The 948,043-nt window shown below is 48.0% G+C and overlaps 1 protein-coding gene across 1 annotated transcript; it reads left to right on the top strand.

Moving 5' to 3' along the window:
* The first annotated feature begins 41,709 nt into the window (after window positions 1-41,709).
* On the top strand, window positions 41,710-516,403 carry AGBL1 (ATP/GTP binding protein like 1). Its single transcript, XM_036278149.1, has 23 exons — window positions 41,710-41,842; window positions 43,726-43,872; window positions 45,179-45,310; window positions 48,827-48,920; window positions 87,511-87,548; window positions 107,807-108,015; window positions 113,495-113,660; window positions 114,791-114,858; window positions 120,484-120,600; window positions 121,987-122,567; window positions 124,539-124,622; window positions 124,848-124,928; window positions 127,982-128,130; window positions 130,235-130,322; window positions 136,393-136,537; window positions 148,373-148,526; window positions 214,532-214,712; window positions 284,715-284,844; window positions 299,112-299,243; window positions 306,373-306,549; window positions 369,379-369,542; window positions 418,086-418,100; window positions 516,126-516,403. The coding sequence occupies exons 1-23, from the start codon at window positions 41,710-41,712 to the stop codon at window positions 516,325-516,327; spliced, it is 3,387 nt and encodes a 1,128-aa protein (XP_036134042.1). The 3' UTR covers window positions 516,328-516,403.
* The last annotated feature ends 431,640 nt before the right edge of the window (window positions 516,404-948,043 follow it).

Raw genomic sequence — 948,043 nt, 5'->3', positions numbered from 1 at the left:
AGGGGGACGTCCAACATGACTGAATCACTGTGTTTTTGTGGTCAAGTAATGTGATCTGTTCCCCCCACCTCCCCATCCCAGACCTGCCTTTTGTCTCTGGTCTTCCTCTCATCCCTGCCCCTACCCTCGTCCTTGCTGTCACTTAACCCTGACTCTCACCCATGCGGAGCCTCTCCACATCTCTTGTCCCACCCCAGCGGGAAGGGCTGGGATCAATTGGGCTCAGGGATTGGGGGAGAAAAACTGGTGTAACCTCCCAGCATTATCTTAGAGATAGCATTTAAGTGACCTTGTGTCAAAGCAGCTCTGAGAACATGACTAGAGTCAAAAAGTCCCATCCTCTCTTGGGAATTGAGAGCAGTTGGCATTTCCATCCTTGAACCCTATTCTGGATCTGACTCTCTCCTTGAACACCCACCTCCTCAGGGCAGGGGGTGAGGGTCAAAGGGCCACCATTGCTTTGAGGGCTAATTAGAAATTCGGCATTGCTGGTGACATGTTGAGGCAAATGGCCAACAGAAAGACCCATGCCCACAGTGGAAACCTGTAACCTGGCAACATTTACTCCACAATTGACTCAGCGACTAAAACTAGAACCACTCTTATGAAAGCCAAACAGTCTCAGTTTGAGCCCTGGGAGCTGAGAAGAGTACAACCAAGAAGAGAAGTTGTTCTAGGTTATCCAATTATGGTGCCTGTAAGTGTGGGACAGGCAGCTGTGAAGCAAACAGACTGGGTGCCCCTTCATATTTCGGAAATGGGTGCATGGAAATGCATCCTCGTGGGCGTGAGCTCCACATCCTTTTGCCACACCGGAAGTGAAGGAAGTTGAGGGTTTGTGGGCTCTGTGCTTTTTCACTGAGTGAATACTGTACAGTCCCTTCATAGCATAGATTCACAAGCCATAACTCATCAGAGGAAAGGGTGTGTAGGATGAGGAAGAGGTCAATAGCAGAGATGTTAGGAATCAAAGAATGGGCAGAAGCCTGGCCAGTGTGGCTCAGTGGTTGAGCATTGACCCATGCACCAAGAGGTCGCTGGTTCAATTCCTGGTCAGGGCACATGCCCAGGTTGTGGGCCCAATCCCCAGTGGGGGGCATGCAGGAGGTGGCCCATCAATGTTCTCTCTCATCAATGTTTCTATTTGTCTCTCCCTCTTCCAGAACTCTCTCTCTAAAAAAAAAATCAATAAATTAAATAAAAAAAATTAAAAAACAACAACAAAACAATGAACAGAACAAGGATGTGGAAGAGTATGTACTCAACGAATAGTTTTTCTTTGTTCCCTCCCTCTTTTTTTTTTTTTTTTTGACACATTTTCGCAACCCAAATGCCCCCATGCAATCAGCACACAGATGAGATGCTCTCAGCATTCCAGAAGACCGTCACCTCCACTTCTAGTCACTGTCCTTCCAGTGTTACCACTGCCCTGACTCCTACACCACAGACAGGTCTTGCATACTTTGTACTTCATGTATGTAGAACCCCACAGCCAGTCCTCCTTAGCATCTGGCTTCTTGGGCTCAGCATGGCGTGATTCTGCCATGTTGTTGCATGTGGTTGTAGATGGTTCACCTTCTGGTGAATATTTCATTGTATGAATATACTGGTATTTACTTATTCTAGACTTCACGGTATTTGGGGTAGTTTTTGTTGTTGTTGTTGTTGTTGATGTTGTTGTTGTTGTTGTTGGCTATAACAAATGGTGCTACTGTGGATAGTCTAGAACATAACGTATGTATGCATTTCTATTGGGTATGCACTATGGGTAGTCTAGAACATGTTCCTGTGGACATACATATACAAGTCTATTGGGTATGCATTGTGGGTAGTCTAGAACATGTTCTTGTGGACATATGTATGCATGTCTATTGGGTATGCACTGTGGGTAGTCTAGAACATGTTCCTGTGGACATACATATACAAGTCTATTGGGTATGCACTGTGGGTAGTCTAGAACATGTTCTTGTGGACATATGTACGCACATCTATTGGGTGTGTCTGGGAGTGAAGTTGAGTGGCCACAGGTCCACCTGTGGTCAGCTTTAGTAGATAATGACACCTTTCAAAAATGGTTGCTCCGAAATAAACTTCCTAGCCATGTAAACACCATTAATTTGTGAAAGTTCTGGCTTGTCCCACACCTTCGCCCAAACTTACTCAATCCTTGTGTATCAGCTCGAGGTGGTTCAAGGTGCACCTCTTGGAGGCACTTTGTCAGATTCATGTTTCTGTGCTTAGAAAATGCTTAAAATAATAATAACAATTATCGAACAGTTTCTGCACGTCGGGCTTCATCTCATTTAATTTTCATGACAACCTGCGAGGCAGGTACTACTGTTCTCCTCATTTCAAAGCTCTAAACAGAAGACTGGGGAGGTTAACTGATTCCCCAAGGTCACAAAGGGGGGTAGCAGAGCTGGGACTTGGGCAGAGAGAATCTGATACCCGTGGACGTGTGCTCGCCAGGTGTGCTAACTCTCTGAGGAAAAGGACAGGCACTGAGAATATTCTGGACAGATTTTGCCAGGTGGCAGGTGTCTGCTGGGGACAGGGTGGTGGCTGGGAGGCCTGGCCAAGAGGGCAGAGAGCTGGTGTGTAAAGCAGGGTCTGTTAAGGGGCAGATAGCATATTTTTTAGGCTTTTCGGCCTCAGGATCTCTGTCACAACCCCTCAACCCTGCCATTGTAGACAATATGCAAATGAGTAGTTGTAGATAATATGCAAATGAGTGGGCGAAACTCCACCCAAACTTTATGTACAAACACAAACAGTGGTCTGGATTTGGCCAGTGGGAGGTAGTTCGTTGATCTCTGGCCTGGAGGCCTCTGGGCACAAGCCTGGCGTAAGTGAGGGATATGGGATGGAGAGAGACTTACAGACCCTGAAATACACGTTAGGATGTCACCTCCCGAGTCATTTCTGCTGCTTCTGCCTCCAGTGTTATAGGGACTGGTGGAGACTGTGTCTATGTCCTTCAGGCCTCTGGGGTGGGCTTTCAAATCATTTTAGCAGCTTTAATCAGTGTGATAGGTGACTGTTCTGCAGATAATGTTGGCATTCGACAGCAGTACCAGCACAGCGCATGTTCAAACCAGTGCTTCTCCAACTGGGTTCTCTGGGGCGCCGGTAGGTGTTCCACTCACAAAGGTCTTCGGGACATATGGGTTGAAACGTCAGGATTAATACATTTACTGAGATTTCCTTACTGAAAGATCATCAATCTTTTAAAATGTTTTCAAACATTTATGTCTTTCAGCTCTCAGGTTAAATGGGTTTTACTCAGAGGAGGCGTCTCTGACAGCCCAGTTGGCTACGACACGGTCACTCTGGTTCTCTGCATAAAATTTATTCCCTGTTTCTTGTTTATGTCCTTTGTCCCTTCTTCCACAGGGTAGGAACCTCATCTGTCTTGTTCACTTTTTCTCCTGAGCACTGTCTAGGACATAGTAGGTGCTCAATAAATATTTGTCAATTGCATAACTAAAGGAACATGCATGTTATGTTAAATTGAGAATATAATATATAACATTTCCAAGCCCTGTTGAAGATGGGATACTTTTTATGGCAAAACCTCACTAGTATTAATAGGATGTTAGAGAGCCATCGAATACATTTGGGAAACAATGGTTATAAGCCATCATTGTTGGCCGCTCATGAGTTAACTCGTGTTTTCATGCCCAAACGGTGTTGACCGATCACGAGGTAACTCATGTTTGCACTTGCATTAACTATTTCAATTTTTGAAACTCAGGGTCATATAGGATTATTGTATTTGTGACTCTTTGCCCCGGGGGTGAAAAAGTAGCCAGAGAGATGAGATCACTTCTGCATAAAATTGTCGGTCAGCAATGTGTTCAATCCCTGCTGTACATGAGGGTTGACTTTCTCCTGGTCTAGAAACTGACCGGTGGCATATTGAAAATATCCTCATCTGAATGGATGCAAAGTTAGTTGTATTGGAGACCAAGGTTATTCTTCTGCTTGGTGGATTCCATTGGTTGGTGACTCTCCAACCTTCCTGTCAGCCAAACGCTGACAAGGATTCTAGTTCTTACTTGATGGGGAGAAAGAATATAAGGACTGATGTGGAGGGTTTGAAAAAGGTTCTTCTTGAGGCTTAAGGGAGCCATTCTGATTCTGAGTAGGAGGCCAGATGGCAATAAAAACAGCTTTATCTCGAGTTTCAGATGGAAAGCAGGGTCTGATTTCATACTTGGGGTATCTGATGAAACTTTCCCTGAGGGACTTGGGGCAAAGGCAAAGTCTCCAATAAATGTCAGCAATGAATTATCTCTCCATCCTTCCCCCACCAAAAAAGAAAACCCCAGTGGGTGTTAACATCTCTTTTCTCTGGATCCCACCAATCAGTATAGCCCAATGCCCTGTACTTCAAACCCAGAGGCATCTGTATCTCCTCCCTCTTTAAATTTTTTTTTTAATCCTCACCCGAGGACATTTTTTTTTGCATTTATCTTCAGATAGAGTGAGAGGGGGAGAGGGGGGAAGAGAGAGAGAGAAACATCGATGTGAGATAGACACATCAACTGGTTGCCACCTACACAACCCCAATCGGGGTCAGGGACAAACGCAACCGAGGTACATGCCCTTAGTGGGAACCGAACCTGGGACTCTCTGGTCCACGGGCCGATGCTCTAACCGCTGAGCCAAATAAACCAGGGCTAATCCCTCCCTCTTAAGACTCAAATTAATCCAAGCAGCTCCCAGGACAATGCAAGTATAAGTTAGTTTTCACAATACTAAAATAAAAAGAGGCTATAAGCAAATCCCATTTTCTCCTTGACTTTTATTATTTAATCATAAAACATATACCATACATCCTCATATATTGGTATGTATCAGAACATATATATTATAGTCCTGAAGGAAAAAAAAATACTCTCCAAAGGACAGCTAAAAGTTGGGACCGAGCAAGAGGCTAAGAGGATGATAATAGCTGAAGGAAAATGAGTGTTAAAATTCAAGGAGTGTTTTTGCTGTGAGCAAAATTTGTTGAGCCCTTCCTGTGTGCCAGGGAATAGTCTAAGCATTTTACATGCATTAATCTCATGCAGTCCCCACAAGAGTCCTGTGAATTACACCTGTTATCTCCATTTCACAGATGAGGAAACACGGCACTCCATCAAGGTCACACACCCTTTAAGTAGCAGAATCTGTGTTGGAACCTGGCACAGTCTCATTCATACTAGATTGATATTACTCATCAAGCTACAGATCCTGTTTGCCTTTTCCTTGTCCTTCTGACCACTCAACATTTTGTTTCCGATTCAAATGATAATAATAATACAAGCTTCTTATTATAAAAAGCTAATAAAAGAATTATAATGTGAACTCACTATTACACAAAGCAAACGGATATATAGATATAAATTATAGGGAGTGAAATTCCCCCCCTCAAATCCTACCCCCTCATACAACCACACATGGTCGGCTGTGTATTTTTTTTAGAGGTTTATATGCACACGGCAATATGTATGTATATTTCTATTACTATATAACTATGTCTGTATCTGTATCATTTCTACACAGTCTTATTCAGTTTGCTTTTCCAACATATCAGTATAATTAAACAGCTTTCAAGTCCCAGCTCAATTTTCTGCGGTAATTACATAGCAGTTTGGTGTATGGATATACCATCATTTAAATAGAAAGAAGTACATTTTCTTCTAGTGTTTCCTTTGAATTTGGCTTTGTTTTTATCGTTATTTTTTGATGTTACATTTTAATAGTCCACCCTATCACACCTTTTTTTCATGAATTATTTTTGACCACAAGGTATTTTTATTCCCCAGGATCTAATTCTTATACTGAATGATATTTAAATTTAAGTTTATACTATTCTCTCTCTCTCTCTTTTTTTTTTATCCTCTTCTGAAGATATTTTCCTGTTTATCTTCAGATAGAGTGGGAGGGAGGGGGAGAAAGAAACATCGATGTGTCTCACATTGATTGTTTGCTTTCTGAGTGACCCCAACCAGGGCTGGGAATGAACCACAACTGAGGTACGTGCCCTTGACCGGAATTGAACCGGTGACTCATTGGTCCATGGCCTGACGCTCTAACCACTTAGCAAACAGGCCAGGGCCATACTATTCTCTTTTTAAGTCTTATTGCTTCATAGAATTTTTCTGCCATATCACACTTCATTAGTATATGACAACAGCTTGACCATACATCTGTAAAAAGTAACCTAGACCCTTTGAAAAGAAACAAAATGGAACTTTTTAAATTCCAAAAACAAACAAACAAACAAAAATTAACTCAGCAGATAGGTTTAACTGCAGATTTGACTTGGCTAGAGAACAAATGGAAAATCCAGTCTTATCCCAGAAGGAAGCACAGAAGGTCAAAAGCATTAAATACGTCGAAGGACAGGTTAGGCATAGAGGATAGAGCGAGAAGGTCTAACACACATTTAATTGGGGGCCGAGAAGGCCAGGAGAGAAGGAGGCAGAAACAATATTTAAAGAGATACTGACGGACTGCTTGATCTTGGCAAGTCATATGACCCTCTGGGTCACAGTTTCTGTCTTTAAAATGAGTAGAAATGAGGTCAGTTTTTCCTCAACTTTAGTCATGCGGATGCTACTTTCATGATTTTTTTTTTTTCATGTTTTAGGATCAACAATACTGTTGTTTACTGAACATGATTATTCTTCCAGCAAATCGATTCATTCTAACTTTCCTTAGGGTGGCACTTTAAATACAGCTGTAAATACAGCAACAGCACTTAGCACAAATAGGAAGTAGCCTTAAAAATAAACGTATCTATTTAATTAATTATTTAGTTATTTATATTGATTTTAGAGGGAGGAAGGGAGAGAGAGAGATTGGTTGCTTCCTGCACATGCCCTGACCAGAGATCGAATATGCAACCTGGATATGTGCCCTGACTAGGAATTGAACCTGTCACCTTTTGGTGTACAAGACAACACTCCAACCAACTGGCCAGGGCTAAAAAGAAATTTAACATAGCCATTCCAGTGTGGCTCAGTGGTTGAGCATCGACCCATGCCCCAAGAGGTCACCGGTTCAATTCCCGGTCAGGGCACATGCCCAGGTTGTGGGCCAGATCCCCAGTAGCAGGCATGCAGGAGGCAGCCAATCGATGTTCTCCTCTCCTTTCTGTCTCTCTAAAATCAATAAAGAAATAGAAAAAGAAATTTAATATAAATAACACAATGCCATTGAAGTCCGGCTAGACATAGTTGCCTGTGCAGTCCCTGAACCTGAAGCCTGCTCTCTGTTTTTAAAAAATATCAACCAATAGAAAGAAACTGGAAATATAATAATAACTAAGACCTTAACAGACATGTCCCAAAAGCAGAATAAACACTTTAATGAGAATAAACATTTTTACGCACGTGGTTCAGCGATATTTAATGCTCTCTCTCTCGTGGCCCCTAAATCCAGGTCATACATTCTCAGTAAGACATTTCTGACCTTTCAAGAAAAGAGTGGATTTGGTACTCTTTAGGGTAAAATGATATTATTGCAGGATTCTTTGTGTGAGGAGCTCTGGGATAGAGATATGTATGAGTTTCATTTTTTTTTTTTTAAGGTCATACATCTGTGAGATTGAGTACCAGCCAGACACTTGAGGAATTAAATGTATCGAATAAGGTTCCTCGTCTTAGGAGTACACCGCATCCGAAATGTCGCCATGGTGACGAGCAAGGAGTGGCTAGTGCTTCAGGTTCTTTCTATCTCGGGGAAGAAGAAGCCTCTTGTGGAAGGCAATCTTCTTTCCTTGAGGCCTGGAACAACTCTGCCCTGGGCCCTAGCTTCTGTCCTCAGGACAGCTGATCCCAAGTAGCGTGTCATGCTCTCCTCTCGTCCCGAGAACAGCAGCTTCTTCTTCAGATGCGTTTTCCCTGCTGCTCAAGGGTTAGGCCTGAATGGGAGGGGCCTGGAAAATTCTCCTTCCCGCGGTCCTTCTGGAAGATGTCAGATCCTGCACCGGGCTGTGCACCTGCTGGCCCGAGTTCTATCCCTTGTCCACATGGTGTTCACAGCCAGGACTAGAGCTTTGAGTCGTCTCTCCAACATCAGCTGTATTCTAAGCATTCCTGGGATTACTATTTCTGATCCTTTTTTGGGGGGTATTCTTAGTCTTTTCTTTTTTACAGTTTTTATGAATTTATTTTTGTTACAGATGTTTCTCCGTTTCTCCCCCTAGACACCCTCCTCCCCATCCTCCCTCCCGCTCCCAGCATTGTTGTCTGTGTCCATTGGTTACGCATACATGCATGTAAGTTCTTTGGTTTATCTCATCCCTCCCCTCATCCCCCTCCTCTGAGGTCTGTCAGTCTGAACCGCACTTCTTTCTATGTCTCTGTCTTGTTCATCAGCTTATTTTGTTCTTTATAGTCTGCAAATAAGTGAGATCCTGTGGTATTTGTCTTTCTCTGATTGGCTTATTTTGCTCAGCATAATGCTCCCCAGCTCCTATGTTGTCTCAAAGGATAAGAGATCTTTCTTTCTTACAGCTGCATAGTACTCCATTGTGTACATGTACCACAGGTTTTTTATCCATTCATCTACTGATGGACACTTGGGCTGTGTCCAGATCTTAGCGATTGTAAATAGTGCTGCTATGAACATGGGGGTACATATATTCTTTCTGATGGGTGTTTCAGGCTTCTTAGGGTATATTCCTAGAAGTGGGATCACTGGGTCAAGTGGCAGATCCATTTTTAATTTTTTGAGAAAACACCATATTGTTTTCCACAGTGACTATTCCTGATTCCTTATTCAGCTCTGGTAACAGATGCGTTGTCCGAGTCTTGACACTGTTTAATGCCCCAATATTAGGAGCGGCTACCTCATACTGAATTCACCTAAACTAGCCAACCAGGGTATGACTACAGTTTTATTTCAATACCAATTTAATTCCATAGTTAGGAAAATTAAGGCGTTCACCTTAGTGGGGGCCACCACCCCTCATTCTGTTAGATCTACATTGTCCTAAAGCCAACATATAAATAATGACGATCATGACCATTTTCATCCTAACAGAGGAAGAAGAAGGAGAGGAGAAGTAGAAGGTGCAAGAAGAGAGGGGAAGGGGAGAGTACTATGTACTACGTGCTATGTTATAGACCTAGGCTCTGCCTTCCATAGATGGTCTCTGCCTAGAAACCCTTTATGAATGAATTGACCCCTCATGTATTAGAACTCAGGTGTGATTGAACAAACTAGTGTCTCTTATTCTCTTCTAGACTGACCCAATCTCGGTTCTTCTCATGGCTCTTTCTATCCTTCTGGGCGTGCACAGCGTCCACTGGCTTAATTCAACAAGGCTTGTGGAGATGAGTTAGTTTTATACGGACAGTTTTATTCGGTGCGACTTACAAGTCACACGGAGTGTCTGACACAGTCCGCCCTCTGTTCGGATCTTACGTGAGAATCCCTTTTCCTCTATACCTCCAGGGGCTGGCTTCCCACGCTGTGATTTAATTCGGAAATTGGCGCAGGGACAAAATTTGTCTGAACAATAATGCGCCAATAGACATGCGTTCAGTCTGCTGTACAGGTGACGTTCCTGGTGTATCGTAACCTAGTGTCGTGTTGCATTGGCCAAGTGCTCGGGCACGCAGAGATAACTGGGTGCTTCCACGTGGATTCAGGGACGGTGAGGCTTACATTACGTCCATGGGTCTTTGCAAGATTGTCTTCAGGCAAGCGAGGTCCTCGTGACTTAGGACATAAATGCACTTGGATGTTCCCAAGGTTCCCATGCGCAAAGCATCTTTCATGCACAGTGTGCTGGGGGTGCATGAAGACGGGGGGCTGATATGATGCAGATCTTTGGGGCTGCCTTGAGCCCTCATCGGAGCCAGGAAACCTCTATTTGATTTTGGGATACTCTGTGTCTTCTCACTCGATTCCAGGGCTTGTCAACCAGGGACACATTTGCAGCTGGCAATGAGAACCCACGGTGGCATTTCCTCCACCTCCCCGGAAGGGGGAGCTTCTCTTAAAGTAGATAGACACCCCATCCTTGAGTAGCCTGGTACAGCTCTAACCCAGTGGGCTTCTGGCAATGTCTGGAGACAATTTTGGTGGTCATAACTGTGGGGAATGCTGCTGGCTAAACATCCTATAATGCTCAGCACCCTAATGCTGCTAAATGCTAAATGTCCTGCAAGATACAGCCTGTCCCCTCCCCCGCCGCAGTGAAGTTACCCAGCCCCGCAATCAGTAGTGTCCAGACAAGAGCTCTGCTCTCTCCCACCAGCCCTTCGCCCATCATACTGATCTAGAACGAAATGGAAGATGGTACAATGCCAGGCAGTGTAGGTGATTCCGTCCAAACAACACTTTCCCTGAGAAAGGTCGCGATGCTGTTCTTGCCAGTTGTTGCTCATAAAAGAATCAGGCTAGTGGCCCGGCTGGTGTGGCTCAGTGCTTGAGCGTTGACCCATGCACCAAGAGGTTGCCGGTTCGATTCCCAGTCAGGGCACATGCCCAGGTTGTGGGCCAAATCCCCAGTAGGGGGCGTGCAGGAGGCGGCCAGTCGATGTTCTCTCTCATCAATGTTTCTCTCTCTCTCTCTCCTTCTCCCTTTTTCTTTCTCTAGAATCAATTAAAATATATATATAAAGAATCAGGCTAGTGGATCCCAGGACAAACATGTTCCCTCCAGAGCCACCGCCTCCTCACTGCCTGTGGTGGGGGTGGGGGGTGCTGTTGAGCCGGAGAACCAACTGGCAGCATCACTGATGTGTTTCTGAGGCCGGGGGGTTGCTGGGCTACGGGAATGACAACGCCTGGAGGGGAAGAGTGTTATAATTCACCAAGAAGAGGAGACCAGTTAGAGTTGATTAAAAACAGAACAGCCCTGGCCGGTTTGGCTCAGCGGTTAGAGCATCGGCTCGCGGACCAATGAGTCTCGGGTTCGATTCCAGCCAAGGGCACGTACTTCAGTTGCGGTTCGTCCCAGGCCCTAGTCAGGGTCGTGCAAGAGGCAGCCAGTCGGTGTGTCTCTCTCACATCAATGTTTCTTCCCCATCCCCCCACTCTATCTGAAGATAAATAGAAAAATATCTTTGGGTGAGGATTAAAAAAATAAAAAACAAAAACCAGAACACACGTGGGGAGTCCTCTGGGCTCCAAACCATTCAGCGGGTGATGTGTACATGCGAGATCCAGGCACCCCAAAAACCCAGGGTGGACACGGGCCCTGTGGTCCCCAAGTGCGTAAGAGAACACAGGCCAAGGTGAAGTGGGAGAATTTGACGAACAGTGGTGGTCCTCCATGATGTCTAGCCTGTTCCCATTTCTTCTGCATCCTGGTTGAAGACTATAGCACTTAACTTTGATCTGTAGTGACCACACATTGGGTTTAGTCCAGAGAGAGCTGAAATTTCAATCTAGTTTTATCACATACAAACTATGTGCTCCCAAGCAAGTTGTCTCGCTTATTTATTAAAAATATATTTTTTTCTTGATTGATTTTAGGGAGAGGGGGAGAGAGATAGAAACATCAATGAGAGAGAACAATAACTGGTTGCCTCCTGCATGCCCCCCACTGGGGATCGGGCCCACAACCTGGGCATGTGCCCTCTTGGTGCATGGGTCAATGCTCAACCACTGAGCCACACCGTCCGGGCTACACCTCACTTTTATAACTCAGTCTGCCTCTGATAATAATAAATATCTCTGAGAAGAGAATTCATAGACTCGGGCCACCGGTTGGCTCGGGAGTTAGCTGCCCAACCCCCGAGAAGTCATTTCGTTTTGACGCATCTCGCTCTCCCATTTTCAAAGAGACAAGTTTGAACATGATGATGTGTGAGGTTCCTGATGCCCACAGCGGTGGGTGACTCAGAACTGGTCCTGGGCAAGCCCAGCAGGACCAGGGGCGTCGGGGAGAGTAAGAAGAAATCATTTCTGCTCTGAGGCTCACCCCAGGCCTCTCTCCTCCGGCAGAGGTGTGCGTGGCAAACAGACCCTGACTTCCCCCAGCCCAGCAGAGCTAGAGAACCTCCGCGCCTCTGAGTATCGCTACAGTTACTGGCTTTGACAGGTCTATCTTTTATTTTCCGGGGGGCCAGACAGAAGGAGGCCTTACCCCAGCATTCCTCTGCTGAAAGTCATCAGGGTCGGAGCAGAACTGTCGGGGAGGCAGCAGGGTGGGGGTCAGTTCCACGTCTGGTCCTGGGCACCCCTTGTTTTTGAGGGAGCCGAGGTACACTTCGATATACTTTGGATATTAAAACTCATTTACAAAACTTAACGAATAAATCCATTCCAATCGTAGCCCGCTTGATTGCACATAAAATTTCTTTTGCAAGATTCCTTTTCCACAAACCGTTGACAGCTTTTCGGTATCCATTCGGTTTTTTTTGTTCCTGGTCTTTTTTTTTTTTTCTCCTTTTGGACCAACCAGCTGTCTGTTTTCCTCACCTACGTTGTTTATACAGTTGTTTCCTTTCGCTCTTATTATTTCTGAGTAATTTTAGTTACAGATATTGATGAAAAGCCTCCACTTTTCCTAGTGAAAACGAAAAAGCTGTGGTCTGCTCACCGCACTGGCTTTGGCAAATTTATACCTTTCATCATTTCTAAAGTATATTATCCCTCATGGTAAATTTTTCAATGTGGCACAAAATATATTTACGAGTAAACCCAACTATCTTTAGTTCCTTTGTAAAAAGGAAGCCACAAGGAGATAAACCTATCTTCAGCAATTCATGTTTCAGTATTTTATCTTATTTGGAAATGATCTAGATACCCAGTGAATATCTATTATTTAACTTCCCTTAGTATATCTTTAAGGCTGCAAGTTACCGAAAGGATTTTGGAAGCTTAAAAAAATAATATTTTGTTTTATTGATTTTTTTTTTTTTTTTTTACAGAGAGAGGAAGGGAGAGAGAGATAGAAACATGGATGTGAGAGAGAAACATCCATCGGCTGCCTCCTGCACGCCCCCTGCTGGGGACCAAGCCCACAACCCGGGCATGTGCCCTGACCAGGATTCAAAACCAGGACTTCTCAGACCATGGACGGCGCTCAATCCCCTGAGCCACACCAGCTGGCTGGACACTTTTTAAAAAGTAGACATGCTGTAAAATACCACTATTGTTGGAAAGCTCATTTATAAACTTTTATCTTACATCTATTTAATTTATTTGCTCTTAACAATTGTTTTGATTACTTATGAACGTTTTATGAGACATTAAACAGCTGTCAGCTTAAGGTATCTTTCTTGCTCACAATTTCTGTAACAGAGGAAACATACACTGATTCGACTTCTAGTAAACCCGCGTAGAACAAAAGAATTATATTTACGCTATAACTCCAGAGACACACCTGTTTTAATTAAACCAACAAACTTAAACTCACTTTCATGTACCAAAGGTTCTTCTGTATCACAGGAAAGGGAAAAACATTTGGGTTAGTTTTTATATTTGAGAGTATGCTTGATCTATATGATGCTTGTCTTGAAGCCAATGAAATAGACTTTTTTACAAATTAATTTTAGCAATACCATCCGGAGATAGGAAAAAAAAAAATCACACATCTCTGGTATACATACACAGACACACATAAACATACAGAGAAAGGTAAATAGAGATCTTACAGCTTTTGTTTTATTATTTTAGTCATGCCCAGCCAGTTTGGCTCAGTGGTTGAGCATCGACCCATGCACCAAGAGGTCGCCAGTTCGATTTCCAGTCAGGGCACATGCCCGGGTTGTGGGCCAAATCCCCAGTGGGGGGCATGTAGGAGGCGGCCAATCAATGTTCTCTCTCATTGATGTTTCTATCTCTCTCTTCCTCTTCCTTCCTCTCTCTCTAAAATCAATAAAAAAAAAAAATTAAGCCCTGGCCAGTTTGGCTTAGCGGTTGAGCGTCAGCCTGCGGACCAGAGAGTCCTGGGTTCGGTTCCTACTAGGGGCATGTACCACACACACACACACACAAGAATTAAAATAACTATCCCAGGCAAATAGAGACTGACCATGGATAGAGAGGCCGAGAACAACCCACGGGTGTTCCTATTACTTCAGATCTTGTTCTATGCATGTATCTGTATATCTGTATGTTTAAGCAAAACCCTCAACAGGCCATAATGTATTTTGTACATTTAATAACACAACACAAACATCTTGTGCATTAATAAAGGTTGTGCAACGACATTATTATCAATGATTTAATATTATTCCATTGTATTATGACAGTTAATTTAATGTTAGACATCTAATTTAGAGTGTTTTCAGTTTTTTTATGATTAGCAACATGAAGATCCTTCCAAACAGATGTTTATGTCCATCCCCTGGGAGTAACTGCAATACAATTATTAGTTACAACAGTGATTTTCAAGCTTTTTCATCTCATGGCACACATAAACTGATTACTAAAATTCTGCAGCACACCAAAAATAAATATATTTTTTTCCGATCTGACCAAAAATAAAAGGTCTAATTTTTATTCATTCACATCGAATGGCTATTGTTGTGTTGGCTGTTGCAATTTTTTTTTTATCCTCACCTGAGGACATTTTTCCATTGTTTTGTTCAGACAGAGTGGGAGGGGGAGAGAGAGAGAGAGAAACATCAACATGAAAGGGACACATCGAGTGACTGCCACCTGCATGACCAAACAGGGCTGGGGACAAACTGCAACTGAGGTACGCGCCCTTAGCGGGAACCGAACCCGGGTCTCTCTGGACCGCAGGCCGACGCTCTAACCGGTGAGCAATACTGGCCAGGGTGCAATTTTTTTTTTAAAATTTGACAATGTTAGGTAAAGGAAGTCAGTGTCCCTGAATAAATAGTCGGATACTAAGTGTTTTTTGTTTTTAATTTTTAAAAATTTATTCTAGAGAGGAAGGGAGAGGGAGAGAGAGAGAGAAACATTGATGAGAGAGAACATTGATCGGTTGCCTCCTGCACGCCCCCTACTGGGGATCAGGCCCACAACCTGGGCATGTGCCCTGACTGGGAATCGAACCGGCGACCTCTTGGTGCGTGGGTCGATGCTCAACCACTGAGCCCCACCAGCCTGAAGGGTCTTACATTTTAAAGGCTTTTGATTATTTCGAAATTGCCCATTTGGAAAAGCTGTAGAAATCTAAGCTGTCTGCAGCGGTGCAGAAGAAGACCCGTTTCCTCTCATCCTCACCAGGGCTAGATTTCTATTATGCTTTTAAGTCTTTGCCCATTTGAGAGGGGAAAGACTGTAATTTGCTTTATTTTGCTTTTTTTTTGATTACTAATGGGATTGAGCATTTGTTTTATAAGCCTATTAACCATTTGCATTTCTGCTTTTGTCAATTGCCAGTTCATTTCTTTGTGGCAAGAGACTTTTTTTACTTCGGGGAACTCCTCCAAGATACTAGGAGCAGATTTATAACATTGTCTTTTGTTCTCATATTTCAAAAACGTGCCTCCCTTTGCCCTGACTGGTTTGCCTCAGTGTTAGAGCGTTGGCCTGCAGACCAATGAGTTGCGGGTTTGAGGCAGGCACCTCGGTTGTGGTTTGTCCTTGGCCCTGCAGGAGACAACCAGTCAATGTGTCTCTCTCACATGGATGTTTTTCTCTCTCTCCCTCTCTCTCCCTTCCCCTTTATCAGAATAGAAATAGAAAAATATCCTCAGGTGAGGATAAAAAAAAACGCCTCCTATTGGAAAAATGAAGAAACTGTCTAAAAGGAGCACATGGTGTCCCTTTAGCAAGTGGAGAGTTCATCAGTAAAAGTGCAGGGGCAGAATTTAGGCTTCATGACTAACGCTTACTTTAGACTTGCCTCTCAGGTTCCTGGCCCTACAGTACCTTGTATCTCTTTTAGAGGAATAAGCAAAGGCTTCCTCATAGTGCGGATATTTGAGAATCGATGTCAAATGGAGGTAGTATGTATTCCATAGGGTAGTTTATATTACACGGCATAGCTTCTATTATGTAGTGTTGTATTAAGAACTTTATATTATCTACTTGATGAGAGATGGGACATGACTCTGTCCTATGCTAGGTTTTAAGCTCCTAAAAGTCAAGGAACGTTTCTTCCTCACTTTTTGTTTTTTTATTTTTATTTATATATTTATTTTTGTATCCTCACCCGAGGCCCTTTTTGCATTTATCTTCAGACAGAGTTGGAGGGAGAGAGGGAGGAAGAGAGAGAGAGAGAAACATTGATGAGACAGAGAGACAACAATTGGCTGCCACCCACACAACCCCAACCGGGGCCGGGGATAAACTGCAACCGAGGTGCATGCCCTTAGTGGAACCGAACCCGGGTCTTTCTGGTCCATAGGCTGACACTCAAACTGCTGAGCCAAACCGGCCAGGACTCTTCACCTTTTAATGTCCTGCCACACCTGACACAGTGACTTGTTCATCATTGGCACTCTCTGACGTGGATGAATGAATAGATAATGCCACTTCCAAACAGGGCCATTCAATTCTAGCAGATTTTGAGTTTTCTGGTCCTTCTTCAAATTGCTGAATAGTCAGAAAAATGACCCAACTTTATCATAGGAAAGACTGGTAATATGTATATATAAGGTACTGTCTGTTATACTGGTTCTTGGAAAAGGCTGAGAATTATCGTTGTGCTAAAAAAAAAAAAAATTAAGAACATTCTACCCATAAGTCATTACACTTGAAATGTCAGTTACCTCTGACATTTCAAGGACTATCTTGGCTAATAATTGAGGCTTGGCAAATTAAAATTAGTGGCAAACTTGCCTGCAATGGGAATCCAATACTCTTTCTAGTCTTGTTGAACAAACCAATTAAGGAATTATTTGTGTATAACATGCATGCCATTTATGACAGTGTTATATGTGAAACCTGAAATGTGTTATTTGATGATGGTGCTGTCTGTTCAGTCCGGGACCTGGTGGGGGAGGGGTGGAGAGAAGGGAGTGATAAGTTCACCATCTGCCGCCACAGGGGGTCCAGAAGAAAGCCCTCAGAGGTGCCCTTTCTAACGGCACGTGTGAGAAGTGCCTGAGTCCTCTCCGTTGCTCAGTCTGCAGGGACCCTGGTGATGATCCAGTGACCCTTGGAGCTCTGCTTTTGTGAAAAGCAGCGGAAACAGCCAATTATGGCTCAAATGTTGACTTGAACCCAGTATTGCGTATTCTAACTTCCGCGACGAGAGTTCCTTTTCATGACCTTGACTTCTAAAACCCAGAGGAGGTGGAAAGATACCAGGAAGGGTCTTGTCTTTTCATTGACGTCACGGTCAACCCCACGCCTCTGAATCTTATGGAAGCTGCCAATCTTGCTGGCTTAGAGATTTCACATACTGGAATAAGGCCAATAAGATAACCGTGTACTAGCCCAGCTTGGGCACACGACAGCTTATATCTTGCCTGCCCACTTCAGAACTCTTCAAGCGGGTGCCAATGTCTTCTGTCACCCATCTGAGCAATGCCGAGGCCCTTCAATTACTCCCTTCCTCAGTGAATTCTCTTGGAACCTTGTTCTGATGGAAGCCACAGTCAGGATGGCCTTTGCCTGTACTGAATCTGGCTTGTCTATTGACCTCCCTGATGCTCTCTGACGTGAAAAGGCTTTTTTGCTTACTGTTCACCATTGGATAATGGGGGAATACTTGCCTGGCATGTGGAATGAGGGGAATAAGGAAGACCTGGGGTAATGTCTTTTAAAAATATTTAATGTATTGATTTAAGAGAGAGAGAGAGCGAGAGTGAGAGAGATTAATTTGTTGTTCCACTTATTTATGCATTCATTGGTTGATTCTTGTACATGCCCAGACCTGGGATTGAACCCGCAACCTTGGTGTGCTGGGACAATGCTCTAATCAACTGAGCTACCTAGCCAGGGCCCGGGGTAATGTCTTGGCTACTAAAAAGTAGCTGCTGTTATCTCCAAATGACAGGAGGCTACTTTTGTGTTCCTGCAAATATCTTTCTTGAAAGATGCTCAATCCATCGAGGTGACGTTGTGACCTCCATCTTTTTTTTTTTTTGCTCTTGTTTTAAATTATTTTTATTCATTTATTTCTAAATTAGAGTTGACTGTGGCATCCATCTTCCTGGTAATCTCATGTTCCAGAGGAGCCCCGGCAGGTCACAAGTGGTGGATTGAAACTGTGAAGACGGAATTTTTACAGGGGATGTCCCCACCGCCCTGGTCTCCACCTGCCTTTAAGTCCTTGGCCACTAGGTTGTGCTAGAGTACAGACCGAGCACTCAGATGCCTGTCCTGGTGAATCTTCACTCTGTTGGCTGTTTCTTCCATTCTTCCTTTTGAAAAACAAATGAATTCTTCTGCTCTCCCCGGCTTCGAAGATCATATCAGAAAAACCCTTGCGATCACTGTCCTTTAAAATGAAGACCCGTGGAGGGACTCTATTGTGATTTTGTTAAGGCCTGAAGCAGTGTTAGGCTCAGAGTTATTTACTCTCATGCCTAGATAAGACCTAGTCACCCCCAACATCTGGTACCCTGGGGTGAGGACTGTTGCTTCTCCTCAGTTTTCTTACCAGCTCATTTTCTGCCTGACTTATCAACACTGGAAAGCTCAAGGCTCCGTCTTGGGTTCCTCTCTCTCTCGGTCTCAGTATACTCTTCCCAGATTCTCTTACTCAGTCATGTACCATCCGTCTTTCAATGATGCCCCCACCTATAGCTCTAGTCCGGACCTTCCCATAAAACTCCAGACACTTCTATCCAGATGGACAAACATTGCAGCTTTCTGGGACAGCCCCATTTATACCCGAATCCTGTTATAACCATGTGGAACCGCATTTCTCTCTCACGTCTCAGAAAATTTGACATCGCCCCTTGAATATCTTATAGGCATTCCAATTACTATGTGTGAAACTAGGCTCCTAATTAAAAAAAAAAATCCAGTTCCCAGCCCAGCTGGTGTGACTCACTGATTGAGTGTCGACCCCTGCACCAGGAGGTCACCAGTTCGATTCCCAGTCAGGGCACATGCGCAGGTTGTGGACCTGATCCCCAGTGGGGGGCATGCAGGAGGCGGCCAATCGATGTTCTCTCTCATTGATGTTTCTCTCTCTCTCTCCCTCTCCTTTCCTCTCTCTCTAAAGTCAATAAAGAAAAATAATATTTAAAAACAATAAATCCAGTTCCCTTATTTCTTGCCAGTCAGTGGCATCAACATCTACTAGTTGCTGTAGTACTTTTCCTTGATTATTTGATTTCTCTGACATCATCCGTCAATCAAGTCTCTAGGCTTTACATTCAAAATACATCCTATATATACCCAATTCTAGTTCAGCCACAATCACCTCTTTTTGAAAAATGTATCTTTAGTGTTGAAAATATGACAGATGTTTCTCCTTGTTTCCCTCACCGACAGCCCCTCCCCCCCAAATCATCTCTGACTTGGACACGTCTTAAAATCCATTCTCTGTATGGTGATCAGGTTGACATTTAAATCAGTTCATGATACCTTTTTTTTTTCCTGACTAAAATCCTCATACAAGGAGGGAAGTAAATAACTGGGAACAATAATAGAATTGTCTATGCCACTAAAATAAGTAGGGAAACCAGAATTTATTGAGTGTCATCGCGCGAGGTTATTTGCATTCGTTCTGTTATTTAATTTGAGTCTCATCTCAGCTCTGTGTCTGTGGGCGTCCCTCCCGTTCGTTCCAGCCCAAACAGAGCAAAACAAGAGACACAAACCCATAAACAAGAAAAACGAGGCTCGGAAGGATGAAAACAGCTTTGCTCAATATCACGTAGCTGGTAAATGTTAACGCCGGGTTTGAACCTTGGCCCTGTCTAGTGTTAGCTGTTTTTCCCAATCACTTTGTTGGAACCAGCTCTTTTTCTTCACCGGGCCTCAGGAATCCTTCCTCAGGGGTTTTATGGAGGCCATTTGCCTAATGATTTATCAATTGTCATCATCACAACCTTATTGAAGACTGTCCCCGAGTCACTGTATACTGAGAGTAGATTTGGCTATGGATAACGAAAAACTGAAAATCGTCCTTTTATTCTTTCTCATGCAGAGAAGCCTGGAGGTATGTCGTTCTGAGCTGTCAGGGGGCCACGTGCTCAAGGCACTGGCTTGCTTTGTGCTCTAACGTTGAAATCCGTGGTTGGTTTCCTTAGGATCACCCTAAGCCCTGGCCGGGTAGCTCAGTTGATTAGAGCGTCATCCCAATACACCAAGGTTGTGGTTTTGATCCCTGGTCAGGGCACATATACAAATCAACCAATGAATGCATGAATAAGTAGAACAATAAATCTTTCTCTCTCTCCAGTCAATCAATCAGTCAATGAAAGAACAAAGATCACCCTATGTTCCAAGATGGCCGCGGGGAAGCCCTCCAAAAATTGGGTCCGTTATTAAGGGAAAAGGGGAGAAATCAGCAATGTCTGCTGAGGTGACTGACTGTTTTCCTTTACTTGTCATTATTTGAGTCTCCCCACCCCCTATGGCAGTCTGACTATGTAAAGAATAAATCCTGGCCTGGCCAGTGTGGCTCAGGGGTTGAGCATTGACCCAGGCAACAAGAGGGCGCCAGTTCAATTCCTGGTCAGGGCACATGCCCAGGTTGTGGGCCTGATCCCCAGTGGGGGGCATGCAGGAGGCGGCCAGTCGATATTCTCTCTCATCGATGTTTCCATCTCTCTCTCCCTCTCCCTTCCTCTCTCTGTAAAATCAATGAAGAAGAAGAAAAAATAAAGCCTAGAATAAGGTAGGTTTGGGTTTGGCATCAGATTGAATTGGCTGTAATTCCCACCTTTCTGTGTGACTAACATCGTTTGTTGGGCAAATTGTGTAACTTCTAGGTGCTGGGTACTTTATGCAATCATCTCATTTAATTTTTCTTAAAGCTCCAAACACAGACGCTCTTTCTGTGCTACAGATGAGCAAACCAAGGCTGGGGATGTGTTAGTGCCCATCAAATGATGCACCCCGAGCATGATGGACGCTTTCTGTGGCATGAAATGTCTTATTCACCCCGTGAATCCAAAGTTCCTCCTGACTAGCAAATGAGGGCCCTCATCCTTCACTCTTTCCTTTATCAAAGTTTTTACAGGAAAAAAAAAAAAAGAAAGAAAGGAGAACGTCATAGGACTTAAAAAAAAACCATGCATCTGCCCTGGCTGGTGTGACTCAGCGGTTAGAGCATCTGCTGGTGGACCAATGAGTTGTGGTTTCGATTCTGGTCAAGGGCATGCACCTCAGTGGTGGTTTGTCCCCAGCCCTGGTTGGGGTCGTGCGGGTGGCAGCCAGTCATTGTGTCTCACATCGATGTTTCTCTCTCCCTCCCTACCTCTCACTCTATGTGAACAAAAATGGAAATATATCCTTGGGTGAGGATTAAAAAAAAAAATCATACATCTGAAATCCGTCCCTAGGGGCTTCTGATTTGGTAGGTCTGAATGGGTTTGAGAAATCTGGAGCTTAAAACGTTGGTGAATGTCTCGGTGGTGTGACATTCTGGCACAAGAATAACTTCTAGAAAGGCTCTGATGGCCTTAATTGGTATCATCTTGGATGAAAACGTTCTCATCTGTTGCAGTGTGCCGTCATATTAAGTACCCGTCTCTCACTTTCTGTCTCACTGACGTTGTTACCACCCTTCTAGGATGTATCAATATAATCTTAAAAAAAATTTTTTTTCTTTATTGATTTTTGGAGAGGGATGGAGAGGGAGAGAGACATAGAAACATTGATGAGCGAGAATATCCTGCAAGCCCCCCACTGGGGATCAGGCCCACAACCTGGGCATGTGCCCTGACCAGGAATCGAACCGGTAACCTCTTGGTGCATGGGTTGACGCTCAACCACTGAGCCACACCAGCCGGGCAATATAGTCTTTCTTCAGACTCGCTCTCAGGAATTCTCTTCTGGAGACGGCTCTCACCTTCCCCTGGGCTCAGTCCCATTCTGACAGGTGCTGCCCAGGCCCTGTGAGTGGCTCTCACGGGACGGATGTGATGGGACTTTCAATTCACCTTGCCCCTCCCCCTTCGCTTCTCTGGGCTTCAGGCTGCTAGGGGCGAACGTGAACACAAGTATAAAGGCTCCATATCAGCAGCTTGGATTTCAGAGAACGAAAGTAATATTGCAGGCGTATCTCCGCTGTGTTTGTGCGGACAGAGGCTGTCTTTGCGAGAACCCTGCAGCACCATGGACACTGCTGGCCCCTCTGCAAGTCATCGCCGACGACAACATTATCATTACGCTTCCGGAACCAGGGCGGCGAGAAGCTGCATTTAAATAGCCTTCATTGGTTGCTCTGGGGGTGCCCATGTAAGACAGGGCTGGAGAGCAGGTGCAGAGGGGAAAAATATACTCGACAAAATCAGGGAGCGGGGGCCCGCTTTCTGTCCTCTGTTGTCCATGTGAGTCCTTTCCTGGACGCCTGGACGGTAGGGGAGGTGCTGGGTTTGGACATGGGAGTTCATCTCCTGGATTCTGTTCACGGTGCAGCAGAACACGGATGCAGAGGACGAACGCATGGCTCTTATCTTTCGGGTGAAGCCAGAAAGCTAATTTGTACTTATAACCAACCATGAGTGTCTCAGTCTGTCCTGAATTCAGAGAGTTAAGAAAAACAACTGTGGCCCTGGTTTGGCTCAGCGGTTAGAGCATCGGCCTGTGGTCCAGAGAGACCCGGGTTCGGCTCCTGCTAAGGGCACAGACCTCGGTTGCAGTTTGTCCCCGGCCCTGGTTGGTCGTGCGGGTGGCAGCCACTCAATGTGTCTCTCTCACGTCGATGTGTCTCTCTCTTCTCTTCCTCCCTCTCTCCTTCCTGCTCTATCCGAAGATAAATGCAAAAATGTCCTCAAGTGAGGATAAAAAGAAAAGAAAAACAACAGTGGGAAAAGGGTCTCCTAGTGTAGGATAATAATAGCAACTCCCATTTCTTCAGCGTCCACTGCTGGCTAAGCAGGAAACCAAGTACGTTGTCCCCATGATTTCCGGTCCCACAACCAGATTAGGGGTGAGTACTGAGGGGTGCTCTGAGGGTCCCGGAAGGGCACACAAAGGCGCATGGTCAGTAAGTGACAGAACCAAGATCCGGACCCATTGGGTCCAAGTCTGCTGTTTTCTGTAGGTGGCCACCTCTGAGAGGTGGCTTGATTATAACTCATTTGGTTGCAAGGAACTAAAGTCCACTTTCGGATTCTGTCAAACACGACTTAATCCCGACCTTTAAAGGGTGAAATAAAATTAAGTTATACTCAGCTCCAGCCGACAGTTCCAGTATCCTCTCCCTAATTTCTTCTCTGTAACACCCTCCCATACCCCCAAATCACATCTAAGTGATGTTCTTATAATACTCAGTTGGCCTGTCTTTAGGACTGCCACTAGCCCGTGGGCCAGTGAGGAAAAGGTGTCCCTCCTGGAGACACTGTATGGTCACATGTCGGAAGACTGGTAGGTAGGCGAACCTACTGACTGTGATGATAGACAAGGCCCTGAGGCCTAAAGCCATTGAGCAGAGCACAGTGCTTCTTGACAGGAGTCAGTGGCTAATGAAACACCTTTTACTATGTAAACAACCTGAACCCATCTGTTTGCATGTCTGTCTCCAGAATTGTGACAAATTGTATCTCCCTAATTGTGTAACCCTAGTGTCTAGCAGATTTCTTATTGTAGACTCAATAGATGTCTGTTCAATCAATGCAACAATGAGTGAAATAAAGACCTGAATGACCCCAAGCCAAGAATACGAAATGCAGTAGATACCTCTTCAGTGAACCCTGCCCCAGGATAATAGAAGGTTTGGGCTCATGTATTTTTCCCTAGCCACTTCCGTCTCTTTTGTTCTCACTTTGGGCAATTTTCATTATAGAAGCAATCTATGGTCCTTTAAGAAAAAAGAGAAAATTAGATAAGCAGAGATAATTTGCAAGCCCTGTACTCCGGAATAACAATCATTAACATCTGCTTTCTCAGATACTTTTTCAGGCAAAAAAAAATCTACATCAGTGTGAGTTACTTTTTTCTAGAGCAGGCAGACAGGTAAGTGTGTAAATCACAAAGAAATAGCCAAGGAATGACGTGACCTTCTTTAAAAGTTGAGTTTCGCCCTGGCCAGTTTGGCTCAGCGGTTAGAGCGTCGGCCTGTGGTCCGGAGAGACCCGGGTTCGGTTCCCGCTAAGGGCACGTACTTCGGTTGCAGTTTGTCCCCGGCCCTGGTTGGTCGTGCGGGTGGCAGCCACTCGATGTGTCCCTTCACGTCGATGTTTCTCTCTCTCTCTCCTTCCTCTCTCTCCCTCCCACTCTATCTGTACAAAAAATGGAAAAATATCCTCGGGTGAGGATAAAAAATAAAATAAAATAAAATTAAAAAAAAAAAAAAAGTTGAGTTTCAAACAATGGTGCACCTCTTTGGGAGATGCTGAGTTTCCTGTCTTGGAGGCATTGAAAAATATTATTAGAAACTTCCTTGTTTGCATGCATTTAATAGCAGGATTAGGGAACTTCTCAAGTCTGAGATTCTGAGCTATTTGGAGAATTCTCGTGGGAAACTTGTGTTTCTAAAAGTGGTTCCTGTATTGAGAGCTAAGGTACCCCGTGTTCTGCAGCCTGTCTTAACCAGCCTTGAGCTCAAAGGCAGGTTAATCTGTGAACACTGCACTAGGCTTACTTGCACTTTCAGGTTGACAGATGAGTTTTTGTTCTACAATGTATCCAGTGATGCTTCAAGCAGTCATTGTGCAATTAACCTGAAAATAATTATAGGATAAAGTGAAACAAATCGGGTTTTTGGGAAAGGGGGTGGTGGTGGCTTTCAACAAGGCCAGACTTGAGGGAAAGAAAGACAGAGAACATTTCAACTCTGAAAGCAACGTTCTTTGCAAAAGGAAGTCTGGCAATGACAACCCCATCATTGCACGAACTTGCGCTTGAATGTGAGCTCTCTCCCTCCAAGGATCTGTCTCCATGCTCCTTCCACATCACCTCCCAGCAGCCGGAGTCCACCGCAGATGCCGATGGTCAGAGCAACATGATAGTGTCCATTTCCTGCCACGGTCGCAGGAGGTACTGGCAGACTGAGTGTTGTAGAAAGTCCTGTTCCAAGCAAAGTAATGGGCATGTAATTATGAAACACCGGATGGAAGAGAATGTAGATACTGCCCCATGACAGATGAATGAACTGCATGTATTTCTCCCTCAAGTGTCAAGGATTTAAAGATGATTTGTAGATACTTTTCCCCAACCCCCAAGAGCTGGTGCTTAATTCCACCCCTTCTGCTCCAGGGTAGGCCAGACATAATGACTTGCTTCCAGAAAAATGAGTATGCCCTGGCCGGTTTGGCTCAGCAGTTAGAGCATCGACCTGTGGACCAGAGAGTCCTGAGTTCGGTTCGCACTAAGGGCACCTACCTCGGTTGTAGTTTGGCCCTGGCCCTGGCTGGGGTTGTGTGGGTGGCAACCAGTCGATGTCTCTCTCTCACATCGATGTTTCTCTCTCTCTCTTCCTTGAGGCCTCTCTCCCTCCCACTCTATCTGAAGATAAATACAAAAATGTCCTTGGGACATTCAGTTGTCACATGAGACAACTGAACACCTTGTGATACACTAGGTGAGAATTTGGAACAACACCGGGACATTAGTGAGAAAACCCGGTGAAATCCAAGGTAGTCTAGAGTTTAGTTAATAATAATGTCCCAGTGCAGTGCTGGTGTCTCTGGGAAGATGTGCCACACTCTTATAAGATGGGAACAGTGGAGAAACAGGTGATAGGCACCTTTGCCACTTCCCTGTCAGTCGAGAATTATACTGAATTAAAAGTTTATTAAAATTTTTCCAGGATTTGTTTTCCTTTTCCTCTATGAAAATCCCTTTTCTATTTCATTAGGGAACTTGATTCATGCGCCTGGAAGTGACCCATCAGGTTAAGGAAATGAGAATGTTCCTTACAAAGGGTTCCTTACATTCCCAACCTTAGGGCTCCAACACCAGACTTTCGAATTGTATTTCTTAAGAGTAAAAGGTTAGAGGGGTCATTCATCATCAATTGTTTAGTGATTGACCATAGAGACTCTGATAGAAGAGGTTCATAATGCTAACCTAATTATGGATGAAGTCACTCACAATAGTCCGTATAATGGCATGACCCAATTATAATTATGCTTGATAAATGGACATAAAATGGGTTAATGTTTAAATGGTGGACTTTATTTTTGTGGAGGAGTGAATTAAAGAGGCTTTACAATACATCTGATCAGCCATCTCTCCGAAGTGGAAGGATGCTTTTGCAGTATCTCTGATTGATTGAAGGCTCCTCTCCAGCTAGTTCACGTCTGCCTGGGAAGAATGGGCTTTTTAGTCCTGGTGACTCTGCTCTTGTATTGACATGGTTGGTTGACCTCCTTCAAGAAGATGAGAGCGAAAACTTAAGACAGAGTCAGAAATAATTCATAAGTTTTTAAAATTGTGATAGCCATGGCTAACCCAAATAACTTCGTCATTGTCCATCTCTCTCTCTCTCTTTTGAAAAAATATGTTTTTATTGACTTTTTAGAGAAGAGGGAGAGAAGACACATTGATGTGAGAGAGAACATCGATCGGCTGCCTCCTGCACGCCCCCTACTGAGGATCAAGCCTGAAACCCCAGCATGTGCCCTGACTGGGAATCGAACCAGCGATCTCTTGGTGCATGAGTCGATGCTCAACCACTGAGCCACACCGGCCGGGCCTCATTGTTAATCTCTATTAACTCTATTTTCTTTCTTTCTTTTTTAAAATCCTCACCTGAGGATATTTTTGCATTTATCTGCAGGTAGAGCAGGAGGGAGAGAGGGAGGAAGAGAGAGAAACATTGATGTGAGAGAGACACATCAACTGGCTGCCACCTGGATGACCCCAACCGGGGCCGGGAATGAACACCAGAATTTAACCTTCCAGTCACTGGTCAGGGGGCCAGTGCTCTAACCACTGGGCAAACCAGCCAGGGCCAGATTTGTATTTCTTAAGTAGGAGCATTGAACTAAGAGCTGATTGAGCATCTCCTTAGTTCTTGGACTTGAACCCTGGCAATTAGAGAGAGTTGCCTGATGTCCTCTTTATGGGTTATGTGATCCTATACAGCTGTAGACACTTTTCTGGACTATTGAAATTATAGCTTACCTGGCGACTTGCCAAACATTCAGGGCTAGGTTGCTGAATCTGGTAGTAGGCTATTTTTCACCCCCATTTTAACCTCTGACCCTTGAAGCCTTGATCCATTCCTGGCAACTGCTACCTCCACCCTTTGAAGCTCTTTTTTTTTTTTCTATTTTCTTTCTCATTTATTTAACCTCTCAGCTCTCGTCAATTTTATAACTCAGCCTGCTAACATTGATTTTTCTGGAATCTTCTGGTTTCTTGAACGTGAACTATAAAAAAGATGAAATATCAGCCATTCGTATTCAAAATGATCTTCATTGGACTCTCTCTTACTTGCTCTCTCTACTTCATGAAATGTAGGCTGGGAGCTTGAAGAGCCTGGTGTGAAATTCTCAATAACCAAGAGGAATTTACTTCAAGAAGGCCCAGTGTCCCTGGTAGAGGTCTACCGTGACATCTGTGAATCTTTTTTTTGTTTTCCTTTTTACACTTATCTTTATTGTTGAATGTATTTTACATGTCCCTCCTTTCCCCCTCCCCCTTTGATTCTCTCCTCCCCACGCCCAGCCCCCTGCAGCCTTACACACAATTGTGTATGTCCATTGGTTATGCATATAAGTTCTTTGTTTCTCTCTTCCCGCTCCTGTTTCCTTTGAGATTCATCAGTCTAACAACCAATTTGTACTTCTTAATCCCTTCATCTTTTTCACCCAACCCCCCCCCCTCCCATTTGGCAACCAACAAAAAGTTCTCTGTACCTATGAATCTATTTCTGTTCTGCTTGTTCATTTTGTTTGTAGATTCGATTGTTGATAGATATGTATTTATTGCCATTTTATTGTTCATATTTTTCTCCTCCTCCTCCTCTTCTTCTCCTCCTCCTCCTTCTCCTCCTCCTCCTTCTCCTCCTCCTCCACGTCCTCCTCCTCCTCCTTCTTCTTTCTCCTTTCTCCTTCTTTCTTTTTTCTTCCTTCTTCCTTCTTCTTTCTTCTTTCTTCTTCTTCTAGACCCATCAACATTTCATATAATACTGGTTTGGTGATGATGAACTCCTTTAGCTTTTTCTTGTCTGAGAAACTATATGTCCATTGATTCTAAATAACAACTTTGCAGGATAGAGTATTCTTGGTTGTAGGTCCTTGCTTTTCATCACTTTAAACATTTCTTGCCACTCCCTTCTGGCCTGCAAAGTTTCTTTGGAGAAATCGGCTGACAGCCTTATGGGAATTCCCTTGTAGGTAACTGACTGCTACATCTGTGAATCTTTATGGCTCTAGTATGGGGTGTTCACATTTCCAAAGAGATATCCAGTATATACACAAATAGATGGTAGAGTCTGTGTAAATTGAACAATACATTAAATAGAAGTTCCCATTGGTGAAGAATGAACCTTCTCTGGGAGAATGTTTTACAAATCTTCACACCTGTACCTGTTCCCTAGTGATGACTCCATTTTGAACACCTTTACTAAGATGGTTATATAGTTGAAAAATATGTTATTAACTAAGTCTTTGTTCTTTGAACGACCTGGAAACGAAGCTGTAGAGTTTTAAGACAGATGAGCAGGATGACTAATTCTTTTCCAAACTGCTCCCTGTTTATCAGTGGCATTGTCATTGTAAGTCATACAATACAGCATGGAATACATCCCATTGCGGCTGGCCACCTCTCCCTGAGATTCCTGGATGTATTTGGTTGGAAACATTTTGCTCTGAAGACGAGAATTACCAGGATAGAAATCACAGTTGAGGTTCCTCAGAGGTGGATGGTATGGGCCACATGGTCTAACAGGTTCACAATATGGCTTGAAATATTTCTGAGATGTGCCTCCCAAGAGGAAGAGGGCATGTCATCCAGACAGGTTGAGGCATCTCTTCTTATAGAAACTTTAAGCTGAGTATTGACCAGTGTTTTTCTGAGATGCTCACCAGCACACTGGCCTTTGAACCAAGAAAGAACTATAGGAATTTTAATGTCGGCCCTTGCTAACTTCGCTCCCAGCTGTTAGTGACTACGTGCATACAAAGTAATTCACCCTGAAGTAAGATGGCTCAGTGCTTTCAACCTTGGTCTTAGGTTGTGTGAAATACTGACTCCTCCTTGTTACTGTTTGAGTTTTTCCATAGGTATAATATTATGCTCGTGATCGAGGGAAGCTTTGCTTTCTCCTGAAAGGTGTACTCAGTTCCAGAGTGAATCTCTCATGAATGAGGTGCGTCCTCATATAGGAAGGCAGAACTTGGAAAACTGCCTTAGATGTGAAAATGGTAAATCCATTGTCTTCTGATCTTGTTTACTTTGGCCTATCGTTTGGCGAGTCTAGACATAACGACCCCCGCCCCTAACCCAACCGGATAGAGTTTGGGCGTTTTATTAGTGAAAGCCAGTGTTTGTAGATAGATTATATCAAGTCATCCATATGCCATTTTCGTATCTCTCTCTCTTTTTTATATGTAAGTGAAAAGAGCTAATTTACTAGAGCTGGGGGGAAGCGATGAATAATTATGTAGCAAAATAAAGAAAACTGGGGGAACTTACAATGATCTCTGCTAATCTTACCACTACCAAACTCTTCCAGATCTGTGAGACTGAGACTTTACCAACCCACATATTTCTCCATGATATTAACTCAGCGCTTCCGATAACTGAAGCCTCATAGCACACGATTGGGATCCAAACAGAAACGGAATCTTAGTCTTTACCTTCTAGGATGTGCTGGATGCTTTGCTTCATTATCACAAAAGCGATTGCCGTAAAGGGAAGATGAATGACTCATCATTCAAAAAAAAAATAGATGTAATGTCTCCTGTTAGATCAAAGCCACACTCTTAGTTTAATTCTTGGTTGCTGATTTATTGTCAAGCAACGGAGTGAATGGTGAACATAACTAGGGAACCAAGTCTGCTCAATTCATCCAGTTTGTTACTTAACTCTGTGTGTGTATGTGTATGTGTAGAGAGAGAGAGAGAGAGGGAGAGAAAAATCTGATTGATCATACATCTGTTCCAGAAATCTAGTCCCGGCTTTGAGTGAAAGTGGAAAGTAGGCATTTGTCTGGGAGAAGTAATTCGGGAGACCATCAGAAGGATTCAGGCCCCCAAATACCTCTCTGACTTGGATTTTACTGATCCCTGAACAAGAAGCCTTTATTTTGTTTTATTTATATCATTATCCTCCTTAGATACACCAGGTGGGACGCCATGTCACTTAGGTATTAGTCATTAACGCATTAGCGCAGTTTCTTGACCAGGATCAGTTTTGCATTTGGCAATGTCTGTAGACATTTTTGGTTGTCACAACGGGGGACGGGGTGGGTTATATTCTGGCGTCCACTGGGCAGAAACCAGGGATATTGCTAAACCTCCTACAATGCACAGGACAGTGCCCCCATCCCACCTCAACAAATAATTTTCTGGTCCAAAATATCAACAGCACCGAAGTGGAGAACGCAACCTTAGTGTTAACTAATTCCCTGATAGATAGAAGAGAGCAGAATGGTCTTGAGAGACAGTGGGTAGGAGGGACACTAAAAGACATTTTAAATTTGAAGACGAATGCTTAGGATATCTTCATGACCTAGAGGCTACTGGACAACATCTGTGAATGGAAAGGGGAGGAATTGGAGGAATTACTCCTTCCTGGGAAATACGTTGAATGCAGAGCTACTTTTTTAAATGGCAGAACAGCTGTCTTTTTATTGATTGATTTGAGAGAGAGAGAGAGAGAGAGAGAGAGAGAGAGAGAGATCGATCAATTTGTCGTTCCACTTATGTATGCATTCATTGGTTGCTTCTTGTGTGTGCCCTGACCAGTGATCAAACCCACAACTTTGGCACACCAGGATGACTCTCTAACCGACTGAGAAACCGGGTCAGGGGAGCAGAACAGTTGTCCTAAGTGAGCAAAGGTCAGGAGAGATCACGTGGTAGGAGGAGGGCAGGAATTATCTACCAGAAGTCAACACTGACCTCTCCCCCATCTCTCTCTGTCTTCTGGATCCAGGGTAACTTTGAAGTGCTTCGTGCCCTACTTGAGACCTCTTAGGGCACACCTGTCCTCAGAGACACTTGGGCATGTTTCCAGAAGGTGCCGTGATACCTCTGCTTTCTCTCTCATCCCTCATGTTCAGAGTCTGACCCACTAAAGCAGCTGCCTCTGGCCCATGAAAGCAAAATTAGAAAGTCGACCTCTTAGCAGGAGGATCTTCTATTGACCCCAGACTGACACCATCAGAGACCACAGGGTAATGAATCTAGAAGTAGCCTGACAAGTCATTGCTCTTTATTTCTTTAGTTGAAGCATGAAGAAAAGAAGTAAGGGCCAATGAAGTTCCATGATTTATCTAAAGTCGTAATGAAAATATTGGGTTAGAACGAGGCTGACTGCCTCCAAGTCTGATGTTTTGTCGACTTGATAATATCGCTCTCTGCAAAATCAGTAAGAGAGAAACACAGTTCAGTCTTTGTTTGGCAGAGCAAATGGTTGGTCTAGGTCCTTGGTGGTTTATTTATTTATTCCTATCATCGTGCATTTCAAATTCAGTTTGTAGAAATGCAAGTTTCGATGCTTTTTATGGATCTGCTTCTGGGATCGGTTTGCGTTTTAGTTACTATGGCTGTGTCATGAATGATGTCTATCTCAGTGGCTTAAAGCAATTGTTTCATTTTTCTCATAATTCGGAAAGGATGTGGCAGGGTGTCACTTGCTTGGCAACTCTTGTGTGACTGCATTGGAAGTTGGCTGGGCCACGGTTATCTGAAGGGTCAACTGCTTTGGACAGTCAAGATCGCTCATGCTAGCCCGGCTGGTGTGGCTCAGTGGCTGAGCATCAACCCATGCACCAAGATCGCTCATGCTCACTGTTTCCTGCTCATGCCGAGGGATCCCAGCGGAGTCGAGAGCTTAGTTGGGGCTCTCTACCAGGGCACTGTGTAGTCTTTCCACATGGCCTGGGCTTCCTTACAGCATGGCTGCCGTAGGCAATCAGTACATCTGGCGGCCCAGGGTTGGGCAGAAACTGCACAGTTTTTATGGCCTGACCTTGGGAGTTAACAAGTGTGACTTCTGCCTGGCTGGTGTGGCTCAGTGGTTGAGCATTGACCCAGGCACCAAGAGGTCGCTGGTTCAATTCCCGGTCAGGGCACCTGCCCAGGTTGTGGGCCTGATCCCCAGTGGTGGGAGGGTATGCAGGAGGTGGCCCATCAATGTTCTTTCTCATCGATGTTTCTATCCCTCTCTCCCTCTTTCTGTAAAATCAATAAGGAAAAAAAAATTAAAAAAGAAAGTGTGACTTCTACATTCTGCTTAGTAACATGAGTCACTTGGCCAAGGTTAAAGGGTGCAGCAGGTCATCAGTCTCACCTCTCGGTCATAGGGCATGACAAGCACTTCCAGCCGTGTCCCCAAGTGGCCACAGTTTGGAAGGTAGCATCGAAGAGCGTTTCACTGAAGACACATTAATGGTGTTATTTTAGAATGCCCTGAGATGTGTTTTCAAACTCGCTGGCTTTCAGAACTGAATTCAGAAAATGCGGAAAAAGCCGACCCTCGGTTTGAGCAAACGATACAGCGTCTTGGGGCCTCGGTCTCCTCCTCAGCACAGCGGGAACAATGATGCCTGCATTGCAGGGTGGGTTGGAGAGGTCGGCCGTACGTGCTGGCTGAAACCAAGGGGCCTGTCGGTGGTAACAGTCACAGTACTGCTGGCTCGATGGGAAGCCAGTTCGTAGCCTGATGCCTCTTTCTTCACCCTCAAGTTGCACAGAATATCTCTGAAAAGCAGCTGTTCAGAGTTCAGAGTGGGGCAGGCCCTTGCTTGCCAGTCTAGCGAGTCCCCAAGTGGGAGAACAAAGCCGGGAGACAGCGGGGACCTGTGAAATGGGACACAGGACACGAGACAAACGTCCCTTCTTCATAATTCGGTGTTAGACCAGCTCGCTAAGCATTCGCTGGGCAGAGAACCCGAGAAAGGGCTTCTTAGTGTGTTTGAAAACTGCTTGGCCCAGTGACCTCACAGAGGTCGGACTGAGCCTCCCTGTCCTGGGTACTCTTATTTATTTTTAAATATTTTTTTTATTATTGATTTTAGAGAGGAGGGGGGAGAGAGAAAGAAACATTGATGAGAAAAAACACTGATTGGCTGCCTCCTGCATGCCCCCCACTGGGGATCAGGCCCACAACCTGGGCATGTGCCCTGACTGGGAATTGAACCAGCGACCTCTTGGTGCAGGGTCAACGCTCAACCACTGAGCCACACCGGCCGGGCTATCCCAGGTTCTTTTAACCTTTCCTGTGTGTTTCAGGGGTTGATGGGTTCCGGGAGGATCAAAGCGGTGACGCAGCTGCCGGTTGAACCAGGGGGCAGCATCACTTCCGAAACACTGGCGCCCAGAGCCTTGGGTGGGGGCACCTGGGCGGGCTCTTTAGCGGCTGTGCTTAGACTCCACTCAGAAAAGCTGAAAACCGTTTGGCACCTCCCAGTCCTTCATTCTCGCCGGCAACCACGACCCTGCCATTCGTCAACTGTGCTTCGGAGAGTCGTCACATCCCTCTTAGAAACAGAGACGGATTCCGCTTCCCAGGGACGTCATTTAAAAGAAATCAGAGAGCCTCCCAAGGATGTGATGCTGTTGATTGCTGTCATTATTATTGTGACTCAAATTCTTGACTCTTTCCTGAGTGACAACCAGTGTGCTAGGGGCATTGACTAAGCACAGGCTTCCGCGTCATTTCTGCCCAGAGGACATCACCTCACTCTTTCCAGGGTTTTGTTTTATTTATGTATTTCTTTTATTATTATTTTTAATCCTCACCTGAGGACATTGTTTGCATTTATCTTCAGATAGAGGGGGAGGGAGAGAGGGAGGAAGAGAGAGAAGCATCAATGTGAGAGGGACACATTGAGTGGCTGCCACCCACATGACCCCAACTGGGGCCGGGGACAAACTGCAACAGAGGTAGGTGCCCTTAGGGGGAACCAAACCCGGGACTCTCTGGTCCGCAGGCTCATGCTCTAAGTGCTGAACCAAATCAGCCAGGGCATTCTTGATTGATTTTAGAGAGAGGAAGGGAGAGGGGGAGACAGATAGAAACATCGATGAGAGAGAACATCGATTGGCCGCCTCCTGCATGTCCCCCACTGGGGATCAGGCCCACAACCCGGGCATGTGCCCTGACCGGGAATCGAACCGACGACCTCTTGGTTCACGGGTCAGTGCTCAACCACTGAGCCACACCGACCAGGCAAATTACCTCTTTCTTTTAAAATCACTTCAACCTTGGCAGGAAGTTGCTCCTGCTACCTGCACTAAATTTGTGACGACGAAGCTTCTGCCTATATCCTCTGTGGGAGTAGAGAGGGCTGCTGGCCATCATGCCTGGCATTGTAACCACGTTCAGTCACCGTGGTTTTTCATCAGTGCTCTCTCTCGTCGTCAGTTACCGACTCCAAATTCAATCATGTCTCGTATTTAACCGATGGACCATTTCTAGTGAGTGTTCAAGCGACGTGGCTGAGAAACAGCTTTCTTTTTGGCAATATGGTTTTCTTGGGCTATGAGCTGTGTCCTGTGCTCTTGGCGCAGGAGTTTGGGAGCGATTCGGACTTATTCTTTAGACACCGAGAGAATTTCACGGACTTATTCATTCCATCCGTGGGAACAGAGCAGCAGAGTGGAAATGGTCTATTTCATGATATCAGGGGTGTTCCACAGAATAGGATGTGGATGGATTCTTTATTCCTTGTTTTGTTCGACTGGCCCGCCTTCCTCCACTTCAAGTCCGTGATGATACTGATGTCCCCTGTTTATCAACACGGCACTTGGCTATCACTGGAATATACTTTGAGGGAAATCTTGTCATCAAAGGGAAGAGGACCGGCCCTGGCTGGTTTGGCTCAGCGGTTAGAGCATCAGCCCATGGACCAGTGAGTCGCAGGTTTGATTCCGGTCAAGGGCACGTGCCTTGGTTGTGATTTGTCCCCGGCCCTGGTTGGGGTCGTGCAGGAGGCGGCCACTCGATATGTCCCTTTGATGTTGATGTTTCTCTCTCTCTCTCTTCCTCTCCCTCCCTCCCCCTCTATCTGAACAAAAAAAATGGAAAATATGTTCTCGGGTGAAGACTAAAAAAAAGAGGAGCATTAGTCTTTGGCAAATTGCATATTAAGTTCCATCTCGCCCCATCTCATCTCATCCTGTAGTTTACTGAGGGCCTGTGCCATGTGAGATGCCAGGCTGATCTGGGCACACAAAGGGATGAGGCAAATCCTCACTCCCGAGGGGCTCACCGTCTGCAGGGGGTGAGCTCTGGATTCGTTTCCAGTCCTCCCCTGGGAGATGGAGCCCAGCTCCCTCCATGTGACCCTTGTCTGTCACCATCGAAGACGGTTGGGCTTCAGAAGCTGAGTCAGAGGCGGCCTTGTGGGTGCTGCCCAGTTCCCCTGGAAAGCTTGTTCTGGGCAGCCGGCGGCCACGTCACCACGTCCATGCACCTCCTGATTGTCATGCTGGGAGGACCACATGTGGGCACCCTGGTCCCAGCGCAGGGTGAGCCCAGCCCTCCAGCGTGCCGAGATAACCCCGTCCATGCCAAGGTGCCAGACATGCTCGTGAAATCATCCAAGACCCTCCAGACCAGCCAGCCCATCTGCCGGCTGAATGCCACCCAGTGACCCCAGTTGACACTATGGAAATTGGAAGGGTCTCCCGGCCAAGCCCTGCGCAGAGTCCTACCCAACAAATCAAGAGCTACAATAAAAAGGCTGTTGTTTCAGCCTGGCTGGTGTGGCTCAGTGGTTGAGCATCGACCATTGTACCAAGAGGTTGCCAGTTTGATTCCCGGTCAGGGCACATGCCCAGGTTGTGGCCCGATCCCCAGTGGGGGGCATGCAGGAGGCAGCCAATCCATGTTCTCGCTCATCGATGTTTCTCTCTCTCTCTCCCTCTCCCTTCCTCTATCTCTAACATCAATAAAGAAAAATTATTTAAAAAAGAAAAAAAAGTTGTTTTAGCCTGGCTGGTGTGGCTCAGTGGTTGAGCATCAACCTATGCACCAAGAGGTTGCCAGTTCGATTCCCAGGTTGTGGGCCCGATCCCCAGTGGGGGGCATGCAGGAGAGAGCCAATCAATGTTCTCTCTTATCGATGTTTCTCTCTCTCTCTCCCTCTCCCTTCTTCTCTCTCTAAAATCATAAAGAAAAATTATTAAAAAAAAAAAAAAAAAAAGGCTGTTGTCTGAGGCCATCCAGTGTGGGTGTGGTTTGTCCCTGTGCGATGGCCAACCAGAAAGGGAAGTAAGACAATGACCAGGGTCTAGTACGGATTCAGATTAAGGTGTGTACAAAGTGGGCTGTGGGAAATGAAAGGTAGACCAGATAGTCCTGTTCTCAGAGAGGTCAGGCCATAGCATCGCGGCACCTCAGGGGGACCACTCAGGTTTTCGCCTTTGTGAATGGTGCCCCTTGCAATGGGGCAGTGCCCAGTTTGTGTGGACATGTGGCAGGGTCGCTGGGAAAGGGAGTCTGGGCTTGGAATGAAAACCAGAGCAGGCTCGGGAAGGAAGAGGGAGGTGGTCGTACTCCAGCTGTGTTAGCAGCATGAGCAACGTGTTGAAAGCACAGGTTCCCGTGGTGGGACTGGGGCACCGTAACTCGTCCTGCGTGGTCGCTGTGCCCCGTCCTGGGGGGCGGGAGCCACTGGAGATGAACCTCCAAAGGCTGAGTGACGAGAAGTCTTATCGACACAGCATCTTGGCGAATCAGGAGGGAGGGACATAACGGAGGGAGAAAATGTCAGAGCGAGGGAGCAACACATCCGAAAGAGTATTTGTGGAAATTTCAGTGCAAAACCCCCAGAGACAGTTTGTGCTTCCAGCTGCCTACCTCTCCCCGAAAACTCGGCAGATCCATCTTTTATAGGAACGTCTTAAACAACAGGGGGTTACTCCACGATTCGTTTACAAGGATCGTTGAAGGAAAATCAAGGCCCGCGGCATCCTGCCTCTTTAATTGCTCATTTATTATTACTGTGGGGGGAGGCAACGGCTTTGTTAGTCTTCTACATCGTGTAAAATATTTATTGGTAAATAGAGCAGTACGTAAATTCATGCCGGGCGAGATTTTGTGGAGCCTTTTTTCTTCCCCCTCCACTGATAGCTATAATTTCCACTTGAAAAACAACAACAATATTGTGTAGATCGTTCAGGCCCAGAGCTGAGAGCATTAGAACTCAACATCTATGTGACGACACTGTCTCTTGGTTTCCGTGGGAGGGCAGGGTTCTCTTGGTGGGCTGGCCCTGTAGTTTGTGAAATGAACTGATTTCCTGCTTATTAAGCCCATAGTGCTCGGGAAGAGGGTGCATGGAGGTGTGGAATTTCTTCTTTCTCCATCACATCGAAATTCCAAATAAAAGCAGCTTTTATTTATTTAATTTTTATCCTCACCCGAGGACACTTTTGCATTTATCTTCAGATAGGCCAGGAGGAAGAGAGAGAGAGAAACATCGATGTGAGAGAGACACATTGAGTGGCTGCCACCCACAAGACCCCAACTGGGGCCGGGGACAAACTGCAACCGAGGTATGTGCCCTTAGCAGGAATGAACCCAGGTCTCTCTGGTCCACGGGCTGACACTCTAACTGCTGAGCCAAACCAGCCAGGGCAAAAGCACCTTTTGTAAGTGAGGATATTGATCATTTTTTCACTCATCTGAAAATTCACTGGGAGGTGGTTCCACAGAGTTGGTTCAGTGGCTGCAGAATGTTCCCAATGAGCCAGGGTCATGTCCAAATACAGGAAAGAGAGTTTTTGAAATTTTATTAAATGTATTGGGGTGACATTGGTTAAAGAATGATAGTTTCAGGTGTACAATTCCATAACGCATCATCTGTATATCACATTGTGTGTTCACCACCCAAAGTCAACTCTTTTTCCGTCACCAATGATTTGACCCCCCCCGACCCATTATTCCCTCTCTCCCACCTCCCTTCCCCCCAGGTTAACTACCATGTTGTCTGTGCCTATGAGTTTTTGTCTGCTTGCAGCTTTTAGTTGTATATGCCACCTAGGACTCAAGTCATATGGTTGTTGGCATTTTTCCATCTGACTTTTTTCACTTAGCCTATTTAAAGAGAATTTTTTTTTTTCTTTAAATTCTGGAGAAAATTTTTTTCTGGAATCTCTCAGCAGACTTCTACTCAGGCCTCCTTATCCAGATCTGAGCTCCAGCTCACCTTGAAACCAAGCACACGAGCAGGAGAAAGGCTTAGAAGAGATGAACTGTGGCCCATTCCCTGGGCAGGGGAGAGGGGGATGAGAATACTTCGTCAGCCTACTTTGGCCCCATCCTTGAAAACAATGACAGAGGAATGGCTCACGTGTGTGCAGACAACTGGGGGGGGGGTGCCCCCTTCTCACACACTATGGTGTCAACCGATCTAGGGGTGGTGATTCACAACATTCCACACGCCAGGCTCCGTATCCCTGCGGCAGGTGTAGTAGACGTGTATGAGACAGTGGTTCTCAGGGACTTTCAGTGGACACTGTCAAAAAGCAGAGAGTTTCTTAACTTGAGAAATTAATATAATAAAATATCTGGATGACCTCTTCCACCCCAGGAGACTGGACTATAGAGATGAATAACATCGAGTTCTTGCCCGCAGAAGAAATTCACAATTCCCTTTATTCATATGCTTCCTTGGACCTGCTCATGCTGGGAGCACTTTCGCCCCCTGGGGTGTCCAAGCTTTGTCATGTTTTCCTCTGGGCACACAGGCTAGGGTACAGCTGAGCCCTGGCCCATTCTGTTTCTGCTTAGTTTCTCCGAGTCACCACTCACGGACCTGGGTGGGTTCCAAGGCTCCTTCCCGGGATTCTCCCAGCATCCTTTGCTTACCTTTGTCACATCCCTTACCATCCTGCGTCCTCACTCAGCCGGGCCGGAGCTGGCGAAGGCAGATTGGGGTTCAGTCAGTTTGCATCTTGACTGCCTAGCCTGGTGACTGAAACATAGTTTCCAATGCTTGTTTGTGGGACGACTGCATGAATAATTTAATCCAAGAAAATTAAATCTGGATCTTTTCCTCCTCTTTAATCAGTTTCCAGTTTATTCGTTTCTCCCTTTTTTCTCCTCTTTCTATTTCTTCTGTACCTGTTCTTTGCTCATAACTCATAATTAACTAGTATATTATATTCATTAGCTAACAGTGTGGCATTTTGCAAGTTACAAAATGTCGCACAGCCTGGCTTTTATCTTTTAACCCCTTTCCTCTTCTCAGAAGAAAGGGTAATTTTGGGGGTGCTGGAGGGGACCCAGAAACATCAGTGTTGATCAGGGACACCATTCCGGGGACTTTGTTTTCTACTTGAGCCAACTTTGGGTCCCCTGTCAAAGGGCTGGGGTCCTGCTGGGTGTTATGATTTATGATAAAACATATATATTTCCTCATCCCAGCTTCCCAAACCTTCGGAACTTCCTAAATGATGAGATCTACGACGGTGCCTTTTGTTATGTCTGTGGGGGGACTTTTGGACATCACCTAGGGATGGGGCTGGTGTCCAGGACAACCAAGGATGTGGTGAGAGGGTTGGAACTTTCATTCCATCCCCTCCCCATGGGGAAGTTAAGAACCTGGAGTCTGCCCGGCTGGTGTGGTGGTTGAGCCTTGACTCATGCACCAAGAGGTCGCTAGTTCGATTCCCGGTCAGGGCACATGCCCAGGTTGGGGGCCCGATCCCTAGTGGGGGGCATGCAGGAAGCGGCCAATCGATGTTCTCTGTCATCAGTGTTTCTATCGCTCTCTCCCTCTCCCTTCCTCTCTCTGTAAAAAAAAAAACTTAAGAAAAATATCAGAGATAAACAATTCATAAGTTTTAACCTGGGAGCCATTCTGAGTAGCCTGATGAAATCTTGCAAGATCTGCCCAGGGTGTGACACTCCCTCTATCATGTCTCCACGCTGCCCACATGTCCACGCAGCCACATGTCCACGCTGCCCACGTCACTTCCGGCTCGTGGTCTCGCTGCCTGGATATCAGGTGGCTGTTGAGGTAACTCAGGGTGTGTGTTCACTATTTCACTTAATAACGGCATCCAGGCACCAAAGTGGTGATGATGGCCCTTCGGATACACGGACGACAAGCCCGAAAGTGCTGCCTTTAAGTGAAAATGAGAAACTGCTCCCCTCAGCAGGGACAGAAAAAAATCTTTGCTGAGGTTGCTGACATCTCCGGTAAGATCCAGTCTTTGGGTGAAACCAGATGAGATACATTGAGAGAGCACATTAGCTTAAATTATCACAATATATTGTTAGAATTGTTTCATTTTATCAGTCATTGTTGTCCAGTCTCTTACTGTGCCTAATTTGTAAATTAAACTTTATGGTAAGTGTGCAGGAAAAATTAGTATACATAGTTTCAGTTTTAGCCACAGTTTTATGCATCCACTAGGAGTCTTGAAACATAGTCCCCCGTGGATAAGTGGGAGCAGCTATGATGAAACCTCCTTAAAAACCCTGAAGGGTTCAGAGAGCTGCTGGGTGGGTGACCACCTGGAGGTCTGGGGACCCCTCCCACCACCCTCCCCCCGGCCCTGTGCATCTCTTCAGTCTGCCTGTTCCTGAGTTACATCTTTTTATAAGATACAGCTGATCTCGTAAGTCACCTGTCTCTCTGAGCTTTGTGAGTTGCCCTAGCAAATGAATTGAACCTGATGAGGACATTGGGCTGGCCTTAAATGTGTAGCCCACTGGTCAGAAGTCTAGGTTACAGGAGTCGGGATTGGAGCCTGCAGCTGGGGGGCAGGGGGACCAGTCTTCTATGACTGATCCCTGTACCTGTGGACTCTGATGCTAGCTCTAGGCAGGTGGTGTTGGAATTGACCTGAATTGTAGGACGCCCAGCTGGTGTCTGGAGCACTGTCTGTTGGTGTGGGGGACCCTCCCCGCGTTGGCATCGGTACCAGAACCAAAGGCTTCAAACTCACCACAGTGATACATCAGTTGCCTTCCTGCTCCAGATTTTTGAGAGGCCAGAAGCATAAACATTTTGCACATGTACGGGTGGCATTTCCTGGGGGGCAGTGCGGATTCACAGAGTGGTGTCCTGGATTAACACGCAGTGCCACCGGGGTAGGAGGCATCACACGGTGCCTACCGGGACCCCCTTAGGGCAAAGCTCCCAGTGGAGATGTCGGAGCAAACCCAAGTCGTTTCCTTGGGGGAGAGCAGATACCAATGCTTAGGGATCCCCGGAGAGCTCATCACACCTGCAATGGGAGTTCCAGAGTTCAATTTTAGTATTTTGTTTTTCAAGGATTTGGGGGTATTAATTTTGACTTGTGAAAATACAGCCCTGCAATGTTATTTATCTTGATGACTACATTTTAAGTTTAATAGTTTTTTTCTTGATTGATTTTAGAGAAGAACAGAGAGGGAGAGAGAGGTAGAAACGTCGATGAGAGAGAACATCGATTGGCTGCCTCCTGCATGCCCCCCACTGGGGATCAGGCCCACAACCTGGGCACGTGCCCTGACCGGGAATCGAACCAGTGACCGGTTGGTGCTGGTTCGACGCTCAACCACTGAGCCACACCGGCCGGGCATCTTCAGGCACTTTTGTTGCAGGGAGTCTTACTGAAAGGAAGCACACCACCCAGCGTTCCCATGCGCGTCCTGAGCACACCACCTCCCCCCACTGCACTGAGAATAAAGATGCTTATACTTCCATTGCAGAGCTCCTCGGACAGGGCGTCCATCCTGACCATCCTCCAGGTCCTCGGAGACCTGCTCTCTGTTGGTGAGTCGGCCATGCTGTTATCCCTCGCAGAGTGCACGTGGGGGCCTGGGGCTGTGGAATCTGGGGGGGCCTGGGGTTCGGCTCCAGCTCCAGTTTTCTGTGAGACAGAATCGCGAGCCCGTCTTCCCCTACTGAGGTGAATAAGTCCCGGTATAAATTGGGCTGGTTGCGCTTTGCGTTCTTCAGTCTTGTCCCTCACCCTACGGTGACCCAGACTTGGGAGGAGATTAGAGTCCGGGCAGGGGATCTGTGGCCTCTCAGCTCGAGGCCCAGCACCCCTGGGGCTCTGTAGCTCTTCTCGGAGTTGCCCTCCATGGTTTGACCTTGCTCCCCCCGCAACTTTCCTCCTGTGGCCCATGTTAGAGCCAGGGATAGGAGGCCGGGCTGAACCGAGAGGGCGGGAAGCCGTCAGGTTGTCAGATAAGACGACAGAGTCGACGACATTGGACTCGACAGAACCTCAGTGAGCTCATTTCTACATCAAGAGTCCTGGAAAACACAGCTTTTTCTACCTTCCAGCTTTCCTGGTTTTCATTTCGAGGTGTGCCAGCCACGGGGCATTAGGGAAAAATACCAACACCCCACAGACCAGACCAGAATGAACGACACTCCAAACCACAGACCTCAGGCCGGGGTGCAAGAGGGAGGAGCCATGCACACGGAGGGGTCCCGGCGGCTCTGCTGCTCCCGGAGGCTGGGTGGCCCCCTTGTGGCCCTCGGCGTGAGGTTCCCTGTGTAGGTGAACACGTGTCCTTTGCCGCCTTTGATTCGTCCGGTAGTTTCTGGAGCTGTTGGAATGAAACCTTGCAGTTCTCGTCTGATAAGGGCGGATACTTCTCCTTTAGTACAGAGACTGCTTTTCGTTCGGATAGAAACCAGAGGTCTCCTTTGCTGCTAAGGTCCCACCCTGCTGGCCACCGTGGTGAGGTCAACCATGCCCAGGGCCTAGAGAATCACCCAGGACCCTTTTAAATTGGAACGTAATTTGCTTTTGAGCTTCTCCTGGGACATGGTGTGTGAGTGTGTAGTGGGGGAGGGGGTCCCTGTTTAAAACTCTTCATAGGTAGAAAGATCAATATACTTCATTCTAGCCCAGATCCACTTCGATCTTAGATAATTAGGATTTTGTTTCTCAAAGGACCACTCCGGTTGTCTCCACGCTTCCCTTCCATCAGTTACTGAGAAAAATGGTCACATCATCAATAATATTATTCTAGATAAGCTATTATCTCGGTCCCTATTACAGATCAGTCAAACCTATGGCAGAGGTACTATATTCCCTCTGTCGAAGTGTATGATTGTACGGCCCTGGCCCGGTTGGCTCAGCAGTTGGAGCATCAGCCCGCGGACCAATGAGTTGTGAGTTCGATTCCGGCCAAAGACACGTGCCTTGGTTGCGGTTTGTCCCCGGTCCCGGTCGGGTCGTGCGGGAGGCAACCAGTCGATGTGTCTCTCTCACGTCGATGCTTCTCTCTCTCTCTCTCCCTCCCTCCCGTTCTACCTGAAGATAACTAGAAAAAAAAATATCCTCATGTGAGGATTAAAAAATATATGATTATACGTAAGCCCGTGTGCATATTTATACACTTGTAGACACAAGTACATATGTACTTTGAAGTCTCAAGAGATCCTTAGGAAAGTGGATTGTAGGCTGTTTTACAGCTGCTACCAGTGAATAGACCTGGGTCCTTACATATTCTATTGTCTCTACATTTCATCCCCCCACTCCGGCCCTTCGCCTCATAGTGTAACCTGAACACAAGCCGATGGAAGGACTGCAAATTCTGGCTTCTGGGGTGAAATGAGCCGACGCCTGCTCTGTCCGTAGACCGAGGGGACGAGAGTTATTTCCACGGCTCAGGTCTCGTCTGCTTCCTCCGCAGGCACAGACAGGCGGATCTGCTACCTGATCAGCAAGGGCGGCAGCGAGGCCCTCTTGCAGACCCTGGTGGACACGGCGAGGACAGCGTCTCCAGACTATGACATCCTCCTGCCCCTCTTCCGACTGCTGGCCAAAGTTGGCCTTCGAGGTACCCACCCCCCCAGACTTGAAGATGATGCAGGGCACTTACGAGGTTGTTATTATGAGAGCAATTTGGGGAGCTCTTGAGGGGAAGTGTAGGGGGAAAGGCGGCAGGGAGCTGCCAGACACCTGGGTGGTGATGGCAGGACCAGCCCCTAGAAGAGGCACCTGTTGTCCTAGATGTCACCGAATCCAAGGTACAGTGCTTAGCACAGGATGCTAGGGGCAAAGGGCATGTTGGGGACGGAAGGGGGGATACTCCAAGGCAGTTTGCAATCACTTTACTTTTTCAAATAAATTTTTTTTTCTTTATTGATTTTAGAGAGAGAGGAAGGGAGAGGGAGAGTGATAGAAACATTGATGAGAGAGATCATCAATTGGCCGCTTCCTGCATGCCCCCCACTGGAGGTCTTGCTCACCACCTAGGCATGTGCCCTGACCGGGAATCGAACCGGTGACCTCTGGGTGCCTGGGTCGACGCTCAACCACTGAGCCACACTGGCCGGGCTCCATCACTTTAAAAATACTTGGAACATTGCTGCAAATAGGGTCTTAGGTGGATATTGCTTGTATAAGCTCATTCATTTCTGCAGCTGCCGTCATGGGTCACCACCAGGTGGGTGGCTCGAAACCACAGGGGTGTATTTCTCACAGATCTGGAGTCAGAGTCCAACTTCAAGGTGTTGGCAGGGCTGGTTCCTCTGCGGGAGACTCCATGCCTGTCTCCTAGATTCTGGGGCTTTCTGGCAACCTTGACTGTTTCTTGCTTATAGACACATCACCTTAATTCCTGCCTCTGTCTTCACGTGGCAGTCTTCTCCGGTGACTTTCTGTGTGTCTCTCCTTTTCTTTCTTTTTTTAAAATGATTTTTTATTTATTGATTTTAGAGAGAGAGGAAGGGAGAGGGAGAGAGAGATAGAAACATCAATGAGAGAGAACATCGATTGGCTGCCTCCTGCACGCCCCCCACTGGGGATTGGGCTCACAACCTGGGCATGTGCCCTGACTGGGAATCGAACCCGCGACCTCTGGGTGCATGGGTCGATGCTCAACCACTGAGCCACACCGGCCAGGCTCATGTAAATATTAATGGAAGACTAGAGGACCATATGTGTACCCTGAATTAGCTTTTCTGAGCCATCTGGTTCCAACGGGGACATACTCAGTAGCATTTTGTACTCGATCCGAGAAGTCTCGCTGGCTATGATTATCTTCTTACCTCCATGATCGTTGCCTTCCTCTCCCGCATACGTCGTATGAGCTTCAGGATTCATGTGCAACACAACTAAGATGGACTAATCTATGTTCGCAGATAAAAAGTTTGGACAGAAGGCGTTGGACTTGGAAGCACTTGATGTCACCTTGATTCTGACCAGGAAAAACCTGGCCCACAGCCAGAACCTCCTGCACTGTCTCTGGGCCCTGCGTGTGTTTGCCTCCAGTGGTGAGCGACCCGGTTATGGCTTTGTGGGGTGGCTTCCAGATCTGGGCTGGGACACCTGGAAAACATGTGGGGGTGTGGTTGGAAGGAGCGTACGGGTAAAGAACATACGTGGTCCCCAGAAGATAAACCGTGAGTAGCCTCATGTTCTGGTGGCGAGAAGTTTTCTCTTCATCTCATGCACATCTAAGTAGAACTGTTGAGTCTACTCCTGCAGTTAGAGGTCAGTATTGTTTTTCCATGTCCACCACACATATAAGCACCCCGCAAGGCGAAAGACCTGATTCAGTCCTTAGAGTGCTCAAGGCAAATGCCATGTGTCGCCCCTCTCAAGAGTGACCCTCCCATCGCAAGTCTCCCCTCCACAAACCTGAGGTTGCTCATTGATCACAACACCCTCTACCGAATTTCATCTTACAGCGCTTCTCAACATAGTCCTTAAGGCAACTAGACATCATGGCCACGTGGGACACCCCTATTTGCCATCTCCTGATTTGAATCCTTTCTGTTTATCCTACGAGTCCTATATCTAAACTTACCATTTTTTTTGGCCAACATAAAAGAAAATGAAGCTTAGAAGAAAGAGTCATGGCTTGAGTTCATACAGATAAGTCATGGGGCCGGTTATTCTGCTCCATGTGTGGGGACAGATCGTACTAATAGGGTTGATTTTGTGTCTCCTCTCTCACGGATAATGAGCACAGACTTTTATCCCCGTGTCTCTGAGCCACCTTTCCTGCTGAATGAAAGGGACAATTATTTAGATGTGATGCTCTCCAGAGGAAGGACGCGGGCTTAGATCCAGGAAGACCTGGGTTGATTCTGATCAATGATATTTCCTTGATGAATTCTAAGAATAAGCACGGAGGACCCATAATGAGAACATATTTCTAGGGAATAACGAGATAGATTCTTGACTCTGTTCACAGACAGAATGTCCACTTGCACTCATATTTATTTATTTTTTTTATTTTTTCTCCTCACCCGAGGACATTTTTTGTTCAGGTAGAGTGGGAGGGAGGGAGAGGAAAAGAGAGAGAGAGAGAGAGAGAAACATCGATGTGAAAGGGACACATCGAGTGGCTGCCACCTGCACGACCAACCAGGGCCGGGGACAAACTGCAACCGAGGTACACGCCCTTAGCGGGAACTGAACCTGGGTCTCTCAGGACCGTAGGCCGATGCTTTAACCGCTGAGCCAAACCGGCCAGGGCTTCACTCATATTTATTGACCAGAAAAGCAGGGACAGTCTGGGATGGGCTGAAGGATCTGCATGAACCCATCTCCAATACGGCTTTGTGAAAAGGACCACTCTCATTCCCGAGTGGCCTGGAGGTGCGTCACTCCACTCCTGTGCGGAGCTTGCCAGCGACAATTTGAAGGATCTCATTTTGTCTCCCCGAAGAATAATTCTTGTTATATAAGAATTTCTTCAGCAGGGAGCTCTGCAAATGACTCTTGTCTGCCTGAGGGTGTGAGGAGGTGGCCACTTGTGTCCTATTCTAAGCCTGCATGTTCCGTACCGACAAACTGTTTCATAAACGATTTTAAAAATCACACTATCAGTCTCTATACATTGACTTGACTGATGACAGGCACGCAGAGTTCATAAAGTCTATGGATTGCTGGCTCTTTGGTGAACTGTTAGCCACTGTTGAATGTCCCAGCAAGCTTTCTAAACAGCTCTTCTCGGCAGAAGGAATGGTCCGGAACCGGCATGGGGCTGGCTATCTGGCATCTCTCAGATAGCCAATGGGGATATTTCGAGAGCCGCCAGAGGTCTAACCTTGGGCAAGCACCCAGCCTGGAAGAACTCGGATGATTTCTTATTGCTACCCTTTCCCAATGCCAAGTCTAAAGTCTTCCATGTTGAGAATGTGTGTTCTTAACACTCTCTCCTCCTAACCCTGCTTAACGCTAGCATGTTGCCGAACTACTTGCCAAGAGATTGCTGTAGCATGTTTTCCCAGTTTGGAAGTCGTAGCCATGAGAGTGGGAGATTGATGGGCAGGACGAGGATGTCAGAGCCCTGAATTCTGCCTGTGCTCACGTCAGGAGCGACACGGGCACCCAGCCTGTGCCAGGAACATGCTCTCCTCGTAACAGCTAAGACGTCAGCCTCAGTCTCTCTCTGAGATGACCCACATTAGAGCCTCCAGATTTCTATTTCTCTGCCTTTCCCAAGGCTTGGAGAAAGCCAGTATAAGCCTCCCTTTTCTCTCTGCATCTCCACGACTGCCTTGCTCCTCCTCATATTTCTTGGAACAAGTCTGGCTCAGTTTACCAGACCAATGCAGTGGAGGAAAGAGAAAACAGTCACATCTTGGAAGATACTCTTCTTTCCTTCTCCCATAAAACTTTTGCCTCTTTTCAAACCGATTCCATTTTGTATCCTGTGGATTCCTTTTTTTCTTTTTGGAAATGTGACCAGAGCTCTTCCTGAAGGGAGCTCTGTGGTATGGGGGATATTGCAGAGAAGCCAGGGGATCATTCGAGATGCGACACCCAGAGATGTTGTGTCCAAGCCACTGGAATGACAAGAAACCTGTTTGAGTGTCTTTCTATTATTCAGGTCTGTAGTTATATTTTTGTAACCATCTGATTGAGCAAAAACGCAAGACTTTGCCAGGCTAGCTACTCTGAGCAGGAAGAACCAATTCTTCCTTTGACATCATGATGGATAACGACATAGTCAAACCTTAGCCGCAGTCATAGGAGATCCAAGTACAAAAGTCGTAGGGGAATTCGAAACCTGGGGTGGGAGAAAGAAAGGGTGTTAACTTCCGTATTAGGTTGCCCTTGAACATTTTAAAGGAGTCGACCCAAGTTATGCTGAACCTTAACCCATCCACCTGTGACTTTTCTTCATGTATCATATGGGAAGGTGGTGGTTGGCAAAACAGCTTAAATTGACATCATTGCCAGAAACCCATAGGTCTACTTACAGAGAAATCTGTTCATCAATTTCCTGGACTATTCTGATTAAGAATACAGCGGAGAGCCCTGGCCAGTTTGGCTCAGCGGTTAGAGCGTCGGCCTGCAGTCCGGAGAGACCCGGGTTCGGTTCCCGCTAAGGGCACGTACTTCGGTTGCAGTTTGTCCCCGGCCCTGGTTGGTCGTGCGGGTGGCAGCCACTCGATGTGTCCCTTTCACATCGATGTTTCTCTCTCTCTCTCCCTCCCACTCTATCTGTACAAAAAATGGGAAATATCCTCGGGTGTGGATTAAAAAAAAAAAAGAGAGAGAGAGAGAATACAGCGGAGAAATACAGTGGGCCATCAGAGAATGAAAAATATAATTTCATGGCTTGGACCCTCTTTGGGAAGACGATAATGTGGGCTTGTTAGGTGATCTTTCCTCCCAACCAGGGAGGAAAGACCACTGAGTTTCTCTGCTTTCAAGTTGCCATTGGTAAGGAAGGTGATGGACCTCCCCTGTCTTTTTGGTTCACTCGGTCATGCCGAACACAGTGCTTAGCTCCGACAGTTCAATACCACCTGTGCGCTTGTCTTTCTCAGTCACCTCGGGAGCCATGCTGGGAATTAATGGAGCAATGGAACTGCTTTTCAAAGTCATCACCCCTTACACCAGGAAGCGGACCCGAATAATCAGGTATGGAGTGTGTCTGTGTGTAACAGGTGCAGAGGCGGCCGCAGGTGTGTGGCCGTGGGGCTTCAGCTCTGTGGAGTGATGGCTCCCCCTGGTGGCTACGGTACAATGACTTCATTTTGTCACATGCTACCCTCCTCCCCACCCATGTGTCATTCCTCCAGTCCTCTCGGTAACCTTGAAGGAACCTGAAATGTATCCAAAGGCACCCAGGTCTTCTCTTTTTCCTCACTCTTTCGTAGTGAGCACGTCCTTAAAAGTCCAGAAATGACAGGGAGAAGGGACACTCTGCAGGGCCCGTAAAGAGTCAGCTGGTGAAATTCCCCGTACGAAATCACGGCGGTGGGCTGGTGCGCAGAAGGTTTTTTATGACCGGAAAATGAGACTCTGCCATGCTCCCTGGCGCGCGTGCTGGACTTGAGTGAATCACCGGCTTAAAAAGGGAGACGGGCGGACATGAAGGCATGAGAGATACCTGGGACCATTAAGATCCATCATTGCCGGCAGTGACTCAGCAAGGACGTTGAGAGAAGATTAGAAAAGATTCAGCCAATTTCCGAGAGAGATGGGGTTGTCCGGCAAGGTAGCATTTCATGCCCAGCCATGATATGTCCCACATCTCAGCATCCATCTCAAGTCCGTGTGCCCCCTGAGTATTTTTCTCGGGGGGTCACCACTGTCATGTCGTTATCATCCATTCTCACCTGCAGCTGTCTGCACCAGCATTTCCTAGAGTGAAATCCATTGTATCTCAGTAAGAAAAAGATTCCTCATCAAATGTAGCGAGAAGTACCGGGTTAAGCAAAGGTGGGCAGATTTATTTTTCACCATAGGGCTTCTCAGAACCTTCGTCACGGCAACACAGGTTCAGAATATGCAAGACAGGTCTGTCGTACACCCCGTTCTGAAGCTGATTTGGCCAGGGAACTATTTTTGTTTGGAACCTGTCTTCTCCCGGGAGTCATTGTTCTATGGACCGCATTTTGGGAAACTTCCATCTAAAGTCAAGTGTCTTGCAAAATGGGTTTCAGCTCAATTCTGCCGAGTCATCCTCATTGGGGAGGAACTCCGTGGAAACAACAGTAAGAAAAAATTAACGTCCGTGACGTTCCTGTAATTATGTTTGAGTTCCATCTTGCGCTTCCGTTTATGTCCGTTTATGTCTGTGTGGATATGTATGATTCGGGTATGTCTGGTTTCTATCATTGTGTGTAGGCCTTTACCGCAGTCTTATTTTTTTTTTCAGTTTTTATTGATTTATTTTTGTTACAAATGTTTCTGCTTTCCCCCCACCCAGACACCCTCCTTACCATCTTGCCTCCCCCTACCCAACACTATTGTCTATGTCCATTGGTTACACATACATGCATATAAGTTCTTTGGTTTATTTCATCCCTCCCCCCTCGCCCCTCCTCTGAGGTTCTCAGTCTGAACCATACTCTTTTCTATGTCTCTGGGTCTATTTTGTTCATCAGCTTATTTTGTTCATTATATTCCACAAATCAGTGAGATCCTGTGGTATTTGTTTTTCTCTGCTTGGCTTGTTTCACTTAGCGTAATGCTCTCCAGGTCCCTCCATGTCATCTCAAAGGATAAGAACTCTCTCTTTCTTACAGCTGCATAGTGTTCCATTGCGTACATGTACCACAGTTTTGTTATCGACATCTGCAGTCCAATTTACATGTCCCTGGGTCACCAAGCCATGAACTTTGCCTTTTAACCCTCTTTATGTGACCTCTTCTGACCTGTGGCTGTTTTCATTCATCCGTTTGGCTGCTCAGGAATATGTGGTTGCTCCCCCTACATGATGGGGTGTCAGCTGGGCCCATCCATGTACGTGTCCTATTCAGTCATCTCTTCTCTGCCAACTTGGGGGCCATGCCGCCTGGAGGGCTTCTCTAGGGAGCCCTTCCCGGCTAACCCTGACACTAAACCCCTTCCTTCTGGGCTTCTGATACCTTTTGCTGTCATCTACATAAGAAATGTCCAGACCTGTTGAGAATGTTCATGAGTTTATTTGGCCGATCTGACCATTGCCAGGAAGCAAAATCTCAATGAATTGAGGACATTCTCCCGAGAAGGGCAGCTTTGCAGCTTACTTTGTGCAGTAGAATCACCGCAGGAGACACAGGGAGGGCTACACGAAATCCCCTGAGGGTAGATTAAGGGGGTGGGAGAAAGCAAAGCAGAGAGATCTCTGGGGCTGGATACAAAGTAAAACAGAGAGACACTTCTTCACGTGGATGGGCACAGGGTGGTTAACAGTGAACCTTCACGGCCCGCAGAGGTGGTACACCGGGAACAAGGTGACAGTGGGGGTCTGTGGTCTGGTGGCCTGAGCGTCTGGAGTATAGGATCGCTCTGACTTCCGAAGGAATAGACTCAGTCGAGTAAACCTTGACGTTTGTCAAGGAAGCTACAGGCTTAGAGACTGTACCCACTGCAGATGACTTGCCTTGTCAGGGATTCTAATGTTCAGACCCTCCTATGTGGTTATTTCGGTCTCAGTTCCTAAGGCCTGCCATGCTGGCCTCCCCGAGCTCGTCAGGGTTAGCAGGGGGCCCTTCTCCGTCCACGTTGTCTGCCCCAGTCAGGCAGGAGAGGGGGAGGCAGCAACCAAGCACAGAGCCCCCTTGTCAGAGACTCAAGGGTGTCACTTTCCCTGCTGCAGGGGGCGCTGTATTCACGCACAGGTAAGAGCAACAGGACACCAGGGATTCGCAGGAACAGATGTTTGTAACGACAAAAAGAAACTTCAAGAACCTTAGGCATATTTTTGCATTTCTGTTTTTTTTTTTTCCTGTAAAATTTGGGTGACATGACCCTCCTCCTCTTTTAAATGTCCATAGAAGCTTTATTTCTAATAGTTAAAAAAACTAGAAACAGCCCAGCTGGTGTGGCTTAGTGGTTGAGCATCGACCCATGTACCCAGAGGTCGCCGGTTCGATTCCCGGTCAGGGCACATGCCCAGGTTGTGGGCCCGATCCCCAGTGGGGGGCATGCAGGAGGCGGCCAATCGATGTTCTCTCTCATCAATGTTTCTACCTCTCTCTCCCTGTCCCTTCCTCTCTCTCTAAAATCGATAAAGAAAAAAAATGAAAAGCAGCAACTGAAAACAACGTCAATGTCCATCATCAAATGAGTGGATGAACAAATCAGGGTATATCTATATAATAAAAAACTGGTCAGCGATAAAGAGGATAAGCTATTGAGACAAGCAACAATATGGATGAATCCCCAAAATGCTATGCTGAGTGGATGGAGGCAAGGTATAAGAGAATGCATATGTCATGTGAAATTCATGTGAAATTCTTGACGAGGCAAAGTTAGTGGACAGTCCCAGAGAACAGATCAGCCGTTGCCTAGAGCTGAGGTGGGGGTAGACTTCCCTTCTGGAGCCAAACCACCAAAGAAAACCACGGAAGAGACTTTTCACCACCCTTCACCTCGTAGCCCTCATTGCTCCGCCGTTGATGAAGCGCCCTGCCCCGCGCCAAGCTCTCAGCAGGCATGATCTCATTGATGCTCTGCTCTGCGAGGCAGGTGCTGTTACTGTCCCCAGTTTTACAGGGAAAAAAAAATTGAAGCTGAAAGAAGTTCAGTAAAAGCTCTGAGACTTAACTCCTGTCCATCCATGAGCCTTACACCACCACCGGGCATCTTACAGTCTGCCTCCGGCGTTCAGTTCTAAACCACCATATAGAAGGCAGCGGAGGCTGTTCAAGTTTGTTTAAACTTCTGTTACCGTCTAAACGGCTCCTGCTCATGGGCCAATTTGCTTAATGGTAGGGGAGTGTTTCTGCTCAGTCGGATGGCTGTTTCCTCTCCAAGGCTAAATTAAATGCGTGTTTCCTCGGCCTGTGAATTCTTTCCCAAAGCTGCCTTGTCTTGTACCTTATCTCCAGCCCCTGACAGAAAGATAAGAACAAACGTTTGAAATCAGAAGACCCGTATGGTAGCCCCTCTCTCCAGATGATTCTCGGAAAGTGTACATTGCAAGTCCTAACTCCTGGGTCGGTTGTGGGCATTAAGAAATAAGGTGTAGCCCTGGCGAGTTTGGTTCAGTGGTTGAGCGTCAGTCTGTGGACCCGAGAGTCCTGGGTTCGGTTCCTGCTAGGGGCACCTACCACAAAAAAAAAAAAAAAAAAGAAAGAAATAAGGTGTAGCTCTAGTTGGTTTGGCTCAGCAGGTAGAATGCACCGAAGAGTTGGGGGTTCGATTCTGGTCAAGGCCACATACCTGGGTTGCAGGTTTGATCCCCAGCCCTGGTTGGGGTCTTGCAGGAGGCAGCCAATCGATGTCTCCCTCCTCCCTTCCTCTCTCTAAAAATCAAGGGGAAAATATCCTCCAGTGAGGATAAAAAAAATAAAATAATAAGGTGTGAGAATGCTGTAAGCTTTGATGTGCCAACTATTGTCAATTGTTATGAGTACAAATACCGTTGGATCCTTGGCTGACTGCTTCAGATCAAGCCGCAGAGCTAGAGAATGTGAAGGTGGGACATTTTGGCCAGTGCTCACCTTCTTCCATGAACCCCATCCCCTGAGGGGTAATTAAGACGCCCCCGATGAGTTCTCCTGAGCTCCACTTGGGTTTGAAGGGGTCTTCAGGCCAGGGGATGAAGTACCGTGTCAGGGGACGTGAACAGCCCCCGAGGACCCTCCTCCAAGCGCCCCGGGAGAGTTATTCCGGGACGCCTGTGTCGGGACAGATGCCCAGCGCTCTGTCACTATTTCCTCCCTGCCCTGGAGATGCGACCTGCCCCACTTCCCCAGCTCAGACCTAAAATTAGTGGTGCAGCTGTCCTGCAACGCAGCCCTGTGCCCAGACAGTACTCAGGGCAAGATTTATGACCGAAGTCCACACCGCACGCCTCCTAGCGAGAAGGGGCCTGCAGACAATGTCACTGACCCTCCGTGGCCTGGTGCCAGGCCTCGCTCCCTGGAGGCGGCTAGCCCAGGCCTTCCTCACGCCCCGATGGGACTGCGCTGCAGTTCACTTGCACGCATTTGTGTTGGCTCGCACCTGTTTCCTCATGACCAGCGCCTTCGAGTGATCAAGAATGTGTCCCCGTCTCCATTTCCATGTCTTTTATTCTTCCTTTCGTCTCCCTTTCTAGCCCGTGGTCCCCGCATGAGGCATGCATGCCCTGTGCGGCCCCAGGTGCCCCTCATCAGCTCCCGTCCCGGGGAGTGGCTTCACTGCCGGACTGAATGGTAGACAATGTCCCCACACGTCAGGCCCCACCTGTGGTACCGTCTCCACCTCATCAGACAGGAGGAATCTTCCATCCCCAGCGCCACTCCGGTCCTTTGTTCAAATTTCCCATGAACGTGGATCAGAATGAACCGCGTTGGCCTGAGGGCCATCTCTCCCCTCTAAATTCTCGACTTCCTCAAGGTTGAACTCCGGTTGTATTGATCTTGCTGTTCTCCACAGAGCCCACCCCAGGCCCTGTATGGTGCGCTTGGAATTCAATGCAAAAGAAAATCTTCAATTCAGACATGTTTGTGTGTGAATGCCCTGTCTCGTGATGACGACAAGCCAGTGTTTGATCAGCTATCGCAGGCACTTCATTTTTATTATCTTGTTCTTTTTGATCCCACACGGACTCCACAGGTGGGCTTCTATAATGTCTGAAAAATGATATGATAGGGCCGGCGGAGAACTCAACCGCAGAGGGACTGGGGTACCTCCTGGGAGAGAGCTCATTCTAAGGGCATGAGCAACGGCAGCCCCCAGTGGGAAGGACAACAGTCTCACCCGCTGGAGGGAAGGGAACACTTGGACTCTTCCATCTCTTACTCAGCGTTGTCCGGGGAACTGACAAGATGGACAGACGGGAAAGGTCTGTGTTTGATGGGACACCGGGGGCGGTATTCATATGCAAACTCTGCTATTGGAGATGGGCTTCCGGTATTTGGTTCGCTAATCAATTCAGCGGGGGCTTTGGATTTAGGGGGGAGCTTTTTATAGAACGAGGGAAGGAGAAATGATACGGGGCCGCGGCGAGGGAGCTCTTGCTAGCTTGTGCTGTAGACAAGTGTGTCGGTTGCCACTACAGCTGTCTTTGAAGCTGTCCCAATTCACTGAGTGGGAAAATTTATCGAGCCAGAGATGGATGGCTTGGCTGTGACCGACTCATCTTGCAACCCAAGAAAGGCTGGTGTGTGTTTTGCGTCTCAACACCTTCTGTTGGAGCCCAACCCTTGCTGCCTCATTTCCAGGACGGGCCCAAGGACTTTGGTAATGATAATGGCCATTTCGTCGGTCCGCTGGACTATTTCCACATCCCTGCTGATTCTGTCGGGTCCTCACACCGTAATACTTAGCCCAACCTTGGACACTGGGTTCCTATTACTGTTATTAGTGTATCTCCCGGGACTTACAGCTCTACTGGATGACCTTCCTTCACACACATCAGACTCAATCAGAAATGGGTTGTTCCGTAAGCTCCATTATATCCCCGGACCACGGCACCACTCACTGGAATCCAGGACCTCAGACTACTCAGGAGCTGAGATGTTACCTGATTCCTCACCTTCATCCACTCTGGAGCTTTTCCCAAGGACACAGGAGGTCGGGAAGTGTGTCCTCCAGGACCTTGAAGATGAGAGAATCTCTAGTATTCTCACCCCCTCGATGTCCTCTCGGGTTTTCGGCCGAGTCCTCATGCTGTGACTTACACTGTTTCGGCTCAGGGGCCCTCGGGGGCCTGGTTGCTATGCAGCCGTGGGGTGTAGAGTCTCCGTGCTCCCCTGGGCTTAAACACCTAGGCAACAGGAGGAGATGGATGTGTTGGGTCTCAAGTAAGCCTCATGAGCAGATTCTTCAGCTTAGTCTCCTGTCACCTGTCCCCGTGCCTCCCTGTGCTCAGGACCGTGTTATATGATCGTCCCCTTTCAAAGTCCCGGCCTCAGGGCAGCTGTGGCGTTAGTGTCTCGCCCAAGTGCAGGATTTCTGGGCATCGCTCCACTGACAACTCATTATGGCGATTTCATCTCCAGTTCATGGGTTGTGGGCCACGTCCCTCATCTCCTTTCCCTCCCCTCCGAAGCACTGTGTTTGCCCAAAGCCAGGCCGTCTGGGCTTCCTCCAACCATCACACCGTCTCCCTTCTCTGATCCTCGCTGTCGGCGGAGTGCAGCCTCAACCAAAGCTAATGGCTTCCCTGAGCTCGTGGACGATGGGATGACTCAGCGGCCTTGTCGCGGAGACAAAGCGGCACATGTCCCCCCCTTTCTCAAAATAGCTGCTGAATTTCTCCCCGGGGCGTTCATTTTCCTGTGCTCACCCCCATGAATGGCTCTGTGTTTCGGCTGCTCTCGGTTCAACGTAATTAGACTCTGGGCTCCGGGGCGCGGGCTCCCGTTGGGGATTGAGATTCTGTGTGCTCCAGATCACTCGGTCTCAAATCCCTTGGAGCAAGAACAAAAAGATTCAGGCCCAGCCCCCCCGAGTGCTGATATTGGACGTGCCATACGCGGGCTCAACTTACTGACAGTGATTAGTGCCTTTGCCACCTGGCTCCACGCTCGTAGCCGACGGTGGAATGAATAGTTTCCTACGTGTATTAAAACCTTGGCAACGAGGTTTGTTGGTTTAAATCCCTTTCATCTTCTTGGGAAGTCAGCGATCTCTCCCGGATTAGAGCCAGTCACAGCTTTTCGAGTCACGGGGTCTAAAGTTGGAAGTTCTTCAGGGATCTGCTGGTCCAACTTCTTCATCGTAAGACGAGGGAGGTCACTGAAACCCAGAGAGGTTAAACCAGGCCGTCGACCCTCACTTCAAGGCTCTGAGGTGCTCTACTCCGTCATACAAAACGAACACGCCCTGAACTAGGACTCTCCACATTTTACCTGACCGCCTTCTGTGTGCCTGTGGGGGTGCCAGGTGTGGGGATTTGAAGATAGCAGAAGGTAGACCTTGTCCTCCTGTTGCTGACAGTTTTGGGCAACAGCAGCAGGGCAGAAGGGTAGGAAGGCTTATTCCGACCCAGTGTTGGGCTTGTGGACTGGGCCGGCTTCCTGTTCTCTGCGAATGTTCTCCTTTCTCCAAAAACGCCCCTAAAGCTGAGTTTCAGGGGCCCCTGCTCTGGGCCTCCAGAGGCCCCGCGCTTAGGAGAGATGTCCTTGAAATGCACGAAGTTCTCGGTGGCCTGAGATGGGCCAGGGCTGGAGGATGGGCCATCTAGACAGGGCTTTGAGTCCCCGTGTCTCCTGTCACTTGTGGGTGCTCTGTGACCCCCGGCTGCCAGAGCGAGGTGGGCCAGGTGCCCAGAGGAGGGAGAGGAGCTCCGGAACACGCCATGCCTGTGAGGTTGTCCTGAGATGCCGTGGCCGGTCCCTGATTCAAGGAAGATGGCCTGGCAATCAGACAGTTTCCGCTGCCTGGGGAGTGGTTTCTGCCTCAGCAGAACATGAGGCGGGACGGGCGGAATGTTGCTGGTTTCTGAGGCAAATTGTGTGCTGTACGGACAGAGCCTCCCCAAACAGCCCCCCTCCCCAAACGTCCTGGGCCCTGTGTATCCTGGGGTGGCCCTCTAGGTACCACTACTTGGTGAGGGTTCTTTAGAGAGACTTCATTTCCATCTTGATCTGCGGACACCTGCAGCGCCCAGACTTGTCTGTGCATTTGCGCCTGGTTTTCCTCTGAAGACCGGACGTGAGGGGTCCTAGAAAATTGCACTTGGGGAGAAATTCATCGTCCTGCCCAGCCTGATGCAGAAGGAGCATTTGCAAAGCTGTTGACGGCTTCCCACGAGTCACACCCACCTCACAGTGCTACCTGCTCACCGATACCTGAAAGAGGGGTCTTGAAGAGCTGGGAAGGGGTACAGAAAGACCCTTATCAGGAGATTCTCTTGGGACCTTCCCCACTTCCTTTGAGGGGGGTGATCTTTCTCAGAGGGCTTTATAGATTGATTCTACACTCAGACGTCACAAATCATACAGCGTGTGGGGGAAGGGAGCACGCCGCTTTTCCCACAGGGTGTGCAGGGGTGCGGTGTCTGGGGGCGTGTTTATCTGGCCGAGAAAGGCCAAATCAATTAGCTGAAAGGAACAAGTCAAAAGGAAGCCATTAGGGCGATGCGTAGCCAACTAACGCGCGTTGCTTTTAGGAATTTAGACAGAGATGGCAGGATGGGAGCAGATCGGAGGCTGTCTGCCTAAGTTCAATTACAGTGCTGTTTTAATATTAATCTCATGTGATCATTACTTACATTCAACAGAGCCAATGAGCAAAATGGCTTGAAACAATAGATTGCCTTTTAAAAGAGTGAATCCTCATGAGTTAGGTTTGAATGTCTTTCAGGCGGTACAGAGTAGATGTTCAATAAGTGCTCGTTGAATGAATGAACAGTCATTTGGGCTCGTCTGAGTTGCATTCCTTTTTTTAAAAAAAAATGTTTTTATTGGTTTTTCAGAGAGGGGGGAAGGGAGAGATGGAAACGTTGATCAGCTGCCTCCTGCGCGCCCCCTACTGGGGAATCGAGCTAGCAACCTGGGCATGTGCCCTGACGGGGAATCGAACCGGAACCTCTCAGTTCGTGGGATGAAATTCCATCCACTGAGCCACACTGCCGGGCTGAGTTTCATTCTTTTAAGCATTTATTCATTTAGTAAGTGTTTTGAGGCACTTACTATCAGCAGAGACGTGTGGGCTTTGAGATGGAAATACATTGCCGTTGCCCTCAAGGAGTTTGTAGATATATTTGCACAGCAGCATGTAAGCCCATAGGATGAATAATGCTGCAATGTCAGGGCCTTCAGAGAAGGTGGTTCCCAGTCGCTCCAGTAACCGGCAGGCAGGAATTCCGTGGGGAGGCCCCCTTTGGTTTGGCCTAGGACAGCAGCGTCCCAGTTAAGGCTGTAAAGGGACAACCTCCCAGGCGGAGGCGAAAACAAATGTAAAGTCAAGAGAGCATGAAAAATGGTGGGGTTCTCTCTGGCTGGCGTCCATGGCAAAGGAGGAAGGGCAGGGCGCGCCCACAGATTGATCGGGAGCGTTCTAGCACCTTCCTAGACAACAAAGGATGGGGAGGTACGATTCAGAACCGGGAAACAGGGGAAGCGAGATGCTCCTAAAAGATTCAATTTGCCAACAGTCAGACAAATGCAACTTAGATCAAGCCACCAGTTGTACAAATCAGAGTAGCACAGATTTTGAAAAATGATAATGTTTATTGTTGGTGAGGATTCAATCAGATGGGCCCTCAGATACACTGTTAAGTCTGTGGATGGATAAAATCTCCATGGAAACAACGAGGTGATGTATATCAACAATTTTTTTTTTTTATCCTCACCCAAGGACTTTTTTTTTCTTCCATTTTTTGTTCAGATAGAGTGGGAGGGAGGGAGAGAGAAACATCGACATGAAAGGGACACATCGAGTGGCTGCCACCCACATGACCCAACCAGAGCCGGGTACAAACTGCAACCGAGGTACATGCCCTTAGCGGGAACTGAACCCGGGCCTCTCTGGACCGCAGGCTGACATTCTAACTGCTGAGCCAAGCTGGCCAGGGCTCAACAGTTTTTTTTTTAAAAAACTTCTTATTCCCTAACCCAATTTTGCCACTTCTTGAAATCTGTCTGAAAGAATCGCTCAGAAAGGTGGATGAAGATGTATGCAGAAAAATATTCCAACCATAATTTTATTTATAATTGTCAGTGTTCTAACCAGAAAAAGTTCAATAACAGGGAATGTATAGTAAAAGTGATATATTCACACAGTGTAATAGTATGTAGAAACACACACAAAAATAGATTATGGAGGATGCTTGCCAGGGGTAATAGCTTATGATAAAATATCGAATAGAAAAAGTACAGTTCAAAATTCAGTATGATCCCAACTATACAAAAATATGCACACAGCTTCTGCTTCAGGCCAAGATGGAAGAACTGAGGTCATATTTATCTTCCCACCTGAAAAAAAAGACAGTACTACAGATAGATAAATCATACAAAACAATGTTTTAAAAGATACTCAGCATCAGGCAAAGAAGGATGGTGAACCCCGAGAGGTGACCCTTTAATTTTCACAGTTACAGTTTTTTTTTTTTTTTTTTTTTTTACCCTCACCCGAGGACATTTTTCCTTTTTTTTTGTTCTGGTAGAGTGGGAGGGAGAGACAGGAACAGAGAGAGAGAGAGAGAGAGAGAGAGAGACATCGATGTGAAAGGGACACATCGAGTGGCTGCCACCCGCACGACCAACCAGGGCCGGGAACAAACTGCAACCGAGGTACGTGCCCTTAGCGGGAACCGAACCCGGGCCTCTCGGGACCGCAGGTCGACGCTCTAACCGCTGAGCCAAACTGGCCAGGGCCACAGTTACAGTTTTAAGAGAGTGTCCAGGTGATAGTGCAGGGAGGGGGACCCCAGGTGCAGCCTAGAAGGTGGCCTGAGTTGAGGGGACAGAGGTAGGGAGATAGGGCTGGGAGTCTGGAGGCACTGGGGTGCTTAGCATCGATAGGACAGGGTGCTGGTATAAGGAGGAGAGCTGCACAATGAGAGAAACCTCGGACCCTCAGAGGCTGTCCTTCAGGTATTCAGCTTGCTATTGGTCCGTGCATACTCGGGGGGAGGTACCCAAAGCCAGGGAAAGGCCACCTTAAAGCTGGGAGGGAACAATGCCTGGTGCCCACCCAGAACTGGGAACAGTGCTTGGATCTACAAGGTGGACTGGAAAGCTTCATGATTTGGGGGGCAGACAACACTGAAGGGGATGCAGAGGAATCTTGCCTGAGTCATGGGGAGCAGGGAGCTCTAGACATAATGCCACCCTGGTCCTGCCTGGCAGATAGGAAAAGTAAGACCTGAAAGAATAAAACTGTTTCCAGGTGCCCCATTGGTGTGGCTCAGTGGTTGAGCATTGACCCATGCACCAAGAGGTCAACCAGTTCGATTCCCCGTCAGGGCACATGCCCAGGTTGTAGGCTCGATCCCCAGTGGGGGGCAGGCAGGAGGCAGCCAATCAATGTTCTCTCTCATCAATGTTTCTATCTCTCCTTCTCCCTTCCTCCCTCTCTCTAAAAAATCAATAAAGGAAAAAAAAAAACCCACCCGTTTCAGGAAACTTAATTGCATCTCAGAATAGAGCTTCAGAATATTTCTAGGAATACAAAAATATTTAGCACTCAACAAGGTGAGAGTCGCAACACCTAGAATCCAATAAAAAATGACTAGACATGCAAAGACATGGGAGGAGATGGATCGTTAAATCAGAAACAACCCAGAACTGAGACGGATGTTAGAATGATCGGGCACGAACGGGCAAAAGTTATCCTGACTGTATTTTGCATGTTCAAAGTTTAAGTAAAGGAAGAGAAATGGAAAAGGACCCAAACTGGACTTGAAAACTCCAGTGTGCAAGAGGTAAATACAATGGCCTGAACTAAGGCCAATTAGACAGGGCAGCGGCGTCAACTCAGAGAGACAGCAACAGAAAGTTTCCAAAATGAAGCACAGAGGAAAAAAGAAAGTTAAAGGAAGAAAAGAAGAAGAGGAAGAGAGTATCAGTGAACCACAGGATGAGTTCCAGCCTCATATGTGTGCAGGGTCCCCGGGTCAAGGAGAGAGGTGGGGACAGAAAACATGTATAAAGAAATCACGGCTTTAATTTTAAGTATGATGGAAACTCTGAAGTCAGGGATCCAAGAAGCTCGACAAACCGCAAGAAGCATGAAGGAAATTAAGACAAATTATAATCAAAACCAGTAATAAAGAAAAAACATCTTAAAAGCAGGGTGTTTCAGTGGGTTGGAGTTTTGTCCCCACCCCAAAAGGTTTTGGGTTTGATCCCCGATTGGGTGGGGTACCCACGAGAGGTAGCTAACGATGTCTCTCTTGTATTGATGCTTCTCTCTCTAAAAATCACTAAAAACATGTCCTCAGGTGGAGATTAAAAAAAAAAAAAAAAATGGAGCCAGGAAAAAACAAAAACAAGAAAGACACATTTTGGACACAGGAACAAAGATTATAATACAATTGATTTCCCTTTGGAAACAATACAAATGGAAAATCATTGGAGCATCATCTTAACAGGATGGGATTCTATGTTATACATCTGGAGCTTAGCTTCAAAATAAAAACGGATATAACCGCAGGGAACAGTAGGTATATCCATGATTGTCGTTGAAGATTTTAATAATCCTCTCTCAATAATTTATAGAATAAGTAGAGAGGAACAGCAGAATATACGTCCTTTTCAGGTGCACATGAATTATTCACAAAGCTAGGCAATATTATAGGCCATAAAACAGTTACAACAAATGTATAAGCATTAAGGCTATATAAAGTATGTTCTGCCCTGGCCAGTTTGGCTCAGTGGTTGGAGCGTTGGCCTGTGGACCAGAGAGTCCTGGGTTCGGTTCCTGCTAGGTGCAGGTACCAAAAAAATATAAAATAAAATAAAGGATGTTCTCTGACCACAGGAAAATTAAATTAGAAGTCAATAAGGGAAAGGTCTCTTGAAGGGCTCCCCATACTTAGGAAATTAAATAACACACTTCCAAAGAAACAATGGGTTGAAGAAGAAATCAAAAAAGAAAAGAGGAAATATTTTGAGCCAAATGAAAATGAAACACAGCCTATTAAAATCTCAGAGATGCCACATTCTTGGGGGAAATTTATAAATGACATACCATCAACTATATGTTAGAATAGAAGAAAGGTGGAAAGATATCAAATTGATGATCTCAAATTTCACCTTTAAAAAAAACCATCAAAATCCAAAGTAAGTCAAAGGAGGAGAATAAGGAAGATCAGAATAGAAGTATCAGCAAAACAGCAAAAGAAAAACAAGGGAGAAAAATTAGTTTAATCAAAAGATGATTCTTTGAGAAGATCGATAAAATTGATAAAATCCCTCTCCAGACTGATCAGGAAAAAGAGAGAGAAGACACAAATCACCTTGATCAGAAATGAGACAGAAATTGCAACAAGCTCTATAGATATGAAAAAGATAAGAACAGAATATTAGGAACAATGTTATGCCAATAAATTTGACAACTTGGATGAAGTGGAAAAAAATTCCTTGACAGCCATAAACTACCAAAGCTCATTCAAGAAAAAACTGATAGCCAAAATAGCCCTATATTTATTAAATTAATTGAATGCATAATTAAAATCATCCTCTCAAAGAAAAGTCCAGGCTCAGATGGCTTCACTAGTGACTTGTACCAAAAATTTAAAGAATAAATATTAGCAATTCCATACCAAGTGTTTTAGAAAATTGAAGAAGATGCAATACGTCCTAACTTTTTATGAGCCCAGCATTACCCTGATAAAAAAATTTTACAAAGGAAAAAAAAAAAAAAGAGAAAACTACCAGCTAACATATTTTTTTTCTTCCTTTTTCCCTCCCCAACCCCCACCAGCTAACATCTTTTACAGATAGAGATGCTAACATCATTAACCCAATTTTAGAAAATTTGTATAAATTAATCAAGACCGATTGAGATTTACCCCTGGAAAACAAGATTAGTTTAACACCCAGAAATCATTGCATATATTGTATACAAAACAACATATGATTATCTTGATAGACACAGAAAAAGCATCTGATAAAATTCAAATTATTTTCTGATAAAAATTCAATAAACGAGACTTCCTTAATAAATCATATCCATGGAAACCACTAGGCAACAATCATACTTAATGATGAAACAATGCTTTCCCCAGGATCAGAAGCAAGACTAGAATGTCTGCTCTCCCCTCTTCTATTCAAGATTGTATTGCAGATTCTAGTTGGCCAAGAGGTAAGAAGAAAGAGACATTCAGGTGGGTAAGGAAGAAAATAAACTTTTCATAGGAAGAGGATATGATTGTCAGCATAGAAGTTCTGAGGGAGTCTCTGCACACACACCAGCTACTATTAATTAAATTTACCGAAGTTCCAGGATGCACAATCAATATTTAAAAATAAAATTTATTTCTATGTGGTGTCATAAAACACTCAAAAATACACTTTTCAAAATACAATTTACAGTGACATCAAAAATATGAAATAGGGATAAATCTGACACAAGATGCAAAAGATCTGTATACCACAAACCGCAAAACGTCACTGAAACAAATTTATGAAGACCTGAGTAAGGAGAGAGATTGTGTTCATGGCTCAGAAGACTCGATATTGTTAAGATGTCAATTTTATTTAGATATATTTATAGATTGAATGCATTCCCAGTCAAAGTTGTGAGGATTTGTTTTTTTGGTAGAAATCGACAAATTGATTCTAAAATTCATATGGAAATGCCAAAGACCTAGAATAGCAAATGCAGTTTTGAAAAAAAAAAAAAGTTGGAGGACTAATGATACTGTATTTCAAGATTTATTATAAAGCCTCAGTAATCAAGACAGTGTGATATTGATGTCAAGGCTGACAAATAGATGGATAAAACAGAAGAGACAGTTGAGAAATAAACTCACACATGTAGGGACAATTGATTTTGGCAAATTCCATGCAGAAACAATGTCTAGTCATTGAAAAACTTGATATCTAAATATTAATTTCAGCGTATACCTCACACCATTAACAAAGATGACCATAAAATGGATGATAGATTTAAACATGCAATCTACAGCTATAAAATTTCTGGAAGAAAATGTATGGGAAAACTTTCGTCACCTTCGACTGGGCAAAAATTCTTTAGATGCAACATAAAAGCACAATTCATCAAGTATCGAATGAGTACATTGGATTTCATCAATATTAAAAACTTCTGCTAAAGGCGCTATGAAGAGAATTGAGATACAGGTTGGAAGACAATATTTTTCATTTCTATACCTCATCAAGGATTTTTATCCTGCATATATAAAGGAAACTTAAAATTCAATAGTAAGAACATGAACAATTCAATTAAAAAATGGGCAAAATATTTGAATGGATATGTTACCATATAAGATGTACAGGAAAATATGCATATAAAATATGATCAACATTAAGATTTAGGGAAATGCATATTAAAACTACAAGGTGATACCACTATACACCTGTTATACTAGTTAAAATGAAAAAGACTGATCATCAGAAGGGTTGGCGAAGATGTAGATTAATAGAAACTCATACACTGTACTGGTAGAAATTTAAAAATGGTGCAGTCACTTTGGAAAACAGTCGGGCAGTTTCTTAAAAGTGGAAACTATACCTAAAATGTGATTTTTTTTTCTTGGTATTTGCCCAATAGAAATGATAGTATGTATCTTTCCAAAGATGTGTACAAGTGTTTATAGCAGCTTTATTTGTAACAGCCCAAACTGGAAGCAACCCTAATGTTTACTAGCTGGTGAATAGATGAATTGTAGTACTTGCATACAATGTAATATTACTCAGCAATAAAAAGACAGAATTACTGATGTAGGTCACAATTATGAATACATCTCAAAATAATTATACTTTGAGGGAAAGAAGCCAGACCAAAAAGTGCATGTTGTGTGATTTCATTTGTATAAAATTCTAGAAAATAAGCTATTGTGACAGAAAGCTTATGAGTGGCTATTTGGAGACTAAGGTTGGGGGGATAGAAGAATTGGGGGGAAAGTTTATAAAGAAGCATCAGCAACTTCCAGGAGGTTATGGATATGATATGTTCACTATCTTGATTGTGGTGTTGTTTCAAGGTGTATGCATATGTCAAATCTTACCAAAATGTGAACTTTAAATGTGTATAGTTTATTGGATGCCAATTATATGTCAATATATCAATTTCACTTTTTTTTTTATCCTCATCCGAGGACATTTTTTCATTTTTTTGTTCAGGTAGAGTGGGAAGGAGAAAGAGGAAGAGAGAGAGAGAGAGAAACATGGACATGAAAGGGACACATCGAGTGGCTGCCACCCGCACGACCCAACCAGGGCCGGGGACAAACTGCAACCGAGGTACGTGCCCTTAGCGGGAACCAAACCCGGGTCTCTCTGGACCGCAGGCCGATGCTCTAACCGCTGAGCCAAACTGGCCAGGGCTCGATATATCAGTTTTAAAAAAATGTTCCCTTTGCCTAAAAAGTACACACAGTAAAACATTTAAAGAAGGATACCAATAACTCTAGTGATTTCTGAGTGGTGGGACTATCAATGAACTTTAAACTGATTAGTTACTAGGCTTTAATAATGAAGACAATTAAAAAACTAACTGAAAATAGTTCATGTCTAGTCTACAAAACATTGTATTAGATTGCCTGGCTACAGATACATTCATGGAAACCGAGAGCACTATCATTGATCATTAGATTGTTCATTTATCCATTCATTCATAAAGGAGTTGAGGTGTTTTGACTGATGACAGCCCATCAGGGTGGGGATGGGGCATGGACAAAGCAAAGCAGAGGTGGTGTTCTGGGCAGAAAGAAATGAATGAGAAAATGCACGGAAGCAAGAACCAGACTGGTTTGGGTGGGGCAGACAATTAGTGGGATATTATTACAGGTAAATTTTGAGATAGATGGTAATAATGGGATATCCTCATTCCCGTTTCTCAACATCGCTGATATTTTTGCAAGGTAAACACTTCTACGATACCTCTTACAGGGTAAGACAGTTTTACACTCCGTACCATAGCAGTACGTTTAAACTGCCACAGAATCTTTAACTGTCGTATGCAGAAGAGGAAGCGGAAAGCATTTCTTTCAATACATTCGCTTGATAGAGACTTAGAGATCGGAGAAGGTGATTTCCTGATATGGATACAGGTAGCAGGTAGAAGAGGTGAGAAAAGATTCCAGTTCTGGTAGGAATATCCAAGTCTATTTCCACCACCCCACGCAGCACTATGATGACCTTTTTTTCTCAGTATTTAAAACCAGAAATGATTCAATGACTGGAATAAATAAATAAAGCATGTGCAGGGGACAGTTTTACTGGAGCCAGAGGGGCTCGGAAATGGAAAGAGACAGCCTCGGGCTGCTGTTTCCTGGAGGCTGAAGTCGTTTGTCTTTGAAAATGGCCCACCCTAATCATAGTAATCATCATCACACATAATACAATCCCATTTTATGTGGCAGGCTTCGGGCCAAATGCATCCCCCCAAACGCTTTTCAGAGTTAATACGAAGGTCCCCCAATTACATGATGCTGTTAGGAAGTTAAATAATGCAGTGGCTGAGTTATAATAATAAAGGGTAAAGGGAATATGGGACATGGTCAGGCAATAGCAACGGAGGAGAGCAGTGTTTTGGAAACAAGATCAATACTTTCAACAATAAAGATAAATTAAAAAAAAAAAAAAAAAAAAGTCAGGGAGCAGGGAAACAGGAAAGGGCAGGCCAGACCTCAGGAACCCACAAATCCCGAACACTGCGTAGCCCACCGCCATCTGTTGGTAGCTGTGGGTATTACAGCGTCAGTGTGCCTCACCCGCAAAGTGACATACATTTCTGAGCATCGTAGTAGAGGGTTATAATAAAATGACTATATTGACAGAGGTGTTATTTCCCAGGCACTCAAGGGAAACCGCTCTTTAAGATGCCAATTTATTTATTTATTCTTTCTCTTTTGGAGAACCCAGATGTTGCCTTCCTAAATTTTGTCCGTCATGGGGATAAGTGCTGGGATTATTAGTATTCTTTTCTGATGAGAGTTGCTGGCAAAGGCTGAAATGAGGTCCATTGAACAGTTCAGTTTTGGGTCAGTCTGATTTTGTTTCTCGAGGAAGAAATAGGAGTGCATTTTGGAAACCAATTGATGAATGGCTTCTGATTTTCCATAGAATTTTGTGCGTATTCTATCTTTGTATTTTGTGTGTGTGTGTGTGTGTGTGTGTCAAAAGGGCAAACAGCTTCAAAAAGAGTTCTAGTATAATTTCTGGTTTCTTAAAGGGGAATTTGTAACATACAATATTTTCTCTCTCTCAGGGTCAGGCCTAAACATGACCCTTTAAGCAGGTGCTGTGGGGCGGGGCTTCATGGCTAGAATGTGCTCATGGGCATGCAGGTCTGGAAAAATTGAACCGACTCAGATCTTTAGAAGAGGGTCAAGACAAACAGGTCCTCTACAGCTTTTGGGAGGCCAATCCAGAGCCATCTACCAAAGCAATATCCAGAGACCGTCTAAATTTGATCAGTCAGTAAGTTAGCAGTATCAGCGTGTTATTTACAAACTTGGTGGTACGTAGTAGCACAAACAGAAAAAAATATATATTTGACATGTCTGCTCATAGGGGACAAGACTTAGATATAGGACGAAGGGCGGCACAGCATCATCTATATATACAGATATAAAATTTTCTGCTCTAAGAGCAGAAATGACATTGGTTTTCAAACATACATAGAAACTTCCTTTACATAAGTTTCATCTGTTCCCACCAGTGTTGTGCACTGAAGATGAAATTCGAGCCCATATACTGTCGTAAGTTAAAGTGATTGGAAACTGAGACAAATACTCATTTGCCAACGACATTATTATGTACGTGGGTGTTGTGAGTGATAAGACGCATACAGGAGTAATAATTGCTTTTCCATTTACCCAACCTAACGATTAGAAAATAGGTTTGGAAAAAGGGATCGAATTCCAAATTGTAACAAAGCAGTAAAACATCAGACCTGATGTTGCCTTCTGTGCATAGAGATGTATCTATCTTGGAACGAATGGGCCTCATGTTTGGCTCAGGAAAGGGTTACAGTTGTTACAGTGTCTCTAGAGGCGTTTCCCCAGTGTTCCTTCCTGCAGTTCTTTTTCTTTGACTACAGTGTGACCAGTCCTTTTTCTAGATTTGTTAGGATGTCAAACCATTTACACTCAAATCTTACTGGGTTAAAAGCTGTTCTCTCTCTCTTTTTAAAAAAAATCCTCACCCGAGGGGATATTTTTCCCATTTATCTTCAGATAGAGTGGGAGGGAGGAAGAGAGAGAGAGAGGGAGAGAAACATTGATGTGAGAGAGACACATTGATCAGTTGCCTCCCGCATGACCAAACCGAGCTGCCTGCCCTTGACTGGAACCGAACCCAAGACTCTTTGGTCTGCAGGCCGATGCTCTAACTGCTGAACCAAACCGGCCAGGGCTCAACATTTTCTCTTTCAACCACTTTGTCTGTCTCTGCTCTAAACTGTTCTGTGTTACTTTCAAAATTTATATATATCGGGAAATCTTACCTGTATATTACCTAATGATGAGAGGTTATCTTTTAAATTTAAAATTAAATGCAAATAGATTTTTGCAGTTCATTAGAGCTTAGAATGATTATGTGGACAACAGAGACATTTAACAATATTTTTTCAAACTTAAGGTAGCGAACTGAACATGTCTGTCTCTCTGGCCTCTCGTGGCTTTTTATTTTTTTTCTTTATTGATTTTAGAGAGAGAGGAAGGGAGAGGGAGAGAGAGATAGAAATATGGATGAGCGAGAACATTGATTGGCCGCCTCCTGCACGCCCCCCACTGGAGATCAGGCCCACAACCTGGGCATGTGCCCTGACAGGGAATCGAACCGGCGACCTCTTGGTGCAGGGTCGACGCTCAACCACTGAGCCACACTGGTCAGGCCCTCACGGCTTTTAAAAAAATCTTGACCTTACTGCTCACCAGACCACCTTTCCATTCAGAGTAGATTTGCTCAATGGCAAAGTTGAGGTGCTTAAGACTTGCCTGCGGAAGCAGAGGAGTGACGGGCTATGGGAGCCTCCCATTCCGGGTGCTGGGACCCACGAGAACGTGGTGCAGCAGATGGATGTTAGAATAAAGGGAAAGCCCAGCCGGTGTGGCTCAGTGATTGAGCATCGACCCTGCACCAAGAGGTCGCTGGTTCGATTCCCGGTCAGGGCACATGCCCAGGTTGTGGGCCCGACCCCCAGTGGGGGGCATGCAGGAGGCGGCCAATCGATGTTCTTGCTCATCGATGTTTCTCTCTCTCTCCCCCTCTCCTTTCCCCTCTCTCTAAAATCAATAAAGAAAAGAAGCAAGGGCTGTGTCTCTGGCGTAGTGGAGACGTCAGCGTGTGGAGAGCACTCCCCCAATCACTCGCTGGCGTGTGACCACCCTCCTAGGTCTGGAAGGTTGTTCAAAACCGATTCTTTTTGGAATACGTTCTGTTTATCCTGACCACAGCCTTGTCACGAACACAAAAGCTGTTTACATGGAACAATCACACACACTCGTGGGAAAGAACAGGGCCCTCCGGCCAGTCTGCCAGGCCATGGGAGGGGCACAGGAGCGGGGCCTGGGGGTCTGGGGATGAGGCCGCTGGGCGTGGGGGGTATCTTGACAGAGTTTCGTCCTGACACTGGGTTTAGTTTTCAGTGTTTACTGTTTTCCTTTTACTTCTCACGCCGAGGTGCAACGATTCATTTTGTTCCTGAGCTGCTCCGGGGTTAGTGTCTCTGCAGAGGAGACGCACCTCTGTGCCTTCTTAGCCAACTCATCACCTGGCCAGGTCGCTCCAGAATAAAATGGTCCAGAAGCCTCTGTCCTCATCTGCCAATCATCCCACGCCCTCAGCCCTCTTCCCCAGGCTCCTCCACGATGCTACTCGCTTGCCACGCGGTCTGGGTCTGTGCTCTGGCATCCGCAGAACCAGACAGAGGCGCACAGACAGAGAGGGCGCAGTGTCTGCTTGGCTGTTGTCCTGAGATCTTCCTCCAACGTCTCTTTGCCCTGCCAGGTTAGAGCATCACTCGCAGGATCAAAGAAAGAAGGCTGTCTGGTTTAACGTGCGTTTGGGTTTCCGTGATGCTGGTTTTAGAAGGAGAGCATTCTAGAAATCTGTGGGTAGGTCCCCTGGCCCCAGGACGACTCATTTCCTGAAGCAGTTTTACAGCTCATTAACCTACGGCCACCTGAGCGATGACCCGAGAGACGAGATGAGTGACAGAACGAATTTCTGATCTCATGTTGGACTGGTAGCATGAAGGGGAGATGGGGGTACTGGGGCACAGTCAAGCAGCCCTCTGGGATGACCAGGGTCCAGAAAGTCACTCCATGGCTATTTATGTATTTTTATCCTCACCCGAGGACATTTTTTTTTCATTTATCTTCAGATAGAGTGGGAGGGAGAGAGAGAGAGAAACATCGATGTGAGAGGGACACATCACGTGGTTGCCAGCCACACGACCCCAACCGGTGCGGGGGACAAACTGCAACCGAGGTACGTGCTCTTAGCGGGAACCGAACCCAGGAGTCTCTGGTCCATGGGCCGATGCTCTAACCACTGAGCAAAACCGGCCAGGGCACCCCATAGCAGTTTAATCACGGTCCCAACCCAGTCAACATGGGCACGAGAGAAAAAAGCCAGCAAGGCCTTCGGCAATAGACATATGTAAGGAAAGCTGTCTCCATTTCTATAATTTGTCATTTAGGTCTTTCTGCAGAAACTGATACAAATATACCATCTTTGACATATTCTCTCCCACTTGCAGACATTATTTTACGAGGAGAACAAATTTATTCTTTATTATAGTTCACTAAGCATGAGTAATTTACTTCTCCCGTTGATCGATGAGTGTTTTTAAATGTCTCCTTCGCCGACGGATTCATTCTTTCATCATACATACCTCAGGCTGGGTGCTGAGCAGGCACTGGAGATGGGGTGGTGACTGGAGGTCGACACGGTTCCTGTCCTAATGTGTCTCATAAATTAACAGAAAAAGACTGATTGTTACCACAGTGTCCCACAAATACTTACAAAACCGCAGAAACAACAAGGGGTAGTTGAAGGGTGCCTCCGTGAAGGGCGTGTGGATAGGGTCTTCTGTTCGTGTAACTGGATGAATGTGTCTCGGTCATCAGGGACCAGACACGACGCATGTGCCCAGACGTGACCTTCTCTGTGACCGCTCTGAAGGTGGGGCCGTGTTGCAGTGTCGGTCATTTTTATTTGTCCTTACTGTGCATCTAGCATCATTTAGTTCATCAGATTCAGCAGTTGAAACGTCCCCTGATGGAAATCCCCCGCCAAGAGGATGCTTAGACAATTTTCAAAATGTTGTATTCTGTGGACAGCTTCTTGAAGACCTGAAGCATCGTCCGGCTTGTTGGGATGGTGCATTCTTCAGGTGACGGTGACATCCGACTGTCCATCCGGCGGGAAAACCATAACCCTTTCCTCCCAGAAGATGCCAGTGATGCTCACAGGGCGAGTCTGACTGAGGACTCTGTGACGGGGATTATCCCACAGGGCAGCCCAGCAGGAAAGGTCAGCTTTGGATGCCCCAGATTTGAAGAGTCCCTTAAGCATTTCCTCCCCTGGGGGATGTGGTTGCTGTTCCCTTCCGTCTAGGCTGTGTCATCCCCCTGGTCCTGAGTCTGTCCCAGGGGCGCCCTTGAGGTGCCCTCAACAGCTGTCTCCTATTGTTGAGAATAATAGGGTTCACTGAAGAGAAAGAGAAAGGACCCCGTTAGTGAATACAGTTGGGGCACTCAGATTCAGATACGGTAGGGTCGGCGTTGTCATGGTCTTCAGCACACGAGTCCCAGTTGTAAATTTCTAAGACTGAGTTTTTAAAAGATCTGAAATATTATTCAGGAATTGGATTATTTATAAAGACTTCAGCTCTACGCAGCACACACCCTGGCTTATAATGACTCGAGCAAGAGGACATTCTGTCACGTGCCTGGCCGTTCAGGTGTAGGATGGTCGGTTCCGTGGGTCACGGGCAGCGCAAAGGCTCAGGCGTTCTCCTCCTTTGCCTCGGCCACATCCCGCTTCACGCTCAGACCACCAGCAGGATGACTGTGGCAGGTGCAGAGCTCAGGTCTAGAATAGCAGCGTCCTCAAGAAGAGGAGTAACCATTTCTTTCTAGGGCTTTTGTCTTAGAGAAAAGAGACGTATCCCAGGACCCCCCAATGGACTCTCTCCCCCATGCCTTTGGCTGGCGTTGGGTCTTAGCTTGGTTTCAGAACTCATCCCTAGCAAGGAGGATGGTTGAGCCCTCTCTCAAGCATGTAGCAACACATTGGCTATACAGATACCTGCGCAAGATTGAGATTCTGCTTGGCATGAGTTAGGTCGAAGTGATGCTGGGCAGGCCACGGATAATGTCCGTTGAAGAAGCGTGTTGCTACGGACTGAACTGTGCCCCTCCCCCAATCAATATGGTGAACCCCTAACCCTCAATGTGACTGATTGTATTAAGGGATAGGGTCTTTAGGAAGTCATTAAGGTTGATAAGATCAGAAGGATAGGGCTCTGAGCTGATAAAACTAGTTGCCTTATAAGAGGGAGAGAGGGAGGGAGGGAGGGAGGGAGAGAGAGAGAAAGAGAGAGAACACCAAGGGGAAGCCAGATGGGAACCTTGCAAGAGGGCAACTGTGTGTAAGTTAGAAACAGAATTTTCACTGGAAGCCAACCCTGCCGGACCTTGGTCTGGGACTTCCTGTCCCCAGAATGGCAAGAACATGCATTTCTGCCGTTAAGCCACCCAATCTGTGATATTTTGTCATGGCGGCCTGAGCCAACTAATACACACCTCAATGTGATATGAAATTAAAATAATACAGACGTTTCGCCCTGGCCAGTTTGGCTCAGCGGTTAGAGCATCAGCCTGCGGTCCGGAGAGACCCGGGTTCGGTTCCCGCTAAGGGCACGTACTTCGGTTGCAGTTTGTCCCCGGCCCTGGTTGGTCGTGCGGGTGGCAGCCACTCGATGTGTCTCTTCACGTCGATGTTTCTCTCTCTCTCCCCCTTCCTCTCTCTCCCTCCCACTCTATCTGTACAAAAAATGGAAAAATATCCTCGGGAGAGGATAAAAAAAAATTAATAATAATAATACAGACGTTTCTAGAACAATGATGCAATGTCCCTCCTCCATGCCAACGTCATCCCTGGAAATGGCTGCTGAACACAGGTGGTGGTATACTTCTCTAGTCTCTTTCATGGGTATCCAGTGTGTGTGCCTGAGCGTATGCCAATCTCTAGCACTGTACACATATATTTCTTTGCTATTTACTTTTTATTTTATTTCTTTATTTTTATCCTCACCTGAGGACATTTTTGCACTTCAGATAGAGTGGGAGGGAGGGAGAGAGAGAGAGAAACATTGATGTGAGAGAGACACATCAACTGGTTGCCACCCACACGACCCCAACCGGGGCCAGGGACGGACTGCAACCGAGGTACGTGCCCTAGTGGGAACCGAACCCGGGTCTCTCTGGACCGCGGGCCGATGCTCTAACTGCTGAGCCAAACTGGCCAGGGCTACTTTTTATTTTTGTAACATTGACATATTACCTACTGTGATGCAATTTGTTTATTTTCACTCAGCAAAATACGTAGCCCAACCTCACTCCTTATAAGGGCTGCATAGATACATCGTGCAGGTGTGTCATCATTTCTTCAACCATCTCCATATGGTTGGATGTGTGTGGCGTGGTCTGCACACTTACCTGAACATGCAGTGCCTCCTGGGATTTGTGTTTAGCACAACACACGTCGGGACCTGCTGATCTGGAATTTCGGTTCTCTCTGTCTGCTGTGTTAGAAGAAAACTTAGTTTCTTGAGGCTCCTGACCATGGCGTGTAGTTGGCGGATGGTACCCAAAGGATATGATAACACAGGGCTCTAACTAATGACCGTGTGCTGAATAGTCATCATCTAACCCTCATGCATCAAAAATCCCGACTTCTAATTCTTTTTAAAACTATTTTTTTCTTTACTGATTTTAGAGAGAGAGAAAGGGAGAGGGAGAGAGAGAGATAGGAACATCGATGAGAAAGAACATCAACTGGCCGCCTCCTGCATGCCCCCCACTGGAGATCAGGCCCACAACCTGGGCATGTGCCCTGACCGGGAATTGAACCTCCGACCTCTTGGTGCAGGGGTCGATGCTCAACCACTGAGCCACACTGGCTGGGCCCAGCTTCTCATTCTTTAGGAGACCAAGCACTTGGTTCTTCCGTGCATGATGTGGTGTGTTGTGGAAACTGACATTACTGAGCAGCTGACTTGTCTCACGTTGGACAAACTCTCCTTCATGTTACGGATACAGCAAATCTGACTAATGAATTTATAGGCAGGATCTGGGCCATGTAAGATTCTGACCTCCCTAGAAGAGTTTAAAAAATGTGTCTAACGTTGACCAGGAAAACGATTTCTTATACTTTGTATTGTTTGATTCTAATTTTATTTATCAATCAATGTAGGAAACCCACCCCAATAAAGTCATTTAGTCTTTAAATGCATCGAACCCTGTCAGTGGGGTTGTGCAAGTAACCATGGGGACTCGAACAGACCTGGGGGTTTACATAACTGCCTTGTTTGCAAAGAGCCAAGATATGGTTGTTTGTCACAGACAAAAGATGGCCTCCCCTTGGGGATTGGACGGGTTTCCAACAGAAGGATTATTCTGTAAATTCTCTTCCCGTCCGAATGCCGTTAATCGTCAGGCACATATCTGTTTGTTGACTCAGTTGCTTGAAGGCCCACATGCTGTGTTTTGGAAGGCTTGTCAAACAATTTTAGTTTTCCATGTCTTTATTTTTAAAAGCCTCCTTTGGGTTTGGATTTATTTTAGGTGACAGCCCATATAAGCAGAGGAAGAGAGAGAGGGAACGGCAGTAATTAAATTGATGGATCAGAGACTTAAAATTTTTTAATGAATGTTTCTCTTGATTTCAAAATACTGTAAGCAAAGAGATCTTTCCCAAGTCCACTTAATCTTTAGCACCTCATTTATGTCATCTGTGGTGTCTTTCTCGACAAGAGTGATTTTTAAGTTACCCATATTTCAGACCCTGGAGGCTGAGATAGTTTTCATGCTTTGATGTTTAAAGGTGTTTTTGTTATAGCACTTTTTAGTTTCATTATATTATTTTCCCAGAATAATAGCGATCCATTTTCTCATTAACTCCCGTACAGTGTTACCTCAAAGAATCATGGATTCTTTAAATTAGAAAAAAAAAAAAATAATTGTCTTCTTAATCAAACTCCCATCCAAACACTTTTATATGAAAAGTGCATGGCATGTAATACTGGTATAATAAGTATGATTATACTATTACAAATAATCAAAGGCATATTAAAGTATATTTTCAATTATATATAGCCTCTATGAGTATTTACACATGATTAAAAAAATACGTATGTATAATTACCTTCACAAGCTACTTGGTTAACATTTTTTTTTTCTTTATTGATTTTTTTAGAGAGAGAAGGTGAGAGAGGGAGAGAGAGATAGAAACATCAATGAGAGAGAACATTGATTGGCTGCCTCCTGCATGCTCCCCACTGGGGATCAGGCCCACAACCTGGGCATGTGCCCTGACCGGGAATCGAACCGGTGACCTCTTGATGCACGGGTCAACACTCAACCACTGAGCCACACCAGCCGGGCGGTTAACATAATTTTAATAAGACATAGACATACTCGGGTCTACAGGTGTCTTGGAACCACTGTGGAAGTGTCTATGGGTCAACAAAGACAAGGTAAGATATTGGGGAATTCTGTGCAGGATATTATGACATTTTCCAAATCATCTCTCTCCTTCATCTCTGCATCTCTAAGTGGAGGAAAGGTTTCTTACGCTGTCATATCCAGGAAGGCTACCTTGGGTAGGGTGTTGACTAAAGATGCCATTTGACTATCATCATTTCGGTCTTTTAATCGGAATGTAACTAACGTCAGCCATGTCCGGAATGTTTGACCACAGAGTAGGAGCTGCCTTAACACAGACCGTGCTTTTGAGAATCGTCCACTCCACAGAGGACGTGACCACATAACACTGTGACTCAGAGCATTGACAGGTGTGATCCCTCTCAGCATGTAGCCTGTGATGCCCATCTTCATGGAGAAAACTTTGTCTCTACCCCCATGGACACCACCACAGAAACCTCATGGCTGGAGGGAGGCGAGGGAGGAGCCGTGGAGGGGTGCAGCCTTAGACGGCGTCAGAGAATATCAAGGTTCCCGTCAGCCATGCAGCGTGTATGAGGGAACCTTGGCCATTCTTCTCACTGTCGAAACTGTTCATGGGGAGCTTTAGTAGCCTCGAATCTGCCCTTCACAAGCTGCCTGGCCCCCAAGGGTTAGAAGCTCCTCCTCCTCTTGGAGTCTTGATGGGCAGCTCCCACAAAGATATGCCCGGGCACATGTAGGGGGAAGGGAAGGCCACTTGGAGTCCATCAACTGGACTCAATTACAGAAGCTCAACAGAGACTAAGCCCCGTGTTAGACACAGGAGGAAGCGGGACTATCACACGACCTGCTTACTCTCCTCTTCCTTTTCTCTGTTTTTCTTTAATTGATGTCTTAGAGGAAAGGTGTTGTGCTGTAGAACCAGCACCATCCTTGGAATCAGACCTGGGTTTTCATATCGACTCCGAGGACGTTGATCTCCCCGATCTGGTATCTTCAGAACGAAAGAGGACCAGAGCTGGTGTAGAACCTGGGAAATGAGGACCCAAGGGCTAGGCACCAAGGCTGCAGACTACCCATCCACGTTCAAAGCACAGGCTTCTGTGATGTTGGAGCAACATTCTGTGGTTTTTTTTTTTTCTGTTTTTTTTTTTAATCCTCACCTGAGGACATTTTTCCATTTTTTGTTCAGATAGAGAGGGAGGGAGGGAGAGAGAGAGAAACATCGACGTGAAAGGGACACATCAAGTGGCTGCCACCTGCACGACCCAACCAGGACTGGGGACAAATTGCAACCGAGGTACATGCCCTTAGTGGGAACCGAACCTGGGTCTCTCGGGACTGCAGGCAGATGCTCTAAATGCTGAGCCAAGCCAGCCAGGGCCATTCTATGGTTTTTAAAATGGCAGAGGCTCAAAGTCTGCATTTCCTACCGGGTCTCTGAGAAGCCAAGAGGCTGGCCCATCATATTGGAACCATTGCACTCTGTCCACAGTTGTGGGACAGTTTGAATAAAACCACGCGCAGAGAAAGACCACAGTGCAGCTTTGGTGTTATGCGTTGTAAGGGTTACCGGGGTACAACCCTTCCCTAAAAACGATTAATTACATCAGGGGTCTGAGGCAAGTGCAAAAATTACTACTTGATAATCACTCCAGCCCTGGCCAGTTTGGCTCAGCGGTTACAGTGTTGGCCCGTGGACCAGAGAGTCCCGGGTTCGGTTCCCACTAAGGGCACGTGACTCGGTTGCAGTTTGTCCCCGGCTCCAGTTGGGGTTGTGTAGGAGGCAACCAATCGATGTGTCTCTCTCTTCCTCCCTGTCTCCTTCCTGCTCTATCTGAAGATAAATGATATATATATATATATATATATATATATATATATATATCCATCCATCCATCCATCCATCCATCCATCCATCAATCCTTGGGTGAGGATAAAAAAAAAATCACTCCGAAGGTACCAAGATGCTGAGGCAATAATAGTGAGGAGCTCACACCTGGATACGAGGGTCAGGAAATGCTTCATGGTATAGATCTGTGGGTGTCCATCTAGACTCAACCTATTTTCTAGAGCCTGAGAGCCTGGCACTTGAGATGTACTGTCTTCCCCAAGTGGTAACGTGATTGAACATATTTTCATAGTCCCTTAGTCACTGTTTCCCAAACTGGCAAATCTAAATATTGTTTATCTTCATCGGGTATTTCTACATTACTCATGAATGAGGAGCGGTCGAGTTTCAGATGAGGGTGGATGGGTGGGTAGAATTTTGACCCAGTCTTTCTGAGTTTCTGATGGACAGGTTGCCCCTATGTGTACTCCTGCACCCCTTGCTCCCCGCCCCTCATTCCTCCATTTCTTGTCTTCCAAACATTTGTCAAAGCCTTTGATTGGCTCCCCCCTCCTGTGACCTCGGCTGTGATAAAATTATTTGTTTTTATGTTTCCACGATGAAATTAGGTTTGGGGAGGAAGGGAAGTGAATTCATGTTATCAGTTTACCTTGAACCAGACACCTGTCTCTCTGTCATGCTTCTTTCCATCCATCCATCCATCCATCCATCCATCCATCCATCCATCCAAGAATCATACAGTATTTGTCTTTTTGTGAATGACAACCTTCGGAAGCACCGATTGTTTTAGTGCTCGGGGCTCTAAGCCTTGGTACCAAATACAGGGTCTTGTTACATCTGGGAGAAACAGGCCAGATGATGCTCAGGCGTACCTCGGCCTTGCCCTTTAGTGAGAGCAAAGTCGGGTTTATTGTATTCACTCCCTGAATCAGCAGTTGTCCCCCTTCTCTGTGCTGTGCAGTGACACAGGGTATCTTTCCTTTTGTGCCTCCGGGTATTTCAAGAGTGGATTGTATCACGCATGCATTCAACTCATAAGAATGTAACCAAATGTGTGATGTAGCAGCTATTCTATCACGGTAATAATAGCAAGCGTTCTGTAACATTTTGTTTTGCCAATGTGTATAATTATATACTGCACTCATTACGCATCTGTATATACTTATTGAAGTATAGGTTTACGGTCATACATCCACGTGCGTTGAGTTTTATGAACCATTGAAGGACATTCAAGGGTAATGTTTGTCTTAATTGCTCACTCGAGAGTTGCACCCCTGTGTGGAAAGAGGCTCCCCTGTTTGTTGGAGCTCATTGGCATCCTGCTCACCTCCCCCAGCTTCGCCTTTTCTGTTCTAGTTCTGGGGAGTCTCAGAAGCTTCTCCCTGACTCCTTGGTCCTGATGCTGCTGGCCAAGGGCAGGGTGCAGAACCATTTCTCCTCTGTAGAGCTGGTCCTCCCAGCCTGGTCACAGTGCCCCGCTCCTGCTTCCCTGACCCCAGCAGCCACCACCCCTGGGCGACACCCCTGCTGAGTGTTACCGACACCCCAGTCTGTGGTCTGGGTTTCAGTGCCTCTTAGAAACTGTGATGATGATGGCTCCCCCAAGCTGCCTTTGACAGGATCTGGAGAGAGTTGAGGGGTGCAGCGGGGAGGTTCTATTTTTTTCTTCCCGGAGAAAAACAAACAAGTTCCATGCTGGGCACAGGCTCCGGCTCAACCTTTGTACCATATGTTCACGGCTTGGCTTTGCTTGCACATCTCGCCTTCCGTTTTGTTTGGTCCCCTCTCCCTCGAAACTGGTGATGAGTGAGATCCATTTGCCATCCGTCTTCCTTTGGTAAAGCAGCCTTGCGTGTGCGTGTGCGTGTGCGCTTTTGCCCATTCTGCTGTTCCCTCTCATGCCAGGCAGGAGGCCGGGACGGTACCAGATGGTGTTTTGGGTGCCCGGGCTCGGCTGGCAGTGTGCTGCGCCCCTTGTAAAGGTCCTTCTGCTTCATCCACCTGTCATTTACATAACTCCCTTTTTTAAAAATGTATTTCCACTCTCTCTTTCTGCTTCTACATCCCCGAATCCCACGGCCAGCTCTAGAGTTACGTCTAAGGCTGCTTCCTTGCTTCGTTCTGTAAACTCCCCCAAAGAGCTCACTGATCCCAGGACTCCCCATCCTGCTGGGTGGGGTGGGGGGACATGTCCAGACAGCGGAGTCACACACACACCAGGCCAAGTCCCAGAACTGCTGCTTTTCTGATGCTCCCTCAGGTGAGTTCATTTGCCTTGATTCGTCCCTTCGTCTCGAAAGTGAGGATCTTCTAGAGACATCACTGAGCCAATGCTACTTCTCGTAGCAGATTGGCAAGAAATCCTGTTGGCTTTAAATTCAAAACATATCCCTGTCCTTCCCGAGCTATACCCCAAAGAACAGTTTGAAGGGGACCTAGAGTGGATTTGGTTCCATCTGTTCTGAGGTGACAGCAGTCATTGACAGCTGACATTTAGGTAATTTTCAGTTATGCAGATCATAAGAAAAAAAATTTTTTTTCAACAGTGTTTTCTAGTTTTCGGTGTAAAACCCTTGGGTTTCTTCTGTTAAATTCATTACTGCCATTATAAATGAGATTGTTTTTTAAAATGTCCTTTTCTGAACTACTCATTGCTACCGTGCAGGGATACAATTGATTTTTTTATGCTGATCTTTTATTGTGGCTGCATTGCAGAACTTGTTTATTAGTTCTGATTTTTTAAAGTGGATTCCTTAAAACTTGCTCTGTGCAAGGCCAAGCCATCTGTAAATAGAAGCAGTTTTACTTCCTCTTTTCCATGTCATGCCATCCATCCATCCATCCCCTCCGTCCCTCCGTCCCTCCCTCCCTCCCTCCCTCCCTCCCTCCCTCCCTCCCTCCCTGCCTGCCTCCTAAACGCTCTGGCTGGACCCTCCAGTACAATGTTGAATGGAGATGCTGTAAATGAACATTTTTACCTTATTCCTGATCATAAAGAGAAGCATTCAGTCTTTCTCCGTTTAGTATCATGTTGCCCGTGTGTTTTACATAAGTCCCTTTACCAGGTCAGGGAAGTAGTCTATTCCTAGTATGTTAAGTGTTTTTATCCTGAAAGTGTAATGGATTTTACCAAATGCTTTCCTGTGTCTGTTGAGATGGTAGTGTGGTTTTTGTCCTTTAGTTGGTAATTACGGTAGATTGTTACATTGGTTGATGTTAAACCAACCCTGCATTCCTGGGATGAATCCCACTGGCCTGTTGTATAGAGTCCGTTTTATTTTTCACTGCCTTTGGTTTGCTTTGCACTGTAGCTGTCTACTGATTTCTACTCTGGGCCGTCTTTGTTTTCTACTCTTAGTTTCCTAGAGTCCTTTAAAAAAAAAATAGTGTAGGCAGAGAAATCTGAAAACATGTGAGATCTGCCCTGGCTGGTGTGGCTCAGTTGCTTGAGCATTGTCCCACGCACCAAAAGGTCACCCATTTGATCCCCAGTCAGGGCACATGCCCAGGTGGTGGGTTCAATCCCCAGTGGGGGCCGTGCAGGAGGCGCTGACCGATGTTTCTCTCTCACATCCATGTTTCTCTCTCTGTCTCCTTCCCTCTCTCTCTAAATTCAATAAAAACATATATTTAAAAACACGGCAGCTCCACTGCTCAAAAAGCCTATAGTGAGTCCTTCCCTTTGAGTGACGTGAAAGGCTTTGCAGAGCTCACCGGGCACTCCACGAGGGGCATCCTGTTCCTCCTCACCTCAGCTCCTGCCCCTCTGCCCTGTCCGTTTTGGGCCTCGGCAGCCCAGTGCAACCTGCTGTTCCTTAAACAGGTCAGACCTGTCACGTCTTAGAGAGACTGCCCAAGCTTCCTTCTGGTATGGCAACTTCCTTCTCTCCTTTACATCTTTGCTCAGATACTCCCTTCTCCTGTAACCAGCCTTCTGGGATTTGCAACCCTTCCCTGGGCATCTGATCTCTTTTCCCTGCTCTGACTTGTTCCCTTTTCCCATAGCATTTATACATTTAGCATACGAATTTAATACATCATTCAAAAATACTGATTGTCTAATCACTGTGTCCTTTACCCTAACAATTTTGGGTGCAAGTATCTTTGGCTTATCAGCTCATCCCAGCACCTAGTAGAGGCTCACGAAATATCGGTTGACTTGATGAATAACATAGGCGAAGCTGCTCACTTGGAGCCCGAGTTTTGGGAAATAGTTCAAAAGTTCCCGGTGGTGTTCTGTATTTAAAAAACGATTACGCAGTAGGGTTAGAGGAATGCAAAACACCACCTTTCTCGTTTTCTGTAGTTTGCAGACTGGATTAATAACATCATCCCTCAGCGGAGTGAATAATTGCAAATTGAACTGTGCAATGAGAACAGAGACAAAGAAGGATGGCACACCAATCAAAGACCTGAATCTAGACTAGGGGCTGAGGAAGTGGTACCTGAGTTAAGATACGAAGGATCAGGTATGATCTACAGGTGGAGGAGGAAAAGACAGCCTAGCGCAAGACAATATTTATAAATTTGCTGATGATTTAGATGGAGCTTTCTCAAGAAGAAGATAGTAGAAGTGACCTATAACCTCTAGAATCTTGGCTGAGTTATCCCACCACATTGAGAAACTGTGTACAGCGGAGGCCATTCAACTTTGCCTTTGGATGCGATTGTAATTCTCTTAGAGCTGGATGTTCTATAATAATCTAACCCATTCAGTGATGTGAACTTGGGGAAAGTTGACGGAGGGGGACAGTTTGATATTTCTACTTTTCCCCCCCTCCCTTTATTGATTTTTTGAGAGAGAGGGAGAGGGAGAGAGAGAGAGAGACATCGATGAGAGAGAACATGGATGGGCCACCTCCTGCATGCCCCCCACTGGGGATCGGGCCCACAACCTGGGCATGTGTCCTGACCGGGAACTGAACCTGCGACCTCTTGGTGCATGGGTCGATGCTCAACCACTGAGCCACACTAGCCGGACGGCATTACTACTTTTAGTCTCCCATGGACATCCCACTGGGAAGCTCAAACAGTATGGGATAATGTTATGGGTTTAAGCTCGAACAAAATAGTACCTTCTCAGAAAGCTCCTGTTCTGTAGCATCAGTAGAACAAGAATCATGGATGCTAGCTGCCCATGTCCAGTAGGGGGCAGTCTAGCACCCAGAGGTAGTAATACTGGGACCCCAGTTCACTCATTCAACACAGTGGGCGTGGTTTCCCAGAGTGGACATAATTGAATATTTTCTAACTTGTTTACATTTTAGATGCTTAAAATTTTGCATTTTATAGGCTTAGCCACTAGGATGGGCAATCTTAGTGTTATGCTGGTAAGCAGGAGAGAAGCAGAGCTCAATGTTCAGAGAGTGGACCCAAACTCAAGACATGTGTCCACCAAACAGACCAAAAATAGTGGCCCGGAGCCTGGACCCCAGCACCATGTGTGAGATCAAATGTGTTTGTTGTCTTGTTAGTTCATTACTTGTTTCCAGATGTTTGTTCTTGTTCAGTTCTTCCATGGACGACGCTATCTTTGAAACAACAGCTTTATAGGTTTTTTTTAATATCCTCACCCGAGGACATTTTTATATTTATCTTCAGACAGAGCAGGAGGGAGAGAGGGAGGAAGAGAGAAAGAGAAACATTGACGTGAGAGAGACACATCGAGTGGCTGCCACCCGCACGACCCCAACTGCGACGGGGGACAAACTGCAACCGAGGTACGTGCCCTTAGCGGGAACCGAACCCGGGACTCTCTGGTTGCGGGCCGATGCTCTAAGCGCTGAGTCAAACCGACCAGGGCTACAGGCTCTTTTTTTAAAGGAAAAAAATTCACGTCACTTTTCCAATAGGCACACATATGTATGTACGTGCATAAAAATATGTTTCTTAGATCACTGCTAACCTCTGCTAACTGAAATGGCTCTAATATATTCTGTTTCATCCCAATTTATTCTGTTTCATTAATAGGGCTAGTCAATATCTAGTAAATTTATTTGACAACCCACCATTGGATCACAGCCCGCAGTGTGAAAAATAACCGTGCCTAGGAAATCTCGCAACGTCCGTTTCCAAACCGATCCTCCACGGTCCCTAGGTCTTCTCCTGTTTACTTCTCCTGTTTACTCCCCCAACTGCATAGTTTCAGAGTCCCTTAGGGGTTTACCGCCTCCAGCAGAAGCTTGTCTGGGCCGCCCCTCTGTGCCCTCTTGACTGAATTTCCCCACAGATTCCCGTTCCCAGGGCTACAACTGTGTGCTCTTGTACTGATTTGTAAATACATAGACCCAGCTGTGGAGTTCCTCCAGAATTCTTGTTCTCCAGTGGCCTTCGAGATAGTTCCATGTAGTTTTAGCCCCATCATCTCGAGCTCAACATGCCCCAGATCGAAATTAGCATCTTCCCTGAACACCTCGGTTCCCCTCCTTAGTCTTTCTTGTCCCGTGCACCCTGGCCCGCTGTGTCCGGCCACCGCTGACTCTGTTTTCTTGTCTCTCATAAGTAGTCTGTCTTCTGATCTTGTTAACTCTTTGCTTCATCTCATGTTCCATCCTTGCCCATGTACACCCTTGATTAAAAAAAAAAAAAAAAAAGCCCTGGCCAGTCTGGCTCAGTGGTTAGAGTGTCGGCCTGTGGAGCAGAGTGTCCCGGGTTCGGTTCCCGCTAAGGGCGTGTACCTCGGTTGCAGTTTGTCCCCGGCCCATTTGGGGTCGTGTGGGTGGCGACCAGTGGATGTGTCTCTCTCACATTGATGTTTCTCTCTCTCTCCCTCTCTCTCTCTCCCTCCGGCTCTATCTGAAGATAAATGCAAAAATGTCCTCAGGTGCGGATAAAAAAAAAGCGGTTTTCTATTACCTACGGAATTGAATCTGAACTCTTTCAAGCACTGAGCAAAGGGGTCAAGTGCACCCTGAGTTGAATTAGAAGTCGAGCTCCAAGGTAGGAGCTGGAAAGAACGAAGTCGTGTCTGGTCACTCAGGTGTCAGCCTCCCTTCTTTGACTAATACGACGCTTACCATGTCCTTCCGGCCAAATCCGGACGTCGCTGTGCGGGTTTATGTTCATGACTGTGTCATCATGCTGTTAGACACTTTCCGGAGGGCTGGGATCTGGGCGTCACCTTGACTCAGCATCAGCATAGCCGTAGGGATGCTGCCTGCACACCTCCAGTTTCTCTCAAACCTTCACGTGCGCAGGAATGATCTGTTAGGACAGAGGTCCCGATGCCGCAGGGACAGGCGGGGAGTCTGCAGTTCTGTTCCGTTCCCAGGCAACGCGAAGCTGTTGTTGGGAGACCCGTGCTCTGAGCAGCGTCACTCAAATTCCCCTTCAACCCATCTCCGTGTCACTCTTCTGGGTGGAGCCACTGTCCCCTCAGACCCTCCTAACTGCTGTGCCTGCTGCCCGTCCGTCCCCACGGCTGGTCTCCCCTAAACAAGCGTGTCATGCACATCAGCAAGGCAGGGTCGCAGTTCAGACCTGGCCCGGAACCTGGGACGGGGCTACCCCCGGGAATCTGGAATGTCCCCGTTCTTTCTTGTCTTGCTTCTACAGTTTCCTTGTCTGCCGATCCCTTTGGTGAACTTCATTCTGCTTTCTGCCAGACTACTGATTTTCTTTTTTTAAAATTGGTTTTCTTTTATTGGTATTAGAGAGAGAGGAAGGAAGAGGGAGAGAGAGATGGAAACATCGATGAGAGAGAACATCAGCTGCCTGCCTCCTGCATGCCCCCCACTGGGGATCGGGCCCACAGCCTGGGCATGTGCCCTGACTGGGAATCGAACCAGTGGCCTCTTGGTGCATGGTCGACGCTCAGCCACTGAGCCACACCGGCCGGGCCAGACTACTGATTTTCATTGTGCCCAGCACAAGTCAGGCCCTGTGCCCTGCAGCGCTCACATTTTCTGCAGGGGCGTGGGGCCCGCCACACCGTGGATGTGTTCCTTCTAAGCCCACGGCCGCCCAGCTGTGTGTCGTTCCAGGAGGAGAGCTGATGAGAGGAAGACGTGGCTGGGAAGGATACATAGAGTGTCCGCCGATGACGAGTGGCCTCTCCTTGGCTCCGTCCTGCAGCCTAGCTGGCCTCACCGAGCTGGGGTCATCCAGCGGTGGGTTTGCCCCGCACCCAGTTTCTGGCCATTGCTGTTGCCGGGCTCCTTGGAGGTCGTGGGAAGCAAGGCTGCCTCTGTTTTGTTTTAGTTTATTCTGATCCATTCGTCATTATTATTATTTTCCTGCTGGCTCTATTGCTCCGTCTTTGATAATATATTGCAAAGAGAACTGCCCTTCATCAGCGGGGCAGGACAGCCCAGTGCAAGGGGCATTCTGGAGGCCAGCAGGTGGGGAGGAAGCAGAGGTGGGAAGTGAGGTCCTGGTCTGGGGTCCCGCTTGCTCAGGTGTCTTTAACCTTGGGAGGGTGATCCAGCCCCCCCGAGCCGCTCAAATCCTCAGAGGGGCAGGAACGGATCTGACTAACTGGTCTCAAGGATAAGTCACTAGAGCCATGCAAAATACTTTTCTTAAAACAACAACAACAACAACCCCAAACTCTCCCTCCCAGAACCACACTGTAGTGCCCTCAATGCCTTGAAGCTTCTTCTGCCCGGGGAGGCAAATGGGTGCGTGGGCCTTCGTGTGACCTTCCTAGGCCAGGGGAACTGACTGCGAGGTCACTAAGACATGGGCCAAAGGCATTTTCATGCTCCATGCCTGTCACTGCTGCCAAGACCGTGCACGTCCCCCATGGACGAAAACAGTCCAGAAGGAGAAACACGATGTAATCATTTGCCACCCTGAGGACCCAGCCTGTGTATATCTTCCAGTGTGCGCCCCGGGTGGGTGTGTCCCGCAGGTGTCCCTCAGGTGTCCCGCAGGTGTCCCGCAGGTGTTCAGCAGGTGTCCCGCAGGTGTCCCGCAGGTGTCCCGCAGGTGTCCAGCAGGTGTCCCGCAGGTGTCCCGCAGGTGTCCCGCAGGTGTCCCGCAGGTGTTCAGCAGGTGTCCCGCAGGTGTCCCGCAGGTGTCCCGCAGGTGTTCAGCAGGTGTCCCGCAGGTGTCCCGCAGGTGTTCTGCAGGTGTTCGCTGCTCTGCTGCACGCCCTCATCCTCCAGGTCCTCCTGCCCCCCGCCCTTCAGAGTCCCGGGTTCCTAGGGATAAGTGGGAGAAAGCTGGTGGGTAGGAGGCTCAGTAAAAGGAGGAGCCCAGTGGGAGGCAAGAGGGGCAGAGGAAGAGATTTCCCGCAGCAGAGGGACCCCTGAGACCCATTTGCAAGACGGACACTCCGCTCAGTGCGATTTCTGCATTTTCCTCTCCCGTGGCCAGCGGTGGAATCAATAGATTGCCCGCGGCCTGGTTAGCAATGGGGCTGGGCGGTGGCAGCCACGCGTGCGGGTGGTGGGACCCACGGTCTGGCGGACAGGACGTGGAGCACTGACTGTCTCATTTCCTTTCTCTCTCTGCAGGGCGGCTGCGGAGGTCCTTGTAGCGCTGCTGAAATCCAGTAAGCACCTCTCTGGAAAAGGGGTCCTGTCTCCCCCCTCCCAGTGCAGACAGATGCCCGTCCGGCTCCATGGCTCCACCCTGGGGGGCAGCAGAGCCTTTCTGGGATCTTGGGGTGGAGATGGAGAATGTTATGTCTGTTCCAAGCTCAGGGCTACAAAGAGAGAGCTAGTATCCCTCCCCGTGGGCATGCCATTAGACAACTGATTCGAAAAGGAGAGTGTTGAGCCCTGGCCGGTTTGGCTCAGCGGTTAGAGCATCAGCCTGTGGACCAGAGAGACCCGGGTTCGGTTCCCGCTAAGGGCACGTACCTCGGTTGCAGTTTGTCTCTGGCCCCAGGTGGCGACCAGTGGATGTGTCTCTCTCACATCGATGTTTCTCTCTCTTCCTCCCTCTCTGCCTTCCACTCTCTCTGAAGATAGCAAGAATGTCCTTGGGTGAGGACTGTGGGAATAAGCTCAGGTCCCATGGGGCTGTCCTGGGGAAGAAAAGGTGTTGGATGAGACGCAGCATCTTATGCTTGGTTGCCAACCCAGGTCCTGACTGTACCGTTGGGCAGGTGGGGTGTTAGGGATTGCTAGAATAGTGTAGATACTGATACCAAAAGTATATTAAGCCCTGGCCAGTTTGGCTCAGTGGTTAGAGCGTCGACCTGCGGTCCAGAGAGACCCAGATTTGGTTCCCGCTAGGGGCATGTACCTCGGTTGCAGTTTGTCCCCGGCCCTGGTTGGCCGTGCGGGTGGCAGCCACTCGATGTGTCCCTTTCACGTCGATGTTTCTCTCTCTCTCTCTCCCTCCCACTCTGTCTGAACAAAAAGTGAAAAAATGTCCTCGGGTGAGGATAAAAAAAAACCAAAAAAGTATATTAAGAGGTTGGTTCTTTTCTGAGTTCCTTGAGTAAATGCAAAAAAGAATAGCTCTGGGGGGTTTGGATAATTTGAGGATTTTTTTTCTTGCCTGGTAGCCCCGGTCTAATTATTCTGGGCATCAACGTCACATGGGCGATGCAACAGGAGGCACTAGGCACCTGGGAGCGGAGAAGCCTTAGCTTCATGTTTCCATCCCCCCTCCTTACCGCTTCATCTATTTTAATTTGGCAGTTTGGAAACCAGCGGCTTCCATTGTGATATTTGTTTCTCTATAGGGAGCCCAAGGCCTGTAGGTAAGAGGTGAACTTTAATAAAACTTATAAATAAAGATAAAAACACCTCCTTCCCCCGACCGTACCTCCCTGACAACTCTGAGCCCAGAGAAAGATCCGTACCGCGCAGACTTCCCTCTGTGGACTGAAGGGGAGAAAATGAAGCTTGAGTTAGTTTCGTTTCATTGGAACCTGATACAATACCCAGGTCTTCCCACGGCGGTTGGAGGAGGTGGGGGCAGGCGGGAGTAAAGAGGTAAGTCCCTGAGACAGGAGGGGCTCAGTGTGATCTGAGGGTTGTGGGGAGAGGACTGCTCATCCTTAAGACTGGACCTGCCTCAGGTTTGGCGTCCGGGTTCTCGCTATTTATCTGCTCCCCGTTTTGCCCCCGATGGACCCCGGTGTTGGATGCAGCAGGTGAGGGAGCCCTTGGACCACAGCTGCTTCTTCATGTGCAGTCAGTCACCTACACCTTTCTCAGCCCACGAGCTTCGAGCTGAGGACCCTGATTTACAGTGTACCCGCCGCGTGGGAAAATCCGAAAGGAGTCACATGCCAATCGTGAACTGTTTCCGTTGAAACACGATGCAGGGGGCGGGAGGAACTAGCAGCTGTGTGAATCCCCACTGATGCGGGCTGAGAGCCAGGTCCCAGCACAGTGGGGCTCAGCCGCCTGCGGGGTGAGGGGCGCCGTTGTGAGGGTTCCGACTTCTCTTCCTGCAAAGCCCGGGCTGCTCTCCTGATCAGACATTCCCTGGCTCCCATGGCCAGGTTAGATGCCCCTCGGGGCTCCCACAGGCCCTCCCTCCTGGGCGGTGACCACGCTGTGTTGACATCCCTGTCCCTCTCTCCCAGATGACTGCACACTTTTGCGGGGGAGGCTCCTTCTTGCTGATCGTTGTGTGACTCGCGTCGGCACCATAAGAAGGCCGATGTAAATATTTGCGGATTAAGCTTTGATATGAATGAGATTTCTCCTATTTACCTGGATGAACGTGACAACATCACCCCGTTATTCCCCGCATCCGACCACCCGTGCCTAGACTCAGCCATCGTGATGTTCAGAGTCCCAACCGCTGTTTACTCTGTCAATAGACGGTTAGCGAACGGAGGGCCTGCGGTCCTCTGTGCATGAAACAGGTCTGTGGTCCCAGTAAAAGCGGCAGAGGGTTATTTTTGAATTCTGCTGAGCTGTTGGGACAGCCCCTAGTCTACGTGTTACATTTGTTTTCCAATTTTTTATTAATTTATTTTTGTGACAGATATTTCTCCTTTTTCCCCCCTAGACACCCTCCTCCCCACCCTGCCCTCCCCCAGCATAGTTGTCCAGGTCCATTGGTTACACATACATGCATATAAGTTCTTTGGTTCATCTCATCCGTCTCCCCTGCCCCCCTCCTCTGAGGTTTGTCAGTCTGAACCATACTCCTTTCTACGTCTCTGGGTCTGTTCCGTTCACCAGCCCACCTTGTTCATTATATTCCACAAATAAGTGAGATCACGTGGTAATTGTCTTTCTCTGATGGGCGTATTTCGCTTAGCATAATGCTCCCCAGGTCCCTCCGTGTGGTCTCAAAGGATAAGAGACCTTTCTTCCTTGAGTTTTACATTCTTTATGACACGAGAGAGCCGAAGGACAGGTCCTCTGAGACTCTTTCTACCGCTAAATACAGACTCGGCCTCAATGTGTGTTAGGGATCCTCCCCCTTGGCACTGCTGCGTTTTGGACTGGATCATGCCCAGGGGTTGAGGTCTGGACTGTGCCTTTCAGGGGGGTTAGCAGCGTCCTTGGCCTCGGCTCACCAGGTGGCCAGCCGGAAAGAACGCAGGTGTCCGGAGCCGCTGCTCAGTGTGCCCTGGGAGGTCAGGTCACCTCCCGCTGGGGGTACCGGTGTGCATTGGAGCCCATACATGAGCGGATGCTCGTTCAAGCTTTCAGAGGACCCCTCCCCAAACGCCTTTAGAGGTGTGCCGCAGACATGCATGCCCTTCTCGCACAACTGGCCTCACATTCCCCCGCGTCGGTGTTGCTCCTACGGGCTGAAGAAAGTCGTTGTGAAATGCGGAGACTACATGGGAGGACCGCAGGCTGGGAGGCTGGACGATCCTAGCGCAGGGAGAGGAAATGGGTTTCACACCAGTGCCCGTCTCACGTGTGGGTAGAAGGATCTGAGAAGCAAGCTGAGCTCAGCAGGCGAGGGCTGTGTCCCAACAGCAGAGTCTGCCCTGGATGTGGGGAGGAGCCGTCTCTGTCCGCTCTGCCCAACCACAGGGTTGCACGGCGTGGGGGCTGAAGCTGGATGGTGTGCGGCACACCCCGCTAGGCCGGGGGTGCTGCAGGGGAGACGATGGCGTGGACTTCTCCAGCTGCTCCTGTTGTCTTCGTGCGCAGGATGTCACTTGGCATCCCAGGTGACTTCCTGTCGGCTGAGCCAGACCGCAGGACTCCCCATCTGGCGCTGCTGTCTAGGGACACTTTGGGGACCCGCAGCTCCTACACAGCCCCTTTAGCTGGTGATGCCCACGCGTCCTGATGTTTGCTCGTCAGTATAAAACTTGGCCGCTCGAGTCAGTCTCTGTAATTGCATCACTAAAGGAGAGCATGCCCAGGTCCAAGTGAAGACGGAAGGACACATCTGGGACCTTGGGGACCGTCAGTGTTCCTGTGGCGATAAGCATGGCTGGGCTTGGGAATCTGAGGTCGCTAGGACCCTATGGAGTAGTGGGCAGCTGGAAGCAATCCCAAGCAGGCAGTAGAAAAGCAGACAGAGGGGTGTGGGAGACTTGGAGCCCGCCCTCTGCAATAACAAAACGGGCTGCACTGGGCTGGTTTTATGTTACTTCAGCTCTCTCTTCCCTCACGTAGCTAGTGCAGGAGACGCCAGTGGATGGTAGCGGAGAAAACGAATCAGAAGACAGCTCTCGCCCTGGCTGGTGTGGCTCAGTGGGTTGAGCATCGCCCTGTGCACTGATAGGTTGCTGGTTCGATTCCTGGTCAGGGCACACGCCTGGGTTGCAGGCTCCGTCCTGAGTGGGGGTGTTCAGGAGGCAGCCGATCCCCATCTCTTTCTGCTCTCACATCGATGTTTCTCTCTCTCTCCCTCTCCTTTCCTCTCTCTCCAAAATCAATATAGAAAAAAAACCGTCGCTCCGTCAAGGATCCTTTTTGTATGCATGTGGGTTGAATGATTTAATCCAAACCCTGTGCCTTTGGGTTGTAATAGCTCCTCCTCTCGACTCCCCCATACGCAGATTCTACTCCAGCCTCCTGTATCAGAAGTTCCGCCTGTTCGTGTCTGATCCTCTGCAAAGACACGTAGCTGTTTATTAGCAGAACGTAAAGCGCTGATGAAGAAATAACGCAAGCCACACTTGTCTCTGATAAAATCAACACGACACCCTCTCCCCCTGCGTTTGTTCTCTGCCTCCACTGGGCTTCCTCTTTCGTCTGTGTCTCCACCTCTCTCTCCTTCTTTCTCCCCCTCCTCTTCTTTTATCATTCTGCACTCCACCTCTCCCCGTGAGCATCAGGGAGCAACACAGTTCTGGAAAGTTTTGGCCCTGGAAATGGCCTTGAATGAGATTATGCCTGATTCCTATGGGCTCCCATGATGCATCTTTAAATAATGCCTTGTTTGTTTGTTTTTTAATGTTTCATTGTTGATTTTAGAGAGGAAGGGAGAGGGAGAGAGATAGAAACATTGATGAAAGAGAATATCGATTGGCCGCCTCCTGCATGCCTCGCACTGGGGATTTGACCCACAACCTGGGCATGTGCCCTGACCGGGAATCCAACCGGTGACCTCTTGGTGCAGGGTCGACGCTCAACCCCTGAGCCACACCAGCCGGGCAATTGTGCCTTGGTCTTCACCTTGTTGCCCAGATTTAAATGTCACAACCTTGCAATAAGGAAACACCCGAAACCTCCTCCAGTTCATGCCCTAGATCATGCTAAGGAGATGACGGATTTATTTCAGACTGTTCTCCAGTGTAAGAATCAGCATTGAGAGGAGTCTGGGAGTTTGCAGGAGTCGGGGCCTGGAGAGTGTGGGAACAGGAAAGTGAGTCAGTAAAGGAGGCAGCCTGAAGGAAGGAGGGAGACAGAGATGCAAGAGAGCTAATGGGAAGTTTGGCAGGAAGAGGAGACTCCTCACTGATCTGAGTTAATGCTCTGTCTGGCTGGCTCGCGGGGACAGCTGTCGGCCTATTGCTGCAGAAGTCTAGTGCCCAGAGCTGGGATCACAGACAGACACCCGCATGCTCTCTGGGTTGTCCGCTGTCGCCTGGCAGTTAGCAATGCCATGAGGGGAGGACTTGACGGCCAGTACTCGCTCTGCTGCAAAGTCAAAAGAAGGGGCTGATTCTGAAACGCCCCATTGGAGACTTCTGTAGGAATGAATCCTTGGAGCTCTGAGGAGTTCCCAGAATGGCAGGCTAGGCGTCAGGATGGTTGGCATCATGACTCCTGAGATCTTATGACCATACACAAGTAGCGTGGGTCAGTGCAGGGTTCACGGTCCATGCATGTGCAACCTGTGTGCCCATGGGGCCCCAGGGCGGTGCCCACACAGCCTGTTCCCTCCCCCTCCAGTGTCCAGATGAGGGCCACGGACTCAGGCTCTTAGAACTGGACAAGACCTTCGCGGTCGCTGAGCGCAGTGATATTCAAACTTCTTTTTTTCTTTTAATAGAGAGCTCAGCACTGTCTGTCCACCTCCCATTGATTTTCTTGCAAGGTGGCCTCTGAGACATTCGCAGAAATATAGGGCTCCCGAGAACCTGGCAAACAATCGACCTTTTAAATATGGAAGCACATTGGACAGACAGCATTGTGTCGGTTTGACACGTTGATGGGGTGCTGTTAGATGCAGTTGCAGTGTAGTGATCGCCAGCATCCCTATCACATCACATAGTTGTCACTTCTTCTTAGTGGTTGGAGTAGTTAAGATGGAGTCTCTTAGCAGGTTGGATGGTTATAAAGTGATATTGTGGTCTAGCTCCCAGGAAACTTGTTCTTACCCACCTGCTCATTGTCACATGGGGAAACTGAGGATCAGAGAGAGGGAATGACCCACTCACATCCCTGACGGCCTCCTGTCCGGCTGACACTGGCTCGGTCTTTGAGTCTCGGCGTCAATGTCTCTGACCAGGGTTCCTCTGAACTCCACCCAGCCCCCCACCTGTGCTCAGCTGCAGGCTCCCCGTCAAACAAACCTTCCCACAGAGCCTACATTTATACCTCTAGGAGCTAACCATACTGAAATCTGTGATTCTTGTATTTTTGCATTAAGTGCATGTAAGTATGCATTTTGGTGTATGTACACATGCGTTTTTCCTACTGGGTATAGCTCCCAAGGGCCGGGGTCCCTCCCATAGCCCCAGACCTCGCTCTGGGCTGTGCCCACAGGGACTGCCAAGCTTCATGCGTTTGCTTTTGACACGCCTTAGCAAAGACACCAGCCCGATGCATGTCCCTGGAAGGAATCACGAGTCCTCTTCCACTACAGCTTCGGGAGAAACATGCAATCTGTTTCTGGGGTGAACCCAAAACCTACTACATAGAACACGGCTCACCGAGAGGATGCCTGTGATGGGCTTTGACACAACAGCCAGCTACAGCCCCCACGCTGGGGGTTGATTGACAACACAGTGTCTACTGTTGATTGAGCTCTTAGTATGTCAGCCACCGCCTATGCATTCAGTCTGTCAAGGAGGCAGTCTAATCCCACTTTACAGGTGTGGGAACTGAGGTTTGGAAAGTCTAAAAAATGCACACAGCTTATGGACCGCAGAGTGTCCCTGCCGATCTCCACGTCCCTGGGACCTGAGCCCTGTGTGTACCAAGATGAGATTAACGAGGGTAGGTTATTTCTTTTTTCCCCCTAAAGACTGTAAGACCAAAAGCTGAAAGGAAGCGAAATAAGCACTTCGTAAGTATTAGAAGGATTTGGGGGCAGCACATCTGTCATTTATTTCTTTAGAAAGAGCATCGTGAGGTCCACATCACAGGAGCATCTGAATGGGACCCAGCAGGAGGTGCCCACGTACCCAGGTGGCTGAGCCAGGGCCGGAGTCTCTGCTGTGAGGCTCAGCACCAGATGAGGCTGAGGACTGATGGGCGAAGGAGAGGAAGGGAATGGGGTGGGGGTAGGGGTGAGGTGGGGGGAATCAAAGACTCTGGTTATGCCAGCCACGCCCCTCTTGAAATATGACCTCCTCACCTTGGCTTAATACGCTGACCTCTCTACCAAATATTTTTGCCTTTTAAAAGGGTAAGCTTGCTTCCCTTCCCTGCCAAGGTGATCACACCCCATATTTGGGACTGGCCAGACAGCAGCCCATGTAGTTCCTCTTCCCGCCATGTGGTGGTGCTGTTCTTTTAGTTATCTTAGCCGCGCAAGTCCAATATTTATTTTAGGTGAGTAATTTGTTTATCAGGAGGTTATTTTAATCTAATTTTGGCCATATTTGCGATTCCACACTATCTGTGCTTCCCAGCGTTAGCAGCTTGCATGTCTTGAAGGAAATTAGCAGAAGATGGTCTCAGAGGTATTTGCTGAGCCATTATTTAAGGGAGCTGGGAGGAGGCTGGGGGAGAGGAGCCTGGTGTTGGAAAAACCTCTGGAATGTGCTGCATTCCCAGGGATGTTCGCTTGGTTCAGAAGGACTCACGGAGGGCGGGAGCTTCCCCGGCGACTTCTGTGAACGCTGCCTCTGGTAAGCCGCAGCAAATGTGGTGGCCGGTCCCCAGGTCCCTCTCCCCTTTCTGATAGCTTGCGGCTTCAAGTTCACTGCCAAGGTCAAAGGCAGAACTCAGATGCTCTCTGCCTTCCCACAGTCCACTTTCCGTAATGTTTCCTGCGAGCCCTCACGAGGGTCAGGAGTGGGAAGAAATGACTGTTTACTAGGAGACTTCCAGTGAATATGGATCATGGCTATTAATTATAGACCACTGGCACTTACCAATCAAGATGCGGGGAAACGATACTTAAGGGAGGTTAATGATTTTTTCCCAAAGTCTCACAAATAGCAAGTGGACAGCTAACATTTGGATTCGGTTGTGACTGTCTCCAAAGCAGAACATCTTCCTATTTTAACGTGGATTCCCACCCTCTGCAGAGAGTTGGGGAACAGGACTCTGCTGGTGGGCTGTGTGACCTTAAATTAGTTCTTTTTATTTTTTAAATTTTTATTTTTTAAATTTATTTTAGAGAGGGAGGGAGAGGGAGAGGGAGATAGAAACATTGATGAGAGAGAACATCGATTGGCTGCCTCCTGCATGCCCCCCGCTGGGGATCGGGCCCACAACCTGGGCACGTGCCCTGACCGGGAATTGAACCAGTGACCGGTTGGTGCATGGGTCGATGCTCAACCACTGAGCCATACCAGCCGGGCCTTAAATTAGTTCTTTGTCATTGCATTTGACAAGGTTGCTTTTTCAAAAATGAGAGGATTACATAAGATGAGTAGTCTGAGAAATCTTTATTAGAAGAAACTTAAAAAGACAATGCAGTCTTATGAGGGAAGGACATAGTCAAACCAGCTAGAATGGGAACAGAAGTGGGGGACCCCAGTGAATGACAGCCCACCTTTTCCTGCTACCCCTTATCTCCCTGGCTCTTGACTGACACGGAAACTTCCACGAAGTTCTTTAGGGCTCGGAGGAATCCAGTTTGAAAACCTCTGAAATATTCTCACGGGACACTTTCAGAACTCAGTCTGTTGTTTGGACTTACATTTTAAAGATGGGCAGACACATCTTCTAGGAGGTTTGGAAAGGGTTCATTTTTACTCTGTGGTGGTCCTGAGGAAGAGCTTGTGGAGTTTGACTTGGAACGAAAGATGCAAAATGTTGTTTTCATCCTCGAGCCCTCGTCCAATAACTTTGGAGTCTCCTGGGACTAAGATGCCTGGTGAAACAGGACCTACTTAGACGAGGAGGGTCAGCTTCCAATGGGGGTTAGAATGGTTGGCAGGGTGGAGGCTCCACACAGAGCCATGGATGGTGGTGTTGAGTTTTTCCTGCTCGACACAAAACTTAGCCACATAAAATACTGCAATAAGCCCTGGCCAGTGTGGCTCAGTTGGTTGGACATTCGTGCACCTAAAGGTTGTTGGTTCGATTCCCAGTCAGGGCACATGTGGGGGTTGTGGACTTGATCCCTGGTATGGGGCATGCAGGAGGCAGCTGATGGATATTTCACTCTTACATCGATGTTTCTGTTTCTCTCCCTCTCTCTCTAAAAATCAATGAAAAAATCTGTAAAAAAAAATCTGTAACAAGATTGTAAGTAATCTTGGTTCTTACACCCAAAACAGCAGTCTGTCTTTTAACGAGGTGCCCTGTTCTCTGGCACCAGTTTAACCAGTTCTAGCCGCAGGTCTGGGCCATGACCCAGGATCATGTATGAAGAGGGTGCGTTTGCTAAAAGCTCGACTTCTTACTCTCTGAACGGATAAGACACGGTGGACAGTGGTGTTTGCACAGTGGTCACAATGCTGGCTCTCCTGAGACTGGATTCCAATTGTTGCCACTCTGGGCATATTCCTTCATATTTTGTTACAGTTTCTCATCAGTAAAGCAAGGAAAATGTATCTTCCAAGGATCATTAGTGAGATTGAAACAAGGCGAGGGGCATGTAAGGGGGTTCAGTGCTAGATTTTAGTAAATCTATGTAAAGATCAATTCTCATTGTCTTATCTCAGCACTTAGAAAACTCTGGGAGTTTCAGGAATTGGCCACACAAAGGGCAGGGAGCCTCTTGCAATCCCTGAGGGCTGAATGGATACATAGTTATTTTGAATAGATACATAGTTGTTTTCAATGTCCGGCTTCCTCCTAAAAGCTTTTTCCTTAAGAGGAGTAAGTAAATATCGACACACAGCAGATTCAGTGGGTGGAGGCGACACCCATGTACTTGGTTTTCATCCTGGGTTATTGAGAGTTAACATCCTGGGTTGCTGAGCTCAGAGCTGTATCATCCTGGCATAATGAATGACTGGCTATGGATTGACAAAGATAAAGTATCACCAAGATTTAAAGAGATAGACAAAAAGATAAACAACTCATGGCTTCGAAGGTGCAGTAGCTTCCTCATCACATTTAAGATCGACTGTGCAATTATTTGTGCATGTCAAGATGTAAGCCGGGTGTTCTAATAATAGCAGTTTAGAGTGGACCTTTTTCTACATTATCTCATTTAATCTTCCCTGTAGTTTTGCAAGGTGGGTAAATATTTAACTGTTTAACTATTCTGTAGCAGTGGTTCTCAGCACGAGTGATTTCGCTCCTGATTTTGGGCGTTTATTTAGCAAGGTCTGGTTGCCACATCGGGGTCTGTGTGTGTAGGGGTGCTCCTGGCATTGAGTGGGTAGAATCCAGGATGCTGCTAAATACACTACAATGCACGGGACAGCCCTCTCCCTCCACCTGCCCGGGGATGTCAACAGTGTAAGGCTGGGAAACTGTTCTATATAGAAATACTGAGGCTCCAAGAGACTGGCTTGCAGGAGACGGGGTGAAATGTACTTGGCACACTGGGACTGAAATCCACCCCTTCATTTCATAAATGGGGCGTTTTCAAACTTTTACTCTTTTAAAAAAGAAACAAAACACCTGGCTGGTATGGCTCAGTGGTTGAGCATCAACCTATGCACTAAGAGGTTGTTGGTTCGATTCCCAGTCAGGGCCTGATCCCCAGTGGGGGGCCTGCAGGAGGCGGCCAGTCAATGTTCTCTTATCAATGTTTCTCTCTCTCTCCCCCTGTCTCTCCCTCTATCTCTGAAATCAATAAAGAAACAAATATTTTTAAAAAAGAAAACAGGTGTAACTCTGAAATCCTTTGCGGTGCCAGTGCATGTAAATAGAAGTCAGCTGCACTGCGGCAGTGGGGGTGGGTGAGGGGACCCGCTCGGCCTCTTCCTAACCCCACCCCCAAATGAGACCCACTGCCCTCTTGACACCCTCAGACCTTCAGGATTTCCTGGAGCCATTATATATCCCGAGGGGATGATGGCATCCGCGTTGTGTTTTATACAACGTGTTGGCACTGGAGGGGCAGGAGGTGTGGGGCTGAGCAGAGACCTTGCTGGCATCGTCCAGGTGGCGGGACAGGGCTGCGAGGGTCACGAGGGAGAGGAATTGAGTTCCGTCGAGGACGCACTCGGCTCAGGCGCTGATTGGACACCTGCTGGACGGCGTGGGCAGTGGGCCAGGGGCGCAGGGGCGGTGCTCCTTGCCTTCCTCCGCGCACCCCACGGTCTGCAGGCGTCATGCAGCGCGATCCGAGTGGCGGGTGACGTCTGCAACCCCGCCGATGTGTGTCCCCGGGGTGCCCATTGCTTGTCTGCACTCTGGCCGGAAGCAGGCAACGCCCCGACAGACGGGTGTCTCCCGTGTCGGTGACAGAGAAAGGCAGGCGGGGACGGGCTCTGTTCTCCTCCCTGGCGTGAAGCCTGGCTTTCTTCTTACCGTGTCATCGTCTGACGAGTCCACAGTGGCAATGGGAGTGCAACCAGGTGGAGGTTTTCTGCGTGGCCTTAGAGGGGAGATGGCTCATGTTGGGACTTAGCAAGTGTGTCTTTCCCTACCCAGAGCCTAGACTCCAAAGACAACTCTGGATGGATAGGAAAACTCCTGGGACATTTTAGGTCTAGGGAAAGATGCTCATTTCTCAGGGCTTTCTTGCAGAGACGTGGAGAGCATACAACAAAGAAGAGGGAGAGTTTCAGCCTACCACATTATACCCTGCCGTACTATACCCTGCCGTATTATACCCTGCCGTACTATACCCTGCCGCATTATACCCAGCCGTACTATACCCTGCCGTACTATACCCTGCCGCATTATACCCTGCCGCATTATACCCTGACGTACTATACCCTGCCGTACTATACTCTGCCGTGATGGAGGGCACCGCAGTGGGGTCATTGGTCCTGATCCCTGCTCCCCCCTCACTTTCTCTTTCAAAACAGTTTGATTAATGGATTGATGTTGAAAGAGAGACACACCGAGAGAGGTTTGTTGTTCCACTTATTTATGTATTCATTCATTGATCCTTATAGGTGCCCTGACTGGGGATCCAACCTGCAACCTTGGCAAATCAGGATGATGCTCTCACTGACTGAGCTGTCTGGCCAGGGCCCCCCTCACTTTCTCTACCCAGCTTCAGCTCCCAGACTTTTTGTCATTTGTGCTTTCCAAGGCTGGGCTTTTCCACGCGTGCTCTTGAGATTTCTAGAATGTTCTGTCCCCGGGTCGCAGCTCAAAGGGTCTTCCCTGCCCACCCGATCTGCAGCAGCCTCCCCCTTCGGCACTCAGGCATCACTGTCTCTGTCCCTCATGCCCTTGTCCCTACCTGAAACCATCTCTGTGTGCGCCTGTTTATGTCTGCACCTGCCCTGGTTCCCTGTGTAGCAGCCCCCGGTAGCAGAGACGTCTGTGCTCCTGGCACCGTGGTCGTCCCTGGCACATACTAGCACATGGTAGTTGCTAAGTAAGTGCTTGTCGAGTGAGTTAATGGTGGTGCCCTGGGTCTCCAGTGGACGAGCTGGTTGGCGCTGCCGATTCGCTGCATCTCTCTCCCCAGCAGGCTCCAGCCCTCAGGACAGCGTGTCTGCTTCTTTGCACACCCAGCGCCACCTCTTAAGTGATTGCTTCTTGCTGGGAAACAACTCATTTCAGAGCATTTTCAGACTAACAATATTTTAGAGATTCATATTCCCTCACATCTAACACGCCACTGACTATCAGGTGCACCATTTTTTATGTGCCATTAAGAGTGGGGGAAAAAAAACCAACCCACCGCCAGTCGTGATTGAAACCCTGTTGTTGGTAAGAAACACTTTAATTTTGGAGATGCTAAGATGTGGAAAAAATACATGCCTTAGAGCTGATAAGGAACCAGAGGAGATTGATTCATTACAGGGGGTGCAGGGTACTGCGTCGAAGGAGGCTGGAGCAGGTGGTGGTTCAGCCTAATTTCTGTCCTTACATACGGGGCATTCTGAGGACCAGAGGAATGACGGGGGTGAGCAAGGAAGAGACATGGATTCTGAGGCTTTGGAAATGTATCAGTGGGAACATTACAAGGGGTTGGTGATTTTTTAAAAACATGGTAGATGAGTCTAGTTTTATTATTGTTTTTCTGTATTGATTTTAGAGAGAGAAGAAGGGAGAGGGAAAGAGAGAGAAACATCAATGAGAGAGAACATTGATTGGCCGCCTCCTGCATGCCCCCCTGGGCATGTGCCTTGACCGGGAATCGAACCAGCGACCTCTTGGTGCATGGGTCGATGCTCAACCACTGAGCCACACCAGCCGGGCAATGAACCTAGTTTTAAAACAGTGCTCTGAAGGACAGATCCGTCCCTTAGCCTCCTCGGCCCCTATTTCTGGAACTCAGGAAAAGCGTTCACAATCATGAAGGAAGTCAATGGGGAAGCAAGATTTGCTCGAAACTCGCATTTACTTTATAACCACGTTCGCGGAGATGTATCTATTCTACAAAGAGAGAGAATACCTGCAGGCTAATTCCGTATCGTTATTGGTATTTGAGCTCATAATAATCGAGTATAATTTCCATTACCAGTGACACTAAGATTAGTCATATTTCAGGACAAAGCTCGCTGCTTCTCCTCGGTGAGCGAGCCGCCCCGGCAGCTGCTGGCAAGAAACCGGGGCAAGCGGAACCGGTGTCCCCTTCTCAGTGACACTACACGCATGTCCTGGGCCCTCTTCTGGGCTGACCTCTTGCAGCCGCTGGCTGGGGGTCTGGGAGGCTCCATCCATGTCCAGTGACCCGAAGAACCATAGGGTATAGACACTTTCAAGCCTTTTTGAGTTTCCTATTAAAAACCAACCCTCCCCGCAATTCTAGGGGCCTGGAGGGGAGAGAAAATGGATGCGGGAGGTTCAATTTGGCTGAAAGGGTTTCCCTCAAGCCCCCAAGGTTTCCTGCTTCCACTGGTTTTATCTCCATTACCTTTCGGAAACATTCCTCAGGAAGCTGGTTCTCCTGCTAACAGGTCAAGGTCTTTATCCGGGTACAGAAAGGGTCCATTGTACCCACTAGCATCCAGAGCTCTGGGGTAATTCCTGGCTGTCAGCTGGGGCGCAGACGGGGATTCCACTGGCATCCTAGACGTGTTATTTCTGAGCTCTGTGGACGTCCGTTGTTTACCTTGTCTCTCAGCCTGTGTTTCTTCCTTTGTAGAAGGAGGAAAAGGATGCCTGTCTCAAAGCATTTCCGTGAGATAAACGAGATGATCGTGTACAATGATTAGCACAGTAAACAATCGGCAAATAAATCCTGTCTAATTGTAACTGCTGTTATGATGGCAACAAAGTTGGCAGCTCCTTGTTCAGTGTCATATGATCTCGAAGGCTTGATACAAAGTCTGCTTTGTCCAGAAGTATCTTCTGTATTGACCCCTGGAGAGAGCGCAGAAATAATCTGTTGCAAAGGATAACAAGTATGTTGCTTCAAGAAGTTCAAGTCACCCTGATCTTGACATTTAGTAAGGTCTCCCAAGGGGGTTGTTCTAGGGTGGAATATTATAGCGTGTGGGTGCTGCGGTTCACAGAGGGTCTTTAATGGGGGGTGGGTGGGTTCTGATTGTGGTATAATTGCTACAGTGTCTGTGGTAGAATTGCTACAGTTGGGGGACACAGTGCGGGGAGGGTTTGGAAGCAAACCTTGGAGAGTAAATGGCAGTTTGATGAGCCCAGGTGCATGGTCTTCTGTTCTGGGCAGAGGATACCATCTTGAAAAGAATTCACTGAATTGTCAGTAGTTCATATGAGTGGATTTTCATGAAGTTGCTAAAATAAATGACAGGGCTCTTCACCTCCCAAGCAAGAGTTTCTTGAGATAATGATGCAGTCCTCTGGGGCTGCAGGTGATTTTTGTTCTCAAGAATGATGGGGGCTGAAGTCCTTGTATTTCTTCTCACTCGTATGTGCCTTATCAGAAGCGAGGGCGGACTGTTAAACACTGAACTGTTATCCTATGAACTGTCTAAGAGGGTCTTAGAGCCCTAACCAGTCTTGTAAAAATGCTTTACTGGAATGAGACCCAACCACAGTACATTTTGCCAGAGAGGGAGCCGTAAAGATCTCCATTATGGACATTGTAAGAGCAGCTGAGATAAAGTGGGGTGTAATCCTCATTGTGTATGTATTGGGGTATCTCAGGACAGATCGACAGCAACATACAACTGGGGACCGTTCGGGGTGAAATGTCGGTTCTATTCCACGGGAGTGAGGAACGCTGATTATAAGTTTTACTGATTTTGAAACTTTTCCTCGGGCTGTTCTCACCGGTGAAAGGGATGGGGATTTTGGATGTTATCCCTGTGGAGAAGGCGGCTACCGTTTATTGAACACATACTTAGTGCCAGGTGCCATGCTATGCATTCATTCCTTACCACGGACCTTCAGTTTCTTTACCTTGCTTTCCTATTTGCAGATGGAGGAAATGTAGCTCAGAATGGCCAAGTAACAGTGAAGTGTGCACAGCTAGTAAGTGACAACGTTCAAAGCAGCAGCTACGGACCCCGGGCTTCCTGTCCTTTCATGAGTCTATCAAAGGCACATTCATATCCCGGGCATTCGGCACTGCTGTCCCCAGTAGCAGAGGGGGGTGGGATAATAACTAGATGGCGACAGGTATTAAGTGCTTGTTACTGCCAGGCACTTATATGTATCATCTCATTTAATTTTCTTCCCACCGGGAGGAAGGATTTTCTCAGTTGTGTTTCAGTGAAGACTGAGGCTAGGGCCATGAAGTAAGACGCTCACAGCTCTGCAGCTGGAAGGTGGTGGGGCTCAGGGCCCTGGAAAGGACCCCAGAAGGGGAGTTGACAGCTGTGTGGCCGGCGAGGGGCACTGGGTCTGGCAAAGGGGGGTCAGAGGTCTGCACCGATGTGCATGTCTCACGCCTACTGCTGTGGCTGTAAGAGACCAGCTCCCTGCTCTGCTGCAGGTTCCCACGCGTCCCCTGCTGTGAGGTCAGGTCCCTTGCAGAACGTGTGAAGAAGAAAAGGTTCGGAAAAGGCCAAACCAGACCTGCAAACGCCAAGGCAAATCGAACCCCCCACAAGGACTACTGAGAGCGTGCGCGGTTCCCTCCCAGTGTTCGTGTCCCTGTCCCCTGGCGTGTCGGTGTGCAATGCCAGGGGCTCTGCAGGAAAGACACGTGCAACCTCGGAGGGGGCACCGAGGTGTGGAAATACAGCTCCGAAGGGGTCCCACTGCTGACAGAATGAGCTGCAGATGGGAGGCTGAGGGGTGTGCTCTGGAGAGGACATTAGAAATAGACTCAGAGGGTCACCTGGAGGCGAGGACAGCAATGAGTCCCTGGCCGAGACCTTCGGCCGGATGCCCTGAGCGGCGGATGGAGACAGGTCTCCGAGAACCCCTTTCAGATGAGGTGGGGTCGGGGTTGGGGACTTGAAGACCCTCAGAAGTGCTCCTGTCCACGCTACCCACATTCTCCCAGGCGTGTAAGATAAACCGATCTGCTTAAGAAAACGATTTTTTAAACATTTAAATTAAATCAATATTTTGAATTAAGGAACAGGATCCCCCCGCCCCCCCAAGAAAATCTTAGGAGAAAGCCATTTATGCAAGCAAAGTGCAGCTGGTCTTTTTGTAGAGGGTTGGGGGGACCTGGAGCCCTCTCCCACCCCTGAACCCTGAGCTCACTCCAAGCAGTGTATGAAACCTCACCTTTTATGTTTCATCCTCACCCAAGGACATTTTTGCATTTATCTTCAGATAGAGCGGGAGGGGGAGAGAGAGGAAGAGAGAGAGAGAAACATCGATGTGAGAGAGACGCATAAAGTGGCTGCCACCCACACGATCCCAACCGGGGCCGGGGACAAACTGCAACCGACTTACGTGCCCTTAGCGGGAACCGAACCCAGGACTCTCTGGTCCGCAGGCCGACGCTCCAACCACTGAGCCAAACCGGCCTGGGCAAACCTCACCATTTTTTCTTTGCTATTTAGGCTCCCTTGGCAAAGCCCTGTTCGCCCCAAATTTTCTAGAACTGCTCCAAGTCGCTGATCCCAGAGTCCCTCATTTCGCCCTATGGCTTCTCTCTCTCTCTCTCTCTTTAAATCTTCACCTGAGGACATTTTTTCCATTTTTTGTTCAGACACTCTAACCACTGAGCCAAACCGGCCAGGGCTGCTTTTCTCTTTGTTCTTCCCGATGAGTCTCTTCTTATCGGGTTTTCCATAAGCAAGAATTTTTGCAAAACTGCCCAAGTCCTTCTCAGAGGAAGATGGACTTGTGTAAGTTCGGGGGGACGGAGGGGAAGCTATTTCAGGTGTTAGTAAACATGACCGTTTATTGTGGATTAACAGAAAATCAAATAAAGTCGTTGGGATGTGATAAGGGTTTTTTTCCCCCATTATTTTCCTCACCCTCCAAAAAAAAAATGAAGGTCATTAGATACCACGTCCCCTTCAATAGGTAAAAGACTAAAGCCTTTAGGGTCCCACTGTCCACAGGCCCCTGGGCACTGTTTTTGCCAGTTTGGCATCATTTCAGTAGGTGATTCATTCTTTCCATATCTGCTACTTAATCCTCTGCTTTGTCTCCAACATCAGACATTGGGTAGGCTGCAACCTTGACTGGGCAGTACAGGGCTCTAGGGCTTCTGGCCGGGACTAGGCAGAGAGAAAGGTTTCTGGTACGGAAGAATAATTCATTAAAGCAGCTCATGGAGGCGGGAGGACCTTCCACAAACACACCACCCAGTGAATAAAGCTCACCACTTGCAAGTCAGGGTCGGGGCTGAATGATATGTTGAAAAATGTGGAGAGAGAGAGAGAGAGAGAGAGAGAGAGAGAGAGAGAGAAAGAAAGGAAGGAAGGAAGGAAGGAAGGAAGGAAGGAAGGAAAGAAGAAAGAAAGAAAGAAAGAAAGAAAGAAGAAAGAAAGAAAGAGAGAAAGAAAGAAAGAAAGAGGAAAAGGGTCAGAAATCTCAGTGGGGCTCAGTGAAGCCTGACCATTTAGAATTTGACAAACAAGCAGGAAAACGGAAGAAGAGTTTTATTAATATAATGAGCAAGCCCTTCTGGAATGAAGCACTGGTGTTCGTGTTGTTTTGTCATGAGGGAAGGAGCTGACCTGGGGCTGGAATTCATGGTTATCCCCTGACGGCTCCGGGCGTCTCTTCCACCCACTCAGCTAGAAGCATGTATTGTCTCGTCAGCCATGCACACCTTTGGGTGGTGGAGACTACAGTCACGAGGGGACAGAGGTGCAAGTCTGGAACATTTGTGCCCGAGACTCAGCTGCTGGGAGCCCAGCACACCGGCAGGCACCTACCCGGACAGTCTGACCGAGTCCACGTTTGCCCACCGGCTCCTTAGTCTGAAGGGCTTCCCATGGAAATGGCAGATGTCAACAAGAGGGGTGTCAGACTCTCTCCACCTGCATTCTCCGAAGAGAATTGAAACGGTATCTTTGGAAAATTAGGAAATCATCATCGTTCCGTAAGATGGGTCTCATGAGAGGTCTCGGCCAAGATCATTCAACGAACAAAGAAAGAACTCATGGTGCTGAAGGGGGGAAGGGAACCATGAGGGCGCCCCCTCTAGGACGTTAGGTGCCAGACAGCCTGCAGCTCGTCCTGCTGGGTGAGTCTCCCCTCTACCTGAACACGTGGACTCCGCCGTCTTGCTGAGTAGGCTTCCTACGAAGGGCTCCTTTCTTTTATTTATTTATTTATTTATTTATTTATTTATTTATTTATTTATCCTCACCCGAGGACATTTTTTTTTTATTTTATTTTTTATTTTGTTCAGATAGAATGGGAGGGAGAGAGAGAGAGAAAGAAACATCGATGTGAAAGGGGCACATTGAGTGGTCGCCACCCACACAACCCAACCAGGGCCGGGGACAAACTGCAACCGAGGTACGTGCCCTCAGCGGGAACCAAACCTGGGTCCCTCCAGACCGCAAGCCAATGCTCTAACCGCTGAGCCAAACCGGCCAGGGCAAGGGCTCCTTTCTTGAACTTCATCAGACCCTTGGCTGTCCATAAATTGACTTCCATTCTCTTTAGGAAAAACACCCAGTGTGTCTCTTACACATGACAAGTTTTCAGATATGATCTCACTGAGTGTCCTTTTCCTTCCCAATCTACATCTTATCATTTGCTCAACCCAGTGACAATAGCCTAAATCCGCTGAGATGCAGGAAAGAATGGGAATCTCTCTCTCAGGCTCTCTCCCCCATACATACGGTTAGGATTGTTTTCGAAAGTATTTCAGAGTAAGCTACAGACATTTCATACTCCAGTTCTGAATTCCCTAAACACAGTGATATTCCCTTGCATAAGCACCATTTATCAACATCTCATGTACATTGACACAATACTATGAGTTCATCTACAGGCCTTGTTGCAATGTTACCAGTTGCCTTGTGTTGCAAGAGAAAAACAAAATGCTTTCTGTCCCAGGATAGAAGGGATAATTATGTATTGTTTTCTAAGGGTCGTGTCATTTTGGTCTCCTTTAGCTCAATTCCTCAGTCTTTTTTTGCGGGGTGGGGGGAGTGATGGTGGTGCCTTTCATGACCTTGACATTTTTGAGGAGTATAGATCAGATATTTTGCAGCACACCCCTCATTTGGAGCTTGTTGATTTTTCTCACGGTTCAATTCAGTTTATGCATTTTTGGCAGGAACTCCGCTGAAGTGATACTGTTTCTTTTTCAGGGCATGATATCTGATGATGCACTTAAAACAATTTAAACAAAAAATTATTGATTTAGAAAGAGGGAAGAAGTGGGGGAGAAAGAGAGTGAGAGAGAGAGAGAGAGACTGATTGATTAATTGTTCCACTTACTGATGCATTCATTGGTTGATTCTTGTGTGTACCCTGACCAGGGATTGAACCCGCAACCCTAATGTATTGGGATGATGCTCTAACCAACTGAGTTACCTGACCAGGGCTTAGTGATACACTTTGATCACTTGATCAAGGTGACCCCCACCCATTTTATCCATTGGGAAGTTATTATCATTCCCTTTATAATGAACAGGTGTCTTCGGCGCCCACAGGAGAGTCTGTGATTGATGCTGCTCGTTCCCATTGGTTTCAGAGTCCAATAGGCGCAGGGCGGTGAACAGAGGCTATGTCGCCAGCTTGCTCAGTCTGCACCAGGATTGGCACTGCCACGACACAGCCAACAGCTACGTCCTGATCCGCCGGGCGCTCCTGCTCTGCCTCAAGCACGTTGCCACCCTCCAGTCAGGCAGGGAGGCCTTCCTGGCAGCCCAGGGCATGGAGATCCTCTTCAGCACCACACAGGTAACTCCATTGGGATCACCTCTGCCTCGGCTGACATCTGGGTGACTCCCGAAGGGCGTCATTTAGGCAACACCCCGAACAGTGCTGGGCAAACCTCCCTCCGGTTCTCGCCGCCTGCTCTGGGCAGATGTTCTGGATTCAAATCCTCGTGCATTCATTCGCTCATGCATCTGTTCATGTATTCAGCACGTATTTATTGGGTCCACCCTATGGTGCAATGGTTCCGAGTGTGGACTTTAAAGCTGGAGAACCTGGGTTCAAATTCCAGCCAGTGTATCTGTAGCTGTGAAGTTTGAAGCCACCCAAATCCTCTGGGCCTCAAGTTTCCTCCTCCTCCTCCTCTTCCTCATCCTCCTCCTCCTTTTAAAAATAGAAGTAATACAATCTGGTTGTTTTGTGGCCTGAGTGAGTTAATGTGGAAACGTCCCTGTGCTTAGCAAAGAGCTTGCGGGGACATTGCTGCTCTCTGAGGTTGAGGAGAAGCACTGGAATAATTAGTGCTGCGGAAGCTACTGTGGACTATGACAGGCAGGACCCCTTGTGGGGCGAATGTTCTAGCAGGGCCGTCAGTCACAAAGGAAGCACAGAATTTCACGAGGAAGGTAATTTCGTATTGCTCAGTGAAATCAATCAAGTGAGGTCAAAGGTCTGCGGTGACCATCATAGGTGGAGGGAGAAGGTCTTCTATTAGGCAGGTCAAGGCGTCTTCTTGGAGCAGGTGACAATGAGGCTGAGCTCTGAAGTACTGAAGGAGCTGAGGGAAAGCTTCCCAGGCTGAAGGAGTCGCTCTTGGAAGGTCTCTTCCTTACCTGCACCCCAGTGGGGGTATGTGTTTAGGGTTTCCTGGATTTCAACCCCCTCCACCCCAATTTCTTAATTTCCCTTGATGAGGGCTAATTTAAACCCCACTGTGTGAGTGGTAACCGGTCCCCAGATGATGTGACCATCTCCCCAGTATCCACCATCGGCTCACCCACCTCTTCCTGGAGTCAGGGTGGCCCATGTTTCACAGGCATTCTGTTCCCTGCTGTGTGTCCTCATGTGAGCCTGTGTCCTCTCTCCATCAGTCCTTGCTTTTGCCCGGCACCTCCAGTTTGACCCTACCTGAGTACACCCGAGTCAATGACGCTGTCGACGAGACTGTTGTTTCCAACCATGGTGTCGGTACACTTTTCCCATTTTATTTATTTATTTTCCTTGATTGATTTGAGAGAGAGAGGAAGGGAGATGGAGAGAAAGATAGAAACATCAATGAGAGAGAACATGGATTGGCCGCCTCCTGCATGCCCCCCACTGGGGATTGGGCCAACAACCTGGGCATGAACCCTGACCGGGAATCGAACCGGCGACCTCTTGGTGCAGGGTCGACGCTTAAGCACTGAGCCACACCAGCTGGACAGACTTTTCCCAGCTTAAAATACAGCTTTCCCTGACCTTCCTCCAAGCAATAACATAATACCGTGCTGCAAACCGATATCTAATTTTCTGTCTGCTATCACCTCCGGGTTTTTCTCCATCATCGCAGCTTTCAGAGCATCTCAGTCATGAAATAGCTACATTTGACATTCGGTGCCTCTGGACGAGGAAGTGCTTTGAATTTCCCCAGCCTCACCCTCCTCTGTCAGCCTGCGTCCCCTACGTCTCCAGTCTCCCCCGGTCCGAGCGAAGCGCTCCCTGCCTTGCTGACGCCTCATGGCCCCACTCTGGCTCCTATGCCCTCTGTGTGATTGGCTCTTTCTCTGTCTGGTGATAAAACACCATTAAAAGGGCAATGAAGGACGATGGTGATCCCAGAGGTACATGTCTATGATAAGAGGGTGGGAAAAATGCCAAGGGAAGGGCAGGCATGGAAAGGCTGTGAGCTTAGAAGCAGGATCTTGAAAGCAGTTCCTCAGCCGGTCAGTGAAGACCGCAACTGCCTGACTAAACAAAGTGACACGTGCTCAGCCTGGGATAACTGCGTGGGATGGAAGCAGGCTGTGTGGGAGGCAGAAGCCGCACTTTGTGGCTGGGTTTCCCTGGCTGCAGGACAGCCCAGCCCCTGGCGTTGAGCACCGGTCACTGCAGCTGTGCTGAAGTTCGAGCTGCCCATCCGTCAGGGAAGGCTGTGGGTCACAGGCTGGCCAGCTGGGGACCTGGCTTTAGTCATGTCCTGCAAATTCTGCTGGGCTGATGCTGCAGCAACTGAAGATGAAGATGATGATGGTGGTGGTGGTGATGGTGGTAGCGGTGATGATGATGATGGTGATGGTGGTGGTGGTGGTGGTGATGGTGGTGGTGGTGGTGGTGATGATGGTGGTGCTGATGGTGGTGGTGGTGGTGGTGGTGGTGATGATGGTGGTGGTGGTGGTGGTGATGGTGGTGGTGGTGATGGTGGTGGTGGTGGTGGTGGTGGTGGTGGTGATGATGGTGGTGCTGATGGTGGTGGTGGTGGTGGTGGTGATGGTGGTGGTGGTGATGATGGTGGTGGTGGTGGTGGTGGTGGTGATGGTGGTGGTGCTGATGATGGTGGTGGTGGTGGTGATGGTGGTGGTGGTGATGATGGTGGTGGTGGTGGTGGTGGTGGTGGTGGTGGTGATGGTGGTGGTGGTGGTGATGGTGGTGGTGGTGGTGATGGTGGTGGTGGTGATGATGGTGGTGCTGATGATGGTGGTGGTGGTGGTGGTGATGGTGGTGGTGATGATGGTGGTGGTGGTGGTGGTGGTGGTGGTGATGGTGGTGGTGGTGATGATGGTGGTGGTGGTGGTGGTGGTGATGGTGGTGGTGGTGATGATGATGATGGTGGTGATGGTGGTGGTGGTGGTGGTGGTAATGGTGGTAATGGTGGTGGTAGTGGTGGTGTTGATGATGGTAATGGTGGTGGTGGTGGTGGTGATGGTGATGGTGGTGGTAATGGTGGTGTTGATGATGGTAATGGTGGTGGTGGTGATGGTGATGGTGGTAGCAGTGATGGTGGTGGTGTTGATGGTGTTGATGGTGCTGATGATGGTGGTGGTGGTGGTGGTGGTGATGATGGTGGTGGTGGTGGCGCAATGGTAATGGTGGTGGTGACAATGACAATAAAGGAAGAGGAGGAGTAAGAGATTTGTACTGAGTGCTTACTGTGGCCTATGACTGCCTTAACAGTTTACCCAGACTCTCTGATTTCAACGTTTTCAAGGACTTGAACTCAGCGGTCTTACTCGAGGTCCATGCTCTGCCCACGGCACCATCGTCTCTCTCAGTCCAGTGTTCATCAGAGCCACCTGAGGCTGCGAGGGCCCAGCCTCGGCTTCTGATTCCACGGGGCTGGGTGGGGATCACACCTTGGAAAACATCATCCTGACCTGTTTTCTACTGGTGTTTATGATATAACTGCAAACCTGCTGGGCATGAGAGAGACTGAGAAAGAACTATTTCTGAGTCCTTCTCACTAAGTCCTTTGTTTATCGTATTGTTCTTTGCTTTCCCACTAAGACCACTGAGTGGCTCTCTCTCTCTCAAGGATCCCATCTCTTTGTTTCCTGTGTCACATTATTTACTAATTTAATTCATTGATTTGAGAGAGAGTGGAAGAGAGAAAGACCAAAAGAAAAAAACATGGATTTATTGTTCCACCTATTTATGCATTCATTGGTTGCTTCTTGTACGCACCCTGACGGGGGATCAAACCCCAGCTTGATGTATCAGGTTGACAATCTAACCAACTAAGTGACCTGGCCAGCGCCTCCTGGGTCACCTTCTTGTACAGATCCTCTAAGGATCCCTTAAACACTGAGAAGATTAGATAACCCACCGTGCAGTGAGGGCGCCGTTTAATGTAATCGGACCTTGGAGCTTCGCAGGAGGAGGGAGAAAGATAACAATTTGAATGAAAGGTTAAAAAAGGACCCCTACAAGGATGCCCTGAAACAGTGGGAGGTAGCTATTAATTTGGAGAAAGGGATAATTGCAGACTGACTCTATACTTCAAAGATGGGAGCTCAGCCCATTACCTGTAATCAGCCACCGACCTCCCTCCTCGTCCTCCTCTGCATTCAGTACCGTCTCCTTCCAAATACTCAGACGTTTCACTAAGCCCTTGGAATCATCTGCCAACGCCCGGCGGTAAAATAGCCTCCACTAATTAATTTTCTGCGGAGGCTGCTTCCCGCCGGTCGGTCAGGACACCTGATTGGTACCATCTGAGCACATGGAAGGGGAAACAGCCTTCTTGATGATGTCAGGACCTTTCCGTTTTCAAAGTTGGCTTCCTTCTTATTATATTTTGGAGTCATCCGTGGAGATTGAATGTGTGGCTGGGTTTTTAGTAAATGTTTTTTTTCTCTGATGTGGGGCTGACTGTAATGTAGGGCTGAAGGTAGCAGGGCGTGACCTCTTCTAGCTCGTGGCTCTGCTCTGTGGTGAGTTTTCAGCACCCCCCAATGTCTGCTACTATGACTCCTTGGCCTCAGAGTTTTCCAGGGACCCCTTAGGAAGATCAGCTTGGAGGCTCACACTGGTCAAGTCCGTAGATAAAACATTAACTGAGAGACTGAAGAAAATGGCTCCCTGCCTTTTTGTGTGTTTGTTTGTTTGGCCAAAGAGATACCCAGCCTCCTCCCAACCCTCTCTCAATTTATTAACCCTATTCTCACATTTTTCAGCGTCTGAAAAGAAGGGTCTTGTCGTGTCCCGTCAATGTCCAAATGTTACGTCTGCAAAACCCAATTTTTCTTTGTCGTGTGCGGGTCCCAGGTGCGTGAGATGTGCTCCGTCTTTGCTTCCGGTGTCACGTTTTGTCCTTTGTCTTTTTCTCGTCGGGGAGCAGCTGATAGGGGCAAGTAAGGCTTCCGTCGGGTCAGCTACACATGCTCCCATTTAGGCCATCAGTCACAGTGACAGTGGGTGGCTGAAGATGGCATGTCCTCCCCTCCCCCCGGCCGTCCCGGACAACGCGTCCGCGTAGGTGCAGCTTCCCTGGGGAGACTTTTCAGTCTATATTCAGGCTAAATCCATGGCAGTGTCCTGTGAGCCATGAAAAAGAAAAAATTCGGCCCTGGCCAGTTTGGCTCAGCGGTTAGAGCATCAGCCTGCGGTCCGGAGAGACCCGGGTTCAGTTCCCGCTAAGGGCACGTACCTCGGTTGCAGTTTGTCCCTGGCCCTGGTTGGTCGTGCGGGTGGCAGCCGTTCGATGTGTCCCTTCACATCGATGTTTCTCTCTCTCTCTCCTTCCTCTCTCTCCCTCCCACTCTGTCTGTACAAAAAATGGAAAAATATCCTCGGGTGAGGATAAAAAAACAAACAAACAAAAACAAAAAAGAAAAAATTCGGCTTCTACACGAATCCCAAGCCGATGCTGTGTGAGACAAAACTTTGCGGTAGAGTTCAGCCTGGACATTCTGCATTAAGGGTGTTGACTCCCCAGGTAGCCGGCGTGTAATTCGTGACCAGAAACACTGTCACAGCGAAGGGACTCGACACGAGATGCAGTGTCTGATGCAATCTTCCCTTTGCCCAGAACTCCCTGGATGACGAAAGCTTGGAACCCGTCGTGGCCACTGCGCTTCAGGTCCTGCGGCAGTGCTACCCAAAGAGTCCCCTTCCTCTGGTCACGGCCAGCAGCGCCTACGCCTTCCCGGGCCCCGGGCACATCCCTTCTGAACCCCGACATGTTCTCGCTGAAGGTAAAGTAAGTGGGCACCTGTGAGCTTTAGGAAGCATCCCTGTTGGCAGCATTTCAGAGGACCGTGGATGAAAATGAAATCGATGCTCCTGCAGGCCAACCATCATTATCCAATAAGCCGATTAGAAATGTGTGCGGAAAAGCCACATTTTCGAGTACCGGGTGAACCGATACTAAGCTCAGTGATTTTGCCTGTCATTATCGACTATTGCCGCTTCGCCTGTTGCTATTGAATGACTGTACAGAGATCTCAGCTAATTAAAAAAAAAAATCTAGCCCTGGCCGGTTTGGCTCAGCGGTTAGAGCGTCGGCCTGCGGTCCGGAGAGACCCGGGTTCGGTTCCCGCTAAGGGCATGTACTTCGGTTGCAGTTTGTCCCCGGCCCTGGTTGGTCGTGCGGGTGGCAGCCACTCGATGTGTCCCTTTCATGTCGATGTTTCTCTCTCTCTCTCTCTCTGTTCCTCTTTCTCCCTCCCACTCTACCTGAACAAAAAATGGAAAAATGTCCTCGGGTGAGGGAAAAAAAAAAAAAATCTATTCACAACCCCTTGATGGAGTCCCTGCACGGTACTGACTGGTTGTGGAATGAATTTGCCCTAAGGAGAAACTTGAAATACGACTTTTGCTGTTTAAACCCTTACGCTCAGTCGTAGTAGAATGTTTGGAAGCATGAGGGTGTCATCTACGAGATGGTTGTAAAAGGATTCTCGTGATTTCCAGTCCTGTCCTCCTTCCACGGAATCGCTTTTCGCAGAGGTGTCTTGCCATGGTGGCGCTGAGTGGGGGACTTTATTTCAAACAAGTCCCTTCAGATCAAGATGAGGGGGTTGATCCAAGGGCACGCACATTCTGCATGTGACCTCTGCCCTTTGGCAATGTTCGCTGCAGAAGTTCTGAGCTGGGCGGGGAGGCCAGAAGGGTGTGGGTTGGTCATTTTATTCTGCACTTGTCTGCGTTCAGCGTGGACTTGAGGATGCTCTCATGGGCCCGTGTGTGCTGGGGTTCATGGGCCTTCAGTTAGCACTGGGATGGGTCGGGGCATTGAACGCTTCGTCCTGAGAGGCAGAAGGACTAGTCCAAGTCCAAGACAAAAGGGAAGCCTCACCCATTTCCCCTCTTTTTCCCCACCCAGAGGATGTTGAAGACGATGAGGATGAAGAAGAGGACAAAGACTCTGACGCGGAAGATGCGAAAGAGGAAGTAGGTACACCGGCCCGTGCCTCTGACCATCTCCGCCTTTACACTGGACACGGAAAATATCACTCTGCATTTAGCTAAGATCAGTGACATTTTAAGAACGTTTTTTTTTGTGTGTGTATTTCCATCCCAGGGCCTGGCAGACAGTTATACTCAATAATGACAGCTATTGTTCTGTTTTCAAAAATTTTATTTATTGGTTGATTTTAAGGGGGGAGAGAGAAAGACAGACGGACCGAGAGAAGGAGACACCGATTTGTTGTTTCATGTACTGATGTATTCATTGGTTGGTTCTTGTCTATGCCCTGACCGGGAATCAAACCCATAACCTTGGCGTGTTGGAACAATGCTCTAACCAACTGAGCTACCCGGCCAGGGCGACAGCTGGTGCTCTTGATTCCCAGGTGGATTCATCTTGGTAGGCCCAGCGTAATATCTCATAAAGTCAGACACCGTATGAAGACGCTAATACTTGACCACAGTGAGCCTTAGATGAACACGTGATGCGTAGGGTGGGTGAGTTTATTTATTTATTTTTATCCTCACCCGAGGACATTTTTCCATTTTTTGTTCAGATAGAGCGGGAGGGAGAGAGAGAGAGAGAAACATCGATGTGAAGGGACACATCGAGTGGCTGCCACCCGCACGACCAACCAGGGCCGGGGACAAACTGCAACCGAGATACATGCCCTTAGCGGGAACCGAACCCGGGTCTCTCTGTACCGCAGGCTGACGCTCCAACCGCTGAGCCAAACCGGCCAGGGCTGGGTGGGTGAGTTTAATGTGTGGATGCCATTCAGACAAAGAGGTCATGGAGGAATGTCTTCCGGTAGATCTCGGCAGCCTCTGTGAGCCACCCTTCTTACTCTTTGTCACTCCTGTGCTTTGGCTTACCAGGGTGTCTCTGCGGCATGTGTTGCCTCCAGTCGCATGGTGCACGCCCTCCGGCCCCAGGGCAGCGGTGCCCTTGGGTGTCTATCCCGTAATGACCTGCGCCAGAGAACAAAGGTCAGCAGACTTTCCGCAGAAGGTCAGAGAGTCATTATTCAGGCTTTGTGGACCCGGTGGTCTCTGTCATAACCCCTGACCTTTGCCATTAGAGCATGAAAGCTGCCCCAGGCCATGCACAGAGCACGGGGCATGGCTATGTTCCAGGAAACCAACTTACCCAGACAGGCAGGGGCCAGGGTGCACGGACTGTGTTTCTAGAAAAGGGTTTCTAAACCTCGGCACTGTTGGCATTTTGACTGGGTAACCCTCTGTTGTGGGGGCTTTTGTAAGAGGTTGAGCGGCATCCCTGGCCTCGACCCACCAGAGGCTGGTAGCACCCACGCCTTTGCCCCAGTCACGAACCAGAACTGTCTCCAGGAAGTGCCTGGGGTGGGGGGCCCAGTCACCCCTGACTGAGAACCACGGCTCTGGAATAACGGTAGCTTTATCTATGAGTTATAATTCTGTCTTCACTTGCGTTGGTAGACATGACCTTGGACAAGTCCCTTCAAGTTCAAGCTATAGTTCCTTAATTTTTTCATCTATAAAATAAGACTGAGAAGTAAGTGCTACCTTTTATGACATTCCTGGATATTAAACCTGGATTTAAAAATTATCTGTCTATCTGTCTATCTATCTATCTATCTATCTATCTATCTATCTATCTATTATCTATCTATCTATCATCTGTCTATTATCCTTCCTTCCTTCCTTCCTTCCTTCCTTCCTTCCTTCCTTCCTTCCTTCCTTCCTTCCTTCCTTCTATACACACATGCATCTATCCATCCCCCTCTCTCCCTCCCTTTCTTTTTTTGTAACTATTTGCCTACCGACATGTCTATCTAGACAGATGGAGACTTTCTGAGTTCTCTATCATGATGATCTCTCACCTTGCTGATGACAGTAGCAGACATACAGGGACTCCCCCTTAGCCGGGTCTCCAGGTTAAGACTGCTGTTGACACTCTGGTGGTCTCAGGGTTTTGTTGATAAATAGAATCATTTCTGAAGCCATCAGGGGAAAATTGGTTCTCGGCTGTAGCTTGGCAGCGCAGGACTTGGAGTCCTTGCTGAATTATTTGAATAATACTGTGTGGTACAGTCATTCATCAATGCCACTTTCTTCCACTCTTAATGCTCTTTGATAACTGAACATCTAATACGGAGTGTCAGTCACCTCTTGTATCTGATGAGGAAGGACAAGCCGTTGCCAGTGCTTGGCTGCACATGGCGCGGGGAGGGGGTGGTTCCGATAGTCTCCCTCGTCCCCGCTCTTCAGATGATGTTGGGGTGGCACCAGACAAATGGGCGAGGGCCCGGAAACCACGCATTAAAGCCACCCAGCCACGGAGAAGCTGAGGAGTCCATTGCGTGAGCACGCGTTGTGGGGAAACAGGAGGATCGCGGTCAGGGCTGGATTCTGGGGTATGGCAAGAGCAAGGGAACCCCCACCCCAACAAACCCGTTTGTCCTCGGTGGACCCAGTGGCATTTGCTGCAAGAAATGGGGACGAGAAGCCAGGAGGATTTGTTTCTGGTCACAGAACCGACCCGGGACTTGAACCAGTGGCCTTTTCATTTGAAAGGTGTAGTTAATTGTTGCGACCCGTATCTTAGGAGGAGTGATGAAAAGGAGCCTTTTATTTGTCAGGGGTCTGCAGAGGGGACAGCTGGGTGCTCTCCTGCATTGAAAACTGTCAGTGTTACCATAAGAAAAGAGAAGGTTAACAGATGCAGACCAGGTGGTGTTGGCCATGTGAACAGCACCATTAGATTTGGACCAACTCGGAAGAGGAGGAGCATACCAGAGTGAATTAAACTCTCCCTTCCTTCCCTCCCTTCTCATTTTTGATGTCTTCCAGGTACCTTCATGGATGTAACCCATGAGGGAGGCAGCATATCATGTTCTTAGGGACACTAATGTCATACGAAAGCAGATAAGACGCACTACGTATCTTCAAAGAGTTCACAGTCTAGTGCACTTGGGGGTTGTTGGTACCAGAGTTCAAATCACCACCTTCAGAAGGGTGGTGAGCTCAAGTCTGAGGCTTGGCAGAGTCAGTGTCCGAGGGCCCGGTGAGAGGAGGAAGGGTCAGAAGGCACTCTCTGAGCGAGGGGGATTCCAGAATCCTAGGTGGTGAAGGACTGTCTGGGTGGGGGGCTGAGTGGACACAGAGGCAGATCCACCTCTAAAGAAACATAAATGGTGTTGATAAGAAATACAGAAAGGCCCTGGCCAGTTTGGCTCAGTGGTTAGAGCGTTGGCCCGCGGTCTGGAGAGACCCGGGTTCGGTTCCTGCTAAGGGCATGTACCTCGGTTGCAGTTTGTCCCCGGCCCCGGTTGGGTCGTGTGGGTGGCAGCCACTCGATGTGTCCCTTTCATGTCGATGTTTCTTTCTCTCTTCCTCTCTCTCCCTCCCGCTCTATCTAAACAAAGAATGGAGAAATGTCCTCCAGTGAGGATAAAAAAAATAAAAAATAAAGAAGTATGAACCCTCTGGAATGTCTGGAGATTCAGAGACCAAGATTCAAAGCTTTGAGGACCAGAGAGGGTCTGTTACAACTATTTCACTGTGCTGCAGCCACAGAGCAAACGTAAACGAACGGGTGTGGCTGTGTTCCAATAAAACTTTATTTACAAAGACAGGCAGTGGGCTGTAGTTTGCCAACCTCTGCTGTACAGCTCAGTGGGTCACCTCGCCACCTGCAGAATGACTGAGGCAGAAGCTCACGGGCTACGCAGCACCCCTCGCTCCAGACACACCAACCTTATTCCCAAAGCTTTTCAGATTGTTTCGATTGGTACCAGCCTGGGGCGTACCTGACGCTGCCCAGAGAGGGTGGAGGCCAGGAGGGACCCAGGGATAAAGCTGGGACCTCCAATACCAGGCGAAAGGGTTTGGGCCGGGTGTGCACTGTGCCTGAAAATATCATTAAGCCAACCTCATGGCATCTATTTTTCTTTTAATTTGAAGTTTGGAGGAAAATTGCAGAAGATGGATGGAATATTGCATTTTCTCCCCCCCCCCCCCCGGATCAGGAATATAAACAATTGTTTTCCACATTTATTTGATTTAGGGAAGAATAATCCAGTCTTCAGGACAAATATACTCCTGAAACAGAGGGTGGAGTTTTCTCCTCTCATCCGTTAGGGAAACTAGACCTAAGAGAGAGGTGGAAATATGAGGAACCTGGATGGTTTGATTCCTGGTGTCCTTTCTCTAACCTTCGGAAAACATAGCAGTGTTTGGAAAAGAGTCTCCATGAAACGATTAGACAACGATGATCTAGAAGGAGAAAGTGAAGCCTGGGATTATTCCACCATACGAAGAAAATATTGGTGGCGACGTGGTAAACGTTTGCAGGTGCCAAGGGATAAAGGCGTAGATGGAGGTTACAACTCATCTCGGACGCTGTAAAGGTCAGCGTGGTACTTGCTTCTCAGGCCTGGGCGGGTGGCTCAGTTGGTTAGAGCATCGTCCCGATGCGCCAAGGTTGTGGGTTCCATCCCCGGCCAGGGAGCATACAAGAATCCACCAATGAACGCATCAATGAGTGGAACAACAAATCGATGTTTCTCTCTCTCTCAAGTCAATCAATCACAAAATAATTTTTAAACACCTGCTTCTCCAATCTTCCTCTTACGGTCTGCCCTTCAGCCGTCTTCTTTCTGTAAGTGGATTTACCCCGTGCCTCCTCCTGGCCACTCCTTTCTCCAAGTCTTCGCATAGCCGGAGATGATTGTCATTTCGGTCTACCTAAAGAGTCACCTCCTCGCCAAAGCTTTCTCGTGTCCCCCAATCTGAGCAGCTTCTCATACCCCAGTCGCAGTCAGAGCGCCCCTGTCATGATTTCTGTGGCGCTTATCACTGTTTGAAATGACCTTTATTTACTGACTGCCTCCCTTCACTCGCTAAGGGGCAAATCCCATGGGATCATGGACCATTCTCTGTCGTCACCCAATCTTCAGTTCCTACGAGACCAGCTGCTCATAGCAGGTGCTCATCAAACATTGATAAAATGAGCGAAGGACCCACATGTCAAAGGTAGATAGATACCTGAATAGGTACAATCATTATGGTTATGTGGACGATGGTGGTGATGAGATTAAAAAACTCCTTTTATAATGTGCTTTATGTGTTTCCATTGTTCATTTCAGATAAATTGCTATTTATTTATGATGAGGGCTGATAAATACTGACACCAGTCTCTCTTTTTTTAAAGTTTTGTGTCCTTATTTATTTATTTTATTGATTTTAGAGAGAGAGGAAAGGAGAGAGAGATAGAAACATTGATGAGAGAGAACATTGACTGGCTGCCTCCTGCACGCCCCCCACTGGGGATCGGGCCCACAGCCTGGGCATGTGTCCTGACCGGGAATCAAACTGGTGACCTCTTGGTGCATGGATTGATGCTCAACCACTGAGCTACACCTGCCAGGCGGACATCAATCTCTTTTTAAAAATAATAATAATAAAAATACAACCTGACCTGTTACACCGTCCTTTGCACAGGCTGACACTGAATTTGGCAAGGAAACCGTAGCCTGGGGTTGCAGAGGGTCCTGTATGAAGCTCGGCTCGGTGCCCCTCAGGGTGGCTTTCTTGGCTAGGACACGTGTTTTGAATGTTCCGTTGCAGGATGATGACTTGGAAACGGATGTGAACAAGCTGATTTCCAAACCCGGACTTGACCGACCCGCAGAGGAGCTGGCCCAGTACGAGGCCATGTGTCTCGAGCTGTCTTGCAGCTTTGAGGTAGGACATACGCCGTGGTCCTCGGGATTCTCTCCTCTGCAGAGCCCTGGGCTAGACAGAGGTCTCCACATGGAAAGATTTACTCAGTTCCAGCCACCTGCTTCTGGGATCTTCCTGAGAGAGAAGCAGAAGGAGAAGCAAAGATGTCAGAAAGGTGGCCGAGCGAGGGTGCTGGCGGGGGTCCTACCGTCTGACCCCTGACACCTCGGATGGGAGGAGGCTGAAGGTACACATGGCTGCCTTTTTGTCATTGAGCGAGCAAGATGCCCTTCCACCAGGTGCTGAAAAAGCGTAGGGACATTCTTGGTGATTTAACTGTCCCCTTGTCAAAGTGGCAACGCTATTACCAGACGTCTGCCTGAATGAGGGTGGCCAGCTGGTTCCAAGGTGGCTTTTGTCAGGAGAAGCACATTGAGAACCTCACACCTGGTGATGTTCATCCAGGGGCGAAGACCTCAGCCACTGCTGTTGCTAACCCCAGCATTTCAGGCCTGCCCCAACTATTTGTTTATTATTGATTGAACCCATTGGGGTGATGTTGGTTCACAAGATCATACAGGTGTCAACTGTACAACTCAGCAAAGCATCACCTGCACACCTCACCGTGTGACCATCTCCACCTGTCTTTTGATCTTGGCTATTTGCCGATGACTCTTAACAAATCATGAATTCGGCCATATCTAATGGTACAAGCGAAGCCACATGTCGAAGGGAATGAGTGTCATTGAGTTCACTCCCAAAAGCAGAAAGGGATCAGCAGGGAAAGATGTCAGGGAGGAAACTGCAGTTCGGTGTAAAGAATGCTCCCCCCCACCCTTGTTGATTTTAGAGAGAGAGGAAGGGAGAGCGAGAGAGACAGAAACATTGATGAGAGAGAACATCGACTGTCCACCTCCTGCACGCCCCCCACTGGGGATCCGCCCCCCACTGGGTGTGTGCCCTGACCGGGAATCGAACTGGTGACCTCTTGGTGCACGGGTCAACGTTCAACCACTGAGCCACACTAGCCGGGCAAGAATGCTTTTTGTAAGCAGTCAGAATGATCCTGAAATAAAGGCATCGCCTTGGGGTACTGTGAAGACCCTATACGTTAGGTTCTTCAACCAGACTAACTTATTGGGGGTGTCACAGAAGACATCTGTGTACTTTATAGGATTATGCTAGACCCCCAAAAGACCCTTACAAGTGTGAGTTTCTACGATTCTGCCATTGTTTGGACTCTTGAAGCTTACTTAGTCTTTCTGTGGCTGGCCGTGGAGAACGCCCCTCAGTTTCCAGGATTCAGGCCTAGCTCTGTGCGCAGAGATTGAGGGTGGGGTGGGGTTGGGGGTGCACTCTGTGCTGGGAAGGGAACACTGACGTGTTCTTTCTGCTTCCAACCTGAAGGACCTGGAGCCCAGACCTGGAGAGGATCCGACCTCTGCAGAGACCGAGTATGCCAACCACCAGCACATTCCGACCGCCGCCTCCCCGGAGCGGCATCGCTTAAATGAGGACCAAGGCTCCCGGGGGCCAGAAAGAGAAGACACAGTCCAGACGCCCCTTCTGAGCATGGTGAAGAGGGGCAGGTCGTCCGTGCCTCTAGCCTCCCAAAAAAGACCTGGAACGAACCCGGACCAAAATGCCCAGTCCAACGGGCTTGGGATGGATTCTTCTGGGAATCGAGTCCTTGACATTGAGGCTTTTCTCAAAGACGCTGCTTGGGACATCGATACGATTTCTTGCCCAAGGACAAGCGCCTCCCTTTCCTGCTCCACGAGGTCTCAAGACACTGTTGAAGTGATCGAGAAGCTTCTGCAGATGCACCCCCAGCACATCCCCTTCCATGACCCCTATATTTATAGGGCCAAGGTCAGAAGAACCAAATCCGTGGCCGACTTCAAGATAATGGCATTTCCTGACCTCTGGGGGCATTGCCCGTCAACCTCTCCAGAGCCCATGCTGGAGCGCAAGCGTGGGATCCAAAGGTGGCGGCTTCTTCTCTTCTTCAATGTTGTTACAGTAGGAGCCGCCTGCGTGGTTGTCCTGCTCTGGGTAGAACAGGGAGCGTGCGTCAGGAGCGGGTTCAACGCCCCTGGGAAATTTTTGCCGTAACACGCGAGCTTGCCTGTCAGCTGGTGCGTTTCAGAACCAGCGGAGGTGGCGCGGGGCATTGCGTCCTGAGAAAGACTCCCTTGAATGATTCTCATGCACCCCCTCGCCCCATACCCACCACAGGCCACTACAGCAGGAGCAGATAGGCCGGTTCCTGCCCATACGGCAGCACTCCGTAGGATGCTCACAGAGCACAAGTGGGGGTTATTTGGGAACCTCCTTTCTTGTTCATCGCGAATTGGCATCTGGTCTTTTGTTACTTAGAGGAGGTGTAGTCCCCCCGCAGTCCCCACGGTGTAGAACCCGGCTTGGTGTGGAGAAGAGTTTTCTGGGCCACTAAGGGCTTTATGAAAAGCAAAACGCCTTCTCCAGGGAAGAAACTCTGAGTGAGAGATGAGTTTCAGAACTCAGGACCGGGTGTTTTGCCTTCGGTTCAGCAAAGGGAGGGGAAAATAAAATAGCTAACACCAGGGGGAACATGATTTTCCTTGAAAAAATAAAGCACAGAGGACGCATGCACAAAGTCAATGGAGCGAGGGGTGCACAGTGGAAAGTTTCATTCACGTAGTTTTCGTTTCGTTAGCAAATTGGTGGTGGAGCCCACGAGCTGGTCTCGCTTGGGCTTCTGGTCGACGCCTCTGGTCTCAGCCCTGAGTGTCATTTGTCGTGTTCAGGTTCCTGAGAGACACACCACGGGGGCCGGCCCGGAAACAGCTTCCTCCAGAGAGAACATCTCCCCCTTGCATCTGGGCCTCATGTGTGCCTCCCCCGCCCAGAGACCTGGGCTGGAAATGCTAATTTTTTTTTATCCTCACCCAAGGACATTTTTGCATTTATCTTTAGATAGAGCGGGAGGGGGAGAGGGAGGAAGAGAGAGAGAGAGAAACATCGATGTGAGAGAGAGACATTGGTTGCCACGCACATGACCCCAACTGGGCTGGGGCCAAACTGCAACCGACGAGGTGCGTGCCCGTAGTGGGAACCGAACCCGGGACTCTCTGGTTCGTGGGCTGACGCTCTAACTGCTGAGCCAAACTGGCCAGGGCTGGACTGGAAATTCTAAAAGAACATCAGAAGAATCCCTCAGGCTTCTTTTCTCCATCTTAAATCTCTGGGTTTTGGTGTTTCTCAGACAGAAGCTTGACCTTGGAGCAGACAGAATCTGAGGAATGTTCATGAAACAGGAGTCCAGAGGCTTGTTGGAGCCTCCCAGGCCTTAGGGTGCTGACAGCCAATAACCCCAATATCTCAAACTATCTCAGTGACGAGGACCCTCTTATTCACACAACCAGTGACCTTTTTCTTTGTTTTGTTTTTTTTAAATGTTTTTCTTTATTGATTTTAGAGAGAGAGGAAGGGAGAGGGGGAGAGAGATAGAAACATCGATGAGAGAGAACATCGATTGGCCGCCTCCTGCATGCCCCCCACTGGGGATCAGGCCCACAACCTGGGCATGTGCCCTGCCCAGGAATCGAACCGGCGACCTCTTGGTGCAGGGTCAATGCTCAACCACTGAGCCACACCAGCCGGGCCAACCAGAGACCTTAAGAGTCCCTTAGCCCAAATACTCCGGGCAGAACTCTCCTTCAAGTCAGAATCCTCTCGCTAAAATCTAGCATGGCCGCTTCCTCCGTTCCCGCCACTCAGTGTGGCTATTTATTGACCAAGGAGAGAAGGAAGGAGGAGGAATGGTTTTTATGCTATTTCAGCTCAAGGTCGGGGCATCATTCACCTTCTCTTCCCTGTCTCTCTGGTGACTTCGAGGCCCCGCCCAGACAGCCGTAGGACGCGTCGGGCAAGGCGTGAAGGTCCACCTTCACAATGTTTCTGATGTTCGTTTTCAGGATCAAGATATTTGAGGATATCCGGAGGTTCCTTCAGCCCAGGGAAGTCATCAATAAAGTCGTCTTCAGTTTAGACGAGCCTTGGTAGGTGGTCTGGGACATCAGTGGGAGGGAGGTGGGTGCGGCGGGGAGAATTCCGTCAGGCCACGAGAATGCGTGTTCCGTGGCGGGGACCCATTCCTGCTCCTGCAGTCAGCCTGGTGCGCATTTGGGTCAGAATCCATACGAGACAGCTTCTCTCTTAGAAGCGTCACCCCGGACTCACGAGCAGCAATGACATGCATTAGTATCTTCTCTCTTCCATCACAGGCAAGACACTGCTTCCGACTGCTTGTGTTTCTCCTCCAAGTTTGAGTCGGGAAATCTTCGCAAAGCCATCCAAGTGCGCGAGTAAGTACGGGGTGCTGCAGCGGGGCCGCTCGGGGCAGCTCCGGGGAGCAGGTGCGCCCACCTCTTCCCTGCTCTCTGCAGGGACCTCACATCGATGGGCAGCTTTGCATCAGCCATGGTGGCTGTGCGTACCCCGTGGTGCAAACTGGAGCACGCTACGGTGACGGCCGAACGTCACTTGTGAAACACGGACCAGCATGTCACTAGGGGTCTCACTAGCTGATGTCATAGCAAGGTGGAGACTAGAGGGGATGGGTTATGAATACACCTGCGTTCCAAATAACGGGTCTATATTTGGGTGTGAGAGCACTTGGCTGGGATGTTTGTATTTTCACTGATGTCAGGGTTGGCTCTGTGGACATGGAAGGGGACCCCTGTCCCCTTCCTGTAGCTTCTCATGTCTCATGCTTCCCTGTGTATTGAGGTGGCAAAACCATGGGCTCCCCATGAAGGGGAGAGCCTTCCTTCCTTCAAGAGACCTCTCAGGGGCACGCCTCCCTGCCAGGACCTTCCAATGAGCTCTTATTCATAGAGAAGGATCTCAGCCCTGGCTGGTTTGGCTCAGTGGTTAGAATGTTGGCCCATGGACCAATGAGTTGCGGGTTCGATTCCGGTCAAGGGCACGTACCTCGGTTGCGGTTCGTCCCCGACCCTGGTTGGGTGGTTCAGGAGGCAACCAGTTGATGTGGCTCTAGCACATCGATGTTTCTCTCTGTCTCTGTCTCTCCCCTCCCTCCCACTCTATCTGATAATAAGTAGAAAAATACCCTCAGATGAGGGATAATAAAAAGAAGGATTTTGCAGGCAAGGTTATCGAGAGCTACACAAACTAAAAGGAAGGAAATAAAATAAAGACTTCTAGTGGCAGAGAGATCGCTGTTCTTGCTATAATTCTTTCTACGATAACAGTGTAGGCAACCTGTGTCATTTACCAAAAGGCAAGAAATATCATCCACCTTCCATGGGTGAACTATTGAAAGCAACAGTCCAGAACAGGTAAGAGTGTGGTGTGCTCAGATTTGGGGCTCAGACTTTCAGGACAACCTCATCCCTTTCCAACCATGAGACTTTGAGGGAGTCAGCTAACTCATCCGTGGCTTCATTTCCTCTCCCACGGGAGGCCACTAGGAGCAACCACGGCATAGACAGAGGAGAGTTAGCTCAAGTAAGGCTCTCAGAGTCGTGACCATCACCCGGTGGGCACTGAATCAACACTAGCTCTTAGCCAGCTCAGAAGTTGGTATCGCTCAGATTGTCTTGTATCCACCTGAGGAGTCAATTGTGAAGTCTTTATTTTTTTGGAGTGGTGATTTTTTAAATTTATTTTTTACATGAGTTATTTCAAGGAAGCTCAGCATATAAAAGCACCACAAATGGAGAGCTAGTTTGGCTGAGAAGGGGAAGACCCTCACGTTGAGAATTCTCAGCGTTTCTCTCTTCCGTGTTCGCCAGCTCAGCTTCTACTACTTCTTAGGGGTCCTGCCTTTGTTAGTCCTTCCCTCCATATATCCTGTTCCAAGGACCCAGGAGAGAAGACCTACTGAGGAATGTCCTGGTGGGACAACGATCCGTCCTGGATGTGGCCGAGCTGCTGGCCTTGCTCAGGTCTCTCTCTCCATGTACCTGCCTTTGGCCAGAGTGTAGAATCCAAAATGAATCAGTTGCAGTCAGGATAATGGTCAAATGACAGAAGACAAATCTATTGGCAGGCAAGGAATTTTTATGATGTCCCCTTTTTTAAAAAAAGAATTTTTTTCTTTATTGATGTGAGAAAGTTTGAGAGAGGAAGAGAGAGACAGAAACATCGATGAGCGAGAACATTGATCGGCCACCTGCTGCATGCCCCCCACTGGGGACTTGGCCCACCACCTGGGCATGTGCCCTGACCGGGAATCGAACCGGCGACCTCTTGGTGCATGGGTCGATGCTCAACCACTGAGCCACACTGGCCAGGCTTATGATCCTTTTTTGGATACAGGCTTGTGGGCATAGCAGACCATTTAGGGGGCATAGGCTCTCCAGAATGGTCCCTGTGAGTGCTGCTCAGAGTCATACTTTTCCTTGTATGATGACCCCAGTTGTTAAAGTGAGGAGTGGGAACCCATCAGTTAGCTCTACTCTGCTCTTATGAGTCTTATCCAATGCTCTTTCCTTCTGCAAACCTCATGATAGAATGGCCGTGGCCAGGGGTCCAGGGTAGGACAGGATGGATGGATCAGAGCGAAAACCTTACCCTTTCTAGAAGAGCAACTCAAGGGACATGCCTTGGGGATGTCACAGTCATATTTTTGAAAATGAAATGCCCTGATAATAGTTAAGTCACATCTGCCAATTCTGTTGCTAAAACTCAAAAAGAAAAAAAAAATTAATGACCCTTGGAGACACAGTGACTGGGAGGGGACACAGAAGAACCCCTTGGGGTCCTATATCTCGATCTGGGTCATTGCGAAATGGGCGTAGACAGATGACTTCATTTAAATTGATTGCGTTGTATACTTAAGATGTGTGCACTGTATTTGGTGCATGTAAGTTGTATCACGTGAAAAGGGGAAAAGGACTAAACAGTGGCTGCATGGCTAGGCTACCTCATGTCTGTAGCTTTGCCTGGGTTTCACGCACACTATTTAATTCATCTTTGCAAAGAGCACCGCATGTTGAGATGCTGTTTTCATTGTGCCTATGAGGAGACGGGGGCTCAAAGGGAATGGATAGCTTTAAATAGTAACAGTACACCTACCCAGATGTGATTGGATTTTCTCTGGGTAGCAGCACACTTGCATTTTTCTAGGCAGATAGAGAATCAATTGCAATTTCGTAAGACTATGTGCTACAGTGGTGTCACTGGCTCTTCTGATACCAAGAACCTGCTCCCCTCCAGCCCTGAGTGTCCACCGCCTGGTCCAATATTGTGGATCTAGGTAACAGTGTTACCCACCAGCCATCCGAGACCCCGGCTCTTAGACCTGTCATTGAGAACATGAGATATGTCAACTGCCATGCTGGTTGTCACCTTAAAGACGGTTAACTCTCCCATCTCCCTTCTGCCTTTGCAGGTTTGAGTACGACTTGTTGGTCAACACAGACGTGAACAGCACCCAGTACCAGCAGTGGTTCAACTTCAAGGTGAGCCGCATGAGGGCGGCCGTCCCCTACCGCTTCAACATCATCAACTTCGAGAAGCCCAACAGCCAGTTTAACTATGGTACGAGCTCTCGGGGAGCAGCGGCTTTCTGGGTGACACCAGGGATGATGTCCCTGTGAGAGTGTTTGGAGTATTACCGGAAGCCCTGCTGGGCTTCCAAAGGACTTGAAGGGGGGCTGACACGTTTTGGTTGTCAGGTGTGGCAAAACAGTGGCCAAGGCGTAGAAATTGCTACCGTGGAAGGGGAAGCTGGAAGTCCCCTCTGCCACAGCATGTTAATAGCGCCCGTGACACTGCTCCTGAGTCTGCTGCCGTGCCCTGAACTTTCTGAGGCTGGTGAGCTCTCTCATCTATTTCTTCTGTCTCCCAAATTCCACAGTAGCAAATGCACAGACCTGTTTGTCACAGACAGACCAACAGTACAATCAAACACTGATTCACACTCAAAGAAAACTCTGGAGCACGTTTGCCTGGCCAGTGTGGCTCGGTGCATTGAGCGGTGTCCCAGGGACTGAGAGGTCCCGGTTTGATTCCCGGTCAGGGCACATGCCCAGGTCGCAGGCTCGATTCCCAGTAGGGGGCGTGCAGGAGGCAGCCAATCGATGCTTCTATCTCTCTCTCCCTTTCTCTCTCTCTAAAAAAACAAACAAAAAACAAACAGCCCTGGCCAGTTTGGCTCAGCAGTTAGAGCGTCAGCCTGCAGACCAATGAGTTGCGGGTTTGATTCTGGTCAAGGGCATGAACCTCAATTGCAGTTCATCCCTGGTCCCAGGTCGTGCAGGAGGCAGCCAGTCAATGTGACTCTGTCACATCGACGTTCCTCTCTGTCTCTATCTCTCCCTCCCTCCCACTCTATCTGATAATAAGTAGAAAAATATCCTCAGACGAGGAATAAAAATAAATAAATAAGTAAACATAAAAAAAAATATTTTAAAGAAAGAAAATTTAAATTCTCCTGAATACCTGTGTCAGTTTTAGCAGAGACATGCTAGGGACTGTTGACTAGTAGCCCAGCCGTATTTTGAACGTTTGTAGGAACGGGAAACCCTGAGTGTAACTGCTGGCTCACACACGACTCTATTGAGTGGCTTTGCCTGAGGAATGATACTCCCGTATCTCCCGGTCCGAGCACAGGATAGTGACTCTATTTCATACCGACCCAAATTCGACTGTCGTTGGTGTGGAAACAGGACACGTGAACCTGGACTGTCGCATTCACTGTGCGTGGTTATTCTCACAAGTCGTCGCAAACTTGGTGGATTAAAACAAGACAGATGTGCTCTCCTGCGGTTCTAGAGTTTCACTGGACACCAGTCAAGGTGCCGGAAAGGCCATGCTCTCTCTCTGGACACTCTGGTGGCCTTTCTGCTTCCTTTTCTGGCTCTTAGAGCTTCGTTCCTGGCATTTCTTGGGTCACGGCCAACAGCGTAGCCTCTTCAAATTTCTCTGCTTCAGCCACATTACTTCTCAGTCGCTGAACCTTGTTAAGCCTCCCTCTTAGGAAGACATCGGTGATCGCCCTGAGCAGGTAGCTCAGTTGGTTAGAATGTCATCCTGACCCGCCGAGGTTGTGGGTGCCATCCCCGGTCAGGGCACATGCCAGAAACAACCAATGAATACATGAATAAGCGGAACAACAAATCCGCGTTTCTCTCTCTCTGTCTCTCTCTTTTTCTATCTCAAATCAAAGACATTTATGATATGATGGCCCTGGCCGGTTTGGCTCAGCAGTTAGAGCATCGGCCTGTGGACTGGAGAGTCCCGGGTTCGGTTCCCACTAAGGGCACGCGCCTTGGTTGTAGTCTGTCCCCGACCCCTGTTGGGGTCGTGTGGGTGGCAGCCAGTCGATGTGTCTCTCTCATGTCGATGCTTCTCTCTCTCTCTTCCCACCTCTCTCCCTCCCGCTCTCTCTGAGGAATAAATGCAAAAATGTCCTTGGGTGAGGATTAAAAAAAAAAAAAGACATTTGTGATTGCATTTAGGGCCCACGAGGATAATCTCCCCATCTCAAGAGCCTTTCATCATGTCTGCAAAGGCTCCCTCGCCGTGTGAGGTGACAGTCACAGGTCCAGCGTGAAGACCTGGGTGTGGTGGAGAGACACTGCAGCCATCTCCGACTCCCTCCCCTCCCCCCAGCAGCTTCACCCTCCTCTGTTTGGTGCAGGGATGCAGCCCACTATGTATTCCGTGAAGGAGGCGCTCCTTGGCAGACCCACGTGGATACGGACAGGCTATGAGATCTGCTACTACAAGTGAGTGACAGTATCGTTTGCCTCTTTCCTCTGCTCTTTCACTCTGTCTCCATTTCCTGCTTTGCCACGTTGCTCCTCCAACCCTCAGCAGTCGGTGCTTGTCTGCTACACTCGGCACGGCCCTGCAGCAGATGACCTGCCCTTCAGACGCAGCGCCTGATGAATGGAGCCCACGGTAGACTGAGATGTAGTGTTTTTATTTAATTTTTTTTTCTTTGTTCATTTTAGAGAGAGAGGAAGGGGGAGAGAGAGAGAGATGGAAACATCGATGAGAGACATTGATCGGCCGCCTCCTGCATGCCCCCCACTCAATATCGGGCCCACAACCTGGGCATGTGCCCTGACCGGGAATCGAACTGGCGACCTCTTGGTGCATGGGCCGATGCTCAACCACTGAGCCACACCGCCAGGCATTTTTTTTTTTTTTAGATAAAAAATGATAGGCTAGTACTTATCTTCCTGGAAAAAATAAGTCTTATCCTTTTCTCAGATTACAAGAGGACGCTGAAAAACTATAACCAGACATTCTAGTGTTTAGTATTAAAAAGAAAGAATATATATGCTTTTGACTCTTGGCCTTTGAGGTTGTGAGGACCGGAGCGTAGACAGACAGGAGAGGTCAAGGTTTTGTCCCTCCATCCCACACAAAGGCCCAGATGGCCACAGAGACATCATGAGTCTACAAAGAAAGAGCTGGGCTTACTGACAGCCTGTAATGAAAGGGTAGACAGTCTCCGGTCCCTGAAGTATTGCGATATAGACCTGGGTAGTACTTTCATTACGTTTTTAGAACAATACCAAAATATTATAATTAGGTTGGGTTTCCATTCACTGGTGTAGCAACTCCTCTGTGGCCCATCTATCCAGAGACACTCGGGGTCTTTCTATGGTCCAGAGAGATTTAGACTAAAATTCGCTTCATGATCCTAGAGGCCACAGCTGCAAGGAAAAATAACAAAAGCCTAAATCTGGACTTGGGTGGGTCAAGAATAACTTTAAGTGTCCTCTGAAAATAGTAACCCTACATAAACATGAAAGACCCAGTCTGCAGCCTTCTTGGATCTGGAGGTCGGTTCCAGTAGGAGACTGGACAGATATCACACTGCTCATCCTTTCTCAGTGGGGCAGAGCACTCCCTGGGGGTTCCCCTTGGCAGGTGGAGAGTAAGGAGCAGGTTTCAGGGGACCAAGCATCTGCCAACAGGCAAAGGAAGAAGCCACACATCCAATAGTAGCCTTGGCCTAAGGAAAGCCAACATTAATGTCAATAGCTTTTAGATTCATTAACAAGACAATTGTTATGTGATTACAGAGGAACAGAGGGGTAACTTGGAAACCATGCACGTAGAATGTAATTCATTTTTCATTTCCCAGCCGTAAATACAACAGAGATGAATGGATAAGATTGCTACATTGTAGCATAGTGTGTTTTACAATTATTCACCGTGTTCTGTTAACATGTTTCCAATAATGTGATCCGAAAGCAGGGTAGATGTGTCTATCTCTATACAACCACAAAGCAGGACACCTCTCCCTGGTAGAGAGTGTTTTGGAGTATACAATCGATCTCTCTCTTTTTACACATCATAATCTTGGGGTTGATCTGTTTTGGGAAATTTCCTTGCTTCATTTCTGCCTTTATTCTACCTAGTGTCTTCACTGGGAGAACTTGACCTCCTTATTTCTCTGTCTTCCGTATGTCCTCAGGAACTGAGAAGTTCTGTGTCTATCCTGCTTGTTAATTCAGAGGTGATGCTGTGTTCTAAAGGGGTGGCCTGGGTGCTCCTTGTGGAGAGAACAAGGAGCCAAGAGTACCCGAGTCTATAACACAAGAGCGTGAAAGGGAAGAAGATACGCAGACGTGATATGATATTTACTTCAAAAAGAGACAGCCGTGATGACCCATTAAGCAAGTGGCTGACTGCTTAGTGGACCCTGTGGTCATCAGTTAGAATGTGGTACCAAACTACATTCATAAGACTTATTTAAGTCCGGCCGGTGTGGTTCAGTGGTTGAATATCGACCCATGCACTAAGAGGTCGCTGGTTCGATTCCTGGTCAGGGCACATGCCCAGGTTGTGGGCCTGATCCCCAGTGGGAGCATGCAGGAGGCGGCCAGTCGATGTTCTCTCTCATTGCTGTTTCTAGCTCTCTCAAGTCAATAAAAAAATTTTTTTTAAGAAAAAAATATATTTATGCATATACTTATGCATATAGATTTGTTCATACATTATTTTTAATCAGTTAGATACACTTTACTGTGCTAATACATTATGTACATTAGAAAACATGCAAAAGTTTAGAATTTTAAGTGAAGAGAAAAAGATGAAACAAATCATTTTAACTGTCTACTTAATTGTCATTTGGTTTACTCTTGGGCATGGGGGTGAGGGGTACTGATTTCCCTACATCCTGCATAGTCAAAAATCCATGTGTAACTTTTGACTCCCCCAAAACTTAACTACTAATAATAGCCTACTGTTGACTGGATGCTTTACTGATAACATAAACAGTCAATTAATACATATTTTATATGTCGTATGTATTATATGCTGTGCACTAACAATAAAGTAAGTTAGAGAATTAAGAAAACAATACGGAAGAGAAAATACACTTAAAGTATTTATTGAAAAAAAAAAAAACATGTATAAATGGACCCACACAGTTCAAACCCGTGTTGTTCAAGGATAAACTGTGTTTTTATACTATTGATAACTCAGCCTATACAATATACTTAGGATTTAACATGAAAAACACGACATGCGTGGTCTTTTGGATAATTGAGAAAAACTTGGGTTAACTTTCCAGATCTAATTAGATTATTTAACACACACAATAATTCTTTAAAAAAATTTTTTTTTTCTTTGTTGATTTTAAAGGGAGAGGGAGAGAGAGAGAAACATTGATGAGAGAGAACATCGATTGGCCGCCTCCTGCATGCCCCCCACTGGGGATCTGACCCACAACCTGGGCATGTGCCCTGACCGGGAATGGAACCGGCAATCTCTCCGTGCATGGGTCCATGCTCAACCACTGAGCCACACTGGCCGAACCACACACAATAATTCTTAAGAAAGAACTAATATTAAGAGGAGGAAGCAAGCCATCTCCATTCTTCCGTTTTCTTGGTCATTTCTGCTTGAAATTTAATATTGTCGTCAAGCTCTGGCTTCTGAACAGAACGAAAACAACAACAACGGATTGTCTGTATTGTGAGGTTTGATGTAACTGAGACGATATAATCTGTAAACCAGCGAGCCCAGGTCTCTGCGAACTGCAGTGTCTCGGAAGCTAAGAGCAATGGTTCCGCCCCTCCTTCCCGCAGCCTCCTGTCCAGCCGTCGCCGTTAACTCTCTGACCTGTAAACCCTGTGGATGTAAAACTCGGTCCCTTTCCTCTCCCAGCCCCGGAAAAGAGCAGGGAAGAGGGGATAAGACTGCTGAATCGTAATCTGGTTTTATTATTATTTTATTATTATTATTCTTGTTTTTAATCCTCCCACGAGGACATTTTTCCATCTTTGTTCGGATAGAGTGGGAGGGAGAGAGAGAGAGAGAGAGAAACATCGATGTGAGAGAGACACATCGACCGGTTGCCTCTCGCACGACCCCAACCAGGGCCGGGGATGAACCGCAACCCAGGTAAGTGCCCTTGACCGGGAATCGAACCTGCGGCTCACCGGTCTGTGGGCCGACGCTGTAACCGCTGAGCCAAACCGGCCAGGGCCGTGATCTGGTTTTATAATTATTCGTCACCTTAGCCCGGCTGGGACCGCATCATGGCCGCGCTGTCAGCCCCCAGATTAAAGCCCGGACAACTTAGTTTCTTTCTCATTACTGAGATCACCATAAATTTAGAGAGACAGGTTAATACTCTCCCTGCGCTCGATGGGTCCTCTCGCCCCTCCCTGGAGTACTTCCTCCTCAGCTCCCACCAACCTCGCCAACCACTGGGCCAGAAAATAAAAAGTGAGCCTCCAGGGGGAAGAACACTAACGGGCACAATGAGTTCTTCACGCCTCTCGTAGAATCGAGGACAGTCTCCGTGTCTGCTTCAGTGACTTCCCCGCGGTCTGCTTGTCCGCTGCTGGGCACAGTCTCGTGCCTTCTCAGACCCTCTCCCAGCTCCGCTGTGAAGTCACCTTGGCGCTGAAGGGCCCTGGGACCCAGAAAGGCTGATCTCTTCTGACACTTGTCTCCCGTGTGAGAGGGGACGGAGCAGCGCGCTCCTGACGGTGCATGTCATCCAAGAGCCCTGCTCCTGTGCCTCCTTCCGAGGGACCTCCGGAGACAGACTGGGTGTCACAGAGGATATTAGAACCTCCGCAGACCAGGGAAGCCTGGTGCCCAGCTGCTCTGCCTGATCAGAATGTGTCCGGGGAAATGCTGCCCCTTGTGAAAGGGAGTCATCGGCATGATGATCACCGAACTCTCTCTCTCTCTCAGCCCTCGCTGATTCATGCGCGCACAGAAAGTAAATGACTCCCCGGCATATTTTTTAAGTACAAATGGAAGTAGACTGAGTGCATAACTATGCATTTGTGCACTTGGCTCCTTGCTTCATTGAGGGCTTGATGTTTATAAAAGTGCAGATCCTTCCAGAGATAAATGTTCAGGGAATAGAAAAGCCAAGGGGGAGCTTTGACTTGGCCAGTGGCTGGATGTATCCAACCTCATGTTTGACCCAAGGGGACCTCTCTGGGATCCGGCACGTCCCAGGTTCCCTTGACCTCTCTCGGCTTTTCTTGTCCACCTAGGGGAGCGGACAGAGGGGAGGGAGTTCTGGGAACCAGGCTGCTGCCGGTCCCTGAGGGTGTGGCCCTCATGATTCTCGCCTCTCTCAACCTCAGACTCCTCATCTGTGAAACAGGGATAATCATGGCATCTGCCTGATAGAGTGATTTTGAAAATTGAATGAGACGAGGTAACGCAGGTGGGAAGGTTGGCGCAGTACCTGGTGCCTAGCAGGTGGTCACAGCTCTTAGCAGTTGTTACGAATTGTTAGTACACACCTAGCACTGGCATCCGATGCCAAGGACATGAAGAATTGTAGGGACTTGCAGCTTTTTCTCTGGCTGATTCACTGGGCCCCCCAAAACCTCTTGTCCTTTTATCCATTCCTAAGAGAGAAGCGATATAATCATAATAATTATAATAATAATGATAATAACAACATCTTGATTTTGAAGTAGACCCGTGCTTGAGGCTGAATCCTACTTACTATGCCTGTTGTAGAGAGTTGCTCAAGACACTTCACATCTGTGAGCCTCAATTTCCCCATCTGTAGAGTGTGTACGACAATACTTACTTTTTTTCCCCCTCACCTGAGGACACTTTTTTGTATTTATCTTCAGATAGAGCGGGAGGGAGAGAGAGAGAAACATTGATGCGTGAGAGACACATCGCCTGGTTGCCACCCGCACAACCCCAACCATGACTGGGGATGAATCACAACCGAGGTACGTGCCCTTAGTGGGAACCAAACCCGGGGCTCTGGTCCATGGGCCGATGCGCTAACCAGTGAGCCAAAATGACCAGGGTGACAAGTTAATTTTTCTAAGCCTTTGCTTCTTCACCTACCCACGGGCTGTTGCAGTGATCACATCAGACGACGGATTACGTTTCGAGTTGGAACCCAACATACAGTCATGATGGCGAAACCCATTTGGCAGGTGGCAAGAAAGGAAGAGCTGTCTTCTGTATGATCTGAGGAGAAGCTGAGGTTGGGGAACCCAATTTGGGTAAAGGATATGTCTGCAGTGGAATCCCCAGCAAACAGAATTATTTACATTTTCCATCTCAGGGACTCGATAGACTGACGCTCAGACAGCCGGGAAAGGCTCGTGGTATATGCGCCACAGTTAGGGGACACAGGGCCCCCCTGGACGTGGCTGGTGTGGCTCATGACCCAGCAGGAAGCTCGCTTGGACTCTGTTTTCTCAGTGTCACCCACCGAGTGTTTCGAGTGACCGTTTTGCCACTGTGTAAGATAAGGGGTTCAGAGCACCTGCACCCCTAAATGCCTTTCCCACGCATCTCCCTCATTCTCCTCTCTTCTCCTTTCCCTTTTAGAAATCATTATCGCGAGAGGGCCGCTGTCACAGGGGGAGAGGTTCGGAGGTGCTACTACACCCTCACCTTTGCCATCACCTTTCCGCACCATGACGACGCCTGCTACCTGGCCTATCACTACCCCTACACCTACACCGCCCTCATGGTAACGTCCCCTCCACAGCCCGGCGGGACTAGGGGGCGTCTGAGCTTGTCCTGGAAACAGGGGGCCCCAGTCCTCGGGAGCTGGGGGCGGTTGTCACTGACAGAGTGGCTTTATATTCGTCCCATCTCTTGGACAGACCACGAGGCCGAGGGCGTGGCCGGTGACGTTCTAAAGGCCCACGTGTCATGCTGGGCTCCTCACTGGAAGGTTGTGTGTAGGGGGCAGGGCATCTCTTAGGGCTCTGTCTTTCCGAAGCCCTCGTGTTAAAACATAAACTAGTGCCCTGGGGGGTTGGCTTAGCGGTTAGAGCGCCGGCCTGCGGACCAGAGAGTCCCGGGTTCGGTTCCCACTAAGGGCACGTACCTCGGTTGCAGTTTGTCCCCGGCCCTGGTTGGGGTCGTGTGGGTGGCAACCACGTGATGTGTCTCTCTCACGTCGATGTTTCTCTCTCTCTCTTCCTCCTCCTCTCCCTCCCACTCTGTCTGAAGATCAACGCAAAAATGTCCTTGCGTGAGGATACAAAAAATAAATAAATAAAAACAACAAAAATAATGCATGAACTAGGGAGGCTGGAGGGAGGTTATGAGGTTGGAGTGGGGGAGAGCAGGAGGAAGCTGAGGTGCCATGTTCAAGGTCGTGGGTTCAGGGAGGGGAGTATAGAGCAGGAGACTCCAGCCAGGAGAACCTCCCCGAGTCCGTGAGCAGCCGGCTGGCTCTTGGGGGGGCTTCCCAGAGCGGGGGCTGCCGGTGTTGGGAGGATCCAGGCTGGACAAGAAGAGCGGAATAACAAAACGCAATGACCGCAACGAGGTCTGGGTTCGAGCAAGACTCCGCAGACGGTTTGTAAGACGCATCCGAGCCAGCTGCTTCCGCCACGCCCGTGCTTCTGTGTCACTGGGAAACCCTGGCAGACGGTCCCTCCCCCGAGCTATTTCATGGGTACCCCGAGGCGTAAGGAGCTAAAGCATCTTTGTAAAGCACTCTCGTCCTCTGGGTTAGTGCAAAATGTTATTAGCGCGTTAGCAACAATACGTGTATGTACGAGGGCGTCTATGGCTTCGCCTGAATGACGAGCGCTGGTATTGCGCGTCTGTGACAGGAGTTGGAAGAGACAGTAACCACGGACCTCTCTCCCTTCCACCAGCATGTTCAAGTGGAAGCGTAGAATTTCCCTCCACCGACAGGGCCTGTCTTACACCGCTTGGCGAACGGCTTCAGAAAAGTGCGTCTGCCCTTCTCGCCATATGTTATCGTGCCCGAGGAGAGATTTTTCCTGCTCCCCAGATTGCCAAAGACGTGCCGCCCGTATTATTTGTGGATCGCACTTCGAGATCGCAAGAAGCGAATCCAAGAAATGTGTGTCACGGGCGAGGCTGTAACATGCCGTGTTTGTTATAAAACACGCGTGTTGTTGCCGTGGGGGCCCGAAAAGAGGCATCGTCCCGAAGGCCCTTCAACAGTTTTCCTGCCCAGTTCACCGGGGAAGGACGTTCCTTCACTGTGTGTTTGCCTTTGCCGTTGGGGACATGATCCATGGGTTCAGGGCTCTGTTCTCTCCTCTGGTTAGAATGTCTTAGCCCCTCCTGGGATTCTCTGTGGCAGCTAGTACGGAACCTAAAAGGGGTTTGGGAAGTTGTCTAATTCATGCCTGTCATTTATAGATGCAAAAATGGAGGCCTAGCCCTGTCCAGTTTGGCTCAGTGGTTAGGACGTTGGCCCATGGACCAAAGAGTCATGGGTTCGATTCCGGTCAAGGCGTGTACCTCGGTTGTGGCTCAGTCCCTGGCCCTGGTCGGGGGTGTGTGGGAAGCAACCAGTCAATGTGTCTCTCTCACATGAATTTTTTTCTTCTTTCTCTCTCTCTCTCTTCCTCCCTCCCTTCCACTCTATCTGAAGATAGATGGAAAAATGTCCTCGGGTGAGGATTAAAAAAAAAACAAAAAAACTGAGGCCTAGAAATGCCACATCTAGCCAGTGACCCGGCAGGGAACACAGCACTGGCCTTCAAGGTCTGTCCATGTGTCCTTTGTACGTTACTGTTACTGTAGGACGATGAGAAGACACTGAGCGGTTGTGCTCTGGGATCAGACGGTGCCCCACCCTCGCTTTCTGTGCCAGACAGTGGCTAGTGCAGGGCACCCCACTTCGATCGGGCTTGTAGTCATCGAGTCATCTTGGGTGGTCGAGTGCATCCGCCCGTGGCTGTTTGGCTGTGACACTGAGCACCATGGGTGTGGTTCAGCTGGATACAGCTGTGCCTCAGACACGGTCCATTCTCATGTCCGGGGGCTCCGGTTCTTGCTCGGTGCCTACAGGCTCCTTGCACATGTGGACCTCCTCCGGCCAGGCCTTCACTGTTTCCTAGTTGCAGTTTCAGATTTTGAATCAGTTCTAGGCACTTAGTAAGAGCCCCTGCTGGAGTAAGGATGGGCCCCTGTTTGGGGGGAACACTGTCTAGCTCAGTGGTTCTCAACCTCCCCAATGCCGCGACCCTTTAATACAGGTCCTCATGTTGTGCTGACCCCCAGCCATAAAATCATTTTCGGTGCTACTTCAGAACTGTAATTTTGCTACTGTTATTATGTCTTAGGCGACCCCTGCGCAAGGTCGTTCGACCCCCAAAGGGGTCGTGACCCACAGGTTGAGAACCACTAGCTAAACGACACTGGGAACACTGGGCATGGCAGGTGAAATTCATGAGCTGGTCACTTGAGCTCAACTATCAGAGATGATAGAGCCACGTACCTCAATGAGGATATGTACCTCGATGAGGACAGTGACCTATGAAAGTGGACGCAAGCTGTAGTAGCTACTGTCTGTCGTAGCTTGTCCCCCGGGGATCCACTTACCTTTGCTGTCTCATCAGACCACACAGAGCACCCCTGTAAACCTTACAAATAGATTGGGAGCCATGGGGTCAGTGAGGGATGATTTCATCTCCATGGGGGACAACAAAACAAAACAAAACAAAACAAGAGACCCTGCCCCAGTCAGTTGGTCTCCATGAGAAGGAGAGAAAGATATTAATTGATGCTTATTGGTTTGTTACTTAGCCTATTGACTGAGAATCTCTTCCCACTAGGAAAGGGTGAGGACAGTTAATGAGAAAGAGACAGGAAAAGGGATACCTTTCACTTTTTCCTAAATGAGTGGAACAGAAGAAGACGGACAACTTATGACTTGCAAGTGAAAAACGCATAAATTCAGTTTAAGGTTTTACATTTCCAACTACGCATGGACCTGCCCCCTCTCTCTCTAGGTTTAAGACAATAATTGACTCTGTGACTACTCTGAAATAAAACTGTTCCTCCCCATGGATAGAATGAGTACATTCTGTAATGCACACTAGTCATTTTTATTTTTGGACATGCCCTAAGGAGAAATAGTTTTCTTCCAACAGATCAGTGATAAATTAAATGTGAGTAATACCCCCAGGGAAGAATTAACTGTATGATACTTGGGGGTTATTCAGAGGGGTAGAAAACACATTTCTATGTGCAAGTCACCATTTGTAAATCTCATAACATAGGTTATATTTAATAATTACAGACATTTATCGCAAAGAGGACCACGTATGTTGGATGTTTTTCAACATGAATATAATTTTGCAACTTTAAACATTTTATTATTCTCTTAGAATAAGAGAATGAGTATTTGGTTTTCACAATTGATATCTTCCAGATGCTTGCCAGGAACGCTGTCAGATAATTATCCAAATTAGCGTATTGAAGTGCAAAGAAAGAAATACAGTATTGTTGTAATTCCGAGTGAGCAAAGGGAGTTCTATTGTAGTCATCCATAGCAAGCTATCAATAATTGCAATAATTGTTCAAGTGTTGTTAGCAATACTGGCTAAAGTATTTGGACTATGTATTGGATGAAAATAGGCCCCCTAAAAAATTTCTGATGCACATTTTAGAGCACAGGAAAAGTGGGGTCTTGTGGAAAACTTACAACTGTCTGAGTTCGCAAGAGACCAAGAAAAGGGATCACAAGTAGAATCCAAAGCTGGACGAGCCTGAGGCTCTTTAAGGGTAGAGTATGGTTTTTCACTGGACACCCCTACTGTGGTAGAGGCTACCACCATTAAGTATCTTTAGAGATGAACCGGAGAGTAGGCAGAGGAGAGAGGGAGGCGGGAAAGGAGAGAAAAGACAGTCAGATGGCCAGATGCACAGTCTCTAACAAAGAGCTCGGACATGTGTCAACTGGGAAATGTTGACGTAGAGGCGATGAGCAAGACAAATCAGTGCTGTCAGGTGATCAACAGACAGAGACCTGTCCCCGGATGGCCCAATATAAAGGACAGGCACCAAGAAAGGGTCCCGGTGTTGAGGAGGTGAGTGGGAAAGGAACTGAAGAAGCCAAGATATACATGACCACGAGGACCTGGAATTCTAGGGTCTTGAACACGTGTAGGTTTTGGAGCCAAACAGGCCTGGATTTGAGTCAGCTCTGTGTTTTCTTGCTTTGTAGCCATGGGCAACTATTTAACTTCTCAGTTTTCTTTACTGATTTTTAGAGAGAAAGAGAGGAAGGAGAGGGGGAGAGAGATAGAAACATTGATGAGCGAGAACATCAATTGGCCGCCTCCTGCACGCCCCCCACTGGGGATCGGGCCCACAACCTGGGCATGTGCCCTGACCGGGAATCGAACCGGCGACCTCTTGGTGCATGGGTTGATGCTCAACCATTGAGCCACACCAGCTGGGCAGCTTCTTAGTTTTCTCATCTGTAACATCAGAAATATAAAAGCAGTTACTACATGGGTTGTTACACAGATTAAATAACTTGATACATGGAAAGTATTAGCAAAGCCGTACTAGATGGTAACCATTAGACCATTTATTCTCATTTCTTATGATAATGTGTCATTATTTTCTACATTGGACTGAATGCAAGATACCCATTCCTTAATCTATAATAAAATTAAAATCATGCAAAAAATCAAAATAACGCACCCCAAAGAAATAAATACGTCTAGTAATGGTTGTCTTAGGGTAGGTGCTCATCATTTTTTTTTCTTTACTCTCTTTTCTAAACATCAGCAATATAACTTCATTTATTTTTCATGGGAAAAGCATATTAAAATCATCTTTCCTTTGTAATCGGCAAATCTGTGGGTAGACACCTAGAGACTAATTATCTCTCTCACTTTTTCAAGGAAGTCTGTTCAACGTTGGGAGCAGTGTTGGCAGACCGACAGTTGGAGGAAGCTCATTAGAACCCACTGACTGCATGTTCTGTTGCTTTTGTTTAATTTAAAGGTGCCATTGTTCTTCTGTGATGAGGAGCCTTTGATTCTCTGAGGGGTGTATTTAAGTGACAGCTGAGAATCAGGCAGTCAGTACACAAATAAAATAGGCCGTCTCCCTAGGGGCGGGCTCTCTTCTGAATGAGGGGGTCAGAGAATAGAGCAGATTGGGGGATCACAATAAGGAATGATTTCCGAGTGTGGACTGCTTCTCACTTTGTCAGTAGCCCTCAGCGGGGTAACCCGCGGAGGTCAAGTCAAGTCTTTTATGGAAGTTTTAAGGAAGTGGTGATAAAGGAGAGGGGTAGAAAACTCCTGTGGAGAGGCACCTACCAGGCTGCAGGGGAGGTAATCAGCCAGATACCGTTCATGGATAGGTAGAATTTTCTTTTAAGAAGATAACCTCTCTGGGGGGTTTCCATAATTGCCTTCATGAACTCATTCCCGTTTTTATAAAGAGACGCACCCCTGTGGCTTCCGCAGGGCTGTGATTAGAGTTGGTTGGTGGTGCGTGCATTTGGGCACCCCACTTCGCTCATCGACGATCCCCACAATGTGCAATTAGACATGGCCTTGCTGGACCTGAGATGGAGCATTCACCCAACAATCATTTCCAGGAGAACAACACAAAGCCATTTTGGCGAACGGGTATCCGACCAAAGGTCATCATCTGTTTCCTATGGGAAGTCTTCTGTATACTGAGCCAGACTGAGGTCCTCAGAGTAAAAGTACATATTTGGTGGCAGGAGGAAGGGGACCGAGTTCATTGAGGGGTGCAGAGAAAAGGCCGCGTGAATGATTCCAGTTTACAGAAAATGAGCTTACACTAAAAGAGGCATTTATTGAGTTGTAATATCATTAATCATTAAAATGGCCCGGCCGGTGTGGCTCAGTGGTTGAGCATCAACCCAGGCACCAAGAGGTCGCCGGTTCGATTCCCGGTCAGGGCACATGCCCAGGTTGTGGGCCTGATCCCCAGTGGGGGGGCGTGCAGGAGGCAGCCAATCGATGTTCTCTCTCATCGATGTTTCTATCTCTTTCTCCCTCTCCCTTCCTCTCTCTTAAAAAACAACAACACCACAACAATAAAGTCATTAAAATGTAATGATAATTAACAGAGAATGTACAGGAGAAGAAAACGTTCAAACTTTGCTTCCTCCGCCGTTAGCTGCTAGGGAGCACCTTAAGGCTTTGAAGGACACTGGGCGCAAGGATGCTTTTCTTTGACTTTTTTCTCTCCTAGCTAATTGGGCTCCATGACTCCTGCAGACAAACTTGCTTAAACCCGCTTCCTCGATCTGATTCATAGAATTTAGACTGTATTTATTTTTTTAAGATCTGGTGTCAGACATGGCACTGGATAGTGGTTGGCACTTTCTCGGAGCAGGATCTCGTAGCCATGATAAAATGAGCAACGGGTAGCTTTGATGTAAACAAACAAAACAAACCACATAAAAACAACTCAGCAAAGACAATGCTTCCTGAAGCCCATTCTGTATTACTCTAATGTCCTGAGATCTTTAGAGGAAAAGGGCTTAATGGGCACCCACGTTCATGAAGTAGGTGTGCTGTTTTTCTTCTAAAACATGCATATTCAAGAATTGGCGTCTTAAAGGATCTGAAGATGTCTGCAGCCATGAAAACGCTTTTATTTTCTCTAACTCACCCTGGGCCAAATCCTCCCTGTCTCCTCCCGGAACAGAGTCACATCCTGCAGAATACATTTTGGGAAAGGCTGCAACAGTATTGCTTTCCTAGTGTGGGGGGGCTGTAATCTTGATAGTCACTGTGAGGCAGAGTTTTAATAGTGGTATCAGCAGCAGTTGTCACCAAGAATTTTATGAAAGCAGTTAAAATAATGTGTTTATGATCACAGAGAGTGTCATTTACATCCAGGACTAGCATCCTTCTCTCAATTTAGGTGCTAACATTTTTCTTTTTTCCATTTTTTTCTTTATTAATTTGAGAGAAAGAGGAAGAGAGAGATAGAAACATCGATGAGAGAGAACATCGATGGGCTGCCTCCTGCATGCCCCCACCGGGGATCGGGCCCAAAACCTGGGCATGTGCTCTGACTTGGAATCGAACCGGTGACCTCTTAGTGCATGGGTCAACACTCAACCACTGAGCCACACTGGCCAGGCTAAAATTTTTCTTTATGAAGATGGCTGATATTCTGATGAGGACCTTTCCATTCTCTTCCAGTGTTTTCTCTCCTGGGATACCAGATGTCCACTACTTCTACCAGAGCTTTAATTACACTGATTTAATATTGATTTTTGCTTCAATATATGAATTTGTTCAGTGAGGTCCTTTTAGGAGGATGTTTTTTATTTTCTAATGGTTTTATTTTTGCTGATTTTAAGACCATTTTTACTTAGCTCTAACTTCATTTAATTGTTATCAGAAAATATGGTTTGTATAATTTCTGGGTGTTTTCTTTTCTAATTAATTGAATTTCTGTAGCCCTGTATATGGTTAATTTTTGTTACAGTTCCATGGAAGCTTGAGGAAAAAAAGGATGTTTTCTATAAAGAAAAAGTTTGACATATATCTATAAAAACAATATTGTTCAAATACACTAAATCATTATTTGTGTGCAATTGGTTTATTCAAGACTGAGGTGCTGTCTTAAAGTCTCCCACGCCAAGTACGATTTCTCCCCTTCTGCCATTTCATATTGTGTATTTCCATCCTGTGTTATTTGATTCCTAAGATTTATGGGTTTTATATGTTCATTGTGAATTGTGCCCTTTGTCAAAATAAGGTTTTTAAATTCCATTTAATGCACTTGTTCTTGGATATGACTTTGCCACATATTTCTACTGCCTGCGTCACTCTGTGTTTGCTTGTCCTTTAAATTTCAACATCTCTCTTTTAGAATATCTTAGTAGGGGTAATTTGGGCCTGTTTTTATATATATCATGTTTTTTTTCCCTCCTCTCTTCAAAAGCACCTCTTACATACAACATATTTATAAACAGTCATCTGAAAAATGTTGTCATTTAATCAGACTGTTTAACCTATTTATAGTTCTAACAATTGTCTGCGTGACTTCTGTCCTTTTGGTTTGATGCTGGTTCTCATGCTTCACCGCTTTTTCCTCTCCTTCCTTCTTTCCTTCAGTTCTCTCTCTTTCTCTTTCCCGTTCTTTTTCTCTTATGCAAAGTGGACCAAGCATATTTTCTTTGATTTTTATTCCTCCTCTAACTTATTACATTTCTAGTGCTCTCCTTTTAGTTTATTCAAAAATGTATTTTATTGTTGACAGTATTACTGATGTCTCCCATTTCCTCCACTTTTGTCCCCCTCCACCCCCCCCTGCCCCCCCAGGCCTTCCCCATGCTATTGTCTGTGCCCATGGGCTATTCATATATATGCATTTATGTTCTTCGGTTGATCTCTTTCTGTGTCCTCCCCACCCCCCGAGATCTGTCAGTCTGTTCCATCTGTTCTATGCATTCATACTTCTGGACCTATTTTGTTTGTCAGTTTATTTTATTTATTAGATTCCACATGTAAGTGAGATCATGTGATACTTGTCTTTCTCTGACTGGCTTATTTCGCTTAGCATTACAGTCTCCAGGTCCATTCATGCTTTCTCAAAGGGTAAGAGCTCCTTCTTTTTCATAGCTGCATAGTACTCCATTGTGTATATGTACCACAACCTTTTTATCCACATACGTACTGATGGGCACTTGGGCTGTTCCCAGATCTTAGCTATTATAAATAGTACTGCTATGGACATAGAGTGCATCTGTTTCTTCTGACTGGTGTTTTGGCATTCTTAGGATATATTCCCAAAGCTGGGATCACTGGGTCAAACGGCAGATCCATTCTTAATTTTTTGAGGAAACTTCATACTGTTTTCCACACTGGCTGTATCAGTCTACATTCCCACCAGCACTGTACTAGGGTTTCCTTTTCTATACATCCTGGCCAGCACTTGTTGTTTGATGGTTTATTGATGGTAACCATTCTGCAGGTGTGAGGGGTTACCTCATTTTAATATTTTAATGTTCATCTCTCTGATGATACTGACGTTGAACATTTTTTCATATGTTTGTTGGCCACCTGTATGTCCTCTTTGGAGAAGTGTCTATTCAGATCCTTTGCCCACTTTTAAATTGGATAGTTTGTCTTCCTCTTGTTGAGCTGTGTGAGTTCCTTGCATATTTTGGAAATTTAACCCTTATCAGATGTATCATGGGCAAGTATGTGTTCCCATACAGCGGGTTCCCTTTTCATTTTGTTGATGGTTTCTTTTGCTGTGCAGAAGCTTTTTAGTTTGATGTAGTCCCATTTATTACTTTTTTTCCTTTGTGATATATCGGTGAAAATACTTTTTTTGCCCTAGGTGATATATCGGTGAAAATACTGCTGCCTTAAGATGTCTAAGACTTTACTGCCTATGTTTTCTTCTAGGATTTTCATGGCTTTATGACTTACATTTAAATCTTTTGTTCATTTTGAGTTTATTCTTGTGTATGGCATAAGCTGATTGTCTACTTTTATTTTTTTGCATGTCTCTGTCCAATTTTCCCAGCACCATTTATTGAAGAGACTGGCCTTACTCCACTGTATGTTCTCATTTCCTTTATCAAATATTAATTGAGCATATTGGTGTGGGCCGATTTCTGGCATCTCTGTTCTGCTCCATTGGTCTGCAAGCCTGTTTTGATTATAGTAGCTTTGGAGTATAGTTTGATAATCCCGTATTGTGATTCCTTGAATTTTGTTCTTTCTCAAGATTGCTGTGGCTATTCGGGATATTTGAACCTCTATATTTTCCATCAATAATAACAGTTAAAATTGAGGGTTTTCTACGTAACAGGCACTTTTCATATATATATATGGTGATATATATATATATATATATATATAAATTAGAGCAGCCACTGAGTGAAGTAGGTAATGGTGTTTTTATATACCATTTCAAGGATGAGAAAATTGAGTCACAGAGAGGTTAAGGATAGAATTTACAAAACTATTCCAGAACCCAGAGCCGAAATGAGAACCCAGGCAGTCTAACTTGGGAAAATGCTGTTAGTCATTTGCCTTATGCATTCTGCTTTCCATTTCCAAGAATTAAATGATATTCCTCTGTCCATGTACGTTGAACATGTTAACATTTTGCTTTACTTTATTTCTTTTCCACACATCTCTCTTTAATTTCATTTTAGAACCAGATAATGACATTTAAGTTTGATAATACGTGTTTTCTCCCTAAAAAGTAATTTTTAATGTTGGTCTAATGCAGCGATCATCTTTTCAATAGGCGTTTGGACTTGAACCTGTTTGACTATTACATTGTTCTTGACTTTGATTTGTGAGAAGCTGAACTATGTCTTCAAGTTGTTGTTTTCAATAATAATAAGGCGATACATTCTCTAAGTTGCTGTATCCGAGCATGTATGTTACATTTGCTTGTCAGCAAACACTTGGCTGATTATAGGTTTACTGGATTATAATTCTTCCTACTTTCAAGTTCTGAGCAGTATTTCATCTTCTCTGGCATCTCATGCTGCTGAACGTTATGACCCAAGAATGATTTTTTGTGTCTACATACGTGTAAGTTTATCTATACACATGCACACAGACACATACGGCCACTTTTTGTTGTTGTTATTGTTAATTCTCACCGGAGGATAGTTTTCCATTGATTTTTAGATAGCGTGGAAGGGAGGGAAGGAAAAAGAGAGAAACATTTATGTTAGAGAGACACATTGGTTGATTGTCCCCCCTGTGAAACCCCAGCAGGGGCTGGGGATTGAACCTGCAACCCAGGTACACGCCCTTGACTGGGAATTGAACCCATGACCCTTCAATCCGCCGGTGACGCTCTGGCTGACCCAAACCCACCGGGGCTGCCATCACTATTTAAAAATAACCTCAGTTGTAGGGCGTGACCCACATTCTGCTTACCAATGAGCAGTGCTATTGGTTTAGATGGCAAATCAAACACGCAGGACCAGGCTTTACCGAATTCACTCGTCTTGAGAAAGGGCCCAGGACAGGCAACAACCCAGCGAGCATGGAAGGGGCTCGGTCAAGGTCTCTCGACTCCCTGCACAGTTTCCTTTGTCCCTCCCCGGGCACCTGTGTAGTCTCGGGAGCGGACGCTCGGCCTGGGAACCCATCAGCTCGGGTTTCCACGGCGGGAAGGAAGGGTAGGGAAAGGAGTTGTCCCCAGTTGGTTCTTGTCTTTGCTGGGCATTCCCCCTGGGTGAACGGTTTTCTGGGCCACCTCAGTATGCTCACATCTGTCCTTCAGTTGTCTGCGAGCTGTGGTTCTCGGTCTCCGGTTCCCCTGAGCTCTCGTGCTGGGTCTACAGGGACAGGAAGCTGCCGTGCCCTGTCCTCTGCTTCCCGTGCCAGTGGAAGGCAGACACGGGTGGGCATGTTGCTTCCCGCTGTCTCCTCGAACTTCTCCTGGGAGGTGGGAATAGCCCCCCTTAAAGGGCAGATGAGGTTCACACAATTACTTCTAATCTCTAAGGCGTGGTGCAGAGGTAAGCTTCGTTGCTGTTCCGTATCATTGTCAAAAATAGTAACCACTTCTGTTTCCTTTTTTGCTCCAGACTCACCTGGATATTCTAGAAAGAAGTGTCAACCGCAAAAAGGTCTACTTCCGGCAGGAGGCTCTGTGCCAGACGCTAGGGGGGAATCTGTGCCCATTGGTGACCATCACGGCTATGCCCGAGTCGGCCAGCGCTGACCACCTGGAGCAGTTCCGTGAGTGAACAAGGGCCCTCTTCTTAGAAGGCTGGGTGGCGAGGCGTGTCTCGGAGTCTCAGAAGCATTGAGAGCAGAAGCTCCGTAAAGGGTTGGGGACTGATCCCATCTTTACAGAAATATCTCCAGCTCTTCTTGGCGTGACGCAAGGGATACATACCGATGTCCCCTTGTTGTTAGAGGGAGGACAAATAAACTGCAGACTGCCAGGGAGCTGGGATGGCTGGTGGGCACGGAGAGGAGTTTGCAGGTGGCGTCACCTCCTCTCCTAAGACAGTCAGGATGCTGGGTCACATTTTCCCACCTCTAATCCAAGGACTCGCTTCACGGCGCTGACTGGGACTCAGTCCGCCAGGTCTTGGAGAGGAAAGGAGTGGAGCTTTGGCGACCTGGCCAAGGAACCCCCTTGATAACCTGAATACCATTTGGATCTGAAAGGCTGACAGTGTGGAGGGGGCCCCAGCCAAGAACCCTAAGACCCAAGCAAAGCACACACAGACACAGGTGCACACACACACACACAGCATACAGTGTGACGTCCCTGTAACCAGCTAGCTCTTCAAGTTGGCTCCTGACATAGTTTGAAGCCTTAGGTAGGCACAGAAAACCAAACAGGAGTGTTTTGCAATACAGAGAAGTCTGGGAGATGAAAGACTTGGGAAAAAAATTCCAGTGAATTTATCCCTTGATACGGTCGTACCTGATGAAGTGCCAACTCTGCTCAGGTGACTCTTGGGTGGCTGGGAGGGGTGATTTCTCATGGCCCAGCAGCATCTGACAATGGATGCTTAACAACCTGCCTAATCAATAACTGATTATTCCACCTGAATCAATGAGGCCCCCACATGCTTCAAGGAATAATAATAAGGGATTTCCCAAAACTTCTCTTCTGTGTTGTGTGCATGTAAGAGCAATAGCAGGTACGGACTCCTCCTGCACCGAGCGGCACCTGGAAGTTAGCGACAGGCATACTGCAGTAGCCCCTCCTCTGAACGCTGTCTTGTTTAAGGAGAGTCAGTTTTGCGGGCACGGTCTCTACGTAGGAGCTGAGCCGAACCCCGATGTGTCGTATAACAGGGACCTCCGCCTGTGCATCTCTGGTGCTTGTTGAAGCTCTCACCAGAGAGAACGTTCTTGCTTTACGGAGAGGTGTTGAGGCATGGAAAAGCCCCCGAAATAATTCGGCATGCCAGGAAATGATTCGGTTCCGAAAAGAACGAAACAGAGGTCTCTCAGTACACCTTCCTGTGAATCTGAGGTACTGCTTTCCGCTTGCTCTGCAAGATGAGTTATCACAAGTGTGGACCCTTGCGACTCAGTCTTGTTGTCCTCGTGGATCTGAAATATGCTAATGCCTCAGCGGGGGCTCCCTCAGGAGGCGTCCTGGGCAGAGCAGAGAGGGCCGGTCCATGGTCAGGCGAATGCTGCTCACTTTCTTTAAAAGAATTTTTTTTTTTTTATTGATTTGAGAAAGAGGGGGGAGCGTGCCCACCTCTTCAAGGCTCAGCCGTTCCCGGAGCCGTGCGTGATTCTTGCCTTTTGCTGTCTTGGTCTTCGTATACGGCTCACGATCCCAGCTCACAGATGCAATGTGAGGGCTCCCTGAAGCGCAGCGACCAGCGAGGCCACAGGGGTAGTAAGTGGGTGCTCAGGAGGAGCCCAGGGCAGTTTCAGGATGTCCCCCCTCTCCTAGGCTCAGCCGTCACTGGGAAATGCCCCAGAAACGCATGGGATCCAGACACGTTGCTCATTGAACACGACGGCCGTTCGTTGACTTTCCCGTGTCTTTGTATTTCCCCCTAACCTCACCTTCTAAATGACAACGCAGCCCCGAGAAAGAGGGTCCCTTTTTATTTGGGGGAAGATACATCACTACGGGGGGTGCTACATTTTCCTCGGGAGTGGTATTGCTGTTTTTTTTTTTTCCTTTTTCCTTTTGGGGGGGTCTCTGTATCCTCAGACCCTGTAGCAATGTTGTCTGGGCTGTCCTCGAGGGCCGAGGGACAGAGGACCTGACTGGGGAACGTCTGAGGGAGAATGTCATTCTCTTATTAGAAACTCTCATTGTACAGTAATCCCGTGAGAGGGTGTGGGGGAGGGGCTCTCCTCCTTTTGCGATGGAAGACATGTCCTCCACCTGCAGAGATCATCACCTGAAAGAGGAGGGTGTGACCTTTCCCTGTCTGGAGGTGAGACGCCCCTCCCCTCCCCCCACCCCACTCTCCTGGGGACCACACACTGCTCCTCTCTCCAGGGGGCCTGAGCTGGGGGAAGCTAGAGGCTGCATTTACAGTTGTTAAAGAATACCTTGCTCCTTTCCTTTCTCTTAAAAATATTCTTACAAAAGCCATGTTCTGTTCAGCCTGCCATTATGCTAAAAGCTTTTCCTTGGAAGACAATAGCTGTTCTCAGAAAAAAGACTTCCGCGTCCCGAGGGGATAATGAGCCCCCCGCCTGCACCTGCCTGGGCTGGGGAGTTGTAACTGGTAAGTGGTTTTCAAGGAGAACAGAGTGGAAAAACTACACAGCGACAGAAACCCCCTTTTGGCTTCCTTGCAAATCCTTTTGCATCCTCCCTGGTCTTGGTCTCTTTCTGAGACACCTGATCAAGCAGGTGAACAGAACTTTTTATGTGAGATCCGGAATGAGAACAGCGCTCAGAGGAAGACAGACTCAAGATTGGACATTTCTGGTTGTCCCCCCCCCCTTTTCTCTCCAGAAACGTGGGGCCAAGTATTAGTAAGCGATCACTGCATTTTAGAGCCTTAACATCCGTAAAGACTATCAAGTCCAGGTTTCTCAGTTGTCGGTGAGTCACCCTGTCTGTCACTGGGCGGGTTCATGGCGGATGACTCTGGACCTGATGTCTCATCTCTTGGTTAAATCTTTTTTTCTGTAAAGCACGGCTCCTGGCAAATATTGTAATGGAAAAAAAACCAAACAAACAACAAATGCATCAAGACTTCTCTCGATGGAAATATTTAATGAAAGGAGTAATAGTTGCAGAAACTGAACCATGCCCCCTTTGTGTCTTGGGATTTCCATCTCTTCAGGCAAGAAGGGGTAGGAACTGCTGTAGGTATTAGGAATACAAAGATAAATGGGTAATCCTTGTCATTGACGCACCTACAGTCTACAGGGAGTGTGTGTGAGTGTGAAATCCACGTTAACAGGACATTATCCTACAGCACGTTACACAGAACGGGGGACAGACGGTCTGCGGGAACCCAGAAACCCGAGCATTTGCCCGTGTGGGAGAATCTCGGGGTGTCGACCCTTCTGGGTGAGTTGTCCAAATCCCGAGTGCTCGGTGGTCTGTAGTGTGAGCCTGCCTCACTCTCAAAGAAACCCCAGCCCCAAATCCAAAAGCTATTCGGAGAATAATTTGAATCTTTCTTGAGAAGACATAAAAGTCGGGGTGAGGGTGGTATTTAAGACTATAAAACACACCCCCAGCTGCCTTAGATTTGGTGTCTTTCATCTTTCTTACTGTTATCAGCCTTCACACACGTGAGGACCGTTCTCAATAATCCCGCCTTTTTCAGTGCAAACCCTCGAAAGTCTATGATGTTTCGATTGGTTGAATCTCCTTCCTGCTCCCCCTGTTGGCCCGGTCCCTCTAGTGAAAGAAAGACCAATAATCCTTCCTTCTCCAAGGCCGGTTGGAGCGAGTCGGAAAGATGTCGAACCTTGTAGTTGAGTAGCTCTTCTTATACCCTATCATGCATTTTGCTCTTACAGAGTTTTTACAGAATATCCTTTGGTCCTCATAGTTCCCTTGTGAGTTGAGGACGAAAACAAGGACCATTTTATAATGATGAAACTGAGATTCAGTGCCAGTGCATTTCATCTGCATTGTGTAAAGAAATGTTTTTAAAAAATTGATTTTACAGAGAGAGGGAGAGAGAGAAACATCGATGAGAGAGAGCATCAATGGGCCACCTCCCATATGCCCCCCACTGGGGTTTGGCTCACAACCTGGGCATGTGCCCTGACCAGGAATCGAACCGGCGACCTCTTGGTGCCTGGGTTGACGCTCAACCACTGAGCCACACTGGCCGGGCTCATCTGTATTTTGAAGTCAGACTGCTACAGGCAGATATGGGGAGGGTTTTTGTCAAGCAGAAGCACCCCCTTGGCAGATGCAGGAGGCCTGGCCCCCACCTGTGAAGGTCTCAGGTGCCAGGGGTACAGGGTGGAGGATGGCTGATGGGTCAGATGAGAAGGTGGGACAGGTACTTGGGGCTCAGTGGTCAAGGACCTTGTTTTCCATGTTAGGAAGTTTCTCCTAAAGGCAACGACGAACGAATAGGATGTTGTTCAAAGCAGAGGAAGGACAGGCTCAGGTCGGATTTGGAGGGAGGTTCTGTGGCAGGACTGTGACGGGAAGGCCGGGGTGAGGACAATCGGGGCCGCGGGGGGGCCCAGCACAGAGAAGTTCTGAAGTACTTAGACCCTAGGTTCAGACTCTCTGTGGCTCGAACCTTGACTCGGCCATGTATCCGTTTCATGACCTTGGAAAAGATTCCTGCACACCTGGAGCTTTGATTCCCCCACGGGGGCAATCAGGAGATTGGAAAGGGCTCATAAGAGTGCCTGGCACACTGTCCGTGAGAGTCCGAGAAGTAACAGCAGCCCTGGCCAGTGTGGCTTCGGAGTTAGAGCATCAGCCCGTGGACCGAAGAGTCTCAGGTTTGATTCCGGTCAAGGGCACGTACCTCTGTTGTTGGTTCGATCCTCAGCCCTGGTCGGGGTTGCGTAGGAGGCAACCAGTCGATGTGTCTCTCTCACATCGATGGTTCTCGCTTTCTCTCTCTCTGTCTCTCTCTTCCTCCCACTCTTATCTAAAAAGAAAGAAAGAACAATCAATGAAAAATATCCTCAGGTGAAGATTAAAAAAAGAGAGAGAGAGAGAGAATAGCAATTATTAGTCACCTGTATGGATGATGAGGTTCCCAGGAAGATAAGTCCATGGACAAGGGAGGGAAAGGTTCACACTTAGCAGACATGTCTCAGTTAGCCGAGAGAGGGCCGGGTGGAGTTGGGAGGAGGCGAGAGGGGCAAGGAGTTGAACCAGTCATACCCTGGGTGATGGGCACGCATTTCTATTCCACCAAAGGCGAATATGAGAGAATAAGACCGGTGTGGAGGAAAAATGAGAAATGCTCATTTTCAGAGGCCTGCAAATTATATAAGAACTCAGGCTAAACATAATTATAAAGCCAATATGCTATAAAATATAATCCATTTCAGAGGGAAATAAAACAAATTCTGCATTGCCTGAATAATTTTCTCAATTAGCAAGGATACTAAAAGTCGACTATGTGTGGTTACTGTAGCAGAAACATGTAATGTATTTCATCAGAATCAATTCTGGGATGTTTTATCCTATAAATATGTTCATGAGATATAATAATTTATATCTTTTAAGGTAATTAACTGTTTATGGAGTGTTTACGAATGATTAATTGCTCCACACAGCAGCTCTGGGAGGTAAAAAAGGAAAGAATCGCATTTATTATCTCCCTTCGTAGGGGTAAAATCGGAACCTTGAGAAAGTCTTATAATTAGGAAGAGATGGAGCTCAGAGTTATTCCAAAACTGTGTAAATCCTAACCTACCCATGACCCCAACCCCCACACTCCGTGCAATAGTGGGAGAACACTCTTTACCTTTAAGAGCCAATGTCCTATATGTAAAAATAATAGTTTGTACTGTAAGGAGCATGTTCTAGGTGTCTCCAACCTGTGAGTACATCAGGTCCTGCTCACCTGAAAGACCCTTGTGCCTTCAGTAGAATCTCTTTTACTCCTCTACAAGGCCGGCATGCTTTTCCCACTGAATCGGACCCGTGATGCTCAATACCCTCAACCTCCTCTCCGCTCCTTGAATATGGCAGCCTGACTCCTTCCCCTGGGCCTCTGCATGTTCTGCACATCTGAGCAGGGTGCTGTCCCTCCGTAGCTTGGCGTGGTTGATTGGTCCCCTTGGCTCAGATTGAGGAAGCCTCATCCAATGTCTCCCCACTCAGAACCTCTTGGTCACGCGCCTTGACTGTATCTTCTTTTTGAAAGAATGTATCCATCAGCGAGAGAAGGAACCATCGCTTTGTTGTTCCACGTATCGATACATTCATTGGGTGCTGCTTGTAAGTGCCCTGATCAGAGATCGAACCCACAACCTTGGCGTATTGGGATGGTGCTCTAAGCAGCAGAGCTGCCCAGTGAGGGCCTTCATTCTGTCTTCTTCGTGGCCCCCGTCACTGAGCCCCCATGAGACCACAGCCTGCATGCTGTATTTTTTCACCTTTGTATCTCTAGGAATCGACAATTTTTGCACAAAACAGGTGTACGCTAAATATTTACTGAACACCCAGAATGCAGGGCCTTTAACTGCTCTTGAAAAGTTACTTCTTTCCCAGGTGTTCCTAGGGGTACAGAAAGAGTAGCCCTAAATGTGCTCATACAGCAGCCGTTGGCTACAGTTACCACTTGTGGGTCAATCCATTCTTCCCTGGTACTTGGGCCTCTCTTGGTGTCTGTCTGCTGTCCTTGGAGCTGCTAAAAGGATGCTTACACGGTCCTTCTGGGTTCCCGAGCACTGCTGGATTCCATGCACAGGGGGGCTAGCGCACCCCTCAACACTGCTGGGCACCCAAGTCTCCCCAGGTTCCCGTGAAAATAGCTCCTTCTTCACAGGTGGGGCAGAGACCACATGGCAGCCCCTGCCTTGGTTCATCCAGATGTTTCTCTTGGTGTGGATCCTGGCACCTGAAATACAAAATCCGAACCCAAGCTACGCATTTGCCTTGTAGCTCCGACGGCCAGGTTGCCATACCTTCCAATGCTCCGAGGGGTAGGTCACCCCAACCTGCCAGGTCCCCAACAGTCCACCTCAGACTCCCAGGCGGGCTAGCCTTGCATTCAAACGTCGGTGAGGATTTGCCTGTAGTTCCGCCTTCTCGGGGAAGAGCTGAGATAAAAGCGATTTTGCTCATCCTTCCTGTGCACTGGGCGTGAAGACCTGTGGGGTCGCAGCTTTGTGGGAGAGTCTCCTATTGGACGCCCACGATGGGCGAATCCATACTCCACGTCCCGGTGTCTCCTGCAGCCTCATAGCAGCACCTCTGGGTCTCCTTGGTTGAAACCACAGGGACAAGTATGTCATGAGGCTTGCTTCCCTTCCAAGCTCTCCTTGGTTTCACTTCGTTTTCGGCACCCACAGAGTTCTTCTTTTCAGACCAGAGGAGCGATGCATTGAAAACGATTTTTCAAAGAATGCTCCATTTTCGCCTGTTGGCCGTTTCGTTGGGAGGATTGCTCCGAATATTCGTGTTTTATTCTGCTAGAAACGGATGTCCTGACCCTTGATCTTCCCACGTTACGTGCCCCCTTTTTTCCCCACTAGGAAGGCGAAGGAGAGTCTATTTTTTTTGTTTGTTTGTTTATCATAATGGAGAACAGGACCTTGAAAGGCTGCGAACCTACAACAGCGTACTTGCTATTCTGTGTTTACAATGAACACGAGTACTGCCGAAAGACCCCGCTCCCCTTTCTGATCCTTGGAATACTTTGTTTCCCCCGCCCTTGCAAAAAGTTAGAATGTTAATGGAGAGGTATTTTGGAATTTTCGAATGAAGACTCCAACTAAGGAAGGACTAGATTTTCTCCAGAGCATCTTGCGTGTTTCCTGTGACATCATGGATGTCTGCAGAAGAGTGGGTTTTAATTATTATTATTATTATTATTATTATTATTATTATTTTGCCTTGAAGAGGACAGATTCACTAGGAGGCACCTTTTCTGGCTCATATGAACACCAGAAACCCCCTCAAGATTGCTATTTAATGCAGCCCAATTCTGCTCTGTGAGGCTTGGAGTGTCTGCAGCTGCAGGAGGAACTCTTGCAGCCGATGAGGAGCCCCTAGCTCCTCATAGCGGAGCTGTTACATTGTAATTTGCAGAGCAGGTGCACTTAGTGTATTTGGGACGGTGAGCGATTCTCAGCATAGCCGATCGCTGTTCCCCAAGCTGGCGAAGCCAGGGTAGAGTGATGTAGTCGAACCGGGAGATAAATCCTAGCTGTTCTTCCGTAATGACAGTTCATGGACCTACTGGGACCTTTCATTCCACTCCGTGAGAGGTGAATGATGAGTGATTACGACAAGCGGGACACCCTCCCCCTCCAAAGCAAAACACGGTCGTGGCGCAAGCTTGGCTCACAAAGGCTGAGATAGCGTTCTCATACTCCCCTTCTTCCCGAAAGCAGGGATTGGGTTTATTGAGGAAAACTGACGTGAACAACAGGGCGTTTTCCGATCTGTCTGAGGCAGGTTCTACCCTCGTCCTCTCAGACTTAAGGAAGCCACTCGGACCAACAGGTTTTCTCAATAGGATCCTCCAGAGGCCAGAGCCGAGAGGTCACTGATTCAAGTCTCAGGAGAGATTCAAGGTCAAGGACTGAGTCACTGGGCATATTAACAACAGCCTGAGCCCTGGCCGGTTTGGCTCAGCAGTTAGACCGTCGGCCTGCGGTCTGGAGAGACCCGGGTTCGGTTCCCGCTAAGGGCACGTACCTCGGTTGCAGTTTGTCCCCGGCCCTGGTTGGTCGTGCGGGTGGCAGCCACTCGATGTGTCCCTTTCACGTCGATGCTTCTCTCTCTCTCTCTCTCTCCCTCCCACTCTGTCTGAACAAAAAATGGAAAAATGTCCTCGAGTGAGGATTAAAAACAAAAAACAAACAAAAAAACAACAGCCTGAAATGCCATAATGAACAACTATGTCCATAGCCACCTTGATAACGATCGAGTGACGGAGCCCCCCTCGAGTTGGGGTGCGGCGTGGCCTTTCCCCAGATCAGACAGGCACATCGGAGCCGGCATGCCTCAGCAGAGAAAGAACAGGGGGTGCCCGCGAGCTGTGCGCCCCATCTCCGAAGTGGGTTTTCTGTAGCTAATGGGGTGTCGAGTTCCAGTGGCAGCCGTGGATTTGACACCCCAGAACTTTGTAGGTAAGGCGCTCCCCAGCACACAGCCACGCACATCCAGGTTGGAAGCGGGTCGTCAGGGAACTGAGGGCAGAGCCCTAATTAGGACGACCAGCAGGGCTCCTGGGACCCAGGTCGCCTGGACAGGGCTGTCACCATGCTCCTCCGGCAGGATCATTCGCTGGAACAGTGAGCAAAAACCATTTTGTTCAATGTTCACCATGAACAGCTCCCATCATTAGTGCCGTGACGGGGGGAAGGAGGACCTGCGTGTCCAAACACAAGGGTTTATGCATCGGTTGTGATGAATGGGTCTGCAAACTTTCAGCTGCTGGGTAAGACATCTCTCGTTTTCCGTAGATGGAAGCTTAGCTCGAGGCTTTGGAAACATTTTATGTTGGGGAAGAAGCGCATTCGAGTCACAATTCATGCAATATTTTGCAAGGCTTTTTCCTTTCTGAGGCTCAGTTTTTTGGTCTTTACAATGGCGGGTTGTAAGCGATTCTCTTCTGTTTCTGTATATAATGTAGCCCCGTTCATTAAGATTCTGAACTCTGGAAAAAGGAAACCACAGACAATCCCCACGTACCAAATGGCAGCTGGAGTAACATTATGCAGATTGCATTGACTCTTAGGATCGGAAGCAAGTGTAGCCAGATTGTCTGGTTGTTTTCTATGTTGTTATGAAAAGCCAGGATCCTTATCATCTTAATTTCTTTTCAATCGATAACAACTCCTAAGTCACAGGGAAGAGAGGCGGAATAGAAACCTTCCTCCTCCGCAGGAAGCTGGGGTGTAATGATTGGTGGGCAACTTCCATAGTTTAATTAAGCGCTCTGATTAAATCAATGTGTATCCAACAGTTTAGTGTGGCAATCAGCTTAATCTCATTAGCTGTTGCTCAGGCCCCGATAATTGATTAATAATACATTATTGTTTATGAACTATCGACTTCGAGTTGGTATAATTGTGCCCACTCTGTCCGCAGACACCTGCTGCTACATGTTAATTATGAAATGCTCAAACGCTGTTCTCGGAATAACTTTGGAGAGAGCGTTGATGAGGTTGTTTTAATGAAGGATGATTCTCTCGAGTTCAGGGCTGGTCAGAATGAGCTAGGCTTTCTCAACCCTGTGTGGTTGAATAAAGGGGGTAGGAATGAAAAGGCAGAGCTGAAAGTATCCTGTTGAGCGTCAGTGATGTGGGTGAGGTCAGCCTCATAAGCTGGTGGATTCGTTAGTGAGTGAGACCGCGGCTTAACCAGCAGGGAGAGGCCTCACTCCAAAGAGACGGGGGTGCCCATTGTCACATGTCTGGAGGGAGGGATAGGTCCTCAGAGAGGAAAACCGAATGGCCAAGTGAAAGGTGACCCTTAAACCTTGGGAGGAAATGTGTCAATCACTAATTGACACGGGTCAATTCTTTCAGCTGATACCATACCGAGAAGTTATTCCAAGAAAAGACACCTATCATGTGGCACTAACGGAACCAGGATCTATAAACATCATCCCTACCTTTCTGGAGTATAGTTCGTTTGTCTTTGAGGTTTGGGTATGCCCAGGGTATTGGGGGATTCTAGTGGAAAGATAGGACTAGAGAGAGGAAGGGAGGGAGCTATTCAGGTCGGTGTCCTTTAGACAGAGGGGCCTTGGGCTGAAGAAGAGGTGTTATCACCCCCCCCCAAACCAGGCTAGTTTTCTACATATTAATTCTCTCATCTCGTTCCATTTGGTGGCTCTTTGCTGGTTGGTAAAATCTCATATCGAGGCCTCAGCCTGGTCTCAGCCGTACCAGAGGAGTCAAGAAAGGAGCAGCGGATGAGTCCGCACTTGAGGTCCCGCTGGAGAGGAGGGGACCGTGTTCATTGGCCAGTCTGCTTATGGCAGCACAATGAACTCGTGTTGCACGTTGAAAGGGGGGTGGAATTTGGGAGGCAAGACCCGATTGAAGACACAGTGTGAGACCTCACCATCTCCACTAAGATTGTGTGGAGACTTTCTGAGTTCAAATGGATCCCAATTCACTTGGGAGTGAAGGGTCCCTTTAGAGACACCCAGTAATTCCCTAGAACTTTACTTCTTTTTTTCATCCTCACCCAAGGATATTTTTTCATTTATCTTCAGGTAGAGCAGGAGGGAGGGAAAGGGGGGAGGGAGGGAAGGGGAGAGAAAGAGAGAGAGAGAAACATCGATGTGAGAGAGACACATCGACTGGTTGCCTCCTGCACGACCTTGACCAGGGCTGGGGACGAACTGCAACCGAAGTACGTGCCCTTGACTGGAATCGAACCCATGACTCACTGGTCCGCGGGCTGATGCTCTAACCGCTGAGCCAAACGGACCAGGGCTGGAACTTGACTTCTTGGAGTCCTGCCTGGTTCACCTGTGTCGAGGTGCTCCCTCGCACACAGGTTTTACTTAGCGACCACATTCATGTGTGCTGTGGGTGCAGCCAGCTCCCCACTGTGCAATTCGAGTGCCTCCCCCCTGAGACATGCAGGAGTCGGTCTCGCTGAAGGTGATCCCCCTTCGGAGTGTTTGAGAATCGGTGGATCCCCTGACTTGCTGCCGGCTAGTCAGATCTGGGAGGCTGGGAGCACGTTCCTGGAAAGAGGACAGTGGTCAGAGGACGTAGGGCTGACCGTGCCACAGTTTCCTTCTGGCCCGATTCCCGTCTTCCTGGGGGTGCTCACAGCACCAGCCTGAGCTCTACTTCGTGCCTCTCAATTGGATGGAGTCACTCTGACCTCCTCCCCGGTCTCATTCGGGTGCTGGGTCCTGATCTCCGACTTCCCATCCTTCACTTGGAGAAACCACACCCGCCAGGATGGTGCAGTTGTCCTACTGGACACACGAAGCCTCCAAGACCGCTAGTGTCCTGTCGGCCCTCCTTCACTGGTGGCGTCATCACACCATTCACAAACACGCCGTGTGGTACCTCCTGCCTCCTCCATTTCCTGCTTCTCCTTCCTCTCCACTTTCAAAAAAAATCTTTTTTCTTCTTCATTGGTTTTAGAGAGAGAGGAAGGGAGAGGGAGAGAGAGAAACGTGGATGGGAGAGAACATTGATTGGCTGCCTCCTGCATACCCCTCACTGGAGATCGAGCCCATAACCTGGGCATGTGCCCTGACCGGGAATCGAACCGGCGACCTCTTGGTGCAGGGGTCGATGCTCAACCACTGAGCCACACCGGCCGGGCATCCACTTTTTCTTTCTAAGGAGATGTGCAGGAATTCGGGCTCTCAGTACTTTTCTGAAAGGAAGTGTCCACAAACCACTGTAAGTCAACTGAGTTTCTCACTCATCTGTTTCCATGGCAACTCATAATGATGTCACAAACAGAAGGTGATGAGTGCAGGTGGGAATTTGGTGGCAAGATGGCCTTTGGGGGAAAAAAAGAAAGGAAAACAATATCTTGTCCACCCAGAGATTTTCTTGGTGAAAAAGGACGAGGGAGAGAGAAATAGAGAAGCAATGAGCCTGGCCCGTGTGGGTCAGTGGATTGAGCATCGTCCCATGGACTGAGAGGTCCCGGTTCGATTCCTGGTCAGGGCACATGCCCGGGTTGTGGGCTTGATCCCCAGTAGGGGGCGTGCGGGAGGCAGCTAGTAGATGTTTCTCACATCGTCGTTTTTAATTTCTCTCTAAAAAGTGAATAAAAACTTTTTTTTTTTTAAGAAGCAATGAGAGAGAGGAATTTTTTCCAAACAGCATCAGAGAAACTAGGGGTGGACAGGAGCAACTTCAGGAACTGTGAAATCCGAATCTGCCCAACTCTCTCAGATGATGAGCTACCTGCAAGATGAGAGAATTAAAACGCAAGAGGTTCAGAGAGTTTCCAGGAGCTATGACGCTCATCAGCAGGCAGCTTTGGGAGGAAGGTTGAGTTGTATGCTTTCTGACATAGAGCTGGCATCAGCACACTTTTTTTTGTAAAGACACAGTCAATGTTTTAGACTTTGTGGGACAGCAGGTTTCTATGTCAACTACTCCACTCTGGCTTGGTAACACAGAAACAGCTATAGCCAATGCATAAACAAATGGCCATGGTTGTGTTCCAATAAAACTTTATTTATAAAAATAAGAGCTGGGCCAGGTTTAGCCCTAGACATTCTCGAAATAGAGGATCATAGGATATAAGCACCCAATTTCATTGGAGAGGTCCGGGTGACATTATTGACACCAGCCTTCTGTCTGGAACTTGCTGGTTCATGCATTATGACGTCATGAGAGGAGAAAAGTGAGTGGTGTTAAATAGGTGGGTTCCAATGTCTCCATTTATTCCATAAACACTTGTTGTGGGTCCCCTTCATGACATATTTCATTCTGGGCATTGGGAATGCAGCAGTGTACAATTTCTGTCATCAGAAACTTTATGTTCTAATTAATTTTGTTCGCTTGGGCAAACCATTTAACCAGCATCAGCCCTGGTTTCCTCCTTTGAAAAATCTAATTTTGTTAAAAAAAAAACCCATGAGCCATAATCTATGTACAATACAACCTATAATAGTCATAAGTCGAGTAAAAAAAGAATACAACCACCACCTGTTTGCCAACCACCCACTAAAAACATTGCCAATACCTGCAAAGTCCGGAGTGTTTTTTCCAAGTCTCATTTCTCCTCTTTCTTTTAGAATATTGTGTTCATTATTTCCCTGCTGTTCTTTATAGTTTAATCACATATGTATGTTTCATAAAAATATAGATAGCTTATTTGCCTCTTTGATTGTTTAATGACTGGAATCAGTCTGTAGTACTCACCTCTGCCGTGCATCTTTTAAGAGTGATTGATAAATGTATCAATTTATCCAAGCTATTGATAAAACACTGGGGACCAAAGACCACTAAAGGAGATCTGTAGTCAAACACGGTCAGATTTATAAACTTGCAGTGGATTCATCAATGGAGAGCTCTGGGCATTTCAAAAGGGGAGTCACGGGAGGGCATGTATTGGTTTGGAGGCTGGAGTTGGTCCTAGATAATGTTGGCAGGGATTGGCCAGCACCAAAAACCATGCTGCTGGAATGACGAGTCAGTGATTGTGTCCAAATAGTATATGAGTTCCTGTAGAGAATCTGTGAGATCATTTTGCCGGGGGTGGTTTATCTTGGAATCTGTGGGTCTAGATAAACTAGTATTGAAGGAGTTTGAGCTTATATAGTATGTAATGCACAGCATGGCTCAGTTGGACACAGTGTGTCTGTCTTGGGCGTCAGAGTTCATTCTGTAGGTTGCGGTTCCTAAATGATCAGTTTCCCCCTTACAGCTTTGTTGCCAGAAAGGACATCAAAAAACAAACTTTCTCACCGTGGTTTATTTTTATCGCTACATAGTATTACATTGTGTGATCATACTTACAGTTACCCTTCCATTCCACTGTTGTTATATCTGGATTGTTCTGGTTAACAACTAGGCTCATTGAACATTCTTGATGTGTGTACCAGTTTCTCCAGCCTGGGTATATCCCTGGAAGAAGAATCCCTGGATGCAGCGCTGTGCATCTCAACATAGATATTTAGCTTTAGCAGAAAATACAACAGAGGTTTCTGAAGTGGTTATTTACACAAAGTTACCTTCCAACTTTCTGTCTGATGAGTACATCCTTATCTCTCATAGTTCTTCTTCTTTTTTTTCTTTTGGCTTGTTTGTTTTTATTGAATTGCAGTAAAAGGAGAAATTTGTTCAGGGGAACAGTTTTCAAACCAGAGAAATGCAATCGCAGGTGGAAACCAACAGTGTGTTGATTTCTCATCATTTTAATTGGTTTTTCTTGGATTAAAAAAAAAAAAAGCTGAACCTTTTTTTTCAAAAGTTTCCCTAGGCCCTTTGGATTGCCTCTTTGGTGAAATTTCCCTGCATTTTGCTTTTGCTTTGTCTTCCCCCGCATTCTACACGGGTCCTTCCCTCCACCCAGAGCAGGGCCAGTACTGTTGTCACCTTCTCTTTCTGGGTGTGTGGCTCTATTTCTGGTCTCTTATTTCTGATTGTTCTATTTTCCCATCTCTGCACCCAGATCATATCGCTGTCGTTTCTATAATTTAAAATAAATTTTGACAGCTAGCAGAGAAGCTTTGCTTTGCATCTTCAAGAGCATTTAAATTATTTTTGGCCTTTTTCATGTCGAACTAAATTTTAGGACAGGTGTTCTCCAGGATCTGAAACCTTCTGTAGGCTATGATGTTGTGAAGGAAGCAGTAGTTAGTTAAGGACACGCTGAGTAGATGGGGATATGGTTCAGGGGCTCACGGACAGCCCAGAGCTCCGGGGCTGATGCTGAGAGACCCAATGTGGCTCCAAGGGGAGAAGCTGGTTCCCAGGGGAGAAGCTGGTTCCAGGGGAGAAGCTGGTCCCAGGGGAGAAGCTGGTTCCCAGGGGAGAAGCTGGTGGGGCCACCCTCACAGTTCTAGGTGTAAGGTGCTCACTGACTCTCTAATGGTTCATTGCAAAATCAACTCCCAAAGCTAATTTTGCTTTTAGCCATTTTTTTTTTTTTTTTCTTTTTGCAAAAGGAAAAATCCTCTTCAGATTTCTTTTGGTTGACAAAACATGTACTCATGCAGGTCTTTCTTAAAAGCAAAGTGGCGTAACGTGAACCTTCAGGAAGTGGGGGAAACCTGTATTCATGTGCGCAATTTGAAAACAGTAATAGAAAAACACTTAATGGGATTTAATGGGATTTTATCGCAATTTTATAACTATAGGAAAAAATGGACATTTCTGTGATATCAAATGCATCTGTCCAGGATGTCTCCAACAGTATGTTATATTTCTCCATTTAGAGAAGGTTCTTCAGTAGTTTTCATAAAGTTTCATGATTTTTGTATGAAGTACTAGCTTTTATGTCATAATTTTATTCTTGAACACTTTATATATTTATGGGCTATTGTAAATAATATATTTGGAAAAAAACTTCTCTTAGAAATGATTGCTACTGGTAGAAGTAAGATTTATCCTTTTATATCAATTTTGTATTTAAAAATGAATACTTTTTAAATTTTAATAATTTTTTGTACATAGGGATTTCTGTGTGGATAATCATATCATTTGCAAATGATAGGGCTCTTTTTCATTTCTAAGTGTTTTATCTTTTGTCCATTTATTTTTCTTGTTTTTAATACATTGGCTTGGACTTTTAGATGAATGGCTAGTAGGAATGGTAATAGTAATAGTATCTTAGTATTGTTCTTAATCTTAAAAGAAAGTTTTTTAAATTTTGCCATTAAGAATGACACTTACTGAAGGTATGTATGTATATATTTCATTTATAAGGTTAAAGTGCTTCCTTTTCTATTCCCCACATGCTAAACAATTTTAATATGAATTGATGTTGAATTATATTAGATGCTTCTTTCCACATCTATTATGATTATCAGATAGTTTTCCCCCTTCAATATGTTATTGAGATAAATCACATTAATTGGTTTTCTAATATTAAACTAAACTTGCAATCCTGGTATAAACCCATCTGTCATAATATATTATCTTTTTTATACATTGCTTGATTAAATTTGATCTTATTTTATGTATGATTTGCATATATGTCCATGGTTATGAGAGGCTTGTAATTTTCTTCTCTTTTGTTGTCTTTGCTTTTGATACGGGAGTTGTTTGACCCTTCAAATAAATTGAGGACATGTTTCTTTTTGTTTGTTTCTGTCCTCTGGATGAGTTTGTATAATATTACAACAACCTCTTTCTTAGGTATTTGGGAGAATTTGCCTCTAGGTAGCTCTGCTCCTGTTCCTTCCTTGTGAGAAGCTTTAACCTATTGAGTAATTCCTTTATTGGTTCAATAATGTAGTTTTGGTTTTCTGATTTCTTTCCTTTTTTAATGCAATATTTTTATTTATTCATTTATTTTTAATTGAATTTATTGGGTGTGAACTTGGTTAATAAAAGTGTACAGGTTCCAGGCTTCCAATCCTATAACACATCATCTGTATGTTGAAGTGTGTGTTCACCACCCCAAGTCAAGTCTCGCTGTTTATGCCCCCACACCCTCTTCTACTTCCCTCCACCAATTTCTTTCTTTCTTTTTTTTTTTAATCCTCACCCGAGGATATTTTTCCATTTTTTGTACAGATAGAGTGGGAGGGAGAGAGAGGAAGGGAGAGAGAGAGAGAAACATCGATGTGAAAGGGACACATTGAGTGGCTGCCACCCGCACGACCAACTAGGGCCGGGGACAACCGAAGTACGTGCCCTTAGCGGGAACCGAACCCGGGTCTCTCCGGACCGCAGGCCGACGCTCTAACTGCTGAGCCAAACTGGCCAGGGCTCCACCAATTTCTTTTTAACACAAGTTTGATAGGGTCTCTCACCTCTGGTAATGTGTCTATTTAATCTCAGTTTTTTAAAAAATCAATTCATTCATTATTTTTATTACAGATATCCTCCATTTCCCCCCACTGACACACTCATTTCCACTCCTGCCCACCTTCCCCCACGCCCGCCTTCGCTGCTCGGTTGTCTGTGTCCACTGGTTGTGCATATACATTCTTTGGCTTACCTCTTCCTGCCCCGCCCCTTCCCTCTGAGGTTTGCTGGTCTGTTCCTTACTTCCATGTCTCTGGGTCTATTTTGTTCATCAGCTTAATTTGTTCACTAGATTCCACATATAAGCGAGATCATGTGATACTTGTCTTTCTCTGACCGGCTTATTTCGCTTAGCATAACAGTCTCCAGGTCCATTCATGCGTTCTCAAAGGGTAAGAGCTCCTTCTTTTTTATAGCTGCATAGTGTTCCATTGTGTACATGTACCACAATCTTTTTATCCACTCACCTACTGATGGACACTTGGGCTGTTTCCAGATCTTAGCTATTGTAAATAGTGCTGCTATGAACATGGGGGTACATATATTCTTTCTGATTGGTGTTTCGGGCTTCTTAGGATATATTCCTAGAAGTGGGATCACTGGGTCAAATGGCAGTTCCATTTACAAATTTTCGAGGTGACACCATATTGTTTTCCATAGTGGCTGCACCAGTCTGCATTCCCACCAGCAGTGCACTAGAGTCCCCTTTGCTCCACACCCTCGCCAACACTTGTTGTTTGATGATTTGTTGATGGCGGCCATTCTGACAGGTGTGAGGTGACACCTGATAGTCATTTTAATTTGCCTCTATCTTGATGATTAGTGACATTGAACATTTTTTAATATGTCTCTTGATCATTTGTGTGTCCTGTTCGGAGAAATCTATTCTAGTCCTTGGCCCATTTTTTAAATTAGATTGTTTATCGTCCTTTTGTTGAGTTGTATGAGTACTTTATATATTTTGGAAATTAACCCCTTAACTGATATATCTCTGGCAAATATGTTCTCTCATAGAGTGGGTTCCCTTTTCATTTTGATACTGGTTTCTTTTGCCTTGCAGAAACATTTTCTTAAAATATGTATTTTCATTAATTTTTTAAGGAGAGAGAGATAGAAGCATCAATGTGAGAAATATTGATTGGCTGCCTCCTGCACATCCCCTCTAGGGATCGAGCCCACAACCTGGGCATGTGCCCTGACTGGGAATCAAACTGGAACCTCTCAGTCCCTGGGTCAACACTCAATCCACTGAGCCCCACTGGCTGTGCGGAAGCTTTTTAGTTTGATGCAGTCCCATTTGTTAATTTTTCCTTTTGTTTTTGTTGCCCTCAACGATGTTATCAGTGAAAATTCTGCTGCATGTGATGTCTGAGACTTTGCTTCCTACATTTTCTTCTAGGATTTTTATGGTTTCACAAGTTACATTTACGTCTTTTATCCAATTTGAGGTTATTCTTATGTATGGTAGTCTAGTTTCATTTTTTTTTTGCCTGTCGCTGTCCAATTTTCCCCACACCGTTTATTGAAGAGATTGTCTTGACTCCATTGTATTCTCTTGCCTCCTTTGTCAAATATTAATTGATCATACTGTCATGGTTCGATTTCTGTGTTCTCTCTTCCATTCCATTGATCTATATGCCTGTTCTTCTGCCAGAGCCAGGCTGTTTGATTACACTGGCTTGTAGTGTAACCTGATTCTTGGTACTGTGATCCCTCCAACTTTCTTCTTCTTTTTCAAGAGTGCTGTGGCTATTTGGTGTCTTTTTTGGTTCCATATAAACTTTTTTGGGGTATTTGTTTTAGATCTTTGAAATATACCATTGGTATTTTAATAGGAATTGCATTGACTCTATAGATTGCTCTGAGTAGTATGTGCATTTATTTCTTCCAATCCATGAACATGGTATATACATCCTCTTTTTTTCTTTTTATATCTTCCTCTGTTCATTTTTTCAATGTCCTATAGTTTTCTGAGAACAGGTCTTTTATCTCCTTGGTTAAATTTATTCCTAAGTATCTTAATTTTTTTGTTGCAATGGTGAACGGGATTTTTTTGGGGGGAGGGGACTCTTTCTATGTGTTCATTATTGGTCTATAAAAATGCCAATGATTTCTGGATGTTGATTTTTGTACCCTGCTATTTTGCCAAATTTATTTATTAAATCTAGTAGTTTTTTGAGGGAGTCTTTAGGGTTTTCTATGTACAGTATCATGTCATCTGTGAATAATGACAGTTTTACTTCCTCCTTTCCAATTTGGATGCCTTTTGTTTTTTCTTCTTGTCTGTTCTGTGGCTAAAACTTCCAGTACTATGTTGACTAAGAGTGGTGAGAGTGGACATCCCTATCTTGTTCCTGTTAAGGGAAATGCTTTTAGTTTTTGCTCGTTGGGTATGATGTTGGCTGTAGGTTAGTCACATGTGACCTTTATTATGTTGAGGTATGATCCTTCTATTCCCACTTTGTTGAGTGTTTTTATCAGAAATGGGTGGTGGATTTTGTCAAATGTTCTTTCAGCATCTATTGATATGATCGTATGATTTTTACCTTTCATTTTGTTTATGTGTGTCACATTTATTGATCGGCAAATATCGTACCAGCCTTGTGTCCCTAGGATAAATCCCACTTGGTCATGCTGTATGATTTTTTGGATATATTGCTGGATCTGATTTTGCTAAAATTTTGTCTATATTCATCAAGGATATTGGCCTGTAATTTTCTTTCTTTGTAGTGTCTTTGTCTGGTTTTTGGATTAGGATCATGCTGGCCTCATCAAAAGAGCTTGGAAAGCTTCCTTCCTCTTGAATATTTTTGTAGTAGTTTGAAGAGAATAAGCGTTCGTTTTTCTTTGAATGTTTGGTAAACCTCGCCCGGTCCTCTTGGGCAGTTCTCAGGTGCAGGCCAATGTGAATCGCTGTCCCTGCCTGGCCCTGAGCCTCCCGGCGGAAGCCCTGTAGGGCTGGATCCCAGGTCGTCCTACGGGTGAGACTTCCCTCACGCTGAGGCTGGTTACCTTCCGGGCTTGCCATTTGTATGTACTGGTTCTGGGCTGCTTTCCCTTCCTGCATGCACTTGGCTCTGTAGGGTATCAGGTCCAGTCAGGGTGGTTTAAAAAATTTTGTTTTGATGGTGGTACCTGTAGCTTATGGGAGGGGCAGGCTGTCTCTTCCTCTGTTTCCTGTCAATCAGCTCTGCCTGGGTTGCTGACACCCTCTGGTTGTCACCCTCTACTTTCCCTTCAATTTTTTTTTTAACATACGTTCGGTAAGATCCCCACCCCCCATACCCCCCGTGCCCCAGTAATGTGTCTCTTTAATCTCAGTTTTAAAAATTGCCGGTGTAACCTTGATCATATTTCCTTTCATTGTGTAGTTGTGGCTTTATTTTTATTGTTAACATTGCTTATACCTTTTCTGATAAAAGGATGTAAGGCAATCCATTTTCCTTTGAATATCACTTTGGTTCTATACTGCTGGCATTTCTGTGTGCTATTTTAGTTTTCTGTCAGTGCTGAAATTTTTCTAATATCCATTATGACTCATTTTTGACTCAGGAATTAATGAAGAGTTTCTTTTAAATATTCTAATAGATGAAGTTTGTCTAGATACCTATTTAATTTTATTATGAACAGAAAATGTCATCTGCTTCTCCCTCAGCCATTGATAATATTGGGGCCATCTTTATGGCCTGATTTATGGGTGTGTTTTATAAATATCTCATGCATGCATGAAAGAAACAGTTTTTAAACTGTTGGGTACACTGTCCTTTATATATGCTTTAAATCAAACATATTATTTGTGTCATTTGAATCTCCTGTAGCTTTAATAACTTCTTTGACTACTTGACATATCATTTTTGAGGGAATTGTGCAAACATTTCCCATTACAGTGGTGGGGTTGTTTATGTTTCTTTGTTTAGTGAACAAATGTTGCTTTATCTATTTTGAGGCTATGTTGTTAGTTGTGTATAAGTTTAGAAGTATATTGTATCTTCTTAATCAATTGAACATTGGTCATTATGTAGCAATCTCTTGATTTCAAGTGCCTTAAAGAGAATTTTGTCTGATCTTAATAGTTCTACTTTTAAACTTCTTTGTGTTTGTATTTGACTGGTATAACTATTTCCAACAGTGTGTGTATTTGGAGTCTTTTTAAAAAATTTTTATGCTAGTTACTTCTGCTGGTTTTCATTTGTAGTATCTTGTTTCTTGTTTGCCTTGAAAATATTGATTGTAAGATGTCCAATTACTTGAATCTGCATCGGGGGGAACTTCGTAATCTGGGTTGGACTTCCTCCTCAGAGAATTGCTTCTGCCAATCCTCCAGCAGACTTTCAACTTATGCCCACTTGAAGTTAAATTCTTCGCTTACTGACTTTTAAACTATACAGATCATGTGAATTTGGACTGACAACCAGCTATCCATGCATACGTCCCGAGGGTAGCACCAGAATTAAATCAGGCAGTTTTTCTTGTTATCCCCTTTGCGAAAGGATTTTGCTTCTGGCTCAGTTTTGTACCATGAATAGAGCCCTACTTAGTACCAGCTTTTTGCAGTGTTCTCCTATTTAATTCCCCACCTCGACCAGACCCTGGGCTTCTTCTCTTCCTTGAATCCTGTGCAGTTAGCAAAGAAGACACTCAGGTTATTTAGGGATTGGCGGGAAGCTCTCAGGGTCAAAGCAGGTCTCCATCCTCACTCATTTTCCAGGTCTCCTGGTTTTGCTTTGCTTTGGAGCATAGCACAACTCCTTGCTAGACCACATGCGGATACTTTGTATCTTATCCACCTATTCAGTTGCTTGGTGCAGAGGTTGAATTGAAGGTATCACACCTACTCTAGTTCCAGAATTAGAAGTTCGTTTTACACATATTATGTCTTCTTGTCAATGGGGTAGTGGGGACCCAGAAAGTAATACGTGCCAAATAGCTTTAGAAACAACAAAGTATTTGGCTTTTCCATAGTTATGTAAACACCTGAATGACCTTAGCAATCGATGTAAAACGTATCAAGTAGACTTCATACCCAGAAAACAAAAAGTCACATAAACACATTTCACTGGGTGGCCGTGTGAACCTCCGTATTGCCAGTGGTTACGTTAACAAACCCTGTGATGGAGTTTCGTCCATCGTCAGAAGAGAGAGCCCTCTGACTGGCACACAGAGCTAAGGGTAATCTGGCTGGAGGGAAGGGCTTTGCAAGTTGGATAACTGCCCGCGTGAAAGTCTGCTTGGACCTTCGTGCTAAATGTGTTTGGGTCTCTGAGTTTAATAGTGATACTTCTCATCCAGGTGTAAAATTAATTTCTGAAAAGCTGATGGCTCCAACTCCGTCTTCGTGTGACCTCTGAAACTATTCCTTTTCCTCCACCGAGGTCATGGACCATTGATGCTCAGTTTTGCGCAGTGTTTTGCAAATTTAATGGACTTATCCTGACCTCTCTTCGTGATGTTTCTGCTTTTCTCTGTGCAGTCTGTCACGTGTTGCTTTTTTGGAGGGATGCAATTTGCTAGGTATTAACCTATAGGTTGCACCGTTGTAGATTTTAGCACCCCAGCTAACGCACAGTGATGTTCACAGGGAAGATCGTCTCACCATCTCTCCACTAGGGGGTATGTGTCATGAGAAAAAACCAGAATCTCAGCATGTCTCATTTGCTAATTGAGAAACAATAAGAGTGCCTGTCTGGGTTTAGTTGCTCTCTTGTGTCAAGACGGGAGTACCTTCAGTCTTTGAAAGGGTGGTGCCTCAGAAATGATTCCTGTCTTTAAATATCACTTATTAATTCCTTCTAGTTTCCTCCTGGATCCGCTCCACTCGAGTCTCCAAAGGCAGTACCCCCCTCATTTCTTGAGAAAATGCCAACCCTTCCCGCATGAGTAGGACGTTCTGCCCCTTTGGCCCGGCCTGTATTTGCCAACCTTGGTGTCGCAGACTTCAGATGGATGCCGGAGAACTTTTCTTAGGTCCAGATGAGAGCTGTGCATGGTTCACTCTGGTACCACGAGCCAATGCCTCTGGTGCTGCATTTCTGTCTCCCCAAAAGAGCTGGAGTTGAGCTCCCTGTTAGCCCAGCCAGCGCACGTTAACTAAATGAACACGTTTCCTTCCTTTTTTTCTCTGTGGTCAGGGCAGCCCGGTTCCGTTTCCTATGGGCCATGGGCACCGATTCCGCCAAGCAGGTAGTTTCTTGGGAAGCAAGAAACAGAGTTGTTGGGCTGCAGTCGCAATGAGAGTCTTTCTCTTAGCCACATGAAGTGGCTGAAAAGGATTTCTGTTCCATTATTTTTAGTTGCTTATTTCTTCCACAGAGAAGGGAGAAGAACACAAAGGATGATTTTCAGTGTATTCTGCATTGTAAGTAAGGTGGTCAAGTATTGCAGCGAAGCCAAGTAAGTTGAGGATGCAAAAAAAAAAAAAAAAAAAGAGAGAGGAAATTCATTTCCTTGGCTGGGAAGTTTGGCTGATGGGAAACAAGACCATTTGCGAAAGTTCATTGTTAGGGGAAAGAGACCATTAGGGCGATAATCAGAGAGGAGTTAGGGTTGAAGTAGGTATACACTGGTTTTCTGTTATTTATTTATTTTTTCTTTTGCTTATTTTATCTGAAGACTGAAACATTTGAGTAAGCTTCTAAAAACGCATGGCTAGAATGGGAGCTAGTTTTGAGATGAAACAAAAAAACAACACAAAAGATCAAAGGCACAGCGCTAACTGGGAATAACTGATGACAAGACAAAACGTCCGGAAGAATCTAGAGGACAGTGGCACTAGTCCCGAATGGTTGGAAAGGAACCTCGGCCTCGAGACAGAAGGGACGAAGGTGGGATTTAGAAGCCAAGGAAAACATGCCTATTGATACAGGAAGCAGGGGAGAGACGTCGCGCCCTGTCGTCTTGATTTCCTGCGTGGACAGAACGGGAGCATTTGCAGTCAGGCGGGAGGAGAATGATCAAGGTGAAAATGATCGTTCGAGGGACTGGGAGAAAAAACTGAGCAGTGACTCTGAGCTGGGCAACAGAAAGTGGTTTAAAGGTCAGTGCGAGGGGAGCCCACGGCCTTGTGTGGCTCCGTTCTCCAGGGACGCGTCCTCCCCAGCAGGACACGGCAGGTCTGTGGGCGTGGAGAAAGCTAATGGGTGCACTGACCCCGTGGTGGGGTTGGGGCAGACAAGCAGGTGGAAAGACAAGGCAACGAAAGGCGTCATAGGCATTCACCTATATAGGTTTTGCATTAACCTAAACTCATTGCTCCACGGACTTAGAGCTAAGGACGTTCTTATCTGATAGGTTCGTGCCATTCCCAACACCAGCAAATGGTTTCGCTCATAATGCATGATCACCAGACACGTTGTCCTTGACTTAGAAGCTGAAGGTGACGACGCCTCCGCCTCCTTCTCTGATAGTGAATTTCATTCTGTGGACGCAGACGTTCCGGCCTGAATGCAGATGTCACCAGGAATTCGCTTATTGGGGCTTGCTTGTTTCAGGAAGTGATGGGAAGCCACAGAAAGGAAGACGAATCTTAGGCACACGTACGCGACAGAAAGGTCACGTGCTTAGTGTTTGCTTATGTCTCCCCGAGGCGTCAGCTGCTGCTTCTGTACAAGTCCCCTTTGTGACATATGGCATTTTGAGGTAAGTCATAGACAATTCCGTGGAGTCTGTCAATTGCCAACTGAGAGAGGTATAAAACTCATAACGGAGCCAGAACGTATCTGCAATCAACCTCTGGCAGGTGTGAGTGGCCTAATTACTTGCTGATGGGAAAAAAAAAAAACACACCTACTGTAATTTATTTACACACTGGTCCTGTGATATGAGGAGGGTCAGCAACTCTCAGACAGATGTGCTGTGGCCTGTGTCCCCGAGTGGCGTCTGGCTGTCTGTTGTAAAGGACAGAGAGGGACGTGGTTTCGAATCCCAGCTGCGCGGTGACATGGACTTCAGTAAGTCTTTGTTTTTATAAGCCTCCGTTTTTTTGTCTTTCTTAAAAATGAAGCTCGTAATACCTAATTTTTTGTTATATGGTGGGGAGAAAGGGTGGGGACATCCAGAGGTCAAGAAAGGCCAGCCGGGCCGGCGTGGCTCAGCGGCTGAGCGTCGACCCAGGCACCAAGAGGTCGCCGGTTTGTACAGAGCACAGGTGTCACCTGGTCTCTCCAATCTCAGACTCTTGATCCGTTGGCTCCGGAATCCTTCCTCAGCTGCCTGTTGCCCCGTGGGGTGGGTTTCTGCTTCGGGAAGTTTTGAATATGCCTCTGTTTCAAGTTGCTAACCCTCCCTCTCTGTAACTTACAAGAGTCACCCCAGAGGTTTCGCCGGTTCAAGCGGAACAGAATCTAAACCTGTTGCGGAGCGCGGGACATGGGAGAATCAGACTGAAACAAGTTCGAAGAATAAATTGCATTTAGAGCTAAAGGAATAATCTTCGCCCCCTCCTTGGGCCGACTGGAATGAGGCTTCCCCTGGAAGAACCCTTGCGTGTGACCTGGCGTCCGGTGTGCCTTTTGCTTGCCGGGGTCTGGCTGGAGCGTGGAAGGAAGTTCGGGGGTTGCTGGATTCTCGGACACTCTCCAGCTCCAATTCACGCTTTATACCAGAAACAGCAGGTGACACTCTGCCCCTTCTTGGGGCCCTTGCAGGGGGAGGAAAACCTATCTCCAGAAACCCTGGGGGCAGAGATTCAGGGGGGCTTCTTACACTTCTGAAAGTGAACATCAGATTGGCCTCTGCCTTAAGAAGAGAGATGATAGCCCTGGCTGGTTCGGCTCAGTGGTTAGAGCGTCGGCCCGCGGACCAGAGAGACCCGGGTTCGGTTCCCACTAAGGGCACGTGCCTCGGTTGCAGTTTGTCCCCGGCCCTGGTTGGGGTCATGAGGGTGACAACCAGTTGATGTGTCTCTCTTGCATCGATGTTTCTCTCTCTCTCTCCCCTCTTCCCTCTCTTCCTCCCGCGCAAGATAAAATGCAAAATTGTCCTCGGGTGAGGATAAACAAAAAGAGAGAGAGATGATAAAAGGGGACTCAGTCAGGTAGGCTCCTATGTTGACACGTGATCTTGGCAAATCCTGAATCGAAACAAGAATTACCCTGCCACTCACCTCTCCGTGTATGACTCGTGTCCCAGCACAGAGAACACGTCTAAGACACTGTCTGCGGGGTGGGGGCGTAGCCTCTGTGTAGGACGTTGGGAGGCACTCCCTTGGGCTCTGGCTGTCGGAAGGGGACAGGCATGAACACACTCTCAAAGCGAAGCATCACATGGACACACAAAAGAATTCATTTAGAAATCCTGGGAGTTTTTTTTTAGAGAAAGAGGAAGTAAGAAGGAGAGAGACATGGAAACATCAAAGAGAAAGAACGTCAACTGGCCGCCTCCTGCATGCCCCCCACTGGGGATCAGCCCACAGCCTGGGCATGTGCCCTGACCGGGAATCAAACCGGCGACCTCTTGGTGACTGGGTCGACGCTCAACCACTGAGCCACACCGGCCGGACAGAAATGCCGAGACTGTTTGTGTCCCCGATGCGTCTGTGTTCCCTTCCTCTGCTTGTTTCTCTAGTACTGTAGATTTACACCAGGGAAACTTTGGTCAACTGAGCTGCCGTCTGCGGCTCCTGTGTTCTGTCCCCATGCCTGGATGTTTGCAGAAAAAAGACCCATCCAGGGGTGTTCTGCACGACCCCGGAATGCTCCCCCATGCCTTGCAGGCCCCCCCGGCGCACAGGGGCGTGCCTCCTGGAGCAAGCAAACGGGAAAGGCAGGGGTAAAATAAAGCGACGAGGTAGAAAGAGAAAGGGGGGCTATTCTTTTCATTTATTCTTCCATTTAGCAAATATTCCCGGATGTGCCAGACACTCCTTTAAGCAAAATAGATCAGGTCCTGCGCTCCAAGAGCTCACATCCTGGAGAGGAGACATGGACAGTATTCACGTGACCTGACAGATAAGGTGTCACCTGGTGCTCAGGGTGGGGGATGGGGGCGGCAGGGGGGACAAGGGCTCAGTGTTGTGAGAGCTGGTCAGCAGCAGCTCTAGCTGCAGGAGGAAGGCTGGCAGGCCATTCCTGGCAGAGGGCACAGCGGATGCCATAGGGCATCAGAAGAAAACACGCTTTAAAGCCCCGAGGCAGGAGGGCTCCTTGGGGAGGCCAGTGCGGCTGAACGAAGTCAGGGAGGGGAGCCGGAGGGAGGGTCTGGGAGGTGCCCGGCCAGGCTCTGCAGGCCCTTAGCTCAGTCTCACGCGGATGCTGGCGTGTCGGGGGCCCGGCGGGTGAGTTGGAGCAGAGGGATGGTCGGGTTTCACTGACACAGCAGCAGCATCACTGGCCACCATGAGGGCACTGTGCAGGCATGAGGGGGACGCCGCAGGTCACCGCGGAGGGCAAGACATCGCGTGACTTTGAGCAGAGGAGGCAGAGCAACAGATTTTGCTGCTGGATTGGAAGAAGGAGGTGCAAGAAGGAATCACCGAGGATTAATCGAGAACCAGCGCAGGTGGGCTTGGAGACAGCAACTAGGGAGACGGGTACTGAGATGCTTCTGTCACCCCGGGGTCTCGAGGCGAAGAAGAGCCTGAGAGCGGGCACCCCGCCTTCCACCCCGTCTCAGGAGGAAGGCCTTCTGTCTCCAAGCATTTTTGATATGGTAGCTGTAGGTTCTTTTGTAAATTGACACTCTATTCCTCATTTTAAAAAAACTTTTATTTATTGAGAGAGAGAGAGGAAGGGATAGAGAGAGAGAAAGATCGCGTTGTTGTTCCACTTATTGATGCATTTACTGGTTGACTCTTGTATGTGTCCTGACCAGGGATCGAACCCACAACCTCGGTCTCTCGAGATGACACGCCAACCAACCGAGCTACCCGGCCAGAGACCCCTCTATTCGTATTTTCCTGAGAGTTTATTTATTTATTTATTTTTAAAATCATGAACGGATGTTGAATTTTATCAAATGCTTGCTTTACACGAATTGACAGGATGGTGTGATTTGTCTTCTCTGAGCTGTTAACGTGGTGGATTACCTGGCTTACTGGGTCCTTCATTTTGGGACGATGTTTTCATTTTGGGGCTTAGGATTCTGGTTGACTACTCTTTTCTTTTAGCTCTTGGGAAAATATTGTCCTGCTCCCTGTGGCCTCTGTGGTTCGGGATGAGACATCCGCTGTTATTCGAAAAGTCCTGACTCTCATTAGGTCTCTGCCGACACCACCCCAGTGGAAGGACTGGGTGCCCCCTGCCTGCTGGGGGGGGGTAGAAGTCCCTGCTGCCCACGTGGTCTCCCCAACATGCAGCTTCCTCCCTGGCCTTGCCTGGCACACCACTGCCGAGGGGAGGGGGGAGGGGCCTCAGGGTGTCTGTTGGGGTCTGTCCAGGCTGGAGGCCCAGGCTCCATGCTCCGCATCCACTATGCAAACGGGGCCTCTGTTTTCCCAGTGCTTTTAGGCTGGAGCAGAGTGGTTATTATGTCGATATTTTCTACCTTGCTGGGCTGCCCTTTCCTTGATCCGTGTGCTAGACAGAGCCGGCTCTAGTTGGGGCTTTTCTGTCTGTGCCTACTGAGATTTGGGGGTGCTCCCCTGTTGGCCTCGGAGTCTGGGAAGCAGGGGGCAAGAAGCACCCAGGGAACTCCCCCAGGTCATTCCTTGGTCCGGAGGTCCCTGGCTGGCCCACCGCGTTCTCTGTCTTTTCCGGTCTCACGTTCGATTTATGCACCACGAGCAGAGATGTCAGCGGTTGGTTCTTCGTGGCAGGAACAGGGAGCGCTCATCTTCAAGGGGAAATTCTCGTGTCTTAGGACTCCTCATCCCTTTGCTCTGGCCTGCTGCCAGTGTCTGTGCCTTTTCCTGGCATCAGACCCGACAGAGATCCTGTGAGCTCAGAACTTTAATTATGGGCCCGTCGACCGGTTACATCCCCCCAACGTAGGAGCACTGTGAGCCCGAAGGAAACTTGGGTCAGAAATTGCCTTTGCTTACGAGTGGGCTGCTTGGTTATTGCTTTAAGGGGAGAGGGACGTTCAATGCATGATTTTTGTAAAGAGAACCTTCATTTCAGAATGTTCTTGGTTAAAATTTCTCAGAAAAAGCTAATCCTCCCAGTGTGAATAAAACACTACTCTGCTTAGATGAATGTTTTCTTGAACACAGATGGTAAAATCAGTGATTACTTATTGAAATCCCGCTTTGTAAAAGGCCATGGACCTCCCTCCTTCCTCCCCCGATTTTTTCTTATACTGACAAAGGCGACTCCCTTAAATGGGTCCCTTTTCCTATTTCGTCCTCACCTGGTCATCTAATAGCTTTTCTTTCCTGTCATTTCCTTGTCATCTCGCCCTCACGGTGTCCTCCCGCATTGTTTAAGCTTTTCTCGGGATGAGCATTTGAGAAATAGCTGAATTCTGGTCATTCTTTAGGCACTGTACATAGTTATTTGATTATTCACTCAGTTGTGTTCCTTGACTTGTTTGTGATGCTTTTCTTGGAAATACTGTGTACCACATGAGACCCAGGGCTAGGTGTCCTCTGTTCTATCTTGTGGGGCGATTGAGAAAGTAATAAATGAGTGAAGGGAGGAAGTCAAGACACTCTGGCCTGGGGTAGAGTAATAGAGACTGAGAATGATATTTTCATTCAATCAAATGATGTCCATCCAGCCCCTGGACGCCTTAGTAAGCACCGTGGCGATTTCAAACATGGATAGGAGACAGAGCGACAGGGTGGATGAAAACTGGAACTTCAGAGTCGGAAAGCACGGATTTTAAATCTCCGATCTGTCCCGTACGGAGCTGTTACTCAAAAAGTCTTGACTCTCGGTCGGTCTCTCCCGACACCAGCCCAGGGGGACGGACGACTGGGTGCCTCCTGCCTGCCCCTTTGTGAAAGGTGCTTTCTCTGACCTTGGGTGTCCTCATCTCTCCATTTGCTCTGAGGATGAAATGAAACCACAGGGCAAACAGCCTGGCTGGTGGGAGGAGGGCCTTGGACTCTGTTGGTTTGGAAGAAACCATGCCTTTCTGCCTCAGAGGACTTTATGTTATAGTGGAGAGGAAAGGGTACAGTCCAAGTAATCAGAACCGTGTTAGAATTGGCCATGAGAGCATCATCTGTGAATTCGAAGAAGAAAACTCACTGCAACCCGGCATGTACCGACTTCAGAGTTGTGTGCGCTGCTCCCCCGTTAGCCTGGGGCTCACAGGCACTGCTTAGAGGGGGCACGGCTGGGCAGGGGCACAGGTGGGTGTTCAGAATGTTGTTGGTGTGCCCGACAGGTTCAGGTTAACCCCTCCTGCACCCCACAGCTACTCTCTAGCCCTGGAGAGTGCCCGGACAACTTGGAAGGCTGCTCCTTGTGGTCTCCACCAATGGGGTCCTTTTTCTGCAATGACTTAGGCTTGGCTGGGCCAATGGAAGACAATACAAAAGACTGGAAAATGGGAGGTGGGTGAAACACAAATATTCTCCCAGCATCCTCCTGGGCAGTGGGCTGGCTGCATCCCTTCTCTGAAGGTCAGAGCTCAGCATGGTCCTTTCAAGGGTAACTGCCCTGCACCCTCAGGCCTCCATAGGGTCACAGGTAGCTCCAGGGTCCTGTACCACCCCTCTCGCATCCCTGTTTTTTTGTTTTGTTTTTTTTGTTTGTTTTTTTGGTGCTGTCTCCTGCCAATGCTCTTACGAATATCCTGGTCTTTGCAGAAATTATCCTTCTGGCCCTGGCCGGTTTGGCTCAGCGGTTAGAGCATCAGCCTGCGGTCCAGAGAGACCCGGGTTCGGTTCCCGCTAAGGGCACGTACCTCGGTTGCAGTTTGTCCCCGGCCCTGGTTGGGTCGTGCGGGTGGCAGCCACTCGATGTGTCCCTTTCACGTCGATGTTTCCCTCTCTCTCTCTTCCCCTCTCTCCTTCCCACTCTGTCTGTACAAAAAATGGAAAAATGTCCTCGGATGAGGATTAAAAAAAAAGAAAGAAATTATCCTTCTGCATCTCCTCACAGTGTAGATGCCTCATGGGGGACAAATCCAGACACCCTGCAAGTCACGCCCGAGCTCAGAAAAGCATCCACGGAATCCCTGATGGATTTTCACAGAGGAACCGAACGTTACAAGAGGGAGGGAGCCTTGGAGAACTTTCTCCTTCCCAGAAGAATTCACTGGGGAAATTTGTACCAGCTTTTGCAGTGCCGGTGGGTTCTGAAGTTTCTTCCCGCTCGGAGAGAAATCCATCTCTCTCCCTAGAATGTGACCAGCAGACCTTACAGTGGCCGCTGCTCATGAAGCTTTTCATCACCACCGTGGACGTGTGATGGGGCCGTGAAATACGGCCCCCGGGGGCCCCCGGCCTGCCTGTTCCCGTCCTCCGCTGGTGACGAATCAGCGACCTGCTCCGCGCTGTCTGATATGGAGTTCCAATAGAGCCATGAAAAAACCCATATTTCACGAGGTAGCATATTTTCGGTTCCTGGCAGTAAATTTCCCTCGCTCGCGCCGTGCCGCGGGAGCCATTTGGAAAGGTCAGTTTGGCACTGTGTAAATTAACCGGAGGGCCGTCGGAGCTGAGTGAAATCTAGTTGAATGTGTATTGATGGGCAGAGTGTGGAGGCGGGCACAGCCCCGGGGCCAGCGGGATGTGGCCGAAAACGCGGAATGGTACCACGGGCCTCGGCGTCTCCGTGACCGTCGTCACCTAGAGCAGTCGGTTGAGCGGTGTGACCGGGCAGTGGCAGGGACACGCCTTTCAAAGCTTTATAAGAGGTGAGTTGAACCTCTGCACGGGATCAAGCTGATAGCTCTGTGACAGGTGGCCGTCCCGCCTCAGGTGTGACCACTGCTACCATGTGGCACAAATAAGGACACATCAGGGCCTGTGCGCCTGGAGCCCTCCAATGTTGTGTAGCAGGCGGGCTGGGCATCGGATGCGGTGGCCAAGGGTCCCGATCCCCGCGTCCAGAGGGGGCGGTCTAGTCCAGACCAGCGCCCTGGGGCAGACTGACCCGGGTTGAAGCACTGATCTCTCCCTTGCTGCCTGCTGCCTGGTCTGGGACACGTCGTTTACGTTTCGTGAGCCTCGGGCCTCCACTTCAAAAGCGGTAATAGTGACACCTCTGTGTGTGGCTTTGATCACGACGCCAGATAACACAAGTCAGACGCTTGCTCAGCCTGACAGGTGGTTCCTAAACTTCAGCTGTCGATGCTCCTACGATTTCAAATGTGGGCTTTGCCCCGGCCGGTGTGGCTCAGTTGGTTGGAGTGTTGTCCCGTGCACCAAAAGGTGGCAGGTTCGATGCCCGGTCAGGACGCATGCCCAGGTTGTGGGTTCGATTCCTGATCAGGGTGACTGCAGGAGGCAGCCGATCAATGTTTCTCTCTCACGTCGATGTTTCTCGCTCCCTCCCGTTCTCTCTCTAAGATCATTGTTTTAAAAGTGTGGGCCTTCGGGGGACCCTGGGCCCCATTGTGGCTGGAAATAGTAGTGACGAGGGGGAGCACACGAAGGAAAGGCAGTCTGCCATGCCCCGTTGAGTCCTTGGTTTGTCCTGACTCCCGTTCTTCCCTCAGTCATATGATGTCTGAGAGCACAGGACACCGTCATTTTCCACAGTCAATTCCTACTCAACCCGGGCCCGCGTTCTCCGTATATTAATTGTCCCCTCTTCTCAGGCATTGTTTTAGGCTCTGGGGAGCGGATATGAACAGAGAAAACATTAGTGGAGAGAGAGACAGATGGGCATAGAGATGCAGAGGGAGAGACAGTGTCAGAGACAGAGAAGGCGGAGGAGAGACGTTTTGTGGATAGCAAAGCTGGACTTACTTACAACGGCCTTGACTCTTTGCCTCCTTTCCTGAAATTCTGAGCTGACATCGGGTTGCCTCCGTTGGTTTGTGGCACTGACGGTTATCGGCACACCTACTAGGTACCAGGCCCTGTGGCGACCACATCCGGAAGTTACAGTTTCATAAGAAATACAGACATGAAGGAACGTCTGCACGGAATAACTTTCCTAGTAGCGAATGTGCAAAGTGCAGAACGCTGTGACCTTCGCATGGGCGGGAGCAGTCAAGGGAGGCTCCCTGGAGGAAGTGCCGTTTAAACGGAGGTGCAAAGGATGCCTTGGAGGAGCAGGCAGAGAGCAGGTACAAGGAGAGCAGCTTCCGCAAGGTAGTCATTCCTGAAAGAGTGGAGATGCAGGGCTATTTGTCAAAGCAGTCTTTTTCCATCCAAGGGTCTGGCACGGAGCCTGATGATTGGTTGGCTTAATACATATTCATCAGACGGAATGCGTGGAAGAATAAATCGTTGAATGGATGCGCGCATGAATGAGTAAAATCCTATAGTCGTAGAGAAACGCTACACGATTCTCTGGATGAGGGCAGTTGGGATTCTCATGGGCTGAGGACAGGAAATTACTCCCTGTCCTTACTCCTTTGTTCGATTCTGGCTGCTGTAATTAATTTCTCTCTTCAACCCTCCCTTTCTCGTGTGTGTGTGTGTGTGTGTGTGTGTGTGTGTGTGTGTGTGTGTTTGCTGGACATGAATAGCTTCTCTTGTAAAGAGCACTTAATTGATAAAGGATGTGATCTCATTCTCTGAACAACAAGCCCTCTGACCTGGCAATACACACGGACGAGGAGGAAGCAGAGTCTTCTGAGCTATGGACCTGTTTCAGTTAGGTGCACCTCACCCGTCCACAGGGGCGTGTGCAGACGGCACTGCTATTGGGGGCTTTGAGAATCGATGCTAATGATACAATGAGACTCTGCCTTTGGGTCCGAGCGCGGGCTGCTTTGCGTTGATCTATTGCCGGGCCAAGTTGGAAGGCGATGAAAAATGACCCCATTTGGTGTCTCGTTTACACAGTGCGAATCCTGGTGTGGCTTTGAGGGCTTTATTAATAACCGCATCTGATGGCTTATCGGCCATGTGGTGCCCAATTACGGGATTTGACAGTACAAGGTATATATTAATGACTTATTAGGGTGGACCTGGCTGGTAATTGATCACTAATGAGGCGGACTTGCTTGCACCGAGGCAAACTAAGACGTTTGAAACTCTCTTAACCAGCCTTGCATGAATGCCTTAGGAGATGTGATCTACTAAATGGGGGATAAATATTTCATGGCGAACATGTTAAAGTACCCATTTCACTAAACTGTTTAAAGGATAACGATGGTGATGGGAAAGTCTCCATTGGCTGGCCTTTAGTGTATGGGATTGGCACAGAGTAACCATTCTTGGCTTCATCTTGCTACCCATGTCAGGGGTATATGTCCAACAAACTGAGTATGTTTTCCTGGCATGAGTGGGTTTCTGACAAGCTTTGTATTGGTTCACAGAGACAGAGCATCATTTATGCATGTTTCTCAAATGTCGCAAGAAATGGACTCTTTCAAGCTGCCGCTCTGATTGCTCAGAATGCGAAATATTTTCCTTCCTTTTAGACCCAGCATTAAATAAACACACACTATGCCATAGATGTTGCCCATATGAAAATGCCCTGTGTCGGTTTTACACATTTCAGTTTTCAATCGGACCCATCTCCTCTGAAATTAATGAATTTCGCCTCATTTGAAACAGATGGCCAACGGACGGGGGGTTCATCCTGCCTTCCGAGACTGACGACCCCAACAAGGCCTTGCCTCAGTGACGCTTTGCCAAACGCTATCTGTCAAATCGCCGGAGCAATGAGAAGGGCGTTTACTCCGTGAGCTGACATCGTCATGCTCCTTCACCTTTAAAAAAAAGATTTGCCTCAAGACTTCATGATTTCTTTTACATTTATTCTTTTTCTCAGTGAATGAATTTAATCAACTCTTGAAAGGGAAAAGCCTGCGGAAGAGCCATCACCACAAGGCGATGGAGTGAGCTTGTGTGTCTCTGTCTAACTCCCCTCTCCCACCTTTCACCGGCCACTGGGATTGATGCCTCCCGGGCACCTTTCCTCCTGACACCAGCCTGCGGGGTCCCTTTAAGGAGGGGGATGGAAAAGTACTGGCAGGGAGCAGGAGCAAGGAGGGGAGAAGCTGCTGTCCAGCAGGAGGGGCCTGACATGGACGGGAGGCGGAGCAAGCCTGCAGTCTTGGAAGGCGGGGAAGGCTTGCATTTCCAACTCTGGGCATCTCTCTGAGCTTCTTAACATTTCCCTTCTGCAAAATGAGGTCAGTGGCACGGACCTCAGTGCGTAGAGCTGTTGTGAGCACTGAGCAGGCCACACGGTAGAGCCCCTGACAAGGGTCGGTACCAGGGAGATGTTTGAGCTCTTATCCATGTCAATCTGGGACAGGCATCTCTTCCTGATGCAGCAAAGTGGCCCAGTCCAGAGACAGAACTGTGTGCGCCGTGGGGCTGTGTTTCGGAAGCAGAAAATGTGGCAAAGGAGTAATGCTTGATGTGAAAGGTCCTAAGTGGTGGTGTGATGCGTCGAGGAAGGGGACGAGCCCGAGTGTGTTGGAACAGAAGGTAGCACGTGGTAGTGGCCTGCAGGGAGCACGTGCTCAGAGGTGTCCTCTCTGTGCGAAGGCGGTGTTCCCGGCTCCCTCTCGCTGTGCCTGGCTTCTGGGAGGGTTTTCTCTGATGCTACCAGCAAGTTCGTGCTGACCCCTGCTTGGTCTGCAGCCTTCCCCTGCAGTCTGTTAGGTGACAGTAATAGTGGTGTCTACCGCCATGGGATAGAGAGAAGGTGACGGTCCCGGGCCTCGGGCGTCCTATGGAGCAGTTTGTTGAACTGGTTGGTGTCAGAGTATGACTGTCACAGCTGGGGCACGACAAGGTCAAAGGTGTGGGAAAAGATGTGGGTAATAAGTGGCAACCCAGGAGGAGATTCCAAACCTCCTAGTTATAATATCTCATAATATGATGTGTCATGCTAGGAAGTTTTTTAAAAATATTTTTATTGATTTTACATCAATGAGAGAGAACATCAATTGGCTGCCTCCTGCATGGCCCCCACTGGGGATCGGCCTGCAACCTGGGCATGTGCCCTGACCGGGAATCGAACCGGTGACCTCTCAGTGCATGGGTTGATGCTCAACCACTGAGCCACATCGGCCGGATGCATGCTAGAAATTTATGCCCTGACAGCTTCTCTGTGAAACCATCTGTGTCCTGATGGAAAAAAAATACGTGCATCCATAGGAAAGTTTTCAACAGAACGGTTCAAGGAAAAAACAAATCAGTGAATTTACGTGCTATCCAAATGAAGGATTGTTGTGTATATGAGACCAGGACCAAGGCAAGGTCGTCTTATATTCCCCTGACCTGACTTAAGCACATTCTGCATAGTTATGCTAGACCTGCTAACCAGGAATGTATGCCGAAGCCAACAGATCCAGCAGACATGGTCCTTCTCCACGGTGGTACCATTGAAGGTTGAAGTCCACTCCCGACACGAGATGCCTTTGCAAGGCCCAGCTTCATCACGGAGTTCGTGTGTCACCTGTGAGTCTGATCACGTGTGGATATTGAGATTTACAGTTGCGCCCTGGCTGGTTTGGCTCAGCGGTTAGAGCATTAGCCTGCGGTCTGGAGAGACCCGGGTTCGGTTCCCGCTAAGGGCATGTACCTCGGTTGCAGTTTGTCCCCGGCCCTGGTTGGGTTGTGCGGGTGGCAGCCACTCGATGTGTCCCTTTCACGTCGATGTTTCTCTCTCCCTCCCTCCTGCTCCATCTGAACAAAAAATGGAAAAATGTCCTCGGGTGAGAATAAAAAAAAAACACAAAAAACAGAGATTTACAGTTACACACTTCTCAAAGGTCTCACGAGGGATGGGCTCATCTTATGGTGATATCATTGTGTCTCTCTTTTGCCGACAGGCTGCAAGAGAAAATATTTGATCGTTAGGGGGGAAAAGTCTAACTTTCTACTATCCTTTTGTCAAATGAATTCAGCCATTGCTGAAACTTCAGCCAAAAGTTTCATTTTCCTGGATTTTTATTTATAAGTGTACGCCCCAAAGGGTCAACTTTGAGTCCATCTCTAAATGTACTTCCACTGGAGACAAGTGGCTTTGGGATTCTTTCTACTTCTTTGTTTCCTCCTGCCTTCTCTCTGGGTGGGAGCCATTTATGTCTGTATGAGTGGTGCCATCAGAAATATTTCCATACTTTCTTCCTTTCTGGTTCATTTAGTTCTGACACAAGACACATGAAGGGTGGTCCTTGATCCTTTAACTCATATTAGAAGTCAGTTCCGCTGTATCAGACACATGACTTACAGAGCTCCTCAGACATGCTGCCTTCCTCCTGCAGGAGGTGCTGCTGGCCCCCTGGACAGTGTCGCAGCCCTAGGGGCTACTTGCTCTGGGAGGGCCAAGCTCTCATCTCGGACTGTCCTGAGCAGATAGTCCAGTCAGAAGCAAGCCTGGATTTTCTGGATTTTCTGCTGCTTCCAGACATTTCTGGTCTTGGATGAAACCCCCCAAGAAAGGTGTTGGATGTGGCATCTCAAGCCACTGAGAATGTAATACCCTGTGAGGCGAACTCTTACCAATGGGAAACAAAAGACTAGAGGGAAATGGTCCTCATCATGAAAAGGAAATGATCTCTATTCCCCCCTTTCATTGACTACTGGGATATTCAGCTTGTCTGTTGACAGACAACCCAACATACCAAGTAACCTGTTCTATTTATGAACGTCAACATGGTTGTAATGGACTGAATCATGCCCCGCCCCCAATCGTATGTTGAAACCCTGTCAGTGTGACTGTATTCGGAGATAGGGCCTTTAGGGAGGTAGCTGAGGTTGAATGAGGTCCTTAGGGTGAGGTGTAATCTGATAGGGTAAGGAGAGGAAGAGACAACAGAGATGCGTCCCTCTGCATGAGCACAGAGCACGTGTGTAGACACAGCAGGAGGGTGGTTGTCTACAAGTCAGGAACAGAGCCCTCAACTGAAAGAAAATTTGCGGGCACCTTGATTAGGGACTTCTAGCCTGCAGGATAGTGAGAATATCAAAGCCTTGTGTTTAAGCCACCGAATCTTTGGCGTAGCGTCATGGTAGCCAAGCTCACTAACACGATGGTGATGCGGCATTCTCCTTGCCTGGCCTCTGTCCTTCTGGGAAGGACTGGAGCTCTTACCCAGGGCTCTGTTTTCTGGAACCTCAGGCTAAGGTAAACCTCTTATGTTGGAAAGAAAGTGACTCAGTGGTCATAAGAACATCATGCGTTGTACCCTGTTTTATAACTATGTCAGGAAAAAATGCAAAGGTTTTGTTTGAATGATTAAAAAAAGAGGTGTTGATTTTTTCCCCCTTGGGGATTATGTTATTCTTTGTTGTTGTTGTTCTTATTTATTTTTGTTATCCTCACCCGAGGACATTTTTCCATTTTTTTGTTCAGGTAGAGTGGGAGGGGGAGAGAGGAAGAGAGAGAGAGAGAGAAACATCGATGTGAAAGGGACACATCGAGTGGCTGCCACCCGCATGACCAACCAGGGCCGGGGACAAACTGCAACCGAGGTACGTGCCCTTAGTGGGAACCGAACACGGGTCTCTCGGGACCGCAGGCCGATGCTCCAACTGCTGAGCCAAACCAGCCAGGACTGTTGTTCTTATTGATCCTCACCCGAGGACATTCTTCCATTGGTTTTTAGATAGAGTGGAAGAGAGAAGGGAGGCAGTGAGGGAGGTAGACAGGAGAGAGAGAGAGACAGAGAGAGAGACAGAGACAGAGAGAGAGACAGAGAGAGAGACAGAGAGAGAGAGAAGAGAAGAGAAGAGAAGAGAAGAGAAGAGAAGAGAAGAGAAGAGAAGAGAATAGGAGAGAAGAAGAGAGAAGAAGAGAGAAACAGAAATATCAACATGAGAGAGACACACGAATTGGCTGCCTCCTGCATGACCCCCACCAGGGTCAGGGATTGAACCTACAACCCAGGCACATGCCCCTGACCAGGAATTAAACCCATGACCCTCTTGAACCCGTGACCCTCTGGTCTGAGGGCTGATGCTCTAACCACTGAGCAAAACTGGCCGGGGCTTATGGCGTTCTTTTTACAAAGCATTTGTTGCAGTATACACCAGACAAAAGAAACTCAGGGATACGGAGAGCTGATTGACCAGAAAGGTTCAGATGTGATTTTCAGTTATTGCCCCCGGGTCCAATCATATGTTACCCATTGTAGCTTTCCCACCATGCTTTGCAGAAGAGCTGAGTGGGGGAAATTAGTTTGGCAGTGGGCTCTTTGAAAATATGCAGGCTGCTGCCAGGAAAAAGACTAAGGCAGAGTTTCACAAAACTCTATTTGCGAAATTAAACCGGCCAGGATCAGGACAGTTTTGCAGCCTTTGTCTGGTTGCATGCTTGCAAACAAAGACCATCAACACAAAGCCATGTTCTCCACTCCAAGGACGCATCTCATGGGCTGCCCCTGAGGTCAGCCATGGGTCAGGCTTCATTTGCTAATGAACGGAGACGCCCGGACTGTGCAGAACATTAATGAAACCCATCCTGATCCCCAAATGGAAGGCCTTCGCTTGCCAAGAGAAAGAAATAAATGTCATTCTCATTTCTTCACATTTAGAGAGCTCTGCCAATTATTTCGCAGTGCATGTGATTTAATGATAAAATCATTTGAAGGATAAGAGAAATACAGGTAGAAGAGAGGTTTGTCTTGGAAAGTGCGAGACATTTGGATGAGAGCCATTGGAATTTGATTCTGAGTGCGAGGGAGAAATATAGAAGCGGTCACAGAGGAGAGATTTGATAGAGAGACTGTCCAACAACAGAGGCCAGGTTTTTAGGGCAGCGTGGAAATAAAATTAGAAAAAAAAAAAAAAGGCATCAGATGTCTTGAAAAACATGAGAACTGGACCCGGAGTTGTGTTGGGCAATGAGACATGGCAGTAGTTGTGGTGGTTACAGTAAACTTGATATAACCTTGACAAAGCAGCTGCATTTTTCTTTTTTTCTCCTTTCATTCATGGCTCAAGACAGAGCATATTGATGGCTAGAATGATCCTTTCATTCCAGAGAGTGTAGGTCTGTGGAGGACACTCACGAAGCATATGATCTGCGCTTAACGTCCCCAGGGAGGCAGACACTCAGGGGAGGGCCAGTTACAAGGTAGAATCATCATATTGGCGGAGGCATTAGCTCGTTCATGGTTGGATTCTTGATGGGATGGTGGGTGAAAGTGAGTTTTTAACTTCCTGAAGGAGAGGTGGACAGTGGTTAGAGTGTAGCACAGGTCTTTGGTCTTTGTCATTGTCAGAAGTGGTTCAGGTGGCCCTCACTGGGTTGCTCAGTTGGTTAGAGTGTCGTCCAGATACACAAACATTGTGGGTTTGATCCCCGTCAGGGCACATACAAGAATCAACCAAGGAATGCATAAATAAATGGAACAACAAATCAATGTCTGTCTGTCTCTCTCTCTCTCAAAACTCAATCAATAAAAAAATAAGGAAATGGATCAGGAGCTGAGGAGAAGTCATCAGTAGGATAATGAAAGGCTGAATAAGGTTAAGTGGATTTACAAACATGAGACATAGTCACGAAGAAGAGAGCCATCTTCAAGTGACCGTCATCATTCTGGAGAATCAGCTAATATTCCTGAAATTTTAGTTGACATTTAATATAAAAAAAAATAATGTAGAGGGTAGATTCTCTGTAGTAGGCCAGAGAGTGGCCCCTCAAAGATGTCTTTGCCCTAGTCCCTTGATCCTGGGACTTGGTTACTTTACCCGATGACGGAACCCTGCAGGTATGGAGGTGACAAGCCTTAAAATAGGGAGATCTTCTTGGGTAACAAAGGTGGGCTCAATCTAGTCACATGAGCCCTTGAAACGGAGACCTTCCTGTGGCTGAAATCAGACATGGAAAAGGAGGCAGAAGATATATGACAGATGAGATCTCAAAAAGATCGGCAATGAAAGAACTAGATGTACTGTGGCTACCTTTGGAGACAGAGGATGAAGCCCGAGAGGTTCCTGGACATCAGCCAGCACAGGGATGGGACCTTCTCCCCCAAACAACAGGAAATTGAATTTTGCTGAATAAGCTTGGAAGCAGATTCTCTTTCTGAGCCTCCAAATAAGAGCCCCTGGGCAGGTGACACATTGATTTTGGCCTGGCGAGACTCGTGTTGAGTTTCTGACTATGGAACCGCGAGATAAATCGCATTTGTTTTAAGCCTCATAGGTTGTGGTAATTTGTTACAGTAGCAGTAGAAAAGTAATACATTCTCATCTGTACAATTACAGAGATATATGTATCGTTTTGAATGCATGTACACAACACATATCTCAGGAAAAGTGCGGTACACTCTGCAACGGACTGGAATAAATACCAGTCAAGGGAATATGCAGCCTTGTGAACGGATGCTCTGGCACAACCCCAGAGGGCTGGCCTTGGGAGCGTGATGCACTTGGACCATTTTTAATGTCTTTACTGATCAGTGAAGGAAAGCGACTCCGTGTGGGAGATGATCCTACTATCTCCTTTTGAGAGCTGCTGGCTCACAAACTGCTGGCAGAAATTCAAACACAGCTTCTGTTTCATCCACACCTTTGCCAAATTGGATAACTTCTGCAGCCCATACACATACATACGTTTATGTGTGTGTCTGTGTGTGTGTAGTGCGTGTGTGGTATATACGTATATTCTTCTAGGTGTGCATATCTATATACATACATGCAGATATATAACTCTGGGTTCCGAAACAGTTTTCTATTGCATTAGGAACAGAACTGGCATTTAGCCCTGCAGACGCACTGGGGTCTTTGCTTCCTGTGCACGAGCCATGGCAGGTGGAGGATGTGAGTATTTGTTTTCATCAACACTGAGTATGTCCTTTTCCCACAGTGACATGTCATGCAGGGCTCTCTTACTGTGGATGCCCTGTGTTATGAGTTTATTCAGATAAAACCTCTCCTGTGTCTTTCTTCTCAAACATCCTGATCATGAGAATTTAATCAGCTGCTCTTGGGAGCCCACTCAGAGTCCCTCCTCCTGTCAGCACCAGCCTCGGCGGACAGCTCCCCAGGTGGCCGGGCGGCTTGTATGGGAGCCCTCCTTAGGCAGTGTACAGAGAAGCCTTCTGAGTTTTAAATCCAAGTGTGGATGCTGGGAAATGCTCATGTATGCTCAGCAAGGGCCTCAGCGACAGGGAGCCCCACAGAGAGGGAGAGGCTGTTTGGCAAGGCCCGGCAGGGGAGGGGAACGGAAGAGAGAAATACAGAGACTGGGAATAAAACCAGAGGTTAGAGCCCTGGCTGGTTTGGCTCAGTGGTAGAGCGTTGGCCCGAGGACTGAAGGGTCTTGGGTTCAATTCCTGGTCAATGGCATGTACCTGGGTTGCAGGTTCAATCCCCGGCCCTGGTCAGGGTGTGTGCGGAGGCAACCAATCAATGTGTCTCTCTTATAATGATGTTCCCCTCTCTCTCTTCCTCCCTCCCTCCCCCCCTCTCTAAAAATTTATGGAAAAATATACTTGGGTGAGGATTAACAAAATAATAATAATAAGAAGAAGAAGTTGAAGAAGAAAAGACAAAGACGAAGAAGAAGAGAAGGAAGAAGAAGACAACCAGTCAGATGCCTTCTGCAAGATCAGTTAGCATCCGAACCTTGGGTTTATGTCTTCAGAAATGATAAGGGTACCCTTTGTTTTTCTCAAGGTGAGGGACAAAGAGAAGCCAGCTCACCGGCTCCAGTTAGGATCTAGATGGTACTTAGAAGCTGACCCCAAGGTATGTCTTAAGGTTAATCAGATGGACACAGCTCAGACCCTATGCCATGTCCCATGACTTTGATGAGCTCAGAGGCTTTGTACCCTGGGGTTGCACTGGAAGGATGTGAGAAGCAGGTCTAAGGTTCTCATGACCAGGGTTTCAGGTTGGAGCAAGTGTTAGGGCTGACTTCATTCAGGACAACGTGGTTCCTTTGGGCGAGATGTGTTTTGCAGGGATTTGCATTCTCTTCTGTGGAGCATGATGGAGAAGTAAGGTGATATCAGTTCTCACTGCACATGGAGGCAGCTTAGTCCTAGATGGATACCCTGATTGTCTGATATCACATCATTGGCAGCCTCCAAACCAATGGAGTCAAATAACCCTACTTTTTCTTGAGTCCTAAAACCTATTTTCCTTCCCATATTCCCTGAGGGTTACATTGTTTCCTGTTTTTCTGTGAACAAACATTGAGAATATCAGTGTGGAGCTGCTTTGTGGGTGAGAGAACATTTGAGGACTCTGGGATTATTTTAGTTTAGAGCCAAACAACTCTCACTTGGGGCTTGGTTACTGTCTTCAGATATGTGTAAGAGAGTCATGGAGAATAAGGATTTACCTAAATTTCTGTGGTCCCAGAGAGCAGGTGCAGGGCTGATGTGTAGTAGCTACAGGAAAGATTGCAACCCAGGAGAAAGAAGAACCCTCATCCAGTTAGAAGAGTCCAAAATCAATGGAATGAACTGATCTGTGTGATAATGAGTTCTCTGTCTCCGGAGGTAACTAAGTCAAGGCTGAAGGTTTGCTAGGGATGTTGCTGTACAGAGAATTATAGAACTGGCATGAAACGGGAATGGGTTTCTGCGCCATAACTGACATTTTGAAATTCATTTGTTTCCTTCAAATTTATAACAACTCCACCTGAATTTCTCACTTCCCTATGTTTCAAGTTTATTTCTGATTTCCACTCTCCATCTGAGCTTTGGTACCCTCACAGGGTGAAAGAAGACCTTTTGGTTACTGCAGGGTAACTTACCTTTCTGGGCTGCATCCTCTCTTCTCCCATTTCTTTCCAACATAGTGATCAGTTTATCTCTTTTTCTCCTTCGCTCATCCATCTTCGTCTCCGGGGGCACATTCTTACCTGAATATTCCATGGCCTGTTTACCCTGAAATGATACCCCCTTAACAGTGCTGTTCTGCACACTTGGCGCGTCTACTTCCCAATTCATGCTCATTCCATGAAGTCTTGTTTCATCATCCTACTCAGTGATGGGCACATGGACTTTGTCTTTAAAATTATAGAGATATTAAAACATTGCCTCCAGGACCTCCTAGTTGCCAAATACAGCAGCATGTCCTTAGTCTTCATCCTCCATGAGTTAATTCTTCACGACCTTTGGCACAGGTGATGCATTCTCTCCCCCTCGGAAGCCCTGTCTTCTCATGCTCCCTCCTTGATTACTCTTTGTGGTCCCACCATATCCCAGCTCTTCAGTCCCCGTGGACTGTAGTCAGCGTGGGTCTTTCTTCCTCTCATTCCCTTCTTAGTGTCCAGCCTGTATGTCCTACTGATAAATTTCTTCAAGGGAGTGTCCTCCTGTTCTGTTCCCACCACCTCCACTTTATGTAGGTAGGAGCTAATCACCTGTCGTCTTAAACTTTGCACTATATTCACCCATAATGTCCACACCGGCAGTCTCCATTCTCTCAGATCAGAACCTGTGCACTCTGATCTTTTTAAACACCATCACTGACAAAATTAAAAACAGTCTGCAATTCAAGGTTCTCCACGACAAAGGACCCCACACTACGTGTCTTCACCACCGCTCATAATAGCTCTTAAAGCTAGTTAACATGTCTGAGTGCTTACTTTGGGTTAGGTATCATGTTCGTGATTTTAAAACCCTGTGACACAGGTACTGTTGTTATAACGAGAGGACTTTGCCCTTGGTCACAGAGTAGGTGGATGATTGCAGAACCATTCTGATGTCCTGTTGCCTTCTCTTCCGCTTGTGCCACCTATAGCTTTAATCTAGAAATCTAATGCATCCACCACCTCCTTCTGACTGGACTGGGGTTTGTTTGTTGTGTGTTTGTGTTTACAAATTTTGTATCAGAAAGTATTTTAGTATTTTTTCTCCCAAGGACTACTGATTCCTGCACTTTATTGGAAATCCCACATTATTTACTGTGTACTTTTATAAACAATGCCTTCAAACATTTTTATAGTAATGTGTATCCTCAGCTTCTCAGCTCTGAGATTCATCATCTCGTTAAAGACAGGGGCTGGTTGTCAGTCACTTTAAAAATAAATTCTTTAAGCTACTTAGAGTGCCTCCCCTACAACATAGTAGGGTCTTTATTTAAACTGAATCGACTAGTAGCACAGTAACTAGATATCAGATCTTGTCCTAATTGATGCTGTTATGATTAGGACCTCTAGCACTAGTATTTAGATAACCTTGAAGTAGCCTTTTCAATTTATATGTCACAGATATCTGTATATAATTGATAAATTTATATGGCAAGAACTAGCCTTCTAAGTTAAGGGGGAACAAACTCCCTTTCTATAAGAGACAAGTGACAATACCTGAAACGAGGACCACACCAATGTCCAAACGGATGAAGACTTAAAAAAAAATAGATTAGTTAGAATTTGCAGCCTAATTCTGAGCTCCTGCATTAGACAGAAGAGATTTATCTAAGCTATTCAAGTCGACATGTCACGGTCTGAACTTTTTGATAGAGGAGTTCATTTTGAGCTCTCTGAATCCTTCTGATCCCCAATTCTTGAGTGGGGAAAGCTAGTGTTAGGGATGTGGGGAGCTCCTGGCTACTCGCTGTAGATTTGTGTGTCTCAGGTACCCCCACGTGATGGATGCGGTTGTCCCGGCAACTGTCTGCAGGAAGAAATTGAAAGTGACCACAAGGTAGTCCTGTTGCTGACAGAGGGGAGGGGGTGATGGAATCTTTGCCTCTCATACATGAAAATTGTGTCTGCAGTCTCCCTACACCCATTTCTCTCTTTGCAGAGCTGCCTGCGATTCTGTATATTTCTGATTTTTTTTTTCTTTATCACTCTTTCTCAAGCCTTTGATTTTTCTCTCAGTACCACCTGTTCTTTGTCGGTTCTGGTTTCCGAGAGTCTTTAAGTTTGTTTGGTGTGTTGTGAATACATTTTTTCATGTTTTGTGACAGAACATTTCTGGGGTAAAGGAGTGATAAATATCAAATCAAGTGGAGGCCAGGAATTTAATTTCCCCTATCAGGGCCTATCGGTGCTTCGTTTTATCCTGACAAAAACTGATATTTTATCCCTGTGATAATGGAAAACTCAGATTGTAGTGCCTTTTCATAATTTTCAAAAAAAAATAAAACCTTTTTCTTCTCCCGGAGAAGCTCGAATCAAAGCAGAATGGGTTCCATGCACATTTTAAAGAACGTCTCTTGGCATTTTCTCAGCCCTTTGAGTACCCCAGCCTGGCAGTGAGTATTTCCATGAAGTCCCTCAGATTTTTGATTTAATGTGTTGTTTTCAGATGTTACCTCTGGGTCTCTTCAGAAGGTATCTGACCATGGCAGGGGCACGTGCCTTACTCACTTTTCCCATCCAGCTCATGTAATAACTTCAGGAGGACTTGAGAAGCTTCACATTATGTCTGAGAACTGGCCTTTTCAGTGATCTCGTTCAAATTTGGTTAAGACTAGAGTGGGACAAATCGGCTCTTATTTAACAAACGCTCATATGGTATTTAAAACAATTTTTTTTTCTTTATTGATTTTTAGAGAAAGAGGAAGGGAGAGGGAGAGACAGAAATATCGATGAGAGAGAACATCGATTGGCTGTCCCCTGCATGCCCCCCTCTGGGGATCGGGCCACAACCTGGGCATGTGTCCTGCCCGGGAATCGAACCGGTGACCTCTTGGTGCATGGGGCGACACTCAACCACTGAGCCACACGAGCCGGGCTGATCATATGATTTTTAACAAACATATTTCTAATAGGACTTCCAGGAGAGGATGAAGTGGATTGTGAGAGACAATATTTGAAGAGATAATAGCTGAGAACTTTTGCAGAAGAGAAGAAAGACTCGAATCTTTAAAAAAAAAATGGGTTCCATACAAATCTGATGATTCTTTGGGTTCAATTTCTTTTTCAAATGCCATTGGAATTTTGATGTGGATTGCATGAAATCTGTATATTGCTTTGGGTAAAAAAAATAAAAATAAAATAGTACATTCTGAATACCAAACAGGAGAAATAAAGGTAAACCCACACCTAGAAACACCAATTTACTGTTTAATAAGATAAAGTTTGGACAACAATAACAGAACAGGGGACAGCGTTTAATGGGTCCTTAAAATATGCCAGAATTCCGGTCATGTTTGGGAGGAGGGAATACATTGTGAATAACTTTAAAGGTTGCTCAGAAGACTTTTAGTATAAAGATAGCCACTAAAAACACAGACATAAAAATCTATAATTTTGAAACTAATAGGAAAAGAACAGACTAGATTAAACTCCATCAATTTAAGGCGTCGTCTGGAAAGTACGGGGGGAAAGCATCCACTCCGAAGACAGCTTGGTCAGTGCAGAATCAGAGCCCAGAGAGCTGGGCATTGAAGATAACGGAGTTCTCACAGGCTGATGGACTGGTCTTCTCTCCGGTAGCATTTTTAGTTGAAATAACTGTACCAAACTCCTAAAACGAGAGTCCAGTTTCATCTGGTCCATGCTGACGAGTCCTGAATTTCCAACCTTGCATTTTCATTCTTTCTTATCAGGTCCCAAAGGCTTCTCTCATTATGCTCTTTTCTATTACAATGTACAAGCTTTTAAAAATTTTTTTTATTTAGGTGACATTTCTGAGTTGTTGGTTCTCCGCATGCTAATCACAGATGAGCCCATGGAGTGGGTTAGTACCGCTTCCGTCCAGCAGGGGGCTGTCATGCTTGCTGGTTCCAGAGAGCCAGACTCCCCCAGCTCCCCTCCCTAGATTCCAGGATTTGGTGATTCAGAGCCCACCGTTGTGCCCACGGTGCACATTGGTGAATACTTTGTATAACCTTTGTAAGGACAAAAAATAGATTGTTATTTCTGGGTAGAAATTTCCAACTTTCATGTAATACAGGCATTGCACTCCTTATGCTAATGCTTGACTCTGCTTAGCGGTGGCTTTGCATCTAAATGGGGCTCACACCACGGTGTATACATATATGCCTGTGCAATATAAATACACAGCACTGCAAAGTACAGCCAAGGAACGGGGGGGGGGGGGGCAAATTTCAGAGTTTAAAATACAGTATCACCATCTTTTTTAGAGTTGAAGTCACCCTAATGTGCTGTCTGCCTTACTCAAACTTTAAAATAATATCGTATTTCACCAAACCCTATTAAACTGTCACATAAATTCCCCTTATTTCCTTTTCCCGTCAGTGTTGATTACCATGGAAGCTATTTCTGTGTCAGTGAAAATTGTTTCCCTTCCCATCAGCCTCCTCCTCCTGCCTCGTCCTTTGGGGTTCTGTCTCCTGGGGACTGTCTTACCTCTTTAGAACAGGGGAAGAGGCAACCATCCTGCCAACCACGTCAGCCTAGTGCTGAGTTTTGCATATGTTCTGAGCAGCTCACGCTTCCAACTGGCTCTCGGAGGGCTACTGGCTTCGCACGAAGCTCACAGATAGTTATTGGCCGAGCACTTACTATGTGTCTGGTTAGACCAACCTCTTCATGTCCATCGCCTTGAATTCTCGCAACACAATGAGGTGGATCATTATTATTTCTCTGCTTGACAATGAAAGACATAGAAATGAGCTATAAATAACCGACACCAGGTCAAGATGTGAGTGAAATGGCCGGGCTAGGATGTCGGGTGACCAGTTGTCCTGGTTTGCTGGGATTGATGGGTTCCATAGGAAATGTGACTGTTAGTGTTGAAGTTTGGGCAGCGTTGGGCAAATCAGGAGGCCTGGTCACCCTGGTTTAGATCCCAGTCACTTGACTGGCCGAGAGCCCTTAGTCTTAATCACGATGGACATCACCTCTCCTGCCCAGGGCAGAATAGAATAGAATATCACATGAATTCTGCAACAATGCTCCCTCTTCTCTGTCCCCATTTTCTATGTTTATTTATTTATTTTTAGCTAATGGCTTTTGAAGTCAAATTTGAATGGTTCCCATTCAAGCTAGAGGTGGTCACACCAATAATTTATTTATCCACTCATACAGTTTACCATGACCTGAATGATAATAGAATTCTCCTTAATTAAAAGTTATATGACTTAATTAATTACATTTATTGAGCAGGTAATGTGTGCCTTTTACTTTGCAAAATGCTTTACATTCATTTTTTTTTTTAATCCTCACCCAAGGATATTTTTTCATCTATTTCCAGATAGACTGGTGGGGGGAGGGGGGCAGGAAGAGAAACATCGATGTGAGAGAGACACATCAATTGGCTGCCCTGCACAGGACCCCGACCAAGGTGGGGGACGAACTGCAACCTAGGTACGTGTCCTTGACCGGAATCAAACCTGCGTGTGACTCTTTGGTCCACGGGCCGACGCTCTAACCATTGAGCCAAACCGGCCTGGGTTACATTCATTTTAAAGTTTACTTTGGACAGTAACCCAATAAGATCAGTACTATTTTTTTCCACCTTTCTTGAAATATAATTGACATATAACATTGTGTGAGTTTAAGGTGTACACGCTGATTCGATACATGTATATGTTGCAAAATGATAAGCACAATTAAGTTAGTTAAGGTCTAGTTTTTCACATAAGGCCCTGAGGCTCAGAGAATGTCAGTGGCTGACTGCAAAGCATGCAGGCCTGGGCTTCTAACCCAGGTCTGAGACCAGAGAGCTGACGGACACGACACAACACAGCGTCCCTTCACAGCGCCAGAGTGTCTTCCAGGGCTTTGGAGCCATATCTTGTCTCGAAAGATAACTGTGAGAACTCCAACTTCCAAAGAGATTCATAGCAGGTGGCTTTCAAATTGAGAGCTCTCAAAGTAAATTTGTCAGTGCTGGCTTGATTTTTAAAATACCCTTTTCCATGCAGTCTGTGAGCCACACCTCTGACACCGTCCCTTGGCGTGGCTGCAGGATTGTTCTAAAGCAGGCACTAGTGGGATGTCATCTGGCTTGTATTAAATAGCTTTCTGAGACCTTTAAATCTGTATACTGCCCAGGAAAACGGACGACCCGAGATTCTCACGTGATAGACTCTATACTTTGGGCACAAATGCCTATGCATCTATTGCATCTATCTATGTCTTTCTCTCTGTTTCTTTGATGTTTGTCTCTTACTCTGTCTCTAAACCTTGAAGGAGAAAAAGTATTTCATTAATTTCCTTTTTTTAATCCTCATCCGAGTATATGCATATGGATTTTAGAGAGAGAGAGAAAGAGAGAGACAGTGATGTGAGAGGAAATATTGATTGGTTGCCTTCTCTATGTGCCCTGACCACGAATTGAACCCGCAACCTAGGTATTTGCCCTGACCTGGAATCAAACCTGCAACCTTGAGTAGGTGGGGTGATGCTCCAACTAACTGAGCCACACTGGCCCGGGTTCATTAATTTCCTCTTAATTTGCAAGGCTAACCCTGAGCACGCATGGTTTGGAAATCTATTTTATTAAGCCCCGATTTCAAACTGTGTTTTTTTAAGGCTTCTCATTCCCATAAAAGTCTACTTCGGGGTCCTGTCTCAGTGGCTGCACAGCACAGCTTTTGAAATTCTTGCTTTTAGTGCCTGTCTGCTTCTTATTCGCTTTGTTCCTCCAATCCATGTTTGTAGAAAGTGTGTGGGTGTGAGTGTGTGCATTCACACGCGTGAACACGCATGCTTGTACATACCACTGTGCTGATTCCCTAGTTCCTGGGGAAACCAAATCGAATCAAATATACATACTCAGGGTCATTTAAAAATCTTGTTAGACCAGAGCCACTGTAGGAGTTGGAGGCCCCATTACATAGGATATTAAACATAATAAAATAATTCATGTCCCACATGAAGTATCATTTTTTACAACTGAATTGGAAATAAGTTCATTTGCTTTTGCAATTACTTGGCCATGGGTGATGCCTAATTTATGGTTAACTGTGACTCCCCAGCTGTCATTGTCTGTAATTGGGTAACCCTGCAAAGTGCACAAAACTCTAACCTACAGATTACTTTCAACGAGAATACATTTTTTATGAATACTACATTTAACAATTAATGAAGTGGACATGATGCTCCATTTTGGGGATGACATTTGTTTCCATTTAATGCATTCTGTGCATAGTTTGGGGCCAACGTAGACATGCTTTGGGGGGGTCTCCGATACTTTTTTGCGTTTTACGAAGTGTCTTGGCTCCAGGCACGGTGGAGGGCAGGACCCCGCATAGCTGTCCCCCCTCGAAGTGTGTCTCAGCTGGAGACAGGAAACAAGGGGAACAGGTGGGGTGAGCTCCGAAGGTTCCTGCCACGGGAGAAATGTGTGTCCGTGGCGTGGGAACAGGGCTCGGGAGTGTAATTCAGACAGCAGGAGGGTCCTGAATGACTGACATGTGGGCTGAACTTGGAGTCCAGCGGAGCTGAAGGAGAGAGGGCGTGAGGGGCACCGGGCAGGAGGAAGCGCCCGGCGAACATGTGGGCAGACAGAGCGCACAGACCCGGGGGTTGCCAGGGGTGCACACCTCCCCGTTGGGAAAACAGATCATGAAGGACCTTGCGCCCTGATAAGTCTTTTTTTTTTTTTTGCTTTATTTTTATCCTCACCCAAAAACATTTTTCCATTTTTTGTTCAGACAGAGTGGGAGGGAGAGAGAGGAAGAGAGAGAGAGAGAGAAACATCGATGTGAAAGGGACACATCGAGTGGCTGCCACCCACACGACCCAACCAGGGCCGGGGACACACTGTAACCGAGGTACATGCCCTTAGTGGGAACCGAACCCGGGTCTGTCTGTACCGCAGGCCGACGCTCTAACCGCTGAGCCAAACCAGCCAGGGCTGCCCCAAAAAGTCTTAATTGTACCCCAAGAGCACTGGGGCGGGGCACTGAGCATTCTGAATGAGCACAGCTGGGGAGCATGGAAACTTCGCGGAGAGGTAACCTGGACTCAGTAGCCCTCTGCAGACAGGGTAGCTCTGCCATACGGGTGTCTGGGGAGACTGTCCTGTTTCCAGCTCAGATGACTGAAGGGACGCACGGTCACCACCTCAAGGCACACAGGGCGGCAGAGGGACCCAGGGACAGCTGAGTACGAAGGCCCAGATGCAGGGCACTCTCTCTGGGCAGGTGTCCTGGTGGCTGCTACCCAGGCCACAGATACCTGCGGGAGGGTGTCAGGGGGCAGAAGGACACTTGGAAGAGAGAGGGCCAGACGTCAGTCTGCCATCCTGACAGCAGCCTGGTCTGGAAGGCAGCGAGGACTTGGTGTGCTGGTCTTACGTCCTCACTTGTAGGCTTATGAATGTGTCACACAGCGTCTCTGTCAGGCTCTGGGCCCAGCCCCACCCCCCACGTGCTGCTCGCTTCACGTCCGGGGGCTCTGGGCCTGCCAGGGGCTCTTTCTTGTTGCCCAGTCATCTGTGAATCTCCCTAATTCCGATGGTGAATACATCGAAATGCTTTAAACATAAAAGGCAGGTTGCCAAGCAACAGGGCATCCGAAATACCCTTGTCAGGTTCTGCAAGAGAAACACGGGCAGGTCACCACTGTAGTCATTCTGATGGGAACTGTAGCAATAATCATCTTTCCTTTTTCCTTTCTTCCCTCGCTCCCTCTTCTCCTCTCTCCCCGACAACGAGCAGCTCGGCCTTACGTTTGGAAGATGATGGCTCTTTCCAGCCTCAGGTGCCTGGAGCAGCTCTTGGTTGTGTTCCCCAATAACTTAGCCACGAGGTCCCTCTCCTCCTGCTGCCGTCCCGTTCCGGAGGCTCCTCCAGGCCCCCACACAGCCGGTTCCACGCCAGTCCTCCCCAGAGGACACACTTCCCCAACTCAAGCAGGGCGCTCACGGAGCTGTTCACATTTCCTGGTGGAGCTTCGACCGTGGACTGCTTTGCTCCGTGTCACGGGTGACACATGTTTTGGGCTCAAGACCGTTCCATTTTCTCCCCCTTTCTTCCCGGTCCCTGTAACTCAGGCTCGTCATGTATTCATTGTGCGGTTTGGGGTGGTCTCTCTGTCATGTTTCGTGGAGGTTCCCCCCGCCGCTGTGTGTTCCTGAGAAAGGTGTTCCTGAGCGAAAAGGTGTGTCCAGGAGGAAGCAGTCACCGTAGGACGCGTCTTGCCAAGGACACACTGAATAATTAAAGCTGAGGCACAGGGCTCTGGGGCTGGGACCAGTTGCCCAGTGTGATTCCCAGGGAAGGAGCTTGGTGGGCCGCCCCCCAGCTCGGGCTTTGAGCTGCCTGTGTAAGGATTTGCTGCAAAACAAATGCAAATCGCTATTTTCACCTTTTTTTTTTTTCCATGAAAGCAAAACTCTCTTCAGATTTTCTTTGGTTAACGAAAACAGATACTAACATAAGTCTTTCATAAAAGCCAAGGGGCATGAAGCAAGCTTTTGAAAAGTGGGGGGTACCTGGAAAGGGGTGGTTGGAACGGCAAGGGGTTTGGGGGAAGGCGTGTTTTTATTTTAAAAAGAACTGTCAACATCAGAAACATCCTAGCCTGGGAGGAGGGTTTGTGAGTTTCCTTGCGCCCCAACTGTTGACAATTTCTGGGAAGCAAAGTCTCAGCGGGTTGAGATGATGCTCTAGAGAATGGTAGTTGTCACCTTATTTTATACATTACAATCAAAAGAGAAGCCCGGCCGGTGTGGGTCAGTGGTTGAGCGTCGACCATGCACCAAGAGGTCGCCGGTTCGATTCCCGGTCAGGGCACATGCCCAGGTTGTGGGCCCGATTTCTAGTGGGGGGCATGCAGGAGGTGGCCAATCAATGTTCTCTCTCATCGATGTTTCTATCTCTCTCTCCCTTCCTCTTTCTCTAAAATCAATAAAGAAAACAAAATTAACAAAAAAGAGAAGATGCCAGTGAATCACATGAAATCCACTTGGAGATTGTTGGGGGGGGGGCGGGGAAGCAAAACTGGGAAACCCCTGCAGTTGGTTAAAAAAATAAAAAAAGGAAGTTACCCTGACATTCCAAAGGTCTGTTGTCATAGACAATGCCCTCAGGTAGGTGCAAGTTGACCCTTTTCAGGGAATTTACCAGCCTGGGACAGCACTACCCACTATAAACTGCTTTTAGTTAAACCGTTTTAATTTCAGACCATCCTTTGTGGTTACTTTGGTCTCTGAGACTGTAAGGCCACCCCGCAGGCCTCCCTGGGCTTGTCAGTTTAGTATGTGACCCCTTTGCACCCCCGGAAATACCCTCGTTGCCTATTGCAAACAGTCATTGCAGCGGAGACCCCGCTCAATGTTCTCAGCTCCTGGCATGTCCCCCCGTCCCTTCTTCATGGCTGTGCAGTGATGTCCTCAGCAGGGCTGGCCAGCAGCCCAAGGTAACACTGAGGGGCAGTGTCTGGAGAAACCGTGTCCTCAGAACCCAGGCTCCCTCAAGGAATCTGGGGTCTTTTTGTGCCCAAAGACGTTCAGGCAGGTGAGGTGAGAGAGCAAAGGCAGAACCTGCTGTGTGATCTGATTCCCTGGGATAGTTCACAGTTTTCTGAGCAAAGCCCAAAGCTCTTTCATCTCTTCCTCCAAGAATATATTTCTGTGCCTTAGAAATGACTAAATGTGGTCAAATGGAATGTAGCGTAACAAGGCAGGGGGTGTTGGATGAGCCTTTCTAAAAATTTCTTTTAGAGTTTCAGTCAGAGTTGATATTCCACATTGTATCAGTTTCAGGTGGGCAGCCTAGTGGTTGGACATTTATATTCCTTATGAAGTGATCCCCTTGGTGAGTCTGGTACCCACCTGACACCATAGCGAGTCTTCACGGAGCACGCGGAAGAGGTCGCGTGTCATTCCGGCTACTTGTGTTTCTGGAGGTCACCGTCTTGCTCTGGAGGTAGCCCCGGGTCTGGAGCTCTGCCAGGGCATAGCTTGGGCCTTGGTTGTGTCTTTAGAAGACTCCCTTTCAGAAACAGCAGGAGGGGGTCTGGGGGTGCAGCAGCATCTGTTGGCCATTTTCCTGATGCGATTACCCACGGCTCCCAAGTGACCGTCATTTCTGTGTCGGAAAATTTTCAAGCCGAATCCGAATACGACATTGTCATCCTGGAGACATTATGTGTCATCATCGCACAGATGTGTTATTTTTTTATTCCCCCCCGTATCATCCTCTAACAAACTCTGCAGAAGTATCTGTACCGGGCGACGCAGATGAGGGGATGCAGATGGGTTTGCTCGTGTTTACGCCGAGTCTAAAATTATCGTCTCGGCCTCAACCGCACCGCTTCCTCTCGGTGATCTGAAAATTGCCCGGGCATAGATTTCCTGATTTTCTTTTCATTGGTGCCTATTATCCAAACCCGGCTTCTCCTAGTGGAGAGTTAGAGGGTGCAGAATAAGGAGGCGAGATTGCCCTTTGCAAAGAAATCGGAGTTCGTAATTTTTTTTCAAAATTGGATTGCTTCAGGAGAAAGAAGGCAATAAAACCGAATGTTTTGGGGGTTGTGTTTTAGGGGGTGGGGTGGGGAGGGAGCTTTATTCTTCTATTCATTTCCTCAATGTCTCAAGTAGATTCCATTGAGGGATAACGCACTTTTACCATGAAGTGCGGTGCAGGGTCTCAGAGATCCGATAGTCTGGGACCAGAGTGTTCTGTTTAGTAACCAGGACCCTCAAGAGGCTGCTGAGCAGACAAAAGTGATGAGTCCAAATTGAGATGCTTTGCAAGCGTAAAATACACACCAAGCTTCCGATGGCTTCCTACGAAAACCATAAAAGACCCCCTTAGTCGTTTGTGCTATTGTTTATAAACCGTGTGGGGTTAAGGATCATGCATCAAAATGAATCACTTGATTTATTAAAACGGTAGCTAGTAGCAGAAATAAAATTTTGCACAGTGTTTCTGCCGCTCACGTTATATTTCTGTTGGACGGGGCCTCTGCTGTCCCCGGGGTGATGCTGGACCAGTGCGCCCAGCACCACAGCCTCAGATGAGGGAAGCGTCTTTCACTGCCGTTCTATCCTGCCTTCCCGGGGGGAAACGGGGGGGTCTTTGGGGACAGGGGCGCTGCCTCAAACTCCTTGGGCTCCTCAGTGTTTGATGCAGTCCCTGGCAAATGGAAGGTACTCAACAGATGCTAAATGAATGGGCCCATTGTCCTGCCAAGACTGCGTGGATGGAGACCTTCTTCGTTGACCCGGCCCGCAGGTCGATCAACGAGGACTCTAGAGGGGGAGTGAGGATGAGGTGGGACAAGAGACACGAGAAATGGAGACAAGACAGGATTCTGATCAAGTCTCGTTTATTCAGGGGGAGTTCACATTATGTATAGGGGGAAAACAGGTGAAACAGTTAATGAGTATCCCACCTGAAGCCAATTCCAGTAAATACCCCAGGTGGAACAAGTGATAAGCAAAGAATGGAGTAAACAATTATCTAGAGGAATGCAGACACTGCACGCAGAGAGACCCCGCCCTGGGGCCGGAGACAGCAGAGCAGACTTTAACCAGATGGATACCATGCAAATGGTCTCCCACACTTCGTGGTCCCATGACAGGAGAGAATCTGGTGAGTGCTCACATTGTAAGAAATGATTCAAACGGGTCTGTCTTTTTATTATTACTTTTTTCCACCTATTATCAGATAGAGGTAGAGGGAAGGAGAGAGGGAGGGAGGGAGGGAGAGAGAAACATTGATGTGATAGAGCCCCATCAACTGGCTCCCTCCCGCACGACCCCGACCAGGGCCGGGGATGAACCGCAACCAAGGTACGTGCCCTTGACCGGAATCGAACCCGCCACTCATTGGTCCGCAGGCCGACGCTCTAACCACTGAGCTGAACCAGCCAGCGCTAGACTGGTCTGTCTCCGATGGCCTTATTTTGGTACTGGAAACTCCATTGTCTCATGGGAGGAACCTCCTTGGCCTCCCTGTCTGGACTTTGAAAACATCATTCTGACTGTGCTGTGGGCAATGATCTTACATGGAGCAAAAGCACAAATTGGGTCATGGGACCGCCCTGTTCAGAACCGCCCTGATTTCCCACCACAACCGTAATGTTTCTCTGCAAAACACATGCAGCCCGGCTCGTGGGGACTTCCCACCCTCGATTCCAGTCCCACTGGACTTTGTTTTCTTGACCTGGCTTCGTTCCCTCAATCCAAGAGGGCTCTGCTTAGACATGGACTCCTCAGAGAGCCCTTTCTTGACCATCTCTTCCAGCATGACGACCGGACGCCTTTTCTGAATTCTCTTTTGCCTTCCTCTGCTTTGTGTTCTTCGTAGTACAAACAGTGAAAGAATAAATAAGTTACTCGGTATTACCGTTTGCCTTCTCCACCAGAAGGTAAGCACCTGATCGTTGTGACTTGGACTCTTTCATTATTAAAGCTCCATTCTCTGTTTCAGTGCCTGGCACATCTTAGGAGCTCAATAAATACTTGAATGAATGAATGAATGAATGATGAATGAATTGGAAAATATCAGTGAATTAATATGTTGTGACCCAACTGGGCATGGAGGGGTTAATTGTACGAGCTAATTACACCTGTCTACTTAGCAAAATGTTTTCTGTGAAGCACCAATGCTCACAGGCTTGGGAACCGAGGCAGGAGGCAGGCAGGGTAGCTGGAGAGACCCAGCAAGGAGATGGGTTGTCAGGACACTCCGATGCCTGGGTACTGTACACAGGACCTGGGGGAAGGGGGCTGTTCTGTTGCCTGGGAGAGTCAGGAAGAGCTTCAGGTTGGGGCGACTTCTAAACACCGGCGGGAGCATGGATAGCAGCACAGAGCCATGGACCGGGCAGGACATGCTGGGTTTGGGGAGCAGTAACAAGGAGAGGAGCAATGAGAGGGGCTAGGGCATCAGAGGGGACACATGTCACTTTAAAATGCCCCTCCCTGCTACGTGTACATCTCAGACGCTGTGAAGACGTTGAAACGATGTGTGTAAAGGATTCACAGTCTGCCACGGGGCACCATGGACTTGCCACCAGTCTCTGTAGTTGTTTAGCTTTGTTGGGATGATGGGGGCCTTGGCTCGTCTCCCCTGCCGCCCCGAGAATCCACACCGAGCATCTTCCCCCACCACCCCGCCAGGGCACAGAGCCCACAGCTCTCTGGCTACACTAAGACATCTCTTCACAGACACAGTCACAGCGTCTCGGGGGACATGAAAGTCATCTGGGGGTCTGGAGGTCGCACCTCAGGCTTTGAGGGGAATATGGCAGAATTCAGGGACGGACACTTTTCACCCCTGGAGAAGGGTAGGGGCCAAGGTGAGCCCTTTGGGGAAAGCAGAATTTTACTTCCACTTTGGGAATAACCACAGGTTAGAACAGTTTGGAAACAGCAGGTGGTCAGTTTCTTATTTTGGCCCTGGCTCGGTAGCTCGGTTGGTTGTCCTGATACACCAAGGTTGGGGGTTCGATCCCTGGGCAGGACACGTACAAGAAGCAACCAAGGAATGTGTAAATAAGGGGAACAACAAATCGATATTTATTTCTCACTTTCTCTCTCTAAAAAAATTCAATGAAAAGATTTAATGGAATGGAACATAACGAACAAAATAAGCTGTTAACTGAAAAAGATCCAGAATCATGGAAGGAGGGATTAGACTGACAGACCTCAGAGCTGGGGGTGGGCAGAGAGAAACCAAAGAACTTATATGTATATATGCACAACTAATCGACACGGGCACTAGGCTGGGGAAGGCAGGAGGGGGATGGGAGCCGGAAGGAAGGGGTCAGTGGGGAAAAAGGGGACATCTGTAATACTTTCAACAATTAGCCCAGCCTGTGTGGCTCAGTGGTTGAGCATCGACCCAGGCACCAAGAGGTCACTGGTTCGATTCCCGGTCAGGGCACATGCCCAGGTTGTGGGCCCGATCCCTGGGGCGGTGGTGGGGGGCATGCAGGAGGAGGCCAATCAGTGTTCTCTCTCAACAATGTTTCTCTCTCTGTCTCTCTCTCTCAAGTCAATAAAGGAAAAAAATAAAATGAAATAAAAAATAAGAAGAAAGTGTAGCCCTGGCCGGTTTGGCTCAGCGGTTAGAGCGTCGGCCTGCGGTCCAGAGCGACCCGGGTTCAGTTCCCGCTAAGGGCATGTGCCTCGGTTGCAGTTTGTCCCTGGCCCTGGCTGGTCGTGCGGGTGGTAGCCACTCGATGTGTCCCTTTCACGTCGATGTTTCTCTCTCTCTCCCTCCCACTCTATCTGAGCAAAAAACGGAAAAATGTCCTTGGGTGAGGATTAAAAAAATAAATAAAAAGCGAGTGTAAAAGAGGATGTGTGAGCAGACAGACCCACTCTCCTGGGAGGGGCCATGGTCCTGTCGCGGGAACACACAAAGTTCCACACCGTTCGTTCCAAACCGATGACGGGCAGTGATCCCCTGCCCAGTGTTCTCCTGCTGCCGCCTGACGTTTGACCACTTTACTTCTTATTAACACTTATATCCGAATATTGAACAAAAGAGAAAAATAGACGAAGCTCCCTGTAATTTTGCTTCCTGTCAGCAGCTCTATTAAAAGAAGACAGACGCGTATAATGGGATCAAGGGGGATTAAAACCACTGGCTAAAAAGTCTCCCTTTTATCTCCCCGAGTGCACACTGCCATTGATAATCACCGAATTTATGGCTGCGAAGGCCTCAGAGAGCCTTACTTTATGGGCCAGGAACGGGGATTTCAAAAGAGTCTAATTTTCCCAAATCCATTCAGTTCGTGAGAGGCAGAGCCGGGACTCACAGCCAATGTGCCCGAATCGTAATTCACACGGTGCTGCTTCTCCTCGGTCCATCATCATGTTTTGTCTTAATAGTGTCCGCTCCGGCCGTCCCCTCGGCACACGCACAGAATCACGCGTGATCTAATGAAGATAGGCTGGGCTGTGATTTAGAAGATTTAAAGTGCTCGCTGCCTTCTCTCCGTGCTTCCCCTTCTGGACAAGAAGAGAGAAATACCTGTCTGACTAGTTCAGACGGAAAACAGTAGGTGCACCTGCCTTGACCGCTGACAGGTTCTAGGAATGTCGTCCTTGTGCTTACCTGTCATCACCCCCCCCCCCAGAGCTGGCCTAGAGGACCTGTTGACCGGTCAGGGGCCCCCCCAGCGGTGACAACCCTGAATGCATTTATATGCTCTTTATTTCATCTTATGGAGGAAACTCGAAGACGTCTTACATGTATCAGGAATAAGCGAATATCATCTTTGAAGAGAAAGACATGGTTCCTTATTTGCAGGTGTTAGGATCGTCTACCTGGGAATTTCAACATAACCAACAGAAAAGTTAAAAAAACATAGAGTATCAGAAGGTTTATCCGGTGGGTGTGGCTCAGGGGTTGAACATTGACCCGTGCACCAAGAGGTTGCTGGTTCGATTCCCGGTCAGGGCACATGCCCAGGTTGTGGGCCCGATCCCCAGTGGGGGGCATGCGGGAGGCGGTCAATGAATGTTCTCTTTCATCGATGTTTCTGTCTCTCTCCCTCTCCCTTCCTCTCTCTTTAAAATCAATAAAGAAAAAAAATGAAAAGAAAAACCCCAATCCGTGCAAATAAAGATAAGAAAGAAAATAGATTATACCGTCTACTCTTTCGGCCATTTTTACCCCCCACGCCCTCACCCCCTGCTTGACCCCACAATCTGAGTCTTCAGCTCCCACGAGGGCTCCCCCCTTGCGCAGTGACTTTCCACGGTGCTCCCACAGTTCACCGTGTCCCGTTTCCTCCGCGGGGGCTGCCAAGGGGGGCAGCGGCGTGGGCGGTTAGCTTCGCCGCTTCCCTTCCATCCTTCCCTTCCACGCAGCCCGGGCTTCAGCCGCATGGGATCACTTTGCGTGATGACCTCGTTGTTTTCCGAATACGTCTAGCCCTTTCTATCACCACCCTCCTTTCTTCTCGTCCCCTGGCAAACTCTTCCTCCGACTGGACCAACCAGAGCAAAGCCTTCTCTTCCGTGGAAATGCATTTTCTCCTTCTCTTTCCCTTCTGTGGTTTACCACTGCTTGACCACGCGCCTGTCTGAAAACTGACTTAGGGTTACTCTGTTCGGAGCCGGCAAACGTGCTAGATGAGGATAAAGACGACATTCATGTTACCCAGACGACCTCCAGGCTCAGACGCGTCTCTGTGTCCGGGTGTCTCGGAGGAAGTGTTCCAACTGCACACAAATGACATCCCTCTAGGGTGCGCCCCTCTTGCCTGTCTTGTTTCTCAGTCATCTTCACGTCCCAGCGGTCACGAATGCCAACAGAAAGAGGTCCGCGTGCCACTTTTAACGACTGCATAGTATTCTGTGTCATGTCCTCAACCAGCTTCCCGCAGATGCATGTGGAAGGTGTCCCAGGGACTGGCGTGGGTGTCGGTAGTGTCCTCACGCGCGCACCGCTGTGCTTTGAGAGTGTGTAGGCAGATGCCTCTGATCACATTGGATGCGATTATCTGTGTGTCCATCTTTGCCATCACACTGTTAGTGGCTCCCTGAGGGCAAAAGCCGTTATTTCTCTCGGAATCCTCAGACCCTTGCCAAGTGCCACTAGGAACTTCGTAATGCATAGCGTTGAAAGAAAGAAGGAGCCAAGGCATGGATGGTTATATCGACGGGTTGTCACACAGGTCTTCAGTTCATAGCCAGTTTTTCACTGGCCTTCAGCCCGAGCCTCTCCTGGGCATCCTACACCGCCCCCTTGCCCCTAACCTCTTCGTACAGACCTCACTTCCATACATTCAATACAAAGCTTTAAGGGTCTGACCATTAAACAAAAAAAAAAGACTTTGACGATTGCCAAACCGTGACTTTTCCAGAGATTTTGGTGGCCGTCGGAGTGTATTTTGTAAATTGCGGAGGAAAAAAAACGCAGATGCCTGACATGTTGTGTCTGATCCTACTCAGAGATGATTTATTAAAACTGAAACTTGCAGTGACAAGAAAGAAAGAAAGAAAGAAAGAAAGAAAGAAAGAAAGAAAGAAAGAAAAAGAAACACATGGTTTTGTGCTGTTGTCTGTTAGAGGTTCTCTGGGGCACTGTTTGCTGCTACAACCGAATGGTCCCCTAAGTTTAACTCACCCCTACGACCCCCAAATCATCTTAAATCACAGAAGGAGAGAGGAAAATCGACTAGACATGGCTCAAATGCTGCTTATCTCTTCATGAGAATCTGTGCTGATGTCCATTTGCTTCTTCGGGGTGCTTAGAGCAGCCTGTGAGGGCTTGTGGTGTCTTGTGATACAGTCGATGAGCAACCCCACTCTGCGCAGCAAAGACACTGTTGACATCTATTTGCAAGGCCAGCATTTGGCTTGCTGACTAATCCCCTGGGAGGCAAATGACCCAAATCATGAGAGCGGTTCGTTTGGTTGAAAATTTACAAGAGCTTAAACTATTTTATTTTTGTTTTTGTTTTTTTTAATTTCTCCTCGTGGGGCGGGGAGTGTTCACTGGTGGTGCTCAATGTGCTGCAAATGAGCATAGTTTAAAAACCAGCCAGCGGGTGGTGCGGAATTAGGGAGCTGAAAATAGGCTACTGATTGGGTCCAGATTCATCAAGCCTCTTTATTCTCACTGGGTTTCTGTTGGAGTGTCAAGCAGCTTGCCTTGGAAGGCGTGAACAGGACTGGGAGGAAATGGTTTAGTGGGAAAGCTGACCTTCAGCTAACTTCAGCTGTCTCAGCTGGCTAACTGGGTACCTCTTCCCCACCCCGCCCCGACATGCTCCTTTAGTAAGTTCAGTTAGCAAATCAGGAGTCTTATGTGAAGAACGCTCAATCCAATACTCAGTTTCTTCGGAAAGGTGTGTGGCTCATCTCAGGGAGGAGACGGTGGGAGGGGCTGGAATGCAATTCTGGAAATCTACCTCGGGACTTGCTTTCTCTCCAATGGACCACCCTGTCTCTGGTTAAACAGGTGTATGGCAAACGGCGATGTCAGAATGATTTCTCAGAAGCAGTCTTTGGCAGGTGTTTTTTATGCTGAAACACTGTCATTGATTTTTTTTTTTTCTTTACTCTTTTTCTTATAGATTGAATTTTTTTCCCTTTATTGGTTTCAGAGAGAGAGGAAGTAAGAAGGGGAGAGAGAAACATCGATTGGCCGCCTCCTGCATGTCCCCCGCTGGGGATCAGGCCCACAACCTGGGCATGTGCCCTGACCAGGAATCGAACCGGCGACCTCTTGGTGCAGGGTCGACGCTCAACCACTGAGCCACACCAGCTGGACTGTACTTGTCTTTTTGCTTAAAGGAAGCACTTTCCGGATTCCTTTTGATGTACCTGAATTCAGCATCACTGCTGTTGAGCTTTGGGGCCACTACTAAGTAAAATAAGGGTGACTTGAACACAGACACTGCAATACGATTGATCTGACGACCCAGACGGTTACTAAGTGACGAGTGAGCAGGCAGTGTTACTGGTGGAGATGCCAGACTAAGAGACGATGCACGCCCAGGGAAGGATGGCCCTCCCGAGATGTCATCGTGCTCCTCAGAAGGGCATGCAACTACAAACGGAAGAGTCGTTTCTTTCTGGAACTTCCCTTTTAATGTTTCTGGACCATGGTCGACAGCTAGCATCGGAGCTGTGGAAATTGGCATTGCAAATAAGGGGCGCAACTGTTGTATGTATATAAACTATATGTATGCATATATATGACGAGCAGACATTTATGTTTTATTCGTAGCTGATCATTCTTCAGCAGAGCTTGTTACTAATCACAGCAGACCAGTGAGATGCTGACTCCTTGGTTGAAAAGCTCCTCATCTATGGAATAAAGTCCAAGTCCCTAAAAATATGTCGAAGGAGGGATCTTACTGCTTTGACAGCAGCCTACCTTTGTAAAGTCATGTCCCACCCTCTGCGGTCCTTGGCCTCGGCCACACATGGCTCTTCCTTATTCTTGAACGCACCAGTGATTACTCCCCCGTGGTCTTTGCGGGCGTATCTCTTTCTTGGCGTACCAGACTCCTTCTCACTTTCTGTCTCTGGTTAGATGACCCTTATTCTGCATGACCCGGTCCGAATGGCGTCGTATCTCTGGCAAGATCCTTACTGCTCCCACTCAGACCTATTTCTGGTGCTCTCTATCCACTTCCACGAGCTCACTTGTCATTATTTGAGTGCGTGCTTGTCATTCTTGACAACCGCTTTGGCCTCTTATAGAACAAGAACTACAATTTCTATTCAACTGTATCCACTCAGCACTTCCTGCTGTTTCTGGAATGTGCCCAAAATACCTGCTTAAGGAAAAACACAACCAAATTGTATCCCTGGTACATAAATAACCCACAAGGAGCTCAAGTGACTTGCTCTTAGCATAGCTGGTAAAAGTGCGCTGATCTGTACAAATGCCCCTTAAACTCAGATCTCAGTGGTTGTTGACAGGTGGTTGTCTCAATTGATAATAGTAATGTCATCTAATAATATGATTGAGAAGTTTATTTCTTGCCCAGCCGGTGTGGCTCAGTGGTTGAGCGTCGACCCTGCACCAAGAGGTCGCCAGTTCTATTCCCGGTCAGGGCACATGCCCAGGTTGTGGGTCCGATCCCCAGTGGGGGGTGTGCAGGAGGCGGCCAGTCGATGTTCTCTCATTGATATTTCTCTCTCTCTCTCTCCGTCTCCCTTCTTCTCTCTCCAAAATCACTAAAGAAAAAATTTAAAAGTTTATTTCTTTGTATCTTTGATTACTTGTTCTTTAGATCTTTTATTGGGAGTTACTCAGTTCCATCTTCTTCAAACAGAACTAGAGACACAGTTTGTTTCCACAAAAGGCTACTGTCCAAGGGGAAAAGCCACGTTTGATTCATCATGATTCAAATGACATGAAAAGAAAAGACTAGTTTAACTGGTTTAACTTTGGGGCTGGTTCAGTAGCTGGGGTATTTGCACAGCAGACTCTTAGTTCTTGTCTTCGGCGTGGGCGTAGGAGGGATAAGGAATTGGGTGAGAATACAAAAGAAAACGAGTCAGAACACAAACACCGCACACACAAAATCGGACAGTGGGTTGGAGCAGACACGGGGAATGGCTGATGTAATGCTGTAGCTCCCTGCCGCTCCCCCACTGCCCCCAGTGTATGGTGACAGAAATCAGACATCAATCAAAACATGTTTTCCACCCAGGGGCGGTCTCAGCGTATGTCTCAAGACTGAGATGCTGTAGCTGTCTTCTGTCACACAGGAAGAAAGACTGTTTTTCTCTGACCAGTGCGTTCTCTGTATAGTCCATTCAGGTTAATACTCCCTGTGACTAGGCACAGTTTTCCTGAGTCCCTTTGCAAGTTGCAGAAAGTATGACGACCCTAAGGTTGAGATTCCAGATGCTTCCCTCTTTTATCAGATGTCTCTCCAGGATTGGGTTCAGGGTCCTACAGTCATACATTCCCAGTGTACATGTACCTGACTCATTTCTACTGAAAAATGAGAGGGACCATCTGACCCCTAGACTTTGTGATTGACAAAAAAGGAAATCAACATGTACCCAACCACAAGCAGTATGTCCAGTGCTTCCTAGTTACATCCTTGTTTGTATAATAACCACGTGAGGTCCATAGGATTGTCCCCGTTTTACAGATGATAAAATAGCCTCAGACACATCAAGTCATTTGTCCACATGTCACAACTGTCAGTGATGAAGATAGGAATCGATCTCGTATCGGTGACAGCATCTTGCTATTAGCCTCTGGAGAATCCTTCTTTTTGTGCCTCTAAGTATTTTATGTTTTTCATAACAGCCTTAGCGTTGACTTCATACTCTCTCGAGTCCTGCAGACCATAGAAGCAGGTGGAAAATGGATAAGTGCCGATCAGGCGTGTGTCTGAAACAATGGACCTGTTTCAGACTTCATGACAGTCCAGTATATTCCTGGGGACCTGCTTGGGCACTGTGTGAAGGAAATGGAAAGTATATTTAGGTTTAATTTCTCTTTGTCTTTCTTCCCGCAGGGCGGCGTCCATACCAGGTGATCACTGCCCGAGTTCACCCAGGAGAAAGCAATTCGAGCTGGGTGGTGAAAGGGGCACTGGAGTTCCTGGTCAGCAGTGACCCTGTGGCCAGGCTCCTGAGGGAAAACTTCATCTTCAAGATCATCCCCATGCTCAATCCAGATGGTGTCATCAATGGCAAGTATGTCGGGCGCTGGCCCAAACTCACTGGCATTGACGTTACCATGGCAACGCAGGGTTGTGTCACCCAGTGGGGGGGTGTGACTGGAGAGGCCAGAGGGCACAAATAAATTCTCTTGGGCTTTTGTTAACTGGTACAAAAAACAAGGTGCCGTAGGTACATTGCGGTCTCTTAGGTTTTTAAATAGAAAGGTGTCGATTCATAGGCAGTTAATACCGGAGGGGTCCTTAGAAATAATCTAGTTCAACACTCTCCTATTCAAAAGGGGAAAATTGGTCCAGGGTAATTAAGTGACTTGCCCAGGTTATATGGTGAGTGAGTGTCAACGTCAGGACTCAAGCTGTCATGTCCTCACCGCCAAGACCGGGTCTTTCGTTTACCTCTTACCGCTGACTGCGGAGAAATCTTTATTCTCAGTTGCATTTTATGGGGTTTTGGATACGGCGATAAAAAGGGTGTCACCTTATCTAAACGGAATGGCCGAAGAGGTTGAAAATGGCTCTGGTATGGTTGGAAGTGAAATAACTGGAGAGTGGTTGGCTGGACGGGAGAAGGTCAGGATAGTACGTCTCCTCACCAGCCCCACCTGCTGGGCATGGGTGGTGGGGACGGCGAATCCCAGGGTCCAACGAGGTCTGGGGGAAGGGTCAGCATTTTCAACGTGTGGGAGCTGAGGTCCAGATGTCAGGGCAGGTCCCCAAGGTCATACAGCCCACAGGTGGGGGCAGCAGAATTAACCTTCACACATACCTGTCTCAGACTTTGGGGAAAGAGACGAAAGCTCCTTCCTAGAGTAAATAGATGATTTTTTTTCCACTCTAGGAATGGACATTGGTGTCCAATGGAAAAAACAAAACACAAGATAAAAATGGAAAAAAAAATAATTTTAAAGGTTAAAAAATGAAAAAGAACCTATAATTTATAAAACCCGTAGTAAAGAAGCTAAAACACAAGTTTAGAAAATGGAGAAAATTGAACTATTTTGAAAAGGTTAGTCAGAAGAGATAAGACATAAAGAAATACAGAGGTAGAGAAAGAGTAGCTTTAGAGTTGGAATGCAAATAATATAATAATAAATAATAATAATACAAGAATAAACTGTTTCCCATGCTCACAACTATAAACCTGTTGTCTGCCCCTGTACAGGTGCGCGCGCACACACACACACACACACACACACACACACAACTACATTTCAAAAAGATAAGATTAAAATGACTTCAAATAATTAAGAGATTATTTCAATAAAGATAAAAGTAATTTTTAAAGAAAAAAATGAAATACATGTTAAACAGCAGAGGTTAGACTACCTTAAAAAATAGGAACTAAATAGACACCTCTCCAAACAGGACATACAAATGGTAAGAGACATATGAAGAAATGCCCAACATCACTAATCATCAGAGAGATGCAAATTAAAACAACAACGAGGTATCACCTCACACCTGTCAGAATGGCCGCCATCAACAAATCATCAAACAACAAGTGCTGGCGAGGGTGTGGAGAAAAGGGGACTCTAGTGCACTGCTGGTGGGAATGCAGACTGGTGCAGCCACTATGGAAAACAATATGATGTTACCTCAAAAAATTAAAAATTGAACTTCCATTTGACCCAGTGATCCCACTTCTAGGAATATACCCTAAGAAACCTGAAACACCCATCAGAAAGAATATATGTACCCCCATGTTTGTAGCAGCACTATTTACAATAGCTAAGATCTGGAAAAAGCCCAAATTTCCATCAATAGACAAATGGATAAAAAAGCAGTGGTACATATACACAATGGAGTACTATGTAGCTATAAGAAAGAAAGATCTCTTATCCTTTGAGATGACCTGGAGGGACCTGGAGAGTATTATCCGAAGCGAAACAAGCCAAGCAGAGAAAGACAAATATCACATGATCTAACTTATTTGTGGAATATAGTGAACGTAACAGTCTGAGGAATGGGGTAGTCCCAGAGACATGGAAGTGGGGTACAGACTGACAATCCCCAGAAAGGGGTGGGGGGGAGATAAACCACAGAACTTATATGCATGTATGCATGAACAATGGACATGGACAACAAAGCTGAGGATAGGGTGGGGAGGGTGGGGGAGAGGGGTATCAGTGGGGGGAAAAGGAGAAACATCTGTAACAAAAATTAATTAATTAAATAATAAAAAAGCACACAAAAAGAATACTGATACATTGAAAAGGTTAAACATAGAAAGATGCTCATATATAAAATGAGAATTGGAATCAACTCCAAGTGGCAGGATATGTCGAACCCACAATGCAAGCATAGAATGTAAAGTGAATAATGATTTCAATAACTTCAAAAAGAAAAAGAGAAGAGAAGTAAGATACTTATGTATTCCTAACAAGGTTCCTGGTTTTGTAGCTCCCACACTCGGCTTGTTTTAGTGCCGTATTTTTGTGGACGGAGAGGGGGGTCCTTCCCCTTTGCCTGTGGTGACTGGTCTTGGAGCCCCTGTGAACGGAAGGGAACATGGTCCAGGCCTCTGCCAGCAACCAGGCTTCTGAGATCTGAAGCTGGACAGAGCCCCACACAGTGGTCTCTGCTGGTCCAACAGAACTCAGCCCTCTCTCTGCCCCTTTAGCTCCCAAGAGCTGCCCTGGGACCATCACTGAATGGCTCCTCCCTGCTCCAGGGGCCAAGAATTTCCCTGTCAAGCCTTCTCAGCCTGAGTGGATGGAAAACAGCTAAGTAAGGCATCTTGGGAGACATGATTCGTTTCAACATTTTCTCATCCGAGTTGGCTCTTTTCTCAAGTTTTTCCTTCCCTGAAATTGTCTGGGGGCCGGCAGAGCATGGAAAGACAGCCGGGGTTCGAGACGGAGCTCTCATTTGGAATTCTGGAGCTTTCCCTGACCTACAGTTTTCTCTCCTGTTGAGAGAGGAAGATGACATGCTCCCTGTCGACCTGTCTGTGGAATAATAAGCCCAGACAGCCTTCAAGCTAGGGATACACACGGGGCCCCCTCCCTTTACAGATGCTCACACCTCCAGGCCAGGGCTCCTCCAGGTGCTTGGTTGAAAGGTTAATGTGGTCTCAGCCACTGAGCTCCCCCCGGCTTGGACATGCATTATTGTGAGCTCACAGCTGGTTGCTTAGGACAACCTAATAGTGGTCCAGCTTCTTCTTTGTGACACAGACATCTGTCATCATTACCGCTGTTTATTATGACCACAATTACCCTTTTATTTATGTAGCATCTTTCATCATCCAGGGTCAAGTGCTTTGCAGAACCCTCGGATCACCCAAACAATTTTGGCTGCAAGGGACGTGGGAATCCTAGTGAGAGTCTCCTGACAAGACAGTCTGCAGGTCACACGTAGCACTTCATTCCCAAAGACTGAGATCTCCATGGGCTCAGAGCATCTCCCAATAAAAGGGCTGAAGAGTCTCAGTTCATGAACTCTTCTCATAACCCACCGGACGTCGGGTTTGGTCTCTCGGTGATTGACGTTCTGTTTCAGAGCAAGCCAGTCTATTGGGCATGATTAGGGAGATTTGTGGGTTGTATTTTTTTTTTCCACGTTTTGATCTTTGCCCTGTGAACTGTACACATTTTAGGCCATCTCCCCATGGGGGACCCCATGGATAAAATCTAATCCATCCTTAACATGCCTTAACTTCCCCATGCGAAGTCCTCTTCAGGTTGGATGCAGGTCACTAAACGTCGCTATGTGATGCTGTTTCTGATGTTCTGGCCTTCATTCATTGTTTTCCTCTGGACTCATTCCTATTACTAAGCTTCTTAAAGGCAACAAAACTGCCATGTGTGTGTTCTGACCAGCAAAGAGGCATTTCTCTTTTTTTGCGTCAAGATTACGGAGCCAAAACTTTGAATGGTCCCTTCACTGTTCTTTCCGAAGGAATCGTGGGCCATCATGGAATTTGCGAGAATGCGTAACAGCGGAGTGGTTTCCTTCCGTGGCGGCGGTAAAGGAACCTCTAAGGAGGCTGGGAGGTTTTGATCATTGTGGTCAGGGAGACAAGGCCAGGGTTTTCCAGCAAAAACACAGTGGGTCTTGCCAAGGTAAAGATCTCTTAGCAACGCAGGTCTGCAACAGGAAAACAAAATACAAAGATGGTTTCCAAAAGAAACAACCAACCGTCTCGCTAGCCTGGTAGTTTGTGTTGAACGGGGCTGAGCTGTAAAAAGGCCAGGAGAGCCCTGGCCGGTTTGGCTCAGCGGTTAGAGCATCGGCCTGCGGTCTGGAGAGACCCGGGTTTGGTTCCCGCTAGGGGCGCGTACCTCGGTTGCAGTTTGTCCCCGGCCCTGGTTGGGGTGGCAGTCACTCGGTGTGTCCCTTTCACGTTGATGTTTCTCTCTCTCTCTTTTCCTCTCTCTCCCTCCCACTCTATCTGAACAAAAAATGGAAAAATGTCCTCGGGTGAGGATTAAAAAAAAAAAGGCCAGGAGAAACAGTGCAGAGGTCCTTTGCCCCCGTTCTTTCTGATGTTGGGTAAAATTGGGTCAGAGCAGAATGAGGATGGTGGGTGGGAGGAGGGCAGGGTGGGGAGCTGGCGGTGAGCATAGATCTGGGGGGGCCTGGCCTGCAGAGGAGGGACAGGAAGCAACCCAGCACCTTCCGGCTGTCAGACCTCGACGGTTGGGTACATGGTCGCGACAAAGCAATTTTTGCCAAGGCAATGCACAGCCTCACACTTTATTCACAGGAGAATCGAGCCTATTAACTCTTAGTCTATGTGCGATTTGACAAACCTGATCATCTTTTCCAAGGCCACTGTGGAGCAGAAATCAGGGGCGATGAAGAGCAGAGGGCATGATGTAGGTCAACACACCAAGGTATTACAGAGTCATGGCTGAAGGCTGTAGCGGAAACAAACAAAACAATTCAAAAATCTTGCAGTTCTAACTATCGGAGACCATTTAAAGTCCGTGCCAATGGTCTTTGGCTGTGCTGTGGGTTGTGACGGCTTTATTGGGTTCTGAAAGACCACAGACTTTTTCTAAAAAAAAAAAAAAAATGCATTCAGCACCTATTATAAGACACAAAGGAACCTAGTCCTTCTATGTATATTTTCTTATCTACTCCTAACTATGACTCAGCAAATGTAGGGCCTCCTCTATCCAATCTCTAAATAAGAAGACACTTGAGGACACGGGGTGGGGGTGGGGGGGAGTCTCGGATGCTGTTTTAGTAGCTGGTGATGCAGCCCCAGGTCTGGACCCTCAGTCTGGCCTGTGTCGTTTTTCTGTAGAGACGCAAAGGTACCACAGCAGGAGAATCTCAGTGTTCTAGCTGGGGGAGTTCTTGTGTATTACTTAGTTCCAATCCTTCAGATGATAAGGAAACTGAGACTAAACAGGCGAAACGAATGATGGAAGGTCACATAGCTAGGTCAAGGCAGAAATTGGGTGAGAAATTATCTAGAAAAGTTCAACACACACGCACAAGGCTACCTGGCTAATGTGTGACAGAGCTGGGATTTGAACCCAGTCTGTTTAGCTGCACAGCTCCTGTTCATTTTGGTGTGTCAGCTCCTCCCAGCCTTGGATGGACGTACAAGGAGAGCTTCAGCCCATCAGCAGGTGATCTCTGCAATTAGTCTCCTCTTCCTGGACCTTCCCATCTCGTGTGCCTGGGATGAACCAGGACACAGCTCTCCCTCCTGTCTGCGGACTTGGCCCAGGATGGATGAAAGGGTCCATCCTCAGTCCTCCTTGGAATTTGAAGTCCCAGCGTGGCATGGGTCTTGCTACCGTACCCCATCCTGCTATCTTTCTTGGTTCTGCCAGCTTTGAGCTGTAAACAACACCCAGCTGACTTTGAATACTTTTGCCCTGGGGTTCCCATTCCGCTGCCCTTTCTAGAGTATATTTTCATTCAGCCAACGTTCCAGATTACAAAGAGTCTAAAACATTCCCAATGGGCTGGGCCACACCGCATCCCTCCTGTTTTGTTTGCTCTGTTCAGGACTTCCTTCGGAGGTGACCTCAGCCCTAACTTGTTGACTGTATTTCAAATCTCATCGCTGTACCAACATGTAGCGATGGTTCTCAGACTTTCGGACAGATCAATTAAATTGTTAAGACTTTTTCAAAGATCAGTTACATTGTTAAGAATTGCCCCTAATAAGTATGTAACTTAACTTAAAAAAAAAAATAGCACAAATAAGAATGGGAACTACTCTCTGAGCTCCAAACAGCTGCTGATAAATAATTCCCTATTGATGTTGCTTGTCCTTCCTACATACCGGTAACCCAGGGGTTTGTGCTGCTGCTCATTAGACCACGACAGACAGCATACCTGCTGGTGGTGACCCTGAGCTTCCCTGTGGGCAGGGGGCGGTGTAACCACTAAATGGATTGGTTTATTCTCATGCCAATCATTCTGCAAGAGAGCAGATCTGGAATAAGAACAGATGCCTAAAAAATAGGCCCCTGGGGGGAAGAGGAAAGTCTCTTGAATTGGAATTAGAGACATTCTGGTGTAACCAGAGAGTCCCCTGGGTCATGGAGAAGGATGGCATCTGCCATATGGAGCAGGTCAGAAGAGGCCATCCCTGCAGTCAGCAGTTTTTATCAGGTGTGCCCAAAGAGTTTTTAAAACATGCAACACCTGACTACTCAGGCAGGGGCTCTAACCTCTATTCCCTTAGCTTGGCACATAGAAAAATGACAAGGGCCAACACAACAATAGCTGTCCAGTGTGAATGAATCAAAATTATACTTTTTTTTTTTTTTTTGTCAAGATCGGCAGAAGATATATTTTCGGGTGTGCCGCAGAGTTTTAGTCATTAGTTTATGTGTGCCATGAGATGGAAAAGGTTGAAAGTCGCTACCTTAAGTGACCTGTTGACAATGAGAACAACTATATCAGTAATCAGTTAGAATTTTTCTTTGAGGAGCTATCTTCTTTGATATCACGTATTCTTATTTTTTTTAATTGACTCAGGAAGTAAGAGGGAGAGAGAGAGAAACATTGATGAGCAAGAACATCAATTGGCTGCCTCCTGCATGTCCCCCACTGGGGATAGGCCCACAACCTGGGCGTGTGCCCTGACCAGGAATCGAACCGGCGACCTCTTGGTGCATGGGTCGATGCTCAATCACTGAGCCACACTGGCCAGGCAATATCACTTGTTCCTAAGCCCTCTGCCTTGCTTCAGCTGTGCTATTGAGATTAAAAACTGTCTGTGCCCAAGACTGGTGAAAGGGATGAGCGGTGATCATACTCGGACAAAGTTCTAGGAGGTTAGTGAGTAATAAGTACCACAGCTCATATGTGTTAAGAGTCGTGCTCAGTAAAATTAGGACATTTAAAAAAGTACAGTAGCTTTCCTGTTTTCTAATTATAAAAAATGACCGATGATACAGCCACAATAACGTGTTTTAAAGGATGAGATTTGGGTTGTAAGGGGGCAGAAGTCTGACAGTTCCAAAGGGGGTATGAAAGGAGCTGGGAGATTTATAACTGTAGAGGTGGGTACCCCTACAAGGATGGGGGAGCAAAGAAAACAGGTGGAGTTCTCAGGACCTGGGGGCTGAGGGCTCCGTGAGGCTGGTGATTGTTGCTCTGACAGGGGACACTGACAGGGCAGGGGCCCAGGGGACAGGGGCGCAGGTGAGAAAGTGAAGGATGGAGAGTGGCCTGCATCCAGAAGGCAAGGGGGCTCATCCACCTGCTGTGGCACCACGAGAGGGATGACAGTACAGGTGCTGTGGGTCTTATGACCATGTGTTGGAACCATTGCCACACTGAGCTTGTCCCACTCACTGGAACTGGGAAGCAGGAAGGTGTCCTTTTCTTCCTCCTCCTGCCTGCCCATCTCCCTCCAGTGCCTCTGGTTGGCGGAACCTGCCAGGAAGCCAGCTGGCCAGGGACTCTGAGGTTGTGGTTTGCAGAGCTTTAGCTGCAGGGTGAGAGTACAGGACCTCGGGCTGCAAGCTCAGGGCCTGCTGGTGACAAACGGGCACAAGCCTCCCTATCCTGAGTGCTTGATACACGGGAGCATCGAGATTGTTACTATGTATCTGTGATGTCTCTGCTTTCAGGATCCAAAATGGTTTTATTGTTTCCAATGGGGGAAACGATACATCATTATTGTAGAGAAAAAACTTCAAGAGGAAATGAAAAAGTAGCCAAATTCAGGGCTACTTGCACTTCTCCAAGGGCCATGTAGTGGGTGATAATTGCCCAGTGCTTCTGGAATTTTGTCACGTGGAGACCTTCGCTGAATCAGGCTGCCCAGCCTCAGTTAGCAAGTTGAAAAAGATCCATTAGCCATGTGTTTGTGAATTGACAGCATCAGGCATACCAGCTATTTCTTTAAATATATTTCTATATGCATACCTATTTTAACTTTCATAAGATAATATATTTTGTAGTATAGTTTATAAACAACATCTTTCTATGGCAAGGCATATAAATAGCATTATTAGGTTTTAAAATAGCAATGTCATGGTCTTGATGGGTCATAAATAATTTAAATCATTCTCCATTATGAACAACAGGCAGGTGAATATTCTTGTTATTCCCTGGGTGACTCTCTCTGATTATTTCATTAAGATACATTTTCAAAAGTAATCTGTTGAGTCAAATGTTATACATATTTTATGTCTGAAACCTAGTATTGCCAGATTTTTTAGAAAATATGTAGATGTATATTTCTACCACTGATGGATGACAGTGCCTGGTCCCCATACCTTTGCTAACACAGTACATTATTAATCTTTTAATTTTTTGTCAGTTTGATAGAATATATATATATATATATATATATATATATATATATTTATCATCACCCAAGGACATGTTGTTTATTGATTTCTAGAGAGAGAGGAAGGGAGAGAAAGAGAAACTTTGGTGTGAGAGAGAAACATTGATTGTTTGCCTCCTATATATGCCCTGACCAGGAATTAAACCCGCAACCTTTTTGCATATAGGATGATGCTCCAACCAACTGAGCCTGGCCAGGGAAATTTTAATTTTTTATACCTACAAAAAGTAAATATTTTAATCCCATTTTGCAGATGGAAAGAAAAGACTGAGAAAAAAGATTGGGAGACATGTGTAAGGTCAACCACATTTCTGATGTTTCAGAGGCAGGAATAAAAATCGGGTTTGGCCCGACCGGTGTTGCTCAGTGGTTGAGTGTTGACCCATGCACCAAGAGGTCACCAGTTTGATTCCCAGTCAGGACACATGCCCAGGTTGTGGGCCCGATCTCGAGTGGGGGGCGTGCAGGAGGCGGCCAATCAATGTTCTCTCTCAGCAATGTTTCTATCTCTCTTTTCCTCTTCCTTCCTCTCTCTCTCTGAAATCAATAAGGAAGAAAAATCAGGTTTGCCTGGCTGAAAATCTGATTCTTTTTACACCTGGCTATGCAGCCCCCCCCCCCCCCCCCCGCCACCACGTCAAAGCTTCCAGATGAATGCTTTTAACGTAGAACTTAGGAAATTGTAAGTGACTAATACACATTTATTCAGTCTAATCTGGGTCTACCTGACTTTTCTAAAGTATTGTAGCTTATGGCTCTCAGTAAAATATTAGTACTTATGTCACCATAATGTTTCACCACAGGGTAGATTGGAAGGAAAATTTGTATACTATTCATTTGAGGTATGATTTTTGATGGACCTGTGAGCATCAACATTACTTAGCACTCTCCATTTTCTTCTCCTTTTAGTCATCATTTCCTCTCTTACAAGAATGGCTGGAGAGGCATCTGGTTTTACACCTGGGCAGTCCCCACAGGAGGGTGAGAGAAGTAGGAGCCTCCGGGTCCCCCTGGGGGATTTCTGCCCTTAGCGCTCCTGCTGGGCCGTGTGTGGGAGTCACCCACTCTTTCCTGGACTCGCTGTTCATGTTTGGCTTCTGAGCACAGATTTTCTGAATGCCTGTGGGTGTGAGTTCAGCAGTGTGCCTGCTAAGCAGGGGACGTAGACGGGGGCTCCTTTGTGGGAGGAGAAGGAGGGGCAGGAAAATGTACGGAGACTAGTCAAGGCAGAGGGAGACTCGCTGTCAAAAGGCCAGCCTCCCAGTAGGTTTTGGTCTCTCTCTCCCCACCCCACCCCCTCTCTGAAGGCACCTGTGTTCTCTCCGAAGGCTTAGCTGATCCTAGATGAACTGCCCATCAGGAGAATGTCCTACATGCGCTGTGGCTTCTGGGAAGCTGAGTGATTGAGATCTCATTGTCTGCAGAAATACTGCTGATGGTCACCATGACATGACATGACATGACAGAGTAATACTCCTTTAAACTCTCCTTCCGAAGTTTCAGCTCCAAATTCTTCTTTCAATAAGCCCAGGGGAATCCAAAGCCCCCGCTGTCGGATGCCCCCTGTGGCATGCCAGCGAACCAAAGGTGGCATTTCTTAGCAGTAAAAGCTTAGCCTGTGCCAGTCCTCTGTCCCTCCAGCCTGGGGCTCAGCGGCTCCCCCTGGAGGCCGCAACGGAATTGACATTTGCAATCCTATGCTTCGAAAGTGTACATGGTTTGGCTATTTTGTAGTGTTGGGAACAGATCAGAGTGATTAGTGCATGTTTTTGCTTCATTTATTATTAGGGCGATTTAAATTATTGGGGGGACGTGGAGCAAGGGTCGGCTATTTGAATAAAAATGTCGGTCTGGGTCTGCATCTCTCTGGGGAGAGGTGAGCAAAAGGTATTTCCTCTCTGTCTCATTCCTTCGCTTTCCCAGTATTTGAAAATGGGGGGAAATTTGTTTCGTTGCAGAAAGGATAATTTGGTCCGAGGAACTGTACTTTTCTCCATTTACCTCCGTTGCTCCCTGGAACAAAACCTAAGGGTCAGTGCATTGTGAGTGCTAAGATATTCTCCAAGACACAGAAAGGGAACATTTGTAAGACTATTTGAACCTCACCGATTTTTTTTGTTGTTGTTGCAATTTTGTGAAATGAAAGACAGACACAGATTTAATTTTGGGAAAAGATGCAGAAGTAACTGTTTCCTGCCTCGAATTCTTTCCTTGCAAATGCCTGTCAGTGAGCCTCCGTCACACCCGTATTTCTCCTTCGAAGATGGGAGAGGATGGAGAGAGAGAGCCACAAAGAATGCGGCACCTGAAATTAATACAAAATAACGGTGAATGTAAACTGTGAAAACCCAAATCGCCCTGGCTGGGGTGCTCAGGGGTTAGCGTCGCCCCGTGCATTGGAAGGTGGCAGGTTCGATCCCTGGTCACGTTTTCCTTTTGAGTTCATGTCTCTCTGTCTCCTCTATCTCTGTTTCTCTCCTCTGTCTCTTGTCTGTCTTTCATATCAATAAAAAACATATCCTTGGGTGAGGATAAAAAAATAAAAATAAAATAAAATAGAATAAAAAAAGAACGTGGCATCTGTCTAGAGAGCAGTCCTCTGTCACCTGGGGCTTTGCTGTGATGAATCTTGCATGCCTGGGGCAGGGATCCTCCCTCTGTCTGGGTGTCCACACTGCACAGGCTCCTGCCTTTGTCACATGGTAGCCACTTTGGTTGTCACTGTGCTGGGGTCACAGGGCTTGTGTTCGAATAACCCTTATTTCAATTAATGGTGTCCCCAAAGCAAGAGAATGGTGATACTGGCAATTTGGGTGTGCCAGAGGGGGTACGCGCTTGGTCGTGTCGCCAGGTCAGTAGTAGCCTAGGTCAGAGTGCCCGTGTCCTCTGCCTCCCTTCATGTCATCCTGTAGGTGTGTCACCGTCGCAGCGGCACAGAAGGGTGAGTGGAGTAAGTTAAGATATTTTGAGCCCTGGCTGGTTTGGCTCAGCGGTTAGGGCGTCAGACTGCAGACCAGTGAGTCCTGGGTTCGATTCTGGTCAAGGGCACGTAGCTCGGTTGTGGTTTGTCCCCGGCCCTGGTTGAGGTTGTACGGGTGGCAACCAGTCCATGTCTCCCTCACATCGATGTTTCTCTCTCTCTCCCTCTCCCTTCTGCTCTATCTGAAGATAAATAAAAAAATACCCTCGGGTGGAGATTTAAAAAAAACAAAGATATTTTGAGAGACAGAGAGCACCTTCAGACGACTTTTATTATAGTATCTTGTTATAATTGTTCTATTTTATTTTTAGTTATTGCTCTTAATCTCTCACTGTGCATAATTTACAAACTAAACTTCACCATAGGAATGTATGTATAGGAAAAAACATAATGGAGACATAGGGTTATAGGGTTTGGTACTACCCGCCGGTTCAGCCATGCACTGAGGGTCTCGGAAGGTACTCTCCGTGGATAAGGGGGCGACTGTACATCATAGGAACAGTTTGGGTTCCGAGAACATTGAAGGTCCTGGTTTCAGAGTGGAATGTGACACACTCAGTCTGGCCAACGAACTTGTGCACAGCGATCGAGATGGAAATGCTTTGCTCTGGGAACTCCGAAGGCCCCACTACTCAGCCCTTTGCAGAGTTAAAGGGCGCAGCGGGCTGGGCGGGAGTCTGGGAGCCGGTTCCCACCGCAGCAGCTCCCGCACCGCGGAGTCGGGAGCCCGGGTGCTGTATTTGCCTTCCTCAGACACCGCAGTTCCGAATAAACACTACTATTTATTATTCCTAAATTTAGGGTTATTAATTATATCAGCATAAACCTAATTTATGCCATCATAAACAGCAATGATAATAAATGCTACCAAATGCTAATCCCCAGCTCTTGCCAACTGTGCCCGCCGTTGATGGGTTCCCCCTCCCCTCACTTCCCAGAAGCATTAAATTAAAAATGATTCAACGTTGCAGAATCATTGATCAAGCTGAGGCCGAGGCTCTGGGGAAACACGCTTGTTTCGTGGAAGGCTTTGTCCCCTCATTGGCTGGGTGACTTCTGAAATGCGTGTGCTCTCTGGTACTTCTCAGTCCTTCCCCTGAAGGAGGAGGGATGGGATGCGGACAGGAAGGGCACAGACAGTGTCTATTCTCTCTGTTTCTTCTTTAGACAGCTCTGTCCTCAGTGTTGTTACTCCTGACACCTCCTTTCAACAGACCCTCAGATGTCTTTATGGAGCAAACCCTGGGGTACAATATAAATGCATCCCTGCTCAATTCCCAGTGCACCTGCGTGCAGCCAGTGATGTGAGTGACAGGCCTCCCATGTGACATGAAAGTCTCCACCTAGAAAACAGGAGGCACAGCCTTGTCAACCCTGCCAGCACGGAGGTCCTGTTGTCACGTACTCTCAGGAGCACTCAGAAGAGAGGGTGCCTGTCCCATTATTGGAGCGGCAAGAAGGTCTTACTGCCGTCTCTGAAGACGGCCGTCTTGCTCCCCCAAGTCTCTTGTTTTCCACCTTGAATTCCCACTAGACCATCGGCAGATCCGAGCTTCGGTCGGAAGGAGCCTCTTTCCAGCCACGTGGCTTTGGAAAGTCCCTTAACCGCTCTCTCCTGTTTTTCCAACGTGTGAAGGGGCCAGTGAGCTCTAACCGCTGCACTCACCCGCCCGGTGTCATGAGCGACTACCAGTGAACTTGGAAACTGCTGAGCATTGTGAGAAGGTGCAAGAGTTAGGGCTCCTCGGGACGTGTTCCGGCGGGTTTCGGGATGGGCCACGCCCAGGTCTCCCTGGTGGCCAAGCCAAGGTTTACTGAGTTCTCCCTGCATGTCTTTCGGTTTTGCAGAGACTCAGGGTGGGTGTGGCTGCAGGGTAGGAATTCTACAGGGGGAGGGGCAAGCTCAAAGGGAGGAGGCTCCTTTATTATATCTATATGTATATAATTATATTTGTTATATATGATATTTATAATGATATTTGTTATATATGATCTATATAATTATATTTGTTATATATGATCTATATAATTATATTTGTTATATATATTTATAATTATATTTGTTATATATGATATTTATAATTATATTTGTTATGTGTGATATTTATAATTATATTTGTTATGTGTGATATATAATTATATTTGTTATATATAATATATATAATTAAATTTTGTTATATATGATATATATAATTATATTACATGAGATATATGTAATTATATTTGTTATATATGATATATAATTATATTTCTTACATGAGATATATAACTCTATTTGTTACATGAGATATATATAATTATATTTGTTATATATGATATATATATCTGTATATAATATAAAGAACTAAAATGTATCTTGCCTTATATATTCCATTATATTGTTTGTATTTATCTTACTAAAGCTTTGGTTGACCTTGTGATTAGGATTTAAAAATTAGCGAGTGGGTATAGGATTGAAAAAAAATTATATAATATATACAGCCTTAGAGAAAACTTGAAATTGGAGAACATCAGCTAATGCCTTTTTCCTTCCTCATGCTCACTCTTTAAATAGATTTAGTGGTGCCCTGGCTGGTTTGCTCTGGTCGACCTGCAGACCAGAGAGTCCCGGGTTCGGTTCCCGCTAAGGGCACGTACCTCGGTTGCAGTTTGTCCCCGGCCCTGGTTGGTCGTGCGGGTGGCAGCCAGTCGATATGTCTCTCTCACGTTGATGTTTCTCTCTCTCTCTTCCTCCCTCTCTCCCTCCCGTTTTATCTGAAGATAAATGCAAAAATGTCCTCGGGTAAGGATTAAAAAAAAAATAGATTTAGTTGTCCCATGGAATGAATAAAAACCTCACTTCTTGGTCTTTTAGAAGCTTCCGTTTCTGTCAGGGTGTCTCCAAGAGCGTTTTGGGGAGTCTGTAACAAGCGGTGCCTGTGGTTGGTGGGGGCGGCCTCCCCGGTGTCCCCAGCCTCAGCATCCCGGCCTCCCTGTCCCCTGGCCCACAGAGCCAGGGCTCCCGGGAAAGCACGCCCCAACAGGAAGCAGGCGGAACTGCGCCTCCAGGGCTGGCCCGAGGTGGGGGGGGGGGGCATTGCCTGGGAGTCCTCTGCTGTCTAGTCCTGGAGTCTCCTGTCCAACAGGCCGAGTTTATACATAGGAAAAGCCACAGGCTGCAGCGACCTCCGTCATGCAGATCGCCCTCCCGCCTGACTGCAGCTCACCTTTTTCTTGGTTATTTATCTCTCTGAGTCACCTCGCTCTTTTGAATTAGTAGCCGTCTTCCTTCCCTGCTCCAATTCCTTTTTGCTCCTATACATCTTCGCTCTGCACGGAACACTTTCTCTTCTATTTACAGCTTCTCCCTGCTCTCCACCCCTCCCCGTGGCCCAATAACAGCCAAGGAGATAAATAAGAAACATAACTCTTTTTGGCTGTTTTTTTTTTTTTTTTCTTTTCTTTTTTTCGGTTCCTCTGCATAGCAACATATATAATAACGAGAAAACAAATCTTATTACCAGAGTAATTGCAATAAATAAAAAAATAACCGAGAGGGGAGCTTAAGGAAGGGGGCATGTCAGGGGAGAGATTGCAGCAGGATTTAAAAAATTTTAATTTACTAGCAGCAGGCTCGGTGCTCCGTAGATGCCTCACTCAGGAGATGCTGTCTAATTAGAGAGTGTTCTTATTGCTCCTTGCACACACCCATCCCAAGCTGACTTATACTGTGGGTCTTTAAAGGGGAAATTTGGCCCAAGGAATCCCTTGAGGATTTGCCTTGTCAACAGCCCTCTGCTGGGAACAGTAGCACTTAGCATGGTGACCTGTGCAGTCATTCAAGCTTGGGAACCACAGAGTTACTTGGCGTCCTTCCCTCGGAATGCAGATCATTCCCCCCTTAACCATCTGACAGACGGGTGTTCACCCATCGCTCTGAACCTCCAAGGAGAGGTCCTCAGGGGACATGCTGGTAATGACCGAGTCTTAGCGCTCAAGTGTTTTTCCTTCTCTTCATTGATGTCTTTGTGCTCCTGTGTGGTCTACAGTGGGAATGGGGAGCAGTTATTTTCTTCGTTAATGATGACCGTCATTGTATTTATCATGTCGCCTCTTTCCAAGCCCTTCTGGTCTTTGAGTCTCTTCTTTAACTGGAATCACGTGTGGTCTGTGGTGAGTCCCACCAAGCGGTCTCTTTGGATTATAGTAAAATTGTCCCCGGGCGGTCTCCTTCATGGTCTTCCTGTTTCTCTTGGGTGTGGAAGGCAGGTGCCACATGGCAAAGCTTTGCCCTGCCTCTCGGCATCGTTTGCCAACACCATCATCCCAACCCAAGTGCAGGGATTAATTCATTATGTGAGCCTGGCTCTTCCAACTTGATTCTGGCTGACAGGTCTTAGTCATCCGCACATCTGAGCGGTAGGACAGGTGCGGAGGTGAAGCTGAGAGACACCGCCTCCTCTCCTGACAATCACCGTCAGCACCGGTGACGAGCAAACGACACTGTTAATCATCCAGCACATGCCTGGACGTGGCTGAACGTTTTCTGTGCATCATGTCATTGAGCCCTCACAACACCCCTCCGTGGTAAGAACTAATGGCTTCACTCGGGGGGAAACTCATATTTTAAGGGCAAAATAAGTGTCTGAGGGCATACAGAACATAGGTAGTAATTGAATGGAGGGGGATTGAATCCAGATGTGCATGAGTGTGTGTGTGTGTGTGTTTCTAGACCCTCTCCACTTACGACGACATTATGCATGAAATCAGAAGTTGATGGAATCCTATAACGTTAGTGTTAGAAGGACTTTTGCATTTCAACAAATCCAGTCCCCACCCTCTCTTTGTAGAAGAGAAAAAAAAAGATGCTGATCAGCGTTAACAGGTATTTAAATCCTCACAATGTTAGAGCTGAATGTAGAGGCCAGGCCCCCCAACGTCTCCCATCCCAGAGAGGAGAACAGATTTGTAAAGTAGGTCGGGCATTGCTCATCTCACACACGATCAAAGGACACTCAGGCATGGGAAACGAAGGTAAATATATCCTTACAACAGGGAAGGCAGCGTTTCACACAGAAAAGAATACAGATGTTAGACACCCTTCAGCCTGTCTAAGGGGGCGTCCCAGAAGTGACCTGGCATCATAGGGAATTAGAAAACTCGAGGCAGAGGGTTCTTAGAGGAAAAGGAAGGTTTCTTCACGCTGTCACCTCCCAAACAGGGTGAAGAGCACCCGCAGATCGGGGCTACCAGATGGTTTTCTTTCCTTTATTTATTTTAGAGAGAGAAAAAGGGAGAAGGAGAGAGAGAGAGAAACATCCATAAGAGAGAACATCGACTGGCCGCCTCCTGCATGCCCCACACTGGGAATGGGGCCCACAACCTGGGCATGTGCCCTGACCAGGAATCGAACCTGTGACCTCTTGGTGCATGGGTCAACGCTCAACCACAGAGCCACACCACCAGGGCTTACCAGATATTTTATAAGAGAGGGTACTATGGTTGGAAAACATATTCCAGATTTCATGTAAATAAATTTCTTAATTGGATAACTTACCAGTTCCCTTGAAATATTGACATGCGTGGAGACTCTCCAATAGGGGATTAAACTATGTGGCATTTACTGCACTTATCTGAACAGAGTCACAATTTTTTGATGTATGTGCCCTGGTAATCTAGAGGAAGACTAGTGATTCTTCATTGTGAGAATGTCACTCCGGGCTTGTCACTGAGATGCACACATAAAAGGAAGCTGACTAGGTTCCCGGCTGGTGTGGCTCAATGGTTGGGCGTCAACCCAGGCACCAAGAGGTCACCAGTTTGATTCCCAGTCAGGGCACATGCCCAGGTTGTGGGCCCGATCCCCAGTGGGGGGCATGCAGGAGACAACCAATCGATGTTCTCTCTCATCCATGTTTCCATCTCTCTCTCCCTCTCCCTTTCTCTTTCTCTAAAATCAATCAAGAAAATAAAAATAAAAAAGGAAGCTGACTTGGGACCAAGCACATCAGCCCAGGGACTGAGAACACGGATTCTGGAGCCGGGCTGCTTGGGTTCACCACATTTCAGCTGAGTGACCTTGAACAAGGACCTCGGGAAACAGACTCTGCGAGGCCAGTTTGCTGCAGAGGTGTCCTTGCGGCATGGTCTCGGGAATGACCCCCGTGAGGAAGTGCAGAGGCTGGACTGGGCACCAGGCACTGGGCACAGTTAACTGGTAGTAGACGCCTCACCGGGGAACTCGGCACCTGCGGTGGCCTTTGAAGTCCTCCTCCAAGCAAGAGGAATGAGTGTCTCGTACACCCCGCCCGTGATCTATCGCTTACTGTGTGCTGCCTCAGGGGGGCGCTGCAGCTTTGAGCAGATGTCCTTGGCGGATGGCAGTTCCGATGGGAGGTTCTCAGCCATGAGCCTCAGCGGCCGACCGGTTGCAGCTGAGGGATGAGTTTTTCGGTCCCAAAGGGCTATTCTGAAGGACACACCTCAGCATCCCTGGTGCTTTACCTTTCTCACCTGTAAACTAAGAACAGCAGCGATATTTTCTCAATGAAGTCCTTTTGAATTAAACGACTCACTGTGCAGCGGGCCTGCTAGTTACTGATGCTGCACATGTTACAATGCGCTAAAAATACATAACATACATACCAGTTGTTAAGCCGAATTCACAGTTGCACGTCAGCCAATGAAAACCAAAAGAACGAAGAGACTTTGTGTTTCCCTCCCAGCGAATTAAAAACAATCCCGGGGCCCATACGTTACCATGCAGTCGCGCCAAAGCTGTCGCGGGCTGGGACAAAGAGGCTGTTACTACATCTTCGGATGTGTTCTTTCCCTAATAACATAAATCTCGGTGACTGCCGCAGCCCATGCCTTCAGAAGGCATCCCCCAGACGATCCGTGCACTTGAAGAAAACGAGATTACCGTATTATCTCACTTATATGGACACCAATGAACAGAATACACCGATAAACAGAATAGAGGCAGAGGTGTGGACACATGGGACCAACTGACCACTGCAGAGGGGATGGGGCAGGATAGACTGGCTGAAAGAAGCTGGGGGGATCAGCCAAAGAACATATATGCATAACCCATAGACACAGACAACAGTGTGGTGATGGCCAGAGGGAAGGGGGTAGGGGCTGGGTGGAGCCAAGGGGTGGGGGGAACGGAGACATCTGTAATAGTGTCAACAATAAGAGTCAAGAAAACAAACTGAATCAGGCCGGTGTGCAAGTTGAATAGAGATGACTGGGTGGATGACAACAGACTAAGACCTTGATCGGGATATTGGCCTGATCCACAAAGAACTGCACCCATGGAAAACGTGGCCAGTCCTAAGATGATGTCAGGAGAGCTGATGCCGGGTGAGCTGATGCCGGATGAGCTGATAGCCAAAGCTTGGGCCGCTCTCCCCAATGTCGGGACAAGGGATTCTGACGTTTGGGAGTCCTGATGGGGTGGGCCTCGCTCTAGAGGGAGACCACAGCTCATTAATGCCCGTCATTTGTAGCCGTAACTCTGGAAATTGAGACAGCGAGACTCTCTTCAACTATAATCAAAGCCGTTGAAATCCCTCTGATCTAATGTGGGGAAGACTTTTTTTTTTTGAAAATGTAATTCAGCAGCTAGCTATTAATCTGGCCATCTTGACACTGAGTTATTGGCTGCTCTAACTCAGTGGCTGTGGTCACTGAGAGGCTTAGCATATAATGCATGTAATATAATAAATATCCTCTGAAAAACAACTTATTTTCCTCGGGCAGATCATTTAAACGCATTGCATAGCATTACATAGATTATATATCAGGAAGAGTATTTATAATTACTTCTTTCAGGCCAGTATTTCGTTGTACAGGTAAAGAAGTAAACTTGGAGACCGGCTGGCGTGGCTCAGTGGATTGAGTGTCGGCCCACGGACTGAGAGGTTCTGGTTCGATTCCTGGTCAGGGCACATGCCCGGGTTGTGGGCTCAATCCCCAGTAGGGGGCGTGCAGGAGGCGGCTAATCGATGTGTGTCACTTACATTGATGTTTCTATCTCTCTCTCTAAAAAATAAATGAAAACATATTAAAAAAGAAAGAAAGAAGCTTAGAGAGTTGATGCTACTTATGAGTGTTTGTCCAGTTGCCTCTCAGGGATGAGATGAAAAGACAATGAACTCTTCCATGCTACTGGTGTTCCCATGGATGTAATTTCTCTAGGACAAACCTTTTATCCCTGATGGATTATTCCACAGGGAAAGATCGTGTGAGCTGTAGACACATGCATTTCTGTGACTTGATGATAGAACCATGGACTCTTAGGGAACTTAGCATTTAGTCCAGTTTCCCATCCTGGGCTTGAAGTTTCTTGATGGCATCCCAGCCACAGAGCCAAACAGCCTTTGTGTTGTAGTTTCCATGGTGAGTTCAATTCTTTTGTTCTCATGGGAAATTTGTCCATTGCTGATAATCCTACTAGGAAGTCATCTCTTGAACTCCTGCTAAAATATCTCTTCTTGAAAGTTCTACCGTTGATGCCACACAGAATAGGTCAAATCACTGTTCTTTGGACCTTTGTATAAGCGAAGACTGTTCTCATTCCATGGCCAAGAGTCTACCTTCCTCGGGATTGGCATCTCTGTCTCCTTCAACCATTTCTCTTGTGATGTGTTTTTGGATTCTTCCCCTGTCCTGATTACTGTCTGAATGATCTCACTTAGTAGATAAAGGTTGATTGAACGTGTGATAAGAGACCTTGGGAAGCCTGTGGATGTAAATGATGAACAGAGCAAGCTGCTCATAACACTGAGGTAGAGACAGGCATGAAAAATGGTATAATGCAGGGTTAGAAGGGATGCCCAGAGAAAGGGTGTCTAACTGAATTCTGGGGTCAAGGACAACTCCCTGTGTGTCCACACTGAGACCTGAAAGAGTTATCCAGGAGCAGAGGACGTTGTGGGCCAGTAGAGGCCAGGAGATGTGACAGTGATCTACAGAGGAAACATCTCAGGAGTCCAGGGATATCTAGGTTTCTATGACGGCGGGACTCCCAGGGGACCACGCTTATCATTCTGCACACCCAGCTGCTCTTCACGGAGCCTGAAGCATGACGTTTCACGGTCTTCTGTTGGCCTGATCATCTTGCTGACTCATGTCCGGCTTAGTGTCCATTCAAATCCTCAGGTTCATTTTGCTCCTCGTTGCTGTTACACGCATGCTTCCCGCTGTGTCTGGTGCGGTTCATCTGGACGGACCAAGTTCTTGAGCTCACACTTGTCCCAGTTCCGTCTGATTGGATCTCCATTCTCGGGAGACCACCTTGGATTTCGGATCCGCTGTCCATGTCACAGGGCTCTCTCCAAGTCACACACGGAGACTTCAGCGTTGACGAGAATTTCTTTTCTCTTTTTACCATGTCATTGACACGTTTGTTGAGCTTGACGGAACCAAGGACACTACACCCACCACCAAGGGAACATCCATCACCAACGTCACGTGTTCATTTCGCTATGATTATCCGACCCCTTTCTGAGGCTATCTTGGGAGACTCGCAAATTCCACACGGAGGGCCTGTTAAACTCTGTCTCCTTATCGAATAACCTGTCAGAGTGTGGCACGAGATTGGGCTGACACTCGTGCCCCTGTCAAGATGTTCCGGAATCTTGCTGGAGATCAGGGTTAAGCTCACGGATCTCATGTGCCATTTTCTCCTTTTCAGAAACGGAGGGACATTGGTCCCCCTGCAGTCTGCTTCAGAATTCTCTGTAGATCGCGGACATTGTGACCGACAAAGGGTGGGTGCAGTCAGACTGAAGAGAGAGGAGGGGACCTTAGCTCCTGACTTGGGGGGACTCAGACTTCTGGAGACAGCTGCCCTACCGGGGAGCTGGAAGGTCCAAGTCCTCCCCGTCACTCACTGTGCTTGTCAGGGAGATTCGGTCTCGGGCTGTGAGAACCGCAATTCTCTTAACCTTAGTTCACTGAACTGGCCAGTTACACGTGGGTCAGGAATCACTGTAGCTGCAGGCATTTCAATCTAGAAGATTCTCTGTGACACAAATCCAAATGATTTTTACTTCTGTTGACGTCCTGCTCTGGGGGTCCCACAGATTTCGCTCTTGGATTTGATGGGATCATAGACTGGACAGCTTGTCTGAGCAGTTTCTGATAGCGGGACATGTGGCCCAGCTAGGTCCTGCCTGGCCTCGGCACTTTCTAATGTGAAAATGGCCTCGTGTGCCGACCGTGGAGGCCTAAAGAACAGGATTTCAAACTGCGGGGGTTACTGGGGAAGCCACTGGAAGTCAACAATTCCTGCATAATGGGAGAAATGTTTTCTGCTCTGAGCGTCTCCTTCTCCAATTAAAATTCTGGTAACTTGTATCAGTGACGTTCAGATATGGGTGATCATCAGAAAGCCCGGAAGACCTTCTGAAAGTGCAGAATCCAGGCTCACCCCCCTGCCAAGAATCTAATTTCTGATTTGGAGGGGAGGGGAGGAGGGAGATGGGGGCCTAAGAGTCTGTTTTTGTTGTAAATGGAATGTATTGGGGTGATATTGGTTAGGAGTCTGTATTTTTAATATACTAGATCGTTCTGAAAAGAGGCCAGCCGTATGCTCCTTGTGATATGACCATTATTAATGTCGCACTGTTAGAGGATGTGGGGAGAGGTTGTAAGTGTGGATATATGTGTGGGAGGGAGAGAGAAATAGGGAGACGGAGAGAGAGGAAGCAAACATAAAAATAAAGCATATGGAAAGAGCTTCACCGAAAGAAACGAGAAGAAGCCCTCTCCAGGTGAGAAGGGGAAGCATCTTTCCCAAAGCCTCCGGGAGAGATGGGTTCTGCCGTAGACCCTGTATGGGAACGAGCCGGTGGAGACGCGGCCGGCTGACACTTTGTCCTCAAAGCTTCAGCACAGGAGATCGGTGACCAGAAAGGCTGGGAATCCTCTGCGGGTGCGGGACGGGTCAGCGTGGCATATGGAGATGGTTGGTGGACAACCTAGAGCCCACTCCACCTTCACCAGAGGAGATGCTGACAGATCCAGGACACCAAGGCGCCTTAGCCAGGGCTGTTCCAGGGATCTACCTGTTCCTCTGTGAGGCGGGGCCAAAGGTCGTCCCAGTGGAGAATTCTATCGTCGTATATAAGTATCCATTATATATAATGCATAACATATATAGCTTACATTATATAACATATATAATATGTAACATATATAATATGTAACACATACTTGTATAGTTTATATGATATATAACATTATATTATATATAGCATATACAACATTGTATATAGTATATAACGTATATATACTATGTAATATTTTATTATATATTATAATGCATATGTAATATATACATTCTATATAAATATATTATGCCTTATATAATATATATGTTATATATAATACATGTATGGGGCAAAAGTAGATGTATAAGTGTGAGTACGCAGAACAGTTTATTCTTGTATTATTTATTAATTATTGAATTATTTCTATATGGACGACTGGAAACCTACTTTTGCCCCACCCTGTATATTATAGTTATATATATATATGTATATGTGTATATATATACATATACACGCACATATATACATGTATGTATATATGTGTATGTATATAATCAGCCATTTGCTTAAGTGAACTCAAAGTGAATCGCATGGAATTCCACGTGAGGGTTTATTCACACAGAAACACCTTTGTCAACATCCCTTTGGTCCAGGGACATGGGCTGGGTTCCTGCGGCACGCAGCCCGAAGGGGGCCTGTTCTGCTCTGGGAATAGACTACACTGAACATGCCCACGTCCGTGCAAATCCTCTGTGGAGCCCATAGCAGAGCCGCCCAAACAGGGCCACTTACTTATTTATTTTGTCTGTTTTATTATGTGCTCTGTATTTATTTTATTTGCTTTGAGCCAAATGGTGATCATTCAATGAATAAAATGTGCTCCATGTTTTCTTTGTCACTGAATTACTTTGTGACCGATACATCATTATTGGAGCAGACACTGCGTAGAACTATTTTTCATCGGAAGAGGAAAAAGAGCAACAGCAGCTCACAGATTGAAATTATGAAAGTTTCATTTGATAAGGGTGATGACAAATGCGCTAGACCTTTTGGTAATATCCAGAATCCAGAATCAGAAGTTGCCCAGGGAGGAATATTAGCGTCTTTCAGAAGATCTTCGGGTACATGCTGGGTGTCATTAATTAGGCGATATTTCTGTGAGTTTGAAGCTGGGGCATCTCCAGAGTCTTGAATGACATTTCCCAGCTCTATGCTGCCATTTCGTGTCTTTTATGTTGTTTTATTTCTTTCAGTCTGTATTAAGCATTTAGTCCCGTAATTAATCATGAGAAATACTCTGCGACTTGTGTGCGTGGGTTTAAGAAAACACCTGGAGTTTCGCAGGAGGGATCATTTGTATGCTTTTGACAGTTTCTACCGGCTTTCATGGAACAACCCCAGTGTATACATTATTCAGTCGTACACCCTTTTCTCTTCAAAAGTGTGAACGATACACAATGTGACCCCAAAACGGGATCCACGGGGTCACAGCCTCAGACGGGACTTTCACTTTGGCATCAGCAGTTTCTGCAAACGACCAGATTTATTCCCAACTGCACTTTTCCTGCGACTCCAAACTCATGTCCCCCAACTTTTCTCCGGACCCACACGTGCTGAACGTAATCACAGAAGTGGGCAAGGCACGGAGACAGAGACCTCGTCGCTTTTCCTTTCTCGTGCCTGACCTTGTAGAGAGAAGTGCTGTACAAAAGAGAAGGTTCCTTAAATACTCCAGGGGACCCTGCTCTCTGTCTTGGAGACGATGCAATGGATTCAGAAAGACTGCGTTGCCTGTCGCCAATGAATGGTTGTTCCCTCTTGACCAGCGCGCACACACAAAGTCTTGGATAAGCTCATTGAAAGGGCGGGATCTGAGAAACGGAGCCAACACGAAGGTAGAATTTTATACAAATCCACGTGAAATTCAGGACCTTTGGGACTTCAGTCAAGGGCAGCTTTAGGCGGAAAGCCTATAACATGAAGGGCAGGACGAAGGAGCGACGCCCAGCATCCTTAGGCGCCAGCAATAGCATCTTGGCTTGAGGACCCATGTCTGTCGCAACACCTTTAAGTACATAAAATAAGGGGAAATACATTGTAGAGAAACACTCTAGAGAAGGTCAGACTCAAAGCTACCTTTTGACATGCTCTGTTTTTCTTCTTATCTGTTTTCTAGATACACTAAATTCTTTTCGTTGCTGTCGTTAGACATAACCTACTTCTCAGTGTCGTTTCTGTCCGGGGACAGTGTCCAGTGGCATTACACTTGTGTTTTTAGTATGCGTGTAGTTATTATCTCGTGAGTTGATTTGGGTTCTGCCTTTCTTCTGGGAAAGCCAAGGAAGAGACAGTGTGTGACAGGGAGGGTCGCAGCAAGAACCAAGGACTTGTGTTCATTCCAGGTATTGTCAGTCACGAGGGGGGATTAACAGCAGGGTCTCAGGACAACAGCTCAGGGTCATTAACGGCACCTTGAATTTCTAACTGCCTGAACGGAGTGAGGGGTGAACAGAGTCTTTCAAACAGCAAAGGGCTACATGAAGCCCTTCCTTGCCTTGAGAGGGAATAACTCGGCCCCTTTTGGAGACTCATGTTCTCAGCTATCACTGAAAGAAAAAAAAAATAATCGGAAGATTCCTCTTCGAGGAGTTTCTGATTACTCAGAGTTTTATAGAGGAGGGAGTTAGTCTCCTTGAGGACAGTTCTGTAGACAAGTGACGGTTGAGGAATCTGGCTGATGACTTCGGAGAGGGTTACGGTAACCCATAGACAGTGTCCTCACACGTCACAAAGGCATTGCAAAGGGGACCTGGTCCCTGGGTCACTAGGTCACGAGAACCTTAGGTCTGGAAGAGAATGCAAGGTGCTCTGTTGGTTGGGAGGTTTCTCTCGTACTTCAAGACCATGGGGACACAGATATGCGTGTGTATCTGTCAGTCATGGCTTAAAACACATCAGACACAGAGCCTGTCTCCAGGGCCACCCTTGTGGCCAAGCTTAGGGGGTGGGTCTATTCTACCACGTTGAACTTGGGGGGAAAAAAAACCAAAAAACTCTAAAACTGCACCTTTGCAACACATGTATGATGAATGGGAAAGAATCCGAAAGCTATGTATTTTTTCTTTGAAAGTAAAAGTTGTTTTTAAAAAAAAATGTGTTGAACATGCCCTGCCAGTGTGGCTCAGTGGATTGAGCATCGTCCCGTGGACTGAGGGGTTCCGGTTCGATTCCTGGTCAGGGCACATGCCTGGGTTGTAGGCTCAATCTCTAGTAGGAGGTGTGTAAGAGGTAGCTGATCTATGTATCTCTCTCACATCAATGTTTCTCTCTCTCTCTCTCTCTCTCTCTCTCTCTGTAAAAAACAAAAACAATATTGGAAAAAAATAAGAAATAAAAATGCATTGCACATACTAGAATGCCAACTGCACGACCAAGCTTCAAGTTATAGGTGGGCCCAGCAGACCCTCAGTGTGAACATCATAGGGCCACAGCCAAGCACCAAGAAGATGCTGCCCAGAGTCATAACTTCAGCTCCTCTCCAAGGGAACCACCTGAAAGGTCTCCTTCCGGGTCCCTGGGCGCTCATGGCCCAATGATTTCAGGCTCTGTTCTCACCATGTGTGTGCATACAACCTTGACCCCTGTCTACATTGTCACTTAATTTCAGGCACATCAGTTCCTCCCAGCGCACGTTTGTGTAGTCAGACATCCGTGGTGCCTTTGGGCTTTGCTACGTAGAATGAATACCCAGGCAGCTGGACACGCACAGCGAGAGGGAAACGAGAAAAGTCCGCGTTCCAGCAAGAAGCCCCGACATATTGCCTGGGATGAATATTCCGTACCCTTGCCCACGCTGGCCTGGTGTTCGGTCCACGCTTTGGCCTTCAATAATTGAGGTCAAGGCTGCCCTGCTGGGACATCCAGCCCATGCAGTCTACCTGGTACAACCCAGCATCGCATTCTTAGAAACGGTGCCTGCTTTGACTTCCCCCATCTTTGAATTTCCAAGACACTGCAAAACCAAGGCATAGTGTTCATGCTATTGTGCGTTGGGAGAATACTTTCAGAAGGCAAGCCACTGTCTCAGGGCACACACTGGGGTTGTAATACGTAGGATTTTCTTTTTTTTTTTTTTATCCTCACCCGAGGACATTTTTCCATTTTTTGTTCAGGTAGAGTGGGAGGGAGAGAGAGGAACAGAGAGAGAGAGAAACATCGATGTGAAAGGGACACATCGAGTGGCTGCCACCCGCACAACCGACCAGGGCCGGGGACAAACTGCAACCGAGGTACGTGCCCTTAGCGGGAACCGAACCCGGGTCTCTCGGGACCGCAGGCCGACGCTCTAACTGCTGAGCCAAACCGGCCAGGACCATAGGATTTTCTTAACACAGAATTTGCTCAGCACCCAAGGCAGGATTCAGTGATGGAAGAAATGTATAAGTATATTTTTTTGTTTTGTTTTTTTGTGTTTTTTTGCCAAATGCTATTCTAATCCTTAGGGAAGCAGAGACATAATCTTGTCCTAAAAAAAAAAAAAATAATACACAGTCAAGCTTGAGAGACAGACCCAGGGGAACTCATTGCCACACATGATAATATACATTTTAGTGGCTGCGTCGTGAGTGGTTGTGGAAGCGAAGAGGCACAGAGAAGGGAGAGTGTTCCAGGGAGCAGCGTAGGTGTCCCGACATGCAGGTGGCCATGAGGACTCTAGGCTGGACTTCAGACAAAGCCTTCGTAGGGCTGGTGAGGAAGCAAGGTTCGCTTATTGTTCAGCTTCGTGTTATACATTTTCCAAAAAGGATTCTTAACATGAGGGGTTTCTTTGTGAAAGGGGCTTTGCACTTAACATTCCAAGATCCTCTTCAATCCTTGTGGCAACCCTGTGGGAGCAATAATATTAAAATCCCAAATGCAGGTAAGGAAACTGAGACTCAGAGAGGTGGAGTAACTTACTCAAGGTCACACAGCTCCCAAGTGGCAGAGCTGGGATTCGAACTTGGTCTGTCTGTCTCCAGAGCCGCATAATGACAACTCTGCCATGGACCTATTTCCATGGGACCCATTTGCTTATAAATAATGATCTTATTGATTATGGAATCTGGGAGTCACGGTCTCCTGAGAGCCCTGTTTCATCCCCTGTAAAGGGAATATAGTGATTTTTCCATGAGCATTTAGCAGGATTAAGGGAAGCGACGCGTGTGGATGGCTTAGCCCAGTGCCCAGCACGCGGTGAGGGATTCGGGAAGGGATCGGTCACTGTGTGCACTTCTGATGAATTTACAAGTTGACAATGCAGACGACCTCCGCCTTTGCCTTCCTTCATGTGTGTTTGCACGCCAAACCTCCGGGAACTCAGACTGCCCTTCATCCTAATCAGTCTCGCTTAACATGATTGTGGTTTACTTGATTACGAATCCCGGGTGCGGAGCCCGTGTCTGACAAGCCGGGGGGCCTCGGTGTAATTCCCGGTGTAAACAGACTGTGTCATCTCGTGGACTGAGTGGTGGGGCTCAGATGAGAGCCCAGCATGGTGCTGACGGCCGTGACTGCCATCTGTCTTGATGCCCTCAGTGGGGGATCCTTGTCACCCCGACAAGGGTCCTCGGTTTCCCCTCCTTCCACCTGATCTGCAGGCCCTGGGGCTCCAGGGCTGAGCATTGCATCTCCTTGCAAACCAGCCAGACCCAGGGACCTGCCTCTTAGCCTCACCTCCTCCCCCCAGCTCCCAGAGCTGAACTGCAGCTGGTGGCTCAGGATTTTGTTGGTCCGGGACTCAACTCAGCCACCTGAGAGCTGCTTGTCCTGCATCCGGCCCCCCAACAAACAACTGGGTACCCCCCAAAGCAATTAAGATAAGCCAATATTAATACGCCACTATTCACTAAAGTTCATGCTTTGCCCGGGCGTCCTGAGCTTTTATCTAAGGTGCTTCATTTTTGTTTGTCCCAGGACCCCCTCCATGCCTCTATGTAACCTTGAGGGGTCACAGCTCCTTAGATTCCACTGGCTTGAGTTTCTCGGATGTTCTTTGCTCTCGATGACCTTGATACTTTTGAGGAGTACTGGGCAAGTGTTTTGCAGAACATCCTTCACTGCGATTTGTCTGATGCTTTTCTCCCAATTATCCTGGGGTGTAGGGAAGAGGACCAGCGATGTAAGAAGCTGTTCTCATCACCTCAGGTTAAAGGTACGGGCTGGAAACATGACAGCTCTGTGGATGGTGACCTGGTGACCCCGTGACCTGGTGACCTGGCTGAGCTGAGGTCTGTCAGGTTCTCCACTGGAGTCACCCCCTTCCCCTCGTTTCTGTGCTGTGCTCTTTCTAACCAACCCTTGTCCCTTAAATAATACCAGGTCACCACCAAGGAGACAGAGAGGAGCTTAGAGAAAAGCCCGGAGGAGGTCAGGAGAGCGAAAGCCAGAGGCTGTTCTGCGTTGGCTTTCATTTTCTTCCTGGGTCCAGTGGCAAACAAATAGAAAAAAAAATTGACAGAATTTTTCTTTGGGGACTGAGGACATAAGCCAGTAGGTGGGCACAGGGGCAGGTCCCATGACTGGAGTGCCCCCCACCCCCACACTCACTCGGGTTGCAGGTGGGGCCAGGCTGCAGGGCCGCTGGCGGCCACGCTGGAGGTCAGGCCTGGTGATGACATCAGGGCTGGATTTCTCCTTGATTAGCTGCTTGGAGCACAGTGGCCAAGGGCGGCTCAGCTGTGGCCCAGGCCAGGGTAAGTCTGGTGGGAGTCAGGGAAGCTGACGGTCAGCAGCTCAGTAGAGGGGGTGCAACACAGCGGAGTGAATCCCTTGAAAGAAGCAGCAGCTTCTTCAACTTTCCCTTTTGCCATCGGCTGCATGTTTAAAGGATGGATAGACTCAGGGTGGAGGGCGTCATTCTGACTGAGCTCGTTTGGTTCCTGTTCAGAGCTGTTCCTGGAAATTAAGTCCGTGTTTGCAGGCGGAGGGGATCCCTGAGAAACAGTAAATGGAATATGGCCACTGGGGGGACATTTGTCACTCCCAAATCCTCCCCTTGACACACAGATCAACAATGTCGCGTGTGACTCGCGTCCTTGGAGAGAGGTTGCACTGTGAGAGCTTCTACATTTAAGGTTGGGTCGGGGTGTCTCCTCTGGGAACTCTTGCCTATGATGTATGGTCATTGGCACCTCCAGGGAGAGCACCCCTCCACCGAAACTTCCAGTGACAACACCCACTCAATCTGCAAGCTTCAACCTTTCTGTTAGATTTGATGAGTTCACTAATGCATCTACTAAGAAAATCCCCAAAGCAATATTGAGTGGAGGAGGGGGTGAGGACCTACAGAGCATCTTTCTTGGGAAATCTTCGTCCTTCCCGTCTGTTTAGAATGGTCTAGAATGGCTCTCTGCTGTCCTCTCTCCTAAGAGACAGGGGTTTACTGAAATGTAAACAATGGGACCCACCACCCAAAGTGGGGCAAGCGTGAGGGATTCTGCTGGCCGGTGTCTTAACACCTGTCTCCATAATCAACCCATCTTTCTACTGCAGCCGGAGTATTTGCTCATTCACTTACTTAGTCATTCTAACATTTCACCAGAATGGAACCTCGGTACTTCCTTGACCAAATTAACCTTTACTGATGACGGCACTAATCCTCTTGCTTAATCACCACCCCGAAACCGGTCGTCCACAGAAGCAGAATGTCACAAGTTCTTATTTCCTTTGACCTTTCTTCTAAGCACCCAGTGATCTGACCACAGGCATTTAAAAAGTGGAAAAAGATCCTTCTCCCGTACGTGGAGTTCGATAATATCTGACCTTGCTCCTCCGCCACGGTACAGTATATTGTTTAGATCATGAAACTGATGAGGTGAGGAGGAGAGATGCTGAGGCAATCACTGAAATGCAGCAGGAGTCCCAGATAGGCCCCGGCACGCAGTTTGCTTACATTTAAATTAACAGATGCTAATTTATTTACTTATTATATTTATGGGATGCACCCATTGCTGATGAGCCCCTGGATACGCTTTAAAGGGATCATAAAAGGAGACACTCCTTGTCATTATGGCTCATTAACATTCAAATCGACTAACATGGAAGCACTAAGAATAAAATCGGTCATGGGCCAGACAACATTTTCATCAAACGTTCTTAAATAGAATCCATTAGTGGGTCCCCTCTCCTCCACTTTTCTACCCTCTGCCAAAGTATCTGGCACCAGACAAAGTCAGAATTGGTCAGGGGGAGGAGCTATATTATCTCCATGGTGACAAGTAACGTCCGATGTGTTACTGGGCTCACACGAGGTAGTATGAAAAGCTTGATGGAATGGACATGCCTTCCTCCCAGAAGAGGTTTCTAGTTCAGCTATAATTGATGCAGAAGAAAGGAACATAGAACATCCAGGGTTGCTATGTTTTGGATTCGTTTTGCTCGCAACTACTTATAAATTAAAGCGTGCATCCAATAGCAAGTTTCCTTTTTTTAAAAAATTATGTTTCTTCAGTTTTTAAAGAGAGAGACGGGAGAGGGAGGGAGAGAGCAAAACATCCATCAGCTGCCTCTCGCACGCCCCCTTCTGGTGACCAAGCCCCCAGCCCAGGCAGGTGTCCTCACTGGGAGTCGAACCGGCAACCTTTGGGTGCACAGATGATGCCCAAGCGAGTGAGCCACACCAGCCAGGGTCAATAGTAAGTTTTCTTGGTGGAATATACATGCTGAAAGGTTTTCAGATGAAATATATGCAGGACAGAGAGAAATACTGATTGCCCAACTCAGGTGGTTCTTCTCCTGACTTCTAGGAGGGGATGAGAAAGGAACAGAAATTCACTTTTCACTCGTTTACCTACCTAGGGCATCTGTCCATAAACCCCTGTGAGTCCCACATCCAAACAAATAGGTCCATGTTGAGTGTTTTCTCCCTTCTCCCAGTTATGTTCTTGATATTCCTCGTCTATTTCAGCTGAGTTGATGTTACTCAGAATGTGCTCAAGGCAATTGGAGAATACTGAGACCAGGCAGGGAAGGGCAGACTCTGAATTATGGCGGCTTTTTGACTAAGTAGGGTGATCTAACTGACTTGGAACCTCGGTTTCCCCACCGAGGAAAAGGAGATTTGGCTCAGCTGACTCTGAGGACCCCCCCGACTGGACCGCAGCGAACTTTGGGTTAGTGAACGTGACGGCGTCCGGATGCGGCCATTCCTGGATCTGGGCTGTCCAAGCCAGCAGCTGGCTCTGGAGATCGGGGGCCACTTTGACGGAAGTCATTTTAATCAGACGGGATAAATTCACATTTGTAAAGAATCTTAAGTTTTAAGCCATGAACAGGGCTTCATTTAGGCTAACATGTAAAGAATTGTTTGTATGTGGATCAGTTCAAACCAAACTATAGATTTGTGGCCCTGTGTCATTTCATTAAGACTCAGTGGGACCCTGGCTGGTTTGTTCAGTGGTTAGTGTTGGCCCACAGACCAAAGTGTCTCGGTTTCAATTCCCAGTCAAGGGCACGTGCCTGGGTTGCAGGTTTGATCCCCGGCCCTGGTTGGGGTCATACAGGAGGCAACCAATTGATGTGTCTCTCTCACATCGATGTTTCTCTCTCTCCCTCCCTTCCACTCTGTCTAGAAATCAATGGAAAAATATTCTTGGGTGAGGATTAACAAACAAAAAAGGACTCACTGGGCTTCTTTAGAATTTGGAACATGAGAAGTTATCATGTCAGTCACTAACCTAGTATGGACAGGGGGTGAAGCAAAATGGGGGTTGTGGCCAGAATTCTACACCCCTAAACTTCAGGTAACCGTGGGCATATCAGTTAACTTCTCTGAGGCTCAGATTTACTTCCAGGGGAGCAGGTAATAGAATCTATAAATTAAATGCGATCATCAGTGAAATGCTAACCCTCTGCCCGGCATACAAGAAGTGCTCGATACATTTTAACTATTGTTACTATTATTAATATCAACAACAATGCATTAATAACCATTAACAACAACTACATTGGCTTCTTTTTTTTTTAAATTACTTTTTCTTTATTAATTTTTAGAGCTAGAGGAAGGGAGAGGGAGGGAGAGAGAGAAGCATCGATGAGAGAGAACATCGATTGGCCGCCTTTTGCATGCCCTCCCTGGGGATTTGGCCCACAACCTGGGCATGTGGTCTGACTGGGAATTCAACTGGGAACCTCTTGGTGCATGGGTCGACGCTCAACTGCTGAGCCACACCGGCCGGCTATGTTGGCTTGTTATTTTCACTAAAGTTTAGTCTCACCAGGGTTCATCAGGGTTGAAGGAAACATTTCAATTCAGTTCCTTCCCCTCAGATGGTACTTTGAGTATCTTCCTGGGGTTACCTTGATGAAAGCACCTTCACTTTTTCTTCTAGTCCTTCCCTCTCACCCTTTCGCTGGTCCATTTCTTACTGACCTCCTTAATTCTGAGCCTTGTATACCTATGGACAGTTGTTGAGTTACCCCTCTTTGTGGTGGTAGGAGGAGTTGGTAAGGGGGAGGGATCTAGTGACCATTGGGACCAAACTTGGGGGCTCTGGACCCTGGAGCTCTGCACCCCTAGAGTGAATGACAGACCGAAGCAGAGATTCCAAATGAGTAACTAAAATGGGTACATAGGGAGAACCATAAAATTCAGTTTCAGGGGGGAAAAAAAGAACATCAAATGGGAGAAGTGTGGGGACAGGTCTCCTGTTGAGAAGGAAGGTCTTGTCCAGGGTGAGCTCTCTGTGCGGGAAGAGTGTGAAGGTCAGGAAATTTTGGCCAGTTTCCATCCATTCGAAGGCTATTTAATGTGTCCCCACTAAGTGACACGCACTGTGCTCAGCATTGTGGGTGGAGAGAGACAGATCCCAGAGGCACAGATTCTGCTGCAGTGGAAATCACGCTGAGTTTATGGAAATAATTGTAGCGGTGATAATGAAGATTAGTTGACAACCGTGACCTCAAAGTTGTTATTTACAAGTAAAGTGGAACTGCAGCTGGTAAGAGGGAGTGGGCCCCCAAGTTAATTGAGTCAGCTTGGGCGAGACTGGGGAAGGCATGTGTGAAGAGTTTCCAGAGACAGTACCTGAGGTCGTCCTGCTTGTGGTTCTGGGGAAAATAAAGAATAAAAATAATCACTGAGCCCTGGCTGGTTTGGCTCAGCGGTTAGAGCGTCGGCCTGCGGACCAGAGAGACCCGGGTTCGGTTCCTGCTAAGGGCACGTACTTCGGTTGCAGTTTGTCCCCGGCTCCGGTTGGTCGTGTGGGTGGCAGCCACTCGATGTGTCTCTCTCACATCGATGTTTCTCTCTCTCTCTTCCTTCCTCTCTCCCTCCCGCTCTATCTGAAGATAAATGCACTTTTCGGGTGAGGAAAAAATAAATAAATAAATAAATAATCACCGAAGTTAGGCCTTCTGATTTTGCCAAAACTCTGTAACGCCACCCAAAGAAAATAGACCCGTTTTGATACATCTTGAAATAGCAGAGGGCTCTTAACACGTTTGTTGGTTTTCGTATTTTTTTTACGTCGAATGGCGTCAAACTTCGTAGTGATTTTTCATCAAAACCATTGTGAAAACTGCCTCTCCCTTCCTTACTGTCTGCAGAAAGGGAAACGGAGTGGGTGATGGTTTCTGTTGCTTTATAAACTAGCGCGATTTGCAGACACTACACGTGTGTGTTAAAGTCTGCTCAGAGAGGTTAAGCAGGAGCCATGGATCATAAACATTGCCATCATGTGTGGAATTTTAAGAGTCTTGGTGCTTTGACCTGTGCTATAATAGCTCAGTCGTGGGGATCAATGTGAGCTTCTCTAGGTCAACTGTCTCCCCGAGGATCTGGCACAAAATGCTCAGTCAAGTTCTTATTTTTATCTTATCTCCGAATATTCCCCAGTCACGCGCTTTGAACAGACTAGAACATTCTCTGCTCAGGAACTTGCTTGACCCATTCCCTACCTTTTTATAACATTCCTTCGGTCAAGAGGGACCTTCTCATCCCTCCCACCACTGTGCCCCTGAATCATCCAGGTGACCAGATGTAAAGTGAAAATACAGGGCACCTGATTAAATTGGAATTTCAGATAAACAGCAGATGATTTTCCAAAACATGTCCCGTGCAATTTAATGAGATACTTTTTCTAAAATTGTATCCCTTGCCCTGGTTGGTTTGGCTCAGCAGATAGAGTGTCGGCCTGCGGACCAGAGAGACCTGGGTTCGGTTCCCGCTAAGGGCACGTACCTCAGTTGCAGTTTGTCCCCGGCCCCGGTTGGGGTCACGTGGGTGGCGACCAGTCGATGTGTCTTTCTCACATCGATGTTTCGCTCGCTCTCTCTTCCTCCCTCTCTCCCTCCTGCTCTATCTGAAGATAAATGCAAAAATGTCCTGGGGTGAGGATAAAAAAAAAAATTGTATCTCTTTATCTGAAGTGCATATTTAATGCAGAGTCTGTGTTTTATCTGGAAACGCTCTCTTTCCTGCACGCCCGTCTGTCTTACCAGACCCCGTCTGTGATTTCAAGTCTTGTTGGGAGTGGCCAACTCAAATGCCTGGGGTGGCCAAGCTCGCGACACTGACAGGTGAACGGGGCCTGGTGAGGGGATTGTACCTGGGAAAAGCGTCTCATCTCCACCCGGTTGTTTCCATGGGGAACGTGAACTCCCGCTGCTACATGTGACTCCTTTCAGGAGTAGCTGGAGACCCTGGCCAGGTAGCTGTTAGGTAGAGGGTCATCCCGATGCACCAAGGCTTGGGGTTCGAGCTCCACTCAGGGCACATACGAGAGGTAGCTATTGAATGCATAGGTAAGTGAAACAACACATTAATGTTTCTATGTCTCTTTCTCTCAAATCAATCAATCAATCAAAATTTTAAAAAGGTAGTTGGAAATTTAAGAAATGAAGTATGTGTTATCTGCCAATATTTAATTGTTGGAACTACTTAAGTATTTTATTTTTAATTTTCTTTATTGATTTGAGAGAGAGAGAGAAACATCGATGAGCGAGGATATTGATTGGCCGCGTCCTGCATGCCCCTCACTGGGGATCAGGCCCACAACCTGGGCATGTGTCCTGACCGGGAATCGAACTGGTGACCTCTTGATGCAGGGGTTGACGCCCAACCCCTGAGGCACAACAGCCGGGCTAGTTAAGTCTTTTAATCATTATCCATGGGTCACAGGTATGAAAACCCTGGCCACAGTAATTCCGTGTGTTCCCATGTAGACTCTCTGATAGCCCGCGGCATTTTTTTCAGCTGAACTCTGTGGGTGGCCCCATTCAAATGGCTCAATATTTATCACCCTTTATGGTAGATTTTGATTTTTCCAAGAAGACTATGAACTCTGAGATAGCAGGGACAATTTTCATCGCAGTATTTAGTGCGTTATCAGCTGAAAGGATGAATAAATGGATGAGTGCACAAATGAATAAATACATTTCAGTGTAGCCTGATTTCACGACAGTTATCTGTAGGTCCATAAATCAGAGTGAGAAAAAAAAATAGCAATACTGAGTAAAGCCCAGGAATCTATAGCTTTTAAAGCCATGAGTAGGCCCTGGCCGGTTTGGCTCAGCGGTTGGAGCGTAGGCCTGTGGTCTGGAGAGACCCGGGTTCGGTTCCCGCTAAGGGCACGTACCTTGGTTGCAGTTTGTCCCCGGCCCTGGTTGGGTTGTGCGGGTGGCAGCCACTCGATGTGTCCCTTTCACATCGATGTCTCTCTCTCTCTCTCTTTCTCTCTCTCTCTCTCTCCCTCCCTCCTCCCTCCCACTCTATCTGAACAAAATATCAAAAAATGTCCTCGGGTGAGGATAAAAAAAATAAAAAAAATAAAAAAAAAATAAAGCCATGAGTAGTCCAGCCGGTGTGGCTCAGCGGTTGAGCATCAACCCATGCACCAAGAGGTCGCCGGTTCGATTCCCGGTCAGGGCACATGCCCTGGTTGTGGGGGGCATGCAAGAGGTGGCCCATTGATGTTCTCTCTCATCGATGTTTCTATCTCTCTCTCTCACTCACTTCCCCTCTCTCTAAAATCAATAAAGAAAAAACAAAAAACAAAAAACAAAAAACAAAACGATGATGAGGCAGTGCTAAGTTGACGCTGTTATGAAATGCGTATTTCACACACATTGTCTTCCGGCATCACAAAATGAATGAATTCCTTCTCTCTGCAGCAACTGCGTTCTTCGGGCCTTATTCACTCCAGCAGCTCATGGTGCAGAGGTTGTATAAACAGAAGCATACTGAGTTTACTGAGGGAGGATCTCTATTCAGAGTTCAGTTGAGAAGAGCCAGTAAGATACAGAAGAGGTTTCTGGTAGGGGTGCTAACCAGCTTTATCGGTGGAGTTTCAGCAGTAAACCTTGCTCTGGAAAGAAATTAATTTTAAGTTTCTCCGTATTAATAAAAACATTAAGTACGAGTATCATAAAATTTTATCGCCTAATTTTCCGCCGTAACTTGTCTGTGATTCCTCTGCAGCCGTATTACATTTTCATGAAATGGAAACACGGCAGGCTGCATCGTAATGACTAAAAGAGCAAATAATGTTTTGAAAACCATTTGTGGGGTCCTGAGGCATTTGGGGTTAGGAGAGTTAATGCGCTTTTCATAAGGGAGGCATAGAGTAATTTAAAAAAAAAATAAGACGGAAATCTGCCCATCTGGGGAAATGCAAAAGAGTACACATTACACCCATGATTGGCTCATATATATTTGGTTATACTCGAAAGTGCATATCTTTGTAAAAGTCTTCTAGGTCACCACAAAAAGAGGCATTGAGTTTATGATCAAGAATCTGTCATCAAGGGCTACATTGACATGGGTGATTGTCCCACCCCTGCCTTGGGACGGAGAAGAATAATGATACTGGACTCTTACTAGTGAATTCCAGTTCACAGTCTAGTTTATTTCAGGCCCCGTGCAAAGCATTTCACAGACAAGATTTCATTTATTCCTCCTGATCCCTCTATCAGGTCAGTTTCCTTATTAGGCGAAGAAATACTAGCCTAGTATTTTTGCATACTTAGTAAATGACGTCATGGAGACCGGAGTCCAGATCGGAGCAAACCCATCATGCATTTCACACAGACTCTTGTTCCAACACCACAGCATTGGACGGGATGCAGCTAGCAGGGTGCAAAGGCCAGAACCCTCACCCGCGTAGGAGCAGGACCGAGGGGCAGAGTCAGAGTGAAGTCCTTTCATCAGCACGCGAGATGCAGAGACGTAAGGGGAACAAACATCCAAATCAGAACCAGGTGCAGGGAGACCAGCTCAGCAAACGCCACCATCAAACCCGGCGGCAGGAATGGACGATAGAGTCGGATTCAAACATCGAGTGAGGGAGGGTCCGTCCGGATGGAGTAAAGCCCTGACCTTCAGAATGAGAGATGAACTGCACGGAGCTGACGAGCAAGGTCACCGTCCGACAACAAGGACCCATGAGATGCAGTCCTGACACAGAGCTGGTCCATAAAGGGCCGTCGGCGTGGTCGCTGTGACGTGTGGCTGCTGCCATTACGCAGCTCTGTGAATGATGCGTGTCCCTGTAGCACACCGTGGTCTTTAGACATGATTGCCGTGGATTATTGAAGAATCCTTTCCATGAGCATCAAATCCACATCTGACTCTGGTTTTTATTTTTTTGCCCGTACTGCCCTAATCTTTTGCCCTCGGAATGAAAATCTTCAGCATCTCAGGCTATGGAAAAGGAAAAAAGAAATTATTTTCTAGCAGCGTTCTCTGGTCTTCTGCGCAGAGATGAGCACACAGAGAGTGGACTGCTTCTATCGGCTAATTCTGCGTGGTCGGTGACCCCGAGAACATAGACGTAGACATGACCTACAGTGGGTGTGCTCTAACAGCTGTGTTCCTAGAACACTCTCCACACTTTCCAGGTACCTGTGCTAACAGGTGCATACCGTGGCCCCACCTTCTCCGGACCACCTCTTCGCAGAGGCTGGGTTGACTGATAACGAGAACCCATTGCCTCCTTTTCCCGAGAGCCAGCCACCGACTGGCCATGCAAGCTGTGTGGGTCTCTGGCTGGGACTCGTGACCGTTAGCCGCACAGCGTGTGGCTTCCAGCGTCCCTGTGTGCTTACAGGGCTGCAAATCTCCTGATGATACCACGTTCTTCTGTCCACCCTCCCCTGGGGATTACTTTTCCATTGAATTTTTTAGATAGCGTGAAAGGGAGGGAGGGAGAGAGGGAAACATCGATGCGCGAGAGACACATGAATTGGCTGCCTCCTGCACACCTGGAGCTGGGGATTGAACCTGGGTGACCTGCGACCCAGATATGTGCCCTTGACCAGGAATCAAACCTGAGACCCTTCAGTCGGTGGGCGGATGCGCTAACCACTGAGCACACCGGCCGGGGCAACCACAGTCCTGTTAGCTCGGGCCTTTGCTCTCTCTTGCTTCCCGCCCTCCTCTTCCCTCCAAAGAATCCCCGCCCCGGCCAGTCCATTGGAGAAGAAGCCTGGCCTCCAGCCTGCTTTGGGGAACCCCTAGCAAAGATGAGCAGTAGCGAGAGATGGAGAAGGTTCCCTCCGCTTCCCTGTGCTGGGAAAGGTTCTAGAAATTTCGACGCGCCTCTTAGGGAATGGAAAACTCCTAAGAATCTAGTTAGAGAGTTAGCCAGAAAGGGTCACCCCAGTAGAGTAAAGTGAACCTGGGACAGAGGCTCCCGGGGGGCAGGCCGCTGGGCCCCCACCCAAGAGGAGCCCTAGGCACTGAGGAGCAAGGCAGCCAGGGTCCCCGGGATCATGGTCTACGCAGCGGGGGGCCTCCAAGCAGCCCACCCTATGGGGCAGCGCGCCCTCCGTGGCCCAAGGACTGGGACCGGACCAGAGGCCCCTGCTCCCTAAGCCTTTATGGTTCCCTACAGCCAGGGGTCATGCTGGGAAAAGGGAGGGAAATAGAAAAGAACAGCGAGATTGAGTTAACTTCGGAATTGACAGGAGTTTTGTTGTATGTTTTCCCTGACAGAGTTATTTTAACCCCCCCAAAGACCATCGAAAGCTGGAAAAATGGAGGTACCCCCAAATTGAAGATTTATGATACTCCTTAGCCAATAAAATGAGTGTTGGGGGGGTGTCTCTTTAGGGGAAACGGAAGAGAAACCTTGGCCTTTGGCCGCGTGAGCTGGAACGACAGTAGACGTGTGACTGTCCCGTGACTGGGTCTCACCTGCCTGCTTCCCATGGGAGTGGGTGTGGGTGGAATCTGAAGCCTGGTGGGGGAGGGGTGGGGTGTCCAGAACAGTCGCACTGGTTCTCCCTGAGTTGGAGTCCATCACGGGGTGACTCGACCCCTGGCGAGCCAACGGGAGCATCACGTCCACCATGGGGACCTGGACAGGCTGCGACCCATAAAGCGTGTGAACCTGTAAAGCGGACACACACGTGACTGGTTGCTATGGAAACACTCCTGGGATGCAAGGGTTCTCACAGGACGCACCTCGAAACCCTGTGGCGTCAGCCAGAGCAGGAGGGGCTGTTATAACTGAGGCTTGGTCAAAGCAACCCGTGCTGAGGGGATGCACCCTCTTCCCTTTGGGGACACAGCAGGTCACCCCGAAGTCCGTTTGGATTCTCACCTCTGGATGCTCACATTGGCAGATGCCGGACTCCGAGTAAACAGGCAAGAGCCTGGCAGGGAGCGCGACCGTCCAGGACGGGCCGCACTTGCTGCCGCCACTCCGGACCTTCCTTCTCTTTTTCTCCCAACCGGAGCGCAGTTCTGTGGTCCATTCCCCCCTCCGCCTGGCCTCAGACGAGTTCCTTCATTTATTTATCCGGAACAGGAGCCAGTTGAAGCAAATAATTAAGGCGAAAAGGAAGGGGGACATGCTGTCCCAGACCCCTCCGCCAAGCTGTGACTTGGGCATCGCAGCCTAGGGTGTTAAACCATTCAACCATTTCTTTCTTTCTTTTTTTTTTTTTTGGTACGTGCCCCTAGCGGGAACTGAACCCAGGACTCTCTGGTCTCCAGGCGGATGCTCCCACTGCTGAGCCAAACCGGCCAGGGCTAAACCATTTCTTGTGATGCTCGGGGGCTGCAGAAGATGCGACGGTGACACACGGGAGGGCCCGTCAGCGGGCTCGGGGCTGCTGCGTGAAGAACACCACCATATGTCAAAGCACATCTGTTAGCCAGCTTCCTGGGGACCCTCGAAGTAAAGGGAGAGGGAGAAAGAGACAGGCATGGAGAGCAGCCTGAGAGGTGGGAGAATTAAGAGGAAGCAAGACAATTCACGCCTGGAAGAAGACAGGAACTAACCTACTAACCTTAGGGGTGCAAAATGATCCAGGGAGATGCACTGCCAGGGTCCCTCCAGCGCCCCCCCCTCCCCATCCCATCCATCTCCCTTCCCCTTCGTTAAAAAAAAAAAAATTGTTCTTTAAATCCTCACCCTGAGGACATTTTCCCATGTATCTTCAGATCGAGCGGGAGGGAGGGAGAGGGAGAGAGAGAGAAACATCGATGTGAGAGAGACACATTGATTGGTTGCCTCCCATATGACCCCGACCAGGGACAGGGACCAAACTGCAACTGCGGTACATGCCCTTGACCGGAATCGAACCTGCAACTCTTTGGTCTGCAGGCTGATGCTCTAACTGCTGAACCAAACTGGCCAGAGCAATTTTTAAAAATTGCTTGAGAATGAACCAATTTTATTGGTTGAGCCCTAGCTGGGTTGGCTCAGCGGTTAGCGTGTGGCCCCGCAACCAAAGAGTGGCAGGTTGGATCCCCGGCCCCGGTTGGGGTCATGTGGGATACAGCCAGCCGATGTGTCTCTCTCACATCGATGTTTCTCTCTCTCTCCCTCCCACTGTAGCTAAAAGAATCAATGGAAAAATATCCTCGGGCGAGCATAAAAAACTATTTTTAAATCACTTGGAGGTTGAGTGTACAAAACCATCACACGGGCAGGTGCAGGGTTGGAGCTGCCTGTGCAGATTCTTTTCATTCTCCAGACACACCACTCTGGGGGTACACAGGACCTCTCCAGGGCCAGACAGGCTCGGTCGAGTGTCCTGCGGTTCCTGGGCAAGCCAGCTGCGTCAGAAATGTCCAAGTGAATGCCCAGAAGCCCGTGTCTGCCGGCAGGAGGGCGCCAGGAGAGAATGTTCCTTTTGGATTTTTTAGCATTTCATTCTCAAGTTTCTTCCTATCATAGTCACACGAACGCCTGCCTTCCCTCTTCGGTGGCAAAGCGTCTGATATTTTGTGTCATCAGAGGAACTGCTGGTGTGTTTGGGAGTTCTCATTTTCGTATTATGTATGCAACTTTCCCAGGATGGGGCCAGAGGCGCCCAGGAGAATAAATGGATTCCTTACTGTCTTCAAAGATGCAACTGCTCATCTTGTTATCTAAGAGAATAAATCTGTATTAGTGAGTCCGATAGATCCGAACCAGGCTTCCCTGGAGCTCATAGGCTTTTATTTTAGATGAGATCGGAGGCAGGAAAGCTTATTGCAAATAACTACACTTTCGTATTTGCAGAATCACTCTGCGCGGTGCTCATTTTTCTTTCTAAGTATTCTTTTATATCTTTTTAATATATGTCTGGATTACTTGGCTGTGTTCTCACAGTCAAGAAAGGCACACACAGGAGTGAGATGCTTTGATCCCCTCACCTGGGCTCACCTGGGTGGGGGGAGGGTTTCATAAAACGCAGATCCCAGACACCGGAACCCGATTCTGATTGGGAAGTCTGAGGTAAGGGCCATACATCTGAACTTTTCAAAGTGTATCCAGTGGGTGCTAATGATCAGTAGTGTGAACACATTGATTGCAACCTAAACGTTGGTTTTTCTGCTGCTTTGGCTGCCGCTGGTCTGTGTACACTTGTCTCCGCTATCCATCTACCATGCGGGTGTGTTGTGAGACAGCCCTGCCATTATGCCATTCAGGCCAACGGGGGAGTGATACCAAGACCTAAAGCACCCTTTTCCTTTAAAGGCAAATGCATTCCCTGGAAATGCCCAGGACGTGTTCGCTCTGGCCAGGGGAAGCCTCCAGCTACAGAGGGGCTGCCGTGTGTAGCCCGAGAATGCAGCTGACACCGTGGAAATCGGAATGGAGATGGAGAGAAACCTGCTGAATTGATGGAGCTGCTTGATCAGGCTTGAAAGTTATGTCTACATCTTTCAGTTCCATCCGCCGAAGTGTTTAAGCCAATATGAGTTGGCTTTTAAATCACTCAGCCCCAAAGCAGCGCTACCTGATACAGACGGCCAGATTTAGGCAACCCTGCTCCAAATTCCTCCCAGGTGGGGAGAGGATCCGATGTTAGCATCGACCACACACTAGATGCTAGTGACACCGAGTACCTGCTGGGGCTGAGCACTGTTTAAGGACCAGCATGGCATAGCAAGACTTGTGAAGTCTAGTTCTTATCTTCAAGGAGCTGACCAAGGGAGGAGAGGGACATATACCTTTAAAAAAAAAAAAAAAAAGCTAATAATATAAGATAACATAGAAGTGTAAAGAAGAAAAGTACAGTCGATGAATGAAAGGGTATCAAGGGGAAGGGCTCTCTATGAGCTGCAGAGATCAAAGCTACGTACAGGAGGTAACATTTGAGCTTATTTCTCTTGACTCCCAAGAACTACCCAGCAATCGGTGTCTACGGAAAAGGGGTTTCAGTCTCCTTTCCTGGACTACTCTTGGGTAACTTCTGTGGCCAATGAGACGACAAGGCGGAAACAACCTCTGTTGAAGCAGGTTGATACCAGTGACGGCAGAGCCATGGGTAGGTAACTGGTCCAAGGAGGAGGATCCGTTAGTTATTCCCATGAGTCTTTGAATTTAAACACCCAGCATCCCACCCTTTAGCAGGTAACGGGCAGCACGGTGGATTTTTAATGGTGGAGCGATGTCCGGGCTCTCTGGGAATATAAATGTAACAGTTGTATTTGTGGTGTGGCAGAGAAAGGTGATTCCAAAGAAAGGAGGATCTATCTAGGCTGAAATCTCTCCAGTCTCTGATTAAATGTGGGAGCAATAAAAAATCAGATGGAGGAGGCCAAGCCGACAAGGCTACAGTTGACCCTTGAATCACATGGATTTGAACTGCCCAGGTCCACTTACATGCAGATTATTATTATTTTTCTTTCTTTTTTTAATAATCATGTGATTTTTATTCTTCATTGTGTTTAGGTGGTGATCATGTGTACTGATTAGCGGATATTGTACCAACCTTGCATTCCGGTAATAAATCCTACTGGATCATGGTGTATAATCTTTTCCATATATTGTTGGATCCGGTCTGCTAATATTTTGTGGAGGATTTTAGCATCTATGTTCATCAGGGATATTAGTCTGTAATTTTATTTCTTCGTAGTGTCTTTATCTGGTTTGGGAATTGGGATAATACCAGCCTCGTAGAGTTTGGGAGTCTTCCCTCCTCTTGAATTTTTGGGGATAGCTTGGGAAGGAAAGGTGTTGGCTCTTCTTTGAATGTTTAGTAAAATTCGCCTGTGAAGCCATCCAGTCCAGAACTTTGGGTTGGGAGTTTTTTGTTTGTTTGTTTGTTTGTTTTATTACTGCTTCAATTTCACTAGTCGTAATCTATAGAAATTCTCTGATTCTTCCCGATTCAGTTTTGGAAGATTGTATGTTTCTAGGAATTTATTCAATTCGTTGGCGTGTCGTTGTTCATAATAGTGTCTTACCATCCTTTGTATTTCTTTGGTGTGATTTCTGACCTCTCCTCTTTCATTTCTGATTTTGTTTGTTTGGGTCCCCTCTCTTTTTTCTTGATGAATCTGGTCAAAGCAGCGTTTTTCAGCCTGGGATACACTGAGTCATTGTAGCAGCTCAAGGATGGCGTGAACCTGTCCGTCTTGTTTGAAAAGTCTTGTCTTGACCCTTTGCCACATCCCAGGTCAGGCAGGAATAGACACTCAGCAGATAAATCCTTCAATGGTTCCATCGATCTCACAGTACACACTGACGTCCTCACCGAACGAAACAAAACATTCCACAAACTGCAACCCCCCCCCCCCCTTTCTGTCGTCACCTCCCCATGCTTTTCTTGACCCTCTCGCACTGAGTCTGCCACGCTGGCCTTGCTCTCTTAGGGACACAGCACGCCTGTCCCAGACTCATCCCCTTCGCCCCGGCGGCTTCCTCCGCTCAGATGCTCTGCCGGTGTTATCGGGGCTCTGCTCACATGCGTGCTCACCTGTCACCTTCTGAGAGAGGCCTTCCTAGGGCTCCTTTATGACAGAGCCCCCCCCCCCCCCCGTGCTCCCCTTCTGCTTGCTCTTCTCCATGGTCTCTACGGCGCTGGGCACCTTCTGACATGACTTGTCAGGTATGACTTGTCGTGTATGGTCTTCTCTGCCGCTCCATCCCCAGCTCCCGGAACAGCGCCAGGTGCTCCGTTGCACTGTGTTAAATGAGCGATTGTGCGCTCCAGAGACGTGAAGCTGCAAGAGAGCCCACACCACATCCTACGGCCGAGTGCGGCATTGTCGAAGGCAGGGAGCGATGCTTCCAGCCAGCCGTATTCCCCTCCTCACATAAAGAGACAGACACCTAAATTAAATATAGACGCGTGTTCCCGAGTCTTCACATCCGGTGCAGGCACAAAGGCATTAATAATATAACACGCAACCTGTCTGGCCTGGTTCTGGGAAGGAGGTGGAGAGGGGAGACAAGACCTGAGCTCCCCCCTGCCTCCAGCAACCCCTTACCTCTTTTAATAATGTTTGGGGAGCTTGATAGAGGCATTTGCTCCCAGAAAGCAGCCTGCCGTTTTTCCAGAATTGCCTGAATTTACTGCTGCAATTACTAGCAAAGAGCCGTCAGGTTTAATAGTTTTCTCATCTGGAGGAAGCTGGTCAATTTATTTTATTAGACTCTTTTCCAGTGTCTGACCCTAAAATAACTGATTTCAGTGTTTACATTAGTGGCAAGCTACTGGAGGGTCCTTGGCAGCTCCCGCCAGGACCCAGATGTCTGAGCAAAACCGGGTAACGACCGGATGAATCCCTCCCTGGGCAACACTGGAATGAGGCTTATGTCTAGTATGTTTTTTTTTTTAAAACATCGTATTGATTTTGTGAATAGACAATTAATTTACATTTTTTTCTGAAGCTGCTTCTTCCATCCAAGCTGGTGGCTGATAGATGCAACTTGCCCTTTTGAAAATAGTCGGCTGCTTTGGCTCAGCGGTTAGAGCGTCGGCCTACGGTCTGGAGAGACCTGGGTTCGCTTCCCGCGAGGGGCACGTACCTCGGTTGCAGTTTGTCCCCAGTCCTGGTTGGGTCCTGTGGGTGGCAGCTGCTCCATGTGTTTCTTTTGTGTCGATGTTTCTCTCTCTCTCTTTCTCTTTCTCCCTCCTGCTCTATCTAAATAAAAAATGGAAAATGTCCTCGGGTGAGGATAAAAAAAAAAAAAGTAGCCGGCTATGCCCAGCTGTGTGCTCACCCAGTGGTTGAACATCAAACCACGCACCAAGAGGTCGCCGGTTTGATTCCCGGTCAGGACGCATGCCCAGGTTGTGGGCCAGATCCCCAGTGGGGGGCATGCAGGAGGCGGCCAATCGATGTTCTCTCTCATCGATATTTCCATCTTCCTCTCCCTCTCCCTTCCTCTTTCTCTGTAATATCAATAAAGGAAAAAAAAAAATTAAAACTGGCCAGGTGGATCAGTTGGTTGGAGCATCACAGATACACCAAGGTTGTAGGTTTGATCCCTGATCAGGGCACATACAAGAATCAACCAATGAATATCCAAGTAAGTGGAACAACAGATTGATCTTTCTCTCTCTTTCTCTCCTTCTTCTCTTTCTCCCTTCCCTCTCTCTCTCTCAAATCAATAAGTAAATAACAAGAGGGAAATTCTAGAGTTAGAATAAGCTCTAACCAGCTGAGCCACCCGATCAGAGCCTATAGCAAACTGTACTTTAACAAGACAGACCTCTGAGCGATCTTTGAAGGGATCCACCCCAGTAGCATGTTGCTGCCCATACCCTTCTCTAAAAGAGAAGAATTTGCAGTTTGCCACTCTCATGCCCAGCCGCCATCCCTCCCAAACCCCATCTGAGAACATGCTAGAATACCTGGTATTTATATAGTGCCTGTCTCCCTGCAGCACACGCACCACGCCAATTTGTTTTAAGATCTCATTAATTAACACAGATTTATAAAAATATATGTTTTCATTGATTTTTTTTTTAGAGAGAGGGAGGAAGGGAGAGAGAGATGGAAACATGGATGTGAGAGAGAAATATCCATCGGTTGCCTCCTGCATGCCACCTTTTCTACCTGGGCTTAACTGGGACCTGTGCACAATTCTTGCAAGGCCTGGCTTTCGGAAGGGACACCTAGAAGCTCTGTGTTCTGCAAAAAATATGTGTCAAGTTGAAGCTCAGATGATTGAGTCCCTCTGGAGAGTGAGCAGCATATGGAAGCCGAGGACGTTGTTTCTCAGACACCCCCGGCAGGACTGCATGGCGGGCTCCTGGCTGCCTGCCTTGGGTTCGAGTTCATTCCCGGGGCCACGCTCGCCGCGAAGGGCCTGAGCACACCTGTCACGGGTATAATCACGGCTTTGCTTGTCATTTCTCTGCTAAGGAGTCAATCCTTTCCGGGGCCTGGTAGAGAGTCCTAAGTGACCTCATTATCAGCAGAGGAGCTTTCATTCCGCGGGGCTCTGAATCGGGCTGAAACACTCACTAATCAGGCTGCTACGCTCATTTCTCCAAATCGCCGTGTTCATGGTTATAGCAGTTCCCTTCACGGCCAAGGAATAACGAGCAGGACTTGTAAACCCCTCCACACGATAGATCTGGGGGGGCATGGAGGAATTAGGGGATCACAGTGAACACGGGAGCAGACACCTTTTCGGATCCGTGTTTTGAATTTCTCCATATAAATGCCCAGATGTGGACTTGCTGGGTAGTTCTAGTTCTGATTTTTTTTTTTCTTAATATATTTTTTTTTCCTTTACTGATTTTAGAGATAGAAACATCGATGAGAGAGAACATCGATTGGCCGCCTCCTGCACGCCCCCCACTGGGGATCGGGCCCACAACCTGGGCCTGTGCCCTGACCGGCAATCGAACTGGCGACCTCTTGGTGTATGGGTTGACGCTCAACCACTAAGCCACACCGGCGGGACAATTTCTGATTTTTTTGAGGAACCTCCATACTGTTTTCCATGGTGACTGCACCATCCTACATTGTCCCCAGCAGTTGTTGTGTGTTGATTTATTGTTAATAGCTGTTCTGACAGTTGTGAAGTGATTTTTCATGGTGGTTTCCATTTGCGTTTCTCTGGGGGGCCACTATGTAGGGCTGGGAATAAAAGCTACACCAGTTGCTTCCAGATTCCGTCTTCTTCCATGTGCCCCACACAGAATATCTGCTACTGCATGAACAGGACTTCCCTTGGTTTTCTTGTTAACTCATGCCTGAGACCCAGGTGTGATGGGCTTGGCTTGACATCCACAACGCATGGCCAGCACAGGTACTGCTCAGCACGTTCTTTTCTGCAGATTCTGCCAAGCCATCTTTTCAGAACTAGATGTGACTTCAGTGGTCACCGTGGGCATCGTCCACCCCACTGAAGTCCCCACCCAGCATCTCAGATGCTTTCTGCTTCCAAACATGTATGCGTCAAACAGGGTTGCTCATTTCACATCCGCGAGGGGTAAAAGGAAAGCAGGGATTCCTGTGGGCTCCTAGAAAGGTGAAGTATTTAATAGGAAAAAGTAATGTATAGAGCCCGGCCGGTGTGGCTCAGAGGTTGAGCGTCGACCCATGCACCAAGAGGTCGCCGGTTCGATTCCCGGTCAGGACACATGCCCAGGTTGTGGGCCCGATGCCCAGTGGGGGACATGCAGGAGGCGGCCAATTGATGTTCTCTCTCATCCATGTTTCTCTCTCTCTCTCTCCCCTTCCAAATCTCTCTCTCCAAATCAATAAAGAAAAACAAGTTGGTTCTAGAACCAAGCCCGAGGGTCTGCGGGATGGTACTCAGCGTTACCTGCATCTCCCAGCTTAGCAATGCCTGTGCTTAGGAGAAAGCAGAGATGCATTCCTGACCCATTACTGCGACGAGTTAACCTGCTTTGGTAATGTATTTATCATCCTTCTGAGCTCCTCAGCGCCAAGATGCAACATGAACGTGAAACAATAACAGGGCTAACCTTCAGGCACTTCCGGAATGCCCAGGTGTGGTTGGAGGCTTAATGAATTTGTGTTGGTAAAATATTCTGAGATCCCAGTTGAAGGGAGCAGAGGAACACAAGCGGTGATTAATTATTACTATTATTATCGACTCCCGCCCAGAGTCGGGGAAGCACGTGGTCTCTGCTGTGTTCTGTCCATGCAGAACGTGGCTGCAGGTTCCAATCCGGAGCACCGTACGTGCCTGATCCCTCAGACGGATTAACTCCACGTTGGATAAAAGAGTAATGATTTCCCATAGTGTGTTCTGAATGAACTGCGTCTGCAGCCCCTCGTGTCCATCTGGTAACTCTTGGTGTGTATCATAAAAACACACTGTGCCGAGAGCCCGGCTGGACAGACAGACACTTGGGGTTTTACAGTGGGCAGGAGGGCGAGGAAGCTGTGGATTTGTGCCACCTGTGGAACACGAGGGGCACAGCCAGGGGCTGGGGCGTTGTTCTGCTCTGTCTGTGGCATATATTTTCCTACCTGGTGGCAGGTGGCCAGCTCCGCCACCTAGAACATTTGCACTAGGTCCATATACAGTCAGCCTCGGCCACCTTTATTTGGTCCGGTTATCATATTGCCAGTGGTCTTCCCCACGCCTCGGGAGGCCTTAGCAGCCAAGCCGAAATACCCCTTGTTTGTTGTGTTCCCGCGTGCGCCAGGAGGCGCAGGGAGCGTCGGTGACAACTCGGCCCTGTCCCGGTCTCTTGTCCTTGGCTGAGAAATATAATGGAAAGACGTGGGCAGAGGGAATGGATGCTTTAAGTGCATCTCAGAAGTGATTCCAGAAAAGTGTCGTTGGGTTTTCAAGATCAGACATTCAGCTGTCAGAATAAATAAGCTTCTGCGCCCCGACGTGCTGGTGATCACTGGCTGAGGCAGATGCACTCCCAGGACCCCCGGCTCGTCCGGAAGGCTGGGCTGATGTCTCCAGACAATGCTTCTTGCTCCTTCCCCCCGAGAGGAAGCCGTGGGGGTTCCACGGAATGATCTCACGACTGCGTCCTCCCTGTCTTCCACGAGAAGGTGGAAGGACACATCCCCTCAGGGGGCCTGCTGATGCAGCGCCGGGAGAGGTCTGTCTCTTTGCTCGCCATCCGCGAAGAGCCGGGTCTCTTCTCTCTGCTCACAGCTCACCCGTTGCAACATCTGGCTTGAGCAGCTGCCGGAAGAGGAAACACACTTCCTGTACCCCCTGAGCAAGGAGCCAGTGTGTGATCGAGAACCCGTCATTGCAAGAGACTTGGGCAGCACCCGGGAGGGGAGGCTGAGAGAGGAGACGAGGAAGCGGGGCAGCCTCGGGGAGACTGGCCGGTGACGGGAGGGACTGTCTGTGACTCTGAGAGGCATGGCTTTGATTCTGACCAAATGTCCCCTGGGCCCAGATGTATCTGTCAGGGGGCAGGTGGCACATGAAAATAGAAGTGGGTTCCCTGCTCCTGTATCTTCGTGCGGACGTGCCCCTTGGCGCGCTGGGCTGCTGCTGCCTGTGCAGGAGACGCATCAAAAAGAAAGCTTATTGTCAGCTTCTTCCATATCTTCTGGAGACATCCCAAGTGCTTTTCTCTCCTCTGGCGGGGTCTGTTTCCCCCAAGCTCTGTGACTCTGTGGCCCCACCAATGGGGATGCCATAGAGTTGCTCTCAGAACGTTTTCAAAGCTCTGGGTGAGCCCGGCCGCTGTGGCTCACTGGTGGAGCATCAACACATGCACCAAAAGGTCACCGGTTCGATTCCCGGTCAGGGCACATGCCCAGGTTGTGAGCCCGATCCCCAGTGGGGGGCATACAGGAGCCGGCCAATCGATGTTCTCTCTCATTGATATTTCTCTCTCTCTCCCTCTCACTTCCCCTCTCTCTCTAAACATCAATAAAGGAAAAAAATATATTAAAGAAAAAATAAGCTTTGGGGGAGGCCAGGTAGGTGGAGGTGCCCGAAAAAGTCTGAACGCTTTTTTAGACGGTTCCCGTCTGCCCCGCCTTCTCCATACCCCCCGCCTCTGTCTTAGTGAGGTTCCACTTTCTATTGGCTGGAGACGCTGTAGGGCGATTAACATTGAACCTCGGTGATCTCTGAGCAACAGGCACGGACTATGCCGACTATTACAGCCTCCTCAGCAGGCGTCCGCTAATGTATCGCATGTCCCGTCCACTCCTGATTGCACCTGGCGACAGCAGGTGAAGGGCAGGCACAAGGGTAACGTTCTGGGAGGCTGAGATTGTAGCCCCCGTTCCTGACACACTGGTTTTCGTGCAGTGATTCGAGGGGGTGTTGGATCCAGTGACCCCACCACTGTTTGCTCAGTGCCAGGGACTTGGCTAGGAACCGAGGACGTAATGCGAACCAGGCAGACAAAACCTTCGTGCCAAATAAAACCGGCGTTTTGAGGTTCATAGCAATGGTGTGACGGATACTCACTTCTCTCCATAAGACCTTCTCACTGACTGTGAAGGCTGAGAAGGAGCCCCAGGGAGGGGGCAGGGGCAGCTAGTCGGATAGAAGAGCACATTCAAAGGTCCCGAGCTGGGAAGAGAATGTGTCCATTGAAGAACTAGAGTAGCTCCCAACTACCAGGTGCTTTAGGTGGGGTCCCCCGGGAAGCAGCCTCTGAGACAGAGGTTTGCGGGCAGGACATTTCCGGCGAATGTTCTGGAATCAGCACCTGGAGGCAGCGGCCAAGGCAGAAGGAGGGGCAGAGGGAGGAGGGGAAGAAGCCACGGGGCTGTAGCGATGGGGCCTCCACCACTTCCTTGGGGTGTTCTGCAGCTGAGATGCTCTTCAGAGCCCTGAGGGTCAGGATCAAACCTTTAAGTCTCTACACAGAGGATCATGTAGGATGCTCCCAGGGGGGAGTGATAACCCAAGGGAGAGCAGGTTTGGGGGCTGAACCTAATTCTCAGAGAAGAACTCAACCAAGAACTTTGTCGGCAATTTGGGAAAAGATTTATTTATCCATTCATGCTGGATAAAGGGAATCTCTCTGCAATTCTCAGTGTATGCCCGTGTAGGCTTTTGTGCTCTCATAAAACTACCTGGAGGGGTTATTGAATTCTCTACCATAAAGGCAGGCTAAGAATTAATTTCGAATGATTGCATCTGCACGCGGGATGGAAATTAAACACAGTTTAAATATGTATCACCAGTTGGCAAACCGTAGCCCACGGGCTGAAGCTGACCCCTCATCTGTTGCAGCGTAGCTCTCACAAGCTGAGAGTAGTTTTTTACATCTTGACTTGGTTGAAACGAAATTGGAAAAGGACGAATATTTTGTGATAAAGGAAAATGATGTGAAATTCAAATGTCAGTGTCAGTAAAAACAGTGTCACCGGAACATAGCCACACCCATTAGGTTAGATATTGTCCGTGGCTCCTTTTTACACGGCAGTAGTGGGGTTGAATAGTTGTAACTGAGACAGTAAGGGCTGTAGTATTTATTGTGTGTGTGCGCGTGTGTGTGCGCACGCATATACATATATTTTTAAATCCTCACCTGAGGATATTTTTACATTCATCTTCAGACAGAGTGGGAGAGGGAGAGAGAGAGAGAAACATCGATGTGAAAGAGACACATCAATCAGTTGCATGACTCCAACCGGGGCTGGGGATGAACCGCAACAGAGATAATATGCCCTTGGCCGGAATCAAACACAGGACTCCTTGGTCCGTGGGCCGATGCTCTAACCGCTGAGCCAAACTGGCCTGGGCTGTATTTACTATATTTAAAGTATTGACAGGCACTGTCCATGTAGCTCAGTGGGTTCGAGCATCATCCTGATACACCAAGGTTGCTAGTTTGATCCTGGGCATATGAAAGAATCAACCAATAAATGCATAAATAAGAGGAAAAACAAATTGATGATTCTCTCTCTTGGAAAAAAAAAAAAAAATCAATGAAATCTTAGCTCTGTGGTCCTTGATGGAAAGGTTGCTTCACTCCTGACACACGTAAAAAATAAGCCTCATTTTTATAGGTGAACAGCAACCACCATCTAGTTCTGGTGTTGGCTGTGAGTGTCTCGCCTTCTGAGCTCCACCCCTCCAGCTTTGCCCAAAGGCGAACGGGGAGCTGGGTAAATGCAGGTTTGGATTCCGCCGATCTGGGGTGAGGCCTGAGGGTGCATGTTTAGGACAGGCTGCAGGGTGGCCAGGCTACAGGCCAGCAGCCCGTGCTGGGCAACAGTGGTTCAGAGGACACCCTCTTGGCTCCGGTCCTGCTAGCAGCCATGCGGTTCATGGACCCAGGCTGCCCGGGCTGGTGCTGTTCTGCCGTAGGTCTTGCAGTAATGTGATGTGGTGGCAAATCTAGGCGCCGGGGTCAGAGTGCTGGGTACAAACTCTACCTTGTAACTGGGTACCCCTGGGCATGTGCGTTACACCTCTGTCTTCCAGAATATTAAGAAAATTTAGTTCTACTCTCAAAGTATCAGTGTGGTAATGGAAAAGGAACTCCTATGGTAGCCTGGCCAGTTTGGCTCTTTTGGTCCTGTACACCGAGAAAGGTTACAGGTTCGATTCCTGGTCCAGACACATACCTAGGTTGTGGGTTTGGTCCCCAGTTTGGGCCCACACAGAAGGCAACTGATCAACGTTTTTCTCTCACATCAATGTTTCTCTCTCTCTCTCTCACTCTCTCTCTCCCCCCCTAGCCCTTCCTCTCCCTCTAAAACCAATAAGCATATCCTTGAGTGAGGATTAAAAAAAAAATGAAATCCATATAAATTGCTAACAATAGTGCCTGGCACATAAGAAGTACTCAGTTACTCTATGTGTAACTATCACAGTATTTGAACAATTGATACTCAAAAAATAAGAATAATTCTTATTTCCTTCATCTACAGTGGCTGAAAAAATCCTTGTATTTAAGCTTGAAGTCTTAATTTTATATCTAAGAGATTTTTCTCTCTCTCCTTTAATATGGTCAAATTTCCATTATATTCTTTACAGAATCATCTATTTTCATGTCTTTTCTGTGCAGCTCTGTCTTGCTTCTCTGTTTCATTTGCCTCTTCTGTATCGCCTTGCTAAGGAAGGGTTATAATTTGCTATTTTGTGTGAAACTGTAACTTCCAAGTTAAGTCAAAACTGTAAGAGCATGTCTTTGGGCAACAATTAAAATGATATGTTACTCCTTCGGTAACTATGCTGAAGTCGGAGTTTTCGCTTTTTAATAATTGACCTTCCTTTTCACTCAGGACTACACCCACAACCCACAAACATGCGTGTCATTTTCCAAAATCTATTCTAATATAAAGTTAAGAAACATTTATTATTTCCTTACCCGGCCAGGTTTTAAACCTGAGGTCCTTCATTGCTTCTGGATCACGGATCTCTTCTAGCATCTCATGAAATCGCTGATTTCACCCTAGAGAAATGCATACGCAGACACATTTTCGTACACAAAGCTTCTGCAGGCCATTAACCAACACGGAGGGTCCATGAACCTCCTGTTAGAAACTCATAACTTGTCACTTTCACGGCAGTAGACACCCAGCTGAACTGAACTTCTATGATGACGATACCAAAAGCTCTGTCCTCAGCCATGAGCTTTATCTCAAGTCCCAGCTACGTACTACACCAGAGCAGTCTGTCCAGCTCAGGTCCCTTGTCCATCACCCATTCAGTGAGCAGACTGATGGTGAGAAAGGCGATGGATGCACGAGGAACATTTTGCTGTGGGCTGCATCCGTGTAAATGCGTGTCTCATAAAGACACTTCTTAGCACCTAGATGCCCTTGGTAATGAAATGAGCTAAAGATTTGAAGAGAAAAGGCCTCCCGGTTATTTTTAAGGGAAATGGCTTCAATCTAAAGGGAGAAGAAGGCTCAGCTGGATAGGAGGCCCAGACCCGTGCCAGATGCCAGGCTAATCATCCGTAAGGGACCCAACTGAATGATGAATACTTGTTCCCTGCAGTTGTCCAGGGACTCATCCAGCAACACCACCCCAATGGCCCCATATTGCATTGATCTTTTCTCTAAACTGCCAGGCTTCTTTATTTGGAATTAAGTCTCTGAATTGGTGACCCCCCAGAAAGCGAGGAAAACCAGGAGGCTACCTAATGCAATGGCTTGTGTCGGATCTGAATACTCTTTGAGAGGCCAGGGGGTCTGCAGAGCGCGTCTATTGCACGTTCGGGGTTCTTGACAGTGTCTGGAACGGGTCTCAAGTTCCCCTCTGCTTTCTTCTACATGAGCCGATGTCAGCTGGTCGGAGCAAGGAACGCGAGCACCAAACATCTTTAACTAATCCTGAACTTCTTCATTCAGCCCTCAATTTGGTTTCCGGTCCTATTGGCCCACAATTTTAGCTGTGATGTTTCAGCTAAACAACAGCTGGGACTTGACGGCCAGCCAGCTGCAGGCTGCGAGAACAAACACGAGCTCCGAGATGTATCCGAATGGAGAGATGACGAGACATCGAGGCTTCTAATTGCAGACAGGATCCTGCAGCTGGGGAGTCACCCGAAGAAATACACTCTGTGCTGTCACCCGGCAATCAGACACTCCGCCCCCACCGAAGAGCACTTCCCTTTGTCCTCGCCCCCCAAGGCTGTTGCCAAAAATGGGAAGCCTATTTCCAACCTGCAAACGGAGGTTCACTTCTTACTAAGGAGCTGACCGGGCTCCAGACTTGTAAATCCAGCCAAGGATTAGGCCAGGGAGTCAGGTCAGCTGAAGTTTGAGGAGGACACGCTGATAAGCTAACAGCAGGAAATAAGACTCAGATGCAGCCCTGAGATGAGATCCAGGGGGGTCACAAAGGCAGCCCCCCGCCCCCCGATTCAGCACCACCTGCAATGCAAAATGCAGAATTCAGAGCACAGCCTGGTTTCAATGTTCTGACACTCCCCCCTCCTCTCCTCCTTCCCCTTTCTCTCCCCATTTTTTCTCCTTTCTACATCCATGCTCCCCTTTGTTCCAACAAGTGCTATAACTCATCACCCTTCTCTCTCGGGCCTCTTCCCGTGGCGGCGGGACACACATCCTGCTTGAACTTCTCTCCTGAGCGTTGGGAGGCTTTTCATCCTTTGTAGCAGAAACATCCCACTGTCTGATATCCATCCTTCTGTCTCCACGCAGAACCGTCCAAGCATTTGTTCTTGATCTGGGGCAAAAACAACCCCACGTTTATAGCTGATGTTCCTCTGCTTGACATTTGGCTTTCGAGCGGACGATGTCTTTTTGCTCTGGCCCCCTCGGTAGCTCGGCCACTCTGTGCTCTGGACTTGTGCTCACCAGGGCTGCGGGACCACGGCCAAGGGCAGAGGCTGTGTGACGGGGAAGGCTGGTCCATCTGGCCTGAAGCGTTCGCTGGCTATGTTTGGGGGCCCGTGGCAGAACACAGCCAGGGCTTGTTTGATTTTTTTGGACTAGACCGGAAGCTCCTTAAAAGAAGGGGCCTTCTACTTACATCTGTGTCTTCGGGGCTCCCCAGAGTACCTGGCTGGCATCTGACACCCACTCAAAGACAGAACCTGTTCGATGAACAGAACGCATGCGCCCCAGCCAACTCCTGCACCGGCACATTCCCAGAGTGTCACATTGCCCATGATTTTGCTTGAAGTGACTCTGAGTGAGCTGTCTTTTTTTTTTTTTTTTCCTGCGCGCTCATGAATGAAGCAGACAGCATAAACATGTACCATCCGTATGGAGCAGAGAATAGAACCAGGAGAAATGGCATCAATGATTGGCTATGTCGATTGGCTATATCACCTCCCTGACCTGTTGGGGTCAAGATCAGAGGTCAGCAAACCACATCCTCATGGAGCCAAATATAGCCTGTGAGCCAGTGTTTATAAATGATGTATTTTTTTTTTATCCTCACCGGAGGACATTTTTCCATTTTTGTTCAGATAGCGTGTGAGGGAGAAAGAGAGAGAGAGAGAGAGAGAGAGAGAGAGAGAGAGATGAAAGGGACACATTGACTGGTTGCCTCCTGCACGACCCCAACCAGGGTGGAGGATGAATTGCAACTGAGGTACGTGACCTTGGTCGGAATCGAACCCTCGACTCATTGGTCTTTGGGCCAATGCTCTACCGCTGAGCCAAACCAGCCAGGGCTATAAATGATGTTTTTGTTGAGTTTTTTTTTATTTTTTTTTTTTATCCTCACCCGAGGATATTTTTCCATTTTTTTTACAGATAGAGTGGGAGGGAGAGAGAGAGAGAAACATCGATGTGAAAGGGACACATCGAGTGGCTGCCACCCGCACGACCAACCAGGGCCGGGGACAAACTGCAACCGAGGTACATGCCCTTAGCGGGAACCGAACCCGGGTCTCTCCGGACCGCAGGCTGACGCTCTAACCGCTGAGCCAAACTGGCCCGGGCTATAAATGATGTTTTTATCGAGCGCAGCTTTGCTCACATATTACTTGCTGTCTCTGGCTGCTCTCTCGGGAAGAGTTAGGTGGTCGTGAGATGGGCTTAGGCCTGCGAAGGCTGAGATGTTGACTCTTTGGTTCTTGACAGAGACAGCGTGTTGCCCTCTGGTCTAGATTTGAGTAACAGGGTGCACCCGGCACTTTTAGGATGTTAGGGAAAGTCGGGCGGGTCTACCTGCCTTTGGGGCCCCTCTTGATGGGTAGTATTTCCTGATGGATGACTGGGGAAGGACATAAAGAGCAGCCTGGCCTCGTTCTCTTCCAACAACATGGGGACAGGCACGCGGGAGGACCGGGGGGCTTTCACTCAGGTTTGCTGTGATCGCTCGAAAACAACGTGAGAAACGGTAAGGAATGGATTTGAGGAGCAAAGAGCTTGAGGGGAGGACCTTGAGGGACATGAAGGAGGCACATGGAATGAGATAGACCGGCCGAATGATCAGGGAGAAAGAGACATTGGGGGGGCCTTGGGCATCATTTATAGAGCAAGATAACATGTTGTGAGGCGAGGTCTCCTGGATCCTTGAGGGCGTTGAGCCCACATTTGTCACTTGTGAAAGTTTAAAGTCCCCACCCATATCATTCCAAGATTTCATAAGATGTAAATTATCATGATCTCTGGGGTCTACACACTTTCTTCTATGATGTTGTGGGTTTTCACACAGTAGTTATCCACACGTGAAACTACGTCCTTGCCTTGTTCCTGAAAAACATTCCCAGTTGTTGCAGACTCGACCCAAGAGCTGTGGTCACAGACAGTGGTCACCGTGGGTACTGTGAAAGAACGTTCCCGAAATGACTTCCTTTGCACCCCCGGGCTCAGAAATCCCCGTGGCCTTCTCTCGCCGTGTCTGTTGGCTTCACGTCAACCCTTGGTTCTTCCTTGTGTTGTTTTGTTTGCTCTTCTTCGTTCCTCCTTTTCTGGAGCCACAACCCACTCCCCAACCTTGACAGAGAAAGCGTGTTGCCCTCTGGTCTAGATCTGAGTAACAGCAGGGTGCACAAGGCAGGCAGAGTGGTGGTTCTTATTCTTTGAATTCTTGTTGCTCCATGACACCCAGTCCTTGTGACCTGGAGATGGGGAGGGGGGGGGGCTCACCTTTACTGGGTGAGTGTGTGTTTCGTTAATCCTCACCTGAGGATATTTTTTCCACTGATTTTTTTTTTTTAAAGAGAGCAGGAGGGAGGGAGGAGGAGGAGAGAGAGAAACATTGATGTGTGAGAGACACATCGATTGGTTGCCTCCCCCCACCACACACACATGCCCTTGAGTGGAATTGAACCCATAACCCTTCAGTCTACAGGCTGATGCTCTAACCACTGAGAACTCTGGCCAGGGCTAGGAAACCTGATCTTTTATTCTAAGTGTTCATCAGCTGTTTCCTTCCAAAGAGAGTTTGGGTACTGGCTGGAAAAGGATTATAGGCTGCCCAAGGCACTACGGGGCGGGGAGGATCCCATTTGGAACAGAGGATGACCGATTTTATTGTCGACAAGTTCCATTGACCTGCCTCTGGGACATGCAGGTTCTTTTTAATTTGCAGCTCATCAAATCCTCCAAGAAGGTGCTTCCTATGACGATGTGAGTTTTGTGGTCATTCTGGCCCTGCCCTGTGTTCACACCTAAAGAAAGCTGACTGCTGAGTGTGGTCATTGTCTCTCCTTCCCCGGCTGTTCCCAGGCTGGGTTTGGAGGCTCTGTAGGTCAGTGACACCTGTAGAGGGTCCGTATCTTGGTTCTGGGCTGAGGATCTCAGTTCTGGGCTGAGGGTCTCAGTTTGTCTTATGGGTTGTTATTGAGAATGAAACTATGGGTCTAATATGCAGGGCGGGTATTTCACAGAATTAAAATGTTCAGTTTCATTGCCTCAGGCTCAACCTTCATCTTGCTAGTTGTCCCAAAGTTCTACACCGCTAATCACAAAGTCGAGCAGGTGTGACCCTGGAAAATCTGTCACCGCCATGGGAATGCCAGCCTGCTTCTGCATCAGACATTCATCAACCATGGGAATTCTTCAGCTAGCACTAGAACTCTTTTTTAAAAAATTGATTTAGAGAGAGAGGAAGGGAGAGGGAGAGAGAGATAGAAACATCGACGAGAGAGAACATTGACTGGCCGCCTCCTGCACGCCCCCCACTGGGGATCTGGTCCACAACCTGGGCATGTGCCCTGACCAGGAATCGAACCGGGACCTCTCAGTCCATGGGATGATGATGCTCAGTCCACTGAGCCACCACACCAGCTGGGCCCTTTGCTTCCTTTTTAAAACTTCACCTTTACTATCTCTGCTGGATTATACATTTTTTAAACTTCCTTTGTTTTTCCCGTTCACCTGTTTGGAAGCAACTAATTCTGTTTTTATAATGTTTCCTTAATTAAAAAATACTGAACTGTAATATACATGCAGACAATTGCACACAACAAATATGAATTCATCACAAAATGCAGTCATGTATCTGCCATACAAGAAATAATATTTCAGAGGCACAAAACATGAATGCACTTCTTAAATCTTTGAAGTTGATTAAGTTTCTCAAATTAGCCAAAATTATGCACTGTCTCTACATTTCCCCAGATGAGTTGAGGACATCAGCAAACTTAACGAGCTATTAACACTTTTTTTGATTTCTTTCTTTTGGGGGGTGGGGTGGTTGTTAATCCTTAGATGAGGATATTTTTCCAAGAGAGACATCAATCAGTTGCCTCCCACATGGCCCCGGCTAGGGCTGGGGATCCAACCTGCAACCTAGGTATGTGCCCTTGACTGTGAATAGAACTCATGACCCTTTGGTCCGAGGGCCCACGCTCTAACTGATGAGCCACACTGGCCAGGGCATTTCTTACCTATCTTGACGTCTTTTAACTTTACTTTTAGTTATTTGAAGCCGAGAAAGTCAGCTATTTTAAATTTGACAGGGATAAACATTTACCTTCTTTATGCGCCTCTCTTTCTCTCCTTGTGCTTTTATTTTGTTTTGTACTAAAGTACATCCTTTAGTAGTTCTTTCAGTACTGATTTATGAGACGTGAACTCTTTTATCTTCAGTTTATGTCTAAAATGATCTGTCTTCATTTGAGTGCTATTTTATCTAGATATAAAATTTTAATTTGACAGTTGTTTTGCCTCAGCACTTTCTCCTCTGTTGTCTTCTGATTTTTAAATATATAATGTTAAATCTACTGACAATAGCCCTGACCGGTTTGGCTCAGTGGTTGGAGCACTAGCCTGCAGTCCAGAGAGCCCCGGGTTCGGTTCCCGCTAAGGGCATGTACCTTGGTTGCAGTTTGTCCCCGGCCCTCGTCGGTTATGCGGGTGGCAGCCACTCGATGTGTCCCTTTCACATTGATGTTTCTCTCTCTCTCTCTCTCTCTCTCTCTCTCTCTCTCTCTCTCTCTCTCTCCCACTCTACCTGAACAAAAAATGTCCTCGGGTGAGGATAAAAAAAAAACAAACAACAAAAAAAAAGAAATATCTGGGGTACCTGATTTCTGATCTCTTCCTCTTGTAAACTGTACATTTTTTGAAGGGTCCCTGGTGTGCTAAGTCCCATACCTAGACCCACCATCTGCTTCTGGTCTCTCAGCATTTTGATATTTTCCATCTGTTGTCATCTCTTTTCTCTGTATTTGAAGATTTTTAAAAGACTTTACAGACATTTTGGAGGGGGTTCCGAGAGCTATAATGGATGAGTGCATGTATTCAGTCTTCTGTGTTTAAACAAAAATCCTTCCCATTACCATTTTACAGACGCTGGAAATTCTATTAACAGACGATAGCGCCCTTCATTTCATAATTAGAAAAAATCCCAGGGAGACATAGCACATTAACTTATAATTATAAATGGCTGTTATGCTTTCCTCTTCCTAATTGACCCCCAATTCAGAATTAATGACTTCCATATCCCTGTTATTATCTGCATCGTGTGTTGATGGTTTTTGGTTGGCATGCCTCGGGAACTGGACTGTGAAGTCAGGGTCAGGGTTAAGGCACGTCTGCGTTTGGGCATTAAGAGAATCCATCACGCCCTGGCTGGTTTGGCTCAGCAGTTAGAGCATCAGCCTGTGGTCCAGAGAGACCCGGGTTCGGTTCCCGCAAAGGGTGCGTACCTCGGTTGCAGTTTGTCCCCAGCCCTGGATGGGTCACGTGAGTGGCAACCACTCAATGTGTCCCTTTCACATCGATGTTTCTCTCTCTCTCTCCCCCCCCCCCCACACTCTATCTGAACAAAAAAAAGAATGGAAAAATGTCCTCGGATGAGGATTACAAAAAAAGAACCCAATCACAGTGCTCGGAGCAAGGAATTTGCCTCGTGTTTTCTTCTTCAATAAAACAGAATGATTTAAACTCAGAATTAGCACAAAAACTTTCAGTTATGACAAGGATATTTCTCACCCATTGGCGAGAAATTTGAACCAGATGTTCCCAGACTTTCCTCCCAGGTCTCTTAGAGGATTTGATTGATTATTGGGTTTCGAAACTGGCATTGTGAGCAGATTAAAACTTCAAGTGATGATGCAATAACAATATTAATTTATGTGTGTATTGGTCTTTCATTGTTTAAGGTGTTTCTGGCCAATTTATACATTTTAATCCTCATCCATCCCTTCAGTGTTGGAGAATTGCAGGGTGTGTTTTATTTTGTTCTTGTTTATTCCTTCAAAGAATACAAGGTACTAGTGGGGATAATCATCAATTTTGTAAAATAAAAGATGTCCCTATTTAATGTTATTTTTCTATAAAACTGTGGAAAGCAAAGGCAGGGACCTGGGAAGGGTTGGTTTGTTTGTTTTATCCTCACCTGAGGATATATTTTTGCATTTATCTTCAGATAGCCTGCGGTCCTGAGAGACCCGGGTTCAGTTCCCGCTAAGGGCATGTACCTCAGTTGCAGTGTGTCCCCGGCCCTGGTTGGGTTGTGTGGGTGGCAACTACTCGATGTGTCCCTTTCACGTCGATTTTTTTCTCTCTCTCTCTCTCCCACTCTATCTGAACAAAATATCAAAAAATGTCCTCGGGTGAGGATACAAAAAAATAATAATAAAAAAATAAAATAAAATGAACGTCATTCTTAAAAGAAATGTATTTTATATGTCATTTAGATGCATCATTGCTGTGACTTGGGTGCACATGAGAAAAACTGGGCACCATGCTGTGTGGCTTAAGCATTTCTAACATTACTCACACGGCTCCTCTACGTTTTGTTTCCCAAAGTTTATTAATAAATAGGAACGTAAGCGATGAAACATGCCGAGGACAGGTTACTGCAAACTTCGATGTGCAAATAGGTGGACATATGTTGATAGAGTGAAGCCTTGGTAATTAATGGCGTTCTCTGGAATGTGTCATCTATTTCTTCCAGAATTTTTTCATTAAAAACGTAGCTTCTGATGAGAAATTTGTTGTTAACCTCATTGTGGATTTCTTGTATAGAATTAATTACTTCTTTCTCGCTGCTTTCCAAACTTCCTTTGCCTTTTAACACGTTACGATGTGTCTAGGTGTGGACTTGGAGGTCTCTGCCCTGGAGTTTAATGTTCACTGAATATTTCTCCGTTCATATCAGTGGAGTACCTCTAGTGGATTTTTCATGTCTTTTTGTATTTTCCAACTCTCAAGTTCCTATTTGGTTCCCTTATGTACTTTTTATCTCTTTACTGATATTTCTTTGTTGGGAGATGGTTGTCATTTTTTCCTTTTGTTCCTTAGACCTAGATTTCTTTCGTTTTTAAACATGTTTAAAATGGCTAACTTCAATCTTTGCCAGTAAGCTCAACATCTGGGCTACCACAGGGATGGTTTTAATTAACTGCTTTATTTCCAATATAAGGGCCACGCTTTCTTGTTTTTATTTTTTTATTTTTGCACGGCTCACACTTTTTTTTTGCTAAAAACTAGAGACTTTAAGTGACACGATGCTGCACTTATGGAAATCAAGCTCTTCCCTGCTGCTAGAATTTGCTGCTGTTTGTTTAGTACCTGGTTTGAAGTAATTCTGAAATGTCTATAGATTTGTCGTGTGTAGCCACTGAAGTCCTGGTTGGCTAGCTTGTGGTCATCTGATTATCAGATGGAGATTTCCTTTGTTGCCCGGAGGTAGTAGGTCCTCAAGGTGAGTCACAGGTGGAAAGCAGGACCTTCTCATGTCTTTCCTGAGCATGAACACACATGCACGTCACCTTGGGAACACACATTCCCAGGACGAGACTGACGCTTTTAGTTTTAAATTCTGTGGTCAGTCCATGGTTTGCCCATCTGCCCCCCACCATCTCAGATAGCCGTGCTGTTCAGCAATGCCTGCAATTGTTTTGCTCACATTTCCCTGAGGGAAGAAAAGGGTTGTTTCCGCTTGTCAGGTTCTGAGTTAGGTAAGAGAGAAACCAGGGCCGCCATTCCTATGGCTGGTGGTCAGGGGACAGAGTGAACACCCCAAGTGGCTTTTCCACAACATGGCCTTAGAGAACAGCCTGGATGCAAGGCGTCATTAATTCGATTTCAGTTGCTGCACTGTCCCTGTTGGGGCCGGGAAAATGTAAAGTCAGAATAGATGGCCGAGCCCGGCTGGTGTGGCTCAGTGGTTGAGCATCAACCCAGGCACCAAGAGGTCGTCGGTTCCATTCCCGGTCAGGGCACATGCCCAGGTTGTGAGCCCGATCCCCAGTGGGGGGCATGCAGGAGGCGGCCAGTCGATGTCCTCTCTCATCGATGTTTCTATCTCTCTCTCCCTCTCCCTTCCTCTGTCTCTCAAATCAATAAAGAAAAAAATATTTAAAAAAAGAAGAGAATAGATAGCCGAGTGAAAGGGAAAAACACCTTCCTCATAATTGTGGTTCCCCAATCTGGATTCTGGGGAAGGGGGCCACAGGCTCTAACACCCTGCTTTCTGTCTTGGCATTGAATAAGGAACAGAAAACCTTTTATTTCCTCAAGTTTTACTTGAGATTTTCTCACCTTTGAGGAAGACAGAAAACAGATATTATAGAGGAGATTTTTTTCCTAGGCAACATTATGTTGACAATGGTTTTCTTCGATAGACATCTAAGAGTCACATTAACTGTGTTTTTAAAGTGTGTATTTTAACTTAAAATGTGCAGTATAGCAAAGATAACTATGTTTTTCCTGACTCATGAGACCAGGGTGTAAGGATGTTTGGATTTTTCATATTGCTAAAGTAACTCTCCGAATACAAGGATACGCCAAGTTACTAATGATAAACCCAAGCGATATTTTTCTGGGTCCTAGTGGAAATAAGCTAAAAGTATATTAATTTTAAACATTTCATGACATATCTCGGAGAGAGCAAGAACACAGAAAATGACTGAACTTCTCCATTAGTAAAGAGATGGGGATCTGACCATTTCAGGGAGGAATCATCGGCACCATATCCATCCTCAGCCACACCTATTCTGGAAGGAAAATAGACTTTAACCATAAAAACAGGCTTCCCGGGAGCTGGAGATCGGAGAATTCATTTATTGATAAAGTGCCCGCTATCTGTTAGCAGTTGTTCCTGGTGCGGAGGGTACAGGAATTGAGCACCACAGGTAGGGTCCCTGTTCCATTGAGTCTACACTCTAGTGGAAAAACCCAACATACACTAGGCTAAAAATGGGTATGCGGTAGAATGCCAGATCGCTCGAAGTGCAATGAAGAAAACAAACGAATCCAGAGAATAGAGGACAACCACGTTGGGTGGTGCGAGGGGAGAAGATTCTCTCGGATAAGATGAAATAGAAGCGCAGCCCTGGCCGGTTTGGCTCAGCGGTTAGAGCGTCGGCCTGCGGTCCGGAGAGACCCGGGTTCGGTTCCCGCTAAGGGCATGTACCTCGGTTGCAGTTTGTCCCCGGCCCTGGTTGGTCGTGCGGGTGGCGGCCACTCGATGTGTCCCTTTCACGTCGATGTTTCTCTCTCTCTCTCTTCCTCTCTCTCCCTCCCACTCTGTCTGTACAAAAAATGGAAAAATGTCCTCGGGTGAGGATAAAAAAAAAAAAAAAAAGAAATAGAAGCGCAAACCTGAGAGACAAACCATTGGCGAGCTGGGGCGCAGCCTGTCTGGGAGATGGAACAGTCAAGGCAAATCCCCTGAGGGTGGAGTGTGCCTGGAACTCAAAGAAACTCCGGTGACTGAGTGAAGAGAGTTGGGAAAGAGGGACCATAGCAGATGAGAGGAAAACCCTCCAGGATGGTTATAATCAGGAAGAGGTCGGAAGTCACTGAAGAATTTTGAGCAGCAAACTGACAAGCGTCCCAGGCAGTTGTGAGCAGAACAGACTGAGAAAGGTGGTCAGGTGGGTCAAGAATAGCAGCAGCACCGAGGTTCTTGCAGTGGTTCGGGTAGACGAGATGGCTGGGGCAGCGGTGATGGTGAGGACGGTGAGTTGTCGTTGGTGTCTATGGATATTTTCAAGGCGGTGTCCGTAAGGTTTGCTGGTGAATGAGATTAGGGGTTAGGAATTAAAGAAGCGTCAAAGATGACTAGACAATATTTGGTCTGAGCAACCAGTGACATGAGGGAGCCATTTATGAGATTAGAGAGAAGTAGTAGGTGCTCCCTCCTTTAAAATAGTCCCTTTGGCCCAGCCAGTGTGGCTGAGTGGTTGAGCATCGACCCCTGCACCAAGAGGTCGCTGGTTTGATTCCTGGTCAGGGCACATGCCCTGGTTGTGGGCTGGATCCCCAGTGGAGGGCATGCAGGAGGTGGCCAGTCGATGTTCTCTCTCATCAATGTTTCTCTCTCTCTCTCTCCTCCCTCTCTCTCTAACATCAATAAAGAAAAAGAAATTTAAATAAATAGTCCCTTTGCCTTTTTAACTTCCTGCAATTATGTGTGTGTGTGTGTGTGTGTGTGTGTGTGATTCAAACAATGCCGATGGTACAGAGAAGTGTGATAAGATTCAAGCCTACACAAAACCTTTTCTATAAGAAAATGGTATGGAGTATGTCAAGAGAGAATGAGGACCCATACTAAGGGAAAAAGGCGATATTGGAAGACTGTTTTAGGTAGAGAAATTTTCAGACTACCTCCAGGCCACCTGTTTTCCATTTGGTGAAAAACCAGAGTTCTAGTTCTTGCTTGGAATATATGACTATTGATAATTACATAAACTTCGAAAATGCAGCCTCTTCAGATAATGAGATGGAGACGGGTTTGAGAATTAAATAAGTATCTTATTTTACTATCTTATTTTAATTTCCTTCTTATGCTTGACTGACAGTCTCAAAAAAAAGGAAGATAACCAGATATTGATAGTTTGATTTGTCTCGAAGCTTTTGTACAACAAGTGGCTATTGAGGACCATTACATGTAGGCCATGATAATAAGGATTGAAGTGGATTGAATTAAACATACAAAATCAGTTTATCCTTGAGTGATTTGTAATCTGAACATGTTGTTTAGTTAAACGAAAGCTCAGGATCATATCGGGTGGTGATGCCACTGGGGATGCTGGGAAGAATTGCTTTCAAGAATCCAGACCTTTATCCAGCACCGATTATGCACGAAGCATTTTGCTGAGTGAGTTATACCACTTAACTCTGAGACACAACAAAACAACGTTCTGTGAGTTGGACGCAGTATCACCTTTAGGAAGAGACTGAGAGGCGGAAGGATTCCTCGTGCGATATTAAATTTGGCCAAGTGAAGTCACTTGGCCAGACCGCAGAGCCGGGGCGGAAACAGACCTGAACGCACACAGTGTGGCTTTTGGTGACTCTCCGTGTGCACTTCCACTATTTTGTTTTCCTAAGGGACTTCCGAGCTTGGAGAGGTTGCTATGGAGTGGAGTCGTCAAACACAGTCTCATGAAAAGGGCAGGGCTTGGGAAGTTTCCTAAAAGGTGGACAGACTAAGAAAGGGAAGAGGATGGAATGTCCAAGGTGGTTCCATCAGCGGCTGAGAGAATGTTGCTGGGAAGGCACCCACTGTCCTGGGACCGAGGACAGGGTCTGGCTTGGGTGTAGCAATGGCTTTGTGTTGCATGGTAGCAAAAGGTTAAGTTAGATCGGGGAGCTGAGACCCGTTTGCAAAAGCTCCTGAACACCGGCCACGGTCGTTTTCACATCCTCCTTTAGGGAATGAGAAGCCAGGGGAAGAATTTTAATGTCGTTTTGGTATTATGTCAGCCTGGGAGAGAAACGTTGGGAGAAACGGGAGACGAAGGGGAGACGGGAAATTCAGTGAGAAGGCAATTACTGCAGTTCGGGAGGGAGGCGGTAAATCTTGGATCATTTCTCTCCTCTGAATCTGTGTTTCCAAGAATAAAAGCATTTAGCCCAGCCTCCCTGCCTTCCTGTCCCCGTGTGTGTCACTCTTGCTCTTTATCTAGAATTAGTGCATCTTTAAAGGATAAGGTCACCTTGGGTAGAGATCATGTGTTCTGATTTAAAAACCAAACCAAAGCAAGTGACAAGTCTGAGCCCAACACAATTGAAGACTTTGGTGGCAAGTGTAAAAACCAACGTGAAAACGCAATGTGTTTTCTGATTTTCTCTCAACACCGCGTTATCATTCTTGTCTTCCCACGTTCTCCTCCATGGACTCCGAGGAAAAGGCCCCTCAGAGTTCCCAGGGATCCTGTCCACTCCTTTTCTTAGCAGGGCACTGACAGTCGGTATTGCTTGCAGGAGAGTGGATGGTTCCTAGTACCGAAAGCCCCCAATCAGCAGAAATATCTTTCTGCATCTGCATCCTGTGCCCCAAGAGACTCAGCTAGATTAGATTATACACCAGAGGAAAACACTCTGACGTCCGAGCACCGAGAATCACTGTCTTTGCTCCCTTTTCTAGTTAGCAGGGAAGGGGGTAGTCGTTACTCTCTAGAGATGCCTTTCGGCTTAAACTCATCAGAGGGATGCGAATATCTAACCTGCTTTCTGGGCTATAAGGAAAGATTACCTTCCTATGAAGGAAGCCTCTGAGGCATGGAAAAGGGGAACAGATAAAGAGCGATATTTGCCCGGCTGGTGTGGCTCAGTGGTTGAGCGTTGACCCACGCACCAAGAGGTCACTGGTTCGATTCCCGTTCAGGACACATGCCCAGGTTGTGGGCCTGATACCCAACGGGGGGCGTGCAGGAGAGAGAACTGACATTCTCTCTCATTGATGTTTCTATCTCTCCTTCTCTCTTCCTCTCTCTCTCATATTAATAAAGAAAAAAAAAATTTTAAAAAGAAAATGATATATTTTTTTTACAGAAAAAATTCAACAATTTTTGAGAGAGGAAATAATAAGCACATACACACATGTACACACATATATATATTTACATGTATATATTTGTCAAATTACATAAATATCTATCATTTCATTATATTGCTATTTTTATTTATTTTTTATTGTTGACACTATTAAAGATGCCCCTCATTAAAAAAAAAACAAAAAAACGAAACGACAGAAAATGTATCTGCTTTTGTATTTAAATACAAATGCAGTTGTTTATTCCACATTATTTACTGGATACTAACCCTGGCACAGTTACTATGTATGGGATTTTATGGTGACAAAGAAACAATTCCTGTCCCCAGGAAGCTCACAGTTGAACAGGGAAGACAAGAAATGCAAAAATGGGTGGATAGATGGATGGGTGGGTGGGTGGGTGGGTGGATGGATGGATGGATGGATGAATGGATGGATAGATAGATAAAGAAGATAGGTAGATAGGCAGGCAGGCAGGCAGATAGATAGATAGATAGATAGATAGATAGATAGATAGATAGATAGATAGATAGATAGATAGATGATAGATAGATGATAGATGATAGATAGATAGATAGATGATAGATAGATAGATAGATAGATGATAGATGATAGATAGATAGATAGATGATAGATAGATAGATAGATAGATAGATAGATAGATAGATAGATGATAGATAGATAGATAGATGATAGATAGATAGACCCATTCAAAAGGGTTTTATAAGAACTCTGGTTAAGAGAGCCTCTGGGTACTGTTGGAACAAACAGGAGCAGTATGGAACGGCCCGGGGACAGGGAAGGTTTCTCGGTGCAGCTAATGTCCTGCAGCGCGGTTGGTGGGACGGGATGGGGCGGAGGGGAGCCCGACGACAGGGCAGCAGGCACAGTTGCTCAGGTGGGACTGTGAGCAGTGTGAGGGGGCAGGAGGCCAGGGAGGCCGGGGGCGGGGCTTTGGCAGGACTGGAAGAGGCAGGTGCTCCGCGCTCCTCCCGCCCTGCCATGTCCTGGCCACCCTGCTGAGTAGATGACATTTTGGCAGGGCTGGCAGGAGCCTCCCCTGGGCGAGGGCTGTGCTTGCTAGCCCCTGGTGGACGTGGGCTTTAGGACATCTCCCTGCTGCTCAGCAGCTCAGGACCCTTCCCTCCGAGCGCAGTCAGCGCTACCGCTCACCAGCTGCCTTTGTAAAACAGCCTGGCCCTGTCAGCGGGGAACATCTCCACTCCCCAAACGTCATCTCCCAGCTGTGATATCCCCATACCCCGTGCAATGCGGATGCCCCTTCCTTGGGGGGCTGTGAGAACCGCCACGTCATTTGGGGATTTGGGAGAACACCTCGATGGATGCCACCCGGGCAGAATTCCGAGGGAAGTCGTCTTCCTGGGTTCCGCTGCGCCTCTCGTTGCTGATAGTTGTCCCGAGTTACTTTCGTCTAGATGTCTACTCATCGCGTGCTGTGTCCCTGCAGTCACAGGTGCTCCCTGCGCGGCGAGGATTTGAACAGACAGTGGCTCACGCCCAGCGCCCAGCTGCAGCCGACCATCTACCACGCCAAGGGCCTGCTCTACTACCTGAACAGCGCCGGCCGCAGCCCCGTGGTGAGTCTCTCTTCTGCCTCCGCATCCTTGGCTGCTTCCCTCCGCCTTCCAGAGACTATGTTAGGGCAAGAAAACCAGACCCAGGCCAAGATCTGCGAGTGACCAGCTCTAAAGGGGCCGGAGTCACCCCCTAGGCCCCCCCCTAACACAGCGCCTGGAACTAAGTGGCTTAGAACAACAGAAACACATTCTCTCCATTTCTGAAGGTCAGACGTCTGAAATCAAGGTGTCAGGAGGCTAGGATCTCTCCGAAGGCGCTAGGAAAGAGCACTTTATTGCCTCTCCCCGCTGTGTGTCTGTACACATGTTCCTTTTTTTCTTATTTTTTAGCTTTTGAAAATGTATTGATTGATTTTTAGAGGCAGCGATGTCAATTGGTTGTTCCACTTATTTCTGCATTCATCGGTTGATTCTTGTATGGCAAAGAGAACAAAGCACATCTTTTCCCCTTACGAATCCTTTTCCTACGCTGGTCAAATTGTGCAATATTCTCTTTTCTCTTTTAAATATGTTTTTATTGATATTTTAGAGAGAGAAGAAGGGAGAGAGAAACATTGATGTGAGAGATAAACATTGATCAGCTGCCTCCTGCACGCCCCCTACTGGGGACTGAGCCTGAAACCCGGGCATGTGCCCTGACCAGGAATCAAACTGGGACCTCTCAGTCCCTGGGACGATGCTCAGTTCACTGAGCCACACTGGCCGGGCACATTGTGCAGTATTTTTATGTCAACCCTCACCCTCCCATCCAACGGGACACTGGTCTACGCCACCTGTCCTGTAGAAGCAGGAGAAGAACACCAATTTCATAGTCAAGGCCTGAGAAAAGTGTGTTCTGTGAGTAGGAAGCCTTAGGCTCTGGAGGAGAGTGATTTATAGGGAAAGAGGTCCCTACCCATCATACATTTAAACACACACACACACACACACAACTACATTCAGCTTGTAAAGCTTTCTTCTCTGCTCTGACAACCTCTAATTGAAGAGCAGAACATTTGTTTTAAAGTGTGACAGGTGAAAGTCTTGTTTAAAAATATAAATAAACATTAATTAACTGTAAACATGACAGCCACAGACGTGTTTCCTGCTGGGACCATCTGAGAGGTGGGTAGAAACAGCTGAGTACTAAATGCTCTTCACAGTGTTACAAAGTCCTCAGCATCACCTTGCGGTTACCTCGGAGGCTATATTTAACCAGCTTCCCGCTGACTGCAGAACACTGCCACTCACTCCGTTCTCAGGAAGATTCCCACTGTGTCAAGACTGGCTACATCGTTGCAGATTAACTGTCACTCTGCCCAGACTCTGACTCTTATTAAAATATTCCCTGAAGCACGGGAAAGCCACTTCTGGGAGCTTGGCGGTTCCACTGGTTCTAGATGGTACTTAGACATTTGCCTGTGGGTGGGTAGAATAATATGAACTCCCAGGACCAATGAGAATGTGAGACAGTGAGAGAAAGCAGTACCCTGATATGGAAGGGGGGCTGCTAAGGACGAGACAGGACAGCATTCAGTTTATGAGTAATATGGCAATATTCACTTATTCTTTCATCCATCCATCCACTTATCCATCCACCCATCCATCCACCCATCCATCCACCCATCCATCCATTTATCCATCCATCTAATCATCCATCCATCCATCCATCCATCCATCCATCCATCCATCCATCCATCCATCCAATCATTCATCCATTCATCCATCCATCCATCCATCCATCCATCCATCCATCCATCCATTTATCCATCCATCTAATCATCCATCCATCCATCCATCCATCCATCCATCCATCCATCCATCCATCCAATCATTCATCCATTCATCCATCCATCCATCCATTTATACATCCATCTAATCATTCATCCATTCATCTATCCATCCATCCATCCATCCATCCATCCATCCATCCATCCATCCATCCAATCATCCATCCATCCATCCAATCATTCATCCATTCATCTATCCATTCATTTATACATCCATTCACCCCTCCACTCACCAACTGGACCATCATCCACTTGTCTACTCACACCATGTGTGCAGGTTCCAGGGGCACAATGCCAGTTGCAGTTTTAATGAGCGTGTCCTCTTCTTCGAGGGGGCCATAATGTACTTTGGTGAGAAAGGGGAATCATGTCTGCAAAGAAACCAATGAGAGCAAATGGTATACAATGTATCAAAGGCTCCTATGAGGTGTTGTAGGAATACAACTGAGAGGTGGAGTCATTTTCCCTGAGAATGATGGAAAATCTGGAGACTGGAGGTACTGTTTGAGCTGGACTTGGAGGAGGAATAAGAGTTTTGGAGAATGAATGAGACGGAGAATTATACTTTGCTCAGAGGGTCTCTAAAGAGGGCCTGATTAGACTCTCTCGATCTTCTCCCCTGAGAAACTGGGGTTCCGGCAAGTTTCCTACGCTTGGGGTCACTGGTAGGATAAAGGAAAGGAAGCTTTTCATAAGCTGGTGGCAAAGACTTACCTGCTTTCACACTGACCTTCTGGTCCCTTTTCTGTTTTCTTGAACCCCAATTTTCTATCTCTCTCGTTTGTTAGAGGGTTAGGAAACCTGTTCCAGATGTTGGATCCGAAAGCCCAGAAACATAACAAATCTTGATGTATTTGTACAGTGGAGTACTATTGAACAGTTACAAATAAAATGACTCCGACAACGGTCGAGTCCTGATATAGTCAACAACGTGGATGAATTTCAGAAACATGTTGAATGAAACGTGTTCCGTGCTAAAGAGGACATCTCCCATTTCTATTTCTGTAAAGTTCAAGATCAGTCATCTGTGGAGACAGAAATGCAGAACAGTGTTTGCCTCTGGAAGGGAGTAAAGAATAGGGCCCGGAAGGGAACTTTCTAGGTGAGTGGAGATGTTCTGCATTTTGATCGAAGAGTCAGTTACGCCAAAACCCTTGACCTGTCCGTGCAAGGTCTGTGCATTTCGCCCAAAGTACACACTTACCTAAATGTAGAGAATTAAAGATAAAGGAGTGGAAGCAAAGTCCCTGAGCTTTGAAATGAAACCAGCAGACAAAGGGGGCTGCCCCACAGAAGGGCGACCTCATAGCGACGTGCACTTCAAGCCAAAGAAGATGTCGTGGCCAGGTGTGTTTGGGTCCAGGTGTGTTTGGATCCAGCCGGAGACAAGCCATGCAAGTAGAGAAGCCCAGAGAAGCAGCCAGGCTCAGCAGTGAGCTCGGAGGAGGCATGAAATAGGTTGCTCTCTGTACCTCCCCACAAGGGCCAGGAGGCATGTGGCCCAGAGGTCAGCCCCTGGGGTGGTGCAGGAAAGCTCTCAGGGTCCCCAGAAACCAGGCTGACAGTCACTCTGAGCTGCTGTGTTGCAGCTGGCCTGGGCCCTGTACCACTGCAGAGTCTGGGCTTCCGACTAGGACAGGGGTGGACCCCCATCCTTTCGGCCCTCACTGCGTGAGTGCGTGTTGGGAAAGGAAGTCAGTGCTCTCTGAAGCGCTCGCTGGTTTCCGTTTCCAGCTCACCCAACCGAGGCCGCCTTCCGCCAAGGGACAGGGTGGGCATATTTCCGTTTTGTCTTTCTCTGGGGCCAAATGGAACAGCATTTTTAGCTGCTTAAATGATGTCCCTGGTCTTAGTCTATCCCTCCGGCATATGTTTTTAGTTAATCGGCATCTTTTAAAAGAGACACCAATGGAGAGTGCCAAAAAGATGGCATGTCCCTTCTTAAAACCTTGTCTCCAAGGCCTGAAGATACTCATTATTTATCTTATCTGCACTTTACTCCTCAAAGGAACAAGTATTCTTGCTGGTTTTCAATGGCTCATGCTAGGTCCTAATTCTAGAGTTTCCCTTTTATAAATTGATTTTATATATAGAGAGAAAGGGATACACACACACACAGAGATAAATAAATAGATATAGAGAGACAGAGATACACAGAGAGAAACGGTGATTTGTTGTTCCACTTATTTGTACATTCATTGGTTGACTCTTGTATGTGCCCTGACTGGGGATCAAACCCACAACCTTGGCACATCAGGACGACGCTCTAACCAACTGAGCTACCCAGCCCGGGCCTCCTTCTTTTTGTATTTGAAGATAAGGTGGAGAAAAAAAAAATCTGTCACCGTTAAAGAAGGGGGACAGAATACCCACGGAGGTCCTGAGTGAAACAAATTTAAATTGATTCCATATTCTTTTATGTAAAATGATCCCCATGCCACCGGAATAAAGATGAAAAACAATGTTTCGCTAACATCCCAGAAACCATATTTTTAATGTATTTTACAGATACAAAAACGTCACATTTATGCGGATTGCTAAAGTTTCTTGGATAAACTTACGTTGAAAAGCAGAGGGAAATTGTCCTCTGTCTCCCTCACATGTTACCCTGTTGTACCTCCTGGGTATGTAGATGCTGGAAATCTTGGGTTTCCCATGTGTCACAGGCCAGTCATTTTTTTTTTTCCCAAGAAGTCTGAGCACATTCTTTTTTTTTTTTTTGCATGTGGGTGGATACGTCTCTTCTAAATCACATGAAAGAGCCTCCATCCAGGGCTAGCAAACACAGAGGACAGACAGCAAGGAGTGTGTGCAGACAGGGCCACGCCACATGGACTGGCCTAGCTTTGTGGTCGCTCTCTGTGAGGCGGGGCCACGCGTCCCATCAGGCACTGCAAATGCAGACGGGGGACCTGGGCTGCACCCGCTCACTGCGCAGGACTCAAGCCCAGGAGCGCCGCTCTGGCCGGCGGAGCAAGGCCGCAGTGACCGTGGCCAACAGCACACTGGACATGCGGCTGAAAGTTCTAGTTGCAGAATGTGGGGGTCGCTAAATGCAAAGCACCGTCCAGCCTAGGGGACCGAGACCATGGGAATGTGTAGCAGGACACTGAAGAAGCTCTTTCCATGGGCCTGGTTCACCACCTGCTCCCTGGGTTCACCCAGACAAATGGGGAACCTGGCAGGGATCCAAGAGACCAGTCTGGACCCTGCCTCCTGGTGAGGACAGGGGTCCCAGAAAATGGGTGGGTGACTGCTTTGTCCCTGAGAGCCCAGGACCTGCCGCAGAGTGAGACAGCCGGCTCAGGCCCCGCCCAGGCTAACAGGTCGCAGGGAGTGTGTCCAGAGGTGACGGCCAGGCCTTGTCTCCCTCCCTCTGACGTCTGAAACCAGAGCAAGGGAACCGCTCCGTCTCCCGCGGAGCCCACCAAGCGCTGGGCCGGGTCTCGGGCAGCCTGGCAGTTCCTCCAGACGTTGCTCGGACACTCGTCACGTTGGTCTTCATCACTGGCCGGCCCAACATATTTACACGTCTTGCTTTGGCGATCATTTAGAATCGATGGCCATAGAAAGTGTTTCCCAGACAAGAAAAAGCTAAAGGAGTTCATCACCACCCAACCTGTAGTCTATGAAATGTTGACGGGTCTTCTTGAAGAAGAAGAAGATATAAGGCTATGAACAATAAAACGGCAATAAATATATATCTATCCGCAATTGAATCTGCGAACAAAATGAGCAAGCAGAATAGAAACAGATGCACAGATGCAGAGGACTTTTTGTTGGTTGCCATTTGGGAGGGGGGATGGGGGGGAAAGGTGAAGGGATTAAGCAGTACAAATTGGTTGTTAGATTGGAGAACCTCAAAGGGAAGGGGGGAGGTTGGGAGGAGAGAAGCCAAAGAACTTCTATGCATCTATGCATAACCAATAGACACAGACAATAGTGTGGGGAAGGCAGGAGGGGGGCGGGAGCGGGGAGGCAGGGGTGAAGTGGGGGTACAAAGGGACATCTATAACACATTCAACAGTAAAGAACATTTAAGAAGAAAAAAACAAAGAGAAAAAAAAATCTTGCTTAGGAAAACCTTTGGAGCCAGACTGATAAAACACATTGATTTTTTTTTTTTTTTTATCCTCACCCAAGGACATTTTTCCATTTTTTGCACAGATAGAGTGGGAGGGAGAGAGAGGGAGAGAGAGAGAGAGAGAGAGAGAGAGAGAGAGAGAGAGAGAAACATCGACGTGAAAGAGACACATCGAGTGGCTGCCACCCGCACGACCAACCAGGGCCGGGGACAAACTGCAACCGAAGTACATGCCCTTAGCGGGAACCGAACCCGGGTCTCTCAGGACCACAGGCCGATGCTCTAACTGCTGAGCCAAACCGGCCAGGGCAAAACACATTGATTTTTAATAGGAAGCCATGGGCCCCTCCCTTAATCACCTCTAACTTAGAGGGTGACCCTCGTTGGTAAATTTGAGTGACACCTTCCTTTCAGAGGGTTTATACTGAGGATAGTGTCTGGAGAATCTTAGCAGTGTGACTGGCACACTATCATCAACCGGCTACAATTATTATTATTATTATTATTATTCACCAGAAGGGGGCTATGTCCCAAATGAAACCACATATCGGACTAGGTTTTTGCATTGATTTGCAGGGGGACTTTCAATGTAATTGACATATTTTGGGAAGAAGGTCATCATAATACACAACACCAGGAAGGCAGAAAACCTCCTCCAGTATTTTATGACGTAATCAAAGTTCCCACTGCGGAGTCTCAGACCTGGTTATCCATGCGCCCCATTGGGCTTAATGTGAAAAATGTCACCCCAAGTGAGCCGCAGGAGGGGCCAGAATGTATTTGTAAGTAAAGGCCACTGCTCCAAGACCACGTGGGAACGTTGGCCCATGGTGGCCCAATTTATGTGAAGGTCTCTCACTTTAGGGAAGGGAACCCCCTTTCAGGGAATGAATTCTGTACCTGCCCCCTGGGGGCAACCTGTTGAGGACTCAGGCACACGCTCACCAAGGAGGGAGCCGACTGTCGATGCGAAATTCGGTCTTGTACACAGGCTCTTAGATATAATTGAATACGCCACTAATATCATTCCCTCCATGGAGATGTTTACCTCACTCCGGAGCTCGGGCTGAACACCGCCTGCAAAACATTCTGCACAAGCCGGGCTCTCCAGGGCTTTCGTGAGCCTGGGTTGGTTTAATTGGAGGCCTTGCTGCTCTGGATTTTCTAGCACATTCTGCCGAACCTGCCTCTGCCGGGCTCCCGCCTCGCTTCATTTTCCTGTGGCAGGAGCATCAATAATGCAGAGGTCTCGCTGCAGAGAAGCAGGAACAGACCCAGATGTCAGGGATGGAGAAACAGCAGCTTAAAGCTGGAGTGTTGAGCGGTAAACACGGCCGGGGGTGGGCCAGCCGTGGGGAGTGGGAACGGCCAGGGGAGGTGTGTTCGAGGTGGAGGGGTAACCTCTTGAACAAGGGGCCCCATTAGCGTACAGAGGAACCCGAGTGAGACCCAGGAACGGGGGGAGGGGACGGGAAGGCATGTGAGAAGCATAGCAATGCGGCTGTGAGCAGCCTCTTTGCTGAGCAAGAAGGGGCGGAACTCACATCTGCATGAATTAAATTAACCTTGAATTTGGCTCAGACAAGAATTCACTGGAAAGGGGACTAAGGAGATGCCTAAGAGCCTGATTTCAGATGGCAGCCCCGTCCACACCAGGCACTATTCAAGAACAGACACGGGGGCGTCCGTGTAGCCCAGGGTGAACGAGGTCCAGTCGAACCACTCCAGGTCCAAGGAAACGAAACTGAAGTGAAAGTGATCAGTCTGCGTCTCTTCTTGGGCTCCTCGCCTTGGGAAAGATGCTCATTGCCTGTTCACCGAACCCAGAAATCCCGGGGTTACACGCCCTCTTCCTCCTTGCGCCCCCAAATCTATTCACTCTCCAGCTCCCAGCTTTCATCTGCTACACCCTCACCAACCGTCCTTTCTTTTTGTGCTTACGTCTGCTGCCTCCAGCAAGGCCCTGTCATCTCTCGTGCCTGGTCTCCATCCCTGGGGTCCGTTCCCCTGGTCCCACCCTGTCGTCTCCTTGCGCAAACGGTTAAATGGCTCCTTCACCACCCGCAGGAACACGTCCAAGCATCCTGACGCGCAGTGATCGCCCGCGGCCGCTTCTGCAGAGGCGAGTCAGAGTCACGTTCCTTGCACACGATTGGGAATGATCCCAGGTCCTCAGAGCCTTTTCTGCCTCATTCTCCACGTGCTTGGATAGCTGTCACTCAGGAGCACGCCCCTGCGGATAACCCCGCTGCGGAGTGGCGGGGCCACCCCACTGCACACCTTCAAGCTGCCATTCATTTGCAGTGCAGCGCGGATGAGTTCCTAGACGTGTGCACCTGCTCAGATTCGGTGCCCGGAGAACCCTGTGCTTATCTCTACCTCCACTGCCTCTCGCTGCAACACGATTTCTTCTTGACCCTGGGAGCAATCCCAACCAAACAGCTGCAGGCAGAGGCTGCATAGAAATGACAGGCGTCTTAAAACGTGGCTTCGGGATTGGCGCACACTGGTGCCCTGGTATTCACGTCCAAACTTAATAAATTCCCAGTAAATTGCGCGAACTGAGCGAGCGGTTTATTTGATCCGAAATCCCATTTTCTCAGCTACAAAAACGGGGATCAGTGCAGCAGCCACTTGGTGATGAGATCGTCTGTGTTAAGTGGTTCGCGCAGCATCCGAAGTAGCACGAGCCTTCAATAAAGCAGCTATTGTTGCCATTGTTGTTAAGGGTGGTGGTGTGTTATGTTCGCATTTTAATTCTTCCTGCCACCCAGCAGGGACACAAGAAATATGTGTTGATGAGGAAGCAACATACGATCATGGGTTAACCTGTGGATATTGGGGTGCTCCCATGTCTACTTACCTGGCAGAGGATTTTACAGAAAGGGGATGTGTTGCATCTTTCAGGAGGAAAGAAAAAAGCTCAACTGAAATAACGTGGCCATTTGTCTTGTAATAGCTGCTACAGTTTGGAGGAACGCGTGTTCCCTATAATTAACGGGCATGTATTTTGACGGACTGGCATTTGAGTCCCAAGCAAAACAATGTCTCCATGTCCTTGATGTCGAAACTCCAGAGACCGCTACAACTGCCCCGGCAAAGCGGCGACCATTTGCACGGGTGGACAGATCACATTTTACCTCGGCTCTCAGAGTCTGTAAGGATCAGGAAAAAAAATTATAATAAAACTCGTTTTCTTCCGCTTGAGTTCAGCGTCAAAGCGGCACCTGTGAGCACGTTGGCATAGTTTCTGGCTTTATTGAGAAATCTGTTGCTAAGACACAGCCTTCATTTGTTTGCACACTTTTCATATGAATGGTAGGTGTTCAACTCACGGAGAGAAACTTCAGGGGAAGAGAGGAGGGTTGGTGGAAAATTGATGAAGGTGGAGGATTAACCCGCAGTTATTTTTTGGCTTCTCTAGACTGGCGGCTTGCGGAACAGGGCTCTGGGAACAGGGTTCTGGTACCACTGGGCACTATTGGACGTTCCCATTCCTGGGCTTCGCCCAGACTTACGTGAAGCACAGAATCCGAGGCAGTAGCTCACAACCTGTACCCGAACATCCCTCCAGTTTATTCTGATGCTTTATAGCATGTGAGACCCACTGATCTAGACTCCAGATGAGAATGGTGTTTCTCAAGCCCGGTTGTAAATTAGAATCACCCGGAAAACTTTTCGAAGTCCCATAGTCCTGATATCACTGCCGGCCAATAAAATCAAAACCTCTGCACGTAGGCCCCAGGCACTGATATTTTTCCAGGCTCCTCGGGCAGTTCTAACGTGCAGACAGAATGGAGAGGCAGTGGCCGAGGGGGTGTATTTGTTGGAAATAAAGGATCCTCCTCGAGTAACCCAAGTAGTAAGCTATAGCGTTTCGAAGGCAATACGTCCGAAAGGTTGTACAGAAACTGGGAAGTACCAAAATCCCAGATGGCTCTTTCCATCTCTTATTGTTCTCCTTTTGTGGTGATGTTTTCTGCTTTTCTCTGGGCCTTGCTTAATAATCCTTACACAAAACAACATACTCTGCCCATTCACTGTTCACACTTCCATGACTGATCTTCTCTATGGTTTGACTCATCATTGGACCAACTCCCTCCTCCTACCTTTACGTAACATCTCAGCTCTGATACCCACAGCTCAGTGGCATTGGGAAGCCAGGGACACTTATTTTCTCCTAAGATTTTGACCTGCAACTATGAATTAAGAATAGTGCCCCCCAAAAAAAATTATTTTCTTTTTTAAATTTAATTAACTTATTTTTGTTACAGATGCTTCTCTTTTTTCCCCTCACTGATACCCCTTCTCCCTCCCCGCCCTGTCCCCAGCTTTGTTGTCCATGTCCATTGTTCATGCGTACATGCATATAAGTTCTGTGGTTTATCTCTCTCCACCCCCTCTTCTGCGGATTGTCAGTCTGTACCCCACTTCCACATCTCTGGGACCATCCCGTTCCTCAGACTGATATGTTCATTATATTCCACAAATAAGTGAGATCATGTGATATTTGTCTTTCTCTGCTTATTTTCTTTTTTACCGAAGGGAAAATACACTTAAAAAATACTTTCCTGCTCGCAGGCAATTTATAGTGTAATTTAAACCACCCCCCACCCCCCCGAATACAATAGTAGCTCTCCAGTACTGACAATTAAGAGAAAGGGGAAGAGGGAGGTAAGCAAAGAGAACCCTAATCCCCCAGATGTTGGGGGTGTCCACAAACTGGCTGCTCCCTCTAATCGAGTCAGTGTTTCTGTGGGCAACAACTTATATTCCAGAAATCAGTCCTGAGGTCACTGGATTCTCCCTACTCACGTTGGTCCATGAACCAAGCGACATAGCTCATCAGCTCCAATTTGCCATCAAAGAGCTTGTCTTTACCTTCTCCTGCTTTGCCTGAGCAGACCATCCACCCATGCCCTTTTATTTCCCCTTCATGTGTTTTTTTATATTTATTTATTTATTTATTTATTTTATTTATTTATGATTCTATGCATGCACCCTAGGTGTCCTGGGTTCCATGCCTGCTGAGCATGGCTTCCTATTTATTTATTTATTTATATTTTTTAGAGAGAGAGAAACATCGATCGGCTGCCTCCTGCACGTCTCCTACTGGGGATCAAGCCCGAAACCCGGGCATGTGCCCTGACCGAGTCTCGAACCAGGACCTCTCAGTCCATGGGACGATGCTCAATCCACGGAGCCACACCAGCCAGGGCCACAACTCCCTGTTTAATCAAGGAGCTAACTTCTCAACCAACAGCATGCCTGAGGACAATTCATCGGCTCCTGCTGAAAGACTTCCAGAAATGGAACTATCTTGAAGTGTGACACAGTATTGCAAGACAGCCATAACCACAGGAAGTTCCTTCTTGCCAGAAGTAGATAGTCAGGAACTATTGCATTTAATATGGAGCTGGAATCTCTGTCCTTGTCATGCTTTTTCGTTGTCTCCCTCTGCTCTTTGAAATGACGGCAAATACATTTTCTTCACGTTCAAAATGGCCGAATTTGGAAATTTGGAGGGAATGTTACCAAGCTCCTTTGAGTTTTTATTTGTTCTAGGATCAATGTTTTCAGTATATGAGCTGTTTTTTGTTTAAAACATGCTTATTTCTCTTGGCTTTCTGTTACCTCTTTACTGAGGTGTCCTCGTTCTAAAATGCCACACTCCAAAATAGAAAACACGATATTAGCTATAAATTGACCTGTATGAGGTACATTGGACTGATTGCTTTCTCAATCTATGGCCGATTGACTTCTTTAGATGCAACTTATGATGGATCATTTAGAGTGATTTTGACATCTATGGTCACTGGTTCATTCTGAACAAATTGCCTGATTCCTTCAGCCCTCATTCTAAATCTCCTTCTTCGCTAAATGTCTCTGTCCTGCATCTGTCTGCTCTTTGAACCTCACTGTGGGATGTTACGTTGATTCCGATTCAAGGGTTTGCGTTCCTGCTCATTCTGTTCTTGTTGCTACCTCTAATTTCCACTCTTATTGCTTTAGTCTGCTATTGCTTGCCATCGATTCTGTATAATCAGTGAATCTGACAGACACTTTTAGTTGCCTACTCTTTGTCCTCAATACACAAAGGCCATGTTTGTGGAGACTACAGGACCAATGTGAGGAAATAGCTCATTAAAATAGTAGGACCTCTGTCTCTCTGAAACACACAAATGTGTTGTAGCATATGTTCATTTCAAATGCACACATCACAACTGTACAGCTTAACACATTCTTGCCGAATGAACACGCCATGTAATCAACCAAATTAAGAAGAACACTGCCGGCAGCCCAAAGATACCAGACAACACTACCCCCCAACATTAATGCTACCCTAATATCACCATATTCTTTTTGCCACGTATTGAACATCACACAGAGGAAATCCTATCAGTGTACTCTTTTCTGTCTAGCTTGCTTCTTTCTCTTCAGTGTTGAACAGTGTTCTGTTGAATGATTACTCTGCAGTGAATTAACCCATCCAACAGTTTGCAGCTTTAGGCTGATAAAAATAGTGTTGCTACGTACATGCCTGATATCTTCTAGGACCCAATGTATACATTTCTTTTGGGAGGGTTCTAGAACATGTATATGCTTGGCTTTAAAAGACACTCTCAAATTGTTCTCCAAAGTAGTAGTATCCATTTCTAGTCCCACAGGCTGGTTTCAAGAGTTCCAATGGCTTCGTATCCTGGTCAACATTTGGCATTTGGTACTGTCTGTCTGCATGGGTTATCAGCCCATCAGATGAAGGGGTATCAATCTGTGGTGCTTAAAATACACTTCCTTGATGTGAGTGAGGTTGAGCACATTTTTATTTGCTTGGCAGCCATTTGGACATTCTCTTTTGTGAAATGTCAATTCAAGGGTTTTTTTTTTTTTTTTTGCCTATTTAAAAATTGGGTCACATCTTTTTTCTATATGGATGGATAGAAAGATGAGATTTGGTCATTAGTTTGATCATCTTCTTAGGATGAGCACTGGTCAAAGGGAAATGGGATGTTAGTCATCCATGTCATGCAGTGACATCACAATTAATTAAGCAGCCATCTGTGGTGGACTTTAGTGAAGTATCAACTCAGCAAATGCCTTGGAAGCCACTTGGCTATAACAATTGCTCATTATGGCAACGATGAAGACTTACGCACTTAGACTCTTTGATTTGTTTGAGTGGCTACAGAAAGAAAGAAAATGATGAGATTAGATTCCTTAACTTTCAACTCAATTTATTGTTTGAGAACCAAAGAACTTCTATATAGCCATAAAATAATTTCCTATTATCTTTTTTTAAATGTTTTTTTTTCTTTATTGATTCTAGAGAGAGAAGAAGGGAGAGGGAGAGAGAGAGAGAGAGAAACATTGATGAGAGAGAACATCGATTGGCAGTCTCCTCCATGCCTCCTATTGGGGATTTGGCCCACAACCTAGGCATGTGCCCTGACCGGGAATCGAACTGGCGACCTCCTGGTGCTTGGGTTGATGTTGAACCACTGAGCCTATCATCACAGGGCCTGATATCACTGAGAATTCAACAAAATGTTATCTGTGTAGGTTTCGAAATGAAAATGACAGTCGCAAAGTTTCACACAAGAAAGTTAGGAATCAATTTGCAAATAACGAGATCTGGAACTTGGAATGGGGGCACGTGATTGTATCTAAATGAAACTGATGATCTTGAACCCCAAGTCATTTGAGCCTCACTTATCAGTGATGCACGCTCTGAGGAGAGTCGACTTCCTCTGCATCAACACCCTATGATAACAGGACTTGAAAGAAAGAAGATGCTCATTTTTCTTTTTCCACATAGAACACAACTACCCTGTGTTGCCCCCAGATCTTGTAAGTGGATTCGAAGATAGGTGTGATCCTAGAATTAAGTACAGGCTGTGACTCAGGAGGAAAGAGCTCGCTCCCCGAAGTCACTGCGAGACTTTGCTGATATACATCATCAGAAACATGAGCCAAGTGGCAAAGTGGATCCGAATGGATTTTATGAGGGTTACACTAATGAGGGAAAAATTTAACACTAGGTTGGCTGACTTCATTAATATGAGTGTATATTCCAGAGACTTTAAATGGATTTCCAGTGGACTTAAAATTATTTAAAACCCTCCTGTATATTTTTTAAAAGCCTTTGTTCCCATTTCCTCTTCTAGTTTTAATCCTCTCTCTTCTCCTGCCTCAAGCGTATTTTCTCTTATCCTCTCCAGTGCTAAACCCCTTCCAATCTAACTTGTTGCCTGATAACTTGACCAACACAACTCTGACCGAAGTCACCAGTGATCCCCATAGGTCTGGTTCTGTGAAATAAACAATAATCCCCCTGAGAACGTTGCCATTTTAAACTTTTAAGAAATCTATGGATGTGATCTGGATTTAGTTTGTTCTCTTCTTGGCCACCGTAGGTCTTCTGTGATTTCCACGGCCACTCCCAGAAGAAGAATGTGTTCGTCTATGGTTGTAGCATCAAGGAGACCTTGTGGCAAGCAGAGGCCCCTGTGGGCGCATCCACTGTCTTGGAAGATGTCAGCTACAGGGTAAGTTTCAAGTGCTTGTCTTGATAGGAAGCAATAAAAAGGTGAAAAAAATTTCATAAAATAGAAAATGTGCAAACAATAAAGGATCCATGACTCCAAGCTTGGCTTCTTGAAATGGTTAACAAAGGTGACAACGCTTTAGTAAGATGAAGAAAAGAAAGAAGCCCTGGCTGGTTTGGCTCAGCGGTTAGAGCATCGGCCTGCAGACCAGGGAGTCCTGGGTTTGGTTCCCGCTAAGGACACGTACCTTGGTTGTGGTTCATCCCCGGCCCCGGTTGGGGTCGTGCGGGGGGCAACCACTGGATGTGTCTCTCTCACATTGATGTTTCTCTCTCCCCCTTCCACTTTGTCTGAAGATAAATGTAAAAATATCCTCAGGTGAGATTAAAAAAGAAAAAAGAAGAAGAAAAGAAAGAAGACACAAGTTACCAGAATCAGGAATGAAAGAATAATTTCCAAATTTTAAAATAATATCATTAACAACTTACAGGCCAACACATTAATAAATTCCAAAGACGACACAAATGTCCAAAATAGACTCAAGAAGACCTAGTATCCAATAAAACCCAGTTTTAGTAAATAAAGAATACCAGTAATTAAAATCTTCTCACAAATAAAATGTGGACAAATGGCCCAGCTAGTGTGACTCAGTGGATTGAGTGTGGTCCCATGAACTGAAAAGTCCCAGTTGGATTCCCAGTCAGAACACATGCCCAGGAGTCTGGGCTCGACCCAGTAGGGGGTGTGCAGGAGGCAGCCGATTCATGTTTCTCTCTCACATCAATGTTTCTCTCTCTCTCCCTAAAAAATCATTAAAAACATATTTAAAACATAAATAAAATAAAATGTGCCAAATGGCTTGTTGGTGAATTCTATCGAAATCTTAAAGAGATAATTAATACTAATTGTAAATACATTCTTTCAAAAAAGAGTAGAAATACTTCCCAACTCATTTTCTGAGATCTGTTATCACTCTGATATCAAAGCCAGGAAAGGTATCACAAGAAAATAAAGCTAATATCTCTCAGAAACAGCTACCCAAAGATCTTTTACAAAGAATTAGCAAATTGAATCCAAGAGCATATAAAAATGATTATCCACTGTGATAAACAGGGTGTGTCTCATAAATAAAAGGTTAATGTAAAAAGAAAACAAAAAACAAATACTGTTCTATTTCTTGTGAATAAACAAATGGCAAAAACAACATCATTATCTCAATAGATAAAAAGGAGGCATTTGGCAAAGTTAAATGTCCATTCAAAATAAAATCTTACAACAAACTAGAAATAGAGAGGGGATTCTTCAACAGGAACTTGAGCGTCTGAAAAATGTCTTATAGCTACCATCATAGTTAATGGGAAAGATTACATGCTTTCCCTGTAAAATCAGGAATGACGCAAGAATGCTTTTACCATTTCTGTCCATTTTCCTGGGTATTCTAGCTAGTTCAATAAGACCCAAAAAATATTAAAGAGAGGAAGATTGGGGGGAAAAAAAGCAGAACTATCTTTATTCACAGGTGATATCATATTTTATGTGGAAAATTCTTAGCAGTCTAAAAAAATAAACTGCTGGAACTAATTTATTTCTGTGTACTAGCACTAAACAATCCCGAAATGAAATGAAGAAAAAAAAATCCATTTGCAATAGTATCAAAAAGATCGTCAGTGAGAAATAAACAGAAAAATACACTTAAAACTACACAACAGTGTTGCATGGAATTTAAGAAGTGCTAAATAAATAGGAAGATATACCAAGTTCTTGAGTTGGAAGACTCGATGTTTTAAAGGTGGTCATTCTTCACAGATTTTTCTACAGATTGAATACAATTTCTATAAAAAAATCTCAGCAGGCGTCTTTGTGGATATTGAGACGTTAATCTTAAAATCTGTGTGAAAAGGCGAAAGAGTTAGAATAGGCAAAGAGATTTTACAAGGGAAGACTCAAGTTGGAAGATTTACTTTACATGATTTTAAAACGTACATGATTTCAAAACTGTGAAGCCACGGTGGTCATGACAAGTTGCCATCGGCATAGGGACCGTCATATAGATCAACTGGACAGAACAGGGAGAGAAGAAATACACTCACACATTTGTGGTCGGCTGATTTCTGACAAAGATGCCAAGGCAGTTTAGTGTGGGAAAGGAGTTTGTCTGACCAATAAATAGTGCTAATCAACTGGATAGCCCCATGGCCAACTATGAATGTTGACCTTTACTTAACACCACACACAAAGTTTAATTTAAAATGGACCATAAACCTAAATGTAAAAACTAGGTCATAGCCCTGGCTGGTTTGGCTCAATGGTTAGAGTGTCCGCCCAAGGACCAGAGAGTCTCGGGTTTGATTCTGGTCAGGGGCACGTACCTCGGTTTCAGTTCTATCCCCAGCCCTGGTTGGGGACATTCAGGAGGCAACCAATCGATGTGTGTCTCTCACATTGATGTTTCTCACCCCCCCGCCCCACTCTATCTGAAAATCAATGGAAAAGTGTCCTTGGGTGAGGATTAAAAATAAAATAAAACAACTATAAAATTTATAGAATACAACCTACTAGAAGATATTTGTATTTTGTCGTCTCTCAGTCAAAGCTGTCTTAGCTAGCACCCTAGAAGCACAAACTATAAAAGAAAAAGTTGGTAGATTGGACTTTATCAGACTTAGAAGGTTTTTCTCTTTATAAGTCACTATTTAGAAAGTGGAAAGACAAGCCATAGACTGGGGAAAATATTGGCAAATCATGTATCTGAGGAAGGACTTATGTGCAGAATATGTGAATTTTTACAAGTCAATAATTAGGGGAAAAAAAACCAAAAACAAACACCCGGTTTTTAAACATGGGCAAAAGATGTGATTGAACACCTCGAACATAATGTATAAATGGCTAATATTAAAAATATCATTCGTTAGGTAACTGCAAATGAAAACCATAATCGGTTAGCACTACACAATCACTAGAATGGGTAGAGTCAGAAATACTGGAAACACGTGTTTGGGAAGGATGTTCAGAACCTAGGATGCTCATTTATCATTGGTGGTTATGTAAAAAGGTACAAACCATTGATAGTTGCCACAACCTAGATAAACTTCAAAGAAGTCAGAAACAAACAAAACATTGTGAGGTTTAATTCATTGGGTAAGTGCTCTGAAGGCTACTTTTAGAAAATGAAGACCAACCACAAGAAGTGCGTTTTTCTTGGGGTAGGTATATAATAATAAGTAATAATATATTGGATGCTTATTGCACATTGAATATATCGCATCTTATTTAAACCTCTTTATAATCCTGTGGAATAGTAAGACCTCATTTGAGAAGCAGTGTTTGCTGTCGTTAAGCTCATGTGATCTGAATTGGACCACCTGGGTTGGAATCCTGGCTTTGTCTTGAGACTATTGAAAGAAAGAAAGAAAGAAAGAGAGAGAGAGAGAGAGAGAGAGAGAGAGAGAGAGAGAGAGAGAGAGAGAAAGAAAGAAAGAAAGAAAGAAAGAAAGAAAGAAAGAAAGAAAGAAAGAAAGAAAGAAAGAAAGAAGAAAAGAAAACATACTTAACTTGTCTGGCCTCTGTAATATAAAATGATAACAGACTTTACCTCAAAGACTTGTGATGATTAAATGAGTGAATGTATGTAAAGTTCATATTAAGCAGTCGGGGAAAAGGATTTACTAGACATTTCAAGTTTTGGAAACTGAGATTAAGTTTAAGGGCAGACAACAAGCAGTGAATGTCCCAAGCCCGTTTTTCTCACCCAAGCTGAGCGCTCAGGGGGGCATTGACGTAAAGCTCTGTTCCTATGGAAAATTCATCCATTTCCTATTCATTTACCAAACTAAACCAACCAGACAAACACCCTCCAGTTCTCCTAGCTGACATCATCTTCATTTCTCTCTGGCATAGGTCAGTTTGTGGGAAATCCACAGGGAAGGGGAATGAGGACTTGGGTGTAAATGCCCTAGGTCTAGTTCCTTATTTAATGAATGAATACATTGTTGCTATAGAGATGTGAGAGGTCCTTCAGTTGCACCTTGTAAATCTCACATCCTCCGGACCCCAGGGCAGGGATCCTTGCCTGTAAAGCTCCCCAAGATACACACCAGTTAACTTGAACATGTGGCCATTGGAACAGGGGCTGTTCCAGCTAAGAAAACCGGGTTCCCTTGACTAAGAGGGGAGAGGTCATTTAAATGGCGTCAGATTAAACTCTTTGCAGCAAAGTCAAACATTGATGAATGCAAACTATGTTCAACTACTCTCAATCACTTTAGAAGCAGTCTGTAGGAATTGTTTATTTTCATTGTTTCTTTTTTTCCCCCTTTATTGATTTTAGAGACAGAGTGGAAGGGAGAGGGAGAGAGAGACAGAAACATCGATGAGAGAGGGAACATCGATTGGATTGGACGCATCCTTCATGCCCCCTGCTGGGGATCAGGCCCACAACCTGGGCATGTGTCCTGACCAGAAATTGAACTGGTGACCTCTTGGTGCATAGTTCAACCACTGAGCTACACCAGCCAGGCTATTTTTATTTTATTTTTAAAAAATTTATCTTGCCCTGGCTGGTTTTCTCAGTGGTTACAGCATCAGCCTGCGGACCAGAGAGTCCCAGGTTCAGTTCCCGCTAAGGGCATGTACCTCGGTTGCAGTTTGCCCCCGTCCCCAGTTGGGGTTGTGTGGGTGGCAGCCACTCAATGTGTCTCTCTCTCACATAGATGTTTCTCTCTCTCTCTCTTCCTCCCTCTCTCCCTCCTGCTGTATGTGACAATGGGTGCAAAAGTGTCCTCAGGTGAGGACACAAGAAAAAAAGATCTTTATTATTGGAAGTATTACAGATGTCCTTCCTGTTTTCTTCCATGGACACCCCCCCCCCACACACACTGTTATCTGTGTCCATTGGTTTATGCATTTATGCATATAAGTTCTTTGGTTTATCTCGTAATCTTTTATTTATGTCTGTTAAGCCGTCCCCTCAGGGTCTGGACTTGGCAGATTTTATTATGTCCGCAAATAATTATGGAATACCCTCTATGAGCAGCGGGGCGTCTCGTGCAGAGATTTCATAGAAACAGCACAGACCTGCACTCATGGACTTACTGGGCTGCAGAGGAGACAGAGAATAGACAACTAATTACATAAACAATAACATAATGGTAATTGTGATGAGCATTTTGAAGGGGAAAAGGGACGGGGGAATCACAGGAGAGGGAGACAAGAGACAAAATCAATTAGGAGGCAATTGTAGAAACTCAGTGAGGACATTAGCATCTCATTTTTCCTGTTCAAATGATGCCATAGGTCTGGAGAATGTGGGAACTTAGAGATCACAGCAAATTATGTTCATAATTACGTTAATATATACTTATCTGTCGTATTTAATTTATAACATAATTAACAATTGTAGTAATCTCTGTATTAATATAATTAACAGTTCTGTTAAGCATGGGGACAGGAAGAACCAGAGATACTAAAAGCTTCGCTCGATGTTCCAGAAATGAATAAAACTCCATTTCCTTAAAATTCATTCCTTAATTTATACCATCGCCAGTAGGTTCGCTTCTCCGCTTTCTTCCTACAGTTTGTCCAAAGCCTGATGTTGTGCTGTGTGTTATCTAATACATATCATTTTATATCGCGTGTGAGTTTGGGAAGGTTCTATCAACACTAAAGTGAGAGAACCCTTCTTTTTAAAATTTTTTTAATTAATTTTAGAGCGAGAGGAAGAGAGAGAATCATTGATGAGAGAGAACATCGATTGGCCGCCTCCTGCATGCCCCCCACTGGGAATTGGGTCCACAACCTGGGCATGTGCCCTGACCAGGAATCGAACCCATGACTTCTTGGTGCATGGGTTGATGCTCAATCACTGAACCATACTGGCTGGACTAGAGTCCTTTTTGTTAATGTTACAGAAACTGTGGGCTGCATGTAGTACTTCTGCTCACCCCTAGTCTGGGTGTGCTGACTCAAAGTCATCGTCCTTGGGAGAATGTGAGGTCTGGTGACTGGAAGCTCCTCTCTGTCATTCAGGGAGTGACCAGGGTGCGCAGATGCCTTTTAAATGGAGATCACGTGGTGTTACCTAAACCTTTCTACCCTAGGGGAAAAATGGCATAGATGAACCCACAGAGAATGAATTTTTCTTTTTTACATCCTTACTCGAAGCTATATTTTTTCATTTTTTTTCCCAGACAGAATGAGAAGGAGGGAGAGAGATAAAGAGAGAGAAACATCAATGTGAGAGAGACACATCGATTGGTTGCCCCCCGGCATGACCCTGACCAGGTCTGGGGTCCGAACCACAACCAATATACGTGCCCTTGACCAGAATGGCACCCACGACTCTCTGGTCCACAGGCCAACACTCTAACCCCTGACCCAAGCTGCCCAGGGCAAGAATGCATTTTTAGATGTTTTATAATTGGCTCAGCTTCAGATTTATGGATCAGAGAATGAGACTAAAAAGGAGACTTCAAACTGGAAGTCACACTCTCTCGAAACAGGTATCTCTACTCGAGAGTCATCAAGAGCCTTGTGATTGCACTAAGTGTACAACCCTTAGTTTGACTCCTAGAGCTAGAAAACACTGAAGTCGTAAACTTCAGGTCCCTGTGAAGTCTGTGGCTTTCCCTGGGGCCCGACTCTGCAAGGTATGAGGCTGAACGTCCATGTGTAGCATTTGTCCACAGCGATGGAAAGACCATAGTCTTTGAAGTTGACTAGTCTTGGCATTTGGATCTCATTCCAGCTACCATGTAGCTATTTTCTTCTAACCCTTCTATTTCAAATTTCTTTTTATTCAGAGAGAGAGAGAGAGAGAGAGAGAGAAACATCAATCGGTTGCCTTCAAGACATGCCCCGACCAGGAATTGAACCTGCAACCTTCAACCTTTCAATGCACACAACAATGTTCAACCAGCTGGGCCACTCTAGCTGGCTCTAACCCTTCTAAGCCTCACCTTTAAAATGATTTAAAAACCGGTGTCCATTTCTTAGGGTTGATGCAAGATTTGTAGCAGCACGTAGTAAGTCTTTGATATTTTAGATGCTTCCTTAATGTTGAGAAGTTAGCTTTTATGATGCCTGTCCCCAGACACCTGCAGCTCACTGTAATTTTTTAAATTTTTTATTGCAGACTCTTCCCAAAATCCTCGATAAGTTAGCACCGGCCTTCACAATGAGCAGCTGCAGCTTCCTGGTGGAAAAATCTCGTGCTTCCACTGCCCGGGTGGTGGTGTGGAGAGAGATGGGGGTGTCCAGAAGCTACACCATGGAGAGCAGCTACTGTGGCTGCAGCCAGGGCCCCTACCAGGTACGTGAGGCCGCGGGGACACATGCTTTCTGCCAGCAGCAACGCGCTCTCACGGGGACTGTCTGGCCCGCTCCCCGATCGCGCGGAAGATCGAGTCTGGTGACTGCCTTCGCGGGCAACAGAGTCTGTGTTGATCCTGGAGGCAGCGTGAGGTCACCTGCTGATTTTGTTTGTCAGGGACTTGCCAGCCCCCCTCACACACGCAGCCCCAGCATTTACGGAGCCTCCGCCCGGTCCTGTTATGTGCTGGGGACATTTTACAACGAGGAGACTGACGGGTCCCCAGTGCGTCGTCCCGGGTGCAGGTCGGTGCACAGACGCTGCCGATGAGTGTGCGTGCTGTGTTCCTCTGTCTTCCGAGCCTATCTGAGTCAGCTGCTCTGTTATCTTGCTGTAAGCAGGGGACACAGCCGTGTGGGCATGACGTGCGTGTCCCAGGGTGAGGGGCTCTCAGACTCATGCACCCCAGCCCGCGAAAGGGCTCCCATGAATCACGCTCCTTCTGCAGCTCTGGTAACAGCAGGAGCAGCTGTTCCAACAGCTCGGGCAGGCTGGTCCAGCCGCCTTCCCACCCCCGCACGAGGGGAGCATAAATAAGGGACAGCGTGACAGTGTCAGCAGGCGAGACCTCTTTCAAATCTGTTAGGCACACCAACAGACTACTCCTTGCTGGCTTCCCTTCAACCCCGAGAAGACCGGAAATTCACCAGCGGGAAAGCTCACTGCGTTGGCCTTGGTTTTCTGTGGCCGTGCCAAGCCCGGAGACGCTTGGCATGGCCACAGCTCCGCGCTGGTGGAAGTCTGTTCTCCATCAAAGGGCCTACAGGGAGTGACAGGTGATGAAAATGATCTAACTTTTCACCTGGCCAGAGAGTGTTTTCGACACACAGCTACCAGACTGCCCGTTCTGAGCCATTCATTCTGTTTAATAGCTCGTTAGTCTAACCAGTTGCTGGAAAGATTTGTGTTATTAATTAATTATGCGACTGGACGGTTCAGTCGAATGAAGCCTTACTTACCCACATTAGTGTTGATGCAGAATAAGGAGAGAGAGGTCGGTGGGGTGGGACTAGGTGTTGGAAGACCTCGCTCTCCAACTTCCCAGCGGGGCTGCACCTGGTTGGCCCATGCATCTAGATGGTTCACAGAGCAAATGCAGACATTAATAAGGATTTCTCTCCTCCCCTCTCTACAAGACTTTAAAAATTTTTTTTTTCTGTATTGATTTTAGAGAGAGAGGAAGGGAGAGTGAGAGGGAGATAGAAACATTGATGAGAAAGAACATCGATTGGCCGCCTCCTGCACGCCCCGCACTGGGGATCGGGCCCACAACCTGGGCATGTGTCCTGACTGGGAATCGAACCGGTGACCTCTTGGTGCATGGGTCGATGCTCAAGATTTTTTGTACAAGATTTTTGTAAAGGTCAAAAGAGATGCATAGATGAATATTTTTGGAGGTTATATGGTCATAAATCTGTTCACTCTCTTGATGCGCAAAACATAGGATTAGAAAAAATAAGCCCAGAATATTACGTCTCTAAGACCTCTGGGATACAGACGTATGCCTCTCGAGCTCTATGCCTCTTGTTGAAAAGAGAACTCCGTGTATTCATCACAGATTTATTGGATTGGAGACTTTCCCAGACTTTGTTTCTCCAAGCGCCAGTTCAGGGTCTCAGCTTCCAGTCACATAAGTATCAATGCCATTCACGGTAAGTCAACGGGAAACCGCAAGTCCTTTGTAGTTGTTTGAAAACGAAGTGACCCATAGGTTTAGGCTCTCCCCAGCTCTTCATCTCCCAGCCACCGTGCATAGTGACCGCTGGAAATGACAAAGAACGAGAAATGACAAATGCCCTGAGAATTTGCAGCGTGGAGAAAGAACTGGTTAAGGAAGCCACCCAGTGCAGGGCCTGGCTTTGCTCTACAGTCCCGTTCTCCACAGTCAACACCTCTGCAAACAGATTGTCTTCCTCCTTCTCTTGGTGTTCCCATCCTTTTCAACGTGGTGGGGTAACTGAGCAGAACTGCAGACAGGAGAGAGACAATGCTGAGCAATTTTACACTTGGTGGGGGCACCCCCACCCGGGAAGGAAGCCAGCCCAGAGTTGGGTGTTGGGGTGATTTTGTTGGAGGGAGATCGTGAAGTCTGTGAGCTATAAAGCGTTGTAGAAATTTCCATCCTCTACATATTGCAAATGACTTTCGTACCTTGAGAATCTGGGTCCCAGTTGGATCCTGAGGTTATTATTTCAAGGTCCTCTTTCCTTTCTTTGTTTAGCATTGCCATTTATCCAAAAAAGTGGGGGATACTCAAATACACCCACGAGGGGCATTCCTCCCTTCCTTCACGAGAATATAAATATTTTTGCAGTTTCTTGGTTAACGCGGCTTTGAAGTCATTCCAGTCCTTTCTGCCCCAGCACACTAAGTACCTGATTTGTTAGTATTGAAATGAGATATCATTTCTTACAGTGACATTTATGTTGGAACTGCATTAAAGAACATAAGCTATTACCTTCCAATAATTACTCTTAATATGATATTTTCTCTTCTATTTCCAGTCTATAGTTGGCTAATTTAAAAAAAAAAAAATTTTTTTTTTTTTTTTTTTTTTGGCCCAGCTTTTATTTCTTTGGGATCTGATCTCTTCGGCTAGGTTATGTACTGAGATCCATCATTTGTATTTAATGTGAGAGTCCCACCCCCTGAGAGATTTACTTGAGCTGTTAGGGACTGGCCCAGAGCTATTGAGGGAAAAGCCCAAATGGAATGATGTGTCCTTTGGGGACTTATTTTTAAGAGTCGTCCAGTCTATGTGGACAGCCGTATGCTTCCCACCGAACACGCATGTTCTGGGGTCATGCACACAGTGTGTTTGTACTTAGAAAGGCATGTGTCTGGCCCCGGGGGCGTCCTGTGGCTTGGAAGGATACCTGAGTGACTCCCACCCAAGGAGGCTGTCAACAGGCTTCTTGGGGACACTGCTCAGCAGTGGGCTAGCAGAGGGGGGTGACTCGCTGAGACATAGGAGCAGCTTAGCTGGTCACTCTGCTGCCTGCAGCCCCTCCCTGCGTGTTGGTCTGGCAGCTGTCCATTCCGTCCGCCACCAACAGAGGGCTCCTTAGCACAGCTGGCATGGCTTTGCACAATCTCCTCATTCATTTTTTAATTTCAATACCTAATTTAATATGAAGCAGGGCTCTGGCCGGTTTGGCTCAGGGGTTAGAGCATTGGCCCGCGGACCAGAGAGTCCAGGGTTCGGTTCCCGCTAAGGGCATGTGCCTCAGTTGCAGTGTGTCCCCGGCCCCGGTTGGGGGCATGTGGGTGGCAACCACTCGATGTGCCTCTCTCACGTCGATGTTTCTCCCTCTCTCTTCCCCCCTCTCTCCCTCCCACTCTATCTGAAGATAAATGCCAAAATGTCCTCGGGTGAGGATTCAAAAAACAAAACAACAACAACAACAACATCCATTGATGCTCTCACACTTCTGGAGGCTAGACGTTCAAGAATGAAGGTGTTTGCGATGCTGTGTTCTCCCCAGAAGCCCCACAGGGGAATCTGAGTTATGTCTGTGTCTTAGCTTTGCTATTCCCAGGAATCCTTGGCGTTTCTTGGCTTATGGATTCATCCCTCCAGTCTCTTCCTTGGTCGGCAATGGCCTCTCCACTCTGCGCCTCTGCTTCTGTGTCTCCCTCCCTCTCGTCTCCTCACAAGGACCCCATCCATGTTGGGTTCGGGGCGCAGCCTCCCCCAGTGTTGTCTCTTTTTGCAGTGGAGTGGGCCCCATGCACAGTGCTCTCCTCGACTAGAAGGAGCAGGTGACGGTGCCGTTCCCCAGCCGATACTTTAACATTCTCCACCATGTCTTCACACCCATGGAGCAGCCTCCAAGATTTCTATTTTTAAAACGAAGCAGTAATTCTCTGTCCGTGCTCGAGCGCCCTGAATGTAAATGAGAAGAGCCTCTTATAGAACACTTCGAACCCCGTTGTTCGGAGGGAAGCGTTCGGGACCTTTGTAGAAATCTGTAATTGTTTTATTAATTAGTTAACGCATTTGTTCGAGGATTGATTTGTTTGACGCTGATGTTTGTGGCTGGGGATATAGATAGACAATGAAAAACACTTAGCAGTCCAGATACGGGGTCATCTTCATTCTTCATCCATTCTTTCCTTCATTCATCATTCAATAAACATTAAAAAAAATATATCCAGGCCATGTTAGGTGCCAGGAATCTGACAGAATGGAGCTGAACGTTTCTCCCCAGGGTTGATGGTTGGGCCGGGAAGGCAGTCAATCAATGAAGGGGCAGGAACAGCAGAGTCCTGTGGACACTAGGGGGCGCTAAAGGGCACATACGCCGAGGTACCTACAGATCTTCACTAAATGTTGGCTGAGTTGAATATGAATTTTTTAAAAATTATTTTTATTAATTTGTTCTTGTTACAAATGTTTCTCCTTTTCCCCCCATTGACCCCTCCTCCCAACCCTCCCTTGCCCCATTCCCAGCTTTGTTGACCATGTCCATTGGTTACACATACATGCATGTAAGTTCTGTGGTTTATCTCTTCCCTCCCCCGACCCTCTTCTGAGGTTTGTCAGTCTGTACCCTACTTCTGTGTCTCTGGGTCTATTTTGTTCATCAGCTTGTTTTATTCATTATATTCCACAAATAAGGGAGATCATGTGATATTTGTCTTTCTCTGATTGGCTTTTTTCACGTAGGATAATACTCTCCAGGTCCCTCTATGTTGGCTCAAAGGGTAAGAGATCTTTCTTTCTTACAGCTGCATAGTATTCCATTGTGTACATATACCACAGCTTTTTTATCCACTCATCTACCGATGGACACGGGCTGTTTCCAGATCTTAGCTATTGTACACAGTGCTGCTATGAACATAGGGGTGCACGTATTCTTTCTGATGGGTGTTTCAGGCTACTTAGGGTATATTCCTAGAAGTGGGATCACTGGGTCAAGTGGAAGTTCAATTTTTAACTTTACCCAGGTGCTCATTTTGGTGAAATTGGGAAAGTTCGCTTACCCGGTCAAATAGAAAGTATTTCTTTTAATGGAGGGTAGGGTTAGGGAGTTCTTGATTTTTCTTTCTATTTAGTTTCCTCTCATGCTACCTGTGTCTCTTTCATATTTCTCGGTCTGGCCGTAGAATTGCACATGCGGCTGGGTGTGGGGCTGCGTGGGGGTGCGCCGGGTATCCCCACAGCCAGCCAGTATGCCCTGTTGGGGGCACACTGAAACGCCCCCCAGGGGTTTACCTCCAAGCTTATAGTTAATGACGCTTCCCTGAAGGCAAACATAGTCAGAAAGATCATAGTTCATAATTCTTCTTAGACGGATGAAGACTCATGCAGTTGTATGAGGGTAATTCAGACTATTTTATGAAATGACATGCTGGCTATAGCCCACCCCCAAGTATTCCCGAACACCACAGAACTGTAGGCATAAGAATACCTTCCCTTTGTTGCACAGTGTTTTTTTTTTTTTTTTTTCCCTTTATTGATTTTAGAGAGAGAAAGGGAGAGACAGAAACATTGATGAGAGAGGACATCAGTTGGCCGCCTCCTGCATGCCCCCCACTGGGGATCGGGCACACAACCTGGGCATGTGCCCTGACTGGGAATCGAACCAGTGACCTCTTGGTGCAGGGTCGACGCTCAACCACTGAGCCACACCGGCCGGGCTGCACAGTGGTTTCTAATTCACAAAGCGCTGTCATAAACTTGACGGTCTCAGGTGAGTCGGAAGATCCCCCGAGGCCCAGTGTGAGCGAGAAGCACAGCAGCCCGGGGTGACGTGAACAGAGGGCAGAGTGCAGTCAGGTGGGTCCACTCAGCCTCGTGAGACGGGTGTGGACGGGCCGCCTGCAGAACAGCGGGTGGGGGTGGGTGAGGAGGAGGAGCACAGCCCTGCCTGCTGCACCCAGCACCCTCCTGATTTCCCTTAGGCACGGTGCGTCCAGGCGGCACCATCTGTAGGCTCCTCCAAGTCCAGAAATGGTGGGAGGAGCCAGCAGCTCCGGGTGCGAGGCTGCTGGGCTGAGCAGAGTAACAGCAGCAATGAAGCAGTCTCCGGGGAGTGCACTGGGCAGCCCCAGGCCGTGGCACTGTGGGTGCTCTAGCAGAACAGTGGGACCTAAGGACAAAGCATGGTGTGTGGGGGGACTTCAGGAGCTGATGTCACTGGAGGTGCCTAAGGTACGTCCTATACAGTTTCCAAGACAGTCCTTTAATATTTTTACTTATAAAGGTGATGGCGCAGATCCATGACATCCTACACAGATATTCGTGACTATTGATCCGAGTGTCGCACTTCTAGAAATTGAATTCCAGAAATGCACAAGGATGTCATTGCTCATTAATGCTGAGAGAATAGAAACGGCCGTAAATCCCACCAGGAGGGACATGGGAAGTGAACCTTTGTCTGTCTGAACATGGGATGGTGCAGAGAGAAGCAACTTATTACACTCACGTGGCCTTGGGCATCTCTGTAAGCGACTCCGTCACTGATCGCCTGTGTCTCGGGTGCATTGTTTATTCTTTTTAACTGTTAATGCAGTCGTCAGAAAAGTCGGGGCAACGACTGGACCTTTCTCAGTGTATCTGGATGTAAAGCATTTAGTCTAGTGTCTACCACAAAGCACTGGCTATTCCTCATCTTCACTGTCCTCCCCCTGAGATGTGGTGCACCCCGACCACTCATGTGCAAACCAAGAAGGAAAAACATTTCAGTGGCATTCAAATGCTTGGGAACTGGCCCGTGGTGGGATTAGAATATAAGCCGTGTTCTAATTAGAATCAGAGCACACTAAATCTCGTGTTCCTTAACGACACCGCGTTGCCCCCTGTGGATGAAATTTTCAGGTGTCGCAAAGCCAGGACAAGCCGTGATCGTATTACATGGCCAATTTGGGTCTAAAAAGATCTTAATGAAATGTAATCCTGGGGGGGAAAAATAGACTTAATATGAATAATTGGGGCGCGCTGCGTTTGGTTCAAAGAAAAAGAAATCACTCAACGGCAAGGTTTATCAAAACATATTTAGGGGTTTTACTTCCTGGCAATGTGCTAGGATTAAAATGTGACCTGTGACTGTTAGAATGTGAATGTAGTAGTCAATTATATTAAAATTATCATAATGCTTAGAATAAGAAAGTGGATATTTCTGCCTTATTTTTTTTCCCCAACTCAGTCTAATTGTGCGGGGGTGGGGGGTGGGGGTGGGAAAGTGTGTTATACAGTAATATGACTTGATTTTTCAGGTACTTCAAGGAGAATTGTAGAAGAAGTATGTACTGGTCAGGAGAAAAGAGTCTTTTGAGCCATCCTAAGCAGGATAGAGTTTATTTTCCTTTTGTTTATTTATTTACTCCTCACCCACGGACATGCTTTTTCACTGATTTTAGAGAGAGAGGAAGGGAGATGGAGAGAGAGAGAGAGAGAGAGAGGAACATTGATGTGTGATAGAAACATTAATTGGTTGCCTCTCTCAAGCACCCCGACCTAGATAAGTGCCCTGGCTAGGAATCGAACCCGCAACCCTTTGGTACATGGGGCGACACTCCAACCCACTAAGCCACACCGGCCAGGGCAAGATAGAGTTTATTTCCAGAGACAATTCATATGATTCGAAGAGAGAAGCCATGAAGTCATGGGATCATTTTCTGTCTTTTAACAGCGGTGATGGGCCTGGTGACAGAAGGTCAGTCAGAAGGTCACTGCAATGGTCTTTGGCTGCCAGGAAGGCAGAGGTGTTGGTAGCAAACAGGAAGGACAATTCAAGACGTATTCAGGGGGCGGGATTAGCCAGAGCTGGTGATGGGCTGGGTGCGGCAGGGAGAGAGGAAAAAGTGTGGAGCGTCTAGGAATAGTCCTCGCCTTCTGGACTGGATTCAGGATTGGAAACGTAAGAGGAGAAATCACGCTCTAGGAATGTGTTGGAGAGAGAGGATGAACACGGGCAGGGTTTTGACTTCCTTGGATGTGGAAGGAAGGAAGTTTCTTCCACATCCAAGGAGGAAGAAACTCCAGAAGCGGAGGGGGGCTTGATAGATCAAGTCTGTGGCCAATTCCCTCTGTGAGATGCTTGATTCTGTGATCAGAAGGGGTGTGGACTTGCTGCATTAACCTTATAAGGGGCCCTCTAACCATCCAGTCATGCTGCTATGAGACACCTGACCTTATCCTCCCTCTAGCCTGTTCTGAAAGATAATGCTTGTTCTTCTAGGCACGCTAAAACTCTTACGACAGGTTTCCTTATTGCTACTAACTTCCTACTGCAAATCTATGTATTTGTTATTTTGACGGAAGGAAGGGGAGCTGAGTCACACTGGACTCCCTCACACATGTCTGCAGGGCAATTTTATTCTGGCTGAAGGCTGCAGGGTTCTTATATAAATCGGAGTTTTCCTCTTGTATATGGTCCGCCTGTGTGTTCGGTCTCTCGTCCTCTTGCTTGAGAGAGGATGACCCATTCAGAGAAGGCTGGAGTTCCAGATCTCGACTTCTCAGGGATTCGTCATCACAGTCCACCGTCTTATGAGATCTTCTTCTTGTTGTTGTTGTCTTATTGCGGTGATCATCTAATGAGAGCACATTTGTGCAGAAGCATTTGCAACTCCGAATGGAGTGCCATGGACCAATGTTATTACCGGTGTGACAAACCAACAATGACTAATTCCTGTAAGATGCTTGGACCCAAGAACCCCAGTTGCCAAGAATACAAATCCCAGAGGCTATGGAGATCAACCTTGTCGATCTCAGGAGCCTAATGCCAAATGCAGCTTCTTCTATCTTGCCCGTTCGAGCCAAGTACAAAAAAAAAAAAAGAAGTGTTAGCAATGATGTAGGTGCCATCCTGAATAGCTCCCAAGAATAGAGGTAACATCCTTAATGACTTCTGCCAGAGTCAGCGATACATTTTTTTACAGTTTTTATTTCTCCGGGTCTGCCGCCCACTCTTGGGAAGACTGCTCTCATAAACAATGGGTCGATTTAAAACATGGCAGCATCTGTACTAGGAATATTCGTCTGAGATGACTTATGTAGACATGTTCATTGTATATAAATACAAAAATTCAACTTGGGTTCTGTTGCTCATAAGGCAGTAAAACCATGGCTCGTTGTTGAATGTCAGTGTAGTAGGATGAATTTGGTATTAACCAGAACTATGCAAATGGAGTTTACTGCCTTGAAAATGGAGTGAGCTTTTTGCTCTTGAATGCATTCAAGCAGTGGTTAGCATTGCGGGAACATCTTTGGGATGGTGTATAATATTCTAGCTTTGAATGGGAGGTTGAAATAGATTAACTTTAATGTCTCTTTCAATGCTAAGAGTCTATGACTCAGAATGATTCTTGAGAGATGCTGATTAATGACTAATGGCCACAAGAAAAAGAAAATGACTTATTTCAGAGTAATCATTTAAAGGAAATGGAGATTGGTTTAATACTGACGTTCTGCTTGGTCTCCGAGCCAGAGTTATAAAGGAAATTTACTAGCCTTATGTTGTTCATCTGCCTTATAGAATATTTTACAGTTGTATGTTCTCCCCTAATAATTTGGTGTATTTTCTCTTTAAAGACTACGTGAATCATGTAGCCGAAGATGTTTTTATTTCAGCTGGCATAAAACCCAGGGGCAAGTGTTCAGTGAAATTTTAACTGTGTAGGTTCAGCCTGCCTCCGTATTTATGCCTTCTCATCCTGGTCTCGGGCTCCTGTTCTAAATGACACTGTCTTGGCTGTTTATTTTTATTTGCAATTTGCTTATATTATGCATTCTGCTAAGTACCTCAAATTCTTCGTGAAATGAGATGGGAAATGGATGAATGGTTGGGGAACGGGGTGTCCGTACAATGACTTGGCAAACCGGGGTTCCGCTTGGTAAGTGCAAGTAAGTAGTGAGTGACCATGTTCCCTGATGACCTAGGGGGTTGTCATTCTCCATCACGGCAAGTGATTTCCTCCTTTACCAGGTCTCTTTCTGTCCCCCGACAGGTTCCCATCTGATGATCCGCAGTCCTAATCCAATACTTCTTCTGAATAATAGTGATAAGCAATACGTTCCAGTTGGTTAATGGCAAATTGGTTGACGGTGTGCTAGGATTTGTTTTGCATATTGTCATTAGGGTTCAGTGGATGCTGGATAGATATAAGAAGGTACTTCTCACAGTATCAGTCACAGGTTGAAAGGAAGACTTATAAAAATACCAGCTATTTTTATTTTTATTATTTATTTATTTTTAATCCTCATCTGAGGACATTTCTCCATTTCTCTTCAGATAGAGCAGGAGGGAGGGGGAGAGAGAGAGAAACATCAATGTGAGAGAGACACATCGACTGGTGGCCTTCCGCACCACCCCAACCAGGGTTGGGGATGAACTGCAACCGAGGTACATGCCCTTGACCAGAATCGAACCCACAACTCTTAAGTCTGCAGGCCGACGCTCTAACTGCTGAGTCATACCAGCCAGAGCAGTGGCTATTTTTAAATGGCTCTACTTTGGGTCCCCAAATGGTTGTGCACTTGATCTGACGTCTTTGTTTTACTTTTTTTTTTCATCTTTGAAATACTTCTTTGTTTTTTAATTTTTTAAAAAAAGTTTTCTTTGTTTATTTTTAGAGAGAGAGGAGGGAGAATGAGAGAGAGATAGAAACATTGATGAGAGAGAACATTGATTAGCCGCCTCCGGCATGCCCCCCACTGGGGATCGGCCCCACAACCTGGGCATGTGTCCTGACTGGGAATCAAACCAGCGACCTCTTGGTGCATGGGTTGATGCTCAACCACTGAGCCACACCGGCTGGGCAATTATTTCTATGATAGAAAAAAGTGATTGCTTATCTCCAGCGATTACTGGTCTGAGCATGTTTGTAATGCCATGTTCAGTTTTGAGTCACGTCCTTGGGGAAGGACACCTAAACACTGAAATGGGACCAGAGGAGGTTCACAAATTGATGAGGGTGAGAAAGCATTCACGCATCTGTCTCAGGAACTGGGCGTGCTGAACCTGAAAAGTGATTACTCTGAGCTGATGGGGTTACTTCTTTCAAATATCAGACGCGGATTCTTCCACCGTCCACTAAGCTTTGTACCCGAATAAAAGCTTCGCAAAACAGGAGTACACCACCCATACATGTGGTATGTGTTCATTGTGCCAAAATGTATTTCATGAAGGGGTCCAAAAGGTTGTGAAAGATTTTATGAAAGGTCAGTGTGACGTGCTCTGTGCATACTGACGGCCATGTGACAACCCACCTGTCAAGACCCCTCTGCCCACACCCTCCTAGACTGTGTTCTTGGAAAAGTCCTCCCCTGGCAAACCGGGGTGGATTTCATCCATCAGTCAGTCCGATGTTTCATTTCCTGCTGACGGCACCTTAGCTGGATAGATTGGGAGAGATATCTGCAGCCTGGGAGCTGGTCCACAGGGTAGGAAGCTGACTCGGAGCACATGGGGAGTCTGTTTCTAATACTCTTGCCTTCACCCCCAAAACAACTCCCGAATCTACAGTTGCCACCAAGCCGTCTCATAACGAGAGAGTGTAGAAGGGGCGGCTTGAGCTGATGGGCCCTCTCAGTAGTATTGGCCCGAGGATTCGCACCTGTTAAACAGATGGATGTGCCTGCGGTGGACCAGGGAGAGTGGACGCTCATTGGATGAAGACAGAGGACATCTCTGACCGGGTTCCCTCTAAGTGTGCGCCTTCTCCAGCCATGCGCAGCCCGTGTGACTTCATTTGTATTTCTTCCGACTTCTTTTGTGAAACTCTGCTGGGTGTTAAAATACTCTAGGCTTGGTGGTCGCTGAATCCACTTCTTCCCATCTGCTTATTTACGTGAACTTTCTGCCAAACCCCCGGGAATAGACAGCCTGGCAGGAAGTTCCGTTGCCAAAGGAGGAGCTGGGGACAGTAAGGTACTGAGTCTGCTCGGTGACAGTCATTTGGTTAAGTAAGGGGTACCTGGATTTGATAAGAACAAGCGTATTCTCTGCAGAGAGCCAGCACTCAATGAAGGACGATCAAATCCTGTTCACCAGGTGTCATGAAACAGCTGGGCAACACATTATTTGATTTAAAATTGTTTTTTCCTTTACTGATTTTAGAGAGAGAGGAAGGGAGAGGGAGGAAGAGATAGAAACATCGATGAGAGAGAACATCGTCTCTGGCCGTCTCCTGCATGCCCCCCACTGGGGATCGGGCCCACAACCTGGGCATGTGTCCTGACCGGGAATCTAACCGGTGACCTCTTGGTGCATGGGTCGATGCTCAACCACTGAGCCACCCTGGCCAGACACATTACTTGATCTTTTTTTTTTAAATATATTAACCTTTCCAACATGCTATCATAATACAATTAATTTGCATTTCTTGAAATTTGCATGTCTTGAATTAGAATTGAAGGCTTGAAAACATGAAGTGTGTTGGACAAAAATCTGTCAGTGTAAGCATCGATCATGCTTTAGTTGAGCGCAAGTGGGAAATTAATGCAATGAACGAATGAATGAATGATCAGATCCATTCTTTTTGGAAAAAAACGTGATGCAGGTTCCTTGTGTCTGTGGAAGGATGGACCCATTTCTGCCTGGCTAATTAGGAAGAAGGTGTGAATGGCATCCTTTTGTCACAAAAGGAAAGAAAGGGACATATTTTCATTGGCATTTTAAGCAGAATCACCCGTAATAACATATTTCACTGAATAACAGTTTTAATTTCCCAAAGCCCTCTACAGTTACCATATCATTTTATTGGGAGGCGATTTTAGCCAATTATCATTAGTACTGCATTCCGTAGATAAAGAAATGGAGACAGGCCGGGGATAAACTGTGCTTTAAATCAGTTCACGTGGATTGAAGCCAGAGCCTGGGCCTCTGGGCTCAGCCACGTGGACTCGGGGCACTAGGTCATCTTGCCACTCAGGGTTCAAGAATGATCTCAGTTCCATTTAAGCCACCAATTGCCAACTGAACCTGGGTCCCTTCCTCCCTTTCTCGCTTTTTTCCTTTTCCTTTTTTTCTCTCTCCTCCCTTCCCTTTCTTGATCTCTGTTTTTCTTTCCTTATGATACCATATCACTAGTAAACATTCATAATCATTGTCCGAGGAGCACTTAGAGCTCGTAAAAGCTTCCCCGCCCTCCTTCCTCATTCTGAATGGCAGCATGGCTACTTTGCATGAGCTTTAAATTCTAAATTACATATCTATCTATCTATCTATATAGAGATAGATATATACAATTTTATATATGTTATATATATTTTTAATTATATATATATAAAAAAATTGACTTTGGTAATCAGTTCCCAAGCTCACACTTAAAAACAGTAACCTTGAACTCTGCATTCTTTTGTTGTTGTTTTTTATCCTCACCCAAGGACTTTTTTACATTTATCTTCAGGTAGAGCAGGAGGGAGAGAGGGGGGACGAGAGAGAGAGACACATCGACTGGGTGCCACCCACACGACCCCAACCAGGGCCGGGGACAAACTGCAACCAAGGTACATGCCCTTAGCGGGAATTGAACCCAGGTCTCTCTGGTCCACAAGCCGACGCTCTAACCGCTGAGCCAAACCAGCCAGGGTGAACTCTGAATTCTTAATTCATCCCGCGAGTTGGGTGGGAATAACTCTGTCAGAGAATTATTCTGGGGGTTGGACTTGACACTGGCACCCTGGTACCTGGCCTGGCACATAGCCTGGTACACGGCCTGGTACACGCCTGGCACACGGCCTGTACACGGCCTGGCACACACCTAGTACACGGCCTCGTACACGTCTGGCGCACGGCCTGGTACACAGCCTGGTACACGCCTGGTGCCCTGGGAACTGCAAGGACTCAGTGAGCAGCAGCCATGGCTGTCCTGCTGGCAGGCTGACCCAGCAACAGTGCAATTGAAATAAAAAGAAAGATGAGCCCTGGCCAGTTTGGTTCAGCAGTTAGAGCATTGGCCCATGGACCAGAGAGTCGCAGGTTCAATTCCGGTCAAGGGCACGTACCTCTGTTGCAGTTCATTCCCGACCCTGGTGGGGGTCGTGGATGTGTCCCTCTCACATCGATGTTTCTCTCTCTCTCCCTCTCCATCTGAAGATCAATGGAAAATTATTCTCGTGTGAGGATTTAAAACAAAAGATGAAAGTCCATCCTCATTTCAAAGGATGGAAATGGCCGCAGACTGGATCGCAGTGAGTGGAGACCAAACCCAATTGTGTCGGTCGGTTTAGAGTCCTTTCTGGCCCAATCGCAGTCAATGTTACCATGGTCCTTGCGCGAGACAAGGTCTGTAAGGTTGAACAGCACACAGCTGTCGGGAATGCGTGGATCATCTGGTGACCTGTTTGTGGAGTCAGAATCCGGGCGTCTTGGACTAGGCAACCTCAGGTTCATCGACAAGGTGGGAAATTATTGAACGAGCAGGTGTTGCCTGAAGAATCGCCTTGAGAATTTGGAAGTGAGGATGCTGAGGTTACAGAAGAGCGTCGGAAAACGAAATAGGGTCCGGAGGGGAAGGGGGACATCAGTCGTGATATTCGTCTCTTGGAGTCAGCATCCAAACTGTTCCATCGAAGTGGGGTCCGCGCTCCTGCTGCAGGGACCCTGCGGCCCTCGTCACAGCACTGACACGTCTTCAATCAGGCCCCCCACCCCAGCTGCTGACACATGGCTGGGTGTGGCCGGCCTTGTAATTGGATACTAAGCACCTTGCCAAATGGCTCAGTGAAAATCCATGACAGGAGGGAAGGCTGTCTAGGGCGACACCCGTTTGGAATGTGTGGTGGTTCCTGGCATCCTGCAACCAGAACCTGTTATTCTCCGAGCTGGGAGGTCTCTGCTACCCTCCCTGGCTGCCCTTTCTCCGCATGGCTTTGTCGACTGTCCTGACAGTTTCTTTCCAAACACAGGCTTCCCGAGTTACAGCCTAAAGCTTCCCCCGCTGGAAGACCCAGTCCCGGAGGCGTGTCTTAACATCCCCTCGTCTATTATTTCAGACGCGTTGGAAGCTGATTTTGGAGTAGGGTTAGCAAATCCATTTACGATGTCTCTTGCCATTGCCTTCCCCTCAGGCCCCTACCTCCAGGACCTGGGCCATGGCTATAGCCTTCGTATCATCTTTCCCCCGAGCTCCTGCTTCCTCACACCTCTCCGTATTCCTTCCCAGATGGCCATTCTGCCTCAGAAGGGGCTGGAGCTGGCACAAAACCCACCCGAACAGAAACCGATCGCAGAGGGGACCGTGGAACCAAATCTCTCAGAAGGGGAGCCTGACCCCTTCCCTCTCTTCCCCCCACTCTCCATCTGGAAGGAAAGAGAAACAGAGAGATTTGGAAGGTGCCAAAGTTTAATTACTTCTCTTGAAAGTGCCAAAAATATGCGAAAGCTTATCCTTTCGTGGAAGGAAACCGCAGGGCCCTACGGACATTACAGCTGTCTGTGTGCGCTCTCTCTCTCTCTCTCTGTCTTCTTTAGCCTCCAAGTAATACATTCCCATTTTTCCTTTCCAAGAAGAATCAAGGACAGATTGTCCCTCAGAGACTTCGAGAGGGTGTTTCGGATTCTGCCACCAGAGACAAGACTGTTGAGCTATTCTCAAATACTTCTACACTGAGGTCCCTACTCCCTGAGACTTCAGGTGTGCCATTAGCTGACGCCATCAGCTCACCACGCCAACGGGGGACCCGTGCACATTGTGTTAAAATGGCATACGTCTTTAACCAAAGCCTCGGGTCCACCTCAGCAGATATTAACATAGATGGGTTTTAATTTTTGTGGGGGAGGGAGGTAACAAACTCTTAAGCAAAGAAACAAAATGAGAAAAATTATAATGCAGAAGTGGAGGCAATCAGATGGCAATTAACATGATCATTAAAAAACAGTTATCAAGTACATACCATATGTCATGTCTACACACTTTGTTTGTTTTTTAAATCCTTACCCGAGGATAGTTTTCCATTGATTTAAAGAGAGAAGGGAGGGAGGGAGAGAGAGAGAAACAAACATTGATGTGAGAGACACTGATTGGTTGCCTCCCACATGGCTGGGGATGGAGATCAAACCTGCAACCCAGGTACGTGCCCTTGGCTGGGAATTCAACCCGAGACCCTTTGGTCCGAGGGCCAATGCTCTAACCACTGAGCCAAACTGGCCAGGGCACATCTGCACACTTTTATGTATTTATAGTCATTTCTCATGACCACCCTGTGAAAAAAGATAATATCCCATTGAATAGGATCAAAGAACGCTAGGTTTTTCAATGACATTAAGCATCCTGGCCAGTGTTACCCAGCTAATAAAGGAGGCTGAAATTTCAAACTGTGTCTTCTGCCCGGCCGGTGTGGCTCAGTGGTTGTGTGTCAGCCCATGCACCTAGAGGTCGCTGGTGCGATTCCGGGTCAGGGCACGTGCCCAGGTTGTGGGCCTGATCCCCAGTGGGGGACATGCAGGAGGTGGCCAGTTGATGTTCTCTCTCATTGATGTTTCTACATCTCTCTCCCTCCCTCTCTCTCTCTAAAATCAATAAAGAAAAAAAACAAACCAGTTTGTTGTCTGATCCCAAGATCAGGTGATATCCACTGCCCAGAGGCTGATAACCATGCTCTATTTACATGCCTTTCCGCTCCCTGTGGCTTATTTTCTGTGTGTTTTCACCTTTTAGCAACACCTGTATTCTTGGCTTGACATCTACAAACCCAAAGAAAGAGGAAACAATGATCTCTGCTACTCGGTCGTAGGTGGAGTGGGTAGGTGATTGAACCCGATAATTAAAACTATGAATAAATAATCAGTGAATTGTAGTGACGGCTCTTTTCTGCTTTTGATATCAAGCAGTCAAAACTGGTAACGACTGGATACTATGTTTATTTCAAATAACACATTTGGAGGTTGAAGACGGTAAACAGCATTGCTTGGAAGAAATAAAGCTAATGTTCTTTAAGTTTTTAGCAGTAAGCCTTTTTTTAAAACAATTTTTTTTGTTCTTTATTCCTTTTAGAGAGAGAGGAAGGGAGAGAGAGAGAGAGAGAGAGAGAGAACATCAATGAGAGAGAACATCAATGAGAGAGAACATCGACTGGCCGCCTCCCTCATGCTCCCCACTGAGGATCGGACCCACACCCTGGGCATGTGCCTTGACCTGGAATCGAATCAACGACCTCTTGGTGCAGGGTCAACACTCAACCACTGAGCCACACCAGCCGGGCAGTAAGCCTTTTCTTACAAAGGAAATACTGTCTCATGACAAATGGCACATGGTAGGATTTGTGTCTTTTTTTTTTTTTTTTTTATCCTCACCCGAGGACACTTTTCCCATTTTTTGCACAGATAGAGTGGGAGGGAGAGAGAGGAAGAGAGAGAGAGGGAAACATCGATGTGAAAGGGACACATCGAGTGGCTGCCACCCGCACGACCAACCAGGGCCGGGGACAAACTGCAACCGAGGTACGTGCCCTTAGCGGGAACCGAACCCGGGTCTCTCCGGACCGTAGGCCGATGCTCTAACCGCTGAGCCAAACCGGCCAGGGCAGGATTTGTGTCTTGTTGGTGACCCTTCTAATAAGCCAAAAAAGAATCTCACGTTTTTCTTTAAGTTTTCTGTGAAATCAGCATGCTGTGCTTTTTGATTTCTTATGCCTCGTTCGTATGAAATCTTGCTTTGGGGCGTGGATTTATTGCGCAAATGTGTGTCGCAGCTAAAACTCGAACTTTGAAACGGTGTGGACACAGAGCGTTAGGCTAGGCGTCTTTCTGTTTCAAGTCCTTTTCCCCTTTCAAGTTTTTGTTGTACCTTATCTCTTCCTAACGTCAGATGTCATACGGAGATTGCCGTTAGAAGTTAAGATATTGTTTTTGCTTTAGTCCTGAATTACTCTCTAGTTGAAGTTCAGGTTTTAATTTTGCAGAATGTATTAAAAAATTCATATCGTACTGGATGGGTCTCAGTGCATGTGTGTGTGTGTGTGTGTGTGTGTGTGTGTGTGTCTTTAGCAACAGCACTCGACAATCCTGGGTTTTCTTTGTGAATTAGTGAATGTGTTTGGGTAAGTATTCATCAAAGACAGAGAGATGGCTAAAGTCATCTTCCTCTAATTGAGACCTGGGGGGAAGGGGTAAGACGAGGCTGTGTTTTGGCATCTGACACAAATTAGACGCTAATAATTGCTGAATGACTTACTTTTAAATAGCATTTATCTGGTTTTATCCTTAAATCTTGCTGAGTATAAAGTGAGATTAAATGGTATTTAGTGACAAAACTTTATTAAAAAAAAATGTATCTTTATTGTTGAAAGTGTTACAGAGATCTCCCCCCTTTTTTCTTTATTGATCCCCTCCACCCCACTTCCACCCCCCACCCCAGGCATTCACTGTGTCCATGGGTTATGTATAGATGCATGTAAGTTCTTTGGTTAATCTCTTCCCCTCCTCCCTCCCCTCCCCCCTTCCCTCTGAGGTTCCTAACGTCAGATGTAATAGACGTTAGGATCCTACTTCTGTGTCTCTAGATCTGTTTTGTTCATCAGCTTATTTTGTTCATTAGATTCCACATAGAAGTGAGATCGTGTGATACTTGTCTTTCTCTGACTGGCTTATTTTCTTCACATCATACTCTCCAGGTTGGGGACAGGACTTTGAACCAGCCCTCGAGTCTTCCTCTCTAACCGACTTGAAATGAGCATGCTTTGTATTTTTTTAAAAAATTAATACACTTTTGCGCAGTCGAAGTTTACAAACAAAATTGAGCAGCATATAGATAGTTCTCACACGCTTGCTCGTCTCCTAGTTTCCTTTGTTTTGAACATCTTCCATTCTGTGGTGCATTTGTGAGAAGTGATGAGCCGATGCTGATACATTATCATTCACCGAAATCCGTGGTTTACATTAGAGTTCATTCTCTGTGTCGTACGTTCTGTGGGCTTGGAGAACTGTGTGTTACTTGACAGTATCGTACAGAATAGTTTCGTTGCTCTAAAAACACTCTGTGCTTTGCCGATTCCTCCCTCTCTTCCCTGGCAACCACAATCGTTTGACTGTTTCCATAGTTTTGCCTTTTCCAGAACGCTAGGTAGTTGCAATCACTCAGTATGTATTCTTTTCAGGTTGGCTTCTTCCACTTAGAAATACGCACTTAAGGATCTTCCATGTGTTTACATGGCTTGTTAGATCATTTCTTTTTAGCACTGATTTATGTTCCAGGGTCTGGATGAACCAGAGCTTATGTATCCGATTACTTACTAAAGAGCATCTTGGTGGCTTCCAAGTTTGGGCAATTATGAATAAAACTGCCCTACACATTTACGTGCGGGTTTCTGTGTGGACGTAAGTGTTTTAGTACTTTGAGTAAATACCAAAGAGCATGATTCCTGTATTGTGTGCTAAGAGCATGTTAAGTTTTGTAAGAAGCTTCCCAACTGTTTTTTCCTGGCTCTCTGATTTCCACTCCCAGCCGCAGCAAATGGGCGTTCCTGTTGCTCCAACTCTTTGTCAGCACTTGGTATTGTCAGTGCTTTGGATTTAGACCGTTTTTTATTTTTATTTTTTTGCAATTTTTATTAATTTATTTTTGTTACAGATGTTTTTTCTCCCCCCCCCCCCCCGCCCCAGACATCTTCCTTCCCATCTTGCTTAATTTTTGTTTTATTTTAGCCATATTTATAGATGAGGAGTACTATCTCATCATCCTTTTAATTGCAACTCCTTGGTGGAACATCTCTTCAGGGGGTTATTTGCCATTTGCATATCTTCTTTGGTGAGGTGTCTGTTCAGATATTTTGCCCTTTTTCAAGTAGGGTTGTTTGTCTTTTTATTGTTCAGCATCAAGATGTGCTTTGCTTTTGATTTCTGATGTCTCCAAAGAAGGGTCCCAGATAGAGACATCATTGCTGCACAAGTCTCGTGTTTCTGCAGCCAAGCAGTTTACAGACAATGCCCTTTGAGATTTTGTCTGTAAACCACGAGAGATGCAAGCAGTGGATAAGCTGAGGGACCCACTCAGAGCCCCGTGGTGGGAGGCCAGCTCAGGGTCCTTTCCTTCTAGTCACACCTCAATCCCAGATCATTATTTATTTATTTAAAATTTTTTTCTTTATGGATTATTTTTTAGAGAGAAATAGAAGCTTCGATGAGAGAGAACATTTATTGGCCGCCTCCTGCATGCCCCCCACTGGGGATTGGGCCCACAACCTGTGCATGTGTCCTGACCGGGAATCAAACTGGCGACCTCTTGGTGCATGATGCTCAACCACTGAGCCACACCAACCAGGCCAGTTTTGATTTTTTTAAAACTTTTACCTCTCAGAGTAGAATGTTAGACTCCCCCCCCCCCCCATTCCCCATCAGTCAGTGTTTAAAATGGGAAATGTTTGACTCTGGTCCCCAAATTGTTTCCAGCAAATGTGAGAGGGAGAAAAAAAGACCTCTGGTTTAGACTGTGAATATCAGCCTCTGCTTCACACTCTCCTGAGAGCTTGCGAGAGGCCTCCAATATCAGCACATGTGTGTCTCCCTGCACTCCATTCTCTCGGGGTTTTTGTTGTTGTTGTTGTAGTTCATTGAATATTTGTGGAGGTCCTTATATGGAATAGACAGTGTACGACACTGTCACCCAGTGGTTCTCCGAGCGGGGTCCCTGCACCAGCAGCACCACCTGCGAGCTTGTTAGAAATGCAGACTATCGGGTCCGCTCCTGACCCATGGAATCAGCCACTTGGGGTAGGGCTGCTGTGTGCTTTTAACCAGCCCCGGGAGCGGCTCATACCGCTCACATTTGAGAACACCTGGTCTACCCTGCAGACTTGATTGGGACTGCCGTCTCCCCGTGGTAGCTTACCATCGGTGACAGAACCAGCATGGACATCATTAGAGAGTGATAAATGATACCATCTGAGTATGCACGGAGTGTCGGGGAGGAACACAATCCACGTCACGTTTCAACTTCCATGGCAGGTTGGCGTCACTCTCTTTGACTCTTCCAAAGACGGTCATCTGGGCCCGCCCACAGGTGTGTTACGTGGTCCTTCCTAAATGAGCAGACACTCTGGCCGCTGCTTCTGTGGAACACCAGGCAGGAGAAAACCCTCACTCCTTTTGAGGGATTTTTCTGTCTAAAAGGTACAAAACAGCCCGGCCGGTGTGGCTCAGTGGTTGAGCGTAGACCCATGCACCGAGAGGTCACCGGTTTGATTCCCCGGTCAGGGCACATGCCCAGGTTGTGGGTTCAATCCCCAGTGGGGGGCGTGCAGGAGGCGGCCAGTCAATGTTCTCTCTCGTCGATGTTTCTGTCTCTCTCCCTCTCCCTTCCTCTCTCTCTCAGATCAATAAAGAAAAAACAAATTAAAAATAAATAAAAGGTACGAAACATACCTTCAGTACTTTTATCCATTTGGAAAGCCAGTTCATTCATTCTAGGGCGCAGAATTTGAACCCAACCAAAAACCAACAGAGAGGAAAACCACCCACGTGGGGGAAAGAGTTCATCTCCGATGCTCCCCGATACCGGCCCCATCACTGTGCAGCGGGGTGTGGAAACCTTTGATGATTTATCGCAGCCTTTTCTGCCAAGGTGCTCCTTGGCAATCTGATCAGAAAGACAATTTGCATTTCTGTGGCACTTTGATTATTATATTATTTTCAAAGCAGGGCATTCAGCAGGCGACCAAGGCCAGAGAAGGGGCTTTTATGAAGAGAGCAAGCCGGTTTATGAGGTGCCGAGAACGCAGGGCTGTGCAGAGGCTCGGAGGGGCGGGAGTTTACTGTAAACTCGGCCTGTGTCCGCGGAATGACAAGCCTGCCGAGAAAGTGCATTGTGTCTGGAGCATTGAGAAGCGGCTGGTATTGAGCTGGCATGAGGGCCGGGCTGGCGTGCCCTCTGCGGGGTCAGGACACACCTGGAGGATCGCGCTCTGGGTTGCGTCTCGTTCTTCAAAGGAATTGACCCATTTCCCCCAATGTAAAGCCCACATCGGACTCTTGAGAGAAAATAGTCACCATCACCATCACACTCTCTTGGGAAGTTGTAATGGGATTAAAAGGGAGGGCGAGACTCTGAAAAGGGATTAAAAAGGGAGGTTGTGCCTTTGACCAGAAGACCACATCACCCACAAAAGTCTTTAAAGGTGCAAAGGAAGCCCCTAGAGTCGTGGTTCTCAACCTTCCTAACACCGCGACCCTTTAATACGGTTCCTCGTGTTGTGGTGACCCCCAACCATGCAATTATTTTCGTTGCTACTTCATAGCTGTAACTTTGCTACTGTTATGAATCGCCATGGGAAGTATGTGTTTTCCGATGGTCTTAGGCGACCCCTGTGATAGGGTCGTTTGACCCCCAAAGGGGTCGCGACCCACAGGTTGAGAGCCAATGCCCTAGACAGCGTGTGTGAGGAGTGGAAATCGTCTTTTCTCCAGGCTCAGCTTGAACATCCCTCCCGGGAGCTCCTCCTGAGCTTTTGATTTTAAAGAACACCTCCTCCCCCACCTCACCCTTCTTCCCCATACTCAACAGTGGTTGACAACGTGGTGTGTATTTTTTTCAAAATACATTTTTATCGATTTTTTTAGAGAGGGAGGAAGGGAGAGAGAGAGAAACATCCATCAGCTGCCTCCTGCACGCCCCCTACTGGGGATCGAGCCTGCAACCCGGGCATGTGCCCTGACCGGGAATCGAACTGGGACCTCTCAGTCCATGGGAGGGCGCTCAATCCTCTGAGCCACACCGGCCGGGCTGTGATGTGTATTTATTTGTTTCCTGTTTGTCTCCCCCACTGGGCAGGGACTTGCCTGTTGAGTTCATGGCTGTATTTTCCCCCAGAGCCGCGTTTGACTCCGAGTTGGTTCTCAGAATTGACTGGAGGAAAAAAAAAACAGAATGAAGAATAAAATAGGAAGGATGCTCCTCCTCCTCCTCAAACAGGAGAACGGCGCGGACAGAGAGGGCGCGTCTGGTAATGAGGGAAGGAGCTGAGTGAGTCTTTTTCTCTAAGTGAAGGAGTGTGAGAGGACCACACGCGGGCAGTTTTCAGGAGGAAGATCAAGGAGCAACCTGAATAGGCTGAATAGAACAAGGAGAACCAGAGGCGGCCCAGAGGTCAAGGAGCCCATGCCCAGCAGAGTGAGGAGTGCTGTCCGAGCTCCCTGCACTTGGAGGCAGCTGAGCTGGGCCAGGCTGGGCAGTGGTGTCCAGACACTGACTCGTACATTCAGAGGACTCAAACCAGAGTTAAAAATGTGGGCCGGTGTCATTGCATAGGACTGATGTTCCCTCGATCCTCACAGCTGTTTGGATGTCAGAGCTGACGGGAATCGAACCGGGACCACTCCTTTGACCTTTGACAATGTTCCTTTGACCTTTCAGAGTTACTGTTTTATTGCACTTGAAGGACCAGAGAGGAGAGATTTTTTTTTTCTTAATGTATTGATTTTATAGAGAGAAGAAGGGAGAAAGAGAGAAACATTGATGTGTTGTTCCACTCATGTATGCGTTCATTGGTTGCTTCTTGTATGTACCCTGACCAGAGGTAAAACCTGCAACCTTAGAGTATTGGGACGATGCTCTAACCAACTGAGCTGCCCGGCCAGGGCAGACGAGAGATTTGAAAGGAGGCACAGACTGGCTTTGACAATGAGGAAAAGGAGGTCTCTGACTAACGGAAGAAGGGCGTCCTAGGAAAAATATAAAACTCTCTAGAAGAGCATCTAGGAAGACACATTGCAGAAATTCTCCCCGTCTGCTAATTGTGCAGATGTTGATATCCTGAAATTCACAAGTAGTGTTGTTAAATTTCAGTCCCACGGATGAGACTATGGTGTCATCAGAACCATGGCCATAGAATTACATTGTTTTTTTTTTGGGGGGGGGGGGGTTGGAACGTGGTTGTTGACTCCAGTTGCATAGGGTTCAAATGTACATGAAGAGAAAGAGAATGGAAAAGAGAGTTATTGTCTCAAATGCAGGCACTGAGCCATGGAACTTAGATAGCAAAATGTGGATCCGCATTTAAAAAATAAAACCTGTCCTTGTCACTGGATGGATGGTTAGATAATATTAGTGAAGCTAATATTTATGGAGGACTTCCTATTGGGTCAGTAATTTTAAATACGTGATTGAATCATACTGTTTCTTCAAGGTAAGCTTTTTAACCCTCATTTTGTAGATATGGCTCAAAAAGAGGAATGAGCCTCATAAAGCTAAAAACTGATTACCACTACAGTATGCTTCACCCTAAGACAGAGCATCTCTTATGCGTATCTGCAAACTGAATTTTGACAGAATATTTAATAAAGGGGACAAGTTAGGCATCACAGGCTTATTCTTTCATTCCAAACTACGCATGTGGCTAAGTTTGACGTTAGAGAAGATCATTTTCATTTTTTTTCTTTATTGATTTTTTTAGAGAGGAAGGGAGAAGGAGAGATAGTTAGAAATATCAATGAGAGAGAAACATCAATTGGCCGCCTCCTGCATGCCCCCCACTGGGAATTGGGCCCACAAACTGGGCATGTGCCCTGACCGGGAATCGAATCTCTTAGTGCATGGGTTGACGCTCAACCACTGAGCCACACTGGCCAGGTGAGAAGATAATTTTAATAAAGCAACAGAGGTAAAAAAACAACAACAACAAAACCACCAAACTGTGTTTGCATAGTCTTGCCTTTAACTGCAGTTTTGGTTCAGATTACAAACTGCTCTGTACGATGTTTTCTCATTTGTAAACTGTTAGGATCAGGCGGAGGTGATTTAAAAGACCCTCACTCCTGACATGGCTCATTACATTTATGATGATACAGGCAAGTCTATTAAAGGTTATGAAGCAAATGGAGCCAAAACATCTTTCTTCACATTTGCTCCCAGGACTGCTCTCCTCTGACTCATGTGGGGCTTTTATTAAAAAATATACATTCTGGCCCTGGCTGGTGGGCTCAGTTGGTTGGGCTTTGTCCCGCGCATGGAAAGGTTGCTGGTTTGATTCCCAATCAGGGCACATGCCCGAGTTTTCGGGCCCACCCCCAGTGGGGTGTGTACAGGAGGCAGCTGATTGCTGTTTCTCTCTCGCATTGATGTTTCTCTCTCTCTCTCTCTCCCCCTCCCATCTCTCTCTGTAAAAATCAATAAAAAATATTTCAAAATATATATATATATATATATTTCTGGGCTCCAGCTTCAGACCTGTTGAATGAGAACGCTTTGGATGGAGCCCGGGAACCTGTATTTTAACTACCTTTCCCAAACGCATTTATTTATTTATTTATTTATTTAAATATTTAAAATTTATTTTAGATAGAGAGGAAGGGAGAGGTAGGTAGAGATAGAAACATCGATGAGAGAGAACATCGATTGGCCGCCTCCTGCATGCCCCCCACTGGGGATCGGGCCCACAACCTGGGCATGTGCCCTGACCAGGAATCGAACCAGCGACCTCTTGGTACATGAGTCGACGCTCAAGCACTGAGCCACACCGGCCGGACAAGCATGGCATTTAGTAAGTGCTGAATAAATGAATATTAGTGCTGTACTATGAACATTAGCACTAATTTGTAATCGCCTCCCATTACGGAACCACTAAACCAGAGGGTGCAGCGTACGGAAGCCAGGCGGGTCTACCTGATACAGAGCCCAGTCCTGCATCAAACATGGGGATGGGGTCACGCCTGGGCCTACTGCGGCCTTGAGTGGACAGCCTGGAGTCTATTCTCAAGGCCCTTACGTTGCTCTCCATGGATCCTGCTGCCTCCTGGGGACCCTACTGCCATCAGTACATTCCCATTTCCCTGGACCTCTGACATTAACCCTTTCCCTGAGGCTGCCCTTGGTTTAGAATTATGCCTCCCTCTAGAACTGAGGACAAATGCATGCAGTAAATGTCACTACAGACTAATTAGGTCCTAACAGGTTAAGAAATATGACTTCCCAGTGTCAGAAGATTTTGTGAATCCTTCGGTAATTAGGGCCCCTGGGGAACGGTGGCCAGGGGAAGCACTAATCTCGTACAAACCTCTTTGTTGATTTCTTTACTCATGCCAAAGCTAATGTAGCCGGCCAGCGTGGCTCAGTGGTTGAGCATCGACCCAAGCACCAAAAGGTCGCCGGTTCAATTCCTGGTCATGGCACATGCACAGGTTGTGGGCCCGATCCCCAGTGGGGGGCATGCAGGAGGCGGCCAATTGATGTTCTCTCTCATCTCTCTCTCTCTCTCTCTGTCTCTCTCTGTCTCTCTCTCTCTCTCTCTGTCTCTCTCTCTCTCTCTCTCTCTCTCTCTCTCTCTCTCTGTTTCTCTAAAATCACTAAAGGGGTGGGGGGGAGAAGCTAGTATGTATTGACTGCTCCCTATGAGCGGGGCACCATGCTAGGTCTAGCAGATACTCATTATCAGTTGTAGTGCCAAACACATAATAGGTATTCAACACATCTTTTAAAGGGTATGAGAGCCCTGGCCAGTTTGGCTCAGCGGTTAGAGCGTCGGCCTGCGGTCTGGAGAGACCCGGGTTCGGTTCCCGCTAAGGGCATGTACTTCGGTTGCAGTTTGTCCCCGGCCCTGGTTGGTCATGCGGGTGGCAGCCCCTCGATGTGTTCCTTTCACATCGATGTTTCTCTCTCTCTGTTCCCCTCTCTCCCTCCCACTCTACCTGCACAAAAAATGGAAAAATGTCCTCGGGTGAGGATAAAAAAAAAAAAAAAAAAAAAAAAAAAGGGTATGAGACATCGCGCATCACCAAACCTACAGTGTCTTCAATTTATAGACCACACAGTGGGCACTTGGTATCTGGCCTCATATCAAAGACCACCTCCGCATGGAGGAGCCTCTTATGATCTCACTACTGACCCCCATTTGTTTTCCTACCTCCATGTGTCTCTCTCTCTCTCCTCTCTCTTTCTCTCTCTCTCCCTCAATATCCTAAAACAAAATAAAAAGTTCCGTGGAAAGGGATAAAGTTCAGATTTCATTAGCTTTTGATATTGCTGTTCTTTGGGGAGAAAAGTGACATTTTGGGGTGACCTTTTTAGTTCATTCACCGCCGGGAGAAAATCACCCTTAGTGTCTGTTTTATTTATAGGTGATTAGACTCTGCTGGTGAGCATGGTTTTAGGGGTGAACGGAGGCAGAATAGGGCTCTCATCATGCTTCTGATCTTGATCCCCAGACTCTGGCCTTCAGAGCCAGTAGAAAAAAGAGATCAAACTACGACAAGCCCTAAAATAGAGATCCAGCCCCGTCCAGGGGGCTCAGTTGGTTGGAGCATCGTCCTCTCCACCAGAAGGTGGTGGCTCAGTCCCTGGTTGGGGCACATAAGGGAGCAACTGATGGATGTTTTCTTCTCTCTCTTTCTCCCTTCCTCTGTCTCTGAAATCAATAAAAACATATCCTTGCCCGGCTGGTGTGGCTCAGTGGAATGCACATTGGCCCATGGACTGAGAGGTCCTGGTTCGATTCCCAGTCAGGGCACATGGCTGGGTTGCAGGCTCGATCCCCAGTAGGAGGTGTGCAGGAGGCGGCCGATCAATATGTCTTTCTCACATCTATGTTTCTATCTCTCTCTCCCTAAAAATAAATAAATAAATAAATAAAAACATATCCTCAGTTGAGGATTGACAAAAAAAAAAATGAAAATGGAAGTAGGGTACAGACTGACAACCCTTAGAAGAGGGGGTGGGGGGGAAGGAAGGGATAAACCACAGAACTTATATGCATGTACGCATAACCAATGGACACGGACAACAAAGCCGGGGAGGGGTGGGGGGGGATGGGGAAGAGGGTGTCAATGGGGTAAAAAAGGAGAAACATCTGTAACAAAAATAAATTTAAAAAAAACAACAAAAAATAATTAAAAAATACAATAAAAAACATTAAAACAAATAAACAAAAAAAGAAAGAAAAATAGCTTCTAGAGGAGAGAGGGATCATACTGACCTGAGAATTGGAGAAGCCCCTCAGGGGAGGGGACCGTGGACTAAGCCTTACAGAGTGCATGACCAGGCTCTGACAAACAATACCAAGGAGGCCATGCCTACACCAGACATGGCCTGTGCCGAGGAACAGAGAGAAATCTGCACATGCAGAGAAAATGGGCAAACTCTTGCTTTCTGCTGGAGTCTGTCCCTGAACGTGTCTGGACAGACTCAAGTCCCATTTCTTGTGTCAGAACTCAATCTTTCCTGCGCACGGATCCTCCGGACGCACCAGGACGCGCCACGTAATTTGCCCCAGACGAGCTGGGTCACGGCTCACCTCAGCGTTTTCTATGGAAACACCGGAGTCTGCGATGACTTCCCTTATTTGTGAGCTTCCCAGACGCGCGGGGTGCACCAAATTGGTGGTGGCAGATACAATTCCCATAAGCGGAGGATGAAAAGAGAGGTCTGTGAGGTCACATCCACTCTGTCACTGGAGGATCCGGGCGGGAGGACTCCAGGCTGTGTTTATTTTCTAACACTGCGTCCCGCACACACTTACGTGTTTACATTTGTGGTGCATCTTTCCTCAAAGGAAATGACTTCACTTGCGACACCGCGGAAGGTCACGTGTGTTGTGAGTTGCACGGAGATGCAATAAGCGTCAGGCTGTCAGGAGGCTCGTGCTGACCCCTCCTGTATGGGCTTCTTCCTGCTACGGTCACCTGCCTGCTTGTCCTTTAGCTAGTCCACACGTACCTTGCTGTCCCCTTCTTCCCCCCCAGACAGCTCCCAGGGCTGCCCCAGTGACCTCAATTATCACCTGGTCAAGTATACATATTTAGTACTTAATCTGTCCCCAGAGATCAATCCATCCCCTACAAGCCTCACTGTCTTTTAACCCTTTTCCCCAGTTTTGTCCCGTAATCTGACGCATTTCCACCTTCTGGTTTGAAGTGACTGGGAAATCATCTAGCTTCTCATTAGAGCCTCGTAAAAGGGACATCGCGACCTGCCACCTGCCGGCTGCGTGATTTTCCCACCTCTGAAAGTGACCTTCGAAAAAGAGGAGCTCTTTTCTTTCTTTCTTTTTTTTTTTCCCCATCCCCCGCTGAAGTGTCCCATGACCGGTCTGAATCCGACACGGCCTGCACAGCTCTGTTCATGACTCCTTTTCAAGTTGGCTCTGTGCTTTGAATATTGCTCTTCAAAGGGAGCCGCTGTTCTTTGCCTCTGGTGAAATCTTTCTTTATTATTTCCTGCTCTCATGGCTACGGAGTATCTCTGCATGTGTTGTTTTTCTTCTTCTTTTTCTTTTCTGACTTTTGCAACTCTTTCAATTTGGAATCACCTGAGAGTTTCCTCAGTGTGAGGTCCTCTTTGGCACGTTGGGCATGAATACAGAGGACAGTATGACCAAAGATAACAACCGGGCTTGCGGATTTCATTTGGTTATGGGGCGCTGCTTTTAAATCTTTCTATACTGTTATACGTGTCAAGCAAGGCTGGCCTTCCAACTGTCTTATTTTGGGAAGTCAATTGGGAGAGTAGAATGAGTCAGGTTTTGGAGTCAACCGACCCAGGTTCGATTCCCTGCTCTGCCACTTACCATTCAAGATTTTGTAATCAGCTGAATGGGTTATAAGTAACCACAAAGTAGGTGGCTGAAGACAACAGAAAATTATTCTCTCACAGTTCTTAAAGCAGCCAAAATCAAGGGTCGGTTCCGTCTAGAGTCTCAGAGGGAGAATCGGTCCCGTGCCCCTTCTATCCCCTGGGGATCACCAGCCATCCTCGGCTTGTAGACATATCATTCCAGTCTCTACCTTCATATTTACACGGCTGTCTCCTCTGTGTGTCTTTGTGTTCTCATCTTATACTGATACTAGTCATTGGATTTACGTCCTACCCTAAATCCAGTATGACATCATATTGAGATCCTTAATTATATCTGAAAAACTTCTATTTCCAATTAAGGTCACATCCACAGATGCTACAACCTTAGCCAAATGATGTGTTTTTTGTTTTCCCTCTGAGCCTCGGTTTTCTCATCTATAAAATAGGGATAGTATTGCCAACCTGAATAGTTGTGAAGGGAAATAAATCACAAAGTGTTTGGAAAGCCCCTGGCATTATGGTGGGCATATAGTAAATGATCAGTAAATACCTCCCCCCCAAAAAATTCCAGTTACTCCTTTGGTGTAACCCTTTAGAAAACCAATGTGATCTCATTTTACAGACTAGAAAATAATTTTCACAGATGTATTTCTCTATTATTATATAAAATTGAGAAATAAGTTTTCCTTTAATTGTTTATCTGCAAGATGAATTGGAAATTTTAGAGAGAAAGGGGTTCACTCCGAAACAAGGCAGGGCAGTATTTTTTTGGTCAATATTCACTGAACAGCTACTAAGTACTAAACATTGACTAAAGGAGGCAAAGCTCAGGCTGCATGGAAAGTTAGATTATAAATAATAACAGGATAAATATGCAATATAATTCCAGGTAGCTAGAAATAAAATAGAGAAAATATAAAACAGAAAAAAAGAGACAGAATGATGTAGGGCAAGGGGATGAGTAAGCTTTGAAAAGGTAACATTTCAGGCAGGTTCTGAATGAAATGAGGGGTCATTCCATGCAAGGGGCTGAGAGATTCACATTCTTCGCAGAGGGATCAGCAAGTGCAAAGGCCCTGAGGCAGATGGAAGGAAACCAGATCAGAATGCCATCTAAAGCAGCGGAATGTAGGGTCGACTTCGGAGGAGACAGGAAGCAAATCACGTAGTGCCAGGTAGGCCAGGGAAGAGATTGGACCTGTCACAAGTGCTCGGCAAGAACCAGAGTGACAGTAGACATGTCAAAGGTGACAGCAACCATTGGCTGCAGTTGGGAAAGGCAGTCGGCAGTGTGGACAGAGGCCACCACAGCTGGTTCTCCCAACACTGGGGAAATTGTCTCCATCACACAGAGCTTCCCCCCCTCTTTTTTCCAACTCCAGTCTGTCTTTAGGGTACACACTGCTCTCCCGGCGTGGGAATGTCACTATCTCTGGATGTTTATTCTTGTTTTCTTTACCCTTTTAAAAATTTTATATCCATCAGCTGATAGAAATAGATGGTTATATTCCAAGACACTTCCAGAAATCAGCGTTTGACAGAAGATGCATTCAGTCTGTCAGTTCCTCCAGGACGAGGGACATAGAGTGCTTTTCTCAATTATGTCATAAATGACAAGTCTCGGCGCGTCTACTACGCCCTCGGCGGATGCGGTCCGTTGTCTGACGCTGTGCCGTGCGCTTCGCCCCGAAGAGGCCGTGGTTGCATCGAATCTCACCCCGGTCTCCTGCCCCGCGGTGCTCAGTTATGTAATAAAAAGCACGATCTTGCTCAAAGGGGAAGAGCAAGCATGGAAAAACAAGAGTGAAACTAGGGGTCTTTGCAAACAAGAAAGGGACGAGATCGTGAGACCTGTTGGAAGCAGACAGAGCAAAGGCGAGGCGGGTCCAGGGCGGCGCGTCCCTAGGCGGAGAGTGTTTTTTATCGCGGTGTGGTGACTTCCCACGACAGCACACACGTGTCAAGTCCTCTCTTCTGAACCTCTCTAGGTAGGCGTGGAGGCGTAACACTTCTGCTGTTTGAAACTCACGATATTGTATGTTAGAAGTGTGAGATTAATTTACATTGATCGATCAAATTTAATGCAACAGATTATGGCAATTATCAGCTCTTCTTTACTTTTTTTTTTATAAAAAACTGCTTTTTTCTTTATTGATTTCAGAGAGAGAGGAAGAGAGAGGGAGTGAGAGATAGAAACATTATGAGAGAGAACATTGACTGGCCGCCTCCTGCATGCCCCCCACTGGGGATCGGGCCCACAACCTGGGCATGTGCCCTGACCCGGAATCGAATCAGTGACTTCTTGGTGCCCGGGTCAGTGCTCAGCCACTGAGCCACACCGGCTGGGCTGTCAGCTCTTCTTGATCAAGCCGCTGGGCATGAGCCATGTCTAACATTCAGTAACATTTATTAAGCGCCTATGGTAGACAGTGTGTTTGATGGGTTGGGTAGGGTACCATGGAGAGGAATCATGGCCCCAGCCTTCTGGAGGCATCTGGTTTGATTCTGAATCATTTTCTGTCATCTTGACCTGTAACAGTCTTTTTGCCTCCCCTCTCTTGGTGGTTGGTGTTCTAGATCAACCAAGGTCAAAACAGTCACCGATAAATCCAGCTAAGGTGGAAGTGGGGCCGGGCAGTGTGGAGTGTGAACCGAAGTTGACAGGCTGAATATTCTACAAACTCAGGAAACAGCTCTCACTGTCCCCGCACCTGTCCCATGCACTGTTTCGACCAAGGGATGTTCTGCTGTGATGAGCCAACCTGGCCACAGGGTGTCACAACTGCCCCAGACTCCCCCAGACACTCTGGAGAGATGGTCTGACAGGTCAGGGATCTGTGGCGTGGAGCCCATCACTGCCCTGGGCCAGCCCAGCAGCTGCAGAAGCCATCAGAATGTCACTGGTACCGGGACCCTGCCAGAATGCCTCCAACATTGCTCCCAGGACTTGGGAGGCTCGCTGTATAACAGGATATCTAAATGCTGGCTGCTCCCGTGAGTGGGTGAGGAGCTGGGCAGCCCCCCACCTGCTCAGGACTGGCTCCCTCATAGTCTTCAGGTGATCAGACCCGCTTTGCCCCTGAAGAGATTTGCATCATTACCTGGAGAAGGATCTGGTAGGGAGTCAAGAGACAATGATTTGGGTGTCAGCTCTGCTTTCTTCAAGCCGGTGACCACAGTGCTGGGCTTCCGTTTCTTCATCTGTAAAATGAAATCGAATCATTTCCACCCCAGAACCTAAGGGAATGATCTGGCTTGTGTTATTTTGCCAGACATCTAAATTTCACCATCTTACTTGACCTTGCCAACCTCCAAGGAAGGAAGAATTAGCCCCTTTTTACAGAAACTGAGTATCCGAGAGACCAGCAAAGAGTAACAGGAAGGTCCTCCAGGATAGGCATTTTAATCCAAATTAAGATGTTAATTTGCAAGGGCATGCACACACCTCTTTCTTGTGAGTCCTGGGAACTGGATTTAAGACAGAATGAGATAAAAGGCCCAGACAATATATTTGAATTAGACTCTGTGAAAGTTATAGTCTGGATCTTTGGGATAGAAGCTCAATTTGATTTGTGATTCAAATGTGAACAAAATAGGATCATGCGTCGCTGGTATAGAAAGGAGAAAAGGAAGAAGGAAAACAAATTTTAATTACATTCAACCCATTTTTAATGAGTTTCGCCCCTGAGATAGTTATTGGTTAGGGCAGAAAAAGGCGTGTAACCTGAGGGCAGTAATAACCAGGCCATCCCAGTAACCACATGCAAAGGAGAGTCAGGAAGGACAGGGAAGCACAGGCCACGTACTACTGGAATTCAGTGGAGAAGGAGGCATGTCACTGGCATGAGCCTAGGACAGCATCACGGACAAGGTGTTACTGTGCTTGGCTCTAAAGAATGGTAGAATGTCAACATGTAACAATGCAAAGAAAATAACACAAGAACAAGTGGAAGTAACAGTGTTGCATTGGGAAGAGTTTTATTGGTGGTCTGTTTTCACTGAAGTTGCAAAGCCCATCGAGGCGATAGATGTGGGAAAGTCCACCCAGAACCACCACTTTTCAGAGAACCTTCTTAAAAGACAACTTTGGGCTTGAGGGGCAAGGAGGAAGTAGTAAGGGTTTTGAAACAAACCAGGGATGTAACTGTTAGGCAGGTTTCTCTGTCTATTGAATTGTGTGGGGTGGACTCTGGAGACGGGGGATGGGAAGCCCAGAGAAGTGGTGAGTGAAATCGTCTTTGTTAGAGATCAGGAGGGCTTGACTACCCCGGTTGCGGTGGGGATGAGAATGGAGAGATGTGACAGACACCGAGGTATGAACTTAAGGACTTGCCTCTGGTTACATACAGATTCTGGGGGGTTTCGAGATGGGGCCAAGAGATGGCTGAGGTTTTTGAGCCTAGTTGGGAAATGAAGGGGCTGGTTGGAGAGGCATGGGAATCAGGCAGAGTGGGAGCTTTGGGAAAGGAGCAGGAGCAGGAGCAGGAGCAGGAGCAAAGAGGAAGAAGATGGATACAAATGTAACGCTGGGAGGGCTCTTGGGAAGAGTGAACAGTGAGAATGGGGTTCGGGAACACCAGCGAGGTAAAGTCCCACCCCCACTCCGTCTCCTGGTGCTAATGAGAAAACCACCAGACAGCCTTTGAGGAGAGCTGTTTCCATCGCTGTCATTTCCTCTGAACATAGAAAAGCTCTGTTATCTGCCCCTTTGTACTGAGCCTCCAGCACAGCGCCCCGCCCATCAAATGTAGTCAGTGAATGTTTGCAGAAAGGAAATCCACAAACACAGCTGCTTAGGAAAGCTGTGGTCATGGAGACGAACTTGTTCCAGGGGGCATAGCGTCTGAGTAAGAGCAGGGCATGGGCATCCTCTCTCTGTCTGTCCGTGCAAAGGGTTCTGAAGGGAGAGACAGGAGAGCCAGAGGCAGCTGGACTAGTGCAGTCCTTCTCAAACTTGATGACCAGCCACCTGTGGGCTTGTTATGTGGACCGCTGGGCCCCACCCCCAGGGCTTCTGATTCAGTAGGTCTGCGGGGTGCTGCTGCTGTTCCAGCTGCCATGCTTTGGGAACCGCTGAGCTAGTGAAAAGGTCCCTCGATATTCTGTTAGAAGACCTACATGGAAACCCAACACTGTCTTTTTTTTAGAAGTTTTTAAAAATTAATTTATTTTTGTTACAGATGTTTCTCTTTTTTCCCCACCGACCCCCTCTTCCCTGCTCCCCCCGCCTTTGTAGTATTGTTGTCTATGTCCATTGGTTATGTATATATGCATGTAAGTTCTTTGGTTTATCTCCACCCCCGCCACCTCCTCTGAGGTTTGTCAGTCTGTTCCCTACTTCTATGTCTCTGGGTATATTTTGTTCATCAGCTTATTTTGTTCATTACATTCCACACATAAGTGAGATTATGTGATACTTGTTTTTCTCTGATTGGCGTATTTTACTTACCATAATACTCTCCAGGTCCCTCCATGTTGTCTCAAAGGATAAGAGATCTTTCTTTCTTACAGCTGCATAGTACTCCATTGTGTACATGTACCACAGCTTTTTTATCCACTCGTCTACTGATGGACACTTGGGCTGTTTCCAGATCTTAGCTATTGTAAAAGTGCTGCTATGAACATGGGGGTACATATATTCTTCCTGATTGGTGTTTCAGGCTTCTTTTTTCTTTTCTTTCTTTCCTTCTTTCTTTATTTTTTGTGGTACATGCCCCTAGCGGGAACTGAACCCAGGACTCTCTGGTCCACAGGCCAACACTCAACTGCTGAGCCAAACTAGCCAGGGCTTTTTTTATTTTATTTTATTTTATTTTTATTTGTTTCAGGCTTCTTAGGATATATTCCTAGAAGTGGAATCACTGGATCAAATGGCAGTTCCATTTTTAATTTTTGAGGAAACACCATATTGTTTTCCACAGTGGCTGCACCAGTCTGCATTCCCACCAGCCGTGTACTAGAGTCCCCTTTTCTCCACACATTTTCCAGCTCTTGTTTGAGGATTAGTTGATGGCAGCCATTCTGGCAGGTGCGAGATATACCTCACAGTTGTTTTAATTTGAATCTCTCTGATGATTAGTAACGTTAACCATTTTTTCATGTCTCTTGGCCATTTGTATGTCCTGTTTGGAGAGGTGTCTATTCAGCTCCTCTGCTCATTTTTTAATTGGGTTCTTTGTCTTCCTTTTGTTGAGCTGTATGACTATTTATTTTGGAAATTAACCCCTTATCTGATGTATCATTGGCAATGATGCTCTCCTGTACAGTGGGTTCCCTTTCTATTTTGACGCTTGTTTCTTTTGCTGTGCAGAAGCTTTTTAGTTTGATGTAGTCCCATGTGTTCATTTTCTCCTTTGTTTCTCTTGCCCTAAGTGTTCTATCGTGAAAATTCTGCTGCATGAGATGTTTGAGATTTCGCTGCCTACATTTTCTTCTAGGATTTTTATGGATTCACAAGTCACTCTTAAGTCCCTTTTGCATTTTCAGTCTATTCTTGTGTATGGTGTAAGTTGATGGTCTAGTTTCTTTCTTTCTTTCTTTTTTTTTTTTGCATGTAGCTGTCCAGTTTTCCCAACACCATTTATTAAAGAAGCTGTCTTTGCTCTTGCCACCTTTGTCAAATATTTGTTGAGCATAATGTCTTGGGTCAATTTCTGGGTTCTCTGTTCTGTTCCATTGATCTATATGCCTGTTTTTGTGCCAGTACCAAGCTGTTTTGATTACAGTGGCTTTGTAATATAACCTGATATTCAGTATTATGATCCCTCCTACTTTGTTCTTCTTTTTCAAGATTGCTGTGGCTATTCGGGGTCTTTTTTGGTTCCATACAAACTTTTGGAGTATTTGTTTTAGTTCTGTGAAATATGTCATTGGTATTTTAATGGGGATTGCATTGAATCTATAGATTTCTTTGGGTAGTATGGACATTTTAATGATGTTAATACTCCCAACCCATGAACAAGGTATATGCTTCCACTTTTTTATATCTTCCTCAATTTCCGTTTTCAGTGTCCTGTAGTTTGCTGCAAATAGGTACTTTACTTCTTTGATTATGTTTATACCTAGGTATCTTAATTTTTTTGTTGAAATGATAAATGGGTTTTTTTGTTTGTTTGTTTGTTTTTTAGTTTCTCTTTTGGTGTATACATTATTGGTGTATAAACATACCAGTAATCTCTGGATGTTGATTTTGTATCCTGCTACATTTGCCAAAGTAGCAGGATACAAAATTTTTGATGGAGTCTTTAGGATTTTCTGGGTACAATATCATGTCATCTGCAAATACTCACAGTTTCACTTCTTCCTTTCCAATTTGGATCCTTTTGTTTTTCCTTCTTGTCTAATTGCTGTGGCCAAGACTTCCAGTTCTATGTTAAATAAGAGTGGCGAAAGTGGGCATCCCTGTCTTGTTCCTGTTCTTAAGGGAAATGCTTCTAGTTTTTGCCCACTGAGTATGATGTTGGCTGTAGGTTTGTCATATATGGCCTTTATTATGTTGAGATATGATCTTTCTATTCCCACTTGGCTGAGATGTTTTTATCAGGAATGGGTGCTGGATTTTGTCAAATGCTATTTGCTGTTTGACTTCTGACATTTTCCTGTGCCTGCTTCGCTATAGATAAGATGGGGATCTTACCTACAATCAGGGATGATAGAAACAGCAAGTGACATCTGCCTCACATGTGTACCTCAAACATATTTGCTGAGCCCTGGCCGGGCAGCTCAGTTGGTCATAGCATTGTCCCTATATGCCACTGTTCAGGTTTGATCCCAGGTCACGGCATATAGCACCAATAAGTGGAACAACAAATCGATGTTTTCCTGTCTCCCTCTGCCTAAAAAAAAAGAAATGAATAAAAAGTTTTTTAGAAAACATATTTGCTGAACTCAACATTGTTGAGTAAGACAGAGACTGATTGGAGCTTGCAAAGGTAGCATAGAGGAGAAGCATATTTCTATTTTGCTTATTTAAGTAATGGAGAGATCTGTGCATGTTTGTGGGCAAAAGATTTGGTCTGAATCAATTGATCTCTGTGAAGTAGCTGATGACCTCAGGGCTGGCCCTAATCTCGCATGTCTGTTGGTCTGTACGAGCAGGACGTGACATGTGAGCCCGAAAGCAAGCGTTATCATCTTTCTTGCGCAAAGTTAGCTGCAGCGTCCAACCACACGCACTCCAGGGGTGGGGGGTGGGGACACGCAGTACCGTTTGAGCCATGCATACATAGATCCATGATTTGCTTCCAATAAAAATGGAGATGAGTCTGCAGCGGGATAACCATCCGATTCATCCAAGGTACAAAGGTTTGATTTTTTATGTTTGTATTTAGTCATTTTTATAGTCCTGGCTTCCCAGCTCATTTTTAAATAAATCCACACAGCATTGCAACAAATGGCAGAGAAACAGAGGGGCGGGGGGCACCCTCTCAGAATTTCCCGTCTGTATTTATAGTGAGTTGACAGATACTGCATTTTCTTCATTTCACCCCCTAATCAATTCATTGCTAAAAGGGGAAAAAAAGAAAGAAAGCGAGAGCAAAAACAGATGAAGAGGAACCATTAGTATAGGGCTTCTGGCCATTCCCCTTCTGTGATAACTCTCATTAGGAGAACGGATTGGAATCACACTAATAAAATACAGAAATTCAGGGTGTCGGGACCACGGCAGTGCTTGGTGCAGACGTGTCGCTGTCATTTGCTTATTGGATCTAGCATCTTTCATTTTTCATTCCGGTGCTTGGAAGAGACCAAAAGGTTCTCCTCGTATGGATTCTCCTTCAGCGTGGTCAGGATGTCACAGGTAAGAGCGAGTGGCTGTATGTCTGTCCAGCTGTCTCCGTGTGTAGGGAACATGGCCCTTACTTGCGTCATTTCCCAGGATGTAGGGATAACAGCGGACCACCGGGACCTCCTGGGAGTGTGAGTGCATGTCCCTCACGGATGGTGGGGGCTTCTGGTCTCACGAGAGCCCCCAGTGGATGCACACAGGCTGTCAAAGGGTCCAGTGTCCTCTCCCACCTGCCCCCACGTCCTGGGTCTCTTCCTCCCTGGACTGCTGCCCCCCCAAAGAGCCAGATCATATCCACCCTTCCGTGTTCTCCTCCTGGATGTTGGCGAGTCTGGGGGCCAAGCGCTGACCAAGAGAACCAGCCTGTTCCATCACTGCGTGGACCTGAGCTCTGATGGGTCGTGTCCCTGAGCTGCCAGGGACAACTGAGTGGCTCCGCCACCCCCAGAGGATCAAAATGGAGACTTGGAGGGCCGAGCAGAGATTCTCGGGAGTCCACCCAGATGCAGAGGGAGGAAATAGGAGCAATAGTGCCAGGGTGGGGGGGGGGAGTTTCTCCAGCATGACCTTGACTGGGACTCACCCAGGACGCTGGTAAAAAGCAGACCATCATCCACAAGCTCCCGTGGGTACAGGTGCTGTTGATCCATGAAGCACACGTGCTTTGTGTCGCCCTGGAACTCTCTTCTCTTCAGTGAACCCCCTGCCTTCTGTGACGTAAACAACCCAGCTGTGCTCAGATAGTGCCCGAGGACCATGCGGCTGGGCTTTCAAAGTGAAAGAAACGTCATCAGCAGGGTTGGAAGCCTGGGAAAACATCTTGATCTTCCCTCCCTCCCTCCCTCCCTCCCTCCCTCCCTCCCTCCCTCCCTTCCTTCCTTCTTCCCTTCCCTTCCCTTCCCTTCCCTTCCCTTCCCTTCCCTTCCCTTCCCTTCCCTTCCCTTCCTTCTTTCCTTCCTCCCTTCCCTTCCCTTCCCTTCCCTTCCCTTCCCTTCCCTTCCCTTCCCTTCCCTTCCCTTCCCTTCCCTTCCCTTCCCTTTCCTTCCTTCCTTCCTTCCTTCCTTCCTTCCTTCCTTCCTTCCTTCCTTCCTCCCTCCCTCCCTCCCTCCCTCCCTCCCTTCCTCCCTTCCCTTCCCTTCCCTTCCCTTCCCTTCCCTTCCCTTCCCTTCCCTTCCCTTCCCTTCCTTTCCCTTCCCTTCCCTTCCCATCCTTTCTCCCTCCCTCCCTCCCTCCCTCCCTCCCTCCCTCCCTCCCTCCCTCCCTCCTTCTCTCTTCTTCTTTCTTTTCTTTCTTTCTTTCTTCTTTCTTTCTTTCTTTCTTTCTTTCTCTCTTTCTCTCTTTCTCTCTTTCTCTCTTTCTCTCTTTCTCTCTTTCTCTCTTTCTCTCTTTCTCTCTTTCTCTCTTTCATTCTTGCTTTCTCCTCACCCAAGGATACTTTTTCATTTATCTTCAGAGTGGGAGGGAGGGGGAGAGAGAGAGAGACAGAAACATTGATGTGAGAGAGACATGGACCGGTTGACTCCCGAACCACCCCGAATAGGGCTGGGAACCGAACCGCAGCCGAGGTACGTGCCCTTGACCAGAATTGAACCTGTGACTCTTTGGTCCGCAGGCTGATGCTCTAACCGCTGAGCCGAACTGGCCAGGGCCGATTTTTCTGTTTTATCAACACGGAGAAGCCAGCGAGAGGCTGAGTAGTCAGAACCGTGTAGCAGCAGCAAAGCAGTTTCCCTCGTTGCTTGTTCTACCCGGAGTTACTTATTTTGGGGAATGGTTTCCTCATGTTACAGGTTCCCAGGGGGAAGGAGGGGCAGACCGGGGTGTGGGAAGGAGAAATCGAGTTCCATTTCTTGGCCACTCTCTTTGTGCTAAGCTGAACAAATATTTCAGGTTTTATTCTTAGCAACAGCCTTAACAGGGTGGTAATAACATAGATCAAGAATAAAGGAGTTCAGCGGGGCGTGGAGAGACGCAGCGACATTGAGTGACTCGCCCAGAGCCAGGTTTACGAGGAAGGCCTACAACACATGCTCCTTGATAAATGACACTATTCCTGACTTTCTCACTGTTTGAGACCCGTGGTTTGACCTGAGGTGTGCTAGTATCTTGGACCTATCTCTCGCGTCATTTCCAGGGATGTATGTGTAACCGCCGACCACCGGGACCTCCTGGGAGCGTGGGCGCATGTCCCTCATGGGATGGTGGAGGCTGCTGGTCTCACAAGAGCCCCAGGCAGATGCACACCAGGCTTTCAAAGGGTCCAGTGTCCTCTCCCACCTGCCCCCAGGTCCTGGGTCTCTTCCTCTCTGGACTGTTGTCCCCCCAAAGAACTGATGTCTTTTTCCATCACCTCTGCCTCCACCCTCTCCCTCCTTTCTTGGCTGAGGATTCCAGACCCTACAGCTCCCCCCTGTTCCCATGGGGTTCCCTGATTCCCCAGTTGTTTTAAAAGTTAACTTGTTCCCTTTGATGGGCAGAGTTGCCCTTCTGACCAAGGGAAGAAGCTCTGTGGACCAAGCCAACCATTCAGATTGCTCACACCTGTGTCTTGGAGGTCAGGCGCGCCCACTCCCGTCGTCACGCGTGTAGCGGTAATTCCGTCTCATCGTATCTGTCTGCACAAGGACCGCCAACCCTGTGAGCTCAGCTAGCCCGTGGTATTCTTTAGGTGCCAATTGTCCAGAGGAAAGGGATCAGAATAAACACAGGAAGTGTCACTGCTCTTGAGATGCACACAGGACACTGGGTGTGGTCAACAGTATTGTTAGTTGTCACAGTCCATTTGCAAAAGAGACTTGACTAATATTATTGCTAATTTCTTTTTTCTTGCTTTGCTTCTTTAAACTAATCATTCTTGGCTCACTTGCATTATTCAATTATCAATGAAAAAGCCTACTCCAGCCCCCCAAAACCTCCATCAAAAATAATATTTGAAGACAAAATGGATAAGAACTTTCTAGATTTGATGAACATTGTGGAACTTAACATTAGGTAGACCTACTCAATTTTTTATATGATAAGTAAAGATAAATCTATACGTAGACTCATTATAGTAAAAAAATCAGAAGAATAAAGATAAAGGACATATTTTGAATGCAACTAGAGAGAAAAGATAGATCTTTAAAAAAAATTTTTTCTTTATTGATTTTTAGAGAGAGAGGAAGGGAGAAGGAGAGAGAGAGATAGAAACATTGATGAGAGAGAACATCGATTAGCCACTTCCTGCACACCCCCCACTGGGGATCGGCCCACAACCTGGGCATGTGCCCTGACCGGGAATCGAACCAGTGACCTCTTGGTGCATGGGTCAATACTCAACCACTGAGCCACACTGGCCAGGCGAGAAAAGATAGATCTTGAGCGGAACTCTTATTTAAAGTTTCCTGGGTCTTTTAGATAGAAAGTATCCAAGTTGGAAGAGTTAACCTCAAGAGAGAGTACAAAGGATCATTCTGTGACATGTTGGAAGATCTTAGAACTTCCTTCTCATATTTAAAACATATTTGTAACAGATGCTCGACACAATGTATGCTTCAGTTGTGCTATACTGTTAACATCTGAGTTTATAAATCACCCGGCGCACATAAAACAGTGAAGGCGCACATGCTAATAGGTATGGATGCAAATTCAACCGTATTTGGAATGCAAATCAGTACCACTCCCAGACACCACTCACACCCATTGCAATGACTAACATGAACAAGAGACAGTAGCAATGTTGACAAGGATGTGGAGAAACTGCAGCCCTCACATACTGGTAGTGAGGATGTAAAATGGGGCAGCCACTTTGGAAAACAGTCTGACAATCCTTTAAGCTGTTAAACATAGAGTTCCCACGTGGCCCAACCTTTCCACCCCTGGGTATACGAGCAAAGGAAATGAAAACATGTGTCGACACCAAAACTTGCACACGGATATTCACAGAAGCATTTTTCATAAGAGCCAAAAAAAATCAAAAGAACCCCAAAGCCCAATAACCGATGAAAGAATCAAGTGTGTGCCTAGCCACCTTCTGTGGAAAAGGAAAAAAGTACTGCAGCATGCTACGACATGAGTGAAGCTTGGGACTGTGACACCAAGTGAAAGAAGCCAGACTCAAATGACACATCGTTTCTGATTCCAATGAATTGTGTCCACATGGTCACATTCATAGAGACAGAGAGTAGATTCGTGTTTGCCTGCAGCTGGGGATATGGAAAAAGGGAACATGGAGTTTCTTTTTTTTTTTCTTTTAATTTTTTTTAATTGTTTTTTTTTTAGAGAGAGAGGTGAATTGTTTTTTTTTAGAGAGAGAGGTGAATTGAGAGGGAGAGAAACATCAATGAAAGAGAACATCGATTGGCCACCTCCCACATGCCCCCCTCCCCACGAGGGATCGGGCCCACAACCCAGGCTTGTGCCCTGACTGGGAATCGAACCGGCGGCCTCCTGGTGCACGGGTCGATGCTCAACCACTGAGCCACACCAGCCGGACGAAAAATATATATTTCTAATGGAGTCATAGGTGCTAGCTGTACTTTTACTCTAATTTTTGTCATTATAAGTATTGCAAATACCTTCTTCCGTTTTATGGCTGGGCTTCCCCCTCTCTTAATGATGCATTTTGATTGATAAAATGAGCTCTTAATTTGGCATAGCCAGGTTTATCAATCTTTGCCTTTCTGATCCGTCCTTTTTGTGTATCGTCTTTAAAAACACTTTATTACCTTTCTGAAAAGAAAAAAAAAATTCCGGTGCACACTGAATGGTTCACTTCTGCCACCTGGGGTGTGGCTTTTCCCCACGCGGACCAATGATCTGACACCAGCTGCGTGTTCTCTAACTCAGTCCAACTGAAAACACTGTTTACCTGGAGTTAGCATCCGAGCCCACAGGGTAAGGGTCGCACTGTCCGTTCCTGCTTCAGGTGACAGACACAATTATTTCTATGTATTACAGATACGAAGGAAACGACTTAATACTTCTTTAAAAATGGGTTCGTGTGCTTATATACCAGGATGGTAGAGAGATTGGCTTGATTCTGTGATCCTCTGACATCAGTGTTCAGGCTTCTTCTCATACCTCCATGTGTCAGGGGTACAAACTTTTCAGGCTAGCTCCTTGCACCTGGGGGCAACATGGCACAGTCATTTTAGGAAAGAGGATTGGCTTCTGTAAGCTCTCATAAGATAGAGGTATCTTCTTCGAGAACTGCATAGAAAACCTCCTCCTATGTTTTATTGTCTTGTATTGAGTCTTCTGTACTCTCTAGCTGTACAGAAGCCTCAAATTGATTGTGTTGTGTATGTGTTGCCTACTCTGATCATGACAGTAAAGAAACTCTTGCCTTGATCAATTAAAACGGGGGTGGGGAATGTCTAGCCTGTGGACCACATAGACCCTCAAAATCATTTGGTGTGGCCCGGCCAAGGCAACCGCATGTGGCACTCGAAACTCAATAAATCCAGGAGCTTTTTTCATAACAACATACATTTATACTAAGTGAATCATAATAAGGTAAATTTTGAGAGATGAGCAAGGAACATCCAGTACAGGACAGGACACACTAGTACATGACAGGACAGACACGGAGGCTTCTCATTGGCTACCCGCAGCTCTTGTGCCTGTGTTGCGGTGACTCAGAGGACAGTCAGTACCAGGCCGGCGGGGAGTGTACACGTTGTGAAAGTGTTAACACACTGTGGGAACTACGGCGCCCCGGTGATGACGAAATAAGATGCGATGAGATGGTTCCTCGAGACATTGATGACCTTGCTTCCGATGACTGACAATGATGTTGTGGACCGCTTTATCAACACAGACAATAACCCTGACCCAACCTTTAGCCACACGTCCACAAGCAACAGCCGTGCAAAAACTGAATCTCAGGTGAAGATTGAGGAAATTGCAGGACACACAAAAGACGTCAAGAGTCGATGATACAAATATTGAATATGTTCCAAATCCAAGATGCAGGATGGGAACAGCGATCAAAGTAAAATAATTGCATCGCTGGTGACACACACATTGGATAGTTATTAAAATGTAAGTGGTGTGATGTCCTACAAATGGTGAGTACAAAGAAAAATTGATGCAGAGTGTCGATCTCTCCAAGACGAATGGACAAATGATTATTTTTTGTTGAAGCCAAGGCAACCCTGTGTGCCTGGTGTGTGGCGGTGCCTTAGCAGTAATGAGAACAGTCAACCTGGAGCATCAGTACAGCTCAGAACATGCTAAACTCCGTGGACTGGGAGGCCAGGTGCTTCTGGAGTAAATCAATGCTCTTCAGGGGAGTTTGGAATCACAACAAGCTGCTTTCACTGGGCCTCGCTGTGACGGGGACAATGCCATTCAGACGAGTTGTGTAGTGAGCGACCTAATGGCAGAGAAGCTGAGGCCCCTGCAGAGGGCGAGGTGGTGAGATGCGTGGTGGCTGCTGCGGAGCTGTTAGCACCAGACAGAGCAAACTGTCTCCGAGTGCTGGTCTGCCTCAGAGAACCACCTCAGATCAGGTTGCTGACTTAGCACAAGACACTGAAAAAGCACTGAAGGTTCTGCAGGAGATTTCCGGTTTTTCTCTCTGGCTTGTGACAAGACAACGAACATAACAAACACTGTCCAACTGGTCGTTTTCATTCCTGGGGTAACTGCAGAGTTTGACACGCGAGAGGAACTGTTGTCCCTGGGACCGTGCGTGGCCCTACAAGGGGTGAGGACTTGCTGGAGAGACTTGTTTTATCAATTAAAAAACTTGAGCTAACATTTGAAGTTAAGGGCCTTACTACCGATGGAGCTCCAGCCATGGTTGACTCGCAGAAAGGGATAATTGCATCTGTCAAGACATAACTGAATCGTCTCAGTCTTGACCCAAGTGACTGAATTAGATGCTACTGCATCCTACACCAGGAAAGTCTCTGTGCACAGTCGTGCGGCTCAGCAATGTGATGTCAACAGTAGTGTCATGCACACATTTTGTCAAAAGCAGAGGGTTTAACAGCTGCCAGTTTAAGGAGTTACTGAATGACCTTGACTCTGAGTGCGGTGATCTCGTTTATCACTGTGACGCAGGAACGTGCTCATGAGGTTTCACAAACTGCAGGATGAAGTCAAGCAGTTCATGGAGAGGAAGGCAAACCCTGTCGGGGAACTCAATGACAGCAAGCGGCTGTGTGATGTAGCGCTCATGGTGGACATCACCAAGTACCTCTCAGAGCTGAACGTCAAGCTGCAGGGCCTCAACCAGCTTCTCAGCTCCCTGCTTTCAAACGTGAAATCACTTGCAGCTAAATCGAGGCCGTGGAAAGTGCAACTCGAAAGGAGTAACACAGTGCATGTCCCCACTCTGGAAGGACAAAGGCCTCCTACGACACTTGAATATGCCGGTGAGTGTGCGAAACTCATTGAGGCATTTAATGAAGATTTAAGGACGTGAAAAGTAAACAAATGGGACTGAGCGTCTCCGCTACACCGTTCACTGTGGAGCCAGCTGATGTGCCTGATAACCTCCAACACGAAATCACCCAGCTGAACGCAATGATGAGCTGACCGCCAGGTACAGCCCCGCCCCCTGCTTGCGTTCTGTGAACGTTACCTAAGCGATGACGGCTTCCCCACTTTGAGGGGACAGGCACTGAAATATGCATCTGTGTTCGGAACGACTCACTGCTGCGAGCAGTTCTTTCCAAAACTGACCATCACAGGAGTCGACCGCGCTCCAGACTGACCACTGCAAACCTGGAAGAGCATTTGCGAGTAGCAGCATCATCAATACCAGCTCACGGCACAGCCTCGCCACAGAGAAGCAGTTCCAGCCACCACACTGGGGGTGAGTTAATTAAATGTTTGACCACAGACAGCAGGCTAATTTTTAAGTTGATAATTTTGTATGGCCCACGAATGACGTTATAAATATCCAAATGGCCCTTGGCAGAAAAAAGATTCCCCAACCCTGAGTTAAAACAGCCTGAGCCGGTTTGGCTCAGCGGTTAGAGTGTTGGCCTGCGGTCCTGAGAGACCGGGGTTCGGTTCCCGCTAAGGGCATGTACCTCAGTTGCAGTTTGTCCCTGGCTCTGGTCAGTCGTGCGGGTGGCGGCCACTCGACGTGTTTCTTTCACATCTATGTCTCTCTCTCTCTCTCTCTCTGTTTCTCTCTCTCCCTCCCACTCTACATGAACAAAAAATGGAAAAATGTCCTCGGGTGAGGATAAAAAAAAACAAAAAACAGCTGGAGCTGCACCCGGGAAATGGTGAGACCAATTTCTGGGTTGCTGGCAGTAAGGGTGGGGTAGATAGGGTGTTGGAAAGACAACTTCAATATTCACTGAAAAGTAGTACTTTAATAATTGAAAGCATCTACCTTTTAAAACATTTAGGCTTCCTGTATGTTTGGGGCATATTTTTCCTGTTTTTCTGTGTGTATTGATCTCTTGAAGTTTCGTTATGTCTTACTGAGCCATTTTATAATTTATATCTTTTCCAAGGTTATTGTTTATTTTGTCCTGATTTTAAAATACATTAGCCAACATTTTATATGACGATCTTACACTTTTAATCTGCGATGAACCCCTCTATTACCATGGTCTCGATGTTCCTTTTGAATAATAATAACAATAATAATAATATTGAGAATTTAATTTTGTATAGGTACTATGAAAGAAATTTTACATATATTATTTCTAATTGCTGTCTTTTTCTTTTCTTCTTTGTATTTATCTTCACCCGAGGACATGTTTTTTTGCATTTATCTTCAGATAGAGCGGGAGGAAGAGAGAGAGAGAAACATTGATGTGAGAGAGACACATCGAGTGGCTGCCGCCCACACGACCCCAACCGGGGTCGGGGACAAACTGCAACTGAGATCTGTGCCCTTAGCAGGAACCGAACCCGGGTCTCTCTGGTCTGCTCTAACCTCTGAGCCACACAGGCCAGGGTGCTCTCTTTTTCTTAATTAGATTTATAAGACGTTATAATTCTTGGGCTTTATTAATTTTTTGAGGAACTAATTCTTAGATTTACTCATGTCTCCTGTTTCACACATTTTTTAATAATTAATTTTTGCTGCATTTTATCATTTTCTCCTGTTCTTCTTGAGACTGCTTTTATATTCATGTTCTAAATTCTTGATAATTAAAAAAATATTATTTAATAAAAAAAAGTACTAAGAATCTGAATTTACATGTGCTTATATTTATTACATGAATTTGTAATCTCATTTAAGATAGTTTCTAAATAGTCTGCTATTATGCATTTATTCTTTGGCTCAATAGGCTCTTAATAGCAGCTTTTAATTTCTATGGTTAGGGCTTTTAAAGCAATTTTTGAAATTTCTGCTCTCACTGAATCTTGAACAAATAATGTAATATAATTATACAATGTCTAATTTGGGAAACTTATTGCTAGTTTGTGTCCCATAAACTCCGTTTAGTACTATAGCGTCCCTCACTACCAATGGCCTTGGTAATTGGACTTACCTGTGTTTCCAGGGTGGGGCTCTGGTCATTTTAATTAATCAAGGCAAGAGTTTCTTTATTATCATGATTTGATTAGGTGACCCATCCATAATCCAATCAATTCAAGGCTTCTGTGTGTTCCTTGCAGAAGCAATCACTAACCCCCGGAGGTCACTGCTACTCTTACTTCCAATAGCAGAGGTATGTTTTGTCTATTTTTGTAATGGGTCGTGTCTAATATCTGTCATTAAACACCGTATTTGTGAAATTTGTTCTTTTTTGTTTTATTTTTTTGGTAGAATGGTCTATAAAACCATTGGCCTGGTTGCTAACAACAGCAACAAAAAAATCAATGTCATGAGACACCAGAAAAGCAAACCAACAAAAAAACTGAAGGATGATTCTAGATTAAAGGATAATAAGAAGCTATGGCAACCAAATGGATGGAGAAATTGGAGTATCTGAATATGAACTGTGTATTAGTTATCAGTAGTATTTTATCATGCTAAATGTTTTGAGTCTTGTGCATAGAAAAATGTCTCCTTGTTCTTTTAAAAATATTTTATTTTGTTCTTAGGAGATGATGTATTTAGGAGTCAAATATTATAGGGTCTGGAAATTACTTTAAAGTAATGCAGTAAGAGTAACATACATACACACATGTTTGTGTGTATGTGTGCGCGCAGGTATGTGCAGAAAGATAGCAAGAAAATGTGGTAGCATGTTAAACATTGGCAAAGGATATATTGGCTTCCATTGTATACTTTTATCAACTTTTCTGTGGAGTTGAGTTTTTTAAAACTGGAAAATTGAAAATAATAAGCATGCATTGTGATTTAATTCTAACTTTTCAAATCTGAGCATCAGATAGTGTAATTGCATTCAGCATATAAGGAGACTGAGGCTGAGGAGAGTTTGGTAAATTCCCTCGAGTATGACAGCGTTATTGTCGTCCAGGTCCTCTGACCATCTCTTAGTCTCCTTCCCAAAAACCACAAGGATGCTGCTGATGGATAGTTCAGAAAGAGAAAAGCTACAAGACATTCTGGAATTGTACAGTAGGTAAAATAGTAATCAGCCAATCAGATACTCTAGTCTTAGAAATAATGTCAAGACGGGTCAAGTGTTTGGTCCAGGTTCACACAGTGGATAAGGGATGTCAGAGCCCGATTTCTTAGGTCCACATTATTCTCACTGTGCCACCAAAAACCTGTGTTCTTCCAGGGAGAATTCTGGATTCTAAAACATTAGGACAACAACGTTTAAAAAAAAAAAAAAGAAAGAAAGTAACCTCAAACCCTCAAAACTCAAAAATCTTCCACTGGGTTTTCAGATTTGTATGTTACTTCTGACTGCAGATGAGTCGGGCATTGTTTACTATTGGAGCTGAGAACGCGTTGTATAATCCTGAATACCCTTGCTTTCTCTTCCTGGCCCAGCTGGGAGTGCATCTTGGCATGTAGCAGAATCTCCGAATGTTTATGTGTCTGTTTATTTGTCTGTCGTGCATCAACAGTTTGCTGAGTCATTCACGTTTCCCTTTGACGGAGATACAATGTTGTCAGTAGGATACATATCAGGGCAGAAGGTGGTTATCATGGTGTCAGAAACATTCAGGGCAATTTCTTGTAAGTCTTCTGCAGAGAGCCCTGCTGGGGTGCCTGGTTGCAGTAAAAACTCCGGATAGAAGGCCTCCTTGTTCATTTCACTTTAGTGGCTATTATTAGGCTTCTTGGTAACAGGTATGTTGGAGCCCAGACAGTCCTCTGGAAGCTGAGAGTATTATCCAGGCTCATGTGTCCTCCTCTCATAGAAGAGATTTTGTTTCCAGTGTCCTTGTCCACGTCTTTCTGTTGACTTTTCCTTGACTCCCAGCCTTTCCTGAGAGAAGGAGTCTGTTCCCTTCCCACGCTCAGACTCTGGCCTGAGTTTCGGTTCGTCTTTTTAAGTTGTTGACAGCCCTTCTACCCCAGTCCATTGCCCCACGGAGGGGAGATGTCCTCCGTGGGATCCTGTGGGTGTTCCGGGGACAGCTCTGGACTTGGAAACGGGGGCTTGTGATCACACGTTTGCCTTCAGTCAGCGCTATGACCTTGAGCACATAGATCATTTTTAAATAATAAATAAGGGATGCTGAGAAAATGGAAAGATGATGCTTTGATGTGTACTTGGTAGGTGGTGGAAATCAGGTTTTACTTGTTTGTTCTTAAAATATAAAAGTACACTCTGAAGGGTATTTTTTTTTTTTAATCCTCACCCGAGGATATTTTTCCATTGATTTTTAGATAGAGTAGAAGGGAGGGAGAGGGGAGAGAGAGAGAAAAAAACATCAATGTGGAAGAGACATATTGATGAGTTTCCTCCTCTACGGCCCCAGGGGCTGGGGATTGAACCTACAACCCAGGTACATGCCCTTGATCAGGAATTGAAACTGTGACCCTCTAAACCAGCCAGAGCTGAAAAATGTATTTTAAACATCAACCATTACTTATCCAGAAGTAGGTGGATTTTTGTCATTTCATTTAAAACTTGTTTTTTCTTTATTGCTTTTAGAGAGAGAGGAAGGGAGAGGGAGAGAGATAGAAACATCGATGAGAGAGAACATCGATTGGCCCCCTCCTGCATGTCCCCCACTGGGGATCGGGCCCACAACCTGGGCATGTGCCCTGACCGGGAATCGAACCAGTGACCTCCTGGTGCAGGGTCGTCGCTCAACCACTGAGCCACACCAGCTGGGCACAGTAAGCTTTTTAATGAAGTAGAAATGTCAAGTAGTAAGGTCAACTAGAAGAAGAATCAACAAGCAGTGGATTTCATAAAATGTAGATTATTGATGATTTGGGCATGAGAAGTTTTGGTAGAATGATGGTGTGAAAGAATGAAGAGGAATGGACATTTTGTTACAAATGGGAGCAGAGAAATATGGCCATGGTTGTAGCAAAGAGTAACATCAGCACATTTTTAAAAATCTTAAGAGGCAGTAATGATATTATTTTTATATGCTGATAAGAATGATGTAGTAAAGAGTAAAACAACCTGATAATGGAGAAGAAAGAGGCAAGAATTGCGGGATGGATGTCCCTGAGTGGACATGCACCCACGGGGGTGCTAGCCTAAAAGAGGGTCACGCATAGTTTATTCATAGTAGCACAGGGAAGGCGGAATGTATGAAAATAGATTCCGGAAGATGGGTAGCAGGATCTTGAGCGTTTGGGGAGGCTCTCCTGGGATTGCTCTAATTTATCTGTGAAATTGGTAGAAAGAGCATCAACTGAGAATGAGGGAATTGTTCAAGGTTTCAGAATAAAGGTTAAAGGTGCAAAAAGGTTCCACGAGGGTCTGGGAGAATAAATGAGCCAGAGAAACATGCAATGAACGCCTGGCAGCATTCAGGGTTCACTAGAAATTTTTGGTTATGAATTTAAAGTAATAACAGTGTGCCTGGCTGGTGTGGCCACTCGTTGAGCATCGACCCATGCACCAAGAGGTCGCCGGTTCGATTCCCGGTCAGGGCACATGCCCAGGTTGTGGGCCTGATCCCCAATGACGGGGCATGCAGGAGGTGAAAATCTATGTTCTCTTTCATCGATGTTTCCATCTCTCTTCCTCTCGCTCTAAAAATCAATGAAGAAAAAATAAATAAATAAAATATACTATTTACATGTATTTTTATTTTATTTTATATATTTTATTTTATTTTTTTATTCTCACCGGAGGACATTTTTCCATATTTTGTTCAGATAGAGTGGGAGGGAGGGAGAGGGGGGGAGAGAGAGAGAGAGAGAGAGAGAGAGAGAGAAACATCGACGTGAAAGGGACACATCGAGTGGCTGCCACCCGCACGACCAACCAGGGCCGGGGACAAACTGCAACCGAGGTACGTGCCCTTAGCGGGAACCGAACCCGGGTCTCTCCGGACCGCAGGCGGGCGCTCTAACCGCTGAGCCAAACTGGCCAGGGCGAATTATCAGCTTTTTAAAAAAGGGACTCAGCCCTTTATAATATGCGATAAAGAGAGTAGGAAAAAAAGAGAGAGTTTAAGAAACTTCATCTATAAGCACCTTCTTGGACTGTGTTCTATCAGCACCTAAGTCCAGTTATCCTGAAAATCAGAATCTTGCTCCCATTTGATCAGAAACGATGGCACTCCATATGATAAGTTGCTACATTTTTTCAGAAATAAGTTTGTCTAGCCCTGGCCGGTTTGGCTCAGCGGTTAGAGCGCCCGCCTGCGGTCCGGAGAGACCCGGGTTCGGTTCCCGCTAAGGGCATGTACCTCGGTTGCAGTTTGTCCCCGGCCCTGGTTGGTCGTGTGGGTGGCAGCCACTCGATGTGTCCCTTTCACATCGATGTTTCTCTCTCTCTCTCTTCCTCTCTCTCCCTCCCACTCTGTTTGTACAAAAAATGGAAAAATGTCCTCAGGTGAGGATAAAATAATAATAATAATAATAATAATAATAATAAGTTTGTCTAAGGGATGGGGAAATGCACTGCAAAGCCCTTAACGCTTATACCGAAAATCCCAATGTTCGCATGTCATTGGGTGTTAAAATGACCACTGAGCTTCCCAGGTATATGAGCTGCCAAACCCTAAAAAGTGTTGCAGGAAAAAAAAAAAAATGTTTTTAAAGGCAATGTTTACCATTAAATAGCATGCCTTTTGACTGTTTAGCCAGATCCAGAATGCAAACCGAGACCAGTGTGGAAAGATGGGTGGTAAGGATAAGAAGTTGTGATTTCCCATTTCCCCTCCCCCGCCTTCAAACTGGAGGGGAAGCCTCGGGGGGACCCCCGGAATAGCCCGATGGAACCCCTGGAGTCTGGGAGCCATGGTGGATGGGAGTTGGGGTCCCACCCAGATCTGGGAGAGAAGCTGAATAATTTTGTTGATGATGGGTTGTAGGCATGGTTAGCTTGGAGTCATTTCCCTGGGCAAAGGCTAGATGCTGTTCCCCGTGACCCAGAGAACTGTGGCTTGTGTAACGGGAGACAGCAAAGGGGCATCTCAGGCTTCATGAACTCGAGCATGGACAGGGGTAAAGAAGTCCCGGCCGCAGTCCGGGGGAGGAAGGACTGCAGGACTGTGTTGCAATGTGCAGAGGTCTCTCTCCCATGTCATGAAAGTGAGAAGTAAGAGGACCCCTCGATAGTAAACTCCCAAGAATAGCCATTGTACATTCGCCCCCAGATGGGGCCCCGCACCAGAGGTAGCTGCACCGACCACATGAGACTGGGCCTCTCCTCCTCACGACCTCGTAGGGGGTCTAGCACCGAAGGCATCGGACATACCCTACATGAGTTAGACGAAAGTACCACCTCAGCCCTCCCTCTCCAAGTCCCAGTCTCATCCAAGTGGCCGGGCCGCTGCCAGCCTCCACTAAGAGACGCCCTGCCTTTGAACAGAGATTAAAGTGTCTATTTACATATCACAGGATATTTCCAGTCTGCGCGTGTATCACAGAGGAGCTCGGAGTCGTGAGGTCTGCCTGCGGGTTCGTTCCAGAGTAAGAGGAGAATGATGTTCGGTGGATAAGTGTGGGGAGAATGGTTGGGGATGTCACCCCAGAGCATGCAGGGTCAGTGAATGAGTTGTTGGCAAACGGGACAGGCGTACGCAGAACGCAAGCAGGGGTGTTCCTCAGGACAGAAGGACCCCGGGGTTGTTCAGTTAATCCCCTGCCTCACTCATTCCCAATCTCCTGCCCGCTTCTGCTCTCAAGACGGGTCACAGATGTGAAGGGTTCCAGATTCCTGGTCCTTTTTCTAGAATTTACCTTTTCTGCCTCATTGCTTCTAGCCCCAATCTCCCCTGAATGGTCAGGTAGCATTCCTGTGTTTATATGCAATGTAAGATTTGCTGTTAGTTGTGTCTTTTTAAAAAAAAAAAAAAAATTTTTTCTTTATTGATTTTAGAGAGAGCAGAAAGGAGAGAGAGAGAGACATTGATGAGAGAAAACATCGATTAGCCGCCTCCTGCATGTCCCCCACTGGGGATCGGGCCCACAACCTGGGCATGTGCCCTGACCGGGAATCGAACTGGCGACCTCTTGGTGCGTGGGTCAGTGCTCAACCACTGAGCCACACTGGCCGGGCCAACTTGTGTCTTTTTTTTTTTTTTTAATCCTCACCTGAGGACATTTTTGCATTTTTTGTTCAGACAGAGTGGGAGGGAGAGAGAGGAAGAGAGAGAGAGAGAAACATCGATGTGAAGGGACACATCGAGTGGCTGCCACCCGCACGACCAACCAGGGCCGGGGACAAACTGCAACCAAGGTACATGCCCTTAGCGGGAACTGAACCCGGGTCTCTCTGTACCGCAGGCCGACGCTCTAACTGCTGAGCCAAACCGGCCAGGGCCCAACTTGTGTCTTAATGGACATTATTTCAATGAGGCTGGAGGTGTGGGGGAAGAAGACTAGTCTGGTTGGAGAGAATTCCAGTAAAGAGTGAGACATCTGTCCTCGTTGGAAGTGCACAGAGTGTGGCAGCCCGTGCCCTTCTCGCTGGCTCTCCAGCTGCTCCCTCCGGAGCCTCCCACTCGGGCATCAAAGGCACGTGCGCTCCGACGGGGCTCCTCACTCACTGCATTTATTCTTAGTAGTATTCTGTGCGGGCGGGATTGAGGGACTTTCCGCACAGACGCAGACCCTGGGAAATCGGAAGCCACAGACATGCCGTTTGAGACAGCACTCGGCGGCACTTGGGTGCGTATGGTTTTAGCATGCTCCCTGTATTTGGTAAACAGCACCGGAGATGTTTAAACATAGGCCCAGATAGAGGATTCCACACAGAACATGGCAGCTCCCAGACCTAGAGACTGAGCAGGAGAGAAGACTGGGTGTGTCCCTGACGCTCTGCTGGGCGAACTTTCTGGTTTCTTGGTGAGAAAGGGAGAGGGAGATTTGGACAGGTAGGACTTATGGGGGTATCTAACCTATAAAAAAAGATGACCCCCCCCCAGCCCTGGCCAGTGTGGCTCAGTTGATAGAGCATCATCCTCTGGACTAGGAGGTTGCTGGTTCGATTCCCAGTCAGGTTGAGCTCGATCCCCAGCAGGGGGCGTACAGGAGGCAGCTGATCAATGTTTTGCTCTCACATCATTGTTTCTCTCTCTCCCCCTCTGCCTTTCTCTCTCAAAATCAATAAACTATTCCTAAAAAAGAAAAGAGAAGATGACCTCCGAAAGCTTTTATTAAACAAGTATGTGAAGTTTAAAGCGTGTGTATCGACACGAACCTTTGATTTCTGTCGGGAACATTGGTTGTATCCCTGGTTCTAGTAATACTTAGCTTCATGATCTTGACTTAGGCATTGCCAGGTTATGCGTCGGTAAAATGAAGAATTAAGCTTGCTGAGATCCCTCTCGGTGTTCAAAGTCTGGACGAAAATACAGTCTCTGATTCATGCCCATGGTCCTGAAAGACAGGGAAAGGAATCACAGAGGATTTGGCTGTCTGCCGTGTCATTCATGGCCCAAGTACAAATGAACCAATAAAAGACCCAGGGAAGGTCCAGCCAAGGAATAAAGGCCACATTTGAAAGCCAGCCCACACCTTCAGCCCTGCTGTTCCCGTGAATATGGGGCCTTTCTGCAGTTACTAAGGAAACGAGCGTCAGTAATGGATTAGGGAAGCTTAGGCTAGAAGGGTAGACACAGAGGAGCTTTGTACTGAGAAGCCCATCAGATGGAGTCTGGCAGAGACGCCAGTGTGCTTGGTGACCGGCCTGTCGTCAGCGTGAGAGCATCAGGGTCCATTTGATGGAGTCGATAAGTGGGGGGAGCCTAGAAGCCCAGTCCCCCCTCTCTCTCTGCCACCGATGAAAAGCTCACAGGTGCACATGGCTGGGTTGGCTTAGATGAACACCCCTGCTGGGTTCAAAGTGGAGGAAATACAAACTGGATTCAGTTTGCAGCCTCTCCAAGTGTGTTTAAAACTCTAAAACCCACTGTCTCTAAGCTCATGCGGGCTCTTTGTAAAGAGTCTGAGACTGTTTTCTCGGGGCAATACCAAAGGAATAGATTTCCTGTTGCTAGATCTTTATTAGACCTTGAGAAGTAGGGTGCTTATCTCAAGAGGATAACAGACACTGGCCCAGTGACCAGAAGAAATTAAGAGGACACTGGAGGGTGCCAGGTAGTTCGTGCGAAGGAGGAAGCAGATCCTCAAGAAGCTACATAGGTCTAACCAGCTTTTTACCTGGTCTTTTGTTGTTTTTCAATATTTAAGGTAAAATCTTTCCTTTTAATTTAATTTAACTAGCAATTTATAAAAAAATAAATTTGAAATTTAATGTTACGTAGGAATTTAAAAATCACATTCTATATACAATAGCATATTAATTCAGATATACTACTCTTTCCAGGCTTACATGCATTGCTTAAGTAAATATGAGTGGCAAAAAGCAATTACTTATTTTTCATGATTAAACATAAAATAAGGAACCTAGCCAGTGCGGCTCAGTGGATTGAGCATCGTCCCATGAACTGAGAGGTCTCTGTTTGATTCCCGGTCAGGGCACATGCCAGGTTGTGGGCTTGATCCCCAGTAGGGGGCGTGCAGGAGGCTGCTGATTGAGGTTTCTCTCTCTACCTCTCTCTCCTTTCCTCTCTCTAAAAACATAAAATAAAATAAAAAATAAAATGAAATAAGGAAAACAAATTTAAAGGATGTACCCTCACTATGTATTAACAGTTAACATTTTAGTGCATATAAACCATTCACATGTTTAAGTAAAATTGGGATCACAGTGGATATACTACACCTTAGTCAACTAACTGCGCTTTGACATGATGTCATGAATCTTTTCCCTTGCTGGTGCCTGTGGAGATTATTAATATTGATATTAATAATTCATTATATCAATATTCCTTGATGTGAATATAATCGAGTTGATTTGACTAGTAATATACTACTGTGCAGTTAGGATTTTCTCTGTTATTCATCTTATGATTACTTATCTTAAGACTAGTTTCTAAAATTTGAATTAACTCCAAGCATTTAAACATCTAATTTAATTTATTTTTTAATCCTCACCCAAGGATATATTTCCATTGCTTTTTAGATAGAGTGGGCGAGAGAGAGAAAGAGAGAACCATCGATGTGAGAGAGAACCATCGATGTGAGAGAGAACCATCGATGTGAGAGAGACACATTGATTGGTTGCCTCTCGCACGACCCCAGCAAGAGCTGGGGATCGAACCTGCAACTGAGGTGCATGCCCTTGACCAGGAATCAAACCCGAGACTCTCTCATTTGCAGGCCGATGCTCTAACCATTGAGCAAACCGGCCAGGGCCGCTTAAACATTTTAAAGACTTTTGAACTACATTAGGCAGTTGTCCTTTGGAAATACTTCCGTAATATGTACTTGCACTTATAACAACTGTGATGTGTCTGTTTCTAGTCACTCATGAGCAGACCCTTATAGTTTGGGGAGTGAGGGTGCAAATGAATTGAGAAGCAAATGATGCTGCTTCAGTGTTACATTAATTTGCATTTTATAGCAAATGGAGTTATTTTCCCTTTATTGCAATTAAATTTGTCTCCACTTTTTAGTTTAGTTCGCGATATTTCAGGCTATTTAGATAGATTTACATTTTATTTATGCCATCACTAACATTTTTCTTTATGGTTTCTTCTTGGAGGGTCATTGCCTTGATGGGCCTTCTTCTGGCTTGGAGGTGATAAAATGACTGTATATTTTATTATTTCTCTTATCATTCCTTTTGAGAAAAAACAAAACAAAACACACATTTAATCCTCTAACCAAAATGGAGTAATTTTGTTATTTATGGATAGATTTTTTCCCCCCTGAAACAGTAGTCAATATTTGGTTGCTGTTTGATTTCCATCACAGTCTGTTTCCTGGGGACCCAAAAGGCACGTGTATTCTATGCAAAGCTTTATAGATCCCGTGGTATTTGTTGCTTTCTGTCTTCTTCCCTTCATCTGTCTGCCACAGTTTGTAGAAGTACCATAACACCTGATTACTGTAAGTGTGTAAGATCTGTCTGTCTGTAAGAGAAGACCCCTTTATCATTTCTTACTCTTTATTCTGAGACCATTCCTGGCTATTTTATTTTTCTTTACTGATTTTAGAGGGGAAGGGAGAGGGAGAGAGAGATATAAACATCGATGAGAGAGAACATCAATTGGCTGCCTCCTGCATGCCCCCCACTGGGGATCGGGCCCACAGCCTGGGCATGTGCCCTGACTGGGAATTGAACTGGCGACTTCTTGGTGCATGGGTCGATGCTCAGCCACTGAGCCACACTGGCCGGGCTATAACTGGATATTTTTGCCATGTAGTCTTCTAAAGTGGAATTAGTTTGCCAAGTCTGAAATTACCCCTAGGTGTTTTGGTTTCCTCGGCTCTTATAGACTAACGTGGGGAGAACAGATATTGATGGTATGGAGCCTTGTTTTCTCAGAATTTAGCCTATTCACTTGTTTAAATTTTCCTTGTTATCTCTTGGTAAACTCCTGGGGTTCATCATGAAGCCTTCGGGGTATTTATTATTAATTCCATTCCTGGATACTTTATAACTATGTTGCTCTTGTGAATGGGATTTTTATTATACTTAATATTTTATTTTGCTGGTTTATAGGAAGAAAATTGATTTTTTGGATATTTAATTTGTAACCTGTCTACTTACTGCGTTCTTGCCTTATATCCAATAGATTTTCTGTTTCACTCTATTCCTTTGGTTTTAGTACATAATCAGTCTTCAAATAATGATAATGTGAGTTTTCCTAATATTTGTGACACATTTTTCTTGTCTTATTGAATTGTTTGAAATGTGTCAAATAATGATAAATGACGTAGTAAGAGTAGGCTATAGTTTGGGCCACAGTTTTAAGAAAGACTGTGTGTATATCAAGTGTGATTTTGGATATTGGTTTCATATACGTATCTGCTATTATTAGTGATAGTCATAAACATTTGGCTGACGTGATCATAAAAACTTAGATAATGTGCAATCGGCCAAGTACTAATCTAAATTATATATAATATATATTATAAACTCAATGATCTCAGCAGTTCCATGAGATAGGTAATATTATTATATTTTTTTATTATTCCCATTGTACAGATGGGGAAATGGAGGTGATGGTAAGTCAAGTAATTTTCTGCCAAGACAAGGCAGCAGGTGGCAGCCCAGGGGTTGAGACCACAGCAGTCTGGTCAGGTATAGGAAGCCTTCTGGTCAGTTCATACACCACGACTTGTGTCAGACATGGCCACATCAGCCAGACACTCCTGGCTTGTCCTCCTCTGCCTCTTGATATCTTTATGTATTAAACACATACGTCAGTAGATTTCCCAGTGACATCACCTCCCTGCCATTCTTGGAAAAATACTCTCAAGATCATACTGTCTAATTGTTTCGATATATTCCTGTTTCTGAACATAAATAATTTGGTTTTTATTTGAGATATATAGATATAGATATAGATATAGATATAGATATAGATATAGATATAGATATAGATATAGATATAGATATATAGATATAGATATAGATATAGATATATGAATGAGGTTGCTGGCTGCCTTATGTGCTGTAATGATTAGTTGTTGGTGTTTTTTTTTTTTGCATTAGGGTTATGCTAATAGTCCCCCCCCCCATTATTTTATTGAGTTATAATGGACATACAACATTATATTAGTTTCAGGTATACGATGTAATGATTCAGTGGAGGTATAGATGTATAGATTGCGAAGTGATCGCCACAATAAGTCTAGTTAACATCCATCACCCCAGAGTTACACAGTTTTTATTCTTGTGATGAGAACTTTGAAGATCTCTCTTAGCAACATTCCCATATATGATACAGTATTATTAACTCCGGTTGCCATGGTGTGCATTAGATCCCCAGGACTTACTTATTTTATAACTGGAAGTGTGTACCTTTTGACACATTTTACCCACCACCCACCCTCGCCTCCGGTAACCACCAATCTGTTCTCTATATGTATGAATTTGTATCTTTTTCTAGATGCCGCATATAATGCTCAGTAAAGTGGTTTCATAATTTGTCTTTATCTGATGTATTTCACTTAGTATAATGCCCTCAGGGTCCATCCACCTCGTTGCAAATGGCAGGGTTTCTTTTTTATGACTAAATATTATTTATATATACACATATATATACATATATATATACACACACACACACACGTATATTTTATTTATTTATTTTTATTCTTCACCAGAGGACATTTTCCCACTTATTATCAGATAGAGTGGAAGGGAGGGAGGAAAGTAGAGAGAGAGACATCGACATGATAGAGCACATTGACGGGTTGCTTCCCACGTGACCCAACCAGGGCTGGGGACGAACCACAACTGAGGTCCGTGCCCTTGACCAGAATCAAACCTGGGACTCATTGGTCCACGGGCTGACGCTCTAACCGCTGAGCCACACCGGCCAGGGCTACACACACACATCTATAAATAATACACATACCACATTTTCTTTATTTCTTCATCTGCTGATGGATACTCAGGCTGTTCCTATGTCTTGGCTGTTACAGATACCAGAGTTATGCTGACATTTGCAAAGCAAGTATGAAGCTCCCTGTATCTACGTGGGTGTGCATCCGGTGTGTCCTCCTTCTGAGACTCTCACACAGTAACGACTTGCTGAGACACACTCTTTTCTCCTCGGTCTGTGCTTGTTGCTTCCCTGTCTCTGGTCTTGAACCATGTGCGCTGGATCCTTAGCTCTGTTTCCTTTGTCTCCTCTCCTGGGAGGTGGGTGACCGAGGAGGGTGGGACCTTCACCTCCTTTCTCTCAACCAGCCAGTGATTCAGGAAGGATGAAAAGCAGCCAGGAACGCAGGGTGGAGGGAAGGAGGCAGACCAGGAGCTGCTGCATTTGCAGCAAGACTGAGATTTTTCTGTCTCTTTAAAAAGGGATCTTTTCCGTTGACTTAAGTCAACTCTCTTGTGAAACATCGGTTTCCCCTCCCACCGCCGTTGTTTACAGAGGAACAGACTTCCCGTCACTGCAGTGACGTCTCCTTCCTTACGGAAAACAGGTGTGAAAAGGGGCCCAAATGGGGTTTTCAAAGCGCTGAAAGGAACCTGGAAACTGGCCCCTCTTCCGATGTCCTTCTGCTTAGACGTTGTTCTGCGAGGCTTGACGATTTTCCAGCTTGGATCTTTGTTTTGCCTTGTGACTGCCATGGCCAGTCTTTTAGAATTGTGACTGTTGGCCCTGGCTGGTTTGGCTCAGTGGTTAGAGCGTCTGCCCACGGACCAGAGAGTCCCGGGTTCGGATCCCGCTAAGGGCATGCACCTCCGTTACAGTTTGTCCCTGGCCCCGTTGGGGTTGTGTGGGTGGCAACCACTCGATGTGTCTCACATTGATGTTTCTCTCTCTCTCTTCTTCCCTCTCTCCCTCCTGTTCTATCTGAAGATAAATGCAAAGATGTTCTCGGGTGAGGATTAAAATTAAATTAAATTAAAATTTAAAAATAAAATAAAAAAATAAGTAAAATAAATAAATAAAATAAAATAATAAAAGAAAAAATTAAGAAAGTGAAATGAAATGAATAAAAAAGTAAAATAAATAAATAAAATTAAAAAATAAAAGAAAATGAAATGAACAAAAAGTAAAATAAATAAATAAAATACCAAAAGAAAAAAATAAAAGAAAATGAAATGAAATGAATACAAAAGTAAAATAAATAAATAAAATAAAATAATAGAAGAAAATGAAATGAAATAATAAAATTTTGACTGCCCTCATCCTCTCTTATACATCACTATTATTTGGATGGGAAATTCCATTTAAAGAATAATATTCAACTATTGAGTCTCACTTAAATGTGCTTTAGAAGCACGAAGACCACAACTGCACTGAGTTCTGTCCTAAGGAACATGTTGAGCCGGAAGAAGAAAAGAGAAATGAGCTCATTGTAATACTATGAGGACTTTGCAATATTCCTTAGAACTACACTCCTCAGTCTCCGGAGGGAAGAATTAGCATCCCTCTTTACAGACGGGAAGTCAAAGCTCTCAGAGTTCATCAAGTCCAGGGTTCCACGGTCGGAAAGAGGGATGTCAACATCCAAACCCAGGTCCTTTCGAATTTCAGGAGGCGTACGGTGTCTACCTTACCCAGTAGAGTCCCATCTCGTCTGAGTAGACACCGTGTTGAGCGGTTAGGTCAGAATCCACTTACTCGTCTCTTACTGTGAGGCAGTGGACAACATATACGTTCTGTGGGTCTAAATGCCCTTCTCTGTGGGATGGAGAAAGTAACAATACCCACCTCCCAGGGCTTGGCCAGGCATCACTGAGGGAATGCATGTCAGGAACTCAGAACAGTATCTCTGAACAGGGCACAGAGTCAATGCTCAGCAAAGTGGTTTATTCATTGGGATTATCTGTTACTTCATAGCATAGAACTGCTTTGCCTTCATGCATTATTGCAGTACAACTACATAGATGGTTCTAGCTAAATAGCTTTTTATTTCTTAAGTTTCAGTTGTTCTATTTTAATCCTTACCCGAGGATATTTTTCCATTTAAATTCAGGTAGAGTATGAGGGAGAGAGAGAAACATTGATTTCACATCCACTGGGTGCCTCCTGCAGGACCCCGACCAGGGCCAGGGACTGTATGGCAACTGGAGCACATGCCCTTGACTGGAATCAAACCCAAGACTCTTTGGTCTGTGGTACGATGCTCTAACCACTGAACCGGCCGGGGCTTAAGTTTCAGTGTTTATATGTGAAGGATCCGCCCTCATTTTCCTCCATGGGTGGATAGCTGTGTGGGGGAAAGAGGGTATTTCCCAGGAAGGTTGTTTTCAGACGTTGGATTCAGCAGTGAACTCTGCTGCTTGGGCTGAAGTGGGGAGATGGGTTTTACATCTGCACGCACCCTTCTGCCTTCGGGGTCTTCTGGGAAGCCCCAGATGTCTAGGCATTGACGCCTGAGTGCTGTCCGCCCACCACGCACCAAGCACAAGCACGTGGACTGAGAAACTTCGTTCCCAGCGTCGGTGACAGCTGTGTCCCGGAGACTCCCTCCCCTTCTCAGGCTGTCTGCACTCAGCGGTCACTGATGACGCTTTGTCTCCCTGCAGGGCCTGCAGTTTGGTACCCGTGAGCTGGAGGAGATGGGGGCCATGTTCTGCCTGGGTCTCCTCATCCTGGAACTCAAATCCGTCAGCTGCAGCCGGCAGCTCCTGACCCGTGCAGCCACCCTACTGAACGCGGAGGATGAGCCTCTGGACCACCACCTCCGGAGGTAGGATGCGCCCGCCCGGGGCGCGAGAGGGGCGTGAGTGAGCCTTTGTGTCTCCCTGGGAGGATATCTCAGAAAGCAGACTCAGGTGGACCTCGGGGGTCTTAGCCAGAGACAAAAGCTGGAGGAGCCTCCAGATAAAGGTAAGGGCACCATCCTTTCACAGAGCCAGACCCCGGCCATCCTGACTTCCTGCGGAAAACGAGGAGCTGGGTCTGTGTGCACCTCGATGCAAATGGGAAGCTGTCTGTATTTATGAGCACGTGTTATTGATGCATGTCCCTGTGGCAAGGAAGACATAGGTTGGCGTCGCCCATGCCCAAGGCTTCTGGTCGCCGGTTTGCCGGTGATGTGTTTCCTATACGTACAGAGATCATTTGGAGACATTACTAAGCCAAAGACGGAAAGAGAGAGGAAGGGGGTCAGTGTGATTGCCAGGATCTAGGCACTTGGGGACAAGAAAGGTGTGAGCCTTCCTGTTCGTACATAGCACGGAAAGCTGATGAGAACTGTTGCTGGAGAGGCTGTGGCAGGGAGGGCTGGATCTCTGAGCCCTGCAGAGATCATTAACGGGGCGGGAGGGGGAGAACCATTATCCAAATGAGCCCTCTGATGCTCTTGCCTGGAGACAGATACTTTAGTCTTGGCCAGAACAGATCCAGGGGCCAAGAAGGGATGATATAAAAGCCCTGTGAGGAAAGAACGGATCGGGAAGACTCAGCGAAGCGAGGGCTAAGCCGTTGACCACGGTCTGCGCGAGCAGGTGGGCAGAGTCGTTGAGCTGTTGGGGGAGAACGGAGCCCCTGATCAACGAGGGGGAAATCTTGGCAGGTCCTTCAGTCCAAAGGCAGAGAGAAAGCGGTGGATCCTGAGGGCCAGCTTCTCTCATTCGTGTTCCTCCTGCCCCCCTTGGGGTGCTTTCCCAGTAAGACTTCTCACAGAATCGCTGCTCAAGCCTAGAATGGTGTAGCAGCTTCAGTGAGTCCTGCTTTCTCTGGGGGCGCTGGTCTCTACGGGACTTAATTACCCAAGTGCAGTCATGAACTTGCTCCGTCACACTGTGTATAGCTCACAGACCCTGGGGATTTGAGTACACGAAGACCTTCCTCCCTGGAGCTGCTGCGCCCATTTCTTCTGTTTTGACACAACCACTCCCTCGCCTGCCCCTCCAGTACCCTGTGCCCGAGGGCTTGGGCGTGTTTGGCTTCCTCCTGTGTTTCAGCCTCTCCCTCGGACCCTGGGAACTTCCGCCCGCCAGGATCTGTATTTCACCTCGTCTTCTTGGCCTTTGCTAAGCCATCCTGGGTGCAAGCGTCTAAATTTTCTCTCTCTCTTCCCCTGTCCCCCCCCCTCCACGGCTGCTCATTGAGAGGAAAGACAGAACGGCCCTGGCATTGCTTACTTTTCCAGAATTGATGGTGCTTGTCCTTTTGATCCAATGCAGTGAGGATTAGTTGCCTGCAAACCGGAACGAGGAGAAATCTATCAAAGAAGTGCCTTTTCTAATTCGGGGCTAAGGAATTCGGTGTCAGGTTCCAAACACCAAGGCTGCTGTGTGGGTTCTGGTAAAACGTAGCATTACCTGCTGCTCATGCCGCCCCACGCGGCTGACTGTTACAGGTTCGGTTGGAACCAGACCGGGGATACTGAGGCTCGGGGCCCTCCAGGTCCTCTTAGGCTGGGGCAGCTTCTGAGGGGCGGGATACCCACACTTAGGCTGTGATTAATTTGTGTGTTGGGATAGATCTGAATTAAACCTGAGAGGCAGCCTTCGACACTGTGTATTTCACCCAAACACTTGCATCATCCTGTCTCTTCCTATTCATTAAGGCATTTGACCAAAACAGACTGTTTCCTGCCCACGGGACCTGAAAACCACGTGGACGAGAGGGAAATCACCCCGAACATGTTTTGACCCAGAAAATATTTTAACCACTAAGTACACGGGGTGAGGCAAACGTGGGTTAACCGTTGTATGTGCAACAGAGTTTATCCGTGCGTTATCATCTATGAATTATCGTATTATTTTCCATACGAATGACTGTACACCTACTTTTTGCCCCGCCACCCTCCAGTCTATCATTCAGGGGTGGCGGAGGGGAACGTAATGAAGTGAAATCTGTTGGTTCGAAGCCAGCAACAGGCTGTGTGAGTACCTTTGAGTGGTTTTTGAATAGGGCTAAATCCGGGGAGCAAATCCTGGGAATAGTGAGGGATAGTATTGTTAGGATAATACGAAGGGTGTAACTGATGTTTGTCAACAAACCCTGCCAATGCTTAAAAGACAGACCGAATTCCCTCTCACCTCTTCCTTGGGAGTGTTGTATCATTCTGTAGCAGAGTTAAATACTTCAGAAAGACTCTTTAGTTGCACAGAAGAAAGACAGCCTCTTACCTACAAATCTGCCTTGAAGGAATGGGAGGCCCTGATGAGTTGAGTCTCTCGGGCTCCGCAGACAGTGTTAACCCCCGGAGTGGTCTGCTGGGAAGACCAAGTGTGGCTGGACTCTTTGGATAACATGTTTTTGACTGTAAGTTGAATGCCTCACTTACCATAAAAACAATTAGAGTGTGGTCAGCATCCACAGAGCAACCCGGGGATTTCTCATGAGCCGCAGAAAGCAGAGCTAGGGGATGTTTGCCCAGGGGCTGGAGCTTAGCAGGAGGCTCGCACACACTTCATTCTGGTTTTTCTCTGCAGTTCTCTCCTTCCCAGTGGCTTGGTGAAGAAACGTTCTTCAGATCCATGAAGGTGCCTTTGATGTTCTTTCCTTTCCTCTCTTGTTCTCTTCCTCCCTCTCAGTCTTCTCCCTGGACAGAATTGTGTGTGCGCTGCAGGGACTCTAAGCTGTTTCTGCAGGAGGCTCTGGTTATCCACTGTGACAGGTGTTTTGCAAAGTCATTTAACCGTTTTGCTGAGTCAGCCTCTGCTCATCTCAATGTGTACCCCTTCATTGCCTCTTGGTCTTCTCAGCTGAGCTCCCCCATCTCCGTGTGTCCCTCCCTTGAGAACAAGAGAAACCTCAGAGTTTCTAGGTGTCTCTTTGCAGTAGCTCAATATTTTGCTTATTCTCCCAAATTTTCATCTCAAATTAACCAGGGCTTTCCTTAGCATCAGGATAAGTTAATTTAGTCATCTCTTTCGTTTGGCTACACACACACACACACACACACACACACACACACACACACAATCTTTCATAGACTTTAGGAAACATAATTATTATTATTATTTTGTGTGTGTGTGTGGTATGTGCCCCTAGTGGGAACTGAACCCGGGACTCTCTGGTCTGCAGGCTGACGCTCAACCGCTGAGCCAAACTGGCTGGGACCATAATTATATTTTTAATAATTAAAAAAGATACACATTTTTTATTTTTTAAAAATATGGTTTTGCCCCGGCTGATGTGGCTCCATTGTCTGGGCATCATGCTGGGCACCAACAGGTTGAGTCCCAGTCAGGGTGCTTGCCTGGGTTCTGGGCTTGATCACCAGTAGGGGGTGTGCAGGAGGCAGCCAAGTGCTATTCGCTCTCACATGGATGTTTCTCTCTCCCTCTCCCTTCTTCTCTCTAAAAAACAAAAAAACATAGTTTTATCTTCCTGGATGAGAAAATGTAACATGAGAAAAAAGATTCACCCCCTGTCCCTGTCTTTAACCACCCATAATCCTCACCACCCACCGAGAACCATTGTCAACATTTTGGCGAAATTAGAGTATTTTTTTGACCGATGAATAAATAGACGTTATAATCCCTTTAACCACAATTATGGGAGTTCTTCGTAAATTCTTTATAAACGCTTCCTCGCCCCCCTCTTAATAGACTGTGTTTTTTACAGCAATTTTAGGTTCACAGAAAAATTGTGAAGAAGGTACAGAGGTTTCCCATATGCACCCCATTGAATTAGCAGTAGTTGCAGAAAGGCATATTTGAATATTTTGGGTCTGATTCTTATGCTAATTCTCTACAATAACTGAATAAAAGGAATGAAAAACCATAGTTAGTGTGTCTATGAGGAAAGAGATTTAATAATGTCATACCGCTATCTGTGAGTTGGTTTACTTTTCTCTGGACAGGAATTTGACAACGTGTAAGAATGTCCATAAAAACCTCTCACTTCATCCTGTGCGTCCAGCTTGAATATCCTTCAAGAAAATAAACTTAGCAGAAAACAATATTTAACATGTAGATATTTATAGCAACGAGGCATGTGTCCCCAAATAGATTTAAACAACCCAAATCCAGAGCAGTAATAAAAAGAGCATTGTTGATTAATATTTTAGAATACGATGAAACCCTAAAAAGAAAGAGTATTTTAATGTACATATAAGATAATAATAGAAACATTCATTAGGACTTCACCATGAGCCAGATGCTGTGCTAAGGGTTTTGTGAATATTATCTCACTTAATCATATAAATAATTCTGCTAAATAGATGCTATTTTTAGCCTCGCCTTTTACAAACAAGGAACTGAAGTTTTATGGAGGGCAAGACTTTTGACATCATAATTCTTTTATTAATTAATTTAGTTTTGTTACAGCTGGTTCTTTTCCCCATTGACACCCTCCTCCCGACCCCCTACCCTCCCCAGAGTATTATGCTAAGTGAAATAAGCCAATCAGAGAAAGACAAACATCGTAATTCTTGTAAGAGACTGCTGGCTTTTGAGTCCAGTAGTCTCAACCCCAAGACTCAAGTTCTTATCTTTTATAATATTCAGCCTTTCAATTAATAAATGCACAAAATCAGAATAATTCATGGGAAACACACGCTGACAGTGACTTTAGCAATATGCACTCATATGGATAGAGGTGGGGCCATTAAATGTATGATCTAAAACTAATCTTACTCATTTCTTTCTTTGTACAGTTCCTTAAAGTACGTGTTGGGTGAATATATGTCTGAGTGCGTTTGTGTGTAAGTTTTGAAATATGGATAGCTTGGGCTCCTTTTGGCCTGGAAATATCCCTTGATTGTTTTAGTACTGTTCAGGGAAAATCAATGCACAGTGTCGTAGCTGGACTGCATGTCACCGTAGGTTGAATGCATCCCAAGCCATGGAGATAAGAATTCAAGAGAGAAAGATGAAACTCATTGCATGCAGACCCAGAGGAGTTCATGTGTATTTTCTTCAAATTGCATTTGCTGTTTGCAAAATGTTACCACCTAATAACAACCTTGAAAGTTAACCTACAAGAATTTCTGTTTCACAAGTGATTCCATGGGAGCCCAGGGAGTCTAAGTGACTTGCTAGGTGGAGCTAAGTGATTTACCCATTGCCAGCCAACACTGGGGATCTTTTACCTCTGTCTCAGGCTCAACCACATCAACGGCTGATCTCTTGCCAGTGAATCTATGAATACCGAGAGCAGAATAGGTGGTCAGCCCCTGGAAGAGGACTTCTGTCAGGAAACACTCTTCCTTCTCTCTAGCTCCACTGCAGCCTTGTGCAGCCTGGGTGTGTGTTTCAGCCTGTTGCAGCCCGTGATCCCACTTCTAGGAATATACCCTAAGAAGCCTGAAACACCAATCAGAAAGCATATATGTACCCCCATGTTCATAGCAGCACTATTTACAATCGCTAAGATCTGGAAACAGCCCAAGTGTCCATCAGTAGACGAATGGATAAAAAAGCTGTGGTACATATACACAATGGAGTACTATGCAGCTATAAGAAAGAAAGATCTCTTGTCCTTTGAGATGACATGGAGGAAAGTATTATCCTAAGTGAAACAAGCCAAGTAGGAAAAGAGAAATACCACATGATCTCACTTATTTATGGAATATAATGAACATAATAGTCTGAGGAATAGGGTAGACCCAGAAACATGGAAGTAGGGTACAGACTGACAACCCTTAGAAGAGGGGGTGGTGGGAGAAGGAAAGAGATAAACCACAGAACTTACATGCATGTACGCATAACCAATGGACATGGACAACAAAGCCGGGGACGGGGCAGGAAGCGATGGGGAGGAGGGTGTCAATGGGGTAGAAAAGGAGAAACATCTGTAACAAAAATAAAATTATAAATAAACAAACAAACAAACAAATTGCACCTGATCTCATCATCCCCCCAATATCCTTGAATCCCATTGTAATCCATCCCTCACCTAGACAACCACTAATTTGCTTTCTTTCCCTAGATATTAGATATTTGTCTCTATTTTTAGACTTTTATATAAATGGAATCTTATAGAATGTGCTCTTTTTTTTTTGATTCAGCATATGGTTTTGAGAGTTGTCTGTGATGTGATCTGATTTGATCTTATTTTTGTGTGCGGCCAGTAGCCAGTAGCTCAAAGAAACCTCGAAGACGTTGTTGACTTGTTCTTCGAGCAGAACTTCTGTTTCCCGAGCAGCCTTCAGGAACCAGGCCTCGGGTCCATGGTTTTCAGTAGTTACTCCTTCTGCCTGGTGTACATTTCCTGGGATTGCAGCCGGCTCCCCCTTGACATTCAAGTCTCCGCTTCAGTGTCACAATCTCAGCTTCAATTTCACCAGTTCAGCAAGATTGTTATGACCACCTTGTCCAAAGTAGCATTCCTAGTCACTCCAACTCTGACACTTTCAGTTTAGTATCATCTGTCTCTCCCGGCTAGAAAGTACAATCAGTGAGAGAAGGAACTTTATCTGTCTTGCTTAGAGCTGTATTCCTAGCACCGAGAACAATGCCTGATGCATGGGAGGTAAGCAATAAATAAATGAACAAATACATCTTTGCCATGCCTTTCATCTTCTGTTCAGGGGAACATGTGGAGACCCAGGAGCTGAATAATAGTATAATTCAATGCAATTGTTATCAGTTGAAGGGATATATTTGAAGTGTGTTGATTAATGGCTCGTTTTCAACCTGAGGGGGGATTTATATTAGGGCTTTACCTTAAGTCCTGTCCTGCTCCACAGTTTTTATACCTTCAGAAAATAAAGCATTTGGTGTAACTAAGATTTTTTTTTTTCTGTATGATGTGACACCATCATATATAATGATAACTGATATTCTAAAATATATTTACAAATTGAAATAGTGGGTGGCACTAAAAAATGAAACTCGATAAGGATACATTCTGTTCCAAGAGCCCCCAACCAAGGACACACCCCCTTGGAAGAGTGCACAGGTGTTTATGTAGAAGTTGTAACTGAGAGTGAATTAATAGCGCTTGATGTGCTGAATCTTCCAATGACAGCTCAGTGACTTTGGCAGAAGTATAAAATCCAAAGCTAGACAGGGAAAGGTCTCCTTCTTCTTGGCTCTTGTCAACACCAAAGCTAGAGCATTATGGTTCATTCCAAAGTTGTTTAAAAATGGGTTCAGTCAATTGCACACAGAATGGTGAGAAGAAGAATCTAAAGAGTATGGCCTATAATGAATGGTAGAAGGAACAGGCAATGTTTATTCTGGTAGCCGACTTCAAATAGTCCCTAAATGAAAGGAAATGTAGGCTAGTTCTCATTTGACTTGAAGTAGGGGTCAGAGATTCTCAAAGATAGAATGAGCTCATACTGACTTCAGGCACAGATAGCATCTGGAAAAGGTTTTATAGGACAGACGTAAGAATGTGAATTGTTGCCTGGCTGGTGTGGCTCAGTGGTTGAGCATTGACCCTGCACCGAGGGGTTGCCAATTCGATTCCCGGTCAGGGCACATGCCCAGGTTGTGGGCCCGATCCCCAGTGGGGAGGATGCAGGAGGCGGCAAGTTGATGTTCTCCCTCATCGATGTTTCTGTCTTTCTCTCTCTCTCCATCTTCCTTTCTCTCTATAAAGTAAATAAAGAAAAATTTTTTTAAAAAAATGTGGATTGTTACTTGGATGAGTGTGTTTAGAATCCATGCCAACACTGAGATACAAATTAAAATGTGTCATAATATTAATAAGGAAAATCATTCATTTCATTTAATTAGGGTGGGAGTGAGTCCATTCACCTTTTCAAAAAGATGAAACCCTGAATTCTTTCCTAAATCCTTTAGTGATAATGTGTAACCCATGGAAGGCATGGGTTAGTTTGAAGAGTAGTTGCTTAGCAAGGATTTGGGATTTGTTTGAAATTCTATCTTGTACCATTAGTAGGGTGTACAGAGTCTTTAGTTTATAGAGGGCTGTGTCCCCACAAAAAAATCATTCTTTGAGATTCCTCAATTTCCATTCAGCTGGGTGGTTTTGTGTGGATGCTGCTGAGAGGGTGCTGTCCAGGGGCCTGGGTGCTGAATTGTTGGCTCGTGTAGGGAAGTTTTCTCAGCAACCTTATTAGTACAATGTAACTGCTGGCGATAAGCTAAGCTTGCCCAATTTATTTCCTTAGGCATTCTGTTTTTCGAAGTTACCCAGGGAAAATAATGTAATAGTGTTGCGTCTTTCTTTTTTATAGACATTTATTTCAAATGGCAAGAAGTACATGGCATCGTAATCTATACTCAGTTGCAGCCTGGATGCTTTTTTTTTTTTTTTTCTAGACAGTTTTCTTTATTAACCAGAAGTGGAGACAAAGGAAGAATAGAGATATAATGTGATCTGGAAGCAAAACCATTTCTAAATAATACTGTTGTGTGGTGTATTCCTGGAGGTGCTGACAGCCTTTTAAAAGGCAAATTAATATTTCAGCTAAAGTTTGCAAGCGAAACACAAGGCTCATTACAAACTGTCCTTTGGTCCCTCAACAAACGGCAGGGGGCAACAGTGAGCTTGTGTAAGTACCGAGAGCCTAGATTTCCCTGGATGCTCTCTCTTCACGTGTGTTTTTAAATCTTCCGACTTGTGATTATTATTTTTCAGCACTGAATTAGTGAATCATTTTACATAGTGCCATCATGTAAAATAAAATGCTACTTTGTTTCTCTGCATTGGCCAATTACTTGCCACAGAAAATTGGACTCCTGACAGACACATGTGTGCACGGTTTGGCAGATTATAGGAAAAGCCTTGTAAAATGCTCCCAGATGTTTGATGCAAGAGTAGGGGAAATGCCAAGAACCAGGAGCAAATGAAGGTGGTTTTCAGACATTATACAATCTATGGAAGTAAAAACGAAGAAAGTAAATTAGATCACAGACATGAAATCTCTCTGGAAGGGCCATAATCATAGAGGTTTACTATATGAAACCCATTTGCTCCTTTTCTTCCCCCCTTTGCTTGAGGCTGTTTTAGAAAATATTAAGGAACATTTATTGCTAATCCTTAATACAGTAGTTCCCCCTTCTCAGCAGGGGTATGTTCCAAGACCCCCTAGTGAATGCCTGAAACCACAGATAGTACAAAATCCTATATACACCGTTTTTTTTTCATGCACGTACATAACTATGATAAAATTTAATTTGTACATTTGGCACAATAAGAAATTAACAACAGTCACTAATAATACAGAACAATTATAACAGTGTACTGTGATAAAAGTTATATGGATGTGGTCTCTCTCTCTCGGCAAACTAGCACAAATTTACTTTTTCTTCTTCACCATTTCATGGACAGAAAATTTGTTCTTACCGTAGATCTTAGCAACCTTAGCGTGCAGTTTTATTTTTCATTTTCACTTCTTTGTTAAATTGAGAACTCTTTCTTTTTAACCTAAAGGAAGCACTTTATGGCTTCTCTCTGGCGTATCTGAATCACCAGTTTCACAGCATTTAGTAAAATTAGGGAGACTTGAACACAAGCACTGAGATCCCAGGACAGTTGATCTGATCACCAGGAGGGCTACTGAGTGGCTAGTGGGTGGGGAGCATCTCTGGGTGGAGATACCGGACAAAGGGATGGTTCACATCCCAAGCAGGATGGAGCAGGACAGCATGAGATTTTGTCTTGCCCCATCAGAATAGCCCACAGTTTAAAACTTGTGAATTGCTATTTCCAGAATTTACCATTTAATAATTTTGGATGGCAGTGGACCAAGAGTAATTGAAACCATGGAAGAGAAACTGCAGACGAGAGAGGACTACTCTAAACAGCACATCAGATAGGAACCTTGTCATCTGTTCAGCCCAAGGGCCACAGAAATGCCAAAGGACAAAATCCAGAAATGCCCGACCCCCTATCTAATCATCAGGATTGCCTCTCATGTAAAGTTGGTAAAGTGGTTCCCAACATGAATTTTGTTATTTAAATTTTTCCCCCTTTATTGATTTTACAGAGAGAGAAAGGAAGAGAGAGAGAGAAACATCGATGAGAGAGAACATCAATTGGCCACCTCCTGCATGGCCCCTGCTGGGGATCGGACCCACAACCTGGGCATGTGTCCTGACTGGGAATCGAACTGGCGACCTCTTGGTGCGTGGGTCAATGCTCAACCGCTGAGCCACACCGGTCAGACATGAATTGTTATTTAAAAATTGAAGCATCATAACTAGAGTCTCCTTAAAACTTCACACAGCAGCCTTGACTAGTTTGGCTCAGCGGTTAGAGTGTCGGCCTGCGGTCTAGAGAGACCCGGGTTCGGTTCCCGCTAAGGGCACGTACCTCGGTTGCAGTTTGTCCCCGGCCCCAGTTGGGGTCATGTGGGTGGTGACCAATCGATGTGTCTCTCTCACGTCGACGTTTCTCTCTCTCTCTTTCTTCCCCCTTCTCTCCTTCCTGCTCTCTCTGAGGATGAATGCAAAAATGTCCTCGGGTGAGGATAAACAAATAAAATTAAGATTAAAAGAAAAAAAAACACCACCTCCTTCTCTGATAAACTCGTCATCTGATTGAGCCACAGTTGGTCCTGACCCAACCAGTGGCCCAGGATGAGGAAGCTCAGCTGAAGCAGTTCTTGAGGGTAGTCTCACAACTGGATGAGGAGGAGACCCAGAGGGAACGTGGGGATTCTATAGCACATTCCACACTTTAGATTATTGTGTTCTTTGAATACACCCCCCAAGTGATCTGTTTTTATTTTTTTACAGATAAGTATACTGAGGTTAAGAGTGGTTAAATGATCGCCCCGATTTAAATAAGGATCTGTCTGACTTTAGTGTTCAAACTCTTTTCCTTATTTCACGATGCTCCCCCATCCCACTCAGTGATCTGTATGGAAGATAATCTACAGAAAAATATACTGTTATATTGCCTCTCCTCCTTGGTATCATCAACTGCATACACAGTGCTGACTTTTGGTTGTAAAAAAAAGAGGTCAGCGGACCTTTACGGAAGTAACTCAGCAGAACTTGTCGGGCAGGGATGCGCCATCCTGCTGTCCGCGGTCCTGCCCTCTATCCGTCGCGGTCGTTTCTCGGATGGCTCAAGGAAGCAGGAGGAATCCGAGCCCAGGGTCTGAGCAGGCCCCGAAATGCCATGCTGGGAGCGTGTGCCCTCAGTACACGAGACAATGAAGGCACATTGTGAAGGCTGCGGACAGACCACTGCTGACAGATGATAGATTCATTTGATAGGTTTGTTTGGTTGTAAAAGCCATTTACAACTTCTTGTGGACTGCTTTCTCAGTTTCTAAGACTACCCAATGTCTGTACAGGTTTCTTTAAAATGATAAAGTTGGGCCTGGCTGGTGTGGCTCAGTGATTGAGCGACAATCCATGCACCAAGAGGTCGCCGGTTCGATTCCCGGTCAGGGCACATGCCCAGGTTGTGGGCCCGAACCCCAGTGGGGGGCATGCAGGAGGCGGCCAATTGATGTTCTCTCTCATCGATGTTTCTATCTGTCTCTCCCTCTCCCTTCCTCTCTCTCTAAAATCAATAAAGAAAAAAATGTTTTTAAATGATAATGCTGGGAGGTCAAGGGATTGGATTTTTAAAAACAGAAAGATAAAATATTTTCCATCTCAGGTGACGTACCTCTCATATAGTTTTCCTTTTTTTTTTTTTTTTTAACCTTTAATCTTTAAGTAATTTCAGACCTTGAAAAATATTGTAAAAAAACATACACTTTCACAGCGACTCCTCCAATAGGAATACTTCGCCCCATTTGCCCTCTCGCCCCTCATGCACACAGGAGCACCCCCATAGTTCCACTTTCCCTGGGTTACTGGAGAATAACTTGCGAACATAATGCATTCTTACCCCTAACGATCTCGGTTTTCATTTCCAAAATAAGCCTATTCCGGTATATAACCACAGTGTCATTATAAACATCAGTGGTAATTGATACTGTAAAAATAATCTATCAGATCTTGTTCAAAAATGTTTAATGGGTTTAGTCATGCCCTGTATAGCAAAAGGGAAAAAATGTTGCGTAAAGGATGCAATTCAGAATAATAAGGTTTATTTGGCTGTCAGATGCCTTGAGTGTCCTTAAGTCTAGAATAGTTCATTGATCTTAGTTTATTTTTTACAAGCTTTAGATTGTTTTGAAGAGGTCAAGACAGCTATTTTGGAGAATGTCTCTCAGTCTGGGTTTGCCCGATGTCTTCTCGTGATTAAATTTGGGGCGTGTGCTTTTGGCAAGAATAACACGGAACTGATTCGTCTTTCTCTGTGTTTCATATCAGGAGATACGTGATACGTAGTCGTCACGTTACTGACCGTGTTGCACTTCAATCACTTGTTTAAAGGAGTGTTAGACAGCCTGGTTGGTGTGGCTCAGTAGCTGAGCGTTGACCCATGCACCAAGAGGTCACCGGTTCGATTCCCAGTCAGGGCACATGCCCAGGTTGTGGGCCCGATGCCCAGTGGGGGGCATGCAGGAGGCGGCCCATTGATGTTCTCTCTCATCGATGTTTCTATTTCTCCCTTCCTCTCTTTCTAACATCAAAGAAGAAAATATATTTTTTTAAATAAATAAATCAGACAAATTTCTCCACTACAGAGTTACTACTTTCCCTTTTTAATTAATAACTATCCCGTGTGAAGATATCCTGAGACTATATATGTTTTCTTTTCTCCCATCAGCTTTAGCATCCACTGATAATTTTTGCCTGAAATAATCATTACTGTGGTGGAAGCCAAATGATCATTTTCCAATTCCACTATTTCTTCTGCAGTCATGAGTTGGCATTCCATTCTAAGGAAAAAGTGTTCCTTTCTAATTAATTACTTAATTTACATTTCTGTGGATTCATTGATTATTATTTTTTTCAGTGAGTTATAATACATTGGTATCATTATTTATTGTGATGCTCAAATTGTCCTGACTTCGGATGGTGGAAATTCCTTCATACTTGTTCTCATATCCCTTTGAAATGCCTCATCATCCCGAGAGCAGGTCTTTATTTTTGGCACAGCAGCCAGTATATTCTAACTTTGTTTTATACTTTCCCTGATTCATCTCTGGAATCACCGTTTCTCCAAGGATCTCTGATCTCATTTGTCAAGATGGTGTGTAGATGTTAAGATCTAAGTAGGTTAGGTAGGCAGGTATGCATAGTATACTTTTAGCAGACCAGACTTACACACACACACACACGCACGCACACACACCCCTTAAAGTGATCTGTCAGCAAAGGGTGGTTTAAACAACAATATAGAGTCTTTCTTTAGAAAATACATAAACATTTGGCAATAACAACCTTTAAGTTACAATCACAAACTGCAATTTTCAGCTGGAGGAAATTTGGATTAGAACAACACCCCCCCCCCAGGAGAAAGCCCCCCCAAAACACGCAAATGGCATACCGGAGGTGTAGACAAGGCGTTTTGCTGCCTCGACATTCGACTCTTGATTCCAGTCTTCCTCACGTCCCCTCTGTCCTACGTCCTTGTTTTCAAAGGAATTTCTACGTGAAATCTAGTTCGTCACCGGAGAAAACGTGATGTCACTGGGTGGCACCGCACTTTATATTTACGTTGAGGTTACATGGAGTTATCCAAGCGAGAACATTTATGTGGAGATGCTGTTCATCTGCCTCCAAACACAGTCCCCAGAGGCATTGTGAGTCAGCAGGCTGAGGGGTCGCGTGGGATGTGGCGAGGCTGTGAGCCCGGACGCCCCATCGCGTACGGGAAGAACTGCTCTCTAACCGGGTCCCATGCTCGTCCCCCAGGTGAAGGCCACGGGCCTGTTAGCACGTTCACTTGGCTAAGCAGGTGTCAGCCTCACGTCATTTGCATCCCGTTACCCACAATGCCTGTCAGCGCTGTGTCTCCTTTGAAAAGCCCACGATGACTTTCTGCTGGGAGGATTTTAGCCTGTTTTCTCTTCATAAAGTAACAAAGTGGAGCAGTGATCACTGAGAAGGAGAAAAGAGAAGCTATGTGTTCCACATTTGGTGTTTTTAGAAAATGTGTGTGGGGAGGTGTATTTAAGTAGAGAGCTGGATGGTTGGGAATAGTTATTCTGGCTTCATTTACTCATAATGCACCAAGAGTTGTTAATCATTCTGAAAAATCCTTCTAACCAGGAGGAAAGGACCGTTGTGGTGTTAAAAATGAGCGAGCAGAATCGTGCCGAGCGTGTGCTAAGACGCATGTCGTCAGAATCCTGGGTCGACCGAGATTAGATGACGGAACAAGAAGCTGGGACTCGGGGGCTGAAACTCACCTCGTCTCATGAAGGGTCCACGGAACAGATGGGGGAGGGCGCAGGCTGAGAGAACCAGATAGAAAGATGAAATACAAGCCGCTTCTCCCCTCCTTTGCTTTCCTTCTCACCCCCGTGAAGAATAAAATCGACCGCAACACATCGTTCTCAGTGAGGAGCTGTCTTCATCCCCACCGGCTGCTGGTGGGAGTGGGCTTCCTGAGATGTCCCGAGAAAAGGAGTTTTCTGAGACTCGCACGGGGGGATGGGATATTGTAGAAAGCATTATTTCTGTGGAATTACACCCCTGAGTTTCCAAGGTGCCATCTCCCTCTGTCCCGCCATGGGAGAAGTATTGCTGTGACTTGGCTGGGGCTAGAGTTAAAGCCACTGCCCACAGTTTTTGCTCCATGTTAAGGCATAGTCCCATCCAGCATCTGGTTAGCCTAGTTTGTGTTCCCATTGTGTGTGGGGTCCTCGGGGCGACACGGCTGTGGAGGGGACATGGGTGAATGCAAGAGAACCGAGACAGCATCAAGAGCGCAGAGAGCCCAGCCAGTGTGGCTCAGTGGTTGAGCGTCGACCCCACGCACCAAGAGGTTGCCGGTTCGATTCCCGGTCATGGCACATGCCCAGGTTGTGGGCCAGATCCCCAGTAGGGGGCGTGCAGGAGGCGGCCCGTCAATGTTCTCTCTCATTGATGCTTTTATGTCTCTCTCCCTCTCCCTTCCTCTCTCTCTAATATCAATTTTAAAAAAAAGTAGTCCTGGCCGGTTTGGCTCAGTGGTTGGATGGAGCGTCGACCTGCGGTCCTGAGAGACCCGGGTTCGGTTCCCGCTAAGGGCATATTCCTCGATTGCAGTTTGTCCCCGGCCCTGGTTGGTCGTGCGGGTGGCAGCCACTCGATGTGTCCCTTTCACATCGATGTTCCTCTCTCTCCCTCCCACTCTACCTGAACAAAAATATGGGAAAATGTCCTCAGGTGAGGATAAAAATAAAAAATAAAAAAAAAAGCAGAGAGCAAGGTCCTTTGTCTTGGGATTATGTATCCCCAAATTTGTGTGGGTTTGTAACGACCCCACCCCCTCTGGCCAGTAATTTCTGTTTCCAGGTTTGACTGACATTAAGCACCATTGCTGTGTCACCCTGACTTTACCGTGCATGCCTTCATGTTCATCTTCCCTTTGTTGGACCCCTTCCCCCAGTGATCTGCAGGGAATGGCCCATGGTTCCCTGGGGAGGGTGAAGTTGCAGCTTCCTGGTGAAACTGCCTAAATGACGTGCCTATAATGCCTGGCCTTTCCTTGCTCCTTTCCTGTTGATGACTAGCTAATTACAATGGTATCAAAACGGCCAACAAATCCCGTTATCCCTCCTCCAGTCGTAGTTCATAAAAAACAAATTCACGTATAAAAAGGTATTAAAGAGAGAAATATGCAAATGAAAAAAGTGAGTTGTGTTTCTTTCTAATTTTGGAAACTTCAGTGATAGTCAATAAACTAGGACAGATACAAAACGAGGATAATAAAACAAAGGAACAGGCCATATGTCTGACAATTATCCCTCAGGGTAATAAAAATATTTACTTTTATCAAATCCATTGGAATGCCGCTCTAGGAAGATTGGCTTATTTTTTGTTTGGTTTGGGGTCTTCTACCCCATCCCTTGAATAGATCTAGACATAGATGCCCAATAAACACTCAGTGGATGGATGAATAGAAGCGTTTATACCTTTTATCATCATTTATTTTCCTCTCCTCCCCTTTGCAAAATTATAGTGAACTTCACTTTCCCCTAACCATAAACTCTTTAACTTACTCTCCCATCCCTCCATGGGAACTCCTTTCTCTTTTTTTAATGTTTTAAAAATTTATTTTGCAATTACAGTTGCTATACAATATTATATTAGTTTTATGTGTACAGCATAGTGCTTAGACATTTATATACCTTATGATGCAATCACCCTGATAACTCTAGTACCCACCTGGCACTGTACATAGTTATTACCATATTATTGACTGTATTCCCGGTGCTGCACTTCACATTCCCGGGACTGTTTTTATAACTGGCAATTTGTACTTCTTAATCTCTTCCCCTTTTTCACCCATCCCCCCACCCCCCTCCCATCGGGTGACCATCATTTGGTCTCTCTCCGAGTCTATTTCTGTTCTGTAACAGAGAGAACACACTGCAGCCAAATCCCCTTTCTCCTTTTTAGTCCTCATGGTATTTTCCTCTCTGCATCAAGTGCAGCCGCCCATCACCCCTCGACATTTAAAGTCTCTTCTCCCTTTATTTTCACTCATACTTGACTTTTCTTGTATTTCCTCTGGCTGCCCTCCCAACAGCCTGTCTTATTTGATCTTATTTTCAAAATAAACGTTGTATATATTTAAGATGTGCGACACGATTTGATATATACCTATACATAGCAGCATGATCACTATAGTCCAGCTCATTAATATAGCATCTCCTCACACAGATTTCAAGTCCTCTCATCACTCATCCTCATCCGGTCTTTTCATCTGCTGGAATTTCCAGGAGTTCCTTACCTGTGCTTTCTTTTATTTATTTTTCTCTGCTGGTTCTCCTGGGGTGATCATCTGGAATTCCAATACTTGGGCTATGATATCCGTGTTTAAAAACAAAACAAAACCCTGCGAGGTAGTGAGTGTCGATGAAATGGAACCCAAAGGCCAAGTCCTGGGCACTTCGAGTTATAAAGGGCTGGGAGGTGAGGAGGAATTACCAAGAAGGGTGAGGATTTGTGGTCAGAGGTTCTGATCATAGTGTCCTGGAAGACACGATCGGTAAGTATTCCAGGGACAACCCTGGAAGCCTCGAATCCATTGGGTGGATGACCAGCCATGACTATAGCATTCCTGCAAGTTCGTACTGTTACAAGTGGGAGTTGAATTTTTTATTTGTTAATTTTTTTAATGCATAGATAAGTAGGTAGATTGATATCAAGTAAATAGGGCTAGATACACTTGGTCTGAATACTGGTTCTGTCTGCTGTGAGCATAGCCTGGTGGTAAGAACTTGGACTCTGAAGTTAGGTGGCTTGACTACTTCTGGCTCTTTTTTTCAGCAGATGGTGTGAATTTAGGTGTTTAAGTCTCTATTTTCTCATCTCTAATAAGGGCATGATAACAGTATCTCTTTCCTAAGGTTGTTCTCAAGAGTCAAGGAGAAATATATATGTAAAGAGCTTAGAACAGTAAGAACTCAATGGTTATTATGGTTCCTCGCTGGTTGAATGGGCATAATAAATAGTTCCAAACTCCTAGAGTTATTATGAAAATCAAATGACCCATGTAAAGTGTCCTGTGCCTGGTAAGCTTGCCATACATGTTGACTGAATTACTATTAAACATGTCTATCATTAGGCATCAATGAAATGACCCAGCCACGCAGCTGAATAATGCTAGTGGTTATGGGGATGGAAGCATTGCGTAGCTTTCAATTGTTTTATCCTAAGTCAAGTATTGTTTGATTTATGCTCAGGACACGCTGCTGGTTAAGGACAGGAAGTGTGAGGAATCTTGGTGCACCTGCATTTTCTCCACATCTTTGCCAGTCACTCATCTGACCACTGTTCTCATAAAGTGTCTCTGGTGCTTCAAAATCCAGTGTGGGAAAGAGGGAATTGAGTGCTGAGTGTATCCAATTTGGTTTTCGCTTGAGGAGAAGAAACGCCGTACTCAAAAGTAGCGGATTACGTGTGCAGAGACGCTGACGGGTGGAACCCGAAACCACCTCTTTCTCATCGGTGGGAGACAAATTAAAACCTAAACAAACAAATCGTTCTCTAAGTAGGAACTGCCATCATTCCACACGGTAAATCTGCAAAAGCTACGTTTCATTTCAGGGTTTAATTTCAGTCTGAAATTAAATGGTAAGTAACTCATGCCAGTTATTAAATGGAAAACGTACGCTGGGTCTGTGTGGTTTATGGATATTCTTGAAAGCTCTGATAAATTAACTTTGCGTTAGACTATAGCATTCATCACTGACTAAATGCAAAATACTATTTTTACCTTAGCCCACTTTTTACAGTCATGCTAAAATATTGAAAACGGTTTTGAAAAATATGAAGACTTTTTTTTTTTCTATGAAGACATTTTTGCAAAAATGTACATGCTTATGAAATGAGTGCATATGAAATGGAGGAAAAAATGGCTGGAAAAGAAACTTTATTTAACCAATAATCATAGAGGCAGAACTCAAATTCATAGACCTGGGCTGCTTATTTGGGGGTGGAAGTTAGAACATATACACTTTGAGTTGAATTATAGTACTTAATTATGATCATCACTGCTAACCCTTCCTCCACCCCTTGCTCATCTCCTAGACAACATCCTGTTGAGGAAATCCTTAAGTTTGTTCTGTGAAACTTACTATAACATGCTATTCATCACAGTCACTTAAAGCTCACAATTTGTTCTACAATAAAGGCTCTTGAAACTTTATCACGTGGTTCATCTAGGCAGTGGGCATGCTTACTGTGTTCCAATATCACGCCTTTCTTTTGGTGAGACCATCACATCTCATGAGTTTATTCCAATTTTTTTCTGGTATACTTGATCCTCATCTGTCTTCAAGGATTCCACAACATAAGCACATTCTATGGAATATGCATTTCAACGAGCCCTGATTGGAATCCAGGCATTTGGCACGAATTTGTTGTGAAACATGAGAAATGCCTACTTAACCGACTTTTCTTAATCTTAATATAGTATGAAGTAGATAGTAAAATTGTGTATTTTACTATGAAGAGAAAAAAGGAATATGAGTGAAAAATGTAGACACATAAGAGAGGGACCTCCGTGCATCATGATAATGGCCACACACAAAGGAAGATGATTAACTTCATTCTCTGTCCCTGAGATTCCAATATCTCCACCTGTCCGTCTCTCTAGCCTCGCTAGCTGTCTACTGGGCAGTTCACAGGGTTGGTCTCTGACATGTGAGGGTTTATTTTCCCCTTTTCCCAGCTCACTCATCCATCCACACCACCATGCCCCCTTCACACCTGTGTACAACACCATACGAGGGTACACACGAATGGAAAAATGAAATACAGATACACAGTAAGTTTTTCTCTCTCAGTGGTGTTAGGGAAATGACTTTCACTTTATCAGGTGGCGATATCTCTAGAAGCATTTCTTCCCAGTGAAGGAAAAGGGAAGGCTGTGTTTTCATGAAACCACATACATCTCTGCTGTCTGTTTTTTAATTTTTTTTTTTTATCCTCACCCGAGGACATTTTTCCATTTTTTGTTTAGGTAGAATGGGAGGGAGAGAGAGGAACAGATAGAGCGGGAGGGAGAGAGAAAGAGAAACATTGATGTGAAAGGGACACATTGAGTGGCTGCCACCCGCATGACCGACCGGGGCCGGGGACACACTGCAACCGATGTACATGCCCTTCGCGGGAACCGAACCCGGGTCTCTCTGGACTGCAGGCCGATGCTCTAACTGCTGAGCCAAACCAGCCAAGGCTGTTTTTTTAATTTTTTTAAATCTTCACTTAAGGATACATTCTTTTTAAATTGATTTTAGAGAGAGAGGAAGGGAGAGGGGGAGAGAAGGAGAGAGGAATATCAACGTAAGAGAGACATCCATTTGTTGCTTCTCGTACGTGCCCCGACTGGGAATTGAACCTGCACCCTGGGGATGTGCCCTGATCAGTAATCGAACCCATGACCCTTCGGTGCATGGGACAATGCCCCAACCAACTGAGCCACACTGGCCAGGGCTCTCTGTTTTCTCTTTCTACCTGCTATGGATAGACGAATCACTAAACACGAACACACCAACACGTAAACACACACACATCACACTCCTCATGGGCTGTAAACATAATTCATTGTAGAAATGAAACAGGAGAAAAATTGACCGCGAAGAGAGGAAATGGAGTGAATGGAAGCTCCACAGACCGTCTCCCAGGACCAGGTTGGAATTACAACTACAATAAAGACAAGTCATCGGGAAAACCCAACTGAAGAGCAGCTGAGGAGAACCCTAATAACCTGAGATGTAAAGGGGACCCCACATCGAGGCTGGTAGGGGCTGCAGAGGCGGAGAGGGCTGGCTGGGTGGCCACGGGCAGCAGCTGAGGGCTGTCTTCGCTGTGAGCAGCGCCCTCTGAGAAGTCAGGGTTAAATCCAAGCTGGCCCCCCAGCACAGAGAGGCAGAACAGGGAAAGATGCCCACATACCACCTGGCTGAGAAAATCCCCAGAGCAGAGGTTTGTCCAGCAGGGAGAGGCGCAGGGAACACCGGCACGTCCCTGAACGGCCAGTGAACTAAATTACAGCTCCAGCCACTCGCCTGGGGCTCCAGCAGAGGGAGGGGGGCTGGGCTGCAACTGGGTGAGAAGCGTCGGGTTTGTAGTACCGGGGAGAGACCTGGGAAGGAGGCCATCCGGAGCTCCTCGCCGAATTACTCCCGCATCGGACAGACCTGGAGATTATGATGCTGAGGGAAGAAGCCAGCCAGAGAAAGACGAGTATCACCTGATCTCACTTGTTTGGGGAACATGATGAACAGAGCAAGCTGTCGACCAAAGGAGATCCAGAACCTCGAAAGTAGGGAACAGACCGACAAGCCTCAGAGGGCTGGGGGGTGAAAGGGCTGGGAAGAGAGAAGCCAAAGAACTTATCTGCATATATGCACAACCAATGGACATGGACACTAGGCTGGGGAAGGCAGGAGGCGGTGGGAGGGGGCCAATTGGCAAAAAAGGGGGACATCAACAATAAAAACAATAATAGCCCTGGCCAGTTTGGCTCAGTGGTTGAGTGTTGTCCTGTGCACCAAGCTGGTTTCATTCCTGGTCCGGGCGCATGCCCCGTTGGGGACACGCAGGAGGCAGCTGTTTGACGTCTTGCTCTCACATCAATGTTTCTCTCTCTCTCACCCTCTCCCCTCCTCTTGCTAAAAATAAATTTCAAAAATCTTAAAAACAAACAAACAAGATGAGCAATATCAGAATTGGTTCTAAAACATAGCCAGGTTCCCAGCCTGGCTTTGAACAGGGGCAAAGAGAAAAAAATTGGGGGAAATGTACTATAACAAAGGTACGAGTGAAGAGAAATGTGTACAGTCACTTCCCATCAAACTCATCTTCTCTACAGGAAGCAACATATTTGCACAACTTAAAGAGAAAGCAGGGGACAGCCAACCCTGCGGGTGCAATACAATGCTTTGGAAAGGATACAGTAAGATAACACACCTGGTATTGATGGATTATGTCTTGGTGTGATGCTCCTAATAAAAGAATCCATCGATTCACTTAGTAACACCTCTTACACCTATTTTTACGAGTGAATCAAAAAATACAGTGAGTGATTATAAAACAGAAAATAACATCCCCTTATTATTATTTTTTTAAATAAAGAATGAATGACTGTGAGCCACGGTAGTTCTGTTATTACCAGTGGGGGGATCATTTGAGCTGATACTTGAAACTCCGCTCAGCATTACAGTTGGAAGAGTGGAATTTAATTGGTGTGAGACAGCATTGATTTGCGAAAGTAAATCATGCCAAACACATTTGATTACTTTTTAAAATGAAATCGCCATTGGACTAAATAGGAAAGGAAGCAAGTAAATTCAGTCCAACTGGCTGGCATTATTCCTTATCAGTGTTAAGCATGTGTATTAGTTTCTGATCGGTTTATGAGTCGACAGTCCAGTGGCAGTAGACAGTGGGCACCAGGGTGAGGATCTGGAAAGAAACAGCAGTTCTCCAGACTAGCCGGGGAAGCACCAGACGTCAGAAGTGGAGGGCTGCAGAGGTGGGTAGGTTGAGGTCAAATCCGGGCACGACCCGTTCCAGGCTTTACGACAAGTCACAACCTTTCTGATCTTCAGTGTTCTTACCTATAAAATAAAGATCATAAAAAATCCTTTCCAGGACTGTGGAAAAGAGCAAACTAGATTAAAAAAAAAAAATAGTGCAGCTCAGGGTTTGATATATAGCAGTTTCCATGAGTATATTTCCTACCTGATTCTTAACCCCGTGTAACAGCATGACTTCGCCTGACCGCACAGGACCTCCAGGACGTCTGGGAGGGGACTGCTTTTGTTATCCGGTTGAGACTGGGTCATATTAAGGTCCGGGCTCTGCTCTGCCCTTCAGCCCCTGGTACCTCATATACGTTTCGAGTGTTTCCCTCTCTGGAAACACACCTGTTCAAGAGATCACCACAGAAAAGCCCAGCTTAGTTCTTTGGAAACAAGAAACTTGCAAATCTTTGCAAAAATCCTTAGGTAAAAGCTCCAAACAGATCAAGGGAAACCTTTTAGGAGGTGACTTCCGTAGTACTCCGAAGTCCTTGGCAGTGCGATGAGGCCAGAAGCCCCGTGTGTCCACCTGCCACGCTCCTTTGTTGATAATTCTCTGCATAGTCTTTGCACTATTTAGAGGTCTTTCTTACTCTCCTGATGTGCTTGATTATCACCTCCTCTCCCAGGAACGCAGCGTAGGTCCTTGGAGAATACGATTCACTTCTGTCTTGTTCATTGCTCTGTTGCAAGCCCTTAGAATTGCTAGTCCAGTGCCAGTTGCCAGTTCGTTGTAGGCACTCACGTGAATACATTTTGAATGAATGAATCGCTGATGGTATAGAGTGGGAATCAACAACCTGTGGTCCACCAGGCCAGGCCCGCCCGCAGCCTGCGTCAAACTGCCTACGCAATGCCAGGCTACACTCATTCATGTATGTATCGTCCTGGTCTGGTTTCCTTCTCTGGTAGCAGAATAGGTGGCCTGGTGATCCACAAAGTCTAAATATGTACTCTCCGGAACTTTAGAGACACAGGTTGTCCACACCCGGTTGAGAAGATAGGCATCCATAATGTGATATCACTACCATCAACATCATAGCAACTCTCGAAAATGCCTTATTTTTGGTCTGTTAGCAGGTTTTCACAGTGGATATTTCTTCCTCTGTCTTGTAAATGAGGAAATGACACTCAGGGAATTCACTGCTTTAAGGATGTAGACACAACAGTGTCTAAACTCAGATTCATTTCTTCTCCACCACCACCTGTCTGACTCCAAGGCCATTGATCTTTTTTTTTTTTTTTGAATTTTTTTCCCTTTATTGATTTTAGAGAGAGAGGAAGGGAGAGGGAGAGAGAGATAGAAACATCGATGAGAGAGAACACTGATTGGCCGCCTCCTGCATGCCCCCCACTGGGGATCGGGCCCACAACCTGGGCATGTGCCCTGACCGGGAATCAAGCCAGTGACCTCTTGGTGCCTGGGTCGACGCTCCACCACTGAGCCACACCAGCTGGACAAGGCCTTTGATCTTTATGCTATCCTAAGCTACTCACATTTTTACCACGGGCATTTTCAGTGACCACAAGCAAGTCACTTAAATTCTCAATGTCTCCATTTTCTTTTCTTTAACAGGCTTAGGGTGGAAATGATTAAAACACCCAGAACAAAACAAAAAATGAACCAGTTTCGGTTGAAGTGTGGTTGCCATGAATTGTCACTTTCTCTTTATCATTGGACTTCTTGTTCTACTTGTTTTTAATAGGCGGGATTATAGAACGTGATGTGCACATTTTTTATACTCACCACGGACGTGAAAATAGAGGGAACGTTGAGAGACCGAGATAGAACCATTGCGCAGGATGAACTCTGAGAAATCGGGCAAATAAATGGTCTTCCAAGTAGAATAAGATACAATGCGGCAAAAGTGATGCACTTGGGTAGAAATAATGCCCAGGCGAAGTACAATGAAAATGGTGCTTGATTCATTTATATGGCGAGCAAAAGGTCCGTGGGTACTCAGAGAAGGAATAGTTGCACTTGGGTCCGTGTGCAGGGATGATGGAGGGAGCTGATGAGCTGCCCACGTGTGTGAGTCCTGGGTACCGCACCTTTGGTACGGCGTTGATTAGGACACACCAAGGCATCTGGTCCGATTCTGGACTTATTAGGTAACAGAAGAGATGGGAAGTCTATTTCCAGGAACTGGAAATGATGGCCAAGAATGAAGAATGGGAATCAAGATTGCAGCAAAGGCTGGAACTTTATCAAGCAGATCCCCTTGAACGAAAGCCCAAAGGACCCGGTGGGATGGGGCTCTCTGCCCTCTCCAGCCTCATTTTAGGCGGTAGCCCTGAACTCATCAGATGAGCTGAGTCCCATCTGCATGACCGGATTCTAACCGATACTACCCTGCAGTGTAACTCGGTCTGAATTGCAGCCCTTCATACACAAGGTGCTGCGATGCTGGTCTGTCTCTGCATTGGAAAGTCACCTCGTTGAGGTGTAGGGGGTCTTTCTCTTATTTACACGTATGGTATCGGACCCTACACTTCCCTCCTTTCTATGCAGAATCCTGTCTTTGCCCTTTGCTTTCTCCTTTTCTTCCTGTTGCCGAGGGAGGGAGACTAAGTATAGCTACATTATTAATTATGAAAGAGTTTGGGGAAGGACAAACATAGAAAATTCTGGCGGCATGTTTATAGAGAGCTTCTGTTGAGGAATGTCGGGGGGTGGTGGTGGAAGGGACCGTCGGAATAGAGGAAAGTGTGTTACACAGGGTTGCAGCGGCTTATGAATGAGGCCTTCATGATTTCTAAAATATATGCACCCATCGGTTAAGTTCCTTTTTACTTAATTATGTGAATTGAAGTGCATTTCTTTAAACATAATCCCACTGTGGGTCTGGACGGCTGCATGGGTTATTAGAATTATAAGCATCACAGCCCTGGCTGGTTTGGCTCAGCACTAGAGCGTCGGCCTGTGGACCAATGAGTTGCGGGTTCGATTCCGGTCAAGGGCACGGACCTCGGTTGTGGTTTGTCCCCCACCCTGGTAGAGTCATGCTGGAGGCAACCAGTCGATGTGGCTCTATTACACCAATGTTTCTTTCTGTCTTTCTCTCTCTCTCTCCCTCCTTCCCACTCTAATAATAAATAGAAAAGTATCCTTGGGTGAGGAATTTAGAAAAAAAAAATTATAAGCCTTACATCAGTGCCCAATGTAGTGGTACAGTTGTGGAGATTAAAGAATCTTTCAAATAAATGAAGGAATAAGGAGAACAGGGTGATGCTGACCTCGGGGCAGAGTAAGCTGACAGAAGGCAGGACTCTTCAGAGTGCCCAGCTCAGCATTCATGCATGAAGTGTGGATGCCGAGGGCTTTGCTCCTTCGAGATGCCTGACTCCCCAGGAGACAGAAGCTAAGGGGAACAGGATAGAAAATGAATGTGTCTTCTTTCCTTTGTTACCATGCAATGACTCAAAGAAACCCACTCGTTAAATTAATCATGAAAGAGCTGTGAAGTAGACCCGGATTAGTGGAGAGTTGACTAAGTAGTCAGCATCTGCCCCACTTTCTTTAAATTTCTTTTTCTTTATTGATTTTTTTTAGAGAGAGAGAGGAAGGGAGAGGGAGAGACAGAAACATCGATGAGAGAGAACATCAATTGGCTGCCTCCTGCACACCCCCCACTCAGATTGGGCCCACAAGCTGGGCATGTGTCCTGACCGGGAATCGAACCAGTGACCGTTTGGTGCCTGGGTCGATGCTCAACCACCGAGCCACACCAGCCGGGCACCTATGCACGTTTTATTGTTGTTGTTCAGAATTCCTGTTATGGCCACACGGAATTGCTGCTGTGATGAATGGCTGTTTGGTGTTTCAGCTTGTGCTCCATGCGTAGCTATGACCCGTGGTCTCTTCAGCGAAGGAGAATTGACACCTGGGTGCCTCATAGCAACGAATGAGAATTTCCATGCTCTCACGCGTAATGGAACAGATTTTGTTTTAGTGATTTGTTTTCGCTTAGTCCTTCTTCTAGTCTCTAGCGATCAGAACAGTCACTGGTTGATATGGACCTGGTGACAGGTGTGACAATGTCATTCCTGTCATTCTCTGAAGTCTTTGGCGGAGAGCATGGCTTGGTGGGTCCGTGGCCTTAATTGCAAGGTTGTGTTACCAAGAATAAGTGGCTGTAAGAATTCAAGCGAACACGAGGCAGAGGAAAGGACAGCACCGGAAAAAGTATATTTGCAAAGTGTTATAGGAGTAGGTGGTGGTTCTTTGAATCGGAAAGAAATCAATTATTCTCTCTCGAGCATCCTAGTTGGCTAGCCTGTTGGTGGTAATACTAATCTAGGCTTCGAAGCATCTACTACCTAACATTTTTGTAGTAATTTCTATTTTTCCTTTAGTCTTCTGAAATACAGTCTTGTTAAACGTTTTGTCCAGTGGGGATGTCTCTACTCATATTGCCCATGAGAGCTATTCTCTAACCACTGTGATATTGATGAGGCAAATGGTAGTATTTCCTTTCAATAAATGTGCAAAGGGTTCCCCTTCCATCCTTGAAGCTCTCTACCTTTCCATGTCCAGGTCTTTCTCAACAGGTTTGCATTGAAGTTGCTGCTAGGATTGCCAAGCGCACAACCTAACCCAATTTTCTACTTAGCATTGCTGCACAGTGCACACCTGCAGGACTGCTTACGTGAAGTGGGGTCCCCCGGAGGGTTTCGGTTTATGCTGTGTAGGTCAGCGTGTCTCCCAGAACTAGGTAGAGTCCGTGTCACCCCCACTTCATGTGATGTTCTGCCCAGGTTCATTTATATTTGAGCTGAATATATCATTTAAAAAATCACTCTGTATGTCTTTTATAGGTTGGGTGATCCCGGAGAGAGATTAAAAATAAATACATAACCCCTGGCTGGTGTGGCTCAGTGGTTGAGCATCGACCCATACACCAAGAGGTCACTGGTTCAATTCCCAGTCAGGGCACATGCCCAGGTTGTGGCCCGATCCCCACTGGAGGGCATGAAGGAGGCGGCCAGTTGATGTTCTCTCTCATTGATGTTTCTATCTCTCTCTCTCCCCCTTCCTCTCTCTCAAGTCAATAAATAAATTTAAAAAGACTTGGAAAGGGGAAGAAGATGGGAACATTGGCAGAAATAAAGGTCCTTGGATATCTCCAGAAAATCTATCTACAGCTTTCTGATAGGAGCAAAAAAGACCCCTAGACCTAAAACAATCAAGAAATCGGATTCCAGAGTTTATAAGTTGCATCTCAACCATTCCAAGGCCGCTGTGGCTGATACTTGGAATAGATGCATAAACTGAATTGATTTTTGTCTCCAGATTGTTAAATTTTAGATAAAACATCAAGACGTTCATGGCCAGAATGGGAATAGAATTGAATTAGGTAGGTTATAAGCTCTGACTCTGAGGTCAGCGGGCTCGGGTTGGAATCGATTGACTGGGTGTGGGGTTTGGGACACACTGTCTTCATCACCCTGTGCTTTAAGGTGTTTCTGGGGGTTTTTTTGTTTGTTTGTTTTTCCCTGTAAGACAGTGATAAGAATATAACCTGACTCAAAGAATATTTTGGGAAGAATATTCATGTGAAGTAGTTTAGCCATCTGCCCTGTATATGGCAAATGCTCCAACAGTAATACCAGTGTTAAGGCAAGGTGGCACGGTGTCCGAGGTGACAGCAAGCTCTGGAGGGGAAGAGCGAAGACATTGCAAATGAATGGAAGAGCAGGGTGAGGAGAATCTGAGAAGAAATACGAGGAGAGCAGAGGATAGCATTTCATAATGAGAAGTATTCGTTTCTATTCCGTGACTTTCGTTTATGCAAATGAACTTAATATATCAGGCCAAAGCTAGGGGTGACTGGGGGCCACGGGAAACCTAACACATTCTCTGACTTCAGTTATTAACATCAAAGGAGAATGTACCGTAAATGGGATTTGTAGGGTAAATGAAAGTCAGCCTGTGTTTTGGCCCAGTAGCTCCGTTGGTTAGAGCATCATCCCAATATGCTAAGGTTTTGGGATTGGTCCCTGGTCAGTTAAAAAACAAATAAAGAGCCCGGCTGGTGTGGCTCAGTGGTTGAGCATTGACCCATGCACCAAGAGGTCGATGGTTTGATTCCTGGTCAGGTCATATGCCCAAGTTGTGGGCCAGATCTCCGGTGGGGGGCATGCAGGAGGCAGCCAATTGATATTCTCTCTCATCGATATTTCTCTCTCTCTAAAAAAAATCAATAAAGAAAAAAATTATAAAAACAATAAAATAAAGAGCACCCTGTGATCCAACAAGGAAGGACACTCCAACGAAACCAGAAACTGAGACTCTGTGGTCATTGTCAACGTAACTTGCACAGTAGTTCCTCAGTCATGATCATTATCTACCCCCTTCATTTGAGGTTCTCAACCCCTTTTTTAAGATTTGTACCAGAACCTTCCCCTGAGGGTCAGAGGTGGCCTCAGCCACTTGGAGCACAAAGGTGTGCTCCATGGAGAGCTTGTCTGAACTTCCTGGGGTCCATCAGGGCCCCTTTTCTGCTTCAAGGATGAGACCCACGGTAGCATCACCACCTCCTCTGGGACAGTGGATTGGAGAGAATTCAAGACCCTCCCTGCTCGCTGTAGGAACAGGAGAGGAAATACTCAGTTGTCAGTGTGTGACCGACATGGACAGGGACCCCTGTCACTGAAGCCAGGCGGGTCATAGTTCAGCTAGACACCAGCCCGTGGTCACGCACCGGCAGACACACAGTGCAGCTTAATGAAGGGCAGTCAGGAGGACGGACTGTCGCCAAACCAAGAGAAGATGAGTAAAAAGATAAGAAAGGGTTCGGCTAGTTAGAACTGTGAGGGTAAACAATACTCGGACGTGGAGTTAATGGTGGGACAAGGGGTGGGACCCATGGAACATGAGCTTTTTTTTTTTTCTCGATTTTGTTTTTTTTTCTCGGTAAAATCTATTTTGTAAATCCGTCTTTTGAACAGAAAAACAAATGGAACAAGTCTTCGAGGGGAATAAGCAAGAAAATGATGATGATTCCACCAAAATAATTATTAGCCCGACTCTCTAAGCATTTCTGAATAAACAAAACCAGAGTCCCTGTGTCTGAGACTCTTAAAAGACTTGGCTTCTAGGCTAAATGCCTAATGAAAAAGACAATAAACAATAATAAAAATAGACAATAGTTTCCCTGTTGTCTCCAAAGAACGGGGGAAAAAAAAAAAAAGTTAATGGGAATGAGTTGCCGGAAAAGCTAACATCAATATTTAGTACGTGATGGAACAAATATAATGAGAAAAATATCTGTAAGCATTTGAGAATAGAAGAATAATAACCAGCAAGCCAAATAGCAAGGCTATGAGGGAGAAATTATGCCCCATTTACATCATACAGACTTTTCTTCCCCAATCAAATAAAAGAACAGTGGTGTGGAGAAGTCAGCAGGGGTTAGATCGGAAGCAACCCTATTTTTAGATCTATTTGTCCTCCAAATGGTTTACATACATCAGGATAATTAATATCAGCTCCGAGAAGGTGTGTGTAGTCAAGACGGGCTGGGAAAAACCCACCAATCTTGGGAAAAATGCAAAGCATCTTTATAAGGGTGGTTGAAATTTCTCATGGGTGAAACCTTCTTTGCATCCCTTTCTTTGCTTATGGAGCTTGGTAAATTTTCCAGTAAAGACAGAGTCCATCTTGAACCCTTTTTCTCTGAAGACTAGGATTCATCCATTCAGTCCTCTCTTCTTCCCTCCTCTCCCCTCCCCTCCCCACCTCTCTCTTCCCTCCTCCCTCCCTCTCTCCCTCCCTTCCTTTATTATTCTCGGTGAAGATAATAAGGTACTGTGGAAGGCACAGGAATTTCTAAGTTAGCCAACTTCTGTTAGATTACCGACGCAACCCCGAAATGTATTATGTGAACTTGGAGGTGGTCGTCAGACTTTCTAGTGCTTGGTATAGTCCCCCTTCAGATGGAAATACGAAAACATGTCCAGCAAGGTGTGAGGGTTAAGATAATGTTTGTTGCCCAGTCGGTGTGGCTCAGTGGTTGAGCGTCGACCCATGCACCAAGAGGTCACCAGTTCGATTCCCGGTCAGGGCACATGCCCAGGTTGTGGGCCCGATCCCTGGTGGGGGGCATGCAGGGGGCGGCCAATTGATGCTCTCTCTCATCAATGTTTCCATCTCTCTCTCAAACCAATAAAGAAAAATTATAAATAAAATTAAATTAAATAAAAAAATACAAATGCCCAGAGAGTGAATAGATGGAATCAAGGACCAAGGCCATTGGAGGTTAAAAAAGAAAAAGACCAAGGAACAAGTTGACCATGATGTTGGAGGGGGTCCCATGGACCTTCAGGTCCTCAAGAACTACAGCTGCTTTGGGATTGATTCAGCCCTAAAATATCCAAGGAGGAGGAAGGACCTGCAGTGTGTAGGTGAAACCACCATGGAAAGGTACCCACCGCCCATGCCCAGTCTCGCACACACATCCCAGCATCGGGGGTGGGGTGGGCTTTAGGGCGGAAGAAGGAACCGGGAGGGTATTGACCCCACTTCTGGGGTTAGTGGTGTCCCGGGCGTGAGAGAGAAGAACAGCTATTATCCGAGCGCTGCTATGTGGCCACGTCCTTGAAGGGTGGTCAATAGAGCTAAAAGTTAAATGTGAGCTGAATCGATGAATTAGTGAACAGGAACTATTATTATGTCTCTTTTTAACTGCACCGGGGGAGCGGATCAAGGAGAAACAGAACAAACGATTCCATTCCGGGAGCTTCACGGAGCAGAGACAGGGTTGAGGTGTGGCAGGGACCCGGGAAAGACGGAGTCACGTCTGCAGGATGCTGGAGGGCCCTGAGATCTGAAGGAAGGGGGTAAGGATGGGGAGGGAAGGGCTGGGAGGTCAGGTTAGCAGAGGAGACGGCCGGGTCAGGTTTCAGAGGCAGGAGGCACCCGTCATGCAGAACCCAGGCGGTGGCCGTGTCTGAGCAGGGAGGGAGGAAGCGCAGTATTCAGATGTTTGCGGAGGGGGAGCCTGGGGAGGGGTGAGGCCTCCTGCCATGCCCGGGGCCTTCCACACTGCAGAGGTGAGGCTGAGAGGAAGCAGCATCTCCCTGCCCCAGGCTGACTCGGAGCGTGAACTCACGTGGCAGCCGAGCGGCAAGCAGAGACCATTTGGGTCTGCAGTAGGTTCCTATGGAAGGAGACGCCATGAGGGACATTAAACGTCTGCGTCGTTCCATGTCGTAGGACCCCGAAAAGACGCTATCAAGGAAGGGGGGAAAGGTCTCGACGAGATAAGAGGGAAGCATGGGATGGTGCGTCCCCCAGACCTTGTTTCCATGTCCCATGACACATGAACTAATTATTTTTAGATTCATTGTCTCAGAAAACGAAAATGTAAAGGAAGCTCATCAGGGCCCTGGGCAACCGAAATTGGAAAATAAAACACAGTTTGTCCAATGATAATGGGATTTATTTGTCACTGAGGCAGAGCATGACTCGTGTTTCCCGGTTTAAGGACACTGGGGAGCAGTGTTGACGGACTCTGAGAGTCAGTGACAGATCATCACGCCCGTCCTCATGTCTGTCAGTGACACCGTGTGGTCCATCGAGGTTCCGGACTTGCCTGGGGTTATCGGTGCGCTTCCTGGTTGAGTGCACTTAGGATGAGGACACCCGGCTAACATACTTCATTTCCACACACTTACTCGGTGTCCACAGGCAAACCTCTTACAACAGGCAAGTTCCTCAGTTTCCCTGCATAAAATTTAAATACAGGGAGACTTCATCTCAAAAATATGCATTGAAACTGGACAAAATTGACTGTGTTCTAGGTTCTTTGCTTTAATCATTCATTCATTCATTCATTCGTTCGTTCATTTATTCATTCATTCATTAATCCTTACTGGAGGATATTTTCCCATTGATTTTGAGATAGAGTGGAAGGGAGGGAAGGGGAGAGCAGGGATCAAACCTGCGACCCTCTGATGCTCTAAATGCTAAGCCAAACCTGCCAGGGCTGTGTTCTTGGTCCATAAAGGCAAGTAGGTACCCCTCTCGTTTCTGGAAAACCTCAGCTGGGCAAGTTTCTCAGGGTCTGACAGAATCACTGAGCTGACAAAGATGTGCCCATTTTACAGATGTGGTAAGTGAGGCCCAGAATAACCAAGTAGCGATGCCACAGTTACACAGGAAATACACAGTGGTGGGGGAGAAGGGCCTTCGGCTACCTGCTGGTGAGGTCATTTTGTTCTGTCACGTGACAGCATTTAACTGTATGGAAATGAGTTGACAGAATTAGGGTTGGAGTTCGAAGGCACATTCTGGGGCCTCGGCCAGACAGGTGGCCCCAGAAGCATTGCGGAGCCTGCCTTCCCGCCTCTAGACTCTTTTTGGCTGCCTTGTCTCTTTCTTAGCCCTGTGGAGTCACAGTGAAGCCTGAGGCTAAAGGGAAACCTTGTCTTTATTTATTTTTATTTTTAAAATATATATTTTTTTTATTGATCTTAGCGAGCAAGAGAACAGGAGAGAGAGAGAAACATTGATGAGAGAGAACATCAACTGGCTGCCTCCTGCATGCCCCAAACTGGGGATTGGGCCCACAGCCTGGGCATGTGCCCTGACCGGGAATCAAACTGGTGACCTCTCGGTGCATGGGTCGACGCTCAACTACCGAGTCACACCGGCCAGTTGACAGTGTGATTTTTAAAACAATCCACTAAGACGCTAGGTTTGACCTGCAGAGCAGCCCACGTGCTGCTGAGTCAGCGGCTTTTGTCATGTGGTCCCCCCATGCATCTGGACACAAAATTTTTCCTTGGTCATCCGGCAGTAAAAAGTTACCACAGTTTGGTGAGGATGAGATACAGTGACATGAGAGTGAACTTTATACGTTTGAGAGTGTATAATGCCGAATTCTCCGCAAAAGCAAAACTCTTCGGATTTGTGATTGTATACAAGCAAAACGAGGGTCACAAAGAGAAGAGACCAGTTTGTGTGCCTCAAATTGTAGAATCATGTTGGTGACCTTTCCGGACTGATACTGGACTTTTTTTTTTTTATCCTCACCCGAGGACATTTTTCCATTTTTTATTCAGACAGAACGAGAGGGAGAGAGAGAGAGAGAAACATTGATGTGAAAGGGACACATCGAGTGGCTGCCACCCGCAAAACCCAACCAGGTCTGGGGACAAACTGCAACCGAGGTACGTGCCCTTAGCAGGAACCGAACCCTGTCTCTCTGGACCGCAGGCCAACACTCTAACTGCTGAGCCAAACCGACCAGAGCTCTTTTTTTTTTTTTAATTTTATTTTTTCTTTATTGATTTTAGAGACAGGAAGGGGGAGAGAGAGAGAGAAATATCGATGAAAGAGAATGTCAATCAGCTGCTTCCTGCATGCCCCCCACTGGGGATCAGGCTCACAACCTGGGCATGTGCCCTGACTGGGAATTGAACCGGCGACCTCTTGGTTCATGGGTCAATGCTCAACCACTGAGCTGCACTGGCCGGGCGGCTTTTTCTTTACTATACGACTGACCTAGAAATAAGGCCTCCCCTGGAGAAACTTCATGGGTGCAGAGACTGGGGCACTGTTCGATTCCCTTCTCCCATGGCATCCGTCCACACCAGCTCTGCCACGTCCGAAGCTGAACATCTTCCCTCCATCACTGAAAGCATGAAATGCCACCAGGGATCCCCAAATCACGCTGTGCTCTTTCTGCGGCTTCTGTCATCACCAGCAGTGCATACTCTGCACTGAGACTGTAACTGGTGCCCCGATGATGCTTTGCAAAGCAGCCAGTCTCTCGCCCTGTCTTCTGGGATCCTGTCGGATCCTGCAGGGCAAACAGAATGGAAAGGGTACTGGCTTCCTTTCCTGCTCTCATGCTGGCAGACAAAACAGGAAAGCTGGCAGGAAGCAAAAGATGTAGAGGAGGAAGCTGTTGTTTTCACCTAAGAATGTCCCCCAGCCAGATGGATTTCCAGTTGCAGGGGAAGTCATTGGCCTGAGGCAGCCTGGAGTAGCCTGCGTTTTTCCGGAGGCCTTTGAAGTCAAGGTTGCTGATGGAAGCCAGGGATCTGAGACTCTTCAGGGGTAGTTGGCTCTAGAAATGTGCCCCAGGGCACTGGCATAGCCAGGGGCCAGAAGAAGGCAAAATCCCAGCCCATTGCCATCTTATTTCCCTCTCATTTTTCTTTCTTACATTTACTCAAGTGACACTCCTCAGGGTTTTCCTTTGCACCCACTCTGCTTCCCTGGGTATCCCATGAAAGTGGAGAGGACCTTTCGTGTAACGATCTTATTAGGAAGGTCTCATTATTGCTCCATTTTACAGATGCAACTACTGAGGCACAGCAGGGTTAATTGCCTTTCTTCAAGTTCTATCTGAAATAAGGACATTGTTTCTTAGTTTATAATCATATTAAAGCTAAGGAACACAAAACTTACAAGGAAAAAAAAGAAAAGAAAAAGTCCAGCCGGTGTAGCTCAGTGGATTGAGCATCATTCCATGGATTGAGAGGTCCCGGTTCGATTCCTGATCAGGGCACATGCCTGGGTTTGGGGCTCAATCCCCAGTAGGGGGCATGCAGGAGGCATCTGATCGATGGTTCTCTCTCACATCGATGTATCTATCTCTCTCTAAAAAATCAATAAAAACATATTTTAAAAAATCCATATTAATGGCGAGTGGTCAGATTTAAAAGGAAGTGCACACACATATTGACATCATTAGGGAAATATATGTCCTGCATCTAATACCCTTCTTCTACTTCCACTATATCTTTTATGGCTACTAATATCTTGTCTTGTAGGTGTGTATGTACATACACATATTTATACAAAAGTATGTATTTCTTCTTGCAAAGCACTTCATATATACTTCCTGTCTACATCCTCGCCTCTTTGTATCTCTTTCGGGTCTCCTATTTTGTCTGACGAGAGTAAATGTTTAAAAATGTGTAAGAACACTTGGCATAAATATGTTACATTTAAAAAACGGTGGCTGTCTTGGGCTGTTGCCCAGCTCCATGAACAATAGCCGAGGTGCCCTATTTCCCAGGCATGGCTGCTGGGATTTTAATAAAGTCGGGGCGATGGGCGATCAGGGGCATTTCACGCTCCATTTTGCTGTTGGTTCTCATCATGTGTTCCTTTAACTCCGCGGCAGGTACTTATGGGGTCGCTGGTGTGTGCTTGGTGCAGTGTTTGGCAATGAGGAAGCAGATTCCGTGTGGTGAGGCCTCAGACCTCACAGAGCTCCGTGTACTTGGAGAGAGAGCTATTAATTATTAATAGATCACATATAGCCAATGCCTGTACGATGCTGGACTCTCTGCTCAGAGCATTGCTGTATTTGCTCCTATTTAATCCCACGGACACGTTTTCAACTCCGCTAGGAATTTTTAACAGAGAGGAAAACTTAGGCTTCGAGAGCTTAACTAGCTCTCCCCAAGCCACCAAGATGATGAAGGATTTCACTGAGATTCAAGGCTGTGTCCCTGTAGAGCCACAAAGAACGCCCTCCCTCTGATTGGTACACTGAGGACGCCCTCCCTCTGATTGGTGCACTGAGGACGCCCTCCCTCTGATTGGTACACTGAGGACGCCCTTCCTCTGATTGGTGCACTGAGGACGCCCTTCCTCTGATTGGTGCACTGAGAATGCCCTCCCTCTGATTGGTACACTGAGGACGCCCTTCCTCTGATTGGTGCACTGAGGACGCCCTTCCTCTGATTGGTAAACAGTGAGGCTCTTCGAATGCCCACAGACTACACTAATCCACCTGTTATTTCTTCCTGATGTTCACATAAAATTGGGCGCCGTCTCCATGTGGAATAAGGGCATAAGTGTGCAAGTGGTAAGTGTGAGCAAGTCTATACTCTTTATGTGGTACTACACATGTTTCTGAGTATCCTCTGAGCATTGTTTTTCTTCGTTGGACCATTTTTCAATTTTTTATTATTTAAACAATTTTTTTTCTTTGTTGACTTTTACAGAAAGAGGAAGGGAGAGGGCGAGAGAGATAGAAACATGGATGAGAGAGAACATTGACTGGCCGCCTCCTGCATGACCCCACTGGGGATCAGGCCCACAACCTGGGCATGTGTCCTGACCGGGAATCGAACAGATGACCTCTTGGTGCATGGGTCGACGCTCAACCACTGAGCCACACCGGCCAGGCCCTTTGGGCGTTTTTTGTTTTGTTTTGTTTTGTTTTTTATCCTCACCCGAAGACATTTTCGCATTTATTTTCAGATAGAGCAGGAGGAAGAGAAGGAGGAAGAGAGAGAGAAACATCTATGTGAGAGAGACAGATCAACTGGCTGCCACCCACACGACCAACCAGGGCTGGGGACAAACTGCAACTGAGGTACGTGCCCTTAGCGGGAACCGAACCCAGGACTCTCTGGGCTGTGGGCCAACACTCTAACCACTGACCCACACCGGCCGGGCCCTTTGAGTGTTTTTAACTGGACAGTGTCACCCGTTTGATGTCATCACTTATTGGGTTTGATCACGGGTCACTTCTGGTAAATTTGCTTCTCAGTTAGGAGGCTTGAGCTCTGCAGGCAAGAATCATAGTTTATCACACTTCCCCTAATGCCTCCTTTTCCACAATATGTATTGGGCACTCCACCGTCCTGTGTTGTGCTGGGCACTGTGCGTGGAAGGTGCTGGGTTTATGACACAGGCCTCATCCTCAAAGGTCATTTCTTGGCGAAGACAGACACATACAGGAGCAAACTGCAGCCACGTGGCCAGTGGGGCGGGAACAGGAAACAGCAATTCTGCTTGGGGCTGGGGAAACACATTGCTTCTAGTGATCACCACACTCCCTCCAAGCAAAGTTTCTTTTAAACCCTGTAACAGATGAGAAAACCCAGCTTTCAAAGGTGCAACGGAGCGCCTGTGATATCTGTTTGTGAGACTGTGAGCCAGACACAGGGGCCAGGCTGCCCCCACTATAACCACACCGCACTGCGGGAACCCAGCTTCGAACCCCTCGTACATGGAGCTGCAGTGGTCGATGCTTCAGAATGAACCTGGGAGACAGCACAGCGGAGCTGAAGTGGGGGTTCAGAGGGCGAGGGGCCCAGCAGCTACTGCTCTGCCCCTTTTATATTTCTCCATAGGTAATGTGATTTCATCTTCAAATACATGGGCTCTTCTGGCCCTGCCTACCAAAGCTGTATTTGGCATGCATGCGACCTGTGTCGTTGGCAACAAAATCTTGTCTCGTGTGATATGAAAGGGTTTTAAAAGTCAGGTGAATTTGGGAAACTTGCATTACGTATGAAAAGCAAACATTTCCCCCCGCCAGTGTGGCTCAGTGGTTGAACATCGACCCAGGAACCAAGAGGTCGCAGGTTCAATTCCCGGTCAGGGCACATGCCCAGGTTGTGGGCCTGATCCCCAGTGGGGGGCATGCAGGAGGCGGCCAGTCGATGTTCTCTCTCATCCATGTTTCTATCTCTCTCCCCCTCTCCCTTCCTCTCTCTCTCAAATCAATAAAGAAAAAAAATTAGGAGAAGAAAAGCAAACATTTCTATTATAGACTTTCTCAGTACCTTAGATATTCTAGAGTTCATTGTAAAGCTCCAAAAGGTAGAAGTGATGGGCAGATAATCTGACCATGAAATCCCTCTTTTTTCTTTTTTTATGGTACATACCCCTAGCGGGAACTGAACCCGGGTCTCTCTGGTCTGCAGGCCGACGCTCCAACCGCTGAGCCAAACCAGCCAGGACTCTTTTCTTTTCTAAAATGAAATTTATTGGGGTGATATTGATTTATACCTCTCCCTTATTTTGTTTTACAAACATTTTCCCACAAGACCAATTGAGAGCAGTGTAACTTGGGCAGGAGAGATGAGAAGTATCAGGGAATCATCTTAAAATCATGGTTCGCAGTTTCCAAAACAGCCGGGCTCACTCCCCAGCTCTGTCACCAACCTGCTCTGCCACTTCCCACAAGGGACGTGTCCACTCTTCAGGCAAACGGGCTCGCCCTTGCCCTCAGCCAGCGGCAGGAATAGTTTTACTCCTTAAACTGTTCATCTATACGGCAGGATGGCAGAGAGGGCTGGGCATTTCCAAGGCTGTGTGACATGAAGTTCCTGAAGGCCTCCCCGCCCCCCGCAGCAGGTGGCCTGTTGAATAGATGAGCCCGCCTCTCCTGTGAAGGGAGAGGTTTATGGTTTTCTGATACCACCTGTTTGCAGCAGCCTACGTCTGGTAACACTCTTAAATAACCCCTGTCACCTTTAAGCCTTGCACATTCACCTCCTGTCTACTGGTCCAGGAGTTTTATAGCTGTAAAAATAACCTGGCTTTCAAAAGGCATTACTGTGGGGTTCTAGTGGAGCAAGGAGACAAAGGGAAGAACCCCAGAACAGCTCCCTGATGTTTTTATGGAAAGGGACTCCCCTTCCAAACAATAGCATCTCTCCCTCCCTCCTCCCCCTAATCAGTCATCAGTAGCTCTCAACATAAGAATATATTAAAAGAATATTAAAGTATGCCCTCTGACAGCAGCAGCAGCCACTCAGGGAGCTGAACCCCGCCCCCAGAAGTAGCAGCAGCCACTCAGGGAGCTGAGCCCCGCCCCCAGCAGTAGCAGCAGCCACTCAAGGAGCCAAGCCCCGCCCCCAGCAGCAGCTCAGGGAGCCGAGCCATACCCCCAGTAGTAGCAGCAGCCACTCAGGGGGCCAAGCCCCGCCCCCAGCAGTAGCAGCAGCCACTCAGGGAGCTGAGCCCCGCCCCTAGCAGTAGCAGCAGCCACTCAGGGAGCCAAGCCCCGCCCCCAGTAGTAGCAGCAGCCACTCAGGGAGCTGAGCCCCGCCCCCAGCAGTAGCAGCAGCCACTCAGGGAGCCAAGCCCCGCCCCCAGCAGTAGCAGCAGTGTCTGGGGAGCTGGGAGCCAAGCCACACGTGGCTGTAGTGGCACTTTGGGAACCACGCAGCCCAGCAGTGCCTACGATGACATACTAACACGAGACACCTGCCTTTAATTGTCCCGGACCCACAGCAGAAGAGAGGCACTGGCCCCAATGGCCACACACCAGCCCAGAGCTGCTGACACCATAGAACCCACCCCAGCCAAAAGCCTCCTGCCCCATGACTGCAGCTGCCACCAAGAGCTGCCAGCACCCCCAGATGACCAAACTGGATCTGAGATCTGGCCCCAGCATGACCAGATGCCCTGGATGCACCAACTGGCCAGCACAACCCAGGGCGTCCCAAACTACCAGACTGTGAAAATGGTGAGACAAAGAAACAACCCCTAAATGAAAGCAAAGGAGACATTACCAAAATAGGAACTAAATGGAGGCAAACAGTTTGTCAGATGAAGAATGCAGAGTAATGGTAATAAGGGTGCTCAAACACTTAATGAGAATTACAAGCAACTTAATGACAACAATAAAGAACTCAGCGGGAGCTTGAAAAAAGAGGTAGAAGCTATTAATAAGAATCAAGAGGAAATGAAGAATGACATAGCTGAAATAAAGAACACTTTGGAAAGATTCAATAGTAGATTAGAAGAAGCTGAGGATTGAATCATTGAGATGGAAGAGAAGATAGAAAAAAACTCCCAATTAGAGCAGCAAATGGAAAAAAAGTTTAAAAGCAGGAGGAAAGTTTAAGGGATCTTTGGGACAATATGCAACGTAACAACATTCACACCATAAGGTTACCAGAAGGAAAAGAATCAGAGAAAGATAGAGAGAATCTATTTGAGGAAACAATGACAGAAAACTTCTCTAACCTGGTGAAGGAAAAAAGTCATGCAAGTACAGGAAACACAGAGAGCCCCACTCAAGATGAACCCGAAAAGACTGACAGCTAGACACATCATAATTAAAATGGCAAACAATAAAGACAAAGAACCTAGGTGAAATGGACCAATTCCTAGAATTATGCAAGCTTCCAAATCTCAACAGGGAAGAATCAGAAAACCTGAACAGTCCAAAAACAACTAAGGAAATTGAAGCAGTGATCAATAAACTCCCAGCAAACAAAAGCCCTGGTTCAGACAGCTTCACAGGGAGTTTTACTAAACATTCAAAGAAGAACTAACACCTGTTCTCCTGAAACTATTTCAAAAAATTTAAGAGGAAGTAAGACACCCAAGCTCTTTTTATGAGGCCAGCATAATTCTAATTCCCAAACCAGATAAAGACACTACAAAGAAAACAAAAACAAAAACCACTATAGGTCAATATCCTTGATGAACATAGATGCCAAAATTCTCAACAAAGTATTAGCAAATCAGATCCACCAACATATTAAAAAATTATTCACTATGACCAAGAGGGACGTATCCCAGGGACGCAAGGCTGGTCTAATATTTGCAAATCAATATAAACAATAAAACTGTCTGAATTTTCCATACTTGGATTACCCCAGACCTTCTGCGTGTGAGAGCCCAGAACTAATCTTATTAGCTGAGTAACCATTGACTACTCTGAGCTTCCGTAATGTAGATTGCACCAGTTAATATGTTCATTAGCACAGCCTCCCTACCGAGCAAGTTCTGTAATTCTGTGTGAAAGTGCGCGGGGGTGTAATTCACACTATTATGTTTGTTTTATTTTGAGGATCCGATGGTGCAAATAGGACTGGGGATTCTGCTACCATTCAAGTAGATTCAAATTGATCCAAAATTGTCTCAGATTTTCAGGAGACTTCTCTCTAACTGGGAGCATAAGACTGAACTAGAAAGTAGTGTGCAGCTGAATGGTAGTTAATGGCCCGGTGTACACGTGCTTATAGGAAATTAGTACACAGAGAGATCACATTAGGTCCGAAGTGACTCCTTGGGGAGATGGGTAGACGTTTGGATGAGGGTTGGATGGGTCAAGAAAACAGTATTTTTATCAGGTTCCTGGTATGAAAAAAGAATTGACTTCAGGTATCCCAAGTAAAAATAAAGTTTTGTTGTAAGGGTAAGGTAATTTTGCAAATGTTAGATAGGAAAGGAAATTCTGCCAAATTTTACGTGGATAGAGATTGATCAATGAAATCTTTTAGCGTCCAGAGGTAACTCTCACTACAGTGCTCAGACGCCCCTCAGAGCCCCATTTATATCCTGACGCATCCCTGCCCTTTCTTTTTTCCCTTGAGGGAACATGCTGCTAATTCTTGATATTGCCCGGGACCCCACCCAGAGGGAGGCTGAGACTTCCTTTGACAAAGCTCCTGTCTGTGTGGGCAGAACCCTCTACCTCAGTTGTTTCTAACCTGCCTACCGATCGTTTCTTCGCGAGTCAGGGGCCCGTGGTGGTCTCCTCAGCTGTGCCCAGGTGAGGAGAGTCCAGAGAACGTTTTATTCCAGGGACTGGAGGCAGGCTATTTATATGAGCAGGAGAAGGTTCCCTAACAAGGAAGATGAGGGACACCTGTCATGCCAGGTTAGGGACAGTGAGAGGCCGAAACAGGGAGACTTTGAATAGAGACCCTTCCTGTGGTGGGCAGTGGTCTAGGGCATAGCGGAAAAGAAAGAATTTGGCCACTTGAGGTATGACTTTGAAAGCCAAGGAAATGATGAATGATTAGAAATAGAACAGCACTGTAAATGTAAAAAACAAAACAACCCCCCCAAAACATGAAATAATGAGCCCTGGCCGGTTTGGATCAGTAGTTAGAGCATCGGCCTGTAGACCAATGAGTCCCGGGTTTGATTACAGCCAAGGGCATGTACCTTGGTTGCAGCGTGTCCCCTGCCCTGGTTGGGGTCATGCAAGAGGCAACCAGTTGATGCGTCTCTCTCACATCGATGTTTCTCTCTCTCTTTCTCTCTCCTCCTCCTCCTCTTCCTCCTCTCCCTCTGTCTTAATCCACCATAAGGTAAATGGAAAAACATCCTCAGGTGAGGATTAAAAAAAATTAAAACAAAACATGGGATAATGGCCCTGGCCGGTTTGGCTCAGCGGTTAGAGCGTCGGCCTGCGGTCCGGAGAGACCCGGGTTCGGTTCCCACTAAGGGCACGTACTTCGGTTGCAGTTTGTCCCCGGCCCTGGTAGGTCGTGCGGGTGGCAGCCACTTGATGTGTCCCTTCACGTCGATGTTTCTCTCTCTCTCTCCCTTCCTCTCTCTCCCTCCCACTCTATCTGTACAAAAAATGGAAAAATATCCTCGGGTGAGGATAAAAAAAAAAAACAAAAAACATGGGATAATGAATTGTTAACCATAGCGATGGGGATGGTGTTTAATTCTTCAAGTGCAGTAAGACCTCTCCACTCTGCTTGCTCACGGAGCCCTGTGAGTTTTAGATCTTCCAGCCTCAGCGTAGAAATGTAAAGAAACTTCATGCCCTGTGCTAACTGACCTTCAAGAAAAGAACTTGGTTTCTTACTAAATGTTGAAACACCACAGCTTGATGGCAAAGGGGTCGGGTTCAAGTTTCGAGTCTGGCTTTCGTGTTGGCTAGAAGGCGTTTTGCTGAGCTGCTCCGGGCTTTAGTTATTGAATCTATGAAGAAGAGGGGCAATGCTGACGTCTAAGAGTTATTGGGACGGCTCGTGCAATGTGCCTAGAGTAATGGTCTGCATATGGTCCATGTTTCATAAATGTTAATGTCCCCCTTCATCTCCTTTAGATCTTCTGGAATTAAAAAATAATAAAACTGTGGGGACTTTAAGAGTCATGTCAGGCTGAACACAAGGGCTAAGGCTATGAATGGGCAGGGGCTGGGAAGCTGGTAGGCAGACCAGCCACGAGGCGCGGAACAGTCTGTGCTCAGGGTGACAAGGACGTGCTTTTGACCGGGTGGCAATAGAAGTGACTCAGCCCGGAGGGCAGGGACGGTGTCAGCTCCTGTCCTTGAGAATTTCCATTTTGCACCTCGGTGAGCCTCTGTGACTGCTAGACTCAGAGTGCACAGCTTCTCCAGACCACCCTCCCTTCTCACTCGTGCAAAAAAGCCAAAGGTGATTACTTGGGTCCTCTGACCTTGTAGTTATCGGCCAGTGATGTTTTCTTAGGTGGCAGTTTCCGTGGGCTTGGGGTATCAGGAGAACCAGTAATGGGATTCGGGGAAGAGAGAGGAAGCTCCTGCCCCTTCTGTTCTGCTTGTCCTGCCGATGGCCCTGCCTGTCCAGTCCTGTCCCTGCAGGCCACTCTTTCTGTTGTGGCTTTCCTAGGGATTTGCCCAGGTTGCCACAGAAAGGGAGCTGGACCTCGGCTCTGCTGCTCTGGGCAATGCATGTCGTAGAGAAGGCCTCCTCGGCAGCCCCCTCGGTGCCCCGGATTGATAGGATCGCGGCGGATACCAGGATCCGTATGCAGATTAAACGGTCCCCGCGGTTCTTGCTGCTTTGGTCTGTTAGTTCCCAACTTCAGTTCTGCCTTGGAGAGAGCCAGAGGCCTAGAGGTTGCTTTGTTCAGCAAGTAATGAGGAAACCAAAGTAAAAATCAACGTACTTTGATGCTTGGTATATAGACATACTCCATGGACTCTGTGGGGTGATAACATATACAATGTACTCAAAGATTTTTATTATAATTTTTTGTCTTTATTGATTTTAGAGAGAGGAGAGAGAGATAGAAACACTGATGAGAGAGAACATCGACTGGCTGCCTCCTGCATGCCCCCCACTGGGGATCGGGCCCACAACCTGGGCACGTGCCCTGACTGGGAATTGAACCAGCGACCGCTCAGTGCATGGGCCGATGCTCAACCTCTGAGCTACACCGGCCGGGCTACTCAAAGATTTTTAAATTTTATTTTGTATCACCTAGTCCCAAATTGTGCCTAGAGAAGGACTTGGTCATTATTAATTGGATGGACGGATGCGTTTTGAAGAGCCCCAAAGAATTGTGGTATGGAGATATTAGACTTGAACCCATTAGCTCCCGAAGACATTCACACTCAAGTTACATTCAATTCTTTAATTCTTTTTAAAATTTTTATTTATTTTAGCAGATTTATGGAGGTATAATTTACCTATCATGACATTTACACATTTAAGTGCTCTATCATTGACGTTGCATTTATTCTTTAAAAAAGTTTTTTTTTCTTTATTGATTTTAGAGAGAGAAGAAGGGAGAGGGAGAGAGAGAGAAAAAAACATCGATGAGAGAGAACATTGATTGGCTGCCTCCTGCATGCTCCCTACTGGGGATCGGGCCCACAACCTGGGCATATGCCCTGACCAGGAATCGAACCAGCGACCTTTTGGTGCCTGGGTCGACGCTCAGCCACTGAGCCACACCAGCCGGGCTGCATTTATTCTTGACCCAACTTTTGTTATAATGAAAGGAAGAGTGCTTCTATGATGGAATCTGTAGGAGAACCCAAGGAGGTTAAAGGTTATCATCAAAACTTTACCTCCCCTGGGGTCCCAGAGACCAGTACTTTTTGCAAATTCACTTGGTCTCTGAATCCCCTGGGCTATTATTTTTTCCTCTTGGAAGGCTGGGCTGCTGGCAGGAGAGCTCCCCCTACTGTCAGGTTGTGGGATGAAGGAATGGCCCTGCACCTACACATACACTGGAGAATTTTTATTTGAACAGCCCCGTGGATCTTGATCATGAGTGTGTTTACGGTGCAGACTCCTGGGGTCCACCTCCACAATGCCCAGGTCGGGAGGACTCGAGTGGGCCCGAGAAACTGCATTGTAAAGAAGGGCCCACAGACGACCCGGATGTAGACAATCCCAGAGACTGTCCTGAGAGATTCTGGATGAACTTACAGCAACATCAGAACGTTTCTGGGTTGGAAATGTTGGCTTCATCGGTCTAAGCAGTTCTAGTTGTATTTGTGTAACATGGCCCGTCTATGCATCCATTGGAAGGCGTGCACACACACACACACATACACACAGATACACAGGCGCACACACAGATACACAGGCACACACACACACACACAGAGATATACACACACACACTCTTTATTTTTGACCAAAAGAAAAGGCAAGCTAATATAAAGAAGTAAGGAAAAGTGATTTAGAAGTTAAATACATAGAACTTTCTTGAAAAAATAAATTTTTACTACAATGCCGTATCTTGTTTAAATAGATATATTTAAATAAGATATGGATAGATATCTATCTCCACTCTTGAAAATGTGAGCTGATTCTAGGTCCCTGGTGGGAAATGAACAGACTGGGGAACTGAAGCCCCGGCTAAAACCCAGAAACATTCCCGATGACTAATGGCCTCTGGCCACCTTAGTTGAGGCGGGACTTCCTGTTGACGGGAATAATTAGCTTTGGAAATAAAAGTTGAAACAGAAACCGAGGACACTAGCCGATGAGCCTGCTTTGCATATTTATACATTCTGCCAGGTCCTTGCATTACGATTTCTGCTCAGGAATAAATTTGCCTTTATTGTTTCCCTGGCCTCCCCCAAACTCACACGGCTCCTGCCCATGAAGATATGAGAAAAAACCAGCGGATCTGTTACTGAAGCCGGAAGAAATATCTCGCTTCCAGTGACCTTCCTAGATAATGAGCAGATAGGATTTTCTAATATAAAGGGGATCAATCAAAGGACCTTTCAGGGAGCCGGGGCAATAACACTGGAGTCCAAGACCATCAATTCCGAAAGCAAAGGGCAGAGGACCCTTCTCTATGAGACGAAGTCAAGATGGGAGACATTCGCCCCCCAAGGGGGTGGGGTTAAATAGACCCCCCCCCCTTCCACCTTTCCCTGAGTCCAGAACTTATCTGGGATGAAGTCACGCCTTCCCGGGATGTTCCACCAGCTGTGATTTTCTGATGATGGAGCGAAGACGTGGTTTTGAGAGATGGACTGTGGGTTGTCTTCAGATCACTGTGACGCTGTGAGTCATCACTGGACTCGGGTCCTCGGTGTCATTTCAGAGTCCCCGCTGGCCTGCAGAGCACCTCTGTTCTGTCCCCATCGGTGTCTGCAGACGTCGCTCCACAGTGGCCGGTGGTGCTGGGAACAGGCTACACCTGGGGCCGCCTGGTGTCGAAGGCCAGGAACACTATGGCTGCAGACATGTTCCTGGGGCACCTCAGCGCCACACCTGTCGCGGCCCACTTGATCCATTTGTCAGTTACGTGGCATCATACTCTACTGAGGAGAACCACGATGGGAACTATGATTAACTCAGGAAATGGTGTCCGGGTCTCTTACAAATAATCATAGAATTTTGATAAGTGCTGTTTACTGAGATCTGTGTGTCAGGCATTGTACCCTATCTTTCTAAATATCCCAGGCCTTGAAGAAGCGTGTTATTAGACCTCCTTTACTGATGGGGGTGTAGAGTCTCTAAGTGTCAGTCAGTGACCTGCTCTGGGCCCCATGTGTGGAAACTATTAAGTGAGGCTTATTTTACTTAGGGCTCTCTGACCCATAGTTTATTCTTATTTTTTTCTTTTTTGTATGCTCACCCGAGGATATTTTTACATTTATCTTCAGATAGAGCAAGAGGGAGAGAGGGAGGAAGAGAGAGAGAGCAACATTGATGTGAGAGAGACACATCCATTGGTTGCCTCCCGCATGACTCTAACTGGGGCCAGGGACGAACCGCAACCGAGGTACATGCCCCTGACTGGAATCGAACCCATGACTCTTTGGTCCTTGGGCCAACGCTCTAACCACTGAGCAAAACCAGCCAGGGCCATAGTTCTTTCTTTTAACCATACATCTGTGCCCTGGTCTGCAGAGGGGCTGTGGACAATTGGAACCTACCCTTATAGGAAGCTCAGTGTTTTCCTGACCCTGCGTGGGAACCAGTCATCGGGACTAAAGCCTTAGTCCAGGTGAGATGGCCCAGAGAGCTTAGTATTTTAAAATCCTAACTCACGCCTGTTAGATTTTAGAAATCACGCTGGAATCCCCCACCCTCCCCACTTAACCTGCGGGTAACCTGAGCCATAGAGATGACCAGCGCCGTCACTCGGGTCTGTCGTCTTGCTAAGCCTGCTCCTTGAATCGGTAGCTACTCATCATTCACACGAGGCAGTTAAGTCGTCGCGTAAGACCTGGAGAAGCCCAGGCTCCTGGTGTCACCTTGCCAGGAGTCAGCGGTAGATTTGGGACCGGAGCCCAGGGTCCATGCTCGGCACCGGAGCGCACCTCGCTGCTTCCTCCCGAGGCTCTGGTGCTTCTCGAGGGAGGGGCTGCGGTTCTTCGATGCTGTGCCAGCATGAGGGTAGCACCGTGACCAATGTCCCTGCCAGGGAGGAATATGGTTCCTCCTCTCCTCAGTTCTTCATCCCAGGGAAGGCCTCCCCTCTGCCTCTTCTCTCTCTTCCCTAACGTTTTATCGCTATGCTCTGGACAGAGAGTTTTCTAACACGCCTCTGCATCCGCCCCCACTCAAAAGATGAAGTTCGATCCTTGCCCTTCCGAACCACCTCACGCAGGACCCTGGGGATACGGTCCTCCCCTCTTCTGTAACCTCGCGTGTATGGAAATGGTTTTATTTTCCCGGACAGGCCATCACTTCTCTGGTCTCTGAGCCTCTGAGCGTGCAGCGGCCGCTCCCTACGCCTTCTTTGTAAGTCTGGCTAAGCCCTACTCGCTCTTGGATCTCAGGGATCTCACCCTCGGTCCCTCACTGTGTGCTCAGAACATACCTTGCTCACCCCTGTCCTGGCACGTATCACCTGCGCTGTAAATCCCTGAGTGTGCACAACAGTCTCCACCTGTGCACCATGAGCCCCGTGAGGTGGGACCATGCTCTCCGATTCTCCATGATGACCTCGCTGCTTTGCACCAGCCCCAACAGGAAGCAAGTACCAAAGAAATACTTGTAAAAGGAGGGAGTTCTTGGTCAGTGTTTTGTGAACACACCTTCCCGTTTCTTCAGGGCTCTGTAGACCAGCCACGGTGCCTAGGGCTGGAGACAAACAGGGAAACTCCCAGGAGGCTGTCCTCATGGAGCCTTGGTCTGCTGGCAGAAACATCACTGCACCACCACGTACACACACCCCGTAGAATCATACGTGCTGATACGTTCTGCATGAAAACTTTCCAAGAGACCTGTGTCCTGAGGACCTGAACCTTTTCAATCACAGATGGACATGGTTTGGCTGTCTTTTTAAAATAATATTTTTTCCTTATTGAATTTTAGAGAGGGGGAAGGGAGAGGGAGATAGAAACATCGATGAGAGAGAATATTGATCGGCCGCCTCCTGCATGCCCCCCACTGGGGATCGGGCCCACAACCTGGGCATGTGCCCTGACTGGGAATTGAACCGGTGACCTCTTGGTGCAGGGGTTGATGCTCAACCACTGAGCCACACCGGCCGGGCTTGTTTGGCTATCTTGAAGTAGATGAGGTCACATGAAAATTCAATAGTCAGTGTCTCAACAATTAAGTGGCATGTTCACAAGCCCATTGGACCTTGGACACGGATAGATGTAGCACCGCCCAGTGCCTCAGCTAGGGGGCGCACTTTCTCCTTCCTCTTCCACGGGGAGAGGCTCTCCTGGGGCTGCAATATCTTGCTTTCACTTTGGGACCCACAGCCACGCCAGAGGAATGCGGAAGCATTTTCCTACTTAAAACAGTGTTTATTCCATACTTTCTAAAAAGTATTTTAAAGAAAACAGTAATGCCATGGCCCCATTTTCTGGAGAGCTGCTGACAGCATCTGATAGATTAAAGTATTACATGCTCACAGTTAGCAAATGGAAATGGCAGATAAGAAAAGAAGTAGATACAATTATAAAATGTATAAAAATTACAAAATGCGTGGATGGTATAAAAGGAGGAACATCGTACTTCTGGCTGAAAGTAATAATATTCCTTGCAGAAAATTTTTCTAGTCCACTGTGTGTAATTATAATTCATACAACAAAAAATCATACCATACACATTATTTTGTATGGATGTTGTTATTGAACAATTTAACACGGTCGTCATTTCTCTATGTCGGCACACACAGACCAACCTTGTTCTTTTTATCAGCTGCGTAATATTCCATTCTGTGGCTAAAACATCATTCTTTTAGCCTCCCCTTTCTCCCCTCACCTATTCACCTTTGGATTATTTGGCAGTTGTGTTTGTTGTTTTCTCTTTTTAAAACAATGGTGGCAGGAATATTCATTAACATTTTTCTAATGGAAGCCCTGGCCAGGTAGTTCAGTTGGCTGAGCATTATCCCGATATGCCAAGGTTGAAGGTTTGATCCCTGGTCAGGGCACATACAGGAATCAACCAATGAATGCATAAATAAGTGGAATAACAAATCCACGTTTCTCTCTCTCTCTTTCCTTTCCTTAAGTCAGTAAATTGAAAAAAAAAAAATGTTTAAAATATATTCTTCTAGTGGAACTCCAAAATAAATATGATGCGGTGGGATTTGAGTGAAGGCTTATGAGAATTTTATATTTTGTAAGACTTTGTTAAATTATCTCCCACGTCACACTGATCTGTGGAGGAGTATATCCATTCCCGGCAGCCACCCCAGCAAGGTTGAATATTTGTTAATCTGATGGGTGAAACATTGTATCTCATGTTTTATTTAAATATCATTCTATTGTTGCCCATCCTGTTTTGTTTATTGGTATGCATATATTTGGGGATGCTGCCTTAGAATCAGCTGGGCACAATAGCTTTTTTAAGCAAATCATAATACAGACCGGATTGCACTGTCAATGAAAACACCTTTTCAAATCATAAGTCCTGGAAGTTTAGAATCATTCGTTCGACATTAAAAGACGGATACCCTATTTACAAAACACCCTCACGTATTTATCTAAGTTGTTCTGTAATGATCCTTTGTAGGCAGCACTTTATTACTCCGGTTCAATTTGGGGTATGTATGGAATAAATTAACTTTCACCTTACGCTGTCCTGTGTATCCCAGTCGTGTCCCAGTAGCCCCCCTCGGTGAGGAGTTAATGTACCCTAGGCAGACGTTCTGGGAGCTCTGGTGATCTGCGTGCACAGTGTGGCCGGGATGAGGGGCACAAGGCGAAACGGAGCCTTCAGACTGCATAGCGGTTGCTCCCTGAGCTCGGAACTCTGCCCCCACTACCTTATCTGTTCCAGTTTTCCTGCCTCTCCGTCTTCTCCGTCTCCTTGGAACTGATGTTTGTAGCCTGTGGGTTTGTGGTGTGCTGGGTGCTGATACAAAACAGATCTGTTTCTGAAATCTGTCTTCGTCCATCCAGGTGCTTAGAGCACGGCCGTTCATCTTTTATGTGGTGTGAGAGGGATTTCCCAGCACCTCCCCAGGTAATGAGTTTGATTCAAATGATGTGGTGACAGGGGAGGGAGGGGGTCATTCATTTCCTTGTCACCACTTTGCAGTGTCCCACGCTCTCGGAACCCGCCCAGGCCTCCTCCCAGGGAGCAGAGACCAGGCCGACAGGCTCAAATGCCCCCTTTACTGTTATGTATATTTTTCAAGACTGACATGAAGGGGGACATCTTTACCCCACCTTCCAAGGAACAGATATACTGGCAACTGCATTTGGGGAGAAAGGAAACAGATTAAACCACCACGTCTGTGGCCCGACTTTTTTTGTGTCTTGTGAGGAGTGGTGATATTTTGCTTCTGTTTTCAGCGAGCGCGTTTTCTGGACCCAACATATGATTAGATAAGGGCCAGCAAATTGGCAAAGTTAATGGACCGGAATATTGCAACATTGATATACAAAACTTTGTAATACTCTGTAAAATCCCCTAAGCACAGGATAACTATGTAACATTTTTTCTCCCTCCTTTCCCCTCCCCCTTTCCTGTGATCTTTCCAAAACCAAACCGCTGTGTATGAGAGACTATTATATCTGCCACCCCCACCCCCAGCAGGTCCTTCAGATTAACACATCGCTCATGAGCTTCTTTGCCCTTTTACAGGAATCTGTTAAGAGCAGAGACTAAATGCATTTAGAGAATGTGTCTCTATGTTATATAGACAATATATTATTGTATCATATGGCCGCGGCGTGGCCCTCGGTAGCCCCAGAACAGGAATCTTCCTACTCCATCTCCCTCCTAGCTATGCTTGCCAAGGACTCTGGCAATGATGAGGCACCAGATAAATGTCTAGGTCACCTCCAAGGAGTTGCATTGGCCACTAACTTGCTAGGGACACAGAAGAGGAATCGGATGCAGACAGCCAGGCTGTCTGTCTCCTTGTAGATTCTGTCCAGTGAGCCTGTGCTAAACAGAGGGGGAGGCACCGCTCTGTTCCTCCAAGAACACTTGTTCCTGTTACACTGAGTGTCCAGGATGCTGAGTGTCCAGCACAGGCAGACCCTATATTCTGGTGTCTGACCAGGGGATGCGCCTGCTCTCCCTCCAGGCTTGCTAAGCATCAGGCTCGTAGTCAAGTCTGGTTGAGAATCTCGCTCATCACACATGCTATGCAACGGCCGCTCACCTCCACCAGGGAACCCTAACTCGGGCAAACGACATTCCCGGCTTAGTGTCAGCGATGTGGCCCCGTCCATCACGCTGAATGACAGTGATGTGCTCCGATGCTGTTAGCTTCGTCGTGGGTGAGCTCTAAATGTCAGCCTTCATATTTGCACAGACGGAAACATTGTTATTTTAGAAATGAAACCCTCAGCTTGAAGGAAAGATTGATCTTTAAGAGGGATTTGTGCCGCCCGGCTGGTGTGGCTCAGTGGCCACGCACCAAAGGGCCGCCGGTTCGATTCCCGCTCAGGGCACATGCCCAGGTTGTGGGCCCGATCCCCAGTGGGAGGCATGCAGGAGGCAGCCAATCGATGTTCTCTCTCATCGATGTTTCTCTCTCTCTCTCTTTCCCTCTCCCTACCTCTCTCTCTAAACACCAATCAATAAAAATAAATAAATACATACAAGGGATTGTGCTCACTCCGAGTCTGAGAAGCACGGCCTGAATTCGCGTTGACATCCGTTTTGTCACCCGTGGTGTCTTGCTCGCCCAACTAGACTACGCGGTCCTTGGAGGCAGATCCCAGCCTCCTGTGGCTTTGGCGTCCAGTGCACAGAGGTACTGAGGGCTGCTCCCTGCTGCTGACTGGCTAACGCTGCTGGGTCCGGGGTGTGCTGAGTCCAGGGGTGAGGTAGTGTGCCCTTGCAGGGGGTTGTTGGCAGGAAGAGGGCACACATTTGGACTCTCCTGTGCGTCCTCTCGGGTCCAAAGGACTCCTGACCGCATGGGCCCTTGGCTGGCTTTCCTGCAGGGCTGGGACGTGACCCCCTCCCAACGGGACAGGCCAGGGTTCTGGATCACAGAGGCAGCACCCAGGCCCCTCCACTCTGGTGTTCCATTGCGACTGTCATTTTCTAGCTGCTGGGAGCACCAATACCTCTGCGGAAAGCGCTTTCTTTGCCCCCGTCCTCCTGTCCCTTTCTGGTCCCCGTCCAGCGGTGCTGACCTTTTAGCTCCCATGTCTTGCCACGCTGGAGAGAAGACAGCTGTCCTCCCCCGTACCTGTGGCTGCGGCTGGGCCCATTGCTCTCTGCTCCTCTTCCAGACTTTTCCCCGTAGCACATTGGGAGCCTCGCGAGCCAAAGAGAACCAGGGATGGTGAGACACGACGTCTGAGACCGATCAGAAACCTCTCCTTGGACGACGGCGACATGGGAAATGACATCATCCGTGTATTGGTCAGACGCAGGAAACATGATGTATTGGACTTGTATGCCGGCGTCTGCTCTGTGGAGCAGACAGAAGTGGAAAAGGAAGGGCGGGAGGAAGATCAAAGGAGGTAAATACAAGTGGAGATGGATGACTGAAGGCTTCTGGCCACCTCGCTAGGAAAGAGAGAAGAGGCCCGTCCATCCTGTCCCCGCTCAGAATTACGATAAAACACTCCGTGCACTGGCGAAGGAACGTGCAGAAAATTCGATCCTGTGTTTCATTCCAAGCCTGGATTATCATGAAAACTGAGGAGCAGAGAAACTAGTAGCACTGAAAGGCCACGAGAGAGCGAGCCTCTTCTTTTGGGGTGTCAAGTGAGCAGAAATACACCAACATGGCACAGAAAAGGTCATAGTCCCAGAACAAATCTTGTGGCCTGTCTTCTCCAAGGAGCAATGGGCACCAGTACCATTTCTTAAAGACCGTCTATGGTTTTCAGAGCTCAAACCCTTTGTTTTATTTTTTTTTTTCCATTCACTATATTTATTTTTTTTTTTATTAATTTTTGTTACAGATGTTTCTCCTTTTTCCCCCACTGATTCCCCCCTCCCCCTCCCTCCCTGCCCTGTCCCCAGCTTTGTTGTCCATGTCCACTGTTCATGCACACATGCATATAAGTTCTGTGGTTTATCTCTCCCCCACCACGCCCTCTCCTGGGGATTGTCAGTCTGTACCCCACTTCCACGTCTCTGGGACTACCCCATTCCTCAGACCGTTATGTTCATTATATTCCACAAATAAGTGAGATCATATGATGCTTGTCTTTCTCTGTTTGGCTTGTTTCACTTAGGATGATACTTTCCAGGTCCCTCCATGTAGTCTCAAAGGATAAGAGGTCTTTCTTTCTTACAGCTGCATAGTACTCCGTTGTGTATATATACCACTGCTTTTTTATCCATTCGTCTACTGATGGACACTTGGGCTGTTTCCAGATCTTAGCTATTGTAAATAGTGCTGCTACAAACATGGGGGTACATATATTCTTTCTGATGGGTGTTTCAGGCTTCTTAGGGTATATTCTTAGAAGTGGGATCACTGGGTCAAATGGAAGTTCAATTTTTAATTTTTTGAGGTAACACCATATTGTTTTCCATAGTGGCTGCACCAGTCTGCATTCCCACCAGCAGTGCACTAGAGTCCCCTTTTCTCCACACCCTCGCCAGCACTTATTGTTTGATGATTTGTTGATGGCGGCCATTCTGACAGGTGTGAGGTGATACCTCATTGTTGTTTTAATTTGCATCTATCTGATGATTAGTGATGTTGAGGATTTTGAGGTCGATCTAAAACAAAGGGTTTGGAAATTTTATTGGACATATGAAGAAATGCTCAATAAAAATTTCAAACCCTTTGTTTTTGATCGACCTCAAAATCCTCTTCTTCCAGGGAGTCTTCCCGGATTGCCTGCCCTTTTCTCTGGACGCCTCCATACTTACTTGCCTCTTTATCTTACATGTGTGTGCATGACAACTTCTCTGTGCCTCTGTTTCTTTTTTGTTTGTTTTAGTTTTCTTTTTCTTTTATTAATTTTTTTTCTTTATTGATTTCAGAGAGAGAGAAAGGGAGAGGGAGAGAGATAGAAACATCGATGAGAGAGAACATCAATTGCCCATCTCCTGCATGCCCCTCACTGGGGATCGGGCCCACAACCTGGGCATGTGCCCTGACCAGAAATCGAACCGGCGACCTCTTGGTGCAGGGTCGACGCTCAGCCACTGAGCCACACCGGCCGGGCTAAAGGAGTTTTGGGTGTGGAACTGCACTCATGTCCACATCAGTTCAGAACTTCCTCCAGAAGGTTACAGAAGTCGTGTTGGTCCTGAACTCCTAACCACTGTAGCGGTGGCTGGTGCTCACTGGAGTTGGTTGGCCCGCGGAAGGGAAATGCCAAAGGGAAAGTTTGGAAGGAACTGGTGAGCTGTCATGGCTGAGGGCCCAGTTTCCAGCGTCAGACTTGGAGATCACACGCTGCCTAGCGGAATGTGACCTTGTGTGAATTATTTACGTTCCCTCTCCGTTTGTACCCTCACTTGTAAAACAGAAATAATAATAGCAGCTTCCACGTCGGCGTGATGAGGCTAAAACAATAAAATCTTTGCGGAGGGCACAGCCTAGCACTTGGGCATCGAGTAAGTGTCCAATAAATGTAAGCTCTTACATAATTAAAGGGTTAATATGTATCATTGAATTATTAAGGAGGCAATAAATATTAATTGACTTGCTCAGTCATTCCTCTGAAAATCACAGACCCGGTCTCCTTTAGCAACAACCCTACTACAAAGTCGTGATTCCAGATGACATTTATTTTTTCTTTAATATGTTTTTTATGTTTTCAATTACCATTGATGCACAATGTTATACAAGTGTCAGGTGTACTGCATAGTGATTAGACATATAACTTACCAAGCTATCACCCCAATAAATATAGCACCCATCTGACACCACCCATGGTTATTACAACATTATTGACCATATGACAATATTATTGACCATATTGCAATATTATTGAACCATATTACAGTATTATTGACTACATTCCCTATGCTGTCCTTGACATCCTCTTGATGATGTTGTAATTACCAATTTGTATGTCTTAATCCCTTCACCTTTTTCACCCAGCCTCTCAATCGCTCTTTCATCTGGCGACTGTCCAAAGGTTCTTTGTTCTACATGACATTATAGACATTCGTTGAAAATGCAGATACAAAACCTTGAAAGGCATTCCAATATTCCACAGAAAACAAGCCAGTGGGCTCTTTTTGGGAGAGAACAAATCCTGACCACTCCCCTGATGCTAGTTCCCCAGTGCCTACAGTGACAACACCTCCTGTCACCACTTTTTAAAACCACAGACACCCCTACTTTGTGTCTGGGTACTTAGGGCGACCTTGTAACCTTTCCTGAAGGAGTTAGTGCCGTGCGGTGGCATTTGGAGAAATGAGGTGTGTGGCTATTTTTAGACCGACTAAAATAGCGGCCGCGGGTCCCCATTTATAGGAACCGCAGGCACGCCTGTGCCTGGGACAGGAAAATGACTTCAGTGGAGTAATGACTTTGCCATCATCCGCCTCACCCTGCCGATGATTACCCACCCCTTTCGTGATCCTTGTATTGGGCCATTTTGTCTTGTTCGTCCACAGAGAACGTGGCCCAGGTGGTTCTTCACATTTTGTCATTTCTTTGTTCCTAGACCAGAAGCAAATGAGAAGCAGGGCCAGATGACTCTCGTGGCTAAATTGTTCCCGGCTAATGAAACTGCGGGAACTGGACGTTAGGGTGTCTTCCATAAATCAGCCGTGGGGAACACGAGGTGCCGAGACGGGGAGGGACCATGTTTAATCATCACTTGTAGGAAATCATTAGCTTGCTGCACCCCTCCCTCTGCTCCTGTCCCATCCGTCATCCCCCAACTGCTGGATTTCCCCCGGACCGTTAACATTTCTCAGTGACGTTCTCAACGCCGAGGTAAAAGCACAGAAGGGGGTGAAGGATGAGGGGACATTATGGAAACATACAACTGAGAGATGCCTCCGCCGCTTGCTTCCTGCTGTCGTGAATGTAAATGCACCCACCTAAGAACAAAGTGATCAATAACTCTGCCAGCCGGATGCTGGCCAGAAGCCTTTGCCTCTTATTCTCTTCTTCCCTCTGCAAAATAAATAATCGGGGATCCTCACAGATATGTTTCCTTGGGCGATGAACGTGTAAGACAGGGCTGTCTTTTCTTCCTTATCATAACCTCACGATGGACGTGGAGCCTGAGGAGGTGGAGGACTCAGCAGGGGATGGCTAGCTTTGGGGAATGAATTGGGTCTCCCCAAATTTGTTCCCCCCATCCCAGAGAAGAAGCCACCCCTGAACATTCTGCAGGGTCTATAGATGGGTCAAGGGAAAGTTCAGTAAAGCTGACCGGACTCATTGAGCGAACAGACTGGTGATCACCCGAACAAAGAAAAGTGGATTTAATTGTGATGGGTAGGCACCTTTGTCGGGTAATTTTCAGGAGGAAAAACGATCTAGCCTTGTCTTCCACTTTTGCAATATACTCTTTTTTTTAGTCTTCACCCAAGGAAACGTTTTTATTGATTTTTAGAGAGAGGGGAAGAGAGATTGAGAAAGAGGAACATTGATGTGAGAGAGGAACATCGATCACTTGCCTCCCCTACACACACGGTTAAGGATCAAACCTGCAACCTAGGCATGTGCCCTGACCGGGAACCCAAAAGCTTTTGATGGACAGGACGATGCTCCAACCAGCTGAGCCATCCGGCCCGGCTGCGACGTACTTTTTGATTCTCATGCATATCTACAATGTAATTTCAGGGTTTTTTCCTTAGCCAGGTACCCCCAGATCTTTACCTCTGATTCCCTAATTAATTACAATCATGGATCTCAGAAGCCCTCACCTCCCATGTACAGAGACTGGGAGGCCGGCAAGTCCAGTTCATGAGGACTCGCTGTAGGTCAAGTACTGAAATGAGAGCCCGGACCCGCTGAAAGGGTTATTTGCACACTGACTGCAAAGTAAGGGTCAGTATCCCGATTTAATGGTAAAACACAAGAAACAAAAACACAACCTGGTGTTAGGAATAATGACTTTCCTAAATTCATGCTACTTAGGGAAGATCCGAGTTGTTCGGGGCCTGAATGTTATACCATTTGAAAAGCCCTTGGGGAAAGAAATTAACACAGACGTAGGTAAAGATCTGTCCTGCATGGGCCACCGTAGCTGGGACGTCATTGGCTCTGGGGTGACTCTGCTCCCACTGATCTAGTGGGAGGGAGGCTGATCCGGTCAGCTCCACCCGAGATCATCACTGCAGTGGACAAGGGGCTGGGCGGGGACAGGGATTTGAATGTCCCCATAGTCTCTGAGGGGGTGTGTGTGAAAAATGAACCCCGGAGAGGTCCTGCTGTTGGCTGTGGCAGGGGTCTGAGGGAGGGAGCCAGGACTGGCAGGCCCTGGACCCCCTCCTCAGAGCCCAGGCCCTGGGCAGGGGCAGAACCCAGAGTCTGGGGCCTGGGTGCGGGGCCTGGGCCTAACGTTACTGAGCCTGGCGACTTTGCAGAAGTTAAATTGGTCTCTCCAGCTGTGAAGTCAGAGTTTTCCTGGAGCCGTGGAATCCTGCGATTCTGACTCAGGGGATGTATTCACTCCCGAGGATGGGGGTCCGCCTCAGGTCGGGGTACATAACCTCTGGCTGCATGCTTGTGGCCGAGCCGAGCGTGTTTTAAAGAGCATGCATCAGCCCTGGCCGGTTTGGCTCAGCGGTTAGAGCGTCGGCCTGGGGACCAGAGAGACCCGGGTTCGGTTCCCACTCAGGGCACGAACCTCGGTTGCATTTTGTCTCCAGCCCCGGTTGGGGTCGTGCGGGTGGCAGCCACTTTGTGTCTCTCTGACATCGATGTTTCTCTCTCTCTCTTCCTCCCTCTCTCCCTCCTGCTCTAGCTGAAGATAAATGCAATAATAATAATAATAATAATAATAATAAAGAGAATGCATCATGCGGAGCGCAGAGTGGAGGGGAGGGTAAAGGTTGTGTGGCCAGGAAGGGTGGACCAGAAACAGAGAGCAATAGAAAATCCCACAGCGCTAAATACAACATCCGCTGTCTAATCATATGCAAGCCAGGGGCACCTGATGGCATGTACACGAAGAGCCAGCTGGGGATCAGAAGTGGCAGAGGCAACAGATCCCACCGTGCTTGAATCTGCGGGACTGTGGGTGCATTCCTGTCTGCCTCGCCCTCCCTCCCCTGCATTTCGTCGATCACAACAGCGACAACGGCAATTACACTAACTCTGCGGATATTTATTGCCTGAGATGTTTCTGCTTTATGTTGGTGGACACTTCGGATGTGGTTCAGCCAGGCAGCCTCCCAGGTATTTTTCCGAAGGCAAAGCGTTCCGGGTCATTGGCAGAGTCTCCGCTTACGTCACTAACAGAGCGAGTTGACTCACGGAGGGGCTGAGGATTTCTGGGTCTCAGTAAACGGCCAACATGTGGCTGATGATGCTCACTTGTGCTCAGCAAATGAGAAAACGAGCCTGTAAATTATGCTCATTTTAATGAAAAGAACACATTTAAAGGACTGGAAAATAGATGAAGTGACGGGAATGCAGAGATCATGTCTAGGAGGTGTGGGAGGTGGTGGTGCGTGGTTCTTCATTGTTCTCTGACGTCTAAGCCTGTGATGTCCCTCATTTGTCAATGGAGGTGAATGCCTAACATGACTCTTCACCTTTCTGGGCCAGGATTATTGTCACTTGGCGGGAAGTGGGTCAAAAAGAAATGAAGTGAGCCGGCCGGTGTGGCTCAGTGGTTGAGCATCGACCCCCATGCACCAAGAGGTCGCCGGTTCGATTCCCGGTCAGGGCACATGCCCAGGTTGTGGGCCCGATCCCCAGTGGGGGGCATGCAGGAGGCGGCCAGTCAGTGTTCTCTCTCATCGATGTTTCTATCTCTCTCTCCCTCTCTAAAATCAATAAAGAAAAAATACTTTAGAAAAAGAAATAAGAAATAAAAACGATCTGAGACAAACATATAAAATGTGATCATGAGTTAAATCTACAAAATGGGAGCCTGTTGTAAATCCTCCAAACTCTTTATTACATTTGTTACTTTTAAAATTTTTATTTAAAAAATAAATAACTAGCCCTGGCCGGTTTGGCTCAGTGGTTAGAGCATCCACCTGCGGTCCAGAGAGACCCGGGTTCGGTTCCTGCTAAGGGCATGTACCTCGGTTGCAGTGTGTCCCCGGCCCTGGTTGGTCATGCGGGTGGCGGCCACTCGATGTGTCCCTTTCACATCGATGTTTACCTCTCTCTCTCTCTCTCTCTCTCCCTCCCACTCTATCTGTACAAAAAATGAAAAAATGTCCTTGGGTGAGGATAAAAAATAAAAATAAAAATAAATAAATACATAACTAGCCCTGGCCGGTTTGGCTCAGCGGTAAGAGCGTCAGCCCACAGACCAATGAGTCGCAGGTTCGATTCCGGTCAAGGGCACATACCTAGGCTGTGATTTGACCCAGCCCTGGTCGGGCCATGCAGAAGGCAACCAGTCGATGTGGCTCTATCACATCGATGTTTCTGTCTGTCTCTCTCTCTCTCCCTCCCTCCCTCCCACTCTAGCTAATGATAAATAGAAAAATATCCCTGGGTGAGGAATAAAAATAAATGAATGAATGAATGAATATAAATAAATGCTTTATTTATACTCTACAAGAAGGAGTTGCTCAGGTCATCAGGAGGTGACACATCTAGACCACCTATGGCCACGAAGAGGTTTCAGATTTGCAGGTGAGCATGAGGCTGACGTCGTCGTGTTAATCGGGGCCCCCGTTGAGCGGCATCCATGCAGATCACGCGGGACACATCCGATCCGTCCCGCTCTGATGAGCCTCTTTGCAGACAGTGATGAAGGCTCCGCACCTCCGCAATCAGCTGCTTCAGGGAGCCTTTGACTCCCCAGAGAGGTGTTTCCCTTGCAGGTGGGAAGACGGGAAGGTGGCGGGCAGGCTGGTGTTCTTGGGAGAAACTGGAGGGGTCCGGAGCTTGGCAAGACCCTCAGGCTGCTCTTCTGGCTGGAAGGATCCTGAGCAGGTCCCGTTAGGACCCTCTGTGTGGTTTCCACATTTGAAGACCACTTTGATTCAGGAGCAGGAGAGCATCTGATTTGTAACTGTCTGACGGCTGGGATACTTTGTATCCGGTTCCCCTGCCCTGTTCCCCTGTGATGTTTCTTCCCCAAATCATCACAGTGTTTCTAATAAGTCCCCTGCCCTGTAACAGACACTTGAGCACACACAGACACACTCAGCTCGGGTGTTTTCTTCATGACCCTCACCTCTGGGGACAAAGGGAAGCAGGTCTCACAACTGCATTCCCCACTGGCAAGCTCTGTGTTAAAGACAGTCAGTGCCCTGGGGGCAGGGGGGACACCATGTTACACTTGGGGGGTCCCTCCCTCGGCGCTGCGCCACCTCTCACAGAGAAACCATTTCCTCTTTCCGTTCACAGAGACATTGTACTCTTTCTGCTTGGCTTACATGGTACTTAGAAATTGTTTCCTTTAGACCTGACCCTGGTTGGTTGGTTGGTTTGTTTTGTAAAACTGTTGACGTATAACCTGAGGATTTTATAGTTCTAACTCGGTGTCTCAGACGCATTAATAATTGATGTTATCATTAAGCTCATTGATACCGAAATCATTTCATTCAACATTTTTAGTTCATCTTAGACCCATCAATTACAAGAGATGCAAAATTTATATGAAGAGATGGATGGTCATGTAAAAATGTTTCTAATATAGTAAGACAAGTCATCGTGATCTATGTTTCAGTGAAGACATTCCCTTATCCATCCATCCATCCATCTGTCCATTCCTTTGTCAAATATTTATTGAGTATTAACTCTGCTGGATAATGCTCGGGTACTAGGGATACAGAGTCCAAAAGACCCAGTTCTGACCCTCAAAGATTTCTCAGTCCATGGGGCATCAACAAATCCCCATTTCTGTGCCATCTACAACGGGGTAGCGAGGATCAGAACGTGTAGGGAGTAGAGATTCTCTTTTACCCTTAAGCCACGACTCTGAAATCAAAAGACCAGAGACGGTCAGAAAAACTTGTTAAAGAAATCTTCTCTTTTTCTCTCAAGAAAAATCTTGGCCAAAAAAATGTCAACACACAAAATACTCTGCTCTGAGAACCTACCCTTTTATGGAGTAGAAAAATGAACTATAGCTCTGACATGAGGAATTAAGGGTGAATAGGATTCTATTAAAATTTAAATAGGAAACGGATGTTGTATTAAATATCAAACCTGTTTGAGAACTAGGGACAAAGTATCCAGTCGTGTCTAATGTTTACTTCCCTTGAACTATTTGTTAGAGTATCAATCTTAAACATAATTAACAATATAAGTGAAGTTCAGATACATATATGTATATATTTATATATATATGTGCATATATATTTATTAATTTTTAAAGAATGAAGTACTATACAGAGATGAGTCTTGGAAACCTAGGGAAGTAGATACCCCGGAACTAACCTTTGCTCATCAAGTGTAGGACGAACACAGGCTGGTGATGCATGTGAAGAATAGAGGTTTTAAGACCACACTTCCTATGCCAGGACCAGTGATATTTATTTCCTCTTGATGTTCCTACTAGTAGTTATGTGTAAAATATGCAGGGTTGAGAGTCAGGCTATATTCTGTCCAAATAGAAGAATTTGCAGAACTCAATCCAAAAAGTAGTAAAGATAAAGATATATCTCTCTTCTCCCTCCCCAGAGAATATTTGCTTATATTTTAGAGTAAAAATGGGATTTATTTCTCCCTCTTGCCCAGTTTCTCCCTTTTTTCTTCTCTCGTTTCTCCTTCCTTCCCCTCCCTTCCTCCTCCTCCTCTTCCTCCTCCTCCTCCTCATCTTCTTCTTCTTCTTCATCCCCCCCTCTCTTGGAGGACGGGCAGCCCCTGGCAGCTTACTCTCTGGCTCCTGTAAAGGGCCCACTGTGTGCACAGGTGTGCTCACTGCACCTGGGGACTGGCCACCAGGAGCCGGTGTGAATGTTTCCCTGGCAGCTTACCTGAGCTGTGAGTCATACACTCTCCACCTCTGACCCGAGGCTCCGGTGCTCTCTGGCAAGCAGATTACAATCCCATAGCCTTCACAGTGTCCTGACTTAACACGAGGTTTAAATGCTGACTCTCTCCAGCTATCCCCTCATCTGACAACTTTCTTATTTGTTTTTTAATTTCCTTTTTCACTGAAGTGACACTGGTCGATCACATTACGTTAAGTTTCAGAAATGCAACATCATAAATCGACGTCTATGTGGACTGTACCGTGCTCACCACCAAAGTCCAGGTTCCATCCGGAACAGCTTCTTTGAAGAGCGCCTGTTGTATACGCGAGGACCCTCTAAGCCATGGGGTGTGCAGCCCATTGCACAGAAGAGGCCCCTGGCTGACGGGGTTGACCTCCCAGGGGAGAGGGAGACAGTAGTAAACCAGCGAACACATGAAAAAGCTGTCCTGCCTCTGGTGGTGACCTCTGCAAAGGAAACCAAGCAGAGTGACCTGGTGCTGGGCAGAGGTGACTGAGGACAGGTGGTTGAACATGTCTCCGGATGAGTAAGACAGCGGTTCTCATGTGGGGTTGATCCCCGCCCCCTGCACGTGTGTGATTGTCATGATTGGGGGAAGGTGGGGTGACTGGCCAGGGATGCTGCTAAATTTACATCCTACAACTCCGAAGACACTCTCCCACAAAAAAAGACGTATCCAATCCGAAATGTCAGAGGTGCTGAGATTAGAACCCGCGGAGGGTAGCAAGACAGCCTCGGAAGTAAGGACACTGTGGTGGCACCGATCGAGGGCGTAATCACTCTTGGGGGGCAGCAGGACTGTTGGGGAAGCCTGAACGGCAGAAGTGAGCTCTGAGCATCATCTCAGAGGATGAAGAGGCGTTTCCATGGGATGTGATGGGCGTGGCCGGAGTCGGCCTCTCAGAGGCGGGACCGAAGGATGCTGTTCAGGCCAGAGGAGTTCCAGCTCCCCAAGGACATGGGTGCACAGTGAGGCAGGACATATGATGCAGTCAGCGTGAGGCTAGGGTCTGTTCTCTCTGGAAGCTTCTGAAGGCACTGACATGGGCTGTGGGAGTTTGCATGGAGCAGTAACTTATTTACCATGTTCTAACTTCTCTGTGCCACCAAGGGGGGAGGGCTGGCCGGCTCTGCTCAGACCTGTTCTCTGTTCCTCTGACCACACTGCTGGTGACCTGTGTCACGTACCTGCACTCCCCGGTAGGTGTGGCCATGTGACCGAGTGCCGCCGTGGACTAGGCAGAAGCGAGGTGTCCATCCCAGACCCCGCTCATAGACCCTCTCACTCTGACCCCACCCACTGGCCGGAAGCAGGGGACTCGGGTGCCCCGGGGGTGGAGGAGTTGGGGGATGGATGGAGGCTGGTCTCTGAGTCCCTATTTGAAAGACGGTCCTTTGAATTGTACGTGAACAAGACCTAAGCTTTTATGCTATTAAGCCACTGGGGTTTCAGGGTCTCGCTAATATAATAAGTGCTCTCGTAATCATTCTAGATAGTGCCAGGTCCTTTAGGCACATTATCCCCAGTCCTTCCCGTGACCTTGCAGGACGGGTGTGATTACCCATATTTTAGACCTACGGAGACGGGGCGCCGGGCGGGGAAGTAACATAAGCTGGGAACGCGTGCTCCTTCTAGCCTGCTAAATGACGGCGCATTTCCTCTACCAAGCTCCTTTTGAGTGACTCGAGGTGACGTTTGCGAGGGAGAGTTTCTCTGTAGAGATTTGTGCCTTCTCTGTCCCCTTCTGTTTGGAGGAGAACAGTAGCTTTCGTCCGTGTTTCCATGCCTGGGGAGTGTTCCAAAGGATCCCGCCCGTCCCTTCGGATATCTACCCGGTCCAAGAAGTCCCCTGGTCAGTGAGCAGAAACCGCACCTGCAGACGTGGTCCTTGCTTGTCTACCTCTCGCAGACGGAGGGATACAAATCCCCCATGGTGCAGGCTGCTGCTATTTTTTCTTTTCTTTTCTCCTTTAATGAACTGAGAGTCTACATGAAGCAAAGGCCCTCTGCCTCTCTCAGCTGCTGGAGGCCACATTTCATTTCTTAGACAGAGTTCATTGGTCCCCAAGGCTGCTCCGAGGGAAAGTTACCAGTAGCCAAACAGAGTCATTAAAGAAATGTGTGATTACGTGTGTCTGCCCTGGGGGACCCCAGCAGCTCTTGAATGCACAGGGGTGAGCCCAGAGGCTGAGGGGGCATCAGGTCTGCCTTTGGCACATTTGAAAGGCAAAAGGTCTCACAGTGAGGGGAAGGAGGCTGCAGAGGCCCCACGGTGGCCTTGGGTTTTTATTTTATTTTTCTTTATTGATTTTTGAGAGAGAGAGGAAGAGAGAAGGAGAGAGAGAGAGAAACATCGATGAGAGAGACCACCGATTGGTCGCGTCCTGCATGCCCCTCACTAAGGATCTGGCCCACAACCTGAGCATGTGCCCTGACCGGGAATCGAGCTGGTGACCTCTTGGTGCCTGGGTTCACGCTCAACCACTGAGCCACACCGCCAGGCCAGTGGCCTTGAATTTTCAGTCTGTTCACATCTCTGGGAATCCACCTGTCCTGCGTTCTCTGTCCTTGAAATCAATTTGTGGCTCAGCAGCACCTTCTACTTCTCAGATTAAGCATCTGACCCAGACTTGACCGATCACTGCTCTCTGTCCCATCGCCTGCCGCTGTCCCCAGTGACTGCTGCAGGAATGAGCAGTCACTAAGAAGCACCAGCAGGAGCTATTCCTGAGATGTTTCTGGGGCTGTGTGGGAACCAGCTCTGTTGACAGACATCCCTCCGGCCAGTGGGTCGTTAGGGAAATTCCTCAAGAAGAACCTGTCTGTGAGCACAGATGCACAGAGGAAAGCAATATTTAAGGGTTAAAAAGCAACGTAAGTCTAGCCGGTGTGGCTCCGTGGTTGAGCGTTGGCCCATGCACCAAGAGGTCACCGGTTCGATTCCCGGTCAGGGCACATGCCCAGGTTGTGGACCTGCTCCCCAGTGGGGGGCATGCAGGAGGCAGCCAATTGATGTTTCTCCCTCTCTCCCTCTCCTTTCCTCTTTCTCTAAAATCAATAAAGGAAAAAAAAATTTAAAGAAGGAAAAGTAAAACACACCTAGGTAATGGTGCTGAGTCCTAGATATCACCATACCCGAGTCAACCAAATGCATTCAGGTTTCCGTTTGGGGAACCATTCCATTTCCTTGTGCGTCTAAGTTAGTTTCAGTTGGGCTGTTCCCATGTGTGTCCAGAGGGAAACCTCAGTCACATGTTCTTCCAGGCCAGGGTGAGGGTTGGTCCTTGCCCCTCAGCAGCCCAGGAGTTACTGAAGGAAGGAAGGAAGGCGAAGACATACTCAAATGTGTTTCAGAGTCCCAGTGACCACACTGAGGAGGCCGCAGTCAGAGGCCAGAGCTGCTGGGAGCGGTAGTCAGGAACTGGCCGTGGTCATCTGGCTGAGAGCTTGGGTTCGAGTTGTGAAGCTCAGAATGGAGACAGTGACACAGGCCAAAGAGATATGTAGAGTATAAAATGTAATGAGTGTATTAATCAAGTGTGGAAAATAAGAAAGAGAGAGTTGTCAAGAATCACTCCTAAGTTCTGGCTTGGAAAGTGGTTGAATGGGAGACTTGTTCAAAGAACACTGGAGAACCCTAGGGGAATACCACACCCATTTGGAGGGGCTGAAGGTCAGGGTTCACTTTGTAGGAGAGCATGTTTGTGGCTCCTTTGTCACATTCACAGGGAAATTTCAATCAGACGGCAGGAAATTAGGGCCCGCCTTTCAGAGAAGGGTTCTGGACAGGGACAAGACGTTGGCAAGCACCTGTTTTATTGGTGGTGATGTAATTCGTAGGCACGCAGAGATTACTGGGTCAAAGGTGAAGAGTGAGCAGAGAAGCAGACCTGGGCTTAGGTCTGGGATGTCTGCTGGGTCCATCACTGAATGGCTGAGCAGAAAAGAATGAGTCTGTCAACGCAGGCAGAGAGAAGAAGGGACATCAAGGAGGCCCTTGCGTCAACAGAGGCAGAGCAGTGTTGAGGATGCTGTAGTCAGCATGGTCGATGGCTGCTGACAAGTCTAATGAGCTGAGGACCGGGAAGTACTCATCCCTTTTAGCAACTGTTGGTTGCTCAATTTTGCATGCCATCGATGACCTTGGGAGCCAATTCAATAGAGTGATCGAAAGTCCGGAGAAGGTGAGGAGGCAGGAAGTGGAGACGGGCCATAGTGAGCAATGCTTTGAAGCCGGTAAGCCCCCCACGTGCAAAAATAAACCAGCATCAGCTAGGTGCACGCTTGGCACATTGAAATTGGGGTTCTATTGGCCTGGGTATCTTATAATCAAGAGCACGTGTATACTTGGGTCTCTGTCCATGGTTCAGTTATGTTCAACCCAAATGAAGTATATTCCCGGCGTTAGGGTCTGGATTATAGCGCTGGGCAAGACTTGATTCTTGGCTGTGAGGAGCTGGTGATCGAGATGGGGAGACAGACTTGCAAAAACACAATTGCAGTTCAACGTGGAGATCCAGAGATCAAAGACAGAAAGTTCCTGAGGGGAGGAACTGAGGTTCCCGGAAGAGGCTACTGCTGAACCGAGCCTTGAAGGATACACAGGATTTAAGTTTATCTCTTTGGAAATAGAACATACATCAAGCCAGTTCATTAAAACGGATGTCAATACAATTAGCCTTTGTGCACCTACTGGAATAAAATACAAAAAATTAGAGGTCAGCTGACTTCCACGGGTGACAGTCTGACCACTAGGGGCTCTGCCTTCGCTGAGAAAGGAGAAGGCAGAGCCAGCAGGTGTACACTGCAAAGACTCTCTCCTCCACTGCTCATCCCTGTCGGGGTCTCAGAATGAAATATACCAGCTCCACAGGGACGCCTCTGACAGGTGGGACCCTGTTTAACAAGCCACAAAAATGAATAGGTTGGCTCTGAGAAGAACCCAGAAATCTATGCTCAGAGGTGCGGGCGTTGGAGGGACCCAGTGACCCACATTCAGAAATATTTGTCTGTTAATTAGGGCAGGTGGTTCCATCCTAGAAGGCTTTGCCTAGCAACAGTAACCAAGGGCATCTGCAAACTTGAGTCCCAAGGAAGAACTTGGAGTGTGGGATATCTCAGTGGTGTGCGCGGTAGCCTGAGGAGGTGCCGATGGAGCCTGAGCCCTATCCTGTCTGTGCCTCTGTTTCCCCTCACCTAGAGGAGTAGATTCTGACAGTCCTGCAGGTCCCCCAAACAGAATCACTCTCCTCCCACAAACTTAAACACTGTCTGGCTGTTTCATCCATCATGTGAATACCAGCGAGGGCCGGTTTCAGTAAGGGTATTCAAAGAACATTTGTGGGTCACTACAGGATGCTGGGGACCAGAACAGCTACAGCTGAGCTTTTCACACACTCTTGGTTTGCCTTTTATTTTATTCATTCATTGAACAAATATTTATTTAGCTTTTTTTTTTTTTATAGACAGGGAGATCAATCTTGAACAAAACAGAGTATCTTGGGTCAGCAACTTAAAATCTGTTCAAGAGCAACAAAGTCATTTCAGTGTAGTGAGACCATGGCTACCATGGGGTCCTTTTTTTTAAAATAGACTTTATTTTTTTGAGAGAGGAAGAGAGAGGGAGAGAGATAAACATCAATGAGAGAGAACATCAATTGGCCGCCTCTTGCGTGCCCCCCACTGGGGATTGGGCCCACAACCTGGGCATGTGCCCTGACTGGGAATCGAACCAGCAGCCTCTTGGTGCATGGGTCGATGCTCACCCACTGAGCCACACTGGCTGGGCCTATGGGGATCCTTAAGTGAGAGAGTTCGAAGTGCAGGGAACTCTGAGACAGGTAGGTAACCCAGCCTTTGGAGTGTCATGGAAGTGTCAGAGCAGGAGGTACAGTGTAAGGAAAATTAAGACTCGTGTTGAAGACAAAGGGGCCCTATGAAGGGCTAGCAATAGGTATCAAGGCCAGGAGACCTGAGCAAGGGGGACTTGAGTGTCTGATAGCTTGGGGTGCAGAGGGCTAAGGCGGACGTGTGGGAAGTCAGATGAAGAAGTGGGCAGGTGCTACATCGTGAAGGGTTCCAGATGTCCCCCTAAGAGTCCTGAGGTTAGCCTTAGGCAACTGAAAAGGAGGTGTGCTCACATTTGTACTTTAGCAAATATTCAGCAAGTATTCAAATATTCGTATTAAGAGAATACTTACACCTCTGCCACATGTGAGACTCTGCTGAGCACTGGGAATACCCCTGCCCTTGCAGAGCTTATAAGACAGACATTACACATGATTTAGAGGTTCATTGGGGTCTCAGTGTGGAAGACGAAGAGAGGGAGGCTCCGGGCCGCGGGGCCATGTAGAGTCTTGTGATGGTGAGGCAGACAAGGGATGGTCGTGGCTTCCACCAAGGCTGAGCACAGTCAGGAGCAATGAATTGATTCCAGAGATGGTAGAGAGGTAGAGGTCACAGGACTAGGTGATCCAGTACAGGACAAAGGATGCAAGAAGCAACTGGGATCTGGTGACCATCAACTTCCCCTGATGAAGTGACATGATAGGGCTCAGAGAACCTGCTCAAGCTTTGCCGATCAGTTAATGCATCTCAGATTTAAATCTTGTGGTGTTGAGAGGGCACAGCAAACCCAGGTTGCCCTGCTGTTTGGAGAGAGCTGTTGATACCTCATACCGTCAACAGACTATCAGCCATAGCTGATTTCTGGGGAGTACACGTGAAAAACACTTAGTACAGGATAAGATGCCAAAGTCCATTCAAAATTGTATATTTGGGCCTTTTCATGGGACAAAGCTTCATTTGCAGATTCTTCTTATATTTTTAACTCATACCAGCAGATTTTCCCCAAGCTACTACTAGATTTTATATTAAAATTTTAATTATGAATATTTCATACACATAAAGCATGCAGAAAATAATGTAACAGATACCTGATATGTAGCCATCACTAATATTTTGGAAAGTTAACTTTGTATCCTATTTGCTTCAGGTATCTTTCTTAAGCAGTTGGAGACAATGAAATCAGTGTGCATCATCCTGAATGTCATTTATTTATTCATCATCATGAATGTCATTCTAAGTCAGCGACTGTCATCCCATATATTTTGCATCCACTAGACATATATGTATCCGCAAACAACACATGGTTTATTTAAAAATCTCACATTGTATCGTACTTGATTATTTCTATCTTGACTTCATTCACAATGTTACTCTTGAGAGATCGCTATGTTGATAAAAGTGAATCCATTTCCTTTATTCTAATAACTGTATCTATTCCTTTGTGTGAATAATTAGGACTTACAGCTCTATTGCCTTTATTCAGAGGCAGTAACTTTCTCTCTGTTCTTATCCTGTATAGAAGTTTCTCTGTTAAGTGACATACCCTTATCAAAACCTGCTGCTATTCATGTAGTTACTTTCTGACAGTCTTGAAGTTAAATTTCATCTCATTATTCTTTTAACATCCATTTTTTTCCCCCAAGTATTATGTTGAGGATTTTTACTTTCATATTTTATTAGCTATTTGAGTTTTTTCTGGAAGGAGTCACCTATTAATAAGCGTTATCCATTTTTCTATTTGTTATTTTTCTTTCTGTTCCTTTTCTTACTGAGTATAGAAATTTGTTGTATCATGAGTACTAGGTTCTTAGTTCAGTCCAGGGGTCTCAGGGGTTATCTTTATGTAGCCTGAAACTTGCTTTTCACTTTTCTAGCATTTTTTTTCCCCTTGAAGACAATAAATTAGTTTTCTTCTCTTTATTTAATATGTGTTGAGATTACAGTTTTCTCGTTTGGGATTTATGTTTCTTTTGTACTGTGTAAGAAATCCTTAACCAACCCAACACAATAAAGTGAGTCTTTTCTCTGTATTTTCTTCTGTAAGTTTGGGAGGACTGGCTCTCCCAGTTTGGTCTTTTATCCACCTGGAATTTATTTTTACTTCTAGGAAGGGATAGGTCTAGTTTTGTCATTTTCCATAGGGACAGCCAACTGATGGTCTCAGCATCCATACCAAAGTCTGTGTGTAATGCCACCTCTTTACTTGGCCTGTTTTCCTGCCCAAGTACCACCCAGGAAAAATACTAACAATACTAAAAATACTAACAATACTATTGTTAATGCTATTTATAATTGTTTATAGATTACGTGTGTATCATAGATTTATATTAAAGTAAAATGTTCCGAATCATATACTACACGGCCTCCTTCACCATCCTTCTCGTCACCCTCACCTCCTCCACCTACAATTTTTTTCCTTTTTCAAGATTGGCTTAGCCGTCATTTGGTTTTCAACTTTCATCAGAATTTGAGCGTCTGTTTGGCAAGGTTCATAAAAAATCCTTTTGGAATCTGGACTGGAAATACACTGAATTTGCAGATGAAAGGGTCCTCGTGATATTGGTAACTGCCATCCCTGTAGATCAGCGGTTCTCAACCTGTGGGTTGCGACCCCTTTGGGGGACGAACGGCCCTTTCAAAGGAGTCACCTAAGACCATTGGAAAACAAAATTACAGTTATGAAGTAGCAATGAAAATACTTTTATGGCTGGGGGTCACCACAACATGAGGAACTGTATTAAAGGGTCATGGCATTAGGAAGGTTGAGAACCACCGATGTGGTTCTGTTTGCATTTATTGGATTTCTTTTTAGTGTTCCATAAAATTTTTGCAATCTGGCCATAAAGGTTTTAGACATTAAGATATTTACTTGCAGTGTGTTTTGTCTTGGAAATAACTCCCCATTTGCATTTAACAACAGTCTCATTTCCTCTTCTCTGCTTCTTTTCTTTTGATTTTTATTGACATACCGCATAGATACAGATAAGTGAACAAATCATAACTGCGAGGCTTGATTACAAAGTGATCATAATTTTAAAAAAAACTACACAGCCAGTGTGGCCCAGTGGTTGAGCGTCGACCCATGCACCAAGAGGTCTCCGGTTCAATTCCCGGTCAGGACATATGCCCAGGTTGTGGGCCCGATCCCCAGTGGGGGGCGTGCAGGAGGCAGCCAATCAATGTTCACTCTCTCTCTAATATCAATAATAGAATAATAATAATAGTAAAATTTTTAAAATGTTATGTAAATAGTATCATACACTAGGTATTATTTTGGGTTTGATTTTTTTCCTCAACCAGGGGTTTGTAAAATTGATCCATATTGTTGCATAAAGTTGTAGATTGCTCATTTTCATTGCTTCCTAGTGTCCCACTGTGTGACTACTATTCATCTATTTGTCTATTCATTGAATTTATTTATCCGCTGAATTCTCAGTGGGCATTTGGGTAATTTCTAGTTGGGAGCCATTATGAATACTGTGGCTATGGACATTATTGTGTCTGTTTCGTAAACACACACATGCAATTATTTGAGTATAATTTAGGTGTAGAAGTGACAAGTCTAGGGTACACACAGACAGCTCGCACATCCTTCTGAAGAGCTTCTCCAACTGCACAGCGGATACTGATGCTCCGTAACACCAATCATGTGTTTTGTCTTCCTTCTTCATCGGGTCAGTTAACTGAGAGAACAGTGCTCTCTCATTGCAATTTAATGTGCACGGTTTTCAGATGATTCATGAAATAGGACGTTTCATTATTATATTTTATTAGACATTTTAGCATCCTCATCTGTGAAGAGGCTATTCAAACTTTTGTTTATTGTTCTATTGAGTAGGTGGTGCTTTTCTGATTGATTTGGAGGAGTGTGTTTTTGGAGAGTCAGTCTCTCTCTCTCTCTCTCTCTCTCTCTCTCTCTCTCTCTCCTCCCTCCACTTTTCACTGCCTCACCAGTATATATTAATGAAGAGTCACTATTCTTAATCCAATGGAATATGCCTCATCATTTTTTTTCTTTATGACTAGTGCTACTTGTGTCCTTTTAAAGAAATCTTTACCCACCCCAAGGTCACGGAGATATTATGTCCTGTATTCTTCAGAAAACTTTATTATTTTGCCTTTCACAGGGAGTTCCATGATCCATGTCTAGTTATTTGTTGTATATAGTATGATTGGGGGTCCAGGTACATCTTCGTCCCATTTGGATATTTAATTGACGCAGTATCGTTCATTGAAAAGATTGTCCTTGCCCTTAGAACCCTGGAGTGTCACCTTCGTCATAAATAATATGACCATATATGTTCAGAAGCATTTCTGGGTGCTTTTTTTATCCCCTCTGACCTCTTTTTCTATCCTTAGGCCTTGAGATCTCCCTGGATATGGCCTTCACTTTCATTTCTCTCTTTCAAGTGAACCTTGCCTGTTCTTGGCCTTTTGCATTTTCATACAAACATCTGGAGTGAACTTACAAAGTGACACAGAAAGTACATTCTGGGAGAACATTTCCAACCTCACAGGATGAACTGGTCCATTCTATGAACAGGGAACATCCTTCCAATTGTTTCTTTCAAACTCCTCTCACTAATTTAGAAAATCCCTCATTTCAGAAGTCTGGCACACCCGCCCTGGCTGGTTTGGCTCAGCGGTTAGAGCGTCGGCCTGCGGTCCAGAGACCCGGGTTCGGTTCCCGCTAAGGGCATGTACCTTGGTTACAGTTTGTCCCCGGCCCTGGTTGGGTCGTGTGGGTGGCAGCCACTCGATGTGTCCCTTTCACGTCGATGCTTCTCTCTCTCTCTCTCTCCCTCCCACTCTATCTGAACAAAATATCGAAAAATGTCCTCGAGTGAGGATAAAAAAAAAAAAAAGAAGTCTGGCACACCTTTAATTTAACTTATTCTTCGGTATTTGACATTTTATGATACATAGTATCTTTTTCTAAAAGTATCTGTCTTTGTTAATGCTGCATTATGTTTCATATCTGTTTCAAATGACAGGGAGCTCAGTTTTTTCAAGATGACAGTTCTATCTACTGGCAAGTTTAATATATTTACATTACTGACATGTGCTAACTTATTTTCTCTCATCTGTTTCGATTTTTCTTCGTATCATGTTTAGTATTTCCTTGTATCTCTATGTGAGAGCTGATTTGAGAATTTGGTAGCAATAATGAGGCTGGGTGGTCTCAGTACCTAGCCCATGATATGTATGCAAAAAGCTGATAATTATCCTTATGACTATTACTCTGATTCTTTAGGCATATTATGAAAATACAAAAGCCATTCTCTTTCATTGTACACCTCTGTGTAGTACCCCCGACGTGCCTTTCTAGGACCGGACATCCACTCTACATAGCTAAAGGACTTTGCTCTCTGAGTTATTTCATCACAAGGACAAAATGAGGTCTCACGAAAAGAACCAGGAAGAACAACACAGAATGGCTTCCGCTGTGCAACTTGAGCTCGAGTCTCAACCTGAGGCTTCTGAGCCGGAAGCTGACTCTTTTTTTTTTTTTTTATCCTCACCCGAGGATATTTTTTCCATTTTTTGTACAGATAGAGTGGGAAGGAGAGAGAGGAAGGGAGAGAGAGTGAGAAACATCGACGTGAAGGGACACATCGAGTGGCTGCCACCAGCACGACCAACCAGGGCCGGGGACAAATTGCAACCGAAGTACGTGCCCTTAGCAGGAACCGAACCCCGGTCTCTCCGGACCGCAGGCCGACGCTTTAACCGCTGAGCCAAACTGGCCAGGGCCGGAAGCTGACTCTTGTGCGTCCACTGGCCCTCAGTGTGACTTGCTATGAGTCAGAAGAGCGACACATGGATCAGATACTGGAAAGAACCAGCTTGGCCCCGAAAGGAAGTTTTTAATTGACATGTTGTTTAATTAACAGAATCGTGCCTTTTCCTGTCCACTACCAAGTCTCTCGGGACTCTCCACGGTCCCTCTTGGTCACAACTCACGGGCCCCGTAATGGATCCTGGATATCACGGTGGTTTTAATCTGTAAAAATTACCTTCTCACAACCCCATTCATTCAGATGTCAGTCCTGACATAATCCAGGGATACATCTATCAAAGGGCCGTGACTCATTGAAAAATCTTTATTATTTTTTTATTTGAGGATTACTTGTCAATAAGACTTATTGGCGTTTGGATGTAATATCTGACTCATTTGACTCAGGGCTAACTGGTAGATACAGTCTCTCATGCCAAGAAATACATACACACACACACACATACACACACACACATTATATATAATTTTTTTCTGCAGAGCAGACAGGATGATTCAGGGGTCAACTCTGTAGGGAGGACAGTAAGATTGTACTGCTTCCCATTTTAAAAAATGCGTTACAAATATGACCGAGTCCATTTTGATACTGTTTGGGGAATTGAAAGCAAATCCCACAAACAGCCAGTATTTTCTTCTTCGGCACGGGCGCCAGCCTTCGGCCTTGGAGAACATTTGATTAAATGTTGAGATGCTGGGAACTGGGCCTCATGGTGGCCAAGCAGACATTGCATCCTCTTGGAAGTCGGCAGTGACATCTTTTAAGATGTAACGATAGTGGAGATAACTTTGCAAAATTTGCTAAAAGCCCCAAAGCAACTACTTTCTATGTCAGCTTTTTTTTAAAAAAACATGTTTTTATTGAGGTTTTTTTTTTTTTTTTAGAGAGAGAGAGAGAAACATCGATTGGCTGCCTCCTGCACGCCCCCTACTGGGGATGGAGCCCACAACCTGGGCATGTGCCCTGACCCCTGACCGGGAATAGAACTGGGACCCCTCAGTCCATGGGACAATGTTCAACCCACTGAGCCACACCGGCCGGGCTCCATGTCAGCCTTTGATTGAAGGGAACTTAGTATCAGCTCGCTGTAACCACACCCTCTGGCCATTCTTTGCTTGCTTGTTGTTTTTAAGGGATGCTCTTTTTCTCTGATAGCATGCATAATTAGTTAAAAGGCTGAGAAAAACAGTTGGGTCTCTGGGGAACCCATATCCATGAAATTACTTCATTCTTTCCAAATTGCTATGCTTTCCAGTTTTTTAAGGAAGTTCTTCCACTCAATGAAATTGTTCTTTTCATTGTTCTCTTAGTATCCTCTTCATGTCCCCACCACCACCTTCCTTCTTGTTAATCCATTCATTCGGGGGCCCGGGGGTTCAGGACAGGTTCTAAGACAGAGTCCTGGTCTCTTTCCTGTTTTCTTCTCGACTCCTTCCAAGCCTGCCCCTGCCCTGCACACAGGTTGGTCAGCTGCTGTGAACTTTTCTAATTTCCGAAGCTCTCTAGAAAGAAATCTCGTCATTGAAAACCAACGTTTCTATGTATTTTACCTTTTCTTTCCTGTTTGTCGCAGAAACCGTCTTCCCTTACTCTGCCGCACTGCAGACAGGGAAAAAAAAAGTGACAAGTGCCCTCTGTCCACGACAGCCCGGCGCTGTCTTCACGGTACCGGACTCTCTGCTGTCAGCTTCTTAGAATCTCTGAAAATTTTATTAGAGGGAAATGGCGGGGGAGGGTTGTTGGTCAAAGAAAGGATACAAAGTTTCCGTTCCCCGGGCTGATGACATTCTGGGGCTCTAACCTCCAGCGTGGTGACTGTAATGAACAATGCTCCACTGTGTACGAAAAGTTTACCCAGAGAGGAGATTTGAAGGGTTCTCACCACTTGCAAACATAATTAGTAACTATGTGAGATGACACATATGCTGATTAGCTAGAATGTTGTAATCACAATGTATCCGTACGTCAAAACATGTATACTTTTAATGCCTACAATTTTTATTTGTTAATGACACCTCAATAAAGCTGGTATTTTTCTTTAACTAAAAATTACTTAGGAGGAACCCACTGTGAGGTTCGGTGGGGCTCTGTCCCATTCACTACAAAAAGCACATTCCTGCCCTGGCCAGTTTGGTTCAGTGGTTAGAGTGTTGGCCCATGGACCGGAGAGTCTGGGGTTCGGTTCCCGCTAAGGGCCCATACCTCGGTTGCAGTTTGTCCCTGGCCCCAATTGGAGTCATGTGGGTGGCAACCACTCAATGTGTCTCTCATGTTGATGTTTCTCTCTCTCTCTCTTTCTTTCTCTCTCCCTCCCACTCTAACTGAAGATAAATGCAAAAATGTCCTCGGGTGAGAATAATAATAATAAAAAAGGATCACACTCCTGCTTCTGGACAGGGATAGTGTTACAGTAGTGATGAGAACATACATGTTGAAGTCTGAGGACATGAGGGAATCTCTGACCCAATATTTGCCTGGGGGCCCTTTTGCACAACCTCCAAGCTCTGCTCCCCATCTGTAACCCCTAAATAATATTACCTGCCGTAAAGGGGTGTTGTTCATTTTATTTTTTAAAATATTTTTCTTTATTGATTTTTTTAGAGAGAGGAAGGGAGGGAGAGGGAGAGAGAGAAACATCGATGAGAGAGAACATCGATTGGCCGCCTCCTGCATGCCCCCACTGGGGATCAGGCTCACAACCTGGGCATGTGCCCTGACCGGGAATCGAACCAGCGACCTCTTGGCGCACGGGTTAATTATGCTATTAATAACATTGGAGCATAGATTGTGCTGTTCCCAGAGAGGCAGCCTACTGATGGCATTTAGGAAAAATACAGCCAGAAAGTTAATTTGCACCGTGGGCTAGCCGACTGCAAACATGAGATGTGGTTAGGCAAAGTCCAGAAATAACAGCGAACATGTATTTCATCTGGGCAGAATAGATCCCCTGCCCCAGTGGTTTTCTGATCTCACTGTGAATGAAACGCCCGGGAAGTTTGTTCCAAATGCAGAAGCCCAGGTTCCGGCCTTAGAGGTTTGACGTAGGTTGCCTCGGATGTGAGGATTCTACTTTTTACAAGGAACTCGATGTTTCCATTGACTCTACATGAAAGACTATTATCCGGGGCCTGATTTAACCGAATTACAGTGCTTAATGGAGTTGACTTTTCTTGCTTCTGGAAGCTCCTGACTGCCGGGGGCTCTGAGTTGTAGGAAGAGAATGTGACCAGACAGGGCGCGCGCCAAGCTGTCCCCAGACGTGTCTTCCTCCTTTCCCGAAGGGGCCGTGTGTCCATGTGCCGCCACCTGCACAGCTCGTCGAACCGGACCTGAGGAGGGGCGGAGGGACACTAAGAAAGACACGGAGACATTCTAGAGAGAAAAGCGGGAGCAGGGGGACACTGCTCTCGGGTGGAGAAACAGTGACCCCCGAGGTAGCTCAGCCGAGTGAAGGGGGGAGGTCAAAAGCTTCATTGTTCTCAAACACCAATGTTTCCCTCGGCCTCTGAGCTCAAGGTTTAGACTGTCGCTACGTCCTTGCCCGCGGCCCAGGACGCTCCTGCGTGAGCCTGGCAGGAACAGCAAGAGATCGTGGGCGGAATGTTCTTGCGTGGGTCCTGCCAGCCCGCAGACTCAACAAGTGGCTTTGGGACGAACGGCTCCTGGGTGAGTCGGTGCAAACACCGCAGGAACAAGAGACCCTGGTCAGCCGTCCTCCACTCCCACGTTGGTGGGGAAAAGGGCAGAGCCAGGCAGATGACAGAGTCCCTTTGTTCCTGCCCAGAGCGACTGTACCAGGATGACAGGTACACAGGACAGCAGGCACAATGATTTTTTTTTTTTGGTATGTGTCCCTAGCGGGAACCGAACCCAGGACTCTCTGGTCCGCAGGCCGATGCTCCAACCACTGAGCCAAACCAGCCAGGGCCAGTGATTTTTAATGTACTTAATTTCTAGTTGAAAATGATAGTTGACATACAGTCGTATACTAGTTTTAGGGTTAGATCATAGCAATTCAGCATTTATTTACTTTATGTGGTGATCACCACAGTAAGTCTAGTACCCATCTGTCTCCGTATATCGTTATGACAATATTATTGGCTATATTCCCCATGCTGCCCAGTACAGCCTTGTGACTGTTTATAATTGGGAGTTTGTACTTTTTTTTTTTTTTAATCCTCACCCGAGGATACTTTTCCATTTATCTTCATTTCGAGCGGGAGAGACAAAGAGAGAAACATCGACGGGAGAGAGACACCTGTAGGTTGCCTCCTGCACGACCCCGACTGGGTTGGGAATTGAACCTGCATCCAAGGTACATGCCCTTGACAGGGAATTGAACCTGAGACCCTTTGGTGTGTGGGCCGATGCTCTAACCACTGAACGACACTGGCCAGGGCTCAAGTACAGAGATTTTTTTTTAATATTTTGTTTGTTGATTTTTTTTTTTCATCCTCACCCGAGGACAATTTTCCATTTTTTGTACAGATAGAGTGGGAGGGAGAGAGAGGAAGAGAGAGAGAGGGAAACATCGATGTGAAAGGGACACATCGAGTGGCTGCCACCCGCACGACCAACCAGGGCCGGGGACAAACTGCAACCCAGGTACGCGCCCTTAGCGGGAACCGAACCTGGGTCTCTCTGGACCGCAGGTGGACGCTCCAACCGCTGAGCCAAACCGGCCAGGGCTTATTGATTTTTTTTAGAGAGAGAGAAAGGGAGAGAGAAAGAGATAGAAACATCGATCGGCTGCCCCCTGTACACCCCCTACTGGGGATGGAGCCTGCAACCCTGGCATGTGCCCTGACTGGGAATCGAACCGGGACCTCTCAGTCCCTGAGATGACACTCAATCCACTGAGCCACATTGGCTGGGCCAGAGATTTTTTAATAAAACATGTGGGGCATATTAAATATATATACAAAAATATAACAGACACATGAACTCACTGTCAAGCTTAAACAACAAAACGTCACAAATAAAATGGACGTGCTCCCTACTCCTGTTGACACCCGAAGGTGACCACTACGCTGAATTTAGCTTTTACCATCCCAAAGCCGGTCTTACACTTTTACGACTTCTGTGTGTGTCCCTAAACTATGGTTACATCATTTCCCCTCCACATTTTACCTCATCTAATTGTTGCCACATTTTATGTCTCTCTCTGCTCCTTTCATGTTCATGGAGTGTGTATTTCTGAGGCACATACATATTAATATATGTAGATCTAGCTCTTTAATTTTCTTGTAGCATAAATACATCATAGTGTCTCCCCTTGCTGTTAAAGCTGTTAAACGCCAGGCTGCATCAAACACTGGTTCATGGCCCTCCCATTCCGAATACGATTGTTTATCCAAGAAAGGAGAAGGTTGGGCCGATACATTGTGTCTCCCAGACACACTGTGTCTCAGTAAAGCAGTCTCCAAGGATTGCCCAGTTTGCACTCGGCAGACAGTGTGAGTTCTCAGTGTTCCGCCTCTTTGCCAATTCTGGTATCGATTGCCTTTTCCTTGTCTACCAATCGAATATTTGATAGGTGTTACCTGATTGTGGTTTTAATCTGCATTTTCTTGATTGTGACTGAGGTTGTGCCGTGTAGGTTTCTCTCTTCCAAGAATGTCCTGCCAACACCTTATGCCTACTTCTCTGTTGATTTTCTTTCCTTATCTTTAAATGTTGATTTCAAAGAGTCCTTTACATATTACGGACACTAATCCTCGCTGCTTAATTACATAGGAAATATCCCTTAGACTGTGGGGTGTCTTTTGGGGGCAGAGGTCACCTCCTTGACAGTAAAAGGTCAGTAAGGGAACAGAAAAGTTGAGGTCTGATTGCGGCTGCTGGGTCGTTTACATTTTCCTGGCTAATTTTTTCATGCCAGTCTATAGATGATTCCATTTTGGGGGCCAAGCAGCTGGATACAAACAGGCCTGACTCCATCCTCTCCGAAAGCTGAGGGGTCCAAGCAATGAGTCTTTAAACTTGACCTCCTGGCCAGTGACCGAGGCCTGTGCAGAACTGTGGCCAGCCTCCCAGCTGAATCCCCATGGGTGGTGGCTGTCAGCCTCGCCCGGGGTCGACTTGAACACCTGCGAGTGTTAGCCGTCTGTATAGGACTTAGAGACACCCCCCCCCCCTCTGTTTTTCAAAGGAATAGAAATGCACTTGACCAGGGAAATGATGTTCGATGATGGGGGCGGAGGATATTTTATCCTTCCCTGGCGATCGCTCCGGAAAGTTCTCCGATCTATCACCGTGGCTCTTAGTTCTGCTTAAGTGACTCCAATCGTTTGAATAGTCTCTGGTGATGAAATAGTCACTGGGGGACTCCGAGACACCGAGCCTCTCTGTCAGAAGCACCCCGTCATTCCTGAGGTTCATGATCATCGCTCCCTTTTGCACCTGATTCCTTCGGGTCAGGTGTGATTTAAACACAAGTGTGTGTGTTCTTGTTTTCGGTGCGTCCGGATGCATCCTCATGCCTTAATTCCCACCCAAGGGAAGGCAAAACCTTCTACAGAAGGTGTACGGGGCTGCATTTTGCACTTGGCAATCATTTTCTTGCTTTTTTTGTTCCTGCCTCCCTGCACAGATACCCTCCTCCCCATCCTGCCCCCCACCAAGCATTGTTGTCTGTGTCCGTTGGTTACACACACATGCACGCAAGTTCTTTGGTTTATCTCATCTCTGCCCTCGCCCCCTCCCCTGAGGTCTGTCAGTCTGAACCATACTCCTTTCTATGTCTCTGGGTCTGTTTTGTTCACCAGCTTTTTTGTTGTTGTTAATCCTCATCCGAGGGTATTTTTTGCATTGATTTTTTTGAGGGGACAGTGGAAGGGAGAGAGGGCGAGAGGCAGAGAGACAGAAAGACCAATGTGAAAGAGACACATCGCTAGGTGGCCTCCAGCACATGCCCCGCTGGGACCAGGGATCGAACCTATAACCCCAGCACGTGCCCTTGACCCGGAATCGAGCCCGTGACCTGCTGGTGCTGACACTGAAACCATGGAGCCACACCGGCCAGGGCGGCAATCACGTCTAACCACAGAGCTCACAGAAGTTTCATGGGGGGGGGGGACACTCTTTCTGTTCCAGACGGAAGATCCCATAGATGTTACGCCGTCGAGGCATTTGGGTGACGGTCAGCCTCAGGGAAGATGTTCACATGGCGTAGTAATTCCACCAGCGGAGGAGAGAGAGAAAGAAAGAAACATCGATGCGAGAGAACACTGATTGGCTGCCTCCTGCATGCCCCCCACTGGGCATCGGGCCCACAACCTGGGCATGTGCCCTGACCGGGAATCGAACCAGCAACCTCTTGGTGCATGAGTCGATGCTCAACCACTGAGCCACACTGGCCGGGCACTGGGGTCTCTTTTAGGGTTAATACTCTGGAATTAGATAGTGGTGATGTTCGCACAACATTACGAATGGGCTAAAGCCACTTAAATGTATACTTTAAAATGGTTGAGATGGTCAGTTTTATGTTATGTGGATTTCACCTCAATGACCAACAACAAAAAAGCATGAGGGGTGTCAAGTTGCTACCCCCACATCGGTGCCCCTTCCCCGACCCAATATTCAGTGATTTTCCGAAACGGCACAGCCCCTAGATATGTACCGGTCATCTTCCGTAGAGTGGAAATACTTCGTGTACCTGTTTAGCAGCTGAATGGAAACAGCACCAGTCTGTCCGTCTGAACACAGGGCCGGACACGAGCAGCTGAATGGGTGGTTTCGTGGTTTTACTCGTTTGGTAGAGTTTCCCCCAGAGGATGAGCTGAGTCATCCCATCTCAGAAGGTTCCTAATTCGAGGGCCACCTGCAGACCAGCAACTGCCCCCAAAGAAGAAAATTGCCACCGGAGGAAACAGGGTGGACTCCACACCCGGGGGACATCAGTCAACCAGCTTCGGGACCTGGGCTGAGGGCCATCTGCGGAGGACGCCCATCAGAACTTGACATTGAGTCTCCATCGCTCTGAGGGCTGCCGGGTCCAACTGGGAATCTTGTTGCAATTATTTCTGTCAGCTTCCGTTGTCAGACCATCTATTCCCATCGACCACCTGCTCTTGCCCGGATCCCTGGCTGGTGGAGAGGAGACATCGGGGAGATAAATCACTGCATGGGAGAAGGTTGATTGGCGGAGCCCCGTGGTGATAGCTGATGGCCAATCTTTTACGAAGTCTTCTGGGCTTTAGGAAAGGCACTTGGATTTTGTGGAACACTGTCCTCAAGACAAAGGGTTCCTGAACATTCCCCGGGGCTCCCGTCATCCCTGTGAGGCACTACTGGTTTTTCTATGTCTTCATTCAGATGCCTGAGCTCTTACCCCAAGGTCACACACACAAAAGGACCTGTTAAAACCAGCGTTCTCTCCTTTGTCATCCAAAAGGCCACATTTAAATGGTCCGCCTCACGTTGGGGAAGTAAGGGGACACCTTGGCTGACTGGACTCTGGTCTGCCAGAAAGTTAAATGCCATCCGACTTTGAACAGGGCGTCATTTGTCCTTTCGATTCTGTCGTAAAGAATTGCCCCAGAGATCTCAAAGCACGGACGCGGCCGCTCTGAAACCCTGCGGGTGGGTGTCCATCAGTCCTTTGGCGTCAAACACGTGCAAGGTTCAAAGACGGAAACTGTATTGTTGTCTCTCCTGTGCCACCACCCAAATGCCTCTGAGCCCAGCTGGTGTGGCTCAGTGGCTGAGCATCGACCCCTGCTCCAAGAGGTCGCCGGTTCGATTCCTGGTCAGGGCACATGCCCAGGTTGTGGGCTCGATCCCCAGGGGGGGGCATGCAGGAGGCGGCCAATCAATGTTCTCTCTCATCGATGTTTCTATTTCTCTCTCCCTCTCCCTTCCTCTCTAAAATAAATAAAGAAATTTTTTTTAAAAAAAATGCCTCTGAGTACACGCAACTTCTACGCAGGACGTGACGGCCGGAGGTTCAGCTGCAGTGTCAGAGCTGGGCGGTCGTTCTGGTTCCTGCCCCTAGAAGCTGACCCAGCACCGGGCGGCTTTGCCTGTACAGGAATAGTCCGCAAACCCTGGCTCAAGGGCAACATGCAGTGCGCCACCTGTTTCTTGTGGATAAAGTTTTATTGGAACAGCGCCCGTTCATTTGCAAGTTGTCCATGGCGACGGGGCTGAGTGGAGGAGCGGCATCAGAAACTATGATCCACAAGCCTGACATGTTTACTACCTGGCCCTTTACAGAAAGAATTTATCAAGGCCAGTGTTTTATTTTATTTTATTTATTTTTTTATCCTCACCCAAGGACATTGTTGCATTTATCTTCAGATAGAGCAAGAGGGAGAGAGGGGGGAAGAGAGAGAGTAACATCGACATGAAAGGGACACATCGAGTGGCTGCCACCCACATAAACCCAACCAGGGCTGGGGACAAACTGCAACCAAGTTACATGCCCTTAGCAGGAACCGAACCCGGGACTCTTCGGTCCACCGGCCGACGCTCTAACCACTGAACCAAACCGGCCAGGGCTCCAGGCCAGTTTTATGGGTCAGGAGGGAAGGGCCCTCTGGTGTCTTCTCACTCCAAGGTATAAGCAACTCCCAGGAGCAATACAAGTGAGTTGTGCAGGGTAACCAGAAAACTCAATCCACACCGAGACATCTCCCCTACCTGTGCGTGCTGGGGAAGTCCCTCTGCTGCTCTGAATGTCCTCCTCCGTGAGGTGCGTGTGATCATTCTTACCTTGAAGGCTGCTAAAGATTAAGGTACAACGGGATGTTTCCAGCCCCAAGCGGAGTGCTGGGCACACAACAGGTCTCATTCGATGATCGTTTCTATATGACCCTCCAAAGGCTGTGTTTCTGGATCACGAAGGCCTCCGTTAAACTGCCACTTTGGAGGTACACACGCCAGCTGTCACTGTCCCCGGGGTGTTTGCTCCGGGACGTCAGGATGCTTTTCCCGTCCCAGGAGTGCACGTCCTGCCAGGCTGTGGGCCTTGAAACTCTGAGACGGGAATGGAAAAGCAGAGTCATCCCAAGAAAAGTAGCAGAATTGCCTCTTTTTCCCTTTTCTACCTTTGTCTTTCTCATGCCAGAGACCTGTTATCCTGCAGGCATCTCAATGTGCCCACTCCGATGAATAAAAAATGCACCAAGCAGTTGGTGTTTACTGATCGCTCCCTGCTTATTGATCGCTCCCTGTGGCTCACCCATCTCAGATTACTGAGTGATTCTTCCAGCTCAACAGAACAGAGATGGGTCACGACAAAGAGGCCCCTTCAAATATTTCTATGGCAGAATGTCTGCACACACACACACACACACACACACATGCATGCACGCATGTGCACACACACACACTGCATTTTTATTTTATTTTTTAAGTATGTTTTCATTGATTTTTTTTTTTAGGGAGAAAGAGAGAGAGAGAAACATCAATATGAGAGAGAAACATCGATCAGCTGCCTCCTGCGCGCCCCCTCCTGGGGACCGAGCCTGCAACCCGGGCGTGTGCCCTGGCTGGGAATTGAACCAGGACCTCTCAGTTTATGGGATGACACTCAATCCACTGAGTCACACCAGCCGGGTGACATGATACATTTCTAGAGACAAGGACCTGCAAGTGAGAGTTTCACATCATAGGTAAGCAGAGTGATGGAAAATATCCACCAGTAAGATGGACGGGGATGAAGCCTGTCATGGGAGGAAGGCAGCGCCTAGAGGTGGGGACTCAGGAGAAAGTCACAAGTTAGACATAAGACAAAGCTTCTTTTGCTGTGACTTCGTTGTCAAAGGATGCTCTGCTAATGTATCAGTCGGGGTTTCCATTTAAGCAGAAAGAGATTTCTTAGGGGCAAACACGTATCCAGAATTCCTTGGAGGGTCACATGACTCAGCTTGGATGCTGCCCAGCCATGAACAATGCAGCCAGGAGACACACCCAACCTCTCTGTGAGACTGTCTATTCCAATTGAAATCCTGAGGCTGTCCCTGTGACCAGCCATGGCATTGAACTTCCATTGTTTCTACAGAAAAAACAACAGTCTCAGTCACTTGAGGGCCAGAAGATCCAGGCAGCAACCACCTCACTCTGTGTCCTACAAAGTCGGAATGATGGTGCAGTCTTAGCTGCAAGGGAGTCTGGGAAATACAGCCTTTAGCTTTCTGCCTTTAAGTCACCTGGAGTGCAGGCTACAGGAGTGTCGGAGTAGACTTCCCTGAGTGACTCTGAATGTCTGTAAAAGCTGAATTGCACTTTAAAAATTGCATACACACATTACATGGGATGCTCAGGCAGACTTTTGCTTTTATCCCTGGAGAATTCTCCATCCCTGGACATTCTCGGAAACTTGAATGAAGAGGACCCTGCTGTGCTTTGTTGCTAAGATTAGTTACTATGCACTGAGTGGGCTCCTACTTCGTAGCAGCCTAGGTTAGATCTTACATACTCTTCTTCAGTCCTGTAGCAACCACGTGAGATAAATACCATCTATTGCAGCTTAGCCTGGGAAAGCTGAAGGGTAAACAATTTAAGGAACTGGTCCTGTTTATACCGCTCATAGGAGTAGGTCTAGTATCCAAGGGGTGCACTTAGATCCCTGTGTTGAGAAGCCCAGAGTCTCGTATTTATTGGAGAGTTGGAAAAAGCAGCTGGGCGATCAGATGCTCAGTTGGTGGTGGTGGTGGTCTTTTGTTGTTGTTTTGGGTTTTTATCATTGTTTTAAGGAATTCTTCTGAATGAGGCGATGAGGAGTTGCCCGGCAGTCTCCATTTAGGACCTCGAGTGAAAGGAAAATAAATGCATTTATCTGAGGCGAGTTCTCCTTTTGGGAACATCTGTTCTCTCCACCAGGACATTTAACCAGCACTCGGGGTCTGGACAGGAGCCGGTAGCCAGAGTCTGGATTCCCAGTCTTGTCTCGTTTGAATGTCACCTCTGGTTTCTTTTGTGTATATCTGACGGCAATTCTGACTTTCCAGGGCCTCTTGTTACGGGCAGAGGTTCTGAGTCTGTTTTTTTCCTCCCCAAATTGAAAATTCTGTCTCTGATTGCTTCAGAAATGCAGGACCCTGTAGGAATGGCTGGTCCAAAGGGTGGGCGAAGGAGCTGAGGGTGGAGACTAACCCGGACTAAGCCACTGCACCAAAGGTGACATTCTCTTTATATTGGGATCATTCGCACATCCCCTCTCTTTCCATGAACGCTGCATTTTAACACCCTCCGTCGGTTTGGAATAGCTCATCAATTTCTTTCTAAAAGGCCTCTGCTGTGGTGATTGAATGAGCTGAGTTCTGGGGTTCTTGCAACCAGGGGACTCTGGCAGGTTTCCAGGAAGACAGGGAAATGGAATAAGGACTTGGACCTTCACGTCTATTTTTTGTAGATGTGGACTTTGGACAAATAAATAAGCAAATAAAGCCCCAACAACTTCATCTTGAATCTGTAAGCCCTTTTGAAATTCTTAGCTGAAGGGGGCCAGAGATTGCCTAGAAAATTAACTATTACTTTGGAATGAAATGGTTCTGCAAATTACTGCTTAATAATACTTGAAGGCGCCCTGGCTGGTTTGGCTCAGTGGTTAGAGCATCGGCCCACAGACCAGGGAGACCCGGGTTCGGTTCCTGCTAAGGGCACGAACCTTGGTTGCAGTTTGTCCCCAGCTCTGGTTGGGGTTGTGTGGGTGGCAACAAGTTGATGTGACTCTCTCACATCGATGTTTCTCTCTCTCGCGCACGCACTCGCTCTCTCTCTCTCTCTCTCCTTCTCCCTCTCTCAGTCCCACTCTATCTGAAGCTAAGTGCAAAAATGTCCTTGGGTAAGGATTAAAAAAAAAAATACTTGAAGTCATCAAAAAGTTCAAAAATGCATTACCATGTCATTGACGGTGTTTGGATCAAGAAGCTGAGTCCCCAGCGAAGAACAGAAAAATATCCGTATCATTACCCAGGTAGCTGAATACGTTCAACATGGGCTTCTCAAAATACCAGGGTCCTTTGGAGAACGTTGAGTCATGTTTCATTGTTTGTGTCTTGGCACATGGTAGCCAATGTCATGCTTGTTTACTAATCTTCATGGGACACTTTCCCTTTAGCAAACACCAGCACCGTCATGGAATAATTAGAATGATATAATTTGACAGGATATTTCATCAGGGCAATTGGTATGTTTGATTTTCTTTTTTTCTTTTTTTTTTTTTTTTGAGAGAGAGAGGAAGGGAGAGAGATAGAAACATCAATGTGAGAGAGCAACATTGATCGACTGCCTCCTGCACGCCCCCTACTGGAGATCAAGCCCAAAACCCAGGCATGTGTCCTGACCGGGAATCGAACCAGGACCTCTCAGTTCACTGAGCCACACTGGTAATACTACTTTTGCCCTACCCTGTATTATTTTGGGACATTTTTATGGACCTCAGGTGGCAAAAAAGGTGTATCAGAGAACCACATGTTTGGAACCATGTAAACATACTTTTGAGTTTATTGATGTACCATTAGACTCAAGGCTTTTAAAACATTTTTTATTATATTTTTTGTCTCTTCTATATCCTTGCAAATAGTATACCCTGGGGACAGTGATTAGATGGGGTCAGCGTTCCCTTTAAGAGCTTCTCAGCCAGTGAGACCCGAGACCTGGAACTGGGCTGCGTTTTCCCCATAATCGTATTTGGTATTTAACCCTTTCCCTCGCGTAGTTCCTACCATGCCTTCTTATTCCACACACCTCGCTTACGAGTTTGGCTCAGAAAACTGGCCTCTTATGTTTTTAGGGGATTTAAAAAAAAAATGAGACATAATTTTAAGAATTGAATTTGGCAAGTGTTGTCAGCCAGGTTTAAGCAGGAGACATATGTTAGCAACCACCCCCTGGCACGTTTGTTTCAAAGCATTTTGGGACTCTAGCCAGAGTTGTTCAGTGGTTAGAGCGTTGGCCCATGCACTGAAGGGTCACGGGTTTGATTCCTGGTCCAAGGCACATGCCTGAGTTGTAGGTTCAATCATGGCCCAGATTGGGGTGCATGCGGGAGGCAACCAATCAGTCCAATCGATGCTCTCTCTCCTCCTCCCTATCCTTCTTCCCTCTCTTGCCTCCCTCCTTCCGTCCCTTCAATTTGCTCTGAAAATCAATGGAGCCCAGCCAGTGTTGTTCAGTGGTGAGTGTCAACCCAGGCACCAAGAGGTCACCGGTTCGGTTCCCGGTCAGGGCACATGCCCAGGTTGTGAGCCCGATCCCCAGTGAGGGGCCTGCAGGAGGCGGCCAATCGATGGTCTCTCTCATCGATGTCTCTCTCTCTCTCCCTCTCCCTTCCTCTCTCTCTCAAATCAATAAAGAAAATTAAAAAAAAAAAAAATCGATGGAAAAACCTATCCTCGGGTGAGGATTAACAACAACAAAACATTTTAGCAGCTGTCCACCCGCTGATGGAGCTGGTGCTGCAGCCGCCTGGAGGAGTGGGGACAGGTCACGTCCAGAGGCAGCAGTGCGACGGGAGGGAAGGGACAAAAAGACCGGCGAGAGACAGGGGACCGAGTTATCTGATCGAAAACAGTCACTTCTCCCCAGGAGCGGCACTTCCTGAGTTAGGTTATGGAAGGTGCTATTGGAAGGGGTGAGATAGCGAAATGCCAACGGAAGATTAGGCTGGAAACTCTGTAAAGTGGATTTCTTCTGCTGTGAAGCAGATGTCTCACCTTGGCACATACTCGTCTTCAGACACAAACAAAACCAAAACCACAAAGCGCCTAGAACTTGCACATAATGTCTCTTAGAAGCCCGCCCTGAAAGGGACCCTCATGTTTCTCAACCCCCGGCTTCAAAGATTGCTTCTTCCCGGGGGAACAGTCGTGTGACTCACTTATTTCTATGAAGTGCCTTTTCCAAATTCTATGTGGGAACAGAACTCTTTCTTGCAAAAAGTGTTGGGGAGACGCAGGGAAGAAGAGAAATAAGCATGTGTTTTCCTAGCTTAAAGCCATTAATGACTTCCTCTGAGGTCCGTGCTCAGCTACAAAAGCCCGTGCCAGCCCCCCAAGTTAGCCCATGCCCTGCTTGTCTGCATCTGTGACCCTGTCACCTCCTGGCGGGTCCTTTCTAGTTTCCTTGGTCTCCACAGACATCGGCCCTCATGCACAGTCCATTACACTTTATTTTTTTCCCCTTGGCTAGGTATTTCCTTCTTCTAACCACTCTCACAATGGAAGATGCTGTATTCCCGAGAACGTCTCCTGGTATATCTCTGCGTCTATATCTATCTCTCCATTTTATGTAGCCTTCAGTGGAGGTCTCTCCATCACAGCCGAGGTTTAGAGTCTCTACCAATACATGTCACGTGACAATTTGATGATGTCATGATTTAAGTAATTGGAGCGCTCTGGGTGAAAAGGCAAACTCCAGTCCAGAGAAGGATCACTGTTGTCATTGCACAGAGCAGCCTGTGGTCCTGGAGGCTCAAAACCTGGTCCGTCGATGCTAAAGATGAGGAATGGTTAAGTCCTGCCAACAGCCCATGGATGCTGTTAAGCTTCGGGAGAATTAAACTTTATTTCCTTTGGAGATTAAACAGCTCCCTAGATGGGGGGACATACATCCTGAGACCATTTGTGATGATAGGGAGGGATTTAAAATGTCCAAGCTCTCTCTCGTGGCTGGGGAGGAATACCTAATGCGTGTGTCTCCTTGGATTGCTCCATTTATAGAACCACACCAGGGGTCAGCACCTGGGGTTTTTTTGTTTAATTTGGTTTTCAGGTTTAACTCATTAGCCCTCAACTATATTGCTTTAGACTTGAGAGTCCTGTGTCCATTCTCAAATGAGCCAGATGCTTTTCCGATTACTTTTTCAAACCTTTCATGCATTATTATTGTTATAGACTATACATACTATAATCAAGAATTGTTATATTTAAACGTAGATTATGTTCTAGTATATTATATGTTATGTATTTTGTTATATGTTATGTATTTTGTTATATGTTATATATCATATAGCACATATTACTTTTTCTTCTTTTTAACCCTCACCCAAGGATATTTTCCCATTTATCTTTAGATAGAGTGGGAGGGAGGGCGACAGAGAGAGAGAGAGAAAGAAACTTTGATGTGAGAGAGATACATAGATTGGTTGCCTCCCTCCCGCACGACCCTGACCAGGGCTTGGAATGAACTGCAAATCAAGGTACGTGCCCGTGACTAGACTCGAACCCGCCACCCTTTGGTCCGCAGGCCAATGCTCTAACTGCTGAGCCAAACGGGCCAGGGCCGCATATTACTCTTTATCAGTGACTGCATCTACATTGCAGCTCAGAGGATACATTTACATCAATTCCCCCCCACCCCCCTCAAAATTTGTAATTGTTTTCTAGATTCTCTGAGAAAAATTCCACCTCCTTGAGCTCAAATCTAGTTCTGATGTGTACCAGCTGCGAAACCTTGACAACACTTTCGAAGTCCCAGTCTCTTGCATTTCCGAATAGGGTCGGATGAGCGGGGCCGGGTGGGTCAGTGGTCAGAGCACCGTCCCAGGGCGCCAAGGTTGCAGGTCTGACCACTGGTCAGGGCGCGCGCAAGACTCAAGCGATCAGTGCATGAATAAGTATGACAACAGTCTGTTTTTTCTTTCCCTCTCTCTCAAAACCAATCACTTAAACAATTAGGGCTGGACGAGGCTTTAAATCAGACGGAGCAGAGGGGCCCAGCCAGTTACCTCTGCACCAGTTACATCTGGGCCTTGCAGACGGGCGGCAGGGTCTGGGAAAAGCGAGCTCTCGGCCGGCGAGAAATCCCTTTATCTCGGCGTGCCCTGCAAACATTACCACTTTCTCTGCGTTCGCGGGAGGAAGCCTGTTGGGGACCCAGAAGGACACTACCAAGGAAGCACCGCGTTCCAGGCCTGGGACAGAGCAGGTGCACGGGAAATGCGCGCTGGCGGCTGTCCTGCTGGGCATGGTGGCCGCAGAGGGCGGAGAGAGCGAGCGGCTGTTTCCCTGTAGTTCTGGATTCTTGTGAAAGTGGACTCGGAGCCCCCCTTCCTTTTACGACTTCAGGCTGAGAGCCCGCACAGTCAGCTGGTGGTGTATACGCACCTCGGGGGCCTCTTATTGTGGAAAGTATGTTGATCTCAGAGCCATGGGCGGTAGGGTGACCAGTTGTCCCAGTCTGTTCCTCCTGCTCTGTTCCACCTGCTCTGTTCCTCCTGCTCTGTTCCTCCTGCTCTGTTCCTCCTGCTCGGTTCCTCCTGCTCTGTTCCACCTGCTCTGTTCCACCCTCCCAACCCCCCAGCTACAGGCATCCCAGTGTGACTATAGATAGGAGCCACACCTTAGTGGTCATGTGTAACACTACGCAAACCATGGAAAGTTTCAGAGCTCCAATATTATCATCTATGAGATGGTAGTAATAATACTAACTTTGCTAGGTTAGAAAGGGATTAAATGAAAACAGAAAATCACTTCCAGGCAGCAAGGACTAGATGCCATCTCTCTTTTCTCCCTCCCTTCTTTGCTTTCTTCCAGGGGACTTGAACGTCAATCACACACAGAATGATCACCCTGAGAAATTATCCTTCCACAAAACACTCTGCATTTCTTGGTTCCCCAAGACACTCTGCATTTCTCAGTCGAGACAATCCCAGTAGTGCTTCCCCGTGCCCACCATGCCCTGCCCATGGCGAGGTCCTCTGTAAAGCACCCGCAGGTGGTCGTACAAAACAGCTTTCAGAATAAAGGAGCTGGCCAAGGTTTTCCTAGCCTGGCCCTGATCTGACGGAGCAAGTTCTTGTTTCTGTATCCCCTTGGTCTCCCCTCATCCTTGTCGATGCCCCAAAGGCACCGAGCAAGGCTGTGAAACTCTTCCATAACTGTTCTGACGATGAAAACCTACCGTTTAGACTGAGCTTGATGATTTTCCCCTCCCTTTTCTCCATTGTTGATTTAGTCGATCCCATTAGCATCTGAATTACAGGGTCTTTACTCCCCTTAATTCTTCTTGACTTCAATTTTAGTTGCCTCTCTCCTTTATCATCAGTCATCACAGATGAAATTGTCTCTCTTTCTTTGGGTAATTCATTCAATAACATACTCGGCGAATATTGATCACCTCTAATGGGGCCACACACTGTGCAAGAGGCTGATGGGGAGAACCAAGGGGGATCTTTTGGTTTCTTGAATGAATCACTCTTCTCTATTCAAGAAAATGATGTATACATACTCAGAGAAAGAGAGGCTAGTTACATGCATTGTCTCCTTTCATCCTCATACATGTGAGGATTCGGAAAAATAACTTGTCGGAGGTCACTAGCTAGGAAGTGAGAGCATTGTGATTCAATTTCAGATCCGTTTCACAAGAGCACAGGGGCTCCTTGTCATGTGGGTACCCAGTGAAATAATTCACGTTCTCATTTTTCTTCTTTTACAACCGGTGACTTGGAAGTTTTTGCTCCTAAGGTCTTCCCTCGGCAAACGATGAGGTTTTGAGAGTTTGACTTTGGTGATTCCTTCTACCTAGAACCATCCTTGTCTTCAACATGTCAAAGGCTAAAACCTTTATTTATTTTTTTTTAAATATTTTTTCTTCATTTTTAGAGAGAGAGAGGGAGAGAGAGAGAGAGAGAAACATCGATGAGAGAGAACATCGATTGGCCGCCTCCTGCATGTCCCCCACTGGGGATCAGGCCCACAACCTGGGCATGTGCCCTGCCTGGGAATCGAACCCGTGACCTCTTGGTGCATGGGTCGATGCTCAACCACTGAGCCACACCGGCCAGGCAAAGGCTAACACCTTCCAAAGCCACCCCTCTGCCATATGCATCACATAACTGGGATTTCCTTCCCCTATCAAACTGTGTCTGATATTTGTCCCATTCTTTTATTTTTAAATTTTAAAATGTTTTTATTGATTTTTTTTTTTAAGGGAGAGGGAGAGATAGAAACATCCATGAGAGATAAAGGTGGATCAGCTGCCTCCTGCATGCCCCCTACTGGGGATCAAGCCTGCAACCCAGGCAGGTGCCCCGACCAGGAATCGAACTGACGACCTCCTGGTGCATGGGACAATGCTCAACCCCGGAGCCATGCAGGCTGGGCTGTCCTACTTTTGTATATCTTTTCTCTGAAACTAGCTAATTTGTCACACTAATCACAGACTGTTCCGACCCCACTACTTCATTGAGCTGGAACATTCTGGAGGCATCGCCTTCACCCACAAAGGCTGTGTCTGAGAGTCAGGCAGTGCCTGGGATGATGAAAAGAACATGCGGATTTGAGGAACATCCAGTCATACCAGACCACTTTTAAAAAAACAGACATTCAAGTCTATTTGACTTAAATGAGCAGTATTTAACAGACCCAGTCATTTATAACCGTTTGGCCGAGCACAAAGGTTCAGTGCAATTATTACAGTTCAGACCACCCAGGACATTTGGGGAATTTTCTGAAAGGACAAACAACTAGGATTCTGGCTCTGTGTTTCCTTGGTAGGAGTTTTGCGTGTTGTTTGACTGGTCGAGGCTCTGTTGGATCAGGAGATATTTTTATTTTCCAAAATAAATTTTTATTTCATTTGATTGATTTCAGAGAGAGAGAGATGGAGAGAGAGAGAGACACACACACACACACGTATAGATTTGTTGTTTTACTTATTCATACATTCATTGGTTGTTTCCTGTATGTGCCCTGACTGGGGATCGAACCCACAACCTTGGAGTACTGGGACGATGCTCTAACCAACTGAGCAACCTGGCCAAGGCGGATCAGTAGATTTTTTTTTTAATTCTCACCCGACGATATTTTTCTGTTTATCTTCAGATAGAGTGGGAAGGAGAGAGAGGGAGAGAAAGAGAGAGAGAGAGAGAGAGAGAGAGAGAGAGAGAGAGAGAGAGAGAGAAAGAGAGAGAAACATTGATGTGAAAGGGGCACATTGACTGGTTGCCTCCTGCACGACCCCAACCAGGGCCGGGGACGAACCACAACCGAGGTATGTGCCCTTAACCGGGATCGAACCTGCGACTCATTGGTCCATGGGCCAACGCTCTGCCACCCAGCCAAACCGGCCAGGGCCAGTAGATTTTTTTAAACAACATAAATAATTACCTCTAGAGTGCGTACACACACGCACACACACACCGAATGGAAACATTGAGTTCCACGGCTTTGAGTCTGCTTTTTGTTTTTGTTGTTGCTTTTCAAGCCCATCAAAACACCACATTAATTCAGCCCTGGGTGTTCTCCACCTCGAAACCAGCCATCTGGCCAGCCCTGCTGTGTATGTCTCCAGTGAGTTCAAAAGTGGAAGGTTTTGTGAAAACCACCGGATGTCTGTCCCTTACGACGAAGTGGGTTTGGAGTTTTGCTGCAGTGAGGGAACACGAGAGAGAAGCACACCCCCTGCAATGCCATCTTCTCGGGCCCTTGATTCTTAGGTGTTCCTTTTTGAGCCAGGAGGGGTTGTCTTGTCTGCCATTCAGCTCCAACACAGTCTGAGGCTTTCTTGCCTGTCTCCACACACCCAGCCGATTGGCAATGACTGGTTCGTCTAGACCCAAGGACACGCGATGGCCCGTCTCTCTCCCTTGCTCCTTGCGTGTGGCTCTTCTTTTGCACTTTTTCTTTAAACCCGATTCATCACCACCTCTGAAAGGCCCCATTACTGAGAATATTTAAAGAGTGACAGGATAATACACTGTGCAGAATATTATAGTGCTGGCAGGGCTAAATGACCGGGAGTCATCTCCCCTTGCAGTGTCGCTGTGATTAATTAGCCCCATTTCTCAGAATCTCTGCCAGTCCAGAGCCTTCTCTGTCCCGACGCTTGTGAGGGGCCAGCTCAGAGGGGAAGGTTGGCTTTCCCTGGTGTTCTTTCTTAGGGTGTCCTTCCTCTGAAACTGCAGCTCCTGCCTCTAAAATGCTCATTTGAGTCCGGCCGGTGTGGCTCAGTGGTTGAGTGTCGACCCATGCACCAAGAGGTCGCCAGTTTGATTCCCAATCAGGACACATGCCCAGGTTGTGCCTGATCCCCAGTGGGGGGCATGCAGGAGGCGGCCAGTCGATGTTCTCTCTCATCCATGTTTCTGTCTCTCTCTCCCTCTCCCTTCCTCTTTCTCTAAAGAATCAATAAAGAGAAAAATTAAAAATTAATAAAATGCTCATTTGATCAAGAAATGCACGACTGATTGGCACTGGACACTGGGCACGGGGCTGGTGAGGGCCACGTTGAGCGACACCTGAAAGTCCCCCCCCAGCTCTTCCTCTCGAAGGGGAATGCGTGGGAGGGAAATGTCTGGACACACAGAGGAGAAAGTGCTTACCTTTGCCTACGGGACCAGAGGAGGCAGCTCGTGAATCCGACCTCAAGGGGCTGGCTGTTGTCGGCCCAGCCGATGGACCCAGGGAGCTCACTGTGAGCAGAGGGGACACATCTCCGAGCGAGTATATGAGTGGTTCAGGAGCACCAGTGGGGGCTGAAGTGCCTCAGGATCGATATGAGGGTCGGGGGGTGGTGGGAAGGAATGAGGATCGGGACCAGCTAAGGGGAGAAAGGCCCCCCGCGCTGCCCCAGGGACCTTGCTCGAGGTGGTGGGATGCCCCTGGACGTGTTGTAGCGGAGGTGAGCTTTCCAAACATCGGTCTGGAGGAGCGAAGCCTGGAACCGCAGGGCCACAAAAGATGGGACAACAGGCAGGAGGCTACTGGCAAAGTTTAGATCTGAAACGCTGAGGGTATGGCGCTGTGGTGGCGACTGTGTCCTTCCTGTAAGTACATTCTTCCTCGTGGCTCTGCAACGTCTTTTTTTATTGAGGGTGAAGCCACCTGTCTATGGACACATAGTCCCTGGGTTCTGACAAGCTTTCTGTGCCCTTTTAGGCCCTGCATAAAAAAACTCGCCACATTTTCCTGTTTCATTTCAATATAGTTGCATTTATTTTAATCCTCACCTGAGCGTATTTTTTCCATTGATTTTTTTTTTTTCCCAGATAGAGTGGGAGGGAGGGAGATAGAGAGAGAGACATTGATGTGAGAAAGACACACCGATTGGTTGCCTCTCACATGACCCCAGCCGGGGCCAGGGATCAAACCTGAAACCAAGGTATGTGCCCTTGACGGGAAATCGAACCCACATCTCTTTGACCCTTAGACTGATGCTCTAACCACTGAGCCAAACTAGCCAGGGCTGGTTGTATATTCAAATTCATGGACTATGTTAGTGATCATGGGCTATTCTTAGTCCCCTGTGATTTAATAGGGTCAGTTCCAAATTCCTTGTTGGAAACTCCTATTGGAAGTGTTCTAGCAAAAAGAAAGTTACCGGTCAGTATAAGATGTGAGGACTATATTGAGTGAGTCTTCTTACATTTACACCGTAAGACCTGCCTTATGTTTGGAAGGCGTCACAGAAAACATTTATTCATTTAAAATATGTTTATATTGCCCTGGCCGGTCTGGCTAAGCAGTTAGAGTGTCGGCCTGAGGACCAGAGAGTCCTGGGTTCGGTTCCTGCTAAGGGCACATACCTCGGTTGCAGTTTGTCCCCGGCCCTGGTTAGGGTCGTGTGGGTGGCAGCCACTCGATGTGTCTCTCTCACATCGATGTTTCTCTCTCTCCCTCTCTCTCCCCCTCCTGCTCTATCTATAATAAATGCAAAAATGTCCTCGGGTGAGGATAAAAATATATATATATTTTTTACTGATTTTTTTAGAGAGGGAGGAAAGGAGAGAGAGAAAGAAACATTGATGTGAGAAACCTTAATTGGCTGCCTCCTGCACGCCTCCTACTAAGGATCAAGCCAGCAACCTGGGCATGTGCCCTGACCGGGAATTGAACCGGGACCTCTCAGTCCATGGGGCGACACTGAATCCACTGAGTCCCACCGGCCGGGCCAGAAAACATTTATTTAAGCGTCTGATTTCGAGTCGATTCTCTCTCTCCCATGCCTGCTCACTCCTGTTAACTGGCTCTACCCTTGTTCACACCACTCACCACTCCAAGGCTCTGTGTTTTCCAACCCTGAAGAAACAGGGAAAATCAGTGTTGGGCTTGCTTCTCAGGTAGAGCACCATATGGGAAAAGTCCTTGCACACTGCGGCGCCTCTCAGAATAAATGCTTTCATTACCGTGTCCCCCAGCAGGGCGCTGGTTCACGACAGAGCCTCCGTAAAAACTTAAGCCTCCCGACTTCTGGCCTCGCCGCGAGATAAAGTGTTCACATTTATACTTAATTATTTTCTCGACGTCCCTCATTCGATGAAAAAACAATATTGAGCCCAGATTCTCTTTTTCCCAAAGCAAACGAACATTATCATATGAAAGAGTCCCCTCCCCTCCCTCACTCCCCCCGACACCCCATTATCTTCTGTTCCTGATTCTGATCACTCTGTTTGGTACTTCAAACGATGTAGTCAGGCAGTGGGCTGACATTTACCTTAGGAAAATCTATGGAGGGGAAAGGGGTCTGTTAAGCCGTTTCTTTAAAATGACTAATGGAATTCTCACCTTTGCTTTCACGTGAGAATCATCTGTGGAGTTGTTTAAAAAAATAAGGTTTGGGTGTCCAGGCCCCAGCAAGGGCCTCGGGCGTCAGGGTGCCCGGAAGCTCCCTGGTGATTGAATCCAGGCACCCCATGTAGCTGAGCAGCCAGCAGTGATTCTGATTCGGGCTCCTTCACACAGCGGCTCCCACGGTCTCGGGCTTGTAAAATCACGCATCCCGACTGATCGCGCCGCTGGGGACATCGCCCCGGCTCGCCGCCGCCGCCCGGCCGCTCCTCACGGTGCTGAGGGCCGGGCTCAGCACGCACGCTTGTCCGGACCCACAGGGAAGGCGCAGGTGCTAGACGCACGGGAGCGTGAGCAGTCTTTGCTGGGGGCACACATGGCACGCGGAGAAGTGAGCTGATAGAGGGTGATGCCTGGCCCAGGCAGTGTGGCTCAGTGGATTGAGCATCATCCTATGAACAGAGGTCCTGGTTCGATTCCCAGTAGGGCACAAGCCCAGGTTGCAGGCTCGGTCCCCAGTAGGGGGCGTGTGGGAGGCAGCCGATGGATGTATCTCTCTCACATCCATGTTTCTCTCTCTTTCCCTTTCTTTCTCTCTAAAACAGCGGTTCTCAACCTGTGAGTCGCGACCCCTTTGGGGGTCGAATGACCCTTTCACAGGGGTCGCCTGAGACATAACAGCAGCAAAACTACGGTTCTGAAGTAGCAACGAAAATAATTTTGTGGCTGGGGGTCACCACAACATGAGGACCTGTATTAAAGGGTCGCGACATTAGGAGGGTTGAGAACCACTGCACTACAAGATCGAGAAAAATATTAAAAAAATAAATAACTCTGGTTAGAATGACACACATGTAAATGATTGTAAAAATGTTGAAATGTGTAGAAACTCAACAAGATCGTCCTGCAAACATTTCTGAACCAGAAGAGACGTTCGGATGAAAGCGGCACACAGAGTCACAGAGGTTTTCTGCAGGCCAGGTCTTTGCTGTCTTCCAAAGCAAGAACACCGAAGACCCAAGTCCTCATGCCCGCTGCGCCCCCCGTGCCAACGCGTAGAGCAGCCCCTGCCAGCTGCAGCTTCTTGTGGGTGTCAGCATGCTCGTTCCGAGGGGAGCTGTTGAGATGGAAATAGCTCTCCAGTCAGTGGGCAAAGAGGGAGCTTGGAATGAATAGGCAGAAGCTTCCGTGCTCTGCAAAGCCCGTGACGCTCAGGACTGAGTGCCAGTTCCTGAGCACGCTGGTGATCAGAGCTGGGAGCTGAGCCTCATCAGCGCCACCCTGAGCCATGAATCTGCTCTGAGTGATGGGGAACGGCCCCCTCTTTCTGCACCGTGATTGCCCCCAGGCCCGACTGTGGATGAGTGGAGACCAGCCTTAGGACAGTGGACCTGAGTCTAGATCCGTGTCTCACGTGACAGCAGCTGTAACCTGCCCTGGCTCAAGGGCTGGGGAGACTGACAAGGCTGATGGGAGGGGATGGCGTCACCAGGCGGGGCCTGAACCCACGTCGGAAGGTCAAGGTGACTGAATATCAGCTATTGATGAGCTATAGATACACACAACTGCTCACTGACGGAAGTTTCTCTGGAGCTTGGAGGACACAATTCCTGATATTTCAGGGGTTCACATGGGAGCAGAGGAGGAGAAAGTGTTGCTCAGAATAGGATTCAGGACTGTTGGATCCAAATGAGCTGATTCAAATCTAATTCTATCACCACTGTTCATATCTATAGGTGTGTCTGTTTTGATCACCTTGATGAGCCGATACCCACCATGGAAAACAACCAATTTTTGTGGACTTATTTTTTTTTTAAGTGGGGAGAATTTTTTTCTTTATTGATTTTTAGAGAGAGAGGAAAGGAGAGGGAGAAAGAAATAGAAACATCGATGAGAGAGAAACATTGATTGACCACCTCCTGCATGCCCCCCACTGGGGATCAGTCCCCCAACATGGGCATGTGCCCTGACTGGGAATCGAACCGGTGACCTCTTGGTGCATGGGTCGATGCTCAACCACTGAGCCACACCTCCCGGGCTTGTGGTCTTATTATCAAGTTCATTCCCAGGGGATATTTAATGCCTTTGAACTTTGATTTTTCTCCTCTATGAAATGGACATGAACATAGACCAACCCTGTTCTTGTGATGGTGACGTGATGAATTCATTGACGTCCTCAGCCGGGAACCACCTCTGAGCAGCCGCAACTTGCAAACGAACGTTGGTTGACTTTTCTCCGTCACCTTCTTGTGTCCTTGTGTAATTAACGCGGGACCTCAGAGCACCCAGCTGTGCATTAGGGAGCAGCTGACCACCAGTGTATCTCCTGGGAAAGAATTATGGACGGTACCATATAGTATTTCGTGTGCCGGTAAATAACCGACATTTATTTGGGAGGGTAATTGACTCAGAAACTGCCTGTTACTTTAATCTCCCCCAAGTAATGGCCTAAGTACCTTGCACTCAGCGGAGACTCCAGCAACGTTTATTGATTGGATGATTTAGGAGACATTTGCAACTTTTACTCTTTTAAATTTCGAATTGGGACTAGTGTGGTAAATGAGGCGAGCTGGCTAGTTCGGTGATCGGTGATGAATAGGGTGCGCTCCTAATTCCTAGCGTGGTGTGGGCCTTCTTTGCAAAACATTCTAAGAAATTCTGTCTGACCGTAAGGCTTTGTTGGGGGATGGGGGCAGATCTGTGTAAGAGAGACTAAAGAGGTCAGTCATGCCCGGCTGGTGTGGCTCAGTGGTTGAGTGTCGCCCCATGTACCAAGAGGTTGGGGGTTCGATTCCTGGTCAGGGCACATGCCCAGGTTGTGGGCCTGATCCCCAGTGGGGGGCATGCAGGAGGCAGCCAATCGATGTTCTCTCTCATCGATGTTTCTATCTCTCTCTCCCTCTCGTTCCCCTCTCTCTCTCTAAAAATCAATAAAGAAAAAAAGTTCTTAAGAAAAGAATAAACCCTGTGTTGCATTCAACTCTAAACCTTCTAGTTGCTCACCTCTGCATAACAAGGAGGCAGAGAGCAGACCCAGGACATCTGCCAAGCCAGCCCCTCCCTGAGATACACGAGCAGAGTAAGTGGGTGTAATGACTATAATTGTGCGTTTCATTGTCCTTAGATTATGACATGACGGTGAGCAAAAATTACAGCAGGAAATGGCAAACATCTGTGATGTCCGTGCAGCGGGCCGTCTCAGTAGAGGTTTCGGGGGATGAAGCTTCCGGGAAGTTTGGGGAGTACATGCTGAGAGAGCCGAGTCTAGGGTCACGGGGAAGGTATTGGACTGAGCACAGTCTACCGCTAAGGAAAAGGCGCACCACTGAATTTGGGAGCAGCATTTTGGGAGGAGACTGCTCTGCCTTGGGAGCTGCGTGGCGTCCTGGCAAAGGAAATCCTCCTCCCCGGCTCCCCGTCCACGGTCCACTGTGTCCTGTGACCACGCCAGCCGCGTGGGGTCAGGTTTCCGGCAGAGGATGAGGCTGTGCGGTTTCCTGGTCCGCCCCGTGGGACAGTCACCTTCACACCCGGGGCTCTGAGGCTCAGAAGTGTTTCCCATCGGAAGGCAGGGTCTCCCCACGGGACCGAGTGGAGACTGAGCACCTGGGGACAGGGTGGCAGGTGAGGTGTGGCTGGGTCTGTTGGTTGGGACCTGGGGACAGTCAGATCCAGCAGACCACGCCGTCGGTGGGAATCATTCGCCTGGGGAAATGGCACATTGGGGCTGGGGTTACTGGTGCAGAGGCATGACTACAGGGCATGTGTGTCTGGCTTGGGGTCCCGGGTCACCTGCTCTGTCACATTAACCCCTCTGCCTGCCTCAGACCCATGCTGTCATGGGGAGACCCCTCCCAGCTAACAGAAGAGAGGGGACTCAGGCTTCCTGCAGAGGGGTCAGCACAGCATGTTGGCAGCAGCTGGAGAGGGACCACGGCCCCAGGACAGCCCCCCTGTACGTGATCTGGAGATGACGATACCTTCTGTGGCGGGGCGGGGGGCAGACCAGCGTAATATTCCGCACTACGGAAATGACGCAGGAAAAGCTTCTACAAGAGAAGTACCAAGTGTCTTTGGGAAGTAGTTTTGTGCTTTTTAAAGTGAAGACCGAGCCCTGGCCGGTTTGGCTCAGCGGTTGGAGCATCGGCCTGTGGTCCGGAGAGACCCGGGTTCGGTTCCCGCTAAGGACATGTACCTCGGTTGCAGTTTGTCCCCGGCCCTGGTCGGTTGTGCGGGTGGCAGCCACTCGATGTGTCCCTTTCACATCGATGTTTCTCTCTCTCTGTTCCTCTCTCTCCCTCCCACTCTACCTGAACAAAAAAGGAAGAATGTCCTCGGGTGAGGATAAAAATAAATAAAAATAAAAATAAAATAAAATAAAGTGAAGACCGAGAAGAGAGGGAGGAAGGAAGAAATGGACATGTTGGTGGGTGAAATAAACTTTGAGAGTAGGAGTTGTGAATAAGCAGGGTGTGGACTCAGTCTGGAAGAATTGGGGTGCAGCCCGGCCGGTGTGGCTCAGTGGCTGAGCGTCGACCCATGCAGCAGGAGGTCACCAGTTCAATTCCCAGTCAGGGCACATGCCCAGGTTGTGGGCCGATCCCCAGTGGGGGGCGTGCAGGAGGCGGCCAGTCGATGTTCTCTCTCTCATCGATGTTTCCATCTCTCTCTCCCTCTCCCTTCCTCTCTCTCTCTAAAAAATCAATAAAGAAAAAAAAAAAAGAATTGGGGTATAAAGGACCGAGGCGAGACGGGGGGGAGCAGAGTGTGGGGTGTTGGCCTGCAGTGACATAGGCGCAGAGCAGAGTGCAGAGCTGGGTCCGACCCCCCACACAGCCATGGATATCGACCGGTTGCTGCCTAGACCATATCAAGAAGAATCCACATTCTCTTCCATGGGCTTCTGGGCCAGTTGCCACCCACGGAGCAGGGGGAAAACATTTGCTTCTTTTGGAGTCTGCCGTTGAGCAGAAACATGCTTCTTCTAGCTTGTGTCTTGGCGAAACTATATTTTATTCTCCTGTCTTGCAGAGGGGGCCACTCATTACCTTAACACTTGACAGATCAAAAACACTTGACCGCTAAACAGAAAATGCCCATGGGTTTGTTTTTAACTCTGGAAATCGGAACCAGATTAAAAGTCTATCCACTGACGAAGATACTGAAGTCCAGGAGCTAATTTTCCCAACAGGCCACAAGGTTGACCCTTAAAGTAGAAACTGATAAAGTCAAGGGGGTTCGTACAGAACATGGGTGACCTAAGAGTTAAGATAACAGAAGGACCAGCTCTCAGTAGACCCAGGGCTTGGCCTTTTTGGTAGAAGTAACTTCTTCAAATGAAATGGGCCATTCCAAGGTCTCAATTCTAAAAAAAAATTAGCACGATAGAAATGGATGAAAAAGAAACTCTGTACCAAGCCACCCTATGCAGCTTGTCTTCCTGTTACCACACGCCCCCAAGTGCTATGGTAGTACGTCATCACGCCCCAACCACAGCTGTCCTTTAGAAAATCTAGCTCGATTATGTCCTCCCCTCCTTCAAACATGCACTGCTCTCCTCGCATTAGAAATAGCATTCAGCCCGGCCAGTGTGGCTCAGTGGTTGAGCATCGACCCATGCACCCAGAGGTTGCCGGTTCGATTCCCAGTCAGGGCACATGCCCAGGTTGTGGGCCTGATCCCCAGTGGGGGGCGTGCAGGAGGTGGCCAATTGATGTTCTCTCTCATCGATGTTTCTATCTCTCTCTCCCTCTCCCTTCCTCTTTCTCTAAAATCAATTAAGAAACAAAAAAGAAATAACTTTCAAACTCTTAAACCTGGTCCCAAGATGTGACCTGGCCCCAGCCTTACTCTGTAACCTCATATTGGGTGCTGTATTCACCCCAACCACATGCTCCAATCATACCGATGTTTCTTACTTCTTTCCCCAAATCCTTTTGGGGGAGATTAATCATCATTAGATCTCAGCTGAAAGAATTATCTTGGAGGGGGTTCTCCAGGTTCTCAACTATATAGTAGGCATTCCACCAACGTCTGGTCCACGTAACATCATTGTGTTCTGTTGTTTATAGCAGTGTTCAATCTGAAACTATGTTCTGTGCATTTATCTATATCTTTTGTTTGTTTGTTTGTTTTATCCTCATCCCGGGACATTGTTGCATTCATCTTCAGATAGAGCAGGAGAGAGAAAGGGAGGAAGAGAGAGAGAGAAACATCGATGTGAGAGAGACACATCAACTGGTTGCCACCCACACGACCCAACCGGGGCCGGGGACAAACTGCAACTGAGGTACGTGCTCTTAGTGGGAACCGAACCCCGGTCTCTCTGGTCTTCAGGCCGATGCTCTAACTGCTGAGCAAAACCGGCCAGGGCTTCATCTATATCTTCTGTGCCTCCTCAAATCAGAACATGATCAGTGAAAGAGAAAGAATCATCTTTACCTTGTTGACGGTCACATCCCCAGAACCTAGGAAGGTGCTTGGGACAGATAACCACGGGTTCCCTCTTGCCCACACAAACGTCATTGAGCCGGTGAGTGGGTGAAACAATGAAACAATGTATCCTTGATACATCCCGCGGTCTATTTACTCCCAGGATTCCTGCCTTGACTACGGCTTTTCTATAGGCTCATCCAGAAGTCTGCTTTGGCTATCAGCGGAAAAGATCCCTTAGAACAAAACAAAATAAAATAACCCCGTGTCTTTCAAGAAATTAAGGGAGTGATGGCATACTGGCCACTTATTTCATTTACTGGCTCGCTTTACATATTATTATCTTAATTACCATTGTGTATGCAAACCCAGGGACAGCAGAGAACAGCCCCTTCGGCCAAATGTGAGTCGCCACCTGTTTTTGTGAGGGACGCTGCATTGGAACACCCACCCTCGTTTCTGTGACTGCTCTGGGGACAGAAGAGCAGAGTTGAGGAAGCACAACAGAGACAGTGTGACCCCCGCCTCCCCCAAGCCAAACATTTTTACTATCTGTTCCTTTAAAGAGAGAGAGAAAAAAAAAAAGCGACCCTTGATACAAAGCAATATGTGTTCAAAGATAGAAACCGTATGAGAAAGGGACCTGCAAAACATCACGGGAAAACGCAGAGCATGGACTCCTATTTGCTTTGGGTACGATCCAGGAAGCTTGCTAGTCATCAAATGAGAAGTGAAGCTTCAAAATGTTCTTGGATTAGAGCATGAGACAGAAACCCACATTTTGGTGATTGGGCCAGAAATCCGAAGTTTGCTGGAGGGAGCCCAAGCCCCACTTCCAGGCACGTCTTGTAGTCTCTTATTAGGAGATGTGTCTTCTCCAAGTCACACCAGCCCCGACGCCTACCTTTGTGCATGTCCTCCACGCCATCAGCAATGTGGAGAAGGCTGCCATCTCCATGACAAACGTCTTCCTCCGTCCAACTGCAATGACAGGTTTTAATCAGTTCATCATTTCACCTCGTTTTGGGGGTCCTGACAGTTCCGCTACAGAAACTAATTGAGTTGGCTTTATCTCAAGACATTCCCACAAGATCATCCCCTGCCCTGTGGGAATGTTTTGGCTGATTGACCAGCAGAGCCCTAATTTCCCTGTTCCACCCTAAAAAAATAATCTTACTTCTATATCCCCCCACTTTGGGAACATTTTACATTCTCTTCTGACTTTGAACAAGGGACTCTTCATATAAAGAGAGAGAGCGCAGTGGAGTGTAAGGCGAGAGAGTGGTTGCAAAGCCAACCCTTTATTCTTTTCCATGGCTTCTCTTTAGATCAGTCTCTTAAAAGAGCTGAATATTACACCAGTTCTTTTAAACCTGTTCATCCTCCTCGTGCTGCAGTTCTTAGGCTAACAAAGAGGCATTGCCCAGGGGTAGTGTTTGGCCGGCTGTCCGTGGCTGTATTGGCCTAGAGAGCTCACTGTGGGGGCACCAGTCCCCAAGGTTGTATCTGATAAAAGAATCAGGGTGTCATCCATCACATCCGTGTGAGAGCCGGAACAGCCCAGGAGACCAGAACACATGTATCTCTGGTCAGCACATCATCTTCCTGTAGGGGGAGCTACATGAAGATTCCAACTAGGATGAGAAGATTGGTGAGCGTAGAATTAAAGCAGAGAGAGGAGATGTTGATTAGAAGATAACGTAGTTGGTGATGGATGCCCAGGTCTACCCGTCTTCCATTGAGGATCTGTGCCCATCAAAGGACAAAGCAAACACGCAGAAAACACGAAAACAAACATTCACACAGAAGAATGACACCGCCTTGTGGGTCAAAACACCTTATCCTCTGAAACGTCCCGGATGAACACCTACCGTACTGGCCTGTACAAAGCTGATATTCTACGTGTATTTTATTGAAATATCCTTGCTTTAGATATGGCCAGAAAATCAATTGCCGCATTAGATCCCACTCTTTCTGCTTTCTGTCTTAGGGCTGCTGGTCCCCTTAAAGCATATTTCTCATTTGATCCATTGCGTGTTAAAAGCATCAGCTGGCCCGGCCGGTGTGGCTCAGCGGTTGAGCGGTGGCCTACGCACCCGGTTACTGGTTCGATTCCTGGTCAGGGCACATGCCCGGGTTGTGGGCTCGATCCCCAGTGGGGCGCGTGCAGGAGGCGGCCAATTGATGTTCTCTCATCGATGTTTCTATCTCTCTCTCCCTTCCTCTCTCTCTCTCAAATCCATAAAGAAAAATAAATAAATAAATAAGCAAATCTTAGTGCAGACACCTTTCCATGAAGTTCCTCTGTGTATCTGTCCAGGCCAACCACCCTCTTCTCATCTCTCACTGGGCAAACATTTATCGTGTCTAAGTAGAAGAGGGACGTAATTCAGAACGGGAACTGTGTCCAGGGTTTCGGGCAGACAGGAAAAGAAACGCCGTAGGTGGAGAGTTCGATGCGGAGAAATGCAAGCCCTGTAGGTCCCTACAGAATGAGGGCGAGAATATTCCAGCGCATGTTTCTGCTCTCTGCTGTTAGTGTCTTCAAGGGCCTATAAATGTTTTCTGAAGGTTATTTATTATTTATTATTTAAAGTTTATCTTCATCCACCTGCCCCGGAGACGTGGCATTTTCCACACGCATCTCAGGATGCGGGCCCTCGGGGGAGACGGATGGGATTTAAATACCAGCTCTGCTGCTTATTCGAGAGGGGACTTGAACAGTCCTTGAATTATTGAGAGGATCCATTTCCTCGTCTGGAAAGTAGAAGTTAATGAACAGAGAGCCCAGCTCAGGTTAGACACCCAGTGAAGACAAGGAGGAGGATGGATGGACGTCAGGCGGGCACGTGGAAGATTCTGAAAGTCTGGATGTATCCGAAGAATAAATATAACCTGGCTTGTTGTATAAAGGAAAGAGCTTTGTGTCGCTGGCTCTGGTCGGCAGTGCGGAAGTACTAAGTGTTCTCCAAGAAGGGCAGGCAACCTCAGCCATCGGCATTGAAGAAAGTGGGGTTTCACCTGCCTTGAACATTGGGCTCTGAGGATGTGGAAGGCGTTTCTGGAAGCGGTGGTGCAGGGATCACCTACGAGCTTCGTTCTGGGCTCTGACCTCTGCAGCAGTGTTGATTCCTGTAATGAATCCGCCTGAGACCTGCGCTGTGACACTGATGACCCCGCTGCCGGAGCTCTGTGGCGGGAAGTGGGCTGGCCTTCCAAGGCCCTGGCCCTGTAATCAGAGGGCTTTCTTTTTTGGGATCAGAAACTGGTACTGAACACCCCGCAGGGTCGTGGGAGGAGCAGGTAGTCACACTGCTGGCGGCTACGGGGCTCATTGCGCAGGGAAATGCTCCCTCTGCAGCTCAGCGCTAAGGACTCTGCTTCATGCCCGGGAGCTGGTTCCTGGCCTCTTTCCCGTTAATGCTGGATCCCGATGAAACCACGTGTTCTTTCCTCGATTCTCCCGATTCCCCCGTGTCTTCGGGAGAAGCACAGCATTGCTCCCTGGGATGAGGCCTGGGATGGGGCCCCAGCGTTTCTGCGGAGGGGCAGCCCCCTGGCCGGCATGCAACTGCCCCTCGGGGTCTCTGATTAAAGACGGAGGGCCTGGCCCATGTGGCTCAGTGGTTGAGCATCGACCCTGCACCCAGAGGTCGCCAGTTCGATTCCCGGTCAGGGCACCTGCCCAGGTTGTGGGCCTGATCCCCAGTGGGGGGCGTGCAGGAGGCGGCCAGTCAATGTTCTCATTCTATGATGTTTCTCTCTCTCTCTTTCTCCTTTCCTCTCTCTCTAAAAGCAATAAAGGAAAAAAGAATTTAAAAAGACGGAGGCACACCCTCTCCCATGCTTCTGAATGATCCCAGCCTCTGCAAAATGCCTGCAGGTCCCCCAGCTTGTTTAACTGCCCCCAAGACAGGCTTTGGGGCTAAGTGAAGGGGTCGCATGTCACATCTTGGGCCCAGAGGGCACCGTGATTGATCGGAAGGGAGTTCGGGAGAGTGAATCTGGGGGCAGTTTTTCAAGCAAAGAGTAACAAGTATTATTGACGGTGTTTGAGCCTCGGACTCAGATGCTATTGAAGAGTAAGAGTAACAGTCTCCTTGATGGGCAGCAGCCAACACAGGCAGGATGCCCGAGGGGCAGACACTGTATCCACACGGCCCAGGCTTCTGACGGGTCTCCAAGGGGGCCCGGGGGTCAGCAAGTCTTCGCCCAGCCTGACCACCTGATGGCCCAGGCTTCTGACAGGTCTCCAAGGGGGCCCAGGGGTCAGCAAGTCTTCGCCCAGCCTGACCGCCTGATGGCCCTGCCAGGAGTAGGGCACAGGTGCCACCTTCAGGGCTGCAGAGTTTGAATGCGGGCTCTTCCTCCTCCTTCCTCCCTGCCTCCTCCCTCCTCCCTCCTCCTCCCTCCCTGCCTCCCTCCTCCCTCCTCCTTCCTCCCTGCCTCCCTCCTCCCTCCCGCCTCCCTCCTCCCTCCTCCCTGCCTCCTCCCTCCTCCTCCCTCCCTGCCTCCCTCCTCCCTCCCGCCTCCCTCCTCCCTGCCTCCTCCCTCCTCCCTCCTCCCTGCCTCCCTCCTCCCTCCTCCTCCCTCCCTGCCTCCCTCCTTCCTTCCTTCCTTCCTTCCTTCCTTCCTTCCTCTTTTCTTCCTCCCCCTCCTCTTTTCTCTCTCTCTCTCTCTCTCTCTCTCTCTCTCTCTCTCTCTATCTATCTCTGGCAATGATTTGGCAAAAGGGGTTAAAGCATTCATTGGTCACATACAGAATTAATTTTTGCATATTGTACCCTGTGACCTTGACGTAACTCATTTATTCTAGTAGATTTACAGTGTGTGTGTGTGTTCCTTTCCAATCTGGATGCCTTTTTAAATTCCTTGTATTGAGCTACTTCTGTTGACTGGAGGGGCAAAGTGCAGGTTGCCTTGTTCTTGATCGTTAAGGGGAAGCATTCAGGCCTCAACAGTTCAATACGGTGTTGGCTTTGGGATTTTCATAAATGCCCTTATCAGGTTGAGGGAGTTTCTTTTCCCAGTTTGTTGAGAGTTTTATATTAATGGATGTTGGGTCTCTTTTCATTCTTTTCATATGAAGCAACTGAGATGATTGTACTGTCTCTTCCTACTGTACACTGTACACGGTACCTTGTATACTATACAGTGTACACGGTACCTTGTATACTATACACTGTACACGGTACCTTGTATACTATACAGTGTACATGGTACCTTGTATACTATACACTGTACACGGTGCCTTGTATACTATACACTGTACATGGTACCTTGTATACTATACACTGTACACGGTACCTTGTATACTATACACTGTACATGGTACCTTGTATACTATACACAGTACGCTGCATTGTTTGTATCACTTAGTTCTGAGTGTGAAATCAATCTCATATTCTTCAGGCAAATCTGTCATGGAGTAAACTTTTTAATATTTTTCTGGATTTAGTTTGCTGGTATTGTATTAAGAATTTAGTGTTTATATTTATGAAAACTATTAATCTGTAGTTTGGTTTTTATTTTTCTTGTGATTTCTTGGTGTCATAGTAATACTGGCTCATATAATGTATTGGAAAATATATCACCTTTCTATGTTCTCTGAAAGATTTTGTGAAAGATCAGTATTATTTTGTCAGTTTTTTCCCTTTATTGATTTGAGAGAGAGAGGAATGAAGAAGGAGAGAGAGATAGAAACATTGATGAGAGAGAACATCAATTGGTCGCCTCCTGCATGCCCCCCACTGGGGATCGGGCCCACAACCTGGGCATGTGCCCTGACCGGGAATCGAACCGGCGACCTGGGTCGATGCTCAACCACTGAGCCACACCGGCCGGATTATTTTGTCTTTTTTGTTACAACACCAGCAAAGCCATCTGGGCCTAGGCTCTTCTTAGAACTAATTTTAAATGACCAATTCATTTCTTTTTCTTTTACTTTTATAGGTCTAGTCAGATTTCATATATTTTCTTGAGTCAGTTTTAGGAAAGTGTGTCTTTCTGGGAATATGTTTGTTTCAGCTACATTGTTGGCGTATCTTTTGTTCTTTTACATAATACCTTCCAATTTTTAAAGATCTTGTTTGTTCATGATTTTGGTCATTTGATCCCTCTCTCAACAGTATAATTATTTGCCAGTTTTGTGAATCTTTACAAATAACACATTTTTGGCATAGTTGATTTTCTCCATTGTTTTTCTATTTCCTGTTTTGTTAATTTCCTCCAGAATACTTATTATTTGCTCTCTTTATTAGGGTTTAGTCTATTTGTAGTTTTCTAGTTTTGAAGGTGGGAGATTGAAGTATTGTTTCTGTGACTCCCTCCCCTGATTCTCTGAGATTGTCATTTAAAGCTATTCATTCCCTTTAATCCTTGCTTTAACCGAACCCTATAAATTTGGACATACTGTTTGCCTTTCCAAGCAGTTCAAAATATTTTCTAATTTGGGGGAGGGATTTCTTTGTTCACCCCAGAGTTATGTAGATGTGAGTTTCTTAAATTTCCCAACATTTGAGGAATCCCTCTCTCTTTATTTTCAAATTTCTGATTTCATTCTCTCTTAAATGTATTGAATGATTTAAACTCTTAAATATATTAAAACCTGTTCTGTGATCTAGCAGGGATCTTTCCTGAAGAATGTTTCTTGCACTCTTGAAATGCATGTGTACTTTTAGTCTTTAAGTGGAGAGTGCTGTGTATTTCAATCATAACTTGATTCAAGTCCTGTTCAAGTCTTCTGAATTCTTGCTTATTTTCTGTTCAGTTTTCCTGTCCACTATGGAGACTGAAGTATTTGTGTCTTCAAATATTACTGTTGAGTAATCCATTTGACCTTCACCTCTGTCAGCTTTTCTTCATTTGTTTTGGGGCTTTGGATTAAGGGTGTATGCATTTGTAATTATTATATCTTCCCAGGGAATTGATCATTTTATTATTATTTAATAGCCCTCGTTGTTTCTAGTAATATATCTTTTCTTAAACAGCGTTTTTGATATTAATTCAATCCAGCTCCCTATGGACATGTTTGCATAGTACATCTTTTTCTGTCTTTTGAATTTCATCTCACATGTCTCTTTGAATCTACCCTGTGATTTCTGTAGACAGAATATAGTTGGGTTGTGGTTTTTTTTTAATTATTATTATTGATTTTAGAGAGAGAGGAAGGGAGAGGGAGAGAGATAAAAACATTGAAGAGAGAGACCATCAGTTGGCTGTTTCCTGCATGCCCCCCACTGGGGATCAGGCATGTGCCCTGACCAGGAATCGAACTGGTGACCTCCTGGTGCGTGGGTTGATGCTCAACCACTGAGCCACACTGGCTGGACAGTTTGTTTGTTTTTTATTTTTCTAGCAAAGTTCTGAAAAGGCCGCCATGTGTCTCCAACTCATCGCTGGCACAGTGCCTACTACTCCATGAGCAACTCCATGCACATTTGTGGAATGGATGATGCGTGGTCCACCTTTTCCTGGGCATCTCCTGGAGTAGCTCGTGCCTTCTCCCACTTCCTGGAAACTGTTCTGACCCCCCTCCCCCTCCCTGCCCCACGCAGACTAAGGGAACCGAACAGAACCAGCTGCTGTGCCCATGCGCACCCCCAATGTTAATCCGTCATCCTCCCCAGTCATACCCTTCCGGGGCCCCTGAGACCTCTGACCCCCAGGGCTTCCTTCACCCGGCAGGCCGGCTCTGAGGCCAGGGTCTAAGGGCAGGTTGGCAGTGCCCATCACACCATCCTGGGAACTCTTTTCCTGGAAGCAGGGGCGAGGGGCGTGGTGGGTACCATGGAGCAGACCCACCGCCTAGGAGGCACCTTGCTTATGGAGAAGGTCTGGAGCAGGGCTTGGTTCTCAGCCTGAGCTGCACGTCAGATGCCCACGCGGAACTTTGAACACACACAGATGCCCACACCTCCCCGGGACCATGCGATCAGAGGCTCTGGGGCTTGGTCTTCCTCAAGCTCCCCAGGTGGGTTGAAAGCCAATCAGCTGAGGTTCTCTCGCTGCTGCTGTTAGAGGGGTTTCAGAAACCCCAGCGTGCAGGCCACACTCTGGACCACATGAATCAGGGTCTCCAAGGCGTGACCCAGCTTCAGCACCCGGACAACACCCGGACGATCTCAATAACAGTCAGTTTGAGAATCAGTAGTTTAAGAGAAGGTGTGGCCGAGCCGGTGTGGCTCAGTGGTTGAGCATCGACCCTGCACCAAGAGGTCGCCAGTTCGATTCCCAGTCAGGGCACATGCCCAGGTTGTGGGCCCGATCCCCAGTGGGGGGCATGCAGGAGGCAGCCAATCAATCTTCTCTCTCATCAAGGTTTCTCTCTCTCTCTCTCCCTCTCCCTTCCTCTCTCTCTAAAAATCAATAAAGAAATTGTTTCAAAAAGAGAAGGTGTGAATGTATATGTGCTTGGTGTGCCTAGCACTGTCATTTGCTAGTTGGATGCCAATTAAAAGCACTGATTTGGGTCTTTGACCGAAACAATAACATGTGCCTGATGTCCCAACGAGGTTCAGCCCGAACACAAATGCGCATCCGTGGTTAAACAGGCAGTGGGGAGCTCCTTCCCTTCTTGGTTATATTATGCTCCCCAGGCATGAGGAATAACAGAAATAAAATTACCGAGTCTACACACCATAAGGTCCATGCGCCTTAAGCGTACAATGATTTGTGGAAAATTTACAGAGTTGTGCAACCGTCGCCACATCCAGTTTGCAAACATTTCTTTTAACCCTGAAACATCCCTCGTGCCCGATGATTTGGCTGATTTTTTAAAGACCATCAGACCGGACATGTGAAAACCTGGGTTTTATTCCCACCCCTGCCGTTGGCGTAGTTCCCTGACCTTGAAGAATTTGTCAACCTCTCTGGGTCTCAGTGTGTGTGTGTGTGTGGGTGTGGGTGTGTGTGTGTGTAATTTGGAGCTAATAATGTCACATAAAGAATTGCAGAGAGACATCTTGGTAATGGAGAACTGAGGGAATGGAACTCGCGTCACAGGCTCCCTAATAAGCTAAAAGCCTTTTTCTCCGTCCTCGTGCCTTAGATCTGAAACTGCTCTGAGAGTCGCCAAGGCACAGGACTGGCTGTGTGTCCCTTCCCCCCAGTTTTCTGCTGTCCCTGCAGCGGGTGTCACTCGGGCAGGTGTGAAAGCCACACCGGTCGCCTTTCCTCCTGACGGGGTGCGTCCCTGCAAACACCGGTGCGGCTCAGAGCTCTGCTTTGGGTTCTTTTATATTTAATCCTCCCCCGAGAATATTTTTCCATTTATCTTCAGATAGAGTGGGAGGGAGGGAGAGAGAGAGCGAGAGAAAGAGAGAGAGAGAGAGAACATTGATGTGAGAGGGACACATCGAGTGGCTGCCTCCTGCACGACCCCAACCAGAGCCGGGGACCAAACCGCAACCGAGGTACGTGCCCTTGATGGAATCGAACCCATGACTCTTTGGTCCATTGGCCATTGCTCTAACTGCTTGGGTCCTTAAGGGGGCTCAGCTGTCCCTGGCAGAAGCCGGGGTGCTCATATGCTCAGGGAGATGCGTGGTGTTCTCTTAGCAGGAGAACAAAATCAGAGGAGGTGGACGGTGGTGTATCTCTGGCACCTTAATTAGCTCTTTGGTGGGGCAGAGAGGCCCAGATGGGGCGAGCGTCATCCCAGCCGCTGGGAACAAGGCCCGAGGTGTGTGATACTCACCAAGGTCCCGTAGAAACAGTCAACCTCGAGCTCAGCCTCTGTGCACCCGTCTTCTTCTGTTCCTATTGTTGGGACGTTTTGCCCGAGCTGGTGGTCTGCCCCCTTGTAGCTTAGTCTTGACCATCCTGAGAGCATGTCTTCTTTACCCTCGTGATTTATTCGAGCCACTAGCTCCGATAGCTGTTCACTGTAATATAAATAGGGGTACATCTCCACGGAAGTTCTCCCTGTCCCTCTCTGTCCTGCGGTGCTCAGGGCTTGCCTTCCCCGTGTTGACACAGTGACAGATCCTCAGACTGGCCACCCGGCATCTCAAAGCGCATCGCTGCTGCCTTTGGATGACACCCATGGTCTCTTCCTCACTTGCCATTTGCCTCCTTCTCCCAACTGTGTCCATGCTTAATGTCCCCGCCGAGACGGGAAATGTGTCTTCCACCCAGAGGTCGGGGACACACAGGAGCAGGGAGACATGGGGCAGACCGGGGGGGGAGGGGCGTCTGTTCTCGTCACAGCGTCATCTTCACCCGCTTGCCCAGTAGGTCAAGATCTGAATCTCAAATTCAGCAACAAAGTCAGACGCTTCCCCTTGTGACAGCGGTCTGTATGTTTAGGAAGAATAATACATTGTATCAAGTCAGTGGGCGAGTTCATTGTAGCGATTCAAGTTATTAGCTCTCTGGTTACTATGTATGAGATACAGGGCCGGGTGCTGAGGCCTAAACAGAGCTGATGTAAATGCTTGAATCTGCTCAAGACTCCAGCCGAGGAGACCCCGAAGACGCGTTCATGAATGTTGTGGCATTTCTCAGTCCGCCCCTTGGAGTCCCAGGGTCTTCTCAGCCGACCTTTCCAAAATAGGGACTAAGCACCTCAACTGTGTCCCTTGTGTCCCCAGAGCTCCTGCTGCACCCCTGTGAGAAAAGAGAGGCTCCCTCCCCCGGCGCCGCAGTGGGATGTGAGTGTCCCCAGCCACAGTGAGGGGCGGGAACAGACAGCTGCAGGGGGGAGGCAGCGAGGATATAAATGCATGTTTAATTGCACAGCATTCACCTACCAGGCTGGATTTACTTAAATGCGGTATAATTAGAGCAAAATCTTGATTTAATCATAACCTTATCAAACACAGACCGCGTCGTCTTCCTGCGCTCGTGATGTCTGATTCCTTCTGTGCCGACTGCCAAGGGCAGGGTGACAGCACCCATCTGGGGCAGGAGGCCCCTGCCAAGGAGTCCCCCCTCATCTGGGACCCCCGCTCAGAAGCTGCAGGCTGATCCGTCCCGTCCCCTCCTCAGCAGCTCATGACAAGAGGTCTGATTAGCTGGAGTGACTTACCGAGGAGAAAGTCATCCCTCGTGGCAGGATTCATAACCCAGGAGCCCAGGGTGAGCACGGACATGACAAAGGTCCAGCCTCCAGCGATAAGTGACTCCTAGGAATGGACCCTCGTACTGTCCCTGCCTCTGATTTCTCATCCACAGTGATGGGTCCTGACTTGACATCGCTGCGGCGGAGTGGGTGACGGGCAGACGGGCTCCCATCATCAGCTGGGGGCCATGTCTTTGTCCCCCTCTGTCTCTCTGGCCTCTTCTGCCCCTGGCTCCCCACAGGCTGAGATGCTGTCTCGGAGCTTCCTGAGGGGGGGCCCCTGCTGTGTGTTCAGAAGCTCTGACCTCTTGGATCCTTCGCATCCACCCCAGGTGCCTGGGTCTCTTCTCCAGCGACCTCCTCAACCGCTGGGAGATGACGCAGAGGCGGACTTTATGTCCGTTTGATGGATTGGAAAGTGGAGGATGTCATTCCAAGAGACGACCGCAGCGAAGACAGATGCCGAGAAAAACGGACACGTGACCTACCTTGCTCTTTGCTCCTGGCTGACGTGCTATTTCACGCTGTCCTTACCTCTTCCTTCAGCTCAATGGAACATGGGCCCATGGCTGGCACTTCAGTGTTAACAAATATGTATGTTGAGCATCCACGCTGTGGCAGGTTCTGTTCCTGCCCGGCCCTTCCCAGCAAAGTGCACCGTTAGTATTATTAATATAATCGCGTTATTATTCAGGCTGCACAGGTGAGAAGGAAGGTTCATTGCCAGGCTTGAGGTCATGTCTGTGGAGCACAAGCCCAGAGCTAGCTCTGCATCGCCCGCTTTGTGTGTTTTGATGCTTTTTTTCCTTTATTGATTTGAGAGAGAGAGAGGAAGGGAGAGAGAGATAGAAACATCGATGAGAGAGAACATCGATTGGCCGCCTCCTGCATGCCCCCCACTGGGGATCGAGCCCACAACCTGGGCATGTGCCCTGACTGGGAATCGAACCAGTGACCTCTTGGTGCAGGGTCGACGCTCAACCACTGAGCCACACCAGCAGAACCACTTTGTGTATGTTTTTTCACGTTATTCTTGCAACTTCATGGATGAGGCATATTAACTTCACTCGGCCAAGGAGAAAAATGAGCTCCGAGAGGTGAGGCTAATGGCAGAGTTTTTCATGACTCCAAGGTGATGAAGCCGTTTTAGACCCAAACCCCCATGTGCCACCAGGTCCTCACCCAGCGACCCTGCGTCCCAGCCAGCAGCACCCCCAGAGACCCCCAGCCAGCTGCACAATCTGGAAGCCCAGGCGCCATGCTGGAAATGCCCCTCACCTTTTGGTTCTCAGGATGATGCTCCAACCAACTGAGCAACTCCAGCCAGGGCCTCTTGCTGCTGCTTTTTGTTGTTTGTTTTATCCTCACCCAAGGACATTTTTGCATTTATCTTCAGACAGAGCGGAGGGAGAGGGGGAAGTATCAATGTGAGAGAGAAACATCGATGGCTGCTGCCCACACGACCCCACCTGGGGCTGGGGACAAACTGCAACCAAGGTGCGTACCCTTAGCGGGAACCGAACCCAGGACTCTCTGGTCCATGGGCTGATGCTCTAACCGTGGAGCCAAACTGGCCAGGGCTTGCTGCTTCTTGGTGATTGGTTGGGGCTGAGTGTCCCAAAGCCCTGCAGGCCTAGCTTTGTCACCAACTGCAAAACTTGGGCCGGTGACTAAGCCTCTCTGAACCTCGGTTTTGCATCCTTAACAGAAGGATGAAGCCCCCACCCCCACCCCCACCCCGTGCCCTGTTCTAGAACTACAGAGATGGCACCTGTACAGCTCTGACCTCGTCCCCAGCACGAAGTGGGTTCTCAGAGCATTGCAGACGTTCCTGTCATCATCACAGCTGTGCCGACACAGCCTCTCTCCCTCCGTTCCCTTTTTGCAAGCAGATTGTTGGGAATAAGGTTTTCCTCTCTCGCCCCCAGGGTATTTTTATTTCTGCCCGTTTCCTGTCAGCGGAGAAGGAGACGGAGTTCAGTGCAGTCCGAAAGCGCAGAGGCTGTTCTCTGAGGCTGACGTGCAAAGGTTTGGCCACCCAAGCGTGTTGGCGCTCTGTGGCTGCCAAGGAGGCCCGGGTGCCTGGTGCTGCAGCAGGGGGCGCTGTTCAGCAGCCAAGCCCAGTGGTCGTCTCTGCCACGCCTGGTATGTCTTGTGACCTGTGTGTGTGCGTGTGTGTGTGTGTGTCCGGGAATGTAGACATATACTCTTCTGTGCACCTGTGCTCTGCTTCTGTCTGTTTGGGGCAGAGTCAATGAGGAAGGAGAATAGGTTGATTAAGAGAGACTGCGAAGGCTTTGGGGCTGCTCCTGTCCCGCTAAGCGGTTCATTCAGGTGACAGTGGGCGGTAGGAAGCTGTGTCTGTCTTGCTCCTGATCTTAGGGGAGTCAGTGAGACACCAAAGGGTGGGGCCTCTGAGGAGCAGAGGTTGTGGGGGTTCATTGATTTCATTGCACGAAGGGAAAAGACTCGCACCTCCCCCCTTCCCCCCAGCTTCCAGGCACCCCTGAAGGTTGCTGCTCCTTATTCCTCTGGGGGAATTCTGCACCTCATTGATCGATCCCCAGTCCATTCAGCTTTACTCAAAGGTGTTTTATATGCACCAACCGAAGGCAAAAACACACTGTCTGGGTGCTCATGGGAAATGAAAGTGAACCAGATACAATATCTGTCCTCAGGGAGGTTGAAATCTAGCAGCTGCTAAGGATAATCATTGAGCTGTATTGAGAGCAGTCTCAAGAACATATTTAATTCTGATACCCCTTTGAGTATCATCCTCATTATATCAATACCAGAAATGATGCATGAGCAGTTTAATAACTAACTCAGCTCTGGGAGGCTTTGGAGATAGAATGGCAGAGTTTAAACCCTGGATTTAACAGTTTCTGTCAGTGAAATCTGGGACAAGTTACTTAAACATTTCTGTTACTTAGTTTCCTCACTTACACAATTGAAGTAACGATATTATCTACCTCATAGTGTTGTTGGGAGGATCAAAGAAGATAATATGTGTCTATATTAAGTATTTGGTATTGTGTGCTAGCAAGCATGTAGCAAGCAAATCAAAATGCTAGTTCTTTTTTTTTTTACTAGAGCTTCATCAATGTCCTCAATAGGTCATCAATATTCCTGAGAAGAGATGCATGTGTCTGAAATGGCCGACTCTAAAGCATCTATTTTGCACTGCTGACTTAAGTGTCAGGTTTATCCACATGGTCAAACCAAGGGTATGTCAATAAGTATCACAAAACACCTGCGAGGTAACTTCATCGATAGCAGTAGCTCCTAGATGTCAAGTGAAATCTGCAGAGCTGGGTACTGTCCTAGGTGCTGAGCATACAGCACACTAGTCTGGCACGTTGGATGTAGAGAAAGGAGGGTTGGAATCTTGCTTATTTCATGTCCTTGTGCAAGTCACCAGCATTACTTTTTCATTTTATGAAATTAATAACCCATTATCTACCTCTTAGGTCCCTGCACAGAGTAGGTGCTTCCTTAGCAAATATTATTTGTGGCAGTCAGTCCTCAGGAAGGTTATTACACAAAGAACCGGCATGTGTGGGCAGAACATACGACTTATAACTTACCTTTCAAAAAAAATGCACGTGATTAGTATTACTAATCAGGTCCTACATATGAGGAGACATAAGTCATTTGTAATATTAGCCATAAGGTTGGGTACTTGGTCCAAGCTCACATCTCCTTAGTCTAAAGCAAATATTCTTTTCACCATTTTCTGCCACAATATTAAGTGACAATGTCCAGCTGTGCTGTGTACATTCATGCAGATGTTCACGGAAGGGTCCTAGGACAAAGGAGGTGAACTAGACTGAGCATGTCACAAGCATAGGCACTTGGCATAATCAGACCAGAGAAGTGACTACGGCAAATCCTAGAAGAACACTGTTTATTGCAAGGTTGACCAGATGCCCTAGGAACTCCACTCTTGTTTATATCTGCCCATGATAAAATTTGTTTTGCAACCTGTTCTGCTTAAAGTCACAGGCCTATTGATGACATCAAGTAGGGACTCACTGTATAGGCAAATGCAATTTATGTCTACGCTCTCCGTCCCATCATGGTCCTAAAGAACATATAGAAAGCAAATAGTTGAGGTAGACAACCAAGTTGAGATAAACCAAATTTCCTCAGCTATAGCTAAGAAAAAAATCCTAGGTACCTAGAGCTAATCATTACGTTTCCTTCTCAAAGAGAAACCTTAGCTCCATCCATAAAAACCTCATGTCACAGCATGTCATACTCATCAGGGGGTGATGGTCTTCTTCCCATCAGCACCTCCCTGTCCCTCAGCCCCCTCCCTGAAGTCCCTGGAGTCTGCAATTAGCCTGCTTAGGTTCCAACTACAGCTCTGGCTCTCTGTAGCTTTGGAATAAGTTCCTTAGCCTCCCTGTGTTCAAACCTTTCCTAAAAGTTAAGAGAAGAGTATACAAGTTGATGTATATGAAGTGCTCAGTCTAGGGCTGGCATGTAACCGAGTGTTTGGTGACTCAGTGGTTATCATCATCATTTTCATTGTTCTTGTGGCTCTAACCTCCAGACGACCTTGTCCCAGCCATCTGTCCCTCTGCAGGGTTGCGCCGTGGGAAACATCTCCCTGCTCTGCCGCTCTCTTTCCCTTCTAAATTCTCAAACCACAGTTTCCTTTCATTATAGCTCTAAATAGAAGGATAGAACCATTTACCTTCTCGTCACCGGCATCGGCTGAAAATAAACTCTCCATTGAAAGAATTACAGAGGTCATCTTGTCAGATAAAGGACGATAGATTTTTTTTTTTTTTTTGATTGAGCAGGATCACTACCTGTCTGTCACTTGCTCAGGTACTGTTCCTGAATGGTTTCTTGGACCTCCCAAATGTCATCCCTGGTGGCCCCTGCCATGCTTATTTCGTATGAACATGGCATTGATCATACACTCAAGGAGGCACGTACTCTGGGCTCTTGCTGTACACAGAACCAGGCAGGGCAGTGTCATTAATTCAGAAGTCACCATTTCTTCCCAGCCCTGAAGTTCACAATTACTGAGCACATAGTACTTGCCCTAGAGGCACTAAGTTAAACACCAGCGAATGGCCAATAAATAGCGCGCTGTCTCTGATCTCTGGGAGTTCATTGGAGAAAAAAAGTTTATTGTAGACAAAAGATACAAAGGGCATTCCAAAGACTGGAGCTCTGGAACAGAACTAGAGTTTCTCTACGGCGTTCCCATGAACATGAACTGTGGAGTCAGGAGCGGTTCCGAGAGGAGGGGATGTCAGGAGAGAATTTGGAAGGATGGTAAATATCAGGGAAGGAGGAGAGCCGAGCTCTCCATTTGATGAAATGATGTCTGCAAAGACCTGAGATTCAAGAGTGCCCTCGGAGACACTGACCGTCTCAGTGTCCTGTGAGGTGCACTTTGGGGACGGAGGAGTGACTGGGAGGGAGGGGTCCTGTCATACAACTTGTCTCCTGCTGTTAGGGTCCAGGTTTCATTCATTACTCAGGGGTGAGCACATTCTACTTCCGCATCATAGATGGACACCACACTGGCACGCTTGCTGGAGTTTTACCCGGCATTCACTTTGCCCATGTTGGCCATACTCTGGGTGATACCGGCGTAATAGGACATTCACAGCTATGCAGAATGGGCTGGCGTACGCCAACTCCGTATTTCACAAATCACCTTTCCTGCTGGGTAGGTGGGGATCCCGTTCTGAATCTTATGATCTGTATTTTAACTTACCAACACCCTAGGGATGAGGTATTCTGTACGTGGCAAGAGAAGAAAAATAGTTACAAAAATAAATCCAAATGCCACATGTTGTTGGATTCTGTGAATTTTATTTGCAGTCATGGCCTTTGATACCACGTTGAAGAGATACAGTGATTTACTTGAGATGGGACCATCTGGTGTGGGCAAAGCTGTGGAATGGGCAGTTTCTGAAAAACAGGAGAATGATAAGAGGGCAGAATGAAAGTGGACAGGTGGGACTTTGTTACTAAGTATTTTAGGCTCAATTCTATTCTTTTTTGTTGTTGTTGTTGTTGTTAATCCTCACCAGAGAATATTTTTTCATTGATTTTCAGAGGTGGGGGTGGGGGGAGAGAAACATCAATGTGAGAGAGACACATCAACTGGCTGCCTCTTGCACGACCCCAACTGAGGCTGGGGATCGAACCTGCAACCCAGGTACATGCCCTTGACCTGAAATCGAACCAGCGACCCTTTGGTCCATGGGCAGATGCTCTAATTGCTGAGTCAAACCAGCCAGGGCTCAATTCCATTCTTTATGGCACCATACACAAATAAGCAGGCATTCAAAAGAAACAGGGTAGGCATTCACGTGGAAACAGAGGAAAATAAATTAGCAGATGTAATTTAAAGCCAAGGAAATGGATAAGATTGAGTTTAAAGATCGGAGGAACTAATTTATCTCCTCTGAGCTTTCCTGTGAATGGTCACCACGCAGATCCCAGGGAGTTTTTCCCAACAGGAAGGAGAGGAAGCCACAGCTGTCACGGGAGGTGAGCACCTGTCTTGGTGTCTCGTTAATGTCTAGATCTGGGTCGTGCTGTTGGGACACCACCGAAGGGAGGTCAGATTGTGTCCATCTTAAATTTGTCAAAACGATGAATGGTAATGGGACTAGCCAAGTCCATGATCAAAGAGAGAAGTTAGGATATAGCATGAGGTGAGATAGAGAAAGTGAATACACACACACACACACACACACGGACAAGAAAAGTGGAATACAGATGGTTTTGTCCAGCAGTCACCAGAGGGCAGTTAGATGGGCACCAACTTCAGTATGCAAGACGGTCACCTGTCTAACCAGGGCACACAGGACGGCAACCTCTTGGGTCTTTTCAGATGAGAAGTTTGGCTTGTAAAGAGATTAGCAAACCTTTTATGACTGTTCTTTTTCTTTTTTTTATCTTCATCTGAGGGCATTTTTGGATTTATCTTCAGATAGAGTGGGAGGGAGAGAGGGAGGAAGAGAGAGAGAGAAACATCCATGTGAGAGACACATCGACTGGTTGTCACCCCCATGACCCCAATCAGGGCCGGGGACAAACTGCAACCGAGGTACGTGCCCTTAGCAGGAACCGAACCCAGGACTCTCTGGTCCATGGGCCAACGCTCCAACTGCTGAGCCAAACCGGCCAGGGCATGATTTTTCTTAATTGCACTTAGCCAAAGGAGTTCTTCCAGGTTTGAAAGAAGAGTCTAGTTCCCCCAAAGGGTATGCCACACGGTACCCATTCCACTATCACAGAAGTCCAAGAACTTTAAATTCAGCGGGCATCCATGCTTGAGAAATACAGACATGTAAAGGCACCATGAAGTGGATGTTGGAAGGACACATGACAATCTACAACCATAGTACATCAATTCCCGCTCACCATGGGAGTTCATTAAACAGAGAAGAATGCCTTTTTTTTTTATTATTCTTTTTTTTTGCTCTGTTGGTTTTTTAGAGAGAGGAAGAGAGAGGGAGATAGAGATCGAAACATCGATGAGAAAGAACATGGATTGGCCGCCTCCTGCATGCCCCCTACTGGGGATCGGGCCCACAACCCAGGCATGTGCCCTGACCGGGAATCCAATTGACAACCTCTTGGTGCTTGGGTTAATGCTCAACCACTGAGCCACACTGGCTGGACCAATGGTTTTTTTTTACTGCACACTGCCTGGGTTGTCTCTGGGCTGATGTCCAACAAAACTACTCAGAAGCAGGGCTTGTACCATTAGTACACACGGGTGTGGCAACATAAATTAATGGACTGGAAAGAGGAAACAGATGTTGAAAAACAAAGGCACTCTTAAGTAGGAAGAAGAATAGGAAAAAATACTTGTTAATTAAGCGACCTGTGCTTTGAGCAGAAAGAAAGTTGGCGTGGCCACCTTGGCCAGTGCTTTAGGATGTTCCGAATGTGACGCTTTGAACTCACACAGCTTCAGGGACCAAGCGAAGGCGTAATTTGGGAGAAATTTTTAGAGCATCTGTATCCTCGCTGTCACCTGTCTTGGTGTCAGGTGCTCAATTCTTCTGCATTTGCGTTTAGCAGACCAAGCTCAATGAAACTATACTTGGATTTTCTAATCGTCTGTCCCCCAAGCTCCCCGCTGGAGAAGTCAGGGCTGCCAGGAGAAACACTTAGGGATCAGGGCAAAGTGACCCCAAAACCACCCACTGCATCTCCCCAGTGGTCAGTGTGGTGACCTCCCCTGACATCATGGCCATGTGGCCGCACCTGCCTGTCACGGAGACTCCCACACCGGGTCTCTCCTCCCGCGTCAGAGCCTCTAAACGCCCTCGGATCAGTGATCATGGCCATTTGCTGGCCTTCACTGAAGAGGTGACGAAGCTGAATGAGACGGTATGTAGCACAGTGGTCAATGATCTGGAGAACAGGGAGCCTAGTCCAAAACTCCTGAGAGGCTCACTCCACAGGGTGTTGCTTCAGACCTTGCAGACCTGATGGGGACACAGAGCCAGGAGAGAGAAGACAAGATGCCACCACACCTGGCTTTCATTTATTTCATTTTAATTGAATTGAATTTATTAGGGTAGCACCGGTTAATAAAATTATATAGGTTTGGGCTGCACAATGATACAATACATTGTATCTGTGTTGTGTGTTCACCACGCCAAGTACTTGGCCTTCCATTGATTCCAGACACATCCTTCTAACAGCAACACCAGTAACAACGTAACAGCCGTGCGAAGCCAGCTGTCATGCGCGCTGGCTGGGCTGCTGTGTGCTATGCCCGGGAACACCTCTCCCCAGCTGGCCGACGTCTGAGCTCCGTGGTCTCCTGAGTCCTTCTCATTAAATTGACTCCTTACGGTTCTCAGGTAGTTCATGGAGAGACCAGCATCCTTTTTGATTTGGCCCTTTCTGGCTGCTTACCTGGGCTTGTATTCAAAAGAGCTGGAGCCCTGGCCGGTTTGGCTCAGCGGTTGGAGCGTCGGCCTGCGGACCAGAGAGTCCTGGGTTCGGTTCCTCCTAGGGGCACGTACAAAAACAAAAACAAAAGAGCCAGAAAACAGACCATCCCACTGCCCACCACCGCCCTCCAGTCCAATACACAGATGACTTGGACTTTTAAGAGATTCATGTTTATAATACAACACCCTGACCTTAACTTGTCTTAAGATCGTCTCCTCCGAAGAGGCAGGGAGAGGAAATCGATTTATAGCCATTTATAGCCGGCGCTGTTGGCGGTCTAAGTGCCATACTCTTCCTCGGGCTTGTTTCTCGTCCTCCGTTTGCGAGGAAGACCTCCGAGGCTTGTAGAACTGACGTCACACGTTGAAGGTCGAATGGGGAGCGAGGGGCAGAGCCGGGCTGGCCGCTTTCCCGCGACCTCTGTCTACTCAGAGCCTCACCTGCCCCCCAGAGAAAACGAAACCTGACGAGGGTCCCCTTTCCCTTCGGCACTTAAACATCGACTGTGGGAAGATATGAGAATGGCAGTTGTACACATTCTCACAGGAGAGGACATTTTTGGGGAGCCTTGGGACTTATTTCAGATGGATATTTGGAAAGCAAACAGGAAGAGGAGGGGAAAAGCATCTGATGAATAAGTGAGTGGAGGGAGTGAGAGAAATGCAGATGCAGGGTCATCACAGGCCCGTCCCTCCCGGGACAGGCCAGCGTGCTGATGCCGAAGGGAATACATCACATGCTCTGAGATCACCGTCTCATCTTTGATGATGCTGGATCTGATCTGTCGATTCAGCCTTTTGGCTGCAGGAACTGGAATTGGAAGTTTTCAAAGTTGTTTTTTTTTTTTGTTTTTTTTTTTATCAAAAGCGAAATCTAAGGTATGCATTCCCTTAGCTGAGAGACTGCAGACATGGCCTTTGGGAGCCGGCCGCTAATTGGCCAGGTGTGCTGATGCATAGCCCTGACTCCTAGCCACTCGTGGGATGCTCTGCTGTGGAAACTGGTCCGTTAAATTGAACCAACTTCCTCAACTGTTTCACCAGGAAACCAGCTCAAGAAATCAAAGACAGGAAGGTCATTGTCATCTTACTTTTTTCAAAAATTTTTTCTTTCTTTATTGATTTGAGAGAGAGGAAGGGAGAGGGAGAGAGACAGAGCAACATCGATGAGAGAGAACATCGATGGGCCGCCTCCTGCATGCCCCTCACTGGGCATCAGGCCCACAACCTGGGCATGTGCCCTGACCAGGAATCGAACCGGCGACCTCTTGGTGCCTGGGTCGATGCTCAACCACTGAGCCACACCGGCTGGGCTCATCTTGCTTTAAAACAAAAAAAAAATGACGTGAAGTAGGGATTGGGACAGGGAAGAACGCACCTCCAGTTTCCACGGTTCCGAGAGCAGCTGTCTCTCAGATAGAGGGCCGGTGCCTTAGAGGGAATATCCGCTCACTAGGCGCTCAGAGGGCTGGGCTCACCCTCACCTGCGCTGGAACACTGTGCACTCATAGAGCAAGCCCACAGGACCCCGCGGCTTGCCAGTCCAGAGGCATTACGGAGTCTCCGGGGCTGGACAAACCGAGCCCACGTGCTTCTCCCCACAGGCTCCTCGGGGGAGGCTGCCCTGCCTGTGGTCTGAGTCCCCCGGGCTCTGATGTGTCTTCCTATTCTCCTCCTCCTCCCCTGTTCGCTGCACATCAGGTTCCCTGCTGCCTCACTGGCTTCTGGGGTTCAGCTGCAGGTTCTCTCTCTGCCTTCAAGTCTGCACTGTCCGATGCTCTTTACTGTCTTGCTCCTTCAAGGCAACACCCAGCTCTGAACTCCACCCCACCTGAGACCCTGGCTTCCCCAACTCACTCCCCCTCTCAGCTCTCAGACCTCCATGGGTGCCCAGGGACAGTCCAAATGCCTCTGCCTGCGGAGAAAGGCATTCTCTTTCCGTGGAAACCTGATCAGTCAGATTGTTCGTTTCAACGATTGCCGCGTGATGCGTTTAGTTCTGAAATGCAACCGCGGTTCTGGCCAGTCGCTGTTCTCTCCCATCGATGTTTCTCTCTCTCTCTCTTTCTTCCTCTCGCTCTAAAATCAATAAAGAAAAAAGAAAATAGAAGCCCCATCCTGAATGGGGCTGCAGAAATCACCGGGCCAGTTTTCCTCGTTCATGCAGGAACGTCTTGGAACCCACCACTGGTGGTACTGTGAGCCTGTTCGCTACCATTGCGGAGAAAATGGAAGAATGCATAGAAATGAATCGTCTGCCCTCCACGAGCCCACACCCAGCCGATCAGCAAGCCTTGTGTATTTAACTTCCAGTTCTCACGTTGCAGCCGGAGAGACAGACCTCACCGTAGATACGCCACCGCCGTGAACATGCTTCTTCCCAAACACGCACACGCCCTGCATCTCATCTCCTCCCCCGCCCCACCTGCTGTCGGGGTTCAGCCGCGGTGTCTACCAGCCGGCCCGCTGCCTAATTAGGAAGGGATCTGGGAGTGGTCTTTGTGCCGGTACTTTGTAAGCTCCGCTCGCTGCCAAGCCCTAGGTCTCCGCATGTGGGAGCAGGAGGAAAAAAGCATTTTGCACTGGTGTTTTTTTTTTATTCAAACATCAAATTCTCGTCTCCACAGGAGCAATTAATTTTCCCTGTTTAAAATGACAGAGAAAACCCTTATCTTGAGCTTTTTTGTTCCAAAGAGCTCAGCACAGGCAGCCTGGGAGCAAAGGCCCATCGGTCTCCCGTGTCCTCCCTCAGCCGGAGGGGTTGATTTCCGACCAAAATTCTCATCATATCTATAAAGGAGCCAGTAATCTGGTTAGTGAGCACTGAGTGTCAGTAGATATTCCTCAGGAGAAGAAAAGTTTGCAGAATCTACTTTTATTCAGTCCGGGCTTTCAAAGATGTTGAAAAAGCTCCAATCGTTTTAATCACATCCAGTGTTTTTTTGTTTTGTGTTGTTTTTGTTTTGTTCTTTCTTAGGCATGTTATTTTTTTTATTTTTGCCTTGAGCATCATAAAAAATGTAGAATGTAACTCAGAACACAGGGTTCTTTATGGGCTCACAACAGTATAGTTAATGTAGGACTTGGAAGTAAGACCTGGGTTCAAGGTTTGGCTCTGGCCCTGGCCGGTTTGGCTCAGCAGTTCGAGTGTCGGCCCACAGACCAGAGAGTCTCAGGTTCGGTTCCCACCAAGGGCATGCACCTCGGTTGCAGTTTGTCCCCGGCCCCAGTTGGGGTCGTGTGGGTGGCAGCCACTCAATGTGTCTCTCTCACATCGATGTTTCTCTCCCTCTCTTCCTCCCTCTCTCCCTCCGCCTCTATCTGAAGATAAGTGAAAAAATGTCCTCAGATATGGATGAAAAAAAAATGCCAGGGGCCCTCAGACACACAGCATGTTCTTTGCTGTAAATCGATGTTCCATAGAGGAGCAGGGAGTGGGTTGGTGGTTGGAATTAGCGCGGAGCATGCAGCTCCCTGCGCGGCTCGAACCTGCTGGGTCGTTCCACTGATGCTCACCGGCCCAGAGCTCCGGCCTCAGTGTTACAGATGCAGCCTCGGCACAGAGCTCACATGTCGTCGGTTTTCTGTGCGAAAGAAGTGAACCATCGCGTGGAATATTGAGCCCCCGGCGTTCCTTCCCTTTCCTGGCTTCTGTGTTCATGGGAACGCCGTAGAGACATTATAGTTCTGTTCCAGAGCTCCAGTCTTTGGAATACCCCTTGTATCCTTTCTCTACAATAAACTTTTTTTCTCCAATGAACTCCCGGAGATCAGAGACAGCGCGCTATTTATTGGCCAGTCGCCATGGAGAGTGGGGGGGTTGATTGGGGAAATCTGGGCTGCAGGGTTGAGGCTGAGATACCATTTTCCCTCAACACGAGCGCCGATTTCCCTCTCTCGCCTCATCCTCCACCATCAGGCTGTTCGCGGGGACCATGGCGCAGTTGGTAGGAAAGAGAAAAAGGGACCCTCGGCTCCTGAAACTCCCTGGCGGCTTGGTCCGACAGAACACAGGGTTTTATTTGCCGTCAGTAGTGGGGGTCCTTAAGCACGTAGCCAACTCCGGTTGGATCCAGGCGAGCGGTTGTGCTCAGGACACATCACTCTGTAGACTTGCAGGAGGAATGGACAGGTGCTCTTTGTACAGAGTATGCTCCTGTGATTTGTTTCTTGTTCTAGAGCAGGGCTTGGGAACCTTCAGTGAGGAGTCTGTAAATATCTCCGGCCCTTCACAACTATTGCACTTAGCTGTTGCAGGACAACAGCGATCACGGACAATATGTTCATGAATGGGCATGGCTGTGTCCCAATAAAACTTTATTTATAATAATAAGCAGGGGGCCAGATTTGACCTGTGCACCATAGCATGCAGACTTGTTATAGAGAGAAGCTCTCTTGCTCCCCTCCCCCCAAGGCCATCCCTCTTTTCTACTGGGCCTCTTGCTCATGGCCCATGGCTGGGGTTCCTACTACCTCTCTCCTTCCTTCCTTTCTCTTGTGATCTTCATTCTCGACTGCCTTTGATGTCCTTCGGTATCCTCGACCTCTTTTATCTGTGTCTGTTATAAAGCAAGTGTTTCAGGGATAAAGCCCGTGTGCCCAGTGCTTCCAAAGAAAGGTCACTATTTGCCACGTAAGAGTGTGTGCGGAGTAAGGAGAGGTCTATTGATCAAGAAAGCCTAGCTGGAGAAGGTGGGGGGGCCTTTGGGGTCTCATCTCCTGGTATAAAAGAGTTTACACCGAGGGCACTGATAAAAGCAAAGGCTGATTTTGAGTTTGTCTCTGGGGTCTGTTGCTTGGCTTTTGATCTGAGAAACAAACTTATAAAGAAGTCAGGTTAGGTCCTGGACCACTGTTTTGTAGCTACCTATCGATGCCTGCCGTTGTTCTGGTGGGCTTGACTCGAAGGAACAGTTTGGGGAACATTTTATGCTCTCTTGGTCAGTGGTACTTAGCATCTAAAAGGAGCTCAAAGTGTAGGCTGCTTCTGTATCACGGGAAGGGAGGCTGGGTGAGGAGGAGGTGGCTGGGCTGTGGACAGCCAGGTCCTTGGAGGGGGTCCCAGGAAAAGCAAGGAATTAACTCCCTTTGTTCCTGGTCTGTCCATTGATCCCTGAAGCTGAGTCCCATCTGATGCAGTTTCCCTACCTCTTGCTGACAAAGTGGCTGCCCGCCGGAACCTTACGCAGAGTTCCTCTGGTTAATTAGCATATCGACAGCAGGGGCTTTTAGCCTGAAGGGCCTCAGAGGGAGCCAGCATCTCACTGTCATGCAGGGCTCACCAGACTGGACTCTGATCATCCTCCCCCCGGTCTGCCCGCTGCCCTTCCCCGAGACTGTCCTTGCACACGGGCAAGCTCCCCTCCAGTCCTCAGCCATAGTTGCTGCTCCATCAGTGTCAGCTGAGGAACCGTTCAGCTGGGGTCCGTGATGCATCCTTTTCCTGATTCTGCAAGCCTGGTCTTCCGCCCACAACCGCTGTCATTCAGACCTCTTGATCACCTCTGTGTTTGGACATCTCAGCACGGGTGGGTAGCTCTGAGATGGGACTTCCGAGTCCCGGGACCTTCAGCAGCCAGCCCCTGCCTGAGAGCCAAGGTGCAGATCCGACTCACAGCGGCACCCCAGACTGTGGCAGGGGAGAGAGGAAGACAGAGAGGGAGCCGGTGAAGACAGGGCGGGAGGCCGTCCGCAGGGCTCAGGAGCGAGTCTGTCTGGCAGGAGACAGCTTCCTGTCTGCATCCTCCCCCCACTCCTCTGGTCTCCGCCCTGCATCCCTTCCAGGAGAAAGACTCCAGACCCCTGTGCTGCAAACTGATGGATAGTCAGTTATGCTGATGTTGGTGCCAGGCCAGGAGGTGGAGGGCTGACTGCACCAGCCTCTTGGGAGCTCTCTTCCAACTGCAAAAACGCAGCTTGGGAGACATTTGGCCAGGCACCCTAGATGGTCTTCGGGGTGGGGGAGCGCGCACCTGCTCAGTGCAGCCGTCCATGCCTGCTGTCCCGGGGGCCCCATGGAAGGTACCTCTGTGGCCTGGCCAGATCCCAGCTCGCTACTCCTCTCCCAGGTGAGACACGCCCCTGCCCCTTCTCCCCGGCCTCTTGCTGATTTCACCGATGCTCCCAGGCATCCGTTTTGAATCTGGCCAAATCCGTTACAAATGTCACAGGTTGTAACTACCTGAGGAACTCCGGAAAGCTCATTAATACGCCCTCCCCACAGTAAATCCCCCCTTCCCTTTGGTTCTATGTTTCAGAAAACTCTTGGGAGGAGGCAGAGAAAGGGTGTTGCTGGACCTGCGAGGGATGAGCTTGGAGCCACTGCTTTGCTTTAGCCTGTACCCCGACTTTCCTGTGACAGCACGCTCGTTCTTAGTGTGACTGCCCACTGAACAGCAGACAGGGCGGAGGAGGGAGAGTGTGTGTCACCCCAGACCCGGCATCTGGCCCTGGCGGTCTGAGTCTTACCTCCTCTTACCAAGAGGGCGGAATCCAGTTCTGCAATTTGGGGAGTCGGGGTTTGCCCACGTTTTCCTTGCGCGCTTGTGTTTAAAACAGAAATGTGATTCTGAAACGAGCATAGCATCAAACAGGAACTGTGGAATCAGCTCTGGGGAAATGGGAAGAAACTCTTTTGAGAGGAATCCTTTGTCGGGAGAGACCTGACCTAGAGCGAGCGTTCTCCGCGTCCCTCACTGAGAAGCCTGGAGTCTTCGTGACGGTCCTGGCTCCCCCGCCTCCTGTCCCCGGGGAGACCGGCTAGTTTCGTTTGCAGACGACTCAGCTCTTCCTGAGTCACTGCTCTTACAAAATGCCATCCTTTCTCGGGTGTCACTGCAAGGGTACTCACTTGTCTTCCCGTTCCGCCCCCACCCCATTCCCCACACCTCCCAAGGTGACCTGGCGATGGATCCAAGACTGTGTCAAGTTCAAACATAGGACAGTGCCCAGAGTGGACCTCTGCTGACCTGCAAGAAATGGCCATTTAATGCAGCCTTCCCTGGTGCCACCACAGGCTCCCTGGGCTGTGCTGGCTTCCGGTGACACAGTCTCATGAAGAGAGCGGGCTGTTCGTTTTCTCTGCAGCTTTCCAGAGTGCAGGGAGCCTGGGGGTGTTCCTGAACCTCGTTTCCATGAATGCTATTTGCTAAATAACAGCCAGCCAGGAGCAGACATACACCATTAAAATGCAGTGCCCAGCCTGGCCGGTGTGGCTCAGTGCTGGAGCGTCGACCCGTGCACCAAGAGGTCACCGGTTCGATTCCCGGTCAGGGCATAGGTTATGGGCCCGATCCCCAGTAGGGGGCGTGCAGGAGGCAGCCAATCGATGTTCCTTCTCATCAATGTTTCTATCTCTCTCTCCCTCTCCCATCCTCTCCCTCTAAAATCAATATAGAAAAAAAATTTTTTTTTTAAATGCAATGTGCAAATGAAACAATGAACTGAGTCTATGCCCACATAGCCCTCCTCCCTGTAAGATCAGCTGAACTGGATTGTGTCTGAAGTGGGCACACGATTTGTCCCAGTTAAAATCGTCACTCAAACCTCAGTGCCTTTCCTGACGCTACCAATTCCCTGCTGAATGACCTTGGACAAGTCACCTGCACCGTACACTTTTCTGATGTAACAATGAGGCATATTAATAGCACTGAACTCAGGGGGTCAATGAATGACCAGCTTGTTTAGGGCCTGGCTACTCTTTGTCCCTTGGGTCACTCTGCGAGTAAATGACAACTCTCTGGGGGCATTTTCTCTGCATCCGAAGTCTGGGAGGAAGGAGAGGCCTTTTTAAAAATTACATGTACCACCCTGGCCGGTTTGGCTCAGCTGTTAGAGCGTCGGCCTGCGGTCCAGAGAGACCCGGATTTGGTTCCCACTAAGGGCATGTACCTCGGTTGCAGTTTGTCCCCAGCCCTGGTTGGGGTCATGTGGGTGGCAGCCACTCGATGTCTCTCTCTCATGTCGATGTTTCTCTCTCTCTTTCTCCCTCCCTCCCTCTATCTGAAGGTAAATGCAAAAATGTCCTCGGGTGAGGATAAAAAAAAAATTACATGTACCCATTCTTTAATAACCACACAAACAAAAACAATCCCCTATGAAGATATTACTGCATTTTTCTTTCCCTTATGTGAGCAAACCTTAAACGGATGTTGACCAGTTTGAGCGATTCTCCCCCGGATGGAAACTCCAGAATGGGTTTCGTCAAGTTACTTTGTGGTTAATAATCTTCGCTTTATTTTGTGAGAAAATATTGACATTGCACTAATTTTTTTTAAATAGCATGGATAATTATACCCTCATTAATGATGTCAAATATTATTACCTAATACATTGCTCCAATTATGTTTTTTTTTTAATTAAACAGCTAATCTCGAACAAGTTAATTTTAAATAATTATGTCTAATGCTAATGGGAGAGAGTGCGCTCCAGCTTCTTCCTTATGAACACAAAGGAAAATGACCTGTAAAAATGAAGTCTGAGTTCCTGTCCCTGGCCCCTCAGTTTCTGCCCCCCCCCCCGGCCCCTCAGTTTCTGCCCAGCCCCCCCCCGCCCCCCCCCGTGTCTACATCGCCCTCTGCCTTGAAGCTGGGATTTTGCAAGTACTCTTCATCCTGGGGTGTTCTTTCCTCCCACCTTTGCCTGGATAAAGACTCACATGTTCCCCTCCTAGGGACACCTTCCCTGCCTCCCTTCGACAGTTACTTCTTCCATCTGCCGAGCTCCCAGGTTGCACTGCCTGCTCCTGTTCTAGAATGTTCTGTGGCCAAGCTGTAATTGCTCTCTGAGAAGTGTGTCTCCCACTCCTCTCCCAGGTTCCTCTCTGTCCCTTCCCCAGCAATAGCCCGCACCCAGAGGAGGTGGATAAAAGGCCATTCCCCCCCCCCCTTTTTGTTCTAAATTGATAAATGAGCAAAAGGTAATCCATAGACAGTCAAGAAATGCTTATTGAATGAATGAATGAATGCAATGAATTCATCGTTCTGAGAATTATAGTGAGTTTGGGAGTCATACAGCCTAGGTGAATGGGAAAGCAAAGCAGAAATAGAATAGTTATGTTCTAAAATCAGAAGTTAAAAACAAAGTGTGAAGTGACATCATTGAGTTAAGTGAGGAATTTATTTAAGTTATCTAGCAAAATGCCTCTCAGTAAGCTTTCAGATCCAGTAGATACATTTTATCGTGATCGCTAGAGGTTACTCAGTAATTAATAAGTGGAAAAAACTTCCTAATAGATGCTACCCAATGACGCTAACACATCTATTTAGAAATGCTATTTTCCTTTATGTTAAAGCAGCTTTTAAAAGACATTCTAATAATGACACACATAATTTAATTTATATAATTTGTAAATTAACTTAGATTATCTGCCCCTAATTATAATCCTTCTAATACAGGATCCGGGTTTTATTGTTGATATTTATTTATTCTTGCCTTTGGCCAAATTATGTGATGTATTATACATCATATTAAATTTTATTATAACATATTACATAATATGTTTTCTTATGATGTTATAACATATTATCACAGCCGCTCCTCGGGTGATATTTATTTTTTGACTCCTTGTGACAAACTTTCTCTGACTTGCTTCTGACAGATTATTCCTGATCTCTTATGTCCTGTCACGGTCGGTCATGACCCTCAAAGGCTATCTTCTGTTGACTTCGTATTTTTATATTTAACAGAAAACATAATTGTCACTTAAAATTATAACTTGTTTCCATTCATTCAAGCTGTGCTCAGCTAACAGCTCAAATCCGCATACTTCCTTGAAGGTCATTAGTCATGTTTATAGTGAAATTGCTTCTGTCAATTAATCCCCTATTAATTAAGTTCCCTTAGGATCTAATGGGGGATAAATCAAAATGGGCATCTTTGGAGTTAGGCTGACCTCCCTCCGAAGGTACCCACTGACAGCTTCCTCTCACACACCTTGTGAAAAAACTTGATTTCTCAGTTAGTCCGCTTGTCTGACCTGGGGGGCTATTCGGAATAGCTTTTATCCCTTCAAATGCCATATATTGATCATTTATCTACTTGGCAAAAAGGATTACCACTCTCTACATCATATCGTATTTGAGAAACACATCTTCTTCATCCTTCGTCCACTCACCCAGTGATTTACCCCAGTGATGTGTGTGGTACTTGCATCCAGTGACCACTCTGCCCGACTCTCCTGTAATTTGACTGTCAGAAAGAAGATGTGTGATCACAGTGATACCCTGTATAGATCCGTAAATGCGTGACTTCTAACCGACACAGAATATCACATCTACAAAATGGTGTTTTCACCCCCGACCTGGGTGGGTGCCATTGAATCGGGGTCTGTGTTCCGAGACAGAGCGCCGCCTGGTTTTCTCCCGACGGCTGAGATGAGAATGTGTCGTTCTGTGAACTGCTTGGGTGTTTTTGAAGGCAAGGAGATTTGATGTTGTTCTTCCAGTGAAAAGGCCCGTGTAAAGGATTCTTTTAGTCTGTAACAATAGCAGCGCAAAATCCTTTTATCTGAAACCTGAGAGCATGGTGGAAACATAGAATTTGGAAGACAGCTCCCGAGATAACAAAACAGAGTCTTTAAATAGCAATGCTGATGGCGTGTTTCACAGAGACTCCTCAACTTCTCCCGCCGTCTGCAAATTATGGACCTCAATCCTTTTCTGCTGTTTTCATTCTGACTATAAACATCTTATTCTAGCACTTCATCCCTAGGACGGAGAACACAGATATCCGCCCATGCAAGTGAGCTGGAGTCTCACATCAAAACACCGATTAACTTCGAGTTTTAGCAAATGATCTTGTGAAAAAAAAAAAAAAAATGGCTCGTTCCAGCACGTGAATGTCTGCAGTTTCAAAATGTAAAGTCTGAATTCTCTTCAGCATCTCTACTCTTCAGTTTCTGTGTGTGGCCAGTGGAAATCGGGGAAGACCTAGGGTTTTCCCTAATCTGGGCCCAGAAGGCATTTTTCTTGTGTCAATAAAGGGGGTTTTCTGCTATTTCCTTCTTGAGGATTTGTTTTGAGCATTTTCTGTGCATAAGGCCAGAGCTGAGTGCTGAGAGTTATAGGTAAATCTGACTTGCAAGGGAAAACACAATGCTCAGACCAAATGAATAGGTATTTCTAGTTCTCAGCATTGTGGACGTTTTTTTCCAAAGCGAATTACATATGGGCTTGATCTGAAGACATCAGGCGGTTTAAGTTATCGGTGGCGAGAGGAACCATCTTGAAGGAAGAGTGGGCATCATCCAAGGCAGAGACACCATAGCCCCTGTGTGCGGCCAAGTTCATGTTAGTGGAGGGATTAGGTAGGAGAAGGAGAATGTTGTTAGAAAACCTGGGTGAAGAAATAAGTAGAGATCAGACTGTGAAAGTTCCTTTTTTCCCCCCAGGGATGTAGTATCAAGTCTCTAAAATAGACAGTATGAACTCAAACTCTATTGTGTTTTTTTAAATACGTTTTTATTGATTTTTTAGAGAGAGAGAGGAAGGGGGAGAGAGATAGAAACATCAATGTGAGAGGGAAACATCGATCGGCTGCCTCCTGCATGCCCCCCACTGGGGATCGGGCCCACAACCTGGGCATGTGCCCTGACCGGGAATCGAACCGGGACCTCTCAGTCCATGGGATGACACTCAGTCCACTGAGCCACACCGTCTGAGACAAACTCTATTATTAAGGGCTGGGGAGGGCAACTGAAGTTTGCTGAGAGCTGACAAAGTGGTCGCTATGAAAGGGCTTTGCTTACGTGAGTTTAAGATAATGCTACTAAGTAATTTTCAATTTAACTGTTTGTATAAAGATTCGGCTTCACATGAGCAGCCAGTGTGGCTCAGTGGTTGAGCGTTGACCCATGCACCAAGAGATCACCTGTTCGATTCCCAGTCAGGGCACATGCCCAGGTTGTGGGCCCGATCCCCAGTGGGGGGCGTGCAGGAGGCGGCCAATCAGTGTTCTCTCTCATCGATGTTTCTATCTCTCTCCCCCTTTCACTTTCTCTCTCTCTAAAATCAACAAAGAAAAAAAATATTAAAAAAGAAAAAGGAAAAGGACCAACTCAGTAAACATGACTTGGCTCAGTAGAGTTCCATCGACTGTGCTAGATAAATAATTCAAAGTGTGTGTCTGGAACACCGTAGACCACTCAAAGTTCTTCTCTCGTACAACTGCCAAGTTTTTAGCTGTTGACTCTTGTCCATGATGAACCAGCTTCTTATATATCTTTTTTTCATCAGACTACTTAGGTCAACTAATTTATCAAATAAGTTATTAGAACTTAAGAAAAAAGGTCTTGGTGATAAATTTTTTGGTTGAGGAAATTTCATCAAACTAACTCTCTACCTCTCTCTCTCCCTCCCTCTCTCCTTCCCTCCTCCCCCCCCAAAAAAACTTTTGCCCTTATTCTTTCTCACTAATGCACTGGCTCCCATTCTCATTGTCTTTTATGCCATATTTCTGTTTCCATATCCCCACACCATGGTGAATTCACTCATTCAGTAAGAAGAGGGCATGTGTGTCTGAAGTTTCTGGGCAGTGACAATGACATTGGACATTTTCCTCACCTCTGGACCACATGACAGAGCCTGTGACTTTGATTTTGGTTGAATATCCATCCCAGGGTTTCCTTAGACAAGGTTGATTTTTTTTTTTTTTAAATCCTCACTGGAGGATACTTTTCCATTTATCTTCAGATAGAGTAGAGAGAGAGAGAGAGAGAGAGAGAAACATCAATGTGAGAGAGAAACATCAATGTGAGAGAGAAACATCAATGTGAGAGAGAAACATCAATGTGAGAGAAAAAGAGAGAGAGAAACATCAACATGAGAGAGACACATCAACTGGCTGCCTCCCACACAACCCTGACCATGGTGGGGACTGAACTGCAACCGAGGCATGTGCCCTTGACCAGAATTGAACCCATGACTCTTTGGTCTGAAGAATGATGCTCTAACCACTGAGCAAAACCGGCCAGGGCAACAAGGTCGATTTTTATACATCAGCGTGTATTCATCGAATTAAGGGAAACCGAACCCCTCAGTCATATCTGATTATCACACACGTGTCCCACATGTAGCTTCTAGATATTGAGAAAATGATCTAGCTACCCAAGGTCTCTCTTTTCCCAACTGTTAAGTAGCAATAATACTACCACCCCACTGATTCGTTTGTTTATATTTTAAATGAAAGAAGAGCAGTCTGGCTGGTGTGGCTTAGTGGTTGAGTGTTGACCCATGCGCCAAGAAGTCGCCGGTTCGATTCCTGGTCAGGGCACATGCCCAGGTTGTGGGCCCGATCCCCGGTGGGGGGCATGCAGGAGGCAGCCAGTTGATGTTCTTTCTCATCAATGTTTCCATCTCTCTCTTCCTCTCCCTTCCTCTCTCTCTACAATCAATAAAGAGAGAGAAAAAGAAGAGCGAGTTCAAAGCCCCTGGCACACAGTAGGGCATCAGCAATGTCCATTCTCTGCCTTTGCCAAGAGCACCTGATGCTTGTCTTCGTATCCAGGAAACGGTCTGGAACTGGAGGTAACACAGAAGGGGAGAAAATAAATGATGTCCTCTCTCTCATACGCATTGAGTCAGAGACAGACTCTGACGGCATGAAGACACTGGTGACGAGGGAACACTGGGACCTGTGCTCATTGTTCTGGTGATGGAGGTGACATGGTCATGGGTACAGGCCATGTGGCTTTAGGGGGGTCTGCGTTATCCAATGGGCTGCTGGAGCCTCTTCCGAGGGGCAAAGCATCCACCCAGCTCTGCTCCTGAATAACGTGAGCAGGGGTCCGGGAGGAATAGTACACAACGTGGGCAACTTGTCCAAATACCCCTGGGAGGCGACCACCCAGGGACTTTACATCTGCTCTTTCTCCTCTGCAGAAGCCAAGATGACGCGGGGACGCATTTCTTTGGGGCTCAGCTTTCTCAGGAGGGAGATGGGTGCTAGGCCAGCTGGGAGGAGCCCGTGGGGTGTGGTTGCGTGTCTGGCGTTGCGAGTGCTCTCCGTGGGAGGCCCCCTCAGTGGGAGGTCTCGCAGGCACCCATGACTTGAGCATTGCCTCAGCAAGGGGTTGCAGAACCCGCAAGGCTGCATCGCCACCGGCGTCACCCCCAGGTGCGCCGCGGGTTGGGTGTCGTTCCGCCTGTTAGCATGCAGAATTATTTTGCACTGTGGAACTCCGTCTTTCCCCAGCCAAGAAAACAAACAGAACAAGAAAAGCAGAACTAATTAAGATGGTCACGTCTCCATAAATATGCAAAGGAGAAATCAAAACAAAGAAATTCCATTTATCACATCATAAAGTTGCAAATTGCTCAGCTGGCCGGCTTGGAGGCACTGCAAGGGAGAGACCTCGGAAGGGCTGTGCGGAGACTCCGTTCCCAAGCCGTGCTTTATGGGTTTACATTTGAGGATGACGGAGATGAACCAGCCAGGATGAAAGTATTTTCAAGGCTTGTTTCCCGATGCTGTGGGGAGGACAGGGGCATAGAAATGCATTTGCGTTAATGGGCCATGGTTTTTTGCTGTGAAATTTGCCGCCCTTCCTGTCGTTTCAAGAAGAAAGCAAGTAACATGCCCATTTCACAGAGGAAATTCAGAGGAGGTGCATTCCCGGTTCGCGCTTGGACTTTGGAGTCAGGGTGCAAAACCTCAGTTACTTGTCTGACTCCGCGTTTCTGTTTTATTTCTGATTTACAGTTTCCCTCCGCACACGGGCTTCTCCACCCCCCAGAGTCACTTTCGAAGGTGTGTCTGCAGGGCATCAAAGCAATCAGATGAAAAAGATGATGCGAGATCAATTTCAATGTTTTCTCCATACATTTCTCACAGCTGGGGATTAGGGGCCATCCTAGCAATAGGAGCGCAGTTTGATTTCTGCATAATACTCGTTGTATTTGTATTTACCTTGCGCATGGCGATTTCTCCTTATGGAAGTCATCATGTTTGAAAAATAAGAGAGAAAGACCAGGAGGGAAAACGGCAGCTGCTCTGATACTGTTGCAGTGACGGGTAGTCACCTCTGTGTGTCATCTCGAGGGAACTGCATTTAGAAGCTGCAGAGAGCTAACTCCTCGTGACCTTGGCCATTCGTGTTAGACACTTGAGCCTCCTCTCTGCCCGGTGCTACCCTTGGAAGAAGGTCCTTTCTGGGCACCAGGACTGTCTTTGGTGTTCTGGTCCTCTGAACTATCATCAGGGTAAGGTTATTTTTTTTTTTATTTTTTTTTGTTACAGATGTTTCTCCTTTTCCCCCAGACACCCTCCTCCCTATCCCCACCCCACCAAGCATTGTTGTCTGGGTCCATTGGCTACACATACATGCATATAAGTTCTTTGGTTTATCTCATCCTCTCCCCAGCCCCCTCCTCTGACATTTGTCAGTCTGAACCATACTTCTTTCTATGTCTCTGGGTCTGTTTTATCCATCAGCTTTTTCTGTTCATTATATTCTACATGTAAGTGAGATCGTGTGGTATTTGTCTTTCTCTGCTTGGCTTTTTTCACTCAGCATAATGCTCTCCGGGTCCCTCCATGTCGTCTCAAAGGATAAGAGATCTTTCTTTCTTACAGCTGCATAGTACTCCATTGTGTATATGTACCACTGCTTTTTATCCATTCGTCTACTGATGGACACTTGGGCTGTTTCCAGATCTTAGCGATTGTACCCAGTGCTGCTATGAACGTAGGGGTGCATTTATTCTTTCTGATGGGTGTTTCAGGCTTCTTAGGGTATATTCCTAGAAGTGGGACCACTGGGTCAAATGGCAGTAGGGTGAGGTTCTTTATGATGATGGGGAATTGCTTGGAATGAGCAAACAGCGCATGGATGGGGCCAGAAGAGGACCTGTTAGCTATTCCTCGCTGCCCTGGGCATGAGGGCAGGGGAACGAACAGTCTCTAACGGGCAGAGGGCAGCTCACGGGGCATTGCCTGCTACCACTGGCAATGACATGAGCCCACAGTAAAGTAACACGTCAGAAAGGGAGGGCGGAGGCTCCCTGCTGTTCCCGGAGGATTTCGAGGAGGTGCCATGCTCGCTTCACCCTCGAGACGGGAAGGACTGGTCACAGTGCCCGGGACAGTGGGATTGCATTTTGCTAGACTCGAGCAATTTTGTTCTAGGAAAATAAGATAATGGACTGAGTGGTGGCAGGATCTGTAGGAACCCTGACCCCTCGCCAGGGACACTTGCTACAGACAGTTTATTTTTTGTATCTGTCCATCCCTTTTCTCCTCCCTCCCCCCCCCTCGTAGTTTCCATCCTAATTCTTGTTGCTTAAATGCGATTATGGTTTCTGTAATTTTTAATCAACTTTGATTTATTGGTTAAGCTATAAAAATGTAAGGTGCTGACTATATAGTTGATAACTAAATAATTGAATGAATGAATGAATGAGGATGGGCAGAATACCAAGGAAAAAAGCCTTGGAAATATAAGATATAGTATTTCTCTTCTCCACTCTGCTATGTGAACTAATAAGTATTATTATTAGTTCACATAGCTGCAGCCCGGCCGGTGTGGCTCAGTGGTTGAGCATCGACCCCTGCACCAAGAGGTCGCCGGTTCGATTCCCGGTCAGGGCACATGCCCAGGTTGTGGGCCCGATCCCCAGTGGGGGGCGTGCAGGAGGCGGCCAGTTGATGATCTCTCTCGTCGATTTCTATCTCTCTCTCCCTCTCCCTTCCTCTCTCTCTAAAATCAATAAAGAAAAAAATAATAAAAATAAAATAAGTAGCTGCAAATCTTAATTTGTTCTCTTTCTTCTCTCCCTCCTCATGCAAAGACAATTTCTCTGATTAGTTGTGTGTGTCACGGGAAAGTAATCATGCCTGCCCTCCCTGTGGTCCTACTGTGCTGAAGTGATTCCTTGTGCCCTGATGAGAATATTCCTCCCTTCTCTCCGCTCCCCCACAACTTCCCTGGTGGTTGAGTTGCTTTTGTACTGTTGTCAAAATTCAGTTGTTTTTCCTTGTGTGGATATATGTCTGGATTCTCTGTTTTGTCCTAGTGATCTACATACATAATCATACAGTTTCGTTTATTGCAGCTACATACTAAGTCTTGAAGTTGGGTAGAGTGGTTCCTCCCACTCTGCTCTTGTTTTCAAAATTATTTGAGCCATTTTTATTCCCTGTGCCTTTCCATATAAATTTTAGGATCATCTTGTCTGGATCTACTAAAATCCTTTGGGAATTTCAATATGAATTGTGTTAAATTTGTATGTCAGTTTGGGGGAATTGACACCTTCACGATGTTGAGTCCTCTACGCTAGATATGTTTCTCCATTTATTTACACTTTCTTTGACTTTTATCATCAGCTTTTAATATATCTTTTTAGCATACAAGTATGGTATATGTTTAATTCAGTTAACACCCAAGTATTTCATTTTTGTTGAGTGAGTATAAATGTTTAGTGAGCCCGGCCAGCGTGGCTCAGTGGTTGAGCGTCGACCCCTGCACCAAGAGGTCATCAGTTTGATTCCCGGTCAGGGCACATGCCCAGGTTGTGGGCCCGATCCCCAGTGGGGGGCGTGCAGGAGGCGGCCATTGATGTTTTCTCTCATTGATGTTTCTATCTCTCTCCCTCTCTCTTCCTCTTGCTCTAAAAAAAATCAATAAATTTTAAACCTTTAAAAAATTTTAAGCCTTTAAAAAATATATGTGTATGTATATTTATAGATATATATATAAAATATGTGTATTTATATACATATATAATAAATAAATAAAATTAATGTTTAGTGATGTTACATGGTCACTGTTAGCACCGACTTTTTATGTTAATCTTGTAACCTGTGACCTCACTGAGCTCACTTTGAGTTCTAGGCGTTATTTTTTAACCTTTTATTGTTGTTCTTGCGCATTCTCAAATAGAGATAGTTTTACCTTTTGCTTTCAGTCCTGTGCTGGTGACAGCAACGTGAAAGCAGACATTTATAGGGAAAAGCATCCGTTTTTTTTTGTTTGTTTGTTTTTTACCATTAATTATACTATCAGCTGTAGGATTTTTTAGATGTTCTTTATCAAGCAGCGATAGCTTCCCTTGCTTATTATCTTTTCTGAGAGTTTTTATTATTCACGGGTGTCTCATTTCTTCAAATCACTTCTGCGCAAAAGCATTTGATCACGTGATACGTCTGTATTAGTAGGCTGCATTGATTGATTTTTGAATCTTGAACAAGTCTTGTATCCCTGGAATTAACTCCACTTGGTCAGGGTGCGTGATTGTTTTTATATAACCCTGAGTTCAATTTGCTAATAGTTTGATATGGATGTTACATTTATATTCGCGAGGGATATGGGTCTGTAGTCGGTGTCTTTGCTTGGTTTTAGGATCAAGATTTTACTTGACTCATAAAATGAATGAAACGTTTTCCTGCCTTTGTTTTCCGGAGGAGATAGTATAGAATTGGTGTTAATTCTTCTTTAATCATGTGGAATTCTCCAGTGAAAACATCTGGACCTAGATATCTTTTTAGAGAGTTTCTTTGAAATCTTTACCCGAGGATATTTTTCCATTGATTTTTTTTCAGATAGAGTGGGAGGGAGGGACAGAGAGAGAGAGAAACCAATGTGAGAGTGTCCATCCAGAGTTCTATCCGGTCCCTTGAATTTTGACATTTTGTTTTTATTTCCACTCAGTTCAACCAGTTTTTTCTTTTTCTTTTACTTTTTGGTAAGATATCCTCTTGAACCCCCTGAATAATTTAGAAGTGTTTTTATTAATTTTGCAAGTGTTTGGACCTTTTTTTTTCTTTTTTGTGTGTTTGTTTGTTTTTCTAATCCTCACCCATGGATATTTTTCCATTTTTGTTCAGATAGAGTGGGAGGGAGGGAGAGAAACATCAATGTGATAGAGACACACTGACCAGCTGCCCGCTGCATGACCCCAACCAGGGCCGGGATGAACCACCATTGAGGTACGTGCCCTTGATCGGAATCGAACCCGCGACTCTTTGGTCTGTGGGGCGACCCTCTAACCACTGAGCTCACCAGCCAGGGCTCATCTTTTTCTTATTTTATTTTTAGCTTGATTCCGTTGTGGAATCGACACACCACACAGTTTCACTTCTAAATGCGGCTCATTTACGACTCAGAAAATGGTCTGTCCTGGTCTCTGTCCCATGCACATGGGGGAAAAAAATCTGCCTTCTGCTGTTACTGGGTGAGGTAGCCGCTACATGTCAATTCCATCTTGTTGGTTGACGGTGTTGTTGCTGATGTTCTGTCGAGTTGCTTAGTCATCTGTTGAGAAAGGAGAGTTGACGTCTTGAGCTCTAATGACAGATTTGTTTAATTCTCTGCTCTCTTGGTCTCCGCTCTCATATTCTGCAGTTCTGTCTGAGCATCTGCATACAGGGGTGCTGTACCCCCTTGTCGTGTTGACATTTAAAATTTTTTAAATTTAAGTTATTTATTTTGGAGAGAGTGGAAGGCAGAGGGGGAGAGAGAGAGAGAGAGAGAGAGAAAAAACATCGACGCGAGAGACACATCATCAGTTGCCTCCCGCATGACCCCAACCGGGGCCAGGGATCGAACCTTCAAGCCAGGTACGTGCCTTTGACCAGGAATCAAATCTACGACCCTTCAGTTCACTGACCACTCTAACCATGGAGCCAAACTGGCCAGGACGTGTGTTGACATTTTCATCATCATATACCCTTCTGTGTCCCTGCTCACGTCCTTTGTCCTGGTGATGACTTCAAGGGTTATTCCCACCAGCGTCACCACAGACGTGTGAGCAATGCATTTTCCGGGGTGCTGCCTTGGCTAGAATGTCACTAGGCAACAGCAAGTGTTCAGCTCCCATTACAATGTTATAGGACCACTGTCATACATGCCGGGCCACTGCCTTGCACAAAACTTGTTCTGTGACTCATGGCCACATGGTTCTCTATAAAGATATGAATATATATACTGAGATGCATACATATATACATATATATTACCATACATATATACATATATGCACATATGTATACATACATAGTGCATACACAACATAAATATGTACACTATATGATTTATCACACATTATGACTGTTTATTATATTTTATGTATTTATTACTTATCACATTTATATTATATATTACATGTATTTGTATATTTTAATGCTAGAGGACAACATATTTGAGAAAAACCCCAAAAATGCACTAATATAAAACCTTTAAAAAGGATATAAAAAAATGCAATTCCCCCAAAAGTTGGCCCAAGATATAGATTTATCTGCATACATTCCTGTTACGGGTTCAGTCTGGCACGTGTGGGTGGTACGTCTGCACGCGTTCCCGTGCTCCATAAGGTCACGTGCACCAGAAGCCGACAGAGGCATGGGCCTCGTTCTCAATCAGACTGTACACACTAAGGATCCAAGCGAGTTAAGGGAATATGTAAAGATTGACAAGTGCGGGAGGAACATTGCAATTGGAGATGAAGTTATCAAAGTAGACATTTGGTAGAAATTAAGATACGCTTCATTTATTGATTGATTTTAGAAAGAGAGGAAGGGAGAGGGAGAGAGAGAAGAAAACATCGATGAGAGAGAACATTGACTGGCCGCCTCCTGCATGCCCCCCACTGGGGATCAGGCCCACAACCTGGGCATGTGCCCTGACCGGGAATCGAACCGGCGACCTCCTGGTGCATGAGTCGATGCTCAGCCACTGAGCCACACCGGCCGGGCTAAGAGAGACTTTAAAAAAGTGTCTCATTTAGTTGGATGTGGAAGAGTTGGAATTGTTTCAGGTGTGAGAAACCAGTGACGTGACTAAAGCCTCGGGAAACGTTTAGTCCGCTGTGTTTGGAGGAGGACCGCGTCGCTGTGGCGGGACCCCAGCATGTCCCTGGTGACGGCACGAGCCCGCAGCGGAGGAGGGGCCGGGCCCCGTGGGGGGAAGACCACCTCTTGTTTGCTTCTGGGCTCCTGCCAACTGGACCCTGTAGGGAAGCCCGTCCGGTGATGCCCACGGGGCACTGACCAGCAGTGGGACCCGTTGCCAGCTTCTGACTCTGTACCTGGCACGGCAGAAGCTGTGGCTTAGAGAAGCTGTTGGCAGTGCCCATCTGGATGGTTCTTTAGCTCTTGCGATAGCCCAGGTGAGGAGCAGCAGACCGCGACGCGTGTTCTCCTTTTACCGTCTCTCGTCCCCACGGTGGAACGGCGGGATTAAAATGTGTCAGCCGCCTTTATTTGGGGACCCGCTGCTAGACAGCCCTCTGTGTTGTGTTTTGTTTTTGTTTTTCGGTATGCCCCCCTCTTGAGATAGGACTGTGAGGTCAGGGGGCTTTTCCAGGGTCCTGCAGCCAGGCTTTACCCCCAGGTCTGTCACATGACACGGCACTGTCAGCTCGCGTCACCCAGCATGGTGACAGTTAAGTCTCAGGCACTCCGTGTCCTTGCTGACGGGGGCTCAGGCTGCAGCCGAAGCAGCGCTCGCGTCCCTTGACTCGGTTTCCTTATCGCCCACAGTTCAGCCTGGAGAGTGTGATAATGCAATGCCCCGGTGCCATGGAAACAGCTTCACAGGGCTCCCCCTTCTCGCTCAGCCAGCGCCCCCTCCCCCCGCCAGACCGATCGGGGTACGGGGCCCCGGAGAGCCTGGGCGCAGCTCCCCTCCATCAGTGGGCAATTAGGAGACCGGCCCCTGGTCCGTTTCCCGAGCTGACGTGTACCCACACCATTGATGACCCATTTTCCCTGTTGATGGCAGGCAGGTGGGTGGACGGCTCCGTCTGATTTCTGAGCTGCTTGCCTTCAATAAGTCACCGAGCAGGGCCCCAGCACGCTGTTGATCCTGAGGGGTTCAGTCCTAAGTGGGGGTGATGAGAATGTCTTCAGGAAAGGAGGGACCGCCTGCATTGCGGGAGATACAGTTCCTTGGAGGGTACCCCCTTGTTCACATCCCACAGTCAAGGTTTGTTCTCTACTCCTGCCGCCCCCTCGATCTCTCCCCGGTCCCCCCAGCTCCTGCTCCATTTCTGAGTGACTGAAGGGAGGTGGGGGAGGCTGGGGGAGCGCACAGGGGAGAACGCTGTCTCCCCACTTGCTCTCTCATCTCTGAGTTTCGACCTGGATTCATTTTCTAATTCCAATAAACCATCCATCGTGATGGAGGAGAGCTAGGCCACAGGACTCATGCTGTTAGCGTGGGGGGCAGGAGGGATTCCGAGTCCTACCTACCCCAACCCCAATCCCGTCGTTTCCTGGAGTGGACGCACCGCCACCTCGGACCTCCAGGCGGTGGCCGCCTCTGAGCGTCCACTTTGAGCCCAAAGAACCCCGAAGGTCTCGTCCACGTCTGTGGCCGGAAGCCGCCTGGTCGGACTGAGGCTGCACACTGTGCGCAGAGGAACAGGGAGCCTGGGTGTGAGATTTCCTTCCTCTGTGTCGGGGAGGGGTTGAGGGCAGGGGCTGTGTCCCCCGCTAGGGCCGGATGGGCGCTCCGGAGCGGCCCCCTCAAAGCTGAGGCTCGCTCTTCCTTCTGACTTCTTTGTACACGTTCCTTCCTGTGGGTAACTTTTCTTTCCTCTTCCTCTCTCCATTTCCCCTCTGTCTGTGTCCCCCTCCCCTCTGTATGTCTCCTCCCGGTCCCCCTCCCTTCCTTCTTCTCCTTTCTTTCTTGTCCACGTGGCACGGGGACCCACGGCAGACGCAGCAGCGGCGGCGTCACCCCCGAGCTGGACGATGAGCCCCCCTGCATGGAGGAGATCGATTACAGTACAGACGGCGGTTCCGACCAGGAAGAGAGGTGCTCTGAGCTGGACCGGCAGATCCGGGAGTGGGCCTCCCACCCCGACGAGGGCGAGGAGGAAGAGGAGGGGCCGGGACAGGGACGAGGAGCCGGCCCGTAGCCCCAGGTTCATGGCGACTTCCGTGCCCGCAGCCACTGGACTAGGACCGTGTCCTCCGCCATCAGACACGCACGCGTGTAGGGACAAAAAGCCAGCCCCTGTGAGCTCAGCGACCCCATTTCCAGCTTTTGTTGTAGTTTCACTACTTGTGGAGACTGGCTACTGTATCGTTATATTCCTTCACATACCTAGTTCGCAGAGCAACATTGTGTCACAGTTTAGACCCAGGACCTAGGAGCAAGGCATGTGTGCTGTGGTGTGAGGAGTTGTTATTGCACCTTTTTTCCCCCCAATTTTTTATCCTCACCCGAGGACATTTTTGCATTTATCTTCAGATAGAGCGGGAGGAGGAGAGGGAGGAGGAGAAGGAGAGAGAGAAACATCGATGTGAGAGAGATACATCAAGGGGTTGCCACCCACATGACCCCAACCGGGGCCGGGGACAAACTGCAACCGAGGTACGTGCCCTTAGTGGGAACCGAACCCAGGACTCTCTGGACCGCAGGCCAATGCTCTAACCGCTGAGCCAAACCAGCCAGAGCTGGAGGCACCTTTTCAGCCCAAATTCCCTTGCTCTAGTCCGGAATCACACATCCATCCTTGGTACTGGGGCCTTCAGATTCCCGTAACATGCATACGAGGTCTAAGGAAAAGAACGAGACACAGTTCCAATCCGAGCCTACAGCTCCCTTCCCGTATGGTTGCTATTTCTGCTCTTACACAGAGGATAGTTTAACACTGTTGCTCTCTCATGGGCTCCGAAAGTCAAGAAGATAACATTGTTGCAGAGATCAATTCTGGGAGGGGCAGCAATGATACTAATTCACGCTCCCCCATTTACACCTGCGCCCCAATGATCTGTGCTACTACCTTCTAGTCTTCTAGTATGTTTCTGAGAGGAAGTGACCGGGACAGGTGAATTTCTAGGTGGCATGTCCAGGAAAAGCCAACAACTGGGACTGTGTATCAATTCGTCGATGTAACAAATACATACTCTGCACCTGCCACAGGTCGTGCGCTTTAATCAGCTCCAAAGATGTAAAGCGAAAAGACACTTTGTGTCCTTGTCTCACAGTTCGGTGGGAGAGATGAACAGAAAACATTTTATTTTAATGCAGCAGCTACTGGATGAGAATGTGGAGCGGGACAGAGCATCACGCGGGGGGACAGAGCATCACGCGGGGTCACCGAATCCAAGGCGGGGAAGGCCTCCCCAGGAACATGATGACTTCGGTGCTTCTTGACGGCTGAGCTAGAGTTTCCTCCTAAAAAGAAAGGCACAGACATACTAGGAACTGGGAAGAGTGTGTGAAGACCCTGTGCCGGGGTCAGTGAGGAATAAAATGTTTGCTGTGACGTGTTTATATGGGAGGAGAGGAGGAGAGGGGCAGACGTTGAAACGGGAAAGACGGACATCGATGGGATGGAGCAGCTTGTGACGTGCCGGGATGCAGAGGCTGAACTTGATTCCGTCTGTGCCGAGGTCACGGGGTTCCCAGAAGAGGCCTGTCCAGGACCGATGGCAGCAGGCGGGCATCAGTATCAGCAGTACCAGCGCACGGTGGTTTCTGACTGCTGGACGCCCCTGCTATGCTGGTTGTTAAATAGTCTGAGTCGGCACCCTGGGTGTGGTATGATCATATTTTTATTTAGAGAGGAAGGGAGAGAGAGAGAGAAACATGGATGAGAGAGAACATCGATTGGCCGCCTTCTACATGCCCCCCACTGGGGATCGGCCCACAACCTGGGCATGTGCCCTGACCGGGAATCGAACTGGCGACCTCCTGGTGCATGGGGTCGACGCTCAACCACTGAGCCACACCGGCTGGGTGCACTATCACAGTTGAAGAGCAGCAGGTTTGCGGTGAAATGAGGGACAATGAGGGCAGTGTGGGGCTATGCTGACAACTGGGGGCCTGTTGGATGTCCAGATGGAGGGGACTCCCAGAAGCTGGGGACACATCCAGGAAAGAAGCAGAGAAAGGAGAGTTGTGCCACGTGACTGGGGACCTGGTCCCAGACAGCTGAGAAGGCGTTTGCTTGGAGGGAGCAGGGGGATAGGAGAGCGAGCACACTGCCATCCCGTCCCACCGGGCCGGAAGGACATTCTGTGTCACCCCTCATCGGTCAGTCTTCAGTCTGGGCGTGGGGCGAGCCGACTTGCAGACGCACACTAGGTCGTCCCAGGAGTGGCTCTTCAGCCCGGCCAGGTGTGTCCGCTGGGGGCCAAACCACTGCGGTGAACTGTTCTGAGAAATGGGTTCAACCAAATTGGAAGCCAAATGAGGTCGCACAAGAAGTGCGGCAGCTGTCCGCGGTAGTGGGAAGCAGGTCGGTGCAAGCCGCCCAGAGCGGATGAGAGTCTAAGACGTGAGTTGGGGCCAGGCCGTGTGCACAGGTGCCCCCTCCCCGCTGTCTGGCGCTCTGCATAGCAGGAGGGCCTGCAGGTTCCTGAGTAGCCTGTGCACCTTCTTTGATAAGCAAAAAAGTGGGGAGCTCACCTCTTTCACCCCGAGGATGGTCCTGAGGTGGGTAGAGAAGCATAAGTCTTCTTGTGATCTGCTGAGGATCATGCGTCCACCATCCCCAGGGAGGCATCTGCGGACTATTCATGGCTCTTCCCCGTGGCAAGACCCTCCAGGCTCTGTGGTTCCCGCAGGAGTAAGTCTGGACCCGTCCCCGATCCCTTCACAGTGTGGCCCCAATCTCCTCTGCAGACTCAAGTTCTGGTCTTCGGTGGTGTCATCAGCTTCCCGTGGGCCATAGCTTCCTTTTATCTCATTACACTGATGACCATGCGTGAGCATGCACACATGCACGTGTCCACACACACACACACACACACACACCCCTCATTCTTGAGCCCCACAGCTTCCTAAATGGCCTCTTTGCTTTTCCAAGTGTTTGCACATTTCCATCCGTCTCTGAGAGGCATCTCTCATGAAATCGCCTGGGGGTATCAAGACCCCATTCGAATGTCACCTTTCTTCTGTGAGACCTTTCCTAATCACCCAGCAAGGGACCTAGTCTCTCCCCTGTGCCCGTTGCACGGTTTATCCCTCCCCCTTTATGCTGCCCTTGCTGTACACAGCGAACAGAGCCTCCAAGGCCTGGCCTGGCCGGCTGCTGTCTCCCTCTCTCCCTGCACCTTGACGCATGGAAGGTGCTCTAAAGTGCATCTTCTCCCCGGCCTCAAACCTGGGCATGCAGTGTTTTACAGAAAGCCCCTACATTTCCCCTGAGTCCCCCCGTTGCCCATCTCGCGCCCGTCTGTGCTGCAGAAGGGGAAACTGGATTTCTCCAGGGTGCAGCCAGCCTCAGGACAGCTCGGCCTCTCCAGCTGGTGGTTGTCGTGGAAGAACGTTCCCCGAGCAGGGTTTGCTTGTCGAGGAGCAGGGGGGCCTGGCCGGGCCTGCGTTGTGCTTATGTTTAGACAAAGCGGTGAGACTAGAGGACAGGGTGTGGAAGAGTCTCTCGTGGGTGCAGGAGCTGCCCGGGAAGGGGCGCATCTCCGTGGGCATCGGGCCAGCCTGGCGACCAGGCCGGTGCGTGCAGTCCCGTCAGCGAGAACCCAAGAAGTCCATCCATTGGCTGCCGGCTCTTCCGGGCCTCTTGTAAAACATCCGCTGGGACAAAGGACATCGGAAAGGAACCTGATGCTTGAGTCTCAAGCTCACCATGAGCGTGGCCAACGCAAGCGAGGTGACATCACCCTCCCACGTGGAGACCATCGGGAACGCGCCCTCTATTCCCCAGCCTGGGTAGTTGAGCTGCAGAGTGGATTTCGGACCCAAGGGGAGCCTCTGCCCAAAGAAGGTGCTCCCATGAAGTGGCTGGGCGTGAGTCACCCTTCTGGGGGACTCGGGATGGTGGCAAGAATCAACCCATGGATGCCTAAATAAGCAAACCCATGTCTCTCTCTCTCTCTCTCTGAAATCAGTAGATGAAATTAAAAAGGTACAGTTCTATGTAAGTTAAAATCATGTTACATACTGTCCAACATGATGGGTCGGAACCGGGCTGGAGTTCCCTAGCCCACGCACAGCAGGCCAAGTCCGTCAGCAGGAGCAGAAAGCAGGGAGCCCTGGCCAGTGTTGCTCAACGGTTAGAGCATCAGCCTGCAGACCAGAGAGACCCGGGTTCGGTTCCCGCTAAGGGCACGTACCTGGGTTGCACTTTGGCCCTGGCCCCGGTTGGGATTGTGTGGGTGGCAGCCACTCGATGTGTCCCTTTCACATCAATGAGTCTCTCTCACATCCATGTTTCTCTCTCTCTTCCTCCCTCGCTCCCTCCCACTCTATCTGAAGATAAATGCAAAATTGTCCTCTGGTGAGGATTAAAAGAAAGAAAGAAATAAAGGCAGGGGTAGCTCGGTGGTGTTTCATGCTGTACCGTCACACAGACATCGAATGGGGGCCTTTGGGGTAGAAGGGGGTGCCCTTGCATCAGCCTGTGATGTGAACAAGGAGGTGCTCCCGCACATGTATATTTTAAGCCTGCTCCGGTCATGAAGAAACTTATCATGTGTGAATGTGAACACGTACGGTGTACAAGAGTCTCAGACCCTTGCATGTGTCATCATCTTGAGGCCTCACACCAAACCCTGTGAGGAAAGCTTCCTGTGTGTTTCTTGCATAGCTGGAGAAGCTGAGACATGAGAAGGTAGGACTTACCTAAGACTGGACAGCTAGTGAGTAGTAGCATCATGATTTTTTATTTTTAGTTTTTATCCTCACCTGAGGATATTTTTACATTTATCTGCAGATAGAGCAAGAGGGAAAAAGAAAGAGAGAGAGAAACATCAATGTGAGAGGGACACATCAATTGGTTGCCACCCGCATGACCCCAACCGGGGCTGGTGACGGACTACAACCGAGGTACATGCCCTTAGCGGGAACCAAACCCGCGACTGTCTGGTCCGCAGGCCGACACTCTAACCGCTGAACCAACCAGGCCAGGGCAGCGTCATGATTTTAACACAGACAGTCTGGCAGCTGAACCTGCTCTCCAAGGAAAAGTGTCTCTTCAAAGACCTGTAAGGGCATTTAGAGGTCACGTGGCAATGCCCTGTGTCTAGGGAAGCAGAATGTGGTTTTCACGCCTTCAGTCACATAGAAGCATCTCATCCTGGACACCCTGCTCCACTGCCCCTTGGCCTTCACCCCCTTTTCCAACTCTGCATGTTCAAAGTCAGGGCCTCATTATATCCTCACCCCAAAGTCGCTGCCTCCAAATTCTTTTTTTTAATATATTTTTTTCCTTTATTCATTTTAGATAGAGAGGAAGGGAGAGGGAGAGAGATGAAAACATCAATGAGAGAGAACACTGATTGGCTGCCTCCTGCACGCTCCCCACTGGGGATCAGGCCCACAACCTGGGCATGTGCCCTGACCGGGAATCGAACCAGTGACCTCTTGATGCATGGGCCGACGCTCAACCACTGAGCCACACCAGCCGGACTCTGCCTCCAAATTCTTAAACTTGATCATCAAATGGGACTCTGTGCAGTTTTGTTTCTCTGTGGGCCTACCCACAGCCAGTGAGTGACCCACTGAGGCAGGCAATGAAATATTCACCGAACGGGGGGCTCACCGGTCTCGCCAAACCTTATTCTTAGCTTTGCTTCGGATTTATCCACTACTTCCTTCGGGTTTGCTTCTCCCCTGCTTTTCAGCCATGGTTCCCCACCGCTTTCCTCGCCTTTGTTCTGGCTTTTCCCCAACCTTTCTTCCCAGTACTTCCAGATGATGTTTGGAATCTGTTTCTGTAGCTGCTGCTCAGTGACCTGCCAGGGTCCTAAAGATAAAATGCGAATGGAACCCGAGACTTGGGCCCTTCCTGTTCCAGCCCCTCTTTGCCACCCTTGCTCCCACTTCTGTAACCTAATTCCATTCGTGGTGTGAGTACATGTGTCCTCCTCCAGGTAGTCTTCCGGGATTGGACCCTGAGTTTCTTACCGTAGGTTTTGTTGCATGGCATTGCCTGTGGACTTTTCTGTACCCCGCCCCCCGGCTCCTGCCACCAGACTGTCAATTCTTGGAGAACAAAGATGCTTTTGTTCCCGGCTCTATCCTGAGGGCCTAGCACTGTGCCCAGGTCACGGAGGGCGTTGATTCAATGTGTACTGAATGCCGATCTTAATTTCCGCTCCAAGGGCCTCCTGAGAGTGAGCTCCTGCCGGTTGCCTCAGTAACCTATTCAGCGTAGAGGGCAGAACCGCCGGAAGCCTGTGTCTAGCTCACTGAGAACATCAGCAGGAGACTCTCCCTCAGCCTCTGCTCTGTAATGTTCCCGGAGCGGTTTCTGTTGTCCTCCTCATGGCCTGTAGGGGTCAGAAGAGGGCCTTGGTTTCCGCTCCTGGACTGTCCTTGGGTCCCATTAGCATTCACCCTGGGCGTCTATAATTAAGCAAACCTCAGCGCCCCACATAGGACCGGAAATGCATTGACTTTAATAAAACAGAGTGTAAAACAACTTTCGATGGACTCCCAGCCTTGCTTCTCCTCGCTCACTTGTCATTCTGGTTCGGCAGAGCCCCAGTCAAAGAGGCCATTGTCCTGGGAGCTGAAGCATGTCCCTTCTCCATTGCTGCTGTCGCGCGGCCAATCGGAGGAGGCGGGCAGCACCAGCTCGCCCAGCCTGGCTTCTGCTTTGTGCGTTTCTTCCAGAAAACACAGGGTGCGCGGCTGCAATCAGAGACGCTCCCACCCAGGCTCTGGACTTTTCTGTGTTTCTTTATCTTGTCTGTCAGTGCATCCAAAATCCAGAAGAAGGAAGAAAAAAAAAAAATGTACTGCAGACGATGGAGCCGGTGCTCATCTTGAAATGTGGGGAGTTGTAGTTCTGTTTCCTAAACCAGCCCCCTCGTAAACGGGGAAGGGGCTTAGCTGAGGGATGAAGGGTCTGTCTCGTTCTGGGACTTCATGTATGACTCTGGGGACAAGCCTCCATTTCTCTGGATCTCGGAATCTCTTCGCCAGAGTGAGGGGCTGGGCCAGCTCAAATCCAAGGTCATTTCTATTTCTCATATTGGTCCACGCGGTGCTGGCCAGCCCGTCGGGAATGCCACCAGGCCCGGGCTGGCCCGCGGGAGGTGGCTCACACTGGCGCTCTGTCCCCGGAGGGCCCGAGGCCAGGCCCGCACAATGATCTTTTCAGAGCCCAGACGGATCCCGTTGATGCGGTGCCAGCGCCCAGCAGAATAAAAGCTTCCGAAATCAGGGCTAAAAATAAATAATAAGGCAAAACAGCCACATGAATGGGACGATGCAAAGGTAGGGGGATGGATTGAGTCAGCAAACTTGGGGACGGGGCGAGGAAGGATCTCACTGGCTTTTACCTGCAGTGGTGAGCTGGTGGGGGGCTGGACTCTTGCATTAAAAGTGCTCCTGAAATCGGGGCGCATGCGGCCACCCTGGGGGGTCAAAGCAGCCGCACCCACAGCAGAGGTGGGTCCCTTTCTCAGGCTCCTTGCCTCTCTGCGGCGCTGTTGCCCCGCCCACTCGTCCCTGAGTCTTTGTTGCTTGTTCCAAGGGAGAGGGCTCTTTAACAGCCTCTCTGCTGTCACTGGGCCTCTGCGTGGGCCACTGGCCAGCTGCCCTCAACGACCTTGTCTCTCAGCACCGGGGGCCTGGCTTCCTCTTCCCACACGCTCAGGGTTTCAATCGAAATGACTTTCAGATCTGGTGATTTGGGGCGCGACGGGCAGGGGCCTGAGAGTTACGCAGCGGGTTTCACGCCCTGGTCTGGGCGACTGTGCCGGGGATGAGCCATTGCTGGACAGGGTGGCACAGGGCCATCACCTCTGCCTACCTGGCTGACCACTGCCGTTCTCACCGTGCCTTAGGGTTTATTGAAATTGGGGCTGTGCAATGTGGGCATTGTTGGGGTGACACCCTGAGAGCTACTCTCTGTGCATGAAGTAGAAACAATTTGGGGTGTATGCATGGGCGGGAAAGGGGAGAGAAGGAGATGGGGGGATTTCTCAACATGGCCAGAGGCCCAAATCCAGGGAGAAAAGAGGGCTTGTGGGAAACCCCCCCAAGTAAGAAAAGGGGTGTCTAATGCTTATGTCGTTTTCTGTTCTGCGGGGTCTGACTTCACCCCATCCTTGTGCCCTGGAATCTTCAGTGAAAGTCCACTACCCCAAAGAGCCAGGTTCTAGTGGTATTAATGTGAACGGAAGATGGGGTGTTCATTTGGGATCAAACACCTATGGGCAGAGGCTGTCCAAGGAATTCGGCAGAAGCATGAAGTCCCCCAAGTTGGACTGGGGGGTCCCCAGGCTCGAGCTAGGAAGTGTCAGCCATTTGGATATGGAGATGATGACAATACAGTAATAATCATGGTGAGCTTATCCATCAAGTTACCGTGGGCACGTACCACGTACCAGTTTTGGGGGCTGAGTGTTTATTAATCGCCAAGATCCCTGTGAAGTCAGCAACTACGATTATCCCCAATTTGCAGATGGAAAGACCAAGTCTTAGCGACAGTCCGTAGTGTGTACAAAGCAAGCAGCTAGGAGGGAGGTCAAGTTAGGGTCTGAACTGAGGGTGTTACCAAGTTCTTCAGCAGGTGGTGCTCCTGAGGGAAAATAATCCTCGTTTACCACGGTGGCTTCTTTCTTTATCATTTTTCTTTTCTTTCCTTGGGGCAAACTTGCCTTCATACTTTCTCCCCCAAATTCATTTAGAGAAGGATCCGGGCCCTGGCCGGGTAGCTCAGTTGGTTAAAGCACTGTCCCAATACGCTAAGGTTGTGAGTTCGATCTCTGGTCAGGGCACATACAAGAAGCAACCAGTGAATGCATCAATAAGTGGAGCAACAAATCTATGCCCCCTTCCCATCCTTTCCGTCCTCCCTCCCTCCACCCCTCCCTTCCTCTCTCCCTCTAAAAATCAATAAAAAAAGAAATGAATCTGTACTTTCCAGCATCTTATTTTCAAACTTCATCAAGACCTAGTCATTCCCCCATGTACCTGTTAATCTTAATTTTGTCTAGCCTCGCCCCCCCCGCCCTTATTTTTAAAGGAAGATACTGTGTAACATTTTGAAGGGATCTCCCAGGGGGTGGACGGTGCAGGTGGCTATGTGTGTGAATTACGGGACACAGACCCTGAAGCAGATGTCAAGAGCAGTGTTTTTAAAGACAATGTGGATTTTGTCTGGCTGGTGTGCTCAGTGGTTGAGCATCAACCCATGCACCAAGAGGTCGCAGGTTCGATTCCCGGTCAGGGCACATGCCCAGGTTGTGGGCCCGATCCCCAGGGGGGGGGCATGCAGGAGGCAGCCAATCGATGTTCTCTGTCATCGATGTTTGTATCTCTTTCTCCCTCTCCCTTCCTCTCTAAAATCAATTAAAGGGAAAAAAAAAAGAACAGTGACATCATGAAACAGACTTACACCTTTATGTCCTGGGGCTCTTCCTCCCCCCTGAATTATAGGCTGTGCGGTGCAGGTGCTCAGGTCCATGCAGGAAAGCGACTTAATAAGCCAGTGGTTGCTGCATCTGAGCGTATTCAAAAGTGCTAGTCACAAATGGGGCACTGACATCATTTTTCAGTCTCCCGTTGGCTGGGTTACATCCTTCTGGTGTAGATCAGTGATGAAAATAACTCCATAAACAGGTGGCTAGTTCCGAATCAGAAATTCTCAAGAAAAAAAAAAGGCTAACAAACATGGAACAAAGTTGATTTTAATTCTAATATTTTATTTTGAAACCCCTTAATAGGTCATAGACGGGACATGGGAAATTCACCAGTAAAATCAGAGTGGAAGAATACAGTTCATATAACAAAAGGCATAACAAGGAAACAAATCCCAGAAATTTTTTTTATAAAAAGTAAAAACGAGCCTGGTCAGTGTGGCTCAGTGGTTGAGCATCGGCCCATGCACCAAGAGGTCACTGGTTCGATTCCCAGTCAGGGCACATGCCCAGATTGTGGGCCTGATCCCCAGTGGGGGGTGTGCAGGAGGCAGCCAATCAATATTTTCTCTCATCGATGTTTTTATCTCCCTCTCTCTCCCTTCCTCTCTCTCTAAAATCAATAAAGAAAAAAAAGTAATACATAAACTGAAGGAGGAAGACAGACAACATTGAATTACTGCCCTTATATATGGCCTGCTCTGAATTATACCTCTGAGTGACACAGAATATCCGCGGTGATCAAACAGGGAATCGAAAACGATTTTTTCATTTATTATGTACACACAACTAAATAAAAAGGTTCATAGTGGAACACTCTAGACCAGCGGTTCTCAACCTGTGGGTCGCGAGCCCTTTGGGGGCCGGACGCCCCTTGCACAGGGGTCGCCTAAGACATAGCAGCAGCAAAATTACAGTTATGAAGTAGCAACGCAACTGATTTCATGGTTGGGGGTCAGCACAACACGAGGAGCTGTATTAAGGGCCGTGGCATGAGGAGGGTTGGCAACCACTGCTCTCGAGAAACAGAGGCGCGGAGTGAGCATTTCTAGAAGGCCGTGATCAGTGAGATGCAGTTCGGAGACGTGCCCAGAGATGGAGAGTTCGGGGTTTAGGGAACCGTGAGGAACATGCATCTGTGTATTATCCGAGCTCTAAGAGAAGACCTCAATGACAAGGAAGAGCCTTTTTCAACCTCAAAGCATGTGACAAGTAGAAAGCAGAAAATGGAAAGGTGTCCCAGCCAGGGCACCGCGGCAGGGCGGGGCCAGAGGCTGCTCACCTGAGGGACCGAGCCAAGGCTATGAGGGCTGAGCGCCCGTGAGGGGCGACATGGCCATCTCTCACCCCTGAGTCCTTGTCTCTGCCTTGCAGCAGGTAACGGAGCCCACGATGAATGAGGACAGGGGATAACTAGGGCTGTTGAATGATGTGGGTTCGGGACAGATGAAAGGGAATTGGAAAGACGTCTCCTTCAGGTGTCTGTGTGATGCATTAGCCTGACATTCAGAGGCCCCCGTAATTGAGCCCTACCCCAGCCTGCTTTTCCAGGCTTATCTTCCAATACCCGTGGTCCTACGGCCAGCTGTTCAGGCGACGGGGACGGTCTGCCATCTCCGAAGGCTGTCCAGCACGGTGTCATCTGCTCGTCTCTTCTTCTCTCTCTCCCTCCCTTCAGAGCCCAGTTCAAACTGCCCCAGATCTGAGTGTCTTCTCCCGAAACTCCTGCTGTCCCCGTTCTGTCACCTGTGACCCTCAAATTAAGTGGGGTTTGCTGCCTCACCCGTGGGTGTCATTTCTCAGCAAGGAGGCTTTGCTCCACGAGAGCGTGGCCGTGTCTTTTTATAATACCTTTCATGATTGAGCACCTTCTGATTTCAGTTTATCGATACCATCGTCTCGTAAAAGGCTCACTGTAAAGCTTCAGGGTCAATATTTTTGCTCCCATTGTATGGACTGGCTCATTGAGGCTTAGAGGCTCAAACACTGACCCTGAGCCATAGAGCTAAACGCAGCAGAACCGGATCATGTGAGTTGGGCAGAACATCCTTTCTTTTCCCCGTCGAGTCTGTGGTCTCATTACACCTTCCTGGATCCACCGCTCAGATGATACGCCAAGATGCAACATAGCATTTACAAATACAATACAGGTCCTCTCTTCCTTTGTCTATGTCAATGATTGCACTTAATTTCCATGCAATTAAAATTTTGTGTAGCGATTTTGAGAGCGAGATTGATTTGTTGTTCCACTTATTGGTGCAGTCATTGGTTGGTCCTTGTATGTGCCCTTGACTGGGGATCGAACCCCCAACCTTGGCCCATCAGGACAATGATCTAACCAACTGAGCACCCAGCCAGGAGTCCATGCAATTTTTATGATTGTAGCAGGGGTGTAGATGCCCCATGTTAAATCTAAGGCTCAGACAGAATGTCTGTTCATATTGCACACACGCATGCACACACGTACACACACGTGCACACACATACAGGGACGCACACACATCTATATGCACCGTGACGGCTGCTGCACACAGGTCGGCCCGATGGCACAGGGAGCAGCCTGCATTGGCAAGGACTTGAAGAACTTCGAATGCCACTTAGGGTAGAAAGGTGTGTCCTCTCAGTGGGCCTCTTCAAGGCTCAATTTTATTGCAAGAGTGCCCGGACCCTCTTCATTAGGTCTACGGCCAGCGTATCAGTGGGAGGCAGAGCCCTGTTACTGTGAAATTAGCTTGGAAGGGATCCTTGATTGAAAAGCTAGGTGTCAATGCATCTGTTGAGCACGGTGCCGGAGAGGATAATGAACCCAGGTGAGTGCTCCTCAGGCCTGTTATTTATTTATTTTTTTCAGGCTTTTTGTTTGTTCCTTACTCAGGAGAGAGAGGCAGGGCATCGCCGAAGCCCATTAGCTCGCAGAAGTGGGAAGGAGGCTGGCGGGTGGGGGAGGACCGTGGAGAAGAAACCAGCTCTGACTGTTTGTAGGTTCCCGGCACCACTTGGTTTCACCTCTCGGGAGAAGATGCTCAGCATGTACGGGCGGGACCACAGCACATCCTGTCCTGGAGCTGCCACATGAAAAGCCACCTGGATGGCTTGTTAGGACAGAGAGTCCTGGGCGCCACTCCTGGGGACTTTTACTCAGTAGGACTGTGCTGCGGTCTCGCAATTGACATTTTTGCCAAGTTCCTGGGTGATGCTGTTACTGCTGGGGGAGTCTAGGCATGTAGAGAACATTTCTGTTGTACAGATGCCCAGGTGGTCTCGTGCCCCGTCCGCTTGTGGCTCAGGTCCTGTCCGCCGAGCAGGTACTGCCAGGCTGTCCCTGCGGGGACCTTGCTCCTTTCTCCAGGCCTTGCACCAGGGACAGCAGAACTCGGCCCTAGGAGGAAGCAGCCCTTAGCTCTGCTTCTCCCCTTCTTCCTCCCATTTCCTTCTCTTACCTTCGCCTTTGCTTTCCACCCTCACCCGCTCCTCTGCGGTCGCTTGGTTCCCTTTTCCTGTCTCCTCTGGAGAAGACATGCAGGTCGCTCCCCCGCCTCCCTTCCCTCCCGCAGAAGTGACGTGGGTGAGTCCGGCCCACTACCTCTCCAACTTCCATCGTTATGAGCTGATTACCTCTTGCTTTATCCCCAGCACATATTTTATTGTCATTGTTGTTGTTCTCTGGACACAGTGAATGCTGTTCGTGGTGATCCTCTAAGTGCGTCCAGTCTATGAGCCTTTCGGGCCAAGCACCCAGTTTTCTGAAGAGCTTGGTACACCTGCTGTATATACAACCTCTTTCTAAGAGACTCAGTGTGCGCAGGTCGCTGTATTTGTGCCCAGTGGCGGCATGACCCTGAACCCGATCGACTGGACTCCTGACCCAAGAGGAGCTTGAGTGTTCATAGGCATTCCTTAGACTTAAATAACTTTGCCCTGGCCGGTGTGGTTCAGTGGTTAGAGCGTCCGCCTGCAAACTGAAGGGTGGTGGGTTTGATTCTCAGTCAAGGACATATACCTGGGTTGCAGGTTTGATCCCCGGCCCTGGTCAGGGTACTTGGAGGAGGCAACCAATTAAGGTGTCTCTCCCACATTGATGTTTCTCTCTCTCTCTCTCCCCCACCTCCTGCCTTCCCTCCCTTCCACTCACTCTGAAAAAATCAATGGAAAGAATATTCTCAAGTGAGGATTAACAAAAAAGAAAAAGAAAAGTTAAAAGACCAAATTGGCCCTGGCCGGTTTGGCTCAGTGGTAGACTGTTGGCTCTTGAACCAATGAGTCGCAGGTTCGATTCTGGTCAAAGGCACATGCCTCGGTTGCGGTTCATCCCAGACCCTGGTTGGGTCACGCAGGAGGTAGCCAGTTGATGTGTCCCTCTGACATCAATGTTTCCCTCTCTTTCCCTCTCTCCCACTCTATCTGAAGATACATAGAATTTCTAAAAGAGGCCAAACTGAAGGCATGATGACATGCAGACCAGAGGTATAAAGATGGTGAGCCCCTGTGTTGGCAGACTCTACGGGCAGAGGGAAGAAAGGTGGATCAGGGCACCAAGAGACGCAGGACCGAGCACACCGCTCACATCGGGACAGCCTGGTCCCAGAGACGCCTTGTCTGTAGAAAGAGTTTTCTGCACCAGCTTCAGTTCATATCAGCCTTGACAATAAACCTGGATTTTCTGAGGCTCAGAGATGCCAGTCTGCTTGCCTGAGGTTCTTCAGTGAACACGGAGGGAACAGTTTGGCTGGCTTCATGGTTCTCTTATTTTTATGCTGTGTCTTCTGGTACCTCTGCAAAAGGGGACTGAGATATGGGTTGAATGATGACCATGCTGTCCCCCAGTCTTCCTTTGTGTTCATGTTCCCTGCATGGTGTGTGTGTGACCTGGAGCCTTCTTTGGACTTAAAATGTGCCCCTCTGTCTCCTGGCTGGTGTGGCTCAGCGGCTGAGCGTCGACCCTACACCAGGAGGTCGCCGGTTCATTCCCGGTCAGGGCACACGCCCAGGTTGTGGGCCCGATCCCCATGCAGGAGGCGGCCAATGGATGTTCTCTCTCATCGATGTTTCTCTCTCTCTCCCTCTCCCTTCCTCTCTTTCTAAAAATCAATAAAGAAAACAATTTTTCCAAAGAAGTTCTCCTCTGTCTCTTCTATCCCAGCTCCTTCTAATCACAGAATTTCTGGCAATAAAGTATTCCTTGGGAATGAAGGAACATAATCAAGTGTTCGCGTCTATTTCCCCTGGTCCTGCTTATTCTAGAAGTTCCTGTATGTAATGTAACCTGTGCTTATGAGTTATTCACAATTTTCCCACTGTCTGGTGTTCCTCCTACTCAGTCCACCGCTCACTTATATTCTTTCCTGCTTCCTTTTCTTTCATCACTACCCTCAGACACAGTGTCCTTGACCCACTTTCTTTCATAAGAAAATATCCGATTTAGACGCATGCGTAGGGAAACACGATCTAGCATTTTTCTGAGCGGGGAAAACTCTGTGGTGAGATGCCTTTCAGGAGCATCTGGACAAAAGACGTGTCAACATTGACGATTAAGATGAAGGAGGGAGTTTTTACTGCCCTTTTCCTAGGCCTCTGGACAACAGGCAAAATGGAGTAGCTCAGTGCCAGAATCCTGCCAACTGATCACGCCTCTAACGTCCACTCAGAGAAGTCTGACTCCATCTCTGAATCTCCACCGCTATGGTCTGCGTGGTCCTTGTCTTGGGGAGAAGCGTCCAAGTCACAACACTGATGCCCAGACGTGAAGACGGTCCCCAGTCTAAAACGTCATAATGACATGAGAGACGTGGCCGGAGATTCCGTTCCGGTGACCAGGGCCACAACCAGGCGTTTCGGGAATCTCAGAACCGCTGGGTATTCCCAGCGAGGCCGGTGCTGTCCAGAGAGGTGGTGGTTTAATGCAGCCTAGCACTGGCCACCTCCCAGGATGGCCCTTTGTGTGGTCATTGGCATTCCTCTGTGGTGTCGGAGTCCCAGATACGGTATTCACAGATAAACAGAGCATGACCTGATGATAAACCAGAAGGTGCCTCTCCCTTTATATCCCCTACTGGCCTTTCCCCAATTTTATCAACGCCCCTCAGTGGCTAATGCTCCCTGGTCATCAGATAAGAGAGGTGTTGGTAATTTGTCTGTCTCAGCAATCTGGGCTCTGCCTTCTGTTGCCTTTTAAGGAACCATACCACGAACCGTGTATTTGTCTCGCCCCAAATTCTGATGAAAAGGGCACAAAGCCCTGGCTGGTTAGACTCAATGGTTAGAGCGTCGGCCCGCAGACGGGAGAGTCCCGGGTTCGGTTCCCGCTAAGGGCGTGTACCTCAGTTGCAGTTTGTCCCTGGCCCCGGTTGGGGTCATGTGCGTGGCAGCCAGTCAATGTGTCTCTCTCGCATCGATGTTTCTCTCTCTCTCTTCCTCCCTCTCTCCCTTCTGCTCTATCTGAAGATAAATGCAAAAAAATGTCCTTGGGAGAGGATTAAAAAAATAATAATAAGGGGTCAGTCTGAGAAGGGTGACCGAAAGGGACAGAAAGAAGTCCACTCTTTTTAGATGTGTTTATTTTACAATGACCAAAAAGCCAAGGAGACCTCCACATAAAAAAGTGTTACATTCTTGCATTGAAAAAAATATAGCGACACAGTGAAGAGCGGTTTTTTGGGGTGCCGTTGTTTCGATGTACCCTCTCCATGCCGACATGACTTCTTCATTTTACACATTACAAACTTCCAAGTGTGTGTGCGTGGTCCGGCGGTGGGGAGAGACTTCGGGTGGAAACACTTCGAATTCCATTAGGATGCATTTCCCTGGCGTTATCTGCTTCTTGATAGAAGCCAGGGTCGTCATTTATAACCATCACCCCAAAGGCATCCCGGTCGCCGAAATACATAAACAGAATGCGATGTACAGTTTGCAGGATCTTTATCTGAGCACTTTACAAATCTGGAGTGGTTCGGGGGAAGACACCCAAGCAGTAAAACATTCATACGTAATGCCATCTTAACGATGTTTATTAAATGCCTAGTTATGGTTGTGTTTGGTGTTCTAAAGGCAAAATAAAAGTAACTGTGGAATTATAGAATGATAAAGCTGGAAGGAATTTAACACATCTTCTCTCCAGCTTGCGCACTTTGCTGGTGAGGCTGAAAGAGGTTAGGTTCTGAGGTCCCTCAGCTGACAGAGAACCGAGACTCACCCAGGTTTCCCAAGACCTTTGAACACACGTCCCCTAAGAGCCGTTTTATATCAGCCATCACTGACATGTCATGGCAAAGCCCATAACATGCATGTCAACAACGAAGTAATTTTCTATCTTTTTATTTTTGGTGGTTTACTTACTGATTGATTCTTAAAGGCAACATTTTCTGTCATTTAGTTATTATTTATTTTTATTTTCCCATCACTGTTTATGCCCCCATCCCCTCCTCCACCTCCTCTATCCCCATAGTTGTCGGTGTCCATGAGTTCTTTGTCTTTTTTGTTGTTGTTGTTCAATCCCTGCCTGTCTCCCAATCCTGACAGATATCAATCTGCTCTCTATCTATGAGTCTGTCTCTGTTTTGCTTGTTAGCTCATTCAGCAGATGAGTGGATAAAAAGAGCAGTGGTATATCCACGCAATGGAATACTACTCAGCCATAAAAAAGAGAGAAAGTTTACCCTCTGCGACAGCATGGATGGACCTGGAGAACATTATGCTCAGTGAAATAAGCCAGTCATATACCATACAATTTCACTCAAAGGTGGAATCTAACGAACAAAATGAACTAAGTAATTTTCTAAACCTGGTGTTACACCAAGAATAGACCTGACCATTAACGTGAGTCTCTGTCCACACATTTAAAAGTGGAGAGGGGACATTGAGGCATCACTCGAGTCATTGAATTGACAATACCAACCATCTAGATCTTCCAGGTTCCATTTATTTATTTTTTTAAAACATTTTTTCTTTATTGATTTCAGAGACAGAGGAAGAAGAGGGAGAGAGCGATAGAAACATCGATGAGAGAGAACATCAATTGGCCGCCTCCTGCGTGCCCCCCACTGGGGATCAGGCCCACAACCTGGGCATGTGCCCTGATTGGGAATTGAACCAGCGACCTCTTGGCGCCTGGGTCGATGCTCAACCACTGAGCCACACTGGCCGGGCTATGTTTATGTATTTATTTTAAACATTGTTTCTTTATTGATCCTAGGGAGAGAGAGAGAAACATTGATGAGAGAGAAGATCGATCAGATCTTTCAGGCTCTAAAATGGGCCACGGCGTGGGCTGGCCAGGAGCTGACTCGCGAGTCCAGACCTCCCATGAAAGGGTGTCGGAACTCTCCCCCCTGACTGCAGAGATTTGCATGAGAGAGGACACCAGAACACTGCAGGAAAGAGAGTTGCTGAGAATAAATCAAACCACCAGCCTTAGAGGGAAACAGTCCATTAGGTCACGTGGAGTGAACCCCACGAGGCAAAGGCAGGGTTGCTGTTCGTGGGCTGGCCCCGAGTGTTGTCTTTTATTCCACAATTGCTTTGCAGTGACATCTCAGGCACACACCCCATTCCCCTGTTCCACTGTTTACCATATAATGGCCCATTATGAAGGTTTAGCTGAAGGCAGAAATTAACCTTTTGAAGAAATTTCATTCCATTAAGTCTCGTTACATGAATCCAGACTGATTTTCTTTCTGATGGGAAGAATTTTATTTTATTTTTTTTCAGCCAGCATTTACATGCTCAGAAGAATGTGGGCTAGACTGTAGGAGCCTTCCTGGTGGAAATAGAATTGTTAGTCAGCTGTGGTCTCCATGGTGATCATTTTAAGGCCAAGTTTGAATCAATCTTCGAAATATTGAGGCATAATTTGTGACTGCAATTGAATGAATAATAAGAGAATAATCAACAATACTGTATTACCTTTAATTCTGGTCTTTGAGGCTCTCCCCAGACTACTTGTTAACTGGCGTTCAAATTGGTCTTTAAACATGACCTTGAGGGTGTCCTTTGTATGGTTATACGTTCCAGCTGCCTGTGTTTTCTTTCCCTCTGTGCACTTTCTGTGTATCTGGTTCTGGCCCGGCCAGTGTGGCTCAGTGGTGGAGCGTCGACCCTGCACCAAGAGGTCGCCGGTTCGATCCCCGATCAGGGCACGTGCCCAGGTTGTGGGCCCGTCCCCAGTGGGGGGCATGCAGGAGGCGGCCAGTCAATGTTCTCTCTCATCGATGTTTCTATTTCTCTCTCCTTCTTTCTCCCTCTCTCTCTAAAATCAATAAAGAAAAAAAAAAATTTAAGAAGTCCCTTCCTCAACACCATCATCTGTAATTCCTAGTATCTTATGCAGTGCAGATGCCCAGGTTCCCTGACCTAGCTGGCAAAAACTCCGGTCCTCCAACTGCCGGAGCAGGCTCTACAGGTTTGCCTCAGTTTTTCAAACTCTCAGGTTTCCCATCTAAACCTCAAGCCAGTTGGCATGTCCAGTATCCTTCATCTGCAGAATCTATGGTGCATCTCGGTAACACAAACAAAATAAGATCATCGGACAGCATTGTTGTCCTGCTGTGTGTGTGTGTGTGTGTGTTTTAATTATTTTTCTTTATTGATTTTAGAGAGAGAGGAAGGGAGAGGGAGGGAGAGAGAGAAACATCGATGAGAGAGAACATCGACTGGCCGCCTCCTGCATGCCCCCCATTGGGGATCAGGCCCACAACCTGGGCATGTGCCCTGAGCAGGAATCGATCCGACGACTTCTTGGTGCATGGGTCGATGCTCAACCACTGAGCCACACCGGTGGGCCTAGCTGTCTATTTTTAATAACCTGTTTTGCATCCATTATCTTTGCAAATGTGTGTGCAAAGGTCAGAGTCACGAAACGCAGCTCAGAGCTGCTAGGAGCTGGTGAGGGGAAGAACGGACTCACCTCCCAAGGAGCCTTGTGTGCTGATGAACCTTCCGAACGCGTCTGCAGCTGGTAGGGCTGCTCCAAATGTCTCCAGTGACAACACAGAGGCAGCAAATGATTTATCCTTTATGATCCCCCTCTAATGGCCCAGAAAGCTGTTAAAACAAGACAGAGTTCTAACGGCTCCTCATTGACTAAGAACAAGTAAGTCTTAGGGGGTCATCCATTTAGGGCGCTAGACCAGAGTCTGGGAACCCTCACACAAGTGGACCCAGGGGGGTAGGACGGAGCGGCTACTGTTCTCTGTGGGGAACTACCCCCAAAGCTCTTGGAAGTCACTCTAACTCAGGCACGGCTAAAATAAACATTTGTTGTGTGGCTACAGTGTTACATGTGTAAGTTGGGAGGCTCCGTATAGGGTAGTGGCTAAGTCTGCAGCCTGGGAACCAGTTAATACGGTGCCCAGAGCACCCTGTCCCCTGGGGAGCACATTTTCAGTGCTAACTTTTTTTTTTTAATATTCACCCAAGGACATTTTTGCATTTATCTTTAGACAGAGCAGGAGGGAGAGAGGGAGGAAGAGAGAGAGAGAAACATCAACGTGAGAGAGACACATCAAGTGGCCACCACACACATGACCCCAACTGAGGCCGGGGACAAACTGCAACTGAGGTACGTGCCCTTAGCGGGAACCGAACCTCAGTCTCTCTGGTCCACGGGCTGACACTCTAACCGCTGAGCCAAACCGGCCAGGGCCTCAGTGCTAGCTTTCAGAGCATTCATTCTTAGCAGGTGTTGGTACATGTTGGGTACCAGACACAAGGTAAGGGAAGTAATGTTTCTGCCTTTATGGACAACCAGAATGAACTCTACATGCATGAATCAGTATGTTTAAAGTACTGGGTTGGAGCCCGGCTGGTGTGGCTCAGTGGTTGAGCATCAACCCATGCACCAAGAGGTCGCCAGTTCGATTCCCGGTCAGGGCACAAGCCCAGGTTGTGGGCCCGATCCCCAGTGGGGGGCATGCAGGAGGCGGCCAATTGATGTTCTCTCTCATCGATGTTTCTGTCTCTCTCTCTCTCTCTCTCTCCTTCCTCTCTCTCTAAAATCAATAAAGGAAAAAAAAAAAAGTAGAATACTGGATTGGAGACAATTGTGGCTAGGAGAACAAAATGAACTCCGATATTCTGGACTGTTCTCTTGGATACACCCTTCCCCATCCCCAAGCTTGTGTTATAATATTCAACAAACATGGGATTTCAGTTAAAAGGTAGAGGGCTCAGAATAAATCCGCACTGCAGCCTGAGTCTCACTGGCCTTGCCCTAGTTTCCGATCCTCCGGGCTGCTAGAGATGTCTTTCTATTACGGGCATGAAAACAAACCCGGCGGGTTTTCTTGCAGCCTCTCCAGACCCTCTGTCCAATGCTTTTGTCCACGGAGCCCCTTCCCCCGTCACGTGTGATGCCTGAGATGGCTCAGAGGGTCCTTCAGTGTTTCACAAGTCACTCGGCCAAGACAGCACCGTGGGCGCGTTGGTTACCTCGGGGGAGAACGTGGTTCTGTGTGCGATGTTGAAATTAATTGTAGGCTCGAATCCGCTGGCTGGGCTGTGTGACAGCTGATCCCCTTGGAGAAAGGGGTGGCCTGGGAGAAGCCAGAGGGGCTCCCAGGCCCGGAGGCAGGCTAGCTACTGGGAGACATTTCCCGGTGCCACCAGAGGGTGATGGCAAAGAAGCAACACCTCCAGGGCTGATCCGGGGCCCTGGGGTGCCTCTGCACAACTGTCTCTTCTCCAAAATCTGGGCGCTCACAGTGCCCAGGAGGGCAGCACCCTGGTCTGTAACCCGAGCCCGTCGTCCGGCATCCCAGGCCCACCCACAGCTCTGTGAGGAGACACTTGATGGGGCATCAGGGGTCCGTGTCCGCGTTTAGCTGTCAGGTCTCACAAGGAATGCCACCTCAGCGCTGTCATGAGGGTCACGGAGCCACCCCAAAGGCGGAGGTTTTATGCGGGTGTTCAAGGGCAAACGCTTCCCAAAGAGCAAAAAAGTCTTTTTTAATGAGAAGAAAATAAATTAAAAAAAAAAAAAGAAAGGGGAAGTGTATCATGGTATCGGGCTGTGGAAATTCTAGACGTGCACATTGTTGGGCCGCACGGGCCATTATTGGGGGCCTCCCCGTGGGAGCCGAGCCCAGGCAGCAGCTCTGGGGAGAGTTGTCCTCTGACCCAGGAAGGAGCACACACCAGCTCCTACCGGCTGCACGAGCCCATTCCCTCCCGCCTGGTCCCTGCCACACAGCCAAAACACGCCGGGACCTCAGAGACACACTGTGAGATGCCCAGGAGGGTCCCGTGTATTCAATTAACCGGGAGGTGTGGCCCATGGAGGCAAATGCCCACCCAGTATTTAGTTTCACACTATTCCTTGCTCTGAGAAACCCAATTTTGGGGGGAGGGTGCACCAACATGCCCAACACAAGGCATGGTGTTCAGAGACAATCCCGGTAAACGCGATGCCCAATTTTCTGGCATTTATGGGAAGACTTGCAATGCCGTTCTGGCCAATAAAATCTAAGTGAAAGTCCACTGGGAAGGAGGTGGGAAGAGGTGAGCTATGAAAACATTTGCTTTCCCGATTCAAGAAATTAGATGGATCTGCCAACACCTCTTCCTTCTTCCAGAGTCTCCCTGTTTTGTACACAGACGTGATAGCCGGAGCTGCAGCAGCCTTTTTGTGACCAAGAGGGAAAGGCCACAAGAATGGCAGACACACTAGACCTCCTCTGGCTGAGTCACTAAAATGACAGCAGTCATTGCCTCCCTCTACTGTTGTTGTGGGAGAAAAACAAAACCGTGTTCTTTGAGACCTCTGTAATCAGATTTTCTATTGCAGACAAGCAACCATGTTGTCACACATGGGGTGGAAAGGGATGGGGCTGTTGCACCTCTCTGGAGGGAGACACCTGGTCTAAACCAGTGGCATCCCTCATGCTCCTGTCTTTCCATCCTGGTCTTGCTTCTGAAGTTTTGGCCGCTGCATGGACTTACCTGTCCCTTCAAGCCTGACATGGAGTCTCCCTGCCAATGCCCTGCCTTGGCGTTTTAGGTAAGCATCCATCCCTACGTTCACTGGCCACCTGGATGGGGAACAACTCGACCCCCAGAATAAGGGGCCCCTCAGGCTGAGTCCTTCTGGCCATGGGGAGACAGTCAAGTCCAGTGTTTCTAACAGAGAGCTTTGAATGTGGTCTTTCTTGCTTGGAAATGCATTTTCTTTTGGAGAAATTTACTGAACCAGTCCGCTCCTTGGCTTGTTGATCTGTAAAGTGGGGATACTCATAACATGGACCTCATAGGGTTATTGTTTTAGCTGAGATGATTTATCAAAGCATTTAGACTAGTGCCTGCTACATAGAAAGTCCCCAAGCCCTGGCCGGTTTGGCTCAGCGGTTAGAGCGTAGGCCTGCGGTCCGGAGAGACCCGGGTTCGGTTCCCGCTAAGGGCGCGTACCTCGGTTGCAGTTTGTCCCCGGCCCTGGTCGGTTGTGCGGGTGGCAGCCACTCAATGTGTTCCTTTCACATGGATGTTTCTCTCTCTCTCTCTGTTCCTCTTTCTCCCTCCCACTCTACCTGAACAAAAAATGGAAAAATGTCCTCGGGTGAGGATAAAAAAAAAAAAAAAAAAAAAAAAAAAAAAAAGAAAGTCCCCAAGAAGCCTAACCTGTCTGAGTGCTGAGATCCCTCTTTCTCATTTAATCCAAGTCTGATAGACATTGAACAGCCTTCTTCTATACACTTCTAAAACACAGCCTTCAAGATCAATATGGGAGGGTGAAGAAAAATTGGGTCGAAAAGGGCTTCTCTAGGTAAAAAGTGAGGGCAAGAATGTCCTAGGATGAACAATCAAGCATGTGCAGAGAAATCATGGGAAAACGCAGGGCTGAGAGTCAAAGGTCTCACTCAAAACCATTCTTGATGATGGAGAGAGATGTCCCAAGGTATCTTTCGACTGGTCTTCATTTTGCTCAGGGGTCTATATTGAGGTCAAACAGAATTGACGAACTAGGAGGGGGCAGACATACAGTGTTTGAAATCTTCCCAAAATATGTAACCATGCCTGTATATGTGATCAGAATATTTGCGGTGCCTTTTTTAGAGAGATGGATCTATGTTTCCTAGTACCTAGAAAGCAGGTGTAATTAATCATTACCTTTCACTCAGCGACTCTTCCAGAGACGCTTCTGAGAGCCGTGATTACGGATCACTGAGACAGTGACATCGCAATTTATTGACCAACCCGGGACGGCAGTTTTGCGAGCGAAAGCATATGCTATAAATAATCAGAGTGGGACAGCAGAGTAAACTGGTTCTATCCTGGGCCAGCAGGGATGTCTGGGCTCATGAAATGTCTCTGAGAATATCATGAAATGTGTCCCATCACTCTTTACAATGGAAAAGTAAATAAACGAATAGGAGCCGTAAACAGACAGACAGGTGTCATACCTCTCGTGTAAAATGATGCCTAGTAAGCAGCTGGTAACATAATGTTCTAAAGATTTAATGCAGTGGAGAGAATCCACCATGTAGCAAGATGTGAGAAAGAAATTAAAAATGTGGTTCTAGTCACAGTGTGTGGGAGGGAAAGATTGTGAAAAATGGCTACAGCTTATTAGAATTGTTTCACTGAATGCTGGGGTGTGTGTGTGTGTGTGTGTGTGTGTGTGTGTATTTTATATCATCCAGCTTGCTTCATTCTTACTAGTCAGCAGTCTAGGGCGTCTGTAGTTTAAAAAGTTACTCTCGTACCTCACAAAAGGGCAGCTCAGAGTCAAAGAAGAGTAATTCTCCCCAAATGCGTGTCACTTTTCCTATTAAAGTGCTGTCCTGTGCGTTATCTGACTGCAGCCGCTCCACAGTAGACAGGTATTGTAATTCTCCCTTTACAGTTCCAGGATCAGAATTCTCGAATAATTAACTTAATTGCCCAAAGCTGAGCAGATATGTTGAAGTGATGTTTCTCAGAAGTATAACTCCTATCTCCCAACTCCAAGTTCAAATGTATTTTTTTTAAGTAGCTTCTAGCCTGGCCGGTGTGGCTCAGTGGCTGAGCGTTGGCCCATGCACCAAGAGGTCGCTGGTTTGATTCCCAGTCAGGGCACATGCCCAGGTTGTGGGCCTGATCCCCAGTGGGGGGCATGCAGGAGGCGGCCAATCAATGTTCTCTCTCATCGATGTTTCTATCTCTCTCTCCCTCTCCCTTCCTCTCTCTCTCAAGTCAATAAAGGAAAAAAATTTTAAGTAGCTTCTAATAGGGTCATCTGGGGTCACTAGTTGTGAACCAAAATTTCATGATAGACAGTGCTAAGAGTCTGCTATTTGGTTGAAGGGGGTGGAGGGTGTCTCTGAAAAATCTGTCTTAAAACTTCATATACGTAAGTGTTGTGCTTAGCAGCCTAGGTTTTGCCTGATCACCAGACAGTTAAAACACTGACATTAACACAGATTCAAACTCCATTCCCATAGTCGAAAGCTTCACTGACTTTTAAGGATGTAACATTTTGGGTTTTCTTTTTCTCCAGAGTGGAATTTATTTCAAGACTAGTTTGAGGCATTAACTGAGTTTCTTCTCTCCGTAAATTAAGACATGAGACCACAAGCCTTCTCTTCATTTATTAATAGGTTTGCTATGATTACTGTTGATGTATCTTGGGGTATGCTAATAAAGATTATGCGGGGGGGGGGGGGGTTAAGCTTTAATTTAACATCTGGTACGCCCTCTGCTTGCGTCTCGGAAATGTACTCATTTCAGCCTCAGATCCCTTCAGGGACTCATTCTCCACCAGGGCTCCCATCGACCCAGGGAATTCCCAATTAATCAAAGCTGGAAACACCCAGATCCAACATTGCCGTTCCTTTGGAAATTAACTGCTAAGTTTGGAGAAGGTGATGGCAAAGACTGATGGAGTCAACACCTGAGTTCCCTTTGCTTATTCTAATGACTAAGCCACCAGGCTCCTGCTTACTACGCGTATTCTCGGGTGTGGGCCACCACCTAATTTTATAGTTTAATAGTTGCTTTGAATGATCACAGAATTGAGGGGCAGTCACTCACACCTGCCTGACACCCCTCTTTTTTTCTTTATCCTCACCCGAGGATATTTTTGTTGCACTTATCTTCAGATACAGTGGGAGAGAGAAGGAGGAAGAGAGAGAGAGAAACATCGATGTGAGAGAGACACATCGAGTGGCTGCCACCCACACGACCCCAACCAGGGCCGGGGACAAACTGCAACTGAGATACGTGCCCTTAGCGGGAACTGAACCCGGGACACTCTGGTCTGTGGGCCGACGCTCTAACCGCTGAGCCAAACCGACCAGGGCCTGACACCCCTCTTAAAGGCTTGGTCCTGCCTGGGGGACTGGGCACTCATTGGCTTTCCCAGCAAAGTTTCCACCTGGACCGGACGTATGGATTTCTCTCTCTTGGTTTGAGATTTGCTTATCACATCATCATTACAACCTATGCATCCCCAGCCTCCTTTATTTTATTTTTTCACTTTGTGACTGTCCACCAAGAGATCCATTAAAATTTACGTTCTGTGTTACAGATACCTGCTAAGGCAACACAATTTTTCTTCTTTGTGAATTGATGGGCTCACACTCTGTTCTCCTCCCTCTCCCACCTTGCTACTTTTCCTCACCTCGGCATATTCATCTCTGTTCTCGTTGGCGTCAGTGTCCGTTAACCCTCCTTATCGTCTTCTTCCAAAGGCAAAATAATGATGTACATTATTCTTATCTGGGTCTCTCCTCACTTCGGCGTCTCCACAACACCCGGAGCCTCGCCAGTGGTCATTGATTAGATGTTTACACAGCCATGCCGACTCTTCAGTGATCCGGTTATTTTTCTTAGTCCGGGGACGTGGAATTAATTCTGCTTTCACTAAAGACACACAAGAATGCTTCTGAAGTTTCAGACGCATGTGTCATGAACGATCCATCAGAAATGTTTTAAATAATTCAGTAGGAGGCCTCCCACTTCTTTGATCTTTCTCTGTTGAATTAAGAACACAAAACAAGGAAAACACAATTAAAGAGACAGGGCACTGTTTTGTCTTGATTCAGAAATCTCGTCTGAGTCGATAACTTCTTAGACATTAAATGGATGTAGACATAGGACTCAAGTGGGTGTCTCTTGCTTGAGTTTTTTTTTCTTCTTCTTTCTATTCAGGTGCTGCCTCTAAATCTCTCACCCACAAGTCTTTGTCACTCTGAACCTCAAAGTTTCTCTGTCCTTGTATGACCCACTCAGATCTGCCCACTGTAGGTAGTCGCATATTCAAATATGAATCATCTTAATGAAATGAGCCAAGGTCACCGCTCTCTTAGGGAACGAGAGAAGCTGAGTTTGTAGAGGACACCGTTAGGTTCACCTTGAGTCAACTCAGATCGTCATGGTCATGACCTCTGTGAGGGTCGTCATAGATCCGCCTGAAGTGTGAGCTCCTCTCTCCCTGAGAAGCACAGTGGGACCCAGGTCATATCCACACTGCAGCTATAACATCGGTCATTAAAAATAAAGTGTGCCCAGCTGGTGTTGCTCAGTGGTTAGCATCGACCCCACGCACCAAGAGGTCGTCGGTTCGATTCCCGGTCAGGGCACATGCCCAGGTTGTGGGTCAAATCCCAAGTAGGGGGCATGCAGGAGGCAGCCAGTCAATGTTCTTTCTCATCAATGTTTCTATCTCTCTCTTCCTTCCTCTCTCTCTCTAAAATCAATAAAGAAAAAAAATGTCTCAAAAAAAAAAAAAAAAAAAGACAGCTCTATCGCCCTGGCTGGTTTTGCTCAGCAGTTAGAGCACTGGCCCCTAAACCAAAGAGTCGTGGGTTTGATTCCAGCCAAGGACATGTACCTGGCTTGTGGTTCAGTCCTTGTCCTGGTCGCGGTCGTGTAGGAGGCAACCAATCGATGCGTGTCTCGCACATCGATGTTTCTCTTTCTCTCTTCTTCCCTCCCTCCCACTCGATCAAAAAAAAAAAATCAATGGAAAAATATCCTCGGGTGAGGATTTAGAAGAAGACAGGTCTAGCGCCACAGAGACCAAGGCAGAGGTCATGGAACAACCACGACTATGTGACGGGCCCGGTGCCAGCCCCACAGGGGAACGCCCAGCAAGTCCGAGTGTGAGGATGAGCCATCGTTTGCTTCATTTCTCCCCAGCAAGCACTGACGAGACCTCTCCCGCCCTGTTGCTGAGCCCTTATTGGCAGTCCTACCATGTTACCGTTTTCTATTACAAGTTGCAAATTCAATTCTCGAATTCAATTATCCTGGACACAGTCAACCAATAAGCTTAGCGGTTTTCGAAACGAAGGGCACGTCTCATTCAAGTTCATAAACACACGTAGATACAAAACCGTTCAACAAAGGCCTCAGCGAGATTGGAAATGGAGAGTTTCCAGTCTGGACCAGGGGAGGAGGGGAGAGCATTCTTGGTGGCCAGACGTAAGCCAGACTTCTGGGTCTGTCTGTTCCCTGAAATGGTGTTCCACAATGAGCCTCCACAGGGACACATTTTTTTAAAAATGTTCAATTAAACTTGGAAAACACTGCATAATCCATCTCCTTCCCAGAGATATTCATAAGGCCCATGAAAACGACGAAGATGCCAAAAATCCTTCAGGGTGCTTTCCACTAGCTTGCTCAACATTCTTCACGTTTGTTTGACCGCGAAAGTACTTTTCCTAAGAATCCTTATTCTCCGAATTTCTGTGTCACCCAGCTCTTGGGACACGGTGACGCAGAACAGATAGATTTCAAATGTTGGAGGGCAGGAGATTGAAGATAAGACTCCCATCTCAAGATAATCTCTTTCTGTGCAAAAGCCACAGGCATTTAGGGAGACATTTAGGCCCGTGTGAGACCTTGTCTTTAAAGTGTAGTTGTTGGAAGAGCTACATTGGCATCGCCAGGGTGCTTGGGAGACACGTAGACCTCTGGTCCGGCGCAGAGCTATTGAGTCAGTCTGGCATCATTTGTAAGATCCCCGAGTTGTTCTTGTGCTCAAAACAGTCTGATGAAGACTGTATTAGGGGACTCATATTACTCAAGTATATAGATTTCATGAATTTCTGCATGCAAACTAGAAAAAAAGCAGTAAGTTATACCATTAAGGTGGATGATATTTATGTTTTAAAATACAAGCATTGAATAGTTTTATAAGAAAGTGAAAAATTATACTACTATGTAAGCCTCACTCTGGCCAGTGTGGCTCAGTTGGTGGGGTGTCGTCCGATGCACCTATAGGTTGCTGGTTCAATTCTAGGTCAGGGCACATGCCTGGGGTACGTGCTTGATCCCAGGTAGGGGGTGTACAGGAGGCAGCCAATCTATGTTTCTCTCTCACTTCGATGTTTCTGTCTCTCTCTAAAAATCAATAAACTATTTAAAAATATACGTAAGTCGTGAATAGATGACCAGTTTGAATTAGCCCATATCAATATTGGATCTCGATCAGAATAACGGGATCAGCATGTTTGATGAGTGGATGGCAGAAGACATGGACAAAACCAGGGCCAAGATACATCCCTCCCTGATTAGGACTTAGGACCATCTACTTGTGAGAAGAGAAAGGCACTGAACACAGAGCACGGCAGGTATACTGACATGTTATCCGTAGAATTCTCATTTAATTCACACTCTTCTAACAGAGCCAAATGTCAAGTTTAGAAAGATCCTAATTACTTGGAAATATCTATCTTAACGTGTATTCATTCACTCGGTTCACTGGGTCACTGATCCATTTTACAGGTGCGTTTTTTGGATCTAGCGTATACTTAGATCAATCACACACGAAATTCCCCTTGGAGGAACACATAATCCAGTCTATTAGATGGGTTATAAACAAACCACATGCGGAAAACATGTATATGACAAAGTTACAGGACGGAGTTCAGTAAATAGGGAACATGCATGACACATGTCCCAGGGAGAAGAATAGGACAAGGATCTGGAAAAGTCCCTATATAGCCATCTACCTGTACATCTTCAATCACTTGAGGTTGGTGGAGATCAGTGTAGCATGTAGGTTAAAGGGTGACAGAAGATTCTCTTTCTCCCAAGTCTCTGTGTTAGTCCTTTTTTTGAATCTTTATTGTTGAAAATATTATAGATATTCCCCTCCTCCCCCACTCACCTTCCCCACACTATTGTCTGTGTCCATTGGTTATGCATATATGCATATAAATTCTATGGTTTATCTCTTCCAGACTCCCCTCCCCCTTTCCCTTTGAGGTTTGTCAGTCTAACAACCAATTTGTACTTCTTAACTTTTTCACTTTTTTCACCCATCCCCCCAACCCACCTTCCATCTGGCAACCAACAAAATGTTCTCTGTATCTATGAGTCTGTTTCTGTTCTGCTTGTTCGTTTTGTTTGTAGATTCAATTGTTGATATTTAGGTGTTTATTGCCATTTTATTGTTCATATTTTTGTTCTTCTTTTTCAAGAAGACCCTTCAACATTTCCTATAATACTGGTTTAGTGGTGATGAACTCCTTTAGCTTTTTCTTGTTTGGAAAACTCTTGATACGTCCATTGATTCTAAATGATAGCTTTGCAGGATAAAGCAATCTTGGTTGTAGGTCCTTGCTTTTCATCACTTTGACTACTTCTTGCCACTCCCTTCTGGCCTGCAAAATTTCTTTTGAGAAATCGGCTGACAGTCTTATGGGAGCCCCTCTTGTAGGTAACTAACTGCTTTTCTCTTGCTGCTTCTAATATTCTCTCTTTGAATGGAACCTTTTGCATTTTGATCATGATGTGTCTTGGTGTGAAACTCTTGAGGTTCATCTTGTTTGGGACTCTCTGTGCTCCCTGGAACTGTATGTCTGATTCCTTCTCCATGTTAGGGAAGTTGTCTGTCATTATTTTTTTAAATAAGTTTTCAATTTCTTGCTCTCTCTATTTTCCTTCTGGCACCCACATGATATGAATGTTGGTACGCTTGAAGTTGTCCCAGAGGCTCCTTACACTATCCTCATTTTTTTGTATTATTTTTTCTGATTGGGTGTTTTTTGCTTCCTTATATTCCTAATTGATGGTTTGCTTCTTGGCTTTACCTTCTCCATTACTGATTCCCTGTAAATTACTCTTTTTTTTTTTTTTTAATCCCACCTCGGGATATTTTTTTATTGATTTTCAGATAGAGTAGGAGGGAGGAAGGTAGAGAGAGAGAAAAACATCAATGTGAGAGAGACACATCGATTGGTTGCCTCCTGCATGACCCCATCCAGAGCTGGGGCTTGAACTGAAACCAGGTTATGTGCCCTTGACCAGAATTCAACCTGCAACCCTTTGGTCCGTGAGCTGATGGTCTAACCACTTAGCTAACTGGGTAGGGCATGTAAATTATTCTTTATTTCAGTTAGTGTATCCTTCATTTCTGACCGGTCCTTTTTTATGCTCTTGAAGTCCTCACTCAGTTCCTTGAGCATCCTTATAACCAGTGTTTTGAACTCTGCATCTATTAGATTGCTTATGTCTGATTCATTTAGTTCTTTTCTGGAGTTGGTTCTGTCCTTTTCATTTGGGAAATGTTTGTCTCCTCATTTTGGCTGCCTCTGTGTGTTTGTTTCTATGTATTAGGTAGAGTTGCTATGTCTCCTGGGCTTCCTAGGGTGGCCTATTGTTGTAGGTGTCCTGTAGGGTCCAGAGGCACACCTCCCTGATCACCCCAGCTGTGCCCTCGAGGTGCACCCCTAGTGTGGACCGTACACCCTTCTGTTGTAATTGAGTCTTGATTGCTGTTGGCACATCAGTGGGAGGGATTTACTCAGGCTGATCAGCTGCAAGGACTGGCTGTGCCCACTGACCACTGCCCTCTGACCACCTTGGAGGATCAGCTGTGCAGGGCCCACCACACAGAGCGAGACTGACTTCATCAGGGCTCTGGTACCCACTGAGTCCATTCCTTGACTGTGTCACTTGTGGAGGTGGTTGGGTGGTGGTGATTCAACATGTACTGAAGCTGTCCCCTGGGTGTGCCGGCTCTGGGGCCAGGTCAGCCTCAGCCTGTGTTCTCCCCGGGGCCACCAGGCATAAGCTACAAAGTGATCTGCAGATGGCTGCTTCTTGTGCTGGGCTTGGAGGTGCCCAGGCAAAGCCAAGCTGTGAACCAAGGCTGGCTGCTTCTAGTGCCTGGCCTGGGGCCACTTAACAAGAGGTTTAGAGCTCACTGAGACCAGATGCTGCTTGTTTGAGGGAATTTAGGAAACTCTGAAGGAGGAGCCAGGATTGGCCAATCCTAGAGTAAAGCCACTGGAATCAGCGTGGGTGGGCCCGGAAGTTGGGTGGGGCAGGATCTCAGGGAATCGCCAGGTTGCCGGAGTCTCAGATACGGCACTGAAAAGAAACCAGGGCCTTAGTCAGACTGTCTGTCCGGGAGAAAGCTGCCTCTCCAGCTCTCGCCCTGATGCCAGACAACTCAGTTCTTCCCCGTGTGTCTCTGGTGTCTTTCAAGCTGCCTCCCCCATGCTGGAGCCCCGAGGGAGCGAGTCCAGGTAAGTCCATGTGCGCGGGCCCTTTAAGAGGAGCTGCCTGGGGCTCGAGCAGCCTCAGCCTCCCTGAGCCTCAGTTCCTGCTGGTTTTTTAGCCAGAAGTGATGGGGATTCTCTTCCTGCAAGCGGAACCCTGAGCTGGCGACCTGGTGTGCAGTGGGGGGACCCCTCACTCCTCAGGGAGGACCTTCCCATCTGAGGTCTCCCTCCTGGTTTTTACTGTCCCATGTGGGTGTGGGGCCAGCCCATCCGCCTCCGCCCTCCTACCAGTCTCCATGTGGCTTCTTTAATTTTGTAGTTGTAGGCGAGCAAGGCAACGTAGTGTGTGCGTTACTTCTGACGACTTGGAAAACTCAGTATTATTTAAAAATTTAGACAGTGGTGCCTGTGACATAGAGAAGAGAGTGTCATAATACCAGTGGGTGACGATGAGGATATAAACCGGGCTGGGGAACCTTGGTCTGCCAACGGCCATTTGGACATTTATAACATCTTTCGTGGGCCCTACAACCTTATCCGTCTGGAGTGTGATGGTCACTTTTGAAAAGAACTGCTCGCAGCAGAAGTCGTTCCGAACACAGATGCATATTTCAGTGCCTGTCCCCTCCAAGTGGGGAAGCCGTCATCGCTTAGGTAACGTTCACAGAACGCAAGCAGGGGGCGGGGCTGTACCTGGCAGTCAGCTCATCATTGCGTTCAGCTGGGTGATTTCGTGTTGGAGGTTATCAGGCACATCAGCTGGCTCCACAGTGAACGGTGTAGCAGAGACGCTCAGTCACATTTGTTTACTTTCACGTCCTTAAATCTTCATTAAATGCCTCAGTGAGTTTCGCACGCTCACCGGCATATTCAAGTGTCGTAGGAGGCCTTTGTCCTTCCAGAGTGGGGACATGCGCTGTGTTACTCCTTTCGAGTTGCACTTTCCACGGCCTCGATTTAGCTTCAAGTGATTTCACGTTTGAAAGCAGGGAGCCGAGAAGCTGGTTGGGGCCCTGCAGCTTGACGTTCAGCTCTGAGAGGTACTTGGTGATGTCCACCATGAGCGCTACATCACGCAGCCGCTTGCTGTCATTGAGTTCCCCGACAGGGTTTGCCTTCCTCTCCATGAACTGCTTGACTTCATCCCGCAGTTTGTGAAACCTCCTGAGCACGTTCCTGCGTCACAGTGATAAACGCGATCACCACACTCAGAGTCGAGGTCATTCAGTTACCCCTTAAATTGGATCTGGTTCTTCTAATGGGACCCACCTGGGATCCTATGACCACCACCCTGAGGTAGGCTGTTACCAAGGCCACCTGCCATCAAGTTGAAGCCTCGTAATGGGAGAAGCCATGTCTGTTCGTAGTGGTCACCAGTTGACAGAAATGTTCAGTCCCCCATCACTGCTGTTATTTCTTCTAACCCAGGTGCGTGGATGTGGGGAAGGGGCTATGCCTTTATTTATTTACTGATTCATGTATTGATGTTTTGGTTAATCCTCACCCAAGAATTATTTTTTTTTCATAGATTTTTAGATAGAGTGGAAGAGAAGGATGGAGACAGGGAGAGAAACATCAATGTGAGAGAGACACATCGATTGGTTGTCTCCCACAGGACCCCGACTGGGGCTGGGGATCGAACCTGCAATGCAGGTACGTGCCCTTGACCGGAAAGTGAACCTGCGACTCTTTGGTTCGCTCTAACCACTTAGCAAACTGGCCAGGGCCGGGGCTTTGCTTTTTGAATGAATAGGCAGAAGCAGAAAACACTGAACTCAGTGAGAAAGGTGAAAGACAGTTGGAACTGCTGCTGTCCCAGCTTCTAGTGTGCTACCAAGAGACTGAACTACATGGTCATTTATCGGTCGGACTTAAATGACTTTATATTACCTCGGTTATCTGAATTCCATGTTAGTTCAGAGGTGACAAATGTCTGGACACACCCCTTCCCGTTGCACTCTGGCCAACGGGACTGTCTGATCAGAATAGTCTCCCATTCCCCCTGAGTAATTCCTCAGAATCCATCTTAACACAGCATATCATAAAGGGTCGGTACGTGATTACCACTCCCTGACTCCTCCTTCCACCTCTGTCGTAGATTATTTATCTGAGGAGAAAGAAGTCTCGCAGTTACCACTATGGGCACCCCTGAAATCGGCTGAGTCGGCCCAACACGCGATGAAGAGGTCAATCTGGCAGCTTTCACAGGGTGCTGACATCTTTGGACGTAGTTTCAGTGCAAGACTTAAGTTTCCTACAGGCTTAGAAGAGTTAAAGATACTTACATCAGTTAAAGCATTGTTATTTACTGATATCATTACATTTATAATCTCTCTTTTAAAATAGGGAGTCCAGCCCTGGCTGGTTTGGCTCAGTGGTTAGAGTGTCGGCCCGCGGTCCAGAGAGACCCAGGTTCGGTTCCCGCTAAGGGCATGTACCTCGGTTGCAGTTTGTCCCCGGCCCTGGTTGGGGTCGTGTGGGTGGCAACCAGTCCATGTGTCTCTCTCACATAGATGTTTCTCTCTCTCTCTTCCTCCCTGTCTCCCTCCTGCTCTGTCTGAAGATAAGTGCAAAAATGTCCTCGGGCGAGGATAAAAAAAATAAATAAGGAGTCCACTGACCTTCACCTCCAGGTTCTCCTCACTTTATGCATGGAGGCTTGGAGCTCTGGGCTGCCTGCCATTATATATTTGAATTATAAAACATATTTGCATTTCTCGGATTCCGTGAGCACCAGGCATCTGTGTATTTGTTTTGCTTGCATCCCCTTTCTGTGCAGGGGAAGAGTGTACCGATCATGCTAATGTGAGTATTCTGTTTTACAGAAGCTCCATTTCTCACTTGTACTCTACATTAATATATTGCCATTTTGATTCTCGGTTTAGGTTTTGGTTGTTTTTTGTTTTTTTTTTTTCCTTTTAGAGAGGAAGGGAGAGGGAGAGAGAGAAACATTGATTAGCTGCCTTTCATGCACACCCTGACTTGGGATGGAATCTGCAACCCAGGCATGCGCTCTGACCAGGAATCGAATTGGTGACCTTTTGGCGCATGGGATGATGCTCCAACCAACTGAGCCACACCAGCTAGGGCTGCAGTTTTGATGCTTTGAAAATTTAATTTTGCACAGCTCACGAGTTTTTCTTTTTCTTTTTCCTGGATGATGATAGAACCAGTGTCTTGATAAAGTCCATCTAGGACCAACTTTCTGGAACTATCTGGTACTTTCTTTATCACCTGGGCATCAACAGTCCAGCTGAGTGGTTACGAGCGAAGAATTTGGATCAGACAAATCACATTTTGTAACCTCCCAGGAGTGTGATCTTTGGTGACTTCTGGAGCCTTCTAAGGCTCATTGGTGCTTCTGAAATAGTGATAATGGTGCGTATTAACACTGCCGTGTGTTGTGAACATGAAATGAAGCAGTGAAGTCGTGTGCTGAGCCATTAGGTAGCACTCAGCGTCTTCTAGCTGTTTTCATCATCCTTCCTTGGAGTTCCTGTGGCATTAAATGATCACACAGAGAACATGGTGACACCGGAGGAGCATCAGGTCCCGAATTATCTTATGCCCCTGAGAACTCAACTTACTCCTGTGACTTCATCAACTCACGTTCGTTGCTCTGCCATCAACAGCTGAAGCTTCCCGATGGGGAGAAATCTCTTTTACATATAATTACTTAAAAGGACATTTTAACGGTGGTAGCGATTTCAACTGACTTCATGTCATTTCTCAGCCACTCAGTGTCAGAAACGCTACCTGATCTTTACGGAATGATTCCCCGGAAGATTCTCATGTCAGGTTGGCGTAGGGTAATTGGGAGAAATCACAGCTTGGCTGTCAGTCACCCGAAGGCATTTATTAGGCACCGGAAAGAGTCTTATACTAACTACTGTGCGGGGTGAAACTCACAGACGCAGACCCCAATCTAGAACCTTCCCTGGAACAAATCACCTCTGCAGGGACGAGGGGAGAGGGCTTCACATACAATGAGGAGGGGGTGTGTCACCGGGCGGAGTTTCAAGTGTCAAGAGACCTGACTTCACCGGGTTATCCTTCAGCAAGTCATCTCCTATCTCTGAGTCTGTGCTGTCATTGAAAAGTGGAATTAGCCCGGCCGGTGTGGCTCAGTGGTTGAGCGTCGACCCGTGCACCAAGAGGTCACCGGTTCGATTCCCGGTCAGGGCACATGCCCAGGTTTTGGGCCTGATCCTCAGCGGGGGGCATGCAGGAGGCAGCCAATCGATGTTCTCTCTCATCAATGTTTCTGTCTCTCTCTCCCTCTCCCTTCCTCTCTCTCTAAAATCAATTTTTAAAAAAATTTGAAAAGTGGAATTGTAAATCCACCTTCCTCCCAGGGTTGTTAGTGCTTTGAAACATCTGCTATGGGCCACGAGGAGGTACATGTCACTTTTCTGCTAATAATAATGATGATGATGATAATAATAATAATAATATCATTGTAATCAGAACAGAGAGAACCTGGGCAGTAATACAGAATCTAAGGATTGTTTTTGAATTTCCACTCTAGACCATATCAACACTAGAAGCTTAAGCAAGTGTATTGGAAATACTCATGGAAATGATTCCTTGCTGGTTTGTGGTAACAGCGTAGTGACTTGGAAACAGAGAAGCTGGGCTTCTGAGTGATTGTTTTGTGGTACCCGAGCAGGGCTCTGTCGCAGGACTTTATGGGGCAATCAGGGTCTCTCCTGGTGCCGGAGAGTTTAGGCCGGGGAATGAGGGGTCTCTAGATGTGGTTCTTGGGGGCGTCACCTACTGATGTCTCATCAGCTCTGGAGATCGGATCAAGCACAAACTGCTCACCTTTGACGAGATCAGGGAGATAACACCCTCAGTGGCTAACTATTGCTCTGGAGACACAGGCTCCATCAGCCATGCACCCCCATTCCTGTCTATGCCCAGCTTCAGCAGCAACATCCTGGTCATTTTTCCAGTGCCCAGGCTCCCTGCTGCCACAGAGGCTGAGGCCGATGATGCCCCTCTGTCTGAGACTCTTTCTTTTCCTCGGGGCTTAGTTGACCCATCCTCGGCTTAAAGGTCAGTTCCTGCCCTGGGCTGTTTTGCTCAGTGGTTAGAGCTTTGCTGAATGATGGAAGGATTACGGGTTCGATCCTCGTCAAAGGCCTAGGTTGCAGTGTGGTTCGATCCAGGTCGTGCGGGAGGCACCTGATCCGTGTGTCTCTCTCGCTCTCACACCGATGTTTCTCTCTCTCTCTCTCCCTTCCACTCTCTTAAAAAAAAAAAAAAATCAATGGAAAATATCCTTGGGTGAGAATTAACAACAGCAACAAAAATAATAATAAATGTCAGTTCCTCAGGAAAACGTCCTCTGAGTCTCCAGACTACATCAGATGTCCATTATAAGCTCTCAAGAGTGCCCGGTCCGTCTTTTTTCCTGCGTTGCCAAATTGCTTCAGATCACGGACATTTCTGCACGGTGACTTGGACGGGATACCCATTAGGCTGCACAGCCTCATGTCAGAGGATATTACCTGCTACCCTCGGCACCAAATAAAGATCTGCCTCTGTTCAGTAATAATTGCTAAGTGCGAATTAGCTAAATTGCTAAAGGAATAACTGAGGAAACGAGAAAAGAAACCACACATTTTTAAAAATTTAGATATAGTTTAATATTTTATTAGGTGCATGGCATGTATTGAATGGAGAAATTGTCAAAACTACAAAACTATAAGTAGGATAAAATATTTATTTCGATCACATAGGATTAATTATTAAAATTTGTTCGTTTATTATTTTACTTATTTAATAACATATTAATAAAGTATGTTTTTAAGTTTATTATAATCCCTCCCAGATACACACACACACACACACACATACATACATACATATAAATATAGATACATAAATAAAATTCTGGGTTGATGGGCATACATTGTTCATAAGCCTATTTTTATAACTTAGCAAGACCATTACATTTTTTAAGTCATTATACATTGTTCACCAAAATCATTTCTATGACAGATAAATAGGAGTGTGGCATTTTGCCAAGTGTCTCCGTGTATTTAACTGATCACTTATCTTTGGCATTTAGATTATTTTAAATATTTTATTATTAAACAGTGTTGGAATAAGAAGTGGTTTTGCTCATTTTCTCATGCCTTCGTCTTAGGATACACTCCTAACTATGAACTTATTAACCTAACATGTTGCTGCATGTGGCCAAATTACCTTAAAGGGGAAATGATTCCCAAGCCCTCACACACCAGTGAGATGTAAGGATATCTAGTCATACTCATCTCTACAAAATTATTTGTCTCCTTCGAAATTCTTCCCAGTTGATAGATAGCATTTGTATTGCAATTTAATTTGCATTTCTGACTGCAAACGGTGTTCAATTTCGACATTAAATGCATGCATGCATATGTATACACATATATGCACATCTGCTATTTATAAACATCTTATTTTGTTCATTTAATAACTGCTAAATTTATACATATACATTTATAGGTATATTTGCCATTGTCTAAATATCTTATTTTACTCATATTTCGTACATACTTGTTGCTCTTTGCACTCAAACTATTTCATCTTTTTCTTAGCGCTGTATAAATATCTATAGGTATATTTTAAAGATGCTTATATTACATTTGCTTGTTCTCGGTAGGTTTGATCCCTTTCAATTTTGATGTCTTGATAATGTTCATCTAGAACCAACTTCCTGGAGCCGTCATCTGGTCTTTTCTTTATCACCTAGTTGTCAGCAGTGTAGTTGCACACTTACGAGCATAGAACTTGGATCAGACAAGTCCCATTTTGCAACTTTCCAGGAGTCTGACCTTTGGTGACCTTCAAAACCTTCTAAGACTCAGTGACATGCATCTTAGTATATTGAAAGTTACATCTTTCATTGTTTTTTCCTTCAGTTATTTTTTGGGCACTTGTGTGTGTGTGTGTGTGTGTGTGTATCTTTTACATCTCAATAAAGATTTCATATTTCTATTGCTATCGTTTGCAAGGTAACTTTAGTTTTCCAAAGAAATGTCCTGTTATTTCATCAAACACCACTTACACAAAAACTCATCCTTTTCTTTTTCTTTTATTAATTTTTTTTGCTTTTAGAGAGGAAGGGAGAGGGAGAGAGAGATTGGAACATCGATGAGAGAGAGAGAACATCAATCAGCTACCTCCTGCATGCCCCCCACTGGGGATCAGGCCCACAACCTGGGCATGTGCCCTGACTGGGAATCGAACCGGTGACCTCTCGGTGCGTGGGTCAACGCTCAACCACTGAGCCACACCAGCCGGGCCATAGTAGCACTTTGTAGAACTTGAAACCGTTTTAGCATGAAGGACCCTTATCTCCATTCTACATACACCCCTCTCTCCCATTCTTGATTTCCAAACCAGTTAGAAATGGCTTCTAAGAGACTTTCACTGGGCTCTATTAAGTTACCTAAACAGTTAAGAAGAAATTCTCACTCTCCCTTTTTTCTCCCCTAATGCCCGTATTTTCAGATATGGCTTGAAAAAATGTTGGCATCAAAGTCCCAGAAGGGTTCTTCCAAGAAACCTTGAATAGAACTGTATTTACTCTACTTCTTGGATTTACCACCTTCCTACAGCAGATTCGCTCCATCGTAAGACTCCAGTCTTAAACCAGAAGTGATATTTTAGTCAATATCCTTTGAGAAATTGGTTGGTATGAGAATTGAACCACCTGTTCATAGGGGGTGGCCAGGCATTCGAGCTGCTTGGTTTTTTTTTCTGGTACTGTCATTTTAAACTATATTTAACGGGCTATTTGAAGGGGAGATTGTGGTCTTCTGGGGGAGCAGGAAGCTGGATTGGGCGCCAGGCATATGAATGTCAAAGCCAGTTAAACCGCAAAGAAGCTGCAGAAATTGGGCAGGGGAAATCACCCAGAAAATCCCGCTCAGTCAGCTTCCTCCTGAAGTCTAATCTTCTGACAATGATATTTAGAAAGCAACTTCCATATCTCCTTGGAAGTCATCACCTCTCTCCTGAATCCCGACATGAAACAGAGATATTAGAGGGACTTGTTTAAGAACTCTGCGTCCTCTGTTAGTTTCTCTCTTTCTTTCTCTTTCTCTCTCTCTCTCTCTCTCTCTCTCTCTCTCTCTCTCTCTTTCTCTCTCTCTCTCTCTGGACACAGATCTACCCCATCACTCATGTAAAATATGACACTGTCCCAAATGTGGGGTATTGGATTATGCTTTTTTTCATCAACTATTTTGTGTCCTTATGCATCCCTCTGGGGATCAATATCATTTTTTAAATGCAAAATTATGTAATAGACTGTTTCAAAAACACAAGAACTATATAAACAATTTGCTGATGAACATTTAAGCTTTCCCTGCTTACTAAATATTATAAATAACCTTTTAAAAAGTCTTCATAAATTTATATTCTTACCCTGGCTGGGGAACTCAGTTGGTTAGTGTGTCGTCCTAAAACACCAAGTTTGTGGGTTTGATTCTAGGTTAGGGTACATACAAGAATCAATCAATAAATGCATAAATAAGTAGAACAACAAATCGATGTTTTTCTCTCTCTCTGAAAAAAATTAATACTATATATATATACACACATTATATATAAAAATAAATCAATAAATTAAATATTTTCCTCCATTTCTGCTTGAATATTAACCTACATAGGGGAAGCCCTTTTATTTATTTATTTATTTATTTTTTCCTCACCCGAGGATATTTTTCCATTTTTTGTACAGATAGAGTGGGAGGGAGAGAGAGGAAAGGAGAGAGAGAGAGAAACATCGACGTGAAGGGACACATCGAGTGGCTGCCACCCACACGACCAACCAGGGCCGGGGACAAACTGCAACCGAAGTACGTGCCCTTAGTGGGAACCGAACCCGGGTCTCTCCGGACCGCAGGCCGACGCTCTAACCGCTGAGCCAAACTGGCCAGGGCAGGGAAGCCCTTTTAAAATTTATTTTTCTCCCAGCCATCTTCTGCACTTTTTCCTGACCATTTTCTTCAAATATATCCATGATTTTTAAAAGCATAGAACATGTAAGTTAGACTCAAAAGCAAATAAACCTTTGTTCACATCTCTTACTCTTTCCTTAGACTATATTCTACAGTATTAATTACTTGTCCAGAACACCTGAATATTTTTTAAGCTATTATGGTATTTTAACAGTGTGCTTTCCAGAAAGATTTTTATCAATGAGCTGCATAGGAGGGCATCATTCTTACTGAACCCTGTGCAAAAATATATTGATTGTTCTTTAACATTTGTCTGTTTGAGGGACAGAAAAACTGACTTTTATTTAATTTGCACTTCCTTAATTACTTATAAGAATTGTTTTTATGTTTCTCAGCTCTTTGTGTCTATTTTAGGCATATTTTGTTTATCGTCTTTGTCTATGTATCTTCTTAGTATCAGTCTTCTCTCTGTAACTTGTAAGTGTTCTTTATATAGTTATGCTATAAACTTTTGTCATGGATTTTGATTCTGTGTCATTAGGCACATCTGAGTCGGATACTTTTGAAGCTTTCAGTTTACCTACACTTTTGTGAATTTGAAATGATTGTCCCTACTTGATATTTTCCTTTGAGTCCCCATAAAAATACCTGCTTCCTATTGAGAGGCACAGAGTTTAAGCATATCTTATCTACCAGACTGCTGCTTTCTAGGACCAGAAAACAGGTCCCACATCTTCCATTGCCTTCGGAATGAATGCTCACACAGTGAATAGTCAGCTTAAGAAATACTTACCACCCAAAGACTGAAGGCCCCGCAGTACGTCTTGCTAATGACATTCCTTTTAATCCCCTTCCCAAGTAGGAGAGCTATTGTCCTCAGAAAGGGTTCATTATCACTAGTTATTTCTTTGTAATTATAGTGTTCCATAATTCTAAACAATATTTAAGGCGGGTTTAAGCTTTAAAGTATTTGTGTTTCAGATTTCTGAAGTAGACAGCATTACTTTTGCTCAACATTCTTTGACATTCACCCATATTGATATTTGTTCCACTGTTTTTTTTTGTGTGTGTGTGTTTTCTTTTTTGACTTTTAGAGAGAGGAAGGGAGAGGGAGAGAGAGAGATAGAAACCTCGATGAGAGAGAACATCGATTGGCCGCCTCCTGCATGCCCCCCACTGGGGATCAGACCCACAACCTTGGCATGTGCCCTGACCGGGAATTGAACCGGTGACCCCTTGGTGCATGGGTCAACACTCAACCACTGAGCCACAGCAGCCGGGCTGTTTTACTGTTTTATAGTACTGTGTTATATGAATAATGTTGCTAGACATTTAGCTTGTTTCCTTGCTGTATTTTCCTTTGTGCTATTTTGTACATTGCTGATAGGAACATCTATCCATATCCTAGGGCACCTGTGATCATGTTTCTCCAGGTCAGAATATGCCTCCTTTTGAGTTTGGCTTGAAATCTGCTGTTCAGTTTGGTTCTAAGTCTTTAAATTCATTGTCCTCATTGGAATGTATTAGCGCCACAGCGTTTTATTAGTGATGTTCTGGTTGTGATCAGTGGCCTCCTATTGTGGGTTCCATTTGCATTCCCATGATCACTGTTGCATGAGCTCTGTTTTAAATGTATATTGGCTTTCATATTTCCTCCTCTATGAATTGCCTAGTCATACATCTTGCCCAGTTTTTATTGGATTGTTTATCTTTTCTTATTGACTTGCAGGAATTTTTAATATAGTCAGTGTATTAATATATGTCAGTTATATGCATGGCCGCAATCATCTCTGAGATCATGGTTAATCTGTTTTTTTTACTTATGAAATATTTCGTCTATGCCAAGAATAGATATGATGTGCCTATACAGGCTTAAAATAGAATGCAACAAAAACCCTTGTATTTAACTCACACCATATCACCTGGTAATAAAACGATCACCAATGCCTTCCTCTCCCCTATGTTAACTGCATTTTTGAATTTTTTAAAACAACTTTATTGTGTGGCAGGTGTGGCTCAATGGTTGAGCATTAACCCATGACCAAGAGGTCACCAGTTCAATTCCCGGTCAGGACACACGCCCAGGTTGTGGGCCTGATCCCCAGTGTAGGACATGCAGGAGGCGGCCAACCGATATTCTCTCTCATCGATGTTTCTATCTCTCTCTCCCTCTCCCTTCCTCTCTCTCTAAAATCAATAAAGGAAAAAAAAATTAAAACAACTTTATTAAGATAGAATTACATGCAATAAAATGCACATATTTCAAGTGTACAGTTTGGTCTTCCTTGGCACATGTGTATGCCTATAATCAGGAAATAGAGCATGTTTAATACCCTCCAAAAGGTTCTCACATGCTCTTTTAAGCCAATAACCCTTCTTCTAACCCCAAGCCCTCAATAACCAACATAAGCTGCCATTTCAGATTAGTCTTGAGTGTTCTCGAATTTCATTTAAACATAATCTTATATTGTAAGTATGTGCTCAGTGTTTCAGAGATTTATCCACATTGTTACCTGTGTAAATAGGCAGACCCTTTTTAGTTCTGAGTGGTATTCCAATGTATACCACAATTCACACGCCCACTCTCCTGGTGATGGATACTTACATTGTTTCTTTTGAGCAATTATTAATAAAGCTACACGATATGTTTTTGGGGCAAGTATGGGCATATACTCTGTTGCGGGATATGCTTTTATTTATCTTGTATATGTACCTAAAGAAGTTGTTGGGTTGTATCTAAAAACTGTTGTCTATAATTGTTGTACATTAAGTCCATGTTTTGTTTTGTATTTCCATGTGTTTGTTCTATGTTACAGAACATGAATGTTCCATTTACTCTGTATCCAGTAGGTAGGTTTAGTTTACTTTTTAAATAAAAAAAAATTTTTTTTTCTTTATTTATTTTAGAGAGAGAAGTGAGAGGGAGAGAGATAGAAACATCGATGAGACAGAACATCGACTGGCCGCCTCCTGCATGCCCCCTGCTGGAGATCGGTCCCACAATCTGGACATGTGTCCTGACCGGGAATCGAACCGGCGACCTCTTGGTGCATGGTTTGATGCTCAACCACTGAGTCACACTGGCTGGACTATTTTTTTAACTTTAGATCCTGTCATTTTAATTTGCATTCCTTGAGGACTAATGCTATTTGAGTATCTTATCTTGTGTTTAACATGTCTATTGATATTTTTTTCTCCAAATTAAGTTGACTTTTTGTTACTAAGTTAAAAGTGTCCTCCATATATTCTGGATACAAGAGTTTTGTGTATAGATATGTATTAGAAATACTTTTACCAGTCAGTGGTGTGCATAGTCATTTTCTTAAGGATGTCATTTGGGTCACATTTGTTGACGTAGGGTTTCTGTGGAACAAACAGCATCCATTTAAAGCGCACCTGTGATAAGTTTTGACAGCTGCATCCCACTCACTCACTGTGCAGAGCCCTTGAGACCTTCTTGAGAACCCTTCCACCATGAGACCTTCTCTTTTCTCTTTGCAGTTCGTCCCCGCCTCCGCTCCTGGCCGATCCCAGGCACCCTGCTCTGCCTTCTACCCAGACAGGTCAGTTTTCATTTTCTTTGTTGTATATCAGTGGCAACATACGCTTTTATATCTGATTTCTTTTACTCATCATAATGCCTTCATTCAGTTGTTACGTGTTTTAGCATCTACTGCTTTTGATCGTGAGCTAGTAAGCCATTTGCACGGAGATGCTCCGTTATGCGTCTCTGTTTTCTGGTGGGTGGGCATTCGGATAGTGCCTGATTTTAGCTCATCCTGAACAAAGCCGTTAGGAACATGCAGATGTGACAAGGCATCGTATGGACATCTGTTTTCAGTCCTCTGGGCTAGGTGGAGTGGCTGGCCCAAACGGGAGGTCATGTTTAACTCAGAAACTACCTGTGACTTGGCTCCAAGTGGCATTGTGTCCTCTCCCCCACCAGCTATGTATGTGACCGTGCAAGTTCCTCTTTATGTCACCTGCGCTGGGCGTCATCAGCCTTTGTACCTTGAGCACGCTTGTGTGTATGCGTTGACATAGTATTGTGGTTTGAATTTGCTTTTTCCTAATGGATAATGTTCCTAAGCGTCTTTCCCTGTGCTTATTTGCCGTCTCTAAAACGTCTCTGGTGCTGTGTCTTTTTTTTTTTTTTTATCCTCACCCGAGGACATTTTTCTATTTTTTCTTCAGGTAGAGTAAGGGGGAGAGAGAGGAACAGAGAGAGAGAGAAACATCGATGTGAAAGGGACACATCGAGTGGCTGCCACCCGCACAACCGACCAGGGCCGGGGACAAACTGCAACCGAGGTACGCGCCCTTAGCGGGAACCGAACCCGGGTCTCTCATGACCACAGGCCGACGCTCTAACCACTGAGCCAAACCGGCCAGGGCGCTGGTGCTGTGTCTTTTCAAGGTTTTGCCGATTTCATATCGAGTCCAGATGTGATCAGATGTCTCAGAAACCCACCTTCGGTGTCTCTCGGTCACTAAACCCCCCTCCCGGTGACATCTGATACCCTGACCCCTAGCACTATGCTAGTTCTGCCTGTTTGTATATATAGACGAGTTCCTATAGTATATATAGTTTTGTGCCTCACTTTTTTTCATTCAACCTGATGTTTGGAGATTCACCCGTGTTGTTGCTAACATTTAGGTTTTATTTATTCTCAGAACTGTCTCTGACTGCCACCTGTGACCATTACCTGGTTTCTCTGCACTTTTATTGTTGAGGGCATTTAGGTGGTGTTCAGTTTTGAATTATAATCAACAGGTCTGTTGTGAACTTATGATTCTGTGTCTTTCTGTGATCGTATATATGCAGTTCTGTTAGGCATAAACCCAGACGTAGAAATTCTAGTTTTGGTTTCTTTTATTATTAAATATTTGCCATCATTGCAATAGGTTTTAGAATAGATTTTTAAAGATGCATTGGATCAGTCTGCAGTCTTTTACTTGAAAGCCTAATGCATGATTTTGACGGGTAAGAATCAGTCACAGTCGGCTGCTAATAACATCATCGCCACTTTCTTGAATTTTGCATAAACCAGAGTGAAGAAACTGAGATCCACACTATAAAAACAAAAAGACCCAGAACTTGTACACACGGAGTATTTCCTGTTATTCCCTCTTAATACTTCAACTTGACTTCAGAAAGTCAAGTACAGAAAAACCCACATTATGAAACGTACTTTTCTAAAACTCTGATTTATTATCTCTAAAGAGCTGCCGTTGAAAACCAAAAAAATGAAGAGAAAGTAGAATCCCAAAGCCGCTTCTTTTCTTGCTTGCTGTGTCTAATTTGTCTTTGTCCAATTATGCATCGTGGATGATCCCAGCCCTTTATCCACTCTCCTTCGTGGGAACTTAAATGATCTGGATGTGGTCTCATTGTATTGCTTGCTCCCATGGTTCTCCACAGTCCAACTGCGCATGCCTGGCTCTGATTTCCATACATTGTATCTCAGAGAGAACCAAATGCACGGCCGACTTCCCTAATTAAAGTAACCAGGTCCCTGTAGTCTCCAACCAGTGAACTCTCTTTCTTGCATTCTTTCAGTTTTCTGTTTTGTTTTGTTTTCCTTCTCTCTCCCTGAAGTATCCTTTCCTTCAATTTCCCCCACCCCCGAGGAACTTGCTTCCACATTTGTTTATATAGAAAAGTAATTGAAGGCCAAATTAATGCTCAGTTTCAATGTATCAAGCTCCTTGTTGCCATGTTTATGTCCCTTCAGGCTCCGGACTTGGGCAACTCGCAGAGGCTTTGAAAACAGAAAGCACACAATAGGTATTGATGGATCGGTTGATTGACTGTCTCCTCCAGGCCTGGAGTCTGTGATTTTATGATTGATTGACTTGCTCGATTTTTCTTTTCTCAAGGGTTCATAATACACGATGATTAAATTACACAGAGAAAGCCATCAGGCCTGTTTGTGAAGAATAGACTGTTAATATCCGTGTTTCTTTTTAAAAAGAGGCGTAATAGCGAAACTAATATAAACCCCCAAACTGTGAGTTCTTTAATGACGGGGAAATACATTTGATATTTATATACTAAATACCAGTATAATAGGCCACTAAGACGTAGAAGGAACTCAATACAGATCTCTGACGGTAATTAGGGAAAACATGATTGACAGTGTCAGGCAGCTTCTGAGATAACCTCTAATGACCCCTACCTCCTGATATTCCTCTTCTGAGGGATGGCTTCTCTTTGAGGATGGACTTGCTTTGAAGAAGTAAATAACACAGGTGATGGCTGTCGTCCTAGGATTGGTTACAAGAGATTGCAAGTTCCGTGCTAGCGGATCTCTCTACCAACTGTCCCCTACACTACCTTTTTTTTTTTATCCTCACCCGAGGACACTTTTTTCCATTTTTTGCACAGATAGAGTGGGAGGGAGAGAGAGAGAGAGAAACATCGACGTGAAAGGGACACATCGAGTGGCTGCCACCCGCACGACCAACCAGGGCCGGGGACAAACTGCAACCGAGGTACGTGCCCTTAGTGGGAACCGAACCCGGGTCTCTCCAGACCGCAGGCTGATGCTCTAACCGCTGAGCCAAACCAGCCAGGGCCCCTACACTACCTTTTAAAGCAAACCGTCAGCTTGAGGAGGCAAGGAATTGAGGGCAGCCTCTTTGTACCAGCCATCTAGAAACTGAGGCTATCAGCCCAAGAGCCCATGAAGACGTGAATTCTGCCCATCACCCCAGCAGCTGGGAAGTGGGTTCTTCCTCCTTGTGCCTTCAGAGGAGATTCCAGACCTCTCCTTGGAGCCTCTTAGGGACCCTGAAATAAAAGACCCAATCAAGTCATGCCCAGCCTCTGATCCACAGGTAATAAATGAGCATTGTTTTAAGCCACTACGATTGTTATAATTTGCGGGGGAGCAATCCCTAATTAATACAGGAAGGTCCCATCTGTGGGGGTAAGTCAGCCCTGGCCATTGGAAGAGAGGCCCCTGATGTAGATGGAGAACATTATTTGATCTTGACCATCCTGCAAGATACGGCTGTGGCTGGTGTATCGTCATGACTCTACATTGCCAAGAGATAGAAAAGTAGGTCAGAGAAATGACGCCCCCCCCACCCCCCGCCGCCCCAAGATCACACAGAGCTGGTTCTGAAACCCAGGCTAGATCCTGTGAAGAGTAGGAATAGGACAGAAAGAAAGGCCCGGATGTGAGTCTTGGTTTCACGTGTCAGGAATGGGGGGGGGGCGTTGAGCTTTAGGGTGAAGGGTGGTGGGGGAGGAAATTCAACAATGCAAGGAAGGACTGAGTCATGATCTAGGCAAACAATATTCTAGGAAAGGTACAAAGCTTCTTTCAACTCTTTACTACTGGGTGAGAATCAGTTGACAAACAAAGTTACAAAGAGAATTCAAAATAGAGCCACGGAGACCCCGTTCATGTGAAAAATAAAATTGCAGGAACGATTGGGGAGTCGTTTGAAATGTGTAGCGAATTCTCCTAGGGAAGCGATTGCTACAATAATGTAGCTGGAATGTTCTACATTTGTCGTGAGCAGAACAGAACATCAGACTTCAGGAATGATGCAGATTAGACAGCAGCAAAATGAACCCCAATGAGGTAGGAAAACTAAATTGCTAAGCTAAATGATTTCCTCAAGAAAATCAGTTTTAATGGAAAACTTCTGGGTATTCTGAGTTTTTGTAAGAGCTTTACAAAGGATAATACCAGCTTTATTTTGTTTCTAATTTCTTTACGAAGCAACATACATTTTCTTGCTACATATACATTGAGAGCATTATCCTTCTCAATAGACATGAACGAGGACATGGATAGGAGTGAATGTTTTTGTTTCGAGGTAACCAGATAAAAAATTGGAAGAGTCAAAATCAGGAAGGAATTTTAAAAAACTGGGTAAAAAAAATTATATAAAATGCTTTTTGGCGAAAGAAACAGCTTGGTTCGACGTGTAAGTTAATTCATCACAGGAGCAGATAGGAATGCTGACTCCCCAAATTACTTCTCATGTGTGCTGAGTCAATTCCTGGGCCCCCCATTTCTCATCACAAACTCAGGTGATAATGTTTGTTTCTATATTCAATGGGCAAACATGGATGGTAATGGTTTTGTATCATGCCGGCCGTGGAGTAGTCTCTGAGTGGGGTTTGTTGAATCTGAAACCACATCTGGCTGGACCCCTACCAAACCTTTTCCCTCTTCCTGTAAGGGCGGATAAACTACTTTTTCTGTTCCCTTGCATGTGAGATCATGTGAGCAGTTCTTGCCAATGGGGAGTGCGAAGAAGACATTGGTTGGCGGTGTAACGGGCCAAAGCAAGTGAGACATAAATGTTCTTCCCCTGTGTCCTCCCCACCTGCCCGTGCCTGCTGGGTCCTGCCAGGGAAACCCTGAGCTGTGTCTTTGGGGGACATTCCACAGCAGGAGCCTGAGTCGCTCATGGAGCCTAGGGTCACCCCCATTCTGCCGCTAGTGAAATCAGAAGGAAAAAGAAACCTGTCCTGTGTTAACCCATTGAGAATGCAAAATTGTAGCCGCAGCAAGCATTATTTACAAACAGAATATAAAGAGGAGGAAAGTGCCAACAGCTGTTATGTGCCAACCGCTGGATTTATGTTTGCGGAAAAAGTGAAAGTCTAAATTAGAGAGCAGATAAATTACGTGGTGCATTTTTTTTTTTTTTTTTTTTATGTCAGAGAACTATTCCCCTTAGAGTCCTGTCGGCGGTCAACTTCTTCTGTCCATTTAAAACTATTGTATTTACAGCATGATTTTTGCTGTGTTGTGGATAGCTGTTAGTGATGAGAGGGGTACCAGGAGGCTACTCCAACAGACCCCCCATAATCCACTCTCAAAGGAGGTGAGATGCCTCTCCCCTGGAGAGGAGTTGGTTTTGTAGCTAACAAAATGCAACAGTGTATTTTCTGAGATATTTGCTTGGGAGCTCAGAATTTAAACTTGCAACATGGGCTTAGCTACTCATTGGAAGCAATAAAAAGATGCTTCCTTTGGAGATATAATATTCAGCATACCTATTGTGTATATTTTTCCAATTAATTGGACTTTAATTACTTTGCAGAAACATCTATAAAAGAGTCATCCAAGTTTTCCAGATGAGAACAAGCTGGTACATAACCCATTTACTTTCCATAGAGCTATCTCACCGTAAAACTTGAAAAAAAAAGAGAGAAAAACAATAGCGATTTAATTTTCTTCTGTTGAGATTTATAAAAGACCCAACCGAGGCTACTATCTCTAATTTTTAATAGAGATAGTTCTATTTGGAAATATAAATGCTGAGAAGAAGAGCAGGTTAAGGAATTCTGTTTTAAATCAAGGTGACCTTTTATGTTATTTCTGACTATACCTGTGTATGTGCACGTACACACACAAACACACACACACACAAAGCAGCAGCAGCAGCATTAGTATTCAGCTCAAGCAAGGAAAAATTCAATGAGAATGTAGTAATAGACAGCTCATTTCTTGACTTTTCTCATTTCCATTTTGACTATTTCAGTTTTTCTGGGGTGCTTTCTTCTCATTGGAGGGGGGGGTAAAATAACCCTACAGATGAACACTATTGAGTAATACGCGTTTAACCTCAGTTACTGTATTCAGTGGGTTAGAGGATAGAGCTACAATGTGACCAAGACAATGGCTTCCCTGCTGGGAAGTTGTTTGCCCTCATCTGTGAGTAGGGTGTGGGTACCAGTGACACACAGGTGGGCGGGGCCATTGAGAAGCTAGCCAATCAGGCTGGCTGGCTGGCGCCCTCTCCTGTCAATCACTCCCTTACAATTTTGGTGCCAAAATGGGGAGGAGCCACTTCTACCTCCCATCCTGAACATGTTCAAGGTGGTCAATGAAAAAAATTACTGTTGGCATTGAAGCAGGAGAACAAACCAGATGGGGAGCTAGAAGCTAAATAAGAAGTGAAACCTGAAATTAAAAACATGTCAGAACCCATCAGCTCAGTGTGGCTGAAATATATCCTTACCCAGAGGGACCCGAGTGCCCTTGAGGGCGTCTCAAATCTCTCTCCAGCCTGGCACTTTGATGCAAGGAGGTTCTGAGCTGGGAGATAATTGCTTGGATATTTTACCTTTGATTTGATGTTTTTAATCTTCAACCCCGGTCCTCTATGCTGTTGCTACAATGTTTACTTCCTGACCAGGGCCACTTACACCTACTTCATGATACTATTGGGTACTTTCCCGGGGCCTGAATTAGTTTAATGTTTCTGACAATGAATTTCCAAGTAATTGCAGTGGCTTTGCTCCTTGATGTGTCTCTCAGGGCATTCTTGGGAATTAAATGTTACGTCGCTGCAGTTATTTGCTTCCTTCATCCCCATTTTATTAAATAAGTCTAAAAACAATCTTTGAAATATAAGCACGCATGCTTTGTCCTCTGAAAGGTTCGGCGAGGTGGAGGGGCTAGACGAGACCGGGCCCGATGCTGTCTGTCTTTGCCGCTGCTCAGTGGGTTTTCCGTTGGTGTTGAATGTAACGCAGGTCTTGGGCATGGAGCTCACTCTGCCCTGCCCACAGGGGTTCTGCTGTATTTGCAATCACGAGAGGTTGCTGCAGTTTACCTTTTAACCACACTGCAGAGACTTCAGCCCAGTTACAGCGACGGAATACGCTGATTGTGTATGTGTGTGTGTGTGTGTGGGTGGGTGTGGGTGTGTGGTGTGCTGTCTTTATTTGAAGAATTTTGCTCAGTGAGCTATTAAGTGACTTGTTCAAATTGAACAAAATAGAGTTCTTCTGACTTCGCAGTTCAACTGTTTCAGAGCACCACAGGTTAGCAGAGAGGTCTTGAACTTTGGATATAGACACGCCCCATTTGAATTCTGGGAACCCCTTCCCCCCGCACCCCCAGCTGTAGGGTCTTCCACATCATAAAGCATCTGAGTGGCAGGTCCCTAAAGAGAACAATAACATCTATCTTACAGGGGTAGGTGTCTGTCTTTTATGAAAAACACCTCCAATCTACCCAAAATATAGTAAGTACGTACTAAAGACTGTTATCATTACTCATTTCATTATTGTTTTTAATAGGCTGCTTGGTCTCGGCTGTCACTGGTGATGTGAGTTACAATTAGCGCCGAGATTATCTTGAGAAAACCTTGTGTTATTTGCCTTACTTGAAATGTGCTTGGCCACCGGACATGGTAGTATCTTGTCATTTCCAAGCATCGTATACAGAGCTTGTCCTCTCTCACAGGAAGGCTCTGTGGATCAGCTCACGGGACAGAGAGCATATTTATTCTCATTCCGAGTTTTCCCGTCCAGTTCTGTCGTGTGATTCGGGGCAAGGGAGCACCTTGTCCCATCGCTTCGCAAAGGAAGAGCTTTCTCCGGAGTGTCTGGGCCGCGTTCTGTGTAAATTATTTCCAACAGGCGCGTCACGGTGACAGCAGCGTTGTCCCTCGAGTACTTGGCATCCCTGGGCAGAAAACATGATGTAATTGGACTTTAAGAACTCGGATGAAAATATATCCCAGGGTCATAAAATGCTGTTCTCCAGCATGAGATCTAGGCGAGTTATTGTGATTACCTCTTAAGAAGTGTTCAGACTGGAGCCATGTGATTATAACGTCCATGCCAAAGGCTGCATTGGGTGAGCTCCGCCCGTGCCCTGGTGTCGCTGTGCCTCTCTCCGGGGCATTTCAGGCAGGGAAGTGACTGTGTGGGTGGTGTTGCCAGGCTCAGTGGGGAGCAGCTGAACAAGGGCGCTTGTCCTAAAGACCACGTCCGCCCTCCTGCCTTCCTTGCATCCCAAAGCCTGCCCAAAGGGTCCCACTTCCTCTGGCGAAACGCGAGTGACAGCATTGATGTGGCAGGAGAAGCTCTGGGGTCTACCAGTTCGGCCCCCACCAAGCTCTGCGGTTCACGCAACATCCACTCAGTAAACACTGAATATGCTCCGGGCTAGGTCACATAGACACAAGAAGAACCGCAGCCCGATTCTTGACGTCGGTTAAAGATGGTCCGGGGGAGGACACTGGGTGTCGTATACAAATACACTGATTCACAGATTTCTAAAGCATTTTGTGGCTCGCTCCCCACCACCGATTATTCTTGGCCTGTTATGATAGTCACGTCATCCGCGCCGCCCCATTGTGTTGTTGGGTTCCGGGTGGCGTCGTAGGGCCCAGCCAGTTCAGGGCATTGAAACACTAAGAGTGACTTTCTGGGGTTGGGGGGAACTGTCTAGGTCTTAAGAGACCTTATATACCCATGAAGGAAAGCAGCATGAGGGTGGTGGTAAACCATCCTGGATCGCATACTGATGCTCGTTGGAGACCCGTCCAGCCCCAGCCCTCTTGGACTGCCTACTCTACGCTACCCTGCTGCTCGCTCCCAGCGGCAACCCTCCTGCCAGCCGAATGCTGGTCTCGTTTTGTGTTGCCACATCTTCCCTCAACGTCGCCTGCAGCACGGGCTCTTGGGTATTGCACGTGAAGGGTCAGAAACTCGGGGCCACTTGCACCACCGTTTGGGGCACATTTCAGAGGCTTGTTCCGACTGCTGACTGCAGGCCAGCAACCAGCTCAGCCTGGCGGCCTGGGAATGGTTTCTCAAAGGGGTGTCTGGGCCGTGCCTTGAAGAATGAATGGGGGCCTCCAGGCTGAGAAGAGGTGCATGGGGGTCCCAACGAAGGGGATCAGAGCACAGTTCTTATCCCTGAGGTTTTGGTTGTGTCGGCTCTAAAATAAAGACATCGGAAGAGCATGCTCCTTCTCCGACGCCCTTGGTTTTGATGCCGACTTTGGGAACGGGGCGATTTTAAGGTGATTTGCTTCTCGGCCCACCTTCACATGGTCACTGTAGTCGCTTTGGGGTTGTCTTCATGAGAGCTCCTCCCCGCTGGAACAATGGAAGAAGGTGTGAGCTCTACCACTGTGTGACGGTCATGCAGGCAAAGACGGTCTCCCTTGTTCGCGTTGTGTCTGTATCGCCTCTCAGAGTACCTGGCCCCTAGGCGCTCCAGGTGGGGATGGCATAGATGAACTGATGCAATTGTATGCGGGCATTCTATTTCATGTAGACCATTTGAAGATTAATTTCGTGTGTAAAGGGAGGACTGGAGGGTATTTTCCATTGATTGTTAGAGAGAGTGGAAGGGAGAGAGAAACATCAATGTGAGAGAGACACATCGACTGGTCACCTCCTGCACAACTGTAATTGTGGCTGGGGATCAAACCTGCAACCCAGGTACATGCCCTTGACTGGAATCAAACCCACAACCCTTTGGCCCAAGGGATGATGCTCTAACCACAGAACCACACCGTCTAGGACAAGTGAATGATACTTTCTCATGATAATATCAATAATGTAAATAGTACTTAGAATTTGCTTAACTGCTTTATATTTTTAAATCATCCACTTATTCAACAAGTATTTATTGAACATTTTCTAGCTGTTAGGGTCTATTCTGGGTATCAGGGATAAAACAGTTAAAAAAAAAAAAAAAAAAGCCACACAAATGACTGCCCTCATAGAAGCCCATTCTGGTGGAAGAGTAGAGATATCGTTTCCATCTCTAACCTAAATTTAGGCATACTCATCTATAATTCATAGATGAGGAAAACGAATTTCATCTTTATTAGGTCATTCATTTTTGTCGCCCTGCAACAAACCCGAAGTTGCATGACTTCCAGCACAGGGATCAACACCCTGTCCTTCACGGGGACACTGAGATACTTTACGAGACGCCTTCAAGTGAGCAAATGTTGATGTTCATGCCATGTGTCAGCCCGTTCCTCCTGGATCTGTGAGAATGTGCTGCAAATTGGGGGCACAGTGCATGTCTTAAGGACCCTGCACCCCTTCTCTAGGACAAGAAAGCAAAAGCTCAGACCAGTGTCATAAAATACACCCCACTGTCTGTTTTGTGTTCCTGGGAGACAGACGATGGGGTGCAGAGAGCATTCAGTAAGCACAGGCTGAGTCAAAGGATTGCAGATGCCCTTGGCCGGCCATTCCCTACTCCTGCATCAAAATACCTGTTTCCAAGGCTGCTCAGCCTTTGAGGTAGCGCCTCTCTTCTTGATTCAAGGAGCCTGGAGTGGTTTTTATAGCATCAGGGCCTTTCTGCAGTGCAGAGATCACTTTCTGGGGGCATTCACTAATGGAACGTAGACCGAGGCTAAGAAAGAAGAGTCAAGTGCATCTGAGAAGCTGGAAGAGAGGTCCCGAGGGCTGGGGTCTGACGTGCTAAGTCTTGAGTCTGCACAGTCTCAAGTTCCTTCAAAGGGGCTTTGCAACAAGGGCAGCGGTGACCGGAAGAGCCAGGAGACCCGCCCCTTCGTGAGCTCTTACCCACGATACCTTGCCACACTTCCCCACAAACCTGCAGGGAGAATCCGGTGACCACTTCCGCTTTGCAATGAAGAAACTGGGGTTTCAGAGGTCAATTGATCTTTCATTGTCAATAAGGTAATCAGTAGGGAAACAAGAATTTTAACACCTTTGTATGTCTATCTGTCTCTAAACTATCATCTTTGCCTTTGATTATGGGATGTCCTAACCCAGAGTAGCTAATAAATGGAGAGAGGTAAAAATAAGATAGAGACAGAGACGCAGATAGGATCCATAAGACAAAATACACAGCAGTTCTAGTTGGTTTAGTGTTGAAGAAGCCTCACCCCTCAGGGGCTCCTAGGGAAGCACATTAATTAAGATACATAAAGATAATTCTGAATAATGAAGTAAAAGTGAAATTCCATTGAACTACTCTTTGAATATGTTTTATTGATTATTATTATTTTTTTTTTTTTAGAGAAGAAGAGGGAGAATCATTGAGAGAGAAACATCGATTGGCTGCCTTCTGCATGCCCCCCACTGGGGATCAGGGCCACAGCCTGGGCATGTGCCCTGACTGGGAATCGAACCCGTGACCTCTTGTCCATAGGTTGTTGCTCAACCACTGAGCCACACAGGCCGGACAACCTTCCCTCATTTTTTGTGTGTGTCAACTTTTTGTATTAAAAGAAGCAACTTTCCCAACATTTCCTGACACCGCTAATATTTTGCTTCATTTGCCCTTAGTGGATGTTTTCACCAACATCTTGAAAGCCCTGATGTAGCCACACCTGCAAAGTGGGCGATTAGTCAGAAAATCGGGAAAAGGAGGCACATGAACAATATGATAGAAATACTTCTCATGGAAAAGATACACTCAACAGGAATAGATCACTCACCTCTTGTGCAAAGACAACAGAACAGCCTTATGTGCAAATAAAGAATTTGCTCTGTATTTCAAATTATGTTATTTTTAAACATGGGCGAAGAAGTGGATTTTTATTATTCACTGTAGGTTTTACTGTCCGGTGCTTCACTCAAGTAATTTTCTTTTCCCGTGTCCTCCCTTTTTCTCATACCTACTTCAGCCTCGTTGCTTACATTGCTTTGACTTCATTTGCTGTTTTCATTGCTGCTGTTGCGTCACTGCTGTTTCTTTCTGCATGGGTGGAGGTTGGGAGCATTCCACATTTAATCTGACAAACAGTCCTGTCAAGTCCCAGACAGATCACTTACCTAGTTGGTCAAAGCTGTCCCCTGGCATGCCGCATGTGACCTGAGCATGTCTGCACAGTACATTTGAGGAACATTCCAAACCCACTTTTCTGTGAGTCCGGATAATTTTTTGGATCGATTTGATCTTCTTTGGGAAACAAAAAACTTACTCTTCTTGGGCTTTTCACAATTAGACATCACCCTTCCCGGCGGTGTGCACTGTTTGTCTTCTGTTTGAGCGCAGAGACATTGACGGAGACTCTGCAGTTCTTCATGTCTGTGGACTGCATGTGTCTAAGCTAAGTAATCTCAGCAGCCGAGAGGAGAGGGGGGCTCATCAGGAATAACAGGCTAGTTCTGAAATCTGTCCAGTTGCCTCTTAAAGGAGACCATGGTGTGTCTTCAGTTAGACTCCCCAGAAGCAAAGCCTGAGACCAGGATTCACTTGCAAGTGATTTATTTTTAAAGTAGTGCTCCAGGTCCTGGCAGGGCAACTCAGTTGATTAGAGCATCCTCCTGATACTCCAAGGTTGCAGGTTCAATCCCCGGCCATGGAACATACACGAGTCAACCTATGAATGCATCAGTAAGTGGAACAACAAATCAGTGTTCCTCTCTCTCTCTCTCTCTCTCTCTCTCTCTCCCTCTCTCTCTCCCTCTCCCTCTCCCTCTCCCTCTCCCACTCCCTCTCCCTCTCCCTCCCCCTCTCCCTCTCCCTCTCCCTCCCCCTCTCCTTCTCCCTCTCCCTCTAAAATCAATCAATGAAGTAGTACTTCCAGGATAGTTTGGTAAGAAAGGGGGAAACAGGACAGGGAAGGGAAAGAGAGTCAAGGGTGTGATTTCAGGCAAAGTTTGAACTCAGCCTGACCCTGTGGGGAGCTCTGTTTTCGCAATTAGATAGTTTGTATCTCACAACTTGTTGTCATTTAAAAGCCCAGGAGCTGGGCTTTCTTAATCCTATCACAGTCAGCTTCCCGGAGGGATGTAGCTCTCAGACAACAAAGGGAGGTGGTAACAGTAGCCAAAAGGTATCTGAAGAAGAAAGCAGAGTGCAGGGCAGGTGGAAATAAATGCACAGATATGATCAAGGGTTTCCAAGGAGAACTTAACATAGACAGTGTTTGCTGGGCTGTGGTTCACAGTATTTGCACGTTTCCTGTGTGCTACTCATTCCGTGTCCAAGAATCTAGTCCAGTGCAGTCCAGCGGAAACAGAATGTGAGCTAAGTACGTGATTTCAGACTGTCTGGCAGCTACATTAAAGAAAGAAAAAGAAACACATGAATTTGTTTCAATGGTATGTTTTCTCTCATGGCCAGGCATGTAGTTAGTTGGAAATATTAATGCAGCCCTGGCTGGTTTGGCTCAGCGGTTAGAGCGTTGGCCTGTGGACCAGAGAGTCTCAGGTTCAGTTCCCACTAAGGGCACACACCTTGGTTACAGGTTGTCCTGGCCCTGGTTGGGGTCGTGTGGGTGGTAACCAGTTGATGTGTCTCTCTCACATTGATGTTTCTCTCTCTCTTCCTCCCACTCTGTCTGATGATAAATGCAAAAATGTCCTTGGGTGAGGAATAAAAATATATATATATATTAATACAGCATTTTCATTCTATTTTTGTACTGGATCTTCAAAATCCAGTGTGTATTGTATACTTATTATACATTTCATTTTGGACTAGTCTCATTTCAAGGGTTCAGCAGCCACAGGTCGTCAGGGGCTGCTACATTGGACAACGTAGATCTAGCTGGTTTATTGAGCTGATCTCTTGGTCTTTTACTAAGTGGCATAGTCAGAAAAAATAATATGTTAAACTAGAAATACATTGTTTGTATACTGTATCACAGATTATATACCCTATAATGTAAGAGAAACAGTGCAATTCTTTTTAATTTTTTTTTCTTTATTGATTTTTAGAGAGAAAGGGAGAGAGAGAGATAGAAACATCAAAGAGAGAGAACATTGACTGGCTGCCTCTGCATGCCCCCCACCAGGGATCGGGCCCATAACCTGGACATGTGCCTAGACCAGGAATCGAACCAGTGACCTCTTGGTGCATGGGTTGATGTTCAACCCCTGAGCCACACCAGCCAGGCAAGAACAGTGCAATTCTTTATCCGCCTTCCCTTTTCTGAAAAGACCCCACCTCCTTCCATAAGGGGGCCCCCTATGGCTATCTTTGCACAGTGTGACTGTCCAACTGGACACAATGAATTAAATTCTGATCATTTGACCCAAACATGTTCCATCCCATTCACTTCCTGGAGCATCACCTGCATTCTCAATGGCTTCTCAGGTCCTGATTCCAGCATCTCCTCGGGCTTAGCTTCATTTTCACACTTGGGTTTGTTGAAATGTGACTGCCAATGTAAGAAAGACTTTAGGTTTATTAAGTTGCTTGCAACCCAAGGGATCTTAACTAGTCATAGTAAGTGGTACCCTTAGCACAGAGATGCTGTGAGTCTGGCTGAGTCAAGGCAAAGAGCCGTGGATCTTGCCCATGTTGGATGGGGAAGCCAACAGACCGCGAAATGATGTTGATGTTCACTGTTCTGAGTCACAGACCAATAGACCTCATTGATCAGGCTCTTGGGGACTTGCTTAGCCACTGTAAGGCTGGCATGTCATTACGTGCAGTTCTTCCTTGGAAAACCCCAGAAAAGTGCAGCAGGACAGGGAACCAGCTCATCTAGCTGGACGGAGACACAGAACATCTGCATTAAATGTCTGCTCAGAGTTTATTCTCAACACAGAAGCCAGAATGATGTCTGTCACACCCTGTCCCTCCTCTAAGAAAAATATCCAGTGAAGGAGATTAACACGAGATTAGACACTGAAGAAGAAAGGACAAGTCAACTTGAAAACAGAGCAAAGGAAACAAAACCCACACACATGGGGGGAGAGACAGAAAAACTGAACACGCAGCAGTGACCTGCAGACACTATCAAACCCTAAATGTGTAATTGGAGTCTCTGGAAAAAAAAAAAAAAAAGAGTAGAATAGAAAAAAAAATATTGGGGGAAACTGAAGAAAGTTTTCAAATTTGTGAAAAAAAAATATATTTTTTTACACACACACAGATACACACACACACAGATACACACACATGCACACATATTAATTCAAGAAACTTATCAAATCTCAAGGAAGGAAAAGTCGAAGAATGCTACACCAAAGAGTATCATAATTGAAATTCTGGAAATCAGTGATAAAGATAAAATGTTAAAAGTATCCAGTGGGGGGACATGTCTTGTCCCAAAGCAAAGTAGGAGATAAACAACGAGCATCTTAAAAGTGTTAAAAGGAAAAAAAAAAGTTTTGTGAAGACAACATCCTATGGACAGCGAAAATAGCCTTCAAAAATGAAGATGAAATGAAGACTTTTTCTGACAAACGAAAGCTGAGAGAATGTGTCACCAGCAGAGAAAGAAATACTCAAAGACGCTCCTTCTCACAGAAGAAAAATCATGGCATATGAAAATAACAGACTGATAAAAAAAAGAAAAAAAGGCTGTTATGTTGCTTTAAAAATTGCTTTAAACAATATCTTAGAATTCAAAGTAAAAATAATAACTACGTATTGTGAAGCTCGTAACATCCATAGGAATAAAGAAATAATAGTATAAAGGAAAGGTGGGAAAATGGAAGTATACTTCTGTAAGTTTCTTTCAGTAGATAGGAAGCAGTATGATATTACTAGAAGGTACCATGCTGAAGCTTAAAGATGAATATTTTAAACCATCAAGCAATCACTAGAAAATTAAATAAAAAATTAGGTAAATCTGATAAGTCAAATGTAGAGATAGCTCTGGCTGGTGTGGCTCAGTTGGTTGGAGCATTGTCCCACGCACCAGAAGGTTGTGATAAGTTGGACTATGAAAATAGATTCATGCCCTGGCTGGTTTGGCTCAGCGGTTAGAGCATCGGCCTGTGTTCCAGAGGGACCTGGGTTCGGTTCCCGCTAAGGGCACGTACTTCAGTTGCAGTTTGTCCCCAGCCCTGGTTGGGTCGTGTGATAGGCAGCCATTCGATGTGTCCCTTTCACATAGATGTTTCTCTCTCTCTCTCTCTCTCCCTCTCTCTCTCTCTCCCTCCCTCCCTCCCTCCCACTTTATCTGAACAAAAAATGGAAAAAATATCCTCAGGTGAGGATAAAAAAAATGAAAATAAAAAAATAAAAATAGACTCAGTTAATCCAAAATAATTAAATAAAAGAGGAGAAAAGGAATGAATCATAAATGGGACAGTAAGAAAAAAAAGGGTATAATAAATTTAAATCATGTTATAGCAATAACTGCATTAAATATAAATGGCTTAAATACTGCCACTGAATCCACGTCAGTGGAGTTGATTCAACAATATAAGGATAAATTAGACACATAGGAATTTTGAAAAGAGCGAATTTTCCTTTGCGCAAATCAACTAAGCCCAGCTCTTATGGACTCACAAGAACTGGGGACAGAAGATACAAAACAAAACAAAACTGAGTTGTGATTACGACATTCAGAGCACTGATTCAGTGACATCTCTATAGGACCTTTAAACTATACCGTAGACTTTGTAGCCCGTGTGACAGGATTACCCAAGGGAAGAGAGAGATTTATTTCCTAATGAAGGCAGTTGCTGGAACACGCTGGAGCCTGTTCAGAGCAGCTGGGCCGGGTTCTGCTCCTACAGAGAAAAGGAAGGTGCTGGAGGGGCACTGATGTATGGATTCGACGGCATCGCTTGCTCTTCAGTCATCCTCTCCACTTGAATCTGGGCTGGGCCTGTGACTCACTTTACCTACGACGGAAGTCACTCTGGGTAACTTCCAAGTCTGAGCCTTTTGAGTTATGCAGCTTTTATCCTCACTTCAGGAATGTTTCCTCTTAGCCCGGCTGGTGTGGCTCAGTGGTTGAGCGTTGACCCATGCACCAAGAGGTCGCTGGTTCGAGTCCCGGTCAGGGCACATGCCCAGGTTGTGGGCCTGATCCCCAGTGGGGGGCATGCAGGAGGTGGCCAATCAATGTTCTCTCTCATCGATGTTTCTCTCTCTCCCTCTCCCTTCCTCTCTCTAAAAGTCAAAATATATATATATATATATATATTTTTTTTTATCCTCACCCGAGGATATTTTTCCATTTTTTGTACAGATAGAGTGGGAGGGAGAGAGAGGAAGGGAGAGAGAGAGAAACATCGACGTGAAGGGACACATCGAGTGGCTGCCACCCGCATGACCAACCAGGGCCGGGGACAAACTGCAACCGAAGTACATGCCCTTAGCGGGAACCGAACCCGGGTCTCTCCGGACCGCAGGCCAACGCTCTAACCGCTGAGCCAAACTGGCCAGGGCTAAAAGTCAAAATATATTTTTTAAAAAAGAATGTTGCGTCTGAAAAATGGTTATTATGAAAACAAAGTATAACTATTCTGAAAGCACCATGCTGTGAGGAAGCCCAGCCTGTCCACCCAGGGAGGGAGGCGTCACAGGAAAGGGCACGAAGCATCCCTGTGTCTGTGAGCCCCCCACCCGAGCAGGGTGCAGCTCGGTGAACGCCCCAAGAGGAAGCCATAGGAGCAGCGGGGTGTCAGACGGCACCAGCTACACGTCCTGCCTTAGGAGGAAATCAACAGCTGTTTTAAGTCACTGTGTGGTGCAGTAACAAGTACCGACCTCGAGGGGGGGGGCCGCCCTACAAATGTCTCAACAGTGGCACCCAGAGGAGAGGAGGTGCCTGCTGGGGGATACATTTGTCTCCAGAGCCCGGGAGGGCAACAACAAAGGAATGTGAATGGAAGTTGGGGAAAAAGTGACCCGTGTAGGTAGCGGCAAAACATTTGGCAACACTGTCACCTGTGGCAACAGTGCGTCGTCCTCTGGGGGCTCCTGTGGGTGGGAAGTGGATGGATCAGGAAGGAGGGGGCATCTTATGGAACCAGAGGGAAGATTGTGGTTCGCATTGGAGGCGCCCAGTGAGTCCCGGCCACTGCTGGTCATTGTGCCCTGGTCATTTTCCAACAGGGCCAGGAGTAGGGGCAGGCAGGGAAGGGCACCTAGGACACAGAATTAAAGCATCCAGTCACTCGGATTTGTGTCCATGGCACCCTGTCGCTTCCCTCTGGGATCTGGCCTCTGCTTTGACTTGCGGTAGCGACTGGAACGTGTTGGAAGCGATTCTGTGCCCGCTCAGAGCCTCGGCCGCACCACTGCCTGGGAGCCCGAGCTCCGTGCAAGAATCCCGGCCCTGCGGCCATCAGGAGCCGGTGGAGAGGCGAGTGGGGGGTCACCCGGAAAGGGAGAGGCTCTGAGGCCGCAGGGGCGGGGTGCCCGCCAGCCTGGCAGCCCTGCGGAGCCCAGCCCCCAAGCCAGAGCCACGGGCCAAGGAAATGCTGGTTGTTTTAAGCCACCAGGTTCTGGTGTGTGTGTTAGTCAGCAGTGAAGGGAAGCCACCCTGTCCCCTTCGGCCGCTCCGAGGGTGACTTGAGCGGCTGACATAAGCCACCACGAGAAAGGACAGACAGAAGAAAAGCATCCAGTGTGGCAGCTGGGAGGCCAGAAACATCTGTGAGCTTTCCGTGCCGATTCCCAGAGGTGATGGACGGGCTGGAGGCCTGGATGCTCAGGGCGCATAGGGTCAGAGAAAGGCTAGAAATGTTGTCTTGCAACTAAGTCGCTTTTTAGCACCAATCTGATTTGGTCTGTGACAAAGGGACGATCCATCTACTAGTGCTGTGTAACTATAAGTTAGTGTTATTAACCTATCACAAAAGAAAAAAAATGAATCTGACAAGTCGGGGGCCCGATAGGTCCTATTCAGCAGAAAGCTCTATGGAGCTTGGTGTTTGCCCACATCACGGCCCCTCCAGAGATTTCGTGCAAGCGAGGACCCAAATCACTCTGCAGCAAATGCCCCAGAACAACTGTATGGACACGGTGCTGCAGGCCCTAGGACCCGGGAGCCAACATAAGCACAGGCCAGGCGTTTGCAAGTCCCAGGCTTGGGGACTCACTTCTCCTGGGTCGCGATTGTGTGCCTGGGTCTGGAAACATTGTGCAAATGACAAGTCCCGGGGAGTCTAAGCAGTAAGTGAATGTAAATGAGTGTGGCTCTCGCAGGAAATCAAAATACGGGCTCATTATTTTGTTTTTTCAATCCAGAAAGGAACATGCTTTGAAAGAGCGGTATCTGGCAAGCATGAAATAAGAGTAATAATAATGATCGCTCTGCCCAAGTCCATTTTCCCCAAGTGGCAAAGTCGGATAGGGGCGCACAATGTAAGGAAACATCAGCCTCTCGTAAGCCCAGGGACCTCCAGGGAGCCGATCGGGAATGTGGCATCACTGGGCTTTTACCAACAGCATTTATTCAACTCTTTTGGCCCAGGAGGGGGTCCATTCCGTTGTGGGGGCACAACCGAACCCCTTACGCAGGCTTCACAGAATGTATCGCTGAGGAATGGGTAACGCACGAGGTGATGCAAATATGTTCCATTTTAAGCGTTTCCAAAGTGGCCAATTTCCTGAATCTCGAAATAATACTTGCAGAGGATGGAAGTGGTTTTGCTGTCTGGAAATGCATCGGCCGGGCTCCTCTCGGACATGGCTGCGCTCAGAGTGGTTCGTGGACGTCACTCCTGCGGGCTCCTGATGCTCCGAGAGCTTACGTGAGGGGCCAGGGATGTTCGCTGGGTCTGCCCCGCTGGCTCGGCCGCTCCCCTGGGCTCCTTGCTGCAGGAGGTCTAGGTCATGGAAAACCTGCAGAGCCATGGAGTCCTAGTCCTTAAACCCTGTCTTCAAAAGTCACCTTTCTCCATGAGGGCCACTGCTCTGTTAATACTAAGACCTGCTCCCTAACCCCTTGCATGTATTGATCCCCCTTATTCTGCTCTGCTTGCCAGATGGGCGGGGCTGGGAGTGTGTGTGGAAAAGATGAAGGAATGAAGAAGTACAGATTGGTCGTTAGACTGATGAACCGGGAAGGGAGGGTGGGAAGAGAGAAACAAAGAACTTCTATGCATATACGCATGACCAATGGACACTGACAATAGTGTGGGGAAGGCAGGAGGGGGGCAGGGTTGGGGAGGAGGGGGTCAAGGGGGGAAAATAAGGGAGACATTTGTAATACATTCAACAATAAAGATGAGTTTAAAAAAAAGACATCAGCCCTGGCCGGTTTGGTTCAGCGGTTAGAGCGTCGGCCTGCGGTCCTGAGAGACCCGGGTTCGGTTCCCGCTAAGGGCGTGTACCTCGGTTGCAGTTTGTCCCCGGCCCTGGTCGGTTGTGTGGGTGGCAGCCACTCGATGTGTCCCTTTCACATCGATGTTTCTCTCTCTCTCTCTGTTCCTCTCTCTCCCTCCCACTCTACCTGAACAAAAAATGGAAAAATGTCCTCGGGTGAGGATAAAAAAAAAAAAAGAAATATCAAAAAATAAAAAAAGACATCAATGAGGCTCTGGCCGGGTGGCTCAGTTGGTTGGAGCGTCGTCCTGATACGCCAAGGTTACAGGTTTGATTCCCAGTCAGGGCCCCTACAAGAATCAACCAATGAATGCATCAAGAAGTGGAACAGCAAATTGATGTTTCTCTCTCTCCCTCCTTCTCCCTCCCACCCTCTCTAAAATCAATAAAAATGCAAAGATATCAATGAATTATTTCTGTTACCCGCAGACGGGATGCAAGTTCTGTAAGAGCAGAGTTTCGGTCCTGTCTTTCCCCGGAGATGTATTACAGCATCTGTACCACAGGGCCTGGAAATCCGTAAACATGTGTGGAATGAATAAATAAATGAATGCCTTTGGTCAGGCACATTCTTTCTCTGAAACACGGATTCATCTCCTGAATGAGGAGGATTTTTCCAGTCTCCAGGACTTATCACCTCTATGATCAACAACGGTCCCGTGCAAATCTGGTTCATGTTGGCGGAGGCCCGAGGACATTTACTCTCCTCTCGTCCCGGTGACGAGTGACACCAGCAGGTTGCAGTGTTGGATGTTCGGCGTAGACGTTTTCTCCGAGGATGTCCGCGCCGTTGGCTTACGCAGCACGTACCTGCCTAATAGGATGGAACTCGCGGGCCCGTTCACACGCTGTTAGGTACGCCTTGATGAAGAGCCTACTGTGCGTGAGATATCGGGTCCCACCCTCGGAGGCAGAAATGAGTCATTGCCAGCCGGTGTCCTCAACAGGGTCTCGCAGGCTGCCGCCAGACAGGTGGGCACGAGTGTACAACCGTGAGCAGGACCAGCACGCTAATCCAGGGGCAGCGCGTTTGGGGTGGGGCGGATGTTTGCTGGAAACCATTCGCTTGAGCTAACTCAGTTCTTAGGAAAGTCCTGCTTGCATCTCTTCTCAAAGAAATGACAGCTTCTCAGACTCCAAAACGACCCCCCTACTCCTCTAGAGGTAACATTTTTGGAGGCGACATGCCTGGATGTGATTATGACAGGTCCCACGTGCAGGGACTATTTTTGTCCAGGTTTTTCTAGGTTCTCAGTTAGAAGGGCGCCCGAGTGTTGACCGGGTGTCCGTAAGTGAGGTGACCTAGAACAAGCCAGTTGGTAAGCTTACTGTTACCGGGTAGACCGTTTCTGCAGAAACATACACAGTTAAGGAAGATAAGCTTAGGTAAGTCTTGGTCTAATGAAAGGGTTAGGAGTGGTGGGTGAGTCAGTGAAGATACAAAAGGTGACTTAGATACAATGTCTCTCACCACAGGTGTCAGGGGGCTTCTTGGTTAGACCTGGGTGGCTAGATCTGGAGGGAGGGAACCCGCCCACCCTCATATTTGCAACTGCAAGTCTGCATCGGTCGCACCCTCCACCAGGAATGCTCTCCACCACCCGATGGCCACACTGATGGCTCCCTCTAATGGTTGCTCAGATGTCACCTCAGTGACGTTTGCCTGGAGCACCCTGTTTAACACCACACCTCCTTCCCCCTGCCCAATGCCGCCGCTACCTTTCATGGGCTCAGTGCTCACAATTGTTCTGTTTCCTTTTCTCCGCTGTAGTAATTCTCAAATTAAACATTTGCAGCCTTGCTCCAGGGCCTGTTGAAGGAGAAGGGACGTGAGATCCATGAGGCAGGGTCTGGTTTTCCAGCGTTTATTCTGTTTTATGTATTTGCTGTTTAATTTTTCAATTACAGTTGGCACATAATATTATTCGTTCCATGGGGACAACGTACGGATTAGACATGTATATGACTTACAAAGTGATCCCCGATTAGTCTGGTACCCATCTAACACCATACATAGTTATTACAATATTACTGACATGTTCCCTATGCAGTACCTTATATTTCTGGGTCTGTTTTGATAACTAGCCATTTGTACTTCTTAATCCCCTCACCTTTTCCTGCCATCTCCCCAACCCACCCCCCTCATCTGGCAGCCATCAGTGTGTTCTCTGAATCTATGAGTTCGTTTCTGTTTTGTTTGTTTAGTTCGTTTTTTTAGGTTCTGCATATAATTGAAATCACGCGGTGTTTTTCTTTCTCTGACTTATGTCAGTTAGCATAATACCCTCTAGATTCATCGATATTGTTGCAGATGGCAGGATTTTGTTCTTTTTTGTGGCCAAGTAATATTCCATTGTGTGTATATACCATTTCTTCTTTATCCATTTGTCTTGGCTATTGTAAATAATGCTGCAGTGACCAGAGGGGTGCATCTATTTTTCTGAACCAGTGTGTTGGGTTTCTTGCAATAAATACCCAGAAGTGGAATTGCTGGGTCATCAGGTGGTTCTATTTTTCATGTCTTAGGGAATCTTCGCACTGGTTTTCATAGTGGCTGCACCGATTTACAATCTCACCGACAGTGCATGAGGGTTCCCCTTTCTCCACATCTTTGCCAATACTTGTTGTTTGTTGATTTATTGATGGTAGATATTCTGACAAGTGTGAGGTGCTAGCTTATGGTGGTTTTAATTTGCATTTTCCTGGTGATCACTGATGTTGAGCATTTTCTCATGTGTATTGGCCATGTGTGTATCTCCTTTGGGAAAATGTTCATTTGTCTATTCAGGTCCTCTGCCCATCTTTATTTTTTTAATTTTATCTTTATTGATTTTAGAGAGAGAGGAAGGGAGAGGGAGATAGAAACATCAATTGGCCGCCTCCTGCATGCTCCCCACTGGGGATCGGGCCCACAACCTGGGCATGTGCCCTGACCAGGAATCGAACCGGCGACCTCTTGGTGCAGGGTCGATGCTCAACCACTGAGCCACACCAACCAGGCCCTCTGCTCATCTTTTAAAGTTGGATTGTTTGGGTTTGTTTTGTTTTGGGTTTTTTTTTTTTTTTTTGGTGTTAAGTTGTACTATTAGTTTCTTATATATTTTGGATCATAACCCTTGATTGGATGTATCATTGGTGAATATCTTCTCCAGTAGGATGTCTTTTCATTGCGTTAATGGTTTCCTTTCCTGTGCAAAAGCTTTTTGGTTTTATGTAGTGCAGTTGTTTATTTTTTCTTTTGTTTCCCTTGCCCGGGGAATCATATCCAAAAAAAAAAAAAAAAAATCGAAAGATAGAAATATTGCTGTGAGCAATGTCAGAGACTTTATTGCCTATGTTTTCTTCTGGGATTATTATGGTTTCGGGTCTTACATTTAAGTATTTAATTCATGTTGACCTTATTCTTGTATATAGTGTAAGAAAATTATGTAGTTTTTTTTTTTGCATGTATCTGTCCAATTTTCCCAACACCATTTGTTGAAGAGACTGTCTTTACCCCATTGTATGTTTTTGCCACTTTTGTCATAGATTGATTGAACATATAGGCATAGGTTTAATTCTGGGATCTCTATTCTGTTCCAGCATTTATTTATTTTTAAAATATTTTTCTTTATTGATTTTAGAGGGAGGGAGGGAGGGAGGGAGGGAGGGAGGGAGAGAGAGAGAGAGAGAGAGAGAGAGAGAGAGAGAGAAATGTCGATGAGAGAGAACATCGATTGACCGCCTCCTGCATGCCCCCCACTGGGGATCAGGCCCACACCCTGGGCATGTGCCCTGACCTGAATTGAACCAGCGACCTCTCGGTGCATGGGTCGATGCTCAACCACTGAGCTACACCAGCCAGGCAATCGGGTGCAAATTGTAAAATGAAAATATTTATCGTTACCTCTCAGGACTCTGGAATATCTTGCCATCTCGTCAAACCTTTCTTAATCTCAAGAATTAGAGAAGAAATGGTTTTCCCTGGTGGAAGTCCTACATTAATAGCAGTTAGTTATTTTCCAGTGTTGAATTACTCTTGCATTTCCAGGGTAAACTTACTTTATGATATCTTTTTGGATTTTATTGACTGGTATTTAGCTGAGGACTTTGGCATCTATTTTGATGAGTACTGCTCTGTAATATTTTTTATTTTATCGCAATGTCTTAGATTTTGGTATTATGGCAATGCTGCCATCGAACATGAGCTGGGAAGGATTTTGATCTCTTCAGTGTTGCAAAAGAGTTCATATATACTGGTATTATTTCTCACTTAAATGTTTGGTAGAGCTTGCCTGGGACTGGAATATTTGTTGCAGATTTCAAATTTCAAATAAAATTAATTTATCGGGCTATTCAGGTTATCGTCTCTTCATGTGCGAGCGAGGCAGTTTCTACGTATTTAAGGAATTGGTTCATTTCATCTAAATGGTCAAAGTGATGTGTGTCTGGCTGTGTTCTGGCTGCTGTCACAGAATAGCACAGGCTGGTTATAAACAACTGAACTGTGTTTCTCATTGTTGCAGAGACTGCAAGTCTGAGATCAGGGTGTCAGCGTGGCGGGCTGAGGTCTTCCTGGTCACAGGAGGGTCCCATGAAGAGTCCATCCTCATGACCAAAGCACCTCCTAAAGGCTGCTCTTAATGGGATCAATTTTGAGGGTTAGGATATGAACAAATGAATGTGGAGGGGGACATAGACATGCAGACCATCGCAGTGGGCATCTAGAAAGTTACAGTATTCCCTTCTCATCCGGTTAATGCCTTTTGTGTCTGTAACAATGTTGCTTATTGCATCCTTGATATATTAAATCCGCATTTTTGTTCTTTTTGTCCGAATCAGTCTGGCTGGGGGCATGATCCTCAGCTTTTCGTCTTATCTGTTTTCTTTCTTGCTGCTCTGTCTTCTGGTTTTTGCGGCTTGATTGAGGTATAATCGACACACGACACTGCACCCGTGTAAAGTGATTTGGTACATGTTGCAAAGGGACCAGCACCAGAGCGTCTGCCACTGAAGGGCATTTCTGGAACCGAGGAGGGACACCTTCCAGAGGTCATGCTGTTTCTCCAGCGGAGAACCTCCTTTCCAGCATGCACGCGCTAATTAATTAATTAATGCATTAACAATTAACAATGTGCATTCTAAAACAGGCATTGTGGGAGTCATTAGGGCACGCAGTTTAATCAGCATTCACGAAACACTTGGCCCTAGAGGAAAAAAACAAAGCTTCAAGGTGTGCCCTCAGGCACACTCCAGTGCCGGGATCGTGTGCAAAAATGTCATTGTTTTTGTTGTACGGGAGTATCGACAGGGTTCCGATGTGTACCCAGTTTGCCCCACAGACCACCCACAAAGCACCTCTTACCCCCCAGACGAGTGGACTGGACTGAGATTCTCTGGCTGGCTGCTTCCTTCACACTTGGGCTGGAGGATGCTTGGCATTCGTCTTTCTGTCTGTCCAGCCCCAACTGTACATCGGGTGGGGTCAAGATCTCAGGTAGGGGAACGAAGACACTTATCATGGTCAACGCAGCTGCCAATCATGCTGCTGGTCACAGTTCAGAGACATCTAGGAAATGTGTGCAGGGAGTTGGTGGCTCATGGTCCTGTCCTGAATTCTGCTGTGTCCGTGACAGGCTGGCACACGGACCAGCCGTCCCCGAGAGAACAGCTGAAAAGCTGGCGAACTTGTATTTAAAAAATGATGTGAAGGTCTTCTTTTTTTTCCAATTTTTTTCTTTATTTATTTTAGAGAGAGAGAAACATCGATGAGAGAGAACATCGATAAGCCGCCTCCTGCATGCCCCCCACTGGGGATCGGGCCCGCAACCTGGGCATGTGCCCTGACCGGGAATCGAACCGGTGACCTTTTGGTGCAGGGGGTGATGCTCAACCACTGAGCCACACCGGCCGGGCGAGCTGTGAACAACTTGATGGGATGAGTGAGATGAACATGATAGTTCAGGGCACCTCAAGAGGAATTGGCCCTGGTGAACACCCCAAGATTTCAAGTAGGGACCCCAGAAAGCCTAGGAGAGTCTACTGGAATCAACTCGAGACTTACTAAGTGTAAAAATCGTTCCTACCAGGCTCAATCCCAGATAGTCGTCTGCTGCTGGTACAACCCATGACCTAGAGAACATAGTATCTGAAATGCAGCAGCACCCAGGGGCTCTACATGCAGAGTGCTGGCATCTCTGCATAATCGATCTGCCGTTATTTTCTAAATTGTTGGGAATTCCAGGACAAAGAGCCGAAGACAGAGTATAAACACGCATAGCTGATGCAGACACTGAAGTTGTCAGACATGGACTTGACTGAACGTTTACTATGTTTCAAGAAGATGGCAAGGCCCCGCCCCTCTGGCTCCACCCCTCCCCCTTCCCCGACTCTTTCCTTCTCGGACCCTGCTCCGGTCCGGTCCACTCATCCTGGGCCTGAACCTCCCTTCAGTTCCCTGGTCCAGTCGCCCTTCACCTCCTGCTTGATCCCTGCCTGTACCTTTCCTTCTCACTCCTTCTAGTCCCCCCATAGATTCTGACCCCCCAAAAAGCAGAAGGCAAGAGGCAAAGTTTACAGGCATCTAATTGACATGAACTGAAATTCTCAAGACCGCAACAGAAGGGTGCAATAGACAAGCTCTTTGCTTTTTCTTTGTTGTCCTTAAAAAAGTCAGTTTCATCCCCACCCCCTCCTTGTTCTTTATTTCTGTGTTTCTCTTCTCCCTCCCAAGATGCTGTGGCCAGCAGGCCTGACTGGGGTGGTCCAAGGGCTGACCAGTTGGCCCGGACCTGTGGGGCTTGGGGGCTCAAACTGAAAAGACACACAGGCGGAGGAGGTGACCAGGGCCCAGCAGGTGACCAAACACTCCAGGGCCTGTAGATTCAGACACAGGAGCCCACACACACTATTGTTCCGTGCACATACATGTTATACACGGGCAAACATAACTGATGGAAGTAAGTCAGGAGAGCGGTACCTTGCGGAGGGAGGTGGAGCCTAGGCGTGCGTGGGAAAGCAGGGTTCTGGGGTGCAGAGACATGTCTGTCTCCTCCTCTGGATAGTGAAGCAAGTGTCATAGGCTTTTGGGTGTCTGTGTGGGCGGTTCATCACGCTGCCCGGTCAAGAGGTGCGGTTCCCTCTAGGGAAGGTGTATGTCAATCAGTGTGCTGGAAATGCTCCGGACCTGAGGTGTTATGGACACACTGAAATTAGCAGCAGCTAAGGCAAGGACGGGGAAGCATTTGGCCATGTGAGTCCAGCTCCCAGAGCAGTCTGACAGGTGTGCACCCAGGAGCCGCTGGACCGATGGAGGGGGAGCGCGGAGGCAGGACCTGATGGGTGATGATGCTAGAAGGGACAGACAGATGGGGACAGACAGCTGGGGACAGACAGCTGGGGAGACTGGAATATAATACTCACTGTTGGTAATGGGAAACATTGAAGGGGGATGAGGGGAGGAAGGATAATGGGGGGCCTGGGGCTTGCTTGATAAAGAGGTGAAAAGCTCAGAGTAGAGACACTGTGAGCTGAAGGCGGGGGTACTCGTTCGATCTATATTTAGAACTGGGGTTCAACATGTGCTACGTTTCTCAGCAAAGCACTAATGTTCTTTTTCAGTGTGACAATTAGATAACAATGTAACCCAAACTCCACACTGTATCCGGAGCGAGGTTGGGAGCCAAAGAAGAGTCTTCCTGTTTCCATCTTTTATTTGTTACTCCCTGAAATTGACCAATGAATAAGGACATTTATATGAAGTACGGGCCCTGGCCGGTTTGGCTCAGCGGTTAGAGCATCGGCCTGCGGTCCGGAGAGACCCGGGTTCGGTTCCCGCGAAGGGCACGTACCTCGGTTGCAGTTTGTCCCCGGCCCTGGTTGGTTGTGCGGGTGGCGGCCACTCGATGTGTCCCTTTCACATCGATGTTTCTCTCTCTCTCTCTCTCCCTCCTACTCTATCTGTACAAAAAATGGAAAAATGTCCTCGGGTGAGGATAAAAAAATATATGAAGTACGGTATTTGAAGGTATAAAGGCAATGGTGTAATAAGCAGGCAGTGAGCATTAAATACTAAGAAAACGGAAACCAAAACACACACAGAGTCAAAGGAAACACAGGCAACCGCAGATGCCTAAGAAGACTGAAGAACAAATACAGTCACATCCCTGACAGAGTTCAGAACCAACCTGTCTGTTACCGCCACAAATGTCAGTGGGATAAACGGACCCATTAAAAGCAAAAGACTCGGATTATATAAAAAAATAAAACCTAACTGCTCGCCGTGTAGAGGAGACATCTGTAATACTGACTCAGAAAGGCAGAGAGTGAAAAGATGGAGCCCAGTTACACCGGGAAGGCACAAATAAAACGTAAATCAGAGAACACGGTTCTCATAGCAGAGTTCAACCCGAGACACACAATAAATGGTAAAAGAGCTTTATAAAAATAAAGGGCACAAACATTTAAACGATCAGAGGCTCATGACTCTTCGTGCATGAAACAGAGAGATTAAAACGCACAACAAAGATTGCAGATAATATAAGAAAACTAAGCCTGGCCGGTGTGGCTCAGTGGTTGAGCATTGACCCATGTACCAAGAGGTCGCTAGTTCAATTCCTAGTGAGGGCACATGCCCAGGTTGTGGGCCCGATCCCCAGTGGGGGGCATGCAGGAGGCGGCCAATTGATGTTCTCTCTCATCAATGTTTCTCTTTCCCTCTCCCTACCCCTCTCTCTATAAAATCAATAAAGAAAAAAAATTTTTTTTAAAAAAAGGTATGGTTTAAGAAAGGTAAGTTGGCCATGTCCAACACACACACACACACACACACACACACATGCATATGCACATATACATGAATGCACACACACGCATATGCACACATGCACATGCATGCATACATACACAATGGATACATGCATGCACACCCCCACATAAACACATGCACACACATGCATACATACATACACATGGACACATGCATACATACACACATGCACAGTGCACACATGCATACACACCCCCACATACACATGGACACATGCACACACATGCATACACACACATTGCAACCAGAGAAATCTTGTCAAAGTTGCAATTTGAGCAAGCCACTTAGAAGAGCAAAGAAGTAGCAAAGGCTCATATAGGAAAAATGCAACTTAGTATCTGCCATAAACGATGTGATGTTGGGCCAATGACATTCTTCTCTGGATCTTTGTGCTGAGATGAAAGAGTTACCCTTCTGTTGCCAGACCCCCAAGCATTTCCTGTATTCCAGGCACATGCTAGCAACACTTTAACTGTATTACGTCTCTTAATCACACAGAGGAACTGAGTGATTAAGAATATTGTTACCTGTCTTCTTCACGGATAAGGACTTCTTAGGATATAAACAAAGGTCCGTAGGACCCCAGCTATTCATACCACATTCATTCGCTTAGAAAATTATGTTGCATGCTTGCTTTGTCCCAGATGCAGCTCCAGGCATAAGATATAAAAGCTGCTTGTACTCTGGCCTTCTATAGAATTTATCATTTAAGCATCGGAGAGTGCTATTCATCAAAAAAAGTAAAACAGTATCCTTGTGAAATAAAAACTCCTCTAAGTGTTATGAAAGATAAGCTGCTGGTGATAAGAGGAACCATTACAGGCGTTCACCTAGTCTGGGAGTCCTGCAAAGATTCTGCAAAGAAGGGACGTTAGGGATAAAATCAGATGAATGGCTAGGCATTCGCCAAGTGAAAGGGAGGACAGGTAAGTATTCCTGTTGGGAGAAATAGTACGTGCAGAGGCCCAACGATGTTGTCTTTCAGATCCTGCTAGTAATTAGGGAATGATGATAATGTTGATGATGATTTAAGTATTGGACTGAGGTAAGGTGATGCGGGTGAACAGAGTTCTAATTTGAATTATGTATCCAGCTACAAAGCAGGGTAAGACAACAGGAACACATTTTTGTAGTTGGGGTTCTATTTATTAATCTATATATATCTGTTTTTGGTCCAGTGTGATTACTATAGAGTGTAATTGTTGTAGCTCTTGCAGTAAGTTTTGAAACAGAGAACTGGAGTCTTCCAGTGTTGGTCTTCTATTTCAAATTGATTTTATTTTTAATCCCTTTCATTTCCATATGAATTTTCTGATCAGCCTGCCCATTCTGGGGTGGGGTGGGGAGTTGGCTGGGCTTTTTGAAACAAATGTCAATGAATTTGTACATCAATTTGGGGATATTATTGCCATTTTAACAATATTAAATCTGATCTATGGCAAGGCGTATCTTTTCATTTACTTTGTTTTAAAATTTTTAACAGTGTTTTATAGTTTTTAGTGTTCAATTCTTACACTTCTTTTGTTAAATTTGTTTATAAGTGTTTATGATTTTTGATACTGTTATAAATATAATTTATTTCTTTTTCAGATTGTTGATTGCTAAGGAATAAACATTGTGTATATCAATAACTTATCCTGTAACCTTGCTGAACTTTTTACTTCTCATTGTGTTTCTGTGGGGTTTTTTATGTACAAGATGTTGTCATCTGTAAAGATGAATAGTTTTAGTGCTTTCTTTCCAATCTGGATATTTTTTATTTCTTTTTCTTGTCCAATTACGCTGGCAAGCACCTCCAGTACAATGCTGAATAGACGCGGAGAGGGGATTTCTTTGCCTTGTTCCCAGTCTTAGGTGGGTTTTTCATAGACAGCGTTTGTGGCCATCCTTAGTTTGTGGACTGTTTCTATCATGAAAGGAGCCTGGATTTTGTCTAGTAATTTTTCCGTCTGTTGAGGTGATCAGTCAGTTTTTGTCCTTCACTGTTAACATTGTGCTTTACTTTAATTGATTCTCACGTGTTAAACGAACTTTATAATCCTGGGGTAAACACCACTTGCTGGATTCATTTTGCTGGCATTTTGTTGAGCATTTTGGGATCCATATTCATAAGGGATATTTATTTATCTGTAGTTTTATTTCCTTGAAATATCTTTGGTTCTGCTTTCAGAGTGATACTGAGCTCCCAGTAGGAGTTAGAAACAAAGAGTTATTTAGTCTGCTGTATCTTAATAATAAATAGTATCTGAGTCCCAGTTTTCCTTCCTTAGCATGAAGTCCTGTGCTTCACACACATGGACGTAGATGGTCACAGCCCTAGTTCAGTCTGATCTCTCTCGATAACTCCTCTGCAAAAACCATTTGTCTGTGAAAGACTTTAAAACGAACCAAGCCTGGCTGGTGTGGCTCAGTGGTTGAGCGTCAACCCCATGCACCAAGAGGTCGCCGGTTCAATTCCCAGTCAGGACACATGCCCAGGTTGTGGGCCTGATCCCCAGTGGGGGGCATGCAGGAGGTGGCCTATCAATGTTCTCTCTCATCAACATTTCTGTCTCTCAAATCAATAAAGGAAAAATAAAAATCCTGAGTATACCGACTTCAAACTTGATTGCTTTCCTGACTCCTTCCACCGAAGAAGTTGATGAGTCCTGGGAAGCCACGTCTTCTTGCCACATGCTCAGCTGGGCCTCTTATTTTTAGAGCCAGGGGTTTCTATAAAAATATATGTCTGTCTCCTGTCCTCTCTCTTCACCTCCCTGTTTCTCACTGTGGTGACCACGTGTTGTTTTTCTTCTGGAAAATGAAGTCATGGGGGAAAAAAATAAACAGCATCTTTTTAAAAAGCGTGGATTCTGCTCCCGCCTGTGATCTCAGCAGTAGTAGCCCGGGGGTAGAATTGGCTGTTACAAGGGCAGTTTCTAAATCATCTTAATTGGGGTATCTGAAGTTCAAACCCAGTGTAGTCCTTCTATTACTTTCCATTTTGAGGCAATCACGGGATAAAACAAAATGAGAAGATCCTTCGCCCTAAACGCTCCTTGTAGAGATGTCTGCCTTCTGATCTTTCTGTTTTGATTTGTGTTACGCATCGGGGTTTCTGAGAATGTCGTATGTGCGACAGGAAACCACACTGAGTTCCCCAAGGGAGCATTCGCATCCCCTGGGAAGCTGAGTCACCCACAGATTCAAGGAATGAAGACTGGAAACAGGCTGGGCAGCCTGCTGATTCCTGAAGCAGAGGATGGACCAGGGCTAAAACTAAAGTGTCTAGGGGCCCGGCCGGTGTGGCTCAGCGGTTGAGCGCCGACCCCATGCACCAAGAGGTTGCCGGTTCGATTCCCGGCCAGGGCACATGCCCAGGTTGTGGGCCCGATCCCCAGTGGGGGGCATGCAGGAGGCGGCCCATCGATGTTCTCTCTCATTGATGTTTCTATCTCTCTCTCCCTCTCCCTTCCTCTCTCTCTAAAATTCAATAAAGAAAAAAATATATTAAAAAAATAAAGTGGCTGGGGTAATTTGAAAAGCCCCACTTAATAAGAGGAAACACAAACATTGGAACAATGAAAGCTTAAATCAGGCCTTGGTAAAAAGCTTTTGTTAAAAAAAAAAAAATGTAGGTAAAGAAAAATTGAGTAGAAACTGTGAAGTATAAACACAGTGTATCTGAATGATATTTACTGTGTTTTTTTTTAAATCATTTTCCATCTAATATTTTTTAAAAATATTTTTTTATTACTTTTAGAGGGAAAGGAAGGGGGGGGGAGAGAGAGAGAGAGAGAAACCTCGATGAGAGAGAACATCGACTGGCCACCTCCTACATGCCCCCCTACTGGGGATCAGGCCCACAACCTGGGCATGAGCCCTGACTGGGAATCAAACCAGCAACCTCTTGGTGCATGGGTTGATGCTCAACCACTGAGCCACACTGGCTGGGTTTTCCACCTAATTTTAATCAGAATGAAAAAATGAGAGAGATGTATAGGCGAGAAGAAGAAACAATGTTATGTTTCCTGATAATTCTCACCAATACTTACACTATTTCTGGTCAGGAATTACACTTAAAAACTTCGGAAAATTATAAAAATGTGATCTGAGTGCTGGTGAAACGCACCCATCTAGACTCTTCATTCTTTGGTGTCTCTAGATGTCTATCAGGGCGCCGTTCTCGGAAGTAGCAACTGATTCAGTAACTGGGGCTTTGAGAGCCTAGCTTTTCTGAGGATGTTCCAGACGGGCGAACTTGGGAAGAAAATACACACCCACAACCAAGTGATCCCACATTTATAGTTGCTAGAATTGGAACGGAAGAGGAAGTGACATTATGAAGAATCTCCTCTATGTTCATAGCAGCGCTATTTACAATCGCTAAGATCTAGAAACAGTTCAAGTGTCCATCAGTAGACAAATGGATAAAAAAGCTGTGGTCGCCCTGGCCAGTTTGGCTCAGTGGTTGAGCATCGGCCTGCGGACCAGAGAGTCCCAAGTTCAGCTCCCGCTAGGGGCACGTACCAAAAAAAAATTAAAAAAAAAAAAAAAGCTGTGGTACATGTACACAATGGAGTACTATGCAGCTGTAAGAAAGAAAACTCTCTTCTTTTGCGATGGCATGGAAGGACCTGGAGAGTATTATGCTAAGCGAAACAAGCCAAGCAGGGAAAAACAAATATCACACGATCTCACTTATTTGTGGAATATAACGAACTCAACAAACTGATGAACAAAATTGACCCAGAGATATAAAAGTGGGTTACAGACTGACAAACCTCAGAAGAGGGGGTCTTGGGGGGAGGGAAGAGATAAACCACAAAACTTGCATGCATGTGTGCATAACCAACGGACAGGGACAACAAAGCTGAGGATGGGGCAGGGGGCATGGGGAGGAGGGTGTCAGTGGGGGAAAAGGAGAAACATCTGTAACAAAAACAAATTAATAAAAATAATTTAAAAAAAATAAAATGTTTGTTGTTCAGGGGGGGAAAAAAGAAGAAGAATCTCCTCTTGCAGAGATATGTGCTGAGGAATCCACCTGTTTATACTTAAATCCTCTCCACATTGACATGAGCCAGGCATCGGGATGTCTGTTTTAAAGAGGAGGAAAGTGAACCACTCGCCATAGAGTCTACTTACCTAATGCTGCTATTACGTTTCCGAAAAGATTGGGGGCTTAAGGTCATCCTTGACTGATGCCTCAGGACTCTGAGTCTGAGCTGAGCAGGCCTGGTCGGCGGGGGCCTGGTCGGCGGGGGCCTGGTTGGCGGGGGCCTGGTTGGCGGGGGCCTGGTTGGCACCCCTCTTCCCTCTGCCTGTACCCTTCTCATGGTGAGCATGAGCTTCCCACAGCGTGGCCGAGGGAGGGCTGTCAGCCTGTCTATGGCGGTGGCATCGTCCACACCGGAGTGTGCACGGTTCCTCAGAAGTCTCCGACGGTCACCTCTTTTGGTTAAGTGGGTCCCCGCGGCAGCCTCAAATGAAAGGAGACGGAATTAGACCCCGCCCGTCACTGGAAGGAATGTCCAGGCACCCGTGGCTGTCTGCCAAGGTTTCACCATGGCAACTCGGTCGGTGTGAAGGCTGCCATCGTGATACACATACGCAGCATCCTCTCGGATCACATTCGAGGCCACTGAACCTCGGAGAATGTCTTCTTTTGCCGAAGTCGCGGAGATGCAGTTAGGTGAACCTGTTTCGTCCAAGTTACACCATTATCTCGGACCTTTCCCTTATAAAGCCGCCCGGTATTGATTTGTGCAAAACTAAGAAGTCGCCTCTGGGAACAAGGTGGAAATTTCAACTAATTTAAAACCACTTAACACAAAGCAGAGGGGGCTGGGTATGCAGGGATCTGTAAGGTTCTGACACCCACGGGCCCTGCAGGACAGAAAGCCGTATTCTGCTCATTTGGCATAGTGACCAGGTGGCCGGGATGTAGGGCAGACGGTGGTCCCCGAGAGGGGCTCACGTCGCGCTTCTGGGATGTTGAGGTGCTGGGTGGAAAGTTGTGGTGCTCACAGCAACAGAAACCTCCCAGAAAATCTCTGAGGCTTCGAAAAGAATCTCCGCTGATCCGGGAATACTCAAGAGGAAATCCAACCGCTGCAGTCGTGCTGTGATCCCAGAGAAGACACGGAAGAGCCAGGTGTCCCCAGGATTCCGATGCCCAACATACGTAACAGGTGGCACCCGGGCAGGTTGGGGAGGTCCGGGCAGGGTGTGTGGGAGAGTGAACCTGGAAAAATGGGGAGAAGCATGTGACCTGTGTTTCTTTTTTCCAACGGTGATCATGAGAAATTAGACCAGAAACCGTCGTAAAAAATATGGTCCCTATAGATCTGGCTGATTCTATCCAGTGGTTAGAGCGGTGGCCTGCAGACCAAAGGATCATGGGTTCGATTCTGGTCAAGGGCACGTACCTGGGTTGTGGGTTTGATCCCTGGCCCTGGTCAAGTTCATGCAGGAGGCAACTGATCGATGTGTCTCTCACATCGATGTTTCTCTCTCTCTCTTCCTCCCTCCCTCTTCCTTTCTCCCACACTTCTACTCTCTCTAAAAATCAATGGAAAAATATCCTCGGATAAGGATTAACAACAAAAAAGTCCCTAAAACACTGTTTTATATTAAAAAATCATGAGAACAGAACTAGCTTAGGTAGCTCACCATCACCTGCATTTCACACCAGCGCATGGCCCTGCCGATCTCGTCCAGCGGGGTCCATGGGAACAGACCTGGGGTCGGTGTTCTGAACGCTGATGGGAACAAGGTCTCAGCCCGTGGCCCGTCTGGGGCATTCCTCCAGGGCACGGACAGCTTGGACAAGCAGGAATCAAGAAATCACCAGTGCCGCGCAAGCCTGGAGTACAGGCACCTCCGGAGAGGCTGCAGATGAAATGAAACTACTACGTTAGACTCGAAGTGTGGACCACGGACCGGCACCGTCCGCAGTCCTGGGGAGCTCTCGAGAAATCCAGTCTCCGGCTCACCCCAGACCTGCTGACTCTGAATCTGTATTTTGAGAAGGTCTCAGGTGTCTTGCAGGTGTGTGAGAGTCGGAGGAGCACTGGATGAGGGGAGACCACAGCTGACAGCTTAGTGGGGAAAATGGGAAAAATGAAAATAGAGCCTCCAGCCCTGGCCGGTTTGGCTCAGCGGTTAGAGTGTCGGCCTGTGGTCCGGAGAGACCCGGGTTCGGTTCCCGCTAAGGGCACGTACCTCGGTTGCAGTTTGTCCCTGGCCCTGGTTGGGTCATGTGGGTGGCAGCCACTCGATGTGTCCCTTCACGTTGATGTTTCTCTCTCTCTCTCTCTCTCCCTCTCTTTCTCTCTCTCTCCCTCCCACTCTATCTGAACAAGAAATGAAAGAATATCCTCAGGTGAGGATTAAAAAAAAAATAGAGCCTCCAGCCTCGGGGAGACGTGAACCCGGAAACAAGTAATTGAGTGGCATCCACTCCTAGTTAGCGGGATTGTTACTGTCCTAGATGCGTTTGACCACGCACACTGAAGGTGTCTAGTAGGTTATTGTTTTCGTAGTGTGTTTTCACTCCTGGTCAGTCTTCAACCTTCTGGCTCTGGAGGAAAGTGGCCCCCGGAGGCCCCGCTGCCTTGCCTTGGCGCTGCTACAGCAGAGACCGGAAAATCAAGTCGGTTCTGGGCTCTGGGGTTTGCGGAAGGATTTTGAAAGGGAATGCTTCAGGAGCTGGAAAATAAAAGATTTTATCTTCGCAACCCTAAGCCACAAAGAATTGGGGGCGTAAGCCTCAGGCTATCAGCAAAGGATTGTGAAGAAACGAAAATCCCTGCACATTTGCTCCCGTATTAGGTCCTAAGTCTGTGGGCTTCGTAGAGAAGAGAGTCAAGAGGGCCAAGGGGTGTGCAGCTGCTCACCGGTCCTGCATCAGCTCCCTGGGTCCCAGCTGTGGGCTGAGCCTCAGCATCCGCTGGTGTGAGACGGGAGACCGGGCTGTGCTTCTGCACTGCCTCAGATTTCCATGAGCATCTTCAGGAAAGGAAGGGTGAGTTCTTGGTGTCTCGAGTGCCCAGGAAAGTAGGGTGCTCTCCGGGATTCCAAAAAGGGGTGATAGTGACTGGGAAGGGGTCTTCCTGCCAGTTTCCAGGATGAGGGGCAACACCCACAGACACAAGCACAGGAGACCTGGTGCATGTCCACCCCGCACAGCCTGGCTTCTCATGGCGGCCCCCCCACAATTAGGGGGACACACCGAGGGGGTCAGGCATTTCTGAAATCTGTTCAACAGGTAGGAAATCTTCCTTTGCCAAGCCAAGTAGATTTTTCGTCAGTGTGAGATCCTCCTCCTGTGATTTATTATTATAATTAAAGTTGGAATTTTTATGCTTTTCCAAACCAATACACAGAGTTCTAGCCAACATCCTTCTCTCTCTCTCTCTCTCTCCCTCTCTCTCTCTTTCCTTTATTGATTTTAGAGAGAGAGGAAGGGAGAGGGAGAGAGAGATAGAAACATCAATGAGAGAGAACATCGATTAGCTGCCTCCTGCATGCCCCCCACTGGGGATCGGGCCACAACCTGGGCATGTGCCCTGACTGGGAATCGAACCGGCGACCCCTTGGTGCAGGGTCGACGCTCAGCCACTGAGCCACACCAGCCGGGCCTCTCTCTCTCTCTGTCGTTCTGATTTTATGCATCACAGCTGATCACTCGTGTCCGTGTGAAGGAGATTCTCACCGCATCCTCCCTCGGTGAAAGGGCCAGGATTCCGCTGGAGTCCAGTAAGTCATCAGTGCGATTGGAGGGCTCCATCCTCCTGACCCGGTAGCTTCCCCAAAGCCCGCACCTCCTGACACCAGCACTTTTGGGGGTCCCCGTCTCCACCCATGAATTCTGAGGGGACACAGGTGCAGGCTGAGGCCCGATGGTGAGGGAAGCATCGGCTGTGGGCGCTGCCCTGTCTGGGGCACGTGGCGTGGCTGACCCAGCAGAGGAAGACACACCTTAGTGCTGAAGGCCATGCCTGGGGGATCAGGCGTGGGATGGGAGGTATTAGGATGGGGGAGGAGAGAGTGAGCACGGGAACAGAGGGAACCCCTCCTCCCCCGGGGCACCCAGCTCGTGCCTGGTGGTCTCTTAGAAATACCTCAGCGAACGCGCTCAGGTGGCTTGTACCTGTGGGCTCCTGAGCCCGTGGGAGGAGCTCGCCTGTGCAGAGGTCACGGCTCTGAGCCCCTTAGGGTGGCGGTCGTGTGGGCTGGCACTCAGCCCCTTCCCACCTCGAGGTGTCGGGGCCACCTCGGCCTGCCCAGGTGACCTGACCGTGTCGGTTTCATGTCACCAAAGCCTGATCTTCCATTCGGGGCATGGCAACTAACCAGGGTGGCCTAATAATAGAAATTAAACTCTCCTTCAATGCCGGTGTGAAAGGGCCTTATATCAGCACGCACAGTGGATGGGGCAACGCCTACGTGCTGTCTTTTCCTCTAAATAATAGAAACGATGGGCGATATTTTACGGTAGTCATGAGCTAAGAGCAACGCTGTGTCAATAACAGCAGTATAAATAAAGAGAAGAGCATCACAGCGTCTCAGCCCCATAACAACTTAATTATTCATTTTCCGTATCCTCTGCCCATGAATATTTTACACGTCTGATCACGGAACGGATACAGGGTGAGGCTGTCTTCCTCATCCCGGCGCGAACACTGTCCCTCACGGCTCCGGGTCGTCACTGTGACTTAGCGTGGCTTCATCACGTTACGCAGAAACGGCGGTACCTGGTCTTAACTAGCTTGTCGGCCCCTCAGGCTGTTTTACAGCTGTCCACTGCTTTAAGTCCTGCTGAAATGCACATCTTTATGAAAATGGTGTTTTCTGGCTTTGGGGGCGCGTCCCACAGGAAATGAGCAAGTCAGAAAATCTGAGCATCGTTATAACCTAAAAGCATAGCAAACCTTAGCAGGTGTTGGCACGGCCAACACCTGAGTGTGTCACTTTTAGTCCAGCCTCCTCTGAAATCGGTGTTACCATTATTTTTCATTTTTGAGCCCAGGTGAAATATGATCTTATTTTTGTCTTGAGTAGTTTCTTCATCAAGATGCTGTGTTTTTTAGACTTCCTGTTTGTGGATTCACATTCGGTAAATAAAGTCCCAACGCGAAGATGTGAATATGTACTCTCTGCTATTTTACGTGATTTTATACTCTCTCTACTTTTTCTTTTTTTTTTTAATCCTCGCCTGGGGATGATTTTCCATTTATTTTCAGAGTGGGAGGGAGGAGAGAGAGAGAGAGAGAGAAACATCGATGTGTGAGAGACACATTGACTGGTTGCCTCCCGCACGACCCTGACCAGGGCCGGGAACAGTGTACAACTAAGGTACATGCCCTTGACCCGAATCGAACCCACGACCCTTTGGTCCAGAGTTATACTCTCTACTTTTTAATCTTCGCGGTAAGCTGCGATTACCTCACAGGCGAATCATCGGGGATTGTGTGGGGATGAGGAACTGTCGGGTCACAGGCCTAGGTCAAGGGGCCGGATTACAACTCTGGTAGCCCCTCCCCTTCCGCACGAGTAGGTCGTGTCAGAACCTTGCTTCGCAGGCCTGGGAGCCATCGCGAGGCGGTTCACACTCAGCCAGCAGCTCAGACTGCGCTGTGGTCCGTGGAAACCCGTGTGTGGGCCAAGAACTCGGAGCTCCGGCGACAGGGAGTCCGGGGACAGGGGGACTCGGCGGCTGGCAATGTGCAGGAAGGGCAGCCCCTGTGCCCTCATGCCCAGGCCACATTAGCGTTTGCACTGGGTCCCCCAGTTCCCGCTCTGAGCGCGCATCCCCTGCAGGGCTGTGGAAAGCCCTTGACCTTGGAACGACCTTCCAGGCCTGAATAAAATTTCCCAGGGCGGGGCTCAAGAACCTCTCTCCGGCCTCCCAGCGTGTTCTTACCAAGCAGCCCCCCAGGGTGCTTCAGTGACGTCTGGACAGCCGGACACAGGACGTCATTGCCGCTGCGCTTTGCTGTCGCAGAGCCTGTACTAAGGGAAGGGTCTGTAGTTAACGAAATAGAAGCTTCTGGATGGAGGTGCCTGTGATTGATCGGATCCACCCAGGAACTGAGTCGGCTTCCTTCTTGACACTCTTTATGAACTTTGGAGGTCTTTAAAAACTTATCATTGATCGTATTTCGTAGATAACACGCGTGCATCTTTGTTTTACATACACATTTACACCGTATTTCTTTCTTGCTGCCCGCAAATAAAACACCCCCAGTGTCTGCTCTCACGACGGGGCATGTTTCTGAAACACCCTCCCTTCCAGCCCGAGTCATTAGCTCACAGGTGGCTCAGAGCCTAACATAAGGGTTCATTTGGATTAATAGGATAATTACGGTGTGACAAATGAATGGCTCCGAGGGACCTTCCTGAGGGGAGTTCGTGGTTGGACAAAGGTCTGTTTCCAGGGATGCGGCTGGATTTGGAACTTCCGAAACGTTCCCGGGCTTCTGATGAGGTTTGTGCTTCACCAGCCGGTGCTACCTTGGAGGTCAAGGTTGAGACCGCCGGTGAAATCTTCCCATCGTGCCTCAGGCTTCGCTGAGGCGGCTGAGTTGTCACTTTGACCTTGTGGGTGACCCCGAGGACAGCTTCCTGAAAACGAGGCCGGTGTCGCAAATCTGCAGGCGGGCAGGACGCGTCTGCACCCGTGTTCCCTGGGCACCTGGCCCGCGGGGCTGCGGTTGCGCGTGGACCGTTTGTCTTTCTGGTGCGCCTGAGCCCCGGGCACCGTGAGGGCCGTGGGCAGGCGCTCTGATAGCGAGGCCGAAATGCCCGCTGCCACCAACAGCCCAGTCCTGAGGCTACGCTGCACACCCAGGTCTGTCGGATGCATTTCAGAGAGAAGGAACATGTGCTGGAGGAACGTGAGAAACTTGCTGAAAAGTCAGCTTCTGGTCGGTGGCAGACCCGAGATTCTGAGTCTGAGCTGGCCGACCCCAGAGGCTCAGGCCTGAGGCCTGTTTTGTCACCACTGCCTCGCCCACGGCGGGTACTGAGCCCACGGCGGGTACCTAACCCACGGCAGGTACCGAGCCCACGGCGCATACCCAACACACAGCGGGTACCCAGCCCACGACGCGTACCCAACCCACAGCCACGTCTGCAGAGTCCTCGATGAACTTGGGCCCAAAGGATACTCAGCTTCTCAAAGCCTCAGCTGCCGTACGTGAACAACAAGGAAGGTGGGGCTCCCTCCTCATTATGTTTTGGGGGCAACTTTGTTGATGGGGCCGGTCTAATGGAATTGAGTGAAATACTACGAAGGTGTTTTTCAATTTGTTTATTTCTTTCTCTTTTCTGGGGCTTCCAAACAAGAATTTGTAGAAACTATTACCTTTCATGTAGAGTTCAGGTCTCTGTAGTCGTGTGTGTGTGTAGGATTTCATGCCTCTCTACTGGAAAAATTTGTGCAATTTTATTTATTTTATTTTTTCTCCCTTATTGATTTTAGAGGGAGAGATAGAAACATCGATGAGAGAGAACATTGATTGGCCGCCTCCTGCATGCCCCCCACTGGGGATCGGGCCCACAACCTGGGCATGTGCCCTGACCGGGAATTGAACCAGTGACCTCTTAGTACATGCGTTGACGCTCAACCATAGAGCTAAACCGACCGGACAAAATCTGTGCAATTTTAAATGTTCAAACACATAAAACACACAGCATTAGCGCCGAGGATTCTGCAGTAGTTGGTGATTCAAGCTGAAGGAGGGGACGGCCTAGAGACGGGACTGTTAATGATGAGGGCGAGTCACAGCAGAGGGGAGAGGAAGTCTCTTCTGGCCTCCTGAGTGACTTGGGGGATGCTTGGCTCATTCAGACAACAAGGAAGGGTCAAATTAGGAAAAGACCGGAAGGGATATTGCTGTCATATGGGAAAAAACACCTTGTACAGATCCTTGTGAAAATGTTTCCTGTATGAAAAAGAGGTCCTTCCGGATGGTGTGGCTCAGTGGTTGAGCGTCGACCCATGCACCAAGAGGTGGCCGGTTCGATTCCTGGTCAGGGCACCTGCCCAGGTTGTGGGCCGATCGATGTTCTCTCTCATTGATGTTTCTCTCTCTCTCTCTCTCCCTCTCTGTCTGAAATCTATAAAGGGAAAAAAAAAAATGTATATGCACATATATATAAAAGAATTTCCAGGTATTGTTATCCTGAGGTTGAAACTGCTCCCAGAATATTGTCATCGAGAGCAATTCATGGTCCTCTCTGCACAGTCACGAGAGGCACAGGGATTCGGCCAGCGACGGGTCTCGTGTGACGGTGGTCCCATCAGATCACAGATGTGCTGAGCAGCCCCTGTTCTTGGACGTCGGAGCTGCCCTGACTCACGTGTTTGTGGAGATGCTGGCGAAACAAACCTCCCGCCTGCCAGTCCTGTGGAAGTGTAGCTCGTACAGCCACGTGGACTATATCGTCCTTGGTCATTACAGTAAGTGAAGGGTCCTGGTGGATGCATTCACTCCACTGTACTTTCTCCTTAATTTAGGGTGGGCTTTGTACCTACATGAGAGTTTGCTGTGACCCAGCACGGTCTCGTGTTTCTTGGCTCTGACACTGTTGGTCGGGCTTGATTTAATCTCATGTTGTTCTGTACACTACCCGCCGTGCTGGCTTGTCGCCCGGCAGCCATAGGTTGTACCGTACAGCATGGTGCGCCGTGGGCTGCACCGTGGGGGTTGTGTACGTGCCTCGGAGATGTTCCCACAACGATGACATCACAACACGGTGCGTCTCAAACATCTCCCGACGTTCCCTGGCGCGTGACTGTGCTCCGCAGGGCTGGGGCCGGTCATCAAACGAAATCAGGTTCAAGTTACATCTGTTCATTTAAGCATCTCGGTCTCTGTTCAAACCACCTGCAGCAACGGTTCTTCCAAGTCCACGGCTCCAGGTGTGGTTCATGGGGGCCCCCGTCACCTGCTGGTGAATTTCCCAAATAGCTGCTCTGAGTCTAGTTTCTCGTTCACGAAGTGGAAGGAATAGCAGAGGGGGGAAGCTGACGGAAGAGACAGGGAGATGAGATTAAGGAAGGAAAACGCATGGCGGACGCCAATGTTTACTTAGTGCTTAATATCTAATAGATACGCCAGCCAGGCACTTTCTGTGACTAACCTCTATTTTCACAGTGACTAGACACTGATGTTCCCACATTTAGAGTAAAGCTTACATACTTTCATGACTCTCTGGAAGCTATAAACGCCTCTGCTCACTCACGGAGAAGCTCTGGGAACGTGCAGCTTTATTTGTTTTTCAATTCTACATCCCTGCACACAGGTAACCTCCAAAGGCTTAGCCTCCCAAAATCACACAACGAGCCCCAGCCGCGTCGCTCACTCGGTTAGTGTCGTGTGGATACATCAAGGTTGCAGGTTCGATCCCCAGCCAGGGCACATATGAGAAGCAAGCAGTGAATGCGTCAATGAATGGAACAACAGATCAATGTTTCTCCCCATTGGCCCCTTTCTCTTAATCAATCCATTAAAAAGAAAAAGAAAAAAAAGTTGAACCAAATCACAAAGCAAGAAATAGCCAAGATATGGTTGGGAATAGAAATCTGTACAAAGACACTGATGTGCTCTGTTTGCTGCCGACCTCTGCTGCAGGCAAGTAGTCCTCCATCAGCCCGGGCACCATATTCATTACGAGGGCAGGTCCAAGTGTCGTGACTGCTTCCGAGGTTCTGACTCGGGCTGACCCTGCAGCTTGAACCCAGGCCATGTCTAGTAAGAACGTGGGCAAATCTTTGAGAGATGGGAGAATATTGTTGTCCATTTGGGGGTTATTTTGTTTCTTTTTTTTCCCTCTTTATTTTAGAGAATGAGAAAGGGAGAGGGAGAGAGAGAGAGAGAGAGAGAACATCGATTGGCCGCCTCCTGTGTGTCCCCCACTGGGGATCAGGCCCACAACCTGGGCTTGTGTCCTGACCGGGAATAGAACCAGCGACCTCCTGGTGCATGGGCTGACGCTCAACCCTTGAGCCACACCAGCCAGGCTTATTTTGTTTCTTATACACAACAAATAATATTGACCCAATTCCAAATCTTTTCCCGAACTTGTTCCCGCTCAGACACCCATTTAGAGAAGGCAGCTGCTATTCTGAAGGTAGTTATCCAGTTGCAGTAAGACTCAGAGGTGCTTACCGATGTGTTCTTCAGTTCATTTCCCCAAGGTAATGAAACACAGGTCTTCACGAACTTCTAAGAGAAAGTAGTTGCTTTGGGGCAGAAACAATGTCAGGGTGCCATTCCCACGCTGCACTGTGCAGAACCACCTCTTGGACGCGGAACATGGATTCGGCCCACTGGCAGCTGGCGAGCCTCCTACCTGGTCCCCCTGCAGGCAGATGGGGTTGGACAGGAGCCATTGTTTGGCTCGATCACCTCTCGCCCACCAGACTCTCCTTCCATCACTGACTCGGCCTGTCGGCCGCTCATCCCCACACTCACCAGAGACACGAGGTACCCGTTGCCTCCACTATTCTATTTGCACGAATTCCCACCCTGAATCAACAAGGAAGAGCTGGGGCAGGTCACGGATGATACCCTTTGCCGATGAAAACACTGACTGACAGCCTGTTCCTGCGCTCAGACGTCACACACCCTGAGCTGCGACGCACTCGAACTTGGAGACAGTGGACAGAAGTCAGTCTACCGCTGTCTGTACAGAATACGTGGTTGTTTTAAATCTCCACCTTTCACTTGCAGTTCTCAACTTTGGAAAGCACAGGGGGGAAAAAAAAGTACAATGTTAGAAGAAACCTGTCATTTCAACACTCTAAAATAACCATTTTTAACATTTCGGTCTTGACCTTTTTCTGTTCTGTGAAAACTTGAAATTTGTATGTAAATGTCCAGGTATATACAAATAGAAATGGATGTATACTGTATGTCAAAGGAGAATACGATGCACAATGTTATATAGCCGTATACTCACATAGCGGTGTATTATGAGCATTTCCATTGCTAATATTATTCTACATGCACACACATGCACACACACACGCACACGCACACCCTTTGGGCATTTGTTTCTGTATTTTTCTTTTCTTTTTCCTCCAGAGAAAAGAGAAAGACCTCGCTGGTGTTAACATTTTAGGTAGAAGCTCTCCACCTGTTATCCTTTTGGGAGATTAGAACTGTGGTCTCAAAATGTACCTGCTAGGCGAGGGTGACCCCAATAAAACCTTGGACACTGAGTCTCTAATGAGTTTCCCCGATCGGCAGCGTTTAATATGCATTCTCGGGTCTCGCCGCCGTGGACGTTAATTGCTTTCAGCCAACAACCACACGTTATATCTTCCGTTCACGTCTATTTACTGGCGCTGTGAGCTGTGATGAACCACAGGCCACACCTCTTCTGTGGGCTGCAAGGGCTGAAAATGAGGAAATTCTGAGTTCTAAGCACCTTTTGCGAACGTTAGTTGCCACGCAGGAAAGCCAAGCCCCCCCGCCCTGCCAGGGAATTTTTCAGCACGACCAGATGGGGTGCCCCAGGGAAACCAAGCAGCCTTCCGCAGTTGTCACGGTGAAAACAACATTGTTCTTGACAGATGTCTACGACCCGAGCTGGGCTTGAACTTGGCTGAGCGCTGGCGTGTCTGCTCCGGAAGTCAGCATGTCCACGTCGGAATTGTGGGCTTAGGCATTTATACCAGTTTTGTGTCCTGTGTCTGAAAACTCACCTCTTGGCTGTGTGGGTTCATTGAACCCAGTGCAATTAATCTCTCTTCTGGGCAGCATGGAAAAGCCAGCAACTCCTTCTGTAAGTGATCGCACGTTGCGTGCAATGTGAATAGACATCTTACAGGTTTAAGTTGTATTCTCTTAGGAAATTAAAATCTAGTCCTTCACGCAACACGTTTTTATTGAGCGCGTACTCGATTCAAAGCCCTCGGTAGCACTGGGATCCTTCGGAGTCCAAGCTCCTTTCTCGCTAACTCTTCCGAATGAATGTTCCACGGAGGGGGCGTCGGGTGAGTTACAGAAACGGCATCTGTCCACACTGTTCCTCCAGCCTCCACAATTGCCATCAGTGGTCATGACCAGCGGTGACATACGTCACTGAATAGATGCATGGCCAGCACAGGAACTCAGTTCTCTGAGATCCAAGCTCCCCACTGCAGAACGTGACGTCCAAGTGTCGGCGCCTCCGAGACAGGGAGTGTCCTGGAGTTTCTGTACTTGAGATGCTTCAAGGGACCTCAGGGAGTCGACAGGTGACAGGTGCGCAGAGACTTGCAGTTCTGGTGCCATTGCAACCACCCCTGATGTGGTGGCTTCTGCTCCTCATGCACCCCTCCCCCCGGGGAAATCGGGTTAGAGGAGAGGACGAGCTATCCCCAGGGTCTGGCTGTGTATTCAGCAAAGCCTGCAGGAAGCCCGGACTCGCCTTTAAAGTTTTATGCATTAGCCCAGCCGGTGTGGCTCAGTGGCTGAGCATTGACCCTGCACCAAGAGGTCACCAGTTCGATTCCCAGTCAGGGCACATGCCCAGGTTGTGGCCCGATCCCCAGTGGGGGGCATGCAGGAGGCAGTCAACTGATGTTCTCTCTCATCAATGTTTCTCTCTTTCTCTCCCTCTCTCTCTAAAAATCAATAAAGAAGAAAGAAATTTCTTTTTTAAGTTTTATGCTTTAACGTCCACGTGTGGGTTTCATTCCGAGAGCCGTCATGGATTTGTATCTTCTGTCGCATTTCACGTGCGCTCGACGCGGATATGAACGTGACGTGTTCTGTCCCGTGCCTGACGTCAGGCGTGTGCTACTGAGCGGAGCCGGGCCAGCCCGGCGGCTTTGAATGCTCACCGCAGACCCCGGGTCTCCTGGAGGATCCATCTGAGGCGGTTCTTTTCCCCAAGAAGAAGAAGGCGACGTGGAGACAGACCAGCTCTTACACGCACTGAGCCTTCCCCAAGAGCCGGAGGGAGATCACCAGCCAGCTGCTCCTGTAAACGCGGGGCGGCTCCCAGGACCGGGCGGGCAGACCTCCCGACGTGCCCGGCTCTTCGCCCAGCCTGGCAGCGAGAAGGACCCGCCGACGCCCTCGGAGAGCGGGTGGTCAGGCTCCAGATGAAGGATGCCTGGCGGTCCGGAACCAACGTGGCAAACCTGCCCCAACTCCATTAGCATTTTCCTCCGCCCAGATAGAAAAAAAACGGGCGCATTTATCATTCATCGTCTTCCTCGTTGATATTTCACCTGCTGCCAACAGCTCAGTCCAGCCAAGATTGTCCGCGGCTGGCCCCGAGGCAGAGGGTCCCGAGAAGCGGAGTCTTCGGGCCCAGGGAACCGGGTGGGCGGCCTCTCTCTCCTGCTCTGCCGACCGCGCTCAGGCTGGCCCGGGAGCTTTGCTCTGCAAATGAAAACCATCGCTGTGCAGCTGACGTGTGTGCCTCAGAAACATCTGACACACATGCGTCAGACACCGTTTTCCTGGCTTATACCGGAGAAGACAGTGCTTCTGTTACCTGGTGTCCTCAGCATGACACCCTCCGCCCTCGGCGGCCACCCCTCCGAACACCGTGTGAATGGTCAGCATTGCTTTTACCTCCCGTGCAGCCGCGTGTTCGAAGGACGCCGAAGATACCGTCCCGGCTCCCATTTAGTCCCATGAGGAGAGACCCACGCCGCCACTTCTGAAGTGCTCTCGTTATGACACATGTGGCCAGAGGAGAGGGGTGATAGAAAAATACGATGAAGGCAGTATTTTCCCACGCTGTGTGTGTGGGGGGGCACGACCTTCAGGGTCCACGGATCTGTGCGCCCCGCTTCCGAAACACCATGTTTCCATTCCAGTGATCGTCTTGAAAGTATGACGTCTGGCCCTGGCCGGTTTGGCTCAGCGGTTAGAGCGTCGGCCTGCGGACCAGAGAGACCCGGGTTCGGTTCCCGCTAAGGGCATGTTCCTCGGGTGCAATTTGTCCCCGGCCCCGGTTGGGTCGTGTGGGTGGCAGCCACTTGATGTGTCTCTCTCACATCGATGTTTCTCTCTTTCTCTTCCTCTCTCCTTCCTGCTCCATGTGAAGATAAATGCAAAAATGTCCTCGGGGGAGGATAAAAATAAATAAAGTATGGCTTCTGTTCCTGGACCATAACATGTAGGGTTCAAGGGCCCACACACAATACAGTGTCCGCCCCCAGCCGATCCCAACGCTGTCAAAGCTGTGGCGATTCACCAAATTAGGAAGAAAAGCAGGCGAAGGTTGTATTTTCATTTCCCCTCTCTTTGAAATACAAGCACTGTTATTGCAGGGACAGAGAGAGGGGGAGCCAGGAGCATCCTCATTTCGGACACAGCCTGGGTTCTAGGACCAAGACGTCACTGCCGGCAGGAGGGATCCAACAGTTTGATTCACTCCTCGGTGTATTCCGCCATCCCTGTATCCGGACATACTTCTCTGCGTGTGCTATTTGCAAATCACTGTTCCAGGTTTGGGGGACAGAGCAGTGACCCAGACTGTGGTCCTGTGCAGGAGACCCGTCCCGGTGACAGACGGTGAGAGAGGCAGTGTGTTATCATGGGGACAACATGGACTTCAGGTGTGACTTGGGGTTTGCATTCTGTTTTGACCACCAGGGGGGACTCAGGACAGGTCGTGTTGAATCTCTGAGTTGCTGTCTGTTAGATGGGGGTCCCGACCTCCCGGAAGGGTCACAGCTCACACGTGAGACACGTTGCCCCAGGTCCAGCTAACGGCCAGTATGGAGTCACGCTCATCCCAGCGCGTCCTTTCCCGGGGGCTGTGCCGCCGTCTCCTTGGTGACGCGCTGGCTTCCCGTGGCGCATCTTTCTATCCGCTGCCGGGCTCCTCCCTCGCCTCTGTCTGACCTATTCTCCGCTCAGCACTTACAGAGATATTTTGGAAATGTGAACTCGATCATACCGACCCTTTTAAAAAAAAATTTTTATTTTTCAATTGCAGTTGACGTTTGATATTATTTTGTTAGTTTCAGGTGTGCAGCAGAGCTGTTAGATCATCATAGACTTTACAAAGTGATCCCCTGGTTTCAGTACCCACCTGGCATTGTGCTCATTGTTACAATGTTATCGACTGTATCCTTTGTGCTGGGCTTCACATCCTGTGACTGTTGTGTGACTGACAATCCGTCCTTCTGAATTCCTTCACGTCTTCCCCCCGGTCCCCCTACACCTCTCCCCTCGGGCAACCTCGGTCTGTTCTCTGCGTCGATGAGTCTGTTGCTATTTTGTTTGTTCACGTACAGTCTTTAGATTCCACAAATACGTGAAATCATACGGTATCTATGTTTCTCCATCTGACTTAGTTCACTGAGCATAATACCCTCGAGGTCCCTCCCTGTTGTTGCAAGTGGTAAGATTTCATCCTTTTTTATGGCTGAGTAATATTTCATCGTGTGTGCGTACCACATCTTCTCTATCTATCCGTGTCGGGAAGGGCACTCGGGCTGCCTCATCCTGGCTGTCGTGAATAACCGCAGTGAGCGTAGGGGGGTGTGTATCCTTTTGTATCCGTGCTTTGGATTGCTTTGGGAAGGCAAAGTGTCATCGCCGAGTCCTAAGGCAGTTCCGTTTTTAACTTTGTGAGGACTCTCCATACTGTTCCCCACAGTGGCTGCACCGATTTACAATCCCACCGACAGGGCACGAGGGTTCCCTCGCTCCTCCTCCTCCTCGCCACCACTTGTTGTCTGTTGATTTATGGGTGAGTGCCGTTCTGACAGGTGGGCGGTGACATCTTAGTGTGGCTTCTGTTCGCACCTCTCTGATGATCAGTGACATTGAGCCTCTTTGTAGATCACCCCACCTTCTGATGAAAACCCTCCTGTGATTTCCCGCTTTCTTGGAATGACATTTAGGCACCTCGGCACGGCCTGTGGTTGGCTCCCCTGCCTGCTCCTCCCGCCTCGCCCCTGACCTGCTCACCTTCGATCGCTGCCTCCTAGCCCTTCTTGTCTGGTGGCCGACTGTCCGAATGCCAGGTTCCTTTCTACCTCAGTGTCTTTATGACCTTATACCAGGAAAACTTTCCTCCCAGCTCTCTGCCCACCTGGCTCTTAGCAGAAGAAACACCCTCTGCTCACTTTGCCATCCCAAATACCCCGTTCTTAGTCCCGGTCACACTGTGTCCCCGCCAGGATGGTCTATACTCATGGTCTCTTCTCGGCACCCCAACAGAAGCGTCAACACTGCTGGAGCTAAGCAACCGAGGGGTGGCTCTCCGACTCTGCTGTGTCCCCAGCACGGTGCCCAGCACCGAGGAGGCCTTCTGCCAATATTTGCTGAGCGACCCCAGGAAGGGTGCTTCTCGTTTGAACGCCTGGCCACAGATGCTGGGCAGGCCTTTCTGCTGACTTGTCCCAAGTGACCTCCCATGTAGCCCCGAATCTCTTGAAAGAGGCAGCATTAAACAAACAAGCGCCCTGCAAACAATTCTCCTGATTAGAAGAAGCCCGGTAGGTCTCGCCCCGGGAGGCGCCATAGGACCCTAGGTGGATGCCCGGATCAGAGAGGCCATTCTCCGGGAGCAAGTATCCAAAACGGCACATGGCATGTCCTGTCGTCATGGCAAATCACCGCCCACCGTCCCCTCCTCCTCCCTCCTGGGCACCTCTGCGCGGTCCCGGGCTGCCATCCCCTTGCCAACGAATAGTTTCCGTCACCTCCCCCTCACTCCCCCTCACGGGATCCTCCCCACGGATCACCATCTTAATAAGTCAGATGAGTGGGTGCAGCAGCGTGGCGGCTCCCTCCCTGCATGCGTGGGGGGAAGTGCGGAGTGGGGGGCCGCGGCCCAGCGCCCCACGGAAAGCCGCCCGTGGGCTTTCTCAGTGCTGCTCCGGGGAGGGCACAGGGCACCAGCCATGGCTCATGCCAGTCCCCAAGCTGTGCCCTTGCCCAGAGCATCGCAACCACCGCAGAAAGGAGAGAACCACATGCTCAGAGCCCTGGAAAGGTCTCAGCTGGGGGCTGCCTCCCCCCAAACCTGCGCGCGTTGCTTGCAGACACATTTCCATGTCAACGCTCCCTTCCCGGCGTCTCCGCGGCCCCCCGCAGGCCTGGCTCTCAGATGAGCTTTCCGGCCAGCAGCTCCTGCCGGCGGGTCAGAACCCCGGGCCGGGCGAAGGACCCGGGGCAGGGAGGTGGCAGTGTGCTTGGGGACCTGTCTTCAGCCAGGCTGGCGAGCCAGGCATCAAGGCAACTCATGCAGACGCGAGCTTGGAGGGACAGGAAACCTTCAGTCATTTCGGCAACTTTGTAGCACGTTCGCTGGAGGGCCGCGTGCTCTGAATGCCGTCGGGACCCTGCTGTCGTTTCTTCTCTTTCTTTTTTTTAAAAAATATATTTTTATTGATTTTTAGAGAGAGAGGAAGGGAGAAGGAAAACATCGATGTTTCTATCTATCAGAGATAGAAACATTGAAGAGAGAGAACATCGATGGGCCGCCTCCTGCATGCCCCCCACTGGGGATCAGGCCCACAACCTGGGCATGTGCCCTGACCGGGAATCGAACCAGCGACCTTGGTGCAGGGTCGACGCTCAACCGCTGAGCCACACCGGCCAGGCGCTGCTGTCGTTTCTTAATGTCATTTCAAGCCAGTGGAGTGTGGGTGGTGGTGAAGAAGGGGAGGGGCCGGTGTGGAGAGGGCGTGGCCTTGCTCCCACTGGGTGAAGCAAGTCCCTGTGGCCGGCGCCCTGCCGCCAGCTCCTTTCTCATACACCACTGCCCCTTCTTTCTCCCTGTTTCTTCTTCCATCCTTCTGAGCTTTGCTCAGTGTTTCTAGAGGGCAAGGCAGGGAGACGCACTTCGTCTCATCTCACAAATCTCTCCCCAGTGCCTTTTAAATGTGAGGTCACACCAGGTTCTTAATGCTCAGGAAGGCAGCGGTGGGAACGGGGTGCAGAGAATGCATCGCTCATCGCGGAGATCTCAGGACACTCCTCCTAAGACCCCTTTCTTCCCCTTGTCATTGCTTCCGTTCTTCCCCGGGCCACCAGGGCGGCGCTAACACGCTCCCTACCTCCAGGGTGTGAGGGAAAGGAAGACACCACGGGATCCTCTAGACATGGTCAAGCCTCGCGGATTTGGAATGAAGGGGTGACGGTCAGTGCACACGAGCACAAAGGCCACATCCAGGTTATTCTAAATCTGTGGGTACCTGTTTTAAGTATATACAGGTGCCCTGGCCGGTTGGGCTCAGCGGTTAGACCGTCGGCCCGCAGACCAGAGAGACCTGGGTTCGGTTCCTGCTAAGGGCATGTACCTCAGTTGCGGTTTCTCCCCGCCCTGGTTGGGGTCGCGTGTGGGTGACAGCCAGTTGATGTGTCTCTCTCATATTGATGTTTCTCTCTCTCTCTCCCCCTCCTGCTCTATCTGAAGATAAATGCAAAAATGTCCTTGGGTGAGGATAGAAAAAATAAATGCGTATATACAAGTAACATGCAATTATATATAGTCACAAGTTGCCAAAAAGGAGGCTTATGGGGGACCCGGAAAATCTCATTTCTTTGAGTTTATTTTTTCTGCATCAGTGGCTGGTGGAAATTTGGCTACAGGGAGGCTTTTGAAAATACACACCATTTAAAACTCATTGCTCCAATCCTTCTGGCTTGACATGCTAGTGATCCTTGACTTCTCCGTTTTTGTTTTTTTGTTTTTTTTGCCCATTTTTCTTTTGTAAGAGCGGCGTTTGTTGAGACTAGAGTGCATCAGGTGGCAATTATTTGTCATTTTGATTTTTATGGAATTTTGCGAAGTGGATAATGTCAGGCCACTTAGCAGATAGGAAAATCACAGTTCAGGGAGATTAGATGGTTTGTTCTAGGTCACGCAGTCCATTAAAAGTAAGGTAATACGGCCAACAATAAAAAATATATGCTTTTTAAAAAAAATCAGTAAGGTAAATCCATATCACTCTGTTTTTGTTTTTTTTTCTCTATTGATTTTCAGAGAGAGGAAGGGAGAGGGAGAGAGAGATAGAAACATCGATGAGAGAGAACATCAACTGGCCGCCTCCTGCATGTCCCCCACTGGGGATCAGGCCCACAACCTGGGCATGTGCCCTGACCGGGAAGCGAACCAGTGACCTCTTGGTGCAGGGTCGATGCTCAAGCACTGAGCCCCACCAGCTGGGCACATCACCCTCTTTTCATTTGCTAAGCTTGTAGTCAGTGCAGTGCGGATGTAAATATCATATATCTGGGTTTTCCTAGGTATTTATTATGAACCTAATGTTTGTTGTGCCCCTCCAAAATTCATATGTTGAAATCAAACCCTGACCGGGTAGCTCAGTTGGTTAGAGCATCGTCCGATACACCAGGGTTGTAGGTTTCATCCCTGGTCAGGGCACATATAAGAATCAACCAACCAACGCATGCATACATGAGTGGAACGACAAATCGATGTTCCTCTCTTTCCCTTCCTCTCTAAAATCAATTTTTAAAAAAATCTAATTCCCAGTGGATGGCATTTGAGGGTGGAGCCTTTGGGAGGTAAATAGGTCACGAGGGTGGAGACCTCAGGAAGGTATTAGTGCCCTCTTTCTGCCATCAGATGATACAGGAAGAAGTTGGCAGCCTGCAGCCTGCAGCCAGGAAGAGTGCTCTCATCAAACCTGACCCTGCCAATGTCAGAGTTCCAGCCTCCAGAACGCGAGAAAGATTTCTCTTTTTTTTATGAGCCTCTGAGTCCTGGGTACTTTGTCAGTGGGGCCCAAATTCAATAAATCTTTACATTAAAATTTATAGGAGCCTGGCTGGTGCAGCTCAGTGGTTGGGCGTCGACCCAGAGGTCACCGGTTCAATTCCCGGTCAGGGCACGTGCCCAGGTTGTGCGATCCCCAGTGGGGGGCGTGCAGGAGGCGGCCAATCGATGTTCTCTCTCATCCATGTTTCCATCTCTCTCTCTCCCTCTCTCTCTAAAATCAATAAAGAAAATAAAAACCATCGGAAATATGGGCTGCCATAGCAATTAGGTCCAGAGGATTTGTTCCTGATGGCTGCCTGAGCTGTTCGTATCTGGATCTTAGGGGTCCCAAGTGTCAACATGCACCTTCATCCTTACAGACACAGCAGGCATCACGAGGGTTCAGGGGTTCAGCCCCAGTACCGTGTGGACACCGTGGCCCCCCCACGCATGCTCCCACCTGCTTACTTTGTCGTCTTTCTGTTTCTTCGCACTAGTCTGCCCGGCGACTCGAGCTCCTCAGCGAGTCTAACTGGCTGGACTGAATCCTCCTCATTCTTGCCGGTTACCACCCCCAAGAAGCTAAATCGGAGCCGTAGCATAAGTTCCCCTTGGAGGACCCGCTCTTAGGTAAACAGATACATCAGGTCCGCGACACAGCTCTGCCTGGTTGCCATAAGATCAACCATCCCAAGGGACTTCTTTCTGATCACTGTTGTTCGGTGCAAGGTGCCTCGTGTCCACGTCTGTCTTTACCACGACCAGACTCAAAGACGCGTAACTAGTGGATTGGTCTTACCTTGGGGGGAAAAACAAACAAACAGAAAAACCCCGTCATTCTTTAATCATGACTTTGGCTTACACCTAATCAACATCTTCATCCCTCACACGGATGAGGCCACCTGTGGCCAGATCGACCTGTGCGTGACACGGGGCTGAGAAGGGATGCAGACACGTGTCCAGGAGACGCAGCAACGGGCTGAACAGAACATGACATTGAACAGGCACCGATGTCCATCAGAAAGCAGAAACCACCCCCGATGTCACGCATGAATAATCGGGGGGAATTTATCCGGAACACATGTGGGAGCCGCGGGCTCACGGAGCCAGCTGTGGGGTGCGCTTGCCAAAACGCTAATGCAGTCGTAGGCGACGGGACAGAAACAGAATCCACTTGTTAGGACGAGAGGCAAGTATCCCACTTCGTCCCGAGCCCACGAGCCCGCACCTGGCGTGCTGGGCTGGGTTCCGGGGAGCGCTCGTGTCGGGGAGTGACCTGGATCTGGGTTCCGTCAGGAGTGGCTGAAGGGATCCAGGGCTGGGACGGAAGAAAGCCAGGGCGAGTGTCTCAGAATATCCACAGGAGAAGCACAGTTGTCCCACGTGACCATATGCACTGACCACGGAGACGGGTCCTGGGTCAATCTCGGCGGGATATTTTACCATTTAGCCTTCCCCACTGACATGGACGCTGTCTGAAGCCAGGAATGGAGTCCCTGTCAAGTGCTCCTCCCGCCTTCCTCCCTGTTCCCTTCAGTGAGATGCCAAGATGAGCCCGTGACAAGAGTGCACGTTAGTGATGGAGCGGGCACGGGTACGTAGCTGACATTTCCCCCGCTGCAGTACAAAGGTATGAGCTAGTCCAGCCTGTGACAGGAGGGTCCTGGGTCATTCGAGTTAACATTCTTTAATTTTTGCCTGGCCGGTGTGGCTCAGTGGTTGAGCGTCGACCATGCACCAAGAGGTCACCGGTTCGATTCCCGGTCAGGGCACATGCCCAGCTTGTGGGCCCGACCCCCAGTGGGGGGCATGCAGGAGGCGGCCAGTTGATGTTCTCTCTCATTGATGTTTCTCTCTCTCTGCCTCTCCCTTCCTCTCTCTCTGAAATCAATAAAAAAGAAAAAAATATTTTAAAACAATACTCTATGATTTTGGAAATCCACTGTTTGTTCATCTCGTTCTGTCCCCACAGACACACAGTGCTGAGCGTATGGACACGCTGGGACGCTGTCCTGTGTCTTAGTGTTCTTGTTGCGACAGGGAGACAAGGTTTCCAGTCTGCCTTGCAGTTCCGTCGCCCCGTGGGCTCAGTCCTCTGTTAGCCTTGGCGTTGTGATGATTTAGTCTTTGCCCTGGACTCCACCGCTCGCTGTCCCCGCATCTTCGATGACTCTGTGGAGTCCAGCACCGAGTCGAGTGTGTTCGCATCGCATTCTGAGCACAGCATGTCAAGAACTCTTAGAGATTAAATATGTAGAGAATTATAAATAATTGAAATGCCCTGGGGTTGGTGTATGTACTGTCTTTAAACAGATCCGTTTGATCTAGTATCTTTGCTTTGCTGGCTCGGCCGCCCCCTTTCCCCCCTCTGTCCTCGCATCAGGACCATTGTGTGGGCTTCAAGAATGGCCCCTCAAGAACATGCTCCCCAACTCCCTGCCCTCCTCCACAGTACATCCCCTACCTGAGGCTGAAGGCGAGGATGAGGTACTCAGAAGCTCAGATACCACAGCAAACTACAACACTGAGATTTGCTTCTGCTGAGCTTGAAATGTCTGTCTGTTTTTTTTTTTTTGCATTTACACCTCCTACATGCCCCCCACTGGGGATCGGGCCCACAACCTGGGCATGTGCCCTGACTGGGAATTGAACCAACGACCCCTTGGTGCGTGGGTCGACTCTCAGCCACTGAGCCACACCGGCTGGACGGTGGCTTTTTAACTTCAAAACCTCGCACAGGATCACAGAAGGATGAGGTTTCGGTGGGCGTGATCCTGGCTTATGTTTTACTTTTCTCACTTACTCACCGACACTAGTTTCTTGGCTCTAAGACACCATTTCCTTGACTTGAAAGTACGATTATAATCCCACCATTGCAAAGTTTCTGTTAAACAACCAAAAGAACAAGCTTGCCGCTGGGCTGTTATTTGGGCCCTTCCCTGGTCTCAGTTGCCTGAGCTGTAAAGAAGGAGCCGGGCCGGTGTGGCTCAGTGGCTGAGCGTCGACCCTGCACCCGGAGGTCACCGGTTCGATTCCCGGTCAGGGCACATGCCCAGGTTGTGGGCCCGATCCCCAGTGGGGGGCCTGCAGGAGGTGGCCAATCGATGTTCTCTCTCATCGATGTTTCTCTCTCTCCCTCTCTCTTCCTAATTCTCTAAAATCAATAAAGAAAAAAGGTGTTTTTGTCTTTTTTTGAAGAGAGAGCATTGGCCTGCTCTGACCTTCTTGATCTGACCCAGAAGCAGAGGCTACTGTCTTACTTCACAGCACATGACGATGAGTGTGTGAGAACACAAATATACTCTAAGAAGTGCCAGGTATTGTACAAACACTAGTGATTATTTTCCCCAGGGGACTGCTAATGCTGAGAAACGGGCTACAATATTTTAAGCAATTACTGACCCACTGAGTGAGAAGATAAAAACTTGGAGACATTAAACCGCTGCCGTGAGCCTCAGTGTTCACATACGTGAGACAGGGGTGAGGTTTTCTGCCCAGAGTTACTTGGGACGATTGTGTGAGTTAGTTCAGTACACGGTACTCCCTCAACAAGTGCTAGAACTCGGTTTTCAAAGACAATTGGCTTAAAATCTGGATCTATGGGATATACTCTTGTTTTTTTTTTGTTTTTGTTTTTAAATACACTGGGTAAGTTTGTAAGGTTACTTACCTAACTGTATCTCGTCGGTTTCTTTGCTTCTTAAACAAAAAGTTGAAGAGGAATGGTTTCAATGATCCTATTTTTAAAAATATGTTTTTATTGGGAATTTTTTTTTTAATCCTCACCTGAGGACATTTTTTCATTTTTTTTTTGGTTGTTGTTCAGACAGAGTGGGAGGGAAAGAGAGGGAGAGAGAGAGAAACATCAACGTGAAAGGGACACATCAAGTGGCTACCATCCACATGACCCAACCAGGGCCGGGGACAAAGTGCAACTGAGGTACGTGCCCTTAGCGGGAACTGAACCCGGGTCTCTCTGGACCGCAGGCCAATGCTCCAACCGCTGAGCCAAACCGGCCAGGGCTTTATTGGGATTGTTGAGAGGAAGGGAGAGAAACATTTATCGCTGCCTTCCGCATGCCCCCTACTGGGGATTGAGCCTGCAACCCAGGCATGTGCCCTGAACTGGGAATCGAACCGGGACCTCTCAGTCCATGAGATGGCACTTAATCCACTGGGCACACTGGCCGGGTTCAGTGATCCTTTTTTCAATGCTAAGGCTTTGAGTTCATTGAAACCGAAAGGGCCTCTGTTCCTCAGCGTCTTTGCTCCACTCTGAAGCCCTCGCTTGAGATCGGCCTCTGAACAGGACCCCAGGGGATAAAAGGCGAACTCGCCAGGTGGCATGCCTACGCCACCCACTTCCCATATGCCCCCTGGCATCCCAGTCACCGACAGAGCACGTCCCCGTGCTTGATCCAGTAGATGAAAAGATTGTGTCTGGAGGGAAAAATGGGTCTGCAACTAGAAAATAGGAAGCGGCTCTCCACGAGGGATGAGATGCTGAACAAGTCGCATGGTTCTGTCCTGCTGATCAAACCCTCAGAGGCCTCAGAGACAATGTGGGTCATCTCTGAGAAGGCAGGGAGAGGGGGGGCCATGTCCAAAGATGGAGGGTGACCGGCAAGAACTCCCGTATTGAGTGAGAACCGGCCACAGAGCGGGTGTTCTCACATCCTTGATGTCGGAGAGATTCGTTCTTAGTAGGAGGCATCGAGCGTCCGTGTGACTATGTGACTTGCCTAAAGGAAGACAGACAGTAAGTGGTTGAGCTGGAATTTTCACTCGGGTCTGTCTGCTGATAAAGATGGATTTTTGCCCAGCGGGTGAGGCTCAGTGGTTGAGCGTCGCCCCATGCACCAAGAGGTCGCCGGTTCGATTCCCGGTCGGGACACATGCCCAGGTTGTGGGGCCGATCCCCAGTAGGGGGCGTGCAGAAGGCGGCCAGTCGATGTTCTCTCTCGTCGATGTTTCTCTCTCTCTCTCTCTGTGGATTATTAATATCTTGTTCATACATTTAGGTGCTCTTTCCTTCATCCATTCAGCGGGCCAGGCAGTGGGCTTAGAGTGGTACCAGGCAGGCAGTAGCCTGGTGCTCCCAGGCTTACTGTCTCATAGAAGAGTGACCCGAGGCCAAATAAATCAGTGTAAATAGTTATGGTAAATGATAATTCCACAAGTTTAACTTGAAACTGTATGTTATACTTTAATGAATATATGTATAAATAATTCTCCTTCATTATTTAACTCTTCCACTGTGGTAGTCTCGAAGGGCCTACCAAATAACGTGGAATGCCCTCAGCATAACATTTGAGTCCTCTAAAATCTAGCCTCAAACTACGCTCAGCCTCGCAACTTCTATCATGAGGTTAAAGAACCAACATCAGATGGAGGTGAGTGCTGGTGGCGTAGATACGGAGCCGAGGGTGGGTTCCACTTGGGGCTGAGGGGGTGGGACATGCTCTCCTCTTCGCCTCTGTAGGGTCAGAGCCTCTAGGAATGAAGAAAACAGTACTTACCTCATCAACAAAGCAAGGCTCGGCTTTCTAAAACTTAAAAATAATAACCAAGGCCCTGGCTGGGTAGCTCAGTTGGTTAGAGCGTCGTCCCAATACACCAAGGTTTTGCATTCAACCCCGGTCAGGACACATACAAGCAACAACCAGTGAATAAGTGGAACAGCAAACCAATGGTTCTCTCTCTCTCTCTCTTCCCCCTTCCTCTCTCTCAAATCAGTAAAAAAATAAATAAAAAGAGATAATTATGTGATTATAATTAATATTATAATTTAGTGACTTCCTGTAGGGACCTGCATTTAAGCCTTTAGTGCTAAGCTGGTAGGTACAACATCCAGGTCGGAGCAGTCAATACTACACATGGAAATCGTGGGAAGATCACCGAGCTTCAGGGTCCAGCAAACCCGTCCTCATGACTGCTTGTGGCTCAGTGTTAGATCCGCGATAAAGGGGTCAGATCATAATAATCGATCTGCCTCACAAAGCTGCTTGAGAGTGAACTGAGGGGCTGCATCTGGAAATGCCTTGAAAGATAACAAGTACTGTGCGCATGACTCTGCATTTGCTCTTAATTATTTTGCAGTGTCTGTCCTGATTTTCCTCAGGATAATGCCTAGCAGAAAGCAGAATATTCAGAAACAAGACAGCGAAGTCAAAACCAGAACTCCTGAGCTGTCAAATCCACAACCAAAAACAACGCCTAGAACTAATCAGGGCCAAAAAAACACACTTCTTATAAACAAAATAATTATTTGATTGTAAATGAGTAGTAGGAAACTTGGCATAAGTACGGCATTATTTTTCAGTAAGATTTTAGATGATTTCAACTCTATTTCAAATGCCACTGATTAGCCTCCTGGACTAGAAGCTGGTGCGTTGGGCCTTTCCATGAATTCTAAAGTGGTCATGCCTTGGAGGACTGACCACTCCCCCTGTGTGGGTCTGACTTTTCTGCAATGTCATTCCTTAAATCCCCCCAGTCTTATCACTCCCAGAGTGTAAAAACAGGAGAAGCCAGCCCCTCTGTGTTTGGGGCCTGGGCCATCTGTTTCAGGTAGACCCCGAGAAATTCAGACGTCAAAGCAGAGTATGTTTTCTCTCTCCATCCCTTTGCACATGGGATAAGCCACATCACCCACTGGACAGGAGCTGCTGGAGGGAGGCTCGGGCTCCTGGGATGGTCTAAGCAGCAATGTTTACCATTCACCATAGCAACAATGCTTTTACAGCTCTTTCTTGCATGCTCTGGAGCTCACTGGTCAGTGAGCACAGCAGCTGAGGGGAGGGGTTTATTCAGGTGCATGCAGAATGTCTGCACTGGGTGCCTGTGGTCCCTCTGGCATGTTCACATGTTTTGGAATAAGGGGGGCACACAGAGGAAGCACCTGTAACAGCCTCATGTTAGACCACTTGGGAGACACCCTCTAGGTGTTGCCTCCAACAGGTCTCTAGCTCTTGTTCTTCCTTTGCCTTCCATCTCAGTGTGTATCTTTTAAAACCGCTCATAAGAAAAACACAAGCTACTCGAGGGTGATGTGTTTACTTGATTTTATTTTTATGGGTGATGAAATGAGCAGCACCTAATTTGGAGGCTAGGGCCAGGGTTCTGTCATGCCCCCAGGGGCTCAACGACTGGAAGGATGATGTAACCCTGTCCTTTGATCTCCAGATCTCATCTCCATTTCAGATGGAGGCTCAGTGGCCCAGCTTACATCAAGCACAATCTCCTCTCCTAGGAAGGGGGCTTGCCTCAGACCTGTAGGCTTGATGGGACTAGAGAAAGTACCCACCCACAGAGAAGGCCTGTGGCCTTCAAAGTCCATGCTAATGAGATCAGCAGAGGCGGGGTAGAATCCTGTATCATAGGCTCCTGGGTGACCGTGGTCATGGCTGTTTCAATGTGCACAGTGTAGGAATCCAGAGATCTGTGATTCAGGATAGACCTGTGTGATGCTGCGTGTCTGAGCTATCTTATCTAGAGGAGGAGAGGTTTCTGGAGAAACAAGGGACCGCCAGTGGCATTGTGCTAGGAATGTTTAGCAACCAAGTCTCCAGAATACAAAAGGGGGGCAGGGGGCCGGTTGGCAGCATTTTCCAATTTCTGTGGTGTGAAGACATCGAACAATGCAACATCAGCTGGCTTGCAGAATTCCTAGCAATTTTGCAAACATCAACAGACCAGGACCTGCACACTCTGGCAGTGTGTACGTAACCACCCGCATGCTTCTGGCTAGCCGAGCCCTGGTGTGCATCAGACAGCTGATGAGATTATGATCCAAAGTGGGTTAAGGACCTCGAGCTGGATGACAGCTAGGGTAGATATCACAATGAGTGGCTGACCCTAACCACTGCATGGGTCCTATATCCATCTGTCCATTCCTCATGCATTTAGTTGTTTTTTATTTTTTTTCAAGCAGCAAATGTCTCTGCCCTTCCTACTAAGCCAGACACTCTCCTGTCTGCAGATGTGGAGAAACAGACTCTGCCCTCATGAGTTAACAGTGTGAAAAAAGCAAATGGCTAAACAAACTGCCTTTGTGACAACTCCTGTCAAAGTGGAAATAATGCCTGGCTTGGTAGGAAGGACAGAGAGAGCTGCTGCTTGGGAAAAAAGAATAAGTACATGTGTGAGGGACGGACAGATGCAATCTGGCTGTGCTATGAACTCTTCCAACTCGGGCATGGAGCGAGGGCAGGCGTGTGACCTCTAAACCGTCCTTCAGTCCAAACAATAAGATGTGGCCGATTTCCTCTCCCTGACTCAGCAACTTTCCCGTCATCCCAACCCCAAGAGACCCCATGGTTATTCCGGAAGAGGCAGGTAAACCCAGAGTGGCCAAAGCAGGAGTTTTAAGCCCTGACCTCTCAGGAGAGGATGTTTTTGTCCATCACCAGAGCGTCAGATGAGGCAAAGCAACGTGACTGACAGCCAGGGCCAGGCACGTGGGATAACTGGGCACAGCGACGAGACTGGACTTGGGAACAGCTTGGACGGGAAAACCGAGGAAGGTTTTGTCCAAAGCAAGCTGAGCACGATGAGTTACAAGGGACCCGAGGAGCGGCGTGATGACGGCCAGGTGTGCGTCTTCTGCAATGATTTCCTTGTCCTTGTATCATTCTGCGACTTATTTCTGCTTCCAGAACCCATGTAGCCGAGTGTGGGCCTACAATGGGTCAGGCAGATGATTATGTCTGTGGTTATGTCCACATTATTTTTAGTCTCCATTTGGGGCCAGACATACACAATAAGCGCTGTTTTTAGACCCAGCGAGATTGCTGACCCCTCCGGCCAAGGAGCCTTGGAAAGCTCATGCACTGTTCATTCTGCACCCCAGGCAAGGACGCGGGGTTGGAAGCTTTCCACTTGGACTGGAGCGAGGGCATCGCTCCAGGATCCCCCAGGGTGCCTGCCCCGCAGCTTCCCGGAGGGCTGGTGATCCCTGCAGGTGGGCCAGGACGGGCGCCTTGACTGGAGGACCTGGACACCAGGGCGAGACGTGGAGGGCCTGTCAGGTTGTTGGAAGCAGCCGTTTCCCCGTCAGACGTACAGGGTTCAAAGCCAAGCTCACCCAGTTTTCCTGTGACCTGTGGCCAATTCCAATGCAGTTGGGATCCGGCGGGGGTTTGAATGCCGTGTGACTGCTGAAGCGGAAGGAAGTGAATGCAGCATTCACACAGGTAATGAGAGCGCTTAGGCGTCTCCGTAGCTGGGCAACGCCGATCCTAGTCATCCCAGGGAGACCAGAGGAACGGAGCAGGAGAGGGCTCCTGAGGGCTGGAGCGCCATCTGGCCGGGGTGACTCAGTGCTGACCCATGCATCGAGAGGTCACGGGTTCGATTCCCGGTCAGGGCACATGCCCAGGTGGTGGGCCGATCCCCTGTGGGGGGCATGCAGGAGGCGGCCAGTCAATGTTCTCATCCATGTTTCCACCTGTCTCTCTCTCTCCCTTCCCCTCTCTCTAAAATCAGTAAAGAAAGAAAGAAAAATTTTAAAAACAAAGGCTGGGCGCGCCTTATCGGCTGGCATCACGGTGGGTCTCTCTGTCAGGAGCTGAAGCCAAAGCAGAAACACAGCCACTGTGGAGAACCTGGGGCAGAAAAGGGGCGAGAACTCTGCTGGCCTCCCTCCCGCCCACTCCCCAATTTCCTGTCAGTGCCTCCAGGTGGCCAAGCCTGCTGACGTGGGAGCCTGGACACAGCCTGATGGGGTCCCCGCCCCGGGCCATGCTCGTTCAACGCGGGCAGTCCATCTGAGAAGGCTGTCGTTATCGAAATGGTCGCTGTCAGTGTTTGAAGTCTGACCTGTGGTCTGCTGGGCAATGGTTGGCGACAGGCTGGGGGCGGGAAGCCCTGAGTGGCTCGTTTCCGTGGTGTGAACCCCCTGGGAAGGCTAACTTCCACCCTCCGGTGGGAAGGCGGGTTCCTTCTGCAGGCGTGGGAACAAACATCCGGCACGTCGGTCCCGGTCCACCAGTGCCGGCCGCTGGAATCGGCGGAACCAGTGTGCTGTTGGATTGAACATGCCCAGCCTGGGACTCTTAACCCCTTCTAGTCTGTAAGCTGCTCACCACTCGGGGCCCACCACTAGACCGCTGGCCCTTCAGTACGGATGTTGTCGAGGGGATCTGGAGCACGTGGCTGGTGAGCCAGGGATCCCAAACTTCCCTCTTGCTTTGGAGCCGAGTTGTAACAATCCCTAACCCTCAGTAATGCCTCTTGCTGTCACTGGGGTGACATCAGCCCTTAAAAACCTGGACGCTCAGTGGGAGTTGTTTAGCATCTCATGTTTTATGCAAATGAGATTTTAATGCTATCTTGATGCTTTTTCAGACTCTCTCTCTCACACACACACACACACTCCCTCTGGCATCCTGGCTAAACCAAGGAGGGTCTTGTGAAGGTGGCTGAGCTCCTTGCCCTCACCCACCCATTGCTACATTGGTGTCTGACGTGCTGGCTTCGGTGACTAGGTAGAAGTACCGCAGCCATTGCTAGACCAGTGCATGCTTCTAAGGAGCTCCCCTTCGGGGCGTGTCAGTTGTGGAGTTGGTGGGTGGAGCTCGGGTGTGGTCTGAAGGCAACTGCAGCTGTGTTGGGTCTGAGCCTCTTGGGAGCAAGGGAGTCTGTGTGCTGACCCTTTGAGAACAGTGTGTCTTGGTCTCTCGCAGCCCGTTGTGTTTCCTGGACGCAACTCCCTTGGTTTGCACAGCCCAGTGTTATGGGGACTCCTCTTCCCAGCCCTGGTGTCCTGACTGGGGAGCCTGGTTTGCTGCTGGGACCCCTCAGTTCTCAGGGGGGTATCTCTACAGCCAACAGATTCCTCCCAATTCTTAATAGCTACACTGTAGTTAGAGACCTGCTCCTTCTACATTTCCACCCTTCCCACCAATACAGAAGTGGCTGCCTCTTTATAGCCTTAGTTATAGGAACTCTGTTCGGCTCGTCTGCAAGGGGTTGTCCGTGATGATAATTTAGTTGTAACTGTGATTATGGGAGGAGGTGAGCACGGAATCTACCCACTCGGCCATCTTGACCCAAAGTCTCCTCATCAGTCTGAAAAGCAAGATGGAAAAGTATCAAATTATTTCTAAGTAACTGTACTGCATCCTCGAAGAAACTTTAAAAAAATGTTCACAGGAATAAACAAGTCCAGCATTTAAAAAGTTAAAATTGATAGTGTCTTTCTTCCAACTAAAGAGTACCAAACATAATGTAGGAAAATGTGACTCATATTGAAAAGAAAAACCCATCAAAACTAATGCAAAATAGTATTAAAGTTAACATACAAACAGGTATAACTATATTCCATGTGACCAAATGTGTAGAGATGAAAACTACAAAGCCCAAAATGAAAAATACACTGGATAATATTAATGGAAGATAAGACATTGCAGAAGAGAGATTACTGAACTCTGAGGTGATTTTACGTGGCCTAATATATGGATAATTGTAGTCCTCAAAAGACCTAAGAGTGGGAGGTATTTGAAGAAGAGTATGCAAAACTTTTCAAATTTGCTTAAAATTATAAATCCATAGACTCAAGACACTCAACAAATTGGAATCAGAAGAGAAATGAAGAAAATGACATATGCGTCATAGTCAGTGTGCTCAAACCAGTGGTACAGAAGAGAGCTTAAACACAGGCAGAGACAACGAAAACAAATGATGAACACAGAAACAAAGATACGGATGAGAACTGATTTGCCATCAAACGTACGGCAGGAGAAAAGAGTGAAGCAACATTGTTAAGTACTGTGAAGAAAAACCTGTCAACCTAGAATTTTATACCTAGTGAAATGTATTTCAAAACTGAAAGCAAAGTACAGACTTTTTTTTCCATACATGCAAAAGCTGACAGAACTCAATACCAAAAAACCCACAAGGTAAGAAATGTTAAAAGGATCCGTTCACGTGGAATGATACTAGATGAAAATGTGAATCTGCAATGAATGGAGTATGATGGTAACTGCATGGGACATACATACAATTTTTAAAAAAATATTTTTAAATGATAATTGCTTTAAAAATGTAATGTAGCACGCATGCGTGCGTGCATGTGTGTTTTCTCTGTACAGGTAATTTGTCCTTTCTTTTTCAGCTCATTTTTATAAAACTCTTACTGTGGTCACCAAAACAAAAACACTAAAAAAACTACCATCTCCCCAAATATTTCCATCCTAAACATTCCCCACAACCTGCTTGAGTCTCCTTCATGTTGGGTCACCCTTAGACCCTCTGGTGTCCCCATAAGATAGTGATGAAGATCAGGCTCCTCAAATAAGAAGCTGTTCTCATAGATATTCATGGAAGATGGTCTCTTCATAATGCATTACCTGCAGAGACAGCTCAACTGCTTTGATCTCCCCCCAAGCCCCTGTCTTCCCTTCCGAGTGGAGAGCAGATCTTTAGAGTTAAGTCTACTTTAGGGTCTTAAATCCTAAGCTCTTTCCTTTCTGCATAAACTGGGGCTCCTCAAATCTCTTTTTGAATCAGAGCCTTCTCCTATGCAAAAGGGGTTCACAGGGTTTGTTGTGGGTACAACAGGCTTCAGCATAGGAAAGCCTTGTGCCTAGTTGAGGTCAACCCCCTCGATCTTCTGATCTGTCCCCAACTTCCTCTCTCAGGGATATTTCCACCAGACGATGAGATCAGAGTATCACACTTTGTGTCTCAGTTGGGTGTCAATCTACGATCCATTCAGAAGCAGCACCGTTAAACAAAACAGAACGCTTACACAGCGAAGGGCGTCATCCTGAGGAAGAGACTCAGACCTGGCTGGAGTACCAGCCCTGGCCTGGATTTTCATCAGGGCAGCCAATGCGTTTCAGTCAGGGCCAGGCTCTTGTGATACATAATACGAAATTTATGAACGTACGGCAGCTGATTTATAAACTGATAAAGGATACTACAACCATCCAGAGCTTGTTGCAAAATAACCAGAGGGCAAAATTGGAGTTTTATTAAAATGACCTCAGTCATGTTATCTCCTACCTGTGCCGGATAAAGAGCCGCTTGTATAGAATCCACAAGGGCTCCCACCCCTGCCTCTAGTGCATGAGGTACCAGAGTGAGACAGATGTAAGTCATCCCAGGAAATGGGGCTCATAGCAAAATGAATGCAATAAACTTTTATGACATGCGTATTGTATTCCAGGCTCTGGGACACGCAGACATCAAAATCACATTCCCCCTTGAGGGGCCCTCAGTATAAAGGAGAACGCAGACATGTCAGCAAACAGACGGGCTGACTTCAGGGACCTGGGGGCGCCACAGAAGAGGAGGGCAGGGATAGCGCTCCTGGAAAACCACATCACAGTGTGCACCCCAGAAACAAGGACACTTTCTGACCCCAGGATTCACTCGTTCATTCATTCACCCAGCAAATATTGAGTTTCAGCTCTGCACCAAGCATGGTGCTACACCTAATTTTTTTCCTAGCAAATGGTCAGACCACATGTTGACTATTTTTTTTTCTTCATTGATTTTTGAGAGGGAGAGGGAGAGAGAGATAGAGACATCAATGAGAGAGAACATCAATTGGCCACCTCCTGCATGCCCCCCACTGGGGATCGAGTCTGCAACCTGGGGATGTGTCCTGACCGGGAATTGAACCGGCGACCTCCTGGTGCATGGGTCGATGCTCAATCAGTGAGCCACATTAGCCGGGCAACACATGTTTACTTTTCTTTTTCCCTAACTAAACCAAGCTCCCGGAGGACATCAATGCTCTGTTTTCCCAGCAATAAAACACATTATTTATTGTTCAGTATTTACTGAAAAGATACAAAATCGATTCTTATAAACGAGCTTTGTGAGGAGAGAGAAAGAATAAAAAGGAAGCTGTGGAGATGATGAAAGGAAATCCTTTTCCCATTTTTCCAGAGGTGTCCTTGAGCCTCCTCCTCATCCTCTCCTGGCATGGGGCTCATGTTCTTCACGCATGTGCTCTCCTGCAAGGAACAGACGTTTGCATGTGTTCAACATGTAGGCTTCCATCCAGGTCCCCCTGCCCACCATCTGGGGTCCACCCGTGGAAATGGGGCAGGGCGTGGGTAGAATCCAGGGCTTGTTTAGAAGTTTAAGACTGGAGCAGCGGTAGTCACACATAACTATTCTAAATTTCCAGTTCATGTAGATTCTTGATACGGTGAGTTTGGTTATACCAGCAACACTTTGCGAATGTTGGCATCTGCCACAGTCAAAAATGTGAAGGTATGCCCAGCCGGTGTGGCTCAGTGGTTGAGCGTCGACCCCTGCACCAGGAGGTCCATGGTTCGATTCCCGGTCAGGGCACGTGCCCAGGTTGTGGGCCCGATTCCCAGTGGGGGGCATGCAGGAGGCGGCCCATTGATGTTCTCTCTCATCCATGTTTCTATCTCTCTTTCCCTCTCCCTTCCTCTCTAAAATCAATCAATAAATAAAAAAAAATTTTTATGTGAAGGTAGAAGAAAAGAATCTGTGTTAGAAATCTAGTATTGGCCAAGCTTTATACTAGTGGTTTTGTATACATTCCCCTCAAATCTACCACAACAACCCCCTGAGATAGGATTTTCTTTTTCAGTGTTGCAGATTAAAAAATCGAAATCAAGGAAGTTCAATAAAATGGCACATCGTGTAGGGTAGAAAAATTAGGGTTTACAACCCCGTCTGGCTTACTCCAGAACCCACGAGCTTCTACCATTCCCCAGAAGGCTCTGAGAAGCCATTTAGTTCAGGTCTGGACAACTGGTCACCCACCCTCTGCTCAATCCCTCTCCTTACTGGGTTGTTCACGGCCAGCGGAGACACCACGAAAATTTTAAAGGGACAACTCTAGCTTCCAGTCTCTTAGTATTTCTGTTCCACTCTCAGGGTCACTTATTACTATTTAATGTTCACTTAATATTTAAATTGCTTTAACTTTTTTCACTTCAATGTGTTCCCCCAAAGGTATTTTACATCGTTATTAGGAGCAGGAATAGAACAGTGACTAAGAGCACACACTGGGTTCAAATCGCACCTCCTCTATTCCTTTGCTGTGTGTTTTCAGATAATGTGCTTCAGCTCTCTGCCTTAGTTTCCCCAACTGTAAGTGGGGGGGGGGCAGTAGCACCCACCTTACAGAATTGCCATGGGGATTAGATCAAAACATGGGAGACACTGTGGTACCCTGCATGGCTTAAATATTCAAGGGCTATTCACTGTCATCATCATTAGTACGTAAGCGGAAAACCCAAATCACCTTCCGGAAGGAAACCAAGGCAACCGTGGAAATCAGTGCTGTGGACGTGAGCCTTTGTCGTTCGGTTCTGGCCACGCACCTGCTCTCCAAGGCCGCGGGCTGACTCTCTCTTGGGCCGAAGGCAGTCTTAGTAGCATCCAGGGGTGGGCAAAGGTCAGCGCTAAGCTGAGTCTTCCTCTTTGGTGCGGTCAGAAGGATCAGGGATGACTTTCTGCACACGGTTCCATGGCACTGGGTGTCTGGCCCGGGCACCAGCTGGCAGCCCAAGTGCTGCCAGGCGGACACGACCCAGGAGCTCAGACAGGCCGTGCAGAGCTCCGGTGCACAGAGGCAAACGGGCTTCCTTGTCTCTCCACCGGTCCCAGTTCTGCTTCTGAACCGAAGCCGACGCTGCCACGCCTCCATCCGAGGAGATTTTCACGGCTGCTGGGCTCTGTGTCGACCTCCCCTGAAGGTAGGGAAGGCGTCTCAGACACACGTGGCCAGATTCCCAGAGGAGGTGGCCCGGGTTAAAGGTGGAGTAAGTGAGGGGAGGAGCCAAGCACAGTGAGAATGCACCCAGGAGCCAGGCCCAGCTGGGAAGGGGCCAACTGAACCCACTGTCCACTGTGAGACGTGATCACAGGCGTCAGGACACTCAGGTTTTCTGTGAACACGAGCTTAGTCCAGGACGCCGTGGCAGGAAGCTCCGGCTAGGACGGGAAAGGCCTCCGGCTGGGTCTGTCCTCAAGTCTGGAATCGGCAGGGCTGCCATTCCGAGGGGTGCACGGGGAGAGATCCTGGCAACCGGCTACAGGGAAGAGGCATCCACCCCCTTTCTTCTTCTCGTTCACCCCGCGAGACCCAAACCAACCCACAGAGAAAGGGAGCATCTCCTGGGTGGTTGCACTGTCTATGCGAGACAGAGAAGCTGTTGTCTCTGGAGTCCGGTGGTTCAGTAATGGGTACCTGCATGAGCAACGATGGTCCGAGGTATCCGCTCAAGGGACATTTGCCTGCATTCGTTCGTTCGTTCGTTCATTCATTCATTTATTTTTAATTTCTTTTTTACTAATTTATTTTTGTTACAAATGTTTCTCCTTTTTCCCCCATTGACACCCTCCTCCCCATCCCCCCCAACCCCGTCCCCAACATAGTTGTCTATGTCCATTGGTTACACATACATATAAGTTCTGTGGTTTATCTCATCCCTCCCCCTCTTCCGAGGTTTGTCACTCTGTACCCTACTTCTATGTCTCTGGGTCTATTTTGTTCATCAGTTTGTTTTGTTCATTATATTCCACAAATAAGTGAGATGTGATACTTGTCTTTCTCTGGCTTGTTTCGCTTAGGATAATACTCTCCTCTGAAGGGACATTTGCCTGTGTTCATTTATTTATATTAATAAGATAGGGGGGTCTCTATGTTTTTTGCAGTTCCCAGAACACGATGACATTTTAAAACTACAGCAAAAAAACACTCCTAAACTTTCCAACCTGGGATAAGATGAATGCGTGAAAAGTTAATTCTCTCTGGCCTGGTACATCTTAGCAAGAAATCTCAAAAGTCCAGCTTGCTTTTAAATCTCTACGTGGGGCTGCTTGAGAAAATAGACAGTATTTATTTTAATGTTTAACTTTTTTACTTTTCCAAAGAAAGCTGGTCTAGACGGGCACTGCGTGGGTTCAGGACATGTCAGGAGGCGCGATTTTTCAGCAGGGCTCACCTCACGCAACATGAACCCGTTCGCCTTCTTGTGTGGCCAGTCGGATCGGACTAGACTCCCCAGCACCCCGCAGGGCTGGTTTGGAAGCTGTGCATTTAGCATCCTCTAAACCCAAACCGCCTGGCTCGCTGCCCCCTTCTCTCCTCTTCCAGACCCCACCTTTGCGGATCTTATTTTTATTTTCTGGGGGATCCGGTTTGCACAGATGCTAAGAATCGCGCGGGTCCTAGAGGAGGGGAACTGGAAAGAGCCAGACTTTGAACCTCACCAAGTCTCCAGCTCAGGCCCCATCTGCCTTCCTACCTGTGGTCGCGCGCCCCTCGTGTCTGTCTGCATCCTCGCTTCTCCGTGGCTGCACCCCCAGGTTCTCAGCCTGCCTCACTCCCTGGGCGGGCTTGCCTTGCCGCTGTCGCCCCTCCGTGTCCCTCTGCCGCAGCCTAAGGACTCACGGGCTCAGGCGTCACCCTATCGGCCCACAGCGGATTCATGGACCTTCCGACACGCCGCGGGGTGGGGGCTGGGCTGCTTTGATTAATCCGTTGCCATCCGGCCCAAAGAAATGTCGGCTGAATGAACGAACACACAATTCAACCGGTGACCCTCCTCTGAGGATCCCTCAGCTGCTGATGCTCCAGGGCTGGGAGTCCTGCCCTTCGGAGGGAGGTGGACCCGGCTGCCTGCTGAGTCTGCTGTGGGTATTGCGAGATTTAGAAACATGTTCGTCTGCTTCCTGTGCCTCGGAAGCCCGGGCTTTCGAATGCAGCCGTGGAGAATGAGAAACCACTTTTCTGTGTGTGTGTGGTTGGCAGCGAGAAGGCCCCTGAACCCCGGGAAAGGAAGGATTTAATGTCTCTGAACTCCGTAAATCTGGCCTCCTTCAATCTGAATCCCCGAAACCCTATCCCTGTGTGTTTCGTGAACCCACTGAAGGCTGGGGCTCCAGGAGCTGCTCAGCCCCCGCCCCCCAGGCAGGCTTGAGCGCACAGGACATGAGACCTCCCGTGACAGGCGGGGGCTTGTTACCAGGAAGCTGTTGGCACCTGCAGGCCTGGGTTGGGACCCTCCTTCTGCTGTCATCTAGCTGAGTGAGGTTTGGGGTAAGTTACCACATTTCTGAGAGAGTCCAACCAGCTGCCGGACTAGTTGAGGGAGAGTGAAAGGGCCTGGCAGACGGGAACCTTCTGGCACAGTGCCTGGCTGTCGGTCCTACCTGTCCTCCCAGTCCTCCCAGGGTGGTTCTGTTCTGTTCTCCAGAGCGGTGGACACCTGCAGACCGTCTGCGAGTCCAACTCCAGGCACCGGGCGTCTGTTCCTCCCGTCCTGTAAAAGGCACGCGTGAGACCCGGAGAGCCCGCTGTGCCTGTCCCCAGGCGCCTGCTTCTCAGTGACGGAAATCGGCTCTGGTCCCAGTGTGGCTGGCATGTCAACAGTTACTGTAAAACCTTGATTTTTCAAATTTGAGGTTACTCAGAGAAGTCTAAGAAAGCTGGCTTACAGGAAGAGTTCATTTATACCGTGAGCTAGGTTAGACCCTTCCGTCCGAAATAGCCTGATCCCAAATGTCTTTATTTTTAATTTTGCAATTGATCTGAAAGAGAGAGAGAGAAAGACATTGATTGGTTGTTCCACTTATTGATGCAGTCATTGGTGGCTTCTTGTATGTGCCCTGACTGGGGATCGAACCTGCAACCTTGACATATTGGGATGACACTCTAACCAACGGAGCTACCCGGCCAGGACCCACACTTTCTTTATCCATTCATCCATCGATGGACACTTGAGTTGTTTCCACATCTTGGCCACCGTAAATAATGTTGCAATGAACATGGGCGGATGATTTGAGATTGTGATTCCATTTTCTTCGATGAATACCCAGAAGTAGAATTGCTATGTCATATGGTAGTTCAATTGTTTAATATTTTGAGGGAACTCCATACTGTTTTTGTTTTGTTTTTTATCTTTATCCGAGGACATTTTTGTATTTATCTTCAGATAGAGAGGGAGGAAGAAAGAGAGAAACATCGATGTGAGAGAGACACATCGAGTGATTGCCACCCACATGACCCCAACCAGGGCTGGGGACAAACTACAACTGAGGTACGTGCCCTTAGTGGGAACCAAACCCGGTCTCTCTGGTCCATGGGCCGATGCTCTAACCGCTGAGCCGAGCCGACCAGGGCCCTACTGTTTCTGTAGGGGCCAAATCGGTTTGATTTCTGCGAGCAGAACATAGTGTTGTTTCCTGCACATCCTGCTGACACTTGTTAGTCCCCATATTTCTGGTGATGGGTTAGCTCACTGTGGTTTCAGCTTGTTTCCCAGATGGTGTGACATTGAGCATCTTTCCTGGTCCCTGCTGCCATCTGTGTGTTCTCACTGGGACAGTGTCTAATCAGATCCTTTGCTCTTGTCACTGAATTGACTTTTCTATTGTGAGTTCTGTATATCTCTTGGATATTATTAACCCCTTATCAAATACAAGCCTCACAAATCGTGTCTTGCCTTCTGTAGGGTGTCTTTGTATGTTGTTGGAAGCTTTTTAGTTTGATGTGATTCGACTAGTTTCCTTGTGGCTTTTATTGTCCTTGCTCTTGACATCAAATCCAAACAATCACTGAGGAGATCCACGTGTAGGTTTCTTTTCTTTGTGTTTTTCTGGATCGTCACCTGAGGACATTTTTCTATTTATTTTCAGACAGAGTGGGAAGGAAGGAGAGAGAGGGAGAAAAAGAGAAACATTGATGTGCGAGAGACACATCAACTGGTTGCCTCCCGCATGACCCCAACAAGGGCTGCGGCTGAACGGCAACCGAGGTACGTGCCCTTGACCGGAATCAAACCTGAGACTCTGGTCCATGGGCCGACGCTGTAACCACGGAGCCAGACCAGCCAGGGCTCCTCTTGTTTTCTTTGGACCGATTTATGGTTTCAGGTCTTAGGTTCACATCTGTGATCCCTATTCCGTTGATTTTTGGGTGTGGTATAAAATAGTGGCCCATTTTCAACCTTTTCGCGTGTCTGTCCAGTTTATCCAACACCATTCATTGAAGATGAATGTCTCTGCCCCATCATAGGTCCTTGCCTCCTTTTCCATAGATGAATTGACCATGTGGGTGTGGGTTGACCTTGGGGCTCTCTACGCTGTCCCATTGGTCTGTGTGTTGGTTCCTGTGCTCTTTTGATTAACGTAGCCTCACAGTATAGCTTGAAATCAAGACGTGATACCTCCACCTTTTTCTTTCTCAGAATTGATTTGGTTGTGTGGGGTTTATTGTGGTTTCATGCAAATTTTAGAATTGTGCTATTTCTGTGAAATACACCATTGGCATTTTGATTGGGCATTGAGTTGAATCTGTAGATTGTCTGGGTGGTGTGAACACTTAACAATATTAAACCTTCCCATCTAGAAGCGCAGAACCTCTGCTTTTATTTGTATTTTCTTCCTTGTTTTCATCAGTGTTCTGTAGTGTTCCATGTACAGGTCTCTCGCCTCCTCAGTTAAATCTATTCCTAGGTATTTTATTCTATCCAATGAAGAAGTCATTTAATTTTAATTACATTTTTGTACTGATGATAGCCTTTGAGGCTATGAAATTATCCCTGTCTACAGCTTTAATTAAACTCCACAATTTTGATATGTATTGACCTCAGCGTGGCTGTTCTCTTAATAGTATCTAATAGTCGTAGGTCTGGATGGCCTCTGTCTCCTGAAGAAAATTAGATCAAACTAGTGGAGGAGACTTTGTTATTTACAGCTGGTTTTGAATTGCCATTGTTATGGATTTCAGAATCTTCTCATTCGAAAATGATTAAATCAGTCTGTGCAATGCGATCTATGGGCAGTTTCCCCGTCTGCAAAGGCACGCCTGCTGGGCATGGGCTGTGCCCGGCCCCACTGTAATGCGATAATGGGCAGAAGAAAGTGCTTCCATGCGAACCACAGACGACAGAGGTGTCCCAGCCGATCCACGCCGCTGGTGGCTGGCTGTGTCTCGGTCTTGCCCATGGGAACTCCTTCCGACAGCTCCCACACCGCTGGACTAGTGTCTCTGTGGAGGCCATCACACCTCCATGCCAACCGGAGTGCCTGAGGAGACCCGCCAGTCCAGGGTCCGAGCACAGCCCGCGCCCTCTCCGGCGTGGCCGTGGCACATCCCTGCCCGTGCCGCCTGTTTCCCACGGGGCACGCAGGATGGCGCCTTATTCTCAGTGATGGAGCGTTCTGCGCACCTGAGGCCCACGTGAAGGCCGTTCGGTAACAGTTCTTAGTGGCAGTACAGTCATTTGATTTGGGGAAACGGCTGAGTCGTAGGCTGGCTGTGAGGCGGCAGTGTGTGGGTGTGCCCCTGGCCCTTCCAGTCAGACACCCTCGGGCTACAACACGCAGGCCTCCCACATTTTCCAGACTCGAACCAGCCTGCCGTCTGCAGGAGAGAACGTCAACTCTGCTTTCCTGAGCAGTCAGTTCCTTTAAGAGATGTTCTGTAGCCCGGCCGGTGTGGCTCAGTGGTTGATCATCAGGCACCAAGAGGTCGCCGGTTCGATTCCCGCTCGGGACACATGCCCAGGTTGTGGGCCTGATCCCCAGTGCGGGGCATGCAGGAGGCGGCCAATCGATGTTCTCTCTCATCCATGTTTCTATCTCTCTCTCCCTCTCCCTTCCCCTCTCTCTAATATCAATAAAGAAAAAATATCTGGTCGGTTAAAGTGTAAAGACGCGTTCTGATGAGAAATCCACACTCTCCCTCATCATCCCAAGTCCTTGGCCAGGAATATGTCTCTTTTTATGGTCGTAGGCCGCCTGGGTCTAACGAGACTCTAAGTAGAAAACATAAAAGAAAATATATGTGTGTGTTGGAAGGCTTCCGCTTCTGTTAATGCAGTGTGCACGTCCCTGTGAGGACCGGCTTTCTGACTCTTCGGGGACGATTTCTCACTGTGAGTGGTCCAGGCGGTGGACGGGAGGTGGGCATCCAGGGCCGGCCTGGGGCCCGCTTAGAGCCCCCGGCTGTGCCCACAGCTGAGCTCGCCAGCCAGGCCCAGGAGAGCCCAGGTCGGCCTTGGTCAGGGGCACAGAAACCACTCTGAGCACAAGGCTGAAGTCTGTCCCTCATGGCAGTCGTCTTGCTACGATTAGATGAAGCCAGACTGAAAATGGTGAGCACAGAAGGCAGGGGAGAGGGGGCGGGGACAGAGGAAGGATATAAAGTATGAGACTCAATCCCCACAGAAGAATGCGAGACCCTGGTCCAGACATACCCCATTTTTCATAATTTATTCTTTTGTCCAAGTTAAGCTCAGTTTCTATCACTTCCACCTCAAAGATCCTGCCGTACAGGGTGGGTTCAGATTCCTGTAGCATGAAGTGTGGATGAATTGAGATGCCCTCTGTGAGGAAAGAATACAGCAGCATAAAAAATAACATGTCCAGTAATTATTTATTGAACAGTTGAAAAGAAATTATGACAGATGTACATCCTAAAGGGCTGACAACAGAAACTTTATAAACTCCAAAAATAACATTCTATAAAACTTTTTTTTCCTTTAATGATTTTGGAGAGAGAGAGAGAAACATCGATGAGAGAGAACATCAACTGGCCGCCTCCTACATGCCCCCCTCCTACATACCCCCACTGGGGATCAGGCCCACAATCCGGGCATGTGCCCTGACTGGAAATCAAACCAGCAACCTCCTGCTGCATGGGTCGATGCTCAACCACTGAGCCACATTGGCTGGGCCAAAAATGACGTTTTTATCAGGTAACTGTTTATATATCAATTGACTGCTTTAAAAAAAAACAACTATGTATTTGGCTATTGACTTTTTATGAGACAACAATGTTTGCTATCATTCTGCTAAAGACAGAATGGAGCCCTGGCTGACTTGGCTCGGCGGCTAGCGCATCAGCACGTGGACCAGAGAGACCTGGATTCGGGTCCTGCTAAGGGCACGTACCTCAGTTGCAGTTTGTCCCTGGCCCCGGTTGGGGTTGTGTGAGTGGCAACCAGTCCATGTGTCTCTCTCTCTCTCTCTTGCTCCCTCTCCCCCTTCCGCTCTATCTGAAGATGAATGCAAAAATGTCCTGGGATGAGGATTAAAAAAAAAGAATGGAATTCACATTTCCTCTAATGGATCATCCAAATTTGTTTGTCTTTCAAAACTTGAATAGTTCAGATTTTCCAGTTACACAAACCATTTATTGTTAATAAGGAAAATCTTGTGCAGATGTGAATTGCTGTAAGTCTGGGAAACCCTCTATCAAGTCTTTCACTTGGGACCTGTACGATGTCAGGGACTCCCAAGCTGTCTTGTACAGTGTCGTCCTTTGAACGGCTGCCACTCACTATCCATTTTGCTGTAATTATTCTCAGTGTCCTCGTTATAATGCTATAAATGAGTTTCATACTGTCTTTGTCCATGTCAATATTTCATGTCATATTAACAAGAATATGTGTAATTGTTTTCCAATGGGTTCAGATAATTCACTTCTCTGTGTTAACGGGATCAGCCCACGCCGGGGCCCGTTCCCTTACGCCCTGTGGTTGACACACGCTGTCGTGTTCGTTGAAGGTGCGCAACCGAGTGGTTGACAGTGATCCACTGTACGAACTGACCGCCACTCCGTGTGCTCTGCCCCCGTACAGAGGTGTTGTATTGTCACCTCTAGGCCCTGTGCTGTGTATCACGTCCCCGGGACTGACTTATCTTGTCACTGGAAGTTCGTACCTCTTACCCCCTTCACCGCACCCCCCCTCCCCCATCCCCTCTGGCCACCAGAGTGTGCCCACCGTATCTATGAGACTGTTTCTGATTTGACTGTCCATTTGTTTCGTTTTTCTAGATTAATCACACAGGTGAGATTCTACGGTACAGTCCTACGTGGTCTCACTGTGCTTTGCTTTGTTGTATTTCACAGATGCTGTTTTTTTTTTTTTTACAAACGGAAGGCAAGACCCCCCTCCAGCAGAAGGGTCACGGCTCACTCTGCTGGGACACTCACTGGACTACGGCCATCTGAACCCGGCCCTCAGTCTCTCCGAGGTACGTCCACGTGTGTCTTCTCTGTGGGCCCATTTCACTGAGCATAGTGCCCTGGCGTCTGCGTCCGCCGCTGTCGTCACAAACGGTAAGGTGTCCCCCTTTTTCACGGCCGAGTGACAGTCCACCGTGTACGTGTACCTGCTCTTCCTCCGGTTGTGTGTCGATGGACAGCGGGCTGCTTCGTGTCTGTTGCTGGTTCCGTCACCGTGCGAAGGCTCTGGGGGCGACGTAGTCCCGTTTGTATGTTCTGCCTCCTCTGCCGTTGCCCAGGGAGACGTCCAGACGATGCTGCCGAGACCATGTCGCAGTACTGGTCGTCCTCCCGCCGGAGTCCCCCGCCGCGGGCCCTACACTGAAGGCCAGACCTGTCTGTGACGAGCGTCCAGAGGTGGACGCACGTCGGGGCGTGTCCTTGACGAGCGGACGTTGGTTTCGCTGCGATGTGGAGGGGAACCGATTTCCCCGCACAGCCCCCCTCGGGCTCCGTTCCTTCCAGACCTGCCTTCTCCTGCTGCCGCCTGTTTTGTGTTGGGCCTCGTGTTTCCACCCACAAATCTGTGCCACGAGCCTGGGCGCGTCTCCGTGGGGAGGAGGCTTCCTGGGGGCCATTTCTGTGCTGTGCTGACTGGTCGTCACCTGACTATAGACACGACCACAAATCACCTAAAACTATCTCTCACTGAACCCAACCTAACCTGAGCTGAACACCCACAATGCCGGCAGCCACCCCGGGGCAACCCAACAGGATGGAAGATATTGGGGAGGGGTGTCAAGGTGGACCGAGACAATGGTCTTAATGCAGTGAGTTAGAATAGCTTACTTTTACACATTTTGAAAACAAGATATGACCAAGTTAAAACATTGCAGGCACCCTGGCCAGTTTGGCTCAGAGGTTAGAGCGTAAGGAGAGTCCCAGGTTCGGTTCCCGCTAAGGGCATGTACCTCGGTTGCAGTTTGTCCCCGGCCCCGGTGGGGGTCGTGTGGGTGGCAACCAGTTGATGTGTCTCTCTCTCTCTCTCTTTCTTTCTTCCTCCTGATCTATCTGAAGATAAATGCAAAAATGTCCTCGGGTGAGGATGAAAAAACAAAACAAAAAAATATTGCAGGCCCTGGTCGGGCAGTTCAGTCGGCTGGAGTGTCATTCCATATGACAAAAGGTTGTGGGTTCAATTCCCAGTCGAGGCACATACCCAAGCTGCGGGTTTGAACATTAGTTGGGGCACATAAGGGAGGCAACTGATCGATGTCTCTCTTTCTCTCTAAAAATCACTGAACACATCCTTGGGTGAGGATACAAAACACTGCGGACACAGTACGATTTGGGGTTCTGGAGAACAGTGGGACCTCTCGCTTGTAGTTCTTGGACCAGCTTGACACGTGAGAACTGAGAAGTGTCATCTGGACTGGACTCCAGGCAGACACTGAACAGGGTGCATGTCAGTAGCCCAGGCCCCCCAAGCAGCCAGGAGGACCGCCTGAACCTCCCTGCGCCGGTCCAATCCGGGGCCGGAGGCTGGCTGCCGCCCTCTGAGTCCTTTTTTTGTGAACACAGGAGGCTTTTTCCTGCTTTTCAATCTCAAGAGATTAAGTTTTCTTGTGTAAATATCCCTGATATCCTTTTATTGTCCTCTTAGACCCTCAATTGTGCTCTGGGGGACTGAGTGACTTCCATCCGAGACCCTGACAATTATCGAAGGACCTTGGGTCTCACACAATTAATGTGAATAATGGGGGGTGTGTAGGAGCCGTTTCCCAGGTCAGAGTAGGTCGCCTGCCAAGAAAGAGTTAGGCTGATGGAGCTGGTGAGGAGGAATTACAGGTTAGATTTCCAATTTGAAAAATAAAACGGAGGCCAGGGAGTGGGAGCGGTCATTCTGCACGCGTGTCGCTGGTCCCCAGCCATCTCCAGAGCTGTCTGTTATGCAGAAGTGCGTAGTGGGTGACTCGCGGTCATCCCACGCACGAGTCAGGTGATCTTGCCTGAGTGCGGACGGACAGGACTGCTGGCCTGCCCCCCAGATGGCTCTTTGGGGATGTTAATAAATGCAGAGCCGAGGGCGGAGGTTTACGTGACAGGACCTGGCGTCCCACCTGGCAGATGCTGAAGGTCCATGATGGTGTGTATTGTGTATATTCTTCTGTGATTCAGTGTCCTGTGTGCACTACGATCCAAGGTTCAGTAATGTATCAGCCGCATTAGGACAAATTCCCATCTTCTTAGTAAGTGGCACTATATAGGAAGAACAGCAGCCAAAGAAAGTGCCCACCTGCCTGGCCAAACATATATATCCATCTCCTTGACAACGGCAGGTTGAAAGCCCACCAGGTAGGGTCTGTACTCCAGTCCTAGGCGTCCTGTCTCATTGGCAATGGCCGGGTGGCTTCCGTCTCTCTCTGAACCCTTCCCACACAGGCTCGCTCTGGGGTGTCCCCAGCCCCGGAACGGTGGTTTCTCTGCCTCTGTAGAGTCAAAAGGCTGGGGTGGGGCAAAGCGCCAGATCCTTCTCCCTCGCCGGGGCGAATGCAGAGGGAAAACACCGAATGCGGTCTGATGGGAAGGAGACGGGCGGTTATGAGCAAAGCCGCTCTGACTGGGGACGTGCCCTGGACCTCAGTCCAACCTTCCCCAGGTCCCTGGGGGCCCAGCTGCCGAAAGAAAGGAGGACGGCCCCTCGCTGCTGCGAGACGGCGCTCAGACAAGTGTGTGCTCCACTTCTGCAAGCAGTCGGGTTTGCGTCCCTGGCAGCACCTGGCGCGGACGAGGAACTGCACAGGCGCGTCAGTCACGGGGACTCACCTGACCCCATTCTTGACCTGCTGCCCCGGATCTAATCTCTCCCGGGCAACACACTCTGAAAGACTTCAGGTCCTTCTCTCACCGCGTGTTTCCAAGCCCTGGACTTCTGTGTCCTAAAGATCAGAGAGTCCTTGTTGCTTCTGAAAGGATCCGAGGGGGGGTGTCGCAGGAGAGAAACCCCAATTCCGGGGCCTTCGCCGTCTCTGTCCTGGGAAGGATCAAGTGTCCTTGTTGTTTCAAGTTCTTCCCAGATCTCCCATCAGCAAACCGAAGTGGTTTCCATGGCAACCGCCTCCGATCCATCACATTATCTGACAATACCGTGTCATTCTATCCCTAGGATCACATTGGCATTTTCAAAAATAATAAAAGTCTCAACAATGAAGTTAGGAAAACATCGCCAGGCAAAACGGAAATAAATGGGATCCCGACAGGTACCCTGAGCACAGTGAGAGAGAGGAAAACGTCCCGGGTTGTAGTGGCTTGTGGGTGTGAAGGAAGCTTTCAGATGAAGGGTGACGCTGTAACCGGACATGAAGAGCGACGGCAGAGGAGAGCCAGCCACCGACAGGATGGCGCAGTGGTGTGGGGACAGCCCGCTGCTCCCCGTCTACCTGCCAGTGAGGTTCCCCCAGGAAAAGCTGTCTCTGCCCATTGGGCGTCTTATTCCACATTATATTTCTAGCGACAAATGCCCGTCTCCTCCTCTGGTCCGGTTCTGCTGTGGTCGTACCACCACATGTCCTGGGTGATCATCACTCCCACTGTGTTCCGAACTCTCTGGACGCCAGGAAGGTGGCCCTCCGGTGCCCAGGGACTGCGGTGCGGGAGGTCGTGGCGTTCAGATGCTAGGCCCGCGCACGGGCCCCCCGTCTCCCCCAAACAGGGTTCCTTTGTTCTGAACCCAGGAACTTGTAAAGGAGGAGGACTGATTTCCTGCAGACAAAAGTACACAGTTTTCAGTTCCAAATAAAAGTGGTTTTTTTTTCAGGGAAGTAAATGGATTCCTCCCAAGGGCCAATGGGAGCGAGAAAGCGTTTGCTGGACACAGCGGGGGCCGAGCCAGCCGGGCAGGTGAGCTGCTGCCGTGCTGACAAGCACCCCCGTGCGGCTCCAAGCACCGTGTTTCCTGTCTTGCTAAAGAAGGACCATTTTTGGGGGGGGGGGTGCTCTGCCTGGTGTCACGACGGCTGTGGAATCCCGCCCACTGCGACACGTGCTATGGAAGATTTGTGTGTGGAGAGGTCAAGTCAGCAGCTGTGACGGGCCTGTTCATGGCCACCAATGGCCTGAAGGGGCCTCAGCGCTGCAGTCTTCAGCCACATGAGGGTCCCGTTGGAGGACACACGGTGTCCAGATGGCAGGTGTGCCACACAGGGTGCTTCTGCCAGGATTTCGACCCCGATGGCCATGTGGCCCCCGCGGCTGCCCCCTAAGACTTTCCTTCCGTCATTTTCATATAATTTACATTCAGTATTGTTTTCTATTTATTTCAGGTGTACAGTCTAGTGGTTAGACAAGCAGGTAAAATCTTAAGTACCAAAACGGGGGTGTTGGTACGAAGCCATGTGTTGTCACGCTGGCCAAGCTGCGCGGGGCCCCCCAACTTATGCTAGGTGTCTCCCCAGAGCTGGTTGAGACAAACAGGTACTGTGAAGGTGGGGCTCTGAAAGGGGAAGCAATGAATGTCACTTTAATTGGCCCATTTCTGTGCTAGGGTGACCGGGAAGATGGGTGCCCCTGGTCTGTGGACTGAACTCCGATCCATTTCTCTTCTGCTCCAGCCACTCCCGGCTCCCGAGCGAGGAGAGCGTCAGGACTCTCTCGTGCAGATGGTTTTAGTCTTTTTAGAGGACGTCGTTCTTCCTCCCTTAAGAAATGAGGTAACACTGACAAGCGTATTTCAAGTCCATACGGTCTCTTCACAGGAAACGGTCGATGCGTAGGGACCACCCCGTTCTGGTGTCACGGCGTGGAGTGCAGCACCCTCAGGAAGGTGGCCGGCTCCACGGTGCCTACAGGGTAAGTAGGGTCATTGTCATCATCAATGCACCAGGTTAGATGTTTATTTCAGGCTAACCTAAGACAGACCGTGGCTAAGCCGGGTGACCTGTCTGGAAAGTGGACGCCATGCTGCTTGGCCATCTTAGTGTCACACACGGCATTGTTTGTGTAACCCCAAAGACGGGAACAGATGTGGTCAGGACAGCTTATCAGAGGACACACTTGCAATGTTTTACACCTCGCACAGTGTTCACAGTTAGCTTGAAGCTAAACTCTCTACATCTGGTGAAGGGATACATGCACTGCTTACATTGCAGGTGTCATGGATGCTTCTAAGTGGCCTTGCCTGGAACCTTTGAGCGGCAGACAGATCCCTGAGAGAATGTATGGATGTGGGGGACTCACTGTGGATGCCATGGTGTCCTCACCTGGGCTGATGAGCTGCAGCCTTCTGCTTGTCAGACAGGTGTGCACCTGAACGTTTCTTTTTATGGACTTTATTGGGATAAAATTGGTTAATAATACTATGGGATGGTACACCTCAACATCTATAATTGTAAGTTATCCCTGAATCTTTACTGTATGCAGGAGTGAAGGGCACTGTGCCCCGCGGAGGGAGATGCGGACATCACCTGATTCTGCAAAGGAACGGCCCCCTGTGTCCCTGGTGATGATGGATGGAGCAGACACCTAGAAAAGCATTGGTTGGCCTTCCCTGAACTAGCATTCCTTCCTAAACGTTTGGATTATTTACAACCATCTCCACAGGCATGATGATGCTTCGCTGGAGTGCCAGGACTTGGTGCGCACAGTGTAACTGAGCCCTCACAGGAAACCACTCCTTCCCTGCAGCTGGGAAGTGAGCGGGCTCTCCTTCTGCGTTCTCACGAGAGCCCCTGCTGCTCTGAGTGCCCAGTCCAACCCTAGTCTCCCTCTCACCAGGTGGCGAGTTGGAAGAGGGACGAGTCCATGACGTGTCCGCGTCCATGTGGTGCACTTCCCAGGGCGCCTCTCGATTTAGGAGCCGAGATCGTCCTGAGAGGTTTGTGACATTGGCAGGCTCCCCTGGTAAGGTAGATACCAGTGCGAGAGTGATGCAAACCTCACAAACAATAAAAGATTGGGCATTTCTGTTTCATCTCTATATTCTGTTATTTTGACCATATGTGGCTTTTGAAACAAAGACAAGTGCTACTTAGCAGCCTTGAGGGGGTGCGGCTGGAGCACCCCTAGTCCCCAACAGAAACACCTTTCAGAACATGACTGTGTGGGACTGCTGGAAGCACCTACCTCCCCAGGGGGCCCTCAGCCCGCACTCCTGTTCTTTCCTCTGACCTGACTGTCCTCTAATCACCTCTCTCCAGGCTCAAAACATTGGGGTCTCACACCACACCCCCACTCTTCCAGCAAGCCCTGCCAGAAGGTGAACGGGGTTCTCCCTCGGCTCTGTACCCGCCTGGTTGCAAAGGGCGAGTCCTGTGAAAGCAGACTTCTCCCCAAACCTGGCCGTCCCGCAGCAGCCACGCGTCGTCCACCCCATGGCCGCCCGTAGCCCAGGCCGTCAATGTGCACTCCAGTGTTCTCACAGGAGATCCCGCCCTGCTCCTAGCGCTGTGCACAGACAGACACAGACAGGGGCGCTCACGTGCGGCCAAGACCTCAGAGCATTCCAGGCACCCTGCATCAGAGTGCAAGGGACCCCTGCCCCCACACCCCCACAGCGCCGAGGGGATCACCCGGATCAGGGAAACGTGGCAGGGTAGCAAGTCCCATGGTTCAGCTAAGAAGACTACTAAGCAGGAAAAAGAGACTTCACATCATACAAGCAGGAGACATCTTGTCATGCAGACTCTGCAGGAGAACGGCCCTGAGTGTGCGCAGTCTACTCCTTCCCCACACAACGACAGGAGGCTGTTACTAGAGACCCAAAACCGAATATTTCCAAAATAGAACTTTTTTCTCTATTGATTTTAGAGAGGAAGGGAGAGATGAGAACATCGATTAGCTGCCTCCTGCACGCCCCCCACTGGGGATCGGGCCCTCAACCTGGGCCTGTGCCCTGACCAAGAATCAAACCAGCGACCTCTTGGTGCATGGGACGATGTTCCACCGCTGAGCCACACCAGCCGGGCCAAAATAGAACTCTTAAGCTCCTCCCTAAATCCACCGCTGTCAGACTCTTCTAGCTAATAAGGGGGTGCACCCCTCACCCAGTTACCGAGTCTACGCATCTCCCTCGATTCCCCTTTTCCCTAGTGCTGCGTCTGCAATCCATCTCACACATCAGTCCTGCCAGCGCCCAGGTAGAATGACTTTATGAACTTGACCAGTTCCCACCGAATCTGTGGCTGACCCCGATGGCTTCTCCTCTCCGTCACCAAGGCCTCTGGGCTGCGACACTGTCCCTTGCCCGCCAGTGTTGCTCCATGCAGGGTGCCCAGAGGGACCCTATCACTCCCCACTCGGGACACCCCAGTGAGTCCCCTCCAGGTGCTGAATAAACATGAAAATCCTCAGCAGGGCTGCAGGGTCCTCTGTGGTCTGTCGCTGCTCAATGTGCACATGTCCGCTCCACGCACCTCCCCATCACTCAACAGGTCAGCTCTCCTGCCTCCGGGACCGGATACTGCTGTTACCTCTTCCCAAAAAGTGTGCCCCCAGGAGCCCGGAAGGCCAGATGCTTCCCATCATGTGGGTTTCAGTTCGAGTACCACCTGCTGGACCATCCTCCCCAAAACAGCCTCATCCCCACCCTCTAGACATGGCCTCAGCGACAGGTTTTTTCTTAGAAATTATGTTTGTTCGCTGGTTGGATACCTGTAACTTTCAAAGGAAAATCATTTCCCCGGGAGGACAAGACTTTGCCTCATTCGCCATTGCATCTTCAAACCGCAGACCCGCGCCTGGTACGTGACAGGTGTGGATACATACTTGCTCCACACACACGCTCGGGCAGAACGAGAGCGTGACGGTGGCAGGAAAACCACCTGGAGTTAGTTTCATGGGACGTCCCATTTCCACACGGCAGCTCATGAACCCAGCTCCCTGAGACGGTTCCCTACGGCACCCTCTCTCCACACGAACGGACGAGAGGAGTGGCTGACCCCGCGGCCCCACACAGCAAGCACCCCCTGGGTGTCGGGATGCAAAATGACAGCTACGCACAGTTTTTCTTAGCGGCCGAGGAACAGTGCAGAAATGTACTGAAGCTGTGCCCCGTGTTCGTGGGCTGGAGCGGAGGGCACCTCCACCTGTGCGGAGTCCCTGGCTCTGAAATCGGGGTCAGGATGCCTTGCAAAGAAGCAAACACAGGGCAACCAACACCAAGACTCAGAATGTAAATCCCCCTGTACTATATCCTATACTGTTATACACTAGCATACACGCAGATTTAAAAATAGGCAGTAAAGCCCGGTCGGTGTAACTCAGCGGTTGAGCATCGACCCATGCACCAAGAGGTCAGGGCGCATGCCCGGGTTGTGGGCCCGATCCCCAGTGGGGGGCGTGCAGGAGACGGCCAGTCAAAGTTCTCTCTCATCGACGTCTCTCTCTCTCTCTCGCCCTTCCTCTCTCTCTAAAATCAATAAAGAAAAGTTATTTTTTAAAAATAGGAGATAAAAAATACGAAGTAAGGCAAATATCACTGGCTTATCTCTTAAAAGTCCTAGTGAAAAGCAAAAGTAAAGAATGCCAAGCACTTGAGAGAACAGCTCAACCTTGGGTGTTCCTCTGAGAACGTGAAACAAAGTCTTTTCTCAGACACTGACATTGCTGTTTGGAGCGAGGAAGGGGGGGACTGAGGAGATGACAGAACATGTCTTTCACTAAAAAAAAAAGATTTGCTTTGAACCGAAAAGGAAGGTACAGTGGAGAAGCGAGCGTTTCCCCCCGTTCCTTCCGGGCAGCCTCTCCCCGTGGGCGAGGCCTCGGGCCTGTGCACCCACAGCAAACACGCAGGAAGGTGGACTCACTGGTGCCACGGGCCGGGTCATGTGAACGCCCCAAGGCAGAAGAGCAGGGTTTTTGAGAGGAACGAAGATCCGAAACTTGAGACTGAAGAAGAGAAGGTGGACGGTGTGGGAGGAGGAGAAAGAAAAACGTGTTCTCAGCGTCAAGATGCCCGAGCACAGCGAGGACACGTGGGCCATGAGGCCTGCGCCAGGGTCTGGGCAGCAGGCACAGCAGGGGCCAGCCTCAGGAAACCACACGCCCACGTCCCGGGGAGTCGGGTCAACTCTTCACCCTGCTCCCAAACGTAGATCCCTTCAGGTCGGGGTACAGCATTTCCCTTTCCGACCACAGCATTCAACGCCAAGCTCACGGATGCTCAGAGAGCCATCAACAACCCTTCCTTCGCTCAGTCTCCTGCCAGAGGGCAAGTGTAACGTGTGTGTGTGAGAGAGAGAGAATTTCACTCACTCACTACTGCCTGTTCCTCGGAGACATTTTAAGCACATTTGGCAGAAGAATGGAGAGAACCTGGAGGGATCTTGTGTGATCTCATATCTACCACCACCTCCCTTTTAATTTCCACAAAAGAGCACAGATTTTGATTACAGCTAAGGAAGAAAACAAGTAAGCAGCTGGGGTTCTGGAGGAAGGAACCCACAGGCCGCCATCGCTGTGTAACTGGGAAGTTCCAGGTTCTTACATCGCCGTCAGCAGGTGAAAGGTGCCGGAATTCCCAGGGACTTTCCCTACTGAGCGCTCTGCTCTGCAAGTGTGCAAAAAAGTGTGACGAATGCTTGAACTAAGACGAACACTGTGCTTCAAAGACCCCCAACATCAACATATGTCCTTAGGGTCCTACGGCAACAATAAAAATGCAGCATTGCGCACAAAAGTGAGTGTGCACAAAGGTCTGTGGAGCAGGAGCGTCCTGCCCGTCGAGGTGCACGTACTCCCAAGTAATCTGGCCTAGTAACAGCACTACGAATTCCGATCCGCTCATCACCAAGGCTAGCAATCTTCGGAGGGTGCGAAATACCCCACGAGGATGCTGGAAGCGAGCACTGGGTTTTCTGTCCCTGCCAGGGGGTTGCCAGCGGAGCCTGGCTGGGCCCTGCACTAGATGGCCCTGAGCCTCACGGGTGTCTGGTGGGCACTCTGCCCCGTCTCGTTTGCATACTGTCAGCACATGGCGACACCCTGGAGTTGCTGTGGGCCCTGTCGAGTGGAGCAGTGTATTAAATTATCTGGTTTTAATTAAACTATCATAAAAGAGACACGTTGTTTAGAGAGGTTTTTCCCTCAGAGCTGCAGACTGGAGATAATAGTAATAATGCGAATAAAGGGAAGTGTCGCGGCTAGAAGGCACCACTGTCCCTGACCCTGCAGGGGCAGCCGTCACCAGACACACGACCAAGCAGAGACGCCCTGACCAGCCACCTGCCAACACCACTAGAAATGATCAAGACAACCTGAAATATTTACATCTGCTCTTGTTAAGAACATATTTGCTGTAACTTATAATAGTGTAAGTTCAACCTGGTTAAGACGACATAATAATATACTATTTATTTCACCCTATTTTCCCGTTTCTCACGTAATGTGTTCTTGTGCAACAGAGGATGCTGCACGGAGCTCTTTCGGACGGACGGCCGGCCGTGCTGAGGGGACCCTGACACAGCACCCACATCAACATCCGAGGCATCCCACGTTCAAGGGGCACGATTAGAAACCTGTTTTAATAAAAGGTTTTTTAAATAGAGGAATCACCCTGAAATCTAGTTTTTTAAAAAATTACTTTTCCTTTATTGATTTGAGAGAGAGAGGGAGAGAGAGAGAGAAACATCGATGAGAGAGAACATCGACTGGCCGCCTCCTGCAGGCCCCCCACTGGGGATCGGTCCCACAACCCAGGCACGTGCCCTGATAGAAATTGAACCGGCGACCTCTTGGTGCAGGGTCGACGCTCAGCCACTGAGCCACACCAGCCGGACCCGAAGTCTGGTTTTAATAAGGAAACTGACAGTGTTGCAGAGAGTGGCCCAGGTGGGAAACCAGGGCGTGTATCAGCCCCAATGGCAAGGCTGACCTCGAAGACAAAAGTCAAAGCCGATCCCAGGGGATCAAGGACACATCTCTCCAGTTTCCACATGCAAAACAGTCCTGAGTAAAGGTATCTGTCCACAGGGAACTGTCTTTTGAGAAGGCGTATATATATATATATATATATATATATATATATTCCAGAGGAAAGACCTTAATAGTTTTTTTTAAGAAGAATGATGACTGTGGGATTGAAGATAATCACCTTCTCAGGGAGGGTGGTGGAGAAATGGGGACACGTGGTCTCTGTCAAGGTCCTAGCGTCTCTTACAGGTGGCAGGTTCACGTGGCTACAGCACATGCATAACTACATGAGCAGAGGGAATCCTTTGGGGATGGACAACACAGGATCTGACCATCAGCTGGTCTCAGGCCCAGAGGAGGAACCTCACTGTGCCCTTGGGAAATGCGACGGTGCCAGCAGCCAGGGAGGGTCTGGGCAGATGGGCCGGGCAGAGAGCTTCCTCAGCTCCTTTCCCTCCGAGAGGGGTCCTGTCCCTGTCCGTGGCATGGCCCCTGCAGCGGGCGGAGGGCTGCCCCAGGGGGTGCCCTGGCATGGCCCCTGCAGCGGGCGGAGGGCTGCCCCGGGGGTGCCCTGGCATGGCCCCTGCAGCGGGCGGAGGGCTGCCCCGGGGGTGCCCTGGCATGGCCCCTGCAGCGGGCGGAGGGCTGCCCCGGGGGGGCCCTGGCATGGCCCCTGCAGCGGGCACAGGGCTGCCCCAGGAGGGCCCTGGCATGGCCCCTGCAGCGGGCGGAGGGCTGCCCCGGGGGTGCCCTGGCATGGCCCCTGCAGCGGGCGGAGGGCTGCCCCGGGGGTGCCCTGGCATGGCCCCTGCAGCGGGCGGAGGGCTGCCCCGGGGGTGCCCTGGCATGGCCCCTGCAGCGGGCGGAGGGCTGCCCCGGGGGTGCCCTGGCATGGCCCCTGCAGCGGGCGGAGGGCTGCCCCAGGAGGGTCCTGGCATGGCGGCAGTGGGCAGAGGCTCTAGCTACAGTGATGGTTCCACATCGCTTTTCTGGCAAAGACTGGCCGGGAGCCCATTCATTTCATTAAACTCCCTACGGCCCCTCCCTGCGGCCTGCCCCTGCTGACCGGCCCCGGGGACCCCCTCTCCTCCCTATTCCTATGCCAACGTGATCACTTGGCTCTGTCTTCCTGGGGTTTCAGACACGGGATCTGGCAGCGTCCACGGGTCTCGGGCGTCAGCTGCCTGCCCTGCTGCCCAGTGGCCGCTGCCCGGCTCTGGGGCGGTGGTCTTTGTGTCTCTGTGTCCCTGCAGTTTCACCGGGCTTGAGGGACGGAGCAGGTCCCACCTCAAAGGATCCACCTCCCTCCTGAACTGCAGTTCCCAGAAGGTCCTCGGCGTCAGACACGGGATCTGGCAGCGTCCACGGGTCGGGCGTCAGCTGCCTGCCCTGCTGCCCAGTGGCCGCTGCCCGGCTCCGGGGCGGTGGTCTTTGTGTCTCTGTGTCCCTGCAGTTTCACCGGGCTTGAGGGACGGAGCAGGTCCCACCTCAAAGGATCCACCTCCCTCCTGAACTGCAGTTCCCAGAAGGTCCTCGGCGTCAGACACGGGATCTGGCAGCGTCCACGGGTCGGGCGTCAGCTGCCTGCCCTGCTGCCCAGTGGCCGCTGCCCGGCTCCGGGGCGGTGGTCTTTGCGTCTCTGTGTCCCTGCAGTTCACCGGGCTTGAGGGACGGAGCAGGTCCCACCTCAAAGGATCCACCTCCCTCCTGAACTGCAGTTCCCAGAAGGTCCTCGGCGTCAGACACGGGATCTGGCAGCGTCCACGGGTCGGGCGTCAGCTGCCTGCCCTGCTGCCCAGTGGCCGCTGCCCGGCTCCGGGGCGGTGGTCTTTGTGTCTCTGTGTCCCTGCAGTTTCACCGGGCTTGAGGGACGGAGCAGGTCCCACCTCAAAGGATCCACCTGCCCTCCTGAACTGCAGTTCCCAGAAGGTCCTCGGCGTCAGACACGGGATCTGGCAGCGTCCACGGGTCGGGCGTCAGCTGCCTGCCCTGCTGCCCAGTGGCCGCTGCCCGGCTCCGGGGCGGTGGTCTTTGCGTCTCTGTGTCCCTGCAGTTCACCGGGCTTGAGGGACGGAGCAGGTCCCATCTCAAAGGATCCACCTGCCCTCCTGAACTGCAAGTCCCCAGAAAGTCCTTCAGCGTCAGGCTCTTTGGGAAGGAGGACCCTGCCGCGACCTAGAAAGACTGAGAGGCGGGTCCTGTAGTCCCCAGACTGGGCTGAGTGGCGCTCGGAACACAAGCGAACAGGAGAAATGTGGGGGCAAACCTGGTCGCCAAGACCGAGGCTTTCAACAGCCGTCCTGCCCCTCGGCCCCGGGCGGGGCTCCAGGGCGGCCCACACACCCGGGAGGGCAGCAGGAGTCTGTGAAATGCCACGCGTGTCCCAAACAGACGGCCTTCCTGTCCCACCCTCCTGTTCTCCCTCTGGAGAGGGTCACACACATTCCCCGTTCTGTCACTTAGTTCTGTAAGACCCTCTAGCCTACTGAAACCAGAGACACGCGTGCGGTGGTTTTTCCTCACCGGGCCCCTTTTCCAGAATCTCCTGTGGGAGTCAGGGGGCGGGGCGGGCCCCTGGGGGTACAGACACAGCGGGCACCAGGCTGTCCGACTCCAGGGGCACCGAAGGTTCTGTTCGGTGCTCTCCCGCTGCCCAGGGGTGAACTCGCCCTCTCTCCTGGACTGCCCTCACCGCCGCGCCTTCGGTGGTACGGGGCTCTCTGCACCCCTACGCTCCAGCCCCACTGCGCTCCAGTCCCCCAGTCCTGCCCTCCTCCCTCCCTGTCACCGGCGGTACCCACACTGCCTCTGGTTCCTGACACAGGCCCCAGTGCCTGCCTGCTCCGCGCCCTCCCCCTCTCCTGACGGGCACCTCCCATGCGTGACCTCCAGGGGGAGCGCCTCTTTCTAGGGAGGCTCTTCCCACCTCCCATGCACACGCCCGCACCCTGACCTTTTCCTTCAGAGCAAGGCTCGGAACATCGGTCCTGGGCGGTGTCCCCAGTACTGCCCTGGGACAGCCACGGGACTTGTCCTGCTTCCCGTAAAGTGCAGGAAACACACAGTGCCTACAACCTAGGAGGTTTCCAAAACCCAGTGACGCATCCCACAGATAGGAGGCGGAGGTGGAGGGGGATCAGCTGAAGGGGACGGGCGAGGCGTCGCCCAGTTCACCCCGCTTGCTTACCTGTGGCAGAATGTTTAATAACTGCCAGAACCGTTTTTGTGACTTATCAGGTGGACTAGCCCTTCGGACAACCCTGGTCTTTCACCCCTCCTGTGACCTGATTCCACCCTTGGTTGGACGGGTATAGGCTACCCAGAAACGATGGAGGTCTAAGCACATTCCTGGCCTTAGCATCCCCAGGTAAGTCACACAAGCACCCGAGCCACCTAGAAACAGGTCGATAACAGTACTTCCTTCCCATGTCAGCTGGGGGGGACACAAGACCACCTCGGATGGAGCTCAGGACTAATCTGGGGCCTGCCGCCACCCACAACGCTACTTCCCGTTCCCCACCCTCCCCCAGCGCATTGGTTTCGGTCAAGTTTGAGCGCACTCAGCCTGCAGAGGACCCAGCTCCCTTCCAGGCTAGGGACGGTGGCTCAGAGGACTCGCCGAGGGCTGCGGTGCTCAGGGTCGCGCACAGCGTCACAGGGGAAAGGTACAGGTTAAAATCAGCCACGGGAAGGGACGCACAAAGGCAGAGTCCAGGACGGTTCAGTCTCCCTGTCCCCACGGACTCCGAGCAGCGTCACCCTCCAGGCACAGTGTGCGCAACGTATACAAGGTACTGACACCCCGGGTCATGGCCTGAGCCTCAGTTTCCATCACACAGACCCCACGGCGGCCCACGGCTGATCTCCACCCCGAATCCTATTGTCAGGCTCTGCAGTGCGACCCCAAGCCCCAAGTCCACTCCTCAGCACGTCACTCGGACTCAGAGACCACCTTCTAGAAGACAGACGCCAGGCTTCTTTCTGCGGAGCTCGGTCATCTACCACGGGACTGGATGTCACACGCCACCTATTTGTTCCTCATGCGAACTCACGGCCATCATCCGCATCAACTCAAAGTATGTCCACTTCCCCAGAAAATTCATTGTTCCTGGATCCTTCTCCTTGGACTATGACACCGACTCATCTACAAGCTACTTTTTGTTTTCCCTTCCCCCATTTTTTTGGGTAGAGGATTTCACCACCACAGTCATCATGCACTGTATCCTCTCCTCTCTCTGTGTCACTGATTTCCACTGGGCGTGCAGACGAGGGAACAGCCCTCACAGTCACGTTAGATGTCCCTTCATAGACCTGGCCGTAGACGGTGTTTCAGAAGCTGGGAGCTTCTTCAATTGCTCTACTCGTTTTCATAGACAGAAGTGTTCACTGGGAGTCGCAGAAGGGATGCAGGGAAAGCCACCATGTCCTCCGGGTGTCCCCGCCCGTCAGCATAACCTTCCCTGTTGTTCCATGTCAGGTTATCACCAGAAACAGGTCAAGAGAGTTCACTATGTTCAGTGTATAAACTGCCAGTACCTCAAGGAACAACCTTGTCAACAAATGTGACTCCACAGCTAGTCCGCTGTAAATTCTTAACTGGTCTCATAAAAGGTAAATTATGGGTTCTGCCTTGTGTTTCACATGTGTATCGATTTTGTGTCTTAAGGGAAAATGGAATCTGTTTGCAGACTCTGGTGCACTGGGGCTGTGTCTTTTATCTGTCTCCAGTGATTCCCAGGGAGAGGGAAGCTGCCCGCTAGGACTTACGCTTTAGCATTATATGATGCAAGCAAAGGCAGTCTTCCTTGGCACCCTAGAATATCAGCCACACGTTTGAATCCTTAATGTGGCTCCCCTTCTCCATATCCAGCACTCAATCACAGCCATGTTCTTAGACGGCTCCCTTCTCCATATCCAACACTCAACCATATCATGTTCTTAGACGGCTCCCCTTCTCCATATCCAACACTCAGCCAGTCATGTTCTTAGACGGCTCCCCTTCTCCATATCCAACACTCAACCATATCATGTTCTTAGACGGCTCCCCTTCTCCATATCCAACACTCAACCAGTCATGTTCTTAGACGGCTCCCCTTCTCCATATCCAACACTCAGCCAGTCCTGTTCTTAGACGGCTCCCCTTCTCCATATCCAACACTCAACCATATCATGTTCTTAGACGGCTCCCCTTCTCCATATCCAACACTCAGCCAGTCCTGCTCTTAGACGGCTCCCCTTCTCCATATCCAACACTCAGCCAGTCCTGCTCTTAGACGGTTCCCCTTCTCCATATCCAACACTCAGCCAGTCCTGCTCTTAGACGGCTCCCCTTCTCCATATCCAACACTCAGCCACAGCCATGTTCTTAGACGGCTCCCCTTCTCCATATCCAACACTCAACCATATCATGTTCTTAGACGGCTCCCCTTCTCCATATCCAACACTCAGCCAGTCCTGTTCTTAGACGGCTCCCCTTCTCCATATCCAACACTCAGCCACAGCCATGTTCTTAGACGGCTCCCCTTCTCCATATCCAACACTCAGCCAGTCATGTTCTTAGACGGCTCCCCTTCTCCATATCCAACACTCAAACAGTCCTGTTCTTAGACGGCTCCCCTTCTCCATATCCAACACTCAACCAGTCCTGTTCTTAGACGGTTCCCCTTCTCCATATCCAACACTCAACCAGTCATGATCTTAGACGGTTCCCCTTCTCCATATCCAACACTCAAACAGTCCTGTTCTTAGACGGCTCCCCTTCTCCATATCCAACACTCAACCAGTCCTGTTCTTAGACGGCTCCCCTTCTCCATATCCAACACTTAACCAGTCATGATCTTAGACGGTTCCCCTTCTCCATATCCAACACTCAAACAGTCCTGTTCTTAGACGGCTCCCCTTCTCCATATCCAACACTCAACCAGTCATGATCTTAGATGGTTCCCCTTCTCCATATCCAACACTCAACCAGTCCTGTTCTTAGACGGCTCCCCTTCTCCATATCCAACACTCAACCAGTCATGTTCCTAGATGGCTCCCTTTCTCCATATCCAACACTCAACCACAGCCATGTTCTTAGACGGCTCCCCTTCTCCATATCCAACACTCAACCATATCATGTTCTTAGACGGCTCCCGTTCTCCATATCCAACACTCAGCCACTCGTGTTCTTAGACGGCTCCCCTTCTCCATATCCAACACTCAACCACAGCCATGTTCTTAGACCCCATTCAGTTCCCAGTGACTGAGAGCAAACTGCTGAAATAATTCTTTCATCGTGTCACGGGTCCCTGATGAGCCCATAAGCTGTAAAGAAAGAAGCTCAGCTCTAAGCCAAGAAGTCCAAAGTCCATCATCTCCACTGATCCTGCCCACAGTCCAGAGCTGACCATTCTAATCACAATTGAGATAGGAAACGCAACATGCGAACTGAGGACAGGTGACAGGAGTACACTGTGCAGGGAAAATAAAACGGACTTTGTAAAGGGAACTTTAAGTCTCTGGCAAACCAATATATTTAAAGTCCTCATGGGTCTCTGGGGGCAAATGCTAAGGCTGTCGAAATGAGAAAAATCTGCTAAGCATGTTGCCATTTCCTGTCTCCACCTCCTGGTTCATGGAAGACGTCAACAAGATAGACATGTGCTTGGCCAGAAGCTCAAAGTGGGGAAATAGAAGGTTTTCTAATGACTACACACACTCTCTACCATCTCTGATGACAGCTACCATATTCTGTTTGAAAATGTAATCACGCTAGCAACTTCAATGCTTTTCACTCCTTTGCCCAGGGAATCATCCAAAAAGTCAGTAAAAGACATCCCAGAAGGTACTGGTGATGCAATCACTACCTGGTTACAGATCCAAGATTTGAAAAAGTCTGAAGTTCAAAGTCAGCCTAGTCTACTAGAGCGAATGGAGGGTATACATTAACGCAGCCAAAACCTTCAGGAGGAAATGAATCAATTACATGGCCACACTTCTCTCGTTCTCGTCTTTTGCCTTATTTCTAATTGGTCTCATCTCTGATGACTGGGCTGTATGATGTACAATATCCTTTTTATGGGATTTAGGATGGAGAACGATATATGACTGAGAAAATACCACTATTATTTTTTCCTTCAGAAACTGAGTCTATCTTGATATAGGTGTCGGTATCGATTTGTAGATCTAGACATAGATATACCTGTAACTTAGCAGGTAGCACACAGGAAAACCAGAGCCATTCCTCCTAAGAGTGCTTTCCTTCCACGTTTCATTCAGTGCACAAGCCATCTCTGTGAAACTTGGTTAATATTAACCATAACTCAATCCTATTTTGAGCTAAAGATAAGAGGGGAGATATGGAGTTTTAAGAATTTTCTTGTGTCGAGTTAGAGAAGATGAATGAAAGCATGGAGCGAGTATATCCCTTTAAGATCGATGACCCTGATAAGGCCAATTACCCAACCCTCTCCCACTAAATTAAAAGCGACCTCGGTAACTGGAAGGTCTATATGATTAACTGGCCGGGAAGGTGAACCGTGATGAGGCGTCTGGTGATGTATCTGTCACTTGCAGAATCTGGTCTGCGTGCCTGTGAGCTGCATCCCAGGGGCCTGGGCGCCTCTTCTGTGGAGACGGGAGGCGTGTCCAAGGGGAAAGAGTGCAGATCTAAAGAGCCTGTGCTTCTGGGGAACATGCTGGGTGTCAGTGAGGCCCCAGGGACTCAGCTGCCATTGGCAAGTCCAATTGACTCTTCGTGTTCTCTCTCTCTCTCTCTCTCTCTCTGTTAATCCTCACCCCTGAGGATATTTTTTCCACTGATTTTTTTTTTTTTAGAGAGTATAGAAGGGATAGAGGGAGGGGGAGGGGGAGGGGGAGAGAAATGTCAATGTGAGAGACACATTAATTGGTTGCCTCCCACCTGGTTGGCCCCGACCTCGATAGGGATGGAATATTCAACCCAGGTATGTGCCCCTGACCGGGAATCAGACCTGTGACCCTCTGGTGCACGGGCTGACGCTCTAACCACTGATCCACACCAGCCAAGGCAAACTGTCCCACTTCCTTTCGAGCCATAACCAATCCAGATTTCCTAGGGAAGACGGAGCCATCTTTGGCTTCTCGGCATCGCTCTCCATTTAAGACCGACACTCTCTTTACTAAAATAAAAGCTAATGTTTACTTATCACTTGTGCTAGAATAACAAATACATCACACTAGCTAAAGCTTAATTGGCGTGTTTTCTGCAGTTACGTGATGTTTAATGAAAGATCCTGCTACAGTGCACATATAAATTGGCATAACTCCTTAGACCCTTGAAGTTGTTTATAGACTCTGCTTCAGGAATAGCATTCCTGGGAAGTTGTCCTAAAAAATAACTCAGCAGACACGAAAACAAACAAACAAGCCCAGCATTTATAAAACATTCACTGTGACTTGTTTAAAAGCTATTCAATTGTCCAACTATATGGAAACAGCTACATGATGCTACCCCCTTAAATGGGACAGTTAGGTAGACATTTAAAAGGTAATGATTAAGGCCCGGCCGGTGTGGCTCAGTGGTTGAGCATCGACCCAGGCACCAAGAGGTCACCGGTTCAATTCCTGGTCAGGGTATGTGCCCAGGTTGTGGGCCCGGTCCCCACTGGGGGGCATGCAGGAGGCAGCCAATCGATGTTCTCTCTCATTGATGTTTCTATCTCTCTCTCCATCTCCCTTTCTCTCTAAAATCAATAAAGAAAAAAAAAATAATTAAAAAAATAATAAATAAAAATACACTGATTGAGAAAATACAGGAAACAAAAATAGTTTATAATATAGTTAACTTAAATGCATTATAGAAAACAATATGCTATTTTTTAATAACTGTAATTATAGCAAATGTAACTACCCAGATCAGGAGTCTATGGTAATCTACAAAAATGAAAATAGTTGCTATATTACATGAGGAAATTGTTAGTGAAAATCTTTTTTTCTTCAACAATCTTTATTACTGTTGCTGTTACCTCATTTTTTTGTTTGCCTTTAATTTTACTGATATTTTGAATGAATAAAATATGTTCATTTTCATGTGTCAAATCTGTTTCTGTATCCTTCTGTGCTTATATCAAACAATGGTGAGTGTTGACAGAAATGAAAGTTATAATGAAAAACTTATTAAATTCACAAAACTAGTACGTGTAAAAATAAGAACTGAACTGTTCAAATTATGTTTTTGTAAGTCTGTAGCACTGACAGCCCTTAAAGGTAGACAAGCTTAGGTCTGCACCAAGACTTGGTCAGCACCGTGCCAATGTGCCCAAGTTGTGGGCTCGATCTTTGGTCAGGGCACACGCAGGCACCAGCCAACGGATGCACAAGTAAATGGGACAACAGATAGGTGTCTGTCTGTCCCTCTCTCAATTCAGTACATAACAATTAAAAAAAAAAAAAAAAGAGACTTCTGGTTTACCCTGTCAGTAAGTATACACACATACATTGTTTTTCCTAAACCATTTGGGAGTGAACTAAAGACAATTTGCTTGTCCAGTGAAAATATGTCCTGTATATTTCCTTAGGTAAAACATACACACACACACACACACACACACCACTCTCTGATATAGCCACAGTGCAGAGATAAAAATCAAAACTGACAATGTCTATTACTATTATCTAATCCACAATCCATATTCAAATCTCGTCAAATGCCCCAATAATGTTCTGTGAACTAGCTTTGGTTTTCTTGGTATTTAGGAGCCAGTTGCTGATGTGGCTCAGTGGTTGAGCACTGACCCATGCACCAGGAGGTACCCAGTTCGATTCCCGGTCAGGACACATGCCCGGGTTGTGGGCCCGATCCCCAGTGGGGGGCATGAAGGAGGCGGCCAATCAATGTTCTCTCTCATTGATGTTTCTCTCTCTCCCTCCCTCTCACTTCCTCTCTCTCTGAAATCAATAAAGGAAAAAAATAAATTGGTATTTAGGAGCCAAATGCATTTAGTTGCCATAGTCCCTGAATTCCATCTGTAACATGGCCTTAATTGGGTGTCTCTGATCTGCTCTCAGGACTAGACTCAAGTTCAGTGTTCAGGTACTAACACCACAGACATGATGAAGCAAATTTCTACACTTCTTTTTTCATTGTTAATAAAAAAAGAGAAGGAGACTTGACTTGCAGAGGTAAACACACATATACAGTATACAAATGATGTATTATCAAATTGTATATCTGAAAACATAACTTTATTAACCAATGTCACACCAATGAATTCGGAAATTGTTTTTAATTTAAAAATAATAAGAGAAATGAAAATATTTTTTCTTAGATCTTCACTTATACGTAGCCCCACCCATAAAGGAGGAAGTCACTAGAGTAGGTCACAGACTTCCCTCTGGGAGGACGAACACTCCGAGCACGGCGCATCGCGAGGTCCGGGGGGTGTTTCCCACGGGTGACAGCGGACACCGAGTATAAGGTCATAAGATCCCTGGTGAAGGAAATCCTTCCACCACACGAAGAGTTTGGACGGGTTTTCTTTCCAGAAGCTGCTCTGCAGCCCCGGAGAGATGAGGGGCACAGGCCTCCTCAGTCCAGCTCGGCTCAGAGCAAATTCCACACGGTGCCTTCTTCTAAGTCTCGAGACCATGTCAACCCTTCACCACCTCGTGGCCCTGCCCAGCTTCAGCTTATCACAGTTTCCAACGCCCCTAAGCCGGCAGGGGTGTCTGGACGGGGGCGTCAGTGAGCAAAGCTGCGGCAGACCCCCTACGGCAGGACGGTCCCGGGGACAACAGGCAGCGAGGTCACAGCCTGGTGCTCAGACCTGGAGAGAGGTCTGCAGACCGCATGACAAAGTCACCAGGGACCGTCTGCTGAGAGGAAGCATTCCTGACGCTGCAGAGAATGAACAGAGAGAAGCCCCAAGGACGCCGCACCCACCATACCCGCCCTCCGCAGACGCTTCCTCTGGAACCTGATGCTACCTGATGCACTTATTCAGGTTCCTTTACCTTGAATCAAAGCAAATCTTTACAAGTTGGACTTGACCAGAGAGGGGCTGGGCAGACCTCTAGAAAAGAATCCATTCAGTCCTTAAGAAGCACCGTGGACTCTTTCTGCCGTTAATGCAATGCACGCTCGCTCAACAGAAGAATACACGCCCCCTTACACGTCCACGTACAGACAGCCTGGCTCCTTCTCATCCCTCAGCTAGATCCCTTCACAAACCCCTCCGTGGACGAGTCCACGTTCCCGCGCTCCTGCCTACCCGAGGCGTGAGGAACCCTTGTTTACATTCCCAGCCGAGCACCACTGAACACGAGCCGCCATGTAAGGCAGGATGGAAGCAGGGGCGAGGGGGCCGGCTGCCCGGCCCTGCACGACAGGCCTCTGCGGAGGACACAGCACACACACAAAACCCTCGGGACACCGGGGGTGACTACTGTGACCTAACACGACACCTGGAAACTTCACGACTTAGAATAATGATCTGGCGCCCAGCCAGTGTGGCTCAGTGGTTGAGCACTGTCCCATGCACCAAGAGGTCGCCGGTTCGATTCCCGGTCAGGGCACGTGCCCAGGTTGTGGGCCTGATCCCCAGTGGGGGGCGTGCAGGAGGCGGCCAAGCAATGTTCTCTCTCATCGATGTTTCTATCTCTCTCTCCCTCTCCCTTCTTCTCTCTCTAGAATCAATTAAAAAAAAATGACTTGGTGTTTCTCACCAGACCATGGGCAGGCCGGGCAAGTCCCCAGACCCAAGCCGGCTCAATGTGCCAATGGGTTTGTGGTCGATGGCAGGTCAGGTGGTGGCCGGGCTGAGCTTGGCCTTAGCTCTGCTCCCTGGGTCTCACCCTCCCACAGACCAGCCCTGGCAAACGTCACGTCCAAGGCAGCGCTGGGGTTGAAACAACAGGCAGGCTGGAGAGACCCGGCAGAAGCAGAAATCGAAGGATCTGTGGTCCAAAATTCACAGGAGGAAAGTCATAGAGCCTTCTCTGAGGATAGACAGCTTTTTATTTATTTTTTATCCTCACCTGAGGACATTTTTGCATTTATCTTCAGATACAGCAGAAAGGAGAGAGTGAGGAAGAGAGAAACATTGACATGAGAGAGACACATCGACTGGCTGCCACCCACACGACCCCAACCGGGGCCGGAGACAAACTACAACCGAGGTACGTGCCCTGAGCGGGAACCGAACCCGGGTCTCTATGGTCTGCGGGCCGACGCTCCAACCACTGAGCCAAACCGGCCAGGGCAGGAAATACAGCTTTAATGACGGAGATGCGTTTGTACAGTGGACAGACGCAGAACTTCCCAGAAAACAATCCCAAAGGCAGGTCCAGTCACTCACGGGGGTGCTGTGTTTATGACTCAGGATAAACAAGTCACGTGAAAAGCGACGTCACCATCTCAGTGGCTTATCACAACAATGACCCATTTCTCCCACAGGCACTGTGGCCCCTGAATTACAGGAACTCTGCTCCCCAGGGACCCACCGCCCGGGTGAGGCTGTACCTTCTAGTAACAGCATCTTTAGGGTGAGGGATGCGTCCCTGTTTCCCAGGACTTGCCCAGTTTGGACAAAAAAAGCTCCGTACCCCAGGCAGCCCTCTGGTCCCACACAAGCAGGCCGGGGTCCCCCGACATCTGGTACAAGCAGCGCAGTGTCCCTGGGCAGGAGACACAGAGAAAGGCCCCTGCGTTCCTTCTTCGCTCGCCCACACCACGCACGCCCGCTCCCAAACAGAATCACGCCGTGCGTGGCCAGACAGTGGTTTTGTGAGATCCTCCCACACCCAGTGGTCCCTTCTGCGGCTGTATTCACGCCGGTGTAACTAACCCTCACTGATGTCATGTCTCCACGGGCTGCAACTTGTTTCCACTGCTATGAAAACACAGGACTGTGACCTCTCTCATGAAACACACTCCAGAGCACTGATTTCCTTAAGCCTCCGATTGTCTATGAATTTTAAGTTAGGATTTTTTTTAAGGACAGTAAAGGTTTCCGGCCTAAGTGTTTCTTTGAAGATTCCTGTTAGCACCCACTCTCGTAACGACTTCACAAACCCGATTCCAAGCAGCCTGGGTGACGGGCGATGTGGACTGCCTTGCTCTGTAGCTGAGCCTAGATGTACAGAGATTATACATGTCTCGGGCAGGGTCTTGTGCTCTACGCGCGTTATTTTATTTCATCCTGAAACCAGCTCTATGGGCTGATGGGCTACAGGCCCCGAGGGGTTCAGTCCGGCAGCCCCGGCTCCCTGCCCTGAGTGACAATGGGTCCCCACTGGCCTGTGTGACGGAACAGATGACATGTTTATGCACAAAAGAGTGAGTCTTTCGTACCAGCTCCTTGCTATACCCCTGAAGTTCTCCAACTGCTCTTTTTAAAAAAAAAATATTTTTTCATTATGGATTTGAGAGAGAGAGGGAGGGAGAGGAAGAGAGAGAGAAACATCGATGAGAGAGACCATCCATTGGCCGTCTCCTGCGTGCCCCCCACTGGGAATCGGGCCCACAACCTGGGCACGTGCCCCGACCGGGAATCGAACGGTCAACCTCTTGGTGCAGGGTCGACGCTCAACCCCACTGGCCGGGCAGCAGTTGCTTTTCTACACATGAAATGCAGAGAGAGGAGGGACACCCACGTGTGCGCACAGGGAAACTGATGACCACGGTGGGAGGAAAAGGTGCCTCTAGTGTGACCTGGGTCTGAGCGACACGGGAGGGGACGGTGTCGTGAACGGAGGGAAGGAGGCAGCCTGAGAAGGAAGAACAGTTAACACACAGCGTGGGAAATACCAGGAGAACAGTTGGCATGGAAAGAGCCAGAAGCAGCTGGGATGTGGGAGTGGAGTCCGGGAGAGAAGGGCCCAGGAAGACACATTTGGAAGTCGCCTGCCTAGACAGCATGGCTGAATCTCTGAGGTCGCCAAAGGCCAGAGCACGGACAGGGCAGACACGCTTGGTTTGCAGTTTTAAGGTGCCCTCCCCAACCAGAGGCAGGGCCATATCCGTGAGCAACGCGGGACAATGTTGCATTGAACGGAGATCAGTCATCACGGATCTGCAATTCAGATACACACATTTGCACTAAAAAGAACTCTGATTTTTTTTTTTTGAATCTTTGTATTTCATTCTTCTATCAGGTATACATGGATACACGGTCCAGTGAAAATGCAAACAGTATGAAACTCTGCAGGATGACAAGGGAAAAGCTCCCTTCCTTACAGCTCACCCCAACGATAACAGAGTCCAGAAACCTGTCTCAGAATGTTTCTATGTTCTTACTTCAAAATAAGTAAGTCTCGCCCTGGCAGGTTTGCTCAGCGGTTAGAGCTTCGGGCTGCAGACCCGAGTCCCAGGTTCGGTTCCCACTAAGGGCACGTACCTTGGTTGCAGTTTGTCCCCGGCCTGGTTGGGGTCGTGTGGGTGGCAGCCACTCGATGTGTCCCTTTCACATCGATGTTTCTCTCTCTCTTCCTCCCTCTGTGGGAGACCATTTGCATGGCATCCATCTTGTTAAAGTCTGCTCTGCCCTCTCCAGCCCCAGGGCGGGGGGTCTCTCTGAATACAGTGCCTGCATTCCTCTAGATAATTGTTTACTCCATTCTTTGCTTATCATTTGTTCCACCTGAGGTATTTACTGGAATTTGCTTCAGGTGGGATACTCATTAACTGTTTCACCTGTTTTCCCCCTATATGTTATGTGAACTCCCCCTGAATAAACGAGACTTGATCAGAATCCTGTCTTGTCTCCATTTCTCGTGTCTCTTGTCCCTCCTCATCCTCACTCCCCCTCTAGAGTCCTCGTTGATCGACCTGCGGGCCGGGTCATCCCTCCCTCCCTCCCTCCCGCTCTGAGGATGGGTGCAAAAATGTCCTCGGGTGAGGATAATAAATAAATAAGTCTCCCAGTAATTTTCTAAAACAGCACAGTGAGTTCCCACTTACACATGAAGTGGACATTGGTATGTCACCCAGGCTGAAATGCACTTTTAAAAATGATCTCTATGTATAGTATTGTGAGGTTTTATCTCCCAGGATTGATTTTTAAATGCCTTCAATAAAAAATAAAACAAGAAATAACTAAAAAAAAACAAAAATGTTCAGAACCAATACTATGACATGGGAGGGTAGGTGCGTGGGCAGGCTGGTGGGCAGGCTGGCGGGCAGGCTGGAGATCGTGGGGACAGTCATAGGGTCCTGGCAGGAGTGGGATTTGTCCGACCAACAGCACATGCGGTCGTGTCTATAGTCAGGTGACGACCAGTCAGCTCAGCACAGAAATGGCCCCCAGGAAGCCTCCTCCCCACGGAGACTCGCCCAGGCTCGTGGCACAGATTTGTGGGTGGAAACACGAGGCCCAACACGAAACAGGCGGCAGCAGGAGAAGGCAGGTCTGGAAGGAACGGAGCCCGAGGGGGGCTGTGCGGGGAAATCGGGTTCCCCTCCACGTCGCAGCGAAACCAACGTCCGCTCGTCAAGGACACGCCCCGACGTGCGTCCACCTCTGGACGCTCGTCACAGACAGGTCTGGCCTTCAGTGTAGGGCCCGCGGCGGGGGACTCCGGCGGGAGGACGGCCAGTACTGCGACATGGTCTCGGCAGCATCTTCTGGACGTCTCCCGGGGCAACGGCAGCGGAGGCAGAACATGCAAACGGGACTACGTCGCCCCCAGAGCCTTTGCACGGTGACGGAACCAGCAACAGACACGAAGCAGCCCGCTGTCCATCGACACACAACCGGAGGAACAGCTGGTACATGTACACGGTGGACTGTCACTCGGCCGTGAAAAAGGGGGACACCTTACCGTTTGTGACGACAGCGGCGGACGCAGACGCCAGGGCACTGTGCTCAGTGAAACGGGCCCACAGAGAAGACACACGTGGACGTACCTCGGAGAGACTCAGGGCCGGGTTCAGATTGCCGCATCCAGTGAGTGTCCCAGCAGAGTGAGCCGTGACCCTTCTTCCGGGGGGGTGTCTTGCCTTCCGTTTGTAAAAGAAAACTCAGCATCTGTGAAATACAACAAAGCAAAGCACAGTGAGACCAGGTAGGACTGTACCGTAGAATCTCACCTGTGTGATTAATCTAGAAAAACGAAACAAGTGGACAGTCAAATCAGAAACAGTCTCGTAGATACGGTGGGCACACTCTGGTGGCCAGAGGGGATGGGGGAGGGGGAGTGCGGTGAAGGGGGTAAGAGGTACGAACTTCCAGTGACAAGATCAGTCAGTCCCGGGGACGTGATACACAGCACAGGGCCTAGAGGTGACAATACAACACCTCTGTACGGGGGCAGAGCACTCGAAGTGGCGATCAGTTCGTACAGTGGATCACTGTCAACCTCTCGGTTGCGCACCTTCAACGAACACGACAGCGTGTGTCAACCACAGGGCGTAAGGGAACGGGCCCTGGCGTGGGCTGATCCCGTTAACACAGAGAAGTGAATTATCTGAACCCATTGGAAAACAATTACACATATTCTTGTTAATATGACATGAAATATTGACATGGACAAAGACAGTATGAAACTCATTTATAGCATTATAACGAGGACACTGAGAATAATTACAGCAAAATGGATAGTGAGTGGCAGCCGTTCAAAGGACGACACTGTACAAGACAGCTTGGGAGTCCCTGACATCGTACAGGTCCCAAGTGAAAGACTTGATAGAGGGTTTCCCAGACTTACAGCAATTCACATCTGCACAAGATTTTCCTTATTAATAACTGTTTGTGTAACTGGAAAAAATCTGAACTATTCAAATTTTAAAAGAAAAGCACATTTGGATGATCCATTAGAGGAAATGTGAATTCCATTCTGTCTTTAGATGAATACGATACCAACCACTGTTGTCTCGTAAAAAGTCAATAGCCAAACAAATAGTTTTGTTTTAAAAAGCAGTTAATTGATATATAAACAGTTAACTGAAAAAAATGTCAGTTTTAGCCCAGCTGGTGTGGCTCAGCGGTTGAGCGTCGACCCAGAGATCACTGGTTTGATTCCCGGTCAGGGCACATGCCCAGGTTGTGAGTCCGATCCCCAGTGGGGGCCATGCAGGAGGCAGCAGTCGATGTTCTCTCTCATCAATGTTTCTATCTCTCTCTCCCTCTTCCTCCCTCTCTCTCTAAAATCAATAAAGAAAAAAAATTTTTTTAAGAAAAGGCAACTGCGTGAGGTGATGGATGCTCTCTTTCATTAATTCCGGGGGGGGGGGTCCCTTTTACAATGTGTATCTATATCAAATCATCACATTTTACACTGTACACTTTAAATATATTGCAATGTTATTTGTCAATTATACCTCAGTGACGCTGGGCAATACATAAAGTAAAATCTGACCTCAGACTATTTCTCCCTGTATGCTCAATACCAGGCTTTGTACATTTCCATGAAAATAAAATCCCCACGCCCTGGCCGGTTTGGCTCAGCGGTTAGAGCGTCTGCCTGCGGTCCGGAGAGACCCGGGTTCGGTTCCCACTAAGGGCACGTACCTCGGTTGCAGTTTGTCCCCGGCCCTGGTTGGTCATGTGGGTGGCAGCCACTCGATGTGTCTCTTTCACATTGATGTTTCTCTCTCTCTCTCTCCCTCCCACTCTATCTGTACAAAAAATGGAAAAATGTCCTCAGGTGAGGATGAAAAAAAAATAATAATAAATAAATAAATAAATAAATAAATAAATAAATAAAATCCCCACTGTTTTTCTAACACCTGTTTCTCACCTCCCTGCCCCTGTGAACTGGCAACAGGGTTTTAGTGGGAGCTGCTGTCTCTCTCTTGTCTCTGTAACATTTACATGGTATTTTGCCCAGCTGGATGATCAGCAATCAAGAAATATCTGTTGAATTGACCGGATTTTCCTAATCAGATTGTAGTGCTTTGGAAATAGACTCTTGTGCACAAGAGAAAATTTGAACACTTAGTAGGAGCTTAATAAATATTCATTGATTGATTAGAACTACCTCGCCTGGTTTCATTATTCAGGCAAAATGAAACGCAGAAAATAAACGGCCATCTCGGGATGGCGTCTCCTCCTGAAATGAGTGGAGATGAATTATCCCATTGAGTGATAGAAGATGAGTATCTGGCCTGGCACCCAGAGAGGAGAGAAAATTAGATTTTTAAAATAGTTTCAGGGTTAACAATGCAAGATGTTATTAGTAACCGAGTGAGGAACCGTTACTGAGGTATTATTAATGTCGTCTCTGACCTTTATCCTGATGCACTGGAATGAGAGATTTTCACATCCAAATGGGATGAATGGTTCATTTTCATCAAAGACTGGAAACAAAGGGCAGAGACTGAAGCTGGGACATTCGGGTTGATCTAAGGGCCAGCGGGGAGAACCACTGAGATGTCCCACAGCCTGTGCAAGGGCTCAGGGTGGAGTCTGCCCAGGGGACGGGGCTGTAGGGAAAGGAAGGCTGTGTTTTACATATAAATGTGTAAGTAGTAACCAGCAGGCATTTAAAAGAAAACAAAAATCCAAAATCCGTATATGTCGAGTTAATGAGTTTTGGGGGGAAAATGAGGTTTTTTTGGGGGGAAAAAAAGATATTCTTTTTCAGTTGGCTTCACTCTGGCCTGGTGGCTCAGCTGGTTGGGTTGTCGTCCCTGCACCGAGAGGCAGCAGGTGTGATGCCCGGTCAGGGCACACCCCCAGGTTGCGGGTTTGTCCCAGTTCAGGGTGTGTATGGGAGGAAACTGACTGATGTTTCTCTGCCTTCCTCTAAAAATCAATTTTAAAAATTTTTTAATAAAAAAATTACTTTGCTTCAATATGACAGGGCCTTTTTTTAACACATTCCTCACTGGATTTAATAGAAGTTAAAGAGACTTAACCAATCTTATCCCAGATGTATTAAATAGTATGCACATTTTATAAACTCTTGAGAGAGTCAATACTCATTCTGGGGAAATCAGAGACTCTCCTCTCATGCTTGCCTGCATGCTCTGTCATTTAACAAGGAGCTGGGTGCAACCAATACTAAGATTTAATATCTAGAGTTTCATTGGGGAAAATAAAGCAACTTAAAGATGTATTCAATAAGCTTAACACTTAGCAAATAGTGTCTCCACTCAGAGAAGTAAATGTGGAACGGAAATAACCCTAATTGCTTTCTCCAAGTGTTCAATTTGCCAATTTTTACAAAGTATTTAATAAATAGATTATGAAATCAAGTGCCATGCTCATTAAAGACCGTATCAATTTAGGGCAGTCAGCTCAGCTATGATTTATTCAGGCTAATGCCCCATTGATTAAATGTTCTTTCGATCCCAATGGCCCACTTCGGGTTTGATAGGTATCAGGTCCATTTAGAAAAGCATCCAGTAGGCATGAGCGCCAGTGCGTGCGGCGAGGCAGTGACTGGCACGCTCAGTCCTGCACGGGCGTCCTCACTGGCCGGGATGCTGGCAAACATGCACTTAAAAGCATTTTAGCGGGAAGAGGCTGGAATTCCGTAAGCTTCCCGAGTGCCCCTACGTGGCATAGTGAGAACAAATGACATAACCTGGGGTTCAGGGAGTGGACCTCAGAATGCAACTTTCTGGGGTACCTAATGGTTGGGGCTCCTTTCCTGGGAGTCATGTATACCAGGGCCGCCACCTTATCTCAGGGGGTCCCAGGATACGTCTCACTCCTCTATGTACGACGGTTCCGGAACATCTACGTAGAGGTCCGGCTTTGTAATTGGGGATACATTTTTCCTGGGTTAAATTCCATCTGCTGTCACGTCATTACTCCAAGATATGATTCCTGCTGGCTTCAATATGTTGGGTGTGATCTGACAGATGCAGGACAGATGTATAAATCAGGTTCCCCTCTGAAACAGTATCTTGGCTGCCATGTCTATCTTGTGACTCTGTTTATAAGCAGAAGATAACTTAACACTTTTTTACCTAACTATTAAGTCAAAGCCCCTGATATGAAAGTAGATTATTAGCAGAGCTCAGACACAAGCCTTTCATTTTCCTTTTTAAGACTAAAAGATAATATGTTTGCTTCAATTTATTTAGTAGCTACTATGTACTGGACATCATGTCTTTTATCATTACAAGTATCCTCATAGTAGTAGTAAATATCTGTATGTCACAGAATAACAACCTGAAATTCAGTAATTAAATATCTTGCCCTCATTCAAGTAGCTAACACGTGGCAGCAATGACTCTCTGCACAGCCTCTGATATTGTGCTGCTTCCATGGACCAGCCAGGACAGACTGGATGAAAACTATGAACCGAGTAGCTACCACTTTTGTTTTGTTCTTTCCTGTCACAGTGCTGAGGACATGGAGATACAATGACAGGCCTGTCTTTAGTAAATCACGGTCTTAGCACGGTGACAAGGAGAGAGGAGATCAGCACACGATCAGAAGCACCTTGAAGGGTGCTCGAGGACACCTCAAACACAGCGGTCAGCACACCACAGGGGGGAAATCAAGGCAGGCTTCTAAGGCGATGAAGCTGTGTTTTGGGGAGTATGAACGGAAAAGAAAATGATACAGTGCAGAAGCAGCGGAACAGGCCAAGGCACAGGGCCGTGGCCGGGACAGCTGAAATGTGCATGGAGTGTCCACACGCCCTGCAATCGTGGGCCTCGGGCCACATCATTCCCAGGGCTCACGAGGCGCTGCTCAGGTGCCAAGTCAAACAGAGTGGGGATGATATCCTTCCCGACACATGGTGCTGGAGCAGACAGTGTCCAAGGAAACAAAACAGTTCTTGACCTCAAACTCAGTTCAGACTCAAAAATTAATTTGGGCCCGGCCAGTGTGGCTCGATGGTTGAACCCATGCACCAAGAGGTCGCCGGTTCAATTCCCGGTCAGGACACATGCCCAGGTTGTGGGCCAATCCCCAGTGGGGGGCGTGCAGGAGGCGGCCCATCTATGTTCTCGCTCATCCATGTTTCTATCTCTCTCTCCCTCTCCCTTCTTCTCTAAAAATCAATTAAAAAAATTAATTTGGGATGGAACAGAGACCTAACTATAAAAGTCAGAACCACAAAGTTTCTAAAGACAGTACAGGAACATACCCTCACTACGTGGGTTTGGCAAACATTCCCTAACCAGACCACCAGGAGGCGCTCAGCGTGACGGGACAACAGGGCGGCCAGACTTCGGCAGAATGAAAGCACCACTGAGAAAATAAGCTGGCGAGCTGCAGACAGACGAGAAAAGGTTTTGGTATGTGATGTTGCACAAGCAAACCGAATCCGGAATATATAAAGATTCCTTCACACCAATAACAAAGAGACAAACCATCTCGTTTTCAAACAGGCAAGAGACTTAGATAAATCACAAAGAAAAACATATGAATGGACAATGAAGTTTACAGTAAGACACTCAATTCATCATCGGGAAAATGCTAATTAAAACCACAATAAAAAGCTATTAAATATCTCCTAGAATGGCTGAACATAAAAAGACTCATAATTTAAAAGACTGTGGAGGAAATAAAGGAACCAAAACGAACTCGCTGCTTGCAGGACTCAGAATACTCACTGGCCTTCAGTTTTACGGAGTTAAGCTAACCCCAATAATTCCAACCCTAGGTCTTCTTACAAGAGAACTAAACATATGTATCCACATAAGACATACGCAAGAAACTTTAAAACATCCTTTGTTGTAGCCTCAGACTACAAAGAGCCAGGGAGAGGTATATGGATACTGTGTATCTGAAGTTGCTGAAAGAGTACATCTTACACATTCAGGAAAAAGGGGTCCGCGGATCAACGCATTCTGGCATATTTATACAATGGAACCTTCCTCAGCAAAAAATATGACTAAACTATGGATACATATAACAGTACGGAGGAATCTCAAACATCGGATGCTATGCAAAAGAAATCACGCTAAGAATACACACCTTCAGAAAGCAATGACCTCTCTGGAGTCTGGGATGGAATTTAACTGGAAAAGGGTCATGAAGAGACTTTCTGCGATTCCGAACTCTCTCATTTTAAAATCTTCACATTATAAATATTTTTTCTTCATTGGTTTGAGAGAGGAAGGGAGAAGGAGAGAGCTAGAAACATCGATGAGAGAGAACACCAACTGGCTACTCCTGCATGCCCCCCACTGGGGATCGGGCCCACAACCGGGGCATGTGCCCTGACCGGGAATTGAACCAGCGACCTCTTGGTGCGTGGGTTGACGCTCCATCACTGAGCCACACCGGCCGGGCTTCACATTGTATTTTTGAACATTACACCTCTATCGCAGAAGGGCAGTCTTCAGAAGCCAGAATAAGAGCCCTCCTTAGATCTTCCCATTTGGTTGCAGGAAACAATTCAGGGGCGGGGGGCAGTGTAAACTCTTCACAGGGACAGCCCCCGGGAGAGCGGAGACACGTTCTCTGCCTCGCCGGCGTTGCTCCATGGGATAACGGATAGCGCAGTCCCACTGGGCTCTGCTCTCCTGAGACAACTGGTAGAAGCTGGAGATCGGACTGGTCTCAGGTGAGGAAAGTGCAGGAGGTGGCGGGGGCTGGGGGGGAGCACCATCTCCATGGCGTTTGGGACTTCAAGCAAGTCCCCGGGCCGTCTGGAGCTCGGCTTTCCGCTGTGGTCACGCGTGGGGGGTGGGGCACGGCACTGTCTGCTGACGGACAAACACTCTGTGACTAGAACAGTGAGAGAGGCTGACAGCAAGGGCCCGGTTTTTATTCTGAGACGCGTGAAGTTGCCGACAGGCGACGGAGCTGTTAGCGTGCTCGGAAACGAACCTCTGCGGTGAACTTCCCCGGGGAAGGCTGACTGTGTGGGACTAGACGCCAGGGCCGACTGTCCGTCAGGGGAGGCATTCCGGGGGTAAAGCCGAGAACACACCCTCTCTCGGGACCATGAGTAACGCAACAGCTAGAGTCAGACTGGCTGATCTGGAAATACTCACGTACATACTCCCGTGTATACATTTTACATCACACACACACATGCTTTCTCTCTCTGTAAATATATGCTCCATATCAGTCAGCCCCTTTAACAGTCGGGGTCACAACAGGGCCTATTCACTGTACTGACGTCACAAGTGTGCCCTGCATCGTCGCTAAGCAAGGGTCAAACACACAGGGCCATCCTATGTGGACGGATGCTATTTTAAGTATCAACCAGTCAGATCTGGTCTTTGTACTTATTCATAGTAATGCCTGGGTCCTTCTGGAGGTCATGACGGACAGGTGTCTATCACACGATGACTTCCAATACTTGCCCCGTGAATGGGAACCTAGGGGTCTAAGTAGCATTTTGCTTTGGGAAGATTCCCCAGCAGAAAGCTAGACATTTGATTTGGATGCACCGCCAGCCGCCTCAAACAAAAGTCGTCCACGGCTGCCCACGCGGACTGAGGGTGGCACTGTGCCGTGGCTCCCATCCCACAGGTGTGGAGCATCACCGCGCCTCAGAACCCACGGCTGTTTCGGAACCCTGAACGGGCTGCCGTGCTCGGATACTCGAGGGAAGGTGACCCAGGCCTCTGGGTGGGGATGCTTCCGAAGACCTCATGTCATTCCAGCCTCCCAGTAACTCACTCGTCCGGTGACAGGCACATCTCCTTACCCATCAGAAAGGCAAGGAAACAGGCTCGGAGGTGTGGTCCTTTGACCAAGGAAGCACATGGACGAATAAGCGTCATAGGGATTTGACCTTGATCTTCGGATTGAGGTCAGAGGGGACTTTCCACAGCCCCAAATGACGTCTCTGCCGGCCACCCTTATTTCTAGAATCTCAGCCCCTCCTGGCTAGAGCCTCGTCTTATCTCTCACAGAAGAGGTAACAATGACGCATGTCCTTGATTCCAGCAGCAGCCTTTATCACGGGAGGAGAGGGACTTCAGATTGTAAGACAAAGAGACCTGGGGGGGAGGCAGACTCCACACAAGTAAGCTTAGCTATCCCTAGCTAATGCCCTTTTTAAATTAATCAGCAGAAGGGATTTCTGGGGGGGGAAGAGGAACCATCACTCAGAGGAGATAATAATCTTAATTGGAATCAGAAAACCTTCAAATCTCTCTGTGTATAAATGTGTGCACGGGGAGAGGGAGCATTTAGAACCCCTGTGGGATTTTTTTAAATGCTGGACAGTGTTTTATCTTTTTTTTTTTTAATTGGAGGGGGTGGGAGGGGAGGAAGTCAGCACCCCTGAACCATCCCCTACTTCCAGAAAGTTCCCTGGGCTATTTCGCTGGGCTTGCTGGAACCCGGGGCCACGCAGTGGCATGGAACTTAGCCAAGGAGCCCTCTGGGTGGTGGAGATGGAGTCAAAGTTCCTGAGCTCAGCACAACAGCGACAGAGACAGGCGGGAGGGAGCGGACCCCGCTGTGGCTGAGCTCCCGGCGGGCTCCGGACAAGCCGTCCGCGCGGGCTCCTACTCTCATCCGCCCTCGAGCACCAGGTTAGGAGGAGGGGTCTCCGGGGAAACCAGGTCAGAAGTTATCGATGTGATTCTCTTGCCAAGACGTGGAAGGCTGACCCAGCCCAGGGGAGACTCTTTCCTGGACTGTCCCTGATGTTTGATGTTTGAAAGTGACCGGCTGTCTTAACCCCCACCCCGATGAGAGTGGCAGGAGGCAGGTCCCCAGCTCTCCGAAGACACAGAGACGTCCACCTGGAGCTCTACCACGCGAAGACCTCGGAAGTCCTCGCTTCCGTTCTTACGAGACAAGTCTATGCTGCTGCGAACCAAGGACTTTCTTGGACTCATCGGAGAAGAGAGTTTGCAGGAGGAATCACCGGCCTGACATCTGGACGGAGGGGTCCGAGTCATGGCCGAGATTTGCTCGTACACCTTGGTGGAAACCCTTCAGTGCTCCTACTGATGAATTCGTGGAGGGTGAGTGTGCCCGTCTGGAGACTGAGACTCCCTGGGCCGCTGCTTTAGAGAGGCGCCCACATGTCTGCGGAAGCCCCGCTTGCTCTCCCTGTGAAAGCCATTCCAGGACTGGGACAAAGGGAGGGCGCTGGGGTCCGGGAGCGCTCCCCAGACTGTGGTTCGCAAGGCCTCACAATTACCCTCTTGGGCGCAGAGCACAGCATGTTGCTCCCTGTGCTCACTGGCCCTCAGAGTGCGGGGAATCCACAGGCTGCCCTTCTTGGTTTCCGACGAAAGCAGGGACAGACTGAGAAAGGACGGGACAGTCCTCATGAACATCTGGGAAGACAGTTGGCACCAGTGGACACAAGAGAAGGACCAGATCCTGCTCTCTGTCGTCCAGACACTGCAGGCCGACCCTCCAGGGGGACAAAGCAGCCTGGAAGTGAACGTTAGCGAAACTACACACGGAGTCCATGCAGCCTTGGGAGGAAGCACAGGGGAGGGAGGAAGCGCAGGGGAGGGAGGGAGGGAGGGAGGAAGGGAGAGAGGGAGGGAGGGAGGGAGGGAGGGAGGGAGGAACAAAGGAAGGAAGGAAGGAAGGAAGGAAGGAAGGAAGGAAGGAAGGAAGGAAGGAAGGAAGGGAGAGAGGGAGGAAGGGAGGAAGGAAGGAAGGGAGGGAGGGAGGGAGGAAGGGAGAGAGGGAGGAGGGAGGGAGGGAGGAAGGGAGGGAGGGAGGGAAGGAGGGAGGGAGGGAGGGAGGGAGGGAGGGAGGAAGGGAGGGAGGGAGGGAGGGAGGAGGAAGGGAGGGAGGAGGAAGGGAGGGAGGGAGGAGGGAGGAGGGAGGGAGGAAGGGAGGGAAGGAGGGAGGGAGGGAGGGAGGGAGGGAGGAAGGAGGGAGGGAGGGAGGGAGGGAGGGAGGGAGGTAAGGAGGGAGGGAGGGAGGGAGGGGAGAGAATAAAGGGACAGAAAGGGGACCTCCAGCCTCCAGTGGCAGCTTGGAGGCGGCAGCCCCAGCCAGAGTGGACCATACTCCCACGGCTCCCCGTGGCAAACACGAAGCGGGGAGCAGCACCCACGCACTGCTGAGTAGACAGAGCAACTCCCTCACAGTGACAGGAAGTGATCAGTCACCTTCATTGGTTCTCACTCCTAAAAAGGTCAGACGTCAGCTCTACGGAGAACTGAGCTTTTGTTTGATTTCCTATTCAAAGCCCACTCAGTCATAATTCGTTGTTAAAAGTGTTTTGTTTGATAATGTAGGTGCCTTTGATGGTGCTGCCTTCACTGCGGTGGCAGCATTGTCCTTGACACTGTCACAGGGGCGGGTGCTTTCTCCTCTCATGAAGTAGGGACAGAAGGCCCTGGGTGCCTCAAGCACCGCTGATCACCCCCAGAAAACCACAGCAGAGAGCGCACCCGGTCGGCACGGCACACTCTTCATATTAAGGGGGGGGGGTGAAATAAAGAGCCCGGCCGGTGTGGCTCCGTGGTTGAGCGTGGACCACGCTCCAAGAGGTCGCCGGTTCGATTCCCGGTCAGGGCACATGCCCAGGTTGTGGGCCCGATCCCCAGTGGGGGGCGTGCAGGAGGCGGCCAATCAGTGTTCTCTGTCATCCATGTTCCCATCTCTCCCTCTCCCTTCCTCTCTCTAAAATCATTAAAGACAAAATAAAATACCCTGTACTTAGACCTTGAAAATGGACAACGTTCCGCTACATGAGCTGCTCTACATGAACTCCTGCTGGCTGGTGAGCATGGAACCTTGGAGCAATAAAGTGACCTGCACCCCGGTCCCCAAGGAGCATGTGGCAGCGTCAGACTCGGACCTAAGTGCACTGAACTGATGTCTAGAGCAAGGTCCCCCCACCCGACCCCTGCAGTGCACGGCCCCTGCGCGGCGAGGTTGCCCGTGGTAACGGACCGCAAGTGGGAGGCCTTTGCTATCACTGGTGTTTCCTCTGCTCCATTTGGGCCTGAGGACGAGCCTCTTCCTGTTAAATGTGGGCTTGAAACCAAGGCCTCATCGCAAACACCCACCCACCAAAACACTCAAATCATCTGGGAACCAAGTGAGACAGCGTCGCACCCGGCCCTCGGAGTGGAGGAGGAACCGGGGCGGCGCGGGGGGCCACGGGGGGGGGGGACAGCGCGGAGGACACGGCAGGACGTGGCCTTGACTGCAAACTACAGCAAAAGCACGCGCAGGGCACACACCTCCAGTCCATTCTGATTTATAGAGGCTTTGAAGGGTGGCAGAGGGAAGCATTTTCTAACCGCAGACGTAAAACTGGCGGCGAACGACTCCTGACTGACCTCGAAGTCTGCGGCTGTGCAAGGCAGCACTGCTGACCCTCATCGCGCCGCCTCCAGGATTACTCAGCTTCTAGTCGCAAGTCTGTGCCCCTTCAGCAATGCCCCCCCCCAATCCTCAGCCCCTGGTCATCACGTCATGCTGGGTCTCTATGTGTTCAGCTTTCTGAGACTCACATGTAAGTGAGATCATACAATACGTGTCTTCCTCTCTCTGACATATTTCACTTAGTATATGTGAAATACTTAGTAAAAGTGCCATCCGTTTTGTCTCAAGTAGCAAGCTTCCTTTCTTTTTTATGGCAGAATAATATTCCATTGTGCATCTGTGTATGTGTGTGTGTGTATATCACTTTTTTTTTAATCCTCACCCCAGAACATTTTGGCATTTATCTTCAGATAGAGCAGGAGGGAGAGAGGGAGAAAGAGAGAGAGAGACATCAATGTGAGAGAGACACATCAAGTGGCTGCCACCCGCACGACCCAACCAGGGCCGGGAACAAACTGCAACCGAGGTACATGCCCTTAGTGGGAACCGAACCTGGGACTCTCTGGTCCAAGGGCCGATGCTCTAACCGCTGAGCTAAACAAGTCAAGGCCATATATCACTTCTTCTTTACCCATGCATCCACTGACTGGTGGATGCCTCTATATCTTGTTTACCGTGAATAATTCTGTCATAAACATGGCAGTGAAGATATCTTTTTAGTATTCTGATTTTATTCCTTCCCTCTGGATAAACACCCAGAAGTGGGACTGTTGGGTCATGTGGCATTTCCATGCCCCACACTGTTCTCCACAGTGGCTGCAGCCCACCAACAGTGCCCACGTGCTCTCGTTCCCGCGTCCTCGCCAACACTTGTCCGCTCTTGTCTTCCTGATGACAGCCATTCTAACAGGTGTGAGGCGATTTATTGTCACATGATTTTTTTTAGTAAGTCTTTAGTGGATATGTTACGACAACGAACTAATTTTTCTTGCCTAGTTTCACATTTTTAATGGAGCCAAACGTGTGTTGGACGGAATTCAGCAGCTGACTCGCTTGTTGTGATCGACACGCAGGTAGAGAGCGTGTCTTTCTCGCCTGGTGCGTCCGAGTTGGCGCAGGGACGCTGGTCTATCTGAGCTCTCAGGGAGGACCTGTCTGTGCCAGCCCCGGGCCCCTACCGCCTCGGAGAATTGCACATCCGTGCTCGGACACCCTGCGATACACTTCCTAAACCGAAGGAGCCATGAGCAGGGGCCAACTTTTTCTTTTTGGTTGTAGCTGGAGTTTAATAAGAAAGGGCAAGCAGCCCTGGCTGGTTTGGCTCAGCGGTTAGAGCGTCTGCCCGTGGGCCAGAGAGTCCTGGGTTCGATTCCCGCCAAGGGCACGTACCTCAGTTGCAGGTCGTCCCTGGCCCTGGTTGGAGTCATGTGGATGGCGACCAGTTGATGTGTCTCTCTCACATCGATGTTTCTCTCTCTTCCTCCCTCTCCCCTGACCCAGCTCTATTTGAAGATAAATGCAAACATCTCCTCAGGTGAGGATAAAAAAAAGAAAGAAAGGGACGCACCCAAGGCATGACTGAGACGAGGGAGGAGAAAGATGCCTCAGGGAGCTGGTCCACATTCAACATTTGTGTGTCCCCCCGGACGGTCTAGGGCAACTTGGGGTGAGGGCATCATTTCCCCCAAGGGTAAAGGGCATATATTTCCCTGGCTCTGGGGCGGGACCACGAAGTGTCCCGTGTCCCCTGTAGCCACCAGTGCGCCTATGAATTATGAACGCGTGTCTGGCCTCGAGCTGGCCCAGCTCCATGCTAATAATGCAAGGTCTCCTCAACCTTCTCCAAACCACACGTCTCAAAATTAGGCTACGGGTCTTTCCAGGAGATTTCTCTCTGTGACCCTTACGTGACTATGTAGGTAAGTGTGCGTTTCTGCCTGCGATGATGTATTCTCTAAAACATGTAAATAGCTCCAGCAAGAAGCTCACACTGTCTGAGTCTACCCTGATGAAAATGGGGAACTAGAATGGCCCGGGAAAGAGGCGCAAACTCGCCCTCACCGCCAGTGTAATACTGGAATCATCTTCCAAGTCACCTTCTAACACGACCGTACTGAAGAGGGTCTGGAGAGGCTGGGGGAAGGGAGGACCCTCATTCACTGCTGCTGGGAATGCAGCCTGGTGCAGCCTCTGGGAAACGGGATGGAGGTTCCTCACGGAGATTAAGACTAGATACCATAGGACCCAGCAACCCCTCTCCTGGGCCTCTACCCCCCAAATTTGAGAACATTTCTTTTCAAAACTATATGCACCCCTATGTTCACTGCAGCATGGCACACTGTGGTGGGTGCACGCAGACGAGCGTAGTGTCCTGTGACAGAGGACTGGAGAGAGCAGGGGTGGTATGTGCCACCACGGACCACTACTCGGCGTCAGAAAAGACACAACACTGCCATGTGGGACAACACGGATGGACCTCGAGAATATCACGCTGAGCGAAGTCAGAGAAAGTTAAGAACCAGATGATTTCACTCCTATGTAGGACGTAAAACTGAAAGCCACAAATGAACAAACAAGGAAAATAAACTGCAAACGCAAACTCATGGACAGACGACAGTATGGTAGTGACCAGAGGGCAGGGGGTGGGGGACAGCAGAGAGTAACGGGGGTCAAATACGTGGTGACGGAAGATGATCTGACTTTGAGCGGTAAACACACGATGCAACGTACAGATCATGCATCATAGAAATGTACACTCGATACCTATATAATCTTATTAACCAATGTCACCCCCCCCAAATGTAATTAAGAGAATGTTAAAGGGGGGGTTTCTTTGCGGCTGTCCCAGATGTTCCGCGTCAAGCCTCCCTTATCTTGGTTAGTGGAGTATTCTCCCAGCGACTTGGATGTTCCTCTCCATTGTAAACTACAACAGAGACGGCATCCATACGACCCGTCCGTGTCCCCCCAACTCCACCACCACGCAAACCACTCACAACCACGTTAAACACGTAAAACAGGACCAGGTCTGGCGGACAGTCCGTGAGGCAAAGCAGCTCTACACTCCGTCCCCGTTTCTGTCTGTCTGAAGAGTTTCACGACGCGCTTGTTTATAACCCCACTGAAAATAAAGTGCTCAAAAATCAAAGCTGTTTGGTGTTTTCAGAGAATGGTTCTTTGTTCGAGGCACATTAGTGGAGCGATTTTTAAACAATGACTTAATTTTTTCCCTCCGCGTGAAAGATGCTTTTCTGCAATCAAAACTGGGTTCTGTATTTTCGAGCCGGGCGCTCCCATTTATTAGGACTAGTTGCATCCAAGGAGCCAAGCTGTATTTGTTCAGCTGGAAATGGGACATTACCATTTTAAGAGGATGATGCATACGCTTTTAGAGAGAACATCCTCCCTGCCCTATTCTGTTGATGCTGTCTTAGAAAATGCAAAACGCAACGACATATTTTTCCCCCGAAGAAGAAATGATGAGTTGATAATAAACAGTTTATCACAAAGGGCATAATCTTTCCACAACCTCCTCCTAAAAAAAAAAAAAAAAATCAAAATTCGGGTAACACATGAGAGGTTTGCAAACACGAGACGCCTGGAACCAAGGGCGCCTGGAGCTCAGACCCACGACCACTGAGTCTCCGTGTCGACGTCCAGCAGCTCTGTGCTCTTAGCGGCGGGCGCCCGGGACGCCAGTCCTGCCATCGCCCGTGTCCCTCCCTCCCTCCGTCATGAAGTGTCCGTCCTCTCGCTGAAGGGACGTTTCTGTCTGCTCGCCTTCTCAAACACCTCCTTCCTCAGGCCCCTGCCGGTCACTGTCCACACACCTGTTTCTCCAGACTGCCTCCTGGGTCCCTCCCCTCCACACACAGGCAGCGTCCCCAAGGACCGTCGCCACCCCCCTCCCAGCTATTGTGTCATGCCCCCCGTTTTTACTAGCCAGACTTCTCCAGGGCTGTTTACACGCGCTGTCTCCAGTTCCCCTTCCCACACTTCCTGACCCGCTCACATCTGCCTTCAGTCGCTGCCACTCCATAAACGTTCCCGGGCCTGAGTCACCGGAGTGCTGCTTGGGCCGAACTCGCCAGCACTTTCCCGTTTTCATCTCACTCCACACAAGGAGCTCTCTTCCCTGCTGGCGAGGGGACAAAGTTCACCTCCCACGCAAGGACGGGACACCCCCAGGATGCCCAGGCCTGGGCTCTGGCTCCCCTGCAAACGCCTGGCCCGCGCGCTGACCACAGCGTCAGAGACGCAGCCCAGGCCCGACCTGTGCGCTCTCAGGTTTTGATCGAGTCGAGGACAAACGGACCAGGGGTTATTCTGTAAGAACTTCTGCCGCTTTGGGGCCACTGTCCCAACAGAGTCCTAGTGGTCACCAATTGAGTACGACAAGGAAGACAAAGCAATCAACTGTGTTTCCTCTGTTCCTGACGTTTACTCACATTTCATGTACTAACCAAGGAAACGCAAAGCAAACGTTAGTTAGTCCTTGAAAACACCTTGAATTCTTCCCCCTTTGTCCTACGACGCAGCTCCAGGAATGAGTTCTGGTCACTTCTCCCAGACCAGTTGCTCTGGTTTTTTCTGCCGATTTTCCGGATCTAAGTTAATTTAGCGATGAGCCAGATGGAGCGGTGGGTGTTTGGAGGTATCTGCAGACGTCGAAGGGGAACAGACCAGTTCGTCAGCTCTCAGCAGCACGATGAACCAGACGGAGGGTGGGTGTTTGGAGGTATCTGCAGACGTCGAAGGGGAACAGACCAGTTCGTCAGCTCTCAGCAGCACGCCACCGGAGGCCGTACCGGCATGGTCTTCAGAACTGGGCGCCTCTGCTTCACGGAGGTGCCCTGTCGCATGCCGACGGCCCCTTGGGGAGTTCCCCTGTCGCCTTCCTCGCCAGCACTCTCCATCGGCTGGCTCTCTGCCCACCTGCCTGCGCGTGACAGCACTGCCTGGTGTCCCGCGTGCCCTTCCCCCGCCGTCCACCTGCGCATTTCTTCCTGCCTGGCACCCGGAGCTGCGGGCACTTGGCCAGCCCCAGCGGCATGAGCAGTGTACACGGGGTGCTGCGGCCTCTGCTATTCGCTACCCCGAAGGATGAAGCCCCGACCAGGAGAAACACCAGAAGGAACGGCCTCTCGATGCCTCTTAAAGCTGGGGCGGGGGGACCAGAGGGATTCAGGCCCCGGGGCACATGTGAACTGTGAAGCTGGTCACACTGCACTGCAGGGGTCCCTGTGAACACATCCTGCCAAGGGGCTTCTCCAAAGGGTTCTCAGCTGTGCAGTCCACCGAACCACAGTGGGCAAACGCCCCGCTTCTGAACAGCTAGCAGGGGGTCCGTGGTGCCCAGCTGCGTGGTCCCAGTGGCTTTGCAGGGATGCAGCCCACTCCGCTGAGGAGGACGAAGAGGGTTGTGTGCAGGGAATGAAGCCGGGTGCTCACAGGAAGGCCGGGCATGCTCAGTCACCCACCTCTCCCCACAAGGGACCGAGACCAAGCTGCGTGCCCATGGACTGGGACCCACCCTCCCCACCTCCGGACCTCCATCCACACACCGGGAGTCCCCGCCCACACCCCTGCCTGCTCTCTCTCTTCCCTGCCCCCTATCTGGAGCCCATTAGCACGGTCTCTGGTCGCCTGTGTTCCTGTTTACCTTACCAGGGGCTCCACACCGGTCGCTGCACCCCGGCCGCTGCACCCCGGCCGCTGCACCCCGACTGCTGCACCCAGACCGCTGCACCTAGACTGCTGCACCCCGACCGCTGCACCCCGACCGCTGCACCCCAGCCGCCGCAGGCCAGGGCAGCTCAGTCTCTTGTCCCCTCTGTTTCTCCAAATTTCTTCTCGAACTTCTCACTCTGTCCGAAGCTAAAGTCTCCCCTGGAAACCTGCTGGGCCCGGAGCTAGACTCCCTACCCTTCCAGAGTACCCCACCCTTCCTCACCCCGCCCTGAACATGCCCGGATTTCAGTCTCTTGTCATCAGAGTCCATCAAGACCTCCTGTTCCAGTCACTTCCTGACTCTGGTGTCAATCACTCCCTGTAGTTTCTGGAAGACTTTTCCTTCCTCCAGGCTGTCCTTCTTCCAACACTGCTCTTATTTCTTGATATTTTGACACACCCGTAATGACTTTTCCAACACCGCAGCATTGCAGCCCCTTTAACCCCCTCCCCCACCCTGCCACAGCCACTGACTTCCACGCCTTGTTTCATTGAGGTAAAACTGACATGCAGCATGACATTAGTTTCAGGGTACAACATAAGGATTCAGTATCCCTACACTGCGAGCCGATCGCTACAGTGAATCTAGTTACCACACATCACCATGCAGAGTTACACCTTTTTTGTTCCTGAGATGAGACTTCTAAGATTTACTCGCTTTGTGCCTGTTAAACATGCGATAGATTATTATTGACTGTAGTCACCTCTACACATGACATCTCCATGACGTACTCACTGAGGTTGGTGCCTCTCGACCCCTCCCCCCATGTCACCCACTTCCATGTTCATAACCCAGGCCCCGGCATCAGCAACGACCACAACGCTCCCACAATCAGGGCTCTGTGCGCCCTGTCCTCTGACCACGCCTCCCAGCATTCCAGGTCATGCTTCCATGTTGCTTGTCTCCGATAAAATGCTGACCGTACCTCTGCCCTGTCTCTTCCTCATGTTCCTCCCTCCTCCTCTCCTGTCCAGTTCCAATTCCTCCATCTTTCATTCACAGTCACTAGCCCACCCAGCCTGTGTGGCTCTGTGGTTGAGTGTGGACCCCTGCACCAAGAGGTCACCGGTTCGATTCCCGGTCAGGGCACATGCCCAGGTTGTGGGTCCGATCCCCAGTGGGGGACAGGCAGGAGGCAGCCAATCGATGTTCTCTCTCATCAATGTTTCTATTTCTCTCTCTAAAATCAATACAGAAAAAAAAAATTTTTTAAGTCACTAGTCCCAGCCCTAACCCTTAATTCTCTTGTTCATCAAACACAGGAGCAAAACCAGACCCTGGTGGAGTCCAGCTCTCTGCCTCCTGCTGCCTGTGTCTGATAGCGATCTTGGCTGTGGGAAAACACACCCGCTCTGACTCGCGTCGCTATAAATGCTCATGGCATTCTCGTGGGCTCAAGCGTCCAGCCGTCCAATGTCAAACTCTTTTTCAAATTTTTTTTTCCTTATTGATATGAGAGAGAGAGAAGGGGGAGGGAGAGAGAGACAGAAACATCGGGCAGGGGTATTCCCATCTTGTTGCCAGTGCTCCATTCTCAGAGCACAGGACAGCCTCTAAATCATAGCAACAACTCGATAAATCTCCCCTCCGTGCAAGAACGGGCAGCGGCCCAGCAGACAGCAATGCAGCTGCAGCGTGCGGCTGCCCTGGGGGCTCCGTGTGGTGCAGGGCACTGGGATCCAATACACTGCTGCCATCAGAGTCCCTTTAATTGGCTGTTATTGTTAAGGCTCTATTTCCCTTCCAACTGTGTTCAGCCTCCATTTAATAAGGGGAGAATACGTCATTCATTCAATCTAAAGATTGCTAGACTTGTTAGCGGAAGTATAAGTACATTTTAGTTCAGATAAGAGGCTGGATGGGAGCAGGAAAGAACGGGCAATCCTTGACAGGACCAAGGACAGTTACTGGGAGCTCTGATGACCACCTGCACTGGGCCTCGGGGCCAGGTATTCAGCGACATGTGGCTTGGTGTGGGGCGTTAGGTGGGACAGGTGGCACCGATGGTTAGGCCCTAAAAATGTCCATGCTGACAGCTGTGCCGATTTTCACCAGCACCAACTCCTCCTCCTTAAATGTGCAGCAGCTCACTCCTGCAGGATGCAGTCCCGGGAAGTGGGTGACACGCAAGACAGGGCCCAGTCTGCACCCTTCCTACAGGCCCGCACTACGCCAGGAGCTTTTAGGCTTGGGCTGGAGAGCAGACCGCCGGGCCTGCCAGTGTCAGACTGAGTGACCCCAAACCAGGCTCTCGCCTGTCACAGGAACTCAGAGAGAGTGTTAGCTTAACGGACACAGTGCAGTTCCCAGGGCAGCCCCCAGAGGCCACGTGCACTCCGTAACTGTGAGCAATGGGGCCTCATCACACACTGCCCTCCAGGAAGGTAGAGAACAAAGCTCAAATAACTCAAATTTGCACCCTGGCTGGTGTGGCTCAGTTGAATGCCGTCCCGTGCCCCCAGGGGTCACTAGTTCAATTCGCAGTTAGGGCACATGCCGGGTTGCGGCTTGATCCCCAGTATGGGGTGTGCAGGGAGCAGCTGATCTATGCGTCTCTCTCCCTTTCTCTCCAAGACTTCCTCTTTCTCAAAAATCGATTTTAAAACATAAAAAAAAAATCTCAAATTTGCTCAGAGTCACTTGTGAGCTGGGAGTCAGGTCTCAGTTGTCCTCATTCTTGGTTACCACAGGATACAGTTGCCCAATGTATTAGTAGCAATGTATTAGTAACACTGTGTTAGTAACACTGTGTTAATAACACTGCATTAGTAACAATGTATTAGCAACACTGTGTTAGTAACACTGCATCAGTAACAATATATTAGTAACAATGTATTAGCAACACTATCAATAATGATCTCTCTTATGTGTTTGCAAAGGACTAAGTGCCAAGCTTCTTCTGGGGGCCTTCCGAGTATTATTAACTCATTTAAACTCCATAGCAACCTCAGGAAGCAGACCCTAACCTTGACCCCTTTTACAGATGGGGGAGAAAGCCAAGGTTATATAGCGAACATGGGGCCAAGCTGGGGGTCCAACCAGGCAGTTTCTCTCCAAACCCACACCCCATCATCCAAGACACTACCAGAAGGCAACCCTTCCATAAACAGCAGACACCAATCCCAAGTGTTCCTGCTTGTAAACTTTTGCAGCGATGGAACCCCGATGTTCCCATTCTGAAGCCCGACTGTCCTGCAGGCTCGTTGACGTGGTAATTAGCAGTCATAATTGTGATACCTTGTCCTGTGCTGACAAATCTGACAGTGACTAAAGCAGCCACCCTAAATAACTGGTGTCAATCACAGGAGGTTTTTCGGAGTGATCTGCCTGAAATGACCCCAAAGTGAGAGGGTTAAAAGGCAGTGCTAACCCTCAGCAGCTGTGACAGGTGTCAGACAGAGGTGACGGACACGGCCTGTGGGCTTCCGGTCGGAGCAGGCCTCGTCCTGTCGCTGAGCCTACATTTTGTAACCTACGTTCAGTCAATCTATTCATGGGTCACTAACCCTAACCCTAACTCCAGTCCCCTCATTACCTAAGTCTGCATTTTGCTCTCTCTTCCTGTCACTGACCTTAATGTTACAGCCACGGACAGAGACGGTGGCTCCTGGCTGGTACTCTGCTCGGGCAGCTGGGACACGTGCCACCCAGCGGGTGGCTCAAACAACAGAAACGCATCCTCTCCCAGGCCTCTGTCCTGGGCTCCTCCCGAGCCATCGGTGGCTCTCTTCTCTGGGCTCCAGTCCCCCCTTGCTGCAAGGACACAGTCACACTGGGGCAGAGCCCACCCTAAAACGTAACGGTGACTTCATGACCTCTTTACAGGTCCTATCTCCAGATGCAGTCACCTTCTGAGGTCTTGGGGCTTAGTTAGGACTTTGACACATGAATCTGCAGAGGACACAGTTCAGCCCAGAACACGGGTCGAGCCCACCATCCTGAAGCTAATTTCGTTCTGTTACCTCCACTCAGCATCTCCTCCCCTGTCCCGGGAGGTCTTTACGGGGAGTACCATGCCGACCCCCCAACTTCTGTTCCCACAAGGACGGAAACATCAAGCCACAGACAGGCCCATCCCTAACCTGCCAGGTCCCTTTGTAGAAGAGAGACGAGGAAAGACTTCACTTAAAATGAGTCCCTATTAAGACTACGAGCCAAGCAAGACTGTGTCCTTTACATTCTGTGTTTCCCTCAAAACCTCAAGAGCTCCGGGGTGAGTATCATCACTCCAGCTTTCAAGATCCAAACATAGGAGCCTCAGAGTGTTTACAAGCTTCGTCCAAAAGTCACACAATTAATCCCGGTAGAACCAGCACCTTCGCACCGAAGTCCAGTGGAAGCCGGGGGGTGGGCAGCAACCTGGGGGCGGGGAGAAGGGTTGGAGGGAGAAGGAGCAACTGAATTATGTTTAAAAACAACAACACTCTAGGACAACTCATTTAAATTCACATTTTCCCCCAAATGAGCCATTTTATAGCACAATTAAACAGTGAAGCACACGATACAATCTAATGCCAGCGGTTTGTCTAATCAGTGTCTCCTCACTGTTCCCCAGACACCCATCGGGTGGGCCCCAGAACGCGGCCCCGGCCCCGGCGCTGGCCTGACTCCCACAGAGCACGTCCCTGTAGCCACTGCCAGGTGAGCTGGCACCTGCTGGCCCTCGGAAGCCTGACCCCTTAGTGCTGGCACTTTGGACCACTTAGTTCTGCATGAAGATAAGAAGCTGCCCCAGACCTGGCAGGAGAGACGGGCAGGGGACAGCAGACAGCAGGGTTCTCGTGAGGTACTCACGGGACCCAGCGGCGAAGGGGAAAGTCCCAGACCTGTGGTCTCGGCTCTGCAGCCTGTCCTGCAGGAAGTGGCTGAGCATATCTGCTGATGAGCACGAGGACCGTGACCAAGGTCCTTCCTGCAGACTTGGCCAGGCCTCTGTGCCCACAGACTGCTCCCAGGTCTCCCTGGGTGCAGAAGCAGCTCGGCAGGGCACACACTGCCTCGGCTGGCCCTCTGGCTTCCTCCTGACTTCAGAACGACTGTCTCCCTACATGCCAACCAGTCTAATTCCGCCCAGAACCTCTGGAGGGCGCCTGCTCGGCACACGTGGCCACGTGAGGGTGAAAGACAGATGAGTGGATGATCCGGGACGTTTCCTAGAGCCAAAGTGAGTTGATTATTCTTTCCTAATGTTAAGTTGAGCTCATACTCAAGGTCAACATTTAAAGACCCCAGAGGGTTTATAAATGAAACTATGGGCCAAAGATTGGATCATAATGAGACACAGCTGTGGGTCCTGGGGGCGGTCTTCACAGACAGGCACCCACTTCAGAGAAGAGCATCCCCTGTGCCCTAAAAAAAAGCAAGAGCCCTATCTTTCTCGAGAACTAAGAACCAGCCAAGACCCTGGTTTCTTACTCTGGTCTGTTTATGTTTTCATTCCAAGTGGAGGAGGAGAGACCGAGGACCGGATCATGAAGCCACAGGCCCCGAGAACTCAAGCTGGGGATGTTCTGGCTTGCCCTAAACGTAATGCAGTTTTAGACATGGACGTGAACAAACAGACATTTTTTGGAATCTCCCCAGATAATGACTTCGTAACCCCCCGTCTGAATCCTGGCTGACCTCTTGCAATGACGCTGAGAACCTGAGTTCATACCACACCGGGGAAGGGGACAGAGAGGGGCCGAGAAGTTGGAGCACTCAGAGGTTACACGTAATAACAGGGTCATAAAAACCAGTGTGCTGTTTAGTACCAAAGGCCGGTGGGCACCAGCCAGTCCAGTCAGGATCGTGAGGATGGGGAGGGGCTGGGCTGCCAGGAGGGAGGCTTTCTGTCCGACCTCCCGGAAAGCGGGGACAGACAGCGCTGCGGGTGCCGTCCTGTGAGTGACTTCAGCCGTGTTTGGGAAACCAGTCTCCATCGGGAGAAAGGAGCCACCGTCACGAAGGGGAAACAGCTCTCTCGAACTGGAGTCACGGCAGGCACGGCCGGGCACTACCTGCCTGCAAACCCCCAGCGCAGTCCCGGGCGCTGTGGTTCCCTCCCACGGAGACAGTCCGCAGAGCCGCGATGCTCTCCCACGTCACACATTCAACTCGCGACTGTTGGACTCCGAACCCACGGGCATTCCTAAGTACACGCAGACCCAGTTTCTGTACACGGCGCTGCTGGGGACCTGCCCTCGCTGACTGGACATCCTGTGACAGGGAACCGAGGCTCCGTCTGTGAAACCCCGCAGTCAACTCGCAACACTTCAGCCAGAGTCAGGGGCTTTTCCTCTGTTTCCCGGAGGCGGGGCCGTCCGCACCTGGCCCCGCCCCGTCCGACCACAGCGGTGAGCAGTCATCTGTACATGTGAAGGGGAAACACACTCAGATCGCTCACTTGGGGGAGCCAGGGAATACTTGAGTATTTGCAGGGAGGCCAGTGCCGTGACCGACAGGACATCTCTAGGCTTACACGGTCCGTTCCCTGGCTAAGTGACCTTGGGCCAGTGGCTTAATTTCTCTGCAACACATTTTTTTTTAAAATTTTTTATTTCTCTCTTCAATAGCACCTGCCTGGGTGAGCTGGTTGTGCGAATGACGTGAGACGATGCTGAGAACACCCCGCGGGGCACAGCAGATACTTAATACTTGGGTATTATTACTGTTGTTATTGTCATCAGTACTATTACTTCTCTTGACCGGACTCTTCAGTCTGCAGACGCCTGGCAGACGGAACCGAGCTGCTCGGCTGGAAGGCAGCTGTGTGGCGCGGGCTCTGGGACCCAGGCAGCGCTGGGGGCCTGGCCCCGACACCCACCTCCCCGGGCTGGAGCTCTGTCACCAGGACTTCCCAGACCCTGAAACGTCAGATGCTGCCAATTACAAACAGAACACACCACACAGAAGGCCACTGATTTCGGGCAAGGGTACCAAGACGATTCAATGGCGAACGCCTGGGGAAGCTAGACACTCACATATAAGAGAATCAAGTTGGAATCAAATCTCAAGCCACATACAGAAAGAACACCTCACACCGTATGCAAAAATTAACTCAAAATGGATCCGAGATGGAGGCCTAAGAACGAAAACCGTAGAACTCTTAGAGGAAAAACAAATCTGTGTCAACGTGGGGACCTAGTGTCAGTCAAAGCCTGTTGGGGATGACACTGGAAAGGCAGCAACGAGATGCTGAGAACAGATACAGTAGACTTCTTCCGGAGTAAATATTCGGTGTTTCAACGGGTATCATCCAACCAATGACAACACAAAAACTATATGCAAATCATGTATCTGTATCTAAGATATGTAAAAAACTTTTACAATTCCATAATAATAAAGCAAACACCACAAATAGAAAGGTCTAAAGATCAGAAGAGACAATTTCCTGAAGAAGCTACGAACACACTCTGAACAATATCAGCCCCCCAGGGAAATGCCCAGGGAACCACCGAGATGCCCCCCCAACCCCCGCCCCGCCATGAGAATAAAAAAAACAGCCCGGCCGGTGTGGCTCAGTGGTTGAGCATCAACCCTGCACCAAGAGGTCCCCAGTTCGATTCCCGGTCAGGGCACATGCCCAGGTTGTGGGCCCGATCCCCAGTGGGGGGTGTGCAGGAGGCGGCCAATCGATCTTCTCTCTCATCGATGTTTCTCTCTCTCCCTCCCTCTCTCTCTAAAATCAATAAAGGGGTGGGGGGAAGAACTTAAAAAAAAAGACAAATGCTGGTGAGGAAGGAGAGGGACTGGAACCCTCGCTGGTGCTGACGAGAATGTAAATCAGTGCATCGTGTTTGGAAAGCAGTCTGGCTGTTGCTCATGGTTTAAGCACAGAGTTGCCATACGACTGGACACTTCTACGTATACACCCAGGAAGAATGAAAACCTATGTGCACATCAAATTTGCACACCAATTTTAATAGCAGCTTTATCCATACTAGTCAACAAGGAGAAACCATCCAAATGCCATCACTGAACGACATGGTAAGCAGAGGCTGCACAGCAATAGGATGAAGTCTGTTCGGCCAGGAGGACCGAAGTACTGATACAGGCTGCCAGGTGGATGGACGGTGGAAACATTAAGCTCCGTGAGAGAGGAGAGTCCCCAGAGCCACAGAGCGCAGGGTTCTCTACTTGAATGGAGCAGTCAGAGCAGGTGAATCCACAGACAGTATTGCTGGGGTAGTGTTTGCCCAGGCTCTGAGGGGTGGAGGTAACTGACTGCTGGGAGTTACGAAGATCTTATGGGGATGACGAAAACGCTCTAAAATTAATTGCGCTACAATGGTTACCCGAGTCTGCGAATATACTAAAAGCCACTGGATTGGGAAAAAATGGAAATCGTGGCTTTAAGGAAATTTATGGGGAAAAAAAAATGACATGAACCAAGTCACCTCGTCACGAGGGAGAGCCCTAGACATTAGTGGGATATTGGTAAGGCTGGAAAAAGAATGATTTCAAAATTAATAACCTGGGAAACAGGTCCAGTTCGGTTCGTGTTTCAAATTAGAAATCAATAGAGTCCTTAAATCTTTATAGAGAAATAAATCCAGCCCGAATCTCTCCCTTCTGGGTGGTATTACGTGATGGCACAGACAGATAAAATAAATGCTTTGTCGCAAAACATTAACGCCTCGGGCTGTACACGAACACCCGACCTGTATCAAAAATAAGAAAGCGGCGTGCGGGCGACTGGATTATTGGCATCCCCAAACCCTGGAATAATTCCCCTCCTTGACCTAAGGTTCAGGCCTGATAGCACAGACGAGTTCTGTGAATCCCTGAGTGATGTTCCTTACACGCACCTGTTCCCACACCAGCGTCGCACTACCACACGCCTGTACGATTTCCACAGCTGCCCAGATCACTCCAGTCGATGTCATTTCCCTTTGTCCCATCTATTCGATACGCTGCTATCAAATCATCTTAATACAGGCCGTTGTCACTTATTTAAACTATCAAGAAATATTCATACCGTGACCCTCTTTAGAAAAAAATATTCACGTTTCTTATGTTAGGAAAGATATTTTTTAGGACTCAAGGACATGCTTCTCATTCTGCTCCTCGAACACTCTCTTCCGCCGGGACTGCCCGACCCTGGCTGACCTGTCGGTGCTGGCCCGGCCCGTCCCAGCATGCACAAGGGCCACCCACTGAGCCGCCGGCCAGGGCCCGACTCGCAAATGTTACGGTTTTACTATGTACCACGTGCCTAGTGCTGTCGCGTTTATGAGCTCGTCTAGGCTTTCCTCGGCGTCTCGGGCCACCCTTCCCACCTGTGACCACGCAGGACGCCATCCTACAGGTGAGGCGATGGAGAAGTGAAGACCACAACTTCACGAGCCGCAGAACTGAAATCCAAGTTGTCTAGATAAGGGATCAGCCGACTCCAGCCCACAGCCCAGGGTGGCTGTGCCTGCTTCTGTCAATCAAGTTTCCGGGGACAGAGCCACGCCCACTGGTGGACCGGCTGCTTTCCGCACAAAGGCGCCAGCCCAGCTGAGTAGCTGCAACACAGTCCGTGGGCTTGGCCTTCACGGAACACGGCTGCCATTCCGGCTCTGGAGCACAAACGTGAGCTTTCCCACCGCAACGCCTGGTCCCTCGCTCCACAAGTCCACGCCAAGCTGCTCTGACCATAAGCACACCTTCGTCCCTCTTTGGGGCCCCCACCTCCCAAGTCCTAACTGGGTTGGAAAATCATTTGCAGAGTGAAATCCATGCAAGGAGGAAAGCCATCGGATTATACATCTCTGTTCTAAATGCCGTGGTGGAAAAAGAAACAAGTCGTAACCCCTTAAACGCCTCCATAAGAACAGAGACAGGCTGCAGCACAAACAGGCTGATTTCGTCCTTACCGTCGGGCGGCTGAGCAGAGGAGCCCAAAGCTTCGCAGCAGAAGCAAAGCCCACATCTCAGAACCAGAAGCAAGCGCCAGAAAAACGTTGAAATCTCGGAGGTGGGATCAAGCTCTCAGATGTAAGTACTGACTGAGGATGCTCACGCTACATCACCAACCCCACAGTCGCAGAAATGTTCGGTGACTGAGCACTATGGGGTTCTCTGAGCTGGTGCACACACGTGTGTGTGATATTTCCATTGTTACAACTCCACTGCTTTTGTAACTGTTTTTAATTACTCCCGAGACTGTTTCTCGGTACGAGCTGAGCATATGGGCACTTTGCATTTTTAAAATCCTACTTCTGGAGTTATCCATGGGCTGAGAATGCTGAACATTTCTTTTCAAGCGTGAACAAGGTGTTCTGGGAGCCTTCGCACTACCAACATGAGGGAACCAGCCTGCTGGGTCTCCCCTGGGTCACGGCGGGAGGGCCCCACTCTGGGGAACTTCTCACACAGTGGCATGTTTCTGGTCATGGGAGCTGTTTATCATTTACTTGACAAGGTTATGAAGAGCCACCATGAACAGAACACCAGGTAAGAACAAGAAACGAAAGAGGATCCTTGTTTTAATAATATCTGTGAATAATAAGGTAGTTAGTAAATCATTCATTCATTTTCCAACAGTTTATAGAGGGCCTACTACATGGCCAGTACTATCCCAGACACTGCAGAGAAAATACTATAAAATATATGTGTGCGTGTGTGTGTCTATGTGTATGTGTATGTACCTATACATATACCTATATGTATGTGTATCTATATATACACACATATATATGTGTACATACACACGCGCGCGCACACACACACACACACACACACCCCTGCCCTTAGCTGAAGTATTTTTAAATGTATGTAAGAATTGACAATAAAGGACTAACAAAGGACTCATGCCTAGGATACATAAATAACTTTTAACCTAATCAAAAAAAGATGAAAAAATCCAATAAAAAACGGACAAAATATATATACTTTGTAAAAGAAGATATTCAAATTGCAGATCAATCTAGAAATAAATATTCAACTCCACCAGTCCTTAGAGCATGGTGAATTAAAACCGCAATATGAACTCACGAAATGCCTGTTTTAGAATGGCTAAAATGTAAAAGCCAGAAAATCCTCAGTGTTGACAAGGATGTGGAGTGACTGAAACTCAAGTTCTCAGCTGGTAGCAGTGCTGACTGTAAAACCATCTTGGAGAAGAGTTTGGCAGTACCAACCTGAGTAAAAGCACCCACGACCCAGCACTTCCTGCGCATCCCTATGTTCACCAAAAGACACACTAGAATGTTTGCAGCAGCACTACTTGCAATAATTCCACACTGAAACTGTACCCAAATACCCTTTCCCCATATGATGGGTTACATTGTTGCTGTTCACCCAATGGAATGTTATGTATCAAAGACAGTAAATGACCTACAGGTTTATGAAACGATATCAGTGACTGTCAAAACAAAATGTTGAGTCGTAAGACAACAGGCAGAAAAGATTAAAGACTGTGACCCTACTTATTTAAGATATAAAAACAAGCAAATTAGTGCTGTTGGAAGTCAGAATGGCCGTTGCATCGGAGTGGCTATGAAGAGGCTGTAATATAAGAGGCGAAGGCATCAGCAGGCTCCGGGGACTGCTAACAGCTGGTTACGGGGGTGCATTCACCTTATGAAAACCTATGAATTCAGACACAGATGAGTTGTTTCATGTAAACTGCATCTATGACAGTCCACAACAGAGAATTCAGATACATCCGGAGGCAGAGTCTCCAGGGCTGCTGTCTGTGCCCAGCTCTAAAAGGGGAACTGTTGCAACCAGGGAGGGGATGATGCACTCCATGGCGAGTGAGGTGCTCTTTGCAGAAGGGTAGACACAGGGAGATATGGAGCACTGCGTGACCGTGAGATCTCCGTGGGCAGGACTGTAAAGTGGAGAGGTAGGCCTGAGCCAGAACGTGGGGTGCCTTCATAGAAGTACTCAACTTCTGTGAAGCAGGCCGTGGGGAGCCGCTGAGGTTCTAAGCAGGGCAGAGATGATCACAGCTGTGTACAGGGAAGATTAACTTGGCAGTTATATTGTACACCGTGGTGGAAAGCAAAGGAACTGGGGGAAGGGAGACCAATTTGGATGTAATTGCAATTGTCTGGGTGATACATAATTAGGCCTGAATTAGGGTGGTAGTGAGAGCTGAAATGAGGAACTGTGTGTAAGAGGCATTCGAGGAAACAAAGCAACTTATTGGATTTTTCTGTCGAGGGAGAGAAGAGTCCAAGGAGGCTGGTCTGGGTGATTGGAAGATAAATCACACCATTAACTGAAGTAGATGAATTAGAATCTCTTCACTCAGAGCAACGGCTAAGCAAGAGTAGTTGTGTTGGGGTGGTTGTTGTTTAATCTCAGGTACCAGAACTACCCCCTGAACACAGCAGCTCAATGTGGCATCTCAGGAAGATGCCTGGGCCCTTTGCCAGCCATCTCTATATAAACTAGATCCTACATCCCGGTAGAATGGAAGCTGCCCGACCACAAAGTGCATTTACCAGTTTCTTTGCAGATGTGGCTGACTGGCAATAAGAGACGGTCGCAAGAAGTCAATTACATAACGCTGAGCCTGTACCTTAAAGGGAGATACAATGTTTCTCCCCTCTTCCTTCCCCCACCCCGCAGGCTGAATGCAGATGTGATGGCAGTAGCTAAGCAGCCCTTAAGGGCCATGAGGGGCAGCTGCAGGACAGTGTTTGAGCAATGAGACAGAGGCAGCCTGAGTTCTCAGACTGCAGGACTCCACCAGCCCAGCAACCTCCCTGGACCACGCGATGGGGAAACAAATTCCTTCTTGTTTATGTCTGTGTTCATTTAAGCCTCTCCAATGCTGCAGTGAAATTGATATCCTAAATCAGATCCCGCACTTCTGGCTTTGATCCCTGAGATACCTTCCCTTATATTAAAATAGCGTGTTCTGTGCTATTTCTAGATACCTGGGACTGTCCTGGGTGCCAGTGATAACAGAGCTGAATGATGAGCCTACTCTCCAAGTACCCAGGAACCTCGCTGAAAGTATGTGGCACTGTCTCAAATGGAGCTGAACCATCACAAACACTGCCATTCACAGAGCGCTTTCAAAATGTGGACGCTGAGTTTAGAGAAGCATCTGAAGAACATGCGGGCCAGGTCCTATTTTTTATCCCCATTTTACAGATGAGGAAATGGGCCACCGAGAAGTTAGAGAACAGCCCCCAAAGTCATACAGCTTAATGGCCATTTTCCAGTCTTCAAAATCCACTAATAACAACCTGATCCCACAAACAGCCTCATCCAAAGTGCAGAAAGATAAATCAGTCTGTGTTTATCCCTCACACTGGCCACCACGTAAATCCTCCTGTGTTAAGTGAATTAATTTAGGGAGCAACATGGAAAGACAGCCTCTGAAATACCTACGAGGATGTCGGGTGTTGTTGGGATGAGAGCAGAGCCCACTAAAGAGACGTCCTATTCATGCAAATCACTGAGGATTTGTTCAGAAACCCACACAGACAAGTCTCCCCATTTCCCTCGGGCGGCAGCCTCGACCACTCCGTGTCTGGAGCAGGCTGTGGCTGGCAGGGATGTCGACTGGTGGGCTGTGGAAGGGGACTTGTGCATGGCTTCTCTGAAGGATGACCTTTCAGGTCAAAGTCACAACCCCAGAGGGAGGGAGGGAGGGAGGGCTGATGGACTCTCAGCAAGTCAGGGTCGGTGCCAAAACACAGGTACAGATGACATCCGTCGCAAAAGGTACAAGAGAAGGAAAGAACTGAGGAGGGGTGTCCCAAGAAAGCAGAAAAGGAACATTAGAAGGAGACAGTAGTCTCTCCCCTCACCACCCACGGTTTTGCTTTCCAAGGTTTCAGTTACCCGCTGTCTACTGTGGCCCAGAAATATTAAATGGGAAATTCCAGAAACAGGCAACTGAGCAGTTTGAAACTGTTTTAAGGAGTGTGATGGACTCACACGCTGTTCTGCTTCATCCCGCCTGCGCTATGTCATCCCTCTGTCCAGCCCGAGGGTCACTTAGCAGCCATCTGGGTGATCAGGTCCCTGTGTCAGGACTGGAGGACTCGTGTTCGAGTGACCGTATTCCACTCAGTAACGCCTCATTCACACAACCTGTATTCCAGTGTATCATTATAAGGGGTCTACTTTATCATTAGTTATTGTTGTGAATCTCTTACTGTGCCTTTATAAATTAAACTTTATCATAGGTATGAATGCATAGGAAAAAACATTATATACATATATATTATAAAAACATTATATATACATATATTATATATAATACACACACACACACATATATATATATATAAAATGTTTCAGTACTACCCCGATGTCAGCCATCCACAGGGCCTTGGAACACGTTCACCTTGAGAAGGGGAACTGCAGAGGTTGAGAAGCAGGCAGCAATGAAAGATGTATCTCCGGTCCCCCCGCCCCCCAAGCCATCAATAAGACGAATGCCTTCTCAGAAGTCAACTGAGAAGGTGAGATCTTCCTGGACAAAAACCTTCAGCGCCCGGCAGAAGTGTCCCTTTACCCAGCTGCTTGTCACCAGAGTAAAATACAAAGATAACAAGGACTCTCTTGGTATAATTTGGAGCATATTATCCAACTTTATGGAAATTAAAGATAATGTCCAGGTAAGTAAAATGCTGGTCCTCATTTTTCTTATAAAACAATGAAGGCTGGCCCTGGCCAGTTTGCCAGTGGTTAAAGTGTCGGCCCACAGACCAAAGAATTGTAGGTTCAATTCTGGTCAAGGGCATGTACCTCGGTTGTGGTTTGTACCCGGCCCTGGTCAGGATCGTGTGGGAGGCAGCCAGTCAGTGTGTCTCTCTCACATCAATGTTTCTCTCTTTCTCCCTCCTACTCTCTCTGAATATAAAAGGAAAAATATCCTCAGGTGAGAAAAAAAAAAATTAAGGATATTTTGGGCATTTTGCCCAGTGGCCAGGAATATAATTCTAAATTCTTATTGTATCCATGGAAAATCCGGTTCAAATTACAACCTGTTTTCCTCTAACATAATTTGCCATACATGTCTGTGTGCCTCTGTCTAAATAATGCCTGCAATCTCATCTAAGACATAAATACGCAAGGCCGTCGAGGGGAGCAGACAGCACGCCAAATCTACCACCCCACTGCCAACGTGAGCAGAGAGGTACACGGGTTTACCTGGTGAGGGTAAGCAGACAGCACGCCAAATCCACCACCCCACTGCCAACGTGAGCAGCTGAAGAACACCGCCCAAAGACACACAGGGCCCGAAGCCCACCCCGAGGCCAGCCACCACCCACACGATGATGAAAACGGGTATGTTTAAGAGTTACGAGAGCTGGAATGTGAGGGGCAGTCGATTTTTATAAAAATGACACTGGCTTCTGCTTATAGAGCGCCTGGCTCCTTCCCGGTACAGCCATAGCTATGGTGAATTCTATTAATACATCGTGTTCAAACGTGCGCAGATCATGACCACCGCTCACTCCCACCCGCTCCAGGATGGGTGGGCTCAACCTCATCTTGTTTCAGAAGCAGAGATTCTGGGTGTGGGATGCTATGGTCATGCAATGCCACTAGTGCCCAGGGGAATGACAACGAGGTCCCGTCTCGCTGGTATCCGCCTGCAATTCTACCACGGTGGGTGCCGAGGCCAGGAATCGGATGGCCCCACAGCTGTGCCTCCAGGGTGCGGGTGATTGGACCTGTCAACGGAAAACCCGTCGCACCTGCTCACCCACGTCAGGTGAGATCCCAGCAAGTTGGAGAGACAGAAAGGCATGCTGGGAAGTCCAGGGCCTTAGCATGCTTCTCTCCTTAAAGTGAACACACATTCCGCCTTCGCTGGGTCATCAAAATGATGGGCGGCTGGCAGCTCCCCATCAGCAGAGCTCTTACTGTTATACAAGTAAGAAAATAATAAAAAAGGGAGGGAGAGACTCTGGGCAGCACTGAGGATACTCGAACTCTTCTTGTGGTTTAGAAAGGGGCTGGTTTTACGATGGAGGCAGAACCGTCAACGACTGTCTCCCGTCGTCATCACAATTCAAGTTCCCAAGGGCAACTCCACACTGACTCCTCTCTCCCCCGTGATCCGAGCTGTCCGTCAGAAAGCACTTCCCCATTTGAGGAAAGGACACTCCAGGCCAGATCTAGCCCGGGTGCAGTGTCCCAGCTGAGCCGCTGTGCCCTGTCCTCCAAGGCAACACGCTCCCGCCGCCCGGCCCGCGAGCTCACACACGCTTCTTCTTAAAGCCTCATCTCCACACTCGCTAGACCGACTCCCACCCCACCTTCTCCAGCGAGCACTGTGTATGACCCAAGACTGAAAACTAAGCCTGCAAAGAAACAAAAGGCCGTCTTACCATTTGCTCTCAAAACCAAAGGCAGATGGGCTTCCAGTCACGGCGGCGGCATAGGTCAACACGGTATCATCCCTCCCACGACCACATCAAAGTACAGCTGAACTACAGGACCACCATCACTGAGAACACCTAGCTGACCAGGAGGCTGGAAGGCCGCGGCCAGGTGCATTCTGGGTGAAGGGCGTACAGGCGAACGGGCAGGCCCCACACCCAGGGTGGGCTGATCATTAGGAGAGACATCTCAGCTGCCCAGTCCCCCCTTCCTAGGAGCGAGGAGCCCCAGCCCCTCCCCAGAGCCCCAAGCCCAGGGCTCCAGGGCCAAGAAGAGAAGTCCCCATGACCCTGGCTGTGAAAACCAGTGGGGTGGCAGGTGAGTGAGATGGGGATTTCTGGAGTCCCCGATGTTCTTTTTGAAGGGCCCACACGTACACTTACCCAGACTCATTTGCTCTAAGCTCCGGCTCCGGGCTGGGGCAGCCGCTCCAAAAGCGCCAGGGACATGGGAGGACGAAACTGTCTGGCCTTGGAAAGGCCCCTGTTCCCTTGCCGAGCCCCCTTCCTGCAGCCATAGCTGAGTCCCCCTCCACCTGGCTCAGGCTGTGCGCTGGGCCCTGGTGATGCCCTGAGATCCGGCTCCATCCAACCTGCCAGTCCAGCCAAGCCGATTCCAGGGGCTCCTCCCTACAAACAGCCTCTCCGGGCTCACACTAGACTAATGAGACCTCCCACAGGTCACAAACCCCAAACGAGCAGCACCTGACCTTGCCCATACCGCCTGCGGAGCAGCCTCAGCGCCAGCATGTGCGGCAGCTGGTCTCGGTTCCAGCTCACCTTCCCCAGGTGCCCCCGAGCCTGGTACAAGCCGCAGCCACCTGCAGATCACGCTGTAGCTCGCAGGTCTGGGGAAGGGTGCAGGCAGCAGCTGACCTTGGCTACACCGCCTAGGGGGTCCCAGAACCAACACCCCCCGTGGCCCACGTCAGGACACACTGCCCCCTCCACGAACGACAGAGGGCAGACGCGGTGGCACTAGAGTCCACAGCCACGTATGGTGTCAGGAGGCTGACCACGGCGGTCACTGCAAGGCACATACATGTCTAGTCACTAGCTGTACACCTGAAACTATTATAATACTGGATGTCAACTGTGAGTGACAAACACACTTTAGAAAGGGGGAAAAGAGACAGATCGTGGAGAGGCTGATTCTAGAAAGAGGTGAACGAGGAGAGGGACAGAGAGAAGGGTGAAGACCAAGCACGGAGAGCAGAAGGGAGAGAGTTCTCTAATACGTGCCCTGGAAACACGGGTCCTCTGTTTCGCCTGGAGGCCTTGCGGTGAGTGACGAGTGAGAGACACGCTGTCCCCGCCAGGGACGGGTGGGAGCGGAGGGGCTCTGCGTCTGCCTGAGGAGGCGATGGCCACCCCCACTCTCGCAAAGCATTCCCAGGAAATGGAGCCTCCCCTGCTGGTCTGGGCCACACGCACATCAGCACCGACCCGGTGACTTAAGGTCACTTAGCACCTCCAGCGCCAAAGTGCTGATGTCAAGCCGTGAAACACGAACTTGACCCGGTCTCCCGCGTGCTCACAGCACTGCTGGGAGATGAACAGGGATGTCTGCAAAGGTTCCAAGGTCTGCGGGAGCTTCGAGCTGAAGCTACAATGTTGTTAAGTATTAACAGTGCACTTGTTAAATTTGTTTCTGTTTCTTCTCTCATTTTTGTAATGTTTTTGTCGATTTTTGAGAGAGAGAGAGAGAAACATCAATGTGAGAGAAATATTGATCGGCTGCCTCCTGCACGCCCCCTACTGGGGATCGAGCCCACAACCCAGGCATGTGTCCTGACCCGGAATCGAACCGGGACCTCTCAGTCCATGAGACGATGCTCCATCCACTGAGCCACACTGGCCGGGCTTCCTCTCAGTTTTTATTCCTTTCGTTCCTTGCTGTTACTGTGCACATGATTCTTATTTTTTTTTGTAAAGATCAGACATTATATGATAAACACTGAGACACAACAAGAAAGAGTCCTTTATGCAAATACTGAGGGGCACACAAATGTAAATGAAAACAATTCATAATACAGAAAGTTCTAACCAGCTGGTGTTCAATAACAACAGTCAGGCAAATGTTCCCGTCCATCACCTTTGAGCTGGTGCGGCGTTCTGACCCTCACACACCTTCTCAGTGAGCGAAGGCCGTGGCTTAGGACAGCGCAGCGGAATCGCCCGCGCCCTTCTTCCGCTGTGTCGTTCCCTGATTTCACGTCGTCTCAGCCAATCGGGACAGCGTGTGAAACAAACCTGTATCCACACTCTTGTAGAATAACTCTAGCTATCAGCTTGGTGACCCAGCGGCTGAGGGTCAGGACCTCACAGAGGTCCCGATTCTGTTATTTCTCTCACCCTCACACGTGGTCCATGAACAAGCACCATGAACACCCCCTTCAAAGACAGCCTTAACCACCATGTCTCATGGCCGCCGCCCCTTCTCCCCGGCCCACGTCAGGCCGCAGTGCTGGTCCCCTCCACCCTGCTCCTCTGCGACCTCAGCTCTGCGAGGCAAACTGAGAGAGATGTGTGCACCACGTATGAGAAAGGGGCCTTTTCTGTTACTACGTACCTGATTCCTTTTTAAGGCCAGAGATTATATTATGGAGAATGAGGTGCGGCCTGGCCAGTGTGGCTCAGTGGTTGAGCGTCAACCCATGCACCAAGAGGTCACTGGTTCGATTCCCGGTCAGGACACATGCCCGGGTTGTGGGCCCCATCCCCAGTGGGGGGCATGCAGGAGGCGGCCAGTCGATGTTCTCTCTCATCAATGTTTCTCTCTCTCTCACTGTCCCTTCCTCTCCCTCTCTCAAATCAATAAATAAAGAAATTTAAAAAAGAAAATGAAGTGCAACAGGAAGGAATCTAATGTAGCTGTAAAGAGCATCGTTTTATCTAAAAAAAGGAAAGAAAAAACAAGAAAAAGTCAGCTAAACGATAACTTCATCTGAACCTATCGGATTGCTGAGGTCACAGGGCAACTGAGCTGCACCCGGGAAGATCACCCTGCTCCCTACCCGCGGAGAGACAGAAGGCACCAGCATCGGAGAAAGATGGGTCTGCGGTACAGGCAGCAGGAAGAAACGGGTTCAGACGTCAATGAACTGCTGAGGGACGACGCGGTGTAACGTGAGTCTGACACTCCTGGGAGCTGCAGGCAGATGGGAAGTTTGCCTCTGTCCCCGAGCGCTCCCCGTGGCCCTCCACAGAAGAGAAAGACTGATGTCGTGGCAGGATGCTGGAGGGAACCTCGTGAAACAGCACTGAGCTCGAGGACAGGAGAGGTTGCCCCTGCTGCAAAGACACGAAGCCTCGTGCTCCCGCTCAGCCTCTGTCGCGTGGAGCAGAAAGCCTTGTGCTGGAGTCAAGGAGCAGCAGGCTGTCACGCCCAGAGCACAGCAGGACAGCCACCGTTGTTGGGAGGGATGAAAGAAAACAGCACCCGTCCCTGCAGCTGTCCTGAGCTCGGAATCCTGACCAGCACTAACAGAAGTCTCCCACGGGGGCGGGCAGGAACCTCCCACACAAGGCCTATCACAGACACTAGGTAGAGTGTGCGACCTGCCACAGAGAACATGGCACATGGGGCCCACCTCAGTGAGGAAGGGTCAGATCACAGTAGACCGTCCGATCAATACAAAGTCCTGGCAAACTAAGGTAATGAGCAAAAGCAGCACAGCTCGGAGGGGGAGAGGACAGCTCCCCTCTCTGTGGTCCAGCGGTGATGGCTGGAAGCTAAGAGCGGACACGGACATTGAGAACGACCTTCTGTACCGCAGCTTCCACTTTAAGGAAGGGGATCTGCAGAATTTGAACACTATGGTGCACTGAAAGTAACCATCACGACAACAAAAAGCAAACCTGCCGCAGCTCCGGACGAGGTGGACTCGCGTCCACACTGGCGGCCGGAGGAGAGAAGAGGAATCCCGGTCACTTCCGTCTCGGCGGTGCTGCACGAGACGCGTCACGCAGCGGCACCAAACACACCGCGCAGACAGTCAAGGGGAAGAAACTGGTTTACAGAAACAAAGCAATCAACACAATTAGACTTGGAGATTACGCAGGTGCTGGAACTTAATTGAAAAACCTCTATGATTATTGTGTTCAAGGATCTAGGGAAAACATAAACAATATGTGTGAACAGATGGGAAATTTAAGCAGAGACATGGAAACTATAAAAATGAGTCAAAGGGAAATGCTACAACTAATAATACATTTTTAAAATAGTTGTATTCATTTTTTTAGAGAGAGAGAGACAGAAACAGTGATGTGAGAGAGAAGCATTGATCGGCTGCCTCCTGCACGCCCCCTCTTGGGGATTGAGCCCACAACCCGGGCATGTGCCCTGACGGGGAATCGAACCGGGACTTCTCAGTCCATGGGTCCACACTCAATCCACTGAGCCACACCAGCTGGGCAATTTTTTAAAGTATTATATCAAAGATAAAGAATTATTTAAATGGGCTTATCGATTATCTCAAATGAGCCAAGAAAACATGTAATAAATTTAAGAATAAGTCCATAAAAATTACCCAAACAAAAACACAAAGAGGAAAATAAATAAAAGAGCATTTAAGCTGTATGAAAATATCAATTCATCTACAATGCGTGTGATTATATTCCCATAAATAGAAAAGAGAAACACTGGGGGTGGAGAAATATATGAAGAAGTAAGTACTAAGACTTTGCCAAAAGATAATGAAAACATCAACCCACAGATCCAAGAAGTACAGAGAACCTTCAAGCAGGAATATCTTTCATTTTAAAAAACACACTAATTAAACACCAAGACTTATTTTTTAAACGGATTAAAGCCAATAACAAAGAGAAAATATTTATTTATTTATTTATTTATTTATTTATTTATTTATATTTTTGGTATGTGCCCCTAGCAGGAACCAAAACCGGGACTCTCTGGTCCACAGGCCCACGCTCCAACCGCTGAGCCAAACCAGCCAGGGCTAAAGAGAAAATCTTAAAGGACACCCAGTGGAAAAAAAGATATGTTATATATGAAAAAACAAACATAAGAATCACAACGTATTTCTCAACGGAACAATGAAGACCAGGAGAAAAATATAGTGACATCTTTAAAATTCTGAAGGAAACAAAACAAAACTGTCAACCTACATGTTTATACCCAGTAAATCTATATTTCAAAACTTAGCATGGAAGAAGAGATACTTTTGCAGAAAACAAACACACCAAACAATCAAAGAGTCAGAAGACTTCACTGTCCACAGACTTACAGTACAGGACATATTAAAGGATGTTTCCACTCAGAAAAAATATGGTGCCAAATAGAAACTTCATTTTGTGCAAAAATATAATGAAGTCTGGAAATGTGTAAAATAAAAGTAAACATAGAAAGGCGATTTTCTTAATAGCAATTGCTCTAAAAGATTACTGACTGAAGGAAAAACAATCACCATTTAATTAGGGGTTTAACACATAGGTAAACGCATAATGTATGATGGCAATACCAAAATGATAGAGAGGGAAGAATGGGAAGTCTGTTGTTTCAATGTGCCTACACCGTACGCGAGGTTGTGAAGTATCATTTGAAGGTAGACCGTGATAATTTGATCTAAGTATTCCAAACATCTCAACGAACAGAGATGTCATATTGGATTAAAAATAAGGCCCAATTATATGCTATTTTTAAGAAGCATACTTTAATTATAAAGTATACTTATAAAATAAGGAGGTAGGAAAATACACGCCATCACCATACTGAGCCGGAGGAAAAGGGGTGGCTCTCTCTCTGGCTGCCTTCCACTATAAGAGAACTGAGTGGTTGAAGCAGAGACCTAGTGACCAGTACACTCAGAAATATTTACCATAGAGGCCATTACGCAAAACATGTGCCGAATTCTATTCTGCTCTCATCGAACTGATGAAGGGAAAAAAAGAATGAATATAGGAGATGCCACTACAGATCCTATAGACATTAAAGGGATCATGAATATATTTTGAACATGAATGCCAGTAATTTGACACATTAAGTGAAATAAACAAATTTCCTGGGAGACATAAACTTCCAAAGCGCACTCAAGAAGAAATGAATAACCTAACATCTGACCCAAATGGCTTTGCTGGGAAATTCTACTGAACATTTAAAGAAGAAATGATAGCCGTTCCATCATTTCTACAGAAGCTTTTCCAGAAAACAGGAGAGGAAGAGACATTTCCTAACATGTATGAAGCCAGAATTATCCTGAGATCTAAACACCATAAGGACAGGAACCTGCAGAGCAATACTCATGGAACTAAAATCCTCAACAAAATATCAGGAAATTGAGTCCACAAGATTAAAGATAACTAAATAAATACAACATGACCAAGGGAGTTTCACCTAGGAATGCAAGTTTGGTTCAATATTAGAAAATCAATCAGTGTAATTCACCATTTTAATAGACTAAAGAAGAAAAACCATACAATCATCTCAGTAGCTGCAGAAACAGCCTTTAATGAAATCTGATATCTATTCATGATAAATACACTCAGTGCACGGGGACTAGAAGGGGATTTCCTCAGGGTGATAAAGGTCATCTAGAAAAAATCTAGGGCAAACATCATACTTATGGCTGAAAGATTGACCACTTTCCCCGTAGACTGTCTCTACATTAAACTGCTGTATTCTCCTCTATTGGTTTAGCTCTTCCCACCAATTGTTGTCTTTACAAATTTCTAATAAAATGAAAGGAGCAAGCGTACAAAGTATCCTCATGGTAGCTTTTGACCTAACCCAGGGGGTGAGTTAAAAACTCATAAGTAGAGTCCGACCAGTGTGGCTCAGCAGTTGAGCATAGACCCATGCACCAAGAGGTCGCTGGTTTGATTCCCGGTCAGGACACATGCCCAGGTTGTGGGCCCGATCCCCAGCGGGGGACATGCAGGAGGCGGCCAGTTGATGTTCTCTCTCATCAATGTTTCCATCTCTCTCTCTCTCTAAAATCAGTAAAGGGAACAACAAACTCATAAGTAGACATGATAATAAAAAACTAGAATAGAAATAATAAGACATTTAGCATGCCATCAGAAACGCCCTGTGTCTGGGTGTGTGACCTGTCAGATGGGGCAGGGCAGGCACGGAGCTGACTTTCTGGGGCAGGTGGTCCTGTGTGCTGGCGCAGTCTGGGGAGCTTTCGGTGGCCAGAGGATTTGATGGAAACACAAACAATGGAGAAGACATCCCATGGGAGGATACAGACCTCCCGCCCGATGCAACTCCCCCTTGTCTCCAAAGGAAGGTGCAGGGTCTCCTTTGAGGACTAGGCTGAGAGAAGGCAGAAGCAAAGCGAGCCTCGGGAATCAGTGCAGAGCCTACACAACTGCTCTGTGGAGACCCCCAGCCACGTGCCCTGCCAGGCAAAGGACACGATGAGGACGGCCCGCCGGGCTTCCCGCCCTCCGGGAGCGTCGTCACGGCCAGAGGGGAGACTCGATGGTGCCTGAGCCTCTGGCTGGCGAAGTCCACGAGGGCATGAAGAGGAACAACTGGCCGCATGTGAACCGAGCTCACCTCTGTGCTGGCAGCCACTTTTCACGACACCTCGTCCTGGATAAACAAGTGTCGGCCCTTTAGCCAAAGAGTAAAGTGATGCTCGAAATGCATCCCTTTTCTTACAGAAACATCCGGGGTTGCACCAAGGCGCACCTACCTGATACACTTTGCTATAGTATCATTTTTTTCTTTAGATTCCCCAAAGCCAACAGAAAAGGCTTAGATTAAAGGTGCCGTTTGCACCTGTGTGTTTTTCTTCCCCTACATCGACGCCCACGTGGCCGCCTTCCGATAAAAGGTGACCCGCTGTCCTGGGAGGTGGCTGAGGCCAGTGCTAACCCCACGGGCTCAGAGAGCGTGGATAATGTTTTCCGAAGCAAATGAAAGTCATTTGAAGTATGGAGCTCAGCCTATCAGTGATTTCTCAGGCCCAGTTCCACCATGAGTGTTAGTCACCGCACTGACGTCTCTGGGAGGGGACGGATTCTCCGGTAAAAGGAGAGGGACGTGGGGGAGGGGACGTGGAAGCACTGACCAGGAAGTACCACTGCCTCCAGCCTCCGAGATGCCGGAGCTCGTTCCATCTTACAGGTGATCTGGGTCCTGTCCCTGCCTAGATCCAGGACGGGGTCAGCACACCACCGCAGTGTCTTCTCAGCACTGCTGAGTCCAGAGGGACAGTGACACAGATCCAGGAGCAGGGAAAAGAAAAAGGAGAGAGGGAACAGGAGAGAGGTCCTTGCTTAGAGAAGGGCGGCAGTCAGCCTTCTGAGAAACAGGGACAATGAAGGAATCTGAGCGCAGATCTGCAAGACTGGTTTCCAACCTGTGCTTATCAGAAGATGACATCTGTGTGTCCTGATCCACGCAGAGTCACACGGATGCCTCTGTTTGGTAAGAAGGTGAGTGAACAATTATGGTGGCCGGTAATCCACGCCTGGGTTGCAATATAAACAGGGCACAGAGGCAGGTCTTCATGGCTTCGGTGCCCCTCCCGCCTCCGTCCTCCCCGCGTTCATGTCCCTACTTCGGAGCCCAGCCCTAGGAGTTTCCTCCCTTACGACAGATGTGGAACGCCCCAGCCAACCCAGCCAGAAGAACCAAGAGCAGGCTTTGCAAACGCCGTCCACCTTTGCAGGGGAGAGAACACGCGACACTACATTTTAACAGTTTCAAGCATCAATTCTGGCCAGGTTCAGAAAATCCCAGGGGCCACGTTCTCACCTTCCCTAATGAACTTTCCTGGGCTTCCTGAGCTGATGAAGCTCTTCCTGAAACTGTTCTCAGCCTTTCCTGGGGTAAGATCCTCCAGGGACTCCCCAGTGGTGCTAGATGAGCACTAGCCTCTCTTTCTAGCCCCGGATCCAGTCCCCAGCTCCAGGCTCCTCACCGGGGCTTGTCATTCCTGTGACTGCGCGGGCCTGCTCCCTGAGCGCACGACGCCCCTGACCTTTCTGGCCTCTTCATAAACACATCTCCATCCATGAAGACGCAACGAGGCCGCACCCCCTCTGAGAAGATTTCTTGTCCTCCTCTCTCTTTTGAAGTTAATTTTCTCTTCCCCATCGCTTCAGTTTGTCGGTATTTATTATTGTAGTCACAGCACTGCATTTTTCCCTCGTGATCCAAGAAAGCCTCACTTGTTTCCAGAACATGACTCCTCAAGGAGCTCCGTGTCGTCACATCCGCGTGGCGTGGGGCGCACCAGGTGTGTGTCTGCAGAATGTGCGCCTCGAGGCCGGGGACCGTGGTGCGCTCATTCACGGCCTGTCCCTGGTCTCCGGGTTCATCTCCCAGTTACTGACCCAGGCTCCTCGGCTGTTCTCACGCGCCCCTCCATCCTCACCCTGCCCTTCCCTGGCTAGACCTGCTACCTCAGAATGCCCTCCCTGCCCCGCCCTCTTAGGAGAATTCACATCTAAATGTTTCCGGTCTGACCAACCTGCACGGGAAGTCCCTGCGGCTCCTCAGCCATCTTGAGCCTAACCAGGAGTCGCTGTCACACTGTGCTGTCAGCCTTACTGATTCTGTCCCCTCCAGGTTGGAAGCCCTGTAGGACGGGGGCTGTGTTGTCACTGTTGTGGCCACAGGAGTGGGTGCCCGGCCTGGCACACTGAGTCATGGTGAGGCAGGGGTTCGTGCAGGGTCACCTCCTGCCAAAGATCTGGCTGCACCTCCGGCTCGAAGCCTTGGCGAGCGAGGGTGGGGAAGCTTTCCATCTGACGCGTTCTTACGCCTCCACGCGACACCCGTTACCTTGGCAGGTGTCCTCGGTCACAGAGGAGCCATCTCGGCAGAAATAAATTCTGTGCATTTTAACCTACAACCCAGGGGTGCCTGCCTGACCTCACCCACGAACAGCCCTGCATGTGGATCCCCGTCCTGAGCAGCCGGGAGTGAGAGCTCTTAGTTCTTCACGCAGCACACTCCCAGGTCTCCATCCCCATGTCGCACCAATGCCGCATCACCCACAGCCTCGTCTCCCAAGGGTGCAGGTCTGAGGCCCTCCCATCTCTCACACGGGTCCCTCTCAGCCAGCCACCACCCAGCCCGCCTGCACTGAGAAGTCCAGCCAGACCGGCTGCTCCCAGACACAGGCCAATGTCAGGAAAGGCTTTTGTTCTGCAGTAAAGCGTCCATCATCTAACAACCGTTAAGAAATGAATCGCCCAGGGGTGGAATACTCTTGCCCTGTTAACGCTTCATCAAGGCTAGCCGTGGGAAACCCAGGCTGCGGCATTGGAGGGGATCCCTCTGTTCTTTCCCACGTCTGCTCTTGGTGTCCCGGGCCTCCCTTCTCGCTGACCCCTCCCTACTCCCTGCGGCCAGGAGAGCTCAAGGTTCAGAATCAAGCCCTCACCTCTTCCTGCCTCTAAACCAATGGTTTTCAAATACCTTTGAATCACAATTCTTTTTATCAAGGAAGAAAAGAAAAGATCGAATGCAAATTCTCTCTCTATTTGAGGCTTAGATGTTCGGCATGGACATATCTTAAACACCACGTCATAGAAGTTACTGCTTCAGAAATAAACCAACAAGAACAAGCAGGCGCAGTTCAAGCAACTGAAATGTTTACCAGATGAGTTTGGGGGAGGGAGGGTTATGACATCAGTTTATCGCTGCATTTGGTTTGAGTTACATGGTATCTGGATACTCCTGATCCTCACAGATAAATTGTTGCAAACAGGAACAGTTTGGGTTCCTGAATGTTTAAGCTCTTTTCCTGAGTATTAAGTGTATTTGGACATTTTGTTTCACAGTTGAAGCCCTTGCAATTATCACCCGAAGCTGCCCAGGGGCCTTAGACCTGCTTACAACCGAAAGCTATCACCACGGGTGTGTGATTGAATTTGCTTGTACTAGTTCCCGGGATTGGACACAGAAACGCCTAAGTTGAGAAGTAAAAAGGACAAACCCATGGCTCCTGGATCAAAAGATCAAACATATATCCAGAAACAAACAAACAAACAAACAAACAAAAAGCCTCCCGCAGTATCTGCACGAGGGGTCCAGCACACAGCTGAAGCCATGCCACGCTGAAGTCCAGCACACAACACGGTGGATGGCTTGTTCTTCATTTTCTATTTGATGTTGGCTATTTTTCTAAATAGCTAGTAACATATTAAAGTACATCACTTTTGTGTTTTTTTTTTAAAGTAAGTATTTGTAAAAGTCTGCCTTTGTTTGCATGTTGTTTGAGATCCCTTCGCAAATGTATTGCTCGTGTCCATCACCTCCGGGCAGGGGCCAAGGGCAGCTCCCTTTCTAGTCCTGACCTCATCTGTCATTCTATCTTGCTGGTATTCGCTTCCTGACATCTGGTGAACACTTCATAGAACATGGGTCAAATCTCACTGTTCCCCTAAAGCAAACTCCCCAGCTATTGACAGGGTTTGGCAGCTCTCTCTGCCTAATCTCTGCAACACTTATTATCTGGAACCAAAATTTTGACAATTAATGAATTAATTGTGTGATGCTAATTCTGTAAGTGACTTATGTTTGTAAATTTTCTCTCTGAAACATTTTATGGAACGCGAGGGGCAGGGAGCCCAGCCGATACTCCTGCCCCTCGTCACAGTAGCAATGCTAAGTACAGAGGAGACGTTCAATATATTTTGTGAATTAAAACTGGATAGTCTGGCTGAGTGGCTCAGTGGTTGAGCACTGACCCATGCACCAAGAGGTCGCCGGTTCGATTCCCGGTCAGGGCACATGCCCAGGTTGTGGGCCTGATCCCCAGTGGGGGGGGCATGCAAGAGGCGGCCAATTAATGTTCTCTCTCATCAATGTTTCTATCCCTCTCTCCCTCTCCCTTCCTCTCTCTCTAAAGTCAATAAAGGGAAAACAAATTTTTTTAGAAACAACAAAACAAAGATGACTTCTCCTTTTTCTTGGTGTTGCACACTTAAAAAAAAAAACAAAAAACACTGGATAAAACATGATTTCATAGTTGATCCATGATTTTTATTCCCAATATGCATGGATTACAGTTTCTAACATAAAAGACACCACAATGTCGATGGCAACTTTTTACTGAAACGCTCCTCCTTTTACTCAGCTCCTAGCATTTCCCTGATTTCACCATGTTCTTGGGAGCGATACCCCGAGATGGGGACAGGCAGAACCTCCGGGTCCAGGGGCGAGCAGCATCTCGCCTGTGGGGCTGCTCCTGACCCTTGTCGCGGGAGGCACCTCACCGCTGTGCTGATGGGATAGGTCATCGACAAAGGTCCCTCAGCTCAGAAAGAGTAAGACTCCCTTATATTCATCCTTCTCACAAAGTCCCTTTAGGTTACCTGTGGGGATCGGTGACAACCAGTTTCCTTCCAACTTAAAAAAAAAAAAATGGCATCGGGTGATTCAGTAACTTGATGCCCTTGGGCAAGGCATGTAGCCAGAGTGCGTTCTGTTTCTTACCTGTGTGTTGAAGTCAGATCTAAGACCAAGGGTGCCGGGTTTGCCAGAGGAGAGGTGGTTGGGCCCAGAAAACCCCACACAAGCTGCCGAGTGAGCCTCCCCGGGCCACACAGGAGCTCAGCGGTGCTGAGAGTCGCCGGCAGCAGGCCCTTACTGTGTGCCAGCCTGATGCCCACACACTTCCACGCCCACAGATATCCCGGGACCCAGCTGATCAGTGCCCACCTTTCTGAGTACACCGCCTCCTGCAGGGGGCGCTGCCACGGGAAAGAGTCCAGCTCCCGGCCACACTCCGTGCTCCAGCCAGGAGCCCAGGCCTGAAGTCCGCCCTCCCAGCACGGCAATGTTCCAGTCAGCAGAATGAAGGGTAAGCCGAGCCAGAGGCCCAGCGTCTGTGGGTCAGCCCAGCTCTGGGTCTGTCGGACCCAAGAGCATCAAGAGTTTGCTGCTTCCGTGTCTTTCAGGATAGAGACCCAGGTGAATGGCCTCACTCACCCACTTTGCAGGTGGATAACTAGGAACAGACTCTTCTATTCACAAAAGCTTCGATCATTTTGAAACAATTTTGAGCACAGACTTCAGTTTCCTGAGTGAAGAGTATTGGGAAGAGTATTGAGGAAGAAGAGTATTGGGAACTCCCACAAAGGGGCTCTGGGAGGTGACTGGTGACAGAGAAAGGCCACCTCCTAGGACTCGCCCAGCTTGTATGTTTTCCTTAACTGTCTGCTTCTCCTTGCAAGTGGCCGTGTATTTGTTATTTTAAAATCAAGACTCTTTTCATCTGTTTCATTTCATATGCATTTTAACGGCTGCGTTTAACTTGATTCTGGCCTCCTAACGTGAATGAATCCCAGAGGGCACACACTTTACTGAAAAGGAAAAATAATGCAATAAAACGACGTAGTGAAAAGTGAAGCCATTCCTGTTCTAGACTATTGGGAAAGAGCCAGCTCACTGAGCAATCCTCTTCCTGAGATTCCGGTGCACACGGCCCAGGGGGGCATCTATACCAAATAAAAAGAACGGGACAGGTTGTTTGCTTGCTCTTGTGTTGACTTATGTGAGTTCCTTATATGTTTTGGATATTGACCCCTTATTGGCAATATTGTCTGCAAATGCCTTCTCCCATTCAGCTGGTTGTCTTTTTATTGTCGATGGTTTCCTTCACTGTGCAGAAGCTTTTTAGTTAGCTGTAGTCCTATTTGTTTATTTTTACTATTGTGTCCCTTACTTTAGGAGACATGAGTAGGCATTTCTCCAAAGAAGACATACAGATGGCCAACAGACATATGAGAAGATATTTAACATCACTAATCATCAGGGAGATGCAAATCAAACCCACAGTGAGACCCTGGCCAGTGTGTCTCAGCTGGCTGGAGTGTCATCCTGTACACCGAAAGGTGGCAGGTTCAATTCCCGGTCAGGGCACATGCCCGGGTGTAAGCTCGTTCCCCAGTAGGGGGCGTGCAGGAGGCGGCCCATCAATGTTTCTCATGTGGATGTTTCTATCCCTCTCACTTTCCCTCTCTCTTCGATCAATAAAAACATATTTTAGAAGAACACAATGAGATAGAAACCCACAAGTGTCAGAATGGCTATTATACAAAAGTCGACAACTAACAAGTGTTGGCCAGAAGGAGAGAAAGGGAACCCTTGTGTACTGTTGGTAGGATTGTAAGTTGGTGCAGCCCCTATGAAGAACACTGTGAAGGTTTCTCAAAAAGTTAAAAATTGAGCCCTGGCCGGTTTGGCTCAGCGGTTAGAGTGTCGGCCCATGGACCAGGGAGTCCCAGGTTCGGTTCCTGCCAAGGGCACGTACCTCAGTTGCAGTTTGTCCCTGGCCCTGGTTGGGTCGTGTAGGTGGCAACCACTCGATGTGTCTCTCTCAAGTCGGTGTTTCTCTCTCTATCTTCCTTCCTCTCTCCATCCAGCTCTATCTGAAGATAAATGCAAAAATATCCTCGGATGAGGATTTAAAAAAAAAAAGTTAAAAATTGAACTTCCATGTGACCCAGCAATTCTACTTCTAGACATTTATCTGAAGAAAAAGGAAATTATTTGCTAAGATCTGGAAACAGCCCAAGTGCCCATCAGTAGATGAGTGGCTAAAAAAGCTGTGGTACATTTACACAATGGATTTCTTATTTTTTGAGAGGACATGGAGGGACCTGGAAAGTATAACGCTAAGCGGAATAAGCTAATGAGAGAAAGACAAAAATCTCACATAATCTCACTTATTTGTAGAATATAATGAACAAAATAAGCTGATGAACAAAATGGACCCAGAGACATAGAAAGGAGTATGGATCAGACTGACAGACCTCAGGGGAGGGAGCCTGGGGGAGAGATGAGATAGACCAATATATATGTATGTATGTGTAACCAATGGGCACAGACAACAATGCTTGGGGGTGGGATGGGGATCGGGAGGAAGGTGTCCGGGGGGAGGAAAGGAGAAACATATGTAACAAAAATAAACAAATAAATAAAACTGAACTCTACACATGACCGGCAACCCCACTCTAGACATCTGTCTGAAGAAAGGGAAGCGACTTGGAAAGGTCTGCACCCCTGTGATCACTGCAGCATTACTCGTGATAGCCCAGCTATGGAAGCAGCCTCGATGCCCATCGGTAGACGGGTAAAGAATACATGGTGCGCACATACACAGTAAAATACGACTCAGCCATAAAGAAGAATGAAATCTTGCCACTGTGACAACGTGGATTGTGTTGAGTGGAGTGAGACAGAATAAGACAGGTACCATATGATTTCACTTATGTGTCAAATTTTTAAAAAGAAAAACAGAATAAATGAATAAACAAAACAAAAATGACTCCTAGAAACAGAACAAAGTGACGGATGCCGGAGGGAAGGAGATGGGCAAGAAAAGCGAAGGAAGGTAAGAGGTGTGGGCTTCCAGTCATGACACACAGGAGCCGCAGGATGCAGAGTACAGCGCAGGGAACGGGCGGTAACATTGTAACAACTTGGCGTGCTGACAAATGGGCACTGTGCTCAGCATGTCAGTGATCACTCCATGCAAGTGTTGAATCGCTGTGTTGTGCACCTGAAACACATTAACTATTGTATGCCAACTATACTTTAATAAAAAATCCAAAAAAAAAAAAAGAATGAGATAGAAATGCGGATTGTGTATGTAAGCATTTGGGGATGATTTTGTGAGTTTAAAAAACTAGTAATAAAACTCCTAGATAGGAAAAATCATGTTTCCAAATGAAGTTCACATTGGAAATGCTCAATGTCAGCAGTCAGCTTAGATAACTGAATCCTAATATTTACTCTGGGTCTTGATATGAATCCAGGGATCACAGATAATACCAAGCCTTCTCTTAGAATCTAAGGCTTAGATGGATGGCAATTCTCCTCTGCGGTCCTAGGCAACTTCATAAACTGAGATGAATACAACGTTAAAGGTTGGGAAATAAACTGCAGGCAACAAAGAGTTACGAAAACACACAAGCACATCCCGGAGCATCATCACAAGGACAGGTGGAAACTCTCAGTGCCCATCACACATCCAATATCAAACCGCGGCTGTTCCCCAGGGAGGCGCTGGGTCTGCCAAGGGGGGTGCGTGCCAGTGATGCCAACCACCTTCCAAATGACCCTGTGACCCCTGCCTGCAGCCTCACTGTGCTGCCACAACAATCTTGGAGATCACAGGTTCAAAATCGCCTTGCTCCAAGACGGCGGGAGGTCGCTGAAGTGTAACAAACTGCTTCTGGAAAGAATTCACTTTCCCTGTGTTCAGATGAGATAGGGTGTGTGTTGAAACAGTTGTGGTTGATAAAAGTTACAGACTTGTCAAGAAAACAGTAAGACCACCCCCCACTTGATCCATGGCTTAAAAGCGGCAGAGACCAACTCGATCCAGACGATCCAGCACAGTCCAGCACGGATGTCTCCTCATGGTAACCACCAGCCTCCTTGTAGCGCATTATGATACATTCCCAGCTAAGCAATGCACCCCAGGATTGGAACTGCAAAGCTCATCTAAAGATACAAAATAACAGGGAGCCCCTCTGAGAAATCTGCACCCCTTTGCCAAGAAGATCCTAAATATCCCTCCCCTTATTGAACCTCTCGATTAAATGAGCCTCAATAAAGGGAGCACCTTCCTCTGGAGCAGTGGTTCTCAGCCTTCCTGACACCGCGACCCTTAACACAGGTCCTCATGTCGTGGTGACCCCCAGCCATAAAATTATTTTTGTTGCTACTTCATAACTGTAATTTTGCTACTGTGATGTCTTAGGCGACCCCTGTGAAAGGGTCGTTTGACCCCCAAAGGGGCCGCGACCCCCAGGTTGAGAACGGCTGCAGGGGGCTGCTCTGTCTGCCGAGCTGCCATTCCCTGTCTCCTTGCTTCGCGGATAAACTCACTTCCACTTTAAACTCTGTGCTGGCTCGTGTTTGAAATCTCTCCTGCTCGAAGCCGAGAACCCACAGTGGGCCAAACCCTCAGGTCCCCGGACCCCCAGAACGCCTCATCGAAAACACTGGGACTGTGGCATGTGCCTGTGGCCGTAAAAAGGATTCGTTTACCTCGACTGTTGTAGAAGGACTCGAGACTGCGGCTACTCTGAGTTAGATGTTCAGCGTTAGCATGAATATTGCTTTTCTGCTGTCACTGAAGGACAAGATGACACAGACTGATTGAGATGTTAGGAGACACAAGCTGACTTGAATAGGTTGGAGACACAGACTGATCCACCAGCAGACAAGTCTGGAGTTCTCCTTGTAAAGACAATCGGCGAAAGGTCAAGAAATTGTTATCAACAGCGATGTTACGCTGCCTGGCACTGTATACATTTAAAACATTTTCTCGAGGTGGTTTAAATGAAGTCTGACCAGGTTATGTTTCTGCCTTAAAATTCCGTATTGCACACATGATCCCTCAGCACTTAGCAGCGAGACTACTCTCCATCCTCTCTCTCTCTCTCTCTCTCTCTCTCTCTCTCTCTCTCTCACACACACACACACACACACACACACAGAGGCAGCGTCCACAGCTGAAAACAAGGCGAACACGAGGGAGAATGCTTGAATCGTGGCCTTGGTTGATCTCATAGCATTTTGTGTCTGCCCCTCAGGCAAGCAATTCATCATCACAATCTCACCAGTGAATCACCGGCTCTCCCTGCTATAAATCTCGCCCTTCAGCACGCCCAGGAAAAACCACCAGCGTCCACTGGTCTGAAATAATCCCCGTGAGATGGCTGGTCTGTCTGAGGGTGCCTAGATAACGCGGAAATCCGCAGCACTTAACGCAGTGAGGGTCTGTCAGAAACAGTCAAGACTGGTGTAAAAACAAGCCTCGTGTTACTGACCTGCTATATTACAATTGCTTTGGAAATAACTGGACTTCACTTCTGCCCTTTAATTTCTCTGTCTTAATCACACTCTGTCAGGACCAGGGCACACGTATCATGCACAGGAAGGGCAAGAATACCCTTGTGTCTGCCGGACCCGACTCTGAGTTGAGTCCTGGACATCTGCACTCATGCATACAGAATTGTGCATGCATGGGCCAGCCAAAAACATAAACAAAAACCCCAGCTTGCTGGGACATGCGTCTCTAAGGCAAATGTATAGTCCAGGGCATAAAAATAAAAATGCATCGGTAGTGCCTGGCCGGTATGGCTCAGTGGCTGAGCGTCGACCCATGCACCGAGGTCACCGGTTCGATTCCCAGTCAGGACACATGCCCAGGTTGCGGGCCCGATCCCCAGTGTGGGGCATGCAGGAGGCGGCCAATCAATGTTCTCTCATTGATGTTTCTCTCTCTCCCTCTCCCTTCCTTTCTAAAACCAATAAAGAAAAAAAAATGCATGTTGGATGTAGGCACACATTTTTACCATTTTGATGGCCAGATGCAGACCTAATCATAATAGTGCTTCATCTCTGTGGGGGTTGGTAATCTGCATGGGCTGGTTCTCCCTCAGTCCTGCTGTCTCTAGGATCTTTAGCCAAAGGGACACTGGGGTAGGGACAGCCCCTAATGCTACACCTGAGAAGGTAGCTCCTACCTTCTCCTTGTCCATCCTTATACTCATCCTAGGCTCACAGTTGAGGTTTTTCTTGGGAAAATCGGTAATTTTTTTTTTCCCCAAGGCTCCAACATTAAGATTTTGATGGGAACATGAAGACTGAGTGTTACTTAATGTCCCTCAGGGCCATTTTATGAGTCGCACTGAAACACCCACCTTATGTTTGCCTCTTTGTATTCTCTGGCTTTCTACGTGCACACACGCATCACTATGGTTGATGCACAGACAGTATATTCACACAACTTTCCTCTTCTTGCAGATTTCATCAGCTTCCCAGATAGGTCTCCTCAGCTCATGCTACACCTGTTCCCCTTGATGGGGAAGTCAAGACCACTCAAACAGGTGGACATAGTGGGGACCCCTGAGCATGACACTTACAACCCACGGCACGGATGTGCAGAGACATCAGGATGCATGTTTGCAACTGGATGTCCTAGGATTCCAGGGCGGCCGACTGCCTGGCTGACACCCCACTTTCCCAAACGGTCTAATTAGTCCCATTTCGGAACCATGTTACAGAGAAACAGTATCTCTTCGTTTCTTTTCTATCAGGACAGCCAAGTCCCAAAGAGGAATAAAAAAAAAGTTTTTTTTAAAGAATACAAAACATCAGTACAGACCATCCTATCAGCAGATTAACAACAGCTCCCCCTTCCCCAGCTCCAACCCCGGTCCTGGCAACGAAATTGCCCAAATGTGATGTTTTGAGGGAAAGAGACAACTCCCGCCTCTGATCTGGACAAGGTTGCAGTGGAAAGGAAAGGAAACCCCGTAACGGCAAGGGCGTCTGGCTGTGGATAGCCAGTCCCTGAGACATGCTGACGGAATCTTCCACTAATATTTTTAAGGACATAAACGGAGATCAACTCATCCACAGAGTCTCACCCAGTGGGACCTGCTCCAAGGGCTACAAACAGCATCGAAGGAGCCCAGCTTGAAACTGTCAGGAGCAGCTGCTCAGTTTCCTTTGAGGACACGGATGATCCCTTAATAACTCAATTGGTGTTAAACCGATTAATGCAATTAAAACCATACAAGTCAGGGAGCCATGACTGAGATGGAAATAATATATCTGTAACTCTTGTTTCTCCTATACTGGTATGATAAAGCCCTAAAATACTCTAATTTGTCTTTTGTTTCTTACTCTACTTGCTGAAGTTCTTGGTGTTCACGTCCTGCCAAGTAACATCCTGGTGGCTCAGATGCTAGGCTGTCCCTTCTGGTTTCTGTCTCTATAGGAAGGGCTCTCATAGAGGAGCAAGATTTGAGATGAAATGAGAAGACTGAACACAGAGAATGACTTATTTTGTCTCACTACAAAGAAAGAAATCCCCATCCATTAGCATTCTCCTAAAAAAAATAAGCTACTCTGAAAAGTAACAAGTTCTTTGTCACTAGAGATGTTCAAAATAAGACCACATATCAATTTTAGTGAGATATTTATGCATAATAATAAGATATTAGTTAATGATTTTTTTTATTTCCTCAAATCTTTTATTAAAATATTTCTTTATTGGTTTTAGAGAGGGAGGAAGGGCGAGGGAGAGAGAGATAGAAACATCGATGAGAGAGAACATCGATTGGCTGCCTCCTGCACGCCCCCCACTGGGGATCAGGCCCACAACCTGGGCATGTGCCCTGACCGGGAATCAGACTGGTGACTTCCTGGTGCAGGGTCGATGCTCAACCACTGAGCCACACCGGCCGGGCTATTTTCCCAAATCGTACGTGGTGTGTGTGTGTGTGTGTGTGTGTGTGTGTGTGTGTGTAATTAGAGTAAGGCTCAGTGATACTTTATTGGGAATCTCTTCTTGCAGCGTCTCCTTCTGCCCCTCTTCATCCATCATTTCTGTTCCCCGGCCCCCTCCCCCCGTGGGCCACGGCAGGTGTTATCACACCACGGGTGCATCTCACTGTTAAGTGTCCTTCACTGACCATGGCTGAGGTCCCGCATACTTAAGGGGGTTGGCATCATGGGGCGGGGGCAGCAAGATCCTAGCAAATGGAAGGAGTCAGCCCAGACGTCGCTGCTGTAGGAGACAGAAACATTGATTGGTAGCCTCCTATATGCACCCCTACCAGGGACCGAACCCACGACCTTGAGGTGTGCAGGGTGATGCTCCAGCCACCTGAGCCAGCAGGCCAGGGCTGTGCACATACTTTTTGGACCGTTTTTCTGATTGCCTCCTTAGATGAATGGACCGGGTCAGACGTCACTGCCCTGTGGCTGCCCCTGCCTTCCTCTTACTGAGTGGACTCTGAATGTTCAGGGCCTGCAATAACAGTGACGTTTCCCAGCCAGCTTTTCGGCTGAAGCTCTAGGCATCGGGACCTAAGTGGAGGTACAGTCTGCAAAGTGTCATTTCCAGGCAACGTGTGCTGTCTTCCTCCGGCAAGTGCTGAAGGACCTCTGAGGACATGAGAAGAGACCTCTGCCAATGCTCATGGAGCAACCAGAAGGCCTCTTCGGAGTCCCTGGGGCCTTCTGCGGGGTGAGACACCAGCCCGGGACAGCCCACCCCAGCAGGGAGGAGCAAGAAGGTTCATCTCGCCTGAGTCATGTTCGCAGTGGGTTTTCCGTCGGATACAGCTGCACGAACCCGAAGTGGAACAGCAGCTCTCAGAGTCTGCACTCTGCCAAGCTCCCTGCACACGTCACCAGATCTGAGCCCAGAGGGGGTGCTGATCAGTTCTGCCGCCAGCGATGCGCGGGTCAGAGCACCGCCCCCATGATCTCGGTAACGCGGGCACTGCGATTCTTGTCTTCACCCACATGAGAGCTGATGAACGCTGTCTCTGCGTTTCCGTCTGCGTTTCTGGCTCATTGTTTTGAATCTTTCCCCAATCCCCCCTGACATGCCTTCCCTTTGAACAGGAATTCAGAAACATCATCTAGGTTAGAAACATCGCCTGGTGGTGCACCACTTGGCTTTCGCTGCCCTTTGATATCTCTGTGCCTTCCATTCTAGGACGCCGGCTTCTGATCCAAAGACAGTCTCCCAGTGGCTCGTGCCTTGTCTTCCGCTATTGATCTTCCTTCCTCGCCTGCCAGGCCTGTCCCAGCACAGCTCAGCTCCCTTTCAACGTGCTCAGGCCGCCTCACTGCTGCAAAGGGGCGGCCGGTACAAGATGAGCGAACTGTGCAGAGTCTCAAGTCCACAGCCTCGCTACGTCTCCTCCCCGGAGCACGTCCCTGCCTGCCTGGTCAGTCTCCTATATGCTCACAGAGGCCTCTTTCCAATGTACACTCCATGCCTGGGAGGAAGATGCTTTTCTGACCAGCCTAAGTATCCCCTTCAGTGATCAATCAGAATCGATCTCCTTACATCGACAAGGAGAGACCCTAATCCTAGCCCCTCTAGACTCTCCCTGGGACTCTCTCCGCAGAAACCCCTCTTTTCCCCCTGAGAGTCTCTCCCTTGAACGGAGCCTGCTAAAAAGACAATGGCAAAACAACTAGAGAACAAATGATAATTTTTAAAAATACATCAAAACTCTCAAACCAAAATCTTCCCGTGTAGGTCGGTCACCTTGTCTCACACTTTCCCCAACCTAACTTATCGACTCTGTCTCCATCCACATTCCCATCCGCCAGACAAGACTCTCTCCTTCCCAGCAGCTCGTTTCTAAAGGTACCTCTGTACACATATCACCCTTCTTCTTATCTGTATCGACGCAACCATTAATATGCAGAAAAGTGATTGCTTCTTTGAATGCCAGGTTCCTGACCAACAGGCACTTCTTCCAAATCTAGTAATAAGTGTAAGAAAGGGGGAGAGGAAGGGACGGTATTCTGTTGGCTGTTTTCTCCATTCGCTTTCTCATGTAGGCAGCAGGAAACCTATCTCATCATCTCTCCCGACTGCAGGTCTAGCTCCTGACACCCCGTCCCGGGACGTGGGTGACTCCACGGCACGTTTCTCTGACGGTCTTCACGCATTTGTGTTGCTGTGACCATCTCTTCACGGGAAACGTGTACCGAGTGCCTACTGTGTGTCAACCACCGTTCCGGCCTCCTGCGGTCTAGTTCTCAAAATAACAGTGTGAGGCAAAGACTATAATCAGCCCTATTTTAAAGACGGACACACTGAGTGTCAAAGTCACAGCTTTGAGCAATGGAACATTGAACCCTGACAGCCTGCAGCCTTGCGCATCCTGCGCAATAAAAGTCCGTTGCCTTCTCCTCCATCCCTCCAGCTTTCCCTCACTTGTATGTATTCTCTCTCCTATTGATGTCTCTGACCCTCTTGTACGGCGGTCTCTCTGCCATCTGCTTATCAACTTGAATTCCGCTGAACTCTTGACTCACCAGGGTCTATACGTTTAATAATGACAAGACTTCATTTCGCATCAAAGCCCTTGAGACTGGGAAAGCCAACGGGAACCCTAAATGGCAGCGGTGGTGATGTAAACCAACTGCCCCCCTCGGCTCTGCCTGCGGTCTGGTTCTGACAGAACGGGTAACACTAAGTCAGGGCGAAGAACGTATCAGACCCTGAGCCCTGCTCTTCTGCGTGACACCGTCATGCCCTCACACTGACCACTAGACAGGGTACTGTCCCTGCCCCTCTTTTACAAGGGAGAACCCCGAGGTGAGGAGACTTCCAAACCCTGATCCCCCTCCTAGCGCGACCACCCGGCACACCCTGGAGTTTCGTCTATGTCAACAAAGTCAGGACCTGCACCCTTAACCACGACAGTACAGTGCTGCCTCTTCTTAATAATATTGCTAATATCTTATTAAAATAGCAGAAATCCACAGGGAAAATAATTACCTAACAGCCAATCCCCAAATTCAATCAATTTTTTCATTCCAATCACCCACTACATGACCATGTATATATCCAATTTCACCTATTTACATTAAGAAACATTATAGAGGAAATTACACTTTTCTACATTTTTTACCATTAAAATTTTGTCAAGCATGTAACTCCGTGGCAATAAATTTGGAAACCTGAATGAAGCAGATTATTTCCTAGCAACATATCAATTACTGAAACCGAGCCTTAAGAAGTGGAACATTTGATAGACTAATTATCATAAAAGGGATAACACAAGGCACCAGGATTAGGTGAATTCCAGTTGAGCTGATCCACTCTTTATATAATAGGTGATCCCAATATTATTTAAACCAGACATAGGGACAAAGATGAACATTTATTCAATTCATTTATGTGTACAGTTTAATAACAGAACATACTAAAGATGCCACAAGAAAGAAAAATATTGTATAATCCCAATTCAAATGAAATATTAGAAAATGAATCCTGCAAAGTCATTATTTTAAAAAAATTTTTCCTGTATTGATTTTAGAGAGAGAGGAAATGGAGGGAGAGAGATAGAAACATCGGTAAGAAAGAACATCGATTGGCCGCCTCCTACATGCCCCCCACTGGGGATCGGGCCCACAACCTGGGCATGTGTGCTGACCGGGAATTGAACTAGCAGTCTCCTGGTGCATGGGTCGACACTCAACGACTGAGCCACACTGGCAAGACTGCAAAGTTCTTCTTTAAAATACTACATTATGACCAAGAAAAATTTATACTAGGAAACTATATCAAGAAATCGCCCTGGCCAGGTAGCTCAGTTGGTTAGAGCGTTGTCCTGATACCCGAAGGATGTGGTTTGATCCCCCGTCAGGGCACATACAAGAAGCAACCAATGAATGAATGCATCAATAAGTGGAACAACAAATCAATATGTCTGTCTCAGTCTCTCGCTCTCTTTCCCTTCCTCTATCTTTCTCTAAAATCAATAAATAATTTTTTTTAAATATCAAGAAATGTATCTGCATAATACATTATGTTAAAACAATAAAAAACAAAACATTTGCACATAAATCAATGCCGAAGTGACATTTGATAAAATGTAGCAGTCTTCTTAATAAAATTTTAAGTATAACATACAGGAGTGAAACTAATAAAATATAAACTATCAAACATAGCAGAAAATATTATACCAAATGGGTAATACTTAATATTTAAATTAAAATAAAAAATCAGACTAAAATACCCTCTATAACTGTTACAATTTAACATTGCCTTAACTCAAATACAGAAACACTGGGAAAAAAGAAATAATACTGTTTTTATAACGATCATATGTCTTGCTCAAAATCCCAAAAGACTGAAAAAAACTAGAATTTATAATAGGATTTGTAAGCAATAGGCACCTACACATAGAAATGGGGAAAAAACTATTTTAGTTATTGAAGCAAAATAAATCATAAAGGACTTAGAAGTAAATGTAACAGAAATGATATTAGACATAGATGATAAAGCTATATAATCTCTTGGAAGATATAAAACAATATCTAAACAAATGGAAAGATATGCCATCTCTTTGGATGGAAGACTTAAGGACCACAAAATGTAAAATCTCTCTAAGTTAATAAATATAATAGCAATTCAGTGAGAGCCCAAGAGAATTGCTTTTATGATTATATAAAATACTTTTAACGTTTAGATGGAAAAAAAAAATCACTTTTATATAATAGCTAATTTTTTTTTTAATGGGACGGAAGAATGGAAAGGGGCCTGTCATGCCAGGATGCAGACTGTTCTAAAAACACTGTAATCAAATCAATGTGGTGCTGGCCAGGACAGACAACAGGATTAAGAGAACAGAATAGAAAATCCAGAAATACACCCCCAGTCCATATGAAAATTCAGTTGGTATTTCAGGTCAGGTGAAAAAGAACAGATTTTCTAATGCATGGTGCCAGTGAGGGAGGAAGGAAAAGTGGGCCTTGAGTTTATACAATATATAGAAATGTTTTCCAGATGGATTAAAGACTTAGATGTAAGAATATGAAGCAATAAAACTCTTCGAGACCATCTTGAAGACAACATGTATAATCCAGGAGCAGGAAAATGCTTCTAAATCAGATTAGAAACGTCAAAGCTATAAAAGAAAACATCGATATGTTTGTATATATAAAAATTGATAAACTTTGCACAGTTAGTGTGGCTCAGTGGATTGAGCCTCATTCCATGGACTGAGAGGTCCTGGTTCGATTCCTGGTCAGGCCACATGCCTGGGTTTTGGGCTCAATCCCCAATAGGGGGCGTGCAGGAGGCAGCTAATTGATGTTTCTCACATCGATGTTTCCATCTCTCTCTCCCCTCCTCTCTCTAAAAATCAATGAAAATATTTTCACAAAACAACACATACAAAGCACGGATAATCACTGCTGGGATACAGTAGGAAAAAGAAGAGAAATAAAAATGTTCACAATGTTTAATAAAATATAAGTAAAGATCTTTCTGGAAACACCCTTAGTAAAAAGAATCCTGTAAACCAAATAAACACCTATCCACAGAAGAATGGTTATTACTCTCGATCCACACCATTCAATTATTTGCAGCATTTAAAAAACAAAAACAAAACCACAATTAGCCTCGTTGACTTGGATTGTTTTTCTTGATACATTATTTGAGAGTCAAGATGAAGGAAAATGAATACAAAATGATCTTTTTAAAAAAAGGGAGCAAAGACAAAGAAAGCTTTTTACACCTGTGTGATTGTTACATTATAACCATGGAGAAAACATACGAAAGGAGACCTAGTGTCTTGAACAGCATTGAGAGGTGTAGCAGGTAGGGGATTTTATTGGCCGACGTGCAGAGAGTAAGTGAGAAACAGAAAAAACTGCATTAAAAATAGTATGCATGCTGAGTGATTTTTGGTTTTGTTTTGGGGTAAAAGCTATGCCTGGGAGTATATCTATAAAGAAAACATTTAAGGAAAGTATTAAAAATGTGAAAGAGCATCATTGTGTTTGCCTAAATTGATCTCACTATCATTTCCATGTAGTGTGTGCATGTTTTTACATTATTTCTTTTTTCAGAGGGAAGGGGGGGACTAGTAAAGGGTAAAGGGGGTCAAGTACTGGTGACCCAAGATGTGACTTTGGGTGGTGGGTACACAATGCAATGTACAGATGATGTATCAGAACTGTACTCTTGAAACCTATGTCATTTTACTAAGCAATTTCACCCCAATACATTTAATTTAAAAAAGTAACCCCCCCAGAAAACCACCGTGTCTTTTTTAAAAATATTTTTTTCTTTATTGATTTTAGAGAGAGAGGAAGGGAGAGGGAGAGAGAAAGATAGAAACACTGATAAGAGAGAACCTTGATTGGCTGCCTCCAGCATGACCCCCACTGGGGATCAGGCCCACAACCTGGGCATGTGCCCTGACTGGGAATCAAACCAGCAACCTCTTGGTGCATGGGTCAACGCTCAACCACTGAGCCACATCGGCCGGATAACTATGTCTTAAAAGATATGGATCACATTTGACTTCACCTGGCTCAACATCGTAGAGACTTTCGCTTTGCTTTTTCCTAGGAAAACTGAGCGGTCCCAAAGAGGATTTCCAAACATGTTTTAGGTAATAACTACATTATTGGAATGAGTAGAGCCTCTAATGTGACTTGACACGCCAAGAACACACAATTGGATGCACAGATTCTTTTCCATTGCTTAAGTGTGACAGCTTTTCCAAACTACGGTCACACCTCATCTGCTGTCCAGTCCTTGCGGGTAGTGAGGAATTAACCAAGAGGTCAGACACAGACCCATTTACTCTTAGGAATTTAGAACAGGACAGAATAAAGGGTGGAAAAGTATGCATAATTATTCCCAGAACGAAAAAAAAAAAGCCATTTAAAAATCACAGCCAATTGGAGGTCTACATCCGTGTTCAGGGTGTGAGAGGCGTCCCATGGAGAATGGCAGCTAGACTGGGGGTGGGGGTGGGGGGAGGAGCCTGTTGCTTCTGAAGTGGAACCAGGTCTTATCTCCCAGGATCACACATCCCAGGTTCAGGAACAAGACACATTACTATTCACTACGTGGGACCCATTACCATTCGAGAGGGTGGACTGGGTGCCGTCGAATGTTCCAGTCAGGAGTCTCACTTTCCCAAATAATCAGCTTTCTGTGGCCGAGGGCTTTTCCCGCCGCGGTGTGGCCAGGGGTTGGGGCGAGGCTGGGCGCCCGAGGAAGAAGCCGGAGAGCACAGAGCACAGCTGTATATTTCAGTGACAGGTCGATCGGCTGCAGGGAGCCTCGGCAGAGAGCCGCCCTCCTCCACAGTGCGAAGCATGGGCCGGGGGAGAGGAGCTCAGATAATGCTGGAGTAGGGGCCGCCTCCAGTTATCAGAAACTAATTCACCCCATCAAAGATCCGGGAACTCTCGTTAAGCGATGGACCCAGTGGTAGGAGAGTGAACGCGAGGGGCAGGGCTGACAACCGTCGCTGGAGGCTGAGCAGAGCGGGAAAGGAGGCCAGGAATCAACAAGTGCATTTCCTGCCCTGGCCGGTTTGGCTCAGCGGTTGGAGCATCGGCCTGCGGTCCGGAGAGACCCGGGTTCGGTTCCCACTAAGGGCACGTACCTCGGTTGCAGTTTGTCCCCGGCCCTGGTCGGTCGTGCGGGTGGCAGCCACTCGATGTGTCCCTTTCACGTCGATGTTTCCCTCTCTCTCTTTTCCTCTCTCTCCCTCCCACTCTGTCTGTACAAAAAATGGAAAAATGTCCTCGGATGAGGATTAAAAAAAAAAAAAAAAAAATGTGCATTTCCTCCAGAAGAACACGTCGGCTCTAAAAGTTAGACAGCTTTGGATAAACTTCTGACTTTTTAAAATCATTTTATCAGATGAAACAGTAGTCTAAGATTGGTTTCTTTTTGAAAAAATAGCCAGTAATAAATTTGGAATCATCCACTTTGATACACACACACACACACACACACACACACACACACACCCCTCTAACCAAAGCAGAAGGTCTCAGTAATTTAACTTCTATTTAAAATAAGCAGTCATCAACCTAATACAAGGACAGATCTAAGACTCTGGCTAATTTAACGAACTCACGTGTCCTCCCCTTCCGCTCAGAGAATTGCGCCTACACAGCAGAACAAAACGCACCCAAACCCCAGCAAGGCCAAGTGAGTTCGCTCAGGATGGCTCGGCAGCTCCGGGTCCTCCCTGCAGGGGCAGCACCTGACCGGCTTCTGGAGGCCTTGTAAACCGACAGCGCACACAGATGTGCCGCTCGTTTCACCGTGCAAGTGGGGCTCTCTGCACTCTAGTCCTCCAATTTCACTAAAAATCCATCTTGGACATAATTCTGTATCAACATGTATAATTCACCTCACTGCAAGGGAAACAGTCTTCCCTCAGAGTGAGTCACTAAAAAATAAGCAAATACAAATAATAAGCCCCCAAGGGGGTGGGGAATGAATATTCAGAGTTACGACAATGTATTATCTAAAATGTCCGGTTTCCAACTGAAAGTTATGAAACATGCAGAGAAACACAGAAGAAGAGAGAGACAGATAACATGAGCACAGTGAGTGGACCCGGGAGGTGACACACAAAGATGTCACAGAAGCCAGGATAAGGACAAAGAACTGAAGGCATCATGACTAAAGAATTAAATGGAAGTATGATGGCAATCTCTGATTAAACTAAAGAAAAACAATAAAGAAAAACAAATACAAAAGAAACGGCCCTGGCCAGTGTGGCTCAGTGGTTGAGCGTCACCCCGTACACCAAAAGGTTGCCAGTTCGATTCCCACTCAGGGCACATGCCCAGGTTTTGGGCTCAATCCCCAGTAAGGGGTGTGCAGGAGGCAACCAATCAATGTTTCTCTCTCACGTAGATGTTTCTCTCTCTCTCTTCCTTCCTCTCTCTCTAAAATCAATAAAAAACCATATATTTAAAAATATATATCCCAAAATAACTTTCCATTTTACATACTGGAAAAAGGGGTGCAGACTAATCTCAAAGCATGAATAAGAAAGAAAATAATCAAGATAAGAGTGGAAATAAATAAAATATATAATAGAAAGACAATAAAGTCAAGTTTATTTTCTGAAAAGATCAATAAAACTGACAAATCTTTAGAAGATTGACCATAGGGGAAGAGACAAGATTCAAATGACTTGAGTAAGAAATAAGAGGGGATACTGCTACCAACATTATAAAAATATAAAGTGTTATGAGAATACTAAGAATATTTATACAATAAATTAGATAACCTAGATGAAATGATTCCTTTTCTAGAAAGACATAAACTACCAAGACTATCTCAAGAAAAGATAGAAAATCTGAATAGTTCTATAAAAATAGAGATTGAATAAGTAATCAAAAGTTACCCACAAAGAAAAACCGAGGGCCAGAAGGCTACTCTGGTGAATTCTACCACAAAATTTAAAAATAATTAACATCAATTCTTCATAGACTTTTACAAAACTATAGAAGTGAGGGAACTTTCTAGTTTCTTTTTAAGGTCAGTATTACATTGATACCAAAATCAGCCAAAGATATCACAAGAGAAGAAAACTACAGACCAACATCTCTTAAGAATATAGACACAAAAATCATTAAGAAAATACTAGCAAACAAAATCAGCAACATATAAAAAGGATTATACAACAAGCTCAAGTACAATTTATGCAAAGAATGCAGGAGTTTTTTTTAACACTCAGAAATTAATTAATACAGTATATCAAATCAATAGAATAAAAGGACAAAAAACACATTATCATCTCTATAGGTGCAGATAAGAATTTTACAAAATTCAACAGTCTTCCATGATTAAAAATAAAACCCCAAAACTCAACAAACTAGAAAGGAAAGAACTTCCTCTCTGAGAAAGGATTTTTTTTTCCTTTATTGATTTTAGAGAGAGAGGAAGTGAGAGGGAGAGAGAGATAGAAACATCGATGACATCGATTGGCCGCCTCCTGCATGCCCCCCACTGGGGATCAAACTGGCAACCTCTTGGTGCATGGGTCGATGCTCAACCACTGAGCCACACCGGCCAGGGCAAAAGGATATCTTTTAAAGCTCACAATTAACATCACTGTTAATATATAAATACTGAATGTCCCCAAAGATTCGGAGAAGACAAGAGTGTCCATTTTCACCACTTCTATTGGACACTGTAAGGTAGGTTCTAACCAGACCTGTTAGACAAGATAATAAAATATGAGACATCCAGATTGGAAAGGAAGAAGTAAAACTATTGTTTCATGCAGATAACATGAATATATATATATATATTTTATCCTCACCTGAGGACATTTTTTTTGCATTTATCTTCAGACAGAGCGGGAGGGAGAGAGGGAGAAAGAGAGAGAGAAAAACATCAGTGTGAGAGAGACACATCGAGTGGCTGCCACCCACATGACCCCAACCGGGGCCAGGATGACCTGTAACTGAGGTACGTGCCCTTAGCAGGAACCGAACCTGGGACACTCTGGTCTGCAAGCTGACACTCTAACCACTGAGCCACACCGGCCAGGGCTGAAGATATATATTTCTACTATATCTACTAAAATTTACTAAAACTAATAAAGGAATCCACCAAGATTGCAGGATACACCATCACCACGCCCAAATCCATTTTTTTCTAGACTCCGTCTTTTCCCACACCAACAACCAACCCACAGCAGGTACCAGCCAGGCACCTCCATGCCAGTCCCCCTCTGACACCGAGGACCTGGGCTCAGCACAGTTCCTCAGGGTGAAGGCTCAGTCCCAGGACACCCCCCCTACTTCAGCTGCCAGCTGTAATTCCTGGGAGCTGCCTGTACCTCTGACCGACTGTTATCAATCAGGGGTTCCCAGGACTCCCTCCTAAGGTTCAGTGATTCACTAGAATGGCTCCCAGACTCAGGGAGACACTTTACTTACACCTCCCAGATTATTATAAAGGCTGTGACTCAAACAACCAGATGGACGAGATACAGGGCAAAGCATGGGTGGGAGGCGGGCAGGGTGGGGTCCCGGGCAGAACCTCCATGCCCTCTCTGGGTGCACAACCCTCCAGACACTGCCATGTGCTCAGCAACCCAGAACCTTATCAAATTCTGTTGTTTAAGAGTTTTTACAGAGTTTCATCTCCAGCTCTGGCCCCTACCAATTTTCTTCCTGGTAGTGGTTGGGGTAGGGGAAGGAAGCTGAAAATTTCCACCTTCTAATCTAATCCCTTAGTCTTTCTGGTGACCAGGTTTACCTGGGGACACCTAGAGGCCCCAGTCTAGGTCACCTCATTAGCATAAACTCAGATGTGGTCAAAAGAGACTTGTTACGAATAACAAAGACACTCCCATCACTCAGGAAACCCCAGTGGGTTAGGAGCTCATGCCAAGAAGAAACACAAAGGAAAAATACATTTCCTATTATACCATGCCCACTACCGGTGAACAGTCCTAAGGGAAAATTAAGAAAATACCATCTACAACAGCATCGAAAAGAATGAAATACTTAGCAATGCATTTAACAGAAGGAGTACAAAATTGTATACTCTGATCAATACAAAACTTTCTTAAAAGAAGTGCAAAAATCTAAATAAATGGAAAGGTATCCATGTTCAACGAAGAGTAATGTCAAAGAAAGATTCAGCTGTGAAGAGCTAACGGCTGTGTCAGGTTATTGGTGAATCGGGCAGCATTCCAGACAGCAAGTAGGGGGTGATCCCAGGATTGTTCGGGTTTTTGTTTTGTTTGTAAGTAGGAATGAGGGTACTGCAGGGGAGTTATTGGCAGAGAAAAAAGTGATGAGTGTTGCCCAGGACTGCTGGCAAGGACAGCGAGGCAAAGGTTCTACCGTGAAGAGGGCCTCTACTCCCTTTGGGGATGAAGGCGGCCCATGGACAGATTTCCTTACTGGTCCTTGGCCAGAGATTTCCGGACAGGTTGACTCAGATGACATTTCTGGGAGAGGTTAAAACTGCAAGTGAATGAGGTCATAACCTAGTTCCGCATCATGGGCTTTCAGCGCCGGTGATGCCATTCTGGGCCGGTGATTTTGTTTTAAACAACAACAATATTCCACACTTTGATCTGCAGATTTTACCTAATCCCTATAAGATGTCCAATTAGTTTCTCTGCAAAAAGGTACAAGCCGATCCTGAAATTCATATAAAAACTCTAGGGACCCAGATTAGCCAAAACAATCTTGGAAAAGAACCAGTTTGGAGGAGTCTTATTTTCTGATTTCAAAATGTACGCAAATTAATAATTAAAGCAGTCCAGACAGTGTGGCACAGACATCAGGGAATCGGATTAAGAGTTCAGAGATAAACTCATATTATCCATGCTCCACTGATTTTTCAAGACTATTCAGTGTTGAAAAAAATAGTCTGTTCAACAAATGGTGCACATGGAAAACAACGAAGTTTCAGCCCTAGTTCACACTGTGTACAAAAATCAAATCTCAAAATAGATCTGAGGCCTCAATGTAAAAGCTAAACCTATAAAACTCTTTAAAGAAAACCCAGATAAATCCTTAGACTTCCGGTTTAGCAATGGATTAGAGATGACACCAGAAGTAAAAGCAAAGAAGAAGAGAACAGACAGCCCTGGCCGGATTGGCTCAGTGGTAGAGCGTCGGCCCACAGACCAGAGGCGTGGGTTCAATTCCGGTCAAGGGCACGTACCTCGGTTGCAGTTTGTCCCCGGCCCTGGTCGCGGTCGTGTGGGTGGCAGCCAGTCAATGTGTCTCTCTCACATCGATGTTTCTCTCTCTCTCTCTCTCTCTCCCTCCCTCCCACTCTATCTGATGATAAATAGAAAAATATCCTCAGGTGAGGATTAAAAAAGAAAAAAAGAATAGATGAATTGGACTTGCTCAAAAGTAATAACTTCTTTGCTTCAAATATGGACACCGTCAAGAAAGTGAAAAAGAACTCACAAAAAGGGAGAAAGTATTTGCAAATCAAACCATATATCTGATAAGGAACTAGTTGGTATAAAGAATATGTAAAGAAGTCTTACAACTCAATTACGACAAGAAAAACAATCCAATTACAAAATGTACAAAGTATCTCAATAGACATTTCTCAAAGACGATACACAAATGACCAAACACCACATAAAAAGATTCTCAGCTTCATTGGTCATCATGGAAATGCAACTCAAAAGCACAGTGAGACACCACTTTCCACCCAGTAGAATGTCTATCATCAAAAGGACGAATAGCCCATGTTGGCTAGGCCACAGACCCCTTCTACACTGCTGGTGCAGAAGTAATGGTGTACACATGAGAAATTAAGTAATGGTGTACATTCTGAAAAAGAACCTGGTAGTTTCACAAAATCCTAAACATAAAGTTTCTATTTCTCCTAGGTGTACACCCAAGAGAAATTAAAACATGTGTCCACACAAAAACCATCCATGAATGTTTCTAAACAGCACTATTCATAACAGCCAAAGCAACAGAAACAACCTATGTGGTCCATCAGTGATGAGTCAACATACAAAATGTGGTGAATCCATGGATGTGAGGGAGATCTGGCTGCGACACCCCGCTGACCGCCAGGGTGGGTTCGGCTGACCTGGCTGGCGAGGCGGGTATCCCCCTCCTCCCTCACCCATCCAGGTCCGTCCCTCCCGAAGCTGTGCGCTCCGTCGAAGAGGACGACCGCCCCCCAGAGGACAGGACCGGTCTCCGGTCAAGGGCACACGATAGCTGCATTCCCCTGCTTGACCCTCGAAACAAGCTCTCAGGTGTGGGAAGTCCTGACAACTGAGCGCTATTCGGCCGTAAACAAGGAAACCCTGCAGGCGCCGGAGCACAGGTGCAGCCCGAGCGCAGCGTAGTGAAGGAAAGACGCCGTCACAAAGGACCACTCATCGTCTGATTCCACGTCTACAAAATCTTCAGAATAGACAAATCTCTAAGGACCACGTACAGCAGTGCTCACCGAGGACTGGGGCAGTCCGAGGGAGCCACGGGCTGTGCATGGGGAGGAGTAACTTCTAGCGTGTGCAGAGCTTCTTTCCAGGGAAGTGAGCACGTTCTCAATTCATTGTGGATATAGTTGCAGAGCTCTGTGAATACAGTAAAAAAAACAAAACTAAACTAAAACCCGCTAAATTATATATTTAACTCTGCAAATTGTATGCTATGTAAATTACATCCCAATAAATCTGTTATTAAACATATATATAAATGAACTTGTCACCACCACAATTTTTCTTTCTTTGGTTTATACTTGAGTATCTAGGAAAAGTGTCAAGCTATCCATTTCTCAGGAAAGAACGGCTTCACTATTTTCAACTAGACGTGAAAAACCATACTTCTCACCCCAAGAGTGACCCTCGGGACGCCGCCCCGTCCGTCTCCCAGTCCAGCCCTACGGTAAAGCTCACGTGTGTGAATGAAGCATCCCACGTGTGGCTCCCTCAGACCTACGTGTGCACAGCAGGCAGACTGCGATGGAGTCTACGTGAGGCAGCTGGCCACTGATCCCAGGGATCCTGAGTGAACACAGCCGAAGAAGGAAGTACAAATGTTGACACCGCGTCTATCCAAGTGTCGCTGGATAATCCAAGAGTTTGCCCTCTACACTCTCAGGAAATTTGATGAATGGAATCATAAAAAATTAGAGCTGAGAGAACTCTAGAGCTTGTCTTGTACCGATGATTTTTAAAAACGAGGATGTTGGGCCCTGGCCGGTTTGGCTCAGCAGTTAGAGCATCGGCCCGCGGACCAGAGAGACCCGGGTTCAGTTCCCGCTACGGGCACGTACCTCGGTTGCAGTTTGTCCCCAGCCCTGGTTGCGGTCATATGGGTGGCAGCCATTCGATGTGTCTCTCTCACATCGATGTTTCTCTCTCTCTCTCTTCCTCCCTCTCTCCCTCTTGCTCTACCTGAAGATAAATGCAAAAATGTTCTTGGGTGAGAATAAAAAACAAGAATATTGGCCCTGGCCGATTTGGCTCAGTGGTTAGAACATTGGCCCTCGAACCAATGAGTCACGGGATCGATTCCAATCAAGGGCACATACCTTGGTTGCAGTTCGTCCTTAGGCCCTGGTCGGGTCATGCGGGAGGCAGCCAGTTGATGTGTCCCTCTCACATCAATGTTTCTCTCTATCTCTATCTCTATCTCTATCTCTGAAGATAAATAGAAATTTTTTTAAATGTCCTTGGGTGATGATGAAAATAAAAGGAGGATACTGAAACTCAGAAAGGGAAAGTGCCCAAGGTCATTTGGGCAAAGTTAGGTCACATGGTCAGGTTTAGTTTTGTTTCGTTTTCCTGAGCTAGTTATTCTGCTTCTGAGAAGTTCAAAATTATGTTGCTTACAAAGAAGGCTTTTGGAAAGGATTGTAGACTGTTCCAACATGGGGAAAAGCGAGCTTCAAATTAAAAAACAAAAACAAAACCAATGTGTACACTAAAAGTATAGGTCCAATATTAACAGAGGCTTAGTATTTAAGTTTGATTTTGCTCCAAGGAGAATATTCTGGTTAATGCCCATGCAGAGGGAACAGGCTGGAAAAGAAACCTTGTATTAGTGGCTCTGGCGTGGGGGAGAGCTGTCAAGGCCCCTGAGATGTTTAGAAAAACTGTGAACTCGGGAGGAGAAACAGGAGCAGCCTGAGGAAGCTGCCCAGGCTGAGTGTAGGCGACTGTACTTATGAGAAAGGTCAGCCGCACACTAAGAAGCCCCTTTCCTGAAATCTTCAGCCATCGATCCGGGTTCCGTCTGATCGATGCACAGGGAGCTTGTTTCATCTCCCACAAAATAGCCTTTAATATATGTATATATATATATTTTAAATTTCCTTTTCTCTTAATTATCTCTTGGCTAAATCAATCATCCCCTGGTCCAGCAATACATCCTCATAGAACCAGATCTGGTGAACAACCAGTTTCAGCCACCCTTCCGTGACGCGACAGTGGTTCCCAGCGAGTCCTGGGCCTTCTTAGCCCAAATACTGCCCCCTCTGCTCCAGCTCTCGCCCGCCACCAGCCAATCTCTCTCGCTACCTCAGGGCACTTGGTAAGATTAATTACGATCATATGTGTGAATGGTTCTGAAAAGTACCAAGGTGTGTACATGCACGAGTATATATCTACCAACCTTTCCTTTTTAGTGGACTAGGAATTCTTTTTTTAATGTTATTTTTTTTTTAAGAGAGAGAGAGAGAAACATCGATGTGAGAGAGAAACATTGATCGCTGCCTCCTGCACACCCCCTACTGGGGATCGAGCCCACAATTCGGGCACATGCCCTGACCGGGAACCGAACCGGGACCTTTCAGTCCCTGGGACAACACTCAATACTCTGGGCCACACTGGCTGGGCTGAACTGGCCATTCTTAGTTCAAGAACTACACCTTTGATACCTAAGAAAAGAATGGAGGGAACATGTAAACTCATATTTGCAAACCCGTCAACTGATGCTGCCGGCAGGAAGCTGTGTGCAGTGACGGCACCGTGGAAACCCAGCGTCCCTTTGTCCCCGAGCTCACGATCCTAGTCCAGGGTGCCTATAACTGAACACTGTGACAGTATTTTCTCCCCAGGTTACCCTCAGGGAAACCCCATGATACAAGCAGAGCAAGAATAAGATTTACTGCCCGGCTGGTGTGCTCAGTGGTTGAGCATCGACCCTGCACCAAGAGGTCGCCGGTTCGATTCCCGGTCAGGGCACATGCCCAGGTTGTGGCCCGATCCCCAGTGGGGGGCATGCAGGAGGCAGCCAATCGATGTTCTCTCTCATCGACGTTTCTATCTCTGTCTCCCTCTACCTTCCTCTGTCTCTAAAAATAAAGAAAAAAATTTTGCTTAAAGGATAAGAATTACTATTTGTGCTCTTAGATGGAGAATGGAGCCCCAGAAAGATCAAGTGCCCCCCGCCCCCCCCCCGCCCCCCCGCAGAGACACAGCCAACGGGTAAGCCCCGGGAACAAGAACGCCGCCGGCCTCGGGGTCACGACCTCAACTACCACGTCTGCACAGCTCTCTGCTTTCAGGGCTTATTTTGGGGATCTGTCCTCTATTTAAACGTGAACAAATATGTACCAAGGCGGTGCGATCTCCCCAGGTTACTGTGGCCAAAAGGACACATTTGCTGTGTTACATTCTCATGGAGGAAGTCAGACAATACACCAAGGATTCAGTAAATATGTAGAAAGTCAGAAGGTCAAAAGTGTTATGGAAAAAAACAGAGCTAGGTGAGGAGGCTAATGAGAACAGAGGGACGAGAGAAGGTCCCATTTTATATACTGAGAAATGGAATACAGTTCACAGACGGATGGAATGCAGTCCTCAGCTGTAAGCTGCAGGACGGAGACAGAAGTGCCATCTGCAAGTATCTGCAGGGTGGCAGAGCCAGCTCACACCCAGAAGCTGGGTGCCAGCCCTCAGGTCCCGGGACAGTGCACTCGGCTTGCATTTTGCGTGGACCTCAAACTCGGGAAGAATGCCTTCGTGATCAGAAAATCTCCCTGGAAACACGGGCTGTGTCTAGACAGAGCTTTCCAGAGAGGAATAACCTGTCCATGAAAGAACACTTGTCATAAGAACAGCGGACAGGGGATTCTGGAGCACACGGGTTTCCGTGACCATGGTGGCTCAAGGCATCATCTGTCATTTTCCGGGGAAGGCAGGCGTCAAAGGGTGACAGATGACAGGACTTACGAAAGCCCCTGGCTGACCAGCGTGATTACCCTCGGCCCGCATCCAGCCGTCCGTCAGCAGCCGCCCGGGGCCCGGAGAGGCGAGTGCAAACTTCCCTTCCCGGCTCCGGGGCCAGCCCACCAAGTCTCCATCGCCTCAGCAGAGAGGCACCGACTAATTACAGCCTCCTGATCATCACAAGCATCCCAGAGCTTAAATAATACAGAGAAAAGAAAGGGAAGGGACGCGTTACCTGACTTTAAAAAGTACTCGACCTGTGATTATCAAGAGTCGACTGTGCTCCAAAGCACCTACGATGGGCTAAATCTTCATCGCGGTCTTTCCATGGGCTTCCCTACCTTATCTTCCTTGCAGAGTGTATTTCTCTCCTAAATTTGTATTCACCGGAGCAGTGTACCTCTGGAACAGGAGACGGCAAATCTGTTCAATTTTCCGGTTGACTTTGATCAATTAATCATGCCTGCCTGGGATACCAGGTGGAAGGGCAGGGAAATCATTCAGCTTCTTGGAAACTAGTGTCTTGATTGATTAGCAATGTCTGCTGTGGGCCTCGGGAGATAAAGGGTTCTGAACCAGTGGTGTGATTTAGAAAAGTATGTGAGAAAACAGCCACAAAAACAAAAACAAGCCAAAAAAAAAAATTTTTTTTTTTTTTAAATTACAGATACTCAAGTAGTTTTTAAAGCTCTCAGAAACATCGGTGATCATGGTCATTTTGAATCTCACATCTGGTTAAGGGTTCAAAATCAGGCTTAAACATCATACACTGAAATATGAAAATATCATCACACATATTAAAATAACTCATGGGTCTTTCTGATGAGACAGCCTTGAGTTCACATAGCATTTCCGTGGCTAGCCAGCAGTGAGAATTTGAATAACTTATTTATCCTCTATACCAGCTAACTCATTTCTTATGTTAAGTAATAACAATGAAACTATCCACCTTTCACTGCTGTTAAGACCAATTAAGTCATGGATATGAGTGAAGTATTCAGCACAGAACCTGGCAGCAGACAGGATGCTTGGTAATTGGTAGCTATTATTATACTTAAATATAATTTAGGGCACAATAAATTATTCTTTTCTGTGCTTTTAAAACCCTGTTTATAACTCTACAGTGGAATTATTACATTGTATTATCGTTTTACTTTATTATTATTTTTTTTTACCATTTATCTTTCTTTTATTGTGAGCCGTACAGGCACAGGGACCACGTCTTATTCATCGATTCCCAGGGTATAATTTAAGGCCTAACAGAGAGGAGGCAGAAAAAGCTGTGGGCTGAATAAAAGAGAAAAACGGTAATGAGACATGCAAAGACATCCAGATTCACAGAGCCAAGTTGAATTAGAAATCATAGTTTGGGCATCTAAAGAATCTTTAATTGATTTCTTTATTTTAAATATGTTTTTATTGATTATCAGAGAGAGAGAAAGGGAGAGAGATAGAAACATCGATGTGAGAGAGAAACATAGATTGACCATCTCCTGCACACCCCCTCCTGGGGATTGAGCCCACAACCCGGGCACGTGCCCTGACCAGGAATTGAACCGAGACCTCTCGGTCCATGGGATGTGACTTTATCCACTGAGCCACACTAGCCAGACTTCAATAGGTTTCTTGCTTTTCTCTGTGCCCACTCCAGCCTTTGGCTAGAAAACAGGAAAATCATGCCACAGAAGAGGACATGAAAGCAGAGATCCATGTTTGGGTGAGCCTGTTCCTACATCCCACTAATTACCGCATTGGACTATACGTTCTACCCTGACTATGGGTTGTGGACATTTATATTGTTTCTAATCTTAAATAATATTTTGAAAATGTAAATTCTGAATACGTTTCTCCTCTAATTAGCAGCCTTCAGTGGCTTCTTCTATCGCACTTAAAAGTCCAAAGTGTTCACCCAAGCTTATGATATCCACAACTACAGGGCAGGACGACCCATGCGACAGACTATTACGTCATTGTTACAGAGCGTAAAGAGGTGTGTACGCACCGATATGGAATTCTGAGTAAAACAGAATGCTCAGTCGAAATTCAAGACGCAGAGCAGTTTGAATAACATGCTACAATTTATATAAAATATGAATATATACAGACTAATACCTGGGGGGTCTCACTAGAACCCGGGAACAGGGGGAGCCTCTGAGAGGGGACCTGGTTAACTCAGTGATAGGGATTAAAAGATTTATTTTTTATTTTATGTCCTTTAGTACCTTTGGGATTTTGCAAACTTATGCACGTGTTAGTAAACACACGGATTAAAATGTAACATAGCAGAGGAATAAATGAGTATCCAAAGGGGTCACCAAATCATCATCACATCCAGAGTTCCTGGGGGCCCCTGCTGAGGAGGAATTCGTCAAGTTCAACGAGAGCAAAACTGAAGTCAGCATCTCCTTTTAAATTCTGGGTTAAATATCACTGGTTCAGAGCCTTCTCCCCAAGCCATCCTGGGTTCCGGCGCTCCCACGAGAAGCCACATTTCATACAGCCTCAGCCACGACCCACCCCTCACCCTCGGCGTCCTCACTGTCTGGCGGAGAACTGGGCTCAAGGAATGTTTATGATTTAATAGCAATAGTCTTACACATAAACTATATTCTAAGAAGCCAAACACATCATTAACTAAACTAAAATACCACTTAGAGGGACGCTGTCATCGTTTTGCTACCTGTTGTGGAAAGTTGTGCACGCCTTCTCGATCATTTTAAATTGCTTATTTTGATTTCATGATCAGCTTCTTAATTCTAGTCTTTGGAGATTTTGTGAACAAGCCATAATTACTGTTTCCATAATGTCAATTATTTTATGGACTTCAAAGGGGAAGATTAACACTGAGAAGTGATGCGATTGAAGACAAGGGGATGGATAGCTATTTAATATCGCTAAGAAGGAATTCCTGCCCTGGCCAGTTTGGCTCAACAGTTAGAACATCGGCCCAAAGGGTCACAGGTTCAATTCCTGGTCAAGGGTATGTACCTAGGTTGCAGGTTCGATCCCTGGCCCTGGTTGGGGTCGTGCAGGAGACAATCAATCGGTGTGTGTCTCTCACATCAATGTTTCTCTCCTCCTCCCTGCTTTCTACTCTATCTAAAAATCAATGCAAAGACAAGTATCACATGGTCTTGCTTATGTGTGGAATATAATGAACAAAATAAGCTGATAAACAAACAGACCCAGAGGCATAGAAGTAGGGTTCAGACTGACAACCCTTAGAGAAGGGGAGCAGGGGTGGGGAGGGAAGAGATAAACCAAAGAACTTACATGCATCTAAGCATAACTAATGGACATAGACAACAATGCTGTGTGTGTGGTGGGGGTTGGGATCAGGAGGAAGATGTCAATGGAGGAAAAAGGAGAAACATCTGTAACAAAAATAAATTAATTTAAATAAAAATACCAAAAAAAAAAAAAAAAAGTTAATGTTAACCCAAAAAAGAAAACTAAGATTTTTTTAAAAAAAAGAAGAAGGAATTCCCATCCTAGGTTAAACCATAAACAATTTCCTAACAGACTTATTGAATGAATGAATGAATGAATGAATGAGTGAATAAAAAGTTACAAACATAGCCTGGCCGGTGTGGCTCAGGGCATTGAGTGTTGTCCCATGGACTGAGAGGTCCCGGTTCGATTCCCAGTCAGGGAACATGCCTGGGTTGTGGGCTCGATCCCCAGTAGGGGGTGTGCAGGAGACAGCCAAACTATGTCTCTCTCTCACATCAATGTTTCTCTCTCTCTAAGAAAAAAATCAATAAAAAGATATATATTTTTTTAAGTTACATATACAGACAACTGAGCCCGAAATCATGAAAGTGAAATCCCCAGGTGTCTCATGAAAGAACCCAGATGAAATAAGCTTGGGGCAGTGAGCGGAGTTAAGACACTGGAATTGGATGGGGAACGGAACCAGATTATTGTAAAAGCCAAATAGAATTTCTAGATAAAAAAACAACAACAGATATTTAAAAAGAAAAGAAAAGAAAACTTCTGTGGCCACTTTGACTGGTAGCTTAGACGTAGCTGAAGAGTGACTTGTTTGAGCTGAGAAAATCATCGAGAATGTAGAACATCCTCAAAAATTTACCAAAACACAAATCTATTTCCACTTCCCTCACTTAACATTAGTTGACCTTGGGCGTATAAACAACCTCCTGTGGTCTCTTTCTATCTCTAAAATTGGAGCTCACACTAGATGATACAACTTATTGAGTCACCGTGAATATTAAGTGAGATGATGGTTTTGAATATGCCAGTCAAAGGCACATGTAGAAAGCATTATCATTATAATCAACATTATTGTTAGTAAGTAGTTTCAAGTCTTTTAACAGCTTTTGAAGGATACCAGATACACTAGATTTTGTATTTAGAAATGGTATTTTATTTTTAAGTCCTTTTTCTATATAGGTTTTTATTGATTTTTTAGAGGGAAGAAAGAGAGAAACATTGATTGGTTGCCTCCCATATGCCCCCAGACCAGGGCTGGAACTGACAACCTGGGCATGTGCCCTGACGGGGAATTGAATCGGTGACCTTTTGGTGCATGGGACAACGTCCAACCAAGCCACACGGGCCAGTATAGATTTTGGCTCCTTCGGTGCATATTTAGAGAATATTCTAAGATGGCAATCAGGACTTCTGTTGCATTTAGAGGACGAAGTTTATGGGGGCTAATGTCAAGATGACTTCGTAGAGGTAGGAAGCATGTATAGAAGCAGGTGGAAGGAATAGAGAAGGATGTCCCATGTTGTGGTTTTTCCTTTTTTTTTTTTACCCAAATCAGTTCTCTCACTGATGTTTTTAAGTTAGCGCTAATGCCCAATGTCCATGGCAGTATGAAAGTCACTGAAAAGCCTTGCAGTGAAGACTTAATTTCCATGCGGAATTCTGCAGATCAGCTGACCATCGATCCTATTTTTATTTTATTTCCGCAGGACACTCATTTAACCACCTCACAGGCTTTCTCTCCTGGCCCCCCTCAAGTCTAACATCCAGGTTTTGCTGCTTCCGCCCTTTTGTCCTCTGGGCAGGGGAGTTACTTTTCTCAGCGACCTAGTGCACGGCTCTGAGCTGAACCGCTGGCTTCAGAGAGTGTGGTGGGCAGATCCGCACCAGAGGCCGCCTGGGCACAGCCCTGGCACTTTGCCTGTCTGGATTCCCAACGGCACGGGTGACAAGTCTCACACGCACACACGCATCAAAAGGACTTCTGAGTTGGATCTAAGGTTCTAATCTCCACTTGGCCAAACACGGATTGCATGACCTGTCAAGTTAGCTTCTCAGAATCGAGTTCTGCTTCTGTGACTTGGGGGATGATACTTGTTCCACAGGCTTTGGTAAGGCTTTGAGATAATGTAAGTTGAGTTTCCAGATGATGGTTGGTTTTCAAGAAATAGTAGCCATGATTAGTTTTACTTCCAACAAAAGATGCACACACGTCTATGATAGCATATAAATGCTTACATGAGTTATATGTTACTGCATATGAATATAATCAGAAACGTAGCAGCTTAAAGCTACTTAAGTTTATTATCTCAAAGTTTCTGGGGGTCAGGAGTCCAGGTGCAGCTCAGCTACAAGGTCTGCACAGGGTGTCGGCCAGCCTGGGTCCCATTTGAAGGCTTCACTGAGCAAGACCCTGTGATTGGTGGCAAGAGTCACACCTTTGCTTCCTGTCTTCTGGAAGGTGCCCTAATTCCTCGCTAGATGGACCTCTCCATATAGCAATTTCCTTCATTAAAACCAGCAAGGGGCCCTGGCCAGTTTGGCTCAGCGGTTAGAGCATTGGGCTGCAGACCAGAGAGCCCCGGGTTCGGTTCCCACTAAGGGCATGTACCTCGGTTGTGGTTTGTCCCCAGCACCGGTTGGGGTTGTGTGGGTGGCAGCCACTCGATGTGTCTCTCTCACATTAATGTTTCTCTCTCTCTCTTCCTCCTTCTCTCCCTCCTGTTCTCTGTAACAAGAAACAAAAACAAAACAAAACCAGCAAGGGAGAAAGTCAACAGAGGCGTCTAATGAGACAGAAACGATAAGGATAAACTGCATGATCCCAAAAGTGACACACCATCTCCGCTGCCATATTCTATCCGTCAGAGGCAAGTCTCAGGTCCTACTCACACTCAAAGGGGGAGACCACACGCGCTGTGAATACCAGGGGAGGGAATCACTTGGGGACATCTTAGTGTTGTCTGTCACAAAGGGGATCAAGTCACACATGCTGGGTTTTAGTTGTATTTTTTCCCCTTTTTTTGCTGGACTTACGCCCCACCCCTTCACCTTTCCTTGACCCTCTACCTACAGCATCACCCATCCATGTTCTCAGGGGATCTATTTTAACAACCTGATACATATGATTTCACATCTTTCTCCAGCCAGAGAGAGAGAGAGATGCACACAGATATGTACATATATGTGCATGTGTGCATTTATCATAATTTTTTTACTCTAAGAAATGTGATTACTTTACACTCGCCTATTGAATATCCTGCGTTTCCCATACAATCATAGGTCATATAAATTTCTTCAAGTCAAGAGATGTAGTCATAAGTCATACAATGACCTGTGGCAGTCACCACAGCCACCCATCCTGCTACTGACAGAAATTCAGTTTCCCCCGTAGCGGGCACAGCAACGGTGACCCCAGGGGCGTGCCTGTGCATGGATCCTCGCCGACGGATGCGAATGTTTTTCGGGGACGGTTTCCCACAGTGGGATGTCTGGGTCAAAGGGTATTTTTAATTTAATAGATATTGCCAGACGGCTTTCCAAAAAAAGCTCTAATAAAGCACATTTCCACTCACAGTCGATTCAAGTCCCCTTTCGTCCCTCTCCGCCTGCAATAGGTGTTATTGCTCTGTTCCGGGCTTGCCAGTCCGCCCAGCTGTCTCCTTGTTTTGATTTGCGCTCACTCACGGTGGGAGAGGTTGAGCATCTTCCCAGGAGCTGGCCGTTTGGAATCGCCTCTCTCTACAGTGCTTCTGCACAGTCTTTGCTACTCTTTCCACTGGAATTTTTGAAAGGGTTATTCATGTAAAACGATGCTTACACATACCTTTGCATTAAAGTAGTCCCCCCAAATCCATCACTGCGTTCTCTTCGCTTTATTCACGAGAACTTCTTTTCGTCCAAAGGTTTTCAAATTTTGGGTGGTCCGTATGCAGGTGACTTTGTTTCATCCTATCCTTACATAATTCGTGAGGTGTCCTGAATGTGTGTTTTCTCATGCTTTTTTGTCTTCCTGTTTTCTCTTTTAATTTCTAACCCTCCCGGCATTGTTTTGTGTTTTGGGCAAGACAGGGATTAATTTTCCTTTCTTGAGGAATAGTCAGCTATGCCAATACCATTTATAAATAATCCATGTTTTTGCACTGGTTGAAATATTACTGTCATTGTGTAGTCCATTCTCATTTTTCTTCAGATAAGAGTTCAGGATTCTCCAATTGGTTTCACTAATCTATGTGTCTATTTATACTCCAGGACTAAGATAAACTGACTGGGCTGACTGCTTTAAATGATATTTCATGCAAGTAAATTCTCCCTTTCTATTCTTTTGCATGCTTTTCTTGGTAATTCATTCATATAAACTCTGAGGATAACTTGTATCCAATTTCAAAAGGAAGACGTGTTAGAATGGTAATCACAGTTGTATTTAAACAATGCACTAATTTCAGGAGAACTGGCATTTTATTTATCGACCACTGTATGTCTCTTTGCTGGTTCATAGCTTAGTTCATACACCTTAATTCAAGTTTGTAGAAATTTCATTTATAAAAGTTTCTACTACTTCCATGGTGTTTATTCCCATCATTTTATTGTTCTTTTTCTTGGCATTGTGAATATCATGTTGGTTCCACGTCACTGACTAAATGCTTATGGCTAGATCAAAGAACAGCTTTTCTTTTTGCAGTTTTATCATAGAAAATCCCTTTACCGCATCCTCTTATCGTTTGAAGGTCTGTTTTCATTTTTAACTATGGACTTTTGTGTTTTCTAGGTATAAAATAATTTCATTATCTAAGGTATAGTTCATCACTTTTCTCATTATTGTTGTATCCTTATTTCAATTTGTTTTCTTATTGCATTTCTTGAACTTTCAAGAAAGTATTCTCTAGCAATGGACATGCTCATCTAGTCCTTGATTGAAATGACTTTAGTGACCTGTGATTGAAAATAATACTTGCTTTTGACTGTTGATAACTTTAATATCTTTCTATTCCTACTATTGCTCTATTAGTAATGGCTAATAACTTAAATAATTTTAAAAAAAATATTTTCTCTTTAATTCCTCAAAGAAATGGATTATGTCAATTCAGTACCTGATACATAGGTCCTTGATTTCCTGGAAGAAATGTTTCTTTGGTATATGTCTAATACGTCATGAAACTCATTTGTTAATATTTCACTTAGACTCTTGCATCCATATAATAAATATTAGTCTTGATTTGCTACTTTGCTGTATGAGCCTTGACCTACTAAGGTTAAATGAGGCCATAAGGGTGGCACTTAGTCTAATAAGACTGGTGCTCTTCTGAGATAAAGAAGAGACACCACAGGTATGTCTCTCTCTGACTCTCCATGCACAGTCCACACAGAGGAGAAGCCAACAGGGTCATCAGAAACCAGCCTGCTGGCACTGTGACTTGGACTTCCAGCCTCTAGAACTTTGAGACAATAAATGTCTTCTGTTTAAGCCTCCAGTCTGTCATATTCTGCGATGGCGGCCCGAGCAGGCTAACAAAGTACCATTTTCATGGCACCTGTATCTCAAGTTTGTTAGATTTCTGCTCAGCACTGGCGCTGTAGAGTATTATCCGGATGGACCTGCCTACGTGGGCCTTTTCTCAACTCGAACGAAAACTTGCAGCATGTTAATTTGCAGATATATCCCCACCCACCGTCCTCTGGGAACGTTTATTTTCTTATCGGCCAATTATTGCCTCTCCTCTGTTTGTCTTTTATCTTCTCCTGAAGCCATGCCCTTGTCTGCATTTTCGTCTCTGGGACTCACCCTCCAGTCTTCGGTCTGTTCGCACACGTTTTCCCATCTCTGTGGCACCTGAGTCGTTTCTTCTACCGCGCATTCCAGGCCATGAACTTGGGATTCCTCTCTGACAACCCTCCCAATCCACTGACTTTCGCTGTTGATCAGAACCACGGCTCAGGGCATCTAGGCAGACATGCCGAGTACTGTACTAGAATCATGTACTATTTGTTTTATTCAGGAAACTCAAACGTACCTGTCAACTTTCTCCTTCCATTAAAGAGTTCACCTCCGCCCAATGGACGTCAACATACTCCCACATTCTTCATTCACAAGTATTTATATGGATAAGTGTCTAGTCGACATCCTCTGTGGCTTTGTATTCCCTGTGTACTAACGAGACGTCAGAGCTCTTATGTGTTCTGGACATAGTCTCTTATTAGATGTACGACGGGCCGGTATTTGCTCTCCCCTGCGGGCTACCTCTTCACTCTCTTGGGGCTTCTGTTTGCAGCGCACACACACTGAATTCTGTGAAGTCCAACTTACCCATTTCTTCATTTGCCCTTTGGGCTTAGGTGTCATATGTAGGAAGGGTTTGCCTACTCAGGTCAAGAACACTGACTTCTGTGTTTTCTTCTCAGTCTTACAGCTGTGGCTCCAGCAGCTGGAAAGACTGTTCCCTCCCCCCGGAGCCGCCTCGGCAGCCTGGTGACGCCGTCCGACTGGAAACATGAGAGCTCACTGCTGGGCCCTCGCTCTAGTCGGTGAGCTACAGGCCTGTCCTCAGGCCAGAACCACATGGTCTCACGACTAAAACTGTGACCAGTTTTGAGTTTGGGAAATCTGAGTGCTCTTTGTTCTTTTTCAGGATTGTTTTGCCTGTTCTGGGTCCCTTGCATTTCCGGAGCTGTTATATATCTTCATGTTGAATCCTGTCAATGTTCCAAATGCTAATGCTCCGTATTTTTTAAAATATGTTTTTACTGATTTTCTAGAGAGACAAACAGAAACATCGACGTGGGAGAGAGATCCATCAGCCGCCTACTGGGGATCCAGCCCACACCCAGGCATGTACCCGAGCCAGGAATCAAACCGAGACCTCCCAGTCCACGGGACAGCGCTCAATCCACTGGGCACACTAGCCGGGCTCATCTCTTTTCTTTTAATCCTCTAACGTGCCCCTCATTTCCATCACTAAAATTTCAGCTCGCTATACCATAAGAGTAGTGACTGCATGAACCCTTCTCTAACATTCCTCTCTTCAGTGAGAATTATTTTATAGGCTTCTTGTTCATTATAATGTTGGCTCTTCATTTTATATAATGTTCTTGATCAAATTATTCCTGGTTCATTAAGATCTTTTGATCAGGAGTGAATATGGGTTTTCTCGAATTTCTGAGACTTAATTTCCCTATCTATGGAAGCTGAGGCTAGATTAAATCTCAGAGGCCAGTCAAATAAAACCTGACTTGGGGTTCCTTTCCCCCTTTCCTAAGGAGCTCTGGGGTAGTGATACTTCCAGGCCTCAGTTCCTCATTGGTGGAAAAACCCTGATTAGCCCTACTCACCTTGTAGTGTTTAAAGGACTAGAGATAATGTGTGCAAAGTACCTGACATAAAAGAACCAGCCAGGAGACAGTGACTTTACGTGTGTGTGACTCCACGTCTTCGAGTTCTCACACGCTGTGGTGGGCTCTGCCTGGGCCGCTTCCCAGCCTAGTCGCTGGATCAGAGACGGGACAGCCAGAGGATTAGACCCCATCTTGAAGGGCGGGGGCACTGGAACTTCGAGGTGTTAAAGGGCAGACTGAACTCCCAGGTCGACCCCTGATGGTTTATTTATGGCCTAGCAATCTGCCACAAAACTATGTAAAAACTCAACAGCAGCCCTGGCCGGTTTGGCTCAGCGGTTAGAGCATCAGCCTCCAGACCAAAGAGTCCCGGGTTCGGTTCCCGCTAAGGGCATGTACCTCGGTTGTAGTTTGTCCCCGGTCCTGGTTGGGATTGCGTGAGTGGCAACCAGTTGATGTTGTCTCACACTGATGTTTCTCCCTCTTCCTCTCACTCTACCTGAAGATAAATGCAAAAAATGTCCTCGGGTGAGAATAAAAAAAACAAAACAAAAAAAACATTAAAAAAAAACAAAACACTCAACAGTGGAACTGAAGTAAATGTTTGTGTCCAGCCGCACAACCTAACATCAGAATAGATGTTCCATGCAGATGAAGAGAAGTGTATCAGCAAGGCAAGCTCATTCAACCTCAGACACAAAGCATCACCAGCATTCTGCGAGTTCGCTGGGACACAGTTTCCCACACCGTTTATCACACTTTCATCAGAGCGTCTTGTAAGGTGAGGAACAACGTCTGACATGAATCTAGGAGCATATGCGCATGCCTCACATCTCCTGGGTCAAGCACCAAGTCATCGTCCAGCCAGCATTGGATTCTTAGTAAGCATGGATGAGTGTCTGAACAGATCTGCAGCTGAACAATGGATAAAAGAATGAATAAACCAATAAATCTAATAACAAGTTGATCGTCTACCTTCCTCGTTTCCCATCCTGTTTCCGGTCACAGGTTTAAACATCCAGAAAGAACAATCGTTTGTGTGCAAGGATGCCAATGGGTACCGCAGGAATCCCATTTTCCTGGAAGACCTAGCTCCATCCCGGATATCATGTCTATTAATTAATTACTTGGCTTAGCTAAGTCAGTTCGATTACACTGTGTGTCCCGTCTTTGCACAGCCCTCCAAGCATGTTTGTACACACACACGCCCACATACTACATATACGTGTATGTAAACACACAGTACATGTGAATATACGTGCACATATGTTTTCTCTGTGTGCGGTGTGTGGGTACTGACAGTTACGTTGTATTCGTATTTGGGGTGGAGCCCAGAATTTCACCTGGGATAACTGGTTCCGGAAGGAGCAGGGCAGAGGCTCGCTGGGTGTCATGGGAGAAAGGGTACCATTTGCCCTTTCCCCCCCAGACATCTGACTGTCCTCAAATCCCACCGCAGGCTGTCCTAAAGCAGGTCTGCCCGCAGTTACAGAGTTACAGAGGTTCTAATTAACCCCTTGCAATGGAAGGGTATTGTCTGCCTCCGTTTCTCTCGGCTGTCCCAGCCTCGGAAACGAGATGCTGCCCCTCTGGAGACTGGCCTGGTAAAAGCCTATTAATAAATAATTAAGTGCTGAGACTCCCGCAGTGGTGAGTCAGGGCTGGAGAGCATGTGACCACCGTCGCCATGGTAACGCACCAACAGGAACCGAACTGCTCTATTTCTCTCTTCCTCAGTGTGGAGAGAGTGGGGGCAAAGGCATAGATTAAGAACAAATTTGTTTTTGTACTTTTCTTTCCCCATTTTCTTTAAAAAAACAAAAATCCGTGACTGAATTTAGAATTCAAGAAAGGCTGTTCCTCACACAAAACAGGACCCCAGCTGGGTGCCAGCCTTCCCTGCCTCTGCCCATCCCTGCCAGCCCTTCCCTGTGCATCTGCCGCTGGCTCCTCCCAGCCCCGCCCCAGCCCCGCCCCCACCCCACCCCCCCGCGGGGCCGCCCCTGCTCGGCAGGGCTCTTGGCCCCGCCCCTCTGAGCTCTGTCTGCCTTTCAAGCTAGTGTCCTGTAGGTACAAAGAAGCTGGGTTTGGGAGTAGGCAGGTCTGGGCTCCACCCCACCCTGTTCTAGTCACTAGATTTAGGGAAGTCTGGACCTCTCTCAATCTGTCTCATGGCCCATAACAGAAAAGCGAGAATTCCTTTGCAGGGCTGCAGTGAAGCTAAGGACATAGCATGAAGTGGGGGTTGCATCACTAGATTTTTTATCCGTCTGTCTGGGTTTGAATCTTCTCTTCGCCTTCTGCTCACTCACTTACAGGGCAAGTGCAAGTCCAAGTCCCAATTTCTTATCTGCAACAGCAAGTCAAGAATCGAATGTCTACTTCACAGGTTCATTTGGAATGTTCATGTATTGGGTGTGCGGGGTAAGCAAAAGTAGGTTTACAGTTGTGAGCATATGAAAGAGGGTTTATTGTCATGTGATTATTCATCAATGATTCTATGCTTTGCCATTTGAACAATTGTAAACCTACTTTTGCCCCCACCCCTATATACAAAATCCTTTGGCAAACAGCGATTGCTGAATGCATGCCCCTTATCATGATTGCTGAATGCATGCCCCTTATCATGACTGCTCAATGCATGCCCCTTATCATGATGCTGAATGCATGCCCCTTATCATGACTGCTCAATGCATGCCCCTTATCATGACTGCTCAATGCATGCCCCTTATCATGACTGCTCAATGCATGCCCCTTATCATGATGCTGAATGCATACCTCTTATCATGACTGCTCAATGCATGCCCCTTATCATGACTGCTGAATGCATACCCCTTATCATGATGCTGAATGCATACCCCTTATCATGATGCTGAATGCATACCCCTTATCATGACTGCTGAATGCATACCCCTTATCATGACTGCTGAATGCATGCGCCTTATCATGATGCTAAATGCATGCCCCTTATCATGACTGCTCAACGCATGCCCCTTATCATGACTGCTGAATGCATGCCCCTTATCATGACTGCTGAATGCATGCCCCTTATCATGACTGCTGAATGCATGCCCCTTATCATGATGCTGAATGCATGCGCCTTATCATGATGCTGAATGCATGCCCCTTATCATGACTGCTCAATGCATGCCCCTTATCATGACTGCTCAATGCATGCCCCTTATCATGATGCTGAATGCATGCCCCTTATCATGACTGCTCAATGCATGCCCCTTATCATGACTGCTCAACGCATGCCCCTTATCATGACTGCTCAATGCATGCCCCTTATCATGACGCTGAATGCATGCCCCTTATCATGACTGCTGAATGCATGCCCCTTATCATGACTGCTGAGTGCATGCCCCTTATCATGACTGCTCAATGCATGCCCCTTATCATGACTGCTCAGTGCATGCCCCTTATCATGACTGCTCAGTGCATGCCCCTTATCATGACTGCTCAATGCATGCCCCTTATCATGACTGCTGAATGCATGCCCCTTATCATGATGCTGAATGCATGCCCCTTATCATGATGCTCAATGCATGCCCCTTATCATGACTGCTCAATGCATGCCCCTTATCATGACTGCTCAGTGCATGCCCCTTATCATGACTGCTCAGTGCATGCCCCTTATCATGACTGCTCAGTGCATGCCCCTTATCATGACTGCTGAATGCATGCCCCTTATCATGACTGCTGAATGCATGCCCCTTATCATGATGCTCAATGCATGCCCCTTATCATGATGCTCAATGCATGCCCCTTATCATGACTGCTGAATGCATGCCCCTTATCATGATGCTGAATGCATGCCCCCCCTTATCATGATGCTGAATGCATGCCCCTTATCATGACTGCTCAATGCATGCCCCTTATCATGATGCTGAATGCATGCCCCTTATCATGATGCTGAATGCATGCCCCTTATCATGATGCTGAATGCATACCCCTTATCATGACTGCTGAATGCATGCCCCTTATCATGATGCTGAATGCATGCCCCTTATCATGACTGCTGAATGCATGCCCCTTATCATGATGCTGAATGCATGCCCCTTATCATGATTCACTGTAGTAACAAGGCGTGAGATCAGTAAAGCTATTGTTCTCATGAGGGGTTGTTCTGTGAGACAAGGGGAACCCGGTGCTCCCTGCACAGGTGGGGTCAGCAGATGGACACAACAGAAGGAGTCACTGGACAGTGTGTCCTTGCCCGGATGGCACTTCATTCTGCCCCACAAGAATCTTGGTGTCTCTGGCCAAGTGTGGGCCTCCTCCTCTGCAGAATCACAGCCCAGGCTGACACTGTCTCTGCTCCGTGGTCATCGGAGTTCCTTTCTCCGCTCTGCTACTCTCTGCTCTGCGTCTGGGGCTCTGACACTCCAGTCTGCTTCTCGCAGGCTTCTCTCAGGTGGCTTCCCGGTGGACCAGGCAGCAAGAACCCAGGAGAGCTCTGCAACTGCACAGCGGGTCCAGGAGGGCTAGAGCTGCAGTCCTGGGTTCCTGGCGCCCTCTTGGTACTCCCGAGTCCAGGGATACATGGAACACTACTGCAGCTCAGTAACTACCGAGCAGCTGCGGACTCAGGCTCAGTCACGAAGTGATGGGTCCTTCCTTCGATCAAGGAGAGACCCTTGGGCTGAGGACGGAGGGTGAGGAGGAGGCCTGGGAGCTGGGAGAGGGGCTGTGACTACTGTGCCTGGCTGACAGCCATAACGGCAACTGCCATGCACCTCTCGTGCGTCCCCTCCAAGCCGGCGTCCTGGAGGTCGTCAGCACTGCCATCTGAGTTCCAGGGCGACGTGCCCTGAACTGCTCTCATCCTCACACAGTGTGGTGCTAACAGGGCTTTTCTCTGGTCTGGGGATAAGTGTCTCCTTTTGAGTGAAAAGCAGGAATGGATGCTGAGTGGAAAAAAGGATGAACTGGGCTGGTTCTTCACTTAGTCCAGACCCCGCCCCCAAGGCTGTCCTTTGTCGCCCTGCTCTGTGCCTCCTCGAAGCTGACCCCTGCCAACACCTTGCTGCTGGCTTCAGGCCGGGTTTGCTCAAGGTGCAGCTCAGCTACTGACTGAAGGACGGGAGGAGAGAGAGATGGAGGGAAGACAGCACGGCTGCCTCTGCACTGCTGTCCTAGACCCCAGAGTCCCTCCATGACGACATTTTCTGCCTGGCCACGCCTCTCCCGTGCCTCCTGCTGCCCCTCTCGTCCCCCTGCAGCCACAGGAGAGCTGTGTCCCCGGGCAGCTATGTCCGGGCACCTCACCACCCGACAGGCTCTCTCAACCCTGACAACGCCTCTGTAAGGAGTCTCTTCACTGAAATCCTTTCATTTGAACCCAATTCTGCTCCAGGCCGGGGCTGTAACTCATGTGATACCCCGCATACAATGCCACGCCTCGGGACACGGCCCACATGTAAGTGCCCGTCACCTCTGTGTTGGCACAGGCAGGTTCATCACAGAAGCAGGTGGAACTAACGGGAGTGGGCCGAGAGTTACTGAGAGTTACCTGGGCAGAGCTCAGCCCGGGCACGGACACAGTTCAGGGCAACCGTGGTTCCCCGCTGCTCCTGGTATCTGTTCGTAAGTACTGGAAATCGTAGCTTTTTTCACCTTTTTAAAAAAATGTTTTTATTGATTTCTAGAGAGAGAGGAAGGGAGAAAGAGTAACATGGATGAGAGAGAACATTGACTGGCTGCCTCCTGCATGCCCCCCACTGGGGATCGAGCCCACAACCTGGGCATGTGTCCTGACCGGGAATCGAACTGGCAACTTCTCGGTGCAGGGTCAACGCTCAACCACTGGGCCACACCGGCTGGGCTAATTCCACTTTTCACCGTCAGCAGTGGCAATCATGTTGAGAGGAATCAGCATGCTGGAATGGATCATCTACCACAGAGACATACTCCAGCTTTCTGCCCTGACTGGCTCGGCAGCTGCGGGTGCGGCCGTAGGCACCCAAAGCGTCCTGTGAAGCAGACTTCAGAAAACCGCGGAGAGAGATCGCCGCCGCTACGGTCCGCAACACCGAGCTGAGACACTGGAACACCCTGAAGATGCGCCCCTGCCCTGCCCCGGACCTCGCGGTCCCCTCCCGCTCTCCGCCCTCCTTAGGCGCTGTGCACGTCATCAACAGCCTGACGGATGGGCCTCACTTAGCGTAATGCGCTTTCACCCCAAATGAGTGCTCAGAGCAGCAGATGAAATTTTAGTTCTCTGAGATGCCGCGGATGTGAATCTGATTAATTGTCTGGCTGACTCGGGAGCGTCCCTGGGTCTCATTCCCTGCCTGCGCCACTGGAGCGGTCCCATCAGCTCCTGGCAGGGACGTGTCCGGGCCCAGTCATCCATCACCAGTGACGACGCTGCAGACATGTCGCGTGCAACATCTGACGAGCGGACCGGGTGCTGCTGTCCAGTGAAGCACATTTCAGCAACTCGGCACCTCTGGCCCCTTGGGGTCTTCCCTCTGCCCCGGGAAGGTTCCCGCGGGCGAACCCGGGGTGGACAAGGACTCTCTCCTGCCGCGACTCGGGGAAGGAAGGAAGGCCGGGCTGCAGCTCTGTCCTGGTCCGTACGCAGCTCCAGGAGGACGTCTCATGCGAGGTTGCCAGGTTTTCATTCTCCTCGTGGGGGTGTTGTGATGACAAGCAGAGAGAGCACGTGTCCACATAAACATCTGCATACTGATGTTCACAGCGGCTTTACGTAGACCAGCCCAAAATTGGAAACGCCCAAAGGCCCAGCAACAGGTGGCTGGGTAAAGAAATTGTGGCTACTGTCTGGCTGCAGTGGCTCCGTGGCTGAGCACTGACCCAGGCACCAAGAAGTCGCAGGTTCAATTCCTGGTCAGGGCACATGCCCAGTGGGGGCCATGCAGGAGGCGGCGGGTTGATATTCTCTCTCATCGATGTTTCTATCTCTCTCCCTCTCCCTTCTTCTCTCCAAAAAACCAATAAAGAAAAAAGAAATTGTGGCTACATTCATAGAATGAGATACCACTCAGGAAGAAAGAAGAATTAACCATTAATACACACAACCCTGTGGATGGATCTCCACATAACTATGCTAAGTGAAAGAATCCAGACAAAAAGCAGTGCCTACTGTGCGACTCCAGAAAATGCAGACACATCTGTAGAATCAGAAAGCAGATTGGTGGCTGTTGGGCCGTAACTGGGGGAGTTAGGACAGAGAAGGTCAGGGGAAACACTGGCGAGGGTACGTGGAGACTTCTGGGGCTCCTGATGGACATGCACCTGGCGCTGATGTTTTCACAGTATGTAACATACATCGAAATATAGCAAATTGTATACTTTCATCAAGTTGTTGACTATCAATGAGGTCTCAATTAAACAAGTAAAATGACAAAAACAAGCAGGGATCTGGAGTCAGATTCCCTGGGTTCAAATCTCAGCGCCAGCACCCCTGAGCTGAGTGATGCTGGCCATGCACCTGTCATCTCTGTTCTGGTCTCCTCCACCGCAAAAGGGGAGACTAGCCTCTTCCAGGGTTGCTGTGTGAAGTCTGCTGAACATGGAACGCATTGAAACGATGCCCAGCACACAGTGAGTCTCGGCGGTATTGTCATTGTCTTGTTCATCATGTGTCTGACCCTTTCTAGACATCATCTCATTTGCTGCCCCCCGTGACCTGGGAGGTGCCCATGCTCATCACAGAGGGCCGGACACTGATGGACGGTGTGATGGGCCCAATGGCAGGGCTGTAAGAACGCATCTGGCCTCCCTTCAGGTCCCTCACAGTGTCTCTCAAACAAGCCACAGTCCGCTCAAGCCCAGAACAGCCCTCTGGATGTTTTCTCTGCAGCTCTGGCATATTCTCAGGGAAGTGGGGACATAAAGGTGAGCTGCTCAGTGTTCCCCACGATGCGTTTCTGGGTCATTTTGGCCAAATGACTTCCTGGCCTTGGGTACCAGGTACTTCCAGCTAAGTTCTCTATGGGTTCGTCAGTGGGGATCCATCGTAGGTGGGTACCACGTTGTTTTCTTTGTATCTGCATTTTTTTCTTCCTTTCCTTCTTTTATTTATTTGTTTGTTTCAGTGAGCACTCAGGTGAACAGAATTAGTATGAGGCAAAGATGAGGAACTGGGCCTCACGGAGGCCAGAGGAGGGTCACTCACACGGAGAGTCTGCTGTATAGAACCTCAGGTCTGCCATCTGCGTTCACCTGTCTACACCTGCCGCAGGACGGAGGGGACGTGATGCCGGGATGGAGGAGGGCAGCAGGAGGCCGGGTCACAGCCCACACTTGTCACACCACTCGCCTGGATGAGCCGCGACATCTCTCCCGGCTCAGAATCTTCTGCAAACAGCAGTGCTGACCCTGCTTGAAGGCAGTTTCCAGGGTGCACAGTGTGGCTGCACCCTGGCCGCGTCCCTGACGACAGGGTGAGTACTGTGCTCACTAACAGAACTCGAAGCTGCTGCAGGTTAAATGAAGCAATTAGAACCCTGCACACCAAGCCACGTACCTTAAAGGATTGATGTGCGACTCAAGAAAGATACTAAATACGGAGAACACTCTCAGTGATGAATCACCATTTCTAGGAAGACGTGGGGAGTACCTGAGATGCATCCCAAAGACCCCTGGATCTGAAGTCAGGTCTCTTAGCTTCTGATTTCAGCTCGATCTCTGAATAACTAGGTTTTGAAGAAGTTATTTAACTTCTATGCAACTCAATCTCCTCTTATTCAGAATAGTTTATTTTTCCCCCAGTAATTACTATTTGCTAATAATTTTTCTCTAGAATCAAACTATTTTCCACACTGGCCGGGTAGCTCAGTTGGTCAGGGCGTCATCCCGTACACCAGAAAGTTGTGGGTTCAATTCCCAGTCAGGGCACACACATACCTAGGTTGCAGATTCGATCCCTGGTCAGGGTGCATGCTGGAGGCGGCCACTGGTTGTCTGTCTGTCTCTCTCTCTCTAAGAAAATTTCAATAAAAACAAATCCTCAGTGAGGCTAAAGAATAAAAAAGAGTCAAAGTATTTTCCTGAGGTCACCTGAACGGCCTCCACCCAGTAAATCCAGTAGGCTGCTGTCTAGAAGTGGATTGCAAAGAACAAGGAACAAGGGGGTGAGAGGGACTCAGAGGAAGGGTCTCAGCAGACAGGCCCCCATAACAGCCCGTCATGTTTTCAGATCTCATTTTCTCTCTTTCATGCTGAATAAGCTCAACGACTGTGAGCACTCTTCACAAGGGCTGCCTCCCAGAGATGTTAACCATTCCCTTTTCGTTCCAGACGTTCTCAAACTGTCTAAAGTGTGCTCTTTCGGTGACAGGGAACAAGCCATCTTTAAAGTGCAAGCTGACAGAGGACGGACCCTCCCCAGACCCAGGGCTTTGTCTGCGCCACTCTGGGAAGGCGGAATGAGACGAGGACCTAGTTAACATAATTATCATAGAGAGAATCACCATTCAAACCAGACTTTCTGTGGTCGTCCATTTGCCCACTGGCACCAGGGAAATAATCGAGATGGTTGGTCAACCAGTTCCCTTTCCAGAGTTCATCCCTGGGCTCAGCGGTGGGGTTAGGGGATGGGGTCCATCACTTCCTAGATTCACTCAGGGCATTTTCATACTTGTAGGATGTTGTCGTATCGTGTTCTCCTAGAACCGGTGTCCTCGGCCCCAGCCCCGGCCTGGATCTGTCTGTGAGCTTTGGCATGACAGTGCGGAGCTGGTGTTTGCAGCACAGACCTCAGACCTGCAAAGCCGGTGATATTTACTAACCGGCTCTTTCAGGAGGCGTTGCCAACCCCAGTCCTACAGGACAGAGACATCCTTCTGGTGGTCACCTTGAAGCAAATACTAAAGGTTGAAAGGGAGGCAAAATATAGTGAGGGTTTTCCAGCCTTACTTAATCCAGGACGCGTTTTTCTCTTATGAAAAACAGAGAACGTGAACTCGAAATGGATAAGTAAACCACCTTGACCCAGCAAAACACCTGGCCACCTGAGATCTCTGCCATCAGACTCTGTGTTTGCCAAGTGCTTTGCCTCTGTAGTCATTGAATTCCCACCAAACTCCACTGAATTGCTGTCAAACAGACAAGAAGGGGGTGTTTATTTTATCTGCCTTTTGAAAATGATTTCCGTGGCGCTCAGAGAAGGTAAAGGACAGCTGGCGGCTGACAGCAATTAATGAGGGTCTTTTTACACGGAGGGGCTTCAGCTCACTGTCTCATTCAATCCTCAACTTCCTACGGCAAGAGTTACTGATTGTGCCCATTAGGCAGATAAAGAAATTGAGACATTAACTAAATGAAGAGAGCTGCTGAAAGCTAAGCGCTTATGATGTTAATACATTTGTGCGAAGTCAACAAGCTAAGCAATGTTCTTAGGGTTTGTTTTGTTTTGTTTTAAAGTCAGCAGACCTGAGACATATATTTTTGCGCCCACCCCCCTCCCACCCACCACACACACACACTTTCAGAATTTAAGCGAGATCTAGAATGCAAATGGCATTTGGGGCCATACCTGACACAGTGTTGAGTGCCTCTTAAATGCCCCCCTGTAGGGTACCTTAGGTGCTGGGCTGAAATGGTAAGAGAAGCTGGCACTTGGTAGGACCCAAAGACACAGTCCAGGGGCTTGAGGTCCCCCGTGTCTGCTCCCAAAGCTCCTCACTGGGGCAGAGGGGTGAGGCTATGCCCAGACTTACAGGGGAGGAGCCACAGCCCGACCAGAGCCAATGATGACAGCCTCCAGGCCCACCCTCCCAGCAGCGACCTCGTCACACTCAGCGGGCACTGTCCTCAGCCCCTCCCAGCCAGGAAGCACGGGCAGTAGACACTGCTGATGTCTCAGGAGAAGCCGCTCCAGCCCGTGGGCCACCCTCTCACAGTCCCGTGGAGTAGAAACTGGTTAGAGAATCCTTCATTCCTTAAGGCCACGGTCATGTGACTGGCCAAACACAAAACTGGCATTATGACCACACCATTTTTAACTCTGGTACATATGTGAGAATTTTACAGGGATGCAGAAGAGAGTGCACTAAGGAAACCATTTCACGGTTGCAAAAGGGTATAGAAAAAAAACAAAAAACAAAAAACAAAGGGGTGTAAAAAAAACAAAGGGGTGTAAAGAAAACAAAGGAACAAATCAAAGTTCACTGCGCCATTCGGTATGGACAGTCTTTGAAGGGTCATTACGGAGAGCCAGGAAACCAAACACCATTAGGAAAAATAAAAGCACAGCTCTGATTATGCTAGAAACGTATTTTAATGTACTTATTCAAATAAAAATCCATCCAAAGGCCGCTCCCAACCTAACGGACAAATGCTTGGCCGAGTAGAGACGAAGGGGCAGATGAAGGAAGAGGTTGAGCCCACACACGTCTTTAGCCCCTAAGAGGAACAGGGAACGGGAGGCTGACGAATGATTTGTTAAGCACTACAGTGGGAGGGGGATACAGCCAAGACAAAGGACCCGCTGGGTGAGTGATATACAGACATCAGCTCCAAGGTGTCTTAATCTGAGTAATGAAATGCTCTTGCCGAAGCTTTATCGAACGGTAACCGTTCAGCCTCCGGGGGTGCCCAAGGAGAGATGCTTGGCACCCTCCCCGAGGAAAGCAAGCAAGCGTGGCCTGGCCACCCCTCGTTTCCGCAAGGTGCCCTACTTCTTGTTTTGCGATCCCTAAACATTTTTCTAACGGCTTACTTCCCCCAGAATGCACTATTTGCATTTTTCCAAACTGCATTTTTTTTTCCCTTTCTCTTCCCTTGCCATGTTTCTAAACCTGGGTTCGCTCTGCTAACCAAATCAGCAGCCTTGTCAGATTTAATTAATACACTGTGCGTTTCCTCTTCCACATCAGGAAGGAAGATGCTGAATAAGAGGGTCCGCGCCGTGGTCTCTCCAAAAGGCTGTCGTTTCTACTCTCTCCCCTTTCCCAGGACCAGCCGGTCTGGCTCCCACCCTGCTCACCTCTGCGCTGATGTAAGTGCCCGGATGGGCCGTCGTTGGGCAAAGTGCTCTGTGCCCAGGTATTAATAAAGTCAAGACCAGGGACATTCACTGTCTTCCATTTGTCCTCTTGTTGGCTAATTAAAGTCAATAGTGAAGTTGAAATTTCTCTGGCAAGATTTCCTTTATTATTAATGCTACAATTAGGTTTATATGTGTGGTTCTCATTTAGATGTTACACACACACACACACACACACACACACACACACTTCTTATAACCGGAACTTTTTTTTTAACTTGGCTGGTAAGAAAATTAAGTTCAACCCTGAGCCTGCTGATTAGAGTCTATTCTGGAAGAATCAACTGGAGGTACAAGGGCACGTGCCTCCGTTTTCCAGCTTCAAGAGGAGCCATTACAGGCCCAGGACTGTTTGCAGGGTTAGCTTGGGGTGGGGTTTCATGGGGCTGGGCTAGGAGTACAGGTTTCCTATGGAATACAACTCCAATTACCAAGAGCAATCTAGCCAAAGTCCCCCGTGAAAGGCTGAGGTTTAAATAAAGGGTTAAGATTTTAAAATCCATGTATTAAATCCAGGAACTGCAGGCAAGAATCAAAGTTGGCTTTACAAAGTAAGAGACCAGGAGGACATCAAGTGGGGATCTGGAATCGTCGTCATGAGCACCACAACCAAACACTCAATGGGCCGAGAGTTGCTATCGTAACAGCACGAAATTAAAAAGGTGGATGAACACCACCAACCATGAGCATCATTTTCACCAACTCAGGAGGTATTTTCTCACAGAATGTGGGAATTTAGAATAAGAAGGGGTTTTTAAGATAATTAGTATCTCCCTTTGGGGTCCAACCCTCCTGGATCCCGTATACCTTCCTCCCATAGCCATCGGGGCATGTGCTGGGCAGCACTCGGGGAAACGTGAACAAAGGCAGAGCCGAGAGGCAAATCCACAGAACACACGAGGAGTGAGTGAGTGTGCTGACAATTGGCGGGTTTCAGAAGCATGAGGCTGTCACTCATTGGCTAGTCTTCATAAGTTTGATCACTTAAGCATGCTTAAAACCAACTCTTAGAGCCTTGGTCACAGAACTAGCAGACTTCTCCTAAAAGGATAGGAACTTTATTTTCAAGAGTCAATTAGCATATAATGGTCTGAGATCTGTCGGTTGGAAGGTAGAGTAAGGCATTTGGATCTGACATTGACGTTAATGGGGACTGGGCTACAACCAAAAGGTAGTGATTGATGTAATGTGTACACAATAATCATCTCTAGTATTTCCCATGAAGGCACCGTGAAGACTGTGCAGTTAATCATTCCACTTGTATATTTATGAAAACCAAAGCAAACGTTTTTTAAAAAATCCAATTACACCAAAGTGCTTGACTCTTTAAAATCGTCCTCTCTATTTATATTCTTTAAATACTTAGGGCTCTCTCCTGTTGCTGGGCTGAGCTATTTTAATAAAGTGGTCTGCTCTGGTTATAAAAGGAGATTATCGAGCACGAAAGTTCATGTCTGCCAGTGAGCATGCCTGGGGCAGAAGCCAGGCTGTGTGGATTATGAAGTCCTAACCAAATCCCCATTAGTCACCCGACTGCTACTTGAACTAAACCACCCTGGCAGAATTAAAGTGCTCAAGGACACCATGTCATGGTCAGCCAAGCCTTCATTACGCCACATCACACCCATCCCTGCATGGGCGAGACTCCCCGCAATCCGCCTCCCCCACACCCGGAGAAAGAATAACCGTTTCCAAGGGACAGCTGTGATCGAGAGTGTGGGGAGCAGAGGCAAGGACCTTGTGTCGATTTGATGTGGGCCACACCTCCACTGCACTTACACAACTGGCTCATTCTTTTCCTTCAGTAAACAGCAGCTCGCCTGGCATCGTGTGTACTGTGCCGATAAGTTTTTAAACATTTCGTTTCATTTTTATTTTTAACTTCTCGGCTGGCTGCTTCCGTGTGGGGCAGACACACTTGACGACTCCTCGAGCGTCCCGAGGAGGTACAGTCCCCGAGACTCAGTGACTCCAACAACCCGACTGTTTTCCGTGGATTCACGTATTTCTGCCATGAGATCAGCCCTGTGCCAAACTGTCGATAACCTCTGGGCTGGCTGGCGTCAGTCACCAGGCTGACGCCACTAAGATGCCCCCTGTGAACGAATGTCCCCGCGCATCCCAGAGCACCCATGTGCAATCGCTGATGGCAGGGTATGGCATTCACGGATCTCTCCCCAACCCTCCCTTCACACCATTCTGATGTGAACTCGGGGCTGTAATAGACTTTCTTAAGTGACACGGATGAAAAACAAGTTCTAAATTAAAAAGCAAACACTAAACATTCCAAACAACCTCCCTCCTTGTCTTAGTCTTAGCGTGAGGTCCTTGTCTCCCCAGTGAGGTCCCCTCCGGTGCTCCCAAGCGCTTCAGTCTAACTTCCCTGGAACCCCTTGTCCATCAGACAGGTCCTGTCTTCCTGACTCTGCTGGCTCTCCCCCTCGCTCCTGCCAGCTTGCCCATGACTGTCCTCAAAACTACCGTACCCGACGCTCTCCCGTCTTCTTCCCTTTCTCCGTTTGTCATTCCCTGGTCCCACCTCTGCTCATCCCTCTCCTGCAGCAGTCACCTCTGTGCCTTTTCACTACTCATCTACTTGAAAATAACTGCCAGGCCATCTGGCTCCCGTACCCACAACCACAGTTCGGACTTGATGCCAATGTCATGTAATTCACACTGGACAGAGGGCTTAAATAATTGGCTTGCCTACAGTGGGTCCACCTTGACCAGTTCACTGTGGCCAGGAGAAGGGAGTCCCATGACAGACAAGGGCACTTGGGGCGGCGACAAGGGTTTTCGGTAGGTGAGGCTGAGAAGGAAGCAACAACCCACACGAGAAGTAGTTATGCATATGCCTCCTCTTCCTTGATTCGTTGGCTTGGCTAAGTGTCTGTCTGTGGGTAAACACCAACATTTTTCCAGCAGATGCTAATCTGGCTTTTCTTAGCCTGCTGCTCGTGTGGAGAACCTAGAGACCAAGCCTTCGGTTATAAGTGAAAGGGCTGTTAGTGGAGCTATTACAACTTTGGGGACACAAGGGTTTCATAACTGAATCTCAAATCTGATGAGTTTTCCCCACTGAGGATGTGGGTCACTGACATAATTGTCAACGGCGCAAGCATTCTGTCTTTTACATAACACGTGCATCCTAAAAGGGTGTGTGGGAAGCAATGTTTTACATCCGGGAGACAGTCCTCATCTGTTTCTTCACCTATGCAATGGGGGAAATCCAATTCTATTTCCAACTCACCGGGAAGCATTCTATTATTTAAAGAGCCATGCTGCGAATTTTCTCTGTGGTTGAAACCCAGGTCCACTAATTGATCTGCTTTGCACATTTAGATTTTTATCTACAGCATTCCTGAATCCATCTTAGAAAGCCCAACAGTAGTTCTGGAGAGAGTCTAAGTGCCAGAAAAATCATTACAGGCTGAATATGAAACCCGGAACTCTTAAATTCCACTTAGCAATTTAAGTAAATTATGTCTATTCAAGGACGATGGTCAGTGATCCAAAGTAACTGGGTTCTTTTTTTCTTTTTTCTCACGTTCTTTGCATTTTAATAGTCTCTGCCTCTGTAAGTAACAAGTAAGGTTCTGTAAAGAACCCATTTCAAATCTCTACTTAGAAGCTCCGCCCTTCACCTTTGAAGGAGAGAGGGAGGGAGGAAGGGAGGGAGGGAGGGAGGAAGGTGGGAAGGAGGAAGGGAGGAAGGTGGGAAGGAGGAAAGGAAACTGGAGAAGGTGAGTAAGCAAATCCCAGATGACAGCCCACCTTCACTCAGAAAGCATGCTGATGACTCAGCAAAATGGCATTTAGTGCCACAAAGCAGCCCAGAGCTGGGCTGCATCAAACTCGCTATGGGATCCAGGACCCCACCTGTGGGGTGCCTAGAGTGAGCAGGCAACCATGTCCAAAAAGGCAAGAAAAAGGATGGCCTCTTTTTTTTTTTAAGGAGGAATGGAATCCTGAAAATGGTCTTCGTCAGGGACCAACTATATTCCAAGCATGGTGCATTCTGTCTTGACGCCCAGTAATGATCCGATCCTCCCCATATATACTAACTGGGTGCTTCCTCAATTGCATCTGAAATAGCATCTCGTTCCCCAATCCTAGGCAATCACTCAGCATATTGTGCCAGCCCTAAAACAGAGCCACTATAAATAAATAAGACCGGTACTCATAGTTTCGGAAGGGTGAGCCTTTCAGAATCCTTTTCTCCTCAGGACATAATTAAAGGTGTTCTTGCAATCCTAAAAATAATCCGAATGAAGGAGAAATCCTAATTGAGCACCATTAAAATACTCTAACCTTGCAGGGAGGGAGGACCACAGAGTGATCAGTAAGGGTGTAAGCGTTGTGTGGAGTATCTTCACACTCGCTAGACAGGTAAAAATACTGCTCCTGGTTTATTGATGAGGAAAGAGAGACTAACTGTGGCTTTTCAAAAAGTAGATTTATAAAGCCTGAATCATTCCTTGAAAATATGAACAGACCAGCTGACTTCTCTGTAGAACACTGACTGATTTAAATGAGTGTGTCTCCCCATTCATCCCTCAGTATGCAGGACACCAAAGGTCACAGAGCACAGAGATTGCCCTTCACGAAGTAGGCTGGGGAAATACCCTTGATGGGGGATGGGGGAGGAAAATCTTCCTCGTACCCTTTTAGGTTCTGTGTCAGGGCCTGAGAATTAAACTAACATAAGACAGATTAACAGGAGAAGAGCAAACAAGTTGTATTTAATGTTTTTATGTGCCTGAAAACCTTCATAATTAAAATGAAGGCCCATAAAACCCAATCAGCCCAGAAGCTTTTTATTTTTTAAACGTTTTTTATTGACTTTTCTTTTTTTAGAGAGACACACAAAGGGGGAAGGAGAGAGAGAAACATCGATGAAAGAGAAGTGTCATCATCAATCAGCTGCCTCCTGTGTGTCCCCCACTGGGGATCAAGCCCACAACCTGGGCATGTGCCCTGACCAAGAATCAAACTAGTGACCTCTCAGAGCATGGGTCGATGCTCAATCACTGAGCCTCACTGGCTGGGTGGCCCCAAATCTTTTTAAACAAAGAAGAATCAATGGTGGGGTTGTGACAGGACGAAGGGCCTGGCCTAGAGGCAGTCAATGGACAGTCATGGAAGATACGAATTACTTTAGCAGGTTTGGACGATACCCTGGTGCACTGACTCCCAGTCCCCAGGGATGAACTCGGTCTCCTCCTGCTGCAGGGAGGTCCCTTCCTCGTGGGAGATGCTATGAGCTGCCCGTAGGGGACACCGGGAGATTGGAGAGCTGTTCCGGCATCTGCTATTTCTCAGGTGCCTTCAGCCCAAAATAATCAATATGCCAAAGCAGTATATTTGGAGGTGGCATGTTATGAACCCCTCAGTGACAAGGGACTCAGTGCACTTTGAAGAGTGATAAGGATGTCCTTTAATATGCTTCAGTGGACTGAGCATCACTCCGTGGACTGAGAGGTCCCAGTTCGATTCCCAGTCAGGGCACATACCCTGATTGTGGGTTCAATCCCCAGTAGGGGGTATGCAGAGGTAGCTGATCAATGTTTCTCTCTCATAATGATGTTTCTCTCTCTCTCTCAAAAAAATCAATAAAAACATTGGGTAAAAAAAAAGAGTATAGGCATCATAAGTCAACAGGGGAGGAGTCAGATTCCTCCTAAATTCCCTTCCAAAAACAAATAAGGTAGAAGACAATGATGATTTGGTTAAAAATAGTGTAGAAAGGTTGCAGAAAAGATGGTGCCTTACACGTTGAGGAAATATTCGGCAGAAGGAAGAAACGTCTGCGATACATGTCAAACTCACCAAGGACAGACAGGGCAGCCAGTCTAGATGGAGGCGAAGTAGACACACAAGTACAACCCCACTTTTTGCCCAATTTCTGCGTGACGTTGGGCAAATCAACTCTCTGCTCTTGGACCTCAGCTCCTACATGTGAAAAGTTTCGAGAATAATTGCCAAGTTACACTCCACTCTCCAGGTTCTAGGTCAAGAAGGGAGGGAGCTTGAGGAGTTGGTGAGGTTGGAAATCCTGTGGAACTGACTAGTCACCCACGAGGGAGACACACACATTCAGCCCCTGAAACTATAAAAGCTCACTCCACCTATCAAAAGAGAGGCTACTTCAAGCAGGTACGTACTACTTAGGTATTATGAATTTATTTACATGTGTAGGCCGATTTAATAAGCAGTAGCTAGATGCAGAGTTAGATCCCTTTCTTTGGGAACAGACCTCCAAGGGGGACTCAAAACCTGTATTTCTCTAATCCTTGCCTAGCAGGTCTCAGAAGGTCAAGGTTGTGTGTTGCCCTGGCAACAGCTGATAGCATCACTATCTCCTGCAGCCGCCGGGGCTGCTGCTCCGCAGCACCGCAAATGGTTATGATGTTCTCCTAGTTGCTGGGGAAACACAGAACCTGGCTCCGGGCAGGTGGGAGAGTGGAGTCCATTTCTAACCACTTTGCCTTTAATGGTCTATACTGGTGACTGCATTCCTCTCTGCATAAACGCTGTGGACAATTTGGGATCTTGGAGAATTTTAGTCACATGTTCCTTTTCTAAAGAGCTCTTACACGATTTACCTTTACCACCTGGAATACAGTATTTGTTCAGGAAAATAAATAAAAACAGGTTTATTCTTTCTCCGTTGTAAATGAAACTGTCACCTACAGAAAGCAAGCCCGAGTGACTCTTTGCTTCCCCCTTGTCCCTGCCTGTAGATTTTCTGCTCGATCTGCAGGAAAAAAAAAGTGTCTTAAAATAATATTGGATCTTTAAAAGTAGCTTCATAAAAGCAAAGAAGTCTTGTTCATCCTTGATTGGCTCTCTTTTAAAATGCATCCTCTGTCTTTCTTATAACCAAGGGCTTTAAAATTCAAATGTTCGAGAACACCAACTTTATTAAAATTAGGGCTTGGGGAAATGGCTTGGAAAAGGGAGAAAAGGAATATTACCCAGCCATTTAAGATATGCTAATTAATGAAGTTCTTCAAGCCCAGTGAGGACATTCGATGCAGCAAGGGTTTCTGTACCAGCGAGGAATGAAACTCATCTAAAAACAAAACAAAAACCAGAAGAAAAGAACACTGAAGGAGATCAACCCAAATCTTCCCCCAGGTGCTGGTGGCCTGGGGGGCCCTGTGAGATGATGGGTCTTGAGTTCTCCTGCCTGCAAGCTGAAGGCATTAACATTCTCTGGTCCCACTCCTTGTCGGCCTCTTAGCTGTTGGGGACCTGTCCTGAGTGTTCAATGGAAGCTGTCTTGTCCATTCTATTTATTTTTTTTATATTCTTTTTATTATTATTATTGTTTTTTCTTTATTGATTTTAGAGAGAGAGGAAAGGAGAGGGAGAGAGAAACATAGATGAGAGAGCACATCGAGTGGCCGCCTCCTGCACGCCCCCCACTGGGGATCGGCCCACAACCTGGGCACATGCCCTGACTGGAAATCGAACCGGTCACCTCTTGGTGCATGGGTCAACGCTCAACCACTGAGCCACACCGCATGGCCTCACTCACTCTACTTTATTTATTTATTTATTTTTCTGTTAATTCTCACCTGAGGATTTTTTTTCCATTAATTTTTTTTTTTTTTAGATAGAGTGGGAAGAAGGGAGGAAGAGAGAGAGAAACATCAATGTGAGATAGACATTTCAATTGGCTGCTTCCTGCACAACCCCAACTGGGACCAGGGATTGAACCCACAACCGAGGTTTGTGCCCTTGACCCCTTACTCTCTGGTCTGAGCTGAGCCAAGCCAGCCGGGGCGCGCCCACTCGATGTTAATCCTCTGCCTGCCTCAGCAGGGATCACAGAGTCAGCACGCGGAAGCAGAGGCTGGGAGGACAGAGCCCACCCGGATGCATGGCTCCAGGGCCCCAACCTCTCATGGCCAGCGGCCCCTTCCGTGCAATCACGGTGAGGGCGACGCGGTCTCTGCCCTCGGTCTGCTGCACCATGACCCCCGCACTGCACTCTAGAATTCGGAGCTCACAGCAGTACCTTCCTGCCGCGTGTTAAACACCAGCGGGTATTTTCGCAACACCTGCATTTCAGGATGTCTCAACCTCACCGACGCTTCCCCACACTCAGCAGCGGACGTTGCATTTGATCTCATCTTTTCATGACTGCATGTCGCAGTCGCCTTGTCCTGCATTCTGCAGGAACTCTCTCTCTCCCTCTGCTATGGGCCCCAAACTGAAAATGCCCACCGAGTGAAAAATAGATTCCTGGTAGGGAAATAAATAAACAATCCCAGTTCTATAAGAGAAAGTCATTTTCTGGGGCTTGGTAATGATTCCCTAATACTGCGATATCCATCAGATAATCCATCTGCTGTCCAAGGGAAGCGTTGGGGCTGGGGGGCTGGGGGGCCGGGGGGCGTACCCTTGCAGGAGAGCAAGCTAAGCCACCAGGTGAGCACTGGGGAGGAAGGACCGCAGCCTGGAGGTCAGCTGCAGACACCCAGACCCGCTGATGCTAACGTCAGCTTCATCCCCAAAGCGGGTGAGGTGGGCTGGGGCGCCTGTTCCCCTAGTCCTGGGGTGGGGTAGAAAGGTGATCCGATCGCACACGTCTTGTCTTGTACACACCCACACTGTCGGGGAGGGCCTCAGCCAGGACCAAGGGGGCACAGGGCAGACGATAGACCGTCACTCCGCCCAGCCAGCGTGCACTGCACCTCCAACCAAGAGGAGGGAGACGTGGCACCCGGGTGCAGGAACCAGGCGGGGTGGAGAGCAGGGCTGTCTGTGTCCTCAGGTAGGACGCCCGGGGCAGGTGGAGCAGGTGACAAAGTGGATGTGGACAGGAGTGGCTGCCACAGGCCACAGAGCCAGGCCTCTGTGACGATGAAAAGGTCATATATATGTATATATATGTGTATATATGTATATATATGTGTACACATATATATACACATATATATATATGGTTTTCTCTTAGGCACGTGTTGATCATCTTTCTGTCTATTTTTCTTCAAAATACAACTCAATGTTCACAACAAAGGGAAGGCCAATGTGACGTGTAGGGCTGACGTAAAGGACTGGGAGGTGTTGGGAAGTACACCCAGGAGTCCCAAATGCTCACTCAGTTGTCCCCAGAGGCTCCCTGCAAAGGAAAGCATATTGGACTGCCTTATCCGAAAGCCCATGTTGCAGACAAAGGGGGAACCTGGGACCTCCGAGTAGGGAGTGGACTATAGGGTCTGGGAGGGCTGGAACCTGGAGCCCTGGCAGAGCCGTGGACCTGGGTCAGCTTCCCCAGAGCGGCTTCCTGCAGAGGCTGGAGAGGGTCACAGCCAGTCCCGGAAGGGGTCAGCGCAGAGGCAACCAGGAGGTCTGATCCCGCTCTCTCATTGGATGAGACCCAGAGAGAACGTCAGGGCTGGATTTCCAGTAACTGAGCAAGCGCGTTAGAGGATTGGCTAAGAGGGCCTCACTCAGACAAGTACATAATAAAAGCACAATAAATCTGCCAGATTCAGCTGCCGTGAACTTACCCAGGTGGTAAGAGAAAACCTAGGCTACTTCGACCTCAGCATCTGTAAGTTGCCGCACATGGAGAAGCGGTTCCTGGACAGAGTTTTGGCACTTTGAGTGTCTCAGTGTTTTAATGGGACCATGGAGGGTGGTGTCATATTCCTACAGAATCAGGCCCTAGTTGAAAAACCCAGAGTGAGGGCTGGTGGTTTTTTAAAAGAAGTAAAGTTCTTCTAGACTATACATGCTGTAAAACAATCTGAGGATGAACACGTCTCAAAATAGCACATAGTCTAAATTCCTGGGCTAAAAGGTCCTCTTTATCTCTTACTAGCTGAGCATCCTTGAGCAAGTTACTCAACCTCTCTGATCTCTGTTTCAGTATCTGCCCAATGGTGTAAGAAAATGCACATAGGCATCTATTATGAAATGAAATAAATTAGAATAGGAAAACATTCTTCTGCAAACTGTAAAACGGCATACATACATTAAAACTATGAAAAAAAGAAAAGAAAAAGCTAGAAAAAAGGAAAAAAAGATAGTAATGAGGATTGGCTTTCATCCGAGAGTGCATGATAGGGGAGACTGTTTCCCAAGGGGCCAGAGGAAGATGAATTGCAGAAGTCAGGTGCAATACATTCACTGTAGTGAATGATGGATTTAATTATACAGACTGTATTATATTTGTGCATAAAAAGTACAATAGAGCTACACTGTAATTATCCTATTGAGCAATGTTCATGCCAACCCAAGGACTGTCAATGCCTTTGATGTTCAAAGTGGTCAGATGTGACCTATATGAAAACGCTCCAGGAAAAAGTGATGCTAGGCTCACACAATGTGACCTAGTCCCCTGGCCGTTCCCTTCCTGGGGGGCTCCAATAGGAAACATGGACAGATGAAGGGATGACCTTAAGTAGAAACCACTGTCTATGAGCTGGACAGTTCATACTTTAACTAAGGGTTGTAGTCTACATAGCCCTAAAGATACGCAAGATATAGATATGTATATGTATATGTATATGTATATGTATATGTATATGTATATGTATATGTATATGTATGTATACATACAGAGAGAGGGTGAGAGAGAGAGGGAGAGGTTTATTTCAGTAGAGTCCTTTTCCTAAGTTACTAAGTAGAACCTTAAGTTTAAATGAGTGAATCCTGCCAAAAAGGTAGCTTCCTAAGAACATTATCAGTTCATACACCTTCCCAAGCTCACCAAGAATCCGCAGACCTGCTCACAATTTCTTAGCACAATTGCCGAAGAGATAAAAGGATATCTCTCATGAATTTAAATTAAATAGATGGTTATATGATTAACGCATCCATTGAAAACCTTCAAACAAATGGGGATTGTTCCTGTTTCTGCAAGTGGCCTCAAGGGCTGCCCCAGGTATTTGCTTTCCCTGTTCTGAGTCACACCAGGCTCAGGACAAATTTTAGCAACGTATTTGAGAATCCCTCATACATTTAACGGGACGTGTGCAAGTAGACTATCATTCCCTGTCAGAGGTGATCTGTCTCCTGAGCATTAAAACAACAAAATAATTGTGAGCTTCTACGGAGTGCCTATTGCATGAAGCCTGCTGTAGATGTATACGGATTCACAGAGCTGTTCCATGACATTCTCTCTCCATCACCACTTAGCTAGTTACAGTGCACTGAACACGGGCCCTCCCCCAATCCATGCATTGCAATTCTGACCCCAGTGCGATGGTATCAGGAGGTGGGCCTTCGGGAGGGAACGGACCCCGCCAGCGAAGCCCCCATGAACAGAATGGGTGCCCTTCTATCAGCAGCCCGAGAGCTGGCCACCCTCCTTCCACCTGGCGGAGACCCAGGAGGAGCCGGCGCTGCAGCCGGAAGAAAGCCCACACCAGAACCTACCCATGGTGGTCCCTGACCTCACTTCCGGCCTCCAGAACGGCAGAGATACATTTCTGTTGCTGAATTTTTTTTCTTAAATAATTTTTCTTTATTGATTTGAGAGAGAGAGGAAGGGAAAGAAAGAGAGAGACATGGACGAGCGAGAACATCCATTGGCCGCCTCCTGCATGCTCTCCACTGGAGATCGATCCCACAACCTGGGCATGTGCCCTGACCAGGAATCGAACCAGTGACCTCTTGGTGCAGGGTCAACACTCAACCGCTGAGCCACACCAGCTGGGCAAATTTCTGTTGTTTAATAGCCACCCTGTCGATGGTAGAGCAGCCTGAACTGACCAGGTCCCTGGGTGACTGCCTCTAATTCGCCCCCTCATTCCACTTGAAACACCTCCCACTGCTCACGTTCTCGCTTTTATCTGCAAGGCCATCCACACCCCATGATCTAGAAAACGCCCAGCCTTGTCTAGGTGCCAGTGGCCCTCCTCCAGGATGTCCACCCCTCAAGGGCAGTCCCCTCTGCATAAGCCTTTACTTCCTGCACCTAGATCCCCTCTGGCATCGATGATTTCAGGGTTCATGTGCAAACTTGACAGACCTGGACTGAACATTCCTGGAGGGCCAATTCATCCTCACCCTCGTCCCCCCAGCAACCGGATGGGCTGGGAATGGGTTTCATTGAATTTAATAGATCCAAATCCAATCAAGCATGACAGGTGTAATCAACTGTGGTCATAAAGTCCTCCTGCGCGCCTGGCCCATCCAAGTCCAGAGTCGTGTTGACCAGGGCAGGCTCCCTGAGGTACTGCACCCCTCAACAACTGAGGTCTTATATTAGTCCGCCTGCTGAGTCCCACCACTGATCAGAGCAGCCGTTAGAAACATCCCTGGGCCGTGCAAGTTAAAATTGCAATCGGAAATTTTCTTGGAAGAAGGGCACATAGCACTGGGTTGTCTCTGAGGAGAAGGCCATTGGACCATCTTAGTTTATCCCTTCGGTACCCTAACTGGTCCTGTACCCTGAATTCAACTTGTTATTCTCTTCCTGACTTTCTCTCTGTTCCACTGTCTCTCTCTCTCTTTCTCTCTTGTTTTTCCTTCTCTGTTTTTCTGCCTCTATCTCTGTTCATTTCTCTCCTCTCCCACAACACTGAGTAAAAAATAGCCAAGGCTTGACCTCTGACCCTTCCTTTTGCTAGAGTCGATCAATTCTCTCGAGACTGGAGCAGTTATGCCCGTGTCACTGACAGGCGCCATGTTCCTCCTCACCCGCCACGCCCCAGCTGGGCTGGGCAAGGTCTGCCTCTGCCTGCGCGGGGCTTGGGTGTTTCCCGGCTGTCCACCGCCACGCAGACTCGCAGCCCCTATTGGGAGAGCTTAATTCCACAGACGGTTAATCTCATTTTTATGTGTTGATTTTTTCCTGGTTTTTCTCAGAGAGTAATTTATTTTGAAGTTTCAGGGGCACTTTATTGTAACCTCTCATTTACTGACTATAATAATATAATAACCATTTTGAAGGTGCTTATTATACATCAATCATCGTGTTAAGTATTTTGTATAAAGTTCATTGATTTAATTTCCACAATAACCCTCTGTGATGTGGGGTGGGTTTTTTTTTTTTTTGGTTTGTTTTTATTATCTTATGCTTTTGCCTCACTTTACAGGTGAAAAGAATAAGACTCGGGTCGATGAAATGCCCAGAGGCCCTCCCAGGAGCTTGTCCCTCTCCACGCGAAGGTACAGGGCTGAGCCTTGGAGGACAGGGCAGCGTGCGTACCCTATTCCCTCCCGAAGTCCCACCGTCCCAGCCGCCGCTCCTTCACCGTGTCCCCGGACAGGAGGGGTCATCAGACCTCCAGACACCCTGCTTCATTCTTAACAAGGACTGGTCCGTAGAGACATCTTTGTGATACAGCTTAGATTAAAATCCAACCGAGCAATACGGACCACCCCTCAAGACAAGAACAGAGAAGGCCGGATGACAGAGGCTGGGGCGTTCAGCCACGTGGATGGAGGCGAGCCCCTGGAGAGAGTGCGTCTCAGACAGACTGAGAGCGTTGGAGGCCCTCGCGTGGGCAGTGGCCGAGCCGGTCGGGGGCGGGGAGGTGCCTGCCGCCCCTGCGCACCCGTGGGAGCAGTATTTTCAGACCGGAATCAGGAGGGCAGACTACCTGGAGAAGGTGGCGTCAGATCAAGAAGGCAGGACCTGCCAGGACAAGAAGTCCCACGTGCGGTGTGTGTGTGAAAAGTTCATTGTCCACAGTCCATGGGTTAAAATATGCTCCTTTGACTCTCGGGAATCGGGGAACCTGAGACATGGTTGAGAGTTTATCTAATGTCACCTAGAGGTCACTCCTGTAAGGCAAAGACACAGACAATAGCCTTTCTGAAAGTGTTCAGAACTGTACAAATTTCCAAAACAACAGACATCCAATTTTCTAAGCCTGAGGCAGAATTCCCTCGCCTACGGACACTGGTGAAACTCTGCCATGGCCACGCACGAGCCGGTCATTTATTTTGTCAGTCATACGTTTGTGGTCAACACCTTTCGGGTAACCATTTGAATTGATTTTGAAATTAGACCGCAGACATCGTGAAGGTGAAGGACACCCCCGAAGGCTGGCACTACGAGAGTTCCCCGGTACCGGCAGAGTGGCCTCCTAACTTAAACCCTTCAGGGAGCGTCCCCAGATGTAGGGTTCGAGCCCCATAACACGGCACCCGCTGCTTTGCCCTTCTGGCCTCAGTAGACCCTGAACCCAAAAGCCCAGCTCCATTCCTGCCTTGCAATCCACGCCATTCCACGCCATCGCGTCTGCCTGGAGAGGCCCGCGTGACATGTGGTTTCAAAAGGAATTAAGTAACGATTTAACATTTATAGCAGGTGTTACTTCCCTGCATTTATCCAGGACTTATTTCATGCCCGACACTGGGTTTGTAAAAGACTGTTGTACTAGGAGATATTATTCGTATTCCCACTTTAGCGATGAGTAAACTGAGGCCCACAGATGCTAAGATGTCTTCTCAAGGTCAAAACCCACCAAGATCCAGAGCCAGGATTTGAACCCAGGGACCTGAGTGCTGTAAGCTTCTGACCGACACTATGTGTGGTGTGCGCACAGGAGGCTCCTTGTGGGGGCAAAACAGAACTGCCCTGGCTGCAGAGTGAGACTCCACCACGGCCTTGGGATGTGCAATAAAGAGCGACACATGTCCAGATGGATGAATCCAGAAAAACTCTCTCTCGGGGAAGGAGCAGCTGTCTTCTCTCACCTGAAAAATCCCTTCTCGGGTGCCTGTCGCAAACTCCGTTTGCTTGGCGGACCCTGCCCCGAGTGTGGGCTCTCAGTGCCCGACAGGTCTGGCTGAGAAGTTGGCCCATTACCTGATAAGAGGCAGGCTCATGGATTTCCTTTCTTCCGTCCTGTCTCCTGAGAATACCTCTATTCACACAGTAGCATGTCTCATCTCTTCCTGCCTCATTGTTTTAAATGGGCTTGTCAATATCTCCGCACAAAGGCTCACAGGTCACCAGGGAATTGGCAATCCCAGTTTTAATGGGCCCCTCACACGGCAGAGACTGAATAGTTAGGGTGTGATGTACCAGAGAGAAAGAAATCAGCCTAAAATAAAATCAGTTTAAAGCAACAGGTTCCAAAGTATGCTCCATAAAATACAATCCTGCATGGTGCTCTGTGGTCGATGTTTGCAGCTGAAGAACCATATATTTCATAACTACTAGTTACTACATCCCTGCGTCAGAGAGCCACATTCTGCATTAGACTAGTAAAGGCTCTGAGAAGTCCTGCAATGTGGACTTTAACCCACATTTCTGAGCCCCTTGGGGAGTACAATCTCTCTTTCCTCACCTTTGATTTGGATATGATCTATTAATAACTCACAGAATTAATATTCCATGGACACTGGTTTAAAGCACACACTTTGATTGCCTATTTTGAGACCAGTAGGTGATATTCTAGAACCGTGCCACTGGAAAGAAGGAGGTTCAATTCCCCAGTCCTTTGTACTTGTAAAGTGGTGGTTAGAACAGCTGGCTCGGTCTTCCATTTCCAACCCTTTCCACGTGGCCTGCAACCCAAGCAGCTGCCAGCTGTAGCATCCTTGGGACCAGAGTAACAATGAGTCCCAAGCACAGCCCTGGCTCCTGTCTGTCTTCATTTCAGATGCCCCTTCTTCTCGCGAGTCTAGTTCACGTCGTTTCACTAGGGCTATTGCCATAGTCACTTACCTCGTCTGTCGGCTTGCAGGTTTACCCTGTTTCGGTAGAAATGGAGCACATGTCACAGAACAACTGGTTTTCCTAGAACACGACTCCGATCAGAGATGCCAACACGGATCGGGTGCTCTCAACTGTTGCCTCCTCGTGGTTACAATGTAGCTCCAGGCTTCAGCAGTGTCAAAGAAAAGGTTGCTCCTTCTTTGCTCTGAGTTGAATTATGTCCCCTCAAAATGTGTATCTTGAAGTCCTAACCCCCGGCACCTCAGAGTGTGACCCGATTTAGATTTAGGGTAATTGGGTTAAAATGAGGTCATTAGGGTGAGCCCTAATCCAACAGGACTGATGTCCTCATTAAAAGGAGACATTTGGAGCCCTGGCCGGTTTGGCTCAGCGGTTAGAGCATCGGCCTGTGGTCCAGAGAGGCCCGGGTTCGGTTCCCGCTAAGGGCATGTACCTCGGTTGCAGTTTGTCCCTGGCCCTGGTTGGTTGTGCGGGTGGCAGCCACTCGATGTGTCTCTTTCACGTCGATGTCTCTCTCTCTCTCCCTCTTCCTCCCACTCTATCTGAACAAAAAATGGAAAGAAAAAAAAAGAGGAGACATTTGGACATGGGACATGGTTATGGGGAGCACATCAGGTGAACATGAAGACGGTCATCTGAAAACAAGGAGAGGGGCTGGGGCAGATCCCCGCCCGCCCCCCCAGCCCTCAGGAGGAGGCGACCCTGCTGACACCTTGATTTCAGGCCTCTGGGCCCCAGAACTGAGAAACGTCACCCTGCTGTCCGAGCCGCCCAGTCTGGGCACTCTGCTGCAGCAGCCCTGACAGACAGACAGACAGACGCACTCCCTCCTCTTGTTGGTTTGAAAATACATCCCAGAAGAGCCCAGAAACTTCCCTCCTCTTGCCCACGACTGGGTCATGCGTCCACACTTAAATCAATGGTGGAGAAGGAGTCAAGAGGAAGTAATATGATTAAACACATCACTGTCCACCCCGGGACTGGAAATGGAGTGACTTTCTCTAGGCACATGGGAGGGCGAACTCCTAGAAACACAGAGCAGAGCTGCGTCAACACGGCGCAGGACAGAGACGTGGCTGCTGAGGAGGTAATGACATCGGGGGGGGGGGGCAGCACTGAGGGACACACGTCCCTGTTCTCAGCGTCCTCAGGGAACGAGAAGAAACCAGCCGAGGAAGCAGGAGAGATGTAAGAAAGCCGAAGGGAGAGAACGTTCCGGAAGGACGGACACTGTCCAATGCTGCAGACAGGCAGGTGAGGTGCCGGCAGAGGAGGAAACACCAGGTCTGGCGATCACGGCTTCGAGGTGGCTCCACGAAGCACAGTCTTTACGGGATGGCAGACTGAGCTGGGGTGAGGGACCGAGCGGCCGCGGTGAGTCACCCTGCGTAGGCGGCGCAGGTCACTCTGCAATCGGGTGAACACAGGGCGAGGGAAAGGCCGGAGGGAGAGGCAGCAGCTGGGAAGGTGTTGCTGGGGCTGCCACAGCTGCAGCTGGGATTCCTGAAAGGGGAGCCAGGCTCCGAGGTTTATGGAGCGAAGAGGAAGGACTTGCAGGAAGGCCACTGTGGGCGGGACACTTCAGACCCCGCCCCTAGGAGCCCCGCATGCGTCCTTACTAGTTCACAGGGTCAGGCCAGCCCTTCTCTCCCCTCGGTGCGTCTTTCTTTCAGAGGGGCCCCCCCCCGGCCTCCTGCCCTTCCTCCCTGTCTCGGCTGCAGAGCTGGAAGCAGTGACCCACAGCCACGCCTGTGTCCTCAGCCCCCCGGTTCCTCCGGGACACGCCAACCCGACAGCAAGCGTCCCGGAGCTCCGCGCGGGCACAGCTTCCTCCGGTTCAGAGCGGCCCAGGACACGGGGTGAACGTCCCTCCTGTGCTGGTGGCTCCATCAGCTGATTTAACTCTCTCGTTAAGCTATGTCTTCTGACTCAGCCATTAGTGATGCTGAAGTGATGACTGGCCTCCATCTGTCTTATGCTTTACTGCTTTGTTTAAAAAATAAGGCAGCGACCGGAGGCTGTTTGACGGGCTGTCTCATTCCCATGACCATCGCGAGCCTGAGAGCGGACGGCCCTCTGGAAGCCGCCCATACGAGGCAGGGCTCACACCCCAGTCCAGATATCAAAGCAATTCATCTAACGTTGTCTCTGCCATCCTGCAAAGTGGTAAAAATGGCCTGAAATTCCACCGCTCCTGAGAAATATCTGATGCCATATGGGCAATTTCTTGACTCCTCCAGCTCCCTTCCGTAAAAAGTATAAACCACTAATTTACAAAGCAGATGGTCACAATGCCTCTAATCAATGACTGTTGAGTTGATCATTCTTATAAAGTCAATTTATTTACTCATAGTAGTACTGGTATGAATCCGCATATATCTTTCCCAATCCTTCACATCTGAGCAGGGGCTCGGGTGTCTAGACAGAATAACGGCACTAAATAAAGACGGGCTACACGGACTGACGGAGGGCGGGACAAGGCAGATGCGTTAATGGCCTCACACTTCCTGAACCAAAGCAGCTGCACTGACACGCGTTCAGCTTCTGACTCATAAAACCGTGAACACATGTTCTTTCCAAGAACCCCTCTCGCTCAAGTTGCATCCCACTGTTCAGGACCCATGGAATTCACACCTCTCTCTGTGTGAGCATTTCCAAAATCCCAGTGTCCCTCCAGCCTCCCAGCCCGACTGCAGGCATCCACCTTCCTGGGATGGCCAGAAACCACCCAGATCCCCAAGAAAGTGGGTTTTGTAGAAGGGAGACTAACTCTAACCAAGGCTAAACCAAGACGGCTCCGCTTACCTCGGCGCAGAGACCAGTCCTGGGAGATGAGCTGACACGTTCAGTAAGTGCCTGTCCCAGCGAGCAGTGCTGTGTCGGTCAGGATGCGCCCGCAGAAACAGAGCTGCCATGAGTTATGTAGAAGGAGGACCTACCATAGAGATTCCGCCTCGAAGAGTGGTCTGTGCACCTGCAGTTGAGTGTAAGCTGGGGCAGGTCAGCCAGACCAGCCGCTGGGAAGGAAAGATGGACGGAGACAAAAGCAAAGCCAGATCGGAAGCCGTGAAAGTGAACTGGAGTCCACAAGAAGACAGGAGCCGGCAGCACAGGCTGGCACCCACAGCTCTCGGCACGGAACCTGGATTCCGTGGCGGGCATGCAGGAGAACCCTGCCCCACAGTCGCGCGCACACTGGTCAAGGACTCAGGGACACTGCAGGAGGGTTTGGGTGAAAACTGGGGTCCCTAGAACTCCAGAACTGCTCCACGCTGACAGCATGTCACCCTGTCAGCAGTGATGTGCACGGGCTGTCCCTGGGCCGAACCCTGTGACATCAGCCTCCTGAGAATAGTCTACTCCCTCAGATCCACTCCAGATCTCTCCGTGACTGTTAGGGGGAGGGGCTCACGGGAAACTATTTGTTTTGATGACTATTACTGCACAACAAATCACCCCAAAACACATCGACCAAAATAAGAACTGTTTTACTGTATCTGTTTCCATGAACCGGGGCACTGGGGAGCATTTGGCTGCATGACTTTGACGTGGGACCTTTCCTGCTGCTACAGGCCAGCGGGACACCCGGGGACCGCAGGACCAGGACCTCTCGCTGTGGTCTCTCCACGGCTGCCGACAAGCATCACTTCTACAGACTGTGTTGTTTGCAAGTCTGTCCAGATTCAAGGACCTGAGCGTCCACCTCTCGATGGCAGGGTCTAAAGGAACACGGGATGGAGATGCTGTCGGCTCACTTCTTTCACGGACGATGTCAACAGAAAGACTGGAGCAGGAGTCAGCTTGGTCTTCTCCAGCAGAACTCCAGAAATGGCCCCACGCTGACGGGGCCACAGGGTGAGGCACAGGGACAGCCGTGCTCAGGGCTTCTGCTGTGCTGACGCACACTGTCAGCGTGGAGCAGTTTCTGGAATTCCAAAGCAGATGACCAAGCTGATCCCACCCCAGTCTTTCGGTTGGACACAGTCAAAGAAAGAAGTGAACCAATACATCTGTTGTTGGAATCACCTGGTCTTCTCCAGTCATTCTTGAAGCCAAAGAATAGCAACAGTATCAGGTGACCATACATCCCGTGTGCAGTGTTTGATATGACGGCGATGGACTGGGGAGGGTGGTCGTGATCATCCCTGCTATAAATATTGTTCTTAACACTGAGACAAGGATGTCCAGGGCATGAGGCGTCAGAGAGAAAGCATGAAGCCCACACGGCCACTCTAACATGACTGTGAGCGGCTCTAAAGCAGTTATGGCGTCCACCTCTCTGGGCCTCAGATTTATCATCTGTGAGATGGAGGCACTCTACTTGAATGACTAATTTTCACAGATTTACTGATTCTGTAGCCAAGAAGATCATATTAAAACACTCTCCCCGTGGTGCAGAATCAGTCATTGTTTTCTTACCAAATGACAAAGCTGGTTTTTAGGAGTGGAGCCTGGGCTCAGCCTTTCCTGGATGGACAGTGGAGAAGCAAAGACCCAGGTGAAGAAGGAAAGACTAAGAAATAGAACTCTTAGAGTCTCCTTCCCATCTTTTTTTTTTTATCCTCACCCGAGGACATTTTTGCCTTTATCTTCAGATACAGCGGGAGGGAGAGTCGGGGGTAGAGAGAGAAAGAAACATCAATGTGAGAGAGACACATGGAGTGGTCGCCACCTACATGACCCCAATCGGGGCCGGGGACAAACTGCAACCGAGGCACGTGCCCTTAGCAGGAACCGAACCCGGGTCTCTGGTCCACCGGCCGACGCTCTAACCGCTGAGCCAGACCGGCCAGGGCTCTCCTTTCCATCTTTGATCTTCAGACATACACAGTCCTTTTTATGTAAAGCAAAGTCACACATGATTCAAAGATGAACTAATTCTTAAAAAAAAGGGGACGTGAATGGCTTAAATATTTACTGTCCAAAAGACAAAAAGAGAGCAGCTATAATTCCCCTCCATGTCCCTTGATCATAACTCCCCAGAATGTCTCCCCGCACGGATCACAAATGAATCTCGGGGAGAATCTAGCAGAGGGTTTTGATTAAATGTTATACTGAGAAAACAATGCAGAGACAGTTTAGTTAGGTCAGATAAAAGGGCTGTGCTGCAGAGGAAGATTCTAAAACATCACTTGGAGGCTCTGTCCTTACACCATTTCCTAGAAACTCGGGCTGTGTGTGCGTGGGGCCGTTATCCGCACACATTAAAAGCTCTCCCTGGCTTCGCTGCCACGGATGATCCATGGCTTCCGGGTACCCACGCTTTCCATTGCTGGGTTTCTGAAAATGACTGGGGCTCGTTCTAATGAAATCCACAAAAGCAAACACTGAATGCAAAGTCCGTGGCATCAGTCACTTTTTCACATAGGTCGAAAACATAGTTAATACTCTGCCAGCCATTCCTCACAAAGGAAGCAATGCCGCCCGGCCGGTGTGGCTGACTGGTTGAGCGTCGACCCCATGCACCAAGAGGTCGCCGGTTCGATTCCCAATCAGGGCACATGCCCAGGTTGTGGGCCCGGTCCCCAGTGGGGGATGTGCAGGAAGCAGCCAATTGATGTTCTGTCTCATCAGTGTTTCTATCTCTCTCTTTCTCTCCCTTCCTCTCTCTCTCTAAAATCAATAAAGGGAAAAAAATAATAAAGCAGGCAACGAGGGAAACAGGTCAGAAGCAGGCAGCCAGGAGGGCGGACCAGACCAATCAGCAAAAGCGATGCTGGCACTGGGGGTGTCAGAGGCAGAAAGGTGTGCGTTGATATAAATGTCCAGAGTGACCCCACGGAGACCAGTGACAAAATGAGGTCCCGCAGCTCAGACAGGCATGGGTGCCCGCTGAGACATGGACATACATCCTCAGGGATGACAACAACTCGTGCCTAGAAAGGTGATGAGATTTCAAAGTACAACGAATTTAGGGGACTGAAGAGAACGTAGCTGGAGGACAGGGACAAGGAAGGGTTGAGCATAAAACAGCTGAAGGCAATGATCTCGGGGGACAAAGGGTTTTCTCAGAGGACCAGAGTTATAATGGCTCGCAGTGGGAAGGCTAGAAGGGGCCACCTTCTGGTCCAAGACGTCTGGGCCTTGGGAAAATGAGTTTCTCTGCTTAAGGGGCCCCTGGGAAATCTGACCTGTGGGAGGAGCAGGGCTCTGAAGACAGCGGGGTAAAGGAAACATGCAAAGGAGCTGGGCTAACCACAGGGTGACTCTCCAGAGGGCCAGACAGACAGGTTTGAGAAGGTATAGTCGAAACTTGGGTCCGAGGGATGGAGCCAGGGAACTGCATGAGAACGCTCCCATCCCTCAGCCAGAAACATAGAAGATGGAAACACATGGGTGCGTCCCTCCCAAAGAACACAGTCTGTTGGAGACTCCCTTGCAAATGTAACTATCCTCAACCTTAAGATAGTATACCCATTGTATACATGCGTACGTCCATATCGCAATAGTACACACATACACTTTTTAAAATTCGGTTGCTACTCTTCAGAGACAAATCGTACCGTTCCATCTAGATGGTAAGCTAGTAAAAAGAAGACTGTGCTGTGTGTCAGCCTTATTAGCATCCCCTGATGTCAAACTTCGAGAGGTCAAATCAATTTAAGCCTCCCTGAGAATGCTCACCACCACCCCCATGTATTTCATTTGCCGAAAAGAAGATTAATATATTTTCTTAGCTGAAATGCCTACCTATCTGTCAGCGTGACCCGGCATGTTGATAAACAAAGCTGAGGACGGCCTGGATGTAGCTTAGAAATAACCCGTGTCTCTCTCATTTAAGTCACTGAACTCTAGTTCCCGGTTTCAGATTGGGGTCAGCTTCGAAAGCACCTACACCCACGCCCTAGCTCCCGTCTGCCTGTGATGTCCCCAAAGCTGGTCTCTCGCTAATTCCATCTACCCTTCACCATGCCAGCCCTCGGGGACCCGAAAATGCCGTAAAGCAAACATATGGGATGGACTCAGGAAGGGTGTGTCTTTTATTTCCAACAGAGCGCAGAAAGCAGACAGGGAGAAGCAGTCAGCCTGGGGAGCTTCCTTAGGAGTCGTTAATGCAGAATCAGTTCAGTTCAGGTCCAGACAAGCGGTCCGTTCTGATGGGGAGCCAGGGTCACAGACGTGACCTCCTCGTGGGCACTGCGGATTGGCTAAGACTGGGAAAGGCGATTTCAAACATGTTCTCTAAGAAAGGGGAAAACTGTTGAGCCAAGTGGATTGACTCCTAACAGATCATTGTTCTGTCGCAGCTTCATAAGGCCATTGTGTTAGGAGACAGTCCACTGGCCTATTCCCAGCTCACGGGTGACTGATGCTTCTATGCCTGCTGAGAAAAGAGAGCGAGTTAAAGAAACTCTTTCTCTCATCCTACTCAGATCTCTAGCTCGGTCAGTTAAGCCTGTTCCTCTCATTTTCATCTTGCACGCATCCCTCTGGCGTGGACGTGCCGTGCCTGTCCCTGGAGTCTGGAAGTCTACATTCTTTTCAACCCTTCAGCAGCCATATAGACGGAATTTAAATCAGCTGTGATTTATTTATGTTTTACTTGTTTTCTGTTTGGTATCAAGGCACGTACAACAGGACGAGAGAGTCTTTGGCTTCCTAGGACTTGCATCACGTGGAACTCCGACTTCCTGCTTGTCCCGAGCTGATGAGCCGTGTGGCACCAACTCACTGGGAAGAGTCTGAGCAAGCTTTTCCCAAACACTCCCTATTATTCATATCTCCCTAAATTATGCAAATGATACCATTCATTTTCCTACCTAGTCCTCTCTGGAGATGCTCCAGGGTTTGAAATGAAAGACATTCTTCTTTCAAATATATGTAATCCACATTCATCGCTTCTGACAGCAGAGGGTGGGTGGCTAGCTCCGCAGCCTTGACGCTGCAATCGCATGGCTCTGCAAGCAACCTCGCTGGCTGCAGCACTCCGAGGCGTCCACACCAGGGTGTCCTCGCTGCAGACTCGAAACGCAGACGAAAGGCAGACAACTCATGCTTCTCAATTGCACTTGATAATGAAAGGGAACTTACGGCAGGTGAAGGAGAAAAGAGGATCGGGAGTGAGGGAGAGAGGAAGAAAGACCGATCTACTGCCTCTCGGGACAGAAACATTGATCTTGCCATTTAGTAGCTTCCTGTGGAATAAAGGTCACGTTCTTGAGAACGACAACGAGACTTCCAATGAACTGACCGCCTTTCTCTGCACCTGCTCGTGCTCCCCCGCGGCTTCGCTCCCCCTTTCTCTCAGTCCTGGTTCCTCACCCTTTAGTCTCCTTCTGCTTCTAATGTCCTCTCTAGCCATCTTTTAAGACATAACTTAAATGTCACCAGGGTCATGGATTTTTCTCCCCCCCCCCCCCCCCCGCCACTAGAAATTACCCTTTTCTTCCGGTAACGTCACAACACACTCAATCTCTGCCATGGCATTATCAAGACAGACCTGCAATGTAGTCCTTGGTCTGCACTCTTACTTCCTTGAGGTCTACGTCTAAGGACTTGGGGAAATGAAAATCCATGGCCCGACAAAAGCAGAAACAAAAACATGTAAATGCAACTTAGCACAGGCACATAGTACATGCGTATTTTTAAAGATTGATGAATACATTCATGAATAAATGAGTATATAGTCTGATCAACTATAAGCTCCAAGAAGGAAACACTTTGTCTTCAGGGTATAGACAGTATTTTCCAAACTGTGCTCACATAGAAAAATCTAGCAAGGCAGCTTTTTCACACTGGAGCTCAGTAAGTGTAGGGATGACACTGAACGGGCACCGCTGTTAATGGGTCGCTGTGACGGGCCACATATGATAGATCTCGGCCTTTATGGTTCGGAGTTCAAGAGCAATGAGACGTATCTGGCTTTCTAGGAAAGAAAAATAATGTATCTGACTAGGGTCGACTTAAGATGAAATTACTCTCTACTAAGACACCTGAATTTTATCCTCACCCGAGGACATTTTTGCATTTATCTTCAGATAGAGCGTGAGGGAGAGAGGGAGGAAGAGAGAGAGAGAGAGACATCAATGTGAGAGACACATCGAGTGGTTGCCACCCACACGACCCCAACTGGGGCCAGGGACAAACTGCAACCGAGGTACGTGCCTTTAGCAGGAACTGAAACCGGGTCTCTCTGGTCCGTGGGCCGATGCTCTAACCGGCCAGGGCAAGACACCTAAATTTTAATTCAACACACTTTATTTTATAAAATATGGAACTATCATGCCAAGGAAATGAGTGGCAAAGGTGGTAAGAAAGTAAGCAGTCAGGAATTGTACTTATACTCTCCATAAATAAAAGAATGGGTTACAGTATAGTTAGAAAAAAATGGAGCATTTTTTTGGTTCATAAGCTCAATGCAGGCTGTTTGCTGGCAATTTCTTTTCATTTCTCCCAAAGAATGTGAAGCTTCACTGTAGGCAAAGCAATTCAATAGAAGAAGCGAGCGAGTCTCCCAAACAAGGGAGACTTTTCGTTGGACCCGTCCACTGGTCGGTGTGAATCCAGGAGCAGTGTGTGGACAAGAGCCACGGCAAAAGCAGCATGGCTGGTGTAAGGCAAAAGAGGGTTCTCCGTACATCCGGAAGGGAACCTCACTGCTACACGGTATGAGCCACCTCACAACCCTGCTGCCCCTCCACCACTTACACACAGTTGTGACAACTTGGAAATCAAAGGAGAAAACGCGCTTCCAATCACAGCGCCTCTCCAAACTCCATTCCGCTCAGATGGAGAGCCTACTCGGTGTTCACTTGCTTATTTTAACCACTATGGCATACTCCACCCGGTAAGACATTGTACAACCATCATCAAACTTGTCGTCAGTGGGACCACAGCACCCCAAAGGACCGCTATGAAGTACATAAGAAAGCAGCGTTTCAGAAGTCTGGCTGTTTCTTTGACAGATGTCCTTGACCAGTGCCTCGACCCCATCTCCATGACAGCTGGGCCTTGGTTGGATCATTGTTACCAGACATGGATCCGGACACACAGGGCCACCCAGGACACCTGGGCCTTGCCTTCCTCCTCCATACTCACGACCTCCTTTAGTGCAGGCTCATGAGTCCCTCCAGCTTGCTTTGCAAAGTATCAACATCACATACTCTGCCGCCTCTCTGGGCGTCCAGAGATGACTAATGGGAAAACAACTACAAAACAATCTGGTATGTCGGAGAGTGAAGGAAGGTCACAGTTTTAAAAATGCTATGGGTTTCTTTGTTCCTTTTAATTGCACACTTATAATTTCTGGAACACAAACGGGGGAAAAAAGCGTCCATTGTAATGAGTGAATCATGAAAGAATTTAGCTCTGCTGCTGTGCCAAGCCCATCAGCCCCGTGTGATGGACACGCTGGCTGTGTTCCACTCCCTACCGGGTGAGGGCTGAGTCAAGGTTCTCTTCCTCCGGTCATGAAGGTGACCAATGCTTCAAAGACCATTTAATCAACATGCTGCCTGGCGCTGGCCTAGAATTGAATTTGGAGTGTGCATGCAGATACTTCCAAAAGGGCTCCTCGACCCTCTGCAAATTATTATTCCTTCAATGCAGGAACTTCTTAATTTATCATTTCCCGAACTTAGGTCACTCTTACACTGCTTTCCAATACCAGCTGTCATACAAATTACTCAAATACTGCTTTCTGTCCTAAGCAATACTACCCACAAAGTCGGGTTTGATGTGCTAGTTATCATTTCATACATAAGGAAATAAGTACTGCCCTGTAACAGTGTAAGTGCCACTTGAAATGATCTCACCCAACACCAGGGGTATATATGCCGGAGTCTGAGGTACACTGTTTCAGTATATCACTGCAACAATGTGTATTCCTGGAGGCCAAACCAGTGAGGGAGAGGCTCCGGACTGCTGCCGCCCTCGCGTTCACGGGGATCCTAGTTTCTAGGACACAATTACTGAGCGTGCGATGCTTTGAAAATATAGGCCCAATAAATAAGTAAGTAAATGCAAAATGATTAACTTTTCCACTGTATGCATTCTTATGCTTTCCCACGCTCTCTCCCTGCATACTCTGGATGACACACTGGATCGTCATGCAACCCCTGACCATCGCTCTTCCCAGAACGCGCTCACACAGGTCATCAGCACCTACTGACACAGACCTCCCCGACAGCAGGCACCGAGCTGCGCCGAGAAATGTAACAGAAATTAAGTCCCCTTATTCACTGTTTCACCTTAAGAAAAAAAATTATTTTTTAAAAATAAAGAGCACAGATCTGGGAGTTCAAAGACTCGGCTTCTGGGTATGGCACTGCCTTTGTGTGTGTTTGTGAGTCAGGTTGTCAAACTAAGTAGAATCTCCAAGGTCGTTTTCAATTTTATTTTTATTTGGGGGCTCACCATTAATCTACCCTAAAAATTGAATGCAAAGGGCTATTAGCAGTTGGTCCTTACAGGTGATTCACAAGACCTATGGAAACTGAATCCCATTTACCTTTTCAGTTCCACAGCATTAATACTGCATCTGGAAAATGAACCGTCCTATAATCATACAATGAATAAATAACTCTCTACCAAGGAACAATCTGGAGGGTTGGCTTTGAGAAACACAGCCGACCTCATCCCTCACCTGGGTAAACACACTGGGAATTTCTGTCTTGTTTTATTTTTTTAAATTCTTGAGAGAGAGAAAAAGGGAGGGAGGGAGGGAGGGAAGGGGGGAGAGGGAGAGAGGGAGAGAGGGAGAGAGAGAAACATCGATCAGCTGCCTCCTGCACGCCCCCTACTGGGGATCAAGCCTGCAACCCAACCCAGGCACGTGCCCTGACCAGGAATCACACCAGGACCTCTCAGTCCATGGGGCCATGCTCAATCCACTGAGCCACACTGGCTGAGCCCACACTGGGAATTTCTGTATGATGACAGTGGGTGCGGTTTCTCCGTGTCCCCTGGGCCGGCACACCAAAGCCAGGGTGCATTCCAGCTCCTGCAGAGGAATTCTACCGAAAGGCAAGCGAGCTGGAATCGTTTCAGGAACACCAAACTTCAGGGGCGCTCACGTTCACTCTTTGTAATATTTCCCCTGTGTTATCTTTTAATTTTTGTTATATTTGCTCACATGCAGACTTTCAAATTATTTTTCCAAGCATATCCTTTTTTTCTTTTTTCCACTGCTTGGAAGCCTAGAGGATTTCTTCAAGAGAGCAGATAAATATTAATTTCTATACTCTTTTATCTATTTCCTAGCCAATGTTACTATGATTATTTGTTCTCCACCCAGTAGATTACTTTTTCATTTGCTCGTGAAGATGAGGGAAGATCTCTAAGGCCCTTTGGCTCTACGGCACTCCTTGTGCAGAGAGAGGTCTGTCTAGCATCCCTTAAACCTCTGCAAGTATGAGGATGAATCCCTACTATTGTGGTAGCAAGTGCTACAGGGCATTCTTTGGAGTACATTATTTTTCCCATTTGCATGGTAATTAGAAAAATGTAAGTAAAAAGGGGAGATATATTAGGAAAAAATATGGCAATCAAAGCCATTCAACTACAGAGCGACCCATGAGATACCATATTGATGTACTCCTCCACAAAAAGATCCTTGCCTTTCATTTCTATTTTGGGGGCATACGGGATTAAGTTTACTCATAGTTGTGATTATTCTCTATATACTTTGGTATTCTGAGTTTCCTGTAACATTATAATGGGTTATCTTATTACACGTTATTGCCTACATGTTTACCAGCCATATAATATTTTATTGGATAAAGACTCTTGGCTTGTTTCCAAATTTTTAAGGTGTATGTTATATTGCCAAGAGTATATCTTTTCTTGCAGATCTGAGTTTCAGTTCCTGTTTTTATCTTTATTATTTCTCTCTTTTTTTCTATATTTTTCATTAGGATCACTTTCCAAAAATAGAATGATTAAGCCAGTAGATCTGATTGTTTTTACATCTCTTGGTAAATATCTCTAGATATATTTCTAAGCAGGGCTTGTGTAAGTCCATCCTGCCGTTAGCATTACATAAGTCCTTTTCCCACTTCCACAGGGTGCTGTTGTTTTTTAAAAAGTAATTGTCTTGCCCTTGCTGCTCTGGCTCAGTGGTTAGAGCGTTGGCCCTCGGACCGAAGAGTCACAGGTTTGATTCCCAGTCAAGGGCACGTGCCTCAGTTTCGGGTTTGATTCCTGGTCCCTGTCGGGGTCGTGTGGGAGGCAGCCAGTTGATGTGTTTCTCTCACATTGATGTTCCCTCTCTCCCTCCCTTCCACTCTATCTAAAAGAAAAAATTCAATAGAAAAATATCCTCTGGTGAAGATTAACAACAACAATAAAATAGTTAAGTCTTATTAAGTTGATAGGAGAAAATAAAATGAAACCTTATTTTCAATTTTGTATTTTTTGTTTATAAATTGAATTTTTGCATATGATATATATTAACCTGTTGCCTTTTCCTCCTTTAGGAATGAACGATGAATGGATACAATCTTCTGCCTATTTATTTACAGGAATTCTAATTTTTATAGCAATTTGTATAATCTCTTTATATATAAAATAGTCACTCTTTCTGCAATATATTGTGACTCTTTTCCCCAGGTTATTCTTCACTCTTTAATTTAGGCTTATTTGCTCATATCTTCATAGTTATATCTTTGTGAGTGCTTTTATAGCTTAAACTTAAAGGCTAAAATAAAATGTCTCCTCTAGAAAGCTGATAAATATTAATGTCTATTTTCTCTATTTTTTAATACTAGAAATTCTTGCTTATTTATTTTTACATCTCTCACTCCCCAACAAACAACACACTGGCTAGAATATCTATATCTATAATTGTTATAGAAGGAAAGTTCAAATCCTGCAGAGAAGATGTAAGTATCAGTGTCTTGGGTGTTCTTAGGTATTCTGATAGTGACTGAATTGTTTTTAAGTTTCTGTTGAATGTATGGGGGTGACAATGGTTGATAAAATTATATAGGTTTAAATTGTACAGTTCTATAATACATCATCTTTATATTATCACCCCAAGTCGAGTCTCCATCCATCATTATTTATCCCCTTCACCCTCTCTGCCTCCCCCACCCCCTTCCCTCGTGTAATCACCATACGGTTGTGTGTCTACAAGTGTTCTTTTTCTCCTAACTCCTTCACCTTTTCACCCAGCCCCCAACCCCCTCCCCTCTGACAGCTGTCGGTCTGTTTTCTGTATTTATGAGTCTAATTCTATTTTGCTTGTTTATTTGTTCATTAGATTCCTCGTGTAAGTGAAATCAGACGGTACTTGTCTTTCTCTGACTGGTTTATTTCACTCAGCGCAATACTCTCTGGGAGCCACTGAATTGTTAAACCCGGACAATGTGAACATCAATCTGCAAACTGCTATGACCTTCATTATTCAAAGCCCTGCACCATTGTGAGGAGAAAGTAAGACATTTACCTCATGCAACCAACCTCACATCTGCAGGTAACGCCTTCCTGGCGCAGTAAAGACCAGAACGACATGGTGACCTGCTCTGGAACACCACGTAACAGGCTTGTTCCACGTCTCTAACGGACGCGAGTCTCTACGTCCTGACCTTCATTTTATAAGAAGACAAGCTTGCCCTGTACCATGTGACGTCACACAGCCACAACCGTTCCACCTCAGTGGGCATTAGACAGGTGCCCTCCTCTGACCGGACCAGCCATAACCGGCCCGTGAGCCCATCCTCTCAATGGTCAGTGTGAATAACCGCAGAGTCAGTGCCATGCCTCACGGGTGATAGAGGGGTTCTGTTGGGAATTCCTTTAACAGACTCATTGAGTACTTTCTTTGTCAGACCCTTTTTAGGGACTAAGGATCCAAGACACAAGTTGCATCCTGACCCTGCTCTCTAGGACAGTGGCTCCTGACCCCGGTGGACGGCTTTTTAAAGTATGTATTTCTGGGTTCTACTTCCGATCCCCTAAATCAAGGTGGAGCCCCATACTATCCGTGTTCCAAATCCCCCATGATGACGGACAGTTCAGCAGAAGGGAGCGCTCCTAGGGCTGGGAGAGCAGTGGTCCCAGCTCCTTCCCATCGTAAAAGGTAACCGGAGAAACACCTCCCTTTGATTGGGTCATTCATCTAAAGCCGGGGACAGACTCTCGCAGTCCTCACTGTGCATCTGAAAATCAATCAGCGGTGCTCCCACCTCACAGATGAAAACACCACACTGACCTCGAGAAAGGTTTAGGAATTTGCCCAAGGGGACACCCTGTGCTCCATGGCTCTGTGAGTCTAACTCAGAGCTCTCTGATATTAAAGTCTACACGTAGGGACAAAGTGGAAAAAAATAAACAAACACTCTGGATTCATTGGGTTGAGTCTTCTTGAGAATTCAATTAGAACACTGAAGCATTTTGGTCAAGATTTAGAACCTGAAAACCAGCTCAAAATGGCTTTATCTTGTTTCTAACGAGATAGGGAGTTGTTTTTCAGAGACGACAGAACAAACTGCAAGGCATGTAGCGGAAGCATGGTCAGAGGAGAGAACTCTGACCTTTAATAACACCTTGAGCCTCCTCCCCAAAGGAACCCCAAGGACCGGGGTGCGACCACAACCTGAATGCCGGAACCCTTTCAGAAGCCAAGGGTCTGCTGTCCAGGAGGACGGGTGCTGAAGCCTCTGACCACATTTCAGCATGAACTGCCAAGCTCCAAGGCCCCCCCACAGAAGTCTCCCCAGCAGTGCTTCGCCCAGGAACAACACCACGTTCCTCTAACCCCAGAAACCTCCCCAGACCCCGAGGTTCAGGACCCAGATCTGAGCTCTGGCTCCTGTCTCCTCACCAGGAGCCCTTGCGTTGAGGCCTTTTCTTTTCTCAAAAGCTGGTGTCTCATCTAAGCACCGATGCGCGATGGGAGCCGGCCCTTGTTCATAACAAAACCTGCGTTTCCGAACCAGCTCCATATGGCAGAGTGTGTAACCGAAGATGCTGCTGAGTCTCCTTTGCCAGACTCTTTTGCTGAAGTTTCCAGTTTTATTTCTGTTGGGGTTTTTTACACACTCATAATGTTTCTCCAGGCTGAGACTCATCTTATCTTCTCAACTACATTACAAACTGGAGGTTATATTTCTAGGTTGATTAGCCTGATAACTGGCTCCTTCCAGACATTTGCAGGGAGCAAAGAAAAACCAACCTCTCTTTAATCGATGCCCATCTGAAGAGAAAAGAAGGCCTTATCTCCATCAACAACAACAAAACACAGTCATGTGACCGCGTCTCATGGTTAGCAGCATGGAGCCCCATGACTTATGCCCAATGAAGAGAGACCACCCCCTCTTTAGAAATGAAGATGGTGGAGCCTGCGGCGCTCCCAACAGGCACACTCACTGCGTCCTCCACCAGGAAGCACATCTCCCCACCAGACGGCCAAAGCAGTGCGGGGTCTGCTTTCCTCGCAAACTGCTTAAATGCTGGAGCGGCAGGGGACAGAGAGTCTTGTATGAAGGGATCAACTGCATGATCCCCAGGAAATCTACAGGTTCTAGAGCGTGAGCTTTCGGGAAGAGGACATGGCACCTCCACAATCGTCAACACATTTTCCGAGCAACAGTCAGACACTCCGCCGGCCGCAGTGGGAGACACGGAGAACGAGCGTCATCATTCATCTCCCACGGCTGACACCAGAGCTGGGGAAACAGCTTTGTTTTGTGAAAACAGACTCAATCGGATAGGAAAATAAGAATCACAACATGAACCGGAGGACAAAGAAGGAAAACCAGTCACGTCAGGAAATGAGAAAAAAGATTTCTGACATGAAATGCTCATGTTATTTAAAAATGCATACCTAAATCTCTTAGCAACTTAGACTTGGAATGAAATGGTGTTATTATTTTTTAATTTACAAAAATGATCTCAATCAATAAGAGCAAAAGGTAACCTGCATATAAAATGATGAAAATGTATAACTTACCCCCAAAACAGTTTTTGATGGTGCACTGGAGTTCCTAGACAAGAAAAAAAGAAAAAAAAAAAGAGTAAGGATTGTGAGGGGAAAAGAGAAAACAATGTTATTATTTGAAGGCAATAAAGTTATATACATTGAAAAATTTGAAAAAAATATTAGCAATAGCTCTAAAAATTACTAAATAGAACATCAGTTCAGAAATATCAATGGTGTTGAATATGTCCATTATCAATTAGGTACTGGAAAATGAAAAATGTCTCACTTTCAAGAGAATAAAATTATATAGCACCTCAAATTAAGCCTAACAAAGTTGTGCAAGAAATTTGCTTCTTTTTAGAATTCTCAATAAAATTCCAGGAAACAAGTTTAAAAGCATTAAATCCATAAGAAAATTGTAGAGGGGATAATTTTAAAAGACATGTTTCTATGACCAAAGGGCAAACATTCAAAGCTGAATAGTATTCCACATCCCTTTTGCTAAAAATAAAAATTGTTAAAGATTTATCAGCATTAACATAAACGCATTTAAATTTTTTTCTAAGTTCCTTCTGACTGATCTTTCCTATTATCTCCGGGGGGGCGCGGGGGGGGGGATGTCACGAGCGAGAGGCAGATATTAAGTACCTGTCACATTCTGCACCCAATAAAAACATTATGTTTCTGTGTTTGACATAAATATATGTAAAAAGTTATGCTGTCATACAGATTTTACTTAAATATGCGCAAACCTAAATTACATACAAATACTTGATGCTCACAGCACTTAAAAAACTGTAAAACCAAATCAAATTTAGCAACAAATCTGAACAGAACTACAAGAGCCAATGACATTTCAATCAGCAACAGTAACTCAGGGAGATGGATGCTGTTACTGTTCGGAAACTGTTTCTGGTTTGATGTTAATATCGTGCTAAGGGCCGCTGTTCACATGCTTCTGCGTCTTCCCGTCATATCCTTGGGCCATTCAACCACTCATGTTTCCCTCGTTTCCTTCCAGAGGCAAGCGGTCCTCACAGCACCCCCTACGTTATTTGGCTTTCTCTTGTCACGAACCTGTTATTTATGAATTTAATTCATTTCTGCCCTAGGATTCTTAGAAGACTCCTGGTACCCATGTGACCACAACCTGACAGGCAAATTTGCTCAGACAATGAAATGATGAGTTCGTCATTGGGTGGTCGTCCTGGAATCAGCACAGGTTTTAATTAAAATGTAAAATAATCTTCCAGGATGCCTGCTGTCTCCCACAAAGAAGCTAAAAGAGGACCCCCAAGTTGATGTTGGTTCCATAAGGGCATTTATTTTCTCTCTCTTGTTCCCTCCCCAAGCTTGGACAGCAGGAGCTGGAACCAGAAGGGAGAATAAGGGAGAAAACTTCCCGTATGCCACTCATGACCTCTTTTTTGGGCTGCAAATCTCTCGGGTTGAAGCCTGGTAGATGTCGGAGAGAGGAAAGATGATAAACATTTAATGAGGGTCCGCGGCTAAGTTTAACACTAGATGGAACTTTACTAGACTGGACTTTTTAATGATGGCCAGGATAGATACCTGTAGGGTCTGCCACTATTAAGAGCTGGGAAGGGCACATTCAACATGAGGGCAATAGTACAAAAAAACAGAACCACCACAGCCAGACTTTAATTAGTCAGTAACGTAACAAAAGATATTTAAAGAACTATTAAATTATATTCCACTGAGTTCTGGGGAATCAGTGAATGCAGGCATCAACAGAGCTGGGTTCGAATCTTGTCTCTGTCCTTATTAGTTGGGTATCCCTGGACAAACTATAGTAAATGTTCTGCATACTGACTTTTCATCTATAAAAAGAGGTAATGCTACCAAGCCATTCATAGGGTTATCCTGACAGGGAATCTGACATGTATGTTTGTTCTTTCTTTCCGTAGTTTCTTTTTTTCTTAAACAGCATTTTTTAATATATAAGATGTAATCAGTTGACATGTAATTTTGGGTTTTGCTAATTCACTTCCTGCTTTAGTGCTTTTCATGTATTGGAACTGTCACATATTAGCATTTTAATTTGTTTAAAGGAGCCGTCATTTGCAAGTCAGTGTATTTACCTGGTTCCCTGCTGTGGGAAACGCCTTTGTTTCCAGGCCCCTCCCTCCCACGATGAACTGGCTGTGGCTAACATGAAGAAGGAATCATCTGTAACAAAAATTAATTAATAAAATTAATAAAAAAAAAAAAGAAGGAATCATTTTAACACCTTCCCCAGTCCAAAGGATATAAGGCTCGGGCAGGCACGACCACTCTCGGATACCATTTGCCAAGTGCAATTATCTATTCTATCAATTAATATTTTTATTGGAATCTTTTGAAAAGTGCCAATATTTCTAGAATACCTGGACTTCTAATTGGAGGGGGAAAAGCTTCCTCCTGACTTGTGTGCCTTAACTCCTCCCTGGAGACCCCTGACTGACTTAATTCAGCCTGGTTAAGGGGGAACACCCCAGGAGTCCTCACTGGGACTTTCTAAAACCCTTCCCCTCGGAGCTGGATTAAAAAGCCTGGCATGGTGTCATGCCAGAGCACAGCGAAACACACTGATTTAGTTCCATTAGCCCTTTTGATTCATTTTTCATTTTTTACCTACATTTCAGCTCCCTCCTCCCCAATAGGCTAAAGTTCCTGTCTCTCCCAAGGCTGTGCTGTAGGAAACCCCTCCTCCCACCTGCCATGGGCTGCAATGCTGTCTTTCATCCCAAACCCCAGTGGCTCGGGTTCGAATTGTTATCAGCTCTGCCCGTTCCAGTAGCTTCAAGCCCTTCGAGTAAGTGACGCCAACACCCGGTAGAAGCTTAGCAGGGAACCGCCTTCCCTGGCACCCACGCAATCCTTGCTCAGGCACGTGGCCTGCTGGATGCCCAAGACCACGCGGGGCGTTCCCAGAGCTTTGGTGAACACCCCATCCTCCAGCTCTTCCTGTTTGCCCCATCTTGACCCAGGACCTCAGGCAACCATGATGTTAAATATTTATGTCTGATTAGTTTTAACAAATGCCCCCAGGAAAAAAGCTGTTTGTACTGAGCAAGTTCTGAGTCAGGTCAAATAAAGCAGCTTTGTGAGTCGGGTGGGGGTTGGGGGGGGGTTCCAGAGAACCAGAAAACGGGTTCAGTAAGGACAGTTCTCTGGGAATCGGGCTTTTTAAGGCGCTGCAACGCTGTTCTGTTCCTTCCAGTGGCTGCCAGGATTCTGGTTTGCACTGTTAATGCAGGCCCTTTGATTTTTTTAATCCCCACCCAAAATATGTTTCACTGATTTTTAGAGAGAAGAAGGGAGGAGCGGGAGGGGGTGACGGGGGTGGGGGGGAGCAAACATTGATGTGAGAGTGAAATGTTGTTCGGTTGCCCCCTCCCTGTACGTGCCCTGACTGGGGATCAAACCCACAACCAAGGTGTATGTCCTGACTGGGACTCAAACTGCAACATTTTGTGGTGTACAGGATGACGCTCCAACCGACCGAGCCACCCGACCAGGGCAACACCGGCTGCTGATTTTCAAGGTTACCCGGAGCAGCAGGAAAGGGGAGGATGGAAATCGGGCAACCGAAACCACAGAATGTGTTCTTGTGGACATGTGGCCATTGCTCCTCAATAAAGACTTCCTAATTGCTTCAAGTCCTTGGTTTGTTTTCAAAGTTCTCAGAAACTAGATTCTGGCAGTTTTTGCTAGTATCCTCACTGCTTTAATGAGGAGCAGGACCATTGGAGGTGGTGACTTTGCGGATATTATCTCCTCTCGTAGCTTCTTCGATTTTTCCTACGCTGCCAGTGTTTTCTCTCTCCAAACCATCCTGTCCATGGACGGCAGGTTAACCCTCCTGAAACCCAGCTGAGACACCCCCCCCCCCAGTCTTAGAAACCTCGGATGGATCGCACAGCTTCTCCCTACGTCTGGTACACACGCCAGATTTTCAGCATGTGCCTCCCTGGGTTTGGGACATTTCCCCGAATCTCTAACGTAACGAACAAGCCATTCTGGAGTTTCTCCTCTTCACGGCGGCTCAACATCTCCTCTTTGGGGGAGAAACCTGGGACCTGTTTCCACGGATCAGCAGCTCATACATTTTGCAGGTGGAAAGGTTGGTTGGATAATGGGCCAGAGTCTGAGGGGCAGGGACAGAAAAGCTGCTCTGAGCGGCTGGGGAGGTCAGCTGCCGTTTCTGATTTATTCTTGCTGAGTTTATGGAATTGGGCTCCGCTGATTCACCATTTGCAAGATCATATCTGATTAACATCAGCAAGACACTCTGCTTGGAATTCATGGACCTGAAGTCTCCCTAGGAAAAGGCTAGTGTAAAAACCCCGCATTGTTTCATAAAAATTGCATGAAAATAAGAAGTTGATGGAGTCAATCTCCAACCACACTTCACGGGGGCACCACGTTTGGCCTTTGGTTGTCTGAAAGTAGCATGTAATTCGGTGCATGACCTTGAAAAGTTTGCAGCCGTACCAGACTGATAGACCCAAGGACGTAACTGAATGTCAGGATAAAAATTAGTGGCATGTAATGTGTTAGTATTCTACCATGCCTGGAGAGAGAGGGGTCAGGGAAGACTCCTGTGGATGAGGGATTTGAATCAGATTTTACAGGGTTTGGGGTGAAAAAAACAGGGGAGAACTTTCAGGATAGGACCTAAGGACGGAGGCTTCACACACTTCAGTGTTCAGTCCAAGAATCTCACTGCAAGTGCAGGCTCTGAGTTCTCATTCTTGTGAGTCTGCATCAATAGATCACTGGCAGGACCCGGGATCTGCATTTTACCCAGCACCTCACATACTTCCAGTGAAGATGAGTTAGACCACAACCAAAAAACGATGAGGGATACCAGATATGACAGGTGGACTTTAAATGTAACTTAATGACAGGATGAGTTTAAAAGGAAGTGACTGTCATTATCAGTTTCCCAGCCTCAGAATTATTGACATTTATGGCTCTGTGTTGTGGGGGTTGGGGGGCTGTCCTGTGCACTGTGGGATACTTAGCCTTCCTGGCCTCCCCCACCACCCAGCGTGAAAGCTGGGAATGTCTCCAGACATGTCCAAATGTCACCTGGTGGTGATGGGGCCTGGCGGCGGGGAGGGGAGGGCGGTAAAAATCATCCCCAGTTGAGAACCACTCCCAAAACTTAGTGGCTTAAAACAGTGACTGTGTTTATTATTAGCTCTCAGAGTGCCGTGGGTTAACAGGGCTGGGGAGACTCACAGACTCATAGCAAGTCCTCAGCAGAAAGCTAAAGAAATTGGGTGCGAAAGCCAATTTGCAAGACATAAGCAGACTTGATTTCAGGACTGGAGAGCCAAGCCTTTAAGCTAGGGTGGGTGGGCTGAGAGGCTGGATGCAAGGGAACTGGCTTTGGGGGTTCTGCACTCTTTGCAAGCACCTCTGGGAGGATGTGGTCAGATCAAACAGACTGCCAGGAGTATCAGCCGCTTGGACAGACTTGATTGGCTTAATGCCCAAGGCAGGGTAGAGAGTCACCTACTCCCCAAAGACCCTGGAAAGGACCTCAGCTGTTTGAGCTGTGACTCTTCCAAGGAGACAATGTGCTCGGTACGAGGCACCCTGGACACACACGTGCTGTGGTCTTTTAACGTCTTCACCCGCTGCTTCTGTTCAGCCGCTTTGCCTCTCAAGTTGTTACATGTCTGCCTGTCTTACAAAGATCGGTAATAAAAATGTTTCGATTTTTAGGGGGGAAGGTTGGGCAAACGAAGATGAATTCTGTTGAATCTTCACATGTAGCCGGATCTCCTTTGTCCATATACGTGTAACACAGTGTCTGACTTGTGTTTGCACAACGGTCGTATTCTCAGGACATATACTTCCCAGTCAGTGGTCACAAAAACGTGTCATGCATGCGCAGTGTCTTCCCCACGGGATGCGGTGTTCACCGTATCTCCCTCGTTCTTTGCAAACCCAGCAGAGAACCGGCTCGATCAGTTCTCATTGTCCTGCGAACCAACGTGACAAACGAGGAAACGGGGTCTGTGCTAAGTGGCCGGGCGAAGAGAAAAGAACAACGGCCATGAAAAGACAGGAAAGATTTCAATGCACACAGCTAAGCGAAAGCGGCCGATGCGCCAGGCTGCTCCTGGGACTCCAGCGGTGGCGTTCCGGGAAGGAGAGACCGCGGAGACAGCGCGGAGACCCATAGTTGCCCGGGTGCAGGGGGGGAGAGGATGCGTAGGTGCAGCAGAGAGGATTTTTACAACAGTGAAAACAATCTGAATTATACTACAGTGATGGATACACGTCATCACACAGAAGTTCAATCCTACAGAATGGACAACACCAAAAGTGAGCCATAACGTAAACTACAAACTGGGCGATTATGATGTGTCCATGTAGGATCATGCATCACAACAAATGCACCACTCTGATGGGGAGTGTCGATAACGGGGGTGGGGGGGACGGTTTGGGGGAAGCTGTGCATGCGGGAAATTTCTGTACCTTCCTCTTACTTTTGCTGTGAGCCTAAAACTGCTATAAGAAATAAAGTCTTGCCCGGTCAGTGTGGCTCAGTGGTTGAGCGTCAACCCGTGCACCAAGAGGTCACCGGTTCAATTCCCGGTCAGGGCACCTGCCCAGGTTGTGGGCCCGATCCCCAGTGGGGGGCATGCAGGAGGCAGCCAATTGATGTTCTTTCTCATCAATGTTTCTCTCTCTCTCTCTCTAAAATCAATAAAGAAAAATAATAATAAAGTCTTAAAAGAAAGCTATACAATATACAGATGATGTACTGTAGAATTGTACCCCTTAAACCTATATAATTTTATTAACCAATGTCACCGCAATAAATTTCATTTTTCAAAAAAAGAAAGCCATGTGTAGATAGCAGTCATGGATTTTTATCCCAGAGCTAGCTTTAAAAAAAAGGTAGGACTTCATGCAAGGTAGTCCATGAAAAATAACACCCTCTGAGTCTTATTTTTCTTATTTATAAAAAGGAGGACACCCTTATACGTTAAGGGTGCAGGATCTATTTCAATCATGCTTGCTGCACAGATTTCCAAAACCTGTTACATAAAGGAGCGAACCAGCCATGAATGATCAAACCAGATGACCTTCAATGCCCTTGTCAGCTCAAACATTCTAAGAGCCCGTGCATTCATGGCTTACACAACCAGCTGGCATCCTGCCTTTGTCCCTTGTGATCTCAATCTCAACTGTGCATCCTTTCTCAAGGCCTTTGCCAGAAATTAGTGCATTCCTTTCTTCCTTTTTATCGGAGCACCTCATAAGCACACACACAAGCTCCACTATCTCCTACCTTAAAACACAACAAAACAAAATGAAAGAACAAAATCTTCTCCTTTGCCTTCTCTCTGCCCACAGCCAGCATTTCTTCTGTCTATTCACAAAAAGGCTTCTCTAGTCAAAACCCCGCTACTTTGTAAGCTACTTTGTAACCCATTTCGATTCCTTCCCGCAGCCACGTCACTGAAACCGAGCGCCCCCATCCCACAGACTCCAAAGGTCACTTCTCGGATCTTACTTTCCTGGACTGCTCTGTAGCATTCAGAAAGCAGGCGATTTCCTTATTTTGAAGCACCTGCTTCTCCTGGATTCTAAAACAACACACACTACTGTACCTTCCCCTTGCTCACTGGTTACTTGTTCACCCTGCCTGCTTGGATCAAAATCTTACTATTTCATTGCCCTCAGGCTTGGTCCAAAGCCATTTTTTTCTCCCTATATACACTCTTGTCCAAGATGAGTTTCTTGAACTCCACGGCTCTAAGGCCTATGACCCCCCAAATTTCTCTCTCTAGGTGTAAATTCTCCAATTGAGTGCCACAATTTGTATACCAAATTTCAGGTTTGACATCTACACAGACGTTGAATAAGTACCCCAAGACTCATAGGAACACGTCAGCAACCAGAATTGTTCACTCAGATATATTTTTCTCCAAGTCTTCCCCTTCTAGCTGCTCAATTCAAAAATAAAGGTTTCATTCACCAGTTTTCCATTTGGCACACCCCTTACTGCCAATCAACCAAAAAGATTCATTCTTTCAATTCACTTCTATAAATATTTTTAAATAAATCAATGAACGAACATTCTCCTTCTTCATTATTTTTCATTCTAAGGAAAGTCAAATAAATTTATAGCAACTGAAGTCTACAGTCCACACTGCTGACCTGAGAGTTAGTAAAGAACATAGCCACAGAAAGTGTGTCCCACAGTGTTATCTCATGACGTCAGCTGTCAACATAAAACCCCATACCCAAAATAAGTAAAATTAATGAAACTAAGAATTGGGTTTTCTGAAAAGATAAACAATGTTGACAAACTTTAGCTAAACTACGGAAAAAATAGACAGGACTCAAAAACAAAACAAAAACAACAGCAGCAAAAAAAAAAAAACCCACCAAAATTATAAATTAAAGAGGAGATATTACAACTGATAACACAAAAATACAAAAGATTATCCTGGCCAGTTTGGCTCAGCGGTCAGAGTGTCAGCCTGCAGACCAGAGAGTCCTGGGTTCAGTACTCACTAAGGGCACGTGCCAAGGTTGCAGTTTGTCCCTGGCCCCGGTTGAGGTCATGTGGGTGGCAGCCACTCGATGTGTCTTTCTCACGTCAATGTCTCTGTCTCTGTCTCTCTCTCTCTCTCCTGTCTTCCTCCCGCTCTATCTGAAGATAAATGGAAAAATGTCCTCGGGTAAGTAAAGCCCAGGACCAGATAGTTTCATGGGTAAATTGTACCACACATTGAAAGGAGACCCCTGGCACTCTGGCCGGTTTGGCTCAGCGGTTAGAGCATCGGCCTGTGGTCCAGAGAGACCCGGGTTCGATTCCTGCTAAGGGCATGTACCTCGGTTGCAGTTTGTCCCCGGCCCTGGTTGGGTCGTGTGAGTGGAAACCACTCGATGTGCCTTTCATGTCGATGTTTCTCTCTCTCTCTCTCCCTCCCACTCTATCTGAACAACTAACAAAAAAATGTCCTCGGGTGAGGATTAAAAAAAAGAAAAGAAAGGAGACCCCTGACCAATTTGGTTCAGCCATGAGAGAGTGTCAGCCCGCAGACCAATGAGTTATGGGATTGATTCCAGTCAAGGGCACGTACCTCAGGTGCAGTTTGTCTATGGCCCTGGTCCGAGGTCGTCTGGGAGGCAGCCCATTGATGTGTCCCTCTAATAGCAATGTTTCTCTCTCTCTCCCACTCTCCCTCTCTACTACTCTATATGAAGAAAAATATAAAAAAATCCTCCAGTGAGGCTAAAAAAGAGAAGGGAGTAATAATGCCAGTTCTTAAATTTTTCCAAAAAAGTTCAAGAGGAGAAAACTTCCAAACTCATTTTTTGAGGGCAGTATTACAATGATATCAAAGCCAGATAAAGACACAACCAGAAAACTATACACAAATGTCCCTTATAAATGCAGAAATTATCAAGAAAAGCCTAGTAAACCAAATTCAACCGCACATTTAAAAAAGGACCATGCACTATGATCAAGTGGAATTTACCTCTGGGATGCAAGGATTGTTCAACATATGGAAATCAGTAAAAAAGTAATATACCGCGGTAAAAGAACGAAGGATAAAAATAATACAATCTCAACAGACGCAGAAAAGTGTTTAAAAGAATTCAATGCCCTCTCATGACAAAAGTTCCCAAAATTTAGCACAGAAGAAACATAACCTCAACATAAAAAAGGCCATATATAAAAAAAACTCAGCTACCATCATCTCAACCATGAAAACCTGAACGTTTTTCCTGTAAAATAAGGAACAAGACAAGGATGCTCACTTTCCCCTCTCCTATTCAACATAGTACTAGAAGTCCTAGCCAGAGCAATAGGGCAGGAAAAATAAATAAAAGGCATCCAAATAAGAAAAATATATATATTAAAATTGTCTCTATTTGCAGGTGACATCATCTTATATAAAAAACCCTAAAGATTTTACCAAAAGATTGTTAGAACTGATAAACAAATTATGTAAAGTTGCACAATTCAATATAAACGTAAAAAAGTAATGGCATATCTATATACTAGATGACTGGAAGAGAAATTAAGAAAACAATCCTATTTACAGCAGTATCAAAAACACTAAAATATTTAGGAATAAACTTTACCAAGGAGGTCAAAGATATCGAAACCAAAGAACTTATATGCATGGACACAGACAACAATTCTTGGTAGGGGGTGGGATACGGAGGAGCGTGTGGGGAGGGGAGGGGAGAAACATTTGTAACAAAAATAAATTAATAATAAAAAAAAGATACCGACACTAAAAACTATGAAAGTCATTGAATGAGACGCAAGTAAATATCTGGTGTTCATGGATCAGAAGAATATTGTTAAAATGCCCATACTACTTGAAGTCATCTATAGATTCCATTTCTTTGAACTTTGTCCACCAATTCAGTTGTAAGGAATGTAACTTAGGTGCTACAAAGTATCAAAGATGCTATATTTTACCAAGGGTTACCAATACCAATACTTGTCTCTAGCCCTGTTATTCTAGGATGTTATAAGTAACAACCTCATTAAATCAATCATTAACCAAATAGTGGATCTGGCCACAAGACATAATTTTTACAAGTTCCTGAGGGCAAGTGTGAACTCCATTATCTCCAAGTTCCTAGGTAAGAGCAAGATTCGATAGAAACCCGTGATGGAGCCACACAGGTCCTGTCAGACACGTGTGTGGACTTGTTTCTTCAAACTTGATTTGAGTTCCTTCTCGTGACAACTACACACTTCCGTAGGCACTGATCCTTTTGATAATCACAACTCTATCTGGGTGAGGGGCATCCTTCTTCCTCAAAGCTTCCCAGTCTCTTCATTTAACACTCAGCGGAGAAGGAACTTACACAATAAACACGAGATGACGATAGTGACAGATTGCTCGATGCAATCGCAGAAGTTAACAGTGTCTCCTTCCTGACACAGCTGTCTGACCCCGACAGGCTGTTTCTGTCATTTGGCTGAGCACTGGTGTTCAATACATTCCAATTGAGTCAGAATCCTGCCTCTACTAATTGGATCCTCATTGATTTTTAATGAGTATAATTGTCTCAAGGGTGGCTGAAGCTACTTTTTTAAAAATGTATTTTATTTTTTGTTAATCCTCACCTGAGAATATTTGTCCATTGATTTTTGTAGAGAGAGTGGAAGGGAGAGAGGGAGGGAGGGAGAGAGAGAGAGACATTGATGTGAGAGACACACACAGACTGGTTGCCTCCCACATGACCCCGACTGGGAATCTAACCCATGACCCTTTGATCCGAGGGCTGACGCTCTAACCACTGAGAAAACCGGCCAGGGCTGAAGCTCCTTTTCCTCCCCCCCTGCCCCCCTCCCCCCATGTGGAAGAGAGCTAGCTTGCTTGCTGACGTCAGGGGTCAGACACAGGGTTAAAGCATGCTGACGCCGGTCAGCTGTGACTTAAACCTGCAGAGCTGAGGAGTGGAGAACCCTCTGACAGAGACAGTAACCAATCACCAGAAACAATTTATTTGTTTCAAGCTTATTGCAAAGGGCAATAATTGTTTTAAATAGAAAAGCTGTTGAATTATAATTGGGAGTAATTGAAAGTCACCCAAAATATTGAATAAAACATTAGATATTTTAACCGGTGTTATCTTTATAATTATCTTAGGACTAACCACAAGGTAGCTCATGAACAGCCAGGACCTCACCCACACCGCCAGCCTGCAGCCGTCAGTTCTCCTGCGTTCATTAGCAGGAGCCCTGGCTAAGCAGACACCGGTCACACTGGTCACCTCTGCGTGGCACCTGCTGAATGCATCACCAGGCAAGAACAAACATGGACTCAGTTTCCAAGTGCGGGCTCTGAGCAGAGTCCCCACAGGCCATTCTGATGCTGCTGAGCATGCGCTCTCTCTGAGCAGGACCAGGGCCCTCGACTGCTATTTCCCAGCTGTCACCCTCGCCGAGTCTGCTGCCACACTTTGTTCGACAGATTCTGGCCTGGCGTTCTTGTGCCCTATCTTCCTATGACACTGGAAGGACAGTTGGAGGGATGAGGGTGGGAGGCGGAGGTGGCCTGGGCGAGCACATGCCGCTGGGTCAGGCAGACAGGGACGACAGTGGCAGACAGCACAGTGATGGCCACGGGGAGACACAAGGGAACACCCTATGTCCCCTCATCAGATGGAGAATGACTGCCACTGTGTCCTCTAATTCCATCTCGATGTCCTGAGGACTGACCAGCACCTGCTCGACCGAGGAAGCAAGCAGCCTGCTGAGAGAACCAAGTGTTGGTCTACTCGGCACGTGTCATGGCCCACAGCTGGGCTCAGGAGTCAGACCGCCGGCTCCAAACCCGGCCTCTGCCATGCCCCAGGCCACCGTCGCTAACTGCTGTCCTCCTCATCTTCACCGTCTGTGAAACGGGAGTGATCGCAGCCCCTGCTCATCGATGAAAGTGCAGAGAGCTCGGACGCCCAACACACGGGGAGCCCCCGAACCCAAGAAGGTCGCCACCATCTTACGTGTCCACAGTGGGTTCCCAAAGGACGTGGACAACGGTGCAGGTGCCTCTGTCAGTGATACAATGACGACGAGCTCCGACTTCCAAAACGACTCTCTACCTGCGGTGAGCCGTGCTCGTCCAGGACACCCTGAAGGCCCCTGCCCGTTCAGCTTGAGGCCTAGGCGAGCACCTTCTCCCAAATCCCGTGTGGCTCTGCCCTCTGGACATGACCTCTCCAAAGGTCAGAAGGGAATGAGGATGGCAGGAGAAGAGGTTTCTTCCTTGAGGCCGGTGACCGTCGGCCTCACCACCACCGAGCGCTCCTTCCTACAGACACCGCGGCCCCCAGGCTATGGCCGGGAGCAGACCCCCTCCCACCCGACTTACTCCCCATGAGTGCGGCCTGCTGTGGCCGGGGACTCGACTGGCCTCAGACCCCCTGGAGGCTCTCCCTCCCTGTGTGCACAGCGGGAGCTGGAGGGCCTGAGCTCCTTCTGGGAAGCATGAGTGCAGAGGGCTGGACCGAGACCCTGCGTGGCTGTGCATGACGTCTGACGTTGCACCCGGGCTCCCTGCGAAAGCTCACTTCGAGGAGGGACTGGATCAGGTGCCTGGCTGACCACAGAAGGCACGCAGCCCCAAGGGAACGGGTCGGGTTCTCAGAACTGCGTACAAAGTCAAGGCCGACGTATGAGGCTTGATTGGAGACACAGCACACACAGGAGGGCTGGCACTGGGTCGCTGCAGCTGCGGTCCAGATGTGGTCGGAGCCTGTTTTTGTAGGCCCGTGACTTCCATGCACCCTCAGGCTGTATCTGATGGACTAAGAAAGGATGCCATTCACGCCGTGTTCCATGCGCATTCCCTGAAGAAGGTCCCGGGCGCTGCACCCCCGACACTGGACAGAATACTGCGATGGGAAGGAGAACATAAGGCAGTGCCCGCTCAGCCCAGGCGGAAAGCAAGGTGGTGCCCCTTCCAGCTTCCCACCGGCCCACGCGCAGTGAGAGTGGAAAGCTGGTCTCCCCCTCTCCCCGCACGTGCCCCCGCTCCCTCTTCCTCCAGCGATGCGAGTTACGGAGCCAGTGCGGTTCTGGGAGTCCTTCTGGAATGAATGGCCCTTGAGTGCAAACATTCTCATTAGCACATGATGAGCAGAATAGGATCTTTCCTTCCGCCCACTTTTGCTCCCTATCCAGGTTCACTTACGGTGCCTCTTGAATAGAAATGAGAGGCGCCGTCGCTGTCCAACAACTGGAGAGTGTGGGAGGAGCTCCAGAGCGGGGAGTCCATGCTGGGGGCAGGCTGCCAGCTGCCTTGCTGGGCACAGATGAGGAGGGCGTGGAAATCACCCTGGACAGGGCAGCATGTGTCTCAGTCAGAGGGAAGCTGTCCCGGGGATCCACGGCCAGCACCTTACTGCCAGGTGGCTCAGGACTAGGGAGCATCACTCTATCTTAGTTACAGCAACAGAAAATGCATAGCATTTATTTATTTATTTATTTATTTATTTATTTATTTATTTATTTATTTATTTATTATCTATTTATTTTTTTGGTACGTGCCCCTAGCAGGAACCGAACCCAGGACTCTCTGTTCCACAGGCCAACACTCCAACCGCTGAGCCAAACTGGCCAGGGCGCTTTTGTTTATTTTTAAGCAAATGCCACTGAATGGCTGATATAAGCTCAGATTTAAGAAGATCTGCCTTTGGGATCAGCGTTCTCCCGTGGGCTCTGCTTGCTTGCCCGAGACATTAAACATGAGCTGGAATTCACAGGGGGCCCCGACGGGTACGAAAAGGTTGGGCCCAGCCTGGCTCCCCCTAGAGGGCTGAAGTCAGGCTCTCTGGCATGCTCTTGGCAAGCTGTTGACAGTTACAGAGGAAGGAGAATCGGTGTGCTCTCTCCCTGAACTCCTGCTGCAGCTGAGGGGGCCACCCAGATGTGGCCTCGGAGCTGTGATGCCGGCTCAGGGCTCAGAGAAGGGCAGACAACCAGGGAGAGGTGCAGATGCCGCCCCGGAGGGCGATGCTTCGGAGAGGAAGGGGGTGGGCGGGGCCAGCACAGGAGAGGACTCAGGTCAGAAGGGCTGTGTCCTGGTCTGACTGCTCTTCTGGAGAACAGCTTCCAGGGCACGTGCGGCTGGGAGGCCCCTCTGGGCTCTGGCCGCTCTGCCAACTCGCCGTGCACTGGTCTTGGCAGGCGCGGAGAGGCTGCACACACGCTGCCTTCGGGTTCTCGAAGGAGAGTCAAGTTGAAGAAGAATTCAGCTAGAGGTCAGGACCGAGCCCGAGGGTGCGAGTGACGGGGGGCAGGTTCAGGCTGAGCGGCAGCGGCTTCTTGGCCCACAGGTGAACCCCGGGCCCAACTGCTTAAAGAGAGGTAGGGCAGCCCTGTACTGGGAGCGGGGTCTGATAAGCCTGTCCACCTAAACAAGTCCACCTGTGACAGCGAAGCCTGTAGGGCGAACTGGTCCCTGGGAGGAAAGTGGACTGGCTCTCATAACAGCCTCTGGGAGGGGCCTCTGTCCACACTGCTCCTGAGAGCTGAAGTGAGGGCACCTCTGGAGGGGGCCTCTGTCCCACACGCTCCTGCGAGCTGAAGTGAGGGCACCTCTGGAGGGGGCCTCTGTCCACACTGCTCCTGAGAGCTGAAGTGAGGACACATCTGGAGGGGACCTCTGTCCACACTGCTCCTGAGAGCTGAAGTGAGGCACCTCTGGAGGGACCTCTGTCCACACTGCTCCTGAGAGCTGAAGTGAGGGCACCTCTGGAGGGACCTCTGTCCACACTGCTCCTGAGAGCTGAAGTGAGGCACCTCTGGAGGGACCTCTGTCCACACTGCTCCTGAGAGCTGAAGTGAGGCACCTCTGGAGGGACCTCTGTCCACACTGCTCCTGAGAGCTGAAGTGAGGCACCTCTGGAGGGGCCTCTGTCCACACTGCTCCTGAGAGCTGAAGTGAGGGCACCTCTGGAGGGGCCTCTGTCCACACTGCTCCTGAGAGCTGAAGTGAGGACACATCTGGAGGGACCTCTGTCCACACTGCTCCTGAGAGCTGAAGTGAGGCACCTCTGGAGGGACCTCTGTCCCACACTGCTCCTGCGAGCTGAAGTGAGGCACCTCTGGAGGGGACCTCTGTCCCACATGCTCCGGGAGAGCTGAAGTGAGGCACCTCCTGGAGGGACCCCTCTGTCCCAACTGCACTGCTCCTGAGAGCCTGAAGTGAGGCACCTCTGGAGGACCTCTGTCCCACACTGCTCCTGAGGCTGAAGTGAGGCACCTCTGGAGGGACCATCTGTCCCACACTGCTCCTGGAGCTGAAGTGAGGCACCTCTGGAGGGGCCTCTGTCCAACACTGCTCCTGAGAGCTGAAGTGGAGGGTCACCTCTGGAGGGGCCTCTGTCCACACTGCTCCTGAGAGCTGAATGTAGGACACCCTCTGGAGGGACCTCTGTCCACACTGCTCCTGAGAGCTGAAGTGAGGCACCTCTGGAGGGACCTCTGTCCCACACTGCTCCTGCGAGCTGAAGTGAGGCACCTCTGGAGGGGACCTCTGTCCCACACTGCTCCTGAGAGCTGAAGTGAGGCACCTCTGGAAGGGGCCTCTGTCCACACTGCTCCTGCGAGCTGAAGTGAGGCACCTCTGGAGGGGCCTCTGTCCACACTGCTCCTGAGAGCTGAAGTGAGGCACCTCTGGAGGGGACCTCTGTCCACACTGCTCCTGCGAGCTGAAGTGAGGCACCTCTGGAGGGGACCTCTGTCCACACTGCTCCTGAGAGCTGAAGTGAGGCACCTCTGGAGGGGACCTCTGTCCACACTGCTCCTGAGAGCTGAAGTGAGGCACCTCTGGAGTGGGCCGTGCGGAGACTGGGACATGAACTCCCCAAGTCAAATTGCTCTCCTGAGAAAGGCAGTCTGGGCTGCTGACCTGAGTTCAAGGCCAGACACTCAGAGTCTATGGGAAAGGCTACTACCGGCAGGCGGCGACCAGTGTGGAAAGCAATAAGGGCCGTGGCCTCCTGGGTGTGCCGCTGGCCTCTGGGACCGATGTCTCAACACAGGATTCTACGTAAAAGGGAAGGGAAATGGGGGTGTCTAGACACAGGAGTAGTCTGTGCAGGGACAGTGCGGGCGGCAGATGACAGCTGGGTCCAAAGCAGCTCCGGGGCGGAGAAGCCAGGGCCACAACAGCACCTGCTCAGACGAGGGTGGCCCCCATGCGAGGGTGGAGCTCACCAAAGTCACATGTGGTCCTGAAGCCGAGATTATTCTGAAAACCATGCTAATGATTTGAACTGTTCAAAATGCAACAACGGTGCCAACGTATAAGTGTTAACATATCCTGGACTCTTCCCAGGCTGGCTACGAAGTTTGCAGGGCCCAGTGCAAGGGGGAAATATGAGGCCCCCTTGTCCAAAAATCATGAGGCAGAGCATGAAATCAAACACAGGGCCCTTCTGAGCACAGCCAGCCCCGGCTGCTCCTATCGCCAGCTCTTCGCATGCATTCGCTAAGGGAACTCCGAAACAGCCCATGACACGGGAGCTGTTACTATCTCCAACTGTTACACAAAGCCGCCGCGAGACAGAGGGTAAGGCAGGAACCCACATGGCTCTTCTCCAGAGGAGAGCAGCCCTGAACCCAGGACAGCACATGTGAGAACAGAATGAGCCCAGCCTTTAGAGACAGAGGTTAAGGCAGGAACCCACATGGCTCTTCTCCAGAGGAGAGCAGCCCTGACCCAGGACAGCACATGTGAGAACAGAATGAGCCCAGCCTTTAGAGAGCGAGCTTCCCATCCTTGGAGGTATTCAAAGTGAAGTGGGGAGAGTAGTTGCAGGCATCTAAAGGAGATGATGCCTTTCCTGGGAATCAAGCAAGCTGGGGAGAAATGCAGTTTCTACTGAGCTAGCTACAGCACTGACCAGAACTATGCTGTGTGTAAGAATCATGTGATGAGTGAGAAAAGGAGACTCCTGGTCCTCGGAGGCCAGGGAATCTGAATTTGTAATGTCGTAGATTCTGATCTAGTCGGCCAGTGGGTCAAGCTTAGAGAAATAATCATCTCTGTAGCAGGTGATTTTCAATTTCCTTTTCAACTCTCAATTCTCTGTTTTATTCTAATTCTTGGAAATGACTACATGCTCTTTCCCCTCTCCTTCTCCCTCTCCTTCTCCCTCTCCCTCTCCCTCTCCCTCCTCCTCCCCTTCCTCCCTCCCCTCCCTCTCCCCCTCCCCCTCCCTCTCCCTCTCTCATTTCTGTTTACTACTCCCTCCCTCTTTTGTCCACATCACACAATCCATTCCCACCACCAGGCAGGAGGGCAGCCCACTTCGACTTATCATCTTGTATTTTCAATCCACCTTTCCTGGGTTTGTTTGTTTGTTTGTTTTTTGGCCAAGCCTTGTGCCTCCTCATCCTCAATCTTCTTTCTCAGGTGTCTAGGAATTTATAAATTATCCGGTAAACCTAGGTCAGCTACTTTCCTTGTCTATCTCTGTGTCTTAACCCATAAAATAACGGACGAGGTCATTTCTGTGTGCTCTGGCAGCCCTAATGAGATAGATCTTTCAGATCAGTCTCTGAGTAATGTACTGCAGTAATCTCCAGGGGTCCCTCCATCCAAGTACTGACGCTCAGAGGGATCTCTTATCTCCGGAGCTGGGAGAGTATGAAGACTGGAACCTCATGGTGACAAGACGCAAGTACGGAGCTCCACGACAGGGTCCACTGTGCAGGAGGTGCCCATGTCCAACCCCTGTAAAAACCTCAAGACTCAAGTACGGAGCTCCATGACAGGGGTCCACTGTGCAGGAGGTGCCCATGTCCAACCCCTGTAAAAACCACAAGACTCAAGTACGGAGCTCCATGACAGGGGTCCACTGTGCCCATGTCCAACCCTTTTGCAAAACCACCAGGTCTTCAGCGGAATGACTCCTGAGTGGGAGGCATATGTAGTGAGCCTCTGGTGTATTCTGTTTCTGTCACTCACAAGTCGTTACTATGTGTATGAAACCACCCGTTAAATTGTAACAATTCTAGAGACCAACCAATTAAGTCTTCTTGCCTCGGTAAAAGCCCAGCATGGTGCAAATTCTGTATCATCTGCAACCTGGTCAGACTGCTGGGTGTTTTCTTCAGCCCTAGTAACTTCTGTCCTCTTTGCTCTTTATTTTTTTCACATTGTCACCTTTGGGTGACAGAATCAGGAGCAAATAATGACACATAAAAAGGGTTTAAGTGTTACTGTTCCTGAGAATTTCTCAGGGCATTGGTTCTCCAAGCATAAGCCCTGGAGCAGCAGTACCCGGGGACTTTTGAAGAAATGCAGATTCTCTGGCCCCACCCCAGACCCCAGAATCAGAGACTGCTGGGGTCCACCTGTGCTCGTGCAAGAAAAGCTGGAGGATCACGGATCCCGGGAAACTGGCTATGAATGCAGCTTGTTCGGCCCCAGTGAGCGGTTCTCAGTCAGCTGATCTGGGGGAGGGGGTAGCCTGAGCATCTGCATTTTAACCTCATGTCTCTGTGGAGACCTAACGCATCACACTCATTTAGTGTGGCTCCTATTACACGGCGCTTTCACCGGCTTTAAGTTCAAATTTTCCTCTTTAGGAACCGGGGTCAGTCTCAGGTGGCAGGTGGTGTGTCCTGCTCACCTCTCCTTCCATACTGTCCTGCTGGCACTGAGTTACCCAGGTGCGCCCAGCGAGCGGCAGGGGCAGAGACGCCGTCTGCATCAGCTTCGCGCAGGCCTCGCTGCAGCCCCATGCTTTCCAGTGCAGCAGGGTCGACCACTACCTGCGCATCATCCAGATACACACCTGGACAGCACGAGCTAGCTCTGGGGGACCAGGCGGTGGGGACCCCTTTCCTGTGGCTAGTCTGGCTCTGTGACCTTCAGCAGCCACCGGGCAGGGTATATGCAAAATAAAGAGAGATGGGAACTGGGTTCGCTGAAAATTCAGCTCAGAAATACATGTGCATCAATTATTCAGTCTCTACAAGTCCTCATTAATATAGGCTCCTCCAGTGCAGGCAGCATAATAATTCAAATGAGGACTGGCCTCGAGTTTATCCGGCATGTTCGATGGAAGAAAATGCAGCGTGCGGGAGGGAGCGCCCCGTGGGGACGCCCGGCCACGGCGGAGCGTCTGCCGCCCCGGGGGTGCCAGGGAGAGAGGTCTGCCAGCCGCCCTCCCGCCAGGGCTTCACTGGTGTCCTGCCTGCGCATGTCCAATCAAAGCACTTGGGCGAGGTGAGGCCCAGCAACCCGTCATTTATTTCCATTTGCCTCTGCTTCACACAGCTGCTACTGAAAACAGACTCTCTCTATTTTGTCTTTGTTTTTTTTTTTTTTTTTACTGATTTCTACACTTTTACTTATTTATTTAATTTAATCCTTAACAGAGAATATTTTTCTATCTTCAGATAGAGAGGGAGGGAGGGAGAAATATCGATGTGAGAGGGACGCATCGACTGGTTGCCTCCCACACGATCCTGAGGACGAACCGCAACTGAGGTCCGTGCCCTTGACCAGAATTGAACCCGCAACTCATTGGTCTGTGGGCCGACGCTCTAACCGCTGAGCCAAACTGGCCAGGGCACTGATTTCTACACTTTTAAAGATGAACTCAGTAAGTGACATTTTATGATGCTTTTAGGACCTGAATTCATCTCACTCCACCCTAGACAGTTTGGCTCAACAGTTAGAGTATCAGCCTGTGGACCAAAGAGTCCCGGGTTCGATTCTAGCCAATGGCATGTACCTTGGTTGTGGTTTGTCCCCGGCCCTGGTTGGGGTCATGCGGGTGGCAACCAATCAATGTGTCTCTCTCACATCGATGTTTCTCTCTCTCTCTCACACACATTCTGTCTACAGATAAATGTAAAAATGTTCTTGGGTGAGGATTAAAAATAAATAAATAAATAAATTCATCTCACTCCTTCATGTGGTGGGCTGTGCAGTCAAGGTTCAGTTATCCTATGAAAATTTTGTGTGAGAAGTAATCTACGATTCCCTCCCAACTCTATTTGGGTAGGAGACTAAAACTGTCCTCTGGAGACGTGTACCCAGTAGGACAACGCTGTCTTGATGGGGACAGGGGCAAGGTAACGTGTGTCCTTCCACACTGTTACAAGCACGTCGCAGAGACACTGGGCAGCGTCTGCTCGATGGCATTCGGGACACGCGACCTGACCTCAGCAGCCCTCCTGCAGGAGTCTACGAAGAGACGCCCTTACACCTGTGGCAGTGAACACATGACATGCAGTGTCACTAGAGCACTGCATTAAACAGACAGGAAACAGTCGCACCACAAGGGACCTGAACAGGGCAAGGCCATGTGCCCATGAGGCCTTCCTCTACAGCGGTTAAAGGATTTGTCCTGACCCACAGGGGAAAAAAAAGATAGATCTTGAAGATGCAATGCTCAGTGCAGAAGGCAAGTTGAAGAATAATTGTTAACACTGCAGAATGATAGGTAAAGAATGTCATTAGGGTAAATTAGAAACAATTTACAAAGCAATGGGATGTGTTGCTATGGATACATATACACAGAGGCAAACCTTGGGAAACAAAATGCGGTTGAGACATCAGCACGGGATAATGATGGCTGCAGGGGAGAGGCAGGCAGGGTGGAGAAGAAGGCTTCTATAATATCTGTCATGCTTTATTAAAAAGCCATCTGCTTTGAAGCAAAGGGACAAAGTTACTTTTGTCATGTGGTGTAGAAAGGAATTCTTCCAGACTACGTCCATGATTTGAGCTTGCGAACAGGAAATGGACTGGAGTAGGGACAGCTCCCTAAACGGAGCCCGCTTTTCTAGGCTGACTGTCGAAGCGTGAGGTCTCAGGCTGGTGACACTTTGCGGGACTTCAGAGAACGGGGGACCTAACACGCTTGCTTGGGCGGTCTCGGATGTCACAGGGGGCCAAGGCTGGGAGAGAGGTGAGAAAAGGGTGCAGCGGGGTGAAAAGGGGTGTTTACAGCACGCCTTGTCTGAAAACGTAATTTATGAGATGTAGGAGAATAATGAAACAAAACGCATGCTAGCGTGTGCATACACGTACACACACACTCACACACTCTGCAAACCATCCACAAGCACCACGAGGAAGGAAACCCAACGAGCGGAAGAAGCGGTGCCTTTCAACCCGAGCTACCGGAAGCATCCCCGGGGATCGGTCCAGATGGCGCCAGGCTCCCAGGCCCCCAGGCTGGCACCCAGCTGCATGGTAAGAAGCCGGCAGACGTGAGGTGCATGTTGACTGCCTCCGGCCTCTGGACAGGACACCTGGTGGCCAAGCCCCAAATCACATCTTCACTTTGGAAATCTATTCTGATCTAAACACACAATCTTTGGACTGCCTGCAGCTTGGAGGATTAATTCAACAGGGATCGTGAAGTCTCCTCCCTCGGTCTCCTGGGGCTGAATCTGTGAGGTGGGGCTGAGCACGCGGCTTGCCTGGTGTGCCCCCAATGAGGCCACTGCCACTGGAGCTGGGAACAGCGTTCGGTGCCACCACGGGCTCTGCTCTCGGGTGCACCTCCCGGGGAGGACCTGTGATGTCTCTCTGAACAGTGTGGAGGAGCTCTGAGCTGCAGTCTCAGTGTGAATGAATCACGTGTGACACTCTTGCAGGATGGAGGCCCTGGAGTGGTGTTCCCGCGGCCACTCCGTGGAGTTGCTTCTTCAAACAGTACAAGACTGGGTGAGGCTCTGAGGACCTCACAGGAACCATTTGACCGGCGCTCCTGGAAGGTAGGAAAGGACATTCTCGCTGGGTCTGAAGGCGGGTAAGAGCCAGGCTGGACCGCACGGCACCTGCCACCCCCCGCCCCGAGCAGCCTCCCGCCATCGTCTGAATGGTTTCGCCTGCACGGCGGCCCCTCCGTGCTGAGCCCTGGGACTCAAGAAGCTACAAAGTGATAAATCAATTATGAAATGGAAACCTTGATTACAGCCTGTCTGCTTAATTGTTTGACAAGTTAATTAATCTCCCAAGCAACTGGGCTCCGTTCTCCCTGCAAATTGCGGGGAAAGCGCTATCGCAGGTCCCCGAGGTCTGGGCTGCATGGTATCAGTGAGGATCCTGAAATCCGAGGCATAATAAGCATTTAGTGGGGTCAGCGCCTCCAGACAGGAATGAAGAGGTTTGCTCCAGCTCCTGCCCAGAAGCGGCTTGGGTACTAATTATTTTGCTGCTAAGTAATTCAAACGTGTTCTCGCCTGGTTATTTATTTGTCTGTTTTTATTTCTCCTCCAAGGGACACATTCCGCTCTTTCCTGAGGAGAGCCTGGGATTCGGCCGATGCTTCGAGACTGTGTAAGTCCAAAAGGTGGCAGTCGGTCTTGTCCTGCCAGGGACCTGTGCCGTGCTGGCTGCCACGCTGAGGAGACTGGACCTTTGGAGCGGAGAGGTGGGGAGGTGCTATGGGCTGTCTGTCTGTCTGCAGAAGGGGCCTTGTGATCACGGCACCCTGCCTTTGGAAATTCCAAGTGACGGAGGAAATGGGAGTGTGTCCGGTGTGTTCCAAGGACTGCCCTGCGCCAGACTCAGCTGGAGCACCTGCCTGAAACACAGACGGCTCGATTCCAGCTAGACCGTGTGAGTCAGAATTGTTAGGGTTGAACACAGGGACTTTTAACAAACTCCTCAGATAGGTGAAGACCCACTTGGATTAGACTGGGTGGGAATTGGGTGCTGTTGGCTGGACCGAACGATCCAGAAGTCTCCCCCTAGCTATGATCATGCCTCGCCGTCCTTTCCCTCTTTGCTGTTATTTTGTTCACCTCTACTACCCTGCCACTGGGCCTTTGCATCGGCGGTGTTCTCTGCCCAAAGACTCTTCTCCGCATGACCAAGTGTAGCCCCCTTACTTCGTTCAGGTCTGTCTGTCTTTTTGTTTTTAATCCTCACCGGAGGATATTTTTACATTTATCTTCAGACAGAGTGGGAGGGAGGGGGGAAGAGAGAGAGAGAGAAACATTGAGGTGAGAGAGACACATCAATTGGTTGCCTCCCACATGACCCCGACCAGGGCCAGGGACGAACCGCAACCGAGGTCCGTGCCCTTGGCCGGAATCAAATCCAGGACTCCCTGGTCCACAGGATGATGCTCTAACCGCTGAGGCAAACCGGTCAGGGCTTAGGTCTTTCTTTAAAGGACACCTGCAAGGAGCTGTTCCTAGTCCCTCTGACTAAAACAACATTACTAAATGGAGTGACGGAAGGTCACACGTTTTCCTGTATCGTGTGTTACTCCCTGAAATCGTACGTGTCTTGTTTACTGTCCGTCTTCCCACTAAGAGGCGGGCTCCCAGGGGGCAGGAATGCTCACGATTTTTGTGGCACTGTGTCCACAGCGTGTAGAACAGAGTGAACTATAGTATATGCTCCGGAAACGGCAAGGGAGTGAAGGAACGGCACGTACCAACTCGCCCTTAGGGTTAAGCACCAACATCGTGGACACTGGCCACATCACAGCTTCAAGCTCCACTGTAGACCCTAACAGCTTAAACCGTAATCATCAGTGGAAAACAGGACATGAACATCTAACCAGAACAACACTGAAAATGCAACATGTCCCAATACATGGAATTCCGCAACATGATGCTTACGAGGACACGTGTAGCACGGGACACTTACACTGAAAAAGAAGACTAATCTCAAATCAATAAGCTAGGCTTTCAGATCAAAAAACTGGAACTAGAAGAGAAAATTAAACCCAAGCAAGCAGAAAGAAGAAAATAATAGATACAGGCATTAATAAAAGACATTGAAGACATAAAAACAATAAAGAATAGAAATAAAACCAAAAGCTAGTTTCTTTGAAAGATCAATAAAACTCAGAAGACTCAAGGAAGATTTACAAAGGAAAAAAAAAAAAAAAAGCAAAAATTGCCAGTGAATTTGAAATAGCAGTATCACCACCACAGGTGTGGCAGACATCAGAGGGACAACTGATAAGAAAATCATAATCTATAATCATCTCTATGCACACAAATTTGACAACTAAGTGGGCCAATTGCTTCAAAAAGATAAAATACCAAAACTCACCAAGATGAAATAGATAACATGAATATTTATATCACTGTTAAATAATTTGAGTTGATAGTTAAAGTCTTCCAAAAAAGAAATCTCCAGGCCCAGATAGACATTAGAAAATTCTACCAAACATTTAAAGACAATATAATACTGCCTGGCTGGTATGGCTCAGTAATTGAGCGTCGACCCATGCACCAAGAGGTCGCCAGTTCAATTCCTGGTCAGGGCACATGGCCAGGTTGTGGGCCTGATCCCCAGTGGGGGGCATGCAGGAGGTGGCCAATCGATGTTCTCTCTCACCAAATGTTTCTCTCTCTCTCTCTCAAATCAATAAAGAAAAAAAATGTAAAGACAATATAATACCGTATCTATTCATCCTACTCCAAAAAACAGAAGAGGACACTGTACATCTCAGCTGGTAAGGCAAGCATTATTATGAAACAAAACACAAAAATGGTGCCAAAAATGAAATATGCATATCAATTATCTCTCGTGAAAAAAGACACAAAAATCATCAACAGAATATAAGCAAATCAATAGATCAATATATACAAACAATGCATCACAATCAAATAGCGTTTATACCGGGAATGTAAGACTAGATCAATATTCTGAAACCTGTGAATGTAATTCACTACTTACTGCACGAACAATCTAAAGAAGACAGACCACAAAGTCTTATCAATTGACGTGGAAAAAGAAAAAAAAAAGTTAATCAAATACAAGATACAAGATCCACCCTTGACAAAAACTGTAAGCAGATTGGGAATAGAAGGCAACTTCTACAACCTAACAAAAAGAATCTTTAAAAAAAACCTATAACTATTGTCACACTTACTGGTGAAAGACAGAATACTTTCCTCCTAAGATTGAGAAAAAGCAAATTTCCAATCCTGCTAGTCTTATTCAACATAGCACTGGAATTTATAACTAGTACAATGGGAAAAATTAAATAAAAGGCCTAGAAATGAGGAATTGAGAAATAAAACTGTTCCTATCTGAATTAAACATGATTATCCATATGGAAAATTCCAAAAAATCTATAGGAAAAAAAAGACCTCTTAGAACTAATAAGTGAACTGGGCAAGGTTACAAAACGTAAGCTTACCACACAAAAATCAGCTATGATTCAATATACCAGCAGCATAAATTGGAAATCAACATTTTCAAAATGCTATTACAGTAACTCCAAAAAAATGAAACAAAAAAATATATGAGATCCATGGCCAGAAAATTACAAAACACTGGGGAAGGAAAGCAAAGATCTAAATAAATGGAAGACTAGACCATGTTCATAGGTTAAAAGACTCAAAGCAGAAAAAGATATTAATCCTTATTTATTTTAGAGTTATGTAATTCCAATCAAAATTTCAGTAAGCTTTTTTGTTGTTGTTGTTGAAGATGTAGAAGAGCTGACTTTAAAATGTATATGGAACGGCAAAGAAGCTAAATGGCGCCAACAATTTTGAAGAAGAGTGCATTTGCAGGAGTCCCATGACCCAACGGTAGACTCCTATTCCTACAGTAAACCAGAGACTGTGCCACCACTGGCAGAGTAGACACACAGACACACAGACACACAGACCAGTGGAAGGTGCAGAGTACAGAAATAGGCCAGACAAATATGGCCAGCTGATATTTTAAAAACGTTTTTTCTTTACTGATTTTAGAGAGAGAAGAAGAGAGAGGGAGAGAGAGAGAGAAACATCAATGAGAGAGAACATTGATTGGCCGTCTCCCGCATCCCCCCCACTGGGGACCAAGCCCACAACCTGGGCATGTGCCCTGATGAGGAATCAAACTGGGACCTCTCAGTCCATGGGACGACGCTCAATCCACTGAGCCACAATGGCTAGGCTGGCCAGTTGATTTTTAATAAAGGTACAAGAACATTTCAATGGAAAAAGGATGGTGTTTTTTGAAAGTGATGTGGTAACAGTTGGACAAATTTTTACAAAACTGACAGAAGCATCATAGTCCATTAAAGTATCATAGATCAAAGAGTAATAAAAACTTCAAAGGTTTTAGAAGAAAACCTTCATAACCTGAAGTTAAGCAAAAAATTCATAGATATGAAAAATAATCCATATAAAATTTGATAAACTGGTTTTCCTCAAAATTAAAAAAATCTTGCTGATAAAAGACACACTTAAGAAAATAAAAGAATAAGCTGCAGCCTGGGAGAACATAATTTGCAAATCACACATCAAAGGACTCGTATCTAGAATATCTAGAAATCTCAAAATTCAGTAGTAAAAAAAAAGTCAACGAGTTATACACATTCTTACCACATGGCCCTAGAAAATGAAAACTTATATTCACCCAAAAATTGGCACACAAAGCTTTATAGCAACTCTATTTATAATTGACAAAAATTGGTAGCCACCAAATGTCCTTCAATTCATGAATGGACATCCCTATAATGGAATACTATTTAGTGATAAAAAGGAATAAACCATCGATACACATGACAATTTAGATGAATCACAAAGACATTATATTGAGTGCAAGAAGCCGTTCTCAAAAGTTATACACAATATAAGTACATATAAGTGACCATCTCAAAAAGACAAAACTGTAGTGATGGAGAGCCCATCGGTGGCTGCCTGGGTTGGGGCTGGGGAGCTATAAACAGCCATCACAAGGGAGATGTTTGGGTGAACACTCTGTCTTCTAACTGCGGTGGTTCCACAGATTTATACATGTGTTAAGATGCTTCCAGCGTACACCAGAAATGTCAATTTTGCTACATAATTCAAAAACGGAAATTAATTTTTAAGAAATCTACACAGGGGTGGAAAAGAAAGCTATGTCAAAAAGAGAATTACAAACACGAGTACAGTGTCTTTGGTTCCTTCTTGGTAACAGTGGACAGTTCACGACTCTGCCCAGGTCTCAGCCCCTGACCTGACCCCTGGCTCAGGAACTCAGGACCTCTTGGGCAAAGACTGGATTTGGGAATCTGCCCGGCTTCCCGCCCCCGTTATACATTAGTCCCTAAGGTTCACATTATTGATCTTTTCCTCTGTAGGCTCCATCCTCCATCAATTCCTAAACCAGTGATTGTCAGCCCTGGTGGAATAGAATATTAAAATCACCTGAGTCATTCTAAAAAGTGCCAATGCCTTGAGGCCTATTTCCTGGACTGAGCCCCCAGCACCCTTATTTTCTAAGCATTTCCCAGGGAGCCTAGCGTGAGAAGCACGGTGAAACCAGCAGACACGTTGGGTTGCCCCCATGCGGCTCAGCAGCCGGCCAACGCCACCGCTTGGCTCCAGAGTGCGGATGCTCCGAGCAAAGCTAGGCTGCAGGGCCATCTCAGCCGTGGGCCTGACTGGGAAAGGGGGCAGGAATCCCGGGCCAGAGCGGCGTGGTTTCAAAGATTTCCTGGGGGACAGACAGGAGGCTCAGGCCTGGTATCCGCGGCACAGCACCCAGCGAACTGACGACCACAGAATGGGAAGACGGGACAGAGCGCCGATGCCTGAAACAGTACTATCGCCGAGGGCTCTCCCCATGCTCAATCGCAATGAGCCTCACAGAGTTCGTACAGGGACATGTCTGCCATCAGATGAAACGACCTTTCCTTCCCCTACACCTCGCACCTCAGGAGACCGGGATCGAACTGCCCACGCCTGCACCGCTCCATCCCGAATGCCGCGGGGGGACACCGGGCCGGCAGCACATGGACCTGGAGGCGCATTCTCGTCCTAGCCCTTATGCGATAGAGACCGTGGGGGTCACATTACTCTCTCAGCCTCGGTTTCCTAACCCGAGAAAACGGAGGTAAGAGTAACGATCGCTCGGGGAAAGTGAGCATGGAGTACCTGACAGAGACGCCACTCAGAAGTGGCTCCTGTCCGTCTCTCACGTTCTCAGACATGGTGCTGCGTCCAGCCGGTCATGAGGGTTTACCCTGGGGCTTCTGCTTGGGGTGGGACTCTTCACGGCATTACTCTGCCGTCCCAGGGGTTCCCTGCATTAATTTCTGCTCGCTCGGTCTCTCTGCCTCCCTCCTTCTTTCCCTCCCTTCAGCACCCCACACACATATACGCATTTGTTTATGGCTTTCAAAAGATACATCTGGTCCTGGCCGGTTTGGCTCAGCGGTTGGAGCGTCGACCTGCGGTCCTGAGAGACCCGGGTTCAGTTCCCGCTAAGGGCACGTACCTCGGTTGCAGTTTGTCCCCGGCCCTGATCGGTTGTGCGGGTGGCAGCCACTCAATGTGTCCCTTTCACATCGATGTTTCTTTCTCTCTCTCTCTCTGTTCCTCTCTCTCCCTCCCACTCTACCTGACAAAAAATGGAAAAATGTCCTCGGGTGAGGATAAAAAAAAAAAAAAGATACATCTGCTCCTACGTGGACAGCACACGCGCATTTTGCGTTGACCACGCCCAGCCCGCTCACCGGCTCCCTCTGCCCCTCCCACCTCCCGAGCACCCCAGTCCGAGGAGGGCCCTGGCTCCCACCTGAACCGGCTTTGAGAATAGCCTCCGGGGAAGCTGCTGTCTTCAGTTAGTGGGGATAATGGGATTATTCTCTCTCTGTCATAATAACATGTTCAATTGAAAGGGAAAAAAAATCTGAAGCCACTTAAAAGCTGCTGTTTGGCACCGATATATTATTTCAGGAATGAATAATCACTAAAGATATTATTCTGATGCAGTTACCAGGCAGTGATGTGAATAAAATGCATTAGATGGAAAATTGTGTTTCAAGTAAATATATGCACTGGAGAAATGTATCACCACCCATTAATATGTATCCATTCAGAAGCAAATGCCAAGCAGGGCGCACCGCATGGCACTGAACGGCAGGCAGTGGTCCGGGAGGGGACTGGTTTGGATCTGGTCAGATAGACTGAGAAATGATGGGGGTGGGATTCGTGGCTCCAAACGAACAGGGGAACGCCTACCCACTCAGAGCAGGCGGGGCGCACCCTCCCAGCCTGCCTGAGACTCACCTCTGACAGTGCGGAGGGTAACTCTTACATTCAAGCAGGCTCTCCCCCCAGCAGTCTGATCTTCAAGCACAGGAGCGGGAAGCGAAAGTTGTGTTGGTTTTGCTAGACGCCGCCTGGCATCCCACTCGCCGTATTCTCTCCGCGCAGGCAGGAGAGACCGCCAGGCTCGCCATTGTGGAGGAGGCCGCCCAACCCGCAACCTGCAGGGCTGTCCTCGTGAGCACGGGGCCCAGACCTCAGCAGGAAGGTGGCTCCCCACTCCTACGGGGGACCTCCTCAAGGACCCCCTTTCCTCATTTTAGGGTGATCCAGAGAACTCCAAAGACACAAAGGATTCGGAAGATATGCGCACCCAGACATGCATTTTTCTATCTACTCGGGGCAATGTTATTTAAAGGGTACAATTTAAAACCCCTCTCCCATAGAAAGAGTGAAAACCCAAAATAATATTTCATACTACACATAGTCAAAAAAGGATTGGTATCTAGAACACATAAAGACTCAAAAATAAAAATTAAAAACCAAGGGGGAAAAAACAATAGAAAAATGGACATAGACCAGGGGTCGGTCTCTCTCTCTCTCTCTCTCTCTCTCTCTCTCTCTCTCTCACACACACACACACACACACACACACACACAAATCCAAATAGCCAACAACAAAAAAATAGAGACTAGAAAATAAAAATAAAGCCACAATAAAATATCTTTGTGGCCCCGCCTGAAGGTAAAAATCAGTAGTTTGTTAATACCAAGTGGGCACAGATGTGGAGGAGGAGAAAGTCCCAGACACTGCTGGCGGGGGTGCCAGTGAATGAGCCCCTCACAGTGGTCTGCAGCCGTCTCCTAAAGCCGGAGGCGTGCATGCCCCATGGTAAAGCGAGGTACACACCCTAGCAAAACACGTGTACAGGTACACGAATACTCGCAATAGCACTGATCAACATTGCCAAACACTGGAATCACCAGTAGAATGGAGACAGAGAGTGTTGTAGCCACATAAACAAATACAGTACAATTAAGATGACCAAGCCGCAATGACCTACAGCAAGGTGAATACTGCAAATGGACTAGATGAGGTAAAGAAGCAAGACTCCAAAATACAAACAATGTAACTGCTTTTATGTATTGTTCAACATCAGGCAAAACCAAAGTATGTTGTTTAAGGTTCTATGCCTTGTGGTACAAGTAGAAAGGAGAGTAGGAAAGTGAGGGTCACTGAGCTAGAGGGTGATTACCTCCAAGGGCAACGAAGAAGCTCACAGGTAAGGGAGACGCTCACAGGTAAGGGAGAAGCTCACAGGTAAGGGAGAAGCTCATAGGTAAGGGAGAAGCTCACAGGTAATGGAGAAGCTCACAGGGGAGAATCTTGGTGCTGTGGTTGTTCTAGTCTTGACCTGTTGTGGATGTCAGTCAGGTATTTGCTTTATAATTGTTTATATAGAAATATGTTTACATATTATAGTCTTATATATGTATATAATATATACACATTTAGGCATTTGCTTTATAATTATGTATATGCAACGTATAATTATACACATGAGTATGCACATCTTCTGCTCCTCTCTCCAAGTTCAGTGTCTGCAGGAGAACTGATGCAGAAGATGCGACGCAGCCGGGTGCACCCCGAGCTCTCTCACAGGCCCCTGCGGCTTCGGCCTCGCAGATCGTCCCCAACCTCGGCTATAATTTCAGCTTGTGGGCCACGCACCTCCAGCCCTTCCCCAGGTTCCCAGCGGTCGGCTGGCGCCCTAAGGGGCACTGAGCACAGCACGGCCAGCAGTGGCCACTCCCGCCTTCCTGACGTGCTCTTCTCCTGACTTCCATGATGCCGCTGGCTGCTCCTTCTCTCCTGCACCACGCCTTTCTCCACGTGCTCAACATCTTGGAGTAGCTTAGGACCAACCCTGGGACACCCCTGTGCCCCCTTCCCCTCCTTTCCCCCCTCTTCTCTCCTCCCCTCTTCCCATTCTCTTCCTCAGTGATGTCATCTAGACCTATGCTTCAAATACCCCCTGTTGCTCACAGATCACCGCCTTGTCTATGGTTTCTGAACCCCAGAAGTATACCCCTGTGACCCTGGCACTTTAATTTGTATGTCCAAAGAGGAATGTCCAACTTAACACATCTCAAAGAACTCTGGCTCCCCAAATCTACTGTCAATCTGGGCCCCCAGCCTTATCTCCTCATTCCAAGGAAATAGTTACATCACTAAACCAGTTTTGCACCTAAAGACCTAGGAGTCACGCCCAGTTCTCCCTTTTCTCTCATTCCCTGCGCTCCACCGAGTACCAGGTACCATCCCGTTCGTCTGCAGACGTATCTTCGATCCATTAGCGTTCCCCCGACTGCTCCCACTGCGGTTCAGGCCAGTGTCACCTGGACTTAAACCGCCACTCGGCCACCCACCTCATGCAGCCCAAGCTGTGCCCAGCAGCTTCAGAGATGCTTTATTGATTTTGTTTTCAGTGACACTGTTAAAAAACTGTTAGTCATTTCCCATTACACTGAGAATGCACTCTGAACTCCTTACCAGGACGGCAAAGCCCTTCCCATCGACCCTGCCCAGCATACCACCTCATCCTTAGTTACCACCTGCCTCACTCAGTGCTCACACAGACACGACGACCTGGTTTTGTTGCTCCTCCAAAGTTGGGGTTTTCCTGGGACCACAGGCCTTTGGGTCCTCCAGCCCCTCTTCTACAATGTGCCCTCCTGGGTCTTCACATCCTGACCTCTTAGAATCTCCTCCAAGAGGCCGTCCCTGACCAGCCCTTCTAAGCGACCCTCGGGGCACCTGTTCACCGGGTACCCTTGTTTTATTTCATTTGGTCCCAATTGTTTTTTAAAACACACTATTTGCTCAGTAGAGATCTTGTTCTAGTTGCGGAAACAGAGCCTGGCACTCAATAAATACTGACCAGATGAATGACTGGAAAGGTTGCTTTTTTTTAAAAAAATAATATCCTGACTATGCATCCTTGTTTTGTCTAGCATTCACATTGTGAATGGTAGCTAGGAATCAATTTTCATAGTTTATGATACAAAGCCCTGCAAATGGAACGGGGTTTCTGAAGATTCCTATGGTTGTTAAAAGCATCCATTATGCTGTGTAGGGTGGATGAGGGTGAAAATTCTCATGTGCTGCTGGTGTGCAATTCAGTAGGATTTGGAGCTCTTTGGAATTTTTTGGGTAATATTTATCAGAAGTTTAAAAAAATGAGCAGACATTTTGACCAGTATATTCACTGCTAAAATTTTATCCTGGGACATGAAATCAGAATATGTATTTATAATAACTAAAACTAAGTAAAGAAGAAAATCCTGAGAACAATTTAAATATACAACTAGGATCTGACTTAATGAGTATTCTGGAAAGTTGACTACCTGCAATCATTAAAATCATATGTAAAAGATTATTTAATGTCATGAATAATTGATCTTCTAGGTTGTAAAAAGATGTTTACAATGTGATGATATTTTCATTGGAAAAAAAAAAAAACCTCCACGGTATTTGAATATATAAAATTATGCATGATGAAAAGGTTGAACATGCATATGATAAAAAGTAAGCAGTGGGTGGTAGAATTATGAGTGAATATATGTATTTTCAAAAGATTTACAACAAATTATATGTTTCAGTTTATTAAAATAACAATTTATTCGGTTTTCAAAACAGGTATTTTACATGAAGTATTTTGCAATGTAAGAAAAGCAAAACAGCCCAGCCGGTGTGGTTCAGTGGCTGAACATAGACCCAGGCACCAAGAGGTCACCGGTTTGATCCCCAGTCAGGGCACATGCCCAGGTTGTGGGCTCGATCCCCAGCGGGGAGCATGCAGGAGGCGGCCAATCGATGTTCTCTCTCATCGATGTTTCTATCTCTCTCTCCCTCTCCCTTCCTCTCTAAAATCAATGAGGAAAAATAATTTTTTAATAAAAAAAAGCAAACCAGTGTAAAAAGTATAAACACAGAAGTAAAACTTCCCGGTGTGCCGACTGCCCTCATCCTGTCTTGCCACACAGCCTCTGCAGAGGTTCTCTCATGCACAGCCCCTCGCCCACTCCGTGCTGCTGAGCGCCCCGCAAGAGTGCCCGTTCTCGAATTAGCCGCTCTCATGGTGGGGCATCAGCACGGCTACCAGGTTCTTTTCACCGCTGGGAAAGGTGACAGAAGGTGTAGGGAAATCTCTGGCAGTTTAATTCCTGAGACAAGGCGTGTGCACCTTTTTGATACGGATTGCTCAACTGCTTCCCCAAATCACAGCTGTCAAGGAATACCTGTGAGTCCCTGTAGAGGTGTTATGTCATGATGGGGGCGCGGGAGGCCGCGTGTCAAGGAGAGGGTATTGCTGGCCCGCAGTGCCCAGTCTGTGGCTGTCCATGTCCCGTGGGGCTTGTCGACACAGAGGGAGGTGGTCAGTGATACTGGAAGCATGTGACATGCCCATTAGAAAATTCCTAGCACTGGAGTTAATTACGACTGACCCTCGTAACATTTAAAAGCTTAACACCAGGCATTTGCCACCCAGGCAAGGTGACAGTCGCAGAGTCTCTGTAGAACATGATTGTCACACACGGTCACCGCATTAAAGTCAAAAGGTGAGTGAGTTTGTTCTTCCTCTTAACCTGAATTCCTTGGTACAAATTGGATTTGCTTACTCTCTCTGTCCTCGGGTATCCTGCATCTCCATTTATTGGCAGTTTTTGTCAACAGGGTTGTTGGTTTTATGACTTTTAAACGCAGCCATTTGTAGAATAAAATGCACGCAGGTCCTACAACAATCCTGAATAATTCTTTCAGAGCAGAGGGGGCATCTTCGTTGTGCCGAAGCCAGAGCAAGACTGCTGAGATGACGAGATCATTATGCTCCAGACGCCTTCTCATCCAGTGGGAAGGAAGGAGTTGGTCATTTGGCCAAATGTCACCAATGCTCCTGGGCAGAGGGACCCCCGATCTCGCGGCCCAGCGCTCAGGGAGAAGTCATGTGCGGAGGTGGGTGGGCCCAGGGGCACGTCGTGGCTCAGAGCAGCCGGCACAATGCAGGGCTCTGATGCTGAGGCGGATTAACCCACAATGGAACGAACAGATCCAAACAGCCACAGCAGTAACAGACTATTTGTCAAGGACCAATCGAGGCTCTTTGCATAAAACAATTCCTTTAGTTCTCACAAAAAGCATTCGATGCAGATAATATTATCATGTGTCACTTTCCAAATGGGAAAGCCAAGCCGAGGAGAGAGAGGCGATGGAGTTCGCAGCGGTGGCACCAGGCTGCAGGCCCAGACGGTGTCCCTGGAGCCCCGGCCCTCCGTCAGAGCTGCCTGGGAATGATGAGACCTGGAGAGCCAAAGGCCTAGGGAAGCTGTCACAGCCAGTCGGCATTTGGCGAGTTTTCTCTCCCATGGTCGCGTGCTATCTCTGTTCCTTGTGAGGTGTGTACAACTTCTCTGAGCCCCGGTGTTCCCCTTGGAAACCCAAGGCACAGACGATTAATAGGCCCCAAACATATGCCTCCTTCCAGGTGCAGACCTGTGGCTGAGAAGTGTCAGCCAAGCCAGGGACTACACTTCCCAGCCTGCCTCGCATCTAAGAGGCCTCATGTGACTGGTCTTGCCTCTCTGGCCCAGCTGCCTGCAGCTACCCACCCAGCTCAGCCCGGGTCTCCTATGTTCCTGTTCAGTTCTGCTCACCCCAGTGAGTAGAGAAGGAAGAAGCCACGCCAGCACCTGCCCGTAGCCCTTCCATAAGCTTCTTAGGAAAACGCAGTCCCTCCGGGCAGACACGACACCCAGGCACATGACTTTGGAAAGGACGACTTCTGGCTGGATCTTTGATCCTCCTGGTCCCTCTGGCTGAAGTGTCCCTGCAGCACAGATACTGCACAGCCCATGGCAGCAGCCCCGACGGGAAGGGAGAGAGGCCGTTGCAGAGGACCCTGAGGCTGATGGGGAAGACTGCTGCCTGGAACTTCGGCCAGGGCTGGGAACAGGGATTTTTAAATGACAACAAGGCCACAGGAAGCCGCAGTCGCAGCTCCTGGTTCGCTGCGATGCAGCAGCTCAGGGTAACAGGCCACAGCGCCACTCCTGGGTCACGTGATTCCGGCAGAGCTGGAAGTGGTCTGACTCTCCCGAGACACAGGATTCTGCTTCCTAGTTTAGCTTGGGGAGTGCAGGTCCCCTTCCCGTGCTCAGAGCTGAGCCAATGACCTGCAGTTCTCCCCAAAGGACAGCGCATCTGCCCTTCAGCAGGTCGTGGTCATGGGATCAGTCCCCGGCCCCCCTTCCCCCCGACGCTGACGCGACTCCCTCCTGCAATGTCTGAGTGTGTTTTCAATGTGCCACTTCACACTCCTTTCCCGAGAGCTCTTCTTAAATGCTTCACACCCTACCTACCTGCAGACGCCTGGAAGCCTGAACCGATCTGCTCCGCGAGTCTCGGCGGGCTCATGAGTATCAGATGCGTCTCGCTCCAGCCCCAGCATGCTGACACCAGGCGCACGTTCCGAGGAAGGGCCAGTAATTGGTTTTGCTGAGGGAACAACCTCAGAGACAAATGTCCTGTGTGCCATCATTTACCTTCCCTGGCGCGTGTGCGTTTCTGTTGCGGGCACCGGTCCCGCTCGTGCTCACTCCTGGTGCCCTGGCGCCGGGAATGCCGCCGCCGCGGTGACGGAGGGGCTGTCCCAGCCTGGCTGACCCCTGGGGGAAGGGGCGTGCAGGGGAGGGGCCCGCTTTCCTGGCTCAGGCACACAGGCAGGTGGTTCCCGAGCACCTGCCCCCGTGCAGGAGGAAGGCTGTTTGGCAAGGCTGGCCTGCATCCAGTGGACGGTGTGTGATGGCAAAAGGTCCTGTGAAACCTGCCCCCTCGGTCCCCACAGGAGGAAGTCGGGCTTCTCGTCCAAGGCACGGGCACCGGTCCCTGCCCCTGGGGGCTCCCTTATCTGTCACCTCGCCCTCCCTGCCCATGCCCCCGGCCTGCCCCTCCAGGTGCGGGGTCCTCAGTGCTCCTGCAGTTCTGCACCAGGACGCCCTCCATCCTCGGGGGCTCGCGAACCTCGCATCCTTCCAGGTTCCGGTAAGGGTCACCTGCCCAGGCCCATTTGGGTTGTGTCACTTCTCGTCTGTTTCTCCACCTCCCGGAGCCTCTGTGGACACCTGGGTGGTAGGGCCTCCCAGGTGCTGAGGTCGCACGGCCAGGACACTTCTCTGCTCCCATCGGGGACGGGGGTCCTTGTGGATACGGGCCGACGGCACTGGTCTGTGTGCTTCTCCACACCTTTGAGACGGTCACAGAGGAGGACGACCACATAGTCCTGCTCCCGCCGGGTCATGGCGCTGACTTCCCCAAGGTGGACGAGGAGACGAATCTCACTCTCACCACCTGTGAGAGACCTTTACCTCCGACAGGATTCCCAGGGGGCCGAGGGTCACACTCACCACCTGTGAGAGACCTTTACCGCCGACAGGATTCCCAGGGGGCAGAGGGTCACACTCACCACCTGTGACAGACCTTTACTGCCGACAGGATTCCCAGGGGGAGCGGATTTGCTGAGATTTGGACATTCCTGGGTTTCCTTCTGGCACTGAATTAAGGTACTCAATTTCTCCAGGCTACACCTTCCTCACCTATGCAGGTGCTGACACCTCCTAACATCGTAAGGCTTGGAGATGATGCATGAAGCTCTGGACACATCATAGGGGCAACAGATGCCAGATATCAGCATAAATTTTGTTCCTTACATTTTGCATCCTTTCCATTTGTTGTACAGGTAAAATGCTGTTAAAGCAACAATGATAAGAAAAGTCTCTCTGTGAAGGAGGGAAGGAAAAATTCTATTCGTCGGCAATGGTCTCTTTCTTCAAAGCAATACATAGAACTGCAATACCCCCAACTACCACTGTGTGGAAAGTCTAGTGGGGTTCTTTGGAAACTGACTGATACATACTTTTGTTTACAGTGTCTTTCCTTGGTAAGTTATATACAGATAAAACAGAAGGTGGGGCAAAAGTAGGTTTACAGCTGTTCCTATGCAAAATAATAAATAATAATACATGAATAAACTCTGTGTTCTGCCTACTCACAAGGCAAACTCCAGTCTTCCCTCATGCTCACTGTCACCTGAGCCCCTTAACATCCTCTGTTCTAATAATTTTATTAGCATATGTGACTCCTATAAACATAATTCACCTTCTCAATCCATAGTAATGGAACTGCATGCACATTTTACCAAAATCTCTGCATTGAGTGTTTCCTCCCTGCATTCAAAACGGTTAACAGCCCTATCGGGACAGTAGCAGGCACCTAGCGTGGGGCAGAGGCAGGCACAGAGGTACCTGAGACCTGGAGTCTGCCTTCAGAGGGCTGAGCTCTGGGAGATGTGAGGTGAGTACACGTGTCGTCAGACACCAGCAGAGACTTGGGGTGCCATAAACACCAAGTGGAAGCGCTGCCCCAGAACTGGCTGGACAGACACTTCCCATCTGAAGTCAGTGGCAGAAGCCACCAGGAAGGCCCAGGCCTCCATCCCTGCCCTGACATGGAACTAGTTGAGTGATTCAGGACAGGTCCTTGTCCTTTCCGAGTCTCAGTCTGCCCACCTGTAAGACAGCGCGGACACTGTCGCCTGGCCTGGAGGGACCGCGAGTGTGAGCGACACTGCTCCAAACCCAGCTCCCGGCCAGGAACGATGAGTCTGCACGCACGTGTGTGTGTGTATGAGTGTGACTGCATGAGTGTGTGTATGTACATGAGTGTGTGTGTTTCTTTGATGCCCCTTCTCATACTAACCACTTTTAATTATCTGGTTCTTGTTCTGGGACCTTCTCGTCATTATAACATGAAGGGAAGATGAATATCCTCCAAGGATTTATGTATTACATTTGCCAATTTGATTTTATCGAAACAAAATAAGAACAGAAGAAAATTACAGCCACGTCAATTGATCTGTCCGGAGGAACCACCTGCATCGGCCACATGATGTGTGTCCCGGACGCGGGCTTGTCCACTTATCGGCCAGTGCTCTCTGCAATGCATCATCTTCGGAGTTTCACTCACTTATTCAGCAAATGAGGATCAACTGTCCAGAATGAATGGGGTCAGTACTGGCCATGCGTCAGCCGGCAGCCTCTTCTGCTGGGCCACACGGACCACACACAGCCCTTCGGGATTGTGTGTCTCTGTGGGCATGAGTGTGGACGCCTACGTGTGTGTGCACGTGTGCCTACATGCATGTTTGTACAAGCGGGAGCACAGGTGTGTCTATATGTGCATACATGCATGTGGGTGTCTACATGCATGCACAGGTCTGTGCACACTTGTACATGCATGTATACACGGGCATGTGTGTCCCAGACATGTTCACATATGGGTGGAGTGGTGGGTGCTTAGGTATATATGTACGTGTGTGCGCACACGTGCGTGTGTGTGTCTTTCCTCACAGGTCTACCCTGCTCTGTCCATGAGGACTCTGCTTTGGGGGTCAGTATGGAAATCATCTTCCTGGGAAGATGAATTACTCTAGGGCATGTTCTGCTGGTTACTTGTAGAACATGACAGTCTTCTCATTTCCTGTCTTTCACAGAGGAAATGAAGAAACAAACCAGGATTCCTGTTACGGGCTCAGAAACCCCCGCATCCGCAGTTCTTCCACCAGCAGCCCAGCCCGAGGCCAGGTGCGGACCAGCGGTCAGCAAGGGCCCCGACGACCAGATGTCTCTGCCCGGCGCGCCCATCACATGACCTGCGCAGCTTGCCGGGAACGGTCTGGGCAGCCCAGAGACAGCTTCCACCCACCAGGAGCACTGAGTGGGCGGGTACCCATGCACTGGGCTTGGAGGGTTTAAGGTGCCCCTAATCCCAATATTAGCCCATTGATTTGCTCTAGAAATGAACGAGAGCTAAAATACGCGGCCCTTGACCTGTGCACAATGCCTGTGGACACCGCTTCTGTAAAACTGGCTATCACCCTCCCTGGTGCCCTCCATCCCCACCGACAGGTGCGAGGGTCAGGGGCTCGAGAGAGACAGTGAGTAGAATAGCCTGAAGTGACCTTGATGCAGAATTGGGGAGGGACATGCTGCTGCTGCTGCTGAGGACACCGTCGCTGGAGGAAGTGATGCTGGAGACAGGGACACGAGGAGGCCGAGGCCACGCCAGGCAAGACCAGCAGCCTTAGGGTTTCACTCTGCTCAGGAGCAGGGCCCGTGGAGATGTTCGAGCGAGCCTAACAGGATGGCGGGGAAGGAGGCCGGGCGCTGAGTCCAGGTCTGACTCTGCTCTTGCCAGCAGCCAGGCCCAGGCAGGGCCCAGAGGGCCACCCCTCCGCATCGTCTCCTCTGACTGCAACTCGGGAAGTACAGGCCTCTTCACAAACCTGTGGACGGTTCTCCTAGACAACACACGTTTAACTGAAGCAGCGGTTCTCAACCCTCTTAATGCCGCGGCCCTTTAATACAGTTCCTCGTGTTGTGGTGACCCCCAACCATGAAATTATTTTTGTTGCTACTTCGTAACTGTAATTTTGCTCCTGCTATGTCTTAGTGACCCCTGTGAAAGGGTCATTCGACCCCAAAGGGGTCGCAACCCACAGGTTGAGAACCACTGAAAAGTAGCACCGGCCCTGGCACATGGCAGAAGCACAGTCGGGTTATTTTCACGCTGTTTCACCGGAGGCTCACTGGGCATTAGCATCCTAGATCTCCGAAAGGTGCAGCCTCTCTGACTAAGCCTCCCCGAGACAATCCCCTGGTGTCCACCCGACTATCTTAAATTTCACCATTTCTTGCCCAGCTGGTGTGGCTCAGTGGCTGAACATCGACCCACATACCAGGAGGTCGCCGGTTCGATTCCCGGTCAGGGCACATGCCCAGGTTGTGGCCCGATCCCCAGTGGGGGGCATGCAGGAGGCGGCCAATCAATGTTCTCTCTCATCAATGTGTGTGTCTCTCTCTCCCTCTCCTTTCATCTCTAAAAATCAATAAAGAAAAAAGTAATAAAATAAATAAATTTCGCCATTTTCACCAGCAGCCCGTGTCCCCAAGGGTACGGTCACTGGAAGGGCATAAGTTCAGGTGTGCCGATGGCCGCACCGTTAGCTCCTGCTCACTCCGTGCAAGCTGCTCCCCTTCCCTGAGCTGCACTTCATCACCCATGAAAGGAGAAGGCACAGATCTGCGATAAGGAAAGACGGAGACGCTGACAATCCAGGGACGGAGCTCGGGGTCTCGGGAGCAGCATGTGGCAGTGACGCAGCCGCCCTGGAGCTGGCTGCTCTCGCAAGGACCGCGTGGACGCAGACCCTGCAGAGACGTGTCCCAGTCTGGGGCTGGAAGTCTGAGACCAGGGTGTCCGCACAGCAGGTCCGGGGAGGAAGCTCCTCGAGGGGACAGACTGCCGACTTGTCTGCATCCTCACGAGGCAGAGAGCTCCCGTGTGACCCCTCTGAGGGCACCGACTCCCTCTGCCAGGACCCCACCTGCAGGACCTCATCTAACCTGCCACCTCCCCAAGGCCTCGTCTCCTAACACCATCCCACGGGGGTAGGGCTTCCACTTGGGAATTTGGGGATCCAAACGTTTAGTCCACAGCACTGGGCTACACTAATAATTACAGATAACCAAACCACGATGTACTGTTGGCATCAATAGTAAAACAAGTCACCAGAAAGAGCCTTGTCAACCAGGGGTTGGTTCTCAGTGCCTAGAACCACCAACACCTGCTGTAACATCCCAACACAGAGTCTCAGAGACACCCCGATACCTGGCAGCTGCTCTCACCTCTCCTGCTTAGTAAACCGTGAGCCCCTGTGCCCATGTGCACCCAGGACACACCACAGGCGCAGTGGCTGGTGACAGGTTCTAACTTCCTGTCGCGACCCACGTGCAATGCAAGGCCCTGCCCTGTACAAACCAGCGCCGCAGAAGCCAGGAGGCGAGGGTCGCGCAGACGCCAGGCCCTCCCTGTCTTCCATGCCGGCCCCAGGCCACCCTGGTTCACTGAGCGCGCAGCATGCCCAGCTCTGACCGGGCACTGCAGGGCACACAGAAACCCTTCCAACAGGCGTGCCTGTGGACGGTTTTCATTGTGCATCCACTGTTTCGGAGACGATCGCAGACAGGACAGGCAGTGGTCCTGGAGTGCCCAGCAGGGTGGGGGGGACAGGGAGAAGTGGCGGCCGCCATGCGGGTTTGCGGGGAGGCCTGGGAAGAGGAGGCGAGGTCCTGGGGGGGGCGGCCGGCTCCGGGCACTCATGGCAGCTGCGGGAGAAACGAGGGCAAGGCTTGTCTCCTGGGGAGAAAAGCACGCAGCTTTATGCCAGCCCGGAGTCCTGAGCTTGAAGGGAAGAGCTGATGTACGAGGTGAAAAGCCTGCGGGGAGAGGGGAGAACACTGCCAGGCTCCAGCAGGAGGCGCTGTGGTGTCTTCTCCACAGTGAACAAGGTGTCCTACCTGCGTGGTGCCGTGTCCCTGGCTCCCGTGGACACGTGATGAAGCTCCCCTCCTCCTCACTTGCCTTGCCTTCAGGTGGACTGGACAAGGTGCTGCAAGGCCTTACTAGAAAACTGGAAACCTGCCTTGAGCAGTATATTTGGGAGGTTAGGGAGAAGAGACCTTACTCTTTCTTTTTTTTAATCCTCACCCGAGGACACTCTTCCATTTTTGTTCAGATAGAGCGGGAGGGAGAGAGAGGAAAAAAGAGAGAGAGAAACACTGACGTAAAATGGACACATCAGTTGGCTGCCTCCCACACAACCCCAACCAGGGCCGGGGACAAATTGCAACCGCGGTACATGCCCTTGACCGGAATCGAACCCGCACTTCACTGGTCCGCGGGCTGACGCTCTAAGGGCTGAGCCACACCGGCCAGGGCGGGGCCTTCTCTTAATCACTCTGAGCTTCGGACCCTGCGCCGACCCCTTTCTCAGGGGCCCGGGAGGCCCAGTACTGAAGGCCGCATCCGCCGGGCGTGCACAGCGGCGTGTCCCCAGCCCCCTCTGCTCACCCTCCCTGCCGCTTCCCTGCCTAAGCGCAGGCCGTTGCTGCGGGGCCCCAGGGAAAGGCATCTGCACGCACCGCCTCCCTCCTGGAGTCTTCTAGCGGGTTCCACCGGCCGGGGAATGCTGCCTGCTGCCCGAGCCCCCTCTGGCTCCTCAGAAGTCTGCATGCTTCCCAGAGCACACTGTCCCTTAATGAAACCCAAGTCCATTCTGTCTTGTCACTGAAAACCAATTCTGACAACGGCTGAGAAACTTCCTGCAGAGACGACAGCGTGAGTGACTGAGTTTCAAGGGGCAATTGTGTGTGGTCCTCCAGAACCTTGTGATCCATCCGGCAGGCAGGTAGGGGAAGAGGCACCTGTCACGCAAGCTCTCTCTCACCTGCTGCTGTGACCCTTTCGGAAAAAAATGGGATGCTGAACATCCCACGCCAGCCGACACTGTGTTTCCACTAGGCGCCCTCTGAGGGCGAGGATCAGAGCTATGACGTTCAGAAAACACGAGTTCTGTACATTGTTTTTTATATTATATTACATTATATTATTATATTTTCTCTCAATCTGCTTTTCCTTATCTCTAAAATTGTAAGAATAAGACGATCTTCTCTATACGGTTTATGTAATGATTAAGAGAGAGATGAAATCCCAAGGGTAATGGTGGTCCAGAGAGGGTCTCAGGTGGTGGCGCTGTTGTTATAGGTGCTGCCGATTTCACCAATGTCCATGCATTATGTCTTTATATCAGACTTTCGGGGCACTGCTGGCCCACTGCGGCCCAGGAGACTCATCTTCATTACAGAACACCGAGGAAGTGCAGTGTTGTCTCCCGGACTCGAGCTAATAATCACTAAGCTGGAAAAGTACAGCTGACCCTTGAACAACACGGGTTTGAACTGCATGAGTCCATTTATACACAGATTTTTTTTTCAATAAATACATACAGGACTATAAATAAAGGTTCTTTTATAATTTTCCTAACCTTGTCTTCTTTCCTCTAGCTTACCTTAAGAATATAGTCTATAATGCATTTGACATACAAGCTGTGAGTTAATTGACTGTTTATGTTGTTGGTAAGACTTCTGGTCATAGGTAGTCTATTAGTAGGTAAGTTTTGGGGAAGTTAAGAGTTACACGCAGATTTTTAACTGCTTGGGGGTCAGTCCCCCTAGGCCCCTGCCCCACCTCCGTGGTTCAGGGTCAATGAGGAGTGGTGGTTAAGAGCTTGGTCTTTGTCTTCAGACCGCATCTGAATCTGAGCTCTCCTACTCCCTAGTCTGCAACCCTGGGGACATCACCTACCCCGTGCAGGTCTTCACCTACAGAACCGTTTCTTCTCAGGCTGCCATGTGGTTCAAGTAACGTCTCTGATGAAAAGTCCTTGCAGCCATGCCTGGCATAGGTAGTCTGTGCTCAACAAACTTTAGCTATTATCGAGCTAACTTTCTGGGTCCAGCACTCTCTTCAGTACGTAACTCTTGAAGACTTGGCACTTTCAAGTTAAAATGAACTGGGAACTGGAATGTGAGTCTGCTCTCATGTAACAGGTGCAAGGATAGGCACCCGGGAGTGGATCCTCACGGAACAGAGACGAAAGCCCAGTGGGAAGGCCTTACCAGCTATTTTCAAACAAGGGAGGACCAATTCAGTATCATTCAAGTCTCTCTTCCCCCAGTCCACAGATACGGCTGACTCCTTCTTAGTGCACATTATCAGACAGGCAGAGAGGAGCCAGAGGAAATTCAAAAGAGCTTCTAAAAGCTAGATTCCGCAGCAGCAGGGTGTTGTGTGCGCTCTGCCAAGTTTCGTTGATGATCAATCGGCGTACTGTGTCAGGGAAACACACACACACACGTGCACACACACGCACAAAGATAGCGGGGGTAGGGGAAACAGAGGAATTATTATCCTGGACTGACTTATAGGAAGACCTGCTTGATGATAGAGAAAATCCAGAAAAAAGTGGCCGTGAAATTGTAATAATTTTTAATAGACAGGGGATCTATTCTCCACTGTACCACTTAACGGTTTGCATCTTGGAGCCAAGATTTGAATTCTGATCTGACTGCTTTATGTTTTTTTGAATGTATGTTTTTATTGATTTTAGAGAGAGAGAGAAAGGTAGAGGGGGAGAGAGAGATATGTGTGTGAGAGAGAAACATTGACTGGCCGCCTCCTGCACGCCCCCTACTGGGGATCCAGCCCACTACCCAGGCACATGCCCCAACCAGGAATCAAACCAGAGACTTTTCGGTGCACAGGGCGACACTCAACCCACTGAGCCACACAAACCAGAGCTTACTGATTGATTTATACATGACCTTCAAACATTTACTCAAACTTTCTACATTTCATTGTTCTTATTTCTAAGGGAATCACAAAGGAACACGGTCACTATGAGCACTATGGCGTGAATGAAATGCAATGAACTGCAGACCGACCCAGCTTCGTGCCTGGTGCTCAGCAGATGCTCAGGAAATACTCAGCTATCTTCCTCGGGTTTGAAGTGTCACCGTGCTTGAAGAAATGCAAGGGAGTCTCCCCTCGTCAGCATCCACGTGAGCATATGGCTGACATTAGAGGGGGTTTCTGAAAAGTGAGATGCTGGTACTATCGTCAGAGACCGTTGCTCTGAGCAGCGCTGCTGGAGTGAGACACGAGGGTCCCAGGGAGCTCTCTGACAAACTCGGATAGCCAAGGCCGAGGATAAAAACATGGGCAAGGAGAAACAAAACGCGAGGACCACAGCACCGTGCAGGGCTGGATCGCAGCCCGCTGAAACTCTCAGAAATGCCACCACCCACCAGTGAGACCACGGGCAACCTGCCTGGATGGAGATGGTACAACGTTAACCTCGGAGGGGTCCTGGCAGACCTCTGTCTACACCTCCGCCGCAGGACCCGACTCGGGCGTCAGGAAGATGCCATGGTGACTGTGCTGGGAAGAGGAACACGCTGCAGAGCCAGGGAGCAGTTAGGATTATACTCTAAGCTTCACATCAGCGATGAAGGTAGACTGCGCGGGGCAGTTAGCAACAGAGAAAGTGAGAAGACTGGGCATGCTTTTGTCTTTTACTATGAAAAAATCTCCAACCTATTCAAAAGCAGCGGGACCACCAAAGCAGCGTGTGGGACAGACAAAAGTTAGATGGCAGAATGACACCGCACACACTAAAAGAGCGTGGGGATGTGCTAGCAGTCCTGGGGGCAGGGGCGTGAGGAAGAACTCTGCCCGGAGACTGGAGAGGGACTGCGAACCCTCCTTCACCCAAGAAGCACAGCGTGGGTTCGAAAACCGCCGGCTCATGCACTCGGGAGGGTAAGCAGTGGGCTGCGCTGAGGAATCAAGGCTGAGGGACGAGGTTAGAGAGGGAGTTGGTCAGGCAACATTCTGAAAGAGCTTCTGAAAACAGCTCATCTGTTACCAATGAAATATGACAAAGCAAAATGCTAATCACTGAATTATAGGGTTAGTAATTCAGAAAGATCTCAAACGCGCCCTGGCCTGTTTGGCTCAGTGGTTGGAGCGTAGGCCTGCAGACCAGGGAGTCCCGGGTTTGGTTCCCGCTAGGGGGCACGTACCAAAAACAAAAAGAAAGGGCCCTGGCCGGTTTTGCTCAGCGGTTAGAGCTTCGGCCTGCAGTCTGGAGAGACCCGGGTTCGGTTCCCGCTAAGGGCACGTACCTCGGTTGCAGTTTGTCCCCGGCCCTGGTTGGTCGTGTGGGTGGCAGCCACTCGATGTGTCCCTTCACGTCGATGTTTCTCTCCTCTCTCTCTGTTCCTCTCTCTCCCTCCCACTCTACCTGAACAAAAAATGGAAAAATGTCCTCCAGTGAGGATAAAAAACAAAAAAACAATAAAGTCACTATATTTTAAAAATAAAATAAAATAAAATAAAAACAAAAACAAAAAGAAAGGAAGGAAGAAAGAAAGAAGATCTCAAGTGCCTGGAACTCTGGGCCAGAACTTATGGGGCTAACCAGGACAAACATGCAGTTTTGCAGGTAGGTTACAAAAGGTGATGGCTCTCTTAGAAAACGGACTAACCTAGACTCAGAAATGTAGTGAGGTCAGGAACTTGAAAGTCCTCAGTGGGGGAGGAAGTAGCTTAGAGGAGAAATGGTAGCGGCCCTCAGATATACTGGGAGCTCTGGTGAGAAGGAAGAGTTTCTCTGAAGGCAGGACCAGCGGGTGGAAGTCATGGAGAAAAGACCAGCTACCCTGAGGCAGCGTGAGCCCCCTGTCGGTGAGGCTATGTAAATACAATCTTATCTACCTCCTAACTTAACCCAACCCATCAGCAGAGACGCAGTAGCAGCCAATGTAAGTAAGGTCCCTTTCAAATCCCAACTTTTTGTAATCCCAGTACTTTTCCTAAGGCAGAAATGGTTTTGTCTTATCAGATATTAAGGTCTTTGAAATTGAGCTAATTATAACGCCTCTGAAAGAACCGTCCTGTCGTGCTCTCTCTGTGGTCCCCAGTCCCCAGAACAATGGAAGATACGCGCACACACAAATGTTCAACTGAGCCCCACCGGCTCACAGGCCTTTGGTCCTCCTCTGTGTTCCTGCTCCTTGATCACGGGTCCCAATCCACTTAGGCAGAGCGGCAAAGACCAAACGTGTCGCACGCTGACGCACGGGCACCGCCGAGGAAGCAGAGCTGGGAGCTGGGTCTCAGGTCCCACGCGCCTGTGCAGTTAGGCATTCGCAGCGAGTGGAAGGGGACTTGCTGCTGGCTTCGCAGCCTCGGCCACAGAGCGCACAGCAGCAGGCCCTGGCACCATTCCAGCACTTAGCTCATTTCTCTGCCCCCAGAGACCTTCTCTTTCACTGCTGAGAAGCTATTACAAGGTGCACGGGCGTTCGGCTGGAGGGCTGGGAAGAGGGTGGGTGGGGCAGGTGCACCGCCCGACCCCTGGCTCAGACACTGCGTCTCATCCTGACTGTGTCTGGCACTGATGTGTTTCAGAAAGGAACTTCAATGCGGAGGCTCAGTTTCCTCAACTGGAAACTGAACACACACCGCGGACCTCCGAGTGGTCAGGAGGATCAGCATAAAGCCTGGCAGATCACAAGCACGCTCCAAAATCCGTTCCCTCGCATTTGCCTCGGAAATGCCTCCGACGAAGAGCCACTGCACGAAATATCAAAGGCCCCCGCTCCGCCGGAATTTTCCAGCATCCCTTGGGGAGCCTACCTTAGCCAAGAACGGAAAGTGTGTGTTCATTCACTTGCCAACACCGCTGTGGGTGGTGGCTGCCCGGAGTACTCTTCCAAGTGTCCCTGCGCTATTCTAAGCTCTCCGGGAGAAACAGGTAGATGGGGCCTTAGAATGGGCACCGAGAAGGAAAGTGGGGGCCGAATGCCATCGATCTGCCACCCCTGCATCCGGCACGAAGGGCCCACAAATGGTGGGAAACTCTGGACCAGACGTCTGAACTTGCACTGTGTTCACGTCATTCAAGTTCCTCAGGTTTCAGTTTTCATAACTGGAAAGGGATTGGGAAGGATCCGAATGACGGGGATGCTAACACGTCCCGTTTGTCTCACACGGAGACGTCATCACGCACGTCGAAGCATTTCGTGTGTCGGGTACCGCGAGCCAATGCCGGCACAGGAGTCCACCAGGTGCACGCCGCAAGCTACACAGGTGACGGCGACCCGAATGGGAGGGTCTGGGTCGCCAGGAGCGCCTACGGGACACAAAGAGGGACCAAGGAACCTTTTCTTCTTAATTCAGAGGCAACTGATAGTAAACACACCCCTTTCAGCTGTGATTTTGAGAGATCAAGGTCACAGCAACAGGAAACGGAATGAATGGCCCACTTTTCCAATTCTCCTCTCTTCTCATCAAGAGCGAAGCTGGCGTGGGGGGCCTGGGGCTTCTGAACCCATTTATCATCGCCAGGGACATTGCTTTTTCTTTTTTTTTTTTTAGCTAAGAGAATCTGGCAGACCTGGGTGGCAGGCCCTTCTTTGGAAGGGAAGGGTAAAAGCGGTTTCTGACAAATGATAACTGGTCCATTATTCAAATGACTTCATATCTGTTGAGTTCCAAGAACATAAGAAGCACCCACCCAGAGGGCTGAAAAGATGAGTGATATCTGCTGGGGCAAGGCCCAGAGAGACTTCACTGGAAGGTGAGCGGCGGGGAGGCGTGATAAAGAAGGTAGCATTTGGTATAGAAGTGCACACATTTTAGGCAAAATGGCCCCCCAGGAGCATTTTGCAGAAAGATCTGCCCATGTGAATATGGTCAGTCTGGGCAGTGCCCCACATGGGACTGCGGGTCTGTGTATGAGCATGGGTGTGAACGTGTGTTTCTGTGTGCACGCGTGTAGTGGTGGGAGCTGGGAGACAGGAGGGTTGCTGGCGAGAAATGGGACACCCAGGTAAAACCCGGGGAGGCTGACCCAAGTCTTCCAAGGTCAGCAGGGACAGCAAAAGGCAAGACGCAAAGCCAGTCACCAATTGGTTGACGTAAGTATGTTTTTTGTCATGTCACCCTTAACCTACTTGTGCTTTGATTTAATGTCTCTCCTTACGGTTACAATAAACGCCAGCCATGTTTTATTTCAACAGCGAGGGACTCTAGGGCTCCTGGTCTCTGGCCATTGGGCCAGTTTTCTCGCTCCTTGGAGTCCTGGGGAGCCGACGCTTCTCTCTGTCCCCACCCCCTTCCATTTCCATCCCCGAGTCTCGTTTCTCTTCTGCTGCAGCTTCTCTAACAGCCTCTCTGTGCAGTGAAGGGGTCACCCTGCCCCAAGGGCTTAGTCCTTAACCCACTCCGTGGGGTAACCGCTCAGCCCCGGAAATGTCCTGCCTGAGAAGGGAAACTTGGGCCAAATGGTCTCTGCTGGCAATGTGACTTCGGGCAGGGGCCTTGTCAGAGGCCACCATATGTCAGCGATGGGAGCAGCACTGCTGTCTGAGCGATTTCACTGGGAGCCCATGGCCTGGTGTTCGGACATGGTCTCTCCTGGACTCTGCCCTGTGTCTTCTCCTGTTGCTGACTGTAGCCTCTACCCTTCAGTGGTGACAAACCCTGACCACGGATGTAACAGTTCTGCTGACTGTAGCCTCTACCCTTCAGTGGTGACAAACCCTGACCATGGATGTAACAGTTCTGCTGACTGTAACCTCTACCCTTCAGTGGTGACAAACCCTGACCATGAATATAACAGTTCTGCTGACTGTAGCCTCTACCCTTCAGTGGTGACAAACCCTGACCACGGATGTAACAGTTCTGCTGACTGTAACCTCTACCCTTCAGTGGTGACAAACCCTGACCACGGATGTAACAGTTCTGCTGACTGTAACCTCTACCCTTCAGTGGTGACAAACCCTGACCACGGATGTAACAGTTCTGCTGACTTCTTTGATCCATTCTTGTAAGTCACAGAACCTGGTGGTGGTCATGGGGTCCTCCCAGACCACACTTCTTCTTTTCCTTTCATCACCAACTGGATTCAAATGGTAACATCTCATTAGGCCTATAGACTAGGCCAGCTACATAATGAGCAGATTCCAATGCAACATGAAAAAGTGGGGTGCTTCATTCAAGACTAATTAAAATTTCTAGGCAGCGGCAGAATAACCCAGGGGTGCAGCCCTTCTGAGCACAGGGCCAGTGAACAGGACGCAGACCCGTGAAGGGTCCTGCCCATTAGCTCCTAAGCCCTCTGCCTGCCCCTGAGCTCTTCCTTATTCTCCCGAGAACATCACAGACACGCATTCAAGAGTCTCATGAGCTCTCATGCCCTCTGTCACTTATGATGTACCAGGAATTGTGTTACCTCATTTAAGCCTTGCAAGACTCCCGATGGTAAGGTCCTCAGATGCCCATCTTACAGGTGAGGAACACATACGAGTCTCAGCCGCAGCTGATGGGGCAGAGCGTGGACTAGGACCCAGCACTACCCAACTTCAAAGTGTGGACTCTCAGTCATGGTGCTCGATCTCTCGCTCACCGCGACCCTCTCCGCTGGTTGTTACATTGAATCCCAAGAAACGGACTTTGCCCGCGGGGAAGAGGCCAGTCATCAGCACCCTCGCCTGTCTGATTCCAGAGTAAGAACAGGTAGGGTCGTCGTTCTCCCTGACCCACCACCCAGAGGACCCATCCACTGATGGTCCCACGGTGTCCACAGAGCCAGACGTCACTGGGCCCTGATAAAACATCCCCTGGCATCATTCTAGAAGGTATGACAAGTCCCCACCACGTCCTCTCTGGACCCTCCCCTCCTGGAGCCCCCGGTGGCCAGTTTGCCTGTCTCACCCTCTCATCTTGGTTTTGCTCAGGCCACAAGGGGACAGCTGAGTGGGGTGGCACCCACGGAAATGGACCATACCACACAGCAGAATTCAACATGGACTTGATGGTGGAGAGGAAGACAGACAGAGACGAACAATTTTAAGAGCAGGAGGGATCCCAGCACCGTTCCACCCAGTGAGGAGACAGGGCCTCAGGGCCCTTGACGCAGCTCCTGTGACCCCACAGTCCCTCCCGCCCGCCTCGTGCCCTCAGTGCCCGAGTGCGTCTCCGCCAGCTCAGGGCCACGCCCGTGTGGACAGCGCTCACGCGTCATAGAGCTTGGCTCCTGAAGGAAAATCCTATCCCAGTCAAACTTCATCGCGTCTTCACTAAAGAAAACGCGATCTAGTCCGAGTCTTAGAAGGAAACCTGGGCCGAGTCTGATTTATGAAGAAGTGACCTTGTTTGTTCCCCAAAAGATGTCCAGTGTTGGCTTCCGTCCCGCAGCCGGCTTCAAAGCGGAGCTCGGCATGAGCCCCAACTCCTCTGTGTTGCCTGGGGGTTTGCCATCGGGCCACTGGGGAATCCACCCACCCGGCTGTGGAGACCCCGGATTCAGGGTTATATAGTTTGGGGGCCGCAGACGCACCCTGTAAAGCAAAGCCCTCCACAACCATGGGCACAGTAACAACAGTGTGCCATTTCTAATTTCCAAATATGCTTTTAAATCCTCACTCGAGGATATTTTTCCACTGATTTTTTTTTTAGATACAGTGGGAGGGAGGAAGGGGGAGAGAGAGAGGAAAAACATCGAGATGAGAGAGACACATTGACTGGTTGTGACCCTGATGGGGGCCAGCGATCAAACCTGAATCTCAGCTACGCGCCCTTGACCAGAAATCAAACGCATGACTCTTTGGTCAGAGGGCCGGATGCCCGAACAGTTGAGCCAAACTGGACAGGACTCTAATGTCCAAACTCAATCCAGAATCTGAAGCCATTCACAAAGCCCGCCCACCTGTTGGCTCCGTTTTTCAGAATGAACTATTCGTCAGCAGAAACGGGGCTCAGGTTCTGCCTGTTTCAGAGGTTCAGACAGCCCTCGCCGGAAACCCCCATTCTCCTCGAGTCTTCAGCAAAGCTAAATCCGGACGCTCAGTGGGAACTTCATTTCCAAACACGCCCGCCTTCCAAGGATCGTGCCCTGTAGGGCCGGCCGGCTCTGGCTGGACACTCCTATCTAACCGTCTTTCTCACTCTGGGTCCCTCTTAATTTGTTTTTACATCAGCCCCACTTCGATTCCTTTTTCTGTATTAGTCATTGTGGCTTTAAAAGGCACATGTATGTTTAGCACCATGACCTGGTTGGGACCTCTCAGTTACTGCTCACTTGATTTCCCCAGGCTCTTAGGGTTCCACTCCTTCTGCGCACCCCCCCCCCCTTCTGGGCTTCTCCTCCTCCTTCCTCTTAGCAGGGTTAGATTAGAAAATCAGCTTCTCTGCCCCCCACCCCGCTAATACCAAACCACAGTGTGTCTCACCACTGAGTCACCAGTCCCGTCTGGCCTGGAGATACCTCTTCTGTTGACCGGTTTGGCAAACTTCTCTATGTTTCTGTAAGTTCCTTGAGGGCCAGCTCTCTGTCTCGCACTTTCTCCTAATGCTGTTGCTTCACAAGGGACATAAATGTATGTTTGTTGACAGATGATTCATTATCTTTTAACCACTTACACACCACAAGAGACTGTACACAGTTTCAAATGGTATTGATAGAACCAACTGAGTGAGGGAAATAAGAACTTTTGAATACGTGGACACTGTTTTCATATTTTTTCCAAAATGCTCAGTGGGGAACCCCTTCTGTGACCCTTTTACTATGGAATGGCTGAAGAATCATTTAGTGTTGATTAAAGTGTTTCTTCTTGTAGGTGTTCAAGTGCCTGTCACAGTCTGACACATAGTAGATGCTCACTGCATTTGTATGAATGACTGACGAACACGCTTGCAGTGAGAACTGGTATCTAGTGATGTCTGTCCCCTCAGGAGAGGAAGGGACCCCAGGGGCACACCCATGTCACGGAGTGATCCTTTGAGACAAGGCTGCCGCAGAGACACAGGCTGCAGAGCAGAGCTGTATCGGGACAGAGGGGACAAGTTCTGGTGTGGAAGGGAAGAGAGAGCCACAGCAGTTAGATAAAGACGACGACAATTAGAATATTGGAATGCGGACATACGTATGTGTTTGCTCTAACAGACTGGGCGGCATGTGTTGCTCAACATCCTGGAGGCTGCTGGTCCAGGGCAAGGTGTGGAGAGCTGTATTTTCTCCTGAGGACATACGTATGTATGTGTTTGCTCTAACAGACTGGGCGGCATGTGTTGCTCAACATCCTGGAGGCTGCTGGTCCGAGGGCAAGGTGTGGAGAGCTGTATTTTCTCCTGAGGACATACGTATGTATGTGTTTGCTCTAACAGACTGGGCGGCATGTGTTGCTCAACATCCTGGAGGCTGTTGGTCCAGGGCAAGGTGTGGAGAGCTGTATTTCCTCCTGAGGCCGCTCACCTCAGCCTGCAGATGGCCCCGCCCCCGTGGTCTTCCTGGGTGCGCCCCGACATCTCGCAGGCGCACGAGTCCCCTCTGCTCATAAATCAAGTCATAACAGCCTCGTTTTCACTTAAACACCCATTTTCTTTAAATATGTTTTTATTGATTTTGAGAGGGAGAGGGAGAAGGAGAGAAAGACGGGTGTGAGAGAGAAACATCGACATGCACCCCGAATGGGGACTGAACCCACAACCTGGGCATGTGCCCTGTGCGGGAATTGAACCAGTGACCTTTCAATGCACAGGACGATGCTCAACCAAGCCACACCAGCCAGGGCAACTTAATCACTTCTTTATTCTAAATTCTTTTTGTAACCTCACCTGAGAATATTTTTCCATTTATCTTCAGATAGAGTAGGAGGCAGGGAGGCAGGGAGGGAGAGAGAGAGGAAGGGAGGGGGAAGGAGAGGGAGAGAGAGAAACATCTATGTGAGAGGGACACATCAACTGGTTGCCTCCCATAAGACCCCGACCAGGGCCAGGGACCGAACCACAACCAAGGTAGGTGCCCCTGACTGGAATCGAACCCGCAACTCCTGGGTCCACAGACTGGCACTCTAACCACTGAGCCAAACCAGCCAGGACTTAATCACCTCTTTAAAGATTCTCTCCAAATACAGGTACAATCTGGGTACTGGGAGCGTTAAGCATCAGGGTGGGGGGACACATTTCACCCCAGAACCCTACAGATGTACCCTCTACGAAACACCCTCCCAGCCCCACAGTAATTCTGGGTGGGATAATCTCACTGTTCGCAAACACAGGGCTTAGGGAGTGAAGCCCTAAGATCACCGAATTGCCTCGGGCCCGGCGGCCAGTGACAGACGTGAATCCAAGCCCACGGCTCCTGACTCTGGGTCGAGAGCACTGCTACTCCCGCTCAGGCTATGGAGAAACATCCTCCCAGCCCCACAGTAATTCTGGGGGGGACAATCTCACTGTTCGCAAACACAGGGCTTAGGGAGTGAAGCCCTAAGATCACCGAATTGCCTGGGGCCCGGCGGCGACCAGTGACAGACGTGAATCCAAGCCCACGGCTCCTGACTCTGGGTCGAGAGCACTGCTACTCCCGCTCAGGCTATGGAGAAACAAACAAGAACAGCGAACTTCTGGGGAGGGAAGCGTGGTAAGAACTCTCCGAGACACGCCTTCTGAATGTGATCAGACATCTGACTCTTCTCTGTTTCCTTGGGTGTAACCCGGAAGCCCTCCTGGCCTCGGTCAGACTGCTGATGGGACCGCTTTGAGGCCTCCGGAGGCGGCCTTTCCCACAGGCTCTGAAAGAAGGCTCGTGGGCACAGGCCCCAGGCCACTCCGCACCTGAGAGCTGGCTTGAAGGCAGGAGACAGGCAGAAATAAAACCTCTCTCTTCGCCAAATCAGAACGCCACTGCTGCATCTTCAGGCACCGTCTCCAAACACCAACCCCCGAGAAGACCTGGATACCCAGGTCAAAAAGGGAGAAGCAAGCATGACGAATGTGTCCTGGACAGAGGGGTCACTTCTCCATCCCACCTGCCCGTCACCCTTCCACAGGCAGGAACCCTGTCCATCGCGTCCTACGTCCCCTAACCCATGCAGGCGGCTTTCCGCGGCTAGGATATGCTGTTACTGACTGACTTCATGAGCAGCCTCAGTATCCACAGCAATGCAAAATGCAACAATAAAATGTCACTTTCGACTATCAAATGAGAAGAGACTTTTAAAGTTTAAAGATACTGTAGCTTTAGCAGTAATACAGAAGGACTTTCTGAGTATACAGAGTATGTATTCCTTAGGGCATAGAGAGGAAAACTCCAAAATGTTAATACTATTACCTCTGGGAGGTAAGATATATAAGTAATATTTTTCTTATCCTCTGTACAGTGCAGTCCTTTCCAAATATTCAACAAGTATGTTCATTATCGGGGGGAAGCAGCATTGATTGATTGACTGATTTTAGAGAGGAAGGGAAAGGAAGAGAGACACAGAAACATCGATGAGAGAGAACATCGACTGGCCGCCTCCTGCACGCCCCCCACTGGGGATCGGCCCACAACCTGGGCATGTGTCCTGACCAGGAATCAAACCAGCGACCTCTTGGTGCAGGGTTGATGCTCAACCACTGAGCCACACCGGCCGGACGGGAAGCAGCATTTAAAAGCAAGATGACTGCAGGCCTTTCTTCCCCCAAGAGGACATGGCACGCCTGAACCGCGGGCTCCGGAAAAGCTCCTTGTCCTGACAGTTCTGTGCAGATGCTATCAGTCTAAACGCTGAGGTGACCTTCACAGAGTGGGCTAAGTGTGAGAGTGTGTACGTGGTCTTCCCTTTCCTTTCTCGTGTCTTTCTTCCCCAGCAGGTGTGTTTGAATAGCAGCCCATTACTGCCCACTTGGTGCTATAAATATTTATAAGCACGCTCCCAGGAAGCTATTGTATCGTAAACCTGACAGTGGCGTGGCCTGGTGCTATTGAGTGGAGGCACGAGGCAGCTTCTGGGGGCGTGGGCCCTGCTGGACGGGAAGGATGGAAGGATGGAGCCTGTGAGGTGAAGGTCTCGGCAGAGGCTCCTGAAAGGTGCCAGGTCAGCCCCGAAGGGCAGGTTGGGGTCACGGTGGTGGAGCCGTGGAGCCAACGCCGAGCTGCACTGGGGACGAGGCCCCGGAGCCTTGGCTGACAGAGGCAGTCTTGCAGCTCGGCCCTTCTAACACACAGGCTGGAGCATCCATCCTCCCAGGAGCTTGAGGGAGGGATCCACGTGGGGCAGGGGGAGATGGGAGGAGGGAGGGAGGAAAAAGGGCAGAAAAAGAGAGAGAGAGACACAGACTGAGCCTAAAATTAATGTGACAAGGGACAGTCAAGGCTGCAGACCACTGAGTGAGCACCAGGCCACCAAAGCATCATTCTGTCGCCTGGTATGGAGGATGAATGCATTCTGGGGACATCCCAAGTAAGGTCCTCTACACTGGGACTTGGCACTCTTAACGCAGAGAAGACAGGGTGAGCACGTGACATCTGACCATCGTCAGTGAGCAGGAGGTGACGGATCCCTCACCTCCGGCACCTGTCCCAAACACCGCTCACACCAGCACGACCTGCGGCCGTTAGGAAAGGAGCTTCCTGCCTCCCCGAGGCTCCCAAACGTGGAGACCAGCCTTCCGAGTCGGCGAGAGGCAAGGATCTGCCTCCAGGTGCAGGACACCTGGCCGGCTCCCTGCCCTAACTGTGCCATCGGGGGCTCGCCACACGTCACTTTGACACAGACTCCCTTCATTCATGCGTAAAACACGCACGCTGCATTACATCTGTTAGAGCACGTGAAGTGTTCCAAACCGTGCTTGGCACATGGCAAGTGCTCAAAAAATACTGGCTCCTATTTTTTCATACACACACACACATATATATATATATGTGTGTATGTAAATACATGTATGCACATGTATGCACATGTATGTACATGTATATATAACTTTTAACCTGGAGCAGGAACACCTCACTGTGGGCTCTGCTTCCCTCTCCCCAACCCCAGGCACCCATGCAGAGCAAAGCTCTGAGCAGTCTCATGGGCACAGCGGCTTACTTTGGACGCGGTCCCAGGAAGCGGGGACAGAGGAGGGGAAGCTGAGCGTGGATGCGTGACCCCGCTGGCCTTCGCCACAGGGGCCGCTGCTGAAGCACACTGGAGGTTCCGGAACACCGATGAAATCCAGCTCGGAGCAGCGGGCCTGCGGATGCCCAGGGAAACGTGTGTGTGTGGGCTCAGGGCAAGGTGCTGTCTCCTTGCGCCTGCACGAAGCTTGCTGGAATCGACCTGGAACTGCTCCCCTAGTGGCTGGAGCAAGGTGGGTTCAAGACAATGCATTGTGGTTTCACAACAGATGTCCCCCCCTCCAAAAAAACAAAAGGCTGACACGATGACCCTCTCAGGTTCAAACCCATCCTGGTCTGTCTAGAGGGCTGATGGCCAGGCCCACTCAGGAGCTAACTTGCAACAACTAAGAACTTCGGTACAATGAGCTGACAGTGGCCTGGTGAATAGGGCCCTGATGCATTGGAGAGCAAATGTCACCCTCCAGAGCCCACGCAGGGCAGAGAGAGGGTGCAGTGCCATGCTGGGTGAAGGGTGACACGGAGACCATGGAGGGGAGTGGGGACAGTCTCTGGCATTAGGTGCTGGAATATGTTTCCTTTGCCCCCACATGCATCCCCGACAGTGTATGGATGTCAGAGTCAAAGGGAGAGAACCCCAATCATGCAAACGAGACAAAAGGTTCTTTGTGCACATTTTAAGAAGACACAGAGGGCGGGAGACATGGAGAGTCGGGGAGAGGAAGGGGCCAGATTGTCTCAAACATCAACAGAGGAGCATTCTGCTTGGATTCTCTCGGGCTCAGTACACCCCAGACCTAGTGGGGACCTGGGGGGCAGTCAACCCAGAAGCCTGCCCTGGCATCCGCAGAGGGGTATGGGCCCTGATGTTTGGGACACACCGGAAGGAGCCATCCCTCTAGACCTTCTGCGTCCTGTTCCTGTCTTCCTCCTTTGTCTCCTCAACCTGAGCATAATGGTGCGAGCGTGGGCTGTCCCGCGGGGCTCCTCCAGGGTGACCTCGTGAGTGGAAAAGGTAACCGAGACATAAGATTTCTCTTCCTCCTGTTACTACGGCTCCAGGAAGGTGTTTTAACCATTTTTAGCAGAAAGCTTCCTAAGTAAATGATACACTGTGATGTTTTATAACAAAAAACATGGAAAACAATGACGTTTTCCATGGGGGTTCCAGGATTTCCATTATTCAGGTCCCTTATTGGCCCCTACTGTTACCGAGTGCCGAGCCTTTGTCGCTGCCCAGCAGGGACCCTCACTGCCGTGTCTGCACCCTTTTATTTTGCCTCCTCTCCCACTGCCACACTCAGCTGTCATGGTTCTGTTGCCCGTCTTTCTGCCTCCTGTCCTCTGCTGTTTCTACCAGTCCAGCGGCCATATACTGCTAAACAGACATGAAGACACGTGCTCCGGCAAAGGACATTTGAGTGTATGTGTGTGTGCATGTGTGTGCTCGCTCGCATGCATGTACACAGAACGATTTGGAACATGTGTCTGGAGGCCTCGACGTTACAAACTTCTGGGACATGCTGGAGCAGCGCTGCCCCTGAGGAACCCGTGCAGACCACTGCGACAGCTCCGCCGACGAGCACGAGGCCCCTGCTGCAGCACCCAGCCATGCTTGTTAGACGGGGCAGCAGGAGTCTGGCTCCAGGACAGCGCTGCGTTCCGTCTGTCCCGCCAGCCCACGCAGAGGCCGCCTTCCGTCTGTCCCGCCAGCCCACGCAGAGGCCGCCTTCCGTCTGTCCCGCCAGCCCACGCAGGGGCCGCCTTCTGTCTGTCCCGCCAGCCCACGCAGGGGCCGCCTTCCGTCTGTCCTGCCAGCCCACGCAGAGGCCGCACCGCTTGGCCATGTCGTCCTCATGGTGATGCACCACCAAGCCCCCTTGAAGAACCTTAACATCGTGGCTGCATGCCAGGGCGGCCGGCAGGAAATGGAGAAATCTCCCCAAATCCTGACAAGTGCTGACACCCTGCCCTGGAGTTGGAGGATCTGGGTTCCAGTCACCTGCAGGACTGGGCAAGCCGGAGCCCCTGCTGCGGGAAGCCTTCTCGGTCACCAAATGAGACAGCAGCCGGGTTTCCAAGTCCCTTTGGGCTAGGTGTCTGGGGTACAGTCAGGGGAGTGAGACCTGAATCTCTCAAATGAGGATGAGTTGTTTATATTTTGGGTATCAGTATTAAATTTTAAGCCACAGAAAGTGGTTTTAGAGTTTGAGACGGAAGTCAACTTTCTGTACTGTTCGATATGTTCTATCTAGGTAGCGCCAGTCATCACGCTAGTTAGCAGTGGGCACGGCACAGAAACCAACCAGTTTGAACAGACAAATACCCCGTGTTGTTTGGGGGAGGAGGGACCGCTGGATATCATTTCTAGGTTGTCCCTTTCTTGAGAAATTCAGGTTTCACCACCTTGCTCGGTGCTGTTCTGGACGGAGCCGAGAACAGAGTTTTGTAAGGGAGCGATCCTGTCAGGGCCTGAACGCGTAACAGATACGGGGCGGCGGCCGTGGCTGATGCCTGTAAGGCGGACAGGCGTGTGTCAAGGGAAAGAAAAAACAGAAAACAAGCAATGACCACATTTTCTGGCCAAGGTGCGAAAGAGGATGCCATTGAGGACACAGAGAGGGAGTGAGCGGGGTGTTTGAAGAAAAGCAGAGAAGACAACCTCACAGTCAGCCAAGGGAGAAAAGTCATTCACAGGGAACCTGGCAATCGACAGTGTCCAATTCAGCTGTCGCCTGTTGCTTTTGGCCTTCCGGTCAGTTTCTTGTTTTCTTTGCTTCAAGAAGATGAAGAGCAAAGAGAGGGAAGAGAGACAGAACAAAGGAGAGAGAGAGAACCCATGTGAAGTATCAGCCCACTACAGCCAGCTCCTTAGCAGCAGAGCCCCAGTCCCGAGGGGAAGGGTGGGCACGGCCACACCCTGAGAGGTCGCCTGGGGGCCTCACCACCATGCCCCCCCCCCACTCCCGTGCAGGCTCAGAAGCGCTGGGTCACTGCGGTCTGCCTTCTGCCTGCGGGGTCCGGGGGCTGCCTGGGGCTCTGCCCGGAGTTCTTAAGGTGGACACGGTGCTCGAGGTCCTGGGACAGCAGCCTCTAACACCCAGGTCTTCCGTGTTTGCTAAAGTCTTAGGGCCGATGCGCTGCAGGCAAGGGACAGAGAACGGTCTCCAGGATGGAGCATGTCGTACTGCTGAGAGAGCCACTGAGGGGCCCTGAACCGACGGGATCTGCCTCTTCCCGGCGGGTTTCTGTTTGATAACAGAAGGGATAAGAGGGGACAGGAAGCCACACCAAATCCACGGGGGAGGAACTCAGTTGAGGTGCGGTGAATTTCTACTCGGGTGGGAGATGAGACCAGTTGGTTCTCGGGGGCAGCTGTGGCCACTGCTCACTCGTTGGCATCCATAGTGGGACAGGCACCGACCTCACCAGGGGCTTGAGCATGATCCTTCAGTATTGCTGAAATATGCTACTTTGAAGCTGATCAGAGAATCTGGCTAGAGTGTCTTACGGGAGAAACCCAGACTACTGATCCGGTCCATATACAGTCCAGTTCACATGGCCTCTGTCCCCAGCCAGGTCTGCATCCCAACATCATGTACACAAGGCCCACGGGGCCACCAAAGTGCCCCTGGGCCAGCACAGTCCTTGACCAGCACTGGATCCTACAACATAAGCACTCGCCACATCAGTGACCGCTCGCCCTCCCCGACCTTCCAATGAAGCAGCAGTTCCATGTTCTCCAACGCGAGGATGAGGGACAGAGGGAGAGAAGGTGAGCAGTCACACGGCTAGTAACTGGCAAAACCAGGGCTGTCTATCAGAAAGCCCAGTTTTCTGAGCTGCTGCATCCTCAGTCTGCTGTCATCCGAAGGGCAGCATATTGTTGAAATCCACCTTATTTTCCTGGGAAGCCTCGTCTATGCTGGGTCTCCGCCCTCCTTAGACTGGAGACCACGAGCCCTCACCTAGGCCTCTGACTCAGCCTCAGGAGTCTCAGACCTGTCCCACTGTGTGTGCTGGTGACTGGACGAAATACTACCTCGATACCCAAACCCGACAAACAGCACAAAAAGGAAGAAAGAAAACGATAAGTCTATCCCCTCATTAATATAGAGACAAATATCCTTAATTCTAGCAAATAGGATTCTGAAATAGATAAAGAGAATTATACGTCATGACCAAGTGGAAGTTAGTGCAGGAATCTAAGGAGGGTCTACTAGCTGAAATGACCAGCCTGTTGCTGTCCAAAGAAGACGAATCGCACGCTCACACCGGCCAACGCAGGACAAGTCTTTGTGAAAATACAACACCAACTGTGACTGAAGACACTCCCAGAAATGAGGATAGAGGAAAATGTTCTCAAATTCATAAAAAGCACCTACAAAAAAAGCCAATAACTAACATGTTGTGTAATGGTAAAGGGTTTAATGCTTTGCCCCTGAGATTATGAACCAGTCAAGGATGTCTGCCCTCATCTCTCTTGTTCAAAATAGTGCTAGATGTTCTGGCCAACGCAATAATGAGAGCAAAGGAAAGAGAGTAACACACAGATCAGAAAGGAAGAAATAATTCTGTTCCTATTTGCAGATGACATGATTTTATATGTTAAAAACCCCAGGGAATCTAGAAAATAACCGCAAGAAATAATTATTTCAGTAAGCTCTCAAATGACAAAGATAAACATTTGTAAAAATCAACTGCGTATCTATATATTAGCAATGAACACATAGATACTGGAATTTAAAGTGCATTACTATTTATATTTGGATAAAATAAAGAAATATTAGGTATAAATCTCAAAAAAAAAAATACAGGACTTATATGTTAAAAACCACCAAATGCTGAAGAAAGGCATAAAAAAAGAACTGAACACAGAAAGGACTTAACATGTTCAAAGACTGAAAGACTCAATAGCATAGAGATGTTCATTCTCCTAAAACAGGTATGTAGCTTTAATATAATTTCCACCAAAAGTCCGGCAAGCCCTGATGGGGTGGCTCAGTTGGCTGGAGCGTCGTCCCATACACCAGAGGGTTGTGGGCTCAGTTTCCGGTCGGGACGCAAACCTAGGTTGTGTGTTCAATCCCTAGTCAGGGTGTGTACAGAGACAAGCAACGGATGTTTTTCTCTCACATTAATTTTTCTCTCCCTCTCCTTTCCACTCCCTCTAAATCCAATAAAAACGTCCTTGGGTGAGGATTCAAAAAAAGAAGTCCACCAAGATGACTTGTAGATGTAGTCATGCTTATTCTGAAATAGATTCAAAGTAAAAAGAACTAAAATAGCGAAAACAATTTTGATAAATAAGAATAAAGGAGGAATTAATCTACCTTATATTAATACTTATGATATAGGTACGATAATCAAGACTGTGCAAAGAGAAGGCAACACATATCAATCAATAGATGAGAACAGAAGTCTCAGAAAGAGACCAACAGAAAAATGGGCAACTGATTTTGCAAAGAATGCAAAAGCAGATCAACAGAGGAAGGTGAGCCTTCTCGATAAAAGTAGTGGAGAAACTAGATACACATAAAGGGAAAAAAGGAACCTCAACTTTATACAAAAATTAATTCAAAAAGGATCATGGGCTTCAACATAAAAGGTAAAGGTATAAAACTTTCAGAAAAAAAATCTGCAGAATTTGGGGCTAGTGATAAGTCAATGAAATGGAAAAAAAAATGATAAATTGGATTTCATCAAAATAAAGGTTATGCTCTGCTAAAGACCCTGTTAAGGGGATGAACAGACATTGTACAGACTGGGAGAAAGTATTCGCAAACCCAATGTTCAACAAAGGACTAGTATCTAGAATATATAAAGAACTCTCAAAACTCAATAGTAAAAAACACTTCACTTTTAAAATGGACAAAAGACATGAGATTTCACTGAAGGGGATATTCTAATTTCTCCATATTTCTTAAATATTCTCTTGATATCTTTTCTCTAAATTTTAACACAGGCCATCTTTCAGGGATTGTCTATGAGATTGTTTTTGTGTGGCTTAATCTCGCTCGTCTTGACATTACCTCTTCATGTGTTTTGATTTAGCTTTTACTGTGAGTTACATTCTTACCTGCGGGAATCTTTGAAGCCTGGGTTTGTGACCCTCCAGACAGGACTTGGTGTGCTTATACACGTCACAGGGATCATGACTGACCTTAACCACTTTGTGTAACGGTCTTAAGCCTAGACTAAAGACTTATAAATAATCAGTCTTAAAGGGTAGTCCGCCCCCCCCCACTCCAAGTAGTCAATGCAAAGCCTTGCACAGGTTCCTGCTATCTCCCGCAGAGAAGAAAGGCACTGTTCCCGATTTTACTTCATGAGGATGTCCCTCTCTAAGTCTCACTTTTATTCTGGGTGTCACTGTATCTTCCTCTGTCCGCTGCTGGGCAAGGGCGCAGCGTCTAATCTCTAGGGAAGCCCCTACTTGTTTATCTTCGCCAGCCGGGCCACGCAGTGCGTCTGCGGTGCTAGCTCTATACAGGAAGCCCTTTCTGTGGCCTTTTCTTCAAAGACTCACTGGCTCTGAACGGAAGAGTTTAAACTAAAGTGAGATTAAGACTGGCAGCCAGCAGGAGGACAAGTTCATCGTGACATGAAATTGTAGCTTCACCGGTGAGGGACTTGAGAGGAACGGATGGCAGTGGCAGACCTGGAAGTCACCGGAGAAGTAGAGTAGACGTGGTGAATCAGTTGTGGGATTTGGAGACAGGTGTTTGGGTGGATGCCAACATGCGGAGTGCTGTCCAACTTCTGTAACAGGTGGTTCTGATCACGGAGCGAGGAACCAGGTCTAGAGAAAAGACGTGGGCTCTGGGTCTACCCGAACATGGTGCCTCTGAGGCCTCCACGTGACACCTGTGGGCCTGGAAGTCTGGGCCGCAGATCATACACTGAAGCAGAGATCCGAGGCCAGAGGTGCGTCTGCCACGAAGGTGTGACTGACACTGAGCACGCATGGGGCTGCTCGGAGAGGACGCAGGGGAGAGAAGCAGGCCTGGGATCAAACCTGGAGGTTTACAGGGGGAACGCCCAGGCGGAGGAGGAGCCCGCGGAGACAGACGGCAGCCCACACCCGGAAGGAAGACAGCCAGGAAGCCCGTGTTCCTTTATCACATCTCCCCTTTCGAGAAAGTCAGCCACACTGACCTTCCCACCATTCCCTAGACGCTTTGCTCTTCCTCTTCTCTGTGCCTTCACGCACACTTCCTCTGCCTTAAATATCCTCCATCTCCTCCTCCCTCTCCGCCATTCGCTGTTGTTCCTGAAGAACTCCTATACTTCCTTCAGGGCCCAGCTCAAATGTCCCTACCCCCGTTCCACACAGGCACGGTTCACTGTCCTTTTCTCTGTCCCAACTGCATGTATCCAGTTACTCTCTGCCATCTGACCGCAATGAGTTCCCCTCAACGGCACAGCCAGGGCACTGGAGGGCACTGTTTCTGACTGCACTTGGTTCACAATGCAATCCTTTTTTTTCTTCTTTTAATAAAAAGACTTAATGTCAGTCTCCAACAGGATGCAGAAGTATTTGGACAGAGAAACGTCAACCGCCAGCCAGCATTGAAAAGACCTAAGATGTCCATATGCATCAAGTTAAGCAACTCTGGGCTGCTCACAGGTATGCACCGGGTATTTACCAACACGGGCACATGCTCTCCACCTCCCCCCTCCTGTCTCTCGCCCGGAGGGTGTTGCCATCAGTGATACGCTGCCTCTCCATTCCCTTAAAGGCTTACCTGTGTGTTCCACTCAGTTATATTTTGCCTCAACCCAACAGTAAAGGGTAGACATTGCCATCCACACGGGATATGTGTGAGTTTGCTTTCATCTCTTCACTTTCTAAAGAATTAGCAGCAGAGCCCGGCCGGTGAGGCTCAGTGGTTGAGGGTGACCCATGCACTATGAGGTCACTGGTTCGATTCCTGATCAGGGCACACGCCCAGGTTGTGGGTCCAGTCCCCAGTGAGGGGCATGCAGGCGGCCAATTGATGTTCTCTCTCAATGATGTTTTTCTCTCTCTCTCTCCCTCTCCCTTATCTCTCTAAAAGTCAATAAAAAATATACTTTTAAGAAAGAAAAGAATTCGCAGCAGAGAACAACACAGAATAGGTGCATAAACTGACGAAACGAAGCCAATGCAGGGCCGGAGGACTCCTGGATCAGCGTGAGGGTGAGCACCCTTCATGCGGTGGCCAGAGAAGCCGAGGGGCTTGGGGGGAGCTGCTTCTGTCTCTAAGCGGGCAGACTTGGGAAGGGCTCAGTCGGAGCACACTCCCACGGAGGTGACCAGGTGCTGGCCTGTGGGTGGGGGAGGCGAGGGAGGTGGGGGGTGGGGTCTGGCAGAGGAGGCTGGACATCAGGAGCCCTGAGGAGGAGGCTCAGTATGCAGGGAGTCCCCAACTCCATCTACCTAGGACAGGGGATTGGGAGGCAGCCTCAAGGCTGTGTTTTCTTCCCCATACCAATGCTTATCATGACTGACATGGGACTGTCATCGGCTTGTGCTGCTGACATTGGTCTCTAAAATCAGGCAATGTGGGCCACCTGAAGCAAGTATCTGGATCCCAGGGGGACACTTCCCACTGGGCTCACCAGAGACTTGGGCGGGAGCACTGTCACCTTGCATGAAACTGACGGATGGCCATCCATCAGCTCCCAATCGCCACCACCGCCCCCCAACTCCAGGAGCCTGCTTTGCATTCAACGTGTTTTCTATTGTTGGCCACGATTTCCTTTTATGCCTCGTTTCCCATTATTCTCCTCCACGGTCCGTGTTTGCTTTCCTGGCAAACGTAACTGAACTCGTCGTGTGCCTTCCAGCCTCCATTGCACTGTTACGTCTTCTTTCTTCTACCTGGAAGGCTCAGCTCTCCGCTGCGGTCAGAACAGGCACCCCTGTCAGAACACCAGCCTTTAACAGACACGTGTGCGTGTGCATGTATGTCACTCTCTGCCTGCCGGGCGGCTCCTGGCAGAGCAGGCACAACACAGACACCAGACCTCAAAATCAGTGGTGGGAGCTGCCTGTGTCTCTGACCAGCGCCGTCTCGGGGAGGTAACGTGCCCACGCCCCAGACTCCATTCTATTCTATTTATAGCACTGGGTTACTGGGGAGGTCAGATGACCTGGCGTGTGTGAAACCCAGCCCAGCCCCCGCGCACAGTGAGTGTGGGTTCGAGCCTCCGCTGCAGACACTGTGTACCGCCTAGAGGTACGGCCCTCCCTCCCCATTCTGTGAGCCCCAGAAGCAATGCGATGGTTGCTGTGTCTTTTTCTTTCTCTCGCCAGAGAATTTCTCACTCGACATGCCAGCAACGAACGCGCAAACACGCGAGCGGAAGACAATGCCATGACTAGTTCTAGTTTGCCCGAACTGCTGTCGGAGCGCTGAAACCGTGGTATTTTAAACAAAAACAAAAGCGAGCTCCAAACGAAAGCCAATGACCTGCTGAGTTATTTTTACCACCTGAGCCCCATGACCGAAATGACTCGTAATATCCCGAGGGGAGAAGGGTACTCTGTCAAGGCTGTGGGGAAGCCTAGGAATACCACTCAGCAAGCCTACCACAGGGAAGGCTTTGCTGCAAACCAAGACGCGTGCCAAGCCGGCCTCTGGGTCACCCTGTGAAGGAGAGCATCCCTCCGCCTGTCTGGTGCGGCCGCCGCCCCTCACGGCTCCACGCCTCCTTCTTCTACACAGTGTCTCAGGACCAGAGGAGCGGCAGTGGCCGGGAATGCGGGAGGACAGGGTGACACTGGATACCTCCCCAGATCCCTTCCAGCCCCGGACACGGGTTCACACAAAAGGACACGTGGCACTTACAGTGTAGGAAGCAGTACCCATTTCACGCCGGGTCTTCCTTTTCTCTCCAAGAATAAATCAACAAACCAACGGAGAGCCCGTGGAAATGCCCTCCTGTGCACTGGGCACAGCCCCTGCGCCTGTTCTGCCAAGCGTGGCCTGAGCCCCCTCGTGCATTTAAACAGGCAGACGGGGAAGGTGCATGAGGAAGTGAAGGAAACGGAGTTGCTGCCCAAAGGGGCCCAGGAGGCGTGACTGTTGCTTAATATCGCCGCATGGATCTCAGGTAGGGGCAGCATTTAACCTGCTCCCGGCAGGTGCAGCCCCTACCCCGAGCAGTCCAGTATCCGCAGAGGGGAAGAGCTTGGTCCTCCCCAGACCTCCCCCGGGCCCCTAAGCCTGCAGAAGGTAGGCCCTCCTTGAGGGGAATGCACGCAGAAAGCTGCTGTCCCAACCAGTCCCATCTGGGCAGCCTCCGACCAGTGGGCGGGAGAGAACACTGCGCTCCCTTATTCGACCAGGCAGAGGTCCGTTAGTGACCCCGCCTGGGCTCACGCACCCTGGGATGCTCTGGGCTGAGCTGCTGTCTGCTCTGGGTACACTCGGCCCGGCAGCAACTGGCCTGTCGAGTCCAGGGCCTGGGCCCCTTCCCTGGGCCTCTCGCACTCTCGTGCCGCCCCGAGAGCACCTGCCCTCCTGAACCGAGCGAGGAGCCGTGTCCCTTTGCACATGCTGCCCAGGCTGGCCCTGCCCTCACTCCAACAGCAGCTCCGTGGCAGCGGACACCTTGCCTGTGCCCTGCCGCTCGTCTTCACGAGCTCCCAGCCGTGTCTGCCACGGAGCAGTGGCAGCGTATGGAAAGGCTGGGTCGGCCTCTGGAGCCAGAACTCCTTGGGTTCAAGTCCTCACTCCTCGGCTTGCTCGCTGTGTAACCCTGAACAAGTAACCCCCCTTCTGTGCCTGGGTTTCCCCACCTGAAAACGGGGGTCTGTACGTCAGGGCTCTCCAGAGAAACAGAACCAGTGGGGACTGTATATGTGAGAGAGAGAGACCTATTTGAAGGAACTGGCTCACACAATGACGGACCTGGACAGGTTCAAAGTGTCCAGGCTGGAGACGCAGGAGGAACCAGAGCTGCATCCCCAGCCCCAAAGCCTCCCCAGCAGAACCCCACTTGCTTGCAGGCCAGGCCTTCCACCGACTGGAGCAGACTCACTCACCTTCTGAAGGATACTTGCTTCGCTCAAAGTCCACCGATTAAAATAGAAATCTCAGCCCAAAACACCCTCGCAGAAACATCCAGGATAATGTCTGGCCAATCACGTGGGCACGGACACTCAGTCAAGTTGACACATAAAAGTAACTCCTGCAGGACAGACCACTGCCTAGTTCACAGGGTTGTTCTCGAGGACTGAGTCCATCAACCTCCAGGACTTCGAAGTAGGTGTCCCCCAAGGAACTGAGTCTGCCAGGGGCTGAGCTGGGTGAGTTAATAAACAGCATGGAGTAAGCACCTTAAAAAGAATTTTGCACCTGCTTCTGGGGGAAGGCACAGAAAAATCAGCCACATTTGTCCAGGAGTGTCAGAGATGGCTTCACAGTGTACGTTAAGCAAGAAGCAAACCTCCAGGACCAGACAGATCCCCAGCCCGCAGACCAGCTCTAGACTAGACCACGCACCCCAAGGCAGGTGCTTCTCAGTCCAGGAGGACTCCTGTACTAGGGAAAGGGGTGTAGGTGCCCGTATGCAGGGGAATGGTCCTGTTCGGCTGGGGTACCACCTCGTTGCCACCTTCGCAATGGCACTTGCTCCTCTATGTTTTGCATTTAATCAAACTTGACAGCGTAAGCAGACCGAGCTGCATGGGTCTGGAGAAAAGGCTAGGCAGTGAGGTGGCGGGGCCTGTGAGTGACAGGCTCGGCTGCATAGGGCCTGTCCCGGAGTCTTGTAGAGATGCACCTGGAATCTGGAATTAGACAAATATCAGGTCTTTTTGCATGGGGTGTTCCTGCACCTCTCTGACCCTCTGACTCTTCATCCATACAACGGTTTTAGAATGCTGATTGCTAATGTTGAGAACTGGCAAGGTACCAGAAACCAAGTAAACTCTCAGTAAATAGAAGTTATTGTCCATAATCAATTCATTTTTCTTCTTCCTCCTTGATTTTTTTTTTTTAATAACATGTTCTAAAGAGATATACTACTAAGGAACGAAACCTATTGGTTTTCATTGCATATGAAGCCAGCTCTGTTGATTATCAGCCTTGCCCTTGGCTTCTTCCCCACCTGAACATGGGGGAAACAATGTGTCATTCTCATGGGATTATTTTCAAATGATTTCACATGAGTGACGCTGAATATATGTATAGCATACAATGGGATGAGTGATCAATATATATTAGCTGCTTAGAAATAACAGTGATGATAATGATTGATACAGACATCGTAGGGACTTAAGACTGCAGACAGGGCACTGGAGAGACGCTGACGACAGGAGAGTGAAGGCACACCTGGGCACCCGAGGGAAAGCTAGGAACGCCTGTCAATAGCACACCTTGCCTCCCCAGGCAGGGCTGCCCTAAAGCCAGCACGGACTGGTTTACAAAGGCTGCATACCAAGACTGGAGGCCTGTGCTCCCCCTTGAGCCCGGAAGCCTCCATGAGCCCACAGTTCTCTCTGCAGTCTCCTGATACAGGGAGGTGGAGCTGAAATGCGGACACCCAGAACCTGGGGAATTAGAACCCCGGAAGATCTTGTCAAATATACTCATCAATCCAGTCCCCAGCGGGAATGTGCTGTGTTCACACAGAGCAGCTGCAGACAGGTAAATGCTGGAATGGGACTTTCTTTGCAAAGAGGGGAGAGAACTGTTTTCAGAGCCTAAACCCAGCCCCTCTGGTCTCACTCCAGCTCAACTGTTTCTAATGAGAGCCAGCCGTCTTCAGGAAACTCCATGACGGCCAGCCCGGTCCTCTCCTCTCCCCACCCTGCCCTGCCCCACCAGGATCCATCTCATCAGTGGAATGACAGTCCTCACCCCCAAAAGAGCAGGGACATGTAGCATAAAGAGCACAGGATCTCCAGTTAAGAAGCCCTGACTGTGAATCTCTGATTTGCCAATGATCGACTGTGAGAGACTTATCCTGTCTGATCCTCAATTTTTCTGCCCGTAAAATGGGTATGATAATGTCGATTCCAATAACTATCCCCATGTAACAAACCACCTCAAACCTAGTGCATGAAACAAGCATTCTATAAACAAGCTCACAGATTTGGAAGGTCGGTTATTTGAAAAGGTCGTAGTGGGACTTCTTGCCCACGAGGTCTGGGCCTCACCTGGCAAGATCTGAAGTCTGGATGGGGAGGATTTGAATTAAGGGCCACTGACCAGGCTGCCAGGAGATAGACTCCCCAGGCAGCTCGGCTTTCTTACAGTATTGTGGGCTCGGGTGCTTCTTGTACCATGGCTCAGGGCTCCAAAGGTGAGCGCCTTTGTTAATGAGATGGCACCCGCATCACCTCGGAAGTCATGCAACGTCACCTCTGGCGTGTTTTGTTGACTCTAAGCGAGTCACAAGCCTGCCCACATTTAAGAGGAGGATATTAGCCTCTGGATGGAGGGATGGGAAAGTTCTAGAACATATGGGAAGGGATAGACTATTCCAGCCATCATTGGAAAAATAAAATTGTCCCGTCCCCTTACAGAAGGGTCATGAAGCTGAACTAAGGTATCGCATGTGGAAGAATCTGGCAAACGGCAGGTGCTCATTCACCTGTCCTCTGTTCTCCAGGCTTTGTGAAGTACCAGGTACTCACTGGGGATACTGGGGAGTCTGCGGCACTGTGTGCGCAAATCATCGTACTGATGAATCGGTGCCGAGCCTGCTAAGCGCCGGGTCCTCTATCACGACCCTGGACCGCATCGCACCGTCATCACAGGCCTTGAAGGTGGGTGCTAACGTCTCCATTTCACAGACGAGCAAACGGAAACTCAGTGTGCATGATGGGACTAGGAGCACGGAGCAGTCAGAACCAACCGGGTTCTAGCCTAGGTCCAAACCCTTGCCCCTCCACACTTGGAAATGAGAGGCCCCGGAGACAGAATAGCCTTCAGTGGGTCCTCGTAAATGTGTAACACCAACGCGGCCAAAATAAAAACATTCTGCATGCATTTATGAGATATGACTGTGTGTATCTACACCTGCGTTTATTCTAAAATTTACCGATAAAGGGTAGGCAGCCCATCATTTTCAAATAATAAATGATACAAGAGATTCTACTAAAATCTCTACATGGCCAACAGATTCATACTGAGTGCTTGTCTTGACTGTTGCCAAACTCATATGCATGTAGCTCCAACGCAACTATGGGTAAATATTTTTTGTTGTTATCAATGAGTAAGAAGAAAATGAAGCCAAGAACACAGAGGTGGGAACCTCACCTATTCAGCGATGTTGTACTGACTTTAGTGAATCAGGTCATTTTCACATCATGAAAGAGTATTTCCTGAACCTTTCTGCGCTCAATTCACAGAGTCATGGCTACAAATGGGTCACACCTTTGAGTTTAATTCACATTTACATTCTGACATCACTGTAAATCAAGTTGGCAGGAGATGAGTAGCAGCGCAACATTGTTATCTTTCTCCGTTTCTACCTTGTAGACACAATAGACATAAACTCAAGAGAACCGTTCATAGTAAATGTAGCACAATAATTAGGAAATGATGAGTTTTGACTAGTGTCTTTGTTTATAATAATGTATCTAATTATCCGTTTATATAATTTAAATTTTAATGATGACGGTATTTAATAACCACTTTGCAAAATTTCTAAGAAAGTAGCAATCTGCTTTCCCTGGTTGGTTTCAGTGAGGTCCGGCAGACACTAACCTCTCCTATCTCCCTTTGACCTCCACACACCCGCTAACGAGTCCGCTCCTTCTCGGCTCTGCGTCCCTTCACTCCCTGTATGTCGTAAAGTGACAGAAAAATTGCTGTGTCTGTGACTTGGAACTATTTAATCTTTCTGTTCTTACGACCACGATAAACGCTCCTTCTCTCGCCCCGAGGGGACTCCTCAGGTCTCTTCCTATCACCTGTCAAGTAGAGCCCAGGTCAGGAGGAAGCCCGCTTGGTGTCTGTCTTCCTGTCCGGCTGATGGGAGGAGCCACCCTCGAGGGGTTCATCCCATGCTGTGAATGCGCCCACTGGCCTCGCCGTCCTCGCCGTCCTCTGAGGCGCCCTAGACGCGAGGTGATCCGTTCCACATCCACGCCGCAGCTCATTAAAATGATTTCACTCCAGCATCCTGCTCGTTACAATGGGCAGCGAGAGCGTGGCTTCTGGGAAGCGCGGCTGTAATGAGGGCAGAGTGTGCAGCACAGAAACAGGTTCTAATAGCTCATTAGCAAAATTGACTAGTTAGGCAGAACTCTTGTTCTCTCGCTTTGATGGGAGATCGGAAAGCCGTCCCTTCTCTGAGCGCATGGACCATGACGATGATCCCATTCCAGGTGCCCGGCCAGGGCTGCCTGGGCTGGTTGGGAGCTCCGCCTTCGCCCTGGAAATGCCTCCGAGTTCCCTAGTGGTCCTCGGGTAGACCCGCAGTGCGGTCGACCGTGTACCCTGAGGAGCAGGCCATGGTGGGGTGGTGGGGTGGTGGGGTGGTGGGGTGGTGGGGTGGTGGGGTGGGTGGGGTGGTGGGGTGGGTGGGTGGGTGGGTGTGTGTGTGTGTGTGTGTGGAAAGGGGGAAAGAGGAATGCAGACACAGTGACTTCCTCTGCCCTCTGCCCTCACCTCAACCCTACTGACAGGAGCAAGATGTTACAACTCAGGTGGGACTCTTGAAATTTCCAGTCTTACTCTTGGAGTTCCCGCATCCCTCCCCTTACAGGCATTTCCTCAGCTCTGGAGTAAAGACAGTCCAAGTGGGGCCTCTTACCTCCATGAAAGTCATCAACAGTATGATCATTAGGACCCTACTTCCCAGCTTCACTGGACAATGAACAACGTACCAGCTCAAGGTCACACAGCTGAAGCCAACAGGGATCCCTCAGCCGATTAGTGAACACCTCCCACGAAGCCCAGTCCGTGAAATGGATCAGACCGGAGCGCCTCTGGGTGAAAGGAGGAGGAGGGCCTGGGCTTTGGCTGCTCAGGCTCTCGGCTCCGGTCCCCTGGGGTGGCCTCCAGGGACCCTTTAGGACAGAGGAAGCCACCACCAAGCACCAGAGGCCCAATCAGTGTGCTTCCCCACTGACCAACAAGCCTGGTTCCAAAGCGACAGCATAATGAAACAATCAAGCAAGGAACAAAGAAGTTTTCCCAAGAATGTCCATCTCATCGCTGTCCGTAATTTTGAAAACTGTGTGGGGCTAACGAAAGAATGGGCTGATTAAACAAATTACAGTACATAGAAGCTTCCGTTAAAATGATGCGGATTTGCGTTCACGGCGTGGGGAAACACCCTTCCACGCTGCTGAGTGGGGAAAACGGCGTGACATCATTCACACAGCATTTCTCATCTGCTTATTTACGCACAGAAGTTATGCACATCAACAGGATGTCGTCTCCTGAGATTTAGGATGATGCTCCATTTATTTCTGTACGTTTTAACTATTTATTTAAGCATGTTACTTCTACCAAAAAGAAAAAAAAAAATTTTACACAGATGGAAGAAATGGCATCACCTGTAGGGTGGTGTTCATCTCCCTCCACCCGCTGGTGGCTACTACACTTTTCGAAAACAAATGTGTTCCGGTGATTGCTTTCCTTCTCGGAACCCAAGACGGTGATGTATGCAGCACCTGGCAACCCGGTCTGTTTACCTGACGGGACCTGGGAAGCCAGCACGGAGACCACTTTTTCATGTCTCCAGGCTCTGACCATGTGTGCTGGGTTGGGGGCTGGGGGAGGGGGTGCCAGGATCCCACTGGTCTGCAGATCTGACTGTCCACGTATCCTCTGTTTGTGGGATCAGTGAAACAACACAATGATAATCCTAACCCACTGCCCTCTGCACCCTGGAACACAACCTCAAGTAGCCCAGGGAGTGCCCAGCGTCTGCCCTGTGCCTGCAAAGCCGTCCGCTGCTGCTGGCAAACTGCTGCTCCCTCCGATGTCTGGGGCCTGACTGTGCTCAGCAGGTGCCACCCCACCTGACGCTGGCACCTGTCCCTGGAGCCCTCAGGACACCAGAGCTGCACGGCGTCTGCCTGCAAATGGAAGAGGCCCATTGTATTTTGTCAGTCATGTCAGGCAGAGTTAGAGGGCTCCTGAACAGGGGTGCTCCTACCCCCTGTCCCCATCATTCAAAGGATCCCATCAAAAACATCTCCCTTGCCTCCTGCCTGCACCCCTTTGCAATGGGCTCGCACACCAGTTGGTGAACCTAGGCTAGAGGATGACCACCGAGCTTTCCCCAGTAGCCCCTCCCTCAGGAACCCGCCAGTCACGGTCCCTGGCTCCTTCCCTTCAGGCCAATAAATGCCCTCGAGAAGCCCAGTGAAGACCGTTGCTGCCAGGACATGGCTCAGCCGCTTGGTCTTAGCTCACAACCTCCGTCTGCTCCCTACAGGATCTTTTCAAGTTCTGGAGAACAGAACCCCACATACAGCACCCCAGCCCCAATAACTGCACAGGGCATCTTCCGTGACCTGTGAAGCTCTGACTGCCGGGACCCTGTGTGCCTTGGCCCTACCTGAAGAGGGAGGGATGAGGGAAGGGACTTCACCAGATGCTGAGGGTCTGCTGTGGCTGGTTCATGCTACACTTGCAACCTCACAGCGGTTCATAAATGAGTAAGTGAGGTCTGGCGAGGTGAATAATTTGTCCCAAATCATCCCATTAGTTAGGGGTTAAATGGACTTGAATTTGGCCTGTCAGACTCAGCAAAAGGAAGATATTCTACCGTCTCTGCCTGGAGAATACGGGACTCCCAGCCCCCACGCCGGAGCCCAAGTGCTCAGTCAACGTCTTTCCGAACAGCATCCCATCACCTCCCCCTCGCCTGACCACCTCCGGTTATCAATCAGTTTGCTGAGCTCCTTTGAGACATCTCATCTAGACTAGCTTTGAACTCTCACTCGAATCATTTATAATTATTTTTCCTTCCAATAACGTGTGTATCATCTGTCCCAGAAGACCGAGTCCCCTCCCGGCTCTGGCCCTGGCCGCTCATCTCCAAATCAGCACCTAACTGATGCCAGGGTGTGTGTGTCCGTTTCATTTCATTTTCTGGGTATAAATGGAAAAATATCCAGAATGCATTCATCATTAGAGGGTCTTACTATTTTCTATGACACAGTCTATTCGTCTCACTATAAAATCGGCCTCAAAGAAGACACCTTTGGGAATGTTTTACAAGTGCCCGGATGTAAAAGAGCCCTGCCTGTGTCCAGGAGAACACCTGTTACAGGCGAGGTTCCGCTGGAAAGGACACAGCACTACGTCAGTCCATTCTCTGTCCTTTTCTGTAGTATTTCATTACGCATTTTAACATTTAGTAGTATTTAGCATACAGTTGGTATTAGTGTTTTAGAATTACAGCATATAGTACTTCACATTTTATTAGTTTTTAGTCATCATTACTAGTTTATTTGCTATTGCTATTATAACCAATAGCAGTAATATCTAAATAAGCAGTATTTCTCTTTTTTGATTCTGCCCTATGTCTCCTATTGCTTAGTAGAAACCAAACCAGCTTTCATCTATTATTAAACTGTCCTGAGTGACAAGGACATTCTGAAAACACAGAGGAGGAGATGGTGATCGGTTCCCATCCCCGAGGAAAGCCAGCCCAGGACGGGGTGAGGGCTGGGAACCCAGGACTGATGAGAAGGGTTTGTTTTCAAGTTAATGATGAACCGGAAATGAGGAGAAACACTGTTTTTAAAAGCCTGAATTTACACCGGGGGAAAAGACAGTTTTAACCAGGTGTTAAAACAATGAGAATACGCAAATTATATTAAAATTATGTTCATTCTTCTTCATAATTCAGGTTCTTACTGCATCATCTCACTAAGGCAACCCATTATACACGGTCCCCGACTTATGATGGTTCCATTTAAATTTTTCAACTTTACGATGGTACAAGAGAGAGACACATAATACGTTACATGAGGCCTGGAGTCCTTACTCGCAGTTCCTTGAGGTGTGAGCTGGGGAACATCCCTTAAGGACAAGCCTCCGGCCCCAGCGTGGCGCTGGGTCACTACTCTCAGTGCCCAGATGACGACCACTGTGCCGGCCACCCCGATTTCAGAGCGTCTGCCATCCTGAGTCTCCCTGAAGCAGCCCACCCCCCCACAGCCAGGTACCCCGGCCTGCTTCTGTGCGCTGAGATACCAGGAGGGATCACGTGGGAACCAGGACGAGGAAACCTAGTGATCCGCGGGAGCCCATCGCCCCCTGCTGGACGGGCAGCTGAGACAACTGCCCTGCCCGTGGACTCCACTAAGCCACGGTGAGGTGATCACACCAGGGCTCAGAAGCGCCATGCGGAGAAAGGTCACGTCTTGTCCCTATTGTCCCTCCTATCTGTGGATGGTCACCCTGAGACACCAGGCTGTGGACCCCCAGGAGTAGACAAAGAGCCCTGGACACTCCTTGCGCCCTGAATACAGTTCCTGGGGGCCTTTGCCTGGCTCCCCACCTCTGTCTAGCTGTGTGGTTTCTAACCAGTCCTATCACTTACCTGGGTCTCAGCTTCATGCAACAGGGCTCTCACTCACTGCCCCGCCCCAAACTATTCACAACCACCCGATACACTGACATCCGTTGAAATGGCGACAGAGGAGAGCGCCATGTGAGGGCGGCCTCCCTGCCCCCGAGTTGTGTTCACCCCGATGAGGAAGAGCACACCCAGCCGGACCGAGGGAAGAGGAGAGCACAGAAGACAGAGGCTATATTTAGTCTCCTCTTCTGAACACGCCCCAGGTTTCCCGTGCATCCTGCTTTTCCCGACTCTGCCTCTGCAAACAATCCCCTCGCGTTAGCACACAGCCACCTCCGCCGGATTCTTCTCCTCGCTTGTCTTTCAAGTGCGTATATTTGATCAGAGCCGGGAGAGTCTCCTTGGCAGAGCTCATGTGATCCTCCGTCTCTGCCCCCCCCCCACGCGCACACACGCGCACGCACACACACACACACACACGGCTCTCTCTAAATATTTTGTAAATAAATAGATTGATCCGCTCAGTTGATATAGTTCTAATGACTCAGGTAAAGTACATCTAAAACCAATAACCATGGAGATCCCAGGGATGTGAGACTTCGGAAGGACGACCGATTATTTTTTTTAACAGCTTCTGCTCACTCTTCACACCTAGTTATGCCTTTCAGTCATAATCAGAAACTTCAGTGTTGGGGGTAAAAACAAGCCCTTGTGGTTTACTCTGTGTTCACACCTCCCCCTGCCTCGGCGACCGCCCCCCTCCCTTGCCCGCGACACCAGATGACAGGAAACCTGGCGTCGGCTTTAAGGAGCACAAGGAGGAAGAGATGTGCACAGCTCCCCCACACCATGTTTTACATCCCTGGAGCGTAACACACTTTATGGGAGACGATGCAGAAGAGAGAGCAGCCACTAAGGAGGGCTGGTTTGCAGGCACACAGCGGTCGGATCTGCGGTCCCCGAAGGGCCTGCTTCCCATGCATGGTTCCCAAAACCACCGCGAGGCCTCGTCCTGCACACACGTGTCACTCATCTCTGGCCCCTAGAACACACGTGGACAGTGTGAGGGGCAAGCTCGGAGTGCCAGGGAGCTGATGCCCTAGGAGCCGCCCATCGCCACTGCGTCCTGCGTACCTGGGGGACAGTCTGAGCCATGCTCCACGCTGCCTCCCTACGGGGACTGAGCCGCAGGGGTCGCTGTGGCACCCTGCTCAACACCCCTCCCCTCGCTGCCTCACTGTTCCCACAGTGTTCTATGGAACCGGGCACTGAGCAAACCCTGCACCCCACACCTCAGGGCTGCTGGAGACGCCCAGGGTGAGATGTCATCCTGCCGGGTGCCTCTCACTCCTTCCCTCCCACAGTCTCCCACACACCTACCCCTTCGTGCCTGCACCGTGGAGTCTCCCTGGAGGCAGGGCGCCCTCTGTGGGAGGTGCTCTGAGCCTGACTCCAGGGGAGTGATATCACATAACCCAGGCAGGTCCCCCAGAGTCCTGTCCTCCCACAGGATACGTCACACTGCCGATACCAAGAACCAGGACAGGCGGCGTGGCTGCCCCATGTCCTCTGTGATGATGGCACTGTCTTCTCCAGGAGGAGGACTCTCCTGGGATGGATTTCACACAAGGTCCCAGGCCAATGGCAGTGGCCCTGAGGGGCTGGGAAGCTTCTTGGAAGCCTTCAGGTCACCCTGGCTGTCAGGCACCTCTCAGGTCTAACCTAACAGGACCTGCGGGCTTTCGAAGGGGCTCCAGTATTTCCGTGGGCCTGTCATCGTCCTGTCCCCTCGATGTCTCATCCTCGTATCTAGAGCTACGTCACTCCCCATCCTTCCTCCTCGCTCCAGGTCAGGCACCTCTCAGGTCTAACCTAACAGGACCTGCGGGCTCTCGAAGGGGCTCCAGTATTTCCGTGGGCCTGTCACCGTCCTGTCCCCTCGATGTCTCATCCTCGTATCTAGAGCTACGTCACTCCCCATCCTTCCTCCTCGCTCCAGGTCAGAACGAGCCGCTGCCTCTTCTAGGTTCCTGGGGCACTTGGTTGTTCCTTCACGGTTACCTGGCAATGGCGACAATTCCATGGCAACAGTTCAGTAACAGTGAGAGCTGGCTCTTACAGACTGCCTGCGACATGTCAGACACCGGCTAAGCCTCTACCGACGCCACATCACCTACCCCGTGGAGCCCGTTCGGCAAGCCCTGTGAGGACCTGGCGATGTGTGGACTGCACCTCTGGCCCCCGGGTCCTATCCTCCCCTGGATACGCCCTTTGCCCTGTGACTCTGAGGGACTCTACCTCCCACTGTGGCAGGGGCTCGGCTCACGCTGGACTCACTCATGCGGCAGTGATGTCTAGTTGCATCTCTTCACGTGCATTAGGGAAAACAATACGGTGTTTCCTATTTGCTTCAGATGATCACTGGGGGAAACAAAGAATTGAGACAAACGCTCATCATGGCTCTGGATACAGGACTCGACACTAATCTCTCTACTTTCAAGAAGTCTGAACGTTTTCCAAACCAAATGTTTAAAAGAGAAAATAAAATGCATTCAGCAAAGGGCTTGCTTTGCAGTCTCGCCCAAGGCACAAACTCGGGCTAGTCCCTTGCCGCCTGCGCTTCTACTTGCCCCTGATAAAGGGAGGGCGACAGGGTCTTCCTGAGCTCTCCCCGAAAAGGACGGGTTTGAAAAATGCAGTCGTAACTGCCCTCCCATCCAAGGCCGGAATACCTCACGAGGACACTCAGCCCTTGGAAATCAGCCATCCACACAGCTTTGCGTCAATGTATCGGCGTGGAATGTGTCAACCACGCCAGTGAATGACCCTGGTTGTTCGTGCTCACTCTCGGGCATGAACACTTATTTTTATTCTCCGCGTATGTTCCGGGGAGTCCTGTGCTCGGTGGTACGGCGACATCAATAGACTCCACTGTTTGATTAAGTTTATCAAGCACCAGGCTATCTTGTCGGCGGCGCAGAATTATCAAGTCTTTCCTTAGAGCAGCTGTGTGTGAGCACATTTTAATTCATAGTTATCATCTTTTTCTAAATTCATTTACTGCTCACGCTTGGGGCCTCACAGGGGGTACACGAGCTTGTCATCGTGCCAGTGTGGTAATCCAGGGCAGCCGAAGCAACAGTTCTGCTCAGCACAAACGCATCTCCTGGTGGGGCCTGCCCCTGCCGTGGAAGCTTCTTGTCACACCATCCTTCAAATATGCCTCATGGTTGTCACTGTTCACTGGTAGCATCTCATCTCCGGGGCCCAGCACTTCAGGACTTCCCAGTGTGATCTGCCCTGTATATCTTTCTGTCCTCACCTCACACCACATCCTATAACCACTGCACACACATGCACACACTGATCCAACAACACTCAATGGCTTGTAATACCTCACCCAATTATATTAGTTCACATCTATTTGCTTTTACACAGCCCTGCCCTCTGCTTAGCATGTCCTACCCTCCCTACATGCATTTTATCCATGTAACCAACTCCTACTTATGTTTCAAAACCCTAATTGGGGACCACCCTTTTGGTAAGAATGTTCCTGACTTCTCTTCTTGCCATGGTGATTCTAAGCCCTAAATCTGTGGTTCTACACTGGGGCTCATCTCTCCCCCCACCACCCCCAGACATTTGATAATCTCTGGAGATACTTTTCATTGTCACAACCTGGGGTAAGAAGTTGCAGCTGGCATCTCGTTCGTATAAGTCAGGTGTGGTGCTAAACTCCTGACCATGCACAGGGCAGGTCTTCACAACAAATACCATCTGGTCCAGAAGGCCAATGGTGCCACGGCTAAGCCTGCCCAGACGACAGGACCACAATCCCCACGCCCCCTTCCCTGCAATGCTTTCACACCTGCGTACACACCTGGCACTACACGTCTTTTTATAACTGCCTGCTCACATACTGAATTCTCCCACTAGGACAAGGTCAGCACACTCTAGCCCAGTTCTGCCCCTTGCCCATTCGCAAAGCTGGGACTCAGCCATGTTCTCTCTGCCACATGGGGCCTCTTGGCTGGCAAAGCCTAAAATGTTTGCGATGGCCGGGATGGTGTGGCTCAGTGGTTGAGCATCAACCCCTGCACAAGAGGTCATCGGTTCAATTCCCGGTCAGGGCACATGCCCAGGTTGTGGGCCAAATCCCCAGTGGGGGGCAGGCAGGAGGCGGCCAGTCGATGTTTTCTCTCATGGATGTGTCTATCTCTCTCTCCCTCTCCCTTCTTCTCTCTCTAAAATCAATGAAGAAAATTTGTTTTAATTTGCTGTGAGAACAGATGTGCTGGTCCTGGCATCGAACTGGGAGCCTCTTGAAGGCAGGGCTAGGCCTTGTCTACCTTGCTCCTCAGCGTCCGGCACAGCCGCCTGCATGAAGGGGGTACCCTGTGAGGGTTTATGAAGCTGAACTGAACCGAGAATGGTGGTTTACTGCTCAGTACAGACCCAGCTCTCGCTGCCTGGGGACCAGCATTGCACCTGTCAGAGAATTTGCGGAGGTCACAGGCAGAGCCTGTGAAATGACCAATAGACAGCAAAGCAAACCTGCTCAGCAGGCATGACGTCGCTCCCTGTCCCCAATCAAGCGGCCCAACCACACCTCCTTCGGCATCCACACAGATGGCCACTGCAAAGCGCAGTCCTTCTGGACCCTGGCGTGGCTTTCAGGCGGTCCTTCCTGTTCGTGGTGATGTCGGTGGGCTCGTCTTCCTGACCCAGAAGCCGCAGCATGTAAGCGCGATGAGGCAGGCTGGCGGCTGGTCAGAGAGGAAGGGATGTAGAAATGCCAGAGAGAAAGTGAGCCCACTGCACGGGCTAGTCCGAGGGCAGATGGCCCACTTCGGCCAAGAAGAAGGAAAGGAGCGGAAATGCAGGGCTCCTGAGAAGCTGAGTGTGATCATGTACAACAGACGCCTTCTAGCACTTAAGAGATGCTTACTGAATTCTAGTGGCGAGTACTTTTTCATCTCCAGGTTCCCGGGGAGGATACAGTATTGCGTGCTTTCAGATAGTTAGTAACCGGGCCGGCTTTCAAAGCTCAGGCTGACTGTTCCCGGGACCCCGTGCCATGGCCAGGGTGGGACAGGCACGGGAGTCTGGGCAGCCGAGGGCAGCCACAGGGACGTGGAGAGCAGCAGGGTGGCTTGGGGCCATTGTTATGTTCACTGCAAATGTCCCAGCAGGACTGTGGCAGATGTGAACAGGACTCAGCCGGGGCTGGGGCAGTTTTTTGACCCACAAGAAATAAGCAGTTAAACAGAGAAGAGTGCGTGCCAACTGGATGGGTTTGCAGAGCAGGCGTGGGCACTAATCTGTGGGCGACCGGGCCCACCGCAGACAGGAGGAAGCCTGGGGGTCCAGGCAGCCAAGTGCACTGACACCTGATTGGCCACTAAGATGAGGCAGCAGGTGTTCTCGCTCCAGGCAGGACAGAGGTGGCGACTCCGGGGATGGCCTGGCGTGTCACCGGCCTCAGCAAGCCACCCCCAGGAAGGGCTCAGGGGACGGCAGATCTGACAGGGCTCGCTTTCTCTATGACACGTACATGCTGCTTGTGTCCATGTCACCACACACACCTGCAGCCACGCTGGCTCCAGAGGCAGGGGTGGCCTCCCCCTGCTGTCCTAATGCACTGGCTTGGAGAGAGAGAAAAGGCCCGTGGTGCCAACCCAGGCTGTGGGGCCGAATAAACCTGGTTCAAAACACGATCCTGTCAACTGCGTCTGGGAAAGTGACCAACCTCTCGGAAGTGATGCTAAAATGACCCCTTTCCGTAGTTGCTTGAGGACGCGTGTGAGTATGAAATAAATACCTGGCTCACTATCGGTGCTCAGTAAACAGTGCCCGCTACCATTCTGGTTATTCACCTTCCGGTACGATGATTCCTAGTTGTCTGGAAGCCTCGGGCCTAAGGTGTTCCATTTCGGATACAGCGAGGAATGTGTCCTCACAGTGGCCCATTTCTGACCTCAAGCCGGCTGCTCCGTTAGCCTGGCTGTCAATTCAGAACATTCGACTGCGCGCGCGCACACACACGATGCTATTCAATGACCTGTTGTTTCAGCTTTTAATTTTGTGGTTTCAAAATAACTGCGCTTTCTGCTCTTCATTTTCTGTGCGACTCTGGGCATCTCACCCGGCGGCTGGCTGACTTTGATAAGCCTAAACACTTTGAGCGGTCACAGCTCGTTGGGCCAGCATGCTCCTTAAATTTCTTGAGTTTCCAGGCCATTGGCTGGTGCTGCTCCTTCCACTTGATTATACAGATGGTACTATCACTACGTTTTCATGTCCACCACGATGCTGCCGGTGTTATTTCTTCCTGATCTGGACCAGCTAGCCAACAGTGGCGTGGTCCGAATGCCAGCCCTTCAACGTCACAGACCTCAGCCTGCTAGGCTCTCGGGGGACCGGGACACTGGAAGATCAGATGCATCCGAACGACGCTCCCACACTGAAGCCCTGGAACCTGAGACTTGGAGGGTCTGGAATGGAAAATCTCAGTAGCCAAAGAGCCACCAAAAGGTCTGAAAGAAAATGTTATTAAATTCCCCCTAAATATTAAAACTCTCCCTGCCCTCTGCTTTGTTTGGGGCGGCATTTTTATGGCAGTAACCTATCCCAAACAGAAATATCTGTATGAAATGAGATCCGCACGCTTGAGGCTTATGTGGGTCACTTCAATGCTCTGTCATTCCTGCGATGCTCTCTCAGACAAATATTGCCAGTGTCGGGACGAGCAGCGACCACGCTCTGCACAGACTGCGTGGAGGGCGTCACCAAGGACGTCGTGCCCACCTCCCGGCCACCGTCTCTCCCCACTCTCCTTATGACCTGCGACACCGCAGCCAGCGCCGTGATCACTCCATGGATTCTTGTTCTGAAATGACCTCCCCGAATGTCTGCAGACCCCGCCACGGCTGGGCCTGAACACCTCACTAAGCACCTATTTGGTGTTAGTCAAAGCAACAATCTCCACTCCACGCTACAGTTTACAGCCTGTGGGGGGAGCAGGGGAGCAGGCGGAGCTGGGCACCACGGATGCGGTCAGGAAAAGAGAAACTAGAGCGGACGGCCGTCCTGCTGCTGGAGGAGCCCAGAAGCCAGCTGGCCGCCGCGAGGCAGCACTGAGCTCGGACAGCAGGAAACCATCACCACCCAGAGGCTCGGGACACCAAGGCGGTGTCATGGAGCCCAGGGGCTGAGTCACCAGGAGGCAGAAGCTGGAATCACAGCGGGACTGTTCTCTGGGAGCAAGGCCGCCAGAAGCAGAGCCTGGGGGACAAACACCTTGGTCTCTTCCTTCCTCTAAGACCCCAACTTCTCCAGGACTTCCTATTGGCTGAATCCAGACACTCGCCAGCTGCTGTGGGTCCTGGGAAATGCGGCCAGCATCTTATTGTCCATTTAAAAAAGAAAAATCTCACCTAGCCGGTGTGGTTCAGTGGATTGAGCACCATCCCATGGACTGAGAGGTCCCAGTTTAATTGCAGGTCAGGGCACATGCCCAGGTTGCAGGTTTGATCCCCAGTAGGGGGCGTGCAGGAGGCAGCTGATTGACGTCTCTCTCTCACATTGATGTTTCTCTCTCTCCCTTCTTCTCTCTCTGAAAAATCAATACAAACATATTTTAAAATGAATGAAAAAAAAAAACCCTCCTCTGCTGTATTCTGCTAGGCTTTTTTTCTTGAAAACAAGAATTTTGCGGCATTAACATTTTAATTAAAGTAATTTCCCCTTGGATGACAGCCAGCCATGGGGATGAATGTGAAATCGCCCCCACTGGCTTGCCCCCCTGTGTCTGACCTGCACCCTCGTGGTATAGATCCAGAGAGAGAAGGGGGGTCTGCAAGCTCACATGCCAGCTCCAGGCCCATCGTATTCGACGCTTCTCCTAAGAATCCTACTAACAGCGACCGACCACGGGGAACCTCCCGGGCAAGCCAATTACACTGTGAGGAGCGCACCACTCTGATCTTTATGTGACTGATGAGGACACGCAACCCTGACAGATTAAACCCTCTCCTGGCCCTGGCTCACTCATTCCTACCTGACCCAAAGCTAGACCAATGCACTCGGCTGCCCTGCTCAGGCAGCAGCGGAGGCCAGTGGCCTCGCTGGCTCCAGCTAACGGCTGGGACTCCCGAAGGAGACCACTCGGCACAAGGGACACGTTCTGAAAGCTCTTAGGACTCCCTGATTTATACCGTGTTATTTCCACCTCTGCTTCTCACCGGCGCTGTCTGTTCCTAAGTCTCTCCGCGTGGGGCCGGGCAACTATTTTTGGCCTGCCAAGCTGTTTTCCCTTCTCACCAAAATGTGCGCTCCGTTTGGGTGGTGGTGACAGATGTGACGATGGGAACAAAACTCCCACCTGCCGTGCTCTAACCCAAACATCCAAGAGGCACTTCCAGAACCCGTCTCTTCGCGTCTGCTCCCTGGCCAGGGAACGTGAGAACGCTCAGCTGTCTGCGCCACTGTCTTTACTGGCCTTGATCCTCTGACAACTGCTGGTAACCCCTGTCCTTCCCACAGCTCCGAGTCCTGGTGTGCTGTCCGTATCCTATTAATAAAGGTCCACAGAAAAGCAGCGGTCTGACAGAGGCTAAGAAATAATGCTAAGAAAATGTTCTGACGGTATGTTAATGCCTGTCAATGGATTGTCCCCAATTTAAAGTTAATCAGCAAGCTCGGCTGGTGTGGCTCAGTGGTTGAGTGTCGACCCATACACCAAGAGGTCGCCGGTTCAATTCCCAGTCACGGCACGTGCCCAGGTTTGTGATCCCCAGTAGGGGGGCATGCAGGAGGCGGCCAATCGATGTCCTCTCTCATCGATGTTTCTCGCTCTCCCTCTCCCTTCCTCTAAAATCAATAAAGAAAAAATTACTTAAATAAATAAATAAGTTAATCACCAAAATTATATCGTCATTTCAAAAAGGTCATGAAACAAGTCTTGTTGAGGTGTGGATCGTGAAGAAACCGAGAGTCCGGAGCTAAAATAGAAGCAGACGTCTTGCTTACCCCTTTTGTGGTTTCCTGGCAAAGGGCAAAGAAATACGTGGTGTTTTAGGGATGTGTGGATCTTGGCAGAAAAAGGTGGATTCACAATCCAGAGAAAAACAAGAGGCCTTTGTCTCCACGTCCACACAACCACATACTGAGACAAGTCAAAATTTAAATCCATGTCCAGAGGGTTCCAAAAATCTGGATGTCTGTCATAATGTGGCCAGGATGTTCAACACTTGGTAATTGCTCAGTGTTTTCCTAGACAACGGGTGTTTTGCCCGAGATCTGACTTTATGCTTCCAATGGCGCGTGAGACTTCTCTGCGTGGGTGGAAGGCTGCCCAGCCCTCCCCTCAAAACTCAAACCAAGCCTCACACGTTCCCCCCGACACCAAATGTCTTACTTCTGTCACGGTGGCAGCATTTTCTCAGGCGCCGATGGCAAGCTAGAGTCCCCTTTGACCCCTGACATCTCAAGCTGCCTGTTTACATGGAGGCCCACGACTCTCTTGCACCATCCTTCAAAAATAAACCGGACAATAGCAGCGTCCATTGTGTGCCTGCTTTCTGTGCGATGGGCCCGTGGCTCGGTGCTTCTCAGACTGTGGCCTCAAGCGTACCTTTGCAGATGGACAGGGCTATCCCATTTAGAAGACAAGGACATGAAGACCTGAGGGGGTGAGTGGCCCAGTGGCCTGTTTAGCAGCTGCTGGAGGAGAGCTGTCCGCAGCTCCAAAGCCGGCAGAGCACCTCAGCACGGGACGGGCAGATCTGCCCGGGAGAGCCGGGCACGCAGCCGGCCGACCCTCCGGAGGCATCTGCTGTTGCTGCTACTTCCCTTGTCTTTCAGGACGCACACCCCGGGGGCTGCCCTGGACCACAGCCACCGTCCTCTTCCTGCCTGGCCTCACTTCTTATGGGGACGGAGTCCGGCCCTGGCTCTCCGACAGCCCCGGATCCGAGCTCTTCCCTCCTTTCTGCATGCAGCTGCTGGATAAATCTTCTGGCGTCTGAGAAGATGGGGCTCCATTCTAATTCAGAGTCTTCTGATGGCCGCTCACGTTCCTGCGGAAAACTTCAACCTAAGCCTGCTCTCCAAAGACCTTTGCAATCTGCCACCTTACGCTGTCATCGCCCCACTAGAACCCCGGACTGCTCCCCGGGCTCAGCCTGCCTCTCTGAACAGTGTCTCCTCCTGTGAACGCCCTTGGCCTCTACTCTCTTCCTCTACTTCACTAAGACCCAATTCAAAGGACCTCCTCCTCCAGGAAGCTGTCCAGGCCACCTCAGCCCACCTTAATTAGCTTCCCCCTTTGGCCCCTCATGGTGCTTATCTGCCTCGAACACGCAGCACGAATAACACCCTGCCATGGACTGAGCAACATTTGCCCCAAACCAAAGGCGACAAGACCCAGTGGGGAAGCACACACTGCGTCTGAATCCCAGATCTGCCGCTCACGACCAGTCTCACCGATGAGATCACGGATGGGTCTGTGCCAGGCTTTGTAATGGCAGCAGCGTCAGTGATAGCTTCCGTCCGATGACTGAACGCTGTCTGTGTGGCTGAGCGCTTTAAATGTGTTCTCTGCAAGGCAGGGGGCTGTGCTATTCCCCAGTAGAGAGAGAGAAACCGAGACTGAGGGAAGATAAGAAATTTGGTAATGCACTTAAGTCAAAAGGCTGGTAAGCATGAGCTGGGGTCACTCTGGGATCCAAAGAGAGGCCTTCATCGATCTCGGAGAGCTTCTCACTGACACTGTGAACCACGCCGTCCCACTGACGTCCCAGGCCTCTGCAAGCAGGTGCTGGAGACCCTTCCCACCCAGCTCTGCCATCCTGCAGGCCATTTCTCACCTACCTGCTCCTGTCTTTTCCCAGTAGAGGGGTGGAGAGGGGAAGGAAGGGACCAACACCAGGCAGCCGGGAGAAACTAGGACCTTCCGAGTTGGAGGGGCCTGAAAAATGGGGTCCCGCCTCTCCGTGCGCCTCAGACAGCAGCACCGGGACCAAACACACCCACCGCAGGCCCGCAGGCCCGCAGGCCCGCAGGAGAGCCGTGCTTCCCGCTCCCGGCCTCGAGTCCCCGGACTCTCCTCCATGTGCTAGGCCGCCTCCCAGCCACTCCAGTGCAAACCAGGCGCCTTCCGCTTCCAGGGAGATGTCCTTTCATCCGTTTCAAATCTGTTGCCATTTAATTTCACGAGGCAGAATAAATAGGAACACCCACTTGGCCTTCGGGGAGCCCTTCATTACTTCATTTACCTCTACCTGGTCTCTCGCCGCCCTCCACGCTCTGTGATGTGAAGCTCTAATCAGCCCCATTTCCTCTGCGGGAGAGATCCAGGCTCTCGCCTCTGCCCCCCGTGCCCCCGTCTCTTCCCTGATGCCTCTAATGAGCTCTGCTGGCCTTCTCTGGCCTTTCACCCCTTCCTTTATGTCCTCATTGAGACAAGACAGCTGGCCGCCGCCGCTGCATTCCAAAGGAGGAATCACTGATTTATAGAATGGCATAATAATATTTCTGCATCTCCTCCCCGTGTGTCTCTGATGGCCACTGGGCAGGGAGCAGATGTCTTCACTGAGCCGCCCGTAATGACACCGGCTGCAGGTCTTGCTTTCCCACCTCCCTCCTTAACACAGACGCTGCAGTGAGCGCAGAGGGGCGGGGTGTGCAGGGCGCTGGGTTCCTGCCTGCAGGGCACACGCCCAGCCCTGCTGAGCAGCGCAGATAATTGCCTGTCAGAGAAGCTCCTCGCTGCAGCCCTGCCCCTGCAGCGCTTGAACCCCCGTTTGAGCATAAATGTTGGACATGAGAGGCCGCTCTGCCACCAGGGAAGCGCCTGGATTTCTGGGGCGGGAAGTCAGCTTTCCAAGAGGGGCGTGCGTTGATTTGCTGAGCGGCTGAGATCAGAGCACAGGAAAACTCGCTTTCCTCTGAAGGGTGTAATTGATGCCACGAAGATCAGGTCAAGTGGGTGGCAACACTTGGTCCTCTCTGGGTATTTGCAACTGAACCCCCGTGCTCACAGCTGTGTTCTCAGGTTTTGTGCAGAGACTCCAGTGTGTTATTAGAACGCTGACTTGTCTGTGCTCCACGGGCTCCTCGTGGAGTTCGCATCAGTTAGGGGTCTCCAGAGAAACAGCCCAGTGTGTGTGTGAACTTATTACAAGAGACTGGTTCACCCACTATGGGACTGGCCATCCTGAGATCCGTAGGGCCGGATGGAAGGCTAGAACTTACAGGCAAAATGTCTCATTCTTCATTCCTATTCTGCTCTTAATTTTTTCTTTATTGATGTTAGAGAGAGAGAGAAGGGAAGAAAGAGATGAAAACATCGATGAGAGAGAACATCAATCCGCTGCCTCCTGCATGCCCCCCACTGGGCATCGGGCCCACAACCTGGGCATGTGCCCTGACTGGGAATCGAACCGGCGACCTCTTGGTGCATGGATCGACGCTCAACCACTGAGCGACACCGGCCAGGCTCCTAATGTCTTTCAACTTATTGGATGAGATGCAATCAGATAATATGCTTTAAATCAAATCAACTAAGTTAGGTGTTCATCACTGCACAGAATACCTTCACAGGAGCAGGCAGATGAGGGGCAGGTTAAACGACTGGGTGCTATAGCCTCGCCAAGGCCACACACAAAACTAAGCGTCACAGTCACAGGCAACAAGCTGCATCACGAGGCTTCCTTTTCAAACCCCCAGCCTAGTGAGCCCCATGCAGCAGCCCTCAGCTTTTACTTTATTTTATTTTTAATTCCTCACCTGAGGATATTTTCCCATTTATCTTCAGATAGAGAAGGAGGGAGGGAGGGAGAAAGAGAGAGACAAACATCAACATGAGAGAGACACATCGATTGGTTGCCTCCCTCACAACCTAGACCAGGACTGGGGACCGAACTGTAACCAAGGTACATGCCTTTGACTGGAATCAAACGCACAACTCTTTGGTCCACGGGCTGATGTTCTAACCACTGAGAAAACCAGCCAGGAGAGCCCTGAACTTTTACATAAAGCTGGCCCAGAGCCTGTCACAGTGCTGGTTCTGGGTATGTTCCCAGGACCGACCCAAACTTATTCTTAATCCTCTGCACCCTGGATCACAGAGTCCCCAATACTTCAGTGACACATTCAGGCTCTTCCGTCTAGATTTTGGGACTTCTTTTCCTGCATAAGTCTCAGTACCACCCGGACCCCATGCGGACCCAATTCTCATTTCCTACCTTCTGTCAGGCCCGCCGAGTCGAGCGGCCCCACGGACTGACCCCACGCCTCTGGGAGAGGAGGGATCCGGACAAAGAAGGCACCTGATGGGTCTGCAAGGATGGGCGGAGCTCTAGCTGCTCGGACGGATGAAGGGTACAGGGAAGAAAAATGGGAGAATATGTCAGCTTTAGGGCTCAAGAAAGCCAGAGTCAAAATCTTTTTGCGGTGGCCTTGGACACATCTTTAACCTCTCCGAGTCCGAGTTTCCCAGAGTGTCCCACAGGAACATAACCCTACTTCCTGAGTGCGGGGAGGCGATCGTGTGTGCTCAGCTAATCTGAGGTCTCCTCCTTTGGAACATAACTAAACCCGTTTCTAGCTCCCTCTCAATGAACAGGCCGATAGATGAGTGGGTGTTCCAGGTGGGCACTGCTGCGTAGAAATCTACCCCGAAATGTAGCAACTTTAAGCAATAACAATTTCCTCTACTGGTGCATCTGCAATGTGGGCAGGGCCCAGGGACAGCTTGTCTCTTCCCTGTGGCATCTGCTGGGACAGCCTGGCTGAGGCCAAAGGACCCGTTTCCAAGACTGCTCACTCACATGGCTGGTAAGCTGGTGCCTCTGTTTCTCCCCACAGAAGCTTCCCTAGGAGGGGCCGGGCTCCCTCGCTCCATGGTGATGGATGCTAAGAGCCAGCGTTCTGAGAGACGGGGAAGGGGAGCAGCGGTCTGGAGTCTGAGCCCAGAGAGAAGCACGGTGCTACTCTGCTATCTTCCATTGGCCGACAGCCACGGGGCTGCTGGGTGGAGCAGAAGGATCCACACTTCTCGGCAGGAACCGTGTCGAAGGATTTCTGAGCCTGCTGAACCCACCCCAGCGTTCAGTCAACATGGAGGAACAGGACCAGATCAGCCTCGTACCCAAAAGGACTGCAAACCGGATGCATGCAAACCCGACACCATTCAAGACACAGGCAGCAAAGGCAGCTCCTGAGACAGGACACGAAACGCCAAGCCCTCAGAGAGCCCCAGTGACTGCCTGGGGGACGTGTTCAGGCCACAGCACTGGGAGGAAACCCCAAGCGGAGTCCAGCCTTCTCTCTCAGTGCGGACACACAGCTAGGGGCCTGCAAAGCAAAGACATCGAGAGACTGCCGGAAGGGTGCAGGGAAAGAGGGACTTCCCCGGATAACTGCGGAACAAGACCATTAGTACTTACATGAACACTGACCAGGACGTGTATGTGAAGACAAAGTATCTGAGGATGAGCAAGAGCAGAGAGCCTCACGGAGGACCAGGAATACTGCCCGTTCCCAAATGTTGAAGTGAAGTCCTCAGCCAGGATATCAGAGAACTAAGAAATATCTTGCCTCAATAGTGAAGAAAATTAACCTTCTGCGAAAGGCTGCTCTGGTCTCCCCCACCCCCGAAAAAACAAACAAAAAAACACTTAAAAGATACACTTAAAAAAATCAAAGTGTTTCCAAATAATTTAACCATATCCTGGAAGAAAACTCAAAAATATTTATAAGAATATGAAAATACCCAGCACCCAACAAGGTAATGGCGCCAACAAGGTGTACTATCCAGTCAAACATTATCAGGCATGCAAAGAAGCTGGAAAATACAACTCAATCAATAGAGACCTACCCTGCACTGACACCAATCATTAAATTGGTAGACAAGGAACATTAAAATAGTCATAAGGACTGGTTTCTCCACATGCTCAAGAAGCAGCAGGAAAAGAGTGAACATATTGAAAAGAGTATTCTAAAATCCTGAAATCAAACTTCTAGAGATGAAAAGTACACCAGATGGGATTGATGGCAGATTAGATGGACACTCAGAAGAAAATACTGGTGAAATTGAAGTCACAGTAATGGAAACTATTCAAAAATAAAAAAATAAGCAGAGCAGCAGTGAACTGTGGGACAACCATAAGCAGTCTCTCTGTTATGTCTACACAGCTTCTGTTTCCAAATAAGGTCACATTCACAGGTAAAAGGGGTGGGGATTTAAACATGTCTTGTTGGAGGACAAGTACAACCCTCTTTTCAGACTCCCTGTGGATGGGGAGGGTTCAGCGGAGCCTTCCCATGTTCTGGGGGAGGCCAGAGTCACTAGATGGAAAGAGCCTGGATCCCTGAATGACTCTGTGGAAGGCCACCCTTCCACACATGACTGAGTGGTGCATGAGAACATAATGCATTAATGTGACAAGCCACTGATGTACAAGAGTAACAATGAGACAAGGGAACACGTCTATATTAGGTCTCAAGTTGGGCTCTGTGTGAACCTTGGGGAAGATGTGGAACAGGGGCAGGCTGACACTGTGATCCAAAGACTGATCCCAGAGAGGTCAATAAAAAGGCAGAGTGCTCTTAGGACCCTCGAAAGTGTGACACTGTTTTCATCATACCAAAATGCTTCCCGTCCCAAAAAGGACAATTGAGTTACTTTAAGTAATCATTAGGCAGAGTGGGAATATGTCTCAAACTAAACGTTTGACCCGGTTAACTGGCAATTTCTGTCACAACAAACCCCGATACATAAAATCTCAGCTCCTGCCTGAGCCAGCGAGGAAATCTGATCTGCTGCTGTTTCCAAGCAAAATCGCTTTACAAAATTATTTTCCTTCCCCCCCATAATTCTTCTGAAATGACTATAGACCAAATAACCAATTGATTTGGAGCTATTTTTTACTCTCATCCAAAACAGAGAGAGATTTTTCATTCCCATCCAAAAGGGAAAAAAATGGTAAATCACATGTGAATTGCACATAGAAGCGTTTAAAGACAGTTTCCCTGTTCTGTTTGTGAATAATTTTTCATTTTACCAAGGAGCCAAATATCTCAGTAGGTAAAATCAATAGCAGCCACCGGAGCGGATGGAAAATTCTTCAGGCTTAATGTGGTTTCATGCATGGCTGTCGGACGCGAATGTCTTAAGGGAACACAGAGTGAAGTCCCGCCTTAAAAGAGATGTATGAATTAAAGTATTTTCTTTTCAAAACGAATCTGTAGTAGGCGGTTCATTCGTTTCACAAATATTTATTAAGCACTTACAGTAGGCTGCATACTACATCAAATGTTTGGAAGACAAAATAAAACTGGGGGCCTACTCCAGAGGGAAGGTGGCACCGTGAAATAAAATAACATTTAAAGAGCGCTCACTACAGTCCGAGCACTTTGCAAGCGTTAATCCATTTCCCTGACGCCCCTACGAGGTGATACAACAGGCCTCTTGGAGATCAGGGTGCTGGGCAGTGAGAGTACCATCTCCAGCTGCACAGCCCGGGCAGTTGCTGAGCCCAGACAACCTGACTCCAGAGTGTCTGACGCACAAAACTAAAAGGCAGTTCCTCATCTCGCCAATGTGAGCAGGGACAGACTCGAAGAATCTTGATGACAAGAGTCTATGCCTCATTTTATTACTGTTTTTCCCAGGTCCTCACAGAATCCCTGCCATGTGACAATTAAAATTACTGAATTAAGTAGTAGTGAAACTGAGCGGTGGAGAAAGTGATCTGGTAGCCCCAAACAGGAAGCACCCACATTTGTCTGGGGAAAGCGTGAAAGGCTTCATGGAGGAGGTGATTTCTGAGCAAGGTGCATCTGTACAGATGCGAGGCATCTGACAGGTTGTTCAGAGGAGGAAAGACATTCTGGAAAGCAGAAGCCTTTCCCAAGGCACGGAGGCAGGCAAAGTGTGGACAACCAGGGGGTTATAAACAGTTGCCAGTGAATGATTAGAGAGAAGGGTAACTATGGTTTCTGCGATGTACATGAGCTCCATGTTCTACTCAAAGGTTCTCTTACCAGCTTAGTGGTGCTGAGAGTTCTCATCTTTTCACACCATTTGGATTCCAGAACCAGATTTCTAGTTTATGTGGGTTTTTCTTTTCCCCTTATGGCATCTACCATTACCCCAGATTCAGGAAAAGAAAAATGAAAAAGAAAATATCTGAGCATGGCACCCTATGGACACCAAATAAAAAGTCCCCACAAGACGGCCCTTAAAACGGTATTTCCAAAATACATAACGGGGACGTTAAGGGCATTGCTATTGTTTGATGTCTGATTGCAAGAGTGATTCAGATAAAGAAAATACTTCTTCTCCGTGAACATGCCCAGACAATTGTTCAGTCAGAATATATTCATTGAGATCTGTGACCCTGCTAGGTTCAGGGCATCAGGCTAAATACTGTGGTTATATAAACAGTTATACTGTATCATTTACTCCTTCCAAGGACTTATGTTCAACTTGGGGCGGGGTGATTGACAGAGAGAGGAAGGAAGGAGGGAAGGAAGGAAGAGAAGAGGGAGGGAGGGTGAGGGAGGGAGGGAGGGAGGAAATATAATAAAGAAAGGCATGTAATAGGTGTTTCCCAGATGGCCAGCTTAGAACATCGGGATACTCTCTTCTCTCAGCACAACTGTTTAGTATCTCAGCCCTCCCAAAAATTCTTCTTCTGAATCAACACAGGAAAATGACTCTTAAAACATTTCTCCCTGTCCTGTGTGGTCTCCCATGCCCAGATCACTGTGATGTTCTCCTGATGATTGTCTCCTGTTTCCTGAAGAATTCAGAGGTCTCTGCCTTACTTCAAAGCGTGCCAACTGCACGAAGAGTCTACCTGCTGCCCATCCGTGACTGCACCTGAGCCCTCCAGACAGCTACCTTTCCCACAGCGCCCTCCTGTGGGTAGAGCTGAGGAGGAGGCAGGACCTGGGAGAACCCCCTCTTGTCAGCAGCAGCAAAAGGCGTGTCTCACTACCACGTGCGCCACCTGTTCCGCTGCTCCATTCACCTGCTCCCACAGGTAACCTCTCCTCCGCTCTGGCTGATTCCTGGTCCTAAAACCCAGTCCCTTATCCTTCCCTCCTCCACAGTCATTCCAGGGTTCCTGGCTTCCAGTCTGTGTTCCTCCAGCCAAATCTTTCTGCTTCTCACCAGCTCATCTGACTTTTACTTGGAGCTAAGGGAGATGCTAACATGGAAAGGAAAAGAGAAGGCGCCATATGGTAACTGACAAACTTGTTGAGGGGGCTTTAAGATGTACAGGAGTTTAGACAGAGGGGATCACTGTGAGCGGAGGAGGCGCTGGACTGTCCGGCTCAACCTGGGTCACACCACTCAGGTAAGTTTGTAACAGGAGGAAAGATTTCAGAGGGTATGGACTCTACAAACAAAAATAGGAAAAAAGATCCAGAGAGAACGCGGGCACTAGCCAGGGCCAGCTTGCCCCAGATGCTTCCGGGGAAAGCAGCAGCAGCCGCGATCGTTGAAGGCAGGGCCCACTCTTCAGGGTCCGGCCCACCGCCACGTGCTCTTCAAGCCTTCCTAGACCCCTCGGGCACATGGACACGATTAACGTGTAACCTCTCTGCTCACATAGTGAGCTTGTGTGCATTCTAACTTGTGAGTACATTTCTCATCCTCCTCACCTCCATGCAAGCTTCCTCGGGTGGCACCCCATCTTGGGCGTTGTGAAGACATTGACAACTTGACCCTTATGATGTATGCATATCGTGTAGCACAAAACGAGGGTGGCCATAGAGTTATCTTCTAAGTTAGGATGCTTTGGGGGCTTAACAGGGAGCTAACCAGTAATTACGCTAAGACAACGGGCACGAACCAGCGCTGTCCCAGCCTAATGGGATGTGCAATCGCCCGGCCCATAATAAACACAACTCTATGCAATTAACAGCTGATGAACCCTGGCTGGTGTGGCTCAGCAGTCAGAGAGGTGGTCTGAGGACCAAAAGGTCATGGGGTCGATTCCTGGTCCACGGCATGTACCTGGGTTGCAGGTTCAATCCCCAGCCCAGTAGGGGCTCATGTGGGAGGCAACCAATCAATGTGTCTCTCTCACATTGATGTTTCTCTCTCTCCCTCCCTCCATACTACTCTCTCTAGAAGAAAACATCAATGGAAAAAACATCGTTGGGTGAGGACTAACAACAATGAAAGCTGGCGGTGAGCTGAGAGACGACAGGGTCCTGTGCTGCAGTCGGCTGAGGCGCTGCTGTGGTGCCCTCGCACCTCCCCCCTTCTACCGGAGGCAGCTCCTCGGCGCTGGCGGCACTGCCACTTCTGCTGCCGGGAGGAAGGCGCCCTCTTTCCGCGGCCCATGCACTCTGTGATAAGCAGTGACTGCACTTCTCCTAACTGCTGCACTACCTGAGATTCAGGAGATGCGTGAGTGAACAAGCACAGCCTCTGTCCTCTGAGCTCACAGTCTAGCAAGAGTGCATTCATTCAGTCATCCATCCATTCATTCAACAAACATATATCAACAGCCTCTCGCGCACCAGGCCAGGGGGTGGTGAGCCCCTGCCCCAGCCCCGACGGAGCTCCCAGACTGTAACTGGTGTAGCACAATGAGAACAGGCCATTCACAAAGGTATTTCTGAGTGACAATGTTGTCTCAAAGGAGGGAGGGAGCAACTGTGCTTGGATGAGTTAGCAGGACTTTTCAGAGGAAAAAACAAAGACATAATCACCAGGCAGAGGAGGAGGAAAAGATAGTTTGAACAGAGAAAACATCACAACCAAAGATTTGGAGGCGCAAACAGCAAGGTCGGCCGTGAGGGTGGAGGGTCACAGGGGGTGGGACTTCAGATGTGACCTAATAGTCAACCAGGAGACATCGAAGTTTGTATCAGGGCCATGCTGCAATCACAGGCATTTCAGACAGACTGTTGTTTTGAGGGACCTACAGCAACTCCTCCAAGAGCTGATGTGCAGAAAGTCAGTGTGGACCATTGCCCTCGACACAGGCCACCAGCCCTCCTGCTTTATTCCAGTCCCTGAAGGGCAGCCTAGGCCCACAGACTCCCCTCGCACCTGGAGGAACACCATTGTTTTCTAAGGTGCCCTCTCCTAGAAGCTGGGGTGCTCCCACAAATAAATGCCCTATTGTCCATCAGAACCTTAATGTGTAGAGAGTTTAAGGAAGTCCTCCAAATAAGTCTTCCTGCAGGAGTGAGAGGACACTTCATTAAAACAAAGCTGTGGCCCTGGCCGGTTTGGCTCAGCGGTTAGAGCGTCGGCCTGTGGTCCGGAGAGACCCGGGTTCGGTTCCCGCTAAGGGCACGTACCTCGGTTGCAGTTTGTCCCCGGCCCTGGTCGGTCGTGCGGGTGGCAGCCACTCGATGTGTTCCTTTCACATCGATGTTTCTCTCTCTCTCTCTCTCTGTTCCTCTCTCTCCCTCTCCGTCTACCTGAACAAAAAATGGAAAAATGTCCTCAGGTGAGGATAAAAAAAATAAAAAATAAAAATAAATAAAGCAAAGCTGTGTCATCCGGCCAGTGTGGCTCAGTGGTTGAGCAACGATCCATGCACCAAGAGGTCACCGGTTCGATTCCTGGTCAGGGCACATGCTCAGGTTGTGGGCCCCATCCCCAGTGTGGAACATGTAGGAGGTGGCCAATCGATGTTCTCTCTCTCTCCCTCTCCCTTCCTCTCTAAAAATCAATAAAGAAAAAATAAATAAAATAAAAAACAAAGACAAAGCTGTGTTACACTGCTGTGATGGACCAGACCTGTCGGGATGAATACTGTGATGTGGACGGGTGCTCCCATGACCAGGGACTTCATTGCCTCATGCAGACAGTATCACACAAGACCTGGCTTTATTGTTGTGCCCACTTTCCAGCCTTCTAGAGCAATGATGTCTCTCTCGGCCAGAACAGACATCAATGAGATGTACTGTCTATATCAAACGATCTGCGAGCTGCCACTGGTCCTGTCCCCTCATCCCTACTGGTGTCCCCAGACTGGTCTCATATCCTTTCTCTTAGCAGGCAACCTGCACCATGCAGCTTGCTTATTTAATACAAACCAACTTTTGATCTTAGACCTAAAGCTCTGAGTTCTTGAAAAAATAATGGCTTTTGCTAAATTCATAAGGACTCTGTGATGAATAAGAATTAGGACATTTTCTCTGTGCTCAAAACGACCTGGATGCCTCATGCTATAACAGGATAAAGCTGGGCAAGTTTCTCAGAGAAATGAGAATTCAGTTTCCTAATATTTTTACAAAGAATTAAAACCCAACAGGGACTTCAGTTAATCAGCTAGAAATGATCTAACCATCTCTCCTTAGCTCTCTTTCTGCCTGTCAGTAGAGACCAGGAATCTTAGCCCACACTGCACATTGGCAAAACATTTAAATATTCTTTATTTTTCTACAGCTCAATGAATCTGTTTAAAGATCACCCCGTTCTACTTCTTGGCAGAAATTTGAACTCTGACAACCTATGGCAAACAGCCTAAGGAGTGCATGAGAAGTTTTCTCAGTTCAGCCACAGGGTGACATCTCTCCTCCCTGGACTGGGGTCTGAGGTGAGTGTGCGCACGCAGAACCAGACCGGCCACATAGCTGGCAGGGCCCGATGCAAAATGAACATGTGGGGTACCTTGTTCAAAATCTAAGAATTTCAGGGAAGCCATAGGAGAGCATTAAAACAAGCACAAGAGTCTTTTAAGCAAAAATGTCATTTGACTGCTTGGATCTCATGCCCAAAACAGGCGTCACACGTTGCCTTGACATTGAGCATTTAGTAAGAAGGCCCAGGTCCCTCCAGGCTGCAGACCATTGGTCCAAGTGAACACTAAGAAAACACACCCTTTGCCTGGCTGGTGTGGCTCAGTGGTTGAGCGTCGTCCATGGACTGAGAGGTCCCGGTTTGATTCCCAGTCAGGGCACATGCCTGGGTTGCAGGCTAAATCCTCAGTAGGGGGCGTGCAGGAGGCAGCCTATCAGTATTTCTCCCTCATGTCGATGTTTCTCTCTCTCTCTCCCATCCTCTCTAAGTATCAATGAAAAAAGAAAGAACACCCTCCTCGCTCTAACTCCGAGGCCCCGTCAAGCTGCTTCTTGACGCACGGTGACTGGTTGGTGCCTGACCATTGCCATGTTAGCACAGGAAGCTCTGTGAGGTGACCACCCATTAGCCATTTCCATCGCCCTTACTGTGCCCAGGCCAGGGCTTATTCATCTCTAAATACACTACAAAGGCCCGGCCGGTGTGGCTCAGTGGTTGAGTGTTACCTCATGTGCCAAGAGGTCACCGGTTCAATTCCTGGTCAGGGCACATGCCCAGGTTGTGGGCCCGATCCCCAGTGGGGGGCATGCAGGAGGCGGCCAGTCCATGTTCTCTCTCTCTCTCTCCCCCTCTCCCTTCCTCTCTCTCTGAAATCAATAAAGAAAAAAAAAAAAAAAAAAAAACATTTTTTAAATAAAATAAACTACAAAGGACGGAAAATTCTAGGAGGAGCACTAAATGGACAAAGCTACCACTGGGGCCATGACAAACTGACTCAGAAGTGGAAGACGCATCACCCTGGTTCTCTCCGTTACCACCATGACTTAAAATAGACGCCACTTAGTAGTGTGCTGGCGTGAGCGGGCGATTTGGGTGTCACGGAGGTGCTCTTCGGGCTGACGAGCGGTTACCTCCTCTGAGCCACCATCTCCTAATGCAGAAAAGGCAGCGAAGACCGCCAGCCTTCGAGGGCTTGCACACAACACCTGGCGCGGTGCGTGTGAGAGTGACCGGCAGGCCCCGGGGCCCCCTGGCTTCGACCGCCCTCTCACCCTTCCTGCCTTCCGCACTGGCCAGCGGCTCAGCACAGCTTGTGCTGATTCATGACCTGACTCCAGCTCCCTCTGATCCTCCATCCGTCTGGCTGGCCTGCGGGGGCAGCTCGGCCTGCCCTGGGAGTGAGGGAGTGTTGACATGAGGGATGAGCAGCGCCTGCTCCCCGTCCTGCTGATGCCCTGGAGTAGGCAATGGATTACCTTTGAGTACAAACATTTCACTTCTCCCTCCAGAGGTTTCTCTGCCTGAGCCCACCAGCCTGCTTTTAGACGAGGCTGAAATCACTGACCAATTTGGTGATGTTGGGGAGAACAGTCTTCTGACAGAAACTGATGAATTATTTAACACCCTCCGGGCCTTGGCGGGCCGGACCAGCAGCAGCAGCACCACCAGGAGTCTGCTGGAAACGCAGGCGCTCAGGGCACAGCCCAGACCCACTGATCAGAGTCCTCATGCTAACAAGACCCTGGCGGGATCGATCGGCACAGTAGATCTGGAGGCTGCGGGGACAAACCAGCTTCTCCACAGGTGTCTGGAGTCCATTCCCAGAGGGCGTTCCAGCTGACCGGTCTTTTCCGAAAGCCTCCTGGTGACTCACGGGCAGCCAGGGTCGAGAAGGGCTGGTCTACGCACCGTTCATCTGGACAGACACTCGTGAGTCAGCCGTGCTGAGTCAGGCCCCCAAGCACCCAGCGAACGCCCACCAGAGTCGGGATTCGAAACGCAGCCTCCAAACGCCCAGTCCACATTCATCCCCTGCTCCCACTGCCCTCCCGGGCAGGAGAGTAGGGCACGTGCTCACTCTTATAAGGATCTATAAATTATCATGGCAGACAGCTTCCGAATTCCTAACTCCAATCCATGGAAACTACCCAAATCAAATTCTTAAAAAAAGAAACAACTGTCCAACAAAATGTGTAGTCAAGTTTCTACTGAGGGCAGAAGTATCTTCACCATATCTTCCCCTCTGAATATATGGTGATGCCCAGTTCTTCTGGCAACATTGTGTGTATTAAACAAATGCTCTCCTTTCCTCCTCTGAGATCCACCTTTCTCTGTTAGTTTAACTTTTAGATTCAATCCATTTTTTTTTAAATCCTTACCTGAGGATGTTTTTCCTTTTATCTTCGGATAGAGTGGGAGGGAGAGAGAGACACAGAGACTGGTTCCCTCCCACATGATCTCGACCAGGGCCGGGGACCAAACTGCAACCAAGTTATGTGCCCTTGACTGGAATCGAACCCGCAACTCTTTGGTCTGCGGGCCAATGCTCTAACTGCTGAGCCAAACCAATCAGGGCTGGATTCAATCCATATTTAAGTCCCAAACCAAAAAGAGACTTTCGTTATAACCCTTTCTATAAAATGACATGAAGAGAGACATATAATTGGCAGTCCATAAAGAAACCCACACATCTATGGTTATTGGGCTGCTTTTGTTTTTGTTTTTTTATACAAGTCTTCCAAGACAATTCAATGAGGAAAGAAGAGTCTTTTCAACAAACAACGTTGAGACAACTGGATATCCATCCACATGCAAAAGTATCAACTTGGATTCCTATCTCATACCACATACAAAAATTAACTCAGAATGGATAAAAAACCTAAAGTAAGAGCTGTAACTATAAAACTCTTAGAAGAAAAGATAATACTACATCTTTGAACCCTGGGGTTAGGCAATGGTTTTGTAGATATGACATCCAAAGCACACACAACCACAGGAAAAACTGGAGAAACTGAACCTCCTCCAAATTAAACACTTGTTTATAACGGGACATCATGAAGAAAGGGAAAAGCAAACCTACAGAATGGGAGAACCGTTTTCAACATTTATACCTAATACAGGACTAGCATTTGGAATACTTTTTAAAAAACTCTCAAAATTCAATGATGAAAGATAACCAGAGCCCCCTTTTTATTGGAAAAGGGCCCGAATACACATTTCTCCAAAGAAAATCTACCATGGTCAGTGAGTCCATCAAAAGATGGTCAAGATCATTAGTCATTAGGAAAATGCACATCACAGTCACAGTGAGATTCTACCTCATTCATACCCACTAGGACATCTACACAGAAAAAGACAGACAATAACAAGTCTTGGCAAGTATGCTGAGCCATTGAAATACTCATGCATCGCTGATGGGAATGTAAATTGTGTGGCCACAGTGGAAAGATGCACAGTCCCTCAATAAATTAAACATGGAGTTACCATGTGACCGAGCAATTCCACTCCTGGGCACAATTAAAATGCATGGCCACACAGGAACCTGTGCACACATACACAGCAGCATTATTCACAATGGCCCAAGGTGGAAAAAACCCAACATCCATCCACGGATGATAAATAAACTAGATTTGGTACATCTATAAAATGAAATACTATTCAGTCATGCTAAAACATGGATGAACCTTGAAAAGAAGCCAGACGCAATAGGTCACATATTGTATAATTCAAATTATATGAAGTATAGGCAAACCCAGAGGAAGAAGGTAGATTGGTAGTTGCCACCAAAAATAAAAAAAAGGCAAAAAGATTCGCATGTGCCAAGGATTAGGGGAGGGAAGAATTGGGAGTGAGCACTGAGGGGGCGGGGCTTGTTTCCGAGGTGGCGAAAGCACGCTGGAATTAGAGGGGTAGTGGTCGGCCGCTCAACCTGTGAATATACACACGGAGAAGAACTGAACTATACACTGTGAAGGAGAGACGGGGAATGCGGAAGATGTTCCCATAGAAATAAAGAAGGAATCCCATAGAAATTCCTGAGTTGAAAAGTACAATCACTGAATGAAATGAGAACAAGCTATAAACCAACAAAACAAAAGTCGAACAGGAGGGCGACAGGAAAGAATAATAGGAGACACAAATATTTAGTATTTGATTAGGAACATGACTGCTCAACAAGAAAATACCTGAATAAGCTTTGTTTTTCAGAGTTTTCATATGCTATTTCCTATCCCAGGGATATTCTTTCCACTCTGTTCCGCCCTGGGCAAACCTCACTCCATGAGCACAAACCTGACTCGTGGTGAAGCATTCCTACCTCCCCCAGACATTCCATCCCGTGTTTTCCTGCAGTCACAGCACTTATACCAGCTTCCGTGACAGTGCTTCTGTGACAGTGCTTCTGTGAGTTCATTTTTCATATTAATTAAGGCATAATTCACATGCAAAGTACACAAATCTTAAGCATAGAGCCCGGTAAACTTTTACATATGTATACAGTCAAGTGTACACTCAGACCAAGATACAGACAATTTCTAGCCTCCCAGAAATTGGCCTTGTGCCCCGCCCAACTAGATAATAAAAAATTATCACTATTCTGATTTCTATCTGAATAAATCAATTGTGCTTGTTCTTGAACTTCATACCCATGGAGTCAAGTCATGCAATATGTGTTCTTCCATGTCTGGATTTTTAATTCAACATTAGGTTTGAGAAATTCATTTATGTACTTCTATGGAACAGTCATCTGTTCCTTTTTAATTGCTATATAGTATTCCATTGTAGGAACTCAACACACTACAAGGACAAGGATGTTGATGGACATGGGGGTGTGTTTTTGTATTGGGACTATCATGAAAAAAGTTTCCAGGAACCTTCCTATGCACTCTTTTTAGCAGACATAAGCACTCATTTTTGTTGTGTATAAATTTAGGAGTGAAAGTGTTGGGTTATAAGTACATATATATGTTTAGCTTTAGTAAATAGAGATACTTCTCCAAATTGTTTGACTTGTTCTACAACTCCAGAGCAATGCTTGAGAGCAGAGGGCTGTGTTTTAATTATGCATGTACACATGGGTCTCCCCACTACACTGTTGGAACCCCGAGGAAAAAGGCTATACATACCTTTGCACCTCTGAGTCCCCATACACTAACAGGAGGAGATCGGAACCTTTGCCTGCAAGGCTCTGTTCCGGGGACCAGCAAACCCACCGCCGAACTCCGCCACTGCAGCAGCCATAAACAATATGCAAACAAATGAGCATGGCTGGGTTTGATAAAACTCGATTCATAAAAACAGGCGGTGGGTCAGACTGGCAGTGCACTATGCAACGCTCAGTCCTGCCCCATCGCTTCTCAGCCCCTATCTCCTATCACCCCACCCCTCGCTTTCTCCAGCACAGCCACACTGGCCTCCAGGACGTGCCCGCCCCAGGGAGTCTTCATGTCCAGACCTTCTGTCGACAATGCTCCTTTATCATGTTTCTTGAGTGACAACCTCATGCCCTTCACTCTTCCACGAAAGGTGATCTTTTCAATGATGCCCCCCAGCTGCCCTGTAATGATGCCCTCACTGCCATCCAACACATGCCTCACTTACTGCTGTGTGTCCTGCTGACTCCCACCATCATTGCCCACTCACACATGAGGGCACTTCTGACTTTTCTCCAGTGCCTGGAACAGTGTCTAGCACCAGGAGATGCTGCATGTGTATCTGTCAAAGGGTTGCAGACGGCTTCTGAGCCCCAGGGACTATGGTCACGCCAGTTACTCTAATCCCTTTGACAGCTGTAGATCTCTGCACATCCCCCCAGAGCCATGTGGCCCTGGAACCTGGGGATCCAAGCAGCAGGAGCACAAAGCCAGACACATAGTCCCCACTGGAGTACAGGCTGAGCGGGGGTGGGGGGTGGGCAACAAGAGGCAGGTTGGCCACTGTGATTAAATGCAGATCTCGGCGGGTTACTCTGCGGTGATGTTGGATTTAAATCCCAATGGCACGGCCATGTGACTTGCCAGGCAAGGCCTAAATAATGATGTCTTTATGCTGTAATTATACAGAACCACCAAACTGCAGAAATTAGAGGTCGGAAACTTGATGCCGCTAATGGAACCTTGGGCTCATTTGACGTCTTCTTTCCAAACAGGTCAGAGTGCTTTCAACTCTTTCCCGATGGTCAGTCCCTCACCCAGAGGAGAAGAGGCTGAGGTACCTTGAATCCCCATTTAGCAAAAGGGAAAACTGAGCTTCAAAGCTGGCATAGCTCCTGCCAAGTATGTTAGGCTACTGATTTGCGCAGACAGGAATAAAACTCGATTATTCCTTCCACCTTGCCCCTGTTTTTCTGGTCCCACACACTTCTCCTGGGGGAAACCCTCTGTTCTAACCCTCAATGGCCTCTGGGAAAAAAGGTACCAGGGTCTGAAAACCACTCCACAGTGTCCATTTAATCACTCTTATACAGTATAAGCAATCAATCCATTGAGAAAGGAGACCTTTTCATTCCTCTGCAGGGCTTTGAAGATCCAAACACACCCTATGGAAAGAAGATTGGGCCATGCCAGTCTCTCCTCTACCCAAAATGTTGGCCATATAACCTCAGGCAATAGTTTCTAAGCACCCTACTCATGATTGGAAGGGCTGGAGAAGCTTTTCCAACACGAAAGATGGAAATCACATCTTTCTGTAGATTTCATGCTCCAGGCTCTGTGTTAACCCCTTCTAAGCGCACTCCTTGTTTTAGCCTTGTTCTAGCCTTGTTCTGACAGCATCTTTGTCCTTGGTTGTGGAGAGGAGGAAATCTGGGACCTACAGAGGTTCAAAGAAGTGTCCGATGTCACACAGCAGAGGGGGCATTCCAATCGACTCTCGAATACCAGTCACCATGTGCTCATGGCTCTGAGCAGATATGATTCCCCGCAGGTGGATTTAAAAACCAACTGTCTCAATCCTGGTCTTTGGGCGAAGCGGACCCACCCACAGACTGCTGAGCTGGCAGCCAATGGAAGCCCCTTACAGCCCCACTCATTGCTGCAAGCTTTGGACACCCCGTGCAGGGTCGTGCCCTCAGGTCACTGCTCACTCCTTCCCATCTGGTGACTTCTATGGCCTCGCATTCCCTCGGCCTCTGTGGTTCCCACCCTGCAGCTCTGAGACGTGGCGTTCACCCACCCGTGGCCTCTCCCTCCCCCACCCCTGCCTCTCCCTCCCCCACTGCTCTTGAAAGCCTTGGTGCCCCAGACCTTATTCCGGTATCCCCACCCCCTACCCAGAGAGATGGGGGTTTAGACATTGGAAACCAGTAAGAAAATATATAAGGTCAGGTAAGGCCTCACCTGCAACAAGAATTTAACTCATACTTGCATTTTATTATTTTTTTTAATCCTCACACAAGGATATTTTTCTATTTATCTTCAGATAGAGTGGGAGGAAGGAAGGCGAAAAAGAGAAATATCAACGTGAGAGGAACCCACCAATTGGCTGCCTCCCTCCGACCAGGGCCAGGGATAAACCACAACTGAGGTACATGCCCTTGACCAGAATCGAACCCACGACTCTTTGGTCTGCAGGCCGATGCTCTAGCTGCTGAGCCAAACCAGCCAGGGCTCTTACTTGCATTTTAAATAGCCTTAAAGTATGAGTCCCAAATTCAAACAGCAGGTAACTTAAATGTGACAAAGAAGTTACAGGAAGGTTGTGGCTCCCCTAGTGGGGCAGCCCATTGACAGTTGCCACGGAGATTCACGGAGACCATCCCACAAGGGAAGATCATCCAACATTTTATAAGATGCAAAAAAATTCCGACTATTTCATGTGAATTCTCCCAATCTTTCCACAGAAACAGCTAATCTGGAAAACCGTGAGCACTGTATGAGTCTGAAAAATCAAGTCTACAGGGTCTGCGTGGCTCCTCAGCTCCCGTCGCATCCTGTCCCTCAGCGCTCACATGGGACTGTCCTGAGGACCTGGCTTTCAGGAGAGAATGCCCTCAGGGATGCTCCCCTGGCAGGTGTCTGCTACCTCTAGCAGACCTGCCTCTGATGCAGGGCCAGCAAACACGGCCAGGCCAAATCCAGCCTGTCGCCTAGTCTTATAAATAAAGTTTTATTGGAACATGGCCCTGCTCTTTCCTTTTCCTGTTGTCCGTGGCTGCTTTCCCACACTGACAGCAGCATTGAGTGGTTGCCATGGAGATCATACAGTTTGCAAAGCCTAAAATATTGACAACGGGAGCCCTAACAGAACAAGTTTGCTGACCTCTGCTCTGAGGCACAGAGAGGTCATGAGAGGCCCCAGGGCTGCAGCCTGTGACTGCAAGAGGAGGCCCCCGGCACTGTGCGATGTGGTCATAAGGGAGGCCAGCTGCCTTCCTGCTCATTTTCTGGAACTCTCAACACATGAGGAAGAGGGGCTGTGGAGCAGCTCCTCACAGCAGAAACAGAAGGGATGGAAAGAGGAAGACTCCATCAGCAAGCCTGGGGCCTGAGCACGTCACTTACCTCTCCAAGCTCCCAGATGAGAATCTTCACAACCAGGAAGGACTTCCGGCCTCCAGGGTGGTCTTTAGGATTAAACTGGGTTTGTGTGCAGAAGTGCTTGAGCACGGTTCCTGGCACATAGCTGCTCAGTTTAACATCAGTCAGTCACCTTCAAACACACTGTGAGCATTGCAAAATGTAGGACCAGACCAAGAATCCTAATTCTGCTCGTGGAAGTGTGTCATGGGAAGGTGCTCCTTGGGCTCCTGATGTTGCTGATGGTGCTTCCAGCCTGTATCCTGGCTGGCCGGCTCACGCCCTGCCCAAGCCTGTTCTCCACCCAGCCCATCTGGTCAAAACTCATCAGAAGTCAGGAGTCTATGTGAAACACTCCAAAGATACATAGTCTCTTTCATTCTCTCTCACTCATTCATATTCTCACCGCCCCACCCCCCAATCATGAAAATTGGTCACATTTGTAATTTTGAAAACAAACTTCTGGCCATCCGTCACCTGTCCTGTCCCAGCCAAGGGACATGTGGCATGTTCCCCGAAACTTAATTGACCAAGATGATGGGAGAGATAAGTTTGCCATCTGGGCTCAGCGCAGAGTGGGAGCTAAGCAAGGGGGAGAGATCATCACGGGGAGATGATAAATCCAAGGAGCAGATGAATTAAGGTCACCACAAGGTCATCCCCGCTGCCCAGAACGTCCTCCTCAGCCTCCTGTGAGAGGGGGTGGCTCCCACCTCCCGTGTGGCTGAGTCCCTGCCCTCAAATGGAAGGGCGGCTGACAGTGTGGCCAAGAACAAGCTCTCCTCTGTCCTAGGCCTCCTGAGAATCCATGGCTTCTGATGTCTGAATCATCAGTCCTACCTGGAATAGACTTAGAACCAGAGAACTCTGCAAAAGGGCTGGTGAGCTGCACTGAGTTCTCTACGACCCTCACTTCCTCCTTCTCTGGTTCATTCCCAGCACTTGGGAACACCATGTAAACAGCTTGTTTTCTCTGCCATCCAATCTTTCTTAAGGACTCGAGGGGCTCTCCACCTCCTTAAAACCCAAAATTATTTATGCGCCCTCTTCAGTTCCTCATTCTTAGCTGCGACCCCATCTGCGGCTCGCTGTCTGCACTGATGCAAACGGAACAGGCACCAAGCCCTCCAAGGCTGGCCTCCACACACTGCCCCCCACGCTCGGCACCTTCACCTCCCCCAGCCCAGCTCAGCCATGTCTTCCCCGGCACCTTCAGGCACACTGAGTCCCCTTCGCCTGCAGAAAAGGGCCCTGTGCTTCCGTATGATCTTCAAAACCCTCCCCTGCCTGGGCTACCTTTGCAGATTTTCCTCTAAGGATCCCCTGCCAACCCCTAAATAAACCAGCGTTTTCCCTGTCTATGCCTTTTCCTCAAGATCCCTTGGCCTGGGTGCTAGCAGACCTTCCTCCCTATTTCCAGCATCAAACTCTGCCATCCCCCCAAAGCAGCTCAAATGCAATCCCTTCTGGAAAAATCCTCCTGACACCCGAAGGTGGACACGGCCTCTCTGGCCCTGGCCTGAGGTCGCCCAGCATTCTGAACCTTCCGCCGGGCTCTCATCACATTTGGCCCTTTTCCATCATTATTTGGGGGGCCGTGTTCCTCCCCTTGCTAGTTAACAAGATGCATGATGAGAAGGCTGCCATGTGCCTACCTCTGTGTGGACAAGCACGGTGATGGTCCCAGCACGGAAGGAGGGAGGGCTCTGGGATACAACAGACCCAGATCTGATTCTCACACCCTCCCCCTACTTTCCTGGAAACTCGGAGAGGTTGTTGACCTATCTGAGCTCATGTCTAGATCAAAAACCTAAGAAATGGAAGCCAATCCACTGTGTTGTTATCTGGTTCAAGCCCCATGCCTGGCCCTGGCCGGGTTTGCTCAGTGGTTAGAGCATCAGCCTGCAGACCAGAGTCACGGGTTCGATTCTGGTCAAGGGCACGTACCTCGGTTGCGTTTCATCCCCAACCCTGGTCAGGGTCATGCAGGAGGCAACCAATCAGTGTCTCCCTCTCACACTGATGCTTCTCCCCCCCACCCCACCAATTCTATCTGAAGATAAAATGGAAAAATATCCTCAGGTGAGGATTTAAAAAAAAAACAAACCCATGCCGGGCACTAAGTACACATTTAACATACATACGTCCCCATCACTCTCCCCCTCCCCCTGGAATGCTCCCTATTTGGTGTGCATTCTCTGAGTGTCCTGGTGGGTCTGCCCTTCACCCAGGCGCTGCGTTTCCCTGAACATCAGGGGCAATGCCCGCCGTGTTCCCCTGTGTGAAGGTCTCGGGGGTCTTCCGACTTGGCCTAGACAGCAGGTGTGTCGGGGGGTGACGCGTGCCATGATAGTGCAAGACTGAATGTGGGCTGTCTATCAGGAGCAAATATTCATTTCCTTAAATCTGCTCTACAGCACCCAGATGATCCTTTAACTGGGAGAGAAAAACAGAAGAGCAGCACTGAGGACTTGGGGTTTTAAAAACGCTGATGAACAAAATAGACCCAGAGACATAGCAAGGAGTACAGTTCAGACTGGCAGACCTCAGAGGAGGGTGGTGGGGAAGGGATGAGATAAACCAAAGAAAGACGCATGTATGCATGTATGCATAACCAATGGACATAGACAACAATGCTTACAGGGTGGGGGTGGGGGACAGGATAGGGAGGAGGGTGTCTGGGGGGGGGAGGAGAAACACCTGTAACAAAAATAAATTAATTAAAAAATAAATAAAAGACTTCACCTTTAATCCGCTACCTCCTGCAGCCCCAACTTTGCACGGTCCGCATACAAACTCAGCCTGGCACCCATGGCCCCCCTCGTGGGGCCTCAGCCCCCTTCCCCGCCTGTCACCCCACACTCAAGCCAGGCTGGCCCAGTGTTCTCCCTGCAGTGCCCTGCTGGTTTAAGCTGATGACATTTCACTAGTCCGAGGAGGAGGAGAAGAGGGTCTACACTAAGGATCGGAAGCAGCATGACGAAAGACATGGGTGTCCGGGTGCCGGGGTTTGCTCTCCAACCCCTCCCCCTGCTAAGCACAGCCAGCAGGGCATCTGCTGAGCTCCGGAAGGCCCTCCGGCTGCCTGGGAGGAGCGGACGCAGGAGGGGCTGCTACCTCTTGGATGCAGCACACAGGTCAGGAGGCCCACTCCGGGTCAGGCACTTCATCAACACTGGGGTTTCAGAGAGAGGAAACACCTCCCTACAACTTGCCCCTCAGCTCTTGCGAGCAACAGTGCAGTCAGGGACACCGAGGCCGAGGGCATCCTGAGTGGACAGGTGGGTGCTGAGACAGAACCCCTGCAGAGCCAGAAATAAGGCAGTTTCTTCAGAAGCTGCTTGAGGGAGGCCCTACAGTTGCTGCTGGAAGAGTGGAGCACCCCCAGTTCTGTCCCCCCTCGTCTGGGTCTTCCACGTTTCAGAGGCCATTATAGCCATACACAGTTTCCTTTGTGGGCCAGAGTCAGAGGCTGGCACAGCCCATCAGTGGTTCCCGGACCAGCAGCATCAGCACCACGTGGGAATTTGCTAAAAATGCAATCACTAGGGCTCCCCTCGGACCTACTGAATCAGAAACTCTGGTGGGGGGGGCGCTGCAATCTGGGGCTGAACACACACACACACACCCTAGATGATTCTGATATATGCTAGGGATGGAGAAGGACAGTTCTAGGCAGATGGTGGGCTCCAGGGGGCCTGAGTGCCCAGAAATGTGGGTCAGTGGCCTTAACTGCCTCCAGATCTTTCTGTGGTGGCTCTTCAGCCAGGTCACAGTGACCCTAGCATCTGTCAGCTCACGTCGTCAGCAGTGAACTGTGGCATTTGGTCAGGCACAGTGTCTGATTTTCTGATTGTGTGTACAGTGCCCTCGGGCAGGGTGCGGAGTATGGAGGCGAGTGGAGATGAGAGGAAAAGGGGTCTTCTCCCCAAAGAGAATGTCCCCCAAGCTCAGATGTGTCACAGGCTGAAGCGCCAGGGGACCACAGCAATGAGCCATCCTTAAGTAAGAATTGCCGAACGCGACACATCCAGCCATCTGCGAGTCTGCTGATGTGCCTGGAGCCCTCATCACCCTCCGTGCCCAGGGAGGGCGGGGTGAGCCTGCTCTAAGGCGAACGGGAGGTCAAGGCAGAGCCACACAGGAACTGGCCTCACCGCCACTGCCACCGCCACTGCCGCTGTCCAGCCAGGCGGCTCTGCCACGGCTCCGCCCAGAGGCACTGACGGAACCGTGCAAAAGCCACACGTGGGTGGGGTGGGTGCTCACTTCCCGGTGGGCAGCGCAGTGGGAGCCACAGCTGAAAGCACGGGCCTGGCACCCTGCCCCCGGCTCTGAGGGTGCAGGCCATCTGACTTTCCTTGGAGGGAACGGGAAGGTGGGGAGACCTGTAAATGAGACTATAACAAAGCAGCATCCTCCCTGCCTTTTCACAGCTTACAGGGAGGGCACAGGCCGAGCGAGACGTACTTTCAGCTGGGGATCTCCTCTCAGGAGGTGAATACAACGCCAGGTACCCTGTGCCCACGTGTCTGGGAGCCTGCAGAAGCCCACTTGCCACATGGGTGGCACGGCGAAGCCGTGGTGCAGAAAGCAAGCACGTGGCAGGGAGGGAAGATGATGACACGGTGATGATGCCAACGATGCTGACGACAGCACCTGACACCTGTCTGCCCCAGGCTTCGGAAGCGTTATTTGTGGGATCTTGACAGGAGCCCAGGAGAGAGATAATTACTACTTCTATCTCTGTTTTGCAGACAGAAAATGAAGGCTCGTGGAGTTTGAATAACTTGCCCAACATGTATGTTGGAGCTGGGATCGGAGCTTCCACGGTGCCCTGGCACAGTCCACACACACTTACACAACAGCTAAATAAATGGATGGATGAATAAGATCTGTCTCACAGTGGAAATCCGTTCCAACCCTGACACTGACTTGTGCTTGGGTGTTGGACAAATCATCTACCTTCTTTATTTTCCTATTCGTAATCATTCTCACTTTATCTATCGTGAAAGGTTATGCTAAGAAACAAAGGTCAATAAATGGCCATCCCTGCACAGCCCATGGTTTCCTGTGACTGCTCTGTCCTTCTGCACTATTGGCCTGGGCCAGCGCTAAATGTTCCCTAGGGCTCAGCTCAGACTTCTTCTCTCAGGGGAAGCCCCTCCCCTGGCTTATGCACTCTGCCTATCTCATTGCATTATGATCTTTGGATTCCTTGCTTGCTTCCCAAGTAGCTTCTTTTTTGTCTTCTTTATTGATTTGAGAGAGAGAGAGGAAGGGCGAGGGAGAGAGAGAGAGAAATGTCTATGAGAGAGAACATCGACTGGCCGCCTCCTGCATGCCCCCACTGGGGATCGGGCCCACAACCTGGGCAGGTGCCCTGACCGGGAATCAAACTGGCGACCTCTTGATGCATGGGTCAACACTCAACCACTGAGCCACACCGGCCAGGCCCCACTAGCCTCTTTGATGGTCGAGACTGAGGCATTCAGCCTGATCCTATCCTTAGCACAGGCAGATCTCATACATGTAGGTATGTGTGTATGTCAAGGAAATCTCTTAGTTTGAACACTGGGACAAGGTGACTTTGCGTGGTGTTTGGGTTTTAAGGTCTTTAGGTTGGAGCAGGGGAGACAGGTCTGAAAAGTGGTACATACACCTTTACACATAGGCCTGTCTCCAAGATCCGGGATGATCTGAAAGACTGAGTAAGCGTTAGGGACCTTGAGGCTGTGAGCAGTTATGGCGTATTTGAGAGACAACAAATCTAAAACTTAACATTAGAGGGAACCCTAATAGTAATGACCCCAGGTCAAAGAATTGAACAGATCAGAAACCAAGGTCTTGACCAAGAAGTCTTGCGGACAGTGAGAGCAGAGAGAGAGATGCCCAGCCCCGGAGATGAGGCTCCAGGAGGTGCTGAAAGGCACCTGAGGGCAGGAATCTCAGCCCAGGAGCGGCAGGGACCCCAGGCAAGCACTGGGGAAGAGAAGGCAGGAACGGTGTATCGTGATCCTCAAGGCCCTGTGGCTGGCTGTCGACATGAGGAACCACTAGCTGCATCTGTCCTCAAACCCAAGACACAGAACTCAGTTCTCAGGCGCAACGCAGCGGCCCTGGTTGGGAAGGGCCCTGGTTGGGCTTTCTCTGCTAGATCTCCCCATCCAGGAGATGGCACCTCCTCCCTGTGTACCTCATTCTTTCAGACATTACGGATGGTTTATTTTTGTCGTCCTTCTTTGCAAGCAGGTAACACAGATGATTCAGCAAGTGAGCTACCCTGGAAACACGGGCAGGTGTCATAACAGTCTGGGGCTCGTCCAGTCACATTCCACGGAGGCCCTGGCCTCCTTCCAGGGCTGACCCTGGCCACTCACCAGCACGGCCAGGCTCTTACCAGAGGAACCGCCACGGCAGTGCCTCGCCAACGCCAAGCCCAGGGGTGAACACCAGAAGGAAAACAGAGCAGTGCAAGGAGCCAGGAGTTCCTGTCACAAATGTCACACCTCCAGAGGCCTGGGACTTTCTAGTTGGATTGGCTGAAAAGACTGCTGATGTCATGCAGATGTGGGCATGAGGTCGAGTCACTGTGGGTTACCAAGTGGGGACAGGCGTGTATGCACGTATACACACACGCACACACACGCACACACACTCTGACTGACGGGAAGTATTTCCGGAAATGCCTGGTTACCAGAGAGACTTTGCCTTAATCCACTGCACAGAAAATACCTATGAGGGGACGGGGACGGTGAGGCGATTTCCAGTGTTACTGGGATGCGAACTCACTCTGTCTGAAAGGGTCCACCCCTCTCGCCCCTCTGCATCCCGTGGCAAGCGCGGAAGGCTCCCTTGCAGCGGCCGTGCTCAGAGCTGCTGCTGCTGCTGCATGGAAACTCAAGACGGAAAGTGTGACTGCAGGAGCCAGGGCTCAGAGCACAGTATGATACTTGGGGTGCGGGTGAGCGCTGCCTGTTGAGTATCGACGACGTAATACAGTGGTAGAGGGGGAAGGCCTGCAAACGGCTTATGAGTGAAACTATGGGGGAGGGGGAGGGGAAGTTTGAAAAACACCTTCTTCTCGGTCCTAAAACCTTAGTGAAAGCCAAGCTTTCTCTACCTTGGAAAGGAAGTGAGTGCCCAGCCCGGGGACACCGGAGTGGGTGGGGGACAAGGAAGGAAGGGCAACACTTACAGGCTGAGAAAAAACTCATTTTCTACATTTGTCTGTAAGGAGAGAGAGTAAAGACATAGGAGCAATTAGGACGTGATAAAGTCCCTCCCCACACTGCTGTCTGAAGCCAGACGAGAAAACGCAGAGAGGACATGGATGTGTGCACGGATCCCGGTGACATGCTTCAGAAGTATCAGGGACATCGGCTCACACGCTGCACCGCTGGGAATGCTCAGAGTCACAAAGGATTAGAAGCCCATGGAGCTGGGGAAGCTAGCGGGGGCAGGGGCGGCCGGGTGGTGGAGAATCAAAGTGGGGGGCATCCACTGAAAGGTTCAAGGGGCCACTGTTGAAATCATACACCTGCCAGTCATCCCCCAACTTCACTCCATCATTCTGGGCACAGAGATTCGGCCTCAAGTAGAAGAGATGCAAATATCTATTCTCATGGGAACTTTAACAAGTCATCGCAGGATATTCTTTCTCTTTCTTCTGCCAGCTATGTAGCTTTTGGGGCTTTTAAAAATAGGCCAGTGGCCCTGGCCAGTTTAGCTCAGCAGTTAGAGTGTCAGCCCATGGAGTGAAGGGTTGCAGGTTCGATTCCCAGTCAAGGGCACACACCTGGGTTGTGAGTTTGATCACTGGCCCCGGGTTGTGCAGGAGGCAACCAATTGATGTCTCTCTCTCTCTGCCCCCCTCCCTCCCCCGCTCCACTCTATCTAAAAGTTAATGGACAAATATCCTCAAGTGAGGATTAACCAAAAAATAACAAATAAAAAATTAGGCTAGTGACACTTTTGTTCGGAACTTTTTAGGTAATCCCTATCAGTCTGCATTAGTGATATGACCTCCGAAGATTTGGGGACTCAGGAGAAACTCATCCACCAGGGGAACTGAAATGATGGAAGAGAGTCTTGAGGGGACGACTTCTTAGAGTGTACTTGTGGAAGAGTTCAGATCAGGCCACCCCATTCCCTGAGGGAGGAAGGCAGATCAGTCCCAACTCAAATAAGACACATGGAAGAAAATTTGGCCAACACCCAGAGACAGTAAAGCGCTTAGGAGAGGCATTCGGCTTGCACAGGAATCCAGACAGGGTAGCAAGGGCAGCTGGGAGTGGGCTGCAGGCCGGGGTGCTTGGCTGACAGTTCAAGGAAAGCCTGCCTGTGTGTGGAGCCACTGGTGTGGCTGTCGTGGGACGTGTCACCACCTACATGGGCCAGAGCCCTGCCTGCTCCTCCATCAGAGCACTGTGGGGCACCCAGCAACAGGGGTCACGTGAGCTCTGGGGAAAATTCCATCTCTGACGAAATCCTAGCTCCCCACCCAAGGTTCACTTCTCTGAGCCTCTCACCAGTACAATGAGGCCCTGGCCGGTTTGGCTCAGTGTTTAGAACAGTGGTTCTCAACCATTCCTAACGCCGCGACCCTTTAATACAGTTCCTCACATTGTGATGACCCCCAACCATAAAATTATTTTTGTTGCTACTTCATAACTGTAATTTTGCTACTGTTATGTCTTAGGCGACCCCTGTGAAAGGGCTGTTCAACCCCCAAAGGGATCGTACCCACAGGTTGAGAACCGCTGGTTTAGAGTGTCAGCCCATGGACCAATGAGATCCAGGTTTGATTCTGCAAAGTCGCATGTACCTCAGTTGCAGTTTGTCTCTGGCCCTGGTCAGGGTCGCACAGGAAGCAACCAATTGATGTGTCTCTCTTGCATCGATGTTTCTCTCTCTCCCTCTCCCTCTCCCTCCCTCCCACTCTATCTGAAGATAAATGAAAAATATCCTCAGGTGAGGATAAAAAAAGAGAGAGAGAGAGAAGTCCCAAGATTCACCCAAATTGCTATTGTCTAAAACTAGATCAGGAGAAACCTCAGTGACGTTGTGAACCTGCCTGCAATGGAATTCACGCTGTGTATTCCGTAAGTCATCTGTGAGCGAGGTGTCTCAAAGGGCGTGGCTCCCACACAAAACCGGGATCCACCAGTGTCCGGGCGAGGACCATCCCAACCCGAGACAGGGCCACTGCTCTCCAGGAACAGGATGCCCAGCCAGACAACTTCCAGGAGATGGCAGGCTGGATGCTATTATCCAGGACTTGACCGGCAGAGACACTGAGTATTTACATCGTAACTCTCATTCCCAATGCACTGAAATCTGTAGACACATAAACCTAAATGTATCTTTCTTACCCTTATAACTTACTCACCTATAAAATCAAAACAAAGTCACACTCAAACACAAACAAAGCCGGTCATATTTAAATGAACAACAGGAACTGAACGTGCTGGCTATGGCTGTTCTTTCTGGACTGCTTTTGAGCTCCAACGTGAACAGCATGCAGACTGCTGTGGAAGACAGTGTCTTGAACCACGGAAACTAACGTGGGCTCCGTGATGAATTGTTTTGAAGTGAGCACGCTAATACCAATGTGGGCTGAGAGACTCACTTTTCCCATTACTGTTTTTTTTTTTCTTTTCTTCTTCTTTGAAAACAGCTGTAATGCTATCCCTGGTCAGGATGCAGTGACATCAGTTGGATAGAAAACATCTTTTATGCTGTAATCTATCTCTGCCCTTTCCTCTCCTGTGCAAACAATGGATAATACCGGTTGGCTGTGATGTGGCCGTAAATCGGCTGTAAAGGTAATCGCTGAGAGGGTGGCAGTGTTCTCTCAAACTGCGGTCATGCCAAGGCGTCAGAAGAGGCCTGTAGTGTATAACTTGGCATCAGTATAAAATCACCGATTTTAAAGAGCATGAGGGAGCACGCACAGGGCTCTCACGTATTAACCCCTGGACCATCACTCCCCCACACTGAGATTCTTAAACATCCGTGGAAAAGCAACATGGGAGACAGAGGAAGAAAAGGGCCACACCCGAGGGAGAGGACCACAGTGCATTCTTTCCAAGCCACCTGCTGGTTACATATTGTTGTGTCTCGCGCTCTGGTTTAAAGAAGGACCCTGAAGGATTAGTATAGCAAAGTCTGGGTGATAGGGACAGAATGGGTTGGAATAGGGCAGGATCTATAAGGGCAGAAGAGATTAATTAGATGTTCTGGGTCTAGAAGAAATTCAGGCCAGATGGTCACTTAATCTATGTCAAAGCAAAGCACAGCCATAGATCCATGGGAAAAATAACTTCAGACTCTCAGCAGTTGGCAAAACCAGGGGTGGGTAGTGAGTGGGGCACAGAAACACAATTTTTTAATGAATGAATGCACACGACTGGTGAATGAAATCACTCTTTCATCCATTTATTCACTCACGACGTACACTATGCGTACACACTGAACATTTCCCAGGCCCTGTGCTAACCAGACACGCCATGAACTAAGCAGGCATGGCTTCTTTGCCCGACAGCCCGACGGCCAGTGTTTTAACAAAACACAGCCATGACACAGATGAAGATATCCACTACATCTAAGTGAACCCAACTTGCTGGAGCAGCCTCCCTCACAGGTGCAAGAGGGACTGACGGAATTATCCTAGGTCCAGAGGGAAGGCATCCTGAAACGTCAGTCGTGAACCAGGAGGTGGACGGGGAAAAGGAGGTCGAGGGGAAACAGGCGAGAGATGGGCCTGAATTGCCCTGAACTGTCCATGGCTTCTGAAGACCATGGACAACAGTCAGACACACAATGGGAGCTGCTAGCCTTTAAGGGATTGGTTATGATGGGCGAGGGCAGAGTTCAGGACTCTCTGGGGGGCGAGTCCTGGGATTCCAGGTATATTCTGAGATAAAGCAGGATCTCATCTAGCAGCTGGAGCACGGAGTCTAGTCTACCCAGGGAGAGCATTCTTTATATACCAGCAGCTGGCACAGTCTGGCAACGGAGAGGAATAAAAAGATGAACGGCTAGAATCTAGGACTAACGGGTCACTGCATTGTAGGAGGGCCCAGGCTTAAGGAGGCAAGGCACTTCCAGACCCCATCTCCTAGGGAGGTGGACTCCTGATAGCACACTTAGTTTCTCTCTCATTTCTGTGCCTGGCACACACAGCGGCAGGTAGAATTCTAGGATGATCTCCCAAGTCACACCCTGTATCATCCTCTCCCCTGGAATGCAGAAGAGACCTGTGACTTCTTCCAGCCAAGAGGATACAGTGTAGGTAATGGGATAGTCACTCTCACTAACTACATTCCAGTATCTAAGACCCTATCCTAGCGGACCGGAGGGAGAGATTCTCCTGCTGGTCTCAAAGCAGCAGCTGCCAGGCTCCGAGAGGAATGATGGAGGGGACCGTGTGGAAATGACCTGAGGTGGTCTCTAGGAGCTAACAGTGGTCACTGGCCAAAAGCCAGCAAGGAAACAGGGACTTCGGTTATCCAGCTAAAAGGAAACAAATTCTGTCACCCACCAGAATGAACTTGGAAGTGGATTCGTTGCCAGCCCAGCCTCCAGGGGAGAATATAGCACCTGAACTGCAGCCTGTGAGACCCTGGACAGCTACGCCGTGCCTGGAATTCTGACCCCTGTAACTTGCTGTTATAAGTGTTCAGCTGGTCATTTATAAAGCAGCAATAAGTAACCAGCCTATCACTTGTCAAATGTAGGTTATAGTTACCTACAATTTTTGTGCCTCAGTTCCCCTACCTGCAATATAGGGCAGATGATAAAAGTTGCACCTGCCTCCTAGAGTTCTAATAAGAATAAAATAAGTAACTCAGCATAAGTCTTTTTTGTTGTTGTTGCAATTAAATATAAGGCCACTCTTATGGTCATCATCCTGTTCCAAGATGAGGGCTCAAACCAAGACAGGTTTGCCCAAGATTCGAAGCTCACGTTCGGGATATGATGCACACGGACATGTCTGCCTTTACTGTTCAGACACCGTATCTGATCTCTTCCTCCAGACTGTTCTCCGTCTGGTCCCCAACTCTGACTTCAGATGTTTCCTTCCTGCATGCTCAGAAACCCTGACACACTGCTGGGCCTTGGACTGCAAGCCCCCCGCTTACCAATCAGAGCCTGAACCCCCTACCACTCTGTTCAGTCTGGTCTCAGATCCTGCCATCAATTGTGCCCCCTTTTCATGGTGCCTTTCTACTCCAATGCCTCATTGTTACTCTGCCCAGACCCCTCCAGATGCCAACCTCTTTCCCCAAGACTGCTTAGCCCATCATGTCCTGGCTCCTTCTGAATCAGTGATGCGAGACATATGACTGTCATCAGTAACAAGCCCAGGGCTGGACGCCTCAGCTAATCACGCTGTGGGCAGCAATCAGCTTTGCATAGACAGAGAGCTCCAGGAAGTCATCCGCAGGCCTGGCTCTGATTTTAACCACTGTCCTCACAACGAGTCCCCATGGCAAGAGAAGAGGAAATGACGACCGTGACTGGATTTCTCATCTTCCTGACGTCACACAGTGTTGGGAAAAGATGACTTAAGGAGGACCTAGGTCCCCATCAAGTCTGTCCTGGGTGATACCTCCTCCACCCTGGATCTCCAGCACCTGGCGGTATGGGAAGCACACAGCTGGTGCACCGTCTATACTACTGCCTTGAACAGCACATTACCAGCCCCCACCCTTAGCCCAAGTTCTTTATCTACAATGAGGTGGTATCGCTAGCTGGGAGGACTGCCATGACGCCACAGGTAACGTACAGCCAGCTACATAAAAGGGGGTAGGCCCGCAGCAGGGCTTCAGGGTAGATCATGAGCGAAGAGCAGCAACTGCACGAGAAGGAGCTGAGGGGCTCCCCTCCATGAAGATGTGAGATGGCAGGTTGGGGCGATCCCAGGAAATACAGCCCAAGCCACAAGTGTAAGCCACCCATAGAACTGGCAATTTTCTAGTAGTCACATTAAAAAGATAAGTAGATGCCCAGCTGATGTGGCTCAGTGGCTGAGCATCAACCCATACACCAAGAGGCCACCGGTTTGATTCCCAGTCAGGGCACATGCCCAGGTTGTGGGCCGTTCCCCAGTGGGGAGCATGCAGGAGACAACCAATCCATGTTCTCTCTCACTGATGTTTCTGTCTCTCCTTCTCCCTTCCTCTCTCTCTGAAAATCAATAAAGAAAAAAAAATTTAAACTTAAGAAAATAAAAAGGTAAGAAGAAATAGGTGACTAATTTTAACATGTTTTATCTAAGTCAATATATCCAAAATCTTATCTGTCAACATGTAATCGGATTTATAAAAGGATCGAAAACATCTCTGTTTTTACACTAAGTCTCTGAAACTGGGTGTGTGTCTCACACTCAGAACGCACGTGGAGTCGGACCAGCCTCTCTGCAGCTGGCGGCCGCACTGGCCAGTGCCGGTCTGCACCGATTTCTCCAGACAGTTCTCACCCCTAGACCAAGAGAAACTGTGGCTAAGCCAGAACAGTCTAGTTAAGACAAGATGAGGCTCACCCTCTTCTCTGCTGGCGAGAGGGCTCATCAGACCTGCCGGCTGCCTGGCAGTGTGGCTCCTTCGGGCAGCTCCCAGCGCTGCGTGCAATGGGCTGGGCGTGGATTCAGCAGAAGGGCCTGCGGCAGCTCTCGGCACCCTCCTCCGCCCCCTCCTCCTCGGGCTGACCCACCCAGAGTCTTCTAAGCCACACAGTGCATGGGTCCTGCAGGGAGCACAGATGCCAGAAGGGACACCTTGTGGAATGCTACTTGAGTGAATATTAATTAGCACAGCAGCTAGTTCTGGACAATTGATTCCAACCTCCAGATGTTCCCATTCCAACTCAGAGGCATGTAGGAAAAAAACCCTAAGTGGTTAGTATGTTGGTCATGCTTAGCATCATGCAGTGAGCTGCATGCTGAGCTGGTGGGCTTTGCCTTGCTCCCCTGTTCTTTCAAGAATAATTTTGCAAACTTGCTCATTCCGTCCCTCCTCTGCCTATAGGGCATTTTTTTCCTTATGTCTCCTTCAGATGCAACCATGCTCTGTTGTTTATCCAACATAACACCTGTCCTCATGGAGGGAAAAGCGGAAAATGCAGTGAAATAAAAGGACATTGTGCTTGTGTGCCTGAAGGTGAAAAGGTCAAGGTTCGGATCTCCATCTGGGCCATTTACGGGTCCACAGTTTTCTGTAAAGAGGAGAGCGCACAGCTCAGACCTACCCTTACAATTTCCATGGGTAACATGTATTCTCATATCTAGAATGTGACATTTTCTAAGGCCTTGGCAGTCGTTGTCACTGATCCAATCATGACAGCCAACCCCAGTTATTCCCAGATAATGAGAAAAAAAGAGAGGACAGAGAAACGGCATTCACAGGTCACCCAGAATCATGAGATCTTGACAAAAACCTCAAGATTCAGGTTTCATAACTTTTTTCTGTTTCCAGTGGTCATGCTATAAGCACTGGGACAACCAGAACCTTGACCCAAAGAATGAGAGGAGGAAAAATCCAGAAACGTGTGGGCAGTAAACTCTGAAACCTGGAGAGCTTTACATGCGTAGTGATCATAGCTCGGGGTCCAGCCATGCCTAATGAGCAAAACCAAAAGTTCCTATAGGCTCAGGCAGAGTGGCCCGCTTAGAAAACTCTGGAAGGTCAGGACTAGTTGCAGGCTTACATGAAGCACACACACCAAACACACCTCAGAAGGGAGCCACAGCTGAACTGCTCCCCAGAAGACGTCGACAGTCACCTGGTGGTGCGGAGGGTTGACCAGGGAAGGAGAAAGCAGGGGCACTTTGTCCTGAGCCTGCTTAGGGGATCAATAACCATAGGCCTCCCACCTAGAAATTCAGAAGTGGAGGAGCTGATAGTGTAGACACAGGGACCCCATACCCTTGCATGAGCCCAGCCTCTGCCCCCAAGAGAGAACCAGTGGGGGCAGCCATGGCATTCACTGCCATAACTGGCTCAGCCGAGGTGGAAAATTCAGGGTCCACTGGGCCAATAAGTAGTGACAAAACTCCCTCCTCACCCGATCTTTCTTCCTGCACGACTCCTGTGTCGTAACTCTCACAGCCGCCCGCAGCACAACGGAGAGCCTGCAGCAGCTGGGGTGGGCTTCTGCCTTTCTCACCTCCCACACCTACTTCTCTGGCATCACTGCCCCCCTTCCTATGGTCCTCAAGTACTGCCAGCCTCACTAACGTGCCCTCCGAGCCTCCTCACTCCTTCTTGCACAGCAGTCAGAGCCAAGCTGATGAAGGGAAACCCAGTCATTTCGCCAGCCCAGTCACAATGCCTCCGTGGTTTCCAGAGATACAATGTCCCTAATCTTCACCGTGGCCAACAAGATCCAAATGCCTCTTCCACCTGCACCCACCTTCCTGTCCTTCAGACGCACTCAACTCCAGACCCCGCTTCCTTTCACTTCCTAAATGTGGATGCTCCTGCGTGCCCAGGCCCTTCACACATTCTCAGTACAGCAGGCCGACGCTCCAACCGCTGCGCCAAACCGGCCAGGGCCCTTCACACATTCTGTTCCCCTCACTCCACATTCTGTTCCCTGCTTTAACGAGTTCATGTGCAGTCATTCTTCAGCTCAAATCTCAAATGTTACTTCTTCCTTGACAAGGCTTTCCTCACATATTAGGGAAGGTCTCCCCACTATTCCAGGTAAAAACACTCTAAACGTCTCCATGGTTCTTATAAAAGGTGCAATTATACAGGTGTGTGTGTCCGTCCTGCCTACTGAGTGTAGTAAGCTCCTTTAGTCTTGCTCACTGGGGATGCCATGCTGAACACAGAGAAGGTGCTAGATATGCCCTGGCTGGTTTGACTCAGCGGTTGGACATTGGCTCATGGACCAATGAGTCACAGGTTCGATTCCGGTCAAGGGCACATACCTCAGTTGCGGTTCCCTGCCCTGGTCCGGTCATGCTGGAGGCAACTAGTTAATGTGTCTCTCTCACATCGATGTTTTTTTCTCTCTCTCTCTCCCTCCCACCCTATCTGATGATAAACATCCTCAGGTGAGGATTAAAAAAAGAAGACGAAGAAGCATCTAAATATAGGCTGACGGAATAAATGAGTAGATGAGCGCATGGATGAATGGACAAACGGAAGAAGCAGTAAAGGAGGCCCGTGCAGAACAAGTGTGCTGGTTCCTGGTGCAGTCTGAGGAAGTCATGATCCTTCTTTGTCCACATGATTTCTCGAAGGGCTCCAGCAGAGAGGGCAGCATCTGTGCCTCCGTGGGCATGTGAGTTACGGGAGGACAGCGCTCATTCACCTGCTCAGCACGTCCCGACCACGCGGTGGCTCCGTGGAAGTGATGGAGCCTCAGCTGGGGGCAGCTTCATGTAATGGGCGCACAGTAATCGTTACTTCGTGTAATGTAAGCACAGATCTGTACTCTGGTGCCACATATAAATGAAACATAGCTGGAACTCGAAACAATGGTTCTACCACTCTCCTGAATGTCTCGCTTCCTCCCCTTCACTGGGCAGCACCCAGAGTGGAGAGCAAGAGTGTTGACGGCCCTGGGTTTGCAGGTAAAAAGTCAGTGTGAATACCAGCTCTTGTTACCCTTCACGAGCCAAGCCCTGTGTTTCCCATCCTGGGGTCGCTCACGATGGCAGCCGGCCATGTCCATCCACACACCATCCCCCACACGCTTCTCCAGAGTCGGGCTCCGCAGGTGACGGGGCTGGGACCCCACACGGTTCCCTGACAGTCAGGCGGAAGGAGGCCGCTGAGTCCGAGTGAAGGGAAGGACTTCAGCTCCTATTTTCCACCACATTCATGCCTCCTAATGCTGTGTCTTTGGACAGAAACCCACTAAGGATCCTTGGTTCTGTCAGGTTGTCCCACAAAGAAAGCCATTAGCCCTCTGCTATGGATTGATGCCTGGATGGGCCAGACACGAGGTGTGTTGGGTCCTAAAGCACATCTTGCTATGTGGCGTCCAATCCACACTCCAGCCGCGGGTTCAGGCTGCAGGGACGTCAGTGAGGTTGGGGCGGCCAGTGAGCCATCCTGACACAGGGGAGCCCAGACACGTCCTCCCCGAGGAAGGAAAGCCCTGCAGGGACGGGGATGGTAGCTCAGGGAAGGAAGGCAGGGCACGGTGTCACCACGCATGGAGAAGCCACCCTTTCTTTGCCCTTGGCAGACCCTCTAATAAGATTACTGTGTAATCCTTGTTGCTGGTCCAGGGAGCAGCCTTATCAGAGGACAGGGAGGCATTTTCCATTTGCATCTACCGCATGGACTCTCCCCCAGCTGCTCTTTTTAATTTCATTTTCAAAGACAGGGATCTGGGGCTGATGGAAAAGAACAGAAACAGAAGGCCAGCCCACCAGCCCCGAGGGCCTCTGGGCACCAGCATGGACGCACATGACCAGCCCAGCACTGAGATGTCGCCCCTCCAGTCCCCCACCTGTCGTCACAGGCTCTGAAGATCACTGACGCCCCTGGGAGGCAGGAGGACACAGAGGTCACTGCTGCAGCCGTCTGCCAGCCTCCTCTCGGCCTGTTGGAGCTGGTTCTGTCGATCGTGGCACCCTGGAATGTACCCCTGGGGGTGAGTGCAGGGTGAGCAAGGCCGGGGTGGAGCCATCCTCTCAGCTCTGCGGAGCCAATACTGTGCCCCTTCGTCAGTACCCAGGGTGAGAGAGCTCTGAGGGTGCCCGTCCGCACCACGGCCACTGCTTCTTTTACACAGTTCACGTGAAAATCCGAGGACAGGATGCCAGCCTTACCTAGTGGGGCGATGGCAAAGGGCGAGAGGAGAGATGCTAGAACACGCCACGGGAGGGCGACAATGGCCTCTGGGCTGGTTGCTCTGGCTCTGGCCATCTGCAGAAAGACCCAGGTACCTACCACTCAGGAGACCGCCCTAGACAGCAGCCACCCCAACCTGAGCCCATGCCTCCCGAGGGGTGAGGGCCAGAAACGTGGAGCCCATAACGCGGCAGGGCCACTCAGCTTCAATGCCGAGGCGCGGGCCTTCCTGACGGGCTATTCCAGCCCCGCCCAGGCTGGGCTCCACGGAGAGAGCCGTGACCCGGGAGTGTGTGGGCTCAAACCCACTCCCAGCACATCTTCTCTCATGACCTTGGCCGAGTCATGTCTTCTCACTAGCCCCCGCTTTTCCACCTACACAGTGAGTTAAACTAAAATAGAAGCTGCAAACTCCAAAGCCGAATGGGGCCATGCAGATATGGAAAGGAAGCAAAGGGGCGAGGGAGACACAGGTGGAGGGAGGCTGCAGAGGAGGGAGCTGGGCAGTTTGAGGGGCAGCCACGCCTCATCCACCTGATCGCTGCCATGTTACACGCAAGCAGCATTGCCACGTGTATGACTTTGCAAAAGAAAGCGGATATCCAGGGAAAACACCCAGGTTTCAAAGGCTGGCATATCAATTCACTGCACTGGACCAAACAAAAATGTCTGTCATCTCTACAGATGATCACTGGGGCACCTTTTTGTTGTCAGTCCATACTTTTTTATTCTGCTCCAAGGGACTCTCAGACAACGGAAGAACTGTGAAGTTTTATGAAGCAGAAGTAGGAATGGGTCTCAGAGCACACAAGGTTAGGGAGCTCAGAGCTTCCTGGACCCTGGGGCCTGCAGGAGGAGCCGCACTGGACATCTCAGCTCTCAGAACGATGGGACCTTGCTTCTCCAGGCCCCTGCCCACCTGGCCTGTCTGCTGACTATTCCGAGGACCCACCACGCAAGTTGACACTACCAGTAACTCATCTATTGTTGCTGACAGTCACTCGACAGGCATTATTTCCCAAAAGCAACACTTTGAGGAATGCACTGTCGTTTTTTATAGCTTCACAGATGAAAAACACCGAGGCTGGTTGAGAGGGGCTACAGAACTTGGACCGAGTTCGCAGCCAGAGGTGGAAGAACCAGGTCCTGGACCTGGGTCAGAAGCCACGTTCCCCACTGAGCTTGTCCCAGGCTGAGAGAGGGCTAGAGTTTTGGGCTTTTCCCCCAGCCACACCTGTTCCAACCCACACCTCCCCCAGCTACATCCTCAGTCATTGCTCTATCTGGAGCCTGAGCAGCAGATGGTGGAGGACAGGCCACCAAGGGACATTTTGAGGAGCGGGCCCAGCAGGCGTGGAGAGACACAAATGCAGACCTCCTCCTCACCCTGAGCACCCTGGCAGGTTCGGGGGACAGTCTGAGGAGCGGGCCCAGCAGACGTGGGGAGAGACAAATGCAGACCTCCTCCTCACCCTGAGCACCCTGGCAGGTTCGGGGGACAGTTTGAGGAGTGGGCCCAGCAGGCGTGGGGAGACACAAATGCAGACCTCCTCCTCACCCTGAGCACCCTGGCAGGTTCAGGGTGGGCACCCTTCTCCCACAGGCAGCGCGGCCGAAGGTCAATGGGTTCAGCTCGGGGTTGGTTTGCAGCCAAGGATCCGGTTAGGGTGAGGCCACACTTTCTCTTAAATAATCAGATGCACAAACGTCCAGGAATGCAAGAAATCTGTGTTTCACTTGCTTGTCTCCCTCTGCTCGCCCACAGTCTGTGTTTACTGAAGGTCCACCATCGGTGGTGCCTGTGCCAAGTAATATACATGCTTCATCTTGTTTCTTCCCACAGTGGTCGATGCTAGAGAAACAATGGCATCCATCCTTGTCCCCACTGCACTGAGAAGGAAACTGAGCCTACAGAACAGAAGTGACTTTGAAAATGGCCCGACTATTTAAATCGCACAGCCGAGGTTCAGACTCAGCCCCCTGCCAGAGATCACAATCTCCCCTACGGCACCACCCCACCTCCCAAAGTCCAGACGCCAGGGCTCACTAAGTGCTCACTGGACTGACGCGCAGTGCCGGCCGCCTCTCTGCTCGCAGGGGCCCTCCCAGCACGCCCCAACCTGGGAGAGGCATGCACCCTTCGGCCGTGGGCCACACAGGTGCAAGTCAGGGCCATGAGGCTGAAGGCTCACCCGGACAGTCTGGAGAGCGCAGAGTCAGGAGCAGGAAGCAGACAGTTTGACTTCCAAAATCTCCCTTCTCTGGTCCTATCTTCACCCCTAAATGCTAAGTGACGTTCCAGGGCCAGGTGAGTCAGAGGAGGAGGAGGAAGAGGAGGGAAGAAAGAGACAGGAAGAGAGGGAGGGTGCTGGTGAGAGAGGGGTGTGGGGCACAGGGTGCAGGAGAGGAATATTGCAGCCGATAACAGACAAGCTAAAGTGATGGACGGGGGACTGAGTTACAATTCCACACCCTTCTGTTCTGTCCCTGACCTGGACTGAGACCCTCTAATCCTGAAGGCATTGCCCCCCTCCACTGTGGGAGGAAATTTTTATAAAGACTGCACTGGTGGGGGCAGAGGAATGTGGGCCCATGTGTGCCCGCCTGGAACCTTTCCTGAATCCCTTTTGCATTTTTCAGTAAGACTCAGAAGCATAAATTATGTAAAGCCAGAAAGCTAAAAGGGCAGACTCTTTCTGGAGTTCATTTCAAATCTGAAGTTCAGAACGCTTTTAATGACATAATTGCATAAGTCAAAAATCTATTAGGGTGCAAACTTCTCTTTGAACAAGGAATGAATTCTCAGACAGTGGTGCAGTGTTCTTCTGTCTGTCTCGGGGGCCTGGGGGGTGCCGGGGGAGGAGGACTGGGAGGAACCAGGCCTGAGAGAGGAGAAAGGGTTTTGCGGAGCGCCTACAGGCCTCCTTGCCCTTGGAGAAGTCATTTTGATTTTTCCTTCGGCTCTGGAACCAACGGGGCCTGAAGACAGCAGATACAATGTAAAAATTGGGGTGATCTTCTAGTATCTTAGCTCCTTTAAAAATGATGTCTTTTTGGTTGCAAATACATAACGTCTATACATGGTAGGACAAGAAATTCCAGGGGTTCTAAAAGGCACACACTGGGTTCTAACCAGAGCCACCAAATCCCTGTCAGATTCTTCTGCTCCCTCCCAAAGAAACTCTACTTAAAACAGCTTCCCCAAAGAGCACCACTGTGAAACTGTCAGGGGCGTGATCTCTTAAGCCTGCGTGCCTGGGTAGGGTCCCGGCCAGGCTCCCGCGTGGCGCCTCAGCCAGCTTCCTGGGTTCTCCTTCTCACAAGAGCCCACGTAGGTGCTAGCTGTGTCCCCACCTCGGTCATCCAAGTGTAAAGCGTTCGAGTGCCGAATGGCACGTAAACCCGAGCTGCGCCAGCTGCTCCTACAGAAGTTCAACCTTTTCCCATACAAATGGCCCGGTGCTGGACACAGCCACTGACCTCTGCGTTTCTCACCCAACAGCATCATTTATGGAGTTTCCTCGGGATGGCAGGATCACTGCCGCTGTGAGAATGTGCCACTGATTACACCAGCTTCCCATGGAGGGCTCTGTGGGCAGTTCCCGCCTCCTACTCTCACAGAGCGGCAGCAGTGGGGATCCCTGTTGCAAATGTCTCTTAGGGCACAGGTGCATGTGTCTACAGGAGAGCTCTACTGGCCTGAGCTAAACTGCACACAACACACAATTCCCACACCTCCGCGGCTTGACATAATGGAAGGTTTAGTGCTCCAGTATTTCTCAGTCCAAGGCCTTCCTGGCACTCAGCTTCCTCCAATATTGACTCAGGGATCCCAGATCCTTCCCAACTGCAACTGTTTCGGAATTCTTTACTGTCAGCCTTGTGAAATGGCAACAGAGACCATATAACAACACATAGCAGAGCCCGGCTGGTGTGGCTCAGTGGTTGGGCGTCGACCCAAGCACCAAAAGGTCGCCAGTTCGATTCCTGGTCAGGGCACATGCTCAGGTTATGAGCCCAATCCCCAGTGGGGGCCATGCAGGAGGCAGCCAATTGATGTTCTCTCTCATCGATGTTTCTCTCTCTCTCCCTCTCCCTTCCTCTCTCTCTAAAATCAATAAAGAAAAAAAAATTTTTTTTAAACAACACAGAGCAGGGTATCCTGGAAGAGGGAACAGTATGATCAGACATGGCATTCTCTGGTTCAAGGATAAATTTTAGAAATTGACTCACTTGACAGGATATACTTTAAATTCAAATTATTTTACATATTCCATAACAATTAAAGGATTCACTTAACATAACTGGGCAACACATAAAGACAGAAAGTTCCTATGCATTCAGTAAGAGTATGTCTATTTTCTGCATCACAATTATGTTTACAGTGAAAAGAATTAACTAATAACAGAAAAAATGATATGTTACTTAGTCTATGGATAATGATTGGCGCATACAGATACCAGAGACTTTGTGAAATAATCCCCCCGTCCCACAGGCCACAAGTCAGGCCACTGGTCCTTTGTGAAAGTATTCAGAATTAGCCATTCTCCATCGTGGGGTTCACAAACAGGTCCCCTCAAGTCCACTTTAATTCTCTAGACTCATCTCAGTCCCCACAACACCCTCCACCATCTGATCTCCACGTGGCCTTCAGTGATCTTTTACAAACGCAGATCAGAATGTGTCACTCTCGTCACGGGTTCTCATTACTTTCAGAATAAAATCATCTTAACTGTGGCCTCCAAGGTCCAGAATAATCTGACCCGTTCCCACGGCTCCCAACTTTATATTCATTTTACACAAATCTCCCTTTTACTTGCTTTCATCAGACTGACTAATTTTCTGTTCCTTTGACTCGCCACAGCCTTTTCCTAGGACCTTCTTTTCTCTCTGCCTGGATTGCCATGCCACTCACTTGTCACACACCTGACTTACTAGTAGCCCGTCTAGCCTCAACTCAGATGCCGCCTCCTCCGAGAAGCCTGCCAAGTTACACTCCGTCACATCACTCCATCTATTTCCTTCAGATACTTTTCCCCATATAAACACCAAGTGCTTTTGTTTGTTGTAGGTCCCTTTTCCTACTTCTCCCACAAGAATGGAAGTTCCGTAAGAGTAAGAATAAGATCTGTTTACTATAGTGTGCATGCAATAGGGCTGAAGTGATGAAAATTTGTTAAAAATCATTTCCGTTAGCTGAAGACTTCACTACCATTTATGCAACCTACCTTAGGACCAGTGGGTAGTTTGATATCTGTTGGCTTCTGTTTGAAGTGTTTTGGGGGAGGCAAGCTGAAGAAAAGGAAAACGAGAGATGTTGTTTGGAGGTGAAGGGTCTGGGAGAAAACTAGACAGAGCTAGGAGGAGTTGAGGAAGGGCCCTGGGAAGAGCAGGTGGATACCACACTCTCTGCAATGTATATAATGTATCTCTAATGCGGCAACAGAAATAAACCGCTTTAAAGACTTAGAGTCAGGACATCACTGCCAGTGGTGAGCAACTACTGCACCTTTTATTGGGGGTGGGGGTACAGGGCAGACCTGTCATCACCTTTCTGTGACTGTGCTTTTCAGACACCTGGTGGGAGAGCAAGTGAATAAGATGTGGATCCCGAGGGCTTCTCACTATAGTAGTAGCCAAGCCAGAGACATGATGACTGCTCAGAGTGGAACAAAAACAACCATAGGTGCTTGCAGAGTAGCAAGGAGGAAGGCCCGGCTGAGCTGGCAAGTGGATCAAGGAAGACTTCCTGGAGGAAGAGGCACCTGAGCTGCGTCTTCAAGAGTTTGAATTAGACAAATAAAGACCCTTGAGCGCATTCCACCCGGGGAGGCCGACATCCAGCCCAGGGAGCTGGGGCAGGCACACACCGAGATACCAGCCTGCACTCCTAGAAGCACAAAGACTGATTTCCCTGCTCCCACGGACAGAGCGCCCCTCCCCCACGCGGGGGCAGGAAGTTCCCAGACGCCTGAAACCACAGCGCCCTCGGGGTTTGCTACTATGTATCTTCTGACACACACTTGCCCGCGAGAACGTGCAACTGACAAATCAGGCGCGGTCAGAGATGAACAACAGCTAATAACAAACGAGGACGATTGGAACAATCGGCGGTCACGAGTTCCGTGCGTTCGCTCCTAGCTTGGGACTCACCCTCGTTAGGATGCTGAGGCGAGGAGATGCCTCCGGGACTAAGTGGGCGATGCGGGGTCTGGGACGTGAGGAGGCTGTCGACCTTCTGGCGCCGCCGAGGCCGCCACGCCTGCGCTTCGGGGCCACCGCTGCGTGGAACCAGGGGCCCTGGAACACCGTCGCTCCGCCACCGCCCATCTGACGGCCAAGATGGCGGCCGCGTGCGCTCACGGGGCGCAGAGACGCGCCAGCGTCACGCATGCGCGGGATCGGGCACAGTTCCCGCGAGACTTCGTGCACACGCTTAGAAGGGCTCCCGGGCCGCTTAAAACTTAACGGACTGTTTATTTCTGGGAAATTGCCATTCGGACTAGGTTGACCACAGATAACTAAAGCCGTGGGAAGAAATAAGGCGCAGGGGACGGGGAGAGGGGCCACTGGATAGAAAAGAGCCTGTGGGTAGTGACAGTGACCTATTTTATTTTATTTTTTTAATTACAAATTAGAGACCTGGTCAAAGAAAACATGACTCACCCTGAGGGCCAGAGATGGTTCCAGCTCCAGGTCAGATGCTTTGCATGAATTCATTTAGCAGCACAGCTGCAATGCAGGGCAGTGTCCTCATGACTCCCAATTGTTATGGGCAAGCTGGTGGAATTTGGAGGAGGCAGGTGGCCTACAGTGCATCACCAGGTAGAAGACGGTGTACCTGGTGCCCCATTTTCTCCCACCGTGTTTCTCATGTGTTTCAGGGCAACACACCTCCAACTTGAACATGGCATGAGTCACCTGCCAACCTTGTTAAATTGAATCTGGTTCATCTGGGTGCAGCCTGAGCCGGTCTCTTGGGTGAGGCTGATAACTTACACTTGGATTAGTGAGGGGCTAACCTGAGACAAACGTTTCTTTCCCTAATGGGAAACTACTTCAAGGCTAACATACTATAGAATTCTGTTTCCTTAGGGAATCCAGGGCTTATTATAGGTGTGGATGCCTTTGCTTTATTGACTGACTCTTGCCACGAGCAAATGCCCAATTGGGAGCTAGAGAGCTATGCTGTGCCCAGAACTAGTTCCTATGAATATCCACCTTGAAACGTGCAAGGGAGTCTCTCCAAGCTTGTTCCAAAAGTCCGTGACATGCCGAGAATGGGTTCAATGAAGGAAGTAGCGTCAGCCATTGGCGCAGATGCTAGAAGGCAGGGGTCGGGTCTGGAGATTTGCAGACGCTCAAACCAGGGTCTCTACATTCAGCAATGACGACGACAGCTTGTCTCATTATCATCTCAGACACAGAGGTCATTCTGTGGAGCTCCCTGGACTACATCAGCACTTTTGGACTAAAATAAAACTGCATATAGTGAGGGCCTTCCGCACAATGAGGAGACATCATCATGCCTTTTCCAGGGGCTATGAACATTGAAGAACTCAACACAGATAGCAGAAGTGCCAAGCCAATATGTGACGGTCATCTACCAGACCACGACATCCAAAGTATCCCAAATACATTCTACGTTTGTTTGGGAAGGTGTAGCCTGAAGTTGTTGGCATTTCCAACAACTGTACAGGATACACACCTGTGTATCATGTGTCTGGGAACATTCAAACAAGGTGTCAATCACTGAACCCAAGAGAACCAACACACCCCGACCCCCTAGCCCAGAGACCACTTTCCACGAGTAGCAGTAGGAAGATCATTACTGTCTAATGAGCATGATCCCAATAATCAATCACCTCAATTGAACAGCTTATTTGTACATCTGATTGCCTCTGCATTATTTAGAAGCTATTTAACGGCGGCCGTCCTGATGGCATGTATCTAACACATGCCAGATAGATTTAGGAAACCAGGAAACATCTCTTTCTAATTGTTCAGACAGGCATATCGATCACCATCTTCTCTTCCAGGGTATTCTGAAGCCCGTGACGTCTTTTGTATGCTCGACACATATACATAGGTGTGAACGCATGTAGAGAATATGCCACATCCAATGCAAAGGTGGACCATGCAGAAGGTGTCTCCCCTGCATGGGAGCTAGTGTATCTACATCCAAGAAGGCAGGTGACCAGACCCAAATTCCCACCCAGGGATGGAGGAGAACGTCCCACCCAGATGGGCAAGAGTCTGCTGGCTCTTCTGTCTTCTCCAGGCCTATGCAGCATGGTGGTGTTCTCAGAAGCTGTGTTCCCCTGGGTTCTCATTGTCTGACCCTCTCCCCAGGAAGCTGGACGGAGTGGCCCAGAGTCGGGGTACAGGCTGATGTTGGTGCTAGCTGTTTTTCATTCTGCAGAAGAGCCAACAGGATGAAAAGACGCCGCCCTTGGTGTGTGTCTGTGACTAGGACACAGACAGTGCATAGCCAGCTGTGTGATTAAGAATCTCGCCCCCACCCCCACCCCACCGCCGTCTTCTCCTGGTGCCAGTGTTCCCGGTGAGGCTTTATTACACGGCCAGCTCTCTTTAGATGTTAAATGTAGGGAATTTAAAGGTAACGACATTAAAATCCTGGTGGATGGTAGCGTTTTGAGTGTATGGCTGTCTTTTGAAAATCAACAACTTTGCCCTGGCCAGTTTGGCTGAGTGGTTACAGTGTTGGCCTGTGGACCAGAGAGTCCTGGGTTCGGTTCCCACTAAGGGCATTTGCCTCGGTTGCAGTTTGTCCCTGGCCCCGGTTAAGGTCATGTGGGTGGCAACCACTTGATGTGTCTCTCTCCCTTCCTCCTTCTCTCCCTCCTGCTCTATCTGAAGATAAATGCAAAAATGTCCTCGGGGAGGATAAAAAAAAAAGAGAGAGAGAGAGAGAAAAAAAAACAACTTTGATGTGCTATGTTCTCTTTTCCATAGAAAGGATTCTTTCTTTCTTCTTTGTCCCCGTCAAAGTTGATTTCTCTGGCTTCTTTGCTCTCCCTGTCATAGAGGGGGGGTTGCATGACGAAGGATGCTTGATGATGACACTCCTGGAAGTCTGAGCTCTGGCCGAGAGGAGCCTCTGGAAGTCTGAGCTCTGGCCGAGAGGAGCCTCTGCCTCAAGGGTCTGAGCCCCATCCCTGGGTGATTACATTTGGCCTCTTGCTCAAAGCAGGGGAACTTGGGGAGGCACACGGCCAGCAAAGAGCTTTTTCCACGGTGACATTTTGATGAGTGAACTAATCCGAAAGGCACTGACTTTATGCTCTGGATGTTTGCAAGGTAGAGCTCAAGCCAGGAAGTCCGCTGGTGACTGGCTGGCACTTGGAGGCACTCACAGGGCGCCTGGGTGTCAGGCCCGCCCACGGCTGAACTGGAATGTAAACTCGGTTTGCCAGATGCTGCCCGCTTCTCCCCTCAGCGTCCCGACCCCCTGGCTTCTCTAACCACAGCCCAGCATTGGGGCTCCTCATCGGTGCTGGGGAAACGCAAGATGAAGAGACGTGAAATCCATGCCCTCTAGGTGCTCACGGTTTAGCAGAGAGCCGGCGAGAAGGCAAAGGGTGCAGAAGTAAGGTTGAGCGTTGGATTAGCAGACGATAGAGCAGCTTTCACTTGGGAACTGGTGGGGATGGGTCAGAGGAAGGGGCACCTGGGTAGGGTTTTGACGATAACATAGGAGCCTTGCTGCAGAAGAGCAGCCTGTGCAAGGCCATGCAAGAGTGACACAGTCGAGCCCTGGCCAGTTTGGCTCAGGGGTTAGAGCGTCGGCCTGCGGTCCGAAGAGACCCGGGTTCGGTTCCCGTTAAGGGCACGTACTTCGGTTGCAGTTTGTCGCTGGCCCTGGTTGGTCGTGCGGGTGGCAGCCACTCGATGTGTCCCTTCACATCGATGTTTCTCTCTCTCTCTCCCTTCCTCTCTCTCCCTCCCACTCTGTCTGTACAAAAAATGGAAAAATATCCTCAGGTGAGGATAAAAAAAAAGAGTGACACAGTCGGTACCATCAGATCACTGATTTATGGGCGAGTCAGTGTATCTGGGGCCCTCCCTCAGGCTCCAGATTCAACTCCAATGAGCCTGGTTGAGGGACTCTTTTTTTTTTAATCCTTATCCGAGGACATTTTTCCATTTTTTGTTCAGATAGAGTGGAAGGGAGAGAGAGGAACAGAGAGAGAGAGAGAGAGAAATATCGACGTGAAAGGGACACATCAAGTGGCTGCCACCCACACAACCAACCGGGGCCGGGACAAACTGCAACCAAGGTAACGTGCCCTTAGCGGGACTGAACCCGGGTCTCTGGGGACCGCGGGCCGATGCTCTAACCGCTGAGCCAAACTGGCCAGGGCGAGGGACTCTTTAAAGGCATCCACATGGCCCTTGCCAGTTGACTCTAGTGAGGAGACGTTTCAGCTCCAAGAGGAGGAGAGAGGGTACCCTGGCAATGTGGGGTTTGGGCTATTTGGGGAAGGAAGGGCCTGTGGAACACGCCCCCTCCAGGACAGCGCCTGTCTGTCTGACCTCTGCACACGGCTTTTTGTTCGCAGTTTCGGGACAGAAAGAAAATGGGGTGGGGGGGTCAAGGAGGGTATGGAGACCCACACGCCTCAGCACAAAGAGCTGCTTTTCCTCCTGGCTTCTGCATACCCGGAGAGGGAACAGTCCCCTCACCCTCCAAGTGGGACTGTTTGTTATCGTAAGAACCGCCCCAGGCCCCCAAGAGATGGCAGCTGTTTGTTGAGATCTTGCAGAAAGTAAAAGGTCTTTAAATATCAGCCCAGCGTCCAAGGATCCGAAGCTCAAGTCCCACTTCGCCCCCACCCACCTTCCTGCTCCCATCTCTTCCATCCTGTCCTCCCCAGCTCTGTTTATTTTTAGTGGCGATAAACCCAGATCCTAATCTCGAGAGTTGATCTTTTTGAGTAAATTTAATTAGCTACATTTTTAACTCTGCTCTCTTTGGCCTTGGCAGGAGGGAGCCATTTGTCTTACAGATGACTGGACGGATGGAAAGGGGGAAGGAGAAGACAAGCCAGAGCTAGCAGCCCACCCTTGTCTCCCCCACTTCATGACATCACTGGCTAGATAGGGGACCAGGAGGGTGAGGATGGCAGGGAGGAAGGAGGGGGATCTAAGCCTGACTTTGGCCAAGGGAGGAGTATGCATGTGTGAGTGTGCATGTGTGTGTATGTCTGAGTGTGTGTGTGAGTGTGCATGTGCATTCGTGTGAATATGCATGTGTGACTGCACATGTGAGTGTGTCTGCAGCTATGTCTGAGTGTGTGTTAAGTGTGCATGTTGCAGTGTATGAGTGTGCATGTGTTTGAGTGAGTATACGTGTGTGACTGTGCATGTGAGTGTTTCTGCATGTGTGAGTATGCATGCATGTGTGTGTGCATGAGTGTGCATGTGTGTGCACGTGAGAGTGCATGTGTGTGCTTGCGTGTCTTCAGCATGGGCTAACCTCGTGCCACCGCTGGCATTTTTCATGGCCTCCCTTCAGAGTGATAAATGGGAAAGGAGCAAAGCGGTCTGTTTTTTCTGCCCATATTTTCCTCTTTCTGTTTTTATTAAACGTTGATTATTAATATTAGAAATGGAACACTGCCACAAGCAGCCAGTTACACTTAATAAGGCCATCGCTGCTGCCTGGGGAGTTGACAGAAGCCAGGAGGCCATGTGGGAAACACTCCATGGCCACCTTCACTAAGTGGGTCAGAGCATGAGACGCAGCCCACCCCACGAGCTTGCTGGGTTCCAGTCCGGCCACGCTGGCCAGGGCTCCCCCACTCCCCGCAGGGACCGGGGTCACGCCTGGGTGTGCACAGCTGCCGGACCCCAGGCCAACTGTGCAAGGAGCTCGGGGTGCAGCCTCCCAGGCTGCAGCTGTGAAAACACGGGCTGGGCCTCCAGGCAGGCCTGTCCCAGCGTGGGGCGGGCTACGGCCTCAGTCCCGGCTCCCACCTTCCTGCAGATGCCACAGTTCCGGGCACGCGGCACCTCCTCACCTCGCCCTGGGCTGTGACCAGCCTCGGAACGGGGAGCTTGGCCAAGGTGCGGTTACTAGGGACAGGGCCGAAACTTCGGAGCTGCCTGGCCCGGGAGGAAGACAAGTCTGCCCGCCTCCTGCTAGCTCCCCCGCCTTACTCCAGGAGGGTGAGCGCGGGGCGGGTGAGCACCCTCTGCTGGGGGGCCTGAGAGCGGTTCCCGCCGCAGAGGACAGAGGAGCAGAGCGAGGCCGCAGGTGCCTTGTCCTCTGGACCGGGGACAGGTGACGAAGGAACACCGACTTTCCCTCCCTCGGCCTCCCAGATGCTTCCTCAACACAAGGATAACCGGCCTTGGTGGACGGAAGAGACTACATGCTTGAGGGATCCCTTCCAATCACTGCTGTGAGCGTCAGCCCCTTACCAACCCTCGAACACTGGAGGGATCAGCGACCAAGCTGGGTGCCCTCGGAGGACTCCTGTCTGTCTGTGCCTGTGCTGGCCCAGGGGCCCGCGTGCCCCGCAGGTCTCCAGGCAGGGGCTCGGGTCCTCTGAGCACACGCACCATGAGCGCAGACACCCTCCTCGTCCTGTTCCCCGCCCCCGGCCCGCCCTCGGCCGAGCAGGCAGCCTGACCCTTCTGCAGCCGAGTCCGCTGGGACTGCGGAGAGCGAAGGAGCTTTGCCAGATGAGGAGGAGAAGCAGGAATCAGATCTGAGGAATGTGGATGAAATAACAGCCGTCCTGACTCCGGCTCTCCCTCCGAAAGCTCCAGGGAGGCCGGAAGTTTCAGGGCTCTCTCTGTTGGAGCCGCAGCTTATCAGCCCGAAAGAACGCGGTTCACGTCCCTTCATCCCTAAACAGGGTCAAGTTCTGCCTACCCCACGAGTCATCGAGAATCCACTGAACACCTATCACTTGCAATTTTTCCATGGTCACAGACACTCTGCCGTTGAAAGTGCATCCCACCTACCTCGAAAAGGGTCAGGACTTGGCAGTGTCAATAAATATATATATTTTATCCTCAACTGAGGACATTTTGCATTTACCTTCAGATAGAGCATGAAGGAGGCAGGGGAAGAGAGAGAGAGAAACATCGATGTGAGAGAGACACATCACCTGGTCCCCACCCACACAACCCAAACAGGGACCAAGGACAAACTACAACCGAGGTACGTGCCCTTACCGGGAACCGAACCCGGGTCTCTCTGGTCCACAGGCCGACACTCTTACCACTGAGCCAAACCAGCCAGGGTTCAGTAAATATTTTTGAATGGCAGGATGAAAAGCTTTCATGAAAAGACTAAGAAGTATATTCTGTCGTCTTTCCCTTTTTCCCTAGTGAGGAAATAAATGCTATTTAACCCATGAGAGATCTGAGTTCAAATCCCGACAAAGCAGAGGACTGGGTAAGTAAGCAGGGCACAGCCAGACTGTGGGACACGACACAGCCATTCAAAATTGAGTCTTAAAAAGCATTTAAGAGAGAAAATTCCCATGACGTACTGCTAAATTAAAAAAAAAAAAAAAAAGAGTTAGCTTGGCCAGTGTGGCTCAGTGGTTGAGCATCAACCCCTGCACCAAGAGGTCGCCAGTTCGATTCCCGGTCAGGGCACATGCCCAGGGTGTGGCCCCGATCCCCAGTGGGGGGCATGCAGGAGGCAGCCAATCGATGTTCTCTCTCATTGATGTTGCTATCTCTCTCCCTTCCTCTCTCTCTAAAAATCAATAAAGAAAAAATTTTTTTTAAATAATAGAGTTGGACAAATCAGTATGGGCTCGGAGAGTCTGCATGGAGAACTTGTGCTTTGGCTGAAAGAGGTCTGTATATGTGGGCACTTAGGTTCTTGACACTCGAATCTCCTCTTCACACACATTTTCTACATCAAACTTGCACATTTTATAACTGAAAGGAATTTCAACAGTTGGCCTCTGGCTCGCAAATCAAACAGTTAGGGACCTAAAATATAAAGATTCCTATTTGCAGATTCTAATGTTTACATGTCCAGTTAAAAGGTATATGTACTTTTGATTAAATGAGAAAAAAATAAAAAAAGGGTTCAGTTAAAGATCCTGGGCGTTACACATTCTAGCATTGAATTGAAAGATGTAAAAGTTCATCCTACTTGAACCCTCTCTTGCTGTAGATTGTTATGTTTTACTTATCTTACAATCAGGTGAAATACAAGCTTTTTAGGAATTCCTAAATCTCCCCTCAATCAGTCTTTAAACTGAATAAACTTTCTTTGCTGTTCTTTCTTAAGGGGCCCTATTTTTTCACATCAAATCTTTTTTTTTCCTCCTGAATTACATTGTTGTTTCCTTCCTTCCTTCCTTCCTTCCTTCCTTCCTTCCTTCCTTCCTTCCTTCCTTCCTTCCTCCCTTCCTCACTCCCTCCCTCCTTCCCTCCCTCCCTCTTTTCCTTCCCTTTTTTCATTTTGTTTTATAGAATACAGAGGCCAGAACTGCAGGCAGTATGCTTAAGGGACGGCTCGTTTACAAATACACACTCATGCACACTCACATATACCCACACACTTTCCATTTGTGTAAAGAAAAACCACCGAAAAGTTTTTTCAACAGAAAGTGCTCAGCTTTTAACCACATCTCTTCATCGCCTCAGTATCTACTAATTTCCATTATTACAATACTCTCTCCCTACTGAGAATTCTCATTACGCCAAATTCCAGTATATGTGATTTTAATTCTGTGTATTTTTTTTTTTTTTTACACACTAGAGAGAACTGCGGTTTGAGTATAGAAAAGTCCCAAGTCCTTCTGAGATATTAAATAAAAACGCATGGGAATGTATATAATAAAATAACACCTAATAACACGGAAAGATGTCACAGGATATCACCGAGTTGGGATAAATAAAAGATTACTAAATGATACATAAAACGTCCTCAGCACATTCCGATCGAGAGCCTGGTGGCAGTATGGGACCTTGCCAGGCAGACTGGACATGAGACATGCTGGCTGAATATCAAGTAGTTAAATATTTCTAACGTCGCCTCTCAGAGCAGCAGGACGGGCCATCATTAACCCTCTAAGTCTCGTTGTTCTCATCCATAACAGCGAGGGAAGAGGGTTCTTTCTCTATTCTGGAAGCTATTACGTGGCTTAGAATGAATGTGTGTAAAATGCCCCGGATACAGTAGGCACATGATACACTGTGTATCAAAAGCACATATTCCAGGAGAATTCAGGCTACAAAGTATCACAGTGCCTTTGTGTCATGTCTCCCAAGCAAAGGCCAGGATGGTCTTCAGTGAAGGTTCAAGCCTCTTTCCTCTTCCACCCCAGTCACGTGGGCCGGGCAGTATCAATCCTGCCATGTGCTGTGACTTCTCAGCCGGCTTGACCCCGCCCCCCTCACAGCCCCACCCCACCACTTGGTTAAAAACAATAAATAACCAACGTTTGTTAACACTGAATGTGAATATGGAAAAAAGAGTCAAAGAACATACACCGACATCACAACAGTAATTATTTCTGAACCCTGTTAACCTAAGCCATTTTTCCTTTCCAATGTTTGAGTCTACATTGATCACCCTGGGCTGAGTACGGTGATATCTACAAGAATAAGATATCTTTTTTAATAAAAGAGGAAATATTTTGATACTTTGCACATAGGACCAGGCAAATAAAATGTAGCTACAAAAAATGTGTTGTTTTTCTTTTAATTTTTTTTCCTTTATTGATTTTAAAGAGAAAGAGGAAGGGAGAGAGAGATAGAAACATCGATGAGAGAGAACATCGACTGGCCGTCTCCTGCATGCCCCCCACTGGGGGTCTGGCCCACAACCTGGGCATGTGCCCTGACCGGGAATCGAACTGGTGACCTCTTGGTGCATGGGGCTACACTCAACCACTGAGCCACACCAGCCAGGCAATGCAAAAAATGGTTTTAAGAAGAAGTTTCTAGGCAACAAAAGAAGAGTAAAAAAAACTTGTCTTCTGTTCTTGCTCAGACTGTACAGTCACTGATTGTCTCTCCATGCTCTTGAACTTACTGCTTCATTTTCAAGGAATGGAAACTATTTGTGTCCTGTTAATGGTCCACTCAAGATTATAGACCTGGAGCATTCTTTCTTTAAAAAGGCCTTAAAGTTTTTAAACATAAACTACCTTACCACAAATTCTCCTTATACAAGATTTTCTTCTGCCTGTGACATTTATGACCAAGGATGCTGTGCTATTAAAATTCTATTTCTTTCCGTTTGTCCTTATTGATGCTCATACATGTTTGTGGGATCATTTGAGGTAAAACGGAGTAAAATTAGATCCACGCCACTTGTCATACATCAGCATTAATTATGAATTAACTGCAATAAACAAAACCATAAAAATTCTTGGGAAAAAAGTCTAGATGGTTACCGTAATTTTGAAAGTGGGTTTTCAAAGGCTACAGTCAAAAAACAAATAGGTGTTAGGACACAAATCCACACAGCACATGGGGCGATTATCACAGTCAACAAGAAGGAGTGATGGATGTAAGGCTGGGAAGAATATCTGTTTGTAACAAATATGATCGCATTGATTTGAAAGAGCACTTTCTACACTAAGTGTCTTATTTCTCTTAGAAGATGCTTAAATAAAATAACTAGAGAGAGCCCTGGCTGGTTTGGCTCAGCGGTTAGAGCATTGGCCCGCGGACCAGAGTCCCCAGTTCGGTTCCTGCTAAGGGTTTTCATCTTGGTTGCAGTTTGTCCCCGGCCCTGGTTGGGGTCATGTGGGTGGCAACCAGTCGATGTGTCTCTCTCACATCAATATGTCTCTCTCTCTCTCTCTTATCTATCTCTCTCTCTCCCCCCCCCTGCTGTGTCTGAAGATAAATGCAAACAAATGTCCTTGGATGAGGATAAAACAAATAAATAAATAGAAAGAGAGAGAGAAAGTTTTCAGCACAGAGACTGATTCGGCTCCATCATGTACCAGCTATGGGACCTCGGACAAGTTTCTTAACCTCCTCGAACTTCAACTGCCTTCTCTGTAGAATGAATTCATAGCAGTCCTTAGGGGTTTTGTTAAGGTTAACAATGTTTGCGTGTACAAAGTACTTGGAAGAGTGGCTAGCGTATAATAAACATCCCATAAATGTGAGCAATTGTCACTGTGACTAATACATGACACGTGAGGTCATAGAGTGACGTCATCACAGCCTTTGAAGTCTGCACGGCTTGCTGCTGCTTCTCCATGTCCCGGGAGAGTTTCATAGGAACATGTGTCTTCCTTTTATAGTGTCTCTCTCTCTCCTCTGTCAGGTTAACTGCTTAGGTTTTTGCTCTGATCATCGGACAACCTAGTCTCGCTTTTCAAGTTTGTAGCTAGTAACCAGCCCTCGGTAGTGGGGTCCAGATGACTATAGTTAATAAAACTGAGTGTAAATAGCTCAGAAATCGAGTCCTTGTTAGTCCCTTCCTGCCTTGTTTGTTTGTTTGTTTTTGCTCACTTAATTCATTGTTAAGCACCTGTAAACACCCAAAGTACAATGAATTGAGGTACCTGTCATCTACTTTAAATGGCATAACGCCCCCTGGAGTGGATCCATACGGCCAATATGACTTACTATCTTCATCAAGAGTCTGGGGATAAATTAAAAGTATGCCCATCAATCTGCTCAGGCATCCACCAGTATCTTCCTGTTCAAATTTTTTATTCAAAGCCTGACCTCGAAGCCCCGAGCCTGTGGTCACCAAGAGGGCACTGGGGGTCCAGGCCCAGGCCCAGGCAAAGCCCTGGCCCCTGGGTCTCACCGAGACATGCTCCTTGCACTGTGTCTGACCTGTGCCTTGAGTCCTCTGTGGACTGATTCTGGCCTCGGTCTCCTGTCCATCTGCATTGGGTCACCCCACGTCACTCCTCCATCTCCCAGAGCTGTCCACTGAGCCAGTGAGCTGTCCGGCCTGCCCCGCCTCCCAGGAGAAAAAAATTAACCAACGTCAGAGTCAAGCCAGAGCCCTGGACTCAATCCGATAGGCAGCCCAACTGGCACTGGATGGGGATGAAAATCATTTGGTTTAATTTATTTCTTTGGACCCAATCTATGATGCCTTAGTTATTTGTTTATTTATTATTTTTTTATCCTCACCCGAGGACATTTTTGCATTTATCTTCAGATAGAGCAGGAGAGAGAAAGGAAGAGAGAGAGAGAAACCTCGATGTGAGAGAGACACATCGAGTGGTTGCCACCCACACGACCTCAACCGGGGCCGGGGACAAACTGCAACCGAGGTACGTGTCCTTAGCGGAAACCGAACCCGGGACTCTCTGGTCCGCAGGCCGACGTTCCAACCGCTGAGCCAAACCAGCCAGGGCTATGATGACTTATTAAAACACACCCATGCCAATGAGCATCCTGATACACACACACACACACATTTGTGTATGTATCTATTCACCCCTATATCAGTGCTAGACTTTCCGTTTCATTTTCCCCAAAATTTGAGGATATAATAATGTAGGATTTCGAGTGTGTGTATCAGAAGCAGCTGATGAGAAATGTCTCTTCTTAAAGAACTCCTCAATGAAACACACGCCTCTCCTGGCGTTGTGTCACTCACTTTGGTTCCCCGAACAAAGCTGAACTCCTTTCGGAAAGTAAACATTCATTTTTTAAAAAGTCACTGCCCTTTGGGTTTCCAAGCACTCTGTAATGAGTTGCCCTCCTTGCTGGGGACAGACATTTTATTAACTGTCCCCTCTGGCTTTTCCCATACACAAGTCTTGTCTCTGTCGTGTTGAGAAAAATAATAACTTTCCCTGGCTCTCTCCACCTTAAAGGACCAACATTCTGAAGCCAGTATCTGATCAACAACGGGCAGTGCTATACACAGAGGGTGTCTGCTAAGAAGACGAGAATAACAACAAGCCCGGCCGGTGTGGCTCAGTGGTTGACGGTCCACCCATGCACCAAGAGGTCGCCAGTTTGATTCCTGGTGAGGGCCCGATGCCCAGTGGGGGACATGCAGGAGGCAGCCAATCGATATTCTCTCTCATCAGTGTTTCTATCTCTCTCTCCCTCTCCCTCTAAAATCAATAAAGAAAAAAAAATTTTAAAGAGAATAACAACAAAAGGTAATATAATCTGTTGGCTCCGTCAGCATAACTCAGTCGAAGGAAGAAACACCACGTGCATAGATAGAATAGGCGACTGGGGATCTTTTTTGGGTATGAAAGCCCAACCCAAGTCAGATATCAGTTACCCAGATGCCAGAAGACATCAAGGTAAGTAAGACACCGTTTTTGCACAGCGGTTAGGATGGGAGAGAGAGAGGTTAAAATTGTAAGAAGTATGTTACTAGAGTGCTCATCATTGCTTTATTTAACAGCGGGAACCAGAACACTGTTGAGCGGGGCACTAACGGTTGAATAGGAGTTCGTGACATGACTGTGATCAGGAAAGAATCTGAATAGCAAGGAGCATCTCGGGGGCAGCTCGTAGCACATATGCTGAGAGGGGTGGGAGGGGGTCCTGAAGGAAAGGGACGTGAGGTCGGGAAACAGTCTGCACACCAGAGCTTGGCTGCGGCTCACTCCCTGCACCAGCCACACCGGGTCACGCACACCCTCCTCACCACGGCTGGCTTCTCCGTGCACTGTGCCTTTACACGTGCTATTTCTTCTGCCAGAAGTGGGCCCACACTGTCTCTCTTGACAACTTTTGACTCATCCTTCAAGACTTAGTTCCAGCCTCTTCCTCCTGATCAGCAGTTTATTCAAGACCCTCCGTGACCGCTCAGCAATATAAAGGAGATTCAGATCTATAGTTCAGGAGCAATTAATAAAACGGTTACAGGCTGAAATATAGCCACGTTTGAAATGTAATTATGGCCCAGCACACAGTGGAGAATCCATTTAAAAGCTCTTAGCCATTTATTGGTGTTCTGTAAGTGGCCATATGCAATGTAAAAATGTGAAAAAAATCAGATTTTCTATATGCCAGCAATAATCATCTAAAAGATATCATGGAAAATTATATTTAGAGAAGTAAGCAACAAATATCAACTATCTGTTAAAAAAAAAAAAAAAGATATGCAAGGACTTTATTTATATAAAGAAGACTATAAAATTGGAGATAGATAAAAATAGATAGTAAATAATGTTTTTAGATGAGAAGACAGTTTTTATATGGAAACATTTCATAAAAGCAAGGAATAAGATTAAGAAATCTAAATCAAAGTTCCCTTTAGCTATTTTAAATATTTGCCAAACTAACTTCAAGTTCTTCTAGAAACAAACAAGACAGAAACACCTGTATTTGAGGGGAAAGTAACGGCCCTAATAAATACTAAAATATCTTATAAAGCTGAGATGAGTTAATAACCATGACATTGGCCAAACAACCGAGAGCCAGTGACACAGACATCAATAGCCCAGAAGTGAGTGAGAAGTTACTAATTGTTAAAGGGGCACCACAAGCCAATGTGGAAGGTTTTATTAGTCAATAAAAGATGTAGAGAAATTGTTAAACTATTTGAAAACCAAATGAAATGTCAGTATATACACACATCAAAATAAATTCCAGCTACATTAAAGAATTGAATGTAAAGATAATTAGAAGAAAACATAGATACTATCTTAAAGCCCTCTCAGAAAAATACCTTCTAAACAAAAAAGCAATAGAAGAGAGAAAACACTAATAAACGTAACTATACAAAAATGTAAATTTGTACACATCAAAAATAATAGACAAAAATAAAAACCAAGTAAAAAAAATTGGAGAAAATATTTATTTAAAAATTGAATAGGAAAAAGGCAAATCAGATCATAGTTCTTCAAAACTAGTAAGAAAATGTTACAGAAAAAAATGAAAAGTAAAAAGAAATAAGCAAATGAGAAAAAAATTAAATTTGCAAGAGAAAAAATATAAAAGACTACTAAGATATTTTAAAAATATAAAAGACTACTAAGATATTTTAAATGTCTAAATCTCACTGGTAATGATTTTTTTTTTTAATCCTCATCCGCGGATATTTTTCCATGTATTTTCAAACAGAGTGGGAGAGAGGGAGAGAAGAGAGAGACTGAAACATAGATGTGAGAGAGACATCGACTGGTTGCCTCCCGCACGACCCTGACCAGGGCTGGGGACCGAATTGCAACCAAGGTACGTGCCCTTGACCAGAATCAAACCTGAGCCTCTTTGGTACGAGGGCCGACGCTCTACCTGCTGAGCCAACCTGGCCAAGGCTAATAACTGATTTTCAAATGCCATGTCAGCCTATCTAATTGGCAAACGTGTTTAAATAACATTTTACCTCGACAGCATCAAGATAGACATGTCAGTGTGCAGCAGACAGGAGCAGGAGAGGATCTAACCTTCCCAGAAAACAACTTACAATACGCTTAAGAACCTGAAAAATATACCAAGATTCTCATCTTAAGGCAGTGAAGAAAAGGCATCTTGCCTTTTGGCCTTTCAAAAATTACCACAAAACCACACGAAGAAAAGGAACAGGACAAAATCTCCCTTTTCCATGAAACTGGGAAACATTGTCCACGGTGAGCATGGGTCATGAAATCCACACGCAGGAGGAAACTATAAAACAGCAGAGTGTCGGGAAGCCAAAGTTAAGCGGATGGAGACATTCCACGGGAAGCAAAAGCCCACATTTGTGTTTTTCTGTTCCATCATCTTTTTTTTTTTTTTTCCTTTATTGATTTTAAAGAGAGACAAAGTGAGAAGGAGAGAGAGATAGAAACATCAATGAGAGAGAACATTGATGCCCTCCTGCATGCCCCCCACTGGGGATCGGGCCCACAACCTGGGCATGTGCCCTGACCAGGAATCGAACCGGCGACCTCTTGGTGCAGGGGTCGACGCTCAACCACTGAGCCACACCGGCTGGGTTGCTCCCTCATCTTTAATGGAACATCTTCAATCTTCCCGTTTGTTTCACGATCACACAACAACTACTCGGGCAGCGGCCATCACACCTGTGTCCCAAGAAGGAACGAGAGAAAGCCAAGATGTCCCAGAATCGATTCCCTTTAGAGAGCTTTGCCTTTCAAGTCATGTCCACATTAAAATCGCCAACCACTCAACCAGGAAAACATGGCTCTTTAGCTGGAGGCAACATGCCCTACCGTAGCAGGGTCTGTTGCTAAGCAAAGAAGGGAGAATAAAATCACACGGGGAAAACTTGCAGTGTTTGCCTCAGAAGTCTTTAGGTAATGCATTAAAAAATGAAGAATCCAAAGACACGCGCAGTATTTCGAAACACGAAAGCGAAAACCGGCAGGAACAATCCTAAAATTGGAAAGGTTTTGTCTTCGGTTAAGAAAAACAACAGAAAGAAGAGGGAACCAGGAGGCTGATGCTTTCTCTTTATTGTAACCCTTTTAGCCTTATTTGGCCTTTTAGACCCTGGACATGCACTCCTGTATTCAAATAGAACACAATTTTAAAATTCAACTTCAAAGAGATCTTGGCACATGCAAAATTGCTCCACCTCATTAGTAACCAAATTAAAAGGCAAATTAAAAGAACAATGCGATATCACTTTCACTCACGAGTTTATAAAATATTAAAATAGGGATAATAGCCAGTGTTGGCTCAGTGTACAAAAACCGGTCTTCAAATACTGTTGATGGAAGAGCAAAACGGCACAACAGTCTTAGAGGTAAGTGCGGAAGTCTATTAAAATTTAAAATAGGCATGTCCTTCAACCCAGAAATCTCACTTTCAGGTCCCTACCCTAGTAAAGGACTTGTCACAAGACACAAAATGGCACAGGCAAGGATTTTCACTGCGTAGTTATAGCAGAAAAATGTTTAAAACATCATAAATGTCCGTTCCTAAGAAAGTGACTTGATCAGCCATGGTCTACTTTCACCACGGAATTCAATGTACTCATTTTTAGAGAAGGTGAGCCTTCGATGTTTTGCCGTGCAAAGAACTCCTGTGTACATCATTAAATGAGAAAAGCGAGTTGTGGATTAGGGGTGGGTAGATTTCATATTTATATATCTGTGAAGTCTGGAAGGACCGTCTTTAAACAGGACATAGTGGTTTCCTCTCTTGAGAGGAATCTGGAGAAGAAAGGGAAGAGAAGGTACATTACAGGCTCAAGCTAATAACACTTTAGTCTTCGAATATACTTACGAACATATTACAAACTTAAGAACAATGTCAGAGAGGCAATCGCCTTAAAAAAACAAACAAACAAAAACGGTTTCTAGGATTGAAGGCTGCCTGGCATCCAAACTAGAGCTGGATCTTTCTCCAAACTAGGTGGGTCTTTCCCCACCTGGAGAAAGTAGGCTCGTCTCCAGCAGATCCCGGGTGCAATTCATTGAAACAATCTGAGGTAGTAACGAAAACAACCGATGTTTCCCTTTCATCTATTTTGGGGCTGTTTCTTTGAATGGGATGATTAGCCGGTTCTCTTCAGGGTGCGATTACAGACATAAAATATCCTTTGAAAGCACTATTTAAAAAACGACAACACATGTAAACAAAAACAAACATAAAAAAAAAAGAAAAGAAATTCAAATCCAACTCTGGAATTATCTTAAGAACAAGATGCATTCAGTCCACCGCAAAGGCCAGCTAACCCTTTGCGTAGCTGGATCCCGCCTGCCTCCTTTCCAGCCCAGATCGGACTCGACTCTAGAAATAGCAGCTGGGATGTCCGGACAAGCTGTCCTGTGGACATGCACACTGGGGTCCAGATTGCTTTGTTCCATTACAAGTTCTTAGGTGCAGAGGACCCTAACACCAGACACATACGATGCCTGAATCCTCACAAGCCAGCGAGGGAGCACAGAAACCTGTGTCCTTGGCCAGGGAGGGGGAGTAGATAGAAGGAGGAGTCTCTTCCCTTCTCTCCATCACAAGGCGCCCAGTCAGGAGGGGGAGCAGCACTCTGCCCACGCGGACATTCAGGAGGTCAGACTGTAATTACAGGGCCAGCCACTTCCCTCCTCCGCGCCCGGGGGGAATGAAACACCCCACTCAGACTGTCGGAGGATATCTGAAATGTCCTGGACAGCATCCAGGGGCCAGCGAGGGACCCTGTCTGCTCTCCCTTCCGCAGCCTGTAGGGGAATTTCCCAAGATGAGGTTGATGTGTGTGGAATCGGGGAGCAAGGGAATCTGCCACATCTGCACATCAGCCTGGAGTTTCTTTTTGCTACAGCGGCCGTTTGTGGATGAGCAGAAAGAAACTGCCCACTTCTTTTTTTTTTTTTTCTCCTTTATTGATTTTAGAGAGAGAGGAAATGAGAGGGAGAGAGAGAGAAACATCGATGAGAGAGAATATCGATTGGCTGACTCCTGCATGCCCCCCACTGGGGATCAGGCCCACAACCTGGGTATATGCCCTGACCAGGAATGAACCGGCAACCTCTTGGCGCATGGGTCGCGCTCAACCACTGAGCAACACCGGCCAGACTTGCTTTTTTTTAATAAAACGCCCATCCATTGCAAATTACCCCAAAACATCCCAAGAAAAAAAAAAAAAAGGAACAACCTCCCCATTTCTATTGTCCTTGGCAACAAGGTCAAGCGCTCGAAATTAATTTTGCAAGGAACTGCACCTTCTCAGGCTTCTCTGTAAACTGAGTCGTGCAAACTCTAATCAACAGGGAAGAAAACTCCTGGGTGAGCAATCAAGAGAGCACGCGGCTGTCGTGCTGATGCAACCAGACCCGGCTGGGTCGGGGCTCTCATTCCCGTCTTCTCAAAGGAAACGCACGCATCGCTTTTTTAAACGTGAGTGGTCGTGTTCCATGGATCTCAGCATTAGGGCAAGTGCTATGAGGTATGAGTGCAGGAGGGGAAACTGACGTCCCGCAGGAAACAAAAGGAGGATATGAAACCCAGATCTGAAGGACTCCACTTACCAGGGGCAGGCGAGCGAGGGGTACCTTCCAGGACCGGAGAAGCTGCCAGGGACGTGCTGGTGGGAACCTGTTGGTCCTGAAGATGGTTCTTCCTTCCAGGGGCTCCATGCTACCATCCCTAAGAGACGCTCCACCCTCTGCTGTGGCCCCGCCCCTTCCCCTCCTCTGCTGTGGACCCGCCCCTTCCCCTCCTCTGCTCTGGCCCCACCCCTTCCCCTCCTTTGCTGTGGACCCGCCCCTTCCCCTCCTCTGCTGTGGCCCCACCCCTCCCCTCCTCTGCTGTGGCCCCGCCCCTTCCCCTCCTCTGCTCTGGCCCCACCCCTCCCCCTCCTCTGCTGTGGACCCGCCCCTTCCCCTCCTCTGCTGTGGACCCGCCCCTTCCCCTCCTCTGCTGTGGCCCCGCCCCTCCACCCTCCTCTGCTGTGGCCTCGCCCCTTCCCCTCCTCTGCTGTGGCCCCGCCCCTCCACCCTCCTCTGCTGTGGCCCCGCCCCTTCCCCTCCTCTGCTGTGGCCCCGCCCCTCCACCCTCCTCTGCTGTGGCCTCGCCCCTTCCCCTCCTCTGCTGTGGCCCCGCCCCTCCACCCTCCTCTGCTGTGGCCCCGCCCCTTCCCCTCCTCTGCTGTGGCCCCACCCCTCCACCCTCCTCTGCTGTGGCCCCGCCCCTTCCCCTCCTCTGCTGTGGCCCCGCCCCTTCCCCTCCTCTGCTGTGGACCCGCCCCTTCCCCTCCTCTGCTGTGGCCCCGCCCCTCCACCCTCCTCTGCTGTGGCCTCGCCCCTTCCCCTCCTCTGCTGTGGCCCCGCCCCTCCACCCTCCTCTGCTGTGGCCCCGCCCCTTCCCCTCCTCTGCTGTGGCCCCACCCCTCCACCCTCCTCTGCTGTGGCCCCGCCCCTTCCCCTCCTCTGCTGTGGCCCCGCCCCTCCACCCTCCTCTGCTGTGGCCCCGCCCCTCCACCCTCCTCTGCTGTGGCCCCGCCCCTTCCCCTCCTCTGCTGTGGCCCCACCCCTCCACCCTCCTCTGCTGTGGCCCCGCCCCTTCCCCTCCTCTGCTGTGGCCCCGCCCCTCCCCCCTCCTCTGCTGTGGCCCCGCCCCTCCCCTCCTCTGCTGTGGCCCCGCCCCTCCCCCTCCTAGTGCTTTCCTGCCCCAGGCCTGCCCTTTGCCCTCTGCCTTCTGAGCCCATTCGGGTAAACTCCCAGACCTCCTGTTTTCCTCCCCCCACCAGTGGGGATTCCCGCTCCCTCAGCTCTCCCCTGGCTGCTATGGGTGCGGCCACCCTCTGCCCTGCTTTACCTTCAGCTATAAACCCGTCCGTCCGCCCCGCCCGCTAGAGATTAAGGGAAGGCCCAAGGCCATCCAGGTTTTTCCAATCCTCCCGTCTCAGCAGCAAGCTCAATGATTGACATGTGGGGGCTTAAACAGGGCCGTTCACTGAAACGAATGGCATTGTGGGTTGGGAGGAGGAAACCTAGATGTTAGCACAGTTTTATGTTTTATCGTACTTAGGCTGTGTACTGGTGATTTTCACAATGAAGAACATGGCACACCCAGTGATGGGAGGAAGAGAGGCGGATACCAAACACCTCCCTGGTCAATAGCTCAGGAACCTTCAGCTCCCGACAGGAGCAAGGAAGAGGGCGTGGCCCTGGCCGAGGGGCCCCAGGCACCTGGAGATTTGGGAGGACTGTGGTCAGAGAGGCTCAGTATTTCTGGGAGCTCACCCCCATTTTTATGCAAGATCCTTGCCTAGAATTACCCCCGGGGGTGTGCTGGTGCCTTTCTCTGCTGTTCCAGGAAGCCCCGGGGTCAGTCTCGAGGAGGACCAGGTGCTACTTCTGAGGTTGCTCAGTGAGACCCTGACTTCTCCGCACCACCACGAGGTGCCAGTCTTTGAGGAGTGCGTTGTTTTCTGAGACACCGCGGTGGCCGTGCCCCCTGGCACAGCAAGATGCCTTCCTGTGGGGGCATCCCGGTTTTTCTTTACCTGGGAATTCCGGCTACAGGCTAGGGGTTGAATGGGATGCTCCATCCAGGACCTTCCAGACCTAGAAGCCTATAACCTTCTCCTGTCCTTGGATTGTCATTACAAAATGAATGGCGAGTTATGTCAGGAAGGTGTGAGGACACGGTGAAGGGCAGACAGGAGTCCCAGCGCCTCCGTGGCCTTTGTGTGGAGTGGACAGGGCTCCCCGGAGAAAGATGAGGTTGAGGGTCAGGTGTGTGGATGGGACCCACTGTCTGTCACTGCCGTGAGCCACGACCACCCGTGGACTAGACCGTGGAAAGACCAAGCCACAGGCCTAGACTTCTAAGGCTTTAACATGCCACCTTGAGAAACATCTACTTTTGCCTTCACGGAGCCCAATTCTGCCACAGAGGCGGCCGTGGGAACCACGGGCTGGAAAAGAGCCCTGACGCCCCCCGTCCACGTTGTCGGGCTGCGTGGGATTCCCAGTCCTGGTTTCCAGGGCTCACGCGTCATAGGAGACGCTGCCAAGTGGCCCGGCCCCTGGGGAAGGAGAAACCGGTTCAACTCCACAGACGTCACCGCACAGGGACTGAGGGCGCATTCCACGTCCTCATCAGGACTTGATACACTGGGACTTTTGTCCCCGGCCTTCAGGGGGCCTCATTATGACCTTGTCATTTATGTGACCGAGTGGCAAAGGCCAGATGAAAAGTAGGATTTATTACCAGGGACAAGCCAAGGACACGTTTCTGCCCCTTAGGTAGGCCGACTCCCTTCACAGGGGTGTGGCCTTTGCAAAGGCCCTCTGGGTTCTCCCCACTCAGAGACAGAAATGAGACGCTTCTTAAAACGAGGTGTGGACGCGAATGCTAGGGTTCTGTTGCTGTCTGGAACCCAAAGGTGGCATGGTGACTGGGTTCCCAACAACAGGCTTTGAAGGGAGTCCACTTATAGGAAGGGGGCGACTTTCCCAGGGGTCCGGCCATGCAGCTGGTCTGGGGGGCTGGGGCGCACCCCGGGACTCCTGACTCCCTGAATGTGATTCCCCAGCGAACACGGTGCGACGTGGTGTGGTACCATCTAAACCCTACACCAGGGGTCCCAGCCAGGGCGGTTTTGCCCCCGTGGACGTGTGGTGATGTCTGGAGACATGTCTGTCGTTGCACCTGGGAGAGGAGTATGACTGCATCCCAGGAAAATGCTGACAGTTGTCGTACGGGGCCCGGGACAGCCCCCCACAGCAAAGACTTCTCCGATCCCAAGTATCGACAGTGACGAGGTGGGGAGCCCCTGACTGACACCCTCTGTCCCTCTGTGGACCTCTCGTGAGTGGAATGACAGCTCATGCCTCCCTGTCTCTCTCCTACCACCCATCTAGGCCTTTGGAAGAAATGAACGGAAACACGTCTTGAAATCTCGGGAAAGGAAACAGAGAGGAAGGAAAGAAGAAAACAGAGAAAGGGAAGAGAATTGGGGGAGAGAGAGAGAAGTTTGAATGGAATTGGGCCAAAGAATCCCAGCACCTCCGGGCTGACAGGGGTCCCAGGGCCTGTTGTCCCACCTGGAGAACTCGCCCGGAGCGACCGTGACTGGAAGTTCAGGGACAGCGTGAGGGGTGACGGGACATCGCCATGACGCCGCTGGAGGAGCCGGACCTGTCCCTGGGCCCCGCCCCGAACCATGCCTGTCTGTGTTCCAGACACAGTCACCTCAGCCCCAGATCCAGCTGGGGGCCCCTCAACCAGTGTACAAACCGGGGCCCAGCCCCCAGATGCCCCTGGAGCCTCCGATGTCTGCACACACCTGGGCCTCCCCACACCCCGGCCTCCCTTTATAGCCCACGCTCTTCCCTGCTGAACGCCGGACCCAAATAAAACCAGGGCGCAGCTGTTTTACACTTTATTTGAGAAGAGACCCTACATAAACTATGTCAGAAGGATACAGGTCTACACACAGTCTCATCAGTCAATAGATGGAGTCGGGAACGTAACACTGAAGATATGATACCGTGAGGGAGACAGACGTGACCGAGGCGTATTTACAGGTCTCACGCAGGCTATATTTATACTGGAGATGGGTATATACATATATACATGTACATGTGCATATACATACATCTGTCCATACATACACACACATATATACATATATATGTATAAAATGTTTTCAGACAAAAACCACGGAAAAGGGTTTGCCTTCTTGTAGCGATGAACCGTTTGAAGGTGGGGGACGGTTGGTGTTCACGGGCATTGCGGTGTCACGTCTCCGCCCCGACACTGAACCCCGACACCGACAGGTTCCGATGAAGACACACGATGGCCTCGGGGTGGAAGCGTGAGGGTGAAGAATGGGGTGAGGGGGACGGGCCGAGAGTGGAGGACATGCACAGTGGGAGGAATGACCTTTGGTGACACTGTTAAATCATCCTTTTGTATTAAACATAAGTTATTAATACAATTTAAAAAAATAATTTTCTGTTTTCTTTTGAGGTTGGGGAGGGAGAAAGGGCGGGGCAGGGAACAGAGAGGGAGGAGCACTTGCCTTTTCAACACACCCCTCGATATCCGCTGACCAGACACCCCCACTCTGGGCCATCTGACCAAGTTAGAACCCCCCCTTTTTTTTTTTTTTGCATAAAGAATACCTTTACATGAGAATTTTACTTCGACCAGGAGCCTCTTCTCCAAGGGTAGATACAGTCATCATTTTAACTAGACTGCTTCTCCAAGATTCACCAGGATGCACGTAAACTCAGCAGAGCCAATGGATTTATTTGTCATCGAAAAAAAAAAAAATGGAAAAGACAGTAGTAGGTCAAAGAAGGGGCACTATTAGTAAATGCAACATTTCCCGAAAACCTCCGTCACCCATTTTACGTTAGCAACATTGGGGTCTGAATGACTGGGAGCCAGCGTGATCAACACCGTCCAGGAGCCTGGGGGAGCAACAGACCAGCGTCAGGGAGGAATATTTCTAAGTCGCGGAAGGGAACTGAGGACCAGTCGCTTGAGATTAAAATAAATGCCATCGAGCAGGTGGCCAGGTCTCCACCAGTGAGAGAACCGTCGGTAACACTGTATCTACCTACTGCTACACTTTCCTGAACTCTGAGACCCTTGGCCCCAGGACAAGCTGCTACATGCGTCCCAGGCCCCCGTGCACACGCCACCGTTCAGCAGGTGCTGCGATTCGACTTCAGATGGCCAACACATGTATACGGACACGGGGAGACACCGCACACGCGCACACGCACACACATACACGCACACGGGATCAGACGAGATATATCACTTTACATACATTTAGCACAGAGAGCTTAGGGGAGGGGTGGAAATCAGTTACAACAGCACCTAAACTTCATTTGCAAAATCCCTCTCGGAGCACAGAGCGAAGACTCGAGCGCGGAAGTTGGCGCCCGCGGATTCGCCGGCTCACCCGAGTCTGCCGTGTGTCAGCCTGCAGAATGGGGGACACAAAGTGTCCAGCGGGAAACAAAGACGCGAACGTCATTTTCATGGCAATAAAGCCTCCGTTTCCCTCGAAATAGGATATGTAAAGTAGCACTTAGTTGAATGCAAGTTCTGTTCTGCTTTAGACCTAGCTGTAAAAAGCCATCCATGCAAATTTGCCTCCAGTTTTAGCTGGATGTGTAAAGGACACTTCTCCTGAAAGCAAGTCCCTTTCACGCAGGGACGGGGGAGACTCCGCCGAGGACAGCCAGCGGCGGCTGAGAGAGGAACACGCGAGACTTTGGTGTTTGTGGGGCGTCTGCCGTAAGAACCCAGACATACCACCCCGCTGGTCTCTAAGGAGGCAGAGGGTGAGACGTGCCCTCGGGAATTTTAGGAATTGTCCAGAACAGGTACTGAGAACCTCCCCAGGACTGTACTCTCTGGCCTGGTCCCTCCCGTGGCTTCCACCGGCATCCCCTCCGACTCCTAAAGATGCACTAGACTCAGAACGCTTCCCCCCGGCCGGTGGGCCACTTGCTTCCCAGCCAATGTGCAAAGCCTCCTTCTCTGTGCTAAGGGGGAGCCTTCTTACTAAGCTCTCCTACAGCTGTTGGTCCTTCGTGTGCATCTTCATTCTAACCCAGGATTGTCCTTAGTTTCAGTATAAAACAAAGCTCCTCTATTCCAAAGGACCCCAACAGAGATTGTTTCACCCTCGTACCCTAGAGGGACATGTGCCTTTTCTTCGTGCTGACTGGGATGAGGAGGAGGACTAGCGGGAAAAGGCTCCTGCCCAGACTCACTCCAGGATTAAATCGCGGTTCTCTCCAACCTGGTCTCCAGACTCCTGTCCCCACCTGAGAAAGAATCCCTGGTGGCTTTTACCCCACTCAATGTTACGGTTTTTGATCAACAGCACTGAAGGGGGCGGAGAGTGGAGGGCAGGGTCTGGGGGCTGTCCAGGGCCTTGGATGGTCCAGCGGCAGTTGAAGTGGAATTCATTCGCCTCACACCTGCACAGAAGACAGCAGTCGGGTGCCGTCTGTGGCGGCCGTCCTGCCTCCCAGCATGGGCCACCCTGACAGGAGCTCAGGGGGCTGCCCGTCTGTTGAGAGAAGACAGTGCTGCCTCTAAGCTGACATCGGTGTGTCCCTGTGCTGGGGGACAAGACAACCACAGCAAAGTGACCCCCTGGGCCTCTGCTGCTCTCCCTCTGTTGCTGTGCCCATCAGTCTGGCCCGATGAGGCCACGAGGAGCCACGGGCACCGGGGTTGTTTAAGGCACGGTTCGCTGCTGGACTGCCCTCGTGATTAAAGAAAGGGTGGCCGCCGGCGTTCAAAGCGGTGCCCCGAGCTGAGTCTCCAGAGTGCTGACAGCTGCATCACTGGGCCCCTTCCGGCCCTGGAGTTCACAGCACGTGCCCACACCTGTGGGAGACTTGCCCGCACATGCACAGGGCGCACGGAGACGTGTGCACCGCGGGGAACGCGCCTCGGTTTGAGACAGAAAGTGACTGCCAATAGGGGGGTGCCCCATTTGGGAGTTTACCAGCCGATGGAGCCATGTGAAGACTGTTGCGAGGGACACCTGTGCCAGAGTGTGGTCTCCACGGGTGGCTGAGTGTCTTTCTGCCCATTCCTCTGAGCCAGGAGACCTGGGGATGATCAAGAATGAGACAGAAACAGCCCATCCGCCAGGCTTTGAGATAAATACAAGGTGTAAGGCTTGAACTTAAGAATAAAGTCTTTCAGGCGGAGGCCCCAGGGAACAGGAAGTTAAGGAGAAGGGGGCCCTTCCTTGCCTGGATAGCAAGCCCTCCTTGAACGGAGCCGGCGTTTGCTGTCCCTGGTGCTGAAAACAGATACCCAGGAATCACGGAGAAAGGGGAGAAGGGAGGAAACTACCTGGGAAACTGAACACTCTCAGCAGAGGCTGACTTTAGGTGCCTGGCCTCAAGCCACGTTTGAAAAGCCTCTTTTTTTGGTGCC

The sequence above is a fragment of the Molossus molossus genome, unplaced genomic scaffold, assembly GCF_014108415.1.
Source record: "Molossus molossus isolate mMolMol1 unplaced genomic scaffold, mMolMol1.p scaffold_m16_p_24, whole genome shotgun sequence".
Taxonomy (NCBI): Eukaryota; Metazoa; Chordata; class Mammalia; order Chiroptera; family Molossidae; genus Molossus; species Molossus molossus.
This window is presented reverse-complemented; position numbering and strand designations above follow the sequence as displayed.

Excerpts from the sequence above, each read along its gene's own strand:
- AGBL1 (XM_036278149.1), top strand. The coding sequence starts at position 41,710 with ATGCGCGTCCTGAGCACACCACCTCCCCCCACTGCACTGAGAATAAAG. Across the intron at positions 122,568-124,538 it reads CGCAAGCGTGGGATCCAAAG|GATCAAGATATTTGAGGATA; the intron begins GTGGCGGCTTCT and ends GTTCGTTTTCAG. Across the intron at positions 136,538-148,372 it reads ACACCTACACCGCCCTCATG|ACTCACCTGGATATTCTAGA; the intron begins GTAACGTCCCCT and ends TTTTTGCTCCAG.